The sequence below is a fragment of the Lynx canadensis genome, chromosome C2 (genome assembly GCF_007474595.2).
Source record: "Lynx canadensis isolate LIC74 chromosome C2, mLynCan4.pri.v2, whole genome shotgun sequence".
Lineage (NCBI taxonomy): Eukaryota > Metazoa > Chordata > Mammalia > Carnivora > Felidae > Lynx > Lynx canadensis.
In genome coordinates this window covers 88,545,293-89,642,958 of record NC_044311.2, presented here as the reverse complement: position 1 = coordinate 89,642,958, position 1,097,666 = coordinate 88,545,293, and the positions used below count along the sequence as shown (strand labels likewise).

General features: G+C 43.1%; 7 protein-coding genes, 1 non-coding gene and 1 pseudogene across 15 annotated transcripts; 5 read left to right on the top strand and 4 right to left on the bottom strand.

Moving 5' to 3' along the window:
- Positions 1-114,411: 114,411 nt before the first annotated feature.
- On the bottom strand, positions 114,412-157,731 carry LOC115523739 (coiled-coil domain-containing protein 14-like). Its single transcript, XM_030329982.1, has 9 exons — positions 157,653-157,731; positions 149,423-149,659; positions 149,218-149,312; positions 147,814-148,312; positions 145,493-145,634; positions 133,031-133,113; positions 123,365-123,583; positions 123,157-123,289; positions 114,412-116,048 (listed from the first exon to the last, which is right to left on the bottom strand). The coding sequence occupies exons 2-9, from the start codon at positions 149,553-149,555 to the stop codon at positions 115,115-115,117; spliced, it is 2,238 nt and encodes a 745-aa protein (XP_030185842.1). The 5' UTR covers positions 149,556-149,659; positions 157,653-157,731; the 3' UTR covers positions 114,412-115,114.
- On the bottom strand, positions 157,659-168,694 carry LOC115522877 (coiled-coil domain-containing protein 14-like). The gene is made up of 4 exons (XM_032594744.1): positions 168,592-168,694; positions 158,804-158,859; positions 158,413-158,485; positions 157,659-157,934 (listed from the first exon to the last, which is right to left on the bottom strand). The coding sequence occupies exons 1-4, from the start codon at positions 168,619-168,621 to the stop codon at positions 157,848-157,850; spliced, it is 246 nt and encodes an 81-aa protein (XP_032450635.1). The 5' UTR covers positions 168,622-168,694; the 3' UTR covers positions 157,659-157,847.
- Positions 168,695-177,579: 8,885 nt separating this feature from the next.
- ROPN1 (rhophilin associated tail protein 1) lies at positions 177,580-206,506 on the bottom strand. Its single transcript, XM_030330180.1, has 6 exons — positions 206,385-206,506; positions 189,769-189,896; positions 185,950-186,067; positions 184,486-184,647; positions 178,259-178,434; positions 177,580-177,769 (listed from the first exon to the last, which is right to left on the bottom strand). The coding sequence occupies exons 2-6, from the start codon at positions 189,882-189,884 to the stop codon at positions 177,703-177,705; spliced, it is 639 nt and encodes a 212-aa protein (XP_030186040.1). The 5' UTR covers positions 189,885-189,896; positions 206,385-206,506; the 3' UTR covers positions 177,580-177,702.
- On the top strand, positions 197,104-197,210 carry LOC115524286. Its single transcript, XR_003971999.1, has one exon. It is a non-coding gene; the product is annotated as a U6 spliceosomal RNA (small nuclear RNA).
- Positions 206,507-246,361: 39,855 nt separating the features above from the next.
- Positions 246,362-728,664, top strand: LOC115523297 (kalirin). Of its 5 annotated transcripts, none has more exons than XM_030329206.1 (34): positions 246,362-246,456; positions 439,168-439,242; positions 447,329-447,443; positions 474,943-475,135; positions 475,554-476,066; positions 502,359-502,481; positions 529,305-529,496; positions 533,160-533,291; positions 536,722-536,952; positions 555,467-555,589; positions 590,867-591,058; positions 600,474-600,643; positions 604,230-604,404; positions 618,770-618,965; positions 628,238-628,404; positions 636,004-636,123; positions 642,307-642,498; positions 646,161-646,310; positions 649,134-649,248; positions 652,769-652,884; positions 653,347-653,469; positions 661,310-661,492; positions 662,758-662,876; positions 665,950-666,016; positions 666,582-666,691; positions 683,246-683,315; positions 685,698-685,787; positions 690,885-690,977; positions 695,452-695,563; positions 697,335-697,525; positions 697,961-698,062; positions 699,371-699,513; positions 702,498-702,600; positions 727,214-728,664. In XM_030329206.1, exons 1-34 carry the CDS (start codon positions 246,384-246,386, stop codon positions 727,274-727,276), a joined length of 4,932 nt encoding a protein of 1,643 aa, XP_030185066.1. In that variant the 5' UTR covers positions 246,362-246,383; the 3' UTR covers positions 727,277-728,664. The 5 variants fall into 5 exon arrangements, with proteins under 5 accessions (XP_030185066.1, XP_030185065.1, XP_030185063.1 ...); XM_030329205.1 differs by having other exon boundaries at positions 642,280-642,498; XM_030329203.1 differs by having other exon boundaries at positions 600,474-600,682.
- Positions 348,128-352,650, top strand: LOC115523793 (annotated as a pseudogene).
- A 66,891-nt stretch (positions 728,665-795,555) lies between the features above and the next one.
- On the top strand, positions 795,556-912,392 carry LOC115523298 (kalirin-like). 4 transcript variants are annotated; one of them, XM_030329211.1, is made up of 26 exons: positions 795,556-795,800; positions 839,557-839,840; positions 841,022-841,126; positions 854,406-854,536; positions 858,901-858,967; positions 859,761-859,864; positions 860,055-860,124; positions 860,473-860,559; positions 861,437-861,529; positions 862,321-862,371; positions 863,483-863,560; positions 866,861-867,046; positions 867,474-867,645; positions 871,036-871,274; positions 872,980-873,236; positions 876,808-876,931; positions 878,071-878,130; positions 892,427-892,454; positions 892,936-893,107; positions 894,683-894,804; positions 895,468-895,599; positions 897,233-897,397; positions 899,137-899,215; positions 906,591-906,791; positions 909,808-909,946; positions 910,529-912,392. In XM_030329211.1, exons 1-26 carry the CDS (start codon positions 795,713-795,715, stop codon positions 911,072-911,074), a joined length of 3,780 nt encoding a protein of 1,259 aa, XP_030185071.1. In that variant the 5' UTR covers positions 795,556-795,712; the 3' UTR covers positions 911,075-912,392. The 4 variants fall into 4 exon arrangements, with proteins under 4 accessions (XP_030185071.1, XP_030185070.1, XP_030185068.1 ...); XM_030329210.1 differs by lacking the exons at positions 876,808-876,931; positions 878,071-878,130; positions 892,427-892,454; ... (6 more) ...; positions 909,808-909,946; positions 910,529-912,392 and having other exon boundaries at positions 795,562-795,800; positions 841,025-841,126; positions 872,983-874,067; XM_030329208.1 differs by lacking the exons at positions 876,808-876,931; positions 878,071-878,130; positions 892,427-892,454; ... (6 more) ...; positions 909,808-909,946; positions 910,529-912,392 and having other exon boundaries at positions 795,562-795,800; positions 841,025-841,126; positions 872,980-874,067.
- Positions 912,393-918,898: 6,506 nt separating this feature from the next.
- Positions 918,899-951,465, top strand: UMPS (uridine monophosphate synthetase). Its single transcript, XM_030329771.1, has 6 exons — positions 918,899-919,130; positions 927,840-927,993; positions 929,770-930,447; positions 932,599-932,774; positions 934,410-934,524; positions 951,087-951,465. Exons 1-6 carry the CDS (start codon positions 918,975-918,977, stop codon positions 951,254-951,256), a joined length of 1,449 nt encoding a protein of 482 aa, XP_030185631.1. The 5' UTR covers positions 918,899-918,974; the 3' UTR covers positions 951,257-951,465.
- A 14,154-nt stretch (positions 951,466-965,619) lies between these two features.
- On the bottom strand, positions 965,620-1,087,452 carry ITGB5 (integrin subunit beta 5). Its single transcript, XM_030328909.1, has 15 exons — positions 1,087,350-1,087,452; positions 1,076,073-1,076,158; positions 1,065,982-1,066,186; positions 1,053,011-1,053,260; positions 1,042,982-1,043,150; positions 1,020,457-1,020,618; positions 1,018,702-1,018,797; positions 1,016,761-1,016,850; positions 1,007,876-1,008,010; positions 998,507-998,936; positions 976,769-976,991; positions 972,217-972,320; positions 968,580-968,699; positions 967,033-967,199; positions 965,620-966,370 (listed from the first exon to the last, which is right to left on the bottom strand). The coding sequence occupies exons 1-15, from the start codon at positions 1,087,417-1,087,419 to the stop codon at positions 966,275-966,277; spliced, it is 2,403 nt and encodes an 800-aa protein (XP_030184769.1). The 5' UTR covers positions 1,087,420-1,087,452; the 3' UTR covers positions 965,620-966,274.
- Positions 1,087,453-1,097,666: the final 10,214 nt, after the last annotated feature.

Here is a 1,097,666-nt window from a genome sequence, read left to right as displayed (position 1 = left end):
GTTTATTTTTGAGAGACAGAGAGAGAATGGGGGAGGGGCAGAGAGAGAGGGAGACACAGAATCGGAAACAGGCTCCAGGCTCTGAGCCATCAGCCCAGAGCCTGACGCGGGGCTCGAACTCACGGACCGCAAGATGGTGACCTGGCTGAAGTCGGACGCTTAACCGACTGCGCCACCCAGGCGCCCCTGGAAACTCGTTTTGAACTGGACAGAACCAAGGACAATGGTGTGGACAAAAACATGGGAGGCGTGTCCATCAGTCCTGTGGGTTACACTAAGCAAGTAGGAACAGCTGACATGCTGGCTGTTAAATACAGCCCTGAAAAGTCAGCAAAATGGACCAGAGCTTGAGAGGAAACTTAAAAGAACAACTGTTAAATTCCAGTACTGAGGCTCGAAAGCAAAATCAAAACAACTGCCCAAGTGCAAAAGGGCTGATTGGAAACACTGGACACAAATCTCTGGCCCCAAGATTAGGCCGGGCCCCATGTTAGCATTAGCAGCATGCATCAAATCCCTTATGTCCTCTTTGTCCCACAGACCATAGTTGACAGTCACGTAGTTGTGCATGTATAGGACTAACATCTGTCTCCCCCACTAGAACACAAACTCCACCAGGTCACAGGCCCCCTGTGATTCACTAACTACCACGTCCCCAGTGCCTACAATATTAATGAGCACATGATACATTCTCAATAAATACCTGTGGAATATATGAATGAATAGAAATTCGAGCTAAAAAAGAATTTAAAAAATCTCCTCCAAGCTATGACAGCACTTAACTTTATTGCATGAAATCTCGAGAACATTAGAGAGAGGATGTAGGAAAAGAAATGGGTGAACAGATCACAACAATAAAAAAAAAAATCTACCCTCTGGAGCCCACAGGTACTTGGTTCCAGACACATGGGTGCTAATCTGGCTTTAAACCAGGCATGTAACTCGTGTATCTTTCCTACTCTGCTTCTCAGTCTTCCAGTGTGTGAAACAGGCATGATGATGTCCTGCCTTGGATAGACCTTCTGAGTTTCCTGCTGGAGTTTCCTGCCAGCATTTCCAGGCGACTTGGATCCAGGTCCTCAGCTTCCCAAGTGAGATTACTCAAAGCCAGCCCACTGTGTCCCCCATGGCGGAGTTCTTCCCTGAGCCACCAGGCAGTCTGTCCCCTCCCTTGGGCTTCCTGGGTCTTCCCTCTTGAAAAGCACATTAAAGGAGGGCTGGGTGTCCACAGGCAGATGAGCTGCCCACGTCAGCCTGGCCACATCAGCAGAGCAGCAGACCACGGGCGGGAGGAGGATGTCGGCTCAGCAACACTACTCTGAGTGCCCACATCTTTGGCAGAAAGTTATTTTTTTTAATTTTCTTAAAAGGGGACACACACACACACGCACACACACACACGCACACACACAGATCAAATCAAATAAACACACCCAACCACATACACAGTGTGAACGAGCAAGGCCTGGTCTCCTGGAGCTGTTCTCTTCCTGTTGGGATTCTTGCTTAATTTGGGATTTAATGAGAACAGGCTGAGAGAAACTTTTTGCAATAGAAGTCACATGCAAAACAAAAAATACATCAAAGCCAGAACCAGAGACCCTGATCATAACTAAATTAGCAAAAGACACATTTCTGTCACAATCTAGCAACAATCCCAATGTGTGTTCATTCCATTATCAGGTATTATTGCTACAAAAGTAAGTCTGGGGTCACAAGTGTGTTGATCCAACCACCCCCTTCTCAAACACCATGCCTCCTCCCTCCATTCTGTTAAGCCATACCAATTGTGCCCAGTTTCCTAAAGAGATGAGAGTTGTGATGCTCATGTAGGGGCAGCCCTATCACCCTAAGACCACGGGAGCCCAGAGAATCACCTCAGGGAACAGGCACAGGCTTCTGTCCCTAGGATGCCCCACAGAGGAAAACAGAGCGCTCTACAATCAGATGTTGCATTCACCACCGCTAAACTGTGTGGCCTCGAGGCAAGCGAAAACCTCTGAAAGTCTTAGTTTACTTATCTGTAAAACAGGGCTCCTACTAAGACCCCATTCTCTGCAGGGCTGCCGTGGGGATCGGCAGTGTGTTTGAAAAGCAGCCCAGCCCTGTCTCTGGCAGAGAAGAAGTGCTCAATCCATGGCAGCTGCTGTGGTTAACATCATTGTTGTTTTAAGATTTCTTTCAGAAGCTCGGAGGATAGAAGCAGCCTCGGCCATGGAAGGGGCCACAGGAGAAACTAGGAGACATCACTGGAGGGTAAAACGGCACCAAAGAGGCAGTCAGCAACTCTGGTTCTCACTGTGGCTGCACCTTAACCAGCATCTTAAGAAAGTCACTTCCCTTCTCTCCCTGTGGTCCTCTCTCTGTGTGGCCTGATGGGCCTCTCTGGACACTTCCTGCCCTAGTGCACCTGTGTCTTCTGGACTGCTGCCAGCCCTCCACGGGGCACCTGGACAGGTGGGAAAAGGTACAGCAGAGGGAGCCAAGCCCGGAGCAGGAACATGATGCAGGACACCAGGAGAGGAAGAAAGAAGCTTCTGTTCCCAGCCCACCACACAGGGCCTCACAGGCTGGACAGCTGAATCAGGCAGGCACACCAGTCATCAAGGCACACCTATGAGACATCAGCACTGCCATGAGGACAGAGACTGGGCCAGTGCTAAGAATGGGCACTCTATGGTTATTCCAGCTCTGCTGGCCTCTGGCCAGCTCCCAAGTTGAGCCTCTGGTTTTATGAGGTCTGTCCAGAAAGAAACTGGGGTTGAAAAAGCTGGGAGGAAACCCCAGGTGGGAAGGAGAGGAGAAAAAGAGAGAACCAATAATAGCTACTATTTAGTGAGCACTTACTATGTGTCAAGAGTACTACTGGAGTGCTTAAGATGATGTACCTCATTTAGTCCCTTAGAGTGGCATATATTAACAGCAAAATCAATGGGGCAGAGTATTTTCATTCACTTATAAAGTAAATGAAACATATTACTTTTCTTTCTATTGTTTCATTCTTCTCTCATTCTCCTGCCCCAGTTCAGCCAACGTTTAGTAACTTAGTGTCAGAGGGATGAAGGAAGATCTAGAGAGGGGGAGGGAGTAAAGGAGAGGTCACTACTCTGCGCCATGAGTGTGCCCCCCGCCTCCTCTCCTGATCTTCAGAGAAGTCCAGAAAAGCTCTGAAAAAGAAGGCCCAGGAAGGAAGTGAGCCTCATGATGTTGTTGACCGCTCCTTGCCCTAGAGGGGGCTCTGAACAGCTGATCGAGCTCCAGACTGGCATGCCCCACCCCTTCTTTCTGAGTCAGCCTAAAGCACATGTTACCTCTCTGCTTTCTGCAGGGAGCTGCGGTGTGACAGAGATCTGAAGGGACAGGCCTAGAGGACGCTGTGCTGGGAGGGCCTGTAGATTCTAAGAACACAGATATACATGAGGGTGAGCATAGCCTGCCCAGGCCTGGCTGCTGAACCCAGTCCCTGCTCCTCTCCTCACGGTTTAGGGGAGCTGCCAGCATCCCCAGGCCTGTTTCTCCTGGGAAAATAGCTCTGTGGTTGGACTAACGTCAGGCTGATTTGAGGACAGACCGATCTGAGGAGACAGAATGAGGAGGGCCACTTTGTGGGAGCCCCGCCTTTTGGTGCGAGAGCCTCAGGCATTGGGCTAGAACAGTGTCTTCCAAGGACAAGGGCAGCAGCAGGAAGCCCCACCAGCAGGAGGGGCTGCGGAGATGTGGCATGCTGATAAGAACCAGGGCAGGGTTTGAAGCTCATCTCTAGCCACAAGCTGTCCATAGCCCCTGCTGGACCTCCTGGGGCCCAGGGCAGTGCATCTGGTTCTAGCATGTGCGTGCTTCATGCAAGCTTTCCTTACTTAGAGGCCTGGGGACACTTCTCTTGCAAATTCTCTCCCTTGTGACACAGCATAGGAAAATGAGGCATGAGCCAACCTGATGCGTCAGCTCCCATGGGCCCCAACGCTAAATTCGAGTGTACAGCTGTTTTCCAATTACTCCCACCAACACATCGTGTCTCCTCTGGCTGAAGCCAAAGGCCTGGCAAACTGTTAGGGATTTCTAGTGTTCCAGCCACCCTTGACTAGCATGGAGACCAGAGGGCAGGTGCAAGGGAAGCAGAATGAGGAGGGAGCCAAGGCTGGGTGTCTCCAACACGCCAGAGGAGGGAGTGTGCTAATTCCATTGGGGTTTTCCCCACACAGTTTTTAGGCCGGCTGCCTCAGCTAGACAGAAAGGACCAATTCAGACACTGAATCAAAAACACAGCTGCCATAACCACCAGTCCTAAGACACGGGTAACAACAGATGGGCAGTTTAAGAGCAAGCTAGGTAGTGACAGCCAGCCAATGGACTCCAGTGAGGGGTCTCATCACAGGTCATCACAGGACCTGTAGTCAGACAAAAATGCCCGGACTTGAACCTGCCTCTGCCACTTAGTAGCTAAATGACCTTGGGCAATTTACTTAATCTCTCTAAACTTCAATTTCTCTGTCTGTAAACCTGTTTTGTAGGGCTCTAAAGAGATTAGAAGTGACTTCAAGTGACTTCTAACACGGAGTATATACTTGGAATACCCAATACTTTGTAACTATAATATGCAAAGTACTTCTAACAATGCCTCACACACAGCAATCCCTCCCTCAAATATAAATATTTCATAATTATCAAATAATTGATAATTATTTATCAATTGATGAAACAATTATTATGAAGAATAAGAGATCACATTTCATTTAGATGTTCTAATTTATTTTAAATATTGCTGCAAATACTGCCCTCTTGCAAAGAGTAGAATACTAATGCATATTTGAATACTGATTTATTTTTATCAGTTGTCATCGGCTAGGCAATATGCATTGCTCTCATCTTCCCAAATTCTGGCTTACTGTAAGCACTCTGGAATATGGCTGGATCACAGAACACGAGGGCTGGAAGAGGACCTAAATCATCTAGTCCAACCACCTTTTCCCCTTATTTTACAGATGAAGTAACTGGGTCCCAGAGTGAACCAATGTATCTTCAAAGACAGGTACAGGGATCTCTGAGGTTGGTATGGCACAGAGAACAGTCCAGGGCTATCTGGGCAGGTGAGCCCTGCAGTACAGAGCTAAACTAGAAGTGGGGAGATGATAATGCATGTCTAAGAGCAAGGAAACTCATCTGAAAAAGGGATGTTTTTGAGTTACAAAGGATGATTTCAATCAAGAGAAGTTTAGAGAGTCACAATCCTTAAACTCATTAAGACAAGGTTGTGGAGGGCCTAGAAGATAGCAATGCTGTTTGTTAATGCTGCCAAGAGGGTTTTTATTTGCAATTAACATCAGGGGCGCCTGTGTGGCTCAGCTGGTTAAACATCCGACTCCTGATTTCGGCTCAGGTCAGGTCTCATGGTTCATGAGATCAAGCCCCGCACTGGGCTCCACGCTGACAGCCAGGAGCCTGCTTGGGATTTTCTCTCTCTCTCTCTCTCTCTCTCTCTCTCTGCCCCTCCCCTGCTCAAGCATGCATGTACTCTCTCACTCTCAAAAATAAATAAACCTACACAAATTAACATTATGCTATTGATAACTTACAAAATGATTTCCCAATCCAGAACGTCACAATATACTGAAATATATTATAACCCCATTTATTGATGGGAAATCTGAGGCTCTAAGACAGAGTGGCTTGCCTGAGGTCATAACAAAGCAGAAGTGGAATCCAATCCTTCTTAACACCAAATCCTAGCTCTATTTGGTAACGTACTCAGGAAGAATTCATCTAGATATGTTAAATCTTATTATTATAATAAATACCATGCCCAACAGGACATTTCCAGTGTAACAACTTTTGTGATATTCTCTTAGATTCATTGGAATGCTATCTGATGGGTACAAATTTGACTAATGCAGTCAATCCCTTGCCCAGGGAAAGCCCCTATACTTGTCCTAAACAAATAGGTGACTTCATTTCAATCCCTCATGCCTGAGAGAGTCCATGCACATCTGTCTTCCACACCCCTGCCCAGATGCTCTCTCTTCCCATTCACAGGCCAGAAATCTGTGTTCTCCCCCAAAGCCTGCTGCTCTTTTCCAGGCTCGCCTCCACTCTCCTCCCATTGGCTGGGCACAACCCCAGACCTTGCCTTTGGATGCCACATCAGCACTGCCAGGAGGATGCTTTGGCAGTGTGGCAAGCCCTATGTTTCCACATGCAGTTCACCCCTTGCCCTCACCCACCCTTCCATGATATGAGGGCCCATGCCCTGGACAGCTTCCAGCTGGAGATGAGAAACAATGGCTTAGTGTTTCCTGCAACTTACCTGGGGTGGTGGAGGGCTGCCAACCCAAACCGGCCAGGTTTATCAGCTCACGGGCCAAAAATCAGGCTCAGACACAGCCCTGCTCCTCCAGCCTTCTTCGTCTTTCACTTCCAGAGGCTGCATCTTCTCCCTCCCTTCTGCTGCTTCCACCCCTACCTCACACTGCCCCGTCCCACTAGGGGCAGGGGCATAGGGGAGCCTGCCCATCTGAGGTTCCTTCAGGATTCCTAGGTACCACTTACCCCAGGAACATGGGATGCTGGAGCTGGGAGGGATCTTGGAAATGATACAATCCCACCTCCATCCCCACGGGCGTATCGCTCTGTGCCCTCTGGGGATACTCGAGGCCATCTCATTCCAGAACATCAACTATACTCAAAGATGTGAGGGAAGCATTTTTATATTAAGACAATAAAAGCAATAATGCATTCACATTATTGTATAAAATGACAATGATAAGTAGATTTACAAATAAATCTAGGACTTCAAAGAAATGTGATGCTTTCCATAAGCTTCTTCAGACTACGCCCCAAGCCCCTGTCACTGAGCACGTGCTCTTTCTCCACTTCCCTTGGGGACGGCAAAGTCAGAGAAGCACGGGTCCAGTCCAACACTACTGTTTCACAGAAAGGAAACCTCAGGTCCGGACAAATGAAGTGATGCACACTATCTACTGTTACAAACAAAAATAACCTATTTAATTGAATGCATCCTGGGGGCCAGCTACCATAGTGAGGGTTTTACCTAGTTAACTTCCATTTTCAAAGCAACTCTGTAAGATGGATATTATTTTCATTTTGAAGAGAAGACTCAGGAGTTGAGCAATACATCCAAGGTCGCAGAACTAACAATAACAGCTACTTCTTATCAGTTGGCTTTGAACCCAGGTCTCTGGCACCAAGGTTCAGACCCTTGGTAACAGTGTCACACAGTGTTTAAAGATGCCATGGGGAGGACCTGGGAGGTAGCTGGAGTCCAAAGTCCTGGTGTCTTGTCCTGGTTCTGCCACTAGATTGCACACAGTCCCAGACACAGGGGGACATTTGGTCACCTTCTCAGTTTATAGTTAAGAAAACCAAAATCCGGAGAGAAGGGCTGGCATAAGGCTAGAGCCACCAAATTTCAGGGACAGGACCTGCTAACAGTGGCTCCTGGAAAAGTGTCCTAACCTCTCTGGGGTTGGAAGACCTCTAACATTTCTCCTGGATGTGTATTATCTGTATACACAGATGAACATAATTTATAATATGATATGCACACCTTGTCTGCCTCTTGTGAGCCAAGCACCTGTGGGGCCCTCACATACTTTGGTCTGCGGACAGCAGCTCAGGCAAGCTACCCTTAACTATTCCTCAGGGACCTGGATGAGCGTGTTAAGGGAACTTGTGTGACAGTAGCCAGTCACTTCTGGTTCTGAAGTGATGAGCTAGTCTGCTAGTAATTAGGTAAGTCTTGTGCACCAGGAAGCAGAACGTATATACAGTAGCCAAAAGCCACAGCCACAAGCATGCACACCCCTCTCAGCAAGGAAATTCCAGAAGTTCATTCATTCCTGTGGTTCACATCTATAAGAATCTTCTTCCAGATCCCCACTTCTTAGGCCCCGGATGTTTGTCTTATAAAGCCTGTTCCATGGCTGGACAAAGACACGCTGACACAATCAACTCCCTCTTGACTACTTAGAACATTTATGTTATCAGGGCCACATGTTGATCATCTGGGCCAACCAAGCCAGGTTCATCAAGTTTGTGCTCCCAACAGAGAAGAACCCCCACTTAAGGGTTAAAAATGCACACAGCCTGTCCACACACACACCGATGTGTGTTTCTGAGCACCTACAATGACCACCACAAGCATAAATAAGATGAGAGGTTCAACACAGCGTGTTAGACACTACATCCTCCCAATATGGTGACATAAACACTGCAGGAAGAGTGAGAACACACGCCTTCCTTCTGACTCACTGCCAGTGGCCTCCATTTGCTCCCATGATCTCCCTCCCTCACACCCTGGCTGTCCTCCCCACCCCTGCCCTGCCTTTCCTTCCCCATCGAGGTGGAGAGTTCTGGGTGAAGAGTTCAATCTGTAGTCTGAGCAACACAGGTGGATGGGGCATCCTCGGGTCTGGCACTGGTGTTTGCCAGGCCTGGGCCTCTCTGAACCCCAATCTCAGGTTTGCATTGGCAGTGTGTCAGCAGGAACATAGCAAACTGTAACTGACCTTCCGGAGAGAGGAACCTCTGCTCAGAGGTGTCAGCTCAACTGTCTCTCAGTGGGGAGGAGAGAGCATCTCTCTCTGCCAACCCTCTCTCAGGAACAGGGACACTCACATGCAGGGGGAAAGCCCTTCCCCACATCAGCTACCAGGGAAGGAAGTGCAAGGCAACAGGAAGATCAACAGGCCACCACCAAGTATTAGCTGGGGGACCTCGAGGACATAGGGTCTGGAATCCTATTGAAGAGGCCAGATTAGCAAAAGACAATAGAACCACAGGGACTAGGAAAGTGGGGTTGGAAACAAAATAGCTAGTGAGGCAATGGCCTGTTCACAGGCCCTAAAACCCTTCATGGCTTTCCACTCCTGGACCCAACAATTCTACACCCTGTGCGGGACACTCCGCGAACACAAAAGCAGCAGTTTCTCAGCATCAGCCTAGAGGGGAACATGGCCCCGACATCTGCTGGGTGTTAAATGTTCTCTGCCCCACAGGAACAAGATTGGCACAGGACTCTGAAGAGAAGTATGCTCTCTGCCTCCCTGCAAACACCCATTCTAGTTGTTAGAGCATTTTCTTCTAAGCACCTCAGGTAAGCTTCTATCCAGTGGGCACAGCCACCAACCAGCTTGGCCTCTCCAGCCATGGCTGATTAAGCCCAAAACAGAGCTTCCTGAGTGCTTATCCATACCAAATATAGCCACTCAGTTACCAGTGCACTTCTAATTACTAACCTCTATTTCTCATAGTTATAGAACATTTAACAAACTGCTGTCATCTGGAGCTCTTACCATTAACGTGTAATGCAGAGAATCAGTTTTTGCCCTTAGTCTGGTGTTTCAGCATTACCCGGTGTGCCGTGTCACTTTTCTTGGAGAAAGCAGTCCCTAGGACTTCCCAGAGCCCAGGACCTGATGTCGGGAGATTCAAGACATGAGATACTCAAGAACTTGCCATCAACTTTGCTCTGCCTCACAGCTATTGGTCAGGGCTGGGTGCTACCTCTCTAATGGCTTGTCCCTCTTGGTTTCTGGGCCCAAGTGAAAAATCGGACTTTGCTTTTAATGGGACCTGCTCCCTGTGGCATAGATAAAATGAAACGAGAGAAAGATCAGCGCCGTCTTGTTTACACCGGTTTCAGTTTAAGTCTTCACAATGGTACTTTCTCCCCCATGGAAAGGTCAGGTTCTCCCACCAGGCCACTCCGGGGAGCTGGGATTTGGCATGAACACCTGCTTGCTCAGGGGTCCTCTCTTAGCTGACCTCGGAAGGTTCCTGTCAAGTATGTATATCCTGGCCTCCAAAGCAAACCTCTCTCTCTCAAGTGAGGCCATGTTTTTCTTTCCCCTTAGGTCTTACCCGGAGAGTTAAAATAGTATTCACGTGCTAAAAGGTAACTTCGGGCTTAAGTCCAAAAAAAGTCAAAGGGAGCTTGTCCCCACACTCACCACTTGTATTCCTCAACCAAACAGCAGGACAAAAGATTCACAAAAGGCCCAGCCATTTCTTCACTTAGGCAATCCCCAAAGCATTTATCTGTTCATGTACAAAGTGAGGGCATCTGTCTGGCTCCTCTGTGGTCTGGAACACCTCTGGGCTGAGACTGTCTGTAAGAGATGCTGCCTAAAGAAGGTCCTTTGCCTCTTCTGTCGCAGGCAGGCATCTTGGGGCACTCAGGGTCACACTAGTTCTCCTGTGGGCACAGGGGAGTAGGCCTCCTCCACAACCCAACCCCATTTTTCCTGCAACCCAAACCTAGGCTTGGCTTCCAGACTGAATCGCAGCTGGTCAGCTTGGTGCTCTGCACAGCAATGGGCTTCCCCATAAGCCTGCCTTGACAGGAGCAACAGAACAGAGGGTAGACACCAAGAGGTAAACAGAGCCCACCCCAGGCCAAGCCCCGATCTGCTTAAAGTTATCATCTTCTGCCATTTGAACTTATTTCTGCACTAGCCATACATGAGCTTTTCTATTAAAAGTCAAGAACTTCTCTGAGGAGAAATGCTCCCAGGTACACAAACAGGGGAAGGCTCGGCTGGCAAATTATCTTGCACTGCTTCTGCTCACTGAAAATTTTAATAGTCATGCACCAGATCTGTGGGATGGGTGAAGAAGGAATCAAGGAGAGAGGAGTTCCTGGCCAGAGCAAAATACAAATTCCAGCTACAGGTGGGGAAGCTTGGGAATAACCACCCTGATTAGCCTTCAACTAAACAGGAAGTGGGGCAGTATTCAAATGTTACACCTGGGCCACCTCTCCATCAGGCTGGGCCCACTTCAGCATCAGGGAATCTTAATCCATTCACTCTTAAGTGCTTGAGGTGACCAGCAGAACAATTATCATCAACCTAGAGTGGCCTTCTCCTTCCTTTTCAACATCGAAGGTGACCATGTGACAGATTATCCAAACCAGGACTCTTTTGACAATGAAAAGGGATCCTATTAATCCTTTTGCCAGGACTGTCTAGGGGAACCAGGATGAATGTGTGGCCACTACCATCCTTCCACAGTCTTCCTAGTCTACATGTGAGACGTGACTTCACAGACGTCTTCCTTGGCCACATTCACCCTATTCATGCTTCACCTGCCTTCAGTTCAGGAAACAGTTACGTTATTTCACACACTGGGTTATATTTGGACATGTTCTCATATGTGTCCTTCCCCCTCTTCTAGACAGTGTCTTGATTGCTGACTCCCTGCATGAACTTTGAACTCACTCCAGTCCCTCTCTTCCAGACTCTTTTGTCATTGTTCATAAACAGTATCTGCTAAAGTCTAGTTGTGGAAAGGGTTACAGATGACTTTTTTCCTGACACAAATACTATCATTTTTCATGTACATTTCTCCTGGGTTTTTTTCTATATATGTACCTTTCAAATCAAAATTATATTTATATAGGGGCACCTGGGTGGCTCAGTCGGTTAAGCGTCCGACTTCGGCTCAGGTCATGATCTCATGGCCCATGAGTTCAAGCCCCGCATCAGGATCTGTGCTGACAGCTGGGAGCCTGAAGCCTGTTTCAGATTCTCTCTCTCTCTCTCTCTCTCTCTCTCTCTCTCTCTCTGCCCCTCCCCCACTCACACTCTGTCTGTCTCTGAGAAATGAATAAACCTTAAAAAAATTTTTTTAATTATATTTATATAGTATCAATGCCTTCATTTTCATACTTTTCTTCAGGCTAAGCCACAAACTTTTTCCTGGTTATGGAACACTCTTTATAAGTCTCATTTTTAATGACTTTGCAATATTCTGCCAAGTGGATGAACCATAATTTACCCAGTCGTGCCCCTGTTATTTACCATTTAGGTTGCTTCCAATTTCACTAAAAACAGATGACCTCACAAGTCACAGTTTCATGCATATAACTTTTCCTTCAGTCTAGATTATTTCCCCAAGATATATTTTAAGAATTTCAATTACTGAGTCAAAGTGCATGAAATTTTTATGGCTTTTGCATCTGGGTCCTCTTGATTCATGTCAGCCTACTACCTGGGCTGGCTCATGGCCCCCTAAATATTTTTCTCTCCTTCTTCAGCTCCAGTTTGAGCTTGAGCTCCTTGATCTAGTGCCAGGCCTTAAGCAAGGGCCAGGTCTAGGGATTCCTGCACAATTTGGAGGGATGTGCACTTAGATATCCAACCAAGTTAGGCAAGGCTTGGGAAGTGAGGCAAGTGTTGAGCAAGACGGGAAAGGATCCAACTGGAAGGAGTCATGAAGTTCAAGACCACTGTTGTTATCAAGCAAAACCTAAAGGCCTTCCGCCCTCTCCTATACAATGTTGCCAGTACAGGTAGTTCTGGAATGGCATGGGCAGTCTTTTCCATGCAGCTGAGTCCTACTCTAATCTCAAAGTCCCACCGCTCTGAGGCCTAGATCTAGCAGGATCTATAACATGGGGTCACAGGCACCTATCCAGGACCAAGTTCCCACGAATCCGTGAGAAAATATGAAAACAAGGATGGTGCATGGTTTTGCATACACTCAATGTACATAGTTTAACAGGCCATCCTTCAATCTAATTACCTTTTTGGTAATTAAAATATTCTCTCATTCATTTGTAAAAATGCCCGCAGCTTTGTTTAATTGGTAGTTTGTTCATCACTTTTTTAAATGTTTACTTATTTTTGAGAGAGAGAGACAGACACAGAGCATCAGTGGGGGAGGGGCAGAGAGAGAGGGAGACACAAAATCTGAAGCAGGCTCCAGGCTCTGAGCTGCTAGTGCAGAGCCTGACGTGGGGCTCAAACTCACAGACCAAGAGATCATGACCTGAGCAGAAGTCAGATACTTAACCAACCCTGGAAACAGCAGTGAATGCCACAAAGGCACCGTTGGCAAAAGCACCCGACAGCTTTTCTGACTGTAATGTAAGGTCCTGACGTTAAGCTTTTGGTTACTGAAGCATCCACTTCAAAGACATCCGTCTCAAACAAGCACACCGCCAGCTACATGCTAGATGAAGAGCCAAGTCGCCCCACCCTCCAAGTTCGCTTTTTAGAGAGCTGTGGTTGACTTAAACTACTGGTCCTTTGACCTTTCCCTTCCCACACTTTAATTCCCACTCTTAGATTTTAAATTTACCAATAAAGAGTGATCCTGGGAGACCCTAGGCCCCCACCTTTGGCCCCAGAAAAGCAGAACCCCAAGACAGCTCTCGCTCTCTCGCCATGACCTCGCTGTGTGGCCCCAGGCATGCCATGTACCCTCTAGGACTCATACATAAGTAATAACCCCTGTCTTTTCCAAGTTCCCTGATGCTTGTTGCTAAGGTCTTATCTTGTAATAAGGACCACAAGGTCTGGTCCAGCCACAATGCTGGCTCTGGTCAGGGAAATGTCTGTGAGGGCTCACCACAAGCAGTGTGGGCCCAGGTAAGTGCTACCAGGCATTTCTGCTGATGGCGGCACCAGGGATAAGCTGACAGAAAATATGGCCCCTTAGCAGAGCTCAGGCTCTGTCTGGCCACAGTGTCTGAGAGGTTGTGGGGGGAGGGTGGGAATCACGTCTGTAGATCTTTGCATCTCCATGGCAGAATGGCCTGCACACTCAGTTCTCATTAAACATTTGCTGAGGACAGGGTTTTAGAAAGACAGGAACACTTCCTGGAGGGTTAGTGGGGACACTGGTTTCGTGCACAGCGTTGGGCCGGGAGGCAGTTAGTGGGGCGGGGTGGGGGGGAGGCGCGGTGAAGTCAGCCAGCTGCCTGGCTTCCAACCCTAGCCCTGCTGCAGGATCTTCAGCCAATTCTTGAATCTCTGTGTCCTCACTTGACAATGGAGAGGACGGTAATAGTACTTGCCTCAAGAGGCTGTGAGGACTGGAGCCCTCAGCGAGTGCTTGGCATCCAGCAGCCCTCAATAAATGTGACCCGGTTGTAGCAGTAAGAGTAGCATCAACCAGGTGCTAAGTAAACCAGCTGAGTGTGTTACCATGAAGTCAGATGGAAAGGTCACAGCCCAGAGAACCAAACTGAAATCAAAGATGCATCTGACTGGCCAGAAAAGTTAAGGATATAACAGGGAAAATTAAATTTGTACATGAAGGAAGAAGAAGAAAAAAAAAAAAAAACTAGCCACACTTTCCCTTCCTTCTCCATGGATGTCAATGATAGGAAGCTATGAAATTGCGTTGATGTCAATAATAGAAACACGATGAAATGCTCCCGCCAAACCCAGCTTTCTCCAATGATAGGCGCATGCCAAAACCTAACCACAAATGGCCAAGATGAGTTGGGGGAAGCAGAATTGGGATACACAGTTCAGGGACTTTCCTGAAGTATGGACATTCCACAGACAGATAATTTCCGGTGCCACAGAAAGCTCTGGAATTTAAGAAGTCTGAGGGAGGGTGGGGTGGACTGGAAAGCAGAACATTGGCCACAACCAGCAGAAGGACAAAGGCCCGCGTTTGCAGAGGCTGCTCCTAGCTCTGTGACTGAAATGGAATGCTGTACAAATTTAATATCAGTGATGCAGATAAAATAATGTCAGCAGACTGGATAATTAAAGAATTTTGGCTCACTTCATCACCCTCTCACTTTCTGGAGGGAGGTTAAGAGGAAGAGGAGATGGGTCCAATAAACCAAGAATTCCTCTGAGTTATGAGTATATTTTTAGTTACTCCTGACATCTGGGATAGCAGAGACATTATTTCAGGATCAAATCCTGATCATGCCCTTTACACTGGGCTAAACATCACCCTCAAAAACCCTTTGATGAAAATGTAATTATTTTAAAGATATGCACAGGCTAATTGAGACCATATTGAGGGAGTCTTTAGCTTCCAAAAGAAGACATTTCTGGCTGAGTGCAACAGATGCCATTAAAGCAGTTGCCACCATTCATTCCTCACCATCTCCCCAAGTGCCTCCCTGGACCTGCACTTGAACCAGACCTGCTCCGCTCAGGACTGGAGCTGCCCAAGACCAGAGAGTGACCACTGGGTCACAGCCAGGTCCTTACAGAGGAGTACTGGATCCAACCACTTGTTCCCACTTGCTTTTTAAAGCATGGGCTGTTGACAAAGAAAGGAAGGGTGAATCACAGAACCACAGATACAGTTAAGAGACCACAGAGATGTCATAATTCAACCTCCCACCCAGTATAGGAATCCTGTTCTGTCCCAAACTGGGCAACAGTGGGTCTGGTGTGTGTGAGGCTACTTGCTAGAGCCTGGTCAAGCCTGGAGGCTGGTGATTACAGGCTCAGAGAGGGATGGAACCAAACCCATCAGAGTTAGAGGCAGGACTGAGCCAAGATCCTGGTGGGTCCCTTCATGAGACAGAGCAGGCCTACAGCTGAGATGGACTTCTCCAGCCCCTTACGGTGGGCTGGAGTCCCCATTTAGGACACAGCCTCATCCATGCAGGAACTCCCTCTGGGCATGCCTGACAGTAGAGAATTCTTAGAAAGGGGACAGAAAGGGATGGCAGGGGAGGGAGTTTGGGTCACTGTGTTCAGCTGGGCCTGCTCTCTTAGGAAAGGTCTAGAATATCTCACTAGAAACCTCCTCCTCCATCACCTAGCTCCTGTAGAGAATAGAAACAAAGGTGCTTACTGAGGGGCCATTGACAGATCCCACCCACGGCATCCCAAAAGGCAATCTCCCAGAAAATCCTTCAAGAAGTTCCCACACTCACAAGCAGCCTATTCCATTGCAGGCTGAGGGATGATATGCCTCCTCCTAACTGGACCCCATTCTGCCCCCCGGGGTCATGAAGAGTACATGCCTACAAGACATGCCTACAAATATTTGAAGACAGTCACCATTTATCCTTTATCCTTCTGTAGACGAAACACCCTTGGCCCTTCCACTATTCCTACGCGGCATGGTTTCCAAACCCTTCCACATCCTCAGTGCATATGCTAGTTTCACCATGACCTTCCCTGTGTGACCCTGAGGGCTGAAGAAAGAACAGTGGAGTAGAGTGGCTAAACATGCAGGTTTGAATCCTAGCCCCATCAACTCACTGTGCCTCAGTGTCCCCCACAGTTTCCTCAGCAGCACCTGATAATCTTAGTTATGAGAATTACACAATGCATAGACAGCCCTTAGAACTGCGAGCCAATAAACATCTGACTAAGCTCTAGCTATTTTTTAACACGATGCTTTGCATATAAGAAGTAGGTAATACCTACATAAATCCTGCAGCTGGATGTCTCAGTCCCATTACTCACCAGCTCCTTACTGATCTAACAACAGTACCACCTCTGAGCTCTGATGAGGTAAAGAACGAGGTCTCCTGCTCACTGCCTGGTGAGTAACAAGGAGGTGGTAACACCAGCTTCCTGTCCCTCTCTATCAATGCAGCATGTGGGAGCCATTCTCCATGGTTCTTTCTCAGTTCTGCACATCTTCCAAGTAGAAGCATGGAGTGACCTTGTTCCAGACTATCTTTTCAAGGATACCTATGTCATAAACAAGCGAGATCGTGTACGCCTTTGGAGCAAAGGCACACGTACACTCACTGTCCATTATACAAGATTTGAGTTCCCTAAGTTCAAGATTTCTCTCTCCCATGTGCACAGGTGCCACCTGGCCCTCTGCATCACCCTGTTGGGACTGAAGCTCAAAGACCAAGTGTGAGAAAATGGTGGTACCCAGGCCACTGTTACCACTGTGAATCAAAAAGTCATTTATGCCTAACCCACAGGTCCCATGACACCGTAGCTAACTCATTAGCTTGCACACAGGTGAAATCTCACACCCTCCATGGTTATTAACCATAACCTAAAGAAAAGGTAGCAAAACACACTCTCCCTATAGTCTTTAGCTTAGACTCTCATCAACCCCATCACATTCTGTCCATGTTTAGTTGCTTCAAAAAAAAATTGTAAGTGAAAAATATTTTTATTATTTTTTCCTTATCTATTTTTATTGATTTTCATCTTCTTGATTTTCATCTAAAGTTCCCTTCATTTGAGGTCCTTCCAAGGCTTTGGTTTGAAAGAGGGGAAACATCTGTTGAGCGGGAAGACCTCCCTTTTGAGTCCCCGTGTCTGGAATGCACAGACCACAGTTTCTCCTCCCATGTCACTCACTTCTCCCACCTGACCAAGCAGGCCCTCCTAAATCCAGATGCTCGCCCGCAGTATCAGACCCTGGGCTTGTGTTGTATAAACTTTTGGACAAGCTTCTACCTGCATTCCATTTGTGGGCAAGGAAACTGCAAGTCCTGCCACCATCCCAGGATGCTTGTCACTCTCTCCTCACCCTCCACTGAGAGCACTAGGTGGGCCTCTCCATAACAACCATATCACCCCACAAAAGGTGGGGGATGCCTGATCCGAGGGGTTTGGCACGGCTGGAGGTCAGCCGGACGCGAGCTGGCATAGTTCAGAAGAAGAGGTAAGAACACCACGGATGTCGTCCTGGAAATCTGGCCCGGAACCGCTCTAGCTGCAACCCAGAGAAAGCTGAGATCTGAGCAGGCAGCTGTATGAATGGGGCAACAGGGCGGAAATACTGCTATGAATGTGCTCCAGACTCACCCCAGGCACTGAGAAAAGAACAGTCAGGGATAATGTTATGAATACAATTTCAACTCATCCACTACAATTTCAGTTCACCCCAGGTGGCTTAACGGGAGGCTGGTAGATATGGAAGTTGTCAGTGGTTCCAAATCTTCCTCAGGCACCATGAATTAATCAAACACGATCTCTTCCCCGTGCCCCCTGCACCACTTGTTCACATCAAGGGTTCATGCGCTTCACTAACTCTAGCTTGTAGAAACCACTGGCTAGTCAGCTAAGTCTCCAGTGATTTTTATAGTTTTCTCCCTTGGGTGCTTTCTTGCATTTTATAATTACCTTCCCTCCCCACTACAAAAGTGGGGATACCTAGGTCTTGGAATCTGGTATTAAGTTGTTAACTTTATATTCTTTTCAAAAATAAATAAACCAATAAATCTCTTGAACTACAATGCTTTTCCCTTATTCTTCTTTTTAATTTTGGGGGTTTTATTTTTAGGTTTTACTGTCTAAAGACTTCTTACAATATTTTTAAGCATGACAGGCTGTCCCAAGATGTCAACATCTGGACATAAGTTACTTGCAGAATTGTGGCATAGTTTTCTTTCTTTTGAAAATTAATTAATCTGTGATGGTTTTAATGGGTATCAAATTAATAAAAAGAGCTTTTATCTTAACATAGTTTTAGCAGCAGGCTTGGGCTTTATCAAGCCCCATGATCAGGATCGCCTGGAAAAATTTAGTTATTAGGTTCCCAGGGTAACTCCAGGGGATGGACCCTTGGCTTGCAGGCTTATTACCAGCTTAAACTCTGGAGGGCCAAGGATCTGCCCTCATTCCACAAGCAGGGTCTCCTTTATGCTGTCGAGGACTCTCAACTTCTGGTCCTGTCTCATCAAGATGGCCTCCCATCTCTTCAAAGCTCTCACAGTGTCCCAGCGGAAACTATTCCTATGCTTTCCTATGATCCTATGAGTCCTCTGGTTTCATTATGTCTACATAAGAGACAAGAAACAAGACAGAATCCAGTTATTATCCCAGACTCCTGATGGCCAGGAAACTCATCTCTCTCCTTATGCAGATTAACTCCTAGTGTGCCCAGCCCTTAGGGATCTTTGAGGCTGGTCTACCCCAGACACTACCCCCAGTCAGAGATGGCCAGACTTTCAGGCCCAGTTACTCCCCACAGATACAGATCGATGGAACCCAGTCAACAGAAGAGGCCATGACAGCCCCCGAGCACCACCACAGAACTCCTGTCCAGACTCAGGTCCCATTGGGACTCTGCTCTTTGTCAGGACCTGAACTGCTGGTTCTGAATCAGGTACCTCCAAGGGAAGTCATTACAGGCTCCTCCATCCTTCTTAAGCCACAGAAAGATAGATAGATAGATAGATAGATAGATAGATAGATAGATAGATGCACATATTTTGCAGAGACAGAGGTAAAGAATCCAACTGCTGCATCAATCAACAGCCATTCAAAGAGTTCCTGACTTTTCAGGGAACTATATGACTACATTTAAGGGGCCGATCGCTCCCCAAATCAGGAATCTGACAGTCCTGCTTCCTTCCTGCTCTTCCCATCTGTCTTCTTTGCCACCCAAGTCCTTCTACTCAGAATTGGGATATCACTGGCCTCTTTGCCAAGAGCAGGACTCGTTCTGCCCCTTCCTCATCAACACTGTTCCCACAGTCCCGTTGATGGATGACTCTCTAAGCAGCTTCTACAAGTAAGTGTCCACTCAGTAGGTGGTTTAGCCATAGCTTTAAGTTGCTCCAAGTGCAAGCAGGAGAACAGTGAGATAATCCCTGGCTTTGGTGAGTTCCCAGTCCAATGGAGGAGACAAGGCCCACAAGCCCATAAAAACCCAGGCAATCATCTAGAGGACACTACTCTCAGGCTGGTAATATATTTAATGCTTTCAGCTGCACTGGCACAGTCACCTCGTCCATCTGGAGAGACACTCTTCTCTCTGGATGGGGTGTTGCACTCTCCTCTCTTTCCTCCTACCCTCCCCTCTCTTCCTGGTCTCTAAGTGATGGCCTGCTCACCCCCCGGGGGATCAACTCCAGTCCCATGGCTTTATATGTGGTGAGAGGCCAGAGATTGCCAAACCCATCTCCCATTCTAACTTCTCTGCCAATCTCCAAAATTTTACATCCAATTGCCTACTCCACATCCCCACTGGTTTATCTAACAAGATGTAACAAGAACTCTCAACTTTCTCCCATCAAATGTGCTCCTCCTGCAGCACTTCCCACCCAGACCAAAGGCTCCATCATCCACCTGCCTACCTTTGTCTGGTTCTGCCTCCATTCTGATCACACGTCACCAACCCCATGCCACCAGCCATCCAAGCCACCAGCATCATGACCCTAGACCCCTGCAGCGGTCTAACTGCCTCCCTGTTTCCACACTGCTTCCCCAGTCAGTTCTCCATTCAGCAGTTGGACATGTCACTCCCCTACTCAGCATGCTCCAATGACCACCCGTTACCTACAGACTAAAATCCAAACTTCTACTATGGCCTGTAAGGCCCTACTTCACCCGGCCCTGCCTACTGCTCCAAGCTCACCTGCTATCACACTGGGCCTCACCCTCCACTCTACAGCTGGCTGGCCTGCCTGCTGCTCCTCTGGCCACATCAAGTTCACTCTTGCCTCAAGGCCTTAGCAGTGGCCAGTCTCTCTGCCTTGAATAGACTTCTTCCTCCAGATCTCAAGACTCACTCGCTCACTTCACTCTGTCCTCTGCTGACATCTCACCTCGGCAAAGAGACCCTCCCTGACCACTCGATGATCCTATGAAAAATAACCCTGTCCCAATCCTCCCATCCCCTCACCCTGCACTACTTTTCTTCACTGCACTTTAAAATCAATGACAGACATTAATGTCTTCCTCTCTCACTAGAAGGAAAACTACCCGAGAGCAAGCACTTTGCCTGCTTCATCACTCAAGGACTATATGATGAATGAATGAATGAATGAATGAATGTATGTCTGATACATTAATCAAATCAGTGTTAACCAGATTGACATAGATTATGTTCTTTTCTTAGGAAGAAGGCTGACGTTCTCATAGAAACCATAGTATAAGGGATGTTACAATATTAATCAAGACACTAATACCCAACTTTTAAAGAAATATGATCAAACCCTACATTTAATTACAAGTTATATATCAAGCAACATAAAGCTCTCTAAATTACATGTGCTTTCAGTATAAAAGAAGAATTACAATGAAGCCTAGGGAAATACATTTTGATGTAATATAGCACCATAGTTCATTGTTCAAAGTTTATTTTATCAAAAGCAGAACGAATGTCTTCATTAAGAGTGTGGAATTCAGAAAAGAGATTTTCCACAGGCATCTCTGAAAAAAATGTATGGAGGAAACTAAAGGTTACTTGCCCTTCTGAGAAGTCTGTCAAGAAACATTTGCATCTTGGGGCGCCTGGGTGGCGCAGTCGGTTAAGCGTCCGACTTCAGCCAGGTCACGATCTCGCGGTCCGTGAGTTCGAGCCCCGCGTCGGGCTCTGGGCTGATGGCTCAGAGCCTGGAGCCTGTTTCCGATTCTGTGTCTCCCTCTCTCTCTGCCCCTCCCCCGTTCATGCTCTGTCTCTCTCTGTCCCAAAAATAAATAAACGTTGAAAAAAAAATTTAAAAAAAAAAAAAAAAAAAAGAAACATTTGCATCTTGCTAAAGGTGCCTGAATCATCTGTGAGCAGCCCATCAGCTCAGACTTGAAGGGACTCCAGAGAAGAGCACCAAGTTCCAGCCTGACTCTGCACCAACCAGGTGTGTCGCTGCAGCTCTCCTTCAGGGGCCCCCTTTCCTCATCAGTGCAGGGAAAAGAGTACTGGATGATTTCCACAGTCCCATCTGCTCTAGCTTTTCCAATGAAGATTTGTCCTCTTTTTCTCCTTGCAAATTTCCCTGCCTTGAGCATAAAATGGGTAACTCCACAGAAAGGGCTTCTTACACAGCCCTCTCCCCAGCACCCAAGCCTCTACCTTCATCCTGATTTTAGCCAAGGCAAACCTGCCTTCAAAATAAAGGACTTGCATTAATTTTTCCATCCTTTGATCTTCTGCTTCTGCTGCTTCACAATGTCAGAGTGCCTTAGGGCTCGCCTCTCAAGGGAGCAATGCTCATGCATACACAGTGTTCACTTTGATCCAGCCTTCCCTGAATCCTAAAATAATGCCCCCCATCTCAGCCATACATTCTGTACTTCAGGCAGTAGTAAGACACTGCTTTCTCCCTTCATCAGCCACTTTAGAGTCCAACCTCATAATCACTTTTTAAAAATTGCTTTAAAATTACAAGATCTTTTTTTTTAACAAAAGGACAGAACCCATGTATTTAGTTTTGTCTGCCAAAGCAGCCTAAGAGTATTCTCTCTCTCTCTCTCTCTCTCTTTTTAATGTTTATTTATTTTTTAGAGAGAGAGAGAGAGAGAGAGAGAGAGAGAGCGAGCATGATGGGGGATGGGCAGAGAGAGAGAGGGAGACACAGAATCTGAAGTAGGCTCCAGGCTTTGAGTTGTCAGCACAGAGCCTGACATGGGGCAGGAACCCACAAACCACGAGATCATGACCTGAGCTGAAGTCAGAGCACCTGGGTGGCTTGGTTGGTTAAGTGTTCAACTCTTGATTTTGGCTCAGGACATGATCTCACCATTTGTGAGTTCAAGCCCCACACTGGGCTCTGCAGTGACAGCACGGAGTCTGCTTGGGATTCTCTCTCTGTCTGCCCGTCCCCTGCTTGCGCGCTCTCTCTCTCTCTCTCTCTCTCTCTCAAAAATAAGTAAATAAACATTTAAAAAATAAAAATCTTTTAAAAATAAAGTAAAAATAATTTTTAAGAAAGAAGCTATTCTCCCACTTCAATGATGGAACCATACTTCAAAGCAGCCTCAGAACCTTGGGGGAAATAATCAGTGTTATAAAATCACAGGCTATGCTTCTTTTCACTGATTGCTCTTTCCCCCTCCTCCTTCTCACTTGCTTTGCTTCACCGAATTGGTTAGGACCCCATCAGCCTCCTTCACAGTGAGAGTCAACAGACCACTTCCCAGGCTGCCACTGGCTGAGGACCCCTCAAGTACTGTAATCACAAGACCCCAAGAAGAGGGAAGAGGGTAGCAGAAGGAAACCCATCTTCCTCACCAGTTAAAGCTACGAAAGCAAGGTACCCCGACCCCTAACTTTCACATATGATATCCCAAAAGATCACCCAGACTTTTGAAATATAATTGAGAATATTGACCACTGTATAGCTGCCCACAAAGGCACCATTTTTGTTGAGCAGACTCACTCTACACCTACTCTCAACGGGATTTCCCACTGACCAGAGTGACAATGATCACGTCTGTGAAGCAGGGCCAGTGGGAGCTCTTGGTCAGGACCTGGAACAGATGGGTTCCACAATTAACACAGAATTTGAACTGTGCTCCACCCCCAATGATGGCTTCTTGCTAAGGAACCAGAGAGTCAAAGGGAAAATCGAAACCAAAGGCAGTTAACCAGAGCACCTTCCTGGAGCAGCAGGAGGAAGAAGTCTGTGGACAATTTGGAAGGACGGAGCACCAGTTTGGCAGCATAACAGTTTCTAGCAGAAACCAGGGCACCCAGCAGATACCGAATCTTGTTTCCTGGCTGGCTTCAATGACAGTTCCCACCAACTCCACCAGTTCTAGAATTCTGGCCAGCTAAGCCAGGGTCAACAGATAATGCTCAGTAAGACATGCTGGCTTCACCCCCAGCTGTCTGGGCACCTGACCAGGTGTCATCTCACCTTGCGGGCACTATTCTGCCCTGGCTGCCCAGATCCCCTCTCTGTCATCTCCTCAGGGTCGGCTGGGGAGGAATGGTCAACGGCACAGTCTGAACCCTGCCCACTCACCAACGTCTCCTCTGCTGTTTGTTGTGGCAACTGGGCTGGGAGCACAGGGCAAGACGTCCTGGAGGTCTGCCTCCCTGTGGGCTCGTGGGGCCCTTAGCCAAGAAGCTCCTGAAGTGTTTCAGATGGCAGCAGGGGCAGCCTACTGGAAGCCTCCTGGCTGGTGCCTGGTGGGAAGGAGGAAAGGCAAGCTAAGTCAGGGACACACGTGCACAAGGGAGTAGGAGCAGCTGGGAGGAGGAGCACATCACTCAGAGAGGCTGTGTGGAAATGTCCCAAGGACAATAGGTGCTTTTATTCCCAAGTGTGGGGGGTTATGAGTTTAAAGTTCAGGACGAATAGTTACAAGGAGAACCAGAACTGGGTGCTTCCTTCCTCCACAGAGGACAGAATTCAGGAGAACTGAGGAGGGCAGAGCTGGGGTGAAGTCACAGAGTCAGGGGAGAGGCCCTGGCAGGGGTGAGGGAGGAAGGCCACAGAGCAGGTAGTGGCTGTTGGGCCCTCTGGAAAGAGCTGGTACGTGGGCGATCAGGGGCCTGGCTTTGGTGACAAGGCCAGGATAAGGAGGAGCTCACAGGACAGGGAGACAATACTCACACCTGGGAGAGGACTGTTCTCAGAAACCAGTGACTCCCCCTCACTGTCCAGAGCTCAGCCCACACCTCTGCTCCCCCAGCACCCACACCAAAGCAGCCCACGGGGCCCACCCTTAGCCTGAAAGGGTTCCTAAACCTCACCCCATCTCCTCCCTTTAGAAGTTTCTGTTTTGGGGTGCCTGGGTGGCGCAGTCAGTTAAGCGTCTGACTCTTGATCTCAGCTCACGTCATGATCTCACAGTTCGTGAGTTCAAGCCCTACATCAGGCTCTGCGCTGACGGTGTGGAGCCTGCTTGGGGTTCTGTCTCTCCTTGTCTCTGGCCCTCCCCCTGCTTGTGCTCTCTCTCTCTCAAAAATAAACTTAAAAAAAAAAAAAAAGGCTTGTTTCCCTCCAGCAGCACATCTCAAATACTTAAAGTGATAAATCCATTCTTTCAAATGTGCAAATTATTTGCTGCCTTCCCAGAAGGTGTATTAATCTGTAATGAAGAATTTGTAAACCCGAAGGGAATCAAGCTCTTACGATGGAATTTCAACCGAGAGACTTCTGGACGGAAAGGCCTTATACACCCGACTCACACAGGAGATCTAGAGGGTGGACACTCCCAGTTTGGCGTGGTGGTCCCCTGACACTTTGAGGCATACTTTGAAGAGGAACTGGAAGGAACTGGGCCCTCAGAGGAGGGGCGGGATGAGGTGGAATCTCTGCCCTGCTATGGTCCCCCAGATAGATGCTCTTTTCTACCCGGACACGGAGCTTCGGCAGAAGGCTGACCCCAGAGTGCCAGCCCCATCTGTACCCAGCCCCATCTGTACCCCATCTGTATCCTGTTTGGCCATAGGATCAAGTGGGAGCCAAATCAGGATGGTGTTCCTGTAAGTGATGGTTTCTGCAGCTCTCATGGGCTACCCCAGTCAGTCCTGGCAGAATTTCTCTTGACCTGGCAAGTTTGGTCCCTCTGCCACCACTCACCTCAATGATTCTCCCACCTTGGTGAGGGCTCAGGGATACCTGCGGCTCTCTGTTCCTTGACCCTTACTTCACTTCCAGCTTGAGCACACCTGGCATTTCAGTCTCACCAGCGACACCTTCACGTGCTGCCAGCAAGAAGAGCCCTCTTGCCTGCTGCCCCTCCTGTGTCTCAAGCCCACGGCCTAGCTGGTGTCCACGTGAGGCCAGGCTGTTCCACCACAGGATTCTTCTGCCCAGCTAGTTAGGCAACTATAATCCTTGGCTATAATCCTTCACAACTCAACCTGCACCAAGGTCTGCTTCTGAAGTCACCCACAAGAAAATGCAAAATTAAGCTACTGAATGTTTAAAAATTAAAAATGTATAAAAGCTGATAATATAGGCAAAATGGTTTTCTACACTAATTTTGCATCCCTATTAAGCATTACAGGTGCAAAAGAGTTCCCTGACACTCATGGTTAAAAAAAAAAGAAAAAAAAGGGAAATAGAATGGGTCACATTTTTCTCCTTGACAGGTGAGGGTGCAAAGCCACTTCAGCAGGGAACAGGGACCCTCCAGTGCATTTCTCTATAGAGAGGGGACTGCACATCATGGGTAGACAATTCCACCCATACAGTTTTCCAAAAGAAGGATTCACCATTCAGTCACTTTTTAATATCAACATTTAATGAAAACCAGGAAAATATTAAAACACGACTCAGGATTTTTGCAGGGAGCTAAGGCAATGTGGTTTGATAAGGGGGTTCACTGATGGCTTAATACAAGACAGTGTTTTTCAGAAGAAAGCTGTGCTGCTCTCATCCTGTTCTCCAGGGACAGTGGGAGAGGAAGGCTGGAGGAGGGGTGCACTGGGATGTGTGGTGGGATTACAGATCACCATGATAACCAAGGACAGGGAAGGGAGCCAAGGATGCTGAATATCCCACATTAAACAGAATTCTCATTAGGAAGAACTGTTTCATCGAAAATGCTAATAGTGCCTCTGTTGAGAAGCACTGGAAGGTGAATCAGAAATTAGCAAGACTCTTGATTACAAGAATATCAGTTAAGTCTTCATGGGGAGATGACAGCAATGACTGTACGAATGTCCTCTCTGGCGAGCCCAGATGAAGAGGGATGCAGGCTTCTGATAGGGTCAGTCCTGCTAGTGGTGACATGCGTATCAGCTTATGAAGGGGATAGAGCCTGACAGGCACTGTTGGCTAGACAGACAGATGGACAGTGGTGAGCTACACGTACGCCTTTGGAAAGGGATAAACCTCTCCTGTTTTTTTATTTCTTAGGACACAGCTGGGGCACCAAAACTGGACAACACATCACAAAAGAAACAATTTTAGTCCAGAGCACTGGTTCTCAAAGAGTGGTCTCCAATTAGCATCACCTGGGAACTTGTTAGAAACACCTCAGACTTGGGGAATCAGAAACTCTGGCCCAGGAACCAATGTTTTAACAACGACTCAAGATGAATCTGATGCAGGCTCAAGTTTGAGAACCTCTGGTCTAGAAAGTTTGGGATTAAAAATGGCAATCAGTCACAAGAAGTAACACTACCTCATCCCTGTGTAGTTTCTAGTACACTCTGAGAAGGAGGAGCATGTTGCAACACGTCTCTTGCAGACAAATGATCAGACATGGAGGGCATGAAGAAGGAAGACTTAAGCAAGGAGAAATGAGGGAAAATAGTAAATTATCAGAGCCAATCTAAGTATCAAGTTTGATAAACCATCCTAGAAGGATTTTGTTTTTAACTTGTTTTCCTCTTTGAATAGCCAATGCAATTATATGGTTCAAAACTCAGAAGACACAAAAGGGTATAGAGCGAAAGGTCCTCTACTTGCCCCTTCTCCTAGGTACCAAGCTCCAGCTTCCCTTCCTCAGAGTCAGGCATGTCATCAATGTCTTCTTGGGATATGTTATAAAAATACATATCTATTTTTATCCCCATTTTGTCTTAAATACAGATGATAGCATATTATACACATTATTCTATACTTTGATTTTTTTCATTTAATATGTCTTGGGGATTATTCCATATGAGAAACTTTAAGAACCACTGAGAAGACTTCTGAGTGCCTGGAAACATATAACACTCTCAGGGACACATGTGTCTTCCCTGCAAAGATGAAGGCCATCATGTGATTCTTGTGGATTTCTTAGTGAACCGCCCCTAGGAAAACTGCCCTGAAATTCTCAGCTTGGAGAACTCTCCACAAGTCCTACTTATATTCTGTTTTATATGAGAAGGATGTGACATGTAAACTCCTAGGTCACTAAAGTCCAATGGCAACACTACGAGACAATACCAGCAACTAGGGGATTAGGCATCCTAGAATACACAGTGGAGGGGAGGTTGGAACCCAGGAGAGAGCTCAAAGCAATGAGAGGACTTGGAACATTTTTATCTGTAAGACTAATAACCATAAATCACATTTTATCTATAGGAATTAACAAAATACATGAAAGGATAAAGACAGAAACAAGATGAGAACACTTAACAGAGTCAGTTTTCAACACTTATAATCAAATATTGAACACAGAGTAAATAATATATATAATCTCTATCCTTCTACCAGTTTGAGTTGTAACATTCCCTTTATAATTACTTTTTGTTCTCTTTCCTTCAGCACCGTCAGTAAGATATCTTGTACTCCATCAGTAATTGATAAAACAAGTATACAGAAATAAGTAAGGTTATAGAAGGTCTGAACACCACTATCAACTAACTTAACTGAATTGACACTACACCCAACAAGGCAAGATATACATTATTTTCAAGTGCACATAAAACATTTGCCAAGATAGACTATATTCTGGGCCACCAAACAAACCCGACTCAATCTTTAAAAAGTAAAATCATGTACAGATGTTCTATAATCATAATAAAATCAAACTAGAAGTTAATAACATAAAGATACCTGGAAAATTCTGTACATTTCTGGAGACTAAACAACACACTTCTAAATAACCCATAGGTAAAAGACGAAGTCCTGGGATACTGGATAATATTTTACACAGAATGATATGAAAACACAATGTCCCAAAATTTGGGGGATGCAGCTAAAGCAGATTAAGTGTACAAGGAAATTTATAGCATTAAACTTATATTAGAAAAAGAGAAAAACCTCAAACCAATGATCCAAACTTCCACTTTAGAAAACTAGGAAAAGAAGAGGAATTTAAATCCAAACTGATCAGAAGGAAGGAAATAATAAATATAAAAGCACAAATCATTGAAATTAAAAAGAAAACAAGTAATAAAGTTTTTGAAAAACCTGAAAAAAAAAGTTTTTGAAAATATCAATAAAATTTGAGCCTGTAGCCAGGTTGTCAGGGGAAAAAAAAGAAAGAAAAATTGTAATTGTCAGAAATGAAGGAGGGGATATTACTACAGAGCCTACAGACATTAAAAAGAAAGTAAACATTATGAATGATTCTATGCCCATAAATTCAACAACTTAAATTAAATAACAAATTCCTTGAAAGGCACAAATACTAAAAATCAACCAAAAAGAAATAGCGGGGTTCTTGGGTGTCTCAATCGGTTAAGTGTCCAACTCTTGATTTCAGCTCAGGTCATGATCTCACAGTTTGTGGGTTTGAGTCCTGCATCGGGTTCCATGCTGACAGTGTGGAGCCTGCTTGGGATTCTCTCTCTTCCTCTCTCTCTGTCCTTTCCCTGCTCACGTGTGCACTCTTGCTCTCCCTCTCTCTCTCTCTCAAGGATAAATAAATTTTAAAAAATTAAAAAGAAGTAGATAACCTGAATTAAACAAATTTTATGAGGCCAACATTACTTGATATGAAAATTAGACAAAGATATCACAAGAAAAGAAAACTACAGGCCAAAAATCCTCAACAAAATGCTAATAAATTCAGTAGTATGAGATAACACATCCTTATAATGTGGGGTTTACCATGGAAATGTACAGCTGTTCAACATTTGAAAATAAATTAATTTAATTTATTTTATCAATTGATTGAAGAAGGAAAACTACATAATCACTTCATTAGATGGGGAGGGGAGGTGGGAAGCACCTGACAGAATTCAGTTTCCACTAATGGTTCTGATCAACTGCTGTAATCAGAATGCAAAAAACTGACATAACCTGCTAAAAAAGGTAGAAGCCTCTTGAGTGATCCAGAAGTCCTCTCATGAGAAAGGTCTCAGGTGTTGTTACGAGTATGAGGGGACAGACACATGGTAGAGTCTTCAACATGTAATGGAATTACAGTCATCATATAGTTGGTCAAGAGAGAGATGGTTACATTTAGGCAGATCGCTACTGAATAAAGAAAGAGCTTCATTATCATCACACCTCTGCACAAAGGCAGATGCTTCCCATTTGAGGTGGTGGGATTTCTTAAAACCACAAGTGTTCCAAATTTCCCAGAGAGCTGTCAGGAATGCTGTAAAGTCTTCTACTTTAGGTGGGAAAATGGATTCAATGACATTGAAAGTTCTTTTTAGTGCTGAGACAGAGTAGGGAAAAAAAAATTTAGTTGTCTAAATTTAGTTGTCTTAACTAAATGTTTGTTCATTTTTTAATTAATGTTTGTTAAGAGTCAGGTAAAGGAGTATGAGACTCTACATTTTAAAAATCATATTGCTTATCTTTATGCATTTTACACTAGTAATTTAGTAGAGATATATATTTTTATAGTACACCCTATAAAAACATTTCTTGTTATACATTTCTCTCCCCCTGCTACTTGTTCTAAAGAGACTAAGTGATAGATTAGTCCTTAATCCCTTAATATCTTCAACCATTCACATTCTGTCAGTTCCCTTCTTTCTGCCTCCAGACATCCTTTCTTGAAAAAGACCCACAATTAGACCTACTGCTCTCTTTCTAGCTACCAACCTATTTCTAGACTTCCTTTCCACTTAAGTGTTTTCAGTGAGTCATCAACACCTGCCACAATTTCCTTTCCACCCACTCCCTCTTTACCCCCTGCAATCAGCCCAGTTCTTTTATGTATCGCGTACATGGTCAAAATGCTGGAGTTTAGGGGGGCTAAGAATATCATGAAGAAGACACAGCATTTTCATTCAAAGAGCACCCAGAAAAAAATCAACATAAATTCTCCAAATACCCATTAGGCACAGATTGGAGAAAGGACCTGCAAAAGAAAGCTGACATTTATTAGGTATCTTCTACTACACTGTGGAGTTAGATTGTGTCCCATCATAGCCATCAACAATTTCTCCATTCCTGTGCACTTATTTCATTTCAACTTGAATTGTACCAGAAATAACAATAAATGTAACTGGACCAAATTCACCAGTTAAAAGGTACATACACTCACCCACTCACATAACTGTTATAGGCTTTTTACAAGATGAATATAACACACAAAGAAGTTGAAAGAAATGAATGGAAATAATGAGAAAATATGCCAGGCAAAAACTAACCATAAGAGAGCTGAAATAGCAAAATTAATGCCAGACAAAATAGACTTTAATGTAATTAGACAAGAGAACCACTTCAAAATGATAAGAGGAATGAGATAAAAACATAGAAGATATCCCCAGCATTGGTTTTAGGAAGAGTCCAGTAAATGTAATGTAAATACAACAGCTCAGAATTAGAATTCTACATAATTCAATTCAATCCCACAATTATTTGCATAAAAGCTCTCAAGTTTGTTACCATGAACAACAAAGCTTGATCTAAAAAGACATGTGTAGAATTTTATACCCAATAATTATAAAACATGCATTGCAAGCATACACGTGGCTGCTAATTTTATTGTGCTTTGCTTTATTGCACTTACCAGATACTGTATTTTTCACAATTGAAGGTTTGTAGCAACCCTGCATTGAGCAAGTCTGAGGACACCATTTTTCCAACAGAATTTGCTCACTTGCATCTCTGTGTCATATTTGGTAATTCTCACAATATTTCAAACTTTTATTATTATTTGTTATGGTAATCTTTGATGTTACTACTGTATAAGTTTTGACGTTGTAATTGTATAAGGGGTGCCACAAACCACATCCATGTAAGATAGCAAACTTAACTGATAAATGTTGTGGATATTCTGACTGCTCCATTGACCAGCCATTCTCCTGTTTCTTTCCCCTCTCTTCAGGCCTCTCTATTCCCTGAGACACAGTAATATTGAAATGAGGCCAGTTAATAACCCTCCTCTGGCCTCTAAGTGTCTAAGTGAAAAGGAAGAGTCATATGTCTCTCACTTTAAATCAAAGCTAGAAATGATTAAGCTTAATGAGGAAGGCATGTTGAAAGCTGAGACAGGCCAAAAGCTAGGCCTCTTGTACCAAGCAGTTAGCCAAATCATGAATGCAAAGGAAAAGTTCTTGAAGGAAATTAAATGTGCTACTCCAGTAAACACAAGAATGATAAGAAAGCAAAACAGCCTTATTGCTGATAATAAAGTTTGAGTGGTCTGGATGGAAGATCAAACCAGCCATAACATTCCCTTAAGCCAAAGCCTAATCCAGAGCAAAGCTCTAACTCTCTTCAACTCTATGAAGGCTAAGAGAGGTAAGAAAGCTGCAGAGGAAAAGTTGGAAGCTAGCAGAGGTAGGTTCATGAAGTTTAAGGAAAGAAGCCATCTCCATAACAAAAAAGTGCAAGGTGAAGCAGCAAATACTGACATGGAAGCTGCAACAAGTTATCCTGAAGACCTAGCTAAGATAGTTCATGAAGGCAGCGACACTAAACAAGAGATTTTCAATATACGTTAAACAACCTCCTATAGGAAGAAGATGCCATCTAGGACTGTCATAGCTAGAGAGAAGTCAATGCCTGGCTTCAAAGTCTCAAAGGTTAGGCTCTCTTGTCAGGGGCTAATGCAGCTGATAATCTGAAGTTAAAGCCAATGCTCATTCACCATTCTGAAAATACTAGGGTTCTCAAAAATTGTGCTAAATCTACTCTCCCTGTTCTCTACAAATGGAACAACAAAGCATGAATAACAGCACATCTGTTTAGTACATGGTTTACTGAATATTTCAAGCCCGCTGTTGAGACCTACTACTCAGAAAAAAAGGTCTGATGGAGATGTGCAATCAGGTTAATGCTGTTTTCGTGGCTGTTAACACAACATGCATTCTGTAGCCCATGGATCAAGAAGTAATTTCAAAAAACCAATGCCATAACAATACAAACAACTGTAACAGAATGTTATAAAAACCTATTTGCCGGGGCGCCTGGGTGGCTCAGTCGGTTAAGTGTCTGACTTCGGCTCAGGTCATGATCTCACGATCTGTGAGTTCAAGCCCCACGTCGGGCTCTGTGCTGACAGCTCAGAGCCTGGAGCCCGTTTCAGATTCTGTGTCTCCCTCTCTCTCTGCCCCTCCCCTGTTCATGCTCTGTCTTTCTCTGTCTCAAAAATAAATAAATGTTAAAAAGAATTAAAAAAAAAAACCTATTTGCCAAAAAAAACCCTATATGCCAACAAATGGCACAACTTAGAGGAAATACATAAATTCCTAGAAACATATAAACTACCAAAACTAAATCAGGAAGAAATAGATAATTTGAACAGACCAATTATCAGCAATGAAATTGAATCAGTAATCAATAAACTCCAAAAAAAACCTGTGAAGTCCAGAACCACATGGCTTCACAGGTGAATTCTACAAAACATTTAAAGAAGAGTTACTACCTGGGCACCTGGGTGGCCTGGTCGGTTGAGCATCTGACTTTGGCTCAGGTCATGACCTCACTGCTTGTGGGTTTGAGCCCTGTCCGGCTCTGTGCTGACAGTTGGGAGCCTGGAGCCTGCTTCGGATTCTGTGTCTCCCTCTCTCTCCTCCCTCCGCCACTCATGCTCTGGTTCTCTCTCTCTCAAAAATAAATAAACATTAAAAAAAAATTTAAAGAAGAGTTAATACCTATTCTCTCAAACTATTCCAAAAAACAGAAGAAGAAGGAAAACTTTCAAATTCATTCTGTGAGGTCAGTATCACCCTGATACCGAAACCAAATAAAGACACCACAAATAAAGAGAACTATAGGGCCAATTACCTCTCATTAACACAGAAGCAAAAATCTTCAACAAAATACTAGCAAACAGAATTCAACAATCCATTTAAAAGGGGGAGGAGTTAAGATGACAGAGAAGTAGGGGGACCCTGGGCTTTCCTTGTCCCTCAAACACAGCTGTATTGAGATCAGATCACTCGGAACACCCAGGAAATCAATCTGCGGATTGGCAAAAGGATCTCCACAGTTGGAGGGAGATAGCTTGGCAGGTGCGAGGTTCATAGAAATGAATTGGGGAAGAGAAAAAGAGAGGAGGGAACCCTTTTCATGGAGAGACAAAAGGAAGAGAAAGAGAGAGGGGTTGAGAAAGTACAACATTGAGTTAGCACAAGCAGAAAACCTCTCTGGCCCATGGACTGGGTAGTGAGGAGTACTGAGTGTCCCAGCTCTTTTTTGCAAACAGTGTTTGAAGCTCAAATTCTGAGGTTTTGGAAGTGCATGAGTTTGTTGGGAGCAGAGCTATGGCGTGCACTCCTGGGCAGGGAGGGGGCAGCTAGCCGGGAGTGCATAGGGTGGTGTAGACAACTCCAGGGCACACTGGGAGAGGACATTCCCCATCCCAGAGTACTTTTGGAAGAGGGCTTATTGCCTCCCAAGGACAAAATACCCTGCAGGTGCCAGCCAAAGGCCTTTCATCATCAGGGGACAGAGGCGTACCTAGAGTGAATATAAAACCTTTGCTGCTTTTAATGGTGGTACACTACAGATTCCACGCACTGTGCAGGCATGGGACTATTCCGCAGGGACAGCGAACTTTACACAGCATGGAGAGGCTCTACTCCAAAGGAGGGGAGTGGATCCACATGGTGCTGGGTCCTTTAAGACTGTGGGTTTTGAATCCCAGCCACACGCCAGAGAAAACCTCAGGAGAGTTGTGGGACAGGGCAAGTTGACTGGTCTCACTATTCTGTGAGGGCTGCCTGAACAGCAAGGGGATGTGAGATTCCAGTCTGGGGATCAAAGATTGGAGTGGTGCCATTTCCCCCCCAACACCAACATGGTGGGACTTCAGAGAACAACACAGTGGCCTCCAGTGAAGGTGGGACCCACTTAACACCAAACCCCAGCACCCCCAAGCCTGGCAACTGTTTATTTTTGGGGGCAAGACTGACTCTGAGCCAAAGCAGAGTCAGATCAGCACAGCCACCATCCCCCATCCACCAAGTGCACTGAAAATCCAGGGCTTCAAAATGACACCTACAGTTCTTTTTTCTTTGTTTCTTTTTTCTTCTTTTTTTTCCCTTTCTTTTTCTTTAGAATCTGCCTTATAGTTTTTTGCTTCTCTGTTTGATTTTTTTTTTTGGTCCCCTTTCCTTTTCTCTTGCTTTGGGATCAGGCTCCCCCTCCTTTTTTTCCAGGGTCACTTCAACAAACAAATCAAAGCACACCTAGTGAAAGGTCCAAACATTGCACCACTGCAAGCAAGGAGGAGCTCTGCAGAGGGCTGACCATGGGAAAGAGCAGCCAAAACGCAATAGCAGAGTGAACAGAGCATATACCAAAAACACTTCCTGAAGTGCCAGGCTCTGGACAGTGTATGACCCTTTTTTAATATAGCAGTACTCTCAGGTGCAGGAAACATAAAAAGCTTTTAAAACATGCAAAAGACAGAAATGTAGCCAAAATGACAAGATGGAGGAATTTCCCCCAAACGAAAGGTCAAGAAGACATCACAGCCAGGGACTTGCCCAAAACAGATATAAGCAATATGCCTGAATGAGAATTTAGAACAACAGTCATAAGACTACTAGCTGGGCTTGAATAAAGGATAGAAGACACCAGAGAAACCCTTGCTGCAGAGATCAAAGACCTAAGAACTAGTCAGGATGAAATAAAAAATGCTATAACTGAGATGTAAAACAAACTGGATACTGTGATAATGAGGACTGAAGAAGCAGAGGACAGAATAGGTGAAATATAAGATAAAATCGTGGAAAATAACAAAGCTAAAAAAAAAGAGGGAAAGGAAATTACTAAATCGTGAAGGGAGGCTTACAGAACTAAGTGATTTCATGATATGAAACAATATCCATATTATAGAGTCCCAGAAGAAGAGTGGGAATAAGGGGCAGGAGGTTTATTTGAACAAATTATAGCTGAGAACTTCCCTAATCTGGGGAAGGAAACAGGCATTCAAGTCCAAGAGGCACAGAGAAGTCCCTTTAAAATCAACAAAAACAGGTCAACACCACAATGTATCATAGTGAAACTTGCAAAATATAAAAATAAATAGAGAATTGTGAAAGCAGCTAGGGACAAAAGGTTTATAAGGGTAGACACGTAAGGTTTGTAGCCGACCTGTCCACTGAAACTTGGCAGGCCAGAAGGGAGTGTCAGGAAATTTTCACTATGCTGAACAGGAAAAATATGCAGCCAAGAATCCTTTATGCAGCAAGGCTATCATTCAGAATAGAAGAAGAGATGAAAACTTTCCCAGACAAACAAAAACTGAAGGAGTTTGTGACCACTAAACCAGCCCTGCAAGAAATTTTAAGGGGGAATTCTAAGTGAAGGGGGAAAAAAAAAGACCAAAGCAACAAAGACTACAAAAGGGCCGGAGAAAATCACCAGCAACACCAATTCTACAGGTAACACAGTGACATTAAATTTATATCTTTCAATTATTATCGTGAATGTAAATGGACTAAATGTTCAGATCAAACAACACAGGGTATCAGAATGGATAAAAAAAAACAACCAACCAAGATCCATCTATATGCTGCCTACAAGAGCCTCATTTTAGACCTAAAGACATCTGCATATTGAAAGTGAGGGGATGGAGAACTACCTATCATGCTAATGGAAGTCAAAACAAAAAAAAGCTGGAATAGCCATACTTATATCAAACAAACTAGATTTTAAAACAAAGACTATAGCAAGAGATGAAGAAGGGCATTATATCACAATTAAGGGGTCTACCCATCAAAGGTCTAACAATTGTAAATATTTATGCCCCCAACTTGAAAGAACTCAAATATATAAATCAATTAATCACAAACATAAAGAAACTCATTGATAATAATACCATAATAGTAGGAGACTTTAATACCCATTTACAGGAAATAGATCATCTAAGTAGAAAAATCAACAAGGAAACAATGGCTTTGAGTGACATACTGGACCAGATGGCCTTAACAGGTTATTCAGAACATTTCATCCTAAGGCAGAAAAATGCACATTCTTCTTGAGTGCACATGGAACAGTCTCCAGAACAGATCACACAGTGGGTCACAAATCAGCTCTCAACAGACAAAAATATCGAGATCATACCATGCATATTTTCAGATCACAATGCTATGAAATTTGAAATCAACCACAAGAAAAAAGTTGGAAAGCCCTCAAATACATGGAGGTTAAAGAACATCCTAGTAAAGAATGAATGAGTTAACCAGGAAATAAAAGAAGAAATAAAAAAATACGTGGAAGCAAATGCAACTGAAAAGACAACAGTCCAAACCCTTTGGGATGCAGCAAAGGCTGTCCTAAGAGGAAAACACATTGCAATTCAGACCTATTTCAAGAAGTAAGAAAGGTCCCAAGTACACCACCTAACCTTACACCTAAAGGAGCTAGAAAAGGAGCAGCAAATAAAGCCTAAAGCCAGTAAAGGAAGGGAAATAACAAAAAAAGCAGAAATTAAAAATACAGAAACAAAAGAACCCAGTGGAACAGATCAATGAAATTTAAAGCTGTTTTTTTGAAAGAATAAACAATATTGAATAACCCCTAGCCAGACTTCTCAAAAAGAAAAGAGAGAGGACCCAAACCGATAAAATCATGAATGAGAAGAGGAGAGATCACAACCAACACCACAGAAACGCAAACAATTATAAGAGAACACTATGAAAAATTTTTTGCCAACAAACTGGGCAATCTAGAAGAAATGGGAAGATTCCTAAAAAACTCACATACTACCAAAATGAAACAGGAAAAAATAGGAGATTTGAACAGACCCATAACCAGCAAATAAATTGAATCAGTTCTCCAAAATCTCCCAAAAAACAAGAATCCTGGGCCAGATGGCTTCCCAGAAGAATTCTACCAGACGTTTAAAGAAGAGTTAAACCTATTCTTCTCAAATTGTTCCCAAAAACTGAAATGGAAGGAAAGCTTCCAAACTCATTCTATGAGGCCAGAATTACCTTGATTCCAAAACTAGACAAAGACACTGCTTAAAAGGAGAATTATAGGCTAATATCCCTGATGTATCTAAATGCACAAATTCTCAAAAAGATACTAGCAAATCAAATTCAACAGTACATTAAAATAATTATTTCCCATGATCAAGTGGAATTTATTCCTGGGCTGCAGGGCTGGTTCAATATTAGTGAATCAACATGATACACCATATTAATAAAAGAAAGGATAAGAACCATATGAATCTCTCAATAGACGCAGAAAAAGCATTTGGCAAAATACAGCATATGTTCTTGATAAAAACCTTCAAGAAGGTAGGGACAGAAGAAACATTCCTCAACATCATAAAGGCCATATATAAAAGACCCACAGCTAATATCATCATAAATGGGGAAAAACTGAGAGCTTTCCCCCTAAAGTCAGGAACATGACAGGGATGTCCAGACATTCTCACCACAGTTGTCTGACATAGTATTGGAAATTCTAGCCTCAGCAATCAGACAACAAAAATAAATAAAAGGCATCCAAATTGGCAAAGAAGAAGTCAAACTTTCAATCTTGGCAGATGACATGATAGTCTACATGGAAAACCCAAAAGACTCCACCCAAAAACTACTAGAACTGATACATGAATTCAGCAAAGTCTCAGGATATAAAATCAATGTACAGAAATCAGTTGCATTTCTATATACCAATAATGAAGCAACAGACAGATAAATCAAGGAATCAATCCCATTTACAATTGTACCAAAAACCATAAGATGCCTAGAAATAATCCTAACCAAAGAGGTAAAAGATCTGTGTGCTGGAAACTATAGAAAGTTTATGAAAGAAATTGAAGAGGACACAAAGAAATAGAAAGATATTCCATGCTCATGGATTGGAAGAACAAATGTTGTTAAAATGTCTATACTACCCAAAGCAACCTACACATTCAGAGCAGTCTCTATCAAATAATATTAGCATTCTTCACAGCGCTGGAACAAACAATCCTAAAATCGGTATGGAACCAGAAAAGACCCCAAACAGCCAAAGTAATGTTGAAAGAGAAAACCAAAGCTGGAGGCATCACAATTCCGGACTTCAAGCTGTATTACAAAGCTGTAATCATCCTGACAGTATGGTACTGCACAAAAACAGGCACACAGATCAATGGAGCAGAACAGAAAACACAGAAATGGACCCAAAACTGTACGGCCAACTAATCTTAAAGCAGGAAAGAGAATCCAATGGGAAAAAGACAGTCTCTTCAGCAAATGGTGTTGGGAAAACTGGACAGCGACATGCAGAAGAAAGAAACTGGACCACTTTCTTAGGCAATGCACAAAAGTAAAATCAAAATGGATAAAAGACCTTAATGTGAGACAGGAAGCCATCAAAATCCTAGAGGAGGAAACAGGCATCAACTTCTTTGACCTCGGCCACAGCAACTTCTTACTAAACATGTCTTCAAAGGCAAGGGAAATAAAAGCAAAAATGAACTATTGGGACCTCATCAAGATAAAAAGCTTCTGCACGGCAAAGGAAACAATCAACAAAACTAAAAGGCAACTGACAAAATGGGAGAAGATATTTGCAAATGACATATTGAATAAAGGGTTAGTATCCAAAATCTATAAAGAATTTATCAAACTCAACACCCAAAAAACAAATAATCCAGTGAAGAAATGGGCAGAAGGCATGAATAGACACTTTTCCAAAGAAGGCATCCAGATGGCTAATAGACACATGAAAAGATGCTCAACATCACTCATCATCAGGGAAATACAAATCAAAATCACAATGAGATACCACCTCATACCTGTCAAAATGGTTGAAATTAACAACTCAAGAAACAACAGATGTTGGCAAGGATTCAGAGAAAGAGGATCTCTTTTGCACTGCTGGTGTGAATGCAAACTGGTACCACCACTCTGGAAAACAGTATGGAGATTCTGCAAGAAATTAAAAATAGAGCTACCCTAGGGGTGTTTGGGTGGCTCAGTCGGGTAAGCATCCGACTTTGGCTCAGGTCATGATCTCATGGTTTGTGGATTCAAGCCTCGTATCGGGCTCTGTGCTGACAGCTCAGAGCCTAGAGCCTGTTTCAGATTCTGTGTCTCCCTGTCTGTATCTCCCCCTCCCCTGCTCATGCTCTATCTCTCAAAAATAAACAAACATTAAAAAATTTTTTTTTTAATAGAGATACCCTATGACCCAAAAATTGCACTATTAGGTATTTATCCAAAGGATACGAAGATACTAATTTGAAAGTAGACATGCACCCCAAAGTTTATAGCAGCTCTATCAACAATAGTCAAATTTTGAAAAGAGCCCAAATGTTCATCAACTGATGAATGAAGAAGATGTGGTATAAATACACAATGGAATATTACTCAGCAATCAAAAATAATGAACTCTTGCCATTTACAACAACATGGATGGAACTAGAGTATATTATGCTAAATGAAATAAGTCAGCCAGAGAAAAACAAATATATAATTTCACTCGTGTGAAATTTAAGAAACACAACAGATGAACATAGGGGAAGGGAAGGAAAAATAAGATAAAAACAGAGAGAGGGCAAACCACAAGAGACAAATACAGAGAACAAACGGAGGGTTGCTGGAGGGAAGGTGGGGAGATGGGCCAAATGGGTGATGGGCATTAAGGAGGCACTTGTTGGGATGAGCACTGGGTGTTATGTGTAAGTGATGAATCACCGGGTTCTACTCCTAAAACCAATACTACATCCTATGTTAACTAACTTGAATTTTAAAAAATAAATAAGAATAAATACATTAAAAAATCATACCCATGATCAACTGGGATTTATTCCTGTGATGCAAGGGTGGTTCAGTATTTGCAAAATAATCAACATGATACATCATATCAATAAGAGAAAGGATAAAAGTATATGATTATTTCAAAAGATGTAGAAAGAGCATTTGACAAAGTACCACATCCATTCATGATATAAAACCCTCAACAAAGTAGGTTTAGAGGGAACATACCATAACATAAAAAAGGCCTTATTTGAAAAACCCACAGCTGGGGCTCCTGGGTGGCTTAGCATCTGCTCCTCATTTCGGCTCAGGTCATGATCTCACGGTTTGTGAGTTCGAGCCCCACATCAGGCTCTGCGCTGACAGCATGGAGCCTGCTTAGGATTCTCTCTCTCCCTCTCTCTCTGCACTTCTCCCCTCAAAAATAAACATTAAGGAGAAGAAGGAGAAGGAGAAGGAGAAGGAGAAGGAGAAGGAGAAGGAGAAGGAGAAGAAGAAGAAGAAGAAGAAGAAGAAGAAGAAGAAGAAGAAGAATCCACAGCCAACATCATACTCAATGGTGAAAAACTGAAAGCTTTTCCCCCAAGGTCAGGAGCAAGACAAGGATGTCCACTCTCACCACTTTTATTCAGCATAGTACTGCAAGTGCTAGCCACAGCAATCAGACAACATAAAGAAATAAAGAAAAGGCATCTAAATTGGTAAGGAAGAAGCAAAACTCTCAGAATTTGTGGGAGACATGGGACTGTATACAGAAAACCCTAAAAACTCCACCAAAAAAAACTATTAGAACTGATAAATGAATTCAGTAAAGTCACAAGATACAAAATCAATGTACAGAAATAAGTTGCATTCCTATACACTAATAATAAAGCAGCAGAAAGAGAAATTAAGTGAACAACCCCACTTACAATTCCACCCAAAACAATAAAATATCTAGGAATAAACTTAACCAAAGAGGTCTGTACTCTGAAAACTATAAAACACTGATAACAGAAATTGAAGATGATACAATGAAATGGAAAGACATTGAACGCTCACGGATTGGGAGAACAAATATCTACACATTCAATGCAATTCCTATCAAAATAACAACAGTATTTTTCACAAATACTGGAGCACCTGGATGGCTCAGTCAGTTGAGTATCCAACTTCGGCTCAGGTCATGATTTCATAGTTTGTGAGTTTGGCCCCGCACGGGCTCACTGTTGTCAGCGCAGAGCCTGCTTTGATCCTCTGTCCCCCTTCTTCCCCAGCCCCTCCCCCACTCACTCACACTCTCTCTCTCTCTCTCTCTCTCAAAAATAAATGAACTTTAAAAAAAAGAAAAAACACTCCTAAAATGGGTATGGAATTACAAAAGACCCCAAATAGCTAAAGCAATCTTGAAAAAGAAAAACAAAACTAGAGGTATCACAATTCCAGACTTCAAGTTATATTCAAAGCGGTAGTAATTAAAACAGTATGACACTGGCATAAAAATAGACACATAGATCACTGGAATAGAACAGAAAACCCAGAAAAAAACTCACAATTATATGGTCAATTAATCTTTGACAAAGGAGGGGTGAAAAAGTCTGTTCAACAAATGGTGCTGGGAAAACTGGGCAGTACATGCAAAATAATGAAATTGAACCACTTTCTTTCACCATACACAAAAATAAACTGGATTCAAAACCTAAATGTGAGACCTGAAACCATAAAAATCCTTGAATAGGGCATAGGCAGTAATTTCTCTGACATCGGCTATAGCAACACTTTTCTAGATATGTCTCCTGAGGCAAGAGATGGAAAAGCAAAAATAAACTATTGGGACTACATCAAAATAAAGTTTCTCCACAGCATAGAAAACAGAGAAAACTAAAAGGCAATCTATGAACTGGGAGAAGATATTTGTAAATGACATATCTGATAAAGGGTTATTATCCAAAATGTATAAAGAACTTATAAAACTCAACACCCCAAAAACAATAATACAATTTTAAAATGGGCAGAAGACATGAACAGACATTTCTCCAAAAAAGACATTCAGATGGCCAACAAACACATGAAAAGATGTTCATCATCACTTATCATCAATGAAAAAATCAAACTTACATTGGGAAATTGTAAATCAAAATTACAATGACATAGCACCTCACACCTGTCAAAATGCCTAAAATCAACACAAGAAACAACAGGTATCGGCAAGGATGTGGAGAATAAGGAACCCTTTTGCACTGCTGGTGGAAATGCAAACTGGTGCAGCTATTGTGGAAAATAGTATGGAGGTTCCTCAGAAAATTAAAAATAGAACTACCCTATGATCCAGTAATGACACTACTGGGTATTTACCTTAAAAAAATACAAAACACTAAATCAAAGGAACAAATGCCCTATGTTTATTGCCCCATTATTTAAAAATAGCCAAACTACAGAAGCAACCGAAGTGTCCATCGATAGATGAATGGATAAAGAAGATGTGGAGTGTAAATATATATATATATATATATATATATATATATATATACATACATACACATATATATATAATGGAATGTTATTTAGTCATTAAAAAGAATGAAATTTTGCCATTTGCAAAAATATAAATAGAGCTAGAGAGTGTAACGCTAAGTGAAATAAATCAGAGAAAGAAAAATACCATATGATCTCATTCACATGTGTAATTTAAGAAACAAAACAAACGAGCAAAGGAAAAAGAGAGAGAGAGAGAGAGACAAACCAAGAAACAGACTCTTAACTGTAGAGAACAAACTGATGGCTACCAGAGGGTAGTCGGGGGAGGAGGGGGCCAGGATGGGTGACACAGATGATGGAGATTAAAGAGTACACTTATCATGGTGAAAAAAATCTACCTCCAAACTTTGGATCAAACTCTATTATGAGCTATCATGGTGTGAGTAAAACGCATATGGAAAAAATTTTTAAAAATTATTTAAAAAAATAAAAGAATGGTTGCCAATCTTCAAATATTTTAAAAAAGAAGTAATTTCAACATTCAAGTCTTATTATTTAAGAAATACATTTTATAATGCTATAGCTGCCATAGATAGTGATTACTCTGATGCATCCGGGGAAAGTAAGTTAAAAATTTTATGGAAAGATTCACCTTTCTAGGTGCCATTAAGAACATCTGCGATTCACAAAATGAGGTCAAAATAGCAACATTAACAGGAGATCGGGAGAAGTTGATTCCAATCCTCAGTGGATTTTGAGGGTTCAAGACTCCAGTGTAGGAAGTAACTGCAGATGTGGTGGAAAATAGCAAGAGAACTAGAATGAGAAGTGGAGCTCAGGCTGAATTGCTGCAGTCTCACAATAAAACTTTAACAGGTGATAAACTGCTCCTTATGCTTGAGCAAAAAAAGCGGTTTTTTTGAGATGAAATCTACGCTTGTTGAAATGACAACAAAGGAATGAGAATATTTAGTTGAAGCAGCAGCAGGGTTTGAGAAGACTGACTCCAATTTTTTTTTTTTTTTAGGTTGACTCCAATTTTAAAGAAGCTTTACTATAGGTAAAATGCTATCAAATAGCATCGCATGCTACAGAGAAACTGTGAAAGAAAAGTCAATCAAGGCAGCGAACTTCATTGTTGTCTTACTTTAAGAAATTGCCACAGCCACCCCAACCTTCAGCAACCACTACCCTTACTGGTCAGCAGCCATCATCATTGAGGCAAGACCTTTGGCCAGCAAAAAAAATTACAACTCACTGAAAGTTCAGATGATGGTTAGCATTTTTTAGTTAAGGTATGTACATTGTTTTCTTTAGACATAATGCTATTACACCCTAAACAGACTATAGTATAGTGTAAACATAATATTTATATGCACTGGGAAACCTAAAAATTCATTTGACTTGCTTTATTGCAGTGGATTGGAACTGAACCTATAATATCTTGGAAGTATGCCTGTATTCTTTGCAAGCATATAGGAAATATTTTCAAAAATTAACCTGCAAGAGGCCATAAGACATATCTCAATGAATTCCAAAGAACTATACAGTAAGTATCAATAGAAAAGATCAACTTGGGGGTACCTGGGTGGTTCAGTCGGTTAAGCATCCAACTCTTGATTTCAGTTCAGTTCATGACGTCACTGTTTGCAAGTTGGAGCCCTGCGTTGTCACTGCACTGTCAGTGCAGAGCTTGCTTGGGATTCTCTCCCTCTCCCTCTCTCTCTGACCCTCCCCAGTACACATGCACTCTCTGTCTCTCTCTCAAGATAAATAAATAAACTTTAAAAAAAGACCAACTTGTCTGTTGGCTTTCTCTATCAACATCTCATCCTTCTGAAACTCGTTGTACGTCTTTCTCTCTTCTGACATTGTATGTGGAAGTTTTATCTAGTCATTCATTTATTCAGCACATTATTATCAAACACTTAAATACCAGTTACTGTTTTTAGCACAGGGAATACACTAATAGACAAAGCAAAACAGGCAAATATCCTCCCTTTGAGGAGCTCACATTCTTGTGTCACCTCAATCACCAGACCACAAGTGTCTTAAGGTAGGACCACGTCTAGTACAGATTTGGCTAGCTCCCAATGTGCTGCTAGGCCAAACACTACATTGGTTCTGGAAGTGTAGGACCTACAGACTCTGACACTGAAGACAAAGAGTTTGGTGAGGCTTGAAGTACAGTCTTTGGCTATACTGCTGTGGGAGTGGAACATGGCTCATCAGGGAGACCTGAGACCAGGATGAGTGACAGAAACTAGACACCCCTCACCACCCCTCTACCAGTAACTCAATAGCTTAAGTCTCAGTGTTCCAAGGGTCAAAGCAGATCCAAGTCTAGAAACCAGATTATCAAAGCAGAGCTGCAGAAGGCCAGATCAATGTCAAAGGGGCTGGGAGCCATTAAGTGTGGAAGGAACAATCAGCCAGACAGACGAAACCAGACAGATTAGAAAAAAAGCAATCATGTCTCTTAATAAGTCCTTGCAAATTGGGGTGTAGTTTAAAGAGACCAGACAAGCCAAGTAACCAGTGGCAAGTAGCCATAGCCTACAAGTCAGCCTGGTTGTAAGGGTCTGTTATACTTCCCCTGTGAGGTAGTAACAGCTGGACTTTCTGAGCTAGTGGGATAAAGAGAGTATTTGTAGCTTACTGCAAATAAATCTATGTTCTAAGAGGCAAAGGGCAAGGTGACTGGCTTTTAGAGAACTCTGTTCAGTCCCAAAATGATAAGTTCACAGTATTCCCAAGAAAGAAAAGGGCCTGAAAAACAGACACATCTAACTGTTCCTTCTCTTCCTCTTCATTCTCCTCCTCCTCCTTAGTGTGTACTATGTGATGATTTTATATATGTATACATTGTGAAAAATTGTCACAATCAACGAACATATCCCATCACTTCATGTAATTAGTGTGTGTGTGTGTGTGTGTGTGTGTGTGTGTGTGTTTGTGTGGTGGTGAGGACACTTCAGATGTACCCTCTTAGTAAATTTCAAGTATACAATGCAGTATTATTAGGCAGTATATTAGGTCTCCAGAACTTATTCATCTCATAACTGAAAGTTTGTATGCTTTGACCAACATCTCCTATTTTCCCACCTTGGTCCTACCTCTAGCCCCTGACAACCACCATTCTACTCTGGTTCTGTGAGTTTGGCTTTTTAAGATTCCACATATAAGTGAGATGATACAGTACATGTATTTTTCTGTCTGGCTGATTTATCCTCCAGTTTCACCCATGTTGTCAAATGGCAGGATTTCTTTCTTTTTAATAGCTAACATTCGTGTGTGTGTGTGTGTGTGTGTGTGTGTGCATACACATGCATGTTACATTTGCTTTATCTATTCATCCATCAACCAACACTTAGGTTGTTTCCGTATCTTAGCTATTGTGAATAATTCTGCAATAAATAGAAATGCAGGTACCTCTTCCAGATACTGATTCCATTTTCTTCGGATATATATCCATAAGTGGACCTGCTAGATCATATGGTAATTCTATTTTTAATTTTTTGAGGAATTGCCATACTGTTTTCCATAATGGTTATACCAAATTACATTCCCAGCAACAGTGTACACAGGTTCCTCTTCCTCCATACCCTCACCAGCATTTGTTACTTCTTGTATTTTTTTATAATAGCTATCCTAACAGGTATGAGGTGATACCTCATTGTGGTTTTGATTTGCATTTCTCTGATGATTAGTGATGCTGAGTACCTCTTCATATACTGTTGACCATTTGGCTGTCTTCTATTAGAAGAAAAAATGTCTACTCAGGTTCTTTGCTCGCCTTTTAATTGGATTATTTGGGGGTGGGTGTTACTGAGTTGTATGAGTTCCATATATATTTAAGATAATTAGTCCCTAATCAGATATATGGTTTGAAAATATTTTCTCCCATTCAATAGGTTGCCTTTACATTTTGTTGATGGCTTCCTTTACGGTACAAAACTTTAAAAAAATTTTTTTTTAACATTTATTCACTTTTGAGAGAGAGAGACAGAGCATGAGTGGGGAAGGGGCAGAGAGAGGGAGATACAGAATCCAAGGCAAGCTCCAGGCTCTGAGCCATCAGCACAGAGCCCAACGTGGGGCTCAAACTCACAAACTGCAAGATCATGACCTGAGCTGAAGTCAGTCGCTCAACCGACTGAGCCACCCAGGCGCCCCTACGGTACAAAACTTTTTAATTTGATGTAATCCCACTGGTTTATTTTTACTTTTGTTTCCTGAGTTTTGGGTGTCACATCCAAAAATTATTGCCAAGACCAATGTCAAGGAGCTTTTTCCTATGTTTTCTTCTAGGAGTTTTATAGTTTCAGGTCTTAAGTTTAAGTCTTTAATCCATTTTGATTTGCTTTTTGTGTATGGTGTAAGATACGACACAATTTCATTGTTTTACATGTGGATATCCAGTTTTCCCAGAACCATTTATTGAGGAGACTTTCTGTTCCTCATTGTATACTGTTGGACCCCTTGTCAAAGATTAGTTGTCCCTATGTGCCTGGATTTATTTCTGGGCTCTCTATTCTGTTCTATTGATCTATGTGTCTGTTTTTATGCCAGAACAACACTGTTTTTTAAATTTTTTTTAATGTTTATTTATTTTTGAGAGAGAGAGACAGAGTGTGAATGGGGGAGGGGCAAAGAGACACAGAATCTGAAGCAGTCTCCAGGCTCCCAGCTGTCAGCACAGAGCCCGACGCAGGGCTCAAACCCACAAACTGTGAGGTCATGACCTGAGCCGAAGTCAGAGGCTTAACAACGGAGCATCCAGGTGCCCCAGAACAACCACTGTTTTAAATGCTCTACCTTTGTAACGTACTTCAAGATCAGGAAGTGTGATGCTTCCAGCTCTGTTTTTCTTTCTCAAGATTCCTTTGGCTAGTTGGGGTCTTTGGTGGTTTCATACAATATTAGAATTGCTTTTTTCTATTTCTGTGAAAAAATGCCATTGGAATTTTGATAGAGACTGCATTGAATCTGTAGATTGTTTTGGGTAGTACTGATATTTTAACAACAGTAATTCTTCCAATCCATGAACACAGGCTATCTTTCCATTTATTTGTGTCCTCTTCAGTTTCTTTCATCAATATCTTATAGTTTTCAGTATACAGGGCTTTTACCTCCTTGGTTAAATTTATTCCTAAGTATTTTACTATTTTTGATGTTATTGTAAATGGGATTGTTTTCTTAATTTCTTTTTTAGATAGTTCATTGTTAGTGCCTCCAGCTTCTGACATAGGTTTTAATGAAGACCAGGTCCATCTGCAGGGATGCACCCCTTTCCAAAGGCCACATCAATCCAGAGAAAAAGACCAAAACAAAAGCCCCACAGCAAGAAACAGGAAGGAAGGGAAGCTATTCAAACTCACTGCCTCTCGCCTTGATAGCACACAATAGCTGAGTCCTCTACTGGAGAATCATGGCTCCAAAGGAATCCTTATGACCTGGTGTTTTCTGGGATTTAAGCCTCTTGTATGAGCACTGTCACTATGGCGACAAGTCTGGGATGCTCTGCTCTAAGTGAGGGAGCTTATCCCTTCAAATATGCTTCTTGAGTTAGCAACAAAGGAATTCACTGAACCTCAACTAATCTCATATTCTTCTAGGAGACCTCTCTCAAGAGGCACTTTTCCTCCCTTGCCCCCACAAACCTCCCAGGTTTCCACTCTGTTCAGCCAACAACCACATTTATATAGTGATTTACAGTTTACTTTCACTCACATCACCTCAATCAAGCCCTGAGGAGTCCTCTTCAGTCACATGAGCCTCTTTACGTCAACCACAGAGTGAGGCTCTCCGTTTCAGAAAGGCCTCCCTGGGCAGACCAGCAGACATGGGCCCTGCAGCTGGGATGGGATGGTGGAATTAGGGGTGGGAGGAGTGAGCTGACCCTTGTGACTTCTTTTCCAGAGGGAAGAGTTTGCAGTGGCTTGCAGCCCTGGCAGGCCTGATGCCCACCCCCCTCCCACCCTGCACACCACCCCCCCACCCCCCCCCCACCCCCGCAAGTTCTTCTCAGCCTATTCCAAGCTGTTGTAATGCCTTGGCTCATGTTCTACATCATTCCTAGCCCCAGCTGTTCCAAGAGCGGCAGTCAGCTTGGGGGAATTTATTCTCTCTGCCTTCAGAGGGGTCTTCCTTAATTATGAGTTCTTAGAGCCAGCCCTGGCTTCCTATAATATAAGTGTAAAGGGAGAATGCTCCTTAGTTTTTCTGTACCTTATGACAACACTATTTCACTGCTGGTCACCAAATGCGTGTAGGTTTTCCCCTCGTCACCAATTCTCAGATGCTAGCTGGGTGTCCTACAATTTAACTCGATTCTGACACTATCTGCCTGGAGATAGCACCAGATCCCATAGACTGCCACCATTCCAGATGCTGACTGCGAGTCCAGGCTGTTACCTGTACTTCTGACTGACTGGCTATAAATCAGAGGTCCCCACAACTCCCTCTTCGGGTTTGATTATTGGCTAGGAAAGCTCACAGAACTCAAGGAAACATTTTACTTACTGGATAAATGGTTTATTACAAGGGTTACTAAAGGACATGAATGAACAGCCAGAGGAAGAGATACATAGGGTGAGGTCTGGAAGGGTCCCAAGCACAGGAGCTTCTGTACCCATGGAGTCTGGGATGCATCACCCTCCTGGCATTTGGATGTTCACCATCCTGGAAGCTCCCCAACCCCATCCTTTTGGGGTTTTATGGATTTTCATAAAACCTTTTATGAGTTTTCATTACATAGGCATGATTGAATACATCATTGGCCATTGATGATTTAAGTCTATCTCCAGCTCTTCTCCCCTCCCCAGAGGTCAGGAACTTCAACTGAAAGTTCTAACCCTCTAATAACCTGGTTGGTTCCTCTGGCAACCAGCCCCCTTCCTATGGTTATCTAAGGGCTTGCCAAAAATCACTCTGTTAACATAAATTTGGGTGTGATTAAAAGGGGCTTGTTGTAATAACAAACAAAAAAAAATCACCCCTTTCATCTTTATGGTCTAGAGCTATTTCAGGAGATGAGAACAAAGGATGCCCTTATAACTCTTATCACTTATGAAATTACAAAGGCTTTAGAAGTTACTTCCAGAAACCATGCACAAACTCATATCACAACAGGCCTACCTCTTACTAGTTTGGTGACTTTGAGAAAGTCACTTAGCTATTCTAAGCCTGTACCCTTTCTAAGCCTTACCTCATCTATAAAATGGGGGCAATTACATCTATCCAAAGGGTTCTGATAAGGATGGAGGCCACAGATGCATTCTGCAACTCTTAGTTCCCTCACCACCCAGCCCACTCTGCCCTCAGGGGTAGGAATTCTCTAATCCTAAAAGGTTCATAACAAAGAGATAAAAAGTTGTGCCAACCTGACCTTGACCTGTTCTGTTTCAGAGTCTACAGTCACCTAAATCATCTGTGGGTGATACATAACTCTTTTCCTCTGGTTTTCAAAACAAGCAAGTAAGGAGGCTGTTCAACATCCTTTGTCTTTATTATGAGGGGCAATGAGGTGTAAACAAAGATGATCCTAGGAGGGAAAAACTTCTGGGTTCCAATCATCCCTGCTCACTGAGTTCCTCAGCCTCTCTGGCCTCCAGGTGTTCCTTTTGAAATAACTCTTCTGCCTTACCTCTGCATAGAAAGAGGCTAGATAGAGTATTCTTTCAGGGCCCCTTCTGGCTGCAAGATCTCTAAACCTTGGGTGACTACCAAACAACCCATTAAATAGAAATAAAGCAGACTTCACAAAGAGACCAGTCTTGCCCTCTCAGAGTGTTCTAAGTAGAGCTATAGATGTACAGAACACAAGCAGGCCAGAAGCATTAAACCCAGGATGACCTCAGGGACGTTATCAAGAGTGAATTCACAAAAACAGAGGTCAGGATAGAGAGTGGGAAGGGAAGGAATCAGGGGAAATAGCTGTGAGGGTCATTTAAAAAAAAAATAAAATCCATCCCCACTTTTAAAAATAAATGTTCTATTTGGAAACAGATTTTTAGAAAAATTGCTAAGATGATACAGAGAGTTCCTTTAACCAATTTCCTCTAATGTTAATATCTCACATTACCAGAGTACATTTGTCAAAACTACAAAACCAACACTGGTACATTACTATTTACTAAACGTCAGACTTTATTTGGATATCACCAGTTTTTCCACTAATGTTCTTCTTCTGTTCCAGGATTCAATCCAGAACACCTCATTTCATTTAGGATAAAACATCATTTAATGGTGAAAGATTTCTAACATAAAGACAAACAGATCTTTAATAAAAAAATATCAGATACACTTATACTCTTTGCAAACCCTCTCTTCCCATTTTCACACCCTTTCCTTTCTCCCCAGAGATAATCGCCATCATAAACTCCCTGTTTATCATTCCCAGGCATGTTTCTATCGATTCATTAAAAAAGACAATATAAGCATAAACACTGTATTTTATTATTTTCCAGACTCCAAAATTTATGTAAATACTATTTTTATTCTATTCATATCCTTCTACATCTTGCTTCTTTCATTCAACATTGTTCTTGTGATTAATCTGTTATGAGATACAACTATAGTTCTTTTTGTTGCTATACATAATATGTATAGTATTTCATTCTATGAGTACACCACTGTTATCATTCTCCTACTGATGGACATTTAGACAGTTTTCCTATCTTTTTTTGGTTGCAATAAACATTTTAATGCAGGTCTCCGATTGCATACAAGAAAGATTCTCCATCTAGGGCTGGAATTTCTGGGTTAAAAGATGTAACCAAATTGTTTCCTAAAGCTGTTGTACTGATTTACATTCCCTTCAGCAGTGAATGAGTCTGTTGCTCCATATCCTCATCCATACTTGGAAGTGCATTTATATTATAAATTAATTTGGGGAGAATTGGCATCTTTATAATAAGTTTTTCAGTTTATGTACACAGCCATTTCTCCATTTATTAAGGCTTTTTTTTTTGATCCTCTCGATAACTGTAATTTTCTACAAAAATATTCTTGTACATTTTTTTTAGTTAGGAGTACTTGTAGATATCTTGAGGCTTTCACTATTATTGAAAATGGGCTCCTTTATTGATTTTTCTAGTTGGTTATTACTGAGGGATAAATTTTTGATATGTTGATTTTGTGTCTAGGGAAACTGGCAAACTCTTATTGTATATTTTCTACTTAAAAACCCCAGGAGGGGTGCCTAGGTGGCTTAGTCAGTTAAGTGTCCAACTTTGGTCAGGTCATTATCTCATGGTTCATGACCCACGTCATGAGTTCGAGCCCCACGTTGGGCTCTGTGCTGACAACTCAGAGCCTGGAGCCTGCTTTGCATTCTATGTCTCCGTCTCTCTCTACTCCTCCCCTGCTCATGCTCTGTCTCTCTCTCTCTCTCAAAAATAAACAGACATAAAAAAAAACAAACAGGAAAATCATATTGTATGCAAATGAAAACATTTTGTCTTTCTTTCCAACATTCACATAATTCTCCTTATCTTACTGCATTGGTTAGAATTTCCTGTAAAATGCTGAATATAAATGATGAGAAAGGGCATCTTTCTCTTTTTCATGACTTTACTGAAAGAGAGACTATAGTCTTACTGTTAAGGATAGTTTTTGCTATAATATTTTGATACTTGCTTTTTATCAAGTCAAGGAAAAATCTCTTCTATTCTTACTTTCCTGAAAAGTCTGTTTTAATCATGAATAAACACTAAATTCTGACAATTGCTTCATCTGTATTTTATAAATTGTAGGTATTACTGACCTGTTAATATGCTTTATTACATTAAGATATCTTCCCATGTTGGATCATCCTTAATTTCCTGCATAAACTCTACTCAGTCAAAATGTAATATTTGAAATAGATTGGCAAATATTACATAAGCATCTATGTTTATAAATGGGATTGGTCTATTATTTTCCTTTCTTGTATTCTTCTTGTCTCGTTTGGGTATTTAGGTCATATTATCATTGTAAAAGTAGATCACTTGTCTTAATTTTCTATTGTCTTCAATAGTTTTCAATATTAGGATTATCTACTTCTTGTAAGTTGAACAAAGTACAGGGGCGCCTGGGTGGCTCAGTTAAGCGTCCGACTTCAGCTCAGGTTATGATCTCACAGTACATGAGTCTGAGCCCCACATGGGGCTCTGTGGTGACAGCTCAGAGCCTGGAGCCTGCTTCGGATTCTGTGTCTCCCTCTCTCTCTGCCCCTCCCCTACTCACACTGTCTCTCTCTCTCAAAAAAAAAAAATTTTTTTAAAAGTTTTTTAAATAAAGTACAGATAAAAACCATCTAAGCCTGGTATTTTGTGGGTAGGAAGTTTTTTGGTTATTAGTTTAAGTTCTTTAATGATTTTTCTTTTATTGGAGTTTTCTATATCTTTTGAAGTAGTTATGACAAATTATATTTACCTAGAAAACTCTCTATGTCTTTTCCCAATCCAAATTTTGGCATAAATCTCTTCAGAGTATTGTCTTCTGATTTTTATTATTTATTTCTTATCTGCAGTTAGATTTCCCTTTTATTCAAAATATTGTCTGTGGCTTTTGGGAGGGGGAGTCTTACTAGGGATTTATCTATTTTATAACTTTTTTTTATTCTCAAAATTGTTTTCTGTTTCATTTCATATGTCTTCATTTGTTTCCTTCCTTCTATTTTCCTAAAGGTTTAGTTCGTTTCTTATCTAGCTTCTTAAGATGGGCACGTATGAACAATAATAGTTGCCTACACAATATTTATTCTCCATTTTTTCTTACTAACATAGCTCCCATTTAGTTTAGGAAGGCAACATGCCAAGCTAAAAAACAGACAAATTATGCTTCCCAGACTCCCCTGCAGCTAAGAACTAGTGTATGTCATAGTTCTTACCACTGATACATTAAGTGGAAGTCACAGGGTAGGGCTTCCAGGAAAGTTCTTTAATTCAAGAGAGCAGACCCAGCTGATACATGCCTCTTTTACAACCTGTCCTTTTTTCCATCATGCTTGGAATGTGGATACAAAGCTGAAAGTAAAGCAGTCATCTTTTCACTATGAGGCAGCAGTATGAGTATGAAAGCTAAGTTGAGATCAATGGGAACTTAGAAGATCTAGAGGCCCTGATGGCATCATGGAACCTCCACACCTGCCTTGGACTCTTTAACTCCAAACTCCTTGTTACTTCTTGTTCTCCTTTATACACAGCCAAATACAACTTTAAATGACACAATATTTAACTTATTTTTCATATTTAAAAATTTCAATAATGCATTTAAGGTCATAAATTTTCATTAAAGAATAGCTTTACAGTCTATAACTGAGACATCAACTGCTGGCCCAGACCAGAAAGACCACCTAGCCAACGTAGAGAATAGTGATATAAATAAAAATGGCCATGTTTTAAGTCTCTAAGTTTTGGAATCGTTTATTACATAGCAAGAGCTAACTAATATAGAAAGTAAGAGAGGGGTGCTGCTAATATAGAAAGTAAGAGAGGGGTGCCCTGGCTTTGAAACAGGGCAGTAGCTATAAGACCAGTAAGGAAATAGTTTGCAAAGCTGAAAAAGGAAGGAAGGAAGGAAGGAAGGAAGGAAGGAAGGAAGAAAGAAAGAAAGAAAGAAAACTGCTACAACAGGCTTGGAAAATGATGACTCATGTTATATAGAGACAGAACAATTGGTAAAACTGAAGCCTACAGTAACTTGAAAGGGGAAAAAAAATGAACTTACTGGATTTCCAGTTACAGCTAAGTATATCTCCAGATAGAATTTGGAAAGCGTTAGATGCTCTTAACTGCATATGACAAATTATAGCAAGACAAGAGATGAGCTAAAGAAGGAAATGTTCAGTTTGCAGCCAGAATTTAGATAGACTACAGAAGGCCCAGGACCTGCTGTGTTGGAAAATAAAATTGTCTCCTGTCTCCAGTCTCCTCATATTTAAATAGTCTTCAAGTAAATGATTCTCATAGTAAAAGGAAACCTTAGGACAAAGAGCAAAACAAGGGCATAGCCATTTGTTAAGACCGTTGATGGATTTAAGGAAATGCCTAGTATACTGTCTCAGCTAGACTAAAAAGAATCTTAAGGGCATGACAGAAACCTAAAGCCAAATTTCAGTGAAGAAGTCTAGAGAAAAAAATAATTGTGGGTGTGGCTTTTGTTGAGTGAGGTGGACTACAGTCTATTAAACAGAAAGCCCAAAATGTTTTAAAGAAAACTATATTTGCTAAAGTACCATCAGCTCGGACTAGAGGGACTCAGGTTGGCTGAACATCAAAGAGGTCTCAGGACTCTCAACTATCTCAACAAGAAGTCAAGTGAGAAAACTACTGAACTGTTACCACAGTCATTTCTTATGGAAATAAAGGAAAGACTTCTGGGGGTGGGGGGAAAACAAGGGGCTAGAGAATGGAGCTCAAGAGCCTCAGGAGAACAATGGACTAGGAGGATATCCCCAGGAAGCAGAACAGAGCCCTAAGCAAGAGTTATTCATTGCCCTGGAGTAGGGTGACCTGGCAATATCTGCCCAAGGGAATTCTAGACTAGTGATTTCTATGTATCTCTTGTTCTTCCATTTTTTGAAGGGAAGTGTCTATTCAGTTAACCTGCCTCACCATTGTATGTTAGGTGTGTGGGAACCAGGTGACTTGTCATTTTAAATTCACAGATCTCTGGATCAAGAGGAGCCTTACCCAAAGAACTACATCTGAGGAGCCTCATTCACATCCTAATGTAAGAAAATCATGAGGTCACAGGCTTCCAGCCTGATGCTGTAAGTAGAATGAGACAGAAAGCCTGGGATGAAGATTAGCACATTTTGCATGTGGGAAAATGTGAATAATTTGTGGCCAAGGAGTGAACTGTGATAGATTCAAAAAGCAGCCACAAATTCTTTTCCTCTTATCGAAGGGTAGAGTCTATTTCTCCACCCTTTGAATCTGGGCTTGGCCAGGTGACTCACTTTGGCCAACAGGACATTAGTAAATTTATCACAAGCAGATGCTTGAAAAGTGTTTGTACAGTGAGGCTTGCTCTCTGGCTCCATTTGGAAACCTAGACGACCATGTGAACAGCACTAGAACACAATATGGAAGATTAAAGGCAACTTGAAAGAGAACTAAGGCATCCAGGAGACAGAAGACTGACTTCCAAACATACAAGTGAAATTATCCTAAATAACCTAGTCACCCAACTACCCATCACAGATCTTCTTATCTTGATGAAGTCCCAATAGTTCATTTTTGCTTTTATTTCCCTTGCCTCTGGAGACATGTCTAGTAAGAAGCTGCTGCGGCTGAGGTCAAAGAAGTTGATGCCTGTTTTCTCCTCTAGGATTTTGATGGCTTCCTGTCTCACATTTAGGTCTTCTATCCATTTTGAATTTACTTTTGTGCATTGCCTAAGAAAGTGGTCCAGTTTCTTTCTTCTGCATGTCGCTGTCCAGTTTTCCCAACACCATTTGCTGAAGAGACTGTCTTTTTCCCATTGGATGCTCTTTCCTGCTTTAAGATTAGTTGGCCGTACAGTTTTGGGTCCATTTCTGTGTTTTCTGTTCTGCTCCATTGATCTGTGTGCCTGTTTTTGTGCAGTACCATACTGTCAGGATGATTACAGCTTTGTAATACAGCTTGAAGTCCAGAATTGTGATGCCTCCAGCTTTGGTTTTCTCTTTTAACATTACTTTGGCTGTTTGGGGTCTTTTCTGGTTCCATACCGATTTTAGGATTGTTTGTTCTAGCGCTGTGAAGAATGCTAATGTTATTTTGATAGAGACTGCTTTTAATGTGTAGATAGCTTTGGGTAGTATAGACATTTTAACAATATTTTTTCTTCCAATCCATGAATATGGAATGTTTTTCTTTTTAATTTTTTTAATGTTTATTTATTTGAGAGAGAGAGAGAGAGAGAGAGAGAGAGAGAGAGAGAGACAAAGCACAAGCAGAGGAAGGGCAGAGGGAGAGACACACACACACAGAAACTGAAGCAGGCTCCAGGCTCCGAGCTGTCAGCACAGAGCCCAACATGGGGCTCAAACTCATGAGATCTGAGATCATGACTGGAGCTGAAGTCAAACACTTAACTGACTGAGTCATCCAGGTGTCCCAGCATGGAATGTTTTTCCATTTCTTTGTGTCCTCTTCAATTTCTTTCATAAGCTTTCTATAGTTTTCAGCATACAGATCTTTCACCTCTTTGGTTAGGTTTATTCCGAAGTATCTTGTGGTTTTTGGTGCAATTGTAAATGGGATCGATTCCTTGATTTCTCTTTCTATGGCTTCATTATTGGTGTATAAAAATGCAACTGATTTCTGTACATTGATTTTATATCCTGTGACTTTGCTGAATTCATGCATCAGTTCTAGTAGTTTTTGGGTGGAGTCTTTTGGGTTTTCCATGTAGACTATCATGTCATCTGCAAAGATTGAAAGTTTGACTTCTCTGCCAATTTGGATAACTTTTATTTATTTTTGTTGTCTGTTGAGGCTAGGAAGAAGTTGTTTCTACTGTCTTAACATTTTATGCTGCTGCTGAAACGTGACAGTGTGTCATTTATTTATACATAATTTATATCTTAACTCTGATTTGTAGTTGGTTGTTATGGACTGCATGTTTGTGTCTCTCTGAAACTCATATGTTGAAACCCAAACCCTCAATGTGACTGCATCTGGAGACACAGATTTTAATGGAGGTAACTGAGGTTAAATGAGGTCATTAAGAATGGGGCCCCGATCGGGTAGGGTTTGTGTCCTTAAAAGAAGAAACAGGGGAGAGCTTGCTCTTGTGTGAGGACAAAGTGAGAAGACAGCCTGGAAGAGAGCTCTCACCATACACCAAATCAGTTTTGAGCTAAGGCTTCCCTGCCTCCAGAAGTATAACAAATAAATTGCTGTTGTTTAGGCCACCCGGTCTATAGTGTTGTGTTATAGCAGCCTGAGCAGACTCATACACTGGTCTTCCCTCCCGCCCCCCTTGATGTTCTACATTTTCACTACAATGCGTCTAGTTGTGGATTCACTTTTATTTAACCTTCAGTGTATTAGGAGACATCTTTGATCTAAGAACTCATATTGTTACTCAAATCTAGAAAATTATTAGCCATGTATTTAAATGTTGCTTCTCTTTCATTCTCTCTGTTCTCTCAATAACTTTTATTAAAAAATGTTAAAGCCTGTCAGTTCACCTTTCATATCTCTGAACTCTTCTTTCATATTTTTCACACATTTACATTTCTGTGCTACAGGCAGGGTAAGTTTCTCTGTGCTATTTTCCAATTTGGTAACTCATGCTTCAATGGTAGGTAGGCATCAGTAATGCCTATCTATTACATCTTTATTTCAAAAACTACATTTTTTATTTCTACATTTTAATTTTTATATCTATCCAGTCTTGTTTTGTTTATGTTTTCCATAATTCCTTTTTTTTTTTTTTTTCAACAAAAAGAATGCCTTTTTTGGAGGGGTACATCCTACTTACTACAAAGTCTTTTTCACACTATTCTATAAAATGAATTCCATCTGGGACAATTTTCTATTCTTACAGTTGATTCTATTACCTGTATTTCTTGACTTGTCATTTGCTATTTTGGTGTCACAAGCTCCTTTTGAGTTTGTTCTTCTCCTTTTGTCATTTTGTCCCCCTTGCTCCTCACCCATTTCTCTTTGACTCTCCAGGGCTCCAACGTAGAAGCAGGTTAGGTGTTACATCCCCACAGGAACACGGCAGCCACAGTCATAGAGCCAACACACAGGGGGCTCTGTCCCTGGAAGCAAGCCCATGTGCTTGTTCCTTGCTTTCCTCAGCCCCGAACTTCTGACTATTGTAGTCTCAACCAGAAGACTAACAGTCCTCCTTCCCTCCCATACCCAGGCTTCTTTCATAACTTGGTGAGCTTTCCTTTAGCCCCTGCCTTCACATTTGACTCTGGTTTCTCAATGCCTGCAGAACACTTTTGATCGCTGTATTTCATAGCTGCCAAAATCTCAGCCACCACCTCCCTCCAACCCACAGCATAGCAAGCTTCAGTCCCTGATCACCTTTTTGCATTTCTCATTTTTATGGTCCACAGAGATGATGACTTCATATCTGAGGCTGGTTATGCCCACTTTTTGTTTTCTCTCTCCTTTTGTTTTGTCCATAGAGATACGAGTTTACAGCAGAGATAGTTTTCAAAATGTAAACAAATGCAAATTATCAATCTGGCCCTCCTTCTCAAAGTTGCATGTGTCCCCAAAATGAAACTTTAAAAAAGGAGGAGGGGACCACTTGTGAATGCCGATCTTTGTTCTCTGGGGCTACAGAAGCACTGTCACCTCACTAAAGGCTCTCTGTTCAAAAGATAAGCATGGTGACAAAGGCAAAGAGACCCAACCCTGCTCTCTGCCACCACCCACCCTGGAGATTTGGGAACTTCTCCTTTGACATCTAAGCTTTTCAGAGACTTTCGCAAGCACTTAAGAGATGAATATAACCTTTCTCATTCATTCAAGCGTAAAAATTTCGGGTAGAAAAATCAGATGGAAAGAGGAAGCAGTAAATATTGTGATGTATTGTATCTCAAAACTATAAGCCCATCTTTTTGGACAGAGCTTGGTACACTGGGGCATGGACACCTGAATCTCCAGTATCTATGATGTTGTCCTTATACAGTTGTAGACAAATAAAGAAACATAACTTAGTCTGGAACCAATAAATAAAGAACCCACGACACTGAAGTAGTTCTCCTTCCCTTTGACCTAAAAGGGAACTCTTCTTTGCCTGTGAGTATGTCGGGAGAGACTTAGCTTTCAATTGGAATGTTTTCCTCTGTAATATACCACTATGACTCTCACATCTGTGTAACCGCTGGGATCTTCTCAGGATGGGTCTCGCTAATACACCAGGTAGGAGGAGATGAGGCACTTCAACCTCAGTGCTATAACCACCAGGAGGTTACTTGGTATGAGTACTTATTTTTGTTTTTGCTTTCTGCCAAGTCTATCCTAACACAGCCGGTTTTCCTGGCTACATTTAGCTATGCTACCCATTCAAATATTTATCAAGCACCTGCTGATAATGACAATAACAGCTCCTACTTAATGGGGACCTTCTGTATGCATGACAATACATTGTACACACCCATTTAATCTTCACAATAACTAGTCATGCAAAGCAGGCAATGTTATTCTCATTTTTCAGTAACAGAAACAGGCTTAGAGAAAGTCAGTGATTTCTCAAAGTCACACAGGCTGCAGCGTGAATTTGGCTAGTCCTCCGAAAACCCATACTGTTCTCATTATTGCAATGTGAGGATGCCTGTTCTTTGGTGTACAGAAATTGTGTGTTGTGGGATATGGCCCCAAGTTTTCAACACCGAGACAAGACCAGCCTAAAACAGCCTATGCTGGGACTGTCACCCTGGCCTGTATATATTCATTTCCCCCTCCCACCTCAATTCTGTCATCTGTGCTTCTGGGACATATGGCCTGACAACTCTAAGCCATGGGCAGAATGCAGACAGAGGCACCAAGAACTTTTGGGTCCCTACTGGTGTTGGATTCTGGGCCCTTCTCAGCCAGTGCCCTGAGGCTCAGTGGTTTTCTTGTGGCTGCTAGAGCTCTGGGGATCTAATTGTGAAGCTTATTTTTATCACTTGCAATGGTGCCCAGATCCTGTGGTACTGGCCTTGGCCCTGAAGATGGCATAACTGCAAAACGCAGAGTGGAACTTGGAAGAACTAAGAGGTCTCCAGAGTAGGAGAGGACTGAGTACTAAGGAAAAGAACCCTGGAACTGGTTGCCCAGAAATGTGGACGGGCTCTAACTTTTCACCCACTCCTTCGGCTTCTTTTGTAATTCTCTGGACAGCCTGAGATAGCCATAGCCCTCAGTTCACCAAAATGCTTCTCCCCACTGAAACTTCTTTTCCAGCCAAGTTGGCTTCAAGCTGCTTCCTTTAAATCTTCTTCTAATGACCTCATTGGATCCCAGGAGGTGGGCTGGGTAGGGGATATCAGTCCCATCCAAATACTAAGACTCAGAAAGGCTGAGATATTGGCTTATTAGCAGCAGAGTCTTAGCTAAAAACCCTGTCCTCTTGACCTAAATCCAGGGCTTTTGTTGCTCAAACCAGGACTTTATTTATTGCCTATCCTCCACAACACCCACCTCTACAACTGCTTTTGACTGGGGCCTCACTTTTCACTTGGATTACTCCAACAACCTACTTAGTCTCTCTGCCTTAAACCTAGCACACTGGCACCACTTCCCAAGTCATTTTCCACTTCAACCAAAGGATCATTCTATAAAGCAAATCTGGTCGTGGCACTTCCCTATGTAAGATCTTTCCATGGTTCGCTACAGTTTTTCAGGATGAGGCCCAACTTCTCTAGAATGGTGTGATGTGACCTTAGCCCAGCATAGCTTCACCTAGTATCACCCACATCCTCACACATCCCCTGTGACCCACACACCACACACCTCCCCTCTGTACCTGCTGCTCCACCAACTTGGACAAACTTCTTCCCACTTGAGCTCCTGAAACATCCTTACTTGTTGTCTGTGTAACCTATCTTGTGGTAGGTTCTCCCAGAGCTCCCTCTGCCTATCTTGTTTAAGAAATTCTCATATGGGGGCACCTGGGTGGCTCAGTTGGTTAAGCGTCCGACTTTAGCTCAGGTCTGATCTCACTGTTCATGAGTTCGAGCCCCGCATCAGGCTCTGTGCTCGGAGCCTGGAGCCCACTTCAGATTCTGTGTCTCCCTCTCGCTCTCTCTCTGTGACCCTCTCCTGCTCACACTCTGTCTCTCAAAAAAAAAAATAAATAAATAAAATAAAAAAAAAAAAAGAAATTCTCATATATTTCTTATATATCTCACTCACCTCCATGAGTTCCTTGAGGGTTGTATATTGTTTTGATCTGGGTCCCTAGAATGCAAAAGAAACTCTAGACTATACAGCAGTGGGTGAATAAATGACATCTGGTTGAGGCCTAGACTCAACCTTACGTTAATTCGTGTGTCCTTCCTTATGAAAATATGAAGCTTCAGATTTGCCTTTCCCAAAACCTTCAGGTATTTGATGCAGGTCTTCAGACAAAACCAACACAACCTCTAATCCACTGATTAGAGGCTTGCCATTCTGATAGGCTTGCCAACATAATTACCGGAAATTCTGGCTGGAGAGTCCAGAATCAGATTAAATTAACATGTCATGATCACCCACTGTGTGCCACAAACTCTTCTGTCCCCTCCAACTAAACAGGCATCCCTTAGAAGACAATGTATGGAAAGGTCAAAGAGCATAGTCCTTTCAACAGTCAAAACATGGGACAGGCCTGTTAAACCTCAATCCCTATAACTAATCCTATAACTAATCCTAAATCCTATAACTAATTATTCATGTGCACATACAGATTTTATATCTATCTTTCCCAGTTTTTACTATGAGGTTATTTCTATAGCAGTTTAGAGTACAGCCTCTGCTTAGTTTCAAATCCTGGCTCTGCCATTTGCTAGCTGTGTAACTTTGTGTACATTGTAAAATTTCTCTCTCCCTTGGTTTTTTCATCTATAAAATAGAGATAATAGTACTTGCACCTCATCAGATGCTGTAAGGATTAAATGAAATTATGCGTACAGAGCACTTAGCCAACTGGGCATAGTGGACAATAAATGTCAGCTAGAATAGAAGACTTTTTAAATAACTTCTGCTTACCAGAATCACCCTTGTAGCCAACACTTTTCATTACTCTCTATAAGAGACTGACTAATACCACATCATGCTAAATGCTCAGGGCTAGTAGACTATTTATTCCCTAATTCTCTAATCTACCTGCACACTTGTGCCCCCTCCAGGGAAACCGTTTGCAAAAGTGAGCTGGTTTGTCCCCAAGACCCTTTGTGCCAATTGTATTCATTATTAAAATTATATAACCAAATGTATATATAATTTAAGTAGTATATAAGGTAATTAAAATGTGAATATAAAAGATGTTTCTGTGAAAAATGAGAGATGAAATGCTTATAAAACTGTTGAATTAGGTGTGGATGCAACAACTATAAAAATCTGAAAGAAAAATTATAAAAATCTAGAAGGTTCTACATTCCAATTGCTCTGAAAGTATCTAAGTTCCATTCCGCTCTAAAAAGATTCCAACTGGAAAGTATAGAAAATGTGTTACAGACACGGTGTATCCAACAAAGGTAACACACACTCCCACTGGGGGGCTCACTGACAAAGAACAGGTACTGGCCCCATAGTGAAAGTTCGGCAACAGTGAAATGTTTAATGTTACTTTTGAAGTTAAAATGTTTAAAGCGTGTATGCTTTAAGTTTTCATCAGCTGTTTCAAACAGTCGATCAATTACTCATCCTCGTCATACCTCCAACACAGTCTATTCCTGATTACTTCAGACTCCAAATCCATGACAGCCTTAAATTCTTCCAAACATATGGTTACTAAAATAACATCGCTGAAGTCAATTCAGCCTGAATCAATCATGTCACGTGGCAGCCAGTTCTAAAAATCTAATCCAGGTTCAAAAGATGAAACCGTGCCATAATACAAGGCATTAAAAGGACTGTCCAAATATCACTATCATATAAAGAGCTTCTATAACTTGAGACGAAAAAGACAAATAGTTTAATGGAAAAATGAGCCAAGGACAAAAACAGACAATTCACAAATAGCCAAAAAACACAGAAGCATGCCCAATTTCACTAGAGGTAAGTAAAAATTAAATTAACTACATAATAGCTTGACAAAAGTTTAAGTGAAGGATATTGTTGGGTTTTGGTAAGGTGTATGCATCAAATTACTACCAGTCATTTCCTGTAGGTGATAGAAGCAATAAGTTCATATGCATATATAAATTAAGTGATGGGGTTTTCAGTATTTTCAGATGCAGCTCAATAAAAAGCAAAACTCTCCCTCATAAGGAAGAAGGTACTATCCTAAGCCTTAAATGCAATTCTAAAGCTGAAACTCCAAAGACATTTTGAGCAATGGCAGCATCACTAGAGTCAGAGGTGGTAATACAGACTCTCCAAAGAGGACCATTTTGAAGGACATCAGTGGTGCGGACGATGACTTCCAGCATCCTGGATAACACACCCTCCTCCAGCTCTGCAGTCCTGTCGTGGAGGGCGGGGCAGCACCCATCCCCTGGCAGGCCTAGCCCGGGGATCCTGACCAGAGGCGTGGCAGAAGCCACGCCCCTGAGCAACAGTACCCTCTCTTCTCAACTCGTGGCCCTTCCCACACCCTTGTGCATGAGGCTTAGACTGCCCTGTGGTGGACAGTATGCCTCTCACATCCTTTGATCAGAGCACTGCTATGTCTCTGACCTCTCATGCTTGAAACAGACTTGCTGGTATGTGAGCCCTTAGGACACTCAGCGCCTGCAATAAAACTGAGTCTCAGCTTCTCTTGGCGACCCACTGAGCCAAGGACATAATGTTCTATCTATACAATGAAATGCAGATTTCCCAATAAAAGGCAAAATTCTTGACTTCAGGAGGTTGAATAGGATGGAAAAGAATTCCAGCTGGTTAAATTTATGGCACTGAAAAAAGCCCTGTCTGAGAATAATTCTTGTGTCTGAGCCCAAGATGCTGTAATCTTGCCATGGATTGTTAAAATATTCACTCACAGCATGCTCCAGTCCTCAGAGCTGTGCCCTGAGACAGTCTAAATCGGCCCATAAACGTAGTGGTTCAGTCTTGCTGCCTCCGCTTCTGAAATTAATAATATTTTAGCTGAACTGATGCCAGGGCAAAATGTACAGGAGGCCATATTTAGTTAAAAACTGGTTGGATATGATGTGATTACATGTTAAGATCATGAAAGAAATGTCCTCCTTCTTGATCTATATTTGAAGGAGGAACACCGTAAAATACTAACCAGCTGGGCCCTGCAGGCCTAACACTGTAGGCTCTGGAGCAAGACTGCTGGGTTCACACCCTGGCACCACTGCTTCCAGCTATAGGACCGTAACAGAGCTCACCTCACAGGATCATCCTAAGGGGCAAATGAGTTCAGCCATTAAAGTGCCGCCCTCCCTGCAGGCACTCAAATGTGAGCACTACTGGAAGGAAGGAGATGGTGGGGTTGGAAGTGCTGAAGGGCCTGAGTGTCTGTCACTGTTTGGCAACCCAGGTAGAATGCATTTATTCATACTCCGCCCAAGCTGGCTTCTCACCATTCCACGTGTTTGGCCATTTACAATGGGCATTCACCACATACCTCTTTGTGAGCATGTCTTCTCCCTAACCAGATCACAAGCTCCTGGAGACAGGGGCAGTGATCTTACCAAACATGGGATCTGGACCCCAGTAAGCACTCAATGAATACCTGATTGACTCTGCTTCCTCTTCATATGTGGAGTAGACTGGACTCAAACCATTAATCATACAAACTTCATTTAAACGGGCTTTTCCAGAAGTGCAGCTAGATCTGGCAGGACACGTTCATCAAAACCAGAGACAGATATGGGTTTCTGTGATTCCCTGGGCAACAACACAGTGGAAGGTGCCATCCTTCCTGCAGGCAGGGGTGTGCTCTTTCTCACTGCTGGGGAGCTCTCTGCCCTGAGCCAGAGCACCCCCCTTTGCCTGTGCCAGAGCTCCAGGCCCGGGGGACCCCATGCAGAATCTGGACCATCAGCAGGGGTCCTTCCCAGGAGAGTCTTTAAGGCCATGTTCCTCTTGTGCCACCCTGAATATTTAGAGATCGGCTCCAGGTCACAATCCTTCCTTCTGGCTTTGACTTTTGGGCCACGTGTTCTAAAACTACTGAATTGTGCAATTTAAGTTGGAGAATTCTGTGTCTTTGGAGGTCACTTGTTCATTCAGCAAGCTTCCCCAAGGGCCTGCTATATTCCTGGTACTGACAAGGAGGCTCAGAAATTCAGCAAAATGTGTGAGCTCATGTAGTGAGGGAGCAGCAGCAGGGCCTGCAACCAGGTTGGTCTGGACCAGTGCAGGCACTCTGATCAAGATGCTTGAGGACTCTCCCCGCCTCACTTAATCTCTCTCTCTTCTCCAGCTTTACAACTCTTGCTCATGTCACCCTTACCATCTAGATTCAAAAGATCTAGGCTAACTGGATCTTGCCTGTTTCAAAGAATCTTCAGGACCAGGGTGGATGTGACAGGATACCAATCCCCTGATACCAAACAAAAAACGGTTTAGTTCAGGCTGGGCTTAATCATGTCCCCTTTCAGCACAACCTGCCTCCCTCCTCCCCAGCTTGATAATGCAAATGCCTCCCTTCTTTTTCTGCTGTCTCCCCCATGTGCCCACTCGGGTATCCCACAGGGTCCCCAACTCAGCCCCAAACTGAGCCTCCCCTCCTCAGTTTTCTGCCAGTGCCTTCCAGTGCACTGCCTCGGATCGAAAGCCTTGGAGTCTTCAGTATGAGAAGAAATAGAGTACCATGATTAAAAATACAGGCTCTGGATGTGAATCCTAAATCTGCCTCTACCAACCGTAGGGCCTATGAACAAATCACTTAATCTACCTCTATCTCAGTTTCCTCATGTGCAAAATGAGGATAAACACAGAACCTAACAAAAAAGGAAGTACTTTCCAACAAATGGGGCAGAAGCAACTGAATATCCTTAAGAGGAAAAGAATCCTGATCCCCATTTCACATCTTACCCAAAAATTAATTGGCGATGGATGACAGATCTAAACATAAAAATTAAAGCTATAAAGCTTGTGTAAGATGGCCTATATGGTAAGGGAGTAAACAAAAGTTTCTGAGGACACAGAAAAAAAACAGCCTTACCAAAAACAACGACAAATCAGACCTCATCAAAATTTAAAACTTCTGTTCATCAAGACACCATTAAGAAAATGAATAGGCAGGCCACAATTAGGAAAAAGATTTATGAATCACATAACTGACAAAGAACTGGTATTCAGAATAAAGAAGGACTTCCTACAACCCAATAATAAAAAGACAACATGGTGTTTAAGTGGGCAAAATATTGGAATAACATTTCAGAAAGAAAGATACAAGGACTGTCAATAAGCACATGAAAAAGTGCTTAATATAATTATGTATTAGGAAAATGTAAATTACAACCATGTTTGGGACACTGCATTCTACCAAATAAGTGGCTAAAATTAAAAAGACTGATGGGGCGCCTGGGTGGCGCAGTCGGTTAAGCGTCCGACTTCAGCCAGGTCACGATCTCGCGGATCTCGCGGTCTGTGAGTTCGAGCCCCGCGTCGGGCTCTGGGCTGATGGCTCAGAGCCTGGAGCCTGTTTCCGATTCTGTGTCTCCCTCTCTCTCTGCCCCTCGCCCGTTCATGCTCTGTTTCTCTCTGTCCCAAAAATAAATAAACGTTGAAAAAAAAAAATTTAAAAAGACTGACAACACCAAATAATGATAAGGAGTTGGAGCAACCAGACTCTTATAAGCTGTTGATGAAGTGTAAAAATGGTACAACCACTTTGGCCGTTTCTTATAAAACTAAGCCTAGACCTATTGTATGGCTCAGAGATACTCTCCTCTAGGTATTTACCCAAGAGAAATGAAAACACGTGTCCACTAAAAAAAAAGACCTGTACAAGAATGTTCATAGCTGCTTTATTCAGAATAGCCCAAACTGGAAACAGCTCAGTGTTCACTGACAGATGAATGAAGAAACAAAATACGGTATAGCCATATAATGGACTACCACTCAGAAATCAAAGGAACAAGCTACTCATGCACATGACAATGGGGATGAAATCTCATAAACATTATGCCATGGAAGAAACTGCAAACCAAAGAGTACATACTGTATGATCCCATTTATATGAAGTTCTAAGAAAGGCACAATAAACATATGATTTAAAAATCAGAACAGCAGCTGCTTCTAGAGAGTGGTGACAGAGGCTGGTTGGGAAGGGATATGAAGGAACTTTCTGGGGTGCTGGTAATGTCCATATTTGAAGGGACCTGGGTTGCATAGGTGCATGCTTTTGTCAAAAGTCATACAATGGTGGGCTGAAGAAGTGTGCATTTTACTATATGTAAATTTCACCTCAAAAGAAAAATGTAAACAACTATTGAATGCGAATTGATGGTATACATGCTTAAATATTTAGAGGGAGATGTACTAATGTCTGCAACTAATTTTGAAATGTGTCACAAAAACAAGATGGTCTGATGGATGGTAGAGGGATGGGCGGATGTAAATAGGTAGACACAGGTGGATGATAATGCAAATATCACAGCAAAATGTGGAGGGGATATAGGTATTCACTATAAATTTGTTTCAACTTTGCTGCACACTTGAAATTTTTCACAATAAAAGTATAGAAAACTGCACCCAAAAAATAAGATTGTGGTATCATTGCTTACTCTCTCTTTTCTGTCACTACTCACATGGTCTCCAATACCTGCTAACTTTGCAAATCACTCATGTCCCTCCCCTTGCTCACTCTCCTGCAATCTCTAGCCAGGGCCAGGCCGTGGTCTCATACGTGGATTGCACACTCACCGTCCTTCTTGGCACTGCTATCTGCCACCTCCAATCCATCCTGAATGTCACAGCCAGATCAAATTCCTGGTTCACAGTTTTTAGTATGTGAACTGTGCTGCCTTACTCCCCATCAACTTATGACCTCTAAACACTCAGCCTGCAACAAGGTGGTGGCATTCTAGCTTTATTCTACTATTGTAGAATAATGCAAATCTGCCCTACAGTCAAATCAGACTACTGCTTAACCCTTGACACAACAGACACCTCTCATTTCCACACCCCTTCCTCCTCACTAGAAATCTATTCCTGGGTGGCCAGAGGCCAAGCCACAGGTCTGAGCAGTTCCACAGATGACCAGAAGCTGCAGAAAACTTTTGGCCTTAACAGACACATGAAAAGATGCTCAACATCACTCATCATCAGGGAAATACAAACCAAAACTACAATGAGATATCACCTCACACCTGTCAGAATGCCTAAAATTAACAACACAAAAAACCACAGGTTTGGCAAGGGTGAGGAGAAAGGGAACCCTCTTACATTGTTGGTGGGAACCAAACTGGTACAGCCAGTATGGAAAACAGTATGGAAGTTCCTCTAAAACTTAAAAATAGAACTACCCTACAATCCAATAATTGAACTACTAGGTATTTACCCAAAGAATACAAAAATGGTAATTTGAAGGGGCACATGCACCCCACTGTTTATGACAGCATTATCAACAGTAACCAAATTGTGGAAAGAGCCCAAGTGTCCACGGATTGACAAATGGATAATGAAAAAGTGGTATATATAATGGAATATTCATCAGCCATAAAAAAGAATGAAATCTTGCCATGTGCAACATAACATCACAGATGGAGCTAGAAAGTATTGTGCTAAGTGAAATAAGTCAGAGAAAGACAAATACCACATGATTTCACTCATATGTGGAATTTAAGAAGCAAAACAATCATGGGGGAAAAAAGAGAGAGAGAAAACCAAGAAACAGACTCTCAACTACAGAGAACAAACTGATGGCTACCAGAAGAGAGGTGGGCAGGAAAGACAGGTTAAATAGATGATGGGGATTAAGGTGTGCACTTGTGATGAGTGCCGGGTGTTGAGCCATTAAATTGTATAACTGAAACTAATATTACACTGTATGTTGACTAACTGGAATTTAACTAGAAAATTAAAAAACAAACAAACAAAAAACTTTGGCCCAGAAAGACACAAGATCCAAGGCTCCTGCAGATACTCAACAGAGCTATGCAGCACAGAAAGCACCTACTCCCTTTGTTCATTCATTATTCACTAACTCACTTGCTAAGTGCTTATAATGTGCCAGATAATCTGCTATGGGCTGCAAAAAAGGTAAAACGACAGGACTCTATTAGAGTCCTGAAGAAACTCAATTAGTGAAAGGGTGAGATCGAAGAATAGTCATAATTCACAGTAAGCTCTGGTGCAAAGGGGGCAGAAATTTTGCTCAAGGCTCACTCCAGATTGAGGCCGATGAGACTGTAGTACAATATCTGTAGAAGTTTTAAACATTTATTTATTTATTTTTGAGAGAGAGAACGCAAGCAGGGGAGGGGCAGAGACAGAGGGAGGGAGAATCCTAAGCAGGCTGCGCGCTGTCAACGCAGAGCCCCACGTGGGGCTCAATCCCACAAAGGACAAGATTATGACCTGAGCCAGAATCTAGAGTCAGACACTGAACAGACTGAGCCACCCACGTGCCCCTCCCTGTAGCAGTTTTAAAACATGGCCTCAAAATCTCTGACACTCCTCCCACTGAGGTAGGGAGAATCTATGTTCCCTCCCCTTCGAATTTGGGCAGGCTTATGACGGCTTTCACCAAAAGAATATGGTGAAAGGGACACTATGTGACTTCTGAGGTCGGGTAATAAGAGACCAGACAGCTTCCACCTGGCTCTCATGGAATGCTCATTTTCTAAATCTCCTTCTGGGGACACTCATCTTCAAACCCAGTCACTGTGCTGTGAGGAAGCCCAAGCCACAAGGAGAGGCCACAGGTGGGCGCTCTGGCTCCATGTGCCTCAGCCTGGGCACCAGACTGTTAAGTGAAACCGCCTCCAGACGATACCAGCTCCTAGCCATTTGAGGCACCAGAGCCATTCACATCTTCCCAAGCCATCCCCACTGTGTCCTGGTCAAATTCCTGACCCACACAACTCCTGACATAATAAAACGAATGCTATTTTATGCTGCTAACATTGGGGGTGTTTTGTTACCAGTAATGGATAAATGTTGTGATACCAGTAAATGGACTCAAAAGTAGGAGCTACTCATGGCAGGGCCCTGAGCAGTCTAGGCTGGGGGCCTGGAGCCAACAAAGAGTGACACCCTTCCAAGATTATATCCCTTTTACAATTTTATCCCCTCTATCAAGTTTACAATATCTTCATTTATTCAACATTCAACAGACATGTATTGAGGGTCCAGTTTGTGAAGGTCACTGTTACGGCATTACATAAAAATTCCTGCCCTCCAGGAGCTTGCCATCTAGTAGAGAAAACAATGAGTGAGACAAATAGGCAAAATACAAATCATGCTAGACAGGGGTTAAGTGCAAGGAGAAAAACAAAAGCCAGGAGCGGGGACATGAAATATCAGGGGTGGGGGGTGAAATTTTAGAGAGAGGGGCCAGGAAAGCGGCCATGGGGAAGGTGACTTGAATAAAGTCCTGTTGGAGGCCTGGGCTGGGAAATACCAGGCCTCCTCTGGTTGTCCCCAGCCAAGCACCCCTCCCGTGTCAGCTGTTCACACCCTATCGCCTGAACAGATCTCACAACAATCCTTAGGGTGAAGGAGCTTGGGCTTCTCTAAAATGTCAACTCTCAAATAAGAATGATGTGATGCCAGGGCACCTGGGTGGCTCAGTTGCTTGAGCTTCTGACTTTGGCTCGGTTCATGATCTCACGGTTTGTGCATTTGAGCTCCATGTTGGGCTCTGTGCTGTCAGCTCTGAGTCTGGAGCCTGCTTCAGATTCTGTGTCTCCCTCTCTGCCCCTCCCCACTTGTGCTCTGTCTCTAAGAATAAATAAACATTAAAAAAAATTAATAAAAAAAATGATGTGATGCCAAAGAAGAAGGACCCTCCAAGTCCCCTTATTTTTCAGTGAGGAAGCTGAAGCCATGATGTTCCAGCTGGTCGAAGACTTAACATGATTCCATTTCTGCCCAGTCCTGTGCTCTTAGTTCTTCTCTCTACCAGCTCCTTGAGAACCATGTTCGCTTAGTAACTAAGTTCTTTCTCCCTTGGCTGCATCACCCCAGCCAGATGCACCTGATTCCCCAAGCAGTCACCAGACATAGTCTGAAACCAATCTTCAGTGGGAAGGGGGGGAGGGATCCAAGAACGGAAGCAGCACTGGCCATAGACAACTGCCAGCATTCCCACCAGTGTTACTACCACTCCCTTAACATCTCATCAGAACCCCCTCCACAGTGCAGTCTGTGATATGGAATATGGGTATTTTCCATTTTCTCTTCTTAACTCCTCCGTTGTGGGTTGCGCTGTGTCCTCCAAAAAGTCATGTTGAACTCAACTCCACCACCTCCCTGTGACCTTATTTGGAAACAGGGTCTTTGCAGATATAATCAAGCTAAGGTGAGGTCATACTGGATGAGGGTGTGTCCTAATGCAATGCCTGGCATCTTTCAAGAGTAAAATTGGATACAGACCCAGAGAGAAGGCCATATGAAGATGGTGGCAGAAATTAGATGGTGCATGCACGAGCCAAAGAATGCCTAGGAATGACAAGGATTGCCAGCACACCATCAGAAGTTAAGAGAGTCAAGGAAGTCTTCTTTTCTAGGGTCTTAAGAGGGAACATGGCCCTGCTGACACTTTATTTCAGACTTCTAGCCTCCATAGCTATGAAAGAATAAATTTGTTGTTTTAGGCCTCCCAGTTTGTGGTACTTTTGTTATGGCAATACTAAGAAACTGTATACCCTCCTATATAAAAAGTCTGGAGCCACCCATGGTCCACAGATACACAGCCTTTCTCCCTGCATTTCCAGGCCCACAGCTCAGAAGCAGCTCCTGCCTCCCCCACTCCTTCATATCTACCTGCAGTGCAGATGCAAAGACCTCCCACAGATCCCAGAAGAAAGCCAGTAAGAGGCCAGCCATACCCAGGGTTTTCAGTACAGTTTGCTGACCAGCTTGGTCTGTGTCTTGCTGTGTCTTGCAGGGGCAACCTATTTTATAAGGTTTGGCTCCAACCAGTCTAGGATCTGTTTTCAACCCTCGTGAAGATTGACTGATGGGCCCTCTGAGAAGTACCACCCATGGGAGATAGCTCACTCTCATGGGTCTAGTAATGGCCTGTTAAATGGGAATCATCCCACTAAAAGGCTATTGGGCAACATGGAACAAAGGCAAACCAAGAGGATTATACCTTTCGACATAGTAATGCTGCTTTTGGAATATAATCCAAGGAAATGACACAACAGAAAAAAATAAACCATTTTCACAAAGATAATTATAGCAATGTTACAACTGTGGGATAAAAACTGGAAACATTAAGTGCATAACAGTTAAAAGAGAGTACCATAATAACACCTAACATTTCCTGAGCCCTTAGTGTACAGCAGGCACTATATACTATGTCAAGCACTTCACTTGGATCGTCTGGTTTTACCCTCACAAAAACATTATGATGTATCTGTTTTATCCCCACTTTAGAGATAAAGAAACCTGTTGAAAGGTCACACAGCTAGAAAGTGGCAAGTGACTGTTCTTTTATGCCCTCTGCTTAGAGTCATGACTCTTGCTGGCCATGTGAAATTGGGCAAGTTGTTTTTAATTCTCCTAAACGTTCACCAGCCATAAAATGGGAACAGGAATAATTCCAAATGATTGACAAAGATTGAGTGCAAAATGTGCGAAAACATTAGGCAAACTTGAAAGCATTATCAAATGAAAAGTACTTACAGCCACTCAGTGGTAACTCCAACTATCTTACGTGGCAGGAGTCTAAACTGCAGCCTATTCTGCATGCCAGGCTGAACAGTTAGAAATGTTATCTTTTATCATTGTTGCACTACATGCTAACTAATTTGGATGTAAATTTAAAAAAATAAAATTAAAAATATATATAAATAAATAAATTTTAAAAAAGAAATGGTATCTTTCATGTAGAAGAGATTCAACATTGTTTTTTAAAACAGGGGTGTTGTAAGCAGATCTGTGTTTTAATGGTGTTTTCGGGTACAACAATATAAAGTTATCTCAGAGTAACAAATTTGGAACCTTATCTAATTTGTGAACCCAAAAAAGTTTTATGAGCTCTCTTTAGCAAATGCCCTGGTATGCATTTACTAAATGGGTATTTTCCATTTTCTCTTCTTAACTCCTCTGTTGTGGGTTGCACCGTGTCCTCCAAAAAGTCATGTTGAACTCAACTCCACCAACTCCCTGTGACCTTATTTGGAAACAGGGTCTTTGAAGATGTAATCAAGCTAAGGTGAGGTCATACTGGATGAAGGTGTGCAAACTAGACCTGGAAGGTGTGCAGAAGGTGTGCAAACTAGACCTAGAAGCAGCATTTTTCTTAGTTCACTGACTTTCTGCAAGAAAGGAAGAATGCAAAGACCCCAGAGCACACAAAAAGGTGGGAAGGTTCTGAGGGCATTTGGAGAGGGCTCTCTCTCCTCACCCTTCCCTCACTGGGTGGTTGCAAGGATGGTGTGAACCCGTTCTGCCAGCAGTGAGAGCCTATACATGTATAAAGGAGGGCTTCTATTGTCACCAGGTCCTAGGGACCTGGCACCATCAGATCCCAGGCAATTTTGCAATGGGTTCCATTGACCAGAGTCTGGCACAGTCCCACTATCTCACTGCCATGTCAGTGAGTTAGGCTGAATAAAGAAAGGCAGAAGAACCAAACATCCAGGGCATCACCCAGACCTGGCAGTTAGTCCCTCCTTGCTCCAGAGCAAAATCGGAGACTTGGCTCCTGAGTCATCCCTACCCACCCTCCAGTCCAGAAATATCTGAGGAGGGAGAAAGTGACTGACACTCTCTCCCACACTCCAGTCTTCTAGTGGATTTTCCCGTCATGTTTGCAATTTGTTTTACATCTCTCCATAGACTTGCCCACATTCCCTGCTTTATATCCTTTAAAGAATATCCTGCTTTATATCTACCCCAGCACAGGAGAGAGAGTGAGGAGCCTCTTATAAACCTCACAATGTTGGGATGTTGTGAGCATCTCTATGTTAGAAATGAGTAAATGAAAGTTCAGCATAGCTAAATAATTTCCTGGGGCCACCCGTCTAATAAGTTGTTGAGCTGGGATTCAAATCCGTGTCTGTTAGTTGCAAAGCCCAGACTCTTCCCATCCAGCATACATCCAGCTCTCCTGACCAATGAAGAAAAGTAGCTGATGGGGCGGCTGGGTGGCTCAGTCGGTTAAGCATCCGACTTCAGCTCAGGTCATGATCTCACGTTCCGTGAGTTCGAGCCCCGCGTCGGACTCTGGGCTGATGGCTCAGAGCCTGGAGCCTGCTTCCGGTTCTGTGTCTCCCTCTCTCTCTGCCCCTCCCCCGTTCATGCTCTGTCTCTCTCTGTCTCAAAAATAAATAAACGTTAAAAAAATTTTTTTAAATAAAAAAAAAAAAAGAAAAGTAGCTGAGATGGACTCTACAGTATGCCTGAACAGTATCTGTCTGGTGCACCCTGCCACCACAGCACTATGTGGTCAACACAGAGCTGACCACAGACATGTAGGTCTGGAGTGTTCACATTCAGAAGCCAGGTGGGCCAGGCCCTCCTACTCCACCTCTCACACACATAGAGACACCCCTCTGCAGGAGACCATGGCCCAGGAAAGGGGATTAGTCAAGCCCTTTTGGAACAACAGCAATGGACCGGCATCTGGATGCCTGAGTTCCTAGGTCTGGCAGCCACTGTGCCAACCACAACCCTCAGGAAAAGGAGAGTAATTAGGAAGCACTGCCCCACAGACCAAACTTAGGTCATGTTTCCTCCAAAATGAGAGATGAGTCTGTACCTGCAGTGACAGCACTTGGGCCCCACTACTCCACACAACTTCCATTTCCTCTGGGCCCCTGACATAACTGTAAAGGGAGTTTGGCAGAGGCACCACCGACGTGCATAGTTGTTTCTATCCAGCCATTAATGGTTTAGAGCCACCCAATATATGCTTTAGGGGAGATGAGAGGTGATCCTATTGAGGCCCTCTTCCTGAGAAGTGCCCAGCTCAGTGACAACACAGGCTAAGAAACAAAGACCGGGCCAGGTACAGACCAGATGCTCTAAACTAAGTGGAGTTTATCTAGAGATCACAAGGCTGGTTCGATATTTGAAAATCAGTCAGTGCAATTCACCATTAACTAAGGCAGGGGCAGGCAAACTATGGCCAAATCCAGCCTGCTGTCTATTTTTTACAAACAAAGTTTTATTGAAACACAGCCATGCCCATTGATTTACATATTATCTATGGCTGCTTTCCTGCTACAGTAGCATAAATCAATACTTGTGACAGAGGTAGTACGGCCTGCAGAGTTGAAAATATTTACCGTCAGCTATTTACAGAATAAGTTTGCCCACCCTTGCAGGAACCAGTGAAGTACTGACACACACTACCTAAGTTGCTTCCACAGGCCCTGTAACCCTCCTCTGCACTCCAGAAGAACCACCCTTCCCAGTCACTCTTGCCTCAGTCCCAGCATAGTGGGCACCCTCCCCCAGAAGACCTACCCAAACACCCACCCACACCGTGTCTCCTGACACAGGAATTTTACAAAGACTCGGTTCTGGTGGCAGTGGTAAAGAAAGCACTGGAGGGAGAGATCAGAAGATGGCAGCGGAGTAGGAGGACACTAGGCTCACCTCGTCCCACAAATACAACTAGATAATTATCAAATCATCTTAAATACCCCCAAAATTGATCTGAAGACTGGCAGAACAAACTCCACAACCAAAGGTAGAGAAGAGGCCAGGGTAGGAAGGTATTGAGGTATTGAGAAGGGTAGGAAGTGCAGAGACATGTTTGGAAGAGAAATGGATCATGGCTGCTGCAGTGGGGAGGGAGCCACACTCACAAAGAAGAGTGAAAGACAGACTGGCACACAGGGGAGTACACAGGGAAAATGAATCCCCATGGCAATTGGCTTGGAAAGTGAGAGGGGTCAAATGTGAGTTCTCGAAACCAGCAGGGCTTCAAGGTTTTAAGCCTGGAGTTTTAAAGGTCAGCGGGCATGGCTGGGATAGAGCCGGAAGGGCATTGTGCTGCTCTTGAAGAAAAGTCAGGCAAACAACCTGAGGACATACAGCATGGAAACAGCAATCTGAAGAACGCCTTGGGCACACAGTGGGGAGGTTATTCACTCATTTCAGAGCATAGTCCCAGAAAGGCAGTGTTCACAGAGAAGCCTACCTGGGAACAAAGGAACTAGTTGGCACCATTTCCCTGTCCTGCCCCTCAGCATAAATACAGAGCCACCTGCAGGACCAGTGCAGCACTGACACACACTACCTAAGTTGCTTACACCAGGCCCTGTATCCTCCCTCTGAACTCCAGGTGAACCGCCCTTCCCAGTCATTCTTGCCTCAGTCCCAGCACAGAGGGCACCCTCCCCCAGAAGACCTACCCAAACACCTACCCACACCGTGTCTCCTGACACAGGGATTCTACAAAGGCTTGGTTCTGGTGGCAGTGGCAACATGTCTCATTTCAAACACAGACCAGAGTACACGTAGTTAAAATGTGCCACATTCAGGGCAGGGACCAAACATTGCCCGTAACAGGCAAAGACAGCTTCTGCAGATGACTGTCCTGAAGGATAAAGTGGCCATGACAAAACAGCAGAGCACATACCACACAAACTAGTGATATTCCCAAAAGTGCCAGGCCCTGGAGCACAGGGGACACCATATGGCAGGGCACTATAGGACCTCTTCTTCATAAGGCCATTACCCTCATGAACAGGAGACATAGCTGATATTCCTAATATAAATTAGGCACAGAGACTTAGACAAAATGAGAAGACAGAGAAGTTGATCACAAATGAAAGAACAGGACAAGAACATAGCCAGAGATCTAAGGGAAACAAGTATAAGTAATATGCTTGATAGAGAACTTAACGTAATGATCATAGGGGTGCCTGGGTGGCTCAGATCAGTTGAGCATCCAACTCTTGATTTCAGCTCAGGTCATCATCCAAGGGTTGTGGGATTGAGCCCTACTTTGGGCTTCATGCCCAGTGTGGAGGCTGCTTGGGATTCTTTCTCTCTCTTTCCCTCTGCTCCTCTCCCCCATTCATGCTCTCCAAATAAATAAAGTAATAAAGTAATGATCATAAAGATATTCACTGGACTTAAGAAAAGAGTGGAAGACATGAGTGACAGCCTTAACACAGAAGTAAGGGATAACAGCACAGATAAAGGGCTCAATAAATGAAATGAGAAACACACTTGATGGAATGAACAGCAGTATGGAAGAAGCAGAGGAATGAATTAGTGACCTAGAAGACACAGTAATGGAAAGTAATTAAGCTGAACAAAAGACAGAGAAAAGAACTGTGCAAAATAAGAATAGACATAGGGAACTCAGTTACTCCATCAAACATTAATAACATTCATATTATAGGAGTCCAAGAAGGAGGAAAGAGAGATAAGGGGGCATAAAATTTATTGGAGAAATAATAGCTGAAAACTTCCCTAATTTTGGGAAGGAAACAGATATCCAGATCCAGGAGGCAGAGAAAACTCCCATCAAAATCAACAAAAGCAGGCCCACAGCAAGACATATTGTAATTAAATTGGTAAAATAAAGTGATAAAGAAAAAATTTTTTAAGCCACAACACAAAAGGAAACAATAACTTACAAGGGAAAACTCCTAAGTCTAGTAGATTTTTCAGCAGAAACTTTGCAAGCCAGAAGGGAGTGGCATGATATATACAATGTGATGAATGAGAAAAATCTGCAGCCAAGAATACTCCACCCAAAAAGGCTATCATTCAAAATAGGAGACATAAAGAGTTTCCCAAACAAATACTAAAGGAGTTCATGAACTAAACCAGCCTTGCAAGAAATATTAAGTGGAAGGGAAAAACAAAAGTGACAGTATAAAGATAGGAAACACAAAACCAGTAAAAGTGAGTATTTCTGTAAAAGATCAAAGAATTCACAAAATAAAAGGATATAACAACATATACCTAAAATATGAGGAGAGGAGTAAAGAATGGGTTCAACTTTAAACAAACATCAATTTAACATAGACTGCTATATGCAGAAGAGGTTATATATAAACCTAATGTTAACCATATATCAAGAACCACTAATAAATATGCAAAGAATAAAAACAAAGAAATTCAAATACAATAAAACTTTGGATTGCAAGTAACTTGTTCTGTGAGTGTTCTGCAAGACAAGCAAACATTTCTAATAAATTTTAACTTGATAAATGAGTTATGTCTTGAAATACGAGTAGTACGTGATAACAACATCACATGATCACAACTGACCCAATGGTTCTCTCTCGTGTGCGCTGCGAGATTGTGGGTGATCATCCATGCAATGTCACATTTCCGTGAAATCCTCAAAAGGAGGCAAAAGCAAGTGTCACTGGATAAGTTCCTTGTTAAAGTTGCACGAAAAGGAAAAGATTCCATTGAGCCAACAGATAGCAGTGATTCCATTAGTGATAGTGAAAGTCATCCTACACAATAACCCTCCTCTCTCTTTTCTCCCTCACACCAGCCACGAAGGTTTTCAAAGGTAAGTGCAGGTTAATTTGTTTATTTTTCTTTATTATTTTGTATTATATTGCAGTATTTTGATCATTTTTATATGAATATTTTTGGGTTGTGGAACAAATCATGTGAGTCTCCATTACTTCTTATGGGGAAATTCGCTTTGATATCCAAGTGCTTTAGATTACAAGCGTGTTTCTGGAAAGAATTATGCTCACAAACCAAGGTTTTACTGTATATCAGTAAAGGAAATCAGTAAAACATGAAAGAGAGAAAGACAAGAAAGGATCAGAGAAAATCTTCAAAAATAATCACAAAATAAATACTAACATGGCAATAAATTTATATCTTTCAATAATCACTCTGAATGTAAATGGACTAAATGCTCTAATCAAAAAACATAGGGTGACAGAATGGATAAAAAAAGAAGACTCATCCATTTGCTGCCTACAAGAGACTCATTTTAAACCTACAGGCACCTGCAGATTGAAAGTGAGGGGATGGAGAAACATATATCGTACAAATGGATGTCAAAAAAAAAGTCAGAGTAGCAATACTTACATCAGACAAAACAGACTTAAAAATTTTTTTTAATGTTTATTTATTTTTGAGAGAGAGACAGAGACAGAATGCAAGTGGGAGAGGGGCAGAGAGAGAGGGAGACACAGAATCTGAAGCAAGATCCAGGCTCTGAGCTGTCAGCAAAAAGCCTGACATGTGGCTCGAACCCACAAACCGTGAGATCATGACCTGAGCTGAAGTAGAATGCTTAACCAACTGAGTCACCCAGGTACCCCATAGACAAAATAGACTTTAAAACAAAGACTGTAGCAAGAGACAAAGAAAAACACTACATAATAATAAAGGGGATAATCCAACAAGAAGATAGAAAAATTGTGAATATTTATGCACTCAACATGGAGCGCGCAAATACATAAGACAGTTAATAACAAATATAAAAGGAATTCGTCAATTGATAATAATATAATAATAGTAGCAGACTTTAATACCCCACTTACATCAATGGACAGACCATTTAAACAGAAAATCAACAAGGGAACAGCAGTTTGGAATGACACACTGAAACACATGGATTTAACACATATATTCAGAACATTCCATCCTAAAACAGCACAACACACATTCTTTTCAAGTACACACAGAACATTCTCCAGAGTAGATCACATATTAGTTCACAAAGCAAGCCTCAACAAATTCAAGAAGATTGAAGTCATACCATGCATCTTTTCTGACCACAGTGCAATGAAACTTGAAGTCAACCACAAGAAAAAGTTTGGAAAAACCACAAATACATGGAAGCTAAAACACACGCTACTAAATAATGAATGAGTCAACCAGAAAATAAAAGAAGAAATTAAAAAGTACATGAAAACAGACGAAAATGAAAACACAATGGTCCAAAATCTTTGGAATGTAGCAAAAGTGGTCCAAAGAGGGAAGTATACAGCAATACAGGCCTACCTCAAGAAGCAAGAAAAATCACAAATAAACAACCTAAACTTACACCTAAAGGAGCTACAGAAAGAACAACAAACAACGCCTAAAACTGGCAGAAAAAAAGGATATAATAAAGATTAGAGCAGATATAAATGATATAGAAACCAAAAAAAAAGTAAAAGAACAGATCAATGAAACCAGGATCTGTTTTTTTTTAAATCAATAAAATTGATAAACATTTAGCCAGACTTAACATGAAGAAAAGAGAAAGAACCCAAATAAATAAAATAACAAGTGACAGAAGAGAAATAACAACCAACACCACAGAAATACAAACAATTATAAGAAAAACTATATGCCAATAAATTGGATAAGCTAGAAGACATGGGAAATTCCTAGACACATATAAACTACCAAAACTGAAATAGGAAGAAATAGAAAAATTGAACAGATTGAACCAGCAAAGAAATTGAATCAGTAGTCAAAAATTCCCCAAAAACAAAAGTCTAGGGCCATATGGTTCCACAGGCAAATTCTAGCAAACATCTAAACAAGAGTTAATACCTATTCTTCTCAAACTATTACAAAAATAGAAAAGGAAGGAAAACTTCCAAATTCATTCTATGAGGCCTGCCTTACTCTGATACCAAAACCAAATAAAAACACCACTAAAAAAGAGAACTACAGGCCAATAACTTCATGAACATAGATGCAAAAATCCTCAACAAAATACTAGCAAATTGAATCCAACAATACATTAAAAAAAAAATCATTCACCACAATCAAGTGGGATTTATGGGATACAAGGGGGGTTCAATATTCACAAATCAATCAATGTGATAGATAACATCAGTAATAGAAAGTAAGAAACATATGATCATTTCAATAGGCACAGAAAAAGCATTTGACAAAGTACAACATCCATTCACAACAAAAGTCCTCAACAAGTAGGTTTAGAGGGAACATATCTCAACATAATAAAGGCCGTATGTTAAAAATCCACAGCTAACTAACATCATCTCTAATGGGGAAAAACTGAGAGCTGTTCCCCTAAGATCAGGGACAAGACAAAGATGCCCACTCTCACCACTTTTATTCAACATGTACCAGAAGTCCTAGACAGCGATCAGACAACCCAAAGAAATAAAAGGCATACAAATCAGTAAGGAAGAAGTAAAACTTTCAATATTTGCAGATTACATGATACCATATATAGAACAGAAAACCTTAAAGACCACCAAAAAACTGCTAGAACTGATAAATAAATTCAGTAAAGCCACAGGATACAAAATCAATGTACAGAAATCTGTTGCATTTCTATACACCAATATTGAAGCAGCAGAAAGAAAAATTAAGAAAACAACCCCACTTCAACTGCACCAAAACCAAAAAAATATCTGGGAATAAACTTAAAGAGGTGAAAGACTTGTACTCAGAAAACTATAAAACACTGATGAAAGAAATTCAAGATGACACGAAGAAATAAAAAGATATTCGATGTTCATGGATTGGAAGAACAAATATTGTCAAAATGTCCATAGTCCCCAAAGCAATCTACACATTTAATTCAATCTCTATCAAAATACCACCAGCATTTTCAAGGAACTATAACAAACAATCCTAATATTTGTATGCAACCACAGAAGACCCCAAATAGCAAAAGCAATCTTAAAAAAAGAAAAACAAAACTGGAGGCACCATAATTTTGGACTTCAAATTATATTACAAAGCCGTAGTAATCAAAACAGTATGCTACTGGCACAAAAAACAGACACATAGATCAATGAAACAGAACAGAAAACCCAGAAATAAACCCATAACTATACAGTCAATTAATCTTCAACAAAGCAGGAAAGAAAGCCAATGGGAAAAGGACACTCTCTTCAACAAATGGTATTAGGAAAATTGGACAGCAACATGCAAAAGAAAGAAACTGAACCACTTTCACCACACACCTAAATAAATACAAAATGGATTAAAGACCTAAATGTTAGACCTGAAGCCACATAAATCCTAGAAAACAGGCAATAACCTTTTTGACGGCAGCCACAGCAATTTTTTTCTAGATACGATGCCTGAGGCAAGGGAAACAAAAGCAAAAATAAACTATTGGGACTACTTCAAAATAAAAAGCTTCTGCACGGCAAAGGAAACAAATCAACAAAACTAAAAGGCAACCTACAGAATGGGAGAATATATCTGCAAATAACATATCCAATAAAGGGCTAACATCCAAAATGTATGAAGAACTTATACAACTCAACATCCAGAAAACAAATAATCCAATTAAAAAAATGAGAAGACATGAAAAGACGTTTCTCCAAAGGAGACATCCAGATGGCCAAAAGACACAGGAAAATATGCTCATCAACATTTATCCTCAAGGAAATGCAAATGAAACTACAAGTAGGTATCACCTCCGCCTGTCAGAATGGTTAAAATCAACAGCATAAGAAGTAACAGGTGTTGGCGAGGATGTGAAGAAAAAGAACACTTGCGCACAGTTGGTGGGAATGCAAACTGGTGCAGCCACTGTGGAAAACAGTATGGAGGTTCCTCAAAAAGCTAAAAATAGAATTACCTTATGATCCCACAACTGCATTACTAGGTATTTACTAGTAAATAGTAGGTATTCACCCAAAGAATACAGAAACACTAATTCAAAGTGATACAGGCACCCCTGTGTTTATAGCAGCATTATTTACAATAGCCAAGATATGGAAGCAGCCCAGTGTTCACTGACTGATGAATGGATAAAGAAGATGTGGTATACAGACACAGTGGAATATTATTCAGCCATAAAAAAGAATGAAATCTTGCCATGTGCAACAACATGGATACAGCTACAGAGTATAATGCTATGGGAAATAAGTCAGTCAGAGAAAGACAAATACCATATGATTTCACTCATGTGGAATTCAAGAAACAAAACAAATAAGCAAAGGGAAAAAGAGAGAGAGAGACAAACCAAGAAACAGACTCTTACCTATAGAGAATAAACTGATGGTTACCTGAGGGGAGTTGGAGGGTTGAGTGAAATAGGTGATGGTGATTAAGGAGTGTACTTGTAATGAGCACTGAATGATGTATGGAATTGTTGAGTCACTATACTGTATATGTGAAACTAATATAACACTGTATGTTAACTAACTGGAATTAAAATAAAAACTTAAAATCAAATACAATATTGAAGTCTTAATGACCTTGAATTAGGTAAATAGTTCTTGGACACAATGCCAAAAGAAAACATTTTTAAAAATTGATAAATTAGACTTCATTAAAATTAAAATCTTCTGCTCAGCAATAGCAGACATTGTTAAGAGAATGAAGAGACAAGCCATACACAATGAGAAAATATTTGCCCAACATGTACCTGATAAAAGATTCACGTTCAGAATATAAAAGAATTATATCTCAAATCTCAACCATAAGGAAACAATCCAATAAGACGTAGGCAAAAGATTTAAACAGACACTTCATCAAAAAAGACAAATAACAAAGAATAGGCCAAATAACAAAGATGTTCAACATCATTAAGGAAATGGAAATTAAAACCACAATGAAAAAACTATACCTATTAGAATATCTAAAATGTTTAAAATCTGACAAATACTAAGTGCTTACAAGGATGTGGAAACTATAACCCTCGCACATTGTTAGTGGGAACGCAAAATGGTACAGCCACTTTGGAAAAAAGTTGGACATTTTATTAGAATACACTTACCATGCTACCAGCAATCCCACTCCTAGGTGTTTACCCAAGGGAAATGAAAATCTATGTTCACATAAAAACCTGTATACCAATATTTATAGTGAATTATTCATTATCACCCCAAACTGGAAACAACCCAATGTCCTTCAGTTGGTGAATAAATCTCTTGTGGTACATCCACACAATGAAATAAAAGTCAGCAACAACAAGGAGCAACCTACTGATACACCCAACAACATGGATGAATCTCAAACACATTGTGCTAAGTAAAAGAAGGCAAACTAAAAAGGCTACATATCATGCGACTCCAATTAAATGACATTCTGAAGAAGGCAAAACCACAGGGACAGAAAAAAGATCAGTGGCTCCTTGAGTCTCCTCAGAACAACTCAACATCCAGTTGGACTACAAAAGTATACAAGGTGGGGTGCCTGGGTGGCTCAGTCAGTTGGGCATCCAACTCTTGGTTTCAGCTCAGGTCATGATCCCAGGATGATGGTGGGATCGAGCCCCAGGTGGGGTTCTGCACTGAGTGTGGAGCCTGCTTAAGATTCTTTCTCTCTCTCTCTCTCTCTCTCTCTCTCTCTCTCTCTCTCTCTCCCTCTGCCCCTCTTCCCAACTCACATGCTTTCTCCCTCTCTCGAAAAATAAAAAAAAATTTTAAGAAATACAAAAGGCAATTTTCTGGGAAATGGAACTTCCTGCACCTTGACTGTGATGGTGCTTATATGACTATATATGTTGTCAAAATTCAGAACTGCACAATGAGTGAATGAGTGAATTTTATTGCATGTAAATTATACCTCAAATTTTTTAAAATGAAAAAGAAAAAAAAATGTCTCTAAAGAGATTTCATCATGATGCAGCATTGAAAAGAAAAGTTATTGCATACCTAAAATAATGCTTACCACCTGTCAAGCAGTGGAATCAAACAGCAGTAAGAACTGCCAAATTTATCAGAATAAAGTATAGACTTTTCAAAGCTAGGAAAATGTGAACTGATCATGTGCAACACATGATCATTTGGGTACTGAACAATAAGTTTTTCAAAGCTTCTGGTTAACTGTCAGAAGATATGTAACTTTTAGCAACATTATTTACTTCTAACAAAACCTGTAAGTTTGACCTAAAGAAAGTATAGATAGAAAAACCTGTAAGTTTTACCTAAAGAAAGTGTAGATAAAATTCTGGTATAATTTAACATTCTTCAGAATTATTCTGTTAATCCTGAAGGGGTTAAGATGTTAAAATTGTGGTCACATATGAAACTGGCCAAGGACAGAAAAGACAAAGCTATGCTTCTCACTTATGACCATATATGCAATAAACCCAATAAAATATTAGCAAATCAAAGCCAACAGGGTATTTTTTAAAAACTATATGTATATGTCATGACCAAGAAGTTAACCCAGGATTTAAGAAGGAGTGAACATTGAAAACTCATGAGCACAGACTATGAAAAACAGCATTTCATCTTGAAATCATGTGTAACTGAAATAGACCAACACAATTAAGAAGGAGCTCAGTCAGTATTTTCATCGTGATAATGATGAAGAAAGTGACAGTTTCATGAATGAAGGCATATTGTAATTTAGAAAATTTCTAAAATTGTGTATATTAAAGAACGTGCTTTATTCCTAAGAAACTATAAAGTGTCTTACAGCCTATGGTAACTTGGAATCAAGAAAATATGCAATGTCATCTCCTTTTACCACACAACTATTATTACGTTTCTTTTCCTCATCAGCTAGCCTGAGTTGGTTTCTATTAATTTTAAAGAATCCTTCCTAATATATAAATCAAAGAAATAATTATACAATGAAAAATTGACCTAAACTGATTCCCAAATCTGGCTGACACAAGAAACACTTGGGAAGCTCTGGAAAAACAAAGATTCCCTGACTCCACAGGGGAAGCATGCATTATTTTGCAAACAAGGCTCCCAAAGGGATTTTGTTATCAGCTAGTTCTGGAACCACCACCATGAGAAAATAAAGGCATTAGGCATGTCCTTCCTTTGAAGTTTTTTCAATGTAGTTATAGATCTAAAATTTACCATGAAAAAAAAAATGAAAACAAAAGATAAAAACATTCCATAATAATAAATGATGTATCACCACCAAAAGAATTTTGCAGAGACTAATTGCCACAGAAGTTGGAACAAAAACAAGAACTTGAAGCTAAAGAGGTCAGCTTCCATGTTGGGGCAGCACCTGACAGGTATTGGGAACTTAATTAATTCCCTGAGCAAATATTTAAGGATAGGACATGTTACTCAAAGAGGCAAGTGAAGAATATTCCAGAAGAGGATTAAGTCATAGTCAAAAGCAGAGAAGAAAGTGTATACATTGGCTTCAAGGACAATAAGTGAATCAGTCTCTCTGGTTTTGAGGTCAGATTATGGAAGCCGCTGAACTTCAGGTTAAGGTTGTACTGTAAGATGTGGGGAGCCACTGAAAGTTTCTGAAGGTGGAGTGAGGCAGTCAGGCCGGGCTTTTTATCAAGTGTGAAATGTATTTGTGCCACAGAGAGGCTGTAGTTAATACTCCAAGTGTGAGTTAGCGAAGGTCTGGTTAGCAGCAATAACAATATGAAAATAAAACCAAGGGATTCTCTGTCTGGGAAAACCAGAGGGCCCATAGGAGGAGGGCCTGAGGTGGCTGCGTTCATCTATGATCAGAAGGGGCCCTAGGTGGCTGTCCAATCACAACAAAAACCCTTAGAACTCCCCAAAACACCACTGGTTGAAATGCCATGGGGTAAAGTCAGTAGCAATTGCATTAATTTTATCATGCCCACCATGAGGTCCTACTGTGAAGACAGTAGCTTTTGGTAGTAAGAGGCAAGTTCCAGGCACTCTGAAACAACCTGTTGCCTCCTTATTTACATATTCATTTCCACAAGGTTAGCAACCAAGTGGCTACAGAAATGATCACTCTGTTGACACTAATATGAAAATTATCAAATAGTAACTTAACCTGGTTAATGGGGAAGGGTAGGAATAGGTCCACTGTAGGCATGTTCTATGACTAGGCTTAGCACTCAGCTAGAAAAATGCATAAAGTTCAGGAGAAGAATTAGAATGGTTATACCTAACCATAAAGACATAACTGCAAAAAATAGGTAGATGAGTGGAAAGTGCCTTCTTATAGAGCAGCAGATGGGAAATCCCTTAGAATCTTTTGCTGAACACTTCAATTCACCCCATTACCAAGGCTTAGACCAAGGAAGGTGGCTTCTAGACTCTGGAAAACCAGGTGGAGATGATGGAACCAAACTGCATCCACTCCTATCCACTGCCTAGATCAGGCCCTCTCACCCCATCAACCATCCTCCATCAGATTGGGGTGATAAGAACACTGGCTGCTTCCAGTTCTGCCACCCAATTGCTTGGCCTCTTAGGCCAGGGTTTCCACCTCAATATAATGCAGGGATCAGGTGGACTGGTCTCCCCCAGCCCCAATGCCTGCCATTCCAGAACCAGGAAATGAGCTACAATAAATGAATCACAAGGAAAGAACACAAAGCCCTGGGAACCCAAAAGTCTTTTATGGGTCTGGGCTTTCACTCTGGCTGTGGATTTGCCTCTCATCATTTTTGATTCAGTATAAAATTAAAACAAAAATTTTCCAGGAATATTCTGGGCAGCAGAGGGAAAACAAGCCTGGAATGAAAACCATCCCCCAAAGAAATCTCAGAACAAGCAGGCCTGCATGGCTGAAAGCTCACCGCAGGGTCAAAGGTGTGGCACCAGCTTCCCACAAAGGAGAGGCTGGAGCTTTCAGACACTAGACACTAGAGCCAAGTAATCCCACCTTCCTCCCTCCTGGTCAGTACCCACCCTCCCTTCAGGGTCTGCTCATGTCCACCTTCCTACCTCATCATCTTTGAGGCCTTTCCTGACCACTCCAGCCCTGAATTTTTGGCCACCCTTAATTCCCCTGATTGAGTCTGTGCCACAGAACTTGTCTGTTTTCTAATTTCTCCGTAAATGTTAGCTTTTCCCCCAAATAGACCCAAAGTCTCTTGGGCATACTACCTTTGTTTCATAAACCTCTACAGGGCCAGATGGAGGGCAGATCCAGTAATTAATGTTTGCTGGCTGAGGTGTAGGTCATTCTATAAAGAGAACACTACTCAATTTGCATGGTAACAGTTATTCCTTCTTTTGTGCCTCTTATATTCATATATTCATTTAACTTTTATAACTACCCTCGTTGTCAGATGAGGAAACTGAAGTCACTCACCAAGGTTAAATACCACGGTCAAGAAGCAGAGCCAGTAAGGGAACAGGATGGCTCTGAACCCAAGTTTAAAGCCAAAGTTCACATTCTACCCTTGTGCTGCTTCCTCCTGCCAGAAATCTGAAGGAGAGCTACTCTGTACTAGAAATCTCAGTCCTGAAAATAAAGAAATAAAAAGCATCCTCAACTATGAAAATCTGTAACGTAAGAGTTTGGTTCCCACAAGATTAACTTGTGAGAAATAACTCATAAGATCCCAGATTAACAAATTAGCATCAGATCTGGGGGCCCAGAGTAGAGGTGGGGGTAAAGAGATCTAAAAAGGAATCTCTCATCATCCTTTTTGTCTCCAGAGGGCTCTGCACTCAGGGCCCAGGAGAAGAAGAGAGGAGGGGAGGAAGGGGACAGAAGTACCAACGGTGGGGGGGATGGGGACAATGGTGGGAAATCTAAGAAGCTGGATCTACATAAAAATTCCCACAGCTTCCTAGTGAGGTGCCCATTCTGGGCATTCACCCTCAGACACCAAGGGACAGTGGGCAGGAAGACAATGAAAATAAGGTGGTGTGACCATCTGGAAATTCAGCCTTATCCCCATTAGCTGCAAACAGAGACCTATTCTTACTGGTCCTCTTCCTGCCCCAGCCCCACTGGGCTGGCTGTCACTGTCCATTTTACAAGAGCCTCAGCAGGTGTGTACAAGACAGGAAGGATGCATCTGCCCGGGTGTAGTGACAAACACTGAGGTCTGCTGACCTTGAGATTGTAAGAATTGCATTTTCTTGATACAATGACTTAAAACACATGGAAAGATACGAAGCCAAAACTCAATAAGGAGACAGGAATTCATCTGCAGAATGGCACAGGTGGGAGAGGTGAGTGGCTGGCTCAGCAGACCCTAGCCCAGCACATTCACTTTCTGTGCTTGTGGGGCAAGAAGATGGAGGAGTGAAGGGAAAGGGGGCAAAAGTCACATGGCATGGGAACCTATCCCAGTGACATGTGCGACATCCTCACTCTGGATTAATGCTGGATGGTTGCTTGAGTCTGAGCCTACATGCCACCCAAGTGTCCACCTGTACATTTCCCACACAAATGGTCCTATCTAGGCTTCTCTGGGTGCACCTTCTGTTGGTCAGAGAAAAGTGACACAACAGTCAAGATAGGCAAAGACAACATCTTCTGTGGGGAAAAGTTATTTTCTAAGGCTTGTTCTCTAAATTCTACTACATTTCAGAAAGGATAGATGGGATGCTTTCAAGAATGAATAATTTTCCAACCTGCTTGTGTTGGTCTGAATTGGGGTAAAGGCAGTCAGGCTTCCAAGTGGGCTTGGTGTGTATTTCCAGAATACCAAGAAGTGCTGTTTCCAGAAAGATACTAAATAAAACTTCACATGTTCATGGGTTACCTGGACCCCTACCTACATTCTGGGCTGCATTCTGAGCCCCTTAAAAGGCCAAGAGCCAAAAAACCAACTAGTTTCACAGACTTGACTCATATTTTGGGGGAAAAAATCTAGGGGTCATTCTTGTAGACACTGAGTACATGATGACCCCAGAGTGTTCATGATCTATTCCTCTGCGACTGGTGAAGACCCCTAGCCAGGATCAAGACTCCTCCCACATCTTGTTGGCCCCTGGGAAAACAGTCTCTTGCTGAGGGGGTCAGCAAACCTCACACAAAGAAAAACTATTATAAGCCCCCAGCTAGCCCCCTCCTCAGTTAGCTAGCTATTGCACAAAAGAAACCAAATGAAGGAGGCTGGACCAGCACAAATCCTTCACCACTGTGGGGTCGTTCTCCAGGCTCATGCCTACTGGTGTGTGAGAACGAGCATCATTTTGCATCATCAGTGAATGAGGAAAAAGACACCTCCAGAGTACCCACTACCCAATCCAGCATCCAGTGTCCAGTCACTCCCCACCTAGAACCAACTCCCCAGACCCCTACCTGCTCTGGCTCAAGGACCCTGGTCCACTGAGGGTGGGAGACAAAGGGGGAACCTCACCAGGAGGGAACATTCCAAGCTGGCCTAGGGCACTGTGGTGCCACAGCATCAGACTCCACAGACCCTGGAGTGTGGGGAAGAGACAAAGGCTCACAGAAGAGAGAAGGGAAGGAGGTCAAGAATTTAAGGGAAAAGAAAAGACAGGGAAAGAAAGTGATAAAAACAAAAACTTTATTTTACTAGAACCCGAAATGCCCTTTAGGGACCCAATAAGGTTAGCACAAGCACCTACACTTCCCCCAGAGACTTGCATTGTGGATACCTGATGATTTGAAGTGTCAAGCGTTCCCCAATGGTCCTCTCAAGCCCCCCATTTGGGAGAAAATTTATAACAAGTTGTTCACTTTGACCTAAAGGATTTTACCTTGTCCGGGAAGAAACCATACCCCCACTTGGAAGAGGAATGCAGTTCTAGGGCAAGCACCTAAAGCCTGGAGGGGGGAGGGGAGGGTGAGGGGGATGGGGACATTTCACATACTGCTCTTGGCACCTGGGGAGAGGAGGGAAAGTGAAAAACAATGGCCTGGGGCCTGGCACCATGCCCACTGCCCAACTGTACTCCACACCCCGACCCAATTCCCTGGACTGAAATAGCTACTTTTACCCTTCTTTAGGTCCCAAAGGCCTGGGTCTTTCTCCTTCAGGTTATGATACACAGGGCATGTCCCCTAACCAAAGAAGGCCTAGTAAACCTCTCCCCATCAGTCCATCTTCCCATCTGTAGTATCACCCCTAAAAACAGTCCTTTGGGTCTTGAAGGGTGCTAGTAGTGACAAGTTCCAAGGAAGAGTTCTACCTCAACCACTGACATCTAACGCGTCCTGGGAATTAGTTATCCAAAACTCTCTAACCGCAATGATCTGCAAACAAGGGTCCTTCAACCACTGAACCCCAGTAGAAGCTAACGAGGAAGAGGGAGAGAAAGCAAGACCGCAATGCCCGAAGCGCCAATTTTGCCTGGGACCCCGCGGCTGCCTCTACTGCCTCACCTTCCCAGACTCACGTTTGGGCTGGGAGGACCTTCACGTGGCACCCTGGGAACTGGCAGATGAGCCCACACCCTTCTTCCTTGAGGGCTTCGGCGATTAGCACACCTAAAAGCAAAGGCACCCCCCTTTCGAAAGACGCCTGTCCAGACCACCGTATCACTGTTCCCCAGGACCTCACTCCGCAAAAGAAAACTCCCGGCTGTCCGGAGTCACTGCGGTCGTTCCCTTACGCTGCTCCCCCTCGCCCCGAAAAAAAATCCTCCTTGCTGCACGTAGGAGCCCCTCTACAACTGGGGAGTCAGGGACAGGCTTCCCAACAAGGGTCCCGACCCCCGAACCCCACCCTCAGAGACTGACTCCCAGGGGCCGCGCCGGGACAAAAGCACGGGGCGGGCTCACTCACCCGCGCGGCGAAGGCGGCCGGGTAGCCAAGGCACCGCGCTTGGCGAGGGCGCCCCGCTGCAGTCGCGCGGCGCGGGCCCCGAGCTCGCTCAGCCGCGGGCAGCCGACCCGGCAGCCGGGGAGACGACGAGGCGCGTCCTGGGCGGGCCGGATGGGACAGGGGTGAGCCGCCGGCGAGAAAGCAAGTGCGAGAGCGAAGAGCGAATGCGCGTGTGTGCGAGAACTGAGAGCTCGGTGCCCGGGATCGGACTCGGCCGGCCGGCAGCGGCTCACACGCGCTGATTTACATGTCATTTGCATAGCGCTCCGGGAATGGCCCGAGGTCCTTCCCGTCACGCCCACCGTCAATGCGCCTCGGAGCCCGGAGCCCTGAATCCCCGGCAAATCCAGCGCCCGACGCCGAGCCGCCCCGGGTCTTCTGGCTGTGGTCAGTGTGTTTTCTCGATTTGTTTTGTATTTTCGCCTGAAGACCACCCGATATGGGACAAAAGAAGTCCGCTCACTGGAAAAACGCAGCGTAGGCTTCAAAATTAATTTCCTTTCTCTTTGATGTGGCGATCAAAAACAACGAATCGAGTAGATCCATCAAAGGGATACAATTTTGTTTTTTGGATAAAGTATCGTGAAAAACTTAATGCGCCCACTTTTAAAATTAGGACAAGTTATGTGCCATTTTGTTCAATAAGTGAAGAAACACAAATTGTACAATCAGGATAACCTAGTTCTTAAGAGCACGGATTCTGGAGTTGAGAACCCTACTCTTTATAGCCGCAAAACTTTGGGCAAGTGATTTAGGATCTCTGTTACTCGGTTCTACCTCTCAAATAGAGTTAATCTAAGTGCGTCAAAGGAGTGTGAAGCTTCAATGAGATACGGCAGGTAGAGCTCTTAGGAAAGTACCCTCCATTCAGTTACTGTTAACTTTTTAAAAAATTTTTGTTAATGTTCATTTATTTTTGAGAAAGTGCGAGCGGGGGAGGGGCAGAGAGAAAGGGAAACACAGAATCCCAAGCAGGCTCCAGGCTCTGAGCTGTCAGCACAAGAGTCCTATGTGGGGTTCCAACACAGGAACCATAAGATCATGATCTGAGCCAAGTCGGAGGCTTAACCAACTGAGCCACCTAGGTGTCCCCAGTAATTGTTAACTCTTAAATGTGCAAGCATGATCAATGTCTCTTTAACTGAGAGTCAGAGCAAGGAAAGGCACGGAGAGAAAGGGGAAGAAGCTATAGAAGGTAAAGAGAAAAAGCCCTAAGGTTAGAGATAATATCTGGAAGATTCAGACCAGGGTTTCCCACCCAACTCTGCTGTCAGGCTAACTAGCCCTAGCTCTGAGAAAGCAGTTAATCTTTCTCCCCAGAAGATCCAACTTTGAATGCATTCTTTGAAACGTCCTCTTAGGAATGTTTTGGAGAAACATAAAAAGTGCAACTAGCCATTTCTTTAAAAAAGAAAGGAAGAAAAGAAGAGAAAAGAAAAAGGGAAAGAAAAGAATTAAAGTGTAAAGGTAGCAAAGTCTGTGCTCTGGTGGGAAAAGTCCCAGACTGGCAGACCTAGGTGTTAGACCTGCTTCTAGTACCAGTTTTTCGGAGCTTGCACAAGACACTCACTGTCTCTGGGCCTCAATTTTCTAATCGGTAAAATGGAGACTCCATGGGATTTTTTTTTTTCAGGCATCTTTCATCTCTGAAATTTTAGCTCCAGGGTTCCTCTGACACCTTCCCTTCGTTGTGTGTTAAGAATCTCTTACTGGTTTGTAAGATACCTACAAAGTCTTAAAAAAAAAAAAAAAAAAAAAAAAAATATATATATATATATATATATATATATATATATATATATATGTATTTGGCTCGCCTAATATTTAGTTTGCACCGGAAATGAAATATATTGTGGAATTTTCTGTTCACTTGGTGTGTGAGGTAAATATCTTTGCAGTGACTACCTCGGTCAACACAGAGAACTCTGCCAGGCACCTTGCAAGTCTCTCCATTATCCCAGCCTAATAAGAGCCCCCAGTCTCTGTGCTCCTAAAAGCAACCATTAGCCTTGCTTTTTATGTAACCACTTTTGTGGTTGAACATCGGACTTTGGCTCAGGTCATAATCTCCTGGTGTGTGAGTTTGAGCCCTGCAACCTGTTCACTGCTGTCAGGGCAGAGCCTGCTTCAGATCTTCTGTCCTCCTCTCTCTGCCCCTTCCCTGCTTGTGCTATCTCTCAAAAATAAATAAATCTTTAAAAAAAATTATATATATATATAGTGATTTTATATATGTAAAGTGATTAAATATATATAATACATATATATACATATATATGTATATAATACATATATATACATACATACATTTTGCTAGCTTCTTTGCAGTGTTATCTCCTAAATGCATCTTGCGGCTTGTTTGGTTTCGCTTTTGTTTTTAGCTTGAGGTCCCTTTTAAGTCTTTGTTACAATTATCAGTTGAAGAACTTAGGCCTTTTGACCTGTGGAGTTTCCCACAGTCTGGGAATTGCACTTTTATGGGGCAGTTCAGCATATTCCTGTCCTTTGCTTTTCCTTGAATTTGGCAGCTGATCCAGAGGCTTCACCAGACGGAGGTTTCATCCCTTTTGCAAGATTATAAGTAGTCGTGTAGTCTTTGATCAAAAGGCACATGATATTTGGTTTTGTTCTTTTCTAAGGTTAGCAGCTGTTAATGCTCAATTCTTAGATCCATGAATTCACTGAGGGTTGCAAAATGATGATATTTTAATTCTGTCATTTTGTTTTTATCTATTAGCTGAATACGTTTATAAGGAGGTGTTTCCTCTCATCTAATATCTGGTTGCTAGGAGGTAAGTTCATACAGGAAAGTCTGGATAAATATTTGCTTCTTTCTTTTAATTTACCCCATTTTCAAGATAATAAATTGGTTCTGTCATCCCCAGAAGGTAACTTGTAGGTTTCTTTCTTAATATTTTTAAAAATTCATAGATTTAAAGGTATTTGATGGATTGCCATCTATTGCAATTTTAATCCTTATTAAAGCAAAAATTGTCCCTCCCATCTGTAGCCAGTAGGTAACTTCCTTGCTACCTGATGTGACAGGACGTTCCAGGCTCATCATTACACACTTGTTGTCCCAGACATGGAATCATCCATTTCTCCAAGAAGCTCTACTTCCTTTTCTTGACATTTTAAGATGACAATATGGGAACTAGGGGTATTCATTACTACTAGATTGGTAACTGTCTCTAGGCCTTTTCAAAAGATAAAACTAGGATAGAATACTTCATGAGTTCATATTAATATTTCAAATTCAGTTTCAGGACTATGGGGTTTTTACTTAACCTATTCTATATTTTCTATATTATACCCTTTCTTTCCTTTCTCACACGTGAAGAATTCTGGTTCTCAAGGATAAATGAATTAAAATATTTACTAATTTGAAATGTACTATTTACAGTGTTGTATAACCATTGCAACTACTTCCAGACCTTTTTCATCATCTCAGATAGAAACTCTGTACATATTAAGCAACAACTCCCCCATACCCCACCCCCTCCAGTCCCTGGTAACCTCCATTCTACTTTCTGTCTCTCAATTTGCCTATTCTAGATACCCCATATAGTTGGACTCATACAATATTTGTCCTTCTATGTGTGTTCGTTTCATTTAAAATAATGCTTTCAAAGGCCATCCATGTTGTACTGTGCACCAAAGAGCTTCATTCCTTTTTATGGCTGAATAACACTCCATTGCACTTTACCTATTCATTCATCTATTTTTTTTTTAATTTTTTTTTTCAAATTTTATTTATTTTTGGGACAGAGAGAGACAGAGCATGAACGGGGGAGGGGCAGAGAGAGAGGGAGACACAGAATCGGAAACAGGCTCCAGGCTCTGAGCCATCAGCCCAGAGCCCGACGCGGGGCTCGAACTCACAGACCGCGAGATCCGCGAGATCGTGACCTGGCTGAAGTCGGACGCTTAACCAACTGCGCCACCCAGGCGCCCCTATTCATTGATCTATTGACAGACACTTGGGTTGATTCTACCTTTTGGCTATTGTGAACAATGCCATTATGAATATTGGCATACAAGTATCTGAGTCCTGTTTTCAACTGTGTTGAATATATATCTAGAAATGGAATTGCTGGCTCACATGGTAAGTCTATTTATTTGAGGAACCACTAAAAGTTTTAGAGGAAACACCAAACTTTTTCCATAATGTTTGCACCTTTTATATTCTCACCAGCAATGCAGAAGGGTTCCAACTTCTCCTCATCCTCACCAATGTTAAGATTTCTTCTTTGATCCATGTGTTATATAGAAGTGTGTTATTTAATCCCCAAGTATTTTACGATTTTTCAGTTATCTTTCTGTTACTGGTTCCTAGTTCAATTTCACTGTGGTGTGAGAGCAGACATGTGATTTCTATTCTATTTGTTAAATGTGTTTTATGGTCCAGAATATGGTCTTTCAGTGAATGTTCCACGTGAGCTTGAGAAGATTGTTTATTTTGCTGTTACTAAAGTAGTCGATAGATGTCAATTATATCCCGTTGATTGATGGTGTTGTTGAATTCAACTATGTCCTTACTGATTTTCTGACTGCTGATTTGTCCATTTCTGATAGACAGTGATGATGGCTCCTACTATTAGTAGTGGATTCATCTATTTCTCCTTGCAGTTCTGTCATTCTTTGCTTCATGTATTTCGTTGCTCTGTTGTTAGGCACATACATACATGTTAAGGATTATTATGTCTTCTTGGAGAATTGAATCCTTCATCATTACATGATACCCTCTTTATCTCCAATGACTTTCTTTGCTCTGAAGTCTGCTCTTTCTGAAATTAATATAACTACAACTGCGTTTGTAAATTGGTGTTAGCATAGGGTATCTTTCTCCAACCACATACATTGTATTTATAAGTGTTTTTATATTTAAAGTGTGCTTGTTGCAGACAACATATAGTTGGGTCTTATTTTTCATCTACTGTGAATATTTCTGTGTTTTAATTTGGCACATTTAGACCATTAATATTCAAAGTGATTGTTGATATAGCTGGATTAATAGCTACCATATTTGCTACTGTTTTCTACTTGTTCCCCTTGTCCTTTTCTCTGATATTCACTTTGAAAGCCACGTTGAGCTACGGGAGGTAAAACTCACAAAAGTGTGGTTCCTTCTTCCCTCCATGTCTGGGATCCTCTGAAGGATTTTGATAGGGATTACATGGATTACTTTGGTAGTGTCATCTTAACAATACGAAGTCTTGCAACCATGAACATAGGATGTCTTCCTATTTATTTACATCTTCTTTAATTTCTTTCAGCAATGTCTTATAGTTTACAGTGTACAAGTCTCACCTTTTTGGTTAAATTTATTCCCAAGTACTTTATGCTTTTTGATGCTATCAAAAATGGAATTATTAATTTCCTTTTCAGATTGTTCATTGCTAGTGTATAGAAATGCAACTGATTTTTTTGCTTGTAGATTTAGTATCTTGCCCTATTATGTCAATTTTATTCCACCTCTAAAAATTTCTTCTTAGAAAGAGTCCTGTCTTAAAAGGGAGACTTAGCTGGTCATTTTTAAGAGTTAATGAGAGCTAAACTGCACCAGTCCTTCCAAATTCTGGCTACTGACTGGAGATGAAGAGGTTTTGCCCAAAGTTCTAGGAAATATCTCACTTAGTCTGAAAAAAATGCCATGGTCCAAACACACAAACCCAGCACATACTTCTGGTTTGTCAAGATGAAATAAATCTGCTTCGGAGAGAAACTTGTTTTTTGTTCCTTAAATATCCTAAAATGATGCACGTTAGAAAGCAAGAAACTAGTTGTAGAATACATTCCTTTCCTTGGTGGAGAAGGGGTGTCTTTTTATCTATACTGCCTTCCCAGGAAGTTTAATCTGCCAACCCTGGCCTCCATCTGTCTGTGCATATCCTCTACACTTCCTTCCTATCTCTGGATCCCTTCATTGGCCTGACCCCCTTTGCTACTGGGCCCTTGTTAGGAAAGCCAAAGGAGAAGGAAAGGGAAAGAAGAGAACATAAAATGTCACCATTTATTAATCTTTCATAAGTATAAAATAATAAATGACTCAGCTTAGTTTCTGAATTTATTAATCCACCTAGATCAGCATTCGTGGATTAAGGCTAAAGACTTGCTGGCTCTCAATTCTGTCTGCATGTTGTATTCACCTGTGGAGATTTTTAAAACTACTTATGTCTGGGTTCCTCCTCCAGAAATTGATTCAGTTGGTCTGGGGTGTGGCCTGGAAATTATTTTTTTTAATTCCCTGTAATTCTGATATGAGACCAGAGTTGAGAACTACTTATAGCTTAGGTAAAATCCAAAACAGAAAGAACAGTTTAGAAATCAACCAACTGTGCTTCTGTTTGCTCTTCAGTTCTTAAGGCTAATTATTTGTTTGAAGATCAGTGCCTTGACCAGAGGAATGAACATATGAAAATATAGACATACTGAACTCCATAATGTGCTTGTGGATTTGTTCCTGTAAATATTTACTGTAAATTGATTTTCTATTACAGTTGACCCTTGAACAACAAGAGTTTGAACTGCGTGGGTACACTTACATGTAGATTTTTTTTATATAGTACAATACTGTAAATGCATTTTCTCTTCTTTGTTAATGACATTTTCCCCCCTCTGGCTTACTTTATTGTAACAATACAGTATACAATACATATAACATACAAAATATGTGTTAATTAATTGTTTATGTTATTGGTAAGGCTTCCAGTCAACAGTAGGCTATTAGTAGTTAAGTTTTGGGGGAGTCAAAAGTTATACATGGATTTTTGACTGCATATGGGGCTGGTTCCTCTAACCCCTCAGAATTTTCAAGGGTCAACGGCCTTTAAATCTTATTATTTCATACATTATCATTATATAATTGAAAAGGTTAGCCTTTGGGGGAAAATATTTGACTACAAAACCAGAAATTAAAATATAATTCCTAAGTCCAGAAAAATGTTTAAATTAATTTTTTAACCATAAAAGTCACAATTCTAATTGGTAGGAAAAGAAATAAAGGAGAGAACAGTTTAGTAGGTAGAAAGTAAAAGGTAACCATCATATCCTCCACAGTTGCACACTGCAAGCCCCCCAAGTATCCTGTAGTGAGTATTTCTTGGGTATCTTTCAGGAAAGGGCTATTTTATTAGGTCCCTTCTTATAATAACAACTCTAAAATTTAGTCTGTGATGTTGTGGCTAGTATGTTAGAAACAAATTTAATCCAAGTCAATGATTTCAAACTGCAGAATCCCAGAATTCCAGAGGTGACTGGAGTGGATGGATTGGAGACTCAGGCAAGGTTCTCAAGTACTCATCCACTCCTTGTCCAGAGCAACTCTGCTTTTCTTCACTTTACGTATTAGGTTTTCATGTGTGACTTTGCAGAACACTTAAATCTTCTGTTTTATACAGTCAGAAAGAATAACAACAGTTTAAATAAACAGACAAATATGAACTCAAGTGATCACATCCTATTATTTCACTTTCTGCCTATCGTTCTCCCTCATATTTTAATGCTAAACCTATAGGTTCTCTGTTTGCTCCCCTTCCCAACCAAACACACTGTAGAGGTTTATCTTAGAAACCACAGAAGGAAGTGCTATAAAAATACAGCACAGCAAAGACCACATTTAAGGACCAAATGAGTACATGAAAATCATGGATGAGAAATCCATCTATTATGTAAAGCACATTTGGGGCATCTCTATGTAAGGCCCTTGATTTACAAATTCGGTAAACTCAGTTTTCTGCATCATGAGAATCTACAACCAGATGATATTATCTACTAAAATTCCTGTGTTTTACAGAAAGGGAAATGGAGGTTAGAGGTAAGTTGTACGTGTCTGTCTCAAATTCTTTGTGTGGAGGGAATATAGTATAGTAGTAAGATCTGAGTCAGCCACTTGGTTTGCATTGAAGCTTTGCCATTAACTAGTTGTGTGATCTTTGACAAGTAACTTAAATTCTTCTGAGTCTTAATTTTCTAACTGTTAAAAATGAGAGAAGTGAAATAAACCATGACTGCTTTATAGGGTTGTTTTGAAGGCTGAATGAGAAGATACACTGCAAAGCATACCAGCAAAGTCCTTGATACCTAATAATTGTTCCACAGATGGTAACTATTATTCTGCAGAGTATCAATTAGTTATTCAATCCTGCCATGCCAAATTCAATACTCTGGCCTCTGATGGGCAGAAATTTTCCATTATTTGTGAATATACAAAGTGAATGAATGGGTATATTTATTGTATTACTTACCTGTGGAAATTTTTTAAAAGGTAGTCATTGCAAAACAAAACAACAAAACTGTATCATAACAACAAAATGGAATTTCTAAGAGGAAAAGAAAATAACAGAATAAATCCTTCTTTAGGAAATTTTTGCTCTGGATTTACCCCTGCATATTTTATAATGGCTTCCTATAAGTCCATGTACCCACTGGAAAAACTGGTCAATTAAGTCAAGAACCCTCACATAAACAGAAGCCTGACATTAAGAGGTTGGCTAAAACAATAATGTTCCAGATTCCTCTTCTTTGTAGGTCTTCCAGGACTCATCTGGTCATTCTTCCTACCACCAGCAAGACCATACCTAAATGGTCTTAGGTGCATATAGTCCTTTCCTTTCTGATAATATGAGAAGCAGACTTCAGTTATGAGTTCCAGTGACTGGACATTCTGTCTGGAAAGTTTTTTCTTATGTCTACGTAATCATTAATGCTGCTAATAAAATCCACTCAAATCATGACAGTGACAGCAATTCTAAATACTTATAGATTTAACAAGATAGACTCAGGATCTATACTGAAAAAAACTGGAAAAAGAACATAACTATTAAAACAAAAAACCAGGATTTGAATACATTGAAAGTTATATTATGTTCCTAGAAGGAAAGAAAATATAAAACTGTTAATACTAATAAATTTATTTTTTAAGTTTCTTTTGAGAGAGTGAGCACGTGAGCAGGGGAGGGGCAGAGTGAGAGAGAGGCAGAGAGAGAGAATCCCAAGCAGCCTCCATGCTGCCAGCGCAGAGCCTGATGCGGGGCTTTATCTCACAAATTGTGAGATCATGGGGCGCCTGGGTGGCGCAGTCGGTTAAAGCGTCCGACTTCAGCCAGGTCACGATCTCGCGGTCCGTGAGTTCGAGCCCCGCGTCAGGCTCTGGGCTGATGGCTCGGAGCCTGGAGCCTGTTTCCGATTCTGTGTCTCCCCTTCTCTCTGCCCCTCCCCGTTCATGCTCTGTCTCTCTCTGTCCCAAAATAAATAAAAAAAAAACGTTGAAAAAGAAAAAAAAAAAAAATTGTGAGATCATGACCTGAGCTGAAGTCAAGAGTCAGATGTTTAACCGATTGAGCCACCCGGGCACCCCTCTAGTAAATTTAATATATACATTTTATGTAGTTCCAATTATAATTCTAACAGTGTTTTTCTTGGAATTCGGTAAAATGATTCTAAAATTCACATGGGAAATGAATGCCAAAGAAGAGCTAATACAACTAAAAAATGTAAGAAAAGAGAGTGTGTATGGGGAAGGGCTTACTAAGATATCAGTTGTATGATAAACTTTACATATTCAAATCAATATGGCATTTGTGGAACAGAATAAATAATTGCTAATTACATGACAGTGGTTATTAGAAATGTGCCAAAGTGGTAGTTCAATGGGGAAAAAATGAAGTATTAAAAAAAAAGCATAGGCACAACTGGCTACCCATCTGAAAGCAAATAAAAATGGACTGTATTCAAAAGTAAATTACAATGGATTAAAGATTTAAATATAAAGGAAAAATAATTTTAAAACTTGAAAAAAAATCTAAGAGATTACATGAACAATCTATGGTTTGGGGAGACTTTCCTTACTAAGAACCAAGAAACTATAAAATAAAAGGCATATTTGACCACATACAAATAACTTTTTTCTTTCTGGTATAGCAAAAGGTACTAAAACAAAGTTAATAGCAATAAAGATATTAGGGAAAATGTTTGTGCAACTGTATTCTTGCAAAGGATTCCTTCCTATACAAAGCACCCTTAAAACCTGATAAGATAAAACCAACAACTAAATAGAAAATTGTGCAAAAGATACAAACAATTCACTAGTGAGTAAAGTCAAAAGCCCAATAAACGTGAATATGCCCAAATTCACTAGAAATTAAAGAAATAAAAATGAAAGCAACATAAAATGATTGTTACCCATCAAACTGGCACACATAAAAATAGCCATAGCAAAGCTTCCACTGATCAATTTAAGTATCAGTAAGAATCATAATTGCAATGAATTGAAACACATGAAATAAGTTTAATCCATGAATTTATAATGATACTAAAAAACATGTTGCCAATTGAAGAATGCCTGGAAACCAATTCATTATTTTGAAAACTGGTAAAAACCTGGAAAGAACCTAGCATTTTTCTTGTCTAATGCATATAAACTGTCTCATTGGGCAACCAAAAAGCAGAGTTGAGAAAGTTTTTACATCCTAAATGAAAAAGGACAGAGTTGGACTATCATCATTTTGCAACCCTAAAGTATCTTGACACAGAGCATCAATGGTTGCTAACATCAAAAAGGGAGAGATAATCAGATATCATGTGACTTTGATGGAGGAACAGACACCATCTATGAATTATTCTTGCCATAAAGGTCAAACCTGAATCTGACCAAATCTTTACATTCCACCACCAATTCACAGGAAATAACTAGGACAAAGAATACACTCCATTACAACATAGGGGTGCAATCTGCAAAATACAGACTGTGGGAAACTTTGCAGCACTGATACCCTGGTTCTTCCAACAAATAAATTGTAAGGAACAAAAGATGGAGGAGGGAACTATAAATTAAAAAGGACATAAAGACTTTAATTAATTGCAATTTGTGGGTCTTATTTGAATTTCTGCCCAAACAAAATGTAAACACCATTTGAATATTTTAAAAATCATTAATTTTTAAAGGTATGATAATATTATACTTATTTTGTATTTTAGAAATACATTTTTACTTATACTTATGGCTGGAATAATATGGTATCTAGGCTTTGCTTTAGCATATATGAAACAGGATAAATGGATGAGACAGGATTGGCCATGGATAGATGGTGGTTGAGACTGACTGATGGGAACATGAGAATTTATTATACTATTTGCCTACTCTATGCATATTTGAAATTCTCCATGATAAAAAGTAAACACACACACACATACACATACACAAAGCCATAGTGCCTATTGCTGTTTGCTGGTAGTGTGATGAAGGCAATTCTCACATGTTGCTGGCAGGAATGTAAAGTGGTACAGCCTTTTTAGAAGGCAATTTGGCAAGATCTATTTTGAAAGACACGTATCTCTGGTGACCCAGAGATTCTACTTCTGGGATGCTATTCCTTAGAAATAGAAATAGAGAATAGAAACACATGAAGCTGCATGACAAGTATGTTTGCTGTGAGAATGTTCCTGGGGGACCTCAAACTGGAAACAAAGTGAATCACAGAAGATTTGGGGACTGGCCCACTCTCCCTCCAATTAACACTTTTCTTTTTCTTTTTTCTTCTTCTTCTTTTTTTTAATGTTTATTTATTTTTGAGAGAGAGAGAGAGAAAGAGAGAGAGAGAGACAGAGAAAGAGAGAGAGTCTGAAACAGGCTCCAGGCTCTAAGTTGTCAGCACAGAGCCCAACACAGGGCTCAAACTTAGGAATGGTGAGATCATGACCAGAGACGAAATCAGATGCTTAACCAACTGAGCCACCCAGGTGCCCCCAGTTAACACTTTTCTTGTGTGTCTATTTTGCAGAGACTGGAAAGCTAAAGACATATTTCCCAGACTCTTTTGAGGCTAGGGGTTTATATTGGGATTTAATTTTGCCAATCGTTAGTGCCAGTGCAGATCTGACTGACACAGTCTAGGTCTGGAGTCAAAAGTTCTGGTGGCAGCTACCTGATCCCCAGGTTACAGCTAAAGTGGAATGATTCTGGAACCAGCAACTGGGACAGCATCTTCCTGACTTTGATGGATACAGATGTCCCCTTGGGCGATAGGTTCTGTGGGACTGCTATGGGAGCCATTCCTGAAAGCCCAGCCTAGAGTTTGCCTCTTGGGTCCCTCTAATAATTTTTTAAGTCCTGAGTTCCCCACATTAAATCCTTTTCTACTTAAGATAATTTCTTTATTTTACAATGAGTCAAACTGTTGAATAAATTATAGTATTATATTTCCATATCATGGAATATTAAGCAGCCATTGAAAAGAATAAATTGGATGCATACTGAATGACTTTCTGGTCATCTAGAGGGATTTTCATAGGTACTTCTAAGTGTGAGAAAATAAAAATAGAGAAAAATGAGTATAACATGACCCATTTTTGTAAAATAATGATCAAGTCCCTGAAATCCCCATGAATCCATGTAAGATTTTATGAGCATGGAGAAAATACTGGGTTATGAATATAGGTTACAGGTATATAGCTAGGGAATAGAAAAGGTGCTAATATGGGAAGAGGAAGTAGAGAGGGAAGGTACTGATGAAAAAAATAGCAAGCACAATATGATCCTATATATATGTGTGTGTGTGTGTGTGTGTGTGTGTGTGTATACATTTATTTGTCTATGTATATTGCATGCATAAAGAATGCTTGAATGGAAAACCAACAGGTCTCAGGATGTCAGGATGATGAAATTTTAGGTGGGATTTACTTTCTTCATATATTTATATAAAGATCAAATTTTTACAATGACCATTTGGTTTTTTGTTTTTTGGGGTTTCTTTGTATGATCAGAAAAAATAAAAGTATTTTCACTGTGGAAAAAAAAAGTCCAAAAAAAGTGATTTACAATAGTAGTAAAAGCTATAAGGTACCTACAAATAAATCCCACAAAATTTTAACAAGATCTTTATGGGGCAAATAAATGGAGCATTATACAATATTAATGGATTAAAGTTCTCGATATAATAAAGATGGCAATTCTCCAAATTAACCTATAAATTCAGAGCAATTCCAATAAAATCTCAAGAGGATTTTTCATAGAACTTGACAAACTGATCCCTGAATTCACACAGAAGAGTAAAGGGCCCAGAATAGCCAAGACAATTTACAAGATGAATGAGAAAGGATCACCCTATCAGATTTCAAGACACTATAAATCTGCAATAATTAGAAAGGTCCTATTGCACAGAGGCAGATAATGCCTCAGTGAAACAGACTTGAGGGAGTAGCAATGGACCACAGATATTGCAGAACATGGTGAGTGACAGAGGTGATATTACACATTATTGGGAAGGACAAGATGACAAACAAACATAGGTTGCTGGCCTCCTTTCACAATTCACCCTAGAAATGCTACGGAAGTGATGGGTGGGTTAATGAACAAGAGAATATCATATTAAAACATTGAGAAACATTCAGGAAGAGAGGAAGTGGCTTTGTTCCAGCATATATTTGGACAATGGCACCTTAGAATAGAAGAAGGCAAGGCAGACGACAGGTTGTAGAAGAACAATTTTATTGTATTTTCTTCCCTCCCCCACACCGTTCTGGGTGTGTCACTGCTCACCTTGTCACTTCTGTGGAACAGAAGAGTAATGCTAGCACAGCACTACTGGATGGAAGAATAATACTATGGCATAGCTGCAGTCTTGCCGGTGGAGAGTGGCGAACACCAGGTGTAGATCAATGTTTTGACCCTGGAGCAATCCTTACTCCTATCCCAATAGTAAGGAAGGAAATCTTGAAAAAGAGCAGAGCTGAGGGAGAAGATACAGGAAAAGCCAGGTCACGAGGGTAGGTAAATAGGGAGTGATCAGATCCAGACTGAAATAACAGAAGTCATCAGTCTAAGGAATATTTCCTGCCACACATTATATAAACTCATCATGAGAGGTCTTAGAGTATGGATTTCAGTCTCTTCTCCCAGGTATGAACTGCCTGTCTAGGTAGCTAGTATTCCCAAAGTAATATGAAATTATAGGGGGAAAGAATGATACAAATGAGGTGCACATGCTTTATGGTCTATGCTAAAGGGAACAGAATCAATAGATCAAAGATTTACAATATACATGATAAATATATTGAAGATAAGAAGAGTATTAGAAATATGAAGCATGAACAACATAACAATTGAAATTAAGAATTCAATAAATGAATTTATCAGCAAAATATAGATGAAGAAAAAATTACTAAGATGAAAGACCAGATCAGGAAACTTTCCACATAAAAGTTAAGAATAGACAAAAAGATGGCAAAAATAAGAGAAAAGTTAAGAGACATGAAGGTTTGAAGTAAAAACTTAATACAGATCACAGTAGGAGACAGGAAAACAAATTATAAGGAAATACCAGAAGAAATACTGAGAATTTTCCAGAATTAGAAAAAGGTGTAAAATTATTGATTTAAAGAGTTCATAAAGCACTAATAGGAGACACTTAAAAACACACAGACACAGGGGCACCTGGGTAGCTGGGTTAAGCTTCCGACTTCAGCTCAGGTCATGATCTCATAGTTCGTAGATTTAAGCCCCGAGTCAGGCTCTGTGCTGACAGCTCAGAGCCTGGAGCCTGCTTCAGATTCTGTCTCTCTTTCTCTCTCCCCACCCCCCCCCCTCTCTGCCCCTCCCCCACTCACGTGAGTGTGCATGCTCTCTAAAAAATAAACATTTAAAAAAAATTAAAAAACCCACACAGACACAAACACAATACTGTCATATTCATTAGAGTGAAATTGAAGATCAAATCCAGAGAAAATTCTAAAGGCTTCCAGAGAGACAAATTATATCACCTTCAAAGCAATAAGGATCTATGACAGGCTTCTTGCTAGCCACACTGGGAGCCAGAAGTCAACGGTGTAGTGTAATATGCAAAGTGCTGAAGGAAAACAAATTTGAACCTAGGATTTTGTAACAAAACTATCATGTTTTAATTTTATTGATTTTCCCTTCATTTCTGAGATGGCTTAATTTTTGTCTTTCATTTCTTTCCTAAGCTCTGCTAGCATCTCCTTCATCAGCTATTGTCTCATCTTGTCCTTAAACTCTTGCTTCTCTGCTCAATGCTCTTGATTTGAGTAGTTATTTACTATATAATATGTTTATATAATATTATAAATACTATATAATATAATAACTTAATAGCTATTAAGTCAGTTTTAAAAATTCATGGTCAAATATTTAGTCATAACTTGTATCTATTCTATGGCAACATTTTTCTGGTGGTTTTTAGTTTATAATTTGATTTTCCTATTTCTTTCATTTTCTTCTCTCAAAATATTTTAGTATAGATTCTCTGCTGGTCCTTTTTGATGACTCATTTTTTGAAGCACATAAGGAAGTTTTCCCTGGATCAGCTATCTGCAGAATGCTTGTGTGTAAGAAGGGTTAGAATTTTCCTTAATGTTCAGAGTTCTGTGCAGTGATTTGTTAAGTGTTTCTTCTCTACATCGTTAATAGGCATCTGTGTGTTTTCCCCTAACATAAAGCCTATGAATCTTCTTGTGTCATAAACTAAGGATTTAAAATTTCTCTCTTTTGGGTGAGTTGTTCATCGCTGAGAAGTGTGCTTTACTAGCTCTTTATTCTTCTATCTGGAGTCATAGCATCTTCCCTCTATTCCCTCTCATATGAACCCTGCTTGAAGACTATTACTTTTGGCAACCCTTCTAATCTGTGGCCTGGTTTTAGATCTGTCTCCTGTTTTCCCCCACAAATGGTATTTGTACTCCTCTTGTTCATTTTGATTTCTACAAAAGAAGGGAAAAGGACAACTTTACACTACCATCTTCACATTGAAATCCAATGAAAACTATTGTTTAAATGTGAGGGTGAAATTAAGATATTCAGTCATTAGAAAGTCACCACACAGGGGCGCCTGGGTGGCGCAGTCGGTTGAGCGTCCGACTTCAGCCAGGTCACGATCTCGCGGTCCGTGAGTTCGAGCCCCGCGTCGGGCTCTGGGCTGATGGCTCAGAGCCTGGAGCCTGTTTCCGATTCTGTGTCCCCCTCTCTCTCTGCCCCTCGCCCGTTCATGCTCTGTCTCTCTCTGTCCCAAAAATAAATAAACGTTGAAAAAAAAATTAAAAAAAAAAAAAAAAAAAAAGAAAGTCACCACACAAAGATACTCTTTGAAAGTGACATCATCCAGAAGAAAAATAAATATAGGACAGCAATGCAAAGCTAAACTTCTATATGACGCCAACATGGTTTGAGTGTCTATCAGAGCTACATGCCTACTTGCTTGGAAATTCCTTTGGTATTGGGAGCCCTCTCCTTGGAAAATACAGCATTTTGAGCTGGAGAGTCTTCAAGATCCCATCTCCTCATTTGGCAGTTTCTGGGGCCCAAGGTTCCTCAGAGGCACACTTTGTGTGCACTTTGTGCTCAGAGTGTGGAACACAGTAGAGATATAATAAGTTATAAATAAATGAAGGTCACATAGAATATGAAGAGTCACTTGATCATCTGACTCATGATGCAGAATTCTTGCTCTTCTAATGCATTGTTATTAAAATGACCTTAGCCACTGAAATATCCATGTTATCCAGTGAAATATCACTGCTAAGTGTCTTATATTCATCAATAATCTCTCCTGACCTTTCCTCAATCTTTGGCCAAAGATACAAAACTACAATTTAAATTCTCATACGCTTTCTGGGTAAGTTAGGAGTTGAAGGAGTTGCTTTATGCATTAGTCATCCATTATTACAGAAATCTGATCAGATGGATTTTTAATACAGTTGGGATGGGGAGAGGGAAGAGATGATGACAGAGGGCTCAGTTCTCTGGTGAAAAAATGATCATTAGCATTGTGGTGTGGGAGGAATGGAGAGGTGGCATATAGGTCACTGCTCTAAATAGTGAAGACCTACTTACTCACATATTTATGTATTAACTTGTTCTAGTAGTGTCTCATCTTCCACCAATCTCCCTACCCTAAGACAGCAAGTCTGATGATACTGACCTAAAAAAAAAAGATTAATTTTCTCTCCATCCAGTTAGTCTCTGGATTTGAAACTTTATTTTCCCTTTACTTCTTTCTTATCATCAAACCACAAACAAACGACTACCCTCTGAGAAGGTCTGTTCTGCTTGTTTTGGAGCTGCTTAGTTTGAAATATTTGATTCTCCTAGCCTACCCCATTCTAGGCCTAGAGCTCACAGCCAAGTACAGAATAATCTGGAAAGGATGGTGGGGTAAATATGTACCTTGGCTGTGTGTTCCCTACTGAGCAGTGGACATTTCTTGCTGTAGATCTTAACAAATGTGTACTCCTACAGCTCCAAAGGGCACCAAAATTTCCTCCCGGATAGTTTGTGATGCCTCTGCATGTCTTTTTGAAGTGTTCAGGGAGAAATGAACACTTTAATCCTTTAGGCTGAGTAGATGGTAGTACTGGGGTCCTGGAAATGTCAGAATTCACTGTGAATGCCAGTGTTGATAGGAGAAAAACTCATGTAACTTTCTCCACCTACTTTAAAAACAAGTTTAAATAGTGACTTCTGATGAAATTAGCCAAGTGATTGGTTGGAGGATTGTCTTACTAGTATTATGCCAAATGCAAAACAGAGATTTTAAAAACATTGTGTGCCTTTCAGAAAGCAAAAGTAAAACCTTAAGTATCTAGTACAGTATATACACAGGTACATAGATCAACTATATATAGTGATCATTATCATCTATTTAGTGTTCATAATTCACAAAGTGGTTTTTCCTTAATCCTTATGATAAATTCCAGGAGGAATATTTATTATTTATTTATTTATTTATTTATTCATTCATTCATTCATTCATTGATTCATTCCATATTAGACCATACTAGTAGAGAAAGAATGCCATATAGCTAGATTCTGGTGACAGATTTGGGGCCCTGGGACTCAAATGGTCATGAGAGTTAGCTGATATCAGGGAAATTTTGACAAAAGTAGACTGAAAATCGCAATATCTGTTCAAGGATTTAGTTGTGTGGCTTTGAGCAAGGGTCTTTAAAATATTGTTTTGGTTTCAGTTTCCATATTTCTAAAAATGAGATTGGAATAGAGAATCATAAGGTCCCTTTTATCTATTAAGGTCACTGTAAAAAATAAAGCAAAAATTATCCACAATCTTTTTTATGCCAGGAGTATTTCAAACTTCTAAGTATAGAATGCTAATAGAAATGGTGATGTTCAAAAATTAGTCCTGTGATAGAATTATTAATAGAGAGAACAGTAATATCAGAATTTTTGAATCATAGGTGACAAATAATGACCTCCTTTCTATAAATCTTCTCTAGAGTTGACAGGGCCATCCCATTGATAGGGAAATGGCCTTTTCACTTCATCTGAAGTTCTACATACCCTGAGCATAACCTCCACAGCTGACTAATTGAAAGATGTCTAGTCAAAATGCTAGAATACAATATTAAAAAGAACGTCAAATCATGGAATGACCAAAGAACTTTTAGTCAAATCCTCACATTTTATAACTGGAGAACAAAGTTCACACAGAGAAACAGTAACAGAACCTGAATCTAGGTCTCCTGATGCCCAGTCTGCCTCTTTTCATGGTCCTTTACAGTCTCTATGAACAGTTCTGGCTTCAAGGACAGGTGAGTTTGTGGTAAATGTGAACCGTGGGGCAGCTGAGACCACTTGGTTGGTCAGAACCTCAGTTTTGAAGAACTGCTCACCAGCTGGACAGGAGCTGGGTCCCCCTGACCTGTCCTAATACGATGCTACTTAACACCAAGAACAACCATGTGAATACTATTTGGAAATGAACTATAGCCCTAATATGATCTGTAGTAGAATATAATGGCTAAAACAACTTTAACAAGATTTTAGGAAGTGATAATCTAATTGCATTCTGCTTGATAACATCACATCTGGAGTTCATCTGCTCATTGCTGGATTTAAGTTTTAAGACATTGACAAACTAGAGGACATCAAGACAAGGCAAGCAGGATGGCGAGGGCTCTCTAAATGTTGTTGTAAATCAGGTTATACAGCTCCCTCCAGTTTTCAAAGTGCTTTGCCTACATTTATCCCTCCCACAAGGTGGTAAAGTAGGCTGGTAGGATAAATTATCCCTGCAATGGTGACAGAGTTAAATAAACGTTTCACCCTATCTCCCCTTCTAAATATTAAAAAAAATCTGTGGCTTCTTCACAGCACAAGCAGTGTGCAGATGTTTGCTAAACAAATGAATTTTGCTTCAGAAGTGAATAAAGGGAATAAAGAATAAAAAATACAGGGAGGTTAATGCCAGGGGCTTAGATGTGTGTAATAAAGCTATCAACTGTTGCATGAACTTGCTGACATCAAGAGAAAATCAAGTGAAGCCGAGATGACCATTTGTCAGGGATTTAGTTAAGTCCAACAATTGTTATGAACTGCCTACTATATGACAGGCACCAAGTGCCATGAGGGGTGTCAAAAATGAATAAATCCTGGTCCCTACCCTTGAGAAGCATGCAGGGTAGGAAAGGTTGATATGTAAACTGATACATGCATCATTGGAGGCATATACAAGGTACAGTCGTAGTACCAGGGGTTTGAAGAATGAGGAAGAATTTGTCAGGAGGAGCCTGGACAAAAGGGTGGTCCAGGCAAAAGGAATATATGTGGTGTGCTTGGGATCTTACCAGTAGCAGGTATCCCTGTAGAAAAGATTCCTTCTTTGGGTGTAAGTGTGACATAGAGGACTTTTAAAGTTCTTTCAAAAACCCATCTTTAAGCCCCTCAGAAGTCCTTAACATCTTGCTCTCTCTGATTATAATTCTCAGGGAGGTCCTACTCAGGCCAACTGCTTTAAATAAGAGTGCCAAATTCTCTACAAATGTTGTACTAAAACGTCAAAATATGAGGCACATTCAAGCAATTGTGAGCAGGAGAAAACCAAAAATTAACAGATCTAAAAAATGATTAAGGGGGCACCTGCATGGCTCAGTCAGTTGAGTGACTGACTTTGGCTCAGGTCATGATCTCACGGTTTGTGAGTTCGAGCCCCACGTCGGGCTCTGTGCTGACAGCTCAGAGCCTGGAACCTGTTTCAGATTCCGTGTCTCCCTCAATCTCTGATTCCGTGCCCCTCCCCCACCCATGCTCTGTCTCTGTCTCAGAAATAAACATAAGAAAAAATTAAAAAAAAAAAGATTAAGGGAGTGTTAGCTCACAAATCAAATCCAGCTTTATCTGGTGGTATGCTTAAATTCTAGATTCCTAAACAGAAGTTTTGAGAAGGGCTTCTTACCCTAATAATGGAAAATTAAACCAATTCTATCATCTTTGTCCCCTTCCCATTTTTCTTCCAGCACTTATAACTTCTGTTCCTTTGCTTGTGCCCCACTGTAATGTAACCTCCTTGAGGGCAGAGAATATGTCTCATTTATTGTATTCTCAGAGCCCAGAATAGTCGCTGGCAAATATTAGAGCTTTCATTTCATGTATTCATTTAATGAAGGAATCCTTAGCTGAAGAGATTACACCCCACAATGTGAGCAGTAAATACTGAGTTGTGATTTGGCTGATGCCCTTTCTCTCTAATTACACTTTGCAATTCTGCCCTCCTCTCTATGTGGTTGAAGCAGGCCTTTATAACTTTTAAGGCACTTGACATAAATGCCACCATTAGTGAAAAGAAAAGATTTTTGCAAGACTTGCTAAACTCCAAGAGCAGCAGGAATAAAGGAAGAATGTGTACAAAGTACTTCTTTGGCTTCTTTGGCCCTTAGGATCTCTACACTTGGTCAGACAGAATCAGATGCTCTTCAGTGGTATTCACAAATACTAAATCCATGTTGACATTTGCACATTATCTCCACAGATCCAAGACAGGACAGAACAGTGACAAAATGTTGGAGGATGGTTCTTTCCCATTCTACACTGAGTTCACCTTCTCAGAGGCTGGGAGAAACCTCACTAATCTGCTTTTCACATTCTGGGACATATGAAAAGGCTGTGTGAGGGGGTACTGGGATTTGGGGCCAGACTGACCCTTCTGAGACTTACACTGACTTCTCATGTGAAGATTTCTAAAGAGGACCACTGAGAACAGGCATGCTGTCTCTCCTTTTTATCCCACTCTCCATTATCAGTATTGTTATCAAGACTTAATTTAGAACTTGACCAAGAATTTTATTTTTCACTTGAGACATTGCTCAGTGGACTCAAACTGATCAAACCGGAAAATTTGGGAGTCATCTTTGATTTCTCTTTCATTTTCTATCAAATTACCAAGCCAACTGAAAATTTTTCAATTTCTCTCTCCTTTTTCACTTTTATTGCCACTTTTATTTGTTTGTTGATTTGTCTGGACTACTGCCACAGCTTTCTAGGTGGTTTCCAGCCTCCCCTTCCTCTAATCTTTGTGTATGACCACTCAATGCAATTTTGAGAACACCCAGTTTTATCTGGTGATCCTCAATTAACAACAACATAAAAACCGCCACCACCAAATATTCCCAAATATCCAATGACTTCATGGTTAGTGATCATTCCTCAGCCTGGAGCTCAAGACATTCTAGTCTGACCCTAACTATTCTAATTGTGCTATCATCATCTACTGTTACCATTATCATATACATTTGACCCTTGAACACAGGTTTGAACTATGCAGGTCACCTTACACATGGATTTTTTTTTTTCCGATAAATATAGCACTGTGAATGTATTTTCTCTTCCTTGTGATTTTAACATTTTTTCTAGCTTATTCTAAAGATACAGTATATTAATACATGATAACATACAAAAAATATGTTAATCGATTACTTATGTTATCAGTAAGGCTTCTGGCTAACAGCAGGCTATAAGTAGTAGAGTTTTTGAGGAGTCTAAGTTATACATGGATTTTTGACTGCAGAGGGGGGTTGGTGCCCCTAACCCTTGTGTTGTTCAAGAGTTAACTGTAGTAATCTTAGTCCCTCTATTTTATAGTCAGGTTGGTATACCTATCATGTTTTTAATATACTACTCAACTCCATGTTTTGATGGTACTTTATGGGTAAACATTTTGAGGATACCCACATGATTATTCAGATCCTATATGTTCTTAAACATCCAAGTGAAGTTTCTTTTCTTCTAGGCCTTCCTCGACCATTTGTTGGCTTCCTTGTATTCTAAACTTCTATGAAGCTCACTGTCTATCTCATCCTTTTTGCTAGAATCTTATTCCACCTTGAAATTTAACCCAATTTTTCATGTTTCTGTGCCATATGTGTGTCTTATATTAAATAAAGAGTAAGCTCCTGGTAAGGCTTCTAGAGGATTTTCCAGTCTCTTCTTTTTCAATCACATTGCTAACCCTAATTAAGTGAAACTTATGGAAGCATTTAATAATTTTCTTTGCACATAAGAATGCCCATCCTGTTTTAAGGGGAAAATTCGATGCTCTTCTTGTATTATCATATAATAATCTTAAGAATTTACTTCTGCATATGAATAACAATTGAATATTTGGGTGTGGGCAGATGACACAATTTTCCTCCTTCCTGTATTTTATGTTTCTGAACTGTACTTCTGAACTTATATGTTAAAGAGTTGTGGCCTATTGTCTCCAAATACATCAATTGATTAATTTATGAATACTGGAAGAAAAGTTAAAAATAGTCATGGACAATCCTGTGAAAATAACTGAAGATTCATTTAATATTTTTAGAATTAAATCTCTATAAAATCTGGACATGCCAAAGAGATTATATCTGGGTCCACCAGAAGATGCAGCACCAACACTTAAAAACTAATAGGGAGAGATCCTGCAGTCAGCAGAACACTTTAATGCTAAAGCCTGCCCAAGCACTCTGCAGAAAGGTACCAGGCAGTGGACCTGTAGGAAGTATTAGTGATAGGACAACCCTCAGCCTTCTAATTGCTCAAATGTGCTGCTCACACAGATGGTGGTGATACTGAATAGTTAAGAACTGCTAGTAGAGAGAAGCAGAAACTAACTTAATTCATATTATTTACAAATAGAGAATGTTCTCAGCTAATGGGCTGAAAAAGAGTTATTAGTGCAGAAACGCAGAATTATAACCAGTGAAAGATTTAAAAACTCCTTTATGTTCAAATATAATAAGGACAAAAAAAAACAAATAAACATTTCTCATTTATTTAAAAACACAAATTTCCCAAGCTATGACTTATCTATTAGCATTTATCAGTCTGACTTTATTTTTAAAAGGTCTTAAACACCTATTCAGAATAAAACAAATAAAAGTGCCAAAGTTTTAAGAAACCATACGCTAACTGAGGATGTTATCTATATTTTCTTGGCCCAATCAATGTTTTTTAAGAGGTGGAGATATTGGCATTTTTCTCTTAAAAGAAATGTTTATATGTAACACTAGCTGTAGCACAGAGCATCCCACAGAAAAACACGATGCCATTAAAAAACAAACAGGAATCCTGAAGGAGAAAAGAAAGCCTAGTTTGAATACAATAAATTGTACCCAGAGACTCCCTTCCCATTATTCTTTAGGACAACCAGAGAATCCTGACCTGGACCCTTAGCCCAGCTGGGTAAGAAAAGACCTCAAACTGCTAAGTACTAAAAATATTACTTGTGATACTTTCCCAATTACCTGTAATTGTCTTCTCTTAACAAATGTCAATTTCTTAAGATGACTTGTTTGTATAAGCTCCAGACTGTCAATATATTCTAACAATAAATTTATTATTCATACAATTAATTATAATACATAATTAATATCCATTTCGCTAAAGAAATTTAAAATATACATTCAATTGTAGCCAAGTTCTATTCTTAAAAAGAGGTACTCAATCCCTTTTCTTCTGAGTTCATTTCTCCAGAAGACCAGTCCTTAAGGACTTCTGGAGTCGAGCGATATTGGCATCCAGCGCTGCAAGGCCATTTCGGAAGTCTTGTTCATCTCGAGAAGTGAACGTTGAAAAAGAGGAGATGCTCCAGTCAGACGTCAAGTCAGAATTAAAAAAGCTACCATCGGAGACAGCACTACTTTTCACTTGAATGCTGCCGCTCTGACAAGTAGAGGGGCCATGACACGCCGCCAGTTCTGGTGGCTCCTCAGGGGCGGCAGGTATCTTGCAGATGGCTTCCTTTATTTTCTTGAGGAGCTGCTTGTCTTCCATATCAGGTGTTCTGGAAAGTTTCTCAGGGGTATCTTCTGCTTCCTTTTTGGAAGAGGAACCAACTCCGGGTGCACACGATTTATTTTCTTTTTCAGAGACAAGTCCACTGTTGCTGACCAGCTGCGGTGAAGCCACAGTGATCTGTGGCTGGGGGGATAATCTCTTAGATAATGGTGATTTCTTTTTAGAAGTGCTTCTAGCAAATGGAATGTAAATTGTATTATCCAAATTACACTCATCGTCTATTAAAGTTGTGACTTCACTCTCATCAGAATCCTGTTTTGAAAGGGTAGGAATGATCCCAGGGGCTGATACTTCCTCCTTGTTCCTTGTGTTACCATGCTGAGGGCTTTTGGAGGGCAGAACATTTTCGTAAGGTCTACCTGGTTCTATGTTCTCCTCATTGTTAACTGTAGAAAGTGGCTGTGAATGTATGAAAGCGTGATCTGTTTCTAACTTATTTAGGTAGCTCATTATGGAAGTGTGGGCTGGGATTGGGTCACACTTGGGTTGTTTTTCATAAATGTTCAAAAGTGATTTGGTAAGATTATTTCCAGACTTGCAGCGAGCACTGTCCATACTAAGATCTGAGAGAAGCTTTGCCATACTGCTCTGTAAAGTTCTGTTAAGAAGAATTCAGTACACTAATTATTCTTTTTACCGGTTTCTTTCATTTATTTGTTTATACAGCTTCTTTAAAAGAAAGGATCTGAGGCAAGCACGTGGTTCATAACATTGAAAAAAAGTAACTAAAAGCAAAATTCAAGGAATGAGTACATTACAATAAAATCAATCAAAGAGCTCAGTCTGTATCAAATCTAATATTATGATATTTAGAAATATAGGCTCAGTATTTTTTTCTCTTAGGGTATAAAATGCTTTATTTTTGAGCAACATTGTAAAATGGTGTGAATTCCGTTAGTAATTAAGCTATTTCTCTCCATTCAAAAGATATATGCAAAGGACACTGGACCAATACTGGGAAAAAAGGATAGTTAGAGAGAAATTCTGGTATATTTAGGTATGACCAGCAGCTAGGTACCAGAAGTGTGGCATACAAAAAACCACTCAGGGTCACATACTATCATCACTAGCTATGATCTTGGGTAAGTCACTCAACCTTTCTGAATCTCAAGTTCCTTAATTGCAAAGTGAAGGTATCCACTTCAGAATTACAACGAACATCAAATAAGATAAAATATGAGGGTAATGTGCTTATTATCATTAGCACAGCTTCAGGCTATATGGGTGTTCATTTGATGGCAGCTTTTTTTTTTTTTTTTTTTTTTTTTTCAACCTTTTTTTATTTATTTTCGGGACAGAGAGAGACAGAGCATGAACGGGTGAGGGGCAGAGAGAGAGGGAGACACAGAATCGGAAACAGGCTCCAGGCTCCGAGCCAACAGCCCAGAGCCTGACGCGGGACTCGAACTCACGGACCGCGAGATCGTGACCTGGTTGAAGTCGGACGCTTAACCGACTGCGCCACCCAGGCGCCCCGGTGGCAGCTTTTATTAGCAGACCTATTAAAGCCATTTTCTATCAAGCTTTCGGACTTTTTGAATTGAACCATATATATATTCTTACGTATTGATAAGAAAAGAAATACATCAATTTTTTAAAAGATACAAAGGACATTAACAGGAAATTTTGAAAGATTAAAAGTAGCCAGTAAGCATATCTTAAAAGTTCAACTTTTAAGTAGAGAAATTCAAATTTTGAAAATGTGATTATTTTGGAGGAGGCCTATCAAATTAACACAGTAAAATAAGAATAATACCCACTGTCAGAGAAGCTTGAAGAAGCAGGTACTATCAGTGGGACACGTACACTGGTATAACCCTTCCCGAGAGCAAACTGGCAATCCATCAGAAGACTTAAATATTTGTATATCTTACATTTTTGGATCCACTAATTTGCACTTCTAGGAATTCATCCTATATATATATACCAAGAGGCTGCACCCAAGATATACTTGCAAAGATATAATTTATAATAGAAAATAGGTGGATTTAGTATCTTTATCTTCAAAGAGAGTAGAATGATTTAGGTAAATTATGCTCTAATTATACCATAGCTATTTATAGTTGTGTTGTAAGGAATATTTGTTGGGTCCATTATATAAGGTTAAATTTAAAAGAGCAGTCCATAAATAACATGGATACAATACTATTTTTTTGTAAAAACAGTCACACACGGCCAAATAAAATACTAAGAGGAAATCTATATTAAACAGCAGTGATTATATCTCTGGATATAGAATGAGTGGGTTTTTTCCTACAGAAGGAAAAATAAATTTTTTTCTAACCTGGCTTACTTATTACACTGTCATCTTAAACATACTTTGAGTTCTGACTGTTCTTCAAATGGTTATGGTTCTTATCACTTTTCCTCATGCCTTTTCAAAAAGCCAATGAGCTATTATTAAAAGAAAAAATATGTTGTATGAACATATCTTTAAAAAAATTCTGAAATGATCCACTAATTAATTCGATCAGACTACATACTGGAACTTTCATTTTTATTTGTTTTTAGAAAAGGAATACTTTTGTTGAGGTTTCTTTCCTGACTTAAAGAAAAGTGTTATCTTCACTATGAACAAAATCAGTGATGAAGAAAGGGAGAAAGGGACAATGACATTAATAAGAGTTTAATCTCTGGAAATTAATAGCAATCATTAAGCATCCGATTTATAAACAAAATGTGACTCACCATTATCTCTGAAACTAAAAGAAAAATCTCTGTAAGTAAAGAAATGACAGTATGTCAAAAATTTAAAGGAAGCAATACGAGCGCCGGAATAGCTACAAAGTAGATATATTTCTGTTTCTATTATATGGGATACACTATTCAAATACACTGATTTTTAATGCTTAGAAAATGGACACATTTTTACAAGAAATTCAAGGTTCTCAGCTACTTATAAAAATATACTAATTTAAATAACTATCAGCACTAAGAGTGCTCTTAGAAGCTATTAGAATATTTACTACTTATTTACTGAAAATCTATTACTTTCCTCACATTTAATGGTTTTGTAACATGTGTTGTAGTGAATTTTTGAAAAAGTGATAAGGATATATTTCAAAATTATTCAAGGTTTCAGAAAGGAAAGAGAGCGACGGTTTAGGGTGTTTGTTTAAAACTCCTATGTGTACCTTCTAGTCCCACTATCCTTCCCCAACATTCTGAAAAAGGCATTTAGAAATTTTTTGAAATCTTTAAGAGGTTACTTAAAACATGTGCAAAAAAACATCCATCCTTCTTACTGCAGTGTACGACTACAGGGAAGACGGAGGGGAGCTGAACGTGAAGATTTAGCTGTGCTGTCAGATGGTGCCGCTTTACCCTCTGGCAAAAGTAAAACTAAAGTGGTCACAGTAGCCCAGCTATAGTATTGGAGACATTCCTAATTAACTGAATTGCACAGGGTATCACCAAACACAGTGTAAATCACCAACGTGGGTGAATTTTGATATAATTAAGCTCAACTACCAACTTTTTGTTTTGTTTTGACAAAACAAAAATTACCATCCATGGGTATACTTGGCATTTTGAAGTTCTTACTGAATCTTCAGAAAATGTAGGGGTAGTACTAAACTCTGTAAGACATTGTGCTAATTTAAGCTTGCCCACCATGTTTCTATAATCATTTAAAGAGACCCGCTAATCTAACAGGTGAGCTAGTAGTCAAGACACAGGATTTATGCCCAGAGTAAGAAGAAAATGTCCTTGACGACAATGGAAAAAACTGACAGGAAAAATCTTGGAGTCTTAAGAGTGTAAAACATTTACACCTAATATTTCAGACACAGTCTTCTAAAAGCAGATAATATACAAGAAGTAATAACCTTTTTCATTTCCTATGCTTCTATGTTAGGGTGAGTGTTAAGAAAAGGCTCTACTTGCAAACAAATCCTTTTTCATTCCTAGTGAAAAGGCAGACTGTGTTATTTTGAAAGAATGAGCAGGTACAAAGTTAGAAGAATCTCTCAAAAACACATCCTCTTTTCTCAGAGAGAAGCTGTCCTTTCCAAAAGAGAAAGCAAGGCTCAAGAGGGAAACTAACATCTTGGCTCAAGTCCCAGCTTGGGCCCCAACTAGCTGTGAAAGGCAGGCAAGTCCTTTCATTTCTTTGCGCTTCCATTTATGCTAATTTCTCTAATAATTAAACTATTACTTACTCTGAAAATTGCCCTTACATCTTTTTTATCAATTTTCTCCACAAATGGACCACTATGTTAAATAGTATTCAGTCAGGGCGCCTGGGTAGCTCAGTCAGTTAAGCGTCCGACTTCGGCTCAGGTCATGATCTCACAGTTCTCGTGGGCTCGAGCCCCATATCGGCTCTGTGCTGACAGCTTGGAGCCTGGAGCCTGCTTCTGATTCTGTGTCTCCCTCTCTCTCTGCCCCTTCCCCACTTGTGCTCTGTCTCTCAAAAATAAATAAATGTAAAAATTAAAAAAAATTAAATAGTAGTCAGTCAAGTTTAAAAAAAATTTTTTTTAATGTTTATTTTTGAGAGAGAGAGAGAGAGAGAGAGAGAGAGAGGCAGGCAGAGAGAGAGGGAGACACAGAATCCAAAGCAGGCTCCAGGCTCCAAGCTGTCAGCACACAGCCCGACGCGGGGCTCGAACTCCTGAACTGAGAGATCATGACCTGAGCTGAGGTGGGATGCTTTACCGACTGAGCCACCCAGGCGCCTCTTCAGTCAAGTTTATTCTTAAAAAAGGCTGTATATGGGGCGCCTGGGTGGCTCAGTCGGTTGAGTGTCCGACTTCGGCTCAGGTCATGATCTTGCGGTCTGTGAGTTTGAGCCCCGCATCAGGCTCTGTGTTGTCAGCTCAAAGCCTGGAGCCTGCTTCGGATTCTGTGTCTCCCTCTCTCTCTGCCCCTCCCCCGCTCATGTTCTGTCTCTCTCTCAGTCAAAAATAAATAAAACATTAAAAAAATTTTTTTTAATTAAAAAGGCTGTATCTTCCTATATACATCATCAAAGCACTAGAATAAGCTTTTAGCTTGATGACATGGATATTTAGCAACTAAAATGATTACATATTTTTGTATTTCACACATATATATTTGGAATATAATATACAATAAATGTTTGATGAATAAATGAATAAGTAAATGAATCCATCCATTCATCCCTACATCTCTCATGTAAAACAAAACAAAACAAAACAAAACAAACATCGAAGGTTCACTCAGACTAGCAGTTACGAGGAAGTGTTACCAGAATAAACTATTTTAGCTAAGGACATACCATGTGCAAGAGAGAAAACCTGGCTAGGGATTAAGAGATGTGAGTTCTAGTCCTTGCTTATTAACTTTCTATTAATATTTAACTTGTATGGTCCCAGTTTCTCCATCTATGAAAATGCATTTATTAAAATCTTTCCATCATAGATGAGGAGACAAAATAATAGATATGAGAGAGAGAAGACTTTGGGGAAAAAAAATCAAAGTATACTATTAATAAAAGATAAACCAGTTTCTGATTTCATGCTCATAAAGGAGCTAGATTTAGTAGCATGAAAAAAAAAACATTTTGAGAAGAAAAGCAATTTCTCAGGCAACTAAATCCTCTGCTGCACTTTCTGCGAGAGGCTGAACACCACGCCCCTTAATGAGGAGATGCTCCCAGGGACACCTAAGCAACTGCTCATGGAACCTGACCATGCTGAGTGGCTATCCTATTTTTCTCTTCCAAATGGATTATATGCCATAGGTATGTTTTAAAAAACATTTATTGAGGGGCACCTAGGTGGTTCAGTCAGTTAAGCGCCCGACTCTTGGTTTTGGCTCAGGTCATGATCTCACAGTTCCTGAGTTTGAGCCCTGAGTCGGGCCTTGTGCTGACAGCGCAGAGCCTACTTGGGATTTCTCTCTCTCTCCCTCCCCAGCTTGATCTCTCTCTCTCTCTCAAAAAAATAAATAAATAAATAAAAATAAACATTACAAAAATTAAAAATAAATTTTGTTATATAATTTACTATAAAATTCACCCCTTTAAAGTGTGCAACTGAGTTGTTTTTAATATATTCATACAGTTATATAATCATTACCTCTATCCAATTTCAGAACATTTTCATTACCCTAAAAAGAAACTCTGTATCCATCAGCACTCACTCCTCCTTCTTCCCCTTTTCTCTCAGTCCTTGGCAACCATCAATCTATTTTTTGTCTCCATGGGTTTGCCTATTCTGAACACTTCATATTAAGTGGAATAATACAATATGTGGTCTTTTGTGACTGGCTTCTTTTACCATAAATACTTGATAATAACAGAGTTTTCATCCCAAAAGTAGTCCTCAAAAAAGAGGAGATGCTTTTCTTTGGAGACTTTATAAAGGCTTTCATAAGGGGGACATTCTCTCACTTTTACTTTGAATAAGAGTGGTATAAGCCAACATTTTATTTTATTTTTTTATTTTAAAAAAAAAAATTTTTTTTTTAACGTTTATTTATTTTTGAGACAGAGAGAGGCAGAGCATGAACGGGGGAGGGTCAGAGAGAGAGGGAGACACAGAATCGGAAGCAGGCTCCAGGCTCTGGGCCATCATCAGCCCAGAGCCCGACGCGGGGCTCGAACTCACGGACCGTGAGATCGTGACCTGAGCTGAAGTCGGACGCTTAACCGACTGAGCCACCCAGGCGCCCCAAGCCAACATTTTAGAAACTCTGACTAGAGCCTAATTAATTATAACACTACATGGATACACAAGTGTCTTGTTTTTCCCTATTGTTCAATAAATATTTGAATGAAATATGAATGTGGAAAAAAAACAGTATTTCTAAGTTCATATAGCTTATATAGAATCATTTCAAATATATTTATAAAATTAAATAGATTAAGTATTATAGATACATTACTATTTCATCTATTTTCCTAAGTGTGTCATTCAAAATGGATCTTCTCATTTGAAATACGAAGGAGATTATTTTATATTCAAAATTATTTTATATCTGAACTATGAACTTCCAGTATCATTCAAGTGTATGGTCAGATCTAATGATATTCAGGCCTAAAATAACAGACTTCTCTAGGATTTAAGTAAGTAGTTGGAAATCTAATTCTTAACAAATGTCTCAAGAGAAAATTGTACTTTTAAAGTACATATCAGGTAAAAATTGAGTGCAGTGATTTTATTGATTTGAGAAAAGACATATTAGGGAACAAAGGGCTCTTAGGGGTTGCTGCTGACTCCCTCACTTCACTGATGAAATAACTGAGGCTCACAGAGGCTACATGACTTTCCCAAGATCATCTGGCATGAGGGCTTACTGTGCTCAGTGCTTCAGGTGAGTTATTTCTTAGTGTTCCCATCAACCCTAATCATGCTCCACATTAAAGCGGAGGTTTATAGAGGTTAAATAACTTGGTTAAAGCCATACAGCTAGCACAGGGTAGAAATTGGATTCCATTCAGGTCTCTCTGGCGTCAGAACCAGAGGGCTCTTAACAATTTGCTAAGTGAGTCTTCAGCTTATGTACATATAATAAGCTGAAGCTCTTTACAAGAGCCCTTTTCTTGGAATCACATGGTTTAGAAAAGCATTGAGCCAGGTTTGGCATTTCTAAACCTAATTGGAGCAGAAGAAAACATCATTAGAAATTAGCAAAAACATCGACAAGAGAGAAAGGGGAAAGAGAGCAGACCTAAAATCATTTTTGAAGCCATAAGTAATCTGACAAGAGGCATGTTATTCAAATGAAATCAACATTACCTTGTTAATTCTCTCAGTCGGGTCACCTCAGCGTCACGCTGACGTAATGTTATTCCCAATATTTGATTTTCCTTTTCAGCAGCTTCTAACTTAAACCGGGAGCTTTTCACATTGACTAAGGCTTCCTCCAATTCTGAAACCACAATAAAATTTCAGTTTCCTTTTCCTTTTTAAAAAATGTGACCACAACTATAGTTCAAATACATACCAATTTTTATTCTTGTCGTCTCAATGTCAAATTGCTGTTTATTTTCAAGTAAAGTTTGCTCTTTCTCTTTAAATATACCAGCAAATTTTTTGTTTTCATCTTTCTGATTTTCAATCACTTTTAAAAGTTCTTCATTTTTATTCTGTAGTAATTCCTGGCTCTTCAGTGACTCCTGTAATTGGTTTTGCAGGGACTTGTTCAATGACTGAAGAGAAAACACTGCAAGACAAAACAGATCAAATCATTGTTTCTCTAATTTAAAAAGCACAAACCTGAAAAAGATCAGTGTATAAAAAGGAAAAGATCTGGAACTTACTGATTTGTTTAACCATTATATGTTTGAGCAGTTCCACGTAAATATTAAATATATTTCTAAAATTTGATGCAGAGATCATACCTTTCTTCTCCAACTGATATTTTGGGCATTAAGATTTTTTTTTTTTTACCTTTGTTAATGAAAGAGTAATACATGCACAAAGTAAAAAGAATTCAAACACGACGAAATACCAATTACCAAATTATTCTCAGTGAAGAATCTCCCTCCCCACCCCACCTCCACACTCCTCCCAAAGGCAACCACAATTAACTTTGGTATCTTTCTGGAAAAACACTTGTGCATATAACATATATATTTAAACAGAGATGAATAACACTTTTTCTCCCATAAGATTAATATGTAATTAGCATATAGATCTATCACATTCTTTTTAATGTCTGTAAAAGTATACGGCACCATTCATTTAATAAATACAGCCTTGAGTGAAGACTTACTATGTGTGAGGCACGGAATTAGAACTTGGACATACAGTAGTGAATAGCAGAGACACAGCTGGTGCTCTCAAAGAGCTGATAACAAACAAGTAATCATAAATAGCGATAAATGCTTTCACGAAAACAATAAGGCAAATGGTCAGAGACTAAAAAGATATAAGCTATTTAGAATGGCAACTACCAATCTCCTCATTTCCCTCTTTGCCCCTCTCTCCCACATATCTCCACCCCCACTGTTTATTCATAGTGGAATCAGAGTGACTTTTTCCAAGATTACTCTGGTGAAGATGAACACTTTTATGAAGTGTGTGTTCTGTTGGGTACTCGTATTTTTCTTATTGCTTTGTAAGAGCTATTTATATATTAAGAAAATTAAGCCTTTGTTATATCATGTATTATGAAAAAATTGTCTCCATTTTATTAATGCACTTTGAATGTGTTTACAATTTTGCCATGCAGAAAATGACAAAAAATTCTGAGAACAAATCTTATCAGTCTTTTCCTTTGTGTCATCTGAGTTTTGTCAAGCTTAGGAAAAGATCCCAAGAATAAAAAAACAAAGAAACAAATTGTTCTAATCTTCTCCTTGTTAAGAGCAGTTTTTTTCTTTTTCCTAATATTTTAAGCTTTAGGATCCATAAGCACAATTTGGCAATATCTGTCAAAATTCGACTGACTCATTAATTCTACAGCTATTATCTACAAAATGCTCACACATGTGCACAAAGACACACGTACAAGATTTTCACTGTACCACTGTTTGCACTGGGAAAATACCTAGATAGCTATCATCAGAGGACTTCAAATGCATAATGCTAGAAGCAACATAAGCAGAATATTCAAATAGTTCTTAAACAGAATCTATGTATTTTGATACAGAAAAATGCACACTACAGGTTTTACTGGAAGGGGGAGCTAAGATGGCAGCATAGCAGGAGGACCCTAGGCCTGCCTTATCCCTCGAACATAGCTGAGTAACTATCAAATCATTCTGAATACACAAGAAATTGACCTGAAGACTGACAGAACAAACTGTACAACTGGAGGGAGAAAAGAGGCCACATGGAGGAAGGTAAGAAGTGCAGAGACATGGTTTGGGGGAGAAACAGATCACGGGTGCTATGGAAGCAAAGGAGCCCTTACATACAAGGAGAACACTTTCACAAAGCCATTGGCTGGGAAAACGAGACGGGCTGATTTTCATGAATTTTTGCAATCAGTGGGGTACAAAGACTGGAGTTTTAGAGGTCTACCAGCTTGGCTGGGAAGAGAGACCTGAGGCAGCTGCCCTACTCCTGGAAAGAAGGCAGGCAAGCAACCCCGGGGCAAATGGCATGATCTGGGGATCGCCTAAGGCGCATTGGGAGAGACGGTTCCTACTTCTTGGAGCACATCTGTGAGAGGTGACGTTGCTTCTCCCGGGACAAAAGAGCTGGTGGGTGCCATTTCTCTCCCTTGCCCTCAGCAAAGGTACAGACACCTGCTGAGGGAAGCTAACCTGGATACCGGCTGTTTAGCCTGCTCCAAATCCCATGCCCCTGAGCTCCGGCACAACTGCCCTTCTCAGTCAAATCTGCATCATCCCCAGCGAGGCAAGACTCTCACCCTGAAGACCAGTGCAGGCCCCCCTCCACAGCACTTCCTTGAAGTTTGGAATTTTAAAAGTCAGCAGGTTTGGCTGGGATAGAGACCAAAGTGCACTGTGCTGCCCCAGACAGGCAAGCAAACTACAGACAAGCAGTGTGAAAACAGTGATCTGAAAAACACCTGAGAGGTACAAGGGGAAATCACTCACTCTTCTGGGAGTGCTTCTCTGAGAGCACCAAGCACCGAGTACCCTCTCCAGGACAAAGGAGCTGGCTGGAGCCATTTCCTTTCTCTACCCATAGGCATAAACCAACTTCAAAAAAAAAAAAAAGCACAGCACCAACACTGGCTGCTTAATCTGCTTACATGAAGACCTGTCCTCCTGTGCTCTGTTTGTACTGCTTTTCTCAGGCAAGTTTAAGGACCAGTGCAGTAGGCCCTTCCCCAAGAACACCAGCACAAACCCCTGCACACATCAGGTCTACTGACCATAGAGTTCTGCAAAGCATCAGTTCTAGTGGAAGTAGAATCAAGTCTCATTTAAGAAGGAGGCCAGACACCTAGATAAAACTGACCACAGTCTAGCCAAGGTCCAAGCACTGCCCACTGCAGGTAAGGAGAACCTCTGCAGAGGACTGACCTAAGGGATAGAGCAGCCAAAACACGTTAGTGGAGTGCATGTAGCACACACCAGAGGCACTCCCTGAAGCACCAGGCCCTACATACTATATAACCTCTTCATAAAGTCATTACTCTCAGGAGCAGGAAACACAACAGGCTTTTCTAACACACAGAAGAAGACAGAGACCTAGACAAAATGCCAAGATGGAGGAATTCATCCCAAAAGAAATAACAAGAAATGGTCATGGCTAGAAATCTAATTGAAACAGATATAAGTAATAAGACTGATGGAGATTTTAAAATAACAGTCATAAGGATACTCCCTGGGCTTGAGAACAGCATGGAAGATATCAGGGAAACCCTTACTACAGAAATAAGAGTTAAAACACAATCAGACAGATATGAAAAATGCAGTAACTGAGATTCGAAACAACCTGGATGTAATGACCACAAGGATGGAAGGATGAATAAGTGATACAGCAGATAGAATTATGGAAAATAATTGGGCTGCCTGGGTGGCTCAGTCAGTTAAGCATCCGACTCTTGATCTGGGCTCAGGTCACGATCTCATGGTTCGTGAGTTTGAGCCCCACATCAGGCTCCATGCTGTCAGCTTGGGATTCTGTCTCTTCCTTTCTCTGCCCCTCTCCTGCTTGCACACCCACGTTCTCCCTCAAACAAATAAATAAAAACTTAAAAAAAAAAAAGAATTATGGAAAACAATGAAGCTGAACAAAAGAACGAAGAATTATGAATCAGGAGAGTAGACTTGGGGAACTCAGTGACTCCATTAAATGTAGTAACATTTGCATCGTAGGAGTCCCAGAAGAAAAAGAGAGAGAAAAGGGGAAAGAAAGTTTATTTGAGGAAATAATAGCTGAAAACTTCCCTAATCTGAGGAAGGAAACAGACATCCAAATCCAGGAGTTAGACAGAACTGCTAACAAAATCAACAAAAGCAGGCCAACACCAAGACATATTATATTTAAATTTGCAAAATATAGTGATAAAGAAAAAAATCTAAAACCAGTAGGACAAAAAAGTCCCTAACTTACAAGGGAAGACCCATAAGGTTAGCTGTAGATCTCTCCACAGATCACTCCCTTGGCAAGCCAGAAGGGAGTGGCATGATATATTCTACATGCTGAATGGGAAAAATCTGCAGCCAAGAAAGAATACTCTATCCAGCAAGGTTGTCATTCAGAATAGAATGAGTTTCCCAGACAAACAAAAACTAAAGGAGTTCATGAACACTAAACCAGTCCTGCAAAAATATTGAAGGGGCTTCTTTGAGTGGGAAGGACAGATCAAAAGTGACAAAGACTAGAAAGGAACAGAAAATCTCTAGAAACAATGATAAAACAAGCAATAAAATGGCACTAAATACATATCTATCAATAATTACTCTGAATGTAAATGGACTAAATGTTCTAATCAAGACATAGAGTGTCAGAATGGACTAAAAAAAAAAAAAAAAGACACATCGATATGCTGCCTACAAGAGACTCATTTTAGACCTAAAGACACCTGCAGATTGAAAGTGAGGGGATGGGGGCGCCTGGGTGGCGCAGTCGGTTAAGCGTCCGACTTCAGCCAGGTCACGATCTCGCGGTCCGTGAGTTCGAGCCCCGCGTCAGGCTCTGGGCTGATGGCTCGGAGCCTGGAACCTGTTTCCGATTCTGTGTCTCCCTCTCTCTCTGCCCCTCCCCTGTTCATGCTCTGTCTCTCTCTGTCCCAAAAATAAATAAACGTTGAAAAAAAAATTAAAAAAAAAAAAAAAAAAAAAAGAAAGTGAGGGGATGGAGAAAGATCTATCATGCAAATAGACATTAAAATAAGCTGGAGTAGCAATACTTCTACCAGACCAACTAGATTTTAAAACAAAGACTGTAACAAGAGACGAAGAAGGGCACTATATCATGATAAAGGGGACTATCCAACAAGATCTAACAATTATAAATATTTATGCCCCCAAATTGAGAGAACCCAAACATATAAAACAATTAATAACAAACATAAAGGAATTCATTGATAGTAATACAATAATAGTAAGGGACTTTAACACCCCACTTACACCAATGAACAGATCATCTAAGAAGAAAATCAACAAGGAAACAATGGCTTTGAAAGACACCAGACCAGACTGATTTAACAGATATATTCAGAATATTTCATCCTAAAGCAGCAGAATACACATTCTTTTTGAGTGCACATGGGTCAGTCTCCAGAATAGATCACATACTAGGTCACAAATCAGGCTTCAACAAGTACAAAAAGATTGAGATCATACCATGCATATTTTCTGACCACAATGCTATGAAACTTGAAGTCAACCACAAGAAAAAATTTGGGAAGACCACAAATATAAGGAGGTTAAACAACATGCTACTAAAGAATGAATGGGTCAAGCAGGAAATTAAAGAAGAAATAAAAAAATACATGGAAACAAATGAAAATGAAAACATGATGGTCTAAAACCTTTGGGATGCAGCAAAAGTGGTCATAAGAGGGAAGTATATAGCAATACAGGCCTACCTCAAGAAGCAAGAAAATTCTTAAATAAACAACCTAACCTTACACCTAAAGGAGCTAAAAACAACAACAACAACAAAAAATGAATCCTAACGCCAGCAAAAGAAGGGAAATAATAAAGAATAGAGTAGAAGTAAGTGATAAAGAAACTGGAAAAAAAAACCCAAAACCAGAACAAATCAATGAAACCAGGAGCTGGTTCTTTGAAAAAATTAATAAACTTGATAAATCCCTAGCCAGACTTATCAAAACAAAAGAGAAAGGACCCAAATAAACAAAATCATAGATGAGAGAAGAGAAATAACAACCAATATCACAGAAATACAAATAATTATAAAAGAATATTATGAAAAACTATATGCCAACAAATTAGACAATCTGGAAGAAATGATAAGTTCCTAGAAACATATAAACTACCAAAACTGAAACAGGAAGAAATAGAAAACTAGAACAGACCGATACCAGCAAAGAAACTGGATCAGTAATAAAAAATCTCCCAAAAAGCAAAAGTCCAGGGCAAGACGGCTTCACAGGCAAGTTCTAGCAAACATTTAAAGTTATAAATTTAATAGTTATAATATAAATATATATAATATAACTATAACTATAAATTTAAATTTATAAAAAGACTTAATACCTATTCTTCTTAAACTATTCTAAAAAATAGAAAAGGAAAGAAAACTTCCAAACTCATTCTATGGGGCCAGCATTACCCTGATTCCAAAACCAGACAAAGACTCCACTAAAACAAAGAACTACAGGCCAGTATCCCTGATGAAGATGGCTGCAAAAATTCTCAACACATTGCTAGCAAATCAAATCCAACAGTACATTAAAAGAATCATTCACCATCATCAAGTGGGATTTATTCCTGGGATGCAATAATGGCTCAATATTTGCAAATCAACCAATGTGATACATCACATTAAGAAAAGAAAGGATAAGAACCATATGATCCTCTCAATAGATGCAGAGAAAGCATTAGACAAAGTACAATATCCATTCATAATAAAAACCCTCAACAAAGTATAGATGGAGGGAACATACCTCAACATAATAAAGGCCATATACAAAAAAAACCCACAGCTGATATCATCCTCAATGGGGAAAAACCGCAAGCTTTTCCTCTATATAGTCAGGAACAAGACAGGAACAAGTCCACTCTCACCCTGTTATTTAACATTAATACTAGAAGTTCTAGCCTCAGCAATCAGACAACACAAAAAAATAAAGGCATCCAAATCAGCAAGGAAGAAGTCAAACTCTCACTATTTGTAGATAACGTGATACTCTATGTAGAAAACCCAAAAGACCACCAAAAAAATTGCTAGAACTGATACATGAATTCAGTAAAGTCTCAGGATACAAAATCAATGTACAGTAATCTGTTGTACTTCTATACACCAACAATGAAACAGCCAAAAGAGAAATCAAGGACTCAATCCCACTTATAATTGCACCAAAAACCATAAGATACCTAGGAATAAACCTAACCAAAGAGGTTAAAATTTGTATTCTGAAAACTATAAAACACTAATGAAGGAAATTCAAGACAACACAAAGCAATGGAAAAACATTCCATGTTCATGGATTGGAAGAATAAATATTGTTAAAATGTCTATACTACCCAAAGCAATCTACACATTTAATGCAATGCCTATCAAAATACCACCAGCATTTTTCACAGAGCTAGAACAAAAAATCCTAAAATTTGTATGGAACCACAAAAGACCCCGAATAGCCAAAGCAAAGCAAAGCAAAGCAAAGCAAAGCAAAGCAAAGCAAATGCAAAGCAAAGCAAAGAGGAGGCATCACAACTTCAGACTTGAAGTTATATTACAAAGCTGTAGTGATCAAAACAGTATGATACTGGCAGAAAAACAACACAAAGATCGATGGAACAGAATAAAAAACCCAGGAATAAACCCACAACTGTACAGTCAACTAATCTTCAACAAAGCAAGAAAGAATATCCAATGAAAAAAAGTCTCTTCAACAAATGGTGTTGGCAAAACTGGACAGCAACATGCAAAAGAATGGAACTGGACTGCTTTCTTACATCATACACAAAAATAAATTCAAAATGGATGAAAGACCTAAATGTGAGACAGGAAACCATCAAAATCCTAGAGGAGAACATAGGCAGTAACCTCTTTAACATCAGCCATGGCAACTTCTTACTATATATGTCTTCTGAGGCAAGTGAAACAAAAGCAAAAATAAACTATTGGGACTACTTCAAAATAAAAAGCTTCTGTACAGTGAAGGAACAATCAACAAAACTAAAAAGCAACTTACACAGTGGGAGAAGATATCTGCAAATGACATATTGGTTAAAGGATTAGTATCCAAAATACATAAAGAACTCACAAAATTGAACGCCCAAAAAACAAATAATCCACTTAAAAAATGGGCAGAAGAAATGAGTAGACATTTTTCCAAAGATGACATACAGATGGCTAACAGAAAAGATGCTCAACATCACTCATCATCAGGAAAATACAAATCAAAACTATAATGAGAGGGGTGCCTGGTCAGTTAAGCTTCTGACTCTTGATTTCAGCTCAGGTTGTTCTCTCAATGTTTTGGGAGTTCGAGCCCCACATGGGGCCCCATGCTGAGAGTGCAGAGTCTGTTTGGGATTCTCTCTCTCCCTCTTTCTCTGCCCCTCCCCTGCTCACACATGCACACTCTCTTTCTCTCTCTCAAAATAGATTTAAAAAACCCAATGAGATATCACCTCACACCTGTCAGAATGGCTAAAATGAACCACACAGGAAACAGGTGTTGGTGAGGTTGCAGGGAAAGGGGAACACTCTTACACTGTTGGTGGGAATGCAAACAGGTGCAGCCTATCTGGAAAACAGTATGGAGGTTCTTCAACGAGTTAAAAATAAAGCCAAGAGTGCCTGGGTGGCTCAGTTCGTTAAGCACCCACTTCGGCTCAGGTCATGATCTCACGGTTCATGGGTTTGAACCCCACATCAGGCTCTGTGCTGACAGTTCAGAGCCTGGAGCCTGCTTCTGATTCTGTGTCTCCCTCTTTCTTTGCCCCTCCCCCACTTGCACTCTGTTTCTCTTTCTCTCAAAAATAAAAATAAACATTAAAAAAATATATAAATAAATAAAATAAAACTATCCTATGATCCAGCAACTGCACTACTATGTATTAACCCAAAAGATACAAAAATACCGATTCAAAGAGGTACATGCACTCTGTTGTTTACAGCAGCCTTATCAACAACAGCCAAATTATGGAAAAAGCCCAAATGGCCATCTACTGATGAATGGATAAAGAAGATGCGGTGTGTGTGTATGTATACACAATGGAATATTACTCAGCCATAAAAAAGAATAAAATCTTGCATTTGCAATGACGTGGATGGAGCCAGAGAGTATCAATGATAAACAAAGTAAATCGGTCAGAGAGAGAAAATACCATGATTTCACTCATATGTGGAATTTAATAAACAAAACAGATGAACATAGGAAAAAAAGGGAGGCAAACCAGGAAACAGACTCTTAACAATAGAGAACAAACTAAGGGTTACTGGAGGAGAGGCAGGTGGGAGAATGGGTTAAATTGGTGATGGGTATTCAGGAGGGCACTTGTGATGAGCACTGGGTATTGTATGTAAGTGATGAGTCACTAAATTTTATATCTGAAACTAACAATACACTGTACACTAACAAACTGGAATTTAAATAAAAACCTGAACAAGAAAGGAAAAAAAAGAAAAATGCTCCCTACATGTTAAGTGAATAAATGCAAGCTACAGAAGAACATATCGAGTGTAATCTCATTTTTAAAAAAGAAAAAATAAAATACATATATAGTTCTATTAGTGCCTGGCATACAGTAGGAACTCAGTATTTATGAAACACATTAATTCTATATGAACGGAAGACATGTGAAAGGAAGTACAGCCTTTTAAAAAAGAAATAGGGGTGTATTATTGGGACATAATAGCACAGATCTTATATTTTTGTTTCTGTGCTATTTTAATTTTTAATAAGGGTATTATTCCTATTTTTTCAAATGTAGATTAAAAGAAAGTCCTCTTATGACAAAATAATTAAGAAAGCTCAATTCTTTATCAGTATTTCCAGAACCACAAAGAATTTATCATCAGTTCTTAAAGTTCTTTTACCTACATTCAAGGTTGCATTCCAGAGAACCAGGTGCCTTTTGAGTTTTTTCTTGTTCTCTAAGTTGTCGGTTTAAAATTCTCAGTTGCCTAAACGAAATAATAAAGAAACATGATTCCCAAACTCATTTAACAGTGTACATCTAACAGCCTGTTAAAAAGGATAACACCTCCCCTCTCCTAACCATCAGTTTCTTCTCTGTAATTGAGAGTCTGTTTTTTGATTTGTCTCTTTTTCTCTCTTTGCTCATTTGTTTCTTAAATTCCACATGAGTGAGATCATATGGTATTTGTCTTCCTCTGACTTATTTCGCTCAGGGGTGGGGATTAAAGAGTACACTGATGTTGAAAAAAAAGATTAAAACAATAAAAAATAAAAAAAGAGCATGAAAGACAGTACCCACTTAGGATAGCAGAAGTCCATCTCATCCCCAGAAAAAAAGACAAAAACCAAATAAACAAAACAACAAAACCACATCACTGCTACTATGTATACAGCTTTTTTTTTTTTTTTTAATGTGATATTTTTGAAAAGATTGCCTGGGACAACATTAAACTCTCCCCTCACAAGAAAAAGGCTGACTTTTCTCTTATTCTTCTTTTTTCCTTCTCTCAATGATTTCTTTGTCTTTTTTTTTTTTTTTTTTACGTTTCCTATCTCCTCTTGCTATTTTCTTCTTCTGTCTTCCTTCTCTGTATTTTCATTACTGTAGTAACAATGTACTCTTTAAAAGATCTAACTATGCACTAGAACACCTACAGGGACTGACTGTTATCAGACATGTATTTGCTTGGTCTGTCATACATTGAAAAAATTGGGAAATGCAAATCTATGTTTCTAATAATTTCTTTATTAGATGGAAAATGTAATGGCCTTATTTTAAAAGACAGAATGCTAAGAAGCAGCAACTTTGCCCTACAGTGAACTTTACAATGTGTAGTCCCCTCACAAATAGGAACATACAAAAGGAACTACAAAAATGTTTACTTCTAGGAAGTTAATGCTGAAAAAAAGTTGTCTCTATTATCTTTCCAAAATTAATTACCTGAACATAATTCTGTACTAAAATATTTATTTTTGTTACTGAATCTAAAATTATAGTGCTCTACCTCACATCACTTGCATGTATTAATTCCAGATAGATGAAAGAGGTATACAGAAAATATACAAACAAACAAGAGCAACTATACAAGCTTTAGGTAGAAATCTACATAATCTTGAAGTGGGGAAGGCATTTCTAAGCAAGATTCGAAACCCAGCAACCATCAAGGAAAAGAATAAAAGATTTAACAGTATCAAAATTTAAAACTTGTTCTAGAATTAACATTCTGGAAGACAATACCTGCCACATATATAAAAGACAAAAGATCCATAACACTTAAAGAGCTCCTGCAAATCGGTAAGAAAGGCAATAAAAACAGGCAATTCACATAAGAAATAGAAATGGCTTATAAGCATATGAAAAATGCTCAGCGTCACTAATATGAAGACATGCAAATTTAAAACAGGAGATATTTTATGGCCACAGGATTGACAAAAATGAAAAGAAATAACATTATTTGTTGGTGAGGCAAATTAATTCTCGACTGGTGAGAGCCTACTGATATAACCAATTGAACGGCAATTTGACAGTATCCAATGTGATACTGTGAAAATGTATTATCTGTAATGTGAAATGTTAATGTGAAATGTTTATTATCTTTAACAAAATAATTCTAACTCTAAATTATCTAGCCTAGAAATATAATTGAGCCTTGAATAACATGGGTTTCAACTGTGCAGGTCTACTTATCCACAGATTTTTGATAAACACAGTGCAGTACTGTTAATGTATTTTCTCTTCCTTATGATTTTCTTAATATTTTCTTTTTTCTAGCTTTCTTTATTGCAAAAATATAGTACATAATACATATAACATACAAAATATATGTTAGTCAACAATACATTCAATGTTATTGATAAGGCTTCTGGTCAATAGTAGGCTATTAGTAGTTAAGTTTTGGGGGAATCAAAAGTTACACACAGATTTCTTACTTTGTAGGGTGTAAGGACCCCTAACTCTTGCATTGCTCAAGGGTCAACGGTAGTACATGTGCAAAAGCATCTACAATCTTTAGATATATACAAAGATGTTCACAATAGCAATATTTAATAGCGAGAAGTTAGAAATAACTTAAAATGCCACATAAATTATGGTACATCCATAGTAAGAAATACTAATACACAGGTGTTGTTTTTAAAAAGAGATATCTAGGGGCGCCTGGGTGGCGCAGTCGGTTAAGCGTCCGACTTCAGCCAGGTCGCGATCTCGCGGTCCGTGAGTTCGAGCCCCGCGTCGGGCTCTGGGCTGATGGCTCAGAGCCTGGAGCCTGTTTCCGATTCTGTGTCTCCCTCTCTCTCTGCCCCTCCCCCGTTCATGCTCTGTCTCTCTCTGTCCCAAAAATAAATAAACGTTGAAAAAAAAATTTTTTAAAAAATAAAAAAATAAAAAAAAAAATAAAAAGAGATATCTACATGTACTGACATGGAAATATCTTCCAGACACATTATAAAATGAAAAAAAGCAAGCTACAGAAGAACAACAGTATAATACAATCCCATGTTTGTTTCAATACAATTCTACTTTTCTGAAATTTCCCCTTTATAATAAAGAGTGAGAATCTAGAAAAGGCAACAGAGACTGGCAATCTGCAACTCCAACTAGAATGCTGCTTTTGGTATTTTCTAGGAAAACAGAAGGTACTGAGGTCCTCTTACACACCAAGTATGTGACAGAAGCTTTGCTTGACAATCTTTTTGTACATCCATGGTCAATTTCTTCTCTTCTTCCCTTATATGACCAGCCTAAACTCTCATCCCTCACTGTAAGCCTGTCATTCCTATCCTCCAACTCTCAGTAGGATACTTTCCTGTTTTCACTAAAAATAATATGGCTTGGGGACAAACTGTTATCCTTCTGCCCAGGGTGTACAAATGTATCCATATATATACACTAATCCTCACCTCTTTCTTCTAGTCTTAGAGAAGGGGAACCTCATCAACTGCCTCGATCCCATTTCTTCCTCTACCTTAAAGGACTCTGCTCCTATTCCACAGGTGCTCCTTTTCTCTTCTGCACCTACAGCTTCTCACTCTTTACTGGCTCATGTGCCTTAGCTGAGAATATTAACAAAACAGCCCCCATATTTAAGAAGATATTCCCTCCAACCCAACTGTACAGTTACCTATTCTCCTTCCCTCTCATTCCCAGTTTTCAAAGCCAGACTTTTAAAACATAATTGATCTAGGGGCACCTGGAGTGGCTCACTCGGTTGGGTGTCTGACTTCGGCTCAGGTCATGATCTCACAGTTCATGAGTTCAAGCCCTACATCGGGCTCTGTGCTAACAGCTCAGAGTCTGGAGCCTGCTTCGGATTCTGTCTCCATCTCTCTCCTCCCCTCCCCCACTCACACTCTGTCTCTCTCAAAAATAAACAAACATTAAAAAAAGTAAAACATGACTATTCTATAAAAAAATGATATGACAAAAAATCTTTTTAAATAGTCCACATGTTTTTAGCAAATATTATGTATTATATTTTCATATACTTGATTTAAACAAAGGAAAAGAACTGCTGACATTTAGGCAAATATTTCTTTTTTCAGTGTACTCATTGTTTTTAAATACAGCTTTATTAAAATAAAACATATTAAACTGCACATATTTGAAGTATATAATTTGATTAGTTTTAACATATGATGTGGTGGAACCATTACCACAATTACTATATTCATCACACCCCAAAATTTCCACATGCTCCATTTCAAAATATCCCCTTCCCAAACAACCATTAATTTATAAATTAGTTTGCATTTTCTGGAACTTTATACTATATATTTATATAGTATACAATTATATTAGTTTTTTGTTTTGTTTTGTTTTGTTTTGTTTTGTTTTGAGAGAGAGAGAAAGAGCATGAGCAGGGGAGGAACAGAGAAACAGGGAGAGAGAGGATCTCAAGCAGGCTCCATGCCCAGCATGGAGCCCCATGTGGGGCTCGATCCCATGACTGTGAGATCATGACCTGAACTGACATCGAGTTGGATGCTTAACCAACTAAGCCACCCAGGCACCCCTACAATTATATTGTAAATAGAATCATATGATACATATTTATCCCGCCTTCTTTCATTCAGCATAATGATTTTGAGACTCATCCATGCTGTTGCACATATCAATAGTTCTTTCCTTTCCACTACTGAATGGTATTCTATTGTGTGAACATACCATCATCTGTTTATCCATTCACCTGCTAACAGACATTTAGCTTGTTTACTTATGGACATTCACAAGTAAGCATTTATGTGGACATATGCTTTTACTTCTCTGAATACATACCTAAGAACAAAATGACTGGATCATATGGTTTATGTTTAATTTCTAAGAAACTACCAAACTATTTTCCAAAGTATTCATACCATTTTATATTCCCGCCAGTAAATTATGCAAGTGCCAGTTCCTCCACATCCTTACATCTGGTATAGTCTTTTGAATTTTTAGCCATTCTAATGGATATGTAGTGTTATCTCATCATGGTTTTAGTTTGCATTTTCCTAATGATTAATGATGAGATACTTTCATGTGCTTATTTGATATCCATCTATCTTCTTTGATGTAGTGTCCATTATAATACTTTGCCAGTTTTTTGAGTTGTAACAGTTCTTCATATGTCCTATATGTATAAGTCCTTCATTAAATGTATTGCAAATATTCTGTTGTTTGCCTCTTCACTTTTAGTAATAGTGTCTTTTGAAGAGCAAATTTTATATTTTGATGAAGTCCAACTTATAAATTTTTTCTACTTATATTTTTCGTTATATTTAAGAAATCTTTTCTAACCCAGAATGACTAAGATTTTTTTTATCTTTTCTATAAGTTCTGTATATTTTAGTTATACATTTAGACTTGTGATTTATTTCAAGTTAATTTTTATATGTGGTGTAAGGTAAAGTTTGAAGTGGTTTTTTTTTTTTTCTTTCCTTTTTTTGTTTTTGTTTTTGTTTTGTATATGGCTCTCCAATTGTTCCAGCACTGTTTATTGAAAAGGTTATTCTTTCTTTCCCCATTGAATTTCCCTGGCATCTTTGTCAAGAATTGGTTATCTTTGTGTGTGAGTTTATTTCTGGACTCCATTCTGTTTCAATTATACATGTCTCTCCTTACGCCAATGCCACACTGTCTTGATTACTATAACTTTATGTCTTGAAATAGTATAGTACCAATTTTATTCTCCTTTCCTTAAGTTGTTTTGGTTTGGTTATTTTAGATTCTTTGAATTTCCATATAAATTTTCAAATCACCTTTCTACAGAAAAACCTCTTGGGATTTTGACCACAATTACATAGAATCTATAGATCAATTTGGGGAGAACTAACATCTTAACAATAATAAGTCTTTTAATCTATGCATCTGGTTTATTTCTCACTTATATAGGTCTTCTTTAATTTCTCTCAGCAATGTTTTATAATGTTCAGTATACAGGTCTCAAACGTTTTTAATCAAACTTACCCCTAAATTGATCATATTTTTTGACCATACTATTAAAAGTATTGTTTTTAAATTTCATTTCAAATTGTTCATTGCCAGTATATAAAAATATAATTGCCTACGGTATATTGATCTCATATCCTACAACCTTGCTAGACTCATTTATTAATTTTAGTTGCTTTTTTGTAGGTTCTGTAGTATTTTCTACAAAGACTATCATGTCACCTGTGAATAATACAGCCTGTACTTTAAAAGGCTTTTATAGGGGCACCTGGGTGGCCCAGTTGGGTAAGTGTTGGACTTGAGGATCCTTAAGTCAGGTCAGGATATCACAGCTCATGAGTTTGAGCCTCGCATCGGACTCTGTTGTGGACAGCTCAGATCCTGGAGTCTACTTCGAATTCTGTGTTTCCATCTCTCTCTGCCCCTCCCCCACTCATGCTTTGTCTCTCTCTCTCTCAAAAATAAATAAACATTACAAAAACATTAAAAAAATTAAATAAATAAAAGACTTTTACTTCCTTTTTTTGCCTTATTTTACTAGTTAGAACCTCTAGCACAATTCTAAGCAGAAATAATAATCACTACTTGTTGGATATCATTTAGACATTTTTTAAGCCTATAGAAAGAGGAAAAAATTAGCCAAACAGAATTTTTAAATAATAGGATAATATTACAAATACTATTTTATAGGTGCCTGGGTGGCTCAGTCAGTTAAGTGGCCGACTTCGGTCCAGGTCAGGATCTCACGGTTTGTGAGTTCAAGCCCTGTGACGGGCTCTGTGTTGACAGCTCAGAGCCTGGAGCCTGCTTCAAATTCTGTGTCTCCCTCTCTCTCTCTGTCCCTCTCCTACTTGCACTCTGTCTCTCTTCTCTCTCAAAAATAAATAAACATTAAAAAAATACTATTTTAAAATATTATGTATTGAATTTAGGATTACATGATTTTATCTGAAGGAAAAAGTAACAAGTGAAATTAGAACTAATGAACTTTAGACAAATATCTCTCTACCTCATGAAATATTATTCCTAGATAACTTTAAATAAAGGAAATAGGATATAAAAACATTAATTTTGGAATCTATATTGTGAAGATTACTAACACATTCTACTCTGTAACCTTAATTCCCATAGTTGTCTTAGTTCTATGTATAGATTCAATGTTCATCTCTAATCCACTCCTTTATTTGAATTCATTTCTTGGTTGATTGGAATTTGCCATTCAATATTTTTTTTGTTCGTTTTAAAGGAGTCCAAGAGTGCTGTATTTTCTAAGTTCTTGCACTCCTGAGATTATGACTGCTGACTTTACATGGAAAGGACTGCTGGGTCACATATGGGATTCTTGGGGCATCCTTACTTTCCCTTAGCTCTTTGTAAATAATGCTCTAAGATCTTCAGGCAATGAATATTCCTGTGAAAAGGCTGAGGCCAGCCTGATATTTTTCTTTTTATATATTTGCTTTTATTTTGAGTATCTATAAAAGTTAATTTTATTTTATCCTTATGATATAGTGACTTTATTAGCTTATGTGTTGGTGTGGATCATTATAATAGTTTTCCTGGGATCCTGAATGCCCTGCTGATCCACTGACACAGATCTTTAGATTACTAAATTTCCCATTATTTACTTATCTTTAAAAAAAATTTTTTTTATAAATGTTTATTTATTTTTGACAGAGAGAAAGAAACAGAGACAGAGCATGAGTGGGGGAGGGGCAAAGAGAGAGGGAGACCCAGAATTTGAAACAGGTTCCAGGTTCTGAGCTGTCAGCACAGAGCCTGACGCGGGCCCGAACTCACGGATTGGGAGATCGTGACCTGAGCCAAAGTCCGACGCTCAACCGACTGAGCCATCCAGGCACCCTTACATATCTTTTATCTTTAATCCATTTGTTCTGTTCTCTTTATCAGGAACGCTAATTATGCCAAATTTTGCATTCTTTGTTTCTCTTCCATATGTATCTTCTTTACAATAATTTTTAATTATTCTCTATTTTGTTTTGTTTCTTCAAGCTTATCCACCATGCCTTCAGTCATTTAACAAACATTTATCAGAGTGTTAGGCACAATTCTCAGCACTAGAAATACAGCAGCAAATAAAAGGGACAAACATTCAGCCTTCTCAAATTCACATGGAAAAGAGAAAAGACATTACCAGAGGCTAAGGGGAAGGAAGAAAGGCAATTACTGTTTAATGGGTACAAAGTTTATGTTGGGGATGAAAAAATTGGGGGAAACAGATAGTGGTTGAGGGAACACAGCACTGTGAATGTATTTAATGACCCTGAAATGTATACTTACAAAATGGTTAAAAAGACAAATATTATGTCATATATATTTTACCACAAAATTATATATATGTTTGCTTACCACAAAATCATATATATATCAATTATATATATAGGTATATATCAATTATATATATATATGTATGTATATATCAATACTTTTTTTGAAAAAGGGTTTGGGAAGAAGAATAAGTGAAGGCTGGTTGGAGCCACTGAACTATGAATTTAGTAGTAATTGAAACCAAAAGATTTGGGGGGAAAAGAGCAAAACCTAAAAAAACAACAAAAATGAGCGTTCATATTACTTAGGTTCTAATGGAATATAAAAAATATCCTAATGGAATATAAGATCCCTGACTTCATATTTATTTTGTTTTCATTTTTGTGAGATTTTTTGCTTCATTTTCCTGACCTCATCTAATTCACTTTTCTTCTCCTTTTCCTGTCTTTTCTCCTTTAAACATTCTCTCTTTTCCTGCCTTTAAGAAGAATTCTATTATCCTTAATTTCCTTAAAACTATGGAATACTGTTTCAAGTTTTCTTGGGTTTTCTTTGAGCCATTCATCTGGTGATGTTTATTCTCGACCCTCTTTTATCTCTTTTGTCAGTCTGTTTAGTCTGAATGCTATGCAAAGATCTTTCCTATAAAGTCTTCCTTCCCATGGCTTTTGTGACATCCCTCTCCCAGCTTTCCTGCTATATCCTGACTTGCTCCTTCTTGGGTTTCTCTCACAGTCTCCTCCTCCTGTATTCTTTCCCTAAAAAGCTGTTATTCCCACCAGTTCACCCTTGCCTACATTCGCACTCTATACCTTCCTGATGAATTTACCACTTACACGCTGATAACAAATCACTTGTTCTTTTTTTTTTTTTAATTAATCTATTTAAATTTAAGTTAGTTAACATACAGTGTAGTTTAAGTTTCAGGAGTTGAACCCAGTGATTCAGCACTTACAATGTAACATCCAGTGCTCATCCCAAGGAGTGGCCTCCTTAAGCCCATCACGCATTTAGCCCATTTCCCCAATCACTTCCCCTCCAGCAACCTTCAGTTTGTTCTTTGTATTTAAGAGTCTCATGGTTTGTCTCCCTCTGTGTTTTTATCTTATTTTTCTTTCCCTTCCCTATGTTATCTGTTATGTTTCTCAAATTCTACGTGAGTGAAATTATATTGTATCTGTCTTTCCCTGACTAATTTTGCTTAGCATCAAACACTCTAGCTCCATCCTAGGTCATATCACTTCACAAATCACTTAGGGTTTTTTTGTTCATTTTTTTTAACAAATCACTTGTTCTTAATCACCGTTTTCTCCAGTGCCTACAACAGTGCCAAATCTATAACTCAATAAAAATGTGTTCAGGCAGTAACTCCCAAGTCTGCATCTATCCTGGATCTTGCTACTTATTACTGTATAGATCTCCAGATGGTCTAAATGACAAACTCTGCATATCTAAATCTTAACTCACAGGCTTTCCCCTATCTTCGAACTCAAAAATAACATGAATAAACAAATAAACAATATATTCTTCCTCCAGTGGCTTCCATCTGAGAGAATTATGTACCATCTGTCAAATGACTAAGCCCAAAGACCAAATGCCACCCATGTCTCCTCCCACTCACTTCTATTTCATTTTTGTTGTTGTTGTTGTTCTATTGTGAGTACATAGTGGTCTCAGACTTGAGTCTAAAGTCAGGAAGTGGTCATGAATTCTAACCTACCCTATAAATATTAAGGAACTCTCTAGCTCAATGGTTCTTAACTGGAAGTAGTACCCCTGCAAAACCTCATGCAGGAAATCTGGGAATGTGCCAGGGCTTTTGGGGGTCACAATGAATTGGGCACTATAGATATTTCATGGGAAGGGACGAGGAAGGCTAAATGTTGAGGATTTTATCAGAAGTTCCAAATAAAAATTGTGCAGCCCAAATTGCCATGCCCAAATACCATAGAATCATTGCACCTGGCTATTTTTTTAAGCCACAAGATGGCAATAAACTCCAAGAGAAGTCCTGAAAGATCACTTTTCTGGCTAAATAGAAACATGTAGTTTCTAAATGTCCGGACAGAAAAAAAAAAAAATGTTTTTGATTGAAAATGCTGGGGGCGCCTGGGTGGCGCAGTCGGTTGAGTGTCCGACTTCAGCCAGGTCACGATCTCGCGGTCCGTGAGTTCGAGCCCCGCGTCGGGCTCTGGGCTGATGGCTCAGAGCCTGGAGCCTGTTTCCGATTCTGTGTCTCCCTCTCTCTTTGCCCCTCGCCCGTTCATGCTCTGTCTCTCTCTGTCCCAAAAATAAATAAACGTTGAAAAAAATTAAAAAAAAAAAAAAGAAAATGCTGAAAAACACTTTTTTTTTTTTAATTTTTTTTTTTTTGTCAACGTTTATTTATTTTTGGGACAGAGAGAGACAGAGCATGAACGGGGGAGGGGCAGAGAGAGAGGGAGACACAGAATCGGAAACAGGCTCCAGGCTCTGAGCCATCAGCCCAGAGCCCGACGCGGGGCTCGAACTCACGGACCGCGAGATCGTGACCTGGCTGAAGTCGGACACTCAACCGACTGCGCCACCCAGGCGCCCCGAAAAACACTTTTTAATAAACCTATGTATAATGGAAATTACAGATGACTCTTTCTAAATAAAGTTACCAAAGAGGCACAAAACTTCCTATACCTCTGCTGGAAACCTCATTCCACTAAAAAGACAAACAAATTCTTTATTTTTCAATAATTCCATTTTTAGAAGGTCAAGTAAACAGTGGGAATAGTATGCTATATAATCTTTGTCCTCTAAGGACACAGAACCAAAAAGATCTGGTGCCATGTCTGAAGAAAGTGGTTGAACATCAAACTAATACCTTTTTAAAAAATTAAACACAAGCAGTGACCAATAAAGTAGTATGTCTCATTTTCCTAAGTGGCTTGTAAATTAGCTCCTAAAACAATTCTAAAATGTTCTAAAGAAGGAAAATAAATAAGAACTCCTGATACTTCCCATCGGCACATGTTAAAACAGACAATAGTCTGAGACTAAGTTCTGGTATGTTTATTTAAGAAAAAAAAAATTACTTGACAGTCATACCTTTAAAAACATATTTCTTTCAAACAGCTTACAGTACAGTTTTGTTCCACAAAATACACTTAAATATTGAAGTACTGAAGTATAAGTAAGTTAGATTCTACTTCCTAGCAAAAGCAATGCCGAAGTGTACAAATTAAGATAATTTGGCCTCTAAAAGCAAACTGCCTGGTTTGAATCTTCTTATATACATGACATTGGATAAATTATATAACCTCTCTGTGCATTGGTTTCACCATGTGTAAATGAGAATAACACAACAGAGCCATTCTGAGAATTTAAAGAGATGACATATATAAAGGACATAACCTGGCACATCAGAAACATTCAATAAATGTTAGTAGTACTCCTGGCTATTACCATTACTATTATTCATACTTGTTTTTTATTTTGAAAAATTAATGCTATCGCTTAGGTCAGAACTGAAGACGTTATTATTAAAATTTAAAACCAGCAACCTCATCTTATATCATAGTATCTTAGAGACTAATGACCATTAGAGAAATAATCCTAAGCAAGTAAATCTCACTAGGTGTCATGCCTTTGCAGGCTCCAGATCTATAAATTTAAGCTGCTCTCCCAACTAGGAATCCTATTTTACTGCTTTCTGATTTCTTAAAAATGTTTGTGCAGGTCCTTTCAGGTCCTACCCAATACAATGTCTACAGCTCATACAACTCTTAATACCTTCTCAGGATGCACTCACACTGCAGTGCTGCAGAAGCACTGAAAATGGATTCTAATTCTCTGCAAAGTATAAACCCTGGAGTAGTGGCCTTGGTGGTCATCGCTGAAACACGCAAAGTTAGGATATTGCTAATAATATGCAAATGGTTTCCAACATAAGTTATGATAGCCAAAAGACAAAATATCTAAGAATTTAAGTGAGTTTTTTCTGTGACTGAGTGTGGTGGAGCTACTGGTGCTCACCCCCATCAGGTTCTCCTTTCCTTCCGGGATGCAGGGGCAGTATGGGAAAATGTTATGTCCCAGACCTTTACATTAGGCACGGCCATATGTGTCATTGCCCCATTTTAGCCCACAAAATAGAAGTGGAAGTGAGACTGTCGCTTCTGGGCTGGGAGGTACAGAGACGGTGTGCCAGATCCATGTTCTCTTTTCCCTGAAAAACATTATCTTATGAGACAGTGGCCTCAGAAGATAGAGGGAATCTAAATCCTGCGTCCTAAGATGACAGCCCATGCTGGTCTCGGCATGAGGGAGAAAGAAACTTTCACCGTGCTATACCACTGAGATTCTTAAGTTTCATATTGCAGCAGAGCCTAGACTAGCCTGACAAATACCTTGAGGAACTTCATTTTTCCTCTGTACCCTATGACCAAGTGATGATGGAGGTAAAGGAGGTGGGAGGAAAGACGTACCAGTGAGCAGAAGCAACAGAAGAGAAGTTAGAGAACGCTGGCAATGTTTAGAAATGGAGAGGTAAAAGTAGAAACACAATAAAATACTAAATCTATTTTTCACACAGAGTCCTAGATATCTCATTTCGCACCTTTGTTCTGGCTATGGGACATCTCTGCAAATGACAAAAATATGCAAAGAACAATGCTTACCTGCGTAACTGGGCATTTTCACTTCTTAGTGGTTGCATAGCCAGTGCTATTTCAACTTGAATATTTGTGTTTCCACTTATTGCTGGAAGCAGAGATATACACATCTCCAATTCTGCAATCAATCTCTGAATTTCTGAATCCTCTATGTACGGGCAAAGAAATAATAAAAACAATACCATTAATTGCTTTTGGATAAGATTATTTATGTATATTACTAAAAAAGAAAATTTCCCAGATATGTACATACTTGCTATAAACAAACAACTTGATTACTTATAAATTTGATATATAAATTTTATTTTCCTCTTTTCTGCTGCCTGAATTTGCTTACTCAAAAGAATTCTAAAGAAATTCAGTAAACTAAAGATTAATCTTCAATCACAGGATCATTAGTGTTTTGGTTTTTTTTCCAGTTAAAGAGTCTAGTAAGAAGATAACTATGTCTCCCAGTTCATATTCATATTCCCAAAGGACTACTGGATTCCTTATCATTGCTGAAGGGATTCCTAGAATTGATTACAGTATTAACGTTTACAACACAACCTTTGATCCTGGCATAAGCAAATAATTCTCTTTAGGTGATTCAATTTGGCAAAATATTGAAGGAGGATCTTCTCTGATAAGGTTTTAGTATTTAATATTATAAAGTAGATTTAAAACAACCAGTCACACCTTATTTGGTGTTGCATCAAAAGCAGTACCATTTCTGCTATTAATTGTGGAGAGTGCATGGTTTTAGAGGTGGCAAACAGACAGGTAGGTGGATTTTAGATCTTTTGTCCTTTTATATTTGCCCCTTCATTTCCATTCAAATTTTCTGTCGACTGAAAACATTTAATAATTATAATATTAACTCTCTTATACCCTAAAGAAGTAGAAAGTATATTTTAAATTATAAAATGTGACTCAATCCCACAGGTGTTTTAATGTCTTATTATTTATTCTTGAGAGACAGAGAGAGACACAGCGTGAGTGGAGGAGGGGCAGCGAGAGGGAGACCCAGAATCCGCAGCAGGTTCCAAGATCTGAGCTGTCAGCACAGGGCCCAACTCGGGGCTTGAACTCACAAACTGTGAGATCATGACCTGAGCTGAAGTCGGACACTTAACCACTGAGCCACCCAGGCGCCCCAATCCCACGGGTATTTTAGCCCCCTAATGTAAAGTATATGTACATAGTAAACATCTGAGCACATAGTAAACAATTACTGAGAAGTTCCCTACCAATACTTTGTAGAGTGGTTTTGATCATAAGCATTAGAGGCAGAGACCTGAGCTCTGCCATTTTCTAGCAATAGAGTTTTAGTCAAACTTCTTAACCCTTGAGCCTAGATTTCTTCTCCATAGTTACCTGGAGATAACAACAATACCTCATAGGATTGCTGTGAGGATTAAATGAGATAATGCATATAAAATAGCACAGTGCCAGGCACATGTAAGTATCCAATAAATGATACCTAACATTATTACTCTTATTATTACTGTTATCATGATTCAGTATTTGGTCAAGAGAATAGTGATAAATTGAAAGTTTGAAAACACAGAGATTTTAATATATTGAGCCTTCAAATTAATAGTGCTATGTTCTTCCTATAAGACATTTTAAGATTTGGAATTTCTTTTTGTCTGAAAATATTAGTTATTCAGTCAGTGCTTCCACAATCAATTACTGTGTTTTCTAAGATGCCAAAACTGTAACTCACTCCAAGTGAAAGCCATTATTTAGCATATACACACAATGAAAACAAATGAATACAACTTGGCTCAAATATCTCATAATTCCATCTGAGACATTTGTCTTGATTTAATTAAAAAACCCACAAGTAAATTGAAAAGGGCATTAAAAAGTTTGGATTACTCCTCCGAGTCAGATTTGTTAAACCTTTGCAACAGTTGGTTATTAAAGAAATTATAGGAAGAAAATCTCTGCATCTTTTTAAAATAGGAAAAATTACCAGTCTATGCTAGGGAGTTAGTTAATCATCTTTAGGGGTCTTCTAACCCCTAAAAGTTTATGGCTATAAATTCTCTTTGATTGAATCTTTCCAAGGTCCTTCGGAATCAAGTAGAATGAATACATGCTTGCAAGTAAAAGACTGTTTTGATTCTTTCTTGTACATTTCAAACCCATAGGAAACATGAGGGATCAAAATCTAAACAATAAAATAGGCAGAACTCACTTCCTTATTAGCTCAAGACATATTCCTATGGAAAATATCACAAACTCTGTTGATTTTTCTAAATTTAAATGGTGACTAAATAATATGATACTGCTATTTAGCATTACCACCACAGAAATTCATTTTAAAAGTGCTCATATACCTTGCTCTGCTACCAGGGCCTTGAGCTCTCCCAACAAATACTTTATAGTTCTGACTTTTTCAGCACTCTGGTTCACATTTTTTGCTTTCTGCACATCCTTTATTCTTGAATCTTGCACGTGTATGTTTAAATCCTTTCTTTCACTTGGGACTTCTCCAATGTGTTCTTTGGCACATCTATCTTCATTACTGGACAGGAAAGCTGGTGGAAACAGAGTGGGGCTTTGGTGTGTGTGACTGTGCTGACGAGAATGCAATAGATTCATATATGTTTGAAAACATTTTAGTAGGTCTGGTTCCTTAGGAACTTCGTGTTGTGGCAGAATTCCACTGACAAGACCCAGCTGCTGGAATGGTGGAAGAGGTGGTCTGTCACTTTTGGGCAGGCTGCGTGGAACTCCAAGACCAGTACTGAAGGAATTCTTTAGAACATTTGTACAGTTCATAGAAGCAGTTTTACCTTGTGATGCAAACTGGTTGTCACCATCAGTCTGAACTTCCTAAAGACAGAAAAAAAACAAGGTAAGCCTTCAAAAATGTGAGCACTGACTTGTAGGCATTAACTATAATCAACTGAAACCAGAAATATTAGAAAATGACTTCTGCAGAATGGAGTTATAGATTACCAGTGAGGAAGCCAGATTTCCCCTCAGCACAATATTCTAGTTTTTTCAAGCTTATTAATTAGTTCCCCCTGCAATATGGGAACATTATAAAGCCATGACTACAATAAATTGTTTACAAATATCACATATGGTTTAAAGGCATCAAAAATCAGTCCACCTTGGGACTGAAACAAACTTCCACTTTGGGAAATTGCATTGCAAGAAAATAAGCTCAAACATAAAAAAAGCTTTTGTACAAACATGTTTACAGAACTGTTATGGTAGTAAAAAGCTATTAGTTAAATGTCTAACCATAGGGGAGCAATTACATAGACCACAGTATATCCACTAACTAGAGTATTCATTCACTTATTAAAAATTTACAAAAGGTATATATTAATACAGAAACACGTTCACAGTAAAATGCTAAATAAAAAAAAGTAGTATATAAAACTTATAAAATTTAATTATGACCATATTCTTAAAAGAAAGTAAACTTAAATAAAAACCAAAAAACAAAATCAGAGAATTAAGTGATTAGAAAGTGCTCTATCAATATGTTAACAGCAATTGTGCTTAAGTGGTAGGTATGGGTGATTTCTTTTTTCTTCTGATCTCTTTCCCTCCCCCTCCCACATTGTCCTTAATGAATGGGTAAAATATTTCTAGTAAAAAGTAATTTGAATAATTAGTATTTACATCCTAGGGCATTACTACAATCAGTAAATTCAAATTTCTCTCTTAAGGTGACAATTTCTAAAGGCAAATAATTATTTGTAGAATGTATAAAATGTACCCACAGAATGAACCATAGGAGGGCAGGATGGAGGCTGAAGTAACTGGACTGGGGTGGAGGTTGATAAGCCATAACTAGAATGTGGAGTTGCCTGAGACTCTAAAAGGTAAAAGGGGGAAAAGTTATCACATCTCATACTGCTTTTACAAAAAGTAGGAAACTTAATTAGAGTTTATACTCATGCATTTTAAAACATCATTCATACTAACCAGAACCAGATATGGTATGGTAGGGTATAGCAGGAATTCCATCAGGGTTGTTCTTTGAAGCCAAGTTATTCATCAGTGACATTTGGGTCTGCACATGCTCACAGAGGGCTTGGTATATTATTGGTGAATACATTCTATAATGATCTTGAAATGACCAATTCTGTGGTATATCTGATGAGTCTCTCTCACTTCCAGCAGAAGTTTCATTAGGTACATATTTCTTATTATCTGAAGATACTAATGTGGAAGAAGGAAAAAAAAAATTCTTGCAATAGGATTCTTCAAAAACTTTTATCATAAAATACAAGGGAAGAAAAAGACTCTCAGAAATAGCTCAATTCACTATATACTTTACAGAAGGGCTTTACCACTATCACCCCCTAAAGAAAATCACCTCAAATTCTCTTTTATTTTTTTTAATTTTTTTTTTAATTTTTTTTCAACGTTTATTTATTTTTGGGACAGAGAGAGACAGAGCATGAACGGGGGAGGGGCAGAGAGAGAGGGAGACACAGAATCGGAAACAGGCTCCAGGCTCTGAGCCATCAGCCCAGAGCCTGACGCGGGGCTCGAACTCACGGACCGCGAGATCCTGACCTGGCTGAAGTCGGACGCTTAACCGACTGCGCCACCCAAGCGCCCCTCAAATTCTCTTTTAAAAGTAGTTAATGAATTGTGTAAGTTCTCCAGTCAAAAATTATCTACACTACATCTTTAAAGTCTCTATTAAATGGTATTTGTGAAATCTCTCCTTCAATTATAAGACCCCTCTTTAAGGGTGTTATTTTAAAAATCCAGTAAAACTCTTTCACCTTGCTCCTTGTCCAGTTCATGCTCTCAGGGGAAAACGGAATAGGAGAGACAGAATAGTCTGTAAAAATTTGAATGCTTGGATCATTTTTTCAAAAAATCAGAGCTCCAAGACCAAGAATAAAAGTGTACTTAATCTAGACAATGGGCCCTCAAAGAAAATCTTAACCTGGCATTTAAAGTTTCCAAAGCCTGACCACAACCAACTTTTCCCACCAACTTTTTCCAACTCAAATTTTCATTCCAGTCAAGTCAATTTAGACACCCAAAAAGCTTCTCTCACCTTCCTATAACATTACTTGTGATGAACCATTCTTCCAACTCAATTCTACCCACGCACCAAGGCTCATCTGAAGGCTTCCCTCTTCCATGAAGCCTTTTCCAATCATTCTACTCCAATGACCGCTCTTCACCATCCCAGAGCACATAGTGTCTATATGAGTTATATGTCACCTGCACATTACACTATATTGCTTATCTTTCATTCTCTTGTCTATCTGACTAAACTGTAAGCTTCTTTAGGCAGGGCTGTATCTTGTGCTTCATTATTTGCCCCCATAGAGTCTCATTATTAGTCTACCTACAAAGTAGTACAAGGGAGAAACCTGGAATTAATAAACTAATACATGAAAAGCAATGTTTTCTACATAGCACTACTCTAGAGATCTAGAGAGAAAAGTATCAAGATCTATTTCCCTAATGAGATCCCCTTCACAAACTTTTTCTATAAGATTATTAATAGAAATGAGAGTGTTCTTGGTAGATCATTGGTCATCAGGGTGCAAAATAAATTCAGAAAATATCTAGCTTTTGGTAGTAGCTAAATATATATTCTAGATACAGCAAATGTATTCCCAGGTGTGAGTGTTCATGGTTACCAAAAGATCTGTACAAGGATATTCACAACAGCTTTATTTGCAGTAGCCAAAAATGTTAACATCCAAATAGCCATGAATAGTAGAAATGGATAAACTGTGGTATACTCGTACAATGGAACACTATGCAGCAATGGAAAAGAACAAATTACTCATTTTTCAACTGCCTCTATCAATCTGACAGATATAATGTATGAAAGATGTCAGACACAGACTACATAGTATATAAGTATATTTATATGAAGTTCAAATATAGGTAAAATTCTCCAATGCAGAATAGGTAAAATTCTCCAGTGCAGATAGAAGTCAGAAAACTAGTTACTTAAGGATGAGGGTAGGTGGTGAGGATGATGATGGGGCAGAAGCATGGTAGGGTGCTAAAAATGTTTTGTATCTTCATCTGGGTGGAAGCTACATGAGTGTATACATATGCAAAAATTTGTCAATTTGTGCAACTGATTTATGCAAGTTACTCATTGTTTAAAAAGTGAAGTTTTAAAAAATGGTATAGAATTCTCCAAATATATATAGCTTACTAAAAATAAAAACATTGCCAAAGCATATAAGTTACATGTAAAAGCAAAAAGTTAAAGGCAGATTAACTAATATAACCAATGAAGATTGAAAAAAAATCTAAAGAAAAAAACTACTAAATTATTATTTGACTATGAAAATGGATGAGATAGTAGATGCTTCTATTTACACTTGGGGTATGCTTCCTTTTGAGATGATCTATTCCTGTGAACATATTTCCCAGACTTGAGTACAAGTTCTAACAGTTACTAGCTGAGTAACTTTTGGCAAATTACTTAACCTCTCTTGGCCTCTTCTTCCTCATCATAAAAATGATAATAATAAAAGTATCACCTACTTCTAGCACACAGTAAGAACTTAATGTTAGATCTATTACCAAATTGCTACAAAGTCTTAACTCAGACAAGTAGATATTTCATATTCACAAATATTCCCATCCGATATCAACACTATACCTCTAAACATGTGCCCTCTGAGGTGATTAAAACGAAAAAGAAGTTATTCTTCATTATCTGAATAGATGAGCAACAAACTGGTTAATGAACATTTCTGCAAAAAAATTATTTCTTATTGGAAATACAATTTTATAATAAATCAAGTGGAAAAGTATCTCTAAAATATTTTTAGCTTTGAAACCTAAAATGGTGGAGGATGAGATCACAGGCAGCCCATGGCCATCCTGCACACTGGTCTTCCTTTCCTCATGATTCCTGGTCTCTCTTCTGCACTTGAATTTTCTTTGGTCCCATAAGACAGAATTGCCTGGTTTGATGAATTCTAGATTTTACAGTTAGGGGTCCCAAGCATTGGCTCTCATTCACCTTCTTTTCAAGGAGTAGTTTTCACAATCTCTGATAAAGCTGAGCTACACTCTTATGCCTCTGCATCTGCTAGAAGATGTCATCATCCAACATAAATTAATAAACTTCAAACATATCTCTTAAAAAATCAAAGCCTTGGGGCGCCTGGGTGGCGCAGTCGGTTAAGCGTCCGACTTCAGCCAGGTCACGATCTCGTGCTCCGTGAGTTCGAGCCCCGCGTCAGGCTCTGGGCTGATGGCTCAGAGCCTGGAGCCTGCTTCCGATTCTGTGTCTCCCTCTCTCTCTGCCCCTCCCCCGTTCATGCTCTGTCTCTCTCTGTCCCAAAAATAAATAAACGTTGAAAAAAAAAAATTAAAAAAAAAAAAAATCAAAGCCTTAGAATTAAAATGACTCAATTTATTCCTTTATTAACTTAGCCTATACAAAACTCTACTGATAATGCTACAGATTTGTATTTAAGAGGCAAATCTTAAAGCAAATTATTCAAGACAAGGTAAAAACCATAAATTCATATAAAAGATTGCATTTAGGGGCACCTGGGTGGCTCTGTTGGTTAAGTGGTCAACTTTTGATTTCAGCTCAAGTCATGATATCATGGTTTGTGAGTTTAAGCCCCCTTCGGGTTCCTTGCTGACAATGTGGATCCGGCTTGGGATACTCTCTCTTTCCCTCTCTCTCTGCCCCTCCCGTGACCCACCCCCCCAAAAAAAATAAACTTAAATTTTTTTTAAATAAATAAAAGACTGCAATTAAATTACTACTAATTTTAAAATTAAAAAAAAAAAACAGCCAAACCACCACCAACAAAATGAGCCTGTTAATACACAAACACAAATAAGATATATTTTCTTGCTCTTGTTCATTACACCAAACCACCCTACATGAAAATGTTACCTAACACATTAGGATGATGATATGTCTAATTGGTGTCAGTTGATAACTAGAACTCATGAAAGGAATGTACTCATTATTCAATCCACAAAACTTCTTTAGTCCTTGAATCCTAGCTTCTATACAAGCACTACTGCTTGGATGTACAAGTATTGTCCAGTGGTAAGATACTTTCTGCCACTCATATAGAACAAATAACCACTACAGGTAAGAGCTGCTGGATGCCTATTATAATTTGAAATATGTAAAAGAACACCTAGCCTTGAAGGGGGCAATCAATGCTCTCCCTGTAGCAGTTTATTTCCCCAAAGTGAGGGCAGCAATAGATGTATGTTACTGAAAGCATAGCCATGTGCCCATAGCATTCAACAGCTATCAAATGTAAAAAGTTGCTTATTAAAAAAATGTTTTTTCTCGGGGCGCCTGGGTGGCGCAGTCGGTTAGGCGTCCGACTTCAGCCAGGTCACGATCTCGCGGTCCGTGAGTTCGAGCCCCGCGTCGGGCTCTGGGCTGATGGCTCAGAGCCTGGAGCCTGGTTTCCGATTCTGTGTCTCCCTCTCTCTCTGCCCCTCCCCCATTCATGCTCTCTCTCTGTCCCAAAAATAAATAAACGTTGAAAAAAAAAAAAAAAAGTTTTTTCTTTAAATGTCAGGAGCACTCTCAAGAAGCTCCATGCATTTCTGGAACTGCCTTTCTGCCTCCTTACTCCCAGTCTGCATAAGGTGGGTGAGCTTGACCCCACAGACACTCAATGATCAGGCAGGTTCCAGACAGAAAATACATAAGATCACACCCCAGGAGACGGTCAACATAAAATAGTAAGATAATGTATCTTAAAACTGAAATAATACATAAGATACTAGTTAACATGCTGTAATAAATTCCTTAAAATTCTAGAGTCTGAGGATCTAGAAAGCCAGGTTTCTCTCATGTGCTCCTCCAAATCCATCCTCTACTTGTCTCCACACTGCTCTTCCTGGGATGCTAATCCATATGGATTACACTGTTAAGAGACAGTCCTCATGGGCCTCTTGTGCTCCTTTGTGTCTTGCTCAGTATACTAAGAAAGTAAGGCCTTGACCTAAGCTCTTTATCTGGGCCATTTCTCAGGGTTGTGTTTGTAGTGAATAACCTCAAAGGATAAGGTAATGTTTCCCTGAGACAAGTGCTCACTAACAACACAATGGATTTCCCAAGCTCAGTGTTCCTCAGCTGAAAGAAACCTACAGGATGAGCAGCATCCATCTGGGTCCATCACATTACCCCCACAGGAACTGGGAGTGAGGGGGAAATATGCTAACATACATGTTGCTTACTTTATTTACTGTGTGAGTAATAAAGTCCTTTGTTTCTGACCCAGGAATCTTGTGTCTCCTGCCAGCATCCATGACACAGTAAGGCTAACTTATTAGCCTGTAAGAATAAAAATCAAGTCCCAGACCTGATATACATCAAAACGGGTCCAATTGGGTCTGACCCACTGGGAGTCTTGCAAGTACCAAAGAAAGAAGAAGCATGAAGTCAGAGTATTTATTCCCAAACCCCTCTTTGAAGAAACTTGTGTCAGCTTTGTTCCTTAAATGAAGCTCATCGCTCTTCTCATGGCAGTCTACTTTAAATAACAGTTCTCCCTAACCTCATCTCTTAAGGCCTCTGCTGCTGCTGCTGGCACTGGGCTAGCATAATCCCTTGTGGTTTCCCTATACCCCACTCACTCCTTTGTAATGAGTTCCTCTGTAAATAAACCCTCCTTGAATTATCTTAGAGTGTTGCCATCTCTTTTCTGTTGCAACTCTGACTAGTAAGCAGTTAAGCTGGGATCCAGAAAGTTGCTACCATGGCACCATTGTCAGCCACATACATTCCAAATGAGAGTTCCCTAAAGAGGAATGCCCTGGACAAGAAATAGCCTGCCTTGAGAAAAAAAAGAGGAGATTAGAGGAATGAGCAATTGGTGCTACCATTCCTTTATTTGTCCATTGGGCCCCAGTAAATAGACCTTGGCTTTAAGAATTTGGACCGGGGGTTAGCACACTTTTCCTTAAAAGGCTAGAGAATAAATATTTCAGGCTTAGCAGACCAGATGGTCTCTGTCACAACACTCAACTCTATTGTTGCAGCACAAAAGTAGTCATAGCAAATACATAAATGAGGGGCGCCTGGGTGGCGCAGTCGGTTAAGCGTCCGACTTCAGCCAGGTCACGATCTCGCGGTCCGTGAGTTCGAGCCCCGCGTCGGGCTCTGGGCTGATGGCTCAGAGCCTGGAGCCTGTTTCTGATTCTGTGTCTCCCTCTCTCTCTGCCCCTCCCCCGTTCATGCTCTGTCTCTCTCTGTCGCAAAAATAAATAAACGTTGAAAAAAAAAAAAAGAAAATACATAAATGAACTAGCATGGCTGCACTCCAATAAACCTTTATTTACAAAATAAATAACAAAACATTACTTATAAATAAACCAGGCTATACTATGCTTGTCCCTAGTTTAGATCAGTGTTGCCCAATAGAAATATAATGTAAACCATGTATGCAATTAAAAATTTTCCAGTAGCTATATTAAAAAAGTAAAAATAGGTAAAATTTCAACATTTTATTTAAATCAATATATCCGAAACATTAACATTTCAACATGTAATTAATGTAAAATTTTTAGATATTTTTGTATTAAATCTTTTAAACCTAGTGTGTACTTTACACAAAGCACATCTCAACTTGGATGCAAAATTTTCATCAGAAATATCTGATCTGAATTTAGATTTAATAAAATTGATAGTTGAAAAAGTAGATTCATATATCCAAGTTATTCCAAACATGCTTAAAAGTTTTCTAATAACTGGGTCAAGTATCTGTTTTCAAATTTAAGTTAATTAAAGTAAATAACATTTGCAATTCGGCTCCTTGGTTGTACTAGCCATACTTCAAGTGCTCAATGGCCACATGCACCTAAATACCTTCTTGAACAGTGCAAGTCAAGATAATATGAAGCTAAAAATGACTACCCTCCAAGATGGATTAGTAAGTTGTTCAGTTCTCTGCCTTATTCTCCAACTCATGACATTCTGAACATCAACCTCTACTCCTATAAATGCTCTACTCTCATTTTCTCAGCCTGTTTGCCTGGATCCAGATCTCTTAATAGTCAGGGCTGTTGCTGTGGATAACTTTCTAGACTTTACCTCTTGCCTAAGCTGATTCTAATCATGCACTGCTGCGCTGATATTTTTGGCCTGCCTGAACCACAGAACTAGCTAGTCTCATTCTTGTCTATCTGAATTCCCATTGTGGATATTTTCATCTCCATTTTGGGCTATCTTGTTCTACAGGCCTCCAGGGGGCAACATAATCAAAACTTGTTTGTTCTAAACTGTTTGCTGAATTATTACACTTTATAAAGTCAGCAAAGTTAACAGGGAGGATGTAAAATATTCTTGGCTACATTCACCATCAAGCAGTGGAAGGCTGTCTTTCCTTACTTACCTACCCAACTTGGAATTTTACCTTCTTAGGTACCATGTATTCTAACTGTGCAGCTCAACAAGTTGAGTTGCTAAACCTACTTAGGATATATACACATAAAATGATTTTAAATCAATTAGTATCTGTAAGTATGCACATGAAACAAAACCAATTTGTGGTTATCTATAGAAAGAAGTGGTAAGGAGAACAAAGATAACTCTATATACCTCCCAAATGTCATTCTGAGTTTGAACCTTTTCTTCTACAAAACCCAGTCACTTTTTCTACTTTTCTTCTTGGGAAAGTGATAGTAAACAAAGCAACTACCCAGTAATTAGAAGCTGAATAGAGAAAGAGAAGCATAAGCACACACATACACCTTAATAACCACATATTATTAAAATGAAAGACCAACTGCATAATCCCAATAGTTTATCAAAACCCTCATAATTAAAGATTTTATATATATATTAAAGATTTTATTTATTCTTTAAGTAATCTCTGTATCCAACATGGGGGTCAAACACTCAACCCCACGATCAAGAGTCTCATATTCCACTGACTGAGCCAGCCAGGTACCCCAAAGCTTATATTTAAACAAAAAAAGGGGTGCCTGGGTGGCTCAGTCAGTTAAGTACCTGATTCTTGATTTGGGCTTGGGTCATAATCTCATAGTTTGTGGGATCAAGTCCTGAGTTGGGCTCTGCACTGAAAGTGTGGAGCCTGCTTGGGATTCTCTCCTTCTGCCCCTCCCCGACTTATGCGCGCTCATGTGCACGTTCTCTGTCTCAAATAAATAAATAAACATCAAAAAACAAAACAAAAAACAAAACAGAGAAAATACTTACAAATTTCTTTCCGGACTCCTGAAGGAACATGTTTTTCATGTCCTTTCTTTTGGATCCAAATCTTTTGCCTTCTAAAGATCTGGGATTATATCTATTTTCTGAATATGCTATTTCTGAACCTATTAATAATTAAAACAAAACTTCATTTGTATTAAGAGAATTATTAATTTAGAAAAGGTGGTTAGCAAAGGACATTTAAAAAATTAAAAAACCTGAATCTTCATTTCTTAAAATGTCCCGCAGCAAAGAAGCACAACCATCAAGCCCTTGCACAGTTTCAGTCTGTAAGGAGAAACTCATTTAGAAATTCATATATAAAATTTTAGCACAGAAAACAACAACAAATTATATAGTTTTAAAAAAATTTTTAGAAGCAATTTATTATTGGTAGAAAACATGTTTTAAAGCAAAAAGCCTTCATATGTCCTTAAGGCAATTAATACTTAACCTTTGCACCTTTATTCCTACTTTTTAGCTTTTACCTGAAGACTCATTAAGATACTGCATATTGTAGGGGCATCTGGGTGGCTCAGTCAGTCAATCCTCTGACTCTTGATTTTGGCTCAGGTCACGAACTCATAGTTGGTGAGATGGAGCCCCACATCAGGCTCTACACTGATAGCACGGAGTCTCCTTGAGATTCTCTCTTTCCCTCTCTCTCTGTCCCTCTCCCACTCTTGCTCTTTCTCTTCCTCCCTCAAAAATAAATAAACATTTTAAAAAAGATAGTATATATTTTATCTATTCAGTTTAATCTTACCTGACTTTCTGAGTCAGAATGGATAGGATAGCCAGAATCTGCATTAAAACGTGATATCTTTCTTAAATGTGTCCTAGAAAACAAGTTCATTAATATTTTCACATACTACAAAATTTGTTTCTAAAATATAAGTAGTCATTTTCTTCCCAGTAAAGATTGAATAAGGAAGCTTGTCCATAAGATGGGATTTATATAAGATTTTATAATGATTATAAAGATTATTAAACACTAAGATGATCAACATGGGTAGATATGGAAGGTTCCTCCCCAGAGTCTGTGAAGGTAGATACCTATCTAGTCTTCTGGGACAGGCAAAATTTAGTCCAGCCCAAAGACTCAAGAAAAACTCTCTTGACATTTTCTCAAGTGGTGAACTTCTTTAAGTACTTACCCTTTCTTTCCATTTGTTAATTTAGCAGGCCCAGTGTGTTTCACTGAAGATATCACCTATGGTATAATGCATTAAATTATAGTAAATATACACATATTTTTCTATTATATTCTCAGTAGGTTGTCTTGACAAAACCTGAAATGTTGCTTCCTTTCTTTTTGTGATAAAAATATAACATGAAATTTGCCAGTGTGGCCACTTTTTATTAAACAGTTCTGTGGCATTAAATAAATTCAGTGACATTAAATATATTCACACTGCTGTACCTAACATCCATCTCCAGAACGTTCTCATCTTGCCAAAATGAAATTCTGTATCCATTACACATTAACTTCCCATCCACTCCTTCCCTCAGCCCCTGGCAACCACGCTTCTACTTAGAGTCTCTATGAATTTGACTACTCTAGGAAGCTCATATAAGTGGAATCATACAGTGTTTGTCCTTTTGTGACTGGCTTATTTCACTTAATCTAATGTCTTGTAGTAAGTGTCAAAATTCCCGTCCTTTTTAAGGCTGAATAATATTCCATTTGATGTATATATCATGTTATCAATTTTTTTAAAGGTGATATATCATACAAATCCACAATTACAATTGAAATCAATAAATTATTTGTTCTAAGTAAAATGTCAAGCAAACAAGACATATTTGTTCCTTAAGTTTAAGCTGAAAATAAGGTTGAGATATTATTTTAACCAGAAGTATCTACTACAGTAAATTTGGACTAAACTCAATCTCTGAACATGTTCTATATTCCCCAGTCTTCAAAACATGTAAGTTAAAGATAGAGCGCAGAGTTCATAACTCTGATTCTACTTATCTACATTTATTTATTTATTATTTATTTATTTATTTATTTATTTATTAAATTTATTGTCAAGTTGGCTACCATACAGAGTATACAGTGTGCTCTTGGTTTTGGGGGTAGATTACTGTGATTCATTGCTTGTAGACAATACCCAGTGCTCATCCCAACAAGTGCCCTCCTCAATGCCCATCACCCATTTTCCCCTCTCCTCCACCACCCCCCCATCAACCTTCAGTTTGTTTTCTGTATTTAAGTGTCTCTTATGTTTACCTCCCTCCCTCTCTGTTTATAACTAGTTTTCCCCTTCCTTTTCCCCATGGTCTTCTGTTAAGTTTCTCAATTTCCACATATGAGTGAAAACATATTATATCTGTCTCTGACTGACTTATTTCACTTAGCATAATACCCTCCAGTTCCATCCACGTTGCTACAAATGGCAGGATTTCATTCTTTCTCATTGCCAGGTAGTATCCCATTGTATACATAAACCACATCTTCTTTATCCATTCATCAGTTGATGGACATTTAGGCTCTTTCCATAATTTGGCTATTATTGAAAAGCACTGCTATAAACATTGGGGGACATGTGTCCCTATGCATCAGCATTCCTGTATCTTTGGATAAATTCCTAGTAGTGCTATTGCTGGGTTGTAGGGTAGTTCTATTTTTTAATTTTTTGAAGAGCCTCCACACTGTTTTCCAGAGCGGCTGCACCAGTTTGCATTCCCACCAACAGTGCAAGAGGGTTTCCATTTCTCCACATTCCTGCCAGCATCTGTAGTCTCCTGAGTTGTTCATTTTAGCCACTCTGACCAGTGTGAGCTGGTATCTGTGTGGTTTTGATTTGTATTTCCCTGATGATGAGTGACACTGAGCATCTTTTCATGTGTCTATTGGTCATCTGGATGTCTTCTTCAGAAAAGTGTCTATTCATGTCTTCTGCCCATTTCTTCATTGGGTTATTTGTTTTTTGGGTGTTGAGTTTGGTAAGTTCCATATAGATTTTGGATACTAACCCTTTATCTAATTTGTCATTTGCAAATATCTTTTCTCATTCTGTTGGTTACCTTTTAGTTTTGTTGTTTCCTCTGCAGTGCAGAAGCTTTTTATCTTGATGAGGTCCCAACAAGGGACCTAGGTTTTTCATGCATTTTGAGTTCATTTTTGTGTATGGTATAAGAAAGTGGCCTAGTTTCATTCTTCTGTATGTTGCTGTCCAGTTCTCCCAGCACCATTTGCTAAAAAGACTTTTTTCCATTGAATACTCTTTCCTGCTTTGTCAAAAATTAGTTGGCCATACATTTGTGGGTCCAACCCTGGGTTCTCTATTCTATTCCATTGGTGTATGTGTCCATTGGTGTATGGTGCCAATACCATACAGTCTTGATGATTACAGCTTTGTAGTAGAGGCTAAAGTCTGGGATTGTGATGCCTTCCACTTTGGTTTTCTTTCTCAACATTATTTTGGCTATTCGGGGTCTTTTGTGGTTCCATACAAATTTTAGGATTGTTTGTTCTAGCTTTGAGAAAAATGCTGGCACAATTTTGATTGGGATTGCATTGAATGTGTAGATTGCTTTGGGTAGTATTGACATTTTAACAATAATTATTCTTCCAACCCATGAGCATGGAATGTTTTTCCATTTCTTTGTGTCTTCAATTTCCTTCATAAGTTTTCTATAGTTTTCAGCATACATATCTTTTACATATTTGATTAGGCTTATTCCTAGGTATTTTATGGTTCTTGGGGCAATTGTAAATGGGATCCATTTCTTGATTCTCTTTCTGTTGCTTCATTATTGGTGTACAGAAGTGCAACCAATTTCTGTACATTGATTTTGTATCCTGCGACTTTGCTGAATTCATGTATCAGTTGGAGCAGCTTTTTGGTGGTCTTTCAGGTTTTCCATGTAGAGTATCATGCCATCTGTGAAAAGTGAAAGTTTAACTTCTTCTTTGCCAATGTGGATGCCTTTTATTTCATTTTGTTGTTTGACTGCTGAGGCTAGGACTTCCAACAATAGTTATCCGGGGCGCCTGGGTGGCGCAGTCGGTTAAGCGTCCTACTTCAGCCAGGTCACGATCTCGCGGTCCGTGAGTTCGAGCCCCGCGTCGGGCTCTGGGCTGATGGCTCAGAGCCTGGAGCCTGTTTCCGATTCTGTGTCTCCCTCTCTCTCTGCCCCTCCCCCGTTCATGCTCTGTCTCTCTCTGTCCCAAAAATAAATAAAATTTGAAAAAAAAAAATAGTTATCCACATTATTTAGAATGCCTGACAAGACCAGCCCATGGAAACTCTACCATTCTTCTTTACCTACAGCTCATTCCCTCACTTTTTCTTTTCAAACTCATATAACAATATTGTTTTTGAAAAAACAATTTTATTTTAAAAGTAAAATAAGTGGGCTAATTTTTGTGTAGAAGAAAAAAAATGCACTTGCTTTAACATGCATCCATGTTATCTTGAAAGTTAGGCAACAAACAGTTCGTTGTGTTTGCCTCTGGGGAGGGAAACTGAGAATCTAGAGGACAGAGCAAGGGAGATTTTCCAAGGTATGCCTCTTTATATCTTAATAACTTATATCAATAAATATAATCTCTATTTAAAATGTAATTTTTAGGGGCGCCTGGGTGGCGCAGTCGGTTAAGCGTCCGACTTCAGCCAGGTCACGATCTCGCGGTCCGTGAGTTCGAGCCCCGCGTCAGGCTCCGGGCTGATGGCTCGGAGCCTGGAGCCTGCTTCCGATTCTGTCTCCCTCTCACTCTGCCCCTCCCCCGTTCATGCTCTGTCTCTCTCTGTCCCAAAAATAAATAAACATTGAAAAAAAAATTAAAAAAAAAAATAAAATAAAATAAAATGTAATTTTTAGGGGTGCCTAGGTGGCTCAGCATCTGACTTCAGTTCAGGTCATGATTTCACAGTCGTGAATCTGAGCCACAAGTTGGGCTCTGTGCTGACAGCTCAGAGCCCGGAGACTGCTTCGAATTTTGTGTCTCCCTCTCTCTGCCCTTCCCCAGCTTGCACGCACGCTCTCTCAAAAATAAACATTCAAAAAATTTTTAATTAAAATACAATTTTTAAAAGACATAATGGGGTGCCTGGGTGGCTCAGTCGGTTGAGCGTCCAACTTCAGCTCAGGTCATAATCTCATGGTCAGTGGATTCAAGCCCTGCATTGGGCTCTGTACTGACAGCTCAGAGCCTGGAGGCTGCTTCAGATTCTGTCTCTCCCCCTCTCTCTGCTCCTCCCCCACTCACGCTCTATTTCTCAAAATTGAATAAATGTTAAAAAAAATTTTTTTAAAGACATGAGTTAAATTCCCTACTCACCCCCTCATTTCACCCTTCACAAGTAGTCACTGTTGGCAGTTACATTAATGGTTTTTCTTTACATGTTGACATATTTCATCCCAAGATAGCTTTGAGCAGTAACTATTAAACTAATCTGGAGTTATATGCTACTGAGAATACATTTTAAAAATTGGGTTAATGGAGTTATATTTCTTCTTGAGATAACTTGGGATATGATAGAGTCATGAAGCCAGTAAAGAGAACCAACCTTATAGGAAATAAGATCCTACATAGTACTGCTCCACTGGTCCCTGCATGACACCTTCAGGGTCCTTCCCTTTTATATATACGTATGTTGGTGTCCTGGCCAAAACCGTAATAAAATTCCAAACCATGGTATTCCAATACACTGGACCAAGTCCAAAAACAGCTACTGCAATTATTATCTTTCAAAATTAAAAACAAAAAGTATAGAGAGGTAAATGTATGGCATAATTGTAAGATTACACGTGATCTTTCTCCAAAAAACATGCATGAGCTTATATAACAGAAAGTCAGGTAATGAAAATTACCCAGGATAAAAGCACCCTAAAAAAGTAACTATCATATTGGCACATTTTCATCAAAACTCTCTTTTGTAATTTTCATTCTGAAATAACAGTACAAAGAATTTCTATATACACTTTACCCAGATTCCCCAACTGTTGACATTTTACTACATCTGCCATGTTCTCTCAAAATATATGCAAAACAAAATATATACAATAAAAACATAGAGAAATACTAAGTATTAGTGGTTTTCCTGAACTATTTCAGGCTAAGTTACAGATATGATACCCTTTTATATTAAATATTTATGCCTAAATATTTTCTAAGAACGAGGTCACTTATATAACTATGATATAATTATCAAAATCAGGAAATTAATATTGACACTGTATTATAAACTACAGATTTTATTCACATTTTGCCAATTATTCCAATAATGTCCTTTATTAAAAAAAATATTCTGGTCCATACCCAATGCAGGATCATATGTTGCATTTAATTGTCATACCTCATTAGTCTCCTTTAATCTGGAACAGTTCCTTGGATTACCGCTCATTGTCTTCCATAACCTTCACATATTTAAAGAGTACAAGCCACTTACATTGTAGAATGTCCCTCTTGACATTTAGACTTGTCTGATGTTCCCCCATGATTAGATTCAGGTTGTGCATTTTTGGCAGGAATACCACAAAAGGGAAATTTTGTCCTTCTTAATGTAAGTAGGCATGTGGTACCAGTTTGTCCCATTACTGGTAATGTAAACTTTGATCATTTAAGATGGCATCTGCCAGGTTTTTCACTGTTAGTATTAAGGTATTTTTAACATTGTATTAAGTAATTAATGGGGAGATACTTGAGATTATGCAGACTTCTATTCATCAGATTCACCCAGTAGTTGTAGCATCCCTTGAATGATTGCCTTAATCCCAACTGTTTGTGAAATGGTGATTTGTGTAACTTCCATCTTCCTTCTATAGTTATTAGTTGGCATTCAACTGTAGGTAAGCACTTTTCCTTTGTTGTTTGTTAGTATGGATCAGTGATTCCTGTTATGCCATGGGTTATGATCCATCATCATCATTATTTAGAATACTCTGATGCTCCAATTGACCCAGATTCTATCAGTGGTAGTCTCTTCAAACTAGCTCCTGTATCATTTTAACATGGCCCCATTATTTTTTGAGCAATTCCTTACTTTCTGCAACAAGGTGCTCTGGGCTCTTCTTTTGTTGTTGTTTCACTGTAGTAAGAATACATAACACGAAACCTACTTTCTTAAATTTTTAAGTGCACAATACTATACAGGTGATTACTTGTATGATATTGTACAGCAGATCTCTAGAACTTATTTATCTTGTATAACTGAAACTTTATACCCAGTGGATAGCAACTCCCCAATTCCCCCTCCCTCCAGACCAGCCCCTGGCATCTACCATTCCGCTCTCTGCTTCTGAGTGTGACTATCTTAGGTCCCTTATGGAAGTGGAATAATGCACTGTCTGTCCTTTTGACTGGCTTATTTCACTTAGCATAATATCCTCAAGGTTCATCCATGTTGCACATGGCAGGATTTTTTTAAGGCTGAAAAATATTCTATTGTGTGTATATAGCATATTCTTTACCCATTTAACTATCAATAGACATTTAGATTGTTTCCACATCTTGACTAATAATGTGAATAATGCTGCAATGAACAGAGAAGTGCAAATATTTCTTTGAGATCATGTTTTCAATTCTTTTGGAAAAAAAATCTGGAGTAGAACTTCTGGACCATACAAGAGCTCTATTTTTAATTTTTTGAGGAACCATCATACTGTTTTCCATAGCAGCTGCACCATTTTTCATTTCTGCAAAAAGTGTACAAGTATTCCAATTTCTCCACATTCTCACCAATAAGAATAGCCATCTAAAGAGGTGTAAGATGCTATCTCACCGTGGTTTTGATTTGCATTTCCCTAATGACTAGTAACGTTGAGCACCTTTTCATGTGCTTTTTCATGTGCCTTTTATGTATCTTCTTTGGAGAAATGTCTATTCAGGCCCTTTGCTCATTTTTTAATCAGATTATTTGGTTTTTTGCTATTAGGTTGTAGGAGTTCCTTATATATTTTAGGTGTTAACCCTTTAGTAGGCAGAGGGTTTACAACTCTTTTTTCCCATTCCATAAGTTGCCTTTTCACTCTGTTGTTTCCTTTACTCTGCAGATGCTTTTTATTTTGATGTATCCAGGCTCATCTTATAATTTTCCTGTTCCAGCTGTGGAGTTGACCATTCCTCCTAGAAGTCATGGTTCCTTTTAGCGAATGATATTTAGAAACCAGATCTAGACACTAGATTTTGCTACTGGGTCTTCCAATCTTTTCCCATATGGATTTTCTTAGTCATAATGACTAGCTAGTTGCAAAAAAGTAAATCGTATGATTTTATTTTTAAATATTTTTCCATATTAACATAACTTCACAAAATTTTTTAATGGTTGTATAATATTTTCTTGAGTGGAAGTAATATAACACATCCTTGGTTTGCTTCTATTTTTCACAATTGAAAAACAAGCCTGAAATAAACATTTCCATGTACAAAAAAAAGCGTTTTCATACTCAGGATTAAAAGCTTATTTATTTGGTGAAAGGCTATAATTCATTTAATAGCTCTTGATACAATTTACAAAAACACTCTCAAAAAGGAGTGCCCCAAACCACAATGCATGAGACCATAATTTTTCTTTATCTCACATTTACTTCTACCGGGTATTATCATTAAACTTTTTTTCTTTGCTATTTGAGAAAAATATATGCATTTCTTACAAGTTGTATCTCCTACTAACAGGTGCAAAGTAAGATTACATTTGTAGAATAATTTAATTCACACCCTATGATTTATCATTTCTGTGAGCTAGGAACCTAAATTACAGAAAGGAGGCTTGTTCAAAGTCATACATCTAATTATAGTATAATGTTTAAAAGAAGGGACTCTGGGACCAACTATGTGGGTCTGAATCCTGCTCCACTGCTAACCAGTTTTGTAACTGTAGGAAAATTATTCGAGGTCTTCATCCCTCAATTTCCTCATCTATAAAATGGAGATGATAATAGTATCTACTTCATAAGGCTATTATGAATATTAAATGAATTAGAAGCACTGTGGAAAAACACTTAAGAGTAACATCTACCACACAAGTGCTACCTCAGTGTTAGCTATTCTTTTTTTTTTTAATTTTTTAAAATGTTTATTTACTTTTGAGAGAAAGAATGAGAGAGACAGAGGTGTGAGCACGGGAGGGACAGAGAGAGGGAGACACAGAATCTGAAGCAGGCTCCAGGCTCTGAGCGGTCAGCACAGAGCCCGATGCGGGGCTTGAACCCACAGACTGAGAGATCATGACCTAAGCTGAAGTCGGAGGCCCAACCGACTGAGCCACCCAGGCGCCCCATTTTTCTTTTTTTTTTAATGTTTATTTATTTTTGAGAGACAGAGAGAGATACAGCATGAGCAGGGGAGGGGCAGAGAGAGAGACACACACAGAATTCGAAGCAGTCTCCAGACTCAGCTGTCAGCACAGAGCCGATGTGGGGCTTGAACTCACAGACCACGAGTTCATGACCTGAGCCAAAGTCGGACACTTAACGACTGAGCCACCCAGGTACCCCAGTGTTAGCTATTCTTACCATTAAGATGGTCGTAAACTGTTTTTAAGGGGACCAAATTTTGTTGCACATTTATGCCAAGAGTGAGATAGATGTTTTACCAGGTTCTCTCATGTAATTCTCCCCAATTCTTTGAGGCAGGATTTTATACCTATTTACAACTACTTTATGGCTAAGGGAAAGGAGGCTCAGAGTAGAAAGCACTTTGCTTAATATCACTACCATAGTAATGGCAGAATAGGAATGTGAATCTTGAAGGTGACCATGATTACAAAAAACCACGTTTTCCCCCTTGCTGACTGCACATATTCTGAGTTCATTCAATGTAAGAGAAAGATCTATAAGGGTGAGGATGCTCAGGAAGTACTCATGAAGAAAGTCTGAGCCAGGTATTTTTTTTTAAGGCATTAAGATTATATTAATGGGAAGACAGTATCATAGGTGAGTTGATATCAAGTGAGAGAATGAGAGACGTGGATATATTAAAGAGGATAAGATCACTCCAGGTAGTGAGTCTGTGTGAGAAATAGTTGATTCATTACCTAGAAATCTACTATATGCTATGTGCTATCCCAGGCCTTGAGGATATCGAGATAAATTGTGCAGTAAGGGAGGTATATAGATTAGGAAGATCCCTAGTATGAAAAGCAGTTTAATAATGGTCAGCACAAAGCACAAAAGGGGGAAGCAAGGAGCACCCAAACAATGGGAAGTGAGAGGGGTAGGGAAGGCTCTTGAGTGGCTCCTGAGCTGAGGGAAAAGATAGAAAGTGGAGGTACCAGGAACAGAGGTGCATTCCAGGCAGTACAGAAAGGAAGTGCAAAGACATGGAAGCATGAGAGGGCATGGGGCATCCAGGACACTGAAGAACATATCAGTGAATAGTGCTGGATACACTTGGAGGGGGGGCGGGTCTGGTAAGGAATGCACTAGGGGAATCAAAAATAGCTGTGTTGACAGGCCAAAGAACTGAGATTTTACCTTGAAAGAGGATTCGTGTAGATTTTAAAGCAGAAAATAAATCATTTAGCGACAACGAGGGGGGTGCTTTTGGAAAGGGTAAGGCTGTCGGTGGGGGCACTAACTGGGAGGACTTTAGTTTTTACAAGTAGTTGTAAAATACCAGTAATTGTGACGGAAGACCAGCTAATAGCACACTTGGTGGAAAAGCCAAGAAACTGTATTTGATGCAAACAATATACTGAGCGTTGGAGAGGTTAAGTCACCCTACCCAGGACGGAGGCTGGCCTCGAACCGGCGCCCTACACCAAAGCCAACGCTCTGGAAGACTACAATTAAACAGAACATACATCTATGGACAGTGCGGCTGTGCTAGGATGTTAACATTGGGTGTCCCCCCAACTCCCCTCTCCCAGCATTTTAACGCCGCCACATTGTCTTTGCTTTATTTTTTTCAGAGTTTTGCACTTCTCCTGGCCCTTGCCCCCTCAGTCCCTCTATACCCCCATAGTGGACGCCTCAGGTCCGCAGCCCTCACCTGGCCCGATCGAGATCCGGACCTGACCATCTCTCGCAGCCTCAGAAAAGCCCAGACGGAGGGAAGTAAAGCCAAACGATAAAAGAAATTACCGCCGTGGACTCCCGGATCCCCTTGGCCCCGCCCCCCGAGCTTCCGCTTTCCGGGAAGGAGCCCGCCGAAGTGTCGCGCCTCATATCTCGTGAGTGCTTGCGGGTCGTCTCCAGTACTCCCCAGCGCAGCACCCTGAGCTTACGCAATAGACCCCTCCCGGTGCCTTGCTCGTCACACACTGGCAGAGAAAGTGGGAGAAGTCCACAGAACGCCGCAGGCCGGGCGGGGAGGGCGGCCGCGGGGCGGGAGGGGCCCGGGGTATTGGGGGCGAGGGTTGGCAGAGGGGGCGGTGTCAGCCGGAGGGGCGGGGCCGAAAGGAGCCGGGCTCCTGAACACATGAAAGAACTTCTGAAGAACCGCTACCTGAATTGAGCCGAGGGAAGAGGCGACAAGGACTCTCAAGGGCCCAGAGGAAGGGACTGAGGGAGAGGACCAACAGGTTTCAGAAGAATTGGCTCGGCTCGGTGTTTTGTGTGCCATTTTGAATGATTTTGGTTTTGATAGTCATAAAAGTCAATCCTTGTCTAGTTAGCTTTGTGTAATTCTGATTGCACTGTGGCCCTTGATCTCAGAATGGTGCTCATTAGTTGGGATTTTTGTTTACTTCCATGCATAGTTTGCTCTTCAGTCGAGGGGTAATTACTGTTAATGAAGAATGACTCCGTATTCTTACATCAGCATGCTGCACGATTTTTAATGGAAATTAGTCTTTGGTGTTTAAGACATTGAGTTTGGGGTTAATGTTTTAAATCATGGGGAGAAATTAAATAAGCCAACTAATTACATTTTTAATAAGAAGGGCTAGATTTTGAAAATCTTAATTACAATTAAAATAAAAACTCAGAAACCTAAAATCATACTGATTTGGGGAAACTGGGTATTTAATAAATTTAGCTTTGTATTGAATTAGACTTGAAAACCTCTCCCGTCTTCATCCTTCTATAAGTGTTTAACATATTTACTTGAGATTACAGGGTTTTTTCCTTAAGCTGACTTGATTTTTTTAGAAGCTTACATGGATTTTTCTTAATACATGCTTATTTTAGAAAATATAGATAAGAAATAAAAAATCACCCATAATCCCAAAGAGTACCACTGTTAGCAGTTTGGTACATTCCCTTCTAGACTTTTCCCAACTGTGTATATATGTATAAATATATTACAACAATAGGATATGATGCATATTACTGTGAGTGTTTTATATCTCATCAACATCGCTTCTCAGTAATTTACAATTACAAAATGGCTGCCTGGTGTACCATTTTTCTACTGTTGGAATTTTATGCTTCTCCCCTCCTTTTTGTTTGTCTGTGTTTTTTGAGTTTTTCTTTTTTTCTCCCTTTTAAATTTTTGAGGTAATCGCTTCCAGGGTTTTTTGTTTTTATTTTCTCAAATGTTTTTTTATTGTGGCAAAATACACAAATAATAAAATATACCATCTTAACCATCTTTAAGCGCACAATTCAGTGGTACTAAATGCATTTATAATATTGTACAACCATCACCACCATCATCCCCAGAACTTTTTTCATCTTGTGAAAGTGAAATTCTATATGCATTAAACAACACCCCATTCTACTCTCCCCAAAAGCCCCTGGAAACCACCATTGTACTTTCTGTCTCTATGATTTTTACTAAGCACCTCATATAAATAAGATTATACAGTATTGATCCTTTTGTAACTGGCTTATTTCACTTATCTTTAAAAGTTTGTCCATGTTATAAACATATATCAAAATTCCGTTCCTTTTTAAGGCTAAATAATATTTCATTGTGGCGTATATAACACATTTTGTTTATTTATCTGTTGATGGACACTTGGGTTGCTTCCATATTTTAGCTATCATAAATATTGTTGCTCTGAACACGTGTGTACCAATATCTCTGCTGGACCCTGCTTTCAATTTTGGGGGATATATATTCAGAATTGCTGGATCATATGGTAATTCTATTTTTTAACTTTTTGAGGAACTGCTATACTGTTTTCTATATGGCTGTACCATTTTATATCCCCGCCAACAGTGATAAGGGTTTCTAATTTCTCCACATTCTCCCCACCACTTGTTTTCCATTTATTTTGTTGTTTATTTTTTGGTTTTGGTAGTAGCCACCCTAATGAGGGTGAGGAGGTACTTCATTGTAATTTTGATTTGCATTCCCATAATGATTAGTAATGTTGAACATCTTTTCTTGTGATTATTGGGTTATTTGTGTATCTTCTTTGGACAAATATCTGTTCAAGTCCTTTGCCCATTTTCTCTTATTCTGTCAGTTGCCTTTTTACTCTCTTGATATTGTCTTTTGATGTACAAACTTTATTTTCGTGAAGTTTTCAATTCATCCATTTTTCTTTTGTTGCCTGTGTCTTTAGTGTCATATCCAAGGTATCCATGGCAAAGCCAATATCATGAAATTTGCCTTATGTTTTTTCTAAGATTTCTATAGTTAAAGTCTTATTTGTAGGTCTTTGATCTAGTTTTAGTTAATTTTTTGTGTACAGTATCAGCTAAGGGTCCAACTTCATTCTTACATGTAGCTATCCACTTTTCCTGGCATCCTTTGTTCAGAAAATTATGCGTTTTTCATTGAATGGTCTTTTGACAATGTATGTAAGGGGTTATTTCTGGACTATCTACTCATTGGTCTGTATATCTGCCATTACCCCTGTACCATACTGTTTTTATTACAGTTTTGGTAACAAGTTGAAATCAGGAAGTGTGAATCCTCCAGCTTTTTGTTCTGTTTCAAAATTGTATTGGTTATTCAGGGTCTCTTGAGATTCTATATGAGTTTTAGGAAGAGTTTTTTTTTATTTCTGCTAAACTGTCACTGGGATTATGATAGGAATTAAGCTGTAAATCTCTTTGGGTAATACTGAATCTTAACAATATTAGGTATTTCATCCATGAACATAGGATGTGTTTGCATTTTTTAAATTTCATTGAACATAATTTTAAAGTTTTTATTGTACAAGTCTTTTACCCTCCTTGATTAAGTTAATTCCTGGATATTTTATTCTTTTTTGAAGACTATTGTAAATGTAATTGTGTTCTTAACTTCCTTTTCAGATTGTTATTAGTTGTAATATAAGTGCAACCAATTTTGTGTGTTGACTTTGTATCTGTTACTTTATTGAATTCATTTATTAGTTCTAACAGTTTTTTGGTAGAAACTTTAGGGTGTTCTACATATAAGATCACATACTCTGTGGACAAAGATTATTTTACTTCTTCCTTTCCAATTGAATGTGTTTTATTTCTTTTTTCTTGCTCAATTGCTCTGGCTTGAACTTCCAGTACTATGTTGAATAGAAGTGGTGAAAATGGGCATTCTTGTCATGTTCCTGATCTTAGAGGAAAATCTTTCAGTCTTACCATTAAATATGATGTTCACTGTGAGGTTTTCATATATGGCTTTTTATTATGTTGAAGTAGTTTCCTTCTATTTCTATTTTGTTGAATGTATTTATCATAAAAGGATGTTGAGTTTTGTCAAATGCTTTTCAGCATCAGTTGAGATGATCATGTGTTTTTTCCCCCTCCATTCTATTAATGTGATAAATTATATTGATCATTTTTCATGTGTTGAGCCATACCTTGCATCCCAGGAATAAATCCCACTGATCATGGTGTATAATACTTTTTTTAATATGGTGATGAAATCAGTTTGCAAGTATTTTGTTGAGGATTTTTACATTAGTATTCATAAGGGATATTGGTCTGTAGGTTTTCTTATAGTGTCTTTGGCTATCATATGAGAATAATGCTGGTTTATGAAATGTGTTATGAAGGGCTCACTCCTCTTCAGTTTTTTCGAAAAGCTTAAGAATGATTAATATTAATTCCTATTTAAGTGTTTGGTAATATTCACTAGGGAAGCCCTCAGGTCCAGGACTTTTCATTATTAGGAGATTAAAAAAATAATTTTTAATGTTGTTATTTTTGAGAGAGAGACAGACAGAGAGCAAGCAGGGGAGGGGCAGAGAGAGAGGGAGACACAGAATCCGAAGCAGGCACCATGTTCCAAGTTGTCAGCACAGAGCTGGACACGGGGCTTGAACTCACAGACCACAAGATCATGACCTGAGCTGAAGTTGGCCGCTCAACCAACTGAGCCACTCAGGTGCCCCTGTCAGGAGATTTTTGACTGCAGCTTCAATCTCTTTATTACAGGTCTATTCAGATTTCAGTTTCTTCATGATTGGTAGTCTTGGTAGGTTTGATTTCTGGAATTTGTCCCATTTAGTGTAGGTTATCCAATATGTTCAAAGTACTCTTTTATATTTATTTCTGTAGAATCAGTAGTAATGGTCACTACTTCATTTCTGATTTTAGTAATTCAGTCTTTTCTCTTTTTTTCTTAGTCCATCTAGCTAATGTTTTGTCGATTTTGTTGATCTTTTGAAAAATCAACTTTTGGTTCATGGATTTTTTCTAATGTTTTTCTGTTCTCTATCTCTGCTTTAATCATTATTCTTACCTTCAGCTAGCTTCAGGTTCAGGTTTTTTTTGTTTTTCTTTTTTGGCTCCTTAAGTTGTAAAGTTAGGCAGTTGATTTGTGATCTTTCTTGGTTTTTAATGTAAGCATTGTAAATTTTTCCCTAGCACTACTTTTACTGTATCCTGTAAGTTTTGCCATGTTCTGTTTTTTTCATTGAGCTCAAAGTACTTTCTAATTTCTCTTGTGATTTCTTTTTGATCCATTGGTTAAGAGTATGTTGTTTAATTTCCACAAATTTGTGACCTTCTCAGTTTTATTTTGATATCTAACTTCATCCTGTTATAAGTGGAGAAGGGACTTTGCATGATAATCTATCTTTTTAAATCTATTGAGACCTAATTTGTGGTCTAACATCTGGTCTATTCAGAAAATGTCCCATGTGCATGAAAGAATGTGTATGCTGTTGTTGGATGGAATGTTCAATATATGTCTGTTAGATTTACTTGGTTTATTGTGTTACTTAAGTCCTGTATTTCCTTATCTTCTGTCTAGTTGTTGTATCCATTATTGAAAGGGTGGTATGCATGTCTCCAACTATTATTATATGGCTGTTTATTTCTCCTTTCATTCTGTCAGTTTTGCTTTATCTATTTTGATGGTCTGTTATTAGGATTATTCAGGACTCAGCCCTTTGAGCCTGTTGTGGAACTTTAGGTCCCTCTAGTGTCATGGTTAGTGACTCTGCTTAGTCTAGGCAGTGTTATAATTTACAGCATTGGATCAATGGCTTTTCCAATTGGCTCACTTTTGAAGTGTGAAAGTGTCTGTTCATGTCAACCCAATTTCAGTTTATAGAAAACAAGCAAAGTTGCAAAATATATGAAAATCTAAAAACACAGTTATGATTTATAGCCAGGATATAAGAATCAAAAAGTAAGAAGCTGTGGACTGGATTATAAATTACATGTTGGAAGTATGAGCTTGGTTCTGCTTAGAAAAATCTGAGACTACCCTGTTGCTTTTCCTCAAGCCATTTAGTGCCTTGTGGAATTATTTGTTACCCAAAGGTCTTAACCTTTTTTGATCATATACAATTTTGAAAATTTGCTAAAAGCTTTGTATTTTTCCCCAGAAAAATGCTAATGTGCACATTTCATATATATATACATATATAGTACTCATATGTATATATATAATGTGCACATTTCATATATATATATATATATATATATATATTATATATAGTTATCAGAAACATTCAGGAGCCTCTCCAAGGATTTTAGGTTAAGAATCCTATTCATATGTAATTCAAAATCAACTTTCCACATGTGAGTGTCCAGCTCCTATTGTAGGACCCTGGTGATCTTGGATGTTGGTTAACTAGGGATGGTGAGGTGTCTGATTAAACAGTGTCAAGGGGAAAGAGGGCATGAAGCACAGAGAAAATGGAATTGAGCCATAATCTTTGCATTTCCCACTGAAGCTTTAAATGTATCTGCAGTCTTCACTTTAATCAAAATAGCTTAATTAGGAAGGAAAGAGCCCACTTCTTTTCTTTATAAAATCCTGATTTTATTGCTTCCTGAATGTTTTTCTTTTTAAGGAGAAATATAAACCATATGTTACAGGGGTCTCAGTTTGACAGCTTGGCTGAGGTCATGCTAGGATTCAGTTTTTTCTGGTTATAATAGGAAGGTTAATGGAAAGGATCTGACAAGGGTCTGTTGGCATCAAGGACCAAGAAAACCCCCTTGGAATGATCTCATCACAAGGAAGAAACCATTGGTTTGGGACCATGTGCCAGGTTTGAGGGTCAAGTGTGATTTTAACACACACTGTCAGTCACTTACTGCCTGCCCTGCTGCCCCTACGGACTTGTGCCTAACCCAAGGAGAGAAACAATAGCGATTAAAATGCTAAAAATTTTTCTTTACTGAAATCTCTGTAAGGTATTGCAGCAGTTGTTGGTGGTACCCCATGCAAATGCCTTCAAAAGCTGCTTATTGTAAACACCTAGGACTTCCCACCTGAGAGCATTTTTTTTTTTCTGCAGCAAAAGGAGCGAGCTCAGGCCTTAAGCCAGGCAAGTAAGTTAATGCCCCTGGAAACAGCCCTCAATGACAGAGGAGAACTGGGTGAGGAAGCAGCCTGTAGCCGACGATGAAGAGCTTCCTCGTCCCTCAGATTGGGATAATTCTTCCATGTGTTCCACCCTGTCTCCCAGAGTCCTCCAGCACAACTGGACTTTAGGGATAACTGCCTGGTAACACACTGTCTATTGGCTTTCTTTCCTTCACTATATTACTTTTCCTACTCCCTTTCCACTGTTCCTGAAATCACCTCCCAAATAAGCTATTTGCACTTAAATTCTTTTTATTTATTTTTTATTTGCACTTAAATTCTTATCTCAGAGGCTGTTTCTGGGGAGATACTACTAAAAGCATTGAGCAAACAAGACAGCACAAGGTTGGAGTCAGAAAAGCCTGGATGCAAATTCCTTCTCACCAGTGCAGTGAACAACTTAATTTCTCTAAGGCGTTTCTTCAGCTATAGAATGGGAAGAATAGTACTGACTTTACAAGGTCAGGCTGTAAAGAAAATTTATATAAAGTGTTGTGCATAGTGGCTACCCACAGTAAGTGCTTAATACATGTTGGCAATTGTCACTGATATAGTATTTATAATATTGTTACTACAGCACAGCACAGGCCAAGGCCAGCTGTTTTTCACCTTTGGGGTGACTGCTGAAGTAGGTTGATTTGGCTGACGTGCTATAAAGGCTGTCTCTGATGAGCATCTGTGGCTTAGCGGTATCAGTGGCTTAGAGGAAGCATCGCCGCAGTGAGCAGGGCAGGAGAGGAGGAAAATGGCAGACATCAAGTTAGAAGATGAACTAGTGGCACTGCTGACTGTGCTCAGTTTCAGTGGGTGGCTACAGTACCATCAGTGACTTCATACATGGGTCCAGTATTCACTTTGATGGCTGGGGTCGCATTGCCTCACTCTTGTGGGATTATGCTCAGGGCTCCTGAGGTTTAGTTTCTAATTTCAGTCCGTTTTCTCAGACATACAAAGGCCCCTTCTGCTTTCGTCTACGACCTTAACTTGTCTTAGGCCCTTTTAAATTGGGGCTATTCCCTCTGCTCCCCTTCACTCCCCACTCCCAGGCAAGATCCTATTTGAACTCTTTGGTCACAGTGAAAGAGAAATGGAGAGACTGAGGCAGGTTAGAGGACTTCACACTCATTCCCTAATCCCAGTTCATCAGGGTGCCAGGTCTCACCTGCAGGGCTTCAGCCTTTTCCAGCAGCCCTGGGTCCAGGAGTGGATAGACATGATAGGCCTCTTTGGCTAAGATGGCAGACAGCAGGGACAAATTGCTGTTGCCCACCCCTGCAGGTGCAGCTGGATGACCGTTGGGGGAGAATGTGTTTCAGCTCTTTATTCTTTTACTCTAGGCCAAAATAAAAGACCTGCGGTGACGTCCCTTCACGATCTTCTCTTATTTATCTTTACTTATTTTACTTTTACTAAATAGACACATTTCTCCCCAATTCAGTAGGAAGATATGTGTATATGAAAAGGCATGCTAACCTGATTGTTACACAAAAACAACTTTTATGAGAGAAGAGTATTACAGAAGGAAGGAATCCAGCAATCTTGGCACATCTGGCCTTAAGAACAATGACCCTATAGCCTGTTCATCTCGTCTGCTTCCTGGAAGAAACAAAAATCTTCCAGTGACCATGTCAGAGGTCTTGAACTCATGCGGGGCAATTCCCAAGAGGGACCCATTATATCTGTATCTGGTGTCAGAGAAATCTGCTGACGTTGACACTTTAATACTGACCTCTGAAACATGTTATAGTACATCTCAGTGTGACTTACATTAAAGTGATTTAAGTTCATAAGGGCAGAATTCAGATATGATTTATTTGTATATGCCCAGAAGCCAGCATATTTCCTAGCTGGGTTGCCAGGTTTAGCAAGAATACAAAACAAAACAAAGCAAAATACTGAAAAGTTATCTGTTTATCCAAATTCAAACTAACTGGGTGTCCTGTATTTTGTCTGGCAGTCCTATTCCTCACATAAAACACATAGATCCATCTAATCCTCTCAATAATACTGGAGAGTGAGTGAGTGAATGAATGACGAGCATCACACCCACAAATGGAGAACTAAACTGGTAAAAATGTGGGTTGACCATGTAAAAGATATTTACCTAAGTTATGCCTAATAGTCACAAAACATCAAAACTGTGTCTGGTTAACGTTCTACCTTTGAAAATCTGCCAGCCTGGCTTTGACTTGAGATACATTTTCTATCCACGCTTTGTTAGCCACTTTCATTCAGTGTCCATATGGGAAGAATACTAATCTTCTGTTAATGTAGGTGTTTTGTTCCAACAATTTTACATCTTAATTCCACACATTTCTGGTTTCACATGTTTGCCTAATTGTTTATTAGTGTGTACCAGTTGTACAAGAAAATTGACATTGGATGGCACGTGGGATTCAGTCATTCTGAAGCTCAATCATCTCTGTATCTTCCTTTAAAATTGCCAAAACTGTGCTTTTACTCCAGCCGAACCCTGGGGTTTTGGGTAAAGTCGTTGACCTTGATTAAACCATCAGGACCAATTCTGTTTGGGAAAAATATATATCTGGGGTTAGTTCGTTTAACAATCAGTCTTAAGAAAGACAATACATTAACTCTCTCACTCCAAGTGAATTCTGCTGTGGCTTCTGCCCTTATCACCCTCTTTTTCTCTGACCTCTTGGCCCCCTGCTCCTCCCCCTCCTCCACTCCTACCCTACTCGTCAAACCTGAGTGTGAGCCAGAATCATCTGGGGGGCTTGCTAAGACGCAGATGCCTGGGCCCTGCCCCTGAGTTTGTGACTGGGTATTTTAGGCAACAGCCTGAGAAGTAGCATTTCCAACCCCTCACCAGAATCACTGTCCTATGCCATTCTTTTTGCCCTTTCCCCTTTGCTTTTGGGTCCTTATTTCTTGTTCTTCACAACATTTCTCTGTTCCAAGGCAGTATAATGTAGTAACTTCCCTATATCTTGGCCTGCTATGTTTGTTTTATTGGTATTCTTTCCCCTTCAATGTGTAACAGTTTACTTACACTTCCTGTTCAATGTAGTTCAGCATTCGGCTGACGTGTGAGGCAGAGATCTCCCCATCCACTTCGGCAATATATGTGTACAGAAACTGGAAGGTGCTAAATGGAATCCGGGGAGGTCCACAGTCATGGTCAGATGATAACACTTCACACACTATCTTGAGAGTTTTGGCAATGGTCTATAAAGCCATAAGATAAAATGAGAAAAAAAGTCACTATTCCAAATTAAATTCCTAAGATGAGTTTAGAAGCCAGAAAGAAAACAAAAATATTGCTCTCATAAAATGAAATGGGAATGATGTAATACTCTGGAAAGCTTAAATATTTTTTACCCCCAAATGTCATTTAATTCGATCTAAAAAATATTGATATCCTGGGTGTCTTTCTTTTTTTCCTTTCCTTTCTTTGTTGGAGGGATACTCTCAAGGGACTAAGTTTATGAACTGCTCAATACTTTACGATATTTATTACTTTAATCAGAATAACCTCACAATTTTTATATTATAAAAAATTAAAATTATTCTTATTGCTTTCCAATCTTACCTCTAAAGAGCTGAGGTAATTAGTCTAGTTTATATGCTCCAGCAGTCTGTGGAACAATGCCACAGTAGGGGCAAGGAGGGAGGAGAAGGTGAGTCCTGGGAAGATAGGAGTACTGGATACAGGAAAAGTGACACTGAACATTAAAACCACTTCTTCTAAAACACGTAGATCCATCTAATCAGAACACCTACTATTTTTTTTTTTTACATTTATTTATGTTTGAGAGAGAGAGACAGCGTGAGCAGGGGAGGCGGAGAGAGAGAGGGAGACACAGAATCTGAAGCAGGCTCCAGCCTCCAAGCTGTCAGCACAGAGCCCAATGCGGGGCTCGAACCATGAACTGTGAGATCATGACCTGAGCCGAAGTCGGATGGTCAACTGACTGAGCCACCCAGGTGCCCCAGAACACCTAGTATTTTTTTTTTAATTTTTTTTTATTTTTTGAGAAAGAGTGAGAGAGAGTGTGCATGCCTGCAAGCAGGGTAGGGACAGAAGGAGAGGAAGGGAGAGAATCCCAAGCAGGCTCCACGCTCTGCATGATGCCTGACACAGGGCTCGATCCCACAACCCTGGGATCATGACCTGCGCCATAATCAAGAGTCGAGCACTTAACTGACTGAGCCACCAGGTGCCCCAAAACACCTAGTATTTTATATGACATAACATTCACCTTGTTGTTGCTGGGAAAATATTAAGTAGATGATGGATTCCAGAAGGTTTATGGTACAGAAACAAACACTGCTTACAATGAAACTTGAACATTTAAAAGATCATGTTCAGAACTGAGGTTTTACTCACCTGTGTCTTTAAATAAACCTACTGTTTATATAAATTTCACAAGTGAAAAAGTTGTGAAATTATGGGATAAAGGAAAGAAGTGATTCAAAGAAAGGATTGTTTAGTTCTGAATTAGCAAAGATAGGTCAGCAAAAATGTCTTGATGGTTTACCAAAACAGATGATGTGCAGATTATCCTTAAAAACCTTCCAGGGATCAGTGAAAAATGAGTCTGGAGTGGTGAACTGGGTGTGCCTGGGTGAAAGAAAAGGCAGCTGCACTATCTCCCCAAAGGCTGGCCAGCACAGTTCTTTCTTTGCAATTGCTATTAGCTGTTCTGTTCCCTTCCTCCCCCTGAATATAATGGAAGTCTCAATAACGGTTCTTTAACTGGTGTGTGTTACCCAGGGGTGTAAATGGGTATGTCAGGAGGTATATGAGGATGCTGAGTAAACTTGGCCATCTTCCTAAAAGTGACAAGTGATTTAAACATTTTTTGCATTAACTATTAATTTTAATTGATTGAATATTTACATTTTGTTTCTCTGCATTTACAAACATTGCCATTTTATGAAACAGAAGCATCAATGCACATGAATTTTAAAATGATAAGACACATTATGTCAAAGAAATTTTGGTTTGCAGTAGGCCACTTTCATTGACTCTCCCCTGCCCTTGGGAGTCCTCACCTGGAAATCCTGTGAAGTGCTGTATGTGGCAGAGGGCCAGGCACTTCCAGGAAGGAGGGTGAGAGGCAGGCAGACAAAAGGCTGGGTAAGAGGCTGTCAGGGAGAGGGAGGGGCATGTACTTGACATGACGTCAAAGGGGTTTGGGGACTCTATGATCTCCATTCAGGGCTCATCCTCTCTCCTTCTCTTTAAATAAATAAAATAAAAAAAGAATCCCCTACTGCCTTTGTTCTGCAGACTCATCCAGGTGGGGGTGCTGTTAAGGGCTGAACTGTGTTCATCCAAAATTCATATATTGAAGCCCTAACCCCAGGACCTCAGAATGTGACTATATTTGGAGATGGGGCCTTTAAAGAGGTAATTAAGTTAAAATTAAGTCATCAGAGTGGGCCCTAACCCAATAGGACTGCTGTCCTTATAAGAAGAGGAGATTAGGACATAGAGACACCAGATATATGCATACCCAGAGGGACAGCCATATGAAGAAACAGAGAGACAAGGGCTATTTACAAGCCAAGGCGAGTGGCCTCAGACACCTTGATCTCAGACTTCCAGCCTCCAGGACTGAGAGACAATAAATTCCTGGTGTTTAAGCTGCCCAGTCTGTGGTACTTCGTTCTGGCAGCTCTACAAGCTAATGCAGGTGCTTTCTACTCTAAATAGTATCTTTTGCTGATCACTCAAACACAAACCTTTAAGCTCTATTGTCTTCATAAGATTTTAAAATATTTTAAAAGATTTAATACATGGATGAATGGGTAAAGAATTCTCTGGACAAGAGTTTTTTGGAAAACTTAAATAAATCTAACATAAACAGGGATCTGCCTTCTGTTGCACAAGATTTTTTTGGTCATGTGGGGCTCTACTTCATAAAGAGAGCCTTTATAAGCATTTTCTGAGACTCATTTTCAAACCCAGAGGTGAAAGGCTCAGAAAGTGAATCATTTGCTAACAAAATATGTCCTTCCTTCCAGTGAACACAATTACACGATCTTCCTTTTCTATAACCAGTCTCAGTGGAACAGGAGGTAATATATGCTAGTCTAACGGAAGGAGTGCTGAGAGAGAAGAGGAATACAAGTCTGCGTGCCACAGTCTTTTGAATCATGAGTGTAGAGCCAGAGAGCTCAAGAAAGTACCTGCTATCTAAAATTCCTGCCAGTAGACTGTAAGGAGGGAAGTGGTTTTTCTAAATGGCACCAAGATCATGGCTGGCTGGTGAATTGGCAAAGGAAGGAGGAAATTCCTGGGCTTGCCTCTAAGGATTTATGACTTAACTAGAATGCAAAGCCTCCACCAGACTGATGGCTCCTACCTCCACTTTTAAGTTCCTAGCAATAGTCCAGCATGAAAAAAATGGGTAAAATGGGCCTATTCCTGGATTCACAGAGCACCTTTTATTTACAGATTAGCCCTTTAGACTGACTTCACCTCTAGGTGTTCTATGATCTTGGGATGAGGAGGGGCACAGATACCTCAGGACCTCTCAGTATTGGAGGAGCTCACTGTTATCCAAAGCCAGGCCTGAGGGTATCTCAGTGGAAGCAGAGAAGGGGGAATAGAATCACAGAATGTTAGAGATGAAAGAACTTCATGGAACATCTAATTCAACCTCCTCATTTTAAAATTTTCAATGTTTATTTATTTTTGGGACAGAGAGAGACAGAGCATGAACGGGGGAGGGGCAGAGAGAGAGGGAGACACAGAATCGGAAACAGGCTCCAGGCTCTGAGCCATCAGCCCAGAGCCCGACGCGGGGCTCGAACTCACGGACCGCGAGATCGTGACCTGGCTGAAGTCGGACGCTTAACTGACTGCGCCACCCAGGCGCCCCTCAACCTCCTCATTTTAGAAGGAGGTAGAAAGATACAATTCCCCTCATGGTTTCTCCTCCCCAGCTTGGAGGCAGACATATCAAAGTAAACCTAAGCAGCTGCGCTGTGAGCTAAGCAGAGGGAGGAATGGAATTTAGCTTTCCATAGTTACTCTTGGTTCCTGTGAGGTATGTGGACAAGGAAAGGACTCACACACCTCACCAAGGGATGTGGGAACCCCTTTCTTTGGTGGCTTTGCAGTCCTGAAGTCACTCTTTCCCTATTATGCACTCTGCTGCCATCTTGAAGAGTGGGGTGGTGTGAAGAAATCTGAGAGGCTGGGCCTTTGCCTCAAAGCTGTTTCAGTTACTGCGTCAGACTAAAATTCCTGGACTAGATCGAATCTACTTATTTTCTTACTCAACCCTTTGTGGGTAGGGTAGACCAGGAAAATCAGAATTAACTACAGACAGGGGTTCCCGGGTGGCTCAGTCGGTTAAGCAGCCAACTCTTGGTTTTGGCTCAAGTCATGATCCCTCAGTTCATTAGATCCAGTCCCGAACTGGGCTGTACAGTGACAGTATGGGGCCTGCTTGGGATTCTCTCTCTGCCTCTCCCCCCTCTCTGTCTCTCTCTCTCAAAATAAATAAACATTGAAAAAATAACAAACTACAGATAAAATACAGTATGTTCCCCTCTCCTCACCCCAAACACTTCTGCAAGTAGTATGAATACATTTGCGACCCTATGAGAATTTAATAAAATGTGTCAATTTTTAATTTTCCCTTCTGGATTTCCCCCAATCTTTGGGGCTATTTCCACAGAAGTGTGATAGTGATGACAGGCAAAACATCTACTCTGGCTGCATTTTCCTCTCCTCTTTGGAGGAGAGCAATTTATTCATTATATAATGTTATTATTAGGACAATGAGACAAAAAACCATGAACGAATGGCCTCTCCTCACCTTGTCTCTGAAGAAATGCTTATAATGATGGGGCACCTAGGTTGCTTAGTCGGTTAAGTGTCCAACTTCAGGTGGTGATCTCGCAGTCTGTGAGCTTGAGCCCCAGGTCAGGCTCTGTGCTGACAGCTCAGAGCCTGGAGCCTGCTTCAGATTCTGTGTCTCCCTCTCTCTCTGACCCTCCCCCACTCACACTCTGTCTCTCAGTCTCTCTCAAAAATATACATTAAAAAAAATTATAAAAAAGAAATGATTGTAATGAAAGTTGTAGGGGAAACCCATAGGAAAAGTTGAACTATGTAGTTATTTCTTGTAACTTTTGTCAGAAACAAAAATGTCAGATACATATCCCAAGCATATTCAAGAACAAAGAATAAGATGGTGTTTAGATTTGTTGACTGATTCACACTACCTCTGTGTACCATTTGCTTTTGGTGGAGGCAATGATTTTCTCATTAACTTTCAAACTTGCATGTATTCCAGGGATTTTTAAAAAACCATGTTTCTGATTCATTTTATTTATTTTTATTATTTTTTTAACATTTGTTCGTTTTTGAGAGACAGAGATAGAGTGCAAATGGGGGAGGAGCAGAGAAAAAGGGAGACACAGAATCTGAAGCAGGCTCCAGGCTCTGAGCTGTCAGCACAGAGCCTGATGCAGGGCTGGAACACATGAACCACGAGATCATGACCTGAGCCAAAGTCAGATGCTTAACCGAGTGAGCCACCGAGGTGCCCCCAGATTCATTTTCATTTAAGCTATTATAACAGTGTTTAACAAGAGTGAGTCCACATCTAAGAGGATACCTAAATATATATATATATTTAGAACTGTGTGCAGTCTTTTTCTTTAAAACAGAAACATTCCTTTTCCAATTGTAAATCAAGTCAAATTTGGAAAAGGCATGAATTTGTATGAGCATCCTGCATCCATGATGATGTCAAGACTATAAGTCTGGAAATAGCCTCATATCTCCTTTCCTGCTCTCTCGTCTCTGATTTTTATATACAGTTAAGCTTATCAAATAGTAGTTTCTATAAGGCTGTACATCTTTTTAAAAGTCTCTATTGGTATATCTTCTAGGTATCTGAAACCCAAGTATAAGCAAATCTACAGCTGGCTCTTGGTTATCTTTAGGAATATGGGTGGAGTGGTGACAGAAATACATCTGAGTGCAATGTCTGAAATTCACAAATAATCCAAAATCCACATTCTAATAACCTCTCCCCAGGGTCTGATGACAGTTTTCCCCTCTCTCCTCCTTCCCCCTGCTTCTGGCTGATGAGCAGAGGAAAGACCTAACTCAGAGAGGAAGAGAAGTAGACAAAAGAGGCATACTCATCCTCAGCCCAGGAAACTGACCCTGTGTGCAGAGCCACTGCTCTTCCAGGCTCAGACAGAGCTTTTCCCGTAAGGAACAAAAAAGCAGTAAAGCTCACTTACAACTCCAAGAGAACTGCAAGCAAGGGCTAAAAACTTCAGCCACTCAATCTCCTCCGTGAAGCGGCCCACGTTCATCACACTGTTAAACAGATCTGTTGGGAGACTCAGCACCTTCCATATCTGGGCCAGCTCATCTACATGGATGATCAGTCTGCCAGCAACCTGCAGGCCAGGGCACGGACACAAGACAGAGAATGAGGGACAGGATGAGAGGATGCCCCGAGGGACAATGCACAGCAAAGCCCATGTTCTCCCAGCACACAGCAAAGGGTTTGGTAGGGGGTGGTGGTCAGGGGTGGACCCTGGCAGTTCTCTTTGTAGGGTAGAGAAACATTCAGTGGAGTGGAAAGCATGCTGAGGTATAATTCAATCATTTTAACTCTAGATGTGAAAATCATAGGGAAATAATACACTTATTACATTTTCGTTTTTTTCTGATGCTTTTATTGTCTGCCGTTTCATCCCGAGTTTGTCCCTAGTTTGGCAGATAGGATAGACTGAAAATGAAACACCAAGGGGCAGAAGACTTGTCTGAGACCACTGATCAGTGAGGAAATAAAAACTAGATATTAAGTCTCTTGCTCCTAGGGTCTATGGACATCTTTGCACTAGACTTCCCATGCAACCCTCACACTTTCCCAAGAATATTATGGGGTCTGTGGTCTGGATGCCTAATATTACTTGGTCCCCAGGCATGTCAGATCTCTGTCACATCTGTTGCATAAGGTGCTTGATGGTTAAGAGGAGGAAGGGAACAAACAGCCAGTTGTTGGCCAACGATGTAAGAAGGCTACAGATGCCCCAACAAAGTACTACTGCACCTTCCCTGCCCCTCTCACTCTAGTGAAATGCTAAGCCTCTGGGAGCAAGGCAGTTGGCTGTCAGTCCTGAATCACCGCAATCATCTCTGTCCTGGATTTTAAAGTGGAGTTTGGTGGTGCTAAACATTATTGCCTGAGAACTGGCCAAGCTGCAGCTTTGTCAAGTCAGACCTTCCTCATCCACTCACTGGGAAGTTCCCAGAATTATGTGGCTGTGAAGAGAGCCAGGATTTTCTCCAAAAGCTAGGTTATGTCTGCACCTGAGATAACTGGGGAACTAAATCACGCTCCTCTCCAAACTGTGACCGGCATCATATTATGATCTTGATGAGTAAGGCAGACATTGTGAAGGGACTCTGGATCTGCACTCCTCTGGGGTGAAGGGATTAGTACTGAATTGAGCCCCTGGACATTCTGCCAGCTTCAGGGAAACCTGGGATAACTCCACTGATAACTCAGCTTATGGTCTATTTCATTATCATTCCTATTTCCCCAAGAGAAGATTTACTTCCAAGGCATCTTTAGTGAATTTCATGATACTGAGTGGCCAGCTGGCTGGACAGAGGATGGTGAGCTTTTGTTTTTATCCACCTGGACTCAGCATTGCCCATCCTCCCCCTTGATGCTGGGGTGCAGCCCTTACCCGAGAATGCAGGATCTTTAGCAGCTCAGGTGTAAGCTCTGCCCAGTTAGACAAAGCCACTCGCTCAGACCGCTCTCTCACTGGAGGAATCTCTCCACGAGACATAGCCCCAAAATAACTACAAGAAAAAAGTTAGGTGGGTGGGGAGAACATCCTATATGCCAGTGGCCTCTGGCTGCTTTGAGAATCCCCTTCCCCTTTTCTTGAGGGGAGGGGATGGAGAAAGAGCATTTGTTAGGGGCTTCTATATGCCAGACACTTTGTTTCGTTACATCAATGTACAGGAAAAGCCTGAATATGTTACTTTCCCCTCAAGGTATAAAGAACACTTAGGGAGTAAAAAGATTTGCTTCTCTCTAAGGATGAGGAATGATCAATAAAAATTTTGGTATGGAATTCCCTGAAGCATCTTGAGCCTGGGTTTTTTCCCCAGTCACCCCTCCTAAGTGTTTTATATACACACGTGTGTGCGCGCACACACATATACATACACACACACACACATATATAATAGGAGATACATATGTGTTCTATACAATAGATATGCATATAATATATATGTAATATAACAGTAATTTGTTTCTCTCTCCTATCATATACATTACACATACTACATATAATTATATAATATATGATATGTATATACACATATGCACATATACATACATATGTACATAGACTATATGTATTATACACATTATATATATATATATGTATATATAACACCACACACACACACACATACACACACACATATATATATATATACATATATATATATATATATATATATATAATAGAGAGGAAAAGGTCACTGTTATTTTAAATCCACCTCTCTCTTTTATGGAGGAAGAATCCTAGTTACCTAGAGGACTGTCTTTCAAACATAAAATCTTTATTTTCAGTAAAATGGCTATTGACATACTAAAAGGTGATATTAGGTAGGGGGTAGGGATATGAGCTCTTGGAAAAAAGCTGGAAGAGCACTAAAGTGACCTGTATAAGAAAGAGGAGGAGAGGAAGCCGCTCTAGGGGTGATCCAGGAAAGGTCTCCAGCTGGAGGTGGTGAGGCTTGGGCTTAAAGGAGGAAGGGAGAGAAGGTTGGCAGGGCACTAAGGGAGGCTCACGTGAGAAGACAAGCCACAGAGGGTTGAGACCACCTTATGTGGGGTGTGTGAAGTAAAACTGTTCTCTACCTTCCCTCAAAAATTTTCATAAAAGCTTGCCTGCTCATAGATGTTTTGTGGTGTGGACTTTGTTTTGATGCAAGGTGAAAAAAATGCTGAGTCCTGTTTCAAAACTGGCTTCAGATAAAAAGGGCTGCCTGCAGCAGGCATGGACATAAGCAGTTGACACACGGGTCACCAATGCTGTCGGGAAGGGACTGTCTCCTTCAAAAGACTTCTTAGTAATTATCCCTGGATCACATGCCTCTGCCTCTCTCTGGTTTAGTTTTCATGAATAAATATTTTCACTATTTTTTCCCCAAATCCGGGTAGTATAAAAAGAATGCAGAGGGAATTTTGTAGAAGCCCATTTTAGGGTCAAGCCATACAATGATGGGGATGAACCACTGCCTGTCCCTATGCCACAGACCAATGCAGAGCTAAAGCTACAAGGCCTAAAACAATACCTTCCAGGTACCCCTCAGACGTCAGCAGCAGAGAGGGCAGAAGAAATACTGTCTGGACGCCTTTTACAGTGTGCAGTGTTGGGGTACACGTGGGTTCAGACTGACAACAGGAGTGGACTAGAGAAACTTGGGTGGCATAAATGGGAGAGACAGAAACATGGCACCTCATTTGACAGAAGTGACTGTGCAGATAGTGAGACTCAGCAGCAGTGTCTTTGGACTTTCTGGCCAAGTTATTTAGAGAATGTGAAAATGAGGCTGTACTCCCGGATTTAGTACCCTGTGGGTCATTTAGCTTCATTTGCAACCAACAGTTGCAGGGTTATTCGCATCTATGACCAATTCGTGTGGTCACACATACCATGAGACAAGTGTATGTCCTGCTGACGTCCAGGAGATGATTTCTTCACTGAGAGCACCTATGTAGGGAGATGCTTGCTTGTGATGAATTAAGCACAAAATTAAGACATATTTTGTCTTGGAAATACTTTATGGGGTTCCTAAAGTGCCATGGGCTTGCAAGTCACATAAAACCATCTGATAAGTGCTTTTCAGGTCTGAATAGATGGAGAGTGCTCTCAGGTCACGCTCTCCTTTTTCACTGCAGTTAAACTACAAACTGATTCTTCACGGATACTTAAAAAATTTATAGCACACGATACAAAATGGGAGCAAGCTGGCTACAACAGTGGAATGTTTTCTCCCATAAATGTCAGGGACAATCGCAAGAAATGTCATTTTCCTTGTTACAAAGCAGCAGCATAATAAAATGGGGCTTTAAACTATTGTATGGTATAAAACAAAGTCTGTCTGAGTATGCCAAAAGAAATTAGTCTTCTGATGCCAAAGTTCAGTCTGAGAGAGCATATATAAAATTTAGAATGGAAAACGAAACAGTGTTCGTTACTAGCAAAGCAACCCCATTATGTTCCCTTTTACGAGCACCACTGGCTTATTTTCCTTCCATCTGTGAAAGCTTCATCCTGACCCAAACCCTGAGCGGGAGCGGGAGTGCACCGACTCAGAGACTGAGGCTCCACTCAGATAACACTGTGCGCCTTCTCGAGGTGCCCACATCTTCCCACCTGCTCAGTACTCCTCATGCTGAAGACTTTCTCCCTTCCCCCAGCCGACCGGCGAGGCTCCACAAGCCTCTCTGACTCCCCTTTTCCCCCTGAAACGCTGCTGAGGAGGTCAGCATTAAGCAGTAAAACTAGCCTGAAAATGATCCAGGAGGTCTGGTAAGCGCCCACCCCCTGCCTCAAGCCCCAGATCCCCAGTTTCGAGAGGGCATGTCTGTCTAAGAAGCAATTCCATAGCTGAGAGGCTTTCTGCGCAAAGCTGTTGCAATCCGGGCCAGCGGCTGGCTACCGCGGCGTGAGCTCCTTCCACCCAGCAGCCTCCGGGGGTCGCTCCCGAAAACGGGCCCTGAGCTAGAGGCACGGTGTTTTCAGCCAGGCCCGCGCTCCTCCGGCCCTCGGGCACCCCGTTTTGCCTCCTTGCTCCTCAGTGCGGCGTGCACTGGGTAGACATCTTCATGTTGAGGGAACAAATTAGCTCCGAGAAACACTAAAGAAAATAACGATTTCCCCGAAGACGAGGTACAGAATGTCTGGCTGGGGCAAGAACGGGGCTGAACGGCCGCAGAGGAACGGGTCTCAAGAAAGCGCAACCGCAGAGGTGAACCAGCGTGGACTGAGCGCGCGCTGCCCGGCCCGCGGCCACATCGCCTCGCTCCCCGAGACGCGTTGCTGCTCTCTAGTGGTGAGACCAGAGACCCGGCCCTGGTTTAGACCAGGGACTGACTGCAGGCGCGGCTGCTGCGGGGCTCCAGGCGCCTGTGTCCTCTGGGACGGGGAAGGGGTGCAGGGACCGCCCTGGGACGTGTGCCGCCGAGCTGTGGGACTCTACTGCTGATCGCCCCAGGACACTTGGCCGAGTGCTCTAGCGGCCTGTCGCTCAGTCTGGGTCGCTTAGGGGAGGGCAACCCACCCCGGCCCGGTGTGTTTTCTTGCGGTGTGGATTTTAAAGCATCAAAGCCATTCGAGAGCTGAACATCACAAAGATTATGCTAATCAGTCCTGATTCCCAGTCTGCAGTCCTGACACCCTCCTCAGTTTTCCGGACGACCACCCCTCCTCCACCTCCAATGGGAACCTGGGGCTGAGGTGAGAAGGAGTACGTACTCAGCCGCCCACTGGATGAGATCCTGTGGCTGGGTCCGAATGGCGGCTTTGGTGAATTGCTTCAGCAATTCCGGCAGCTCCGGGGGGATGCATATTTGCTTATCTGTCTGAGGCATTGATTGGTTGACCTAATGGCAGGGGAAAGATAAATTAATTGAGAATCTTTGAATCATAAAATGACAGGAATCCTGGACCAGAGGTCACCCAGCTTCTGTTTGATCTTCTCCATCCTGGGGAGTTCATTACCCCACAAGGTATATACATTCCATTGTTACACAACTCGGAAGTTAGAAAATGGGTTACTAACCGCTGCTTTGTGTTCTTGTAAATAATTACGTCCTCTACTTAAAAACCGCACAATTCGGGGCGCCTGGGTGGCGCAGTCGGTTAAGCGTCCGACTTCAGCCAGGTCACGATCTCGCGGTCCGTGAGTTCGAGCCCCGCGTCAGGCTCTGGGCTGATGGCTCGGAGCCTGGAGCCTGTTTCCGATTCTGTGTCTCCCTCTCTCTCTGCCCCTCCCCCATTCATGCTCTGTCTCTCTCTGTCCCAAAAATAAATAAACACGTTGAAAGAAAAAAAAAAAAATTTTAAAAACCGCACAATTCGTCTTCATTTAAAAAGTAAAGATCAGCAAGAAGTAAGCAAAAATATCCCCTAATGATGTCACCCCAAAATATTGGACATCTTCCAGAATGTTTTCAATATAAATACACGTATGTTTGTATAAATAAAAATGGGGTCGTGCACAACAGCATATCATGAACATCTTCCATGACACACACACACAACTCTTATGGCAGGATAAGTTGTAGCAAAATTTACTCTGTGAATATTATTTGATACTAGGCTATTTCCAAATAAAAATAATCATTAAACAGCTCTCTGGTGAACATCTCTCCCTACATCTGCATGTATTTATCTTTTCTAATTGTAAAAGACAAAACTCGTACATTTCATTCAAAAAGTTCCAGGACAAATTGAAACAAAACATAAAAATCCATAGATGGTACACAAACAGCAGATTAAAAGATTTTGTCTGCTGTTAGCAGAGAAAAAGAGACAAGATAATCCAAAAAGTCCCACATTGGGTGCCTGGCTGACTCGGAGGAACTTGCAACTCATGATCTCAGGGCGGTGAGTTTGAGCTCCACGTTGGGTGTAAAGATTACTTACATAAATAAACCTTTAAAAAGAAAAAGCAAAACAAAGCCCCCCGCCCCTTCAAAACACATACATGTTGGACAAATCCCAGAAAACACACCTTTCAGATTGCCTTGCTGACATGGAAGAAAGCGAGGGATATCCTCAAGTGCCAAATAAAATGAGTAAAGCAGAAACCAAACTGGTAAGCAAATGAAGAAGGTAAGATGCAAATGTAGATGCCCAAAACTTGAAACTCTCAAATGACCAGGCAAGTTGCAAACAAATCAGGTCTTAGGCCCACAAAAAGTGAACAACTGAACCAAAGGACTCTCTTACGCCCACCCCACAAACCTGATTCCCTCTCAAGTTCACACACCCTCAATATAAACGGTGGAAATACTCTGCCGGCTGGCGGGGGGGCGGGGAACACTGAAATGTGTCTCCATTGTTGCTTCTTGTTGGGGGCAAGCTAGTCTCCCACCAGTTTGTTGCCACAAACTAGGTCTTAGTGTAATAGGTCAACTTATAAGATAGCAGAAAGCTTATTGTATATAAGTTCGGCTTAACCTCACCTTTCATGCATGAATAACTGAGATAAAAGCTTATGTAGTTCCCTATTAGGGTTATTGGAAATTACTAACCACCCTATCTCGCTTCTGTAACTTTACCAGCTTGCTAAATAGATAACTTAGGTTGCAAAAGGCTCCCCCACCCCTTCTACCAAGATCTGGCCTAGGCAAGACCAACATGTAAAAAGTCACGAACTCACTACCCCACAGTATCTTAGGTGTCTAACTATGATTGGTCATTTTAAACCCTCTTAGGACAAAGAACTTTAAATTGATAGGTTCTCACCAAAACTAATGTCTGTGTGTCACAATATAATTGGTTACCATGAAATGTTGTAAATTGTAATTGGTTAGCTAAATAATGACGTATTCTGACTTGCTAAAATCCATATAAGCTCACTGCTACCTTTGTTCAGGGCCATTCTCTGCACTTTTTTCCTTAAGATCAGGAGATCAGGTTTGGCCTGGCTGTGAATAAAATCTTGCCTCACTTCTATTCGGCGTCTGGTGGTTTTTTCGACAGCGCCCTGTTTCATTAGTTGTAGATTTATACCTCCGACCCTGTTGGGAAGTCCCAAGACAAGAAACTAAAGTGGCCTCAGGTTGGTAGTACTCCATTATCATTCACTGTATGTTCTTTTATTTGGAAGAGTAGAAAGATTTAATTAATTTTAGACTTTGTAAAAACTCAAGTATGCATAGCAACATTTCAAGAGTAATTACTATGAAAATAATATAAACACCAAACTAGTAGAAAGGAGAAAAGGAATTAAAAACAATAGCAATAATGGGGCGCCTGGGTGGCTTAGTAGGTTGAGCATCAGACTTAGGCTCAGGTCATGACCTCACAGTTTGTGAGTTCCAGCCCAGCATCAGGCTCTGCACTGACAGTTCAGAGCCTGGAGCCTGCTTCGGATTCTGTGTCTCCCTCTCTCTCTGCCCCTCCCCCACTTGTACTCTGTCTCTATCTGTCTCTCTCTTGAGAATAAATAAACATTAAAAAAAATTTAAAAAAACAAACAAACAATAGCAACAAAACAACTTGATCAACCCACAAGAAGCCGAGAAAGGAGTGGGGAAAGCATAGGAAAAATGGGTAAACAACATGATAGAAAAGAATCCATATACAGTATATCCATAATCAAAACAAAAAGAAATGGTCTTAAGTGTGGCCATTAAAATTATCAGACCAGATTTTTCAAAAATCCAAATTTGGGCACATCTGAAAAGACATAAGGACACAAAACAACTGAAGGTGAGAGGCTACATGGATAAATAGGCAAATAAAACCAAAAGAAATGTTCATACCAGACAGGAAACTTAAAGGCAAAATGCATTATTAGGAACAAGGAGGGTCAGCTCATAATGATAAAAGCTTCAATTCATTGAGAAGATAGCACAGTTCTCAGTGAGTATGCTACAGATACCATCAGGGGTGAATGCTGGATGGAAAGGAAATCTGTTGTTTAGGGTTACTTATATATGTCATAATATTACAACAAATAGCAAGGGATGACAAACACAGATTCCAACTTTGAGTTTCCTCTTTTGGGGAGGGAGAGAAGGACGTCAGGGAGATGCAACAGAGATACCAACACCATTAGTGATAATCTATATTTTAAATTGGATGGTGGCTACATAGATGTTTGTTTCATTAGCTTTAATCCTATATTTATGTCATGCATTTTATTTTATATGTATGAAATATTCCGTAATTTAAAAGTTACCATTACATTTGTTTCTGATAACTTTTCAATCCATTTTATCCAGGAAAGGGCAGTGACTTATTTTCTCATATTGTCTGAATATATGTATAAAATTGTGGTTAAGCACACATGACAAAATTTACCGCTGTAACCATTTTTGAGTGTATGGTTCAGAGGCATGAAATGCATTCACACTGTTGTGCAACCATCACCAATATCCATCTCCAGGATTTTTTCATCTTCCAAAACTTGAAACTCTGTACCCATTATACAATAATTCTCCATTTCCCTCTCTCCTTAACACCTGGCAACCACCATTCTGCTTTCTTTGTTTATGAATTTGACTACCCTAGGTACTTCATATAAGTAGAATCACACAATATTTGTTCTTTTGTATTTGGCTTGTTTCACTTAGCATAATGTCCTCAAGTTTCATCCATGTTGTAGAGTGTTAATATTCCATTGTGCGTGTGTGTGTGTGTGTGTGTGTTCAACCTGTTGTTGAACATTTGGGTTGTTTTTGTCTTTTGGCTATTGTGAGTAATGCTGTGATGAACTAGGTATACAAACACCTGTTCAAGTCCCTGCTTTCAATTCTTTTGGTATATACCCAGAAGTGGGGTCGCTGGATCAGATGGAAATTCAATTTTTTATTTTCTCAGGCAGTGCCATACTGTTCCTTCAAAGAGGCTGTACTTTTGCCTATTTGTATTTATTTTGACAGGATATTTTAGTTGTGCAATTGTTTGATTTCTATTCTAAGGTTAAAATGGCATCATGTAAATGAAAAGATGGTTGAACCTTAATTAACCAGGCTTCCATGATAACAGTAAGAATGACAGCCCTTGGTCATTACAGAGTAAATTTAAGCAAAGCCTTTACCCCATTGTCTCTTCTAAGAATATTCCGAGATCTCTCTCCATTTTTGGCCAATCTCTAGTGAGTTCTCCATATCTACAGTCTTTTCGGAATGCTTACTCCTTTTATAACCTCTTGCAATTCTTTCTGCTCTCACCACCCCATTTTTCCCTTAAAAGTCATCAGTTATACCTATTAACTTCTGGTCTATGCCAGATACTATGTTAAGTATTCTGTATACATATTCTCACTTAATCCTCAAAATATCCCTATGAGGTAGATTATATTATCACCATTCCACAGATGATGAAACTAAGGAGAAATAAAACTTTTGAAAGGACATGTAGCTCTTAAGAGACAGAAGCAGGATTTGAACACACACAGTCTGATGTGGGAGATGCCTGTTAAACATGACTGTCCTTTCCTTCTTGAGGTTTTCTCTTCCTTTGATGGCGTATACCATTCTTGTCTTTCTATTTTTGTCAGCACTCCTCCTCGGTCACCATAACTTTTTTCCTCCTTCCTGGTGACAGACGAGTTTTCAATCTTCCCAAAACTCAGTCTTCAGCACCCTGAGCTCCTGTCTTTCTGTCCTTCTTGGAGAGCTCACATCCTCTCATGGCTCCATCTACCACAAAATGGCATTGATTATACTTGTCTGTCCATCCCTGACCTCACTTCCTACTATCTCCGGGACACATCTCTACTAAAATTCACTCTCCATCTCCCAACTAAGTCCCATTCCTAAATTTGTTTCTGAACATCATGCCACTATTTTCTCAGTCATTTGACCTCCAAGCCCTGGGGAGAAGCTTCATCAACCCACAAGAAGGCAAGGATGGAATGGAGAAAGCATAGGAAAAATGGATAAAGGATAAACGACATGATAGCAAAGAATCCATATACAGTATATCTGTAATCACAATAAAAAGAAATGGTCTTAAGTGTAGCCATTAAAATACAGAAATTATCAGGCCAGATTTTTCAAAAATCTCTCACTAAATCCCAGTGATGCTTCCTCTGAAATATGTCTCCAAATCTTCCCTTCCTCTTATTTCTACTCCTTTTATTCTGGTTCAGCCCTTCACCACCCGCTGTGCACTTCCTAACTGGCATCCCTGTCTCAGGTCATTCTCTGGTCTAGTCTGTGCGTCCAGCATGTTCACATCTATATTCTACGCTGCTGTTAATAGGTCAGAGAGCCCTGCTCACAAAATGGCAATCATATCCTGACTTTCAAGGTTCTCTATGATTTATACACAATTTTAAACTAGAATTTTTCTACTAATGTTTACCAACACAAATTTCCAACACGTAGTCTACTCTGGCATATTTCCAAGAGATTATATATCTGAAGGTTAGCACTTGTTCATCCATTGTTAGTAGAACTCTATCTTGCTTTTCTATTTTCCTCAGTATTTTGCTAATTCTGGCTGGCTTACTTGAAGTGCTCTCTTTTTTTCCATCTATTCAAACTCTACACACCCCTAAGGTTCATCTTGCGTCCTACTATGCCATAGGCCTTCCTAGAAAACTTGAGAATCATCAGATAGTATTGTAATACACATTTTACCATTTCACCCCATTCTATCTTTTACAGATCTCTATAGCTGAGTTTTCCACAAGTGGCCAAAGCAGAATGGGCTACAGGTGTTTCCAGGAGAGATCGATGGTTGTAAACTTTTTATAGTGATACAAAATTTACAACCATTTTACAACCATTCACCTACTTATAACGGTTGAAATTATATGTGGATACTGTTTGGCTCAGTCAGTAAACTTCCATATTCCAGTAATTATTGTTTTTGTGCTTAAGGTTTTATGTGCAGCACCTGCCAGAGGAGATGATTGTATAGGGTTTTCCACTTTAACCATCATGTTAGAACCATCTCCATAAGTCTGATAAACATTGCTTAATTGTAATGTATTTGTTATTAGTGATAATCATTTGTGCATATGTTTCAAATACTTAGGTCTTCCTTTGATTTAATTTGCTCTTTTCACATTTTTTTCCCCAGCAAAGAAGGCACATATGCCTCATCATTATCATCATCACTTATTCATTTTTTGAAATTTTGACTTGATTTGTATAGTTATTTATTCTTGGCTTTTGATGTAAAATATTCAAAATCTGATAAAGAAATTTTATAATGACATTTGTTATAGAAATAAAAAACAGTATTTCTAAAAACAAATAATAATGGAAAATAATTGGTTTAGTTGAGGGGTTTGAACCTTTTTAATATCTTACAAAAAATAGTTTTCAAACTATTTTAACTCCATTTGATTATAAGTAATCATTTATATTTTTAGAAATCTAACACTCTGATTATTAAATAATAGTATTTTCAAAATTCCCACTTTACTTATCAAATGCTCAGTTTTCAAAAATTTTGTGATTTATTTAAAAATACTTATAAGAAAAGGGGCGCCTGGGTGGCGCAGTCGGTTAAGCGTCCGACTTCAGCCAGGTCACGATCTCGCGGTCCGGGAGTTCGAGCCCCGCGTCAGGCTCTGGGCTGATGGCTCAGAGCCTGGAGCCTATTTCTGATTCTGTGTCTCCCTCTCTCTCTGCCCCTCCCCCGTTCATGCTCTGTCTCTCTCTGTCCCAAAAATAAATAAACGTTGAAAAAAAAAATTAAAAAAAAACAAAAAACAAAAAAAAAAATACTTATAAGAAAATGGACCTTATTTTCTTTGCAAATTGATTTGTTATGGTCAAAAGACTTGTAGTCGCCTTAATACTTGAAATATATTTTTTATTTTCCTACCATAAAGTAAAATTTAAAATTAAATATTAATCACTTTTATTTATACCTATTACTATTTTTTTTTTTTAATTTTAGAGAGAGAGAGCATGAGCAGGGGAGAGGGGCAGAGGGAGAGAGAGAGACTCTTAAGCTGGCTCCACACCCAGTGCAGAGCCCAACACGGGGCTGGATTCCACGACCCTGGGATCATGACCTGAGCCAAAATCAAGAGTGTGATGCGCAACTGACTGAGCCACTCAGGAGCCCCTAATATATATTATTTTTAGTGTTATTTAAAATTTAGATTTGGTGCTCGCTTCGGCAGCACATATACTAAAATTGGAACGATACAGAGAAGATTAGCATGGCCCCTGCGCAAGGATGACACGCAAATTCGTGAAGCGTTCCATATTTTTGGTTTATATACACAATGGAATACTACGTGGCAATGAGAAAAAATGAAATATGGCCTTTTGTAGCAACGTGGATGGAACTGGAGAGTGTGATGCTAAGTGAAATAAGCCATACAGAGAAAGACAGATACCATATGGTTTCACTCTTATGTGGATCCTGAGAAACTTAACAGGAACCCATGGGGGAGGGGAAGGTAAAAAAAAAAAAAAAAGGACGTTAGAGTGGGAGAGAGCCAAAGCATAAGAGACTGTTAAAAACTGAGAACAAACTGAGGGTTGATGGGGGGTGGGAGGGAGGGGCGGGTGGGTGATGGGTATTGAGGAGGGCACCTTTTGGGATGAGCACTGGGTGTTGTAGGGAAACCAATTTGTCAATAAACTTCATATAAAAAAAAAAAATAAATAAAATAAAATTTAGATTTGTTTTACCCTGATCATTTTTTGTCTATCTAAGTATCTTATTTTCATGGAAAAGTTATCAAATGAAGAAAATGGTGCCAGACAAATTATGCCAGGGACTTAGCAGAAAATACATTACACAGACAATTTCTTAAGAGACCAATTCTTAAAGTCTCTGGTCTCAGGACCCCTTAAAAGTTACTGAGGACCCCAAAGAGCTTTTGTTAATATGGGTTTTATCTACCAATATTTATCATTTTAGAAATTAAAACAAAAAATTTAAATATTAGTTTTAAAATAAAAATAAACCCTTTACATATCAACATAAGTAACATTTTAATGAAAAATAACTATACCTCCACAAACAAAAAACCCCATAGTGAGAAGAGTGGCATTGTTTTACATTTTTTGCAAATCTCTTCATGTCTGGCTTAATGGAAGATAGCCAGATTCTCATATCTGCTTTGTACTCAATCTGTTATAGTATCACACATCATGTAGCTTCTGGAAAACACTGTACACTCTTAAGAAAAAGAGTGAAGAGGGGCGCCTGGGTGGCGCAGTCGGTTAAGCGTCCGACTTCAGCCAGGTCACGATCTCGCGGTCCGTGAGTTCGAGCCCCGCGTCGGGCTCTGGGCTGATGGCTCAGAGCCTGGAGCCTGTTTCCGATTCTGTGTCTCCCTCTCTCTCTGCCCCTCCCCCGTTCATGCTCTGTCTCTCTCTGTCCCAAAAATAAATAAACGTTGAAAAAAAAATTAAAAAAAAAAAAGAAAAAGAGTGAAGAAAGCATATCGTGTATTAACATTATTACAAAAAGTTTTAATTTCATGGACTCCTACTCCCCAAAGTCTCCAGGCTCCTCTGAAGTCCCTGAAATCACACTTTGAAAACCACTATTCTTAGGAAGCTTTACAACAGTATTTACAATAGTAGTTTACATCAGATTGGATCCAAGATGCTAAGTAAAAGGTCCCATAATTAAGAAATAAAGCCAACATGTCTCTCACAGTTGTAGAATTACTCATTTTACCAACTGCCTGGGAAATGACCACATGTTTGGGATCAAACGAAGCCAAGGAAAGATATAAATGCTATTCTGGAATAATACTATTAGAAGATTCATTGATGACATTCTGCACAAGACTAATGAATCAAAGCATTTCCTTGCAGAGTGGTGAATCTGCAGTTGTTAAGTAACTGCATTCAGTTAATAGCACTAGTTAGAATCCCTGGAGAGGAATGCTTGGAAAAGTATTGTTTTGCCAAAAAGTACCAAAACTACTCAGGGCGATGTACATGGAGTAGTAACTAAGTACTTTAAAACAAATCAGATGTTCTAGACTATGCAAGCACAGCCGTTCCTATACCGGTGGGAAATCTGTGATGACAGGAAGGTGGGAAGGCTTTACACTCTATCTGCTCTCCATGTTCTCCGTGCCTGTGATGCAAGTAAGACATTATTTTGTTCACAATGAGCTCTTGTCTATACTTCCCCTGTAAATGTGAATTCCACATTAAAGTATGTTACTAATAAAATCCAAGCCATTCTGGTTCCGTCTGTTTTCAGCTTATGTGAAGAAACTGCTGTTTCCTACCAAGGTAACTATCAAAGGAAAAGCTTTTTCTCTGGAGATTAGGAGCTAAAAGAAAAATTGGAAGAAAAAAAAAAAGTCAATGATCTTTGCTGCAGAGTTGTTGAAGAGAGATTATTGTCTTCAGAAAACTGGCCTGCTTGACATTTTTGAGCCTCAGAATGAATTTAATCAAAATCTCAAGGAGTGTCTGAAAATAAGTATACTAACAATCCTTGCAGATTGAAAGGAAATGTGAAGTTACATGATACTGATACTCTAGCTTCAATCCTAAAGAGACTAGCAGCAAAACATCTGTTAAGTGTCACATTATTTGGAAATACATGATATGAAAAAGTTCAAGTGCATTAGAAATCTATTCATGTTATCATGAGAATTTCAATGAAAAAAAGAAAGAAGTTAAACGATCCAGGTTCTGGTTAAGAGTGAGAAACGAGTTTCTGTCAACTGCAGAAAAATCAATAAATACCCTTCTACTATTTGCTAAAAGCCATATGTGAGGCAAACTTTTCCATTGATGTTAACTGTAAGAATTCGAAGAAAACATCATTAAAAGATTTTTGTCAGGAACCTCATGTATTCATTTCAACACAAAACTTGATATAAAGCAAACTCATGATAAGAAAACAAACTTGACTTCTCTTCATAAAGTTTTCAAATGTTTATTTGGGAGTTTTATTCAAATTAAACAGTTATATCTTTACTGTTACTTTGTATTTTACTTTTTATTATAGTCATGTAATAAAAATGCACTGAATTTTTGTATAAGCTCCATAAAAACCTCCCAGTACCCTCCAGTTTACCTCAGTGTGTGCCTTCCATTTATTTCTTTGTGTGCCGTCACTTGAAAAAGGTTGAGGAAGTGCAAGCACTTCTGTAGAAAAACTTTTAAGTTTTCTTTCAATGTTTAAGTTTCAATGTTTTAAGATTATGTGTTACAGAAGAAATTCTGGTAACTATTGCGATTGATTTCTAGTAAAACCTGAGATTTCTATAACTTAAAAAGAATGTCCATTAGAAAACAAACTGTAAAAATAGTGGTTGTTAAAGGAAAAATTAGCTTCTAGTTTAAAATACTCACCTAGAGTATTAGAAGCCAGCAAGAAAGTTTGGGACAAATTAGCAAAGTGGATAGATTTCTTTTGATTGCAGGGAAATAGAATTCACAGAATATTCCATGGGCCAAAGACACCTGGGACTTTCTAAAGAAAACAGGAGCCAAGGGAAGAAAGTAGGAACATCTGGTTAATCACTGGCAGAACCTCTCTTACTGAGGAAGCATTCTAAGGCAGTGTAACCTTACACTAGTTTTATAAATAGGAGCTGGGATTCCCTCATGAGAATTGACGTTGCTTGCTGGGTTGTTAGAGGAGGGGTCTTTAAGATTTCTGACACTTATAAAACACCATAGCACAAACAAGTTTTAAGATGGCCATGTGATTCTAAGATTGAGATCAGCTGAGTGCATTTGAAAGAACAGAAAAGTTCTAATCTATTACTAATCTATTCTTATTTTATAAAGCAGTAACAGCATAATAATCTTTACAATATCAGCGAGTGCATTACACTCCAACCATGCCTCACTTCTACTCTGGAACTGCTTCACTCCTGCTTCCACCTTGCTTGATTTGTGCGTTCTCCATCACTATAATTCTATTTTTTGTTTAATTTCCAGTGGACGACTTTCCCCTCAAGGCTGCATCCCACCCAACTATTACTGTCCCTACTCTCAGTACATGAAGTCATTACCTACCTGAGTGAGATGTCAGAATGAATTCACACAGCCATCCTTTGCCTACCTCAGTGTATCTAAACACATTTTCATGCTTCTTTGCATACCCAGTACTTTTTAAATTATATACCAGACATGTAAAAACTAAAGTTTCTAGTCTGTTGTGCCACTGGTGTTTGACTAACAAAAGCCTTGTCAGTTTCACTTTCCCCCTAGATAGTCTCTCTGCAAAGGGTCAAGCACAATCCTCAGTCCACAGCCAGAGTTGGCAAATAGCTCCAGGGGAAAAAATGGCTTGTGATCTTCAGCTCACCTTGGAAGGGCTCCACACCCTCCTGAAATTTTAATCAATCTAGTCCTCATTGCTTCTAAAGCCCTCTGCTGTCTTTACAATGTTTTCAAAACTATTTTCTCTAGATTTTTTTAAGTTGTCGCAGTTGGAATCTTGAGCTGCTGCACCTTCCTGTATTCTAGCTGGAGGTCAGGCTGATTTTTGTGGCTGCAACCAGAGCTCTACCCCAATGCTTCCCAAATCTCCAATTGTAGACTCTCAATCACGCTGCAGTCCTATCTACCAGCTACCCTTTCCTATCAGTTCCTCTTTCCCATAAAAGCACCTGAAACATACTACTTTTACTTTCTCAGTTGCCTTGTCTAATACATCATGGCCATTTTAAAAAAAATGTTTATTTTTGAGAGAGAAAGAGGGAGAGAACTAGTGGGGGAGGGGCAGAGAGGCAGGGGACAACAGAGAATCCGAAGGAGGCTCATGCTGTCAGTGCAGAGCTTTACATGGGGCTCTAACTCAGGAACCATGAGATCATGACCTAAGCTGAAGTCAGACGCTTAACCAACTAAACCACCCAGGTGCCCCCATTATGGCCATTTTTGATTTATCCTCCTTCTCTTTCATTCCCTACTTCAGTCCCTGATGAGTTTTAGAAAACTGTCAAGAAAACAAAAAGGAGCACCTTTAAAAAAAAGGAAGGAGTTCAATTTGACTTACACTAATTTCCGTTTACAGATGAGAGAACTGACGTACAAAAAGGTGGAGTGCATTGGCGCAAGGTAACAGTTTTATGTTGGAGCTGAAGCAAGAATCTGGGGCTACGTCACTGCTCTTTCCATACTATACTCCCTCCCTCTCTCTAAATAATGCACTTACACATTATGGATTTTCTCTAGGACAAACCTAGTCTCAAATATTATGTCCTGCTGTCCCCCTAAATCACTGAAATATCCAAGATATTCCCATTTGTATCATGAAAAGTACATTTTTAGAACGTTGAAGTGGAACAAAAATTATTTGTCAGAGTATATCCTAATTTTTTTGTCCTGGTGATATGGTAATTGTCTAACTACATTACACCCAGTTGCAAAGAAGGAAAGGATGCCCAGCATAAGAAGGGCCTAAGAGCAGTCATTGCTCATTCATGATCTCATTTAATCTTTACAACACCCTATTTGTAGGTAATTTCTAATATTATAATCATTTTCCCCAATGGCAGGAAACTCAGGCTTAGTTTTCCCACATAAAATGTCTTAACCACTCATCACATCACTCTCAAAAATCTTTAGTCTTTAGTCTTCATGTCTTCTCTTGTCAAAATGATGCCATGTCTGACTTCCAAGTTCTCCACAATTCAACTTATTCATATTAATTAGCTTTGCCTCTCCAACTTTATTTCACAGAAATCTGAATCTTTTTCCATCCTGGGCTTGATCCACGGTCAAGCCAATTTAGCATTTGGATGCCAACAGCAATATTGCTAAGAGCTGTCCTACCCGACCTTGTCCTTTTTTTTTGAGCAGTAGTTTTTCACTTTGTTATCAGCAAATTTATCAAAATTGCTTATATATCATGCTAATACCACCTCTTGGAAGTTATGAGTTCCACATATTTATCATTTAACAGGTGAACAGGTATCTCTTTTGATTTATCTTAAACTAGCCATGCTAATATTTTCAATCCCTCAGGTTCATATCACAGTCCACAAGCCCAGGACACCCTTTACAGACTGCTACATTAACTGTGCTCTCTAAAGTTGCATGACATGTCTTCTAATTTGGGGATCAGTGTACAAAACTGGGGTCACTTTAACACCGTCTGTCATAAGTTTATCAGCCTTCATTTTTTCAGAATGAAGTTGTCAGAATACTCCCAACATCACGTTCATACTTTTCCTTGTCTTCCCTACCTCCCATTTCATTATAGCATTACTATGATTTAGAAACTCAAAATATGTGACAGCTCTGAGGGAATGCACCACAGTTTTCCATATAAGATAGGGATCTATTTTTTTTCTGTTTCTTTTGTTATTCATGATGATGTTCAACATTGCACTTGTCTTTTCCAACAGAAAAACACTGTCCTTCACAGCAGGGTGAGGTATAACACCCATAGAGCAGAGAAAGCTCTAATGAAGAGGCATTCTTGGCTATTAGACAGGAGACCAGGATTCTTGTCCTAGGCCTGTATTTGACTGATTATGTGATCCTGAGCTAATAATCCAATAAAACTTTATGGATCAGGACTAGTGCTGAATACTGCGATACAGAAATAAATGAGTCATACACCCTGCCCTCAGAGAGCTCATGGGCAGTAGAAGAGATTGATAGGAAAATAAGTGACTAAAATAGGGTATGATAAGTGTTAAAAAGTCTGCACTAGATATAGGAAAACAGAATCTTCTAGGTAAGACATCTAACATTTACAGGTAGGAGAAAGTCATCAGAAAATTCTTCCCAAAGAGTGATGGTATTTGAACAGAGACTTCGGAAGCCTGGTTTGTTCATTGTTGTATTGTCAATTCCCACAATAGTGCCAGGTATAGAGTAGATACTCAGTAAGCATCTATTTACTGATAAGAGCAAGGAAGGATTTTTTTTTTTAATGGCTAGGACTCCTTAGACAAAGGTATGGAAGTATCAGAGAATGTAGTGAATTAAGGGAACTGTGAGTAATTATGGAGGATTAGGGTGGGCAGAGGTGGAGTGGTTGGGTCTAGGCCTGGAACTATAGACCAAGTACAGAATATAAAAGGCCTGGTAAGCTTTGCTAAGGCTTTAGAACTTTATCTTGAAGGCAATAGAGAGACACTAGAGGATTTAAGCACTAGGGTCACACAATCAGATTTGGGTGTTAGTTTGATATGCCTGTTACCAATTTATTGCCTCTCAGCTCCAAATTCACCCTGCATTGCCTTCTCAGCAAAAATTGAACCAGGTTCTTTAAATATTTCTCCTTTGTTATCTGCCGTGTCAAACTCTATTGGTAGAGTTTGACACTGGAGGGATACTGGAGGAAGAAGGGGTTTCTCTTGCAGGTTCCATATGCTCCACTTGCTAGGCGTCAGGAGCATGAAGTTTCTCCAGTGATGCAATCCTGTAGTGCACAGCTTCTCCAGCCTCTGGCTCCTACAGGATGTGATCTCATGCATGTCTGACTGCCACAATGCATGGCAGCTAGCTAGGCCCAATGCCTAGCTAGCTTCCCCTGGCACCTCTCTTGGGAAGCTTTGTAGTAGAGTGCTCCCACTAAGTTTGGGCAGAGAACAATATTCACTCATGGTCATATTCTTTTTGTAAATGACTTCTTCAGTGTCCTAGACTGTGGATTTTTGCCTGCCTGGCACCTCAGCAATTTTTCTACCATTCAGTGAGTTGTGGCCACACTCTCTTTGACAAGCTCTTGGGAGGTCAGCTCTTTCTTGGGCAATCTATCTCGAGGGTAGTGGTTGCTCCTTACATTTGTGATTACTGTATACTTCAGATCTCTCCTTACATCTTAACTAGCCAATCTTCCATTAGTCCAATCCCATTATAGCTAAAAACTCTTAATGTTGAACGCTGTTAAATTTGTATATGATTTCTTACTCTTTCTTGGACTCTGAAACACATATTGAAGGATCAATAGCTGTGTAGATGGGCTGAAGGAAGTGGAGTGAAGCTCCAGGCAGGGAGGTTGGTTAAAAGAATATGGTGGCACATTTAGCAACAACTCTTGAGAGCATCATTGCCTTTTAGCAGTTACAATGGGGAGGGATAAGAGAGGCAGAAGTTAAGGACTTGGGAACCAGTGTAGGAGGAGGAGGAGAGAAGAGTATAGGGTGACCCCACTTTTCAAGTGTGCGTGACTGGGTAGATGGTAGTAGAAATGGAGGACACTGAAGGAGGGGCAGGTCAAATTCTCCTTCCATGTTTCATTTGACTCTCAGGAGTTCCATGTACTTTTGAGCCACAGAGACTTAGAATCATAGTCTCCTCAGGTTGAAGAGGCACCAAAGCCCAACTTTTCTGCCTTTGAGCAATAGAGACCATTTGTTCACATCAGATAAGTGAGGAAAGGTCCATTCTATCTTAATGTTCCATGATTTTAACGTTTTACAAAGTTCTTTTCCACTCCTAAAGCTCTCGGTATGGTAGACCTTCCTCAATTATTTATTCCAGGCCCCACAACTCTAAAATTCAATGGGTTTCCTTTTTTCTGAAGCATACATGCCACCCAGTGTGGAATGGCAGGTCAACACATATGTGCTGGGTGCTGAAGAATATAGGACTTATCAAACGTGGAATATAGATTTGTTTCTGGAATTGCTCATTTGGTTTTATTGGTGTGGGCTAAGTAGAGCTTCAGTTCTATTAACGAAAGGCCACAGTTACGTGAATGAAAGACTCCAGACACCAGAATCTCAGAGGCAGTTTCTACGAACAGCTCTTGGAAACAAGGACCAGGCAATCGTATACACTAGTCAGGGTTTGGAATAGAAGGTAGTGGGTTTGGGACACATGGTTCCCTTGCTTGGAATTAACTCCCCACTTTTTCACAGGTTCTTAGATCTCAGGTCAGTTCCATTACACCTTCTCAGAGCACCACTTACCTGCCTCTCTCCTGGGCAGCACTTGTCTCAGCTCTAATTACTACATTATTTGTGCCATTTTTAATGAACACCTGCCACCCCCATTAGACTATATACTTGAAGGTAGGGACAGTTTCTGCTCACTATAGGAATAGCCTAGCCTAGAATATAGTCACTGATCAATAGACATTAGGAAAATGAATGATTGATAGCAGTTTTTATAGTGCTACTCATGTCCACTAATCCTCATGACAATCCCACCACAGGTAGGAAAAAAAAAGTGGTTTGGCTAGTCAGTAGGGGTCTCTGATCCTAGATTCCGTTCGGTTTTCAAGGTTTTCAAATCACCATCGTCTGTGTAAGAAATCATAAAATAGTAGCCCTGGGTACAAAATATACACATAGCTTGGGTACAGAGCAGTAATCTCCCAAGATCATATTCTCTTAAAGATCACAGCCCCCTCCTCTTGCTCGGTGAACAAGGAGGGATTCAGAATCCAGGTGAGCCCAAGGGCAGGACTCTTCCCTCAGACCCGCACAGCCCTCGGGGCTCTTGGGGCACTTCCCTCCCTCTTCTTCCCCTAGGGGTTGCTACCTGAGGCTAGTTCTCAAACAGGCTGTCGGGGACGAGGCCTCACCTCGCACCTGGCCTCAGGCGGAAGGAGATGTGAGGACAGATGGAGTCCCACACACCCTGGTCGGGGGCTGGGGAAAGCCGCAGAACTTGGGCGGGGAAAGGCGGTACCAGCTTTGGCCTCAAGGGACAGGAGAGGTGGGGCGGGACCAGGCTTTGTTAGCGCTTCGCCTTCCCCTGGCAACCCCGACGCCGCGCTGCGTTGCCTGGCAACCACGGGGGGGAGGGGCCCTGGCGTGACGTCACAGAGCTGACCTCCTGCCGCCCTCCCGCCTCCCTCCGGCGGCGCCCCGCCCCCGCGCCCGCCACCCTCCAGCAAAGTCTGGGTGGCGGAAGTTCAGAGCCTGCAGGGCCCGGAGAGTTGAGAACTGCTTAGGGTTAGCTTGTGGTGGGAGGACCAGATGGCTTGGCTGTTTAAGATTAGGGCTGGGGGCGTTAGGGAACCTAGAGGAATGTGTGGCAATTTACAGTGGGCTTTGTATATTAAAGAGCGGAAGTGGAGGAGCTTAAAATGATGTTTTACCTTGTGGAAAGTGGACAGGTGAAGCCCTTGGGAATAATAGTTGCGAGCACTTCTTGCAGTGCTTTTTTTGTGTGCCAAAACGATCCCTAAATGCATGACACATATTAATCCTTACAATCTCCCCACAAGGCAAGTACTGTTATTACCTCCCATTTTCACAGGTGAGGAAACAGCACAGAGCGGTCAAGTAACTTGCCCAAGATCACAGAAAGTGATAGTTAGGATTTGAACCATGTTGCCTGGTTCCAGATTCCTCATTCTTAATCTCTATAATGCTAAGAGAGGGAGCCTTGTTAGTATGTAAATGAGCAGAGCTCGAGATGCCTGAGGCAACAGGGAAAGAAGAAAAATATTCACCGTGTAGCATGGCATTAAAGTCTCACAGTAACTCTGAAGGTACGTACTTACCTTTGTTTTAGAAATAAGAAATAAGTTCAAAACTTCGAGTAACTGGCCTGTGGTCAAACAGCTGACGATAGGGACAAATTTGATTCCATGTCTTCTGATTTCAAGATTTTTTTTTTTAAGCTCCCAAGGAGACAAGAAAAGACCCATCTTTCTCTGCTTTACCTCTTGTCCCTTCACACTCGTTTTTAAAGATGTCCGTTGCATCATCCAGTCTTTTCAGTCCTTTTACACGGCTAGCGTGCGCTAGTCTAAATCATTGAGTTAGTTCATCCAGGGCCTTCAAAGCTTTCTCCAGTTGTGAGATGAAAGCCTGTTGTCTCTCCTTAAAGCAATTTCAAGCATCAGTGAGTAAGCGCGGGGGCTAGGTGTTTGGATTATGTATGCAGAAGGCTTCTCAGAACCTGCTGTCATCCATTTGTAAAGGGCCCAGTCTTTTGGCATTTGTCAAAGTTTTGCAGATCCCTGCATACCCTGAGAGTCCTGGATGATCTGAGGATGGCCACTTGCCCATGGGTGATTGGGGATCAAAGAAACCTGACGGCCGCCTTCCTGAGCTCTCTGTGGAGGGGCCACCAGGAATTGACACCTGCCCCTCGGGGTGTGCCTTAGGACCAGAGGGGGAGGCTTGAGGTTTGAGGACTTGCAGGAGAAAAAGGGTGCTATGGCCAATGGGGTGTGTTCTGTGTGCACTTGAGTGAAGAAGATGTGCTTGTCTCTTCCTGCTTTCATGTGGAGGACGTGATACAGAGAGGAATGACTAATATGAGCCTCATGTCAAAGAAGGGGTGTTTCTGGTAAAGCAGTAGCCAGCTGGAGATGGAAGATGAAAAATGGACTTTTAGTGTGCAGGTTCAGTGTAAGAAAGGAATTTCATGAGACGGACCAAGGTGGTCTGATGTCTGTCTGCAGAAGGTAGGTTGAGGGGCAGAGAAGAGGTCTTCCTTGATCTATCAGTCAATAAATACAACAGATTATAGTGAAGAGATATGACTTTACAAGGAAATGATAACGGCAAAATTCAGGGAACTTGTTTTCTTCTGAGAGGCAGAGGGCTCGAGAGGGGAGGAGCACACATATAGATGTGATTGGTGGCGGTCCAGCTGTTGGTGTGGATGGTGGTTTTGTGGGTGTTCGTTGTGTTTCAGAATTTACATATTCTCTTTTATATGTGTCAGCTATTACATACAATCTAAGTAAACTCATCAAATGGGCCACACTATTTCTATTTTCTTGTGTAACGGAGAATTGACTATACACATTTTGTCATTATCCCTTCGCTCCCATCAACATACAGATACGCTCTAATTTCTCCCATCATAGTCCCGTGCAGCTCTGCCCCACTGCTCTACTCCTTTACTGCACAGCTCATTGAAAGAGTTGTCTGTACTTGCTGCCTCTAATTTCTCTCCGTCTAGTCTCTCTTGAAGCTAATTGAATTGGGCTTTCATCCTCATCACTCCATCAAAACTATTCTTGTCAGGATCCCAAATGACATGATGCTAAATTGAAGGTTCTTAGCCTCAACTCAACCTGTCAGCAACATTTGACCCTGATGACCAGTCTCTCATCCTTGAAACTCTTGCCTTGGCTTCCAGAACATTACACTCTCTTGCTTTTTCTCCTTCTTTACTGACTCTTCCTTCTCATCACTTTTGCTGGTTGCTGTGGACTCAAATGTTTTTGTCCCCCTCTTCCAAATTCTTTTTTTTTTTAATGTTTATGTATTTTTGAGAGAAAGAGGGAGAAACAGAACGTGAGTGGGGGAGGGGCAGAGAGCGAGGGAGACACAGAATCCAAAGCAGACTCCAGGCTCTGAGCTGTCAGCACAGAGCCCCCTCTCCCAAATTCTTATGTTGGAGCCCTAAACCCCAGTGAGATGGTATTTGGTGGTAGGACCTTTGGGAGTTAATTAGGTTTAGATGAGGTCATTAGGGTGGAGTCCCTACGATGTGCTTAGTGTCCTTATGAGAGAGAGACCATTGCTTGCTCTCTGTGACATGTGAGGATACAGCAAGAAGGTGGCTATCTGCAAACCTTGATTAGGGCCTCCCAGGAACCACATCTGCCAGCACTTTGATCTTGGACTTCCAGCCTCTAGAACTGGGAGAAATAAATGTCTGTTGTTTTAAGTCCCCCCAGTCTGTGGTATTTTGTTATGGAAGCCTGGACTCAGACACTGGTTCTTTCTTTTCTCTGTGATACCTTAATGTCAGAGGCTCCCAGGATTTACCCTCATACTTCTTGATCCACGTATACTCCCTTTTAATCTCAGCTGATCTCGTGTTTTAGATACTAAATTTATATCTCCAGTCCCAAAGCTTCCCCAAACTCCACACTGGAATATCCCACTGTCTACATGATAGCACCAATGGGTGTCCAATAGACTCCTCAAACTTAACACGTCCCAAACTGCACTCCTGATATCCTTTTCTAAACCCTTTCCCTTCCAGCTCCTCTTTTGCTTTACTGTCACTCCACACTATACTTTTAGATTTTTGTTTTATTAACTGGCCTCTCTTCTTTCACTGGAGTGTATGGATTTTTGTTTTATTCACTGTGTGTTGCTGGGGCCTAGAACAGGGCTGCCCATGTAATGAGCACCATAAATATTTGTTTGCTGAATAAAATTCTCCTTTTTTTCTTCTCCTTCCACCTTTCTTCCATATCCTTCCTGCTTCGAAGAGGCCCTCCTGAGAAGCGACACATCAGTGCCCATTCAGCTTCGCTAGCTCAGTATCTGAAGGGCCAAAGTTATACTTGGCCAAGGAAGGGACAGATCTGGCACCAGGAGTAGGAATCCTGAGCAGACTTAGTGCCATGACGATCTCAGTTCAGAAAATAAGTCCTGCCTGTTCTGTGTGGCTTCTATTGTGTTTCAATTTCTCAGGTCTGAAGTTTGCCCTCTCATAGGAGGAGATGAGTTATGGCCCTATATGCTGTGGGCTGCTTGGGTCCTGGTGAAGCTGGGTCTGAGAAGCAGCAAGGTTCACACCGTCTCAGCCTGCCCAGTCCCTGCATACTTGTGGGGCTCAGCTGTGGGTTGTGGTTGTCAGTCTCTTCATGGAGCCAACCCACCCTATGGACACAGTCTCTCTTCATATATGCCTTAGTTTTCTTTTGCCGCATAACAAATTACCACAAATGTAGTACCTAAAAACAACACAAATTTATGAACTCAATGTTTCCAGGACAGGACCCTCTGCTAAGGGTCTCATCAGGCTAAAATATAAGGGCTGGTTGGGGCTGTGAGCTTATATGAAGCTCAGGGTCGTTTTTCATGATCACTGATTATAGGCAGAATTCAATTCCTTGTTGTTATAGGACTGAAGTCCATATTTGCTTGCTCACTGTTGGCCAGGAATCACTCTCAGCTCCTAGAAGCCTCCCTCTGGTCCCAGTGATGTGGTCTTTTCACGGCAGTTCACAACATGGCTGCTTTCTCTTTATCTGTTTTAAAGGCTCACCTGATTAGGTCAGGCTCACCCAGGACAATATCCTTTTTGAGGAACCCAAAGTCAACTAATTAGGGACCTTAATTACATCTGAAAATTCCTTTTTGCCCCATAATGTTAATCATGAATGTTAATCATCACCCTGTCACATCCACAGGTTCCACCCACAATCAAAGGGATGAGATTACACAAGGCATGTACAGCAGGGCCTGGAATCCTGGGGGGGCATCTTAGAATTCTGCCTACCACAAATACATCTTTGTGAGAGGGAAAAAAAATACCCCAAGAAGATCCACCATTTTTCTTCACTTAGAAGGACGGAGACAGACAAGCAGGCTACCTTTGTGGATCTGGATCCTCAGGTCTTCCTACTACATTTGTGTGCAACCTCTCCTTCAGAACTCTAGGGGGATGACACTTCCTATAACTGCTCCCTCCCTGATGAAGAGCTGTTTATTCCACATAAGTGAAAATGTCCACCTAATCAAAGTCTCCTTCTTTCAGGATTTGAGTGATTTTAAAAAATAGAGGACTGTTAACTACGTGTGCGTGGGGGGTGGACAAGGCTCCTCTCCTGCCTTGACACTTGTGGCTCCCGTGACATCTTTGATTCTCTTCAGGACTGCTCCTAGCCCAGCGGCACCTTTGTATATATTATAAAAGGTAGTTTCTTGTGGTAGACATAGCCCTTGGGGCATATGGACTGGTGAGAGGGTCTGGGGCTGGGCTTCACGACTTCCCCCCTCAGAAAACTGCCTGGTTTTCTTGCCTCTGGCACTTTCTATTTCTATCTCACATTATTCTTCTAAATATGCACATCACCCTGCCCACCCACCCCCCGCCCCCCCCCCGCCAAAATAAAAAAAAAAAAAAAGAGTAAGAGAGAGAAAACTTCAGTGCTTGGCTTCTCTACCTTCCTCCGGGAGAACTTCTATCCATAGGAGATTTAGAAGCCTGTCTCTCTGTGGATGACTCAAATTCACACCTCCAGTCCCAGTCTCCCTCCTCAAGTCAGTCTCGTATCTAAATATCCCAGGCTTCCTTCAAACAAATTCACAGAAGACACATCATCCTTCCCCAAGGCCAGCCCCACACATTTCTACCTCTTCAGTTAGAGATGTCATTCTCCCTGTTATCCAATCTACAAACTGAAATCACCCTCCACCACTCCCTCTACCCCTCCTCATGCAGCCTGCTTCCTCCTCCTTCATAGAGACTGCGACATTGGTCCTTGTCAGTGTCACCGTGCCACACTGGACTAAGCCCTTAGTGTCACCTGTCTGCACTGTATTTCAACAGTTATCTGCCTTCTTTGGTCTCTTTCCTTTCCTCTCCCAGTGGTTCTCAATCAGGGGCAATTTTGTGCCCCCCAAAAGATATCTGTCAATGTTTGAAGATACCTTCAGTTACCACCGCCAGGAGTGCATGCTAGCATCTAATGGGTAGTGGCCAGGGATGTTGCTAAACACCCTACAGTACACAGAACAGTCCCCCAAAAGAATCATCCATCCCCAGATGTCAATAGTGCTGAGATCAAGAAACCTTGCTTAGTGTCTTTTCCTCCAAGCTTCCTGAATGTTATAGCCTGACTTTTCTGTACAAAAAAAAAAAAAAAAAAAAAAAAAAAAAAAAAAAAAAAAAAATCACTTTGTGTACATTACCTCCTGACAGAAAAAAAAAAATTCCTTACTTCTTATATATATGGCTTGTCTTTCTCTGCCTCAGATGCCCTCCCCCTTCATTTTTTTAAATAACTTTTTTTAACATCTATTTATTTTTGAGAGAGAGACAGAGGGTGAGTCAGGGAGGGGCAGAGAGAGAGGGAGACACAGAATCCAAAGCAGGCTCCAGGCTCTGAGCCATCAGCACAGAGCCTAATGTGGAGCTTGAACCCACAGATGGTGAGATCATGACCTGAGCTGAAGTCAGACACTTAACCGACTGAGCCACCCAGGCGCCCCTATCCTCCTCCTTCATTTTTATGCCAAGAAATCTCATCTTTCTCTTAAGGCTCGTAGCAAGGTGTCTAGCCCGGGTGCTGAGCTAGTCCATTTGTCCCTCTGGATCCACTCTCTGCTCTTCTCTCTCCTTATCTGTGCCCTAGGACTGTGTCTTCTGGCTCCCTTTCCCTCTAGTTTCTGGGTAGGCTTGGCTTATGGGAGGTATCAGCAGGGGATCGCAGGCTGGGTCTTTACTCCCCAGTCCCAGCCTGAGTGTCCTGCCCCTCTACAGTCTCAGCTTGCGTGGGGCATCCCCTCTTCCATCGCACCAACTCTTGTGGGGCTCCAGTGACACCAACATTGCCTTGCCTCAGGCCAAGAGTGGCGATGGCTCCCCACTGTTGCTAGTCCAGGAGTTCACCACTGTGATTAGTTGTCTTAAGTCTCCCCACATCTCAGTCAGTATTTCCTTAGTTAAACTCTCTCTAGTTAAATCCTTTGAGTGTGCCATCTGCTTCCTGCTGGATCCTCAGGGCCTTGGCAGTCACTTGAGGATTCGCCTTTCTCTTGGTTCCCACACAGAACTTATAGTCGGGACTGGTCCCATGTCATTCATTGTATACACCATTTAAACATCTATTTCCCAAACACATTGCAAACTCCTGTGGGTGGAGGCTGTTTAATATATCACGTACAAGCCCTTGGCACAGAGCCATGCTCAATGAACATTTACCAAGGAAAATTGTGATAAAATGTACTGAAAAAAATCACCTGATTTCATGAACAAAGTGTTCTGAATTTAAATTACTTATTTTCTTTTGTACCATTGGTATTTGGGGGTGATTTGAACTCAACTTTTACACAACATTTAAAAACCAACGGAGGCATGGGGTTTAAGACTTGAGAGTGGCTCTTCAGCTGCTGTGTGTGCTTCCTTCTTGGTTCCTGGTGGCATTCTGTGTGTTTGTGGCTGCTGAATAAGGGACTTGGAGTAAAATCGGGGCTTTCTGTTTTGGCTCCCTCCCTTGAAACCAATATTCTCTCCCTTCAGATCTCTTTGATGTGCTCATTCTATTGCTGGTCTGCAGGGACCAAATGTTCTACTTGCTCCCTGAGCCTAAGACTTGGCGCTGCATTGTGCCCAAACATGTGCTTCATAAATGCCTTTTTGTCCCACAATTCACTTCGAGTTTTTATTTAAATATTTAATGATGCAAAAATTGGTGTAAGTGCCTCCTTAGGGAATCTTGGGAAAGTACAGGGATGTAATCAAATGGTTTGCAAATTGTACTTACTTATTTATAACTCTAATTTGAAAAGAAGGACCAGGGTTTTTAAAGAGGATGTTCGCATTTCACAGACACCTTACCCTAAGGAATGAGGGATAATCATTCTTAAGAAAAAGGGGAAATGCCAAGTCATTTCTTAGAGTTATTGCTTCTTATCTTTCCTGTGTTGTAATGGTTGTTTGTGTGGGCAATTAAAAAAGCTATTTCTTCTTCTGTCTGCTAAATAGATCTTCATCTGCCTAATTCTGCTGTGGGGTTTCAGTTTGACCGAATGGTTAGTTATTTTCATGCCAAAAATCCACACCCAAGTTCTGTTTCTTTTGTACCAGAAAGATGACAAAGATGAATAGAGAGGAGTGGTAGGCATGCTTGTCCACAGTTCACCTTTATTTCATGGAAGGGCTTGGAAAATATGGGGCTGATATGGGCTGAGCAGGGGCATATTATGACTTTCATGGGCCTTAGGCACTTTCGTCTTCATGGGCAAAAAATATGAAAGCTTATATTGTACAACCATGTTGGCAAATATAAGATAAGGACAAATATGTTATCTATTAAAACGTTGTGGACGTATAAAAGCACTATGGTCCCTAGGTACCGTGTCTCTTATGCCTAATGAATGTTAGCCCTATAAATGGGCCATGGGAAAAGAAGGTAGCTTGACTCCCCTTTTTCAAGAACTAAAGATACCTAGATGCCAGTCTGTTCTCAACAGTGCCTAAATCGGGAGATTTTGATCACAAATAAGGTGAATGAATCATCTTCCTTTGACAGGCATGGGGTCTTTGGAGGGGTGAGGAGAGGTGAATCATGCAGCTCAGCCACCTCCCAGATATGGGCTGGTTATCTCTTCATCTTGTCCAAGGACGGTGTGACATCTATAAAGGTTAGAGATGGTGTTAACAGTCTCTACTACGGAGGGTCCAGGGCGACTGTCCCGTTTCACAGATGGAGAGCCTAAGGCATGATAAGATGAGCTTGAGTGGCCTCTTCACTGTAGCTGATTCAGATTCCAATGCCTTGCTGCTTTCTTGGCAGCCGAAAGAGGAAACACTTAAAATAATTTTTTTCTGACTATAAGAGTCATACTGGTTTATTAAGAAATTTGGAAAATAAAAGAAATCAAGAGAAGATTAAAAAAACAAACTCTTTTAATCCTACCTCTCAGACCAACTACTGCCCACTGCCCCATGAAATTGTATAAATAGGTGAACCAAACCCTTGGGATAGGACTACTCAAGTTGCCAGGAGCCAACCCAGCAGTGCTGGTCATTGCTGCCAATTCTGCCTGGTGTCACCCTCAATTGTAAGATGGCTAGATTTTATTGCACCCCTTACTGCCCGCCCCCAAGGCTTATAAGCTACAATGTTAACTAAAGGAGATAGATTATAAAATTTATATATAATATGATCTCAATACTATAGGACCATGCATAAAAAATTGAGCAAGTCAATATAATTATGTCAACAGAGGGACTAGTCCATAGAGGCTCCTGTATGGGTGAGGAACAGCTTTCTGGGGGGATGGCAACTTTTTAGCACCACATACACTCACCTCACAGGCAATTTCCTGTGCATGGGAAATTTCCTATGCAATTTTCAAGCAGTTTCCTATGAATAACATTGCTGCCATTTCTACTCCCAGAAGAGTTCACTAGGGACAGTGACACCTCCATGCATAAACCCCAAACTTTTAGAGGTAGCTGTCCTCCCTGATGTCCTTTTCCCTGTGCCCACCCATGAAACAGCAGTTTCAGCAGGCTCCCATTTGTATTCCAAGGCTGGCGATGGGGTTTCCTAGCTATCCTCTTGGGAACATGAATCTATTCTGTACATAAAAGCAAGGATGCAATTAAAGCTATGCATCAGAGAGCAATCAAGGGAACTAACAACTTCACATTACTGTGAAAAGGATGCCATTGAGTGAGGACAGTTTCTGCGACAGCTTCTCTTACCACAAATGCAGAAGAACGGCTCCTGGTGCCTCTGCAGACCCTCAGAGGCAAAGCCTTCCCAGCAGGCAGGAATCTGGCTCATCCCAGAGAGATGGGGACCTGCAGGCAAAATATTTTGTCTTTCTTGTTGGTCTGGTCCAGTGTCTTATGTTTCCCTTAGTTCTAACCTAGATCCTGCCTGCTGAGCTTTCATCCTGTGTCTGTTTTCCTTGATGAAGACAGAGAACATAGGCCTGTGTGTCCCCATCTGATAATCTTCTAAAGCTTGATGGTGGATTTCCTCTAAAGTGTCTATATCAAGCCCAGAATGTTAGAATGTCATGCTAAGAAACTAAGCTGGAATGATATATCTGATAATTTAATTAAAATATTTGAGTAGCTACTATGTGCCAAACAGAAAAGAAATAGGCAGGGGGACACAGATTGAACCAGAGGTCATTAGCATGTGCTACCTTGGATGCTGTGTTCAAAGGCCCCAAATCCTCTTTAGGTTTTTGAAGTGAGCTTTGAAGGCAGATAGATTTGGGGTGAATCTACTTATTCTTTCTAGGGCAGTTTTGTTACCTACAAATGGGGATCAAAATCTTATTTCAGAGATTGTAGAATAAATGAAATAATTTAAGCAAAGCACCATTCCTAATAGTGGAAGACACCTTGTAAATGTTGCTCCTTCCTTTAGGTTTTATAATGATTCAGTGATGGGGACATCAGAGACGTTGGGTGTAATAAGAAACTGTTTGTTTTTTTTTAATGTGAATTTTTATATGTAATGTTGACTTTGCGGATCAGCTATAATTCTAAATTGGCTTTCCACAAACTCAGTTATGACCTGTTATTAACATGCCAACATTTATTCACCCAACAAATATTTCTTAAATATCTTTTATGGTGTAGCCAATGTATGTTAGGGAATAGCACCTACCTTTAATATAAGCTTGGTCTAGACATAATCAGGAAGGGAAATCTGCCAGGAAGAAAATCCTATATGGAAGGAGTTTCCAGGACAGCGGAAGATGGGCTCAGAGAAACACAGCTGCCATCAGAGACATTTCTCAAATGCTGGCAAAAAAACTCCTAACCAATGCCTGACTGTAGAAGAATCCTGGGAGCCTGGACTTGTCTCTTATTCTTGAATTGCATTTATTCTGGGAACCAAGCAGAGTGCTGTGTCAATCTGCTAAGAGGGAGGCAGAATTATAAATAGGATATGTGCTGGAAATAGGAAATAAGATGAAAGATGGCATTTGGGGCTTTCACGGCTCATCCCCCCACTCCCTTAAGCAGAGGGAGAAAAGCCATCCAGTTCTGCTGGGGGCAAAAAATTCAGGAGCCACCCTTCCAAGAGAAGTGGAAGGGAGAAAGGAAGTGGAAAGTATGGTGGTGAAAGCAGGGATGGGGAAGAACCCAGTGAGGTGCCAGCAGAGGGGTGGGAAGGTGAGCCGGCCCCCCAGGCAGATGAGATGACATCAAAAAGAAAAACTCAGTGCTAAAACAGTGTGTGAAGATTTTACCCAGCTGGACAGAAACCTGAAATAGCAAGATAGTAATCACACATGGCCAGAGAGAGGGATTAGGTAGGAAAAGAATTAAAAAGCTTAAGCCATAAAGATGGAATTAGGTGACAAGGTGAATATGACTGTGGGAAAGAAGACCAGGCCTGATCAGTAGCATTCCCAGGTAGCTCCATTTACCCTTCTCCCTCAGCTCTTAAGCTGGATTTCTGCAAAGGCATTAGTGAATCTATAATCCGAGTGGGGAAAGGGTATCCCAGCTATGGTTAAGGGAGACTGGAGTGGAAAAAAGTCTTGGAATTGGAGGCATTTCTAGTCTTGCTGTTGCCATCAACCAGACATATGGCCTCAAACAATTTACCTGACCTCTGTGAGCTGGGTTTGAATATAGACTCTGCTATGAACTGTTTGATCTTGAATGATTTTCCTCTCTTATAAACTTCCTTTTCTTTTTCCATATAGTGATATGTAGTAGATTGTGTCTTAAAGCTGCTGCCATGTATAAAATTGGATGAATACTTAGGGTGGGAGAGAATAGTAACCCTTAATCTATTCTATAATAGGGAACAGCTCTCAAAGACAACATCCAGCTTAGGTGCTAGAAGAATGGATAGCCTTAAGTCCTATTCTAGCCAGAGTGTGCCCCCTTTTGATATTACAGACAGTCATGCCTTTTACCATCTCTCTCTTGCACAGATGCCAAGTCTGGATCTGTGCTGCTTGAATCAGGGAGGCCCAGCAATGTTAGACCATACAAGAGAGTTTCTAGCAACTATCCATCCAAGATAAGGTGAGAAGGACGTCTATAGATAACATGAAATGGAGGGTCCTCACAGAGCCATTGAGGGAGACAGTAAAGAAGCACTCTGCCAAGAAGATGAGACATACCTAGTTGTCTTGCAAATAGAAGGTATGGAACTGTAGGTATGGTTCCGTTTCATTGTCCTAAGTGATCTCTTTCTGAGGTCAAAACAAGGATTTGGAGAAGTCATAGGTCAGAGTATACTCAAGTACATTAATATTCAGAAGGGTGCTATGAAGTGATTTTGCCCAAACTCATTAATCAAGAACGGCCACGTGTATATATAGAAACTTGCCTCCTTTAACCTTACAAATTACATTAACAACTCACTTGATAATATGACACACATAATGTGTCCTCCCATTGGTCCATGTGCTCTATTAAGGTTTCATGGGCCCTATAAAGATTATCTACATTATCTATAGGGATTCTCTTGCTTCTGCTCTGCCCTCCTGCCCATCTCACCCCTTCAGTCCCCAAAGGACCTAGTATATAAATCAAATCCTCATTAGAGAGCTAAGGTTGAATCTTATCAGCCATTTATTACCTTGTCTGGTAGGGGAATCCTCAAATAGTTCAAACCTTAGGAATTTTCAATAATAGGTATCAGTCTGGGGACTGGCTCTCTCGGTCACTGCCAGGGGACATAAGCCTTGGATGTTGGCCTACAAATCCTGGCCTAGGAGACAGGAGACTCATTATTATATTAAAGATTGTAAAATGTACCCTCCCCCCCATCGGGATGAATGTGAGTTTGGGTCAGAAACCATCCTTGTGGGAAACCATTATCAGTAGGCAGAGTTTCCCCTCTGCTACAGGTGTTTGATCATAGTGACAAAGTGTGGTGTTATGGTTAACATGTTGAGTACCATTACCTCTTGGGAGGCAAACCTTCATAAGGATGAAGGTAGAGTCAGACTCAATATTGTTTGGGATTAGAACTTCTTTTGAGTTAGGGCCTTGTTCCTCCACCTGCTATCCTGGATGGGCAGTGTCAGCATGGCCTGGGGGCTTGTCAGAGAAGCAGAATCTCAGGCCTCATGCCAGGCCTACTGGATCAAAATTGCAAGTGACAAGATTCCCAGGTAATTTGTATGCCCGTTAAAGTTTAAGAGCTGGGTTAGGGTGCTCCTTTAAAACAAATATAAATGTCTCTTCTAGAAGGTTACTACTGACCAGTCATTTAATGTAATGAGGACAGTTTAATCAGATTACTTCTCATTTATTCCTTAGCTAAAATAAGCCAGGGTGGGAATCTTGTTTGAAAGAGAAGGAAAAACTACCAAACTCCCAATCCCTAACCCCTACTGTAACCTTAGCTCTCACCACAGAGATCTGGCACATAGTAGGACTCAGATTTCATTTGGCCGAATAACTGATTCACAAGAAGAAAGAATATGTGGTTTTGTGGTTTCACTGTTTGCCATATGTAGTAGGCAGAATACTGGATCTCAAAATGTCAATGTCCTAATCCCTCAAACCTGTGAATCTGTTACCTTATGTGCAAAGGGGGATTAATCAGCTGATCTTAAGATAGGAAGATTATCCTGGATTACCCAGGTAAACCCCATGTAATTACAATGGTTCTGAAAAGTGGAAGAGGGAGACCAGAGAGAAGGTCAGAGTCGGAAGGAATGTGAGAAGACTTGCCTTTGGTGGCTTTGAAGACAGAGGAAGGGAGCCATGAGTCAAGGGATGTGGGCGATCTCTAGAAGCAGGAAAAAGCAAGGAAGCAGATTCTTCCATGGAGCCTCCAGAAAGGAAGGCAGTCCTTCTGACACTTTGTTTTTTGCCCAGGGACACCTGTGTTGGATTATTGGACTTCTTACCAACAGAGAACTGTCTGACACTGAGTTTATGTTGTTTTAAGCCACTAAATTTGTGGCACTTTGTAGCATCAATAGGAAAGTGATACACTACACTAGAAAAGTTTGTTCATTTTGAATATGAAAACAAACACAGAAGCAGCATGTGTATGTGTGTGTATATATGTATATGTGTGTGTATTTGTGTGTGTATGTTTGTGTATTTGTGTGTGTATGTGTGTATATGTGTAATGTATATGTGTATATATGTGTCTATGTGTATGTGTTTGTATGTATGTACCAATCATCTGTCTATGTCTAACTTTTTTCTTTTTTAATTTTTTCAAGTTTATTTATTTATTTTTAGAGAGAGAGAAAGTTGGGGATGGGCAGAGAGAGGAGAGAGAATCCCAAGTAGGCTCCCACTGTCAGTGCAGAACCTGATACTGGGCTCGATATCATGAACAATGAGATCATGGCCTGAGCTGAAATCAAGAATCAGTCACTTAACCAACTGAACCACCCAGGTGCCCCCTAATTCTCTTCTTTCTTATATACTTTGGAAGTCAGATGCACATGCTTGCATTAATCCTCTTCTCATTTCACAGAATATCATCATCTATCCATGGAAGGGTTCTCTCTTTTTATAAGAAAATGTTTATTTTATTGTTTTTTTCCCCTTCATCCACCATTCCTAATCCCATGCCTCCTCCCATAGGCATCCACTTGAATATATTTGATACAGTCTTTCCAATCCATCTGACAGATGTTTATTTAGCTATAAGAGCACACTTACAAAAATACACAAGGCTGTTTTATGTGGGTGTGTAATATATAAATGGAATTGTTCTATAAATCTCATTCTGTCTTTACTTTTTTTCTCTCAACTCTGTTCTTGAGATCAATCCAGATTGCTATATGGAAATCTAGTTCATTATCCTGGTGTGTACATATTGTACATAATGTACATTTTGCTTGTACATTTCTTAAAGATGGACACCTAGGTTACCCCCAACAGTGTGACAGTAAACTTCCTTAGATACATCTTCTTGTGTTCCTAGAAAGAATTTCCCTAGGTGGGTACCCATAGGTCAGCTTGCTGGATTTTAAGGTACTTGATTGCCCTTCAGAATCTGCACTAGCAGTGAGTGTAGGTCTGGTTTCCCCCATGTCCTTGCCAATGCTTGGTAATCTCTAACCCAAAAATCACAAATAGCTGTGGGCAAAAACTAGCTGCGAAAGGAAGTATAGATGACTTGGTGGAAATCATGCTGTGAATGCACAATGGGCAGGGATAAATTAGAAAATAATTCTCGGAAGAGGAGAGAGTCTTGCAAGAAGTGACATGTGGCTAGGAAGGGGAAAGCCTTTCGGGCAGAGAGGATGTGTTCAGGGCACACAGGGTTCGGACTGATCACCAGTGAGTGGTCCTTAAGGTCAGAGGAGATCTCCCTTCTTCTCAACGGTCAGTCCACTCTGTTTGCAGACTCCTACTCACCTTCCCACCCAAGGAAACAGGTCTTCTCTGAACTTCCCTGAGGATATGAGGGCTCTCAGGTTCTAACTCCCTCTCTTTAACTCTTCTCTTTGTCACTTTGTAAATTTATACAGTTTGACAAAATGTATAAAATTGATGCGTTTTGACAGATACGTAGCCCTGGGACATCACCAGCACAATCAACGTATAGAACATTTCCATCATCTCCCAAACCTTCCTTGTACATGTTTGCAGTCCACCTTTCCCTCTGCCCCTAGCCCCATGGATCCACTGATCTGCCTTTCGTTACTATAAGGAAGTTTGCATTTTCCAGAATTCTGTGTAAATTGGATTTACAGTAAGTACTCTTTTGTGTCTGGCTCTTTTTCCCCCCACTGAGTATAATTATTTTGAGATTCATTCATCTTAGTGGCATATCAATAATTTGTGGGGGTTTTTTTTGTTTTTTTTTTTTTGTTTTTTTTTGCTGAATGGTATTCCCTCGTGTGAATGTATGACATTTTCTTTATTCACTTGTTGAGAAATATTTAAACTATTTTCTATTTGGGGCTGTGATGATTAAAGCTGCTGTGAATATTCACGTATAAACTTTTGTGTTTGTTTTAACTCTTTGGGATAAATAGGAGTTCAATGGCTGGATCAAATGACAGGTATGTTTCACATTTTAAAAACCGACACTCTCTTTTTCAAAGGGGTTGTACAATTTTCACTCTTAACAGCACTGTAGGAGAGTTCCAGCTGGTCCACATTCTTGCCAACAGTTTATACAGTCAGTCTTTTTAAATTTTTACCATTTGAATGGTATTTCATTGTGGTTTTAACTAGTACAATGACCAGTGCACAATACCAAGTAATGATGTTAAGGATTTCTTTGGTGCTTGTTGGCCATTCATATATCTTCCTTGGTGAACTGTCACTTTGAATTTTTGCCCCTAGTAAAATTGTTTTGTTTGTATTTTTATTATTGAGTTGTAAGAGTTCTTTATTTATTCTGGATATAAGTCCTTTGGCAGATTTGTGTATTGCAAATAATTTCTCCCATTCTGTGGCATAACTTTTCATTTTTTTTTTTAACAGTGTCTTTCAAAGAGCAACATTTAAAAATTTTGGCTACGGGGCTCCTGGGTGTCTCAGTTGGTTAATTGTCTGACTTCTGCTCAGGCCATGATCTTGTACTCTGTGAGTTTGAGCCTCGCATTGGGCTCTGTGCCAGCAGCTGAGAGCTCAGAGCCTAGGGCCTGCTTAGGATTCTGTGTCTCTCTCTCTTCTACCCCTCCCTGACTTGTGTGCTCTCTCTCGCGCGTGCGCACTCTCTCAAAAATAAACATTAAAAATGTTTTTTGGAATAAACTCAAAATGGTTGAAGGACCTAAATGTGAGACAGGAAACCATCAAAATCCTAGAGGAGAAAGCAGGAAAAAACTTCTCTGACCTCAGCCACAGCAATTTCTTACTTGAAATTTCCAAAGGCAAGGGTATTAAAAGCAAAATTGAACTATTGGGACCTCATCAAGATAAAAAGCTTCTGCACTGCAAAGGAAATAATCAACAAAAATAAAAGGCAACCGATGGAATGGGAAAATATATTTGCAAATGACATATTGGATAAAGGGCTAGTATCCAAAATCTATAAAGAACTCACCAAACTCCACACCTGAAAAACAAATAACCCAGTGAAGAAATGGGCAGAAGACATGAATAGACACTTTTCTAAAGAAGACATCCAGATGGCCAACAGGCATATTAAAAGATGCTCAATGTCACTCCTCATCAGGGAAATACAAATCAAAACCATACTGAGATACCACCTCACGCCGGTCAGAGCGGCTAAAATGAACAAATCAGGAGACAATAGATGCTGGCGAGGATGTGGAGAAATGGGTGGGAATGCAAACTGGTGCCACCACTCTGGGAAACAGTGTGGAAGTTCCTCAAAAAATTAAAAATCGATCTACCCTATGACCCAGCAATAGCACTGCTAGGAATTTACCCAAGGGATACAGGAGTGCTGATGCATAGGGGCACTTGTACCCCAATGTTTATAGCAGCACTTTCGACAAGAGCCAAATTATGGAAAGAGCCTAAATGTCCATCAACTGACGAATGGATAAAGAAGATGTGGTTTATATATACAATGGAATACTACTTGGCAATGAGAAAGAATGAAATCTGGCCATTTGTAGCAATGTGGATAGAACTGAAGAGTATTATGCTAAGTGAAATAAGTCAGGCAGAGAAAGACAGATACTATATGTTTTCACTCATATCTGGATCCTGAGAAACTCAACACAAGACCAGGGGGGAGGAGAAGGTGGAAGAAAAAAGTTACAGAGAGGGAAGGAGACAAACCATAAGAGACTCTTAAATACTAAGAATAAACTGAGGGTTGATGGGGGGGAGGGGAAAGTGGGTTATGGGCATTGAGGAGGGCACCTGTTGGGATGAGCACTGGGTGTTGTATGGAAGCCAATTTGACAATAAATCTCATATAAAAAAAGAAAATTACAACAGGGTAAAAATAAATAAACATTTAAAAAATGTTTTTTGCTTAGATAAAATTTATCAACTCACTTTTCTATTGTTCATGTTTTCTGTATACTAAGACATCTTTGCCTACCCTAAGGTTGCAAAAATTTTTCTCCTATGTTTCATTCTAGAAATTGTGTTTTAGATTTTATACCACTTGTGCATAAACTTAACTTCCTCCTTTGATCTCTGAGATCCTTGGATCCATTAGGTTTTCCTAGAAGGGTCAGTATCTCTTTTTATCTATAATGGGAATAAACTTTAAGACCTAGCTGAAGTCTCATAAATACATCATCATCCATTTGGGCTCACAGGTATAACAAAAGATAGAAGAAAAATTTTAATTTCCAGTGAGTGGTTCTCTCACTTAAGTACCACACATGTAGAATATGACTAGTTGTCTGTTATGGAACCCAAAGGAGATTCATATCTCCCCAAAGAAAAGCGAGCAGGTATGACGGGCTGATTTAGCTAAAGGAAGAGGGAAGGTGTTTTTGTTCAAGTACCTGGGGAAAAAGGGGGGAATCAGGAGGGAGCATAGTGTCTCTCCTGGGTATTTATGATGAGCCATGTTCTAGCAACTCAAGAAGTATCTGATGAATATGATCTCACAATTGATTATGTGAGCAGAGGAACATAAATAGAGGTGCTACAGTGGTACCAATGGGGGAAAGTGTTCTATGCAGTTACAAAAGGCCCTTTTCCCCACTTCACGTAGACTCAGTAAGGTTTTAACCCGGGAAGACTCTGGGTAGTATATGGCCACTGGTTCTGTGGGAGTTTGTGGCTCTAGGAGCTCCTAGAACCACCAGCATTGGCCCAGACACAGACATCAGTGTGGTCACAGAAAAAATACGTGGGGAGGTAGATGAAAAACAAGAGAAAACCTTTTGAGTGCACAAGAGATTTCCCTTGGGAACTCTAAAAAATGTAGGAGTAGAGGGTTATTGCCAGTAACAAGACAGATTCTCATGTACCACCTCTAAGGGAATGCAGCTTCCTTCTACCTTGGCTTTTGAGAGTCACTGCTTGTAATGAGAAATATTAGTGATGTGGAGCCAGAAAAAAAGTCTGAGAGACACTGAATCATAGGAAAGAGAAGGTATTTTCTTGGCCTGGCACTATGGACTCAAGCTCATAAGAGACACAGAAGCAGACCCATATCCCTCAGGCCTTACCATTTCGGTGTGTTCCTTCTTCCTACTGCCAGTATCTGCATCTTGGTGCTTGAGGACTTCATATGGAAACCTGGAAGGTCACTAGGCCTGAGGTACATGGCAGTTCAGACATTCTGAGAGATAAACTGTCCCCTGTCCCCTAGAGCATCTTTCAACCAATAAGTGATGGGAGATGATGTGTAAATATCCCAGCAACCTCATCCCTTGGGTGGGATAATTCTGAGGTATATGTTTTGCATTGTTCCCCAGCAGGATTAAGCTGTGGTTGTCCACTGTATAGTTGGCTTAATAATTCACTTTTTATTGGCTGTCTTCCCCTCCCTGACTCATTTCCTTACGCTCTTGCTGGTATTTCCTTGGATTAAATCCCAAATAAACTACTTGCTCTCAAATCTTTGTTTCAAGGTCAGCTTCTGGAGGATCCCAAACTAAGACAATTCTCCGTGATAAGTTAGCATCATGGCACACACATTGCCAGAGAGCTGCTAAATGAGAGACACCCTTCCTCTTATTCCTCTCTTCTCATCTAAGCGAGTGGGGCCGGCACCCAGAGACCTATGGGTGTGTTGTATGTACTGTCATCTGTGCAGGCCTGGCATTGTGCAAACATGTTCACAGGCATTGAGGAATCTCTCATTGTGATCTTCTCAATTTCCTCACTGTTAAGTGGAAGGTGATCACCATGGAAAGAGTGACTGAGATGCTGTACTGATGGGGGATGAGGCGAGCCATCTTTATTGACAGTGGCATCTCTTGAACTGTGTTCCCTGGTGTTTTGGGAGATGCTTAAAGGAGACCCAAAAATCAAGTTCCTGAGATCACATGTTTAGGAATTGCTGAGTTAAGCAGAGACTATTTTATGGTAAGACTTCTCAGGATCTTTAATAAGACAAGGTGCATTGTGATCTCTGAGAGATGGTGTTTTCCAAATCTCTCTGACCATAGACCTTTTGAGGAAACATCTATTAATACCCCACTGAAAACATTTTGGGAAATAATGGTAGAGAGACACGTATTTTCCTTCTTCCAAACTCATGTCTTTCAATCATGAGTGTTTCGAAATGAGTTCTGGCTTCCATCCCAGTGGTTGAAATGTCTTATGTCTTCTCTCTTCCCTGTGAAGCTAGACTTTGGTGGGGCTGTTACTCCTTAGTATATATGTAAAGTACCATAATCATCATAAGACCCAGAAATTTCCTGGCTTTTGCAGTCTCCAGACTGTGTTCCTCCTCACAACATCCCAGGAGGTAGTCTTCTAGATCCTTATTTAATCTTTTATTTTTTTAATGTGTATTTATTTTTGAGAGAAAGAGAGAGAGAGAATGAGCAGGGGACAGGCAGAGAGAGAAGGAGACACAGAATTCAAAGCAGGCTCCAGGCTCTGAACTATTAGCACAGAGGCTGATGTAGGGCTCGAACCCACAAACCGTGAGATTGTGACCTGAGCCAAAGTCAGATGCTTAACGGACAGAGCCACCCAGGTGCCCCTAGATCCTTATTTAATAGTGAGGAGTCTAGAGTTCAGAGGTTTTCCCAGGATCTCTTGGTAGTATCTCAGTGCAGGAAAACTGGGATTGGAAGAAAGCAACACAAGCAAGGGACTGTGATTTTCTCTAGATGGTCTGAACTTTGGGTAAAGATTCAGTTAACAGAGCAGACTTTTCTAAGACTTCGGGGTTTGAAAAGGTCATTGGACCAGGTCCAGAGAGAGATGAAAGCACATCAGTTCTCAGAGGATGACATTTGGGATTCCTTCAGGTGGTCTGTGGGCTGGGTCCATGACACCACCAAAGGAGGTGGCATCCTGAAGAAGACGGGGTTTCCAAAGCAAACCTTGGGTTTGAATTTTTGCTCCATCATTTAGCAGCAGTGTGGCTTTGGGCAAGGTACTTAAACAATCTGAATCTCAGTTTCCTCATCTCTGAAGCAGAGAGAATAATATTTTTCATGGGGCTGCTATGAGGAAGAAATCAGATAGTATACCCAAATTTCTTCACACAGAAGGTGCCTGGCATATAATAAAATGAAAAAGAAAAATCAGCTCTTACTAGTAGAATAGTATCCACAATTTTTACTTTCTGGCATGAATTAATCCATTTAACAAAAACCAGACATCATTTTTGTTGGTGCCTTACTAGAAATAGTGCTGTTTTCTAATGACTTCTGGCAGTAGTTTTAAAAAATTGTTGTTGTTTGTTTTGGGTTTTATTTTGTGTAAAAATAGGACTAAGCGAGACAGGTCTTTGCAGTTTTTTTCCCCTCCAGTTACACAGCCCATCTACACTCCCTCACACTCCACCCTGCCCCCTGAAAAGAAGGAAAAAGAACAAATTGAGAACGTATGGAACCACAACTCAGAAACCTGAGCGTTTTCCATTTCAGCTTTTCTTGGAATAATTTGATGAAAAGCCTATGCTGTGGTTTTAAATGGCATTAGGGTGCCCATCTTCTGTCCCTACCCCTAAGCTCCTGAACATGATTTATATTTCCCTATTTTAAGCTAGTGCAGATTTATGAGACTTTAAACACCATACTTGGAGTTATTGGAGGTTTAAAGGGATTAAGCAGGTCCAGCAGTACCTGGGGGGTTTACAGGTTGTTTGAAAGATTTATCAGTATTTCCATGTTAAAATCCACTTTTCAAGGATTCTCATAGCCTGGGTCTGAATCTATGTATTTTGGACAGAGGAATGAATTTTTAGGATTTCTCTTAGGTGGAAAAAAAAAATCCATCCGTCTATTGCTTCCTGCTTTGTTGTATGGGTTGTGCCTCTGCCCTTTACCTCTTCATCTTTCAAGTCTAGCTTGCTCTGTCTTCTCTGGGGTTTCCTTTCTTCTCTCTGTCCCTGTCTTCTCTCAAGCAGTCTCTTGGTATTCCTCTATGTTCACGTGTTCACAAGCTCCGCCTCTGACCCATGAACCTAACAGCAGCTGGGAGGGAGTCTGATACTTCCCTGCTTGAGGGGGTCAGGGAAACCTGAAGGCAGGGGAGCACTGCAGCGGGTGATAGATATATGGCTGTGTAGGTGGGAATGCCTTATGCCACAGGGGTGACAGATCCCCAGGTTTACACCAGAGGGTGCAATGACTCCGTTGCTGAGAGGGGCTGGCTGGAGTCTGGAGTTTCCAAATAAAGTGCCCATTCAAGGCAAAGAACACACAATTCCTAGGCAGTTAGGTTTAAGACAAGCTGTATTGTGTGACATTGAAAATAGGTTCAGGGCACAAAGTGGGCACACGCTGTTTGTTATTTTCTACCAATGCTGTGAAAAGCCAACGTTCTTCTCATTGCCAAGTATTTTCTCATCAGCCTCCACTTACCTCTCAGATTTCTTCCACATCCTAGCTCTGCCCACCCTGTCAAATCACTGTGGGTGTAGGGAACATGAACTCATTTTAATATCAGCCTGAACCAGACATCACTTGGGAAGGAAATCAGAGAAGCTATTCCAAAGTCTAGTAAAAATAACTTTAGTGAGTACATACTCTATGATTCCATTTATATGAAAACCCTAGAAGAGACAAATCTAATCTATAGTGACAGAAAGCAGATTGGTGGTTGCCTGGGCGAAGGTAGGGGAAGATTAACTGAGATGGGACACGTGAAAATGTTTTGGGATGCTGGAAATGTTCTTTGTCTTGATTATGGCAATGTTTGCACACCTTAAAACTCATTAAAGTGTACAGTTAGAACACGTATAAGTTATACCTTGATTTTTTAAAAAAAAATTAATGTTTATTTTTGAGAGGGAGAGAGAGACTGAGAAAGAGACAGAGTACAAGTGGAGGAGGGGCAGAGAGAGGGAGACACAGAATCCGAAGTAGGCTCCAGGCTCTGAGCTGTCAGCACAGAGCCCAATGCGGGGTTCCAACTCATGAACCGCGAGATCATGACTTGAGCCAAAGTCAGATACTTAACTGACTGAGCCACCTGGACTCCCCTATACCTTGGTTTTTAAAAATGTATCCTATGGGCATCCATACTCCTCACCCCTCTCTTATGATAGATAGGGGAAAGCTGAATATAAATCTTAGAAGATTCCCTAATCTGTGGCTGGTTGTTTACCCAGCCTATGCTATCTGTCTACACAGAGCATGGAGATAATCCAAAGCAGTAGATAAACACCTAATCAGTTTTAATTGACTTTGAAATGCTTTCTATGCCTTTACTTTCCCTGAGTACAACCTGACTGACAAGGGCAGAAGGGAGCAGGCAGCCAAGAAATGTGGTGGGGAAGCCAGATTAAACAATTACCAGGGAGAGACAAGAACAAGGTGAATGACCACACAGATGATAAAGAACTGTTGACTTTGTAATATGAACTGCGCATTGTATGAAAGTGTAAAGGGATTGGTGAGGGGGAGCAGATGCTCATTAGAAATCAAACCAACCACACTGAACGGTCCTGGCATTTAGATTACAGGAGATCTTCACCAACTTCATCTTTTCCACATCTCTAATTACATCTTTGATATTGCTTAAGTCAGGCACAGTGCCCTATTCATTTTGACTCCAAATATCCACTTTAAAGTTGGCCAGGCTCACCCAAAGGATGATGTAAATAAATCAAGGATGGAGTTAAGATTTAGGACATTGGAGTTTTGTCCCTGCTGTGTGACCTTCTGAAAAATTACTTAACTTATTTATTTGCTCACTGATTCATTTATTCAATAAAATTATGGAGCACCTGCTATTAATCAGGTGTTTTGCAAGACACTGGGGATACATGGCTCTAGGCATAACTTTCCTCATTTGTAAATGTTCATTCTGGGATCCCTGCACCATCCCCCCACTGTGTCCATGGATAGTATGGGTAGTGATGTAGTCAGGCTCTGAGACCCTCAGGGCTGTGCCTCAATGATAAAGCTGACTAGGAGGTATAACAAAAATCAGACTCCCTAACTTCTCTGATGTGTATCTTTCCAAAGGATAATTCTAGGCCACTTAAAGCATCTTTGGCATAAAAAGTTCCATGGAAATGAAATTAAGCATTTTAGCTTTGTTTGTTGAAAAAATGCCCTTAAAAAACCTTCTTAGGCAGTTTTTAAATTAATTCCTCACTGCTTCGAAGCACCAACTCATATATAGTTATAAACTAAGTTTATGTTTGAGCTCATGCAGAGCAGTAGACCAAGGCTTTTGTCTAGCCTTCCCCTGATTTGCCGCATCCCCTGTCCTACCCACCCCCTCCCCAAGCAAGATTTAGAAGTCAACAGATACAAAATTGCTTCTCTTCCTGAAGTTCTTCTCACACTTATCTTCAAGTATACAGATTCTGTTCCTTTTCAGGTCAGCAAACCAACTTTCAGAAGAGTCTGATAGAGTAGGACTCAAATTCTACTGTATAATATGTGACCCAGGGAAAGTTCCCTAAATTTTCTGTGCCTCATCTCGAAGTGGGAATAACAATATCTACTTTGCGTTGTTGTGCAGTTTAAATAGGATAATATATATAAAAATATCTAGCATGTAAAATATCTAGCAATTGTAGGAAACAAATTTATGGTTGTTATTAAAGCCAAGCAGAAATGAAGTCTGGGGATTGAAGGGAAAAAATCCCCTGCAGAGATAGAAGTAGTCCATTGATTCTTGGAATGGAGGAACCAGGACTTTCAGCCTTATTGAGTGGGTGGTAACTATGGGGGATAGGACCATCAGGTTGTGAAACTCATACCCCCAATCTGGAAGAAGGGTTTACTTTTTTATGAGGTAAACTAAGTCATCCATATGCCCTTGACTCAAGAATGGAAGACTTTTTCTCTTTAACCCAGTATCCAGCTATAGGAGGAATGCATATGGAACAATGATGGAAAAAAAGTCATGCCCAGCTAGCTGTGATGGCCACATCATCAGACACAACAGTCAGATTACTTCCATATTCTCTTAGGAAAGGTTCAGATCTCCTGGCCCTTTCCAAAGAGAGCACTGTTCCACCCAACAGGTCAAAATTAGTGTCACAAAGAGGGCTGAGAACCCGAAGATAAAGTATGCCTGCTGATCCAAGAACAACAGACAACTGGCTCAGGCTGTGATTAAAGTTGGTTGGAATTCACAGCCGTCAGAACAATGGCCACATTCATGAACTGAACTTCTGCTTACTCTCCTATTCCAAAGTTCTTCGTCTTCCTTCCACATGGACAGCCAGCTGTGCTGGGAGATTTGTGTGTTAGCACCTGAAAGTGTTGGATGGACTTGATTACTGTGTAATAGAATCTAACATGAATGACTTGAAAGTATAAAGGATGAAAACCTATCTGTAATTACTGGGGACCCCCCCCCCCCAGGCCCTTACCAAAGAAAAGCCCACTAGATTGTAGAGATCCTTATGAGCAGGGACTATATCTGTCTTCCTCACTGCTTTATATCCAATATCAAACACAGATCTTTGGGGGAAACTGACCATCTTGGTTTGCCTGGGACTCTGGTTTTAGCACTAAAAAATCCTGCATCTCAGGAAACCCCTATTTCACAGGCAAACTAGGATGACTGGTTATTCCAGGCTTGGCACATAGTAGATGTTTAAAAAAATTTAGTTAAACAAAAGAAATTAAATAAATAAGCAGTAGAAGTGTAGCTGGAATTATAATGCAATACATTGGATAGGAGTCTACCTTCAGCAGATGCTGGTTTGAAGTTGAGTTTGGTGAAACCAGCATACTATTTTGATTGTATATAGGTCCAATCTTGTTTTAAATATCATCTCATTTCTGTCCCTCCTTTTACCTTTTTTTTTTAATACATCTGGGCCATCAGTCAGCAATAGGCTGCACAGTTTCAAAACTGTCAAAACATGGTGAAAATATGACTAAGATTTCTAAAGTCTTTTCCCATTTGGCAACTTTCTCGCCCCATCTACATGGAAACCAGGTGTTTTAAACTGATCCATAATATACACTTGGGAAGGAAGGAGCATTTCTCCAATCAAAGTAAACAACCCTTTATTGAGTGACTGCTCTGGGCAATGTGCTGGGTGCTGCAGGGCATTCAGAATTAGTGACATAGGATCTTTGCCCTTAGCAGCTCTCAACCTAGCAGGGGTGTGTGTGAATAAACATATATATGTATTTATGACATGAAGCAGGCTTGACACATGCATGCTATTTTAATGATTTCAGTTGTGCCCTATGTGACTGTGAGAGAATGGGAGATCAATTTTGAGATGTCATAGAATGCCTTCCAAAAGGAGGTGGGATTTAGGGTGGGCTTTGAAGAAAGCAACAGGACATCAAATACTGGCTATGCGGTGAGGAGAAAGCAACTTTCCAGGTGGAAGGAGTAGTATGGGTGTGACAAACAGTTGCATTAGGCTACTCATCACCTGAACCTGTAGGGCTTTAACTAAATGGAGGCATAATACTCTCGCATACCAAGAAGTCCAAGTCTTTGCAGGAGCTCCAAGGTGGCATCAGCGTTCTAGGCTCCTTTCCTCCTTCTGCTCCATCATCCTTAGCTTGTGGCTTTGTTGTCTTCTGCTCCCAAGATGGTTACTCTACTTCCAGCCTCCTGTTTGTGGACCAGGCAGGAGAAAGAAGAAAAGAATGAAGGAACAAAAGGAGAAGAGAGAAAGGAGAGGCATGTGTGAGGGAAAGGCAGGGTCCTTATGAAGAGGGAAAACATTTTCCCCAACTCCCAACCTGACTCTCAGAGTCATGTCTCATAACAAGAAATGGGTTACATGGCGCCCCAGGTATAAAGGAGTTGGGGCAGGGAGCATTTTCGCTGGGCACATTGCTCTTCTGAATAATATGGCAATTCTCTTAGTAAGGAGGCATGACTTTGGGGGTAGATAACCAGCAGTGTCTGTGCCTTTGAGTAGAAAGCTAGGGATGGGGACAGGGCAGGGATTGCTGGGTAGAGAAAGAAAAGTAGAATCTTGTACAAGAGATGGAGTGTGAGTGTATGTGTAGGCAGGACAAGATAGAATGGGATGACTTTGGAGGGTATGGAAAGGAGTAATTTGAAGAAGATAAGATTGGAAAAATATACACCAAATGGAGGAGACATGGGGTTTTTATTTGGCTCTTTAATTTCTCTGCAGAAGGTCCAGCACAGCCTAGATGATCCTGTTTCACATTCTGTGAGGTGGCTTTCATCCTTTACTCGCTGCCTTCGTCTTCCTCAGCCTCATGTTATCAAGCATCTTGGGTAGAGATATAAAAAACACCACTTTCACACTTGTCCCCTCATGTCATATAAAAAGATGATAAGGGAAACATTTAAACCATTTTCTTTCCCTAAATTCACCTGTTATCCATATTTTAATTTTATATTATTATTATTCCTGTATTCTATTGATAAACTCCTTTAATTCCCTTGGGCACCATACTATACCAACTTTTACACCATGAAACAGTTGTGAGTTGTGTACTGCTAAATACTAATTGGAAAAAAATGTATATACAGAAACATTATACTTAGAAATATACACACATATATTTCTGTATATAGATTTCTAATCAGTATTTAGCAGTACTAAAATTGTATCTCTCTCTTGCTCTGTCATACACACACTTATGCACACACACATACACACACACACACATTTCCCATCCATAACTGTCTTTTGAGAGTCAGATTTGTTCTTCAGCTTTGCAATTTCTTTTGTACCTTAATGTAATTTGCTTTGGTCACTCTCTAAGCTACAATTCTGAATAATTTTCCCATTGCTTGGCTCCAGCCCTTTTTTTCTTCCAGGATAATAGTTTCTGAAGATAACTTTAAGCATTAAGAACAGTTGAAGAACCACAAAGAGTTTACTAGTATTAGAGGAAATTATGACATTCTTTATTACTCTAAGTCAGGAGTCAGCAAAACTTTTATTGTAAAAGGCCAGATAGTAAATATTTCCAACTTTGCAGACCATTTGGTGTCTGTCACATCTCCTCAGCTCTGCTGCTATAACACAAAAGCAGCCATAGACACTAATTATATGAATGGGCATGGCTGTGTTGGAATAAAACTTTATTTATCAGACCCCTGTTTTAAGTGAACAGCAGAGATTCTCTCCCTTGCTCTCCATCTCTCTCCATCTCTTTCTCTCTCCTTTTTTGTTGTCTTCTTATCACCATCTTTCTTCCATTTTTGTTTTTATTCCTTCTTCATCCCAACATGTTTCTTGCTTTCTTTTCCACATCTTGATTTCCTTCTTGTCACTTGCTACAAGACATATCCCCAAGGGATGCTTGGCAGATCCTCCTTAGCCTCTTGAGATGGCATCAGAGAGGAAACTTTACTCTTCCTTGAGTCCACTTGGTGACACAGAGAGGCTCCTGGGGCTGATTGGATTATATGTCTGGTGACTTCTTAAGCATATGTAACTCTTCTTGGCTAGCTTAAGATATGCTTTAGTTTATTAGCTGCAGAATTCCTTCTGGCTTCCTTGGACCTGAACCTTTGAGATGACTAAAGAGGTCTTTCTCTTACAATGTCAGTGGAAATTGGCATGTATTTGAATGTTCTTTAATCTTTTTGAGTGCCCCTATCTTTTTAGGATAGGCAAGGCTGGCAGGTAACATGGGTGTACAGTCAATGACAACTTCCTTAGGATCTGGAGGAAATCCATGTTACTTTACCTGCTGCAGATTTCCTCATCCAGGCAGGCTTTTTGGCCATCACGGGCTTCCCCCGAAGACAGGATGAGAGGGAATTTGCTTCAGTTGGAGCAGGAAAGATTAAGAGTAGAGGTCAGGAAGAACTTTGGTTCTGTCACAACTGTATATTGAACAAGGCCAAGACCAGGGGATGTTTTGGCGTTCCCTTGGAATTGTTAAAAGAACAGGACAGATTACTTCCTATGCTTACTCTAAACAGAAAATAGTGTGACAAAGGAAGCAGCTTTGTGTTAGAAATTTCCTGTGCTGTATGGGCTGAGGGCTGGGAATCACGATTTGAGGCCCAAATATCTTCTACCAGCTTCCTCTATGCAGACCAACCCTCAGGATGCTGGCTGATCACTGCAACAGGGAGAGCCACCCACCCTTCCAGTTTCTGAGTGACTCTGATAGTTTTCCTGCTTCAGAATTTTCTAACTCCCTCTTATTCTTTCAGTTGTCTCTCAAGTCTGCACAGCTAGCTCCATTTTGAAAACCAGATAGAAACAAACATTTGGAAACTTGATCGTACTGTGGAACAACTGTCTGTCTGTCTGTCTGCCTTCGCTGCCCAAACTTCAGGGACAGATGATTCAGGTCTGCTGCTTCCATTCCCCTCAGGACACATTGGCCCCTGTCCTGTCTGCAGCCAGGTTCTGCCCTCTGCTTTCTCTCTCCAGGCCACTTGTAGCCTGCACTAACCAAATCCTGTCTCCATGCCCCAGTCCTTGCTGCCCCTCACTTCTCTGTGACATCTGACATTTTGGATCTGTCTGCCTGCCGACACCGCTTGTCTCCTATCTCCATGGCCAACATGCTCCTGTGACTTGTCTGTCTCTGTTTCTTTCATGTATTGGCTTTATTTCCACACCTTGCCTGGGAAAGCCAGTTGGCAAGCTATTGTAGAAATTCAAGATTATGGAGTCAAAGCCTGGTTTGGATGGTGTTGGTTGGAAAGGAGGCAATGGATGCCATTTCAAAGGAAAACTTTGGCTTAATGAGAGCATGAAGGCAGGAAGTAGAGAGGGCAGAGGAGCCAGGCAAGTCTCCTAGGATTCTAGTCTTTGACACTGGGATAATGAAGTCAGTAAAGTCAGGAAGAGGTGCTGGTTCCAAGGCAGATTTGATTTGAGTAGAAAGCAGGACATAGAAGTGGATAATATGTCTAAAGAGGGAAAGTTAATGGAAATGGATAGAAAACCTTTTATCTCATTTGCTGTTGCTGCTTCAGCCAACTTCTGGCTCCTTAATCAATATTTCCAGCTCCCAAGCTGTCCCAGGCTCTGCACTGACTGTTCTAATTGCTGGAAGGACACTACCACCTGGATGCCTATCATCCTTCAGACTCCTCAAGTGGGAGATGTGTTGTTATAGGGAAGCAGCCTGGAAAACTGGCCTAGGAGTCATGAGTTCTGGGGTTGGCTGTGTGACTTGGGGCAGGTCACTTTACTCTCCAGTTTATAGTTTTCTCATCAGTGAACTGAGGGGTAAAACTAAATAACATCTTTTAAAAATGTTTATTTATTTATTTTGAAAGAGAGAGGGAGGGAGAGAGAATGGGGTAGGGACAGAGAGAGAGGGGGAGAGAATCCCAAGCAGGCCTGATGTGGGTCTCAATCACAGGAACCATGAGATCATGACCTGAGCTGAAATCAAGAGTAGGATGCTTAACTGGCTGAGCCACCCAGGCACCCCTAAAAGTAAGTAATATTTAATCACTTTTCTGTATTTCCCCAGTTTGGTTTCTCACCTAGATCGTTTTTTCTTCTGTTAGTGGTGCTGCTATTTTTTCAGTTGCCTAGTGCCCAGAGGTATCCTGAACTACTGTTTACCACCATTCCCTCTTTCCTGCCCACATCTTCTCCCCTCCACATATACCCTGTCAACACATGCTATTGCTCTGTCCTTCTTATTGACTTCCACAGCCTTCTGCTTCAGTCTCACAGCCATACCCTCCTTGAATTGTTTACCACCTGCTCTTAGACTGTTGCTATGGACTCTGGATTGCCCCCTCCATTCTCCTGGGCATGTCTACCTTCCTAAGCATTTCTTCCATCCTGTCCCATTCTGATCCATTCTTCCTTAAATCTTCAAAGAGGAGTGGAGAAAAGGCAGTGTCTGTCAAGACTGAGAGTTTTTTTTTCCAAAATACTTGTACCTTAATATCTTTCCTCCTTCCTCCACCCTGACATTCTTGTGCTCCATGTAAGAAAGACTCCCCAGGGGATGATTCTCCCTCTTTCTCCTCATTGTAAAGAATCATGTTATGAAGTTTTAAATATTTAAATATAATGTTAAAATTTTGAGACCATGAAAATCCCATATATTCCTCACATGATAACTGCTATTTCCTTGTAAGTACATGGAGCTTTACCACATTTCCCCCCACATTTTTAAATTAATTAATTAATTTTAAAAGTTTATTTATGTACTTTGAGAGGGAGAAAGAGAGAGCAAGCTGGGGAGGGGCAGAGAGAGGGAGAGAGAGAGAATCCCAAGCAGGCTCCACACTGCCAGCATGGAGCCTGATGTGGGGCTTGAACCCATGAACCGTGAGACCATGACCTGATTTGAAGTTGGATGCTTAACCAACTGAGCCACCCAGGTGCCCCTATCACATTCTTTTTAACAAAAATTATTTTAAAAAATAGCTTTATTGAGGCATGATTGATATTTGATAAATTGAATGTATTTAAACTGCACAATTTGATCAGTTTTGACATAAGCATACACCTACACAACAATTGACACAATCAAGAACATACCCTTCACCTCCAAAAGTTTCAGTGTTCCTCTTCATTGTCCCAACTTCCTGCTCCTCCCCTCCCAGTCTCTGCCCTGCTGGTCATCTCTAGACAACCACTGATCTGCTTTCTGCCAGCATAGATAACTTCGCATTTCCTAGAACTTTATATAAATGGAATAATTTAGTATGTGCTTTTTTTTTGGTCTGACTTCTTTCACTCAGCATAATTAGTTTGAATTTCATCCACATATTATTGGTATAGCAATAATTCATTTCTTTTTATTACCGAGTAGTAGTCCATCGTGTGTATATATGGTAATTCGTTTATCCTATCACTTGTTAATGGATTTTTGGATTGCTTCCAGATTTTGGCTATTATAAATAAAGCAGTTATGAGCATTTGTGTACAAGTCTTTGCATGATATATGCTTTTATTTCTCTTGGGTAAATACCAAGAATGATTGATTCATACGGCAGGTGCATGTTTAACTATTTAATAAACTGTCAAACTGTTTTCTGAAGTGGTTGCACCCTTTTACATTCCACCAGAAGTGCAGGAGAGCTCCAGTTGTTTCACATTTTCACCAACCCTGGAGATGAGCAAGTCTTTTTAATTTGAGACATTTTATTTTTTTTTAAATTTTTTTTTTTCAACGTTTATTTATTTTTTGGGACAGAGAGAGACAGAGCATGAACGGGGGAGGGGCAGAGAGAGAGGGAGACACAGAATCGGAAACAGGCTCCAGGCTCTGAGCAGTCAGCACAGAGCCCGACGCGGGGCTCGAACTCACGGACCGCGAGATCGTGACCTGGCTGAAGTCGGACGCTTAACCGACTGCGCCACCCAGGCGCCCCAATTTGAGACATTTTAATAGATTGTGGTATCTCACTGGGGTTTGGAAATTTGTATATCCCTAATGACGAATGATGTTGAATATTTTCTCAAGTGTTTATTTGCCATCTATGTATCTGTGAATATGGGTTTCTATTCAAATCTTTTGCCCAATTTTTAAAAATTGGGTTGTTTTCTTATTTAAAAAATTTGAGGGTTCTTTATGTATTCCAGAGAGAGTCCTTCATCAGATATGTGATTTTCAAATATTTTCTCTGATGGCTTGTCTTTTCCTTATCTTAATATCTTTTAAAGAGTAGACTTCTTAATTTTGTTGAAATTTCATAATTACAAGTTTATATTTTTTTCTTTTAGAGATTATGCCTTAGGTGTCATATCTGAGAAATCTTTGCCTACTCTAAGGTCACAAAGATTTTCTTCAATGTTTTCAAGAAATTTTATAGTGTTAGACTTTACATTTAGGTCTATGATCCACTTTGAGTTAATTTGTGTGAGATATTGATCTAAGTTTATTTTCTTTTTGCATATGGATATTATGTAGGCAGAATAATGCCTTTCCCCAAAGATGTCTATGTCCTGGCCCCCAGAACCTGTGGATATGTTATGTTACATTGCAAATGGGAATTAAGGTTTCAGATGCAATTAAGATTGGTAATCAGATGACCTTAAAATAGGGAGATTATCTTAGATTTATCTGGGCGGGCCCTATGTAATCACAAGGGTCTTTAAGACTGGGAGAGGGGGACTGAAAGAGAACCAGAGAAATGACAGTGTAGAATGGAATTGGCCTATATTGTTGGTTTTGAAGATGGAAGAAGGGAGACATAAGCCAAAAAAAAAAAAAAAAAAAAAAAAAAAAGCCTTCTAGAAGATGGGAAAAGCAAGGAAACAGTTCTCCCCTAGAACCTCTAGAAAGAATAGGAATCCCTTTTAATACCTCAATTTTAGCCCAGTGAGACCTGTTATGGACCTTTGACTTCCACAACTATAAGATAATAAAATGTGTGTTGTTTTAAGCCACTAAGTTTGTGGTAATTTGCTATTTGAGTCATAGAAACTAATACAGGTTTTCAGTTTTTCAGGCACCATTGTAAAGACTATCCTTATTATACCAAATTTCCTTTGATCTTTGTTGAAAATCACTTGAACATAAATGTGTGGGTTTGTTTCTGGACTCCATTCTATTCCATTCATCTATTTTTCTATCTTAATGCCAAAATCACATTGTCTTGATAACTCTAACCTTATAGTGAGTCTTGAAGTTGGATAGGGTAAGTCCTCCTACTTTATTCTTTCTCAGATTTTTGACTTTTCTAGTTTATTTGGATTGAACCAGCTTGTCAATATCTACAGAAAAAATAAAAACAAAAAATGAAAAAACCCTACAAAACAATCCTCTGGGATCTTAGTTGGTATTGCATTGAATCCACAGATCAATTTGGAGAAAATTGATGTCTTAAGCATTTTGAGTCTTCTGACCCATGACACAGTATCTTTTCATTTATTTAAGTCTTCTTTAATTTCTTTCAGCAGTGTATTGTAGTTTGCAATGTGTGGGTCTTGCATATCTTTAATCAGAGTTAGCCTTCATCTTTATATTTTTCCAAGCAAATGTAAATAGTGATTTTTAAAATTTCAATTTCTAAACCTTCATTGCTAGTGTAGAGAAATACAATGTATTTTTATGTTAGTCTTACATCCTAAAATCTTGCTAAACACATTATTAGTTCTAGAGGCATTTGGATAGATTTCATGGAATTTTCTAAATAACCAATCATCTTGTCTGTGAATAAAGTTCTACCCCCTACTCTCTAATTTGGATGCCTTTAACTTCCTTTTCTTGCCTTATCATACTTGTTAGAACATCCAATACAATGTTGAATAGGAGTCAGAGTGGACATACTTGCTTTGTTCTGATCTTAGGGGAAAAGCAGTCTTCTACCATTAATTTTAGTATTAGCCATAAGTTTTTTAAAAATGTTTTTATTTATTTTTGGGGGGTAGGGGCAGGGACAGAGAGGGCAGAGGCTCTGCACTGACAGTAGATGAGCCTGACGTGGGGCTTGAATTCACAAACCATGAGATCAGAATCTGAGCCAAAGTCAGATGCTCAACTGACTAAGCCAACCAGGTGCCCTGGCTTTTTTTTTTTTTTTTTTTTAATAGATGCTCTTTATTAAGTTGAGGAAGTTCCTTCTATTCCTAGTTTGCTGAGAGTCTTGATCAAAAACGAATATTGTATTTTGTCAAATGCTTTTCCTACATCTATTGAGATGATTGTATGGTTTTTCTTTTTTGATATAGTATATGAATTTTCTAGGGCTGCTGTAACAAAGTATCACAACTGGTTGGCTTAGAAGAACAAAAATTTATTTTGTCAGAGCTCTGGAGGCTAGGGGTCCAAAATCAAGGTGTCAGCAGGACTGTCCTCCCTCTGAAACTGGGTGGAATCCTTCCTTGCTTCTTCCTAGCTTCTGGTGGTGACCATTAATTTTTGGCGTTCCTTGGCTTGTAGCTGCACCATTCCAGTCTCTGCCTCTATTGTCACATGGTGTTTTCCCTGTATGCCTCTTCTTCACAACACGTTTTTCTATCATAAGAACACCAGTCATATTGGACTAGGACCTACCATAATGACCCCATCCATAAGTCATTACATCTGTAAAGACCTTATTTCCAAAGTAGGTTATATTCACAGGTACTGGGGATTAAGATTTTAACTTATCTTTTGGGGGGACACAATTCAACCCATGACATATGGTAAATTACATTGGTAAATTTTCAAATGTCAGACCAACCTTTCATCCTTGCAAAAATGCACTTTATTATAATGTATTACCCTTTTTATATATTAGTGGATTTGATTTGCTAAAGTTTCATTAAGAATTTTGCATCTATGTTCACAAAGGAGAGTGGACAACAGTTTTGTTTTTGTTTTTTCTTTTCTCCTCTTCATTGGTCTTCGTTTAGTTTTAGCATAAGAGTAATGTTGGCATTGGGGTGCCTGGGTGGCTGAGTGTGTTAAGTGGCTCAGGTCAGGATCTCGTGGTTCATGAGTTTGAGCCCTGCATTGGGCTCTGTGCTGTTAGCTCAGAACCTGGAGCCTGCTTCAGATTCTGTGTCTCTCTCTCTCTCTGCACCTCCCCCACTCATGTTCTGTCTCTCAAAAATGAATAGACATTAAAAAAATTAAAAAAAAAAAAGAGTAATGTTGGCTTCATGCAAATAGCTGGGAGTTATTTCCTCTTCTTCCCTTTTCTGGAAATGTGTGTGTGGATTGGTATTACTTTTCCTTTAAATGTTTCATAGAATTCACCAGTAAAGCCACATGGGTCTTGAATTTTCTTTATGGAAAATTTTAAGCTACAAGTTTAATTTCTTTAATAGATATATGGCTATTTAAGTTATCTGTTTCTTCTTGAGTAAGCTTTAGTAGTTTGTGCCTTTCAAGAAATGTGTCCATTTTATGTAAGTTGTTGAATTTATTGGCATAAATAGCTCATAATATTTCCTTTTGTTGTTTTTACATCTCCATTATTTGTAGTGATGTCACCTCTCTCATTCCTGCTAATAGTAATTTGATTCTTCTCTCTTGTTTCCTTATTTCAGTTTGGCTAGAGATTTATCAATTTTATTGATCTTTTCAAAGAACGCAGTTTTGGTTTCATTGATTTTTCTCTTTTTTTCAGTTATCTATTTCATTGATTTCTGCCTTTTTAAAATGCTGTTCTTGGGGCGCCTGGGTGGCTCAGTTGGTTGAGCATCTGATTTCGGCTCAGGTCATGATCTCGCGGTCTGTGAGTTCACGCCCCGCGTTGGGCTCTGTGCTGACAACTCAGAGCCTGGAGCCTGCTTCGGATTCTGTGTGTCCCTCTCTCTGCCCCTCCCCCACTCATGTTCTCTGTCAAAAATAAACATTAAAAAAAAATAATAAAATGCTGTTCTTATGCTTTGGGTTTCATTTACTCTTAAGGTAGAACAGGAGATCCCTGGTGTGAGATATTTCATTTCAAAATAGGTATTTTAGTACTCTAAATTCCCCTCTAAATACTGCTTTAACTGTATCCCACAGATTCTTATATGACATATTCATTTTAATTCACTTTAAAATTCTTTCTAATATTCCTTTCAAGTTCTTAGTTGAGCATGGATTATTCAGAAATATGTTATTAAGTTTCCAAATATTTGGGGGATTTCCCATATATTTGTCATTGATTTGTTTTTATTTTTCTTTTGAAATATGACTTTTTATTTTAAAAATTTATTTATTTAAATTCAAGTTAGTTAGTACACAATATAGTATTGATTTCAGGAGTACAGCCCAATGATTTACCACTTACATACAACACCCAGTGCTCATCCCAGCAAGTGCCCTCCTTAATAATGCCATCACTCATTCATTCAGTCTAACCCTCTACTCACCTCCCCTCAAGCAACCCTGTTTGTTCTCTGTCTTTAAGAGTCTCTTATGGGTTGCCTCCCTCTGTTATCTTACTTTTCCTTCCCTTCCTCTATCTGTTATGTTTCTCAAATTTCACATTTGAGTGAAATCACATGATATTTATCTTTCTCTGACTGACTTATTTCACTTAGCATAACATACTCTGGTTCCATGCACATTCTTGCAAATGGCAAGATTTCATTTTTGCTGACTGGTATTCCACTGTATATATATGCCACATTTTCTTTGTCCATTCATCAGTCAACATCATTGATTTCTAATTTAACTCTATTGTGCTCAGAAAACATACTTTATATGATTAAAAAAAACCCCAAACAGGGGCGCCTGGGTGGCTCAGTCGGTTAAGCGTCCGACTTCGGCTCAGGTCACGATCTCGCGGTCCGCGAGTTCGAGCCCCGCGTCGGGCTCTGTGCTGACTGCTCAGAGCCTGGAGCCTGCTTCCGATTCTGTGTTTCCCTCTCTCTCTGCCCCTCCCCCGTTCATGCTCTGTCTCTCTCTGTCTCAAAAATAAATAAACGTTAAAAAAAAAAAACAACAAAAAAAACCCCCAAACAACTGAGGTATAATTTACCTACTAGTCTGCATGGGGTTAATCCTTTTAAATTTGTTAGAGACTTGTTTTATGGCTTAGCACATGATTTATCTTGTTACATGTTACCTGTGCACTTGAAAAAAATGTGTACCTGCTGTTGTTGAGTGGAGTATTCTATAAACATCAGTTGGGTTAAATTGCACTGTTCATATTCTTACTGATGATCTGTCTCCTTATTCTATCAATTATTGAGACAGATATTAAAATGTCTGACCATAATTATCAATTTGTCTGCTTCTCCTTAGAGTCCTATCGGTTTTGATTCATATATTTTGAAACTCCCTTATTAAATGCAAAAACTCTTTGAATTGTTACATGTATCTGATGAATTGAAATGTCCCTCTTGATCTCTGGTAATATTCTTTGCTCTGAAATATTCTTTGTCTGATAATGATATAGCTACATACATTTAAGATTTTAATACAAATTGCCAAATTTCCTCTCAAAAACTGGTGTTGTATAAGGTTTTCCCCCATTCTGGTTCACGTTTATTGAGACTTTGATATGAAACTTCTTCTAAACATGTAATGTTTCTTCTGAATTTGGGATCAGCTAATACTCTTGCCAGACTTCTGGTTCTCTATCTGCACAAGTAGCTGTTAACAGCTCTGCCATCATGTGTGTGGGGGAGTACAGGGAAGGGTTTAGGCATGGGGTTAAGCGGAGGCAAAAGTTAGAAAAGACAAATGAGAAGTACTTTCATTGTCAGAAAAGGTGGTAGGTAGGGGGGCATCTGGATGCTTTAAGGCAATTTAAGGTATCAGATGAATTAGATCTCATGGCAGTGAACTTGTGATCTCAGCGTCACTATTAATAATTTTTAAGAAATGGAGCCTGATAGATGTACCCAAGACTGGAGACAGACAACAGTACTTATATTTTTAGTGGGTGAAAAAAAAAATGTGTGACATTCAGTAAAGAAAGTGATGAGTACTGGGAGCTAGAAAGGGTTCACTAAAATCTTATTTAATTCATTCTATTTGCTGTTAGAGTTACCCAGTTAATAGATCTGGAAAGGTCCCAGGTGCTTTGAACCGGAGAGAGGTGGAACCAAAGACGTTGTTAGAGATAAATACATCCAGGAGTGGGCCATCAAATTTAGACGAGGACCTGGTTTTCCTATTCCGTGTGTTTTAACACATTAGGTCAGGCCACAGCCCCTCCATCTGCCTGGATGAGGCAGCAGCAACACCTCCCAACACACCACATTAAGTACTTAGGTCTAAAGAGCCTCTGTTTTGTAGTCTCTGCAGTCACTAGAACTATAAACAGAATACTGGCTAATTATTGTTTAATTATTGCTTAAAAAACCAATTGGCACAATACAATCACTGCATTAATTACCCCATACAGCATCTGCTTTCTTTTTTGCCGTCATCCCCATTCCTCCCCAGCCCCTCTCCCCACTTTAATTGAAATTCAGCTTGCCGTAACACCTCCTTTCTCCAGGCCAACTGGATCTCTCCATTCACACGAGGGAGAGGAACAAAACAGAGAAGGCCCCCGGGGATTAGGGAGTTTTGACAGCTGTCCAAGAGGAGCTCAGAGATACGGGCCAAGTACAGAGGCAGGACAGAGACAAATGAGAGACAGAAGAGAGTGACAGAGGGAGGGAGAGATGGGCAGGGAGACATCGCAAGAGGAATGAGTGGGACAAAGAGTCACAGAGACAGGCAGAGATGTTTAAAGGGGCGCTGAAAAGGGGAAAAAGGAAACGAAAGGCTAAAAACGAGAGGAACTAAGGCGAGACGGAGAGGAAAATGCGAGAGGCTCAGGAGGGGAGGGAGACAGGAGAGAGCTTTGTCAGGAAGGAGAGGGAAAAGTCCGGTCTCTGAGGACAGGTCAGTGCAGCTTGGGTACCGGTCTGAAGAGGAGGCGGGCAGGCAGCGTGGGGTTCCCCTCGCATACCTGGGCGCGGGGTGGGGCGGAGGACCGCCGCCGGGCCGGGAGCATCGCAGCGCAAGCCGAGAGCTGAGCGCGCGGGACCGCGGCGGCAGGGCCCCTGGGCGAGCCCGGCGGCCCCGCACTAGCCCGGCGGCCCCGCCCCCTCCTCAGCCGCCTCCTGCGCCGGGGCTTTTCCTGCGGGGCTCAGGAAGCCGGCCTAGTGCCGCCACGAACAATAGCTCGCTGCTCGGGCTCGGCTCCGGGAGAGGCCGGCGCGCGGCCGCGGGGGAGGGAGGCGTCCGCGCCGCCGGGGGCCCGCGGTGAGCGGCCGGCCCGGGCCGGAGCTTCAGTTCAGCTCCGCGCCGTCCGGGTCATTGTTGGCCGGGACTGAGGGAGCGGGAGCCGGGGGAGGAGCTGGAGAGGCGGCGGCGGCGGCGGCGGCGGGAGCCAGAGGGGGAGCCAGAGAGCGAGCGAGCGAGCGCGGGAGGGAGGAGGTAGAGAGACAGGGAGGGTGGGAGGGAGGAGGAAAAATAAAGAGGAGAGCCGAGCAGGGCTGAACAATAGAGACAGGCGGACGGGCGAGGAGAAGAGCCAGCTGCCGCTGCTGGGGAAGAGCGGACGCCCAGGCAGCGCGGACCCCGGCCCCGGCCCGGTCCGGCTCCGGCCAGACAGCAGGGCGGCCAGCGCCCGCGGGGAAGGGGTACCATGGGGGAGCCGGCGGCAGGCGCCCCCAGCCCGCCGCGCGCCTCCGCCTGAGGGAGGCTGGGCGTCCTCTGCCCCAGCCCCGCCGTCCCAGCCGCCCGAGCCGCCCGCCCTCGAAGCCGCGAGTCCTCCTGGTCTGCGGCCGCGGCCGCTGCGCCCCGCGCCCTCCGCCCAGCGGGCGCCCCGCAGCCCTCGGCCCCGGGCTCGGCCGGCCCCGGCTGCCCGCGGACGCCTCCCCCAGTCATGAACCCCCCGGAGGGGGCAGCGGAGGAAGGAGGAGCAGCCGACTCGGACGTAGATGCCTTTTTCCGGACAGGTAAGCTGGGCAGGGCGCGGGGGGCCCGGGGGAGGGCTGCTGCTCGGGACGCGGCGTCTCGGACAAGTTTGGGGAAGGAGGGCTGTTGCTGGGGTGTGCGTGTCGGGGGGCAGTCCTCGGTGTCGTCGGACTGGAGTTGCCGAGATTCTTGTTATGGCAATGCTGCTTGCGTTTTGGGGAGGGGTGGGGGCTGGGAGCCCGGCACCCCTCGGCGTTCACCCCACTTGCGAGAGTCGGTGTTGGGGAGGCGGGAGGCGGTCCCCTCGGCCGCCTTCTCCTGGAGAGCGGGGATGGGGCGATGTTGGATCACTTTGCAGCGCGCGGCTCAGCTACCGGCGTCCCCGGCCCCTCCCTCGTCTCCCCCCTCCCCCAGCGCCTGTCAGCCAGCCTCCGGCCGCCCTGGGCTGGCACCCCATCTGGGGCCAGGGGCCCGGGGTCCTGACGTGTGGAGAGGGGCAAGAGGGGACCGGGAGTCGCGCACGCTGCAGACTGACAGTCAGGAGCCGGGCGGACCAAGGACGGTCATGCCTGGTGCGTGTGGGGAGTCGGCATCTCGGACTTAAGAGGCAGACCGGGCTGGGAGGGCGGTGGGCGCCTTGGACCTCCTCCGTGTCCTCCTCTTCTCCAGTTCTGGGAACGGATGAGCTTTTCTTAGGAATCACTCATTCCTGGAAGTGTGAGTTAGCGTCCTCCTCATACACACCCACTGACTCTTTTGCTTGCCTGTGGTATAAGAGCCCCCAGATCTGTCTTTACAGCTGTTTGTTGCCCCTGCCACCTCCCATCCCCCAGGTCTATAGCTCTTGCTCCCGGGCTCCACAGCCCGTTCTCCAAAACAGACACCGACCACCCTCGTCTCCCACCACCTGTGGCCCTATTTCTCTGGCAGCCAGGGATTCCCCATCTCCCGTTTACCTGTGGCTTCCGCCAGTTCCTCATCTCCCGTGTCTGGAACCATTTTGTCTGGAATCTTTGTCCCAAGGAGTCCAATAAGTTATGGGGACCCTGCACATCTGCCCTGTCCTTCCATAAGTTGGATTAGAGGACATGAACTGGTGGGGTCAAGGATCAGGTTAGCTCTGAAGGCTCTCTGCACACCCATCTGTTTCCTAATCTCATTGCCTTGCCCTAGAGGTCATCTCTAGGGAAGAGGGTGGGGTGCTTTGTTGGGGGAGACTTGTGGCTTTAGAAGTCAAGACTTGATTGGCCCATATGTTCATTTTCTGGTTGGTCTGAAGAGGAAAGAGCTGGAGGGCAGGAGCTCATGCCAGGGCCTGGAGAAAGCAGAGGAAGAAGCCTCTGTTATACGCTACTGCTTCCCAGGGCTCAGCCCCCCCCCCCCCCCCCAATCTCTTATTCCCCCCCCTCCCACATCAGTCTCTATCTCTTGCACTCACACATACTCACACACACTGCCCAGGACCCAAAGCATAGATTCTAAAGAGGTGCCTGACCTAAGTTTATAACTTGACATCTAGGTTATAAGGTTCTGGAGCCTGAGTGATAACCAGAAATACTCATCAGGAGGTCTCCCCTGACACCCCCTGCTGCCCCACCCCCCCACCCTCTCTGTCCTCCCATCTCTGGACAAAGTCTGCCTTTTCTTAGCTCTAGGGAAAAAAAAAAAAAAAAAACAACTCTTGGAGTGTGACCTTTCCCACCTTCCTTTTCTGGATCCCACTTTCATCTTTTGACAACCACTCCTCCTTCATTCACCTTTCTTATTACCTTGTCCTGTCCATTCCTTGTCCCAGGCCCTTGGGCTGAGTTCAGTTTCTGGAGGTTTGATAATTTTGACAAATTCACACAGTGTTAATGGTGTTAATGGCCTATAATGGTCCAATGTGTTACTTTTCCCAGGGCCTTTCCAAATACAATGTGTGGCTTATGTATGGCTCAAATCACAGAATAAATAGCAGACTAGGGTCTGTCTCCTGTGGGACTCCTGTTGAGGATATTCCCCTTCCTCCTTGGGGAGCCTTTTTTTGGGGGGGGTTAGATCTGATGTGCACTTAGAATCAGAGAAAGCTTAAATCTGCAATGAAGAATGCTGGAAATGACTGATGACCTGTAACAAGTTGCAAGTGGGGATGCACATTGCCGGTCGCTAGGTCTAGGACTGCTTCCCTCCCAGCCCCCCAACATGGTCCTCTGTGCTTTGCTTCCTGATTTTACCCCCACTAGTCTCTAGCCTGGGCTCTTGCTGAAGATTCTTAAGCCTGGGATAAGGCCACATTTTGTAACCTTCTCCCTTCTGATTCTCCATCATTATGGACCATAGCACTGTACCTGGTAGCTAGACAGATTATAAATTTATTCAGTTGAACTGAGAAAACTTCAAACACATTTTCAAAGTCCCTAGCACCAAAGTTACCCCCTACTTTCTGGTGGAAAATTTTGCATGCACAAGGACGAGACTGGCAATTGCTTTGTCAAACCCTGGCATACTGTGCTTCTAATTAGGAATGTTTCAAATAATTCTGTCATTTTGGTCCCTTACTAGTCCTCTTCTGATTATTTTGGTATCTCAAGTCTCCTGACCAATTGATAAAGCTATATTCCCTAAATTTCAACTCCCTTGCACACATGTACATACGCACACACACAAACACACACACATACACACATGTACACACACCAGCCCACTATTCTTATTGGTGGATTCCATATTGTCTTCTTAGGAATTCTCTGTTCCAAGCCTGGGAGTGTGTCACAATAGTTTTATTTATCATTTTTATTACGTAGAGGAGGGGAAATATGGGAACTCAAAACTGGGAATAGAAACCAATTGGAATAGAAAACCAACAAGGACTCGGGGCGCCTGGGTGGCTCAGTTGGTTAAGTGTCCGACTTTGGCTCAGGTCATGATCTCACAGTTCGTGGGATCGAGCCCTGCATTTGGCTCTGTGCTGACAGCTCGGAGCCTGGAGCCTGCTTCTGATTCTGTGTCTCCCTCTCTCTCTAACCCTCCCCTACTCATGCTGTCTCTCTCTGTCTCTCAAAAATAAATAAATGTAAAAAAATTTTTTTTAAAAAAAAAAAACCAACAAAGACTTTTCAACTCCTACTGGGAGTCTTCTGCTGTCCAGGGTGCTGTGGAATACAAAAGAAATATTCAGAGTGGTCTTTGACCTCAAAGAACTTTTAAAAGGAGTTTGACAATTATTGCTCAATTGGAGATTAATTAATTGGTAAACATGGTTCTATAAGATAAGAAGTTGACAGAACTATAGATGAGGTAGAACCAAAGGTAGTTCTATGTGGGCAAAAGGCACATAGGAGTTTGGGGCATGGACATTGAGGTTTCTGGGCTGACCAAATAGAAGGGGTAGGTTAGGGAGGAATAGGAAACAGGGATAGGTAAGTGGGGCAGGACAGATAGGGAGAGTCTGGGAAATCCAAGAAAGGATTTGGATTTGATTAAGAGTTAGTAGGGAGTCATTTTAGGTTCTTGAGCAAGGGCATATCATGAAGAAAGTGGTATTTGGGAAGGTTAATCTGGGGGTAATATGACTGATGAAGTGGAAAAGGGAGAGAAAGAATCCAGGGAGATGGAAAAGTGATTCAGAGCTGAGGGGGAGGGGGCTTGCTCTAGGTTGGTGGCAAAAAGGATGAGGAGTCAGGGACAGCTCTGAGAGACATTTTCAAAGGCAGAAAAGTGGGGATTTGTTGACAAACTGGCTATAGGGGGAAAAGAAAAGTAAGCCCATGAGGAAACAGAAGTAGCTGGGTTGAGAGTGTAGAGGACTAACAGTGTGCCATTGACATGGTCTGATTGGGACAGGAACCAATTTGCAAGGCAGGTAATGATATTGGCTTTGGAACTAGTGAACTGGAGATGACTGATGGACATCCAGGTGGAGTTTTTTTATGTGTGTGTGGGGAAAATGGGACTCAATACAGGAGCATAGGCAGGAGATTAGGGCTGGCGATGTGGACTTGGAAAGCTTCTGGGTCAAGGCTGGATGCAGCTGAAGCTTTGTGAATACACCATTTGTCAGAGGGAGGGACTGGAGGAAAGAGGGGAAGAACTAAAGTTAGAATTTGGGGGATAAACCCTTATTTATAACATGGCAGGAAAGGAGACTTGATCTTGGAGACCCCAGGGAGTCAGCGTGGGTTCTGAGGTGAAGACAGGCTGCAGACAGGTTGAGCAAGAGGAGTGCTGGGTAAGTGTCACCAGATGTGATAAAAACAAGGCTCCTGTGAGCTCTCAGGAGCGCAGTATTAGAAGAGGCAGTCAGAGTAAGGATTTGGGGTGGTGGATAGGAATCCATTACTTGCACAGTTGATCAGTGAAAGGAAAAAGAGATTGGGTGCCAGTCAGAAGGAGTGTTAGTATGAAGAAAAGGAGTTTCATTTTTTTGCCAGGGAGTCAGAAGAGGTTTGCAGGTGGAAGGGAGAAAGCTTGTGGACAGGGAACACTGAAGATGCTACATTAATTGTTGACTTAGATACCTGGAACCTGAGACAAAAGTAGGTTCCCTAACAAAAATAAGAGCTTAGCTTTGGTGAGCAGAGGAGAAAATTCTTTTTTTTTTTTTTTTTTGAGACTAAAAGGAAAAAAGTTAAAAGTTATAAGTGAAAAGAGATTGATATGGAAATATCTTCTACCTATATCTTTCTGTTGAGCTTTGGTCCTGTGAGTCCAGACATTTTCAACTGAAGTGTTTGCTGCTACTTGGACTTCAGCCAGCTTCAAACTCAACTCTGTGTGTCTTTCCAACTCCCCACATTAACTTCTTCTCTTGTCTTCTTAGTTCTGTAAGTGACATCTCCCCTCTCCCAGTCATGATAGTTAAAACCTTGGTTTTGTCTGTGAGGAATTTCTTTCCTCTAACAAATCCTATTGAATTATCTGTCATCATCAGCCCTTCCTGTTCATCGACAGCCTCTGCCCTAGTCCAGGATCTGTTATGCTGCCTGTGACCTCCTTTCTTGTCCCTTGGAATCTGCTCTCTCACCCCCACTCCAAATTGGCACCTGCAGGCAAGATGGCACTAATTTCATCACATTGCTGCCTGGTTTATGAACCTACAGTGACTTCCTAGTGTCTTCAGGGTCAAGTCTGTACTTCATATCTCAGCTCCAGCCAGGCTGCTTTTCTCATTTCCCAAGGGCATCATCTACCTTTGCACCCCCACTCTCCAAATCCAGTTCATTCTTCAAAGACTTGCGTCCTACCTTCTTCTGGGAGTCTTCACAGCTCACAGGACCAACTGTCTCCTCTGAATTCCTAAAACACTCACTTATCTATACTCATATTCTCACTGTATTAGTGGTATTATATTGTTTTTAGCCCTTTCATACGCATAAGGCTTGTCTCCCCCATTGAAGTTACTTGTTCTTTGCAGGTAAGGAAAAAGATATTTTAAAAACCTTGAAATTCATCAAAAACAAAAACAAATCACCTCCTCCTAATATAGATAAAACAAACGTGGTAAAGTATATGCAACTGTTAAATCTAGGTGGTGGTATATTGATATTCACTATATGATTCTTTAAACTTTTGTCTCAGATGACAAACCTCATTCTTCCTGGACAGAGGAACTGGACAACATCATGTCCAGATCATCAAGAAGATGTTATTTTGGAGTAACACCTATTTTGTGCAATTCTTTGAGTAAATATCACCTCTCCATCTGTGCAGTGCCAGGCACTGAAGGGGAGTGGTTTCTTCTACAGCAAAGGAAAACATCTCTTTTTGACACTGGGCTTGATGCAATGCTCCAGAATCATGCTTAATTCATGTTTGTTTTCCTTTTTGATTCTCTTCTACTTCTGCCCACCATGAATTGGACTTTAGGTCACATCACTTTCCAGGAACTTCTTGGGGAGTATGGAGGGGACTTTTTTTTTCTGGAGATGGAATGTTGTTAATATTTCTAATATTGTATTTATGCAGGCTATTTCTACACTAATATATTTTAGAACATATCAACGACAGCCAAGCACACTATAAGATTTGGGAGGTTTTGCTTTATCCTGTGCCACCAATCATAAATAGCTTGATTATTGACACATTCTGTTCAATTGTATTTGAAAATCCTTTGGGGGAATGGAAGAAGTGTTGGAACAAACTGAAGCTGTAGAACAAAATTAGGTGAGAAGTAATAAAAATCTCTGTGGCTCTAAATATCAGTAAAACACTAGAACTGGTGAATTAGGAGTCCTTCTCAGATGTTAGAGAATTAACACTTTTACTTTACAGACTTCTTTCTGCTTCCAGAGGTAGGCAGTATGGTATAGTCCAGTGGTTCTCAGGTGGTGACAATTTTGTCCCCCAGGGAACATTTGGCAATATCTGGAGAGTTTTTTGATTGGCACACCTTGGCATCTAGTAGGTAGAGGTCAAGTGTTCTACTAACATCTTATAATGTACAGGACAACAAAGAATTTTCTAGCCCCCAGATGTCAATTGTGTTGAGGTTGAGAAACCCTGGAATAGCCTGAAGATCATGGGCTTTGGATCAGATAGGCCTGACACTAACCAGGGGTAGAATCTTGGGTAAATTATTTAATCTCTCTCATTTTCAGTCTTTTGCAAAATGGAACTAAGAATGCTTATTTCACAGGTTTGGAGGACTAAATAGGAAAAACGTGTAAACAGCATCTAGCCATTTCTGATACACAGTGGTAGCACAAGACATCCTAGCTGCCCCTGTTGTTCCTGTATCAATTATTAGGTGAATATGCTTACACACAGGCTGGGGGATCTCCAGAAGAGGTGTTGTGTAGAGCTTTTTCCAAGAGGTGGGAGAGGGTGCCAGAGAGGTACATGATGAAGTACAGGGAGGCTGTGTGTGGAATCAGAAGGTTAGGGTTTGGGCTTCAGCTGTCTTTTATTCATTCATTCAGTCATTTGTTTGACAGATATTTATGGCGTACCTACTGCAGCCATGTACTGTTCTATGGGAGTGTATAAAATCATTACAACAAAGAATATAGAGCAGGAAGGGGAATGGATATAAATATACCCCTTCAGGGAGCACTTGGATATAAGAGGTGGGAAAGGAAGGAAAAGCCTGTGAAGGAGGCTGAGAAGGTCAGACAAGAGAGCAGGAGATGAACACTCCCCTTTGAGCTCTACTTCTCTGAATGACTTGGGCAAGTGACTTTAATATCTGTGTAGGATGAGGATAATAGCCCTCTCTCCCCTTTCCTGTATAGGGCTGCTGAGAGACTCAAATAAGATACTGTATGTGAAGGGTCTTTATAAGTTGTACAGTTCTATCCACATATATGTAGATAGTTCCTTCTAAATCGAACATTCTATTACTCTAAGTGCCTCTCCTGACAAATATTATTTTATTTAATCTGACCTCTATGAGATCTTTCCAGTCCAGGAAGAAAGCAGTCTTTTTCAATTTGGTTTCCCAAAGGGACTGGATGGGGCACCCTTCTTACAACAGGTCAGGACACTCCTGTTCTCTCTCCCTCCACAAAAGTATAAAGATGCCAACCCCCCAGCCCTCCAGACCCTGGCACATGGCCCCGTGCTTTCTGGAGGAGCCCAGTGAGAATGGAGTTCTTGCTTCTGCCAAGCCTCAGGTGGGTGCAGTGAATCAGTCCTTTCCTGCTCCTTCTCTGTCTGCATGCAGTTCAGACTCCTCCTGCCACTCCTTTGTGTGTGAATGACTGGCAGCAAAATAACTAGGAAATGATTGACGGTCACAGGGCTGTTGGATCAATAGAACTGCTTGAAATCGTGTCTACTGAGGAGTGAGGGAACAGAAAGAATAAGCTGGGAGGACAGAGGAATTAATTTAAAGAAGTAAAGAAACTGTTGGGGAATTAGCTTTGTCTCCTCCCCTTCTGCGTTATTAGAAGGGAACTGGAGACTAGCTAGAAAACATGGATACAAGGGATAAACAGGTGGGAAAATGAAAAGTGGCTGATGAGCTGTGCTGTCAAGGAAGTGGTTACTTATTGAGCTGAGGCTTGAAAGATGGGTGGGATTTAGATGGGGAGGACAGAAAGTGATGTGTTCCCATGTTGGGACAGTGTTAGAAGGAGGTACGAGGGCCCATGGCATGTTTGGGCCAGTAAGTGGTCCAGTTAATGTGACTCAGGGGATGCAGGTGGAGGGTCAATGGGAGATAAAACTCAGAAGGGGGTCGGGATGAGGTTGATTGATTGCTACATTTATCAAACATTTACTGGGCTCCCAGAGCCTACAGGGCTTTAAATGGCAGGCCAAGGAGTTTGGTCTTTATCTGCAGTTTCCTTTTGGGAGCTGCTAAAAATTTCTGGATGGGATGGAGGCACGATCAGGAAGATAAATCTGGCAGCCCCACAGAGGGTCAAATGGAATGGAGGAGGAACTTTTGGCCAGTGCCGGATTAGGAGGCCACTGTGATAGGTCTGAACTTGAGCTGCCACAGTGGAAATGGAGAGGAGGGGGTGGCTGTGAGGGACCTTGTGGACGTAGGGTCTATGGGACTTGACAACTTGAATGTAGAGGTGTCAAGGAAGAGGCAGTAATCAAGGATGATGCCAAAGCTTAGAGCCTGGGTGACTGGAGAGATGGAGGTACCCTAAATGAAAATCAGGAGTTAGGAAGAGGAGGAGCAGCTATAGGGAGGCAGGAGGAGAGGGAGGATTTGGGAGTTTACTTTGGGACATGTTGCATTTCAGGTGTCAGTGAAATAGCTAGGGGAGGTGTCGGTTCTGTAGGCGGGTAAGGAAGGGAATCTGGAGCTTTGGAAGGAGGCCAGAGCCAGAAATATAGGTTTGGGAGATATCCGTAAGAAGTTGTGGCTGGAGCTATCAGAGTAGATGAGATAATAAATGAAAAGCATGTACAGACTTAAGGGCAGAGGGCCAAGGACAGGGCTGGAGGAGAACCAGGGGAGAGCAGTGCTTGGAGAAAAATGCTGCAGATGGGTTGAGGGAGATGAGGACTAAGCATACAGACTTGGTTCTGGAAATTGGGGGATCAGCGGTAACCTTTGCAAGAACAGTTTCAATCATGTAGGGGAGGTGGAATTCAAATTGCAAGGGGAATGGGGAGTGAGTGGATGGGAGGAAGTGGTGGGAGTGCATAGAGATGACTCTTTGGAAAGGTTTGGCTGTGAAAGGAAGGTTAAAAATAGTGAGGTAGTTGGAGATGGGTAGCAGTTGAGGGGAGGCTTTTTTTAGGTAGGGAAGATACATGAATACCTAGGGGTGGGGAGGAGGAAGAAGGCAGTCATGGGGAAGAGAATGAATATTTAGGAAAGAGAGAAGTCATGGATGGAGGAAGGTCCTGGATGGGTCTGGAGAGGTGGATCTCAAGGTCAGTTTAGGGATGAGCCTTGGGCCAGAGAAGGGGGTGGGGTAGGCAGACCTTAGTAAAGTAGCTGTCCAGAAAGGACCTTGGCTGAGGGCTCAATGTGCCTGATCAACAGCCCCACTAGAGGGAGTATCAGCTGGTTGGAGGTCTGGGGGCTACTGGTGGTGTGCTTGAGAGGGTAGCATGAGCTGAGGGCAGCTGTGAAGTGGACAGGCTGGGTTGGCATGGCCCTAGGAGGTCCTTGGGCAGAGAAGATGGGGAGCCCGCTGGGAGATCCCAAATTAGCAATCCTTTTCAAAGTGCTGGTGGCTTCTTTTTGTAGACTGAGGTGGGATTTGCTTCAGCCAATGGTGGGGTCTGCATAATTATCTCCTGCAGAGTATTAGGCAGAGAGGCAAGTCCCTGGGCTGGAGGGTAAGTGAGTAGAGGAGAGAGGGAGGTGGACCCATGCAAGAAGGTGTCACATGGCTTCCTGAGGAGGGGTACAGGCCTGGTCATGAGGCAGTATGTCTGTCAAGGATGGGACCTGCTCTTGAATTTCTAGAATTTCCTTAGAATTTCTAGAAGTCTCAGAAGAAAGAGGAAGCAGAGTAGGGATTATGGGAGAGCCTCTTGCACATTCTTCTCCATGAGTAGGAACCCTTCACACAAGAGGGAAGATGCCAGTAAGCACACCCATTTCTTTGGCCCCAAAGCACTCCCTCTGACTCTCATTTTAGGGGCAAATCCAAGAGCTGTCATCAAGTGAGGGGTCTTAGGTGGCCCTCCAGAGTGAGGGGAAGTAGGAATCCAGGGGCTGCTATTACCATAAGGTGGGCTGTGTGGGACTGGGTTTAGAATCCCTAGACTTAGAAGAAGTGGGGGTTTCCTTAGGTATGGCTATAAACAGTAATAGAAAGGGCATTATAATAGAGTGTAATTGTATGTATATGACTATTTTACACATATATTACGATCATATTATTAGTTAGGTAAATCCTTACATTGTCCAAATGATGAAAATTATGATGCTTCAATAGTTTCTTTCCCTCTCTCCTTCCTGCCTTCCTTCCTTCCTTCCTTCCTTCCTTCCTTCCTTCCTTCCTTCCTTCCCTAACAGTGCAGAGATAGATGAAGATGAAATTTTTGAGCTTGCAACTACAGTTATTCCAGGGCATGGCAGTCAGGGACTGGGAATGTAGCTAAAATCCCTGCCTTTTACACTCTTACCCTGCAGTGAGGGACAATGGCCGTATCTATTGGGGGGTGGGGGTGGGGAAACAGTATTGAGTTGGCAGCTGGACAGTGGGCCTAGGAAGAGGCCCAGGAGACTGGCAGATGGTTAATTGGATGTGACAAAAGGGGGCTGGGAGGAGGAGTCTGGGGTCTCCTGGGGGATTCTTGTCTCTGACTTCTTACTGTCCTAGAAATGATGTGAGGAGAGAAAGGAGTGGCTCCAGAAACAGTTGAGGAAAAAGGTTGGCAGGACTCCATGTTGGGTATGTGGCCATGGAAGGATAGAGTGCCATTGGGAGTAATGTCACAGCTTTAATTTGGAGGATGGGTGCAAGATATTAAGTCTCTTGTCTGTACCCCAGTGCATTGGCACATAACACGCTCAGATACTTAGATATAAAGAGAATACTTAACCAAATATTGGAACAATTTTCTAGCTATTCTTTCTGATCCCAACAACTGAGTTTTGACAACCAAATATCATTATTACTTTTGATAAGAACTGGACAAAGAACTGATTAATTTTAGCAGAATATCAGATTTCAGTGAGTGGATCTCTTCATTCATTCTTGCACTCATTCATTTAAGTGTCAAACACCAGCTGTACACCTACTGAGTGCCAGGCACTGGGAATACACAAACGAGTTGGAAATAATCTTTTCCACGGGAGGGTAACAGTCTAGTGGGATTGACTGATGCATAAGCAAACAATTGTGTTGTAGCATAGTAAGTGCCATAAAGAGGATTGGGTGTTGTACATTGAATGTATAGAGGGAAGATCAACAGCCTCACCTGGATGGGTGTGGGATTCAATGAAGAGGGGGTGCCTAGGCTGAAATAGATGAGGAGGTGGTGAAAATGAAGACAGACCACTGTTCAAGAAGTTTGGCAGTAAAAGTAAGGAGAAAATGAAAACAGTAATTGAAAGGACATTTTGGGAGTACAGTAGTGTTCTGTTTCTTGATCACAGATGTGATCTGTTTGTGAAATTTCAGAGTCCCATAAACTTATGTGTACAATTTCATGCATACACATTGTGCTTCAATAAAAATCTTTAGGGGTGCCTGAGTAGCTCAGTCAGTTGAGCATCTGACTCTTGATTTCAGCTTAGGTCAGGATCTCACAGTCTTGAGATAGAGCCTCATGTCAAGCATGAGATTCCCAGTTAAGAGGTTATCTCTGGAATGGAGGGACAGTTCTTCTGTGGCCATGGGAAAAGACCAGGTGGTTATAGGTCAAATGCTAGAACCTTTATTAAACTGACCTGAATCTTCAGATAGCCAAGGTTATCTGACAGACTGAGGGATACTGAGAGCCTGAGAAGAGAGGAGATGAAATGGATCTATTTGCTGGAGAATGAGTGAGAATTGCATGAAAAATGATCTGTCCATTGGAGTTCAGAGTGGGCTGGGGATGCAGGCTTCTGCATCTTGCTCAGCCCTGGAGACTCTGGAGTGGATGTGACACCAGTGGACTCTTGAGTTCTTGGGTGGTGACTGGACAAGATGTCCGGGGTAGGGATGAGATGTGCAACAGACTTGTTTGGAAACTAGCCTCTTCCCTGAACCTTACTGAACATTGATGACCCTAACGCCTCTTGGAGGCCCTACCTTGGAAAATGGTCATGTCTAGTTTCCCCATGTAGGATGTACATACCTTTTGCTTTGGACTTGTTTGTATTCTTCTCAACACCCAGATCAGTGCCTTGTGGTTAATACTTGCTTGTTTAGTATTTGTTGTCTTGAGTTTTTTTTTTTTTTTAAGAGCTATTTATTGGTGTGTAGGTCATTTGGGAGTTTCATAATAAAACACTATACTAAGGAAATAAATCATTTTTTTTTTTGTGAGTGGACGGGCAGTTCTACCTTAAACAAATAGACTTATGAAATCAATATTGACTATGAAATATATCCCATAGCTCTTGTTGCTTCTGGATTAATTAGAGGGGATCCCTTTTATTGCTTGCTTATAATATTCATATATTTCATAGCCACGGGAAAACTGAAACTTCACTCTTTCTTCAGAAAAACCCATGTAGAAAGTTCAAACACACAAATGGATTAGCTAATCAATATTGAATGAGTGTCTGCTACGTGCCAAATATTATGCTAGATATTAAGGGTGCTTCTAAAGATGGGCAACAAATGGTCCCTATTTCTGAAGAGTTTATGGTCTTGTTGAGTTTAGGGGACTGAAATAGGAAAAAATGGCTAATTGGAGATCAATCAGAAAGGGAGTTTCACTCACTCATTGATTCATTTAATATCTGTTTATTGCCAATAAGCTAAAAGATCATTTAATTTAAATAAGTGGTAAACAAGGTCGCATTTAGAGAGATTTGATTTTTGGTATACCTTCATAGAACATTTATTTTTTATTCTACAGTTATTTTTCTATTATAAAAGCAATGCTGACTTACTGTAGAGTATTTAGAAAATGTGATGGAGTGTAACGGATGGAAAAGCCACTGTAACCTTCTCGCCCAGGGAGAGCCCCTATGTTAATTTGAGATACTTCCTTGTGGTCTTGTTTCCTATGTGCATTCTCTCCCTTGATCTATGGTTTGTTTTTTGATCATCAAATTAAGGTGAAAAACAAATTGATGGGTGATAGACTTTTTCCTAAATGAGGCCATTTTTCCCAGTTAATATAAATGTATGATGTACGTTTTTATGTGTACAGTATACACATATCTGTTGAGCAAAGTAAGACATTCATAAGCCAATTAGCCTTTATATGGGGATAATGTAGGAAGACAGAGGATATGTTGGTTTTTTGGAGGGGTAAAGGCATTGACGCTTATTGTTAAAACAATAGTTATGCAAAACAAAAGTGCCGAATCTAAAGTCAAAAGCAAATACTATTTCTCCCTTCTCCTCCCTGATGTTAAGATAAATTCAACAGACATACATGCCTGTTGAATATACAAGTACATGTTTATACAAATGCATAGCTTTCTTTTTTATTGTACTTAACAAAAAGAGAATCGTGCTATACCTGTTATTCTGCAACTTGTTCTTATCACTTTCTAATCATGGACATTTTTCCATGTCAGTACATATAACTCTACCTCATTTGTTTTAGAGTTGTGCTACTTTCTGTTGTATGGATGCGCCGTGTTTTATTTAACCGTTCTCCTAATGATGGACATTTATAACCTGGCTTTTCTGTGGACCAGTGTTTGATCTGGGACATTATTTTGTCCAAAGAGTAGCAAGAAGGGTCACCCATTATTTGATCTTTTTCAAAGGTGACTGTAGGACGACTAATCATAGGTTCGGGATGTTCTCTGCTTTTATCCTCAGAAGAGCGTGAGGACAGCTAGTCCCTGTTTTCTGAAGGGTACCACTCTATGTAATATTTAAGGATGCTTTTGTTAGTGACATTTAAATAAGTGGTCTAGGCCATTAGCCTCTTTTGCTATGTGTCTTTAAGTGATTTAGGAGCCAGATTTGTAGTCATAATTAACCAAAAAAAAACCCAAACCAAAACAAAACAAAAAAACCCACATGTGTTCTGTGGGCTTGAGTGAAAGTTAATTCCAATACCACAGGTATGGAAGTGTTTTAGGTTGTGTGTGCAAAAGCCATAGTCTGCATTTGACTAGAAGAATCCAAGGATGTGATTTGAGAGACCTTGGTTTCCAATGCTCCCCACCATTAATTAGCTCTGTAACTTGGCCAGGCCAGTTAACATGTCTGTTTTTACAGATGGGGCCTCTCTTTCCTCATCTGGAGAAAGTGGTAAACATACTTGTCCTGCCATACCTCATAAGAAGAGTATGAGAGAAAGTGGGATAATAGAAGATCACTTTGGGCAAACAAAATTGCTGACTAAATGAAAGGAATTTTCGTCAGCTGCCTTTCTCTGAGCTCTCCCTTGGTTCTGAGTGTGGTTGAAAGCTGAGCTAGGGGACTTGGATGGGAGTGACAGCCCATACTGTGTTTGAGGACTGTACATTTTTTCATGTCTGGTAGAAAATTGGCAGCACTAGAGATGGAGTGAAACGTTTCATGATATGTTCCATTTGCTTTTGGAAGAGACACGTGTGTATAGGAATGAAGAGTGGCTGGTCTAACTGCCCAGAACAGGGGAGGTTTTCTTTCTGATGGGTGGCAGTGTGGCTCAGCTGCAAACTTTCTCCTTATTACCCAAATATGCAAAGAAAATGTAGCTTTTAAATTTGCTAACGTGGAGCTAATCTTTCTCATGAGACCCTAACCCACCTTAACTAGTTTATAGTATACCAAGGTTTTTTTTTTTTTTTTTTCTGTTCTCTTCTGGATTAGTTTTTTTGGATGATTGTTTTTTTCAGATGAATTGCTCAATCACTCAGATTTTCTCCCATTCTCCCACTTCTCTTCAGCATGGCGTCTGGGTGTGTAGAGGTGGGGGAAGGGAGAGAAGGGTGCTTGGAGCTACTGTGTAATGACTGGTCTGGTCTGATGCTTGCACTGGTATTTACAAAGGTGTGGCTAGACCTGTCTTGCTTTTTGGGGTATTTTGTTGATACTCAGCACTAACATTCATATTCTAACTATTTGCCTATGGAGTCGAAGTCCCTGTACATGACAGCCTCAGTGTTCTGACCCCAAGCCTTTGGTCACTGACTCTCTGAGTACCTCTGAGTACCATTATCATAGCCTCTTCCACACCATGTGGATCATGGTATGTGATTGATTGCTAGGCATTCTACAGGCCCACTGCTTCCTCAGGGGTGGCCTTAGGGTTGTCCAGTGTCATCACACCCACTGAGATCTTCTTTTCTAAAACTGCCTCCCTAAAACCTATCAGGTGTTCAGTTGCTCATATAGGAGGAAACCAAGACCCTGGTGTCTGATTTCCTAGGCTGAATTTTCCTGTGTTCCCCTGATGTTTGATCCTTCCCTCATGGCAAGAATCTCTCTGTCACTTTTTTTAAACTTTATTTATTTATTCTGAGAGAGAGAGAGAGAGGGAGGGAGAGAGAGAGAACATATGCATGCACACATGCATGAGAGAGGGAGGGGCAGAGAGAGAGAATTTCATGCAGGCTCTGTGCTGACAGCTCAAAGCCCTACACAGGGCTCAAATTCATGAACTTTGAGATCATGACCTGAGCTGAAAACCATCCAAGAGTTGGATGTTTAACTGACTGAGCCACCCAGGTGCCCCCTGAATACTCTTTACCTCTCATTTAAAGTGATCTTAATGGTTAAGTCCACCCAGTGTGGATCTTGATATGTTAATGGGAGTTGAGAATTCAAGCTGCATACTAAAAAAACTCCTATCCTGGACGTTAGTAGCTGAACATTGATGCTTTCTCTTTGTCTGCTACTGTAACTAACCTAAACTTCCATGAGACAAATAGATGCTTCTGGCAGCGTAAAGGGAGGATAAATATATGTAATGACATACGAAAGAGAAAAATACATTATATTTTAAAGAGTATTATCCTAGTTAAAGCAATAACTTTGGGAAGAAAAGGTTTAGAAGTGGAGCTTCTAAAGCTGTCTTCTTTAGGATTCCATCCACACACATGTGTGTTTCTGTGTGCACGTAAACATGCCAGGGTATGATGATGTTGATTCTTCCTGTAGGCCTTTAGTGAGCACTCCTGACATCCCTTGCACTGTGCTAGAGAGGGGAGTATGGTACAGCCTCTGTCTTCAAGGGGCTCCCAGTCTTCAGAAGGTGAAAGAGTGGCAATGGATTATATACAGAGCTGTACTGCTGAATCCTGCTTTTCGAGACGTTGGTGTTTCAGTCTGGTAACGTGACTGATGTTTGAGTTAGAAGTCTTAATGGGACTGGTGTCCCCTTACCTTGCTTGGATCTGCTTTTCAGTCCCCTAAAATGGCCAGTTCTGGTTAGTTTTGCTTTTTCCAAAAAAAGCTAATTCCTTTAGCATCGGTCTAAGTTTCCATGAGCATATATTCTATAGAAAGGCCATGGTAAACAAGATCAATTTAAATCGATAATAAATAAATAGAGAAATGAAGTCCAACTCAGGGCTGTTGCTCTGCTTCTTCTGTGATGGAGTTGTTTGTTGTTTATAACTAAAATTCTTTCATCACTTTCAGCACAGGAAAACTTCTGTGTTTTATAGGGTGTTTCCACTCCAAGGCTCTGGGGCTCAAATAGTCCTAGTGGCTATGAGCAGTGTTTCTATTTTGACCAGGGAAAATGGGAGCTTTGGTCTTTGTGAAGGTGGCAGAAACTGGGAGACTGGCAAGTCAGATGGGCCAGGAAAGTACAGAGCAGAAATAAAAAAGCAGGTAAATATGGTGCCATATGGTTGGGTCCAAGAGGAAAGAGTAGTAGGCTAGGTGCCAGGAGAACAGTATTGTTATTGATAAACTTGGTAAATCCCTTTCCCTCTCTGACACTGCTGAGAGTATTGAGCTAAGTGGCCTTGAATGCATCTACAACATTCTGAGCCAACTGGACACCAGAAAAGTCAACAGGGATAGAAACCAGGTGGTAAGTAGTCTCAGGACATTTGTGCCCTGGTTCTGTGAAGACTTTCCATCCTTCTGAGGCTTTCTGTCTCTGCAGCTTGAGACTGCTTAGTCAGTCCACCTGGTGCCAGAGCTAGTAGGTGACCCAACATTCTTGCTTGGGGAAGAAGGGCTCTAATTTCCTTGGGGAGAATCATCCTGGTGGTTAGCAAGTGGCCTCAAACTATTTTGGCCCTTAGAATCTTTTGAAATAAGGACCAAGCTCTGGGATTTCTGGGCCTGTGTTGAAAAGGCTATACTTTCTCAGCTTGTTCCTTTGGATCCCAAACCTATAATTAGAGATATACCTCAATACCCTAGATAATGCCTTCAACAAGGCTCCATCAGAGCTTCTCTGCCAAGGCACAGGGGGGACTAACTTATTGATCTTCCTGCCAGCTCATGTCCTTGAACTTTTCTTCTTTTGGGTCAGATAGAGAAGATAGTGAAAGCTACCCGAAATCTTCATTTCCTAGGGCATGTGCAAACCCAGCCACATCATCTCAAAAGGAGGCATGAGGTAATTAAGCAGCTGTCTTGGCTTTCTTCTAGGTTTCCTTCCACCCAGAACTCCTTATCCTTTCCTGCACATTCTGTAGACCTTCTGAGAACTCACATTTTGACAGAGAGAAACATTCCAATTTTGAAAAGTACACTAAGACATTCCAGGTACATGGTATGACTACGCAATGGAATACAGGGACCCAAACCAGGGAGTGGGGAAGCCTATTTAGGCAACTGTGGTGGTATGGTGGTCATAGAGTAAATGTGCTTCAATGGCAGTTGGAAGATGAGCTCATTATCCAGTGTGACATGGTGGAGAGGGGCATTCCTGGCAGAGGGAGAAGGGTGGGCAAAGGCAGAGAGTTGTACAAGGTCATGGAGTTAGAGGTTATAGGGTGAGAGAGATTGGAGATACATGTGAGATTTTGGATTTTCATATTCCAGGATTTGGATTTTATCCTGTAAGCAGTGGGGAATCATAAGGGATTGAAGTGATGGAATAAAAATTATAACTTAGGCCAGTACAGTGTTGGAAGGGACACAATTGGAGATGAAAATTCTAGTTAGGAAACTACTGAAAGATAGTTGATGATACAAGGGATGTAATGGTGGTGGATTTCATGTCTAGTTGATGTAAGGTTGAAGGGGTGGTAAAGTGTCAGATAATCAACAGGGTTTTGGCTTTGGTTGTGGATAAAGGGCGATGATAGTGCTTTCACCAAGACTGGCACCACAGAAATCACACTGGAATCCTAGGAGAATTTCACAAGCTACCAGAACTTTTTACTGTGAAAGGGTTTAGCACTGCTGTATTCTTGCACTTCTTTCAACATTTTGAATACAAAACATAAACAAAATGACTTGAAGGCTGGACAATTATACACCCAGATATCTTATTCCATGAGGATGGCAAGTGTGCATGCCTGTGTATGTGCATATATGTGCTTGTGTGCATGTGTGTGTTGTTGCTCATGCTCTGGATGCATATGTGTGTGCTGCTTCCATCATACTGGGTTCTCGACACAGTATCATTTTTCGGTATTATAATTCTCATCACCTCCCAGAAGTGCTCCCTTTAGGATCCATTTCTGCTTGGCTCAGTGTGCACAAACATTCCAGTGGGATTGATTGCTTGTGTCAAATTAATTTTTTCCCTTCCCATGGAGTGTCTGCCATGTGCAAAATGGGGAAATCCCTAGGCCTCTAGCCAAATGCAAGTTCAGATAGACGAGTAAAGTCAGGCTTGGGTCAAGAATTGGCTTAGATGGCTACAGAGGCTGCACCTGTATACTTAAGACACTTTTCCCAGCATGCTTTGTGTCTGTTCCTAGGCAACAGGAAACTTGAGGCTGGGTAGAGATGGCTGCAGATGAGAGGCTTGGGTCTTTGTAGTATTAGCTGTGGTACCACTTCCTGATCTCTGCTCCATTTTCCTGTTACTGATTTATATAAAGGTTGCAAAAGCCTCTGGAAGCAAATGGAGAAAATGCTGACTGTCTTTCACCTGACTGCTGGGCAGTCAGTTTGCTGGACAAACTTTGGAGAGAAGCTCTGGGGTAGTTTTCCTTTCAGCCCCAATCCTGATGCTTCCCTGCAGGTTTTGGTGGATACTCAGAATGGACCTCCTAGGCCTTTCCCTAGCAGGTAGCCTTTAGTTGCATGGTGCTCAGCCAGCAGTCTTATCATATTATGCCTGACTCCAGACACCAGACCAGGGACCTTTCCCACAGTTGGAACCATTGGTCAACTGACCTGTGTACACCAGGGTGGTCTAGGCTATGATGAACTAATTTGTATCTCAGCAGTTGAAGCTTTGTGAGATGTATGGTAAAGTTACCCTGAGGATGGTTATGTGTTCTTTTCCTATAACCTGAAATTCTGAAAGTCCTGATTAGCATTCATTTACTTTAAGTTCAGCTTTGTGGCTAATGGCTACCAGTAGTTCTAACCAAAGTTTCTTTAGCAGTTTATTGTCTATAGTCTAGTTGAATATAGCTCTTTAATTAGTGGGATTATGGCAAGTATCTTAGCTCATTCAGTTAACCCCTAGCCTTCAGAACCTTTGGAACTTGAAGAGGTCTGATGAATTCCTCATCCCAAAGAGTAAAACGCTTAACTTCCACATTATTGGTGTAACAGTTACTGCTTTTGGTGCGTGTATGTGGGATTTGGATTCCATTTGCCAAGAACTTTTACATAAATCAATAACAGAAATGATTTTTAGCATTTCCCAACAGATTCTGTAATGTATCACTTCTAGTGGAGGGCACACATCAGACTTGGTTATACAATTTAACTCTCTATAATTCTTATAGAATCCGATTGTAATGTCTGGTTTTTGAGCCAGGACAATTGGATTGCTGGAAGGGTACTGAGTTCACAGAAGTCTGCTAACTGTTTCCAGAGTGTTTCCTCCTCCCCACCTCTCATGACACCCAACATGTCTCTTGAATCCAAAAGGAGGTCATCTAATTTCTTCCCTTTACCCAGTTTCTAAACTCTTAGAGCCATTCAGTATATTCTACCTAGTTTGTTTTGATGTATTTATTTGATTTGTTATCCACAAGGGTAATTCTCTGACTGAGACTTTTTTCAGACCATCCTAATTATTTTATCTAGCATTATGCTAGTCGTGGAATAAGCGTATTTGTGACTTTCCCTTTGGTTTTTAGTTTTCCTCATGAGAAAGACCAAGGTAGCTACTCAGATGAGGTCCTTTATGTCAGACCCAGAGCCAAGTATGTAATCATGTGCTCCCTTAGGTTTCCCAGAGGCCCTAGGACTGTAGAACTCTAGATCTGGCAGGACCTGATGCCAAAAGTGGCACCATGAAATCCAACCCTGAATCTCTTTAATGTAGAGCAGAAGGACAATTCCTTTAGGACTCTGTCAAATACTCTGGTGGGTGCCATTTTTTTTCCATGTCAAGACTTTTAAATTCTTATGCATTTAAATAGTTCTGTATCCAGGTAAATGCTTTATTCATTCCTTCTGGGACTCTTGATATGTGCACTTGTGGGGCTTTGTTCTCTGGGACTTTTCCATTTCTGGGCTGTTGGATTCAATTTTATCTCCCCATACATCAGCTTATGGTGAGAACCTTGCAAATTCCTGGAGAGCCTTTGTGGAGGTTAAGAACAAAGGAGGTAATTTATCTCTTCAAGTGTCAGAGCTTTTAACCCTATGTTAGTTGTAGTTGGGACTGTGCTTTCCAGATACTTCTCAGCCCTTGAAAGGAAATTTGCATATGATTGTTTTATTTTTTTTGGAGAGGGACTTACCCCAAAATATGAGCAGTGGAAGGCTTTTCTGTTTTGGATGTCAGTAGAGATCTTCTCAAGTTTGCTGGCTGGCTTGTAGCACAGACTGTGGCTGCAGTATGGTACAAAGGCACATGTCCCCAGTCTGGAGAGCCCTGTGTGCTGCTCTTAGCTCTGCGCTGGCCTTCCGTGTGTTCTTGGACAGGCCACCTCACCTCCCTGGGCTTGAGTTTCTTCACTATAAAGTGAAGGTGCTAAAAGGGATTGTTACTGAGGTTCCCTAAGTCTCTAAGTCATTTTGAGAGTCATTTTGAGAGTCTACTTAGGAGAAGGTCCTCCTTTGCTTATCTCAGCTCTGAGAAAATGCTGGCCTATAAAGATGGACTGGGGTGGGGGTGGGTCCTTATGTTTGCATATGACACACAACATTCAGAATAAATTACCACCGGCTGATCTGTTCCTAGCCATTAAAAATCCAACAATAATGAACTAGCTTGCCAATCTCTGGGTGAGTTGTATGAATAAATTCTGAGACAGTTATAGTATCCTTAGTTCATACTTTTATAGGACCTGCCAGATATTTATGGGCTTCCTAAGAAAGTACAGTCAACAATTTTAGGGTAGCTATAATCTATTTATAACAACTATCCTTAAACATGGTTTGTTTCCTCTCCTGGTCTGTAAAGAAGATTTTTAAAGGAAAAAAAAAATTGTTTGAATTTTCTCAGAGGCTCCAACTTCTTTAAATTGGATATTTGGCAAATCTCTTTCCCCAGAGATACTCGTCTTGGCTGGCCCTGCCAGATCTTTTCCCTCCCTATTAGAGGGAGTTTTAACTTCCATTGATTTATCCTTTACCACATTTGGCTTGGTCAAGAGTTGGTGGGGAGAGCAGTTGTCAGAGTGCTCCTTCCTCTGGACATTATACCTCCCGGACCATATCCTGTTGTTGTTGTTGTTGTCGTCCTTCTTTTTCTCCTTCTCCTCCTCCTCCTTTTCTTTCTTTCTTTCTTTCTTTCTTTCTTTCTTTCTTTCTTTCTTTCTTTCTTTCTTTCTTTCTTTCTTTCGAGAGAGCATGGTGTGGGGCTCAATCTGTGAGATCATGACCTGAGCCAAAATCTAGAGCCAGATGCTTAACTGACTGAGCCACCTAGGTGCCTCCTGTTCTTTTTCTTAGAACCTCCCCCACCACATCCCATCTTCTGCCACTCTGTCTTCAGATACAAGTATTATTCTGGAAGCTGGGCAGAGGGTGAGAAACCGGGACTGAGGAAACAGAAGCAAGGTTTAAAGGCCAAAAAATTCTCTTAGGTTTATAGAATGGCCATCAGTCAGACCAGAGAGCATAGCAAGGTCAGAGTGCACCCCAAACCCAGATTCAGGACAGCAAGGGGCCAGGGAGGAGGAAGATAGATAAAGGCCAAGAAGATGAAATGGTAGAGAGTCAGTCAGGGAAAGCAGTAAAGGATCCACTCAGCATCTGAGGCATCTGCAGAAGTGAAGGGGCTGCAGGAGAGGGAGAGGTGGATGGGAGTTCCAGCTATAGAAGTCTTATTGATTGAGGAATCTCTTCACTTTGTCCCTGTCCCCTGCATGTACAGCTCCCAAATAGGAGGAGCCCAGTGACAGCACCTGGTTGGGCATGGTTCTTGCTGTCATTAGCTGCTATCCCCATACCTCCCTCTGGATCAAGTCATTCCGTGAGGCTTTGCCATTTCTGCTGCTCATGGGCCTTCTGTCTTCTCCATTTAGTGAGCCTGCCTGTATCCAGGCTATTCTCTAAGCTTGGAGTTACAATTTGAAGGTTCAAACTATCTTACTGTTAAGAAAGTGAGACACTGGGCATCCACATTCCACACAGGACATTATCATTTAGTCCTAGAGGGTCTTCATATATGTAACTTTCCCCTTAAGTTCATGATAATGGAGCTACTACCTGTCTTTCTCTGATGCCACATCTTTGCGTTGAGTCCTTGGGTGCAGTTAACTCACTCTGATGGGTGGGCCAGGTGCTCTTTCTGGCCACAGATAAAACAGATTGTATCCCGAAGCGGCCCATTTATCTTTGTCCTTTTATTCTGTAAACACGGGTGGCCCTTACTATTTTTTAATCCAAACTCTCCTCTGAGTTCTTCCCTCTCGAGCTTGCAAGTTTGGAAGTTATACACCTCCCTGTGGTGCCAGAGAGCATCAGCCTTATCTGTGGCCTGCCTCAGCACTGCAGGCTCTGTAGTCCTGACCTGCAATTGGATTTTTCTGGGATTTCCTACTAGAATTGATCCAGCCCAATGAAATCGTGAACTTCCCTATAATATCTGTCTTTGCATCCTTTATCAATGGATTTAATGTCTTCTTCAACCTTTTCCAAATTGGCCCTTCCATCCTCCAGGCTGAAGATGAAAGTGTCTCGATTTATATATATATATATAGATGGATATATATATATATATATATGTATATATATTTTTTTTAGCATCTAGGTTTGAGTTTTGGAAGTAGCTTTTTAAAATGTAATGTGAGAAACGTCACCGTGCATCACTTATTGGTTAATACCTGGTAGAGTCCAGCTCTTGTTCCATTGGAGATATGCTCCTCATAATCCTCTTCCTTGTCCTCTCCTTGCAGAGACTTTCATTATTTGAAAAGAAGGGATTGGGTAGGGCAGAGGTTCCCAAACTTTCTCGGCTCATGGTACCTTCATGCCTCACTAATTTTCCCATGGCACCATTAGGCCAAACAAGACACTTAATAGATCTGTTCATAAAGTAGTTAGATCCCCAAACCTTAACAAGTACTTATGTACTTTACTAACAATGTAGTAGCCATTTGAAAAAGTAGTACACATAAATTGAGAGAAAAGTATTTTTATTTCATTCCTTAATAACCACGGTTACTTACTACTGAGACATATGTGCCTGTTGGGCACTGCACAACTTCTCAGACCTTGGAATCAGATTAGATATTACTCCCTTCATTTCCTACTGTCTATTGATTATTGTGTTATGTTTGTTTTTTATCATAGCAACTGCCCCAACTCCAGTTTTGCAAAGATCTGATGTCATTGAAAGGAATGAAGTACAATTTAACGTTGAAGCTGACAACTGTCTTTTGCTAGTAGCCGTGTGGTGTCTGACAGACATCAAACATTGATATATTTCCCTCAAACATTTAAACATTCCACAGAGAACTGATGAATTTTCTGTGGTGCCTGGGTGCCTTGGTCATAGTTTGGGAACCATGGGGATAGTGGCATAAGTGTTGGGGAATCTTTTCTGGGGTGATTTTAGTGCTTTTTACCTCCTCAGCATAGTTGCCGTTCTCTAGCTTGCCATATATCTCCTGAGAATCCCTTAGATTCCAGGTGGCTGTGATTATTTTTTTAATTAAAAAAATTTTGTTTAATGTTTATTTATGTTTGAGAGAGAGAGAGAGAGAGAGAGAGAGAGAGAGAGAGGAGGGGCAGAGACAGAGAGGATTCAGAGCTGGCTTTGTGCTGACAGCAGCAAGCCCAGTGTGGGGCTTGAACTCACGAACTGTGATATCATAACCTGAGCCAAAGTCGGGTGCTCAATCGACAGCCACCCAGGTGCCCCAAGTGGCCATGATTCTTAAGCATTGCTTTCTCTCCACCCTCCATCTGCTCTGCTGACCATTCTTGAGACTGATTTGCACCTCTGATATAAGAGGCCTATATCAGAGGTCTCTTTCATGAGAAAGGGCTACATCTTGTTCCCCTTAAAGAGAGGAAGGGGAGATAAAAGCAGCATTAAGTAGGGGAGCTGGGTGGGGTGGGGCTGGAGGCTCATATTCAGGATGAGTAACATAATTTACAGGGCCCAGTACAAAATGAGAATGCAAAGCCTCTTCCTTTCCAAAAACAGGAAAAAGTGCCATTAAAGGTGTCAAAATATAAAGCCTTTCCTTTCTCCCATGGTCTCTCTCTTGACCTGCCATGTGTTTTTTAAATGTTGTGGTCCATTAGCCAGTGCAGACTCTCACAGGTGCCTGGTCCCTTCTCTCTTGTCATTTGGATTGCTGGGTCCTGTCAGCTGCAAGACTGACCCCCTGGCCAGGGCCAGAGAGGGTGAGCCAGGCATCTCCCTTTTCCCATGGGCCCATGCCTCAACCTAGAATGGACAGTCCACCCCCAAGTATACTGCAAGCACAGGGACATGCTAGCTACCTAGATAGCAGGTGAGTGAGAGGCCTACTCCTGATGTTGCCTATTGAGCATGCTGTGGTATGGCCAGCTTGGAGGAGAAATGGCTGCCACCATGCCTTGTTTTGTCACTGTGGGTGTGTGTGTGTGACGTTGATTCTCCCACCCTCTGTGTTTGTGCTCAGGTCCCTGTGAGAGCCCAGGAATGGAGAGGCCAGGCAAAGCCCAGGGCCCCAGGGTATAGGAGAATGAATGGCTGAAAACCTGTCCCTGGAAGGTGGTCTGTGTATACGATTAGGCCCCAGTCCTCTGGCACGTGCTTCATTTCCCATCAGATTTCACTTACAAAACACAGATTCAAAGATTAAATTGTTAAGAATTTCAAGAGAGTGACCACAGAGCATTAAATCCCAAGCATAGGGCCTTCTGGATGCAGGATCCTGTGTGGCTACACACCCATGAAGCCAATAGTGAGGGCTGCTAAGGACAGTAGCAAGTACCCAGACATGGCCAACAGTGCACACGTGTCCCTGTAATAGGCCACGTTGCCTATCAGGGAGTTGCCCCAAGAAAATAGAAAAGACTGAACCAGTTGCCTTTCTCTGTGTTTTGTCCTACAAGCAAAGGCCTATAAGCCTTTGAGAGCCAGGTTTAGCAGACAATGCTGCCTTGTGTCTGAGCACGTTGAGCTCCCAGGGGTTGAGGAATTCACTAACCTGTGGTTCATTGGCTGTGCTCACATCTCTGGAGATGTAACCAGTTTGTATTGAATCTCACCATGTGTCAGGAATCATGCGGAATCCTCATTTGATTCTCATAATAACCCCATTTTACAGATGAGAAAGCTGAGGTTAGGTGACTTGCTCCAAATCCCGTGGTCTGTAAGTGGCAGAGCCAAGTTTTGAAAGCAGACAGGATGGTCTCAGAGCCCACCTACGAGCCTGCATGCCATTCTCTTCTGGGTATAATTCAGCTTTTGTTCAGAGTGATAGTGCTACGTTCATCTCTATTTCCTGATCCCAAACAACATCTTTCCTTTGATTGTAGACGTATTTCCATACAAGGACATTTATTTTTAACTTGAAAGTTTTTTTTCAAAATGAAATAATCTCCAATTTACTAAATGTGTTTAAATTTTTTTTATATTGTTTTTATTTATTTTTGAGACAGAGCAAAGAGAGGGAGACAGAGAATCTGAAGCAGGCTCCAGTCCAGGCCCTGAGCTGTCAGCACAGAGCCTGACGCGGGGCTCAAACTCATGAACTGTGAGATCATGACCGGAGCCGAAGTCTGATGCTCAACTGACTAAGCCATCCAGGCACCCCAAAATGTGTTAAGAACAGCATGTGGCTACATTTTTTTTAAGTCCCCAGTTTCCATCATCCCATTGCACTTCCAACATGGATGTTTTTGTGGCAGGGCCTAGGCTTGAGGTGTGTTAGCCCCATTTTGTTCTGGGCTCCATCCCTGCAGGCTGGCAGTCAGTGTTTAGTGGTCTAATCTGAGGCAGTGATGCAGCCAGTCCACTGCACACAGTGTGGCAGAGGAAACAAGGCTATGCTGCTTTCTGCAGCACAAGCGCTCACTGTAAAGAAATAGATTGTTGACTTAGAACAAGACAAGAATAGTTATTTTACTTTCTGAGACCTTACTACTCAACGGGTGGGTCACAAACCAGCCGCAGCATCATCACCTGGGAGCTTGTTAGGAATGCAGGATCTCAGGCCCTCCCAGACTTGCTAAATCAGTTCTGCATATTAAAAAGAGCTTCATGTAATTCATTTGCACATTAAAATTTGAGATGTACTGTTTTTTTTTTTTTTTAAATTTTTTTTTTTTTTTAACATTTATTTATTTTTGAGACAGAGAGAGACAGAGCATGAACGGGGGAGGGTCAGAGAGAGAGGGAGACACAGAATCGGAAACAGGCTCCAGGCTCTGAGCCATCAGCCCAGAGCCCGACGCGGGGCTCGAACTCACGGACCGCGAGATCGTGACCTGGCTGAAGTCGGACGCTTAACCGACTGCGCCACCCAGGCGCCCCTGAGATGTACTGTTTTAAGCGTGTGTGTGTGTGTGTGTGTGTGTGTGCGTGCTTATTTTGGAAAAAGACCTCCTTTGTCATTTATGTTAAACACTCTGCCTTGGACTTGTGTGGCTTTGGGTAGGTAGCAAACCTCCTCTGAGATTCAGTTTTCCTTTGTGAAATGTAGAAGTGAGACCAGATAATTTCTGTGGTCTTATCCTGGTTGTATGGTTTTAGTAGAAATCCCTATGCAACAGAACTTTGTAACAGTTTATTGTTTCTATTTAAAGCTACCTTTGGGCATTTTTGCCTTTTTAGCCTTATCTACTTTATCTTGTACACAACTACTAAAACCCAGTCTTTCCAGAATATGACTTGTGTGACTATTTGCACCAGAATCACTTGGCAGGGGCCGGAGGGGGAGGGGCCATTGTTAAAATGCAGATTCCTGGGCCTCAGCCCAGACTTCCTGAATTGGAGTCTCTGGGGGTGGGACCTAGGAATCCACATCTTTAACCTCTGTGTTCCAGAGTGAGTGTTAACACTTTTCTGTTACTTTCTAAGTACAAAAATCTCTACTGGATGTCTATGATTATTTTCTCTTGCTTTTTTAACATCCCACACTTCCTTGGTGCCTTAGAAAAATGGAGCACAATGGAAGAAAGGAGGACGTTGGGAAAGGGAGCTAATTTGGAGAGATTTGACACTGAGTGCGTGGTGATAGCAGGTGACTCCAATGCAGTTGTCTAGAAAACACTTGAGGCTGTGGGACTAAGCATATAGAAGAGAAGAGGGTTGAGCTCTGGATTTGGCAGTGTCTGAGCTAGGATTAGGAAACAGTAGGGCACTGAGAGATGTAAAGGAAGAAGAATGCAGTTCGTTCAAGTGTGAGAAGATATTTTTGCACAAGGCAGCAGAGCCTTTCCAGGAGTGGGAGTGCCTGGGCAGTGGGAGGAGAGAGGCTGCAGGTGGCTCCATGACTCAGCTCTGAGAATGGCTCAGAGTTAGAGTTTGTGGGTAGAAAGGGGTTCATGAATGTCCAAGCTGCATTGGAGGGGCAGAAGGAGAGCCAGGACAGCTCAAGGTGAGGACACCAGGAGAGAAGAGTGTAGAGTGGTCAACAGTCCAACATTGGAGACCAGTCTATCTCCAGGACTCATGCATTTGTGATTGAGGGCCTAATAGCACCATGGCAGCTAGATTATGTGTGACTTAAGATGGTAGTGGGAAAAGAAGCTGAGGAAGGCAACAGGCCTGAGAGTGGGGTGATGGCACGGCTAGCACTTGTGCAGGGTAGGAGACCCACTGGGACACTGTGATGGTGGGCTTTTCCAGGAAGCAGAGCTGGTGGCTTGGCCTCCTCAGTGGGGTTGGGTATTTGCCCTTGGTGCCCACTTAGTGCTTACCCGGTAATGCCTGAGAAGTTGCCAGCTTGGGAAGGAAGTGATGGGGGAAGATGGTTGGTAAAGATGCAAATATTCTTGGCCAGTTGGCAAACATTGGGAGCAGCAAGCTGGAGGCAAACAGATGTCAGTATTTAGAACAAGATGTTTGGACATTTTGGAAGGAAGAGAGCCCTTCTCTTCACTCACTTCCAGGAAGGATTGGTAATTTTCTTCCTCCCTTGAACTTTGTCAGCTACTTAACATAATTCCAACACACTGTAGCTATATTTGGCAGATAGCCAGCTTCTCTGGGGAGCTTGGACACCATCAGGTCAATTCAACAAGGATTTCTTGAGGGGGTGCTCTATGTATGTAAAGCACTGACTTTGGTGGAGTGAGGATGGAAAAGGTCTGGGCCAACTCTTCAGGAGTCTTCGTATAAAGGGATTGATGTCCACGACTCTAATAATAGTAATAATAATAACAACAACAACAACAACGACAACAACAAAGAGGCAGACTTATACTCTTTCTACACAGACACAAGTTTTTTTAGATGTGTGCTGTTTTCCAGTTGCTTTGATTATCAAGTAAGCTACTGAGGAGCAATTGGGATTTTTTTTTTTAAGTAAGAGGAAGTAGGAGAAAGAAACACTCTAGTGCCATTAGCAAGACACAGAAGGTGGTTTTGGGAGGAGTGCTGGAATTCAGTTCATTTTGGCCAACCAAATGACTGATATCTGACAGGCCCTGAGTTAAGGATTGACGGCACAGCGATACATAAGACATGCTTTTGGCCTTAGGAGCTCAGAGTCTAGCAGGGAGACAACCAAGGAAACAGATAATTACAGCTCATTCTGACACATCCCGCAAGTGGGTCATCACTGGATGCTAAGCAAGCAGAGATGGGAGCACCAAACTCAGGAGGTGATTTTGGTTAAGCCTTAAAGAACTAGGAGGGGTTTAAAGGGCTGAGAGATGGTAAACTTTTTTTTTCTTTTGTGAATCAGTGAATGAAATGATGTGATTCCTCTGGCAGCCCTTTAGCAGCAGGGCATACATTTAGGTATTTAGAGTTTTGTTGGGGACTTCCAGCTCCTGATTGTAAGCGGGGGGACTTCGGTGATGCTCTTGCTTCTGTACTCTTGTGCTTCTGTACTCTTTCCCCTCCATTTCTCCTTTCATTGTGTTCCTCCTTCCTCAGAGAGGTCTGAAGCAACAGTAATGATGACCCCTTCTGCTTGTCAACCCCCCCACCGCACACAGTCTACCTGAGGCTGGGGAGGATGTCTAAAGGTTTTTGGGAGGGTGCCCAAAGATGACATCTGACCAACGAATGCGGTGCTTAGCTGGGAAATGAGGAAAAGATCGTGGTGTGTACATTAGGACTGCTTTGGGTTTGGGTCTAGAATATCAAAGTTGCCTCTCTGTACCTGTGAATGACCCAGTATTTCCCTTCCACCTGACACACACATTGTTTTCAGAGCAAGAGTGCCCCTTGAAGCCATGAAGCAGATTGTAACAATTTCCTCCCCTCTGGGTGAGACTCCTCACCTCAGAGAGACCCCCCTCCTTCCCTTCAGGAGCCTCCCCACCTGTCTGGACTTCCTTGAGTCCCAGCAGACAGAAGCAGTGCTGTGTCTCATGCTTGTTTCTGTGTCTGTTACATGGTCGTGTCTGCAGTTGGGCAGTAGCTACATTGGGAAAGTTGGTCTTTTCCAGTCATGAAAGACTGCTTTGCACTAAATTTATACAGAACTGTGTGGAAGGAGAACTGGAATAAGAGAGAAGGTTTTTCATTTTAAAAGACTATTTAAGAAGGAAAAAGCCCAGCAAGCAGCAGATAGCATAGTGGCGATGGGGGTATGTGCAGCATGTGAACTAAAACTGGAACAATTCAGACAAGGTCAATCTGGCCCACACAAACTCATAAAAAGCCCCACGTGTTGTGGGGACAGTTGGGGAAATAGACTTGAATATAGACTAGTTATTAGATGATATGAAGGAATTATTATAATTATTTTTTAAATGTTTATTTTTGAGAGAGAGAAAGAGCACACTCTTGCATGCCTGTGTCGGGGAAGGGGCAGAGAAAGAGGGAGACAGAGGATTCGAAGCCAGCTCCATGCTTTCGGCCTGTCAGCACAGAGGCTGACGCGGGCCTCTTACTTCACGAACTGTGTGAGATCATGACCCAAGCTGAAGTCGGATGCGAAACCGACTGAGCCACCGAGGTACCCCAGGAATTATTAAATTATTGTTTGGCAGGTGTGATAATGGTATTATGGATAAGAAAATACCCTCATATTTAAGAGATTCACGTTGTAGTATTTATGGATAAAATGTCATGCTGTCTGTAATTTCCTTCAAAATACTGTAAAAATGATGAAGCAAATGTGGCGATGAGTTAATAATTGTTAAATTTAGGTTATTAGTATATGGGAACTAGCTATACTATTCTTTCTACTTTTCTATATGATTAAAATGTTTCATAATAAAACATTACCAAGAAAAAAAAAAAAGAGTGAAGTCTCTGGAGTCAGACTTCCTGGCCTGAATCCTGGCGCATGGATTGAACTCTTTGTGCCACTTTCTTTTCTTTAAGATGGGGTGGGATGATAAAGGTACCGACTGCAGAGGACTGTGTGAAGATTGAATTGTGTAGCACATCAAATATTTAGATCAGTGTCTGGCAAACAAATAATAACTTCTATTATTATTACTATTATTATTGAAGAGAAACCATCTTCAATGAGGCACCTGGGTGGCTCAGTTGGTTGTCTGACTTCAGCTCAGGTCATGATCTTGCGGTTCATGAGTTCGAGCCCCGCACTGGGCTCTGTGCTGATAGCTCAGAGCCTGGAGCCTGCTTCAGATTCTATGTCTCCCTCTCTCTGTCCCTCCTCTGCTCATGCTCTGTCTCTCTCTCTCTCTCTCTCTCTCTCTCTCTGTTAAAAATAAACATAAAAAAAAAAAAGAAACCATCTCAAGAAGTTGAGATATGAAGCACAGACTGAGACTGAGAGAGGGTCATCTATCCAGAGGCTGAGGGACATCCTACCATTGGTGACAGCTCAGATGGGCCTAGAAGGCTTTATGCTGAGCAAAATAAGCCAGGCAGAGAAAGACAAATGCTACATGGTATCACTTACCTGTGGAATCTAAAAAAAAGAAAAAGCCAAACGCTTAGAAATAGAGTAGGAAAGTGGTTGCCAGAGGCACAGGGAAATAGGGAGAGTTTGGTAGAAGGGTACAAACTTTCAGCTGTTAAGATGAATAAGGTGTGAGGAGCTAATGTATAACATGGTGACTACAGTTGGCAATACTGTATTATATGATTGAAATTTGCTAAGGGAGTAGAACTTAAAAGTTCTCTCACACACAAAAAAAGATACGTATGTGAGGTGATGGATGTGTTAATCAACTAGATAGACAGGAATCTTTTCACAATGTATATGTGTATCAAATCACCATGATGTATACTTTAAATATCTTATATGTCAATTATACCTCAATAAAGATGAAATTAAAATTTTTTTCTCTAAAGGCCAGACAAAAGCATCCAATGTGGGTCACCTTTAAGTTTGCATTGTGTCTAGGGGGGCAGAGGTGGATCTGGGCTTGATGGGGTCTAGGATCCCAGCTGGCACCCTTTTCGCTATAGGATGTGTGGGGTGTTGTCAGGGAGAGGCTTGTAAGTAGGAAGACGTTGCTGTGAGGGGTGACAAGCCTACCTCCAAGGAGAGACGTTGAGTCACCAGGTTGGGTGGAAGAGCTTAGTAGACAATGACATGAATGTTATGCTGCTTATCCACACGTGGAACTGAGGTTTTTAAGCCATTGTGATGCTTTTTGTTTTCTGTAGAACAGGAAATTTTGCAGGTAGGCATGAAGAGGGCTACAGAGAAAAGCTTCTGTCTGAGGATTCAGTTGCACCAGAGAAAGTCTGGAATGTGAGTTGCCTAGTGCATAAATTTTCAGAATGAATCTATCATTGAAAGATGGGACTAGGGAGGAAATGGATTCATTAGGTGTACCAGTCGGAGCCCCAGCAGGAAATAGGTGGCTCAGGCATGTTGGGCAATCTGGAGAAGATTATGAAGGGGCTCTTTACATAGGTGTGGACAGGGACTAATAATGGGGGGGGGGAGAGTTAGTTTCTCTAGACATACTTGAATGAGGGAAGGAGTAGTTACTAGACCCTGGGGACAGAGAGTCTGTGTGAGAGGGCTACCTCAAAAGGAGCCATGACTTTTGGTCTAGGGACACAGCACATCAGAACCCCATAGAGAGCTTGTGGAGAGCTAGGAATTATCCCAGGCTCATTCTCCTTGCTTCTCCTGATCTCTTGCTAGGGCTTTCCAGTGTCTGAACTCAGCAGGGCACCAGACAGCAAAGGAGCCTTGATGCAATCCAAACATGTCGGCCTCCCAGGGTGTGGAACAAGCTGGAGAAGGGTGGAGGGTGTACATAACACTTGCTGGAGAGCGATGGAGGGTGGATCTGGAGGGGCAAACAAGAGACCTCTAGTCCACTAGGAGAATATGAAACTTTTAGGAAAAACATTTTTTCCCCTGACCTTACTCTTAGTTACTTCTCCATTGCTAATATAGGAGCCAAGAGGTCTCTTTACTCTACACAAGCACCAGCAGCTTTATGCAAACACCATTTCGAAGGATGCAATGTTAGCTATGGAGTATAAGCTGGAAGCAGAGTATATATTCCCAAATGGGAGATCCAGAAGAGATAATTTAACCTGTCTCATTTCTACAGATAAGAAAACTGAATTCTCAAGACCTAAAGTGATATGTCCACAGCTTCTTAGTGGCAGAGCTGGAAAGAGGTCTCTCAGTGAAATGATCTTTCCTTGAGGCCCTAATTCTACTCTGACTTCAGACATGAAATTGGCACTTTTCCTCCTTTTCTACATTGCCTGACCTTGATTCTTTTTTTTAAAATTTTTAAAACATTTTTATTTATTTTTGAGAGAGAGAGAGAGAGAGAGAGAGAGAGCGAGCACGCACGCAGGGGAGGGGCAGAGAGAGAGGGAGACTCAGAATCCGAAGCAGGCTTCAGGCTCTGAGCTGTCAGCACAGAGCCCAATGGGAGGATCAAACCCACCAACTGTAAGATCATGACCTGAGCTGAAGTCTGATACTTAACTGACTGAGCCACCCAGGTGCTCCAACCTGACCTTGACTCTTTAAGGTCATCCCACCCACTCCTGTTATGGTAAGAAATTGCCTTTATTCAATCGTGTCCTCTAAGTGTGCTCTACACAGAATGGGTCATGGAACTGAAGGCTAGTGGCCAAAGTCATGGGATAGGTTTATGCACTTAGGATGGGTTACCTGTGGGTGGAAGGACCACATCCCTGACTTCTGTATTCTACAGGGTCATAGGTCCTGTTTGTCTCACTGCCATATCAGCCTTCCTGCTGCTGCTGTGGTTCTGGAAACCAGAATTGAGAGGTGAACAAGAGGGCACAGAAGGCAAAAGTTGCCTGTGGCAAGTACATACTTGCTTTTTTGGAGAGATTCTAGGGAGGTAAGCCTGGCCGGAGCAATTTCAGTGAATAGCTATGGATCTTGTGTACATGGTTTAGGCAGAAGATCCATGAGGCCTCAGTGAATGCCACCAATGAGCGGTTGATGTCTGACACGAATGTTAGGTATCTACTTGGTCCTTCCCTCCCTTCCTAGCTTCTCTTCAACAGATGTACACTCTGTTTTTTTCTAAATAGCTAAGCAAGTAGCTCACAAAGCATGTTAGAGATGCTTAGTTTTATCATCTTTATTTTGTTTTTGTTTGTTTTCTGTAGAGAAGAATTGAACATTCTTAAATAACAGAGCAAATACACATTACATTCTCTGAGTATTCAGGCTGAATGTTTATATTTTGTACCTTAGTTTCTAGGCTTTGGAGATAAAAAAAAAATTCTTTAACTTCTAAAGATAAAAAGAGCTAGAGGGCCCTCAAGTGACTTTTCTTCACTAAAATTATTTCCACCTGCTCATCTTCATAAGTCTCAGAATTGGATCATTAGATTATCTCCAACTATAAGATGTGAAGACACAGTCAAGAGGCTCCTCACATGGTCTGCTGACTGTCTACCTGCTTCTTGATGTCTTACACGTGTCTCCTCAGGACCTGTGTTGTTAGCTCAGCTGTTTAGCAGTGGCAACCAGGAGGCCAGACCATGGGTCTGATCCCCATAGGGCCCAACTCATGTTGCACCAAGGAAGACATGGCTTCCCTTCCACAGATGGTGCCTCCTTTTAACCCTGGGCAGCTATTCTGACAATCCCTTTGTGAAGGGGGCAGTATGACAAAATTTGGATAATTTCATTCAACCAGATCTCAGCTCTAGGATCAACTAGAAGTTGGGGATGGGGCGTGGTCTTCCTTCATGAAGGAAACCACTCCATCTCCATCCATGGAACTCAAGGCCTTTGTCAGCCTCCACTTAGTGTAACATTGCTTTTCCATATGTGGCTGCCTCAGTGACATTCTGATTGTGACACTGAAGAGTCCAGTGAAATTGGGACTAAAATTAAAAAGGATGGTTGGTCCAGTGACACTGATGATAGCCCCAAACAGCACTTACTTTCTGAGTTCCTGGGAGAGGCTCTTTTGCTGAGTGTGCTATGGAGTGAGATTTAGCCCTTAGAGTTCATCTAGTACTAACCATTCCCCTGCCTTTTCCATGGAACACACTCAGTACTTCTATTTAGCCCAGAGATACAAATATGAGGCAGCTAGAATAAAACCCCTTTCCCTGCCTGCCTGTATCACAAACTAACAGTTAATTTTTCATTTGGACGTCGAGACCTCCTGCTCCCTGCCATGTCTGGAGATGATAGAGAAACTGATGGAGTTTAGGTTTTTACTGATTCAGACCCTTTTCCCCAACAGTTGAATAATGCTTATTGACAGAAGCATTTGGAATATATCATTTTTACGAAAGGAAAAAAAAAATCATAGAGCTTGGAGGATTGGGAGGGGTGAAGAGGTTCCCCTACTGAATGATGGTCTAAGGGAGGACTAGTGTGGCATTTTCCACTTGATGTATGAGGAAGCAACGCAATAGTGATTGGGGAAGGACCTCCAGGCTCTGAGCAGTGCCTGTGTTGAGACTGGAGACCATGGCCATGATGTGGGAGTCTGACTTTCTGCTCTTGTCTTTTATGACAAGGAAGCATGAATAATAAGGTCACTAGCCATCAGTCATCATACCTAGTATTTATTGAGCACCTTCCAGTGTTTGGGACAAGGCTGAGCATTTCCACAAATATTTAATTTTTAAAATAACATTTGTGGTCCCTATTTTAAAGGTAAAGAAACAGAAAGGTCAGGAACTTGCCTAAAATCTCACAGCTATTAAATGGCAGAGCTAGAATTTGAACCTAGAAATTGTCTACATGTCTACTTTCATGGTCCATGTTCTTTCTGTTGCACTGCCCTAGGGGAAATAAATTCTTAGAGATCTAGGAGGAAGAGGAGGAGGAAGTGCTGAAGGAATAAAATTAAAATGTCTAAGGGACTGGGGATCTCCCAGAGCTGTGTCTACATGTGTGTCCCTCTAGCCAGTGCTCAGCCTGGGGATAGTGCTGGAGAGATACACACAAATCTTCTGCTCCCCTTTTACTTGTAGCATAGAATAGGACATGCTTGACGAGAAGCAGGCAGTTTGGATTATCAAACCAAACATGTCCCCAGGACATGTACACATCCACACACATTAGTGTGTAGGATGAAAATAGGAAATCAAACTAGGGTAAATTGGTGGTAAAGTGGGAGATTTGTTTACCGTGCAGTGTGAGAGCCATTGAGTGTTTTTGCGTGAGGGAATGACATGGTAGAGCTACTTTGCTGTAACAAAATTATTATTATCTTTTTAGTGTTTAGAGTGGATTATGGTATGGAATAGGGTATGTGCTATAAGGAGGTGATGGCACTTGCATTTGAACATCATGAAGGTAGAGGTGAGTTAGGGAATAGTCTGTAGGAAAGGTGACATTTGGGTTAGGCCTGAAATGATGGGAGAAAAATACTATCCCTAGAGGAGAGACTGTAGAACCTCTTGTCAGGTGGCTGTGCAAATGGGCTGACTAGCAGGCATGCATTTAGAGACCACCTTGCTTGTAAAAGGAGTTACAGCAGCTTATATAAAATATGCACTACAATAGGGTAAAATGAGGTGATGAAATAGCAGGAGAAAAAGTAAGGTAGGAAAAGTGAAAGGAAGGTAGGATTCGATCCCTATTTTCTGGGGACATGCCCTCCAAGATGTAGGACAGAGACTGCTATAAACGACAGAGCATATGTGCAGCAAAGACAGAGACAGCAGCACCAAGAATAGCTGGACAAACCTTTGTGGAGAGCAGGGATGAAGGCTGATTCAGTGACAGAGTGGTCAGAGCCTGGTGGAGCCTAGATGAGAATTCTCTGGGGTCAGAGAGCATGTAGGAAGAGAGAAATCTGAGCATCTGACTCCATTGCCATGTTGTGTGTGTTTGTGTGTGTGTGTGTGCTTGTGTACACGTGTGACCTCAGTGCCACAGTGATTGCTGAGAAAGTTGGAATCTTCAAGGTCTCTGCTTGGAGCACCAAGCTCCATGCTCTATGGTAAGAGGGCTAGGAAGCAGCCAAGTATGTAGTTACCAGGTTCTTGGAGAACCCTCTGGAGCTCTCTCATTACTGGCTTGAAAACATAACCATGCTGAGGTTAGACTCCAAGACTTCACTCCTGCTGGAACCTTTGTTTGAATGTCCCTTCTATCCTAGCCATGCTGTGGGTAATCTATCCATTTTGTGAGGTTGCAGCAGTATTCCACTCCAGGTGGGAAAGAAGTCTGCTGTGATATCACTCTGTTCCCATCTCTGATCTCCTTGAATGCATCCCAGGACTTGTCATCACAAACCTTCTTTCATTATTGTTATTTCATATGCCAGGTGTTTTCTTCCCAGCTAGACAGATGTTAAACTCCTAGAGGACAGCTGGGGATGTTTTTGTAAGTCTTAGTGTTCTTATGCTAGTGTTGTTTATACAGTAGAAGCTAAATAAAGCTTGCCAGTCCCTTCCTCTGGTATCTTGTCTCATGTGTCAGCTTCAGGCATTCTGTGTAGTGCAGGATTGTGAATAAAGCCCTCCACCCGGTCAGGAGGTCTTGGTTTTAGGATCGATCTGTCCTTGCCTTGGATCTGTCCCTTCTCCTTTCTATGTCTCAGTTTTCCCACCTGTAAAATCACAGGGTTGCACTAAATGATTGCTAGAGTCCCTTCTACAATATAATTATGTGATTGAAATCACCTTAATTCTTGTTATTTTCTGCTTTGTCTTGCTCTCTGCACCACTTTTCTTCGCCTGTTCCATGCTAATGTCTGTCCTTGAAGGATTTCTATGCACATTTAAATCTATCCATTTTGTGAGAAAGTTGGAATCTTCAAGGTCTCTGCTTGGAGCACCAAGCTCCATGCTCTATGGTAAGAGGGCTAGGAAGCAGCCAAGTGTATACTTCCTGGACTCAGGAAGAAGCATTTCCACATGAAGGACCCCCAGGAAGGAGAGGGAGGCAGCCTTGTGTCTGGTTGGATGGTATGGGGCCATGGTATTCCTGTGTCTTTAGGTGTGCTGGGATGCTTGGTGGTCTGAGCCCAGCCAGGTGTTACCTGGTGGTGAATTCTCCAAGTAGCATCCCTTATGGGTGTCAAGTTAGCTGAAAGTCCCCAGTAATAAGAGCAGCCATTGATTAAGTCCTTTGCAGATGTTATTGCTAGTCCTCTCCAAATGCTGAAAGGTAGTGGTTACTTCCATTTATAGCTGAGAGAATAGGTTCAGAGAGGTTAAGAGATTTGTTAGAAATTGTCAAAACCAAGTTCTTACCTAAGGCTCTCTGGGTCTAAGCATGAGCCCAAAGATATTGCCTTGCAACTCAATTAAACCCGGAAGAAGGGAGCAGAAGACATCCATGCTGCAACCACATAGGAAGATGAGAATCCCCCAACTGGTAAGGTGTCTCCTCTGTTAGAATTTTCTTCAGGCACATTAGTCCTTGAGCCAGAGGGATTCCTGAAAGACCTCTTGAAGATCCTCTTTAGCCTAAGGAGCCTGTGGTTTGTGGAATAAGACATATTTCTATCCCAGGCTCCAAATTTCTTTTTTCTAAACTAAAGCTGAATGTTCTTCCACAGGCTGTTAAGGCACCAGGGAAGGAAAAGAAGATATTAGCCAGGGTAAATGCAGTGGAAGAGGAGCTATTTCCTTTCAAGTAGTGGGTATCAATTTCTAAATACAATCCAGGCATATGGCACATCTCCTTCTTTAATCCTTCTTCAAGTCCTTGTAAAGGAAACAGAGACAGCAGCTCAGTGCACCCTTCTTCCTGGTCTTGTTCTGTTCTGCTCTGCTCCTTGAGTCCTCTCCCCTCCCCCCATGCTTAAAAGTGGTCTTTTCCTGTATGAAAGCAAATGTCTTCACCTTCACTAACCAAGTCAGTCAATGCTATTGATGAGGTGTCTGCTGCTAATGAATTCCTCTTCTCACTGAAGAACCATGAAATAAAATAGAAGATGAGGATCCTGGTCTAGGGGAGTTTTGCCCATAGAGGTTTCATGGAGGTAACAGTGGAGTGTCCTAGGAACATGGAAACAAGAGGAAGGAAGCTGCCTCTGAGAGTTAAATTAGATGCATCCATGTCTCCTGCATGGGTAGATGTGATGTGTCATGTACAGCTTTGTCCTGGGAGATGTGCAGATGAGTGAAGGAAGAGAAAAGATGCCGTCATTGTGACCTGGGGATAATCAAAGGGTTGCTGGGCTGAAATGTTACTGTAATTTAGTAACCCTAAACCTACTTAATTGCATTGAGTGCAGTCTGGGGAGGACTGTGTGTAGAAGGTACTGGTCAGCTGAAGTACTTCTGAAAGGCAAGTTACAGAGGCAGAAACTGATAGTGCCCATTTTGGCTCTGTCCACAGACGAGGGAACTTTGTTTCTCTGGCAGGTCTGTTCCTAATCTTGGGGTAGACACATCAGCCCATTATGGTCTTCTGCTACTGAGCCATGAATTATTCTGCAGACTCCCGTAACCTTGCTTACATGCTCACGAAGCAACTTTTGGATGATGGTTTGGTTTTCCTAGTCCATCAGCCTACACAGTCTATCAGCCTGCACTGACTTGAGCACTCCAGGCCCTATGACAGTTGTATTTTGCTGTTTTGGGACATCCAATAAATGGAGCTTCTGGTTTATATATCAGCTTTGTGAACTTGGTTGATGAATGTTATCCAACAAGGGAACTGCTCTCAAAGTGCTGTCAAAGTTTGGTTTGGCTCTTTACCTCGACAGCTTCACTGAGGACGATGTTATTTGTTGACTCTTTTAGAAGCAATTAGTTGTCTACTACTGGTAGAAACCAGGCTTGCTGCCTGTTCCCATGCAGGCTTTCCCAAGAGCAGACAGCAATGACATTGGCATATGGAAGGGACTTACCAGTTTATAAAGCAACGTACAGACAGGTCTAAGCAAATGTTGCACAGAAGATAATAAAGAGACAACTGAGAACTGAGGAGTTGTAGAACAGAGGCAGCTAGAATCACTCACCTTTTGAAAAAGGAGCCTCTTGAAAGTTACATTTAGATTGAGAAAACAAGTAAGAACATCAAGAAAGGAATAAATAGATCTTCTTGGGAAGACATTGTTAATACTAACTAATATTTATCGAGTACTTATTTTGTGCCAGATGCTGTATTAAGCTGTTTATAATCATGACCCCAACTGATCCCCAGAATTGCCCTTTGAAGTTGGTAAACATTATTATACCCATTTGACAAATGAGGATATTGATCTCTGAGTTCACTCAACCAGTAATTAGTAGAAGCAGAATTTGCACCTATGCATATATCCCCTATATTATTAGAACAAACTTTTGCAGATGACACAATATAGAAATCTTTTGCTTCTACCTTCTTCAACAAGACACTGGCCTCAAGCACAGAATGATAGAGGAAGTTTCAGGGTCCATGATGCTGGGGTATGCCTGTGGGGAGAAGTTGGGCCCTAGTTCTGACTTGGATAAGTGGAGATGGATACTGAGAAAGTGTAGCATGGATTCTTACCATGTGGCATTCATTCATGTGAGAAGCAGTAGGAGAGGCATAATAGGCAGATGGGATAGGTCATGGGGAAATGTGGGCCCAGAAAGGGATGCTGAGCTTGCTTAGGTTTGCATTTCTGTCGTCACCTCCTGCTATACGCTCCAGACAGAGGTGCCATAACAAAAATTAATTCAAAAGCATAGGTAAATCCAATCATACTCTATTGTTTGTTTTAGAATTCTTGGTTCATAGCATCACATTGGCTTTTCTGTGAATGTCTGCCTTGGGTTTATAAACCTGAAGTTCTTTCTGTGTATTGCAGATGAGGGAAGACGAGCTGATCCATGGTGGGCCTGACTGGTCAGGGTTTAACCAAATGCAATGAACAGTCTCTCTCTTAGTCTAGCCAGAAGCATCTTCTTTGAGTTAAATCTGAATTGGTTCCACTCTTCCGGGAAAATGTAGGTTCTGGAGCTCATAATCATGAGGTCTGGGGAATGGATCCCAGAATTCATCTTATCGGGAGAAAGGAGACTAAGGAAATGTCATGGGGCAGAGAGATCCCATTACACTGAAATTCAGTTGCCTCTTTTACATCAGCTCTGAGAACCTGAAAAGACCTTCCTATCATTCCTCTTGATCAGCAGTTCTTTTTCTTGCCTGGAAGAGTGTAGACCTGTAAAGTAGCTCACCACCAACACCCTCTAACGGATTATTTATAAGAATGTTATTTAAGACTAGTTCTAGTGTTGATGCCTTAACATCTTCATTTTTTTTTATTTATTAACTTGAAGAAGTGTTGGTTTACTTTTTCCTTACGTTTCTCGTCTCCAACTCACTTCCATGAAAAAAATGTTTTTCTTAGAGTATCATTATTCAATTAAAAAAAGTTTTTACTTTTGAAAAGGTACAGCATAGGGAGTATAGTCAGTGGTGTTGTAGTGTTGTATGGTGACAGGTGGTAGCTACACTTAAAAGTATAGATTTGTGGAATCACTATGTTGTACACCTGAAACTAATGTAACATTGTGTGTCAACTATACCTCAATTAAATTTTTTTTTTACTATAATAATTTGCTAATAGTTTCTTGGAAATTTATGTAAATTATACCCATAGATTCTCTTTCATTTGCATTCATATCTAACTCTTTCAAAAACTCTTATATATGTTCTCTGCTCTTTTAAGACCCATCCTGTCTTTTCCTGTGATAGGTCATGCTTACATGCTCAGTGTTCTTGTTCTTCATATATTTTCTGCTGACTTTCCTGCTGTGAAAATGAGGATGCTCCCTGGATCCTTTCTTATGAATGGAGGCTACATGAGTAATCTGGCAGTTCTAGGGCACCAGTGACTTTGTAATAAGAGGTTACACATTTTGGCTAGCAGCTCCACACTTTCACCCTTGAATTCCTTTAGGACTCCCAGGTGGATGCCATATGGTCCTCGTGATTTATTTACACCTCATTTGTCAGTCAGGTTCCTGAGCATTTACTTCAGTTTCAACCCTGACCTCACTCCTGTCCATTGAGGAGGGCAAGCTGGGAAGGACTTCTATTTTTGAGGATACCTTTTGTACCAGGAATATCACCAACTGGTCCCCCTAATTCTCCATCTCATCTCCCTTTGGTGGAACAAAACCTCTGTGATTGACCTTGGCACTGGCATGCGTCAGTTTTATTTTTGGCTTAAGTTCCTGGGATGTTGTTATGTGTTTATGTGCCATTTCTTTTCCCATGGCCCCTTTGAAATTTCTACCTAGTCATGCAAGGACGCTTTCTTATCTGAGGGTCTGGTAATTTGGGCTCTAGCCTCCCCCCATCTATCCTGGAATTCTAGTACTGTATTTTAAAATAGACTCCAAGTTTCTGTGGACTTGTGGCTTTTTAGACTCTTTGTTTCAATCTTCCCATACCAGTGCATGTGTCTGTCTCTAAGATTTGGCATTTAGGGTTGAGGGTGAAGCTTGAGCAAGGACTTGGAGCAGGAGCAGGACAAGCTGGGCGAGGGAAGTATTGTGCATTCTACTGAGAGGCCCTCTGATGATGGGGAGCTGAGCTTGCTGAGTCAGGGCAGACCAGCCCTGAGACTTGTTCTCTGAGTCAGGATCTGTGCCCAGAATGTCCCAAGCGTGCCAGCCTTGTGGATTTACTCGCCTCCCTGAAGTGTGGCCTCTGTGCAGGCTTCCTTTCCACACCCCAACTCCCCAAGGGCCAGAGAAGTGATTGACTAGAGCACACTGGCCTGGTTTGCTTTGCTTCCTGTGATGGGACCAGAATCTCTGCAGGACGGACTGAGAGGATGGGCTGAAGTTGTGGCAGGAGAAGCTGATTTTGGACACAAGGGGAGTTTCCAAGAAGTCCAACTGGGAGGTTCAAAGAGAATGTGGAGCCTCTTTGGAGATATTTAGAAGATCTATCCGTGTGAGTGGCAGATGCAGACCCATCTGAAGGGAGGGCAGTTGGGGAGCGGGCTTCCCGAAGCTTCTAGGCTGAAGCTGCTGCTGATCCAGATCACTTCTCTGCTCCAGCAGCAAGTGCCTGACCAGGGTTGTTAAGCTAATTGTTAAATTAGAGTGGCTGGGGAAGCAAATTGCTTCATGATGGGGTTTCTCCGACTGTGTCCAAAGCTGATGTCATCCGCCTTGTTCCTTCTTGGTGGGGTGGGGCTGGGAGGATGGTGGGCGGGCCTGACACACGTGTTAATGAACCTTCATCAGCTGCAGCAAGGCTCTGATGCTCTGAGAAGTCTGCACCTGCCATTGTGAGGTGCTGATTGCCAGTTTCTCAGTACCCCTGTTTACTGTCCCCAGTTCCTGAGCCTTACACTGATGACATTTTAGATCACTTCTTAGGTTCCTAGAGGAGCCAGACTATTAGTAGGAAGGATCGAAGTGGGCCAAGCATAGATGATGAGTGGAGACTAGCAGGGGGCAGTAGGGGTGGTAGGGGACTGTGGCAGACTGGAGAGTGGTGCCTCATCGAGGGTGACAGCAGCTCCTCAGCTCCAGCTGATTGATGCCATGTGGCAATGTAAGCTCCTTGTTGTCAGATTTTCTTATTTCAGAGGATTCAAACATGCTTTTCTTTGTGAGATAGCTTGGTTTTTAAATGAAGTTTTCAATGAAAAGACATTGTATTGGTCAAAATCCATTTGCAGGATGAGTTTGGCCTGCTGGACTCCAGTTTGCAACTTCTGATTCTGGTCCAAACTGCTTGTCTTACAGATGAAGAAACAGATCCAGAGACATGAAGCTTCTGGCTCACAGTTACAGGGAATCAGAATTCCTTCCTGGGGCCTGTAGCTCCTATCTGGCACCCTTCTGTTTCTTGGTGCTGGTTTGAGGCCAGTCATTCTCTGTGCCAGGGCAGGCTGTCCAGAGGAGAGTATACCTGGGTGGACATGGTTGTGTGAGGCCTTATGCCTTGTTATGACTCCTCTTGGGGGCTTGGATGCCCTGAGTGGTGGGATGGCCAAGGGAATTCTGGAAGTTTTTGCAAGTAGCAGCAATGCCTAGGGAGAGATGGGGTGTGGGGAGGTTTTAGGCTACCTCCTGTTTAGGAGTTTCTGAGGACTTACAGCTGCCGTATTCCCACCCATAAGCCTGTAGCCACTCCCACTCCTTCCACAGACACCACACACACATGCACACATGCAGAGGTACTGGAGAAGCATGCACATGACACTTCCAAGTCCCCATCCTCTCCGTTACTCAGGTGTATTCCTTGGGATCATCCTTGACTGTGTCCACTCTTCCTCTGGAAATGCCTCAGCTCTGAATCACCTTTCCAGTCTTGCTGCTGTTCTCCTAGAGCAGGAATTTCATGATACAACATCGGCCCATTGCAGTTAGCTTCAAATCTAACTGCCCAGTTCATTCTCTCCATTATTTTCTGATAAATCTTCCTAAGCACAAGCTTTTTTTGTTTTGTTTTGTCTTTAAGTTTTTTAGTTCTTTTAAGAGAGGCAGAGACAGCTTGAGTGGGGGAAGGGCAGAGAGAGGGAGAGAGAGAATCCCAAGCAGGCTCTATACCACCAGTGCAGAGTCTACAGAGCCCAATGCAGGGCTTGAACTCATGAAACTGAGAGATCATGATCTGAGTTGAAACCAGGAGCTGGATGCTTAACCGACTGAGCCACCCAGGCACCCCACCAAGCACAAGCTTTGACCTTGGCATGTTCCTACTCAGAGTGGTTCCCCATTGTCCACTGGATAAAGTAATAACTCTGTAACTTGGCATCTCAGGTTTCAAAGTGCTGTGGATGACATTTGCTGCTATAGTGATCAGGCTGGCTTAGGTGTGGATTCCAGCTCTGCTGCTACTGGCTGTTCTAACTTGGGCAGTTTTCTTGACTTCTCTGAGCTTATTTCCTTCTCTGTAGTAGAAATGCCTTACATAGAATTATTTCAAGAAATGTAAAGCACTTAGCCTGGAACATACTATTGAATTAAAGGTATTGTTGAAGAACCTTCAGGCTCTGGCCCCAGTATTACCTGTCCTATAGCCTTAGTTCAAGCTGCTTTGAATTTCTTGGTGATCCCTGTGCCTTGGCCACTGGTTCTCCACTTCCTAATATCTATCCTTTTTGGTGTTGCTGTACCCACTTTGTACAGTAGGTGTTTATGTATTTGTTTTGGCTTCCTTCCTCCACTGCATGTTGAGGACTGGGCCTGGGTTTGACTCATCCTGTATCATACCAGCACAAGGGACACTCAGGAAATGTTTGTAGAAGGGATAAATATTATCCTCAATGGAACAGCTGCCTGGACTTGGGCTTCACATTAATTAGTTAATTGATAATGTGTATGTTTATGATAGTTTCATGAATATTTATTGAGTCCTACTGTTTAGGGGATTCAGTTGTAAAAGAAACAGATACAGTCTAGGTCTTCAAGGATCCTACAGTATAACAGGGAAATGGGCTGGTACAGAGGCCGTTGAAGTGCATGTAGTTAGGATGGTGGTAGGGCAAGTGCAGGGCTGTGACAGGGCAGGTGCTGGGCTATGGTAGGGCAGGTACAGGGCTGTTCTGGGGCAGTTACAGGGTAGGGTAAGGGCAGGTGCAGGGCTATGTTGGGGCAGGTGCAGGGCTGTGATGGGGCCAGGTATCAGGCTGTGGTAGGGCAGGTGCAGGGCTGTGATGGGGCAGGTGTCAAGCTGTGGTAGGGCCGGTACAGGGCTGTTATGGGGCAGGTACAGGGTAGGGTAAGGGCAGGTGCAGGGCTATGATGGGGCAGGTGCAGGGCTGTAATGGGGCAGGTGTGGGGCTGTGATAGAGCAGGTGCAGGGCTGTGATGGGGCAGATTTCAGGCTGTGGTAGCACAGGTGTGGGGCTGTGATGGACCAGGTGCAGAGCTGTGGGGGGCAAGTGGAGGGCTGTGACCAGGCAGGTGCATGGCTGTGACAAGGCAGGTGTGGGGCTGTGGCAGGGCAGGTTCAGGATTGTGGTAGCATAGGTTCTGGGCTGTGACAAGGCAGGTATGGAGCTATGGTAGGGCAGGTGCAGGACTATGGTGGGGTAGGTGTAGGGCTGTGGTGGGGCAGGTACAGGGCTGTGGTGGGGCAGGTGCAGGGCTCTGGTAGGGTAGGTGCAGGGCTATGGTAAGGGTAGATACCCAGCTATGGTAGGGAAGGTACAGGGCTGTGGTAAGGGTAGATACCCAGCTATGGTAGGGAAGGTACAGGGCTGTGGTAGAGAAGGTGCAGGGCTATGGTGGGGCAGGTGCAGGACTGTAGTGGGGCAAGTGCAGGGCTGTGACAGGGCAGGGCACATATCAGGAGCAGCAACGTAGTCTTAGGCTTCTGAAGTCTTCCTGGAAGAAGAGGAGTTTCACCTGAGACCTGAAAGAAGAGTAGGACCTTGACTCAAGCATATGGTTTATCGTGATGAACTGCTTTAAATCTAAGTTAAAAAAAATCTTGTATCATTGGCATTAATTCACAAGCTCTTACCAGAATACTCCCTGAAAACGAGGGTTTCTAAAGTGATCTGTAACCAAGGCAGTGTTAACAGAGTTCTGGGTTGTTAGGGACTAGGACAAAGGTTGTTGATTGTATTCAAATTTTAGGCAACGCTCAAGTCTACAGCTGTGGCTACAGAAGGAGAGTTTCTCTTTTCTCTAAGAGCTGGGTGGGAGATTATTCTCTTCTAATTGAGAAAAGATAATCATATACCTTCATGCTGTCAGGGTGGCGATTCAGCTACTTGGCTTATTCTGTGTTTATTGCTTGCTTGTTTTGTGGCTTCAGCTGTGTGGATATAGGGGCAGAAAAGATAGAAGCAGGAAATGGCTGGGGTGTTTCTCTGATTCTCCCATTGGTCCCTCTCCTTGGGCTGGGAAGAAAGACTGTAGTAGCAGACATGGTCTGCAGCTGTGGAGGAGGCAGAGGGAATTTTTGCATTAAGAGGACACACAGGGATCTGGAACTGTGTACAAGTCAGGAAACTTGACACCAGAGAGAGGAGGCCACAGAAGTTAAGGGTCTCTTTGTAGACCGTGTACAAAAGAGATGCATAAGAGGAAAGCAAGTGATTAAGAATCATTGTGATGGAATCATCACACAAATTATGAATTATACTTACATGTATCCTTGAGAGGGGCTGCTTATGGGCTTAGTGCTTGCATCTGTTCCTTTGTTATTATTTGTTTAATTTAAAAAGTGTTGGAAAACTGCAAACTTGAATTTTTCACATCTAGTACGTAGGACCCAGAGTCCAAGGCATCTACTGCCACCTGGTGGCAAAGTACACCACCTGTGGGATTTGGAGTTGATGAGGGTACATAACTGATTGAAAATTGATTCTATAGTCAAAATATGGAATCACAGACTATTGGAGTTGTTAGAGATGTTAAAGTTTATATAGTTTTGCTTCTAATGTAATCCAGTATCTCTCCCTATAGAATCTCTTACTTGAATGCTTCTAATGACAGGGAGCTCATGATCATGCCTGACAGACTATTGTCATTCATTCTTATTAGTTAGAATGTTTCTTTTTCAAATTTATTTTTAATAGGAATAATAACTTGTATTTATTTGTTCTAGTATTTACCTCTGAAAAAAACCCAAATAAATGTTTACTGCATCATCTGCGTAATAACCCTCCACATATTTGAAGGAACCTGTCTATCTCCCCATAATCTTGAGGTTAAACAGTTGTGATTTCTTCAGTCATTATTCTTAAGGCATGCTTTTTCAAACTCTGCATAGACATTTCTTTTTTCTGGTCGCATTTGACTTTGCCAGTGTCCCTGCCTAATTGTGTTGTCAGGATTGGATCCAACCCAGTGCTGCAGACATGACCAGCTTAGTGATCCCTGGTACTTGCAGGCTGTCTGGGCACCAAGATTTGAATGCACTCTGTGTAGTATGAAATAGATTTTTGCAGTCTTTCCACAGTGCTGACCCCTATTAGGTTGTAAGGAAAACCCAAGAATTTGTGGCCTTTCCCATATTTTTGTACTTTTTTTAAAAGCTAAAAGCAAGACTTTACTTTAAAAAGGAAGCTAGGGGCACCCGGGTGGCTCTCAGTTGGTTAAGCATACAACTCTTGATTTTGGCTCAGGTCATGATCTCACCATTAGTGAAATCTAGCTTCACATCAGGCTCTGTGCTGACAGCGCAGAGCCTGCTTGGGATTCTCTCTCCTTCTCTCTCTACCCCCGCTCCCCACCTGCCACCCAAAATAAATAGACTTTAAATAAATAGACTTTAAACAAATAAAAAGAAAGCTAAATTACACAGTTTCATATGATACATTCTGAATTTCAGATGCTGTAGGTACCCTTTTTGACTCTGTAACAACTTAATTGTTCCCTAGAGGTAGATCCTGGTATCAGTTTTTAGGTACCCTTCTAGATCTTTCTATGCATTTACATGTCTATCTATCTATCTATCTATCTATCTAGATAGATGCGTAGAAATTTTAAAATTTCTGTCTGTATGTCTGTGGGTAACATATCATGCTTTTTATATCATTCTTTTTCTTTTATATCATCAACTTTTCTTCATGCAGTGACATGTCTTGAACATCTTCTGCATAGTATTTCTCATTGTGGATATTCCATAGTTGTCTTAGCAATTCTTCTATTCCTGTTTTTTACTTTTGTTTATTTTTTATCATTATCAACAATGCAGCGGTGAATGTTACTGAACATGCATGCACACACACACGTTTCTCTAGGGTAGATATAAAGAACTGGAATTGCTAGGTGAGGGATACGTACCTTTCTATTTTAAAATGTTCTCAGACATAAAATGTGCTCTTGTTAATTTTGACTTAGTATTCAAATCTGCTGAGATAAACTTACATATTGATTTTGGTCATCTCTTAAAGTATTAAGTCCACTATACCAGTTTTGTATCATCTGCCCATACTATAAACATATTTTTCATCTTGTCATCTTGGGAAATAATTTTTTAAAAAAGTTAAACACAGGGGTGCCTGGGTGGCTCAGTTGGTTAAGTGTCCAGCTTCAGCTCAGTTCACGATCTCATGGTTTGTGAGTTTGAGCCCCACGTCTGGCTCTGCACTGATGGCTTGGAGCTTGGAGCCTGTGTCAGATTCTCTCTCTCTCTCTCTCTCTCTCTCTCTCTCTCTCTCTCTCTGTCTCTCTCTCTGTCTCTCTCTGCTCCTCCCCTGCTCACGATCTGTCTCTCACTGTCTCAAAAATAAATAAACATTAAAACTTTTTTTAAATACAAAGTTAAACACAACAGTCAAAGGAAGAGCTTTGTGGCCATCACCAGAGACCAGCATCCCACCTAATGCTCACTGTATTCCCCTAATAAACACTCTTTGGGCCCTGTAGTTTATCTGCAGCAATCCACCAATGATACTCTTATCCTGTTCATTTTTCATTATCTTATCTACAAGGATATTGTGGAGGACATTTGTCAAAGGGTTAGCAGATATCCAGACAGACGCTGCTTGACGTTCTCCTGACTCCTCATTCCAGTGGACTTGTCATGGAGGAGAGTAAGGATGGCATTCATTGCTCCAAGGCAGGTGTCATTTAGAAGAAGTCTCAGTAACACTTTAATGAGCAGTGTTTTTATGTACTTCCATGTAGGAGTGCATTCAGTCTGAAAGATATCGGGACAAAATAAACTATCTGTCTCCAGATTGCTCTTCTTACCTACATGTTTCCAAACCAGTTGGTCTCTTAGGGAGACTGTATCTGGTGGCAGAGACACAAGTGCCTTGGTGACAAACTCAGTGCCTAGGGTTATATTCCCAATATTATTCAGGCTCCTTTGTCTGTCCTGACACAGTATATGGAGGTGTATTCACATGGGCACACCACAGGCTGACGTGCATATGTATGTGCACCAACTGATACACAGCCATCCGTGCATGTTTTCTCTCTCTAGTGCTCATGGTAAAAGGTCATTCTCTGAGTCACAGTCCTTACTAGCTTACTCTGCATTATCCATGAGAAGGATGGAAATGATGGGGTAGACCAATTTCCAATTCACTTTCATCTGGCTTTGAAATTCATTATATGACATGCCACAGATAACCCTCAAAATGGTAGTGGTGGTGGGACCAGAGTCCTGGCATGGATGAAGGAAGACAGAGGTAGCCTAAGTCTCCAAAAACCCTCCAGGATAGGTGCCCAGTCACACTGCTACAGCTGTATTGGGTGACAGTGCTCTGGAGTTCCTGTTCCCAGGGCTGGGGATTGAGAACACCATTGTCCTTCTGGAGGCAGGTGGCTTTGGATTTTTCATTGAGGAAAAGATCTCTTGTTGCCTCATTTTTAGGGCACTCAGGATGGAAGATATAACCTCAAGTATCTGTGATGTAATCTCAAAAGGAAAAGTTGCCTAGGCTTTTTCTTACTATAAGTAGAAATTCTGTTTCCTTTTTTTTTTTTTTTTTTTTGCTTTAGTGGGCTTGAACCATCAAAGGCTTCTGGAAAAGTCATAGCCAAGTAGATCTCTTGCTCTGATCCTAGAGCAGGCTTTATTTTGTGGGTGCGGTGGTGGTGGTTCTTGTTCTGCTTCACTAGAGAAAAGTGGAAGGAACAAAAAATATTCCTTTAACTCCTAATGTTTCTTTTTTCTTTTCCCTTAAGCTGATAAACAAAACATAAAAAAAAAAATAGTGAGAAATGCAGAATGATAGAAATGATACAGAATGAGTAAACTTTTCCCTGTTTGTATCCTGCAATATTCCTTTACCCTGGGCAAGGCACCATGCTAGGCCCTTGGTGCCCATGGCAGACAGGAGGAGTGGGATGGGCTATAAAAATACATGATAATAAAATAAACTAAGACCTCTGTCTGTAGGAGTTTATAGTCTAGTGAGGATAGTTCGCAAACAGCATGGATGTGATGATTGACCAGTGTTTCTCTTGAAAGAGTTAGATTGATACTCAGATAAATAAAGCATTTTTATAAAGAAGGGTCTACCTTTTGTTTTCAAATGTGGTCATGCAAAGCCACATTTATTCTTCACACGTAGGGATGATAAACAGAATCTTAGGTTCAAGGCTTTTGTTGCTTGGTTCAAGTTAAACAGACCCATTCTAGGCCATCCTGTGTTTCCCTCCAAGAACCATCCTTTCCTTCTTGGACTGGGCTACACCCACCCCATCTTTTTTATTGAATTACTGCTAGAAGGCAGAAACTGCCCCTCAGACTGTGAGTTTTTGGAGAGCAGCCTGGGTGTTCTGTCCTTCTGTATTTCCAAGCATAGTCCAGGGTAATGCACAGAGTAGGCACTTAGTAAATACTTGTTGAATGAATGAAAGCTGCTCTTCACCTGTGTCTTATTCATTTATCCATTCACTGAACACATATTTATTGAGCGTCTTCTCTATGCCAGGCACTAGGGATGCAGGACCTCGCTGAGGAGGTAGACATATAGGAGATTGGAATAGAATATGATACTGAGGGTGTACAGATAATGGGTGCATATGCAGGACACGTAGCCCATATCAAGAAAGCCTTCCTACAGACTGGGAGAATTAGTCCAGAAAGCCAGGTGAAGACAGAGTGGGAAACAATGTCCCAAAGCATGGGAGGAATCTATGCAACATTCCAAAGGGAAGAGAGAGCGTGGAGAGTGAAGGCCAGGCACATAATCATAATCATAGTCGTAAACACATATATAATATTTGTTGTGTGCCGGGTACTTTTCTAAGCCCTTTACATTTCTTATTTAAAAGCTATTATTTTCATCCTCATTTAGGTTAAGTAACTCAATCAATTTTATACAACTCGTAAGTGGCAGAATTGGCGTATGATATCTTGGTGGTGATAAAGCATTGAAGTCTGTGTGTGGGCAGCATTGAGTTCTGGTGGGAATCCTGGAATGCTGTTGCATGTGCATAGGTCCCGGGTGGTAATCTGCTTGGAGAATGTCTAGTTAAGGTTGACTGGGCTTCTGGGGAATCCTAATTGTTGAATCTGCTTTCATCAGGCAGATGATGAGACTTTCCTTTGCCTCAGTGGATGGTTTTGTTGTGTCTTGTCCTCTGCAGAGAGACTGCAGAGGAGAATGTCCTCAACTACCTGGAGAGGATAGATGTGGGCAACAAAGAACAGTTTAACCATGGATGAGCAAATTGCATTCTCCATTTTTATCTATAAATGGGGAGAAGAAGGCAGAGTGGTTTAAAGACCTCTACCTGGGAAGTGGATGACCTGTGTCCTGGGGCTAGGCCAGTGTGTGATTGTCAGAGTTCTAGATTGTGAGGGATGGGTGAGGAAGAAGGGTATTTGGTTAATGGCCAGCTCAGCCTCTAGAGAATGGTTCTGAAGAGGGGTGGAGGTATTGGCTCTGCTTTTTTCTTCCAAGTGTAGAGATGGGTAATCCACCCCAAGTCATCAGCACCATGGGGCCTCGTGCAGCCCCTCCTGGAGGCAAGTCATGTTGCCTGGGCCCCTGCTTCTAAAACTTGCATCCTTCCCCGAAGACTTCACCACAACCACTTCCTCTGGAGCCCCACAGGCAGACCCTGCATGGAGAGGCGTCCTCAGCAGCTCCCTCACTGCCTGCTGCCACTTGCACAGGAACAGCACTCGAAATGCACGTTGGTGTTTGGAAAAATTAATGCTTTCAAGATGAGCTTCACACAGTCTTAGCACGTCTCTCTCTCTCTCCTTCTCTCTCTCTCTCTCTCTCAGCAGCTGAAAGAAAAGAAGCATTCTTAGACAATTACTCCCTAAGGGAGCCCAAAGACTGGCTTTGTTTATTGAGTGTTTTTAGTTACAACATGTGAAGTTTTGAGATTTTTTTGGTTTGAGTTTTTTTTCCTCTTCCTATTTTTGCTTGCAGGGATAGGAAAGATGAGTGAATTCCCAGTTAATAGGGCACTTGGATGTTGCAAAATGGTGAGAGGCCGGTTCTTATGTGGGCATAATTGCTGAGTCCTCGGAATAAGGAACTCTGAATAAGACCTGACAGATGGAACCCAGACTCAGGGCTTTCTTCAGGCCTGCATTGTACCCAGATGTTCAGAGCCTTCCAGCTGCATCTGTTTGGGGCCACATCTCCACCTGTTGTTGGGGGCTCCTTCCCCTTCCTCAGACTCTCCACACCTTGACCCTGTCTTCTGACAGACATGGCACTTAATGACACAGTCACACTCAGCTGTCCCCCCCCCCCGCCACCTCCCACCACCATCAGCTCCCCACAACCGAAGTCTAATACTCTATGTAGAGAGAGTAGATTTGCAAGTGTCAGAGACTGTGAGTCAGAGTACAAGGGCAGGGGTGACAGGCTGGATAGCTTGCATACTTATGGCTCTTCCTGCCTTGTCCTGGCAGATGTCACTAATTGATGGCACCACTCTTTCCTCATCTGTCCTGGGTATGGCCTCAGAAATTTTCTTTTCTTCTTTGTCTCGAAGATATTTGTTAATGCAAAGGGAAAGATAGTGATTTTATTTAACACAGAAGCTCTGGACAATCATTGCCCCTTGGTTAGAACTGGGACTTGGCACGAAACATAGTTGCCATCTCTGACCAAAATCCCACAAGCTCTCTAAGTGGCCACTAAGTGAATGGGCTGATAAGAGTTGGGGTTTTACTGAATGCTGGGGAAGTTCATGGAGCCACCATCCGGACTTGTGGTAAGCTGGGGTATGGAGCAAATGGGGGACGAACAGCATCTGCCAGCCGGTGGACAGGTACGTTAAGTCCAGGGAGCTGGTCGTTATGAGCAGTGGGTTCTCTGGAGACTCACATTCCAGATCCTGTGAGTGGGGAGTGAAGAAGGAACTGGCAGTCCTGGTCCTGAGGAGCACTCATTTTCCAGAAAAGGCCTGAGCTGCTCTTTTAGTCAGCCTGATTAATTAAATGCCTTGAAAATTACCAAAGGTAAGAATGCTGTGGCAAAAAATTATAACAACATAAAGTTTTATAAAATACAATTCTCTAGCCATCCTTCCCCATTCTCCAGGGATAGCCACTGTTAATGATTTGGTTATATCCTACCAGAACTCTGTGTGTTGAAATCCATTTTCCTGCTGTGTATGTGTATTTATATACCCGTATCTATGTTCACACAAGAATAGGATAATAAGAATTATTTCAAATGATTTTGCAAATTGTGTTCTCCTACCCAACGATGTATTATGGGCATTCTTTCATGTCACTACAAATGAAATTCATGCTTGTCCTTTTTAATGGTTTCAAAGTATAAAATATTGTATTGTAACTGTATTGTAATTTATTTTAACTAGTCCCTTATTGTTGGGCATTGGGATTACCTCCTGTTTTTGGCTGTTACAGAACACACTGCATTGTGTGTCTAAGTGCAGTAGGTGAGAGTCTTAGAAATAGGATTGCTGGCTTGGAGGCTATCCACTTTAGAAGTGTTGATAGGTACTGTCATACTGAGTTCTGAAACATTATATCAATTTGTTCTCTTACCAGATTTTATATTTATATATATATATTTCCATCCAGTGTGATAGATCAGATGTGGCATGATGTTATTGCTTTAATTTGCATTTCTCTGATCATTAATAACATTAGCACCTTTTGTTTGCTTTTTAGCAGTCATTTGTTTTTCCTCCTCTGTGAATTGCCTGTTCGTATTCTTGACCCATTTTTATACTGAGTTGTTTAACTTTTTCTTAAGGTTTTTGAGCTCTTTGTGCGTTAAGAGATTCTAATCCTTTGTATGATGTATTGTTGCAATGTAGTGGATATTTGTCTCCTAGATTATCTGTTAACATTATCCATGTTTTTGCAATTTTATCTATTCCTTTTTTTTTCCTGTGAAGACTTAAAAAAAACCTCACAATTCACATTGTTCAAAAATTAATACAATATAAAAAGGTCTTTATATGATCCTATGCTTGTCTACCCAGTCCCCTCCCCCCATAGGTAACTGTCAGTGTTAGTTTCTTGCTAAACTTCCCAGTGTTTCTTTTTGTAAATATAAGCAAATCGGAATCCATACTTATTTTACCCCTCTTTTTTTAATCAAAAGCAAGGGAATACTAACTATATTGTTCTATGCTTTGCATTTTGAACCTAAAAAATACTTCTGGAAGATCTTTTCATATCAATTTACAGAAAGCCTTGTCATTGTTTACCAATGGCTGCGTAGTATTCCATTGTGTGGGTATACCACACATAGTTCATTGAGCTTTTAAGATTTTTTGCTTCTGGGGCGCCTGGGTGGCTCAGTCGGTTGAGCGTCCGACTTCGGCTCAGGTCACGATCTCGCGGTCCGTGAGTTCGTCACGATCTCGCGGTCCGTGAGTTCGAGCCCCGCGTCGGGCTCTGGGCTGATGGCTCAGAGCCTGGAGCCTGCTTCCGATTCTGTGTCTCCCTCTCTCTCTGCCCCTCCCCCGTTCATGCTCTGTCTCTCTCTGTCTCAAAAATAAATAAACGTTAAAAAAAATTAAAAAAAAAAGATTTTTTTGCTTCTGCCTGCCTAAAAGAATATTGAAAACTATATACCACCCCACACACATTTAAGATGACATTAAACATTTTTTAACCATACATTTAAATGGTTGCAAATCATGTATTTTCTAGCATATTGTATATAGGCTTTTAATATATATATATATATATATATATATATATACACACACACACACACATATGTATATATTTAATATGAAATTTATTGTCAAATTGGTTTCCATACAACACCCAGTGCTCATCCCAACAGGTGCCCTCCTCAATGGGCTTTTAATATATTTTATTCAAACTTTTGGAGCTGCAAATTTAAGGATTAGAAAAGGCAGCTCTTTTTGTCAAAGTGTGCAACTAAATCAGACATATTTACTTCCTGTCAGAGAAAATCTGACTTCTTTTTATTTTTTCTTTTTCTTTTTTTTTACTTAAAATTTTTTTATTTTTATTTTTTTCACCATTTTATTTAATTTGTTTTTTAAAATTTACATCCAAGTTAGCATATAGTGCAATAATGATTTCAGGAGTAGATTTCTTAATGCCCCTTACCCATTTAGCCCACCCCCCTCCCTCAACCCCTCCAGTAACTCTCTGTTCTCCATATTTAAGAGTGTCTTATGTTTTGTCCCCCTCCCTGTTTTTATATTATTTTTGCTTCCCTTCCCTTATGTTCATCTGTTTTGTCTCTTTAAGTCCTCATATGAGTGAAGAAATCAGACTTCTTTTTAAAAATGGAAGCAAGCATGTTAATTAGACACCCTCTGTGACAACCCTGTCTTCAGGATTCTAATTCCAAGATAGGTAGATAGGTAGATAAAAAAGATACAGTCCTGAGACTAGCCATACTCTTGTCTTGTAGATGAAATAAGGTACAATCCTTTTCAGTGCTTCCTTGGTGATTTCATCCAATCTTGTGGCTTTAATTGTTCTCCATTCACCAATGACTTCATTTTCATTTTATCTATTACACTCTGACAGGCCACCCCCAGTCTTAGTGGCTTAGGACAACAATTTGTTGTTTCTCATGATTATGAGGGTTGATGATGCGTTCTTCTGTTTACGTAGTGTCTGCCTGGGTGCTCGGAGGGCTGGAAGCTCCCCGGCTGGCCACACTCACACAGCGGCAGTCGGTGTGGGTTCGGCTGGGACCAGCTGCAGTTCTCGTCCCAGGTCTTTGCTTCTCTTTCACGTGGCCTTTCCATGTGGCTTGTGCTTCTCACCATGTGGCAGCTGGACTCCAAGAACAGTTTTATTTATTTTTGACTCCATCAATCTTAAGAGGTCTTTTAAAAAGTTAGGTGATATAGTCCAAAGGTCAAAATTCAAAAGTTGCGAAAAGATATACAGTGAAAAGTATTCCTTTCACTGGTATTTTCCAGCCCTTATTTTTCTTAATTGATTTGTATATACATACAGAGATTTAAAAAAATGCCTATATAAGCCAACATATTGAGTTTTGTGTCTTGCTTAGGAAAACCTTCCCACCCTAAGGCTATAAAAACTTTTCTTCTTCTTTTTTAAAGGTTTATTTATTTTTGAGAGAGAGCTTGCGAGTATGGGGAGACAGGGAGAGAGGGGGACAGAGTATCCGAAGTTGGCTCCACGCTGACGGCACTGAGCCCAGTAAGAGGCTCGAACTCATAAACCATGAGATCATGACACAGGCTAAAGTCGGACACTCAACCGACTGAGCCACTCAGGTAACCCTAAAACCTTTTCTTCTTGAAGTTGTATAGTTTGTTCTTCTTCATGGGCATTTTTAAGTAGGCTTTCCTGTGTACATGCTATAAGACCAGACTGATGGGCTTTTAGGGAAGCCACATGGTTGAAGGACCTGGAAACTCCAGCAGGGAGCTCCATAAAGTTTCTCACCTCCTCAGTGCTGAGGGTCACCCACACGATTCATGTGGGCATAGTCAAAGGATTTTTGATAATTGAATCTTTCTTGGAACTTTCTTTTTTTAAAATTGTTTTTAGATGTTTATTTTTGAGAGAGAAAGAGACAGAGCATGAGGTGGGGGCAGGGGGAGAGAGAGAGGGAGACATAGAATCTGAAGCAGGCTCCAGGCTCTGAGCTGTCAGCGCAGAGCCCAATGTGGGGCTCAAACTTGTGAACCACAAGATCATGACCTAAGCGGAACTCAGATGCCCAACTGACTGAGCCACCCAGGTGCCGCTTTCTTGGAACTTTTTAACCTGTCTTAGAGCAGGGGGAAAAAGCCAGATGAATTGGGCAGTTGGGCAAGTAAGCTCTAGGAATCTGCCTCTGCCTGGCAGGTAGAGAAGCTGGGGGATTTGGTGTTGTGACTTTTCCCTAGCTCAGGACTTCATAAGGGACGTTTGGCTTAGAGTTGTCCTCAATGGCAAAACTGACACTGTTTTTTACTGGTTTATCTGTCCACTTAGGCTGTATGTAGTGAGAATTTCATACACGGATATGAGTTTTTTTCTATTGTAGAGAATGCACTAACTTTATTAAGCACCTACCATATATTAGGTATAGTGCTTCATATTTTGAATGTTATTTTGTTTTTTCCTCATGAAGGTCATTTCAACTTTATAACATCATCCTTATCTTCATCCAAAAGATGAAGAAACATAGATATACAGAAGTGATTTGTCTCAAATTACTCAGCTAGAAAAAGGGATTTGAAATTTGGGATTTGAATGCAAAGTTCAGGTCCTTTCCCAACACTAGAAGGTTTCAAATTAGCAGTATAAGCAGATTAGAAAGAGATTATTTATAGATTTACAGGAATTAGTTATTTTTGAGAACCATAAGCAGAATTCATTTGCTATAAAGTAAAGTGATGATGGCAACTGATTCTTTTCTTTTTGAAAATAAAAGCCAAGGAAGTGTGTAGCTCCTATGGTTATCCATCCTTGGGGTGTGTGTGTGTGTGGGGGGGGGTAAGGGTATTCATGCGAGTCAAATATTCTGATGTGATAGTGGATTACCCTATGAAACACTCACAGAAAAAAACCCATTAGAAAATAGAAAAAAATGTTTAGTTCTAGATACATGCTAACCAAAATTTAATATTTCCTTAATGGGACAATGGGCTCTTTTTGATCCTGTTTAACTTCACATTCATTATTATCAACCCCAGTCATTATAGCCTGGTGCCTATTTAGCCTGATTTTATTGGGGGGTTGAGGGGAGGGGGACTATTTGGAAAAATTTGTGTAGGAGATGGTGAAGGCATGGGATGAAAACAGGAGAGAGAAGGGAGAGAATTCTCCTCAGTGGGGCTCCCTGTGGGCTGGGTGAGGTGTGAGGTTTCAGCTGTAGTGACTGACAACTTAGGTTTTCCTGATTCTGTGTTGATGAACTGTGAGAATTAAGAGACGAGACAAATGGTTAAGAAAAACCTCACCAGAGTGAATGGACCCCAAGCTTGAGGTGGCCTTTAGTTTTTTGAGTCATACCACCTCCCTTGATGGGTGAAGAAACTGTTCTTAGTGGAGGTAAGATGGAGGCACCACCATATTGGCTGTGGGAAACAGGAGATAATAAAGAACCCTCTGGATTGATTACCTAGGCCTCTTGGGTTGGGTTCTGAGGTGTTCTCTCCAACTATTGATTAGCTTTTCTTTTTTGTCTTCAAGGAAAACTACTTTATAATGTAGGTGCTGTAGAGAAGGCAACCTACCAGGTAGTCATGTTCTGAGTAGGAAATGGGAGGTCATGGGAATGAGTTAAGGAGAACAGTGGAGGCACCAGCTCCTGTGAGTTTTCTTCATCAAGATGGCCTAACAGGCTAATATCTATGAGACTTAGGGAAGATAGTCTTGGATCCTCCTCCTTGCCTCCAGTGTGCATCCCCACCTCTGCTTATCTAAGGCCTGGACTTCCATGCCCTTCCTTTTTTTTTTCTTTAACAATGGAATAAATTTGGGGCACCTGAGTGGATCAGTCAGTTGAGAGGCTGTCTTCAGCTCAGGACATGATCTCATGGTTTGTGAGTTTGAGCCCTGCATCGGGCTCTCTGCTGTCAGTACAGAGCCCACTTCAGATTCTCTGTCTTCCTCTCTCCCTGCCCCTCCCCCACTTTCTCTCTTTCAAATAAATAAACATTAAAAAAACTTCAACAATGGAATAAATTTACTTGTCATTCCAGATCATAATTGGTACAAATTAAGCTCTTTGTCATCAGAACATGTACATATACAAAAATCCCCAAAATAAAATGTTAATTTAGCATCTCCCATGATGGTAGAAATACACCATGTTATTTTTTTCCATTTCCTTTTTAAAAATTAAGATATGATTGGCATATAACATTATATTAGTTTTAGGTATATAACATAGGGATTCAATATTTGTATATATTGCAAAATGATCACCATGATAAATCTAGTTAACATCATTCACCATATATAGTTACATTTTTTTTCTTGTGATGAGAACTTTTAAGATCCACTCTTAACAACTTTCATAATATGCAATATAGTATTATTAACTATAGTCACTGTGCTGTACATTACATCCCTGTGACTTATTTATTTTATTACTAGAAATTTGTACCTTTTGACCGCCTTCACCCATTTGCCCTCTCCCCTACTTTCTGACAAACACCAGTCTGTTCTCTGTATCTATGAGCTTGCATCCCCCCCCCCACCCCTTCCTTTGAAGCAATATCTTTTGCCAAAATGTAAATACTTCCCAAGGGCCTAAATGTAAAGATCTCATCATAAAGACCTTACAGGGGATGAGATTATCATGATACTCTTCACATACCCGGGATGGGAAAGCTTTGAAGAGGTAGAGAAAGATGGGATGAGTCTGGCTCTTGGGGCATGGGGCGGGGGGAGGGGTTTGGGGATGGTGTGCTGTGGTTGGATATTCAGGGCAACATGGGGTTCTGTTGACTGGTGGGGGTAGGGGAAGTATAAATACTCAGAGAAAGGTAAGGGAGTTCCTCCATTAAACAGTTTGGTTTAGAACCTCGTGTGGTGAAATGTTGTGTGCAGTCTTCATGAGCTGGGGGCTCCCCAGCCAACGGATACTTAAAGATCTCAGCAGAGGTTGGAGGTGAGCAAGGATGAAAGCGACACAAAAGCCAGGGCAAGCAGGCTAATTAGCTTCTGCCTTTCCCTCCTGCTGCCTGGCCTGATATTTGAGGTGACATTTAAAGTTATTGTACAGATGTGCAGTGGAGCCAAGGCAGAACGAATGCTTTCTGGAGCCTGCGGAGAGAGATGAGACTGATGATTTCCCAGCCTTCTGGCTAGCAGCATCTCAACACCTCCGCTTGGGTCCCTCTAATGGACCTTGGGAGGTAGGACATCCCTTTACCATCCAGGACACTCTAGTCTGCTTTGAAACTCAGAAACTCCCTGCCTACTGGACTCTTAGGGTATATGGGGAGGTGGGTACACTCTAGAATTCAACCAGAAGAGTTAAATGAAGTCAGTGCCTTGTGTAAGAGAGGAGAGCTGGGGACAGAATCATCTGGGGAGCTTGTTAAATATGCAGGCCTCTGGGAGTGAGGCCTAGTTATCTGCATGGATAACAAACCCTCTAAGGTGATTCTGCTGCCCATTAAACTTTGAGAACCTCTGAGGTAGAGAATGAATGGGGTTAGCTGGAAAAGGCCTCTTGGGAGAGGTGGACTTGAATTTCAGTGTGATAGGTGATACTTGTCATAGGTGCTGTCTTCAGGTGTGGACCTAAGGAGCCTGTTCACCTGGGGACACCAGGCTCTCACAGGAGAGACTGGGGTGGCGGTGGGGGGTCCTTCCCATCCCATAGATGGTGTTGTTGAGAATGTGCTGCCACAGGCTCACTTCAACACTTGGGTGCTAATCGCCAAGGGGACAGAAGTGGTGTGGGAGGTGGCTGGGGATGGTGTCTGCTGGAGTGTTTGATTCATGTTGCAACTGAAGCACAGCTTGCAGGGCAAAATGGCAGCCTGATGGAGCTCACTTCCTGGGGCATGGTGGGGGGAAAACAGCATGTGGACGGATTGTCTCCACTCTGGTATGCTACCATATGACCTCTTGTGTGGCCTCCACTTGTCTGAAAGCCCCGTGTGTCCAAGGAGCTGGCCAGTGCTGCTGTGGGATTGGTGGTCATTGTCCCAGGAGATGAGTGGGAAAGATTTGGGACATGATTGGTTCTCTCCTCCCTCTGTGCTGTTTGCCTTCTGCTCCATACACTGTGCTGGCTTTATCTGATCGGGAACACAGTGTTTTCGTGTTGGGGCGGGTGGAGAGAGGGAGAAAGAACAGTGCCAAGTTAAGAAGAAGGATCAGTGAAGAGAAGGCATCATATCTATGATGTGACATTGAGTAACCAGTGATCCTCCAGATGGGCATCAGTCCTCTGGAATGGACAGGCTGTTTGCTGGACTGAAGATGCTACTTGTCCCTGGAGAATATGTCTCTGTAGCCAGGTGGGTGGGCTGGAGGGCCCATGCCAATGGGAATGGCCATGCTTGTTTTGATCATGAGGAAAGAAGGAGCCACTGAGGAAGCATTGTTTAAGACAAAACAACAGCAACAAAAGTTAATAAAGCTCTGTCCTGGCCAATACCCTGTCCTTTCTAATTGCACTGCAGCTAAATGGAAACTCTCAGAGTTTCTTGGAACATTTTATTCAACTTCTGGAGGTGCTGCATTTACACTAAAGCTTATGAGGCTCTGTGGGGGTTGGAGAAATGAGCAGTGGTGGGCCAGCGAGTTCTAAGGAGCCCAGCTTGATAGGTTAGAGCTGATTTTAGTAAAATTCCTGGCTGAATGGGTTCATCCTGGGCCTAACCCAACAGGTGATGCTTATGTTTCTAGGTTCATAGTTGTGTGGGGAGGTGTTTACACCCATATTGTTCTTTAATAGATTTATTCCTTTTCTCTTTTTGAGGCTTTATTTATTCCCTTTCTCTTTTTTTTATTCTTTTCTCTTTTTTGAGGCTGTGTGGAATTGCCCTTGATTACTAGAGGGAGGGGAACAGGGCCAGCTGCTTTCTTCTAGCCCAAGTGGGACATGGAATAGAGTACTCTTGTTCACACCGTTCCACACAGTCACTGGAACTGTCTTGCCACAGCCCATCTCTGTCTAGGTCTCCTGCATGGTGGGAGAGCCATGTGTGCCCCTCTCCCACCTCCCACCCTCCATTTCAGATTTCTCCCAAGTTGTGTTCTGGAAAGCCCCCTTTGGCATTCTTCTTAGGAGACGCTCTCCCTTGGCAGCCACAGCCAGGAGCTAAAGAGAAAGGTGAAAGGCCATTAATGAGGCCTGCTTACCTCAGCCTGTGCCCATGGTATGTCAGCTGTATCCCGGAGGGACATCCTGTTGGGAAGTAGCCATGTTTCCCCAGTCCCTGCCCTACTGTGAGGGCTTCCATGGCTCTGGGAAAGATGTCACAGTTCCTCGGGGAACATTCCAGAGCCCCAGAAACTCTCTTTGGGAGGACACAGATGGTACATATCTCTTTCTCAGCCCAGCTACCTACTAGGCATTTGACTCTAAGCAAGTTATTTAACCTCTTGGAATGTGGGTTTTCTCTTCAGTAGACTGGGGAAAATGATCCCTGTCCTACAGACCTTGTGGGGCTGTTCAGAGACCCAAAGTAGATGATGGATATGAAAGTACTTTGTGAGCCAAAAAAGTACTGGCTACACCTGAATGATGGATTTTATTGTTTGGGAAGGAAGGGGGAGCCTCCGGGGTCAGTGCACTGCTGTCTGGAGAGAGGAGGGGCTTGCATTCTTGTGTTAACTACAGGCTGGAGTCTTGTCCATTTAAGGTAATAACAAAATAATACTATTGGAGCCAGAGAGGTGGCTTCCAGGCAGTCTGTCTGCTCAGTCCCACTACTGCCCTTTCAGAAGGAACCACGATGCAGGGTGGTGCTGGTGCAGGGGCCAGGGGGTGGGGAGGTTGTGTCTGCGCTCACTTTCTCGTCTCCCTCCTAGCTCTTATCCCCACCCTCCCCCAGCCTCCGCCTCAGTCTGAGTTCTGTCAGGATCTTTGGCCTGTCTCAGCTCAGGGGCCTAAAGCTCCCAGGAGGGGAGGACTGAGGGAGGATTGCTCCCACCGGCTGCCCAATGAAGAACAGGAGGCCTGGGAAGCTAACATTTCTGTTAGGACAGTGAGAAGGCATTGCTGGTTTGGCCGAAGCTGACACAAAAGCTGTGATCGGTGTGCACAGGGCTTCCAGGTACTTTTTAGGCTTAGAGGACAGAGTGGTCCCAGAAGCTAGAGTCCCCTTGGGTTTCACTTCTGTGAGCAGGACTCCCAGTCACTAGGGGTGCAGCCTCACTGCATGGGTGGCCAGTCCGCTATAAAATGGGCTCCCAGCAGGGCAGGCATGGGGAGCCCCATCATCTTCCTACGGGCTTTAGGCAGTGCCCACGATCTGAGGTGCCATAGTGCATTCCTCTCCTTGCCATGAGAATGAAATTGTGTGGCATTCCCAGACTCACTTGCCTGTTCATTTATTCAGTAAGTAAATACTTGAGCACTTGTAAAGTTCAAGGCACTATGTGAAGTACATTGGGGGACACAACGATGATTACGAAGCAGTTCCTATGTTCGTGGAGTTTATGATCAAGTAAGGCAGCAGAGTCCTAGACAAGGAGAACGTGAAATGGAATATAAAGGGGAAGACCAGAGACGGCTGCCCAGTATGCGGTAGTTGAGTTAGACATTGGGAAAATCAGAGGAAGCCATGCTGTTGGCAGGAAGAGCAGGAGCAAAGGCAGGGAGGTAGGAAACCGTGGAATGTATGGACATGTGGGTGCAAAGGAGAGGGGTTGAGAGGTCAGGAGGATGAATGCTTGAGCACTACTCTCCATTGAGTGCTATACCAGAAATGACACATTCTTCCTTTCCTGGGAACCTCACAATGTTTCCATGGGGCAGATGCTTTTCTCTCCAGTTTATAAGGAGGGAGCTGGGGCTAAGGGAGTTGAAGAAACTTGGTTGAAGCCAGGCAACTATTAAGTGGTAACAGGATTTGAACCCATGACTGTGTGACTCCAGAGCCCGTGCTATCTCCATGATAACAGGATCCACAAATGGACAGAGGGAGTAAGGGGCTGTGGCCTTTTTCTGCTCATGTGGGTCTAGCATTCTTGGACAGGAGTGTCTCTGGTCCCTGTGGAGTGAGGCAGTGAGACTCTGGGTCTTCTGGGCAGGACTTGGAATCCTGGATGGCTGAGCTCCTGGCTTCCCACCCCAGTCCTATTAAGGGAGCCACTGGCCTCTGTCGTGAGAGGCAGGGAAAGCCAGAATGTTGAGGTATTCTGGAATGAAATTTAAGACATGACCTAGAATGTGGATTTTCATTCCCAAGACCACCTCTAACCTCGCCTCTTTGTGACAGCTCTCCCTGCCTCCCCCCCGCCCCGCCCCCCACATCTCTGACCTCCTCTTGGGCCCCTGCAGACTAGGTCTGCACAAGGCGGCGGTGTTCTGCACTTGTTCCTTTGTTGCTGTGAAACGGCTCCGGCACAGTCAGCCTCTGTGTGGGAGGACTGGTGGCTGTCTTCACAGGCAGGCATTTGCTCAGAGCAGGCTGCGTGTGAGCCCAGCATCAAGTAATTCCGGCCTCCTCGAGTCGGAGGTGGTGGGATGAGGCTCTGCTGAGGGACTGGCTGTGAAGGATGAGTTCAGGGTGGGATGACGGACCGCTTCTGGGACCAGTGGTATCTCTGGTATCTCCGCCTGCTCCGGCTGCTGGATCGAGGTATTCCTGAGTGAGTGTGTGTGTGTGTGTGCGTGCGTGCGCGAAAGAGAGAGAGAGGCAGAAACATGCACATGGAAAGACACAGAGTGCGGGGAGCAGGGAGCAAAAAGAGAGAACAGGGAATGAAACAGGGGAGTAGCCAACCCATGGAAAGTAAAGACAGGCTGTTTTTCTTGGGACATTTGTGACCCAGCTGGGAATTGGGATCACAGTGCCATTTGGGGAGCATCTGTATATCAGCATCTCATTTCTTGCTGGTTTTTTTTTTTTTTTTTTAAATCAAGCTCCATACTATAGTCAAAGACAAGTGTTGCAGGGCTTTTGATAGATCACTTTGAGAAGCCATGTAACAAGGAGAATGGTCCCTGCATCAAGAAGCTGGAAACAAACAGATGTAGGCTCAGATCTCAGCTCTGCCACTTACCAGCTCTGTGACCTTAGGCTGATTCATGTGACTTTTCTCAGCTTGTTTCCCCATCTGTAAAATGGGCTCGGTAAAGACCTATTTGCTAGGGTTGTTGGGGAATTATTATTTAATTTATACCTATAAAACACATAACATAATGTCTGGTGCACAATAGGTGCTTTGTAAGTGTTCATTTCCTCTTTACATGCCTTTCAGCATCATGGAGCTATATAGCACCTGTGCTGAGGACAGCTCCTTTTGTGGATTATCTGTAGATAGAGCCGGTTCAGAATTTGCAGTCAGTGGAACGAGAAGGGAAAGTCAGTTTTATTCCTCAGGTTAATCTGACCTTAATACGTTTCACCCTCACATATTAATGTGTTTTAAATCTCTTGATAATGTGATGCAAATTCAGATACTCTGCTGTAAGGGAAAGCCACTACTAACTTGGTTGAGTAATTTTAAAAATATTGAGTGCTATTTTTAAAAGCTTTGGCTCCTTTAAGAGGTTTTGGCAAGAATGAGATCAAACCCCTGATGGAAAAGATGGTCCTGGGGAAGCCCTGCTGTATACCCAAGGTGTATTCATCTCCATTGGGAACATTCTTAGGTATGCCAGGAGGTCAGTATAAGGTAGAAGCAGAAAGCTGCACAGAGCAGGTGAACCAGGGCTCTTATCAGGGAGAAATCAAAGATGGAGGACACATGTGAAAAGCAGTCTCTCACTGGCACTGAGAAACAGGCCAGTGGGAGCCCAGACTGGAGAGGAGATGAGAGTGTTAGGAGAGCCAGAACTTCTTACAGGTGGAGGTCATAGACGGGGGGACAGGGAAGAAGATCATAAGTGTGAATCCCCCTTACCTGTGTGATCTAAGGCAAGTTACTTAAACTCTCTGTGCCTCCTTTCCTTCCTTGTAAACAGGGTGATGATGGTAATAATAGCACTGACCTAGAGGGTTGCTGTAAGGGTTGAGTGAGAAACTACAAGTGAAATACTTTGCCCCAGTGCTTGGCATGAAGAAAGTGACCCGTAAATGTTAGTTTTTATTACCAGGACAGTTAATTTTCACTCTCCTACAAACATCCAGGGAAAAACAGGAGCAGGAGGTATGGAATAACCAGGAGCTGAGAAAAGTCTAAGAATTATTAGAAGCTTAGAGACAATTTATACTTATGTGAATTAAAACAAATTCAAACTAACATATGATACTAATTAGAAGAAGAGATTAGATGTTAGTGTATAAGGTATAATAATAATTTATTTATTTTATTTTTTGAAAATGCTTGAATCCATGAATTGCAAACTTGGATTCAAGTTCTGGCTTCATTACTTTCCAAGTGCCCTTGAATAAATGGTTTACTCTCAAATGGAACCTCAGTTTGTTAATTTGAAAACCGGGAATATTATACCAATATTTATAGAATTTGGGGGAAATTTATTGTTAGTGCATGTAAGAGTATCAGTCATTCGGGGTGTCTGGGTGGCTCTTGATTTGGGGGCAGGTCATGATCTCATAGCTGTGGGATCAAGCCCCACATTGGGATCTATGCTGAGCATGGAGCCTGCTTGAGATTCTCTCTCTTTCTGTCTCTGCGCCTCTCCCCTTCTCTCGTGCATGCTCACTCTCTCTCAAAATAAATAAATAAGTAAACATTAAAAAAAAGAAAAAAGTGTCAAACATTCTTGAAATGCCAGGTTAATACATTTATGGATTTGTGGATTAACCTGTGCCCCTGGATAGCAAAAGTTGGTTGCCAGAATTGTGTGTTCTTCCATGAATGTTTTGTCATCATGTATGGCTGTAGATGAAAGTTTATGGTCTTTCATAAACAATGTCTCTAGGGTTTTCTTTACTATGAGGCTTTAAATTAGCCCTTCCTGTGAAGGGTATTTTATTTCTAGGCTTCTGGGGTTGAATGTTAAGTTGCCCAGTTCTGGTTAGTGGGTGTCCTAGTACTATACGTGTACATGTGTGCACCCTCACATCTGTATTCAAGCAGAAGTTTTGGATAGAGAGCACCTCTCTAGCAGCTAATGTTACCTAACATTGTCTAGACAATGGCATGATTTCAAGTGGCGTGCTAGATTGAGATAACTCATGGGAAATTCTCAGTAAATATTTGTTGAATGGATGGATGGATGAATGATGAACCCCATCCTCCCGGGCGGTGAACGAAGTTCTCTTAGATCTCTTCTTAGTGTATCAGAATTTAGCTCCCTTCATCTGTTTTAGGATTTCATGTCATTTCACCCTCATTATTGTCATGCCTCATGTCATCTTGAAAGTAACTGGCCTCAAGAAAGTGAGGAGAGGATAAGAAATGAGAAGAAGGGGGAAATGATGAGCTTAGCCCAGGAAATTGAAATAATCGACAAGCTGTGTGCCGCCTGAGTCATTCTCTTGGCTGTGACTGGGGGATACAGGAATCTGTGATTTGACACATCTAGGAAAGGGGAGGAAACAGAACACATCGTGGAGCGGAAATAAACTTTACTGAGAAATGACAGTGATTGCTTGGTGATTGCAGATGAACCTTTTGTCTCCCCCATCATTTAAAAAAAGTTAAGGGTGAGGATTTTAAATAATAAAAGGGATTGTTTTTTAGGGCTTGTAGTTAACTATGTGTAAGGATATTTTTAGTCTATATGTAAGGACCTATATGATAGTGAACTACCAACTTGCTCAGACATGGTTATTTTGATGATTTATTTTGTTAATAGCAGACGCAGTTTTTATGGTGTTTGTTACTGGGTGTTGGTCAATTCTGCTGACTGTTCTGTGCTTACAGACAGTGACTGAGGAGATGGTTCCTGTGGTAGGTAGGGCTGCTCATGGAAAGAAAGGAGCTCATGCAGATAAGAAACACGAGTAGTGTATAAGAGAAGAGAAATAACATCACTTTTTGTGGTTGTTGAGTTTTGGTATGTCCTTGGGGACCTGACATGCGAAGTGGGGGTTTACATTTCTTTGTTTATGCGTAATCATGTTGGAGTGAAAGAGGAAGAGAGGGAAGACTGGTGGCTCCTTCTTCATAGGGCATTGGGCAGTGTTCCCACCGTATGGAATGTCTACCACTGGTTGTCGTGAGATGATTTTAGGTGATTTACAGATGTCGCTGGAGGGTCTTTTGCTGGTCACTGCCTGGTGCTGTCCAGCAGACATTCTGTTCTGCCTGGTGTCTGTTTCTGTTGTGCTGTCCCCTGTCCCCACCCCCACTTCATCCAAGCAGGCCCTCTTCAGCCCCACTCGTCTCTCAGATCGCCCCTCACTTCCAGCAGCCCCGCTTGGGTCTCATACTCTGCCCTGCCTTCATCTCTGACCCCAGCTTCTTTGCTTCCACAGCCTCTCTCTCTCCTTAGGGCTTCTTCTTTTTTTCTTTTTTCTTTTTTTAATGTTTATTTATTTTTGAGACAGAGAGAGAGAGACAGAGTACGAGCCGGGGAGGGGCAGAGAGAGAGGGAGACACAGAATCTGAAGCAGGCTCCAGGCTCTGAGCTGTCAGCACAGAGCCTGACACAGGGCTCAAACCCAAGAGCCATGAGATCATGACCTGAGCTGAAGTTGGACACTTAACCAACTGAGCCACCCAGGCACCCCTCTCCCTAGGGCTTCTTTAAGGGCACGGCCTCCTGTAGGCACTTGCTACCTGTAACCCCATTCTCTGGCATTCTTCTGTTAGTCTCCATCCAACCTATCTCTAAGCTTCCTATTTTCCTCACCCCATGCCTGTGTCAGCTTTGCCCCGCATCCTGGGTCTTCTGTCTTTCCCTGCCTCCTAACTTGAGTGCTTTTCCCTCTCAGGAGCAACTGTCTTTTCTTCTTTTGCCCCTGCCTTTTTATGTCACCTTGCCATTATCCTCAGTACAGTAGTTTCTTTTTAAAATAAATTTAAGTAAAATGGAATTGATTTAAAACACTATTGAGGAAATAACTGTAGGAGGTAATGGATATGGTTAAATGATGTCAGAAGTACATAAATGACTGATGTGTGGAAAACTTAAGATATATTGAATTTACAACATAGTTTTCAGACTGCTAATTTCTTGGTGTTTTGTCCATATTCTTGTAGGTACCACACAGTACTTTGGCTTCTGGACCAAAAACCAACTGATTCTTACCTCTGGATATACATGAGAATCACCCAGGAGCTGTTAGAGAGTGCAGTGTCCAGTTCCTTTCTTCCCACCACCACCCGCAGCCAATTAAGTGAGACTTGCTGGAGCTGGACATTGGCATTTTTAAGGGTTCTGCGGGTGATTTTGATGGTAGCCAGGCTTGAGAACTGCTCATTGCCATCCTGTAACATGGATGCCAGAGAAGAAAGGCAAAAATGCCTCTTTAGCAAAATAACAAAATAAATGAGAAAATCAGTCACTATATGAGAATAGTAAACACAGGAGTAAGCATAGGAATGCACTAAGGAGTAAAATTTAAAAGAACACAATCTTTTGGGTATAATTCATGCAATTTTCTTCAAAAACTTCAACTGCAACCATTTTCTATCACTACCTAGCTAAACCTTGACTTTCCTTATTTCTAGAAACAAAATTTTTCTTGTGCGCAGGATGTTGTCTGGCCTCAGCTTGCTTTGGGGTTTTTGCTGTCTGTTCTGGCTGCCTAAGGCTTTGGAGATTGGGATGGCAGTTTATCACTGCAGATGTCAAGCCCCTTTCATTCCTTCTTAGTATAGCCCCCAACAGCTGGGCCCTGCCCAGAATTTGAGAAACAAAAATCCCTTTCTCCTTTCTGATAGATGGGCAGTGAGGAGAGTAACTTTCCTTAAGCCTTCACAGTGTTGGGCTGTAGTTCAGCCAGGAATCTGTGTTTCTCACCAAAGTTCACCTCTTCCTGTGCAGCTGTTCTCTCTTGCCTCAACCTTCACATCTCCTAAATGTCCTAATCCAAGGATTGACTCTGCCCAGGTGCAGTCAGTACAGGGTCAAGAGGCAGCTAGCTCTAATGGCTGTGTCTCTCAGGCATCCTGACTGTAGATCTCATCCTTCCCATGCCTACAGCCCTCTTCCTGGCCCTTGGTTTCCCATCACTGAAGATGGCCTGTCTGTGGTCTGCTTGCTGCTCAGTAATCTGCCCAGCTCTGGTCCCTGACTGGGTCAGGCTTGGTGTCTCTGCTTAGTCCATCTGCTTGTGGCCAGTCCCTATTGCCATGGATAGTAGGATACCCAGGTGATCCTGGACAAATGGATACCCATTTTGTTTTGGCTTGTCCTGCTTTTGTTAACTGTTGCATATGTGTGCCCAGCTTGACGTATGTCTTCTTTGTGCCAACCTTTATGACTTGTTCCTTCCCTCCTATGGTCTGTGGGAAAAAGGAGAAAAGCACACAGCATGTGTATGAAAAGTGTTGGATGGCTTTCTGCACTAGGGATTTTCCAATTAGAGGAATTTAGGTTGTAATCACCTTCCCGTTTGAGCTGAATATTCCTATATATACATAAAGAAGTTACTTTAACTTAGCTTTTTAAGTTACAAATATGTATCTCTTATAGTTATTTATTTATTTTTTAATGTTTTATTTATTTTTGAGACACAGAGAGACAGAGCATGAGCAGGGGAGGGGCAGAGAGAGAGCAAGACACAGAATCCGAAGCAGGCTCCAGGCTCTGAGCTGTCAGCACAGAGCCTGACGCGGGGCTCAAACTCACGAACTGTGAGATATGACCTGAGCCGAAGTTGGACACTCAACTGACTGAGCCATCCAGGTGCCCCTCTCTTATAGTTATTTAATTGGCTTTTGGCATAAGATCACTTTTCTAAAGGGACCAAGTGTCTTGTCCAATAAATAGTTTGAGCACAGCACCACTGGAAATACCATCCCAGACAATTCTTTGTTGCTCCGCTCCAGAATCTGCCCAGAAAGCTCCGTATTTTCCTGTGCTTCCACTAGAAATGCCCCAAGCGTCTCCTTCTTATAGTTAATTCACACCCTTCCCCTTCTAAACCTTGAAACTCACATGTCTTCCGAAAAGGCTCCCCTAATTAGTCATACCTGGTTCTGTTTGGAGGCAGGTGGGCACTTAGGTGTCCATAATTAGGCGTTCCATGATACAAAATGGGCTCCTGTGGGTAGTAACAGGACATGTCTCACGGGGTTGTTGTGAGCGCTGAAGGAGTTAATATGTGTGGCAGTGCCTGAGCTGAAGAAGTGCTTGGTAGGTGCATGCTGTCCTCCCAGATTTGTGCTGCTGTTAGGAGCTTAGTTACTTCTGGGTGAGTGCGTTTGTAGGGGGTCCTTTCCCCTCCCTGAGAGTGGATGTTCTCTGAGTTTAGGTCCTTGTCCCACTATCCCTTTGTATTCTCACCCAGACACCTAGTTCAGGGTTGTTTCCAATAAATCACTTTGGCTAACAGAGTACCTGAACTCTCCAGGGAACAAAGAAAAGATACTGATTATCATGGCATTGTTAAGGAGAAAAAAAGAGAACTGTAATGATTTGACAATTCTAATGTCTTATATCTGTGGGTCCTCATTATGTATCTTTGAGATAGATTACTTTAGTCCCCATTTCCCAGATAGAAAATAGGCTTACAGAGGTTAGGTACTTTGCTAAAGCCACAGAGCTGCTATCCAGGACCCCTGACTCCCATCTGGGCTGAGTTCTCTCTATATGTGCTATGGTACAGGTGGGTGGGGAGACACTCACTTTTCCTCCAGCACACATGTTAAACTGGAGATCCTGTCCACCTCCCTTGTCAGCACATATAGAGTATATCACTGGGATGTCTTGTCTGTGGCGTGAGATCACTAGACAAGATATATCTAGGCCAAGTCCTGGGGGAAGGACACCGATAGCTGTCCTGTGAGGTGCAGGTGTGGTGTTTCCATCCAGTGAGGTGGAGGTTACCGTGATGTGAGAACAGCAAAGCAGCACTTTTCTGGGTGTGGCATGGCCTCCCAGGGCCTGTTCTTCTCTTGTGACATATTCAGTGATTGCTGATAGCCAAGGGGTTGTGAGGTTGCTGTGTCCCTGGATGGTCAGAACGCCAGCTGGATTCTCAACATAAGTGAAGAGTTTACCCTTCACCTTGCAGATGGAGGCAGTTTGTTATCAAAGAAATGGCCAAAGCAATAAATACTGTTGGTGTTATTGCTGGCAATAGTAATCATATCTACTAAGTGTCTACGCATAGCAGGGAGCATTTGGGGATAATAAGTAGGCTTCCTGCCCTCAGAGAGCTTACAGTTCAAACTCCTGAAAGACCACGATCTATCAGTAATTTCTGCGAGTCTCTGTTGACCCCTCTGTCAGATGATGGATTACTAGAAGGTAGATACCTTCTAGTCGTAAGGTTCCATGCTTCTATGTGGACAGTACTTGCAATACCTGCAAAATAATATACCTGCAGTACCTAAATATATCTACATGGTGCTGTCAGGTATTATTTCATAAGAGGGAGAAATAGTCTGAATGAAAGAAGAAATGTTTGCTCATTCAATGAATGTCTTCTGAGGGCCTACTATACGCTGTGCCCAATTAAGGCTCTGGGAATACAGTGCTGAAGAAGACAGTATTCTTGTATTCATAAGACTTTATAGTCTAGTGGGGGAAGTAGACAGTAACAAATACTACAGTGACAGGTAGGATTAATAGGACAACACTGAGTTAAGCTTCAGTGGTACTTAACTAAGAGGATGGAAGTCAGAGAGTACAGACTTCCTGGATTGTGTGTGTGGTAAGAGTTAAGTTTAGAGAGATAGGTTGGGGATGCCTTGTGAAGATTCTTGCTTGCATGTCAGGTTAAAGGCAGATGATGGCAGGGTAGTAGCATTTAATTTAAAAATGCACTGAACAATTTCTGCATGCCAGGCAGTAGGGAATGTAGGTACTGGGAATATGGTACCAGTGCCAGGTGCTGGAAATATGAAGAAGTATAACATGATATAACATAATGCCCAGCATCTTCAGGTTTATGTTTCTAGAGAACAGTTAGGGTAGCAGATGCATGATTTTGATTTATTGGCCTAAAAGTGATCATGAAATTGGTATTAGCTCAGGGAAGACAGTATAGGGGGAAATGTGATTAGTGTTGACTGATCTTGGAAAATGTGGACATGGGGAGACAGGATCCAAGTGAGGAGAATATTCCCAAGGGTAGGAGGAGAGCCAGGACACAATAAATTCATGGGAGTAGAGGAGAAGGGACAGTTAGGGATCCCCATTTACAGGCAAGTTGGGCAACTTTGAGGGGTTTGGTGACAGAAGGCTTTGGTGACTACTCACAGCTTTGTTTCAGCAGCCTTGGTGAGGAGAAACCAGATTGCAGTGGGAGGAGATGGTAAAGATGAGGCAGCAGCCGGCACATATTGTTTATTTGAGAACCATGTCAGAAAATGCAAGGTAAAAAATAGGTTGGTGAGACATTAAGGTCAAATGATGGTTTTGTTAAGGAAGGGAGGCCTGACTGTATTTGAGGATGGGGTGGGGCCAATGACAGAGAGAGGTTTGAAAATGATATACAGAAATGGATTTATTAATCCATTCAATAAATATTCATTGAGTACTGCCTATGTTCTGGGCCTGTGCTATTTTCTGGGGATACAGCATGAATAAGGCATGAAGTCTTCATGAAGTTTACATTCTAGTGAGTGAGACAGATAATACACAAGTCCAGCAACAGTTGAATTTATAATAAGAGCTTGTGATAAGTGCTGTAAAGTGCAGCAGTGACCTGGAGGAGGTAGGAATGGGCTGAAGCAAGAGTACAGATGGAAGTGGTAGACCGGAGGAGGGGAATGCTTCCTCTGTTGGAAAGAGGGTAGAAGGAGGTGCTTAGAAAGCTATTTTTAAGTAGAAAGAAGAAAAAAAAAGAGGAAATGCAGTTCAGGTGGCCTTGATATTCTTAGCAGAAGAGTAAGAAATGTTATGGGCTGAGACTGGAGAGGTGGGCTAGGTCAAGACCTTGGATAGGCTCTCACCTGCTTCATTCAGTCCTCCAACAACCCTGCGATGTAGGCGGTGTTATTCTCATTGTATCGATGAGATAGCTGAGGGACTCAGAGAGGATCTATAATTAGAAAGTACAGGGGTGAGGTGGTGGGGAGGTCTATCACCTGTAAATTCTGCCATTGAATCGTTTAGGGGAAACGATAAATGAGTGGAGAATCATAAGCCTGCCAGTGAAATTGAGAGATCAGTCCCTCCTCCCTCCTCTGATACAAAACCCTATGCTGGGCCCTGTGGGAAACTCTTGGAGAGGAGATGACACCTGTGCATGGAATGCATTAAAGACAAATCAAGCCATCAGCATGTATTTATGAGTATTTGGATTTTTGAAGATTTGGGTACAGCAAGGGAAAAGGGCATTCCGGGTAAGAGAAAATGCAGTGCAAACGCTCTAGTGATTCAGAGGAAAGGTGTAATCAGAGAAGGCTGGAGCTTTATCAGATAAAAAGTGAATTTACTGGTTCAAGAGGTGGTATTGGGCCAAACAAGATCAGTGGTGAGAAGAGGTTTTGGTTTCTCACTCTCTTTACCTCCATAATTGTACCCTCAGCAAAAGAACAGACAGAGTTGGAAGAGACCTCTCATTTAAGAGATGAGGAAACTGAGCCTGAAGAGAGGATTTCAGTTCCTGAAGCCATGCAGTTAGTTATTGGCTGAGCCTGCATATGAAAGCAGGACACAAAAACTCCTAGAGAGGCCTCTTTTCATTATATTCCCTGTGGTTTCAACCTCCAATCCTGCCCCCTTTAATAAGCTCAGCATCCCTGATGTAGTCATTGTATGTGGAAGAATGGGCAGGATGGAGAATTCATGGGTTTGAGGGGTGTCTAGATTGGATCCAGCATCTTAAGACTCCAGGCAAAATTTCTAAGAGCCCCCAAACAGGTTGTATTTCTTTCTCCATCCTCCCTTGTTATTATCATGAAAAATAAGCCAAGTGGAGTTGGAAGTGGCACCTCCTGGCTCTCCTGGTCTATTGCAGTACTGAGTTCTAAAGAACCCAGCCCAGAGCAAAGGCAGAGGAGTGTCTTTCTTATAAACTCAGGCTAGGAGGAAGAATTGGCATGGGGCTTTTAATCTACATTCATGCCAAATGAAATCTGTTAGATGGGATAATGAGCTCCATATTTTATGGACTATTTTAAGCCTGTCTCAAAATAAAGTACAGGACTAGGGGTGGAGGAAGGACGTAAGTCTTGGAGACAAAATGCCATGGCTTACTCATCAGTGTTTTCATTTTAATGATCCCAACCCCAGTACAAGTCCCTCAGTGACACTGTAATGGAAACCACATTCTTTTTTTCTGCTGGAAGTTTCAGGATGAACACAGCCAAATGCTTCAAGGCATAATTAAGGTTATAAACTCTCATCCCCGGTAAAACACAGACCTTTCACCCCAGGGGGCTCAGTTAGAGACAGTGTGGTTTGAAAGCAGTGGAAATTATAGAGACATTTCTTCTGCCAATCTCTAGCCCACCACAGCTTCTTTTCTGGGCCTTCCCTCTCTGTTCCTCCCCCCTCCTTTCCCCCTTAACCGCTGCCTCATCCCTGGGAAGGAATAAACCAACACATAAATAAATAAGAACACTGGTATTGACTCTTTCCCTGCCACAGGGAGAGAATCTCAGACAGCTGCTGCTGTGTTTGTAGAAGGCTGGACAGGACTGGCAGAGGCAGTCCATGCGTAGCAGGAAGGGCAGCTGGGGGACCCTGCCAGTAGATGTGGGGTACCGGAAAGAGGGAGGTACATGTGTCATGAGTAGGTATGGGAGGAGGTGGAGAATGTTCTGCACAGTACAGGCTGGAAAATATACCTCATAGGAAGGTCTTGAGGAACTGAGAGAACAAGGTCGTCCCTTCTATGTTCGGACATGATGGGTTAAGAGCTGTCTTTGTTTGCATATCCTTTGCCTTGACCAACTTTCTGAATTTGCAGAGATCAAAGTTAAGAAACTTGGCATGGCTAACTCGATTATGTGGGCTTATTTTCCCCCTCTCTTAACCACATCTTGAACACCTGGAATATATAAGATAGTGGGAACCCTTAGTGCATGTATATAAATTCTTTCTCTGGCCAATTTCAGTCCAGTCTTATCCACACAGGGAAGGATCTAGTTAACATAAGGAATAAGGAAAGGACTAGAATATTTGCCTCCCGCATCTCACCACCACTGGCTGCCTTGGTCCCATACTCTGCCCTTGAAGGTAGTGACTCTAGGATAGATCATGATGAGACCCAGCTAGATACTCTGCTTGGTTCCTTAGAGGTCATATCACTGCTTCATTTCTCTTCTCACTAACCTCATCACAAAAAGGCAAGTAGTTATGTCCATAATATCACCTTCAGGAAGATGCATTAAATGAGGGCATTGTCAACTCATCTATTTAACAAGTATTAAATACTTCTCTGACCCTTACCTTCCTCATTTGAAGAATTAGGGTAATACCTATCTGTGGTAGTCACAAGTATTCACTAATATTTACAGTTTTCCACCTTATGAGCACACAGTAAGATTGCACTTCCCTGTAGCTTCGGCCATGTGATTTTTTTTTTTTAGCCAATGAAACGTGAGCAATCAGGTGTTTCATTTCCAAATGGAAGTTTTAAAAGCCCCTTACTATTTACTTCATTCTACTTCACTGATTGTAGAAGCTAGCTAGGATAAAGTCTCTAACATCCTGGGACTGTGAATGACTATGAGCATAGCCCTCTGTTGAACCATGTTGAACTTGTAGTACAAACAAGAAATAATCATCTTTTCTGCTAAGCTACTGAGATTTCACAGTGGTTTGTATCCATAGTCTACCATGCCTGTATTGACTGATACATACTGCCTTGTAAGGCTTTGTGAGGAATTACAGAAAATAGAAATCTATATGCAATGCTTGCCACATGGTCAGTATTCAGTAAATGGTGGATACATTATTCTCACTATGAATATCATTTAGGATGCTTTTGGCTGTAGAGAATTGAACCCAAACTCAAAATAGCCTAAACAATAAATACGTCTGCCCTTCTCTTCTTGCTTCTTCTCCTGCTTAACAAGAAGTTCAGAAGGTGGGCTGTTAAATAAAAGGCTCAGTGGGGCGCCTGGGTGGCTCAGTCGGTTGGGCTGCCGACTTCGGCTCAGGTCATGATCTCGCGATCCATGAGTTCGAGCCCTGCGTCGGGCTCTGTGCTGACAGCTCAGAGCCTGGAGCCTGTTTCAGATTCTGTGTCTCTCTCTCTCTGACCCTCCCCCGTTCATGCTCTGTCTCTCTGTGTCTCAAAAATAAATAAACGTTAAAAAAAAAAAAGGCTCAGTATCATCACCAGATTCTCTCTTATTTAGTCAGCTTGGGTTCATTAGATTTCTTACAGGAAATCTGTAGATTGTTGCATTTCATCACTTTTGGGAAAATTCTCAGTGATTATCTCTTCTTTCTCTTCTCTCTTTTTGGGATACCAATTGATTAAAATAGAATTTTCTTGAATTTGAATCAATTTTGAAATTGATTGAAGTTGAAATTTCTCACTATATCTTCTATATTTATTATTGTTACTTCTATATTTTTCGTTTTCTATCTCACCTTGGTGCATCCTAGATAGTTTCCTTGGTTTCTTTTCCAGTTTATTAATTCTCTAGCCAACTAAGTCTAATCTGTAATTAAATTTGTTTTTTGACTTCTTAATTTCAAGTATTGTATTTTTCAGTGCGAGAATCCCTATTTAACTATTTTTCAAATAACTTTTTTTGAAGTTTTCAGTTCAATGAAAAACCTTTAAAATCTTGTCTTTTGTTTCCCTGAACATAGCAAACATATTTGCTTTATAGTCTCTAGTTGGATAATTCCAATATCTGGAGTCTTTGTGGTCTGTTTCTGTAGTCTTGCTGTTTGTGATGGTTCTTGCTCCTGGTGTCTTTTTTCCTTGTATTATCTTTGATTGTGTCCTGGTCATTATTTTTGACAAATATTTTACGATAATAATTTGAAGCCTAGAATTGTAATTTCCTCCTATAATGATAATTTTTCTTTTGCCAGACATCTATAGATACTATCAGTGCAATTCTACCTTAATCCGATCTTTGAATGCTTGGGGATCCTTGGACCCAGATTATAGGTAGCTGTGTTTCAAGTTTCCACGAAAGCTGGTGTGTTTCTAGGTTACCTTTCCCTTAACGGTGAAGCCTTTTCTCTGGGTAAAAGCCCAGCTTAGAGTGGAATGTTATTTATCAGAGTCCCTTCCTTGAGAAGGCCTAGAATTTTGATTTTTGCTCCCCCTGCCCATCCTGGCTGTCAAAGGAACAGTTTAGTTTTGCCACAGTTTCTTGCAGATTGGCAAATATTCTGAGAGCAAAAGCTCCTTTGTGTTTTGGACCAATCTCTGGATTCTCCCCTTCTCCTAGGTTTTGGTCTAGTACTTCTTTGTTATTTTTCTTAGTTCTTTAATGCCTTTAAGAAGATTGAAAAAGTCCACAATTGCCATTAGTGGGAGGGTTGATCCTAATTGCCTTGCCTGCCATTAAAAGAATGGAGATCCCCAGGACCCCAATTTTTTTCATCGTTCCATTCCTTATAGTCCCAAGATGGCTGCCAAAATGCCATGTGCCACATGGAGAAGTGACAACTGAAAAAGCCTAGTTTTCATGCATGTATGCACATAGGTCTTTTTTAAGAGCAAGAAAACCTATCCCAGATATCCCTTGGGAGACCTTTTCTCATGGCTCAAAGGACATAATTTCCCCACCAATTCCTAAACAAGTCACTGGAAAGGGGATATAATTTTCATGATTGGTATAACTTAATTAACATTTACCCTGTGGGGCTGGGAGCATCTCTTTTTCTCCTAAGGCTCTTGGATGCTGATTCTTGAACAAAATCTAGGTTCTGTAAGCAAGGAAGAAAAGGGTAAATTCCTACTCAGTAGGCAACCAACTGTATCAATCACACTCTGTGCTCAGCTAGAGTTAAGGATTAAGACATTTAGACATGTTTCTTGCCCTAATTGGGGACCTACATGCTCTGAATGATGCAGAAAAATGCAGAGCCAAATTCTAATGAAAAGGATTCAGAAGTACTGGGGGCATGTCCCATAAAAACACATTTTGTAACTTAAGAAAAAAAATTGAGATAGCCTGTGATCAAAATGTAATAAATTTATTTAATGAAAAATATTAAAAAATAAAATTCTATAGTAGAAAGAATGGCCTTATTGCATAAAAACTAATATATCTGATGGAGTCATATGGCTCCACTGGGTGAGCTGGGTCCTTGCAAATATTCCTGGAAGAAGAAGGATCATATTAAGGTTTAAGAATCCTCACAGACCTTGGGAACACGAGCATCACTTCCCCAGTAGGGCTGGAAGGCTGTCCTTGCTATAATACATGCCCTTGTTACCTAGGAACAGGGTTGGAGGGCACAGGTGTGAGGTATGAGGGTACCAAAGATAGCCTTTCCTGAGGGCTGGCTTGCTCTCTGTATTTGAAAAACCAGATGTCTCTACATCCTCTCTTTAGTTATAAGAGGCTCCATAGGGAGGGACATTTATCCCCCTGCTCCCAACTGGACCCTCCATAGTTTCCACCTGAGAAGAGGAGGTCCAGTTTCTGAATCAATACCTTCTACACGTTCAGGATCCATCTCTCCTTTCTCTCTTTTCCATATGCCATGTCTATAGCTTTGACCTCATGTTAGATGTTCCCCTTATCAGTCCATCACTTGCTGAAGGTTGCTAGCTCTTGGAAATCCCTCAAAGAAGATACTCAAAGAAGATGTGCCAAGTAGGTTGAAAGTGATATTTTTGGTCATGGGGAGATGAATACAGCTAGTTTGGGGAGGTGGTTTCATGTGGGGTGAAATTAAGTTGAAAGTACACCTACATGTAGCTTCTGTCCCCTTTTATCACCTCCACACTATTTATCCTTAAACTCTATCAGTTAAAGCTATTGATTTGCCTGACGAGGCTCCTTTAAAAACCAAAGCAAACCTAAAACTTAATAAAGCTTGGAAGTTTCAAGCACAATGGTAGGCTTATTTTACTGACTGACTGACTTTTTAGGCAGCGTGATGAGGCTTTGAAATCAAAATGGCCAGGGTTACCTCACACCACTCATCGCTGTGTAATGTTAGGCACTTCTATAAGCCTCCATTTCCTCATTTGTAAGATGCTGACAATATCAATATTTACCTCATAGGGTTATTGTATGGGTGAAGTGGTGTCAAGCATGTAAAAAGCCCAATAAATGTTAGCTGTTAATTATTGACTGAAATCTAACTTTTGGATGAGGAGACCATGGTGGAATGGTCAGGGTGGGGGGCGGTCTAAGGCCTGGAAGCTTAGGGGGGCAGGTTTCAATAAGCTGAGAAAGACAGAATGTGCCATAAGTGCTGGGTACTGGGGCTTTGAGAGGAGGCGACCGAAAGTTGGATGTGAAGGAGGGAACCAAAGACCCACCTCCACTTGCCTTGAGGTTTGGCCCCAGGCCTTGGGAAGAAACTTCAGCCTCAGGCTGCCCTCTGCACCTTTGACTGGGATGTGTTTCCAGAAGGAGCAGAGTCATCCATCAGTAGCTCCTTTTAAGGCCTTCTCCCTTACCTGGAGGCTACGTGCCAGGCCTCTGAGCTGGGCTACCTCCATGGGGGCCTTCACCATGCTGCCTCCTGCTGGCTCAGTCCACCAGCTCAAGGTGCTTCGTGCTTTGCTGGAGTTCCTTCTCCATAAAGTAGATTAAGGGCTGGAATGACCCAGCCCAGAATAATGGACACACTAATTGGCAGTCATTACAGGTCCTCAGCATTGATAAATCTTCAGGCCCTGGGCAGTATCTGCTGAAATCCATTTTTATCGACCACTTCAGGAGAGAAGGATTCAAGAGCCAGGGCAAATAAATGCCTGTCTAGATGCTAAGAGGGAGGGGCTGAGGCAACTGGTCCTCAGAGGTGCCGGATGGGTAGAGTAGGCCGTGGGGAGAGGTATTGAAAGAAAGAGGAAGGCAGAGGAAGGGCTTTGCTTTTTAACTAGGAAAGGTAGTAGTAGTTAGCACTTTTTGAGGACCTCAAACAGAGGCTGTGAGGATGAGGCCTGAAGCAGCAGATTGAGAGTGAGGTTATGTCAGAGGCAAAGGAACATAGCTTCAGTTTACTAAACTTCAGTTTAGTGAACATACTGTGGCCACTGTTGGTGCTGGACATGTCCTGGCCATTTCATCAGAGTCAAGCAGCCTGTTGGTCCTGTTGTATGATGGCTTTGAATGGGAGGAAGGGGAAAATGGGTTTTGGAGAGACCAGGTGTTCTCTTTCCCAGATGTTCATCTCCAGCCAACCCCAAGCCTATGAGATGGCATCTGAACCCTCAGGAAAGGAGTGCTGTGCAGAAGTTGAAGGAACTCTTCTCATGAGGACTCTGTGTGGCATACAGGTACAGAGGGTGCCACCTTGTGAACACAGAGTGGGGAAGAAGGGCTTAGCTTCCATCAGGGCTTAATCCTGGGGTAGTGGCGACTCTGGGGGCGCTCAGGTGGTTTGGCACTTGGAGTGCTGAGGATTTGAGAGCTCTGGAACAGCACTTTGGGTCAGAAGCTGGTACCCTCAGAGAATAGCACCTTATGCATCTTTTAGCAGCGGTGGGCAGCCAGAGCAGAAGAGGAAAGACATGGCAGATGTGGCCAGTGGAATGCTCAATGAGCACAGGTGAGCACAGGCTCCTGGACATCATGGGATCAGACTTTCCAGGGACTGAGATACCACATGAGAAATGAAATCAGGCCAATAGCAGAATTGTCTCTGCTAAGGGGAACTTCTTGTCTGATGAGGACTAGAAAACTCAAGTTACAGAAGAATTATCTTGGCATTGAGGTAGTTATTAAATTGGCAAATATTTATTGGATACCTACTCTTCAAAGGTACTATTATGATAGTGAACAAGACAGGCAGTCTTTGTCTTCATGGAAATTACAGTGAAGGGAAAGGATTATTTAGTTGGAAAGTGCCGTGGAGCAGAGAAGAGAATTCCAGCTGTGGATTTGGCCTTGAAAGGCCTTGAAGGATGGCTAGAAGCTGCACTTGTGGAGATGGAGAAGAGCTACAGAGGAAAGGTACAGAGTGGGAGGGTTTGGTGAGTTTGGAAAATAGTCTTTATGTGGGGGTTGTGTGTGTATGTTCATTGCAAGTGCACATGTAGAGGATTTGGGATAATAAGAGACAAACGGGGAAAGGTTGGGTAAGTGGGCTTTATGTTCCACACTAGAGATTTAGGATTTTATTTAGTAGTTTATGGGCAGCTATTGGGAGATTTAGAGCAAGGAAAGTAACTTGATCAATCTTTTCCTGTCCCTGGTTGAGGTCACTTAGTAGCACTGGTGCTGGGCAGGGCTTCAGGCCATGATTGTTTCAATATGTTCTCTTCCTGGCTTTCTCACGGGAGCAGTCGTAATTTTATTTTTACCCACATCTATGTTTTGGGTGTGCGTCAGATTAGCAGCTCTATGCCTCCAGTTGGAAGAGAGCTTCTGTTCAAAGTGCTGTGTGGGTGGAGTCCTTCCGCCACTGTCCAAGGCCTACTGCCCCTCCTGGGTGTTGACCTTGACTGTAGAGGGTGTGTTCCTTGATTTAATGTTGTTTGCTTCCCCTACTTTTTCAGCTCCTTCCCTGTGCTTCTGAATGACCCAGGGTTCCTGCAGGGAGATTGAGCAAGGGGCAGCTTATGGTTTGGGTGTTAGCTAGGGGCAGCAACTAATAAATGAATGGCCAGTTATCTCTGGAATGTAGGTCTTTGCTTCAGCCAGATTTACTTCCATTTTATCATAAATACAAGCAGCTTCATAAATTTAAATTGGTTTCCAGAAACAGACCCTGGTTCCAGGAATATTTCTCAGTGTAGAAGACAGGATTGTCAACAAAGATGGGGATGCATTTTTAAAGATAAGAATCTATTTGCCAGGACATGGTCTACAGAGAAACAAATTTGGTGGCTTAAAACCCTGCTGTATCCAAATAAAGGGTATGGAGCAGATTTAACTTTCAGTGACTGTGATGTTTAAAAATATCCTTATGGCCTGGACACTTTATTCATGAGGGGAAAGCTGTGGCTCAGCTCTCATCCCTTTGTTGGACAGATAACTTCTCTCTGGCCATGGTTAAAGACTGCATCTTTCTTTCATTCCAGCTGGTAGTCTCTCAGTAGCTTTTGATTAGTCATGCAAGGACCAGCAAAAATAGCATAGACAGACAACAAAAATCTAGTCTTCCTACTGGAAAAAGAATTCAGGGAAAATGGCCTGTTGATTATGGTTGTGTTGTAATTTAGTTTTTGGACATTAATTGTGTATTTCCTATGTGCCAGGAACTGTCCTAGGTGCTTATCTCGAACTTCACAATAGTACTACCCCTGTTTTACAGATGAGAAAACTGAGGCTCTGAGAAGTTAGGTGACTTGCCCAAGTCATTCAACATATATAATGGATTCTAACCTAGGTTTTCTTATTCTAAACCTCGTGTTCTTTCCACTCCTTCATCTGGGAACTGTGATGAGAATACCCTAGGTGCCTGAAGGAAGAATCAGATGTTGGACCATTCAGTGACATCTTGGGGTCTCCTCTGGCTATGAAAGTACATTTGGCTATGACCTTAGGCCTCTTCTTGCTTTGAAGCAGAGTCACCTCTGTCCCGTTTGATGTCCAAGCTAACATCTGCTCATTGCCATGTGGACCTCTGGAGACCTTTATCTTCTAGTCCTCAGCTCCATGACGAATTGGGGAAGTGACAGATGGAAGAAGATCATATTGCAGACATTGAGGCTTCATTCTGACCTGCAACCAGCTCAGAAGGAAAGGAGGGGTACTGGCCAGTGTGTGGACAAGTTGAGCTGCTACCCTGAGTTGGGGGTCCACACTGGGAATTTCTTTTATGAAAAAGAAAAAAACAGTGGTGTTTTTTCCTTAGGCATGTGGTGGGGAAAGAAACAGCAAATTATTTGATTATCTTTATAAATAAAATATTTATTAAACATTAGGTCTTGGAAAGGCAGAATTGGTGTGATTGGAAAGGTGCTAGAAAAGTGCTGTCTGCCCACAGCCTCTCTTACCCTGGCAATGCTTGGCACTCAGAACAGTTCATTCATTCTTTTGGGCTAATAAACCTCAGCTAATCCTTTAATGAGTGCAAAAATAATGCACCCTGCTGTTAATTTAAGATTCCTTGGCTCCGGAAGAAGTAGAGGAACATTAGGCTGTGTGTGTGGGGGTGTGTGGAGTAGGGTGGGTGGTGTCTAGAGTGAATGGAATGAGTCGGATGTGGTGGGAGTGTTCTGGGATGGCTTCCTGGAGGAGAGAAATACTTAACATGGTGTGGTGGTAGAGAACTGTTCTTTCAGGAGCCATGGAAGTTACCGAACATCAGTTTTTAGTTTCTCAGATAATGGAATTAGTTCTAATAGTACAGGGTACAAAGCTGTTATTAACTTCTAAGCTTTTATAATTGCTTTTTGGAAGCCCTTTCTGCTTTGGCATAGTAAATCTTTTGCACAGTGCCAGGGATTTAAAATTTTTAGAAATGACATTTAATTAATATAAAAGGTACAATCTCTTTGGATTTCAAGCTGCCTTGGGATTTTACTCATTCTGCCCCCACCAGGGCCTTACTGCCTCCTCTCAGGTGTCATCCAGGAAGCCTCCCTGAGGGTGGCATGGAGGGAGGCAGAGAAGAGCACCTTCCCTGAGAGCGACTGCTGTACTTTCTGGACTAAAGAAACATTCCGTGGGGTTGTGGGAGACACTTCCATCTGTGCCAGGAGCCAGATTTCAGGGAGGCCGAGTGGTGAGCTCTCAGCTGGGGTCAGGACAGAGGGACCACAGATGGCAGACGGCTCTGGCTGCCACCTGACGGGGGCTGTTCTTGGGGCTAAGGGGGTATGAGTGGCATTGACTGCTCCCTGTGAAGGACACAGGGGAAGCTTTTCTTCAGATCTAGGGAAGTTTTAGCAACAGAGTGGGGATTATGCTGTCTCTGTGGGAGACTTACTTGAGACTGTGAAGACATGTATAAATATGAACAGTTTAAAGCTGTAGCACACACATACATACACAGAAAGTCTCTGCCTCTGACATGGGTTCTGGATATTCCTAAGAGTTCTGTACATCTGTATATGGGAGTAATAGAAACATTCACTTAGGCCACATGTAGACAAGTTAGGCAGTGAGGCCTAAATAGTCACTGAGCTCTAATAAAAGTAAACAAATTTCATTTCTCATATTTTTTATAACTATGTCTTATTTGAGCATTTACTATATACCAGGTTTTGTCCTAATACTAGAAATGTATCTTTTCACATGTCATGACAGCACTGGGAGGTGGCTAAAATTCTTTATAGTTTATAAAACACCTCCATCATCTCATTTGATTCTCCCAACAGTATGTATTTGCCCATTATATGGGTAGGAAAGGGGCAGAAGTGGTGCCATTGGAATTGGAACTCAGAGCTCTTTACTGCAATTCCAGCCTCCTTTTTAGCATACTGCAGTGCCCGGGGCTTTTCTTTGCCCCCTACCTTGTTCTACAAAGAGTTTCTTGGGATTCTGTGTCTGAGAGAGGTATCTGAGCAGGGTGAGCTTCCAGGTTGTGGTTTGAGGTTGAGAGCAAGGTAAGGGGGAGGACGGAATAGAGACTGACTGGCAGGGCCCTGGGGGATGTGTCAGGGGGGGATGTGTCAGTGCAAGCATGGCTCAGGCACCCCCTTCAGAGGGGAACCTTCCACTTTGGGGAAGAACAGACTATTCTCAAAGTCTCCTTATCTGTGGGGGGACTGATGATACAAAGACTCACTGATGAATGGGCAGAAGTTTTCAGACCCAAGAAGATATTAAAATAAATATTTAATTGGAACAAATTATGCTGTGAATCATTAAGACAAACATAAATCTCATGAATAAGGTTTCTCTTATTTCTCTGAATCTCAATGAAATATTTATTGAGGAAAATGAAGTGAGCTCACTGCTTTGCATGACTAAATGTCATTGCTGACTTTCAAGAGCAGCTTACTCAGGATCCATTGGGATCATGAGGATGGGGAAGGAGGCAGTAATATGTAAAGGCTGACCTAACATGAGCAGGGGTCAGACTGCTCAGATCTGGAAAGACTGAAGCAAAGTCTAACATTGTGTCTGGGATGGAAAAGGGAATTCAATTTTGATTGGTCACTTGGTTATTTAATGTTGGTTTTGAAGGTCCCGGGATACTTTGTAATTTGGCAAATGGGAAGGATCGGCTTTAGGGTAAATGCTTTGAAGTTTGAGATGTTAAATCCTGAGACATCCTATGACTATGTCTGGAACTTAGAACTCTTTGATTGGTGGGAAAAAAAACCTCTCTGATTTGGATTAATGCCCTTGTGGGTGATACACAGATGTCCTAATCTGTGGCTGGCTGGCGTGGCGTGCTCTGCCAATGCTAAATCATGTAGTCATTGGCAGTATAGGTGGTAGGACCAATGGCCGCCTGTGGGGATTGAGAGGGCATCATCACCTCACCTGATCTCACCTAGGCTAGTAAAGGATATTGGTTCATCTCCCCACAGAGATCAACTCCAGCCCCTGACCTTGCTTAGCTGTCGCATCCCTAAGGGTGGTCACAGCAGAGCTGGCTATTCTAGGAGGTGGATTTCAAGAGACGGAGCCAAAAGATAGCAATTATGGGTACCTGGGGCAACGAGGATACCCAAGGGCTCTGGTCTCATGGGACTGGTTTTGGCTGCAACTGTCCCCCTGACAGGGTGGGTGGCCCTAACTCCTGGATTCATGATCTTTTGCCAGGCAGATCTTGTGTGGGTCACATGATGGATGTTTCCATGGGTGGTCGTGCTGTCCAAAGTCAAGGCTTGCTGCTCCAGTTTCATTCTGGTTTTCTTCTTGGAACGCACAAGTGGCTTATGTCAGCCCTCCTGGATGAAAGATGACTTTATTCCTTCCTCACAAACAGTGCTCTAGTCTTGGAGAAGGCTCAGCCAGAATGTTAGAGGATTGTAGGTGACTTAGGACTGACTATATTGTTTTACTTGGCCTTAGGCTTCCCATTTTCTAAATCTAGGATATGATTAACAGGATTGGCATGGAAGGGGAACCCCCACTGCTAGCAGAACTACTGAGTTCAAGTAAGTATGTACTGAGAATGAGCCATGTCCCAGCACTGGGTTGAATGCGCTCGAAGATAGAAATGTTAACAGAGAGATTCTTGTCTTTGAAGAAACTTAGCAGCTAGATGAGAAAATTATACACACACACACACGTACATACACATCTGTTTAATTATATATATGTATATTTATATATAAATATATACACTCATTATATGTAATTTTATATTAATTATACATATAACTTATGTATTTATATATAAGTATATAGATGTTTATATATATCACATAGTTAGGTAAGTATTCATTCAGTGTTTATTTACTCAGCAGCTTCTTTTAGCAGACCATGAAGAAATCAGAAATGCTTAAGCTCAAGGTACTTAAGAAGACAGGTTCATAATTATAAAGTAAAGAGTAATACGAGTTTCAGGAAAATGTTCATTGTGAAGGGCTGTATTTAATGCAGAGGTATAAGTGTTTATTAGTAGATGAGAGGATGGAGCCACCAGACAGAGATTTTGACTGTTTAGATTGTTCTACCCCCAGGGGCACCTGGGTGGTTCAGTTGGTTGAGCATCTGACTTCGGCTCAGGTTGTGATGTCGTGGTTGTGAGTTTAAGCCCTGCATCGGGATCTGTGCTGACAGCTCAGAGCTCTGAGCCTGGAGCCTGCTTCAAATTCTGTGTCTCCCTCTCTCTCTGGCCCTCTCCCACTCACTCTCTGTCTCTTTCTATCTCAAAAATAAATAAACATTAAAAAAATTAAAAAAAATTTTTTAGATTGTTGTACCCCCCAGGAGCTAGTATCTGGTACATAGAATGCTTAAATAAATAAATATTGACGAATGAATGAATTTTGCTAGGCTGGAGTGATCGGAGAAAGTCTTGTGGAAGAAGTCCAGCTTGAGCGAGCCATTTAAAATGTGACAGAATTTGGGTAGTACGGGGAGGGCATTTTATATTTTTCAGGGGAAATCATTGCCACCACCACTGCACTCTGATACTGATTTCTCTTTCATGTTTATAAAGTATTGTACAAATCACTTATGAGCACTCAGCCATTTCTTACCTTCTTTATCAGACTGTTAGAGAAGGGTTGACTCTGGGGCCCATGAACCTGATTGTATGATAAAGTGTAAAGAATAGTGATTTATTTTTACTTGAAACATTTTTACAGTTTGGCGATGCCTTCGAAGCCCTGTTGAATGAGGCTATGGATTGGAATTCTCCAGAAGGCCATTAGTTATTGAGTTGTGTTTGTTGTAAAACAAAGGAGATGTTTATAGGTGTCAGCTGTTGAAGGTGCAGAGCGAGTTGGTATCACCGTAAGTGCTCCCAGTCACAGGCAGACCTGGTAGCAGACATGCAGGGAAAAAGACCGGACACTGTCAGCTCACTGCTGCGGGGAAGATGGGCCATTAGTGGCTTTAGATGTCACATAGCAGCCTTCTCTCTTTGGTCTCCCAGCTGTTTTCTGTTGGGTGATCAGAGATTTTAGTTATGACTCTAAAAACAAGTGCCCATGAGCGATTATGGGCCGTTAAGCTTGCCAAATGGTGAGGTGAGTGGTGCCAGGGAGGTTGGTTGCAGTGGTTGTAGTGGACGTTCTGCAGGTGGTGGTGCTAAGGAGAAGGAGGGAAAATTCCCGGTGTCATGGGGACGACTTACCTCCTGGGAAGTGGGACTGGATGTCTCAGTGTGGCCTATGCTGCTGGAGGAGGCTTGCCACCACTTTGTTACTGCTATTGTGTCCTTGAGCAGGCTCTGAGGGGTGGATCCACTATCCTGTCTCATGTCTGGGAATACATGCAGCCAGGCTGTAGGATCCTTCTCAGTGGGCATACACGGTAAAGCTGGGGAGAGGATCTCTAGTTAGCACTCTAGGGACATGGAAGGCATTCAGTGGCAGTTAAGCCGAATCTGTGCTGAGCCTGCAGAGGGGGCACAACCCTATTTCAGATGCTGGAGTATAAGAAACAAAGTCTTTGCACCACCATCAACAGAAACAGCTACTTTACAATTTATAAAAAGTTTTCACATGTGTTATCTGATTTGAAATCCACAACAGCCTTCTGAGATAGGTGGGACAATGATTATTATCCTTGTCCGGATGAGGTAACTGAAACTCAAGCAAGTGAAGAAATTTTGCCTAAGGTTGCCCAGCTAGCAAGAAGAAGCCACGCCTTGAATTCAGTGCCTCTTGCTTTGTTCTGTTATTTCATGTTGTCAGTTCCTAGTCATGAGAATAGACAAATATGCATGGCATGACTCAAAGATGCTAATATTGTGAAGAGGGAGGCACAAGGTTAGAGCCAGTGTGGTGAGTAAGCATGGATTCCAGGAGCAGGTGACCTTGAGCTGTGATGCGAAGGAGAAGAAGCCATGATTATGATGGCAGAGGGTTGTATGCTGTCTTCCTGGCAATGCTGATAGGCATCAGCTTTCAGGCCCACTCTTCATTATTCCTGGGCATGCAAGGGAGGCTGGGGGGAGTTGAGGGCACTGAGGGTCTGAATAATTGAAATCAGAGGAAACACAAACATCTCTTTTTAACTTACAACATAATCCTCTTTTCCTAGAAATGCTTTCAACATACTGCTCACAAATAGAAAAATGCCTTGGAATGGATTTCTTCCACACCTTGTCCTTGATTCCCCTGTGAGCAGAGAAATACTTAGGAGGGGAAAAGAGATGTCAAGAATCTGGATGACCTGCAGTTAGGCTATCAGCCCCTCTGTTTGATTAGGACCAGGCTGTGCTGATCAAGTATTTATACTTGAAGTAATGGTGGCTCTGTGAGTTAGTGGCCCCATCTTGGTTTGGGCCCTGACTATGTAGCATAGGTATGGAGAAAAAGGAGATAACCCACCAGCTTGTACCAAGAAACATCACATCTCATCTGTCAGTGCTCCCTGTTGACTCTGGCACACCCTTTAGCAACATCTCTTCTGCCTTCATGGCTTGCTTTCATGTTCACTATAGAAACATTGAATAAAAGAGGGAGTTTGTGGCTGAGAGTTAAGAGAAACTGCCTTACTTTTGCCGGGCCTCAAATGATTATGTTCTCTCCTTTTAAATAAATCATAAGTGAAAATTTCTCCACTTGAAAAGACAGACATCAGAAGGATTTTTCAGCAAGGTGCCCTTATTTTTTATTCAAAATTATGTTTAAAAATAATCCAGTATTACTCAAACTTTTTTCAGCCCCTGTTTATGAGTCTTTTCTCACTCAACCATTGGACTGTTTCAAATATCTGAGCAAATGCTTGAGAGCCCTTTCCACTTCCCACCACTGTTCCATCTTAGGAGAAGTAGACAATGGAGGTTTGTCTGTGGTCTCATGACAACAACTGGCCACTCTTCTCCTTTGTGGTGATTTACCTCCCTGGTTTTAACTGAAGATAGTGGACAGGAATGACATCCAGTCACAACTTCCCCTTTCTAATTTGAGGGCACCAAAGCCAGATTCTCCTAAGAGACATAACACAAAGTTAAATGCTTGCAAGAATTTCTCATGATGTAACACAGAATGTAAAGGATATTCCCTCGCTATAACTTTGGGAAAGTTTCTCATGGAAATGGAATGGCCCAGGCCCTGCTGTACCATGCTCTCCAAGTGACAGTTTCATCAAGTCCATATGTTCACAGATGAAGGAAGTGTTGTCACATGGCAAATGGCCAAGAACGCCCCTGACCCACTTCCACAGGATTGTCCAGAGCGCCTGGCACATTTCACCCCTCAATTATTCCCATCGATTGTGAACAGATGGGCACAATACTCTTTAAGTCATAGTAAAGTGACTTGTATTTGGCCATTATCCAAGCAGAATGAAAGAAGGTGCTGTTGTCTATCTGGCTCAGCTACAATATAGGATTCATAAAATAATGACCCCTGGTTCGATAATGACAAAGTCCAAGGCTGCCAGGATGGGTGCTTTTATGGCAGCAGCTCAGAGACCATCATTCACAAGTTTCAAATTGGTTACAGATTTGTGGGATAGACTTGCCTTGTTGTTGGTTTCCTTTAATTTCAAACTCTATGGCCTCTCCACATTGCATCAACTTGTTAAATATCTGGTAAGATTTTCACATTGCAGTTTGATCTAGTTTAGGATTATTTGCCAATATAGGAAGGTCTCAATTTACTCTAAACAGATGGTTCTGAGAATAATATGCATGGATCCTAAAGCATTCCTGACACAATTATTCTGGGTGTTTTTTCGTATCCTCTTCCCCTTAGTGAGGTTTTTGGGTCTTACACTCCAATATTCATTGTAGTAATTAGACTAACTTGCCGTTCTGTGTCACCTCCTTCCTAATTTCATCTTCCAGGAAGTCTGCTTTGCTTGACTCTATTTACTTGGGATCATAAGTTCTAGACTAATAGAATCTTAGTTATTGATGAGATCTTAGAGTCCATTGAGTCTAACTTCCACTTGAAGCAGAAATTACCTTTGGACAATCTCGGACTGATGATGATCCGTATCTTCTGTGACAAGGTGCTCATGACTCCACAAGATGACTCATTTTATTATTGGACAGATCTAATTGTTAGTAAATTATTTTATGTAATTGAAATCTGACTTTGTCTAATTTAGGCATGTTGATCTTAGTTCAGCCCTCTAGAGTAATACAGAGCTATGTAATTTCATTTTTACTTGAAGTCATTCAGGTAATTGAGGACAGCAGTTATTATTACCACACAGTCTATTTGACGATGCTTTATAGTTTTTGATTCATCCTTGTGTCCTTAATTTTGTTTTCTTTCTCTTATTCTTCACTTATTATTCTTATTATACATTATTTTGTGTCCCTAAAGAATTTATGCCTTTGGGTGAGGATGTGGAGAAAGGGGAACACTCGTGCACTATTGGTGGGAATGCAAACTGGTGCAGCTACTCTGGAAAACAGTATGGTGGTTCCTCAAAAAGTTAAAAATAGAACTACCCTATGGTCCAGCAATTGCATTACTAGGTATTTACCGAAAGGATACAAAAATACTAGTTCAAAGGGACACATGCACCCTGATATTTATAGCAGCATTATCTACAATAGCCAAAACTATGGGAAACAGTCCAAGTATCTACTGACTGATAAATAGATAAAGAAGATGTGGTATATATACACAATGGAATATTACTCACTCATCAAAAGGATGAAATCTTGCCATTTGCAATGACATGGATGGAGCTAGAGAGTATTATGCTAAGTGAAATAAGCAGAGAAAGACAAATACCATATGATTTCCCTAATATGTGGAATTTAAGAAACAAAATAACAAGCAAAAGGGGAAGAAAAAAAGAGAGAGAGGCAACCCAAGAAACAGACTGCTAACTATAGAGAATAAAACTGATGGTTACCAGAGAGGAGGTGGGTAGGAGGATGGGTTAAATAGGTGATGGGGTATTAACAAGTGCACTTGTTGTGATGAGTGCTGGGTGTTGTATGGAAGTGTTGAGTCACTATATTGTACCCCTGAAACTATATTACACTGTATGTTAACTAACTGGAAATTAAATAAAAAACTTAAAAAAGAATTTATGCCTTGATGTATACAGTGTTTTAAATTACTCAATTCTTTTCATCATTCATGTATTCCGTCCATTAATATTAAGTATTTTTCTGTATGTGAAGGTCTATGGTAAGTGCTAGGAAGACAGCAATGACTAAGGCCAACTCCATGCCATCAAGAAGTGCTTATTGATGTGTCTCATTCTGACTTTGTCAAGGTTTTCATTATACCTATAGTCAAAATGATCAGTGGAATAAAATCAATTAATGAAAAGAGAAACCACAAGACTGGAATGTTGACACATACATGCTTTCAACTAATGTTACATTTGTTTAACTGATGACTACTCTTTGCCCCTCTTTCCACTAGTTACTTTATGTTTTTTTTTTTTTAAATTTTTAAAAAAATGTTTATTTATTTTTGAAGGAGACAGAAACAGAGCATGAGCGGGAGAAGAGCAGAGAGAGAGGGAGGCACAGAATCCAAAGCAGGCTCCAGGCTCTGAGCTGTCAGCACAGAGCCTGATGCCTGGCTCAAACTCACAAACTGTGAGATCATGACCTGAGCCAAAGTCGGAGCTTAACTGACTAGAGCCACCCAGGTGCCCCTACTTTTTGTATGTTAAAAGATGTTTGTCTTGGGGTGCCTGGGTGGCTCAGTCTGTTAAGCGTCTGACTCTTGATTTCAGCTCAAGTCGTGATCTCATAGATGGTGAGTTTGAGCCCTGCATCAGGCTCTGTGCTGACAGTGTGGAGCCTGCTTGGGATTCTCTGTCTCCCTTTCTCTCTGCCCCTCCCCTGCTCGCTCGCTCTCTCTCTCTCTCTTTCTCTCTCTTCTCTCCCTCTCCCTCTCCCTCTCTCTCTCCCTGTTAAAATAAAGACATAAACATTTAAGAAAATAGATTTTTTAAAAAAGATATTTGTGTCTGAAAAGATGTGTTTCTTACAAAGGTTATTTAGTTATCAGACACTATTGAGGACAGAAGCCTGTGGTGAAATGAACTTTTGGGCTGAGAATGAAGTCTCAGCCCAATCCTGTTTTTCTGATTGGCCATGTAAAAGTGGTAGTTTTACTTTGCTCCATCCAGAAGAAAGGTATTCCTTATGAGTTGACAATATAAGGAAAAATAAATGAAAATTTAAACCAAGTGATAAGATGTCATTGGTCCTCAGGATTGAATAAGTCTATAGATTCCGGACCAATATTGATTGGGTCCCCAAAAGATACCTGGATAAACAGCTTGACAGAGGGGAACATTATGATCCAAGAACCCTGGTATTGTGCCCCTACTCAGATGCTGTCTCTGCCCTCTTCAACTGGCCCTGAAGGGTTCTGGGGTCCAGAGTCACCTCATGGGCCTGACCCTCCTGTGCCTGTTCCTTGTCCCTTACCCTACTCCCCAATGCTAGCTGCCCTGTCAACATGGTTACACCTTTACACAGCAACAGAATCAGCTTTCCAATCCAGAAAAGCCATGAAGGTGTTCTTGGTCACTTGCACTTGACATCTAGAGAGCCAAGCCAGAAACTATGAATTGAGAAATTGAGGGCTGTAGAATGCTGATGAGCAAAATTGTGCACAGCCTTATCTGTCTGCTTATGTGAGAGTGTTTCTAAGAAAGTCCCTAAAGTCTCTGTCACTCAGACAGCTTTTGTTTGAGTGAGAGAGTCAAGCCATACTCAGGAGCAATAGCTGAATCATGTCCCAGTATCATAGTGGTGTGGAAAGCCACTTAGATAGGCTGGCCCTGTTTATAGACTCTAAAGTCCCGTGTTTCTTCCTGCTCATGTCCTTTGTTCTGTTAGAGGTCAAAACACTCTCCATCACTGTTCCACTGTTCTGCCTGAAGTCTTACCTGCTCTAAGGACCAGCTGAAAACTCATCCACTCTGCCTGCACATGCCAGTCCATAGCTACTCCTTCTTAGATTTAGTGATCACCACAGATACGTTCTTTAAGTTTGGCATATTCTGTACTGTTAGGGAATATGTCTTGTCTTGGCCACTATACCTGGTGGTAAAGTGTGGCATGGGTAGCATGCTCTGCTTCAATCATTTGGGTAATGGCATCAAGAGAAAGTAGCTGGAGAAGCAGCAGAAGGAAAGCTGGAGTAGCTTTCCTTCTCAGAAAGTGGTGGTGGGCTGAGGTCAGGGAAGGAAGGGATAAGGTATAACTTGACCTAGTCCCAAGAGAAAAGTAGACATTGCAGTCATCACCTTCAATCACCCATTTACTCTATTGCCATGGCCCTATGGGCAGGACTATTTCCCTCTTCATTTTTGTTCCCTTAAGACTTGCTTTCCCCTGCAGGGCCAAGGCCATTACTGATGTTTGTTTTAACCTCATTTATCTGTGAAAGAGATTGGCTGCATAAAGTGAGAGGAAGAAGGCAGGTGACACCATTCCATGTGATTTACTCTAGAGCCCTGCCCCATCAAAGGAAGCCTTGTTGGTTTTCTTTGTGACTTCCAGAATGTCTAGCTCAGTGACATAAAATATGTGCTTTGTAAGTATGTGTTGATTGTTTGAATAACATTTGCCAAGCTACATAAAACGAATGAAATGAATAATAACTCATTTATTTATGGGGCAACTTTCACCATTCAGAAGATAGAAATAGCCTTATAGCAGCAAAGAAGCCCATGCACATTGAGACCAGAACTTATCGACTTATGACTGTGTAAATTAAAGTTCCTGATTGAGCCATCTTCAATATTTCTTAGAAAAGAAACTAAAGGGAGGTGCTATGACTTGCTGGTATGTTAGTGATGTCTACCCAGGAAGGAGGAGGACAGTGAAATTCCTAGATATTAATATGGGGGCAGACATATCTCTGTACATCTCAGTATGGTCTGGCAAGGGTTAGGTGGTTACCTCTGTTCAAGAAGTAAAATTGTTTGATATTCAAAAAAACTGCTTGAAGAATAAAGTCAGGAAATCTACCTGGATACCTGGTTTTCCCAGTGAGACTTTAAAGAAAAGTCTTTACTGATAATACCAAGTGTTGGTGAGGATGTGGAGCTCCTGGAACTCTCTTTGCTGGTAGAGTGTATATTGGTGCAATAACTGGAAAAAATTTAGGTGGTATCTATTATGTATCTCCCCATGACCCTACAATTCTGTGCCTGGATATGCTCAACAGGTATGAGGGTTTCTCTTTATTATAATATGTACAAGAATATTCATTATCAGCTTTATTCATAACAGCCCCAAACTGTAAACAACCATAATGTTTCTATATGCAGTAGAAATGGCTAAATACATTGTTGTGTATTGATGCAACAGAATGTTATACAGCAACCAGAAAGAGCACTCTATTGGCATACTAACAGCATGAAGGAATCTTACAAACAGAATGTTGAGCAAACAAGCCAGATATAAAAGTATACATACTCTACTCATTTATATTAAGTTTATGAACAAGCAAACCTGTTGTGTGGGGTAGAGGTCAGATAAAGATTAGTCTTGATTGGAAGGGGGAGTGAGGGAACATTTGGGTAGTTGTAAATGTTGTAAATTATTTTCTGGATGGTGGTGACATCAGTGCATACATATGCAAAGATTTACCCAGCTCTTAAGATTTGTACACTTTGCTGTGTTCAAGTTATACTTTAATAAAAGAAAAAGAAAAGGGAGAAAGAAAAAGGAGCTGTTACTAAAGTATGACACTGAGTAGTTTGCCCCAGACCTCTGATCTTTATTTATTGGCAGGTTATCAGTGTCCTTATGGCTCTTGCCTCTGAAGCTTCTGGTGAAGTTGTAGCTTCTTACTCCTGTTCTCAACTTGCTCTGGAAAGAGTTCAGGTCTGGGAGTCAGGAGGCTTCTGCTATAGTCTCTCTACCCTCCTGCCAGCTGTTTACTTATGGGTAGGATCACCAGGGAAGTCTATGAAAGAGGCATCTCAATGCCTCCTTCACCTATAACCCACAGAGTTTGGTGAAATCATGTTTAGGTACAACATGTTAAAGAGTTTTAGGAAAAATCAAACATCAAAAGCGTCACCCAAATACCAAGATGATTATTATACTTGAACTTGATGAAGTTGATAGCAGCTACTGATTTTAATCATATGAAATGCTGCCATTAAAGACCATGTTGTGACTTCAGACAATTGGGCAGTGATTTATGAATCATTTTGGTACTCAGCCCAAGGCAGTCAGTTGCACATGAGGGTGACTTGTGTGTAGGGAAATGCGGTGATTACAGAAGCAGCTATTGCCACGAGGCCTGGGGGTCCTCCAGGCGACACACTGGTCAGCATCAGGGGTTCAGGATGATGTTCTTTTCAAAGTGAAGGCTTTGGACCAATGTAGCTAGGTGAACAGTGCTCTACTCAGACAATCCAGTCTAGTTCTGGCTATTCTACCAAATGGCTGTGTGACAGAGGCAGTCCCTTCACTTCCCTGGGCCTTAGTTTTCTTATATATAAAATGGGGGCACTAGATGTCTTAGGTTCTAGAGCTTTAACTTCCTGTGTGTCTTCCTCATACAGCTAACTCTCAGTTATTTCTGTACAATGTATTATGTGGTCAACTTTAAATCCTGAACTGACTTTCTCTTTTCATGTGGCTGTTTTTCTGTCTATCTAGTCTTTGTGTTCAGGAAAGGCAGATTCATTTTTGAACAAATAGATCTTTCATAACTCAGCTGTGAACAATCATGTTGTCTCCTACCAATTATTCTGGATTATTGATTATCCATCATTTTGATCACCCAGTATCTTTCTACCATTAGTGCAGGTGACTAAGTGCTGCTGAATGACACCACTCTGTCCCTGTCCCTCCTGCTTCCCTCTGCTCCATTGGATTCCTAGCCTGGCATGCCTTGATGAGCAAAGCTGAGCATTGGTAATGTTCTGGGTTTGGCCACGTTTTCCTAAGGATCGTGAGGGCAGCTCCATCAGTGCTTCCAGGGCCTGGGGTCTGGCACCTGAGCCAGTGACAGTACTGGTGTGAGGAAGATGAAGCCAGGGAGGAGAGACCTGCCAGCGCTGGGGAGGTGAGCACTGAGGTGTAGCACGACATGCTTGTGGGCTTCTTGCCCAGCCTGAGCTTTTTAAGGCTGAATGAAAATGCAGAGCCAAGGAGAAAATCTCTCATTCTCCCCAGGCCAGGCTGGGCAGAGGTCTTATTCTGCACGTGGCAGGACCTGGGGAAGGAAGAGGAGGGGTGATGGGGCCAGGAGAGGGTGACTTGGCAGTGTCTGGGAAGGAATCAGGCCCTAGTATTATTGCTCAGGGAACTGGAGAAAAGCTGCATGGCACCTTTATTTTTCCTGTTCCTTCATGACCGTTTCTGCAGGGATTTTTCTTCCTGTCTCTCATGTTCCAGATTCTTCTGTGGGGGTTCTGTGGGTCAGGGGCAGGAAACTAGGCCAGGCCTTGGCCTCTGAAGACACTGTTTTTTCCCTGGCAGCACCCCCCTCTTTGGAGAATAGTCCTGATTCCTGCTCTTGGGGTGTCTAAGCCCTTTTCTCTGAAGTTTTGTGCCTTCTTTTCTCTGTGTTGCCTCCACCACTCCCTCATTTGGTGTGAGAGTTTGCTTTCTGTAGCCCCTCCTAGATGATGGCATACTGATACTTCCCTGCCCACTCCCAGCTGAAGTGGTACTCACTTCAAAGCAGGCCCCAGTGGGGACTAAGGCCACTGATTCCACCTATGACCAAATCCTTTGGGTTCTGCATTCTGGAACTGTTTTGCAATGTGGTGGTGCAGATTTCTTTTTTTCTAAATTATCCATAGCAGTGACAAAACCTTGTTTTTGAATGTTAATTTGATTTTTGGAAACAGCCCAGCTTCATTTGGGGAAATCTAGAGGAATAGGAAACCAAATCTGGGCAAGCTGAGTGATAGTGGTTTTAGTATTAAAAAAAAAAAAAAAAAAAAGCAAGGTTTGCCTATGAAGTAATGATGCAATTTACTTATTGTTTATTTAAAAATGACAGTGAAGGTTACTCTCAAGAAGAGACCAAAAAATGTTTTCAGCATCTACTGGGATAAGCATAGAGCCCAGGGGGGGCAACTACAAGGAAGTCCCCATTTTTCTATTCAGTTTGGGTCGGGGGTTGCTTATGGGTCTGCAGCATCATACAAGGCCAGGGCACTCTCTGTGACTGCAGACACACTCCTGTGCCTTGTGGGGAGGGAGGAGTGGACTAATTTGGGGCTACTGCCAAGTCCCCTATAAATCCGAATTCAGATGTTGCTGGGGAGGGAGACTGAATGAGAGGATCTGTGTCAGAGAGGACCGCCTGATGTGGACAAAGCTCACCCCAAGCCAGTGGACCTGCATAGAACCACAGGCAAAAAAAAACTTGAGAGAAGTGGGAATAGGTCAATGTGTTCCTTATGTAATTCAAGTGGCCTTTGTCAAGCTGTCTTAAAGAGCTGTTCTTTGAAAGAGTTGGGACTGTTAGAGCCGGGGTCTGGGCTATGACCAGACAGTCTGGTTCCCAGTGACTCAGGCTGTTTTTCAAAACAGTGACCGAAGACATGGGGGAAGTTGAGATGGCTGCTGGAGAGAACTCTCGCCCAAAGCTGTGAACAACCAGGTTTTTCTTTCGTGGGTGGGGTCCTCGATGGTGATCTGATGTCGGGGACATTCTAAATACATCTATCCAGTTGCTGAGCTCAGAGTCGGCAAGGGGTCTATTCTGGGGTAGGGGGTAGAGCTGATGCAGATGGATCATCTACTGTGTACCAGGCATTTATATACATTATCTCAGGTAAGCTGGACATTATGATCCCCAATTACAGACGAGGAAACAGAGCTACATATAGTGAAGCCACTTCCTATGATCTCCTCACTGCCTTCTCCCTTCTCATTGCACTCTTGTTCAATCTAAGTGTTCTGCATGTTGCATTATGATTATTTTTCCACTCACAGTGATTCTAATGGAATTGGTTTAGGGTGGGGCCAGGATTTGGTATTATTTTAAAAGCTATCTAGGTGATTTTCATGTGCAGCCAGGGATGAGAACTGCTGGTCTAGATCATAGATTTTTCATTTTTATGTATCCCCAGGATCTAGATCAAATTTGAGTGTGTTTCAGAATGAGTTGGAGAGTTTGTTAAAACACAAGTTGCTGGCCCCATTCTCAGAGTTTCTGATTCAGCAGGTCTGAGGTTGACCCAAGAATGTGCGTTTCTAACAAGTTTCCAGGCATTGCTGCTGCTGCTGATAGTGGTGGTCTAAGGACTAATTCTGTAAGAGCCCCTGATCCCTTGGAACAAGTGTATGCACTCAGTGGATGCTGATTGAATTGGGTACACACCAAGTTGTCCAAGGATTTGAACCCTGGCTTGATTGGTAGCAAAGCCTGCCCTCTTACTATGATTCTAGGCCTACCGTCAGGGAACCTGGAAGGACAAATGAGGTGGCCCTGGTGTCTGCTTTACCTCTGAGAGTAGGGTAGAATGCAGCAGTCTTTAGAGTCTCCTCACAGGGAGAGACAATACCAGTTTCTTGCCAGAAAGCCTAGTGGTTGTTGCATGTTCAGAAATTCTGAGTGGAGGTTCGAGGCAACTAAGAGGTCCTAAAGTCCTAAGCCAGGACACAGATTGCTGATGCAAGGTGTGACCTGACAAAAGATGGTCACGGATGTGCACATCCCAGAGTGTTTGTTATACAGGGCTTGTGGAATCTGCTTTAACAAATTCCACCTTGTTTGTGCTCCACAGGAAATTCAGAAGATGGTTTAGTGATGTCAGAGGTTGAGGAGTGGAGTCCTGAGCCATCCTGAGTAGGGGAAAGGTTTGTTGGGGTAGAGCAGCTGTGACAGTCTGGGTAACTGGAACTGGAAAGGATGTTTCAGGCCAGAGTAGGAATATGGTGTTTAGAAGAGGGGGAGGAGAGGTATGTCGGCAAATGCAGCAGAAGATGTGGGGAGTTCCCTTCTCCTTCTGGAGGGATGTCTTGGACACCTGGAGACTTACGTTACCAGGTTTTGTTGAACAATGAATGATTTTTAAAAATCCACCCTAAAACAAATCTTCATTTAGTGCTTGCTAGGTGCACAACATTGTTCTAAATGCTGTGTGGGGCCTCCAAAAAATAAATAATAAAATGCGGAGTATGATATGTCACATAATTGGTGCAGATGGGTCTTCAAGAATTGGGGGAGGAGTCCTTTGGGCTGTGCGCCTGTGGAAGGCTTTGGGAAGGCTGAGTCCACTGGTCCTGCAGGCTGAGTGAGTGTGAGATGGGCAGTGATAATAGACAGAGTGACGTTGGGGTGTGGCTCCTAATGTATGAATAGCTTAGGCTAGGTATAATGGAGATTTGTGGGGAGTGATGGTGAGGATGTGGATGGCAAGGGGAAATGAATGTAAGATCCTTGTTCTGGATTGTTGTTCTATCCCGCCCTCAAAGCATGAGAACTGGGACACTTGGGGACCCTCCTGGGGCCCCCTAACTTTGACAGTAGGGCTGCTGGTACTGACTGCTTCTTAGAAGAGTTTCTCCAAGGAGTCCTCACACACAAAATTTCATCTTTTTGGTTTTCCAGAAATTTTGCAGTTGGAGGGAGGACAGGAAAGCTCCCCTCTACTACTTTTTACAGTTGGGAGGACTGGGATTTAGGGAAGGGAATGGGCAAAAATATGATGCTCTGGGTGTGGGTTGGATGCAGGGGATGGATGAGATGGACATGTGAATGGAATGCTGTTAGCTTAGGGCAGGGGTGAAGGGCACAGTCTTCCTGGAATAGCACTGGGACGTGGACGCTTGATTCTAGCATTATTTCTTATGCAATTTGTATTTTAGTGGGTCTGGGAAGAACTATGGAAAATAAGAGAGGTCAGAATGGCGGTGATGTGGGGACCATGGGGCCGGCCATGGCTACAAACCTGAGCCAGAGCGGGCTGGTGATGCAGGAGGCCTACATGTGAGTGGTCACCAAGAAGTTCCCGACTGACTGGGTGTCTTTACCTATGAGGGTAACAGCAATGACATCCATGTGGCTGGCACTGGTGAGGGGGGCCTGGAGGAGATGGTGGAGGAGCTCAACAGCAGGAAGGTGATATATGCCTTCTGCAGGGTGAAGGACCCCAACTCTGGCTTGCCCAAATTTGTCCTCATCAACTGAACAGGCGAGGGTGTGAATGATGTGCAGGAGCATGCGCCAACCATGTCAGCACTGTGGCCAGCTTTCTGAAGGGGGCCCATGTGACAGTCAATGTGAGGGCCAAGGAGGACATGGAGCCTGAGTGCATAATACACAAGATAGCCAGAGCCTCAGGTGCCAACTGCACCTTCCATGGGGAGAGTTGCCATTTCCAGGACATGGGCTCCCAGGCCCCTGTGGGCTCTGTGTACCAGAAGATCAATGCCATGTCTGATATCTGAGCCAGCAAAGACAGCTTCTGGGCCAAAGCAGAGGAGGAAGAGGAGGAGGAAGAGGAGGAGAAGGAGGAAGAGGAAGAGGAGGAGGAGGAGGAGGAGACAGCTCACAGGCTGGAGAAGTGGCGGGAAGAGGAGAAGTGGCAGCCACTGGAGCAGGAGCACCAGGAGCAGGAGCTGTGTGAGGCCTCCCTCCAGGAGCAGTGCTATCGGGAGGAACAAGGCGGTGAGGCTGGACCCCAGGGGAAATGTGAGCAGCAGGAAGTAGTTTCAAGGAATAGAGAGGAACAGGAGCCTGTGTGTAAGCAGCCAGCACATGCATGGAGGATTTTCAAGCAGACGGAAAAGGCCATGTCCACCACGTCTGTCTCTAGCCCCCAGCCAGGTGAACTGAGGAGTCCCTTTCTGCAGAAGCAGCTCACCCAACCAGAGACCCACCTCGGCAAAGGGCTGACCCAAGCCTCATCAAGGCCCAGGGTAGGTCTCCATTAGGAGTCAGTACCTAGCACTCTGCTGTGTCTGGTACAGACAGAAGACGCCCCAATGCTGCAGCACTAAGATGGTGGCTCTGAGCATGTGGACCATGGGGCTGAATGGAAAAAGGCTCTGTGCTCAGACCCTATATGACTACCAGGCAGCCAAGGACACTGAGATCTCCTTCAACCCTGAGAACCTCATCATGGGCATTGAGGTGATCATTGAGTGCTGGTAGCATGGCTTTGGGCCAGATAGCCACTTTGCATATTTCCTGCCTACTCTGGAGCTCATTGGGTGAGGACCCTCCACTGCTGGCTGCACCAAGGCCATCCTTCCTTTCTCCGCCCAGATGTGCTTCACTTATTGCTGGGAGAGGTGGTGTTCATGGTGTGAGAGCCATAGACACTTCTCCAGGAATGGAGGAGTCTTGTCTTCCCAAAGAAGATAAGCCCTTGGGCTTTCTCAGTCTCAGTGGCTCAGCCTCTGTCTTTCTAAATGCAGCATTACCCTGCTGATTCCCAAACATTCTCTGGTAGCTCCCAGGGCCTGATCAGCCTGGCCTTTGACCCCAGCAGAAGACATTGAACCAAGCCCTGCCCATGACCAGCCCTTCAGTGACCTCTGCCTGAGGAGAATGTCACTGCCAAGCCTGGGCAGGGGCATTTGCCTTTTCTTTCTTTTCCGCTGGACTCTAAAGGGTGTTGGCTATGGCTGTTAGTGACCCTGGGAACCGTGAACTTAGTAGAGTTTATGCCTGAAGTCAGAGTTGGTCGTGAAAGTTTGGGCAACAGTAGATCATCTTTCTGGATCCTGCTTTGTGCTCCCGGTCCTCTCTCCCATTGCCTGGGCTGTGGTCTGTGAGCAGTGGGGACAAGGGTGACCAAGCCTCCATCTGTGTATATGAAAGAAGCTATGAAAGCATCAGCAAACATGTATCTTTTTGTGTGGTGAACCCTCTTCTAATGGCCCTAGTGTGTGCTCTCAACTGATTCTGGCTCAGGAAAAGTAACCAGAGTGCTTATGCCTGCTGTCTCGCCTATTTCTCTCCCAGCCCACCTGTGTCTGCTTTCGGAGTAAGAATTGCCCTACACAGGCCCAGAGGTAATTTGCCCTGTTGTGACCTGAATGCCCATGTGTGGAAATAAACTCTTTTCCTGGGTGTGTGTGATGTGTTTGTGTGCACACACGTACCCTGAAACCTTGGGCCAACCACTAGCCATTTGAAAGAGGCATAAACATTAAGATGTAGGGGGAAAAAAGAAGGAAAAAGAAGAGAGGGGAGGTCAGAGCAGCCCCAGGCAGAGCATACGTTTCCAACATCTCTTAGTGGCCCCAGCAGGCTGGCATCTCGAGGTTCGCAGGGCCTGTCCTGGTACTGTGGTTTCAGGAGTGCCCTCCCCCAACCAAAGTTCATGCTGCTTCCACCCTTCCAGCCTTCCCTGGGCCTCCATGCCCACCTCTGGGCCCAGTGAGAGCTAAACATTTAATCAGAACTGCAACATCCTCTCTCCCTGCTGGATTGTCCATTAGACAGTGACTTAGCTGGTCTGGAGGAACCCCCTTGTGCCACTCCCCCTGCTAAAACCAGTCATGGCTCCCCTAACTTTGAAGTCTGCCAGATCTGACTAAAGGAGGAGGGGGAGGTGTTTGTGCTCTACTCCACCAGGGGTATCACCCGTGAGTATTTATACCAGAGAGGAGTGTTCTGTTGCCTTGGCAACTTTCTTGCATGGGCTCTGGTGCTCAGAATATCTGACAAATCTCAGTGTTTCACACTCAATGGGCAGAGATGGAGGAGCAGATGAAAGGGTGAATCTCAATGATCAGGGCCAGGGCCAAAGATATAAAGGGTGGCTAAGATAGCATATGTCAGAAACTGCTGAGGTCACAGAGGTATCCTCCAGTTCCTCCCTGTCTGCCATCTCTCCTTCCACCTTTTCCCCTGTAGTTACATCTCTCCCTTCGGTGATGCCCCTGGGGCCTCTTAGTTCTATGTATCATTCAGTCACTGGCATGAACAGGGGGTGCCCTCATGGGCAGAGTGTCCTGCTGGGTGCTGAAAGGGAAGTGGTAGGTACAGAGGGAGGAAGAATCAAGGTCCAATGTGTGGCTTTTCACCATTGCTTTGGTCCTTAGCTCCCACTTGGTGGGGGAGAGCATGGCATTGTTGCCATGGCATTTCTGCTGGAAGGAAAGGGAAGACAGTGGGGTGATGAGGCCCAAAGTTTAGGAGTGTGGTGTTCTCTGATGTTGTTCTCTGATGTTTGTGTCATGGTACATATAATCAGATGTGGGATGGCAGAAATAGTTCATTGCAGAGATAGTTGGTGCATCTCGGGCAAGGCCAGGGTCAGGGAGGATGCTAGAGGGCCTGCAGTAGGAGGGTCTGGGGAAGCTGGCTCTGACGAGGAGAGTCCCTGTGTATCAGAGAAGCTCTCTCCTCTCAGATTCCATCCACGGGACCTTTTCCTGTGATTATGCAGTCCTCTATAAAAACGCCTCCTTAGATATAGGAGACCAGAATACTGAGGAGGCAAAGGGCCATGAGGTTGATAGCACCCTTTTAGGTTGTTCTTTGGAGAAAATATGCTGAATAGGTGTTTGTGTGTCTAAGTCCAGGTGTCAATGTTGAATAAGTGGAGCTTCCTCAGAAATACAACCAAGAGCTGTACCTTCTGTGGCTTCCTATGATGGGATCCTTCTGACCCATAATTTGGCCAGCATTTGAAATGCACAATTGTCTCTATTACATCTGTAATTTATTATGTACCAGCCATATGCTAGGCTCTGTATGGTAGAGACTCTTTGGAGTGACTCTTTCCTGCTTTGCTGAGAACTGCTGGGCTATGGCTCCTCTGACTTGTTAGGAACAAGGGAGTGAGTGCAGAGAGGAGCAAGGCAGAGCCTGGGTCTCAGTGAGAAGGAAAGTGAGAGTGGTCACACCAAGGTGCCTGGGATCCCCTCACACAGGGGTTTCAAGGAAGGTGTGGGCATTGGCTTTTAATCTGCTGAGGAGGTAGGTAGGTAGAACCCTGGGGTTTGAATGTTAGGACATCAGGGGTCATCTTTGAAGGAACAGTTTCAGGAGAGTAGTGGGGGCAAGGAAAGCATAGCTGAGAATTTTTGCATTATCTGGGAGTGCTTCCTGGCTCCAACCTCATTCTCTCCGGGTGTCCCGTGATCCCTTTTATTTTGGTTCTGTGGGCAGTGGAGATGGCTTTTCTGTGGTGCTTTGCTGCCTTTCTGCTACTGGGAAGTGCAGGGAGGTACTGTCTTGCTGACTCTCATTTTATACCCTCAGGGTCCCACATTGTCACCTGGTACTTCCAGCCAGCAGGTTATCTCTTTTATGACCCCTCTCGTTCAGTGATCAAGGTAGATCCTGGTGAAGCTGTGAGCTTGCTCTTTTAGGTCCCTTTGCCCTCTGGTTTCTAGCTCACTTCAGTCTCCCCAAATAGGATCAGTGATCCAGCTCCAAAATGACCCCTTCCTCCTCTCCAAAGCATCAGAATTCTTGCTCTCTCAGGCAGCTAATAAATTAATGTACGTTTTGCAACTTATGATTGACTGGTAATAGCTCAATGGGCTTTCCTCATGGGAGAATTTGATATTTAAAAGAAGAATGTTAAACTGAGGAAGTAGATCTCTAATGGTAGAATTTCAATTGCCATTGACAATCAGGTGGAGTTGATATTTTGGGAACCCTGAGCTGTATTTACAGAAAAGCAGTTATATCCGCCCCCCCTCTGCTTTAAGTCTGTCAGATTTTATCATGAGGATGGAATTTAGTTCATGGTTCCCCAAACCCAGCTCCAGGGGAAACATGCAACATTTGGCAGGTGGAAGAGGAAATTGACATTTTTTGTGCTATCTCAGAGCGTATAACTAACTGGGTCTTCTGAGTAGTATTAATGGAAAAACTATATCATTGACAACTGGATGGGAATGAAAAGGCCTGCTCTCAGGTGGAGCTGAAGGGAACTAACATTTAACTCATGCCATCTGTATGCCCTACATTGTGCCAGGTACCTGACACTAAGACACTTGTCTTATTTACTTTTCAGACAGGGTGGACAGCCAGCCCATGTACACTTAGGTGGAGCAACTGTCATTTGTCCCCACATTGTTCTGACTCCAGAGTCTTATCCCGTGTCTGTATACCAAAATGCTGGACAAGGTTCCCTGTGATCTTCTGTTCCTGGCAAGGCTGTGGTCCCTCACTAGAGCACAGAAAGAAGTCCTTCTTGGGGAGGGAAGTGTACTAGATTCTTCTGGGCTTGACCCTGTTTGAGGGCCTCTCTTGCTCTATTGATGGGAATAATTAAATGTTGGCTCAGGGATTCTGTTTCCATTCTCTTCTCTTATCAGGACATACAGTTCCTAACTCACTGAGCAGCTGACTTGCCTTCCCTGGGGGCTTAGGGAGCAGCCGAGGGCTGTCTCACCCTGGGTGAATGGTGACCCCTCATGCCCTCCCCCCAGCTTCAGGTTTCCTTTTCCTGAGTTTGTGATTCATCATTTTTTCACTTGAATATCTTAGAGGAACCTTAGGCAGAATGTCTAATGTGAAACTGATCAACCTGATCATCACCCTTTCCCCCAATTTTATTTTTTGCTAGGCTTCTCTAGTTCTGAATATGGGACTCTGATTCTCTTGGTTTGAAGTTAGATTACTTTTGATTCCCCCTTCTCCTGTTCCCCAGTCACAAGGACTTTCATGTTCATCCTTGAAATAATTGGGAGACTAGTCCTTGCTTGCCATCCTCAGCACCATCCCCTAGTTGGGACCCTTCTCGTCCCATGCCTATCAGTCCCCTTCTCTGGCTCTCTGAGCACTGCTGCTTTCCTTTTCTTAAACTCCCCTGCCCAAGCACAGCCAGTGGTTTCTCATAGCCTTCTGGTCAAGGATTGGACCCTTCATTCCCTTAGCCTGGCTCCTATTGTCTCACACAACCCAACTGGTCTATAGTGTTTCCCACCAGCTCTTCTAAGTGAAATGGTCTTCCACAAAGCATGTTTCCTGCTTTTTCTCCTATGGATGAGATTTTTCCTGCCCCACATGCCCTCACTGTCTCCTTTCCACCCCCCCTCCCCAATCCTCCCCCTGAATCCTTTAAGGCCTGCCTCTAGTCCCCTTCCTACACAGAATCTCCTGTGCCCACCAAAATCAGAAGCAACACTTCCCGCATTTAAACTGTGCTATGATTTATTTTTGTATGCCTTCTTTGACAATTTTTGTAACATTTCACTAATTGTTAATTTTCACATTTTATCACCCTGGTTGCAAATTAATTCAGGGCAAGGACTGTTTAATATACCATTTTCTTTTCCATAGCATTTAGCGCAATGCAGGGTGTTGGCCAGGGACTGCCAAGTTCTCATTCTTTCTATTCACTGCACCCTCCTCACACTCACAGCTCTGTTCTTATCCCCAGGAACCTTCCCTTATTAACCCTAGCAATTTTTCAGCCTATCAGTGTCTTTGCCCCTGTTACTTCCTGCAGTCCTTCTTATACCCAATTCTGATCCAAGTCTTACTGTCTTAGAGAAGCAGTGTGATCCCGTGCAAAGTGCACAGACCATGGAGCCAGGTGGGCCTGGGTTTGAATCTTGCATCTACTATTTACCAGCTGTGTGGTTATGAGTAAGTTACTTAACCTCCTTGAGGCTAGGCTTCTTCAACTCTGAAAATGGGGGAACTATTTTTTTTTTTTTTGAGAGAGAGCTCTTGTGGGAGGGTAGAGGGCTAGGGAGAGAGAGAGGATCTTAAGCAACCTCAGGCAGTGCTGAGCCCAACTCAGGGCTTGATCTCATGACCTTGAAATCATGGCCTAAGTTGAAATTAAGGGTGGGACACTTAAGGGACTGAGCCACCCATGTGCCCCGGGGAAACTATCCTTTATCCTCAGGTAGAGGTACACAATAGACCTTCCAAAAAGATTAGACTCCTTCCCCCACTACATCCTCAATTTCTCCCTCTTCCATATGGTGTTTCCTGAGTATTCCATTTGATACTCAATTCTGCTATCTCTGCAGTCCTGTAGCATTTATAGTGTCAGGGACTCAGGTGTATAAAAACTGCTCATTTCAGAGATCCAGAAACTGAGGCCCAGAGAGCCTTGCCACAGGTTGTGCTGAGCCCATGTGTGGCCACGCCAGGTCTAGCTCTCAGGCCTGAGTCCCCCTAGTTGTCTGTCAGCACCATGCTATCTGTCGTCTGCACGCTCTGACCCACCAGCATGAGCCCTTCCTCAGCACCACAGTGTCCTGCACTTTGCAGAAGGAACATGGAGGAGGTACTTAATAAATACTTGTTGATGCTGTGTTTATGCATGTATGTCTTACTCCCCTGATGAACTGTATGTTTCCCCAGGCCAGAAGCACCCCCAGCTTTATGCTGTTCTTTGTCCCTTTTTGGTATTCAGTACAGACCTGGATTTAATAATGGTAGGTTAATTTCAGGCCCAAGAACGAGGATTTTTGCAGCTGAGCAGGAGGCCTTCTCTCTGTGGTTCCTGGGGCTGTCCCCACAATATTCTGGTTACCTCTGGTGAGCATGATTCTGTGCAGTGTCCAGTTGTTACCTGCTCCAGGGAGGAAGCCTGTGTGTGCAGAGGTGGTGCACAACGAGCCTCCCATTCGGTACTCCTGGGCCTCCTCCTCCCCCACTTCTCCTCCCCCCACCCACTCCCTGCACCATGCTGCTGCTCTGCCTGCTCTGGCTAAGAATATATCATCCTGGTTGCATAGCAACGAGTTTGGTTTCCTTTACTTCTTCTCCTCCTCCCACAAAACTGCCTGAGCTCTAAATTTAAGGTAGTGCGTCGCGAGATGTCACTACCCCACAAATGCCTCTGAAACCCAGCATTGTTCCTCCTATACTACTAGCTTTATGAGGACAGAAAAATGACTCCTTTGTTTGCTATCCCCAACAGCTAGTATGGTTCTTGGCATATAGTAGGTGTTCAGTAAATATCTGCTGGGTGATGAGTGAATGAATTGTTTTCTCAGAATCCCTAAAGTTGAGAGGTGCTTCTGGGACTGGGAAAGGTTATCACTGACTCTGGAATGGTCTGACCACTTTTGGCTGGACACCTATCTCCTTTTTTTTTTTTTTTTTTTTCCCTCCAGTCAACTAAGAAGGTGGTGGAGGGCAAGAAGGCATGTATTTCTTCATATTTTATTGGCATGTGGATGGCAAGTATGTTTTCCTCTTTCTTTTCTGGAAGCTGGTGGTTCAGTCAATCCACAGGATTTAAGGAGCCCAGTGGGAGGTACCAGTGTAATGGGGCTTCCTGCCTTGGAAAGCTCATAGTCTAAAGGGCTGGGGATAGATCACTCTTATTTTCAGGGGTAAGTTTTTAAGTCACAAAGTACTAGGTTTGAATCCCAGCTCTGCTAACTACAAGTTGTGTGGCCCTGGGTGGGTCCTTTCACTTAGCTCATGGATTGTAAGATTTATATGAGAAAAACCATGAATAGAGTCTAATAGAGTGTCAGGAAACAGGGGTGCCCATAGTAGTGCAAATTTTCTTTCCCATTTTTAGTGAGAAGACAGAAACATACCAGAAAATGCTTGTCAGTGCTAGTGACGGGATGCCATCAATATGGAGACCCTGTAGAGAAAGTGGGACCCAGGAGGTATCTGCTTTTGGGGGCCAGAGGGAATGCTCTCCCTGGACCTAATGCATTTCCTTTTTTATTTTTCCTGGTTTAAAAGTTAAGTGTCGGATTTCACAACTGACTTCCCAGTTGCCCTGTATTCATTTCCTTCCAAACATCCCCACAAAACAACATCGCAAAATGACCTAGTGTAAGCCTCAAGGGGGAGTGGGAGGTTCAGGGTCCAGAGGCAGGATGAAAGTTCAGGGGCTTCTCTGGGGTCATGGAAATAAGCTAGAGAAGAGGAGGCTGGGAAGAGGCTGCTGTTCAGCTAAAAATAGTGTCAGCAGTGGCAGCTGCTTAGGGAGCAACCAGAGGTCAGAAGCTGTGGCAGCCCCAGGCACACATTCCTGGCGAAGAACTTGGTATGGCTAGCTGTTCCCTGCCCCTTGAGATGGGATGGTGGGCAGTGCCTAATCACGTGTGTCACCTGTGCCTGCCCACAGTGAGCAGCCAGTATCTCATCTTCCCTTCCAGACCACACCACATGTGCACACCACATTGCTTCCTCCTCTTCCTGGTCACTTCACATTGCTGCCCCCCTACCTTGCCTTTCTATAGCAGTACAACAGCAACATCCATTTACTAGACCTTTACAAACCAGTCATTTTGTACTAAGTGTTCTCAGGCCTCTGTACTCTGGAAGTCTGTTGTCTGAGATAGCATCCTGGACCCATGGACTGCCAGAAAAACAATCGAAGAACAACCATTAAACAAACACAAAATAGATGAGATAACATGTTCCCATCCTGTATGAGTTGAGACCAGTGGTATTCGTGGGGGCCTTCTGGGTGTGTATTTGAGAAAGCTTGGGAGTTTCCTGCTTGAAAAAGGTGAGGATGAGCTCTCTTAAGGCCAGTGATCCAGAAAAAGCCCACCCCCTCCCCCAACCAGCAAGAGAATGGAAGAGGGGTGTTTTCTGGCTGGAGTTTGAGGCTGGACCTTGGGAGAAGATGTACACAAGAGGTGAGGGGTCTGAGGAGACAGGAGTCAAAAGTGTCCACATTTACTGCAGACTCATTCTGATAATTGGATAGATCAATGGATTTAGATCCAGTGGGATCAAATTAGATTGATCAATGGATTGATCCATTGGTTGAACCATTCACTCAGACAACATGTAAGGAACATCTGCTAAACACCAGTGTGGATGTGAGGGCATTCCAAACCAGTGCTTTTTCATCCTAGCCGCACGTTGGAATTACCTATAGAATCTGAAAAATGGTGATGCTCAGGTTTCACCCCAGAAAAATTACATAAAAAAACATTTCTGGGTCTGGGAGGCAGGCTTGGGTATTTAAGTTCCCAAGTGATTCCACTGTGTATCCAGGATAGAAAGTCACTGGACTAAATGAGCCCGAGGCTCCTTCGTGTAACACTGCCACTCATTGCTCTTTTCTGGTCATGGCTACCCTTGCCTTCTGAGTGACGTGACTGAAAATATGACCTGCGGTCACTGAGATACAGCCAGCACTCTATGGCCAGTTTACATGAATGCTTATTGAGCAGCTATCACGTGCCTGGCATTAGAGAGACACAGAGGTGAGATTAACAGTACCCCCTGGAAGTAAATTAGTATAAGCACTCCATTTCCTTGAATGTTTATTTGGTGAGCCAGAGCCAGATTTTCTGATGAATGGGATTTTATGTGATTTATCCTGTCTTGTCCCTCGGTGGAAGAGAAACAGTGACTATATCTGGTGCATTTCAGTTAAATGGAGTTAAAGCAGGTGGTGAAAATGACATAAACAGAAATAGATGGAAGGCAGGCAAATAGGGAAGGATGCTAAAGGCACAAAATGTGTTCATTAGGCAAGTTTTCACAAATGTGCAATCAGGTTGTCTAAATCATGAAAAAGTAAAAGTAACTAATATGCCTGTTTAATATTTGGATTATCAGCAAGGATTTGAGCCCCTGTGAACTACCTGTCCTACCCTTGGCATAGTGGACACGACCCAGAGAGCATGCAATATAGCTTGGGAATCTAAATTGATATAAAAAATAGGGATTTTAAAGTACTCACTTGTGACTAAAGCCATTAAGGAGCTTGGAGACAGGAGGTGCCAGACAGGTGCTACCTGAGGTGCAGTCCATGGCCCAGCTCTGTCAACTGTTTGTTATACAGTCAGTAATGAGAAGTAAAGAAATTGAAAGGAAGCATTTATAAACTTTTATAGCAATTTCCCAGAGTAATTTTGTCTGAATCTAAAACATTTTTAAAGGGACTTATATTTTGTTTTTAAAATTACAATGGAATATTACTCAGCAACATAAAGGAATTAATGATACATATCAGACTGATAAATCTAAAAATATAGTATGTGAGGGCACCTGGGTGGCTTGGTCAGTAAAGCATCCAGCTCTCCATTTGAGCTCAGGTTTGATCTCACAGTTTTGTGAGTTCAAACCCCACATCGGGCTCTACACTGACAGCACAGAGCATGCTTGGGATTCTCTCCCTCCCTCTCTCTCTGCCCTTTCTCCATTCACACTGTGTCTGTCTCTTTCAAAATAAATAAATACATTTTAAAAATAAAAAATAATAAAATTATGTTTCTCTAGTAATTCATTTTTATTGTATCTTATGAAAGCACCAGTCTGTGACAGATTGGAATAAGAAATGAAAGAAAAAACAAAACCAAACTAGTTCTTTACTGAAGAAGATTTAAAAAGCACTGGTTGGGGTAGCTGGACATCTGAGATGTCATGGCAAACTAGAGAGGTACCAGCAAGTGGGAGAAGGGTAGAAGTTCTATCTGATGTTACAAAGGGAGTAAGAGTGTGTCCTGAAAACTAGACCTTACTCATGCAGAAGACTCTCAGACCATGAATGTTTTAAGTTATTGGTAGCTGCTGGAGCTTTATATGTGCTTTGTATGAATTATTTTATTGCCTCCTCTCATAATCCTATGTGATAATAGTGCTCTTCTCTGTCTCTGTTTTGTGGAGGGCTGAAGAAGGAAAATAATATGCTCAGGCCACCGCTGCTGGTGAGTGATAGGACTGCATTTTAAAGAAAGGTGTGTTGGACTCTGGAGCCTGATGATTCATGACCCCCCACCCCCACTCCACATAGCCCCTCCACATGCCAAGGAGCATGGATCACAGACTCTGCCCATCCAGATGTCCCAAGAATAGGAATGAGAAGGCCCTGCAGATTCCAATCTCAGAGGTCAGGGTTGTCCTTCCAGAAGGATGCCCTACCTCCTAGGGAGGGCAAGGTGTGGACCCATATCTGACAGTCTTCTCTCTTCTCCTTGGTGCTCATTTCCAGAGGTATTTCAGTAGATGGATCCACCCTGGTTTGGGCCTTTTATTAGTCTTTGAACTGTCCCATTAGCAGCTTTTGCCAGTGGGAGCTCATCCATCCACTTATTTCTAAACTTTTAATTTTGAAATAGAGATTCATAGGAGAGTGCAAAGAAACATACAGGGAACTCCTGTGCACCCTTTGCCCAGCATCTCCCACTATTAGTACAGTATCAAACCCAGGAAATTGACGTTGGTGTAATCTACAGACTCACTCATCCACTTTTTTCTATTAATTTCTTTAAAAGACTTTTTTTTAGAGCAGTTTTAGATTGACTAAAAAATGGAGAGAAGGATACAGAGATTTCCCTTTTATACCCAGCCCCGCTCCCCCACATACAATACACAGCCTCCCCCGTTGTCAGCATCCCCGACCAGACTGGTAGATTTGTGATAATTGATGAATCTGCATTGACGTGTCATAATCACCCAAAGTCCATAGTTTACATTAGGGTTCACTGTTGTACATTCCATGGGTTGGACAAAGGTATGATATGTATCCACCATTATGGTATTATACACAGTAGTTTCACTGCCCTAAAAATCCCCTGTGTTCTGCCTTTTTATCCCTCCCTCCTGCTAACACCTGGTAACTAGTGATCTTTTTATTGTCTCCATGGTTTAACCTTTTCCAGAATGTCACATAGTTGGAATCATACAGTATGTAGTCTTTTCAGGTTGACTTCTTTCACTTAGCAATATGCTTTTAGGATTCCTCCATATATTTTCATGGCTTAACAGCTCATTTCTTTTTAGCACTGAATAATATTCCATTGTCTGGATAAATTTGTTTATCTGCTCACCAACTAAAAGATTGGTTGCTTACAAGTTTTGGCAATTTTGAATAAAGCTATAAACATTCATGTGCAAGTTTTTGGGGAGACATAGGTTTTAGCTCCTTTGGGTAAACACCAAGGAGCACAATGCTCCCATCTATATTTTCTCCCACATTCTGGGTACCAAGCTTGAAGAGAGGCATCAACAAGCCATAGTGTATCTGGAGGAGCGAGAGGGTGAGTAGTCTGGAAGCCAGGTCACATCCAGAGTTCTTAGGGACAAGTGTGACCATCTTGTATGAAGATGCCATATGTTATTTAGTTCTCCTGTCTTAGCACCTAAACTATGTGAGGCACATAGTTGACCTTCAACAGATGTTTTTTGAATTGACTGTTGATTTAGAGCAGAAAATGTGCATATAAACATAATAGCTGTCTTCCATATTGCTGGGCCTCCAATGTGGAAGAAAAGCAAGATTGATCTATGTCCCATTGCTATTTGCATTGCTCTTGAGGACAGAACTAGAATTAGTGGATGGGATGAAGACATAAGGGGAAACATCCCAGCTGGATTTATGGAAGAACTTGACCGAGAATGGGAATAATGCAGCAGGGAAGTAGTCAGCTCCTCTATACTAGAAGACCATCATGATGCAGTAGAAATGATTCATGTGTGTGTGTGTGTGTGTGTGTGTGTGTGTGTGTGTGTGTGTATTTGACATTGGGAATAATGGCTTTAATGGAAGTCCTTCCAGTTTCTTGATTCTGAAAACATGCAGGCATGGATAGAAATAGGACAGTTGGTTGGGAAGATCAGTTTATGGGTAGAGGGTATTCATAGAGTTTGAAGTCACAGCAAAAGATTTTTGTGGAAGAACACCTGCAGATTTTGAAAAGATTGTTTTTGCTTTTTAAGAGGAAAGTCGTAGGTAGTCAGATGTAAGACTCTCTCAGCTTCTCTGTGTAACCTGTGGAATTTGTCCAGAGCAACATCTGGACTTAACCTGGCAATCAGACACTCATCTTTTCTTCCAGGCAGAATTTGGCAACATCAGTCCAAGAGAAAATCATGGGACTGGATTCTGACTACAGCTGACATGTTTTTGTCATGTTAATCACTTAGATTGGAATTAAGGAGAAGATTATTGCAATTTCTATTCCAGGAAATGAAGCAGGAATGAAGCAGGCACTGAGTTAATCAGATAGCTTCCAGGTGAAAAAGAAAAAAAAAAATAGGTCAAGGTTCTTAAATTGGGCCATCTTAGGTTATTATCTGTTCATATATGATTATCCTGTAAGGTATGAATTTAGATGATTTATGTTTTTATTTTATTCTAGCTGCCAAGGAAGATGCAAACTGTTTGTAGCATATATTTTAAAAAACAAAAAGAAAACTTATTTTTTTTAATGTATGGAGTAGGGAAAGGAAGTAATATTTATTGCTCACTACATACAGGAACTTTACATATATTATTTCATTAATTTTCACAGTGATTCTGATGCACAGGTATTATCATTGCTATTTTATGGTCAAGGAAACTGAAGCTCATCAGAGCAGAGTAACTTGTTCTGGGATGCATATCAAATGAAAAAGAGAGATGGAATTCAAAGCCAAATCTACTGGACTCTAAAGTTACTGCTCTTTATGCTGTTTGGTACTCACAATATACCATCTCTAGCAGAACCGAAACCTGTCATATTCATGGATAGATTTCAGAACTATATCTTGTATGTTTCAAACCCACAGGTGTCAGTTCTCTATCTGCAGAAAAGCCCGCCCAGATGACACGTTTCTACCATTGCTGATGACTTTTCTATAATAGAGTCAGACTGAGGCATTCTGACCATTGTCACATTCAATAGCTAATTGCCCCTGGTCCTGGCTCCTACCCATGCCTGCTTTCTTCTCTCAGTGCCACTGAATGTATGGTCCTGAAGGTGTGAACACTATCCATGGGCTGGGGTACAGTTTCCAGCTTGCCTGCAGCCCAGTGTCTAATAAGCCTAGACTAACTTTTTTTTAGGCCTTAGGTTTGTGTTCTCATTGTCATAAGCAGGCTTAGAGGGGAGCCAGGAGACCTCATGGTACAGGTGTCAGAGCACGGTGCCTGAATGTGCTTTGTTCTTGCTGTGGACTTACCATTGCTGGGGCTGTAAGGAATCCCTCAGCTGTCTGAGTCTCAGTTCTTTCACAAGCAAAAAGGGGATTGTAATAACTCCTCTCTCTTTAGGATGAGCGAGAGACTCATATTTGTATCTAGGAAACTTTGTAAACCATAGGCATTGTACAAATATAAGTTCAGTGAGTGAAAGAGAGCGACCCCATCTCCTGGAAAAGCTTTCCTCCATAAGGGGTGGAAGCCAGTGCACACATCTAGGTAGGAAACCACGAGCTCCTTCTGGCTGGCCAGGCTCTGTTTCACTGGAGCAGGTTTGGTCTCTGTGCACAATGCCACCCCCCCCCCCGCCCACCCCCCCCCCCCCCCCGTTTCTCCTGAATAGCATGGCTGTGTTTCTTGGCCTGGATTACTGAGATAATTGCTCCCAATCTTCCCTTTCCAGTGAGCACGAGCCTGTTAGACCCGAACGATAGCCACTGGCTGAAGCCTTCCGAAGACTGATTGGATAGACCGTGTTTGGCTCAGTTGAGTTTGCTTGCTGGCTATGTAAATATTAGGGTTGTTAATCTTTATTAGAGGGTGCTAGCCAAGAAAAATTGCATTTTAAAAACCCATATATTAACTGGGAAAAAAGTAAAAGTAAACCAAGCAAAATTGAACAATTTTGATGTCCTAGAAGCTTCCAGTGAAGACTAAAAGGCCTCTAGTGTGTATTATTCAGTAAATAAGGCTGTGGCTTCCAATTCTTTTGAGAGTGGGGCATAGATGTTAAATTAAAAGCAAATTTTCATTTTAGAACAGAAAAATCTGAACAATTAGAAAGTCTTAATCTTGCTGTCATTAATAGGTTTGGATTTGCAAGTCAGTTTTCATGGATTTTTTCCCCCACAAAGACTTTCTGTCTTAAATCTAATTTGCATTTATATTTTCATATTGTAAACTTTTTACTGAAGTATAACATACATACAGAAAAGTACATAAATCCTAAGCTCAGTGAATTTTTTACCCTAGTGAACCACACTTGAATAACTAGTGTACAGATCAAGAAAATAGAAACATTATTCCAGAACACTGGCCCCCCAGTGTCCCCTTCCATTTACCAGGCCCTCCCATCAAGGGCAATCTCTAGGTGACTTCCAGCATCTTAAGATTAGTTTGCCTGTTTGAAACTTTATAGAAATGGAATCTTCATGTATGTATATTTTGTCAAGGTCTTACTGTCTTCTTTTTTCCAACATTACCTGTGTGAGATTAATCCATGTTGACTGTAACAAATATATGTCACTTCATGCTATGTAATAGTGTACTGATTTTTATGCTGCTATTTATTTATGTCATTCATTTTACTGTATAAGGTATTGAGTGTTGAGTTGTTTTCCAGTTTGGGGCTATTATGAATAAAGCTGCTCTGTGTAGATCTGTTGATGGACTACTTGCATCAGTATTGTAGAGTATATATCTAAGAGGGTAATTAGCAAACACTAGGGTAAGAGTATGTTTAGCTTTCATTAAATACTGCCAAATAGTTTTCCAAAGTAGTTGTAACAATTTATATCTCCACTAGCAAGGAGGATACTTCCAGTTGCTCCACATTTTTGCTAATAGTTGGTATTATTTGTTGTTTCCATTTCAGCTCTTCTGGTAGGTATGTGGTGATGCCACTTTATGGGTGGGTTTTGTTTTGTATTTGTATTTCTTGGATGGTGAATGAAGTCAAGAACATTTACATATGTTTATTGACCATTTGGATGTCTGTCCTTTTGTAAAGTGAACCTTTAGTTGTTCTGCCTTATCTTTGCTATTAAATTATCTGCATTTTTCTTATTAACTTGTAGGAGTTCTTTATATATTCTGGATATGAATCCTTTGAATATGTATATTGTTAATATCTCCTTCCAGTCTATGGCTTGCCTCTTCATGCTCTTCATGGTGTATTTTGTTGTGTATTAATGGTATATTAATACTTTTAATGTATGCCAGTCTATAAAATATTTTCTTTTATGTAAACTTAGTGCTTTATTTTGGTGACCTGTTTAAGAAATCTTTGTCTACTCTAAATTTTGTACTGAAAAACTTTGCTGTTTACTTTTCACATTTAGATTGATAATCCATTTGAAAGTGCTTTCCTGTATGGTGAGGGAAAGACTCTTTTCTTTTTTCTTCCTGTTTTGCCATCTAGTTGGCTTAGAGTCATTTGTTTAAAAGACCATCCTACCCCCACAGCACTGTAGTGTCACCCTGTCATAAACCAAGTGACCATATATGTGTGAGTGTATTTTCAAGCATTAAAATTTGGAGGTGCTGCCAAGAAATTGGTACTACCTTGAGTTTGATTGCATTAAGTGGCTAGCTCAACCCTTGACACAGGCCTGGATGACTAAGAGAGGCCAGGGCAGATCAGGGCTCCAGAAATTTTCCAGATATAAAACCCACTGACTCAGACTGTATTTAGATATGCTGCTCCAAATAAAAAAACTCTAACAGAATACTGTCCTCTCTATTGGACAGTATTAGAAGATGGATATGCCATAAGAAATGGAGTTTAAAGGAATGTAATACCTACTTTCAAATTATGTATAAATTCTCACAAGATTGAACTGAAAACAATCATTATTTTATCTAATGCTAGTTCTCATAATAAGGGAATGCTTTCTTTGAAAACAGGTTTAGCTGGTGCCTATTCTTGGGGTTCATCACATCTGCCTGGTCTTAGTGCTCAGGAATTAGACCCCCAGACCCTTTAATTGCTTACTTAATTTAATGACTCTGTGGAGGGCCTTTGGTTTGTGTCCGACTACTTCCAGCAACCTGAAATCTTTTAGGTTTTCTAAGATGTTAAGGCAGCTGGGTAAGGGGTATTTCTTCAGATAGATGAGTACCCCTTTTCCAACTTAGACTATGGAGGACATTGGCTCTGTGATAGATCCCCAGCCCACAGCTCCTTTCCATCAGTGGTACCCAGGGTGGTTGATGAAGTTCATTTCTCCTTCCAGGGGACATGAACCTAGTCCAGGCACCTTTAAGCTTAGATAGCTACCCCTCATTCATTCCCATTTCCCTCTCTTGCAGCTGACCTGGCAGTCTGAGCTGCCATGAATGGGAGATATTGTTCAGTGAACAATGAAGCAGTAGCTTCTTTTGTAAGTTTCCATTTGGTCAACATGTACAGTTGAGCATCTTCTGTATACTAGCACTGAAGATCTTTTCCCAGCCCTTGAGGACTTAGTTTATTTCCCACTGTGTTAAGTGACAGTCTCTGTTAAATTTGGGGCCTGACAAAACCTTTCTGATGCTTGATTGCTTAACCTCACCTCTCATCCATCTCTCTTTCCCTGCCATGGCCAGATTTAGCTGAGTATATGGATGAATCTCACCTGTCTGTCCCTATATTGTACACCCCTCTTTATCTCCATTGTTACTTGAACTAATCTAGGGCCTGTTAACTAGGATGACTTCAACCTGGAGAGCAATTTTTGCATAGTAACATCCAAACTGGCCACCTGCTGAAGCCCTGGTTGCCTCACCCAAGTTCTTAAGTATCTTGAGATGCTGTTCTGATGCTCCAGGGTCTGCCACTTAGCTGTGCCTTTGTCAAGAGACAATGGATTTTTTTTCACATAATGCCATCCATATGTTGGGATCTTGGCTTCCTTCTCTGCCTAATGGCAAAAGGTCTAGCAGTGACATGGAGTTAGGACTGTTGTATAATGTCCCATAATTGTCATGTCTTGTTTCAATCAGCAGACAACCCAGTTACCAGTAGTCTTTGCCACTCCAGATGTTGTATAGCTTTGATGTCATCCACCCACTTTCTCTGTGTGAACACAGAATGGCTGGAAATTTTATTTTAGGCTCTTTAACTCTGTCCTTTAAACTGGGCATTAAAAAAGGAGTCTTCTGTTTGTTTAAATAAATTTCTCTTTTTTACTAATCTTTACACACTAAAAAACCATTGTATATAATAGAATAACAGACTTTTAGAACCCAGAGATATTAGATATCATTAGTTCAATCTTCTCACGACTAAATAATATTGTGAGATTTCTTTCCCTGGAGATATTTTTAAATGTCTTTTACAATCACAGGAAGTCAGAGCTGGAAGAGAACTGAGAACTGTGTGAGGCCAGGAAGCTCATTCTATGGATGAGGAGCCTGAGACTCTGAGGATGCAAGTGACTGGATCACAGTGCTGTGATAATATCCCGGGTCTCCAGACTCCGCAATCTAGGCGTCCTTGCTTGTGTAGACAAAGCTACTTCTTACTTTCATTTTTGCTTCATTATTGGTACCTAGGGACAGCCAGGAATTTCTCATAGAATCTGTGAATGTGCTTGTCATGAAACATTAATCTGTGCCAGAATTTAAGGTAACATAGAAATAACCAAAATGTACTTTGGGCAAGAGCCACGAATCCCAATGGGAGTGGGCTGGGATAAGTAGTTATGTTAATAAAACCTTTCCACATCAAAAGTGTGAGTCAGATTCAATATATGAATATCATCAAGAAGTTACACATAGAGGGAGTTAATTTTAGTACAAATAGATCACCTGTTTGCATCTCTCTTCAGAAATAAAGGGGGTGGAAGTTGTTATGTCTTTCAAATTAGATTGATTGCTAAAAAAGGGAAAACAATCTGGAGGATGGTTATTTTCCTTTGGACTCCTGTCCTGTGTACCATCTATTTCTAGCAAAGCTCGAACTTCCAGTTTAATAGCAGGTGGAAGTGGAGAGTGTGCCTTTTCTCCCCTAGTGCCTTAGCTGCATTCAGGAAATTCCCATGCCTGCCCCTTTCCCCTGCAACCACCCTCCACAGCTCTTTCCTGACGCCTGTTGCTCTGGGCTAGTCTACAGCCTGCAAGGATGGCGGTGGTATGGGGCCAGTGGAAGCTTCCCGTGATGGTATACAAAGCTTTTCTTAAGGAGAAGGGAAGCCAAAGGAGTCAACCATCCTCCTGATCCTTGGATCTCCCTTCTTCTGCTTGTATTTCTCCAGGAAGGCCTAAGGCAGATGGATCAGAGATGTACCTTGTAGACCTAAGAAATTATTCTGCCCACCATATTCTGGTTTGCTCCTGCCCCCTCCGTGTCACCTCCACTTCTCCCTCTGCTCCTTAAGGTGTTAAGCAGGGGAGTTTGTGGGTGAATGAGGAGGACAGAGAATATGGGGTGTGTTACAGCCTCCCCTAGGCTTTGTTTCTAGTGACAGGAAGGGCCCTGATAGAGGGAGCCTTATGGGGAAGACAGTCCACCTTCTTGGGAAGATCCCAATCACCTATATGGTGTCCTCTGCTGCAAAATAGTACCTGAGCTCAGGTCACTTTGTTACCTCATAAATGCTAGCACCAGTCCTAGGGAAGTGCAACAGTGGGAAGAAACAGAATCTGAGCTGAGATGGTGTTTCTGTCCTCTCTGGACAGACCATTGTACATAAGAGGTGTTCGTGTGTTGACTTGCAAAGCACTCCTGAGCTTCTCTTCAGGGATTTTGCCTGAAGGGGATCTCCATTCCTGGAATTCACTGAAAGCTCTTCCTGACATGCCCTCTGCAACTCATCATGTTAATGGGAAGGGAGGGCTGGAGGCCAGCCAGGTGCCCTGCCCCCAGCCATGTCAGGATGGCTGTATTGATTGCAGAGTCTGACGGAAGGTTACTGCAATGGATGGGGATTCACTGCTAGTGGAGGAATAAAGCTCTGGCCCTGGAGCCTGTCTTCTTAACTGGGCTCCCAGCCAGGGCTTTCTTGCCAACTTTCTACTCCTCCCAGTCCATCATCCACACCCAGCTAGATCTGGCTTCCCTGAACACCACTTAGTCAAACTTCCCAATTGCTTCGAAACCATTAATGGGTCCTCTTGGCCTGGACTGAAGGCCCTATAGGATCAGGTACATATCCACCCACAGTAATCTTCACAACCATGTCATTGATCCAGCCTACTCTCTGCAGCAAAGCCCATTGTGTAGTCAGATGTGTTCTGTTCACAGTCCCCAGAAGACTCCAGGGTTATTTGTATCTTCGTGCCTTTCCCCAGGTTGTCCCATGTCATTTGCTGCTCCATCTGTGTCATCTACTCTATCCTTCAGTATTTTATTCTTTCACTTTCTCGGGTCATCTAGCTATGCAGTAGTTCACTTCTCTTACATGCACTAAGCCCTTTGAGGGCAGGAATGCCTTAGCTCCCAGCGCAATACTGAATGTGAGGTGAGCACACATTGCTTCTTGGGTGAATGGGGAGAGATGAAATAATGAACCCTCCTGGGCAACTTACTATTATTTCTTTCTTGACCTGGTTCAGGCACCCATTTTAAAGTGAGGTCTGGAGATGTTTAATGGGGTAGGGGGAATGGAGGCAGATGCCTCAGACTGGTTTTCAACAAAGTGGTCAAGAGTAGGATTTAAATGAAACAGGTACTAAAGGTAAAACCCAAAAAACTCCAAAGAAAACAAAAAATTGGATTTAACACATCTTAAAGATGAAAGATAGGTTAATGGGGGTTGAATAAGTGTCCTCTGAAAGTTCATGTCTATCTGAAACCTCAGAATATGACCTTATTTGGAAATAGAGTCCTTGCAGATGTGGTTAGTTAAGGTAGGGTGGGGTCATACTGGATTAGGGTGGACTCTAAATCCAATGATGTTCTTATAAGAAGAGCAGAGGACACATATAGAAGAGGGTCATGTGAAGGTGGAGACAGAGATGAGTGATGTAGCTTCAAGCCCAGGAATGCCAGAGATTGTCAGGACCTACTAGAAACTAACAGCAGGCAATGAAGGATCTTCCCTAGAGCCTTAGGTGGGAAGGCTGACATGGCACTGCTGACACCTTGATTTTGGACTTCTGGCTTGAACTGTGGGAGAATACATTTCTGTCATTTTAAGCCATCTAGTTTGTGGTAATTTGTTGTGGCAGCCCTAGTAAACCAACACAGTGGGGTCAGGTCATGACCAGTGCCACCCCTATGAGGTGCAGGAAGGAGAGATCACACCAGGTGGAGTCTGTTGGTTGCTTCCATTTTTATGCAGAAGAAACTTGGTTAAAATGATCATCAGGAATAGAGGAGGTGTGTGCTGGAAAGAGGGCTGGAAGAGGGTGTTATTATGGTGATCTTGTAAAAAAAGTGGATGGGGTGTGGGTTTGCTTTGATGCAAGGGAAGGAGAGGAGAGAAAGTACTAAACTACCCCAGTTGGCTTTTGTAATGAATGATGTGAATGAGAACTCCCCCCCCCCTTTTTTTTCTGGGTCCCCAGACAGCTCTGGCTCTCTGTCCTCAAAGCAGTGAGAACCCATAAAGTAGAGGGTGGGGCAAGACACAGCTTGGCCCTTGGAGGATCTTGTCAAGCACCACTTAGGCGGGGCCTTCTCTTCTTCCTCCTCACTGTTAGCGGTGATGAGGTGCAGTGGGATGTGCACTGGAAGCCTAGCTCGTTTCCCATCTATTGTCACTGTTGTGTTTGAGCAAGTCTGTCCCCCTCTCTGAGCCTTGCTCTTCTCCCTTTTGCAGGAGGCATATAAGTCGTGTGTGCATTAAAGAAGAATACTTCGTAAATCTTAAAATGCCATATCATGTTGTATCTTAGAATTCTCCCCAGGGCTGAATGTGAAGCACAGGCAGATTCCTTGTGCTTTGGGGTCTGGGGTAGCTCACAGACTGTGTGAAAAATAATACAGTTTTCAGTTTGGGGTGATGAAGAGGTTCTGGACATGGATGGTGGTGATGGTTATACAGCAATGTAAATGTACTTAATGGCACTGAACTGTATGTACACTTAAAAATAATAGTTAAAATGCTAAATTTTATGTTATGTATATTTTACCACACACACAAAAAAACCACAAGCACCTCCCCCACAAGAAATGCAGATGACGTTCAAGCAAATTTGACATTCGGGTGTTAGTACAGGACAATTATTGCACTTTGTGGTGAATGCTCATATTTACGGTCAGTGTGAGGAATTAGCCCTGTTTACCAGGACTCCATTAACACAGTGGATTATTGTTATTACTTTTGGATGGCTTTAGAAATTCCCTTGGGAGTGGATAAATTAGATCACAATAATTGGAATTGAGATGAACTGTAAACTGTACTTAATAACATGTGATCTGAGGTCACCTTTCTGGCTCTGACTCTGCCCCAAGGTTATGTCCAATCCTCAGCACTATTCTTTCCTCTTTCTTCTTTCCTTTGGTACCCTATTTACTTTTCATCCTAAGATGTCAGGGTGCAAATGGATTTACATCTACAGCACAGAAACATGGGAGTCCCATGTGGCTTCAGGCACTTGACCAAAAGTGTCTCATGCTATCACAGACCCCAGTCCTTTGGCCCAGACTTTGCTCCCAGAAGCCAGAGCTATTTGCACACCTCCCAGAGCATTTCATTCTGCAGGCCTATGGGCTTCCACATCAAAGCCTTATAGGATTACCTTCCAATTTTCTCCTCTCCTAGCTCTGAGCTGCTTCTGAAGATCAGAACCACAGGCATAAATATTGTCTGATAGCCTCTCAGTTTCGGAGGAGTCTCCCATAGCCTATGGGAGGCCTAAAGAATAACTCAGAAAGTGGCTGAAAGATGGACATGTTTTGGATTGAGAAGTTGTTTCATTTTAGCACAAAATAAAATGTTTACATTTTCATGTTCAAATATTGAAACCTGTATGGTGCCTCCTCTAAGTCATCTCCGAAAATGACACAACACTGTTTAATGTAGAATGCCCGTGGTGCCAGATGATTTTGAGTCATGCACAGAGCCAGGCACAGCTCTCAGATGCAACAGCTACATGTGCTTCTGCCTTCAAGGCAGGCAGCCACTTTCCTGAGAGGGGGCTGGGGATAGGGAAAATCAGTGCCTTCCTTGTGGGCTTCTTCTTGTTGAATTTTGCTCCACAGGTTGGAGGACAAGTTCCTGTCCTCCTAACTAGGCCTTAAAAGTCTGGGTGGAGTGGACTCTCGCTGGAACCTGTGGAGATTATAAAACAAGAAGCTCACTGCCTTGCGTGGCAGGAGTAAGAGCCAGTGTGAAGTGTAGGAGTTGGAAGGAAGTTGGAAATCAGCCCCTTGTGGCCCTTCACTTTGAGATTCACAAAGAAAAAAGGGATGTCTCCTCTCTGAAAGGTAAGAGTTTAAATTCATCTGAACTCATTATAATCTGTTTTAGCTCTAGTGGAATATTTCCATAATGTATGTAAATTATATTTGAATTCTTGTGAATCCGTGCTCTAAGGCAAAGTCAAACACCCAGTCTTACTCCTGAGGTGGAGCCTTCAGAGGCGGAATACTGCCTAGTGCCCTCTGAAGGGGCGATTATTAGAGTTATATATGATGGAGAAGATTGCCTGGAAACTAGAGAAGCACCAACTACAGTTTTGTCCTTTTTCTCCTTAGCAAAATGGAACTTCCTTCCTGCACCTGAAGACCTTCCTCACTACAGGTTATTCCAAAGGAGAAGAAGCTTGACTTCCAAATACCATCACTGGAAATAAGGGTGTCTGAAGGAGACAGGGATGACTGAGTGCATCTCATGTGTGGGATGAATCTGCTGTATTAAGCAGTTTTTCATGAGTGAGAAGGGGTTACCTCCTTCTAGCACTCCACATCTCTACTTCCTGCTGCTGCTCTGTCTGAAACCATAGTATCCTCACCAGGACCATACAGGGAACAAATGCAAGCCACCCATAGTCCCCTTAGCTCTGTTCAAGACATGGCACAGAAAAAGATGATGTTCAAAGATGAGAGGGACAAAAATAAATAAATAAATATATAAAAATTAAAAAAGAGCTATGTGTTTTCCTGGCATGTTGGTATGAGTCCCTGAAAGTGGATATTGGCTGGATATTGTAACATGTGTACATCAGTTCTGGCTCCAGAAGGCATTCCTGGCAAACCTCTTCAGAGTGAGGACATGAACAGGCAATGGAAGCATCCATGAAGACAAGTGGCTCCTGCAGGACTGCTGATGGGTGGTTGATCACTTACACAGAGGAGAAGGAACCGTGAATTCCATGATAGTGACACTTGAACCATCTTTTGTTTCCAGATGCATTAAAAATAGAAGGGAACCACCATGCATGGAATATATGAAGTCTTATTGAGAAGAGTGGTAAAGTATTTGTTTTGACAAATCACCTTGCAAGTGATATAAAAGCAGTATGGAGAAAAATGTCCTCATCTGATGCTGCATTAGAGTGTGCATTCTATAGCCTGAATCTGTTCATGACATTAAAATAGATTTTTTTGTTCGTGTTCCTTATAGGTGTTTGCAAGCTGAATGCACTCCAGAAAATGGATAGAAAAGAAAAATAGTTTGTAAAACACATAATAGGCTCTAGAATTGGAGCTGTATAAGAAGTAAAAAGAAACAATATAGAAGTAGAATAAATGTATAAATATTGCAACAGGACATGGAACTATTTTAGGATCTTTACTCAGGGTTTAAAAACATTGGATAAGTCTACAAAAGCCTCTGCGAGTCTGTAGAAAAAACTAGATAATGTAGAGTAGTGACGTCCTTCTGGCAGTTTAAAACAAAATACCTAAGTTATTCATGAAAATAAGGATCTTAAAGGACTATAAAGTATGGTTTTAGAGCTCAGAAAGATTACCCAGTTCTGGGAACCCTAACCTCTATTCTAGACAGTGGTAGAGTTCTGAGTATATCCTGAGAAGATGCAGAGACAATTTCAGAGGATTTCTGGCTGAAGAAAGCATACTGATGACTGTCCTGAAGTCAGAAGTGACCACTCGGGCTGGGAAGCCCTTTACCGAGGACTTCACATATTTCACCTCTAGGCTTGCTCCGAGCTAACCTTCAAGCTCTGTGCTCCTCCTTCTGAGTTTATCCCTATGTAGTCTTGCTCTTGGGCTACCTGACTGATTTTTAATGCCTGCAGATTTGCTTCCATCTTTGCATGACCAAGCCTTGGCCAAGCCACTGTTTCTGTTGACACAGTAGCATTATCTACCTCTGCTGGGGATGGTCATAGCTTTCAGAGCTGACACACAGTCTAGCTTGAACCCAGTCTCTTCTTTGGTCATTGTGGTAGCAAAAAGCACCATCTCTTGGATTCACTGCAGAACTCACACACTTAAATGTACAAAGTCAGTTTCTATGGATGGGTATTGCTGCATCCAGATTGGACAGCGACCTTGGCTGAGACATCCTTTACCTCTGTTTTCAGATAAACTCAGCTGGCATTTAAAATCTCAGTGCACTTCCTCCACCTTGTCCAGAGGAAAGTAAAATGAACAACTTTATCAAGAAATGGAGAAGAACTACATGGTTGGTCATTGCTGCTCTGCGAATATTGGGTCTGGAACTCAAAGGTGGCAGTCAGTATAAATGCAGATGGCACTGCTGCTCCGTTTGCCTGACATACATTTAAAATGTACAGCATATTTCAGCTTTCAGTGCTGGGATGGTATTTCAACTATAGACTCAAAACATGTTCAGGTGTTTGATTCTAACATAGAGCCAGGGATTCTGTTATGAAATGCATCCTGCTGCGTGGGGAAAGGACCCAGTCTTCTATGTCTCTTGCTTCAAATACTTCTATCTTCCAGAGGCTGGAGAAAGATGTGGGTCTGCATCTTGAAATATGTGCCTTGAACAAGAATTGCTAACCTGTAGAAAACTTGTATTACTTTGAATAAATTCTCAGTTTGCAGAAGCCTATGGAAATAGCAGAAGAAAGCATGAGAAGAAGCAGTAACTTTAGCAGTCATAAACTAAGGGGATAACCTGAAAAATAAAGTTGTATGTGCACCAAACTGTATTTAGTTCGGTTTTTTCCCCCCCATCCTTTTCCTCTTTTATATTTCTCTTCTACAATTAAGTGCTCTTTCATGATCTACTTAATGTTGTGAAAGATGCCAAGTCCAGAAATTAGGATGGCTTTTCTTGAGTAATAAACATGCAGCATGGTGTGGTAGAAAAAGCTTGGTCTCCACTTCTGTCCTTGCTGCTAACCCTGGGTAACCTTGGCCTTGTCATGATACCTCTCTGAGCCTGCCTCTCTCTCTCTCTCTCTCTCTTTAAAAATATTTCCAAGGGTGTTTTTATTTTTATTATTTACTTTTATTTTTTTATATAACTTATTATCAAATTGGTTTCCATACAACATCCAGTGCTCATCCCAACAGGAGCCCTCCTCAATGCCCATCACCCACTTTCCCCCTTCCCCCACCCCTCATCAACCCTCAGTTTGTTTTCAGTATTTAAGAGTCTCTAATGGTTTGCCTCCTTCCCTCTCGGTAACTTTTTGTTACCGTGGTCTTCTGTTAAGTTTCTCAGGATCCACATATGAGTGAAAACATATGGCTTCTGTCTTTCTCTGCCTGACTTATTTCACTTAACATAATACTCTCCAGTTCCATCCACGTTGCTACAAATGGCCAGATTTCATTCTTTCTCATTGCCAAGTAGTATTCCATCGTATATATAAACCACATCTTCTTTATCCGTTTTTCGGTTGATGGACATTTAGTGAGCCTCTCTTTTTATATCTATAAAATAAAGGACCTCTCTGGAGTACTATTCTGGTTCTAAAATCTACCAGTTCTGTACTGTTGATGGTTTCTTCTGTTTAAAAGTTTCTGGGTTTCTCATAAACTGTCATAAGGGCCAGAGTTCAGGAGGAATGGAAACTTGTGACTCCATTTGTGACAATGTTCAGCACTTTTAGATGTAAATGTAGTGTAATTAATTTGTCATCATCACTTGAATATATTATACTTTAAAAATACTGTATTCTAAAATATAATCTTTGGAAAAACAAATTTGTAATGGAAAATAAATAATTGTTACTGCTTGTCTCAAACCATGTAGGGCCCCTTAATCATCACCTACTGTGGTTCTCAGCCCTGACTGTACATTAGCATCACCCAGAGAACTTTTAAATATAATGGTGCCTGCCCTCCCACCTCAGAAGTTCTGATCTAATTGGTCTTGAGTAGGGCTTTATACCAGTATTTTAAGGTCAAGTTAAGAATCAGTGGCCTGCAAAATAACTGCAATTTCTGATGTCTAAGGTCTCCCAGGCATGGCTCACACCTACTTGGGCTCCATGCTGACTGACCACCTGTGGTCCTCTCCAGTGTGCCATCATGTTCACAGTGTTGTTTCACATATACACAAGTTTGCACCTGCTGTTATAGCCTGGAATGCTATCACACCATGAGTGATGCAGGTTTCCTTATTAACATAGTTCCTGTAATACTTTGTAATGGCCTGCTTTGTAGTCATTTTCCTATTATAAATATTTTATCCATAATTGTATGTATTTGTATTATAGATCTGATCATCTCTGTCTCTCACGTTTAAAACTCCCTAGTGCCTTCCCATTGTCTACAAATAGCATCCACACCTTTTACTTGCCTATAATGCCCTATGTAATCTGCACCTACCTCTTCCTCAGACCTCTTCTCTGAACCACTACCCACTTGTTCACTTCACTCTGGCCTTACCAATCTTGTTCTCATCTCAGGGCCTTTGTACCTAGTGTTCCTTCTACCTGGGGCATTTTCTCTCATCCTCTCATTTGCCTCCTTCCCAACATTCAGACTTTAGCTCAAATGTCACTTTCTTAAAGTGGCCTTTCCTGACCACCATAGCAAAAGTAGCACATCCCCCACCCCACCCATCATGCTCTATCCTGTTTTTATTTTCTTTTAGGACTTATGCTATCTGAAATAATAGTTTTATTTTGTACACATGATTATTGAAAGCCTCCCATTACTGGAATATAAGTTCTATGAAGATAGGAACTTTGTCTAGTAGGGGCTCAATAAATACTGAATGGATGAATGTTACTTGTCTCTTCTATAAGATATAAGATGCTCTATGCCTAGTATAGTGACTCTAAAGAAGGTATTCAATAAGTTTTGATGAATAAAGAAGGTATTCAATAAGTTTTTGATGAAGGAATTCAATAAGTTTTTATGTCATAGTCATTTCTCCTTAACAGTATGACCAAAGATCTCTAAATAACACTAATAAAAATTGGCCTGTATGCATCTGTGTTCTTCTGAATTTCCAATTTAAAAAAATCAGAGAAAAAGATATTTTCTTTTCATAAGAAAATTAGATTTTTTTCCCTCTCCATAACTTTAAAATCTTCATTTCTAGGACCCACACCAATGGGGGCCCCCTTTCTTCAGGGACCCATTCAGCAAATAACAAAGGGAAAGAAATTGCTCTGGGAGCCAGTTTTGCCTAGAAGCCTTCAGTTTAAACTGAGACCACTGCTCTGAGCTCATATGAAAGGAAAACAGATTTTTTTCTGAATATCAAATCAGGGCTTTCCAAATAGGTGACTGGACAAGTGAAGATGGACAGTGGGCAGGAACCAGAGAGGAACTGCTGGGCTCTGCATCAGGAGTCTGGCCCCAGCAACCCCCCTCTCCTTCCCCCCACCCTTACCCCACCCTCCATGCTGGCTTAGCTCTTTGCCTGCAGTTTACAAGGGTCTGACCTCTGGGCCCTATAAATCATTGAGGAGGAGATCCTGGTTGCTGATGGTGATGGTGGTGATTGTAATCTCCTCCCCAGCTTAGCTCTTACCCTGGTAAACACAGAGAAACAGAGTAACTGGGCAAGTTGTCAGAATCTTTATGAGCAAGTATGGAACTACACAATAATTCCTAGAACACATGAGGTCTGTCAGTTACAGTCTGAGGAGAAAGATATAGCATGTCTGTTTTCCCATGTATAAAATGAGGGGGTTGAGCTAGATAGTCTTTAGCATCTCCTCTGTTTCTAACCTTCTCAGTCTGTAAGAATGTAAGCATTTTGTTATTGAAGTGATCGATATCCAAACTGTAGGCAAAGGGTAATCCAGTTAGCCTTTTCATCTTGTGGTTCTTTTAGCACATATGTTAGGTATTCTCTGTGTAAAATTCCATAATGTTCTTTGGTCTGCGGAATACCATATAGCAAACTGAGGTCATAAATTACCATTGCCCATGAGGTCTGGCTGGGATGCTGCAGAATCACATTGTCCCATATAGTAGCCACTACCCACATGTGGCTATTAAAGTTAAAATTAAAATAAAATTAAAAATTTAGCTTCTATGTTGCATTAGCCACATTTCAAATGATCAGTAGCTGCATGTGACTAGTGAATGGGGTCTGTATTGGACAGAGCAAATATATTCATTTCCATCATGATAGAAAGTTTCCTGGACAGTGCTGTTTTACAGGGCACCCCTGCTGAGGATAAGAGAAATCTAGTTAGAGAGATGCTGAGGCCCTATCCATCTGTAGGGTTGAGTGATTTTGTGGCTTTGTATTGAGAAGGTCATATTCCTGCTTCTCCTCTGTTGAAAGTCTTTTGGTCTCTGAAGGTGCTGAGGCTGGTGGAGAGGGACAAAACAACTGTAAGGAATTCCTGTCTGCCTGAGGACATTGTTATTCACCCCAAGAACTGTGGTGAGATTAAGAGATGATGAGATGATACTGGAAAGCCCTTTAAAAAGTTGAAGAGTTACATGAGTATAAGGCATGATGATTGTGAAGTGAATGTATTAGACACAAAGGCAGCTTGGTCCTGGCTCCTCCTCGATGTCTGTACCTCTAAGCCAATCAAGGTGAAGTTGGATTTGCAGCAGTAGGGCTTGATTGCCATTGGCAACTGATTCTCTTGTCCAAGCTCTGGGAATGTCAGTTAGAGAATGTGGAAGAGTTCAGGGAATAGCATGGAGAGGTGACTTCTGCTAGGGAGAGTTGTGTTTGCCTTGGCTTTAAGGGAGCCCCCAGGTGGTGGTGACCTCCCTTTATGAGTGGTCATGTGGTGGGCCTGGATCAGGGCCCAGCTGGGTTCAAAATCTAGAGAAAGCTCCCCAGGGAGAGGGAGTGGTGTTATCTTCTTTCCCAGATGAAGAGGGAGCTCATAGAAAAGGTGACTCTTTGGGGCATCTGGATGGCTCAGTCAGTTAAGCATCTGACTTCAGTTCAGGTCATGATCTCACAGTTCACGGGTTTCAGCCCCACACTGCACTCTGTGCTGACAGCTCAGAGCCTGGAGTCTGCTTCAGATTCTGTGTCTCCCTCTCTCTCTGCCCCTCCCTTGCTTGTACTCTGTCTCTCTCTGTCTCTCAAAAATGAATAAATGCTAAAAGATTTTTTTTAAAATGAAAGGTGACTCTTTGTCTACCCTCTGTGCACATCTCCTTGTTGGGCTTTCCCTCTCATGTCTTTTCATTATGGTTTTAACTCATGGAATCCTATCATGACAACATAGTGTGTTAAATATTATAGAAGGTGCATTGCTTCTGATGAATGTGGCAACTACATTCACATGCCCTTTTGTTTTGGGTTAGGTTTCAGTGGGCCTCTGATGAAGAGGACTCTGGGAAGGATTTGGAAAGTAACTTTGTTTGTTGCCATTGTGAACACTACCTCCAAGCACATGACACTGTGCTGGAGCTGTAGGAAACCAGCGGCAAAGGCACGAACTCCTAAACAAAGGCAGGTATAGTTAGAATACATGCTAAGAGAGTGCAACTCTAAATGTTGACTCCTGGGTGTAAAGTCATGGCTTTGAGCTACATGGGCCTTGATGCAGGTCTTATTTATTGACTGTGTTACCTTTGGGCTGTATTAGCCTCAGTTTACTCATATGTAAAGTGGAAATAATAATGCCTTACCCACAGAGATGTTGTCGGAATGAATGATGTTTAAAGAATCAGGCAGAAGGGTTGACACATTGAGCCACTTAAATTATTTCCCTTCCCTTTAGGGGTTAGGACTATCATTTGTATGGGAGTGATGGAGCAATTATGGGGATCCATGTTTGGAGATTGGGAGCCACCACACTTTACAAATGATAGGGTATGGATAGGGGTGGGTTTGGCTTACTGGGTCAGGGAGGACCCCCCTATAGGATGAGGTATATAGGAACTTATTTCTCTCCAATCCTGAGTTAGTGGTTGATGTTTTAGAACTATAGGCTCTCCCTAACTATAGGCTATGGTTGGACAGGGGCTGATACTCGTAGACAATGTACAACTACTCATTCAGTGAAATTCCAGAGGTTGACAGAGGGGCAGCATGTGTACATTTAGGGGAAGGGGAGGATGATTTCGATGACTCCCTGGCGCCTCTTGTTCAGTGAAATGCTGCTTCAATCAATGGTATTGATTGATCTCTGATGGAAATTTCGTTCTGTTTGGCTTCCCATTTTACTATAGAATATGACTATGTATTTGTAGAAAGACAGGGAAAGAGTTATTACCAACAGTGGACTGACTTTCCTGTCAATAGGGGAGCAGGTAGGGGGAAAGGTGAGGGGCGATTATCTCTGGTACTTTCACTTGGCCTGGATGTGAGAGTGGTGTCTTGCTGGAGTGGCACTAAGAAAATGAGGGCTAGAGAGCTTCTTCCACTGAAGAAATGGGAGAAGGGGGTGAGAACAATCCCAATGTGGGACCAGTGTTCTGAGTACAAGAGGCAAATGCCCATTGTTGGGTATGAAGTGTAGGGTTAAGAGTAGGGTTGGCTTGGGGCGCCTGGATGACTGTCAGTTGAGAGTCTGACTTCAGCTCAGGTCATGCTCTCATAGTTCATGGGTTCAAGCCCCGCATCAGGCTCTGTGCTGACAGCTCAGAGCCTGGAGCTTGCTTTGGGTTTTGTGTCTTCCACTCTCTCTGCCCCTCCTCCGCTCAGGCTCTCTCTCTCGAAAATAAACAGACATTAAAAAAAAAAAAAAAAAGTAGGGTTGGCTTGGGTAAAACTCAACCGAGAGCATTTCTAAGTTCCCTTCTCAGAAAATACTTTAGCAAAGCCTTAGTTAGATGCCTGATTGCTGTGTAGATGTACTTGGGATGTGCAGTAAAAACAAACAAACAAAGGACACAGGGACCTAGTCCATCACTCTGGTCCCTTTTCAACCATATCCAACTTCAAGATAACTGTACCTCTTCCCTGGCATCTAACAAACTTTTCTGAAGGGATCTGTCTTCTCTGAATTTGATGGAGGGTGTTGAACCATTGGAAAGGAAGTTTACATTTAGACAACATCCACTGTGTACCAGGGGCAATACTGGGCACTTTGTTATGTGTTACTTTTCATAACTTCCCTGTGATCTATGCATGTAAAATCCCAGTTTTACAGATTAAGAAACAGATTGCCAGGGTGAATAAATGGCAGTGCTAGGATTAGAACTCCAGATCTTTAGCCCCAGATCATGGAGAGCCCCTAAATGTCAACTTAAGGAATTTGGAATTCTTTTAGAAGGCAACAAGGATTGATTGACTATGACCAACAGCTTGATATATGAGTGAAGACATTTCCTTTTGAGTACACACAGAGAAGTTGTACATCAAGAAAAGCAGTCTCTAAACCTTTATCATTTTTATGAGCCCTTGTGAAACCCTTGGGCTTGGTTCTTCTTTATGCAGTTAGAACTATATGTGCTGTCTGGCTCCAGTCTTGGGGTTCTTGGAGCCTGCAGAGTTTTGGGCCATGAGCCACATCATCTTCCTTATCTGAAATATAGTTGCCATTTTTTTTCAGTTCCCACAGTTTTTATGCCATCCCTGCTCTCAGAGGTGATGGATTTGTGCACTGGAGTAATCCTTTGTAAGGTGATTTGGAAAATTGGACCCTGAGCTACTTTTATGCATGTTTCCCATTTATTCACATGTCTGCCCACCATGGGCACACGCTGTGGTGCCCAGCTCAACTGTACACTTCACATTTTGTTTTGTGTTGCTATTGTTTGGGGGCTTGGGTTGTTGACATACGTAATAAGTTCACTGAGGAAAGAGTCCTCAACTTACACATCTATGAATGCCCTATGCCTGCCAGCACAATGCTGGGCTTGTAGGATATCTGCATAAATATATACAGAATGCAAGTGTTTGTTGGGAAGAAACTTCTGAGAGAAGTCCTACACAGTGGTTGCTTAGAACCAAAGGGGTTGCTGAGAAGGGTAGGTAAAGGAGGTATTCCCAGAGGCAAAGGGAAGATGTGTCAGTTATCTTTTGCTTCATAACAAAATACCCAAACCTTGGTGGCTTAAAACAACTTCTTATGTGCTTATAATTCTAAGCATCTGTCATTTGGGTTGGGATCATCTGGGTGGTTCTTCTGTTGGTCTTACCTGAAATCACTTATGTAGCTCTAGTCATTTGACAGGTTGGGTAGGTCTGGATAGTTAAGATGGCTTCATTCACATGTCTGGCAGTTGGTGCTACCAACAGCTGGGAAACTCTCTCTGTTTATCTTGTAACATCTCATCCACCAGAAGATCAGACTAAGTCTCCTTACATCATCGTAGAAATGTTCCAAGGGATGAAAGCACTGGCTGTAACACCTTTAGAAGTTGAGGCACAGAAGTCACATAGTGTCTCTTCTGCTGTATTCTTTTGATTTAGACAAGTCTCAGACTAGCTCAGATTCAGAGGGTAGGAAGATTAACTCCACCTCTTTATGGAAGGAGAGGCAAAGTCATATTGCAAAGGAGCATGCACAAATGAATGGGAGGATTGATGGGGCCAGTACTGGTAAACAGTCTATCATAGAAAGCCTTCTGTTTTTCTGACTCTCCCTTAGGTTTGAACTGCATGTTCCCTGAGGAATTTTTGGCTATGGAGATCCAATTAAAATTTGGATTCTCAGGAAGATGGTTTAATAATTGCAAGTGTTTGCCATCAGGTTCCCAAATAAAATAATCTTTCTGGAGATTCTGAGGAAGGTTCTGATGGATGTCATAAGCATCCTCCCCATAAAACCTTACTCTATCTCCATACATTTTCAGACACTTAGTAAGGAGGGAATCTTGGTGGAGTGGAAAAGCATGGGTTTGGGAGTTGGGCAGACCTGGGTTTAGCCAATCCAGCTTTAGTAGTGACTGGCCATATGGCTTTGAGTAGGTTATTTGACTTCTCTGAATCTTATTTTCCTCATCTATAATTTGTGTATATATATTTTATATGATTGATGTGAGGTGTCATTCATTCAACAATAGGTAATGATGTTCTAGGAATACTTAGAATCTGTTCCATGGAAAGAATGAGCCAAGTTCCTCATTCAGAGTTCCTGAATCAATCCAGTCTCACCCCTATCCCCCTACCTCTTCTCCTTACTTTGGCATACTGGCCAAAAGATCACAAGTTTCCCCAGGTCTTCCTATTTTATTCTGTCATGATTGCTGTGAGCAGGGTAGGTCAGAATGGGCCCACCTACCTAATCCTGGTCCCCTGCAGAAAGGCTAGAGGAGGAAGTTTAAGAATAATAGCTAGAAAATCTATCTTATACAACAAGAAATTCTGCTTGAGTACTGAATGGAACAACCAGAAATTATGCACAGAAAGCCAGGTCACTGCTTAGGGAAATATTGTGGGATTTGGGCGCAGAAGATTGGGATCCTGAGCCTTCTAGTTCTGAAGTCTTGAGTGAGCATTTTACTCTAGTTATCTGTAGGATGGGGATCAGAAGTTTGTTTTGCAAGTTTGTTTAGAACAGGAGGGAAAAAATTGCTAAGAGTCTAGCAGAGTTCCTAGAATATAGCAGGAATGCAGTAAGTGATAGCTTTGTGATAATTTTCAACCCTGTCAATACTGTGCATCATTGCTCCCGTGTACTGGGCCTGTGATATCCACAGGAAGTGATAGAATAAAACCATTCCATGCTTTGAATGACCTGCCTCCTGGGATGTGACAAATGTTTCCGAAAAGTTGTGTGTCATGTGAATTTTATAAGTTGAATCCTATTTCCTTATTGACTGATCTGATAATTGATTTCAGTGAAAGTTTATTGAAAAGCAGATGTAATAGGAATGACCACAGCTGTCACAACCAGCTTCCACCCCCATCCTCATTTTAGCCAGGAAATTTGGCTTCAGGAGATTAAGTAAATAACTCATCCAAGGTCATACAAGTAGTAAGTGATGTACCTGGGGGAAAAGGCTATCTGATCCAGATGGGAAAAAAAAGGAAAAATGCACAGCAACTTGACTAGAAGGAAACACATAAAAATATTATTTATGCTGTTAATTTATGAAGAATGGGATTTAGACATTAGGTCATTTTATTTCCTCTATTTTTAAAAATTCCTATGATGAACATGCATTGTTTTTGTAATGACCAAAATACATTTGATAAAGAAGAAAAAGTAAATTTAGAAGGAGAAATTTTGGGAAAACAGAGCTTAAGTGGTGGCCAATGTTTGGATTACAGATGGGTGTTCCAGACGGGAAAGGAATGTATTGGTCAAAGGGCACACAGCATCAGGAGTAGATGCTAACCTTCTCTTAGGCTTTGAGGATGGAACTACTTTGTGGAGGTGGCACTTAGGATGATTTGAAGTTTTGGGGTGATGAGGGGCATGTCGGAGTTAATAAACCATTGCACCAAAGCTTCCTCTGCTTCATTTGACTTTTTCTTGGCCTCATGGCCTAATGATTAGGGGAAGGGAGAGTAGGAAGGAAGGGGCCAAGTTCCTATTGTTTTGAGTGGCCACATCTCAGGGCCAACTGGAAAGACTGGGGCAAGGCCTCAGAAATCCCCAGCCAGACAGAGATAAAAGTTCTCTAGGAACTTTAGAAGAAAATATATAAAACATATTTTTATTGATTCTGTGAAGTACAAAATGCCCCACTGTTCATTATTGCCAAGGGCATCTTGATGTTCCAGCAGACTTGCTGTAACAGTCAGGTGGGAACTCTTAAGAGTACAGCATTTGTAGGGTTGCCTGTGTGGCTCAGTTGGTTAAGTATCTGACTTCGACTCAGGTCATGATCTCGTGGTTTGTGGGTTCAAGCTCCACATTGGGTTTTGTGCTGACAGCTCAGAGCCTGGAGCCTGCTTCTTGTTCTGTGTCTCCTCTTCTCTGCCCCTCCCATGCTCATGCTCTGTCTCTCAATAATAAATAAATGTTAAAAAATTTTTTAAAAAAGAGTACAGCATTTGTCCATTTTAGGACAAGGTTTACATTCTTGTCAGTTGCTACCAATCTCCTTGTAGGTTTGGGTTGTCTCTCCTGACCCCTCTACCAGAAACTCCTGCATCAGACTCCTTTCTTGGAGCCAGAAGGGCCCTTCTTTCACCCTCAGGGTGCCAGACCATTGGGCAAAGTGCACAGAAGTCCAGAATCATAGCTGTCTCCCTGGAGAAGGGTGCAAGTAGATGATTCCCCTCAGGTCCTGGTACTGGGTTTCTGCTAGTTCCCCTCCCCCTGCAGAGCAGGCCTGACCTGTTCAGACCCATAGTCAATGGAGTATATCCAGAGAGGAGCTTTCCTATAAGTGAGAGGAAGGAAGAAATCTATAGGCATGCTGGAGGTTTCCAGTGGGTATGTTCTGGGTATAGAGTCCTGAGTGTGAATGCAGGTTGTTGTTGCTAAGGTCTATTTTCAGAGCTCAAGCTCTCGATCACATGAAGATCAAGCTCCCTGATCACATGAAGAAGGGGAGGGTGAACCACACTGGGACCCCATTCATCTGTTAGTGGGGAGTTGTATAGTACCCTCTGGAGAATGGAGGCCTGTACGTTTCTTAGGCATTCCCTGACTCTAGTCATCCTTGCTGGCTTCTGCCTCAGACAAAAAGGAAAGAGATAGGGGCGCCTGGATGGCGCAGTCGGTTAAGCGTCCAACTTCAGCCAGGTCACGATCTCGTGGTCCGTGAGTTCGAGCCCCGCGTCAGGCTCTGGGCTGATGGCTCAGAGCCTGGAGCCTGTTTCCGATTCTGTGTCTCCCTCTCTCTGCCCCTCCCCCGTTCATGCTCTGTCTCTCTCTGTCCCAAAAATAAATAAACGTTGAAAAAAAAAAAAAAAAAAAGGAAAGAGATAGACCTTACCTTAAATATGTTCCTAAGTGACAGTAACTCTGTAGAAGTTGAATGCACCTGTTTGAGGAATATATCAGCATCTAGCTGTCAACTTGTCTGCTTAGCCCTTACCACATGACTTGAAAGAGCTATGTGAGCCCTGCTATTCTCATTATGGGGGTAGGTATAGAAAGACATATGGTGGGACTTTGCACCAGAGTCTAGGGAGGGATAGGAAGGTTACATGGTTGGGAACCGGAGTTGGACATTGGCCCAGGATAAACCTGTGTGTGTGGCCTCAGTTGAAGGTAGAAGGCTTTGTAGCCAAGGACTCACCCAAAAGGCCTGGAGCTTCCCTTGTTGGCCAGAGCCACTCTTTCTTTCTTGATTTCAACTCTTATTATCCTTGGCAGGGAAGATATTTGGAGGATGGCTTGGGTCCTGTGATCTAGTCATCATCTTCAGAATTGAGAAAACAGTGGCAGGATTTAATTCACAGAAGAGACTCCTTTTTTTGCCCGGTTAGTCTCTGTGGATACCTGGTATTGTCCTCCCAAGAGACAGGGGAAGCTGGTAGGACCAATGCCCCATGGCCCTGGGCCAGCTTGACTTTTGTTGTCTTGAAAAATAATGTGGCAGGTGAGACAGTTTGTGGAGCCCTGCACCTGACATGCACTGCCCAGCTTGTGTGTGTAGCCAGAGGAGGTTTCAGTTCTGTGCTTCTCTGTGCCCTGTGCTGTGTATGGTAATGCACATGGAATAACAACATACCAAGTTCTCTGCCCTCAAAATGCTTACAAAATGTTAGGAACAGAAGACACATACACTTAGAGGCACTGAACCCCCAGCACAGTTTGCACAGCTGAGTGTCCAGGACTATCATGGATGTGGCCACCCTGCTCCCATCTTTAGATTTCTGGCTCTCTCTCTAGCTCTCAGCTCTGTGACCCTGTGAATATCCTGTTTAACATGTCTAAAATTAAATTCAGCCTCTTCTCCCAAGGTACAGTTGCCTTTATTCCTCAAGACTTAACACCTTGAGTTTCTTTGTGCTTTTCTCTCTCCCATGGCTGCCTCATCTCAGTCTTCAAATCCAGTAGCCATTTTTTTTCGTTTTTTAATTAATTAATTAATTTATGATTTATTGTCAAGTTAACTAACATACAGTGTAGTCTTGGCTTTAGGAGTAGATTCTCATGATTCATCACTTATATAAAACACCCAGTGCTCATCCCGACAAGTACCCTCCTCAGGGCCCATCGCCCATTTTTCCTGCCCTCCCCCAAACCCCTACCTCCATTAACCCTCCATTTGTTCTCTGTATTTAAGAGTCTCTTATGGTTTGCCTCCCTCTCAGTTTGTAACTTATTTTTCCTTCCCTTCCCCTATGGTCTTCTATTAAGTTTCTCAAATTTATCATATGAGTGAAAACATGATATGTCTTTTTCTGACTGACTTATTTCACTTAGCATAATACCCTCCAGTTCCATCCATATTGTTGCAAATGGCCGGATTTCATTCTTTTTTCATCGCCAAGTAGATCTAGTAGCCAGTTGTAACCACTTGGCTGCATCCCTTTTTCCTTATCATCACCTTTTACCTTATGCTTAGGTGCTTCCAAAGCCTCCTGGCCAGCCTTTTTAGTCCTGCCTTGCTTCTGTTTAGCTTACCCAGATCCATCTTCTAATGCAGTCGCCTTCCACCTCCGAGAGTTCTGGGACTGTATCAGGATTGCCTGGGAGAAGATCAAGTGGGATAATTGGGGTTACCAGGGAATCCATCCTAGGGAAACCCCCAATAGCATTTGGTGAAGTGATCATTTTTATTACCCGGGATTCTACACATAGATTACCCACATTGTGGTGCATTTATGGTGACTTGTAAAATCCAGGGCTGGTTTTTTTTTCTGCCATTCAATAGGTGGCCATGGCACCTGTCCTAAACCATCTGACTCAAGATGTGTCTCAGGATGTGTGTGCTCAGGATGTTGATTCTTTGGGATATTAGCTGGAACCAAATACCCCTAAGATGGTAAACCAGCTGCTGATGCCAAAAGTCAGGGCATATAGTGTTAAGCCAAAGGTGGTAGACCTAAATGGTGGAAGGGGACAAGCATGAGAATCCAGGAGTCCTGGGTCCAACCCAGTTCAACCATCAATAATATCACCTGTGTGTGCATTATTTCCCCAGTCTGGCCTCAGTTTCCTCAAATGCAAAACAAAGTCCAATTCTGGATTAATCATACTACAGCTTTCCTCTATTTTCAAGGGATTTTGGGAGGGAATTATATTTTCTGACTTTATGTCAATTGTCTCCTTACCTCATGCCAAAACAGCATCCTCAGGCCTTGGCTAAAAGGAATTATAGAGTGTTGGTATCAGGAGGGACTTTGCAGATCATCTGATTCAAACTCCTACCTGATGGATATCTGTGATATTCAGAAAGCAAAGGAGACAACAGATTGATTTTCTATCAGATTCCTGGGGCAGAGAGGCCCACCGGATCCGAGGGCTCAGAGCACTTAGTAAAGATCACTTGACCATCCCTGAGAAGGGATGGAGGTGATTTCTCTTGTTAGAGGGGGACAGAATGCCCAGGTGGGAAACATTACAGGAGGAGATAAGCTAGCTGGATTTCTTTGTTCTCTCTTCTTTCCCTTCCATGGGACCTGGGAATCTGGGCACTCTGTTCCGTGCAGATGGAGACCTTTGTGCATGTCCTCTCCAGGGGAAGGTGAGTCACCTCCCATGCACTCAGGGCAAGGCTGTTGCTTGGCGAGTGTGGACTCAGGCAAAGCCCTCAGTTGCCTCTCTGCAGCATTTTAAACCCAGTCAATATTCTGGTAACCTTGACTACAGCCCGTAGTCTAGTAAAAATATCAGGAGGGACAGTTATTTGGGGGCAACTTAGGGAGATGAGTGTCCCCAATGAGTCAGAAGCTAGGAAAGGGGTCATAAGGAATCAGAAGATACATGTGAAGTACTAGTAAGGAGTGGGTTTTGAAGTCTGTTGAAGGTAATTGTATTTTAGTGGCCAGTAGCCCAGAAGTTTCTTCTTATCCTCTGCAGTTTTCCCACAGTTTCCCAAGCCTCATGTCTTGCAGAGCTGTCACAATCTATTCAGTACATTGCTGTGTAATAAGTGCACTTTCCCACAGCTACTCGATCTAAGACAGTGTTTTCAGAAGTGTAGTGTTGACTACTTGCATCAGCTCCACTGGGGGTGGAGGGCTCTTTCAAAAGACAGATCTGGGCTCCACCTGAATGTGCAGGTCCAAGTAGTGGCATTCCAGTGTTTGCCTGAGATGAAAGAAGAACACAGGTTTTATATCTCTCTTGGGTTCACAGTATACTTCTTTATTAAAAGTGTGATGTTTAAACAACACTAAGCAAGCAGTAAAAGGAAGATAATCCTTTCAGAGCAAACATTTTAAAGAAACGAATGCCCAGGGTGCACAGCTGTGTCTTACTTATTAAGCCATAGCTTCTCTTTCCTCTGTTTTCCCCTATCATCATACATCCCAACATTGATCCAAATGATGCTGAGTTTGAGTCTGGGGGGGAGGGTGTTTGGCCTTTCTTGGTTTCATAGTTTTGGCTTTTCAGCTGCTGATCTTGCCTTTGTCCTTCTCTGCCAGGGCTGTTCTGTGTTCACCTGTGGGAGAAGCTGTATAGTGGCTTTTGGAAAGAGTGCCCTGCCTGGAATTCTCTTTCTAGTGCCCCTAAGTGGTTGCAGACCCAGCCTCTCCTGCCCTCCAGCTCCTACCCTGAAGGCCACAGGGTTTTCTGTGATTTGGGAAATACAAACTCTGGTTTCCCAGACTGTCTCCGCCAGTTTACTTTTGTGCTTTAGTATTTCCTTACCTTTCATCAGAAAAAGTGGAACAAATCCACCCTCTCTTTTTGTTAACCTAGAAAAAGAAGGGATGGGTACACAGGGAAATGGCAAGAAGGTCTTGTTGGCTCTTCAAAAAGACCCAAGTGGAATCTTGACCCCAACACTTATGAGCTGTGTGACCTTCAGTGGGTTATATAAACACTCTAAGATTGAGTCTTCTCATCTGAAAAGTGGTAGGAGAAGATGACCTACCTCGCAGGACTGATGTGAAGATTCAGTACAGTAACAGTACAGTAACAGGGCTCTAGGTCAGTATCCCTCACGTATCAGTTACTCTCTGAATACCATCATCCTTCCTTCCACTCTCCTCCCTCTGGCTCTTCCCATAGCCAGCTTCACTCTCTGTTCTTTCTCTCAGCTCCACTTGGCCCCTTGATCATGTATACACATTCCCCCTCTCTCATTCCAATGAATAACACCATCCTCACTCTACATGTATTTATAACCCCCATCTTATAAGTGGGTTATTTCTAAAAATTCATCAGTAAGTCAAGGGCCAAAACTTGTCTTGTGCTTTTGGAAAAACAACAACAACAACAACACATTTGTGTATAATGGTTAAATATTCCCAGGCTAGACCCAAAATAACTCACCAAATATCATACATCTGCAATGAAAAAAAAAAGAGAGCAACATTGTTTTATTTTTTTTTTATTTTTTTTTTCAACGTTTATTTATTTTTGGGACAGAGAGAGAAAGAGCATGAACGGGGGGGGAGGAGCAGAGAGAGAGGGAGACACAGAATCGGAAACAGGCTCCAGGCTCTGAGCCATCAGCCCAGAGCCCGACGCGGGGCTCGAACTCCCGGACCGCGAGATCGTGACCTGGCTGAAGTCGGACGCTTAACCGACTGCGCCACCCAGGCGCCCCGAGAGCAACATTGTTTTAATAGTAAGCATAGAAAAAACCTCAGCAAAGTGGGGCACGTGGGTGGCTCAGTCATTTAAGCATCCAACTCTTAGTTTCAGCTCACGTCATGATCTCACAGTTCGTGGGTTCAAGCCCCGCATCAGACTCCACATGCAGTGCAGAGCCTGCTTGGGATTCTTTCACTTTCTCCCCCTCTCGCTGCCCTTCCCTCCTCCCCCTTTTTCTCAAAATAAATAAATAAGCTTAAAAACAAACTCAGCAAAGGGAAGTCCTATTTTATTTTTTTGAAAACCTGCTTATGATCAAAAGCAGGTTAAATTAAATTAGATGATGAGGAGTTGGATAGTTGAAGCTTTTGTAGCAGCTCTGATGTTGTTTTTGGGGTGCTTTCAAGGGCTTTAGAGTTGTTGGTTTTGGTTCTTTATTAGCTTTAATTTACTTCAAAATGCATGGTTCTGCCTTTTTTCTGATGCAGGTGTAAATCCCTGGCATAGAGCTTGCACTTATCAGCCATGATTTGGATTATTTTTGGTTCAAAAATGGAACAAAGCAGTGAGGAGAAAGTACAGGGCAAGGAGAAAGAAATCTTTTCCTGAGGTAGTTTGAAAAGAGTTGGAAATAAAGGAGAGAGACAGACCTAGAATGGGTATGTATGTGCTATGAAGATATAGTTTGTGGTGGAGAGTGATTACTCTGAGGGATACAGGAGCATAGTATCTATCCTCTGATGGGGAAGAAAGGAGGAAATAGAAAAGAGAAACCAAGTCAAGTGAAAGAGTGAGTGCCAAGTTTTATAGGAACAGAGTATAGTGACCCTATAACAGATTGTGGTAAGAATCTTGTCACCAAGCTAAGTTTGGATGTTTCTGCATTAGCTTTCAGTATGCCAGGAGTGGCTTTATAGTGACTGCATCCTTTTGCAGTAGGAAAAGTCAATCTGGTGAAAATCATATACAAGGTAAAATTATCCTAAGGGAATTAGATACAATTGTGGATACTAGAAGATATTAACTGGTCAGAAGTCAAAACAATAGGGTGGCAAACATTTGGGGGCTAGAGAGAAGACTTTAGGGCAATGTATCAGTTACCTATTGCTATGTAGCTAGTTACTCCAAAACTTAATGGCTTAAAATAACACACGTTTATTCTCTTAAAGGTTTTGTGGGTCAGGAGTTCAGGAATTGCTTATTGGGTCCTCATAGTCTCTCATGAAGCTCCAGTCAAGGTATTATCCAGGGCTGGGGTCTCATGTGAAGACTTGAGAACAATCCACTTCCAAATTCAATTAATGGTTATAGGCAGTTACTCAAGAGTTACTTGATTGAGGACCTTAGTTTCTAGTTGGCTGTTGGCTGATCTCAGTTCCTTGCCATGTGGGTCTTTCCGACATGGCAGCTTATTTCATCAAAGTCAAGAGGAAAGAGAGTATTCCAGGAGTTGGAAGTCACAGTTGTATGTAACCTAATCACAGAAGTGACATCTCATCACCTCTTCCATATTCTCTTGGTTAAGGAGCAAGTCCTTTAGGCCAGTGTATACTCAAGGAAAGGGAATTTCGTGAGAGTGTGGAAACCAGAAGGTGAGGATCACTGGGCACAGTCTTAGAGTCTGCTTGCCACAGGTAGGGAGCATTAACCAAGACAAGGACTGGGAGATTGAAGGATCTGGTGTCCCAATCCCATGTGGTTCCATCTAGTGGCTCTTTAGCCATCTCAGTATTGGCCTCCAGTCCTGAGGGATATGCTTTCTGCCTGGGTTCCTTGTGCTGCTCTACCATGATGACCAAAACAGCATCTTTACCAATGTTCTTCCTCATTAAAGATTTTCATACTGAATGAAAAAACTCATAAGAAGAAACATAAAGGGATGGGGAAGAGGGGCAGAAATGTTAAAAATATTGAATATATATTTATATATACAGGATTTTATGGACTGAATTGTGTTTCCACCTTTCACATGTTGAAGCCTTAACCCCTAATACCTCAGAATGTGACTGTATTTGGAGATAGGGCCTTTAAAGAACTGAGGGTTGATGGGGGGTGGGAGGAAGGGGAGGGTGGGTGATGGGTACTGAGGAGGGCACCTGTTGGGATGAGCACTGGGTGTCGTATGGAAACCAATTTGACAATAAATTTCATATTTAAAAAAAAACTGAGTTAAAATGAAGCCATTAGGGTAGGCCCTAATCCAAAAGGACTGGTGTCCTTATAAGAAGAGGAGATTAGGACACACAGACACCAAGAGCGAGTGTGTACACAGGGGCAACCATGTGAAGATGCAGCAGAAGGGAGGCCATCTGCGAGCAAAGAGAGAAGCCTCAGAAGAAATCAACCCTGCCAGGACTCTGTCTCATGCCTAAGGCCAAAGTTTATCCTAGGGTCCCCTGCTTACTCTAGACTCCTTGAGTTTCTCTCCCTTCTCTATTAGAAGCTTTGTATTTCTCTCAAAGCTCTAAGTAAAGCTGCTAGTTATGGGGCTTCTTCATTGGGCCCTATACCCTGTGATCCTCCTAGATCCTAGGCTGAGGGTCTGCCCTCCTTGGAAGGTCTGTCTGACTCGGACTCTTGGGTGACTAGTAGTTGCTACACTGTTTGTTCCTTTCTGTTCTCTCATTAGGATCTCACTATAGGATGCTCTGGCCTGGGCAAATCTGGCACATAGTGCCAACTGCCTTCTGTCTTGCCCTGGGAGGAAGCTGCCTCATAAACTCACAAGGCAGTCAGGGACGAGGAGAAAAGGGTGAGAGGAGTACCCAAAGCAACCCAAGGGTCACGTGTCAGCCAAGAACAACTCATCTCACCTCCAGCACTCAGATGGTAGTAGTGCCCATCTCCTGCTGCCAGCTGCCCTTCTGCCTTTCATTTTCAAGGCCACTGGGTGTTCATTTTGACCTGGTTTGTAAGCATGTTCAGCAGTGAGTTGGGGACAGACCTATGGGGTCTGCCCCTGGGCCAACGTACTGCCCTTTGAGCCAGGTTAGGAGGGCAGAGACAAAGTCTGAAATGGTTAGTCTCACTTGAGTGGTGACCTAGAATGGAGTAACTCAGCTTGAGGGCACAGTTTGTTGGCGTCGGTTGCCTCCTCAGAGGAAAAAGATGTGTTCAGTGGGGGATATTCACAAGACCCTATGGGACAATTCCTAAAGAGAAGACATAGGGCATCTTTGAGCAATAGTAATACTATTAGAATAATGTTGCCTTCTTTGGGGTTGCCCTTGAGGAGTACACCACTCATGGATATTTGGTGCCCCTGGTGTCTTAAACACATTCACTGCGTTGGTCAGATATGTGGATTCTGGAGCCAGATTTCCTGGGTTAAAATCCTTGTTCTACTTTCTTCTCCATTCCCCATTGTGCCCAACTGTAAAATGGGGATAATAGCAGTGGCAAACTCCATAGGATTTAAGTGAGGATTAAATGAGTTAATATTTTATTTTATTTTATTTTATTTTATTTTATTTTATTTTATTTTATTTTATTTTATTTTTATTTTTATTTTATTTTTAGTATGAAATTTATTGTCAAATTGGTTTCCATACAACACCCAGTGCTCATCCCAAAAGGTGTCCTCCTCAATACCCATCACACACCCTCCCGCCCTCCCACCTCCCATCAACCCTCAGTTTGTTCTCAGTTTTTAAGAGTCTCTTATGTTTTGGCTCCCTCCCTCTCTAACTTTTTTTTTTTCCTTCCCCATCCCCATGGTCTTCCGTTAAGTTTCTCAGGATCCACATAAGCGTGAAAACACATGACTTATTTCACTTAACATAACAATCTCCAGTTCCATCCACGTTGCTACAAAAGGCCATATCTCATTCTTTCTCATTGCTACATAGTATTCCATTGTGTATATAAACCACGATTTCTTTATCCATTCGTCAGTTGATGGACATTTAGGCTCTTTCCATAATTTGGCTATTGGCCAAATTGGCACACTCTCAAGTGCTGCTATAAACATTGGGGTACAAGTGCCCCTATGCATCAGCACTCCTGTATCCCTTGGGTAAATTCCTAGCGGTGCTATTGCTGGGTCATAGGGTAGGTCTATTTTTAATTTTTTGAGGAAGCTCCACACTGTTTTCCAGAACGGCTGCACCAGTTTGCATTCCCACCAACAGTGCAAGAGGGTTCCCATTTCTCCACATCCTCTCCAGCATCTATAGTCTTCTGATTTGTTCATTTTAGCCACTAAATGAGTTAATATTTTAAAGGTGATTAGAAGCATGCCTTGCAAAAGTAATAGATGTTACTTTAAAAGTCTTTTTTTTCCAATTATTTTTATTGTGGTAAAATACATATCAAATTTAGCATCTTAACTACTTAAGTGTACAGTTCAGTGGTATTAAATACATTCATAATGTGCAACCATCATCTCCATCCATCTCTAACTCTTCTTCTTATAAAAGCTGAAACTCTGTACCCATTAAACATTAACTCCTCATTCCCCTGCCCCCAGCCCCTGGCAACCACCATTCTACTTCTGTCTCTAGGATTTTGACTACTCTAAGTACCTCATATAAGAGGTACATAACATACAGTATTTGTCTTTTCATTACTGGTTTATTTTACTTAGCATAGTGTTCTTTTTTTTTTAATATTTATTTTATTTTTGAGAGAGAGACAGAGTGTGAGGGGGGAGGGGCAGAGAGAGAGGGAGACACAGAATCCGAAGCAGGCTCCAGGCTCTGAGCTGTCAGCACAGAGCCCAATGCAGGGCTCAAACCCACAAACTGCTAGATCATGACCTGAGCCGAAGTCGGACGCTTAGCCGACTGAGTCACCCAGGCACCCCACTTAGCATGGTGTTCTTAAAGCTTATTTGTGTTGTAGTGCATGTCAAAATTTCCTCCCTTTTTAGGACCAATAATATTCCAGTATGTATGTACCACATTTTGCTTATCTATTCATCTGTCAGTGGACACTTGGGTTGCTTCCACATTTCAGCTATAGTAAATAATGCTACTATGAACATGGATATACCATTCTCTTTGAGACCCTTCTTTCTTTTTTTTTTTTAACAAGTGTTTATTTATTTATTTTGAGAAAGAGAGAACGAGCAAGAGGGGAGGGCCAGAGAGAGAATGCCAAGCAGGCTCCACACTTTCAGTATGGAGCCCGACACTGGGTGACTTGAACTTACAAACTGTGAGATCATGACCTCAGCAGAAATCAATAGTCATATGCTTAACTGACTGAGCCACCCAGGCACCCCTGAGACCCTTCTTTCAATTATTTTGGGTATATACGATCATGTGGCACTTCTATTTTTAATTTTTTGAGGAACTGCCATACTATTTTCCACAGCAGATACACCATTTTACCTTCCCACAATGTGGCACAAAGTTCTCAATTTCTGTATATCCTCACCAACATTTGTTAGTTTCTGGGTTTTGTTTTTAATAGTAGTCATCCTAATGAGTGTGAAGGGATACCTCATTATAGTTTTGCTTAGTAATTCCCTAGTGATTAGTGATGTTGAGCATCTTTCATGTGCTTACTCGCCATTCATATATCTTCTAAAAGTCTTCTTTTTCTACGATCCAGTAAATTTTATTTTTTGTTTTTTTAAATTTGCGTTAGTTGACATATGGTATTATATTTGTTTCAGGTGTGCAGTATAGTGATTCGACAATTTCTTACAACATGGGGCTCATAACCACAAGTGCACTCCTTAATCCCCATCCCCTATTTCTCCCAGCCCCCCACGCCCCCTCACTTCTGGTAAACATAGTTCTCTCTAATTAAGAGTCTATTCCTTGATTTCTGTCTCTTTATACCCTTTGCTCATTCCATATATGAATGAAATCATGGTATTTGTCTTTCTCTGACTGACTTATTTTGCTTAGCATAATACTTTCTAGCTCCATCCATGTTGTTGCAGATGGCAATATTTCATTCCTTTTATGGATAAATAATATTCCATTGTGTGTGTGTGTGTGTGTGTGTGTGTGTATATATATTGCAGATGGCAATATTTCATTCCTTTTATGGATAAATAATATTCCATTGTGTGTGTGTGTGTGTGTGTGTATATATATATATACACACACACATACACATACTTAGGCTGCTTCCATAATTTGGCTATTGTAAATAATGCTGCTGTAAACATAGGGGTGCATGTATCCCTTTGAATTAGTGTTTTCATATTCTTTGAGTAAATACCTAGTAGTGTGATTGCTGCATCATAGAGTAGTTCTAATGTTAACTTTTAAAAAAATTTTTTTTAACGTTTTTTAATTTATTTTTGAGACAGGGAGAGACAGAGCATGAACAGAGGAGGGTCAAAGAGAGGGAGACACAGGATCTGAAACAGGCTCCAGGCTCTGAGCTGTCAGCACAGAGCCCGACGCGGGGCTCGAACTCACGGACCGTGAGATCATGACCTGAGCCGAAGTCGGCTGCTTAACCGACTGAGCCACCCAGGCGCCCCTATTGTTAACTTTTTGAGGAACCTCCGAACTGTTTTCCACAGTGGCTGTACCAATTTGCATTCCCACCCACAGTACAGGAATGTGGCTTTTTCTCCACATCCTTGCCAACACTTGTTTCCTGTGTTTTTGATTTTAGCCATTCTGATAGGTCTAAAGTGATATCTCATTGAGTTTTGGTTTGCGTTTCCCTGATGGTAAGTGAGGATGAACATCTTTTTATGTGTTTGTTGGCCCCTGGATGTCTTCTGTGGAGAAATGTCTATTCATGTCTTCTGCCTGTTTTTAAATTGGGTTATTTGTTTTTTGAGTGTTGAGTCTTACAAGTTCTTCATATATTTTGGATACTAACTTTTTATCAGATATGTCATTGGCAAATATTTTCTCCCATTCAGTAGGTTGCCTTTTAGTTTTGTTGATTGTTTCCTCTGCTATGCAGAACCTTTTTATTTTGATGTCGTCCCAATATTTTATTTATCTTCTAACAGTCTTCTTAATGTGTAATTGCCTTTGTGGTAGGCTCTGAAGGGAGGGGCCTTGTCTTAAACATCACTGAATCCACACAGTACCCAGCCACAGCCTGTTGTAAGTAGGTGCAAATATTTACTGAATGAAATGCTAAGAACTCTAATAACTTCCTGCATGTTATATATTCATTAGCAGGGGCTAAGACTAATAAACTTGTTCTTTTTTCCTTAGGAATAAAAACTTTCTCCCTGTTTTTTCCCTTAGAGAATCTCTCCAGCCAGTTTAACACAGCCCAAATTTCAGCCTTTAAGTAACATTCCGTTTATGTAAGATGTTTCCCTCAGAATGCCCGTGTGGTGTTCCAAGACTGAGTGCTATCAGATCCCTCCTCGGTGATGGTTTTGACAGAGGAGACTGTAGAGAGAATGCGGGGATAGTTATTGTGGGCAGGCATGGTAGAAGAGGGGGATATTGCTGGAAGAAATGGCTAGTGATTTATTATACAGATAGACCTTGATGACTTGGCAGCACTGCCCAGACAGAGCTCCCCGTGGTAGTATCTTTCTGAAAGGCACAGCAATTAGAACGTGGTGCATGTGGATTGTGCTGTCTTTAAAGACCGATTCCTGCTTCCAGGATGTGGAATAGATGCTCTGTATCCTTTCTCCATCCCATAAAGAATTAAATGTCTTACATTAGAGATACCTAGGAGCCTTTCTATTAAGTGGTACCCTCAAGAGCAGAGTGAGAGAGAGGCAGGTTTTCCATATCAGACCTGGTGAGTTGAATGTCTACATAGAGGATTCATGGAATCCTGGCCACTCATCCAGACACAGGGATGCATAGAGAAGGAGGGACAGATCTTCTACAGCTGTTCAGACTCCACTTTATTAGTAAAAGCTCCTAAGCCTCTGGTGAGAAAGACTGTCTTCAACCCGGCTTCTGTTCCCTTTGAAGATCTGGGTGCTGAGGGATGCGTGCAGAGAGGAGGGAAGCACGAGGAACTGACCATGAATGGCAGGGAAGTAAGCTAGGTTTCTGTTTCTGTAGATATCTTAGCAAGGTGCATAAGGATTGATGGGTAGATGAAGTGTAAATGGTTATTTGGAGTGCCAAGGTAGAGTAAAAGAAAGGGAATGGGCCTATTAAATTTACATTATGGGGGTAGATTGCTATTGTAGGTGCTTTTTAAAGAATTCCAAAGTGAGGGCAGGTCTTAAGATTTATATTTGAGAGGCTTCTGGGTGGCTCGGTCACTTAAGCGTCTGACTTTGGCTCAGGTCATGATCTTGCAGTTTGTGAGTTCAAGCCCCGCGTCAGGCTCTGTGCTGACAGCTCAGAGCCTGGAGCCTACTTTGTGTCTCCCTCTCTCTCTGCCCTTCCCCTGCTCATGCTCTGTCTCTCACTCTCAAAAATAAGTAAATAAACATTAAAAAAAAGATTTCTATTGAAAGGGGGAAGAACTAAACACATTTGCTGAAAGGCTATTAACATATTGGAATGGAGGAATATTGGGAACAAACGTCTCCATTATATGCATTTTTACCTGGTTTCTGTTCCCAGTAGGGTAGATAGATAGAAGGTTCTCAACCCTGACTGCAAATGGAATCTCTTAGGGAATCATGAAAAAAATCCCATGCCTAGCCTCACTCCTGAGATATTATTGACAGTCTGTGGGCTGGAGCCCAGACATCATGTTTTCATGTGCAGGCAGGGTTGAGCCCACAGTGTTTAGAACAAATTTTAGCATACTTAGGAATCACCTGGGGCACTTGTTTCAAATGCAGGTGCCAGGGCCCCACCTCCAGAGACTGATTCAGTTGGTCTGGGGTGGAGCAGGCATCTGAATGTTTTACTGTGTCCTTAAGTAACTCCAATTCTAAAGTACGGATATAGGACTGGAGGATGTGGGCATTTAAGACAATAAGAAAACAGTCATGAGGGGTCAGGAGAAAAGTTCTGTAGGGAAAAAGATGTTTCTGAACAGATTTCCCTTCAGAGCAAAAGCTGCTTTAGTTAGTGTCATTATCCCCTCAGTGTGGCTGCTTCTGACAGAAATTGGTGTCTAGCACTCGAATTAGTCACTTAATTACATTTACCTTCAGTTTCTCTTGTCTTGTGCCGGCACAGACAGTGGGTTTTGTAGTCAAGGGTATGGCAGAAGGAAACACTTTGGACAGGGAGAGTGAGAGAGCTGCAGCAGGTGTTTCAGAGGGGAGGTGTGTGTACTCTATTACCTAGTGTCAAGAACCAGGAATGGTCTGAGGTGTTACCTACTTGCCAGCTAACAAGTGAGCCTGCCACAGTGTCTTGGATGCTGACAGAAGACATGAGACTCCTGGGTCAGAAAACATAGGACTTCATTTCTCATGGCAAAACAGGCAGCATGGCTTAGCATATTTGTGTTGGCACCCCTTACCCCAGCATGGCACAGGGGCAATGCACAGGGGCTCAGGGGATGCTACGTATGTGGTGGGTTTGCATCCAGTTGAGGAACCCTGAGGAACCCTGACCTTAGCTAACATCAATCTTTAAAGGGGCTACAGGCAAATCTGCCCACCTTTATCCTAGAGGGAGATGTCTTTATTATGCTGGTCAACAAACAAATCTGCTGTCTGCCTCAGAGGGAGCCAATTTCTCTGTCTTCCAAGACTATACACACTATATGAACATCCTCAAAAAGGAAGTTTGGAACAAAAGCTATCAGGGCCTCTACTCATAAGATGTGCAGAAATGTGAGAGGCTGCAGAGTCTTGTTTCCCAACACCTAACACCTAAGGTCTCCCGGTGAGTAGGTGTTGTAATGAGACTATCTTGGTCATGTCACTATACATTATAAGTTCAGGGAAGGCTGGGCACACAGGTTTGCCTTGGTATGGAGTGGAGAGTGTTCTGAGACTCTAAACCAAGTACCCATAGTGTTTAAGTCTGAAGGTGTTGATATCGCATGTGATGTTAGCTCATACCCTCAGAGCAGGCAAAGAATTCTAGGAATTTTGAAAGAGGCACAAGAGGCAGGAGGTAGTAAATACTTCTCTCTCTAAAATTATAGATTATATGTAGGTTATATAGACAAAGAGCTTGTGTGAAAGCCCAAAAGCTAAAACAAACAGGAATCTTGGGAGTGGTTGGCACTCCTCTTCTGAACCCTTCCGAGGCCTCTGACTCTCTCCAGTGAAGTTATATGACTGAGCGCTGTCATTTCTCTTTAAGACACTACCTCTCCCCCTTCCCTTTATTGCTAACCCTGATTTCATCTGTGGGCAGGTTACTTGGATCACAGTCCTGGGGGTAGACCAGATCACCTCTGAAGACTGCCAAACCACCGGCCACGTGTTCCATTTATCTACTGCTGACCCCAACACATAATGATGTGAGACAACAACCAATTTATTCTCACGATTTTGTGGGTCAAGAATTCAGGCAGAGCACAGTGGGGCTAGCTTATCTTTACTCCATAATACTTGGGGGCCTCAAGGGTGGCTCCAATAGTTAGAGACAGCTGGGACCAGTGCACTAGGGCCATATGTTTGGGGTTTCAATTTTGCCTGTAGCTAGATTCCTACCCCACTATATCCCCCCATTGTGTCTGCTGGGGCTAAAATATCTAAGATGTTTTCTTTATACTATGTCTGATGCCTGGGGGAACAGCTGGGCTGGTCAGCCTCTTTTACTATCTTTTTGTGGTCTCTCCACATGGTTAGCCTGGGCTTCTTCACAGCACAGTGATCTCAGGATTGTCAGCTTTCCTATGTAGGAGTTGATTTTCCCAATTTGAATATTTGAAGGGTCCTGGGCATAAGCTACAAGGCCTCAAAAGTCCCAGAATGTCTCTCTCACTGCATCTATTGGTCAAGTAAGTCACAAAGCCCTAAGATTCAAAGGAAGGGGAATTGAACTCTGTCTTTAAATGGGAGGACAGCAAATAGTTTGTTACCATCTTCTGTCTACCACACTGGGCCTGGGCAGGTCAAATCTGTATCTCCAGGAGAGGGGCCTGGGAACTTCTGTGTGTGTTCAACAAGTGACCCAAGGGGACTTTTGTCATTAGGAGTTATTGAGTGTTGCTGTTAAACTAGAAGTTCTGTTTGCCTTGATTTAATTATAAAGTGTATAAATTTATGTTCCCCAGAAAACTGTCAGCATCTGTGTTTTTATTCCTTAATGACCTCACATAGAATCTATTTGATAGTTGATCTAATTTTTACCCCTTTCATGCTGGTCCTGGGACAGTTTGCTTTCACATCTCCCTTACTGCCCAAAGTCTTCTGCCCTGTCCTGTTTTGTAGATGCCAACCTCTGCTTACTGCATTTCCCAGGCTCCATGAGCACTGGCTCATGGCTGTTTGCTCAGGCACTGACAAGAGATTGAAAAGCAGGGGAAAAGGGGAAGTGGGAGTATCTTACCCCCTCTCTTGATTCCCACATTTTCTGGGTGAGGGAAATGGTCTCGGCTCTCCTGGTGTTTCCATGGGTGACCCCAGCTCCTGGTAATCTCTGAGTTTCCCCTCCATCCTGTTAGGCTTCTTTGCTTTCCTATCACTTGGATAACCAACTTCTTGCATTGAATTCTCTCTGTTTATAGTTTCTGGAGTGATTTTTGTTTACCTGGTTGGACCCTGAATGATATATTCTTTTAATATTTTTTCCTAATTTAATGAACTGTGTACACCTCTCCACCTCTAAGCTTACTCCCACTAGTTCCTGTACACATAGCATCCAATTTATTAACATCACTCTGGAATTTCCTTAAAGTGCAATTTCTGCCATTTCCAAAAGAAAGAAAACTAAATGGAAAAATAACAGTCTTTCGGAGTCCCACTTGTCAGAAATAACCCCTCTTTAACCTTTGGTATATTTTCTTCCAACCTTCATTTTTCCTTTTTCTTTAATATATTTTCTCCAATATTTTTATGCATGTTTTTCCATAGTTGAGCTCACACAGTGTATCTATTTTTACATCCTATCTCTTAGCTTGACATTTTGTCATAAGCATGTTCCCATTTCTTTAAGTGGAACTCTTCATAGACACCACTTTAAGCTTGTGAAAGGGGACCAAAAAGGTAGAATTAGGGAGAATTCTGACTTTTGAAATTATATACTCTAAAAGGAGAGTTCTAACTAAGCATTGCATCTGTGTCTCTCAGACTAGTTGTTCAACAGATATTCATTGAGTGTTTGCAGTGGCCATGGCATTGTGAGAGAAGTAAGAGAAGAAATGATGCAGGAGGAGGGACTGGTCAGGAAGTCAAGAGGACATGTATGAAGCAATTAGAGGATTAAAAAAAAAAATCAATTGCTAGGTGGAATACTCGAGACTATAAGTGTGATAAAAGAGCATAGGAGGGAAAGATCAATATGAGCTGGACTGGTCCCCAAAAGTCCCTTTCTGTGGTGCTATCTGAATAGTGAATCAACCATGGGCAGGATTTAGGTAAGTCTAGAGGAGCTCTAGGGGAAGGAAGGTACAGATTGAGGCCTTGGAGTCAGGCAGACCTAGGTCTAATCCTGGCTCTATCATCTCTACTAGCTGTATGAGAGACAAGTTAGGAGGCCTCCCTAGGCCCTGGGTGGTAATGATAGTACTGTCTACTTCTTGGAGTGAAATGCAGTATTCAAAAGATTTATACCCTTATTTCTTTAATCCTCCAGGATTAAAACTTTCCTCTAGGTGAGCATGGAAATGAATAATCTTCATGTGAGCACTTGCTGTGGGTTATCATTTGTGGTTAAAACTCAGTGTCCATATTACTAAAACTGTGGATGGCCTGCCCTACAAGAACAGAGAGGTTGGTGTCTGAATTGAGTTTGGAGATGTATCTCTTGGTGTACCTGAACCCAAGGGATACTGAGCCTTCTCCCAGTGCCCCTTACATGCCAGATACTATCAGAGCCTATGGGTCAGCGTGGCTTCTCAGAATTCAGCCTTGTCCTATTCCCTTTCTGGGTGGGCCCTTATCTGCAGCTCCATGGGAAGAGTGTTGTGTGTTGAGAGTATGTTCGCTAAGGCTATGTATTCGAGGACCCTGAAATGATAGACCTGAGTGTCAAGGAGAGAAGGTAGTAATGGTTAGGGTGGGAGAATTGGTGGTGGATGACAAGCATGAGAACATGTGTATGTGGTTGTTGTGCATATTGCAGACTGATGCAAATGTCTGTGGGCCCAAAATACCTTAAGAATTTGTTTGCGAAACAACGTGGATGGAACTAGAGGGTATTATGCTAAGCAAAATAAGTCAGAGAAAGATATCATGTGATTTCACACATATGTGGAATTTGAGAAACACAACAGATGAACATAGGGGAAGGGAAGGAAAAATAAGATAAAACCACAGAGGGAGGCAAAACATGAGATCCTTAGATACAGAGAACAAACTGAGGGTTGCTGGAGGGGAAGTGAGTGGGGGATGAGCTAAATGGGTGATGGGCATTGAGGAGGGCACTTGTTGGGATGAGCACTGGGTGTCATATGTAAGAGATGAATCATTGGGTTCTACTCCTGAAGCCAAAACTACATTGTATATTAACTGACTTGAATTAAAGAAAAAAATGTTGAGCTCCTGGGTGGCTTAGTCGTTAAGCATCTGACTTTGGCTCAGGTCATGATCTCACAGTTCATGAGTTCAAGTCCCACATAGGATAAGCTTGAGCCCCAAGTTGGGTGAGCTCAAGCCCCACTTCACGGTGAACCCCACTTGGGGTAAAACATGAGGCCCTGGGTGAGCCCTGCTTCTCTCCCTCCCCTCTCTCTCTCTCTGCCTCTCGCTCACTTGCACCCTCTCTCTCTCTCTCTCTCTCTCTCTCTCAAAAAAAATGTTAATGATGAAAAAAGCAAAGAAAAAAAAAGAATTTGTTTGCAAAGATGGCTTGTTAATACTACTAGGGGAGACCTGGGGAGAAGAATTAGTGGGGAGGTTAAGACTGAGAGAGAAACCTTATACACTCAGAAGGTATGACAAACATTCACTGTAGCCCCACATTAACCAAGTTCTCGGAGTTTAGCTCAGCAGATAAAGTCTTACCAGACTTTGCTGGGCCTCATTCCTCCCCCCACACTATCAGTCTCCTTACTCAAGACCTCCTGCGGGACATGCTCCTTAGGATGCTGCCTGCTGTAAGCCCATCGGCTGCCCAGTTCCTGTGCTGTAAGGATCAAACCCACGGTGCATGTAGAAGTGCTTTGTCAGTGGTGGGGCGGGGGCTCCTGGGGTGCAGGCCCTGATTTTCTAAGAGCTGTAATAGAGCATGTCGACATTTCCAGTACCTCCTCTTGAGGCTCCCCTGTGTGGGCAGGGTGGGGAAGTGGAAGAAATCTTTTCTTCCCCCTCTCCAAGGAGCTTAGAGAGCCACCATCTTGTCCAACCTGCCGTGAGAGGGGAAGTTCTTAAAATACAGAGCGCCAGTGAAGCACAGCTCGTGGGTGAACATTTCTAGGCCCGGAATCAGTTCCACACGAGGCCCTGTCTTTCCTCTGCAGCATCTACCTCTTCACTGTATTGTTTGGGTAACAATGAGGAGCCGAGTTTAGCAGTGAGCATGGGGTGTTTTGTCCATGCTTCTGCACAAAAGGACAGCTGCAGAAGCCTTGTGAAGGCCTGCTGACCTGCCAGAAATCTAATTTCAGACACTTGCATCAGACCCACCTGCACTGTAGTGCACTCCTGTAATTGTTTTCATTCTTGTCAAAAGTGCTCTTTTGCTTTGGGAGGAGGCCAACCTCCATAGAGCCAAGCAGAGGGAACCAGGGACCCTTCTTTCATGGCTAGCTTTGTCCTTAAAGCTGGGAACTCTTTCCCCAGTTGAATAATGTCCACTCTGAATAATGGGCATAAATGGGAAAGAGTTCTCATATTTTCCATGACTCTGCTGGTCTTTTTTTTTTTTTAATTTTTTTACATTTATTTATTTTTGAGAGACAGAGCACAAGTGGAGAGGGGCAGAGAGAGAAGGAGACGGAATCCAAAGCAGGCTCCGGGCTCCGAGCTGTCAGCACAGAGCCCAATGTGGGGCTCGAACTCACAAACTGTGAGATCATGACCTGAGCTGAAGTTGGACGCTCAACCAACTGAGCCACCCAGGCGCCCCCATGACTCTGCTGGTCTTAACTTGAGAGCCCCTAGAATTGCCCCTCAGCGATGTCTGCGTAGTATATGTGGTCTTCTAGTTTGTGTGATCCTAGTGAGCGTCCTTGATTTACTCATTTGATTCCTGGTCCAAGGAGGTTTTGCCTCTCAGACTGAGACAAGCTGCAGGTGGGGTCCTACTCAAGGTCAACGCTCAGGTGAAGGTTGTTTTAAAGGCCATTTGTGTATGTGAAGGGCTCTGAATAAAGATGAGGTACTCTTCCCATGAGAGGTAATGCTACACAGTAGTATTATTGATAATAATACCGGTAATAATGGAGACTGTTGCTGCCTGTTTCAGAGATTGGAGAGACCTAAATCCCTGTTCACGGACTGAAGATGAGAGAGAAGGGCAGGATGGGAGAGGGGCAGAATGACAGCCAGGAATTTTCTATAAGCTCACATCAAAGAAATTCCTCAGGAGCACATTCCCTTAGAGCTTTTTTTTGGCTGTATTGAAGTTGGTCTTTTCTTCATTTCTGAGGGCGAAAGTAATTTCCTGTTCTTCTTGGCCATTTATTTCTGAATCTTCATCTCATTTTCTTCATCATCTAAATATATAAAACACACACACGTATATGTGTGTGTGATAGATATATATAAACATAAATATATAAATATATGAAGAACAAAAATAAAGGATACATTGTGTTCGTAATCTGCTTTCTAAAACCTAAAACACATTGTTTGTAAACATGTTTTAATATGATATTTCTATGGGCGCCTGGGTGGCTCAGTCAGTTAAGTGTCCAACTCTTGATTTTGGCTCAGGTCATGATCTCACAGTCATGAGATCGAGCCCCATGTCAGGCTCTGTGCTGGCAGTGCCTGCTTGGGATTTTCTCTCTCTCGCCCTCTCTTTCTGCCCCTCCCCTACTTGCACACATACACTCTTTCAAAATAAATAAATAAACTTAAAAAATTATATTGCTACATATTATTTTTAATGGCTCAAGAGTAGGCTATCTTATGAATGCATCTTGCTAATGACAACAATACTACTAGCTAACATATCCTGAACGATTTCTTGCTATGCAGTTATCTAGGAATATATCAAGCACTGTGCCAAGTAACAATACAAGGAGGCAGGTACTGTAATTAAGCCCATTCGCAGGCAAGGAAATGGAAGCATAAGGAATTTAAGTAATTTTCAAAAGGTCACACAGTTCTTGTGTTGCAGAGCCAGGATTTAATCTAAGCAGTCTGATTGCAGACCCTAAACACCAATTACACTATGCAACCATGATTTAACTGCTCTCTTATTGTTCGACGTTTAGGTTTTTTAATTAAAAAAATTATAAATCCTTGTTTAATCTTTGCATCCATGATGACATTGTTAACTAGATTTGCTTTATCTCATTCTACTATTTTTGAAGAACATGGGATCATGCAGATTCATAACATGTTAAGCCTTTTATTTGCATTCTGTGTTAAAATTTTTTTGTTTGGTTTCCTGAACGTCCATGATGCTAGGAAGAGGTGCCCACCTTCTCCAGGCACTTCAGTCAAGCCCAGCTCTCTGATTGAGCAAGCCCTTGCATTTGGGCTTTAAGAGCAAGCTCTGGGTGCTGGCTGTAAACAGACATCCAGAGTGCAGTCTTCTCCTGTCCTCTCATTTGCTCCCAACCTGCTTTCATTCCATCTTGCCTCATTGATTCCAGACTCTGCCAAACCTTTCTTCTGCATTGTCCCCACCCCTGACCCTCCTGGCCATGTACTCTAATAGCTGTGGGCACCATCTTTTCTGGATGTTCTCTGCCTGGCTCACCCTCCAGCCTAGCCTCAGCATCTCTCGTGGCCAGCATGTGAAGGCAGTTCATTCTGAATGCCATTTTCAACCCCTACCCTGCTCCAGCCCATCAGCAGGTACCTGGCAGGAAAGGCTTCTCCTCTGCCCTGACCCCAGGCCCCTGCAGTGTTGTGCACAGGAAGGAATTTATTAGGAGTTGTCTTATCTTTTTTTCTTGCTACACAGTTTAGGAAAGCTGCTTCCATCTGCCAGCTAATTTTCCTCATTATATCTTCAAAGATGCTCCCCTGCATATTCTTCTCTCTGCAACTTCAGCTGTTTTCTGCTGTTTCCTCCTGAAATGTTACTTTCACCTCACTTCTGGTTCACACTCACTGACTCAGGTGATAGTTCCATGCACTGTCCAAAAAACAATACCACATTTATTTAGAGAAGTGGACACATAACCATGAGATATCACTTCTCTTTTTAGCTAGATTTCTTTTTTTTTTAATTTTTTTTAACGTTTATTTATTTTTGAGACAGAGAGAGACAGAGCATGAACAGGGGAGGGTCAGAGAGAGGGAGACACAGAATCTGAAACAGGCTCCAGGCTCTGAGCCGTCAGCACAGAGCCCGACGCGGGGCTTGAACTCACGGACCACGAGATCATGACCTGAGCTGAAGTCGGCCGCTTAACCGACTGAGCCACCCAGGCGCCCCATTTTTTTTTTTAATTTTTTTTTAACGTTTTTAGCTATATTTCTGACTGTGGAATCAAAGGCTTTGAGCAACATGGAGGGAAGGGGGTTGGTTTTGGACGGTCCAGGGAGACTGCCTTTGCTTCCTCCTGAAGGTAACCTAGCCTTGGGACATCTCCATTGTACAGTGCTCATAAGAGCAGAAATGGACCTGGAAAGGCCTGGGTCTCGTTCTGCACTGCATAACTCACTGTTTGTGTGACCATAGTCAATTCCTTAAGGAGCCCAATTTCCTCTTCTTAAATGGGATAATACCTACTTTGCAAGTTTATTGTAAAGATTAGATTTCTAGAAAATATATGTCAAGTCATTCAGCTTCCCACTGCTTACCACACAGTAGGGGTTCAGCAGTTTTTTCATCAAAAACTTGTGAGGTGGAAGGGATCAAAGAGACAATTTGTGTGCTTCCCTGTGGGGAGGACAAGCTGAGAAGTGCCTGACTGAGCTACTGGGGTTCTCCCAGGGAGGGAGCAGCCCTAAAACAAGAGTTGTGCATGACCCCCTCTGGATCAGGAGTTGTTATTCTAGGTCTGTGAGTGGGCCTTTTGGGAGGTCTGTCCAGCTCCTATAATTGTATAGACATTTTGTGATGGTATGTTTATGTGTAGTTGACTAGGACCAAAGTCTGGGACTTTCACCAGATTCTCAAAGGGATCACTGACTTCAGAAACGCTAGGAAATGTTGCTTTAGAGGCTTGTTTGGCTTCTGCATCCTCTTCCTCTATCAGCAGTGGTTGTGGGATGCAGTGGGAAGGGCCTAGGAATGAATCATGGAGCCTCAGCTGGACTCAGGAAGTACATGGAAGCATGATGGATCAGTGCTAGGAAAGAGTGGCAAGGATGGGACAGGTACCAGCAGTCAAGGCAAGGCAGTGGGGCACACTTAAAGAAGCTTAAGGAAAGGCCTGATTGGCCAGAGACAGAGGGGCTCTGAAACTAAGTCCGGGCTGCCTGTGTGACTGCAGCACTGAAAACCTGCCTGGGGGGCCCAGGTGGAGTGTCGGCACCAGTGCAGGCCTGGCATTCACTCTTGCAGCTCCTAGGCCTGACATCTCCCCATTTCCCTTCTCTTCTGGTTTCCTTGCATCAAGAAACCTGCCTGCCAGAAGTTCAGAGCCCATTTTCCTCTCCTTCTCACACATCCCACTCACCCCAGAAATGCAGCAAGATCACCTCCAATCCCATAGACCTCAGCCTCATTGGGCTCTTACAGCCTAAGAGGGTTCTGGATTTGTGCCAAATGGCTGAAATTCTACCCTCCCTGGGATCTGTGGAGTTCTAACTGGGCACACACAGGAGCGACCAGCTGTACAAAAAGAAATGTACAGCCACTGTAATAAGAAAGATTGGTGTTTTACACTCATATATTTGAATATTTTTTATTGAGAACTTACCATGTGCCAAGCATCATGTAGATGCTGGGGAAACAATATTAGACACCATCCTTTTATCTTAAGGGATGAAGGGTCTAGTGTGAAAGTCACAACAGTGGCCAGGAAATTACCAGGCAGTGATAAAAGTGCTCTATTGGAGGAAAACACAGCCAGCCTGAGCAATGATGAGCCTGTGTGGCAGGCAACATGCAGTAGGCAGGTAGTCATAGACATGCCAAAGAACTTCAAATTCTGTCCATGCTGTTTGAGGATGGTGGAGTGAAGGACATGGAGGGGATGACCCCTGGAACACACCTGTTTGTGGATTTGGTTTTTTAGGACTTCTTTTTGATGGGCTTTGGGAGAGCATCCTACCAAGCAGCACATTCTGTTGGCAAGAGTGAGAGTTTCCTGATCTTTTTCAGCCTTCTGTGGGCATTTGCCAGATTCCCCATGACCTCTCTGCTCTTTCTGCATTAATTTAAATCTTTTTTTTAATTTTTTTTAATTTAAATCTTAAAATGGGAAAGGATCATCGTAAGGAAGAAAGCGGGCTGCAGCAGTAGCAGGAGCAGTCAGGCATGCAGCATGATGAGAATGACCATAGAAAAAAGCACTGGTTTGAGGCTAGACATCTGAGTTCAGAACTTGATTCTACCACCTATAAACCATGGGACATTTGTCAAGTAACTTAACCTCTTTAAGCCTCTTTCTTCTTATCTAATAAAAGTGGGATGGATTACCCATGCCTAATAGTGGTAAAGAATATATGAGAGAATGCCTGTAAAAGTAACTCTTTGTGTTCAATAGGAGGGGACACATTCCAGAGCCTGAGAGACTTTTCTGAATGAAAGGTGTGTGGGGCATATTTTTTTTTATCACATTTGGGAGAACAGGTTATAAAATGCATCCTACACCATCCTTCTTGGGAGGGTCTGAGTGTCCTTTTGATTTGTGAACCTGTGTATGTGGCACTGATACTGCAGGTTGGTATACTTAACATCCATTCCAATGACCTCATCCCTTTTCTTCCTTTATTATAAAGGGTGGAGGGTGACATATCGAAATTTCCACTTTTCCTTGCCATGAAGGAAGACCATGTGACACAATTCTGACTATTGACATGTAGATGTAAGTCAACAGGAAGGTCTACTCTCCTTAAGTAAAGATAAAGCCATACAAAGAGAAAGCTGTTTGCTCTTCACCCTTCTTCATCCCTAGAATGGGGACATGGTGCCAGAAGGTGTTGCAGCCATCTTGTGACCAAGAGACAAAAGCCATGTACAAGGATAGTGGATCAAGAAGATAATCACCACTGAGGCAGCTTGGACTGTCAGCTGCAGACTTTTTATTGCTTGAGACAAGGAAGCACCTTACTTATTTAAACCATTAGAGTAGGGTTTTCTGTTACTCTTAGCCAAACACAGTCAAAACCAATGCAGAATTATAAGGTCTGGGAAGTCCCAGCTGAACTTAGGCTCAGAGGGTGGTGGAGACACTGTGTGGTACAGGCTATCCTTCATAGCAGGAAGAACAATGGCTTCCCTTGACTCCGGCTGGCTAAGCTCCTGGTCACTGCAGTGTCTTGGCACTCCCCGTGGAAGACTGGAGCCTTGTGTATGTTTTCTTTTTTAACAGATATTGCTAGTTTTCAGAACTTTCCTCTTCCTGGAGAAGAATCCTTGGGAAAATAGGGATTTATAATGCCATTCTCATCAAAAAGCATTTACAAAGTCCTGGTGTATGGAAGCTCTGCTGGGGTCTGTACAGGTTGATGGGTGTGATTTCTGTCCCCACAAAGCTCCTGATGGGAAGGGAGAAGCGTAGAACTGCCCGTGAGAGCTCTGGATCTGATAGAGGACACTGAACCTCAACAAGTGATGGACTTGGGAATGTTTACTTTTTGAGAATGTTTAACTTTTAAGGACATGTTAATCAATTTGGTATGAATTATATCCATAAAGGCAACCAAGGGAGTTGCTCCAAAGATGTGGTTCCCATTTGGGAAGAAGTGGCTTCTACCCTGGGCTATATCCTCATCTCAGACTCGGGTCTTGGGGCTGTGACCTGGAGCTGTGGGAAGTGGGGCTCATCTGATCAGCAGGCTAGGGCCAGGTGAGCCCTTCTTGCTAAATCTTGTCCTTTTCACCCACTCCCATCTCCCACTTCCCTTCACTTGCAGCAGAAAATAAGGGCTTCAGAGCTGGCTCAAGTAGGAAGTGTGGAACACCTCCTGTGCTTGGTATACTTCATTTACATGGAAGTGACTTAGAAAATTTAAATTAGAAAAAAGTCAGCACGAAGGCACGAAGGCCTAGGATTTTCTCTCTGTGTGAAGTGGCAGCTGCTCTACCCTACTCCTTTAAATAGAGTTTGAACTAACTTCCTTTGAACCCTCCCTCCTCCTCTTGATCTTTCTTTTCTTTTACCTTTCTTCAGGCTGCATTTTTACAGACTCTTCTCCCCTTCCCCTCTTCACAAGCCTGCCTCCTCCTCTGGTGGCATTTTTTCGTCTCTCTTGTGATTATCTCTTAGAACAATGCAACAGGGGTCCTTCCCCAGTAACTTTGCTTTGTCACCTTTTCTTCAAGACATACCTCCTCTCCTGTCTGGCAGAAAACAAAGTGCTGTTCCCTTAATCCCTGAGAATTGTTCAGATTCTCTCCAGCTTTCGAACTCTTGGTGGGTGCTGCAGTGGTCTTCCATGGCCATCCTGCTGCTTGTCCGGCTGGCTACGTCTCATTTCTAGTGTGTTGTGCCAGCTGGCAGGCGGGGCCAGCAGCACTCTCCATGCTTGGCTTTGCTTGTTTCCTTTTCTCCGACATGTTCTGGAGGTAGCTCGAGTTCCATTAATGTTTTATACACTGCCCCCAGGAACCTTGGTTGAATTACTCTGGGGAAGTTTCCCATCCTCCCTCCTCACTGCAGAGCTCTGGGGCTGGAGAGATCATTTTGTTTCCCAGAAACTTGGTGTCATCTGTCATCAAGCCTCCAATTAGCTGAAGCTCAGTGCAGCAGTTTGGGGATGCCAACGATCTTCCTGACTGGGGAGGGAAAGCTCCTGGGGACAGTGACAGGCTGGCTCGTTATCCCTGGAATGTGTGAGCCTTCACATTAACCCCTTCTCCTGGGCTCTTCATTAAAGCTTCTGGCCAAGACAGGTTCTATTTGATTGTGTCCATTTGACAGGGCTAGAAATGAAGACCTAGGGAAACAGGAGGCTTGTTCAAGGTCATATTGAGGGCATAGCCAAGTGAAAGCCGCTCTCTTCCTTTCTGGTCATGAGTGTAGTGATTAGCCTCCTCTGTTGTCCACTGAAGACTGCCATGAGTCTGTTGCTGTAGGCTTCTGTGAGAGGACAGTGGTTGGACGCACCCACGTAGCAGCTTCTGTAGCTTTATATGCTTTAGCATGTTATTATGTTCCCAAAAGGTACAAAAGACGTAAATGATAATGAGGCAGTACCTAACAGTGACCTCCTCTGTGCCAGGGACTGTGACAGGTACTTTCCAGTCTCTAACAGCCTAGCAATTTAGGTGTGAATCTCCTCATTTTATAGATGAGGATTCTGAAGCTTAGGGATGTTAAGTCACTTGGTCTCCAAACGTTACTAATAAGTGGCAATTAATCTTCCTTCCTTACACTCAGAGTCCTGCTAGATCCTAGTGCAACCTCTTCAAAAACTGGAATCCCCTTCATACCCTCTCTCCAAACTGTTTTCCCTTCCCTGGCTGTTCTTGGGTCTGGTGGTCAACCTTACTTAGGTTTCTTCTTGGGATCCTTTAATTGTCCTAATTATTGTTTTGGTGTTATGCTTTTATGAGTCTTTTCAGCTCAGTTCTAGCAAACATACAGTTTCTTAGACTCACTGAATCTATATTTAAATATAGATGCCAGAGCCTGTATTTTTTTTTTTTTTTTTTTTTTAATTCTCAACCAAAGCTGATGATCAGGCATGTTTGGGAACAACTGCTGTAAGCCACAAATAAAAACACAATTTCTTTCTTTTTCTTTTTTTTTTTTTTCATGGAGATTATTTTCCACACGTGGAATGTTTACTCAAGAAGAAAAAAGTGGATGCAAGCTGATTGCTCCTAAACACTCTGTAAGCTACTATGCTCCTTCCTCCAAATATTGGGTAGCTAATTAAGATGCACTTTGATTGCAGAAGGTAAATCCTGTGCAGTTGATCAAAGATAATATTCCAGTCATTTACCTTTAGCTTTGGAATGCATCATGCGATTTTATTTTCTGCTGTGGATTATCTGTGCTACTGCATTAATATGCTAATTTTATGTTCATTAAAAAAAAAGTCCCCGTTTTAGGATTTACCTCAGGAGGCTTGTGATGCCTCCCTCATTCCTTAGTTTAAAACTAAACTTCTGAGATCTTTCCACATTACCCCGGAATTTAACTCCCCACCTATAGTTAGTAATCATTCTCCCTAATTGTTTCTTACCAGCTTCTTAGGAGAGCTCTTTGTGGAACTGTCAGAAGCTTGAGCCATATTAAGGGACACTTATTTCTTCCTTATTCCTTTATATCTTTGTAACATTTGCCTTTACTTTTACAAGTTTTTGCTTGCAAGTCTGCAATTCAGGCCTATTTCATTCTACTTCTTATTCCTGAAATCTCGATAAAACGACCATGTTGCCTTGCCATATTGGTCCAAATAGAAAGGTGTAGTTACTGATGTGCTGGTAAATGTTTCCAAGGGGGAATGACAGCCCTGACGGTACCATTTGCAGCATTTGCTGATTTCCATTGTGTAAATACTCCTATTTGTGGCAGATTTTTCAAGCTACCAACCTATTTAACAACCAGTTGGCAAAAATCCTGAAAATTACAATTGGCTCTTGGGAGCCAGAACAGCAGGCTCCGGCACACCACCAGGTGTAAATAGTTGTTTAAGGGAGCAGTCTCATCGGTTTTGGTGTTTACATAAAAGAAAATTATTCTTTTAGTCCTAGTTACCAGTTATGTGACCTTGGGCAAATCATTTGACTTCTTTGAGTCTTAGCTTCCACATTTGTGGAAATAATGTCTCTATCTGTCTTTATGTGTCTGTATATCTACATAGACATAAAGATAGATGTCTAGAAATGATACCTATCTCAAGAAAGAATATGAGAGGATTTAGTGAGGTAATTACTATAATTATAATACATATAATACTATGTAATTATAATTATTATATATGGGTCTGGCATATGTTAGGTGTGAAGCAAGCGCTCAAACCCCTCTCCAACATGATGGAGACACAAAGTTGAAAACTTGGAAGATTTTGGACTTTGGGTGCCATCTAAATGGAAACACCTCATGGTGGCTGGTGATGCAACCAGAACTAGGCTGGGTAAGAGACAAGGCCAAGGATTTAGATTCAGGATCAGTACCTTGTGTTAATATTCCTCTCTAAAATTTGCCTGGTACTTTCACATGTGTTTGTCAGAGGCATGGGTGGTTTCTTTTAGAGAGAAGAGTAGAGAGCTGGATGACTACTGGCAACTTACAGCCAAGTCCTCCCAAGTTTCCCTTTTTCCTGTATTTATTGTTCTCCTCTTTGAAGTTCTCCTGCAGTTTTTGTACCCAGATCACTGAAATATACTTGTTTCTTTAAAAAGAGACCATGTTCACCCCTTGCAGAACATATGAACACCAGACAGAAGATTTTGGAATGGAGATCAAAAGTAATTTCTTCCAGTTTACCACACTGATATTTTCTCTAAAAATTATGTCAGCAATGTCAGTGTTCTCTGCAAATTGGTCCACATAGGTTGACTACTGTAATAATCTGCAATTATCAGGGGTAATATAATAGAAGCTTATTTCTTTCTCACATTGCAGTCCACTACAGGTGTTCCCAGCTGGATGACAACCCGACACCCAAGCTCCTTCCATTCAGTGACTCTGCCATCCCTTACAACCCTCTCCTGGGACCTCATCCAGCCAGTAGAGGACAGAGAGAGCATGGGATGATTTTGCGGGCCAGTCATGGGAGTGGCAGAGAATACGTCTTCTCACATTCCATTGGCTAGAGCTCAGTCACATGGTACTCCTAACTGCAAGGGAGGCTAGGAAATGTCAGAGTTGTGTCCTTCAAAAGGACAAATGGGCTTGGTGAGCACCTGGCCAATCTCTGGCCCATCCTTACATGGCTTGGTGGAAACAGTTGCCACAATGTATATGGGCCAATCTAGGTCACCTCAGAAGACTTCTTGAGCTTGGCCCCTAGGTGTGTCCTGGGTAGTGTGGCACCTTGAGAAATACATCTGCACTCCCACAGTCAGAAATTTCATTTTAAGTTAGATTTGCAGTTGTTGGATTTACTATGTTATATGAGTTCTCCAAACTTTCTAGGACTGGAGCATTTTGCTGACTGTACTAGCTGTTTCAAGTTAACACTTGAAGTTGGTAATAATATTTGCCATCATGTTTATAATTACCATGTCATTAACAGTCAGTGGGGTGGAAGTTTCATGGGACTTTTCATTTTAATTTAGCCAATTGTAGTTGTTATCTGAAATGCCTCAGACAGTCTTTTATGGGTTGTTTTAGCCGCTTGCTTATATGAAGAAAACTGACTTCGTACTTCAAAACAAGATTGGCATTGGCACTTTTGAAAGGGTTGACAGAATGTCTGTCTGAGAGCTCAGGGACTGTGGGCTGGTCTGAAAGAGGCAAACAGTCAGCAGTGAAATACAGTGGACCCAATGGAGCATCACAAAAGCAAGTTTCCTTCAGGCCAGCACCACCATCCAAGGTGGGGGAGGGAGATTTGGGCAGTTCTAGGAGGGAGGTGTCCCAGAGTTCACAAGTGGCAAGAGACACTCAGGGTCTGGTGAGTCTGTGTTCCTACACCATGAGGCCATCCATCCATTCCTGTCAGGCCCCCAGACAGTAACTTGGGAGTGCAGGGACTCAGACCTACTTCCTTCCCCTAAGGGAGTGCCAGGAGAGGGGCACAGCAAGGGATGAAGGAGGCCCTAATGGCTCAGGTGGGGTTTCAGAGCAGAATGCTAACAGCAGGGTACTAACTAATCAGGAAACTGAAGCACTCACCAAGTCTGACCAACCTGTGACTCCACAGAAACTTAGGAGCTGGAGACTCATCCCAGACACATCAAATTCTGTGTCTGGGGCTGTACCAAACATGGCTACATCCCAATCCTGTAGGGATTGAAGCTCTGGATGTGCCTTGACTCAGAGTGACTTGGGTACCAAATGAGACAGATCCACATGGTATGAGGTTTTGTGCACAGGCTTAAGACAGACCTGAGTTCAAATTCTGTCTTCATCCTATCCTAGCTCTGTGACTTTGGGTAAATTATTTGATTTCTTGAATCTTTAGTTTTCACCTATAAATTGTGGAAAATAATATATATCCCATTGGGTAGTTGCGAGAATTAATCAACATAAGATATGTTAAGGCACTCAGGGAGCCTGCACCTAGGTAGTAACCTTTAATCACAGTAGCAAACATCTACTGCAAAGTCCCACAAAAGCAGCAAGAACAAAACAACAGCCAGGCAGAGCAGCTGAAATTTGGGCTCCTGTGATGTGTGATTTACAAAGCCTCTGTTTTGTGAACTAAGCTGTCACTGGGGTTGGGGATTGGTGGGGGGGTGTCTTGGTTATGCCTGCTGGTTTCAGCAGCTGGGCTTTTTTGGGTGGTTAACTAGTGAGGCTGGGCACAGGCTTTCCCCCAGTTAGGTGTCTTTAGAAGGGAAAGTAGGACTATTAAGTCAGCCCACATCTTGGCTACTTAGCTTCTTTAGCATTTTCCCCTTCCCAGCTTGAGGGCCTGCCCTTTCTCCAGGCAGCCTGCAACATAATTATTACATATTGTCTTCTATCATGTATGTAATGAGAAGCACAAAGATCCCTAAAAAGGTAGGGCTGTTACTGTACTGGCAGTCAACCTGCAATGGTTGGAAGATTGAACATAAAGTGATTTGACCTTGAGCTTCAAGTGGCTATGATATCTTGAGGGCTGACCACACCTTGGAAAGGGGTTGGCTTTCACTTTAAGACAAGTAGGATAAATCATAAAAGGAAAAGGACTTCCTCAAGAAGCTTGATTTTTAAAGGCCTTGTACAAACATTTAAAGGAAGGTCAGAGAACTGGATTAAAGCCACAGGAGGCAAACTTGTGAACAGTAGTGGTAGAGGAGGGTTTGAACTTCTGTTTGGAGAAGCTGTTTCATTATAAAGGGAGATGAAGATAAGGATACAGGCCTGTGGTTCTGCTCCTGCTGTTTCCATCTAAGAGAGTGTGCTTCAAATTAGAAAATGCAAAGCAGATGATCATATATGAACCAATGGTCAAGAAAGGTGAGGAGATTGTAAAAGCACCAACCTACTTCAACCGTCGTAGCCATAATAACTATCATGCATTGTCTACTTACTGTGTGCCACTGGGACATTATATACATGGTCTCTGTGTGAGTTTGGTGGTATCAGGCTCAATTTACATATGCATCTACAAGACATGGAGGAATTAAGCATGCTGTTTTCCTGGAGCTAGGGGTGTTAGAACCCAGCCCAGCTGTTCTGTCCACCCCCACACACTGCTTTGGGAATGGCTCCATAGCTCGGGCCTGAGGGAACTGCATTCTGGAGTGCTGAAGGAACTTGCCTGTGTAATCACAGGGAAGTCACGAAGAAGTTATTGAGTAGAGATGGGAAAATGCCCAGAACTTGAAAAGACAGGAATGGGTGGGTTCAGGAAAGTATATAGACTTGCGATCTTGATCTTATTACTGGGCAAAATTCTAGAATCCTAGCTTTGGCAAAATTGGCTGTGTAACTTTGGGCAAATGACATAACTCCTCTGGGCTTTTTAATTTCTTTGCCTGTAGAGTATGTGCTTATATTACATTATTTCTAAGGTCCCTTCCAGTTCTAAGTATTTTATCCTAGTGAATTCTGTTAATGTATACTGATAGTTTTAGTGTTTTAGTCCTATATCCATCAGACAACTCATTTTCACTTTGTATCAAATGCTCCAGCCTTTCTTCAAAGGGTAAAGGGTTAAGAAGACAGAGTTTGGAGTGAAATAGTTGTAGGTTCAAATCTCACCTCTTCTACTGACCAGCTAGATGACCTTAAGCAAATTTTGTAAACCCCTTGTACCTCATTTTTTTTCCCTTGTAAAATGCTGATCTTTCGCACATTTCTATGTCACAGGGTTATTTTGGGGTTAAATGAAACAATATGTGTAAAACACTTAGCTCCATGCCTAGAGTATAACAAGTGCCCAGTTAGTTCTCATATTTCATTGATTCTAAGATGCCCTTTTCCTCTTCACATTTTTACTGTCTCTGCATCTTACAGTTTATGGTGTGTAGTAGTTTAATTACAATAGTTTTTTCTTTCTTGATGGTACATAAACTAATGATGCGTTTTACAATTAATTAAATATGGTATCTCCCCAGCATGATTCTCACCCCTGAGGTTCTCAATTTCTTTCTGGGTTGCCCCCTTCTCTAACTTCTTGCCAGCCACGATCTCTTCTACAGCAAAGCAGAATTAGGGAATGGAATAGCCAGGGAGGGGACAGTCTCAATCATCAGCTTGTCTGGCTTGTTCATTTTACTGGTGTTGAAAATGAAGGCCAGAAAGGGAAGAGACTTTGAAAAAGCTCGCAGAGAACTTGGGTCTTTAGATTCCTAGTGTAGTGTTGTTTCCTGGGTCAAGAACGTTATTTGTCTGGAACAGTACCAGAACTATCACTGAGTTGCTCTTTGCATGCCTGGGCCCCAGTTGGATGGTGAACATTTCCAAATATACATATGGATTTTGACGGAAGGATTTTAGTCATGGAGCCCCAAAGCTAGCATGATTAGATTGTTGACTACTCTTGCCATCTGCACAAACACAGAATCAGATACATTTAGAGTTGAAGGGAAGATTATTTTCCATGGGAACTGTAATGTCCTTACCTTTGCAGTAGTCTGAATTTGCAAGGCATGCTCTCTGGAGGGAGCTTATTTCCTCCTAGTTATTGTATCTTCAATTTCAGGAGCTGACAGCATGTGGATGGTTGTGTCTTAAATTGTGAATGGTTTTCTGCAATTTGACTGCTTCCAGGTTTGTACAGCTGATCCCAGTGACAAGTCAGTCACACAGTCCAGACACTTCATTAATTCATTCATTCACACAATCACCTAGCACTTACCGGACACCTGCAGTCTACCAGGCACAAGGTATGAACATAATCTCAGTTAATTCTCACAATAGCCTTATGAGATTGGTGTTACTTACATTTTGCAAATGGGAAAACTGAGGAACAGTCACATTTTTTGTGTGTGTTGGACACTGATGAATCTTCCGTGTAGAAAATAGGGCTAGGGTATTCTAGAACAAGAAAGAACCTTATTGTTATAAAAAATGTCTTAAAATTGAAATAGCAACAGGAATTATTTTACACTGCAAGATGTGAACAAATACAAAAATACACCCATAGCCTATAGAAAGAAATCAAGTGTTCATTGAGTATCTTACTAGCTCTAAGCATTAATTGTATAAATCACTCTTAATTGAGCCACTGGGCCTCAGAGTAGTTCCCTTCTTTGCCTTGTGTATAGTTAGAACTTCAGGTGTTAAAAATATCCAGGGGGCCTTGTGTTTTTCTAATCTCTGTAAGCAGCTAATTTCTCTCTCCTTTGGTCCCATTTTAATGAATGATTCTATATATTAAAAAGGATGTCTTTACTGGATTTTTTACATCTGTAAAGTTTTTATTGGCAAACATTTTCTTTTTAAAGTTTATTTATTTTTGAGAGAGAGAGAGAATGTGTGTGTGTGTGCGAGCAGGGGAGGGGCAGAGAAAGAGGGAGAGAGAGAATTCCAAGCAGGTTCCACAGTCAACGTGGAGCCTGATGTAGGGTTCAGTCTCACAACTGATCATGACCTGAGCCGAAATCAAGAGTCCGACACATAACTGACTCAGCCACCTAGGTACCCCTGGCAGAAATTTTCTTAATCTATTACTCAAAATTTTGAGTAGAACAGAACAAGTCAAATCTGTTTGCAAAGGGGCTTTTTCTTTGACAGAATGTTCACCCAGTCCTTTGAATGACTTCTCACCCTACCTTGTGTTGAACTGTGGGATTCAGAAGCCATTGGGCAGGTTGGCTTCTCACCATAGCATGATAGCCTGATGGCCTGATTTCCAGTGTGACCATTCAGCTTTTTGTTGGCTTAATAGAGGGTAATTGGACATTACAAAGTGAGTGCACATGTAAGTTTCAAATTGTCTCTTGAAAATGCTCTAGCTTTGTGAAGACTTTTTCCCATTAGGAACCTTCTCATTTAGAATTCTTGGTTTTCTGGCATAACTACCTCCCAAAGTGGCTGAAGCTCAAAGGCATCTACATGAAAGTTGGCAGTTAATAGCTGAAAGCTTTGGTTTCCACTGGGAAATTTGATCAAGTTTCAAAAGTTAACAATAACACTTTTTAAAAAAAGAAGTGGAGACAAGGGCGCCTGTGTGGCTCAGTTGGTTAAGTGTCTGACTTCAGCTCAGGTCATGATCTCACGGTTTGTGAGTTCAAGCCCCGCGTTGGGCTCTGAACGCCTAGAGCCTGCTTCAGATTCTGTGTCTCCCTCTCTCTCTGCCGCTCCCCTGCTCATGCTCTGTTTCTCTCTGTCTCAAAAATAAATAAACACTAAAAAAAAAAAAAAAACCCAGAAAACTTTTTTAAAAAAAGAAGTGGAGACAGAAGCCACTTGCTTCTTCCCTAGATTCATGTGCTTAAACCAAGGATGGCCGTCTCTGTAGCTCTCCTAGATGGCAAATCCATGTTTATGGACCCTTGGTCCATACAGCCCCTCACTGGCTGTATCATGGACTGTTTTTTACTCATTCAGTTATTGGTTATAGGATATGGAGAACATTCTCAGTACATTCCAAGAGAGCTCTTGACACAGACCCAGTACTCAAGGACTTAACCATTTGTTGGGTATCTATCATCTAAATGACTGACACTGTCAATAGAACTTTTCTGCAACGATAGAAATGTTCTCCAATGTGATAGCCATTAGCTACTTCAAATATGACCAATATGACAGAGGAACTGAATTTTAAATTTTATTTAATTAATGAAAATTTAAATTGCCTCATATAGCTAGTGGCTACTGTGTTAGGTAGCAAAGATCTAAACTATCATCTACCCATCCTTGCATTTTAATATGAATGCATCTATAGTGGGAATACTCTTCAGGCCATATGGTGTGAAGCAGAAAATGCTTGACTAAATTTGGGTTTATAGACTTATCATCTGACTTTGAGTGCCTTCCCCTCACTGGATTTTAGTTTTCCTTACTGTAAATGAAGGGCTAGCAGCTCTGTAAGGACTTTTAGATCTAGCATTCCATTTGGTTCTGCTCGGTTCTGGCATCTGATGGCCCCTCTAAGAAGGGGTATGTTTTGTCAGTGCTCTGAGGAGAAGGAAAGTTATTGTTTCTGCTCAACTCACTGGCATGCACTGTTTGTAAAGCCACTGGACACATTTAGTTCTTTCTGGATGAAGTTAGTAGGAAGATGAGGTGAGAGGAAGTGATGCTTTACTCTGGGAGGCTGGTGAAGATGTTGAGGATGGAAACCCTGGCCCCGCTCCTGGGATGGCAATCTTTACGCATTACAGGGGTTTCAAAGCTATATTCATTTGTCAGAAGAGAAAGTGGTTAGAACAGGACTCTACAGGGGTGGCATTTCATGAATAGCTGAGAGTGTCTTTCCAGGTTTGGTTCATCTGAGTGACCTAGTGCAAGTGCTGAGACAATTACACATGTAGGGATTCAAGGAAGTGCCTTTAGTTACTTTGATACAGACCTCACCCCACATTGGGAACCATGTCCCCTGTGTTCCCCAAGTGGGAAAAGGAACATAGCCACACAGTTACTCAACTTCTGGCCCCATACTCGTCCTACAGTTTAATGCCTGCCAAGAGTTCAAGGTTACCATGAGCACATGTATCCTGAGAGCTGAGACACCAGAGCAGGGTAGGTAGGCATGGGATGACCCAGGCTTTCTCTGATTGTGTCACCAATACAGGGGGCTGTCGCTCTTCCAAAGTTGGTGGTGATGGTGTTAGTGGTGGGAAGGTTAACTAGAGCCTAAAAGCACAGGCAGACTTCAAGATCAGAAAGGCATAAAACCTGTAATTGCTTCCACGAAAGGCTACCATACAGACATGATAACTAATACCTGGCTTTTGTATGGGGCTCTGCAGTTTGGCAACTGCTTTACCTTGAATTTATTTAATCTTAACTGGGGTAGTTGTGAAATATCCACTTGAGGAAATCAAAGGAGAAGGAGCAGCCTCCCCCACATTGCTAAGTTGATATGAGTTGAAACTGATCATCTCACTATAAGTCTTTCTGTCACTCCATGGGGTCAAGAGCTTCGTGAGTGGCAAGTCAAGAGGAACTGGGAGAGGATGTGTCAGCAAGAAGTATGAGTCTTCATCATGTAGTGGGTGAGAACTCCCAACAGACATCTGGCAAGAATATAGAGCACAATAAGATGTCAGGCTTGGAAGGGGGGGGGGGCACTGGGATTAATTCTTCCCAACATGCTGTTGGAGGGAAGCTGTGCAATACCCTCTTCCAAGCCTCCCATAGAACAGGGGCAGGAACCTTAGTCTCAGCCCTAAAGGAGTGGCAGTGACATGAGTGGAGAGGATTCCCCATGAGGAGGCTGCCTGCCTTCTTCTGTGGTCCTTCTACTAATTATGGTCCTTCTACTGGCTACATTGGAGCAGTAGAAACCTCATGACTCTTGTGCCTGGTCTGAGAATGCTTCCTACAGGAAAGGGAACTGACAGCCCAGGTCAGACTCTTTCTAGGACCCTGCTTCTTATTCTAGGGATTAACTTGAGAACCAATTATAGAACATGCAAATAAATCAAAGGAGAGACAAAGATGAAGAGCATGGAGATAAAAAGATCAAAGAGGCAGAGGACTGCAAACTCTAGGCAAGAGAAAAAGGAGAGATAGTTTAATATAGATTTGAGTTTTGGGTGTTTCTTTATATGATCTTCATGTAATTATACAACTTTAACATTTTAATACATATTCATTGTAGAAAATTTGAAAACTATAGAAAAGTATAAAGAGGAAAATGAAATATCCCCGTAATCCCACAACCCAGAAATACATTATATCCATATTTGGGATCATACCAAATTGCTATTTCTGAAGTTTAAAAAAGTTACGTCTCAAATTTCATATGATTCAACCTAACATATGTAGTACATGTATCATTAGATATTTTAGAAAATATTTAGATATTTAGAAAATACAATATTTTACTCTACATATTGTGAGCATTCTTCTATGAAATTATAAATTATTCAAACCATTTATAGCTATCTCAACATTGGTTAACTCATCCCTTTCTGTTGGACGTTTAAATTGTTTGCAGTTTGAGACCACAATAAAACGTGCTGCTTAAAACTCCTTGTCCTCAAGTATTTGTCCTCAGTGTTCCTCAGTTCCTCAGGATAGACATCCAGAAGGGGAATTACTAAGTCATTGGCTATGCATGGTGTTATTATTCACGATTCATATTGCCAAATTGCTTTCTGGAAAGGTTACACTGGCAGAACTATGGGCAGGGAGGGCTAACACTGGACTCATGCCAGCATTGAGGATTATTGCCTTTTCAAAATCTTTGCAGATTTAATGGATTTTAAAACATCTCATTGTTTAGTTTGCATTTCCTTGATTAGTAATTAGGTTGACTGCTTTTTCTTATGTTTATTAGCCATTTCTCCTTTTTTGAAATGTCTATTCTTTGCTTGCTTTTCAAAAGGGAGTAGTATTAATCCTTATTCTGTCAAATTTGTTGTAAATATGTTCCCCAACTTGTCCTTTGCATTCTAAATTTTGTTTATACTCTGACGTGTAGTTTAAAATTTTCCATACACAAAAATCGTCAATATTTTCCTTTCTGATTTCTTTTAGTGCTTTTATGCCTCGAGAACTCTTTTTTTCACTCAGGGATCAGTTACATTTACTCACCCATATTTCTTCTTAAAATGTTTCTTATATGTCATTTTTAAGATTTGGGTTTCTAATCTGTCTACAATTTGTTTTGGTGTATGGTATAAGGTTGTGAGGATGAGCTTGACTATTTTACCCCAAGTAGTCCTTTTTTCCAGTGCCATTTATTGAATAATTTGTCTTTTCCTCATTGCTTTAGATTCTTTCCTTATCATATATTAGGTTCTTAAATATGCCAGATCTGTATTAGGTCTATGAATCAGACTCCATTCATTTGTATGTTAATTCTTGTGTCTGCTCCACCTTTTAATAATGTAGTTTAAAAAAGTATATTTTAATATCTAGTGGGGCAAGCCCAGCCCATTATTCATCTTTTTTTTTTCCTAAAAAATGTTTAATTACTTTCACCCATTTATTCCTCCAAATGGAAGTCTAGTAAAAAATCCCTTTGGCACATAATAGGTACTTAGAGATTCATTCAATAGATATCTGCTATAATATTTAGCTTTTTAATCCCAAAACATGTTGATTTTATTTGAATTTAATTTTACTTGAGTCTTCTTGAATGTCTTGCATTCCTGAGATAAACTCTATTTGCATGCACAGCAAATCTTTAAATGACATTTAACAAAAAATTAATTTTTTTTTTACAGCTTATTTGGACTTCATTCTTTCAGTCGTAAGAAAACTATCTGTGATGAATGGTAGCCTTTTTTTATTTGTCATGGAATCATATCATAGAGTAAACAGCTGTGGAGCATGGTTATCCTAAACTTAAAATAATTTCACTTTTAAAATGCTGTTTGCAGATGGTATCATAACCACAACCTAATTATTAAACTTTTTAAGTGCATGAATATTATACAAAGATCCTGTATATGAAAGACTAATACACAAAGGGGGGAATTTGCTCTTCTTGCATTATTTCAAGAATAAATAAGAAAAATTGGACAACAAAAAAAAACATTAAAGAAACATTAAAATTCATATCAGCCATAATCCCATTTTCCAGAGATAACCAGTATGTATAGGTATGTATGCAGTTTTTATACACAGACACATACTAATATATTACAATTGGGATAAGTTTGTACATGCTGTTTTATAATCTATTTTTCCTACTTAACAGTAGGCCATGAAATTTCCCATGGCATTAATTACTCTTGCACAGTGTCATATTTAATGGCTACACACAGTGGATATTCCATGGATTACTTTACCAATCCTGTCTGGATGAACATTTAGATTTTGTGTGATTTTCCAATAGTATAAAGCCATAATAAGCATCTTTACACTCTACTTTAACATTCTTCTAGTCTTTAGCATGTCATCTGTGTATTGAGTACATGTGCATATTCATTCATGGATAAAGCAAACTATGGCTCCCTGTCATGGCAGGGACTCCCATTCTATGGGAAGCTGGAAAAGAACAAAGAGGACCAGGTTTCCCAGCCTCAGGAGGTAATCTGCCCAGATTACTGGGGAAAAAATTCAAAGTGTTAGAGAATTGATGGAGAAAATAGCTTCAGAGAGCATAGTACAGAGAATTTTAGCAGCTTTGGACCATTTGTTCTACTTAGCAGGTGGATTTGAAGGTCTGGCTTACCTGAGTTTGTATTTGCCACTTTCCTGTGCATCCACACCTAGCTCCGCAACCTCTAGCTTTTCTTCTTCTGTGAATTCCCCATTCACAATGGCCTGACAGCTCAAGGCCAGCCAAGGAAAAGGCCCACAGGGCATGGACTCTTTGGGACTCTTACTCTTTTTCCCTGCAGGCAGCTGGGACTCCTTAATGGGGCTCTGAAGGTTTAACCTATGGGTAGATGTTGGGGCTACCAACAGTGGTATGCATTTGCAATGGAGGTACTTCTCAGAAATGCCACCTGGACCCATACACCTTTGTCTGGAACTCAGCTTCATAAAGGCAGTGGGGGAGAGGAGCTGGGGAAGAAGGAATAAGACTGGCCAGCTATAGTCTCCAACACATAGGAATCAGAGTGGAGGGATGCCCATGACCATAGCCCTTTGGACACAAGAGGAAGGGGCAAGTGCTTATTCAGCTCAATCAGCAGCTGATCTTCCTTTGGGCACAGGAGGCTTTCCTTTGCATCTGAGGAAACTGGCTAGGGGAGCAGGAATGGTTGGAGTGCTCACCAAAAAGCTTAGATTGGATAGGGGTGAAAAACAATAAAAATTCACAGGAACCACACAGATGGATGTGAGCATCATGGCTTACAGGTATATAGTGGGAAGGTGAGGAGGCAGTTTTTAGCTGCCATTTTCTGAATTTACTTTATTCACTTAATGTGTACACTTACATTTGTTTATTGACACAATCAACACTTATTAATAAGCACGTATTATTTACTAAGCCCCATGTTAATGCTGCTAAGATGAACAGGGAAGAAGGAAGGAGTGTTATGTTTACTTAGCCATCAGTATATGTCTGATGCCTTCAAGTACATTTTGTCCTTTAATTATCACCACAGCCTGTGAAGTAGGTATTCTTATCTCTGATGAGGAAACGGAGACTCAGAGAAGCTAAGTAAGTTGTCTAAGGGCACACAGCTAATAAGTGCTAGAGCTGGGAGTCAGACTTAGTTCTGTCTGAATGCAGAGCTGTGCTTTACTCAGGGCCATGAGTGCCTCTCAGGATGTGCCTGCCCTAGGAAAGCTTACTATCTCATACAAAAAATAGCTTGTTGAGCAAATAGTGGCCAGGCATGCTCTTCTGTGGCTACCTGAGTAGGAACACTTGAGAACCCCCTTCTTATCTCACCATGATCCAGCCTCTAAGGGATCTTGTTAAATAAATTTGCAGACCCCTTCTGCTGGCTCTAACTTTTTTCAGAACCCCTCACGGAGTCAGGAAGGGTCTTGAGTCAAGTTGTTATCCCTCTGCTAGCAGGGGTTAGAGGCTGGGCAATCTTCTATTAGGAAGGCTTCCAGGAAAGGCAATGCCTAGGCATCTGTAAAACTCCTTTCATGTTTAATTTCACTTCTTCTGGCTCTCAGTAACTTCACAGTGAGGGAGAACCACCTCTGGTTGAGCTCATCCTTAGAGCATAGGGTCCTGGTCCTGTACCCAGCCTTGACTTCCTACCATCTGCCTCAGCTGCCTTTTATTCAAGCTATGGAATCTAAATAATTTCTTTTTGGTTAATTTTTCTGCCAGCCCAAGCACAGGATTGGGTCCCATCTAGGTCATGAGTGTTAGAAAGTGTGCCATGAGTGAGGCAGATGCTGGATTATAGGATGAAGTGGTTAGAACTCAAGAGAGATTATAGCATTTTTTTTACTTTGTTTTAGACAAATGGTTCTCAGCCATTTAGGGAGTCATTGACCCCTTTGAAAATCAGATGAAAACTGGAATTATACAGATTCTCTTCTCAAAAACATGGGCACTTATGGACACATATGCAATAATTTGCATGCAGTTTCACGAGCTTTATGGTCCTCCCAACCACACACATCTTGAGGCAGGGTTAGGAATCTTGCTTTGGTTTATTAGGTAGTCCTGGAATGTATGGCTTAGTATGTGCACTGGTAAGCACTGTTGAGGGTTACCTAGGCAACCCTTTGTAGATCCCCCCCCCAAGCTTCTTGTTTTTTCCAGAATTCTGGAGAAGGATTCTAGCTTTGTGAGGTATTTGGATTACTTTGATTTCCTATTTAGCACTTGACATCATTATGCTTCTTTCTAAAGAAATAGCAGACATCACGAGTCAGACTCTCTCTTGAAATTGGTCCTTTCCTAGCTTATGCTGGCTCCTGGTTATGCTAGGTTCACAGAGGAAGCTTAGTTCTGTCTAAATGCAGAGCTGTGCTTTACTCAGGGCCATAAGCTGCCTCTCAGGATGTGCCTGCCCTAGGAAAGCTTACTATCTCACAGAGGAAGCTTTGTTGCTTATCTCTGGCAAACATTAACCCATCCTTCTGTACTCTGGAGAAGGTTTAGGTCATGGTGGAAAAACCACATGTCTTAGCTACTCTTCTCCCTGTTCCCCTAAAACTACCAGAGAGATCATGGTTCTCACCAGTATCCTATCTGGTCCAGAACCTTCCTGAGGATCCTATAACCCTTTGCCTCTTCTCTAGATACTGCTTTTTCACTTTTTAGACAATTTCTTAGAGCTTGAGTTTTATTAGGCCTCTTCTGAATATTTATCTCTCATATGTACCTCTATCATTGTATTTCTTATATAATATTAAAATTACATGTTGATGTGTCTGATTTGCCTCCTATACTCAAAGTCCCTTAGCGGGGTCAGAACTCTACATTTTTTTTTTTTTTATCATTGTAACCATAGTGACTGGAATTTTATCTGAAACATATATGTGCTAAATAGATATTTGTTGAACTGAAGTGGGCAGTGTTTAGATACCCAAGGCAATAACTTAAGGAAAGTTTTAAAAATTGCTTAAAACTCTAGAAATTTTTCCATGGCCAATCCATCTACTTCAGAGATTACCAGCCAGAAAAACATAGTACTGGGATCCATAAGTAGTTCATGCTGTCTCATTTCCATGGGAGGTGTGTGTGTGTGTGTGTGTGTGTGTGTGTGTGTGTGTGTGTGTGATATGCATAGACTTTTTTCTGGGTTACTACAATTATTATTTATTAATTATTTTAAAAATGTTTATTTTGAGAGGGAGAGAGAGTGGGGGAGAGGCAGAGAGAGAAGGAGAGAGAAAATCCCAAGGGGGGCTCGATCTCATGAGAACTTTGAGATCATGACCTGAGCTGAAATCAAGAGTTGGACACTTAATCGACTGAGCCACCCAGACACCCCTGCAATTATTTAAAAACAATACCAGAACAAATCTTTGTATTATCTTCTGTAATCTTTCTATGTCTATGTCCCTTCAACATTTCTTCATATTTGTTTATCTCCCTGATATATCTGAAGGTCTCTTTCATCTCTGCCTCTTTCTCACTTGGTTCATATATCCTCGGACAGGCTGGACAGCAGTCACTCTGAGTAGCAACTATGCAACTAGCTCAGGACCAAGGACAGCAGCATACATGTCCTTGAAGTGAGAGAAGGTGCTTTTGTTTGCTAAAATTTGTTCAATAATATGACCTTTGGGCATAGCTCTTCTCACCTGTCAGGCTGCATTTGCAATTCTGCAATCCCGGTTATTACTCTTTGCTTATTTGGTCATTGCTTGTGTTTGACCCATGTCTGCAGTGGATGTGTGTCCAGTCTGTGCCCACTATGTCCTTGTGGCATTGCTTCCACTGATGGGTAGTGAGACTAGGGCAAGAGTGGCACAGCTATGGAGTCAGAAAATATGGAGGTAGGGGTAGGGAGAAGCTCTGGACTGGGGTGAGGGGGACTGGTTTAGGAGCTCCCCATGAGGGTCTCTTGCTCTGAGCTCTGCAGTCATCCTTTGCTGCTTTACTGCTACCCACATCTGAACTTCCAGCTATGGGGAGCAGGGCAGAGTGAGGGGAAGTACAGGACCATTCATGTTTGCATGCCTGCTGTTCCATAGTGACAGGGGTCAAAGATGCATTTTCAAATCAACAATTTCATCTTTAACCTAAAGTCATGTCCTGATTAAATTAAAATTAATTCAAATTCAAATACTACTGATATGCACCTGGGGAAGAGGGAGGGGGACTGAGAGTGAGGGTCCCAAGGAATGAGCCTTTTATATGTCTGAACCACAGCACATACCTTCCGCCTCTACCTCTAAGTATCTCTGTAACTCTCTCTAAATATATTATATAAGCAAATATACTGCTAATATTCAACAGCTGATTCATGTTCATCACTGACTAATTCATCACTAGCTAATGTTCTGTGTTACTTTGAGAACTCATGCAAGAGTAATACTCACTGTAACAAAAAGACAATAAATCTACAACCGTCACAACCCTCCATGAGGTATGAGCACTTTAAATAACCTAGTCAGTTAGCAAAGAATCTGTTTTTAAGAAGTGATGGGCAGATATAATCACTTCTGAAGTGGCCATTTTCTCGTGTCTAGAGAACACCAAATGTTGTCAAGTTTTCTGGGGAGGGAGGGAGGGAGAGAGGGCAAGTGAGCCTGTGTGCATTGCTGCTGAGGTCTCAACTCAGCTAATATTAAATCTTGTGAAGAATAAACAGAAACGGTTTGCTCATTAGCTGGGCTTACAGAGGTGTTACCCACATGTTTAAAGTGCTAATTAATAGTGATCTCTAATGCAGCTAATTTAGCAATGGTGTTACAAAATTTTGCTCTTCAAAAGTAGCCCATTAACCAGGCCTTTATATCTAATATTGACTTTAGAAAGTTAATATTGAAATTGGCCACAATTAGAGTTCATGCGGAAGGCAGAGAGAGAAAAAAGATAAAGATGGGGTAGAAATAGGCAGGGGAGAAGGCCTGGGGGAGGAAGAGGCACAGCAGTCAGTAAGCATCATTTGTGTGGAGGGCATCATGGCACTGTGGGTGAATAAGAATCTGTCCTGGGGCATTCCTGAGCACAAGCTGTGTACTGGGAATTGGAGATACAGATATAAACACCCAGCCCAGACCTCTGGAGCTTAGGGTCTCGAAAGGGATCCAGATGTTGCAGTGGAGATGACACAACAGTGAGGGGTCTGCCATGTGACATACAGAGAAGGAGGAGCCAGCATAGCCTGGGCAGGGGAGGTGTCAGGGAAGGTACCCTGGGCAAGATACCCAGCTCATCATAGCACAGGGCAGGAAATGGTCATTGTGGGGAGTGATGAGCAAATGCAAATCAGACTTCAGAGGAGGTAAACGTTGCTTCTCCCTGGTGTAATGACTACCCAGTCTGGCTACTGTCATCTCAAGTTCCTGACCGCTGCATGAGACCTAGTCAGTTTGCTTGGAAAAGCTTAGTATTTAGCATTTGCCAAAAGAGGAGCCCTTGTCTTTGTTTTTTCTCTTCTCCTTTCTGTGTTGAAATCAGATTTGCTGAGGCTTGTGAATGTCCTTCTCTTAGAAGTGCCTGGGAGGAGGAGAGCTCTGCTACACTGTCCTTCCTCCCATAAAAGTGAGGGAGGTTGCTGCTGAGGCTGGTTTGACATTTGCAGGTGTCAGTGTTGAGGGACCGAGGCTGTGCTGTGGGCAGATGGATCCCCAGGTGGGGCAAGGCAGGTGGAGCTCCACACTGCACAGTGTGTTCTGTTGCTGACACAAAGCTGCCCAGTCTCTTTCTTTACCAGATTTATTCCTTCCTCTTAGCACACACTTCCTGCCTCAGTGGCAGTTGTTTTAATTAGAGATCTAAGGAATATATTTATAGTCTCTGGAAGAGTTTTCCAACAGCCAGTTTCCTCAATAGCTTGTTCGCATCTGTAAAGAGGAGACAAGACATTCACCTCCATCTGTGTGTGTGTGTGTGTGTGTGTGTGTGTGTGTTTCTCCACAGCTCTTTCTCTCTTGCTCTTACCCATTTCCTCTCATTCTTGCCACCCCTCTCTCTTTCTCTTGTGTTAATAAAGGAAAGAGGTGAGGGAGAGAAGGGATAGTGAGGGGAATGAAGATCATCACTCCCACCCACCAATCCCTTCCTTCCCATCCACAGCTGTACTGACAGTGTCTTCTCCTAGGGCTTTGCCCATCTAGTCCTACACATAAGGGATCATATCCTTAAGTCTCTTCCTTTTATGATTCAGTGCCACATTGCATCTTATTATGGTGTTACTCAAACTCCCAGCCTCCTACTGGCCTGGCAGCTTACATCAGGTACCTCACAGATAAGCATTCTTCCTGCCTCTCTTGGAACTTCAGAAGATAAAAAGAGACAAAGTTCTAGTGGCCCCGTCCTCATATTCCAGCACCCACCTCAGCAAGAGCCACATGTCCCATCCTCCCCCACCTTTTGCACAGCAGAATGTGATATGGGGTTTGGGGTCAGAGCCTCCTGGCTCCAGCTCTGTTCTGGAACCACAGCCTTCCTTCAGGACCAGCCAGGTTCCACCTAGCTCTGGCCTGTGCTGCGTTGTTGCAGTCCCAGCTCTCTGAGCTTCCAATGGCACTTGCAGCCACTTCTCTGCTCATGCCTTCCCAGGAGCCCACCCTACTGAGATATCAGTTCAGAGTGTGATCATGGAGCTCAGCTACCACCTCCATGCCCTCTTTTCCATCACTCCCTCATCCTACTTTTCTGTTCACCCTGTAAGCTCTCTCCATCTTTGGCACAGGGTCAGCTCACCCCTCCTCTCTGCTGTGGCATTTGCTGCTTGCCACCAGGACACTGTTCTGTGGCCCTACCCTTACTCAAACCCTGGTTCAAAGATCACCTCCTCAGGGGAGCCATCCCCCTGATGAATCACCTCCTACTCCCCACTCTTGCTCTCAGTCCTCTAGCACCTGTGTATGCTTGGTTTTGTCCAGTATATCTGGAGCCTTTTTTGCATGACAGGCACTGTGTGCTGAGTGCTAAGGTAAGGCAAAGAGTAAGACATGGTCCCTGCCTCCAGGGTTTCAGAATCTGTTAATGGTGAAAAGAATGAAAACATAGAAATGACTTTCAGGAGAGAGACAGGAGGAGGCACAGTCAGGGATGGTTCCACTTGAGGAGAAGGTCAGAGAAACTGCACGGAGGAAATGATGGATTCAAGAAAGATTGAACGGGTAGAATCAGCAGAACCAAGCACTGAACTGATATTTGGGATGTAGGAGTGGGAGGAGTCTAGAAGGCCTCCCAGGTTTCTGTTTGGGTAAGGTAGTAGGTAATGGCACAAATAATTAGGATACAGGAGATATAGGGCAGCCAGGCTGGGGGAGCGTGGGAGGGTCTTTGTCAGAACCTCAGAATCTTAAATCGTTTTTCATACAAAGTCTGGTCTCAGGTAGCATCCTGGTCTCAGGGGAATTGGGCACTAGGTATTTTATTAGGCTGGAAACTCTCAGAGGGCAAAAATTGGGTCTCCCCTCCAAGGGAGAGAATTGCACTGTGTTCTCATTAGACATGGAGCTCCCTAGGGTGCGGGCACCTTTCTTTCCTCTGCTTCTCATCCAGTATTGCCCAGTGTTCAGGGCTTTGTACCTTGTGGGTGGGAGTGCAGGTGCACTGAAGAGGCATAAACCGACTGGCTCCTCTGCTCTCCAGGGTCATCTCGGAGATGGCGTCTTGGTCTATAAATGTATGTATAGTACTGACAGCAGTTAGAGAAGGCAGGGATCTGAGGATTGGGTTAGTGAGGAAGATTTGTTGTGAAATTAAACTATCTGATGCCTGAGAGAGTGGTTTAAGCTACCAAAATTCTGAGCAGTTTGGACAGGTGTTATTCATAACCACTCCTAGTGCCAAAAAACACAAGACATGGTCCAGTCTTGGTGCCCTGGAGGGGAAAGTTATCTATCTTCTTAATGTTTTTTTTTATTGCAGAACTGAGTCTGGGTGATGGGTTCCAGGATAGTGGCTGACTTTTTGGAATTGTTGGGCGGTGGTGAGAGGTCTTCTCACAGTGGAGGTAGGAGGGGTGGTGGGTAGCACTAGATTATATTTTAGAAGTTCTATTTAGACTAGAAGGATGTTTTTATGGATCTATGCCTCTGAGGCAATTCTGGAATAGAAAGACATACTTTAGTGTATAGATTTCTGTAAATGCAACATGCATGTGAATCACTGGGGTTTCTTGTTAAAATGCAGGTTCTGATTCTGTAGGGCTGGGGTGGGACCTAGATTTTCCATCTCTAGCAAGGTTCTAGCTGGTAAGTGCTGCTTGTTACTTTGAGTAGCAGGGCTTTAGGACTCACCTTTAGGAGACCTTTCCTTTGAGGCCCCTTATATTCTGTACAGATGATGTCCTGCCTCTAATAACAGTTCATTGTCCTGTCTACATATCTGTCTGTCTCTGCCTGCAAGCCCCCTGGAGAGCAGGGTCCATTGCCTATTTATCTAAGTACCTCCACGCCTCACATAAGGCCTCACACATAATAGGTGCTCAATAAAGAATTGATGAAAGAATGACTCTGGGAATAGGAAGCAGTCCAAATTATACCCAAAGTAAGGCTTGGTCCCAAGAGCTCTTGGAACTCTCAATTGCAAACCAAATGTCTTCTGTGCAGCAGGTCAGTCAGTGATTCAGGGCCACTTTGATCAAGGCTCCCGTGCTGGACATACAGGCATGGACTGGAAAGAGGAAGTGGAGGCCTACCTGAGCATTGATGAAACAGGTTCAGGCCCACTCGAGGCAATGAGACAATATTAGAAAACTTAACAGTAACTTCTAAGTAAGTGCACATTAAGGGGGTATGGCTGAGAACCAAAAGGAAGTAGAGAGCAATCCGTGGGTACCCTGGCAGCTTGCACCTCCAAATGCTCAACAGTTAGCTGTTTGTGTCTTCACTTGTTGAAATCAGGGTTGCCAGGGGAGGCTAGCATGGAGCACAAGGCACCCAGCTGCCCTAGGGTGCTCACTGCCATCCTGGAGCCATGAAATGACAGATGGGGGTGGTGTGGGGGTTGGGACTATGACCCAAGGGCCAGTCCTCCTGTTGCCATGTGGGGCCCTGCAGAGGCTGGGGCCCAGAGTGAAGAAGATGGGCACTTTCCCGCATGGGGAAGCCTGACTAGGAAGAGGTGAAGAGGAACAGGCAGCAGCGATGTAAGCCTAACACATTTGGAGGGAGGAGGAGGCAAAGTGGGGCTTGGAGAAGTCCCATGCTGGAGATCCTGGGGAGATAGCAGTGGTAATTTTTACTTCCCTAATAGATGCAGAGCATTTCAACTTTGCTAATTAACCAAACAGCAGGCTTGTAATTCTGACAGCAGCAGGACACAAATGGGGTGGGATGCGTGCTGAATGCCATCGAAGCATGCCTTTGTCCTTAAGAGAAAGCATGAAACTGACGTTGGGTCAGGTCCGTGAGGGTGCCCTCGGATTCTTTTTTCCCTGCAGTAACTCCAAAGGGCACAGGGACTTTCACTGCTTCTCAGGCTTTCTTTAGAGTTAGCAAGGGACCTGCTGTTTCAACAGGCTTTTCTTTTAAAGGGGAAAGCTAATCTACAGTTGGTCTAGAGTTTGTAGTCTAATAGTGCTATTATCAAATATACCTTGTATCAGAGACAGCAACTTCAGAGATACAAATAACTTGCCTCTTTCAAGGTATGTATGCTTCACAGATGTTCTTCCATCACTAGCCTTCCACTTTGGTAACTTAGGCCATCCACAGGACGGGGTGATGCGTCCTAGGCATCCCAATCCCTAAGCTGACTCCTAGAAAAGAATATGCTGGGAGGTCAGGGAAGAGTTGTTTTATCTTCCCAAAAACACACTGAACCTTGTTAGGGACTTTGTTCCCAGCGCTTTCTCTCAAAGCATATTGATCTGATAATCTGAGGATCTTAAAGGCCAATAAATATGAAGAAAAGTTTAAAACATCTCAGACTATCAGAGCTGAGTGGGACCCTGGAGGTCCTCTACGCAGATCACCAGCACTTCGCGTGACAGATGTGGCCTGTGACCTTGTGCATGTCACTTGAGAAAGGGTTACCATTTCATTCATTTCTTTATCCTTTCATCAAATATTTATTAAACATTTTCTGTGAGTCTGCCCAGACATGTACCTGATAGTGAAAACATGTTTCTATTTCATTGGTCCTGTTTGAGTTAGTTTTCAATGGACTTCCCCTTTATTATAGATGCTGACAGCTGGTTTCACAAGGGCCTGGGAGAATTGATACATAGGACCCTCAGTTGGTGCAAATAGGTTTTCTACTCGAGGTCACCAACTTCTGAGCTGCTGAGCTAATTAGTTTAGCTCTACTTGGCTTTACATAATGCATATATTGTTGAAAAGTTGTTTGTAATTCAATTTTTAGCAAGTGAAAAACTAATTCAGACCATTAAGGCAAGTTTTATTTAAAGAGACCCTGGAGCAAATCCTTTTATAATGTGAAAAATCTTGTTGTTGTTGCAAAGGATTATTTCCTACTTAAGGATTTTATAAATCCAGACACTTCAGGTTTTCTTATGGTAGACTCACAACCTGGGAGATAACTCAGCTGTCTCTGAACCAAATCAGGGAAGACTAGCCTGGGAAAAGGAAGCCCTAGGAATCTTAGACCTAAGATACAGACATTTACTCTGGCCAGTGGTTGCAAGCTGCATGGACAAGCCCCAGCCTTTCTCTTAGGCCCTGGAGTCTGGAGGGGAGAAGGAAGAGATGGGGCATGATGAATGGGGTGTGAGGGATGGAATTCAGAGCTCCCTCTTGCTCTCACCTCATGCATGGGAGCGATGAGAGGTTAGTATAGGGAATCTTTTGCTTCCATTGTAGCAAATTCCAGGCTCTTCCTTAATGCCTGAGGACTGCGTGGAATTAGAGCCATCTGTACACTTAAAGGGAAGTAAGGGAGAGGAAAAGCAGTGGGAAAAACAAGACAGGAGTTTAGGAGAAAAGAGGGTTATGTGGATTCTCATCATACAGTGAAATCTCATCCGTTTGGGCCTTGCTCGTTTTGAACTTGTAAATAACTTGAAAGACTGAAGTTTACCTTATTAAATTTTTTTCCTACAGAAATTAATAGTAAATGTAGTAATATGGGGGAGAATGTTTTAAAATTGATGGATACAAAGGTGTATTTCACATATAAAAATAGGCTATTTTAGGGGCACCTGGGTGGCTCAGTTGGTTGAGTATTCAACTCTTGGCTCCGGCTCAGGTCATGATCTTGTGTTCATGGGATCAAGCCCCACATCAGGCTCCACACTGAGTGTGGAGCCTGCTTGATATTCTCTCTCTCTCTCTCTCTCTCTCTCTCTCTCTGCCCCTCCCCCCCTTGATCGAGCTCTCTCTCAAAATAAATAAACTTAAAGAAATAATAAATTAATTTTAAAAAAGAAAATAGCTATTTAATGCAAAGGCATCGTTCTACACAAACAATTCATGCATTAGCTCAATATGATCCTTGTCTAGTTGGTTAAGACTGATAGGACTTTTTTCCGCCAAGGAAGCCAAAACATCTTATTGTGTGAAGATGAAAAAACCCTATGTATCTATTTGTAAATTTTGTAATCATTTATATTGATCCTAAGCAGTTTCTACTAGTGAGATTTCATAGTTTTTCTGTGTTGGACATAAGGTCAGAGTGTAAATATCTGTACAAACTAAGGATAATAAGTATAAAACAATGCTTATAGTTAGAGCTTTCTTTTTTTATGGTGTTTTCTTTCTTCTGTTGCTCACATCCGTCTCAAAGTGAGCCTTGTGGCTGGTTATTCCAGAATCAGGCACTCTGGGCCAGCTTATGAAGAGAAGCAAATGATGAATAAAGAGGCTCACTGTCTTCATTTAGTGAAAAATGAAGAAGAAATAGGTGAAATGGTCAAAGACACGTTGGAAATTTGTTGGGAGTTAGGATATAACCCCTGACCGTGGAAACTGGCATTCTGAGGACACATCTCTCCTCCTCTCTGGTTGAGTGTACAACTGGCTCATTTTCCCTTCCCTAGGCCAGTGATCTTAATCCTGGGCTGTTGCCAGAATCCCCAGGTGCGTCTCTTGAAACAGTCAATGTTTAGAGGTTGAGACAGTCCTGAGTGGGACCATCCTCCCCAGTATGTTTCTCTGTGGACTGTCAGATTGGGACCACATGGGAGTAAGCCAAGTGGAGAAAGGCACTGGAGCAGGTGTCCATGGGCTCTGGTTCTGTTTCACTGAGCCGACGCAGAACCTCTTCTCTTCTGGGGTCCATGTGTGCAATACACAGCAGAGGCTCCAGTTATAGCTCACAGAGTGTGGGCTGGCTCTCCCTGAGAGTCCTTGTGGGTGGTCGGGTTAAATATGGGGGCACAGTGGGCTGGCCTGGGGTTTTGTGCCTGTGTGCTGGGGCTTGTCTTCCCACACACCTTGCACTCACACTGGGCTGGGTTGCCTTTGAGGCTGTTTCTCCAGGCACATCATTATATTCCATTCTATGTGAGCCCCAGGCCTCTGCCTCCCACCCCCTAAGAGGAAGTCAGCTGGACCCCAAAAGGGACTTTGCAGCTGAGAAGTGAAATTTAGGCAGAGAATGTGTTGCTGGAGAAGGGAGTGTGTTTCCTTCCCAGGAGATTGGTGTCTCCCCACCTCCTGTCTGTTGTGGACTGGTGAGGGTGACATTGAGGGGGAGGAGGAAGAAGGCTGTTGCATTCAACTTAGCTTCCCACTTGGGGATATTGTGGTTTACTTTTCCTATTTGTACAACGAAGACTAAAAGTCACTGTGCCAGGTAGAGGAAAAGCAATAAACACTTATTTAGGGCATTGTAGTCCATCTTGATATTAATAAACCTGTTCCATAGATGTTTACTGAGTGCTTACTGTGTACCAGACACCATGCTAGGCAAAGAGGTACAAAAGTGGCTTTTAAAAAGCCCCATCGTCAAGTTGCTCACAGCAGCAGGGCTTGTGGTTGTTGCCTGCCAGGCACGGAGCTTTGTATAGGTGGTGGGGGCAACTTGGACCATCCTTTCCCTGGAAGGGACACCTGCATGGCCTGGCATCATGTGGAAGTGTCCTTCCTGTTGTGGACCCTCTCCTGCTCCATTGGGCTGGGCTGTAGCACCTGAACAAGGCACAACTTTTTGGCGCATGATAGCGTTGGGCCGCGGAGGGGGGCACCCGGGGATTCAGCCAGTTGGCCTCTTTCACCCTGATTCCTCTGTTTTGTCATCCCACAGGATCTTTTCGGAATGATGGTTTGAAAGCTTCTGATGTCCTTCCCATCCTAAAGGAAAAAGTGGCCTTCGTGTCTGGTGAGTGTTTGTGGAACTTTGCTCTATAAGAGACCTGGAGGAGTGTGTGTACGTGTGCATGCTGGCAGTCACTTCTTGGTGTGTGAGAGAGAAGTGGGGGTGGGGTGGCACTCAGGAGCCGCTGGCTGCATCCTTGCTCCAGAGGCAGGCAGAAAGAGGAGGGAGAGCTCTGATCCTAGCTGGGTGCTCTGGACGACATTCACCACCACAGGTGGGTGCCTCTCTCCTCACAGCCCCCACACATACACCTTACCTCACCCCACCATCCCAGGCCTGTGAGGTCCCTCATGGGCCACTAAGGTCCTTGTGGGAGATGGTCCAGTTGGAGGACTCTGTTCACCTCACACATTCCCAGAGGTTTCATTTGGGTTCATCTCTGACTGGATCACAGATAGGACATTAACCTCTTTATCTCTCCTTCCTGGCAAAGGGAACTCAAGTGAATGTTTATATCCATTCATTTACCTTTCTTAGTAATGACTTCCAAATATTTATTTCCAACTTTTCTCTCCAACCCATCTTGTGCACCTGCATCTTTTACTGTCTGATTCAGGGGTCAGCAAACTATAGCTGGTGGGCCAGCCACCTGTTTTTGTAAGTAAAATTTTACTGGAACACAGCCATGTGCGTTTGTTCAGGCAGTATTAGTCTCCTATTGCTGCTGTAAGAAGTTACCGCAAATTTGGTAGCACACAGCAACAGAAATTCATTGTCTCATGGTTCTGAAGGCCATGAAGTCAGTTTACTGAGTCTGAAATCAAGCTGTCAGCAAGGCTGTGCTACTTCCAGAAGCTCTTGTGGGAGAACTCACTTCTTGCCTCTTCCGGCTTCTGGTGGCTGCCAGCATTCACTCCCATCTCTGTCTCTGTGGTCACACTTATTCTCCTCTTCTGTCTGTGGCACATCTTCCTCTGCCTCCCTCTTACAGGATACCTGTAACTGCATTTAGGGCCCAGTCATTTAAGCCGGGCTCATCTTCCCATATTAAGATCCTTGACTCGGTCACATCTGTAGGTGCTTTTTCCAAATAAGGTGACATTTACAGGTTCCAGGGATTAAGACCTGATTTTTTTTTGGGGGGGGGCTACTATTCAGTCTGCTATAGGTAGTGTGAATGGATGCTTTCTTCCTTTAGTTTTTTTGTTTATTTTAAAGAGAGAGAGAGAGAGAGAGAGAGAACATGAGTGGGGGGAAGAGCAGAGAGAGAGGAAGAGAGAGAATCCTAAGCAGGGTCTGAACTGTCAGCACAGAGTGCTGCACAGGGCTCCAACTCATGGACTGTAAGATCATGACCGGAGATGAAATCAAGAGTCAGAAGTTTAACCAACTGAAGTTTAGCCACCCAGATGCCCCAATGGCTGCTTTCTAACTACAATCACAGAGTTGAGTAATTTTATCAGAGTCCAGATAGTCATAAGCTTAAAATATTTACTATCTGGACCTTTAAGAAAAGTTTGGTGGTGGGGGCGCCTGGGTGGCGCAGTCGGTTAAGCGTCCGACTTCAGCCAGGTCACGATCTCGCGGTCCGTGAGTTCGAGCCCCGCGTCGGGCTCTGGGCTGACGGCTCAGAGCCTGGAGCCTGTTTCCGATTCTGTGTCTCCCTCTCTCTCTGCCCCTCCCCCGTTCATGCTCTGTCTCTCTCTGTCCCAAAAATAAATAAACGTTGAAAAAAAAATTTAGAAAAGTTTGGTGGCCTGTGATGTAATTGAAGGCAAGCTACAGGTGCACCAGCATCACTCTGGGTGCCAGTTCTTGAGTTCTGTAGACTTCCCTTGTAGAACCTCCAGCAGGGGCTGGGATGATGGCAGTGCCCCACCGAGGATCACAAGCATTCATGCCTTGTGGACTGAGCATTTGTTTCTGGATGATCCTGATTGTCCACAAGGAGTGGTGGTAGAATCACAGGGAAGAAGTGAGTACAGTCCCACAGGGCATGGCTGCGCATCATAGGTGCTACTGGTGTGGATGATGGGCAACAGACACAATGAAGAGAAGGGAGAGTGAGGAGGGGTTTAGAGGGAGGTGAAACCAAGCGGCAGGTGTCTCCCACCTGCTGAGAGGGAAGGTGAGAGACTGATGATTCAGAATGTGGAGATGGGATGTGAGAGCAAAGTATGAGATGGGAGTATGTAAGGTACTAGATGTACTCAGTAGTAATAGTGATACCAGCGTTTTATTGTTGTTGCTGCTAGGTGAGATTGACCAAGAAGCTGCCTTTCTCCATTAGCATTAGGGGCTTGTCTACCTTGTCAGGTAGTGAACCCCTGTCACTGCAGATGTTGAAGCACAGGCTGAACAGCCCTTGGCAGGATCATGTGGCGGTGATTACGGGTAGAGGGGTTGGTAAGGCAACCTCCAAAGTCTTTGTAAGCTTGGATCTGAGTGTTTGCTGAACATGTGGGAGGACCTTGTGCGGAGGTCCTGAGGGCCGCTGGGCAGTGCTAGGCCCCTGACTTCTGCTGCTGCCCAGAGCCTGGCTGTAGGACATGGCCCACAGCCTCTATTGTTTACTTTCTACTCCCAAGTAGAGCTCAATCAGATCTTTTCTTCTTTAGGGCCCGGAGCTTCAGCTAACCTGATGTCCCTCCTGTCCCCTGGGTCTCCTGCTAATCCTCCCATTTCTCTTGTGCCCAAACTTCCTCTACCTGCAATGCTTTACCCACACTTTCTGCCATTTTGAGCCTCTGTTTTTCCCAAGTAAGTGCCCACTTTGCCTCCTCCAGGAGGCCTGCCTTGCTTTAGCGTAGAGCCTCTGAACACCATCCTGTTCTGCATCAGTTCAGGGCATATGAGTGCAGATACAGTAAACTCTGACATGGGGACCCTTGTTTGATTGTTCATGGCTTATTTTTTCCCATGTGAATTCAGTTGGAGCCCTGAGGCAGAGCTCAGCCAGCCCTAGAAAAAAACCTTCCCAACTAGACAGAGTTGTCCTAAGGGAGAACATAGAAACAATGTGCCAGGAAGACAGTCCAGCATGAGGCAGGTAGATGCTTCCCAGAGCAGGAGCGAGGTGGCTGGGGCTGTGCAGCTCGCTCCCTTGAACTGATGTGGGCTGACCAGCCTGGGGTGCGTCTTACTCATCTGCACGTGGTGCCAGGAGCTTTTGGGCTTAGGGGACATTGTCTTCCCGTGCCTGAGAAGGATGCTGAGGATGCTAGGGAGACAGCTGGCTGCATTAAAAACAAAAACAAAAACAAAAACAAAAACAAAAACAAAAACAAAAACAAAACAAAAAAACCCAGAAACCAGAAACAAACCAATAAAGCCTCTTATATACTGAGCTTTTAAAAGACAAAACACAAGAATAAAACAAAACAAAGAAACCAGAATTAAATAATACAGTGTAGCAGCTGTATTTCTTTCTGAGAAGGAAGGTGGTGACCAGAGAAACGAACTGTCTCTTGTTCCTGCCCTCCTCTGCTCCTGTCCCCAGCATGGCCAGGGCAAAGGAAAGCGTGCTGCCATGGGAACGCACATTTGGAATAATCCAGTGCAGCCCAACAGCTTCTGTGTGTGGGCGTGTGCACGTGTGTGTGAGACAGGTTCTGTGGCTGTACCTTAGGGAGCCTCTGTCATTCCAGCCTGGTGGTCCTGCTCTATACTCACAACCTGTGGGCTCCCCCTTTGCCCTCTCTGGCTTCCTCTGAGTGCATATGCCTCCCACTCACAAGCACCCATTTGTGCCTTTTATCCAATCTGCTTGTACGGGGCTTATTTCACCCCTATTATCATTTTGTGCACTCACACCCTCCTTTTGGCCACCCCCTGATGTCTCTCTGCCTCCTGATCTCCCACCAGCAATGTTCTCTATGTTCCTAGGGAAATTTCATGCTGCCATGGTACAGTCTTATATCCTGGACCTGTGTCTCTCAAAGTATGCTCCATAAAACAGCAGTCCCACAAGATGGTCCTCAAAAAAATGAAAAGGGGTCCTATGCTTAAATAAGTTTGGGAAGTGCATATTATAGCCACCTCATGGAGATTTGCTGTGTCCATTAAAGCACATGCCCATTAAACACATGAAAGCATCTCCCAAACTACAGAATAACTTCATTCCCTTAAGGAAATCATGTGTATCCATTAACATCTTGCTAACTATTGTTACATGGACCAGAATTTTGGTATGATGCCCTCAATGTATTTTTCTTCTCCCACCACCCCCCACCTTCCCCACTTGCCCTAACTGGAGCCTGATACCCCCTGAAAATTTTTGAGCACCATTGTTCCTCTGGCTCAGTCAGGGAAGCCCTAATGGTCCCTGCTTTTGGTCTTGCCTCTTCCCCAACCCTACCCTGCCCTGCCTCTCTGGAAGGGGATCAGTGCTACTTCTAGAACATCAGACTGTCCCCTCCCTCTTTATCCTCTTTATACCTGTCCTGTAGCTCCTGGCAACAAAGCCTTACATGTGCAGGCCCATGGCAGGAATGTGATGAGTAAAGGAATTACCAGCACCTTTTCAAAACTTGGCTACTTGTGTCTCATACCCTCTGGGATCCTCCTCCATAATGCACACTGACTTCAGCAGGGAGGATTCTCATTCTTCATCCCTGTGTATCACGCTCTGTAATGTCAGCACCATATCAACTATCCATCCAATCCTACACCTTCATGGCTTCTCAGCCTCCTTGGCACCAAAGTTTTCCACCTCCTTATTTAGGCCATGAATATCTACGACCTTAACCCTTGATATGTGCGTCCATGGACTTAGCCTCTTACCTTTGACCCTTTCTGGTGTTCTCCTATAAGTTGGGAAAGGATGGATTTCAGATGAGCAAAACATCTGTCCCCTTTTCTCTGGGAACTCATGATCCAGTAGGACATCTCCTACCTGCACTGGGCCCTCTCCACTTATGCATGTATTAGCTTTATTCTGCCTTCACTCAGGTTAGAACCTAACATAGATACGATGGCTAGACCTCCCAAAAGAGGTCTCACTGTGCCCCAGTTCCCTGCCTCATTCCTTTTAGCCTACCTCATACACAGTCCTGCTGTTCATTCTCTTGGGACGCAGATCAGTGATGGTCTTCTCCGCTTTCTCCCAGCACCTCGAACCTATCCTGATCCTTGACAGGTGACCTCATTTGCTATTTCACCTAAAGAGCAGTGTCCCCCAGGCAGGCTGAATTTCTCCCACTCCTTCATTTAGTTGTTTCCTCCTCCCTCTCTGAGTTGCATCAGCCTGCTTCAGAGAAGGGGACAGGACCCCTCTTCTTGCACCGGCTCTGAGGCCTTGTTCTACCCATTGTCCCACTCTTTCCAGCACAGTGATTCTCTTTCACTATGCCCTTTCCTCCTCTGCTTCCTACACACTTGCAAGGTCATCTCCTTTCTGAGAAACACCTGGCTGATCCTGCTGCCCCCTCTTGAATCCTTCTCCATGCTTACTGAAGGGACCGGGCTGCCCTGACCCAGGCTTTCTCCTTTCCCTCCCTCTCCTCTGCCATCTGGAACCTTCCCCAGGCATATTTATGAAACTCTTATTTCCAAGGGCAGAACTACCTCTAGCTCAGGAAGGACAGTTCCAACAGTCCTACAAAGTCCGTAGTGAGTCTTTGCCAAACAAGCCAGTCTTGGCACTCCATGTTCTCATGGCTCTACCGTGTCTACCGAAAGTCAGGAATAAAGGCAACAACTGCAGTTAAAACCACCCAAGAGTGAAAATCCTTAGGATGGTTCATGGCTAGAGAGGAAGGTTGTGGTTACAAGAGATGCTCCCAGCTTTTGGGATGTAATGCCCCCGATTTCGAATCCAAGAGACCACCAAGGAGCCGATACCGATGCAAACGCATGAGGGTTTATTTGCAAGCTCGAGCTTGGGCCCGAGTATACCCGACACAGCGGAGCAGGGACTTGGACCCCTAGGTTAAGAGGCGTAGCAGTTTTATAGGGGCCAGTGGCCAATGAGATTGTAACACACACAGAAAGTTGCACATTCATGTCAGTCCACACGCAGGTGGCCAATTGAATTACAATTTACCCTATAGTAACTGTTTGAACTAGCCTATCACTCTGGTCAGAATTTACGTGCAAGTTTGGTGAGCAAAAGGCGGGGTTTACATTCTTTGGCGGTTAGGGGTTCTGCATTCCTAAATGAGCCGGTTTCCAGTAAGGGTGTGCTCAGCGGCTTGACTAGTGTGGGGGAGTGTCTTAAGCAATAAGTAGGTCATGTGGGGGTTATACATGAGATGGTGGGTGTAGCACAAAATGGAGTTAGTCTTGCTCTGCTTGTCCAGGGGTAGGGGATTTTTGTTAAATTCCTTGGGTCCCACAGGGAAACCTTCCATTTAATCCTTCTGCTTCCTTTTCCTCATGTGGAAGGCAGTTGGGAAATGGGGATCATTTCCAAGGTAGATGAGTTGGGGTGGTTTTTCATACAAAGAACCATGGAATGGAATGTCTGGTATGGAAGGTCTGGAGCTAGGGGCCCAGGTCCCACTCTGTGGTGTGTCTACACAAATCGCCCTGCTGTGGGGCTGGAAGTGGGGGTAGTACTGCTGAAATGTTTTCTCATCAGGGCACGTCCCTCACTGGCCTGATCTTGTTTGATCCTTTTCTCTTTGCAGTCTTCCTATTTCCTCCTCAGGAGTATCCTGGAGTGGTTTAGGTTTTGTTTGTCGAGCTTCCCTTCTGTCTGTATGGCTTCTGGACGCCACAATCAGAGGGAAACATTATTCATGAACTCACACTTGGGTGGGGACCCTGGGAGGCTCTGCCTTTCCTTGAAGAGCTCCTTATTCAGAGGGCTGAGCTTTAAGCTTCTTTTCTAGTATTGGTGATGGCCATGCCACTTCCTCCCCCTTCTTGAATTGTATCCCCTTGTGGTCCCCACTCTGGAGGATGTCAGGCAGCTGCCTGGGATGTGTGCAAGAGTCTGTGATCATGACAGGGGTTTTCTGTGCATAATAACCAGTGCCTGTAAGGATGTACCTTAGCTTTGTCCTCTGTGACCCTCCTGAGAAACTTGGCCCTGCTTCCTAATCATAGCACCCATTAAAGAATAAATCTTTAAATCCTATAATAAATAATGAAAACAAAGTTTAGAAAAAAGAAGAAAAATCGGGGCGCCTGGGTGGCGCAGTCGGTTAAGCGTCCGACTTCAGCCAGGTCACGATCTCGCGGTCCGTGAGTTCGAGCCCCGCGTCGGGCTCTGGGCTGATGGCTCGGAGCCTGGAGCCTGTTTCCGATTCTGTCTCCCTCTCTCTCTGCCCCTCCCCCGTTCATGCTCTGTCTCTCTCTGTCCCAAAAATAATAAATAAACGTTGAAAAAAAAAATTTAAAAAAAAAAAAAAAAGAAAAAAGAAGAAAAAGCAACCATGTAAAATCCCAGCCATCTAATAGCAACAATGATCATCATTTCACTGTACTCCTTCCTGCTTGTTTTAATGTGATATTTAGAAAACATTTATAATCATAGTGTGTACATATGCATTTGCCGTGATTAAGACCTTGAGCATCCTTGTTTCTGATCAAGATTCCTGTACTCCTCTAGCAGGAGTGACAGGTGGTACCTCAGGCAGGCAGACAGGCAGGGGTGGAATCTTGACTGTGTAGAAAGCACTTAACATCTTTTCTATGAATCTGAAAATCTTCCAGCAGTGATGTCCTGGATGGATGCTTTAAGGGTTTCTCACTACAGTAGTCAGTTCATCTTGAGCACTTCTACCTCACAGAGGTCTGCAAAGAGAAGTGAATTGAAGGTTAAATTTTCAAAGACCATAACACATTCGATAGCTTGTTTTCTCAATGAGAGCAGTCACCACCACCTTCATTATCATCTCACAGTTGTGGAGAGCTTTATGTTTCAAAGTGCTTCCCCATCAGTCCTTGTGGCGACCCTGTAAGATGCTCATCATTATTTTCAGGTGCACTTTGCAAATGAGGTGTCAGAGAAGTCAAAAAGTCTTGCCCAAGGTTACACATGTTAGCTACATCCAAACTCCATACCCTTCACCTAACCAGTGACTGCATTTCTCTGGGCACCATATTTCTGCCTGTTTCATCCAGCACTCAGATGGAATTCTTTTTTCTGTGCAGCATGCTTTCCAGCTGGTTTTCTTAACCGCCCTCCTCTTCCTCCCTACAGGGGGTCGTGATAAGCGAGGTGGACCCATTCTGACCTTCCCTGCTCGCAGCAATCATGACAGAATAAGACAGGAAGACCTGCGGAAACTCGTGACCTATTTGGCCAGCGTGCCAAGGTAAGGTGAAGGGGAATATCCTGCCGGGGAGTGGGGAGCTGGGCTCCTGTGAGTGAGCTGGAATGAGCCTCCGTCCCAGCCCCCAGCCCGGGCAGTTGTTTCTGCCCCTGGAGTGGATTCTAATTATTCCTGGAACAATGTCACCCATTGTTCACCTTGTTCTCATCATTCCCATTGTTACTGCTGGGATCCATATGAATGGAGTAGGAGCCCTGGGCAGAGGTGAGGACCAGGACAGGCCCTGGAGTGGAGACTCTGTGGCCTGGGGAAGAGGGTGGGAAGCTGCTGTTTTCCTTAGGGAAGGAGGAAGTTAGCTGAGTCCACCTTGGCTTGTGCAATGGATTGTTTTCAAAACTTACGGCTTGTGAATATGGTTTATGGCTTTTGGAGTTTGGGACAAATAACCCCACTTGAATCATACTGTTAGACTCAGCCCTCAGTCCAATCTAAATCACACATTTTCAGCAGGGTTAATATTGTCACTAAGGAGGATGAAAATTGGTTCTTGGTGTGGGGGTAGCAAAAACCTGTCCTTTTATGTATTAAGCACAGGTATATATACGGTACCTAAAAAGGTATACAATATGTTCACGGCATTAAATTTTCATTGACTGTGACAATTGAGGAAGGAAGCATAGAAAAGTTCTTTTGGGGCAGGGAACGATGATCATTTTAACAGGTTGAGAAACATTGGTTTCCAAGTGTTTCCTGGTGGTGCTGGCCATGGAGGTGGTGGAGAGAGACGTGTTGAGGCCATGGTCTGTATCTTTTAAGAAGGGAGAATAAAGGCCTTTGTAGACTCAGAGAATCACAGAATGTGAATGCTGGAAGAGCCCTGAGAAGCTGTCTAGGCAACTACATGTTGTGCTCTGCTTAGGAATTAGGGTCAGTAGGGATGAGAGCTGCTCACCGGGCATCAGTGTCAGTGGCTGGCCTAGAACTCTGCCTTCCTGACTCCTGATCCAGGGCTCTCCTGTCCTTGCACTTGGCCAGAGAGATTTCTGTTCTCTGCCACTTAATGGAGCTGGAGCCTGTCAAGTGTTTCTTGTGGCAAATGAGAAGTGGTACTTGGGGCCTTCAAAATCTTCTTGTCTCTGTGCATTTTATAGGAGAATTAGTAAATTATAGACAGGAGCTCCATATTCAGCTCCGCCTCTGCTAGGAGACCTTGGATAATTGTTGCAAGCGCTGATTAGTTCTTGAAGCAGGTGTCAAATGAGGCAAGCGCTAGATCTCAAAGTGCTATGAGGGAGACAAATGTAAAGGGATTGGTGGATGGTGATGGGCAGGTGGTAAAGGAGTTTTAAGAGCAGCCATCAAGTGCTTGGGAGGATATTGAATAGAATGGGGAGCCCTGAAGAGCCCCAGGCAGAAGGCTGTGAACAAATAGATGTTGAATAGTGTCTATTTTTTTTCTTTATGATATCCGCTGGAGACCGGAAAAAAAGATAAAAGGTCTTAAGTTCCAACAAAAGGGACTTGGGTTCTATGCAAAGAAGAACTTCTAAACTTGGCGTGCAAGAGTCTTTGGATGAGGAATAGAATAGAATACTTTTTTTTTTTCTTGGAGGTCTTTGGAGAGAAGAAATATTCCCATCTGTCTCAGAGGCAAGAAGATGGACTAAATAACCCATGATTGATGTAGGTAATTTAGCAATTTAGTCATCTAGGGGCTAAGCAGTTTTAAAAGCACCTTTCCCAAGTATACTACTATCAGGCATAAAACCAGGCATTTTCTAAAGCAATTTACAAGAAAAGTTTTCACGGAGACCCATGATGAAGTCTTAGTTCTTTCAGAGCCAGAAGAAATTGAGGTCCCAGGAGATACGAAAGGTATATTTTTTTCCTTTCTGGTATGTTTATCACATCCCTGCAGCTAATGTACACTTACCTTCTACAGAATAGAAGGTAAAAGAGTTTGAAGAACACTTTTCTTCATTCTGATTTGTTAAGCAAAGATAGGACAGAATAGATTGGAAGCAGTTAAAAGGAAAGATTTCTGCTGGGTGAAGGGGAATGAAACCCAAGAGGGGCGAAAGGAAGGTCACAGATAAGGAGAAACAATACATTATCATTGAAGGAGTATACTAGATGGTAGCTCTTTGCCTCTCAGAGGGTGGTCTCAGGCATTGCCCCTGAGAACAGAAGAGGTTCTTCACAGGTTCTGGCAGGTGGGGGGCAGGACTCCTGTTGCTGCCTTCAGTGGGAAGGATTTTCCTTGGAGTTCTGCCGCCTCTGTCCCAAGGGCTCTTGTTCAGGAGGAGTGTGAGTACCTGGCAGGCTGCAGAGTTTACCAACTAGTCATGCCACTCATGTCCCCAAGTTCACATATGACTACTGTTGGAAGCAAAACCTGGAACAGAATTGTTCTAAAGACACTGAAGTCTAGGGAGGGAAACTGAAGAACTTAGTGGGTCAGATAATATTTGCCACTCTTCTGCTAACCACAGGTTTGGGAAAGAAGGGAAACTGTGAAAATGAATAGTTAGACGAGGTCAATGATACTGATGAGAAGAAATGATCTATTCTGGGTCATGGCCCAGGAAGCTAAAAGACAGGCTCCTTTTGGGGTGGAGTGTGCTCTACAGACTGGTGTAATCATCTGTAGGGTGACATTTGACATTTATTTATTCATGCATTCATTCATTCTTTATTTATTTAACAAATATTTAGAGCCTCTGTATGCTAGGCTGACTGAGTGTTCATGGTGAGCAGGAAAAGATATTTTGATAAAGTTAGGTAAAACCTGGATATTTCCCTACCTTGTACAAACCAGTAAGAATAAAGGGCAGTGCAATATATGACTGTGCTGGTAGCATAAGAGATGAGCTGGCTAAAAGAAGGCAGGCAAATAAGGACCAGTAAGTGATGAAAGAAGATCCTGAAATCTAAGGAATGAGTCATCTTGATGGCCATTTCTGGCACTATTCTAGAAAAGATGATTAAACAGATGGTTGTGGTAATTTATAAATGAATGGGAAGAAATAGTCCCACCATCCTCTGTGAAGGCCAGGCCACATCTGGACCACTGCATTCAACTCTGCAACACTGAACTCTGCCAGTCCATTTTTAAATTTTTTAAAAAATTTTTTAAATGTTTATTTTATTTTTGAGACAGAGAGAGACAGAGCATGAACGGGGGAGGGTCAGAGAGAGAGGGAGACACAGAATCCAAAGCAGGCTCCAGGGTCCAGGCTGTCAGCACAGAGCCCAACGCAGGGCTCGAACTCACAGACCGCGAGATCATGACCTGAGCCCAAGTTGGATGCTTAACCGACTGAGCCACCCAGGCGCCCCTTTTAAATTTTTTTTAAATGTTTATTTATTTTTGAGAGAGAGAGAGAGGGAGGGAGGGAGAGAGGGAGGGAGGGAGAGAGAGAGAGGGAGGGAGGGAGAGAGAGGGAGAGAGAGAGAGAGAGAGAGAGAATGAGTGGGGGAGGGGCAGAGAAACAGGGAGACACAGAATCTAAAGCAGGTTCCAGGCTGTGACCTGGCAGCACAGAGCCAGCACGGGGCTCGAACTCATGAGTTGTAAGATCATGACCTAAGCTGAAGTCGGACACTTAACTGGTTGAGCCACCCAGGTGCACCTCTGCCAGTTCGTTTTAAGAATGCTGTTGACCCCTTAGAGTATTGTCAGGGGAGCAGCGTATTGAAGAATCCACAAACTGGGTGTCTCTGTAGTTGAAGGATTGAAGGATGTTTTCTGGCAGGAATGAAAATGGAAGAACAGTGATTCCTGACTTCAGGTGTCAGGAGAGCTGTCCCAAAGAGGAGGGAGCAGGCATGGTCCCTGCTGCATCAAAGGGTAGAAGTGAAGAAAGAACCTGCCCACCTGGGAGCTGTCCAGCAGTAATGCTGCTGCCCCTGGAGAAAGTGGGTGGGCTTTCTGTCAGCTGGAGACTGGGTGACCTTCTGTTAGGGATACTGTAGGAAGAATTCCTCCACTGGGCTGGAGGCTGGATTAGATCATTTCTAAGATTTCTTGCCCCGAATTTTGTGTTTCTATGATATTGGGGGGAAAATGCATCATAAAATCTAGGACCTCAAGACAGAGTACTATTACCCCCACTAACATACACGTCATTTCTCAGGCTCACTAAATAAGTTAGGGCCTGGGATTTCACTTCAGATGATGTCTACATCTGAAATCCTGAGAGAACTTCTTTCTAGTTCCTTTGGACTCTGTGAGAATTTGGGGGCATCACGTGGGACCAAGGATCATCCTGGAGTGTGACAGTTTGGAACAGTCCTGCTTACTCTTTTGGGATCCATCTTGGCAGGAATTAAGTTTTTTCCAACTTCCCTTTTGTGCCTCTGATGGCTTTGAGCACCCATCTCCAGGATCTTCTCCATGCTTTCTGTCATCTTGTTTTGAGGAATCACAGACTAGCAGTGTGGGAAGGGGCCTGAAAAGTCTTCTGGTTCAACTTGCTAATAAGTCCACTTACTGAATTCAACAATGTTTACTGAGTGCCTACTATGAGCCAGGGCCTGGATAGGCATCTTGGTGGGCTCTCGTGTTATCTTTTCTGACTGTCATCCATGCTATACTTAGCTAGCTTTTTTATCCTGCTCTGCTATCTGTTTGCAGCTACTTGTACATGAAAGGAACAGAAGGCAAATACTCAGATACAATCAACTGATGGAATTTTCCTAGAAATTGAGGGACAGGATAGAAAATGTAGCCTGAGAGTAAATAATTGCCCAGGCAGAGCTCACAGTGTGGATAATCTACTCACCGTGATTATTGAGAGTTGAACAAATGCTTGAAATAGGAAATTCTAAGTATCTAGTAAAAAAAAAAACCTGGATTATTTTATTGCATTGAATTTCTCCTCTTCATCGTCCTTGTTATCCTGCTTTGTCATGACCATCTTTCTGCTACTTCTAAGGGCACTGATTGTTAGCCCCTTGATGTGTCTGCCACTTAATTCTGCTCTTAGCAGGGCAGCTGAGATGTTAAGTGTTCTGGCAAGAATTGCAGCTATCATACTGGTGAGGAGAGGTGACAAGAAATTAAGATGGGATATTCTGTAATGCCAATCAAACCAAAGTGCCAATATTCACAGCTTATTATTTGATAACACTTGCTCTTGTTCTACTGACTTCAGCAAGAGATAAATTGGGCTTATAGCCAGCACTGTCTTTGTACAGCATCACCAGAAAATAGAAATATGCAGAATGAGCCAGAAAGACAGTTAAAAGATGAGGAGGTAAAAACTGCAAGGGTTTCCTCCCACTATATTCAGCCTGAGAGAGCCCAAGCTATCCAAACTATAATCACTGAGTGCGTCTTATTGCAAGGGCCTGTTGAGATGTGTTGTTGGCATTCTGTCCTTTGTTCTGAGATTATCAATTAAAGGAGGAGGTAGGGAGTAGTGACGGGAGGTCCAGAAAATAGGACCAATGAGAGCATTGTCCAAAACTTATGCCTTTTCACACTCATTTTAAATTTATTTTGTTGCTTATGTATAGAGGGCTTATAATTTTTATTACAGTTCCCAGATTCTACACAAATTGAGCAATAACAGTTAAGTGTCCCTATTGTTAAGCTGTGTGTAACACAAGTCCTGAAGAGCAAATAGTGTTCTACTCTGCTGCTAAGGAGTGTAAAATCACAACAGTAACTACCCTCATTAGTGATCACTCTCCTTGGAGCTGTGCAGACCTTCCAACAAAGGGAAGAGAAGCGTCCTAGGATGGCAGAAGATACTGAGGTTCAGATCCCAGCTCTATCACTACTCAGTAAGGAAGCTAAGGGCCACTCAACCTGGGTAATCTGAGAAGAGATTAAGGAAGGTACAATTTATAGTCATGCAGGCAGGGCACAGGGAAACCAGCAAGGTTTGGATTCCCAAGTTATACCAGGGCTAGAAACAATAGGGAGGGGAGATGTTACTACTTCTAGCCCCGAAGGGCAAGATGATCAACAGTTCTTAGAATCTGGAGAGAGACGGCTGTGTGAGAGGGCCACCTGACAGGAGCTGTGGCTATGGGTGATTCCATGATGGGGGGCAAGGGGAATCCAGACTCTTAACTTCACTGTCCTTTCATTCTCTGACCTCCTGTCATCATTTGTCATTGACTGAATGCAACCAAAGCCAGGTAAGCCCATTGATGCAGTCCATGTGGGTCAGCCTCCTAGGGCGTCAGCTTGAGGGGAGAGGATGGAGAATGGATTTGGAGGGGCAAATGGAAGGTATTTGGCATGGGGTGAGACCTGGGGCATATTATTATTTCTGAGTCTAATGTTCTGATTTTTAATTTAGGAAAAGAATGCCCATCCCACAAGTGTGTGGTGAAGAATTATCTAGCAATCTCTCTGTAGCACCCAGGTGCTCAGTACTTCTTAGTCTGTCTCCTAAAGTATAATAATAATAATTATTATACTTTATATATATATAATTATATATATAATAATAATAATTATTATTATTATTCTGTATATACACATGCACATATAGTAATATTTGTTACCTATTAAGGAATAGATATAATGTATATGTAAGTTATGAAGCATAATAATAAAATGAACATCTGAGAGCCCACCCCTCAACTTTAAAAGTACAATGTCACCTGTAGTGACATTTGAGGCTACCTGTGGCTACCTGAAGCTACCTGTGGCTCCTCCCCACCATGAACCCCCCTTTCCCCGCCCCCCCCCCCCCAGAAACAACCATTACTCTGAGTTTTGTGTTTATCCTCTTGCTTTTTTGGTATAGTTTACCACATGTTTTCATAAACAATATGTTGTTTAGTTTTGCTTGGTTTTTTTTAGATTTATTTTTACATTTATTCATTTTTGAGAGAGAGAGAGAGGGAAAGAGAGAGAGAGTGTGTGAGCAGGGGAAGAACAGAGAGAGAGGGAGACACAGAATCCAAAGCAGGCTCCAGGCTCTAAGCTGTCAGCACAGAGCCTGATGTGGGGCTTGAACCCACAAACTGGGAGATCATGATCTGAGCCAAAGTTGTACACTTAAGCAACTGAACCACTCAGGCGCCCCTAGTTTTGTTTGTTTTTGAGTTTTATACAAAGGGTATCATACCATATGTAGTTTTCTTTGACTAGCTTTTTTAACTACTGTGGTATTCAACAACATGGATGAATTTTCAGATGTGATTTTAAGGGGGAAAAGACAATGTGTTCAACCCCTGGAATTGATCTATTAAGTAATAAATAAATGCTAGCAATTATTATTTTTAACCTACATTTATTGTGCTGTTATAAGTATTTGATATGCATAACTTCGAGGTGAGTATGTTTATTTCCTCTTTTACACATGAGGGGACTGTGGCTCCAAGAGGTTAGGTAACTTGCCTAGGGACACAGAGCCAGTATAACAAGAAGCTAGGTGCTTTAGCACCAGAGCTTGAACTTTTATCCACTGAAGGGATGAGGAGCCAGAGTAAGGGAGGCCATGGTGATGGAGTGCAGGGGACACATCTGGGGAGAGTAGGATGGGCTAAAGATTGGATTGGAACAGGACAATGGAAGAGGGTGGTAAGGAGATGAGGGGGCCTACAGGTGTAATGATGGTGGGCAGCAATGGTCTATGCATCAAACCTGCTTTCTCGGGGCGCCTGGGTGGCGCAGTCGGTTAAGCGTCCGACTTCAGCCAGGTCACGATCTCGCGGTCCGCGAGTTCGAGCCCCGCGTCGGGCTCTGGGCTGATGGCTCAGAGCCTGGAGCCTGTTTCCGATTCTGTGTCTCCCTCTCTCTCTGCCCCTCCCCCGTTCATGCTCTGTCTCTCTCTGTCCCAAAAATAAATAAACGTTGAAAAAAAAAATTAAAAAAAAAAACAAAAAAAAACCTGCTTTCTCTAAGGTTCTCTTTGGATTCTAAGTGTGAAGGTTGCTGCAGGTGTGGAATGCAGATGGCGATTGCCTCACACCTGGTTTCTACTGGTTAAGGCAGCCATGGTGACTGTGGATGTGCTGGACAATGGTGGTGGTTGTGGGGAGTGCCTCAGAATTTCTCCCCCAGGAGCAGATGTGTAAATGCTCCTTATTTATGCTCATCTGTGGATGATCGTCAACTATGCTTTAGTGACCACATAATACCAAGAGATGTAGTGAAAAAGCAGAAACACTTAAGACCATGGACACTATTTAAAGAGATAAGTAAAAAACTGTGAGTAGCAGGGACCCTGCATGTAAAGCCTGGTCTCTATTGTACTCTAAGGATGGTAGTTCTATTCAGTTTCTTGGGTCTGAGTCTTCTTTCACTCGGCCACCTGTTTGGTTCATCTTCACTGCTCTGGTGGCAGAAGCACATTTCTGGCACTAGCATTATGCTGATACACATCTTGAAGCTGGTTTACTTCCTTGGCCATGCCATTGCTGGACTTGGCAGATGTGGCTGGCACAGCCCTGATGGGGCTGAGGGGCCAGAAGGGGCTCATGGAAACCCTGAGAAATGCAGCTGTGTGGCGGAGGGAGAGCTAGTGGTGATACTTCAAATGTAGAGGCATGCATTTGTGATTCCCTGGAGAACAATAGTCTGGATGATCAGAGGCAAAAACCATGTGGTCATGAAGTAACTATGGGAAGTAGGCCTGGTTATTCCAGGAAGCAGTGAATGTCTTTAGGTGATAAATCAAGGACCCAGCATTGGATAAGCATTCCTGATGGAGAGAGGAGCGTTGTTTGTCTGTATATGCATCTTCAGTGTGACCCTTGGAAGGTACCTGAACTTGGTGAGAGTGGAGCTAACAGTAGTGGACTAGCAGAGAAGGATGAGTGGGCTAAAGGGAAAGTACTGATTCTGGAAATGAGGCAAGGGGTTCCAGCCCAAGAAGAATGAACCCAGAAACTTCTGCTCTAGAAGGAGAAATGTGTCTGCTTGCTGACAAATGTTCTCACCTTGTAGAACAGGCAGGCATAAAGGGATTATGAAACACAGCGGTGGTAGAACATGTAGATGGAACCTAGCCCAGAACTTGGTACTCAGAAGGGGCTGACAGCAAATGGCAGGTCTTTCCCTCTTTTTGCTCGAAGGTGGTGACATTGGGGACTCCTGGGGGGCTCTGTCAGTTAAGACGCTGACTGTCGATTTTGGCTCAGGTCATGATCTCACAGTTTGTGAGTTCAAGCCCTACATTGGACTCTGCACTGATAGTGTGGAGCCTGCTTGGGACTCTCTCATTCTCCCTTTCTATCTGTTCCTCTCCCGCTTGTGCGCTCTCTCTCTCTCAAAACAAATAAACTTAAAAAATTAAAAAAAAAAAAGTAGGGACCTTGTTTTGCCACCTGTCCTTCATTGACCCTAGCACTGATTTTGCAAAGTCAGGATTAGGGAGATGGTTAAGGTTAGGATTAGAGCTAAAAGCAGTGATAGCAGTGAGATCAGAACCATCTAGCAAGCTTGTAAGCAACACTGAATATATTAATAGATATACCAAGTACTTTGATAATGTCTTAACCTCTTCTATTAGTTAGAAAACCATTTCTTGGGGCGCCTGGGTGGTGCAGTCGGTTAAGCGTCCGACTTCAGCCAGGTCACGATCGAGCCCCTCGTCAGGCTCTGGGCTGATGGCTCAGAGCCTGGAGCCTGTTTCCGATTCTGTGTCTCCCTCTCTCTCTGCTCCTCCCCCGTTAATGCTCTGTCTCTCTCTGTCCCAAAAATAAATAAACGTTGAAAAAAAAATTAAAAAAAAAGAAAACCATTTCTTTATTATAGAAAATAAGTGCAGAAAAATATAAAGAATTAAAGAAAATACTTTAATCATGTACTGTATCATATAGAGATAAGGACAGTTAATATATTGAAATATTTCCTTCCTGTCTTTTTTTATTTAGAGCTTTTAAAAAAACAGAATTGAATTATTGCTTTTTTAATTTCCTTCTTGTTTTATTCCACTCGACATTATACCAGAAGAATATTTTCTTAACATTCAAGACTTTTTATGCATAGTAGTGTGTATTGAAATGTACCATATTTTAATTGACCCTATCATTAGGCATCTAAGTTATTTTCAAAATTTCATTGCTATATAAACTCCCAGTAAACACCTTTGTGTGTAAACTGTTGTCTACTTTTTAGATAGTTTCTTTGGGATAGATTTATGGCAATCAGACATTTTTTAAAGGCTAGTGATTCACATTGCCACATTGCTTTCCAAATTTCCCAATTTATATATCCAGTATGCCTTGCCTTAGACTTCCAAGTCTTGACATTTCTCCAGATTTGTTTATTTGCTCATCAATAACCAGGCCCCACTGTGCAAACATTGTTATCACTATCATCAGGAAACCCTAATGTAGTTCCATGTGTTACAGACTTAAGTCTGATCCTGGATTTGAAAAGACTAAAGGAGTCGGTCACAGGGCCTGCCCTTTGGGGGTCTGTCAGGTCTTTTTATTTTCCTGAACTAATAGGCCTCTTAATGGGGACCATACGTTAAAATTTGGATCTGATATGAAATCTAGAAGGACTTAATTGCTTTTTGCCCACGGTGAGTTTTTAGTTTTGCCTTTGGATGTGTTTCAGCTCCTTGGCTGGTTGTACAGTCAGTTCTTGGCTTGGCCTAAAGTGGTTGTTAACCTCCTCTGTGCTCATCCGAACTGAGGTCCTTATCTGCCTTCTAAGTTAGGTCTCCTTGGAGTTTTTCTCTGGGCAGCAATGGTGAATGAGCCTCTAAAACTCAGGTGTAGCCCTACATTTTCTGCTTTAGGCTGCTGAAGGTTATGGCTCACCAACAGCAGGCTGATTGGGAAGCTGACATTTCTGGTGCTGCCTTGATTAGGTACATTTTAACATGTCAGGTGAAATAAGTCCCACTACATTCAAGTTTTTCTGGAATTCATGCTAGGGAATCAGGATGATTTAAATTTAGTTCTGATTTATTTGTCAATGCTGGAAATAATATAGACTTGAATATAGATGGACCTGAATATAGATGCTGGAGAGACAGCCTAGCGCTGGGGAAGAAGGATGTATTTTTCACTTAGCGGATTCTAGACTTGAGGCTGTTTTTCCCTTCTCTACCATATGAGTATTTTTTTTACATGTTTTGTATTTCTTGCTTCACCTATCATTGGTTAGGTATTATCATGTGCCCTTTACTGGTGTTTGGGGTTGTGTACATTTTTAGGTATATATGACATTTTATGTTATAAAACTAATTTTGTAGAGAGATTGTCCTTATTATATACAAGCTGCCAAGTTAGGCATGCTGCCACCAAGTGGTGGAGTACCTCTGCTCAGCTACCCAAGGACACAGATTGGTTTTATCAGAGGCTCTAAATGATAGTGTTCTGCTTGGGTTTTCAAGGCTTTACATTTTTATTAAAACACTGAAAATTAAGTAAGCACTAAGTAATAATTTTTTTTCCAACTACAAAATGGGTTTAATATAATCTTTCTGATAATGTTAGTGCATATTCAATAAAGTTATGTTTGTGGAAATATTTAACTTGGGTATATACTAATTGCCATTTGAAACTGGGAATTTTATAGTGGTATTTTTTAGGGAAAATGCATAAATAATGTGATATATCTATACCAATTCTTAACTTTCTTTTAAAAAGCTTCCTTTTTATAATTTTTTCAAATTAAAAAAAAATCCTTCCCATTGGTTTGTCTTCAGTCTAAGGTAGATTGAAGTCACAGTGCTCCAAGCATAGAAGTACTTGGAACTTCTACTATCTCCCTTGCTATTTTCATCAGCCACAAACATTGAAGATAAAAGTCTTCATTTGTCTTTTCAAGCCTTGCCTTTTAGACACTGTTTTCTTTCTCTGAACACAAAAGACAAAAATAAGAAAAACGCCACAACCTAGGGCTTTTTGTTGCTGAAAGTATAACCCTGGTGAATATACTCACTAGTTGCAAAAAATTTCTGTACCAGTTTGCCACTGTAGCTTTTACTAAAAGAAGAATGTCTCCCCCTTGCCTGTTCCACTCCATCTCTTCTCGGATTGCTTTAAATAAAAGCACTTAAATTCTTAAAAGTTCAGCATCAATAACTTAAACAGAACAAATAATTTGAACAAAATTTGAAAAAGACTTTTGAATCTAGAGAACTCATCATAAAGCTGTGATGGTCCCTGTCTCTTCTATAAGTTCTGACTGTCCACAAACCTTTCTCCTTGATGAATAGTGAGCTTCTTGAGGGCAGAAATGGTGAGTCTTGTTTAGTGAGTTTGTAGAGCAGTACCTAGCAAGTTGACAGAGTTCCATTAGACTAGGAGCTCCCCCAGGGGAAAGGGCAGTGTCTTGTGCCTGGAACCCTTGGGGCCCTTGCCAGCTTCTGTCTTCCAGACATGGAGTCAGTGAGGCCAGACCCAGGTTTCCTTTGGGATGTCGTCTTTCCTGTGTAACGGACTGTACCCACAGGGCGTGGGTAGACTGGCTCTATGGCAGAAAGAAGGCAGGGCCCTTTGCCAGAGGATGAAGCATGGGGGAGCATGCGAGGGACCTGGGAGTGGACTCTGTCTCACCAAGGAGGAGTATTCCTGTTTCTAAGTTGAGCAAGTGTAACAGCCAGCCCCACTTGTCCCGAAACCCAGATAGGAGCACTTTGTCAGAGCTGTGGTGACTCAGCTAGGACAAATGCTTTTCTGGAGAATTTACTGACATATCCACGTGTGTGTTCTGATGGCCCTGCTTTGTCTTTTCTTTCGTCTCAGAGCCTCCCCTCTCCCTACCCCATCTGATTCTAGGTCAGACGAGGACCAGACTTCATTTTGAGAGCTACTCAAAACCCCCCAAAACCAATGTTTTTCTCCCTCTCATCTCCTAGACTCTTCTGTGCCGTCTTGAGCTGGAAGTTCATCTGTTGTCATCCCTAGTAATTCATGGGCCAGGTCTTGCACAGAAACTCCTCTTGGCCTGGTACCTGAGGCCAGGTCTCAACCTAGTGCTGTGACTTGCCCCTCTCCCCTGATTCTCTGCCCAGGAAGGTAATGTGCCCTTTCTCCCAACAGTAAGCTGTTTTCCTCTGCAAGAAACTCGGGCCTTGAACCCATTTCCTGAAAGAAAACTCCCTGTTTTGGACTTGGAGGAAGACAAGAATCACTCCTACCCTTTACCAGCCTTGACCATGGTGGGGTGTTCTACTAGGACACCTGCCAATTGGTCGAGATTTCATTCTGTGCATACACAGGATGATTGTTTAGTTCTTATATATGTACCAACTCAGAGAGAATGGTCCAATAATCCTCTGGCTTTTTCAGGTTGCCCGTGAACTTATGGGCTAATGAGGGGACACCCAGTTCTTGCCCTTGGGACAACTCACAGTGTGTTTGAGGTTCTAAGGTCCACTGGAGAAGACAAAATTAACCATTTCAAGGCAATGGTTAAACAGGCATACCAGTTAAATGGACTTAACCAGAGAAGATTTATTGGACATGAAATTTGACCTAGATTTTTAAAAGAAGTAGGTGGATTCAAATCCTGGAGCTTGAGGCAGGAGGGGCTATAGAGGTCAGCCAGGCCAATTTCTTCACTTTAAAAGGGTAAAGTGCTGTTCAGAGAGTGCTCTGACATGCCCAGGGCTTCCCAGTTGGCCAGTGGTGTTGCTGGGACCAGTTGCTGCAACCTTACACTGCCCCCTGACATGGGCAGAACCTGTGGGACAGCAGGTGACCCCCAGAGTGGCATGCACTGGAGGTCAGGACCTCCCCTGTGTCATAAGCAGAGGATTTTTCACTCACAGAGCTTTCTAAGGCTCTGAGCTAGCTGCAGGTGGGAACAAAGACCTGTTGGAGCCCTGCCTATTTAGTGTCGAGTTCCAAACATGTCCCCCTCCCTCAGGTTTCCTCTGTCTGGCTCTCTGACCTCCCTTGCTGCTGTCAGGCTCCCCCTCGTGCCTAAGCCATTACAGGGTTTTTCTTCCATATACATCACAGGGATTTCATCAGTGCCCTTGGCCAGGGCACCTCCATCTGGGTGTCTGAGGGAAGGAAGGCTGGCTGCAGCACAAGGGCTTCCCGCCCCATGGGAAGGAGGTCTCCTGCATTGGTAGAACGCGGTGGGCATGCAGGAGTAGCTGTGTGAGGGGTAGCCGAGGGTGTCTGTGTTGGTAGGTTTGTTTGGGCATGTGTCTGCATGTGCTGTAGGCAAATAGCACCGGGCTTTCAAGAAAGTACCATTACTTGAGAAGGAGGAGGGGAAGGAGTGGAGGTGTGCACAGGCACAATTTGACCAAAGACAGTTTCCCAGAGGAAACGTGTGGTTTATTAATGAGGATTCTACCTGCCCTGCCAGGAAACCAGAGCCCAGCTGGAGAGTGGAGGGTCCCTTGTGAGGGTGGGGAGAGGTGACGGTGCAGCAGGCGGAGGAGAAGGAGTGGTGAGGGCAACAGGGATTGGGGTGAGCAAAGAAGGCTGGCAGCACTGGCCCCACCTTTGCAGCCTCTCTTGGGCCCCCTCTCTTCTCTCTTTTCTTTCTCCCTGTTTTGGAAGAGTTTCCTGCATCTTTGTTGGGGTGACTGAGGGCACTGTGGTTAGACAGGAACAGGGGCTCCATCTTTGGTTTACTACCCACAGATTTTTGATCAGCGATTATAATGACATTTTTTAACATTAAAAGATACTGTTGTTCACCCGGCCTGACTATGGGAGAAAGATGGGGCAGTGGAAAAGGCCCGGGGAGCTTGGCCCTGGAGTCTGTCTGGAGAGGACAGGGAAAGGGGAGGGCTGTGTGGAGAGGTTGTGGTTTCCGTTTCCAGTCCGCTATTTCTTTTCCTCTGCTTGCTTTGGTTTCTGTTTTGTTTCTGCCTCATGTTCTGAATGCCCCAGAAGGAAAGGATGAACATCTCTGTGGGCACTGTGGGAAATGGGACAGGAGGCTGCTGTCGGGAAATAGTCACATCAGTTTCTATCCCAGCCTCCCTGAATGTGCCCCTCTGCCACTGTCCCTCTCTGCCAGCCAGCCCCAGACTTCTACAAGCAACAGTTCTGGTCCTTCTCTAAGACCTTCTAAGCTCTTCTTCCCCCTTCCAAGTGTCCTGCCCACAGGCCAGTCAGATTTAGAAAGCAAGGCCTCTTCCTTTGGTGAATGGAATGTGTGTTTGAGACTGTCAGGTGACCTGGCTGGTTAGTCAGGACACCAGGGTTTGTGCAGCTAACCTGGGCTGGCCCCTCTGAGGTAGCCATGCTTTGGAAGGCTGGGTACTTTCACCTTGGTACTGCTGTCACCCATGCCATTTCCAGAACTCTCTTTGGGAGCTCCCTTCAGCCTGTGTCATTCTCTTTTGACTCTGAGCAGATTTGACTTTTTAGAAAGTGTTTTGTTTAAAGGCAGCATCTAGGGGGCGCCTGGGTGGCGCAGTCGGTTAAGCGTCCGACTTCAGCCAGGTCACGATCTCGCGGTCCGGGAGTTCGAGCCCCGCGTCAGGCTCTGGGCTGATGGCTCAGAGCCTGGAGCCTGTTTCCGATTCTGTGTCTCCCTCTCTCTCTGCCCCTCCCCCGTTCATGCTCTGTCTCTCTCTGTCCCAAAAATAAATAAACGTTGAAAAAAAAAAAAAAATAAAGGCAGCATCTAGGACAAGTCAGTAATGCAGATGTGAGGTCCTGCTGTGTTTTTTAGGCCACTAGACGTCTCATTGTATGGCCACATCTGGGGATACTTGGAGTAAGTAATCTTGGAAGCTGAGTCTGTGCTATTTAATATTTTACTACACCCTGGGTGGGGGTGGGGGAGGGGTGGCAGGTGGGAGAGGGGAAGAAAGACAATCAGCCACATCCTTGCTTTGGGCACATTTGCAGTCAGCATTGTTTGTTTGTTTGTTTGTTTGTTTGTTTAAACAGCTTCATTTGAGTGGAATTAGGGAATAGACTTTAAAGACTTGGAAAATGTTGGCCTTCTTCTTTTGTTCTCCAGTGTAAGGCTTCTCTGGGACTCTGACTTGGGCAGGAGTTGGGTTTGTTTTGGGGAAAGTTGGGCCCAGGGAACTGACAAAGAGGGAGCTCCTAGACCTGGAAATGGACAAGGAAATCTGCAGAATCTTTACCGTAGTAGTGACTTAACCATGGATGTACCTTTGAATTACCAGGGAACTTTTAAACACCACTAAGTCCAATCTCTGACCAATTAGTCAGAGTCTCCTCACTTTACAGAGGAGGAATTGAGGCTTTGGTTTAGAACAAAGCATTATTTTGACCTTTGTCCCCCAGCCCTGGCATCACAGGTCAGAGGCCCAGAGGCAAAAAATGTCTTGTTCAATGGGTAGAAAAGACACAAATTCTGTGGAATAATCATGACCTGGGAAAGTTGACAGTGTCTTCCAATAAAACAAACAAAAAACAAGAAACAAAGAAAAAAAACCTCTGGATGGATTGACATGGATTCTGAGGAGACCTTGATGGTAGATGAACCTCCCATTGTGACAGAAAGCCACGTGATGGTGGACCATCACCTGTGAGCCAGGCAGGAGAGGTCCACAACAGGCCAGGGAGTCCTGCCACCTCTCAGAGCTCCTCTCTCCCACCTATCAGCCACCCAGCCATCCAGGAGCCCTCCACGTTTTGAAGGGTGAGTTTGAGAACTATCTGTGCCAGCAAATGCTCATTCACCACACAATGTTCCCTGGAGAGTGGCTCTTTTCTCAGTAAGGCACTGTCTCCTCCATGTGTTCTTTTTACTGCTTCTGATTATACCAATTAGAAAGCTTAACGCAGGTGCTAATGTGTCTTTAACACTTTTCTTTAACACCTGCTGATTTCTGGTTGTTTAAGAAAATGGGTGTGGTGTGGTTTGGGGCAATCTGCAGAGGGCTGCTGTGAGAATAGCAATAAGGAGTAGAAAAGGGTTAACCCAGATCAGAGGGATGGATGAAAAACTGAAAGGAAATCTAGATCCTACAGCCAGGGACTCTCCAAGACCTGAGAATGGCATGTGAACTCCAACACATGGGTCAGGAGGATCTTTTCCTTCTCAAAGCTCCAGAGACCTTTCTTTTGCTTGAATTCTGAATGGAGAAGTCAGCTCATGAAATGATTTCAGGGAGACAGTGGTACAGCACAGTTCTAGGGAAAAGGGCACAGCAGGTGACTCATTGGGGCTCCTCTCCCTTCTTCCCTTTGCTGGTTTCTGTCTGCTCACGGAGAACTGTCTCCAGGTATTAAAGGCTGTCATGCAGGATGGGTAAGACTTCTCCAGTCATCCTTCCAAATCATCCTTCATTGCTGATTGGCTTGCACCTGCAGGGCCAGAGTTGTGTTGGCAGGGCCAGTATTGCCCTCATTAAACAGGGAGTCCATCACTTACCTTGTCCTTCCTCTTCGTCATCCACTGCTTAGTGACCAGTCTAGCTCTCTACCACAGTGTTTAATTTCTTACCTTCCCTAGACAACTTGGTGAGTAGGTCTGATTTGAAAATTATTTCATCACAGTCCAAGCACTGGACCTTCCTGGGCGCCAGCACTAGGATTCTGATACCCTATACTGCTGACACCCTGTACCCCACAGTTTGCACCAACTGAACAGCCCACAGCAGAACACACAAAGCAGAAACCCTTGTTGCCCCCTTGCCTGGTCTGCTGGGGCATTTTCATTGTGGATCTCTGCTCTTACACCTGCCATCAAGATGGTTCGATGTTGTATTTTTTCCAGGAGCTGTTTCAAGTGAGAAACTGCTGGACATTCATAGACGTGGGATAAATCTCAGGTGGCACCACAAAAGCTAGGGCAAACAAGGTCAGGCCATCCCTCTGCTGCCAGAGCACCGTGGAAACCATCAGCTGGATGGCCCTCATTCCTGGGGAAGGGGCATTAGTACTCAACAGAGGTTACCCTGAACCTCCAAACCAGATTATCTGAGGTTGGGGAGAATTTCCCTTCTCATTTCCAGAGTTCTCATGGCTTAATAGAAGACCTGAAGCAGGGAGATTGACAGCTGGAGGTCTGGCCCACATGGCCAAAATGTCCACCCACCTGTGTGACCCTGAGCAAATCACTTTCTTGCTCAGGAACTTGCTGCCCTCAACTCTAAAATGAAGGATTAGCAGGAGTAAGCATTAAAGTTGCTTCAAGCTTAAGCTGTCTTTGTCTCTCAGACAAGGTAGCATGACAGATACTGGAATTGAACAGACCAGATTCAAATACTGATTTTGACTCTTCCTGGTGACTTTAAGCAAGTTACTCAACCTCTTTGAGTCTCAGTTTCCTTAGCTATGGAGTGGGATAATAATAGCAGCTACTTGTAAGTCTTATGTGAGGAATAAAATGCTTAGCATACATTGGATTCTCATATGCTCAATAGAATCAGCTTTTATCATTAATATGTGTATGTCCCATTTTTATCAAAGACAACTGCTCCATTTCATTAGTTGTACTCTCATTTTATATCTCTCCCCAGCTTGATTTTTGAGCTCCTCAAGATTTAGAGCTCCAGCCTAGGTCTCGCTGCTGGTCCCCTGCTTGCTTACTGAACTTTGCTATCCCTGATTCCTCCTTGTAATGGAGGAGCAGCCAGCAACACAGGCTCTTTTCTACCTCAGGGCCTTTGCACAGGCCGTTGCTGCTCCCTGCATTATTCTTTCTACAGTATTTCCTTAACTAGCTTCTTCTTGGAATTTTGTTCTCTGCTAAAACTTCAGCTCTTCATAGTGGCCTGTCCTGACCACCTGATAAGTTCTTAAGACATATCACAATTTGCATTTATTCTGTTTATCTATCTACTCTCTTGTGTCCCTCTCTTTCCATAGAATGTAACCTTCATGTTTCTGTCTTGTTCACATTTATATTGCTAGTGTCTAGCACTAGGCCAGCCACAAAGTAAGGGCTCAGTATATATTTGTTGGATGAATAAGTTAATGAATAATATGACATATTTACATGACACCATATTATTTATGAAGCACCTTCATAACTAGGCTCTCATTTTGAAGCCATATAAATCTCTGTGAGGGATAAAGAAATTGATTAGCCAGAGCCTGGCGGTAGTTACCCCACATATGACAGCTGCCATGCAGAGTAAGGACAAGGTTATGGCAATGTGTGGGAAGAACCTTCATCCCAGTGGGATGGGAGGAAATGTATCAATATGGGAAGACTTCTTGGAGGAGGAAGCATGTGAGTTGAGCTTTGAAATGGGAGTAGGAGTTATCTAGGCAAAGATGGGGTTAGTATGGGCAAGCACAAAGGCATAGAGGTAGGAGAGGCCAAAGTCTAATATAAGATTGAAACTAATAAGTCAGTTTAGAGAGACACGGATAACATATCCATTTTAACAAGGGGGAGATCCCTCTGACAAGGAAGTCAAGGGAAAGCCCAAGGGAGAAGGTGGCATTTAAATCTGACCCCTTAGCCAGATGACCAGGGATGATATCCAGGGTGGTTCACTGATGTGGCCCAAATGGAATCCAGAGGGATGGTCTGGGCTTCCCTTGGCCAGGGACCTAGGGAGGAGTTGAGGGAGCAGTGATTGGGAAGAAGTGGCATTTGGCTTCCTGAAGCCAAACCTGTAACCCAGGGTGAAGACCTGGCCTCACAGGCATTTTGCCCTGCTCTTCAGGTCCCAGAGCAACCCTTCGCTTGAGGCGCTGGTATCTCAATCCCTGCCCCCTCCCTCCAGGCTAAAGGCATTGAGTCTTCAGATCTATGAAACAGGGTTGGGATGATAATAGCAGCTAAGATAGAGGAGGCAAATCCAAAGGCCAACAAGCAGACAGATCAAGTGAGTGTGTGAGTGAGTTGGAAGTGGTTTAAAGAATGGAGAGTTTAAGCCTCCTCCAAAGACACTTGAATGCATTACAAGCAATAGTAATAGCCTTGCCTAATAAAACCATTTTGGAGGACTGGGTTCAATAGTGTGCTGCTAAATTGTGATTTCTGTTTGGTGTTGGGGGCCACCAGGAGTAAAAAAAGGGTCAGTGGTAACAGGCTTATTCATTGGTTCTTCACTGCCCACCACTGAGACCCTCCATACCTGTACCAGTCAAACCTGGGAAAGCCCTTACACCATTCACAGTCTAATGGGTCAAGAGACAACTCTGGGGCATCAGATGTGTGCAGGGCCTGGAGGACCCAGAGATAACCCAGGACTTGCCCAGATATTTTAGATAAGCCTGCCAGGTCAGGTGCATGATAAGAAGCTTCATAATGATTTAATGGCAATTTAGAAGTTCCTTTAGAGAGGAAGCCTGGGAAGGCAGGTCTCCAGCAGGCGTCTGGTTTGAACACAGAATTGCTGTGTTGGGGAAGGCAGCCACCAGGCCTTTCAGGGAAAGCCTTTCCAGGCCAAGAGAGGAGGAGCTCGGTTTTGCAAAAAGAAGGCAGAGAAGTGAGCACAGAAATCCTCCCATGCCTGTGCTTCCAATAAATGATTCCATTTGAGAGAACATGAGGATAGAGAGAGAAACATGCTAGCATTTTTGGCAGGCTCCTATAGAGCATAGCTGCTGGTTGACCTTGCAAACATTGCCCTGATGGTATAGCTGTGTGCTACCTGTTTATGAAAGCATATCCTAGTCTGATTTAGACAACGTGAGTATCACTAAAGCCACACCTAAAAGAGTCTAGGTATTGTCCTTGGATCTTGGATCACCTGGAGAGACTCCTGGGTCTCATCCCAGACTGATTTTCATCATAATATCTGAAAGGTTTCCCCAAATCAGCATTTTTAAACAAGTGTCCTAGGTGATAATGAAAGTGACTAAAGTTTGAGAAGCATTGGCATAAAGCAGCACAAATGCTTTTTTGGGATGGTACAAACTCTCACGAGTGAAAACAGCTCCAGTAACGTGTAATGAACAAAAGACTAAATGGTCTAGAACTGAGTACAAGAAATATCCAATCAATCATAAAGTATACATTTATGTCCTGGGCCTGAGGGCTCCGAGAGTCCATGAAACAGTTTACCACGCAGTTTACCACGCACAAAGGGCAAGAAGCTGGCCCAGGGGTTCCAGGTCTCAAGCCCCAGATGGGAAACAAATGGGGCAGAGGGGTAGTGAGCAGTGGCTGTGTTCTCTGTCTAAAGGAAGGGGTGGGGGGGATGGGCAGGGTCACTCACTCTCCTTTCCTCTCTTTAGTGGATTTAAAGGCCTATTTCTCCAAGCTTCACCTTTCTACACTCCCTCCTCCCCATATACAACGTGGCCATATGTGCTGCTGATCATTTAACTTGGGCTAAGAAATATTATTTAAAAGGTAAATAACCTAAAGGGAAAAGGAAGGCTACCTGTTTTATTCCAGGGTAAATTGGTTTACTCAAATTGCTCTCCATCGAGCATGCTGAGAGTAAAAGAGGTCTGGGGGCATGTCGGCTTGGGGCAGAGGCAGGCTGGGGAGCCACCTGGGGCTTGGGCAGCCAAAGAGCAGGGTGCAGACCCTGGCTGTTTCCAGAGTTGGGAAGACAGGACCAGGGATGGGAGTGTGCCAAAAGCAACCTAAGATGACTTTGACATTTCCTATAATCATCTCAGAGATCAAATAGGAAGACTGCTTCCCTGCTCCACCCAATCTCCATGCTAACACCCCACTGAAATTGCCCTGACCGATGGGACCCATGCCTCTTAGTTGCTAAATGGAAAAGTTCTGACCTCAGTTAATGACTTACCTCTTTGCAGCATTTGACACTGCAGTTCCTCCTTGAAATCCTCCCTTCCCTGATTTCTTCCCCTCTTGGTTTTCTCTAACCTCTCTGCATTTTTCCTCAGGCTCATCTACTTTCTTCTCCCATCTCTGAAACACTGATATTCCCATAAATTCTATCTTTGACTCAGGAAGTTTCTCTTCGTCTTACTCATTTTCACTGGGTGCTTACTCACTTCTGTGCATACCTACTACCATAGTTCATGAATGTATTCATTCAGCAAATATTATTGAATGCCTACTCTGTGCCAGTCACTGTACAATCCCCGAGTCAAAATTTGCAACCTGGATTTCTTTTAATTTCCAGGCCATATATCAAATTGCCTTCAGAATTTCATGTATGTAGGAAATTGGTGGATGTATGTTTTAGGCTATGTTTCTTCAGATGGGGATTCAGGTATAAATTATTCATTAAGGGCATTCTCTTCAAGAAAACCTTTAAGGGAGTTGGAGAAGCAGAGTAGGGAAGAGGAAGGGCTAAGCAAGGATGTGGTCTCAGATAAAGTCTAGCCGGAGACCGACTTGGAGAATGAGAAGGCTCTGCAACGTAAGTCACACTTCAGAGCTACTCCACCTTGTGGTAGAGGGTCTGAGCTTTGGCACCTTTGTAATAGAAAGGCACCCCCACACACACCCACCTGGTGTGAGGTTGTCACTGCCCACGTGTCTCTTGGAGAAGTGTCATCTATCAGCGGCAGGGAAGTCTCCAGAGATGATCTCAAGTGTAAGCTGATAGCTACAGCACTTTTAGAGCTGGAGGCTGGGCACAGTGGTCAATAAAGTGTCCCTGGTGGGATACTCACCGCATCTCTTATAGCAGCTAAGACTTACGTAGTACAGATTATGTGTCTAGCACCATGGTAAGCACTTTATGGGCATTAACAAACTTAACCTTTAAGTAGCCCTGTAGTATAGGCTGTTAGTATTCCTGTTCATTCATGTTTTGCAGTAAAAGGGCTAATGCATAGAGGTTAAAAGTAACTTGCCTAAAGTGCCTCAATAAGTGAATGATGGAGCCAGGATTCAGACCAAAGAAGGCTGGTTCTAGATTCCATTGCCTTAAGTGCCACCTCAGTGTATTGAGTCTTAACAAGCACCAGGCACTGTATTAGGCATTGGGGATCCAGCAGTGGAATCAATACAAAACTCCCTGCCCTCACTGAGGTTACTTTCCAGTGAAGGAAGTGGGACAATAAGTAAATAAATAAAATATATGATCCAGATGGTAGTAAGTGCTAAGGAGAAAAATAAGGGCAGGGAAGTAGGCAGTGCCAGGCGAGAGCCATAGCCTTGAATAGGGTGGCCCAAGGGAGACTTAATTTAGGAGGCATTTTAGCAAAGATCCAAAGGAAGAGGGTTCTCTGCTTCTCCTTCTGCCACTCCCTCTGGCTGACCCTGATTTACTCTCCCTCTGCACAGCTTCAGGGCAAGCCTTCCGAATCACCTGATCATGTTCCTTCCCTAAATGACACCCTTCAGTGGTTCTTCATTGCCCTTAGGATAAATCCAGCGCTCCTGCCATGGTATGAGATGCATCCTGATTTGAGGTCTGCTTCCACTCCTGTCTCTTCTAAGAAGGCCTGCTTCTAACTGTGATGCCCAGGGCAAGAGTACAAATAGAAACCCACATACCCTATGTGTAAATATTGAAAATTAATATAGCAAGCTAACAAAATGTTAAAGAGTCTACCCTCTACTTTAACAAATGCATTTTCATAGCAACTTAGGAGGCCCACTTAACTTTTATATTTGTTGGACTGCTCTGAGTTCCATGCTAGAACTTGACAGTCCAGGGAGACTGACCCCCAGCCCATGGTCTGCCTCCCTTCTCTGCCCACTGCCCAGCTCTGTCTTTCTGCATGCGTGTGGACACCTCAGCTCACATATCCATGTTCTAGCCACATTCTTGTGTTTATACTGATGGTATTTCTTGTCCTTGGGGGAACTGAACCTAGGAAAGAAGTACACGTGGGCCCAGGGAGTAGGCTAAGGGCCCTTTGGGCAGAGAATTTTAGGGTTTTAGGTGGTAGGAGCTTAGTCTAGAAGGTGGGTGAAGGCAACATGGACTCTATGGGGCAAGTTGCCTTGTTCCCTGGGGGAGAAAATGTGCAAGAGGAGGGTCAGAGCACAGAACAGGGTTCTCTAAAGCACTCAGAGCAGCACCCCCTCATAGCTCTCTGACTCTTACTCATATGCCAAAACCAAAGTGAATTGCTGGAACTTTTCAATATGCATGCTCTCTTGTTTCTGTGATTTTGTGATTTTTGCACAGACTACAGAATGGAAGGGCATACACTTAGAGTCCTTGTGCTAATTGCCCTCATCTCCAGTGAGCATCCTAATCCAATCCCCCATCACGAACTCTTAACCCCCACCCCCGATCACAGGAACACCACATGTAGCAGCAATATGGTAGGGTGTAGTATGATATAGTGACCTGAGCGTGGGCTTTAAAGTCCTGGTTTTGACCCTCTGTTTAGCCTCTTAGTGGTCATGTGACCTTAGGCAAATTCCATGCCTCTGTTTCATTATTCCTTACATGGAGATAACCATACCAAGTTTATAAGTTATTGTGAGGATAAAAGGAAATAATGGGTATCAAGTGCCTAAGCGTAGGCTCTGGCATAGAATAAGCATTGGTAAAAAGTTCTTTTCCCTCCCCCAACTATGCTCCTTACTTGAAACAAAACATACAGAGCACCTTAGGAGATAAGACTATTTTCATAGAAAGATGCCAATTAGATTAGCTCTCAGCACTCAGCCCCTGGGCATCTGTCCCCATCTCCTGAGCTAGGGAGAATTTCCTAGAGAATATTAGTGCCTGATTTCTACTTTTAGTTGTCAGGGATTATTAGTTCATAGTGTATAGGCTGCTGCTGCTCACCATATTTACATACTGGGATAGTCACTATTTGTTGTTAGGGATGTGAGCAAAAGGACAGTTACAGCAGTGGAACCTGAGGGGCTGGGAAACAAGGAAGCTGGGCATCTCGAAGGAAAGGCAGGACCCACGGTCAGCTCGCAGTGCCTGACATAGTGGGCATGTAACAAGTGGAAGTCAAGCTAAACGAAGCTAAGAACAGTGAGAGAAACCAGTAAACTCTAATAGAAAAATAGATAAGAGAACTCTTCAGGTAATCACAGGGAAATACTTATGGAACAATAAGCTATACCTGGTAATCAAAGAAATGTGTATTTAAATGTAACACAGTATTTTTCCTAGAAGATGGGCAAAGATGTAAAAAGTTCAATGGCCAGGAGCACTTGGGTGGCTCGGTTGGTTAAGTGTCTGACTCTTGATTTTGGCTCAGGTCATGATCTCACAGGTTTGTGAGTTTGTGCCCCACAAACTCTAACAGTAGACGCTGTGCACTGACAGTACAGAGCCTGCTCGGGATTTTCTGTTTCTTTCTCTCTCACTCTGCCCCTCCCCCATTGTGTGTGCATGCGCGTGTGCACACACTCTCAAAATAAATAAACTTTAAAAAATTAAAAAAAGAAATAAAAAAATTCAGTGGCCAGTGCTAATGAGACAGTAAGGGGGGGCTACTCTCATGCATTGCTAGTGTGCACGGCAAAGTTGATTTGCCTTTCTGTAAAGAAATAATGAGAATGATTAAATAAGTTAGGATATAGGTTAAGATGGCCCATGTGTCATTAAATGTAATAGTTTTAAGACATTTTAGATATGAGAAAAAAACCTCTGTTGCAGTGAAAAATAGAACACTATACAGTGTGAAAACCTCATGCACAAAAAAGACTGGAAGGAAATAGACCAGAGTATTGTAACTTCTTATCGTGAGCTTCTCTTATATAGGTCTTTGACTATTTTAACTTTTCTATAAATTAGCAGGTGTTTCTCTTATAATGGGAAAGAAATCCCATACATTAAGAAAAGTCACATTGCTTTCAGAAATAGGGCAGAGAGAATGTTTTATGGACGACTCTGGCGACTTGTCGACTCAGTACGTGTCAAAGAAGAGGCAACTCCTTTCCTTTGGGACACACGCTTTGGGGAGAAATAAAAGACTCAGGCTTCCTCTCTTGTTGAGTCTAGTCATTTGTAGCAACAACTTGCCTGGGAAGTTTCCTGTCAAACTGGGAAGCCTAAGTGAGCTGCCTTATGCTTGAGACAGTCACAAGGTCACAGGAGCTGTGGTCTCTTCACCAGTCTGTGACATTCTCAACGCTGGTTGAGATTTAAGAGGGGGCTTTGATTCCTTTTGTGGCCTAAATCCTCCAATTGTGGCCTTACCTCCAGTAGCTGTAAGTGATTAATAGGCGGTGTTACTCCTCTGTCGGTCACACAACAGGCACAGTGGTTTAAGCAAGTGCTATCTGGGTAATAGGAAATTAAGCAAAACACCCTAAAGCAATGCTACACCAGTATGTATATAAAAATGTGAATTGGGGCACCAGGGTGGCTCAGTTGGTTAAGTGTCCAACTTCACCTTAGGTCATGATGTCATGATTTGTGAGTTCGAGCCTTGCATCGGGCTCTGTGCTGACAGCTCAGAGCCTGGAGCCTGCTTTGGATTCTGCATCTCCCTCTCTCTCTGCCCCTCCCCTGCTTGCACTCTGTCTCTCTCTCTCTCAAAAATAAATAAGCATTAAAAAAATTTTTTAATGTGAACTAACCAAAATCTATTTTGAGTTATAAAATAGATACATACGTTAAGCAAACCAAGACGGATGGAAGGAAAGACCCCTAACTACCAAAACATAGAATTGCTTCCAAACTGACATGTTATAACTATTTTTGCTTTCATTTTTTTCTTTGATTTCTTAGGAGTTATACTTAAGGTCTAAGTGCTTAAATAAATTTTGCTACTTAATAAGCTATATAGCAACATCTTGATTCACTTAGCCTAATTACTTTTTGGTGTTCAAGATGGTCACTGTCACTTCATCTGGCCTTGATTTCAAGAGTAGTTTCCCCTCTCTTAACTTCCTGAAACATGTCTTTTTATATCCTGACTGGTGTAATGGAAGGACGTGAGACAACTGGACCACATCCCAACCAGCCCCACCCTTGGCCATCTAAGAGTAATCCGCATGACTCAGCAACATGATTTTTTAGAAGCCAATACACATTTTAAACTACAAGTAATACATTTTTTTAATGTTTATTTTATTTATTTATTTTGAGAGAGAGACAGACAGACAGACAGACAGAAAGGCATAGAGAGAGGGAGAGAGAGAATCCCAAGCAGGCTCCACATTGTCAGCGCAGAGCTCTATGCAGGGCTCAATCTCACAATTGTGTGATCGTGACCTGAGCTGAAATCAAGAGTTGGACACTCAGCCAACTGAGTCACCCAGGTGCCTTTAAAAGTAATACATTTTAAATACAGTGGTGGCAAATATATGTTATCAATGCTCTGTGTACCATTGCTAATCCACTGGTCAAATCAGCCTAGAGCCCACTGAGGAAAAAGATGTTTTGGCCCACTTTGAGTTCAGTGGTAAAGCATACCACTGTCTGTATTGAGGTAGGCACAGGGAAAGTCAGAACTCATACCAAAATCTTTTCATGTCATGTTTAAGGGCAGTAGGGTCCTTGTCTTTGAAGAGCTTGTATTCAAATGGGGAAATCATGATTCATGCCAGGAGCAAGAAAAGGAGACAAAAATTAAAAGAAAATCAAATACAACTCTGAACGCTTGCACATAAACATCCCAACAAGTACGACTGACTGTAGGGAGGGCTGAGTTACGTGCTAAGTGCTGGAAGAAGCCAGAATGCCCTAGGTCAGATGGGGTTAATCTAAAGGTTTTCTGAGGCAGCCAGAAAACTCTGCATTTTGAGTTGGGTTAGAAGGCAGCCAGGAAACATGGTGTGAAGCTGGAGGGGTCCAGGTGAAAAGGAAAGCAGCTTTCTGGATGCTTTCTGACTGCGTTCCCCAAAGTCTTAGCCACCCAGAGTGACCATGCCTGACCTCTGACCTCCCCACAGTGAGGACGTGTGCAAACGTGGCTTCACTGTCATCATCGACATGCGGGGCTCCAAGTGGGACCTCATCAAGCCCCTCCTCAAGACGCTACAGGAAGCCTTTCCAGCTGAGATCCATGTGGCCCTCATCATCAAACCCGACAACTTCTGGCAGAAACAGAAGACCAACTTTGGCAGCTCCAAATTCATCTTTGAGGTGAGCCAGACCTCTCTCTTAGCACCCCCTTTCCCTTCTCTTCTGCTACCCACACATTTCTCACTTCTACTTCTCCACTTACCCTACGATATGCAGGATGGCAGGGGCTGATATTTCAGGATTCGTCGGCTACTGTGGCCTTACCAGTAAGTCTTGGAAGGAATAAAAGCCCAAGAGATTGTCCCGGGCTGTCAGCCAGTCTGTTGAAACTGCTGACCCCGGCTGATTTGTGGTTCCTGACCCATGGGCTGCATGCTCTCCCACTCGCCCTTTCTGAGGCAGGCTGTGGTCATTAACGTGCGGATTTATGTCAAGCCTTTCCCCTTGACTTTCTGTCTTCTGCCTGAGGCTGCCCTGGGGTCTTCCCCCTGCGCACTCCACATCACTGAGTCCCCCTCTCTGTGTCTGCCCCTCTCAGACAAGCATGGTGTCCGTGGAGGGCCTCACGAAGCTGGTGGACCCCTCCCAGCTGACCGAGGAGTTTGATGGCTCCCTGGACTACAACCACGAAGAGTGGATCGAGCTGCGGCTCTCCCTGGAGGAGTTCTTCAACAGTGCTGTGCACCTGCTGTCACGCCTCGAGGACCTACAGGAGATGCTGGCCCGGAAGGAGTTCCCCGTGGATGTGGAAGGCTCACGGCGGCTCATCGACGAGCACACGCAGCTCAAGAAGAAGGTGCTGAAGGCCCCTGTGGAGGAGCTGGACCGGGAGGGGCAGCGGCTGCTGCAGTGTATCCGCTGCAGTGACGGCTTCTCAGGGCGCAACTGCATCCCGGGCAGCGCTGACTTCCAGAGCCTGGTGCCCAAGATCACCAGCCTCCTGGACAAGCTGCACTCCACCCGGCAGCACCTGCACCAGATGTGGCATGTGCGCAAGCTCAAGTTGGACCAGTGCTTCCAGCTACGGCTTTTTGAGCAGGATGCCGAGAAGGTAGGAGGGGAGCTGGCCAGACTGAAGTGGGGCTTGTGTGTGTTGGGGGTTGCTGCTTAGCTTTTTAGGGGAACTTACAGAGGCTGCTGGTCCAACTTCCTGATTAATAATACTTTTGTGGAAAGCTTTAAAAATGTGCCTACTGGTTTGGGATGATTTACTTGGTCATTGATCACTGACTTTTTAAAAAAAGTGTTTATTTATTTATTTTTGACAGAGAGAGAGCGAGCGCATGAGTGAGCAGGGGGTGGGGGCAGAGAGAGAGGGAGAGAGAGAATCCCAAGCAGCCTCCACACTGTCAGCACAGAGTCCGATGCGGGGCTCGAAGTCACAAATCGTGAGATCATGACCTGAGCAGAAACCAAGAGTCAGACACTTAACTGACTGAGCCACCCAGGCCCTGATTGTTGACTCTTTAAATCTCCCTTTATGTAGTGTTTATTATGTGCCAGATACTGTTGTAAGCACCATGTGTAAATTAACTTATTTTAATCATCTCAAGAGTTGTAAGGGGTAGGTATATGACGGTTATCCCATTTTATAGATGAAGAAACTGGGAAGGCAAATAACTTGGCCAGACTGAGAAGTGTGATGTGATTGTGAAGTCCACACTTTTGCACTGTTGGATGCTGTCCCTCTCAGGACATGCAGTGAGTGGTTAAAGCCAGCTAAGCCACAAGAATAGCAATACTGTTACCAGTCACAATAACACGACTTAGTGATTATTGTCCTGCAGTGTCCTTTACCGTTGACAAAGCACTTTCACATACAGAGTCTTATTTAATCTGTGCAGCCCTTTGATCCTTTGAGGTGGGTGGTGGTGTTTCTGCTGATATACGGGAAACGGGTGCTCTTTGATCCTGGGGCTGTAATGGCAGACTTGACGTATGAATCCAGCTTTCTTCCGTTTGAAGTACAAGGTTCTTCCTTCCATACCACTGCTTTCTGGAGGATTTTCCTCAGCTGCTGTGTATTTTCTCAAGCAAGACCCCACTTTTCCAGCAGTGAATTTTCAAAGCTTTCCCCTTATCAGGGGACATGTGAGAAAGTGAAAAAGAAAAATATCATATAGTGCTTCTTTGCCAGGGATACAGAAGTATCTTCTCTAGATTCTCTCCAAGCTAAAGAAGAGAGTTTACTATTATATGCACTTTAAGAAGAGTGAAATAGGTTTTCCTCCTATCAGTGTTCTGGGGATAACTTCTATTCAAATGCATAATACCACTCTTAGGCATACCGTGACGTTGTGGTAACCTGTGAGTTTTATAGACAGCATCTGATGCAATGGTTTTGTGTCTTTTAAGATCCTATATTGAAAATGTCCTTATGTGTTTGTAAGTAATGAAATCAGGTTATAAAACTATATATAATTATGATCCCAATTTATGTGAGAGTGCCAACATAGGTATAAATGGACAAAATTAATCACAGTGCTGATAGTTTTGATTTCAAGGGTTTATCGTTATGGTTGATTTAATTTCTGTATAAATATTCTTTTTTATACAATTTTTTTCATTTTTATTTATTTTGGACAGAGAGAGAGGGAGAGAGACACAGAGTGTGAGCAGGGGAGGGGCAGAGAGAGAAGGAGACACAGAACCTGAAGCAGGCTCCAAGCTCTGGCCTGTCAGCACAGAGCCCGACGCAGGGCTTGAACCCATGAACTGTGAGATCATGACCTGAGCCAAAGTCAGACGGTCAGCTGGCTGAGCCACCCAGGAGCCCCTCTCTGTATAATTATTCTGTGCTTTCTAATCTTTTATAGTTCATAATCAGATGAAAACCAATATGTGTAATTTTTAAAGATTGCATAGCCCCTTTCTACAAAAGGAATTTTGAATCTCATTTAAGCCAGTTTTTGGAAGAGATATGTAGGAGAGTTTCTTGCACAACCTTAGGAGCTGTGAGGTCTCCCTAGCCTTCCTGAGGGCTCCTTGCCCAGTGGCCCAGTGCCTGGTTCCAGCCCTGGCCTACTCCCCTCTAGGAAGGGCCCCTTGGACTACAGAGTCACTGTCACTGCTCACCAAATGACGAGAGACACCAGGTCAGAAGCCAGATGCTCTGTGAAGCCAGAGGCAGGTACTTTGGCTCCTGTAACCAATAGTGGAAAGATCTGGACATCTCCTTTTTACTTGCAGTCTCTTCTGCTCTGGGGCAAGGAATCTGCTTTACAGCCTGGCCTGGGTGCCTGTTTCAGTGAGCCAGGGTCATAAGGGGAGGCGGAAGACTCAGGTCTGCCGAGAAGTGTTTTGTTTTAGGCACTTCCCTGCACCCGTGAAGCTCAAGGATATGGGAAGCCTGCCTAGGGCACAGATAGCGCCTGTCTCACAAACAAAACACACAAAACAAAATACCTTAACCTCAGAAGTCCCCAGGTAGGGAAGGCTGACCTTCTAGAGTCAGCCAAGCACCAGTCAGCCAGGCAGTAATTTTGGCCACCCATGTATCTTCTCAATTCATGCTTGATTCTTTCTCTAACCCAGAGTGTGATTTTCTGAAGATCACACTCTTGGTTAGACAGAGCTAGTATTTGGTCTGTCTCCAAAGCCCAACCTAACTTTTAACCCAATAGCCCTGCTATCTCTCACTCCCAGGACCTGCCTCTTGCTACCACTGAACACTGCCTGTTAGCCCCTTAGCCATCTGGCCCATGCCCTGATGATTCTGGGGACGACCTCAAATCCCACCTTCAAAGGCACACTCAACAGCAGGTGCTCTTAACCTTTCTGTGCTATGGACCTCTTTGTTCTGGGGAAGCCTGTGGACCCTTCTCAGAGTAACATTTGTAAATATACAAAATAATATATATGTACATGCACACACACATATATGTGTATATACACACATATATACATACATATCATACATATATATAATATATGTATATGTATGTATTACACACACACACACATATGGCCTTGAAAAATAATTATTGAAGTGCAGTTATTACATTTTTTTTAAATAGCCATAATTTGAATACTTCTTTAGGAACATTGTTAAATAACAAGTTCTATTTGAAGTCTTCTACCTACCATAATTTTGAAGTAGTGATGAGCATAAGTGACATTTCAGGGCAAAACCTGATGTGATCTGAGTGTGTGTTTCTGTTGATGTCAGAGGCACAAGTATTGCTAACATTAATGTAGTTTGCTGCCTACATTCATAACGGAAAGGAATGCTATATTTCAGTTACATGTTAGTGACAATAAAGGCATATTTTTTTCCTGTCCAAGTACACAAGCCCTGAGTTCTCTGCAGAGACTCTAAGTTTAGGATCCATGTTCTGTGGTGTATTCATACCATAGAAAGAAGTATGTGTGTGTGGCATGTGTGTGGTGTGCTTGGTGTGTGTAGAGGGGGAGGGGAGAGAATATAAAAAATGAAACATGGAGTGAAAGGAATGATGGGAAGAGGGCAGCTCAGGAATATTTTGATATTGAGTCAGTGGTGAAAATGTTGCTCAGGCTTGACCCAGCTGCCACAGAAAATGTGCTCAGTGTGGGGCAGGAGAGAAAACAGTCCTTTTAAGTTGCTTCAAGATTAATTTAAAATATCTGTGCAGAATCAAGTGCTCAGCCCTTGACTTATTTGGTGTTTTTGAAAGGGGATGAAGAGGGTGGTGGTTTGGGGTAAGGGTTGTCTGCGTGGATCCACATCTAAACAAGGGTGGGAGGAAATAGTTACTGCATGAGCCATGTCCTAGCCTCCCTTCTGGTGGGAGTCTTGTCGGAGGCCTGTAATTCCAGATCTGGGAAACTCTTAGCAAATCGAGGAGTCTGGTGATCACCCAGCTCCTACTTTTGTAAAGAGGTGAGTGCTGGGTCTGTCACCTCTGGCTCTGTGGGGTGACAGCTGTTTCCTAGGGCTTGAATAATACGTGGTACTCCCCATTTACCAGCTGGTCTTGGGGAGTGAAGCCATTTTTCATCACTTTCCTCTGACCCCTGAAATGATCCTTCCTCATCTTGGGGGTGGTGAGGAGGGAGCCATTTTCTCTGCCAATTAAACACTTAGGGAGGACGGACTCTGTTCCACGATAACTCATAAAGTAGGCCGCTATTCATTTAATGAACTTCTGTGAGCAGTTGTCATGATCCCCAAACAAGGCACTTCGATAAAGATGAGTAGGCTAGAATTTCTGTCCTGGAACAGCAAGCTGTCACAAACTGCTATTTATTATTACTTATGTCTGCTGTGTGCACCCCATGCCCTAGGCACAACCTCCATGATTGGGGGTTTTTAGAGAAGAGGGAATATTGCAGCTCAGAAATGTTAGGAAAACCTTAATGAGCAATTTGTGGGAGGGCTGGGCAATTCAGAGGTGATACAAGTAGTGTACAATGCGTCTTGTTGGAAGATGAGCAGCACTGCCTTGGTCCTGTGCTCTCTAGCCTGTAACTAATGGGCCTGTCCTCCACTGTGCTCACAGAACACAGGCGGGCTGTCCTCATTAGCCAGGTGCAGATTACGACTCTCTTCGCAGACCTGTCTCACAGCTGATTGCCCCCACAGCTGCAGTGGACCTTGTATGATGGAGGTGTCTGCCCTGCAGTCATATCCCATTACCAGAGAGAAGGGAGGGCTCTTCCCCAGTAGGGGGCGGTTTGTGGTATTAATGTCCTTAAGTAGCCTCATTCCATGTCCTCTTGCTCCTCAGTGGAGGATCCTTCCTAGCTGCTCCCCTCCCTTTCCTGGGTGCCTAGGGCACATCTTAGAACGGCAGAACTGGAAAAGACCTTGAGATCAGAAAGTCTACCTCCCACACACTGTGGGGAACCCAGCCTTGTTGTCATGATGACCTCATGATGCCCACCAATGTACTGATGCCAGTGACATATATCAGAAACTACTGGAGCTGGGGCTCCTGGGTGGCTCAGTTGGTTAGGAGTCTGACTTCAGCTCAGGTCATGATCTCATGGCTCATGGGTTTGAGTCCCATATCGGGCGGGCTCTGTGCTGACAGCTCAGAGCCTGGAGCCTGCTTTGGATTCTGTGTCTCCCTCTCTCTCTGCCCCTCCCCCGCTTGTACTCTGTTTCTCTTCCTCTCTCAAAAATGAATACAACCTTAAAAAAAAAAAAGATAAAGAAAATACTGGAGCTGCCGCACCATCCAACTTTCCAGTCTGCGGAAGGCCCACAATCTTCCAGTCTTTGTGGGAAACAAGAGCCTCAAAGGGTTCCAGTGTATAAGGGACTTAACTGATACAGAAACTTTCATCTACTCCTCTTCTGAATAAAAACTGATGTCTACCCAGGAGGCCCATGCTCTAGTCTTGCCCAAAGCCATTCTAGAAAGGAGTATATTCCCACTACCTTGTGGGAGAATTCCCAAAAGAGGGAGGACTAAGCCACTCTGCAGGGCTTCCAGTACTGGAATTATGCTTATTATTGGTTTATGCAGCATAGTGTGTTTGTTTCATGGGTAAAACAATGCTTGGGACATGCTCAAGACCACAGTTGGAGTGGTATTTAGGTGCCCACCTCCTCTGTAACCCAGGCATCTGCTCAGACGAGACCTTTGCATTTGCTTTGATGAGACTGGCCTCAGTGGTCACCTGAGCCTACCCTCACGATGCTGCCTATGGGAAAGCTCCCTTTGCAGAACCTAATTCTAAATACCTTCCTGCATCTTCATCCTTGCATGGTGGAATTCTCTTTACATGCAAGGGTGCCGTCTGGGCTGAAATGGAGCTGTGTGAGTGGGAATTCAGATTGGTTCTGAGGTGCCACTTTGTCAGTTGGGAGACCTTACACACGTCTTTAATCTCTGACCACTAGTTATGCTCCCAACAAAACAAAGATGAAGAATTTGGGCTAACTCAGTTTCTTTTAACTTTTCTGCTTCTACACCACACTATTCTCACTACTAATACTCTCCCTTTGTGAAAGTGCCTTTCAACGGGAGAAGTGTGGTGGTGAGGCATGTGTGTGGCTGTCGTAGTGGTGGCATTGTGGTAGAGAACAGGTTTGTAAGGGAACATATCAGAATCTCCAAAGTAGTTTGATAAAGACCCCCACCCACCTCAGTCAATAGTGCCTGTCATTCCTCTTCCTTTCAGACTTGCCGTACTAATGATATCTAAGCCTCTTTATAGCTCAGCAATTCTGTAAACATTTTTGCCTTTTTGTTATTCATTCTTCCCTATATATCTACAGTAGGCTCTTCTCTCTTCAGAGTTATCACCTTGGCTGGTGATGGAAAATAAGTCTTTCTCAGCAACTAAAACCATCATCTATTGAGTTCTGTTCTTGCTTTAAAAAAAAGGGGGGGGGCCTGAGCTGCCTGGGCCTGTTATGAAAATCGAGTGGGGTGATGTGTGGAGGTGCCTGGCACCAGATTTCCCTTCCTTCTTCTTGTGGTGGTTCAGTCATGGCTTCCTCTTCAGTCACTGGGTGCCTGCCAAGACCACACAGAGTGTCATCCAAGCTATCTTCCCAATGGACTTGCTCCAGATAATTTTCGGTAATCCCTAAATGAAACAAAATTGAGGATTGAGTTGTGAAAGAAATTGGCAATTAGGATGTAGGTTCATAGGGGTCCCCAAAGATCACTAGGTTGTGTGGTGCCCTGGCCCGAGGCACAGAGAGGAGCACCTAGGTCAAATGGGGGTCATATGTGATGGGTCCAGGTTTGGGAAGTTGCCACAGGAAAGGTCTCTTGGAAAACAGTCTGTCCCTGAAGCAGCCACAGAGGAAAGTGATTCTCCCAGGGGGATGGGATTGCCCCCTCCCCATGTACCTTATGTATCTGAGATACTTGTCACCTTCTGCTTTGCATTATAGCTAGAAGTGTATTTGTTTTATTCTCCTGCAAACTTGGGGCCAGAAACACTTCCTACAGTCCATCCAAGAAACACATCTATGTATTTTGATTTTCTTGGAGATCGGTGCAAAAAAAAAAATAATATTACTTTCATGTTACTATGAGAAAATATTTATGGGGCCCGCTGGGGGAAGGACATCGCAGCAGGCATCAGGGCACTGTGCTAAGGGTTACGTGCTTATTGTGTTTTGCTGTTTGTATGTCTGTTAACCACATTAGCAATTTAGGACATCCCCAGGATGCCCTGTCACTGGGCAAAGTATCCACTGCTGTTTCCTGTCCTCTCCCTCCAAGGTATAAACATTTCTGATCATTCCCCAGGGCCCAAAGCAAGACCCAAAGTCTTATCCTGCCTGGAGCAATGAGAACCAGTAAGGCCACTTGTGGAGAAATTCCTCTGCGTCTCCTCCCTGCCAGACACTGGCCGTTGCTCTTTGCCACACGTCCAAGCCCCACACCCCTCAAGTCAGCAGCGAGCATGACTCCATAGTCATTTGTCAAACTGAAGTGCCATTGTAGCAATTATAATACATAATATTTTTTTTAAATGTCAGTTTTTAAAGTCTTCTCACACTCCTGACCTTAGAGGTTTTGTGGTCCAGCCCTTCCTTTTACATAAAAATCTTTGACCCAGAGTAGAGACCCACCCAAAGTCATCCAGTTGGTGGTTCATCATTTGGTCTCCCATCTGCTTTGTGTAGCAGGCCAGGCAGGTGTGAATATGGGCATCGTTTCGTGGGTGGGAGAGCTGAGGCTTGGTGAGGTTGGGAAGTATGCCTGGGAAAGAGTTGGGTGGGCAGTGTAAGAAGGTGGCCCTCTGCTCTGAGGCTGGGGCTACTCCCCTCCTCCAACACACACACACACACACACACACACTCACACACATATTCACACACACACACATGCTGACCTTGCCCTGCAGGAGAAGGGGTGCACGGGCCAGCTAGCAACCTAGGAGGTGGCTGCAGGGGCTGGGGAGGAATGGAGGGTGGGGGTCCTCATCACTGCTCTAGTGAAAGGGAAGGCGCTGGACAGGTCTCCAGGGTCCATGTGGCCAAGTCTCTGTGGTTCACTTGCCTGAGCCCTTCTTGTTGGGAGGATGGCTTCAAAAAGCTGCAACCTTGGGGCAGCCAGAGGGCAAGGTCTTTACTTGGCAGTTTGTAATTTCCTGCTTTTTTTGGAGAAAAGCTTCATGCCCTCTTGTTCCTGCCCTCCCTCCTCCTACGGGAGCCTAAACCACCACCCTCTGCACCCCCCACTGCCTGGGCTCAGGGTGAGGAAGTGTGTCCGTATCCCGCCCCAAGACAGGACACAGTGTCCTGTATTATTTCCAGCCTGCCGGTCCTGGGAATCTCTACTTACTTTTCTCATTTCCTCCTCTTGAACATTAGAAACATTAGAGTCCAAAAATAATCCAAGTCACAGTGTTCTGCAGAGTGCATGTGCAAGTGTTTTCTCTCAAAGCTGTTTTTCTCCTCCTTCCATCCTTTCTGCCTCTCCTGCATTTTCAGCCCCAGTGTATACAGAGGTCACAGGTCTGCAGGAGGCCTGTGGGTGTGGAGAGCAGATTGGAGGCAGGACTGGGAGGAAGTCTAGGCACGGGGCGGAGGGGTGGAGCTCCCTCTCAGATCTCCCAAGGGGTGAGACCAGACAGCCATATGTAAATAGCCCGCATATGTGGCCTCTACTTATAAGTGGACCCTACAGAACTGTGGACCCCATGGTGGCCCCTTGGAATCGAGAACATGGACACTACGTTAAAAATGTTTTTGTCTGATTCTGTCTGTAGCAATTTAGGTGAGCTAGAAACAGAAGGTCCTGATCAGAGACAGAAGTTGTGTGAGGCACAGGAAAGTAACTGAGAAACACTCACTGATTCACTCCCTTGTCAGCTGACATTACATGTCTACTATGTGCCAGATCCTCTGCTAGGTGCTGGGGACCCTGTCTCCCACCCAAGCACTGGGTAGAGAAGCATAGGGAAAATCAGGTTCGGCATTGATGTGATTCCTGGTACCTTATGAGAAAAGGATGGCAGGGAAATAATACCCACTCTGGTGGTTAGAGCCTGGTTCAGTATCTAGGTCTGTGTTGCTTTCTAGGTGGGAATTAGGGCTGGGGTGCCTAGAGTGTTTTTGGGAAGACAGTGGGTGGTAGCCCAAGGAATAAAGGTAACAGGTCAGCTCTGCCCCAGTAGGGGAAGTGGAAGGAATGTCTTAAGTACTGTTTTTGAAGAACAAAAAGAAATTCAGGTATAATTTGTTAAGTGAAAGAACAAACTGAGTCTCTACAGCAGGGACCAAAACACCTTCCTTCCCTTTTTCTTCTAGCCTACTTCCCTGCACCCCTCTCCTTCCTTTCCCATCTGTGACCTTTCTCCCCCGTGCCCTCACACCCCTCCAGCCTGCACTCATGCCACTCTTTTTGCTTCCATTCTCTCTGAACCTGTTGCTTCTCTTCCCTTTTGTGGTCCTGCTTCCTTCTGTGGGTGGAGCTAAGGCAGAGCTCCATGTGCGGTGCAGACCTCCTCTGGAGGGCAGAGAGAGCAAAGGCCAGAAGACCCAGCAACCCTTATAGAAAGAGCACTGGCTTTGCAGTCACAGAGACCTGGATTTGAATCCCAGCCCAGCCTCTTGCTAGCTGAATGGCTTTCTGTGGCCAGGTTACGCTGTGTGAACTGTCTCTTTATCAGTAAAATGTAGATTTTAATAAACGCCTTAGGATTGGTAATGGGTGAAAGAAAATGTGTATACAGCATCTAACATGCCCAGAGCTCAGTAGGTGCTCGGCAGATGGCCAGTTTGTGGAGGTAGACTCAAAGTGGACCATGTGCATAGATGGGATCAGGAATGGAAGAGAGGCATGGGGAGGCCTGCTGGGGCCTGGGGAAGGAGGGCAGAGAGTATATCCTCATTCACAGCAAGGGCGCTGGAGCAGACAGTGGGCAGCATGCAACAGCAGAGTGTGTAGGCGAGGTAGGTACCTGGTGCGTGGAGAGACCAGGAAGGGGTCTTGAGGAGGAACTGGTCAGTGAATAATAGCTACTAGATCTACTGCTAGTAGAAAGGAAAGGAAGTGGAAGCATGTGACCAAGATGGCAAGATCTTAGAACACTGTTGCTGAAGGTAAGCCAATTAAATAACTGCCAGATATTGTGCTGGGGCAGGCCACCGGCAGATGGGCTACAGTCAGGCCTTACCATGTTGGAGCAGGGGGCGCTGGCAAACAGTTAGCTGCTGCATAGAGAAAGTCCACCGAGGTGCCTATGCCGGCTATGTAAACAACGCAGATGGGGAAATGTTCAGCTGAACTTGGGGTGCAGAAAGAGGGAGGAGCATGAGCAAAGGCATGGCAGCCCCAAAGTACAGGGTGGGTTCTGGGAGCACCCCTTCCCAGAGAGGCTGGAGCTCAGGCTCTAGGACAGTGTCCCTGCGGCATGGCTCCCCAGGAGTTACAACTGGGGGTCCACTCCCCGAGGAACCAGGGGCCATGGGGAAAGTTGGAATTTGGTGAATAGTTCAGGCCCTGCCAGGATCATCTTAGAATGCTAGAATCTTTGAATCAGTGGGTCTGATCCTTTACTCAGGGCTTCTCTGACACGCATCCTCTAGACTCTCTGCTGAGCATTTCCTGGGTGGAGGAAGCCACAGCTTTGTGAAGCAGCCTGTTTGTTTCATCATTACACACCACTGTTTGTTAGAAAGGCCTCCTGCCACCAGACCAGCATCTGTCTTTCTGGAGCTTCCACCTTGTGGTCTCAGCTCTGCCCTAGAACCCCCCAGAACTAGTTCCTTCCGTCTCCTGGACAGCAGCCCTCTGATGACTTGAAGACAATCCTCATGGACCTTCCCAGTCTTTTTTGCTCCAGGTGAGCTCCCATCACTTCTTCTGGCCTATTTTCACTTGATATGGGCTCTAAGCTCTTCAGTGTGGCATTCCTGGGACCAGTTTTTCAAATGTGAAAAGGGATGGGGAGGGGTCTGCAGCTCTTGATCCCCCTTCTACAAGTGAGAGAGATTTTGTGTGTGTGTTTTGGGGAGGGGGGGTGGTGCACTTGTTTCTTGTAGTTCAGGTTAGCCAGTCTGAAACTCCAAGGTATGCCCACCCAGAGAATTACATCCTCTCATTCAAACTGAATGAGGCACTATCTCGTATATGAGTAGAAGATGATGTCTTTTCACATGTATGCATAGAGAGGCTTTTCTAGTATGGAAATATTGAGTTGACAGGATTCTGGTGCCCTGAGTTAGGTGTGCCCAGATGAGGGATGTTCATTCCTGTGTCCCCTGGCGTTCCCTGAGGTCATTCCTAAGCAGAGCCAAAGCTTTGTGGTCTTATCTTGGAGAGTCAGAAAACTCGTGGTAAAACACCCAAAGGAACATTAATTCCCTTGGAGGAAACCTGCCTCTCCTGAAATCCCAGAAGGCTCTTCCCCATGTTCCCCATTTCACCAAGAAACCCCAGTCTCTTAGTCTTTGGCTCACCTCCAGCCCTTCTCAGAGAGCCTTTTCTAGGACAAGAAAGTCCCTGCTATGGGGATGGTTGCTGATGTGGTGAGAGAAGACATGCCCTTTCTTGGTATAGAGAAAAAGGGATGTTTGGTTTTCTCCATGCAGATCAGGTAGACCAACTGGTCCTACCTTAGAGTGGTGCTTGTCTTGCCCTAGGAGGTTTCCCTGGGAAGCTGACCCTTGTCATGAGGTGTCAAGAGGAGGTGCAAACCGGAAGGGACTACAATGGGGAATGAGACTGGACTTGGGCATTTGGGCCACACCTTCAGGACATCCTTCTCTGTGCTTTGCACAGCCCTACCGTCTCCTGCCTTTATACCAACCTCCCTCCCACTCTGCCTATTGAAACCCTACCCTAGCTGAAGGTCTGCTCAAACACTGCTTTACTCATTCTTCCTTCTTGGAAGTGGTCTTTCTCTCCTCTGGGCATCTTCCTGTAGCCATTATCCATTCCCCTCAAACTGGACTATTCCAACCTGTATTGTGATTTTACGCTCAGAGGCCTCATTCCTCCCAATATATTGCAAATTCCTGGAGGTCAGGCCCGGTGTCTTAAGATACTTCTGTGTCCCCCTGAGGCACACAGTCAGTACCAAATCAAGAGTGGACTGTGGCACAGTCCATGCTCACTGGGCTGCCTGATGGAGCAAAACTTTTGTGAGCATTCTGAGCTGGCACAAGAGCACCACCTACTGCTGAGTGGTTTCAAAGGACGCCACTTAAAAACTGGGGTTTTAACAACTTTCATCTTGCAGTGCAGAGAGAGATTGGGAGGCAGGACCCCCACTTCTGGTCTTTTTATACTAATCCAAGGGTGAGAAGATGAGGTGGCAGTGGGAGTGGAAAAGAGAGGGGCAAACTCTGGAGACACTCGAAAGGAAAGGAAGTGGGACCAGGTGACCTACTGGATGCTGGGGAGGAAAGGGAGCTAAGGTAATGACCAGGCCTTCACCTCACGACAGTAGGATTGGGGGCTGGGGGTGGAAAGAAATCTCAAAAACATTTTGGGAGAAGGATGGGTGACTAAATTAAATTTAAATTTCTTTGAAGGCACAGAAGCGTGACAGGAGTGGTGATCAGGCTGCTAAAAGCATTATGCCGTGAATGGTCCCATTACTACATTTCTGCCCTGCTCACAGGGACAAGGGCACTAACTGAACCCAGGAGTTCTCCGCAGGCCTCTGCATAAGATTGTTAAAGAAATGGAGGGTTTTCATAAGAGACTCTTAAATACTGAGAACAAACTGAGGGTTGATGGGGGTTGAGGGAGAGGGGAAAGTGGCTGATGGGCATTGAGGAGGGCACCTGTTGGGATGAGCACTGGGTGTTGTATGGAAACTAGTTTGACAATAAATTATATTTAATATAAAAATAAATAAATACAGGAAAAAAAAGAAAGAAATGAAGGGTTTTGAGGAGTGATTAGGCTCTTCATTCCCTAAGTTCTTCCTGAGCATCTGCAGGGTGTGCTCTGCCCGGTGGGGTCTGGAAGCAGGAAGCATGACCAAGCCTTTCTTCCTAGATGTGCCTGAGCCTGGCTCCCGTGCTGCATCTTGCCTGCCCAGACCCCACTGCCGAAGCTGTGGGAAGAGGGCAAAGAGAAAAGGGGGAGTGCCAGGTTCCTTCCTCAGCTGGAGCTCAAGCCCACCTAGCACACACCCCTGCAGCACAGCAGCCACCCTCTTCTCTCAGAGGGAGGGCCACCTCCTCCTTAGCCCATGTGGAATTTTTTCCCCAGATGTGCAAGTGATTGGCACAGCCGATTTTAGGATGCGTGGGAGGACTGGATGAGAACATCCAGCAGACGCTCCATTTTTGCAGTAACAATAATAGTTACCATTTACTGAGTGCATCCTGTATGCCAGGAACAAGCATTAGCTCATCTAAATTAACTTGCCAAGGGCCAGATCTCAGTTTATGTCTAAATTTAGCTTTGGGATAAAGTTGGGCACTCTTTTCTCAGCTTGGATTAAATAGAGTTTGACCTCTTCAATTCTACATTTTGGGAAGTAAGTGAAGCACATTTTCTCACTCCGTTGCTGAGAATATTTTATCAGCATCTGTGGTTCAGATGGAAGGAATTTGGCCACTCAGAGTCAATATCCCGGGGCTGCCTAGGCTGACTCCTGGCTTGGTTGGTCCTGTTTCTCCTCTGCTTGACTTGCTGGCTCCTGAATGACCGTTCCTTCCCCAGAAGGAGGGTACTGTGCATATTGCCAGTGCTGCAGGGAATTTGGTCCATCCAGGCAAACAGACTGGAAATGAAAAACACAAAAAAAACCTTATTTAAAGTCTGAAAGCATTTACATTAATTGTGGACTTGGTGAGACTTTTCACTCCATCACTTAGCATGAGGAAGGCATGAGTGAGGACCATGGCCTTTTAAGGCCTAACGTGATCATGTGCTTCTCTAGGCTGAGCTACAGCTCATTTTCAAGGGCAGTGTGTGATTTGAGCAGGAAGTTTTGCAGCCTGAGTTTCTCTAATCAGAAAGCAACTACTTTTTGTGACTGCCAGCTTATCCTGCTAAACCCAGGGGAAATAGAACGGGATTAACATGCATTCAGCATCTATTATGTGTTATATTCTGTGCTGGGCACCTTTAATACATTATCTTTACCTCCTCCTTCATATTTGACCCAGACATTGAAGGGGTTGTAAGAACAAGGAGTGTGAGGGGAAAACAAGGAGGGAGTGGGCATGGAGAACCCTCAGTCGGTGAGAAGTCTGTAATGTGCTAATTGATTTTGTTCTGTGAGATCAGGACTGGCTCGGACTCCCCTTTGCAATGAGGTAAATCACTGTCTTATCTGGGGACCTCAGGGTAGACACCCAGTCAGGGTTAAAAACAGATTTGACCGTTTTACTGCCCTTTACTGGTTCCCTGCTGCACACTGAATAAAGGCCAGTTTCTCTGCCTTTCAATCTTTGCCCCTCTGAGACCCAGCCCCTCCCTCATCTTTTGTCATCCTTTCTCACCACCTCTCACTTCTGGAACTCTGTGTACCTCCTCTCTATTCCATATTTTAAGCCTCCAGGCCTTTGCTCAAGTTATGTCATCTCATTAAGGTGTTTCCATCCACAGCTTCACCTGACCAAATCCTTTTGTCTTTCAAGTGTTGTTCAGCTGTTGCCACTCTCTGGAAGCCATTCATGTTTTTCCATACCTCTACCTCCGCCAAATGGGACCAATGCTCCTCTGTTGTCAGCTCCTGGTATATACTTTTTTCATAGTACTTTTCACACTTAAAGTTGACAGACTATTGATTACATTTGCCTCCCTCGCTAGCCTCTGACATTGCTGTTTATCATTAGTCTCTTATCCAATGTCCAGAATACAGTGAATACTCACTAAGTAAATAAAATATTGTGCTAAGCATCATGAGCATGTGACTGTATCAGGATGCTTTGGGCTACAAGAAACAGAAAACTGGAAACTCTGTTTCAGGTTCCATCTTTTAATTCATTTTGTCCCTTTCCTTCCTATTCTCTTTATGTTAATCATGATTATCTTGAAAATGTTACCTGCCAATTCATAGCCTGGTCATCTCTGAGTCTGTTTTCATTGCCTTTTGTTCTCTGCTTGTCAATCACTTTTCACTGTGTCCTCACATGCTTGTAATTTTATACTGGATATTGCAGATGACACATTGTAGAGACTCTGGATTAGGTTATCTCCTTCTAACCTTTAAATTTCGTTCTGGGATGCAGTTAAATTACTAGCAGATCTTGATCCTATTGAGCCTTGGTTTAGGCTTTGCTATGACAGATCTACTTCCATCTTTTCATTAATCCGAGGGTAGAGTCCTTATTTTTAGGTTGTAGTTCCTACTCCTATATCCTGGTTCTTTCTGGGGACCCAACTCAGCGCCCAGAATGTTTACCAAAGTCTCTTCACACGGTTTGATTTAGACCTCTCAACATTTCCCCAGTACTGCATAACCTAAAATTTCTGTTCAGCTCTCAATATGTTCTACCTCCCGCAGCTATTCTCTGCTAGACTTTCTGGAGTCTTGCCTTGCAGGTGCACAGCTTAGGATTTGGCCAAAGACCTGAAGGAAATTTTAATGAAGATTTTTAGGGCTCCTTCTCTTAGTTCCCTCTTCCCTAATATTCTAACACTAAAATTCCAACCACCTTACCAGCTCTGAACTCTGTTTTTTTTATACCCATCAAAACTGCTGCTCGCTACTCAGCTTGTAGTTCTCTGCTTCACAGAGGGCTTACATTATGTGCTTCTCTTCCTTCACAGGTCATTGGTCTATGTTGGTTGTTGACTTGTGCTTTTAAATAGTTTATAGATGGTAGGGTTAAGTGTGATACCAGCTACCCTATAGTGGACAGATGATGACTCTCCACATGCACCATTTAAATAAAAAATGCAAGTGCACCAGAATCATCTAGAGAGCTCCTACTAAATCAGAATCTTAAGAGCAAAGTTTAGGAAGCTATATTTTTTACAAAAACACTTCAGATAGTTCTGAATTAAGGCTAGGTTTGTGAACTCCTGCAGTAGATTCCAGAGCAGAGAGTTTGGAGAAAAGAAAAATCAGTATGGGTTCACTTGGTCAAAGAAGACATGATGAGGAGATGACACTTTAATTGCATTTCAAAGGATGGGAATAATTTGGGTATTTGGGTGTGGAGCATTTCATAGGGGGAAAGATGTAGCACAAATATGGGGGTGGCAGTGAGCATGGTATGATGTATTTCCGTGGCAGTGAATAGTATATGGCTTGAAAGGATGCTTGGTATAGGACAGTGGTATGAAATAATAGGGAAAGGCAGATTTGGACCAGTTGAGGAGGGGGGAGTGTCTTGAATGCCAGAACAAGGAGACTGGATTTTGTTTGTATTGTAGATGACAGCAGCAGTAATTGTGTGAATGTGTGTGTGTATGTGTGTGCGCATGTGTGCATACACATGCGTGTTTTGACATGTCGAAAGCAGTATATTAGAGCAATGAACCTGGTAGGGGCAGATGGCTTGGTATAAGGGAGAAGGTGGAGTCCAGGGAGACCAGTATGGAAGTGACTGTAGTAATACAGGCAGGAGGGGCTGTGTGGCAATTAATAGCAGTAATGAAAAATAAAGGGCATATATCAGAGTTATTTGAGGGAAGGAAGAACAAATGGGATCTGGGAGATGGGGTGAAGATGTGGGAAGTCAGAAGAAGGTAATAGTTTTCATAGAAAAGACACAGTAATTGAAGATGCTGTCTTGGGATATTCATATTGAGTTGAGTCACTAGGAATAGTCTGAAATTTAAGTGTTTATTTGGGAGACAGTTTGGTAGTGATTTAAAAGCATGGACTTTGGAGTCATGCAGACCTAATGAGTCTTCAATATGCCATTTGAGTTTTCATTATGTGACTTCAGCCAAGTCATTAAATCTCTTTGAATCTGTTTCTTCAGCTACAAAAAAGGTGGTGATGATCCCCTAGCTCCCAGGGTTGAAGATTGAGACAGTGTTTATGCACAACATTCATTGTGCAGAGCCTGGCATGTATTTATTCTTGTCAGTTATCTGGGAAGTTATGGTTAGAGGGCACGCCAGAACCAGGAAATTGTGTGGGATTTAGGTTTAGATGGACATGAGATTCTAAATTGATACTCATCACTTACAAGCTGCGGGATCTTTGACAATTTGCTTCAACTCTTCACACTGAGTTTTCAGCATATTTAAGATGGATTGAACAATACTTTCTTTGTACCATTATTATAAGGACCACATGAGGTCATCTATTGAAGTTCTTGGTGTGGAACCTCAAGTATAGCTTGGCACATGAAATAGGAAACACCACTCGTGTTGTTGAAGATGTGAGCTTAGATGGATGTTTAGGTGGGCAGAGCCTGGTGAATACAAGTCAGAGTGCTAAGTCTTGAGACCGTCTCAGTAAGGGTGTGAAGGACATGAAAGGAGGTCATGAAGGGGCAGTGAGAGAAGTGGGAGGCAAGTTTGGATAGATCAGTGTAGGACTGGACAATTGGTCAGTTTTCACAATGAGAGTGTTTCTATTGTTGGTTGTGTGGAGACACGAGGTGTCAGGGAAGAGTGTGCGTGTAGACTTGCTGGTGCCTCAGGGAGAATTTTGCCTGGGGTGGAGGCCTGTGAAAGCAGGAGAGGAATCTGGGCACGTGGCCAGAGAGAGGGAGTTTCAGAAAGGCCCGCGCTGGATTGTGAGGTGAGACCAAAGGGAAGGAGGAGTGGCAGAACCAAGGGCTCAGAAAGGAGGAGATGGTTGGTTTTCACTGTGGGTGCAGACTTACAGAAGTAGGACAGGTAGCCCCTGTTACAAGGAGTTAGGGAGGAAGTGGGTGGAGGGAAAATGGAGGCAACAGGGGCAGAATGTACTTCTAGAAGTTTGATGATAACAGGAAGGGTAGCCAGAGTGAAGCTCTGAGCACATTGGAAGTGTTAACAACAGTGTTAAGAGCATCAGCACCTGGGTTTGAATCTCAGCTAACCTCTCTGTGCTTTAGCTTCCTAGTCTGTCAAATTGAAATGATAATATTGGGGAGATAATTATGAGATGAAGAGGATTAAATGAGTTAACATGTAAGTGGTTAGAATAGTGCCTAGCACGTAGGGAGCATTCAACAAATGTTAGATGCTGTTATTGTTACCACTATCATTACTCTGTCACCGAGAGAAATTGAGAATGGGAGCGCAAGATGGAGAAAGAAGGCAAGATGAGAAGAGGCACGGCACTGTTGTTCTTATAGTTTGGCTCTGAAATTTGGAGACAACACCTACCAGGGAGTCTCCTTGGACTCTACCGAACACTGACTGCAAGACTATCATGGGTCACGTTTCGCACTGATCTACTCAAGATGATATAATATGGCAACCATGGCTTACCAACAGAACAGTCTTTGCAGCAGTCCAGCTCAGGTGCAAGAAGACAAGATTCACGGTGGGCAGCTACAGAAGATGTCATGGCTTAAAAACTCCATGCCCCATGGGAGCCAGTAGCTCTTATAACATCATTGGCACAGCTTCCAGAGTCCCTGTAATGGGCGTGCCATTAACATGAGTTGTCAAACTCAGGGAAGCCCAGGTTATGGTGTCCCCATCGGGTATTTACAGTTCATTGATTGTCCTTCCAATCCAGATAGTTTACCAGTCATGGTGGGTATTCTTACCATAGGCAACATGTAACATGTTGTCACATACTGTCTTCACCTGTTTCCAGGGAAACAGAATTGGGGTATTAAATGAAGGTCAGATTATCATGCAGAAGGGGAAAGATTTTGTTAACCCACTGCTCACAGTGGGATATTGGCCTTTTTTGTAGAGAAACTGGGACCATTCTAGAGGTGAGCAACAGTTAGAATGTTAGATCTGAGATTTGGGAATTAGGGAATTTGAATAGGGAAAGTGTAAGAAATGTGCTAGGGGATTGATAGGATATCTATAGGTCAGAGACAGAGCCTGGTCAGTGAAACTGTTTGGTGTCCTGGTTGAGTCATTGAGAGGGTCTCCCAGGTAACCATGCTGAGCCATCCTCCCTAGAGCAGCTGGGATTATGGTGGAAGACGAAAAATGGCTTGTCTTCTATACAACATATAGAAGTGTACCATCGACACACCGAAAGCCTAAAGGGAAACAGGCAGAGCCCAGAGCACCTCCTCTCCCTCAGTGGATATTTATTGACACCTAGAGTGCATCAGGCACAAGTCCTAACTGCCTGCCCTTTCCCAGTATAAAGATGGCCTTTCAGAGCCCTGAGTGCCCATGGCCTGCAAGCCTTGTGGATACGCATGAGGTGACATGTCAAAGTCTCTCCAGTGAGGAATTCTGGGAACCTAGAAACTAGGTCCACATTTGGGGTCCTTTATTTTTTCTCCTTTTGTTCCTTTTTTTCCTTTATCAGGAGAGCTTGCAATCCTAGGAGAGTAGATAATTACAAACCAGAGTTGAAGGGTCTTAAGGGTTACAGAGTCTACGTGTTGCCCTGTTTGCTTGAGAATATATGCCCCAGCATGAGTTAGAGTTCACATGAACACAGAATTGTAAGGTGGGGAGATTAGTCTTTGGTTCCCATGCACTTTTCATTCCTTGTTCCTTTCCACCTCTCTTATCCAGTGCTCCTCTGCCACCACAGTTTGGATCTCACCTGTGGGTCATGATCACAAAGGGCCTTACTTTCTCATTGAGCTGTTTCTATATCCAAAATAAACTGATTTCAGGGGGGCTGTGGGAATGATGCATTTTAATAGGAGTCTGTCCTGAGTGAAAAGCTGTGAAGAGCCTAAGGGACTGAGACTAATAGTGAAAAAGTTGGGGAAGGCAGAGAGGATAAGAAAGGGAAGGTCTGGAAGCAAGGCAGGAGAGAGCAAGGTCCTGGTCCGGCCACACCATTAGGCCAGGAGGGCACCAGTGCCCTCAAGCTTAACCCTTAGAGGGGTGTACAGGTCTCTGAATCCTGTGTGGGCAAGGGCACCCACAGTGCCCCTCTGTGTATGTGAAAGTGGAGGCAATGGGAAGATGCACAGGTGTCTCTGGGCTGTGTCTGTGCAGCACCCTGTGGTCACTGTGGGGTACTTCTTGGGGAGGGGTGGGCAGGGGACATGTTTGTATATGAGGTGCGGTATGATTCCTATTAGCCCACGGTGATTTTGCAGTAAGGTGAACCTACTGCAATTTTAAATCCATACTTTTCATCTGTTTTGTGCTCTAAATGAAAATGTTAGGGTAATATGTACACTAGAGTATGTTCGCTAAATAGGTTTAAAAATCTATCAGGTATGCAGCACTTAAAGAATAAAACCATTACCTTATTTAAATCTCACTATTACCCAAAGGTTAAAATAGTATAAATTGTTATCCCATTTTGCAGATAAAGAAACAGATGCTCAGACCAATAACCTAGCTTACCAAAGTTTATATAGAGAATCTATATTCAAACCCAAGATTTGGAGGCTCTGTTCTTTGCACTCTAATACACATAAAACTTTGTTGTGGAACGGACCACGTGTGTCCAAGATGTAGCCAGGTTCACTGGCAAGGAGTTGTTAGCACTGTTTAGGGCATAAGCTTTTTGGCTGGGTCACTCCTGTGTACAAGCAGGGTCCAGGAGACACAGGTGATACCGCAATGTATGTATTTAGGCAAAGAAAATCCATTGCTTGCCTTCTATCCTCTTAATCAACTTATCAAAGCTGAATATAAGCAACTTGAAAAACAATATAATCTATAATTACAGACAATATAAAATATTAACAGTAGGTGATAAGGTGGTTTGAAAGTTAAAACTCTAAATCAGATACCATTGCTATATTTGGCAAATGAAGGAAAATAAGCCCAAGATCCTTATTTAATTTCTTTGCTCCATGAAATAGTTTATGCTTCATTAAAAACAGAACAGAACAATAGTAACCTTTTTGCTATCCCTATCTTCATAAGAAAAGGAGAAAAAGGTTTCTGTTTATTTCCCTAATTTGCATTTAAATAGATTCTTTTTGTCATTTATTATATACTAAGAACTAGATTTTTATCTTTCGGCAAAATTGTAGCCAGCATGAAAAAAAAATTACATAGTTTAGTTAAAAGCAAAACATGAAAAAGAAAAAAAAAACAACAAAAATCCAAGTAGCTTACATGTAACATCTATCTTCTTAATGAGACGAAACTATGTTAGTTTTCAAACAAAGAGATAAAATTTCATTATTTAGACATGAACTTTCCTCTTAGAAGAATTTTGTTGTCATATTAAATTTTGTTAAGCCTACCATTTGTAGCTTCTCAAAAAAAAAAAAAAAAAAAAGATCCAAATGTTTGAAACTACTGTGGAGATATTGTCTTTAGGTTTTTTTGTTTGTTTGTTTTCCTTTAGCTTTTTTGGGTCAGTCTAGTTCAAGTGTCTTCCAGAGAGCCCAATTCCAATAGATCAAATCATAAAATGACCTGGCTGGAATGGAGCTTAGAAAGGGCCAGCTTGTCTGGGAATTAGCAACCCCAGAGCCACCTCACGCATGCATTCATTCACTTGGCAAGTATTTACTGAGAGTAAGTGAGGCTGTTTGAATCAGCCATCCCCAGGCCCTAGTGGGGCAGACCTGAGGGGAGAGAAGCAGGCTGGGTATTGGAGAGTGAATGGCTTCATGTGAGGGATAGCACCTTACCTTATCTAGAACCTCACAGGGCCCTGGTGGCTACTTTTTGTGTAGTAACTCCCCTGGGGAGACCAGGCACAAGAGGTCCTACAGCTATGTGCAGGAGGCAGAGCAATGTCCCGAGAGCCTGGCTCAACAGGCACTCAGTGAATGTGCACTGGGTGTAGTGAATGAATTCTAGACCCCAGCCTTTGCTTCTCTGAGCCTGTTTCCCAGTCTATAAAACAGCCCTAATGGACGCAGTGAGATGAAGTGTTTGAATGGACGTGTTAGGAAGAAGCTAGATATGAGAAGTCAAAGGCATGCCCTGAGGAACCTTCATCCCTTGACCTCAAAGATTTCAGAGTCCCAAAGATTTTATCCCAAGTGATAAAATGGGCAGTTAGACCTGAGCTCATGGCAAAAACAGTGATAAATAGATTGCACATGAGAAGCCTGGGGGCACAACATCCTGACCTTGGGTCTTCCAAGAGCTTGGGCCTAACTGATCAAGAGCCACAGGAGCAGAGCTTGCTCTTCTCTTCCACCTCTGCCCCAGGGTAACCCTAGACTCATTACAATGCATTTGTATTGTGGGTACAGCCCCGCCCCCATGAAAAAGGGCTGCCATGAAGAGTCTGGTACTAACCCTGTGGGCTCAAAAACTCCCCCTCCCAACCTGTGAAAGGAGTACCCCAAATGATGGGAAGCAGCATCCATTAGAGACCACCCCGCTGTGCATCACCACTCCTTCTAGCCCAGAAGGACCCACTGAATATCCAATCCCAAACAACCTAGGGGCCAGTTCCACCTCTCGGAACCTGCCTGCTCTCCCTAGATGGTATACTGTTGCTCTAATAAGACTGTTTTCTGCTTTTACTTTGGGCACTGGTCCTTAATTCTTTATTGCGTTGGTGCCAAGAGCTGAGACACGCTTTTTGCACTGACAGACATTTTAGACTCTAACACACCAGACAAATGTCAGGGCTGAGACTAAGCCTTTCTCTGGCTACCAAATAACACCAGTTTTCTCACTGTCATTCTTTTCTTCAAATGTTAGAAATGTAAATTGCAGCAATGAATATACCTTCTGATCCAGGAGACTCATTAAAACTATTTTCTTCTGAATGAAAAAAAAATGCATTCCATAAATTTCCAAACTGGGCTGAACGTAAAACCAGGAGCTTACCTCCTTTCAGGGAGCCACTTATCCCTTGCAAATGAGGAGAAACCCAGAAATGAGGCTTGCCCAGTCTCATGGGTACTTAGTGACAGAACCAGGCTTGGAGCCAGCCCCGTCCTCATCCTACTCAGTGCACACATGCACATGAGTGCACACACACATGCACATGTGCACATATGACCACATTCTCTCCACAACCAGTTGTATTGAATGCAGAAGAAATGATGGTGACCCTTGCAGATAGCCAGGTTTGCAAGGGTGCAAGTTATATACTATAAGGCAGTAGACACGGGCCCAGAGAAGACTTGAGACTGTCTCTTAGGAAATAGCCACCTTGGAGAGATTCTGGTTTCTGATGTCATGTGGGACCATCTGGTCCCCAGAGTAGGTCTTTTTTTCTTTCTCCCTGAGGTATGTATCACCTCTTTGGAGCTCTGCCTCCGGCACCAGTGATCTTGCCAGAACCCCCAGCCACCAGAGAGCTGCTGGTGTGCTCCACGGTGGAGGCAGAATTGAGGAATGGCCTGGGTGTGGACATTGTGTGAGAAGCCCATTCAGAGAAGTGCATAGTTTCTTCTGCACACCCTACTCTTGCCTGTCTTTTCATTCCCTTCTCTTCTTGCTTTCCAGCCTGACTGGCCCCTATCCAGCAAGCCCTGCTCTGTAGTCCAGCAGGGACTTGGCACCAGGCAATCTAATCATTCTGGTGCTAGCATGTAACTTCACTGCTTATTTGCGTATCTAAATAGTCATTTAACAGAAAATACAGGGAAGGTCACTTCTCGGCCACTGTGATATCCAAGAAAGCATATGGAGTGAGTGCTTTTCATCACAAGTTCTAAGGACTTAAGGCATTTCAGATTTTCATTAACTTTATTGATTCTTTTGTCAATAAGGAACAGAGATGAGAAATTATTTTAAAATGGGGTTGAGAGGCGGAATTTTAAAGATCTAAAATTACAGAATAAGATTCCTCTACACTCCTGGGGCACTTGTCTTCTTTTTCCCTTTGTCCTTAAGAATAATTGCGGGGGAGGGAGAGCCCTGACCTGTGCCAGCGCCCTGGAGATGACTACTGCTGTCAGACCCAGGATACTGCACACAGCAGATGTTGACCCAGACTCTGCAGGAGCCCCCAGCCTGAAACATCCTCTGATACTCGAAAGTAAGGAGTGATACTTTCCTTCTTCCTTTATTATCCCAGAGAGATAGCTGAGAGTGATCTGGGTAATTCAAAAGGGAGAATCACTTCCAAACCATGCATGATTGCATTTGGAAGGTGATGTGTTTATACTTAACTGTGAGTTACCACAGCCTTGATGTCTCTCTCCTGACCTCCCGACACAGAAGTCTAACTGCCCACAGTGCACCTCTGCTTGAAATTCTCATCAGCCTCTCAAACTTGGCACATCTAAGACAGAACCTGCTATCTCCTGATCCCCACCCCAGCTTCTTATCCTCCTCTTTATGTGGCACTCATGGTAGCACCTTTCCTATGAGGACCCAGGGTGCTGTGCCAGACACCTGGCTATTCCCTACCTCTTCCTCACCCTCCCTCCCAGAATAACTATGAGTCCTCGGTCCTGTTCCCAGGAGCTCTCAAGCCTGCCCACTCCTGCCCATGGCAGACTCCGCTACCATGCCCCTAACCCAGGCTTCCAGATTCTAATCCCCACCCACCCCTCGTCACCAGGATTACTGTGACAGCTTCCTAACCCTTCTCTCTGCCCTGCCTCACCCCACCAGTCCACATCCCTCAGTGCGATCAAAGCTCATATCACACTTCACTGCTCGGCTTAAAACCTTCCACTGCTGCTTGTTGCCCACAGAATGTAGTCCAGGTTTCTTTAAAGCCTGTGTCCAGGGCTCTCCGTAGTCAGCTGCCTCATCTGCCTCTCCAGCCACATCTTCTCCTCACGTCAGGCTCCGGAAGCACAGCTGGGATGCTTCCAGAAGCTGCACATACTGGCTGCCCCAAGTTCTGCCTCTTAGGTCTTCCCATTGCCTGGAGCTCCCATCTCCCTCACCCAACCCTGGCTAATTCCGGGTGGCACCTCCTATGGGAAGCCTTCTCTGCTCTTCCTTGTCCCCACTCCATTAAGGGTGGGAAGCTAGCATGGAAGAACATATGGGACTTTATCTTGATAGATTTTTTTCAAGTCATGATTTTAATCAAGTCCTGTGCCAAGTTGTACTAGCATTATATCTGAGTCCCTGTCTGTTTTCCATACTGGCCTTTAAACCACTTAAACCTAAGAACCATATTTTAGTCACTCTTGTTTTCCATTGCCTCGGACCGTACCTGGCACATAGCAAGTGTCTTGTAAATGTAAAAGGTTGAATACAACTGAAAAAGCAAATTCACTTCGCTGTTCAAAGGGGAATAATAAATGAGTCTGAGGTTCTGCCTCTAGGAAGGCTGGAGCCATCTTTGCAGCTTCTCGGCCTGCACCTGTGCTCGGCTCCTCCACGCTCTGCTCTGCAGCGGAGCCCGTCCCAAACTATGGGGCTTCAGTTCCAAGTATAGGAGTCGTCTTTTCAAAGGCTTCACACCTTTCCTGTTACATCACTTGACTGCACTTGGATGATAAAGAGGATTTCTTGGCTTGGGTACTAGGGAAGTCCAGAAACAAGCCAGAGATCAGGCAAAGCTCAATCAGGGATCTGCCTGCCTCCTGTCAGTGTTTTGGCTATACCCTTTCTCTGCTCATCAGCTTCACCCTTAGGCTGCCAGCAGAATGGCTGTAACAATTTGAGGCTCAGGGTCACAATGACAGTATCAGAGGACCAGAAATTATATCTGAAGAACTAGGTTCTATTTTCCCAGACCAGTGTCTTATTGTACTGAATTGGATAACATTCCTTTTCTGAGACAATCCCTTTGGCTGGGAAATGTCCTACACTGACTGGCTTAGATGTGGTGTCCTGAGGATGGATAACCTTTAGAGTGATCCCTCCCTTGGAACTGGGGTTCTGGTCAACTCCCCTTAATGTGTGTGGGCTGCCTGGGAGAGAGGTGGAAGCCGAAACAAAAACCAGGGTAGAGAGCTAAGGGGAGGAAAATGGCTCAGTGCCCACTGCGCCAGGCAGTGTTCACCCTACCCCCCAAATCCCTCCTCTTCTGGTTCCTGATAGGTTATAGCAGAAACCTTGGAATTGGGGGGCTGTGGAGTCATGAGAAAAGGTGGTTTAATCCAGAGTCACTTCAACAATGTGTGTGGTTGGGTGACATGATATGGATCAGTGGCATGTTAGGGTGCCCTGTTGCTTCTCTTCTGCTAGTGCAGTAGGGAGTGGATTAAGCCTCCATGTTGTGCCCTCAGCGCCTGTCCCTAAAACAAGCATGGTGTCCTTGTGAGGCTTTGTAAATGTTTTTCCAAAGGAGTAGTAGATAGGGGTAATAACAATAGCTTTTTCCCCCATCTCCCTGATTCTCTCATTCGTTTTCTCTTCTTCCCCTAGGCTCTATAGAGTAGCACAGAGGCTGATGCATCCTTATGCTAAAAGTGAGGGCTTTCCTGGGAGACCAGGCTGTGGGCCACCCCCACTCTGAGAATGATGACTGGTTCTCACTGGGCTCCGGCAGGAGGACTCTTTTTTTTCTCCAGTAGCTCAAAGTTTTGCGCTGTTGGACCCATGACCCTTCTGACTACTCTGTACCTTCTTGTCACCTCTAGATGTTCGACTGGATAAGCCACAACAAGGAGTTATTCCTCCAGAGCCATACGGAGATCGGCGTGAGCTACCAGCATGCTCTAGACCTCCAGACACAGCACAATCACTTTGCCATGAACTCCATGGTGAGTAGAGGGCCTGCTCTCTGTACTGCCTCTGGGGGCTGGGCAGTGGGGGTGGGAGGACCTAGGGGGGAGGAGAAGAAGGAGGGAGGGGTGGAAATAGACTTGAGACCTGAGTGAAAAGGAGGAACTCTAAACATGCGGATTCTGTAGCATTCCGTGGGGATGTGTGCAGGACACATGGCCAGCCTGCTGTTCCTATCGCAGATTATGGCTCCATTTCTGCCTCTAGACTCTGCTTTACTTGGTGAAAGAAAGGTGCTGGGATTGTAGAAGGCATTTGCTCGGCACAGGACTATAAGGGAAAGTCACCAGTTCCACTCTGCTGATTTAACCAACATTTTTGGGTCCTTAGCATATGTGAGTGACTGAACTGGGATGGTGTGGGACCGCAGGCTCATTGGAAACAGTTGAGTGAATTGGGGCTGTTTAGACTGGAGAAGGGCAGCCTTAAGGGATACATAATTGCTGCCTTCAGATATATGAAGGTTTACCTTGGAGAAAGGAGGGTAGAATTGCTTTGTGTTGGTCTAGAAGGCAGAACTGTGGGGGAGTGCAGTTGGAAGGCGAGGCAGGATGTAGCTCAGGCGGGTGGGAGGCCCTGGGAGCTAGCAAACTCCCCAGGTTGAAGAATGTTCAAGCAGATGCTGAATTCACAGAGAGATATTTGCTAGCTGTGTGGCCATATGGAATTTATTTCTCTGGGCTTCAGTTTCTTCATTTGTAAAATGACAGTAATAACTACCTTATAAGGTTGTTGTGAGGGTTCAATTAGTTAATTGTAAAGCGGTTAGAGTTGCGCCTGGTTCATAGTAAGTTATCAGTTAATATTGGTGTGATGATGATGATGATGATGATGATGATGATGTAGAGGTCTAGTCCAGATAAAACCTATGATCCTTTGTAAACCTAACACTTTGGGATACTGTTTTTTCTGTGTGGTTGCCCCAAGACTTTATTTCAAAATCTTGTCTGCCCTTTGAACCTACTTTACTCAAAATGCCTGTAGCCTAATTTTTCTCTGACTTACCTCCCTCTGTTCTTCTGCCAGCTCTTCCTACTTGTGCTCCTGGTCAAAAAGAATAGCTCCACTGCCACCACCACCCCCCCCCCCCCCGCCACACACACACACAAACACCAACCCCACCATATATCTGAACACCAAAGACACCTTCTTATTTCAGCCAGTGGTGCTGGGAGGGGGGGCAAGTGTTAGGAAAACATAAAACATGGAGGATCACAGAGGCCAGGAAGGAAGGGAGTTTCATTTTCTACCAGGTTGTTTTAAATACGCTACGTACTAAATTTCATGTCCTGAAGAAGAAACCATTTTGGCCTTAAGTTGTTCAGTGTCTAGTTGGGGAAATAACCCAATCATGATGTAGCTTGATATATGCAGTGATAGAGATATGCTGAGTTAACAAGAACTCTAATATCTCAGTGGTTTAAAACAATAGGGATTTATTTCTTGGTCCTACCATATGCCCATCACTGGCCGGTAGGAGTTCTGCTCATCAAGGTCACTGGGGACTCAGGCTGGCAGAGCAGCCGCCGTCTCACATGCTGCTGGTTGCCCCGCACTTGCTGGCTCTGAAGCCTTCTTTCTAGAAGTGTCACATGCCACTTTTGATCACATCTCATTAGCTGACATCAGGCATACGGCCACATCTAACCTGCTGAGTGGAGATGTATGTCCTACCATGTGTTCGGGAGAAGAGAGTGGGGTATTTGTGAATAGCCCTAATGACTAGCACAGGGAACCATGGCAAGGTGTAAGTCAGAGATGATCGTCATGAAATTAGCATAGCAAGAGAACTGTGGCTACAGAATAGGAGGTTGTAGGACCAGGCAAGGAAAACATCAACACTGATTTTGTTATCAGTTTTGCCTACAATAGACTTGTGTCTTCATCTAAATGTAAAGACTCATTTCCTTCTAACTAGTCTCCTATAATTATGTCTCATCCCTGGCTCACTTTAGTCACAGAGGAGCAAAGCAATTGATCACAGGTGATTAAGAATGTGAACTCAAATCTAGTCAAGTTTGATTATCTGGGTGCCTTGTGGACGTCCCCTGGTGAATTTTACAAATTCTGTGCCAGAATCTTCATGTCACCCAACTGCTTGGCCCTGAGGCAGACAAACTCATTTTAATAAGAAGCAAAGACAAACATAATTAGGGAGGTAACTCTGCTACCAAGCCCCTCAAAACAATGAACTACAAAGCTAAATAGAGCCTTTGGCTTTGAATTATCTGCACCACTGCTCTTCTCTGTTAATATGGATCACTGAGAGTTAATGGCACAACAGAAACCTTTCTCATGACAAATTTACTTTGGAAGTCTCCATTTTCAGGACAAAAACAAGGGAGGAAATTTACTGAAGGGAAGCCTCTTGTGGAGCTGGGAGAGAGAGAAGAGATTTAATATACAACAGCCAATTAGCATGCTCAGCCCATCTCATAGTCTCCAACGGCTGGCTGTGAAGGCATGCCACACTCAGAGGCCTCCTTGGACTGATTAGGTTGGCTTTCCTCTCTGGCTGTAGGGCAAGGGAAGGGAAATCCCAGGGTTGTTTGATCAAACTGCCCGGGCACCAGTGCTTTATAAATGTGGCTTTGTGCCTTTGTTAACCAGTAGGTTTACAGGTTTGTTATTAAAAACAACTCCCACAAAGAGGGATGTCAGCATCCCAAACAGGTGAAAGGAGAGAATTATAGACTCCTTTTCTCTGGCCTGAGTGATGGATGTTGCTGCCAAGAAACAGATGAATGCAAGCAGCCACTCCTGGAGCCCAGTGACCATGGAATGATCAGCTACTCAGGGGAGGTGTGAATGTGGATTGTTCTGTAAATTTACTGAGGCATTTCTGTTACTGTTCTTGGAAATTATACACCCACCTATACATATGCCCACAAATCTGTCCATGTAAAGGTACATATAGCATACTTTGATTCAGGTTATAGGTAAGTTCTTTGGTATTGAATCCTCTTTTACTGCTGAAATAGGTCAGTGATTCCATACCTTTCGGGAAAGTCACAGACCCCCTTGAAATCTAATAAGGGTTGTGGGTCCTTTCCCCAGAGTAATGTGTATATGAACACATTTTTAAAAGATAATTTTAGGGGATTCAAGAGTATCCTAAAACTTTTCAGTCAACCTTCCCAGTTTAAGATCTTAATATCATGACTTCCTCATTCATTCATTCATTCCACAAATAATTAAGAATCAGATACTGTGCTGGATATTGGGCAGATAATAGTGAACAAAAGAGTGATGGTCTGTTCCGTGGAGGTTCCAGTGTAGAGACAAATGTTTAATAAATAATCTCACCAATAAATATATAATTATAAACTAATAAGTCTTAGATTGGAAGAGTAGTTATGCTATGATAGAGTGTAATAAAAGGATCTCTATTTAAATGGGGGAGTCATGTACATTTAAAAAAATTTTTTTTACATTTATTTATTTTTTGAGAGACATAGAGAGACAGAGCACAGGTAGGGGAGGGGCAGAGAGAGAAGGAGACACAGAATCTGAAGGAGGCTCCAGACTCTGAGCTGTCAGCACAGAGCCCGACATGGGGCTCGCCCACAAACCATGAGATCATGACCTGAACCAAAGTCGGATGTTTAACCGACTGAGCCACCCAGGCGCCCCTCATGTACATTTTTAAATTGACAATCAACCCCGACTTAAAGCTCATTTTTTTTTTTATTGATGGTAATTAATGTTCTGTGAATTAGTTCTACAATGGATCGAAGAACTTACAATTAAAGAAGCCCCAAGTATGTTGTTTTATAAACAAAAGTAATCAACTTTATCTGTTTTTTAAGTTTTGTTTGTGTCTAATTTTATATACTGGCTAAAGACCCAACTCCAGCTGAGATGACTACTACTGAGAAGTTACTGAGAAGTAACTACATATCATTAAATCATGGAAGAAAAGCCAGAAATTTCCCAAGTTCTGTCAATGAATTGGTACCAATAAAGGCCATGAATTATTAACACACCAAGAGTGTGGGAGTGCTACCCTACTGCATAAGGTACATGAGCAACTCAAAGAAAAAAGATTAAAATTGGTCGATCTTTGAATTTTTGCCACAACATGTTCTTTTCCAGTTCCCACTGGGGAATCCTAGTTTTTTTGAATTTCAAAATAACAATGATAATAATAATAATAAAAATATCCCACCTACATAACCTAGTAAGAAGATATTCTCTGGTTTCTTACAGTGCCTCAGAAAGCCAGGTTTCTTAAGCTCTCGGGGGCACTCTTCTTGCTTAATTTTGCCTGCTGCTGTGGGAGCCTTTCTCACAAATTCTCTTTCCTCTGAGTGTGGGCTTTTCCTCTGATGGGAGTGTGGACAGATGGAAGTAGGGTTGAGCTGTAAAATGGAATAGAACAATTCCATAGTCATCCATGTTCTATTTCTTCATGAAAAACACTGACAGGAGTAAATCCAAACATAATGCAGCCTTATTTACAATTTTAATTAGCAGGTTCTTTGGGAAAAAGTAAATTGCTAATGGTTTCTGTCTAGAGTTTTAAAATATGGAATGATGTTCATTTTCTATTATTATGACTGTGAGGATTCACATTAATGATAACCATGTGCAGCTGGGTGGTAGGAATCCTTTTTGCTAGAGCATGTTTTATAGCTGCTTTAATGCTATTGATTTGTTCACCAGCGGCACATATTCCCATTTGACTGTGTGTAAATCAGACCAATTGTAGCCAAGCCTTGGTGTTCTTTCTCTTTGTTTTGAGGAGAAATTACAAATGGTAGCACCAAGGAAAAGTCAAATCTGGTGCAAAAGAAATAAAGATTCTGAAGTGGGTCTCCTGCCCCCAATTTGAAAAGCCTTGTTCTGGGATTATCTGTCATCTTTGATGCTTGGCATCCCCAAGCCATGATGCTGCAGCAAGTCCCCAACCCCAAATAGGGAGCACTTCCTATAATGACAGTATTTCTAGATTTCAGTGTAAATACACACACACACACACACACACACACACACACACACACACACACACTCTGTTGTGATGTTTAAGTAGCCAGTGTTTGATCCTACCATAGCTGCAAAGCCCCTTGGTAGATAAAGAACCTGCTTAAAGAAGAAGAAAAAGATGAAGAGGAGGAGGAGGAAGAGATAAATCTTATCTGTTATGCATTAGTCTTTTTTTAAAAATATTTTTATTTATTTTTGAGACAGAAAGAGACAGAGCATGAGCAGGGGAGGGGCAGAGAGAGAGGGAGACACAGAATCCGAAGCAGGGTCCAGGCTCTGAGCTGTCAGCACAGAGCCTGACACGGGGTTTGAACTCACAGACTGTGAGATCATGACCTGAGCTGAAGCTGGACGCTCAACAACTGAGCCACCCAGGCGCCCCTGCATTAGTCTTTATAGTACAATTTTTTTTTCAAAGATTCACATAGTAAGCTTGCTAAAAACTCAGTTTCTTTTGGCTTGCACCCTAGTCAAAGAAAATAATAATCTCTGGAGGATGGGGCCCCAGGAACCTGCATTTTTAACAAGATTCCCCACGTGATTTATATGCACATTAAAGCTAGAGAACTGTTGTTCTGTGGAATCTATATGTATGAAATAGTCACCCTCTAAAATAAAGCACTGCAAATTCTGAAAGATAGTGCACTTCCAGCATAACAGCATGAGAAGCTCCACAGATCCAGTCTTCAGTGAAACTGGTGAAAATTATTTTATTTTATTTTATTTTATTTTATTTTATTTTATTTTATTTTAAAATTTGTTTAAACGTTTATTTATTTTTGAGGCAGAGAGAGACAGAGCATGAATGGGGGAGGGTCAGAAAGAGGGAGACACAGAATCCGAAACAGGCTCCAGGCTCTGAGCTGTCAGCACAGAGCCCGACGCGGGGCTCGAACTCACGGACCGTGAGATCATGACCTGAGCCGAAGTCGGCTGCCTAACCAACTGAGACACCCATGCGCCCCAAGTGGTGAAAATTATTTTAAAAGAACCATTTTAAGTCTCTGGAAATGGTGCTAAGTGCATTCAACAAATGAAGAGATGCATATTCAAGAAAACTACTAAAACTCAATAAGAACGTTGAACCTATGGTATCTGAACCAAGATCCACTCTCTCCCTTTCCCCTCCCAGTTCAATAAGATGAAATTGCCCTCCAAACTGGTACAACCAAGAACACAGGGCCCCTGGCTCCCAGTTGAAGACTGTCATTACAGGACATTTCTTATCCTATTTAAAGTTACCTGTTGCTGAAGCCAAATTCCAGTGAATGTGGCCAAGCAAGGAGGACTCCTTCTTCTGCCTAGCTCCAACTCAGGGAACAGAGGTTCTGCCATAGGTGCAACACTGCTGAGAATTCTCGGGCTCCAGTCTCCCTTGCCCCAGCTTGTAAGACAGAGATTCCAGGCTGGGAAAGGCAAACGGAGGCCTGAGGCTACTCATCCCATTCACTGAGTGTTCAGCTACTAAAGTAGGGGTGTCAGTCAGGAACTACACTTTTATCCCTAACCCCAGCTACAGAGCCATGGCTCAGAGATTTTGCCTGGGAGTAGAAACAAACTAAAACTAAGAGCTTTAAGTCTTTTCCCAAAGGAACTGACCTCATTTGCAACAGAATGGAGAAGTTTAAGCCAACAGCAGTCTCAAAAATACCCTTAGGGAGATTCTGGTGGAAAGCAATTGGGAGATTGGTAGAGTCATTGGAGATATGGGATAAACAGTAAGCAGGCTAGTGTGCTGGAGAGAACTGGGGAATGAGACTTCCTGGAGCCAGAACAGATCTCAAACACTGACCTCACAGACTATCCCTTCAAAGGAGACTAAATTTGGTTGGATAAGTCTGTGGAGCATTTTTATGCCCCCAGGACGTTGTTGAAAATAAGAGAATAATCACCTGGAAATTAGTGGAATTTCATAGCAACATGTGGTCAGAGCAAGAGAAGGTTTAAGAGAGTACTACTAAGACCACTGTCATCCCAGGATGTCCATGGGAATACACAAGGCTGCACCCCCTAGGGAACAACATCAGAGGTCACTCATTATGGGAGCTGAGGTGGAAATAGTCTTCACTAAAATAGTCCAGCCAGTCACAAAACAAGTAAGCAAGCAAATAACAATAACAAGCCCCAGGAGTGGGGGACTGAAACCCTGAGTTGCTATAATATATTATCTAAAATGTCCAGTTTCCAAAAAAAAATTAAGACAAACAAAGGAACAGAAAAATATGGCCAGGAAAAAAGGAAAAAATAGATAAAAAGCATACATTGGAAATAGCAGGCAACAGAAACTGCCTATGAGAGTGAGCAGATGTCAGATTTGATAAAAATTTCAAACTGTCCATTATAACTATGTTTTTTAAGTTTATTTTATTTTTTAATGTTCATTTATTTTTGAGACAGAGAGAGAGAGACAAACAGAGCATGATCGGGGAGGTACAGAGAGAGAGGGAGACACAGAATCTGAGCTGTCAGCACAGAGCATGACGCAGGGCTTGAACCCACAAGCCATAAATTCATGACCTGAGCTGAAGTCGGATACTCAACCGAGTGAGCCACCCAGGCGCCCCATAACTTTTTATTTAAAAAAAAATGAAACTAGGGGCGCCTGGGTGGCTCAGTCGGTTAAGTGTCCGACTTCAGCTCAGGTCACGATCTCGCGGTCTGTGAGTTTGAGCCCCACGTCGGGCTCTGGGCTGATGGCTCAGAGCCTGGAGCCTGCTTCCAATTCTGTGTCTCCCTCTCTCTCTGACCCTCCCCCGTTCATGCTCTGTCTCTCTCTGTCTCAAAAATAAATAAAAACGTTAAAAAAAAATTAAAAAAAAATAAAACTAAAGGAAACAATGATTAAAGAAGTAAAGGAAGTTTTGATGATAATGTCTCCATATACAGAGAATATCACTAAAGAGATGGAAATTATAAAAATGAACCAAAAGGAAATTCTGGATTTGAAAAATACTGAAATGAAAAATTCACTAGAGAAGCTCAACAGTAGGTTTGAACTGTCAGAAGAAAGAATTAGCAACCTTTAAAATAGATCAGTATAAATTATACAATCTAAAGAATAGATAGAAAAAACACAGAGCCTCAGAAAAATATGGGCTACCATTAAGCACACCAACATATGCATAATGGGAGTACTAAAAGAAGAGGAGAGAAAGAAAGGAACAGAAAAAAATATTAGAAGAAATAATGGCTGAAATCTTCCCAAATTCACTGAAAAATATTACACAGCCAAGGAAGTTTACGAAGCTGTAAGTAAGATAACTGCAAAGACATGTACAAACAGGTACACCATAGTAAAAATACTGAAAGCAAAGACAAAGAGAAAATCTTGAAAGCAGCATGAAAAAAGTAACTGTTACAAGGGAACACAAATAAGATTAATAGCTGATTTCTCATCAGAAACAATGCAAGCCAGAAGGAAGTGAGAGAATATATTAAGTGCTCAAAGGAAAACACTGTCAACCAAGAATCCTATATCCAGAAAAGCTTTCATAAATGAAGGTGAAATAAAGATATTCCTAGATAAACAAAGATTGAGAAAATTTGTTGTCAGCAAACAAACTTTATGATAAATAGTAAAAGAAGACCCTAAACAGTAATTTGAATCCACACAAAAAGACAAAAAGTACCAGTAAAGGTAATTATGTAATTGTAAAAGACAACATAAATGCATATGCTTTCTTTTTCTCTTGATTTACAAATTAATTGTATAAAATAATAATTATAAAATGTGCTATTGGGCCTGTAACATATAGAAATATATTTTCCAGTAACAGCACAAGTTGGTGAATGAGAACAAAGCTGTATTGGACTAAGGAAATTACTTCATATGGTAACTTGAATCCACAGATGCAAATGAAAAGACGCAGAAATGATAAATAAGGAAGTTAATATAACAAAAGCTATAAATATATACTTATTTTTTTTGTTTCTGTTTCTTTAAAAGACGTATATAAAGGGGTGCCTGGGTGGCTTAGTAGGTTAAGCGTCCACCTTTGGCTCAGGTCATGATCTCACAGTTCATGGGTTTGAGCCCTGCATTGGGCTCGGTGCTGATAGCTCAGAGCCTGGAGCCTGCTTCATATTCTGTGTCTCCCTCTCTCTCTGCCCCTCCCCTGCTTGTACTCTGTCTCTCTGAAAAATAAACATTAAAAAATATATTTAAAAAAAAGACATATATAAAAATTGACACTATAACAAACTAACCTTAAATTTATAGCATTTATAGATGTAATGTATATAGTAGTAATAGCACAAAAAAGAAGGAAGGGAATAAAACAATATAGGAATAAGATTTTTATATCTCACTGGAATTAAGTCAGTATACATCTGAAGCTGATTCTGATAATGGAAGATATATATGGTAAGCTCTAGAACAGTGGCTAAGAAAATAACTCAGAGAATATAGTGAAAAAAATCAGTAAAAATATTAAAATGCTACATTATAAAATGATTACCTAATACAAAAGAAAGCAGTACAGGAAAAATAAAGGTATAAAAAGTGTGACATAGATTAAAAGTAAAATGGCAGACATAAATCCACCTATATCAATAATGACATTAAATGTGAAAAGGGTAACCACTCTAATCAAACGTAGAGATTGTCTGACTGAATTTTTAAAAAAGTACAAGATCCAACTACAGATTGTCTATAGGAGACACACTTCAGATTCAAAAATTATAATGCATTGAAAGTAAAAGGGTGGAAAAGGGTATATTATGCAAACAACAACCACGAGAAAGCCAGAGTGGTTCCACTAATAACAGACTTTTAAATAGACTTTGAAACAAGCAAACAAAAAAGTGTTACTAGAGATACAGAGGGACATTTTGTAATGATAAAAGGGTTACTCCATCAAGAAGGTATAACACTTATCTGAACATATATGTACCTAGCAATACAGCATCAAAATACATGAAACAAAACTGACAGAAATGAAGGGAGAACACAGTTCAACAATAATAGCTGGAGACTTCAACACTCTCACTTTTAATAATGGACAGAACAACTAAGCAGACGATCAGCAAGAAAATAGAAAACTTGAACAAGGAAATAGAGGCTATAAACCAATTGACCTAACAGACATCATAGCATACTCTATCCAACAACAGCAGACCACACATTCTTTTCAAGGGTACATGAAAATTGTCCAGGATAGATCATATGCTAGGTCATAAAACAAACCTCAAGAAATAAAAAGGATAAAAATAATACAACGTTCTCTGGCCACAATGGAATAAAATTCTAAATCAAAAACAGAAAGAAATTTGGGAAATTTTGCAAACATGTGGAAATTAAATAACATACTCCTAAATATACAATGAGTCTAAGAAGAAATAAAAAAGAAATTGGAAAATACTTGAAATGAATGAAAGTGAGACATAACTTATTAAAACTTACAGGATGCAACTAACAGTGCTTAGAGATAAATTTAGAGATGTAAATACCTGTGTTAAAAAAATTCTCAAATTAATAATCTAACCTTCCACCTTAAGGCACTGGAAAAAGAACAAAGTAAACCTAAAGCAAGCAGGAATAAGGAAATAATAAAATTAGAGTTGAAATTAATGAATTAGAGAATAGAAAACAACATAGAAAAATCAGTGAAACCAAAAGCTGGTTCTTTGAAAAGATCAACAAAATTAACAAAACTTTAGCTAGATTCGAGGCCAAGAAAAACAGAATTACTAGATCTGAAGTGGAAAAGGAGACATTACTACCAACCTTACAGAAATAAAAAGGATTATAAAGGAATATTACAAATAATTGTATGCCAATAAATAGAAACTTAGATGAAATGTACAAAAGCCTAGGCCCAGATGCCTTCACCACTGAATTCTGTGAAACATTTAAGGAAAAATTAATACCAATTTTTCAGAAGCTTTTCCAAAAAATAGAAGAAAACGCTTTCCAGTTCATTCTATTATTCCAGTAATACCTTGATGCCAAAACCAAAGACCTCACTCAAGAAAGCTACAGACCAATATTGCTTATGAATATGGATGCAAAAATTTTCACCAAAATACCGGCAAACTAAATACAGCAACATATAGAAAGAATTATATGTCATCACCAATTAGGAATTATTCCAGGATTGTGAGGTTAGTTTAACATCAGTAGAATAAAAAACAAAAACTACACGATACTCTCAGTAGACTTAGAAAAAGCACTTGACAAAATGCAACATCTTTTCATAATAAAAACATTCAACTAACTAGGAATATAAGAAAACTTTCTCAACCTGATGAAGAGCACCTATGAAAAACCCACAGCTAGTATCATACTTACTGATTAAAGACTGGACACTTTCCACCTAAGATTGGGAACAAGACAAGGATGTTTGGTCTTGCCACTTTCTATTCAATATTGGAAGTTCTAGCCAGGGTAATTATTGAGGAAAAAGAAAAGGCATCCACATTGGAAAGGAAGAACTAAAACTATCTCTATTCTCAGATAACATGATCTTTTTAAAATATTTTATTATTTATTTTGAGAGAGAGAGAGTGCACATATGCTAGCAGGAGAGGGGACAGGGGTGTAGGGGAGAGAGAATCCCAAGCAGGCTCCATACTCTTCGGGTGGAGCCCAATGCAGGGCTCGATTTTACAATCCATGAGATCATGACCTGAGTCAAAGTCAAGAGTCCGTTGCTCAACTGACAGCCACCCTGGTGCCCGTAGATAATATGATCTATATATGGAAAATCCTGAGACATCCACCAAAAAAGTATTAAAAGTAGTAAATTAGTTCAGCAAGGTTGCAGGATCTACAACCAATTTACAAAAACCATTTGTATTTCTACATACTTATAATGAATAATCTGAATATGAAATTAAGAAAACTATTCTATTTACAGTAGCAGGAAGAACAACAAAATACTTGGGAAACTTTTAACAAAAGAGGTGCACAACTTGTACTCTGAAAACTACAAAACATTGTTAAAAGAAACTAAAGAACTAAATAAACGGAAAAACATCTCATATTCATGGATTAACAGACTTTTTATTGTTAAGATGGCAATGAACCTACAGATTCAGCACATTTTTATCCAATTCCCAGCTGGCTTGTAGAAGCCGATTCTAAAATTCACATGGAATTACATGGAACCCAGAATAACCAAACAATCTTGAAAAAGTTGGAGGATTCATATTTCCTGACTTCAGAACTTTGCACAAAGTAGTAGTAATCAAGACAGTGCAGTACCAGCATGGGACAGACACACAGATCAATGGAACAGAATTGAGAGTTCATAAATAAACCCATATGTCTGTGGTCAACTGAGTTTTGACAACGGTACCAAGACCATTCAGTTTGTAAAGAATAGTCTTTTTAACAATGGTGCTGGGACAACTGGATAGCCCTGTGCAAAAGGATAAAGTTGGACACTTTCCTCACATTAAATTAAAAATAAATAATTTGGACTTCATCAAAATCAAAAACCTTTGTTCCCAAAAATATATAATCAAGAAAGCGAAAAGATAACCCCATAATGGAGAAAATATTTGCAAGTCATTTATCTAATAAGGGACTTGAATGTAGAATATATAAGGAATTCTTACAACTTAATAACAAAAAACAAATAACCTAATTTAAAAAATGAACAAAGGAGGGGCACCTGGCTGGCTCATTTACTAGAGTATGTGACTATTGATCTTGGGGTCATGAGTTCAAGTCCCTCACTGGTGTAGAGCTTTTTTAAAAATTGGACAAAGGATCAGAATATTTCTTCGAAGAAGATATATAGATGGTCAATAAGTACATGAAAAGATGCTTGACATTGCTAGTCATCAGGGAAATGCAAATCAAAACCATAATGAGAAATCATTTTATACTCATTAGGATGGCTATAGTCAAAAAGTCAGGTAATAATAAATGTTGGCAAGGACAGTGAGAAATCAAAACCTACATATACTGCTTAAGGGAGTGTAACATGATATGGCCACTTTGGAAGATAGTCTGGCAGTCCTTCAAATAGTTAAACATAGAGTTACCATATGTCCCAGTGATTCAACTTCTATGTATAAACCTAAGAGGAATGAAAGCATATGTTCACACAAAATGTTCATACATTGTACACAAATGTTTATAGAAACATTATTCATAATAACCAAAAGGTGGAAAGAACCCAGATTTCCATCAACCAATGAATGGATAAATGAAATATGGTATATAGGTATAATGGAATATTATTTGCCCATAAAAAGGAATGGAGTGCTGATATATGTTATAACATGGATAAGCCTTGAAAACAATTTACTAAGTGAAAGAAGCCAGTCACCAAAGGCCACGTATTTATATGATTCCATTTATATAAAAAGTCCAGAATAGGTAAACCTATAGAGAAAGAAAGTAGATTAGTTGTTGCTTAGGGTTGGATGATGGGAGATGGGGATGGGAGAAAATAGCTGAAGGGAACATAGTTTCTTTTTGAGATGATGAAAATGTTCTAAAATTGATTGTGGTGCTGGTTGTGCATATCTGTAGACTAAATACTATTAAACTCAAAACCATTGAAGCATACACACTTTATTTTTTACAATAAGTTGTAAAAATGTTTTTAATGTTTATTTCTGAGAGAGAGACAGAGCATGATCAGGGGAGGGGCAGAGAGAGAGGGAGACACCGAATCTGAAGCAGGCTCCAGGCTCTGAGCTGTCAGCACACAGCCCAATGCAGGGCTTGAACTCACGAATGTGGGATCATGACCTGAGCCAAGGTTGGACGCTCAACTGACTGAGCCACCCAGGCGCCCCAAAACATATACACTTTAAATGGGTGAATTGTATAGTATGTGAATTATATCTCAATAAAACTGTTTTAAAAAATAAGAAAAAGACACCTGAAATGTGGGTGTTTCATAAGTGGGTTCCCACTAGCTTTAGGATATAACCTTATTAATAGTAAAAGAGAGTGACCATGACAGAGCTTGAACACCAACCCTGGTGGTATTATAAGGCTGAGGTAGGAGGTGGGGGCGCACCACTTGGCATCCATTCATTGGTATATTCAGCAAACTTTGGCTGTTTGTATTCTCTGTATTTTTTGCTAGACCCTGAGGACAGCGAGGTTCACAAGACGCAAAGCAGTCTTCACTGATCTTGCAGTTTAGCCATACTCAAATTCATGTCCCTACTGCAAAGAGAATTTTGCCCACTAGGATATAAGCTACTAAGGGCACCTTTGTCTGTTTCATTCACACCTGTAGCCCCTGTACCCATGACGATGCCTGGTACCTAGAAGGTGCCTAATAATTACTTGTTGGATAAATGGGGACATAAAGCATGCCACAGCATCTGTTGCCAACCAGGGACAGAGATTGGGCAGCAAGGATGCAGAACTGGTAAGGCAGGGCCTTGACTTCTGCAGAAGCTCTATAGGACGTGACTCTAGCAGAAGCTGAAGAACCACTGGAAAGCAGGTGAATGAGAGCAGTGGTTTCCATCAGGAGTGGGCTTGGGAGCCGGGCTGCTTACAAGGTTCCTAGGTGATACATACTAAATTCCAGAAACTATTGGACTGGAAGATCTTTCATATTCTGCCTGCCCTTGAGCATCTTTGTTTCTGAGGTTCTAATCCTAAAGGTGGAGACAAAGCAACTAAAATGTGACCCTCCCTGACAAGAATCAATGTGATCCTGTGTTTGCTGTTAACACTGGGATTCCTAAGGCAGGCCTTCTAAGGAAACCTATGCTTGCAAAATATTGCACATATCACCAGCCAGACCTATTCTTACGAATCAAGCTGAACAGAATGCAGTGTTTGTATCTCCACAAACAGCCATGTGGGTGGAATTTCGCTTTTCTTCCAACTTAGTGGGAGGATTAGATTTTATTTTCTGATCGGCTCAGTATCCATTTATGAATCCTCGTTCTTGGCACCACTGACAGCATTAAACTTGTCCTAAGGAGAGAGGAGTGTGCTTTGGATGGAGCCTGGGGAAACGGTGCACATGGCTAAGGCAGCAGTCCTCACGCCGGCTGCCCACTGGAGTCCCCTGGGAAACTTTGAAAAAACACCACATCTGGCCCCTACTGCCCTAGACTCTGATTTAACTGTGCTGGGTGGAGCCCGGGAAATCTGTACAAGTCTGAGAAGCAGATTGAGAATCTCAGGGTGAAGAGAACTAGCAACTGATAATAGCCCTGGGGTCAAACCCTGAAGCTACTGAGTAATTAGCCTGTGGAATTAGAGGTGAGGATTTCCCTTCAAAGTCAGAAGCATCCAGAAAGGAGTATCTGTCTTTATTCCCTGCTCCTTGCTCCCCACCCCAGCCTTTCTAAGTGCCCCATTTACCTTTGCCCACTGGTCTCTAATTGGCTTGTTTAGGGTATTGGCTTTGATTTAATAGAAAAACGTAGGGAAGCTCCTTGGCTGAGGCTGAGGCTTTCTCAGCCTTGTCCTGATACACAGTGCTGGCTGGGTCCCTTCTGAAAGCCTGCTGTGAGCTGATCCCCAGGGATTGGCTGACCACTCCGATATCTGACTTGTGGCTGGCACTGGCCTGGTTCAACCTTCTCTTTTGATCATACGCCCTCTCCAGGCCCCAGACTTTGCTCTCCCGCCTCACTCCTGATTCTCTGCCCACAGCCCTCATACCTCTTTTCTGTTCTCTGGGGCCTTCTGACAGCATGTTCCTTGCCCTCAGGCTATTTGCTAGGCCCTCTTGGTGTGTATCCCTCATGCCTTGTGGCTCAGTTTACCCGCACACTCTTACATGTTCGCATGCAGCCAGTGCCTGCTCTCTGACAGATCTGCAGCTGCCAAGGAGTTAATTTGCCTGAAATTCAGCCAAAGCTGACTCATGCCTCTTCTTTGACGTCTCCTGGAGCCAAATGAAAAGCATGAAATAGTCTATGAAACCCAGCACGTCAGATGAGATAATATACACAAAAGGGCTTCAACTGCAAAGCATGACACAAATATAAAACATTGATAACAATAAGCAGCAATAATGCTGCATATGCCATTGCATATGTCCCAGATAAGGGACAGAGACTGATCGAGGACATACAGGTGAGTTTGGGAACTGAGAGGCCAGGACCAGGTAGGCATATGGGAAGGGAGCATTACAAAAGGTGGAGGTCAGAGGGCCTGACACAGCCGGAGGCCTACAAATGAGTAAGAGCTAAAGAATTTCCATCAGTAGGTCCTTTTGGCTCTACCATCAAAAATATATCCCGAATCTGGTCACTTGTCACCACCTCCACAGCCACCACCCTGGTCCAAGCTGCCATCAGCTTCTTCCCGGACCATTATAGTAGCTCCTACCTGGTCTTCCTTCTCCTAGCTTTGTTCCCTTACGGTGTATTCTCAATACAACTGCCTGAACGTTCCTGCCAAGAGTAAGATACGTCGTATTGTGTCACTCTTCCACTCAAAAATGCCTTAATGTCTTCCTGTCTTTCTCAGGATAAAAGCTGAAGTCCCCTACCATGGCTTACAAGGCTTTTCATGGTTTGGACCCCAGTTACCTCTCAGATCTCAGCCTCTACACCTACTCATCTGCTCTAGTCACCCTCGGCTTCTTGCCGTTTCTTGAACCTACCAAGGCCATTCCTGCCTTGTGGTCTTCGCCCCTGTTGTCTCCTCTACCTGGAGCTTCTTCCTTCCCACAGCCACATGTTCACTCTCTCACTTAATTCAGGGATGAGCTCGGGTGTCATCCCTGACTTCCAGGGTCAGCCTGCCTGGACGTCTCTATTTTAAGTAGTGTTTCCCAACCCCATCATGTACTATACTTTTCTCAGCTATATTTTATACAGAGCTGAAATAAGAAAGGTACAGTAAATATTTATTAATTTTTTGTCTGACTCTTCTACCAAAATGTAAGTTCCACCTGCATAGGAGTTTTATTTGTCTTGTTTCCGGCTGGCACAGTGTCTTGCATTGTTGAATGAAAGTTAAATAAGACAACAGATTTAAACTCCAGAAATACAGCAAGATATTGATTAAAGGGGCAAAAAGTTGCCTTAGTCTTGGGCTCTCCCAAGGTTCTGTGGAGACAGGGACCTGTTCTTCAAGGTGACTGGCCTTAGGTTTGCAGGTGAAGATTATTGGTTCAAGGAGGGAGAGGACAAAAGACTCCTGCCCATTCTAGAGTTGGACTGTTCTGGGAATTTTAAGGGCAAGTTAAGGTCCCCAGCTGGGAGACTTCAGACATTCAGATATTTTTACTGAATTCTCTCTCCAGGAGCCCTTACTTCTCTGAGGTGCAAGTCTTTGAATCTTTGAGAGAAATTTCTCTTCATCATCTCCCCTCTCCCTTTAGGGACATCCTTGGCCAGCCCAACTGCTTTCACATCTGTGGCAAAATAAAATAGCATGGTATAAAGAGCATGGACACTAGGTGTTAACTGTGGTTCTGTGTTTCCTGCTTGGTTGTGTGATCATAGGCAAGTTGTTTCAATTTCTCAGAGCCTTACCACTGGGTCTCTAAACGGGGGGATAATAATAGTATCTTTGCCACGGCTGTTGTAAGGATGAGATGTGATCATGCATTTTAAGCACACTTGGCACAATGTTGTGCTTGGCAAATGTTCAGGTATTATTGTCAGGGTCAGGAGTGCTAGAAGAAACAGTTCTCCTTGTTCTCAGAGTTCCCATCTACAGAACTTCTCAAACCTTAATGTACATGCATATCACTTGGGACAATCTTGTTGAAATGCAGATTCTAATCAGAAAGTTGGGAAGGAGCTTGAGATTTTGCATTTCTCTTCAGCTCCCAGGTTGTGCCAATGCACAGACCAAACTCTGAATAACCAGGCCTACGTGAGAAAGGGCGGGGGGAGAAGATACTGGTAAATATGTTTCCATGAAGTTTTATACCTTTGAACTTAATCTTAAAGGTGGCCTGAAATTACTATATCTTAATCTAGAAGAGCTACATTATTCCCAACCTCTTTCCCCATTGGTGTCCACTAATCTGATTCCAGCCATACCCATCCGTCCCTAACATTTAAATCCTGTAGCACTGCCTCCTATAAAGACACTCACCCCTCTAAGGAAGTTTTGCTCGAGCTGAGAAAGGAGAGAGAGACCAGTTTCTCTTTTACTGAAATCTGCTCCTGGGTTTCCCTGGCCCTAGGACATATGGCCAAGGCACTTGTTTTCATGGCTGCTTAATGGTTTGTAAAGCAATTGCTGGAGGAAACATTGCTACAGCACGCCAGGCCAGAGGGACAGAGGGATTCACGGGCCAATGTTATCTTTGCCGAGCACCAGGGCTGCTCCAGCTTCTTTCCTCCCTCCACCCAACAGTGACAGATGGCTTCCACATGGTCTGACCTACTGTCTGGCCAGACCTGACCAGATAGTCATCCATCAACTGCCCTGTTTGGCCCCCTCGAGGGCACCCTGTGGTTTGCGGGAGGCAGAAGTTGGAGGTTTCATTTAGAGCTCATCACATCTCTTAGCTATTGTAGTAGAGTTTCAAGCATGGACAGTTCTTATTCCAGATGTTACTATCCCAGTGTCCATATGTTTCGAGGTGGGATCAGCAGGTTTACATGGTAATGTTAAACTAATTAATCATAAACTGATGCTTTAACAGCATCAGGACCCAAAGTGGGTTTGGTAATAGCAACATGGGTTTGGTACTAGCAAAGATGTTAGCAATACATATGGTATTATTAAGCTGGAAAGAGGAGGTGAGGTTCAGCTTTTTCCATTGCTCTGGCACAATCTATTTTCTTACTGATATTGAACGCTACTCACGAAGCCTCTGAAAGCTGTATGGGAAAATCTCCAAGTATTTTTCCTTATGGCTCTCTCTGAGTATGACAAAACAAAATCTTAAATTAATATAAGCTGCAGGGCATGGGAAAAAGATAGCTATAAACAGGGGGTCATGCCGACTAGGAATTAGGAGGCTGGGATCTAGTCCCAGTTAGCCTTTCTTTTGGTGACTTTGAACCTATCACCTAATTGATTTAACAAATTTTTAAACACCTCCTAGGTGGATTCAAGAAATGTCTGGGTTTTATTATTATTTTTCCTAACTATAAAATGAGATTGTTACATGAACTTGGCTTCTAAAAAGCTATAATGAAGAGTTTATTTTCTTTTTCTTATTAAAACAGTATTTGTGGGGCGCCTGGGGCTCAGTCAGTTAAGCATCCGACTTCTGCTCAGGTCATGATCTCATGGTCCATGAGTTTGAGCACCGCATCAGGCTCTCTGCTGACAACTCAGAGCCTGGAGCCTGCCTTGGATTCTGTGTCTCCCTCCCTCTGCCCCTCACCCACTCACGCTCTTTCTCTCTGTCTCTCTCAAAAAAAAAATGAATAAACATTTTTTAAAAAAGCAGTATTTGCTCATTAAAACTTACCTATTTCACTGGTAGTACATTGTGCCTTACTTTGAAAAAAAAAAGGCTTTTTTTTTTATTTTATTTTTTGAGAGAGAGAAAGAGACAGAGAGTGAGCAGGGGAGGGGCAGAGAGAGGGAGACACGGAATCTGAAGCAGGCTCCAGGCTCTGAGCTGTCAGCACAGAGCCCGATGCGGGGCTCGAACCCATGAACTGTGAGATCCTGACCTGAGCTGAGGTCAGACACTTAACCAACTGAGCCACCCAGGCCCCCCTTTCCCACCAAAAAAAAACTTTATTAAAGTAGAAAGAGATGGAGGAATGTGAGTAATTACAGCTTTCATGGAATGTGCAACCTGACCAAATTCATGAAAGATACATTAAAATAATTCCTGAATCTAAAAAGTATTTAACACACCAAATCTGTTAAAATTAAAAATACTCCAAAACCTCAAGCATTATTTGTAGAGGAAACAAACCCAAACTAGAAACAACCTTTGTGTCTGAATAAAATGAATGAGTTTGATAAAAGTAAAAGATTGAATATAAATTCCCCTTTAGCCCCAACACCCATAGATATCTGATGCTTTGATATATGAACATCAGTGTGAGAGGAAGAGCTGGGTGATAAGATACGGTATATTTTCTCTGCACAGTTTTAGAACATTTCCCCCCAAATACTAAAAATATGTATATACCAAAATTATTTTTTTAAACGTTTCTCTATACACAAAAGAATTGAGATGAGAAAAAGAGCCTAGAGGAAAGTTTCTACCACCACGCATATCTGTACAAAGTAAGCATTCAATAACTAATGACATTTGGGTGTGCTTCCCTGGTACATGTAATGTTCTTCTCAGCTGAGGCCGTGTGTGTGTGTGTGTGTGTGTGTGTGTGTGTGTGTGTGATATTTAGCATTTTGATTTAACATCCGTTTTTCATTTGACCCAAGTGATTTTACTGAGTGCCTTGGCCCTTGACCAGGTGCTTGCCTGGCTTCCCTCCCTTGGTTTTTGGATTTGGAGAGTCAAGGTGTCCAGGGCTTGTCTGCACTGAGCACGAGCCCCTTTCAGGAGAACGGCCTCACTGTGACAGTTGTGCCTTTCCTCCTGTGGTGGCCTTAATGGATCACATCTTCCATTTTCGTAATGATAATTTAGAAGCTGTGGCCCCATTAACTGGGATGGAATTTGGAACCCTGTGCACAGAACGCATTCTTCCCAGAGATGAGACAGCTCTTCACTGACTCCCCTCTGCCTCTCTGGAGGTGAGCATGAGAAACATTGCCCCTGAGCGACAAGGTGGAGGGCCCCAGGCCAGGCCTGGGGAGGAGACTTCTGCCACCTTTTGCATTAGAGTCAGTGATAAGGCAAAGGATCTGTCCCCTTGTGTGAGGACAAGACATCCCCCCTTCTGGGTGCTCTGGGTATGCCAAAGTAGTGGAGATGCCTTAAGAAGAGTATCCCAAGAGACAAAGGCCTCTGTTTTTCCAGCTTAAGGTATGAAAGGACACCGTGTTGCAAGGGCATGGTTCATAGAATAAGTCACTTGCTGATTCCAGATTCTCTGATCTCTCTGGGTCAAGGGAAGAGCTGTGGACAATTCAGGGCCCCAGGCCCTTAAATCCTAAGAAAATGGTATCTGCCAGCAGAGGAGGTGTGCTGTGTGGGGCAGTGGCCTGACAACCAACTAGAGCAGCTTCCCCGGCTGCAGGGCTGTGCACATGTGGCAGGCTTCTGTGGAAAGGGACTCCTGCCCAGGAATAGTAGGGGACGTTGCGGCATGTTTTCTGGGAAATACAATGGGAATTTGGATTGTTGAAATATTTAAGTCTTGTTGGAATCATTAATTTTTCTTTTTTAAAAGTATTTATTTATTTTTGAGAGGGAGAGAGGGGGAGAGCAGGGGAAGGGCAGAGAGAGAGAGAGGGAGAGGGAGAGAGAGAACCTTAAGCAGGCTCCACACTCATTGCAGAGCCTGACACGGGGCTCAGTCTCACAACCGTGAGATCATGACCTGAGTCAAAATCAAGAGGAGGATGCTTAATGAACAGAGCCACCCAGGAACCCCTTGATAGGTTTCTCTTTTTGTTATGCTTTTTACTGATACTTTGATTTGGTCTGTACTTGATTTGGTGAATTAATGCCAGTCTCCTGGAACTGGATGAGAGAAAAGATAGGTCATTCATCGAGTTAACAGTTATATGTCAGACAACTAACTAAATACTTTATGTTACCTCATGTAACCCACAGGAGAGAGTTTCTGATTCAGAGTGGGGACCTATGACAAAGGTGTATAATGTACCCCTACTTTTTTTTTTTTTTCAACGTTTATTTATTTTTGGGACAGAGAGAAACAGAGCATGAACAGGGGAGGGGCAGAGAGAGAGGGAGACACAGAATCAGAAACAGGCTCCAGGCTCTGAGCCATCAGCCCAGAGCCTGACGCGGGGCTCGAACTCACGGACCGCGAGATCGTGACCTGGCTGAAGTCGGACGCTTAACCGACTGCGCCACCCAGGCGCCCCTGTACCCCTACTTTTAAGAGTGAAGTCAATGGGATTCACATAATACACACATTTGCCAGTGATCTGCTCCTACCATTAGCCCCTGACACAGAGTTTAGCATTACCAAAATGATAGCTTTTATCATTTGATTATTTCTAGAAGAACCAGTATCTCTTTCAGAGTGTACTACATAAGTAACTTCATTTAGAGAGAAAATTTAGCTGGATTTTTTCATGGAAAGTTGTGATTATCTTGCAAGCTAACTTTGCATGCTTTTGTAGCCAGCCAGAGCAACTGGGAACCAGGTTCAAAGTGAGAACCTTTTGGCAAGGCTGAAAACTTTCATCAAGATTCTGCCAAGTAATTATTTCAGGAGAGTGACTGCTTGCTTCACTGGTTTCAGTTAATCACCGCAAGATAGGGCCTTGGGAGAAGGGCTGTCCATCCTATGATCTCCAGTTAATGACTGCAAGAATGAAACAGGAAAACAGAGTTTAGGCAACAAAAGTGGAGGCAGGGTGTAAGTATAGAGGGTTTTTGAGTTAGCAAGATTATGCTGGAATTTAATTATATTTTCCATTGTGACCAAAGTGATGGAGGGAGAGGCCTTGTAAGGGGGACAGGTAGGATGAGGTGGGTAATAAAACAGACTGTGCTGCAGGTGCATTGCATTTTACAGAACAGATTCTGTTTACATCTTGGGCTATGCAGTACTTTGAATATGATGATAATAATAGCACGGTATATATATATAAGGGATTTAAATTAATAAAGCTGTTTTGAGGTAAGGGTTTAAGAAAATACTCATTAAGCCAGAATTGTTGGTCATATTACTGACTTCTGGCCAGGGAAGCTGGTTAGTTTAGGCAGCTCAGCTCAGGGGAAGGGGCAGGAGAGGAGAGGAGGAGGGAAGCATCTGGTCGTTGGTCACCTGGAGGCTGAAGAACTCAAGGGGCCCAGCTCCAGCCGTGGCCCTCTCATGACAGGCCAGAGAGCAGAACCAGGATGAAGGGCTGAGACACGTGGACAGCCAAGGCTGGGCTATGTCCCCTCCAGGGTAGGCAGCAATATTCTTGCTGTCTCACTCCATGCAAGCTTCTCCTTGCTGACCCTTGAGCTCACAGAGCAGTCTTTTAAAAGCGTAAATAAGATCACATCTCTTATTTAAAACATTCCTGTTGCACATGGACACTTGAAAGCTTTGAGTTACTCCTGTTTCCTCATGTTATGCCTTACCTCCTGCAGAGAAGAGGGTTTGGGGAGGGGAATAGATTTAGTCGGTATTCCCCTAAGCCCTGAAGATAAGACAGGAGAAAACTGTGACCTCCTAAGTTCTCTCTACATTCCATCTGGAACTGACACTGCATACTCAGACGTAGAATGTCTGAGATTATTCAGTTCAACCCCCTCATTTTAAGGATAGAGAAACTAAGGCACAGAAGAGACAAGTGACCTCTTAGGTGAGTGTTAGAGCTGGACCAGAACTCATGTCTCCTGAGTCCTGGGCCAGTGACTTGGATGGAAGGGCATTTTAGGCTGGCAAAGAAGAACGGCAGTGCCAGACTGCAGGGAGTGGAGGAGACACCTGGTAGGGAATGGAAAGGCTATAAAGAATGAAAATATTCTTCTTGTTGGCCATATCCCCAGGACAAGCGTGACCCCCAAATGCTCCTTAACAGAGGCATAAACAGTGACACAGGAGAACCGCATGGCTAGATGGCCCAAAGGCCATGACATGTCATTTTTGCATAATGACTAAGCACCCCTGTTTATTCAGACTCTTAACCCAGCTCTTTGACCTTGCTCTTTCCTTTTAAGTCATGGGAGACCTTCTCTACCATTCTTATCTTTTCCTTTGATTTCTGGCTGCTGTTTAGAATCTAGGTGCCCATTTGTCTCAGGTTCTAGCTGAAGGAAAACGGAGGTGACGGTGATGAACCTGGGCAATGTGACTCGCCCCGCGGTGTTTTGCTGTTTTGAAAGGGGATTGTAGAGAAGAAGAATGCGCAAATTCATGAGTCAACATTATATTTATCCCTCTATTGTGAGGAATACTCCCTCTCCTTCTTTTGTGAAGCATAATCACTTGTTAGTTTTAGTAAGACATTTCTCTGCCCACTGATAAGGAAACAAAAAAGGCATTTACTGTGCTAGTCTCTAGAATGTGAAATGTAAGCTGTGGTCTTTTGTTTGTTTGTTTGTTTTTAGCTTTCATTTATGATCACAGGCTTCAGGGTTGAAGGGGGCCTTGGAGGACTGCCAGCCTCACCACCCCCTCTGTGCAGGAAGCCCCTTCCCAACATCTCTGCCAGTGGTTCTGATCCCTTTCCTCTGCACCCCCACAGCGAGTTGCCTCCGCCTCCGTAGAAACACTTCATTTTGCTCTAAATTGCAGTTATTTGAGGACTTTTCTTAAGTCTCAGCTGTGAGCCCCTGAGGGCAGGAATCCTGTCTCGTTTCTCTTTGATCTCCCACAGTCCCCAACACAGAGCCTGGCCAACGCTCCATAAATATTTGAATGAGTGACAAAGTGTTAACAGCCTCCAGAGGCAACCACGGTTAGACATCTCTAAGAGCTAGAAAGTTCTTCCTAAAAGTGAGTAGAACTATGCCTCCCTATGTTCCCCATGGGGAGAGAATGTAAACAGGCCGTGATGACAGAGGGCCAGGCATCCATAAGATGCACCTGAAGGACGCTGGAAAGAGGCTAGTGCCTGCTCTTATTGTTTTTCCTGCTTCCCATCTGGCCAAAGCTCACGAGGTCTTTAAAACCCAATAATCCTAGATAAATCCAGATAAGTGTGGGGTGGGAGAGAGGGTCTTCAGGATTTGAATCCAGTTTGGAAGGACAGCTCTATCAGATGCTGTCAATGTCCCTCCTGTATCCTTTCAGCCAGCCCTGAAGGATAAATGCAGAGGGCTCCCATATACCCTGATAACTTCCTGAGTTTCTCTGCCCATGGTCACTTTCTGACCTGGGAAGTGTGCTTGACCTGTGTGTAGGGCAGGCTGGAATTGCCAGGGAGTGACTCCAGGAGGGACCCTCCACCATGAGCAATGGCACTTTAATGCATGAATACCCCAGATTCCTCACCTCCCAGTGAGACAGCCCAGATTCAATGCAGTCTCTTAAAAGGCTTCAGGAGGGATGACCTCCAATTGCTCATAGCACTAACCCACTCCTAAACACATGCTTTGTTCATTTTCGTTGTTTCTTTGACTTCCCCAGTCCCTCACCTTGCTTTTTGGAATCATGTCCAAATAAAGCATGCGACCCAAATACTTGTTGCAAGATCTGCTTTGGGGGCAACCCAAACTGAGACCGTGACACAAGCAGGAAATTTGAGGGAATCCAAATGTTATTCCCTTAGAAGACAGAACTATTAAAATCAGTGCATGCCTTTTTTTCTCTTTCTCTTTTCTTTCCAAGTACAGAGTTGGTTTTTCTGTTAGTTCTATAAATAGAGTTTAATTTTAGGTAGAATCTGTGTCCTAACTCAGAAAACAAGGCTGAGAATGACTCCTAAATCTTTGAAGGATAGTTATTTCAAATAACAAGAGTCAGTAATATTCTAGCTCTATTAAGGAAATGCACTGCATCAGAAAGGTCTTAGGCCAGACTAAAGAAAGAGATTACACATGGGGGTCATTAGACATCAGGATGGATTTGTGTTTGAGCATTTCACTTAACCTTTTAAACTTCCACAGGGACCTTTTAAATGAAGAGAGACCTTATCAACCTGGCTCAGGTTTGGGATGGAGTGCTTGAGGTCAGGGACAGCTAAGATGAATAGGGACCGTGAGGGAAGGGGGAAAGGAAAACCAGAAACCTTCATTTAGCCAATACTAATGAACTACTCCTGCACTAATAATAGAGCCAGGAGAAAGTGCCATTGCTGAAGAATATTTATTGTCATTTGAGAAGATTTGTAACAAAGAACGAAGGTGCACAAGCAACTTGCTGCCATGGTCCTTCTTCAGGAAGACATTGTGTGATTCAGAAAGGCTCCTTGTGGATGCCACAATATTACTTGGTTGTTTTGACACTTCAAACAATTAATAGGAGGTAGCAGCTAAAAATATTCATGCTTGCTACTGGCTTATGTTTGTGCGGTTTTTCTTTTGCCTTGTTCCTGGAGGGTTTTCTGTTGGCCTAGTAGGAAATAACACACATGCCGTGAATTTTTAATTGGAAATCAAAGATGGGAATGAATGTAAACAAAACACGTGATGAAAGAAGTAAGCGGGTCCAGAAGAGGCCTACAGATGCTTTTCGGGGATAACCCACAGATGCTTTTTGAGGGTTAAGTAGGGAAATAACCCTAAGTCTAAAGGATAAGAAAGAATCCCACATATCTTACTTTTAGCATGGAAGAATATTGTTGCTTCAAATGGTCTTTTTATTTAAATCTTGACTGACGGCCAGTGTCCCAGCTCTTTCAGTAGGGAGAGGGGCAGAGGTTTAGCAAAGTCTTTGCTTGGTAATAGGAAGAAGTGTAGTTATCACAAGACTTGTGTTCTTTGCTCCTTTTGATGAACACCACCACCCTGTTGTAGGTGGCAACAATGCCCTGGATATAACTCTCTTCTGAGCAAGAGAGGTGTCTTTTGCCCTGGTCTGAGCCTCTACTTCCAGAGAGTCACTCTTGGAAGCACCATGCTATGCTGTTCCTGTGGCATGACTTCATTAGATGATTGTGGGGATGACTAAGACTGTCCGTGAAAAGTGATTCCATTCATGTGCATTAATAGTTGGCACAAAAACTATGTTGGTCCCCAGAATGAAACATCTTGGTTACTGTACCGGCTATCAGTTGAAATTTTATGTTGTAGACAGACTTCTCTTGGGCCAAAAATGGATACACTCATGTGGCCTGTACTAGCCTCTCTCAAACTTTTTGTTTTGAGTAGGCTCCTTCCCCAAATACCCCACCCCAAAAGTGCTCGGTGGATGCTTTTCCAGCTTGCCCCACTAAATACTCTGTCTCCTCTACTTCCCAGAATGCTTATGTCAATATCAACCGCATCATGTCCGTGGCTTCCCGCCTCTCTGAGGCCGGCCATTATGCCTCACAGCAAATCAAGCAGATTTCCACACAGCTGGACCAGGAGTGGAAGAGCTTCGCTGCTGCTCTGGATGAACGCAGCACCATCCTTGCCATGTCGGCGGTATTCCACCAGAAGGCTGAGCAGGTGAGGCCAAGGGGGCTGCTGTAGCCACTGTTGGTCAGAAGGATGGGAGTATATGTACTGTCTCTCTCTTTGAAACACTCAAGGCCCTGCTGAGTAATTGCAATAGTAACCCATGTTCTACTGCTTTCATGGCCCCTGCGCATATAAGGAAATATCGGTAACTCTGGATGGTTTTGCTTAACATCCAAACAAGGAACATAGAGCCTGTTTACACTCGGCTTGGTAGATTATTATTACTGGTGTGTGTGTGTGTGTGTGTTGACTACATTCTCAGAACACAGATGAAATGGGGGAAACTAAATACTGATCACTGAGTGCTGAAATCAGGGGGGTACTAATCTTACGTGAAGCACTGGCTATGGATAATAATAATGTAGTAATTACACAATGACTAGATATAATAATTCTTTGTTGCTACTTATTTACTGGCTTTGGTCAGTGACATTACCAAGCCATTTTACAGAGAGGAACACTGCAGCTCGGAGAGACTGAGTGACCTGCCTAAGACCCAGTGGTGTGTTGGAGCTGGCTCTAAGCAGCCTATGAAGAGCCAAAGGTCAAATTTTCAGCAAATTCATGAGCTGGTTATTAAACATAGCCATTATTTAAAACTAAATTATATACATTTACAGTAAATATACTAAAAACAAAAGTAATAGGTACTCAAAACTCATCACTCCTAGTTATTTTACTACATTTTATTATTACCTGTGCTCCTTAAATTATATCTATTTGTCTTTGTGGTGAAAATACTATACGGTTGTGTGCTCCTGATAAGTTCTTCCCAACTCCACATTCTGTGATGTCACATTGGTAGCTTGAAATAGACCAAGGTAGACGTTTTAAACCACGGGAATCATCAAATGCTACAACCAGGGCTTGATTTATTGTTTTGTTGATTGCCTGGAGTCTTAAGAAAATGAAGGAAAAATATTTAAAGATGCAGACTAAACTTGATTAAAGATGTGTCCTGACTATAGCTGTTACATTGTAAATAGTAGCACACCAGGTTGAAGAAATACTCTTCTGATATTCAAAAACTATTACTACATTTAGCACAGAAGTCACTCACATCACTGATGAAGGAATAATGCTCTGACATAAGTCTTGAGGTATTTTTCACTTTTGTCTTTCACCTTAATATTAGCAAAAATATTAGCTAACTTTCATATAAGTTTCTTGTTTGCAAACAAAAGCATCCTGTGAGAATTGGTCGGCTATATGGAATTTACAGTAAGGAACATTATATATATGTTGTCATTCTTTGTAAATTATGTGCTACACATTCTTTATATCAGTAAAGTTTACAATACTCGTGTGTGTGTACACACACACACACACACACACACATGCTGTTTATTAAACATTTACCAACATACCACTGAGAAAATCACACAATCTGTGAACAGCTGGGATTTCAACCGAGATGTGTCTAACATTAAAGCTTGTGGTTTTAACCTCTAAATTCCTTTCTTTGTATGACATTTGGGTAGCTTGCAGATTGTGGGGAGTCCTAGATGAGGTCATACCTTAAATATCTCCCTCTGTTACCCACCTAGCATGGAAGGCAGCATGGGATAATTGCAAGAGTGTAGGCTTCAAGGCCAGGCACATGTAGGTTCTAATAGTTAGCTCTTAGGCTAGTCACCTCACCAATCGGAGCCTGTTTCCTCATCTCTAATGCAAGGATAATCATAAACCTCACAGCACTATTATAAGAATTAGAGACGGAACATGTAATGTGCCTCATGTCCTTTTTAAATGCTAGACATCACAACTGTAATTGTTTAACATACTATCCTGGTATCTTTGTATTTCCTTCATTTGTGTCTGTTTCCACCTGAGACCTTCCCAAAGACTGAAATACTTGTATCATAAGTCAAGGACAGCCCGACACATTGAAAGGGATCTAGGCCTTTTATTAAAGGATGATGGTGGTAGTGACTGACAATGACTCGTTAGTTCATTCCAAGGACCAGGAGAATATTCATGTCAAATCTCCTGTTCTCTCCTCAACCCTACCACTTGCACATTTTGTTCAAGGTGTGTCCAGATTGGCAAGGGAGACTCCATGCCTCCCTTTCTGTCTCTCTGCCTTTCTCTCCTTGAGGTGACCATTTTGTGGGGTCTGCTCTAGGGCTCTTGTTAAAGTATTACAGGGAAATCCCAAGGGCCTTGAAGAGGTGCGCCCCCCGTGGCTGACACACGAACGTCAGGTTGCTTTCAGGGTCCTCTGTGAAATGGTTATTGGTGGAGTAAAGAAGCTTCTGAGATGTTAGCAAGTGTGTGCAGTCTGATACTTGATGGCACCCTGCACACTTCTGGAATTGTTAAGAGATGGCCTAATGCGATAAAAACATTCAGAATGAAAAGTCAACCACAGTAGCCACAGGCCGGCGGCTGACACACACCCAGGCAGGCTGACACACACCCAGACTACCCAGACTAGAACTCACGCAGCTGCAGAAAGTACAGTGCCAGAACTGAGAGTGACTTCTAGTTGATGTTTCCTGACTTGGATTGCTTTGGATCAGAAGCAATTTTATTTGTATCTATTTTTTAATGCAGTTTCCTCAGGTATTACCAGTCCTTCAGGGAAACTCATAAACCATGCTTCTTTTTAGCTAGGAGAAAAAAACAAAAAACAAACATGCTCCAAACAGCAGATTCAAGGCTATTTTTTCAAAGCTATTATGCATTTATTTAGGCAGCTTTTTATTGTCCTCATATGGGCTGTTCTAGGCAATGAGATAAAAAGGTATTTAGGCAATTAATTTAAATGGAGCTGTGCACCCAGGCGAGAGGAATCACAGACAGAACCATTCCAGACTATTGGGTGAAGAATTATTTGCATTTTAGAGGTGTATTTTTCCACCCAATAAATCTGAGTGATTTCAGTTAGCTCACCTTTTGTGCATGGAGACCCATAGTCTTCCACAGTTGTTAATTTTAATTTTTAAATAATTTTATGTCTGTTGAGATCTATATCTATATATCACATCCCAGGAGCCAGTGCCATTATAGGCCCAGTGCAATTTGTCCCCCTAAGCTGCCCTTCCTCTCTCCTATCTCTGAGGATACTGACCCAACAGTGGAGATCTTGTTGAGCATTAATCTTCACCCCCTGTGGGAATGGCCTTTGCAAGTTCCCTGGAGTGCCTGACGGTCTTGTGTGAGGTGTTTTTTGTGCCTCTGCACAACTCATTACACGTGTGTGGAAATCTCCTGTGCCATTATATGCAGCCTCTCACATGCACCTGTGAGTGTGCCTAGGACAAGAAGCTCTAAGGTGTATTGTAATGTAGTGAGCTCTTCCCACACCTGTATTTTGTAGCCAATGTGTGCATATAGCCTGTTGAACACGTAGACGGCTCCCCCCGTCAGTGGTTTCATAACAATAATCTTTGCTTGTGGAAACTGCACTTCCTGAACAGGTACTGGGTCTTCTGTACAGGTGGAAACTGCACTTTCTGAACAGGTACAGGTACTACTTTTGTCGGGTTGGTGTTTGTAGAATTAGAAAACTCCATTCTCTGCAGTGGTCTCTGAGGCTCACAGAGGTGCCAGATGTTTCTTCCAAAGGCATCTGACCACCTCTACAAAGATCTGCCCATTGCCCACCCCCAGTGCTCCCGCACCGACCCAGCTTCTGTCTCGTTCCAGTTCCTGTCGGGAGTGGACGCCTGGTGCAAGATGTGCAGTGAGGGTGGCCTGCCATCCGAGATGCAGGACCTGGAGCTGGCAATCCACCATCATCAGTCCTTGTATGAGCAGGTGACCCAGGCCTACACGGAGGTGAGAACCAAGCCGGACACCCAGGGCTCCTGGGTGTGTATGTATGTGGGTGAGTGGCCAGAGCACTGGCCTGCATGCTGTGAAATAGCCTGGGTGGACTAAGAAGAAGAGAAAGATCATTTTTCTCCCTTTGGAGACATCTTTAAGATCCTTGATCTATGAATGATCTCCATTCATAGATCTCTGGCCAGGAAGCAAAAGAAGTGTGGCCATCAGCAGGCACCACCTTGTCGCACATGTGCTCATGTGCGCACGCATGCCCACACACACACACACACCCCCTTCACCCTGTGTGTGAAGATCGGGCTCTCTCCCCTGGAAGAGGAGTATAACAAAGCAAGGCTGTGTTCCTCCGTTTGCTTTCTGCCTGGTGAATGGGTGTGTACACACTATCCCTGCCACCCCTTTTATGAAGCAGCCCATCAACAAATACCAATTTTCTCACTAGAAAGTCTGGAGGAAAACTCACCATGGGGTGGAGATAAATGTTTGCAGGAGTAAGAAGCTGTCATGGAAGTTAAGGACAAATTAAAAGACTCTTTCACTGAAAAACCAAAGGGCAGGCACATGGTACAAGTTGAGAAGTGGGGGAAGTTTCTTGCCTTTGCTTTCCAAGGGAAAAGAAAGGGGCATACAGGCGTTATCTGTGTGGAGGTACTCAAGTAAGTGAGTTAACTAAAGGGCGTGAATTCTGAGAGAGAGGCTGGAGGGCATAAGAGATGGACTAATTAAGGAAGCTGCATGAGGAGGGGAAAGTGAATTCACATCTGGCCATGGGGCAGGGACATTTGGAACAGTGTTTCTCCAAGCCAGTTCTGGGACCCTCTGTCTCAGACTCCCCTGCAGTACTTGTTAAAGATGCATCTTCCTGGGTTCCACCTCCAACTGAATCAGAATGTCGAAAACTGGGGCCTGGAACCTACATTTTAATAAATATTACGCCAGGTGAGTTTGATGCGTGCTGAAATCAAAGAACCAGTGGCTTCCTGGTAAGAGTCAAGGTTTTTGCCACAGTCAAAGCTGAGTTTGACTCTTGGCTCCCCTGTTTATAGGGGAGTGACTTGAGGCACGTTACTTAACAACTCTAAACCTCAGTTTCTTCTGTGAAGTGAAGGTGATAACACTTGCCTGTAGTTTGAAGGGTTACAAAGATAGTGCATGCAATGCACTTGGCCCAGTGCCTGACAGTAATAAGTGCTAAAAAAAAATGGTAACAGGTTTTGTTATTATAGGAGGCAGAGAGGAGGGCTTTTGAGCCAAATCTGATCTCATCAGCTCTGATCCAAATGGCCCAAGGCTTCTCTTTTAACAGAACTGTGCCCCCATCCATGGGTCAAGAATCTCTAAATTTACTCCTTGTAAGATACAAAAATAGAGCGTACCAATGAGATTAATATTATACTTAACATGTTTCACACTTGTGGGGTGTGTGTATTATTATATAGAGAGACACAGTATTTCTCCCAAATTTTTGTCAGGCCCTAGCATTGTTGGACATAGATATTCCCTCCAAACCCACCTCAGAGTTCAGTGGGCCGTCCCTGCCTCCTGCAGATGTGGACTGAGGCAGAGGACTGGAGCTCTGTTGACTTGGATGTTAGGACTTGGCCCTCCAACTCTAACCACCCTGCCCTTGACATAGCACAGTGCCAAAGACAGCATCTGCTCAGAGTTCCCTGAAGAGAGCTCTCCTGGGTTTGGCCACAGGATATTTGTCTTATTCACATCTCTGGAGAGTGTTACCCCTGGCAATGCATTGGAGGCAGGAATAGTGGGATGGGGTAGGTAGAGGTAGTCACCTAGATTGGCTGTATTCCTCCAGCCAGGCTTCCTCTCCTGTCTCAGCCACAGATTCTCCACCCAGTATTCCTCTGAACCACCAACCCCCTGGCCCCACACTGTTTCTGTTGCCCCATGAACAGGGTGAGTAACAGCTGCCTTTGTGTTCCTGAACCCTAATAAGCTATTTTTAGGACACAAAGGTGGGATAAGGGGAGGCCTGGGCCCAGCAACAGCACCTCATTCACCATCGTAAGGCTGGAGGTGGGAACACGCTTCCTTCCCCACCTTGATGGAAGAAAAAGAAGAGCATTCAACTCCAAACCAACTTTGATTTAATCTTTAACCAAATTAATTTAGGGCCTTAAAATCCCTGAATTCCCTAGTTACCACTGTTTTAAATTGAGAAGATATATGCTCTACTGGGTCCTCTGCCAGCTTTGGAGAGCCACAGGTGTCAATCAGATGATGCCACTTTCCAGAAATACTGGTGCCTGCAATTGTGCCAAGATTCCAATAGGAATGACAGGGAGTGTCACCCCCGCTGGTCTCAGCACTGAGGGCGAATGTTGGGGAACATAAGAACATAGATATTGTGTCTACAAGCTAAAGGTCCCTCCCTGGGGTGCCTGGGTGGCTCAGTCGGTTAAGCGTCCAACTTCGTTTCAGATCATGATCTCATGTTCTGTGGGTTTGAGCCCCGCGTTGGGCTCTGTGCTGACAGTTCAGAGCCTGGAGCCTGCTTCAGATTCTATGTCTTTCTCTCTGCCTTTCCCCCCTCGCACTCTGTCTCTCTCTCTCTTAAAAGTAATTAAACATTAAAAATTAAAAAATAAATAAATAAAGGTCCCTCCCTTACTCTACATGTTCTGGAAAGATGGGGATGTTACCATGCTCAGGAGGGGAAAAAAAAGGAAGTTGTACAGAAGGAGAGCAAAAGAAGGATAAATATTAAAAAAAGAAAGAAAATGAAGAGGAAGTAAGGAAGACGAGAGAGAGAAATGATGATGGTGGTGGAAATAGAATTAGGAACCAGTAGTACCTGCTGGCCCCCATTCTAAGCACTTTGCACATGTTAACTCACTCGATCCTCACCACTACTGTGGGAGGTTGCCCCGTTACTGTCCCTGTTTTACAGACAAGGAAACTGAGGCCCAAAGAGGTTAAGTAACTTGCCTCTGGTCACACATCTAGAAGTTTAGAGCTAGATAGAAGCAGTGAAGAAAAAAGAGGGGGAGAGGTTTATGGTGTCAATCTATATTCAGCTTCATTTCTGAAATGAAACTCTGCTGCTCGACATAGTCAAAGAGTCAGTCGAAATATCTATCAGGTATGATGGACCAGGCACTGTTCTAAGTGCTGGAGAGAGATGAGCGAGGCAGAGTCCCTGCCCTTGTGAAGCTAAAACTCAAGGCTGAGAGAGACACTGATTGAGTACCTCTCCTCCCTCAGGATTCAGGATACTGTGCTATCCCCCAGACCACAGGCTGAGCACCAGGACAGCTCTGGCTGGCACATTCCTAGGGTGTCATGGGGTCTGGGTAGGGCTGGGATTCTCAGTCCTAACCAGGGATCCCAGGGGCAGACTCTCCTCGCCTCTCTGTCCGTGCCTGCTCCTTGGCTCCCTTGGCCTAATCTTTCCTTCTTGCAGGTCAGCCAAGATGGCAAAGCACTGCTGGATGTGCTGCAGCGTCCCCTGAGTCCTGGGAACTCTGAGTCCCTCACGGCCACTGCCAACTATTCCAAGGCGGTGCACCAGGTGCTGGACGTGGTGCACGAGGTGCTGCACCACCAGCGGCGGCTCGAGAGCATCTGGCAGCACCGCAAGGTGCGGCTCCACCAGCGGCTGCAGCTCTGTGTATTCCAGCAAGACGTGCAACAGGTAACAAACAGGCCACTTCCAGCACGAGGCATCCACCTCAGGCAGGCAGGTGGCCCAAGTCCCTGACCCAGGTGACCAGGCCTGGGGACACCTGATTTACGGAGGGAAGAGGGCAAATCAGCCCCAGCTGCCCCCACCCCTTTCACCATATGGACTTACTAGTTGCATGCTTCTTGCCTAAACAACTTTGCAGATGGGCCTTCTCACTCTTTGGTGTGGGGCAGGAGACTCCGTCACAGCGTGGTTCCTTGTGTGTAGATGGCAGAGAACTTGACCCTCACTCAGGAGCTTTCTAGATGGCTCCAGGGCCTGGAGGTTATTTGAGCACTGTCAGGGTTGGACCACACACAGTGAGCTCACTTCTCAATCAGGGACACAGGTGGTCTGCTGAAGTTGGGGTGTGATGGTGGTATTCTTTGGCAAACCAGATTTAAAACATGGGCTATTCATGATAAGGGGTTATTTATGGCTTATTCTGCCTTTTTGCATTATTATACCAGTCATAGCTTTTTCCTTCACCACAAACAATAAATAGTTATGTTTTGATGATGAAAGAACAGTCTTGCCACAAATGCCCTTTTGAATGAAATGACCCATTTGTTTCCTCTCATGCTTTCTCTGTCTGTCTCCTTGGGGACCCCAGGGGGCTTTGCTCTAGTGTGGATATTCTGGGGGATGGAGAGCTGGTTGGGAGCTTGAGACTGAAGCTGGGGCTTCACATCATCTCCCTGCTGTGAGAGGCAAAGGTGGGGGCACTCATGCTATCAGTGTCTGTGGCCAGCACATAACTTCAAGCTTATACATATAAAATAACATTTCACACTCCTTCTATACTCTCTGTGGTACTGGCCAGTTGTAATCTAAAAGTGTATCAAAATTTACATGAAACACTGAGAGCCAATTGGACATGTCTTTGGAGTATTGAACCCCTTCTCAGCTGCTGTGGGAGGGTCCCCAGTGCCAGGTGCCCCAAGACAGAGAGGGGATGGAGAGTGAGCAGGACATCCTGTCACTGGCTGGGACACTCTCTGGGAAGGGGTTCACTATGCAACCAGGCCTGGGAGTAGGCAGACCTTCAGGAGTGTTTCCAATTCTCGAGCTACCCTAGCTTTGTTGAAGGCAGCCCAACTCCACCACCCCAGGCTGGAGCAGTGATTGAGTCATCAGAGGCGACAGACACCTCAGCCTCAAGAGAGACGGACACTTATATGCTGGCCCCAGCTCTGAAACCCTTGTGGGGCCTGCTGGGAAAGGAGAAGCAAATGAATCAGTTGCCTACTCCTGCCATCTGGAACTGTCCAGATAAATATATCATCCCTGAGCACAGGAGAGCACAGAGTCCATCTGTGATTGAGACAGAGTGAGGTGCCAGCCTCCAGAGGCATGCAGACAGGGTGTTACTATTTCAGTGAACTTTGAGTGACTCACAGAGGCAACCCAGGCTGCGGGTTGTGCAGTGTCCTTGGTGAGCTCTCCGTCCTCCTGCTGTTTCATGGCTGTGGTACTGGGATGGGCCATAGAGAGGAACAGAGGGGCTGCGAGAGGGAGAGGCAAAAGGCCTCCCCAACACGAAGGTGGCATTCAAACTTGGACTATCTGGGAACTGCCGTCCCCAGACTTTTCTGTGGCCACCTTGACATCAACACTAAATCTAGAAAAAAGAAAAAAAAAGTATAGTAAAACTACACCTATGGCCATTCTACACCATGGTCTTAAAAATGAGAGTATTTCTGGAATTGAGATGCTATCATGTCTATTGTACAGTCACATTGTTGGCACTGAGCAAGAGTAAGTAGAACGTTAGGAGGTGGATGTGATGGGCTCGGATCTTCCATGAGAACTAAATCCCCTAGGATGGTAATTCCATTATTGTTTTCAGGATACGTAACTATCACTTCTGGAGCATAACTTCATTGACCCATTGTCTCACTCAGGCCTTCACTCTCCATGTCAGTGACACTGGGACAGTTGTACAAAGAAGAGTGCGGAAAAACAAGGGCTACCAAATCTTGTGATGGGTCCCCGGTGTTTACGTTATACCCAGTTAATCATCAGTACCTAGCAGGTGGTGGAGCTGGTGCTTCAAAAGACTTCTGCACAGGGGCACCTGGGTGGCTCAGTCGGTGGAACATCCATCTTCAGCTCAGGTCATAATCTCACAGTTCATGGGTTCAAGCCCCACATCGGGTTCTGTGCTGACAGCTCGGAGCCTGGAGCCTTCTTCGGATTCTGTCTGCCTCTCTCTCTGCCCCTCTCCTACTTGTACTCTGTCTCTCAAAATAAAAATTAAAAAAATAAAAATAAAAAAGGATTCTGGACATAACACACTCAATGGGTAGCATGAGAGACTTCGACTTTGGTCTCCTGACTCCCAGAAACTTAATATATTTGTTGTCTTTATTTTGCATGTTTTATGTCATCTTTTCTATATCTCCTTGAGAGTAGAAAGCATGACTTCTTCCTCTCTGTACAGCTTACAACTCTTAGCTGTATCTGACATGAAGCTGGGGTTCTCTTTATATTTGCTAACTTGAGCTGACATTATCATTAGAGGACCCCCCAGTTTCTGTTTCTGTGGGGTAGCTCAGCCCATTTGGTAGTTGCAGGGAGTAGCTGGAGTCTGCCTGTGATGTGGTGTGAAATAGCGATGTGACAGTCTTGAGGGTCCCAAGTATTTACAGCCAAGGTGGAAGATATGGGGGCATACCCTCAGTGCTCACAAAGTATCCCAGTGTTCATCAGTAATTCAGAAAGTTCGGGCTTCTGCAATGGGCCTAGAACTGTACTGCATTAGATTCTGGCAGGATGCCTAGTTAGTTAGAATGGCTCAAGACATACCCATTTGAAAATATAAAGAACAGTTCTACCAGAACATGCCAATCAGTGTGCAGTGCAGTAGAGTATTGATGGAACAGTTATAGGCAGAGGCATGAGAAGTCAGAGTTGGTGTCTTGAGGGAGGAGAGGATTGACTGAACGCTATAGTCTGTATCCAAGACTCTTCAGCACATTTGGGGTCTAAGATGTTTACTTGGCAGCCTAAGTGGAGAGCTTGTGAGTGAGCATCAGTGGCTGGAACAATACAGATTGTGCCTAGGAACACAGGCTCTGGAACCAGATACCCTGAGGGCCAATACTGTTTTACAGGTCTTGGCTGTATGACTGGGCAAGGCGTTTCACCTCTGGTGCTTCCGTTTCCTGACCTCTAAAATAGGAACGATCATCGTACCTATCTCATTGGACTGAATGAGATACAAGTGCAAGGCTTAGCACCCTGGCTGCCCTGCATGTGGTAAAGCCTCCATCAGTGTGGTCTGGGTTGTTAGTCACATCCTCTGAGTGGTACTCCAGCGCCACCTGGTGCTTGTGCTGTTAGGGAACCCCCTCCCTGCCCCCACCCCCCCCCCCCCCCCACCACACGAGCCTTTTGTTTCTAACAATAGCGACTGCTTCTGGGGTCTTCTGAGTTCTTTTCATTCAGTGATAGAATTTCAGAGCTGTCAAGGACCTGAAAGACCATCTAGTCTAACCTACATTACGATTGAGGCACTTGAGGTCCAGAGATGTGAAATAACTTGGCTGTAACCACACAGCTAGTTAATGTAGTACCAGGACCAGAAGCTAAGTGTCCTGGCTCCCTGTCCACATATCCTACAGAAAAGCCACACAAGAGAGGAGCCAGGCAGATGGAGAAGGAGACCAGGGAGAGAAACAAGAAGCACACACGCATACTTAACATAGGGAGGGGAAAGACAGACAGACAGACAGACACATGCACATATCCCAAAACAGAAGAGGGAGAGACAGAGACAGCCCATGTGGCAAAGGAAGAAAGGGAGAAAGGTTTGAAGACAGAGGGCAGAGAAACAGACACCCATGGATGGGAGGAGAAACATAAAGAGGAAAGTGAGGGAGGGAGTCACAAAAAAGGAGAGACAGAGTCTCCTGCTGGTGGAGAAGAGAGGTCAGAAGAGCGAGCCAGCCTCTGCCTGCCTGGCTTGTTGCCCCATTGCCATTACTGGGCATGGTCTTTGCCCAAGTAGGAATATTTTGCCCATTAAGGGCCCAAAGCAGAGTAAAGCAAAAAGATGAAGACCAAGGGTAGGCACCAGCGAAAAAGAGATTTCATTGAAACCTCTGCAACCAGAAGCGGCCTGGCACATCACCCTGGTGGTTGCCCTCCCTTGAGTCCCAACAGATGTGCTCAGGTTTCTCTTCCCTGCTGGGCCTGAGGGCAATGGAAATAAATCTCTAAGGACCAAACTGGAATTGGGGTTCATTAAGCTGCAGAAAGGTACAGATAAGCCAGACCCTGCTCTAGTATCGCCAGCAGAATAATTTTCAGTACTATTGTTTTTCCTGTTTAGAGTAGGACAGCACTGAGCAAGAGCCAGAAAGGGCAGTCCATGACAACATCAGCCTATCTCCACCTTCTATTTCCCCCTAACTTCTGCGGCTTTCCAGGGGTGTAAGGGACTACTTCCTAGCCCAGAGAGGCTGGACTTTGTGCTGACAAGAACAAAGAGTAGCTAGATTCTTGATCTTTCTGGTAGATGCAAACTCTGTTCCGTTGTTTTCCACAGCCAGAGCAACTGGTTTTGAACACTGTCTGCAGGTCATCTTATTTTGCCTCCCCTTCTTTTTCTTCTCCCTCTGATTTTTGCAAGAATGAATTGATGAAATGTTTTAGAACACCTGCTGTGTGCAAGACCCTGTGCTGGGAGTCCGGTCCCTCGCCTGAGAGAAGACATATGCACTGAAGGATGTATGAATGGCACACAGCTGTCTGGGTTCAGAGCGAAAGAAGCAAAATAACCATGGGCTAGTGGAGTCAGAGCAGGGAAAGTTCCCTGTGCTTGGGGTGGGATTGCAGTGGTCCTTAGAGCTCAGGCAGAGGAGATGGAGATGGTATTCCTGGGGAAGGCCAGGAAGCAGAGCTAAGTATAGCCAGGGGACAGAGAAGAGGAAGTCTAACTGGGTGCCCACCCTTGTCAGAGAAGGTGGGAGGTAAGGCAGGAAGGGTTAGGGGTGGTCTCAGTGGTGTGGGTGGGACAGTGAGGTTTGAAGCTCCAATGCACTCCCTTAAAAACAATGTCTTTTGTTGTTAAGCAGTCCAGTTGGGTGAGCTGGTGAGGGGCAGTGATGGCAGAATTTATCAGGCTTGGTGATTTTCCCTTCTGAATGACTGTGTTAATATTAAAGTCCATAGTTCTTGTAGCACAAATGTATCTCACCTGTTTCTATCAGTTTTTTGGAGCCTCACATGGAAAATTATAGGTTTTATGATGTCAGTTCCTGCCTGCCAAAGAATATGTAAAAAGGATTTGAGAGTGATTTTTTTTAAACTCTAGATATTCAATCTCTTACTAGCAGTAGTGACTATAGCCGCTTAATCATACTAAACCAGTTTGGACATTGTATGATCCAACTGAAGTTTTGCATAATAAAAGATGAGCACTTTGGGTTGCACATAGAATGATTAGTTAGAAAAGAGTGACCAGAATGATGATGGGTCTGGAAATGAACTCTTCTTCTAGGAAAGGATGAAAGTATCTAAGAAGGAAAATGCTCAGGGTGCAGTCCCAGGTAGATGAACCATCTGCAAAATTTGAAATGTGAACTGGTTACTTGTTGTATATGTTGTGGAGAGTATTCAAACCTCAGAGAGATGGTTGGGTTCCAACCCTGAGATTTTGTTACTGGGACTAAATGTGCCTATAAAAGTTGTATTGTTTAAAGCTCAGGATTCATCATCTTTCTGGGTACATATGATTAAGCATCTAATCTCTTCACTTGCCTTTTCTTATTTAATCTGCCAACCCTATGAAGCAGGTGATAGTTTGGCTCCCATCTTCCTGGTAAGGAAATTGAGCCTTAGAAAGGTTAAATAAATCTGCCCGAGGTGACACAGTTAGTAGGAGAATAAGGATTCAAATCCAAGTCTGTCTGACATCAGGTCTTGCTCTTAGCCTCTCTGCTATGCCACAGGCACTATGCTACCTGACGGGAATGCAGGGAGATCCAGCCTCTCCCCTTGAGATGTTTGTAAATTATTGCTGGAATGCCATTGCTCAAAGGGCCCTGGTGGACAAGTTGGTCCCGAAGGATGGGACTTGCCCAAGGTCATGTAGCCTGATAGCTGAGATTCATCCTCAAACCACCTGTCCAGTAAGTCTCACACAGACAAGTCATACTCATACCCAAATACTCTTTCCCGTCTACTCTGTCATTATAAAATTGCCTTCTACAGTCATTTATCTCTGATACAAATTTCCCTAGAACAGACACTACCCATTCTCATGTTTTTCACACTCGTGTTCTCAGCATTGCTGATGCTCTTCTTTGTGACACGTATCTTGAATAATATCCATTTGCCCATGCGAGTACTTAGCAGTATTAAAGTTTCCAATTAAGTTATTTGATGGTCATAATCCAATTACTGAAATACATTCAAGAAGATGATAGGTGACTCTTTGGGGAGGGTGAACACCCCAAAAGAAACCAGGGTGGAGGCTCAGCTGCAGTAGGGAAGATAGGGAGGGAATCGAGGGAGGGTTCTCCTCATTAGGTTTGCCTTCTGATTGGAGAGAAGATAGGGAAATATCCTAAACTTTAACCTCTCTGGTGTCCCTGATCTTAGAGGGAGCATTCTAACCCTCTGTCCATCCAGGCTTCTCCAAGTGTTCCCTACCTAGAATTGGCAGGGTTGGGGAGTGAGCTCTAGAGGCTTGCCTCAGACATGCTCAGACCCTCCTGCCTGGGAATTGCTTGGATTTCTAGTACCCCTCACACTCTATACTCTAATCCTCCAATCCCTCCCCACCCCACCCGGGACCCCTTCCTCTTGGCCCTACTTTCTGTCTTCCTCTCTCCCCTTCCCTGTCATGGTCTCTCTCTTGGTGCTTACTTTGATTTTCTGTATGCAAACTCTTCTCTGATTGAAGAGTAGTCATTCCATGGTGAGCACTTTCTAAGGAAGGACCTAGATGCCTCCAACTGGCAGGGCTAGGAGGCTGGTGGCACCTGGGAGATGGTGAGAGAAGTCCCTTCCCGGGAGTTACTGAGCCTCAGGGCTTCCTTGATGCATGGAAATTTTAAGTGCATTAAATTCCTTAATTCCTTTTTATTATTATGTTAATTATTGAGAAGCCGGCCATCTTCCTGGGTCCTGTTTTTCTGATAACCCCTATTCTCACCGTGTCCTTGACCCAACAAGCTATTTCTGAAACCTTGAATACAAGGCTAAATAATAAAAAGACTAGCACTTTATAACCAGTGGAGAGCTATTCAGAGATTTGAGCAGAGGAAACATGCTATCGGAGTGAGTCTGAGGTGACTTGGTGCCAGTGGAAAGCTGAGTTGGAGTGCGAGGCTTCTGGGAGCCACAATCATCATGTGGCCATAAAGCATGAACTAGGGAATGGGGCAAGGGTAGATTTGAGAGCACCTGTGAAAAGATCACTAGGACCTTTTGTTAATGGAAAACAAGCAAGATGTCAAGTGCAAATGCGGAACTATATTTTCAGAGTGTGGTCCTTAGACTCCTGGCATTAAAATCATCTGCTCGGAGTGGAGAACTTGTTACAAACACAGATTATCTAGCCCTGTTCTGTATTTTTTGTTTCAGAATCTGTGGATAATGTGGGGTCTGTTGTCAGTGAGCAAGAATGTCCTGTCCCATTCTTGGGGACCAAGGATTCCTATCCCTTCAAAGGTCCTTCTAGCTGGGCTAAGAATCAAATTGATATGAGAAAGATTAACAGAGTTTGATTAAATAAAATTTAATAGGTATATGTATGGGGAATCCACATAAACATGAAAATTCCAAAGACAGGCAAAACGAGGTATATACGTCATTCTGAACTAAGGAGAATGGGGTGGGGGTCCGACATTGCAGAGGAAAGGAATGCGTGTCACAGGGCATTAAGAAGAGCAGAGATGTTTGGTAATTAGATGTTTACCCTATGGGTCACTCAGATAAAATTTGTCTCTACTAATAACCCTTATTCTAAACCCAATTTAGATTCTTCTGTGTAGTTAAGGGAGACCACAGGGTCTCAAGTGCCTTCAGCTCAAAATAATCCACATGCCAAAGTGGCACATTTTGGGGGTTGGGGGTGGAGCTGCCCTGAACACCCTGCCCTAAGTTTTAAAATGAACACCAGGTGATTCTCAAGTATTCTGAAGTTTGAGAACCTCTGACTTAAGACATCCAGGCCTTAGTGATGAGAAGTACAGGCATTAAGGCACCAGGGTGAAGAGATTCAAGGAGATGCCGAGGACAAAGATGAGTTCCGGTCACCCCAGCCTTGGCCTCATTGAGAAGGGACAGGTGTGGGCTGGCTGGGAGTAGAGGGCTGCAGGGTGGAAGCAGCTGAAACTCTAGGGCTTCATATCTGTTGACCAGCTTCTGCCCAGCATTGGTCTGTCAGGCCAAGGGACCACATTTCTCAGGGGAAAAAGAGTAGATACCTGCTAATGAGTTTCAGCTGAGATTTCTCAGAAAAATGATAGCTTCTCCTGCCATACCAAGACACTTATTTTTATTTATTTACTTTTTAAATATTTGTTTATTTATTTTAATTTTAATTTTTTAAAATTTACATCCAAATTAGCATCTAGTGCAACAATGATTTCAGGAGTAGATTCCTTAATGCCCCTACCCATTTAGCCCATCCCCCCCCAACCCCTCCAGTAACCCTCTGTTTGTTCTCCATATTTATGAGTCTCTTCTGTTTTGCCCCCCTCCCTGTTTTTATATTATTTTTGTTTCCCTTCCTTTATGTTCATCTGTATTGTCTCTTAAAGTCCTCATATGAGTGAAGTCATATGATTTTTGTCTTTCTCTGACTGATTAATTTCACTTATCATAATACCCTTCAGTTCCGTCCACGTAGTTGCAAATGGCAAGATTTCATTCTTTTTGATTGCTGAGTAATACTCCATTGTATATATATACCACATCTTCTTTATCCATTCATCCATCGATGGACATTTGGGCTCTTTCCATACTTTGGCTATTGTTGATAGAGCTGCTATAAACATTAGATGCATGTGTCCCTTCGAAACAGCATACCTGTATCCTTTGGATAAATACCTACTAGTGCAATTGCTGGGTCATACGGTAGTTCTATTTTTAATTTTTTGAGGAACCTCCATATTGTTTTCCAGAGTGGCTGCACCAGCTTGCATTGCCACCAACAATACAAAAGAGATCCTCTTTCTCCACATCCTCGCCAACATCTGTTGTTGCCTGAGTTGTTATTGTTAGCCATTCTGACAGGTATAAGGTGGTATCTCATTGTAGTTTTGATTTGTAGTTCCCTGATGATGAGTGATGTTGAGCATTTTTTCATGTGTCGGTTGGCCATCTGAATGTCTTCTTTGGAGAAGTGCCAAGACATTTATTTTGATCATACTTGTTCCAAAGAAGGGACAGAAAATGACTTGCTGGTAAGTGGGCATTTCAATAGCGCCTACTGCTCTCCGGGCTCAGGTGATGGGAACTGAGTGGTACTGGCACTGTGTGAGCCACTCCCTTTCAGGACTCACACAGGAGAGAGAAATAATGCTCTGCCAGGAGAAAGAAATAATGACATGATAGACTGCCCTGGGTGCTCTTATACATCGTGTGTACTGGAACCTTTAACAGAACAAAATGTGTTGTAGACAGCTGATTTGTGTGTTTGCTCTTTTTTACTGGCCTCAGAATATGGTTTTCTGAAGAGTAGGAGCCTAGGGCCTGGGGAGGGGGGGAAGGGGTAGTTGCTGAGAGGGAGGAGTTCTTCAGTTTACTTAAAACAAGAAAAACTTCCTGCTTATTTTACTGTGAATCAGATTATGACGCAGGCTTAATAACCTGTGTCGAATAAGATGATTGATCAGGGGGAGCCAGAAGAGGAAATCAGAGAGCTGGAATTCTGATTCCTCATGTGTTTGTCAGTTGTCTCCATTTCCTTTAATCATACAGGAAGGAAGTTCTCAAATCAGATGGGATGAGTTCATTCAGTCATTTATTTAGCAAATGCTCTCTGAGAACCCAGCCGTGAACTAACAAAGCCCCTGCTCACATGGAGCATACATTCAGGACAAAGAGAGGAAATACCACCACTAACAAATAGATATGTAATATTTCGTATAGTGATAGTCAGCGATGTATGGAGAGAAAGCTGAATGAATAAGCCATGGGGATGTGTTTAAGAAGAGGTTCCAGGCATGTGGAATGGGATCTAAGAAGTCCTTGATACCAGAATGAGCTGGGTGCATTCCTGAAGATGGGAGAATGGCCAGGGTGGCTGTTGAATAGACAGCAGGACAAAAGGGTGAGAAGTTTGAGGAAATGGTCCAAGTCAAATCAGACTTATAAGCTAGAAAGACCATTTGGATTTTCTAAGTATGGTCAGAAACAATTGTAGAGTCTTTAGTAAAGGGAATGTCGTGAATTGATTTATGTTTAAAGAAATAGGTCCAGCTCCTGAGTGGTTGGGGGTGTCATGAGTAAAAAGAGGAAGACTAGGGGAGCATGGATGGCTCAGTCAGTTAGGCGGCCAACTTCGGCTCAGGTCATGGTCTTGCGGTTCATGAGTTTGAGCCCCGTGTCAGGCTCTGTGCTGACAGCTCAGAGCCTGAAGCCTGCTTCAGATTCTGTGTCTCCCTCTCTTCCTGCCCCTCCCCTGTTCGTGCTCTGTTTCTGTCTCTCAAAAAATGAATAAATGTTAAAAAAATATATTGAAAAAAAAAAGGAGGAAGACCACTGAGAGGGCTGGGGGGTGAGGGAGGAATGCTGGTGGCTTGGATTGGTAGTGGTTGTGTAAGAAACTGTGTATAAGAAAGGGTTAATAAGAAAGAATCTCAGGCTTGCAGCTAAGCAGTGGGGCAAATTCTGGTATCTTTTGTTGAAGTGGAGAACACCAGGAAAGGAGGCCAGAAGAGAATCAAGAGCTCTGTTTTAGATATGTTAAGTCTGTGGTGCCCATTATATGCCAAATTGGAGATGGAAAGGAGGCCATTGGGTATGAGTCAATCTCAGGAGAGAAATTCAGGTTGGAGCTGTGACTATGGAAATGACTAGCTTATCAATGATACTTAAAGCCATGGAACTGGGTGAGATAATGCAGGGAGTAAGAGAAGAGAGGGAAGAGATCCAGAACCCCAACCTTCGGGTATTCCAAAATTTAGAGGCTGGGAAGACTAAGACAGTTCAGAAAAGAAGACCACAGTGAAGGTAAGTGAGTCAAGAGCAATTCCTATTGAGGACAGTGTCCAAGGAGCTAATACAGAAATGTTTCTGAAAGAGGGCAGGTTCTTCCTCTTAAGTGGGCCTGAGCAAGGTGGGCATCTCCACAGGGTGAGAGGGCTGCAGTGTCCCAGGAAGGTCAGAGCCCAAGTGGGCTGAGAATATCTTTGTGTGGGAGGGCAGCTCAGCACCAGAAGTCCCCAAGGAAGTGTGGTCCAGAGCGGAGTGAAGAGAGAGTCCCTCTACAGGGGCATCCTGGTGCAGGGTGTTAGAGCACTTGTAAGAGAGGGTGGCCTGGGGTAGGTGCAGACTGAGCAGGGTAAGGAGACCATCCACAAGGGACAGGCACTATGGTGTGCAGTGTCACGGCCCGGGCTGAGTGAGGAGGGCATCCATGCAGAGAGGACAACCCCACTTAGAGAATCTGAGTCCAAACAGGGTGAAGAGGTGTCCACAAAGGGAGGTAACCACGGGAAATTTATTAGGAAGTGGTCTTGGAACCCCTGAGGAGGGAATCCTGACTCCACTATTTGAGAGGTGCACAAGCTCAGCCAAGTTAATTAACCTCTCTGAGACTTATTTGCTTCATCCAAACATGGGGATAATAACTCTCACTTCCCAGTGCTGTGGTGAGATAGCACAGATGAGGTGATGAGCCACATCCCCTGGCCTAGTGCTTGACAAAGAGTGAACCCTCCACAGACAGTAGTCTCTTCTTCTGAGGAGGGGAGTTGCTGTACCCTCCGTATAATAAAAGACCTCCATATAAAGAAATATTTGAGTTGGAAGAAGACTTAGGGAGATGGTCTGATCCAGCATTTCCATTTGAGGCAGTGAGGTCCAGAGATGAGAAGGTGCACACCCAGCTGGATCACAGCTGGTTAGGAGCAGAGCTGGGACCAGAATCTAGGTTCCTCTTAATCCCAAGGATGGTATCTACAAATCATGCTGACCATGGTGGTGCCACATTTTAATGATGCTTTAGGAACCTAAAATACTTTTACATGTAAGTAGAGCTGAGATACAAACTTAAAATTTCTAAGGTGGATATCTCTGGTTTGCCTCTAAAACTAAGATTCCATCACATTAGAAGAATTCAAAACATCAGTCCCATAACAGCAAGCAGCTAGGCCCTTGATTTTCTCCCATTAATTCATTTGCATTCATGGCCACCATTTAGAAAAATATCAATAGTTCTCTTCAAAATGACTTCTTTTCTTTCCCTTAGCAGCTAGAAAGGCCTGTCTCCTGCCCTGAAAAGCGCCCTGCCTTTTGTGTGCTCATTGGAATAAACACAATTAGATGAGGAAGAAAGGGGGCAATTAGGGAATTATGTGTAATGGCTGTTAGATTGGCTCCAGTATCTGGTTCAGGATGTGAGTATCTCTCTTGGAAAAGACTGTTCTGGGAAAGGACTAATTTCTGGTTGAACAGTTGGGGCACAAGAAAGGAAGAAGAGCTTTACAAGTTGTTTTTAAGACAGCCTGCCTGCTGGAGTGGCCAGGAGTCCTGGGTGTTTGTTCCCAAAGAAAGGGCACAGATCAGGCCTCCAGAATAAGACGGCACAGCCTCTCTCAAGATGGTAGGGCAGGAGGCTCAGTCAGACTGCCCTTGACAGTAGGGCAGGAGGCTCAGCCAGTCTGCCCTTGACAGCTCCCAGATAGAAATGTTCTCCAGTATCTCCTGCATGTGCAGGGCCGGCAGGGATGCTGGGGGCAGGGGGAGGTGGTGGAAGGGTAGGATACAGTGGTGAAAATCCCACACTCCTCAGGAATTAACCACCTGTCAGGTGGGGCAGTGGGGAGGGTGGAGGCACACCAGGAGAGAACTCTGGGTGCAGACTGAGAGAAGGTCTATGACAGAGTGAGGGAGGGGAGCATGGAGCTGACACATTCACCCCAAAGTCTTGTGCTGGGGATGAGCGTGAGCCGAGTGCAGTTCAACACGTCCTGAGCAAACCAGGCTGTTCTGTGTCTCACAAGGATGTCAGAGTCTAGTGGGAGAGACAGGCCTGGCGGCAGTAATTGTGGTTTGAGAAGAATCAGGGAAGAGTGGCATCCCACCCCCCAGCCTGGGCGGTTTATTGAAGAGCAGTCTTTATAATAGTCTTTCCAGAACTAGTAATTCTGAGATGGTGCTTCAAGGATGAGTAGGAAGGAAGCTGGGAAGTGGATGTAGGGAGAAAAAAGGGACATGGACATTTCAAGTAAAGTTAAAAATAGTAAAACTCAGGAGGCAAAAAGCAGGTTTTGGGGCATTTAGAGGTGAGGCAGGGACTCACTGGAGGTGGGGTTGAGAGGGGGTGGGGTGACCACAGAGGACTTTGCATGTCAGGTTAAGGAGCCCCTCAAAAACTATGTTCTAGTGAAATGTCCACTCAAGAATGCACAGGTTAATTCCATTTAAGCCTAAATTTGTGTTTTTCAAATGGATTGGTGTCCCTATTTTTTTTATTATTAGCATCCAACTATATTAACAATTTATAACTTATTTTTAAACCTGAGTGTATAAAAATTGCTCCTTTGAAACTAAGGGCACATCTTGCCAGAATCAGATTGACAACTATCACTGGGTACTGCTTCCCACTCAAGTTCACAGGCATAACTGTCATTTGTCAAAACCAGAGCATATGAAAATGGAAAGAAAACAAAAATCTGTTATCTCTGTGCCATCCCTCGTAACTCATTTGCTTCTACACCGGTGACCAGACCTTTCTTCCATGCTGTATTCCAAGCCATGCCCCAGGGGGTCAGCCTCCACCTGCCTCTCCATTGCCCCCATACCCAACCACCAAATCCTGGCCATTCTCTCTCCCAAATATTACTCAGACCTGTGTCTCCACGGACACCGCCATCAGACTTGCCTGAGCCACCAGCACCTCTTGTCAGGATTTCTACAATAACGTCCTGTTTTCTCACCTCTACTCTTGTTTTCCTTGAAATCTCCACAAAGCAGTCAGAGCAATAGCTTTTAAATGCAGGTCTTTCTCCTCCTTGTAGCCCTTTGGTGGCTCTTAGGATGAACCCTGGAATCTGACTGGGCACACTGGGGCTCGGCAGGTCTGGTTCCTGCCTTCTCCCAGCTCATTTCCTGCTTACCCCTATTCAAGCCGTGCTGATGGTTTTCATTCCTTGCTTGGTTAAGTCCTACTCTCTCTCAGGTCTCAGCTAAACCTCACTTCTTCAGAGAGGCCTTCCCTGACTGTTGGCACTTTTCACCATTGCAATAAGCAACCAGTTGTGTGATCTCATGCCTGGTGCCTGTTCCCCACATAGACTGAGCTCCCAGAGTCAGGGCGGTGCCTGCCTTGTTTCATACTGCACTCTGGGCTATTCTAGTGCCCGGCACTGGGGCACAGTAAGACTAGTAAGTATCTGTTTGAATATGTGATATTCACATCCCACATGTGCTTCTTTGATCCCCGAAGAACCTGAACACAGAAACTAAAAAATAAAACCATCTTAGGGTATATGTGCCCCTTCGAATCAGCATTTTTGTATCTTTTGGATAAATACTGAGTAGTGCAGTTGCCACCAACAATAGCCAAATTATGTAAAGAGCCCAGATGTCTATCACCTGGTGAATGGATAAAGAAGATGTGGTATGTATATATATGTTTATATATACACACACACACACACACAAAATGGAATAGTACTTGGCAATCAAAAAGAATGAAATCTTGCCATTTGCAACAATGTAGATGGAACTAGAGTGTATTATGCTAAGTGAAATAAGTCATCAGAGAAAGAAAAATATCATATAATTTCACTCATATGTGGAATTTAAGAAACACAACAGTTGAACATAGGGGAAGAGAAGGAAAAATAAGATAAAAATAGAGAAGGAGGCAAATCATAAGAGACTTAAATACAGAGAACTGAGTGTTGCTGGAAGGGAGGTAGATGGGGGGGATGGTCTAAATGGGTGATGGGCATTAAGGAGGGCACTTGTTGGGAACAGTGGGTGTTATATGTAAGTGATGAATCACTGGGTTCTACTCCTGAAACCAATACTACACTGTATGTTAACTAAGTTGAATGAATGAATGAATAAATAAATAAATAAATAAATAAATAAATAAAGCCACCTATGTTGGAAACACTTGCATATCAATTCAAAGCCATTAATAGGTATTAACTATCAACCTGTACTATCTTGACTGAAATTCGTAAATGATTATTTTAAGTAAAATTCTGTAAGATGAGAATTAAACAGGGATAGCTAATAAGGGGTACCTTGATGGGTATACACACTTTGGTAGGGGTTCAGGGATTTGGCTAGAAATGCAATTTATTCTTTAGCCAGTGATGCTCAGAGTCTGGGACTCACCAGAAACTGAGGGATATCCAGACTTCCAATGCTGCACGTTCATTGACAGAGTGTAATGTAATTGTCAGGCACTGCTGGTGTCTGCTCAGAAAGCACATTTCTGTGCTGTGCAGTCTAGTGGGAAGCTGGGCGGTACTCTCAGGATTGTGGGACATGGGATCAGGGTCAAGAGAGCATGTGGTCTAAATGCATGTCATTTAGGCAACGCTGGCTCTAAATGAACTGTCTGAAACGAAATAGTCAGAAATCAGCTTTTTAAACAGTACTTCCTATAGTGATTATGTTTCTCTATTCCCAGGTACTTTTGCAGTCTCTAGGTATTACTAAAGGAATTTTGTCCATATCCTAAATCATTTGCTTTTTTATTTGTTAAACTGATTTCCATGCAGTCCCTGCATCTTTGCTGAGATCACACGTGTTTCCCCAGCTTCAGTCCCAATGGCAGAAGTTAGGCTAAATGGAGACAATATAACAACACAGAGCAATCAAAATTATGTTTGAACTGATAAAAGCCTATCAGATATGAAATAAATACATTTTTAAGAGGTTAAGGTAGAGCTAATTAAGTAACCTTAGTGTCGTTAACTGATAATGAACTGACATTTTAAAGAAAGCAAAAGAACTTAAATAGGACGCAAATTGCTCTTTAAAAAACAGTTTATAAGTTGTGAAATCACCCATAGGGAGTATAAAAGCTAACCATTTGTGAACCAGTGGGTGAAAAGCTTTCCTGTTAAACCAATTTGTTTTAGCATAACACACCCTATTAAAGCGAGAGAGAAAAAACAAAATGAAACAAAATAAATTCACTGAAACATCGCCAGACAAGCAGGTCATACTTAACTGCTCAAAACCAAAACAAAAAAATAATAATTGTAATCTGAAAATCTGTCATAAATTCCAAAGCCTTTGTGAAAAACCAAAAGACAGCTCTTTTGTATATAAAAGTTATCAAAATTATCCATGAATTTCAATGCGTTCTCAAAAAGGGATTAATGCAAGTCTAAATATGCCTAAAAATAAAACCGCACTGTCTGTGGTACACAATATATGGGAAACTTTGTGGGCCATGCAGGCTGATGCCCATCATCCTCGTTACAACAGAGAATTGTGGGATCAGATTGTGTCGAGTCAAGTAAAAATGCACTCTCCTGATTTTCTGTGTGTTGAAATTTCACCATACATAATTCTGGAGAGACGTGGGCTCTTCTTTCCTCTAAGAAAGGAACCTTTCGAATTCCTTTCAGTGCTGCCTTTCAGTGTTTGCAAAAGGTAAAAATCCAGTTCACTTATGACTGCAGTTTATTTTCACAGACATGCTTCTGGAATATGAAAAGCATATATTGCCAGAATTTGTTATATAAGGTATTTAAGTCTCTACACCCAATGTTTATATAGTCATTTCCTAAAAAGCCTTTCTTTTCTCCTTTTTAATGGACATTCCAGTTTTGTTAAGTGAATGTTTGTCAAACCTCATTTTTATATTCATACATACATTTCTCTGACCTAATACCAATCCTATTGTGGGCTTTATGATAGTGTCGATGGAGACTTTGAAGGCTTCTATACTTTGCACAATTGCAAGTATAATTTATCTCAAATGTTAAAGGAAGTGAAGCCAAAGGCAAGGTTCTGTGGAGCCAGAACTCCCATGCCTGTAGTCCATGGAATGATCTGGTCTGTCTGCTTGCCACTGGGCAATCTGTAGAAGAAACAGAGGAATGGACTAAAGCATCCTTTTAAACAGGCTCAGTTCATCCAAATCATTTTCCAGAAAGTCATTCTAGAACCTAGGAAGGCTAGTACATCGTTAATCAAATGTTCAGGTGAAGTCCAGAGTAACAGGAATGGAGTGGGCTTAGTTGTCTTGGCAGGGTCTCTAATAGGTGTGTCTGTGCACTCTAACTGATTTAATTGCAGCCACCTGCTTCACTGAGCATTAGCTCTTCAGAGATGAACTGAAGCACCAGGAGATGAACTGCTTCCCTCTCCCTGAGAGGCACACAGTTTTGTTAGGCCATCAATGTGAAAGCAAAACAGGTGTTAAAGGCTTTAGGCCCCACCCCGCCCCCCCACTCCCCCCCCCCTACATTTCAAGGCTCCTGCTAAAGGGTTTCTACTCCTCCTGTCCAGTGTTCCCCAGGACAACATATTTTCTCACCTTCTCAGCATCCCCTCCCTTGTCCCTCTACTTCTCCAGCTTCTCTCAATACCAAGGAAAATGTCCTGAGGCCAAATCACTAGATCTTGAGCCTAGAAATACACGGGGTCTCCACTGCTTCCTGGTAGAGAATCATAGATACTACAGGCCTTAGGATGCAAAGACCTTAAATTATCATTTGTTAACTGTTAGTTGGTCAGTGCTGGTTGGAAGACAGGGCTGGAAAAAGCCTGAAAGGATAGTTTTCCTAGTGATCACTATCTGGAGCAGCCAGGTGGGGTCTAACCAGTACAGACTTTACTCTCAAGATTAGGAAGGGAGTCCCAGAAGCCCGAGGAGGCAGGGTTCCCATGACTAGTTGCCTCTGCTGTGAGCATTGTTACAGTGCAGTAAGGGAGGAGTAAGCCATGAGGGCCAGGGAACTGCCCTGACCTGATGCTGCCTAATTTCCTGCCAGCATCCCTGAATTTATGTGGTCGGAGTAAAGGTAGTAAGAGGTTTAAACTGTGCCCGATAGTCTGTGTAGCTTATTTAAAATAATGGACTAATTAAACCTGGGAAAACAGAAAGAGTAATGAGGGAATATTCTGGACACGAAAGATGAGTTGAATTTAGTGAAGGGTGGGACTGTTACATTGCCAATGACAGCAATGAAACCCCTGGATGGACAGTGGATTGAACATTTCCAGCTGGACTGCTGCTTTCCGATTGGGATGGGAACTGTAGGACTCTTGTGGTAGCACATGTAGTCTCAGGTTTTTCCTTCTGTCTTCCTTCTCTGACCAGGTGTTGGATTGGATTGAAAACCATGGTGAGGCCTTTCTCAGCAAACACACCGGGGTTGGGAAGTCCCTGCATCGAGCCCGGGCCCTGCAGAAGAGGCATGATGACTTTGAAGAGGTGGCTCAGGTGAGATGCTGTTTGGTCGTGTGTGTGTGGAGCTGGGTAAGGGAGACCAGGACTATGGCTTTGGTATTTGGTGGGGCATGTCAGGGTGATAGCCCAATGGCTTCTGGGCTGCCTTCCTGCCTGATGCAAGGAGACCCTTGTCTGTTTTTGGATCACTAGGTGAGTGATAAAGAGACCCTTAGTTTATGATCTTCAAAGCAGATTTCCTGCCAGCATGATATGTAAATGCCTTGTCACAAGGTGGTAATGGTGGAAGGAACTGACATTAGAAACAGCAACAGCCCAGAACTACTGCTTATGGTTATCCCTGTAGGCAAGTGGGAGCTGAAAATCAGCATTAGCTCTGCTTGCAAAGCTGTGCGTCTTCCAGGACCTGGAGGAAGAGATGGCACCTGTTCACCACATCATGTAGTCACAAGGCTGAATGTGCCCAGAGAACATGGTGTAATATTCAGTCTTTTAGCTGAGTTGCACATGTAATCCCAAAAGGGCATTTTTATCTAATTACACAAAGATGCTGTGAGAGGTCTTGACCATTTGAGTTCATGATAGTTATACAGGAGAGTTTTTTGTTCTGAGCCTCCAGCCCCCGAATTTTATCCTAACTCTTATATTCCTCTTCTGGGGAATCTCCGATGGATTCTGAACATCTTCATCTTCAAGATGAAATACTACCTTGTCCACTTATATTGTCAAGTGTGATCAGTTGCAGTGGAAACTAAGACTGAGGACTAAAGCAGGGAAGGGGCATCTGATGAGAATCCGTATGGGGCAGAAGGGAGGATGACAAAGCTAGGGTTTGCCACATGACAGCTTTAACCAGGGCTGGCTCTGATCCCGCCATGCGGACAGTCCTCAGTGTGGGTGTCACACTGGGCATTGTGCAGAGTGCTACCACTCACCCAAGGAGGCCACCAGACCCATGTGAGCTGTGGGTGGGGAAGGTGAGACCCTGCCAAGAACTGAAAGAATCTTCTAAAGGACAGGAAAATGGTGGGAGCGCGCCACATCTCTGGGGAAGTGGCAAGTATGTGCTGGAAAGTGAGAGGCCTGGCAGGTGCCAGAAAGACTGAGTCACTAGTGACCTCAAGCCAGAAATACAGATGGATTAGAGCCGACCTATCCAATAAAGAAAGCCTTAGATAGCATCTTTGTGCACAGTTGGTGGGAATGTAAAGTGGTATAGTCTCTGTATGGCAATTCCTCAAAAAATTAAGCATAAAGTCACCATATGATTCAGTAATCCTACTTCTACATTTATACTCAAAAGAATTAAGAGCAGGGATATGAAAAGATTCTTGTACACCAGTGTTCATAGCAGCATCATGTACAATAGCCAAAAGATAGAAGCAACCCAAGTATCCAGATGAAAGGATAAACAAAATGTGGTCCATACACAATGGAATATTATTCAGCCTTAAAAAGGAAAGAAATTGATACATGCTACAACATGAATGACTCTTGAAGACATTATGCTAGGTGAAGTAAGTCAGTCACAAAGGACCAATACTGTATGAGCCCACTTATATGAATTACCTGGAGTAGACACATTCACAGAGAAAGTAGAATGATGGTTGCCAGGGCTAGAGCAGGGTAGGGAGGAATGGAGAGTTATTATTTAATGAATATCAAGTTTCAGTTTTACAAGATAAAGAGTTCTGGAGATGGATGGTGGTTGTACAGCAATGTGAATCTATTTAATGCCACTGAACTTAAAAACTTTATATTTATTTTGCCACCACTACAAAAGCAAAAAACTAAGCTTCATCCATACAAGGACCTTCTGCAGAATGGGCTGGATTATGCCAATGTAATATAGACACAAGCCAAATATTCCTCTGGATGTAGCACAGTCCCAAAACATCTGAGTAGCCAGGTATCCTGGGTGCCTCTGCTGTCTGTTAGTGGGCAAAGGATGGGAGAGGGCCACATGGTCTCCCTGTATGCTGAGTGGGGAGTGTGGTATCTGAGACAAACTATTGGAATAGAGCCATCTTATAGTTGTGTGGTGTTCCTGCCTTTCGTCTGTCCTTTGGCTCAGCCCCTCCTCACTTAGAAAGGATATCCCCAGAGCCACCCACAGCCCTGGCCCAGCCATCCCCCACCCCTTGCCCTCTTTCTGCTGCAGCCTCAAAGGCGATGCCAGCCTTGGTTATAGGCCCTTGAGGGAAGTGTTGTTTTTGTGCATTGTTACAACTGGCTGCCACTGAAACTCTTAACATTTCTACCAGTTGCTCCCCTAGCTTCTCGCTGATACCTGATAATAAGCCTTTCACAAGGACAGTGCCTTTCAATTACTAGTAGAGACGCACTCACTTAAATTCATACTAAAGAAAGAATGGACACATTTTTGAGAGCTTACACTTCCATTATATGTTTTAGCTCTCACCAATCCTGAATGATGCATAGGATTAGCCTTGTTTTATAGAAGACAACACTAAAGCTCAGAAAATTCCTCAGTGTCCCCAAGTCATCTGGCTTGTCAGTGGCTCTGCTAGCATTTAAAACGTCTGACTACAGAGTCATGTTTTCACCCTAACTCACTGCTGTCCTTCCTTATTGAAGTATAGGAACTGAGGGTAAAAATCATTTCCAAGTGCCAGTTTGCTCATGAAAAGTACAGGACAAACAGCAAGAGTAGGGGAGTGGGAAGGAGATGCTGCAGTGGTCATTCCATTTGATGTAGTACATTACAGCCTTTCCTAGGCTCAATCCACTTCTCCCTGTCCTTGTTTTCAGATAAGACTGTGTCTTTCTTAGGAGAGTTATATCTCTTTTTTAAAAAGGTCTATTTATTTTGAGAGAGAGAGAGAGAGAACCAGAGAGAGAGAAGGATAGAGAGAATCCCAAGCAGGTTCCATGCTGTCAGTGCAGAGCCGCACATGGGGCTCCATCCCACGAACCATGATATCATGACCTGAGCCAATACCAAGAGTCAGAGAGTTAACCAACTAATGTGATTAACCAGCTAACCAACTCATGTGTCCTGAGTTATACCTTCTAAAAGGCTCATGCTTTTAGAAATGTTTCCTCTGGAAAGGGGACAGATGTAGACAACAAAGAGAGCATGTAAGCAAGGGGCCATGAGGTTGCCTTATTGCCCTGTAAATAGGTCTCTAGAGATGCATCTCAATAGCCTTGTAATAAATCCTATTTTGTTTTCTCATCCCTACTCTGAGGAAAGGAGTGGGCAGTGAAACTGCCTAGTATCCTGGAATTGGTAGTCCACATAGGAAAACCAACTTGACCATGGCAAAGGCAGATGGACTGTCAGGAGCCTCAGACCTGCTTTGTTCTGTGCAACATGATCATCACACACAAGTGCTGAGAAAGGGGGTGATCCAGACAGGAAAGGGAGTGTTCTCTCTCTCTCTCTCTCTCTCTCTCTCTCTCTCCCTTGCTTCTGTTCTCAATCAAGTGAGGGCCATTGGGAGGGGAGGAGTGGATTTAACCAGAAATTGGACAATTCTTGAGTCAGAGATCAAGCCAAAGCATGGAAATTCTTGTTTCTTGTTTTTTGGATTGCTGATTATGAGATTTAGTCAGGAAGGGCATCACAAATAGTGTGGTGTAGGAGGCTGGGTGGGGGGGTCATTTTTCACCAGTGCTATTTTAAATTTTGTATTTTTATGATTCTTTGACTAAGGCTGACTTGAAACAAAATTTCAAGCACCGATTCTCTAAAAATTAAAGAATTAATTAAAAAATTATCTTGAATCAAAGCAGAAAGAGAGCTGTTGCATCTGTTACAGCTCCTGGGAATCTGCCCTTCTACAGTGAAGAGCGAGCACGCAAGTGGAGAAAATGGTTACCCACAGGGAAAGGTCGAAGGGCAGTGTAAAGTCCTGGAGCAAATATGTTTCTATTCTGTAGATAGTGTAAAGACATTTAAGGCAATAATAAATATAAATTATAGCTGTGAAAAATTAATGTAGCAAACTATTACCTGTCAGTAGCATTTAACTTAAGTTTTGTGTTTATTAGAGCTTGAACGAGTTTTAAACAAATTCTTTAACTTTATTTGAAGGAAATGAATGAAGTAGTTATGGTCCTCAGTTCATCCTGCAGATGGCACTCTTTGAATAGTCTACATAGAAGCTGAGCTGAGTGAGGAAAGGAGCCACAGTCCTGACTACCTGGCCAGGGAGGCTCCTGACAGGCAGGTGGTGAGAGTCTGGGGCCAAGGATGTACCAGGGATCTGTCTCTATAGATCTTTCTAGTCCGAGATACTGAGATTTTCCATGCCCAAATAGAAGACCTGGGCACTAGCGGGAAACCCTCTGGTCCTGGTATGTACTTGACTCAAGTTGCTGATAAACTCATCACATGAAGAATAAATCAGTCCGTAGAGTAAATCAGATTTCAAAAGACACTTATTATATTTATATATATAAATAAATATACTACTGTGGCACAGTAGTCATTATCAGAAGTCTAAAACAAGCATAGGGGCACCTGGGTGACTCAGTCATTTAAAAGTCCAACTTTGCCTCAGGTCATGATTTCATGGTCTGTGGCCCACATTGGGCTCTGTGCTGACAGCTCAGAGCCTGGAGCCTGCTTCAGATTCAGTATCTCTGTCTCTTTCTGCCCTTTCCCCACTCATGCTCTGTCTCTCTCTTTCTCTCTCAAAAATAAATAAACATTAAATAACAGAAAAAAAATAAAAATAAACAAGCATAGGATGGAGTTTCTGCCAATCACAGCATAACTGTCAGGGGGTAGATGTATCCATATCTTTCCAGGAGGTTGTATGGGGTTTGGTACTGTTATTTTGTCCTGAGATATTTGCTATCACTCAGTAGGAAAGTACTCAAGTGCCTGTGGTTTAGATAGCAGCTGTGCCTGCTCTGTGAGTGGTCTGCTTTATGACCTCATTATCTGAAATGCCAGACTTTCTGTAAGCTAGCTTAGTAAAAAAATTAGCAATCATTTACATTCAAATATATATTATCCAAAATCTCAAAGCACCAAATCACATTTAAGCAGCTAACCATATTAAATAGCATTAGTGTAACATTTTTGAAAGAACAGACCATTTAAAGAAAGATTTAAAGGAATATAAAAACATAGGCATAATTAAGTACTTCATTCAATAATCTCTGGTTAGTTGTTTATCTGACTCTTGCTTTATTCTCACATTTGAATAGAAAACACTTTAAAAAAATCATTCTGGGGGCACCTGGGTGGCTCAGTCAGTTGAGTGTCTTACTTTGGCTCAGGTTGTGAACTCGTGGCTCATGAGTTAAAGCCCCGCATTGGGCTCTGTGTGGCACAGAGCCTGGAGCCTGCTTCAGATTCTGTGTCTCCCTCTTTCTCTGCCCTCCCCTGCTCATGCTCTGTCTCTTTCCCTCTTGAAAATGAAATAAAAATTTTTAAAAATTAAAAAATCCATTCTGAATCTTGGGGTCAAAATAGGCAAAAATGGAAAGAAAACATTTTAATAGCCCTATCAGTGACCTTACCCATAAAAGATATTCAAAGTAAACAGCTAACCTACTGGAGCTCTAAGGGCAAGTAGAATAGGCAATTCATAGAGATAGAAAGCCCATGCCCTCAGAGTCAGACAGTGGTACTTATCAGTTCCCAAGCCTAATCAAGTCTGTGTTGGTCACCATGATAAATGAAAGAGATATAATAGTTTCTGTCTTGAAGAACTCATGATCCAAATAAAAACATGCAGGAAACATATCCTTTATTTTTAATTTTTAATTTTAAGTAGGCTCCACACCCATCGTGGGGCTCAAATTCACGACCCTGAGCTATAGAGTCGCATGCTCTACCAACTGAGCCAGCCAGGTGCCCCCATCGGCAGGAAACATATTCTAACTCTCTAAGAAGTCCCATAGTCTGAGAGGAGTCATAATCTTTATTCTTCTAGGGTTTTAAAGAAGCATTTCTAGTGAAACCATTAGTTCGTTTGGTGATCCAGTAAATAGTCCTGCCTAGGAGATGGTGTAGTGATCTTTAGAGTACGTTCCATCTTTCTTTTCATCCCTGAGATGGTGACCAATTATAGCAACTGCAAATACAAGCAGGAAGAGAAGGTGGCAAAACTTCAATAGATGCTTTTTCACACTCTAGCTTCTTAGATAAGATAAAAGTTTCTTTGGTAGAATAAAAAAATAGTGAGGAAGAAAGCCAAGAAAATGCAGAGAAATTAATGTCATGAAGTGGGCAAGTGGAAGAATGTGAAAAAGCAGACAAATGAAATACAGTCTCCCCCTTTGGGTCTTGCATGACATTTGTCCCACTTGAGTATATTCAGGACATTCCCTCCATGAAGCACCAGGGAAAAGTAGCATGAGCTGATGGGAGGGCTCTCATGACCGCTCTCAGGAAGAGGAAAGATATGTTATATTGTGGGTAACTCCCAACCATTGGTTTTTGAAGGTCACTTTATGTGGAAATTGAGAGGGGGTAGGAGGCAATATCTAAGGTAGTATAGCGAGCCTGCCAGGAACCTCTTATCAAGACCATGAATTGTCCCCCACTTCTGCTGCTTCCTGTATGGAACAAATGGCACATTCAGAAGAAAGTGAGACTGCATTCCCCATGACTTGAAGTTCTGGGTAGCAAACTGAAAGACTCAAAAGCACAGGGGTGTTTTTATCTTTTGTTCCATGTGATGGAAGTGACTATAGAAAAGAAGGGAGGCATTGAAAAACAAATGGCTGCCTATGTAGATGGTGTTTTAAAAAGTGTTCTGGAATATATCCTACACAGCCAGGATGATGGACTTCTGGCAGGAGGTGAGCGCATCTTATAAAGATTGGGAAAGATTGGGCAGAAAGCTTTGTTGATATATCTATAAAGAATTAAGTGAACTTTGCAGTGGAAGGAGAAAATTATCCCAGTAAAGCCCAAACCAGATATGTGGGGGCACCACAGAGGTGACAGAGAAGCATCTTGTGAAGGAAATGCCCTTAGGTCACCTTAGTAGGAAAATACAATACAAATATTTTGCCTGCAAAATGTATATACATATATCAAGAAAAATCATATGTAACAAACAGTATACTTAAATTTTAATACAAGAATATAAATTATCAAACATTGCTGAGACTTTAGGGTATTTTAACCCATGGTTGCTTTTTTATGATCTGTCCAAAATCAGATGGTGACAGAAGAAAAATTTTTTTTTAAAGACTCATTCTAATTCTCATGAAGGTATATGAGAAAGAATCACATCTATATGAAATCTACAAACCTGAGGGTAGTAAACAATATGGAGAAGTAGTAGACATATGAGAAGGGGTGGGCCGAAATCCCTGACTGCTGCTAGAGAGGACCATGGTCTGCTCCATCGTATGGGGGATATGGAAATGCGGGTCTGATATGATTTCAATTCTGGTTCAAGGAAAACTATGGTAGTGAGGAGAGCCCTCAAATTTCCTGGCATCTCCCGTAAATTTTGTGAGATCTATACATTGTTGAGAGTGGAGGATTCTACATGGGAGAGAGTGGATCACTGTAGAAAAGCTCAAAGGAGTGTAGGTTGTGTCTAGTCTCAAGAACTTTGACCTTTAGATGAAAGGGTCTAGACTTTGCTCTTAGAACAGAGAGAAATATTAATGTCTTTTGAGTAATGATATAAATTAAAATATAGTTGACTTTTGAACAATTCAGTAGGTTAGACACCAGCACCTGCATAGTCAAAAATCTGCACATAACTTTTTTACTCCCCCCAAACTTAACTGCTAATAGCCTGTTGTTGAAAAGAAGCTTTACAGTTAATTAATACATATTTTTCTGTTTTGTGTATTACATGCTGTACTCTTACAATAAAGTAAGCTGAGGAAAAGAAAATGTTAATAAAACCATAAAGAAAAGAAAATACATTTGCAGTACTGTACTGTATTTATTTAAACATGTAAATGGACCCACACAGTTTAAGTTCATGTTAATCAATGGTTAACTGTATAATCTCTAAACCAGAGAAATAAAGATTTCTCTATCCACTGGTTATTTAAATCATATGTATTATTGTGCCTAATTTGAGAAAATATATATTCAAAAGGATATTGAAAAACCATACTGTGATTGTCAGAAGATTGTTAGGATAGTGAAGTTGAAGTAACTGTATATATTCAGTCTTGAGTAAATAATGTTTTATGGAAGGCAGGGGGTTTGAAGTCTTCCTGTTAGAAGACATAAGGGTGGAAGGGATAGTGAAGCCAATTTTAGCTTAATTCAGGTATAACTTCTAACCCATGGTTGCTTTTTTATGAGCTGTCCAAAATCAGAATGATGCTGTGTGCTTCATATCACTGGAGGTTTTCCAGGAGAGGTGACCCTTTATTCCCTTAGGATATAAACATCCTCAAGTCCTTCCTACCTTAAAAACAACAACAAAAGAATAAAAAGAAACTTAAACTTTGAGAGAAGAGTCTATATTTGCCATCTCTACTTCCTCACCTCCTAGATGCCCTTTGACCCCTGCCATTGGACTTCTGTTTCCTCTGGGCAACTGAGGTTAATTTTACCAAAGTCTTCCTTTTTTCAAATATTAATTTGAATATATTTGAATATTTGAATATTTGAAAATATTAATTTGAATATTAATATTCAAATATTAATTGGTCTTCATGAAGCATTTGACCATGTTGACCACCTCCTCCTTTTTAAATTCTCTTCTCCCATCTTTTCCATGACATCATGCTCTCTTGGTTTCTTTATGTCATTCTGGTTGGTCCTTCTTAGACTCTTCTTCCTTTCCCCCAGGATTTCCTCAGACTGGCTCTTCTCACTGTACACTCCATGCATGATTTTATACTCTTTCCTAGCCTCAGCTGTCACCCCTAGTCTGATGGCTCCAAATCCTTGTCTTGTCTCTGACCTCACCCTTGAACAACCTATTCATAAACTCATTGACTCTCTGGACACCTCCACTTTGATTTCTCAGATGGTTCTCAAACCCACTGTATCCCAAATTTATTTTATTATCTCCTATCCCTTCTAGGTACGCTCTTGCTTCTGTGTTCCCCATACCAGTAAAGGGTACCAACTGCTCAGTTTCTCAAGCCAAAAACTTGGGAGTCATTCTTGACTCCTCCTTTGCTGTCACCTTCATGAGTCTATTGCAAGGTCCTACTGATGCCACTACCTCTTTATGTGTCCCTTCCCTTTCATCTCCATTGCCACTGCCTGAGATCAGAATCTCATTATCTCTTGCTTGGTTTATTGCATTATCCTCCTTTCCCTGACTCCAGTCGTTGTCGCCTTAAATCCTTTCCCTCACTGCCACAAAAGTGGTTTTCCTAAAATGCACACCTCATCATGCTACTCCATCAGTTACGGAACTCATAGATGGCTTCCCATTAGGATAAAGTTCAAACTATCAGTATCATAAACCTTTTATGATCTGGCTACTGCCTCTCTGGCTTTATCTTTTATCCTTCATGGGCTCCCTCTACCCCACCCTATACTTCTGCTGTCCTGTTATGAACCTGAATATGCCATGCTCCCAAGTTTCAGTGCTATTTGCCCTTTCATCACTCCCATTTATTTAAGTCGGACATCCCCTGATAAACTTCTATTCATCTTTAAACACTCATGTCAAGTATCATCTCTTCTAGGAAGAGGTGGCCTCCATTGTTTGTGTTGAATTCCCCTTTGCTAGGATCCACTTATTTTGGTCACATCCCTGTCATGGTAGTTATCACACAGTGTCATAACTAATTTTATGCCAGCCTCATTCCTCAGCTGGACTGTGACCTTCCTTAGAAAAGGAATTTTGTCTCATTAGTCTTTTTATCTCAGTGCCCATCACAGTGGGCCTAACATGCAATTGGCACTTGAACAAGTAAATGAATGGTACAGAGAGGATTACTTTGTAGGGTGGATATCAAGTCAGGATATCCCTGAGATCCCTTCCAATTATAAGAATGACAAATGGAAGAGAAGTGGATTAGATGAACATTCATAAGAAGATAAACCAAGAACCATATAGCCTGGGGCCTGAGAGCCACCCTGTTAGAATTACTGAGACTGTTCCGAGCTAGGATCAACCTGGACAGCCCTAGCCCAGGATCTGACACTTAGGAAGTAGCATTTTTTGAGTCAAATTTTGAGTGAGTTTTTTAGACTCTAATGTGTTTTTTTTAATTGAAAAAAAAAACTAAAAAATTATTTCAGATGAACCAATCTTGACAAGAGGATATGGTAATCCTTACTATGTGTATTTCCCCAGCCCCACTAAGTTTCCATGATTTTTCCAGCTGGGATAGCTACCATCACACCATACCTTTAACCCTCTTCCTCTGCTAGTTTATATGTAGTGAAGTTCTTTTCCTCTTGCAAAAATTCTCCTTTTTGAGAGATGAATGCTATTGGCCTTTTTCAGAAGGATTTTAAAGGCAACAAAAAGTAAATTAGACAAAAGAAGTATACTGACTACTGATTTTGTGTTCAGTATATTAATTTTAAGTTCAAAACAAGTCATCTAGTCATACTTATTTTCATTCAGTGTATCATGTTCATTGATAGACATTTTTTGCTGCTTCCTGTTGAAGAGACCCTAATACCAACAACAATCATGACAGTAGCATAACACTTACTGAGTCCTCTCTGTGTGCTGGACATTGTTCTAATTATTTTTTCTTATATTCCTCATAACTTCAGTGTACTTCTTATAATCCTCATAACTTCAGTGAGTTAGGTATTTCTTTCTTTTTCAATATTTTTTATTCAAGTATAATTCACATGCAGTCTTATTTTAGTTTTAGGTGTACAATGTAATAATTCAGCAATTCTGTACATTTTTCAGTGCTCATAAACATAAGTTTCTATTAGTCTCCTTTATCTATTCCACCCATCTCCCCACCCACCTCCCTTCCAGCAACCATCAGTTTAGTCTCTGTATTTAAGAGTCCATTCTTTTGTTTGTCTCTTTTTTTTTCCTTTTTTTCATTGATTTTGCTTCTTAAATTCCACATGTGAGTACAATCATACGGTATTTGTTCCATACTGACTTCTCTCATTTAGCATTATACCTTCTAGGTTCATCTATGTTGTAAATGGCAAGATTTTGTTCTTTTTTAGGGCCAAGTAATATTCCATTATATATATTAATATTATATATTAAAATTCCATTAAGAGTCTTTAAAATATATTTTTTTCCACGTTTTTATTTATTTTTGGGACAGAGAGAGACAGAGCATGAACGGGGGAGGGGCAGAGAGAGAGGGAGACACAGAATTGGAAACAGGCTCCAGGCTCCGAGCCATCAGCCCAGAGCCTGACGCGGGGCTCGAACTCCCGGACCGCGAGATCGTGACCTGGCTGAAGTCGGACGCCCAACCGACTGCGCCACCCAGGCGCCCCTAAAATATATTTTAATATATATTAATATTCCATATAATAATATGAGTTTGGGTTACTTCCGTATCTTGGCTAGTGTAAATAATGCTGCAATAAATATAGGGGTGTGTATATCTTTTTGAATTAGTGTTTCTATTTTATTTGGATAAATACCCAGTAGTGGAATTACTGGATCATATGGTAATTCTACTTTTGATTTTTTGAGGATCCTCCACACTATTTTTCATAGTGGATACACCAGTCTGCATTCCCACCAACAGTGCACGGGAGTTCTTTTTTCTCTACATCCTTGCCAACACTTCGTGTTTCTTATGTTTTTTATTTTAGCCATTCTGACAGGTATAAAGTGGTTTTTGTGGTCCTTGTGGTTTCAATTTGTATTTCCCTGATGATTAGTGATGTTGAGCATCTTTTCATGTATCTGTTCGCCATTTGTATGTTTTCTTTGGAAAAATATGTATTCAGGTCCTCTGCTCATTTTTTAACTGGATTATTTGGGTTTTTTTTGGGGGGGGGTGTTGAGTTGTATAACTTTTTATATATTTTGCATATTAATTCCTCATTAGATATATAATTTGCAAATATCCTCTCTCATTCCGTAGGTTGCTTGTTTGTTTTGTTGACGTTTTCCTTCACTGTGCAAAGCTTTTAATTTGGTGTGGTACCAGTAGTTGAATTTTGCTTTTGTTTCCCTTACTTGAGGAAACATGTTTAGAAAAATGTTTCTATAGCCAATGTCAAAAGAATTACTGCCTATGATTTCTTCTAAGAGTTTTATGGTTTCAGTTCTCACATATAATCCATTTCGAATTTATTTTTATATGTGGTATAAGGAAGTGGCCCAGTGTCATTCTTTTGCATGTAGCTGTCCAGTTTTCCCAGAACCAGTTGTTGAAAAGACTGTTTTTTCCCTTTATATATTCACCTGAAGTGGGGCTCATGTTCACCTGAAGCAGGGCACGAGTTCACCCGATGTGGGACGCGAACTCGCCAACTATGAGATCATGACCTGAGCCAAAGTCAGATGCTTAACTGACTGAGCTACCCAGGCACCCCTTCATTTCCATTTTCTAGCACAGACTGGTGGACTACACTTTTGTCTCTTTCCTTTCACCTTTTGCTCAGGTCAGACTATCACTAACTAAACGTTTTAGTTTCCCAAATCAACTCCCCTTGATAGCTACCCAAGCCCATTTGAGAGTTCCCTCTCAGCTGTGATTTCCTATCTATTGGGATGTATGGTATAATGAAGAGAAGCGTAGCATTTGGAATCAATCTGTTCTTTCCTTTTATTGGCTTTGCACCAGTCACTTAATTTTTCTGAGCCTCAGTAACCTTCTCTAAAATGGAGATAGTGACACCTACCCTGAAGAGTGATATGACAGTTAGAAATAACATATGGAGGGCACCTGGGTGGCTCAGTCAGTTAAGCATCCACCTCTTGATCTCGGCTCAAGTCATGATCTCACTGTTTGTGGGTTTGAGCCCCTCATCGTGCTCTGTCCTGACAGTATGGAGCCTGCTTGGGATTCTGTCTCTTCCTCTCTCTGCCCCTCCCCACCCCTCTCAAAATAAATGAATAGCTTAAAAAAAAAAAAAAGAAAGGACCTATGGCAAGTATGTAATAGAGAATTTGGTTCATAGGAGGTGCTTGATGAATAGTGGCCTTTGTGGCAGCAGTGGTTGCCATGGTAGTGTGGGTGATAGGATACATCTAAGCCTCATTCCCTTCCCTAGGTTATCAAGTACCCTGCTGTCATCTCTCAAGACTCAGCTTGGTGGGGTCTGCTTAACTATGTTGGAAAGTGTAGGTCTATCCTTTGAAGTGGCCAGATGCAAGGGGACAGATCAGCTATGGGTACTGAGAAGTCTGACCCTCAGGTTAAACATTATGGAAGAAATGGCCATCTAATATGACCAGTCAGAACCAAGGTAGCAAATGGCATAAACGTGCATTCTGCCTGTGGTTGATAGATACGGGGTACCCAGCACTGGGCATCCAGGAGCGAATGTGTTCAGAGATCCAAAGAGGAGAATGGACAATTTGCAAGGCTCTAGCCACTAGGCTGCAAGTTGGAGGCAAGGTTACTGGGACACCAGTAAGGAAGGGCTGACTCCTAGGGACAGGACAAAGTCTAGTTATCAAAACGGGGCACCAGGGCAGGGCTAGAGGGTTGCCAAGAGGACCTGATTTGTAGGTCTTTTGGTGAGATGTGTGATTCCATTTTATTTCTGTAACTGGGCTGGAGCTGAGCTTGTCATGGGGTCCCAGAAAAGGGAGAAGGAGGGAAAGAAAGACTGAGCACCAAGTGAGAGCACTCTCTACTCTAATGAATTCTCTGACTCAGTGCCCTCCTTACAAGGGTACCAAGAGTGTAACCACTAGAGTTTCACAATGTGACAACATATTTACCATGCACAGTAACAACAACACAGGGAAGAGAAGAATAAAGTTACTGTCTCTCAGAAAGAACTGACATGGTTTAGAAAGGAAACAGGGAAGGCTGTTCCAGAGGAAAGCTCTTCTGTCTGCCCAGTATTGATTCTGAAAGCAAACCATTTATTATCATGTCTTCCAATAATTAATTTCAGCACAGGTCAACCTGCCCAGGTGAAGAGAAACCAAATTGATTTCCTTTCTCTTCCCTCTTCTTTCCATTTCTGTGACACCCTGAGCAGAGTGGGCCTCAGAAGTGCGCTTGCCGCCCTAGAAGCCAGCTCTGGCTGGGCTGAAAGTTAGAGGGAGTGCTGATGGATTTGCATACAGGAGATAAAAATATTTTGAAACGTATCTGCAAGCATCAAAGAATGAGTAATAATAATAAATGCCATTTATGTAACACATGACTTTACAAGGAATATTTCATTTAATCTTTGAAATCACTCTACAGAGTAGATGTTAATTCATCCTCATTTTCCCGATGAAGAATCAGGCCCAAAGAAGACCATTCAAGTGCATGAGGCAAGATTTGAACCCAGGCAGGCTCACCCCAAAGCCCACACTTATACCCCATTGGAGTATGGGAAAATCTGAGCTGATTTAATGATCCTTTTGGGAATTTATTTATATTCTTTATTTTTTTTTTAATTTTTAATGTTTATTTTTGAAGGAGAGAGACAGAGTGTGAGTGGGGGAGGGGCAGAGAGCGATGGAGACACAGAATCTGAAGCAGGCTCCAGGCTCTGAGCTGTCAGCACAGAGCCCAACGCAGGGCTTGAACTCACGAACCCCAAGATCATGACCTGAGCCAAGGTCGGACACTCAACTGACTGAGCCACCCAGGCACCCCTATATTCTTTATTTTTAATTACAAAATCACACATATTTAATATAGAAAAGCAGACAAACAAGTAGGAACAAAAATAGTCTACCCACTCAGTTGTCTAACAGTTGCTAATACATTGGTGTTTATTCTTCCAGATATTTTTCTCTATATAGAGTATGTGGGTATGTTGATCAATGCTAGCTATCGCTATGCTATTGCAGATTACCGTGGTAGTCTACAATGTTATTTTTTTTTCTGGTGAAGTCTCTAATATTAAGACTTCTTACTCTTCCCCAGATTCAAATAATTTATAATTATAGACTATTTAAACCAGGTACACATATACATATGTAAAGGGAAGCAAAATAAGCACTGAAAAGGGAGGGCTGGGTTTAAGCCAAGGATTCAGAATCTTCTCCCAAGAAAAACCTTCAGAAAATGGCAATTTATGAATGCCCTCCAAGCCTTTCCTGTTCCCCACAGTAGATGCCTATACATTACAATGCCTTGAGGACTTTCTTTTTTCTTTTTTCTTTTTTTTTAATGTTTATTTTTGAGAGAGAGAGAGACAGACAGACTGACAGACAGAGTGCAAGCAGGGGAGGCACAGAGAGAGAGGGAGACATAGAATCTGGAGCAGGCTCCAGGCTCTGAGCTGACAGCTCAGAGTCCAAAGTGGGGCTTGACCTCACGAACCAGGAGATCATGACCTGAGCTAAAGTCAGACACTCAACCGACTGAACTACCCAGGTGCCCCCCTTGAGGACTTTCTGAGTCCTTAAAACTTGGCTGTGGTAGAGGGTGGTGACTGTGGTGTGGGGTGTGGAGGCGTGGGGAGGCGTGGGGGGGGGGCACTTCAAAACAGTAGCCTTTGTAGCCTCTTTCCCCCTCCTCTTTCCTTCTCCTTCGCTCCTCCCTCCTCCTCTTTGTTTCCCCTTCATGTCTGTCCCATCTTCTCCTGGGACACACTTTCCTGAAATAGGGATTCTAGTCAGGGTCCAGGATACAGCGCGTAGCTCTGGTCCAAGAGTACTTTCAGGTAGGCAGTGTTTTCCAGGACCCCTGAGAGCTCCGTGAGGTAAACACTCCTTTGCTGCGGCATTTGGGGTGTTGGAGCAAATCAGAAGCATCTGGGCTGAAGGGTAAGGGCTTCTGAGAACTTGCTGGTAGATGGGGCAGCTGGGGCAGGTAACAAGTACCAGGAACCAGTACCTAAGAGCCTCTGAGGGGCTTCAGGCTGTATGTTACACAAACCAAAAAATAAAACACATATCACCAACAAGAATAACCCACCAAGCAGATAAATCTTTTTTTTTTTTTTTTCCCTCTGCCAGTGAGCAACTGGAGGCATTTTCATGAACTAATTTTATTTGGAATACATTTTTAAAAGGAGAAAAGTCCACTGCCAAGTTCTAACAGGAACAAAGCATTACATCTGAGTTAGTCCACCTGGAAAGAAAGGCAGGTTTGGGACAGAGGGAGCTGAACTCTTGTGGTATCCTATAGTATCAGGGGACATACAAGCCTCATTGGGATCGGCTTTGTTTGTCTTGGGATACACAGGCAAATGCCCAGCCAGCCCAGGGCATGCCCTTTGGGTTTCAGAGACTAGTGCAGCTGTCCCACTACATTCTAGATGCTGACAGCCCTAAACACTGGCAACCTCAGCTTTAATTACATATCTCCATGGTGTTTCACACTGTGGGCTATTTTGTACAATATATCTGAGTTTCAACAATGCCAAGTATGGCTCGAAATAACTCTAGTGGACGTTAGTCCGTCATATGCTTAGAATTTGAAAATAACATCGAGGGAAGGGGGCAGTGAGGCTAAAAAGAGAACTCCAATTCCATGTGATAGACATGTTTCAGTTTTCTTCTTTATGAGGCTTGGACTCTGCCTAAAATTATGGACTCTTTAGTTTCTTGGGAATTCACAAGGTCAGTCTGATTTGCTTGTTAAAATACAGCTACAGAAGAGAGTGTTATTTAGATGCAAATCTTGGGTCTGACCCACCCACCATAGTTGTCACTCTGATAAAAGTTTTACAAGTTTATGAAGTTAGAAGGGTTTGAGGTTCTTTTTCCAAGAAATTACATTCCATCATGGCTTCAGGTGGCCAGATGATTTGGCTGCATGATGCTGACACATGTTAATTTCCTAGATTCTCTTTCCTTAGTCAATGCCTTACATGAAGGCCAGTTAATAATTAGTACCATTATCTCCCCATCAGTTAAATAGGAGTTACAGATTCTTCCTCCCTTCTTCCTTATGGGAGGCAAAAGATCCAGTGAGAAGGGTTCAGGGATTGGAACGCCTGGGTTAGAAGGCCTAGACCTACTCCAGCTGCACATGTAGGTCACTTAACCTTGCCAAACCTCATATCTACATCTATAAAATGGGAACAATATTTATTCCATCATAGTCAAAGTAGGCATTAAATGAAATAACATACTTAAAAGCACGTAAAGTCTAGAGCAGAGAGCAGATGTAAATTATCATCATTATTATTTGGGGGATATAGTGACAGTAGATGAGATCATGTCTGGAACACACTTAGAAAAGAGGAACTAAAGATATAGAAAAGATTGATGATATTGCCCCGTACTGGGTGTCTCCCAAGAGAGAGAATGTGCTGACTAGTCTCTGAGTTTAACTGAACTCTTCATGCCCCAGGCTTCTTACACTGTTTAAGGGCCAGGATCCCATGCAGAGCAGGGGTTAGCAGGGGAGACTTTCCACATCCTAAAGCTAAAGCTGTTGATTTAATGAGCTTTGTTCTGATGTTTATATAAGTGTAGATCTGTGAGACTTTGGGGTCAAAAGTGGATTTTGGAAGTGAAAATGGAAACAGCATGATGCTTTGTATATAGTGTACTCTGGCCACTTATCTTACCTGCCCTTCTAACCAGAGAGAACAGAGAAGCCCTGCTCCCAGTGACCTGCTCAGCAGCGAGCAGTACTGCCCCCAATGCATGCCCGCCCCTCCCAGAGAGCCCTGTAGGTCTACTGTGGCTCTAGCACCCACCTTTTTGGGACTCGGTGAGATTATCTGTGACCTGCTAGACCCCGTCTCCTAGCTGGCTTGCTGCTCTTCATTGTGTCACTATCCACATAACCCCATTGCTTAACTTGCCCCTTGTAGCACTGAGGGTGAGTTTGCATGGAATTTCTTGCTGAGGCTTTCATAACTCTGAGGATTATGGGCACAGGCTAGGGTCATAGAAGATAGCTCTTGGCCTGTGAAAGTTGGGACCATTCAAGGGCTCCAGATGATGCAGTGAATGATGGGAGGTGAACCTGAACCTCATGATCCCTGTCTCACAGTCCCGTCTGCAGCTACTTGGATTCTGCGCTTTCCTTTGACAGTCCTGTGCGGGGAAACGTTGATCTCCCACAGCCTCTCTCAACCAACTGAGGAAATGCTCCAATGGGTGAGCCTCTTCATGTAAATTCCTCAGGCTAGGAAATGGGAAGAACATGTTGTTTTCTCTTTGAAAGTAGGCCCGGGTCTTGGCCCACAGTCTGCGGTGGACAGTCCTTGGTGGATAGATGGTGTCTCTTCTGACCTCAAATAAGTATCCGAATACGGCCCTGTTTCAGAAGGGGATGCAGGTAGCCCCAATCCTAGTGTAGGTCTCCTTCCTTTGTTCCTCCTGCCACCTTCACACCTCTCCCACACCACAAGGTAACGGTCTGCGGCTTGTCCCACAGAGACCAGAGAACTGAGTTCTCTGACTCCTGAACTGTGCTTCTCCAAAGACAGATGACTTTTCCTCCTGGAGAGCCCTTAGCCACCCCTGCTATGTACCCCCAGCGAGCTTTCAATATTCAACCGTGACTCAAAGGAGAAACCCTCAGGACTCTCTTAGCTCCCTGCCAAAGCCCCTCATGTCATCCTGACCTCCTAATCTGGACTTTTGCTCAAGCCATTCCCGTGCCTGGTAGATTCCTCCCCTTTGCCTTCACACTTTAGACTTTAAAACTGGCTCCAAAATTGACCTCCTTCTGAAAACTTCTCCAGGCTTATCCATCTTACCCAATCATGTTGTTACTAGTGTGCCTTCAGCATTATATCACTACTTTGTACCTCTGTCACACCTCATTTCTTTTGTGTCCTTGGACAATGAACTCTTCTACATAATTTAATTTCATAGAGAACCAAGGCTTAACCCTAAGTGCTTTGTGCTACAACTTTACATTTCACATTTATTGATGGTAAACTTTCTGAAATATAGTATAAACTCTCCCTTCCTTGTATATAAAGCATTCTGAATATAATTCACTTTTTTTTGGATGCTTTAGGGACATGGCAATGTTCACTAATTCCAGTCATGAGTAGAGACACCCCCAGGGCCATGCAGAGGCTAAGGTTTTCCTTTCCCTCCTCACTGAGAGTTTTTCCCAACACTGCAGTAGCCTTCCGGGGGCAGGGGGGCATGATCAGGGAATTCGGCCCCTCAAGCAGTATGTGTCACTCCCTGTGGGCCCTGAAGCAGTCCTGTGGCTAACAGTCATATTTCTCCTGAATGATGATGATGATGATGATGATTTTTTTAAATTTTTTATTATTATGTTTATTTATTTTGAGAGAGAGAGAGATTGTGTGTGTGTGTGTGTGTGCGTATGTGTGTGTGTGTGTGTGTGAGTGGTGGAAGGTCAGAGAGAGAGGGAGACACAGAATCTGAATCAGGCTCCAGAGCTGTCAGCATAGAGCCCAACAAGCCGTGAGATCATGACCTGAGCCATGGTCAGACACTCAACCGACTAAGCCACCCAGGTGCCCTGATGATGATGATGATGATGATTTTAATGGTATACCTGCAGAAGGTGAGATGCAAGCAACTTAGGCTTTCTAAAGTCACCAAAATCCCAGTCCTAGAATGGACTAGTGAGACTGAAAGAGGGAAGATGATTCTAGAACTGGATCTCTCCTGTTACTGCTTTCACTTATGCGTCATACTATCTTTATTTTGATGATTTTTATTTAAAGGGCTCCAAGCATTTCAATCCACACCAGCTTGTCAGTTTCATAGACAGCAGCATCCAAAGACTGACTCCTGCCTGTCAGTGTGCAGCTGTCAGCTCATGCCACGAGCATTAAATGGCTTTGATATTTATATGACGGTGATGGGGAAGTCTTTCAACCAAACCATACGGCCCTATTCCAGACAGAGGCTCTTGGGGGTATTGTCCAAAAGCCTGTTTCACTTTTAAGTATTTTCAAATTTGACATGTCTCTTACTTCTGACTGCTGAGGAAAACAACTCAGGGTCATGGGTAGTTGATGCTGGCATTGTGCCCAGGGAGAATAATTTCTAGGACTTCATAGGTGATTATTTTTAACTGGATCTTTTTTGCATATATATGCCATGCCAAAATCATGTTACTTCTAAGCTATGATAAGCAATGTCATAAAGACCAAACTGAGAAAGATGACATCTCTGACTAGGGTTGCAGAGAGATTTTACATTTTTTGTAATTATATATTTCACTGTGGTTGGTCTAACATTAGTGTCTTCAGGATCCAGAGCTAGGAAATGCACCCATCTCTAAGCTAAATACATGGGTAATGAGGGGGCGCCTGGGTGGCTCAGTCAGTTGAGCCTCTGACTCTTGATTTTAGCTCAGGTCGTGATCTCACAGTTTCATTGGTTTGAGCCCCGCATCAGGCGTGGAGCCTGCCTGAGATTCTCCCTGTCTCTCTGCCCCTTCTCTGTGATTATTCTCTCTGTCTCTCTCAAAATAAATAAATAAACTTTAAATTACAAATATATTGTAATTGAATCTATTTATATTTCTAAATATAGTTGGTTCACAAAAATATATTAGATCCTTATCTTTTCCCTTAAAATTTCTTTTATTTGGTATTTTTCATATTTTGAAAGAGATTCCTGTTTGTTGTAATAACAAGTGAAATATTGCAAAGATATATATAAATAGAAATGCTAATTATCTCTTTACTCCTACTTCCCAATCCCTCCCTTCCAAGGTAATCACAGTTATCTTGCACATCTTTCTTCTTACACATACAAAAATGAGCAAATGTATATAGATATAAAAATTTGTTTATTTTTTGTTGTAATTTCTAAAGAATGCATATATTATTTTTATACTTTGGCTTTTCCATTTTTTTTTGTTTATGAAATTAACACATGTTCATCATAGGATGTGGAAAACAAGAAAATAGTGGAAAAGAAAAATCATTCCTAATATCACTTAGAGATAATTATATATAAACTATTAATGTTTATTGGCAAATTTCTATTTAGCACAGCAGAGTGCAAAGAGCATTTTGCTTGGGGTGAAATGAATGCAAATTCCAGACCAGTATCTGCCATTCACCAGCTGTGGGAGCTTGCTCAAGTTTTTTTTTTTTTTTCTTTCCAAAGCTCACTTTTCTTATCTGTAATTTAAGATAATGACGTAATCTACCACATGTAATAATGTTTGTAAGTGGATCCAAAACTAGCAGCCATCATGATCAGTGGTAGTTTTTTTGATAGATAGATAGACAGACAGACAGACCATATGTTGGTTTACCTTCCTTCTTCATTTAATCTTACGTTAGGAACACTTGCTCAGATCACCGAATAGTCTTCAAGACATAATTGTAATGACTGCATCATGTGGCTGTACCATAATGTGGTGAACCAGTCTCCTATTATTGAACATTTTGGTTATGTCTACACATCGGCAAAAGACGAGATTTATTTCAGCTCGAAATTTCAGCCCAAGCTTTGAACCCTGCCCTTAGATGAGTGGTTTTAACTTTAGATCGTGGCTGCCATTATAGCTTTTAAAAAATATGCTGCCAGATGCCACCCCCCCCAACCCCATTCTAATTTGAGTAACATGAGGTAGGGCCTATGTCTTGCTTTTGTCCTGCAATCTCCTTTATCTTCCTCCTCACCCTGTCCTATAAGAACCACAGTACTAGATGATTTCTTAAACCTTCTGCCATCTGCAGATTATCAGGAAAGCACTGTAAGCTGAGGACATTGTATGGTCTTCCTCACTAGGGCTTCCTCTGTGGTCTTATGACCTAAAACAGTGGTTCTCAACTAGAGAAGGCAATTTTGCCCCCCAGGGGGCATATGTGATGTCTGGGACATTTTTTGTTTATTACATCTGGGGAAGGGATTGCTGTTACATCTGGGTACAGGCCAAGGATGCTGCTAAATGTTCTATAATACAAAGAATAGCCCCTGTATTAGTTTCCTAGGGCTACTGTAATAAAGTACCACAAGCTGGGTGGCTACAAATAATAGAAATGAATGGTCTCATAGTTCTGGAAGCTGGAAGTCTGAGATCCAGGTATCAGCAGGGCTGGTTCCTTCTGAGGGCTGGGAGGGAGAATCTGTTCCAGGCCTCCCTCCTAGAGTTTGACGCTTTACTGGCTATCTTTGGTGTTCCTTGGCTTGTAGCTGTATTGCTCCAGTCTTGGCCTTCATGTCACATGGTGTTCTCTCTGTGTCTGTATCTTCACATGGCCATCTTTTTTTTTTTCCTATGGTGAAAAAATTTATATTTAGAATTAGCCAGCTGGACTCAACTTAGATGATCCCAATTTTGTTGGCAACATCCAAACATCATAGTCAGGAGCCAAACATATGCCTTCTTCTTTCCATCAGACCTGATCAGGGTGTTGACCTTGGTCACCTCAATGTCATAGAACTTCCTCATAGCCTGTTTGATCTGGTGCTGGTTGACCTTGACATCCAGGTGAACACAAGTGTGCTGTTGTTTTCTGTTTTCTTCATGGCTGAGTGGGTAGTTAGAGGGAACTTGACGGCATAGTGGTCAAGCTTGTTTCTCCTGAGGGCCTTCTTTCAAGGTTATATGGGCTGCTTTTGGAGACAGTGTCTTGGTCTTCAGAAGGTAGGTGACATGCAGATCTTTTTTTGTGTGACAATGGATACCTTTCAGCACTGCTTTCTTAGGTTTCAAAGCCTTTGCTTTGGCTTTGGCTTGGGGGCAGGGGCCTCTTCCTTCACTTTTGGACCATCTTAATAAGAACGGTTTCCAAGGCCACAGACCATTTTTTATAAGGCTACCAGTCATATTGGATTAAAGCCCACCCAGTTTCAATATGACCTCATCTTAACAAATTACATCTGTAATGACACTATTTCCAAAAGATGGTCACATTCTCAGGTACTAGAGATTAAGGCTTCGACATAATCTTTTTGGAGGAACAGAATTCAACCTGTGACAGCCTCCCAAACAAAGAATTATCTGGCCCAAAATGTTAATAGTGCTACTGTTGAGAAACACTTTCCATATAATCTGTAGATCAAACCCAAGGAGGTAGGTCAAGGTAAGAATAGGGCAGGTAGGAGCAGTCCAGGATCTACAAAGATGGAAAGTGAACAGGAACACCATCAGTCAAGAGGGTCAGTGACCTCTGCTCTTGCATCAGAGGCTGTGGGCCTCTTGTAGATCTGTACAGACATGGGCAGCTACGATCCACAGGGCTGTATGTGACCAAGAGGAAGGAAGGACATGAAGGGGCACTATATTAACTGGGCTGAAGCAGAAGTGTAGGCGGGTCAGAGCCTCTGCTTTGTTAACCCATTATCTGACCCCCATTTCCCTGGGTCAGGCCCAGCCTTTCCCTGTCTATCCCCTTCAGGATGGGGACAGAAGAAAAAAGTAAATCCCCAAGCCCACAGGTTTTCAGCAGTATTTTCAAGCCAACTGTCTTGTCTTCTCAGAGCCCTTCCTTCTCCCTCTCACACCCACTGCCTCCCACTGGCAGCCAAACATAGAACATGAAAAACAGGAAAAACAGCAACACTGCAAAGTTATATTTTCTGAGAGAGAACATTACTTTGGGTACACCCCCCCCCCCCCCAAGATGTCTTTAGCTGCCAAACCCTGCAGCAGGTGGCCCTATTCATCTTCGTTCTGTGGGGATGCTATCTCACCAACTGCTTGTTTCCTTGGCTGTAAGATGTCCGCATGAGAATGAACTTTTACAGGGCCAGGGTGGCTGGGCAATCCATGTATCCACTTCTGAACACTTAGGTCTACCTTGTTCACTTTTCAAATATTTTTGTCCACATTCTCCTGTTGTGCTTACATGCTCCCCTTCATTATTTTGCCAGTTTGAGTAGAGTGAAGGGAAAGGGGGTGGGGAAGTGTGGCCAGGGTGGAGACAGTGTTATCAAATTCTGGGAGTGGTGGGTTGCTTACCAGCAGCAATGTGGATGCCAGCTAACTGCATCTGGGGCCTGTTAGCAGGAAGAGGATTAAATGCTTCCCTTCTCTGTCTTCAGAGCTTTGTGTCTTTAGGGCATTCTCCTGGTTTTGATCTTCTGATTGCTCAGTTCCCTGGGACCCTCTACTTTGCCCCAGGCTGGAGTTCTGGGACAATTTCTGGCCTCGAGTCCCCTTCATATTTGCTCTTCTTTGTGTTCAGGCTAAGTACCAGTCTTGCCTCTCCCAGGCCTGCCTACAGTCCTGTCTCTACCTTCAACTATTCTCCCTGTGTTGGAGGCATAGGTGGGGAGGGGCAGAGACAAAGTCCTTTCTTGCTTTCTGTCTCAGCCTAGTAGGTGTGGCCACATTTTCTGGAATCTTGACCAGTCCTTTCTTAGAAGCTGGACCTGATGTTTTCTGTCCAACCTGTATTGGCAACCTCTAGGATTGCCCTGCCTTTTGGTCCAGAAACAAGTTGTTTTGTGTTGTTGTTGTTGTTGTTCTATTAAATAGATAATTTGCTAACAGTTAATTTTCATTGCTTCTTTTGCTCTCTTGCCTGCAAGTAACTAGATATTCAGCTTCCAACCTGCAGCTGAGAGGAAATACATCAAAGTTTCTTTAAAGTATAACATGTAAATGAATACAGCTGGTGCAAAATAGAAGGAGAGAGAAGGAATCAGTAAGAGAGAACAAACACCCTAGTGAAAAATAGCTGATATTCTTTTCTCAGAATTCCTAGACCTAGGTACATTCTTAAACACATAAAAATTAGACTCTAGAAAAATAACACTTTACTTAAAAAATTTACTTAAAAAATATGGAGTTCTGAAAATATACCATTTATTGTTAATAGGAAAAGGTGCTAAAGCGTTCCAGATATAGAGAGGAACATGTTCTCTAGCAAGTAGTGATGCACATGAGAATGGGACATGGTGGTGACTGTGTACATAAGTGTGATTCAGTCAGAGATAATCTCAACACCCAAACTATTGTGTTGGGAGATATTGGCATCTATAGTAGTTATTCTGGTATTAGTCCCAATTATTAGACTGAGTATTTGTACAGATAGTCTCCACTTTAAGGAGCATCTGATTAGGAATATTCATTAGACATTCCTTGTTTGGACATACAAATTGCCTTAATGAAGGCAACTAGTGTTTGTTGCCTTATTTGGGAAGCCATAGGAAGATGTCCTTCTAGCAGGTGTAATGTGGTGGGCTAACCCATCACTGGTTCCAAGAAGTAGTTTCCTCCTTTTTTCCTACTGCTTCCAGTCAAAGACCACTTTACCATTGCCAGAGTCCATCCCATTCCTCCCCTGTGAGTACCAGCAAGTGGAGAAGAAATATGTGCCTGGTGCTCCAGGATGAAAACTAAAAAGCATTTTCCTGTATCACCCTAGTTATAAATGTTGACTAATTGTACATGATGTACAATGTTAATACCAAATTTTAAGCACATTATGTGCACAACTGAATTTCTTTATTTTTATCCTGGGAATCTAACTCCCATTTACATGGAAAATATATTCTCTGTTCTAAATAAGAGGTTTACAAAGAAACTTTTAGGTCATTACTCATTTTTAAACTGGGGACTACCTACATTAGGAGATATGGTAAATGTCCATTTCCAACCATTACTACTGACAAGAGCTGGGCTGCACAGCTTTGGGGTTTAGTACCTGTTTAAAGGAGAGCACTGTGCCTAAGAGGAACATTTATGAGTAGTTGGAATAGAAAAAATGAGTTATATAGGACTCTTTCCTTCAAGGAGAATGTAATTCTCTCTGGAAGTCACCATGTACACTTTGAAAGTGTATTACAAAACAAAACAAAATAAAATAAAACAAAACAAAATAAAACAAAACAAAACAAAAAATAGTTGCAAAAGAATAATTACAACATCATATTTTAAAAATCAAAGGCACAAGAACAAATATAATGCAAAGTAGCAGAGAAGCAGAAGAAGTAGAGTTTTACACTGAGTCTTAGAGAGGTACATGGTTTCATGAAAAGTCCTGGAGGTTATATTCAGAGACATGACTTGCCATTGTCTAGCCATGTAACATACTTCAAACATGTTACTTTATCTTTCTGAGCCTCAGTTTTCTCATTTGAAAAATGTAATTAATAATGCCCATCTTACAATATCCTAAAGCTTAGAGCTAATGTATATTAAGAGACTAATACAATGCCTAGAACACCTGTAGGTACCTGATAAACTTATACTGCCTTCTTTGACCCATAAATTATTTAAAAGTATGTTCTTTAGTTTCCAACTCTTTGGGGATTTTCCAGTGATATTTCTATCATTGATTTATAATTTAATTGTGTTATGATCAGAGAAGATATTTTGTATGACTATATCCTTTTGAATTTTTTGAGACTTGCTTATTAGCCCAGAATATGGTTTATCTTGGTAAATGTTCTGTGAGCACTTGAAAAGAATATGCATTTTTTTCTTGTTGGGTGGAGTGTTAATAAATGTCAGATCAGTTAGGTCAAGTCTTCAAATCTCCTATATCCTTACTAATTTCCTTTCTACTTGTTCTGTTTAATTATTGGGAGAGGGACATTAAATGTCTGATTGTAATTGTGGATTTGTCTGCTTCTCCTTGAAAGTGTATCAGTTTTTGCTTCATGTATTTTAAAGCTTTGTTAGTAGATGCATATATGTTTGGGATTATGATGTCCTTTTGATGAATTGACCCCTTTATCATTATGAAATGAATTTCTTTTTCCCCAGTAATATGATTTGCAATGAAATCTACTATGTCTGATATTAATAAAGTCACCCCAGTTTCTTTCGATTAGTGTTATTATGCTATATTTTTTCCACCCTTTTACTTTTAACTTATTTGTGTCTTTACATTTGAAGTGCATTCCTTGTAGACAACATATAGTTGGGGCTTGCCTTTTTATCCAACCTGACAATCTCTGCCTTTTGATTGTAGTGTTTAGATAACTTATATTTAATGTGACTATTGATATGTTTGTCTATCGTCTTGTTATATTTTTTCCATTTTGTTTCATCTATTCTCAATTATTTCTCTCTTCCTTTTTCTTCCTGTTTTGGGTTAATTGAATATTTTTTTTCCTTAAAAAAACCCCCAGATTTATTGAGATATAATCCACATACATACCATTCGCCCTTTTATTTATTTTTAAGTGCATTTATTTATTTTCAGAGAGAGAGACCATAAGTAGAGGAGGGGCAGAGACAGAGGGAGAGAGAAAATCTCAAGCAGACTCTGTGCTGTCAGCATAGAGCCCATCACAGAGCTCGATCTCATGAACCATGAGATCATGACTTGAGCCAAAATCAAGAGTTGGACGCTTAACCAACTGAGCCACCGATGTGCCCCACAATTCACCCTTTTAAAGTATACAATTCCATGGTTGCAAGTGTATTCACAGAGTTATGCAAATATCACCACAGTTAATTTTGGAACAATTTCATCACCCCCAAAAGAAACTCTGTGCCCATTAGCAGTCACTCCAACCTCAGTATCTCCTGGAAAGCAGTAACATCCTTTTAGTGTAGAACTAGAGAGTATAATGCTAAGTGAAATAAGCCAGTCAGAGAAAGACAAATACCATATGATTTCACACATATGTGGAATTTAAGAAACAAAACAAACAAGGAAAGAAAAAAAAAAGAAATAAAGAGGTAGAGAAACCAAGAAACAGACTTTTAACTGTAGAGAACAAACTGTTACCAGAGGAGAGGTGGGTGGGGGGGATGGGGAAAATAGATGAGGGGGATTAAAGAGTACACTTATCATGATGAGAAGTGAATAATTTTTTATGATTCCATTTTATCTCTTTGTTGGCTTCTTAGCTGTAACTCTTTATTTTTTTACTTTAATGGTGGCTTTAGGGTTGTTTGTAATATGTGACTTCAATTATTACAGTTCACCTTCAAATGATGTTTTGCCACTTTACATATAGTATAAGAACCTTACAATAGTATAGTACACTTCCATTTCTCCCTTTGTGACCTTTGTGCTATTGTTGTCATATGTTTTACTTATGCATGTGCTGTAAACCCCATGCTACACTAATACATGTTTGTATTATTATGTTTTTTTTAAGTTTTATTTATTTATTTTGAGAGAGGGAGAGAGAGAGAGAGAGAGAGAGCATGTACGCATGCGCATGAGTGGGGGAGGGGGCAGAGAGAGATTGAGAGAGAGAGAGAGAGAGAGAGAGAGAATGGGAGAATAGTAGGCTCCACACCAGCAGCACAGATCCCGACAAGGGACTGGAACCCACAAACTGTGTGATCATGACCTGAGCTGAAACCAAGAGTCAGACACTTAACCAACTGAGCCACCCAGGCACCCCTAAATTGTTATCTTTTAAAGAGATTTAAATAATAAGAAAAACTTACATTTTTTTCCCCATACAGTTAACATTTCTAACGTTCTTCATTCCTGTGTGTGGATCTGTATTTCCATCCGATACCATTTTCCTTCTTCCTGAGGGACTTCCTTTAACATTTTTTTGTCATGTAAGTCTGCTGGTGAAGAATTTTTTCAGATTTGTATGTCTTAATATGTCTTTATTTTCACTTTTTTTGGACAAATATTTGTACTGGGCATAAGAATTCTAAGCTGACTAAATTTTTCTCTTTCAGTACTTTAAAGATATTGCTCTGCTATTTTCTGGCTTGTATTCTTCTGATGAGGAGTCTGCTGTCAATCTTTATATTTGGTGTGTGTGTGTGTAGCACGTCTTTTTTTCCTCTGGCCCCTTTTAAGATTTCCTTTTTTCTGTTTTTTCCCCACTTGGTTTGATTCAACTTTTATGTACCTTGGTGTAATTTTCTTTGGGTTTCTTGGGTTGAGTTTAGTTTCTTGTATCTGTGGATGTTTGGAAATTTTTTGGCCATTATTTCTTTAAATCTTTTATATCTTTTCTACTCCCCATACTCTCCTTTAGGGATTTCAATTACATGGGTATTAGCTTTATTAAAGTTGTCCCAACAGCTCACTGAGGCTTCATTTTAAAAAATTATTTTTCTGTCAGCATTTCAATTTGAACAGTTTCTATATTGCTGTGTTTTTGAGTTCAGTAATCTTTTCTTCTGCAGTGTTTAACCTACTTTTGATACAACCCAGTATATTTTTCATCTTTTGAAGTGCAAGATCTTTTTTTTTCTTTATGTCTTATGTTTCTCTACTTAACTTTTGAACATATGAAATACAGTTACAATAGCCATTTAAAAAAAACCTTGTCTACTATTTTTAACATCTATGGCAGTTATGGGTCAGTTTTGATTGCTTTTTGTCTTCATCATAGGTTATATTTTCCTGATCCTTTGTATATCTGGTAGTTTTTTATTAGATACCAGACACTGTGAATTTTACCTTGCTGGTTGCTGAATATTTCTATACTCCTATAAGTATGCTTAAATTTTTTTTTAATTTTTATTTATTTTTGAGAGAGAGCAAGCAGGGGAAGGGCAGAGGAAGAGGAAAACAGAGGATCCAAAGCAGGCTCCCTGCAGACAGTAGAGAGCCCAATGCGGGGCTCGGACTCATGAACCGTTAGATCATGACCTGAGCCAAAGTTGGACCCTTAACTGACTGAACCATCCAGGTGCCCCCCTATAAATATTCTTAGGCTTTGTCTTGGGACACAGTTAAGTTACTTGAAAAAAGTTTGGTCTTTTTAGGTCTTTCTTATAAAATTTGTTAGGCAGGACCAGAGCAGTGCTTGGTCTAAGGCTAACTATTTACCCCTGCTGAGGCAAGACTCTTCTGAGTACTCTACCTAATATCCTGTGATTCATGAGGTTTTCCAGTGTGACTGGTGGAAAGGGGTACCATTCCAGCCCTGTGTGAATACTGGGTGCCCTTACCTTTCATTCTTTCAGGTGGTTCTTTACCCCCAGATGCATTCCCTGCATACCTGCCCCCAGACTGTGTAAGGAAAGAAGGTGAAAGAAATTTATTGTCAACTTTAAAGTAGTATTCAAATGTAAAATTTTAGGCATCACCTTGATTTGTCTGCCATTCACTATTGTCAAAACTAGAGTTAAGTCTGTATCTTCCCCAATGCCTGTACTTGCATGTCTCTCTTTCCCTCATTTGCTCCTTTCCTCTAACTGCCCATGGGTTCCAGCTATACCAGCCTGGAAAAATAATCATCGGGAAAGAAATTCTCTCCTGGTCTTCTGGTAGTCACATTCTCCAGTCCATACCGCCTCTTTTGAATAGTGAAAGTGCTTCCTGGGCCTCATCCTTCTCATCCCCAGAGCATACAGCCAAGAGTGCTAACTTCATGTTACCAAGGAAATGAACTCTTGATGCTATAGGTGTTTATTTTCACTGTCTCTTCCACTCCCTGCCACTTGCCCTTCTGCTTCAGCCCAGGGAAACTGAAACCATACCTGTGTTTTGGGGATGCCTCTGTTTTCAGAGATAAGTTATCCTAGAAGTTTCTGTTTCTTCCATGAGGAGAAAGCAAAAAAAAAATAATGGGCCAGGACTGCAGCAGAGGGAGTGGAAGGTAGACTGAAGGCCTGAATTATCTAGGGTATTTTACCTGGTTGACATAGGGACTGGGGAGAGAAGGACAGAAACTGCAACTATATCTGTGTCCCAAATGTCTGACTCAGGACTATCACAGGCCTTGCTTGAAAGCCCCAAAGGCTGAAGGATTAATAACCCAGCTCTTAGAACCCATTTTTGGCATATCAGTTGGGTAATGTTGATAAGGGGTCAAGTACAAGGCAGAGGCTATGCAGCTGGGAAACCAAAGAATGCCCAGGAACTGTACTCACAGTGAAGTCCAACTCTGGCCTTGGGGCAGAAACTGCTGTTTATTTGGTCAGAAGGTGAACAGAAGCCTGTCGTGATCCATGCTCCAATTTGGGGTGATGATAGGCATCAATACAGTGCTTTGGTAATACTCCAGTTGATATTCTCTAAGCACATTTCTATTTCAAGACTGTGCCAAGAGGTAGGATAAACCAAATGGTGTTGAACATTGAATATGAATTATAGCATGTAAGGTCTTATACCAAGTAGTTGATGAGAGCCAAGGATTGAATATTAGGATTAATGGGGAGTGATGTACTCTTTAATATATTAATTAATTCGTTAAATATTTATGGAGTATTTACTTGGTGCCAGGCACTAAAGGAAAGAGATGAAAGACATTATTTGCCCCTAAGCAGACGGGAAAGGCAAACATTTGCATTAGAGTATGGCAGGTTGGCACAGATCACTCTGGGAGCTCAGAGGAGCACATCTAAGCCAACCTTGGGTGAGAAGTGGAGGTGAGGGTGGGCTTCCCGGAAGAAGTGGTGCCTGGTCTGGGTCTTAAAGGGTAAGAGTTGGGGCGCCTGGGTGGCGCAGTCGGTTAAGCGTCCGACTTCAGCCAGGTCACGATCTCACGGTCCGGGAGTTCGAGCCCCGCGTCAGGCTCTGGGCTGATGGCTCAGAGCCTGGAGCCTGTTTCCGATTCTGTGTCTCCCTCTCTCTCTGCCCCTCCCCCGTTCATGCTCTGTCTCTCTCTGTCCCAAAAATAAAAAAAAAAAAAAAAAAAAAGGGTAAGAGTTGATCATGTAAAAAAGAAAGGAGGAAAACATCCCAACCATAAGAATAGGGGCAGGATTCCGTGCAATGAGTTCTGGAAGTCTAAACAATTTATTTCATAGGCTGTAGGGGGAGAAATGTGAGTTGAAGCTGAAGAGAAAAAGCAAGCATCATATGAAGAAGGGCCTTGCATGCCATGCTAAGGCATTTTACCCCAAAGGCAATGGGAAGCCACTGAACAGTTTTAAGAGGAGAGGTGTGACTGGATCTGAATTTTAGAACCTCTTTCTGGTAGCGACAGGGAGGAAGCCTGAGCAGCAGGTAAAGCAAAGAGCGCAGCTTTTAGCATTGACCCCATTGCCCTCCCACATGTCTTTATTATCCCTTTCTCTTTATAAATGTGTTCTGTAGCTCTTCTCAGCCTATCCAGTATGATTTCCTACCATTGTCTAATTTGTTCAGGTTGACTCAACTTATCAAACATACCATGCTCATTCCCATCTTTGTGCCTTGTTTATTCAGCAAACATTTAATAAGTGCCTATAGTATACCAGCCACAGCTCCTGGCATGAAGAACCAAAGATGAATGAAACATGGAACCTACATTTAAGGAGCTCACAGACCAGTAGGAAGATACCCATGGAAGCACATTGTTACATGTGAGCCTGAAAATGGCTATGGAATGGGATAAACATAGAGTACCATGGGCATAAAGAAAAGTGGGTCCTGTCAATGAGAAGTCCTCTTCCTTCTCTACTGAGTCCTGCCCATCCTTAGGCTTCTGCCTTCACTCTGTATAGAGGCGGGGTGATGTCTCTATACACTATACACCCATCACATCTGTCTTCTGCTTAAAACTGTTCAGTGGCTTCCTACTGCCTTTGGGGTAAAACATCTCAGTGTGGCAAGCCAAGGCCCTTCTTCATCTGACATAATAGTGTAATGGTTTGAGCTTGGGCTCTGAAACCAGGAAAGATTTTAATCTTGGTTCTATCATATGAAACATGTGACCTTGGCTAGAAATTATTTGTGCCTCAGTTTCTTCATGTGTAAAATGGAGCTGATGGCTGCACTGACTTCATAGCATTATTATGAAGATGAAGTGAGTTAATATGCATATAAATCTTTAGATTGTCTTTGGCATGTGAAAATTATTCAGTAATTATTGGCTATTTTTATTTTCAGTTTTTTCCATTTTTCCAGCATCTATATCATGATGTCAAAGAACTTTAACCTTTAATTATTATTGTGTTACTTGCTCAGTTTTCTGTGTTGCCATATTATGTCACGGATGACTACACAATAATCTATTGAGGCAGCATACATTGCATATGTATCTGTACTCCTGAAAGACTCACAGCATTAGATATGTATTAGGATAATGAGCCATCCCAACTTGCTTAGAATTGATAGGACTTTTAGTGTTAAAATCAGGAAAGTACCGGACAAACTGGGACAAGTTGTCTACTTTATATATACAGTAGGCACTTCAGTTTTGCTTTTTATATATCTCTTATTGGTCCCAAACTTAACTTTCAAGTAAGCTTGCTTTCACTTTGCCACAAATATTTATTTATTGCCTAGAAAATATAAAGTCACAACCTCTGGGTTTCTTTGGGGTTTCCTGAAATTCCCTAGGGTTTAAAGTAGAAAATCTGAGACATTCCTGAAAAACACTCTCTCCCATCAGCTCTGGGTGTATTTACTAGAAATTGTGGACAGCCCTGTAGGAGCCTTCTTCAACCTGGCCCACAGCCTAGGAAGTCTCTCCTGCCCATCATTTCCCATCTTTCTTGGTGTTTCCATCATGATTTTGAGTACCTCCTTCATTTGCTTTCCAGAATCAACATACCCTCAGTTGACTCAGTGGCAAAGCCTCTTTCTTCACACAAGGATCATGTTTTTTCCATGAATTCCCCAAGTGGGGCCAAAGGATTTTTCCTCTTTTTTGTGTACCACTACCACCCTACTTCAACCTGCCCTGGGACAGCATTTGCCCTAGGCCATTGTTTTTCAGATAGCATTCCTTAAGGATCCACTGTGGCCTCTTTAATATTTCTTTTTTATTATTATTTATTTATTTATTTATTTATTTTATTTTTATTTTTTTCAATATATGAAATTTATTGTCAAATTGTTTTCCATACAACACCCAGTGCTCATCCCAAAAGGTGCCCTCCTCAATACCCATCACCCACCCTCCCCTCCCTCCCACCCCCCCATCAACCCTCAGTTTATTCTCAGTTTTTAAGAGTCTCTTATGCTTTGGCTCTCTCCCACTCTAACCTCTTTTTTTTTTCTTAAAACCATGACAAGTGTTTGCGGAAGCCCGGCCAATCTTCTCCAGTACAATCACGGGTCTGTGTCAACAGCCTCTGCAAGTTTGTACCCCAGTGTGTTAGTTTCCTGGGTCTTAAATAACAGAAATTTATTCTGTCTCAGTTCTGGAGCCTAGAAGTCCAGGGTCAAAGGTCTCAACAGGACTGGTTCTTTCTGAGGATATGTGGGAGAATGTGTTCCATGCCTCTCCTAACTCTGGTGGTTTACTGGCAATGTTTATCATTCCTTGGCAGGTAGATACATCTCCCAATCTCTGCTTCATCTTCACATGGCATTCTTTTTGTAAGGACAGCAGTCATGTTGGATTAAGAACCCACTCTACTCCAGTGTGACTTGATCTTAACTAATTACATCTGCAATGACCCTTTCCAAATAAGGTCACATTCTGAGGTTCTGGGGCTTAGGGCTTCAACATGTCAATTTCCAGGGTTGGGGAGGAAGTACAATTCAGTCTTTAATGCCCAGATCTTCAGGTAAGTTAAAAAAATAAAATAAAAACAAAATTCTGTGGACACTAAAGGCCACTTCTCCACCGTCATTGCTCATAAATCCATTTCCATTCTCCACTCACTTTGCATTTGATACTATTTCTGCTACAAGATTTGCATGGTTACCAGCATCCATTTATTTAGCACTCTATAGGGCATTGTATGACTGCAGGGATATTAAGAAATATAATATACACTTGACTCACCAGTTCTAAATCAGGGTATATCAGATCTTTTTTAAGGGAAGCCTGCTGAGGAAAAGTTGAATCCATGGCATAACTATTATAAAGGCAGTGACTCCCATCCTGATGAATAATAATTACAAGCTGGTTGCCTTTTTAAATGCTCTAGAGAATAGAATGGTGTGTACAGACATGGATTGAGAGAGTGTGTGCATGTGTGCGTGCGTGCGTGTGCATGTGCATGGAGTAGTTTATGATGAAATCACCAGGCTCCTCCCCAGTCTTCCTGCAAACATTAAGCCTTCATTGGGTGCACAGGGAATAGCCTGCATCTCCTCACTCTGACTGTGGCCGCTTGCTTCCTTCTGTCAGATCCCTGGAATTGCTTGACCTCTTCCCCTATAAAGAGATAGCTCTGTTCCAAAAGATAAACACCAGTAGTTACGGGGAACTTGGGGGAGAAAGTCGAACAAGCCTTCCAGTTATTGTTTCCCTGGTGTTCTCACGTAGAAACACAGACGATCTTTGTGGATGAGGTATTTCTGACTCTGGCAGTTACAGCCTGAGATGTGAAGGCAATGATGGATCTTCACAAGGGTGGGGAATCAGAGCACATGGGAGAGGGGGTTCTTGCCTTGTCTCCTCGCTTCTTTCCAGGGACACCCCACCTCTGAGAAATCCCGGGAACGGAGGAGGCACCTAGCTAGTGCCCATTTATGCTGAGCTGCCAGGAAGGCTGCTAGCTTGCTGAGAGGCGGCGGGCAAGCCTGGCACTCAGCTCCTCTGCTGCCAGATCAGGGAGCTGTGTGCTTAGCGCCTACACCCTAGGCTCCAGCTCTGGGCAGCCCCGGGTGGGCTGGGGGAAAGCGCGAAGCTCTCAGTCAGTGGCTGCAAGTTGACTCTCCCTCACTGTTGCTGCTGGCAGAATACCTACACCAACGCGGACAAGCTCCTAGAGGCTGCAGAGCAGCTGGCTCAGACGGGGGAATGTGACCCCGAGGAGATCTACAAGGCAGCTCGACACCTGGAGGTGCGCATCCAGGACTTTGTGCGCAGGGTGGAACAGCGGAAGCTTCTCCTGGACATGTCTGTCTCCTTCCACACGCACACCAAAGAGGTAAGGCGAGTCGATGGAAAGGGGGCGTTGGCTGGGTTGATTTGTTCTGGCAAGGGTCAGGGCAGTTTCCCAGGAAAAAACGGCCTCCAAGGTATGCCCAGGGGCCTGGGTGGTCTTGGGGTTACTAACCTCCTGACAGTGATGATACTAACAATTTGCTCCTGATTACCTGTATTTAGGTCTCAACCAAAATGAAACATTTCCTTCTCATCTCTAGTGAGGAGGGAGCCACCCAGGCAGGTAGTTTAGGGAGTCTGCTAGAGCATTCAGTCTGCAGCTAGAGAAACTGGGGGATCCCTAGTATAGAAATAGTCACTGCAAGAGGAAATGTAAAATAGCAGAGACTCCCTTCCCCCCCCACACCCAGTTTCTTATGGTTGTTGTTTCCTATCAGAAATCAGTCCCGCAAAACTTTGATCATCTTTGCTACCAGCAAGAAACGTACGGAGTTTGCAAATGTGTTCTATGCTTTTCTTTTATTTTTTTAAAACAGAGACTTAAATCTTCTTAATGAGGTCTGCTCCAGGGTGGTGATGTTAATGTGAGTTGCTTCTCACTTGTCTGATTGTGGAGTGGTGGCCGGTGAAGGAAGGGAGACTGAGGTACCCTCCATGCAGGAGGAAGCCAGCTGGGCTAAAATCTGGTCCTGAATCATTCACAAAGCAGAGACGGGAAAGGGGAGAACGGATTATGTTCCACCGTTGGCAGGGCAGAGAGGCTCCCAGAAAGGAGTTGGGTTGCAAACCTGCAATTGCTTTTCATTTCTGATTAACATGGGGGCATTTGAAATTGAGTAAGTGGCCAGTAAGGAGGCACATTTGGCATCTTCTATAATAACACCCTTGGCAGATGAACTCATTAGGTGTATGCATGCTTCTGTTCCCCCAGGAATTCATTTTAATGGAGTATTAATTAAAGTGTGATTGCTTCTCAGGAAAAAAAAAATTAACCCTACTTAATTAAGTTGATTTGTGATATTTGAAATGCATTAAGAAGCCTGGTTGTTACTACTTCACAGGCTTTTCTGACACTTGGTGGGAATGAATGCAAATTGTTGCAGTGCCTATCAGAGAAAAACATGAAAAGATAATGTTTTCTAAACTGAGATTCCCCAGGCAGATGAAGGGGCTGTGAGCTCCCAGAAGATGGCTCTGCTTCCTCTCTGTGGGATCCACAGCCCCTCTCTGATGAGTGTCTGTAAAGCAAGGGGATTAGCTTTAATCCAGGTTTCCTGCCTGGTTGTCTGCTCGCTTGTGGCTCACCCGATTCTTAATAATGGTTTCAGAAACCAAAGTCATGTGTATTCTCCTCTAATTATGAGCCTGTGGGTGATGGAATGGAGCATGAATGAACAGGAGTCATATTCCTCGTGAGGGCTGTGGGGGTGCTAGCTACCTAGGGAGGTGGAGGATGAGGTCAGTTTAGCTATATCTCCCACCTTCTGTACATGGAGCTAGAAGGCTGGGATCCTAGTCCAGATTCTGCTGCTGTAGAACCAGGTGAGCTTGTGCAGATCACCGTGCCTCTGGCCCTGGGCTGCCTCATCTATAAAATCATGCTGTTGGATTCAGTGGCCCTGAGATCCCTGATGGTTCTAAAGTGAATTCAAAATTCCTTTCTTTTTCTTCTTCTCCTCTTCTTTATTTGATGTTGATAACAATAATAATAAATAATAGTAATTCAGTCTGAAGTAATACACCGAAGTGACAGACCTGACCTAAGATATGGCTCATTGTGAGCACTCAATGTGTAGTAGGTAGCATTTTTCTAATTGGGTACCTACTACGTGCCAGACACATGGAATCCTCATGACGATCTTATGATCTAGATTTTATTAAACATACTTTGAAGCGGGAAAACGCAGGCTCACAAAAGAGTCTGTCCAAGTTACGGAGCTTCTAAGTCATACAGCAGAGATTTTACCTGGCTTCCTGAAGACTGTTCACACTTGCCCCTGCCTCTCCACACACTTCTGTTTTCCTCCTGCATCTCCTTTCCTCGTCTGCTCTTCTTCCTTCTCCTTACTCTTCTTTTTTCTCTTTACATTTCCAATCTCCAAAGCAGGCCTTGAGGAGGAGGGTGGATCTTAGCGGAGAAATGTAAAGTGTTGCCAGGTTGTGGGTGTGAGCGACAGATGCTGGTAAGTACTGTCAGAGATCCTTCCTGCCTAGTTAGGGCTAATTTCTTCTTCTTTCCTTTCCTCCTTCCTTTTCTCTCTTCATTTCTGCCTGCATACAATCATTTTCTGAGTTTTTGCATTAATGCCAGTGTGTAATAGAATGGCATTGTGGGATATAAATTTGAAGGAATTAGAGCCTCCTGTACAGGAGATTTCTGAGCAGGAACTGAGCATCCATCTTCCTAAGTGATTTAACCTAGACTTCCTGTGACTCCCCAGGCTAAAGTTCATAATTTTACTTTTGCCTACTTACTACATCAAAAGATTTGTTCTACTTACACTCAGAGAGGAAACAGGAGGAAAATATGAAAAAGATATGCTCCAGGCCCATTTCTTCTGCAGATTTGAAGACTCTGTTTAATCCTACTGGTCCTGCTTTATGAATTCTTGGTGGCCATACGAGTCTGGAAGGTTAAAATCTTCTAACCATTTTATTGCAGTGTTATTCATAATTTGAATAATTAGAAACTATTTGAATATTCCATGTTGAGTGATCCATTAAACATATCAGAGTGCATCTAGCTAGTGAAATATTATACAGTCATTATAAATCACATTGTAAAAGTTCATTAATAGCATGAGAAAGGGCTTGTAGTATAATACATAAAAAACTGTATATCCAGCGTGACCACAATTTTGATATGCACGTAGAATAAAGACTAGAAAGAAATATACAAAGAAGTTAAATGTTATGGGTGATTTAATTTTCTTTTGCATTTTTTTTGGTTTTATAACTTTTCTTCAATGATATTTTCAGCTGAAAATCAATAACAATCCCAATAATGTTATTTTACAAAAACAAAATTTGTCATCCCTACTTGGAGAGAAAAGTTACACTATAAAGAGAGGTGACAAACATGTGCCTGGGACCTTCCTATGCTTGCAAAGCCTCAGGTATTAGTATATATTGTGCTCAACTTTCAAATAGCTTCTTTTTGCCTGGGGACAGGAGGGCAGCTGGCATTTTGCTGGTCTGGAGAGTGAGGAAGCATGTAAGGAGAATTTACCCAGGTCCTCATTTTCTTTGTCCAGGGAGAAGGCATTTGTAGCAGGTGTCATCTGCTCTGCAGAGATTGTCCAGACAGAATTCTCCTTCCTTGCTGTGTTTCCATGGAAATACTGCAGTTTCTGGGCTTTCAAAATATCCCTTTTTAGGTATTTTTGTAGTAATAATATGAGAGTCAAATTAACTGAAGAATGTGGCCAAGATAATCAACCTCAACTCTTTATTACACAGCTTAACTAAATGCCCATTTCTCTTTGTTTCCAACCTTGTGAAATCATTCTTCCATGCTATTTCCTGCTCAAACAGGCACACACACACACACACACACACACACACACACACACACACTTCTCAAGACCCTCACGTGTACACATGTTCCTCTACCCACCACCCACCATAGAACCAAAACTAAATCAGTCTTCAAAAGGGATGATACTCTCAAGATCAAGACCACTTCATCCTCTATTTCAATTGCCAAACTGTCATGGTGCTTATCGAAGAAATAAAAGCTGATAGTTGATGCCAAAGAAAAATGATCTCTTCAAAATGAGGGAGGGGCAGTTTACCCTGTGGAACTAGTGTCCATTAGACATCTTGGGGCCGTCGATTGTATCATCACAGTGGCGGCCAGGGCTGTGCAGATGGACTAGCCAATCAGCAGGTGAAAGTGATAGAGTAAAATACCTCTTTCCTTAACCACTTATCCATAAGCCTCATTATTTCTACAAACCTCCTAGTATCTCCTTTCCTTGTCCCTTCCTGACTGCCTTTTTCCATTGCCTCTTTCTCAGGCTGTCCCACTTTGCAGGCAGGATAGGCTCCATGGGCTGGCCCCTCCTAAATTCACTAGTTCACTATTAGGACTAACTTTATGTAGGCTTCTAACTAACTTTAAGTCTTCCTTAACTTTACCCCTGCGAATGTTCTCAAACTTCTCAAGTTAGGCCCATTCTTTGGGTATAGGTATTTGGGGCCGCAACCACATGTGTTCTCTGAGAGAAAGAACACATAAAGCCTCTAAGTATGTATATCAACATGGACCAAGTATTCATTGCCAACCAAAGAGCAGACCCCTAAAGGGGTGGGTCACAGTACAGGTATGTTTGATCAAGAAGAACGTCTGGAAATGGCTGAAGTGTGAGAGTCATTCTGGAGCACTGGATTAATGGAGAAAGCACAGTGCTAATGTGTGAGACTCTCAATAAGCAGAAGATAAAGAGGATTACCCTAGGGGAGAGAAAGCAAAATGGAGAACAATAGGGAAAAAAAAAATACATGGTTGCTGTTACTGATTACCTCACATACTCCATGATTTTACCCAGTTCTGGCAGTCGTTGCTTCTTGTAGCTTGAAGTGAGAGAGAGAGACCATTCTGACTAGGTCTCACTGGTGCTGCCTGATAATTAGTAAATTAGTAACAGAAGCAGCTCTCTGATGTGAATTCTTTTCAAAGCAACCTAGGCATGCTCTTTAGGGATAAGTCAGATGGACACATACACAGAAGGAAACCCACAGGATAGGAAAATTGCAGCCTAGGAAAGGAATATTGATCCTTACTCATAGTTTAGTGACACTAATGTTCAGTTCTGTCCACTTTATGCCTCGGAGGTGCTTATTCAGAATTATGAGCCTGCAATTTAAATTTGCTGCCACCAGGAGGTGACTGTGTACATGTGGCCTCATGGGATTGCAAGTGACTCACTACTCAAGCTTTCTAGGTTGTAAATAGTGTCTTAACTTGGTATCACAATTATCCTCAAACTAGTGTTAAACTTTTTGGACTTCGGATGTCTCAGTGTCTAAGTTGTGACTGCAGAGTTGCAGTTTAGAGAGGCATTTCTTTCTTTCTTTCTTTCTTTTTTTTAAACACACACACACACACACATCTGTGTTTATCTGTCTATATCTATATATCTATAATATAAAATACCCATACGTATAGTTAAAATTCTGATTCAACACAAAAAAGTTTATTCCAACCTTCTCCCTTTCCCCTGGCAGTAAGAAACCTTAATCCCATTGTGTACAATACGTTTACTTCCTCGATCTTTCAATACACATTAAGCATTTCTTTACTACCCTCTCCTTGACATCAGCCTTAAGAGACACCATAGCATGTTAGAGCTGGAAGGGATTTTAGAGACAAGCTGGAGAGACCACACATATACATGTGTACACGTGCACACACCATGTTAAATATGAAGTAGTTGAAGTAAAGTAGTTTTCCCATGCTCACGGAATAGCCTGACAATGGCAGAATCAAGAATTATCGCTAGTAAATATCAATTCCATTCAAGAGTTCCTTTCCTTCTGTTTGTTCTTTTAACAGAAGGAAAAACGGAGAAAGATGTCACTAACCCTTTGTATTTGGTGTTGAAGTCCCCTTCACTATCTCCAAGTCAAATTGTCTTTAATCACTAGCAATTTTATTTGACATTTTAAACTCTTGAATGTAGACTGCTTCCTTTTCTTATCAAGCTGCTAACCACTGGGCTGAGCTGCACTGAGTATTGTATCTTACTATTTATCTCTTAGCTGATTTTCCTTAGTAGGAAGTAGGTTTTCACTCTGCCTTAAACAAGAGTTTGTTTATAATACAATAGAATATGGGAACCGAAGTGTGAGAAATCAGTTTCAGTTTACTGGTCAAAGAATATTTGGGGGGAGGACATGTTGTTTTAATAATATTGACTTCAGAGGCCAGAGTGTATCCTCATATGTCCCTAGTGTTTTCCTGGTCCCCTTGTTTGTAACACTGACACCTCATTTTTATCTGGAAAGTTCTGTCTTTGTCCCTGCTCTTTAACTGCATGACCATCAGGAGGAGGGAGTGCCATGAATCATGGTGGATGTCCTCAGAAAGAATGATGCTTTCTTCTGTACATCTACACCAGAAGTGTTCAAGTTTTATTAAGGATAAATAAAGGGGGGGGGAGGCTATGAAGCCATTAAAATAGCTTAGGGATGGTACTGAGAACAAAATTATCTTAATTCAAATAAAATTCTCAAGATTCATATACGCCTCTTTTCTCTCTTATTCCTGTAACAATGAGTGCCAACCTTACCCTGATCAGTCTTCTATCTCAATGCCTGTCCTCCCTTGAGACATTGAGTTTCTTTTCCTTCTCTTACATGACAGGCTTGGTGTCCAGGTTTTATCTCTCTTCACATCTTTTCTTCCTCTCCTCTCCTCTCCTCTCCTCTCCTCTCCTCTCCTCTCCTCTCCCCTCCTCTCCCCTCCTCTCCCCCCCTTTTTTCTTACCTTCAGAAATATCTAGGTTTTCCAGTCTCTAGGCTTTCCTTAGACATCCCAGGACAAAGCAGCAAAGAGAGGCCCAGCTCAGCCTAGCATTCTGAAGGACCAAATCCAGTGTTGATCTTTTACCAGTTAAAAATGGAAGAAGTATTTCACACTTTCCCTCTGCCTTCTAGTTGGATCTAGGGGTGGCTTGCATCAAAAATATCTTTTATTTTTGAGGTGCCTGGGTGGCTTAGTCAGTTAAGTGCCTGACTCTTGATTTTGGTTTAGGTCATGATCTCATGGTCATGTGATCAAGCCTCGTGTGAGCCTCTGTGCTGAGCAAGGAGCCTGCTTGGGATTTTCTCTCTCCCTCTCTTTTTGCCCCTCCCTTGCTTGCACTCTCTATCTCACACACACACAAAATAAACAAGCATTTTAAAAAAAAATTTTAATACATTTTTAATTTTTTTTTTTAGAGAGAGAGAGCAGGGAGGGGCAGAGGGAGAGAGAGAGAGAGAGGGAGAATCTTAAGCAGGTTCCATGCCTAGCACAGAGCCTGATTCGGGGCTTGATCTCACGACCATGAAATCATGACCTGAGCTGAAATCAAGAGTCGGATGCTTAACTGACTGAGCCACCCAAGTGCCCCCAAAAATATCTTTTAAATATAGTATCTAGCATTTGCTATATACCAAGTACTGTTTCTAAATGATATATATAGATACAGATATCTATATAGATAGATATAGATATATCTCACTTATTTGTGTATATATACACACAGACATGCATGCACACACATATATATCAAATTAGTAATATTTATGACTCTGTGGGGATAAACGCTACTATTATCCCCATTTTACTGATAAGGAATACTGAGGAACTGAGGTACAGACAGGGTAGGTTATTTGCCCAAGCTTATATAGCTGATACGTGGTAGAACTGTGGTTTGAAACTCTTTTTTTTTTTTTTTTTTTTTTTTTTAATGTGGGACCTGAACTCATGACTCTAAGATCAAGACTGAGCTGAGATCAAGAGTCGGATGCTTACCAAACTGAGTCACCCAGGAACCACAGGGGTTTGAAATTCTTAACCATGCTACATGCTATATTGCCTCTGTATCCAGTAGTTTTTCAGAGAACCCATTATCTTTTACCCAGGGACTTCAGCACCTTTAGAAAATGCTTTTGGTCTCCAGGCAAAATGGCAACCATAAAGTATGAAATAACAAGAAGCAACAGTGACCAGTATCCTGAACTTCCTGATTTCATACTGATTTGTAATAAATACACTCATACTTATAGAAATATGAATCCAGCTTATATGGTCTGGAAAACTTGTTTTATGTTTTTATAATAGAAAAGTTTATTTTTAAAGGAAATAAACTGAATTACAACCAGATTATTAACTGCTAAATGACAGGAACACTGAATAATAATAATTTGTATTCCTTGCAGCTATCATCACAACACTATGAGCTTATTAATAATGCTATATGTTTACTTAAAGCATTAATAATAATTAATTTAATATCCATAGTCTTTGATGAGCAGGGCAGATGTTACTCCCATTTTGTAGATTAGAAAACTAAGGCTCAGAGAGTTTCTCACCTGTCAAAGAAGGACATTCTTTATACCCTCTTACATGCTACCTCTACGGCTTAGTGTTCTTGTTAACTCACCCTCTTCTGTCACATCCAGAGCCTCTCCTATCTGAAGAACAAAGAATAACTTGTCTGAAACTTGAAGACTATTTTTGTCTCTCTTTATTGATTCTTTTCTTATCTCTAGTTACAAAGGCCATACCATGATTTACCATCCTGAGAACTAACTAGATGAGATGATATTCTTGAGATGGATGTTTATCCGTGTTCTTAACATGGAAGACATACATAAATGTTAGAGCCAGAAGGCAATTAGCCATTTTATTTAATGCTTTCCTTTTTACACACGAGGTCATAGATGGGCAAGGGTGAAGTGATTTACTCAAAGACACCACGAGTTATAGGAAGAACAGAGGCCAAAATCCGCATCTTCTGATTCTATCAATTTTCTCTCTATACTGTTTCCCTCCCCCCAACCCCCGCCCCTGGTAGAGCCCTGAGCTGATCTTTCTGGATAGCCACGTGAAGATTCCTTATTTTTAAGTAAGCATCAGACTTGTCTTTCCCTCCGTCATTTTATGAGCATGCTCCAGAGGAGTAATTAGCAGTAGAGCACTGTGGCAGGCCACTGGAGACCTAGTTTCTGTATGAGGAAGAGCTATCATTACATGAGTTTTCAGAATTCAGTTCAACTCTTCATCATTTCTAATCCTTATTCTGCTCAAAACATTACACTTAGCTCTTTTAAAGTTGTCTGACCAGTCATATCACCCTGACAACATTTCAGTGCTTTGAATATCATGGGGGAAATGTCTCATACTTATATTGAAATTAAGATAAGCTACATTTTTAGCATTCAACCTTCTAACCAACCTAGTAGCCCTGAAAAGAAACAAATAATTTAGCATAGCACATATTTTTAAAATTAATCTTCATTTGGTTCTTATGGAGCATCACATTCTTTTTTGCGTATTTCCAAAATCATGATACATTTCCAGGAATCAGCATCTAGCTGCCTGAGGTGTGCAGAATCCTCCTTTCTGAAAGATGAAATAATATATGTCTATCACCAGCCCTCTGTTCTTCCTACTTTCTCAAAGATGAGCAATCAACCTTGCTCTAAGATTATAAGTTTCCCTGAACCACAGGGAGGTTAAGCCAGAGGTGGTGATCATCCTTAGGGAATGGAACCATTAATGGAGTAAACTTAGCAGAGATGAGTAATGAATATAAATATAGGTGTGCTGATGAGAATGATAGTCTGACATTGCACTGACTGGTTGAGGGTAGGTTGGGTGACCCCTGTCCCAACTATCTTGTCCTTGCTCCACCCCTGGCCTCTCCTGTCTGCCCTGAGTGGGGTCTCTGCTCTCTCCCCCACAGTTGTGGACATGGATGGAAGACCTTCAGAAGGAGATGCTGGAGGACGTCTGTGCAGACTCAGTGGATGCGGTCCAGGAACTGATCAAGCAGTTCCAGCAGCAGCAGACTGCCACTCTGGACGCCACGCTCAATGTCATCAAGGAAGGCGAAGACCTTATCCAGCAGCTCAGGTCAGCGCCTCCCTCCCTGGGGGAGCCCAGCGAGGCCAGGTCAGCATGGGCAGTGCTTTCCAGTGGGAAATGCCCTCGACTAGATGTGAGATAAGTCATGTCCCAGTCTTGGCTCAGCCACCACCAGCTTTGTGGTCTTGTGTGAGCTTCAGTTTCTCCATCTGTCAGATATGAAAATGCCTGTGCCATACCCAACTGGAGTTTAGAATGAAAGTAAATGGAAAAGCTCTGATGTTTCAAGGAATTATTTATCATTCATGCTATTATTTAGCAATCAATAAGTAACATAAGTACAAAAGTTAACAACATTCAACAGAAAATAATAACATCTTCATTAAGAATTATGGCATATTCGGGGCACCTGGGTGGCTCACTCAGTTAAACATCTGACTCTTGGTTTTGGCTCAGGTCATGATCTCGCAGTTTGTGAGTTCGAGCCCCACTTCAGGCTCTGCACAGGTATCATGGAGTCTGCTTGGGATTCTCTCTCCCTCTCTCTCTCTCTGCCCCTCCTCTGCTCATGCTGTCTCTCTCAAAATAAATAAATAAAACTTAAAAAACAAGAAAGAGTTATGGCATACTTGGTCAGGTGGAGAAATAGCCATTATGGAGTATAGTGTTATTTGGTATCTGATCTCAGGCTGAACTCTGAACTCTAGTGCCCCAGCTGGCAAAAATGGTTGGCTTTGGGGATCCAAAGCCGTCCTCCATGAGGATATAGAGAGTTTGTATTGTCATCCCACTCTGTTCTCCATTACCCACGTATGACCCTTCCACCATTCCTTGCTGCCCAGAAAATACAACTCCTTCTGTATCAACTTAAACAAACATAACTAAGAAAGAAAATCCTGTCTAAAACCTTCTATTCATTTAGAATCATCCACACCATTGACTCCTTTCTGTTGGCATCAATATCCAGGTTCCTATCCCTGTCAAGGGCGCTGGCTCCTCAGATAAAGTGTCGTGAGGCCTTGAGAAAGCCCTCAGGACCACCCCTGTGCCCAGGTGCTGTATAAATAGGACTTGACGGTGCTAATGATGTCTGCCTGCAGGGACTTGTTCTATCCTAAAATCACCCAGTGCTGGGACCTCTGCCAGCTCAGGACAGGAATAATCTCATCAGCAAGTCCCAGGCCAGCGCTGGGCCCTGAGGGAATTACTTCAGTTGGAGAGGGCTTCCCCCACCCTGTACCAGTTGTCCAATTAAACAATGAAAAACTTACCTGGAGATAGCCCTGGCATGTTTTTCTGTTGGAAATTAATCATGTCTATTCCAAACATGCACATGAGATGTTTTGAATCCTCCTGTTGCATACTAACAAGACAGCCTCTTTCCCTTCTTCCTCCAGCTCATCTTTACAAATATATCATACATGAGTTTTGTCTGCCTACCTAGGAAACCCTACTGTTATTTGCTTCTGAAAAAAAATTCCAAATAACGGGCAGTCACTTAATCTCTCTGGCCCTCAGCTGTTTTGTCTGCGTAATTAAGGAGGTTCTTCTAGGAGCTCTGTCAGCTCTAGAATTTTGTGATGCTTAGTGTTTTCTCTCCAAATAACTTTTCATAAACTTGGTCAGTTCCATTCTGTGTGAGTTGGGTCTGTGGGGATGACATTTGCTCTCAACTGCCAACCTTGCATGATGCCTAAGGGCTGAAGGCTACTCTGTAATGGTGAAGGTAGTGACATGGCTGATGGCCATTCTACGGGTTTAAATTCCATGGATGTCAGAGAGGATCATAGGTGTGTGATCAAGAACCACTGGTGACCATGTATTCCCTCATTAGCCTGACTCTAGCCTAGGATCCCCTCCCTAATTTCAAGACTAGTCAAAGAAGAAAAGAAGTGAATGGTGCCTAGTGGAAATGGGCAGGATGCCTCAACACATCTTCCCTAGGTCTCCATGACTTTTCTGGCAATCATTACTGATGCACCTAAGGTGGTTTTTGCATCATTTCTGTGATTCCCAGTGAGTGAGATGCTGACATAGGTACTGTACAAAATGGTCAGAAATCATTCTCTTTCTTCTGAAAGCTTTGTGATGGAAAAAAGTCTGAGAGGATCAGTCAGAAAGAACAAGCATATCCTTCCAACAGCAAAGTCCTCAACAAATGCATAATTCAGCATATCAAGTGCATGCCTTATATTCTTTTCATGATTGGGGTGTCTGTGCAATGGTGGAGTTTTGTGCCCAAATAGGCCAGAGTTGCAGGTGGAATCGGGAGCTCTCAGAATGACAGAAGGAGGGGCCCCTGACAACTGGCCTTATGCCCCCTTCAGAAATATAGGATGAGCTCAGATCCTGCTGCTTCTGAGACAAACACAGGCTAAAAGGACTGGTTTTCAGAAAACCTGCTGATGGTTTGTCCTCCAACCTCTTACATTGTACAAGAAACCAGGATGCCACTAGATAATGAATGTGCCCATCTATTTCAAGCTTTAGGGCCATATAGAATCTAAACTTCTGAACTCCTGTAATTTTCCTATTATAATGATCTCTTAGGAGGCCTCACCACCCTTTACTTCTCTGAGCAGCTCAATTTGTTTACTTTTTGTTCCCCTCTATGACATGCCACCTTCCCCTCCCACTTTTGTATAGATGCTCCTGCTCAGAAAGTGCACCCCTCCTACCTGCTTGGCTGGGGTCGTCCTTTTCTTTTAACGCCCAAATCCAAATCGGAACTCATCCTCTTTGAAACTTTGCTGTTGTCCCAGCCTTTTGTGCCCTGTCCTCTACTCTCCCCAGCTAGGCCCATGCCCCAGTCAGCACTTGACCCTTCTTTTGTGTCCTTTCAGGATTAACAGCCATTATTAACACAGCATGTTTCTGCTCACAGAGCACATTTCCATTCACTGTCTTATTTAACAGCAAACCAAGAAGTGAGCAGGGATTATTAAGTTCACTTTTCAGGAGGCAGTGGGGTCTCCAGGAGGTGATTTCCCAAGGCCACAAGCCCATGTGTGCAGAGTGGGGACAATCTGGGCTTGTGGCCTCCAGATCCTGTGTTTTCCTAACTACAGCTTGGAGCTTGTGGAATAACACCAGCCCATAACTTTGGCATAGCGTTATAAAGTAGATGAATAATTTTGGTAGCCATGATCTCATTTTATTTTAATAGCAATCCTGTGAGATAAAACTAGGAAGGGTGATTTTTTTTCATATGCCTTTAATTTGTCTACTCTTACTCATTGTGATTAATGTGTCTACTCATATGCATGTGTATGTGTGTGTAGTAAAACTCTGCATATTAGGCTACATATACGTATGGAACCATTCCATTTCCTTAATATATTATGCTTTGTAGAGCCCTTTCCATGCATTCCTTTGTCTGATGGCTTTCAGAGTTCTGAGGAATAAAGAGGAGAGCAGCTAGTCTCGAGCTACAGTGCTATGAACCCCAAAGAGGATACAAGTATCGTTGGTTCACCTACTAAGGAGATGGTGCCAGGGTCACAGTAGGAGTTTGATAAACATCTTGAATGATCCTGTTGATTCATATCCACCTTGCTCAAATGAGGAAGGCCCCCTGCCCCTATATCACTTTTAACATGGAAAGGCCCCTCCCTTCTCCCCCGCTCTGCCACAGGGACTCGGCTGTGTCCAACAACAAGACACCCCACAGCAGCTCCATCAGCCACATCGAGTCAGTCCTTCAGCAGCTGGATGATGCCCAGGTCCAGATGGAGGAGCTGTTCCACGAGCGGAAGATCAAGCTAGACATCTTCCTGCAGCTGCGCATCTTCGAGCAATATACCATTGAGGTAGAGGTGGCGGAGGGGGGCACTGGGAAAGGAGAGGGAGGGAGTCATGGAGAGTTCTGGGGGGGGTGGGCTGCAGAATGGGCTACTTCCTGGTCAAGGGCACTGCATCAAAGGCTGGGAACGGAGCATCAGGCAGTACCCTAAGGGAATCAGGGGACTGTGCATCAAGGATACATTTTTATAATCAACAGATTCACAGTTCACATTCTACCATGTTCCATTCCTCTGTCCTTCTCACCTGCTCAGCCAAGAAGAGCCTCTCTGTTTCACTCTCTGTCTGGGATGACTTCACTAAGAAGGCTTTTGGTTGGGATTATGTGGACCCTTGGTACTTTGGTTCCTGAAAGACCATGGAGTTGTCTATTTGAGTTAGTGATTGGATCCTTTAGCATCAGGAGGAGGAGGTAGATGTTAAAATTTGGAGGCCTCCTCAGTTGGTGACCTTGGTCAGGAACTAGATGAAATCACAGAGCAGCCGGGAAGTCAGGCGCCACAGGGAAGAAGACCTTTTCTTCAGTTTGCTTTGTGCTCACTAAGAAGGTAAGTCTGTGCTAAGGCCATCTTGATTCATCTCATGGACTCCTCAGTTCCTTCTGGCAAGGTCAGGATCAGATGTTATAGTATATTTATATCCTCTTTGTGATGCCTACTAATAATGTCTGCTCCACATAATATCCACCTTTTATTATTTTCTGCTTTGAAACAGTAACTAAAACCAGGCCAGGAGGGCTCCTGGGGTGTGGAGAGTATCTAACACCCAAGGAACTTTGTCCTTTTCAGGGATGGCAAAGGGTTAAATGAAAGACCCACTGTCTTCTCTTTGCTCCCTGCTGGTATGGTATTAGGGAAAGCTACTTCTCCACCCATCATTCTTTTACATTTGGTTTTGCATTCCAACCCTCTTCTCACAGTTGGGGCTTCTGGGTGTCTGGGAACTATCTTCCCAACAATATCTGTGGAAGCTTCATGAAACTGATTTGGAAGGAAATTACTTTGTTTTTAAATGTTGATATTCCAACATCCCCAAAACAGACCCAGGCAGGACCAGAAAACTGCCCTGGCAAAAGATGCTCTTTTCTTCAATTCTGTGACCAAAAATGTTTATATTGAGAATCAGAAATGTAAAAGAAAAGGAGTCCTAAAGCAATCCCTCCTATCCCTTATTGTCCTATGATTATTCTTTTCTCAAAAACATACCTCTCCCCTTGCCTCCCTGGAAGCCACTACAGTTTCTTGCTTAAAGACTTCATGGTCTAAAAGGGGCATTCTGGACAATTTCTGGAACAAAGGAAAAGAGAAGTCTTTAAATCTGGATCTCAATTATCCTTACAACTTGTTCTATAACTTTAGGTGATTTTTTGTGTACCCTTTACCTAATTTATTTTGAATCTACACTCAAAAGGATTTCAGGTGGCTACTAGTATTCAAACATATGTTGTAGGCCACTTGGCTGGCTCAGCCAGAGGTGCATTCGACTCGTTCTTGGGGTCATGAGTTCAAGCCCCATGCTGGGTGTAGAGATTACTTAAAACAAATAAACTTTAAGAAAAATAAATGTATACTTAAGAAAATATGTTGAAAGACTAGTAGGAATACTAGTGGAAAGTTAGAGATTTGGGCACGCAGCAGAGAGAACATGGTGAACTTCATGAAGCTGAGTAACAAAGGTAACAAAGAAGGAAAAGGGGGGGGGTGTGAGCTGTTAATCTTTGGTAATTGGGAGTCAGGCTCTCAGAAATAAGCAGTCACATTTGATTCCAGGACTCCTATCATCCCTCCTTGGCTCCACTTCACCTACCAAGAGTGAATATAGCCATTGGGAGATGATGTTAGCTGGTGTGGTGATATTGCAATTGTAGTCTTTCTTTACTCTTCTGTCATTCTGGGTCCACATCCAAAAATGCTTAAGAGGAAGGAGACAATCTGAGGGTTTGGCTGTTTAAGTTTTATTTCATTAGAGGGCATGGTTTTGAGGTCAGGGTTGCTGGTTTAGTTCTAGAATGGGACAGATAGCTTCAGTTTGCCATGAACTACACCCCTGACATGAGCCAGAGGGGGCGGGAGGCATCACCAGGGTATGTCTGCCTGCAGTGGTTCTGGGAAAATCCATTTCCATTCCTGAAAAACAATCCAGAGTATATGCCAAAATTACCCTTTAAAAAACAAAGTGAACTATAAATCAAATACTTTAAAAGTGGATCCTATTTAACTGTTGCACTAGAGAAGCTTATTTCAATTATAGGATTTGAATTCTTCAGCCTTTGCATTATATAAAACTTCCCTCTCCCCACCCCCACCCCATACTATACAACAACCTGGATACTTGGTATGCAGTAGAGCAAAGTGGGGACATAGTATGAGGGAGATAAAAATAATGATTTGGTGGCACCCTCTGGTTTGGGCAGTGGCATCCAGGTTTTAGAAGGGGTCTTGTTCCCCACTTGGGATATGGCCCAAAGCTTGGGAAATGCTGCATTTCATCTCAGATCGAAATGGAAATCCTGCCAAACCTATGGAGAAGTTGTGCCCCAACTCAATTGTCAGAAGTTAATTTTGAGGGTGATGAAATTATTTCAGATACCATCTAGTGTTTCACCATGGGCATGAAGAGTACGTCTAGAGAAGAGTCAGAGTGTGAAACTGAGGGTGGTTTCTCTAACGAGAGACATGTTGGAGCTGACATTAGCCAGGGCAGGGCTGTTACTGCAGAGACTTTCAGCTATGGCTTCCTGGAGGAAGCCTTCCTAGAGGAAGGCATTTGATGGACATGCTTGGAATTCCTGGGGATTACTGAAAAGCAGAGCAGGCCTGCTCCCCTGACATCTGGAAATCTAAGCATGACTCCTTAACCATGTCACTGATGCCTGAGATGGGCTAATTAATTTAAAAATTAAGGTAGTACTGGAGTTGCTCTACCAGTCACCTTTTCCTCAGTGAGAATGGTGTATATGGCGCCCACAGTATAACCTGGGGTGAAGTCATAGGGCACCCCCAGTAAGAGTGAAACTTAACTCAAATGTATTAGGCAAATGCTTAAAACTAGGACTGTAACTGCATTCCTGACATACCTTCTTAGCCTCCACGGAGACTGGACAGAGTGACCCATATCAGAACATAATGTTCTGTAACGTTTTTCCTGTACGTTCAGCTTCCCTCAATGAAAGACATTTTATATCAAAAGGTTATAATAGCAGAGACCAATAGTGTTTATTTTGTGGCGGTAAGAATGTGGGTGGATTTTCTCTTGTTTTTGAAGCTTCCATGCATTTCGAAGTTTTCTGCAATTGATGAGAATGATCAGAAAGAAATAAAAAATATGTTTAGAAGCAAGACTAGGCCAGTGGTCTCCAAACTCTTTTGATTGTTCACTCTCTTAAAATGTTTTTGAACTTGCAATTCCCTATCTGTGCATATATTAGTTTATGAATGGTACACATGTTCTGCTATCACTGACTAGTAATCTCAGAACTCAGTGTGCCCTTAGGGTGAAGTGTAGCTTTTTCATTAGAAGTTGTGGTTCATATTTCAAATCACCTTCTCGATAATTTCTAATCATTTTTTTTTTGGCCTGGCTTCTTGACAGTTCTGATTAGATTATCAGTCTTTCTTTACCCATAAGGTGGCTGACAGAGTTCAAAGTTCTCTTGTGCTTTCATGCTTATTATTATCTTCAAACTGCAGTTTCTTTGCAGGAAACTTGATAGGCCATGTGTCTTTCTGTGAAGATTAGTTAAAACTAGATAATAGATAAATCTTTTTAACTGGGTTCATGAAAAGAGCAATAATTTAAAATATGCTAAAAGCAACCCAACAAACAAGCCACAGTCAGCCCCTCTGCTCTGTGCGCTCCCGCCCTCCTGGAAGAGCCCTCTCCCACCCCACCATCTGCCAGTGGTTGCAGTGAGACTCCAGCATCAGTCTGCTAGTAAAAGTCTAGGGAAACTTTGCATCTTTCTTATGGTTTAATCAAATATGTGTGCATGTAATAAATATGCACATACATAAGCATATTTATACGGTGAAAATTTTTATGTTATCAGTGGATAATCTGGGACATCCCCTGGGGTGGTCATACTCACATTAGAGAGCACTAGAAATGGCACCAGGAACGATACTCTAAATAGGAAACTTTATGAAAAATGGGCCACAGTTACAGTTTTTCTTTTAAATCTCTGACTCTATAATTACAATCAAAGTTTGTTCAATGTACCTGAAAATTAATCTGTGTAGTTAACCTGAGTGAGGAATGAAACAGCCAACTATAAATCTATAGAGGTCACATTAGGACTGGTTGTGGTTAGGCTGGGGCTGAGGAAAATATAGCCTTCAAGGAAGAAAATTCTGCCTTCCGGAGGGGCAGTTGATGGAAATTTACTGGTGGTCTCAGCTCTTCAATTGGTTGTATGCAAGGGCGTTTAGTGTCTTGTATTTGAAAGAGACTGCTCCGTCAGCCTCTTGCCTGATCCAGCTCAATTAAACATTTAGTGAGCACCTAATATGAATCAAAAACTATGTTGGGCATTGAAGATACAAACCATCCTTGCCATTAGAAGGCTAGCTAGAGAGAAACAGAAAAATAGAATCATCATACAATGTGATGATTCTGTTGAGAGAAGACTCATGGTTGGATAAGATCACTGAGGCAGGAATATTTAGCTTAGTCAGGCTGTCCATGGAAGGTTTCTTGGTGAGATTACATCTAGAAGACAGGTAAAATTTGGTGGCCAGGTTTTGACATCTCCAGGGGATGCCACCACTTCTCTACTGGGGTATCTCCAAAGCCTAGATGTGGGGTTTGGGGGGAAGGGAGAAGAGGGCAGACAAGGGAGCTCAGGATTTCATCAGTGTGTTGAACCAGAATCTCCACCCTCCTGCCCTTTAGTCCTAATTATGTTCTCCGGCAAAACAGAATAAATCTGTTCCCTCTTTTATTTGACGGCCTTAAAGATATTTGAAAATGGTCATCATAGCCTTCTTTTCCTTTATCTGAGAAATGTTGAGATTATATAGTTATTTCTACAGTCCCCTTGACTTTAAAAATTTGGTAACTATTTCTCTTCATCATCAGCCCTTCTCTGTGGCACATATACCCAACTTATTCATGTCCTTCCGGATATGACATGGTCTCAAGACACCATGGAGACCTGGGTGCCCTCTGCTGAAGGCAAGGGCCATGCTTTCCTACACACTCCTGGGTGCAGTGTGTCCAGGACCCTGGTGCTCTCCCAGAGCATGCCAGGAGTGAGGAGCCTTTTCAGTGACATAGACCCCTGCTTTGGCTAGGCTTGTGCTCCCTTAAAAGCCCCTGGGTGTTTTTTTCAAAGTGCTTCCAAAGCACTTGACTTTTAAAAAACAAACTTAAATAGAAGCTTTTATACATTTTCCCTCTCAAATTGTACTGTTTTCTTCTTGGCCCAGTTCTTCAGCCTATCAAGGTAAATTTATTATTGCTTCAACATTGTAGCTATTTGAAATATTGGCCAGGTCAGGCAGGGCCCTGTGGTGCTTTACTGGAAGTTTTCCTTTGGTGATGCAGGGCCATCAGGCTGCACAGTCATTCTATTGCCTGGGATCATCTGAGGACCACATCATCTGGTCCACTTTCATAACCTCTTCTTCTACAGATACAGCGTCAGACTCTGCAAAGCCATGTGGTGCTCCATGTTTGGAACATGCCTCAAATCCGCCAACATTGTAACTATAACAAGAAAGAAAAGCTCTGCTTGAGAACTGTCTTTGTGGATTGCTCCCAGGGATCACTGTAGCATTCTCTAAATATGCACCAGTTCCTTTGAGAAGGAAATGCAGAATAAATTATATAAAGTAAACCAAAGTCTACACAAAATATTAATTTGATAGTCTCTTCTAGACTTTCGTTAAATTGATTTCAGGATCATTAGGGTAGGGGGTTGGGGGTGCTACTCCTACCATCTTCCTTCCTAAAAAACAAAACAAAATAAAAAAAATGATTATTCACACAGCTTTTGTATTCTGGCAAGTCACTTGTTTTTGGTAAATTATCAAAGATCCCTGAAGGAAATTTTTCAGATCACTCTGTAATGGGATATGTCTGGCACTGTGGGCCTAAACTCAGTGTGTAATATCAAAGTACAAATTCTATATGCTTATTTCTGGTGAGGATACTGGGGATTCAGTATAAGGAAGCAGATGTAAGCTCCAGGACTAAGTATTTCACTTACACAGGAAGAAAATCACTCTGACATTCAAGCATTGAGAAGTATGAATGAGAAGACAATATACGTTGTAGGAGCTCTTCAACAAAGGAGAGATCTTTCAAAAACAGAATAGATTCCCACAGGTCTCAAACTCCTTAAGAGACAAAGATAGGGACAAAATACCCACTCAAGATCCAGTCAAGACCCCCTCAAGATCAGTCATGATTATATCAAAGATCTCTGTTTTACCATGATGTTAATGAAGAAAAGAACATGAAATTGTTCATAAAAAATATCCAGTTATCCAGATTATCTATTGGAATAGAAATCAGGTAACTGAACATTGTAACTCAACAATTATAGCATGTTTCAATATAAACTGACACTATTTTGCCAAAAATTAAAAATGGTTCGGTGGATTTATTTATTGCCAAACCCTTCTGCTTTTCCCAAAAGTTCTTGCTATATCCCTAGAGGTCTTTATGTAGCTATATAAATAAATATTTTAACTCATTAGACAAGTCATATATATATATGTATTTCCTAATAAAACAGAAGAAAATGCTCTAATAAACCTTTAAAATAACATATATTAGAATTCACTAATCTCAACATTTTATAAATTGATTTTACAAACAAAAAGAACTCTCAGAAAAGACAATACTAGACTAGACAAGAAGAATAAATGACTCTGGTAATTTGGTGAATTTTGGTTTCACAGTGGTAACCTATATCAATATACAAAACCTGTTAGAGATAAAAATAGCTCTTCCCATGCAATAAGACTGTCTCTTTAGCTGCAGCATGTCTTTCCCTATAATCTGACACTTGTAGGTCAGTGGAAACTATTTAGCTTTCACTCTTCTCATCTTAATAAAAATAATGGCATCATGAAACAGAAAGATGCTCATTTTGCAGTTGACAGCCCTTGTGTTTCAGAGCATCTCACCATAATGAAGTGCTTTGGATCCTTCCTTCCCACTGTTAGTTGGAACAGGATTGGACCTTAATGTACACAATGTGTACTTGAACAATTTCTCTGTGGCCTGCAATGCTGTTTGATAGCATTTTACCCACAGTAGAGCTTCCTTCAAGAAGAAGAGGATTGAGTCAAGCCTCCCAAACCCTGCTGCTGCTTTATCAGCTAAGTTGAAGTGATATTCTGAATCCTTTGTTGTCATTTTGACAATGTTCACAGCGTCTTCACTAGAAGTAGTTTTCATATCAAGAAACCACTTTCTTTGCTCATCCCTAAGAAGCAACTCCTCATCCACTCAGGTTTTACCGTGAGACTGCAGCAATTCAGTCCCATCTTAAGGCTCCACTTCTGATTCTAATTCTCTTGCTGTTTCCCCCACATCTGCAGTTACTTCCTCCCCTGGAGTCTTGAGCCCTCAGAGTCATCTGTGAGGGCTAGAGTCAGCTTCCTCTAGACTCCTGTTAATGTTGATATTTTTATCTCTCCCTGTGAATTATGGATGTTCTTAATGCCACCTAGAATGGTGAATCCTTTCCAGAAGGTTTTTAATGTACTTTGTCCAGATCCATCAGAGGAATCACTATCTGTGGCAGCTATAGCCTTACAAAATGTACTTGTTAAATAATAAGACTTGAAAGTTGAAAATACTCCTTGATCCATGGGTTGCAGAATAGATGTTGTTTTAGCAGGCATGAAAACAACATTAATCTCATCATATGTCTCCATCAGAGCTCTAGGGTGACCAGGTGCATTGTCAGTGAGGAGTGATATTTTGAAAAGAATATTTTTTTCTGAATGGTACGTCTCAACAGGGGGCTTAGAATATTTCATAAACCATGTTGTAAACAGATGTGCTGTCATCCAGGCTTTGTTGTTCCATTTATGAAGCACAGGCAGAATAGGTTTGGCACAATTCCTAAGGGCCCTAAGATTTTCAGCATGGCAAATGAGCACTTCAGTCACCATTCAACTTCAGGTCACCAGCTTCATCAGCTCCTAACAAGAGAGCCTGTCCTTTGAAGCTTTGAAGCCAGGCATTGACTTCTCTCTAGCTATGAAAGTCCTAGATGGGATCTTCTTCCAATAGAAGGCTGTGTTGTCTGTATTGAAAATCCATTGCTTCGTGTAGCCATGCCACCTTCCTTAATTACCTGAACTAGATCTTCTGGATAACTTGCTGTAGCTTCTACATCAGCACCTGCTGCGTTGCCTTGCACTTTTATGTTATGGAGATGGCTTCTCTCCTTAAGCCTCATGAATCAACCTCTGCTAGCGTCCAACTTTTCACCTGCAGCTTCCTCACCTCCTCCGCCTTCACAGAATTGAAGAGAGTTAGGACTTGTTTTAGATTAGGCTTTGGCTTAAGGGAATGTTGTGGCTGGTTTATTCTTCTATCCAGACAACTAACACTTCCTCCATATCAGCAATAAGACTATTTGCTTTCTTATCATCTGAGTGTTCACTAGAGTAGCACTTTTAATTTCCTTCAAGAACTCTTCCTTTGCATTCACAACTTGTCTAGCTGGTAGAAGAGGCCTAGCTTTCAGCCTGTCTCAGCTTTCAACATGCCTGCCTTCCTCATAGAGCTTAATCACTTCTATTTTTTTATTTGAAGTGAGAGACATACAGACTCTTCCTTTTACTGGAACACTTAAAGGCCATTTCAGGGTTATTAACTGGCCTGATTTCAATGTTGTTGTGTCTCAGGAAAAAGAGAGGCCCAAGGAGAAGGAGAGAGATGGGGGAATGGCTGGTTGGTGGAGCAGTCAGAACGCACATAGTATTAAGTTCACCATCTTACCTGGGTGTGGTTTATGGTGTTCCAAGGAAATTACAGTAGTAACATCAAAGATCACTGATCACAGATCACCATAACAAATATAATAATAATGAAAAAGTTTGTAATATTGTGAGAATTACCCGAATGTGACACAGACATGGAATGAACAAATGCTGTAGGCAAAATAGTGCCAATAGATTTGCTCAACACGGGGTTGCCACAAACCTTCAATTTGTAAAAAGCATAGTATCTGAAAAGTGCAATAAAACAAGGTATGCCTATACAAGGTAGATACCTTCTTCAACCCATGGCCATGATCTTCATCAGGATTACCAGCATCTTCAAATGATTTGGAGAAAAGGACTTCACAGTGAGATTTCCAAATTTGCAGGTGATAGTAAAGAGATAAGTAGATGGGAATAGACCAGAGGAAGAGGGAAGAGAAGTGGCAGGTGAATTTTGACTTGGGTAAGTACAGGATGAAACATTGGGAGGGGAAGGGCTGAAGTGTGCTCTATACGTAAATACTGGGGAAGACCCAGAAAATAGGAGGACCCAGTGCAGTGGGCACCCTGAGAACAAAGCCCAAGGCAGCTACTAAACCAAGTCCCTTGGTTAGTCTGTGTCAGCAGAATGCTGGATTCAGTGAATCCCATCTGGCAGGAAAGTCTTGGGCTTCATTTGGAAGTGAGCCTTCCCACTTCCCACTGCCTCTTATCCTTTCTTTCTGTTTTGCTCCTTCTCTGATTTCCCTTATGGCTATGGCTCTAGTAGACAATTGTTAGATTAGAAATATTGCCAATGTATCTCTCAAAGAGGTCATTGTATCCTAACACTCCAATTAATTCAGGAGAGAGAGGGAGATGGGAGCCACTGGAGCCAAGAGGGGAACTGAGTGGGCCAGAGCTGAGATGGACCTAATTGAGTGGAAGGAGAAAGCAAAATAGGGTGATTGAAAGCTGAATGCCCTGTGGGCAACTTGTGTTCTATCTTTCATTCATTTGGTTCAGGCCCTACTTTTTGCCCGAAACAAATTCTTTCAGGTTTCTTTTCCAAATGGAGTTAAATGGCCAAATTAATTCCCTAGTGCGGGATTTTCTTTTCATGGTCTCTGTATCAGCAAACAAGTCCATGTTTGATATTACAAAATAAGCCAGAGAAAAACATCTGGGTCTGGGGGTGGTCATGAAGCTCTTCACGTCAGAGGGTTTACTTTGAAGAGTGGTAAGGACTTGAGCAGACTAGGAGAAGAAACAAGGGCATTTCAGGGCAATGGGACCAGGGAAGGAAGCTGGAGAGGGCAGATGCCAACTCTCAGGGTCAGCGAGTAACCAGCTGACTGGTTTATGTAACAGAAGAGCCTGAGATAAGACTGGAAAGCTAGGTTTGTTCATTAACAGTAGGTAAGCTTTAGGTTTGAAAACAGCTTTTTCTTAAAAAAAAGAAAAAAAGAAAAAGGTTCCCCTGCTGTGTACAAGTCTTGCACCTCAGAAAGAGGTAAGAAGGAAGAACGCAATGGAAGAACATCTTTTGACAAAACATAAAATGTGCAGGAAAGAAAATGAACTCCAGCAACTACTAGAAATACACAAATCAGACTTTTTCAAGGATCTGGGCATCACTGCTTGGGGGTAATTAGAAGAGTCAAACGAGAGAAAAGAGAGCAGACCCCAGCAGGACAGCCTTAGAAGTCAGGCTGATGTGTTGAGTAGCCTCTTGGAATTCTCATCCTTTGGGCCCTCAACCTAACGAAGTCAAGGTGGTTAGGGTAGAGGAAGATAGGGAAAGGGAGAGGGAAAGAATTTAGAAACACCAGCTTCAGAATGCTGGACACGTATCACATTTGTTTTAGATTCAGATTCCCAAGATCCCAGATTTCTGAGGCTCACTCTCCCAACTAAAGAACTTCAACTGTGTCCTGCTCCTTACCAGGAGCCTCAACACGTTCTTCTCCACATACTCCTGCCTTTGGACCCCTGTGGAGTCTTCCTGAAGCAAACAGACCCTGCATAAACTCAGTTTCATGGAAACAAAACAAAACTTAAACTTGAAAGAAAAAACAGGCTCTTCTTTCATGCTTGTTGTCTTTGTTTTATTCTAATTTTCTTTAGTTTATAGGTCAGGAAATAGCCTAAAAAAAATTATTTGGCTGTTGTCAGTACAATATCTGATAAAGGACTTATCCAGGATATATTAAGAACTCTTATGGGCATGTGTTATGGTGAGCACTGGGTGTTGTATGTAAGTGATGAATCACTGAAATCTACTCCTGAAACCAATCTTGTGCTGTATGCTTACTAACTAAAATTTAAATAAATTTTTAAAAAAAGAACTCTTACAAATCTATGAGCAAAAGATAATTAACCTAGTTTTTGAGAACTGGCCAAAAGATGTGAAAAGACACTTTGCAAAAGTGGATAAGAATGGCCAATAAGCATATGAAAAATGTGCTCACCATCATTAGTATCCTAAAACCATAATGAGATATCACTTCATGCCCCCCAGGATGACTAAATTTTTTTTTTTAATTTTTTTTTCAATGTTTATTTATTTTTTTGGGGACAGAGAGAGACACACAGCATGAACGGGGGAGGGGCAGAGAGAGAGGGAGACACAGAATCGGAAGCAGGCTCCAGGCTCTGAGCCATCAGCCCAGAGCCCGACGCGGGGCTCGAACTCACGGACCGCGAGATCGTGACCTGGCTGAAGTCGGACGCTTAACCGACTGCGCCACCCAGGCGCCCCCAGGATGACTAAATTTAAATAGACTGATGATACAAAATGATGGTGACGATATAGAGCAACTGGAACTTTCACACATTCCTACTGGAATGTAAAATTGCTGTTGGGAATGTTTAACATGCACCTACCTTGTGACCCTATGACTTCACTCCCAGGCAACTCTCAAGAGAAATGAAAACATATGTCCACAGAAGGACTTGTATAAGAACTTTCACATCAGCTATACTTATAATAGGCAAACACTGGAAACAACCGAGAAATAACCCAAACGTTCATCAGCCAGAGAATGGATAAATTGTGATACATCTATATAATGGAATACTATTTAGCAGTAGCAAAGAATGAACTACTCATACACATGACAATATGGATGAATATTAAATATAGCATGTTGGGGTACCTGAGTGGCTCAGTCGGTTAAGCGTCCAACTCTTGGTTTCAGCTCAGGTCATGATTTCATGGTTCGTGAGTTCAAGCTCCACATCAGACTCTGCACTGGAGGCATGGAGCGTGCTTGGGATTTTGTCTCCCTCTCTCTTCCCTCCCCTGCCTGCTCTCTATCTCTCTCTCAAATAAATAAACATTAAAAATAAATAAATATAGCATGTTGAATACAAGAAGCCAGACCTGAAAGAATGCATACTGTACTATTTCATTAGTATGAAATCCAAGAATAGGCAAAACTACATCCATGGTGATAAAAATCAGAATATGGTACCTGAGGTATGTCAAGGAGTGGAGGTTGGCAGGAATTGACTGGAAAAGGGCACAAGCACACTCCCTAGGGTGATGGAAAGGTCCATATTTTGTTTTTTGGTAACGGCCACATGGGTGAATAAAATTGTCAAAACTCATAGAACTGAATGCTTAGTTAAATATGTGCATTTTATTGTTATGTAAATTATACTTAAACTTTCTTAAATACATGAAGGAAAAACATATATGGGCCTAATCAATATACAGGCCTATTCATCCTATAAATTATAAATCAATTATCTCTCTTATTCTCATTTTAATTCCTTACTCTAGTTAGAGAAGTACTTTTAAAAGACGGAATACAACAAAATCCTGTTTTGTCTGTCAACCTGCTGGTTCCCAGATCCCCAAGATAAGTAGATACTAGGTTTTCCTGCTGAGCTCAATGGATCCCTTAGTTGACCTGAAAAGATGTGGGGCAATGAGGTGGGAACCTAGGACAGGAAAAGTGGTATTTTTACAATTCCCCCATCTTTGCTTCCAAGACAGCAACTACCCTTTCCATGAAGAAAGGTCTTACTGTTAGACAAAAAATGAAGTTCTGTGTGCCCCAGATGTCAGCCCCTTGTGCCAGACCACTTGTCTATCCCATTCCAGTCTGCATGGCCCCAGCACAGGATAGAAGTGTGCCATCTCCCAGCTGCCTCAAGCTGGTCTTCTCCCTCCCTCTGTCCCCGGATGTTCCTGGAGCAGTAGTAGTTGTCAGCCACAGGTCAGTGGTTGTGGGGGCGGGTGGGGGGGGGAGATGCATAATAATGGAAATCACTGAAGGGGACAGCAGGGGGGAGTGTCTAGGATTCGTGCCTAGGCTGCCTGGGCCATACTGCAACTGTCTGATGTGGGGTGAGGCTTTCATTCCCTCTTCTCAGAAAAGAAGGTGATGGTCCCTGTGCCATTTCCTTCACAGGGCCACCTGGGGGTATGAGCATGAGACAGCGACCCTGAAAACCATGTCAGAAGAGTTCTTTGATTCACAGATCGGGTGGAATTGCTTTTGTTCGGTACTGCCGAGTTCCCGTCTGTGAATGACGGCAGCTAGTGTAGAGGAAGTGTAGGATTCAGTCTCTCTGTGCAGTCATGTGTTCAAGGGTGAGCCAGGGGAAGTCACATGGGTGAAGGTACAGAGCAGTAACCCGTTGGCAAGTTTGTCTTAGGGCAGGGTTTTCATTTGTTACATGCTTCAGTCTTCATTAGAATCATGCCTTTTTATAGCATATATCTGCTTGGATTTCTAGAAGTCTGCTCTTGTTTCCACCTTTAGTCACCATCTCCAGGGATTAGCCTTTGCAGGCAGAGAGTCCTGCACAACAGAACAAGGGAACCACATGGGGCCCCTGGGTTTGATGTACACCAGCTCTGATTGTGTAACATGGGGCCATTCACGGGTTTCTCCAGCCCTCAGTTTCTGTTTCTCAGAAACAGTGAGACTTACATATTTAATTTCTGAGGTCCTCTCCAGTGATGAGATTTTTTGAGTAACACTGTGGTATACTGGACAAAGAAAAAGAATTGAGTTATATCCACAGGTATGTTCCTCACTAGCAGGGTGAACTCTGGACAGATTCCATCTGTCTGAGTGAACACCAGCTTCCTTTTCAGTACGATGGACCTGGAGATCTCCACCCCGTGGGCCTGTCTGGGTCATTGTGGGGGTGGAATAGAATGGGGTAGGCAAAAATTTTATAAACGGTAACTTACCATCCAACATTTACTGTTGTTCCTGTGCTGCTATCGACATCGAAACACACAGAGGCATGAAACACAATTACAGGTGTGCATATGTGGGGGTGTGGCACTGGTGCTTAAATGAGTTTAGGAGTCAGACAGATGCAAAGCAGGGATGGGTCCATGCATGGGCTTGGAATGGGTGAGCTTCAGCTCAGCAGGCTCTCACGGACCTGAGAGCCTATACTGACGGTCGTTCCCTAACAGGTGACAGCAGAACTAGACGCCTGGAATGAAGACTTGCTCCGGCAGATGAATGACTTCAATACAGAGGATCTGACGCTTGCGGAGCAGCGGCTGCAACGCCACACGGAGCGGAAGCTGGCCATGAACAACATGACCTTCGAGGTCATCCAGCAGGGTCAGGATCTGCACCAGTACATCATGGAGGTCCAGGCCTCAGGCAAGTGACCTCTCCCATCCTCCTTCTTCTGGCAGGGAGGTGATGAAAACAAAAATGCCAGCTTGACTCCAACCAGCACTTGTACTCTGCGCATTCATTCTATACCCTCCGACACAGGAACAGAGATTTTTGCCATTTTAAAAAAAGGAAAATTAAAGCATGAGAGCTGAAATAACATGTCTGAGATTGCCCCATTAGGCACCAGTAAAGATGAGGATAGGTTTGGGGCACCTGGGTGGCTCAGTTGGTTGAGCGTCTGACTTCGGCTCAGGTCATGATCTCATGGTTCGTGAGTTCGAGCCCCAGTCAGACTCACTGCTGTCAGTGCAGAGCCTGCTTCAGATCCTCAGTCCCCCTGTCTCTCTGCCCCTTCCCCACTCGCACTCTGTCTCTGTCTCTCTGTCTCTGTCTCTCTCTCTCAAAAATAAACATTAAAAAAGGAAGATAAGGATGGGGCCACAGTCTCCTGGTGCTGTGCAGAGAATGGGGAACACAAATCTTGGAAATTAGCGCTGATTAAAAAACGAATGGCGGCCTGCAGGGACAAACCAAAGGGGCTCCAAAAGCAGCCAGCCAGCCATGCGAATTGTATTCAAATGTGTAGACATGGCACTTCTACTCCCCAACCTCCCTCTTCTGCTCTATCCTCCAACCCCAGCGCTGGCTCCAGGTCTCCGGTTCAGGCCTCTCACAGACCTGTTTTCTTTATCACTGGTCTGTGCATCAGTGTAAGAAGTGATGATAAAAATTTATGGCAAGGTCGTATAATTTTATAACTTCTCAAAAAAACAAGGCTGAGTTACCCAGATTTCACTTCTTTTCGTGTTCAAGATTTATTCACTATTTACCCAACAAATACATGAACCCTTCCTGTTACACCTGCCGCTCTCCAAAATGGCCTTTGGTGTTAGAACTGGAGAGAGCCATAGCTGTCCCATGGTCCAGCTAGTCCAGAAGACAAGAAGTCACTCATGGGGGCACATGAACAGTAGAGTGCTGGAACACAGTCTCTCCACCTAGACCCACTCATTGCTTTCACCACTGGGTCCTTATTGGCTCAGGTTTCTCACCCTCCAGGAAGAAGCAGACAGGGGCTCAGACCATCAGCTCTTTAAAACACAGTTGGTCCATGTCCCTGTTGACCGTGAAGGATGTTTAGAATCATGAGAGTGTCAGGCAGACGTTAGCCTGCAAGCAAACTTGACTGTAGGCTACTGTGTTTGTTTGAATGACCTGAAGGAATACATAACAACATTCAAAGAAACTTCACTTCTAACCAGAGGAGAGACAATCTGGTAAATTCTGTTCACTTTGCTCAGCATAATCTTGCCGTGAATTTTCATTTGTGTTGTGAACAGCTGTGGCTGCCCAGGCTTGTTTCCAGGGTGTAGACTGTGCCCCGCATAGCCCCAAGAAGGGCCATTCACATTGCAGTCTTTCTGGGCACTCGTTTAAAAATGGCAGTGCCAGGCCCCAAGTGCAAATATTCTGATTTAACTACCTCTGAATGGGTCTTGCGCGTCAGCAAAATCTCCTCAGGTGACTCCACTGTGTAGCCAGAGCTGAGAACCACTGCTTTTATCATGATGATTAAATCACAAGAGCTGATGTCTGGCGTGCCCTGGGACAGGAACTTTCAGGTGTGGTCCCCATATTGGCAGCATCAGCATCCCCAGAGAACTTGTAAAAAATGCAAGTTTGAGGGCCTATACAACCTGCCACATCAGCATCTTGGGGTGGGGCCCGACAATCTGTGTTTCAACAAGCCCTCTAGGTGGTTTGAATGCACCACTGATCTAGGATCTACTCAGAGTGTGGGCCCTGGACCAGCAGCACCAGCATCACTTGAGAGCTGATCAGAAACATAGAATCCCAGCACTTATCACCGACTTACAAATCTCAATCTGTACGTTAACAAAATCTCCAAGTCTATCATGTGCACGTTAAAATTTGAGATGCATGGTTGGTAATGGCTTGTACATCTTTAAGGTCTTATTAGGGAAGGAGGGGGGAACAATGATCCTTTCTCTGTGATTGAGAGCCTTATCTGGACTCAGGGTTTCACCTTAGAGCTTGCCCTCAGGGTGCTCACAATAGCTAGCTATCCAGCTCAGGCTGGGAACCAGGAGAGAATGTACACCTAGTACATAGGAGAGAAGCTGGGATAGAGAAGCCTGGCAGGGATGCTCACCCTTCGTCCCTCGGTATTGATGCATCTGGCAGGAGGAAAGCTTGTCTGCCTACAAACCGCAGCACTTTATAGCAGGGGGCTGACATGACCTGGGCAAGCCCATCTCTGTCCCAAGAGCCAGGTATCCATGGTAACAGAAAGACTACCAGGAGCTGGCAGTCCCTGAAGCTGCTTGTGACTGAGGGTCAGCTGTGCTTGGTGGCTTCCTTAACCTTGAGGGCTAAGTAGGTGAAAACACCCCAGGCAGATGCGCTGCCCACACCCACAGTATCCTGATCCAGAAATGAGCTTTGTCAAAAGAGGCTTGATTGGCCTCTTCAGCCCTCTCTGCTGGGACTGGCTGTTCCCTCGTTCCTACCACAGCTAGCTAATCAGTCTGGCATAGTCCATGAGGCTTCAAAGGGAATGAATCCAAGGGTTTCATGCAAGCTCACTTCCTGTCTGCTGCTGAATGCCTGGTCCTGCAGAGAATGCATCTACCTCCTCTCCGGCGTGGAAGAAGGGAGATCAGAGTTGCACCAGGGCTGGGGGGTGGGGTGAAGGTTGGGGTGAACTCAGGGTGGGTCTTGCCCCCCAGGTGGTTGAAGAATGCATGACTTCAGAGACACAGGACTGAGGCAATAAATGTCTTAGTCATTTATAATGTGTGTTTAATAAACTATATTTGAAGCAAAGGGTAAATAAACTGTTGTCATAGAAAAAGGACAGTTAACAAAATTAAGCATTTGGTGTTTAGCCCTCCATGCTAAATTAGTTAAGGGCTTATGCTTAGATTTTATAGGAATAAATGGAAGTAGGGAATCTCCATATATTTATTTTCAGGTGTGAAATCTGTAACGTTGAGGCAGGTTCCATTAAATCCCTCTGGTGTGCCCACAGCTGTAACCAAAGCAAAAGCCATTGCTTAAGTCAGCATTAGCCTTAGGACTAAAAGGCAAATCCTGAACACTTTCTTCACTTGCTCATGGTTCTTCCCTCACTCTAGCATTATCTATTTCAGCCTCAAGTTGGGAGGTGCCAGGTTTTGCTGGAAAGAGTCAAGTTAGAGAAAACATGCTAGGTGAAGTCAAGGTCCAAATCCACTATCAGCAAACAGTCTGCCTTTGGAAGTTCCTGTTCTTTCTCTTTAGACCTTTCTTTTTCTGTCTAGTGTGGGAGGTGGGCCTGGATTCCTAAAGTCCTCTCCAGCTCTTACTTGCCATGATGATTCAGCCTAAGCACCCCCGTTGGCCATGCCACAGCTCTCTCCAGTGAAATCTGACCATGTGGCTATTACATGTGACCTTATAAGAAGAGAATAAGAAGAGCTGCATGTCCAATGGATATGTTGCTTTTGTGGTTTAATCAAAGCATCAAGCTCTTTTTTTTTTATGTTTATTTTTAAGAGAGAGAGAGAGTACACAAGCATGGGTGGGGGAGGGCAGAGAGAGAGGGAGACAGAGAATCTGAAGCAGGCTCCACACCCTCAGCACAGAGCCAGATGGGGGGCTTGAACTCACGAACCGTGAGATCATGACCTGAGCGAAAGTCAGACACTTAACCGACTGAACCACCCAAGTACCTCTCAAGCTCTTTCTTTATGTGAGGTTTTTAAAGTGAAAACTTTTGGGGATCTGTGGCAATGATACTTAAAATTTACTGTGCTTGGGAAGAACCCACCCCTGGAATTTGAATATCAATAAAAATAAGTTTGGTGGGGATCACTCTTCTCCTCCTTGAGCATAGAGCTTAGAGTACAGGTGGGACAGGAAGAGTGCCTGGGTTGGCATCCAGCCGTACCCTTCCCTGCCTGGGTGTGCTTGAACATGCTGCCCCATCTCTCCAAGCCTCACCTTCCCTGGAAAATGGCAATCATAAGAATACCCACCACGTAGGGTCATCGTGATAATATGTGTGCATGGTAAGGGTTCAAGAAAGTTTGATAACTATGACATATTGCACTTGTGTTCTAGCACATACTGTGTTCTGTTGCAGTTATGTGTTCCTGCAGCTTCTCCAGCAGCCTGAGGGCAGGACTCTTTCTTCCTTCTCTTTCCATTCCCACCATCTAGCAGAGTGGTTATGTCTTGTACTCACAGCAAGTTCTCAATAACAGTATTTGCTTAGTTAATGGAGTGAACATCAATGCAGTGGAAGAGATGTGTAAAAATAACGGGCCATAAATAATTTCACTTGCATTATAAAAGGAAAGAAAAGCCTTGTGTTTTTTCCAAAAGAGGAGCTACTCTGGGGTTAATGGAAATGTGGGTCTGATGGAGGCTGAGTGGAGGGGAAGAGGACTTAGATGTAAAACAATGGTTCTTAGCCTGGCTGCATATTTAGAATCACCTTCAGAACTTAAAAGTACCAAGGTCTGGGCCCCATTCCTCAGGGATTCTTGCTTAATTGGTCTGGAGTGGGCCCAGATTTTTTTTTTTTTTAACTTCCCAGGTGATTCTAATATATGGCCAGGGTTGATAATGCTGTTCTAAAAACCCGATTAAAAGATTTTGTAATTGCTGAACTGGGTGTTACATTGAGGGAATTGCACAGAAAGAGGAGTGAGGAGGGGAGGAGAAAAGAGAAAGTATATTCTCTATTGGAGGCAGGCTGATGTTTAAAGAACACACAAAGAGTTGAAAGACATATCTCTGAGTAGCATAGCCAAGAATACCTATACCTTACCCTAGACCACAAGCACCTCTCTCCTGGGGGAAGTTTAAGTGGTACCCTCAACTTGGCAGCAAAGGTAAGTATAGTGACATTATTAGTTGTGGCCTCAGGCTCTAAACAAACACAGTGTGAATCATTCTGCTGACTGAGTGTAGCATAAAGAATATCTCTGTCCCTGGATTGCTGGCCACTGTACCCTCTTATCCAGTGGTTTCCCATCTTGGTTGTGTGTTTGGATCACCACAGGAGATTAAGACTTCCTGGTGACCAGGTCCCCCACCAAGACAGTCTCCTGGGTGTGGCCAGGGCATGGCAATTTTTAAAATTCTCCAGATCTAAAGTGAGTCAAAATTGAGAGCAGTGGTCTAATAGCATTTAGACCATCACAGTTTCTAATGATGTGCACTGAGCAAGTCCATAAACACCTCACAATGAGATTTTATATTTACATTTTACAAGCCATTCAATGGTTCCATTGGTAATCAACAATGAATATGTTGTAATTAACTCAAGGGAAAGGAAAAAGTGGGAACACAGATATTTTGAGCCTACTAAATGCCAGGCACTGTATATCCCTAAACTTACTTAGTCTTATGACACCCCTAGAAGACATTGTTGGGATTGTTTTTACCCAAGCTCAGAGAGGATTTTGAGCCTGGAAATTCACTGTTAATAGGGGGCAGAGCATAGATTCAAACCTAAGTTTGTCCTTTCCCAGAGTTCGCAGATGCTTTCCACAGTAGGACATGACCTGAGCCCTTTCCTGAAGAGGCCCATACATTCACTGAAGAGGTATTTATTGGGTGTTATGAGTCAAGCACTGTGCTAGGTGCTAAAGATGCATAGATATATAAGACATGTGGCCGTAGCACCAGGGAGCCTGCATTCCTGTGAGAACATGGACAAATTCATGAGGGAACACCCCCAACAGTGTTCTAGTGGAAGGATCAGTAGAAAATACCATGGGACACATCATGGGGCGCCTGGGTGTCCCAGTTAGTTAAGTGTCCGACTTCAGCTCAGGTCGTGATCTCACGGTCTGTGAGTTCGAGCCCCACGTCGGGCTCTGTGCTGTCAGTTCAGAGCCTGGGGCTTGCTTTGGATTTTGTGTCTCCCTCTCTCTCTGCCCCTCCCCCACTCATGCTGTCTCTATCAAAAAATGAATAAACGTTAAAAAGAAAAGAAAAAAGAAAAGAAAAGAAAAAAGAAAATATTGTGGGACACGTCAACACAACTTGCCCTAAAGAGACTGACAAACTGTTTCATTACAGATAGGTTTCACTGCTTGATGGAAAGGACAAATGCGTCTTGCTGCATTTCGGAGAGCCCCTAGGAAAACAGGACTGTGACTAAATTGAGAACAGTAATGTGAACACAAGCAAACTCCATTTGCTGTTGATTGATGGATATTTACCAGTTGATGAGTTCTGACTGGGACTCATGCCGATGCATTTGGAGGCACTGGGAGGGAGGGGTGAGCTTCTCTCCTTCTAGGTGCCACTTGATGTACCTCCCATTCACTTCATCTACAACACGATGTGTTGTTGAGCACAGAAGTGCAGTAAGCATGGTCTTCACCCGTTTTATTTCCTGTGTTCATCTCTCATAAAATAATATCAAGGGAGGTAGGTGCAGGTGAAGGGCTTGGGTCTCGGGGCATGCTGGGAGCCGGTTCTGGATGGTATCCTAAGCAGGTGCTGGCCCCTTTGATGAGTTACCAGTTTAGAGGGCCCATTTACATGCGATGTGGCAGAGGTGAGCCATGGGCTTCCCAGAGAAAGACACTTTGTCCAAGCCTAGCATACTAAACACCACAGATGCATGTGGAATGAAAACAAGCTGGAAAAAACCTGCATTGTGGCTGGAACCAGGGAAGAGTTTCTGCTTCTACAGATGGATCTTAAATTACATTTCCAGAAAGTAAATATGGAGGCCAAGGGTCATTGCACTATGCTGAGCACTGCAGAGATAGGAATTTTTGTGTTCTTATTTTTCCTTTCAGTCAAGGAGATGCTCTACCTTGTCCCCTTGGTAAATGAAAATAGTAACTTCAGGGACTTGACTGCCAAAAGAACAAGCCGTTCTTTTCTGTCTCCTACAGATATTTCAGGAGCTGGGATTTGGAATTATGAAACTGGTAGAAAAAAATAAACATGAAAAGATACTGAAATTATTACCATGTAACACCAGAAAAGAAATTTTTCCCACTCTTCCATATTGTCCTTATATAAAACCCTATTTTTTGCCTCTAGAAATGAAGTTCCTTTAGCACGTGTACACTCTCTTTATACTCCTCCTCCCCGTAACCGGCAGGTGTGTTGGTGGTGATGGTAATGAATTTCTGAAGATGTGAGTCAGAGTGATGGGGATGTCTCCCAAAGGGGACTTGTTTTCATGTGACTGTACATTGGGATTGGCAGGCTGCTTGGGTTGTGATCCCCATGAAAGTACATTAGCCTTTTGTGACTTATCTGCTGGGAATTTTAATCCCAACCCCATTGATGGGTGACTCCGTATTTGTGAGCTTCACTGGGTCATAGACTCGAGGATGAGGAGCTGGGGAAAGGATCTGAACGGAACTGAGAAGTTGCAGGGCCAAGTGGTGTCAGGGATCAGAAGGAGGCAAGCAATCCTGAGTTAGGATTTTCTAAAGCTGGTGCACCTGGGTGGCTCAGTCAGTTGAGCATCCGACTCTCGATTTCAGCTCAGGTCTTCATCTCAGGGATCATGAGTTCGAGCCCCATGTCGGGCTCCTCACTGACAGTATGGAGCCTGCTTGGAATTCTCTCTCTCCCTCTCTCTGCCCCTCCCCACTTGCTCTCTCTTGAAGGAAATAAATTTTAAAAATTGTTTTTAATTAAAAATAAAAAGGATTTTTCTAAAGCTGTGGGTCTGAGCAAGGTTCAAAATTAGAACTAGGTGGACAATTGGAACCAAGAAACAATACAGGTTATAATTTTCATCAAGTTGGAGTTAGATAGCAACCAAGAGGGCATGAATATAAGAAGGCAGAGAGTTGACAGTTTAAGAGTCAGGAATCAGGAAAGCCATGGGACTAAGGAGCAAGGTCTATGTTTATTATGTTACATGATGGATGCTCTACGTGCATTATCTCATTTAATCCTCCCAAGGAGCCCCTGAGCAGGTAGCTTATGAGACAAGTACGTATGTAAAGTCCTATTTTACACGTGAGAAGAGTGAAGCTTCTGACAGCTTAGATAATTTGCCCATGTTCACAATCCTGACTCAGGACTGGCTCCAAAGCTAGCACACTTTTCATGTGGTCTTCAAGAGCTAAGGAAGGAATCAAATTCAAGCCACTGGCAGACAAGTAGGCCTGTGATAACTAAGGCAGTCCCCTCATTCTGTCAGAGTTTTAATAATCCATCCTGAAAGACAGATCTGTTTGAGGAAGGCTCCTCTAGTCTGTCTGCTGCTGACGTATAAATAGGAGCACTGGCTTGGTGGAGAGAAAGAGTGTGTGTGTCCACACCTGTCTGTTGGGAGAGGTATATGGAAAAAGTAAGGAAGGTGGAGAGGTGGATGGACAAGGAATGAGCCACAGCTTCTGTGTAGTGAGTATTGACTGGAGGCCCCATCACAGGTCAGATGGTTGGCCGCTTATTAATGCTGGGTGACATATCCATAAATGTTGGGAATGCTTGTCAGTGGCTGCCTGGGCTTACTCATTGCTTTGAATAAGTGGAAGGATGGTGAGCAAACTCTCCTTGTGTGGGCACAACTTTAACATGGTTTTTGTAAATGGATAAGCAGTCAGGACCCATGTGGTACTTCTGGGGTATGTTTATCAGGTGTATTTTCCTGTGTTTGAGAAACAGTATATGACAGCTAGCATGTGCATTTCTAAGAGTTGCCTTTTTAGGGGACCTAAGCTGTTGATTAATAAAATCGCCACTGCCCAGAGACTCGTCAGAACAAACTTGCCATCTAATGATAAATTGCGTCTGACCGGCTAAAAGACTCTGCCTTTGGCAGAAGTTATGGAGAGAGGTTTTGGTTTTGGTTTTTTTTTTTTTTTTTTTTTTTTGGTTTTGTATTGTATTTCCCAATACGATTGAGAGCCTTGCTTGTGAATATTGTAGGTGTTAGCAAACCCCCAACAGTTCCTACTAGTGCTTTCTTCTCTGGGGATGGACACCCTGAGAACCACCTCTCTGTAACTCCGGCTGATAATAAGCAGCTGATGAAATTCCCAGACAAAGGATCAGATAATCCAAAAGAGGTTGCATGGTTTGAACATCCCAAACAAAGGTTCAATATGACACTGTCTGGTTTCACAGAGGGATGTGTGAAGGCTGGGAGGGTCCTGCTCGCGGCTGTTTCCACATTCAGCTCTCCTCTGCTTCTTGAAGGAAATGTCGTCTTTATAGTACTATTTTTATTTGTTTTTACATGTGTTTTAAATCAGGAATTGAGTTAATCTGTGAGAAAGACATCGATCTGGCAGCCCAGGTACAAGAGCTACTGGAGTTTCTCCATGAGAAGCAGCACGAACTGGAGCTCAACGCAGAGCAGACCCATAAGCGGTTAGAGCAGTGCCTCCAGCTGCGGCACCTGCAGGCCGAGGTCAAACAGGTGAGCCTGGCCCCAACACCTTCCTCCCTTGGTCTGGGCTGCCCACCTGGCCGGGCCCTGCTCCTGGTACGGGGTGAGGCATGCAGAGCCACTGGTGTAACCCAAATGCAGAAAACAGGTGAGTTAAGGAGTGGTCATTTGGTTTTGAAAGTGACGCTGCTATCTACTGGATCTAACGACTAGATCTGATGGCGCAAGCCTCAAACTACAGATGTGTTAGTTTTCTCTCCAACAGTCTCCTGAGACTTCCGGACCTTTCCCAAGTCGACCTCAGTCACTGAACCTATTCTCTTCCTTTCTGTCCTCAAGCCTGACACACAGCTCATGTGAAATACAAATCCTTCATCAATAAACATAGTCAGGCTTTCGAGCCAGGTTGGTTATCTTGGGACACCTGCGTGCCTACTGCAACACCTGATGCAGAGTTGAGAGTCACTGAGTGGTAGCAGTTCCCATTGTTCTTTTCTTTTTTTTTTTTCTAATTTTTTTTCAACGTTTATTTATTTTTGAGACAGGGAGAGACAGAGCATGAACAGGGGAGGGTCAGAGAGAGGGAGACACAGAATCTGAAGCAGGCTCCAGGCTCTGAGCTGTCAGCACAGAGCCCGACTCGGGGCTCGAACTCATGGACCGCGAGATCATGACCTGAGCCAAAGTCGGCCGCTTAACTGACTGAGCCACCTAGGTGCCCCACCCATTGTTCTTTTCAACATGTGTGTGGTTCTTATAAGAAACTTTTTTGCCATATTAAAGTCAATTTAGAAAAAAAAAAAAGATTTTTTATCTGTATGAGACATTATACTAAACATTTTACCAAAGGACATACCCAGACCTCTAGGAACCCCTAGGAAAACATAGTAACCAATGACACATTTTAAAAATATTACATGTTGGGGCACCTGGGTGGCTCAGTCGGTTAAGTGTCCACCTTCAGCTCAGGTCATGATCTCACAGTTTGTGAGTTCGAGCCCCTGCATCGGGCTCTGTGCTGATAGCTCAGAGCCTGGAGCCTGCTTCAGATTCTGTCTCCCTCTTTCTCTGCCCTTCCCCCACTTGTGCTCTGTCTGTCTCTCTCTGTCTCAAAATAAAAAAATAAACATTAAAAAATAGTAAAATTTTAAAGAATTAAACAAAAATATTACATATTTATATTATGAACAGACTAAATTTTAATTATTAGCATAATGAATGGAGATTTTTTTATTGAGACAAAGTGGGATTGAAGAAATACAAATATAATAGTTCAATTTGTTGAGTGCTGTGTACCATTTACATCTGTCTCTCCATCAATCCTCCAACCATTCTCCGAAGCAGATATCATTTCCATTTTACAGATGAGGCCCCCGAAGCCTAGAGAGGTCACCAAACAGTGGTCACACTGATGGAAGAGCATGTTACCACCCTCCACTGCTCCAGGAGGGCTTCCTGGCAGGGTGGGCTCCATGGCACTTTTGTGATTATTCTCTGTGCTCCACACTCTTTCAAGTAATCCTGACCCCTGCACCCTGTAGGCAGAGCCCCGCCCAACATATCCTAAGCAGAGAAACATCTTCCTGCCAAACATTTTTTCTTATGTACTGTGGATGCTACACTGTCGTATTTAACTCTATTAATTTAGTATAGGGGACAAAGACACCTTTTTAATTTAATCATTACTGTTCTTTTATATCCAGAGTATTTCTTGTTAATGCCTAGGTCTTAGCTATTAGATTGTTATTTATTATAATGCACAAAATTGTCTTCTGTGCTCTGCTTCTCCCGATCAGTGCTCAGCGAGAGCCTGCATACGCTGTGCTAAAGATCTGTCCTCCGTGCAGATGAGATCACTGAGTGCCAAGTAAGGCAGAATCACAGGGCTGCCATCCAGGCTGTTTTCTGTGTAATTACACTGGGACCACTCCTAAATCTCTGGAGAGATGTGTTATTCACAGGAACGTGGTGGAAATCCTAGCAGACCCAGAGCAGTGATGAGTATACAAGTTCTGAAGCTTTTGGTAGTAATGATAGTACTTACTCTTCATATGAGAAATACTTCCTCATTTATAATCTCATTTTTTAAAATAAATTTTTTAAACGTTTATTTATTATTGAGAGACAGAGAGAGACAGAGCATGAACATGGGAGGGGCAGAGAGAGGAGGAGACACAGAATCCAAAGCAGGCTCCAGGCTCCGAGCTATCAGCACAGAGCCCAACGCAGGGCTTGAACTCACAAGCCGTGAGATCGTGACCTGAGTCGAAGTCGGACGCTTAACCAACTGAGCCACCCAGGTGTCCCTATAATCTCATTTTAAGAGAAGAGACCCATGGTGAAAAAGGAGTGTCTGTTTATTTCACAGATGGGGAAACTGAGGCAGCATTGGGTTAGTGCTGCCAGGGCTTGTTGACTGCTTAGCTGAAACTTCAGCCCAGCTTCCTTTATCCACAGTCCCACAGTTTGCCTCTCCTGGGCCTCACTCTTGCCCTCGGGCTCCGGGAGAAATAGGAAGCAGCCCTCCAGCAGAACACAGCCTGGGGGTCTTCCTGGCCTTCACAGCACTACATATTAGAGCACAGGCAGGCACGGCCTGTGCCTGGCACAAGGCGCCTGCCTCATCAATCAACACGCTCCAACAGGTCATGGGAGTCCTCCGTCGTTCATGCATAGTTGTTCCCATCAGCCGAAGGTGGCGGGAGAGATCATCCAAACAGAGTAACAGGAAAATCATTCCTATTTGACTGTGAAATGAAATATATACTTTTGTTTTGTTCCTGGTTTTTAATTTTATTGTTTGCTCCAACATTAATAATAGAGCTCACACCCTAATTACGTTTTTCTTGACTGGTATGGAAATGGAAATGAATTTTCATTCTCTAAGTATACATTCTGTGTAGAATGGGGAGTTGGGATGATGATAGGTACTTTATCAAATGGGGAAGTGGGATATCTATATATGAATAATCCAGGCTTGACTAATATCTGGATACATTCCCATTCAGTATTTCGTGAGTTGGAAGACAAAAAATTCTTCTGCAGCAGCAAATGGCTTCTCCCCACCATGGTGAAGATGACACATATGGGACTGTAGTTCAAAACCATACTGGATTGCTTAAGTCAGACTGCAAGAAACCCACGAAGGCCTTCGGGAAGGACAGAGATCCTGGGAGGCGCCAAGGGATTGCTGCTTAGTTAAGCCACCATGCCTCATTAGGCAGACTTGTTTTCCTTGTCAGCGTAGGGCTCTTTCTTTTGGGAGTCGTCTGATCCAGTTTCAGAGAAAGCATTTGTGTTTGATGGAAGTTGGTGGAGCAGGAAATATTGATTTGAAAGCTGTTGACACTTGGAAAGAGGGAGTTAATTTAGATGTCAGTATTGATCAGTGGAGCTAAATTTAGACACCAGCTTGAGAGTTTCTCTTTTGAAAATACTAAAAGAAAAAAAAAGGAAAGAAAGAAAAAAAGAAAAAGGACACCTTAACTGAAATGCCATCATTGGGGACAGAAAGGGAGAGACCCACAATGTGCTGTTACACAGCTCTGTCGTTAGAGCTCATAGATGAAAAGTTTAGATTTGGCCATCATAACCTATGGTTATGTAGTTACACCACAATTATATTAAACGTAAGCTTTGAGGAGAGATGATGCTATGGATGTTAGACTGAAAATTATTTTCGAGTATTGAGAACAAGTGAAGTTATTTAATGCAACCTGTGTTCTTTCTGAGGGATTACATAGGACTCTGTATCTTAGATAAATGGCCCAAAGACCTCTGGAGAAATGTTGACTGCTTAAGGAAAACCACTCCCCTGATTATAGCCCATGGTCCAGGGCCCTAGACCATGCAGATGCCCCCTTTCTTCTAGAAAAGTGGTTCAGATTACTCTGTAGTCCCACAGCATTCTCTGATTGCTTTCCAGGAAAATTACTACTCTGATAAAGATGACCTCACATTTACTAGATAATCCAAGAAGATTTGAAAAACCTACTCAATGGGCATAAAACTAAGTGAATTTCCATATGTATTACCCCAGAACAGTGCATTTAACAGAAACTAGGCCAAAATGGATTTGTAAGATATTGGGGCTCTAAGCCATGGGGAAATAAATCATACTTATTTGTCTACTAAAGGCATTGACTTTCATTACTCCTGTGGACCAAATACTGCCCAAAACTTGCTTATGAACAAAAGGGACATTGAAAACAAAGGAGAAAATATGATCCTGTCAAGAATACTGTGTTCAATTCTGTTCACCACACATAAAGGTAGAAAAGAGTTGGGGTAGAAAAGAGTTGGGGTAGACCAAAGGGACAAGTACTGTCCATTTGTTTCAAAATGGAGATAATTAAGAAGACATGGTCACAGTCTATGAAACCAGGAAGGATGATCACATACAATCTCTTAAATTGTGAATTTCTAGAACTAAGAAATGCTGGAAATATGACAGGCTTTGAGTTACCATCTGAGGGGTGGGCAATTTTTCCTGCGGCCAGACTTTCAGAAATGACTGTGCCTTGTGATAAGTTATCAGCAACAGCTGGTCTTAGAGTCAGAGGCCTTGAGGGCATCTTCATAGCTTCATTGTGAATGTGACCTAGAGAACCGTATACAAACTGCTTCCCAGCCTGTGTGGTTACAGGGTACAGCTTGCCCCACTGAGATGGCATCATCATTTGTGGACATCCACGTCCAGTTAACCAAATCCAGTCTTCTCACTGGGGTTTACCTGAGCTTTCTTCGCCTGAGGAAGCAGTAAATCCCCATTTTCAGTTTGCCATCTCAGCTCTGACTGAGCTGAATTCTTGGCCAGCTCCTGAGTCCCTGAGCAGTGATATGCCTCTGGTCCCTCATTCCTACCCACCTGACTCTCTCTAGTATCCTGTGGTTTGCAGGGCCTCTGAATTTTGAAAGAAGTATGGAATGTTAGGATTCAAAGTGACCCTCAAAGATCATCTAACCTATAGGTAAATCGTTGCCTCAGATGATTGATCAACATAAAATGCTCGTGTTTTGGACTACATTTTATGGTTTGCAGAACACTTTTAGGTTACTTCATTTGGTCTTTCTTTGTGACTTAAGCAACCAAAGTGTTACCATTTTGCAGATGAGAAAATCGAGATTCAGAGAGATTAAATGAGGTTTCTGAAATTACACAGGATTAGAAAAACATTTTCTCATTTTTTCTGACAGTATTTCTTCTATTCCCTTGCACTCATTTGGATGCTCATAGAATAAATAACCAATTTTATGAGACAAGAAAATAAAGGACTACAGTAATAGAAAATTATACCAACAAGAGTTGTCACTGATCAGACTACAAAGAATGGTGGTAACAAAACAGCCAAGGGTCCCACATCACATCAGAATTTGCCAGTAAGCTCTACAAATACTGGAACAAAAATTAATAGTCCTAGCCTTTTTTTTTTCTTCTCATTGTGAGAGGGGTAAATGAAGAATCATAGCATTACCTCGCTTTGCTCCAAAACTAAACATCATCACCTCTACCATCGGCAGGTTTTACATCTTATCAGCCCTGATGTAGAAAGGAAAGGTACTATTATGTTAATTTTGTAGATGAGAAAACTGAGGGTTTTGTGGTTTTTCCAGGTAGTAAAAAAAGCCAGGTGTTCTGACTGCAGACTTTGTGTTTTTTCTTCACTATCCCAGTCCTACTTCGAGGACTGACTCGGGTATAAGAATCAGTCCCACCCCTGAACCTAAGCCATGGATATAAACATGCATTTTTATCTTCCTAAAATCAAAATTCCCACTCTGGTGACCTGACATGCCTTTATAAACAGCATTTGGAAGATCAAAATGAGTAAGAATATCAAGGATATGGCATGACTTAATGAACGACGCAGAGACTGGAGCCTATAATATCTAAGTGGAAACCTAGTAAATGGAGATCCCCATCACCACAGCTATAACTGATGTTTCCAGTTGGCTGAAACTAGAAGGTAACATATGCCAGCAAGACTCAGGAGGCCCAGAGGGAGTCAAATTGCCCCTCAAACGTTGATTTGTGATGCACACAGAGTAAATGTTTCTCTGACACCCTCCAATGAATCTTGAACTAAGCAAAATGCAATGAAGCATGGCAGAAGGACTTGCATAGTTCAAAAGTATATATTGTGAGTTCCATTTTCCAAAGAGCTGAAGCTTTTGGCCATGCAATCCATGTATGCATGTACCCAAACTCACAGGTGGCTTTAGGAAATCATTAGCACCTCTAGCCAGCCAGCCACAGTACCCCACTGGCATCAGACATTTCCCACATACACACTCTGAGCAGTATTCCTGCAACTAATTGCTTTACAGATTTGGCATCTCATCCACAATCTGCCAGACTGGCCATGAGTTAGCATCTCAATCAAAATAGCCCAGCTTCCACAGGATTTTTGCCCTAGTGTTATCCATGTACAATATGTCATCAGTCATTTTCTGCCCAAGGAGGAAATTTGAGAACTGCCTATGAGGATTGTGGAATAGGAGAGCCCAGGCTTAGTATTTTTCTAACTGTTGAGCATAAAGAAGTTGAGAGGGGGTAAAAAGTCTGCAAAAATCTGAAACAGATTGTGGTATCTTCTCCTTTGCCTTAAAGTAACAGATGGATGATATGTACTGATCTTGAAATTTCAGAAGGAGTTTTATTTCCTCTCCAAGCAGGCTCTTAGACTCCCTAATAAAGAAAGTATTTGGCAATTTTCTGGTGACAAGACACAAGGTAGATTTTTAAGGCCTGATTCTTCCAGTGTGATGATTTGCTTGACTCGATCTTAGCTGGAGAATTGCCACATGTCCATTTCACCTAGGACTGTCTAGACAGTGTCAGCTTTTTCTCCTTCTATTCTAATATTCCATAACTGAATTCTCTTTCTCCAGTACTAATTAAGGTCACCTAGAAATTTTGCTTAGCCTAGCCATTGCCTCTAGATAATATAAATCAATTATAACTTCCTCTCCCCTTGCCTTTTTTTTTTTTTAATGATCCAGTGTATGGATTATTTATGCTATTTTACTTGTTTTCTTTCTCCCTCCTCTTTCCTTTGGGTCATTGACCTGTCAAAGCTCAGACTTGTCTACTTTTAACTATTTTGCAAGGCATAAGAGGTTGGACCCACTTGTTCAGGTGTGATTTGGGTATTGTCTATACAATAGATAATTATTCCCTTTTTCAAAAACATTACTGCATACTCACCACCTGCAAGGCACTGTGCTAGGCACTGTGTGAGACAAAGCATGACACGTATATTGCCCTAGTCTCCCAGAAGTTTACATTTGGGGGGACAGAGTATGGTGGGATGTTGAACTTCAGAAGTGTACATACAATACAATCAGATAATGTTTAAATTAAGTGGGTGAGGAAATTGGGACAGAGGGGTAATAAGGGTAGAGTAGAATAAATGTATTGAAGAATGAGGTTGATACTTACAATAAGAACCTTATGGCACATGGTGCCAGGTAAGATTGCAGAGATGAGCATTATCCAGAGCCTTCCTGTCCTCTCTCCAAGTGTGGTCAGAAAATAGCAGGGTCTGACTGAAGGACCAGTCAGAGAAAGCAAGAGCTCTGGGGACGTTGCAAAGGCCATTCACCTGTGTTCTTGTCCTGACTCCCTAGGTCCTGGGATGGATCCGCAATGGGGAGTCAATGCTCAATGCCAGCCTGGTCAATGCCAGCTCTTTGTCTGAAGCAGAGCAGCTGCAGAGGGAACACGAGCAGTTCCAACTGGCAATCGAGGTAACACCCAAATCTGACTACACTGTCCTCCCTTCCCCATTCTGCTCTGCACTTCAGGCAAGATGATTCCTCAACATGTGGGCATTTCTTTAGGTAGTGAAGCCTTAACTCTTTCTGGTTAAATGGTCCAGGTAGCTCCCTATTATGCAGGAATTGATGGAGAAGCAAATGCAAGGGTTCATCACCCCCAAGGAGTCCTAGTATGAGAAGACAAGTATTCACACCACAAATGTGCATCTTGGTTACCCATTGGTACCTTTCACCTTAAGGCCCTGGGTACACTGAGCTTTTTGTACATCATGGACTATACACCATGTGAGACTGGTAAAGCCAAAAGGTTAGAAGTCCGTTTGAAGATCACTCAGAATTGAAGATAGACAAGTACAAAAGTCATTTGTACATTAGTATTCCATTTTAAAACCTTTGATTCCTAGGTAACATTTAGATTTTCTTGTCAGATTCTGCCTCTTACCAAGAACAATGAGCGCTGGAGCAGGTTGCACCAGATAGTTTGCTTCACTGAGAGTAGCTGTTTGATAAGTCACGTTTCAAGAATAAACTGAAACCAGAAGTTCACCAGCCAAGACTTGTCTTAAAGACTATTTTAAAATAAAATTTCCTCTTACAACAATCTGATATAAATTTTTTCATCTTGCTTTAAATAATACCTTTAATTATCCTTTCTACTAGAACATTCTCCTTCCCAAAGAGACTTGAGCTGATTGCCTTAGCGTGGTGTGGGGGAAAGAGTAGGAAATGGGACATGGGAACTATATTAAAAATAAGTTCAGCACCAACGGGAACAGAGAGAAACCTTGAAAGACATCCATTACTTGTGGTTCAGTATAAACGTCAACCCACTTTTGAGTGAATAAGAAATGCAAAGGTGTTATCTTTTACTAAAAAAAATGATTGTTAATGAGAATTTTACACAATAATGATAAAATTTTAGCTGTTCATGCCCATACTTATATCTTTAATACAGTAATCATAGATAGCCTGCTATCTTCGTAGGAACCAGTACTAGTAGTAGTTTACTGTCTGGGATTTGAGATTTTAAAATAGGCTATATATTGCACACCCAGTGTGGGCAAATAATTTTCTAAGGAGGAACTAAAGAGAGAAGAGAGGTTTTATTATCATCAGCTGCCTCTTTCCCTTTTACTGGCATGCCCAAATATGAAAGTTGTTAAGACCTATTCACTGTCAAGGAAAAATCAGGATTGGGGTTACAATTGAAAATCAGGCACACAGTGGTCAAAGCCCCATAGAGAGTCAGCATGAAGGGAACAGAGGTTGGGCAGACTAGGGACATGGCATGGAGCTGTGAGAGTGCTAGACAGAGAGAAGACCATTGTTGGCCACACCTCCTCCTTGTTTATCTCAGCTGTGAAGGTTTACCTGCCCTATCAGGTAATTAAATTCCCTGTTCCATAAGCAAATGTTGGGCAAGTAAAACCAAGTGTCATGATGTACTTGAGCATTTCAGTGAGCTAGTGGAAAACTGGGTAAATGCATCAGCTCTGCTAGTGAAGTGACTAAATCCCACGACCTGCATATGCAGTATGTATTAATTTGCAATGGTGCTGTCGCACCCTTACAGAATAGAAGCTCACTAAGCATGTAGGTTTCTTAATTACATGGGTGCAACTTGATCAAATATTCTTGGAATTGATATTGAGATATAGGCCCCTGTGGAGTATATGTCTATGGTCTGAAGAGGAGATAGCAGAGCAGATAGGATTTCTGGAAGATCATGGGAGTGGAGGGTAGGCAGGGTCTGTCGCATAGTTAACATAATGAACTTCCAATTTGCTCCTTCTCCGGGGAGCCTGTGCTTCTCCCTAAACGTGTTGGTTTAGACCATGTTCTGCATCAAGGGGAAAATATGCCAAGGAAGATTGAAGCAGTTTGAAAGGGGATCTGACTAGCCTGGTTTGGCTTGGCCCACTTTGATGGTATTACTGAGGCCTTTCCAAGTAATGGCTGATAGAGAACATAATTTGACTTCTTGGACCCTGAGAAAAAATCCTATGTTCCAGAAGGGAAAACAAAATAAGTGTGGGTAGGATGATCATATAATTTATTGTTAAAACTGAGACACTTCTGAGAGGGAAGAAGGGAATTATTAGTAATTAAGCTAGAAAAAATAGGCATATACTAACACTATCATGGGCAGACTAGAATGTCTGCTTACCGTAGCTTGGGTGGATTTATGGGTTTTAAGGTTTTGGTCTCCCCGAAGAAGGTCAGAGTTTTTACTGGAAGTACCTGGGTTTCAGGAAAACAGAACAGTTAAGAACAGAGACCAGAACAAAGCACCCAAAGTATAGATTTATCAACAGACCCAAGTTATTGTTTGTTAGTATGCAAAATGTTATGGCTGATGGGGTTTCAAGAGCTGTGAATATCATAGAGATAAGCTCGATTTTGAAATCTATTTTATTTGAAATCCTCTTATGCATTTTAAGTATGAGCATTATGGCAGAAAAAGTAGTTAAAACTGGGTAATAAATTCAATTGATTTGGTTCAATTTTCTTCCATGTACTCCTATTTTACATCATATATTAACATCCTTGGTAATCCATGTCTTAAAGATATAATATTCAATAGGATTACATAGTAGAGAGTAGAAGTACATGCAAAATAATGACTCAGGCGTATCAAAGCAAGATTATGTCGTGTGCATAAGAGTTTGTCATTTTGGAAATTAAAGGGGATGGAGTTCCAAGGACTATCAGATATAATGAGTTTCATAATAAGGAAGAGGATTTATTACATAGCCTAAATTATAGGACAATTAGAGTTATTCCTTCACTCTCAGAGAAAAAGACATAATGATGGGATTTTGAGACAATTACATGCTGATTTCATATATTGAGAAGCCAGTTAATTATCATAATCACTAATGTTCATTTGGTGAACCCTTCCTCCGAGTGAAGCACTGTAGATGCCATTCTAATTGCTAGAGATAAAACAGTCTGGTGTGATATGGTGGGAATGAACATAGGAATAGTCAAACCTGAATCTTATTCCTGGTCTCATCACTTCCTTGGCTGTACATTTTTGGGAAAGTCATTCAACCGGCCTGAGCCTCATTTTTTTTTTTTATTTGTAAAATAGGAATAATAATACCCACCTTATAGTGGTGTCGTAAGAAAGAACAAATATACATAAGCACAGTGCTTGGTACAGCATATACCCTTGGATAAATGACAGTTATTAAAGTGATTTTTAAAGCAGTCATTGCTTTGAGAGTTTCACAGTCTAAGTAAGGAGAACAAGCCAAATATTAGATGATTCAGAAGAGAGTAGTTTTTAGTGAGTCCAGCTGTCCAAAAAGATTTTTGTATTCAGTTAAAAAAAATTAATATAGTTAACATACAGTGTTATATTAGTTTCAGATGTACAATATAGTGATTCAACAGTTCTAAACATTACCCAGTGTTCATGATGATAAGTGTACTCTTAATCCCCATCACCTATTTTACCCATTCCCCACTGACCTCCCCTATGGTTAGGATCTTCCTATCTAACCATCTTCCCCAGAAGTCCCCAAAAGACATTTTTTTAAGTTTACTCATTTATTTTGAGAGTGAGAGAGAGTGAGAGTGGAGGAGGAGCAGAGAGAGAGGGAGAGAGAGAGAATCCCAAGCAGGTTCTGCACTGTCAGCACAGAGCCAGATGCAGGGCTCGAACTCACAAACCATGAGCCACCCAGGCACACCCCCTACCCCCAAAAAAACAGCTCAGATTTGAGCTGAGTCTCAAAGTACTACTGGACCATAAGTGGGAGAGAATAAGGGATGTTCATTAAAAGGCAGGAAGAATGAAGGTAGCGAAAATTAAAAAGTGCATAGTGTGTTTTCAGAGGGTTTTTGTAAGGAGGTAGTAGATGATAGTGTTACAGACTACATTGGGAGGAGACTTTAATGACATCTTTTAAGTTTGGACTTAATTTCACAGCAGTAGGGGAACCACTGAAGGCTTTTGAGTTGAGAGAAGGGAATGATATTATAGCATCAAATTAGAGTTTCAGAGCCGGAAGAACATTAGAAGTCACTTCATCCAAGAACTTCCTATTACAGGAAATCAAATTTATCTGTATGAAATGTGAAGGATGGGTTTGATGGATTAGAAATGGAAGGCAAGGAGACTAGCACTGTAACCACCACAGCAGTCTAGGCATGACGTGGGCTAGACCAGTCAAGGATGTTGTTCCTTGAGGAACAAGTCAAGGATGATGTCACTATTGGAACCCCAGGTGACAACAAGGAGGGCAGATGGTAGACTGCTGTTGGAAGATGTTTTCAGAGGGAGGAGTTTCATTTTAGATGCGGAACTTGAGAAGATCTCTAGGAGGAAGGTAGTGGCTCTGGCAGGGCAGTCAAGCCATTTGCATTCACTGGCGAGCATTCCTCCTCTCTCCAGGAAGACCATTCATTTCTTTTACTAAGAATGCATCTTTGTAAGTGGCTAACATGGGGCAGGCAGCTAGATCAGCTGAACCAGTGCTGCTGACCTGGAGTGAGAAGCGTGACAGGCAGCTCAAGACAATTAAAGATGAGGGTCAGATGTAGGGCGAGAGATGGATACTGAGAGTCATCTACAAAGAGGAAATAATAGCAGCCATGGGAATAAATAAGAGCTCTGCAGAAGTGAAGGAAAACCGAGAATGCACTTTGGGATACCCCTCTATTTAGGAGACAGGAAAAGAAAATGGTTCTGATAAGTAAAACAGAGAAAGAAGTTGGGGATTTATAAAGGATCATTTCTGCCCCTTAGTTTACTCTTTCTAGCCATGTTCAGCATTTAGGAACTCAAATTCTGGTGTGGTCATCATGACTGAGGGCTGATTTAGTGGCAAAGCAAGGGAATAAAGGAGTCTAGGTTGCTGGAGGCTGTCGTGCTAACATAGCTCACACTGAGTACAGATTTCAGAACAGGGAAGGGAAGCCAGGAGATGGTTGACAGACTAGGGAAAATCAACAGGACTATGCAAACTGCCCTCTGGGATGAGGGTGAAGGGGAAGCAGTGGTGTAGAGGAGAAAAGGAGGGAGGTTGTACTCACACAGGGAGTGCTGAATGGATCAGCTCTTGGGGACTGTCCTTGCACAGCTGCCCAAGAAGGGCAGAAGTAGTTCTGGAGTACATTACTGGGCTGCTAGCTGTCCCTTTTTTACTGGAAGCTGAGCTATACTTTCTTAAACATGCAGAAGCCAAATTACCACTATGCCATTGAGTTGAAATCATCCCAATGGCTGAGGTTGCAATAATATTAGCTCTTTGAAGTCCTGTTTCATCCACATCCGTACTTTATTTTAGTAAGTTTTAATCCCTTTTGGCTCTCTCTGCCACCGTGTCTTCCAGCCTGGTCTCCCTACCTCCTACAGTTAATATGAATCAGAGAATGCACACCACATTTAGCCTGAATAAGAAAATAAACCTTCCATGATATATATATTATCCTAAATGCAAACATAAGTAATGTAATAATGTAAGGATTGCACATTGAGCTAAATTATCTACTACACTGCTCTGTTCCCTTGGTGAGGTAGCGAAGTGATGGTGAGATGCTACTCTTAGGCTTTATTAACCTGCCAAATTTATTCCTTCTCCTGGAGTCCTTTTCAACTAATTATTAATGTTTAAAATAATTGCATTGTTGGCTGAGCTTTGTATTATATGGAGATTTTTTTTTCTTATGTGCTATGTTTATTTGATCTGTAAAATGGGACTACAGCAGTAACTTCCTTTGAAAACTCACTACAGTGAACAATTTTATGATGAGATTTGAAAAGAAAAATTCACTAGTGTATGAACCAATCAGGGAGCAGATATATACACAACTGTTATTTTTCTACCACAGAAACTGAGATGTTTTTAGAACCAGTGATACAAGTAGGAGAGTGGGGGTGGGGGGTGGGCAGGAGCCAGGGTCCTGAGCATTCAGTTAATGAAAATGCATGATGTTCTTTTTTTTTTAATACGCTTTAAAAACAGTGATATATTAATCGTCATGACAAAATGTTTGAATCTACCATTTAAAGCTCTTTAACTTTTCTGCATCTTTCCACTCACGCCTCACTCCACCCCCTCCTGTACCACGCCTGGGTCGTTCCCACGGACCTCTCTCTCCTCCCCTTGTGCCCAGTCCCTCTTTCATGCCACTTCCTTGCAGAAGACGCACCAGAGCGCCCTGCAGGTACAGCAGAAAGCTGAGGCTCTGCTCCAGGCCGGCCACTATGATGCCGATGCCATCCGGGAATGTGCCGAGAAGGTGGCCCTCCACTGGCAGCAGCTCATGCTGAAGATGGAAGACCGGCTAAAACTAGTCAATGCCTCTGTGGCATTTTATAAAACTTCTGAACAGGTGAGGGAAGGGCTGCAGGGTGTGAGGGACTGATGTTGATGGAGGGCTTTTTTTTTTTTTTTTCCCCTCGTACTGCAAATCTGCAGTATCTCCCTTAACAAGAAGCTAGTCTTCTCAGTCCTAACCTTTGAGAGTAGAAAAATGATGTGGAAATACTACAGTTAGCTTCCTTATAACATTTTCTTTAGAGAAGTGAGCCATGTGACTTGCTTCTTAGGAATTTCTCAAACTCATCAGACGTAGATGTTAAGGGACAAATTGGGTGTGCACTGAATACTAGATTTGAGGGGTGTATGGGTCAGTTATTGCCACAATAATGCTACCCCACAACTCAGTGGCATAAAACAATAAGCATTTTGTTTTTAAGTATTTGAGTTCAGCTGATCTTGGCTAAGCTTGCTGGACTGGGCACCCGGCTGTAGATTTGGTCTGGATCTGCTCTCATTGTCTGTCATCCTCCTTGACCAGCAGCTATTTGAGGCACATTTATGGTGAAAAGCAAGAGTGCAAGAGCCCAAAATCTACTGTGCAGGTGCATCTCAAGTCTCTGCTTGTGTTACATGCTCTAACATCCTTTTGGCCGAAACAAGTCACGGGGCCAAGCCAACATCAGTGAGGCAGGGAAGTATATGCCTCCTATGAAGGTCAGGAAAGTAGAGTGACCGTGATCTAATCTGCCACAGTCAGGCACTATGCTTGAAAAACAGTCAGCACTTTCACCTATGGGGCTCCCAGTCTGATGGAGGAAACAGTTCTCTGTCACTGGTGGACCATGAGCCTAACTGGTAGGATGGTGCTGCCATGGGAGAAAAGGCAGGAGATACATACAGCAGGACATTAAAGATGTGGACCCTTCACTGTCCCATCTGTACAGCAATATGCACAGGGCCGAGAGGATTTTTAAATGATTCAGGTGCTTCTAAGGGAATTCTTTTCATGAAATAGAGGTTTAAAACACAGTAATTTTGGGACACCTGGGTGGCTTAGTCATTTGAGTATCCAACTCGTGATTTGGGCTCAGGTCATGATCCCAGGCGCCGTGGGATGAAGCCTCACATCAGGCTCTGTGCTGAGTCTGGAGCCTGCTTGGGATTCTCTCTCTCCATCTCTCTCTGCCCCTCCCTCACTCATTCTTTTTCTTTCTCTCTCAATAATAATTAAAAAAAAACAAGTAATTTTATTTAATGTAAAATACTTTCCTCATTTGAATTGCTCCCTGGTAGAAATCAATCAGAAATGTTCTCCTCTGGGTGACTTACAGGGACCATGAGAAAGTCTGTCTTGAAGCAAATATGACATGCCTGTCAGAGGGCCCAGTAGCCAGTGTTCCAGTCTCCACACCTTTTCTCACGTCTCCTTGCTGTTGGAGTAATGATGCCTTTGACGGTCACAGAATTGGGAGCAGCCGAGTAGGACGGTTTATGGATGCAACACAATCCCAATCAAATCCCAGGCTTTTTTTGTAAAAAAAAAAAAAAAAAAAAAAAAAAAAAAAAAGATATGCTGATTGTAAGATTTATGTGGAAATACAAAGAATCAAGAATAGCCAAACAATCTTGAAAAGAAAAAAAAAAAAAAGTTGGAGGAGTTACACTACTTGATTTTAAGACTTACTCTAAAGCCACAATGATCAACACAGAATGATGTTGGCATAAGAATAGACACAATGAAACAGAATGGAGATTCCAGAAGGAGACCCCAAATATGCAGTCAGTTGATTTTGACAAAACAATTCAAAAGCAAAGGAAAGAATGATGCTGGACAACTAAATATAGGTTTCCCCTGCTATCTGAATGTAGAGCGTTCCTATGAAAACTTGTGTAAGCTGAAATCAGATGTAAAGCAAAAAAGCAATGACGGTTAATTTACATGGGAAAAATTTTTGAACATTCCTAGACCCAAAAGTAACCTCTTTTAGGCCTTTTTGAAACCTTAGGGACGCATCTTGCTAATGGACACACAGAATAAGTCAAGATAAAGCACAGATGCTCACAGACACAGTTCAGAGCTGTGGCAGCTGGATGCTGAGAGGCTGAGTATAGTTCCTGGAGAAGGAGGCTGGGGACCACCGTCACTACTTGGGTGCATGCTGCCTCTGTGACAGCTTCCCGCAGAACAAATGCTGAATACCGTGTTTTATTTTTTACCTTTTTTCATAAAACCGAAAATCCTCCATGTATTTCTTTCAGTTAGTAAAAACAGGTACTAACATAGGTCTTTCACAAATGTGAAGTGGTGTTGTGAGCTTGTGAAAAGCAGGAAATACCTGTACCCAGATTTTTTTTTAATGAGGTTTAATCCCTGTCTAGTATCACACACCACTTTTAGTTTTTAATGGACCACGATGCTGAAGGGGACAAAGCTCTACATTAAGGAGTCAGTCAATTTGTCCCTGAACTGACCTTGCCAAAGGTTACCTTACCGCTCTGGATTTGTTTCTTTACCTGTTAAAGGACTTATGCTTGCTAATCTTTTCATTTCCTCTAGCTCCCAAATTGATTTTTAGTTCAGTATTATCATGGGACAGGCCTTAAGTACTCAAAGTTTTTTGCATGTCTGTGATCCGTTTTCTCTCAAGACATGGGCCTTCCTACACATATTCGCGCCTTGCATGAGGAGAGGTGTGTGGTGCCAGAGGAGGCAGGATTCAGGGACAGGCCTTCTCATGACATGGGGAGCATGTTGGCCATGAGGGTGATTTGCCTGGAACATTTTCAGCTCAGTTCATCACTCAGTAAACATCCTGTCTAGTACCACACTCTTCATCAAAAGGGATGGCCTTCTCAGGCAAAGGGGACCCAGGATAGTTGTATCTGTTCTCCCTGCTGCCATAGCCAAGCTTTCAAAGCCTAGTAAAAGAAAGTATAGGAATACAGGTTTCTATTTCCTGCACCCTTCCCTAGGCCCTGACACAAGGCTGCCCTAGGTCCCCTTCTGTTGCACCCAACCTGACTTCCATCCAAGTGCCATTTGCAACACTTTTGCTTTTAGAGTATGGCCTCTTAGCATTTTGAGAACCACTATCTTTTAAGTTAACCTAGATTTGTTATCCTCTGAAGGAAATGCACATTTTCTAATAGAAGACCTGAAGTTGTCATTGCCTTATGATGGTAGCTCAAGACATTTTTGCTGGGATATGTTTGCCAAGGAGGAGGAAAGAAATCATTCACTTAGGACCCATAAATCCCTCAACACGGCCACTTCCTCCTTTATTTCTGTTTGGGGCTACTTCCTGTAGGGCAAGTACAGATGGTTGGGCAATCCTAGTATCTTCTCTAAACTTCGTTTTCCTGCTCTGCCATATTCACAGAGTCCTCAAGAGATTCCAGAGATAGAATGAACATACACAAAACACTTTGAACTCCCCTCCCCCACAAATTACTAGTCTTTCTTCCTTTCTTTGTATACTCTCCCTAAGTGATGTCTTCAACCCCATAGCTTCAGCCTTCAGCCAACGACTGTCAGAAGATGACTCCAAGTCTCCCAAACTCCACTGCATCCTGGACTTCTCTTAGATGTCCCAGGGGCACTGCATGTTCTAAATCTACAAACTGAACTTCAAAAGGAACATGTCACCTGTGCAGGGTTCTGTCAGCTGAAGCTGCTCAGAAAATCCTTCCTGACCGAGTAACCTACAGAGCCTTTCCTCCTTGGTTCATTAGGTCTGTAGTGTCCTGGAGAGTTTAGAGCAAGAATACCGGAGAGATGAGGACTGGTGTGGTGGACGAGACAAACTGGGACCAGCAGCAGAGATGGACCACGTCATCCCACTCATCAGTAAACATTTGGAACAAAAGGAGGCCTTTCTTAAGGTGAGAGCACATTGTTACCCACAGTGTGAGACATTAGCCTTGCTCCTTGGTCTCCGTTCTCTCTGACTGTGTCACACACACGCAGGCATCATCATATGAGCTTTCCATCCCCCCGTTTTCCTCACTTCTTATCTAAAGGGAGGTATTTGTAGAGAAGATAAAAGAAGATACTGGCTGGTTACCCTGAAAGGTTGAAAAGTTACACTTCAAATATTATTTCTCTCAGCACTTTCTAGATGACTAGGCAGTTATTATATACCATTAGTACGGTGCCATGTTCGAATATCATGATATCCCGTTGATGTTGTTAATTGAGAAAAATACATAGTTTCACCCAGTGATGTTTGGTTTATAAAAATATTTTTAATTGAAATATATAAGCCCAGGGTTACCTGGTCGTCTCAGTCAGTAGAGCGTGCGACTCTCGCTTTTGGGGTCGTGAGTTTGAGCCCCCACATTGAGCACAGAGATTACTTAAAAAAATTTTAAAAAGAAAGAAATATATAAGCCCAGATTAAATCAGTATTAAAATAAATATTTTATAAATGGATGATGCAAAATTTAGGGCAAGAATTAAATGAATTTAGACACCTTATTTATCAATCGAACAATTATCAGTAACCAATGGATATAACAACACTTATTTATTCTGTTGCGTGAAGAGAGAAATACCTCAGTTTGTTTGTTTTGGTTTTTAATAGAGCCCTGGTTTCTCAGGGAGGAAGCACAGTCCTGCTCTGAGCAGGCTTTCAGCTGGTGTGGAAAGTCCTAGTAAGCCTCTTTCCTCTAGCCTTTGATCTTCTCTCTGCCAGAGTCATCTGTGTTAAAAATTATCTAAAGGCTCTGTTTACTCTCAAATTTCTTGCTTTCATGTTCTGCTTCCTTTCAGGTTTCTGAAAGTACAAAGAGAATTTTTATACTCTGACATGTTGCTACTGCTTTTCTATAATTCTATAATTAACTGACTTTCTTTTATTAGGGATTTTCTATACTTGACCACCTCTTTGAGTTTTACTTTTTTTTCTCTCTTTCTCTCTTTTTAAGATAGCTTCTCCCTGCACTCCTCCTATCAGGCACTTGCACCTGCACTCAATCAGAACCCTTAGTAATCAGCTCTTACTAATAAGATTAAATAAAAAGTCTTCTATACCAGGCCTAAGAGATTTTAAAAGTCTTTTCTAGTATAACACAAAGTTTAAAACAATAATTTAAGTGGAGCATATTAAAGAATTTTAAAAGAGGCATAAAGATATTACTTCATAAAATTACATGTTTCTTTTGAAGCATGAAAGAAAAAAATGTTTTCCACATGTGCCTAAAATCATAGGTGAGAAACTCCCTATTGCTGTGGGAATTAAATGCCCAATGGCAGACACTGAGTTTTCCATTTATGTGTATTAGTTCATCTATGTTGGATACTTTAGCTTTGGACCACCATCCAGCTGTTAAATTCATGGAATTCATGGTGGGTAGACTCACCAACAGTCTTTTACCAGAGCTCCCAGAAACAATTGTTACTAATGCAAAATTTAAAATAATTTTTTACAGCATAATTTGTGGAATCAGTTGCTAAATGTAAAAAGGTGTCAAAATTTGACTGTTTTGTTTAGAGATACTATTGAAAACTGTAGATTAAAAATTAGTGGACTAGCATGTATCATAATCCCCCTTATCCATGGGGGATATGTTCCAAGACTCCCAGTGGATGCCTGAACTTATATATACTATGCTTTTTCCTATGTGTGTATACCTATGATAACGTTTAATTTATAAATTAGGCACAGTAAGAGTTCAACAACAATAACTGATAATAAATAGAACTGTAACAATATGCAATGATAAAAGTTATGTGAGTGTGGTCTTTCAAAATACCTCATTGGACTGTACTCATCCTTCTTGTGATGCTGTGAGATGATAAAATGCCTACAAGATGAGATGAAGTGAGGTGGATGATGTCGGCACTGTGAAGTAGCGATAGGCTACATCACATCAGGAGGAGGACCACCTGCTTCTGGACCGCAGTTGACTGCGGGTAACTGACACTGCAGAGATGGAAACTGTGGATAAGGGGCCCTGCTGCATTACTTTTGCAACAGAAGAAAACCTCAAAGAAATTCAGAAATTCTTTGGCCTTGAGAGAAACTAGGAATAATCTGTCAGTAGTCCTAGATTCTAGCTCTGACATGCTTCATGATTCCTGCCCACTTGGGGCCTGGGTCTCCTCCATGGGGACAAGGAGAACGTGACCTGTCCTCTGCCATGCACAGCTAGCACGAATTGTCAAGAGGGTGGTGGAATGGCTCTTAGTCCTGTGTGTAGATCCATATTTCCCAGCAGTAGGATATTAGTGTCACTGAGGTGGGCGTGGATTTTATGGACAAATAAGTTTTTTTTTAATGTAATTTCCATTTGGATATGGAATGTATGGTTAATAGGTTTGTTTACCAAATATGCTTTCTCAAGTCTAAACTAATGTTGAAGTGACTTACCCCAGTGGTCATATAAGAGGCATTCTGGTGGCAGAGGAAAACCAGCCTGAGGCAGTAACTATGACATTATTAACACTGAATCAACATATAGGGAGTCAAGGGATGGCTGATTTCTGATTTTGAGCTGGGATGGAAAGGGGAGAAGCCCAGGGAGTGATTCTTTCTTCCACAAAAGGGTGAGCCTCCTGCATTGGGATTGGAGTATCTGTGAACCAGAAGTGGCCTCCAGGGCTCTGCTTACCCAGAGCTCCAGAAACCTTACCACCAGCACCCCTTTTCCAGTGTCTTAGACCCCATGCACCTGCTGGGGTCCTCACACCTTTGTCTCTCTCAGGCCTGTACCCTGGCGCGGCGGAACGCTGAAGTGTTTCTCAAGTACATCCACAGGAACAACGTCAGCATGCCCAGTGCCGCCAGCCACACGCGGGGACCTGAGCAGCAAGTGAAAGGTCAGTGTGGGGGCTTCCAGCCATGAGCCGCATCGGCAGCACTGACTGGAGGCTGTGTACCTGGTCTTTATGCAATCTCAGATTTCCTGATTCTTCTCCTTGGATAAGAAAAATGTTGATGTGAGATGGCATGGGCAGTGGTGATTCCTGGGCAATTTTTAAACATGCATCAGGATTTGGAATGGAAAAATGAAGATGTAATTTCCCCGGCACTTTTTCAGTTATCTTGATCTAGAGCAACACTTAATTTTATGAAGTAAAAGAAATGGTCTGTATCTACACCGCTTGTATAGTAGCCACTAGACACATGGGCTACTGAGCACTTGAAATGTGGCGAATGCAACTGAGGAACTAAATTTTTCCTTTTATTGAATATTAATTAACTTAAATGTAAATATCCAGATGCAGCTAACATATATTGAAGAGCACAAGACTAGGGTATCTTACAGCCCAGAAACAAGACACAGACTGAGAAGCATAAAACCAAATTCTAATCCTGGCTTTATGACTTACCATGTAAGCTTTTATAATTTCAGTTTCTTATTTTATTTATCTATTTATTTTTATTTTTAATTTTGAGAGAGAGTGCGAGTGAGCTCGGGGCAGAGAGAGAGAGAGAGAGAGAGAGAGACAGAATCCCAAAGTGGGGCTCAAGCTCACCCGATGCAGGGCTTGAACTCACCAAACGTGAGACCATGACCTGAGCTGAAGTTGGATGCTTGACTGACTGAGCCACCCCAGAGCCCCGTTTTCATACTTTAAAATGGAAGGTGTCTGAATTCTGGTTCCTCAAAATGTGGTCCCCAGACCAGCAGCACTGGTATCACCTGGAGACATGTGAGAAGCACAGACTCTCAGGCCCTGCCTAGACCTGCTGAGTGAGAAGCTGCGTTTTGACAAGAGCTCTTCCACCCCAACCAAGCAGATGATTTGTGTGCACATAAAATTTAGATAACTACTGGTCTAGATAATCTTTAATATCTCTCTGAAGTCTATAAAATCTACAGTTGTATGAACAAATCAGTAACCTTCAATAATTGCTAATCAGGTGACCACTTTCAGCTTAAATGATTATCATTGGTATCACTGATGCTGGGCCATGCGGAAATTGGCCTTCAAGTGAAGAATTTAACAAGTGTCATCTCATCTCGACACAGCAGAGGACTGCAAGTCTGGAGACCCAGGCTAGGGGGGGAGCTGAAACTGACCTGGAGTGAGGGGTGGGGACAGGCTGAGGGCTGAGAAGTGGGTGGCACTGATCTGCCATAGGAAGGGCCTCCCTCCCTGCTCAGAGAGCTCGAGAGGTGGGAAGATCAGAGGCCACTGGGAAGAATTAAAATTTGCTGCAGAGAAGAAGGAAGCAGGGTTCCTTTTCCAGATATGCTCCCTGTTTGAGGTCAGGGGACCCGTGGGTGGCTGGCATTATGTCACTCTGTCCTTCGTGCACATTGCAGTGCTGGCAGAAGTCCGGGTGAGGCCAACTGCCTGTTGAGAGAGCATGTGCCTCCCCCTACACCTCACTGTACCAGGAGTGGCAGGCACCCAGAAAGACCAGAGTATGCTGCACCTTCATAAGGTTGAGGGCAGGTTGTTGTGTCCATAGGAAAGCTTTCCAGAAAGGGCAGAAATGAAATCTGAAACTCTAGGATTTTTGCCTGATCAGGGTTGATTCTCTTAACCACCGCAGAAGATTCTGCAGTGAGCAAAACAAGGATTAGGAGGCCAAAAGATTATAGTAAACACAGGTTCTTACTTGTCTTTGCCCAATTGAAGCTTCCACCTAAGCAGGGACCTACAATTTCTCCAATACCTATTTCCTTTCCACCTGCTTCCTGGACCCAAGGCCAGGACCACTTATTTTAAGTTTGTATTACAGGTGCAATTATTATGGCATAACAAGCAAAAATTTAGTGACATTCAACTGTAAGCATTTATTGTTCAAGTGACTGCATTGGCTGGGGACCGGCGGTCTTGGCTGGGCTTAGCAATGTGGCTTTGTTTCATGCTGCAAGTCTGGCTGGCTTGGTGCCTTCACTGCAGGTTGAGTTCTTGCCTGTTCCACATGTATTAATTCTGGGACCCCAGTTGAAGGAGAAATTACCCGGGAAAACTCCTTATAGTGGTGATGGCAAGGTCATGTGCACAAGCACACTAAGTTCCTGCTTGTATAATATCTGTTAACAACACATTTGCCAGATCAGGTCACACGGCTGAGCCTTAAAGCAGGGCAATTTGTCTCTTTGTGGAGGAACTAAAAAGTTACATAATAAAGGCATACATATAGGGATTGGTGACTAATTGAGACCTATGAAAGTTCTCAGCCTTAAAGGAAGAGAGACAGATTTTTGTCCTTCCAGGAGGATGCACTAAAAGTTTGAAGTACAAGTACTGTGATTTGATTGTGCCCTTTTTTGTAAAGCTTCTGTAGTGGTAGTCTGTGCTTCTCAGCCCCTCTAACCCAGAGGACCAAGGTAGCTAAGGACTCAGGCTCTGAGGTCAAACGTTTCTATCTGAATGACCCTGGGCAAGTTACCTAGCCTCTCTGAACCTCTGTGTCTTCATCTCTAAATGGAGGTATTAATGGTATGTGCATCACAGAGTGTTATGAGAATATGTGCTTGCTACCTAGCAAGTGCTTAATAAATATTAATTTTTCATATCATTGTGTATTTTATTAGTATCTAACAGAATTAGCAGGAAGCAGGAGGCAGACACAATACAAACTAAATAGGAGTGCTTCAAGCATAGAGCACACTATTAAAACACATAGGAAATTTAGGCATGTAGCCAGCTGCTGCTGGAATGACAGGAGGAGAGAGGGACATGACATGGATGAACACCTGCCGTGGCCCATCATGGTGCCACATGCCTGGTGCATGTCCTCTCACCTGATATCGTTAGAGGTAACGAGAATAGCATTCACCTTTTCTTAGCATGGAAATTTGGACCTAGAGACGTGATTCCGGGTAGACATGATCCTGACACAGCTTCCCTACGCCCATGACTTCAAGGCTGTGCTGTGTGTGCATAGCCGCTTGTACAGGGCAGAGAGTGTGGCTCAGGACATGGGTTATCTATGCAGTTATACTGTCCCTCATACTGTTGTTCCTCTCCCACCCTCTCCTAGCACTCCAGAGTGGCTGGGATTCTTATCAAGTCCCCTTGCTCTCCATAGGCTCCAGAGGCCAACTGAGTTAGCTGTTATTTTAAGATCTGACACCTCCCAAGGTCTCTTACCATCAAGCACTGGCTTTGGTATGAAGAGAATCAGGGTCACTTTTAAGTTACCCTGGGGGCATCCTCTTCCTCCCTTAACTGATGGAACTTCATCAACAGGCCTCACGCCCCTGATCTTGCTCCCCTCTGGGAAGTTCTCTGTGGACCAAGCTTTTGGTTCCCCACATCTGGTGCCTGGATTAGTCCCATGGGGAGATTTGCAAGTCACAGTTATCTGGCCCCTGGGGTGTGCAGATTTGTTCAGGGCCCCCCAGAAGCAGCGCTCCTCTCTTCTGCCCCACAGCCATCTTGAGTGAGCTCTTACAGAGGGAGAATCGCGTCCTGCACTTCTGGACCTTGAAGAAGCGACGGTTAGACCAGTGCCAGCAATATGTGGTGTTTGAACGCAGTGCTAAGCAGGTATGTTGCCCTGGCTTTGCCTCAGTTCTGGGGACTGTGTGGACACCCAGATGACCACAGCATGGGACACAGAGGAGGGTCACAGCAGCAGGCATAGTAGAGATGGGAGGTGGTGCTGACAAAAGGAAGGAGAACAGACTGTCACTTAGCAGTCCTTCAGCCTTTACCCGTACTCTGTACCAGGAGTTGGGAGAAGATGCTGGGGTCAGATTGCCTCTAAGAGCTCATGGATGATCCTGGGCCTGGCCTAGAAGACGAGGATGAGACATTCTCTTTACTGGTAGGATGCTCCAAGTCTAACGGGAGAGGGCTCAGTCCTAAAATCAGCTTCCAAGCTCCATACTGACCAAATGGTGCCAGTATTTCCTGGGTCCGTCACACTGTCCCAAACAGTGTAACAATGCATGTTTTCCAATTGACAGCTGACTTTTGGGGGACTGGGTGGGTTGTTTCCTCCCACAGGCGCTGGACTGGATCCAAGAAACAGGTGAATATTACCTCTCAACACATACCTCCCCCGGAGAGACCACAGAGGAGACTCAGGAACTGCTGAAAGAGTATGGGGAATTCAGGGTGCCCGCCAAGGTAGGAAGCAATCTGGAGCCCTCCCCACACACACCCAGCACTCCCCAGTCTGGCCAGTTTTACATTATAAAAAGGAGAACAGCCTCAGTGCACAGAAATGTTGACCACAGGGGCAAGGGGTGGGGTGGCAGGGAGCATGGGTAGGATGATCTCCATTGAAACCTGAATACCCAAAGAATTGCAGCTGCTGGATGGAGCATCTGCATGAGAGAAGTCAGCTCCTATACACTGTGCTCCCAAATACTCACCTCCATGCTACAGGTGTAGACTCTGCTGTATTCTTTTAGACCAAATAAGGCGAAGGGGCACACTCATGTGAAATGCACACTGCACTGTGAACTTCTGCACCTATCCACACGTTCTTGACGTTTGAATGGTTTGGGAAGTCTACCCGTGTAGGCCAGTGACTGTGGATGGGTTCACAAAACAGGTGAGTTTCTTATTTCCTGAACCGATGGCTTCCATCTGGCCTCAGACCTGCAAACGAGCCAGGCCAGAGTCTCTGGGGAGCAAAATGTGCACTGGCGCACACAGCACACACCGTCACACCCCCATTCACACTGAGGCAGGAAATGCTGTCGTAGGAGGAAATCTGTTTTCACAGCCAGGGTTTGGTCTGAGGACCCTTGGGTCTGAATGAAAATCTCCTGTCTCAGTTCCCTCTTTGTGGCATCCTCGTGCCTCACACTGGGCTCCCTGCCATCGAGGAGCCTGTCTTGGCACCACTTCCTCACATGGCAGGTGCTCTAACCAGGATGAGAGCTGCTTTTGTGGGGGTCACAGTGGGGGGGGAACGTACTGATGTCCCCCCCCCCCCCGCCCCAAAGATCCCTGCTAAGGCACATTTCCTCTAATTTCCTGTCACAAAATTAGGCCCTTAGCCTCTTTCTGGAACTGATACTTTACGAGTGGGTATTCACTTTATGAATTCTACACTATGAACTTCTGATAGTGGCAAACTTTCCCCTGCAACCCTGTGAGCTGCGGGGCCTTTTCATCCAATGTGAAAAGCTGTCAGTTCAGATAAGAGACTCATTTCAGTACCAACCAGAGCAAACAGCACTAGGAAGGTGACAGATGCCCAGAACTCTTTTCAAATCCAAATGAAAATAGCTTTTGAATGACCTATACTTTGTGTCTATCTGTCCCCCTCCAAATAATGAACCATTAACAAGCAGAATGGTATCAGATCCACTGGTGTCCCAACCCCATCAGATGGATTGTGGTAGATACCCAGAACTTGTTAGGATCGGAATCTGTTCATAACCTAAGAGGAAATGTAGAGAATTGTCTAGTCAACTTAACTTCCTCTTCCTTAAAATCTTCTTGCTGTCTTTCTCCTCTTTTCCATTCATATTCATAACCACCCTAACTGGATTCCATGCTTTCAGCCTCTCCTTCCTTCCCATCCATCCTGCTCATCATTGGGGTTCATCTTGAAAACACTGGGTGGGTCCTGTTTCCACCCAGTCCAAGAACTTCAGTGATTCGACAGTGTCTTCAGATTAACAACCTCCTCAATAGCACCACCTCACCTCCCCAGTTTTATCTTCATTATTCTTTCGTGCAAATTTTATGCTCCAGCTGAATGGATGTATTTTCTTACCCTCTGAGAGGGTACTTTCTTTCCTCTTGCCTCTGTACCTTTTCCATACTGTTTTTCTGCCTAGAATATTATTTTCTTCCTTCTGGTTTGTACTTTTAAAAAAGAGCCTGCCTTTCCACTGGAGTGCCTCCTCCTCTGTGATCATGCAGACATGCCGGGATGTGATCTGGCCCATCCCTGCATTCCAGCCACTGTTGTCTGTATAACCGTTAAGGGACCTGCCATGAACCATCCTGTTCTCCAGTAATCTGTGCGAAGTGTCATCTCATGTCTGAGCCAGCAAGATCCCAAAGGATAAGAACCACACTTTGTTTACTTGCCTGACTGAATCATGCATCAAAGGGAGGCTGCAAATATTTGTGAACATAGGGGAAAAAAGAAGTTTGGATAGATTCAGTGACTCCCTACACCAAATCTATATTTAATGTGATTCTATTCCTTTGGCTCTCTCTGTTCTCTCTCCCTCCTAACTTAACTCTTTCCATAATGGGGTTTCATTTTCCCATCTATCATGTTCTAAGTCTCAAGAATATTTATTATTGGGATATCTACAGGGTAACGAATCCAGCTGAAGAGCTTCTGATTAAAGGCAACAGTTGCCTCCTGTTCCTCTCCAGCTGCACTTCCCAGAGGCAAGCCTCCTTTAACTAGCTACCTTTGATTTTAATCTTTATAACTAGTAAAGTGAATTGGAAAAGGAAACCAAATTGACCTCAACATAGAGAGAAAATAGGGTGGCCCTCACAACTAAACAGGGCAATAGAGCATATTGAATATGTTGAATTATTATTCTCTGCTCCAAAGAAACAGATCAAATAGAAGAAACACTAAATATAAAAATATACTTTCTATATAGCAAGCCACAAGTGTAAAGAGAAAAATAAGATAAAGAGAATCGGGTGGGGATAAGAGGATAACAAAATTTTTCTTATTGTGGTAGGCTGTAGAAAATCCAGTTAGAAGAATACACGAGATATTTTCCTATTGTGGGCTTCCAAATTTATAAGGAGTCAAAGCACATGATGATAGGAAAGCTTAATCATTTTGGCAGCTGGAAGAAATCTATTTCTTCTAATAGCAAAATTTTGTTTGAAGATTCTTTGGTTTTTCATTTTTTTACAATTCAGTGGATTTTGTATATTCACAAGGTCATACAACCATTGCCACTATCTAGCTCCAGAACATTTTCATTACCCTCAAAAGAAACCCTGTACCCATTAGCAGTGACTCCCCATTCCTTCCTCTCCTCAGCCCCTGGAACCACTATTCTATTTTCTGTCTTTATGAATTTGCCTATTCTGGAAATTTCATATAAACAGAATCCGGGAATCCTGTAATATGTGGCCTTTTGTGTCTGGCTTTTTTCATGTATAATGTTTTCAAGGTTCATTCATGTTGTGGCATGCATCATTACTTCATCGCTTTGTCTGACTGAATAATACTCCATTATAGAGATATGCCACACTTTTTATCCATTCATCAGTTGATGGACATTTGGGTTGTTTTCTGTTTGAGGCTACTATGAATAATGAATATTTGCATACAAGCCTTTGTGTAAACATCTCTTTTCAGTTCTCTTAGGTATATACCTAGGAGTGGAATGGCTGAGGCCTATGGTGACTGTATGTTTAACTTTTTGAGGAGCTGCCCAACTGTGGCTGTGCCATTTTACATCCCCACCAGTGGTGTATAAGAGTTCTGACTTCTCCACATCCCCTCCAACACTTGTTATCATTCGTCTTTTTAATACAGCCATTCTGGAGGGCATGGGGATTTTATTTACATCTCCCAAAGAGAACTGATGTTGAGAAGACACTTCTTTAAACTGGTAATTTTATCTCCAAAAGTGAAAGAAGCTATGAGATAAGTCAGACTTAATTCTTAACAAAAGAGAATTAAATGATAACAAAAGTGCCTTGTGCCTTAGCTGAACTAAAGTAGCTAATTGAGAAATGAAGGCTGTGTGGAAAGGGGACACTGGGCTTGTTTGCAGGTGCTTTACACTGAGAAAAGTAGGATCTGAACAGTTCAGATAAAAGATGGGCCTGATTTTGTTTCTGAGACTCGTAAGAGGATATAGTTTACATGCAATAGACATTTTTGAAAGTTTTAGTTTCTCACATATAGTGACAAACTCTCCCCTGTGGAATGAATATGAAGATGTATCTCAAGAGAACTTTTTACCCACACAGGGAGCTCAATAAATTCATATCTACAAAGAATGTATCAATAAATACAAGGAATATCAGCAATGAAAGGCAAATTGGAAGATTATAATGAGATTATGAGAATAATATCAGAAGGCTAAATAACTTTAATAACTTATCAAATGTGCAAAAGATACCAAAAGGGCTTTTTGAAAACTATATTCAGAGTAAGGCTCACTGATCAGGGAAAGATGGCATAATATTAACTGATCAAAGAAGGGAAAGAAGGAAAAGGGGGGGGGGAGAAAAATAGAACTATTGACCCCTTTATTTTTACCTCTGACTTTTCTAGCAGATTACATAGAATTCAAAATAGAGCAAAACATACATTAGAGGAACCATGAAGCCCAGGATAAGTGAGATATTTATCCATTCTAAATTTCCAGGCTCAAATGAATTACATTTCCTAAAGGCTTCATGGCCCATACACCTGACCCTACCATTCAAGAGCCTCTGCAATCTGACCCCCATTTTATCAGTCTATATAAGTTACTCTGTTTGGGTGGCAAGACTTGAGATTCAAACTGGCTTGAATTATGAAAGGGAAAAGATATTGTATGGCTGTATATGGAAATGAATATAGAAGCCATGGCTAGACCTCCCAGGAGTCCAAGAAAATCTGAATGACTCAGCCTTATGGGAAGAACAAGAAATGTGGCATAGTCTCACCTCTGGATGTGAACACTGGGCTGTCACCCTACACCAGGGGCCATCCTAGCAATCACACTGTCTTGTCATCTCATGACAGGGGGATCAGGAATACATTATCACCGCTACTGTGATTCAGCTTGTCTTTCCCTTCTCATGTCTGCTGTCTGTTTTCAGTTCTACTCTGCAACCACCTACCCAGTTTTCCATGCAGTCCAAATCCCCAGAAAAACAACTGGGGCCAGGACACCACACAAGAAGTCAGTGGCTTCATATTGATGGGCCACCCCAGTGATACAAGTGTTTGCCTCTGATATCATCAGCTGTGGCCAAGCATTTGGCAGGTCACATGGTGCCACCATAGTCACTCGTATGTGAGAATTCATTTCAGACTACTCTAAGTAGGTGCATGGTTGCAGTCCAGTGTATGGGTCAAATTTTTCATCTAATTCTCCCCAGTATAAACCCTCAACTTTTGCTGGTCCAGCTTTACTTACCTCCAAACACAATATTACTCACTAATTCATTTATTCAACACTTATGGTATGCCCACTATTTTCTAGACCCTGGAGATACAAATGAATCAGATGTAACACTTACCTTTGAGATGTGCACGGTCTAATGAAGGAGACACATAAGTGACTCAGACTGATATGTGCTGAAGTAGAGGTACACATATAGTGCTTTAGGGACAGGGGAAAGAGCATCCCCCATCAGCTGGTGGGGAAGAGGGCCACTGGATGGAAAGCAGGGATGAGTAGGTACCACCCATGACAGCAGGAGGGACATGTGAGGTCGGCATGACTGGTGCTTAGGGGCCATGGAGATCCTGGAGGCAGTCACTAAGGTAGGTGAGACCACATGAGGAGGGTTTGTCTACACTGCCCAATTTACTGTCCATTTGTTCCCCCAGGTCCATACATACCTGGGACCCTCTTGGTCACAAGCCATTCTCTCTGTTGCATCTGAATCACAGTTTCCAGGTTTCAGGATGCCATTTCCTGTGATGGAGCTGCCTGTAGGGCTGCTGCCACCAGCTGGCCATGAAACTCCCATTTCATGATGACATCTTACTGAGAGAGTAAATAAATAAAAATAAATAAGTGCTTTCAAGAGTTTTACATAAAGATTTCTTGATTATAGCTGCAAAAAAATAATCTCTGTTTTAAATAAATAGCAAACCTTATAACAATTGTTTTCAGAGGGGAAAAAAAAAAACCCTAAATGTAGTGAGGTAGAAGTCCTTAGGATACCAGGGATCTTTTCTTAACCAATTCCCAATGCTATTATTCTTTGCCTTATCATGGCTAAGGAGATGCTTCTCCTGTCCCCATACCCACCTTCTTTCCTTCACACCAAAGTTTTTTGGGGCCCTCGTTTCCCAGCCTGGGTACCAGCTCATTGTCCTGAGACAGGAGAGGCTCAGACATGTGTGTTGCTGAAGAGCTGGATTCCACATCTTTCTGGCCTTGCTTGTCTTTCTGGCCAGAAGGAGTCCCTTTCTGGCATTTCTTGAGAGGGTTAGTCTATTGTGGGAGATGAGCCTGGAAAAGTGAGGGAGGAGGGTGGAATAAAGAAAGGCTCTTCTGGAGCACCTGGGTGACTCAGTTGGTTAAGCATCCAAATTTGGCTCAGGTCATGATCTCATGGTTCGTCGATTCAGGCCCCACATAGGGCTCTGTGCTGAGAGCTCAGAGCCTGGAGCCTGCTTCAGATTCTGTGTCTCCCTCTCTCTCTCTCTCTCTCTGCCCCTCTTCTGCTCATGCTGTCTCTCTCTCTCTCTCAAAATAAACATTAAAAAAAAAAAAAGAAGAAGAAGAAAGGCTCTTCTGTCCGTTCTACTTTTGCTCCAGAAATTTTTGCCTCAGTTATCTAGATTTTAGCATGATCTAAATCTTGGACCTACTCTCTTCCAATCCAAAAGATAATTTTACTTCTCAGAATATTATTCCAGTATTCTTTACTGTTTCGTAAAATTAATCAAGCTTCCCTGACTTTGGAGTTTCAAAACCCAACCTTAGGATAAAAGATAAGCAAGTGTTTACTTCTTTGAACATTTCTTCTGTTTCCGTATCTTACTGTCATGTCCTGCTTCCCCACGAGACCTTTCCTGCCCATGCCAGCCCACCTTCATTTTTTCCTGTTTTAAAATTCCTGCAGTGTTAACTCTACATACTTCTCATGTTGACGTTCAGTTACGTAATGCCCCAAGTTATTTAATCACTCTACATGACTATCTTATTCCCTCTAGAGATATAGACTGTTTAGGGAAAATGAGTATCTTTTTCTCTGCCTGTCCCCACAGCCTTCCGCACAGTGGTTTGGTACAGTGGTATGGACAGAGTAGATGTTGAACAACCTCTTGCTAGAAATGAAATTAATCCAATACACATCAAAACTCTACCTTAGCCCTGTAGTAGATACTAGCTTCATTAACTCCATTCTCTCTCTCTCTCTCTCTCTCTCTCTCTCTCTCTCTCTCTCTCTCTCTCCCCCTCTCTCCCTCTCTCTCTCCCTCTCTCCCTCTCTCCCTCTCTCTCTCTCTCCCTCTCTCCCTCTCTCTCTCTCTCCCTCTCTCCCTCTCTCCCTCTCTCTCTCTCTCTCCCTCTCTCTCTCTCTCTCTCTCTCCCTCCCTCCCTCCCTCCCCCACCTCCTCTCCCTCCCTCCTTCTCCTTCTCTCAGACAAGATCCTGGTAGTGAAAGGGGCAGACTTCACTCTTAAATATGTTAATTGGATTTCTTTAGATCCTGGCCTATGTCAGCTTACCTGTTGACAAGCCCACTTCAGACCAACACAGTGAAGGGAAGAGAACTAGGCACTTTGGTCCAGAGGCAAACAGGCTGTGTCGCTCACAGGTGGTATGAATTTGAACAAGCCCTAAGCCTCTCTAAGCCTCAGCTTTTTTCATCTTGGCTCAAAAAGACCCCACACCACCTCCTTCCATCCACCTTTTAGAGATACTTTAAGACTCAAATGGATCTCAGATGTGACTTTAACCTATTCTGTGAACTGATAAATATATTAATGTGTAAGATTCTTACAGTAGTCATGATGGCTAACATGTATTGCTTCCTGAGCTCTTAATATGAGCACTATGTTCCAGGCACTGTTCTGAGCATTCTACATTGTCATTTCATGAAATGTTCACAACAACCTATGATGTAGGATTATTATGATCCCTATTTTGCAGGTAAAGGAACTGAGGCACTGAGGATTTAACTAATTTATTCAAGATCTCCCAGCTAGTAAGTGAGAGCTGGGCTATAAACCCAGGCAGGCAGTGAGGTATCTGTGGCTGCTGTGAAGAAAAGAGGGATGGGACTGAAGAGCCATGAGAGTAAATGTAATCTAGTAATTTAAGACCATCTTTTGGGACAGCAAACAAAGGAGAAGGTGAAGCTTCTGATTCAACTGGCCGATAGCTTTGTGGAAAAAGGCCACATTCATGCCACAGAGATCAGGAAATGGGTGACCACAGTGGACAAGCATTACAGAGACTTCTCCTTGAGGATGGGAAAGTACCGGTACTCCCTGGAGAAAGCCCTCGGCGTCAACACAGAGGTAGGCATGGGGGTTGCTTAGCTGGGACATCCTCCCTTCTCTCCCTCTCCATGCCACTGATCTCATTACCATGGAAGGAAGTGGACTGTCCAGAGCAATCTTTCTGAGCTATTGACCCCTAGAACGCCTGCCTTGTGTGGTTTTTCTAGTGGAGGGGATGGATCTTGGTAAGCCGTTGGCCTCCAGCCCCTCATGATTAGTACTATACAGCAAAATTGGCTGGCCAGGGGTGGGACCCATGGCTACAGAACAGTTTTTCTATGCATAGAGTTAACTGTTGCCTTTGACGATTAAACCCTTTACCTTGGCTTCATCAGTACCATCTTCCAACCAATTATGTTAATCAGCAAATGTTAGGGTCCCCAGTATGCACAATAGTGCTCTTTCAAGAATAAGGGATGCAGTTGTACAAAGGCTATTTGACATTTCAGCTGAAAAGAGATACTATTTGCCATGAATCAAGGAAAGACTGACTGTTAATCTCTTCTTTGTAATAGAGGTCAGTAACCTATGAATTAAGAGCTAAATATAGGCTGGCAATTTAATCCTAGGATTTCTAATTCTTAAATCTTTAAATAGGCTCATGCTCTGAAGCAGAGCAGACTAGAGAGTGCACTAGTTAAACCGCTAAAATTGAGGGAAATAATAACATATCCCCCATGCTTTAAACTGTGAGATTTTTTTCTAAAGGCTCCCACCCTGTATACATACAAAACAGTGGTTGAAATAAGCAGGGATGGGCAGCTAGAAAATTTCGTAATTGTTCTATCATTTAGCTTTCTATTTACAAGGGAAGTTGTTCATTTAAATAAAAATATTGGCTTTTATTATTTTCCCTTGACAAATGAAAGTTTTCTTATATCTTTATGTATTTCGGTTTCACACTGTTTTAATGGTTAATAACCAATCTTAGACTAATTTATATGTGTGTGTGTGTATAGATAGATAGATTGATTGATTTAATAAGGACTGAAATCCTTGGGGAAATATGACACTAATTATTAAATATACTTATTGTTTTTCCTTGCTATGGATATTAGCCCTGACCATTTGACTTGAACATTTTAAATATTTCTTATTTGGAAAAAAAATGTATATTCCTTAAAGAGGAGCACTCGTAGGTGGCCATTTGAGGGATTCCCCATCTTCTGAACTTGCTCCATTATATCTTTCTCCCGTTTTGCCTTCTACCTCCTCCCCTAACTTTGGTGAGTTGCTCTCCTGAAGCATCTCTCAGATGACCTCTGCCATCTCTCTCTGTGTAGGACAATAAGGACTTGGAGCTGGACATCATCCCAGCAAGCCTTTCAGATCGTGAGGTCAAGCTACGGGATGCCAACCACGAAGTCAATGAAGAGAAGCGGAAGTCAGCCCGGAAGAAAGAGTATGTTTTGGAGAGCTTTCACCCAATTAGCAAGCTCCTCTTGTTTTTCTCTGCTACATGACCCTTTTGACAGCTTAATGTGTCCTCATGACCACCCACAGAAGGGTGGAATGGACAGACATGACGCTTCTAGCCACACTTCACACAAATCAAGAATTATAGAGCATTGGATAGTGGAAACAAGGAACCATGCCCACCATATAAAACATTTCTTGATCACTCTGCTTTCTTTATATTGGTGCTGGGGAATTACACATACCCAGAGATCTTGCAAGGGCTTTATGGAAAACGTTTTGACAGATTCATTTTTGGGTAGTGCTGGAAAAAAATAGTGTGTCCTAAAATTAAGAAGCCCAATGTAGTTGATTTTATCAAAATAGAGTAGGACCACAGGTCCCTTGGAGCTGAAGAAACTGAAGCCAGTCTGCAAAGCCAGAACTTGTGTTTTATCTGGGAAGTGTATTAGTTTGTTTGGGCTGCTGTAACAAAGTATGATGAATTAGGTAGTTTCAACAGCAGAAATATATTGTTTTACAGTTCTAGAGACCGGAAATCTGAGATCAAAGTGTTGGCAGAGTTGATTCCTTCTGAGGGCTTGGAAGGAAGGATTTGTTCCAGGCCTTTCTCCTTACCTTCTGGATGGCTGGCTTCAGGTGCACATGGCATTCTCCCAAAATATACTTATATACATATTTCTCCCTTTTTAAAAAAAAAAATTTAATGTTTATTTATTTTTGAGACAGAGAGAGACAGAGCATGAACAGGGGAGGGGCAGAGAAAGAGGGAGACACAGAATCTGAAACAGGCTCCAGGCTCTGAGCTGTCAGCACAGAGCCTGACGCGGGGCTCGAACTCACGGACCGTGAGATCATGACCTGAGCTGAAGTCGGACGCTTAACCGACCGAGCCACCCAGGCGCCCCTATTTCTCCCTTTTTTAATGACACCAGTCACTTTGGAATAGAGCCCTACCCTTCTCCAGTATGACCCAGTCTTAACTATTTACTTGTAATGGCTATTTCTAGATAAAGTTGCATTCTGAGGTACTAGGAGTTGGGACTTTAACATATGAATTTTGGGGGAACACAGTTCAGCCTGTAACAAGGAGGGTAATAAAGAGATCATACTTATCCAAATCTTCCTGCTGGACTCTCTCAGGGTCACCAAATAGCCAGAGGATGTTAAAGGGCAGGTGGAAAAGAGAACAAAATGAGATGGAGGGTAGTGGAGCTAAATTATGAAGAAAGACAGTCAAGACTGCAGGAAGCAGATGGAGAAAAAGGGAGAGGGTGGAAGAATACCAGAAACCAAGGCAGTAAAATCAAAGATAACTTTTCAAAGCATCTCAGATTATGTTCCTCCTGATTTTCCTTCTTTCCTTGTCTACCAAGTACCTGCAGTGTATAAGAAACTTTGCTTATGTGATCTTACTTAATCCTTTCAGCAACCCTGTGTGATCAGCTGTTATATAAGTAAGGAGTCTGAGGTTTGGAGAAGCAAGTCCTACCTCTAGTAAATGACAAAATCATAACTCAGCTTCTATTTGTCTGACTTTAAAACTCATGCCCTTTCCACTCTACCAATAGAATAAGAATATTAAGAGTGGCTACTTAACTCCTGCAAAAGGAAATTTTTTTAATTAATACTTTAATATTAATAGAAAGACCACTGCTAGAATAGTGTATTGCTTTAAGGAAAATCCACAAACGTAAAGGTCCAGGAAAAGATGCTGCTCATTTTCATATTTCTTGTGAAATTCCCCACAGGGGACACTTTAGGGATAGTCATTCTCAAAACTTTCATGTGATGGAGCACCTTCAAATTGGGGCTTTCATTATGAACTACCATGAAAAACTGACATAGAAAGCCTATAAGATAAATGTGTAAGCATATACTTTGGCAAATTAGACATTACTGCATATCACATGTCAGCTAGGAAGCACCATTTTTTTACTAAAAATCTGTAAAAGAAAGAAAATGAAGTAGGTATACTTCAATGAAGCCACGCATCATAAGTTTAATAACTGCCAGAGAGCATTGTGTTGTTTTGGGGCCCAAGTGGAAGGGAGCTCTCTCCTTACAGATGTGAAGCACAAGCTTTGCTTTACGGGAGACCGAAGAGCAGTCACAACATTGTTAACTTGTGCTGAGCCTGGATTTGCTTGCTCAGCTTCACTCACACCAGTCTGTGCTGAAAACAAGCCCCATTAGAATAGCATCAACGTGTACAGGATAATCTAGGCCAGAGGTCAGCAAACTATGGCCTACGGGCCAAATCTGACCCCTTGTCTGTTTCGCATAGTCTGTAAGCATAAAGTTATTTTTTAAATATTTTTAAGTGGTTGAAAAAATATCAAAAGAAAAATATTTTATGATATGAAAATTGGATAAAATTCTTTTTGTGTCCATAAATAAAGTTTTATTGGAACACAACCACACTTTTTCTTTTCATATTGTCTGTGGCTCCTTTCACATTACAACAGCAAAGTTGCCCACAAATATTGACTATCAGGCTCTTTACAGAAAAAGTGTGCTACCTCCCCCCCCCCCCCCCCCCCAGTCTCAGTGGCAGCGTCTTGGGCATCTGTGCCTGGCTTTTAAACCTGGTTTGACTTCTAGTACTGCTACCATTTTGGTAAAAGTCAACAGTTCTATTGAACAGGAAACAGAAATCCTCATTCTGGGAGCTGTGAGACTTCCATGCAGGAAGCTGAGAGTGGAGCTGTCTAGCTGGTGAGAATGAGTATGAGTGTTGCTGCATGTTTGTGCATACATGTGAGCACACACGTGTAATGGAGGACACACGCGTGTCAGCAAAGCATCACAGAGTGGCGAGACTGAGGCAGGAAAGGGAGAGAATATGGAACTAGCTGAACACAAACATGCTGGAGCGATAGAGAACCAATGATAATACTCAGAGGCAAGGAATTTTGAAGAAAGGAAGAGACATGTTGGTAAAACAGAAAAATGGGGTCATTCAGGAATGTCATAAATGCTGGGGTGGGGAAGGGAAGTTTGAAGGAGGGGAGGTATTATATCCCGAACCAACTAAAAGCCCATTTGTTATCTTCTAGATTCATTATGGCTGAATTACTGCAGACAGAGAAGGCGTATGTAAGGGACTTACATGAGTGCTTAGAGGTAAGTCTTGCAGTAATCGGTTCACAGCTGTATTGGAAAAATGACAGCCTTGCCAGCATCAAGTCCTTGAGAGGAGCTCAGTGCTCCTTGTCTTCTCCCGGAGCTTAACACATAAAAGCCAACAAAGGAAATCTTTCTCCCAGAGTCAGTAGTAATTGCAGGGGATTTTAAAATGCTTTTGCAAAGAAACTCTTCTCAGATTGGAGCTAGCCCCAGCTAGCATAGACAAGACTTGAATTCAAAATAAAAACCATGACATAGTCAGTGAACTTAAGTTCAGTCTGCAATTTACACCTTCCCCCAGACACACTCAAACACATGCGTTTAATAAGAGGAATGTGGAGTTTGTACTTTGCTAGAGTCCAGAATGTGAGTTTCCCTAGCAACAGTTGAAGGTAATGGAACATTTGGGTTTTCTTTCTTCCCGTTCTGTTTATTTACCATCTCACTTTTTACACTCCATATGCAAGCCCAGTCTGAGTCTTAACCCTCCCGTGTGAAGACCTGTTTATTTTGTCTGCATTTTGTAGTACTTGCCAGTGATGAAGATGTTGCTATCTTACAGACCTACCTGTGGGAAATGACCAGTGGCGTGGAGGAGATCCCCCCTGGGATCCTTAATAAAGAGCATATCATCTTTGGCAACATCCAGGAGATCTACGATTTTCATAACAAGTAGGTTGGTGGAGGGTTTCCCCAGAGCATACTTAGGGCCATAAATACTCATCATCAGGGCCTCTCAATGAGTGGATCAAAGCTGATTGGCAAATGTTGCCTGGTAATATTACCTGTTACTGCCTGGTGATATTACCTGTTAAATTTTCTTTTCTTTTTTTTTTTTTTTTTCATGTTTGTTTATTTTTGAGAGAGAGCATGAGTGGGAGAGGGGCACCGAGAGGGGGACACAGGATCCAAAGTAGGCTTTGCGCCAACTGCAGAGAGCCAGATGCTGGGGCTCGAACTCATGGACCATGAGATCGTGACCTGAGCCGAAGTCAGACGCTCAACTGACTGAGCCACCTACGTGCCCCTACCTGTTAAGTTTTCTAAGTCAGTTGCTGTCAGACTTTTTTCTCACTCACCCCTGTTTTTCCACAATTGTCCAAAATTGCTCATGGACAGTGAAGTCAAGAATTCGGCAATGTCCCTCCCCTGTTCTCCTTAGGGCAGCATCTTCATATCCAATCAGAATGATAACCAGGCTTTGAGGAACTGAAAGTAGCTTCCCCTCAGCAAAATTGTGGGGAATTCTGACACTAGAATTCACCTAAGGCTAATTATTCTACCTTGTGGGCCATACGTATCAAATTCCATTGAAGTTTTTTTTTTTTCAAGTTAAATTCCTCCTCTATCCCCAACTACCTGATAATCCCCACCTTCAACCAAAACAAAAACATATGTAAATAAATATATAGATGATCAGAATACCTAATGGAACACATTTTTTGACAGCTTATAGGGAATATCAGTCAACCCTCTATGTTTTGTTAAAATAGAACCATAGGGCCCTAAAGCCTCATAGTTCATTTTGTCCAACTCCCAATTTAAGTATCTTCTCTACAGCATACTAAACACGTTCCATTGTTAACTGAGTCAGCAAGAACATTGGTTGGTTAATTACATAGCCAACAAATGGAAATAACTCAGTTTCCAAAATATAACAAAGAAAGGGAATCTCAAGACACAAGAATAGTGTTGGTATAAAGTCCTAATGCTCTCTCGGAACTCTGTTGCAGAAAGGGGCTAAAGGTAGAGGTTGAATGTTGTAGGATACAATTCAGGAGGAAGTCCTATGGTCAGGCTTACAAGGCATTTACCAAGTTAAGTAGTCATGCTGGAGATAAAACTACCAGCCCCAAGAGTTCCTGATGAGACTCTATGAACAGGTGAGGCAAGACTGTAGAACAGTACTATCCAATAAAGCTTTCTTCAATGTTTCTGGAAATGTTCTGTGTCCTTGCTGTTTAATACTATAGCCACCAGACTTGCATGGCAGTTGAACACTTGAAGTGTGATCTGTGCTACTGAGAACAGAGTTTTTCATTTTATTCAATTTAACAAATTTAGGTGGCAAGTGGCTATCAAACTGGACAGCCCAGCTCTAGAAAATAAGACCTCAGTATGGCCCTTTGCTAGGAATAACTAAGAGCAAGCAAGAGTTGGATGTCAAATGATCCAGAGCTCTAAAAGGTCTGAATAGGATGTGGAGAACCACTCTTCTCTTATCAACTCCTAATGATTAATACCCTGTTATGTCATCAAATGGCATCAGTTTTAAAAGAACAGAAAATGCGTAGTTCCCATGACATGATAACCTTGTCAGACTATGAAACCAATAAGCTCTAAGGGAGAACTTTCTGGAGTACTTAATAGAAGTTCCCAGTCTTTCTTTTCCTTCCTTCCTTCCTTCCTTCCTTCCTTCCTTCCTTCCTTCCTTCCTTCCTTCCTTTCCTTCTTTCTTTTTTTTTTTTTTTTATCACAAATTTCAGCACTTTCCATTTGGTTTGTCTGGAAGTCTCCAGACATAGAAATATTCTTCCTCCTGTCTCTTTAATAAGATCCCAGTAAAGCCATTCTTGACCACTGATCCCCAGTTCTGTCCTCTGAGTCCTGCTCAGCATTATCCCACCTCCCTCAGGATATCTGAGAAGACATTGGACTGGTAAGCAGTAAGGCGTATTACTTTCACTTTTTTGATTTATGATCTCTGGAATTTAGTCAACAAGTCTCACTTTCCCCATTTTCTTACCAAACCGATTAGATATAGAAGTCTAGAGATCACAACATGCACTTCCTGTGAGCCCTGCTTTTGCCAAATCAATGTATAAGGGAAAAGAATATTCATTTCAAAGTAACAAAGTATCTACCTCTTACTCTTGTTTTGTGATATCACTCTAGTAAGCCATAGTAAGCAGTTTGGTAATTTTTAAGTAGCTGAAACAGCTACCAGTTACAAAATATAGTTCTAGGGGCACCTGGGTGGCTCAGTCGGTTGAGCGACCGACTTCGGCTCAGGTCATGATCTCACGGTTTGTGAGGTCGAGCCCCGCATCGGGCTCTGTGCTGCCAGCTCAGAGCCTGGAGCCTGCTTCTGATTCTGTGTCTCCCTCTCTCTCTGACCCTCCCCCACTCATGCTCTGTCTCTCTCTGCCTCAGAAATAAATAAACGTTTAAAAAAACAAAAACAAAATATAGTTCTAAGAAACCCTCAAGTTAAACCACATGGAATACTACATTCTGTAGAGGCATAAATTTAATTATCAAGAACACAGCTATTCAGCAAATGTTACCTATTTATAATGTTATTAAGAAACCAGAAGAAAATAAAAACCAACCTCTGAGCAACCAAAAGAGATATCACAAAGATACAGCTCTTATCTTTTCATAGAAGCACCTTTCTATCTGTCCCAACAACCACTTTACCTCTTGTTAGATTATTTAACAATCTTGTTAGATGGTTAGGTCATTTCCAAGACCATAGCAACTTAGAAGCAGTAAATAAGACTCAAGAACTTGAGCAAGTAATTTGATATTACTAGCGTAAAGTAAAAGAAGATAGATAAACTACAAAAAAAAAAAAAAAAAAAGAGAAAAAGAACCCCTGAAATCATGGTCGTCAAGGTACTCAGTATTGATTCTCTATCCTAATACAGAGCCCAGCACAGCCACTGTATTATAGTATAGCATAATTACTGATATTAGTACTAATGCTGAATCATTAGTATAATCTACATTAAAAAGAAAAGAATTCTGCATATAGTAAGCTCTCCACCAAAAAAAAAATTAATGTTTTAAATTATTCACAGTTTAGGGAACATCCAAGAAAATCAAGCTGCGTATTAATTCTCTACAGTATCTGGAGGCTAAGGCTTTTCTCATATTGTGGGCTTTCCCTTTATGCCATACACATGTTGATAAATTGAAAAAAGCATAACACCTCTAAAATCTCTAATAAATAAGAGAGAAAATGGCAATTAAGGCAACTTTGAAAATGCAGGAAATGTGAACTCCGTAAAAGATCATGTCTTTTACTGCATACCCTGGCACACAGTACACTTTAAGTAAATATTTGTTGGATGGATGGATGGATGGATGGATGGGCTCACAGACTAAAAATAGAATTACAGTTTGCAGACTAATGGCTAATGCCACTTAAGTCATAATTCAGTCTTTTGTTTGTGAAAGTCTCAAGATAGGGAAAACCATTAGGTATGTTTTTTTTTCCCTCATCACTACCAGAATCTTAACAACTATAGCCTTCATAGCACAATGATTGAATATCTGAATGAAGGAGTTTCCTGGAGGCTTCTTTTTTTAATTTTTAGGTTTTTTTTATTTGTGTGTAATTGACACATTAGTTTCAGGTGCACAACATGGTGACTTGATGAGTTTGTGTATTACGCTGTGCTCCCCACAAGCATAGCTGCCATCTGTCACCATACAACATGATTACAAGGTCATCAACTGTATTTCCTATGCTGTGCCTTTCATTCCTGTGACGTAATCATTCCACAACTGGAGGCCTGTATCTCCCACTTCCTTTCACCCATTTTGCCCATCTTCCCCATGCCCCTCTGTCTGGCAGCCATCAGTTTGTTCTCTATATTTATAGGTTGATTTTGCTTTTTGTTTGTTTAGTCATTTGGGTTTTTTAAGACTCCACATATGAGTAAAACCATATGGCATTTGACTTTCTCAGTCTGACTTATTTCATTTAGCATAATACCCTCTAGGTCCATCCATGTTGTTGCACCTGGCAAGTTCTCATCCTTTTTATGGCTGTGTAATATTTCAGTGTGTGTGTGTGTGTGTGTGTGTGTGTGTGTGTGTGTGTGTGTGTTTACACCACATCTTCCTTGTCCATTCATCTGTTGATGGGTTCTTAGGTCATTTCCTTATCTTGGCTATTGTAAGTAATGCTACAATAAACATAGAGTGCATGTATATTTTCAAATTAGTGTTTTTGCTTCCTTTGGGTAAAAATGTAGTAGAATTATTGGATCATGTGGTATTTCTATTTTTAATTTTTTGAGGAGCTTCCATACAGTTTTCCATATTGACTGCACCAATTTACATTCCCACCAACAGTGCATAAGGGTCCCTTTTTCTCCACATCCTCTGCAGTGCTTGTTATCTCTTGTCTTTTTATTTTAGCCATTTTGAGAAGAGTAAGGTGGTATCTCTGTGGTTTTGATTTGCATTTCCCTGATGATCGGTGATGTTGATCACATTTTCATGTTGTGTTAGCCATCTGTATGTCTTCTTTGGAAAATGTCTATTCGGGTCCTCTGTTTATTTTTTTATTGTATTGTTTGGGGGCTTTTTGGTGTTGAGTTGTATAAATTCTTCATATATTTTGGATACTAACTTCCTGGGAGCTTCTTAATGGGAGGACCATAGAATTGTCCAAACACCTGTTTGCTTTTCAGGAATACTTATGAAATAGTTACTTTTTAACCTGAAAATATCCAAAGGTTCTTTTTAACCCCAGTTGTTTGCATCTTTACAAAGTTACGGTTAAGTGCCACTAACAGACACATTCCTCTCGTTACTAGTGCACAGTTTAGGTTATCTGCCTATGCTCCAGAGAGTGAGGGAAGGAGGGAGGGAGGGAGGGAGGGAGAAAAGAATATTGGGAAGTGGAGAGATTGAGCTCCTGAATGAGGTAGCTCATACTACCTGAATGATACAGTTAGCTGAGCCACTAGGAAATTATTACCTAGACCAAGGCTGATATGAAGAATATGTTAAATTTCTCAGCTTGTTAGTATTGATCTTTTAAATGGTGTCACTTTGAAAAATGACAACCAAGATTAGTGTGTGTATGTGTATGTTATCATTCTCAAGGAGCTTTGTCTATATAAATATTGAACAGAGAAATTCTCAAGCACCAAAATTTCTGTGAAGAACAATTCAATATAAGTAATGGTTTTAGAGAAACTGGAGGTATAAGTGGAATGATACTTAGTTTTTACCCTCTGTTCTCCCCATTTTCATACTATACCTCCTTTTTATAAAATCATAAAGATAATGAAACTTATATACACAAGAACTAAATCCATTTCTATTGTATTTTGCTAAGCATTGCAGGAGCACTCAGGTAAGATAGTATATTCCATAAATAGAGCCCCCAAATGGTTTTTTTTTTAAGTTTATTAAAAACTTTTTAAGTTTATTAAGTTTTTTTTAAGTTTATTTGAGAGAGAGAAGGAGAACATGAGCAGGGGAGGGGAAGAGAGAGAAAGGGAGAAAAAGAATCCCAAGCAGGCTCCGCACTATTAGCCGTCAGCCTGGCGTGGAACTTGAACTTATGAACTGTGAGATCATGAGCTGAGCTGAAACCAAGAGTCTGGCACTTAATTGACTGAGCCACCCAGGCACCCCCCAAGTAATGGTTGTTTTTTTTTTAACCAACTTGCAATTTGTAGTTCAAAAAAATTATTTATTTTCAATTTGCCTTTATTAGATTTTCAGCTTCTGTAAGTAAGGACAACGGTTTAAAATGCTTATCACCTTCAGTTAAATCTGAACTTTACTTTTTTGCTTTCCAGTTATTTTTATGTTATTTGTATGTGAGTCTGAGTAATAACATTTAAAAAAAATTTTTTTAATGTTTATTTTTGAGAGAGAGAGAGAGACAGAGTGCGAGTAGGGGAGGGGCAGAGAGACAGGGAGACACAGAATCCAAAACAGGCTCCAGGCTCTGAGCTGTCAGTACAGAGCCCTATGTGGGGCTGGAACTCACAAGTGGCGAGATCATGACCTGAGCTGAAGTCGGACATTTAATCTACTGAGCCACCCACACGCCCCAGAGTAATAACATTTTTATAAAATCTCTGCTGTCAGGGCTCTGACGGTCTTCCTCATCATCAAGTACAACTATCTCCATTTACAGATAAGGACATTGAGACCCAGAAAGGAGCCAGTGACTTACCCAGTGTGGGACACCCTCTCCCCCTTTAAAGATCAGGCATAGATCCCAGGGGTTTGGTTTCCCATGTCAGTGCTCTCTCCCCTTCCCCCACTCCATAGACCACCAACTAGGACTGCAAAAGCTGGTTGATTTGATTCATATCTAACCAGCTTCTAGGTGGATCCCCACATTTGAGGAACACTTCAACCCCGTTCTTCCACAGGTATGTCACCAAGGTCCCACAGTCTTACAATAATTACCTGAAATATGTAATTTTTCAGCAAGGGTTGGAAAGGCAAGTGGAAGACTGACAACCAGAGCCACATATCCCTCTGGTACACTTCTTCCCTGCTGGCTTGGCTGGAAGCTTAGATTTGGCCCTGGCCTCTACCCAATGCAGTCCCGGCCTACTGTTTCTGGGCTCGAGGCTGAGGGAGAAGGACCTGAGCTATGTGCGGCTAAGTTGGGAACACTGGGCGGGGCAAAGTCAGCCCACCAGGGTACCAGGTGGCCAAGGTCAGCCAGCAGCAGAGGATGGTGTGCAGCAGTGGGGGAGGAGCTGGGGGAAGTGATGGGAAATAACAGTGAGCCAGTGGCCCAGCCCACAGTTCCATTATCTTCCCAGAGTTCCTTCTTGGGCCAGCCCTGTGCTAGTTGGAGCTAGAACCCAGTGATGAATCAAACGCAGGCTCTGCCCCCTGAGTTCTGGGAATTATTTAGGTCCTTGTGATCAGGGTGGAGGGAAGCACAAATGCAGTTAAAAGGAGCAAAGAAAACAGCTTCTGTTAGAAAAATAGGAAAGGTTTCACAGAAGGGAGGGCATTTGAGATTGGTTTTAAGTAGCTGGTAGTATTTCTACAACCAGGGATGGCTCCCTTAATGATGGAGGAAAGTTTGAAAAAAGGCCTGCCAAGGGAGGAAAGTGGTGAAGTCTAGCAAGGAGGCTGAGAGAGGCAACAGGGAGAAGTTTGTGAGTCAGTCTCAACCCTGGGGGAGGGGTGGGGCAAGGTCCCGGTGTCAGGCTTCCAGTTCCACTGTGTCTTGTGCTGTAAGATTGAGGTGGAGGAAGGGAGAGGTGGAAGAGGGAAGTAGTTCCGGGCAGAAATGACGTTGGCCAGGGTTGGGGGGCACAAAGCAAGGTGGTGGATAGAGAGGGATTAAATACCTAGATAGAGGAGAGGCTAGAGAGAGCAGTAAAGTGGGTGGGTAACAAAGGGAAGAAGAGGGAAAGGAGGGAGAGAGGGGAGGGAAGCAGTAGTCAGGGAGGTTAGAGAGGGGAGACAGAAGGGAAGTTATGGGGGTGTGGGGGGAGGAGAGATGGAGACCTAGGTAGATAGAGACCTAGACCTCCCTAGGGCTACAATTCTATTTTGGAAGGGAACATCAGCAAGGTGTTTATCAAACATGTTTGATCACGAACCAAAGAAAAAGTTTATAACATTATGTCCTGATATGCACATTCTTATACGTAATAGGGAAACTAAATTTGTCAAAATAACACCCTATGTCTGATGCATTCTGATATTTGGGGTTAGGTTCTGTTTCACTTTCTCCTCCTTATTTAATGCTGGTTTCCACCCACTAAACCTGCAACGCAGTGGGTCCATCTGCAGCTACAAGGTGAGGAGCTGGCTCCACCCAGTGGTGAGAGAGAGGATGTGCAGCCTACAGCAGTGTCCACTGGGCCACCAGGCCGCTTCCTGCTTTGCCTCTCCTATCCCTTCCCGACACACACCCTTGCTTAAAATATGCCCATTCTATGCCTTCTATGCTGCATCTCCCCTCCTAGTGCCCTTGGTATTAGTTTTATCTCATTTATAGAAATCACAGAATTACAAAATATAAAAGTCTGGGAAAAACCTTTAAAGACAATCTAGTTCTGTTCTCCTCCCTTGTTTTATGGAAACTGGAGCTTACAAAGGTCTGTGACCTGCCCAAGCCTATTGGTAGCAGAGCGAAGATTTCAGGTCTGAATAACTCCCTATTAAATCACACTGTCGGGGCGCCTGGGTGGCGCAGTCGGTTAAGCGTCCGACTTCAGCCAGGTCACGATCTCGCGGTCCGTGAGTTCGAGCCCCGCGTCAGGCTCTGGGCTGATGGCTCAGAGCCTGGAGCCTGCTTCCCATTCTGTGACTCCCTCTCTCTCTGCCCCTCCCCCGTTCATGCTCTGTCTCTCTCTGTCCCAAAAATAAATAAACGTTGAAAAAAAAAATTTAAAAAAAAAAAAAAAAAAATCACACTGTCATTTTCTTAACATTCAAATGTCAGAGAAAAAGGAAGGGGAAGGCCTGCTGTGGTTTTTCTAGGGCCCTAAACCCGTACCCTAAGGCATAGCTAACTGCAAGCCCTACACAAGCCATCAGGAGAGCCCATAGAAGTTCACCTGTGGTTTTGTTGTTGGGGTTTGTTTTCTCAGTGAGCTGTGGACATTGGTGTTGGTTGTGGATATTGGGGCACACCCAAAGCAAGACAAAGTGTAGCCATTTATGTGGATGCGTCAAAGTCATGTTAATTTTAGTTGTGCACACTAACTATTGAGCTTCTGTACCTAGTTGCCGAACAGCACATTCATGGGTATGAATGACATTAAATGTGAGATTTTTTATGCTTATTTTAACATTAAAATAAGCTATAGGTCTATGCAAATGCTTTTTGGCTCATCTGATCACACAAGTTAAACAAGATTAGAAAGCATCAGCGAAACATATTCAACAGGTAGCAGTGCAGCAAGGTAAATTCTTCTTGAGGTTGGAGCCTGAGGACAGAAATGTGCTGAGGAGAAGCCCAGCCCTGGACACCTCTCCCCTTCATCTCTAATCTAGGCTGAAATTCCTGGTGTGTAATCAAGGGACAGAGAGGGGTGACTCACATGGCTCAGCCCAGGTGATCAGACTTGACTGAAACACCCCCCTGAATAATCCCACACCTTCCCTGGACTGCACACGACTCCTCGTTGGTTTAATAGCTGTCCCAGTATGCTAATCAGCTGTCCTAGCCCCTGCAATCTGGAGCCTCTGAATCTGTCTGGCCACTGATGGATTCTTTAGAAATGATGTCTAGCTCCACTTATACGAAAACAGTAACCAGCCTGGCTTTGATAAGGAGGCAACATCCTGGACTTCCTGCAAAGAAGTGAACCTAAGAGCTTTCTCCGTACCCTACCTCCAGCTTTATTTATATATATATCCTCCTCATTGTTCTTCTCCTCCTTGCCATGGCCTCTACCTTCATTCCCCTTCTCACTACCTCTATCATTCTAACAAGTGCACATGCGTGAGAGTCATTCATACACACACACGTATGTACACGCATCATCATCATCAAATATATAACCCTTTAAATGCGGACCGCCCCCTTGATGTAAAGGTCTGTCTGCTGGACCACACTGACGGATGCACTTCTCTAGAATCAGTGAGACCATTGAACAAATTTACCTTTGGAGAAAATAACAAAATCAAAATGACTCAATGTACATTTGGAATGGTGCTGTTTCCATGGTACTTCATCACAGACCATCTAAAAGTTTTTCCATCAATAATCGCTAGAGGTTTCATTTCCCAAGATTCCGTACAAAGCCAGAGGGAAACATTTTCCTCAGAAAGCGTACAATATATTGCATCATGGTAATTTAATAGAGTAATGACTTTGTTTAGATTGTGACATTTCTTTAAAAGTTGTATTCACTTCAGAAAGAACCCCAGACATTCACACAAACACTTAAACTACTTGCTTTGCTTGTTCCCTCATGATCTACTATGTATAATTATTGAAATGGTGAGGACAAATGTGGCTATAGAAGAGCTGAGGTGGAATATTCTATCATTTGTGAAGAGTGTTGTGACCTCTATGCTTTAATTTAAACTCATCGTGTCCACTTGAAGCAGACAGAATGATATTGATCAGAGTTACATAATCTATCATCTTCATAAGCTTTAAATTAAAAAGCAAAATAAAGTTTAATATTGCCACTTGCCTTCAACAATCACATTAAGATGGTAGTGAATGTCTTACTCAAAGTTGTGAATTGATATGCCCAGCACAAAGTAGTTTTTCTAATTCTTAGATTTTTTAATTAAAAAATTAAGTCATACGGAGTCAATATGGAATCTGTCAACTGGAATCTGGGGTAGCTGCCATCAAATGCTGGTCTATGGATTGGATACAGTGGAATTACCCAGGGAGCTTTTCTGAATAATACAGCAGCTCAGATCCTAACCCCAGAGGGCGGTGCACGGCCAGGTACAGGGGCCATTAACTAGGGGTTTCCAGGAGTGTTCCTTGAGACAAGGTCTGATACTGCCCCCAAAAGAGTTCTACTTGCAAAGAAGTTTGGGAAGCACTGCACATTATTTACTTCAGAGACTTATAACGTACCTCATCATTTTATAGGATTTTGGAAGCCCTCCAGTAAAGAAACCAGCTTAGCAATATTTCCCAAACTTAACTGATATGTGACCTTGGAATCCAATTTTTATAACACGCAATCACGATTTTCCCAGGATATTTTCTAGGGAAAGGTAATCTAGTATCAATTTTCCAACACAGTCTTCCCTAGGGGAGAGTTCCCTAGGAATGAGTCTCCAGGAATGGGGAAGAGTGTGCAAATGTATGTTTATCAGATGATGACTTTATTAAGATTAGGAAGCACTGGTCCTAAAAAACTAGTAGTTATTTAATGTCTACTGTATGCTAGGCCCTGGGTTGGTCTCTTTACCTACGTCGATTTATTAAATCCTCACAACAACCCCACGAGGTTGTGGTTCAAAGATGCAAAAAATGAGGCGTCGGAAGACACTCCCCCACACACAACTGTGAGTAAGTGTGAACTCTGGCTCTTTAACTTGTGCTTGGCTCTGGGAGGAAAGGGAAATGAGAGACAGGATCAGTAGATGGGTGGGCTAGTGGTCGTTGCTGCTAAAACTTTCATTTTCCAGAAAGGCATTAATTATACAAATAGTATTCTAGGCATATGATTCATTTTACAGGGCTTTCATTTCTTCAGAATTTTCAAACTGAGCATTCTCTCATAGGTTTTTGATAGCTGCTATCACAAAAAGTCATGATTAGTATATCAGGATTTTAAAGAAAATTCCTAGCATTGTCTTTAGCATCTAGATCAAGGATCAGTTCTGTTGGTATAATTACCACTGTTTGCTTAAATTTAACCTTAAGTGACCAGGTCACTGACCTTGGGTCACAAGTCAAGGAAAGAAGGAAAGTCTCCCTGAGTTGCATCCTGTGTGGAATGTCATGATCTGGCTGTTTTGTTTATTTGATCACCCTAACGTAGAAGGGCCTAAATACCGTGGGAGTCAGAGCTTAGGGGACTGGAGTGACATCCAAAGAGTGGGGAGGAAGAGGTTTTCCACAAGCTGAGAGAGTTTATCCCAATTGCCAGGGACCTTTGGATTACCCATTTTTTCCCTCTCTCTCTTCTTCCAGGACCTCTCTCCTTTTGGGTCCTACTTTCTTTAAAGTAACTCATTTTCTTTCATCAGTCCTTATCCTAGAACAGCCCATCAGATTTCCTCCCTCGTCACCAAGCCATTCCAATCCACACCCCAGGCCCTGTTCAGTCCATCATGGGACAGAGCTGACGTTCTAATCATTGTCTTCACTGAGATTTATAGTGAAGATTTATATGAGAAATGTCCACGTAAAGAATAGCTCAACACCTTCTGAAAGAGTACTTATGAAGATGTTGTACATTATATTATTTAGTGTTCCTCACAGAGAAGGACCACATGATAAATGTCTTTTATTTATTTTTATTTATTTTTTATGAAATTTATTGTCAAATTGGTTTCCATACAACACCCAGTGTTCATCCCAACAGGTGCCCTCCTCAGTGTCTTTTAGAATTCAGTGATGACGTGATATGGTGGGGAGCCAGACTGCTTCTCTTGCAGCAAAAAAGGATGTTTCCTTTTTGGCCTGGAAAGAAGTTTGAGCCTCAATTACAGCATTATATAATTTTTCCTATTTATGTTTTAGAAGTCATATTAAGTACATGTATGTCACCTGCAGTTCTTCTAAGAGTATCACTTGAGGCACCTGGGTGGTTCAGTTGGTTAAGCGTCTGACTCTTGATTTCCACTCAGGTCATGATCTCACGGTTCATGAGTTCGAGCCCCACGTCGAGCTCCGTACTAGCAGTGCAGAGCCTGCTTGAGATTCTCTGTCTCCCTCACTCTCTGCCCCTCCCCTGCTCACTCTCTCTCTCTAAAAATAAATAAATAAACATTAAAAACCATGTCAGTAAATATGATACTTTATTGATTTTTGAGCACTGCATATTTGTATTTTGAAAGCCCAAACTGCATTATAATTACTTCTGTTCCATGAGTCAAATCAGGACGCTCTAAAATTCACGTTAGGGGAGGATGATTATCTTCAAATGGGTATTGCTAAGAGTCCCCCGAAATTTTTAAGTGACTTTTCTTCATTATTACAACAATGCTCATTTATTATAGAAAAACTTGCATTGCAGGTGGACAAAAAAATTATATGTGATCCCACCAATCATTATTAGCATTTTGGCCTTCCAAATATGACTAAAACTAAAAACATCTTTTTATGTTGTTGAAGGGGAAACACAAGTAGCAGATACTGCCAGAATGCTTGGGCAGTAGGAGCCAGAGTAGGTCAAATCAATACAATTTATTTTTTCCAATGCTGGAAGTAAGTAGTGGAATGATTCAGAACTGCTTTATATCTTTTAATTTAATTTTGAATTAATTTTAAAATTCAAAATTAAATTAAAAAATATAGATTGGGATTTCCTTTTTGAGAAGCCTGGCTAGAGGTTTGTCAATTTTGTTTATTTTTTCAAAAAACCAACTCTTGGTTTCGTTGATCTGCTCTACAGTTTTTTTAGATTCTATATTGTTTATTTCTGCTCTGATCTTTATTATTTCTCTTCTTCTGCTGGGTTTAGGCTGCCTTTGCTGTTCTGCTTCTATTTCCTTTAGGTGTGCTGTTAGATTTTGTATTTGGGATTTTTCTTGTTTCTTGAGATAGGCCTGGATTGCAATGTATTTTCCTCTCAGGACTGCCTTCGCTGCGTCCCAAAGCGTTTGGATTGTTGTATTTTCATTTTCGTTTGTTTCCATATATTTTTTGATTTCTTCTCTAATTGCCTGGTTGACCCACTCATTCGTTAGTAGGGTGTTCTTTAACCTCCATGCTTTTGGAGGTTTTCCAGACTTTTTCCTGTGGTTGATTTCAAGCTTCATAGCATTGTGGTCTGAAAGTATGCATGGTATAATTTCAATTCTTGTAAACTTATGAAGGGCTGTTTTGTGACCCAGTATATGATTAGATTGGGATTTCCAACTCACCACTATCTTGACCCTATTCCTTTAGCTGGTTTCCTATGGTGATGACTTTTTTTTAATTTTTAAATTTATTTTATTTAAATTTTAGTTAACATACAGTGCAACATTAGTTTCAGGAGTGATTCACTTCCATACAACACCCAGTGCTCATCACAACTAGTGCCCCCCTTAGTACCCATCATCCATCTAGCCCATCTCCCACCCACCTCCCCTCCAGCAACCTTAGTTTGTTAAGAGTCTTTTGTGGTTTGTTTCCCTCTCTTCTCTTCCCCCCTACTTACCATATGTTCATCTGTTTGTTTCTTAAGTTCCACATATGAGTGAAAGCATACGGTATTTATCTTTCTCTGATTGACTTATTTTGCTTAGCATAATACATTCAGGCTCCATCCACGTCATTGCAAATGGCAAGATTTAATTCTTTTTGATGGCTGAGTAATATTTCATTGTATGTATATGTGTATGTGTGTATATATATACATGTGTATATGTATATATGTGTATGTGTGTGTATGTGTGTGTGTATATATATATACGTGTGTATGTGTGTGCATGTGTGTGTATATATACATTATATATATACAACGTATATTGTATTGTTGATAATGCTGTTATAAACATTGAGTTGCATGTACCACTTCGAATCTGTATTTTTGTATTCTTTGGATAAATACCTAATAGTGCTATTGCTAGATTGTAGGGTAGTTCTATTTTTAGTTTCTTGAGGAACCTCCATACTATTCTTCAGACCAGCTGCACCAGTTTGCATTCCAACCAGCAGTGCAAGAGGTTCCCCTTTCTCCACATCCTTGTCAATACTTGTTGTTTCCTGTGTTAATTTTAGCCATTCTGATAGATGTAAGGTGACATCTCATCATGGCTTTGATTTGTATTTCCCTGATGATGAATGCTGTTGAGCATCTTTTCATGTGTCTGTTAGCCATCTGGATGTCTGAAAAAGTGTCTATTCATGTCTTCTGCCCATTTCTTCACTGTGTTATTTATTTTGGGGGGTACTGAGTTTGATAAGTTCTTTATAGATTTTGGATACTATCCCTTTATCATATATGTTGTTGGCAAATAGCTTCTCCCATTCCACAGGCTGCCTTTTAGTTTTGTTGATTGTTTCCTTTGCTGTGCAGAAGCTTTTTATCTTGATTAAGTCCCAATAGTTCATGTTTGATGACCTTTTTTTAAAGAAACCACCATAGCAAATTTTGATTGACATGTAAAAAGCTGTACATTTATAATATATACAATTTGATGAGTTTAGAGATAAGTGTACACGCATGAAGCTATCACAATAATCAAGGCCATGAACATATCCATCACCTCCCAAAGTGTCCTCCCTCTATGATGATGATGATGATGATGATGATTGTGATGACGATGATGATGAAAGAACACTTAATGTAAGCGTACACTTAGCAAACTTTAAGTGTACAATACAATATTGTTAGCTGTAGGTACTATGCTTATAGTGGCTCTCACGATTTACCTCTCATAACTGACCTTGTACCCTTTGACCATTAATTTCTTGGATTGGAAATAAGAGTACATATTCCCTACTTATACAAAAGGCGGCATGTTGTATACATTCTTCCACACCTTGCTTTTTTTACTTAACAGCCTGCCTTGGAGATCTTTCATGTGAAAACATAGGAAGCCTTGTCATTTTTGTTATAACTGTGTACTATCCGGTTCTGTGGCTATATGGGTTATTTTGTCACCTACAGTCCACCTTTTAATATTATGAACAGTAACACATTGAATACACATGTTTACATCATCCTCTACATAAGTAGATTAAAATATATACGAAATTTTCCAGGATTAAAGTTGCAGAAACAAAAGATAAGTATACATTTTTTTTTATTTTGGTAGGTATTGTCAAATTGCCCTTTGAAAAGATTATATCTTCCATTTCCATCAGTGAGTTTCCCCACAGCATCATAATTATTTTTTATTTTAAAACCCCTGTGTGATTTCTAGTTTTTAATGTTTATTTATTCAGAGAGAGAGAGAGAGAGAGAGAGCGAGCAGGGGAGGGGTAGAGAGAGACAGAATCCCAAGCAGGCTCCACGCTGTCAGTGCAGAGCCTAATGCAGGGCTCGAACAAACTCACAAACCATGATCATGACCTGAGCAGAAATCAAGAGTCGGATGCTTAACCGACTGAGCTACTCACGCACCCTAAAACTTTCTGTGTGATTTAAAAAAAACAAATTCCATTCTGGTGATGCTGGCTCATTAGAGCTTATATTCTCTGAGCCCAATCCAACTGTTTAATATATGAACTTGAAATTGGTATAGTCAGCCCTTCATTATTTATTCACACATAAAGGAACCATGGCATAGATATCCACAGAGGCAGATAATTCCCTGGTAATTCAATTCAGCTTTGAAATATATTGTGACTTTTTCCATATTGAATTTTCTTTCCTAATGATGTCTGCATTAGGAAACATTAACTCATAACTTTTAGCACAAAGTGCCTGCTGGTAGAAGAAGAAAGCCAAGAACTGGAAAGAAATTACTGTAGGATTCAAAATGTTTCCACTACATCTCTGGGATCATAGATGATATTTATTTCATTGTTTTTGATATCTGTATTTGCGAATTTTTTTAATGTTACCATGTATCCAGATTACTTGTATAAAAAATAGATTCATGGTGGCAGTTAAAATGAAAGTCCCAACACAAGTATAATATTTAATTTCTTTTCAACCTGAGAAATGTAAATCCGTAAGAGAAACAATATAATTTTAAGTAGCACTAATTAATCAATGAATGTAAATTATAATGAAAACAGTTCTAATATATTTAAAACTACTCCTCACCATGTGTCACTTCAAGAATGCAGAAGCCAAGTGTAAATAACGGAGAGCTTACGGGGTTGTGATGGCCGCAGCATAATCATCTGGGTGGGGAGGGAGGCAGTACAGAGATGTCTGATCCAGCCTTTCTCTCCCCTTGCAGCATCTTCCTCAAAGAGCTGGAGAAGTATGAGCAGCTGCCTGAGGATGTGGGACACTGCTTTGTTACCTGGGTAACTGACCTGAAATGCTTCTTCTCCCACTGTGCCATCCTTTCCAGGAGGGTACATGGTGTCAGATGGCATACTGTTTGCTGCCTGACCTGAGGGCTAGTGTCACTGACATTCTAACACAGTGCCAGGGACTCTAGGGAGGGGGCACAAGTATATCTGAGAGGAGCAGACCATCCCCAAGGAGCAGAGTCCTCCTTGGGAAAAGGCTTTAGACATTGTGTCCAAGCTCCACATTGAGTTCTCCAGGAACTTTCTAAAACTGAGACATCAGGAGAGTGGAACAGGATCACCACCCATGATAGAGGAGCCACTCCAGTTCTAACCATTGGTTTTGTTTTGTTTTGTTTTGTTTTGTTTTTACAGGATTAGGATTAGGGCAAAATTAGGCCTTCAGGGATCCATCAAACCATTGGTTACATTTTCTTCCTTCATAGAGAAAAACAGATTCCATAGGTATCCATCCCAGTTCTGACCTACAAAATTAGTGTCTAGTCATTTTCTTTCCTGGTGCTATTGTCATGGGCCAAGTAAATGGGCTAAATGTACCAGGTTCTAATTATATAAATGGGAACATTAGTCTCCATTAGCATCCACACCATGTTATTCTGAGCTCAGGTTCATGACGGGAATGCAAACATCTCCAGGGAAATCCACCTGTGATACTAAGTGCAACTAAACATGGAAATCCTTCCCTGGGGTCAGGAGTTCTATTTTATAATTATCTCATTATAATTTCCACTCAAAATCGGCTACTTTTCAAAATGTATTCATGATTCAGAGATTTTATGCTCTCGACAACCTATGGAATAGGTAGGGCTATAGTTATGCCTTATATTTTATAGATGGAAACAATTTAGATGACCTAGGAGGTTGACTAGTCCACTGATATGTAATAAATAGCACAGCCAATTCCACAGCTTAAGACCTGAGTTGTTTTCTTTACATGAAACCTTAGTGTTTGCTTCCTGGCATACTCTCATTTCTTAAGGAAGTCTCAGACTTTGTGTTAATACATTTTCTACCTCTAAATACATGAGCCTGTGCACAGTTCACGTTAATGCTGATCAACAATTTATGATCCCTTGCACAGCCAATGTAGAGGAAAAAAATAAGTGAAGGGATTTTTTTTCACCTCTTGTTTCATACAATTTGTGGATCTGCCTAACAATCAGCCATAAGTAGGATTTATCATTATGTCCTAGGGCTGATAAATGCCTCCCAGGTAGTATATAAGCCCTAAAATTGGTCTCAGAAAACCTTTGATGATTGCATAAAATAGGCACATTTTTCCCAGAATTATCCCAAGGTGACTTTGTTAAGTCTCATAATCTTCACATATGAGGCTAGAAAGAGTTGTTTCAGTATACTGGAAGGCAGTGGTTATGACCAAGAAGCACGAAGTCAGCTTGCCTGGGCTCTACCACTTTCAAACTGTGGGAATTGAAAGTTACTTAACCAACCAGTGCCGCAGTTTTCACATCTGTAAAATGGGGATGCTGCATAGTTTTCTCAGGAGGATCAGATGAGTTAATATATAAGAGAAGCTCTGAGAATAGTGCTGGCATGAATGAGATCCTGCTATACTTAACACATATCTATCTGGGCTGCTGTCTCAGAAGAGGATATCCCAGGTGTTCTGTAGGCACCAACACTGGCAGCATTTCACAAATGGGAAAACTACTTAGTGGCCAACATATGCACACCTTTCCCAGTAGCAGGGACATGGAGTACTAACCCAGAGGGTACTAAGAGAAACAAGAAATGATTTTTTTGCCAAGCTACAAGGTTGTTGGCTTGAAGTTACAATTGGGTTAGGACTCATTGTTCATCCCTGTCCCTAGAGGGTCCCCTTGCTTTCCTTTCCCCCATCATTGCTTCTGGAAAATTGGAGATGATGGCATAGACACTTGGCATGGCCTACAAACTACCCCCAATGGAGACATTTGGGATACAATCAGGTCTTCCTCTGAGATCACACTTTATTTTCATTCTTTGAGTTTTGTTTTTAGAGAAAATGCTATCATTTTTCAAGATGGGAAGCACAATTGTAGGTAATCCAGAAAAGGGATGACGTCTAAACAAATTCTATCCAACTTCAAAATATGTTATGTGAATTGGGTTTTCAAAGTCTTTCTAGTACAGTCTAGTATTAAAATAAGCTCACTTTCAGCAAGCTTTCTCCACCTGCAGAAAGGAGAAAAGTATCCCCAAGTTTGTTAGGGGAACACGGGCAGATAAGCCCAGAACATTTGCCATAGATAATCCTGTGCCACACAATATCTGAGAGCTTAACTACACAACCCCTGCTGGGTCCTTCAGGCACAGTCAACAGAAGGGAGCAGCTAACAGATGCTTACCTGTCATTGCCTTTGTTCTTTTCAGGCAGACAAATTTCAGATGTACGTCACCTACTGTAAAAACAAGCCTGATTCCAACCAGCTGATCCTGGAGCATGCAGGCACCTTCTTTGATGTAAGCCATGATTTTCCATTCTTGAGTCATTGATGAGTGGGTGGGTGGAAATGTTTCTCTACTTTGGGATAGTGGGTTTTTATCCTTTAGTCCTCTTTTTAATTTGGCCACCCAAACCTCTATCTCAGAAGTAAAGCATGGAGAAAAGCCAAAGCAGTGCTTGTCTTTTGTTTTACTCCATCCCATCTCAAGTGGTGTGGTTTTAGACAAGGAACATTGGTCCTTCATGCCTCGGCACCAAACTGGGCTGGCCACCATCTTGTGTGCAGAGAGACCGGCAGTATAACCCACACGTTAAGATGTTTCACTTCTTCATACACAGCTCCCTCAAATGCATACACAGCTACTTCATACACAGCTCCCTCAAATGCAGGGCTTCTCAAAGTGTGGTCCTCAGAGCAGCCACATCAACATCACCTGAGAACTTGTTAGAAAGGCATATTTTGGACCACCTCCCCAGATCTGTTGAGTCAGAGTCTCCAGGGCTGAAGCCCAACAATCTGAGTTTTAAGAAGCCACTCAAGTTTGAGAGATACTCCTCACATGCAATTATTTCAACCTTGACTATACATTTGAATCACCTGGGAAGTGTTGAAAATACTGATACCTGGGTCCCACCCTTGTGATTCTGGTATGATTGGCTTGGGTTTGGCCTGGACCTTGAGAGTTACAGCACAGCCAGTGCTGATCACTTGGGCTGTAATGGAAGCCAAGCAAAGATGGCACTGATGTACCTTTTGTCTGGTCCCTTGCTTTAGAACAAGGATCCATCCCTGCTAGTGAATGATGGCATAAGTCTACATATTGCTAGGCCCAAAAGAGTGACCTGTTGGCTATAAAGTGAACAGCATCAAATGGGTCAATGTAGGATGTAAGGGAAGAACGAGGCGTGAAGAAATTGGGGGAGGGAAGTTCACTGAGAAAGAGACTGTAGCAGTGATGGCCATTATGGTAGTCCCATCAGAAGTGACAACAACTTGAAATACAGTACTTTTTAATGATTGTTGGTCTGTGTTTCTGCCTACCCGCTTTCATTTCTCCCATGAATATTTGAGTATTTACTATAGAGAAGATGGTGTTCTAGGCACCTTCAGGAATACAGACATTTAAACATCATTCCCATATTCAAGTTTACAAAATGAACCTCTGAGCATCTTTCTAGACTGATGCTGCCAAAATAGAAATGATTCCACAAGTGTCTCATTGCTCTGTAAAGGAATGACCCTTGAATGGGAGAAAGCCAGGCAAGAAAAAACATACATGACTTTTTTAAATGAAGCGTTGATATGCAAATGGTCCTGAGTGTCCCAAACTGGAATTTTAAGGTTAGATTTGATAAAACAGAAAATTCAAGAAAAGTACTTCTTTAACTTGGTATCTGAATTTATTGGATATCATACTGGATGTTCTCTACCACTATTACCTCTGTTAATAATGTATTTTCTTTAACATGTTTCTGGTCGATTACTCATCAATAGTATGCAGAAGGGTGTTTGTGAAGTTTTAAATGCATTGTGTCCTGTCTTCCACGTAGCATTTTTCTGAACATCCATGTTCTGTGCTCTGAGCATGCCTCAGACTCCCCCGCTTCCTCGTCTTTGCTCACGGTGCGCTCTCTGCCTTACCACTCTGTGTGTAAAATGCACCTGCACAGACACACACACACACGCACACACTGTCACTCTTCGGAATTCTTTCTATCCTTTAAAAGTCAAATGTGTCCTGCAGGAACCCTTCCCTTTCCCTATGCATGTGTTATACTTTGTATCTCTCTTATAGTGTTTATAACAATTTCCCTTATGGGGGTTATCAATGTACCTTTTTATTACACACACCTCCTCCCACCTATGAGCCCCTTGAGGTTGGCTGATGATTTGCTTGGTTTATTTTGTACACATCATAGTGTGCGGTGCTAATTGGCCTTTTCCTTTAGTCCTATGGTCATCATATTCCTGTTTCTAGCCAATTTCTAGACTTTGACTAGTAAGTTAGATAACCTCCAAATTTTACACCCTTCCCCCACCCTCCATTCCCAACATAGTACCTGATGAGCCTCTACTTTAGTTGGGAAGACCACTGGAAGCCAGGAAAACCGTCCACTAGGTAGGAGTCCCTGGATCTCGGCATAGAGGTGGAGAGGGAGAACAGTAACCTCTCAGTAACCTCTCCTGATTGTTCCCAGAGCTTTCCAGAACCCGTAATACTTGTGGCTTTTTTTCTGTTTCATCAGAAAGGGTTCCCTAAGTTCTTCACTTAGAAAATATCTGCTTTAGGCCCTCATTCTATAAAAGAGATAAGCCCTTAAGAAAGGCTGTCTTTTAGTATCTATTATCGTAGAGAGTGCACAGAACATTGAAGTTCCAGAAAGGGGCACACCTTCACACGATCCAGAATTTTCTACTTCAGATGTGAGAGCTGTGAGGCTGTGATGTTTGATGCTAAGCTGGTTAGCAAGCATGGTTCGGCGGACCTAGCCCCCGGAGGCAACGCCTTCCTCCCTTCCTCGCTGCCCCACATGCAGCCTTCCCAGAGCTGGCAGAGATGGACGGCTGTCAAAGGTGCCCTATTGCCGGTGCTCTCTTGCCAGAGCTGCCAAGTAAACAAACGATGTTCCTTTGCCCGGAGAGTTAGGCTGCCAGCTCTTTTGCCCATCACCCTCGGACAAGTCTAGCTAGAACTCCACACCTCTAGGGAAGAGGCACACGGGTGAGAAAGTTGCTACTTTCTGGGATAGCTGGCAGGAATGCGAAAATTGTTTTTTATTCCCTCTTCTTCCCCTTCCTCCATGGCCACATGACAAGTCCTCTCTCACATAACTTTAAAATGTTTCTTGGGTGCCTGGGTGGCTCAGTTGGGTAAGCATCCGACTTTGCTTCGGGTCATGATCTCACGGTTCATGAGTTCAAGCCCCACAGCAGGCTCTCTGCTATCAGAGAAGAGCCTGCTTCAGATCCTCTGTCCCCCTCTCTCCGCCTCTCCCCTGCTCAAACTCTCCCTCTCTCCAAAATGAATAACATTAAATTAATTAACGAATTGATTAATTAATTAATTAATTAAATGTTTCTTGTATTCCTCCCAGTGCTTTGTTCTTACTGACCCTAGCCTAGGACAAGCCCGTGTACACACCTACAGATATAGATAGATAGATAGAGCTATAGCTATACATTATATGTATATTTAAAGTGAACACTTTAATGGTTTTAGTATATTCACAGATATGTGCAACCATCTCCACAGTCAATTTTAGAACATTTTCATCACCTCAAAAAGCAGCCCCACACCCTTTAGCCATCACCCCACCTTATCCTCCCACCTGTCCTTAGTGCTAAACAACCAATGATACATTTTCTGTCTCTACAGATTCACCTATTCTGGACATTTCATAAAAATGGAATCATATAATATGTATTCTTTTGTGACTGACTTTTTTCACTTAGCATAATGCTTTCAAGGGTCCATCTATGTTATAGTATATATCAGGACTGCATTCCTCCTCATGGCCAAATAATATCCTATTGCGTGGATATCTCACATTGTATATCTCCATTCATCAATTGATGGACATTTGGGTTGTATCCACTTTTTCACTATTATTAATAATACTGCTGTAAACAGTGTATGTAAGTTTTTGTGTGGGCGTATGTTTTCATTTCTCTCAGGTATATACCTAGGAGTAGAATTGCTGGATCGCATGGTAACTCTGTGTTTACACGCTTGGGATTTTTCAACAACCTCCTAACTGGTTTCTCCATCTCTATATCCCAACCTCCGCCCTGTATGTTGTTATTAGGCTAAATATTGCTCTCTCTGAGACATCGCTTTCACCATGTTTTTCTCCTATTTAAAATCTACAGTACTTTTCCATTGAGAAGCTCACCACCAAATCCTAATTTTTTTTTTAATCTAGCTCAACCCTATCAATGGCCTAAATATATCTTGCTTATCTGACTGTATTTTTCATTTTTTCCTGGACTCCAGGTGTACATCTTCTATACCATTCTGCATGGTCCTCATTATCATATAAATACCCAATGATTATTTCCTGTGCATTTTTTATATGCTTTCCATTTATAGAATGCCACTCGTCCAGCTTTGTACTTCCCCACCCCCACTTATCCTCTAAACCTCAGCTGAAGGCTTTATCTCTACTAAGCCATCCACCACTCCTGGGCCCAGCCATTGCTCTCTGTTCTCGCTGGGAATACCTTCCATCTCCTTTGTTGCTATTTATGTGTGTGAGTATTCTCAGCCACCTGGTGTGTAAGGTTCTTGAGGCACGGGGACTACATGGACCCTTCACTAACCTTCACAGCACCTACACCTTGGGGCGTGGAAGGTCATTTTGGAGGCAGGATAGAGAATGGTGTAAAATGAGAGGCTAGAGGCCCAAACAGCAGCTGGAAGTCATGGGTGTAGCCTGGGCATGAATGGCGTGGAGAGGAAAGACTTGTCACTGGGGATAACACAAGGAGAACAACTAAAAATGACTCCATGGCTATCAGCTCAAGAGACCTAAATGAGGGAGATGCCATTGATCACAATGAAGAAGTTGTAAAGAATACAGTGGTGATTCTGGGTTGGGATGGGTCCAAGTTGAAGAGAGAAGGGATGGTAAAGGAGATATGCCCTCGTGCTGTTTTAAGGAGACTGAGGGAGAGGAAGACTCAGGAGCCATCGGCATAGAAATCCGAGCCCCACACCCTTATTCTCATCGTCCTGCTAGCCCCTTGTGATCACCTCCGCTCTGGGTTGATTTTTCCTTTCGCTTTCTGCTTCACCACCTCTCCTTTACCCTTCTGTCTGCTGTTACCTCCTCACTCTCGTTTTCCACTTTTATCCTTCCCCATTTCTTTATAAGTTTCATTTCTGACACACAAATCTGCTTTCTCTCCCTAAAGCTCCTCCCCTTTCACCACCTCTCCTTTTCTCTGTGTGTTCGTCTTGGTCTCTCTTGGTTCTCTCCCCATCAAAGAACAGTTCCTCATAATTTTCTACCTCTTTTCCTTTTGCTCTCTTCTCACCCCACCGACTTCCTCCCAAGATACACGCATACACACACCCTTTTGTATGTCATGGTGCCTGTTTTCATCCCTGTAGGAGATACAGCAGCGGCACGGTCTGGCCAACTCCATCTCTTCCTACCTAATCAAGCCCGTCCAGAGGATCACCAAGTACCAGCTGCTCCTGAAGGTACTTCCCCTCCCCTCTGGGCACCTCCTCCTGCACTACTGATCAGGTTCAGGGAGCCCCAGCTTTGCCCAGGATGGGAAAGCTTCCATCTCAAGACCTTTCCTCCATCTAGAGCAAAACTTCAGAGGTGAACCCCCATTGGCTTTGCTGGCTCCCAGACTGCATGACCTATCCTGTGAAACTCTAGGTGTTTATTTGCTGCGGGACAAAGGAGAAATGAGAGCAGGAACACGTTTTGACTGCTTTCATACCTGCCCACCACTGCACAGTTTGGAGCAGTTATGGCTGACACTTAGGGCCTCACTTGCTCTTCCCTCCTGGGACAGATTCCTCCTGGTGGTCCCTGCTACTGTCAGGGGTCAAGGGGACACTGCCAGTCAACATAAACAGTGGAGGCCCAGAGTGGCATCTACCATTGCCTTAATCTCTGTGTTTATCAAGACTATGAGGTTTTTGAGAGAAAACACTCAAAGAGTGCATATTAAAACACAATGACACTCTTGTGTCTGGAGGATCCCATATGTTAGGTAGGGGTTCTTTTGGAGCCTAGCAAACAGATTTGGATTTTCTCCAAAATATTTTCTTTAAAATTCAAATAATCAAATTATGTAAAATAGTAAGTAATGTGGGCTGCTTCTTCCGAGAAGGATACACTGACAGTCTGAAGATGTGACATTTCCCCCACAGAAAGCCTGGGAAATCAATATTATAAGCAGTTATATAACCCCTATGTATATTAATTCTCAAGGTGTAAGGGTAGAGTTTTCCCTGAGTTTGAATATTTGGCTGGTTGCTCCTCAAATGCAAAGAATAAAGGGATAGTGAGAAGCATGTTGTAAGTAGTATAGCTCCAGAGAAAATCTGCTGAAATTCAACTCATGTTTAGAGATGCTTGCAGAATCCCAGATATTCTAGCTTCACTAAACCTGAAAACCAGTCTAGTTTCACATCTAGGTTTCTGGTCACACTGGAGGTGCCCACGGACAGCCACTAGGGTCTCCCTGCTTAGCACATGTGATTCCATGATGAGAAGAGCATGAGCCCCCATGGGGCCCCATGAGCCCATGCCCTGGACCTCTTCCCCACTGAGGGTCAGGTCAGGGACTAGCACCACCCTTTCCCTCCTGCCTCCGCCTTCAAACCTTCTCTTTCCTTGTCTCCAAGAAGAGACATTTTGCTTCTGCTTCCAGGCACTCAAGTCATCCAGCCCTGCAGAAATGGCTTAGAGAGTTACAACACGGCATCATGCCCTTGGCCTTTGTTGAGAACTCATGTGAGAAGTAATGTGCAGAACATCTTGGCTGTTTTGGCAGAATTGCTTTTGAAGATGTCATCTTTGTTTTTTAAAGTTCTTTATATAAAGACTCACAGAAATTCTCGTAAGATCTCAGAGTAGGGTGTGGGGGTTCTCTCCTAAATAATTGGTGTACTCTCTACCTTTAAATCACAAGAGCTTTTAGCTCCTTCTTTGCCTTTGACTATCAGACAATTAGCATTGAGTCCTATTATGACTACTGTATTGTTACTGGTTTCTCCTTAGCCCAGATTTCTGTGTGTAATGATCCTCTCCTTCCCTATCCCATTTAACGCTTGGCCCTTTAAAATGATTTTTCTTGTACTGGAAGATTTTTTAAAATTCATGTTTGTGGTTATTAAATTTAAGCATCTCAAAGCTTTTCAGGAATTGGTGGGGTTGCGAATTAAAAAGTAAAACAAAACAAAACAGAAACTTGCCCATCCACACTTGCCAATGCCTTAAATCAAGTAAGATCCAGTTCAGGGCGCCTGGGTGGCTCAGTCGGTTAAGCGGTTAAGCGTCTGGCTTCGGCTTAGGTCATGATCTCACGGCTTACCTGCCTCATGAGTTTGAGCCCCATGTCCGGCTTTGTACTGACAGCTCAGAGCCTGGAGCCTGCTTCAGATTCTGTGTCTCCCTCTCTGCCCCTCCCCCACTCGTGCTCTGTCTCTCTTCTTCAAAAAATAAATAAACAATTAAAAAAAATTTTTTTAAAACGTAAGATCCAGTTCTAACAGAAATATAGCTTTTCAGCTCTCCCTTTTAATCCCACAGGGCTGAAGTTCCCCGGATAATTATGTGACACAGATAAGAGAGGAAAGTGGAGGATGGACAGGCTGCCCTGTGTTTTGCTTTAGGTGATGGGTGGGTGGGCTCTGGGCCCTTCACTCTATAACTGGATGTTTTAGGAAGAGATGACTGTGCAGGTAACTGAGAAGGAAAAAAAAAATGAAGTAGTGGGAATTTGTGGAAAATCTGTAAAAAATATTTACCAAGGTAATTTTGACCTCTTATAAATGCATTGGTAGCAGAGTACTGCGGAGTAAAAGCTCAGTTTGCTGAGCTCTTACTATAAATAAACAATATGGGATTTATTTTCTTATTAAAGACAGTTTTATTCCAAATAAACTGATATTTAATTATCAGTATCCTCTGGGATTCCTCACTTTGGGTGTTGCATGAAAGTCAAAACTATCTGTCAGTTAGTGTTCAGTATTCTCCATGTAAATCTGCTACAGATGTCCTTTGAAGTCTAAATTAAATTGGAGCTTTCTTTTTAATAACAAGTATAGCAAGGATCCACGGAGAATTTATGGGCTTTGGTGGTTGATTGATGGACTTGCCACACTGCTTTGGGGTGTTAAACCATTTGGAATTTTCTTTTTTTTTTTTTTTCAACGTTTATTTATTTTTTGGGACAGAGAGAGACAGAGCATGAACGGGGGAGGGGCAGAGAGAGAGGGAGACACAGCATCGGAAACAGGCTCCAGGCTCTGAGCCATCAGCCCAGAGCCCGACGCGGGGCTCGAACTCACGGACCGCGAGATCGTGACCTGGCTGAAGTCGGACGCTTAACCGACTGCGCCACCCAGGCGCCCCCCATTTGGAATTTTCTATTGCACACTGAAGCATATATTTCTTATTTGTCTCTTGTGCTTCTGCCTGGAAATTCCTTTGAGGATGTATGGGAAACAAGGTCAGGAGAGTTAAAATTAGGAAAGGGTTGGGGAGAGTCAGAGAACTTCAGGTTGGCAGAAGTAAGTGCAACTTTCTGAACAGTGATGCCGTTATACCGACTGGAACCAAGGACGGAGCTGAGAACTGATCACTTCTGCCTCCCCAACATGCTCGAGGCAGTTCACCTCTCCTTTGGGCACTCAAAGCTCCCTTCTTCATATGGGATTGTATCCGAGATGACACAAAGGATTGGACTTTCGTGTCAGATGCTCACTAATCAGATATCTTACCAAGTATAAAGCTTTTACTAATAATTTCAAGGATACAAATAATCCCAAGGAAGAGATAACGCAGAGAGAAGTCCAGAACCATCAACAGCTCTAAGCCCTTTCTTGGAGCATCAGGATATGCTGTGGCCCAGACTAACACACAGACTTTCTAAATGGTATATCTTGTATAATATCATTTACCCTGAAGAGAGCCATTTTGTTTATGAAACATACTATTTACTTAGATAGTTGCATAGCATATGTGATATCTTACAGGGAGCCATGCCCCTAAAGCCATAGATTCCAGGTTTGTTTACCGTAAGAAGTCCTAGACAAACCAGATATATCCTACTAAAAGCATTCCATAGATAAGGATTCTCCTGCTAGGTACTACCATTAGCCAGGAAGTCTGACATGTTTACAGGGTTTGATCTGGTCAACTTCTTTCTTTCCTGGAAGTGCATCTCTACCCCATCCACCCATCCTCTGCCTTCACCAGCCCCTACAGAAGGAGAGGGTATGGATTGCAGATCTGTTGCTTAACTGTTTTGTTTCCAGTGTCAAAACGAACAAAATACAATAACCCTCATAAGAAAAATGAATGCCAATATTCCTCTGGTTTGGGCAAAATCACTCCAAATGGCCCTTAGAATTTTTAAGATAGTTGAAGATTATTTTTTCTCCATCAACCAGATACTATATGTCTTTGTGGAGAGAATACTGACCTAGTCTTCAATGAGGAAGTAAGAGAGGGCATGCTCTGAGAAGCCTCAGCGTGGTGGACGTCATGGGGGAGATAGGGTTGGCATGGTGGGTAGATTCTAGATTTAAGATTTAAAAAGAACTAGTCCAGAATCCCATATACTGGTCCCAAGGTATGAACTCCTGATTTATATGATCTAAAAATATGTTATAACTCTGAAATTCTATAAACCTATAATGTCTACGAGCCCAGGTTGCTCCCAGTATGGTGGGAAGTCAGCATTTAGGGAGAAGAGGTACATAAATAAATGTGGTGCCAGAAGTAGATGTCTGTTGCTAAGTCTAGGGAAGAAATATAGTGGTAGAATCCGTTGGAGATAACTTTCCATCCCACCCCACTTTTCTTATAGCTTAGAGGAAACCATTACGGAGAACGAAGTTGGTCTGTAATCACCTTGATGGGTTAGGTGGTGGGTGGGTGGGAAAGCTGGGGCAAATGGCTCTAATTGTGTCTCGACTTTTTCCCCAGGAACTTTTAACTTGCTGCGAAGAAGGGAAGGGAGAGCTCAAGGATGGCCTGGAGGTGATGCTCAGTGTCCCAAAGAAAGCCAATGATGCCATGCATGTCAGCATGCTGGAAGGTAGCTGTCTTCCCAGCCTCCCTGGGGGGCCTCCTCCTTTCCTAAGACTAGGGAGCTTGTGTTGTGGGAAGGAAGTGGCATGATGTCAGGCAACGGGCAAGGCTGGAAGAGAGGAGAAATGGCAAGTTGTTACATAGGTCCTCAGGAGGTGTGAGAGGAGCTCCACAGGGGCCAACTCGATCAATACCTGCCTCCAGGTAGAATCAGACCTCAGCTGTTTTGGATATGTGGATAACTCACTGCATGGGAGGTAGTCCAGGACAGGCCATCATCCTTACTATAAATGTGCTAGAACCCTGACCCACAGCAGTCCTGTTCATCTGCAATAGCATTTGCATCGCATTTGTCATCAGAATGAGTAGAAGTTCTGCATGCATGTGGACATACATCCAAGGTCTCCAGCCTTATGTTCTTCTTTTTCTTCTATTATAATAAAAATATACATAACATAAAATTTACCATTCTAACTATTTTTAAGCACACAGTTCAGTGGCATTGGGTATGTTCACATTGGTAAGCAACCATCCTTACGGCCTTCCTAGCAGGTGAAAAAAGTCCAGCCAGACAGACCTGATAGGACTTCACCGATGTACATTTAGTCCACTGGAACCATGGTCTTGGGACCCAGAAACCTGGTAGAGTGAGACTCCAATAAAATGCCCTTAACACCACAGAACAGAGGAGCAGAGCAGTTGCACTGGGGCGGAAGTTGTTGGATGAGTTCAGACTCCACATTCCAGTCTGGTCTGGAAAACAGATGTTAAGGGGGATCCGTGTAGTCTGTTGTAAATATGCAGAGCTGTGGGCTGTTTTTTCTCCTCTGGACTCCATCTCTCACCATCACCTTCCCTCCCACCTCCCCCACCTCTAATCTTGGTCTGGTCTCACTACTTCCTGGGCCACTCTGAATATAGGAAGCTATAATTCTTCATATAGCGGAGCCCTGGTTACCTTCTCCAGACTGAGCACTAACCATCTGAACATATTCCTATTGCCACAGTTCTCTGCCCCCTTTTCTGTTTGCATTCCATCCCCATCCCCAGCCCTGGGTGTCCTCATCTGTTAGCACCCTTCTCCTCCAGCCTGTCCCTGACCTGTATTCTGGATCCAGTTACTCCAAGTATGTGGAACAGTAGCAACAACACCTGGGAGCTTGTCAAAAGAGCAAATTCCTGGGCTCCACCCCACAGCTACCAAATCCCAGTATTCTAGGGGCAGGAGTGGGCAGGAATCTGTGTTTTGACAAGCTCTGCAGGTGATTCTCAAGCACACTAAGTTTCAGAACCCCTGTTCAAATTTAAAGTGGAATAAATATAGCTGTTAAAGGCTTGTGCACCACATTGGACAGGAGCCATCAAAGGGAAGAGTCCTGGGAATGGACTGTAAGAAATACAGCAATGACAAATAAAGTGGAGTCGAGGGCACTCCATCAGACAGTCCTCAACCCCAGTCAGAGCTCGGAACCCAAGTCTGTGGGGAGCTGTAGAGGAAGAAGGTGATATGGGGTTTGCCCTTGCAGGAGGTCCCAGGCTTTTGAGAAGATACCACTGATACTGGTTATGTGTAGGAGACCGATGCAGAAAGGGAGATCTGATTACAGTTCCCTAGAGCTATCTACTCAAGTATTTAGGAGTGTCAGGAATCAGAGAGAGAAAGCGATGTGGGAACAGAATGCTCACAGTCAGGGAGACCTTTCCAAGAGGGTAGTGGACCATGGCACCCAGATGGGGTGCTACAGAAACTCCACAGGGTGGAAACGGGTGTCTTTCAGGGTTCGACGAGAACCTGGATGTGCAGGGGGAGCTGATTCTCCAGGATGCCTTTCAAGTGTGGGACCCAAAGTCACTGATCCGGAAGGGGCGAGAGCGGCACTTGTTCCTCTTTGAGATCTCCTTGGTTTTTAGCAAGGAGATCAAAGACTCTTCAGGACACACGAAATATGTTTACAAGAACAAGCTACTGGTAGGTGGGGCAGGTGGGGCAAGACAAGTCTCCCTGTTGTCATAGAGCCTTTGGGCAGGAAGGGCTCTTGAACACTCAGCTCATCTCTCCCCTGGTGCCACACCAAAACCATCCTGGACAAATGAAAATGCCTCCTATTTGGAAAGCTGCCCCCTCGACTCCCCCTTCTGCATTTTAGAGTCCATCGTTCTTCTTGATGTCTGCTTTTAGCGCCTCCCTCTTCACCTTCCCTCCCTGCAACCTGCTAATCAGGCAGGTGCTTGTAGATCCTTTCAGCCTGGGTAGAGGAACAAAGCTTCCAGTCTGTTGAAGTTTGATTGACAGAAGCCCCTCCCTCGGTCCTCTCCTCTTTGTCACCTTTCCCTTCCCACCCCAGCCCTAAGTTTCCCACTGCCCTCCCCTTCCCCGCCTCTCACAGGCATTTCCTGTCTACAGACCTCAGAGCTGGGTGTGACGGAGCACGTAGAAGGTGATCCCTGCAAATTCGCCTTGTGGTCTGGGCGCACCCCTTCCTCAGACAATAAAACAGTGCTGAAAGTAAGTACTGCTCTCCACTGGGGCTGGGTTGAGGGTTGAGGGTGGCAGGAGAAAGGCAGGGGGCTGGGGCACATGATTCCTGAAAGGTGGGGCCTGGAGACTCCACTGGGAAGGGCAGTATCACATTGGTATCAAAAAGCAAGTTCTATCATGGACATAGACTTGAAATCTCAAAGATCCGTGGTCCCCTAAGTCGATCCCCTCAAGCGCATGAAGAGGGAGGGATGCAGGGAGTAGCTGCTGCGCTTCCTCAGCAGGGCCCACTTAGATATGTTCTGTCCACGTGTCCCCTTCAAGGGCAAGGACAACTGACCATTTGACAGAAGGTACCTTGATTTGATCCACGTTCGTTCAATACTTTTTCCTGAACACCTACATAGAAGGTATTCTGCTCAGTGCTGCTTGTAACTACAAATGAGAGATGGACCTTGTCCTCTGGAAACTTACATTCTAGAAGCTCTCATAAATCACACTAGCAAGGGAATTATGTTGATTGAAAGGAGTACTAAGAAAGGGCCTTTCTCCAGATGAGGGCCTTAAGGAGCCATTCTAACTTTCCAGAGCTCACACAGCCTGGGAATATGCTCGTGGTAACGTACATCTAACCAAGAAGGGGTCCTGCGGATGGGGCACCCATCAGTCAGTTGCTTATCAGTGGGTGGCTATCACCAAGGAAAAGATGGTCCAACCCTGACAAATGCTTCACACTTGTTCACTAGGAATTGCCTGCCTAGCCGCCACCTGCCATCAGACAGAATTACCTGAAAAAAATTCCACAAAGACAAATGGGATACTTATGAGATGGTAGAAGTGCCTTCAATTAACATGTTTACCAGGCTAAAAACCCAGCATTGACTTTCAGTCAGCATAAGCCTATGTAGCCATGCTAGGAGTTGAATGTGCTGATATAGACCCATACCACTTGGTGAATAGCCATTGCCTTCAAATGCCCCTTGCTACATCTCCAGTGTTCCCCAGAACTCCCAGCATCTGGTAACTGATGTGTTCATCCCTGGCCCGGCAGGGGACCTCCACATATGCTCCCACACCAGGACAGATGTCAGTATTGGTCAGTGCCATGTGGAGTATTAAATACTTTGAAAATCACCCCCGTGCAAGTGTCCATTGAGTCTTGAAGTTATAGCCCCATTCTAGGAGTTGCAGAAGAATTGAAGAGTCATATGCGTAAAATAGAAATGAATTCCTCAAACATTTGGTGTCCTTAAAAGTAGTGGGTTAAGCCTGCAGGAGGAGGATTGAGAACAAAGGAAGATGGGGTGTTTACTGTTTCTCTCTGTGGCACTCCAGGCCTCCAACATAGAAACCAAGCAGGAGTGGATCAAGAACATTCGAGAGGTGATTCAAGAGAGGATCATTCACCTGAAAGGAGCTTTAAAGGAGCCAATTCAACTCCCCAAAACACCAGCCAAACAGAGGAACAATAGTAAGAGGTAACCAGCGTCTCTCCTCTCAGCACTGCCTCACATGCTCCGGGAGCGGGAGTGGGGTCGCCCTCTGCTTCCACAGAAGGGGTGTGCTGTGCAGTTGGCACCATTCTCTGTGAAGTCCCATCTAAGATGAGCAATCTTCTTTTTTAAGCATCTCACCAGTAACTGTCAATTGAATTCAGCAGGGCTTCATTGGGCACCTCTTATTTCATAGACACTCTGCTGGGTGCTCTGAGAAGAGAAAGGGAAGATGCATGATGAGTCCCTTCCCTCGAGAACCATCTAACAGTTGTATCTCCCACGCAGAATGGTTAGACTAGAAGAACGAGTGCTGCTGATGGGGACAGTAAATGCTGTAAAAATTCATTCAGAGGGGACTTTAGATGAGCACTTGAGAGGAGTGTCCGGGGAAGGCTTTGGGAGGGAGGGGGGCCCTAAGTGGACTATGTAAGACAGTAAATGAGTTTTGCATACTGTAATGGGTAGGGGATGGTATGATGGGGTTATCACTGCAGCTCTTCTGTAACCCTTGAGTCCTCACGTTCATTTATCTGAGATAAGCAGGGGGACTGATTTTTTTGTATCTTTATCTCTCTGGGCCCTCCTGAATCCCAGTTGCCCTAAACTGGTGGAAGACTTCCTAGGTGTTCCTTTCACAAGTCTCCATGTGACAGTCACTCACAATGACTCTTTTAGAGGGCACTTCAAAAGAAAGCATTCAAAACCATCATGTTAACTTTGAAACAAAACAAAACAGAGTTCTGGGGTGATAGTCATTGACGGCAACAGGCTCTCCTTTCCTCCCCTATTCGTGAACGGGGTAAATCACAAGGATTTAGTTGACCTTTTGGTGCCAACAAGGATGCATTAACTGAGGACCTGTGGATAGTAGCACTAGTACAAAGGGAGGTGGTAGCCCAAAGAAGGGTGTGACTAAGGTAGGGAGAGATACCACCACAGGACAGAAGCCCCCAAACCTGCATGGCCAGAATAAAGTCACCTCTCAGTGCTGGAAGGACAAATTATGAATGTGTTGGAGGAGGAATTGTTTGCATTTCAGTTACCTGCATCCAGGATCCAGGGATGGAATAGACTTACTTTAGCACTAGAGGCAGACCTTGCTGTAGGAGGCCTCTACTTTAATATAGAAGGTAGAGTGGAAATGTTATGAACTCAATGTCCAGGAGCATGCAGAAAAGGATATTCAGGTGAGGTTGGCTCAAGTTTCCCTGTGAAAGTGCCCCTTTTTCCTACGTAGCAGAGTTTGAGCATCTATAGAACATGAGGTGGACATATCTTGGAAATGCCTCCCACCTTTTCTCTGTCATTGTCCTGAAATAGGAGGGTGAAAAGCCTTGGCAGATTCTGCAGAGAACAGTCAGGCTGTCTGTAATTTCATTAGCTTGGCTCCCAAGATATGGGGACAGAGTTTATGGAGGAGTGAATTGGCTTGGAGAACACTACCCACACTCCTGGATGGGCTCCCCACCTCCCTCAGAACTGGCTTCATCTGCAATGGACCAGAAGGGCCCACGATGGGCCAGAATGGTGGGAAGCGCAAAGTACAGCCAACTCTCAACTCTGTGCACATGGCAGGGAGCAACGGCCCAAATATCTAAAACAGCAGATGATCTACAAGTCCTTTATTCCTGGTCTTGAAATGCATCACGGAATTTCATTTTACAGCAGAATTTCCTTCCTATGAATGTGTGGCTTACATTATTAAAATAAGTTGGCATTTCCCAGCCCGTAAGTGGCAGTGAGAAAGCAGTTGACCTAGAAGTGTTCTGAGCAGGAGAAGGCACTTTTTGGTGACTAGAAGATACTGTACCCGCATGCACACTAACGTCCATGTACACCAGATCATAATTGTCTAGACTCTGTGAGGCGGCTTCAGTATATGGGGAATTTTGTCCATGTGGTGTCATCCTTATGCAGCAACTTCCTGATGCCATTACTTCTCCATAAGTAGCATCAGGGGAGTAACCTTCATAAGCTGGGAAGAACTGTCAAGTTTTGTGCTAATTTTTCCATGTCCATGTCCCTGGCCCACACCTCCTTCAGTTTTTCCTGACACTGACCACCCAGCCTCACCAGTTCCCAGGCATCTAATCCCCTTTGCCCTGGCTATGCATTCAGTGCAGGACTGAGACATAATTCTTAAGCTGGAGAATTGAAGGGATATGTAAGTGGGACAGCTAAATGGTCCAGTGGCCCAGGAAGGGCATATGCCGGGAGTACACTCAAGAGATTACCTTACCGGATGCTCAGGAGCAAGCTGACTCAAAAAGCTACTGTGGAATCTGTGATCTTTGAGATGATGACTTTGTGTTGATAAGAAGTCATCATAAATAGGCATGAGATCAACAGGACCCACCAAGTTGAAGGAAATAATCTCTTCCTCCATACACAGGAGTTGAGCATCCAGCATCAGGAACTCCCCAAAGATTATCTCCTCTGGAGGAATATCTCACGTCGTTTTCTTAAGCAGAAGAAATACAAGTCAAAATATCTTATCAGCTCTGTTTTCTTTATAAGCCAGCTATAAACTAACCCCCATCCTCTTACAGCATGTAGAAAAACTATTTGAACACTTTAAACTCTGGGGTTGTCAGAGATCACCCAGGCAGCTGGATAGAAGCCTTGGTTCTAAGTAGGATATACCTCTTCCTACTGCCTATTGTAGACCCATTCCCAGTAATAAATAAATAACTGCCTCCTCTATACCATGGGTCAGAGGAGTTATGGTGTGGGGGGATCATTCTGTGTTCAGTTATCAGCACAGGGATTGTGTGCTTAAGTGCAAAGGTGACATCTTCGAAAATCACATAGGGCTGCTCCTTTTAGTGGGATAATTTTAGACAAATCCCTGTTCGAAAGTGCTGAGACTCTGCTCTGCCAGCACAGCTGGAAATCCTAGTGTGCTCTAAACCCACAGTGGTTCCCCCCACCCCCACCCCTGTTTTTTTTTTCTCTTCTTCCTGCAGGGATGGAGTGGAGGATGTTGACAGCCAGGGGGATGGAAGCAGCCAGCCAGACACCATCTCTATCGCCTCTAGGACCTCTCAGAATACAGTGGACAGTGACAAGGTAGGACAGTGTCCCAACCTTCCTTCCCCCAAGACTTCTTGTTGGCTTAACCACCCCTGGAGAGTTACCCTCAGAGGAATTTCTCCCACTATGGAGCCCAGCCTCAGGAACCGGTTGTTTCTTTGTGCCAGCCAAAGTGGAAAGAGCAGGGCTGGAGGAGCTATGTCATAGTGTGGGGATGTCGTCTGAGGGGACAAAAGACCAGGTGATCAGCCAGACCTCTCCTGTCATGAGAGTTTAGCAGAAGGAGCAAAGTTGAAGGGTGAGAGGGTCTGGGTCTCCCGTCCTCTAGAGATGTCCCACTGGGCGGCTTGGGTGGCTCTGCCTCGTGGGAGGCTGGACCTCAGGGCGCTGAGGCTGGGATAGTTTCCTGAGACCTTAGTGGGTATGATTGGCTCCTATTTATAATGGTTGAATGGAATCATCTAAAATTAGACCAAGACCAGTGATTTGGCAAATGGCCACAGAGATGCTGTTTGGTAAGGGCCTTCTTTCCGAAGGGGCTCCAGTGGAAATGATGCCTTCCTTGGGCCAGAGTATCAGGGCTCAGTTCCTGAGGCACAGAGGACCAAGAAGTCGTGGTGCGTGAAGCAGCTTGGAGGGATGTAATAGTCTTGCAAGAAAGCCTGGTCGCTTGGTCTCTTATATTTTGGAGCAAACAAGCAAGAAGTTAGTAGCTCTGGAGGCAGTGAAAGAAAGGAGACTGTAGCAGAGACCCTATGTATTTGTTCAAGCGAGGGGAAGAATTCAGCTGTCTAAATTTGCAGCAGAGACAGGAAGATTTTTGTCTCTAACCCTACAATCATTTGCTTACCTCAGGGTGTTAGGGTATGAAATGATCTTTTGCAGCATATTAGTGATTTTATGAATGAAGGTATGGATTTCCAAAGACTATTTGGCCCTAGTCTATCAAGACCCAATATGTTGGCCTAGTCCTTCAGCCTCAGGCAACAGGCTGTGTCCTTGCTTCATTTTTGTTTTCTAAGTTATGTTTTTTTAAAGATGATCTACATTCATTAGGATTTTTCCTAAATTTTTTTTTCTTACTGGGGGAAAAAAAAGACTGTGCCCCATGGTTTCCAAGATCATGGTGCTAAATCACACTCTAGACTAGTATTCAAAGACATTCAAGCTAATTCTGTCTGATGTCCTGCCTTCAAGTTTCTAAGCCATTTTTGACTATCAAAGTGGATGGAAAATTGTTTTTTTCCACTTGTAAAAACATACAAAGAAAACTATTCCTGTACCTCCCTTTCTCCTTTGATGTGTTGTTTAGAAATGTAACCTAGAATATCCCACAAATGAGTGTTTCTTTTTAAACAGTCAGTGGGTGGGAAGCAAAATGCAATGCTTCCCATGTTCAGAGAGAGCCTGTTAGCCCAGGGGATCCATCCCTTCCAGCTGCTACTCCATCCTCCCACAGCCCTGACCTAGACGCAGGGCATTTGTTTTGTCTTCGGCTCCAGCCATTCCTTGTCTTCTGGCAAGGTAAGTGAGGCTAGATTAGAACACTTCTGATGGCAGGCACGTCACTGTTAACAAAGAATCTTGGTTACTTACATGTTATTCTATGAGTAAGGAAACTGAGGCCCAGAAAGATTGAGTGACTCAACCAAGAAGGTTCTAGTCATTAGTGGAAAAGCAGGAACTAGAACCCAGATCATTCTGCTTCACTGTCACGTTTTTCCCTCACTCTCAAAGCCAAGGCATTGTACTCCCAATGCTAAGATTAACTTGGCTGGTCGGTCTTTCTACACATTCCATAAAAACATTAGTCACATATTCGTGAAAAAGCACCCACCACGTGCCGAGCTCTGTGCTGGATACTATAGAGTGATGTGGACTATTTGTTGAATGTGAATCCTTCTTTCTGTAATTTTTGTTTGATGTGTGTCTCTATAGCCAGGCCGTTAAGCCCTGATGAGGGCAGGGTTGTCTGTCTGCTTCACTGATGTCCTGGGCCCACAGCACACATGGATGCTTGGGAAAGACTTGTGGAATGAATGAACAGAAGGAACATAGTCCCTGATCTCAGAAAATTCCAGCATTGAGGGGCAGCTAAAACAGCTGGTCTGAAAGCAGCCAGATATATAAACATTGTATTTTTAAATGTGCTAAAGAAATCTAGAAGTTCCCTTACCTCCAAGCAGAAAGCATTAGTCAGCTGGAGAACCTGGCCTGTTGGGAACAGGAACCCCCAAATCCCTTCTCAGACCCTGGGAAACATGGGCAGCAGGTCTGGAGATCTTGAGAGATTCTGTGTTCTGTACCTGAAACCTGAAAAATCACCTAGAAATAGTCACACTCTCAGAATAAAATAGAGGGCCTGTCTGTGACCATGCACTATAATTTAGAATGTTCTTACTCTTCTATCACAGAACAGTGATACCAGGACAGCCATATGTCCTCCTACACTCCCTTTCATCAGGCAAACCATTAAGTGGGATCTTTGATTTCATAGATGTCAACAGTGTTAAGCCTTCCCCTAACTGTACCAGAAGACCCGGAAACTGGTCTTGTTGGTTTCCAAATAGTCAGGTGAACGGACTCTGAAGAAGAACAAGGTAACCAAATGGACTGATTCAGCTAAACTGAATCATATTCAACAGGGCAGCTGTGACTCACCCCACAGGGATCAGGGTCATTTTAACAATGGGTTTCTAGAAAAGGCCCCAGTCTTCCTTTTTTAATCCAGAGGAATTAGAGCACAGCCCCACTATATTGGGTAGATGAGGAAAACGTAACCATTAAAGAGTCATGACAGACCAACTTGAGGAGCTGTGGGGACCTAGGACCTCTCCAATCACCTTGTGTGTATTTTGTGTGCTGTGGTGGGGTGGAAGGAGTTTAGACACATCTGGGTTCAAATCCCAGCTCTGGTGGTTGCCCTCTGTGTCATGTTGTGTGAGTTGCTGTCCCTTAATTTCCCTATCTATAAGACAAGTAATACCCATCTCACTGAGTCCTTGGGAAGATTAAGTAAAATACATTTACTTGGCACCTATAAGACATTCAGTAAGGGTTAATTTTCCACCATTATTTGAGGGAAAACAAAAGTTTAGGCGCTATGAATATGAGTACACAATTATTTAACAGGTTGTGAGGATCTACTTCTTGAGTAGAATTCTGCCCTCTTTGTTCATTGACTATCAGCAGGTTCTTTTCTATACTATAGCTGAACAGATGTAGCTTCAACTTACTTGTGTGTAAACAGAGCAACTTTACTCCTCTTTCCATTTGTGAGCCCTTAGCATCTAAGGCTTAGATACTTGTTGTTAGCATTGGCTCATGGGTTATTTGAGTAGCTGATGGATTATAATTCATTACTGTCAGGTATTCATTTTAATCATCAAATTGTAGCATCGTGGGCCATTGGCAACCCCTGGACTTTAGATATTTGAAGACGGTTGTCTTGTCTTCTAATCTTCTGTCTATAAGTCCTCAGTTTCTCCAACTGTTCCTTGTATCAGTGTATTTTCATACCCTCCCGTACACTGGTTGCCTTCCTCTGGATTTCCTTCAGTGTGTAACGATCTGTATAAAGTGGGGCATACAAGAATGGTACTTAATACAGCAGATGTGATCTAACTAATACAAATTCAGCTTCTTGTTCTAGGGCTGCTATGCCTAGTCTCCTCCCTAAGGTGGTACATGTGTCTAGGAGTGGTGTGCAGTGGTTGGCTTATCAAATCTCCATGCCTGTTTTCGTGGACCCCCCTCATTGCACAGGTGACTTAGTAACCTGAGGGTGGGAACACTTTACATCTATCAGATTTTCCCCTGTTCAGTTCCATCCCAGTATTCTAGTACATTTTGAGTGTGAATTTATATTTGGAATATAAATTTTGTCCAGTACATCAGCCACATCTCCCAGCATTATTAGATAAATATACTATCTGTGGCTTCATCCAAATACTTGCTAAAAAGACAAGCTTGAGGATAGAAGACTAATGCCCAGCCCCTTTTCTGTGTAGCAGAGGATCTGGGGTTGCTTACTTGTGTTATGAATCTCCCTATGATGAGGAATCAGTCTGGTATTCTTTATTCTTCATTAAGTGCTAATAAAACCAGCATGGGGGCTTCGGTAAATAGCATTGATCGCTTTCCCCCAAGTTGCTTTTGTTTCACCCACAGATGGGTCTGCATAATTAAGTTCTACCTTACACCTGTCCTATGCAAAAGTGTTATTTTATGAAGGCAAATGGGTGTGCTTACTTGGTTCTGTTGTGCTCTGAGCCCTTTTCTGTTCCACCCAAAACATGCTCATGCTACTCTGGGCATTCCACTGTTAAGACTGTTCTGTATGTGTGTGTATTATGAAGTGATGGGACTTTGCAACCACACTTCAAAGAAATACAGAATTATAGAATTCCAGGGAGGTAAGGCTCGGAATGAAGTGGCAGTGAAGAAGTAGCTTGTTCAACATGATGGATGTCTGCTGAATAATTTCCAGCTAATGGCCCAGAAACAGCCACCTGCGCAGTGATGGCCCCTGTGCATATATTTACTGTGTGGGGTAGGCATGGTGCACATCTTCAGTAACTGCTTACTCCGTTGAACATTACAAACCCATCCTGGTTGAGATACTCTCCAACTAAAAATCACTATAAATTTGTAGACATGTCTGGGCTGGCTGAATACAGGGAGGTGGAAGTGACATGGAGTTGCAGATGTTATTCTCCATAAAAATTCTAAGGGCAAGAACACTATCAGAACATCCCAGAGCTGATTGTGATTCAAATGAGAAATTTCAAGTACAAGCTAATGTGATCTAAGTTAACATACAAGGTGGGCTGATAATGGCAATGTGCTGAAGGGGGACAGGAAAATTCGTGAAGAAGCCTGGAGATTTCAGGATCTAACTTAATAGTTTTTAAACTGGACTGTCAAATCAGTTTAGTGGGTCATGGCCAAAATTTTGTTTCACTGGTAGGGAAGTCTCAGTTTAGAGACAGTGAGGGCTCAGCTAAGGGGAAAGTCAAAGGATTCCTACAGTGTCACTCACTGCAGTAACATGATACCTATAACAAGAGGTGGGGAAGCCTGGCTACAGGAGCGTTCTGAGAATAGACTTCCTTAGAGCCTCACCTGGTTTATCAGAATTTGGTAATCCTGATGCCTACACTTTGGGAGTACTTAGCAAGCCACTGGATGCAAAGGCTGTAGTCAGAAAAGGTCCAACCCTTGAATTGGTGCATTGGTGACAGTGTAGCCCATGCCGTGGAGCATAGACACCGCATGAAAGAGTGTCTGTGTGCAGAGGAGACATGTGATAGGTCCCTGTCTGGGTTACTGCCCGGCACTCCCGTGAAAATGGACAACATGCTTCCTAGAAAATGGACAATATGCTTCCTGGAGTTTTAAGAACCCACAAATCACTGGGTTTTGCCACTGAAGAGAAAACCAGACACCTAGAAATGTGGAGACTCAACAGTGTAAGGACTAATAAACATCCTATCAGTTCATACAAGGTAATAATCTTTGCTTGGCAAGTTCTTAAAAACCATCAGGTTGGGGCACCTGGGTGGCGCAGTCGGTTAAGCGTCCGACTTCAGCCAGGTCACGATCTCGCGGTCCGTGAGTTCGAGCCCCGCGTCGGGCTCTGGGCTGATGGCTCAGAGCCTGGAGCCTGTTTCCGATTCTGTGTCTCCCTCTCTCTCTGCCCCTCCCCTGTTCATGCTCTGTCTCTCTCTGTCCCAAAAATAAATTAAAAAAAAAAAAAAAAAAACGTTGAGAAAAAAAACCCATCAGGTTGGTCCACCCAAGGTTGAGTCTTCAGAATGTGATTGTGACAGCTTTTTCCATTTAGCTGTAGTGCCAGAGCAGGTGAACCATCCACTGGAGATCTAGCCCATTAAATGAGCTCTACCAGAAACCGAAGAAAACGTGATGGGGAGATCCCTCTGTACTTCTGCTACTCTGCCCTTGATCTCAGTGGCGCCTGAGGGCCCTAAGATATTTCCTTCTAGGGAGAGATTTATGTTACATCCTACCTAGTAACCAAACACGTTCTAACCCCAGAATAAATGAGAAGAGTATATAATTGTGCTTCCAGTTACCAGGGCTTGGAGAAACCCAAACTTGACTTTATAAGCCAGTCGGTCACATCTCACCTCCACAACACTATGGGTCAGAATTGCCATGTGAATCCTAGATGGAGGAATTCTGTTTTTTCTGGAGGACTTGCTAGTCACTCCAAAGTGTCTTCCAATTTTAAGTGCAAATCGTGATCCCCCCCCCCCCCCCCCCGCCAGAGGTTCTGAATAACCTAAGTCCTGGACTAGGTTTGAAGATGGCTTTTGTTCCTAGTACCGTTCCTGTGGCGGGCGGGGCCCTGGGGGAGGGGTCAGGTGACTGTGGGCAGCAAGAAGCTGAGGATTTCCTGCTTCCCAGGAAGCCAGAAGCTCCTTCCTCCTGTGCTGCTGTCACCTCCCTAGAAACACTGCTCAGTTCTCTCCTGAGCCACGTTCAACATGGTACAAATGTGCTGCCTTTTCAGAGCAAACTGATAAAGTGTGAGGAGTTGAGGTCACAGGTTTTTCTCTAAATAAAAGGTTCCTCAAATAAATGACTGGCTTCCAGCTGTTGCATACTACCAATGGGTGTGAAATACACTTTGCTGAAAAATGCAACCTAGGTTCATGGGGCAGAATCTCTCATGACGACATTATCTTACTTAATATTTTAATTTATACTCCATAGCTTAAAAACTTCCCTCAAGAGACCTACTTTTTAAAATTGCCAATCAGGGGGCGCCTGGGTGGCTCAGTCGGTTAAGCGTCCGACTTCAGCCAGGTCACGATCTCGCGGTCCAGGAGTTCGAGCCCCACGTCGGGCTCTGGGCTGATGGCTCAGAGCCTGGAGCCTGTTTCCGATTCTGTGTCTCCCTCTCTCTCTGCCCCTCCCCCGTTCATGCTCTGTCTCTCTCTGTCCCAAAAATAAAAAAATGGTGAAAAAAAAAATTTAAAAATAAAATAAAATAAAATAAAATTGCCAATCATCTGGAAAAGCAAGTAAGTTCCAGAAGCTCCAGCACCTGAGTAGCTTGCTGCACACAGGCAAATTGCAGGAACGCCCGGAAGTGCCCTCATGATGTTCATGGCTCGGCAGCCACGAGGAATCTTTTTGGTTCTAGAGGCAGCAGTGCCCGAGCAACTGTTACAGAAATAGGGAAACTGCAAAAGGTGATTTGCCGGTAGATCAGGTCTATGTGTGATAGCTGCAGGGGTGGCCAGAGGCCAGATCTGATCCAGGTGAGTTTGGAACTTGGAAATAGAAGCTTAGGGAAGAAAGGAACTTTAGAGACCATCTGTCCCTCTGCCTTCACGGACGTGTTTAAAAGAAACGAAGTGACTTGCTCAGAGTCACAAAACCAGTTAATGACACACCTAACACTGAAATCCAACTCAATCTCCTGCCTATTAAATAAATTGGGTTAGGGGCGCCTGGGTGGCTCGGTCGGTTAAGTGTCCGACTGCGGCTCAGGTCATGATCTCACGGTTCATGGGTTCAAGCCCCACATCGAGCTCTGTGCTGACAGCTCAGAGTCTGGACCCTGCTTTGGATTCTGTGTCTCCCTCTCTCTCTGCCCCTCCCTACTCATGCTCTGTCTCTGTCTCTCAAAAATAAATAAACGTTAAAAAAAATTTTTTTTAATAAATAAAAAATAAGTAAATAAAGAAATTGGGTTAAAAACAGTACTTTTAGAGTAACCCTGATTCCTCAACTTGTAGAACCTTGTAAGCAAAAACCAAACACTATTGTTACGCCCTTCTCCAACACCCTGCCCTGGCCATGCCCATCTGTGCTGGCCCAAGTAGATTACAAAGTGATTCTCCAGCCCAGTCCAGTGCCTCCAGGGCTGGCATGTGGCAAAGTGGGGAAAGAGAACTTCCCAAGTACGAATGCCTATCACAGACTCTTTGATACCAAGAACTTGTGACTCCTGTAGTGGCCTTGGTCGGGGAGTGATTCTGCCCCAGGCAGAGTCTTCAGGCCTCTCAAGGCAAATACTTGGTTGGGCTCTGAGAGCTTGGCAGTGAGCGCGGAGATGTGACTGATCCCTGCCTCCAAGCTGCCCGGGAGCAGTGAGTCCTACTGTGGCTTGGCACAAACATGAACTCTGTTTTTAAAAATTTTGGTGGAAAGAGAAAGCAAATTTGAGAGCAAGCCAAAATGTTAAAGTGGATTAGCTGGCGACAGTCCAAGGCAAACAAGACCCAAGTGAGTATGTCTCCCACCGGACATATTGTGCTCGGGAGGAGAGGCATGAGTGGGGGGATGGCACCCCGCTTGGGGGGCTGGGGGCAGAGAGAGAAGTGGCAGCTCTCAGGGCAAGGCTTTTACTGGAGAGTTCTGCACAGACCTCTTGGCGTATCACTTACCCTTTTTTTCTTCTGTGTCGGTTAAAAGGTTCTTTTAGTACAAAGCAAGAAGCCTGAATGCCTTATTAAAGCGAATGGTAGGGGAAACAGGCTGTGAGAAGTATTGTTCTTAAAAAGTTGAGCTCCTGGGGCGCCTGGGTGGCGCAGTCGGTTAAACGTCCGACTTCAGCCAGGTCACGATCTCGCGGTCCGTGAGTTCGAGCCCCGCGTCGGGCTCTGGGCTGATGGCTCAGAGCCTGGAGCCTGTTTCCGATTCTGTGTCTCCCTCTCTCTCTGCCCCTCCCCCGTTCATGCTCTGTCTCTCTCTGTCCCAAAAATAAATAAACGTTGAAAAAGTTGAGCTCCTGGAGGACTAGAAGTGACACCAGGAGTATGGTGTCTGGGGGTAAGCAATCCTGGTGGGTATGAAAGTGAACTCTTTCAGAAAATTCAGGCAGAAATGTTGCTGGAATGAACATCTTCAGCCACAGCAGTGAGACTAGAATGGACGGGGCAGGTGAAGGGGGCTTCGAGTGGTGTTTGTGCCTTAGCTGGAGCTACCTCTGTCTATGCTTACTGTGCTGTAAAGCTGGACACCGGTTACCTGTGGCCACAACGTAGGATTCTTGGGAAAAGCCTGTTGGATAGCAAGTGCATCAGTATTACCCTGTTTCTTGATCTTGAGCTTAGATGGGACATGCTTGCTCAGAGTTTACCCGCCTGGAAGCTCAGTGTCACTTCCTCGCTGCTCGACAGCTACTGCCCACCTGTCTGCATAATGCATGTGCATGGGTCTTGGGATTTGTGGCACTGGGGTGACGTGAGGCCAAAAAGCAGGTCCTTGTCAAGAGAAGTAAGTTTGAATATCCTCCGTGGTGGCTCTCTACAAGGATCAACAGCGAGGACGTGACTTTGGCTCAGGGCCTCTCCCAGGGGCAGTGAGCAGCAGTTGCCTTCTGATGGGAGCAGCCTGTTTCTGCCCCGATACCTCTGCCTGTTGAGAGAAAACTGCTAGAAGATGCAGAACTGTGCACACGGGACCCAGGATAGATGTCCTTTCCCTCATTGCAGGCAGACTCTTGCCCCCAGCAGTCGGTCTTTCCATTCTTCTCCCACCACGTGCTGTGCAGAACGGGCCCTGGCTGTGCTGGAGAAGCCACTTCTGTGTCTCAGGGCCAGTGGTCAGTTTTCAGCCTCCCCATACACAAGGGCTTAAAATTGAGTCTTCTGAGTTCAGAAAGGTTCACCTACCAGCCTTTTTTAATGCTCTACCTGGTTCTGTTTGAAATTGGTAATTGCAGAGAGATGTATGCACTCATGACAAGCTCAGGAGAGAGCCTCTGTTCTGCCTGGCTCCTGATGATGCTGGCTGTGGACTGCTTAGTGAGTGTCCCGTACACAGTGCTCTCACCCCGTACCAATGGCAAGGGCTTATATCCCCTCTGAACTTCATGATGCACCGAAGGGAAAGAAAGCCTCCACCTTTTACTATGTCTGTCTCTGGTCTCCTGCCAAATGGTGTCATTTCAGCTGCAGGAATGGGGTTTAACAAGTGTCATTTGCTACTTGCTATTACTGACTTGCGATGCACATGGAAGACTTGATTTTAGTGAGCACCAGGGAGATTAAAAATTCACTATCTTCTTTTCCTTGGGATTTTGATGGATGCCACCTTTTATGTCACGGATTCATCGACCACTTCTTGAGCTCTACTATATGGCAGGCACAGTTCTAGACACAGAGGATATGGCAGTGAACAAAAGAAAATACCTTGGTTTCCTGCTTCGACCTGTCTCTCTTTCCTGCTGATTGGCAGCCTAAATAGGCTCAATTTTAAGGCATTTGTAATGCATTGGAACTGACTTTTGTTTTAACCTCTATCTCTATATGTGTATCTGTGACTGACACCTTTGGGGCTTTTATCTAAAAAGAACTCAGCAATCCTTTTAAAAAGATCACTTGGGAACACTTGGAGGTAGTCCTGCAATTTTCAGTTCTCTGATTCATAACCATTGCAGATCAGAATGCCAGATTACACACCCACACCCCCCCCCCCACACACACACACACAACACTATTATCTTTTGGCCCTGATTGCGTTCAGCACACTCCTGATTAGAGAAGGTTACACTCATGGCAGGAAGACAGACATTCTAGACAAAGAGAAAAGAGGAGGAAGTATTCAACCTAACCCCCAAATACTTTTAAATTTTGTGTATCTCATGAAACAGTTAGGAATATTGGAAGGAAGTTGCTCGTAAAAGAAAAGTATTCTCATTTTTAAAAAAAGAATGTGAGGGTATGAGGAGTGGGGAAAGGTTTGTTTAAAGGAGGTGCTTCAAACTGTGGAATGTGAAATGTGTAATGCAGAGTCCAGCTCCTCACTCTGCCCCACTGCACCTACATGTAACCCCGAAAAAGTCACAATTTTTATGCCTTTTCCACATGAAACTTTATTGCATTCATGAAAAAATTTTTGAAAAATCCCCAAAGAGGGAGATTTTTAGGATATGTTCTCTAACATTTAAACTCAAGACAGTGCTTCTGAGGCATCTGGGTGTCTCACTAGGTTAAGCCTCCAACTTTGGCTCAGGTCATGACTTCATGGTTTGTGGGTTCGAGCCTCATGTGGGGCTCTGTGTTGACAGCTCAGAGCCTGGAACCTGCTTCAGATTCTGTGTCTCCCTTTCTCTCTGCTCCTCGCCTGCTCGCGCTCTATCTCTGTCTCTCGAACATGAATAAATGTTAAAAAAAAAAAAAATTAACTCAAGACAGTGCTTCTAACAGGAACATGAAGTCCAAACCACTAGGTTGGTTGTGTTATTTAAAGAGCAAACTAGTTGGCACAACCATTAACACATGACCAAGTAAAAAAGATCTGTTAACAGAGAAGAATGAAATTAGCCAGAGGTAGAATAGAAAATTATTTCAAATATATTGGTATACTGATTTCATTCTTTTATTCAATGGAATGCTACTGAGTGTCCACTGTTGACAAGATACCATGGAGATTCCCGATACCTAACAACAACCTCTGTCCTTTCACACCCCAGGTGTCTTATATGTGATGCGAAACACGGTGACTATGGGCATGTTTCATGTATTTATGAAAGGGACCATTTACTTAGCACTTCCTTTATGCCAGTTGCTTTGCAAATTAGCTGAGAAATTAGAAAGACTTACCATACTGTATGCTAGGTTTTGTAACAGAAGCATACCCACTTTGTGCAACAAACTTACCCCCGGGAAGGGGATGGCTTCTACACCAAAAGTGAAATTTGAGCTTCACCGTAAGGTTCATCTTTCTATCTGTTTCTCCTCCTTTGTATCAGTTTTGATACACAAATAAGTTATTCTCATCAGGGACAATATGTAGAAGAGAAGTACTACTGATACATCTGTATCAAAAGAATTACTTGGTTTTGATGTGGAATTTGGCTTTTTTTTTTTAATGGGCTATTAGCTCTGATAGGAACTGTTCAGAAAAATAGTTAGAATCTTTACCAAAATCTTCTTACACTTCCTCATAATAATTCAGTCAAACCTGATTTTCCTTAAAGATATGCATTCAAGATTCTTAAGATGAACTTTTAAAGTAGTGAACTTTTAAACCCACATGTTTCAAAATGTGAGTATTCTAGAGAGGTTCTTTAAAAACATGAAGGCTCATATTTATTTATTCTCCTTAAAAATGTTTAAGGGTACATGGGTGGCTCAGTTGGTGAATCATGTGACTTTGGCTCAGGTCATGCATGATCTTGCAGTCTGTGAGCTCGAGCCCTGCGTCAGGCTCTGTGCTGATAGCTCAGAGCCTGGAGCCTGCTTCAGATTCTGTGTCTTCCTCCCTCTCTGCTTTTCCCCCGCTCACACTCCATTTCTCTCTCTCTCTCTCTCTTTCTCTCAAAAATGAATAAATATCTTTTAAAAAGTTTAAACAAGTAGTTGTATACAATAAGTACAATTTTTCACTTTTTCCATGTAACAAATTTGGGTAATTATACAGTGAGTCATGTAATGCTGCTTCATTCTTTTTGATGATTATGCGGTATTCCATTACTTACGGTACCATAGGTTATTTAACTAGTTCTCTGTTGATGGGTAAATGAGATGTTTCCGATCTTTTGCCATTACAAACAAGGCTGTAATTGGTAGCTTTGTATAGATATAGTTTCTCACACTTGTGAATTATGAGTATATTAATAGGGTAACTTCCTAGAAGTACAACTACTACATCAAAAGGATTTACATTTAAAATTTTGATAGCCATTGTCAGATTGCTCTGTGTGGATGTTGTACCAGTCCATACTCCCATCAGTTGAATTTAAGAGTCCCCGCAATCTTGCAATTTAGTGTAGCATCGATATTTTAATCTTTTCCAAGCTGATATCAGATACTGTAAAAATAATCCTTATTCATTATTGCCCTGTGTGTTTTGTTTAACTGATAATATTAGTTTCTTTTATTTTTATTGAAATGTCCAGTGTTTATACTGTTACCCAAATGAGACTTGTGGGTTTGTCTCATTAATGTTAATTATACGTTCGTTTCTATGGGTAAAATACATTCCTAATTAAAAGTATTTGGTTTACATTAAACTTTAAAAAAAATTTTAAAGTAAAATACAGGGGCACCTGGGTGGCTCGGTGAGTTAAGCGTCTGACTTTAGCTCAGGTCATGATCTCACACTTCATGAATTAGAGCCCCACATCAGGCTCTGTGCTGACAGCTTGGAGCCTGGAGCCTGCTTCGGATTCTCTGTCTCCTGCTCTCTCTCTCTCTGCCCCTCCCCCACTTGTACTCTCTCTCAAAATAAATAAATAAGTAAACTTTTTTTTTTTTTTAAAAGTAAAATACATATACTAAAAATGCATACAAACTCCTAGACAATTGAATGGACAATTATAAAGTGAACATACAGGAAATAACCATGCTGGTCAGAAAGGCAGGACATTGCCAACTTTCCAGAAGCCCCCTGTGTGTCCCTTCCTGGTCACAACCCTGTTCTTCTCCCTTAGAGGTAATCATTCTCGTAACATTCGTGATAATACTATCCTTACTTTTATTTATATTTTTACCTCCTTTGTATGTGTCCCTAAGCAATATAGTTTCTATGCAGCTGTTCTTAAATTTCATATGACTGGAATTATATTGCATGTTTGTGTGTGTGTGTGTGTGTGTGTGTGTGTGTGATTTTTATGGAATTCATCCATGCTGATGTGTATCATTCATTCATTTAGTTGTTATGTAGTATTCCATTATATGACTATACCACAATTTATCCATTCTGTGCATGGGATATTTGGGGCTGCTGGAGCAATACTGCTATAAATATTCTTGTATCTGTATGCTTGGGCACACTTGCTTGAGCTTCCCTACAGTGTAAAGCAAGGCGTGGAATTTCTAGGTGAACAAAAAAGGACTTACTGAGTGATAGGGTATATCTCTGTCTATACCTTCAACTTTACTAGATGATGTGAACTATTTTTCAAAATGCTGGTGCCAAATGGACACTCCTACCAGTATATATGAGAGTTTCGATTGCTCTGTACACTAGCCTATACCTGATACTGTCAGACTTCAAAATTTTTGCAGGTCTGGTGGGTATATGGTAGTATCTGCTTATGGTTTTAATTTGCATTTCCCTAAGCATTAATGAGGTTGGACACTTTTTCATGTCCTTAATGGGGCTTTGGGTTTTCTTTTTTTTTTTTTTCTTGATGCCCTGTTCAAGCCTCCTGCCTATCCATGTATCTAGTGAGTTGTCTAGGAGTTTCTTCTCTGCATTTTTAAGAGTTCTTCATACATTCTAGATATTAGTCCCTTATTGGTTATATATGCGGTAAATGTCTGTTCTCACTCTGTGGCTCATCTTTCTACTCTCTTTATTCTGTCTTGATAAACATAAAATTTGACATTTTGAAGTCAATATATTTGTAAGTTAGAGGTTCATGTGATGTCATATGAGATGTTTCCTACATTTAGTATTTTCAAATATAATTCACCATTTATTTCTCCTCAGAATAGTATAGCAACACGGAAACTATTTTTAATGCGGGTTTCTGTCAATCCCTAAGCATCCCTCCTCTATTTTAATGAAAGAATAAGAACTGCTTGATTTTTGAAGGTATCTGTCTGTTGTCCTACATTATATGACAGGTAACACAGCTAAAGCAATGAAGTGTGTTAGGATAAAAGGTAATAAATATATTGGATTTGGAACTCAGCTGTCCAACAAACAGATCCAAGACATAGAAGTCTTCACGTAGCAAAACTAAACACGTATGCTCACAGGAAAGCCTCTTGAATCCTGATTTGGTATGTAATTCTTACCATCTCGGCCATCTAGTTACTTAGATATTACTTAGAAAATCAGAAAAGGAGAAAGTTCCTTCTGTCTAGACCCACCAATAGCCACAAAGGCTGAGCTACTGTCAGCAAGAGAGGAAGCAGAAAAGCTCTGAGAGCAAAAGCTGATGGGTGCATTAAAACTCCCAACAGTTTGGTTCTCTTCAGTGAGGGTACCAAGATTTCATCATGACTGAGCATATCTGAGGACCCCCTTATATTCTGCACTACACCATAATTATTCATCATGGTGGTATTTATATTGTAAACAGAAGGGAAAATTATGTTCACTGTATTCTGTTTCAGAAGTTAGAGATATAAAGATATCCATAAGGATGGCTAAATCGGGGAGATAAAGTGCTGGTGTTTAGCTATTCAGAAAACTTGATTATCCCACCAGGCACATTTCCCAGGGGTTCTGGGGACCTGAGGTGATGCTGACGGGGGTTTACATTAGCAGAATGATTGGTGAGACTCAACTTTTCTCAGTCCTAGGGATTGACCCCAAAAAGACTGAGGGCTACACTTCTTATCTGCGTCATTCACTGTAGTGTGAGCCGGTGTCTTACCACATGTGGCCTATGGGCAGAGCCTCCCCACTGTTCCCTGGGCCTTCACGCTTACCTCCCTCCGCTCCCTTCTCCACTCTGCAGGCAGTGTGATCTGTTTTTCTTTTTGTTTGTTTTAATTTTTTTTATGTTTATTTATTTTTGAGAGAGAGAGAGAGCATGAGCGGGGGAAGGGCAGAGAGAGAGGGAGACACAGAATCTGAAGCAGGCTCCAGGCTCTGAGCTGTCAGCACAGAGCCTGACACAAGGCTTGAACTCACAGACTGCGAGAACATGACCTGAGCCAAAGTTGGACGCTCAACTAACTGAGCCACCCAGGCGCCCCCAGTGGACAAGCTGTCCACATCACTTTATGGCCTTAAGCCCTTCAATAGTGTCTCTTTGTTCTGAGGCTGAATGTCAAAATCTTCACCATGACCTATGTGGCTGCATGGTCTGGCCTCGGCCCACTTCTCTGGCCTCATGAGAACCACTCTTTTCCTCCTGTATTCTGCCTTGCAGCCTGTGCCTGGCCTTCCTTGAATGTCCCAGGTTTCTTCCCATCCCAAGACCTGTAGACAGGGCCTGTGTTTTCTCTGTCTGGAAGATCATCTCTCCTCCCATGCCACAGTCCACCCCTTTTGCCCTCTTTTCTTTCTGATTTTATCCTGTCCTAATCCACTGCCCAAGTCCCCTCCCCAAGCCACATCTCTCACAACACTCTGTACTGTTATTTCTCAGTACCTGCCGCTGTGGCCATAAGCGTTTGTGTGGTTATATGACTGCCTCCTATGCTAGACTTTCAGTCCGTGAGAATGGAGGGATGTCTGTTTTATACCCCCATTGCATCACCGAATCCAGCAAAGTACTGACTCCTAGAAGGTGCTCAGTAAATATTTGTTCAAGGAATAACTGAATAACAAATAAACACAAGGTAACATGTTTGGCATTGTGGGTAAGAGAGAGATCTGGAAATTGAGACCAAATGTAATTAAGAAACTAAAAATCCTAGTTTGGGAGGATCAGAGAAGTTTTAGCATTAGACTTTACTAAGTGGGTAGAATTTATCCAGGCAGCACTGTGGAGGCAGGGGTGGGGTGCAGAGAAAGGTCATACTACATGGATGAAACAGTAAGAGCAGGTAAGGGAGAAAGGCGAAAATAGGATGGGTTTGGGACTTGCAGGGGAGATATATGTCTGGTTGAAGTTCTGGGTCTATGAGGTGAGCTGTGGGAGATTAAGACCAGAAGGATTGCTTGGCTCAGATCATGGAAGACACTGGACACCATTCAAAGGAATTTAGACGTTATTCATTAACATCCAAGAAACACTGTTGGTTTGGGGGTTTTGTTTGTTTGTTTGTTTGTTTGCATGACAGTGACTTTCATCCTCACCTAGATGCATCACTGTCATTTTACTCTGTCATTCTTTCTCTAGTCTCAGAAAGAGTCTAATGCTAACCCACCCATCCACAACCCTCTAAATCTCATCCTTTATACCCACTGGAGTATATCACTTCAACACCTCCTCTCCCACATGTCGTCAACCACTGCCTGCCACGCTGCCATCTACCACATGTTGTCCCCTCATGCTCCAGTGAGAGCCACATTTGAACTTCTGCTCGTGATTCTTCTTTCTCTACATCACCTCGCCACCTCCAGCCATGGTTTTTGTTGCTTCGATTCTGATGTCCATGACAAAAATGCCAAGATTATAGCTCTGAAGTGACTTTACTCCTAATGGCAGTTTTCACTTTAATTTACTCACCCACCATGTGCCGGGCACTGTTCCAGAATGGAGATGCAGCACTGAAACAAAACAGGCCAGTCCCCACCCATCTGAAGTTCTACTGAGGAACCGGAAAACCAATAAGCAAATTCGAGACTGAGTGGCCACATAATGAACACTGTTAGTGCCGGGCACCGTTATTATAACTGGTCACCTGTGTGTTTCCAGTTTGATGTCTGACTTTTCCTCAGTCTCAGTCTCAGAAAATTATTTCTTTTTCTCTCAAACTAGTAATGTGGTTTGACTTCCCCATTTGGGGCAGAACAATATGATTTTCCCAAATACCCATGTTTTATCTTTGGGTCCATTCTCGGCATATTCCCTGACAGCCAGTCTGTTGCTAAGTCCTGAGAACAAGTCCCTCAAAATATCTGTCACACCACTCTGCCGGGCCTTGGTTACCCTTTGCTGAAATTCTTTCAGTAACCTCCCTGCTTTCTGGGATTTTGCTCCTGTGTCTTATCTTTTCTTCTGATACCAGATTCATCCTCCTCAAACTATTCCTTCAATGTCTCACTTGTCAGCTAAAAGCCTCAGTAGCACATTCACTAAGGATCAAGTACAGATGTTTATAAAGTTTTCCCTCCAACACATCCTTTAGAGACCTTTGCTGTCATATATGCTATAATGCATCTGCTTCCGATTAAATCATATGAAACTGCCATTTTTGTGTATCCAAAATGGGTGAATCCTGGCAATTTATATGTTTCAGCCTAATTACACTTATCACATAATGGGTTGCCTATGTGTATTTCTCCCATGTTACATTGTGAGTTCCTTGACAATCATGTCTCGGTGCTAATGATGCTCCCATCTCTACTGTCTGCGACAGCATCTAGCACATAATAAATAATGGCAGTCGAATGCCCCCAGCCATGTCATGCTTTGCTCCTGCTGTGTCCACCAGTAATGCTTACTGACTTGTGTAATCACATCTGGCCCACCCATCACTGCCAGCCTGACTCATACCTCCTTCATGCTAATGCTCACTACTTCTCCCACCACACCTCTGAGCACAAGCATTGCCCCCTCTCCTGTCCCCTTCCCCACCTCAAACAAGTCAAATATCATTGTTTAACATCCAGGTCATATGTTAGGTGTTTTACATAGTATTTGCCATGTTGTTTAGCATAAAGTTGCACCCTTAACAATGAGTTGAGAAATCTCTGTTTCTAGCCCTTATCTCTCACACTCGGGTCGATAGTGCTATGTTTCCAACTGTCTGCGGCCGAACTGCACTTGGGTGACTCACGCGCTCTCTTTGGCAGACCTGAAACTGAACGCATCCCCTGCCATCTCCCAGACAATCTTTTCTTAACCCCCATCTACAACTGTACCTTTAAGGCATCTTGGCTCTCCTTCATTCTTGATCCTTTTCCTGAAATCGTGTTGCAATGAATCATCGCGGTGATTGCATAGTCTTCATCCTGACTCTAGATTTTCATGGGATATATAAAGTCTATCCCTGGCAGCTTTAAGAGGAGACGCATGTCTCCCAAACCACAAGAACATTCTCTAGGACTTACAGCCTCCTGATACACAGGCCCCTTACCCCCTAGCCCTGCCCCTTTTCTGGGTTCCTTACTGTCTGCAAACCTCTCCTCTAATATATGTTTATATGTTTTCTGGTAGGTTATCTGTGTGATTCTCTTCACTAAAATATAATGACCTTTTAAATAATAATCGCCTTTGTCTACCAACCTATCACAGACATCACTATGTTTCCAAAACTATTTCTCTGTACTGGTGGATACAGGAAAAGTGTTGTTGAAACAAGTTTCCTTCATTATTGGAATGATTTCTGGAGTCCCTTCCCTTAGCACTTTGTGAGACAGCATCTTCTTCCGGTTCCCTTTTGTTTCCTTTGGGCTGGTTTTTATGTCAGCAACTGAGTCCCGAGATCCATAAAAACAAGGTTCACGTGGGATACCTTCTGCTGTGTTCAGTGCACTGCCACACAGTTAGACATTCATAGACATGCCCAGAAATACTTGTTTGAATAATATGTTTTATGTGTATAACTTCTGTTTTTGTATATTGATGAATTGTGTGTCTCTGAATGTGTTTCCCATACACTCTCTAGGAAATATTCATCGACATGGTCTGGGAGGCAGGGATATCTTGAACATATTTTCTGGCCATCAGGCCATTGTAAACCATTATGTCATGGGCTCCAAAAACTCATGGCTGTGGGGGGCACAAGTGAAGAGCCTACCTGAGCTGCAGCATGTAATTCCTTTTCTTCCCACCTGCTTGGGAGTCTTCCTTTTCCTTCTAAACATGAGAGACTAATTTTTCTGTGTTAAACATAAAAAACAAATGTGTACATGTATATATGTGTGTATTGTGCTTATGTATGCATATGTACATATATATGTATATACATATATGTGTGCATGTATGTATATATGAAGGAAATACACCAAAACGTAAATAGTGGTTATTTCTGGATGGTGGCTTTTTCCAAATTTTCTATAAGAAAATTACTTTTATTAACAAAGAAAACCCTACTAGATGTTATTTTTAAAGGACAGGAAAGAACATGATTATTAAATGGTTGCTTAGGTCCACCCTCAGCATGAACCTAAGACAAGGGACAAGCAGGTGCCCGGTAGGAAACAGGGTGATCGACGTCTCAGTATCTTGAGAGGAGAGAAAGTGACCAGAGAGTGAATTTGGGCTGATATGTAGGATGGGCCAAGGTTGCGAGCTGAGGAGCTGGAAACTTTGGTTGTGAAGGACAGGAACCTTGGACAGTGAAAGGAAAGAGAAGGAAAATTCAGGGGGTGGGCAGTTGGGGGTGACGAGGGAATGAGTTCATCAGGGTTTCCCCCCGAATGCAGCTATTTAGTGAAGCATGGAAAAGGTAAGGAAGAGCTGAAATTACACTTTCAAGTTCATGAGGAGATTCTATGAAGAGATACACAGTGTGAGAGACAGAAAGCAGACATGTTTCAAGTTTGATTTTAAGCCCCTGTAATTCCAGAGGGGTTTCAGAGTGACTGAGCGTGGGGATATTGGGACCCAGGTTAGGAAGACACAGAGAGCCTCCAGGAAGGAAACTGGTTACCCTGCGTGGGCAGCAAGGTTTCGAACATGAGATTCATCATTAGGTCAAGCCCCAGCTCTTCCCCGGCCCCTCACCTCCCTCTCTCCCTTCAACTCCCACAGTCTAAGTGTAGAGGGAATGTTTTCTGATAAGAATTCTTGGGAAAGAGGCAATTTCTAAACTTTCTGAACTTGAAACAAAAAAAATAATTACATGAAACCAATATTTTCAAGGATGTTTCTCCCACACTTCCTGGTTCCATGGTGCTCTCAGAGGGTTCCCTGAGCAGAGGGAAAAGCAGAAAGAAGAAAAACAGGGGGATGAACTCTTCCTTCCTGTGACTGATTTCTTTCACGGGGGTGGCCTTCCTGAGGTGGGGAGAGCCTGGCCTGTCACTTGGGAGGGAGCACAGCAGGGCATAACTCTTCCAGGCCAGTTGGTCCTTCTCAGTAGCTCCTAACAGCATCCTAGATAAGGAACCCTGGGGTCCGCATGAGCAGCAGACATCTAGAAGCCAAAAGGAGACCCTTCAGGCAGAGTAGAAAGCAAGAAAGAACACATAAGAAAGTCACAAAATCAATCCTTAAAAAAAGAGCTGAAGTAAAAATATACTTTCTGGTGTTTATATCTTTCCCGTATGCACGATTCAATATTTTTACTACTCTGTATCGCAGTTTGTGATTCTGATGGCTACATCAAGGAAAATTTCCAGTCTGGGCTCTACATTGAAATTTGGGGGTAGAGAAAGGCTCTTTTAAACCAGTTAACATAGTATTTGCAGAGTTCCCTGTGTATAATGGAAACAAGAGGGCACATAAAGTCCCCATCAAGGATAATACCCCCACGCCCTGCTGCCCCATCTAATGGGGGAGATATAGTCCCTCTCTAAGAAGTCCCTGCTACAATTGGGAAGGCCAGGGAAAGCACAGAGGCTGCCTGCTAAGGAAGCCATTCAGGGCATAAACAGCTCACAATGACAACTGCCTCTCTTGCTGAACTCTTAATATGAGCCTGGCATTTTATGTATAATCTTTCATTTGGTCCTCACAACAATTCTTCAAGGTAAGTATCATTATCCTCATTTTGCAGATGAGGAACATGTCACTCTAAGAGGTTCAATAACTTGCCCAAGGTCACACAACCAGAACATGGCAGAACATAGATATGAACCCAAGTCTTGCTGGTGTCCACTATGCACACTGCCTTCCACTGGACAAGCTCACTAGGGAAACAATTGGATAATTCAAGCCAAAGCACACAAAGTAACATTTTACCCAAATGGTCTAAGTCCTATCATTTCCCCCTTGATCATCTGAGTAAAACACACCTGCATTAAAATACCAAGAACATTCCATGTTCCCTATATCCCATGTGTCAATCGCTCACTGGGTAGCAGAACAAGGCATGAGTCAGGAATGTGGAAGAGGCTCTTTATTATGTCTTAACCATGGGAGTAGTAATTCAGGCATACTTCTGACTCACTGGCTTCCCAGTCCATCAGAGAGAAACATCAGAAGATACAGCCAACTGGAGATGCACTTAAAAACATATTGCCAAATAGTTGTCTCAAATTCTTTATGGACCAAGAAAGGGTTTAAATCTATAATATATAAATATGTTCCCCATTTGTGGCTATTATTATACCACTGGATGTCCAATGATGTCTCTTATGCACCCAGGGTCTGCAGAACATCTCCGGTAGTTCAGAAAGCTCATGTCATGAGTGTCTAGTATTTGAATGGAGCCTACATTGTATTATATAAAGTATTTATAAAAAGGGTGTCTATACCTGAATAGTGGAAGATAGGGGAAATATCAACATAGGACCCTCCTTAAAGATAAAAGAATAATGAGGAGGTCTGGTTAATAAAAGCTACTGCTCTACTGAAGTGGGTCTCACTGATTCTTGCCCCTCATGGAAAATGCCAAAGACAAGTACTTCTGGACAGTGTGTGCTGTCGGATGTGAAAATGCAGTTCAAACACTACAACACTCAGGTTTTCCAGCGATGGAGTGTGCCGAGGATTCCAAACCAGGCATCCCACAGAATTATGAGGGAAATATATCTAAAAGCTAACTACAGGCCCTACCCTGGCCTACTGAATTGAAATGCCAAAGGTATAGGGTGATTGGATGTGGAACATATATATGAATTCCAAGCTGAGAGATATTTTCTAAATAATAGAAATAATTATCATCTCAAACAAATTTAATGGCCTTTCTCCCTCCCCACACTTTCATTTAAACTTTTCTTATTAGTTCTTTTTAATGATGATTCTTAGAAAATCATCTCAAAGAGATTATGAATGGCTGTCATTTTTGAAGTTAAGAGCTATGCATTGGTGTTCACTACTCTTTCATGAAGTTACCAACTGGGCTATGTAAAATAATAGCCTCCTATATGAATGTGTCTGTATTTTCTCAGGGTTTTAGAGAACAAGCATTCAATTTGCCTACATGCATTTATTTCTTAGATGTCTCACACATCAAACCAGCAGACAGATGTGCAGGTGCACAGAGACAATTATAACTTGAGGTTTAAAAGGGGGTAAAAATTCTTCTGCAAGACCTAATAGATATAGATAGATATAGATATGTATATATATATATACATATCTATATCTATCTATATATATAGTGAAGTGACCCAAACCTCTTCTAGATAGGTCCTTGAGGATAAGATGGATCCACAAAATACGTGAGATGCTTTCCAAGACCTTGGGAATCCACAAACATCCAGACATCACTTAGGAAGATCAATTCTCCTTTGCAGGAGCCACCGTAGCACAATGGTTAAGGACAGCCTTGGAATCAAACCAACCACAGTACAGATCTCACCCCCTTCACTTGCCAGTTGTATGATCCTGGGCAGGGCCTCTCAGGGCTTCAGTCTGCAAAATGGAGGTAATGGTATTACCTACCCCATAATGTTGTGGTGCAAAATACATGAAATGATGCAAGCCAGACACTCAGCTCTTTGCCTAGCATGTGCTAAACACTCAACAAATATTAGCTATTAATAATAATAATGACAATAAAAATATTTTTAAAAACTGTCTCTCCCTTCAGAATTTTAAGAACTGTGTAAAGAATAAAATGTCAAAGTCAGCATCTATAAAACCGTTAAATTCTACCGCTAAATTCTCCAGATCTTATAGCACATCTATACATTAAACTGGTAATGACAGTAACTTATAGTGTGGGGAACTAACTAATCAGGACAGCAGATACCACCCCTCTGCCCCACCTCCCTATTAATGTAATGTATATAAAATTCCTAAGACCCTTTGCCTTAGTAAAGATGAACTCTGTGGTCACCAGCACCTTCTATGAGTTACTTCACAAATGCATGTGTATAGCTCCTGGCTTTCTTCAGAATCTCCTCTCCTTTCTGAATTCTAAGTATCCCCTATCTTCCTCACAGCTCAGAGTAACTGCCATTTTACCTTGCTGCTGAAGTGTTTTCTTTCCCTAATGAACAGTTTTTGGCTGGCTGGAGTTCTTACTAAGGGAGTTTGAGATTGTTTTCTCATTTCTATATGGCAAGTATGATGGAACCTTTAGCATCATAATCTGAGCCACAGTCAAATATGAGATCATACTCTTTAATTTACCTTGGACTTTTCTCTTGGCTGGGCCATTGCTTTTTAGAATATTTCACACCTCCAATAGCACTAGAAGTTGACTTTCTTTGAGGGGCCTTATTAAAGAAACGATTCCATTGCTTCTGGTGTCTGAGTAGAGTAGGTGTGGCCACACTGGAATATGGAAGCTGGGTCTCTGGAAGGCTCCCTCATTCACCCATTGATCCACTCCTTCAGCCAGCCATGTGGCCTCACAAACCAACCACGTGCCTTGGAAAAATCACAGATTACCACATGTCACGAACCCTAGAGATACTTGAAATCAGGAATTTTAGGTCACTTACTGCCAAAGACGTGCTACATAAATGGTTAAACTTTTCTCAGTTTCTTTCCCCCCAAATGAATGTCATAGTGAGACTTGCTGGCAAGGCACAGGGATCCTAAAAGAGTTGAACAAAGAAACAAAACAGAAGGGTATGAAATAAACACTAATGATCACTGTCACTAGGACTTCATATTTAACGCATCTCTCTTTATATTCTTCCTGGCTCTCCTCCTGCTTTTATGTGTGGGATGTTGGGAAACCACAGGACTGCTCAACGAGCATCTAATGCGAGGAAAAGTGTATGGATTTGAGCCCTGCCAGAGTTAGTGAAAGTGGCCAGTCAGCGATCCTCATCTGGATCCTGGACTTGGTTGGCTTCTTCTGAACCTTCAGACCAAGGAATGTCCTACACAGCACTGTGTTCCCTCCATTTCCTCTTCTAAAAAAATGATGGTGTATCTGCCAGGTTGCACTCTGTGCATTGGGTTGCTAGAAATACAGTAGGTTGCACTGATGATTTAACTCTGTTTTCTATAAAGGGCTACGGGATCTCGTGCAGATTTTTGCAAAGTCATATGCAAATCACAGAGCCCCGGCCCTTTTCTTAACAGGATGGCAACCTTGCTCCTCGGTGGCACCTGGGACCTGGAGATCCTTTCTCCACTTACGTTTAGCGCGCAGCCTGGGACTTGTCCCTGCAGCTCACCGGGTTAGCCGTGCCGCCGTTGGGACCTCCCACCTGGACTCCCATCACCCACCTCTCTTGAGACTGCTCTGGCAGGGCTGGTGTGGGGTACAGCCTTTGCTCAGAGGGCAACATGTTCCAGGCAAAATCTGCCCCCCTGGGCCATGGGCTTGCCCCTCGGGCTCCCTGCTTCTCTACCAGGTGCGATTCGAGGTTGCTGAGCTTCTCTCCAAAGCTGAAAATGGTGGGACGGTAGGGATCTGTGAGAGGCCCCATGACCCAAGCCACTCCCCCTGACTCCCAATCCAAACACCAGGCACCCCAGGTCCTCTTCGCCCTGGGCGTCTGCCACGTGAGTGGGCATGCTCATCCAAGGGACATACTTATCTCTGGAGTTTTTGTCCAGATTGAACATTTCTATTGTCAGTGGCTCCTGACCTGGAAAACCCATCATTCTAATCTAGCCTCCTCCCCCACATCATGAGAAAGAGGGAGGAGGAATAAGGGGTAGTTTATGGTAGAGAAGAGGAGGGTTAACTCTAGCGGTTCCTGAACATTGGCCCAACCATGTCCCCAACCAGTGTTCTCTCTGTATCAGCCTGCCCAGGTTTTGTCGGAATTTCCTGGCTCCTCTAACCTCACTCTGGTTCAAAGACCACCCTCCTGACTCCCAAATTATCCTGTCGGGGGTGGGGGATGGGAAGAGGGAGAAGAAATAAATGAAACAAACTGGCTGCATGTTGGTAACTGTTAAGACTAGATGGTCAGTTCATGGGCATTCATTATACCATCTCTCCACTTTTGTATGTGTTTGCAATTTTTCATAATAAAAAGTTAAAAGTTTAAAAAGCCCTCCAGCTTCCAAGACACTCAAGAGAGCCCCATCCCCTAACAGAGTTTCCTGGAAACCCCACACCAAGGCAAGAAAGAGGCAAAGAGGATTCCATTACCTACATATATATATATGTATATATATATACTCATTTTCTAATTTTTTAAGGCCCACTGCTTTATTTTCAATAGACTAAACCATATTTCTAAGAGGGCCCCACGTTGGGCTTACTTCCTCCAGCTGGGTTATGGGGGAGGGCTGGGTAAAGGGGTCTTTAAAATCCTGAAAGTTTACACTTCCATGTACCTCGCAATCTTGTGAGGATGGGACTTGTTCAGTGTTCTGAACTTTGTGGAGGAAACACGCGCCCAATTCACAGTGTCACTCCCTGGAATTGCACCTGGCTCAGGAAAGGACTGTCTTTGTACTTGAACTTAATCCAATGGAGAACCTTAACACGGGCATTTGCATGACTGAGAATTGCTGCTGTCTTTTTTCCGTATGTCACTTTCATGAATGTGTTCTAATAAAATGATTCTAAAGCAGGCTGTTGATATACAGTGATTTATAAATACTCTCTGTTGAGTGCTGAGGCCATTAATTTTCTACCAAGAATCCACCCCATCCCACTTTCTGGAAAGGTCTGTCTACCTGGGGACAGACGCAGTGAGCATACATGTGGCATGCCGTCATGGCGGCACTTCTGCAGTTGCTATCACTAATAAGAATCATGTCAACCACAGCAATTTTGTGTTCTGGTTGCCTAGCAGCAGAATTTGTTTTCCAGAAGAAAGATGGCCATATGTAGTAGATTAGTATGGTGGGGAGAGCGGAGGAGGCAGGGCAAGAACAGGAGTAGAATTCACTCTACCAGGGAGGGGTGGGGGGGAGCAAGGTGGAAGGAGAGACAAAGGCAGCCAAAAAGACAAGCAAAGTTCAAACTTGTTCAGTGATAAATCTCAGCACATTCAAAAGATAGTGTTGTTAAATTTTATTTACAAAATAGCACCTTTTGCTCTCTAGCCATAGCAAGTCAGAAATCTTCAAATCTCATTAAGCAAACTGGAAGCAAAAGAAGAAAATCTATATTTCTGAAGGTAGATATTTTGAGAAACACTTTTTATCCCAATCTTTATTCCCCTCAGCCAGGCTGGCCAGGGCACTGCCATGAGCTGGTAACAAACTTAGTCTGGTTCTCTGGGGAAGCAGGCATTGTTAGAAACCTCATGGGGCGGGGGGGCGGGTCAGGAGGGCAGAACCAGACAAAGAGGCTTCCATTTACTGAGCACGTTTCTCATACAGATGCTGGGAAGGCACCCGATATACATCATCTCCTCTAATCTTCACAGTCATCCTGAGAGGCAGGCAGTTCTGTCTTCATTTTCCAGCTGAAGAGGCTGAAGCTAAGAGAAGTAAATAACTTACACGATAAGTCATAAAGCTAGAAAATAGCAGCTCTGAGATTCAAATGTAGGTCTCTGATCTCCAGATCCATGCTTTTTCAAACCACAGGCCTGATGGCCCAGTGCCAGCTTGGGCTCTCCCCTGTGTACTGTCACGGTCTTCACCTTAATGAATTGTGCACCTTCTGTATGCCCTGGGGTAGGGGGCGAGCACAGCCAGTATCCTGCTCTTCCTTGTGTGATTGGAGGTCTCTTCCAGGCCAGGTCTTTGTGGCCACATCCATGTCCCTGTGACTTATGCAGAGCACAGGCTGATGAGGCTAAGATCACCATCTGGCTTTCACAGGGATTTGCTCACTCAGCAAATACCTAGTACCTGCAAGTACTGGGCATTATGAACTAGGTGGACAAATATAGACTCACCCCGTTCTCAGGGAGCTTACCAGTAGAGGAGACATACATTAATCAAGTAACTCATCAATGGATCTATAATAACCGCTGAAAGGGACCTTGAAGATCACTGAGATCAACAAATGAAATGAGACCCAGAATAGCTACCCAGTTTGCCCAAGACCACACAGCAAGTTAGGGGCAGAGGACTAGAACTCAGAACTCCTGTTTTTCACTCTTAGACTACTGTTTTCCCTGCCACATCACACTCTAGTCTGCTACAAACATAGACTGCCCCCAGCCCCAAACAGCCAGATAAACATGTTGATCAATCAGTACACTAGCCCGTCTAGTAGAATCCAGATAGCACATTTTGTAATGATAATCAAAGAGTATAGTGAACCAAATCCCCAAGGATGGCATATACTCAACCCATATTTATAGACTTATTTCAGAGCCCAAAGCAGGAGCAGAGAGGCAAGGCTCTCATGTTGTAGCAACCTTGCCTAATAAGGATGCTCGCAGGTGTTTCGGTGTTTTGGTCTGACCCCACTATTTCCTCATCTCCCAGGTTCAGCAGATATTCATTCACTCATTAATTCAACAGATATTTACTGAGTGTCCGCTAGTCCACTAGGCACAGTTCTCAGAACTGGGGACACAGCAGTGGACAAAATGGACTGCCCTTGTGGAGCATACTTTCTAGCTTAGAGGGAGACAGACAATCCACCAAGTAAAGAAGTAAATAACACAGCAAATTAGAAAGTGATAAGTGTTACAAAGAAAAGTAAATCAAGAAAGGAGGTAGGCAGTCTCTGAGGTGGGGATGCATTTTTAGGGTGGTTGGGATAGAGACCTACCTGAGAAAATGATGTTCCAGATCATCATTTACGTACATACACACGCACACACACATACCCACATACTCACACTGTGCACTGTGAAGAGTCCCGTAAGCCTTCCCCTACCTCCTGCAGAAAAATAAGTTTGTCAGTGGAATGTCCCAGAGTCTGATTCCTAGCTTGCTTTTTTTGTTCTTAAATTTGAGCATGTATCAGACTCATCCGGAGGACTTGTTAAAACAGATTGCTGGGCCCCACTCCCAGAGTTTGTGACTCAGTAGGTGGGGGTAGATCCAAGAATTTGCATTTCTAACAAATTCCCAAGTAATACAAATGCTTCTCATCCAGGGACCACACTTTTAAAGCCACCAAGTTAATCTATTATAGATGGAAGGTCCCTGTTACCCAAAAAAGGATCCATCCATTCACTAGGGTGCATGGATATTATCAGAGTAGCTATCCTTGAAGAGCAGGGGTCTATCAAAAAAGGGGACTATTTTTAATTGGGGTAAGCTTCAGAAACCCCAGCCTGAGGCCCCAAGCACTGAGGAGGTAGGGCAAGGGACAGTTCCTGGAAAGGTGGCAACAATAATATTTCATTGCTTATCTAATAGTGCTTTGCATTTTCATAGCATTTAATACTTTTACAAGTCCTTTAGCCCACTATCCTCTTTTGGCACAGTTAACTTGTGAGGTAGACAGAATAGGTGTCATTATCACATTTTTTGGAAACTTGAGACACAAAGAGGTTATATGACCTCCCTTGGGCATCAAGGAACCCTAGTGGCCTTATGACTAGTCCAGTGTTCTTTCTCTTTTAACACTTTTCATAATGCTAGCTATGGTTTCCTCCTTGGCCATCTACCCGTTGGTCATTGAAATCCAGGACATCTAGTCACTCTTTGCCTTTTGCTCTGTTTAAAATCCCACTCACTGCAAGTGGATCATCCATGTGGGCGATTAACTGTGGCAAATACTAAGCCTTGCATGAGTTTCCTCTGCCATAAACACATCTCTTCTACTACCAGCTACTGTGCATAGAAAATGCTAACTCATTTTAATATTAGCCTAAGCTAGAACTAATCATTATGAAAGCAAACCTGCTGGGGGAAAAGCACACATAATACTTCCAAAGGCAAATAGAAATGGCATTTTGATTATATGTACCATTGCTTCCTTTCCATTAGCAGAGATAATTGAAAATTTTCTGTATCACTAAAGCACACAGCAAAATGAGAGTGGGTTTTGTTAAATCTGATGGCTGGTGAATCACTTTCCCAGGTATTCAAATATATATTTAAAAAAAAAAAAACAAAACAAAACATGGGCATGAAAGGTAAAATTCTCCCTTCCAGTATTTGCTCTTCTGGTGATTTTCTCCAGTCCTGCACTGATTGCTCACAGTGAGAAAGTGAAGTCTCTCATTGAATCTCACAGACACTGGGTTTCAAAGAGCTGTCTCTTTTCAACTTCCATACTGTTTTTGATCAACCAAGAGCCCAAGGTTTTAAAAGTTTTATTTCTAAAACTGCCCTCATCTGTCCCTCAACCCATTGACATTCTGACATCTTCCTTTAGTAGTGCCATTGGGACCACTCATTGGTTCAATAAGCATTTATTAAGCACTTATTGTGACCAGACCTTGTGAGAGCCACTGAACAGGCTATAAGATTGAGTTAGAACTAATCCTGTCCTCAAAGAACATGGCATATAATAGAATCACTCTATAAATTATATAGAATAATTAACATTCAAGTCTATTCTGGATGCAAATTATAAACCCATGTAAGTTTCTCCCATTTTCATTCTCTTTACTCACTGTATGCTTAATTAAAGCTAACTGATGAGTTATTTTAGCTTCAACATAAAATAGGCATCATTAGGAAAAAAGATGTACCTGGGAAGGAAAAGAGTGGGATGGAGAAGGAGCACTGCTCTCTATTCTGAGCTCGCATGGAGATCTGCATCAGCAGCCCAAAAGCATGGTAACAGGGGACAGTATAGGATCTACAATCTGCTGTTGATTTCCACACATGGACTGTCACAAACTGACTATATAAGGGTCATAAAGCTTATATGATTAGAAATTCCATATTGATGAAAAATCCAGTGTGAATGTGTTTTTACTGAGTTTTAGAGTCCAAAGTATGATATAAAAATGACTATTCCTTAAGAAAAAGTCCATGCCCACTACAACACAGGGACTGAGCAAATAAGAAAACAGGTGGATCTGGGGGAGATGGGGTGAGATGCAGAAGATTCTATTAGTTGGGTCAGTGTTAGAGAGTCCATGAGAAGAAGAGATTCAGACCACAATCCAACAATGTATGTGTATGTGCATGTTTGTGTGTGGATATATACACAATTACCTATACATAGAAAGGTGTTGAAGGCCAGTAAAAAGGATTTTGTAAGAATGTGAGCCTTTAAATAAATTGGTTTTTTTTTATTTTTTTTAATGTTTATTTATTTTTGAGACAGAGAGAGAGCATGAATGGGGGAGGGTCAGAGAGAAGGAGACACAGAATCCGAAGCAGGCTCCAGGCCCCGAGCTGTCAGCACAGGGCCCAACGCGGGGTTTGAACTCAGGGACTGCGAGATCATGACCTGAGCTGAAGTTGGCCGCTTAACTGACTGAGCCACCCAGGCACCCCTAAGTTCTAAATTCATAATCCAAAAAAGAAGATGAGTTTAGAAAACCAAAAGTACAGCTGAAAGATAAGGATAAAATTGTAGTTCTGCTGACCAAGTGACTCAAAGAATACCACTAACACCCTTCCCCCTGTTTATTGGGCCACCTGAATGTGCAGCACCTTAAAGTAGCTGCTCAGGCTCTGACCCCCCTCTGGGCTTTGTAGATAGTAGAATCCCAAGAGAGGGGGTTGGGGCAGATATGCAGCTAAATCTCATATCTGTCTCGTGAACTCTATTTCTGCCAGCTCTGCAAGCCTCTCCTGGCCCTAGAGGGGGTTTTCACAGCACAGGTGCTATATCCAGTCTTACCAGTGACTATCAAGCATGCTAGTGGCATGATAAAGTAACCAGGCATACTGTGGGTGGGTGTGGTCATGGATAGTGGTAGACACAGAGAGAATTTAGAGGATTCAGAAATAGCAGAGATGGGGGATGGGGTCTCTATGTATCTGCCTTCGAGTTTCTGGGATGATGGAATAAGGAGTGTCACTCTGTTTGTAAGAATATCCAAGGACTCTGTTGTCTATTAGTGATGGCCTTTTAATGGGCCTTACACCCAAGCATAACCTAGAGTTTTTAGATTTGGTATTGCCAAGTTTTGCCCAGTTGTTATGGCACCAATCAGGGTAAAAAGAAGTACTAGGGTGGGAGTGGGAACTGAAACATAGTTGATGTAAAAGCAGGATTTAGATTGCATTGGTTTGGCACACTTACTCAGAGAGTGACCCAAAGTATGGCACTCCAAGTATTGCTCTGGTGTCGCATAGATTCATGAGGACTTGCGTGGGCTTCTTGGCCCTGAGAGGAGCAAGTCAGTGATAAAATTGATTTACATAGTTCAGTTCCTCCAAGACCAGATGGAAGTTAAGATGGAAATAGGAGGCTTTGTACTTTCCAGACTCTTCCTACATTCTCATTTGGTGTTGAATGTGTTACATATTGCTTTATTTTTTGGTATTTCTGGGACTATCCAACCAACAGATTTGTTGGAGAGCCATAGATGTAGACCTCCAAGCCCAGCCATCACAAACAATCTAAGTACTCTCAGGCTTAGAGATGGAATAGGTCATTAAAGAGGGGGCCCCTTGTAGGGCACAATTGATTGGTTAATGTTGCAGAATATAAGTGGTGACATTTCAGCTTCGTGGCACAGTCCAAGATTGTTGATAGGGCCAGCAGGTACCTAGGCTTCTAGGAGAGGCCATCAACTCAGCATTCCTAGCTTCTGAGGAATGAATGACTCAAAAATTAAAGTGAGAAGGTAATTAGCCCACTGTGTCTGATGGTGTAACAAGTACGATTGCTTAGATCATCCCACATGCCCATTTCCCATCATGCTATTGGCCCCATATTTGGCCATAATAGTCAGAAACCTGGCTTGTTTTCTCCTGGATTAAATGTCTTATATAAGAATGCATATACAAGTAGAGGTGGAGAATGTAGAGGGTTGGGATGGGATAGCATCAATAGTTACATTGGACATATTGGTCTCTTTGGCAAATGCTTGACATGGGGGAGGCATGTCAAGGATTATGCCCAAAGTAATGTGATGATTTGGGTTCTAGATGGTCCCCTCAACTATCAGAGACTTGGGAAAGACTAATACATCCAAGGGGTCAATGTGGGGGTCATTCATCAAAAAAAAAAAAAAACAAGAAAATGGATGTTGTCAGTAATTGGTGACTCTCAACAAATACTTAGATATCCATCACATAATTTATTCATTCAACAAATATTTATTGAATACCTACTCTGCCAGGCACTATTTTAGACAACAGCAACAACAACAACAAAACAGAGATTTCCTACCCTCATGGAGCTGACATTCTGGTGGGAATACAGACAAATAAGTAAAATATATAAAGTGCCAGCTGATGATATATGCCATACAGAAAAATATAACTTCAGAGGGAGGTGAGGGGTGGAGGGGGTGAGGGAAGAAGTGAGAGGAGGGTCTGAGTTCTAGTGACTGACATGAACAGGGATATAGAGTATAATGAAATTATATTCACTCCCAAGTCACATAGTGGTGATGAGGCTGTGAGTGTTGGAGGAGGTGGTGGTGGTGAGGGTTCTAGTAGAAGGACACACAAGGTTTTAGAAATAAAATCTCTCTCCATTACTCCCCAGTCAAACATGAAGATGTGGGGAGGAGTGGCCTTACCTAGGAACAGATAGCAGCTCTCAAGTAAGATGGCTTCTTCCCCAGCCTTCATGCCTCCATTGGAACCAAGAAGATGCCCAAGAGTGTGCCCTAGAATTCACATGGGTCCCCAGACTACTCCCTCGGTCTCTACCAGTCCAAGGGAGCCTTTCTGATGTGGTATTAGGCTGGGTCAGAGGAACCTATATTCCATTCAGACTGATAAGGACCTCACCTGTACTATTTCCAAACATCCCTCAAAGTTCACATGATAAGATCCTTGAACGTAAACCCATATATGGTCCAAATATAAAATGAATCTAGGAACCAAGAGTTCATGGAATACAGTATGCATAAATGTCTGGAAGCTCCAAGGGGCATTGCAGATCATAAGTGTCACAGTATTTTTATCCTTAATAGATTGAAAATATCAATTCCCTTTCATTACCTCCCCCAGTTCCCAGTAGACTGCAGGGTGCCTTAAGTGTAGCTTGATAAAGGTTTAGCAGCAGCAGGAAGAATAGTTTCCAACTATGCCTGTTTAGAGACAAACCTCAGTCACCAGTACTAAGGCAGAGAGAGTCCTGGTTCTCTTTATCACAAACAGCACAGGGCCCCAGGAGACCCATTGAAGAGGTCCGGAAATTCCTGTTAAAGTCTTGAGATAGGAATCTGTTTCTTGGGTGCAAATAATAGATATGTTCAACCTCTATCTGAGTCCTTGCCAACAGGAAGATGGCTCAGTTACAGTTGTGGTATAAATGGAGTTTCCCGATTTCCACTCCCCAGACCTTATTGAGGACTCATTAAATGTAGGCAGCAAACTTGGGGGTTAAGGAGAAGCTGGCTGTCTCCTCCCACTTATGGGTTTGCCCTTGAGAGACAAGCTTTTGAGGTTGAAGCCGAATGAGAGAGGAGCTCAGATACTACCGTGCGCATGTGCACACGCACACGTTTATTGTGTGGTAGCTTCTATCTAATGCTAAGCCTTATCTCCAGAGAGATACACTGTTCAATCAAGTCCAGAGAGTTGTCTCCCAGAGCTATTTAGAAAGATTAGTCTCAAATGGCATTGGTTAGGCCCTCTGGAAAAGGGCCGCATGGGACAAGTTCCTTGCAGCTCAGCTTTTGGTCCAGGAGCCAATTGGTGGCAAATAAAGTGACAAACAAAATCACATTTTCTGTGTGGCTGTGAGAAATCAAATGTGGCACTTAGTTACTTTCTATTTTCCTGGAGCAACATGTGTTGCCTGTGTGGCAGGGGACTTCTGACCATACCTGATATGGGTCAACTGTCTTTTGGCCTGTTTCGATGAAAATTTAGTTGTAAACTAAAACTAAAAAAAAAAAAAAAAAAAAGATGCAAATGGATGTAAGTTTGAACTTACATGCAGGTATAGATCATTATCTAGACAAGGAATCAGGACAGTTTTATAGGATCCATGTCAGATCATACTAGGAATTGGACTTGTCATTGCTGCAGGGTAAGTTCTGTGAGGGCAAGTGTTCTTGTCTGACTTTTTCACTGTTGTATCTCCACTGCCTATACCAGTGCCAGACACATAGTACGGACTGCAAGTCCAATTGCATAATGTAGAGCATTAGTGTGCAGAAAGACAGAGAGAAATATTCTACATCTTTAATGCAACCAGACTGGCAACCAAATACCTGCATTGCACCACCAGGGAGTAGGAAGGCATTCCACAGAATAATGTCATTCTTGGCAAAAACAGGATCATGATGCTTGAGTTCCATCCAGATAATGCAAGAGTAGAAGACAGGTCTGGTGTGTGATTGTACAGGCAAAGTTCAAATGTAAGACTGAAAGCGAAGGAAACCAATTGAAAATTTAGCAAAGAAATTGTAAGGTCATAATCCAAGGAGCAAAGGGGAACCTGGCTGCACAGCCAAGTGTGGGAAACTGCCATGAGGTTGGTCGCTGACAATTCAAAGGATTCTGATAAATGCCAACTCCTTTCTCAACAGTTTTTATTGTATTACCAGTCATGAAACTTTAAATGAATCACTTGGCCTTTGGAGCTCTGTAGAGCATTTTTAATTAAGAATGGCAAATGGGAAGATTAAAAAAGGAAAAGCACCAAGGGCCAGGAGCTACAGAGAGAATAAACCCAGCAAAACACATGTTCAAGAAAAATGAAGCACTTGCTCTAAGAAGTCAATTTGAAAAATGTCTCTCACTTGATTTTCTTTACTGAGTTGGTCACCAATGAGGAATAAAGTTCTAAAAATAGTGTCGATTGGGGGCACCTGGGTGGCTCAGTCAGTTGAGCGTCCAACTTCAGCTCAGCTTGTGATCTCACGGTTATCGAGTTTGAGCCCCACTTGTGCTCTATGCTGACAGCTCAGAGCCTGGAGCCTGCTGAGTTCTGCGTCTCCCTCTCTCTCTGCCCCTCCCCCACACACGTGCACACACATGCACGCTCTCTCTCTCTCTTTTTCTCTCAAAAATAAACATGAAAATAAATAAATAAAAGTAAAAATAATGTTGATTGAAAATGCACTTCTCCTCTGCCCTGCCCCACCCCCATGCCCTTGACTCTTATTAAGCATTCCTAAGACTCCAGGAAATGACAATGCGAGAATTAATGCCCTTGTTGTGAGTCAGCCTAAGAGAAGGCCAACAATGGTATCTGATGCAAATTCCCTAATAGCAAGTGAAGCTGGCCTTCAGCTTGATTTTATTGAGTTTTAAGACCATTCCAAAGTATACACAAGGAATATAAAATATGGTCCTTAACTAGAAGAATTATGTAGTCCAATTGTGTGAGGAAATACAAATACTCAAAGAACAAAATTCACACTATGTATAGTGAATAGCTTTTGCATTAGCCTGAGGGATCCAAAAACTAGGATGATCTGTCCTCCCTCTGTGTCTTTATCCAACACCAAGGATGAGTCATATCATGTAATAACAGTAATCTTCAGGTTGTTAAAAAAAATAATAATAGAACTAATAATAATAATCATGGTAGCAGTAGTAACAGCAGCAACAATAATAAAATCCAGTAGGTTTACACAAATTGCATTCAATTTGTATATGTCCATATTTGTCTCAGAATGGCCCCATTGCAACTCTCTCCCTTTCTTAACTTTATCTTTCCTACCACTCTCTCAATGTTCCTGGAGTCCTACCAGTATCCTTCCCTAAGACTGTTCCATCCAAAGAAGAGAATTAAAGTAGATGTATTTATCAGGATAAACTAGGTTATAGTGTGTCAACAACTCTGAAAATATTGGTGGGCTTAAAACAACAAGGATTTATTTCTTGCTGACACTATTATGTTCATAATGGGTTGACAAGGGGCTCTGTTCATCATAGGGAATCAGGGGTTCTGGCTGATAGACCAGCTTCTAAAGTTGTCAATTACCATCCTAGACAAAAAGAGAATTCTTCAGGATCTTAACCCACAATTAAATGATCCAGTGTGGAAATGACTCAGCATCAATGGCCAGAACTAGTCTTAGGCCCTACAAAACCAACAGGAGCCAGAAAAAACAGCTGAGCTATGTGTCCAGAAGGCAGAGGGCTAAAAATATTTGGTGAACATCAGAATAACTACATTAGCAGTTAACATCAAGTGGTATTTGCAAATAATTTACATTTTGGCTCTTAACTCGATTATTTGGATTTTGGCTCTAACTCAGATTCTCAAATTTTGGGTCTGCTCAACAGATGAGTGTGTGTGTGTGTGTGTGTGTGTGTGTGTGTGTATGAATTTCAAATGTATGTAGGCATACCTTGAAGATATTGTAGGTTCAGTTCCAGACCACTGCAAAATAAAGCAAATACTACAATAAATTTAAAGCAAGTCAAATGAACTTTTTGTTTTCCAGTGCATATAGAAGTTAGGTTGGCACTATACTGTAGTCTATTAAGTATACATTAACATTATTTCTAAAAAACACTGTGTATAACTTAGTTAAAAAATACTTTATTGTTAAAAAAATGCTGACCATAATCAGAGCTTTCAGCAAATTGTAATCGTTTTACTGGTGGAGGGTCTTGCCTCTAAGTTATTGGCTGCTGACAGGTCAGGGTCATGGCTGCTAAAGGTTGGATGGCTGCAGCAATTCTTTTTTTTTTTTAATTAATTTTTTAAAATATAATTTAATGTCAAATTGGCTAACATACAGTGTGTTCAGTGTGCTCTTGGTTTTGGGAGTAGATTCCCATGATTCATCGCTTACATACAACACCCAGTGCTCATCCCAACAAGTGTCCATCACCGATTTTCCCCTTTCCCCCACCCCCCTATCAACGCTCAGTTTGTTCTCTGTATTTAATAGTCTCTTATGGTTTGCCTCTCTCCCTCTCAGTTTGTAATATTTTTTCCCCTTCCCCATGGTCTTCTGTTAAGGTTCTCAAATAAAACAACAATGAGGTTCATGCACAGATTAAGTCCTCTGTTCACAATTTATCTGTAGCATGCAATGCTGTTTGGTAGTATTTTACCAACAGTAGAACTTCTTTCAAAATTGGAGTCAATCCTCTTAAAGCCTGCTGCTGCTTTATCAACTCAGTTTGTATAATATTCTAAATCCTTTGTTGTCATTTCAACAGTCTTCACAGCATCTTGCCCAAGAGTAGTTTCCAGCTCCAGAAACCAGTTTCTTTGTTCATCCGTAAGAAGCAACTGTTCATCCTTTAAGATTTTATCTTGAGATGGCAGCAGTCTGTCACATCTTTAGGCTCCACTTCTAATTCTAGTTCTCGTGCTGTTTCCACCACATCTGTAGTTACTTCCTCTGCTGGAATCTTGACCTTCACAAGTTCTAACCAACTTCTTTCAAACTCCTGTTAATGTTGCTATTTTGACCTCTTCCCATGAATCACAAATGTTCTTACTGGCATTTAGAATGGTGAAAGCTTTCCAGAAGGTTTTCAGTGTACTTTGCCCAGATGCTTCAGTGGAATCACTGTCTATCACAGCTATAGCCTTACAAAATGTATTTCTTAAATAATAAAACTCAAAAGTTGAATTTATTTCTTGATCCATGGGCTGCAGAATGGATGTTGTGTTAACAACAGTGTTGAAAACAACATTAATCTTGTACATCTCCATCAAAGTTCTTGTGGGTCCAGGTGCATTGTCAGTGATGAGTAATGTTTTAAAAGGAATCTTTTTTTCTGAGCAGTAGGTCTCAACAGTGCGCTTAAAATCTTAAGTAAACCATGTTGTAAACAGATATGCTGTCATCCAGGCTTTGTCATTCCATTCATAGAGCACAAGTAGAGTAGATTTAGCATAATTCTTGATAGCATAATTCCTAAGGGCCCTAGGATTTTCAGAATGGTAAATGAGCATTGGCTTCAAATTAAAGTCAGCAGCTGCATTAGCCCCTAAGAAGAGAGTTAGCCTGTCCTTTGAAGGTTTGAAGCATTGACTTCACCTCTCCAGCTATGAAAGTCTTAGATAGCATCTGCTTTCAATAAAAGGCTGTGTTGTCCACACTGAGAATTTATTGCTTAGGGTAGCCACCTTCATGAGCTATCTTAGCTAGATCTTCTGGATAACTCGCTGCTGCTTCTACATCAGCACCTGCTCTTCACCTTGCACTTTATGCTATGGAGACAGCTTCTCTCCTTTAAACGTCATGAGCCAACCTCTGCTAGTTGCCAACTTTTATTCTGCAGCATCCTCACCTCTCTCAGCCTTCACAGAATTGAAGAGAGTTAGGACCTTGTTCTAGATTAGGCTTTGGCTTAAGGGAGTGTTGTGTCTAGTTTGATCTTCCATCTAGATCACTCAAACTTTCTCCATATCAGCAATAAGGCTGTTTCACTTTCTTGTCGTTTGTGTGTTAACTAGAGTAGCAATTTTAATTTCATTCAAGAACTTTTCCTTTGCATTCGCAACTTGGCTGTTTGGTGCAAGAAGCCTAGCTTTTGGCCTATGTTGGCTTTCAACATACCTTCTCATAAAGCTTAACTATTTCTAGCTTGTGATTTAAATTTAAAGATATAAGGACTCTTTATTTCACTTGAACACTTAGAGACCTTTGTAGGATTATTAGTTGGCCTAATTTCAGTACTGTTGTGTCTTAGGGAATAAGGAGGCCCAAGGGTAAGGGGAGATATGCGGGAATAGTTCATCCATGGAGCAGTCAGAACATACCACATTGATTAAGTTCATTGTCTTACATGGACATAGTTATGGCAAACAATGACAATAGTAACATCACAGATCAACATAACAAGCATAATAATAATGAAAAATTTGAAATACTGTGACAATTACTAAAATGTGACACAGAGACGCAAAGTAAGCAAATGCTATTGGAAAATGATACCAATTGACTTGCTCGATGTAGGGTTGCCACATACCTTCAATTTATAAAAAGCACAGTATCTGCAATGCAGAATAAAGCAAAGCACAATAAAACAAGGTGTGCCTGTATGTTGAAATAATATTATTCATGTAAGCTGGGGGTTTTTTCCTGTTACTCTCACTGCCTAACTTCCACCAGGCTCTGTCCATGACTGTTAGTCCCTATGTGTATTGGATAAGTGTTAAAGTTAATGTCTAGTCAGAGTATAGAGATGAGAAGGCTTCTTGTTCTTCTTGAGACTTTTTCCAGACTTAGGGAACCAGTTTTTGAGGGTGCAATGTCCTGATGGGCCTAGAGGGCTAAGACATGTATCTTAGGGCTTAATTTATTACACTATTTATACATTATCCTGTAGAGTTCTCTATTAGCATCTGGCTTTGGACTCTACACAGTAGGTATTACACAGTCGGGATGTGAATTTATTAAATCCCCTGTGGCAGAGTCACCGACTAATGTTCAAAAGGATGTTTTACCCAAGTGTAAGAACATTTCATATGCACCACATTGCTCCTATTGTAAGTAGTGGTATCACTGGGAAGCCAGGGCAAGCTGTACTGTAAACCACATTCAAATTGTCTACAAACACCAAGTATTGGATACAAGCAGACCTGGGTAAGAAAATACAGTACTGCTGTGGGATGGAAAGAACCTTAGGTTGGAATCAAGAGGTTTGGTTTGGGTCCTAATTTTGTTGTTAAGCAGCTGTAAGAGCTTTGAAAAACATTTTAGCCAAATTATCTATATTCTGAAAACCTCAGTTTTGTCATCTATAAAAATGGAAAGTAATAGGAAATTATTTCTAAATTTCATTCATGCTTAAACATTCTGCTTTTCCATTACTGACTTAATTATTAACCTGAAGTCTATGGCTTTTGGCTAGAAAAATAAATAAGCACACATCATAAGTAATGTAGAATTGAGGAAATGACAGTTATATGTAAGGGATAATCCAATTTTATATATGATTGTTATTTATATGGATAAAAGATATATAGTACTATAAAGCAATGATATTTAAAAATTGTTTAGCTTTGAATTGTAGCCAAAGGGGTTGTCAGAAATTAACACATATGCTCTGTTTTCTCATGTATTTATCCATTCATTTTTAAATATATTGTATTTCCACTATGTAAACAGCTGGGCTAAATGAGCAGAGAGGAGTGAGGAAATTGAAGACATTAGCAAGAGCATTACTAAAACAATGGATCATGAAATCCAAGGTGCATAAGAAGGAAAGTGATGAAGGAAGAGTATTAATGGATTGGGCAAAAGAGAGGCTCCATGAACTAGAGGTCCCAGTGAAGTTAAAGAAAGGTCATAATAAGTGTAAGTAAACAAGAAAGTTGGAAGGAGAATAAGTTATGGTCAGGAAGGAAGATGTGAGACTTCTGCTTCTGATCAACATAGAGAAGCAAGGACCAGATATACACTCCCCACCTGAAACAACCAGAAAACCAGACACAATATAAGAAGCAACCATTTTCAAGACCCTGGACATCAGACAACAAAGGACAGTGATCACTGAGAGATAGGAAACAAACAAAGTGAGCCCTATGAATACCCTAGCTTGCCACCTTGCGTTTCCAGGTTTAGTGCAGGAGACATAACACAACAGTCTCTCTGAGTTATAAGATGGAGCTGAGTGTCCAGTGAGACCAAGGCAGCTAGACTTCATGGGACAGAAGAGTGGAGAGAAGAAAACTGCACAGAAAGAGAACTCTGGAGATCTTCAGAGGGTCTCCCTTAAGTATTCCTCAATTATTGATAAGCACATGCATATGAAGAAATTTCCCTAGGTTGGGAAAGAATTACCTGAATAATTAGAGTGAAGAGGTCCCCAGTGCCCACAAAGGGGGAACAGTGCCTGTTCCTACCAGCCAGATTAGAACACCTGAAATTCATAGGATATCAGGTAGAGATTCAGAAGGGTCTTGCCTTCATAGTGGTGAAGTAAACTCTTGGCCAACTAGGTTCTGGTTTCACCTAACAAAATCTTAAAAGGATCAATCTGTCAAAGTAATTGTCCAGCATGCCAGGACAAAGCTCATGAATAGTTGGAGACACAAAACATTAGGATACAAAATAATAGGAATACAAAAATATTGAGCATCCAATAAGATAAAATCTGTGATGTCATCCAATAAAAAATTACCAGGCATGCAAAGAAGGAAAATTGACCCATAATTGGAGGGGTGGGGGGAGAGAGAGATCAACTGAAACTTAGGCAGAATTGACACAGAGGTTAGAATTAGCAGAGATAGACATGAAAGCAGGTATTAAAGTTATTCAAAAAGAAAAAGTATTCCATACATTCAAAAGTTAAGTAGACACATGGAAAACATAAAGAAAAATGCACGTTGAACTTCTCAGTGAAAACTACAATGGCTGAGGTGAAAAATACCAGGATGCAATTAACAGTACATTAGATGGTGCAAGAGAAAACCTAAGTGTACTGGAAAGCACAGTAATAGAAACTATCCAAAAGGAAACACATGGAAATAATTTTTTAAAAAGAACAATCAGTGAGCTGTGTAACAACTCAAGCAGCCTAATATTCAGTAATTGGAGTTAAAATAAAAGATAAAAAAGATGGAATGAAAAATCATTTTAATAAGAATTCTGTAATAAAGTGAGGAGGATGGCAAGAAGACATTTTTCAAATAGAAAATGGCTAAGAATTTTCCAGAAATAAGGAAATATAAAAACACTGTCCTGAAACTAGAGAAAATCAAGAATAATAACAAATCTTAACAATAAGAGAAAGAACCAGTTACCCAAAAGGAAAAACAGTTTGTTAGCAGTCTTCTCATCTACTACCACAGAGACTAAGAGAACAGAGTAAGAGCTCCAATGTTCTCATAGAAAATCCTTGTGACCTAGAATTCCATGCCCAGCAAAATGATAATTTAAGAATGTGAAATAAGGATATTTTCAGATGTAAAAGAACATAGAGATTTCACTACTCATAACTTATCACTTTTTGCAAAAAGAAAAATGAACCCAATAGGGAAGGATTAAATGCAAAAAGATACATTAAAACATTGTGGTAAGTTAAAGAAAACGTTAAAACATTGTGGTAATTATAATTTAATGTTGAGTACAAAAAATAAGAATAAAATACTAACCTCTTAAAACACAATGCAGTGATCTGAGGAAGGCTTAAACAAGCTCAGATCTTTGTCTGACTTTACAGAAGGATAGAAGTAGGAATTAACTTAAAGTTTGTTAGAAAAATATACATCTGGGGTGCCTGAGTGGCTCAGTTGGTTAAGTGTCTGACTCTCGATCTCGGCTCAAGTCATGATCTCATGGTTTGTGACTTTGAGCCTTGCATCAGGCTCGATGCTGAAAAGGCAGAACCTGCTTGGGAGTCTTTCTCTCCTTCTTTCTCTCTCTCTCAAAATAAAATAAATAAACATTAAAAAAAAAAAAAACAAGGCCAAACTATATGCTACCTACAGGAAATGAACTTCAAATATGAATATACAAATAAGACTTTTTTAAAAAAAAGTATACCATCCTCACTTTCTTCCAAAAAAAATCTTGAGTGGCTACATTAATATTTTCCAAAGTAGGTTTCAGAGCTGTATATATTACCAAGGATAAAGCTGGATATTTCACATCTTTTGTTAGGAAGACCTAACAACTCTAAATTTTTAAGCATGCAATAACAGAACCTCAAAATACAGGTAACAAAAACTGATAGAACTGCAAGGAGAAGTAGACAAATCAACAGTTACTTTTGGGGGTTTTAATATCCCTCTTTCGATAATTGACAGGATCAATAGAAAATCAGTAAGGATGTAGCAGACTTGAACACAACCAACCAACTTGACCTCATTGACATTTTTAGAACACTCTACCCAACAATAGCAGAATATACATCCTTTTCAAATTCACACAAAGTATTTACCAACAGGAGCCATTCTGTGGACCATAAAATAAGTCTCAATACATTGAAAGGGATTCAAGTCATACAAAGTATGTTCTCTGCTACAATAGAATTAGAAATAAATAGCAGAAATATCTCTGGAAATTTTCCAAGTATTTGGGAACTAAATAATACACTTCTAAATAATCCATGGGTCAAAGTGGAAAGCAAAAGAGAAATAAGTAGAATTAAATGAAAATAAAAATACAACATACCAAAATGTGTAGAATGTTGTTAACAAAGTCAGATGTTTAATTTAATGATGTGGCAGTCAGAACAGTCAAAAATGGTGACCATGAGATCAAAAGGTGGCCATGGGAGGGGGCTTCTGAAGTAGAATGAAGAAGAAGCTCGGGGGAGATGAGGAGGTCAAAGAAACAAGAGGCCAAGGTGCTGGCGAGGCTGCCCATAGGGAGATGAAGTCACTCAAGATGATGGCAGAACTCAAGGTGGGGAGGGAAAGTATCAGCCTGGAGCCTAAGTAACCAATAAAGGAAGAATTTATGGTCCCAGCCCCTTGTCGTTGCAAAACACTTTGTCTCTCTGAGACTCTGTTCCTTATGTGTAAACAAGGGAGTTATAAATCCCCCCTCTCTGTTACTTTTGTATTTTAAATGTCTTAATATATGTTTCTTCCACAAGCCTCTCCAGATACTCTTTTGGGAAATGGCTAGGCATTAAATGATAAATGAACACATAATCCCTTAGGTTCCATTGAAACCCTGGCATTCCCTGATTTATGCCTATAAACAACATCATCTCTAAAATGGCACCTGGAGCTAGGCAGCAGTATCCTCCAGTTACTATGGACAGTCCAGAGAGGATTAAACTGTACGGACAGTAATTGACTCTGTATGGACTCTCTAAAGAGGAATTCTCCTGAATCTTCACAGCATCAAGAGAAAACAAAGTGAGGGTTGCTGGAAGGAAGGTGAGCAGGAGATTGGCTAGATGGATGATGGGTATTAGGGAAGACACTTGTTAGGATGAGCACTGGATGTTAAATGTAAGTGATGAATCACTCAATTGTACTCCTGAAACCAGTATTGCACTGTATGCTAACTAACTAAAATTTAAATTTAAAAAAAATAAAAGAGGCTGGCTTCCGTTGTCACAGTTACAGTTAGGCCTGAGAAACAGACTTCTTTCTTGTACCCAGATGGTGAGGCCAGGAAACAGGTTCGCTGGGTGGAAAACCAGAATTTGGAGCTCCACCCAATTGAGCATTCAGGTGGTTGCAGTTACTGACCCCTTCCACTGCCTCCCTAATCCTATCCCATTCACCATGATTATAAGGCTTCCAGAAAGTGAAATGCAGCTTCTCCTGATGAAAGGGTTTGATTTCACATAGCAATTTCCTCAAGAGGAGATGGGGACAGGACCCATTGTTCCTCGCCATGTGTCTTCTGAGGATCTAGAACAACTATGAAGTCCACGGACACACTCCTGGATTCCCTATCCTTGAAATTTGCAGATTTGTTCAATAATTTGAGTATAGTTAGCTCTCTTTCGATATTGTCTCAAAACTGTTGGCCATATGCTAAAACACAATAAAAAATAAGTTATATGAACCATCACCTGCCATTGGAGTGAGGAGTGGAGATGTGTGGGGTTGGGTAGATAGTGCCATGTTGTTGAAGTAGCCCCAGGAGGAAATTCACTCACAGATACAGAAGAGCAGAATCTTAGATTTAGAAGAATCCTTAAGGATTATCATTTTGTAGATAAAGAATCTAAAGCACATAAAGGTGAAATAACTAGTCCTGAACTCATATAACTAGTAGAACCAGGGCTAGTTTTATGTCTCCTGACTTGCAGTCCACTCAGGCATAAAGGAAACACATAGTCTACGAGAGTGTGGAATAATGCTAATTTAACAAAGCCATGCATTTAGAAGGACACATTTCATTTATGGGGGTGCCAAGTGCATTGAGGATGTAGTGAGGAGATGGTTAAATTGAATCTTGGAAATTTTTAGTTAGCCAGGAAAAACTTCATACAAGAGAATGGAGGATGAGGGAGAAAGAAAGCTGTTGTGAGGAGGAGACTCCCTACATGTCGCGAAATTTTCAAGAAAGGATGCGCAAATGGTTGTGTTTGGGACAAGATTCTCTTAGATGGAAAAGGCATGTTAATGACAGGAGAAAATGTATATTCACTTTATTAAATGTCAGAAATTTTAAGGAAATGACCATGGTTGAAAACTGGATGTGTGTGTGTGTGGAAACCTAGTTCATAATTGTTCAGGAGGACTCCTGGAGGAGATGAGCCTGTGAATTTAGCATGGGAAAGGGTTGATTGGCAGAGTGAATGAAGAGAAAAGGTATTTTTCATGCATCCAGCATGGCCTGAGCAAAGGTTGAGAAGCAGGAACAGAAGAGCTTAAAGAAATAAATGATGAAAAGGCTCTCATGGTTGGAAGTTGAAAGCCTGGACACTAGGACAAATCAGATGAATGCAGGTTGGGAAAGGTGTGGGGAGTTAATACTTACAGTACTGGAGAGTCTCTGAGGCCTGACATCTGCAGAGGGCTACATTCACGCGGGCAGGACTGAAGGCGGCAGGACTGAAGTTCGTCGTGGAAGAACACAGAACAACCAGAGTAAAGGAGAGCCTGGTGAAAATACTAGACGGCCAATTTGGGGTTAAAGTGAAGTTAATTGATATTCATCACTGCTTAATAGGTTTAGAAATTCAAGACTAACCCTCTAGAGGCTAATTATCCCATTGCCCTCACTTGTCCTGCAATTTTTGTAGCTGCTACCAGGAGACTAAGTAGGTTTTTTAACGAGTGGGAAAACATCAGAGTCTCCCCAGGAATGTAAATTTAAAAGAAAGAAAGAGAGAGAGAGAGAGAGAGAGAGAGAGAGAGAAAGAACATGACTGTACAAGTAGGCAGGTAAGGGGATATTTCTTTTATTTTTATTGTTTATTTATTTTGGAGAAAGAGAGACAGAGAGGGAGCAGAGGATGGGCAGAGAGAGAGAGGGAGACAGAGAACCCCAAACAGGCTCCACGCTGTCAGCACAGAGCCTGGTGCAAGGCTCAAACTCATGAGTTGTGAGATCATGATGTGAGCCGAAACCAAGAGTCAGATGCTCAACCAGCCGAGCTACCCAGGCGCCACTCTTTTCTTCCCCCAGTGTTTATTTATTTATTTATTTATGTATTTATTTATTTATTTATTTATTTATTTATTTATTTATTCATTCATTCAGGGGGCAGGGAGAGGCAGAGATGGAGAAAGAGAGAGAGAGAGAGAGAGAGAGAGAGAGAGAGAGAGAGAATCCCAAGCAGGCTCCCTACTGTCAGCACAGAGCCCAACGCGAGATTCGATCCCATTAACTGTGAGATCATGACCTGAGCTGAAATCTAGAGTCAGATGCTTAACCAACTGAGTCACCCAGGCACTAGGGAATATTTCATGTAAAGATTTTTTTTAAGACTGTAAACTTGTGAACATTCTTGTATATATTAAGCTTGTGAACATTAAAATATATAAAATAAAGAAACTTTGAAAAGAATTTTTATTATATATAAATATTCTCACAAAACCTCAGTCATGGTCAACCACTCTAGGTTGCCCTATATTTACTTCTTATACTGATTCACAGCTTGTTTCTTTTCTTTTAGACGAGACTTTCTGGGCTCAGCTTGTACCAGTAGCCCTTGAGTTTTCTAAGAATGCTGCAGCCTGACCTGTGTGAATACTTGTCCCTTCAGTCTGTTCCAATCTGTTCTGGTCACTGGAGTTTCAGAGAAGCCGTGTTGCTGGCATTGCTGTCAGCTGAGCTCTCATAATTGGTTCTGTGGCATCGCCTCACTGTCTTCTTTTGTCAAAGATGTGGTCCTCTGATCCAACCTGCTTTTGAATTTGCTTTTCTCTCCCGATCAGAATAGAAAATTGTGGAGATTAAAAAACATTTCCAAAACTCCCCTTTCTACCTTCATAAAACCCTCTCATCTATATCAATTAGGATTAAAAGGCTTAGCTACATAAAAAAGCTCCAAATGACACTGGCTTAAATAAAATAGAAGTTCGTTTTTCTTTCACATAGTAGACCCCTGAGGATAAGCAGTCTAGGACTGGTGGAGAAGACCCACAACATCATCAGTACCCAGGCTCCTTCTAGCTTATTTCTCCACTATTCATAGAGTGTGGTCTGACTCATAGTGCAAGAGGGCAAGTGTTCCAGGGAGCATGCTGGGCAAAAGGGAAGAAGAGCCACCCCCCCCCCTCCCCACATTAAGGAGACTAGTCACAACTAGCACTCAGGCTTTCATCTCACTCGCCAAAGTCTGGTGACATGGCTACTTTAGCTGCAAGGGGACCTGGGGGAATGTACTCTTTTACTAGGTGACAATGTATAGCCCCTCAAAAAAATGAGTATTACTAAGAAATCAGGGCAGAATGGACTTGGGAGACACCTAGAATTCTTTGCTAGACTATCTCTTATTATCAGAAAAATAGTGGCAATCTATCATATATCTCCCTAGTTAATTCCCTCCTCCACATCTTGTGTTTATTTTGTACAGAAGAGTATTAAGTATAGTAAAAAGATCTTTGAGACTCATAACTCCTCTTTCCATATATCGTAAAGGATCATTGTTTCCCCCTCTTAAAATATAAAATAGGTTTTTAAACAGATTAAGTTTTAGGGGTGCCTGGGTGGCTCAGTAGGTTGGGTGTCCGACTTTGGCTCAGGTCATGATCTTATGGTTCACAAGTTCAAGCCCCACATCAGGCTCTGTGTTGACAGCTCAGAGCCTGGAGTCTGCTTCGGATTCTGTGTCTCCCTCTCTCTCTGCCCCTCCCCTGCTCACACTTAGTCTCTCTCTCTCTCTCTCTCTCTCTCTCTCTCTCTCTCTCTCTCAAAAATTAATAAACATTAAAAAATAAATAAACAGATTAAGTTTTAAAGAATTATGAGGAAATTCCTCAAAATTAATTATGGTCCAATGAAAAGCCCAAAATTATAAACCAATAAAAAGCATTTAAACTATATAATCCACCTATTTCCAGAAGTACTTGGAAGTTTAATTAAAACACTAAAAAAGATGAAGAATTTCAAAAGTAAACATAAGAGAGTCCAGATGGAGGAAGCAGGGGCTGTAGAAGTTTCAAAACTGTGAGGTCTCAGAGCACAGCAATTCCCATCTATTTCAGCAAATTTAAAGCAACAATAATTGAAAATCCTTTCTATATAAGAAAAATTTTAAAACCACCCAGGCTGTACTGTTAAGGCACTTTCAATCCTGTGGAAGATACGGGAATGTACAAATATCCAAGGCAAAGATGTTCTATAATGTATATAAATAGCACTCTGCTAGAAAGGTAGGGAGGAAATTATTTGAAACTGGTTGTGGACGGGTTCATGGATGGGGCTACATCTGAGCTAGGTGTGAAGGCGGGAAAGGATTTCCAGAAGGTGAGAGGGGTGTGGCTTGCAAGAGGGAGTTAGAACCCACTTTGGACAGAAAACACCATACATATGAATCAGGGGGTTGACAAAATGTTGGTATGTTTGGGAATCAACAAGTGTCACTGTGACTTGAAGCAGAGGATCAGTCTTGGTAGCAGATGAGTTGGAAAGGAGGAATTGCATGTGAAAAGCCTTAAATTATATGCTCAGGGACGTGGACCTGGTTCTCTAGGCAATAGAGGAGTAGGTGAAGAAGAAGGTCGAGCGTGTTCACGGTTTATGACCTCTTGTTCCTCAGAAGGTCATGAGCAGGACTACTTTCTGTGGGTGACAAGTTTGTTAGCTTATGAAGAATGGAAAAGGTTTAGAAGGTAATATGTGAGAACTCAGAACAGGAATGAACAAAGGGTTGTGAGCAATCTGAGTCCCCACTGCAGTGATGGAGGTGAACTTGTCTTGAAGTTTTCTGACAGCAAGAACAAAAAGGCAAACGTGTTAGGTTAAGTAACATTTTGGTTTTTGACAAGCACAAGTATACCATGGTGTGTTTTTCTTAAACCGCATGGATTGACAATGCAAGATGTACCTTCTCTCGTTTACCTACTTTCAGACCATGGGATGATTTTGACTGACCTTGATCTAGGAACCAGGGAATCACATTGAGTGGTGCCAGACAGAGACAAAGAAGAGTGGTATTTGCTACTTTCAGTTCTAACTAGTGAAGGATAAGCGGTCACTGGCAGTAGCTTGTGGTCAAAGGTATAAGACATGTATACACTGTGGATAAGCTGGCTGACATTTGGAGTAAGTTCTTAAAGCAGTGCTGGATATTCCAGGACAAAGTGACACTAAAAGAAGAGAACACAATTTTCCATGAGGAAACTTTCAGCAAGAGAAATTTTTAAATGGGAACTGAATTATTGTCTCTAGAGCAGGAAAGAGACAGACTTCTCCCTTATTTCTTTCAGAAGAGTATCGTAATGTCAAAATGACGATGATAAATATGGAGATTTAAACAGAGTGTCTTTCGGAATGACAAGCCTACAGCAGAGCAAATCATGGGTCCCCAGGAGGCCACAGAGCTCAGTGGCTGTAGCTACTCACCAACCACACTTGCACTCAGTCCTTGGCATTGGCCCCAGTGACTCGGGGAAGGTCAAGCTGTGAATCAGAACACAAAGCTAGAGCCTGAGGATGCCTTTATATGTAGTTTATTTATGCACCCAGTGATCTCATTGATAAATGAGTGAATAGGTCCAGAGAGATTCACAGGTCTGCTCAGGATCATCAGCCATTTAGCAGAAGAACCAGTGGCCACCCAGACTCCTTAACTCCTGGCCTGGGGCACCACCACCATGTCTACCATGCTGCCGCATGGCGTCATAAGGGCTAGTGGAGTCCACTATGAGGGTGCCACACTCTGTGCCGGGCCTAATGGCTGAGCTTGTCACTCCCAGAAAAGGAGGGTGGGCGGGGGGTGAGCTGTAGCCTGCAGATGAAGAGGTGCTGAGGGAGGCAGTCAGATGGAGATTTCAGGATATCCTAAAATGGTTTTAGAGGGTTTTAGGAAAAAATCTACTTACCACCATGCTTCAGGGATATTAAAACGCTGTACGAACCACCCTCCTGCATTTAGGCTCCCTGGGCCTTCTGGGGACTGATAGATTTTCTTTCTAAAGTACATTGATCCTCTGAGGGAAAGAGCCTGCTGTCCAAGTTCCAAATCCTTTCCCAACCCAGAGACAAGAGGCTGGAAGCTTTAAAGCACTGAATGTTGTTCCATTAGAAATGATGAGTATGACAATAGTTGTACGAATCACTTTTCCACCAGCTCATGGTCTCCCTCACTGAGGCCCAGGACCAGATGCACCCTGCGCTCCTCCAGCAGGTGGATGCTTTAGGGCTTAGTGCAAAGCAAAATTGGAGGGGAATGTAAATACTTTGCCTAGGGGTTTAATGAGATGTCAAATAAAGAACAGGGTGTGGCCACTGGTGTTTTTATAAGAAAACCTGAGAGAAAAGAGCCAGACAAACTTAGGTTTTCCAGATTCTTTTAGAAAGGAGTAAGAGAGGGAAAAGGGGCAAGAGGTCGGTGTTGTATATATTCAGTGCTCTTGGCCGTGAGTTATTTTTTTTTTTTTTAATTTTTTTTTTCCAACGTTTATTTATTTTTTTGGGGACAGAGAGAGACAGAGCATGAACGGGTGAGGGGCAGAGAGAGAGGGAGACACAGAATCGGAAACAGGCTCCAGGCTCCGAGCCATCAGCCCAGAGCCCGACGCGGGGCTCGAACTCACGGACCGCGAGATCGTGACCTGGCTGAAGTCGGACGCTTAACCGACTGCGCCACCCAGGCGCCCCGGCCGTGAGTTATTTTAAATGTAAATGAAATAAGAGGGGTGCCTGGCTGACTCAGTTGGTGGAGCATGAGACTCTTGATCCTGGGGTTGTGAGTTCGAGCCCCATGTTGGGTGTGGAGCTTACTTTAAAAAAAATGAGGTAAGAAATGAACTATGCAAACAAGTCCTTTTTATTTTTAGTCACCCGTTCAGGCTCTTCTAGGAGAAGAGTGGGCCTGGGAGCCATGGCCCAGGTGTATACATAAAGTAGTTTATGGAACAATTCTGATTTTAAAGAAGTTGTCCTGTGGCCAGACCATGCGTCCTGGTTTTTTGTTTGGACTTTTCCAGACATACTATGGACATGTGGTCCCCATCCGGGTACGGTGAGTGACTACTTGAATAGCCAACTATACACTGTGTTGTTGAAAATCTTACATCACACTTACACACTTTCAGAGTGGGAATAGACCTTGATGATCTTTTAGCCCATGTTTTTTTTGTTTTAGAAATGGAGGAAGTCGCTTATCCAAGCCACATAGCTACTAAGTGACAGCTGGGGGCCTATCCAGGACCCTTCATTGTCAGTCGGAACTCTACACTGTATCAGTCTATCATGCTGCTACAAATGTCAACTTTTTGGCAGGTCAAGGCTACTCAGAGGGCACTGTTTAACAAAATGCAGTCTTTTATGAAGTACGAGTCCATCACAAGTGACTTTGAGAGGGTCACAAGCCTGTTCCCTAATTGTTTGCCAGTCAAACCCCACATGTATCATAATTGGTCTTTGTATTACTGTGGGCTGACTAGTCCTCTTTTACAAGGTTTGGAGCAATTTCTCAAAAACTGGAAAACAGTTCGTTGGTTCCTAGTCACAGCTCATCCTGTAAGGGAGTAGAGCCCATGTTCTGTGTCCTGGTGCCATGAAATACAGCTTTTGGTGTCACAGGTGTTTCTGTTGTCAGAATCCATGGAGGTGTTTGTGTATGTGTGTTCTGTTTTAGAAAACCCTTATGATTATTGGAACTTTATAATCACACAGTTTTATGTTTTAAATTTTAAAGCAGCCTTGGCAGCCCTGATTAAATTCATTTAGTTACAGGTAAGAGCACTCTGCAGACAGCTCAAGGAAGAGAATTGATGAGATGGAATCACATAGGAATCAAATATAAGTGGCCACGGTTGATTTGTACCTCGTGAGCCTGAGCCCATAGGATGGTCCTGGATCTGGAGGGCTGTAGGGACCTCACTTCTGGCTCTAGTTTAAGCCCCTCTCCCCAAGTCCCACATGATATGTACCTTTTCTTCACTTTATTGCCACCACTTGCTCTGAGCTGCTGTTCCCTCATAATCTTGGCTTGCCTGTGGCCCATTATGGCCTGTGTGACCTTTCTCCCCCTCCTAAAAACCTTTACTGCCCTTGGGTAAGTGTTCTTGAAAGATGGAATCTAATTGGCCACACTCATCTTTTTGCCCCAGGCCATGTCATTTGTCACTGGCAGCCTTTAGGGCAGCTTCCCAAGGACAGATGCCCAGTCCAGGGCAGCCGCCTACAGGCATGAGGCAGAATGGAGCTGTGTGATAGGGCATGTGGCACTGTCAGTAGCCTTAAGGAATGCAGCTTCTTACAGAACAACCATGGCCATGCCAGGCAATGTCCTCAACCTGCCCGGTGTAGCACACAGTCCAGTCATCAGGGAGGCAGCTGAGGGTAAAAGAAAGCAGAATGCAGCAACAAAGAGTCTGTGGTTCCATTTCAGCTCTGGAACTTTATAACTGTGTGGCTTTGAGCAAGTTACCAAAACTTTCTAAGCCCCAACCTTCCATCTGTAGAATGGAGATTTGTGAGCCCTAAGTGAGATAATATTCATGGAAACGCATTAACTCTGAGGACCACACCCATGTAAAGCATACTGCCTTCTCTAGGCCCCTCCTAAGCATGAAGCCTTCCATGTGTGCAATTTTTGTTTCTCCAAGTTAAATATCACATCCCAGAACACAGCTTGCATCTGTGAGTTCAGGTAATGACCACCTTGCTATCTGAATCTCCAGAAATACCCCAGAGAGATCAAGACTGTCACATTTTACACATAGCTGACCCAAACTACATTATTCCTGGAGTGTTGTTGTTGTTGTTGTTCAGGGAATATAGGGTGTAAGAGCGGGCACTCCTTAGAGTCTTCTGACCCCCTTTGCTAACAGCTGAGAAACTAAGGCTTAGTGAGGTTAATTGACTTCCTCAATGTCAGTGATAGAACCAGAACAGAACTCAATTATTTATTGCTGTAGAACAAATTACCTCAAAGCTTAGAGGCTTCAAACAATAAGCACTTATTATCTAATAGTTCCTATGGGTCAGGAATCCAAGAGTGGCTTGGCCAGTGGGTCTGGCTCCAAGTTTCTCATGAGGTTGCAGGATGCCAGCCACACCTGTAGTCTCTGAAGGTCTGCTGGAAGACCTGCTTCAAAGACAGCTCTCTCACCTGACTGCCTAAGGGTCCTCATGACACCGTGTCCTCATGACATGGCTGCTGGCTTCCCCCACAGCCCATGATCCCACGAAGAGCAAGGAGGAAGCTATGATGTTTCCTATGTCCTCACTTCGGAAGGTGCCCATTATTACTTCCAGCCTATTCCACTCATTAGAAGCAAGCCACAAAGTCCAGCCCATGCTCGAGTAGAGGAAACCAAAGGGTGGAGTTATCAAAGAATTTGTGGACATATTTTTGAAATACCACACATTTCTTTCATGAAATTATTTTCTCTGCAAACGAGTTTCCATAAAAAGATCATGTTTGTTTCCCCCAGTTATTTGATGAGAGGCTGTTCTCATTCAGAAATCAGTAGCGGGAGGGAAATTAATCTATGAGGATATTTTCTCAGGAGAGTATTAAGAAAACCTCAGTTGCAAACAGGAGAGTAAAACAAGGAGAAAAGGCTGTAGGCGAAAAGCACCAAGGGGCAGAGACACAAGCAGGTGCAGTAGATTCTGACTTCTATGGACAGTTCTCTCTCAATTCAGGAAACACCGCGTGAACAGATGCTGAGTAAAGAGTGTCTAGGGGCTGGAGTTTGGAGATACAGAGCCCTAGGGGCTCCAGTTCCAGTTGCAGAGCACCACCCACATATATAAATAGCCCCTATGTAAATACAAAGAAGCTTATGCTGATACCGTAACAGAGGTACCTACAATGTACATTAGGAATGCTTGAGGATACCACCTCACCACCACCACCACCACCCACACACCACACTCCCTATTCCCTTTCCATTCTCTGGTTTTCGTTTCAGTGCTTGCCACTGTCTTCCTAAGGTTCTGCCTAGTTGGCCTGTTTATCTTGTGTACTGCCTGCCTCCCCTATAAGAATGCGGACTCCATGAGGGTAAAAGTATTTGGGGGGGGGGGTGGCTAGTGCTGAACCCCAGCACCTAAAGGAGTACTTGGCACATAGTAACTACTCAACAAATATTTGTTGAATGAGAAAACCAGGTAATTAATCAGGACCTAAGGAAATCGAGCTTGACCATAAAGGAGAGGGAAACTGGCAGGAGGGGACCAGAGGGAGGATGTTCAGGCGGACAGGACCGTTGACCAAAGGTGCTTGGATGTTCAGGTCCTGGACGTCTATGGCTACAACTGTGGACTGTACGTTGCTGTGGTTGAAGTTAAGACTGAGAGGCGGGTGGCAGAGGATACTTGTAAAAAGTTTAAGATTTTATTATGTACAAAGGGGATCCACTTAAGTTTGAAGGCCAGAAGGGACACCTGTGCTGTTTCCTTATGGTCTGGCTGTATTTAAGAACACACAACACTAGGAAGACCCCTACAATTCCTACGTTACCTAACATTTGATTTGTTGCACATTGGCCAGAAATTCGGACTCTTCTACTGTAGCAAACAGCATTTCATTCTTCATTTTCTCTTTCTGCCAAAGGAAGGGTAAAACTCTCTAAATGCTGGCGTCTTTTAGGTTCTCCCTCCTTTGCCAGTGAGCCTGAGGTCAACATTCGACCCTGGGAGGCTTGGTGGCATCTGTGGCACCTGTGACACAGTGGCTTTATGCCTAGAGAATGAATGAATCATGTCGTTCTTGCTATAATTTTTGAATTCCCTGATGTGTAGGGTGTCTTTGTTTTCTCAAACTTCATTTTCTGAGATAAAAAGAAATCCCTGTGGCAGCTGCTAGCAGCACCTGTGCTGAAGTGTGGGCATCCACATAGAGACACAAGGATGTTCCTGGAGGCTCAGCAAGTGAGGGACCTCTGCTTCCTGCCCTTTTCCAGGAGAGGAGCAGAGCTGGGACTGGGTTCCCAGTGCCCTCTGCCCAGGGGGTTGCATTCTTTCCTGGCTGTGAGTCCAAAGGCAAGGGTACTCAATACATATTTGTTGCATGTATGTATGTATGTATGTATGTATGTATGTATGTATGTATGTTATGTATGTATGAATGAATGAATGAATGAATGAATGAAAACTTGAGGTCAGCCTTAAAAGGAGAATTTCTATCTTTATGTCTACCTTAGATTACCTAAGCAGTCTCTCACCTTCAGAAACCAAGTTGGTTTGAAGTTGACCAGACCTTCCAGAAGGGGTGATGTAAATGCTGGAAGAGGAGTACAGCTTTGTACCTGGGATGAGAGGTGACCACCTCTCATTCAGAATTCAATGTATTACCAGTAGCTGAAGACGCAGGAAAGTGGGGATATTCAGGGTGGGCTCCCTCTCCTGTTGTGGTGCTGAGGGTGAGTGTGATTTCCCACTTGTATACCGAAGTTTTCAGCTCAAGCAGGAGACTCCCTTTTTTGGTTTTTTGTGGGTTTTTTTTTGGGGGGGGGGTTCTGAAATATACCAAATACATCCCAAGGTTGGCACTACTAACCATCTCTATAATTAAGCTCATTCTTGTCCTTAAGTGCTAAAATTTAGGGCCTAGGAAGGAGCCTTCCCATGAGTGCAGGCCCCAAGTTTTCTTTAACTTGCCCAAGTGCCGCCCAACTTCCTGCCTTTTCCTAAAGATGTAAAGACATCTGCTGTCCACCTACATGCTACCACCAGGGGCTCCTAGCCAGGCTGGTGTGTGATCCGGGCTGTCAGCTTTCTTTACCAAGTCCTCTCTCCCCACTCCCTTTTTATTCCATCTGGTCAAGTGGGCCCTGCCTAGAGGCCAAACTCCCAATCACAGGCAAAGGGGCACAGGGAAGAAAGAACTGTAACATTTTAAAGATATCTAAATAGGTGTTTCCTCTCTTTCGCTGAAATTGTGTGGATGGCTGCTCGTGACCCACGTTTGGCGTAGTTGCTTTGTATTTAAAGGAGAATAAAACCCTCATCTCTCCCTAGTCCATGGAGGGTCTGTGATCTTGCCTTTGCATTCTGCTATAGCTGGTAAATATTATTCTAGCCAAGACGTTCCAGTTGGACCTACAGTTTAATATTCTTCTATAGTATTCTAGCCCCAGCTCCTGCAGCTATCAGAGAAAGTCAAAATTGTCTAATTCTGCTGAAACCCCACTGCTCAGAGCCACTGAGTCAGGAAGGCAGTGGGACAAAAGTGACAGAATGGAGTATGCCAAGTTCTAGGGATCTGCTATACAACATTGTGCCCGTAGTCAACAGTGCTCTATTGCACACTGAAACATTTGTTGAGCGGGCAGATCTCATGCTAAGTGTTTTCGCTATGATAATAAAAAAATGCTAAGAATAGTGGATTGTGGGGGAGTAGTGCCCAGGAGTGTGAATGAGGCTCCTGTTCTCTTCCATGATCTGGGAGCTCATTACACAGATGTGTTCAGTTTGAGAAAATTCATTGAGCTGATAGATGCACTTCTCTGTGTGTATGTTATAAAAAATTTAAAAATAAAATGAGTAATTGCTCTCTATAAAAAAGGGGACTTCATGACTCAACCAATCACACCAAATAATAATGAAAATAGCAACAACAATGACAATAGCCATTAACTAGACAGTAAGTACGTCACATATGTTACAGTCTTTAATCAAAATATCATATTCTGGGGCACCTGGGTGGCTCAGTCAGTTGAGTGTCTGACTTCAGCTCACATTATGATCTCATAGTTTGTGAGTTCGAGCCCCACGTCGGGCCCTGTGCTGACAGCTCAGAGCCTGGAGCCTTCTTTGGATTCTGTTTCTCCCTGTCTCTCTCTCTCTCTGCCTCTCCCTCGCTCATGCCCTGTCTCTCTCTCCTTCAAAAATAAATAAATAAATTTTAAAAATTGAAAAAAATAGCGTGTTCTGTTATCACTAGTACCTTGATACTTTTGGTGAAGAACTAAAACACTATCGGACCTTGTATTTTTAACACTTCCAAGGTAATTGCCAGTCATCGGTGGAACTTGGATTTAGTCAGGGATACTGAGTTCAGAATCCAGAGTCTGAACCACCATGCTGTCGTGCAGTGAACTCCTAGACTTACCAGTTCCCTCAGTTGCCCCCTACACCATTGCGACCACTACTAACTGAGACACAAATTCTAAGTTAGAAATATTGGCATATTTTTGGTAGGAAAAAAATTCAAGAAAATAAAAATTATGAAGAAAAATGCAGTAATTTTTTCTAAACCAAACACGGAGCTCTAGGATGTCCCATTGTCAATACGGTGCCATAGAACAGGAGAAAATTGATAAAACTAAGAAGGCAATCTAAACATTCAGTCACTAAGCCAATAGCCAGAAATATATAATGTTTTGTAGTATACGCACATACACAAGCCACCCAAAGTGAGGGATCTGTTGGGTTTTTTTTTAAATTTTTTGATGTTTATTCTGATAGGGAGAGAGTGCACACATGTGCATGCATACAGGAGGGGCAGAGAGAGAGAGAAAGAATCCCAAGCAGGCTTTGCCCTGCCAGCGCAGAGCCCAATGCAGGATTCAAACCCAGGAACTGTGAGATCATGCATGACCAGAGCCAAAATCAAGAGTCAGACACTTAACCGATTGAGCCACCCAGCTGCCCCAAGGGATCTGTCCTTCTGACTACTCATGTATCTGAATGGATGAGACAAATAAGATTAATCCTAGGAAGAGGAAAGCACTTGGTGGAGATCACTGCCAAAGAACATGTGAAATATGAGATACTGGGGAAGCCAGCACTGTACGTGACCTTTGACAGTGGGGAACATGAGGTCTGGAGAGGAAAAGGGAAACTTTCAGTTGGAATGTCACCCATCAATAGAAGTCCAGAGGCAGAAATGACCAGGACATATTCAGGGAACCATCAAGACACAAAACAGAGAAAATCTATGGGTGAGTAGTTGAACAGGTGGCTGGGGAGGATTATGAAGAGCTGTGAGTGCCTGGAGGAGGCTGGTAGAATTTGAAAGGCAAAGTCTATATAAATTCTGAAATAATAAAGTTCATGAGGGTGCAGCATGGGAGAGAGGAGACAATGAGGAGACAGTGAGGTGGCCTGGATTAACAAGGGAGCTGCCCAGAAAACAAAAGAAAGATTTTTAATAACCTGGCAGGACTCGGTGACAAATTCGATGTAAGGGACAGAGAAAAGAGTCTCAAGTGACTACTGTTTATCCAGAAATGTTTCAAAAATGGACTGGGGTGAGCAGGTGGTTTACCTGGGTTGAACCACACAGGAGGAGCAGGGCTGATGTACTATGTGATGGAAAGGCACACTGGCCTGAGGACGAGACCAGACCCTGACTCCAGCTAATTTCCTGATCACATCACTTGCTTTCTCATTTCTAAAACCAGGAATTTCATCCAGGAAACATTTATTGAGCACTCACCCTGCACCAGGCACTATGCAATTGTGTGTTTCCCACTTAGGTGGGCAGTGATGTGCCCCAGCAAGTAACCTGTGTGTTGCCCGTTCCTTTAGTAAACCCTAGCTTCTGCTTCCCTCTAGTGGCCACTTAGTGCCACTTTTGCTCTTTTGTTCCTAGAATGCTGATCTGAATGGAAAGTCAAGAAGTCTCTAAGATGGAGCTGAGTCATAGATCATGCGCATAGACAAGGGAACAGGTTGTAAGCGGTGTCCAAAGGGCATGTCCTGATAGTTGGTAACCAGGAAGGAAGGTGGTGGTAAGAAAGATCCACTGTCATTAACCAGACATGAGATGGGGGTGACAGTCAAGCCCAGAGCAAAACTAGCCAAGAGCAGCAGACAGAAGCAGAAAATCCCACTCAATAAATGGGCAAGGCTGGACAAGGAAGAAGTGTTGGGTCACAGATAAAGGCCCTTTCTTCACGCTGAAGGGGCAAGGATAGGACCAGGAATAAGGAAAAGTCTGTAATTCACTGAGAACATAAACTTGACAACTTTTTTTTTTAATTGTTAATATGTATTTATTTTTGAGAGAGAGACAGAGCATGAGCGGGAGAGGGGCAGAGAGAGAGGGAGACACAGAATCTGAAGCAGGCTCCAGTCTCTGAGCTGTCAGCGCAGAGCCCGATGCAGGACTCGAATCCACAAACTGTGAGATCATGACCCAAGCCGAGGTCGGACACCCAACTGACTGAGCCACCCAGGTGCCCCTAAACTTGACAACTTTTGAGGAAGACACTGTTAAGACTCTAGGAACCCCTTCATTTGCTGCTGCTGTTCTCTCCCTTGCTGGGCACATGTTCTGGATCATTCATCGGGACAACTGGCATCTCCTCTAGCTCCCACCACCAGGGTGGTGCCCCACAGCTGGGGATGGCTGGATGGTGATGAAGCTGAGCAGGCTGGCATAGGACAGGGTAGATGCTCCAGGATCCCACTGGCTGATGGGTAAGCAGGAGAAGAGTTGTTATCAAGTGTCACAGCCAAGGGCAAGTGACATAGACATGTCTGTATCATGTCTGAGGAGACACAGCCATGGCAGTATCCAGTGCACAGTTGGGTTAGGCAGTAGTGGGAAGAGTTAATCACTTTCTGAGGAACTCCTGTTGTCATACAGGGGGTGTTTGTACGCTATTCCTCATCAGACAGTAAGCTCAGTGAGGGCAGGGCCATCCTGACTATCTGCTTTAGCCCTCTGTGCCCTGTGTGCAGCATAAGGGCTGGCTGGTGAGTAAGCAAATAGGTGATGGGTGACATAACTGGATTTATAAGACTTGGGGACCTGCCTTTGCGATCGATGTACTGCTCTGTGATCCTGAGCAAGACAGTTCACCTCTCTGAGTCTCCGTTGCCTCATCTGTAAAATAAGATCATAATGCTAACTTACAGAATCCGTGAAGATCAGATTGATGTCTGTGAGAGAGTTTTGTAAAGGGTCACACAAGTGTGCAGTGTTCTCTTATTCTGCTTGAAAATGGGAAAGTAACCAGATGTCCACTGGCATCTCTTTGGGCCTGGTAAACAGTGACTCTGGATGTTTGCTTTCTGAGTCAAAGCATTTAGAGCATGCTTCTTCTGAATGTGCATTTGAATTCCCCACCCCCTGCCCCACCCCGGGCTGCCATCACCTGGCTGGCCGTGTTTCTGAGACAGGTTCTTCCCCCGGGCATTGAGCAGCACACCCCTGCACTTCACCTGTGCCCTCTACCCAATTCTGGTCCCGGCAGACCAGCTCCCTGTGCTCAGATTACATAACAATATTCAGGCTGACTGGTGTTCTCTGGTCAATCCTGGGGGAGGATGGCCTCTTTCCAGGGATTATTTTGCCAGGTATCTCTATGTGAGTGGATATTTGTTATTGTTGTTATTCATTATACATTGTTATTCACCTGATCTGGCAAATAGTTCCAAGAAATCTCTCCCAACCTGATGTAGTCTGCTATCTCTCTAGGAGGCCTAGTGTGGAGAAAGAAGAAAAGTTCCTATCCATGGCCCTACAAAGGGCAATTGTAACTTAAATCATACCCTAAACCCAACTGCCAGTTTTCCCTCAATATGTGTCATTAAGGATGCTTTAGAAATGGATTTCTATACCCTACACACATGATATCGGTACAGAAAATATGCCTTGGATATGTGCCGAGTTATGATTGCTGGGTAAACAGTAGGTAGCATTTATTGAGCACGTGACGCGTGGCATGGTACCTGTGTGAACTCATGGAATCCTTGCAATGACTCTGTATGGTAGGAATTCATATTTCCCCTATTTTATAGTTAAGGAAGATTAGCCAAAGAGAGGCTGATTAACTTACTTAAGGTTATACAGACAGTAACGATGGAGACAGGTGCAAACCCAGCAGTCTGACTCCAGACCCAGTGACCCACAACACAGAAAATGGTGACCCACATCTGAATAACTTTGTGTACTTTTGTGAAATCCTGCCTGGTCTTTGGCCAGATTTTCCCTGGAGCTCAACTTTTCAATGTTGCCTGACCTGCACAGAGGACAATTTGCAAGAATGCCTGATTTGCAAGAATGCCTGAGGGCAGCCACAACTTATCTCTCTGTTCCTGGAGAATGGCTGTTTGTAATCCCTGCTTCTCCCAGCCACCTCTCTCAGGCTTCTGCTGCAGGTAAACTTGGGTTTTGAGAGCTGGTGCCCTGGCTCTTTTCCCCTTTCCCAAGTTATGGTGTGTGTTGCAGGAAAGTGCCTTCCTGCCCAGGTACAGTCAGAACATCAGTAAGGATAGGGAAGCACAGAGGAGCCAGGAGATGCCCTGCGCTCCCATCAGGACCATTGTCTCCAGACTAGGGGGTCAGTGTTGCAGAGGCCTGTGTTCATGGACAGGCTATGCATCCTCTCAGCCCTGTCTGCTGACAGCTTGTGCCCAGTCTAGATGGTCTCTGAAGCCTGGGCAGTGAATACAGAGGTGAGGCGCAGACAGAATTCACAATCCGTTTGCAATTCCTCCCTTCCTTGCTGGAGAGCTCTGACCCTCTAACCAGCATTTGGCAAGTTCTTGTTGGATGAACAAATGAATAAACATTAAGTTAAGCCAGATCTGAGACCTTATAACTTCCACCCCTGGTGTTAATTATGCCCAAGGCAAATCTAGTTCCTCCTCTGGGTAGATGGGTCTGGGTCTGCTACGAGCTCTGTCCTTGTTCCTACTTTGTTCTCCATTGAAACATACATTGAAACATACATTTCAGGTTTGCAGATGACGCAAAGCTGGAAGGAATCACTAATCTGATAGATGAGAGAGTCAAGAACACAACTCTTTAGCTAGAAATTTAGAGATAAATATAAATTTCTCTGAGCTAAAGCCTCACGTAGAAAAAGGGAAGAAGCTAGCTTGAAAGGACCCTGTGAGTCAGATTGGGGTCTTCAGTAGGCGACATGCTCACTAGAAGCCAATGGCTTGACTTAATTAAAAGACTCTGAGACCACATCGATGGAAGTACAGTGTCTAGACCTAGAAGTGAGTGCTTTGCTTAGCCTGTGCTGGGCACAATAAGTCTAAAGGATTCAGTTCAGTTCTGGGTGTCTCTATCAGAGGGACAGTACATGCCGATGTTCATCCAGAAGCATATGATGAAAATATTGAACTACACATTTGAGATCCATTTGAAGGAATATTCGAAAAAGAGAAGACTTAAGGAATTATCAATCTGGTCTTCACATATGTGGAGCTCCATAGAAGAAAGGAAGATTTCTTCTGTATTACCCTAGAGGGCAACTAAGAACCGTGGATGGAAATTACAAAAACAAAGAAAATGTTCTCAAAATTGCAGCTTTCCACCAGGAGGGAACAGTGTCATAACACAAAGAGCTAGATGTTGTTCAAAGGATCCTGCCTTGAGTGGGGGGTTGGGGTGGAAGCTCATGAGGGTCCTGGGTTTCTGTGATCTGTAATCTCAGCTGCCTTTCTCAGCCTAGTGTCCTCTGCAGCTTTGTCAGGCATGAATTTGAAAATCCTCTTCCCACAGTGACGCCAATCCATATATCAATACATGGGGTGCAGGTGTGAACCTAGAGCCTTATGACACTCTCCTCAAGTGGTAGCCATCATTAACTGAGCAAGATCTAGTGAGAAGTGTTCTGAATCCAGAATTTGAAAACCTGAGTCTAGTCTTAGCTCTGCTCCCAACTATCTTGGGGTCCTCAGTTTTTCTACTTATGAGTTAAAAGTATTGAATCATCTCTGGCTTAACTCATTGACTTACCCACTAACACACTCATTCATTCAACTAATGTTTATTGAATATTTACCATCTTTTAGACATGATCTTCCTTAGGTAAGTCCTTCTTCTTTGGGGGATTAATTTTCCTCTTCTGTAAAATAGGGGTATTGGATTTTGGATGAACCCTTGCACCTTAGCTAGGCCATGAATCCACCTCAGTTCACATTTCATAGCTTTGGCTAAAAGATTGTCACATAAGGCCTGGATGAAATCTTTGCTAAATAAAAAAAAAACATTATGTGGTTCAGGCACTCCTCAAATATGTCTATTAACTCATTTTTTTTAATTTTTTTTAACATTTATTTATTTTTGAGACAGAGAGAGACAGAGCATGAATGGGGGAGGGTCAGAGAGAGGGAGACACAGAATCTGAAACAGGCTCCAGGCTCTGAGCTGTCAGCACAGAGCCCGATGCGGGGCTCGAACTCACGGACCATGAGATCATGACCTGAGCTGAAGTCGGCCGCTTAACCGACTGAGCCACCCAGGCGCCCCTCATTTTTTAAAAAGGGAATGAAGGGATTAATTTTAATTTGCATCTATCAAAGGCACATCACATTAAGAGAAACAAAAAAAAAATAAAGAGAATAAAAGACAAAAATTGGGAGACCGACATACTAATCATAATTGTTGCCACTCACGGAATGTTTATTGGTGCAAATTTCTGAGACTTTGAAAGTGTAAAAATGTCTTTAGTGTGCCCTCATCTTGACTGACAGTTTGTTTGGACACACAATTCTAGGTTGGTAATAATTCCCACGCAGAATTTTGAAGGAAGTACTCCATTTTCTTTAACATTCTAAGGCTGTTGTTGAAAAACACTGTCATTATGATTCTTGATTTGTTGGATTTTACCTGACTTTTTCCCCTCCTTCTCTCTCTGAAAGCTTTTAGAATGCCCTTTTTACTGCCTATGTGTCCTGATGCTGTGATTTAGAGGAGGTCTTTTTAAATTAATCACAGCAGGCACTTGGAACATCGTATCAATTTGGCACTTTGTGCCCTTCAGTCCTGGGAATTTTTCTTTACAATTTATTCCTTTTCATTCTGTCTGTCTTATACTTGTTAGATTGATTCTTTAATTTTCTTATATTTTCTCTCTTACTTTCCTCTCTCACTGGTCTTGTTCTAGTCTCAGGAAAATTTCTTTGACTTTATCTTCCAATCCATATATGAAATGTTTCATTTCAACCATATTTTTAATTTTTTTTTTAATGTTTATTTATTTTTGAGAGAGAGAAAGAGCGCAAATGGGGGAGGGGCAGAGAGAGAGAGGGAGACACAGAATCTAAAGCAGGCTCCAGGCTCTGAGCTGTCAGCACAAACTATGAGTTCATGACCTGAGCTGAAGTCAGATGCTTAACTGACTGAACCACCCAGGTGCCCCATATTTTTAATTTCTGAGAGCTCTTTCTATTCTGTAATTTCCCCCCTTTCTGTAGCAGCTTGTTCTTTTTTTATGGACACAATACCTTTCTCACCTCTCCAAGGACTATGGTAGTGTTGAAGATTTATTGTTTTGCCTGTATCTTTTTTCCTCTGAATGCCTGATCCTTTTTGTTTGTTTAGTTTGGTTTCTATCAGAGAGGCTTTTCTGCAAAGTCTGGTGATCTTTGACTGAATCGTATTCATATTTATGAATGGGGCACCAAAAAAGCTGAGTGGATACTCTGTTTAATGGATGGAGTGTATTTACTGGAAGGTTTCACTCTGCAGTGACCCAGCAAGATGCTGGAGATTTGGGGGCGGGATCTCCAAATGTCAGTGTTTGAGTATCTGTACATCTTTTTTGGTTTCTCCAATGAAAGATCCTCAAATCCGCCTAAAATGTTTATATTTGGCTGCCAGTATCCTGGGAGCCAATAAGATCAAGGATGGTGGCCATCTCCCTCTTCTGTATATGGACCTTCAGTGAATTCCAAGTTCTCAGGAAAGTGCACATCACATACAAGAGGGACCTAGGGGTCTACTCCCTTTACAGACTTTCAACCCCTCTTCCCTTTTTTAGCCCCACCCATACCCCTACCCTCAGTGCAACCTGGTGCTTCCACTTCCTCAGTCTCTCCAAGGTTGTGCAGGGCTAATGGCAGGAACATGCATCTCATTTTCTCCATGCTGCCAAGTCAGAATCCACTCTTGCAGCTACTTTCTGTTACTCAAAAAAATGTTGACTTGTCTATCACTTCTCATTCTCTTTATTCTTGTTGGTTTATCTTTGCCCTCTTGTGTCATTTTTTGCAGATTTAGGAATTAATGACGATATAGCCAAATGATCGAAGGGTAAGATAATTTTTCAAAAGGGGATTCCGAACAAATAAACTGGGGTCTAGAAGACACTGACAAGAATAGGTGGGCAGCCAGTGCGAGAGACGGCTCAGGCACTGTGGGTCCACATTGCAGGTACGCAGTTATGTAGCAGGAAATAGCTTGAGGACCTCATTCACTCCGGCATTCAGTGAGTATCTGTTGATCACCTGCTATGTGCCAGACTCAGCAGATGTGACTGTGAGCAAGACAGAGAAGGCTTCTGCTCTTCGGGACCTTATATTTTCACGTGCAATAAGTCCACAAATAACAAATAAACAAGGCAACCTGTTAATGATAAGTGCTCAAGAAAATTAAACACGGTTGTGTGTTAATGAGTGACCATAGGAACTACTTGAATGGAAGGGCCCCTGAAATCCAGTTTCCTCATCCTAAGAACGAGGAAGTTCAGGTACTGAGAAGGGAAGGGACTTTCCCAATGTCACACACAGTTAGGACCTGCACCAGTACCGAGGAGGCCTCCTGATTCCCACTCCTGCGTTCTTTGTGCTATTAATTTCTACGCGGTTCTCGAGACCTCTGCTGACTGCAGACCACACCCTTGACCTCTCTGTGGCTCCGCCTTCCATCTCCGCACCGCACCGTGGAAAACAACTAAGCTAAATAGCTCCTTCAGCTGAGGTCAGGGAAGCCCCAGCTCCAGTGAACAAAGATGAAGCAAATCATCAGCTTTAGAGTCTTTTTTTTTTTTTTTTTAACATTTATTTATTTTTGAGAAACAGAGTGAGACAAAGCGTGAGCGGGGGAGGGGCAGAGAGAGAAAGAGACACAGAGTCTGAAGCAGGCTCCAGGCTCTGAGCAAGCAGTCAGCACAGAGCCTGATGCGGGGTTCGAACCCACAAACTGTGAGTTCATGACCTGAGCCGAAGTCAGACGCTCAACCGACTGAGCCACCCAGGTGCCACCGGTTTTAGAGTCTTAATTGGACTTAGCAGCAACACGGGCTGTCTACCTGCAGACTGAAGGTGGCCCCTCACTGCCCACGCATTGCGTTACGCCTGTTTCAAATCTCAGTCAAGGTAGAAACGGAGCACTAAACTCCTGTCAAGAGACCAGCTTTCTGGAGAGCTCATCTGGATTTCACAGGAGTGCAAGGACAGAGGTTTATAGGGATGGATTCTGAAGCCACTAAACTGAGGCATCATGGGCAACTCAGGGCTTTTTGAGGCTCACATGGTGATCCTGGAGCAGAACTGGGAACTATTCATCTGTCCACTGACCTTTTTTCCCTCAAAGTATTATGCCTCCTTCAAATATTGCAACCCCCACTCCCGCCGCCATGATATTGTTGATCTGCTGTACATGTTGTTATTGTTTCTTTCATTATGAAATAACTCTGGAAATAGAAGGGAGGGGGGGAATCATGCAGAGTTTTCCACCCAGTAAAGCCAGTCATAACATTTTGATGAATTTCCTTCCTGTGAATTTCCGACGTATAGGGTTGTTGTTAGTGATGTTCTCCACCTAGTTATATATGCAACTTTACATCCTGTCCTTTTCCTTAAACTTTGTATGAGTTCAGCAATTTGTAACTGTTATAAAGCTTTATGAATATCTAATGACCGCTTAATTAAACAGTCACTTTATATATCACAATTACTTAACTATTCCCTTCCTGTTAGATTTTTGTATTTTAGTATTAGGTTTTTCTTTTTGTTATAGCTATTGTTTCTTGCACTTTAAAATGCTGTTATGAACATACTCATGCTCAAAGCCATATGAGTACAACTGCCTGTCACCTGTATGTTACTTCTCATCCCTTTGCAATTGGAAGGGGGTCGTATACATAATCTGCTTTGAGATGTTTCATGGTAAGGAATGTTATCTAATGAAATTAATCTGTGACTGTGGGAACAGAGGCATCGGCAGCAGGCACAGGGACCGCTGGGGGAGAGAAGGACTGTTTTGAACAGGAGCTGGCAGGCCCTCTCAGTGCCCCTGAAACCTCACCAAGTAGACACCCTCTCACTTCACATTTTTCTAAGGCCGGCTCTGGCCTCCCTTGTTGCCATTCACATGCAGACGTTACTTCAGAGATCTGTGCCTCCCGCTGGCCGAACACCGTGGAGGACTTAACCAGAGTGAATCAGAGGGCAGGCAGCCAGGAGAGGAGGAGGAGGTCTGGCTTATCTGATGGACGAAGCGATGGCAGGAGCTGATGTCCACAGTGTCAGCAGGCTCAGGTGGCAGGTGTTGTGTGCCATTGTCAGGCTCATGGGTAGGGGAGGTGGTCATCAGATGGGTGGTACGCGGCAAGCAATGAAGAATGAATCTTCATTTTCCATAAAGGGATCCAGGGTCACACCATCCCCTTGTTTTTTGCAGAAAAAGTTTATGCTGACCTGGGGACCCTTAAAGGCATGTGAGTCACCTTCCCTAAAACTTTTCAGGCCAGTTCTTTTCATTGCACTGGTTTAGGGTAAGACTCCATTAAGATTATTAAAGAGGGAAAAGATCTGATTTACTTACATAATAATTGTCATACGTGTGTACGTCTGGTGCAGTCTATCCAAGGACAGTGGGCCATCAAATTAACTCCTTTTTTCTACTTCTTCTCTACTTGGTAACTTTCCTCTCATATTTAAGTAATAATAATAATTAATTAATTCCTCTAGAATTTATTTGTAAACAAGCACTTGGAGAGCTAACTCTGTTAGAGCCACCGTCCTAAGTCCTTTAAAAATATTATCTCATTGGGGTGCATGGCTGGCTCAGTTGAGAGAGCTGTGACTGTCAATCTCAGGATCATGAGTTCAAGCCCCACATTGGGCATGGAGCCTACTTCAAAACAAAATTATTTCATTTAATCTTCATAGCAATCTCTGAAGCAGATACCATTATGTCCCCATTCCACAGATGAGGAAACTGAAACCAGGAGGTTAAGTAACTTGCCCCTGGTCGCACAACCGGTGAGGGGCTCCAGAGTCCGTAGCCCTCAGGAGAATCTGGTGGAGACAGATGCAGGCTGAAGCTGAGGCCCTAAAATGACAACAGTAGAATCCTGGGTGGGGTGATGTGCTACCTCTCCTAATGTCACTGGAAACCCCACAGGGAATAATCTTACCTTTTTCCATAAAATGAGGAAATTCTTAGGGGTAATCTGGCTCACACTGTTTATACACAGAGGAGGTGCAGTCAATCTCCAAATAGTCACCAAGCAAACATGGACCTCAATGAAAGCAATAGTTTCTGGCAAATACGAGTAAGAACCAGGGAGGTTATGATGTCTCCTCTGCATGTGTAGTGGTACCAGCTAGAAAGAAGACAACCGGGCTATGGCTGAGAAGCAGGAGGAAAGTGAGGGTGTGAGGAGCTCCTTCCGCCCCTCAGGATGCACCTTGGAGTGGGAAAGACAAAGTCCAGGGACTGGACAACATAGGAACAAGTTTCCTTGGGAAATGGCCAGGACCCAGGAAGGAGAGAGGCTGGGAAAGTAAGGGGAAAAGAATCAGACAGTGATTCACCAGCAGGGGGGAGGGGCACCCTGAGGGGGAGGGCAGAAATCCAACTAGCCATTAGCATCAGAAAGGTTTAGCAAGCCCTGTGCAAGGTCCTAAGGAGCTAAGCAAAGAAAACAGCTGAGACACTCCCAGGAAGGGGCCACATCAGAGACTGCTGAGATGGGGGGTGGGGGGACACCATGAAGGAAATAGGCAAGAGAAAATTATAGAAACTGCGGTACACGGTCAGAGAAGACTCAGGAACACCCGACTTCATGCTGAGAGTCTGTGTTATCAGCTCGTGGTTCCCAACATTTCCCTCCTAGGAATGAGTTTGGTCTTAGAATCTGGAGTGGGATCAAACTGGTAGATTGAAAGTCAAGCATCCATAGCCGACAGTTGGAAAATAAACAGGACAGATAATATGCAGCCTTGGACTTTTGAGCAGGGTGTGATAGCCCCTTCCTGACACTGTTGAATCACCAGGACCTCTGTGGTGGGGAGAGGTTGGGCTCCCTCCCTCCACACCCCTGATTTCAGCAAGAGGGTGTCTGTCAAATTGGAACATGGTTCCCTGAGACAATACCTTAAAGATTTCCAAGGAGGATGTTGAAACCGTTCTTAAAAGGCTTTGGGGAGGAGAAGAGCGAGGTGAAGACAGATGTTTGCAACATTCTGTGCAACACGCTGTTGGATAAGACCTATTTAAATTTCTGGGACAGAGATTCAGCTCAGAGAGAGGAGTGTGGACTCCTGAATGTGCCACTGTAGAGGAATACAGCCCTGCAGAGAAGAAGGGACAGTGAGAGTAGGGACATGGTCACTGGGCCTGTCCAGATGGGAAGAGGAAGAAGAGAAAGTAATGACCCTGGGGCCCTGTGAGACAGTAGACCTGCTGGCACCCAACAGAACTGGTCAGAAAGAAAAATACACACCTACTTTCCTAAGAAACTGATAATCTAGTGTCTGTGAGGGAATTTGGTTTTATTGGTTAATGAGGGGAACACTCTGTGATTGTTCAGTAGGTGGTGTGGCTCATCACAGTCCAGGAGAAGTCTTAGAGCATGCAGCATGAATGAATTATTTTGAGGGTTGCAATTAAAAATGGTTTAAGTGTGCCCAGATTCCTCAAAGGTCTTTTGGCCCCTCTGCCCTTGCCCCCTCCCCTACTGGCAAGGGCTCTTAGAACTTTCCAGGGCTAATTCTAGTCCTGGGTTCTCTGAAGCACAGTTTGTCAAGTGTGAACTCCGAGTCCCCTGGGCACCTGAAGCTCCCTTGTTGCTCTGAGGAGGAATTGTTACAGGGGCGGCTCTGTCTGGCCTCTGACTCATCCATTTCTCCTAACTCCCTCACTGCCACTGTTGAGAATTCCCTTGTTGCTCTGGAGTGGGGACCGAGTGTGATAAATCTATTTGATCACGCCATTGAGGTGAGGCAAAACCAGGACATTCATCCTCTATTTGAACCGTAATGTTTTGGGGCTGGGTCTCTGAGCACCAGCGAAACTGACTGTTGATCATCTTTCATCATCTTTTGTCTGGCCTGGGCAGCCTACAGCAAGCAAAAATCACCATCTAATGGTGTTTTCCAGCCTTCTCTTGATCTTTGAATTGTAGAAGCACACTGTCTGGCTGTTAATCCTCTCCTGCCCCCCACCGTAGCTCCCTGCCTGCCCGTGGGTGGGTCTGGCTGTAACTTGTCCTGAGGGGCAGTGGGCCTTGTATCTGGTGACATGCTAGGCTGTTTGCAACCAGAGCCTTAGGCGTCCTCTGCTTTGCAAAAGTCTGCAAAAGGGCCATACCCATCCCTGAAAGGGCTGTAAATTGCATCTCAGGCCCTGTGCACACTTGACCTTGGGAAAGAATCCTGAGGTTGGCACAGAGGAGTGACTCCACTGAAGCATAGAAGCTCGGTGACAGAAATTCTCAGAGTTAGCAGGAAATGTTGTGGTCATCTAGTCCAACATTCTACAAATGGAATTTGCAAATTCTACAAATTTCCATTAGTGGAAAGTGGAATCAATTTAGTGGGATGCCACCAGCAAGTGAGAAAAGAAATGAAATAGAATATCAGTGAAATTAACTCAGCGAAACTTGTGTTTCACTGAAATTTGTGTTTCGGTGATGTAGCTGTTCATATGTTAGTGCAGACTGGTTAAGATTATAAACTGCAGTCCGGAAAGTTTAAGCAACTTGTTGTAGGCCAAGCAAACCCTCAGAGGACCAGTAGCTCAGGCCAGTGTTGTCTTCTCGCCACCTGTCTCCCACCCCCTCCAACCACATACATACCTAAAACTTGTACATAATTTGCTCTGGTATGTGGTTTAAGGAACATGGGATTTGTGGTGGAAGGCTGGATTCAAGTCCAGCTGGGTGACTGTGGGAAACCATCTGGCCAGTGTTTCTCAGACAGTATCTCAGGGACCCTCCATTTAGAATCATGAGTTGGGGGAGTCTTGTTAAAAATATACATCCCTGGGTCCCCTGAATCAGAACCTGTGATTGGAGGCTAGGGCAAGTGAGAGAACAGCAAAGACATCTGCGAGGCAATTTTTATGCACACTCATTGTCCCAAACAATGATCTTGATGTTTCTGAGCTTAAAGTTCTTGATGGATGAGGTGGAGATAGTAGCATCGCCTGGTTGTTGTGAGAATCAAGTGGATAGTTAACGTGAGGGTGAAAGCACTCTACAGACCTGAGGTATTACCATCTCACAACATCCCTCTCAAAATGATGCTTTGGGAAGATGGCACCAGAAGGGCACAGAGGTAGAGTCTGTGCATTTAATGGGACTAGGAAAGTTAAATGGAAAAATGAGCCAACAAGCATGTTTTCTCCTTCTTCTGTCTCTTTCCCTCTTCCAACTTCTGTCCTACGAATTTCTCTTCCTGATCCAATCTCAATGGCTGCGCCCTGCCCATCCCCGGACACGTGTTTAGAGCAGGCTCCTTACTCTGTGGTTGGGAGCCATACATTTTGCAATCATCATTTCAATGCATCGTGTAACCTTCTCAAGCCCACTGTGACATTCAAGTTCCTTTAACAGGAAATTCTCACAGTCCTGAATGCTGAGCTCTTGGTCCTGGTGGGACTGTTGTTTCTCTGCATACTGGGCTGCTTGCTGTATTTACCATTCAGCAGAAGCTTCCCGGGACATATAGCTACACAATGTACTTGGACTGGTGCGTTAGTACGACTGCTGGTGCAGGCAATGCAGGCCCTGAAGTCTTCAATTAGAGATGCACAGACTGAGGCCAAGTTCCTTGGAGGTGGTAGCGGGACTTTCCCACTGAGCCGCTTTCTGGGCTGAACCTTGGGGAGAATAGGCTGCCCCTGTGGGCCTCTGGGTCTCCCATTCCTTCCCTTATTTCCCCTCTGTCCCTAAGTGCAGCTGCTATTTCAAGAGAGAAGCTTTGCAGGGGCGCTTGGGTGGCTCAGTTGGTTAAGGGTCTGACTCGGCTCAGGTCATGATCTCGTGGTCATGGGTTCAAGCCCCAGCTCTGAGCTGATAGCTTGGAGCCTGGAACCTGCTTCGGATTCTGTGTCTTCCTCTTTCTCTCTCTCTCTCTCTCTCTCTCCCTCTCCCTCTGCCCCCCCCTCACTCCACCCCACTCACGCTCTGTCTCTTTCTATCTCTCAAAAATAAATAAGACATTTTAAAACATTTTTTTTAAGAGAGAGGCTTTGTGCTTAGCTCTGTGAGACAAACTAATAACTAGTGGTTTCTCACGATGAGAAGTGAAAGTCTCAGTGTTCAGCTAGAAGAGGTTGCTCTTATCCTGAGGTCGCTCTACCCAGTTTTACTGGTTCTGCCCCAGAACCAGTGCAGTGGGGAAGTGCCAGGCCCAGAGGGAGGGTAGGCTGGGGTACTGAGGATGGCTCCTAAGTAAGATGTGACCCCTCTTCCTCCCTTCCCATTCTTTCTCCTGGTCCCCAGTGGTTGGGCTAAGGTAAACCAATTCTATTCCCTTCGTTTCTGCTTCTCCTTTGTGTTCACACCTCATTCTTTTTTGTGTCACTGGCAACATCTGTTTTAAGCTGATGACTCCAGCTGGGGGTGGGGTAGGGAAGGTTGCAAAAGTTAGAAGGAAGGAGGTTGTCTCTTCCATTATTCCCAAATAAGAATTCAGCTAGAAGCAGGTAAGAGTGAGTGAGTTAGAAATGGTGCCCAGTAAGAGTCTGAGGGTGGTCATAGGGGCAAGGAGGGGCGCAGGGTAGTGCCCTGGGAAGACGTAAAGAGACATACTGGGAAAGGGGGTAGAAGGCACAGCTAGCTGGAAGCTTGGCAAAGGAAAATGAAAATAACTCCAAGTGAACAAGAAAGAATTAGAATTAAGCTCGGTTCTGGGCAGGCTCCAGATTGTGGCTGGAGCTAGAGCAGCGGAATGATTGAATGGCACTGTGTCAATTACTTTATTTTCTTGTTTTCTTTCCTGTTCCCAACTCCCTCTTCTGCCTTCTTTCCACTCCGGACCCCATCTTTCCCCCGCTTTCTTCCTCCTCCTCCTCTTTTCCTCTGCATGCATCCTTTCTCCCTCCCCGTCTCACCCACCCCCTCCTCCCCCAACCCCTCACGTTCCACTCCATGCCCCACCCCAAGCTCTCTGGCGGATGTGAGTTGACCGTGGTCCTCCAGGACTTCAATGCAGGCCACAGCAGCGAGCTGACCATCCAGGTGGGACAGACGGTGGAGCTGCTGGAGCGGCCCAGCGAGCGGCCGGGCTGGTGTCTGGTCCGCACCACGGAAAGGAGCCCCCCGCAGGAGGGCCTGGTTCCCAGCAGCGCCCTGTGCATCTCCCATTCCCGAAGCAGCGTGGAGATGGACTGCTTCTTTCCCCTGGTGAAAGGTAGGGGGACTGAGGGGGGGTGGGCACGTGCAGAAGGCGCTGGGCACGAGCCCACCCTAACCGAAGAGCACCACTGAGCTAACCTGTCTCGTCAACCTATTCTGACCTTGTGGGATTTCTCTTGACCTGCTTGTGAAAGGAGTGGGTTGGGGACTTGAGGAGAAAGAGCTACCGAATGGCCATGTGACTTTGGAAAAGTCATTTAACCTTTGTGAGTCCATTTCAGCCTAAAATGAAAGCTGAATTAGATGGCCTCTAAGACCTCTTCTAGCTCTCCCACTACATTCAGAAAAGTCTTCTACCTGTGACCAAGCCTAGACTTCTCCTTTCTGCACTGAAGGCTCCAGAGCTGCTTTGGGCTCCCTGGCCCCCCACCCCCACCCAAGTGCTAGCATAGCTGAGTTAGGTTTGACCCTCCCCTCAGCCCTGCCATGGCACAGGACACTCATTTATGGGGCCTTAATGGATATGTTCTTTGAGCCCAGGCTTCTGTTTTACACAAGTTCTGTGTTACTCATTTTATATAAGTTCTCTGCTTATTTATTCATTTTTCCCCTCCCACCAAGGAGACTGAACTACTTAGAACAGTGATTCTCCAAGGGGGGGCGGGGGTGGGGGGTGTCTCAGGATTGGCAAGGTCAATATCCCTCCGGAACTTTTAGAAATGCAAACTCAGACTCCGCTCCAGACCCACTGGGTCTGAATAGCTGGGGTGGGGGCCAGCAGTCTGTGTTTTAGCAAGCTCCCCTGTGACTTTCATGCTCACTCTCGAATGAGACCCTCTAACTTTGACAGTCAAGGCTGGCAGGGGCTTTGGAGTTACTCATTTTACATTGAGTAAACTGAGGCGCAGAAGGCGACGCTGAGCTCTCCTGGGGTTCTGAGCTTCTTTTCTTAACTGGTCACATGACCTCCGTCGGGGGCGCCCTCCGTGCAGACCCATGCTGAGTATTTGTGAAATGGGAAGAGGGTAGGGGCCTTTGGGGAGGCAGGGACACCAGGGTCACCACAGAGACCTGCTACAGACTTCTTGGTAGGTACTGCAGGCTAATTAAATTTCTGAAAAGTTGCTAATTCTGCTGGAATTGCATCTGGTCCACCTCTAAAACCTGCCATCCTCCTTTCACCCACCAGATGGCAGTAGCAGGTTGCATTATTGGAGCTGTCCAACTCTCCCAAGGGGCGTCCCTGGGTTTTTTTCCATCAGAAGAAAACTGGAAACTAAGACCCTCTTCCCTCCACACGCACACACCCTCGTGCCCCCTTCCCTCTGTTCATCCATCGCTTGCTTCTTCCCCTCCTTTTCTCTGAACACAGGAGGAACTGTGTGCAGGAACTGTGTGGAATTTGTAATTGCAGATACAGCTCCCCGGTCCTTTGAAGTGTCCACTGGAGAAACTCGTGGTACTGGGAAGAGATGGGTGAAACTCAGGAAATGTGGTTCTGTTTGAAGTCTAACCAAAGGGAAACTGGGACCCAAAGGGGCTAGAAGTGTGAGGGTGAGCAAAATGGACACTAAGGAGGAGGGATGGAATATAGAGGCAAGAGAGAAAGTGGAGAGGGAGACCAGCATGGAACTTTCTGGCGCACTCCACCAGCAGGCATGGCTTCTTACAGGCAGTATCCTACCAGTGCCTATCACCCATTTCCTTGGCTCTGTTGGTTTGTAGGCTGGTTCCTCTCTCTCCAAGCATAGGCCAAGTAGGTGGGCCTTCAGATGGCCACCTGTGAGCTCTTACTGCCCTCTCACCTGTGTGGGCTCAGAATACACAGGTGCCCAATTCCTGACAGTCAGGCCTCCATGGAGCAGCCATAACACAGCCTCATTTGAAAGCGCGTGCTCTCATGCACACACCCCAGTTTGGAAAGCCATCTCCCACTCCAGGGCCTCTTAGCAGAAACTCCAATAGCTGTTCCTTCTCCCCATTCTGAGGGCTGCCTGCTGGCCCCCTGGCCTTTTCCCCTCCCAGCTGATGTGTCTCCAGCAGGCGCTTCACCTTACAAGTTATGCACAGCAGGACTGAGAATGAAGCATTCCTCTGGGGGTTGTGGACTAGTACAGGGTGGCCTCACCCAATATCACTGGAGGTCAAAATCTGTTCCTTTTTCAATTCTTAGGAGGGAACTGGTCCTCTTAACCTTTGTAGAGAGCATCAGGTCAGTGCTTCTGTGGACTGTGAGAAAAAATGCAGTGTTTGTATGATGTGCTAAGTGCCAGATGAGTGCTCAGGCCATGACTGTCACCCCCCAGATATGCAGGTGGAAGAATCTTGGAATGTTAACACCGAGAAGGGAACTTGGAGAACCACTAGACCAGGCTCTCAACCCTGGCTGCATGGAATCCCCTGGAAGCTTTACTGAATGACAATGCCCAATCCTCACCCAAAACAACTGGATTCAGAATCTCTGGAATGGGACCTGAGGGTCCATGTTTTTAAATGCTCCTTGGGTGAATCCAAGGTACAGCCAAGCCTGAGAAACAGTGCCCTAGTCCAGTTTCCTTTCCTCTAGGGCCACTCTTGGGCACAGGAAAGCAAGATGACTTTTCAGAAGCCACAGGGAAGTTGATGGCAAAGCTGGAGTAGAACCAAGCTCCAACCCCCTTGCCCAGTGCTCTCCACCACACTGCCTATGGTGCTTCCGGGTAGCTCTGGGCTCCTCTCTTGTCTTTCCTTCCTGTGCCTTCTCAGGAGACAGCGGTTGGTTGTTTCCCCCGATATATCTGTGGCAGGACTGGTGATAGGGCTGCGTGACAAAGTGGGGGGCCTGCCTTTCTTATTTCTTTGCTGCCACTGACACTCTCACTGGTGTTGGGCCCTGTAGGGCCTCATCATTCCTCTTCCTAATCTATCCCCTCTCACTTTCTTAGCAGCAAGTGGTGGAGAGCAGCACCTCCCAAGGGACAAAGACTTTGTAGCAACAGTTTCAACTCTGGGTACATTTTAGAACCACTCAGAGGAGACTTTTAAAGTCTACTGATGCCTCACACCTCACCCTAGACCAATTAATTCATAACTACCTGGGCATCAGTATTTTTTTTTTGGTTCCTTGGTAATTCTGTTGTTCCATGAGCATTGAGAGTCACTGCCTTATGGGTTTAGCAACCCCCAATTATCAGGCATAGGAGATTTTAAAGATGAATTGGGAGGGATTAATACACAAGTTATATAAAGAACTCCTACAACACAACTACAAAAAACAATTTGATTTAAAAATAGGCAAAGGACTCGAATAGAAGGTATACAAATGGCCAATAAGATGAAAAGATGGGCAACATCACTAACAATTAGGGATCTGCAAATCAATACTACAATGAGATACCAGTTTATATCCATTAGGGTGGCTATTATTTTTTTAAAAAGCATAGGAAATAACAGGCATTGGTGAGGATGTGGAGAAATTGGGCCCTTCTGCACTGCTCATGGGAAAGTAAAATAGTGAACTGCTATGGAAAACAGTATGGGGTCCCTTAAAAGCTTAAACATAGAATTACCATATGATCCAGGAATTCCACATCCAGGTATACACCCAAAAGAATCAAAAGCAGGGACTCAAGGAGCTACTTGCGCACCCATATTCAGAGCAGCACTATTCACAAAAGTCAAAAGATGGAAGCTCTGGTGTCCATCAGTGGATGCATGGGTAAATAAAATGTTCCATACACATTGAATGGAGTATTGTCCAGTCTTTAAAAAGAAGGAAACTCTGGGAGCACCTGCATGGTTCAGTTGGTTCAGTGTCCGACTTCAGCTCAGGTCATGGTCTCACGGTTTGGGAGTTCGAGCCCCACATTGGGCTCTGTGCTGACAGCTCAGAGCCTGAAGCCTGCTTCAGATTCTGTCTCTCTCTCTCTCTCTCTCTCTCTCTCTCTCTCTCTCTCTCCCTGCCCCTTACCCCACTCACTCTCTGTCATTCTTTGTCTCTCAAAAATAAATAAATGTTAAAAAAAATTAAAAATATATAAAAAGAAGGAAAATCCAACACATGATACAACATGAATAAACTTTGGAGACATTATGTTGTGTGAACTCAGCTAGTCACAAAAGAGCAAATACTGGATGGTTCCAGTTATAGGAGGTACCTCGAAGAGTCAAATTCACTGAGACAGAAAGAAGAATAGTGGTTATGAGCAGCTGGAAGGAGAGGAGGAATGGGGAATTAGTGTTTAATGGGTACAGAGTTTCAGTTTTGCAAGATGAGAAAAGTCCTGGAGATGGATGGTGGTGGTGGTTGCACAACCAAGGGAGTGTTGTTACTTAATGCTACTGAACTATATACTTAAAAATGGTTAAAATGGTGTTTAAAAAAAACAAAAAACAAAAACAAGCATTGGTCCTGGGTGCTTCTGCCTTTGGACCCAAAACCTGTCTAGGCTTTTCTCTACCCAGCTATGTAAGACTTCTGTGTCCCTTTTCCTTTCCTACCCAGTTTCTTCCTGGCTCCAGCTGAGTGCCTGGAGAAGCTATAAGGAAACACCTCTTTGCTTAGCAAAACCTAGACCAGGAGGTGAGCCCTACGAGCAGATGTCCTGGAGGAAAGGGGCAGGGGCCCAAAGTGGCCATCGCTTATTCACAGGGAGTGCTCTCCCGTAGGGTCTCCTGATGATTTCTGCTATCATCACCCAGCTGCCCTCAGGAACAGCTTACCCAGGCTGTGGTGTGCAGGTCTAGAACAGTGGAGAAAACCTGGGCTCTGGAGACACACCTCACCAGCAGCCTGAAGATGCTGAGCAGGTCTGTGATACTATTGACTTACATTAAGTTTGTAGTCAAGTCATAAAAATACCTGACATTTATTGAGCCTTCCTATGGGACAGGTTTCTAGGTTAGTGCTTTAACACGAGTAACAATAATCTTTTCTCACTTTATAGACAAGGAAGGTCAGTCTTAGAAAGATTAGGTGACTTGCCTGAAGTCACATAGCTCACAAGTGGAGGACCTTGATTTGAAGGCAGGTCTGTCAATTTCCCAAGGTCTCACTCTTTAAGTATGCTCTATACCCTCCCAGGTCTGAAGGCATTTGTGACAGGTACTCAAATTCACTGAGCTTCCATCTGACAAGGCTCCCCTTTATGCAACCAATCTAGCTGGATGAGAATTTGGAGAGAGATGGCCATGCATGCTGCTCTCTCACTCTCCCTTTGCCTCTGGCCTCATGTGCTCCCTTCCCTAGAGGTAGTAGCAACAGACAGATTTTCTCCTGTGGGTGCTTTGCCCACTAGAAAGATCTTGGTGTCCCTGGCTAGAGCAGAAAAACTCTCACCAGCCCTGTGGATCGTAGGCGGAACTGGGTCCAGTTAGGGACCTGATAGGGGCTGGCCTAACCCTGGAGCTGGTCCAGGCTGTCCAACAGATTTTCTGCAGGGATGGGAACTTCCTGCACTTTCTGCTGCCAGGAACCAAAATGAGCCTTTCCTATCCCCTCTGCTGTCAGAGACTAAAAGCTTCCTTCTGCCAGCGGACTAGAGAGTCCACTAAAAGTCTCTCTCTTAGTTTTCAGTGTAATTCTGCATTAAGAGAAGCTACTTCAGGTTTTAGTTGACTCCATAATGCCTACCACGGGGATTCACCATGGGAAGCTAAAAAATAATTGTCCCCAGACATTTCCCTTCAGGTATGAAGTGACATATTAAAACTATAGTCTCTGGTCTACACTCCTACTCTGTTTGAGTGTCTGTAACTGACCTGCTATGAGGGAGCCACCCTGGAATTCAGAACTCATTTTCTTCTAGAACAAAATTATACCCTGGAGAAGGATGAATGACAGTGGGAAGAGTTTTCCATACTATAGCCCACAAAATTGTATTTAAGAGTAACATAGCTGAGGGGCACCTGGGTGGCTCAGGCGGGTAAGCATATGACTCATGGTTTCGGCTCAGGTCATGATCTCATGGTTCGGTGTGTGGGGTCGAGCCCCACATCAGGCCCTGCGCTGACAGCATGGTACCTTCGTGGGATTCCCTCTCTTTCCCTCACTCTCTGCCCCTCCCCTCCCTCTCTCTCTCAAAATAAAGAAATAAACTTATGAAAAAAGAGTAACAGAGTTGAATATAGTATGTCTGCAGTGAAAAATGATGGCAAGGTTGTTTTTATTAACTGAAACCAAAAAATAGTGCATTTGCATGAGAAATGTAACTAACTTGAGTGCTGATACTTCTTGAAGAAAAGTGTGTTTTAAGACAGGTGGAGATGCATTGGGAGAGATTCTAAAAGGAGGTCCTAGTCACTTTTCAGAATTATAAAAAATTAGAATTAAAATTTTTTCTTTTTATAATTGAATAAAAGTCCTTGATTAGATTTCATTTCGCTTCAGAACATAGACTTTTATGGATTCTCGGAATCTTAGAATTGAAAAGCACAATAAAGGTCCTCTGATTCACTCTTTCCCTAATATAGGGACCCCATTCTACACGCCTCTGATACTCAGCCAAGCATTACTTGAGTGCTCCCCAGGACTGGGAGCTCATTACTTCTAGAAGAAGCCTACTGCATTTTAGTACAGTTCTAATGGTGAGAAATTCCTCTTACTTAGTGCCGAAACCCAGATGCTTCCTGCCCATCCCTCCTGCTAGTCTCCTTCCTCCAGTCCCCCACTTGAAACCTACCAGTCCTAACTCTCATGCTCCATCTCCTGATTCTTATCTAGAACAGACTAATTTAATTTGCATATAAAGTGTTAGACACTTCTTTCCTAAGGTACAGTTTAATAAAAGCCTAGTAACTTTTCTGTACTCTTTTACTGAATCCGTGGGGACAGCACAAAACATCTTGGATTAACTTCAACAACCTTCATTTGTTTACAGTGATTATGTGTGTGGTTTTAAATCCTCCTCACCATCCTTGGATTTAGGAACATCCAGCCATCCAGCTTTACGTCAGGTGCCCCAGAGGCCCTCATGCTTGGGAGACCTGGTCCCCTGCTCTCTGGGCACAGCTCAGAGGCAACTGAATTGCACTCTGAGGCTCTCTGCTGGCTTGTCTTTTTTCCTGGTTATTCCCTACCGTCATTCATGCCTTCATCCCTATCTGAATTATCTGTAGGATCCCCTCCAGTTCTAAAGATGTCTGGTTTTTTCTTTCCATATCGGGTAATCATCTTTGATAACCTAAGGCAACCATCCCATATTTTTCTCAGAAATGTACTCGCACATCTTTGAGGAAACAGGCGAGGGTTTGGCTCTCGGGGAGACAGGCCAGGAAGAGGACAGGGTGTAGAATTAGGGAGAGTCACTTTATCTTAGTTTCCATATCTATGCAAAGGGAAGCTGACAAAAAAATACCTATCTTACAGAGTTGCTGGAAGACTCAAAGGTGGCAGTGTTATTAAGTAAAAGTACTTTTTTATTTTAGATTTTTTAAAAGTAATCTCTACACCCACCCTGGGCCTCAAACCCACGGCCCCGAAATCAAGAGTCGCAGTCTCTACCGACTGAACGAGCCAGATGCCAAGAGTGGTTTTAACTGTAAAGTTGAGGGACACCTGGGTGGCTCAGTCAGTTGAGCATCTGACTTTGGCTCAGGTCATGATCTCACGGTTCGAGGGTTCAAGCCCCACACTGTGCAGAGCCTGCTTCAGATTCTCTGTTTCCCTTGCTCTCTTCCCCTCCCCACTCATGCTCCGGCTCTCTCAAAAGTAAACATTAAAAACATTAAAAAATAAATAAGTAAATAAAAGAAACTGTAAAGTTGGTGATACAGTTGTGTACTCAGGTGGTTTAGAATGAAACATGGATGGCTTGGCTACCATGAGGCTTTGCAGCATATGTAGCAGGCCATAAGGTGAATGATGACAGGTGCAGAGAGACTACAAGTCTTGACGTGAAAGACCTGGGTCTGAATCCCAGCTTAGCCCCTGAGTAGCTCATGACCTTAGGCAAGATCCTGAAAGTCAATAAAAAGGAGCAACAGTACTTGCTTCCCTTGAATTAGACTTCCCTGCCTAGGTACACCTCACTAGAGGTCAATTAATGTTCATCTCCCTGCCTGCCCTTTGTCCCAATGCTGATAACCCCATAGCGGTGACTCTAGGGCTTTTCCAGCCTGAATCCATGCCAGGGCTATTCACAAGGACAAGGTTTTGTTTCTAGTTTCATCCACAGGTTCTGCAGAGGCCCCCACACTGTCTCTAGTCTGTATCCCCTTTCCCTCAGTTTCTATTCCTGGCCTATCCCAGGCCCTTTCCGCAAGCTACTAACAGTAGGTCTGTCTGGCTCTATGATTTCCCCCCAAATAATGGTTTATTCCTGTCTTCTTTCTTTTACCTTCGACCCAGAGAGTTGAGATCATATTTGATAATAATTGAACTGAAAATTAAAGTTATTCCCTGGCTTGCACCTGCCAGTGACCTATTCTCTTTCAATGATTAACTCGGGTCATTGAAGGAGGCATTCGGATCACACTGTAGAGATGGGCCGACCTGCGTGATGGAGGGCAGTGCGAGACCTTGAGTGTCAGGGTGGGTGTGGGTGTATCATTCCTCAATGGGATGGGCCAGAAATGTCTCAGTGGTTATTGATCAACAATCTGGGAGCCCTCAAAGGATGCAATTGCAGGAAGAGGGAGATGTAGGGGCCATCCAGTCCCACTCCCCACCCCCCACTTTCTTTTAAAAGAGTAAAAGAGAGCAAGGCCTACTTGGTTCTTGGTGAGATGTAGGCCCCAGGTTCATTATGTTCCCCATCCCCTAAAAACTGTAGTGGAAACTGGTGTAAGCTTTAGCAGGAGCCCGAGGATGGGAACAAGGAGTAATGTTCTGATGTTAGGAGTTTTGACCGAAGAAGTCTTCGCATTCCTGTTTCCTGGGAAGTCTTCTCTGGGGACACATGGGCCAAGTACATCTCATTTATTTGGAATGGTTGAAAACTCAGAAATATAAGGATGGGCAGTGTCTCCTGCATTCCTCTTATTTTTCAAATCTTTAATAAACTGACCCGAGGGGCACCTGGGTGGCTCAGTAGGTTAAGTGTCCGACTTAGGCTCAGGTCATGGTCTCACAGTTTGTGAGTTCAAGCCCCGTGTCGGGCTCTGTGCTGACAGCTCAGAGCCTGGAGCCTGCTTTGGATTTTGTGTCTCCCTTTCTCTCTGCCCCTCCCCTGCTGATGCTCTGTCTCTCAAAAATAAATAAACATTAAACAACTTTTTTAAATAAATAAACTGACCTGAGCTACATCAAGGCAAAATCCACTTTGCATTTGATGCCTGAGAAACCTCTGCATGGCTGCCATGAGTCTACAAGCAGCTGCTCCTGCATCGGGGGCAGGGAGGTGGGAGGACCGCGTCGAAGTGCCAGTGCCGTCCCGTGAAGTGTCCCGTGAAGGCAATGGTGAGCCTTCCTGAACTGGAACTCAGCCACAGCGATAGACTGGCACTTGTTACTGCCCTACTTCAGGAACACTTTGACCTACTTACAAATAAGCATTTCTGGATGCAGATAAAACCTGGAAGGGTTTGTTTTTAGCAACTCCAGCATCAGGCATCTTTCACTTTGATAAACAGCTTGTCTCCTCCAGAGCACAGGGAGCCGCTCAGCACAGATCTTCAGGAAGCCGGCCTGGCTGCCCGCCGCTCTACCTCCCTGTCCCCATGGAACAGGAAGCATTGACTGTTCTAGGGAGACACCTGGGTCCTCAGTGAAATGCCACTGACTTCCTCAATACTGCTTAGACCTCTCCCCCACCTGGGGCCTGGTTCAGACGGGAGAGTGATGGGTGAGACTTCCTTCCTGGGAAAACAAAGAGGATGATTGACGGGATATGCTGGGGCTTAAGGTTCTTGAGTGTAAGTGAGTCAGAAGAAAGAGGCAGACATGTGTCAGGTGGGCAAGCACGGAGGAACCCATTTACACGTATAAGATGAGCTCAGTGATGGTTTCATCACTGGAGTCTCGGAGCTTTCTCCAGGTGGGGGGGTTAGACCACACTAAATGGGGAAGAGCGTACTGCATATAAGGCTGGCAGTCATGCCTTTTCTGTAGACACTACTATTAAAATAGCACATATTGCCAGGGAATAGTTACCCATGCAGACACTGTATAGTTTTGTAAGATATATCTGGAGTTCAAATTAAATATAGTAAAGCACACCTTCCACCTCCATTCTCTAATCTGAAGTGTTTCTGGTTACTGATGATGATTATCTCAGTTCCTCTTTTTCACCTAAAGACAAAACCTCTACCTATTCTCAGTCCTGGTCTGTCTCCAGTTTCCTTTTTCTGCCACAAAACAATTAAACAAACTGATTCTCCCAGAACTCACCCAGTTTTTGGGTTTTTTTTTTTTTTCATATTTGCTCAAGGTACATGTCTTATTCAATTTATATTTCTCATAAATTTCCCAAATTCCTGCATACAGTTTAGCTAAGTGACTCATAGACAGTAGATGTTCAAAAACCAACCATTTGTTAAATAAACAGTAAGAATCTTAGAGTTTTAAGCCACAGTCATCCACTGAAACCAGGAATGGGTAATTTGGGAAAAATTATGAGCCACCCTGGCATCAGCAATCAGGCAGTTCACAGGTCAGAAGTCCACAGAGGGAAGATGAGGATAGAGACCTGCAATTAGCAACTGGAGAAAGTAACAGGCCACAGAAGAATGAGTGAAGATGCCAGTTGTCAGAGTTTGAGAAAGTGAAAACATCTGAGTCCCGTTGCTCCCTAAACTCTGTATCAACCGTTGAGGAAGTAGTCCCAGGGTGTAGGTGGCCTTGAGCCCCAAGGTCGGTGGTTCTTAGCCCTGACTGGACACTGACATCTTCTGCGGAGCTTTAAAAAACTATTGATCTGAATCTGGATCGGAATCCAGAAGTTCCAGAATCCATCGGAATGGGTGCTAGAAGTGTCACTGCTGGGGGAGGAAAAGGCAGGTACAGGACTATCTGGGGGTGGGGGCGGGAGGAAAGCAGGGCCTGTTTCCACATTCACCCGGAGCCCCAGTGCAGCCCTCTCTGAGCCTGTTCAGGCATGTTTTCTAGAAGTTGTGCATGTACTTGTCACAGGGGTCTCTAGGCCTGAGGTGGGGCACAGTTGCTATTCCCTATGTCTCTGCGCTGAGCTCTCACTAAGAAATGTGGGGAAGTGCTATGAATTTGAAAACCTCTATGCCTGTAAATCTGAAGAGAAGAAGCCTAAAGGAAAAAATTGGACATATGTCTGTTGGTGGAAAAGGCAGATGCCTGAGGTCATGGTCCAGTGTCATCCTGTGGCTGACATGGGGGAGAGGGCAGTCCCTTCAGTCTCCAGTATCAGGCCCCCATTATGGTGTACTGGGCCCAGTATGTCTGCAGGTTGAGACCAGCAGGAATTCTTTGGGGTTCACTGGGGGCAGAGTGGAGACGAGACATAAAGCAGACACACAGGTAGGTAGAAAGGCTAATTCGTGCAAAATGGACTTTGGAGGAGGCCTCACGATAGAGGCTGCCAAATAAGAATAAATAAACTCTGCCAAATAAGAATGAGGCTCAGCCATCTGTTTGGAAATAAGAACACTCTAAAGATATTGCTATAGCTCAGGGATTCTTTGCCTGCAGCTTGGGAGTGGATGGACAGGTGTTTGAAAACCCAGAGATTAGAGATGTTCACCTGTCTTCTGCAAAAAGGAGTTTATCTGGGTGTGCAAAGTCCAGGGCTCAGCAAGCCTGTGAGAAAAAGTGTATCCAGTTATTCAGGTAATATCATCAAGCCTCTCCCCAACTTGTCTGTCTGTCTTTCTCTCTGTCTCTCCTCTCTATCTCTGTCTCTAGCTCTGTTATATCTCTCCTCCATGTTGACTCAGGCAGCTTCTTCCTATGTGGTTATGGGCAGATGGTCTCCAGCTGCTTTAGGTCAATATTCCATCAACTTAGGAGGACACTTGTTGGTCTGAGCACTGGGTGTTGTATGGAAACCAACTTGACAAATTATATTATAAAATACATAAATAAAATAATAAAAAAATAATATTCCACCAACTTAGAAATCTTGTGAGAAGAGATTGTTGCCTTCCTTGTACTTCTTGCTAGGTGCTCACTGTTTATGCTCCTTGGCTAAAATTGGGTCATGTGTTAAATTTGAACCAATCCCTGTGACTGACTGACTGGCAAAGCCCAGGTCATAGGGTCATCCTTGAAGTGGAGGGTGGACGGGGAATGATGTCAGCTCTGCCCAAAAACATGGTCTGAGAAGGGATGAGGGCTACTTCCTCTAAGAAAAATCAAGATGCTATTACAAAAAGAAGGGAGCACAGGTTGCAAACACATGGGGGGAAATTCTCTATGCTATTAATTCTCAAAGTGTGGCCCCTGTACCAACATCAGCATCCCCTGGGAACCTGTAGAAATGCAGCTCCTCAGGCCCCACTCCAGACCTACTCAATCAGAAACTCTGGGAGTGGAGCCAGATCATCCACGTTTTAACTCACCCTCCAGGTAATTCTGAGGCACACTCAAGTCTGGAAACTACTACATTACTGGTTCTCAAACTATGCTGCATGTTACAAACACCTGGGGAACTGTTAAAAATACTGATGCCGAGGGGCACCTGGGTGGCTCAGTCGCCGAAGTGTCCAACTCTTGATTTTGGCTCAGGTCATGATCTCAGGTTCATGGGTTTGAGCCCCTCATTGGGCTTCCACGCTGATAGTGTGGGGCCTGCTTGGGATTCTCTCTCTCTCTCTCTCTCTCTCTCTCTCTCTCTCTCTCTCTCTCTGCCCTCCTCTGCTTGTGCTCTCTCACTCTGTCTCTCAAAATAAAAAAAAAACAAAAACAAAAACTTTAGGGGCACCAGCATGGTTCAATAGGTTGAGTGTCTGATTCTTGATTTCGGCTCAGGTCATGATCCTAGGGTCGTGGGATCAAGCTCTGAATCGGGCTCCCTGCTGAGCGTGGATTCTGCTTAAGATTCATTCTCTCTCTCTCTCTCTCTCTCTCTCTCTCTCTCTCTCTCTCTCTCTCTCCCTCTGCCCCTCTACCCTGCTTGCTCTCTCTCTTTCTCTAAAATAATAATTAAAAAAAAAATACTGATGCCTAGATGCACCCAAAGTGAATTAATCTGAGGGTGTGAGGACGATCTGGCTGTGGTCACCCCATTAATCACCAGGGTTGATTCTCGGCTGTTCTGGCTGGCTAGGCCAGTGTCCCCTTCCTTCCTCACCATTCCACGTGCATCCCTCCCACAGCTGAGTGCTTGGTTGAAGTGGACGACCTTCCTGATAGAGGAGGACCCGTTCTTCACTCAAGGGTATATGAGTAGCTGTGCCCCCCCTGCTAGAATCTCTAAAGAAGCTCTCAAGTCCATTGTAGAAGAACATAGGGCAGTCAGTCTTCTGAGACTCCAGACACATCCAAAGGAGGTGCTGCATGTGGCCGTCTGCCTTTCTTTAGAAAAAAAAAAATAAGTGAAAAGAGTGAATCAATCCGAATCTCCAGGGGGTGGGGGAGGAAGACCTCGGGCATCAATTCTTAAATTTTGTTCTGCCCTGGAATCACTTGTGGAGACTTAAAAACAAAGAACAAAAACAAAAAAAAACTAATGCCTAGAATTTTTTTATCTTAATTCCAGTATAATTAACATACAGCATTATATTAGTTTCAGGTGTACAATATAGTGATTCAGCACTCTATTACAACACCCAGTGCTCATCATGGCAAGTGAACTCTTTAATCACCATCACCTATTTCACCCATCCCCCCACCTCCCTTCTGGTAATCATCCCTTTTTCCTCTACAGCTAAGAGTCTGGGTTTTTTTTTGTTTGCCTCATTTTGCTGTTTGTTCATTTGTTTCTTAAATTCGACATAAGTGAAATCATATGGTGTCATTCTCTGACTTATTTCACTTAGCATTTTACTCTCTAGATCCATTCATGTTGTTGCAAATGGCAAGATTTCATTCTTTCTTATGGCCGAGTAATATTCCACTATACACAGATACCACATCTTCTGTATTCATCCATCTATCGATGGACACTTGGACTGCTTCCATAATTTGGCTATTGTAAATAATGCCACCATAAACATAGGGATGCATATATCTTTTTTGAATTGGTGTTTTTGTATTCTTTGGGTAAATACCCAGTGGTGGAATTACTCAGTATTTTTACTTTTTAATTTTTTGAGAAATCTCCTTACTGTTTTCCACATTGGTTGCACCAATTTGCATTCCCACTAGCAAGGCACCAGGGTTCCTTTTTCTCCACATTTTCTCCAATACTTGTTGTTTCTTGTGTTTTTCTTCTCTTTTTTTTAAGTTCATGTATTTATTTTAAGAGAAAGAGTGTGAGTGGGGAGAGGCAGAAAGAGAAGGAGAGAGAGAGAATCCCCAACAGGCTCCACACTGACAGCAGTGAGGCCTATGTGGGACTTGAACCCATGAACTGTGAGATCATGACCTGAGCCAAAATCAAGAGTTGGACACTTAACTGACTGAGCCACCCAGGAGCCCCTCTTGTGTTTTTCTTTTTAGCCATTCTGACAGCTGTGAGGTGATATCTCATTATGTTTTTGATTCACATTTCCTTGATGATAAGTGATGTTGAACATCTTTTCATGTGTCTGTTGGCATCTGTCTCCTTTGGAGAAATGTTTGTTCGTGACTTCCGCCCATTTTTAATTGGATTATTTGTGGGGTTTTTGATGTTGAGTTATAGAAGTTCTTTTTTTTTTTTTTTTTTTTTTTTTTTTTTTTTTTTTTTTTAACGTTTATTTATTTTTGGGAGAGAGACAGCGCATGAACGGGGGAGGGGCAGAGAGAGAGGGAGACACAGAATCGGAAACAGGCTCCAGGCTCTGAGCCATCAGCCCAGAGCCTGACGCGGGGCTCGAACTCACGGACCGCGAGATCGTGACCTGGCTGAAGTCGGACGCTTAACCGACTGCGCCACCCAGGCGCCCCAGAAGTTCTTTATATATTTTGGATACTGACCCCTTATTGGTTATATTGTTTGCAAATATCTTCTCCCATTCAGTAGGTTGTCTTTATTTCGTTGATTGTTTCCTTTGCTGTGCAGAAACTTTTTTTTTTTTAAGTTTATTTATTTATTTTGAGAGAGGATGCAAGCAGGGGAAGGGCAGAGAGAAAGAATCCCAAGCAGGCCCCAAATTGTCAGCACAGAGCCCAATGTGAGGCTCAGTCCCACAAATGGTGAGATCATGACCTGAGCCAAAACTGAGAGTCAGAGGCTTAACTGACTGAACCACCCAGCTGCTCCAGAAGCTTTTTGTTTTGATGTAGTCCCAATAGATTATTTTTGCTTTTGCTTCCCTTGCCTCAGGAGACATATCTAGAAAAATGTAGCTACAGCCAATGTCAAAGAAATTATTGCCTATGCTCTCCTCTAGGATTTTCATGGTTTCAAGTCTCACATTTAGGTCTTTAATCCATTTTGAGTTTATTCTTGTGTATAGTGTAAGAAAGTGGTTCAATTTTATTATTTTTGCGTGTAGCTGTCCAGTTTTCCCATTTCATCATTTGTTGAAGAGACTGTCTTTTTCCCATTGTATATTCTTGCCTATTTTGTGGAAGATTAATTGACCATATAGTCACAGGTTTATTTCTGGGCTTCTATTCTGTTCCACTGATCTATGTATCTATTTTTGTGTCACTACCATATTGTTTTGATTACTACAGCTTTGTAGTATGTCTTAAAATCTGGGATTGTGATACTTCCAGTTTTTTTGTTCTTTTTCAAGATTGCTTTGGCTATTCATGGTCTTTTGTGGTTCCTTAAAAATTTTAGGATTATTTGTTCCAGTTCTGTGAAAAATGCTATTGGTAGTTTGATAGGGATTATATTAAATCTGGATTGCTTTGGATAGTTTGGACATTTTAACAATATTTGTTTTCCCAATCCATGAGCATGGAATATCTTTCCATTTGTTTGTGTCATCTTCCATTTCTTTTATTAATGTTTTATAGTTTTCAGAGCACAGGCCTTTTTACCTCTTTGGTTAAGTTTATTCCTAGGTATTTCAGTACTTTTGGAACAATTCTAAATCACACTGTTTTCTTAATTCTCTCTCTGCTACTTCATTATTAGTGTGTAGAAATGCAACAGATATCTGTATATTGATTTTGTATCCTGCAACCTTACCAAATTCATTTGTCAGTTCTAGCAGTTTTTTTGTGGAGTCTCCAGGGTTTTCTACATATAGTATCATGTCATCTGCAAATAATGAAACTTTTACTTCTTCCTTACCAATTTGGATGCATTTTATTTCTTTTTCTTGTCTGATTGCTGTGGCTAGGATTTCTGGTACTATGTTGAATAAAAGTGATGAGAGAGGACATCTTTGTCTTGTTCTTGATATTAGGGGGAAAGCTTCTAGTTTTTCACCATTGAGTATGATGTTAGCTGTGAGCTTTTCATATATGAATGCCTAGAATTTTTGAAAGCTTCTCTGATGATTCTATAGGCACCAGTGTTTAATAACCATTTCCCTACCATCCCCTTTAAATTGTCCTGAGGACATTGCCATAAAACATATAGATGAAGTTTAGAAGAAGCAGGCATCTATTTTCTTAAATCCCTCAACTCATAACTTGGTCAGAGGGGCGCCTGGGTGGCTCAGTTGGTTAAGCAACCAACTTCAGCTCAGGTCATGATCTCATGGTTTGTGGGGTTGAGCCCCACATTGGGCTCTGTGCTGACAGCTCAGAGCCTGGAGCCTGCTTCTGATTCTGTGTTTTCCTCTCTCTCTCTGCCCCTCCCTCTGCTTGCAGTCTGCCTCTCTCTCTCTAAAAAATAAACATTAAAAAAAATTTAAAAAAAAAACTTAGGTATCTGATGTTGATTCCCTTTTCTTTCACATTCTTGGTGAGTCTTTCTTAACAGCTGGCTCCACAGGGCTGGGATTGGTTTTGTTCACCAATGTAGACCTACTACCTAGAACAGAGCCTGGCACATAGTAGGCATTCAGTAAGTACTTGCTGAATTATTGAATAGGTCTGCAATCAGTCTGTCTCAGTTGTGTTCAAGACTTTCTTGTCAGATTGTAGACATCACTGGTATACTGAGGCTGGCATTACTGGTTACTGAGTTATTGGTGCTAACCCCAGAATGAATCTCCATTGGATGTGTTGACTTTATCAACTTAAGATGGGTTGGTGTTCCTAATGGTTTTACATCTTTGTGTTGGTAATAGGATGGATCCTGGGTTATAAGGACCAGTAGAAATATGCCTGATGGATTCTTTTCTTGGAGACTAAGACTACTTTAGGGCCTACTCATGCTCTGATTTCTGAAGTAAAGGCTGGGTCTCCCACAAACATCTAACTCAAGCCAGTTTCTGCAAGATGATGTCATCAGCCTCTTGCAAAGGATTATGACAGAAAAGTGATCAAGGTAACTTGAACACAAAGGCCCAGAAGGAAGATTTAACTGAAAAAGTGTTTACCAAGCAATTTTGAAACATCTTTCAATTTCTGTCAGAATGCCTGAGAAGTATCCAGAGAGGTGGATTAGGTAGATAGACCAAATATAGACTATTGTATCATAGCCCCATGCAGTGGATCACAAGCAAATAAAGCTCACTTTATTAGAAGGGCTGAGGTTCTGGCCAATTATCTGCTCTGCACTGGAAAGGACAGCAAAGTGAATTTTGTCTTGAGAGAACTAGACAACAGTATGTGTTGGTTGCCACAGGTCAGAACTGGAATCCAGGATAACTATGATCCTGAAGTCATTCATGCTGGCAAGATGAGACTGACCAATAGGATGATCAGTGAATCAGGAATCTGGGGTGCAGGCTGCATGAGCAATTTGAACTTTTATTTCTCTGTTTTGTATGTGGATTACCAGGGGCATATTTCCTGCTCAACGATGAGATTCTTATATAACCCTTGCCAGGAGAGGCTATCAAGGAAATGGCAGTGGCAAAACTAGAAGTTAGATTCTGACTCTAGGTTCTACTGTTTCTATGGGGTGAAGCTCTTTAGAGTTTCTCTTTAGGCCCAAACCATCAAAGCCTTATCATAGTTCATTCAGCTTCCTCAGTTATAAAAGAGGACCCTTCCTTTTAAGGGGTGTGTGTGTGTGTGTGTGTGTGTGTGTGTGTGTGTGTGTATAAATGAGTTAATGTGTACAAAGCAATGAGGAGAGTGCTTGGCACAAATAAATGCTCAATACATGGTAGCCACTGTTACTCATTAAGTGGTGCTGCTGTTATTTACTGAGCATCTACTGGGTTCCAACCATGTGGCAGGTGCTGCAACATTGGATCTAAACATGGTTCAAACTGAGAACTGAAGCCCCAGATCCCAGTCACTTCTAAAAGGCTTGTCCCCTGGCTGTCTTTCTTGCAGGTGGGAATTGGTTACCTTGAGTGATCACCTTCTGTTTTTGATTCCTCTCACAGATCTCCCTTTTTTCTGATCAGTGGGCCCTCTCTATGAGTGTTGTATGTCTCCAGAAATTCCTTTTTCCTAAATCTGGACACAAGGGGATGGGAGAGGTGACCCGTGAGTGATAAACACAGTGGTTCATAGGAAGGTCCGGTGGATGTGATCCAGGTGGATTTCGCGGAGCGAGTGAGGGATATATGTCCTTAAATATGAAAAATATTTTTAAAGGAAAAGCTTAGGGAAATAAGTAAAGAAATGGTGGACCCATTAGGTGTGGTTGGAGGGATGGGACTCTTAAACATCTAACAGGCATTTGCGTGGACATGTCTTTTAAAATTCTACTGGCAATCCTGTAACATAAGAATTCTTTCTCCTTTTATTTTTTAAATGAGGAATTTGGTTATCAAAAAAGTGAAGGGACTTGCCTAAAGTCAAACGGTTAGCAGGCGATAAAACAGCTTTGAATTTTGGGTTTCATCATTAGGGGCGCGGAGCCTAGAAAAAATTCCGGCGCTATTATCATTATTAGCATTCACTATTGAAAGGAGGGAAAGGGGAGGGTTAAGTGAAGGTGTTTTCAATGCGGAGGGGACGTCCTCCTTTCCCAGGCTGAGGGGAAGGAGAGGGTGAATCTGTTAGAGAAAAGGCATTATTGGGTCTTGAGCCTTCTAAATCTGCTCCTGCCCCACCTCCTTGGCCTCATCTGGTTGTATATGTTAAACCGAAGCTGAGGAGAGGAAGCTGCACACGAGGAGAAACACCTGTTGTGTGCCGGAGGCGGGGGTATACCCCAGACCGCCCCCCCCCCCCAGTGCTCGCCCAGGGTCACAGCAGAGCCGCTGGCGGAGACTCCGGCCAACAGCTGGACTTTGGAACTCCGCCCCCTTAGGCCCTCCCTCCAGGCCGGCACCCCGCCCCTCCTCCCCAAGGTGGCTGTGGCTCCCAGAAACAGCGGCGGCCGCGCTGCGGGGAGAGGACGGCGGGCGGGCCGGCCGGGAGGAGGGAGAGAACTGGCTCGCGGCCGCGGCGCTGAAGTTTCCTGCCCGCCGCGCTCCCACCCTCTGCTGGCGGCCCGGGCCATGCCGGAGCGCTGGGGTCGAGCGGCAGCATGAAGGGCGGCGACCGCGCTTACACCCGAGGTCCCTCTTGGGGGTGGCTCTTTGCTGCCAAGTGCTGCTGTTGCCTCCCGTGCAGAGGTGAGTAGCTGTTGGCGTTCTCGCCTTCTTTTAGCAAAGCCCGGGACCGCGAGGCGGTGGGGTGGGCGGGCCAGGGGGGTCGCGTCAGTTTCCCCAGCAGAAAGCGGGCTCGCTCGCGGGGAAGTTCGGACTCGGAGGCAGAGCTGCAGTTTGGCAACTCAGTTACTTACTTGTCAGCGACTTTGGATGTCAGGACTCCAGCCTGCCGGGGGGGAGGGGGGATGCGGGGGGGATGGGGAGGAGGCCCTCTGGGGCTGTGCGTCCCAGTAGTGGCCGAGTCGCACTTCCCTCATCTCATTTACATATGGATCTCAGCGGAAGGATTAACGAGTGACTCCTAGCTATAGGAATGTATTTGACACTTGTCTCTACACTAGGAACTATTTTTGCCAAGTGACAATTTTCTTTGGGGACTGGAGCGGGCTTTTCTTTGCCTGGGCTTTCGCAGGCCAGCTGGGTGTGCAACTCTGGGCCGAGGTTCGCTCATTAATTAACCAAGAACTCTCTATGTACCCAATTAGGGCTGTATTTAACTATTCTGCTAATTTTAATGTTGTTGAGGAGATTGCGGGAAGCAACTAATTTCCCCAAACTCAGCCTGCAAAGCAAAATGGTGAGAAGGTTCACGGAGAGGTCTATCAGTTGTGGAGCCTCACCTGAAAAAGGAATCGGGCGTTTCCTAGACAGAGTTGACATATGTTCCTAAAACTGTCCCTGACACTTTAACAGTTCAGCTTGGAGGCTGGAGCAAGAGAGATTTTGTTTCTGTGTGGTTAGAAGTGAGAATATAGCCTCTCACTGGACATTTGCCATTTTTAAATTTCGCCTATTGGACCTCTTGCCTCCACCCCAATTTACAGTGCCCCAGTCTCCGTCGCCATCCTCATCTGACAAAGTCCGGATGCAGCTTTCTCTCTGAGTTACTGATAAATAAACTTCATTCATCATCATCTACGCCACATACAACAGAGACCTGACACAGTCCTCATCCTGAGCTGATACAAGGCTACAAAAACTAATTAAATCTGAAGGACCTTTTCCCAAGTCATTAAGGTTCATAATGCCAGCATTAGGTTCTCAGTCTCTGCATTTAATTAGAACAGGCTGAAACTGTGTGGTAGCCAGCTCTAAAAGCCAGAATTCAGATCGAGAAGGAATCTTTGAGGGCCGGGGACCCTCACCAGCATCCAAGCCTAGTTCAGAAACATTCAAAACCAAGGCTGGGAATTGAAGGAAAGGGGCATTAGAAAGGAGAGGAAGCAGGAAATGACCAAAGGGAATCTGAGTGGGTGGGATTGCTCTGCAGTCTGGGCTGCTTTCGGGGGGAAGGGTTTACAAGCAGGATTTCTTGGGAACCCATTTCCTGTCAAAAGGCAGAATTCGGGAACTTGGGCAGTGCTTTTCTAAAGCTCCTGCAGCTGCCTGCTTGAATCCAGATGTGTGGGAGCCCCAGCTTCCCTGCAGAGGAATTCTCCTGGGGTCTCTCAACCCTTTGCTTTGTGTATTGCCCCGGCTTCCCCTCCAGCTCCCAGGCCCAGGAAGTAGGGGTGGGGCGGGGAGCCCACCTCCTGCCTGCAGGACTGGGAAAGCTGTGGCTGCAGGCTCTGTGGCTGGCAGAGGGGGCGTGAGAGGGAAGGGGGGTGTTGCAGGAGCCAAGCCAGAGCTCCAGGACACCACTGACCCTCAGCTGAAGGTGGAGGGAAGCCAAAGACCCAAGCAGTGAAAGCAGCATAAAAGGAGAAAGGGGGGTAACAGAAGTGGGTGCCTCGTCACTTTCTTCCACTTTACTCCTTACTCTTTCCTAGATGGGAGACATGAGGAAGATGGGAGGGGGAGCTGAGATATCCACCCTTTAAAGAACTCCTGGCCTCAGTGGCAGGGTGGTTATATCTGAGGTATGGGGCACTACCCCGAGGCTCCCTAGGTCCGCTCCAACAGAAAAGAGAGATCTGCGTCTCCACCCAGACTGGAGGCATCTATTCGGAAGCAGATTGCAAAGATAAGTCTTGTACTGAGCCTGAACAGAGCCCCGAACGCTGTGGGAGAAAGCTCGCCCAGTTGCAACACGGAGCAGGACCGAGGGAAATCTGAGAGGCTGACTGGAGCGGAGGGCAGCACAACCAGGGACGGTTGCTTCTCTTTTCAGCCGAACCAGTTTCTCTGGTTGTACAGACTTCATACAATTGAAAGGTAGCTTCCCTTTTAAATAAAGGCAGCTGGCTATTTGGCCTCTCTCTCTCCTCACAGAACTTGGCTCCTGCTGTTCCAGTAGCTGCACTCTGAAGCTAGTGGGTCAGAACCACTACCAAGGTTCCCAAGTCAAGGGGCCTTCCCAACTGGCTGCCAGTCACTCAGAATTCAAAGGGCTGAGGAAAGTCTAAGCCAAGTCCTTCTAAAGCCCGAAGAAAAGAGGAATTGGAATGTTCTGGTTATTTTTGATCGACCCAAAGCTAAGTGAGGCATCCTGGACTTTCCCTGGGTGGATCCTAAGTGGCTATACTTGTTAGCACAAGGGCGAGTCAAGGTTTTAGTGATATACCTGTGTGGTTTTTAAATATCGTATTTGAGAAAAACATGAGTGAAATTAGTTGAGCTTGTCTTTTGACTTGGAAAAGTGAGGAAATCAACTATCTGTTTTCTCTTCCAGTTTTTGGCTCTACTGAGTATGAGTATGGTAAAGGGGTTTGATGCGAGGTGATCTTTCTTCCCTACCCTGAAACTGGTGTTGAAGAGCAGAAAAACTGAAGACCAGGGATAGGCTGGAAATAGACATCAGGTGCAAAGAAAGAAAGACAGCAAATACATTTATAACTGCCTTTTTGAAAGTGAAAAATAGCCACACGTGAGATAATAGCATGTGTGCGTCCGAAAGCTGATTAATCATTGATGTCACACTTTGTGAGAAGTTTCAGGATTGCTGAAAGGCTATTTAGACTTTCCTTTAAGCCTGAAGAAGTGGGTCACTTCTGGATTCTCCTTCAGTTATCTTAAATTTTTAAAAAACACCTTGTTTCAGAGACAAAAAGGAATTCAAATCACCGGGAAGTTGCTAAGTTCTGTGTTGCAGACTGAAATTTGTGACTTCTTAGATCATGGAGCCTAGAAATTCTTTCTGACCTTGCTAGGTGGAAGCCAGTTTTAGAGCCTTTAATTTTCTAGTCCACTTGTAATTAACTTTGAGTATGTGGACAAAAGTGCCCTTCTTGGAAACCCTTCCTGATGGCTGTCCTCTTCTGCTTCTCCACAGTGTGTGCAGGATTTATTTATATTTATTACTGTATCACTGTCCTTGCATCTCAAACCCTCCTGCCATTGTGTGTCCCCATTCATGCTGCAAGTGCCAGGTTTAGGAGTCTAACTATCTCAGAGGTAAAGAGAGAGAGGAGTGGTGACTTAAGCAGACTGAATCAGCTTACAGGGGAGATGCTGGGATCACATTCCCATGGCTTTTTCACCACGTGGGCAGTTGGGTTCCAGCTTGACTCTGACATCATGGGGCCTGGGTAAGGGCTATGAGGCTCCACAGGGCATCCCATGTCATCATCATCTGTTAGCTCTCTTTTTCCCCTACCTTTTCCCAGAATCACTAGACAGGGACCTTATGACTTGATGTGACTGCCTTTTCTATGGCCCATAAATTAATATAGCTCATTTTATAAACTGAATTTAATGTGTGAAAGCATGACATCAAGTTCCTTTAGAAGGTGCTAGTAACCTCAAAGAGCAGCCCTTGTAACATTCACTATTACAGATTTAACTCACCACTCAAGGCACAAAATTCTTGGGACCTTAATGCACATACCCTTTCATTTCTTCATCTTCCAGGAAGTGCCTGTATCACAAAGAAAACTGCATCAACCATTTAGCATGTATGTTTTTCCAGTGTATCTTTCAGGTTTTCTGCCTCCTGAGGAGATTTCCTAATGTAAGGAGAGTTCCCACACATACCTACTCTCCCCAACCCAAATCCTTCCTATGTCCCTTCCCCTATCTGATTCTCTTAGGACTAGGAAGAAGGACATCCATGGTTACCTGGATAACAGTACTCAGTGCCAGTTGTAATGTCCCTAGTAGAAATGGTAGTGTATTGGGGCGCCTGGGTGGCGCAGTCGGTTAAGCGTCCGACTTCAGCCAGGTCACGATCTCGCGGTCCGTGAGTTCGAGCCCCGCGTCAGGCTCTGGGCTGATGGCTCGGAGCCTGGAGCCTGTTTCCGATTCTGTGTCTCCCTCTCTCTCTGCCCCTCCCCCGTTCATGCTCTGTCTCTCTCTGTCCCAAAAATAAATAAAAAACGTTGAAAAAAAAAGAAAATTAAAAAAAAAAAAAAAAGAAATGGTAGTGTATGGGTTTGGTAGGATGAGGTGGAAATTGGAAATGGAAGCCAAATATCTCTCCCCTGGTACAGCTGTGGGTCCCGTAATCACCCATAATGCCATAGGCATCACCCCCATAGTTCCATGTGCTACAAGTTGGTTAAGTCCTAACATGAGATAAAAAAGCAAAAATTCAGACTCTGTAACTATGTTTTTATGAAAAATTATTTTAAAGTTAAAAAAAATAAGGGGCACCTGGGTGGCTCAGCTGGTTAAATGTCCAACTTTGGCTCAGGTCATGATCTCATGGTTTGAGGGTTTAAGCCCCACGTCATGCTCTGTGCTGACAGCTCAGAGCCTGGAGCCTGCTTCAGATTCTGTGTCTCCCTCTCTCTCTGCCCCTTTTCCACTCACACTCTGTCTCTCTCTCTGTCTCTCTGTCTCTCTCTCAAAAAATAAATGAACATTAAAAAAAAATTTCAAGTTAACAAATAAAAGTGAACATTGGAGGTTCGCTTTTGAGCCCCGTACTATAGGCATATCTTATACTGGAGAAGGGTTACTGATATTCTACTTCATGGTCATTCCCCTCAAGAATCGTGACGCCGTTGTGCTCTTCTGCCCTAAAAATATTCCTTACGCTTTGAAGTGCTTCTCCTCTTTCAGTGAGTGAGTGGCTGCCGTCTCCTTCAGACCAAACCCCAGATTTTTCCTGAAGGAGGGCCCTACAAAAATCATGGATCTGAAACCAGAGGGAGGGCTTCTTGAACAGAAGGGTCTAAATCATGGAAAGTTGGAGATCACTGAATAGATCTTTTATAGAGGAGGAAGCTGATACAGCCACTTACTAACAGGTCAGAAGTAGAGCCCTTTTCCTGCGCTCTTTCCTCAACTCCGTTACTGTCTTCACGGGTGTGGACTTCTCATACTGTGGACACAGGTGAGGTCAAGACAGCTGAGAAGGGTAGAGGCAGTCCCTAAACCGGAACTAAGGTGTTGACTGTGGATTATCCGTAGTTCTGTGGGATGACTGCATTGCCTGGAGCCATTTGGAACTAGACCTGTCTGGTCAGCTTGGAAGGGCTATTTGAAGGGCTATCCTGACCACAGAAGGCAAAGGCTGTCACATCCCTGACCCGAACCAGCTTGTGTGCATGTTCTTGATAAATATCTGTTCGTGTTTTTCCCTCTGGTTCAATTTTTTTCAGAAGGTCCCTTTTCTCCTTTCTTATCCCTTTTCTTGAAATGTACCCTTTCAGGTGGAAATGAACCAATGAAATGCATTCCTATCATTCTATCTTTGAGTGCCTCTGGTTTTTATGTAACACACAACGTTTCAATTCATTTGACAGATGTTTATGTGCTGACTGCCTGCCAACCCTTCACTAGGTACTGGGGGAGAATGGATGGGAATCATAATGGTGCTGGCCCCATTTGGGTGTTGTGAGGATGAGTTAAGAAAATGTATGTAAAGGGCTTAGCATAACACCAGGCATATAAAGTGGTTTAAAAAAGGTAGCTACTAATGGTAATGGTAATTTCATTGCTAGACATAGACCCTATCCCGATGGGACTCCCACCTAAATATATGTGAGTCCTCTGGGTGGTAATACTATAAGTCTACGTTCCTAAGCAATTTCACGCTCTTGGTTCAAACCACTGTCAGCTGTGCCTCAATGCTGTGGCATCATCGCTGTGGGAAAGAAAGTTTGTGATGTAGAAGTATGATAGGGATCTCCTCCTTCCTTCTATTAAGCCAATTTTAAAAAGAAACACATAACTCTCCTAGTGTTACAATCTTTGTGTGTTACATGGAAGAACATTCCAAAAAGGATACTGGCAAGAACACTAAGCATCCCTGAGTTCTTCTCTGAGCGAGAGCACAAGGTACAAGAATTGGAGCATAACTACACTAATATTAAAATTCACATCCTGAGGACCCACCTGATATAAAAACACATCACTTCTTCTTTCCTACCCTTTGACTTTGGCTAACAATCTAATGACACACATTTTTCTATTTACTTCAGCTAACATTTTTTGCACATGCGTCATATGCAAAGCTTTGCTAGTCTTTTTTTCAATGTTTATTTATTTTTGAGAGAGAGAGAGACAGAGACAGAGGGTGAGTGGGGGAGGGGCAGAGAGAGAGGGAGACAGAATCTGAAACAGGCTCCAGGCTCCGAGCTGTCAGCACAGCCCAAGGTGGGGCTCGAACCCATGAACTGTGAGATCATGGCCTAAGCCGAAGTCAGATGCTTAACCGACTGAGCCACCCAGGCACCTCTTTGCTAGTCTTCTTTAGACTGTTTTTGCCTAGATAAAAATCATCACCTGCTGCCCACAGCAGCCCCCACGGTTCTGAGGTTTGGCCAGTATCTTGTGTATTTCTTGCAGATGGCGGACATGGGTAGTTTGGCTCCCCCACTGGGTCTGTTCAGTAACTAGTGGAGGATATCTTTCCTGGTTGACAAGTAACCTTCTGTGTTATACCTTGTGGAAGGAGGGGAAGCCCTGGTCACACCTGTGAGACAGCAAGAAGGCTTCCAGGTTGGCTTCAGCCAGGTAAAAGAGCAAAGATCACAGTTACAGAACAGGCTGTTCCACATTCTTCTTGCTTTCCTGGTGACCACAGTGAGGAAACTGTCCAATTGAAAGGAAGGGAAATCCCTTCTACCACTAGATTGAAACAGTACCTCATAAAACATTTCTGTTTCCAGGTGTTTGCTTTCCGTGGGGCAGGATTAGCTGAAAGCACGTGTTTGTTCTCCTGCAGCACCTGGTGTGTAACAGGCTCTCAGGACATTCCCACTATCTGCCCTCCTGTCGTTAGAACCTCCATATTGCTCCCATGGAAAAAGGGATGTTACCTTTCCCCATCCAAAAGGGAACCAAGCCTCGTGTTAGAAAGAATGGCAAACACTCCACTTCTGCAAATTTTGAACCTCAGTCCCACACCTGTGCAGTGCCTCTTTCTCTTCTCTCTCTACTTGGAGCAGAAATTCTTGAAGAATGGTCACTGGGGAACATGATAGAAATGCAGATTCTTGGATCCATTGACTCAGACCCTGCACTCTGTGTTTTAACAAGCCCTCCAGGTGGCTTGGTTTTTTTGTTTGTCTGTTTGCTCTTTTTCTTTCTACTCTCCACTTGGCCCCCTCCCTCCTCCTACCTCCCCCCTTCTCCCAGCCCCAGCAAAAGCATTCTATAACTGAAGATGTCCTGCTTCCCTGGGGATTCCTGCTTTGAGAAGTGGAGGAAGCCTCTGTGAGACTCACTTTTCACTTGTGCGACTAGTGAGCTAGGAATCCCCTACGTTTTTCATGAACTCCTTTGCTTTTGTTTTGATTTTATTATCTGCTTTTATTTCATTACTCTTAAAGCTAACTATGCTCGCTGCAGAAAAAGTCAAGTTAGGCAAACAGAAGACCATAAAAGCATAACTTCTAGGATTATAGCATAATCCTAACCACTTAGAAACAACTACTTAACTACTTAATAGGTTCTTTTCTATATGTTTCCCCCCTTAATAAATGGGTTCATATCTTACATAGTGCTTTATAACTTGATTTCCCTTAATCTTTTGAACGTCCTCCCAGGTAGAGGCATTTCCAAGGCATTTTTAACGGCTGCACAGTGTTTCAAGGCAGACAAGACGTGATTGACCATTGTTAGTATTGATTTAATATAATGGGTAAAAGTTTTGTGAAGAGGGATGAGGAAGAGCCCTGGGTGGAGAAACAGATCTTTCCAGAATCAGATTCTACACCAGACTGATCCTTGTCCTGTGGTTTACACATTTCCACTCCCTATATTCCACCTTTCCTTTCCTTGGGATGTATGATTTACCCCACCAGAGAGGTATGATTTCTTACTCAGGAGATCAGCATGCACTGTAACAAGGACATAGGTTTCCCCCACTCATCCTTCTCTTCTTAAGTGGTGTTAGGAGTCTTCTCGCTCCTTAGGCACTGAGCAGGCCTAGGAATTTTTCTTTTCTTTCTTTAATTATTTTAAGACATACCTTTGAAAATAGGTCATTTTTAAATTATTGTAACTGGGAAAGAGCCTTGATTAATTTTTTCCTAGAAAAATCATATATAAATGTTGGGAAAGCATTTGGAAATACAAATAAATGAAAATAAAATCTCATTACCTAGAGATAGCCATAGTGACACTTTGAATAAGCCTTTTAATCTTTTTTCCCATGTATCTATTTTTTTTTCCAAAAATACAACATAGTAGTATTATAAACTTCCTTCACATAACATATTGAACAACTTCTATGATGCTTTTTCTGTATTCATTCAGTGAAATGCTGGAGCCAGGTTGAGATCATTAAATATTTAGGGTTTTGAGGGTGGATTGTTAAACCATTGGTAGCTTGAGATCATCCATGGCGAGATGTCATGAGATACCACAAATCAAGGGGTTTTTTTGTTTTTTTCAAAGAGCTGGTTTCTCAGCATACCACTAGATGCACATTTTATCTTGTGTGAATATGTTTTTTTAAATTTTCAATCTGTTTTTGCTTGTTTCTACTTTTTGCTATTATAAGCAATGTTATAACGGCCAGTCTTATAGTTAAGTCTTAGCATACACCCATCATTACTTCCTTAGGATAAATCCCTAGAAGTGGGGTTCCTCCATCAAAGAACATTCAGAATTTCACAACTCCTTTGTTGCCAGTTAAACCCCCCTCCCCTTCCCCTTTCACACCCTGTGAAAAGAAGAGTGTACTGCTTTTTGTTTTAAGAGGATTTATGAGGGGCGCCTGGGTGGCGCAGTCGGTTAAGCGTCCGACTTCAGCCAGGTCACGATCTCGCGGTCCGTGAGTTCGAGCCCCGCGTCGGGCTCTGGGCTAATGGCTCAGAGCCTGGAGCCTGTTTCCGATTCTGTGTCTCCCTCTCTCTCTGCCCCTCCCCCGTTCATGCTCTGTCTCTCTCTGTCCCAAAAATAAATAAACGTTGAAAAAAAAAAATTTAAGAGGATTTATGAGAAACCTCTGGGACAAGGAATTTCATCTCTCTCCTGTTGTTTGCTTCTGTTTACATTTTCTGAATTAACTTAATTCTTTTTATATAAGGAAACGCCCTGGCTAAGAGCCTTTGATTCTTAGGCTACATACTGATATGCAAGTTGTAAAAAATATGTTTTGTGTTTGTGCTGGGTTGAGAGGCAATATATCATGATGATTAAGAGCTTAGACTCTGGAGCCAGAATGAGTTTGAATCCCAGCTCTGCTACTTATCTGTGTGACCTTGTGCAAATTATACAAACTCTTTGGCTCATTTTCCTCATCTGGAAAACGGAGATGATGAAGGAATCTAGTCTTGGGGTTTCTACAAGGCTTAGATGAGTTGACATACGTAAACCACTTAGAACCGGCACATGGTAAGTTCTAGGTAACTGTTAGGTTATTATTAACATTAACAAGTATATAGAAGTCTCCGTGGAACTGTGCCAACTGTCACATTCAGATTATTTCATTAGCTCCTTCATCATTTGGGAAATCGAGCTGAGCATTTCTTGTATCAACCCCCAAATATTTGAGTACCACGTGGCAGGTATCGAACTAGCGACAGTAGAGAACTTAAAATGTTTTCATCCCCTTGAGGATCTTACAGTCCAACTTGAGAGCTGTTCCATAAATATGAAACAGTAAATAATAACAAAAAACAATGGGGAATAGTTGCTGAAGACAATAAGGGGAGAGATACTCCAGGGTCCTACCTGATTGCTGACTAAAATAACTATGCAAAATCTGCTGGAAGCACAGTGGCCTGGGCTGGTCTGGGAGGACTTCTCAGGAGATACAAAGTTGTCTCTGGGCCCTAAAGGGCAAGATGGGGTTTTTAAAGGGCTGAATATATGGTGAGAGCAGAGCAGCGGGTACATGCAGGGGACCCCAGAGGAAATCAGGTCAGACCTGCCTTCTAGAAGTACACTGTCCAGTTCGGTGGCCATTATCTGTATGCAGCTATTGAAGACTTGAAATGAAGCTAGTTCAAACTGACATGTGCTGTAAGTATGAATTACATATCAAATTTCAAAGATTTAGTACAAAAAAACCACATTGAGAATCTCAATAATTTAGGTATTGATTGATTGCAATTGAAATGACAATATTTTGGAGATTTGGGGTTAAATACAGTATATTAAAATTAATTGCACCTGTATATTTTTACTTTTTATCATGACACTAGAAAAATTTTAATTATATAAAACTTATATAACATTATTTTATATTACGTAAAAAATAAAATCATATGTGTGGGTCACATTTATGGCTTGCAATTTATTTCTGTTGGACAGAGCTGTCTGAGAGCTTATAGTCCATGATACAGTGATGTGCCAGAGTAGAAAGTTTCCATCCCATCCCAGGGCCAACCCTAGGCCCTCTTCCCAGCCATCTCCATGATTGTAGGAGGATGCAGTCTCTCTGATGCTGAAAGATGCCCACGGGCCTTCTCAACCTAAACTTTTAAGAGAGGCAGTTACCTATTTTCATTTCTGAGCAACACAGTTTGTGAGGAAACAGGGCTTAAATTGCAGGTTCTCCCACAAAGCTCAGACAAGCCAGCTTTTAGGAATATAATGAGGGAAGATCCTGAAAGCAGTGCTAAAAACAGGAAGAGTGACAACATGCTACCATCTCCCAACCCCATAACCCCTCAACCAAAACCCTCCGGTCCTGCTCCTTTATGTAACAAAAACAGCATTGCTGGCTGGCATGTCCCCAGGGTCTGAGGGAGAAGATGGCTGGTATGGCAGGGCAGAATGGAGATGGAGAGATGTGACTAGGTGGGTCCGTGGAGCCCCAGGCTGAACTCGGGCAAGCTTCATTTTGTCCTTTAACTAAATGATGTGTGAGTGTTCAAATGTATCATTCTGAGCAGCATTTTTTATCTTTATTTTTGTCCTCATGCAGCATCACCAGGTGTCTCGCTGAGCACAGTGCTATCCAGGGTATTGGGGTCATTTCCCTATTTGTCTAGAGAAAGCTGTACATGTAGCCTGTCTTGATTATACATCATAGAACACTAGAATTTTACAGCATGTCAGATCATAAAGTTCTGAGTTTTATACATGAGAAGAACACTTAAGAAAAAAGAAATGACTTATCCGAGGTGTCAACTGGTAATTCATGAAATGAGATCATTCTGTCTGTAGCATATTGCTTGTGTTTTTTAGAGAAGATGATGAAAGGCAGACTAGTCCTGTCATTTTGTTTGGGGGGATGGAAAGGGTAGAGGCGCTGGATCAAGTCTGAGAGGAGACCCAGCTCTTTGGAAGGAATCTAAGGGCTGGGGATCCTAGTAAATCAGAAATCACTCTTAGCTTCCTGGAACTGTGTCCTAGCTACCTGCTCTAGATTTGCTCCTGTAGAAACCTGCCCCATGGTGTCCACTTACATCTGGTGTTTCTAAATGTCTAGAGGGATTCTGGGGGAACTTACCTGCTCTGAAATCACAGCTGGACTCCCCGAATTTAGAACTGAGGACTAGGTCCCTCTGGCTCTGATGAAATCAGGGTCTGCCCCATTGGCCTGGAGTCTCCAAGCAAGACTAGCCAATTCAGGGGACCTTCTTGGGATATCTCAAAGGGCCTTTCTGTGACCTTCCAAGCAAAATGGAAGGTCAGGTTGATCTGAAGCCAGGCCTTGATAGCCAGTGTGCTCCAATCTAATCAGGTTCCCATGAGGTCTTCCTGGAGAACCCAGGATATCTGTGGCTGCCACAATATTCCAGGGATGTTACCCAAGGTCTCTTGCACTGGTCATTTCTGACTCCTCCAAGACTGGGGGATAATCAGAAATCATAGCTAGGGAACGAAATAGACATGGCACTTCCCTCAAAAACTTACAGTTTAGAGGGGACAACAGATATCACATACCTTTTTCTAAGTGTTCTCAGAGGATGCTGTGAGAATATCTGTTGGTAGTAGGAGTCAGGGTGGAATTTAGATTGGGTGGGAACCCTGCCTGAAGAACTAACAAAGTACCTAAAGTCTAGTTACTACCACTCTTCTGGTCCCCAAATGAGTATTATTTGCATTCTGGACCAAGCTAAAGAGTCCTTCCAAAAGGTTTTGCTAAATATTATGGGAAAACACAAGGGAAGTAGAATAAAAGAAGCATAAAGCCAGACAGTTTTCTAAAATTCATTTTTTTGGTACCTTGTTCAAAGCTGGCTTGCTTCAAGGGCTCATGTACCATTCTTAAGTCCCCAGGCACCAGAGGAACCTGTACTGTGTCCATAAGGGATCATTGCTGAGGCCCTCACTTGCTAACTCATGACATGGGGAGCTGTCATCTTGTGATCGGAGCTCCCCTTCCTACATATTTTGTCCCTGGAATCCAGTTAAAGGGGCCAGATTCCCATTCACCATTCTGCACTTTGGGCCTTCCCATCTGGCTTAGTTTCTGCTCTAAGGCGTTGTCATCCACCGCTGCTGTCTCCCACAGTGATACGCCACTGATCATGCACGCTGGCAGGTCCCACTGAGGCTAAGTGACCCTCTCTTAGCAATCTTATAGACTTGACTCTACAACATATGGGACACTGTGCTCAGAGTACCTTGAGATCTTTCCCAATTCCCAATTCAAAAGGGGATTTAAAAAATATGTTTACTTGGATTCTGCATGAAAGCAGGGGAAGACCTCAATAACCTTTTGAGGTTTTTTTCAGCCTTTCTAATTTGTAGGTGCCTTTTTATGTGTGTGCACTATGGTTAGGAAGTTCTACCCCCTTCTCAATTTAACTTCTATCCTAACCACCAAATAGTGCTTCCATTTTAGAGTGGCAGCAGCCAACTCTACCAGAGTGTCTGTGGATCTCTCCAAACAGCCGGTTTCCCAGCCCATTCCCAGTGAGGTGGTCAGGTCTAAATTTAACCATGACCTTCTGCCAGCATACGCAAGCTAGGGCCGCAAGAGCAAAATCAGAGCTGGACTGTTCTCAGGGGTGTGTGTGTGTGTGTGTGTAGGAGTTAAAAGAGAAGGTAAGCTAAGCTTCCCAAAAGGCCAGATGAGCCCTGGGGGAAGAGAAGATGTTCAGGGCAGGGAGAGTATAGTCATCCCAAATGACTATGGGAGTTTATGCCAGCTTGGCCAGGTCTTGTGGAGAAAATCAGCCAAATTCTCCACTCTCTCGGTTTCCTCCCATATAAAGTATCTGTGACGTAATTCACCTGGATTTGTAATTACCATGGCTGCCTGCCAAGCGTTATACCACACTTATGTGCTCACTCTTGTCTCTTATTCCACAATTACTGATCCCAGGTTTGTGAGATACAATCTGCACATTGTCTTGTATAGACAATGAGGGGCTGAAACAAGATTTCAGCTCTTGTTTACTTGTCTGGCTTGCATCTTTTTCTGTATCAGTGGGTACGTATCTCAGACACAGGTCAAGGGCAGTGCTGTAATTCTATTGGTGGAATGGTCTTACACATTTTTATACCAAATACGTATGAATGCAAAGCACTGAAAGTGGTGTAGTTCATAAAATTTAGCTCATTATAATTTTGTCACACCTTCAATTTGTATTTATAGTCATGATTAACATCCTATACCATAAAATTTATAGGCATATATGTGACATCATGTGTATATATATATATATATATATATATATATATATATGACATTTTTAGAATAGCATCAGCTTAGGACTCAAATAGGACAATCTTTTTTTAAGTAGGCTCCACACCCAATGTGGGGGCTTGAACTCATGACCCTGAGATCAAGACTCACATGCTTTACTGACTGAGCCTGTCAGGCACCCCGCAAATAGGACAATCTTTATTTTCTGTTTGATCCCTAACAACAGATTGGAAGTAATGTAGAGGCAGGTTTGGAGACGCTGCCTTGAATCTATGTCTTTCTGAAATGCCTTGGCTCACAGCTAAGAGAAGAACCAAACTACAGAGCTTCTGGAACTGGGGTTCTAGCAATCTCTGAATGTGCCCATCACAACAGGGATGTGTCTAAGAAGGGAGCATGGGCCAGTTGGCTCTCTTGCGCTCATCTGTCATTTTCTGTAGGTAATTTAGAGGAGTTCTACAGGCAATTTTCTATTTAGCTCTAGTCTCCAAGGGAAGGACCCACATTAGGGAGGGTCAGACTGGTTCCATCAGGCAGCACTTACTAAGCGCATTGCGTTACTCTAGTTACTGAACTTCTTTATGCCAGTTTATTCATCTGTGTACTTGGGAAAATATACTTATCTATGCCTAAGGTATTTGTAAGGATTCAAATAAAAAAAGATGTGGACCGTGTGTGACATTTAGTATATAGTTCCTGGCTTCCTGGCCCATAGAATATACTTGATAAATGCTAGTTTATGAAAAATGATATTTTTTCTTATTATTAGACATTTCTCTGACTTACAGGGCAGTAGTTTTAGGTGAGCCATTAAGTTGGGTGGGGATTAGTGAATATTTTTCAAAACTCTCTGGGAAAACAGACATATAACTTACACTTGTAATTACTGGCCTTTTGCTCAATTTTTGGTCCCTAGGAGTGTCCCTGTTGAAAACAAGTTGCTGATCTGGTGGATCATAGGGCTGATTCAGGGTGACAGTTTTTATTAAGAAAGAGATAAAAGGTTGGGGCACCTGGGTAACTCATCCAACTCTTGATTAAGGCTCAGGTCATGATCCCAGGGTCGTGGGATCAAGCACCAAGTTGGGCTCCATGCTGAGCGTGCAGCCTGCTTAGGATTCTCTCTCTCTCCCTCTGCCCCTCACCCCCACTCATGCATGCGCTCTCTCTCTAAAAAGAAAGAGATAAAAGGTCTCCTCCCTACATCTGGAGGCCAGTATGTTGGGTTCTTAAGCAATTCTTCAGCGTGTCACTGCTAAAGATCTTTATTTATTAGTTTATATTTATTTCTTAGTTTAGTGTATGCCATTATCCTTTGTTCATGTCTAAAGCAAATCATCTTAGATGTGTTTCTTTAATTAGTACAGTTATCAGCTGTGTTCTGGTAAATATCTGATCTGCCATTTATGGGTCAGAAATTTCTGTTCTGTCATCAGTAACCAATCAGGACTTCTTGTATTTAGTAACCACATTTATCACTTTTAGACAAAAAAAAAAAACCTCGACATTTTGGTTAAACGTGTTGTTGGTTGGATTTAGATTACTTTCTGCAATAGTGAAACTCACTTATAGATCTTCAGGTTCAGTGGGAAGAGGGAAGTCAAAAGTCCCCCAAATTGACTCCCATTAGGCCTGTCTACATTGAGTCCTGTCACATGCCCATCCTTGAATTGCTCCCCATGTCCCAGGAAATAAAATACTCAGGTTCTTTTTGGCTCTGCCTCTGGCGGTGGGGTTGGAGGTGGAGATTGAGCAGGAAACAGGATTTCTACATACAAAGCTGGGCAATCTGGGATGCTCTTGTGAAGGGGAAAGAGAAGTGGGTACTGGGGAGGGGGCCAGCATGTGTCCTCTCTTGACCAGTGTGCATCTTCGTCTGCTGAGAAACCGCAGTGAGGTTAAGCCCAGCTGAAGTCCCACTGCCTCTCATGTTGTACATGCTCAGAGGACAGGGTGACTGGCCCCTCTAGAGGAGAGTAAGGAGATGTGTGCAGGTGAGGCCTTGCGAGGAAGTAACGCAGGGACTGGGTCTTGAAGGGGAGGGAGAGGGGGGATATTCTTCATCTAAGAAGTTAGGCAAAGGAAATAGCACGAGGAAGGACATAAAGTCCTGGATGCAAATGGAGTGTTATGGAAATGAGGAACAGATAGTGATCTACCGTGTGACTCTAGTATCTCCTTTGGTCTCCAGCTTCTGGGAGTCAGCCTGCACATTTCACAGATGAGAAGACTGAGGCTCAGAGAGACTAAACCGTTCTCCCAAGAGCATGTGGGTAATAAGTTGAATCCTGGTTTTCCTCTCCAAGTTCTACTTTTTCTCCTGCTTACCCTGCTGCAAACTAGATTCTGCTCCTTGTATCAAGTTCTATTTTTTGTGTCCCTGAAACTGTAGGATGGCTTAGCAGTTCCACAAGCAGCCTTTCTTGTGGGGTATTACTTTTATTTGCATATATAAACCCTGTGCCGCCAAAGGTCTTAACATAAGCATTGCCTGGCATACACACACACACGTTTATACCCTAAATAGCAGAGGCCTAGAAATGTTTGTCTACTTTTGCCAACATCTGACTGTGATTATCTTTAACCACAGTCACACTGTTTGTCTCTTAAAATAGCACTGACTCTCCCAAGGAGGCTGTTTCTGGTTGTCACAGTGCTCCCAGAACTGTTCCACCTGCCTTCTCCTGGTAGCCTCGACAGCCCATGATTTACTGTGATTACTTTCACTGCTCCCTTATGGTGACCCTCCAGAATTCTTCCTTAGGATTCACAGACCCCTCCAGGTGGTCCCAGAGCCCACCTCTTGACTCACGTATAGCTCTCCCTGCCATGTCCATTGGCCTTTTTTCCTTTCTACTCCTGGCTCTGCCCTCAGGCCATGTCAGTATGCAGGGCTCGACTTCCCACTTTCCCAGAGGAGAGCAGCCCAAAAAGGTCAGGCTATGTCTGACCTGTGGGATGGACCTGGCCAATTTTGGAAAGGCTGCCCCCCAGCATGGATATTAAAAATTTGTCCTTGCTTGGGGTTCTGCCTCCCAGAAACTCAATATCCCCCTATGCTAGCCCTGGGTTCTTTTGCTTTAAAGTAAAAGCCTGATTTTGACTTTGACCTTGATGAGAGTAAAAGGAGAGAATCAAGAAGGTATTTTTACCTTATAGTTTCTACCTTTGCATCACCCTGTCCCGCCCTCCTCCACCCCTTAGAATAATACATCATACCAAGCTAGGGGAAACCACTACCTGAAAGAGCCTAGTGATCTTTCTCAAACCATCACCAGGATCAAGGGAATGAACATCAACTTACATACGTGATTCTGGGTTGTGTGCTCTGGGCTTGGATCCTTTCACTAAGAAATCCTTTTTCTGAACAATTGGGCGACATGTGGGTGGCAAACACAAAAGCCAACAGAGTAAGAACGGTGAAAATATAGATTGTCAGGATTGCTTTCCCATTTTTCAGGCTTGCTCTGTGATTTGAACAGTGTGTTCTCCAGAGCGGGCACGTGGAGGTCACCCGCTGAGCTCTGGTAAGAGCTACTCTTGGTGCCACTGTTGGACTATATTGCTCTCCCTGAACCACAAAGGTTCTTTCTGCATAACCTTGTAAAAGTAGAATTGAAAGTTGAGGTGCCTAATTGTGGAAAATAGGTTTGGGAGATGAAGATTATAGATGAGCTCATGAAAGCCCTATAAATATTTTTATGATCCTTAAAATAAATTATCCCACTAAATATAAGGAGAAGGAGTACCATGCAATTTCCATTCTGCTGGAGTAGAAGTATTTCAATGTTTCCTAATGCAAAATTTGAACTAGATACTTTTCAATTCATTTTTGGGTGTAGATAATGGGTGTGTTAAGACACTTTCAACCCCACCCCCACTGTGGTCCCTCATCCAGATGGGACTCAAAACTTTAGAAGAATATAGGCTTTAGAGTCCAGCAGACCTGCCCTGAATACTCACTCTGTCATTTACCAGCTGTGTCACCTGCTATAGGGATTTAACGTCTCTGGGCCACATTCTCATGGGCAGCAAAATGGACATAATAGCACCTATGTGCATGAAGTGTACAAGTGTTACTGAGAATGGCATTGAAATGCTTAGCATTTCTGTCATGTTGTAAGTTCTCTTAAAGAATAGCATATAAACGTACAGACGATGATTATAAAACATGGTTGTACATGTACAAGGGGTTAAAGTGGTAACTTTTGTGTTGTATAAATTCTATCACGATAAAAAGAATTTTAAAATTATACCCCCCAAAATGCTAAGTGTATGTGTGAAAGAGAGCATTTTATTAATTTATAAGAAACTAGAAGGAAGCTCACCAAAACATGTTATATGGAAGGATTCTGAATTACTTTTTTATCCTCTTCCTTAAATTTTAATTTTTCTAAATTTCTACAATAACATTACTTACTTCTGTGGCTAGAAAATGTTAAGTTACAACAAAAGCCTAAATGGACAGATGCATAAACAAAACAATGGCAGGCCACCCACACTGTCAAGCAGGTGCCAGGACTCTTTGCTCTCCACCTGCCCTGTCATTCTTGGAGCTGGTGGGGGCAGGGTCACAAGTGCAGTCTCTCCCTGTCCTCCTCCTGCACTGCCCTCTGCCTTAGTCAGCTGTCTACCATATCCATGGCCACAGTCAGGGGAGGAATTGAGTGGGACAGTATAGATGGTTCCTTGTGACCCATCCCTCTGAGCTGCGGTGACTATAGGTGCCACGTCAGTTTTGACTCCCGTCTACAGAGTTTCTGTACCTTGAGGTTTTTTGGTGTCATGTATTTCGTAAAGATGCATGTGCACCCAGAGGTGTTTTTCAGTCCCTGTGCTTGATCTGTGGCATTGCGATGTGTCAGAACACCCAAGAGCAGGGCGGCAACTGCCCCTACCTACACTACTCACCCCTTCCCATTGCACATGACTGAGAATTCCCTTCTTCCAAACACATACACTAGAATGGTATTCTTGACATTAGAGCCTCTAACCTGTCCTGAGACTTCATTGGAAAATCTACTTGTTAACTTTATCCCCCTTATCATCCCAATGCCCAACCAACTCCTTCTGATTATCTCCAGCATGAATGATTTAAAAATAATGATGCATTTATCCAGCGTTTATTGAACCTGAATATACTGAAACTTAAAACAGAGAAAAATAAAATCACATTTATTGTAGTTTTTGCATGAAGGGATTTATGCTTTGGAGTAATTATTCTGTAGTCCTCATATGGGACATTTTAGGTCCTTAAACTTTGGTGTTCAGTGATATCCTCTCTTATATGGGGACCCACAATGGTGACATGTGGCCCAGAGGAGCATAGGAACTGCCCTCAAGAGCCAGAGCCTGAGAGATCTGTCTGCTTCTTACACATCTGGCGAGCTCAGTGCTCCCACAGCACACTGCATACACTGAGCTATGAAAATACCCAGGCTATGAGATGTATGACAAAGCTTCTTAATCCTTTCTTATAGTCCTGTCTCCTTAAAAATTCCATAACTTTGATTTATAAAATACGGGGAGTTTATCAGACAAATATAACATGAGAAATGTTATATTTGTTATATAACATGACAAAACATAAGAAAGAAGTTTCTCATTTACTTTTTTTTAAAATTTTTTCAATGTTTTATTTATTTTTGAGACAGAAGAGAGACAGAGCATGAGCAAGGGAGGGGTAGAGAGAGAGGGAGACACGGAATCTGAAGCAGGCTCCAGGCTCTGAGCTGTCAGCACAGAGCCCGACGTGGGGCTCGAACTCACAAACTGCAAGATCATGACCTGAGCCGAAGTCAGACGCTTAACCGACTGAGCCACCCAGGCGCTCCTGAAGTTTCTCCTTTAAAATATTTTCCCTGACATTAAAGTAAGGTAAATTATGTCCACAAATAACATTATAAATAGAAATAAACTATAAATGGACTTCAGACAAATAGACACTATAAAAGAAGTTAGGACAAATAATAAGACCAGGGGAAAATACTTGCACCCTACATAATAGACAAAGAGTAATATTCAAAATACATCAAGAGTTTTATAAATCAATAAGAAAAAAAGCCAACAACCCAATAGAAAAATGGGCAAAAGTTATAAACAGGCAGGATTTTTAAAAAAGCAATAACCTTTGAAAAGATAATTATCAGAACTAATCAGAAAATACAAGTAAAAATAGGATAACTTTCACCCTTCAGATTAGCAAAATTATAGGTAAGGGGGTAGAGAAGTAGACCATTGTATACTCATGGGAAAATAAATTGATGCAGTCTTTCTGGAGGGCCATTTGGCAGAATCCTTGCAATTGAAAAGATATTATGTTTTTTGACCTCCTTCTAGGAGCATGGCCTAAAGAAGTTCTCCATTTATCTCCATTTATCCAAGGATGTCCATGTGGTAATTTTTGTAATAGCTGACAAGGAGATGGGCAGTAGCATTATTTCCAATAGAAGAATGGTACCATTTTACTGTGCAATACTATGTAGCCATCTAAAACAAGCAAAAAAGAAAATATAGGCAGGAAAATCTTATACTTGTTAAATGAAAAAAATGTATAGAAACGTTTATATAGTGTGAATTGCTTTGTGCAGGAACTATGCATGTGTACGTGTGTGTGTGTGTGTGTGTGTGTGTGTGTGTGTGTGTGAATGCATGAAAATGCTCTGAGAGTCCTATATCAGCCATGGTTACCTCTAGGTAGGAGAGTGGGACTGGGATACAAGGGAATACCTGGGAAGGAATTGGAAAGATTAGCCTGTAATTTTCTAAGATGTTGTTTAAAATTTCTTGGGGCGCCTGGGTGGCGCAGTCGGTTGGGCATCCGACTTCAGCCAGGTCACGATCTCGCGGTCCGTGAGTTCGAGCCCCGCGTCGGGCTCTGGGCTGATGGCTCAGAGCCTGGAGCCTGTTTCCGATTCTGTGTCTCCCTCTCTCTCTGCCCCTCACCCGTTCATGCTCTGTCTCTCTCTGTCCCAAAAATAAATAAACGTTGAAAAAAAAAATTTTTTAAATTTCATGTACATATATTTACATATGATATACTTTTAAATGTTTATTTATTTTGAGAGAGAGAGTGAGAAAGTACATGCAAGAGGGGCAGGGGCAGAGAGGGAGGAAGACTGAGAATCCCAAGCAGGCTCCATGCTGCCAGTGCAGAGCCCCATGTGGGGCTCGAACCCATGAACCGTGAGATCATGACCCAAGCCAAGATCAACTGACTGGCTGAGCGCCTAAAGTGTAATATAGAAGATAATTTGGAAAACATAGGAAAAATTAAGGAAAATATATCACCTATAATTCTAGACAGCTTGACTTTAGTTACTTACCCCTCAGTCTTTTCTATGTGTACGTTATGTGTGTGGGGGGGGGGGCGGGTGTTCAGTTTTATACTCAACGTTGTATTCTGTTTCTTTCACTTAATGTTTAAGCATTTCCCCATAGTTTTACAAACTTAGTCTCTGGTACCACCTTTGAATGGTCATTATATATTCATTCCTTATGGCCATGAGGAACAGGTACCTGGAGACTGAGCACCTGCCCTGCCTGCCCAGGGGTGGTCAATGGTGGGGGCAGCTAGGTCAGGCATGAGGACTACATGCTGGAGATCTGAGGAAACCATGTAGCATCCTCTCTCCCCTTTCACCTTCTCTGGTTATCAGTGGACCTTCTGTTTTTCTTTCTCCCCAGCTCAGGCTCGAACTCTGACTTCTGGGAGCTGCTTTCTCTGCTCTGGGCCTGTCTGAGAATTGAGGCCAAAGGGCAAGATTTGAAATTTTGGCCCTCCCCTGGAGTGGTGGCATCTGAAAGGCAGCTTAGAACATAGGCTTCAGTCTCTCTGAGTTAGAAAGGTCAAAGGAAAGGATTAGTGCCGATAATCTAGAGTTGTTCTTCCATTTGGTAGATTGGTTAACTGAAACCCAGCAAGATTGAGACTTGCCTAAAACCATGCGGCAAGTCAGCAGTAAAGCTAGAATCCTCTACTGGGATTCTTGGTGTGGCCCAGTGCTCTTTTTACTCTACTGTGAAAGGTATCTAAGCACCATTCAGGCTGCCTGGAGCCCTGAGACTTAGGCAACGGCACCATGGGCTGAAGAAGGTTCACTGGGGCTTCAGTTTTAGTTCATTCATTCAGCAAATATCCTGCTCTACACACACACACACACACACACACACACACACAGAGATGAAGTAAATGTTCCAAAGTAGTATAGATGTAGCTATTACATGGTGGTAGGTTTACTGAAACTTTGTTTTTTCCTCTAACGGCCATATATTACATTTGAAAGCTTCACTTTTTTAAAAGTCTTCCTGTTCATTTAAATATTTTTAATTTTCTTTTTTTTTTTTTTTTCAACGTTTTTTATTTATTTTTGGGACAGAGAGAGACAGAGCATGAACGGGGGAGGGGCAGAGAGAGAGGGAGACACAGAATCGGAAACAGGCTCCAGGCTCTGAGCCATCAGCCCAGAGCCCGACACGGGGCTCGAACTCATGGACCGCGAGATCGTGACCTGGCTGAAGTCGGACGCTTAACTGACTGCGCCACCCAGGCGCCCCAATATTTTTAATTTTCAAAGTCATGAAGTACTTCCTAACTTTAGAGTAAGAAATGGGTGCAACCCATTTTGTGAACCAGATAAATCTTCTCTTCTGATGTGAGTCAGATGATTGTGGGGTCTCGGACCTGAGTTCACGAACGCCCTGTGTCATGCCATGAACCTGTTGGCACTTGTCATGCACATCTGTGAGTGTGTGTGTGAGAGAGTGTGTGCGTGTGTTTGCACTTGCTGGGATCTGCTTCTGACTCTGTGACTGATGAGAAGCAGCAGGCTACAGAAGGGCATAGGAGTAAGTGCATTCTCCCTTCGCTGCTGTCGGTGAAGGAAAGTGAGCAAGAATTCGTGGAGCAGGTGACTCAGACACAGCGGTCTGATGGCTCAGGATCAGGGCTGGCCATCTCCCAGGCCCTGTAGGCATGGCTGTATTACAACACAATATTGCTTATTGTCATCCAGCTGTCATTATTATCATTGCTGTTTATCATCATGTAATAACCTTTCCCTGTTACTTTAAGGGTGCATCATTATGTCACGGGGAGGTGTCGCTTCTCCCCAGTTTATAGATGAGGAAACCCAAGTTCAGAAGGGTGAAGAGGCAGAGCTGGAACTCAAATCCTGAGGTCACCCCACTCTACCACACCCCTCCTGTATTTACCCGTGCACACACAGGCAAGCACCTTGGCTTTTTTTATTATTCATTTAATATTTAAAACATATTCATTGAGCATTTTCTCTGAAATCTTTTTTCCAACCAGTGTCTACTGAATGTTTTAATTCTCATGTCAGGGGCTCTTCTAGGTGCTGGGAACACAATAGTGAACAAAAGGAGACAAAAACTCCCTGCCCTCGTGGAGCTCGTATTTTAGCGAGGAAAGTAGAAGAGAGAAATAATAAAAGTCAATTCTATAGTGGGTATTTTTTAACAGGAAAAATTTGCAGTTCGCCAAGGCCAACAGATGAGGGGATGCTTGCCTCTGAAAAGACAGCCTGCTCTTCACATTCCCACCATGCGGGACCATAGGAGAAGACACGGAGCTTGTTTGCAGTTAGAGAGAGGAAAGGAACCAGGGGGCTGAGGCTTTTAAGAGGCTAGCCAGGGAAATCAGGCTTCGGGTTGGCTAGTTTGAATAGTTTCAGCAGGCTCTGGCATGTAGGGGCTCTCCCCAGCTGTTGGTTTCTGGCTCTGGGATGCTTAGGGCAGGTGGATGGTGGCCCCAAATGCAGAGCTCAATGAAGAAGATGGTTGGAGTGTGGGCTCTGAATTGGTGGGTTTGTGTATGAAAGGCTGAAAGGCACAGTCACAGTTGAGTTGTTTGCTATCTCTAGGAATTAGGTAGCCCTGGGAAGGACTGTCCCTCCGCATAGCAACACATCAGAATGCAGAAAATAAAAAGACATGGTTAATACAATAAGCTAAATGGCAGCAAATGGTACAGGAAAAATAAAAGGGGAAGGGAATAGGGACTATCAGGGTGGAGGGGTGAGATGTTGCAGTTTTAAATAGAGTAGTCAGGGGAGACTGTACTGGGAAGGTAGTATTTCAATAAAGACCTGAAGGCAGAGAGGAAATGAGCTACATGGGATCTGGGGGAAGAACTTTCTAAACAGGGAGATTAGCAAGATCAGAGGTGCAAGCATATCTCATTGATAATGCCACCTGAAGCTATATCAATATGCAGAGCATATTAGACCATAGCAGGAGACATATAGTTGAGAGCTCAGGTCATACATAGGGGTTGGAAACACAAGCTGATAGTAGGAAGGAATGAGGTGGCCTTATGTGTATGAGTATCTTGGCCTGTATATGGAGTATTTTGTCCGGAGACCAAATTTGAATATCCTGATATTTCCCATTCATCCATATTTGGTACGATGTTTCTCCCCAGATCCTTAAAGAAGAGGTGATTCTTTTTCTTTTCAATTTTTTTTAATTTTTTTTTTTTTTTTTGAGACAGAGAGAGACAGAGCATGAGCAGGGGAGGGGCAGAGAGAGAGGGAGACACAGAATCTGAAGCAGGCTCCAGGCTCTGAGCTGTCAGCACAGAGCCTGACGCGGGGCTCAAACTCACAGAGTGTGAGATCATGACCTGAGCTGAAGTCGGACGCTTAACCGACTGAGCCACCCAGGCGCCCCAGAAGAGGTGATTCTTGATGGAAAAGTGACTCCAGTTCAGAAGAAATTTATCTGGCTACACAACACAGACCAATCAGAAATTAATGCTTGTCGATTAAAGTAAAATTGTATCTCATCACATATCCCTCACCCCAGCCTTTTTTGAAAACCCTCCAGTGGTTTCCCATTCCATTTAGGATAAAGTTCTAACTCTCTGCTATGGCCTGCAAGGCTCTGGGTCCAGCTGCCACCTTCCCAACTTCATTTCATATCCCTCCACCCATCACCTATACTCCAGCCACAAGAACTTCCATAATAACTTGGACGTCCCAAACTTTTTTCTGCCTTAGGATTTCTGAACAGGCTGTATTCTTGGCAGAAGGCCTTAGTCCCGTCTTTACATGGCTGGTTCCTTCTTGTCATTTGGGTCTCAGCTTCTCAGAGAGACTGTCACCAGCTTCTCCCTCTAAAGATGTTATTATCCAGGCCCTCTACAGCTCATTAACCAGTTTAATTCTCTAAAAATTGTTCAACAGTACTGGAAATTTTAAAAACTCATATATTCGTTTATTATCTGACCTCACTCCTACCCCAACTAGAACTTCAACTTGACTTTTTCTCCTTCACTGCTATAGCCCAGCGTCAAGAGTGGCACCTGGCACATAGATAGCACACAACAAGCATCTGTTGAATGAATGAATAATAACATAATATCTTCATATATAAATGTTATATAATTGAGCCTATAGGACCTAGGAGTTTAGAGCCATCATAATGGGGCAGGATCTAGGCAGTCTTCTAGGAAGGAAGCACTCTTATGGAAATAGTCTAATTGTGTATCTTTCCTGTGAAGGTTATCCCCAGAGATATCTGTGGTGCTGGATGATACCCCATCCCAATCATTGCTGACCATGAAGCTGGGGGTTCCAGCTCTAGAAAAGAGGAGGTGGTCTGTCATCCTTGAGCAGGCATGGCAAAGTAGCAGCCCTTGTGCCTTTGGTCCCAATGTGTAGTATTTGGTGGCAGAATACTTGGATTTTTTTAAAAATATGAATATGAATATGAATGTCTTTGGCTGACCTAGCACTGTCTTGCCACATATGCCTCTTCTAACCGTCCTGTATCCAAAGTCTTCTCATGTTTGCCTTACCAATGAAGACATCGGACCTAGACCCTTGACCTAGGTAAATAAGTGTCCTGTTCCCTAGGAGTCCATTGGGTAGTCTGGATGTTTTTCCTGATTGAAGGGAAGTTGAAATACTACTGATAAATCTCAGGAACTAGCTCATGTTTAGAAGAGTAGGTTTCAGCTTGTCTTACCTCTAACCTTCTTCAACCTCTAACCTTTTCAGCTGGTCAGGTCCCATACTGAAGACTGTAGCAACCAGCATTCTTTGTCATGTTGATCTCTCTGTATTTATTAGTAAAATATTATAGGTAATTAACAGAGCCAACCAGCCTTTTATGACTCCCTCAAACCCACATCACCATTTTCAATGACAATTTCAAGATCTATTGAAGGGACTCATAGGTCAAGTACAAACCTGACCCCAGACTAGCTTTCAGAATTCCCATTTAGGAGTATGGGTTTCAGTGTGTAAACTTCATGTTGACTAATAGTGTACTCCCACAAGGCCAAAGTCAACCTTAAGCAGCAAGTCAAAGCACAAGTTGTACAGTTTTAACAATCTAGGTCTAGCCTTTTGCATAGCCACCATTTTCATTGTTAAATCTGTTTTCAGTGGAGTGGAAAATTACTCTCCTCTCATACTCATGATCAGGAGATTATTTCATGAATGGAATTGGGTATTATATGCAGGAATTGCATTCAAACATGACTTACAGTTGATTTGTACCAGAATTTTAAAACATCAGTACTGAGCAAGTATGCAATTCAACTTGATGTATTAGAAAATTGTACCGGAAACCTTAACTGAGAGATCAAACTTAACATCACTAGAATTGGATCAAATCAATATTACATGTTTCCTCACATGGTACATCATTTTCAGGGATATTCCTACTAAAAATGCACACTAAATCTAATCATAAGGCAACATCCGGCAAACCCAAACTGACAGATGTTTTACAAAATAACTACCCTGTACTCATAAAGATATCCAAGTCATCAAAGACATGACCTTTTTCTATAAAGTACATTATTTGAACAATTGGCAATATTTGAAGAGAATATCAATGGTAAATTCCTGATTTGGCTAATTGTACTGTGACTGTGTAAGAGAACACCCATGTTTTAAGGAAACATACACAAGTATTTAAGGATCAAGAGGAATCTTTAACTTATTCTCAGCTCAGAAAAAGAGAGAGAAGGTAATTGAGAAAAAGAGAAAAGAAAAAGCAAGTGGTAAACTATTAATATTTGGGAATTCTGGGTGAAGGATATATAGAAATTCTTTGTACTAATTGTGCAACTTTTCTCTAAATCTGAAATTATGTCAAAATAAAAAGTTTTAAAGAAGCCATGGGATCGTACTTGTGAATCTCATCCCCTTGTAGGCCAGGCAGTGGGTTTTCCTGGCCATGTGCACTCTTAGTGTTGAATCTGAGCTCTGGATCTGAGAAGGCAAAGGAGGATGGCCATGAGGGCACTGTTGTGTGAAGAACAGAGGAGAGAAATGTAGAATGAGACATTGCTCTTGGTTGGGAAGCTTAGACTGAACTCAGCTTGTTTGTTGCTTTTTTTCCAAGCCAGGTAGCAAGGACCCAGAGAAAGACTCACTTGGCACAGGTGCTTGGGGGAAGCAGGGCCCGGTTAAGCCTGCAGGGCCTCAAACTACATTAAGCCCAGGACACTCTGTACCCTAATACTTTCTTTCCCACCCTCCACACCCCCCCAGCACACAAAATGTAGTTTTCCCAAAAAAGGACACTGAAAACATAGCCATTGACCACCAGCCACTTATTTCTTCCTCCAGGTATGCAGCTTCCCCTCTACTTCCCTTGGGTTCCCTAGGAGAGTTTCCATTGCAACATTTTTAGTTAAGTAGCGCTTAATTACAGTCTTAAACTTTCCAGCGTCACCCTGCTTAACTCTTTCACTCCGCCTCTATAATTAAGCCTGGCATGGCTAACTTTGGTTTAGGTTACTATTGAAGGGCATTGTAAGTTGAATCCAGGACAGGCTTCCTGCTGACTTCTGGGAGACTCTGAGATAGCACGTAAGTCGAAAATAACTGGACTGTAACTTACCTCCTACTTTGGTGTTCATAAGATGTTTTAAGTCTGACTGGCAACCCTGCTGTCAGGATAGCCTCCTCAGAGTGTGATTCACCTTTTGTGTTCTAGACTGAGTGGAATAATAGCCAAGATCAATGCTAACCACCTTGCTTTCTACAACATATTAATAGAATTCTGTAAATGTTGTATGTTCCCCTTGTGGAGTCATCATCTATATGGCATGTTAATTAGCATAGTAAAGATTCCAAGAAGTCTTGCAGTAAAGAAACAGGTAACTTTGTTTAACCCATCTTTAATTGCCTGAGCAACACAGAACATCTTAAGGAAAAGGACGCACTAGCCTATGTTGATAGTCACCTTGCTAAGTTTAAGGGATGAGCACCTCACCAACATTGACTTTTTCTTAGAGGTCTCTGGGCCTAAAAATACTCAGGCTCCAATGATTTATCATTCTTTGTCCTTAGCCATTCATCACTGACCATTTAATGAGCTCCTCTGTGCCCAAAGAGTTTGGGCTGGGGATACAAAGATGAAGGACATCTCTGTCCCCAAGGACTTTCCTCAGAGTTAGGGAGGTGAAGGCACATAAACAAGCATCTGTCAGTGCCAAATGAATGGTACGAAAGGTATTCTCAGAGAAAAAGGAGAACATGCTGGGCTTGGTCATCCAAGAATTGGTAGGTAGGCTTTAGACGAGCAGAGAGGCTGCAGGGTGATATGAGAAATGAGGACCACACCATGGCTGCTGCAGCAAACTGACTAAATGAATTATTAGACTAAAGTGGGGGGTTCATCTAAAATCATCATCTTCAGGGGCATCCGGGTGGCTTAGTCCATTAAGCATCTGACTTCAGCTGAAGTCATGATCTCACAGTTCGTGGGTTTGTGCCCCACATCGGGCTCTATGCTGACAGCTCAGAGCCTGGAGCCCGCTTCGTATTCTGTGTCTCCCTCTCTCTCTGCTGCTTCCCTGCTTGTGCTCTCTCTCCCTCTCAAAAATAAATATATATGAAAAAAAAATTTTTAATCGTCATCTCTGCCCCTCCTTGGCTCACACACTCTCTCTCTCTCCCCCCACCCCTTACTCTCTCTCTCAAAAATAAATAAATATTAAAATTTTTTTAAAAAATAAAAAATTAAAATCATCATCTTTAGGGGAGCATGGGTGGCTCAGTCAGTTAAGCGTCTGACTTCAGCTCAGGTCATGATCTCGTAGTCCCTGAGTCGAGCCCCATGTCAGGCTCTGTACTGACAGCTCAGATCCTAGAGCTTGCTTCAGATTCTGTGTCTCCCTCTCTCTCTTCCCCTCCCCTGCTCTGTCTCTCTCTTCCTCAAAAACAAATATATATTAAAACAAAAAATTAACGACCCAATGCTAATATCATCCTCAATGGAGAAAAACTGAGAGCTTTCCCCCTAAGGTTGGGAACAAGACAGGGATGTCCACTCTCGCCACTGTTATTCAACATAGTATTGGAAGTCTTAGCCTCTGCAATCAGACAACACAAAGAAATAAAAGGCATCCAAATTGGCCAGGAGGAGGTCAAACCTTCTCTCTTCGCAGATGACATGATACTCTATATGGAAAACCCAAAAGATTCCACCAAAAAACTGCTAGAACTGATTCATGAATTCAGCAAAGTTGCGGGATATAAAATCAATGCACAGAAATCGGTTGCATTCCTATACACCAACAATGAAGCGACAGAAGGAGAAATCAAGGAATCGATCCCATTTACAGTTGCACAAAAAAACTATACAATACCTAGGAATAAATCTAACCAAAGAGGTGAAAAAACTATACACTGAAAACTATAGAAAGCTTATGAAAGAAATTGAAGAAGACACAAAAAAATGGGAAAAGATTCCATGCTCCTAGATAGGAAGAACAAATATTGTTAAAATGTCCATATTACCCAAAGCAATGTACATATTCAATGCAATCCCTATCAAAATAACACCAGCATTCTTCACAGAGCTAGAACAAACAATCCTAAAATTTGTATGGAACCAAAAAAGACCCCGAACAGCCAAAGCAATCTTGAAAAAGAAAACCAAAGCAGGAGGCATCACAATCCCAGACTTCAAGCTATACTACAAAGCTGTAATCATCAAGACAGTATGTATGGTACTGGCACAAGAACAGACACTCAGACAAATGAAACAGAATAGATAACCCAGAAATGGACCCACAAATGTATGGCCAACTAATCTTTGACAAAGCAGAAAAGAATATTGAATGGAATAAAGACAGTCTCTTCAGCAAGTGGTGCTGGGAAAACTGAACAACGACACACAGAAGAATGAACCTGGGCCACTTTCTTACAACATACACAAAAATAAACTCAAAATGGATCAAAGACCTCAATGTAAGACAGGAAGCCATCAAAATCCCCGAGGAGAAAGCAGGCAAAAACCTCTTTTATCTTGCCTGCAGCAACTTCTTACTCAACACGTCTCTGGAGGCAAGAGAAACAAAAGCAAAAATGAACTACTGGAACCTCATCAAAATAAAAACTTCTGCACAGCAAAGGAAACAATCAGCAAAACTAAAAGGCAACCGATGGAATGGGAGAAGATATTTGCAAATGACATATCAGATAAAGGGTTACTGTCCAAAATCTATAAAGAACTTATCAAACTCAACACCCAAAAAACAAAGAATCCAGTGAAGAAATGGGCAAAAGACATGAATGGACACTTCTCCAAGGAAGACATCCAGATGGCCAACCGACACATGAAAAAATCCTCAACATCACTCATCATCGGGGAAATACAAATCAAAACCACAATGAGATACCACCTCACACCTGTCAGAATGGCTAACATTAACAACTCAGGCAACAACAGATGCTGGCAAGGATGCAGAGAAAGAGGATTTCTTTTGCATTGTTGGTGGGAATGCAAGCTGGTGTAGCCACTCTGGAAAACAGTATGGAGGTTCCTCAAAAAACTAAAAATAGAACTACCCTACGACCCAGCAATTGCACTACTAGGCATTTATTCACGGGATACAGGTGTGCTGTTTTGAAGGGACACATGCACACCTATTTTTATAGCAGCACTACCAACAATAGCCAAAGTATGGAAAGAGCCCAAATGTCCATCGATGGATGGATAAAGAAAATGTGGGGTGTGTGTGTGTGTGTGTGTGTGTGTGTGTGTGTGTGTATCTGTGTGTGTTTATGTGTATATATATATATTCATATATACATATACATATACACACACACACACACACATATATATATATACATACATACATACATACATACATACAGTGGAGTATTACTCAGCAATCAAAAAGAATGAAATCTTGCCATTTGCAACTATGTGGACGGAACTGGAGGGTATTATGCTAAGTGAAATTAGTCAGAGAAAGACAAAAATCATATGACTTCACTCATATGAGGACTTAAAGAGACAAAACAGATGAACATAAGGGAAGGGAAACAAAAATAATATAAAAACAGGGAGGGGGACAAAACAGAAGAGACTCATAAATATGGAGAACAAACTGAGGGTTGCTGGAGGGGTTGTGGGAGGGGGGATGGGCTAAATGGGTAAGGGGCACTAAGGAATCTACTCCTGAAATCATTGTTGCAGTATATGCTAACTAATTTGGATGTAAATTTAAAAAAATAAAATAAAAACTTTTAAATCATCATCTTGAAACTTGAGCATACATCAGAAATACTTGGAGGGCTTGTTAAAACACAGTGCTGGGTCACCCCCATAGATTCTAATTCAGTAGCTCCAGAATGAGACCCAGGAGTTTGTATTTCCAGCAAATTCCCAGATGATGCTTCCACTGTTGGTCTGAGGACCACAGTTTGGGAACCTCAGATTATCAAAGAAGGAAAGCTCGTAGAGCTGGAGAGGTGAGCAGGCCTGACCATAGAGTAGTTTAGTTTAAGTAGCAGGCTGACAAGTTTTATATATATATATATATGTGTGTGTGTGTGTGTATATATATATATATATGTATATATATATATATATATATCATATATATATATGAGACTGATTCTCCCCCTTTATATATATATACACACACACACACACACACACACATACACACACACACACACACATATATATATATGTATGTATATACATATATATACATACACACATACATATATACATACGTATTTTTTTTTTTTTTTTGAGAAAGAGAGCACATGCAGAAGAGGAGGAGCAGAGGGAGAGGGAGAGCTAGAGAATCCCAAGCAGGCTCCACTCTGTCAGCACAGAGCCTGACCTTGGACTTGATCTCACAAACCGTGAGATCATGACCTGAGCCAAAATCAAGAGCCAAACACTCAACTGACTGAGCCACCCAGGGGCCTCTAGATTTTATTGATCAAGTGATTTCTGTAGACCAATGTCATTGTTCTGGGAGCAGAGATACGTCAAATGGATAAGAGAAAGAGATTAGATGCAGAGGAATCCATTTGAGACTGTTACATAGGTTAGAAGATCTGAATTAGGGCAATGACAATAGGTACAGAAAGAAAAATATCCATGCAGAAGGTCTTTGTGAAGGAAGAAGCTGCTTCCAGTTGAATAAACCTGAAAGACAGCCTTGGTCATCATCTGAGAGAATCTTCAGTTACATGCAGTAATTTGTGTAATGTTAGTTTGAGGCTTTGGGGGTTTTATTAGGGTTGAACTGGTTTATGTTCCCCCAACCTGAAAAGAAAAGTGCAAAATGTTGCTATTTAAGTGAACAGCCTAAACTTTTTATGGAGCTCACTTAACCTACTGGAAGTCTTATTTGAAGGCCTAGGAGAAAACTGGGGTATAAATACATCCTGGACTCCAGAGTGGCCCTTTTTAACCCGAGAAATTTGGCTTACCTGCCATATATGGAGGTTAGGAGGGCTGAAAATTAAGCTGTAAGAAGATGTCTACCCCAGGCTTGGAACTTGGCAGGTGCCATGGGTCATGATTTGAGAACCCCCTTGTGCTCATCATATATCTTTATAGATGAAAGCTGATCTCAGATGACCTTGGTTCCGGTGGAGCCACTGATTCTTGTTGCCTTACCATAAGTAGAAACCATTTCTAAAATAAATTTCTGTGTTTAGGTTTTATATGAATGTGGCAATGTCCTTTTCTCGGTCTAGATTTGTGAAGTTTCACCATGTTCTCTTGGTTATGTTTTGAGCAGTTCAGAAGCCTTTTAGGAGGATTTCCTACACTATACTGTAGAAAAAAAAGGTACATTCCCTCTCTAGAAGCTGTGGACAAGTCTGGGGGAATGAAATGGGCATATAAATGGAAATGTCTAGAATGTTTACTCTTGGAAGAGCAGCAGATATGTTTTCACTGACTTTTGACAATCTGATATGTCAAGTTTCAGAATCCACCCCTTGGAATATAGAGAGGATTTTTAGCCCTTGACTTCCAAAGGCCACCAAAAAGGTAGTGAATCAAATGAGTGATTGTAGCAACATGTCACAGCAATGGACTGCGTGTTTAGAACATGCATATCTGGGATGGGAGGAAGGCACTGACTCATCGCCCTTTGAGGGCTCTCCTCACTCTTTGTCTGTTGGAGAGAATATTATACAAGGGAAACTAAGGCCAAGGAGACAGTGAGAACAAGCAGTTGGAAATAGTCACTTTACCCACTGTGTCCCATGGCAACCTGATGGGAATCAAGGTGGCAGGGGAGGCACTGAAGGAGCCAGCAGTGATTGAGTGAGATCTGGACCGAATTATAATAGAACTCGAAAGAGTTCATCTCAATTGAAGCCAGAGGTACTGGCTTTTCACCCCTGTGGAGATTGTTTAGTCTGTTGGAGAAGACCCTGATACTAAGAGCTAGTGTCCCAATGAGCACTGAAGATGAAAAGAATTTCTGCCCTATGTGTAGCCACTGGATTTGGAATTCTCAGATCTCTGCACATTCTACCAGGTAGGATCAGCACTACAGGGAAGAGAAGGGGACAAGGAAGTAGAAATGAACTAAACTGTAGCTCAATACAATGTGCCGTTGAGGCTCAGAGTGATCCTTCATTTTGTACTCTTTGTTTAATGGGAAAAATCAGGAGTTCCAAATCCATAGGGATGTAGATATAAAAAAAAAAAATTAGAGAAAACACGTGAAGTCTATGAGTGAGATAGAGTAGTGAGATAAAGAACGGTGGGTTGGCAAAGGGCTCATTGGAAAAGACATTCCTGAACTAAGTATAAAAGCAGTGTAACAAGCAGGAGGCAGGGGCTTGCACTGTGCATTTGAGACTTGACTATTGTGGAAGAGATGGGAGAAGGAGTATCCGGAGCCAAGAAGTGTTTGCCAAGTTTAGTCGCAAGTTGTGGTAGGGGCAAATTGCAAGGGCTACAAGTTTTCTAGTGTTAAGAAACTGCTTGTGGGTGCTCCTGGGTGGCTCAGTCTTGTTAAGCATCCATCCATTGATTTGGGCTCAGGTCATGATCTCACAGAACATGAGATCAAGCCCCAAGTCGGGCTCTGTGCTGACAGCACAGAGCCTGCTTGGGATTCTCTCTCTCCTCTCTCTCTGCCTCTCCCCCTGCGTGGGCACTCGCTCATTCTCCCTCTCTTTCTCTCTCTCTGTCTCTTGTCTCTCTCTCTCGTGTGTACACTCTATCTCTAAATAAATAAACATTAAAGAAACAAAACAATGTTTGTGGACCAGACTGATTCTCCCCCTTTCCCGTGTCCTGTTATTGTCACTGTAGCCTGTAGCTTTCTTCATCCTCTGGCACCAAGTAGTCCAACCAAATGGCCAACCAAATGGCCAAGCAATGGTTTGCTGGGAAGCCAGCCATTCCAGGAACTGGTGATGCATAGCCTTAGGACCTCAGCTAAATATGCACCCAGGAGTTTGGCTTTCAAAGCATTCCACTAAAAGACCTGTCAGAGCCATCATCTTATGCCATGAGGGATATATTACTATTTACTGTAGATTTTGTGTTTCCATGCTTACAAACAATTGGATTTATGTATTTATTACCCAAAGAATTTTTATCCTTGACCTTCCCATCATCCCCTTCTCTAGATGTGCAATTTCCAGTGTGAGAAAAATGTATATATGATACTTCTATAATTTTTATATTAAGTAAATTATTTATAGCAAAGCCAAAGAAAACAGGAGTGTTTGGGTATCTAATCACTGCAAACAGATGTAATGAAATGCGTTTGCCTTATATAGCTCAAGCCACAGAAAGCAATAAGGATGAGTTTATAATTATTCCTGTATCATTGGAAATCAAGTAAGACAGAAGAGCAGGGGGTTAAAGGGCTCTTCTGTAAATATCTGGTGGATTTTAGGAGTCTGCGTTTTCTTCCAATTTCAGCCATTGGAATCAAAGCTTCCAGTAGAGTATTATAAATGCCAGAGGGACATTTGTAGACTCATTGACCATCTAGATAAAACAGGTATGATTGATATAGAACAACTAGACTTCATATCTTTTAGCAATTGCATAATACAATATGTTAAAAAAAAAAAAAAGCCAGCCTTTGGGATATGGTTGAGTACCATCACTGAACTGCAGCAGAATGGACTGAAAATGAGTTGTTCATTCTTCATTTGCATCCCTCAAGCCAGTATAGAAAACAGCTGGCCAGCTTAGTGGGTTGGTTACACACCCAAGGTGCTCACAGTCCACTGAAAGGTTTGGTGACCTTACACATGCGTATGCTCTCTGCAGGCCTACCCTAGGCCTTTAGAGGACAGTGTTCCTGGACTTTGGGGATACTAACCCCTCAAAAGTAATAGGACTCTCTTTTCATTTTGTCTAGGAGGTTCAATCCTTTATTTTTAGCTTACTTTGAGGTCAGTGTGAAGAAGGCTGATGAATCAGTATTTTATGATTGAATAAAATCATAAAATAATGAAATAGTGGATGCAGTACTATGGAGGCAGCCATAGTCCTTTGACATGTCTTACATTTGCATTCTGTGATGGCTTGTGCAAAATGTATTCTGCTTTCAGAATAGTTTTACAAATTTTATACCAGACCATAAACGGTAGAAGAAGCTTTTTTTTAAGGTGTAACATAAAAGTGAAATAGATATGAGTTGAAACTTTTTAAAAAGGAAACTGAATTTATAAATGGCTGTATTAAATATAGCACATTTCTTTTTTTTTTAAGCTTATTTATTTATTTTGAGGGGAGGGAGGGGCAGAGAGAGAGGGAGAGAGAGAAGCCCAAGCAGGCAGCACAGAGCCCAACATGGGGCCCGAACTCACGAACCATGAGCTTATGACCTGAGCTGAAATCAAGAGCCAGACGTCTAACCAACTGAGCCATCCAGGTGCCCCACCACATTTGTAGTATATTCAGTTACTATCCTTTTGTACACAATTATCTTCTATTTTGGTAGCTAATGAAGGTCTATCCAAGTAAGGAAGGACCATGTTTGACCTAGACAATGGATTTGTTAGGACGTGTTCAGTTGTGCCTGCTTTCATGGGTTTCGTTCCACTTTTCCTCTTCACATCAAGCAGACAGCCCTCATCTCCTGTACCGCTTAGAAACATGCTGCTGTGATGAAATCGTGGAGTCCTTGTCCAAAGGCTTAAACCGATAACACTAACATGTTTATTCTAACCCCACGATGGTATTTGAGACCCTAGTATCAAGAGTTGTTCAATTGGCCCTAAAATCCATCTGAAGCTCCCATTCTAAGAGACACCCTATAAAAGGAGGCATATGTCACTTCCAGGAAATAATAACCTGTGCTGCTTAAACTTCCAAATAGTGGGAAAGGGGGGCAACTATGGCCACATAGCCCAAGGATATGGCCACCTTATTCTCAGACAAGAGTGGTTCCCTGAAGTGAAGAGGGGAAAATGACACAGAATGGCAGCTGGTAGCATTAAGTGTTTCTTTGCTTTCAGGAGGCATGAATCTTTAAGGGTAAAAATGGCCTTAAATCATCTAGTCTAAGCTTTAGAAGACCATGAGATAGAATGAAGGAACATAGAGAATAAACTCACAGTCACGGACTTAGGGGAGCTTTTTATGGTTTTATTAATTTTTATTTAACTTCTATCATGCTTCTATGGGTTTAAAGTGTTCTAAACACTTTACAAACATTAACTCCTTAATCTTAATGGCAACCCTATAGGGTAGATACTAATATTATCTTCAGTCACTGATGAGGAAACTGAGATACAGAGAGGTTAAGTAAATGGAACAGAGTCACACAGCTGGCCAGTGGTGGAGCCAGGCTTTGAGTGCATCCTGTCTAATCTGTCCCAGTGTCTGCCCCCTAGTTAGTGGCATAGAAGGGCCAGAAGCCAACTCATCTCTTTGTTGCAATCCAATGATGAGGCACCAGTGGGTTGTTCTTAGGTCATACAAGCAAGGCAGGAACATTATACGAGCAGAGTTTCTCTTTTCATCAACTTCAACAAAAGATCATTAGGAGATGAGTGTTGAGGTCAAGAATTCTCTAGTCATCAGCTAAGCTTTGGAATGTGTTGTGTGACCATGCAGCCTGTCTTCTGTCAGGTGTTAAGGAGGAAATCAGATGGTTCAGAGAGGTGGCTTGGGATTTGAAGGAAGTAGGGATAACAAATAGTGTGCAAGTCTGAAGGATAAGCATCGGTTGTCGGTTTATTTATTTAGATTCTCTTGATTTCATTAGTATCTTTATATTCCCATGACCAATCAGCTAAGCTATCCCACTCAGAGCCTGTGAAAAGTTGGACCTTCAACCTCAGGGATTGCCCTGACAAGTTTTCTATTTCCCCAGTTTGTGGCTAAGATACCAATTATAAGATGCATTTCCTACCAACCTAGAGGCACTGGTTTTTACCTTTTCATTACTTCTTGAGACATTCTACTTTAATCTCAATTTGTTTCCTTAAACTATGTGCTTTTGGGTAGGAAGGAGACATTTAATTTTTCCAGAGGAAAATTGTATGCTAGTGTACATAATGAAGCATCAAGGGGAATGCAGGAAGATAAGAATTCTTTTCTTTTTTTCCTTTCTTTTAAAAAAAAATCAAGATCTAATTGACATATTATATTAGTTGCAGGTGTACAACATCATGATTCAGTATTTGTATCGTGAAATGATCACCACAATCAGTCTACCTAGCATCCATCATCACACATAAAAGGGTTTTTTTTCTTTCCCTGTGATGAGAACTTTTAAGATTTATTCTCTCAGCAACTTGCAAATATATAATACAGCATTATTCAGTATGGTCACCATGCTGTACATTATATCCCCATGACTTATTTATTTTATACTGGAAGTTTGTATCTTTTGAACCTTCACCCATTTTGTGTACCCTCCTTCCCCAGCTCTAGCAACCAACAATATGTTCTCTGTATCTGTGAGTTTGAAGTTTGTTTGGTTTTTTACTTAGATTCCTCATATTAAGTGAGGTCATATGGTCTTTGTCTTTCTCTGTCTGACTTATTTCATTTAGCATAATGCCCTCAAGGTTCATCCACTTTACTTTTTGTGGCTAAATAATATTGCAATGTATATACATTTACCACATTTTCTTGTTATTTATTTATTTATTTATTTATTTATTTATTTATTTATTTAAGAGAGAGTAGGGGAGGGGCAAAGGGGGGTGGGGAGAGAGGGAGAGGGAGGGAAGGAGGGAATCCCAAGCAGGCTTCATGCTCAGCACGGAGCCCAATACGGGGCTCAATCCCACAACCCTGGGATCATGACCTGAGCTGAAATCAAGAGTTGGATGCTCAACCGACTGAGCCACCCAGGAGCCCGGTACATTTACACATTTTTTTTTTAATCTATTCATCCTCTGGTGGACACTTAGTTTGCCTCTATGTCTTGGGTATTTTGAATACTGCTGCAGTTAATACAGGAGTTTTAATATCTTTGTGAGTATTTTCATTTCTTTCAGATAAATACCCAGAAGTGGAATTTCTGGGTCATAGGGTAGTTCTGTTTTTAATTTTTTGAAGAACCTCCATACTGTTTTCCAGAGTGGCTGCACTAGTTTGCATTCCCACCAACAGTGCACAAGAGTTTCTTTTCTCCACATTCTCACCCAACACTCATTATCTCTTATCTTTTTGGTAATAACCATTGTAACAGGTGTGAGGTAGCATCTCATTGTGGTTTTGATTTGCATTTCTCTGATAATGAGTGATGTTGAGCATCTTTTCATGTACCTGCTGACCATCTGTAGGTCCCGTTTGGAAAAAGGTCTATTCAGATCATCTGCCCATTTTTTAATCAGATTGTTTGATTATTGTTTGATCAGATTGTTTAATCATTGAGTTCTATGAGTCCTTTATATATTTTGGATATTAACCTCTCATCAGATACACGATTAGTAAATTTTTCTCCCACTTGGTAGATTGCCTTTTCATTTTGTTGATGATTTCCAGAAGATGAGAGGTTCCTTGCAGTGTTGGTGGGAGTAAATCAGGGTGCAATCTGGCAGTACCTAGTGAAGGTGGTGAGGTGTCTTCTCTAAAGCCCAGCCAGTCCACCTTGACATACATGCTCTGGATGCTGTAAAGTTGAGAGCAAGGTGTGTTCTCCTCAGTGTATGATCTGTACGTGGTAAAGGTTTGTCAGCCCTTTGTTTCCAGTCCACAGGGAGGTAAGTACAGAAAATGGGAATAAGCATTTAGAAGCTTTTATAGCAATCTGACACTTCCACCACATCAAAGAGTATGATTTTGTATTTTATAAAAGTATTGGTGGGGCGCCTGGGTGGCGCAGTCGGTTAAGCGTCCGACTTCAGCCAGGTCACGATCTCGCGGTCCGGGAGTTCGAGCCCCGCGTCAGGCTCTGGGCTGATGGCTCAGAGCCTGGAGCCTGTTTCCGATTCTGTGTCTCCCTCTCTCTCTGCCCCTCCCCCGTTCATGCTCTGTCTCTCTCTGTCCCAAAAATAAATAAACGTTGAAAAAAAAAAATTAAAAAAAAAAAAAAGTATTGGTCTGAAACAGGTTGGAAATAAGAAAAGTAGATCCTTGACTCCCTGACCACAAGTAGTTTGGAAAGCACTGCCCTGGAGGAATTCTCACAAATCTACAGAGACCTGTACCGGACTGCTTAAAATGAATGTGCGTGTGTGAACATCCTCAGTATCCATCATTAGGAAAATGTGTTACAAGCTCCACAATATGTCCTGTGAAAGAATATTATTCAACAACTAAAATCAATGAACTAGATCTACATGACTGAACATGGATAAATCTCAGATAATTTTGAATTAATGAGTATGTTGAAAAATGACATATTAGGATAATATAAAGAACACTGGATTCCCATACAAAGTAAATGGCTAACTACATGGACGGGAAAGATGCACACCAACTTGAGAAGGGAAGGGAAAGTGGTGGGTGTGACTGTGAACGGGTGGAAAAAAATTTAAAAGCTTCAACTGTATACACAGTATTTTCTTTTTTAAAAAAGCTGAAGGAAATATGGCAAAACATATTTACATTTATCATACCTAGATGGTGGGTACCTGGATGTTACATTTTTTCTACATTTTTATCTATCTTAAAAATGTCTCATAGTAAAATCAGCCTCAGAATGTGACTTTTTTCTGATCCAGAAAGCTAAGTTGAACATACTGGAACATCTGGGGAACTTGATTACGTACAATGCCCAGGGACACATTTGTTTTCCTTGTGACTTAAAACCAGATATTAGCCTTACAGACCCCTTCTATGCCGCAGGGCCGGAGAGGAAGCACTGGTTCAGAGTCCTGGGGCAGATGTAGGGATGCCTGACTTCTGGTCCTAGCTTTGTGATCAACTCATTTGCGACCGTGGATTTCTCATATTTAAACCTTCATTGCTTTATCTGTAAAATTAGACAGTTTTCAGCATTGCAATTGTATAACTTGTATAAATCATGTATAAATGTATGTTTGAAATGTTAAATAGACATAGCAGCTTGATGTTCCTTTTACAATCATTATAGAGGCTAAAGGGATACATGGAGTGAATACAGATGTAGGAATAAGATGAATATACGTGCAGTGGAGTCAGATCAGGATTTAAGTCTTGCCTGTCTGCCACTTAACCAACTATGAGCCTTGGTTTCCTGAAAAACTCTGATTTTCCGTTTCCTATGACCAGAATCCTAATAAATAGCACCTCCCTTAGCTTGGAATGGTTCAATAACAGTCTTGTTGTTGCAGCTGTTACAAATCAGTCACTTAACTTTTGTGCCTGGAAAGGTACTAGAATAAAATCTCCATTGTCAGCTAATTGTAGACATCTTCCAAAGATGGGGTGAACATAGCGTGCCAATTATTCTTTAAAGCCGTAATAAAGTAAGTACAAATTTTGTAAATCGTGCCACATTCTTTTTTAAAATTTTTTACATGTTTATTTATTTTTGAGAGAGAAAGAGAGAGACAGAAAGTGAACGGGGGAGGGGCAGAGAGAGAGGGAGACACAGGATCCAAAATAGGTTCCAGGCTCTGAGCTGTCAGCAGAGAACACAATGTAGGACTTGAAGTCAGGAGCTATGAGATCATGACCTGAGCTGAAGTCTCATGCTTAACCAACTGAACCACCCAGGCGCCCGTGCCACATTCTTTATAATCATGCATTCAAAGTAATTTAGTAAAAATTCTCATCACACACACACACACACACACACACACACACACACACAAAGGTAAGTATATGAGATGGTGGATGTTAACTAGACTTATTGTGATCATTTCACAACAGATACAAGTATCAAGTCATTGATGTACGCTTTGGACTAATACCATGTTATATGTCAATGATATCAAAACCAGAAAATAAAAACAGGAACAAACAAGAAACAAAGTAATTTAGAAACAGTCCTGTCTCCATTCAGGACCCTAACAGTGAATTATGGATTGCTTCCGACACGTGACTTCTCTTGTATGTGGGCTGTGATTGAATGGCCCTAATTGTTTACACAGAGTAAACTTGAAACAACAAAAGTGAGAGTACACTTGATTGTTAACCTGGACTCCTGTGAGCATTTGTACAGAATGCACCAAGGCAGAGCCACAGGACAGTGGGGAAGGACAGTCCATCAAGATTTGCATTTATGAATCTCGAAGTCACGCTATGCTTTGCAATGGAACAGGGAACCTGGAGAGCTGCCTACCCTGCCTAGTAACACAAGGCACGGTTAATGTGATTGGGCCTCTAGTTCTGCTGACACAGTATGTGCTGATTAAGTTTTTGAAGGCTTGGTTTCATAGAGCCATGTGCTATCACAGGGGTCTGGTGAATGAAAAGCTTTTGCAGCTTATCAGCAGAAAGATAACAGAAAGGCCTGGTTCCACTACCAGCCCTGGGGAGATGTTTATCACTCAGGCTTCTGAGAACAGGAGTTTGAGCCATACCAAACACTTCAGAAATAATGTCAACATACCCAGGACCACAGCCAGCAAGGAATTCCCTGAGATAAGATTACAACTTCGTCCTTAAAGGGACGCCAACCAAGTCAGCGGATCCCAAATGTTCCCTGAGCAGAGCAATCCTGTATATTATCCTTTATACCAGGGGACTTTAGGACCTCAATTTTTGTGCTACTAGATGCAAACGCTCAGGTGTTGTTTTCCAAAGTACACACAAAACTCTAGCAGCGTTGAAGAAGATCCCCGCAGGGTCAAGATCCTGAGCTTGCAGCCCTCAAGGTCAGCCAGTTGTAGAAGCTGGAGGCAGCTTTCTATTGGCAAAAAGGATTCATTCACCTTCTTATGGGATTTTGTTTCTTCTCTGTCGGCTACGTCTAGGCCAGAAGGCCTCTAAAGCCAGATTGTCCTCCAGGCTGGGTCTAGGATGAAGTCGTTATAGGAAAAGATGATTCCGTCTTTGAGAGGAGTAGGTATAAAAAACCACTTCAGTCATTTGTTTCTATACCTAGTCATGTGTTTGGTTTAAATATCAGTATGTGAACTGGCACCACCGGGGCGGTAGGCCCATCAGGGGTCAAGGCAGAGTGGGTCAGGTATTCTCCCAAGACCATTTTTGCAGTGAGAAGCAGCAGCATACAGAGAGGTGAGTTGTCTTTGATTTGTCATCCAGACACTTCTTGCTTTGGAGGGCCTCACATTCATTCCTCTGCACCCCTGTGCACAGCCCCAGTGTGGCCGTCTGGACTCTGACTCCTCCTTCCCAGGGCTATGCTGTCTATAGTTACCAGATGAATTAACAAACAAAAAAAACCCTTTTTAGTGTGTCCTTTATAAACCCTTTTATTGTGTCTCATAGTAAAGGTCACACACTATTTGATTATTAAATGACCTCACTAATACTTTTATCCAGTTTCTCCTTCTCCATCAAATCTTTATTTCATTCAGAGGATCTACTTATTTGGGCTGTGTTCACTTACTTTTCAATATTTGTACCTCTGTGCTTTTGTTCCTGCTGTCTCCCCCTTTTGAAATTCCTTCTCCCCTCCATTAAGCCAATTCAGACCAATCCCGCCTACACTGATCTGACCTTCCTCTGAACTCTGCTAGCTTATCGCCTGAAGTCCATACCAGCCCTGTGGCAATTAATCACATACCACTTTGTGAATTTGTCTTTATTTTACATGCTCCGTCTTGCTCTTTCACTCTTCTTTCACACACTGTGTGTGTGTGTGTGTGTGTGTGTGTAGCTAGATAAGAGGTGTTTGAAAATAAAACCTACGTCTTATACGTCTTTAAAATACACTACCTAATAGGTGCTCCATGACATTGTTTTTGGTTGGTGATTCTTGCTTAGGATTTTAATTTTGTTTCAATGAAGGTAGGATTCTTTGTCTTCTCTTCACTCCTATATCCACAGAACCTGGAGCAGTGCCTTGCACATTAAAAATTGATTGTCAGCTGTTACTACCCTCTAGAGAGGGTTGCCTTGACCAGGGTCTGCAGCTGGCCTTGACATTCTGCCTTGTATCCTAGCTTCCTGAGGATGGAGTTGTCTTACTCCCAGGCCAGCCACCTCCCTTAACCACCTCTGACATGGCCATGTCTGTCTGTTCTTTCTCCTCAGATGCATACTCCCATTCCTCAAGTGAAAACGGAGGCAAGTCTGAGTCAGTGGCCAACCTGCAGTCTCAGCCCTCCCTGAACTCCATCCACAGCTCCCCCGGTCCCAAGCGTTCCACTAACACCCTTAAGAAGTGGCTGACGAGCCCCGTGCGCCGGCTCAACAGCGGGAAAGCAGATGGAAATATCAAGAAGCAGAAGAAAGTACGAGATGGCCGGAAGAGCTTCGACCTGGGATCTCCCAAGCCTGGGGATGAGACGACCCCTCAGGGAGACAGTGCCGATGAGGTACTTCCACGTGGCCCTGGAGCCTCCCTCAGGAGGGGGCTTCTGACATACATCCTTCCTGGAACCTTGTGAGGCTTCCGTGGGTTCTGTAAACCAGCCAGTCTCTAGTCCCCAGGAGTTTGTGTTCTTGAACCCAAGTGATCTGAGCTTTTGTACTAACAAGACCTTGCCAGTCTGATGTGTGACCAATTCAGAGACTGGCACATAGAATTTCCAGCAGATAGCCAACATCTTGCCAGATTTGGAGATAGGGGCGTGGGCCTAAAGGGAGTCATCTGGTCACCTAATCCCCTACCTCTACTAAGGACTACATCAAAACCTGCTAGTTGAGAATAAGAATAAAAGCTGAGAGATTATAGCTGTTTTCAAGTATCCAGAGCAGTGCCACATATGAAAGGGAGTGGACGACTCCATGTTGCTCCAGACGGGAGAATTATGAGTAACAGGTGAAGGTTTACAGAAGGCAAGGTTTCAGCTCAAAGAGTGACTTTAATGGGGGTCAACCAGTGATGAGGTAGGCTGTCATGAAAGCGAATGGACACCTGTGCTAGAAGGGGTGGGGATACCACATGACCTCACAAAGCAGTCGGAGAGGTCCCTGTGTTAGCCCAGAGGTCAGACCAGGTGACCTCTGAAGTCCCTTTCAGAGCTGAGATTCTGTAATTAAAATACAGTGGGTATGTTTTAGTTGGGAGAATGAGAGCTATTTTTTTTTTTTTCTGGCAAACCCACTCTAGTCCCTGATGTGGCTAAGCAATTCTTCCCTCTGTGTAACCAGACTCTCTTTGTAATTTCATGCTATCTGCCCTTTCTCCTTCTGAGAATGACAGTAGAGCCTGGTGATATTCAGATTGTGGTTTAATAGTCCTTCAAAAGCTTAAAAAGTTAGGCTCTCTCTGACCACTCTCAGCTTTTTCTTTTCCTGGCTAATCAATGAGGTAGATGTTTCTCGTGTGTGTGTGTGTGTGTGTGTGTGTGTCCCTATTTGAACCTCACTGTCCTTTGAGATAAGAAGGTGTACCCATTCCACAGAGGAGGGCAGTGAGGCTGAAAAAATAGGGATGTATTGAGAAAGGAGATCTTACATGTTGCTTTTTTAAAAATTCTAAGTCCTGAACCATTGATATCTTTAACTGTATAATACATATGACTGTATGACTAATACTGCTCTTTTGTTCTAGAAGAACAAGAAAGGATGGGGTGAAGATGAGCCAGATGAAGAGTCACACACCCCCCTCCCTCCACCTATGAAGATCTTTGACAATGACCCTACGCAGGACGAGATGGTAGGATTTCCTTACTTTCTGATCTGAAAGAACAATGTGTAATACATGGCGATTTTGTTGTGTGTGTGCGGTGGGGGTAGTAATACTCTCTCTTCCTTGTTATCTCTCCGAATCCATGGTGATGTAGGTTCCCTCTGTATTCGGTAGGTGTCCCCGCCCCCAGCCCTGGAGGTCTGATTTCATTCTGGGCAGGGTAGGGGCATGCAGAAGTGGGAATCTGTCTGGTCTCTCCTCCTGTTGATGAAGGGTAATGACTCTGTCTTTGGAAGCTATAGATCCCAAAAGAAACTGTTTGTCTCAAAAGGAGTCTGAGGTGGTTCCAGGCCGTGATCACTTTGTTGCACCTGACTTCTGACCTCTGTTTTGGTTGATTGTTTTTCCCTATACTCAACTCTAAAATCCAAATAATGGTAACTTCCAGTAAGCCCCGGTGGTATGAAAATTCCGCAAGTACCGCGTGAGGGATGGAGGCGCTGCTGAGGGGAGGCTGCCGGCAAAGGCAGGAGAGCCTAAGGTGCAGGCTGCCACATTCCTGGTGTTACAGAATTCCCTGAGTCACCAGCATGCATAGGCTCACAGGTGTCCGAAGTGTGGATGTCTCCAAGGGCTCTAGTCGCAGAGCGATTGCCCCGATGGCTCTAGAGCAGAGGCTCGGCTTGGATATGCTTCCAAGCATGCTGGCCGAGACGTGGGCTGCTCTAACTGCGTGCTCTGTCACTCATCTTGCTTGCAAACCATGCTTTCACCTCACTGGGTTTTTCCTGCCTTCTCTTAGTGTTGCTATCCTGTTGGGTTTGACAGGTTGGAGTGGTGGTTTCAGGTTTCAATAGTGCTTTACATTTTCTTTTCAGAGTGGTTTGTGGTCGTGGTGGTGGTGGTGGCCTAGCCATCCCTCCGGGGTCTCCTTGTATTGTCTACTGCCCTGCCTTGTAGTAGCACAGCCTCCCCTAAGGTGGTGAGCCCAGCCTGGGCAGGGAACACATCTTGACAACATCACCTGGGATACAATTCAGAAAGTACTGTTGGCCGATGCTTCAGCATTTCTGGTGATGTCCCCATTCTTGTTTTAATTCCCTCTGCTTTGCATTTGGGTCATTATTAACCCACAGACATTAATTGAGGTCTTCCTGGGTGCCACGCTAGAGGGACAGATTCTAGGGACAGGATGATGACTGAGATGACTGAGATGCCCCCCTCTGTGGACTCAATCATGAGAGGTGCACAGTTGTGTGGCCCCTCCTAAGGTGACGTTGGTGGCCCTGACTCTTAACTTTTGGAAGGAAAAGTGTCAGGAAGCATGGCGTGATGCCCATCCTAGATTCCCAGGGGCAGAAATGCCCGTGCTTCACACTGAGATCAGAATGAGAACCAACCTGCTACGTTCCCAGAGGCCTATCCTTGTAAAATGTTCCACAAACAGTGACAGCATATGTGGGGAGTGGGGAGCTCATGTGACTGTATCTGCCACCCCACACAGCACAGCCCTCCACACGGAGGTGCCAGCTTGCATAAGATAAGTAAAGGTCACGAACCTTCTCCCTCAAATTCCCTCAAACACAGCTTGTTTTGGGAAAGAGGATGTTATGTTGTTTCTGGATAATCTTTAACTGAAAATGCAGACTTACCCCAAACATTCGTGTAGGCTTTTTGTTATCCGGAAAGAGGGCAGACACATTAGCCCTCCTCAGTCCTGCTTGTTTGATTCCCAGAAATTTGTTTCTCTGAAATATTTGCTAAGCCTCAGAACTTCTAGCAAATGGAGTTGAACTTACTAAGTAATTTTTACAACAGTCTATGAGGAATTTTTAAGTCTACCTATTGTAATGTTACCTGATCACCTTGATTCTCCATGTTTCCTTCTAATAACTGTTCATATGCATGTGTGTTTTATTTTTACCATTTTAATATGCACATCTTATGTTCAATGCTTTCCTTAGTATTTTTCTAAAATTGTGTTGATTTTACCTTCGTAAGTGTGATTTTAATAGCTGGGGACTGTGTCACTTATTTGATGTGCCATAATTTGCTTGACCAGCCTGTTTTGGGATATCCTGGGGTGTTTTCAGTTTTTGCTCTCCTAGATAACACTGCTACAGATCATTTTGTACATACAGCATTTGTTCTTTTGACGTCTGTCTTTGGAATAAGTTCCCAGGGGTAGGATTACTAAATCAAAAATTTGATAGCTTGGATTTCCAAACAAACTTAACCTCCTTTCCTGCACTCTCCAGAAGAGGAAAAAGAGTGTTGTTCTATCTCCTTAATTACATTTATTTGGCTTTTTTCTTTTTACCCCATCTCCGAAGCAAAGACCTAAACTAACTTTTAAATTAGACAACAAGTAGCTTCCTTTTTGAAACTCTTTCCCCCTAACTTAAGGGACAAACTTGAAGCCAGACCGTGGCCGGAACAGTTAGCTTTTTACCCTTGCAGTGATCAGTGTCAGACGCTGAAGGAGTATGTGTCCCGGGCCCTCTGTTTTGCCTTCTGCTTTGCTCTGCCGGGGGGGGAAAGCTCATACATGCATGCAGGGCTAACCATTTCTCCCCAGTTTCTTCTCAAGTAGGAGAAGAAAGACAAAAACCACTGTCCCTCCATGAGCAGGATTCCCCAAACCAATGATGAAACAGCCACATAGACCAGTCCCTATTGCTGATACAGGGGAATGGGCAGTAGGCCCTTGGCTTGAACCTCCTTTACTGTGAACAGGATAGTCCTTGGTCACTTCAGCAAGACACACAGAACTCCTTGGTAAAATCATTTATTACATCCTGGTGTTCCAGTTAGGGGCCTTACCAGAAGCAGGTGTGTGTGTGTGTGTGTGTGTGTGTGTGTGTGTGCGCGCGCGCGCGTGTGTGTGTGTGTGAATGCATGTGCACACATGTGAGTGGGGAGGGGGTTTCTAGCTTCCTGGTCTTTAAGTGCTCTGCCCTTGAATTTTTGTTGGATACACACTGAAGATCTATATTTTAAATCTGTACTTGGCTAAAGCAAAAACAATTTCTTTGGATACATTTGAGGCTAGGTTTATGGACTCCTTTCATACCCTGGAACGGCAATGGGCAGCCCTTTAACAGCCAAAATTCTGTCTGTCCCTCTCTCCTGTTGCTGACAGTGGGTACAGCCCTTACATTTGGCCCCCCAGGAACTCAGCAAACCCTGCCCTCAGCTGCTCCAGAAGCCTGCCTAAGGAGAGCCTAGTCCCATGCCTGCTTTGCTGCTGGCCAGAACTCCTGACAAGGGCCTTCTATCTCCCTCTGTGATCTCTTCCCTCTAAACATAAAGCTTTGCTTCCCTTGCCTGCCTTGAGCTTTGGACTTGCTGTTTTGCTTCCTAATTGCTATTCCTCATTCCTTGCTAATCTGCTTTTCCTTTGCTGCTCAATGTCTTGCAGTCCTCCTCTTTGCTAGCAGCCCGGCAGGCTTCCACTGAAGTACCTTCTGCTGCAGACCTTGTCAGTGCAATAGAACAATTGGTCAAAAGCAAGCTGGTAAGTGGGGTCCTGGAGGCAGTTCTGCGTGTGTGTTACCTCCATGCGGCTCCCAGGGCCTGGCGTCTATGTGCCGTGTCCTCCTTTGCGCCTATCCCCATTCCTCCTATAGGATTGTTTCTGGCTGATGATTGTTTCTAAAAACCTTTGCCCCAAAGCCTGTTTTTGTTTTTTGGTTTTTGGTTTTTGGTTTTTGGTTTTGGAATGGGCATAGGCAATTAACAGGCCCTTTGGGGATTATGGCATTGATGAAAGGAAAAAAGTATCCAAGACAAAATAGCCTTCCTGTGAGACCAGTCCACTGTCATTTGGACAGTGACTGATGTATGTCTGGTTAGCCCTGAAGCTAACTTGGCTGCTGAGACACAGAACATGGATTGGATCTTTGAAAGCACCAGGTAATTTTATTCGGGGACCCCAGACAATTTTCTAGCTTGCAGAGTCTGCAAGATTGCTGATTATAAAGGGGAATGGGCAAAAGGGTATGGATGCCTGGGCACAAGAGATCAGGGGTGTTGGTGCATACTCCATTCATGGAGGCAAACCAAACTTCTGCCACTGAACACTAGCCTAGCTTGTGACTGTCTCAAGGGCCAATCGGACCACTGCAGAGAAGGGTTCTGGGTCTGGCTGCTGTAGGTTTTGGCACCACGATGGTGAAAGAGCTCGTGTTTGGATAATGCTGTTCCTCTACTCCATGTTGGTACACTGACCCGTACCCCTAAAGGATGACAATTTGAAGCATTTTCATTGCCTTCACTCTCATCCAGGTTTGGTGTTTCCTGCAACTCTCATTAGGATAATGACTGACTTCTGTCAGGCAGTCCTGCTAATCGGCACCATTTGCACCCTTCTCCCCTTGGCCCAGGAATTAGAGGAAAATGATAGATGCTGTGCCGATGACACTGCCTGATAATAATTCTGATTATAGTATCTCACTTTTCAAATCTCGCAGCTTAGAGAGTACCCATGAAATTCAACACATGACTTTCTTCTTCTCCTTCTAAGTTGTCCTTCCTAACTTAGAGTATTCAGCTGATGTCTTTAGTAGCTGTGTCCAGCCCTTGAAAGTTGTCCATTTTCCCCACCACCCTCCCTGCCTCGCTGGTGGGATTTCAGCGCTCTTGTGGGCACTGCATTGGCTTCTTAAAGCTCGCCTCTCTGCCCACTGCCCACTTGCTCTCCTTTCCTCACACACCCTCCTCGTTCTCCAAATACCATTACATTTTTTTTCCCCTTTTACCACCTGAGCCTGAGCCCTGACCTCATGCCTGGACTATCGCAGTACTTGTTGTTTGATCTTCCCCTGCCCCAGTCAGCCTCCCCCCACCCCTGGGGCCTCAGTCTCCTGGTGGGTCTTCTACTGCAATTACCCCCCCTCCTCAATGAAGGCTCACTGCCTCCCTCTTGCCTACATGAGCAGTCCTCTCCAATGGGAGAAGTGCCTTTAGGTACATGAGACACTTTACTGAGGTATACAGGAAGACAATTTCAGAATCTCTTCATCTCATTTAAAAATTATTTGGGGTATATTTTATTACACACATAAGGATAACACAGCAGTCCAGAAATGTAATTTATAAATAGGTTACATGTTTTGGCAACGCATGACCAAAATTGTGCCTATTGGTAGACGTATACAATCAAAGATAAAAGATAAATATAGATAAAGTTCACACTTATCCTGTATTCTAAATGTTTGGTAGCCGGCCTACACCCACTTATTTATTCTGGTTGATGAACTCTGCTCCAACCGAATTGTTTCCCTCACTGTCCCCAAACATGCACTTGGCTTTCCTCTCTCCAAGTTTCTGTTCATACCACCACCCTACTTCTCTGGAATGTTCCCCCACTCGTTCTTGCTTTCTAAAGCATAACAGTCCTTCAAGGCCCCACTGGAATCTCATCTCTCCAAAAGGGCTTCCCTGACCAGCCCAGGCCAGATTTCCTCTGCAGCCCCATGGCAATTACTATGTAAGCCACCTGCTGCCGGGGACAGCTCTTAGATAGTTCCGTTGGGTTATTTGTTGAAGTGTCTTAATCTCTTCATTGCCTTCATCTTCACAGCTTCCATACCCAGCTAGATGGTCGGTCATTTAGGACATTTTCTTCTCCTCCATTAACACACAGGAATCTTTCACACTCACAGTTTCATCAGTACACACTTGTTTCCAAAAGGTTATATTTTCCTATATTTTGGATTACCTGTATCCTGCTCTTTGTGCTCACCTTAGCACTGTTGGGAATCCCTGCAGACCTCTGGTTATGTAGTTGCCGTGTCTGGTGTTAAACAGGTAAGTGCAGATATTGAGAAGCCCCATAAGAGCAAGTCTCCCAGAAGAGACGGAGCATAGGGTGGAGTCGATCAGCCCCGTAACAGGCTTTCAGCAAATGTCTGTGAGACGAGTGGTTTTTTTGTGGTGCGTTTCCCATAAGAAGAACTTTAACTTCCTCCTCCACCAATAATTACTTCTTGAGGACCTGCGGTGAACCCAGAATTAGAGAGATTTCTTTGGCCAAACATGTGAAACCAAGCCCATATCATGGAGAGGAATGAGGGAACGGTAATTTGGTTTCTCAGAATCTTCTCACCAAAATTTTGCCCTCTCCTTTGCCCTCTCCTCTGCTTTCTCTTTCTTCCCATCCTAGTATGCATCCACTGTGGGATAGCAGTGAAGCAACGGTGGGTGGTTGTTTCCCCTGCCACATTTGGAAATCCTGAGTTGCATTCTTACTTCTGAGACTTGTATTTTTATTCCTCATTAGCTCTTTAGCTTAAAAGAGGGTAGGATCTAGGAGCGCCTGGGTGGCTCAGCAGGTTAAGGGTCTGACTTCAGCTCAGGTCATGATTTTGCGGTTCGTGAGTTTGAGCCCCACGTCAGGCTCTGTGATGACAGCTCGGAACCTGGAGCCTGCTTCAGATTCTGGGTCTCTCTCTCTCTCTCTCTCTCTCTCTCTCTCTGCCCCTCCCCCTGCCTGTGCTCTGTCTCTCTCAAAAAATGAATTAATATTTAAAATTTTTTTAAAAAGAGGGTAGGATTCAGAACCTATGAAAGTTCTGGAGTTTTTATTTGACTGTAAGTTCAACAGTGTGACTGCTACCAAAATAGCTTGTGTGGTCATAGGCTAGGTTAACGAAAGTACAGTGTACAATCAAGGAAAGTAATAGCTCCATTGTAGTCAAAGTTCTTTAGCCCATACCGGTCATGAGTAGTGTGGGAGTCATGTATCAGGCTCTGAATGCTGCATTCTGAAGTGTTCTTGAACTCAGTGAAAGGGCCCCAGAGGAGGTAACCGGTACCATGTGGTCCGTATCCTTTGAAGGAAAGTTGAAGACACTGGGTTAAGTATGGGGAGAAGTTAGGAGAGAGAAGGCTCATGAGAGCTATCCTGACATAATTGAGGACTGCTGTGGGAAAGAAGAGTTGGTGTCACTCTTTGTTGCTCCAGAGGGTGGAGCCTAGACCTGTGGGTAGAAGTTATCTTAGTTCAGTATAGCATGAGCTAGTAAGTTCCTTTCCAGTGTACAGGCTGGAAATTTTACAGGAGCATCTAGTATACTTGGACTTTTATATCTAGGGCTTGGATTCTTTCTGCTTTCTTTTTCGGTTGCTCCAGAGGTAGCACCAAACTCTGCTCCACCCAAAAGTCCTGAGATCCCTTGTGTCTCTGAGTCCCAGAGCCATCCTTGGTGCTTTATGGTCACATGATCATGGCTGCACTGAGGCGGCTGCCCCAGAGGTACCATCTCCGCTGAGCGGCTGGTAGGAAGCAAGGGTAGGTGTCCTCTAGCTCACCTGCAATGCAGATAAAGCCCTTGAAGCTCCCCCACAACCTCCTTTGGCAAGTCCCTCTGGACATTAATGGCCACTGGAGTTCTTCTTTGCCAGCCCTGGTCTTTAATCACTGCTTTTATTTACCAGCAGAAGACGCCCACCCACCTGTCCCCAAATAGAGCTAACGCATTTTTTTCCACATTTTGTATTAAGGTATAGTCTCTAACTCCAAGCCAGGTACAAGGACTCCCCCCTTCTTTCCCTGTGTGATCTTTGTTTTTACTTTTTTAAGTAACCTATACCCCTAACATAGGGCTCAAACTGATGACCCTGAGACCAAGAGTCACATACATGCTCTACTGACTGAGCCAGCCAGGTGCCCCTCCCTGTGTGATTTTTAATAAAGCTTTTCCTAGATGTGTGGACTGGTGGTGGCAGTGGTGGGTGTGTAAGGAATCAGAGATCTAGCTGGTAGTCCTGCCTCTGCTACTTTACTGTGTAGCCTTGGGCAAGTTACTTAGTCTACTGGGGCCTCTCTTTATCTCCTTTATCAGCAATGAGGATTCTGTCCATCTGAATCTTAGCTCAAAAGAGATACCATGATGATTGAGTAGGTGTGAATGCGCTTTGTAAAATGATAAGTAAGCATCCTACAAATGTTAGCTCTTAGCCACCTCATCTGTACTCTGAATGGCAGGGAAAGGGAACAGTGTCATCCCTTATCTCCCACAGCCCTGTTCGAGTCATGGGAACATAGAATGTGTCAGCCAGTAGATTGCTGGTTGGATGAAAGTTGCAGCGTGATAGCTTAACAATCTATATGACTTGGTTTTATCCCTCAACCTTGAGGAACAAGAGCTTCCTGGCCATGTGAAAATGTGTCTTTGAACTTGGGTCTCTAAACAGCCACAGGATTTCACAATCTGCCTGAGATGAAAGATCAAGCCTCCTCCCTGAGCCCTTGTCCTCAGGTGGCATGTCACAATAGTTTATTGGGCTTGGGAAAGTACCAATGGCCCCTTGACTGATAATCCCCTGCCTTTGGGGGAGGGGCTGCCCGGGATTGAGTTCCTGTTCAGTCTGCCTGGTAGCCTGGCATCCTAGAATGTGTCTACCTGCTTCCGCAAGACTTCCTGCCCTCTGACTCTCCTACTTTGATAGCATTCACCTCCCGAGGCCAGCCATGTGGGCCGAGAAACATGTCTAGGGCCAGGCCGCATCTGTGTGTGTGCTTTGCTCTCTATTAGGTGAATCAGCCTGCTTTCTCAGTGGCAATCTAGTTAGCCAAGTTCAGAGCCCAGAGAAGAGGAAATAATGGCTGCATCACACCCATGGTGGAGGTGTGTGTTTTCAGGAACTGGGTTCCTCCGGCATCCCTCGATGGAAAAGTTTCGATTTCCACCAAAAAAATTTTTAAGGCAGTCACAAACCTGAAATGTCATTTGCCTGAAAAGTCCAGACTTTAGTTTTTCTCCTATACAGTTATCTTCCCCACCCCCACCCTTAATTTGTCTGGAAATGACTATGATCTAATACTTTTTGTCCAGAGAATGTTATACAAATTTTTAGAAAAGGGTGGGGCTGATAAGAGGTTAGTGTGCTGCCGGGTGCTGGACCAGCACCCTTTTCCTGTTTTATCAGATGACCTTTGATCACTCCCCAAGAGTCCCACAGTACATTCAATAAGTTCTCGGAGTCCTACTGTGTGCCAGCTCTGAGATCAAGCATAGAATCTTCCATAAAGAAGCTCACAGTCTAGGGTTAGTGCTCACAATGCTCTCCTGCCTGGACTATTAGAATATTTTCCTCCCTGATTTCAGTATGACATCTGTCTACATGACTATCAGACAGATTTTCTTTCTTTTTTTAAAAAAAATTTTTTTCAACGTTTTTTTTATTTATTTTTGGGACAGAGAGAGACAGAGCATGAATGGGGGAGGGGCAGAGAGAGAGGGAGACACAGAATCGGAAACAGGCTCCAGGCTCTGAGCCATCAGCCCAGAGCCTGACGCGGGGCTCGAACTCACGGACCGCGAGATCGTGACCTGGCTGAAGTCGGACGCTTAACCGACTGCGCCACCCAGGCGCCCCTTCTTTCTTTTTTTAAAAGAACTTTTTAATAGTTCTTTTTTTTTTTCTAATAAAATAAGAATATGCTTATTCAAGAAAAATTGGAATAATAACAAGAATATAAACACAAATTATATCTCTGATAATTATCATCTAGACATACTCAGTGCTAAATATTGATACATTTTCTCCTAGACCCTTTGAAAAATAATGTAGTTAATCAGAATACAGACAAATCCTTTTTTGCCTTACTGTCATATCAGGGACATTTTCCCAAGAGATGAAAAGCCCTTAGGAATATTAAGAGTGATCTTCCTGGAGCGCCTGGGTGGCTCAATCTGTTAAGCATCAGACTCTTGACTTCAGCTTAGGTCATGATTTCACAGTTCCTAGGTTCCGGTCCTGCACTGGGCTCTGTGCTGTCAGCACAGAGCTTGCTTGGGATCCTCTGTCTCCCTCTCTCTCTGCCCCTCCCTGCTCGCACTCTGTCTCTCTCTTCTCTCAAAATTGTTTGAATAAACATTTAAAAAAAATTAAAAACCCTTTTGTCATTCATTTTAGAAAGTACAGTCTCTACTTAATAATGCTACACGTAAGGCTTTACACATATGATTTATCCCTGTGCACTTCCCCAGGGTTGTCTACCTCACCCTTTACCTCTTCCTTCCCTAGCACTCACTCACCCCAACTCACACAACACACAGTCACTTGCCACCAGCCCCCACATCTCGCCCTTTCATACCCCATATCCCATCTGTGTCAGGCTGCTTCCAGCTTCCCAGGCTGCCCTGGGAAGGTTCACAGCTTGATCCTTTACTCAGAGTGCTGCTCCCGCCTGGGATGCTCTCCCATCAGTGTATTTATTTCTCAATACTCACTTCAAGCATTGCCTCTTCCATTAAGCCTTTCCCTTCCCTCTCCACCCCACCATAGAGCTGCCCACCCCCCTTTTCATCCTCCTTGATACCTTTTCCATCTAGAACAGCACCCAGGATAGGTAAGGTAGGAAGCCAAATCTTACTCATTTTCATTTCTGCAGTTGCTTGGCAAATATTCAGCATGTAGTAGCTGTTCAATAAATATTTATTTGAGTACAAACAAATGATCAATTGCAGTTCTGTGTAATGAATGCTGTGCAGGGGATGTGTAAAGGGTGCTTAGAGGAGCCCAGACGAGGGGGGTTTTATGGGTGTGTGATCCACAATCCAGCAGACAGGAAATGTGTTCATTTTTATTGTGGTGACAGCTCTCCTCTCTTCTTAATCTACTGCTTTGAATCCTATTTGCATTTCTGTTCCCTGACCTTGGACCAGCTAGAGGAACTTCTGTTGTTCTCTTCCTTGTATACTTTCTCCTTTGCCTCCTGAGACTGTTGTGGGCTGAGCCCCGGACAAGGCAGAAGTCTTCCCTGTGGCTACACAGCCCACTACTCATCAGACCTGTGCCTGCTTCCCACCAGAAGCAGCACAGGCACTTGCAGGTCACCCCCAGCTGCCCTTGCCTGGGACCCAGGATCCCCTGTAGCACAGGTAGCCAGGTCTCAGAGGGAATCGTATTCGAACTATAAGCACTGATAGCTAACACCATTATTTGAGGCAGATTACCCAGACTACAGCTTGGCCAGACCCTTTATTTCTCTCTTCCTTTCTCACTGCCTCTGCTCTGCTCACCCTCTCGCAGAGAGACTTTCCCCAGAGATAATTTGGGCTTCTTTGCTCATAGAACAGGTCAGGCAGGAGGATATGGAACATATTTCCCTGTGTGACACTTTGGACTCCACAGATGTCCTTCATTCCAGAAGGTTGAAAATGGCCCACACCAAGCGGGATGTTGCACAGGAGAACCTTGCAGGCAGAGATGTAAGCCTGTCTCCCCGGGCCTTGCAGTCAGCATCCTGCCAGCCAACAGGCTGCAGAACAAAGGTTGTAATAGGACAATGGGCCAAGGAGGAGGGGAAGTAAAAGGCATGTAATCAGATCAATCACCAGCTGGGTCCATCTGCCTGGGGAGCCTGTCTCTGGTGATGGCACCAGCAGACATGTCACATGTCTCGAAAAGCCTGCCTGTCCACTGGTTTGTCAGACCTCAGCACCAGACATTCTCATTTCCTTAATAACTGGTTACAGATCCTGAATCTATAAATTTTTCTAAACTCTCCTTGACCTTTCTGTATTTTTAGCCTATGCTGCTTCTAGGGATAACTTCCATGGTTGATTACTTGTCCTGTAAAATAACTTGTCAAGTTAAAAGAAACTCTCTCTCTCTCTCAAACTTGAAGACACTATCTTCTTAATTCTGGTTTCTACTGTTGTTAACAAATTCATGCTTGGCCCTTGGTACACTTTGTTGGTTTTGGGGTGGGGTGAGGGGCAAGAAGGTTGACGTCTCTTCTCAGCTTGAAAATTTTCACCTTTAGGGGCACCTGGGTGGCTCAGTCAGTTAAGCGTCCGACTCTTGATTTCAGCTCAGGTCATGATCTCACGGTTCATGAGATAGAGCCCCACGTCGGGCTCTGCACTTACAGCACAGAGCCTGCTTGGGATTCTCTCTCTCCCTCTCTCTCTGCTCCTCTTCTGCTCACACATATGCTCTCTCTCTCTCAAAAATAAAAATAAATATTTAAAATTTTCAGCTTTAAGTCTTAATATTCCCCACCTGTTCTCATATAATGACTGGCCCATTGGGCACCTCATTTGCTTTTTGTTTCATTCCCCTGGACTTCGCCTACTTTTCTTTGGCCTATTGAAATAGAGCAGCTGAGAGAATTTGGACAGATACTCTAAGTGCAGGTTGTTTAAGACCATGCTGAAGCCTTTTGTTTCTCCTACCTTTTTGGACACTTTTTGATTTTTGTGATTTTAACCTTAGGGCTGATGTTTTCAAAGACTACCAAAGTGAAGCCTTCCCTTTGAGCCTCAGAGGCTGTTGTAAATAGGCGCCTTGTATGGATAGTTTGGACTAGACTCCCATATTTGTTTTGGAGTTGCTCACCTTGACCTTCATCTCCAGTCTTACTGTTTATCCACATTGCTTCTGCCAGTTTCCATAATGAAATGCTAAGCGTCACTGTGTGATCTTTCTTCAAGGACACCTGTAAAAATGCTAAGATCGGCCCCATTTTTGAGTATCCTTTTTGTTAACAGTTCCATCCAAGGACGAGGGTGAACATTTTTAATTTTTCAAGGGATCTACAACTTTTATCTCTGTCTATTCCATAGAAGTCTGTAGAAAGGAAAGATCTGATCTGAAAATTGAAAAAAACTAAAGCATACATGGGATAACTGTAGCTGTCTCACTTAAGATCATCCAGTGACTAGGAGATCTGGGGTTAGAATCCTTTGCCCTTAACTCTTGCTAGAGAACTGTAGTAATCCCTTTACTTTGTTTCTCAGTCCTGCAGCACCTTAATTAAAAGAAATTAAAGGGATTCATAAATGAAAGAAAACCCTTGGTAAATAACCTTAGCAAAGATATTTTTAGGAAAGGCTAAATCTATTGCTCTCTTTTTGTCTACATCTCATCGGCTCTTGGGGGGAAAATGTAGCTAATTTAACACACGTGGATTTAGCCAACCAGCTCTCCTATGACTACCCTCTCCTTATCAATTGGATAAGGACCATCAATTGATGGTCCTACAACTGATTAGCATTACTTCTGGTGCCCTTACCCAGAGATGTCACTTTTGACAATTTTCCTATGGCAGGAAATTGGTAGCCCGTGACACCAAGTTCCTCCTGATTGCCCAAGAAGGCGGCAGTTCTGGGCTGTCTGCTGCTGGAAGAGGGGGGTACCTAGCCTCCTGGTACCTCACTGACATTCAGTGAACACAGCCTTGGCCACTGACCAACCAACTCAGCTGCTGCTAGGCTAGAGGGGGACACGAGGGCTTCCAGATGACTTTTCAATGTACAGTTCTCTAAGGCTATTTTTCTCCTCTTTCCAGAGTCTAGAAGGAGGCTCATACCGGGGAAGCCTGAAAGACCCTGTAGGCTGCCTGAATGAGGGAATGACCCCACCCACACCTCCTAGAAACCTGGAAGAAGAACAGAAAGCCAAGGCCCTGAGGGGCAGGATGTAAGTGACTCCTCTAGATTCTATCCTGGTGCACATGTGTATGGTGAACAATGGGCTAAGGTCGGAGAAATTTGGGGGAGAATTACACTATGTTTCCATTGATATCATTCATTCTAAGTAAAGGTGACCTAGATCTGTGCAGTGTAGCATTGTGAACAAGGCACTGTAGTGGCACCGACTTTAAGAATTTTAGGCTGAGGTGTTTTCTGGGAGATAGCAGCAATGGCTGACCAAGTGTGGTTATAACCAAGGTCTGTTAGAAATTTAAAACATACTGATAAAAGGAAACCAACAAAGTTTAGGGAACTCTGGGACTATTACTATGCTCCCATATTAGAGAATCCATGGCAGAAAGTTGGAAGAGTTTCATCTGAGGAAACATTTCTCAAAATGAAGGGACATAGTATATAGGAAAAGGGAGCCATTGTGCCAGCCAGACAGGGCCTAGCTCCACTCCTTCTCTAAAGGTTTAGTTTTGCATCCATTTGTGGACTTAGCTCCAAGAGAATCTTTTCACTTTTTTAATAGTTGGGGGGAGGGGGGCGCAAATACAATTCACATTGCAGTCCATTTCACAAAAACCCATATATTATGCAAGGTTTGAGTTATCCACCCTGATGTGAAGTCAATCTTCTATTACTTGGGCTGATCAAGAAGATATCGGATACCATGAATGCAAAACCACAGTTCCTCCAAAACTTTAGTTTTCTTATTTAGGGTTTGACTCCGTGTTGGAAGCAGAGCTTCATGAGTCTTGGACATTGCCTGGTGTGTGTGAGATAGTAAGCACAGAGAACTGGTCCCTCCCTGTTGCTAATTAGTCTGTTTTCTCCCTCAGACTCCTCATCCCTTTAACCTGGTCACAGACATGAGGATTAGCAAAAGTGAGTGAGGCCAGGTCCTTGTGTTGCCTGAAAACAGGCCAAGTGAACATTTATAACTTTCTTTCCTAGGAAACTGAAGTAGAAATGTCATAGCCAAGGCCTGGCCTCAGAGCAGGGCTGTCACCTCACAGTGGAGCTGAGCAAGTGTCTCTTCAGTTCCATATTTACCCCTCAACTTTATGGGTACTCAGGGGAACCTCAAGAATGGAATAGAGATAGAAAAATACCATCTGCAAATGGAAATTTCCTAGGACTTACACAAAGCTTGTTCTCTTTCACTTCTAGAGTTGTTTTTACATAGATGAGAGCTGGAGCCAATGTTCCAGTCCTTTGCCAAGCCAAGTAAAACTCAGGTCAGGGAGGAGACCTTTGGGGTAGCAGGTGGTTCTTGGCAAAGCCTGTCACTGCTCTTGTCACTTCAGTTGGAAGGGCCCACGAGCAGTCATGGAAGCCATTGCCCTGCTTCCAGATGTGGTATTATCTGATTTTGCTCCAACAGGCAAAAGTCTGTTGCCTCTTTAACTCACTTTACCCATTTCTTCTCCCTCTTCTTATTCTCTTGCGTGAATCTACAGCTCTCCACATCCTGAGCTATCCTGAAAATCCAACTATTAGAGTATCTCATTGCTCTTGCTGTAACTTATGGCCACAATGAAAGAGAGTCTAATTGTGAAGACTGTGTGAGGCTAGAGGCTGGGTCCGGCAGGCAGGTACAGAGAATGGAGACTCAATACAGACATTGAAGGGTTAAATGGGAGCTCCATGGAGAAAAGATGAAAACAAAAGGAGAAGAAAAAAGGCTGAGAGTGGACTTGATTGTCCTGAAGTTTTAGTCACCCATTCATTCCATAACAGGTGTTGACGGCACCTGGGTGGCTTGGTTGGTTTAGCATCCGACTCTTGATTTCAGCTCAGGTCATCATCCCAGGTCATCAGATTGAGCCCCTCTAAAATTAAAAACTAAAAAAAATAGGTGTTGAATGCCTATTATGCACTAAGGCATAGGATATATCCGTGAATAAAATAAACAATAACAACAAAAGAAAAGTCCTTGCTCTCATGGCAAGTTTGCACCATAAAGGGAGAAATAATACAATAAGCAGAATAAAAATAAATTATTTAATATATTAGAAGCTGGGAAAAGAAAAAGTAGTGAGGGAGATTCAGAACATGGTTGGGGCCATGCTGCACTTTTAGATGGTTCTGACATTTGCACGAAGACCAAAAGGAGGTAAGGAATTAGCCATTAGCCATGGAGGAAAAGTGTTCTTGGCTGAGGCAACAGCCAGTGCAAAGGCTCTAAGAGATTTTCTGTGCAAGACCAGCTCTTCCCCACCATTGTGAAACACAGAGGTTAGAAGGAGGTCTGAGCTGTAGCTGGCAGAAGTTTTGTTGGACCGAAGGATAACATTTACCTCATAAAGAATCCTTACTAATAAGAACTGAACATTTTCTAAAATTGCATGATTATCAGTTCAGTTTTTTTGGCAATTGATCATGCATGGTCTTGTGATGCCTGTAACTTAAATCTTTTATGTACCTCTTCAGACTGTCTGGTAATGTGTCATTATCTCCCCAAGTGTTTCATCAGCCCTTCAAGGGAAGTGATGCCAGGTCCACTAGCAGCACCCAGTTTAATCAGTCCCCTTCCCTTCCCTCGAGGCTGGAAAGCCGAAGACAGCCCTCAATCTGTCAGCAGATAGCATAGGATAAAAATATCCCCTGGGGACAGAGAGCTGGACTTCATCTCCAGAGGGCCCTCCCAGCCCCAAATTCTGACTCCCACTTTCCTGTGGGTTTTCTTTTACCACTTTCTTCCAAGCAGTAACATGGGCCATGCTAAAGATATATTTAAATGCTTTTATTTGGCCTTGCCGGTTCCTTCCTGTGGCCTATAACGCATGATTGTGGATTGTGTGTGTTAGAGAGAGGAAACTGGTTGGAAGTACTGGGCATGCTGATAAAGAAGCGCATGTTCCTTTTGCTTTCTCCCTGTCACCCTGAGGCCCAGACCTGGGGATTCGTTGGCTTTTCTGTGTGGTATAGACCAAGAATTTCAGATGAATCGCTTCCTGGGTTCAGAACGGTTATAACCCTTATGCCGGGGGTCCCCTCTGGACATCCCAGAACTTTTTCCCTTCTGCCATTTGGGCCCAAAATGCAGTTGTGTGGCTCCAGGTGAAACTCTTTCAAACTTCACTAGGACGAGTCAGACTCCAGCAAGCTGCACAGCACCTAGCCTGCTCCAGTACATGGCCCTGAGTGTTTTATGTCCAGCTCTTTACTCTCTGGACAGAAAGAGAAGTGCTTGGTTTTGAGGCCCTGGGGACTCCAGAGAGCCAGTCTGAATAGTTTGCCAGGCAGCAGGTGACAATGAAAGAGCAGAGTCTTTGGACTCTGGTGCAATAGGTTCAAATCCCAACTCTGGTACAGACTTTGTCACCATGGGTAATATGGCCTCAGTAATTTTCATCCATATGAAATGGGGCTTATAGTACCTACCTTGATATAAGCATGAGAAAACCTAGATAAAGCACTAGCACAAAGTAAATGCTCCAAGAGGAGGAAATCATTAACAAGAAAGAAACCACGAAAGCAAGTGTCCTTGTAGTGGTTAACCCCCCCATCTGGTGGGTGAGGGGAGGCTGTTGCATGGAAAGTTGTGATTATGAGGTGTCGGCAGTCCATCTTTCTGGCCTTGACTGGGGGTTTTGCAGGCCAGTTACCAGGGACACCTCTCTGAGTAATTGTAACTTCTGTATCTCAGAAGCCTCACTTGGTATTGGTATCTCTGAGGCCTCAAAGGTTGTTTATCAAGCAAATGTCTTTCTCCTCTTGATAAGCAAAGAATGGAGTTGAAAGAAAGGAAGAAAAGCCTCACATTGATTCCTTAGCCACAAAGCTTTCATAACTCAGTTTTGCCAAAGTGCCTGTTATTCCTCCTGTCTTGTATCAACTCGACTGTTCAGTTATAGGTGAGGGAGGAAAGACCATTAAGAACAGAAAAAAAGGGGGGGCTGGCACCTGGATGGCTCAGCCAGTTGAGCATCTGACTCCTGATTTTAGCTCAGGTCACCATCTCCCTGTTCGTGGGATAGAGCCCCATGTTGGGCTCTGTGCTGACAGTGCAGAGCCTGCTTGGGATTCTCTCTTTCCCTCTCTCCCTGCCCCTCACCCCTCAAAATAAATAAATACATTTTTAAAAAGAACGGGAAGGAAAAGGAGGAGTCCTGACCATTGGTGTCCCTCTGGCTATTGTGTGCCACCTGGGAAAGCCCCTCTCAGCTCGGTGCCCTCCGCTCTTCAGCAGGACCCTGTCACAGGGAGAGCAACAGTAAACGCCTTCCAAGGGCTCCCAAGTGTGAGGTTTGAGGTGGTCTTCTCATAAAGGTGCCAAAGTAACTTTCCTGTCAACTTTTGTGCGAAGGTTTCTTGCTTCACAGTGAAGAGGGCCCTCATTGTTCTTAATCTCCTGCTCAGGTTTGTCTTGAATGAGCTGGTACAGACAGAAAAAGACTATGTCAAAGATCTGGGGATTGTGGTGGAGGTGAGTATGTGGCTTGGGGTGGGTCTGCGGTCACCCAACCAGGGGCATTTTGGACCCTACCTGGGCCGAGGGGTTTGTAACTTGAAGGTTACATGTTTTTAACTTAGTGTTGTTTACTCTCTCTGGGTATTTGCAGAAATTAAACGAAAAATAATAGATCAAATGAACTATGTAGGGTGTTTTTCCTTTTCTTTTTGAAATATCATGAGACATTCAGAGAGAGATGGGGTCCCAGATGTTGCAGCATTTATGGGAGCCTCTTGGTTAGAGTTGAGTCCTTTCACCTTGTTTTTGGTGACCAACTTTCTAACTTAAGAGTTCTTCTTTGGCATTTAACCATGTGGACATATATTCTTCAGAACTACCGGTCCCCATGGGCACTAAGCAGGACACTCCTAGTGAGAGCTTGAGGCTTAGAGTCTCCTTAGATTTTAAGAAGGATGTTTTGGCTACCCAGAGGACAAGCAAAAGTCCACGCGTAAGACAAGACCTTGGACAAGTCCATAGTTAGGGGTCAACTTGGTAGTATATAAAACAGCTCTCTCTCCTCAGGGATTTACTTTAGGGGCATTTAGATACTTGGGTGAGAAAGACTTTCTCTTAAGGGGCTGGAGACAACAAAAGGAACCCAGAGCTCTGTCAGAGTTGTGTCTGTCACTCTGCACGGGGTAAAGTCCTGGCTGCACACTGAGAAACCACGGAGAGTGGGCACTTACGCGGGGCTGCGGTATGGGGCTTGTCAAGAAAGCGGTCTCCTGAAAATGCCCTGCTGACCGCTGCCTCTGCCCTACAGGGCTTCATGAAGAGAATAGAAGAAAAGGGTGTCCCTGAGGACATGCGAGGAAAGGATAAAATCGTGTTTGGAAATATTCACCAGATTTACGACTGGCATAAGGAGTAAGTGCTACGTTGTCCTGAGGACCAGGGGACATCCTAGGAATCCAGGACCCTCCCACCCTCCCCCTGCATCTGGCCTTAGGGGTAGGGTAGGGTTTGGGGAGCCTCTGGTGTTGTTTATCTCCTCACCGAGAAATAATGCAGTTCTGAAGGACGTGGCTTCCTTCCCTTCCCCCCTCCCTCCTTTTAGTTTTTTCCTGGCTGAACTGGAAAAATGTATCCAGGAGCAAGACAGGCTGGCACAGCTCTTCATCAAACACGTGAGTTCTTCTTTCCCCCTCTCTGCCCACCCCCTCCGCCCACCCTCCTCACCCCCCCAACCCCCACCTGCTCCTGTGCTTGCCTCTGAAAATTCCTTCTCTCTCCTGCTCTTCCTCGACTTGCCTTCCCTCCTGTCCCTCTCTGAGTTGTTGCCTTTTTTGTAACCTCCTTGGCAATTTGAAAGATGGGCTCTTGCCTAGCGCACGTACTCTCCTACCGTCGATATTTAAGTGCCTTGGCGTGTCCCCGAAGTGTGGAGCGTGTCTGTTGTTCTCGGGGTGAGCAGACCAGCACCCCGGGAGCCCGAGGCGCAGGGTGCCTGAGTGCCTTCTTCCCTGCCTCTGCAGGAGCGGAAGCTGCACATCTACGTGTGGTACTGCCAGAACAAACCGCGCTCAGAGTACATCGTCGCGGAGTACGACGCTTACTTTGAAGTAAGCTGCTCGGGCTTTGCTGGGCCGGGTGGGGGAAGAAAGTCAGGCCAAAGCAGCCACATTCAGAAATGCCAGCCTTATCTATCCCCAGACCCCCCCATCCAGTGCCGCGACCCCTTTAGGACAGGGAGAGCTGGCTCGACGGGGCCGTCGGATTAGCTAGATTCCCGATGACCACCTTTCCTCGAGAGGAGCTGAGGCACCCAGGGTGTGGACAGCTCTCAGGAGCCTCTGTCTGTGGAATGACTGTCAGCCAGACACTGCTTCAGAAGCTCCGTCCCCCTTTGGTGACCCCAGCTCAGACCGTGCCCACACACTTCCTGCCAGTCCCTGGACACTGTGTGCAGAGGCCCCTCCTCCTTGTCCCCATGGTCCAAGTCACCCCATGCTCTCTGCTCTCGTTCCCAGAGGTTCTGTCAAGCACCATAAAGTGTTTGTTTTGCCCCAACCTGGAAATGCTTATTTTGCTGGAGGAGAGGCAAGGCTGTCCCTTGGAAAGAGCTCTCAGCTGAGTGTTTGCAGATCTGCATTGAGGGCCCAGCCCAAGAGGCCTATGTCCCAGGAGAAGCCCTTCATTCCTGATGTGGGCCCTGGAGCAGCAGAGAGAACAGAATACCCATCCCAGCTTGTCCCCAGGGCTGGGGTGAGGACACAGGGTGGAAAGTGCTAGACGTGCAGGATGGTGTGGCAATGTGTGCTGCATGTTGTTAATAACACATTGGCAGTTGTGTGGGCAACTCCACCTCTCGCGTGGGTTGAGGATTCTAAAACTTTATTGGCAAAAGCGAAGTCCTGTCTGTCTCACCTCGAACCCTAATCCCCAGGACCCCTGTTCTTTGGCTCTTTTTTCCCCTAACATATCTCCCTCACATTCCAGGAGGTGAAACAGGAGATAAATCAAAGGTTGACACTTAGTGACTTCCTTATCAAGCCCATTCAGAGAATCACAAAATACCAGTTGCTCCTCAAGGTAAGAGAGCTGTGAGCCCGGGTCAGAGCCGGAGAAGGGTCTTCTCCGGCTCTGAGCCAGTGAGCAGGTCAGCGTGAGGCTCAGTCTCCACCACACTTTCCCTGTGAACTAGCGGGGGCATCTGTGGGCTCTTACCTTGCCTCTTGGTTTCTTGTGTCAGCTCCGCCTCCAAATAAATTGCACGCAAGCCATTCCTGCCTTTAAGGTTGGTTTTTCGTTCACTGTCTTTCTTTCAATTCACTTTCTTCCTTTGTCACCATCACTGACTTGGGACTTTTAAAAAATAAAAAAATAGTAAGAGCATAAAAATAGAGCAACCACAAGGAGAAAGAAAAGCAAAGGCAAGACCCTCCCTCAAAAGCTTAGATGAGTAATACCTACAATTTGATCATATTTTACTTTTTACAATGGTTTAATTTCATTTGTCTTACAGAATATGAAGTAAATGGAAGAGAGAGGTTGAGCTTTCCTTTCTCCCAGCCTTTCTGGACATAACTCCCCCCCCCCCTTCCTGCTCACAGTCTCCCTCTCCCTTCTTCCCTCCCTCCCCACCTCCTTTTTCCCATAACTTTTAATCTCTGAGTATTTGGGGTTTTTCTCCATGTTGTTGTTTCCAATATGACTCATAAGTTCATATCTCAGCTTCTACAATGCACTGTCATGTCTGTTAGGGAGGAAAGTAGCCTGGGTATCATCACAGGTTTTATGATGCTGGGTTTTTTTTTATAGTGCTCTGTTTTCCTAACTGATGTCACCCTCCCGCACCCATCCCCGCTTCCCCCACTTGCTAGGACTTCCTGAGATACAGCGAGAAGGCTGGTTTGGAGTGTTCAGATATCGAGGTGAGTCTTTTGCTCACAACACTGGCTGCTCTGGGAGCCAGTGTTGGATATCTGTCTCTAACGGGGAAGAGCTGGCTCTAGAGGACCAGCGGTCCAGGCTAACTCCTCTCAGTGAGAGCCCCTTGCAAACAAGTGCTCCACAAGATGAGAAATGGCAAGTAATAATGAACACATTGAGTCTTTTTCTGGAACCCAAGAGTTCTGTCCTGGGACAGAGCAGAGTTTCACCCCACTCCTGTTCTCTATGTGGCTCTAGTGACATAGGATAAGAAAGGGGGGTATTTGAGTCCCCTGACATCCTTCAGAGATTGAGTGTTTCTTTTTTTTTTTTTTTTAATTTTTTTTTAACGTTTATTTATTTTTGAGACAGGGAGAGACAGCATGAATGGGGGAGGGTCAGAGAGAGAGGGAGACACAGAATTTGAAACAGGCTCCAAGCTCTGAGCTGTCAGCACAGAGCCTGATGCGGGGCTCGAACTCACGGACCGCGAGATCATGACCTGAGCCGAAGTCGGATGCTTAACCGACTGAGCCACCCAGGCGCCCCAGAGATTGAGTGTTTCAGTGTGCAGTTTTATCCATGAATCCAGGTACTCTTGGAGTTCAAAATATAATATATCCCATTTTCACTCCCTCTTCTACCCCCAAGGATTACTCCCTAAGTGAAGTCCTTTGAGACAATGTCGCCATGGGGATTATTTTAAGCCAGAGAGGTTATAGACCATTCTGGCATGTTATTTTAGGTTCAAACCTCTAGTGTTTCGCAAACCAGGCTAAGCTGTTGCTTAGGCAGCGAAGAAGCAACAAAGAAGAAAGAAAATATGAGAAGGAAAGAGAATTGCTAAATGAAAGTGGGAAGGAGGAAAAGGCAGACTGGGTAGCGTGCCCCCCACAGGTGGTCACTGGTTCACTTGGAGCCCTATACTGATGACCAACACCCAAGCTAGAACAGAAACCCCTGCCCTTTTCTAGGAGTGGGTGGCAGGGACCAGTGTCCTTTCCTAGAATGAAGGAGCCGCTAGGAGGTCCCTGACTTCCAGCACGGAATTGCCTTAAGCTTCCTGCATGAGTGTTCATCCCCTTCCTGAGCCGCTGTTGTTCTTTCCCACAGAAAGCAGTGGAGTTAATGTGCCTTGTTCCAAAACGCTGCAATGACATGATGAATCTGGGACGCCTGCAGGGCTTTGAGGTGAGCCCTTAAGAATGCTTCCGAGCCTCTCTCTTCTGGACAGCGGGAGCCTGGGCTGTGAGGCAGTTTCCCTTTGAAGCCCTGTGCCCGCCTCCGCTGCCGCCTCCACTTACCATCTGTGCCTTTGTCCCAGGTCCCTCTGGCTCACGGGCCCAGAAGATTTATCTAATTAGGATATGCAGTGATAGGGCAGTGAGAGAAAGTTAGAGAGCAGTCCACAAAGCTGGAGTCACAATTCCAATGGGGCTGGAAAGACCCAAAGTTCCTTGTAACTGTGGACCTGGCAGCAACCTCTTTCCTTTCTTGCTTGCTTGAGGAGTGAGTGCTGGGAATTTGAGGGAGCACAGAACTATGGGATGGCAGTACACCTGAGGAAAATTGGAACACATTTTTTTTCTTAGAGAGGATGCTTCTAATAAAGAGATGCACATATTGGCTGGCTTTTCAGTTAAATGAACATTTAAAGCTTTAACACATCATGTGCACATTTCTATTCTTTAAAGAAGAGAACCAAGTCTTAAGAGAAACAGCTAGAAGTCCCCAAAATTTTGGCTTCTGTGAATGAACTAGTTTGCTAGGGCTGCTATAACAAAGTCCCACCAGGTGGCTTAAACAACAGAATTTATCGTCTCATTTTTCCGGAGGCTAGGAGTCTGAGATCAAGGATAGGCAGCGGTGGTTCCTTCTGAAGGCTGTAAGAGATGGATCTGACCAGGCCTCCCTCCTTGGGATGTAGATTGCTGTCTTCATGTTCACATGACATTCTTCTTGTGTCTTCACGTTGTCCTCCCTCTGCACATTTTTCTGTGTCCAACTCTTCCTTTTTTATAAGGATACCAGTGATGTTCGAGTAGCACTTACCATAATGACCTCACTTTAACTTCATTCCCTCTGTAAAGACCTTATGTCCCAATATGGTCACATTCTGAGATACTGGGGGGTTAGGACTTCAACATATGAATTGGACAGGGGGAGTAATTCAGCCAATAAAGGTGAACCTTTGAAGAAAAAATTGACTTTCCTACTTTAAGCTTGCTAAGTGGCTGCTGTTAGTTTATATCCAAACCTCATATGCTAACTACATATAATCTGAGAATTAATGTGATAAAATTGGAACTGACACAATTATTGACTGGTATTTAATAATTGTTGAGGAACTTAGAAAAAGGTGGGGATCTTCTAATCCTGTTTCCTGATAATCCTGCAACCTAAGACTTTATTACTTTCTAGAGAAAAGGGGTTCCTAGAAGTTGAGATAATAAGAAAGTAAAAGCTTTTTTTCCTTGGCTAAATTAAAATAGAAAAGAAAGGAAAGGAAAGGAAAGGAAAGGAAAGGAAAGGAAAGGAAAGGAAAGGAAAGGAAAGGAAAGGGCAGCAGACTTGTCTATAAGTAAATTTAGGAGATGCTACATTCAGGTTTGGGTTAATTAGTTGGATTCATGATATTCTTGAGCCAAATTCTCTTGTCCTCCTTGCCCTCCAAGGCCTTTCTGGTGTCCCTGTCTGCCACTGCTTTGTTATGACCAGGAACTATGTGGAGTTTTTCTTTGCTGTTTATTTTTCATAGATTCCTGATTCTCCACGGTACACCTGTGGCGTTAGAGTAAGCAGGGGTTTGCAGCAGAAATCTACTCTGCATTCTTACATGGTTTTCCTCTAGTCACACTGGATGAACTTTTACACTTTTTCCCTTGGGGCTATGCTAGGTCTGAGGCTATTCTGAACAAACCAAGTAATCCCTTTTGGTCTTAAGCCTTGATGTCCCCGTGTTTCTGAGGAGGAGTCTGGCTTGACCTTCTCTGAGTCTTTGGAGGTGCTGACCACTAACAGGGGAAGAGCATCTGACTGTGTTGGCTCAAGTTAGACTCCACAGGAGCTGTGTCGTGCATACACGTGTATGTCCACAGAAGGCCACACACAGACTGCAAAATTACCTTCTCTTTTCAGTCAAACACCACCATCTCCTTTTTCCATCCAGTCGCAGGGAATCTTCTTTGCATTCCTTCAGCTAATTAAGAAGGGCCATGAATGTCCCTACGTCCTTTCTGAAGCCCAGGGCTTTAGACCAGGGAGAAGTTAGCCTCCCCACTTAGAGACTCTCTGTCTTTTAAATCCTCTAGCTTTCCCTTCAGCATCAGCAGGGCTATCATTCATGGGTCAGGTTCTTATGTAATATTAATAGAGCTTTTAGAGCTTTCCTGGCTAGCTGGTCACTGGCTTAATATTAACTCTGGACCAGGAGAGAGATAAGCCTGTTTGGCTGCCGACCTTGGCAATAAGGAGCCATGATCCAAGCAGAGGGCAGGCATTTCTCAGGAATAGGGAAGAAAAATGACCCATGTGCCGGGTACTGTTTGGAATAAGACATCATGTGCAGCAAATGGCCCACATTTTTACTGAAGGATGAAAGTCGTCACCTGAGAGAGTATGGTTCAGAGGTGGCCCTCTGGCTGCTATCTCAGGTGTCGGCATGTTCTTGCTGAAGAACAGTAGAGAAAGCAGGGGTCTCCAATAGCATCTCTGAAGACCTGCTGGGCTGGGCCATATTCCCTTTGAAGATGTGAAGATGTCTCTGAAAATCGGGTTAGAAACTGGCAAACCAAATAGGCTCCACTACCTAGGCTGGCAAGTGACCTGCTAGCTGGAAGCATTTTAAGAAGGATCACAGGACCCAAAGAAATATCTATCAGCTTATAAAACATGGGCACCTGTGTATGGTACTCCAACTTCACCTATTGATCGGTAGCAGGAGACTAAGACTTCAGAATTAGACTACTTCTAAGACTTCATCCTGAAATAACAGATGGAGAGGAGAGCAGCCCAATTCAGATTACCTGTGGTCCTGCCTGTATCACTTCCCTTGGCCACAGGTTGGTTTGTGGCCATAAGGGTAGCCGAGGTCCTTGGCCCATGCTGCGAGGGAGCCAGGAAGGCAACAGTTCTCAGAGCCCTAGGGGCAGAAAGGCTACAGGTGTCCCCTACTTTCTGCTCTCCTTTTAATAAAAAATAAGAAGATCCAGGATAATTCCTGAACATCTTTTTAGCTAATAATTTTACCTTTCTTCCTTCTGGCATTTTCTCAGAGCTGCTTCTTAGTGGTTTCTTTCCCTTTTCCCCCAGAGCTCTGTATCTGCCCTAGCTGAATGGATGGGTCTTAATTCAGTCTCTTACTAGAGTCCTGGGGCTTTTAGTGCCAGGTCTGTTGTCTGTGTCCTCAGTGGGGCAGGTCCTGTGGACCCAGAGGGCTGTGGCCCCCTGCCGGGTTTTCGCTTCCTTCACCCCAGCACCTCCTTCCATCAGGGCACCCTGACCGCTCAGGGGAAGCTGCTGCAGCAGGACACGTTCTATGTGATTGAGCTGGACGCAGGCATGCAGTCCCGGACCAAGGAGAGGCGCGTGTTCCTCTTTGAGCAAATCGTTATCTTCAGTGAACTGCTAAGGAAGGGATCCCTCACCCCGGGCTACATGTTCAAAAGGAGCATCAAGGTAAGGCTCCCAGTGGGGATGACAAAGAGCAAGGAAGAGCCAAACCCAGGGAGCTGCTTCCCTGAGACAGAGACCTGGCATGAGTACCAATTCACAACCTTGACAGTCTTTCAGCCCAACATGCAGGGGGCATGAAGGTTAAATATTTTGAAAGAAAAAGACTGGCTGAGTGCAGGTCCTACAGATCCTGCAGGCTCTCCAGTGCCGTGTCATTCATCAAAGACAGAAACCAAAGTATTTAGCTATTAGATCCAGGACAAAATTGTGGAAATGTCTCCTGAAATAAAAACTTTGAGGAAGTATAATATGTTGTTGATTTTTTTTTAATATAATTTATTGTGAAGATGGCTAACATACAGTGTATACAGGGTGCTCTTGGTTTTTCAAACCACTTAAATACCAAAAGAATCGACTTGGGTTCTTCCAGATGAATTACTTGGTCCTGGAGGAGAACGTGGACAATGACCCCTGCAAGTTTGCCCTCATGAACAGGGAGACTTCAGAGAGGGTCATTCTGCAAGCTGCCAACGCGGACATCCAGCAGGCCTGGGTGCAGGACATCAATCAAGTCTTAGAAACACAGCGAGACTTCCTAAATGGTAGGTATCAGTGGGCCTGGCTTCCAGCAGCCATTTTTAGGGAACCCCATGCCTCTGAGCTTCCTTGTGTCTGGGCTCATGGTGACTTCATGAGCCCAGATGACATTTTATGTGGATGACAAACTTGTAGTTTTCAGGAACACTTTGTTTAGATTTTTTCTAAGCCTGAATACACCAGTGGAACAGATGGAACATGATAAAGAAACCCCAACTTTCCAAAAGAAGAGCTATTCTCTAGAGTCTAGACATAGGGTGTATGCTTTGTGGCCAGCTGCCAGTTGGTATTAATTGTGGCAAAAGGCTGAGTTGGGCACATCAACGATCAGTGACCTATGTTTTCCCATTTGGTGGCTAACGGCTGGTACTTTCTCAGGTTCTCTGGTGTTACCTAGCAAATACTGGGAGTTTGACAGATCAGTGCGAGAGCATAGATGAGTCCTCTTGCTGGCCAACCTGAGCCCTTTCAAATGAGAGGTGATCACTGAATTTCAGTAATACTTTGAAACTTTTCAGAACAGATGACTACACACAGAATATACCTCGCTACGGACCCTGCAGGAGCCCCCTAACCAGAAATGGCATTGCTACCTTGTTTACGTTTCTATATTTTTTTCACTGCTGGGATTGTCTTCATGTTGAGCTTGGCATGTGAGAGGAAGTATAGGGTGTTAAACTAGCATTCACCTCTCAAGCTGATGAGCTCAGAAGTTTCTCTGAGCAGAAACAGAGCTTGAAGTTGAAGGCAGAATATAACCAGTAATGAAGTTACCCCAGAGACTCAGCAAGCACGTATGGCTGTATGTACACACACACGTGCACGCACACACACACGTGCACACACAGACTCAGTGAGCACATATGCTTGTATGTACACACACATGCAAACACATGCACAAACTGAGCAAGCATATATGCCCATACACGCACACACACACACACACACACACACACACAGATCCACTATCAGATGTGTCACCTCTTGCCAGTACTGGAATCTGGACTCTTTCCAATGGCGCAAACAGCACTTGATGGGTGTCCGGCATGGACCTGAATGCTATGGGGGAAAGATGAAAGGTGACATGCCATTTAGGACTGTGGGCAGGTCACGACATTTCTCTGGGCCTCTGTTGGCTCATTGTGTGAAAAAGAGGGACGATCTACTCTGCCCACGCTGCACATACTGTGTGCGCCTGCCAGCGGTACTGGGAGCAGGCAGACACGGCCAGCTCCCTATAGCGTCAGTCTTACTCCTAGAACTTTGAATTAATACCTTTGTTGATAAAACAGTTTTGTGCAAAAAAGAGCATGTATATAAAATATGTCATTATATTGCATTCTATTAGTTAAGCATTTCTGATTCTAAGCCACAATGAGATGTTTAAGTTTATCAAGTCAGTACAAAAGACAAATAAGAAAAAAATTGAAACTAGAAATAATTGAAGTAACAATAATGGCTCACACATGTTGAGTCCTTTCTCTGTGCCAGATATGATGCTAAGCAAGTATTCACATGTATCATCACATTTAATCCTCATGTCAACATGGAAAGGTAAGTCCTATCACCCTGTCATTTTCAGGTGAGGAAAAGGAGTCACGGAGGTTAGTAAACTTGTCCAAGATCACAAAAACAGTAGGTGATAGAAAAAGGACTTGAACCCAGAACCGTATAACTTAAAATTAGGCTTTTAACCACAAACTACAGATAGTTGCTAATGGTAGGGCACGCATGTATCTATGAACTCCCTAGCAAACAAAGCAAAGAAAGAAACAGGATCAGGCATAAGAGGCTGTATATCAGCCAGAAACAAACCCTCTCAGGAGGGATTAGCTTCCCTGCTCCTAAGACCTGAGCTATACAAACTGAGACTGACTAGCAGAAGAACAGAGGCTCGCTGTGTCATTCATTTAAAAAGCCATATTACTTTGAAACACTTCAGCACAGTTATTACACCTAATCAAGTAATACCCCAATTCCATGTGATGAGTACTGATTCATGAAGTTAGTTCAATAAGGCCTGCTTCCAAACTCCCTGCTATCTACTTGAAACTTAGAACTGCATTTCTTTGGGCATAATCAGTGATTCAGACTTTTACATGGTTCCAAGAGATCTTTCTCTTAATTATAGTGAATTATGGAGATATTACTGAACTCGATTACCAATACCTAAATATTTAATGCCTACAGAACACCAGGGAGAAAGGCTGAGCTCTGGCAAGAGCCTGTTTTATCCTTTGACACACTCAGGAGACAAGGATGTGATGATAGAGTAGGGCTAGCCTTTTACTTACAGAGGCATATGCAGGCATCTCAGGGCCAATCTTTCCCTCCTGAGACCTCAAAGAGAAGTGTGAATCCTATGTTGAGTCCTACTGAAGCACACACTTATTGCTATAGAAATATCCCTATAATTGAAAGTTCTCTGGGCCCCAACTGTTAACCTACTTAAATATTTGTTGCAGAAAATACTGATAAAAATGACAAAATTGGGCCAGCTGTGGAAGTCATTATTACAGAATTTGACCTGTATGATTTTTGCCTGGCTATACCTCTTTAGCACTCAAGCCTTTGAACTTTCTTATTTTAAACTCTGTAAAACAAAGCTCATGTCTTTCCTCTGTCTCCTGAGTTCCACTGACGACCATTCTGCCAGACCCCAAACCCGAGTGACCGTCAGTTCTTGGCTTCTTCTCCCATCCAGGCTGTGGCAGAGTCTAATCTCCCTCTGAACACCTGCCACGTCATATCCATTCTACATTTTCATTGGCTCTGCTCCGCTTGGGTCGCTGGCTTGCCACTGTCTCATGGTTTCTCCAGCCCTCCTCCCAACTGCTGCTCCAAGGCTAATATTCCTCAAAATGTGGCTCTGGCAAGAGAATTTCAGATGTTCAACTTCATTTAATCCAATCACTTCTCAAGATCTTTGGAATTAAACCCAGCCTCGTTAGCAGGGCTTTGCAGATTTTTCAGTCATGGTGCCAACAACCTCCCTTATGTCTCATCTCTTCCTCCACCGATGGTCTTCTGCTGCAGGTGGTCTGACTCCATCCTGTTGCCCAGACACACTTCACACTTGCCTACCTCCTGCACAGTCTGAAGCTTAGTACCACCACCACCCCCATAGAAGTGTCCACCCACACGCATGCACACACTTCTCTCCATCCTTTTGCACAGCACTTTGTACCTCATATATGGCACCATTTCGTTTTTGCATTTCCATCATTAAGGTAGGTTTCTTCGTCCTCACGGTAGATCATAAGTTCCTTAAAAACAAGAATAGTGTCTCCCTCGTGTATTACCATTATGCCTGGCATAAAGCCTGTGTGTACTAAGCTTCCAAATCCTTGTGAGATTCCTAGACCTCAGAGTAACTGTCTGCTCTTACCCTGTAGCACTACAGTCGCCCATTGAGTACCAGCGGAAAGAAAGGAACACAGCTGTGATGAGGTCCCAGCCATCTAGAGTTCCCCAAGCCAGCCCCAGGCCCTACTCCTCTGTCCCCGGGGGCTCTGACAAGCCCCCAAAGGGCTCCAGCTATAACCCGCCTCTGCCACCCCTGAAGATATCTACCTCCAATGGCAGTCCAGGGTTTGACTATCACCAGCCTGGGGACAAGTTTGAGGCCACCAAGGTAAGTGACAGCCTATTACCCCCAGCCTCACCACTCTGAGGGCACAGCCTCTGTGCTCACTTTAGAAAAAAGAAGTAGCTTCTTTTTATGCTGCTCATTTACCAGAACAACCCACTGAATATAGCCTAGTCTCAATTATTTCTCTTTCTTCCCCTACAAATTGAGTGAGTTAGACCAGTTCCCTGTGCTCAGACATTCTGTGTTAAAGAGCTATTGTCATCTGCAGAAACCCTGCAGATATAAGGTAATATTGTAGTGGCAATGATGACTTATACCAGAGTAGTTGTGCTTTGGATCACCTAAAAGTCACAACTCTAGTGTTTGACGTCTGAAAGAGATCATGCTTTCTAATGATGAGCTGCTGAAGTGAGCTCACAGTCCTTTGCCCTCCACTGATGGATGCAGTGCGGGGAAATGGGTCATCTGTGTGTGAATTGGAAAAGCAGGTTTGGATTAGACATTTATCACAGATAATCCACAATTTAAACATCACTGTGAGGACGGCATAGAACTAACGGTAGACCCGTCCACACAGCTGTGTAGGACCCTACAAAGTGGTAGGCATGGGAATAAATGGGAAAAGTGCTAGATTAGGAATTCAGGCAATCTGGGTTCCAACCCAAATTCTGTAACTCACTTGCCCTAGAACCTCAGGCAGTTCATTAATCTCATTAGGCCTCAGTTGCCTCTAGAACTCAATGGGTCTGTGAACAGGAACGTCTACATTTTTTTTTACTTACATGTTCTGATTTTATACTTTTATTTGTTTTATCCAAATTATTGGATGATATTGATTTTTTAATTATTAATGAAAATATTTTTAAAAAATCAACTATTAATATCCAAGTTCAATTCTGTATTAGACTAACTGTACTGACCTATTTCATCATATTACCTGGAAATGATTTTCTACCTTAAAAACTCCTTGTGAATTAGGTGAAGTCATAACGGCCTTTTGTCAAATTTATTGAAGAATTTCTGGCTCTCATCGTGCTCTGTGAGGTAGCCAGGCCTCCATGGGAGGTACAGGTCTAGAAGTAGCTTTCCTGGTATAGTCATGTGAAAAAGCCACAGAGGTATGACCTCTTGTTTTAATGAACACAGGCAGGACCAGAGGAGTTTTGTTCCCACTAGAGTTGGGTCAGGGTAGGTCATGGTCTTGCCATTGAACTGGGCAAATATCTCATTGTTACTTCTGTCTCAAAGGAGATCAGAATGTAGCAGGAAACTGATGCTTTTTCACAAAGAAGAAAAAATGTTTCAGAAGGTCTGTCTTCTTTCCATTAGGGGGGTGTGACCCTGACCTGACCTTTGCCCTGACCTCACTCTGCCCAACTGCTTATGTATCCCTGTGCCACCCTTTTCCTTACATTAGAGGATGCTGGCAGGAAGGTTGCATGCTAGTGAGGGGCTTCCAGGTGGAAGGTGTGTTTATGCTTTTCCCTAGGCTGGACAGTTCTCTACCCATTCACCCCTGATTATAATATTATATACAACATTGCTATAACAAATAGATTTTCAGAGCACATTTGTACATGTAATTTTATTGCTCAAGATAATCTTCTGCCTGCTATTTACCCTGCTGGTGGGAAATTCGGTCTTTAAGCACGCAGTAGATTTGGCCTTTAAGCACGCAGTGGGATATAAGGCTACCTGTGTGAACCAGCCTTCCTGTATCCATGTCCCGCTTGCCCTTGTCTCCTAGCAGGGCGACCTGGGGGGCTGCAATGGGACCTCCTCCATGGCCGTGATCAAAGATTACTATGCACTGAAGGAGAACGAAATCTGTGTGAGCCAAGGTGAGGTAGTCCAGGTCCTCGCCGTCAACCAGCAGAACATGTGCCTGGTGTACCAGCCGGCCAGCGACTGTTCCCCTGCGGCCGAGGGCTGGGTCCCGGGCAGCGTCCTGGCACCCCTCACCAAAGCCACCGCGGCAGCAGAAAGTAGTGACGGAAGCATCAAGTAAGTGCCTCGTTGGCTTCCCCGGGAGAGGAGTGTGTGGATTAGAAAATCAAAACCAAACAAAGAACACAAAAATGCAAACACACGCTAGGGAATGACTGCTGCTTATTCTTGACAGTGCCACCGGAACCAATATTTGAGTGCTGGAACCGCACGCAGCATGGGGCATCCAGGCTGGATTGTTCCGGGCTTTTTTTGTGGTTGTTGACGGTAGTGGCTGTGGGTTTTTTTCCTTTTGGGTTATAATTTTCTGTTCATTTTTTTTCTCCCCCTCCCCCATTAAGAAAAGAACCCTACTGAAACCCTAGATGACAAAAGGCATGCCTTCCGTTGCTCCATTTGACCCACCACAGGATTCACTGGACTGGACTTTATTTATATTGTATTAAGTTACTGATATATATATATATATTTTTTGATTGACACCAAAAAATGACCTTAGCACCAATGCCAGACCTGTGTAGGTCAGAGGCCTGCTGCTTCTCTCAGGAGAGAGGGAACTTTTTGGTTGTCTATGGCAATTCCTCTGTACAGATTGTAACTTTTTTTTTTTAACTTCTCCCCTCCCCTGTCACTTTAATATATGTTCATGGTAATTTGTAAGATATTTCTTTTCCTTAGTTTGGTTGCGAAGACCCTTTCGAACACATTCCTGTATAAAGTATTTTGCACTATTTAAAGAACCCCATATGGATGAAGTCAGGTTGTGCAATATAAATGGAGAGCCACAATGTTCATCATTGTACCTGTAATGTAACTAATAATTTTAAATGTACTATTTTAAATATGTAAAATAAATTTTCACCATGAGCATGTTTTAATGAGGTTAAAGACTAGTTGACCCTTTTTCCCCTATTTCACTATTCTGGGAGTTTTAAATGTGCAAACAATTCTTTTTTTTTTTTTTTTTTTTTCCTTTCTGTATTTTAGGAATTGGTTGAATGCATTGGCAGTTTTTCCCTACACAAAAAGTGCTTTTGTCACCCAAGCTCCAATACTAGGCTTCCCTTCTAAACAGCCCCTATTGTTTTTCTCTAACCTCCGAGATGTGGAATGATTCCGTTGGATGCTGTCCCGCTGGGCGCCTTTGAGGTGCTGACACGAAGTGGTGACTTGAGCACAAGACAGTGTTTAGATTGCATCCCCCACCACTCTCCAAGCTCAGTGGTCATCCATGGCAAAGGTGGAAGGGACTCCCCATGACATAGCTGAGCAGGGGCACAACAGGACACAGTGCTTCTTTGGCATTTCTCTAGTTTGGAGGATAGAGGCTACCAGCCTCACCCTGGCCTTTCTAGGTAACCACAGGCCCACCTGGAAATCAGTGGGGGTCTCTAAGGCACCATAGACCCAATCCAGTTTACTTTTAAGACATTTGTTTTGGTACCATTTAAGAAGGCTTGGAAATAAAGGCCCTCAAAGCATTGAAGTTCTTATTAGTCAACGGCCTTCTAGAGCTCACTTACCACGATTTGTAATCTAATTATCCAGGCACCCAGCACTCCCTCCTCACTTTTGCACCTTTTTCCTGCCTTCCATGGGAGGGATGTGAGTCTGGGTGAAAGAGAACAGATCCAAATACAATTGGGTCATTATGGTTCCTTGTCAGCCTCTCTTGTGCAGGGGTTGGTGGGGATGGAACAGAGCGTCTGACTCAAAGTGGCTGTCAGTATTTATCAGGGAAGGACACTCACCGCACCCTCCCCAGGGACTGCTGTGACCACAAGGGGCAGAGTTGGTTGTGATGCCCACAGCATAAATGTCACTGAAACCCTGTCTCCACATCAGTTCCTGGGCTTGTGGCCAAGAGATGGAAGCTCCCCAAACCATGATGACGACTTCTTCTGGAAAGAAGAATATGAAATTGACCCTGTCCTGCCACTGATACTACTGAGTCTTCCTTCTGAACATTATGTGTCACATTTCTAGTCTCTCACCAAGCACACTGAATGACCCAGAGGGTTGTGATAAATGCAGGAACACACCCCCACACTCACACACGCACTCAACGTGCTGTTCGCCCTGGGAATCTTTTCAGCATGGGCCTCCCTGACTCAAGATGTTCTCAAACTGGGTCAGGGATGCGGATTTGGGGGGTAAAGATATGAAGCGAGTGTTGGAAGTTAACAGTGATATTATCTAAGGTTAGTTTCCATGACTGGTTCTTGCTCGGGTACAACAACTGAAGCGAGTTGCTGGTGTGCTTAGAGAGCCTGCCTATTCGGGAGATACAAGAGAAATTCTGGCCAAGAGATTCTTGCTTTCTGGTGGAGCCCGCTTGACCCCCAAATTGAGAACATGACTGTTCTTGCCCTTTCCTATTCAGAAGGGTGACCACTGAGCATGTGTGTTAGTGATAAATATTTTGGGAACACCGTCAGGACGTCCTAAAATTCCTGACATATATTGAGTTTTATGGAGGAGATGCTATGCATTTTGAAACATTCTCCTTTCTCCTAAATCTCATATGCCTCTCTCTCTCTCCTCCTTCTCTCCTCCCTCCCTTACTGAAGGCTCTTTTCATCAAGCTCTGTCTGCAAAGGACCAAATTTGACAAGGACACACTGAAGGAAAGCCAACCTCACTTATTCCAGGCAATGATAGAACTTCATCCAAATTCTGTGACCACACCTGAAATTGAGGATGCCTGCCCAGGGTCACTAGTGTTCTTTGTGACTTGGCTTTTGCTGTCTTTGTCTTTTGAGTCCTGACATATATGCAACTCAAGAGCTCTGCTCTGAGTTTTTCTTTACAGGTCTGTGAAGTAGCTTCCAACCCCCTTGTGGGAAGGAAGAAGTTAAGGGTAGTGTGAAAGGGGATTGCTGCCCTCACCTCCTTGAGAGCACACATTGGGTCTTCTCCCAGCAGGAAAACTCTAGGACTTCTTAGTGGTCGACAGAGCTTTTTATTCACAAACACTGAGAGATGTGGGGGACATAGACCAAGAAGCACTTCATCCTAAAATATCCAGATAAATGAGTGGTGCTCAACCATGTGTCAAGTCAAATGCCCCAGAAAAAAGTCCTATCTGTACTGCAGTGTGTGGAAGTGGCCACAGCCCAAATACAAATAATGGGATGAAAACCTCAAAATCATCCTTTTGGGTCTTTATATCTAGTCCTGGGAAAGTGCCAGTAGCTTATACACTATAAAACACACTTATCTTTTCTGTTTTACTCCCGCCACCCCTCCCCAACCCTGTTTTTCCACCACCCACCATACTGTTCAGGAAGGGACTTCCTCAGTCCTTGAGGGATTCATCATCAGTATGATATAAAAACTTCCCTTGGTAGATTTTAATAATCCAGTACTCATATTTTCCTCAAATGCTGCGGCCAACCTGGCACATCTCTCAAGAGGGGTCAAAGCTCATCCTCACTCACTTCTTATTGGAGGTGAGATCAACTAGCTACCAGCCACCACATGAGCTGGCACACAGATTTGGGGCCTCTGGAGCTGGGGCTTGACTGGAGCACCTCACCTACTGACTCACCCAAGGGTGGTGAGCCCACCCACCGCCTCACTCTGCCCTGACCTGCCATTTTGATTGGTGCATTTTTTGGTACAACAGGAAGTCATGTTCATGGCATACCCTACGAATGAGAAAGCGGGCGGAAGTGGAGAACACGGGTAAAAATGAAGCCACAGGGCCTCGTAAACCCAAGGATATTCTGGGCAACAAAGTCTCTGTTAAAGTGAGTAAGGTATTCCAGAGCCGTGCCCCACCTCTCATCTACTCCCACCCTGCAGCATTCTCACGAGGCAATTTGGGTGGATGGGGATTTTTTTTTTTCCCAGTGTGGGGACCAGAGGGGAAGTAGTTTAGCAGGATTTTGCATGCAAGATCAATTTATTTTTTATGTTTTGTTTCTCCTGGCAACTTCAATTCAAATACGTAAGTATCTTTTATTTTCTTTTATACCTTTCTCTTTATACTGTGCACATGTTTTATAACAAAATTATCTGCAGCATTCTTTTTGTAAAAATGCAAGATGCTTGATTCATACTAAAGTTCCCAAAGCTGCCCGTTCAGTATCCTAGGTTTGAAAATACACGCAGGGTAAGGAGATTAGGAGTGCCTGCCAAACCTTCAACCATGTGAAGTCTGAGGTTTGGAATTTAAGGGCCACTGTGGCCTTGGTAAAGTTTCATTTCTTTTCCCCAGAATTCAGACGATGACATTTTCAGGCCTACACGTGGGCAGGAAAGGGAGGCACGCTGGCGAAGCCCAAGTTACTGTTTTGTAATAATCCACCATCTTACTGTGAACCCACTGATTCTAAGCTTTGGCAGACCCTTGTTGTCCCCCATCTTGGAATGATGGGATCTGTTTTTCTTACATTGGGCCTTCTGGAAAGATCTGACTCTGGACCATGGGAGTTAGACTGCTCATGTTTAACATTGTTATAGCGTGTGATTATCTACCTGGCACTTTTCCCCCTTCCTGAGCAAAAAAAAAAGAACAACCGAAGCCCATTCTAACGTCCTTCTTGGGGAAAAGAAATTGTGTTCCCTCCTTCACTCTCATCTGGGAAGTCCAGCCTCACAGAAGACAAGAGTTTAAATTATCCAGCATTCATGCTTCATGTGGTTGCTTCCACTGCTATTTCCTGTGAGATGCTCGGCCGCACACAATCCCAGCCTCCTCCCCCTGGAAAGAGCATGCTGCCACCCTTGGTGATCAGCACCCCCTCCTTAGAAGCACCTGGGTTTTTTTCTCTGCCCAACTTCCCATTGCTCATGCCTTTCTGAAGTTCTCCTCACTCCCCGGCAAAAGCTGCCTGTGGTTCTAACTGTTTTCTCTTTCTTCCCCCTCCTCATGCTGCCCTTCAAGGAGACGAACAGTTCCGAGGAGTCAGAGTGTGATGATCTTGACCCTAATACTAGCATGGAGGTAGAAGCAGCTATTGTTGTCCTATTTCCTATAATGATTGTCTTTTTAAATGTGTTCTATAACAGTGACCTTCCTGAAGTGATCAGCCAGTCAAGGATAAATTGTGATCTTAGGGCATATCTGGGTGCCCCATCCCAACTTAAAAACAAAAAAGAAAATTCAGCTCAATTCTGATAGAAAACTTGACATAGATTATTTAAAAAAAAAAAAAAAGACTAAAACTTCTGGTTCTTTTGAATGCTTACTTAATATTTCCTTCCTTGGCGGGTATGGCTTTGTTTAGAAGATATCCAACTTCATTACTGGAAACTTAGAGCACATTTTCCCCCTGTGGAAAGTGGCATTATAAAGAGTGGCTGGTTCCCAGTTGAAACACAAGAACCCTTTTAGTTATAGTTTCTCCTTCATTTGTTTCTCCTTCCTCCCTTTTCCCTCTTTTTCTTTCCCCTTTATCCTCTTCATCTGGTTCTTCTACTAGAACCTATTCCTCCCTTGAGGCCCCAGCAAAATTATGGACTAAGTATGGCCTGGTGGGTGACCTGGCCCCTAGTCACTGTATATCGCTGGCTGAGAGCAAGTGAGTGATTGCAGCCTCTGCCTGGCCCTAGGGATCCTGGGTGGTGGCTGTCCCACCAGGAGGTAAAAGCAGCCCTGGAATGGCCTCCTTCTGTAGCCTTGGCAGAGGTCTCTCTAAAGATTGAGAGACTAGAACGTTGTCAGGGGCCTCTCTTACCTTGGAGGATTCCGGGGGTATGGGAGTGGAATTAACACCTCCACCAACAGGAACACCAAATCAAATCAACTTCCGACCCCTTCTTGGCTAGAAACTATCTTGGGTTAGAGAAACAGGACTCCTACATGGCTTGCCACTGAGTGACAACCCTCATGAATTTGCAAACCCTAGACAATTAGAGCAAATATGGAGCTGGCTTTCCCTGCCATTTCGTCTTTTAGAGGAAATTGAAATGTTTTTCTCCAAATCTGTGTTCCCATCACCAGGAATAGACAAAAGTTTAAAGGTTTCCTCTAAGTACAAAATAGTATTTTTTAAAATTCTTTTCCTTTGTATAGACCTAAAGTTTTCACTTAACTGGATGGACTTTTATTATTCTTATTCTAATTTGACCTGATCCCAAAGAAATCCACCAAAAACCCAAGAAAGACCATTCTTCCCAAGAAGGGGTAAAGGAGCTGTGGAAGATGCCAACTGTGTTGAATGAAGCCAGAGACAAGTGGTTGAAAGCAAGAGTTCTGCCAGGATACAGTGGTCACCTGTGGCTGTGGGTATTGCCACAGGGCTAAATTCGGCATGTGTAGGTCAATGCAGTGCTCCCCCATGGGAGGAAGTGGGTATGGCACTCATAGCCTAAATGTATCTTGGAGAATGAGGCAGCCAGGGGAGATTTCTGGCTCTGCTTTCCTTGCATCCCATGGGATAGGCACCCGCTCCCATGGACCCCACACCTATCAGCTTGTAGCCCCCTTGTGACACCTGCATCCCCAGTCTAAGTGTTGCTGGCCCGTGTCAGGGATGTCATCCACAAGTAGAGGAAGTCCAGGCAGAAGGAGAGGGACAGCCAGGTATTTGTGATCTAGAGGGCAATTTGGGACCTTTTTTCAGCTCAGGTGGACCAGGGAGAGAAGAGTGGCTTTCCCACTCTTCAGTGTAAGAAGTGGGCACAGAGAGATGCGGGGCCAGGGGAGCAATGCAAATGGAGAAAGTTAACTGATGTGATCAGACACTCCATTCTACGTTTAGGGAAGCAAAACTATGTAAATCCGCACATACACATATGTCAGCCCTGCTTTGTGAGTTGAACACATTTCTGAGGTTCTGATTCATCCAAGGCTTGCAGCCCTTTGCATAGACTAAATAAGATGGGTCCCAGGGAGGTGCTTTGGGATGTGTAAGCAAAGGCATTAGGATGTTAGTGCTGAAGGGAAGAAAGCCATGAATTTTGTTGATGTATGTCTGAAAAGTTTTCAAATACAATGCTTGAGGCAGACATTTCAACTAACTGGCACTGTTGAGGGGCATGCTGTTAGAAACCAACCAAATATTCTGGTTAATCCAAGTTTTCTGTCGTAGGTATGTATGCTGCCCTTGCACATTCCCTCCATACAGATCCTCTTAAGCATCAGTGAGCTCTTGTGCGCTGTATTGCCATGTTAAATTTAACTGAGCACATAAGCAGGTGCTGCGGGAAAGCAGGCATCTTGGCATTGCTAGCTTAAAATTTTCAGACACAAATAGCAAATATGGTATAGAAAGTCAACCTGTTCAGCATGAGTTGAGAATTTCCCCACAGGATAGGTAAGGAGAACTTTATTGCAGTGTTCATTGCAGAGGGAAAACGATGGCCAGGGGTGTATGCTAAAGAGAGCTATTCTTTAAAGACTCAGCTTGAGAAACAGGTGGCCTCCTGAAGGTCGCTGGCTGCTAAATTAATAATTTGGGGCAGGGGCGCCTGGGTGGCGCAGTCGGTTAAGCGTCCGACTTCAGCCAGGTCACGATCTCGTGGTCCGTGAGTTCGAGCCCCGCGTCAGGCTCTGGGCTGATGGCTCAGAGCCTGGAGCCTGCTTCCGATTCTGTGTCTCCCTCTCTCTCTGCACCTCCCCCATTCATGCTCTGTCTCTCTCTGTCCCAAAAATAAATAAACGTTGAAAAAAAAATTAAAAAAAAAAATAATAATAATTTGGGGCATCATTAGCAGGCCCATCCTGGCCCCCAACCTCACTCCTAATTCCTGAACCCGATTACTCTAATATGTGTTGTCTGATTGAGAGTGTGTCCTGTGCCCTTGAGCTGAACTACAACTCCCATGGCTTATGCTCTGAGCCCCTGTGCCTGGAACCCCAGCTGACATGCCGACCTATTCACCCTGTGCACTGCTCCGTGCTAGGTGTCTGAATGCTAAGTCCTGCCCTCTTGACTGCCTACCCCTTGACCTGATGCCAGCATGTTGATTGCAATCCCAGCTGTATTTAGGCTCTTTTCCCCTGCTTCCACACGTATATGACTATCAAATTGTTTCCTTTACTATTTTTCTCAATTGGTGGATTGAAGGGTTCTCTTAAGGAGCAGTTTCTTTGGGTCTTTGCATATGTCCCGCCATATTGTTTTATGGAGGTTTATAGGCACATCCTTGAATGCTAATTAAGAGGAAAATGAAGCACCTTGAATCCTAAGAATCTGGCTTACAAAGCTTTCCAAAAACATATAATTATGTAAAAAGAGGCAATTCTGCTCTAATGTATCCATCCTTTTTCTTCCCCTATAGAGAAACACTTGTGAATATTCTCAGGTACAGCCCCCACTTCCCACTCCCAGCACACAAGCCACACCACCATTCACTGCAAGATTGGCTCCCAGTCTACATGATCCTCTGGTGGTCTGGCACCCCCCTCTCTCCTGCTGATCTGTGACCACACCTTAGAGATAACTATTCTAGAAATGGCAAAGGTCTGCCCATAGTTCACCTTACTTTATCTTGTATTGATTACACTTGGGGGCTAGAGGAGATTATATATGAGAGAAATGTTTCTATGTGGAAGAAGAATCCAATCAGGCTGAAAATCAGACACTAGACTGTTTGAGGAACAAGTTAATATTCATTTATTTCCAGTACAGCTTACACTGCTGACTGCCTCTTATTGATGAGGACTGCAGATGTGATGGTGGGTTGAGCATCATATCCCCACCTGCCAGCTTCCCAGTCCTGCCTCTGCCCCAGTATCTGCACTGATGCCCAGGTTAGAGCCAGGGTGCAAGGGTCAAGGATCTGCACCCACCCTCTGAGCCAATGCCCACCTCCGAGAAAGCTGGATCCTCCCTGAGCTGTACCAATTTCCCTTAGGACCCAGGCTAGGCAGGTCCCCACGCCCATGCAGCTCAGAAAATCATCCGAGGACCATGTTGAGACTTGAGGTTTTGCACCTGCCCTGCAGCCCCAGAACTGCCACTTGCCTACATCATGTGCTGGAGTAGAAAGGCCTGAACCAGCCTCCTAGACTTGGGCCTTCATCTTCAGGGATGAAGTTTCTCTGTCCAGTTTTTATGTCAAGCCCAATTAAATAAATGCATCTTAATTTAAAAAAAAAAAAAGCCCAATGCCACTTTTAGCAGAGAACATCAATCTGTCAAATTGAGGCCGTCTCAATTCCAAAAATGTTCCATCTCTGTCCCAGCCATTTAACAAGGAGCCAACCTCATCCTCATCCACGACACAGTCTAAATGTAGACATTACCCTCAGTCATTATACCAGCTGCGAGACAGTTAGCTTGGGGGGGGGGGTTACTTTCTGCATAAGAACAGCGTTGGGGTCTTGTGCGAAAGGGTTCTGAGAGACAAGGGGGAGAAAGTACCTGGAAAGGCAAATATACTTTGGAAGGAAATTTCCAGTCAGGGTAAGAACCCTAGACTTGGAGAGTTGACAGAAACTTAGAAACCTTCAGTTAACCCTATCCCCTTAATTTTCTTATTCTTTATTGTGGTAAAACATCCATGACATAAAATTTACCATTTTAACTATTTTTAAGTGGCATTAAATACCTTCACAATGTTGTACCACTGTCACCGCTATTCATTTCCAGAACTTTCTCTTCATTCCAAATTGAAACAGTACCCACTGAACAATAACTCCCCGATTCCTTTCCACCCACATCCTCCCCACTCCTGGGCCCTTCAGAGACTTTTAGAAGGGGAAACTGAGGCAGAGAAGTTGTAACTTTCAGTTTGAAAATGAGAAGCTGCCCTGAGGGCAGATTCTGGCTTCTAGCCATTGTCCCCCCACCTGCACCATCCTGCTCCCTTCTTAGAATCTCCCATCTCCAGGTTGTTTTTAATCTAAAACACAGATCCTGGCAGATGAGAAGACCTGCCTTCCAGTGCCAGTTTTTCTATGTGGATTTCAACTTATTCAATTTTCCAGCTCAACAAAGAGGAATATCATTTCTGCCCAGCGTTCCAGGGCAAAAGTATGACTTAAATAAAAATCACAGAAAGGTGGGGTGCCTGGCTGGCTCAGTCACTAGAGCATCCGACTCTTGATCTTGGGGTCATGACTTCAAACCCCACATTGGGTGTAGAGATTACTTAAAAAAAAAATCACACAAAGGCAGCACCACATGGAAAGAACACTTTAACAGGAGTCAGAAAGCCTGGATCGCAGTCTGCATGCTGTCAACTGTGAGGCCTTGGCCACTTAGCCTTTCTGAGTCTCGGGTTTCTGTGAGAGGTCGCATAGCTCTGAGGGTCCAGGTGTTTATGTCTGTGGTGTGGAATGAGCACCGTGCAGATCCAAGGCGTGATGTCAGTGGACTCTGAGACCCTTCGCTTTCCTGAACTTCTAAGTGAAAACACTGAGACCCTCCAACAGAAGAAGTCGAGATTCTGTGCCTTGACCCTGGAACTTGCTTTGAAGCGGGTATGCCAGAAATGGCCTGGGTACATTTCCTCCTGAGACCGGACTGGAACGTCCACCACCAGCCCTGGGAAGGGTCTGGGTGGCCAGCACTGACCGTTCAGCCCTTGCCCCTACCCACAGTTCCCCAGCCCCTGCTTCCACATCCTGAAAGAGTCAGCCTGCTGCTCCCACCTCAGCTGCTTGTGCTCCTTGTCCCAGACTCATGCCTTCAACATAACCTGGCCACACAGATTGAAGGAAACTTTTACACCCCTAGTCAAGTGACTGGCCTCCTGGCATCACCAGTGTGTTTCCACCCATGCCTGGTAATGCATTATATAAAAAGAATTTTTTTATGAAAAGAACTCTGGAGAAAAGAGAGTGAAGCATCACATTCCTCTCTTTATTTTTACAAAATATTTTCTTTGTAATATATCTGATAGGTTTGGCCTGGACACTCACTCGTGTTGCCTAGCTTTGTTCTGACTCTACGTGTAGACTGATTTATATTCTACCACTGAGGAAAGGGCACTTTGCTTGCCAGAGCTGGCATTTTCTCTCTCCTAGGAGAATTACAAGAAAATCTTCCACTGCATATTCATTTCTGTTATGTTTTCTGTTCCTTCCAACGATCCTGTGAAGATGGGGTTTTCTTACCCTCCTAGAGGAAGCAATGTCAGAGAGGTCATGGTCACACAACCAACAAAAAGAACCGGACTGAGGTGCCTGTCTGGCTCAGTCAGAAGAGCATGTGACTCTTGATCTCGGGGTCATGAGTTGGAGCCCCATGTTAGGTGTAGAGAATACTTAAGAGAGAGAGAGAGCAGGTCTTGAGTATGGTGAGGTGAGAGACCAAACCTGGCATGTGATATGGAGGAAATCTGCTCACTGAAGCTCAGGTACTTTCTTAAGAAGGTTCAGGCCCTCCCTTGTTGCACATCTGCTTGTTGGAGGAGAATTTCTTCCTCAACAACCTTTTTAATCCCTTGATGTGGCCTCACCCACACCCTACCCCAGTGACTCAGGAGTTCAACCACAGAAGCCAAGAAAGGAGACCCAATCGCACTGGTTGGAAATGTCTGAATCGGTTTCTCAGGCCAATACAGTCACCCAGCAACCCCCAGTCATGTGTGTCCTGTGGTATTGTCACCCTTGTCTAGAGGCCTTAACCACCTCATTTATGTTGTACATTAATGAGATTATGAGGTGCCATTGATCCAGGAGAAATTGCTGTAAGAGACAACTGTTAGAGAAGGCCACCACCTCCCTCCCCAACCCAGCACTGTCAAGGTTCACCTACAGGCTCACTCAACATGATATCCTAGTCAATTCAATTTATCAAAAGTTAATAACACAAAGCACTGCAGTAAGTACTATGGAAAGCCAACAAATTACATAAGATTAGGCCCCATGCTTAAGAAGCATGCAGTCACGTAGAGAGAGGCAGTTTTGATTAGTGTTCACGTTACACAGTAAACTTTACGTGCTCTATTAAGAGTCATGAGGCCATTATTCATTCAGTGGGAATTTACACACCCACTCAGGCACTGGGATAATAATAATAGCAGCTACTGTTTATCAGTGTTCCCTGTGTACCTGGCTCTGCTGAGTCCTTTCCTCCCAACAGTGTCAATACATAGTTACTATTATCATTGTTTCTGTTTTACAGATGAGAAAACTGGAGCACAGAGAGAGAGGTTAAGTGTCTTCCCCAAGTTTGTATATTCACAGCCTGTCTCCTAGGAAGGCTGTGAGAACAATCATTGGCTTCACATGATGGTAGTGTTTGGGTTGGGTGGACTACTAGAATGTAAACAGTTTTGGAGAAGGGTAAAGTGGGAGGAAAGAGCATGAGCAAAGGGCCTGAGGTATGAAAGTGCCTGGCACATTTTGAGAAAAACATATGGTCTGTAGCTGGAGTTCAGATACATGAGAAGAGCTGTAGGAAATAAAGCCTAACAGATGAGTTGGGACCAAATTATGAGGGCCTCGAGGAATTTTCTAGGAAGCCTGGACCTGACCCAGTGGTGGACAAGAACAAAAGTAGGTTTTTAAGCAGAGTCTGTGTGTTTCATTCTGCACTTTAGGGAGATAGCTGGCACCTGAGCAAACAACAGGTGCAGACCTATTAACTGTTGCAGTAGACCTAGTGGTAGGTGAAAAAAGAGTAAAGATAAAAAAAAAGTAAAAAGCAAAAGAAGTTTTGGGGATAGGAATGTAAGGACGGTCAAATCATTAAGGGATGAGACCTCAGAACATTCATCCATAAAACCTTTATCCAAGGTCAAGATCTTGACTTCCAGGTGGGACATGTGCCATATGAAAAGGCAGTCCTAGCAACCCCCCTTACCCCCAGTCCCCTCTGAGCAGAACTGCAGGCTGCTGAGAGCACGGGAGACCCATGCATGCACAGTAATAAACCACCTTCTGCTTTAACTATTTTGTGGGATGGGCGGTAGATTTTTTTTTTCATTATTCTGTTAAAAGTCAAATTGTTATCCTTTTTATTTTCAAGGACATGCCAAATGTTCTCTAACCAAAATACTGAGAAGGGGTGGAAAGAAGAGTCAGACTAGCAATCCCCATAAAACAGCGAATGTGTTTGACATGTGAACATTCATAGAGACCTATATCCAACAGCTAGTGCTTATACATTCTTGTCAAGAACACAACTTTTTACAAAAATCAACCATGTACTGATAAAGCAGGTCTCATCAAAAATCAAGGAATTAGTATCCTATAGAGCAAGTCCTCCAACCACAATGCCATTAAGTTAGAAATCAGTCACAAAAATAATTTGTAAAACTCACAATTTGGAGATTTTAAAACATTTTATTACAGCCAGGTCAAAGGGGGAAGAAAAGTCAAAGTTGAAGAAAAAATACTTAGAACTAGACAGTAATGAAAATACTCGGGGGTAAGAAATGCCCCACCCATCCCTGCCCCACCCCAGAAAAGCCTGGGGGGGTGGGGGAGTTGGTTTGCTTGAGCCCAGTTCCCTTGGATAGAGCAGCTTTCCTTGAACCAGGCTACATGTTGATTCATGTAGCTTTCAAAACTCCCATTGCTGTTTGGAATTGTGTTGCATTCACAAACTTTTTGTATTGCAGCTTGCTTAATGTCCACTTAGAAATAAGCAGAGGTAGGGATATTTCCTAAACATTCAAAAAAATTATGTCTGGTTTGACCAGATCGAAAATAGGAAGGGTTATGAGGTGCGTAGGCGACTCAGTTGAGTGTCTGACTCTTGACTTCAGTTTAGGTCATGATCCCACGGTGTGGGATTGAGCCCCGTGTTGGACTCTACATTGAGTGCAGAGAGCCTGCTTAAGGTTCTCTCTCTTTCTCCCTCTGCCCCTCTCCCCTGCTTGCACTCTCTCTCTCTCTAAAACTTGAAAAAAATTTTTTAATTAAAAAAAAATTAGAAACAAGAACCTGTTAAACCTCCAAACCAGAACTCATACCTAAATTTTTAAAAATTGGTTTTCTTATATCTATTCCAAATGTCCTTGCCTAAAATCATCTAAACTCCCTTCCCTTCCTCTTTTGAACAGAAATTCCCATGAAACAAGCACAAAAGGAATAGAAAAATGAGGCAGGCTATACAAATTCTGAGTTCATTCAAGGTAGTTGAGTTGAGCTTAGAACATCTGGTTTGAGTTTCTTTGGGCCATTTTGGTTCCTAAATACATGGTTTTGAACTGTGCTTTGTGACTGATGATGAGGGATTGAGAAAGAATGGGGTGGGTGTGCTTTCCTTCTGGAGTCCGTTGACACCTGGTTATCTAGACAAGGATTTTGTCCTCACTCTCAGGACATGGGGTCAGAATCTTGGACATTGACTGGCAAGAAAAATAGGCTCAAGATTTCTTCAGAGCTCAGCTTCTTATTCAGTGCTGGTTGATTTTACCTATAACTCTTTCCCATAACCTTGCTGCCTTCCCATTTTGAAGACAATCAAGAAGACATTGGAATTCTCCCCAGAAGGAAGAAACTAGGTTGCCGGTGGACCACATTGTGGTGGTTCTTTTCTCCCTGAGGAGGAAGCGCTACCACCTGCCGCCCTCTGCTGTTCAAATAAAACCAGATTCCCAAGCAGCTCTTTGCCATGCTGTCTATACCAGCCTTGCCCTCTTGGATTTGGGTCTCCCAGAGAGAGAACATGTGCAGTGAATGCAACCGGGTCATCTTCCTCCGCTACCACATCCGTCTCGATTTCCATTCTCTCCTCTTTCCCATCTACCACTATCCATGAACTCTCAAACTGTTTCTAAGGAAGGAAAACATGAGGTTTCAAGAAATATGTGTAGCTTATGATGAACCCTTCTGGCCCCAGGGGCTGATACCTCACATCTCTGACACCTTAGACAAGGTGGTCAGGAGGCCTAAATTCTAGTCTATTAATTGGGTGAGTTAATTTGATTCAGCAAATACTTGGTCTTCCACTATGTGCAAGATGCTATGTGCTACTGTCTTCAAAGGGTTCATGAGTCTGGTAGGATAATAGCATTCAGGGAAGATGTCGTGATAGACAGAAGCATGTGACCATACGTACCAGCCTCTGGAAGAGCGGGGAGGAGGAAAAGATCACTGTTGCCTAAATTTCAGGCAAGGACTGACTGATGAGATTGTAGAGCAAGTCACATTCCAATTGATGGAAATAGGAAAACACTCCAAGTTCATGGCAAGACATTTTCTCAACTCCCTGCCCCTCCCAAATTAGGATCCCACCACTTTATTATTTATTTATTTGTTTATGTACGTATGTATGTATGTATATTAGATTTGACAAATATCAACGGAGCTCTTATGTGCCAGATATTGTGCTAGGCTCTGAGGCAACAACAGTGAACAAGGCTCTTGCCTACATGGATCTTGCAGTCCATAGGGAGCCACAGACAAATACATAGACTGTTCCACTACCGTGTGAGAAGGCTGTCATGACCCTCCATACTGTACCAGTCCATGCTGCACATTGCTTAAAAGCAGAAAGGGAAAAAGGAGGGAGGAATCTTCGATGGGCATAATCCAGGATCAAAGTTAGAAAAAACATTAGCATGGATTTCAGCCAAGCTCTTGGTCCTTGCCAGAGGAGTTTAATGGGAGGACTAGGTAGAAATGGGATGGAGAGCCAGGTTAGGGAGCAAAGGGAAGCAGGCCTTTGACATCAACGACAAAGTGTCGCAGTGCTTTCCCCAAGACCTTGCTTGCACATGGAATGCTAAGGTGGAAGCAGCCTTCTGTGACCTTACAGGCACTTCTCTGTCTCATCTGGAAATGGGAACAAATAACACCTGCTTGGCACATCCCCCCAGAGTTTTGGGTGAGCAAACGAAGGAGTTTGTGAGTAGTTTATGCCAATTATATAATACTACACAAATCACTGATGTTATTACCATTATGAGCAACACTTGGGCTGCCCAAGAGGCAGAGGAATGAAGACTGATGCCTTCCACAAGCCCCTTCCAGATAAAGAACCTGCAAGGAAGCCTTGTTGGCAAGCTTTCTCTCCAACTTCCCCACCAAAGTTTACCTCCAAACTCGGAAGATTTGCTTTTTAAATAGTGCCTGTGTTTGACAATATACTAAACGCAGTTGGTATTGATGAGAGAGAGGAATAAGGCAGGAAATTCCCTAAGCAGTGATTTGGGGTGCTTTTTTATGGACGTACTGCCACAGTGCAGGTTTATGAAACCCCACTTAAAATGTTATGATATGGGAAAGTGCCATTTGCCCCTTCCAAGTGTCATTTGTCTCCTCGCTGGCACTCCTGGCATGCAATCACTGCCTTACTCCCTTGTGGATTCCCATCAGGATGGGAAATACAGGCCACTGGACAAACCTGGCCGCATTCCCGTATCGTTTCTACCCTGACAGGGGAGGCGGGACGAGTGAGAAGGCTGTGCTCCGTGTCTGCTGCAGGCTGGGCGTTAACAGCAGCCAGGCACCATCCTGGACGCTGTGCAGAGGTCTCTTAATTGCATCTTCCCCACCAGACTTTTGGCCTAACGAGGGTGGTGAGCATATCTGCTTCACTCCCTGCTGGCCACAACCAAGGAGCTGCTCAATAAATCTTCATCAAACAAATGAGTCCTTGTGTCAAACAAGCTTCCAGGGGGGCACCATTATCCCCAATTTACAGCTAAAACTGAGGCCTAAGCTTCTTAAGAATGTTGTCCAAGGTAAGAGAGCACGTCTGGCTTGGGGTCTGAATTCTCTGTGCTCCGTCAGCTCCTGGAGTTTATATTCCGTCCTGCATGGAACGCTGCTAAGATCCTCCTCTCACAGAGGCAATGGTTTTTATTGTTTTTAAAATTTTCCAAAAAGCTTGCAACCCATCTGTGTTTGAAAACAGGCCCTAGTCAAATATTATTAGTAATATACCCTGAAGTAATTATTTTATAGATCTTAAGGACCTAGTGCCTCAATTCTTGGAACCAGTCCTCAATTCTTGGAAGAACTGAAATGAGGACACAGGTCAAATATTCATTCAAGCAACATGTATTAAATTCCCATTTTGCAGCAGAACCCAGGCTAGGGTCCTGAGGACGTGCCCCTGTCCTTGAAGAACCTACAGTCTAGTGGATCTGACTGTGCCTTTTTTTGTCCTTAAGAAAAAATTACAAAAGTGAAAGATACTAATTGCAGAATATTTGGAAAGCCCAGGTAAGAAGACAAAGAAAAAACTCACTACAAATTCAAACACTTCCTGACTCCCGAGGGTAGGGCCTCCATCCTGCATATCTGTATCCATAAAACCTGGCACCAGCCTGGAGGAGGAGGCCATGTTTTCTGAACGGGGAAAAGCCACCCTTGATCTCAACACCTTGTGATAAACACTGATAATATTTAGAAAATAGTCCTCATCTCCTTTTCTTTGTGAAGTGACTAGTGCAGGCATCATTCTTTGCATCCCCTAAGCCAGGTGGCCTCCGAGGCCTCCTTAGCCTTCTGCAAGTGATATGCTGCCATCCTCCTGCGTTCCCTGGCTGCACCCCGCCCCCCACCCCAGCCATGGCCCCGCGTCTCCTCACAAAGTGGGGGTCTCTCAAGGTGTGGGAAAAGCAGCTCCACCAAATGCCCTCACCTACCCCTGCCCCACCCCAGAAAAGCCTCAGAGGCAGGGAGTTGGTTTACCTGAGCCCAGTTCCCTTGGATAGAGCAACTTTCCTCCAGCCAGGCTGCATGTTGATTCACCTGCCACAGCTTTCAAAACTCCGGATGCCTGGCCCAGGCCTGAGGCTTTTTCGTGCTACTAAAGCTGCTAGGGTTAAGGACTGCGAACCACTGATTTAAAGGAAGGCCAGGCGGTGGTATAGTGGCCTCTTGAGACTAGCAGAGGACACTGCAGTGGCAGTCTCAAGACACACGGCCCCAGGACATGGCATTGCAAGAGTTTTCTGCAGCTCACTTCATGAAAAAGCTGGGTGGTATATGTGGGCAATTGGTTTGCAAACGGAAATCCAAAGGGGGGAGTAGCATCTTTGTTCCAAAGGGCCCATATGGATCCTGTATAAGGGAAGGACAGAAACTGTGTTCACTTATGACACGTGTTCACATAAATACAGGGAGATAAGTATGAATGCCCCAGGGAGCCATTTGTAAGACACATGAGCTTTCTGGCTTCATTAGGAAGGAAAGAAGACTTTTACAACAAACTCTTAAGAGAAAAGCCACTGTAACAGTAGGCTGCTTTGCAGAAGGGAGATGTTTAGAATTAGATAATCGTTCTTTACTTAAGTAGTCATTGAATACTTGTTATTGGTCAAGCACTGTGCTAAGCACTTGACATATGTTGCTCATCTAATCTTTGCAATAACACTTTGCAATAGGTATTATTTATCCCCATTTTATAAGGAAGGAAATTGATGTCATAAATCTTAAGTGATTATCATAAAATCACATGAAACAAAAGAGGTGAGCCCCAGCCTCTCTGACTCCAAAACCCATGTTTCATTCACTCCACCAAGCTTTATAACCTGGACCCACATGATTAGAGGTAAAACAAAAGAGGGCAGAAAAATCAAGAAGGGATGACTTTTCAGCATGGCTAGTCAGCTGGAAGTCGATCTTTTGTGAAGATGCATGGGGTCACGAGGCAGCCTTTACGGTGCGTGTAAAGAATCCCCCTACCCCGCAGTGCCTCTGCCAACCAGCCATATGACCAGACAAGTCACTTAGTTGGCCTAAGTCCGGTTTTCTCACCTAAGCAGCAAAAAAAGGGCCAGAACCTCCAGGTCGGTGCTTTTCAATTTGGCCTATGGAAGCTTGGGCTATAGGAGGCCATGTTGGGGACAGAATGGACAGGTATGACCTCTCTTTCCCCTTCAACCAGACAAGCTCTGCATTTAACTGCTTGGAGAGAACTCTCTCCTGTTTGGGGGAAGGGGGTACATTTGGAAGGAAACCATTAGGCTAATGGTTAGTGGTTAATGTCAATGACCATTCCAGTTCGATAAATGTCAGGTGCTCTGTTTTTGAAAATTTGTGATGCTGGGAGGAATCAGTGCCAACACATTGCTTGAGTGCATATTGAAGGGGGGGCAGGCAGGGAGAATGACTTTTATGCATGTGACAGAGAGGAAGAGCAATAAGGAAGTCAAATGCAGGCAAGAGAGGCCAGCTGCAGCCAGAAGAGCTTTTGCGGTCATGATACACCTGCTTGGGACCCTGGGTCACCCAGAGGCACGTGAAGAAGCAGAGTAGAGAGGAAAGTAAAGCAGGTGCCCTGGGTTGTTACTGCAATAGTGATATGGTCACAAACAGAGGCTGGGCTCCTGGCTTCATCTCCCTAAATGGTGCTTCCTTTTTACTCAATAGGGTCAAAGTCTCCTGCTCTCTTTCAGTAGTTTAGGATTTAAGCAGTTTTCTGTCTCTTTGTGTTTTTCAGATCTTAAATCCAAATTTCATCCAAGAAGGTGAGTTAAAAAGTAGAACTGAGAACACGAGGATTGGCTAAATAAATTGTGGCAAATCCAGCAGTGAGGTAGAAGCTATAAATATTGGTGATGTCATTCTGTGCTATGGACAAGAAAAGGTGTTTAGAATAAACTGTTGGGGTGGAAAAGACTACAATTTGCCATATGTATAATTCGTGTAATAAAAAGTGTGTTGATAAAAGCCAAAAAGACATACACCAAGATGCTCACGGTTGTTAATGTCTGTATCAGGACATCATGGAGCTTTTCATTCTTTCTATTTATCTGTACTTCCTAATTTTCTACAATAAACATTTATTACTTTTAAATACTTGTTAATGGGACATGGATGATTGAGCAACATAAGCTGAAGGATATTTGAATCATCACACGTGGGTAGGGAATGAGAGGGTTGTGTTGTAAAATGGCTGTGTATTCTGTTTATTCTAAATGATGTGAATTTATGTCAATTTGACCACAGTGGCCCCAGAATTCCTTGTGCCCTTAGTGGATGTGACCTGCTTGCTTGGGGACACAGTGACATTGCAGTGCAAAGTCTGTGGGCGGCCGAAGCCCACCATCACCTGGAAGGGTCCAGACCAGAACATCCTTGACACTGACAACAGCTCGGCCACATACACCGTCTCCTCCTGGTAAGCTGATCGCCCTGCATCGACACTCCCAGCTCCTTGGTGCAGCTCCCATGCTGGTTACTTAGTCTCTCCAAGAGAACAGCTGCCCTGGGTCCTAGTCTAGCACAAATACTTGGCATTGATTAGGAGAGAAATTGAGTCAACAGTGTACCCAGGGCTGGGAGGTTTAGGCACGGCCTCCACCGCTCACTACAACCTGCCATGGAGCCTGTCAAACATCTGGCTGATGGCCAGCACATAGCCGCATGCTGCTCAACATCACGTAGACATGGCTTAAATGAGAACAGGTTGGAAAGACTGCATTCTGGACCCACATTCAATAAATTAAAACGTAAAACTTTATATGTCAGGTCAACCATAAACCATACCTTCAAAGAGCTCTGGCAGTCACTGACTTACATTCACCCAGTTGATCTTTCCCAAAAGGATCCCCAAGAGAATCTCTATGTTAGTGGAAATGGCAAAGGCCCCAGACTTGTGGAAGCAATGTGGGTCTCCCATCCCAACATCCCAGTGTTCTTTGTGCCCCTCAGGATCCTGTGAAACAGTGATCTATTTAATCCCTTCAATAACCTAAGAATAATTTTCTTAGAAGAATAAAAAAAAAAAAAGACTTGCTCCAAAATATGCAATGCTAAACAGAAAATCTAGCCATAAACATGCTTCCACACAGAAAGGCTGTTTAACAAAACCTAGTTGACTGCCTCCCAATCATTGTGTTAGCATTTATTGCTACTAATGATGAACTTTATTGTGCACTACCCTTTACAGTGGACACGCAGTAACAAGCCCTAAGTGCTTAAACATCTATCAAAGAATCATTTAGAATCAAACTCCTATCCATTAACTTAATTTTTGTGCATATGAAATGGTATTTCCAGCAAAGATGGCAAGGGCTGGCCAAGCCCTAAGATTAGGGGGCCCAAGGAATTTAGTGTAAGAGCCAGTGCTTGGTGAGGATCCTGAAGACCAGCAGGCTCCGTATGTCTCAGCTGGAGGGAGGGAGCAGGGTTGACCATGACTGCTGCATTTCACTCTTCCTGAGCAGTGCTATCCCTTGTCACTGGAACTACTAGGGAAGTTAGCATTTAGTAGAGGAATTTGCCCTTTACTTAATTCACTTAATTGTTTTGAGGGTCCCATATGTAGAATTTGAAATACTTAAACATTTTCATTCTTCAGTCTATTTTCTTGTATGGCTTATTATTGATGTGTGAGACTGAGAATATTTTAGGACAGAGTTGCTCATGGTAATAAGACTAGTAATATTGTATAGGGCTTTATATATTTCAAACCCTGCTCTAATTCTTATCTCATTTTACTTCTTTTCTATCCCTACACCCCATATACAACAAACATGAGAGTTGGGGGTGACAAGAATCCCCCCCCATAAGGAAATGGGAATATAGAAAAATAAGGTGATCACCCAAGGTGTGTAGGAAAATAACAGAGCTGGGATGAGACCTTGAGCCTGAGGATTCAGCTCAGCACACCTTGTGCCCACCCTGGGGATTTTACCCATCAGTCAATTGACTCATTATTGGAGTCTGAAGAGCATCCTTTTGGTGTCTCTAGTGATTCTGGGGAAATCACCCTGAAGATCTGCAATCTGATGCCCCAGGACAGTGGGATTTATACCTGCATAGCAACGAACGACCATGGCACCACATCTACGTCTGCTACAGTTAAAGTGCAAGGTACAGGGTCTTTGCTAGTCAAACCCTTTTTATACTTTTAAGATATTTTTTATTATGGTGAAATACATATAACATAAAATCTATCGTCTGCACCAATGTTAACTGTACATTCTGTAATGTTAAGTACATTCATATTGTTGTGCAACCTATCTCTAGAACTCTTTTCATCTTGCAAAACTAAGGTCTATATCCATTAAGCAACAGCTCCCCAACCCCCCTCCCCACCACCCCTGGCAACCACCATTCTACTTTTTCTCTCTCTGAGTTTGTGTTAACCGAATATTTTAAGTGGACATTACAAGGGTTCCCTGCAACCTGGGGAAGCAGAGGTCCATTGTGAAATTCCAAAGTAAAGGTCTAGCAAATGGAAGAGAAGGCGTCTTCGCTAAGAGCTATCTGTGGTCCCCCATAACTTCCCGTATCGTTGCCTGGCCAAGCTCTAACTCCAGTGTGCAGTCTTTAGCCCAAGGAAGAAGTTCTAACCCCAAAGTGTATCTCCCAGGCTTCCCCAGGGCCTGGAGAGAGGTGTGCCACTTGGTAGAAAAGACCCTAGGAAAAATTTGAGACACGGGGAAGGTAATGTTTCCTAGGTAACTTTCAACCTTGGTGTAAAGTGCCAAGTTCTGCAGAAATAGCACTTGACCGTAATTTCTGTCCCCAAAGGTGTTCCAGCAGCCCCTAACCGCCCCATTGCCCAGGAGAGAAGCTGCACTTCTGTGATTCTCCGCTGGCTGCCTCCCTCCAGCACTGGGAACTGCACTATTTCTGGTTACACCGTGGAGTACCGGGAGGAAGGTACGCTCGCTCCCCTGCCCTTCTGTTTCTTCCTTCTCTTCCTCGAAAGGAGATCCTTCAGAGTCATGAACTACTTGCCTTCATGCCTTTCATTAGCTGTCCCTTCTTGTGTCTTCCAACTCAGCACAAGGACCTCAGCTCCGGGCCACAGCCGCCTCCTGCTCTCCAACTTCGCCCAAGGGCTGATGTCTCTTGGCAAGTTTCAAAGTGCCTTCGCGTGCACTTTTGTCCTTCACAAGCCTAATCACCCAGACAGGAGCAGTCAGGCCCATTTTACACATGAGGAGGCTAAGGCCTGAAGAAAGTTGAGGAACACGGAGGCAGGAGTTAGTAAGAGACAGGCCTGGCATTAAACCCAGGTATCAAGTTTGCTAATTTGTGACCTTTCTCCCAGAGTAGTAACTAGGGTAGCATGAGCAGAGCTTTACCCCCATCCCCAGATAAAATTTAGAGATTTTATATATATAAAATACATACATGTATATATACATATAGCATATGTATATGTGTGTGTATATATATATATAGCATATGTATATGTATATATATAGCATATGTTATATATATATATCATATATTTTGTGTGATCTTTAAATTTTATATATATATATATACACATATATATAATGATTTTTTAAAAACTGTTCATTTTTTAATTTTGTTACATTTACATGCGTGCGTTAGTTTAGCAGTTAGAAACACCTGAACCTGTCACCTATTATCAAGAAGAATTAGTTAAATAAGAAGCTGCCAGGTAGCTCTAGTTGTTAACAACACATCTCTGAACCACATAATGAATTACAGAACTGAATTTCAAACAACTGCTTGTTGTGGCCAGAGCCTAACTCATTTGTGTTACTCACCATTACTCGTAGTTTTTTAACTCTTCTTTCTTCTACCAAACAGGCCCTGTGCAGTTACAGAGCTGTTCATTTCTGCATCTTTCTGAAGCTGTTCACTCTTGGGTCTCCCCACTCAGCAGAGAGGTGTCCGTGCTGAGCTGGGAGACGTGTCTCACAAAAGCTTGCACTTAGTTCCGCGCTGTTCGGTTCATAGTTCATCCTATTAACACAGTTCTCTTGAGAAAATCACTTCCTCTTTCTGAGCCTCTATTTCTTCACGTATAAAGTGAGATCTGTGTTCCCAACCTCACCGGTTTCTGGAGATTTAAGTGCGAAAGTTAAATGAGAGAATTCTGGGAAGACGCCTTCTGCGGTATTTTACATGTATGGCGTGCTCAATGCATGTTCACTTCTATTTTGTTTCCATTTCCAAATGTGTATTTTCTCTCATTTTGCTATTTATAATATATTTTTATGCCTTATTAAGAATTTTCCACACGTCCTTCTGTCAATTCTGTATGATCTACGTCTTTTCCTTCTCGCACATACACATTTGGAAATGACCAGAACCCCTAGGCCAGCTGCTTCCACACCCCTCATGATATACGCAGTCATTTAGGAAACTGAGCCCTAACCTGCCACCGTTGGCCCACAGGCTTTCAGAGCCCACGTGGTAACCCCTTGAATGGAACAGAATGTGTCAGCTTTCCTTTCTTTGTTTGCTGAAGGTCTTTGAAACAATGTCCCTCTGGCGTTTTCTTCTTTCCCTCTCCTTGGAAATTGTGTGCTAGGTTCCCAGGCCTGGCAGCAGTCTGTAGCTTCGACCTTGGACACTTACCTCGTCATCGAAGACCTCAGCCCTGGGAGTCCTTATCAGTTCAGAGTCAGCGCCAGTAACCCCTGGGGGATCAGCCTTCCCAGCGAGCCCTCAGAGTTTGTGCGACTCCCAGAGTACGGTGAGTCCCAGCCATGCCCAGCAGCCCTGGTGGAGGCAAGGCACCTGGCCAGCTGTCACACACTCACTGGTGCCGGCCACCCTGCGGGAGGTAACCTGGATTGTCCAGTGTCTTCAGTCAAGTAACATTTCAGAGACCTGATGAAATGTGTGGTTTCAACCATTTTGGAGCAAAAGTTTGGTCTGCCACCAGTGTCTGCCCTGGGCCTGCCAGGGTCCCTGGACACCCGCATGTGTCTCCAGGAACAGAGAGGGGTGAGAAGGAGTCATGAGTCGTATGGATGCTGTCTGCCCCTTTTCCTGGATGGGAACACCAGCCCTCCTCTCCCTGGGAACCCCTGCCAGGCCTAAGTGTGCCTCCCAGCATCAGACACAGCCCCACTCACCAATTTAAACTGGGGAGAGGAAAGCAACCTGGTTGAAGGATTGGAATCAGAATGAGTATTTGATAGTTTCCCCACCCCTAGCCTTCCCACAATGTCTTACTTCAAGTGGACACATTTTTAGGTGGATGTGTTGGATGATGAAGATGTATCTATAGCTACACATGAGTATTTCACAAATGTGGTTCTCGTTTTGGCCCCCCATTCACTGTCTCACCAAGCCGCTTTGGTCCCAAGAACATTTGAAAGAGGACACTTGCTAGCCCAAAGAAGTCTCCAAGTGGTGATGTATTCCGTGGTGCAAGGGGGTGGGGAGTGTGTTGGGGTGGAGGAGGAGGCCACCACACTGAGAAGGCAAGAAACCCATGTCTCTCCAGGGTCAGGGAATCCCAGAGTTCCCAGGGGGCTTCAGAAACCCTCTAGGGCCCTTGGCTATAGCCCAGCCCCCAGCTGATTCTGGAAGTGTTCCCCAGCGCGTCCTCAGGGGCTAAGCTCCCTCCCAGTCACCCTGCTCCCTAAGACCCATGACTCACTGGGAAACCTGGGCCCTGGGTCTCTATTGTGTCAGAATTCAATGTAGGTAAGGCACCTGAACCTCAGCCCAGCTGTGGTCAGAAGACCCACACTGCGGGGGTGGTCCTCTCCTCTGGAGCTACTAACTAAATTCTGTCACATGTTGTGCTTCTTGTGAGCCTTGTTCCCCAGGGACAACACAAATACATACTGGTGTGCATGCATGTGTGCATGTGTGCGTGTGTGTGTTTAAATTATTGCCAGAGAATGAACACCTCTTAAGGTAATACTGCCACATTCTGCTCAGGCACGTATTTTGGGTTAAGCTAAATCATTCAGCATTCAGTATACCAGATAGGCTCGTTAATGTCTGAGGACAGCAGGGTGAGAGAGAGCAGTGGTTAGGGTATTTCCAGCACATTCCTCTCCTTTCCTCCTCTGGGCCTTGTAACTCTTCCCTTCTCCTCTGCTGCCTTCACCCTCAGCCCTGATTCTCACTGGCTTTTCTAGGCCTTCCATGTGTTTCTCTCTCTCTCTTTTAATTTTTTCTACCAAATTTCTATTTTTAAAATATCCAGAGGTTGTGTCTCTGATTGTCCCAAGTTTTCTTTTGTTTATGTAGATGGCACAGGGAGGGGGAGTCTGCCTCTGTCATGTCAGTTTCCCCTGGGATGATATTTTTAAAAATAACATTTCAGAGAATCCTGGCCTTTTCCCACTGAGCTAGACTCCGTATTTGGCCATGAGAATTGCTTTGGGGCAAGGCGGGAGCTTTTCTGTCAACCTTTTCTTTATTCTTACATGACTTCGTCAGTGTCATAAATGGATTCTCTCTCTTCCAAAGATGCTGCTGCTGATGGTGCCACCATTTCTTGGAAGGATAATTTTGATTCAGCTTATACTGAGCTGAATGAAATTGGAAGGTAATGACCCCATTTTCTATTCCTTCATGAGCACTTAAACAACATCACATCCGAATAATGACTTGCTTTTACCGTTTGTTTCTTTTCCTCCGTGTACTCTCTCTATAGTAAGAAAACGCTAGAATATTTATGTGTACTTTTATTGCTCTTTTTTTAACTTTTTACGTTGGAGGCCTCACTCATCAACTATCAGCCTTTCTTCTGTTCTAATATAAGAATTTAAAGCTCAGCCTTTTCTTTAAGGTACAATTTTAGCTACCTCCCCTGAGTTCTGGTATGTGGCAGTTTCATTATCATTCAGTTCAACCATGATTATTTTCTTTGACCTAATCATAATAGAAATATTTTAAGTTTTTCAACTGTAGGGGCTCCATCGGTTAAGCTTCCGACTTCAGCTTAGGTCGTGATCTCGAGGTCCATGAGTTCGAGCCCCACATCATGCTCTGTGCTGACAGCTCAGAGCCTGGGGCCTGCTTCGGATTCTGTGTCTCCCTCTCTCTCTGCTCCTCTACTGCTCTCTCTCTCTCAAAAATAAATAAATAAATATCCTTTAAAAAGTAAATTTTTCAACTGTATGAGAGTTTTACAAACTATCTACTTGTCACTGATTTCTAACTTAATTACACTGTGGTTGAAGAACTTGATTTATATGATACCGATGCTGATTTTTGTTGGGACTTCATTTATAAGCAGTACATGGTCAATTTTTGTTAAAAGTTCCATGTGTTCCTGGAAAGAAGGTATAATCACTAATTTTTGGTACAGGTTTCCATTCTTGTCCATGTTTCAAGCACAAGTGCATTGTTTCATGGATGTTTTCAATCCAGTGCCCCCTACACACACACACACACACACACACTTCTGTCTCTGTCTCTTTCTCTCTGTCTCCGTCTCTCTCTCTCTCTGTTTCTGTCTCTTTCTTTTGGTTACAAAGTATGTCCCCAAAAGTATAAAAGATAAAAATATAACTTTTAACAAAATAATGAAAAAACTCTATCACCTGGACCACAAAATAGTTGATGGGCTGAAACGAAAAGGGGGCTCGTCTCTAGATGTGCATCAGTTTGCACGTGGTCTAGGTGAGAGGGTAGGTAGCACTGGCAAGTCTCCCACTCCCTGAATGTGTAAATAAAAGAGCACCCACAAACAATGGGCCATTAGCATCTTCTCCATCTCTGATTGACGTCTCTCAATGAAGCATAAAATTTCCTAAGTGAGGTGGTTGCAACAGAGGTTGTGGAGAGAGCCAAAATGCTTATTATTCCCATTTCTTAGACAGGATTTAAATGTAATTCACTGCCTTTCATTACAGCGCTTTTCGTTAAAAACCAACTTTATCTCTGGGTGCCTGGGTGGCTCAGTCGGTTGAACGTCTGACTCTTGATAAGGGGCTCAGGTCATGATGCCAGTGTGGTGGGATTGAGCCCCACATCAAGTTCTGTGCTGAGTGTGGAACCTGCTTGACATTCCCTCTCTTTCTCTAAAAAAAACACAAACAAGCAAACAAAAAACAACAACAACTTTAGCTCAGCTTTCTCTCTTCTTTGTATGGCCAGAGGGGCAGGGAAGAGCCAATGGAAATTTCCAAGGTGATAATGATGGTGTTTATTGAGTTTCTGTAGTGTTCCAAATACTATGCAGGTATTATACAAAAGGTATTAAATCTAATCCTTATAACACATGAGGTGTAGTGTTTGAGTAGAGTTCCAGGAAAGGAACTCAGGCTTCGGGAGGTAAGTAACTTTTTCAAGGTCCTACAACTAGGAAGTAGAGAGCCAGGATTCCAGCCCTGGGCTACCCAATTCTTAAGCCTGTGTTTGTTTTACTAGCATATGTGGTTTCTCATTGTAGAAATTTTTGTCAAAAATAAGCTCTAGCAATTGAAATCTAGTTTGCCACATTATATTGAAGTTTGTGAAGCTAGGCATGACTCCAGTAGTGAATCCCCACCTGGTTCTTTTTTTTTTTTTAATTTTTGTTTGTTTGTTGAGAGAGAGAGAGAGAGAATGAGTGCTCACAAGCAGGGGAGAGGCAGAGAGAAAGGGAGACAGAGGATCCGAAGCAGGCTCTGCGCTGACAGCAGAGAACCTGATGCAGGGCTCAAACTCATGAACAGTGAGATCATGACCTGAGCTGAAGTCAGACAGTTAACAGACTGAGCCACCCAGGTGCCCCTCCCCACCTGGTTCTAAATGAAACTGGTGGCATCACCTGGATGTACCAGTGAATTCCTTCCCGAGATATGCATTTACTGTTGATAGCCACGGGCTAAGGCATGTTTTACCTGGAACAGATGGATGCTTTCATATTTCCTGAAGGGGAGATCAAGTTTCTGATTTGTTCAAAGCAATCAATGTTTTATGAAAAAAAATCTCATCTCCAACAATCTGAAGTTTTGCCTCTCTTCCAAGTATAGTCCTCATGGTTTCAGGAGATCCTTTAAAAATGCTGTATGTTAACAGAAAGGAAATAAAACATGTAGACACTTACATGAAACACATGAAAGGTATTTGTGGGCCATAGAAGTGAGTCAACTTTCTCCATCACACCTAAACCTAGAATTCTAGGCCTCTATGACTATCTTGTTAAAAATAATTCTCTGGTGGGGTGCCTGGGGTCTCAGTCGATTCAGCATTCGGCTTCAGCTCAAGTCATGATCTCATGGTTCGTGAGTTCAAGCCCCACATGGAGCTCTGTGCTGACAGCTCAGAGCCTGGAGCCTGCTTGGGATTCTGTGTCCCCCTCTCTCTCTGCCCTCCCACACTCACATTCTGTCTGTCTGTCTCTCTCTCTCTCTCTCTCTCTCTCTCAAAAATGAATCAACATTTAAAAACTAGTTCTCTGATAATAAGATATGATAAAAACCATGGTGCAGAAAGAAATATCTTCTCTGCTAAAGTCCATCTGAAGGAAAGAGCACTTGAGCATAGCACGGTTAGCTGGAAATAAACTAGATGGGCACCTCTATAATATAAAGAAGTCAGAGATTTATCCCTGGGAATGCTGACTGGTTACCTGCACAGGATCCAAAAAGGTAGCAGGGCCAGGCCTCCAGGTAAGGAAGGCAAGTTGAACAGAGCCATCAGTTTTCTCTCCCTCCCGAGACTTCACCGAATCTGCACTAAAGGACTTTTTCGAATCAGGCACATGAGGACGAAGACACGGGACGAAGAGACAACAATAATAACGGGTTAGAGGCAGAAAACAAGTGACAGAGTGACAAGTGACCTAGCACTCAATCCAAGTCAGTCGTGGGGTCAAGTGAGAGGCAGTGCAACTTTTGCAGCAGAATTCCCCCAAAGGCTCGGGTACTGGCAGCGCAAGTACTTCTGCAAATCGGTGTAAAGAGGATGCTGAAACTGGAGGGTTGGCTGAAACTCTGTGTGAGAGGCTGCGGCTCCAGATCTCCAAATTGTCCTTCCCCATCCAGGAAAACGCCGGAGGCTCATTCTCTAGACAGGGTAAAAGAAAGTGTCTTTGTTCTCAGGGACACCGGCACAGCTGGGGGCAGCAGAACCTGACTGCGAGTGGACCAGTTATGAGGCCAAATCCTTGCTTGGATAACTCAGGACCCCAGCTGTCTTAGCCAGCAGGCTCCAGAAGTGGATAACCGGGACTTCACCACTAGGCAGGGAGGAGGAGGATCTTTCTCTGGGAAATCTGACCAGCCCAAGAGGAAAGTCTTAAAGATACCGGCTTCGGAGCTTTCCCAACCAAACAGTCCACTCAGATCGCCCTACTGTGAAGGTCGAGTTGACAGACACCAACACCCCTGATCAGAGCTTGCAAACAGCTGTTTAGTCCCCAACTGTTAGAATGAGCCAACCCCCAGTGCGGGCCAGGACAGAGTAAGCCCAGGGTAGCCTATCCAACTGATGACGACCAGAAGCCCTGGACAAAATCCAAAATAGCAACTACCTCAGGATTCTGTAAGTCAATAACATGGAGAATGGGGAACCAAGTTAAAACTTGAAGAAAGTCAAGGATGGTAGCTGTGAGTTCTCTGGTTTGTTTGTCGGGCTTTAGCCCAAGCGTGGGTCAAAGCAGGGAACTGGGCAGCATGCACAGGGAGCAACTCCAAAAGAAACCCATCTTAATGACCAAAAGACAGGAAAAGAGGTCCCTCTGAGCTGAAGAGAGCAGGAAAATGCTTTTCCCTCCCTCCCTTCTTTCTCTCACTACGTTACTCCAAGCCAGAGGCTAAAACTCTGAGGGAATCCCATCCACAAAAATGGGCCCTTGGGAGCCAAAGAATGAGTGGGAAATCTCAGTGAAGAGATAGCTAAAGAAGGAGATCCCCTAATTCTGTGCATGAACAACACAAATCCCAGGCCATGTTCAAGCTGTGCACGGATAGAACATATCCACAGAAGCAGAGCAAGGCTCTGAGAATGGAACCGTGATAAAAACCACCGCTCAGTCACACTGCGGTGACTTCTTAGTCCCAGACTAATCTTTGAGTGGTGCTCATAAGGGACACACTTTGTCAGAAATGATGATTGAATTCTATCACAAGGAAAATATTCATAGTTTACTGGAGCTTCATCTGTGAATAGCCCTGATCTAATTGCAAGAATGGAAACACTGAATATTAATTAAGGTGTCATTCTGTTGGAGGCGCCTGGGTGGCTCAGTTGGTTGAGCATCTGGCTTTGGCTCAGGTCATGATCTGATGGTTAGCACGTTCAAGCCCCATGTCAGGCTCAGTGCTGACAGCTAGGAGCCTGGAACCTGCTTCAGAGTCTGTGTCTCCCTCTCTCTCTCTCTGCCCCTCCCCTACTCACACTGTGTGTGTGTGTCTCTCTCTCTCAAAAATAAATAAACATTAAAAAAATTTTTTTAATATTCTGTTGAGAGGACAGGGGATGGGAAAAGTGGTCACATGCTGGGGACAGGGAGGGAGAGAGACTAATATCTCACTCTCCATGGTAGGTATCAGCAGATTACAATGAAGACTGAAACACTAAGAAGTAGCCGCACAAACATAGACTACCTGAATAATCAGCTAAATATAACTAACTGCTATACTAAACTGCCTCTAGTGTAAGGGAAAATGGGGGTGGGGGTAGGAGAATGGGATACTATTAGTTTTAATAAGAAATCTTGTTAAAGCTAATTGACTTTTTAAATCATGGGGATGCATAACTCAGATAAACACATGTTTTTTGTTTTGTTTTGTTTTTTAAATTAAGGTGTAGCGGGGGCAGCACCTAGGTGGCTCAGTCGGTTAAGCATCTGATTCTTGATTTCGGCTTAGGTCACGATCTCATGGTTTGTGCGAGCCCCATGTTGGGCTCTGTGCCTGCTTGGAATTCTCTCTCTCCTCTCCCTGTCTGCCCCTCCCCACCTCAAAATAAATAAAACTTTTTTTTTAAGTGTCCAATTCTTGATCTCAGCTCAGTTCATGATCTAATGGTTCATGGGATTGCCCCCACCCCCACCCCGTCCCATCAGACTCTTTGGGATCCTCTCTCTCCCTCTCTCTCTGTGCCCCTCCCCACTAAAAATAAATTAATTTAAAAATTTAAGGTACAGCAGTACCTCAACATGACCACTTAGTTCAGGAGAGTTCTCCCCAATATTCAATTGTTCTCATGCATCTGAAGTCCTCTGGAAGGAGTGACCTCTAATAATCAAACAAAAGAATGCTGTTAAAAACCAGAATGGAGGGGCACGCACTTGGCTGACTCAGTTGGTATATTATGCAACTCTTGATCTGGGGATCATGACTTCAAGCCTCATGTTAGGCATAGAGACTACTTTAAAAAATACGAGAATGGCAATTTTTTTTTAGAATGGCAATTTATTAATTTATGATGTAGAATAGAGCTGCCAGTTTGACCAAGTATTTGCTTACTATGCAAGAAGAATAATGTCTGCTATATAATAAGCATTCAATTAATATTTACCTAATATGTGCTTTATTTATTAGCACATTATTTCTTTTGTGAAAATCTATGGTGGAAAAACACTTATTATTGTCAGAAAGTCACTTGGCAAGCACAGAGTCAGGTCAAGGAGTCAGTTGGACAATCTTCATGGTGGTGTCGGATACATACATTTCCTCTAGAGGAATGGACTGCTCTTTGGACCATTGACTTCTCTACTCATGGGTTAGGGTGCCTCAGGGGCAGGCCTAGGATGGCACTGTCTTGTCACCTCTTTGACTCTCCCTTTCTCTGACCAGTTGTTGGTAAGTTCCCTCTTCTACTTCCCGTTCTTACTACATCCTATTGGGCTACTGCTGAGTCTGGAAACCATTCTATTTTAGATGTGGCAAATTTTGTTAGATGTGAAAATGGCATGGTGGTTATACTTTTTTTTTATGTTTAATTAGTTTTGAGAGAGCACAAGCAGAGGAGGGACAGAGAGAGGAGAACAGAGTATCTGAAGCAGTCTCTGTGCTGACACAGTGAGCCCAATGTGGGGCTCAAACCCAGGGATTGTGAGATCATGACCTGAGCTGAAGCCAGAAGCTCAACCTACTGAGCCCCCCGGGGCCCTGGTGGTTATACATTTTTAAGTATTCTTGTCAATCAGAGATGCAAATTCAAGAATTACTGAATTAAATAACATGATATCTGGATTTTGCTTAAAATACTACAGAAAAAAAGGCAAGAGGTGGGAAAGAATAGTTGAAATGAGGTTGGCAAAATGTTGACAATTAATGAATCTGGCTTCTGGGTGCACAGATCTGTTATACTATTCTTTCTACTTGTGTGTGTATTAGAAAGTTTCCATAACACCAAGATAATAAAAATAAAATAAAATTTAAAAATTGACTATTTTTTAATGCTTTTATTCATTTATTAGTGAGAGAGTGAGAGAGAGCACACACACTCCCGTGAACCGTGAGACCATGACCTGAGCCAAAGTTGGACACTTAACTGACTGAGCCAGCCATCCACCCCAAAAATGACTCTTTAAAAATGTTTTTGAAATTATCATAGACTAGAATTCCTCCTTCTTTAACATTACTATTGTTGTATTTTATATAAATATACTCTGCTTGGAAAATTGAACCTGTGGGACATCTGGGTGGCTCAGTCAATAGAACGTCCAACTCTTGATTTCAGCTCAGGTCATGACTCCAGTGTTGTGAGATTGAGCCCCGCATAGGCCTCCACACTGACAGTGAGGAGCCTGCTTAGGATTCTCTCACTCCCTCTCCCTCTGCCCCTCCCCTGCTTGTGCTCTCTCTCTCTCAAAATAAATAAATAAACTTTAAAAAATATTAAAATATAGAAAAGGTAGGATTCCTAATAAGATGCTACTGTCTAACCACTTCAGATAAAAATTTACACACCCTTGAATAAAATAATAGCTAATTGATCAATGAAGCTTGGCAAAACGCTTTCTCCCTTTCGCCTTCCAGAGGCCGTTTCTCCATCGTAAAGAAATGCATTCACAAAGCTACCCGCAAGGATGTCGCTGTGAAATTTGTTAGCAAAAAAATGAAGAAAAAAGAGCAGGCCGCCCACGAGGCTGCCCTACTTCAGCACCTGCAGCACCCCCAGTACATCACTCTCCATGACACTTATGAGTCCCCCACATCCTACATCCTGATTTTGGAACTGTAAGTACAGGTGTCTCTTAGTGGTCCCCGGCTGTCTGGGGTCTGGGTCATTTATTGTCCACTGGAAACAGCAGTTTCATTTTATGCAACATCTTATAGTGTACAAAGTGTTGTATGTAACATGCATTCTCCCATCCATTTATAAAAATGCGGTTCCCATTTATAGATTAGAAAAAATCAAGGATAAGGAAGGTCCTTACAACTAGGGGATGGAGAAACTGGGACTTGAACCCATATCTCTCCCACTCTGATTCTGATGTGCTTTCTATTACGGACTCTGGGGCTGGGCAGGAGTTTAGGAAAAGCTTCTTGACAATAGGGGGCGGAGCTGAGATGAAAGAGGGGTTTGTGCATCAATTTACTGCCATGGCATGGTCAACCACCCAAGAAATTCTTATAACGTGGACACTTGCCTTGAAAATAGTCTACTCATTCCAGATTTTCTAGGAATTCAGGCAACCATATACTTAGCTCCAGAATACATCAAATAAAGCACATTCTCCCCACTGCTACCCCAAGCTAAGGACGGAGATCATGCTCTGTGGTTTACAGAGATCTAACAGAGGCTAAAGAGAACAAAGTCCTTTCAGAAGTATTGAGCCCTCCTAGCAATGTTATCAGATGGGTGCTGATGACCTGGCACCCAACACCAGTGCTGTGTATGGCTCCACATGAGCCTGTGTTCAGAAGAGAAGTGTCTTCACTTACAGCTTTTCAGGTGCCATTTTAGTGTTGCTCTTATGTGCTTGTTCGTCTAGGTGTTTGTGTATGAAGACCTTTAGAAGCAATAACTTATAAATTTATTTATGAAAAAAAGACAGCCAAAAGACAAACCTCTTTGGCTACACTTTTTAATTGGTTGCAAAGAAACAAGAGAAGACAAAACCAACTCTATTAATACTTGTAATTCTTGTTTGATACTTTATATAGCTGTGTAGTCGCTGGTCAATTGTCACTTTGGACTTAACAAATGATACTTACAAACAGCCTTCTGGAACCTAACGTTTTGTTGGGATAGCTTCTAACTCAAAAGGTGTATTCTGTTGGCAGTGAACTATTTTCATTTGCAGGTGACAATGTGTTATGCCCAAGTTCCAATAAAGGATATTATCACTCGCATATCAAAGTAGTACGACTGACTCAGAAACTTGACCTCTTCAGATTCACTAACTGTCATTCCAAGGGAAGGTGCTGTTTACCAGGCTGCCACAGTGCAATGGAAGGAAGCCATTCTTGGAGTAAAGAGCCTGGGCTCTAATCCCCTCTCTGTGATTTGGGGCAAGATCTTTAGATTTCTGGTCCTCACATCTTCATCTGTGAAGTCTGAAATAATCTGAAGTCTGAAATAAGTCTGAAATCTGTGAAGATTTATTTCCACTTCTCAGACTTGTTACAGGGATTAAATGAGATGAATAGTGGATTGAGCTTGTTTAGCAAATATTTATGAGTACTCCCGTGTGCCAACTGCCGTGTGGACTTGGGCCAGGGTGGAAGGAACAAAGATGGAAAGGTGTGGTTCTTGCCCTTGAGGAGCTCAAAGTCTGATGAGGAAGACCAGTCACTGAGTAAATGATTTCAGTTTCATGTGGCAAATGTTGAGAAAGAAACGCACATTTTGGGGAGGGTTGTTGTGAGACCATGGAAGGGTGTTTGTTGGACTTGAGGTTTAGGAGATGAGTGGAGAGGCAGTGTCTGAGCTAAACCCTGTGCTAAAGCTTGGTAACGCTCTGACCAGAGGTCCCCCCTTGGTGACTATCCAAATCTCTGGTAGAGCTTTTCTCTGCTGGGCAACTGGGGTTCTGATCCCCTAGTCTAGGGTGGAGCCTGGGTGTCTGCATGACCCAAAAGTTCTGAGAGTGAACTTAATGCTGAGGTTTTCAGGTCTCAGAGCAGTGCTGCAAGAAGTCCAGGGGTGGGGTGCATCTAACAAACCCAGTCCTACTCCACTCCACTCCACTCCATGCTAATCACTCCCACCCCACCCCTGGCAAGGCCCTAGGCTTTACCCCCATCCAGGAGAGCAGGAGAGACCAGTGGGAAGGAATAAGCTAGAGAGGAGAATGGAAGCATGGCAGGGGGTGAGGCTCAGCTGTGCTCAAAGGTTGTTTCTGCCTCTGGTTCAAGCTCCTCTGCCTGAGTATTTCCTGGTGATGTGCCTTTGACAGCCCAGTGCACATTAGAATGTCAGTCTGACATCTGGTCACTCCTTGCTAAAGAGGGCACAGGGTACCTGAAGATACTTACTATTTATTGAGCATTTACTATTTCTACCAATTATGTTTAAATGCCACATTGCCTCACTTGATTCTTGCACAACGCTCATAATGAAGTAGGTGTTATTGCTGTTGTCATTCCCACTTGAAAGATGACAAAACTCAAACACGGAGTTTAAATGTCTGGTCCTAAGCCCCCAGCCTGTAGGTGGCAGAATCAGGATTCAAATCTGGATCAGACTGGCGCCCCCCACCATGTCCTTAGTCAACAGTTTTTAAGGTTGGAAACTTGCTCCAAAGGCAAAGGATCCAAAAAGGGGTCAAGAATGCCAAGGACAAACTTTGTTCACTTTCCATTTTCCCCAATTAAACATGGACAAATAAAAGCAATTTGCAAAACATATTTGGGGCGGCCTGCAGCCACCAGGTTCCAGTTAATTGGAATATTGAGGGAAAGCAACTCTCTCTTTCTTTCTCAAGACTTTCTTTTGCAATCTAATGTCTTAAGAGTGTCAGACCTTTTTCCTCGTGAGCGATTTTTAGCAACATAAAATGTGTCTTCAGGTTACACAGATTTCTTCCGTGGGGCACATCACATCTATAATTTTTTTAATTAATTAATTTTAGTTCTGAGCCTTAGAGTAACTTTGGGCTCTAACTAAAATATGCACGTGTGGCAAATAGATCTTCATTTCTAAGGGGGATAGGAGAGATTTTAGAGCTCTTGCGGATTTGTATTGTGTTACTTTTCCATTTCTTTCCAAACGTATCTCCTCTGCCTTTTCCTTCCTCCCTGCTTCCAGGATGGATGATGGCCGGCTCTTAGACTACCTTATGCATCACGATGAGCTGATGGAAGAGAAAGTAGCTTTCTATATCCGAGACATCATAGAAGCTCTGCAGTATCTTCACAACTGCAGGGTGGCCCATTTGGACATCAAGGTAATAAGAAATAGCTACCCTTGCAGGGAGATAGCCTGTTCATCATTACCCTTGAGAGATGTACATTCTAATTCATTTCATTTCCTTAGATTAGGATCCTTAAGAATATTAAACAGAAACTGGGTTGTCACACAATTTGAGTGTGTTTCTCGTGAATTATGAGAACTCACCAGAGTCACAGTGACATCTGGGGTGAGAGAAGGTAGGGAAGCTTTTACCACTTCGTCTAACATTTTAGAAGGAAGCCAGTAAATGTCAGTTTTTTGATGGTGCTCCCAAAGAAGGCTCTGTTTTCCAAAATGAATAATTCATTCTTTTTTTCTGAATCAGTGCAGAGGTAAGGGGTGGTTGAGAAGACATGATTTTCAATGTCAAACAGCTTCTCTGAACTGCCACCCAAACTCCGAATTTAGTCTAGTTTGGAGCCCCCTGTGCACTTTGCATGGGCAATTTCCCATGCTCTATAGGCTTTTTCAAAGAATAGCAGAACCGCTTTTGAACCACCAGAGTCGTACTGGTAGTCAAGACAAGTCAGAGAGCTGAACTTGCCTTCTCTTCTCCCTCACGCCTGCGTCTCCTCAGCCGGAAAACCTGCTCATCGACCTTCGCATTCCAGTACCTCGAGTGAAGCTCATCGACCTGGAGGATGCTGTCCAGATCTCGGGCCACTTCCACATCCACCACCTGCTGGGGAACCCCGAGTTTGCTGCCCCAGAAGTGATCCAAGGCATCCCTGTCTCCCTGGGCACAGATATCTGGAGCATCGGGGTGCTGACATATGTCATGCTGAGTGGGGTGTCCCCCTTCTTGGATGAGAGTAAAGAGGAGACATGTATCAATGTGTGCAGGGTGGACTTCAGCTTCCCGCACGAATACTTCTGTGGTGTGAGCAATGCCGCCAGAGACTTCATCAATGTGATCCTACAGGAAGACTTTCGGAGGAGGCCCACGGCAGCCACCTGCCTGCAGCATCCCTGGCTGCAGCCCCACAATGGCAGCTACTCCAAGATCCCCCTGGACACCTCCCGCCTGGCGTGCTTCATAGAACGCCGCAAGCATCAGAACGACGTGCGGCCTATCCCCAATGTCAAGAGCTACATCGTCAACCGAGTAAACCAAGGGACATAGCCATCTCCTGGCCCTTGGGGTTTCACATGGAAGTGCAGTGTGAACCAAAGCAAGACTGAATGTCTGTAAATAATTCTGTTAGTTCACTCCATGCAGTTCTCTGGATCGAGCGATGTACCTCTTAAACCTCGTCAGTGGTTATTCAGGGTCTGGGCAGCCGTAAAATTACCCTAAATCCAGGGACATTTCAGAAGGTCATTTGGAAGAGGTAAAGATGCAAAGAGTCACCCAAAGCATTAAAGAGAGGGCCAAGGAGGACAAGAATATTAGCTGTTAGACAATTTTAATAGAGTGTTCCAAAATGAGTGGTTAACCGGGCAAACCCAAAGCTCACTGTGGTGAGTATAAAAGGTTTCTAACTCTGCTGAAATTTTAAGCAAAAAGTTCTATTTAACAGAGACATCATGTATGCCAACTATTCTGGTTTAGATTACTTAGATATAGTTTCTTAATAGGATACATATACACATACAGTAAAATATATCCCATTCAGGTTTCAGAGTTTTATAATATAGAGGTATATATGAAATCAATCATAAGTAACTTTGAGTGCTCCAGTTAAGACAGTAATTTATTTACCGAAGCATTACGTTGTTTTGACTAAGCACAATTAGATGACAAGTTTTTTAGAGCATTTTATAAATCTTGTATAGAAATCTTTTACCAGAACCCGTGCATTAAGAGAAAGCAATGTTACCCTTTTGCAGTCCGTGAATGAGAAGATTTTTCTCTCAGTCACAAGTATTTGATTAACATAGGTTCTGTATATGAAATGCTACCCCCAAATTCACTGGCAGCTCAGAGTTCATCTGGCAGGAAAGCCTGCCAGAAAAGAAGTCCAAATACAGTAAGAGTTCTGGGGTTATTTTTATGTCTACACTCGGTTTGAACTAGGTAATGAATATAACAGGTTCATACAAAAGGGCAAGTAGAAACCTTTCCTACGGTTCCTAAGAACAACGTAACGACACTTTCTGACTTCTTCTACAGCTGTAGAAGGCAGTCCTCAGAAAGTTGGCTTGCTTTATTTCTAACCCCTTCTGGAAGCTAAGGGGTGCTTACCAAAAGGAGGCAGCCATATAGGCCTTTTAAAGGCCTGGTCCCAAGTCCTTTTTGAAGCCATGGAATAAAATCTGATATATCACTCTAACAGAGCATTGAGTTTCAACTGTGATTGCAATACCTGTCACCACTCAGCCGCTGATATTTCCCTGGACCAAAAGGACTCATTGCACTTTGAGGCCAATGCTGCTTTCTGGCATGTATTCTCCACACACAGTGATTCTGAACTGCCCTTTCCCCTGCTAGTGGGGGAAAAAAAAACTTCAACCTGGGCATTTCATGGTTGTTTTTCTTTCTTTGTTTTTGAGGAACAATTTTGGGTTTTTTGTGTTGGTACATGACCCACCCTTTGTTTTCTAGGATGTGTTTTAAAAGTTGCTATTATGCAAATAATATTTTAAAAATATAACTCAAGTGTTTATCCTCCAATCAGGTTTAATGGCATTGCTTCTCTCCTATGATAGGATTGAGAAAATTAAAATTGAGCTGCACAAAAGTGCAAGCAGAGAGTTTAAGAAGGATAAATAGAATTACAAATCTGTCTAAATGAAAAAGAATGGTGGAAATGCAGCCTGAACTTTAATATGTTAAAACACTTATTCCCAGAGCGGAAATATAGAATTAAAAATACTCATCTGTCTTTTCCATTGGTCTCAGAGCCAACTTCGTCATCCACCCTCCACCTCATCCCATCCAAGATTATAGATTAATCAATTAGTAGAAAGTACAAGCAATAAGACTAGATAGCATTTCGTATTTTTAGGATTAACCAAATACGTGGAAACTGATTCCGACTGTTATTTGGTTCCTAGTTTCGAATGGCCCTGGGTCACCGAGGTGCCCTCCCTCAGACCCTGCCCTTGACCAACCCTCTCTAGTCTTCATTTAAACCTACATGTATATACAAATACTATCTGATATAATATTTTAAAATTTAAAACATATTTACTAAAAAACCTTTTAGTAAACATGTCTTCATTGTGAGATCTAGCCTAAAAGAAGAAAGCCTGGTCCCTAGGGCTAGTCACGGGATGGAGGGCAGGTGCTGAGGATTCCAAATACCCATAAAATGTGGCTTGGCAAGGTCTGTTTCATCCACTGTGCACAGCAACTAAAGAACTCTCTGCCGAGTCCTTTTGAGTTTGTATGACCATGTAAGAGATGGGTTGAGTTTCTGCTGGAGAAGATTCGGGCCTTGGACAGTGGTGCACAGAGGGCACAGGAGAGCATTCATGATATCATGTTGTGGGAAGGCAGCTGACAGAACGTTATAGCCAAAGGTTTTATATCAGCTTTTACATCAGAGTTGGGACAGCCCAGGTGTGGGGTTGCGTGAAATTTCCCCTCCCCGCAAGTACACATGCTGGAGAAGTGAGGAGACAGGACAAGCAGGACATAGAAATGAAAAGTAGGATGATTCTGTTAACTGGAGCCAAAGTACAATCATTAGAGTAGAATTCATTTAATAGAGGCCCCAAGAGAAAGGGTGTGTATTTTATATAGTTTGATAACGGAAGAAAACTAATAGAGAGGTTCCCTGTCTGCAAAGCCCCTGCTCACTCCCCTGCTATCCCAAGTAAGAGAGCAGTCCTGGTTCCAGATTTCTCCACAGGGCGTTGGAAATAACAAGGAAGGCTTTAACAAGGAAGCCCAGAAGGTGGGGCTGGGAAACGTACTTGAGGTTGCGCTGTGGGCAACCATGGTGAGGGACAACGGATTAGTAACCACTTTCTTGTATCTGTTTTAGCAGATATGACTTTCTGGTAGAGAGGGGAAGAAGAGAAAATGGTCCACTTTGACCGCAGTTCTTAAAATCAAAACTTAACTGGGAATTAGTGAAAGTGAGCTTCTAGTTGAAATGGGAAAAATTAATGTTGGTGAAAGTCCTAAGTTTCTTGCTTGTTGTTTTTCATTGCATAGAGTTTTGAGGTTTGTTTTGTAAGGGTGGGATGCAGAAAGAAGAAAAGATCAGGGACAACCCGTAATAATTTTTTAAAGATACCATGATTTACTGCATCTTCTACATTTGTTTCAGATTAAATAGATTTATATCCACTTACAGCTGAATGTGGGAAAATTTTTAAGAGAAAAATTGTAATGTGGAGGTGTCCTTCAGGACTCTCACAGCCATAAACACTCGTGGGTGAGTAGAGGAAGCAGAGGAAAAGCTGGCTTCACCGCTTTGTTGTTCACAAAGCCTTTATAAATAGTAGTGCCTTTCAGAGGGGAGGTGGGGAGATAAAGAAGTTCATTGTATTTAGACTGACTGATACTGCAGCATTTTTTTTTCTTTATATTAAAATATCTTTTAAATGAAAACATCTGAATATAGGGTGAGGCCAGGAATGCTTGAGTTTCAACCTCAGCTATTCCTGATTCGTCCTTTCTTACAGAAAGTCTTTGTTTTTTTCTGTCCCAAATGTCCCCATTGTTGAAATGGGATGGGGGGGTGGAGAGGAGGGACTTTAATCTCATAGGAATGTTGGGAAAATAGCATAGTTGGGATGCCTAAAAAAAAAACACTTTGATTTTTTTAAAGTGCTACACACTGCCAGTGCTAAGAATTTTATTGATAGTAACTTTGAACATTCCAGGTTTTCAATACTCATGTTTTAGGATACCATTTGCAAACTCGTAAGATTAAATTCTGTAATTTGATTTTAATTGGAAGTACCAGGTGCTCTTTGTCTAAATGTTATTTGGTCTTAGCCTGTAATTTCAATCATTTAAAAAGCATGTCTACAGAAAAAGGTTAGGAGACCTGATGGTCTTATGTGAATAAACTGTTTTCTCCAGTATTTCTGATGGCAGACACAGATTAGGGTGCCCTCCAAAGCAGCTGCTGCTCTCTCTTCTCAAGCTATATGCTTGGGAAACATTGACAGAGAAGAACCCAAACAGCCACTTTCCTCACTGGGAGGGCAGAAGTAAGAATAAAATATTGTCTGATATCACAACTCATTTCTTCAGAATTTCACTGGCATCCACCGTAAGAAGCAAATTACATGTACAGGTGTAGAAATGAATAGAACTGTTGGATTTTAGAGGGGAAACCTTGGATTTCTCTCTCCCTCTCTCTCTTTCTCTCTCTCTTTTTTAAGATACTTAAGAGTTTCTGGAGTAGCATATTTGCTTTCTTATAGTCTCCATGATTTAGTGCCCAGGAGTTAGTCATTCCTGTTTGCTTGCCTATGTGAAAGAGCATGGAAATTTAGATTTGTGAGAACATGAGGGAGCAAATACCTTATAAACTAGGTGGTGGTCATTTCTGTGTATTAACTAAAACTTGGTCCCACAAATTTGATAGAGGAGGAAATATTGCAAACATAAGGGGTCTCTGCAGTAGGGCAAAAGTGCAAACTCACCACTCCCCTGTTTGGTTTTGAGGAATGTGGGCTTTATTCCTTTTTCTCCCGTGTAGCGTGTCTGTGTAGTCTGGGTTAGGCTAACACTGTCTGTGGGCTTCCAGTGGATTTATTCGCATTATGATTGTTCTTAACTATTTAAAGTCTAGGGGTCATTTGGAAATTAACAATTAAACCTGGGGCAGGTTTAGAAAAGATAAAGTTCATACATACTCCACTAAGAAAAGGGAAGCTACTGTGTTAATATTTATTTTCTAAAAACTGTAAGGCTCTCAGTTGTTTCATTAATTCTAGAGGATTGGAAAGAGCTGAAATTTGTCCATAGCCCTAGACATTTTGATAGGAAATATTATTCATGTGAGAAATCTATATAGAAATAGAACACAGAAATATCATAGGCTGTATCTTCTATGAAAGGCATTTCTGCATTTTTCATATGTGTAGCAGTTAGAGAAGAGGAGAAATCAATTACTCTTAAGACAAATTTTCATCTTTAAGGGTCATTTTTGGGAAGCTTGAAATTAATACTCGTGAAAGCCTGAAATACTCATAGGCTATTGTGTTTTGTCAGCCTGTTTGTTGGGAGATTCTAAAATGTGGTCAGATTTAGTTTTATTCAAATGATTGAGATTAATTGTTTATTCAGATGCCTGTTATTTCAGAGGGTGAGGATAGCTGAGAAAAAGGTGGGTAGTGGGAAAACAGTGCAAATAAAATTTAACAAGCTAATTTGCTAGCCCAGGGATAGCTAGCATTAAGAGTTCCATCAATGCCTGACTTCTATCAAGAGATGAATCCACATCGTGGAGTATTATGGGGACTGTTACCATGCTCTCAGAGACTGTGGTTATGAAGTTAACAAAACATATATCTCCTCTTACTAACTTAAGCCATATCTGTCATCTCTGTGTCTGATTTTTTTGACCCTGGTGCTTTTACTTCTGTTTCTGCCAAACTCCAGCCTGCTCTATGGGGAAGGTGAGTAAAACCAGTAGTTAGGACCAATGTGAAGACTGTGAAAAACACTAAACATACCCATCAGAATGAGATCCTAGTCAGAAAACAGTAGTGATCAAAGTGCAAACTGTTGGAATATATGGATATATGTACATCTGTACATGTATATAGTGTATAATATGTATGTATATGTTATTGCTCATATGCAGAAATCTATCCAGTTGAAGACAGCCCAGGTCGGTCAGTTTTTCTACTGGAAAACCACTTAGAGCCATTCAAAACCATTAGGGCTGATGGGTGGAGTTAGGGTCTACTCATTTGGGAATTACTTGCTGTCCTTTAAAGTCCACAGAGCCAAGTGAACAAAGCCTGAAACATAATGGGGCCATCATTTAGGTTATCTGTTTACCTGGGGTCAGGAGTATCTTTATATTTGAATTATTAATAGTTGGTTTGCAAACTGCATTGGCACCTCTTGGTTTTGAGTGACCCATCCCCACCAAGTCTTTTGAGAGTTTGGGGTGGCTTCTCTGGCCCTTGAGATCAAGGGCCTTATCCATAAGTGGATAGGTTTCCCCATAGGGACCATTACACATATACATATAAGTACATACTTCCATCAGGCTTGTAACAATTGATTTAAAACCACTCCACAGTATTGATAAATAGCTCTATATTTTCAAGGTGCAGAAGACTTCCACAGCCTTAATTATTTCAGTGTCTTGCTGGTCTGCCTTAAGTGTATCTTCTGGGTTTTTGGTTGTCTTATTATTTTTAAAATTTTCTGCAGTTCATTTTGTATGCACACAATGTCGTTTTGTAAAGGTAGGTTGTAAATATTTTATTTGTAAGTCAAAATCACTCATGTGTAATGTTGTAAAGTGATGACCTTCTGTCTTGTTATAACTACAGTAAATGTTATAAGTCATGGATGAAACTTCAAAATGTACATCTCACAAGTTATGCATTCCTATAAATACACTATACTAAAGATATTATTTCTGGTGGTCTTTTTCTTTTCTTTCTAATTAAAACCATTGTTCAAAGGAAAGAGTAATTTTTTTCTCTTTCCCAAATATATGAAAGCCTTTGACAAGATGAAAATATCACATTATTATTACAACACTTTTTGCCCAGCATTTTGGAAAGAAAGCAACAATTTTGCAGCCTGGAGAAGTATCCTAAGGCATTTCCCTATCCAAAAAAAAAAAAAAAAAAAAAGGAAAAAAGAAAAAAAGTCAAGTAAATCTCAGGTGTGTGTTGTTAACTTCAGCCTTGTGTTCCAAATGCCAACTTTCTTAGAAAATTGTCAGGCCTTCTGAGCTGGATCTCAGAAATTCGTGCTGCTGAATCATGGTCTGCCCTCAGAATCTGGATTAGCCTATACAGACATGAACAGGTCTGGGTGAGCCACCCAAGCGTAAGTGAGGCTAGCTAGAGTATTACAGATCAAGTGTTTTGATTAGCTTACTTTGCCAATAAGAATAAAACTGTTATAAACATTTGGCTTCTTTTTCATCAAAATTTTACTGTATTTATTTGAAATGAGAAACAACTCTCAAAAGCATGGGTTCTTCATACTGGCTGGTCAGCACAATCTCTTCAGAGAACATACAGACATTAGAAATATCGAAATATAGAAATGAAATCAGAATCACTTTAATGAGTAACCATCATGAGCCCTATGGTTTTAAGGGTTATTTCCCTTAAATGTGCGCCTTCTACACATAATGGGAATTCCCCCACATTAAGAGATTTATTTGTAAGGACCAAATACGCTTGCATTTTCAGATTGGCAAGATTATCCTCCTGGATAACCTTGATACGGAGCAATTTATCCTCCTCTCTTCTCCTCCCTCCCTTCCACATCTGCTGTACACTTACAACGCGCCAAGCAGCTGAGCTATTCTAACAGGAATTAACACAAGTCCTCCTCCAGGACACAGTTCCGACAGAAGAGGTAATAAACAATTACCTAAGCGCTTTATGGTCCCATGTACGAATTGCTATGACATTGTCATGTGCCAGATGCCATGAAGTTAACAAGAATTAAGACATATCCCTGTCTTCGAGAGCTTTCAGTCTACTTGGAGAAACCAGGGTCGAGGCAGGGATGGGTACGCGGAGGGAGGGAGGCGGGAATCATGGCTAACATTGGCGATTAACGTCAGGCTCAGCCAGGAAGTAGATTAATTAAGGGGACATTGCGCTACAAAGTGGGCAGGATTTACACAAACTCTCCAGAGAGCCTTGGCTTTATGACTCGGGAGTCAATCTAGGTATTCGGAACTTTGAACTCCAGCGACCCGATCCAGAGGCAGCCAGCAGAAGCACAAACGACTGCATCCACCTCGCTTCCACCACCAGACAGCCCGCGCTACTTTTAGACTGGCAGAGATGCGCCTTGACCGCCGGAAGTCAGGGAGGAAGAGGCGGGGCTTTCTTGGGTGACGGTATCGGGGCGCCACAGGCCTGGCGCGCTTTGGAGTTTAGAACGGGAGCGGGAGCGCGTGGCCATGGCAGCCCAAGAAGCGGATTTGGAGTCGTTGGTAACGGGTTTGTACGACGTGCAGGCTTTTAAATTTGGGAACTTCGTACTGAAGAGCGGGCTCTCTTCCCCCGTTTACATCGATCTGCGCGGCATCGTGTCTCGACCACGTCTTCTCAGTCAGGTGCCAGCCGGGGAAAGGGGAAGCACGGGGCTGGGTGGTCGGAATGGGGACCTGGAGGTGGAGAGGGTGAAGGAGTTGGACTGTGGATGAGAGCAAGAAAGCCGAACAGGGGAGTCGATTTGAGAAGCCCAGAGGCCAGGCACTGTTAGGCTTTTGCGGAATGTTGATGCAAAATGAGCAAACCTTTCTTAAATTTTAAAGGAAAAGAGTTTTATTCGGACCCAAGTTAGCCGCTCTGTATACACAGTCTTCACAGAGAGAGCTCCAGGGAAGGAACATTTGGTGCAGGGTTGTACATTTTTTCTTTTTTACATAAAGAGTTAGGAATTACCATGGCCAAAGGCATTTCAGAAAGTTACATATTTTATCTTAGGTTTTTAGTATGTAGAAGGTTGTATGACTTTAATCTTATAGGAACCTAGGAACCAGGGAGGTTTGTAAGCTTCCCCCCCCCCCCCCCACCATGAAGCAGATGTACAAGGTGTGCTTTGGGCAGAAATAGAGCCCATGCGGTGAGGATTTGCTTCCCTGGGAGCCCAGAAGCAGGGCCTACAAACAGGAAAAATTGTTTCCTTTATTTTATCAGGATGTAGAATGCAGCCTGCCCCTTGACACGCCTGCTTTGACACGTGCTTTGCAAGAGAGTCAGGAAGTCCAATTTGGGGCACTGTCCATATGTAGCCCTGAGAAAACTAGATGTGGGGATAGAGGAAAAGATGGGTGGGGGAAGAATTTTTGGAAGGGCTTAAATATTTGGAAGGACTGTTGCTTAGAAAGGAGGATTTGATTTTGCACTTTGTGGCCAGGAGGGAGAATGAAGGCCAAAGGATGGTGTTTCGTGGAAGCACTTTTTGGTCAGTATAAGGAAAAACTCTACAAATTAGAGGTTTCTAGCACAGTGCTTCTCAATCTCTGAGTATATTTGAATCACCTGGGAATTTTGTTAAACTGTGTAATCTGATTCAGTAGATCTAAGGCAGGGCCTGAGGTTATGTCTTTCTAACAAGCTGTCAGCCAAAGCTGCTGACCACACTGAGTAGAAGGGTTTGAATGTCCTGTCCGTTAGAGTTGCTACTAGCCTCATCTGAATACTGAACATTACGAATTTTAAAGTTGAAATAGTCACATGTGGCTAGTGTCCCATTGGACAGTGCAGATGTAGAACATTTCCGTCCTCACGGCAGTTCAGTCAAGAAGACACATATATTTCCTCCACCGCCTAAGGGTTTATTCTCATCCTTTGGGAACCCTATTTTGTGAGGTTATTTATTATACAAAGGATTGAAGCACTAGTTGAAGTGGAAGTGGGTTGGTCTGTTCTCACCGTCCAGAATCATACTATGGTACATCTGTCTCAGTCCTGAGAAGGTAAATGACTAGGGAATCTTCTAATGAAAATTTGGCTTAGGTTTTATCAAGTCAATTGGTTGATGACTAAAAATTGCTTTTAGATACTAGATCTTAGTGTGCGTGTGTGATTTTTGGTAGTTAACTCAGGAATTGAAAACGTTGAGAAACCTGGCTGTAATGGAACTCCTTTCGTATCTACTTATTTATGCGAACAGTATGTCTCAATATTTATACCCCCCAAAAACCCGATTGAATTTACACTGAACTCTGACTTCCTGGTTGTAATACTTAGCGTAAGTAAATACATAAACAGATGAGGGGGTACCATTCCTCTCACTAAGAGAAGTATTTCCAAAATAATCCATTCTTCTGCTTCTATCAAAATTTGCAAATTTTTATGTTTTAATTAATTTCATGTTTGTAGTAATTGTAATAATACATAACAGTTTTCAACACTTTTTCAACACTTAAGAGATTTATGGTCATAGGAATTGTTTTAATTTACAGTTTTAAATTTGAATTTCTATACATTTTTGTCGTGGAGAAATATGATAGAGTGATCATTAAAAGTTTTCCAAGTATAAACTTAATTACATTAGAATAAAATTCTGTGCACAGTGGAATGAAAAGGAGTTCCAAAAATGTAAAATTTTCCACCTTTCTTACTGCAGCATTTTCATATTTTTTAAAAAGATATTCAGTATCAAATCACTAGAGCATTTGCATCCTACTGTGTTCACTTTTAAAAGAGTGACATAACAGTTCTAGGAAAATGTAATTTTTTAGTACTCTAGAAATTATATCTTTTGCAACTTAAAAATATTCACGGAATTTTCAAATCTTTAGAAGTATAGGTGCAAAAAATTTTGAAGACCTGATCTAGTTCACTAAGCAATTCGTGAGTGATTGTTTGCTTTTCTTTTTTTTTAGAAATAGGTGGATGAGAGTGTGCATTCTAGTATTAAAATGCGATGATTTATGTGGCAAAGGATATTATAGTACTTCACACAATAGGCACTGTACTTATGAAACTTTTTCTTTTTTTTAACATTTTGGTATGTAAGCTACCTGTTGTTTTTTTTTTTTTCAGTATTATTGACTATAAACTCTATGCTGTTCATTACATCTCCGTGACTTATTTATAACTGGAAGTTTTTATCATTTAATCCCCTTCATGTATTTCACCCGCTCCCCCAACCCCTCCCAACTAATAACGGATAGTTACTTAGTTTGTTATCTGTGTCAATAATTGTTTGTTTTGTTTATTCATTTTGTTTTTTAGATTCCACATGTAGATGAAATCATATGGTATTGCTCTTTCTCTGTCTTGTTTAACTTAGCATAGTAAATACTGTCTAGGTCCATCCATGTTGTTGTAAATGGCAAGATTTCATTCTTTTTTTATGGTTGAATGATATTCCATTGTGTATATGTGTGTATTGTATATATATGTGTGTGTATACACATACACCACATCTTTATCCATGTATCTACTGATGGACACGAAGGCTGCTTCCACATCTTGGCTATTGTAAGTAATGCTGCAGTGAACATAGGGGTGCATGTATCTCTTCGAATTGAAGTTTTTGTTTTCTTCACATAATTACCTAAAAGCGGAATTGCTGGATCATACGATACTTCTATTTTTAATTTTTTAAGAATCCCCATACAGTTTTCCATACTGCCTGTACCATTTTGCATTCCCACCAACAGTGTATGAGGGTTCCCTTTTCTCCATATCCTTAAGGACACTTGTTATTTCTTGTGTTTTTGATAACAGCCAACCTGACATGTATGAGGTGATACTTCATTGTAGTTTTCATTTGCCTTTCCCTCTTTTCATGTGCCTGTTGGCCATCTGTATGTTTTTGGAAAAATGTCTTTTCAAGTTTGTGCCTGTTTAAAAAATGTTTTTATATTGTGTAAGTTCTTTATATATTTTGGACATTAACCCCATATTGGATATATGATTTGCAAATATCTTCTCACACTAAGTAGATTGCCTTTTCATTTTGTTGATAATTTCCTTCACTGCACAAAAGCTTTTTAGCTTGATGTAGTCCCATTTGCTTATTTTAGCTTTTCTTGGCCTTGGCCTGAGGAGACTGGTCCAATTACTAGGGGCACCTGGGTGGCTCCGTTGGTTAAGTATCTGATTCTTGATATCTGCTCAGGTCATTATCTTGGGCTCTGCGCTTACAGTGCGGAGCCTGCTTGGGATTCTCTCTCTCTCTCTCTCTCTCTCTCTCTCTCTCTCTCTCTCTCTCTCTCCCTCTCCCTCTCCCTCTCCCTCTCCCCCTCCCTCCCCCTCTCCCTCCCCCCCTCCCTCCCTCCTTCTCCCTGCCTCTCCCTCTCCCTCCCTGCTTCTCCCTCTGCCTCTCCCTTTCCCTCCATCTCCCTCTGCCTTCCTGTGTCTGCCTCTTTCCTGCTCACTCTCTCCCAAAATAAACATTAAAATACATTAGTAAGGCCAGTGTTAAAGAGCTTAATTGATTTTGAAGTGTAATTGACATACATTATATTAGTTTCAGGTGTTACAGTTCAGGTGTTATATTAGTTCAGTATATTAGTTTCAGGTGGATATTTGCATGTATTGTTAAATGATCACAGTAAGCCTAATTAGTGTCTTTCACCACACATAATTTTCTTCCTAATTGAAGTTGAAATATTAGATTAGTATCAGGTAAACAACATACTGATTCCACATTTAAATACATTATGAATAGCTTACCATGGTAAGTGTAGTTACCAACTGTTGCCTTACAAAATTAATGAAATATCATTTATTATATTCTCTATGCTGCACTTTACACCCCCGTGACTTATTTATGTTCTAACTGGAAGTTTGTATCACTTAATTCCCTTCACCTGTTTTTCCTATAGCCCTATCCCCTTCTCTGCAACCAACAGTTCACATTCTATATTTATGAGTCTGTTTTGTTTTGCTTTTTAGATTCCATATATAAGTGAAATCATAAGGGTTTTGTCTTTCTCTGTCTAGGTTCACTTTGCATAACACGCTCTAGGTCCATCCATGTTATCACAGATGGCAAGATTTCATTCTTTTTTTTAGGGCTGAGTAATATTCTGTTGTGCACATATACAACATCTTTATCCATCTATCAGTGGACACTTAGGTTGATTCTGTATCTTATCTATTGTAAATAATGTTGGGGTGTATTTTCTTTTCAAATTAGTGTTTTCATTTTCTTCAGGTAAATACCCAGAAGTGGAATTACTGGATTGTATAGCATTTCTGTTTATAATTTTTTGATGAACTTCCATACTGTTTTCCGAGTGGTTGCCGCAGTTTACATTCCTACCAACATTGCATTGCACGGCATTGCACGACATTGCACGAGGGTTCCCTTTTTCTCCCCATTGTCTCCAGCTGCTGTTTTTTGTCTCTTTGATAGAGGCATTCTGACAGGTGTGAGGTGATCTTCTCATTGTGGTTTTGATTTGTATTTCCTTGACTAATGATGTTGAGGATCTTTTCACTTGCCTATCAGCCATCTGTATGTCTTCCTTGAAGAAATGTGTATTTGGGTCCCCTGCCCATTTTCTAATTGGATTGTTTGTTTTGTTGGTGTTGTGTTATATGAGTTCTTTATACAGTTTGGATATTAACCCTTTATTGGATATATCATTTGCAGTTATCCTCTCTGATCAGTAGGTTTCCTTTTTGCTTTGTTGATGGTTTTATTTGCTGTGCAAAAAGCTTTTTATTTTGATGTATTCCCAATTGTTTATTTTTGTTTTTGTTGGCTTTGCCTAAAGAGACAGATCAAAAAAATATTGCATAAAAATTAAATCTTTAAAAAGAAAAAAAGGAGGGGGGTCCTGGCTTGCTCATTCCATAGAGCATGTGACTCTTGATCTTGAGTTTGAGCCCCATGTTGGGTGTACAAATTGCTTAAAATCTTAAAAAAAAAAAAAGACATTGCTAAAACTCTTGTCCAAGAGCTTATTGCCACTGTTTTGTTTTAGGAGCTTTATGGTTTCAGGTCTTACATTTAGGTCTTTAATTCATTTTGAGTTTATGTATGGTGTGAGAAAGCAGTCTAGTTTAGTTCTTTTGCCTGTAGCTGTCCAGTTTTCCCAACAGCATATATTGAAGAGACTGTCCTCCACTGTATATTCATTCCTCCTTTGTTGTAGATTAATTGATCATATATGAGTGGGTTTATTTCCAGGCCCTCAGTTCCACTGATCTGTGTATCCACTTTTGTGCCGGTACCTTACTGTTTTGGTTACTTTAGCTTTGTACGATAGTTTGAAGTCTGGGATTGTGATGTCTCTAGCTTTGTTCTCCTTTCTCAAGATTTCTCTGGCTATGCGGGAGTCTTTTGTGGTTCCATACATATTTTAGGATTATTTATTCTAGTTCTGTGAAAAATGCTGTTGGGATTTTGGTAGCGATTTCACTGAATCTACAGTTCCCTTTGAGGAGTATGGACCTTTTAGCAAGAATTAATATTGCTAATCCATGAACATAATATATCTTTTCATTTATTTGTGTTATCTTCAATTTCTTTTCATCAGAGTCTTACGGTTTTCAGTGTACACCTTTCACCTTCTTGGTTAAATTTATTCCTAGGTATTTAATTCTTTTTGATGCGATTGTAAGTGGGATTGTTTTCTTGATTTCTCTTGTGTATAGAAACACCACAGCTATCTATATATTGCTTTTGTATCCTTCAACTTTACTGAATTCACTTATTCTAATAGTTTTTTTGGTGGAGTCCTTAGGTTTTTTTTCCTTTTTTAAAAATTTTTACTTGAAGTATGGTTGACATATTAGTTTCGGGTATACAGCATAGTGATATGCATTGTGAAATGTACACCACAGTAAGTGTAGTTACCATCTGTCACTGCACAAAGTTCTTATGGTATTATTCATTGTATTCTCTGTGCTGTACTTTTCTTCCCAGTGACATTTATTTTAAACCCTCAATTCCCTTCAGCTATTTCTCCTACCCCCCCCACCCCACTCTGCTCTGGTAACCACCAGTTATCTATATTTATGAGTCTTTTTTTTTTTTTTAATTGTAATATAGTTGTCACACAACTATAGTTTCAGGTGTACACCACAGTGATTGAACAACTCTACTTTCTGCTGTGCTCACCACAAGTGTAGCTACCATCTGTCACTGTTCCCTACCTGTACCTTTAATTCCCATAATTTATTCAGTCCATAACTGGAAACCCGTATTTCCCACCCCCTCTTCACCCACTTTGCTCATCTCTCCACCCTCCTCCCCTCTGGCAACAACCAGTTCCTTCTCTGTTTTTGTGGGTCTGTTTCTGCTTTTTTGTTTGTTCTTTTATTTTTTACATTCCACATATAAGTGAAATCCTATGGTATTTGTCTTTGACCTACTTCATTTAGCATCATACCTTCTAGGTCCATCTGTATTATCATGAATGGCAAGATTTTATTCTTTTTTTATGTCTGAGTAATATTCCATATGTATATATACCAAATCTTCTTTTTTTTTTTTTTTTTTTTTTTTGACAGTCACAGCAAAGTTTATTGCAACGAGAGGCAAGGCTGACCTTTGGGGACCGACACTCTTGATCAGAGTGCGGCCTCAAATCTTCTTTATCCATTCATCTATTGATGGACACTTGGGCTGCTTCCATATCTTGGCTATTGTAAATAATGCTGCCGTAAATATAAGGGTGCATATATCTTTTCAAATTAGCGTTTTGGTTTTTTTTTTTAATAAATACTGCAAAGTGAAATTGCTAGATCATATGGTAGTTCTATTTTTAATTTTTTGAGCAATGTCCATACTGTTTTCCATAGTGTTTGTACCAGTTTACATTCCCACCACCAGGACACAAGGGTTCCCTTCTTCACAAGTGCTGACACTTTTTATTCTTGTCCTTTTGACAAGCCATTCTAACAGGTGTGAAGTGTACCTCACTGTGGTTTGGATTTGCATTTCCTTGTGGCTTAGTAATGTTGAGCATCTTTTCATGTATGAGTTGGCCATTTGTGTTCTCTAGAGAGAAGTGTGTTTGAGTCCTCTGCCCATGTTTTAATTGGATTGATTGTTTTTTTTGCTATTGAGGTATGTGAGTTCTTTATATATTTTGGATATTAGCCCCATAGCAGATAAATGATCTGCAAATACTTTCTCCCATCTAGTAGGTTCTTCATTTTGTTGGTGGTTTCCTTTGCTGTGCAGAAGCTTTTTAGTTAGATGTAGTCCCACTTGTTTCCTTTTGTTGCCTTTGCTTTTGGTGTCAAATCCAAAAAATCATTGCCAAGACCTATGTCAGGGAACTTACTGCCCATTTTTTTCTAGGAGTTTTTATTGTTTCAGGTCTTACATTCAAGTCTAATCCATTTTGTGTTGTTTTTGTGTATGGTGTAAGATAGTGGTCCAGTTTCATTCTTTTGCATGTGGCTGTCCAGCTTTCCCGACACCATTTTTTTAAGAGATTGTCCTTTTCCCATTGTATATTCTTGGCTCCTTTGCCATGAATTAATTGACCACATAACTATAGGTTTATTTCCGGGCTCTGTTCTGTTCCATTGATCTATGTGTCTGTTTTTATGCCAGTACCACATTCTTTATTACCCTAGCAGCTTTATAGTATAGTCTGAAGTCAGGGAGTATGATGTTTTCAGCTTCATCTTTCTTAAGATTGCTTTGATTGTTTGGTGCTTTTGGGGTTCCATACACATTTTAGTATCGTTTTTTCTATTTTTATAAAAAATGCCATTGGAATTTTAATAGGGATTGCATTATATCTGCTTTGGGTAGTATGGACATTGACAATTCATAAGTAAGGAATACTATTGCATTTATTTCTGTCTTCACTTTCTTGCACCACTGTCTTACAGTTTTCAGTTTACAGGTCTTTGATCTTGGTTAAATTTATTCCTGGGTATTTGATTCTTTTTGATGCAAATTAAACAGTATTGTTCTCTTAATTTCTTTTATGAAACTTTTCACTGAAGACTTCTTTCAGGCAGAAAATGTAGCTAGCAGGTTATAGAAAGGTTTAGATAATCAACTCATAATGGATTACTAAGGGAAACTGGGAGAACTGGGAACCCTTCTTGGTCTTTGGGGTCAACATCATAGCCTTCCCTAACACATACCATGTTGCCCTCAGAGTAGACCCTGAGTCGTCTAGACAAGTGGGTTCATTCTTGTGTTTTCATATTTGTAAACTGGAATTTATAGAGAGGGTACCATTTAACAAAAAGGCATACATATTTTTCTGATCAAGTTTGAGGATATCCCCTATGGGGTTATTACTGTCTTTAATGTTCTGTTAACATGATTTATATACTATTCAAGATAATAATATATAGTTTATGTGTTCATTTTCTTACAGGTTGCAGAAATTTTATTCCAAACTGCCCAAAATGTGGGAATCAATTTTGACACTGTGTGTGGAGTACCTTATACAGCTTTACCATTGGCCACAGTTATCTGTTCAACCAACCAAATTCCAATGCTTATTAGAAGGAAAGAATCAAAGGATTATGGTAAAATAAAAGTAGTATAAACTTTAAGTTGATATGTAACCTGATAATAGAATTTTTTCATTTTCTGGGCACTGATGTTTACCAAAGTCACCTTGAATATTCTTCATATGAAGGTCCTTTAGAATTGGTTAACTATTACTGTAAATCACCTTCCTTTCCTTTAGATTCTAGGGGTGAAATGTTTTGTATTGACTTAACAATTTAAAAAAAAAAATGCTTGTTTTGCCCCACATGTATGAAACCCAACATTTTTAACCAGTCCTTCCCTTACCAGCAGAATGTTCTAAGAGATTGTACTTTCCTAATATGTTTGTTTATAATTTAAACTGCATAAAGAGAAATGCCACATAAAATTCTCTAAATGAAGATATTTTTTTCATGAGTCCTTGGCAGGAGGTTATCAGGTGTGTGTTTTATACATATGAGCTTGCTTTAAAAACAAAACAATCTAGGGATGCCTGGCTGGCTCATTTGGGAGAGCATGAGACTCCTGATCTTGGGGTCTTGAGTTTGAGCCCCATGTTGGGTATAGAGATTACCAAAGAAAATAAATCAATCTAAAAATATTGGAACTGACTTCATATTTTTTCTTATTTGATGACATTAAGGAATTAATAGGTCTTTTTGTTTTATGTTGGTGTGATAGTGTTTTTAATAGAGTCCTTACCTTTTACAAGCTGCGTTTTAAAATTTTTTATGATGAAAATCATATGATATCTGGAGTTTGCTTCTAAATATTGTGGAGGGAGGGAAGGGGGGGTGGGGATGTAGCTGAAACAAGATTGACCATGAGTTAAGTGGCGAAGTATTTATGGGTGTTTGTTATACTTTTTTTCTAGTATTGTTTGAAATTCTCCATTTAAAAAAGCCTGTCTGTATGCGTCCTGCCCATTAGGAAACTGTTGTTTGTCTTTATTATGTTTTTAAAAATATTTCTTAGAATAAGATCAGCAATTGTTAAATATGTATATAAGTATCATAGGCTTATGTACTAGTCTAAGCTGATTCAGTTCAACTTGCTCTTTCAAGGGGAGGAAAGGAATGGGGAAGGGCAAGGATGGTACCTGTGATAAAGCTCAAACATTGGGCAAATTGCTCACCAATTCTTAGGTTTCAAATTAAGACAAATTTGGTAGTAGAAACTATAAAATGAGTCTATAAAGTCTATAGCCTTAGATACTTAACATTTTGTAGATTATCTGAAAGTAGTCTATAGTAGGGCTTGGAGTGGGGAAGTACATTCACTCACATTGCATTATATATTCGTAAAGTTGTAGTGATCTAAATGGTTGCTGAATATTTTTTTTCCTGAATTTATTTCTCAAAAGGCTAGTTAGTTGATCTTGAGTAATGAACTTGTTTGTTGATGGAAGAAAAAGGAATGATTTCATTGATGGTACTGGGTTATTGTTTCATAACTTCTTGATCTAGGTAGGTTATCTTGCATTAAGAAACCCCATATTTGAAATTTTGATCATGAACATGTTAAGTGGTGTTCTATTTACACTATAAAGTAATTTGCTAGTTTTACTGAAAATATTCTATATATGTAACTTTGGCAATTTTCAGATACAGGGACACTGAACAAAATGGTGTCATGGCTCATTGAAGGTTTGTCAGGAATAAAGTTAAAGTAGCTGTGAAGTAGATTATCAGAAAATAAGATTTAGATCATCCACCTCTTCATAAATACATGCCAGATTTATAATGTAAGATACGTCTTGAGTTGGCTGAAATATGTAATTTTAAATTGAAATAATTGTTTTTTTTTCCTAGGTACTAAGCGTCTTGTAGAAGGGGCTGTTAATCCAGGAGAAACCTGTTTGATCATTGAAGATGTCGTTACCAGTGGATCTAGTGTTCTGGAAACTGTTGAGGTTCTTCAGAAGGAGGGTTTGAAGGTCACCGATGCCATAGTGCTGCTGGACAGAGAGCAAGGAGGCAAAGACAAGTTGCAGGCACATGGGATCCATCTTCACTCAGTGTGTACATTGTCCAAAATGCTGGAGATTCTCGAGCGACAGAAAAAAATTGATGCTGAGATGGTTGAGAGAGTGAAGAGATTTATTCAGGAGAATGTTTTTGTAGCAGCTAGTCATAATGGTTCTCTCTGTTCTGTAAACAAAGCTCCCGCTCCCGGAGAACTCAGCTTTGGTGCACGTGCAGAGCTGCCCAGGGTCCACCCAGTTGCAGCGAAGCTTCTCAAGCTTATGCAGAAGAAAGAGACTAATCTGTGTCTGTCTGCAGATATTTCAGAGTCTAGAGAGCTGTTGCAGCTAGCTGATGCTTTAGGACCCAGCATCTGCATGCTCAAGACTCATGTAGATATTTTGAATGATTTTACTCTGGATGTGATGAAGGAGTTAACAACTCTGGCAAAACGCCACGAGTTCTTAATATTTGAAGACCGGAAGTTTGCAGATATAGGAAATACAGTAAAAAAACAGTATGAAGGTAAGTATTATTTAGGAATCTACAAAAATACAAATTTAGCTCCAACTGTCTGAAGAACTAAACGAAATGCACTGGCTCACATCACAGAGTCCGGCCATAGAACGGTCTGTTAAGCGTGGTTAGATGTAGGAGCTCAAGTGCAAGTCTTTGGACTTGCCTTCTTGCCATTTTTTAGCTCTGCTTTCTTCTCTCTTGACTTCTTTCTCAGGTAGACAACACTCCTCATTCCTACCCCAAAGTAATCACTCAGGCCTGGGTTATAGAATACCTTTATTAGCTTGGTAATATATGCCCCACTTCTGGTGATGTGAGGTTGTTAACTATAAATTTTTTGAACCAAAGTGTGGTCAAAGGTAGTTTCCCCATAGAAGATGGGTGTGCTGATGCCAGAAGAAGGGGCTGCAGGTCCTAGGCAGACAAAAATGACAGATTTTGGCCCTGGCAGAACACACCTAGTTCTAAATATTTGAAAAATGAAAATTGCAGGTATAGGAAACGATGAAATAGAAGTGTAAAGTTTTAACATTTGCCTTTGGCCAAAAAAAGATCTGTTGGTGTGCTTTTTTGGTTGTTAAATAGGAACTCAAAGCCAGGTATATTGGTTGAGAAAGAAAAACTATTTCTACCCATTATTTTATGCAAGTTTCTGTCATTGTATATGACAGCTTTTTTTTGCTTAAATAATAGCATAAAATGTCTATTAAAAGGTTAATGCTTATCAGCATCTTTAGAGATAACAGTTTTTCTTAAAGTAATAACATGTATGTGCTTAAGCTGTTTCTTCAGGATAGATTTGTGTATGACTTTCTTCCTGTGCTTCAAGGTGTTCTACTGGGGCGCCTGGGTGGCCCAGTCGGTTTAGCGTCCAAGTGTCCAACCTCAGCTCAGGTTATGATCTCCCGGTTCATGGGTTTGAGCCCTGCATAGGGCTGTGTGCTGACAGCTCAGAGCCTGGAGCCTGCTTTGGATTCTGTGTCTCCCTCTCTCTCTGCCCCTTCCCCACTCACACTCAGTGTGTCTCTCTCAAAAATAATAAACATTGAAAAAATTTAAAAGGGTGCCTGGGTGGCTCAGTGGGTTAAGTGTCTGACTGTTGATTTCACCTCAGGTCATGAGCTCAGTATTTGTGGTTGAGCCACACATCGGGCTCTCTGCTGACAGTGTGGAGCCTGCTTGGGATTCTTACTCTCCCTCTTAACCCCTCCCCACTTGTGCGCTTGTGTGCACATGCTCGCTCGCGCTCTCTCGCTCGCTCGCTCTCTCTCGCTCGCTCTCTCTCGTACATGCGTGAAATAGATAAACTTAAAAAAAAAAGATATTCTGTCATCACATTGCTTAGTTTTGACTAATGTAAGAGTTATACAAACTACACGTTTACATACTGTTTTTTCAGAAATCAATTAGGGGTATTGCTGTCAGTTTTTAAAATGAATACAATTGCCTGCTGAAATTAAGAGACCTAAGGAACAAGTAGAACTTTTAAGAGATAGTAAAGTTGCTGAGAGATTCCTGCAGAATGAAAATTTATCATCTTCAGGGGAATTTCAGAATGTTGGTATCTTTGGCCTCAAATGCCCATCTTCACTGGAGTCCCATTTCTTTTTTCTTTTTAAGTTTATTTAGTGTGTGTGTGTGAGTGTGAGTGAGTGAGAGAGAGAGAGAGAGAGAGAAAGCGAGTGGGGGAGGGGCAAACAATCCTAGGCAAGGTCTGCTCTGCCAGCACTGAGTTCAACGCAGGGGTCTGTCTCACGAACCATGAGATCATGACCTGAGCCAAAATCACGCATTGGACGCTTAACTGTCTGAGCTGCCCAGGTGCCCCTGGAGTCCCATTTCTAATTACATAGGTTTTATTGGTGGTCAGAAGTCAGCCTGCAAGGAAAACCAGTCTTAATCAGTGTTATTGATAAACTAAGTGCAGAAATTGTAAGACGTTTTTCTCATTATGATCTTTTAGCCAGCTACCAGGTGAATAGTTTTTCATAGATGGAACCATAGGTCCACTGATGAGCACTAAAATTTTTGAAGTGCTTCACTATGACATTAGCATGTTACTTTGAGATTATTTCTTACTGTAGTTGGTTGGGCAAAAAGTTAGTGGTTTTTATTTGAAAACTTACTTTTTTTCTTTTTTTTTTTTTACCTTCTTAGGTGGTATCTTTAAAATAGCTTCTTGGGCAGATCTGGTCAATGCTCACGTGGTGCCTGGTACAGGGGTCGTGAGAGGCCTGAGAGAAGTAGGCCTTCCTTTGCACCGGGGGTGCCTGCTCATTGCAGAAATGAGCTCTGCTGGCTCCTTGGCTACAGGCAACTACACAACAGCAGCGGTAAGTGACAAAATGGCTGGGGTGACAGGGGGCCCAGGCTGTTGTGCTAGAAGTTACAGGGGAAGAAAACATCTGACATTTAAGATTTATGGAACCTCTGCCAAATTAAAAAAAAAAAAAATCAAGTGTTGTTAGGGTGACAGTAATGCTAGGTGGCTACAGTTTCCTGATAATAGCGTTTTCTATCTTGTAGTGGACACTTAAGAGATATAAACACTGAAATATAAATATTTGGTTAAATATCTACCTATTCTTACTTGGTCTTTAAGATACAATTGTTTTTTTTTTTTTTTTTCATTTTGCCATGAGTTGAAGTTGAAGGGCTTCTTGCCAGACTTGCAGTTTCTCAGAATCCCCTAAGTCCCACAGGGATGCACATTCTCATGACAGCAGCCCAGATGAAGTACTTTTATCTTTTTCAGGCTTTGCTATTGATTGGTTTTGGGTGGGAAAGCTGTAAATTAGAGTTCAGACATACTGTTTACTCCAGTAACTACCCCATTTTTGAAAGTTCTTATAACACTACATGTTAATACCCAACCCCTACACCTACACACCAGAATGAAATTGAATGGATAATTATTTAGTTAAAAAGTTTCTTTACAGGGGCACCTGGGTAGCTCAGTCAGTTAAGTGACTGGCTTTGGCTCAGATCATGATCTCCCATTCCTTGAGTTCGAGTCCCGCGTCAGGCTCTGTGCTGACAGCTTAGAGCCTGGAGCCTGCTTCAGATTCTGCATGTCCCTCTCTCTCTGTTTCTCCCTGCTTGTGCTCCGTCTCTCTCTCTCAAAAAATAAGTAATCATTAAAAAAAACTTCCTTTATAGATATGTTAAAGACTATTACTTTTAAAAGTAATAAAATTTTAGTAAAATGTTAATTTTTAAGCGGGAATTTATTATATTATTTCAAAGACTGGAACTCTGAAGAAATCACATGGCCCTCGGGCCAGGTTTTAACCTCACCCCTATATTGAACATTAATGTGATTTCCCAGATCTCATAGCAGAGGGTCCATGAATCAGTTCTAATATTTGGCACTGGGGTTCTGGGTCTGCCTCAAGTACAAGACATGGCTTGATGGGTGAGAATACTTGGTGGCACGAATGGAACAGTATGAGCCTCATGGAAGAGCCTTCTATAAATGTGAGGAAATGCTATAGAAATTGTGGAGATGAGTTATTGGCAAACGTAGATGAGATTTCTTTAGCCCTTGACAATATGGTAGGTATCTGGATATGGAGTAGTACCCTGTGTGGGTAGGAGTTAGTCTTCAGTTTGGTTTCGTATCATCATAAATGTATTCTAGAGTACTTTCCACATACCCTTTTTAGAAGTAGGTGGGTTCTCAAGCATGATCATGCAGCATCTCAATTTTAGATGCACATGGTATAGGATTCTGTAATGTTTTTAAGGTATGATTAATTGGGAGAAAGGGTTATCTCAGGGTCTTATTAGATAAAATATATAGAGTCATAAATTACTTGTTTTAGATATAATGAGTTTAATATCAGGTGAGATAAGACATATATAAAGTAGAAGTTTCTTATTAGTTAATAGAATCAAGTTTTTACTTGTAGAGCTGTTACTCTGTGTAATTAACTACTTTCTTGTAATCTATATTACGTTCCTTATAGGTTAAAATGGCTGAAGAGCATTCTGAGTTTGTGGTTGGTTTTATCTCTGGCTCCCGAGTAAGCATGAAACCAGAATTTCTTCACTTGACTCCAGGAGTTCAGTTAGAAGCAGGAGGTAAATCTGTTTATTGGTCATGGTTTTTCCAAAATGCTTCTTTACCCACAATAAAATTTTGTTATTACAAAGTTACTAAAGAGAAAGCTTGTTCGCCCAGAACAGTAACGAATGAGCCCTTTGGCTTGGTAATCCGGACCTAGATGTGCAAAATAACTTGCAGGCTAATTTTAGGGTGAAAGTTTAGAGTTACTTTTTGTTGAAATGTGCCTAGAAACTGATAATTTTAGTTTAGTCTATCCCAACTAATGTTCTGAATATGCTGCCATAAAAGGTATTCTATGATCAAGGAAGAATGCTCTAAGCTAACAAAATCCAACATTTATTTCTTTGTTAGAGGACCTTGCAGAACTGTTGACATGTTAATGCGTATTGTGCCTTCTGAGTGTGGAGATAGATGGTTCTTTCACGTCTCCCAAACATAAAACACTTTTAGCAGTCTGAGAAAAGTAGTTATAGTGGAAAAACAGGACAAACACAGTCTGTAGTGAAGGGAGTGATCTGGGTTATAAAAATATGCATTTTTAAATGTCCTGTGGGACTCAGTAAAATGGCTTTGGTTTTGAATGGGGAAGAAATGATGACCTAGAAACATTTTTCCCGAATTGATTTTTGTCCAAGATTGCTTATCACAGGTAGGGGAGTTCATTCTATCCCGTTTTCTCTCTCTTTCCTTCTTTATGGGTTAGGCTTAAGAAGTTGGAGTTGGAAACTATGAAATACAGTAGGGTTCTTCTTAGTTAGCAAAACTATTTAAAATGACAACAGCTGTGCTTGTCTCGCCTCAGTGCAATTTGTCAGGTGTTCAAAAGGTACCTGTGAAAATATTGTGAGCAAAGTAGGTTTTGTATCAGTCATTCTTGTATATATCATGCTCATCTTTCCATTGCACCCTGCATTCCCCAGTCTAGCTTTCCCCTCCAATTGGTGTGTTACATATCCTTCGAAACCTTTGGCTTTGTATATACTCACATATGCAGGTAAAGTTTAGGAGAATGTTTTCTGTATATGTGGCTATATTACATTTTTACATCCAGAGTTAACCTTTTAACAACTACATAGTGTTTCCTAGTTATAACTGGGCTAAAATTGTTTAACCATTTCCCCTGTTGATAGATTTGGACTGTTATACAAACAGTGAACATTCTTGTATATATTTTTGCACATGTGGAGTATTTCTGGAATATTCTTCTAGGCTAAAAACTCCTTGAGGATGAGAACTCTTTCTGAAGATTGCATATCCTCCAGCACAATGCTCCTGTGCTTCATAAATGGTCTGTAAATACTCGTATAAATGTTGAAGGAGTGAACAATACGCTGTATAAGAACAGTTGAAAGGGTTGGTGTGACTGAGACGATAATATGAGAACGTGATGATTGAAGGTATGAGTTTGGTAAACCTTGGTTTTCTTTTTAAACCCCGACATACTAGGACTAGTGGATTCCCGTTAGGTCCTTCAAGGTTAATTATTTTATATAATACCACCATACTTAAGGAAGGTACCACCTTTCGGGGGTTTGGTGGTTTGTTTTTAATTGTGTACTTTAAGCAGAAAACATTATAGAAAGTTAACCAGGAAGAAACTCATAGGCTAATGAAAATTCAGGTAAGTGAATGAATGGCGGCTGAATCCGTGGGGTTAACAAGTATTGGGGGTTTTACAGATTGTATTTGCCACAGAGCAGGCTGCAGCAGAATGACTCACCCAAGTTTGAGACAGCTGCCTTAGTGCTGGACAACTTTGACATTTTAATTTTGCACTAAATGTTTTGAGTCAGATTTGGGTTTCTGGCCCTTCCATTTAGCAGCCATGTATATTTGGACAAGTCACTTCACTTCTTCCGGTCTCATTGTCAAGTGTAAAATGGGAATAATAACAGCGTTGACCTCTTACAGTTGAGAGGCTTACGTGAGATAGTGATGTATAGAATGCACTTCACACAGTGCTATGCTTGTCAACTGTTAATGTTCATTATAAGCCGCCCTAATTCTTTGACTAAAAAGGATCTAGGCTTTTAGGAACATTTAAAGCATCTTGGATTTGAAAGATAAGCCATTTAGCAGAAGAGCTCAAGAACAACAAAATTTAAAAAGAAAAATGTGGGACTCTGGTTCAAGATGGTGATGTAGGAAGATCCTGAACTCCTCTTCTCCCACGAACACACGGAGTCTACAGCTGCGCATGGAACGTTTATCTCTGAAAAAAATCCTAATGTCTGGCTGAGCAAGAACTGTGTATCTGGCAAATGAGAAGAAAACCACATCAAAGTGGGTAGGAGATGCTGGGACTCAGTCTCACCATAAAGCAAACTTAGGAGGGAAGTCAAAACTTGGAGCATCTCCCTGAGGAGTGAAGGAGTTGAATTGCACATCAGGTACTCCCAACTTTTAAGACCTATACCCAAGAGACACAGTTTTGTAAACCAACAGGGCTTATATCCATAAGGCTAGTGGGTGGCTTAGTCGGTTAAGTGTCCAACTCTTCATCTCAGTTCAGGTTTTGATCTCAGGGTCTTTTTTTTTTTTTTTTTTTTTTTATTTTTTTTTTTAATGTTTATTTATTTTTGGGACAGAGAGAGACAGAGCATGAACGGGGGAGGGGCAGAGAGAGAGGGAGACACAGAATCAGAAACAGGCTCCAGGCTCTGAGCCATCAGCCCAGAGCCTGACGCGGGGCTTGAACTCCCAGACCGCGAGATCGTGACCTGGCTGAAGTCGGACCGGACGCTTAACCGACTGCGCCACCCAGGCGCCCCTTGATCTCAGGGTCTTAAGTTCAGGCCCTGCATGGGGGTCTGCACTGGGGGTGAAGCCTACTTTAGTAATCTTAGAAATGTCTCTTAAAGGGCTCAGAGATAGCTGATGGTGCCCAGACTTTAAGTAAAAAAAGGCTCATTTGCTACTGTTAACGTGCTGCCCTAGGGGGCAGGCACCTAATTTAACACATACGTTTGAGAGCCTACAACAACACTTGTCGGGGATAGAGACTGGTGAGCGCCATCTTCATGCTCTTCCCCCGAGCACACTCCACAGTACCAGTATCTTCCAGAAGGGAGTTTTTACACATACCTGGTGTCCTGATTTTTACATCTGCCAAGGCGTTCCCCTTATTTACTCGGACTCACTATATATATTTGATTTTAAATTGGAATTTAAATAAAAACTTGGAGGAAAAAAAGTAAAAAAAAAAAAGTTAAAGACCAGGAGGACTCTTAAAAGCAGCAAGAGCAAAACAACTCCCTTGTATGTATACAAGGGAAGCCCCATAAGATTAAAGATTATCTGTAGATTTTTCAGCAGAAACTGCAGGCCAGAAGAGTGGTGAGATAGATTCAAAGTGATTGAAGAAAAAAAATCTTCCAACAAAGAACTCTCCTCAGCAAAGTTTGGAATTGAAGTATAAGAGAGTTTTCCAGAACAGCAAAAGCTAACGGAGAAGTTCATCATCCCTAAACCAGCCTTATAAGAAATTATTAAAGGGTTTTTTTTTTAAGCTGAAACAAAAGGATGCTAATTGGTAACAAGAAAACATATGAAAGAATAAATCTCCCTGGAAAGGCAAATAGAAGTAGATTAAATGAACTTATTAAAAGGAATTATTTATTTATTTTGAGAGCGATAGTGAGCATGAGTGGGGTAGGGGTAAGAGAGAATTCCAAGCAGTCTCCATGCTGACACAGTACAGAGCCCGATGCAGGGCTGGAACTCACAAACTGTGAGATTGTGACCTGAGCCAAAATCAGGAGTCAGATGCTTAACCGACTGAGCTACCCAGGTGCCCCTAGATTAATCCCTTTTAAGTTAAAAGACAAAAGTAATAAAAAAATATCCTTTAATTCTTGTAGTTACAATTATAAAATGTGATATTGAAAATGTAAAAGGGGGGATAAAAATGTAAAGCTTTATTATTTTTGAGTTTATTTTGAGAGAGAGCACAAGCGGGGGAGGGGCAGAGAGAGGGAAAAAGAGAGAATCCCAAGCAGGTTCCACACTGTTAGGGCAGAGCCTGATGTGGGGCTTGAACTTACAAACTGTGAGATCATGACCTGAGCCAAAATCCGGAGTCAGACATTCAACTGACTGAGCCACCCAGGCACCCCAAAAAAATGTAGAGCTTTAGAATGCTGTCAAACATAATTTGTTAAAATAGATGTAAGTTGTTAAATGTAAGCCTTATTGTAACAACAAAACACATCCTTAATTAGATGCACAGGATAAAGAAATCCAAGCATACCACTTAAGAAAGTCATCAAATTACAAAGGAAGAGAGGAAGAGAAGAACAGAGAGCAGCCAGAAAACAATTTAACGAAATGGTAAAAAGTATATACCTAACAAGAATTATTTTATGTATGTATGTATTAGAGTGTGGGGGAGAGGAAGAGAGAATCCATGCTTTGCACGGAGCCTTATGCGGGGCTCGATCCCACGACTCTGGGATTGTGACCTGAGCCAAAATCAAGAGTTGGATGCTCAACTGACTGAACCACCAAGGCTCCCCTTAACAATAATTACTTTAAATGGACTAAATTTTCCAGTCAAAAGACAGAGTGGCTGAATGGATTTTAAAAACCAGACCTATCCATGTGCTGGCTATAAAAGACTCCATTCAAGTAGAAGCAAAGTATAAGAACTCACTTCATACATAGACTGAAAATAAAGAGATGGGGAAGATATTCCATGCAAATGGAAACCAAAAGAAATAGACCCTTATCAGACCAAATAGACTTTCAAACAATGACTAATGAGAGACAGACTAAGGCATTACATGATAAAGGAGTCATTCCAACAAGAGGATGTAACATTTGTAAATCTTTTTGCATCTGGCATAGGAGCACCTAAAAATATAAATATCAATAGGCCTAGAGGGAGAAATAGTAATACAAGAATAGTAGGGAATTTTAATATCTCACATCAGTAGATAGACCATCCAAACAGAAAACCAGTAAAGGAACATCAGCTTAAAACAACACATTAGATGAGATGGACTTAACAGATATATACAGAACATTCTGTCCAAAAGCAATAGAATAGAGGTTTTTCTCAAGTGCACATGGAACATTCTTCAGGGTAGATCGCATGGTAGGCCACATAATAAGTCTTAAACACCAAAACCAGATAAGAATGCCACAAGAACAGAAAATTAAAAGCCAGTATATTCCTGATGAACATAGATGCAAAAATCCTCGACAAAAGAGCAAACTGAATTCAGTGATATCTTAAATGGATTATGCACCATGGTCAGCTGGAATTCTAAGGACACAGGGATGGTTCAGCTTCTGCAAATCAGTGTGATATACTACATTAACAAAATGAAGGGTAAAAATCATATGATCTCAACACATGCAGAAAGAGCATTTGACAAAATTCAGTATCAATTTATGATAAAGGCCTAAGGTGGCTATAGAGGGAACATACCTCAACATAATAAAGGCCATGGATGATAGGCCTACAGCTAACATTGTATTCAGCAGTGGAAAGATAAAAACTTGTCCTCTTAAATCAGGAACAAGACTTGGATGCCCACTCTTACCACTCTTATTCGACATAGTACTAGATAGAAGTCCTAGCCACAGAAATTAGTCAGAAAAAAGAAACAAAAGGCATCCAAATTGGAAATGAAGATGTGAAGCTGTCAGTCACTATTTGCAGATTATGATATTATTATATAGAAAACCCTGAAAGACCACCAAAAACAGGTTAGAACTAATAAACGAATTCAGTCAAGTTGCAGGATACAAAAATCTTGCATTCTCTGCACTTAATAATCTACTGTCAGAAAGGGAAATTAAGGCCATCGCATTTACAATGGCATTGAAAATAATAAAATACCTAGGAATAAACTTAACCAAAGAAGTTGAAGGCCTGTATACTGAAAAATGTAAGACATTGATGAAAGAATTGAAGAAGATACAAATAAATGGAAAGATACTCATGTCCATGGATTGACAGAATATTGTTAAAATGTCCATACTACTCAAAATATATCAACAGATTCAGTGCACTCCCTATCAAAATTCCAGTGAGATTTTTCACTGAAGTAAAATAAAGTACCCTAGTACTTGTATAGAATCAAAAAAGATCCCAAATAGCCAAAGCAATCTAGAGAAAAAAGAACAAAATTAGAGGTTTCACACTCCCTGATTTCAAACTATAATTACGAAGCTATAGTAATCAAAACAGTATGGTAGTGGTTTAAAAACAGACACAATGATCAGTGGAATACAGAAGAGAGCCCAGAAATAAACCCATGCAAATATGATCAATTGATTTATGACAAAGGAGCTAAGAATATACAATGGGGAAAGGACAGTCTCTTCAATAAAATGGTGTTGAGAAACAGATGTTGGTGAGGATGCAGAGAAAGAGGATCTCTTTTGCGTTGTCGGTGGGAATGCAAGCTGGTGCAGCCACTCTGGAAAACAGTATGGAGGTTCCTCAAAAAATTAAGAATAGAACTACCCTATGACCTAGCAATTGCACTAGGCATTTATCCACGGGATACAGGTGTGCTGTTTCGAAGGGACACATACACCCCCATGTTTATATAGTAGCACTATCAACAATAGCCAAAGTATGGAAAGAGCCCAAGTGTCCATCAATGGATGAATGGATAAAGAAGATGTGGTATATGTATACAATGGAGTATTACTTGGCAATCAAAAAGAATGAAATCTTGCCATTTGCAACAACGTGGATGGTACGTGGATGGAACTGGAGGGTATTATGCTAAGTGAAATTAGAGAAAAACAAAAATCATATGACTTCACTCATATGAAGACTTCAGACAAAACAGATGAACGTAAGGGAAGGGAAGCAAAAATAATATAAAAACAGGGAGGGGGACAAAACAGACAAGACTCATAAATATGGAGAACAAACTGAGGGTTACTGGAGGGGTTGTGGGTAAGGGGCATTAAGGAATCTACTCCTGAAATCATTGTTTCACTATATGCTAATTAATTTGGATGTAAATTTTTAAAAATTAAAAAATTAAAAAAATAATAAAATGGTGTTGAAAACTGGACAGGCAAAAGGATGTAACTGTGTCACTGTCTTATACCATACACAGATATTAATACAAAATGGATTAAAGACTTGAAATAAGGCTTGAAACCATAAAACTCCTGGAAGAAAACATAGGTGATAAGCTCCTTGACATCAGTGTTGGCAGTGATTTGTCTAATCTGACACCAAAACTAAAAGCAACAAAAGCAAAAAATAAGTGGAACAATATTAAACTAAAAATATTCTGTACAGCAAAGGAAATCATCAACAAAGTTAAAAAGCAACTTACTAAATGGGAGGAAATATTCGCTAATCATATATCTGATAAAGTGTTAACACCCAAAACATACAGTAAACTCATGTACATCAATAGCCAAAAAAAAAATAATCCAATTAAAAAATAGGCAGAAGATCTGAAAAGGCATTTTACACAGATGACATACAGATGGCCAACATGAAAAGATGCTTAACATCACTAATCAGGGAGATGCAAATCAAAACCACAGTGAGATATCACCTCACACCTGTCAGATTGGCTACTATCAAAAAGACGAGAAGTGTTGGTAAGGCTGTGGAGAAAAGGGAACCCTTGTCTGCTATTGGTGGTATGTAGATTGGTATAGCCAACATGGAAAACCATGTGAAAGTTCCACAAAAAGTTAAAAATATATGTCAATACTACCCAAGGCAATCTACATATTCAATCCAATACCTATCAAAATAACACCAGCATTCTTCACAGAGCTAGAACAAACAATCCTAAAATTTGTGTGGAACCAGAAAAGACCTCAAATAGCCAAAGCAATCTTGAAAAAGAAAACCAAAGCAGGAGGCATCACAATCCCAGACTTCAAGCTGTATTACAAAGCTGTAATCATCAAGACAGTATGGTACTGGAAGAAGAATAGACACTGAGATCAGTGGAACAGAATAGAGAACCCAGAAATGGATCCACAAACATATGGCCAACTATTCTTTGACAAAGCAGGAGAGAATATTCAATGGAATAAAAACAGTCTCTTTATTAAGGGGTACTGGGAAAACTGGACACGACATGTGGAAGAATGAACCTGGACCACTTTCTTACACCATACACAAAAATAAAATGGATCAAAGACCTCAATGTAAGACAGGAAGCCACCAAAATACTCAAGGAGAAAGCAGGCAGAAACCTCTTTGACCTTGGCCGCAGCAACTTCTTATTCAACATGTCTCCAGAGGCAAGGGAAACAAAAGCAAAAATGAACTATTGGGACCTCATCAAAGTAAAAAACTTCTGCACAGTGAAGGAAACAGTCAGCAAAACTAAAAGGCACTGACAGAATGGGAGAAGATATTTGCATATGACATATCAGATAAAGGGTTAGTATCCAAAATCTGTAAAGAACTTCTCAAACTCAACACCCGAAAAATAAACAATCCAGTGAAGAAATGGGCAAAAGACATGAATAGACACTTCTCCAAAGAAGACCTCCAGATGGCCAACCGACACATGAAAAAATGCTCAACATCACTCATCATCGGAAATACAAATCAAAACCACAATGAGATACCACCTTACACCTATCAGAATGGCTAACATTAACTCAGGCAACAACAGATATTGGTGAGGATGTGGAGAAAGAGGATCTCTTTTGCACTGCGTGGGAACGCAAACTGGTGCAGCCACTCTGGAAAACAGTATGGAGGTTCCTCAAAAAATTAAAAATAGAACTACCCTATGACCCAGCAGTTGCACTAGTAGGTATTTATCCAAGGGATACAGGTGTGCTGTTTTGAAGGGGTACATGCACCCCAGTGTTTATATAAGCACTATCAACAATAGCCAAAGTATGGAAAGAGCCCAAATGTCCATCGTTGGATGAATGGATAAAGAAGATGTGGTGTATATAGATTGTTACTCGGCAATCAAAAAGAACGAAATCTTGCCATTTGCAACGACGTGGATGGAACTGGAGGGTATTGTGCTAAGTGAAATTAGAGAAAGACAAAAATCATATGACTTCACTCATATGAGGACTTTAAGAGACAAAACAGATGAACATAAGGGAAGGGAAACAAAAACAATATAAAAACAGGGAGGGGGACAAACCATAAAAGACTCTTAAATATGGAGAACAAACAGGGTTAGTGGAGGGGTTGTGGGAAGGGGGGGTGGGCTAAAAGGATAAGGGACATTAAGGAATCTCCTGAAATTGTTGCACTATATGCTAACTAAACTTGGATATAAATTAAAAAAATAAAAATTTTAAAAAATTAAAAAAGAACTATCTGACCCATTAATTCTACTTCTATTAATCCAAGGAAAACAAAACACTAACTCAAAATGATACGTGTACCCCCATATTCATTGAAGCACTATTTGTAATAGCCAAGATATGGAAATAACCTAAGTGTCAATGGATGAATAGAGATGTATACGTGTGTGTGTGTGTACCATGGAATATATATACACACAATGAAATATTATGACATAAAAATAATGAAATTTTGCCATTTGTGACAACATGGATGGACCTTGAGGGCATTATGCGGAATGAAATAAGTCAGAGAATGACAGATACCATATGATCTCACTTGTATGTGGAGTATAATACTAGAACAAGTTTCATAGATAAAAAGAATAGATTAGTGGTTGCCAGAGGCTGGGGTAGGAAGTAGGTGAAATGGGTGAAGGGTGTCAAAGGTACATACTTCCAGTTATAAAATAAGTCACAGGGATGTAATGTACAGCATGGTGACTATAATTAGTAATACTGTATTTCATATTGGAAAGTTGCTAAGAGTCTTAATTCTTACCACAGAAAAAAAATTTTTTGTAATTAAGGTGATAATTGTCAGGTAGTCAATGTGATGGCTTGGCAGTGTATACAAATACCAAATCATTAATGTTGTACACCTGAAACTAATGTTATATGTCAGTTATACCTCAATAAAAAAAATTCATCACAGCATTGGAAGTCCTGCTGACAGCATTTAGGCAAGAAAAATAAAAGTCATCTAAATTGAAAAGGAAAGAAAGTAAAACTCAGTAGTTGCAGATGACATGATACTGTACACAGGAATACTTCAGAGATATTGTGGCTTCAGTTCCAAACCAGTGCAATAAATAGTGCCAATAAAGTCAATATTGCCAATAAAGCAAGCCAAGTGAAACTTCTGGTTTCGCAGCGCATATAAAAGTTGTGTTTATACTGTAGAGTATTAAGTGTGCAGTAGCTTTATGTCTAAAACAACAAAGTACATACTTTAAAAATACTTTTAATTTTTTTAACGTTTATTTTTGAGAGAGACAGAGCATGAACGGGGGAGGGTCAGAGAGAAAGAATCCAAAACAGGCTCCAGGCTCTGAGCTGTCAGCACAGAGCCTGACGCGGGGCTCAAACTCACAGACCACGAGATATGACCTGAGCCAAAGTCAGAGGCTTAACTGACTGAACCACCTGGGCGCCCCGAAAAATATTTTATTGCAGGAGCGCCTGGGTGGCTCAGTCAGTTAAGCCTCCAACTTTGTCCCAGGTCATGATTTCACAGTTTGTGAGTTCGAGCCCCGCGTCAGGCTCTGTGCTGGCAGCCTGCTTCAGATTCTGTGTCTCCTCTCTCTCTGCCCCTCTCATGCTCATGCTCTCTCTAAAAACTAAATAAACATTAAAAAAAATTTTTTTAATAAATAAAAATATTTTATTGCTGAAAAGCTAACCGTTATCTGAGCTTTCAGCAAGTTGCAGTCTTTTTGCTGGTGCAGAGTCTTGCCATGATGTTGATGGCTGCTGAGTGATGGTGGTGGTTGTTGAGCATTAGGGTAGCTGTGGCAATTTTTAAAAATAAGACAGCAGTGAAGTAAGTTGATGAACTCTTTCATGAACAATGCTCTCTGCATGCTCTCTGGAGCATGCAGTGCTGTTTGATAGCATTTTTAACCACTAAAAATTGGTGTCAGTCCTTTCAAACCCTGCCATTGCTTGATCGACTAAGTTGAGGTAATATTCTGAATCCTTTGTTGTCCTTGCAACAGTCTTCACAGCATCTTCACCAAGAGTAGTTTCCATTTCCAGAAACCATGTCTTTGCTCGTCCATTAGAAGTAATGGGGCGCCTGGGTGGCTCGGTCGGTTGAGCGTCTGACTTCAGCTCAGGTCATGATCTCTTGGTTTGTGAGTTCAAGCCCCATGTCGGGCTCTGTGCTGACAGCTCAGAGCCTGGAGCCTGCTACAGATTCTGTGTCTCCCTCTCTTTCTGCCCGCCCCCCTTTCTCTCTCTCAAAAATAAACATACATTTAAAAAAATTTTCTTAGAAGCGTCATGTGTTATAGTTTTATCCGGAAACTGCAGCAATTCAGTTGCCTCTTCAGGCTCCACTTCTAATTCTAGATCTCTTGGTGTTTCTACTACATCTATAGTTACTTCCTCCACTGGAGTCTTGAGCCCACAAGGTCATCCATCAGGGTTAGAGCCTGTGATGAATGCTGGTATTTTGACCTCTTTCCATGAATCACAAATGTTCTTAATGGCAGCTAGAATGGTGAATCCTTTCCAGAAGATTTTCAGTGTACTTTCCATCAGAGGAATCACTGTCTGTAGCAGCTATAGCTTTATAAGACCTATTTCTTAAATAATAAGACTTGAAATTTGAAATTACCACTTGATTTATGGGTTTAGAATGGATATTGTATTAGCAGGCATGACGACATTGATGTCATTGTACCTCTCCAACAGAGCTCTTAGGAAATCAAGTACATTGTCAGTAAGCAGTAATTTTTGGAAAGGAATCTTTTTTTCTGAGCAGTAGGTCTTAACAGTGGGCTTAAAATACTCAGTGAACCATGTTGTAAACAAATGTGCAGTCATCCAGTCTTTGTCCCATTATAGAGCACAGGCAGAGAAGATTTAGCATAATTCTTAAGGACCCTAGGATTTTTCAGAATGGTAAATAAGCATGGTCTTCAGGTTAAAGTCACAGACTACATCAGCACCCAGCAAAAGAGGGTCAGCCTTTGAAACTTTGAAGCCAGGTATTAACTTCTAACTATGAAAGTCCTAAATGGCATCTTCTTCCAAAAGAAAGCTGTTTCATCTACATTGAGAATCTGTTGCTTAGTGTAGCCCCCTTCACTAATTAATGAATTGTTGATTACCTGAGCTAGATCTTCTGGATAACTTGTTGCAGCTTCTACATCAGCACCTGCCTCTTCACCTTGTACTTTATGCTATGGAGACAGCTTCTTTCCTTAAAACCTCATGGGCCAACCTCTGTTAGCTTCCAGCTTTTCTTCTGAAGGTTCCTCACCTCTCTCAGCCTTCATAGAATTGAAGAGAGTTAGGGCCTTGCCCTGGATAAGGCTTTGGCTTAAGGGCTGGTTCAGTCTTTGATCCAAATCACGAAAACTTTCTCCATATCGGCAATAAGGTGGTGTTGCTTATCTTTCACGTGTTCGGTAGAGTAGCACTTTTACTTCAAGAAATTACTTCAAGAATTTTTCCTTTGCATTCACAGCTTTGCTGTTTGGTGCAAGAGGACTAGTTTTCAGCCTGCCTTGACTTCTGACATGACTTCCTTGCTGTTCTTAGTCATTTCTAGCTTTTGATTCAAAATGAGAGACATGCAATATTGCTGTGTCTCAGAGAATAGGGAGGCACAAGAAGAGGGAGAGAGATGCTGGTGGAGCAGTCAGAACACACATTTATTAATTTCACCATCATATATGGGCAGTCTGTTGTGCCCCACAACAGTTGTGTTAGTAACATCAAAGATCGCTGATCACAGATTACTATAACAATGATGAAAAAGTTTGAAATATTGTGACAAGTACGAACATGTGATAGAGATACAAAGTAAGCACAGGCTATTGGAAAAATCAGGTCAATAGACTTGTTGAATACAGGGTTGCCTCAAACCTTCAATTTGTAAAAAACAAAAAAACAAAACAGTATATGCAAAGCACAGTAAAGTGAAATGCAGTAAAACAAGGTATGTCTCTACAGAAAATCTGAGAGTCCACCAAAAAATTATTAGAATAAATGAATTCAGTAGAGTTGCAGGATACAAAATTAACATGCAGAAATTAGTTGTGTTTCTATGTGCTGATAATAAGCTATCAGGAAGAGAAGAAAACCCATTTACAATTGCATCCAAAGAAATGAAATACCTAGGAATAAATTTAACCAAGGAAGTCAAAGACCTGTACTCTGAAAACTGTTAAGACATTGGTGAAAGATTTGAAGATGATACAAATGTAAAGTATTATGTGCTCATGGATTTAAAGAATTATAAAATGTCCATACTACCCAAAGCAATGTACAGATTCGGTACAATCTCCATCAATACCAATGATATTTTTTACAGAACTAGAACAAAGAATCCTAAAATTTGTATAGAACCACAAAAGACTTTGAATAGCCAAAGCAGTCTTGAGGAAGAGGAACAAAGCTGGAAGTCTCATGCTTCCTGATTACAAAGCTATAGTAATTGCAGTAGTATGTTATTGGCATGGAAACAGACACATAGATGAATGGAACAGAAGGGAGAGCCCAAAGATAAAGCCACTCTTACCTGGTCAACCTATGACAAAGGAGACAAGAATTCACAATGGGGAAAAGATAGTCTTTTTATTATTTTTTAAAATGTTTATTTATTTTTTAATGTTTGTTTTTGAGAGAGAGAGAGAGAGACAGAGACAGAGTGTGAGCTGGGGAATGGGCCAAGAGAGAGGGAGACACAGAATCTGAAGCAGGCTCCAGGCTCCGAGAGCCCGATGCGGGGCTCGAACTCACAAGCCGTGAGATCATGACCTAAGCGCAAGTCGGACACTTAATTGACTGAGCCACCCAGGTGCCCCATAATGTTTATTTTAGAGAGAGACACAGTGTGAGCAGGGGAGGGGGCAGAGAGAGAGGGAGACACAGAATCTGAAGCAGGCTCCAGGCTCTGAGCTGTCAGCACAGAGCCCAATGCGGGGCTCGAACCCATGAACTGTGAGATCATGACCTGAGCCAAAGTCAGATGCTTAACTGACCGAGACACCCAGGTGCCCCAATAGTCTTTTTAATAAGTGGTGCTGAGGAAACTGTACAGCTACATGGAAAAGAATGAAACTGGACCACTTCTTAAATCATACAAAAATAAATTCAAAACGTATTAAACTTGAAAGTGAGACCTGAAGTTATAAAACTCCCAGAAGAAAACATAGGCAATAAGCTCTTTTAGCACTATTTTTTTTGACAGGTCTCCTTAGGCAAGGGCAACAAAAACTAAAATAAATGGGATTGCATCCAACTAAAAAGTTTTTGGACAGTGAAGGAAACCATCAAATAAAAGGTACCCATTGAATGGGAGAAGGAATTTGCAAGTAGTCATATATCAGATAAGAATAAAAGGTTAATATCCAAAATATATAAAGAACTTAAACATTTTATTAAAAAATGGGCAAACGACTTGAATAGACATTTTCCCAAAGGAGACAGGTAGATAGTGGTCAGCAGGTACATGAAAAGATATCAGCATCACTAATCATCAGGGAAAATACAAATCAAAACCATAATGAGATAATACCTCATGCCAGTCAGAGTAGCTAATATCAGAAAGACAAGAAATAACAAGTGTTCACCAGGTTGTGGAGAAAAGGGAACCCTAGTCCACTAGTGTTAGTAGGAATGTAAATTGGTATAGCCATGGTGGAAAACAGTACTGGTTTCTCAGAAAATTAAAAATAAAGCTGTCATACAATCCAGGAATTCTAGTTCTGGGTATTTATCAGAAGGGAAAAAATCCCAGTTTGAAGAGATATATGCACCCATATATTCATTGCTGCATTATTTACAGTAGCCAAGATAAGGAAGCAACCTAAGTATCCATCAATAGATGAATGGAGAAAGGTGTGATATATATCTATAATGGGGAAAAAAAGGTGAAGTCTTGCTATTTGCGACATACTGAGGGTATTATGCCAAGTGAAATAGGTCAAAGACCAGTACCTGATGATTTCACTTATATTAGAATCTTGAAAAATCAAACCAAACAAAGCAGAAACACTCATAGATACAGAAAACAAAGTGTTAGTTACTAGTTGAGGGAGCAGTTGGGGAATGGATGAAATAGGTGAAGGGGGGATTAAGAGGTAAACTTCTAGGGGCGCCTGGGTGGCGCAGTCGGTTAAGCGTCCGACTTCGGCCAGGTCACGATCTCGCGGTCCGTGAGTTCGAGCCCCGCGTCGGGCTCTGGGCTGACGGCTCGGAGCCTGGAGCCTGTTTCCGATGCTGTGTCTCCCTCTCTCTCTGCCCCTCCCCCGTTCATGCTCTGTCTCTGTCTGTCCCAAAAATAAATAAAAACGTTGAAGAAAAAAAAAAATTTAAGAGGTAAACTTCTAGATATAAAATAAACCATGGGGATGTAATGTATAGTCAATATTGTAATAACTATATGGTGACTGATAGTAACGACTTATTTTGGGGATCAGTTCCTAATGTATAAAAATAGCAAATCACTATGATGTACACCTGAATACTAGGATATTCTGTATAATTATACTTAATTAAGAAACAAATTATTGGGGCGCCTGGGTGGCTCAGTTGCTTAAGCCTCCAACTCCTGATTACTGCTAAGGTCATGATCTCATAATTCATGAGATCAAGCTCCACATCAAGTTCTGCTGACAGTCTGGAGCCTGCTTGAGATTCTCTCTTTCCCTCTATGCCCCTCCCCCACTCATTCTTTTTTCTCTCTCAAAATAAACAAACATGAAAAAAAAACCAAGTTAAAACAAATTGTGATAGAGTAAGAAAGGCAGTAGTCAAAATTAAGAATTGGGATTTGGGGGCGCCTGGGTGGCGCAGTCGGTTAAGCGTCCGACTTCAGCCAGGTCACGATCTCGCGGTCCGGGAGTTCGAGCCCCGCGTCGGGCTCTGGGCTGATGGCTCAGAGCCTGGAGCCTGTTTCCGATTCTGTGTCTCCCTCTCTCTCTGCCCCTCCCCTGTTCATGCTCTGTCTCTCTCTGTCCCAAAAATAAATAAACGTTGAAAAAAAAATTAAAAAAAAAAAAAAGAATTGGGATTTGTACATAATCTGGTACTTAATGGGTGCGGAAAGGCTCACTTTGGCTGTGGTCAGATTAGAGGTTTGTGAGGAATTTTTCAACAGTGTCACAGTGATTCTAAGACATAGAGTATAAATGTCTGATTGCAAGGTCAGTTTTTATTGGGTTTGCTATTTTGGTGACGAACCTTTTTTGGCAACATAGAAGATTTATGGTTTTTTGATACTGTTAACCTATAAATGCTCTAAAATTAGACATTGAAGAGGAGTTGGCTAGCATCATTCTCTGCCATGGGGGTCTCTGGCCTATCCAAAGAGTCACTTCACCTGCTTTTACTCACTTGCTGTCCAGCAGGGGCATGGAAAGCAATGGCACATACGGATTTAAAATTGGCTAGGTACTTGACAAATTTCATATTAAAAAAAAAATTGGTTAGGTACTTTTTCAGAAAAGTCATGATCAGTTTCTTGATTTTTTTTTTTTTAATATTGTGTTATTAACGAACAGTGACTTTGGTGTTTTTGCAGGGGATAATCTTGGCCAACAGTATAATAGCCCACAAGAAGTTATTGGCAAACGAGGATCTGATATCATCATTGTAGGCCGGGGCATAATAATGTCATCTAATCGTCTGGAAGCAGCTGAGTTGTACCGAAAAGCTGCTTGGGAAGCTTATTTGAGTAGACTTGGAATTTGAGTGTCTTGGATACATGTTTGTGAAGACCTTGAAGATACATGGTCTCCTGAGAAGCGTGGCGTGAAATAATAAGCAGCATTTAATGGATTGGATTCTTTCATGGGTTCTGTGTTGGAGTGACTTCTGGATTTCTAACAGTCTTTAGGAAATACTGAATGATGAGTAATCACTGCGTTGTTACTATAATAAATTTATTTTCAAGCTTTTTTTTTATTGAGATTGATGTTGGTTAGGCACAGTCCTGCTTGTGTTGGGGTCTTTCATATTTGAAAGATCAGACTTTCTTTTAATTGTTGTGACACAAAAATTTTAAGACATCAAAAGGCCCAAACCGTTGCAGTATTTCATGTGCCTTATGTGATGCCCAAATAATATTTAAATATTTGCTGTTCTCCTTTTCTATTTAAAAGTGATAGTCGAGGTATCCAAAGGGAAATAGGAAGTGGGGAAGGTGATGGTAGCTGCAACCCTGAAGCCAATATCTGGCTTTCATTTCGATCACAGGCAGCAGTTATGGACCTGTGCTGAAGCAGGCAGAGCTTCCTCATGCCTTATTGGATTACAAGTGGACAAGCTGCTCTTTCATTTGTTTAAAGACAATAGTCAAGACATCTAAGGTTCCATTTGAAGGTTTGCTCAGATCCTGCACAATTACCCCAACTACCCTAGACAAGGAAGTCTGCCTTCACCAGAAATAGGAGCCCAGCAACAGAGCTGATGCTGTTACCAACATTTCTGGGTTTCCACTGAGGTAGGGCCAGCGACATGCACCTGTGAAGGTGCACCAGTTGAGCAGCCCCTCTCTGGTCCCAAATACACTATTTTTCCCACCAGTTCTTCTGAGTTTCTGCACGATACCTCTTTTCCAGTAGTGAGAGAGATTTGCCCCCATTCTATATATTTCTTTTCATCTTTTCAGGAACAGTCTTGGGAGTAAAGGGTACGAGCTCAGATGCCCATTTTGAAACAGGTGGCCCCACCCTGTATGTTCAAGGTCTTGTTTAGGAGGGTCATTGTGGCAATTGCAGCTGAAGGCTCTCCGTCCTTAATCCATCAGCGTGTTGAGAAGCATGCTAAGAACTACTGAACTGGTAAGATATGTTTTTCAGATACAATGAGACATCTTGGGGTGTCCCATTCCTGCTGGGTCACCTACACCCGGCCTTCACAGGTATAAGTTCTGGCCACATCAGTATACTAGCACTGCCTTTTCTACTGAAGCTCATCCAAGACCCACTAGGTAATGAAATCAGAGGCCCCGACCATGCATTTAAAATGCAAATTCTGGGCTCCACCAGAGATGCTGCCTCAGATTTGGGGTAAGGCATTTCTAACAAGTGCTTCCTGTGATTCTGATGTTTGAGAATAAGCCCAGCGTTTTTGCAGGCCTTTTATCTAAGCAAAAACCCTACCTGGACTCATAGAACTTTGGAACACAAACTGATTCAGATAAATAATTTGGCTATCTCAGGAACTATGAGAGTACTTTTCAGCTTGGAAGTATTTTGGAGACATTAGATCGTGCAGCCCTTCTTAGTCAAGGCATATTTATGGAGCATAAGCACTGAGCATTATAACCTGTCCTAGTAACAAAAGGGAACAGCCTTCACAGGGCACCCAGAACACGTGTTAAGACTAATGGAGTGGAGAATTCTATCCCCTGGCCTCTTCCAGTATTCTAGGCATTTAGTAATGCATAAGCCAATTGCTTTGTAGTGCTGGAAGCACCTAAGAAATCTGGTCTGGCTCCCTTACTGTTCAGCTACAGGAGTATAGATCCAGGATGGTAACGAGATCTACTCACTGCAGCTTGTGGCTAACACAGTCCCGGAGTCTCAGTCCCAACTCAACCTTAATCATTGATTGTAGTTACCTCTAGGAAAAGTCCCCTAACGTAGCCCCTAGGGACTGACAGAAGGCACCTTCAATGTTACTTCCTCTCAACTCCCATTCACCCATCTCTCTGAAGAAAATGGCTGCTGGGTTCATTCAGGTAAGGCCTAGAAGCATGATTACAGGCTCTGCCAATATGTCCAAAGAAGAGAGCAGGTGCCATGTATTGTCTCCATTAAGGTAGAAGAAGGAACAATAGTGAGGAGGCTCAGGACTTGTGGAGGAGTGTGTGTGTGTGTGTGTACACCCCAGCAGGTCAACTGGATTTTCCTTGGCTAGGGAGGAACAGAGGTTTCTGACAGAGATTATCCTAGTTACTGTAATGCTGGCCCTTAGAAGTCTGTAGGCCTCCCACCAGCCATAGGTTTGCTGTTCTAGGAGCATCTGCCCCACCTCTCATGGTGTACAGAGCCAAGGGTAGACAAAGTGTCTGAGGAAATCCAGCAACCTGGGGAGGAAAGCAAAAAAACCCACCCATAGTAGCTCCAAGAGAGCAGGGATTCAATCTTGAATTCATTGCAATATTCTCTGTACTTGGGATGGGGCCCAGCAAACTTTCTGAATGTTCACACAAGGCTTTTGGTAAGAGTGAGCTGCCCCAGGAAACACCACACTTCAGAGACCAAAGTACCAAAAATGAGACCTGAGTTTTGGGAGAACTTAAATAATTTTAGTTTTGAATTTGAAAGTGGGATGGAAAATTTTAAAGATGGTATGATAATATTGACAACTACATTCATGGGCTGGAAGAGCAAGTGGAAGAAACCATTAAAATTCAGAACAAGGAGACAAAATAATGGAAGTAGTAAGGGAGTAGATGACAGCCTTAGAAGACAGATGCAGCAATAAAACTGGGAGGAGAGGCAATCATTTTAAAATAACTGACCTCTCTTGGGGGCACCTGGGTGGCTCAGTCGGTTAAGCGTCCGAATTCGACTCAGGTCACGATCTCGTGGTCTGTGAGTTCGAGCCCCACGTCGGGCTCTGGGCTGACGGCTCGGAGCCTGGAGCCTGCTTCCGATTCTGTGTCTCCCTCTCCCTCTGCCCCTCCCCTGTTCATGCTCTGTCTCTGTCTCAAAAATAAATAAACGCTAAAAAAAAAAAAAAATAAATAACTGACCTCTCTAGTTTGAAAAAATACTTGAGTTTGCAGATTAAAAGAGCCCACTAAGTTCTAGGCAGGAGTCATGGACAAAGGCATAGACTTAGGCATATCCTATGAAAATTATTGAATTTCTAGGATAAAGATTACTAAACAAACCAGACCAGTAGCAGACTGTCACCTTTAACACTGGAAGCCTGTAGACAGGTAGTGACACATGCAGGCCCCAAGAGGAGAAGACGGCCATAACCAATAATCTGAGCCCAGCCATATGATCCCGTCAGGTGGTAGCAGCCAGTTGTAAGTATTTCTTAGGCTTCTTGTTCACGGGGTACTTTAGGACTCAGACTCAATATCTACATCTAGATATTAGAATAGAATTGCAATAGAATACAATACAATCGCCACTTTAGTTTGGTACTTTCTATCCAATCCTGAGAAGATTCAGTATCTTCCTGGAAGAACATGTCTCTTGAGGCTGATAGGAAGGAAAATCTGGCTGATGTCTCTTATGATGGTATGGAAGTCCTTTTCAAAGTCTAAAAACTAAGTTCCATGATGACCATGACAGTGATAGTCTGGTGCACTTCCTGTATGCAAGAAATACTTGGTTGATTAAATGATGAAAGAATATACATATAGCTGCAAATCTACATATAGACATAAAGGGGTAAAAAAGCTGAATGTATCTATAGAAAGGGGGTAAAGAGTATAACAAAAATACCAAATTGTTAGTCAAGAGACAGGGATTCTCATCCTAAACTCTGCTTGTAATTAGCTCTTCTGCAGCCTTGTGCAAATCATTTCTCATTGGTCCTCAATTTCTTCATCTGTGAAATGGGGTGATTGGATTAGATGATCTCTAAGGGGCTTCCAATTTCAGTTCCCTAAGATTCTGAGATTTCCTAAGATTCCAAGTCACCACTTCAGCTACTAGCAGATCCCAGTTCAATTGGCTAGATACACCCACTCTACCTCTGCGCCACCAGCTTCCACCTGACGGGCCCTTTAAAAGGCACAGGCACAGTGCATCTCACTTGCTAGTGTAGATACTGAGTAAGAAAAAAGTAGAGTGGAGCCCACACCAACCTTCCACAGGAGACCTAGCTGATTTATAAGCATAATAATAAATGCTTATTATTGTATGCCATGGAATTCTGAGGTGGTTTGTTATGCAACGGTAGCTTAACGACGTGTTGCAGCTCTCCAAGACCTACCCCTGGTTACCAGGAAGACAAAAATTTTATTCCACCAAGAATCAGCCTTCCCAGTCCTCCCCTCTGGGTGCTTTCAGTAATCTCTCTAAAAGAAATGGCTGCCTGACTGTGGCAGACATGCTAACTGCAGACAGTGAGTCTGATGGCTAGCTCTGCCCACCAACGAGAGCCTTTCAGTTAAACAGGAAGGGAGCAAGACCTGCCCCAGGTGTGACAGAAAAGCTAATTGCAGACAACAAGTCTGACTGTTAGCCCTACCTGCTAATGAGCCCAAAGTGGTGGCCTCAAACAGGCTTCTCAACAGCATGGAGATCAAACCCTGTGCAGTGCACCCACAGCAGACAAAGCAGGTCATTGCAGCTGGCTGGGCTGAAGGCCACCATGGCTCAGCCACACACAGTAGGGCACATGCAGCCCACACAGGGGATACCCCAGGAGCACCTGGTTCTGGTGACCAGCGGGGATTGCACTACAAGATGACACGGGACTTCTACAAAAAAGATACTACTTTTAAGACCAGGAGCTGTAGCTGACTTACTGAATACACAGAAACAAACACAGAATTAGATAAAATGAGGAGATACAGGAATATGTCTCAAATGAAAGAACAAGACAAGAATCATAGTAAAAGAGCTAAATAAAATGGAGGTAAACAACATGCCCGATAACTCAAAGCAATCGTCATGAAGATACTCAATGGACTTGAGAAAAGAGTATATGAGCTCATAACTTCAACAAAGAAATAGAAGATTTAAAAAACAAGTCAGAGCTGAAGAATTCAATAACTGAAATTAAAAAATAAACTAGAGGGAATCAATAGCAGATTAGAGGATACAGAAAAATGGATCAGCGATCTGGGAAACAGTATAAGGAAAACAACCAGTCTGAACAGCAAAACTAAACATAATAAAAAAAAAAATTAGAATAGGGTAAGGGAACTCAGCAACACCATCAAGTATAATAACATTTGAATTATAGGGATCCCAGGAGAAGAGAGAGATAAGGACACAGAAAATTTATTTTAAGAAATAATAGCTGAAAACTTCTCTAATCTGGGGACGGGAACAAACATCCAGATCAAGGAATCACAGAGAGCTCCCAGCAAAATTAACCCAAGGAGGTCCACTCCAAGACACATAATAATTTATATGGCAAAAAAATAGGGATAAAGAGATTTTCAAGAGCAGCAAGAGAAAAGAGTTACATACAAGAGAAACCCCATAAGGGTATCAGCTGACTTTAAAGCAGAAATTTTGCAGGCCAGAAGGGAGTGGCATGATATATTCAAAATACTGAAAAGAAAAAAAACAAAAACAAAAACTCAATAACCAATACTCTACCCAGCAAGTTTATCATTCATATTAGAAGGAAAGATAAAGAGTTTCCCAAACAAGCAAAAGCTAAGAGAGCTCATCACTGCTAAACTAGCCTTAAAAGAAACATTAAAGGAGATACTTTAAGTGGAAGGAAGAGGCTGTAAATAGAGGAAAATTATGAAAGAAATTCACAGGTAAAAGCAAACCTATAGTAAAGGTAGATTAATCACTTATAAACCCAGTATGGAGGTTAAAACATCAAAGTGATAAAAATCAATTATACCCACAAAAATTAGTCAAGAGATGCACAAGATAAAATGTTAAAGATGACATACATAGAACATGGAGGTGGGGGGAGTAGAAATTTGGTGATTTTAGAATGTGTTAGAACTTAAATGACCATCAGCCGAATAAAGACTACTATAAGATGTTGTAGATGAACCCAACGGTAACCACAAATCAAAAATCTGTAATAGACACACAAAAGTGAAAAGAAGGGAATGCAAGCAAAACATCAACACAAACCATCAAACCACAGGGAAGAGAGCAAGAAATAAAGAAAGAAACAGAGAAGTTACAAAAACAATCAGAAGACAAATTAACAAAACAGCAGTTAGTATAAACCTACCAATAATTACTTTAAATGTAAGTGAACTAAATGTTCCAATCAGGACAAAGGATGACTGAATGGATAAAAAAATAATAATAATCTATTTGCTGCCTACAAGAGACTTATTGCAGACCTAAAGACACATGCAGACTGAAAGTGAAGGGACGGAAAAAACATATGCAAATGGAAGGTGGGGGGTGGCACAGGGTAGCGATACTTCTATCAGACAAAATAGATTTTAAAACAGACTGTAACAGTCTACAGCCATACCACCTTGAACGTGCCTGATCTCATCTAAAACGGACTGTAACAAGAGACAAAGAAGGACACTACATAATGATAAAGGGATTAACCCAACAAGAGGAGGATATAATAATTGTAAATATCTATGCATACAATTTAGGAGCACCTAATACCTGAAGCAAACATTAGTGGACATAAAGGGAGAAACTGACACCAGTACAATAATAGTAGGGGAGTTTAACACCTTACTTACATCAATGGATAGATCATCCAGCTAGAAAATCAACAAGGCAGCAATGGCTTTGAACAATACATTAGACCAGATGGACCTAACACATATACAAAACATTCCATCCAAGAACAGAATACACATTCAAGTGCACATGGAACATTCTCTAGGATAATAGATCACATGTTAAGCCCAAAGCAAGTCTCAACAAATTTAAGAAGGTTTAGGTCATATCAAGCATCTTCTCTGACCACAACAGTATGAAACTAGAAATCCATTACAAGAAAAAAATCTGGAAAAACACACAAGGAGGCTAAACAACATGCTACTAAACAATGAATGTGTCAAGGAAGAAATCAAAAGGGAAATTTAAAAATACATGGAAACAAAACACAGTAGTCCAAAATCTTTGGGACACAGCAAAAGAAGTTCTAAGGGGGAAGTTTAAAGTGTTATAGGCCTACCTCAAGAAACAAGAGAAATCTCAAACAACCTAACCTTATACCTAAAGGATCTAGAAAAATAAGAACAAAGCCCAAAGATAGTAAAATCAAGAACATAATAAAGATTAGAGCAGAAATATATGAAATAGAGATAAAACACACACACACACACACACACACACACACACACAACCCCCAAGCCCCAATGAAACCAAGAGCTGGTTCTTTGAAAAGATGAACAAAATTGATAAACCTTTACCCAGACTCATCAAGGAAAAACAAGAGAGTACTCAAAATCAGAAATGAAGGAAGAGAAATAATAACCATGTGACAACACAGAAATACAAAGGATTATAAGAAACCACTACAAAAAATTATATGCCACAAATTGGACCACCTAGAAGAAATGGATAAATTCCTAGAAACATACAATGTTCTAAAACTGAATCAATAAAAAATAAAACATTTAAATAGACTTACTGGGAGTAATGAATTCAATCAGTAATCAAAACTTTTCCAACAAACAAAAGCCCAGGACGAGATGTGGCTTCACAAGTGAATTCTACCAAACATTTAAAGAGTTAATATTTACTCTTCTCAAAGTATTTCAAGAAATAGAAGAGGAAGAAAAAATTCCAAATTCATTCTGTGAGGTCAGCATTACCCAGATACCCAAACCAGACAAAGACAGTGCCCTAATCCAAAACAAAAACAAAAACACCTACAGGCCAATATCTTAAATGAAAATAGATGCAAAATTCTCAACAAAATATTAGCAAAATGAATTCAACAATTCTTAAAATATACCATTCACCACGATCAAGTGGGATTTAGTCCAAGGATGCAAGAGTTGTTCAATATTCACAAATCTACCAACATGATATATCACATTAACAAGAGGAAAGGTAAAAAAACATATGATCGTCTTAGTAGATACGGAAAAAAACATTTGACAAAATACATCCATTCATGATAAAATTTTCAACAAAGTAGGTTTAGTGGGAACATACTTAAACATAACAAAGGCTCTATATGAAAAACATACAGTTAACATCACACTCAATGTTGAAAAATGGAAAGCTTTTCCTCTAAGGTCAGGAACAAGACAAGGATGTCCACTCTCACCACTTTTATTCGACATAGTACTGGAAGTCCTAGCCACAACAATCAGACAAGAAATAAAAGGCATCCAAGATGGTAAGGAAGAAGTAAACCTCACTCTTTGCAGATGACACAATACTTATATGTAGAAAACCCTAAAGACTGCACCAAAAAAACTATTAGAATTGATAAATGAATTCAGTAAGGTTGAAGGATACAAAATTAAGGCACAGAAATCTGTTGCATTTGTATACACTAATAATGAAGTAGCAGAAAGAGAAATTAAGGAAAATTTACAATTACACCAAAACAAATTAAATACCTAGGAATAAATTTAAGGAAGTGAAAGGTCTGTATTCTGAAAACTGTAAGACACTGATGAAAGAAATTAAAGATTTTGACACAAACCAATGAAAAGCTATTATATGCTCATGGTTTGGGACAATTAATATCATTATAATGTTCATAACCACCCAAAGCAATCTCTATCAAAATACCAAATTTTATCAAAATCCTAAAATTTGTGTGAAACAAAAGACCCTGAATAACCAAAGCAATCTTGAAAAAGGACAAAGTTGGAGGTATCACAATCTCAGATTTCAAGACATACTACAGCACTGTAGTAATCAAAATGGTAGGGTTCTGCCACAAATGCAGACACATAGATCAATGGATATGTGAGGATAGAGAGCCCAGAAATAAACCCACACCTATATTATCAATCTACAACAAAGGAGGCAAGAGTATATGATGGGGAAAAGAGTCTTTTCAATAGGCGTGTTGGGAAAACAGCTCCATGCAAACGAATGAAACTGGACCACATTCTTCCACCATACCCAAAAATGAACTCAAAAAGGGTTAAAAACCCAAACGTGACACCTGAAACCATACAACTTCTAAAAGAAAACATAGGCAGTAATCTCTTGGACACTGCCTTTAGCAACCTATTTATGGATGTCTCCTCTGGCAAGGGAAAGAAACGCAAATATGAACTATTGGGACTATAATACCCAATATACACCAAATAAATAAGATAAATAAAATAAAAAGATTTTGCATGGCAAAGGAAACCACCAACAAAATGAAAAGGCAACCTACTGAATAAGAGAAAGTATTTGCAAATGATATATCTGACAAGGGGTTAATATACAAAATATATTAAGAACTCATATGACTAAATACCAAGAAAAAAAACACTTGATTAAAAAATGGACAGAAGCCCTGAATAGACATTTTTCCAAAGAAGACACAGAGATGGCTAACAGACACATGAAAAGATGCTCAACATCACTAAACATCAGGGAAATGCAAATAAAAACCACAATGAGGTGTCACCTCATACCTGTAAGAGTGGCTAGTATCAAAAAGATGAGAAATAACAAGTGTTGGTGAGAATGGGGAGAAAAGTGAAACCTTGTGCACTGTTGGTGGGAATGCAAACTAGTGCAGCCACTATGGAAAACTGAATGGTGATTCCTCAAAAAAAAAAAAAAAGAAAGAAAGAAAGAAAAAAAAAAGAAAAAAAGGAAATATCATATAATCCAGTAATTCCACTTCTGGAAATCTATCTAAAGAAAATGACAACATTAAGTTAAAAATATATATGCATCTCTATGTTTGCTGCAGCATTTACAATAGCCATGTTATGGAAGCAGCCCAAGAATCCATTGATAGATGAATGGATAAAGATATGGTGTGCGCGCGCGCGCGCGCACGCACACACACACACACACACACATGTATACAGTGGGATATTATTCAGCCATTAAAAAGAATGAGGTCTTGCCATTTGTGACAACATGGATGGATCTAGAGGGTATCGTGCTAAGTGAAATAAGTAAAAAAAGACAAATACCATATGATTTCACTTATATGTGAGCTCTAGGATAAGAAGCCAGTCACACATTTTCCAGAAGGTGCAGTATGGATGGAAAATCATCAAACCAGAGAAGGGGTCCCTGAGCTGGGGTCTAACACTCGCCCCAGGGGTGACTGACCTCAATTTCCTCTTTTGTAAAATGAGGAAATGCCTTCCCTGAACACCATGTGGGCCTATTGTGAGTGTCAAATGAGGAGAGGCTGCTGTTAGTCTCAGGGGTTTGCTATTTGAAGCAGGTTAAGACCAACGAAGTTTTAATTGGTGAGCCTTCCAGGGTGTTTCTGGAGTCAAACGAAGATGGTAAATGGTAACCAGTCGCCCTGATAAGTAGGTCCAGACTTTTTTATATGTTACCTATTTATACATTTTATATGCATTATTCTGACAAGGGGTCAGTAATAGTCACCAGAACAAAAAAGTAAAGTATCCTCCTATCCTAGAAAGTTAGGGCTTATGGTTACTTACAGGTTAGATCTTGCCTTTATGCACCAAGGTGTGAGGCTCTTCAGATGAAGAAATGACACAGAAGGACATGGTCAGAAGGATCCAAAAGTGTGTGTGGAGGGAGGAAAGGTGTGAGGAGGGGGCAGCAGAGAAGACAGTTCAGGGAAGAGGTCAAGGATCTCAATAAGAACCAGAGGCAGGTTATATTTTGTTGCATTTAGTTTCCAGCTTCCCGACAATCAAGATATCCAGACAGACCAGGTCCCATCATATGACAAAATGAAGCATCAGAACTTCCTGGCATGGAACTCTTAAGAGAAATAAATTGGATATGAAGACCTTCTCACTGGGACACATCACCCAACCATCTCAGAGGCTGCTGTCAGACAGGCTGATGCGCGGTGACCATCCAAGAGTTCCTCGCACAAACGCGACCTCACCAGGAGGGGCCTTGGGAGCTGAGAAGGGGGGCTCTACAGACACGGCTCTCCCTGCCAACACCACCATGTCTCCCCATCTCTCCTCCCCCTCCACTTCCCATCCTCCCTGGAGAGGCTAAGGACCTGAATGGAGCCAGGTCCTAAGACGTCGGGAGCCCTGAGCGGGGGGAGGACAGAAGCCAGGTGGGAGAAACCGAAGGCCTCAGCCCACTGCCCCGAATGAGAGGGACCAGAAGGTCTCATTCCCAGCCATGCTAAAAGCCATAGCTGTTGGAGTGCAGCTACGAGACAAGCCTAAGCAGAGAAACTGCTCGGCCCTTGCTCCCGGTCTGCATTTTCAGTGCTGGCCCAACACGCACCACCCAGCATTCCTTGGTGCCTCAGACACAGGTCCAACACTTACCTCCTCCTGAGTTTCATCTGAGCACTGCCAGCTTCCTCCTCTTCACCACTGCCCCTCTCAGCCAGTCACAAAGCACCCACCAGCGGCCTAGTGCCCCAGGATGGCCCTTCTCCGAAGCAGGCAGGAGCCAACACACTGGAAGCCCTCTCAAGAGAGGGAGGAGCCAGCCAGTTAAAAGGTGATACTGGAGCAGAGATAAAAGACCCCTTCCCCCTTCCCATTTCCCCATCTGTTTGTTGTTACCTGTAATCCAGCCCAACAGTTTAATGATAATGAACCTCAAGCTTTGGTCCTAATTAAACAAATTTAAAAAAAAACATCTCTCTTCCCCCAAAGAGGTGGCTGTTAGTTACTTTAAGAACTAGTCAAACAAGTGGAATGAGGATCCCTGGTTCTTTTAAAGAGGGCAATAGTTGGGGCACCTGGGTGGCTCAGTCGGTTAAGTGTCCAGCTGCAGCTCAGGGCATGATCTTATAGTTCATGGGTTTGAGACCAGCATCAGGCTCTCTGCTGTCAGCACAGAACTTCTTCAGATCCTCTCTCTCTCCACAAAATAAATAAACAACCATTAAAGAGGGCAATAGTTGAATCCTAATTTGGTGAAAATTTTACACACACACACACACACAGAAAAAGACTGAAGTCATACACAAAAAGCTGGAGTAGTTACCCCTGCTTGGTATAATTATAAAAGATTCTCTATGATATCTTTATATTTTTCCATCTTTTCCATGCATTACTTTTGCGATTATAAAAAGTTGTTTAAAATCAGTCAATAAAGATAAGCACCATTTGAAAACCTATATTAAGTCAGTATAGATTAATTACAAAGGCAAATAGCCCCCACCCCTCCTTTCCAACAAGTGCATCCCTGACCATCTTTCCAACCAGATACCAGGAGAAGCTTTTCCAGAGACTGCCAGGTGCTCTTTGCAGGCCCCTCTGCAATCATGAGAACTCCCATCTGTGTGCTTTCCCAGCAATGGCAAAAGGGCAGCGACCATCTGCCCACCCCCAGCTCCTGCTCCATTATTTGTATTAATCGAGGAGTGCTGGTGGTGATGCCTATGTGTGGGGCGGGGCAGGGTACCAGCATGGACACACCGCCTAAGGAAAGGAATAAGAATCACAAATTGGGGGGGCGCCTGGGTGGCCCAGTCAGTAGAGCCTCCAACTTCGGCTCAGGTCATGTTCTCACAGTTTGTGGGTTCAAGCCCCACGTCAGGATCTGTGCTGCAAGCTCAGAACCTGGAGCCTGCTTCTGATTCTGTGTCTTGCTCTCTCTCTGCCCCTCCGCTGCTCATGCTCTCTCTCAAAAATAAATAAACATTACAAAAAAAAAAGAATCACGGAGTGGGTCAGAATGTCAGTAGTCAGGTCTCCAAATAGCTAGTCCCAGGAGCTTCCAGCAGGGGGCAGCAGGGCGCTGTGAGCAGCTGGCTCCCACACTAGCGGTGGGTGTCACAGATGAAATAGACGTAACTTCTCTGTCAGGTGGACGCCAGGAGCAAGTAATCCTTTAGAGTGTGTGGCTCAGGAACTGAGTGCCCTTACAGAACTGCCTGATAGAAAATAAGACTTTCAACAAGTTGATGATTGTCGCCAGGAAACCACAACTGAACAGAAGAGAAACCCGATTTCTTCCAAAATCATATTTTTCTCAATTTAGAATCTCAAAGTCACCATTTTATGCATCTATTTTATATATTTATTTACACTTGGACTTACTACAAAAAGGTTTTAAGGCAGCTTCACCAAGTCACGAGGCCTCTGTTTCATCCTAACTACACAGAACAAAGGAAACTCAGAATCCGTCCATATTTTCCCCAGGTGATAGGCCCTATTTACTGACAGACACTTGTCTTAGTGTTTGCCAAAATGAAAGAACGGTACAGGGCGCCCTGGTGACTCAGTCGATTGAGTGTCCAACTTCAGCTCAGGTCATGATCTCACAGTTGATGAGTTCGAGCCCCACATCCGGCTGGCCGCTGTCAGAGCAGACCCCCCCTTCCGATCCTCTGTCCCCCTCTCTCTCTGCCCCTCCCTAGCTCGCACGCGTGTGCACTCTCTCTCTCAAAAACAAATAATAAACATTTTTTAAAAATGAAGGAAGGGGAATTTGGTCCAAGGCTGAGAACAGATGAATTTGGAATGAAAGCCTAATAGCCCTGAAGTGATGCCAAGAGCAAAAAAACTGGTCAGTGAAAGACATCCTACAAGAAAGAGCAGGTATTAGGAGGCCAACACTCTGGCTGTCATCAGTTGACCTCCTGACACATGTCTGGGCAAGCAACTGCCCCTCTCTCACAGCTTCCTCTTACATAAATAGGGGATAGGATCAGATAATTTGTCAGGTCCCTTCTATCTCAGATATGGGAACCTAAGGGAACTTCAGGGGTCTACAGGGAAAAAAAAAAAGCTGAAATGGGTTTTGTGCTTTAGGCCTGGTTGGGACATAGGAATTGAGCGGGGAAGGCACTGTTCTTTTTTTTTCTTTTAACATTTATTCATTTTTGAGAGAGAGCGTGAGCAGGAGAGGGGCAGAGAGAGAGGGAGACACAAAATCCAAGCAGGCTCCAGGCTCCAAGCTGTCAGCACAGATCCCGATGCAGGGCTTGAACCCACGCACCGTGAGATCATGACCTGAGCCGAAGTCGGACGCCCAACCTACTGAGCCACCCAGATGCTTCCTGTTCTTAATAAGCTGTAGAGAGTGACTATTTGTGGAAATCACATCTTGACCTTTCTTTACGTGCACAATCCATTTTCAGCCTCAGCACCTTGAAACAGGGGAGGCAGGCCAGTGTGGTTTTCACAATTTCTAGCTTGGAAGTCTTCCTTTTAACCAAAACTGGGAGGGTCCAAAGGCATAGGCTTAGGTCTCCCTTGGGCATCCCATGAGGCCCTGTTTGAAGAACCCTGGTCTGGAATAGGGAATTGGCTCTTGTTGGGTCCCCGGAGGAAGTACACAGCCTTTTCAACCCCCCACCGGGGCACCACTTAAAACCACGTCAGGATAGGAATACGCGCGTGACAGAGAGTGTCAGGCAAACACAAAGTCTTGTTTAATCTTTACTTTCAATCCCAATCTTTTCCCCTTTCATTACAAAAGTACTAAACAAACACAGACAGAATTGGAAAACTGACATCTGCAACTATGTGCCTTCGGCAGGCATCTCAATAATCCCATCACCAACACCCCTGTGCAAGGACAGACATCAGGCAGATAATTCGCAGTAATCAGAGCTATACCATAAATGCATGATCTTTTTATTTTGTATAAAAATGATCAACATGACAAAAGCCAGAGCGCGTGTTGGTTTTGCACACTCTGATACTCCCAAGATCCTTCTCCTCTGGCCAGGCTGGAGGCTCAGCCTTCCTGGAAGGGAGAGACAACCTAGACCCCCAGCAGCTCACCCGAGTCAGCAAGCTGGATGTGGTGTGGAAAGCTGAGAGTGTCAAAGTCCCAGGCCTTTCCTGGGCTTGGAGGGGTGGCGGCCTGGTGTGGCTATGGCCCAGAAGCCAGGTGGAACTCTGGCTGCCTTCCCATGCAGGCAATGGGCTCCTGGCCCAGGCTCACAGGAAGGTGTCTTTGCTTGTCCCTCTAGGGAGCTGTGATCCAGTCGAGCAGCTGTCCAGGGCGTATCAGTCTCCGACTTATCGTCAGCCCCCTCTGGCCCTCCTCGGAGGAGCTGTCAGTCCACTGTGCCATTGTAGGGTTTGTTGAACTTGTTAAAGGTGAAATCCACAGTGTGTGTGGAGATGGGCTTTCTGTACAGAGGGTTGGAAGCCTGCAGAACACAGAAGGCAAGAGGACACGTGTGCGTCCATTCATTTGAACACACACTCTCGGGGTCAGAGGCCCTTCCTCAGTCAGTCACCCCGGAAGGCGGAGCACGCCAGCAGTGGCAGGCCCGTCCTGCAGGACCATCCCTGCCTCCACCTGTCATGCCCTGGGAAGGACCCTCCCTGTCTCTAAGATTCCCTCTTTCTCTCTCAGACGGGCTTGGCCAGATGGTCTGTGAGGTTCCTTCCAACTTTAACAGAAACTAAGTGGGGATTCAGGGGTGCTGCTCCCTGTGCTGCTCAGTCCTTCAGGAGCATGCAATTTGCTTGGGGAGACAAGACTCGCACAAATGGATGCTATCATAGACTCTAACAACTTGAGTTCATTTACTGAGTCTGCAGTCGCTCTAGGACTGTCCAGACTCTTTCTCTGAGGCTGCACCAAGCGCCTCTTCCCTGGAAGAGTCCTGAGCTAGGTCTGGTGTGAGGCTCTACACAGAGCCCCCTGTGCTTCTGGACCGTGAATTCTCACCTTCTAGAATGGGGTGCACACCACCTCTCTTTGATTTCAATGCCAAAGATGTTAGTGGGCCTTAAAGCTTGTCTGACCTCAACCAGATCTCTAAGCTTGACTTTTTTTCTTACTTCCGGCTCCCCACTGGCTTACCATTTCATAGCGGGCCCTGGACCTCTCACTCTGGAACTTGGCAAACTCTCTCCGGTCATGGATGGTGACGAGCAGCTTCCAGATGGCCAGGAGCGCAATCCCAATCAGGAGGATACTGCCAACCACGGCCAGGAGGATGGTCGTGGCGTTGGGGGCAGTTCCACACTCTGGAGGGGACCAGGAGAAACCATGAGCAAAGCCACTAGGATAGCATCCCTCCCCCCTCCCCCACAATGTCAGGCCTATCTGGAACGACAGGTGCACCTCTCTTCCTTCCACCTTCTACCAAACACCTTCCCTCTCTTCTCTCTTAGATCCTCATGCTGCTTTTGGGAGACCTGGGGGTGCTGGAAGTTTTCTCCAATGCACACAAAGGGGAAGAGTCAAAGAGGGATGGTGACTGTTCCAAGGCCACATGTAGAAGAGACCCTTGGTGGCCGCCCCCCCTTTTCCCAGACGCCATGGTGCACTGTGTGCTCAGCAGCACCTCCCCTTACATGAGTGTACGTGTGCCGGCCTGGCCCATTCTCCGCTCTCCAGACTGGATGTGTCTCAGCCTCCATGTAAATGGTTTCAGAGGCAGACTGGGCAGGCAGGAGGTTTCATGAAGCCGTATCCACAGGGCTGGGCTGGAGGCCAGCCAACGTTTGTAACCCCAGAGTGTGGCCCTTTGGAGCAAATGTGCTTATTTTCAAAGAACCACAAAGACAGCGCTTGGAAACAAAGCCTCATTCTTACAGGCATGCATCTTGGGCTGGTACCACAGCACTTCCTCTGCTGCTGGCCCAGAGAAGGCGTATTATGTGGTCTGGCTCAATTTGGAAAAACAGTTTGCAAGGCTGTAAATTGAAGGGAGCAAAACCTTTTCTCCTCGCCCCTGTCCCCCTCCAGGGAAGCATAAAAGGGGTCATACTAGAAACCCTAATTACTCCAAAGCAAAAGGCCATTAGTCCCAGGGTCCAAAGCATGAGGCAGAATTATCAATGTCTGCACTAAGGCTTGGCCTCCTCAGTGGCCCAGGAGCTGAGCGTGGCAGTTTAACCCAGAGCCCCATCTGCCCTTCTTGGACTTCACGGTGGCAAGTGCAGGTGCCCCTCCAGGGCTGTGTGTGTGTGTGTACCCAGATGGCCTGCCCAGCCTTGACCGTCCAGGCCACCCTCCCCCCCCCCACCCCCCGCCGCACACCCCCTGCAGAGCCTGTAGCTGCTCATGGCCATCAGCGTCAGCTGTGCAGGTGAAATGTGTGCTATGGCCACTTCTACCCCTGTGCTCCGTCTCCTCCAAGATGAGACACTATAACTCCCGTGCCTCCATGCCGTGACCTCCAGAGCTCTGCCCGGCAGTGGGTCCCCAGGTGTACATCATCTTTCTTCCAAACTCCAGGAACTGGGTAGGGGTGGCCTTAGATCCCGGTCTTTATAAGGAATTGTGACCCTTGTCTCTCTGGAGTTTGGAAAGCCAGTGAGGACGGAAGGGCGACAAGCCTAGAGCAGGGAAAGGTATCAGAAGCCGAGCTCCCAGGGGGAGCAGAGCCGGCCCTCACCCACCTGGCTCCCTGAGGACTGTCAGGTTGGCCCTCCCGCTGGGGAGCTCTGTGTAGGCGAACATCATGACACAGTCCTTGGCGGTTTTGTAGAAACAAAGCGCAGCCTCTTGGTCATCTTTCACTGGAAGAAAACCAGGTACAAGTGTCCTCTCGGAGCAACCCAGTGTGCTGATGGACAGGGTGGGGAGTCAAGCACCTCAGTTAGGAAAGGGGGTGCAGGGAGGCATGAAGCGGAGGCTGGGCCTTCACAAATGAGTTCGGGTTTCTCACGTGAAGAACGTGGGCCCAGCATGGAATCTGAATTGCTCTGGGAACGAACACGAATCCCCTGAATGGTGAGGAATCCCTGGGGAATGCAAGAGCCCCCCAGAGTGTTTGCTGGGAGCGATGTGAAACGGAAGAAGGCATTATGCTTGGAGGTGAGGTTGGTAAGTGGAAGTGCCCTGGACATTAAAGGGACACAGAAAAGAAGGAGCCATTTCGATGCCCTTTGGGGCCTGAGAGCTCACAGTTGAGTCCACTTGGCTGAGAGCCAGCTGTAGTGGCCAAGCATCAGCAGCTCTTTGGTAGGGTATAAAACCAAAAGGACCGAAGGATGACGAGGACGTCTGGACAAGAGTTGGGCACCTGCCGTGGTGCCTCACCCACAGATGCCACGGGCCAGCGCCCGAGGCCAGGGCCGAGCCCAGACCACCCGCTCCACTCTTCTAGGGAGCAGTGCCCACCTGTCCCCACATGCCGTTAACCCAACATGGTGGACTCATAACCCCCTGTCCAGATGTCACCTGCACTCCAAGGCTTCTCTGGGGAAGGGTTAGACTGATCTCTAGGAGGAAAAAGGAGCAGGGAAGAGGAAAGCAAAGGGGACATTGTTCAGCAATGGCCAATCGGTCCTGAAAAACAGCTGTGGATTGATGTTGTGGCGTGAAATGCTTTTTAGCTCTTGCTTTTGTGACCCTGTTGCTCAAAGGAGGGTTTTTTTGGTTGTTTTTGTTCTGTTTTGTTTTGTTTTGAGAGCGAGTGTGAGCAGGGGAGAGGCAGAGAGAGAGGGGGACAGAGAATCCGAAGCGGGCTCTGCATGACAGCAGAGAGCCCAATGTGGGGTTCAAACTCATGAACTGTGAGATCGTGACCTGAGCCGAAGTCAGAGGCTCAGCCAACTGAGCCACCCAGGCGCCCCTGCTCAAAGGAGTTTTAACCTGGAACCAGACAAATTAGTGTGGTTATCAGATGGGAAATCCTGGACTTTTTCTCCTAGGCCCCAACCATAAGCCTGGCCTGGGTGAGTGTATGTGTATGAAGAAAGCCGAAAGAAGGAAGGAAGGAGGATAAACAGTGAATCTGAACAGAAAGCTTCTCACTGAGGATTACACTGAGAGGCAGCTGTGCATAACAGCTCAGAGCAAGGGCCTCAGTCAGGGGGCCACAGGAAGGCAGCATCTCCTTCCGACTGTGTGCGCCCAGGCGGTTAGGGCGGGGGAGTGGTGACCACTGCCCCAGGTCTGCGGGCAGAACTTGCTGTGAGCCAGTCCTGAAGCACCAAGCAGACATGGTGGTAGGAAAATGGCCACGAGACAAGACTTGGTAGGCTCCCGACCGGCTCCCCTGGTCTAACACAAGCCCCGGCACGCAGGAGATGCTCAACGAACAAGTGCAGGCTGAATGCATGACTCAACATACTCGGGAGCCTCATGTGGCCACAGCGGTCGGTCAGAACCAGGGACGTCTACAGAGGGGGTGAGTCAGGACCAAGAGAGAAGGCAGGGGCTGGGAGCCTGCAGCAGCTGAGGTCAAGGTAGAGGGCAAGGCTGCCAGCAACGGAGCCTCAGAGGCAGAATCCCTTTCATGGTACACAGTCTTGTTCCCCTCCCGCCCCGCCTCACCATTTTAAATGTATAATTCAGTGGCTTTAGTATATTTACAATGTTGTGTAACTATTCCATCCAATTCCAGAACATGTCTGTCACCCCAAACAGACACCATCTTTGTTAGCGCTCAGCCCCAGTTCCCTTCTCTCCCCAGCCCTGACAACCACCAATCTATTTTCTGTCTCTGTGCTTTTGCGTATTTTGGACATTTCACATACATGGAATCCTACGATATATATCCTTTTCTGTCTGGCTTCTCACACATGGCATAGTACTTTCAAGAGTCATCTCTCTTGCAGTGTGCATCAGGACGCCATTCCTTTTTCCACTGTATGGATGTACCACATTTTATTTTTCCATTCATCAGTTCATGTGCATTTGGGTCGGTTCTCATCTTTCACTCTAATGAATAACACTGCTATGAACATTTGTGCACAAGTTTTTGTGTTAACGTGTTTTCAGTTCTCTTGTGTATATACCCGGGAGTGATGTTACTGAATTGTGCGGTAACTCCGTTTAATTTGCGGGGAACTGCCAGACCATTTTCCAAAGTAGATGCACAAATCTACACTACCACCACACTGTATGAGGGTTCTGACATAGGGGCACTTTGAATCGGTTTAATTATAGTGCTCCAGACCACTTCCAAAGCCGGTCACATGCATATGGGGCTAAGATATGTGATTTGCATTTAGAAACTCCTCAGCCTGGACAGAAATGGCTGTACTAGTAAAGGGATGGAGGCAGCCCAGAAAGGGTGAAACGCAAAGGTCTGTGCACCTTTGTCTGAGCCACCCTGTGGGCTCCCACTCAGAATGGGCTTATAGCCATTTGTTCAGAGGTAAAGCAAAGGGTTGGATGGATGGAGTCAAACTGGAGTGGTCAGAATGAGAAGAACCCTAAAATGTGATCTGCCACGAAAGATAACAGAACAAGGAGTGAGCGACAGCTGCAGGAGCAGGTGCCTGTTGCCGGGGGGACAGTTGGGACAGCACTCAATCCCAGTGCTGGGATCACTGTGCAATCTAGGCCACACGAGACCCCTGCCCCTTCTGATGCCTTGCAGCATCATGAGAGCCACACCAGGCTGAGGCCAATGTGGTAAAGACTAGGCAGCCATTCATCAAACAGGGTTTCCCTGCCTCCTGGGCACACGACTTGACTACATTTCCCAGCGACCCTTACATCTAAATGTGTCCAAACAACTGAGTTGGAGTCGTGAGCACCATTTCCAGGCCTGGCCGATAACAGCATCTCACGTGATCCCTCACTGTCTTCTCCCATTTGCTGACTGAGTGGAGAGGATTCCAGGGACCTCGAGGAAAAGAGAACCTTCAGGTAGAGGGAGCCTGGTTTCCTGAATGACCTTATCAACCAAGACCTTATCAACCAAAAAGGTCTTCAATGGACTCGCAGTGAGTGACTTATATTTAGTTAAGTCACTGAGGTCTGGGATTTGTTATAGCAGCTAACATGACTTGTCCTAACTAATATACCAACTTCTCCGAGAGCCTGGGAGATGTGACTAAGATGGGGCTCCAGTGATGGTGCAGAAAGTTATGAACAAGAAGTCTTACACCCCAGAGAGCCCAGGGACCCAACAGTAGTATCCAGGACACTGACGTTATGCTTCTCAAATCCAGACTAGAACCGCCCTGCTCCCTACCAGGTGGCCCTGAGAATCGATGGTCTCCACAGAGGAGGAAGCCTCGAGGTGTCTACCACAATACAAAAGGGAACAGTTACCCAGGGCCACTTGGACACACTCACCGATGGTGTCCACCCACGTGATCACCTCATCCTTGCACAGGTTTTGGCAGGTCTGGTTGTCGGCCGGGTCCCCCACGTGAAGTAGCAAGCACTCAACACAGTCTCTTTGGAAAAGAGGCAATAAATGAGGGTGTTAGATGCCGTGCGGTGGTTCCCCACAAGTAACTGAGCTCCCAGGGGTGCTCTGCCCACTCTTCTGCTGGGCCTGGGCCCTTGAAGGTTCTACTTCACCCTATCTTCAGATTTTTGGCCTCAGTCCGTGTTTCTGCTGGCCTCTGGTTGCCCAAGGGTTCTTGGAGAAACATGTGAGTTTAAAGGCATGCCTGGTCTACACATCAAGTTGCAGGTTAGAGACTTTCCCATTTTTTTTTAAAAGTAGGTTCCACGCTGGGTCTTGAACTCATGATTCTGAGATCAAGACCTGAGCCGAGATCAAGAGTCATCCACTTAACTGACTGGTGCCCCAGAAACCGTTCAATTTCTGATACCAGGAGCCAAACCCGTCTTCACTCAGCTGTATCACATGCCTGTGAAGAGTCTGCTCCAAGCAGGAAACTTTGGAGTGATTAAAAAAATGGGGTTCCTGGCCTCATAGAGGGGTCCTCACACCCCCCTGGCCAGTGCTTAATGCTGCCAAATTGCCCCATTTCCCAGGATTCCTACTAGGGGATCACTGCCAGGGCAGGGCCCTTAACCCTCCCACATATTAGACTCTCCAGGAGGCTTTCTAGAAAATACCATCTCCAGGGACTGACCACACCAATGGGATCCACACCTCTGGGGCAGAGCCTGGGCTTCTGGATTCAGATTCATACAGTGAGGGTTGTGAACCATTGTCCTGGAGCCCTTCTCCCTCCCAGACGGAGCCTGCCTGGAGGGTTCTACCCTCTATGAGTTGGTCTACACTAGACTCTGGTAGAGGCTACAGGGTGGCAGTCTCCTTCCAGGAAACCCACATTTCAACAGGGGCCTTCTGGAGAAATTGGGTTAGGAGCCAAAAAGTCTCGTTTTGAGCCCCTTCTCCTCCCACCTCAGGTGCACAGTTTAAGTCAGATATTGTTATTGTGTAAAAATGCTTACGTAAAATGCTCAATTAAGGATCAGTACTCTACTTCCCATAGTCAAACCCAGTTCCAGACAGTCCCCATCTACCTTCACTTTACATCAGTGAGAACAGAATCCCAAGGCTGTGGGGCCAGAGAAGCAAAGCTTTCACAAAAGGTCTGTGACGCCTGCAGTGGTGGGAGAGGGGCCCGACCCCTCTGGGGGACTGTGGGATGGGGGAGCACAAACAGAACCCCAGGGAGGAGCGGGCTGGGCAAGACAACCAGCTGAAAGTGAATTCTCAGGGACTTAGTGGGGTGATGGTGCCCGGTGGCGATGGGGGTGGCTGCCCCAGAAGCAGGGGCTTCCTTGAGACTGGGTTAGGGCCCAAGGGCCGAATCTGTGGAACACAGGTGCTGATACCACAGAGCCACAGTGACCCGGGGGATGGCCACTCCGCTCACCCATAGGCCCACGGGGACCAGTGAGGTTATGTGTCTGGAAAGCTCTCTGGCAAAAATGTAGAGGGATGTACAACCACGATGCATGGCCTGAATTACCATCATCTGTTTTTTTAATTCCTTGAGATTGAGGCCAGTTACTAGATTTCCACGGGAGAAACTTCAGGGGAGCAGCAGAACTGGAAGGGAGCTGGACAGCACTTCAAGCGCCCCCCTTTGAGGCCAGGGGAGACAGCAGGGCCATGAGACGCTGTGGCCGCTGCTCCAGCACCCAGTGCCCTGCCTCTCGGTAAGCCCCTCCCAAGTCCTCACTTCCCTTTCTGAACGTTGGGGAGGAAAGCAGGCAGGACTTTCTTAGGAATTCAGGGGTGCCTAGGTGGCTCAGTTAGTTGAGCGTTTGGACTTTTGATTTTGGCTCAGGTCATGATCTCATGATTCATGAGATCCAGCCCCACATCAGGCTCATGCACTGACAGCTTGGAGCCTGCTTGGGACTCTCTCTCTCTCTCTCTCTCTCTCTCTCTCTCTCTCTCTCACTCTCTCTCTCTCTCCCCCTCCCCAGCTTGCGCTCTCTCGCTCTCTCTCAAAATAAACAAGGAAAAAAAAAAAAGGAATGCAGCTACCCCAGAATTGGCCATAACATCCCACTCTCCTGGAACACTCCATAGAAACATTCTGGAGTTACAAACAAGTTGGTAATGTTTGCATTTCCCCTGAGGCCAGAGTCCCAGAGCGCAGACAACTGAGACTTGGCTGCAGGCCAGGAAGGGGCGGTTTAGCTCTGGCCCTTTCTCCGGCCTCTGGGATTAGCACACCGCAAGTGACCCCCAAGCTGACCCTCCTCTCAGCGAGGATTCGCCAGCCTTCCAACTGCAACCGTTGTTATTAAACCACATTAAACCACAGGGCCACTTCCAGGAAACGTTCCCTAATTATCCATGTGGATTTATCAGTCTAACTTGTGTGCTCCACATACTGGGTTGAAACTTGTGATATATTGTAGTCATGTGTTAAAATAAGTCTGGCCTTTTAAACAAACAAGTTGCTGAGAGAGACTTTACTCAGAGAGCCTGTTAATTGAAATCAGCTGAGCCTGAGTGTGAACTCACCCAAGGTGAAGGGTATGTTTGGTTAGTTCTAGAAAGTGGAGACTGGCTGTTCTGAAACCCCAAGTGGGGAGGGTGGGGAAGACAAGGCATTCAAAACCTGGTGGTTCTTGGCAAACCAACAAGTAGAAAAACATCACATAAGTCACTTTCAAAGGGAATTTGTTTAAAAAAAAAAAAAAAAAGAAGTTGCAACTAGGCTTTGAAAGAAACAGAGAGCATCAGTGTGGCCCAAAGATAAAGAAAAAGGAATAGTGAGGTTTCCTTATGGCATCTCTTTGCTCTCCTTGTGTCTTTAGTATTGCTTAATGGATAACAAATTATCAGATACTGTTTCTTCTCGGAAATGAACGCTTTAAACATTTAAAGCTACGGTTGTTGTGCCCTTTTGACCTAAAGCTAAGGTTGTCGGGCCTTTTAACTGACCTACGCCAAAACTGCATTGCCTTGCTGCTCGAGGGGAATGGAAGAAACGGGCTTGATCTACTTTTATTGATTCCATGTGTGTTGTCCTAGCTTGCCCCCCTCCCTCCACTAACCTCGTGTGTCCCAAGGACAGCCCGAAACAGTTCTGCGAGAGGAGCTGGGGGAGCGTGCCCCGCTCTGTCATAAAACGTGGGTGATGGCTGTGATTCCACGCTCACACGGCCCCAGCTACTTGGGCTCCAGATCCAGGATCCTACCCTCCTCCCCTGGGACGTTGCTATTTGGATTTCTGTTATTTCTCCACTCTTAGCAGGTCTAAAGTGGGTCTGCTTTTCTTCTCCCTCCCTTTCCCCGGCTCTTCTCCAATTACACAAAATAAAATCTGGTCCTGTCTATCTTGTCTCTCGATCTACAGCCAGCTCTCAATTACCCACGCCTGGATTATTTGAGGCAAACAGCCAAGTAGGGGTTGTGCCACCCAGAACATTTCTGAGCAAGGACCGACCAGCAGCCAAGGCAGGCTCGGAGAGCATGAACTCCTTTCTTTATCAGCCCAAGCCAGACATGTGGAGGGGAAATCTGCCAAAAGAAAATTGCACAGTTGCGTTCCCCAGCCCAAGAGAAACGACGTCTGTACTATTATTTGTTTCTGATTATCTGTGCCTGTTTCCCTCACGCCGGGCCCCCTAGCGTGGATGATGATGACACAGCTGTTCCTTTAGCAAAATTCAAGAGAAACGGCCACTCATGCCTTCCTGATGGCATAGCTCCTGGATCCCTTTAATTCCCGCCCATTCGCACTCTGGCAGAGGGGGAAGGGCAGAGCTGCAGGGAGGTCAGCACGGAGAACGTGACCCCGTGGCTGAGTCAGTGGAGGCGCGGTGCCCACTGTCCAGACAATCTCTGCATTCAGCTGCAGTGCAGGGCCAGCGTTCCATTATCTGTATAAATGGAGCAGAAAATTCAAAAGCCATTGTGGTTTGTTTCTGGCATGCCTTATCTAGGTCGAATGCCCTCCTATCCTATCCACGTTCTGATTATGTTTTGTTCCAAGCAACATTTGCCATACGGTGTCCTGTGAAACATTATTTGGGAAATGTTAATGTCGGGGAGGGGATCCAACTTGTTTGAAAAACAGAAGCATACTACATCCCCCTGTAAAATACTCAATAGCACTCAAAAGGCTCTGAGAAGCCACTGTTTTGGTACCCAAACCAGTTGAATTTAATTCAGTGATCTGGTAACTTCTAAGTCGGGGAATAGAATAACAGTCTTTTTTTTTGTTGTTCTGTTTTTATTTTCTTACAAAATCCCCAAGGAACCAGTGTTTCAAAGACACTATTTTAATATACAGTTAAAGTCTAGTTAATGTTCGTATGAGTTTTGCTCCCCAGAAAAGGCTGGGCAGTGGAAAATGCGGGAGATGGGGACTAAGAGGTGGGCCGGCTCCAAGGGCTGACGGGCTGAAAGATGGGCCTGGTCTGGGGTGAGAAGCGGGAGTGAGGGTGCCATTACCTCTTGGTGCTGCAGGCATCTGGGCAAGTCGGGCATTTCTCACACGTCTCCCCAAAAGCTCCTGGCTCTGTGCACTGGCACTGCCCACAGACGCAGTGCCCACGGTCGCTGCAGATCTGGCCATCCTTGGCCAAGCACGTGCTGATGTCTGTTGAGCAGTTACAGTTGTCCCCAATGTAACCTGCGTGGCACTTGCATTCTCCACAGTGACACTCGCCGTGGCCTAAAGGGACACACACAGCACATCAGCGCCTGCCTGCATGAACACATAACCAACCACCCAGTGTCTGCCTTGCACCAAGACAATGGGGAGCCAATACAACAAGATGCTGACTGTGCCCTCCAACTCTGTTTGGGCAGACAGAGAGGGCCTAGAGCCCACATGCTTGCATAGCAGGGGGCCGGGCAGCTTGTGTGGCCCAGCTAGGTCTGGGGCGGTGCTCTAAGTTGGTCCAGAATTTGACCAAGTAACACCACAGGACCATGACCCCAGAGAGTTTCTTCCTGTCTCAGTTGTCATGTGAAGAATGGCCACCAAATATGTCTGCTTCCAAATCCCCAGAGTAAATGTTAACCTCCTGCAGATATGACTAGGTGAAGGATTTTGAAATGGGAGGTTCTCCTGGGTTCTCCAGGTGGGCCCCAATGCCATCACAAGGGTCCCTAGAAGACGAAGACAGAGGGAGACTGGACCACAGTGGTGATGGGACAACAGAAGCAAGATGCTAGCTCCTGCCTTTGAAGATGGAGGAAGAGGCCACAGAGCCAAAGAATGTGAGGAATGCAGCTCTAGAAGCTGGAAACGGCAAGGACATGGATCCTCCCGAGAGCCTCGGAGGGAGTATGGCCCAGTCAGCCCGGTGACTATAGCCCAGACCTCCAGAATTCAAGAGAATAAATCCATGTTGTTAAAGGCCACTAACTTTGTGGTAATTTATTACAGCCACGGCGTGCAGTGATGCTGAATTCTGGCTCCGGCCTCAGAGCCGTAGCCCCGAGTGGGATGATTTGGGCACAGGTGCCAAGGTCAGCAGTGGCTAATTGAACAGCACTCACTATATACACATCAGGCCTTGCAGCATAAACTTGAGCAGTTTCTACAACGGGGCCATGTGGCAGGGACTGTTCCCTCCCTCACATCACAGCTGCCGCAGATGAGACAGAGATGAAGCTGCTTGTTGAAGATCACCTGCCTGTGATGGAGTCAGGACTCACACCAGGGAGTCTGAACCCCAGCACCCGCTGCCTCTCTGGAGGAAAGACAGCAGAATAGGCCCTAACCAGGTGGACAACCAGTGGAAGGTTGCCCTGCTCTCCTTTGTAGGAGGGCGAGGGGCTGGGCATGCCCCTGGCAGGCATCAAGGGTAGAGGCTCACTGGGCTCAGAGGACAAGTGTCAGCGTGAGCGAGTGTTTCGCTCAGGGAAAAAAAAAAAGCATGGAGAGCGCCATCTTCCAAGAGTGCCAAGAGCCTGACAATGGATTCTCGATCCTCTGCACTAACAGAGGCAGAAAGCAGCGCTACGGCAGTTAACTTTACAAAATTTCCCTTACACTAACTATTATGACAGCATGCTTTCCTTCCTGATGACATTTTGCTAAGGCTAAGACTAAAAGAACTAAGAATTGGGGCGCCTGGGTGGCTCAGTAGGTTAAGCGTCCTACTTTGGCTCAGATCATGATCTCATAGTTCGCGGGTTTGAGCCCCGTGTTGGGCTCTGTGCTGACAGCTCAGAGCCTGGAGCCTGCTTCAGATTCTGTATCTCTCTCTCTCTCTCTCTCTCTGCCCCTTCCCCGCTCATGCTCTGTCTCTCTCTCTCTCTCAAAAATAAACAAACATTAAAAGTAAATTAAAAAAAAAGAACCAAGAATCTGTATCATTGCGCAGCCAGTTACATACTAGCAGGAGACCGCAGCAGTGGGGGATGGGCATCAGACAGGTGGAGGCCTTGCATTTTACTCCCACACCTGAGCCAGTTATCCCAGTAGCTGGATCCCAGCACCTTCTGTGAGACCGCCAATGAATGTGACCCACAATTTAGTTCAGGACCTAACTCCAGAGAGCTTCTTCACCGGCCACTTACTTCCTGCCCACCCCCCCTCTCCTGCTCTGTCAGCTCCGCGGTGCCTAGAATCTGCAGGCAGGAGGGAGGCCATCTGGAGCGACCAAGTCTCCCAACCTTCCCGGGGCCAGACAGCCTCTCTGCTTGCACTGAGGCTCAGAGCCTCAGCAGATACTGCGCCGGGTGAGAGCCCCCTCCCATTGCCCCGGCAGTGCCGAGGCATATGGCAATCCTCTGGGAAAGGTGAGGAAAGCCAGCAGGAGGCTGGGTGCAGTCTAACTGCCTAGGAGCTGGCATGTGAAGGTGAGGCACAGGAGAGGGCAGCACACCTACTCAAGGGTTACACAAGGTGGGGGCAGGGGGCTAGAGGGCACTGGCAGCAGAGTGCATGGCTCCCACGGGAGGGTGGCTGCAGACCCCTCCTCTAGCCCGGTCTATGAACAGTGCAGGTTTCAAGGCTTGGCAGGCAGGAAGCCACCCCCACAGGAAGCCTTCCCGAATGAAATGGATCCAATCTGCACAACCCCTTCACTCTCCAGCCTCAGGGGCCACACTGGTCAAGAGCCTGTTTCAAATTAAAAATGGGTCACTGTCGAGGGTAATTTCCATCCCTCCCCCACCATTTTATTATGAAAGTTTCCAAACCTGCAGCCAAGTTGAAAGGATTGTACAGTGAACATCCATATGCTTGCCACCCACACTCCACCGTTAGCGTGTTACCTGCTGCTCTATCACACATCCACCCCACCCCCTCCACCGGTCAGTGCAGTTTCCAAAACGCATTTCCAAGTGAGCTGCAGATATGAGTGCACTTCTGGGGAAGGTTTCTAACATAGCTCTGGCACTCCCCAGCAGCTTGTACGCCACACTTCCCATAAAGCATGGTCAGTGCCGTATTTACAAGCAGCACGACGGTACCTGGGTCAGAGGGACTGCTTTGCTGGAGACAGCGGGTGCTGTTTTTCTCCCGGCTCTAATTGTGTGTGGCAGCAACATAACATTAGCCAATAACAACCTGACACCGTATTCCAACGTGCCAACATTCTGGAGAAGAGGCAGGATATCATTTGGTTGAAGACTTGGGTTTCAGGTGAAGTGTGTGTGTGCTGAAGGAAGAACTTGCTCCTCATGGTGACCGGGCATCGAAGTGACAGAACCTGCTTGCTGAGAATGCCGGCGAAGGCACCTGCTGCTCTGTGCTCTCCACCATGATGCCAGATCAGCAACGAGCCTGGCTATGTTGGATACATCTGACACCACACAGGCCCGAGAGCCCCCAAACCCAGCCAGAGGTCAAAGGAGTTGAGTGTGTCCCAGATCTAGGGCTCAGGCAGAGAAAGTTAGGGGTCAAGGGCAGGAGAGGGACAGAACTCCCCACCATGTTTCCATGACAAGAAACAATGTGTGAGATAAAGCAGACAGAGCATGGACAGCCCCTGCCCACTTAAGTGGGGTGAGCAAGCAGCTGGGTGCTGAGGGGCTGTGGGACACCAATAAATCCTTATCCATGTGGCTTTTGGCCTCAGAAATTTGACAGCTCCAAAGTCAAGTCCCAGCAAGTCAAAGCAGGGCAGCCTCCGGGCCTGGTGAAATGGCGGCGACCTCTCAAAGGCTTGCCCTCACTGGCTCCCTGGCTCCCTTGCTGGCCCCAGTTTGTCCGGCGGTTCTTCCACTCTCAAAGACAGCTTGAAGCAGCTACGGCAAAGATGTGGCCTGTGCTCTCACGTCCTCCTCCCTATCTGTGGCACATCACGCCATCTGATCACGGGAGCCTTGGCTTGGTCTCAGGATCCCCCTCAACACAGTACTCCAAGCAGGTTCTACCAACTAGGGGGACTGGCACAGAAGATACAACCATTTGCCATCTTGGTTTAAAGCTTTCAAGCCTCCTTTAGAAAGCATGACCCATCCAGGTTTTCAAAAACTGGGTCAGTATGGTTACACTTTACCCTGATCCAAATGTCTCAGATCCTGTAGTTGGGCCTCAACCTGTATGCATGGACGTTCCCCACATCTTGTGGTCAGCCCTTAGTCTCTCCCAATGCCCTAGCAGGAACACGTTATTAAAATAACAAGGGTCATTTGGCCCTGTCCCAAGGATCAATAACCTACCAATCACCAGTAAAACTAAATGGGGGACTGGGGACATTATCCCGGTTAACAACACCCAGGGGGCCTTAAGCAAGGACTCTTCGGCAAAACACAGCTCCTTTATAATGCTACCCCAACACCTTGGCAGAGTAAGTCGAATTTAATGATGCCTGTTTAATACCGTGCAGACATAAAAATATTTTCATTGCACATAGGTAGGGATACTGAAAGGCATGCGAAAGCACTTTGTAAGCTGTGACTTGCTACATGTGCAAGTTATTAATAGTACTACCTTTGTTAGAATGATTGATAGCTAAATGGACAGGAAGTTGTAAATGTGTCTATTTATACAGAATTTCAGCTCTACAGAATTCAACAGCTTTCCATCAGCAAAACAGTGCTTGTGTGGGCTGTGGGCCAAGACGTGGCCCCATGCCTCCCTTTATAAAATAGAATATCGGCGATTTAGGGGGAGGGGAGCCCTTAAAGCAGGCTGGGAAGGAGATGCCAGGGACAAGCGGGGGAGAACCAGTGGTTTGGAAGCCCAAAGAGACATGATCGGAAGCCCGAGCAAGCGCAAAAAGAGATCAGGAAGTGCAAATCCCAGGTGGCTACTGTGGATTTGCCACAATCTGGAGGGGTGAGGGCAGAATCCAGGGGGCAGTGAGGTGGCTGCAAGCAGGCAGTTCCCACAAGTGGTCTGGAAGTGTGGGAAGAGATGGGGAGGAAGGCAGGCAGGATATTCTGAAGATGGGGTATATTTGTGCCTTCTTCTGACTGCAGACAAAGATTCAGAAGAGAAATGGTTTGGGAGGAAACGAAGAGATGGAGGGAATGGCACGCTCTAAAGAGAAGAGATTACAGCAGAGAAAGAGGCAGAGAGAAAGAGAGGGGACACGCTGAGGGGTGAGGACTGTGGCCAGAGTGCCATGTGCAAGTTTCCAGCTCCAGCCATGTTGAGAGAGGCTGAGAGGCTGCACGGAGCCAAGTTCACATATGTCCTCCACCATTCACTATGTCACCATGGGCAAGTCCCTAAACCTGTCTAATGATCTGTCTCCTCATCTGTCAACGAGGACAATGCCCTCCTCGTAGAAATGTTGTCAAGAAATACGGTGCTATTGCAGGTAAAGCCCTCACTCGGCATCTGGTGCGTGGGGGCGCCCAGGAAACGGGCTAGAATTGCTATGAACCGCCACTGGAGCTGAGCAACAAGGCGCTTGGAGACCGATGCGTTGGACACCTGTCTCAGGGAGATGCAGGGATGGTGGGGCCTAAGGGGGAGGGGGGAGCATGAGGCGGGTCCCAAGGTCTTTGAGGAATGCAGGGATGGCCAAGATGTCAGTAAGGGGGGAGGGAGGGGAGAAAAGTCAAGGTGCACAACTCAAAGGAGGGGAGGGTGTGGGAGTAGGTGGAAAGCAAACATCCAAGGGGGTCCTGAGGAGCTGGGAGAGTGCCGACCAGGAGGGGCCAGACTCCCAGGCTCCCCCAACTTCCCTCAGGGACCACCAGGAAAGAGAAGGGAGGGGGGGATTTCTGCACAGGCCCAGGATGAAGAGCAGCCTGTTTACCACGGAACATGAGTGGTGGAGAACGGGGTGGGGACACAAGAAAACACTGGGAAAGTGAGGCAGTGGTGCGTGGTGAATATGTGGCTTCCAGAATCACAGTGCCTGAGCTGGCCTCCTCAATCTGCCACTTACCAGCAGTTACTAACGTCTAACCCATCTGTATCTTGGTTTCTTCATTTTTTTTTTTAATGTTTATTTACTTTTTTTTTTTTACATTTATTTATTTCTGAGAGAGAGAGAGAGAGAGAGAGAGAGAGCGCACAAGTAGGGGAGGGGCAGAGAGAGAATGAGACACAGAATCTGAAGCAGGCTCCAGGCTCTGAGCTGTCAGTACACAGCCTGATGCGGGGCTTGAACTCACACACTGTGAGATCATGACCTTAGCCGAAGTTGGATGCTCAACCAACTGAGCCACCCAGGCGCCCCAATGTTTATTTACTTTTGAGAGAGACAGACACACAATGCGAGTGGGTTAGGGGCAGAGAGAGAGGGGGTCACAGACTCCGAAGCAGGCTCCAGGCTCCGAGCTGTCAGCACAGAGCCTGATGCGGGGCTCCAACTCACGAGCTGTGAGATCATGACCTGAGCCGAAGTCGGACGCTCAACCGACTGAACCACCCAGGAGCCCCAGTTTCTTCATTTTTAAATGGGGCTGATACGGGACACCTGGGCGGCTCAGTCGGTTAATCCGACTTTGGCTCGAGTCATGATCTCGCAGTCTGTGAGTTCAAGCCCCGCATCAGGCTCTGTGCTGACAGCTCGGAGCCTGGAGCCTGGAGCCTGCTTCGGGTTCTGTCTTTCCCTCTCTATGTCTCTCTGTCTCTCAAAAATGAATAAATGTTTTTTAAAAAATTGTTTTTTAAATGGGGCTGATATAAATGTCCCCGTCATTGGTTTGCTGTAGGAGTTAATCACTTAACCTGAATAAAGCACTCACTCAGTGTTCGGCATATAGTAAGTGCTCCCTCACTATTGAGGAAGCTCAGAGTAGATCTCGGAGGATCGGAAGAGAAGTACTTTCTTTGAGGTTGGGTCAAAAGCCGCCGGGGTTAAAATCTCCCATGAGGTTATGTATCCATGTCCAGCCCGAAGCGAGCAAACCCAGGACCTGGTACAGCTGTTCTGAGGCCTCCAGAGCCTCGGTGGGAAGGCTGATACCACAAAGGCGCCCGAGGCCCTGTGGGGACGCTCCCTGAAGCATGTCAGGCAGCACATAAGCGGTCTAGGAGGGAAGCCACCGCCCCCCCTCACCCCCAAGCTGGACTTGGACTCAGGGCCTGCAGAGGACCCAGATGGCCATGGGGTGACCTCGGAGGAGATGCCTGAGGGCAGTGGGGCAGGCCTGAGATGGGCAGAACCGAGAAGTGATTCTCTTCTCCCCATTCTCACCCAGCACAGGAGCAAGGGGTCACAACCAGGCAGACGTCAGACCCTTAGGGCACAAGCCAACTCTCCACAGCTGGTCCCCAAATAGGTTCCATCCAGCTCCGGAACACACCGTGGCTTCCTTCAGCAGCGGCTTCAGGCCCGTCCAGGAGTCCCAAGTCCGGTCCTAGCTCCCAGAAGGCCCGGGAGGGGAGGGAGGACTAAGCCCAGTTCCTGAGACAGGAAGGGCGCTTCCCTCCTCTTTCTCACGGTCCTGCCTCCCTCCCTCCCTCTCTCCACAGTCAGTGTCCCTCCCTCACACAAGCAGTTCCCTTCCTCTCGCCTTCCTAGTTTCCTCTCCTCACAGACCCTGCACCCCTTCTCTCAGGGCTCTGCGTCTGCTCCCCAGTCTCCCCTCCTCTCAGAAGAGGCAGCCCTGTAAATAGGAAGTGGTGAAGAGGAAAGAAAAAGAAGGGGCATGTTCTGAAAATCCCTGCTCATTTGGGTGGCTACTGTGTCACCAAAGTCGGGTCTTGAATTCTCTAACAATTGGCTTAAAAAGAGCAGGAGGCCAACTCAGAACGTTACGTGCCTCCAGTCACCCCTGTCTGTGAGACTCGCGGCCCCGAGGGCTGCCAAGCCAGGGCACCAGGGCAACCGGGGTCAGAGGCCACCGTTCTGCCTCCTTTAACATCAGGGGGGTGTCTGGAGTCCCCGTTCGGAGCCTGTGGACACACAGCAGAGGGCCCTTGGCACACGTCCTGGTACAAACACAAATCGAGGAGAAAACCAGACACGGGCCCACCTCTCTGTGGCCAAACACATATGCAGGCTTCCAAAGGGCATGGCCTCTCTGTGTGGGGCTCCTGGGCAGGAAGGGGAAATCCCTCATAGGAAGTACTCTTCCTGGTTGGCTGCTGACAAGCAGGTTAGCGTTACATAACAGGCCCTCGTGTCCTCACAGGCCCTGCTCCGCCTGTGCTGCCTGCTATCCTCAGGGTGTCTCTGAGCCTGGTCCCATGGGAATGTGCCCCTCCCATATCTTATCTTTCCCTTCTGTACGCTGACTTGGTTCTAGAAAAAGTAAAGAAAGGAGATTTGGGATCTTAGCCTGGCTCCAGGCACTTTAGCAACAACTAAATAAACCTCCAGGGGCAAGAGAGATGTCGTTCTTGACAAGTGTACCTTTGCTCCACAGGCTTTCTGAGGCTGTAAACACAGATTCTCCTGCCAAGGACCGTCACTGACTGGAGAACTCGCTCTGCAAGGGCGGCTCCCCAACAAAGAAGCATAGCGCTGCCTCGCCCCACACCAAGCCTGGACCTCAGCTCCCTCTGTCCTATCCTTGTCACTCTACTTGAAATGCCTCAGAAAAGCTCAGTTTGGGGACATCCTTTTTCAGCGGTGCTGCTGTGCAATCTCAGCTACCTACCTGCTATCTTGGGGCAGTGGTCCGGTTTTCTCGTCAATGAAAGAGGGATACTGCCTTGTCCCCCGTACAGGATTGGGAAAATTCTTTGTAATGTGCAATAGAGAATGTGTGGTGTACTGCCTCCAAGAGATTTTTAATTTCACTGGGACATCAAGCCACTTTTAAAATCTCTTCACCTAGAGAAACTACATGGAATACTACAACAGACTAGGCATTGTTTGAAGCCCTTTACATGGATTATTTCATTAGTACCCCCCGCCCCCCCCCCCCCGTGCCGATAACCCTGTACCACGGTACAAGCACCACCCTAATTTTCCCAGAGCTGGCAAATGAGGCACAGAGAGGCCAAACAAGGCCAAGTAATTTATCCAAAGCTGCACAACAAGCAGGTGTCAGGGCAAGGATCTAAACCACATTTGTTTGACTCTGGAGCCCATATTCCTAACCACTGCACACACTGCTTCTGCAGTATCATCCAGTCATGATTACGTGATAACAATTAAAATAGCATATGGGATATGGGGAGCCTGGGTGGCTCAGTAGTTTAAGCGTCCTACTTTGGCTCAGGTCATGATCTCATAGATCATGCGTTTGAGCCCCGTGTTGGGCTCTGTGCTGACAGCTCAGAGCCTGGAGCCTGAGCTTCGGATTCTGTGTCTCCCTCTCTCTCTGCCCCTTCCCGGCTCATGCTGTCTCTCTCTGTCTCTCAAAAACATTTTTTAAAAATTTTAAAAAATAACATATGGGATAAATGTTCAAAGAGCCCAGGATGTGGTACAGTTAAAAATGTGCAACACGGCCATCCACAAGACTCGCTCTTTTAACCACTGATCCTTCAAGCACTCTTGGCCTCTTCTGTAAAGCAAGGGTGGTAGATCAGGTGGGCTCTCCAGTTCCTCCACAACCATCCTAACGCTGCTTAAGGTCAGGGCACAGAGAAATGTGGAGAGCCCGACGTGGGCTTCAGGCTCAGCTGTGGGTTTCAGAATACTAGAGGAGAGAAGGCATTTGGGATGCAATAAAGCAGCACAAGCTCACACATGACGATGAATAGGGTGGGCAGCTGGGAAGGGAAGTATTTGAAGAGGAGAGGTTTTGGGGAGCCTGGGTGGCTCAGTCAGTTGAGCGGCCGACTTCGGCTCAGGTCATGATCTCGCAGTCCGTGAGTTCGAGCCCCGCGTCGGGCTCTGTGCTGACAGCTCAGAGCCTGGAGCCCGTTTCAGATTCTGTGTCTCCCTCTCTCTGACCCTCCCCTGTTCATGCTCTGTCTCTCCCTGTCTCAAAAATAAATAAAACGTTAAGAAAAAAATTTAAAAAACAATGAAAAGGAGAGGTTTTGGGGAGCCTGGGTGGCTCAGTCAGTTGAGCATCAAGACTTTAGCTCAGGTCATGATCTCGCTGTTCCTGAGTTTGAGCCCTCCGTTGGGCTCTGTGCTGATAGCTCAGAGCCTGGAGCCTATTTTGGGTTCTGTGTCTCCCTCTCTCCCTCTCTCTCTCTCTCTCTGCTCCTCCCCTGCTCATGTTCTGTCTCTCTCAAAAATAAATAAAGATTAAAAAAAAAAAGAAAAAAAGGAGAGGTCTACTAGGATGGGAAGCGAGGGTGTGGAAATAGATACAGGCCTATTGCATGTACATATATATGAATGAATGGACAAGTAGACGGTAAAAGGGAGGGAAGGAAGGAGATTATGGAGGAAGGAGGCCTGAGTGTTAGACTAAGGAGTTTGAATTTATCCCTTAGGCCCTAAATGGCCTGACAATAGACTCCTATCACTTGAGGTAAGCCACAAGCCTCACCTGGATGCCGCAGCATCCTCCTGGCTGCCTTCCCATTCTATGGTCTGTCACCCCCCCAAGTCAGTTTCCACCTGGGCTCCACAGCGTTTCTCCAAAATATAAACTACGTGATGATGCTCTTGCATAAAGCCCTTCCATGGCTTCTCATCACCTACAGCATAGCTTCTACGTCTCTACTTTGTGGTGCAACATCCCAGGCTACCCCGTGAGTCTCTTCAGCCGTCCCTGCTTTCCAAGGCACCCCAGGTTCTGGGCATCCCCACATACGTGCAGCCTCTATGAGGTGATGAACATCAGCATGTTTTGGTTTTGCAACAATCGCCTTGTGGTGTGGAGAACAGATAGACCAGGATGGTGGTCAAGGAGTTGAATTTCAAAGAAATAAGAGGTCAGTGGACAACCTGGTAGCATATGGGATGTAGGGATTGAGGAGAAGGTGGGAAAAGGATGATTCCTAGGTTTTTGGCTTATGCAAACAGATCAAAGGAGAGATAAGGAGAATCAGAAGAGAACCACGGCTGGGAGGAAGATCATGAGATCAGTTTGAGCCATCTTGAGACTGAGGTGCACTGAAGACACCCACTGGAGATGTCAAGAAGGCAAGTGGTGGAGGGAGCTCAGCAGCAGGTCTGAGCAATGGAAGGTGTGGGTGTGATGAGATTCCCAAGAGAGAGTGTTGGGAAGGGACATCCAGGCCATGCCTTGGACAAGTGGACAAGCCAGCATTGAGTGGGTTGCTAGAGGTGAAGGATCCCGCAAAGGAGACGCCAAAGGAGACGGCCAAAGGCTGAACGTGGAGAGAGAGGATTTTAAGGTAGGGGTGGTCAACAGTGTCAACTGTTCCAGAAAAGTCAAGAGCTAAAAAAAAGTCTATGAGATGTAGCAGCACAAGGCCATTAAGGATCTGGGAAGACCTATTCTGAATCCAAACTGGACTGAGGTTAAGGCTGACTGGGTGGAGACAAACATCAGAAATATAGCTGTGAATACAGAGGAAAGAAGGGGACAGTGAGTGGGTAGGAGGCTGAGGGTTTCTCTTTCTCTATTTTTTTCTAGAATGAAGAGACCTGAGCATGCTCAAAAGCTGATGGGAGGCTTAGTTAAGAGGAAAGCTTAAATATAAAATTACTTATCACACGGATATATCTGTTTGTTTACTCGTTTGCTTCAACCCATTAGTCAGCAAACCCAAACAAAATCAAAGATGGCATTTTATTTTTCTTTGTCCAATGCCTAGAATCATCAGGCCCACAGTGGATGCTCAGAACATGGGCTGGAGGCTGAGAATCTTATCAGCACAAACCTGAAGCCCTGGAGGAAGATATCCAAAGCCGTAAATTAGAAAGGGAACAGAAGCATTATTGAGGCTTATGAACTTAAATAGGATTCTTGAGGTATTTCAAATTCTTAACACGTGCCCAAGAAATCCAGAGACTTAAAATACCATGAGGAAAAAATGGTTAAGAATTCTCTTTCCTTTGGCAGGTCAAGGTTATAGTCCAGCAGCACAAGCTTTGCACCCTGCTATTGCTCTTGCGTATTGTTCAGATTTCTCCAGCAAAAAAATGTCCTTCAGACATGTGAACAATGATGCATCATCAGTCTCAAGGCCAACCACTCCTCTGTCTTTGGCTTAGTGCTAATGAACCAGCCCTGACAAGGTCAACTGATGGTGCTTCCCAAAAGTCAATGCTCCAACAAGCCTCTCGCCCTTTGCCTTCATCTGCCGAACCATATGTTGCATTCATGTTGTATCTGAGCAGCAAAATATGATGACCACTAAACAAATAAGGTGATGTTGCTTTAAGCTAAGCTTCTCCAAACCTCAACATTCCAAACCTAAGACTCCACTGTCAAAGGGAACAGTCCTCCCAAAGGATGCCTTTGCCTTTCTTGTCCTCACACCTGATTTCTCAATGCTGAGGCCCTGCTGCCGAGCCCCTCAAATTACTATTGCATTTCACATGAGGGCAGCAAAGAAAGGACTTGGTCTCTGGCCCAAGTCTATCGATCACAGGAGATTAAAGCAATGGACACAAGAGGGCAAAATCTGTGTTCTTTAAGGAACTCATCTTTCCAGTCTCAAAAAAATCTATAAACAGCTAAGTGAGATGAACCACAGTCCTCACAGGACCCTAAGGAATGCTGACTCAGAAAGAAAAACAGAGGACCTGTGGCCAAAAGAAACCGAGGTTTCTCAGATCAACATCTTCAGTTTGGCTTAACCTGCCCAATCCACCTGGCAGGCACTTCTGGGGGAATGCCAACCACATCCGGAGAGATATAAGTTCACTACCCTTGGTCACTGCAACAGGATGGGAGAGTTACTATTTTCAACCTGGAAAACCATCGTGTTGTTGTGGTTGGTTAACAGCTGCCATGTTCCACCCTCAGCTGGCCACTGTTCAGAGCTGGGTGCAGCACTCTTAATGGACAGAGCTGGTTTGGAATGTCACATGAGTGGGCCACGTTGAAGCTTGGCTGCCAGGAGCCCAGCTAAGCCACAAGATGGCAGGAAGCAGCTGCCCAGAGAAGAGAAGAGCGCTCCCCTAGAGTTAGGAAAGGTGGGCTTTTATTGGGTCAAGGCTTCGGGCCAACCATTGGTGGGGAGTGTGGCCAACGTGCCAATCTTCTCAGCCACAGCCTCCTCCACTTGGGTCAGGTCAGTAACAGCCACATCAATCGCCTGGTAGAGTAACAACAACTTAATGACATCACTCATGTCAAAAGCATTTTATAAATTAGAACAGGCCCACAAAGGTTCATTTAAGGAAACTGGGTTTAGCATAACCAATAACAACAGCCAGACACCCACTGAATATGAAGAGGAACACTCTGCCTTCCATCAAATAATAGTCAGAAAAGGACAGCTACCTCAGCCTATCCCCTGGTCCATGTGTGTCCTTCAGCCTGGTCTGCGGTATCTGATATGTCCTTACGTAACCCAGACAAACACTCACTTAGGAAAACAGACACTAAATGTTTCCTAAAATTTTGACCGAAATAAAGAGCACTTATTAGGTAAGACTTGGAAAATGCGGGCTCAATGCTTGGGTGGTGGCAGACAAAACTGGATTGGTAATTCAGAGATTTGGGAAGGGCCTCAAGCTAATCAAAATAAGTAAAATTTGGTAGAAATGAGGTAACTATTTACTTGCAAGGTTCTCCTGGTCTGAATCTATAACCAAGAATCCCAGCAAGCTTTAGTCCAGGTTCTGAGTCTCAGTTTCCCCAAATGTACACAGTCAAGCAGGTAGTAAAATGTCAACCCACTGTGTGTGACAGATGCTATTAGCAAAGGCACAAGACACAAATAATCCTACTATTAAGTGCTTGCTCATTATGAGCGCAAAATACTAACAAATGAGCCTCAGTTTGTTTCCAAGGAAACCACCTCAATATAGTGAAAAGGGCATTAAAATAAATATTCCTTATATTATTACATTTGCCTATTACTAAAGACCAATGTTGTGTCAAATAACATACCAACATGGGAAGGATATTCCTTTAGCTTAGGAATGGTGGGGTCACCTGATCAAGACATGGTGGTTGTGGGCTGGATTGATTGGAGGTCCCTTCTTCTGGGTCCCAGGGTGACCGGCAGGTGTCCCAGACAGGGGAAGCCAAAGGTGCAACAGGTCAGACTCACTCAGAGCAGCTTCCAGACACCGGGGAGTATTAGAATCTGGGTGGGGCTCTTAGGTCAGTTTTCATAGAGTCATGGACGCTCATCCCAAAGGAAAACAGGGCTACTCCTTCCAATTCCACCCCACCCCACCAGAGGCACTGAGCAGCAGAGGCCTATAATCAGTATGTCACAGTTTCCAAGTCGAGATCAAACTCAAAGCCAGGGCTCAACATTGAAGAAATGAAACCAATACTGGAGATCGTATAGTTCTCAATTTAACTAAGAATGGAAAATTGCCTACTGTGTTATCCTATAATATCAAAAAACTAATGCCACCCAAACCTATACATGACTAAGATCTTATCTTGGGCATTCTCATGGCCTTTCTAGGATTTTCCTTTCCTTTTTAAGTTTCATGATCTCTTTCACAAGCCAAGTGTCATGCCCTTAACGATCAGTCCTGAAGTTCAAAGGCATGTATGGGTTCTTCACCACAGGGGCTATGCTTGCACATTTCCCTTTCTAACTAGCAAGAGAAGGGCAGTGAGGTAAGATCCAATGCTTAGGATGGTCCATTTTTCAGAATCACTGGTGGACTGTTGCTTAAGATCTTTGCAGAAACAGGATCTGAGCAGGGAGCAAGGGCAGCAAGAAAACTCTACCCAGAGCTGAGCTCAGAGCATGGAACAAGGCAGGTTCTCAACCCAGTCTCCCAATACTCTCTCCCTTGTCTTTCAAGATCTCATAAAGTCAGATGGTCAAGGTAGAAGTGCGAATGACTCATATCCTCATTCCTCAGTCTCAGAAAGTTTCTGAGAAGTGGAAAAGTCTAGGGGCAACAAACATTTAGATATTAATTCAAGACTGCAAGCAGCCCCAGCTGTGACCCTGGCTCAAAGCACAGCCCTGGCAGGTGAACAGTGCTCAGTGAGCTCTTACTGCAGGAGACGGAATCAGCCACTCACCTAAAACAAGATGACCCTCAGGCAGAGATCACGGTTTCTGCATCTGCAGCTGCACTAACATCGGGTACTTGCCACGCTCTGGTTTTCCCAAAGAACTCTCTCCAATCACAAGCTGCAAGAAGCTGGCTGACCCTGGGGAGAGCAGCTCAGTGCACCTGGTTCATGCACTGTTTCGTGATAGGACTAGACCCTAAATGTGGGTCCCTTTGTGTCTTTCAAGTGAACTTGGGCAGTATCTGGATACAGATGGAATTCTTACTAAATTCTTGATCATGAAATGAACTTCTGAAACCGACCTGTTCTGATGCTATGAATGTCTCTGATGCTTATTTCTATGCAAGAAGATGTGCCTCCAAGAAGGGGTGCACGGGGGAGGCTAGGTAGTGACATTTACTCAAACCCCCAGTGTGAGGCAGTGTTCAAGGAGATTTACGGACATTGTTCTATTTGATGCTCACAACCCTCTGGGGTATTTGACAGATAAGAAAACCTGTCAAAAGCTGTTGGTTACCAGAAGTGGGGTGGGTGGGGAGATGGGGGAAATAGGCGATGGGGATTAAGGAGGGCACTTGTTGTGATGAGCACCGGATGATGTTTAGAATTGTTGAATTGCTGTATTGTACACCTGAAACTAATATTACACTGTAATTAGATGGTAACATCTAATTGGAGTTTAAGTAAAAACTTACAAAAAAGAAAAAAAGAAAGAAAAAGAAAGAAAGAAAATCTGTCAGGGAGGGTAAGTGAAGAGTCCAAGGTCACAGAAGTAGAAAGGAGCAGGGCCGGGTTTAGAATCCAGATTTGAACATGGACCGGTAAATGGAAATTTCTTTACTAATTAGGGGTATGTCATTCCTTATGATCATAATTATTGAAGAATCCTGTCACAAATTCTGCTCTTAGAGCCACCGTATTCTGAGTGCTCCACAATGGAATAGGACCCTCTTAACTTCTGCTGTCATGTGCATAATTAGGATTTATGTAATAGCAAATAAGGGAAACTGCTATGCAGGACATTCCTGTGGGGGACAAGAGGCCCTTTCTCTAGAAAATGTATATATTTTGCATTTTTATATTTGCAAGTAGTACCCACGTAACCATCAACAAACTAAGAAGAGATTAATATACATGCAAAAACCTGAAGAATTTTCTAGGCTCTCTCACCTGAGGCTCTATAGGGGTAGCAATCCCACCAAGAGGCCCCTTTCTTGGAAAATTCAAGATGTCAAATCATGGTTCATTCAAAAGGTACTTTTTGAGGCCTCTGTTGTGCAGCCGCATTCAATTTGGTTTTATAACAAGCCATTTATGATCTATGCAAATTGCAATGCAGTGGCAGAAAGTACCGTGACCACAGACCCAGGAACGGCACTGGGATACTTACCATGAGTGTGAAAATTACATTTCTGAAGAAAACAGCATAAATACGGTGAGAAATATTGTTATGAACATAGCTGGATAATTGTTGCCAAAGGAGGTGTTTCATTTGGCAAGAATCAAGAAGTCTAGAACCAGGCCTTAATGTCAGAGGTGTTTTTAACTGGAGAGGTTTCACACAGCCTTGTGAAGCCTTCTGGAAGCCATCAGCCCAGCCCCAGCCCCAGTGTTTAGATGCTGGCTCTGACCACTAAAATGATGCCACCATTGTCACTCTCCCATTTTTTTTATGTTTGAGAGAGAACCGCAGATGTCCCTTAATCTCTAACTGCCTGCCACACGTTAAAGAATTTTTATATCTATATAAAAATCTGTATGGAAAAGAAAAACATAAATATATGTATATATGTATGTATAACCTGGCCAAAAAGCCTATTAGAGGAAGTAAAATATTTGAGACCTTACTTAGAGGTACTTTTGGGATCTCACAGTCAGAAGACCTAAAGGGCTCTGTTCAAAATTCCCTATCCTATTTGATTTAAATTTTCTCAATATATGAAACCCAAGAAGTAGGCTGACCATTAATTAGCAAGCTATTCACTGCACCCCAGGGCAGTCATCCAAGGCACAGAGAGTGCTGAAATCTTCCATGTGGAGACTGATTTCAACAGTTTACCACAAAGAAGTAACTCAAGTCCCAGGACATGCACTGTTTGGGTATAGAAACCAACAAAGAACAACAAAGTTTGAGCAATAATCTTTTACTACATTAAAAACAACTAAACAGGGGCGCCTGGGTGGCTCAGTTGGTTAAGCATCTGACTTCGGCTCAGGTCATGATCTCGTGGTTTGTGAGTTCAAGCCCCGCATCAGGCTCTGTGTTGACAGCTTGGAGCCTGAAGCCTGCTTGGGATTCTAGGTCTCTCTTTCTGCTCCTCCCCTGCTCATGCTTTGTCTGTCTGTCTGTCTGTCTCTCTCTCAAAAATAAATAAACATTAAAACAAAACAAAACAAAACAAAACTAAACAGACCATGTCCTACTTCTTATGTTCCACTGGGGGAGGGACTCTGAAGGGTCAACACTTTACGAGACTCAGAAGAATAGAAACCTCACAGTGGCTCCATAAAGCTCCCTTTGCACACACAGGGACCGTCTGTGGACAGAACCATTCCCTAGGTTATGTTGCCTCTAGAAACCAGAGAGAAACACAACACGCACACATGGCATTCCCATGACAATGGTCCCAAAAGTCACCGCTTCCAAACCTTAGTCTGATTTGCTTCACTACCAACTTTTATGCTGAATGACACATTACAAACTTGTACTGTCTTGCATTCCCCCCTCGGTCCTCTCTGGGGGTAGGGCAGACAACGAGACAAGGATAGACACAAAGGCCAGAGAGAAGTGGAAGGAGCTTCTCTAGGATGTCCCCACCGAGCCTGGCCCTGGCTCCCTGCCTGAGCCCCCCCCGTCTGAAGACAGACCACAACCACACGGCCCCTTGCGGGCAGGCTGCAGGGAAAGGGGCGGGAAGGACTGTGGGAGAACGCTGAAGTCAGCTGCTCATGAGCCTCTGAGTCAGCACCTTCAAGACCAGAGTGGCTGCTGGGAAACAGACTTCTCTCCCACAAAAACCCCAAATATAACAGCAGTCTAAGAGCTTGAAACCAATGGACACAGTTCCAGGCGGGAGTTCCAAGCTGATCATGGGTGCCAAGGAACTGGGGAACGGAACCCATCACCCACCCAGTCATGGCTGCCTTCCCGAGACAGCAGCAGTGTTCAAGAGACAAGGAAAGACGAGTGGGTGCTACATGGATGTGCAGGAGTGAGTCCTGCCTGGAGCTGGGCTCAGTTTTAAGTCCTTACCGAATAACCAAACACAACAATGACCTCATTCCAGAAACTGTTTTCCCCAGGAAGACTTGGATGGCTTCACGTTTCAACTTAGTTGTTGCTTTTAAAGTGAACGGGTATAGAGGGTAATTGGGGATGCAATGGAAAGAGACTCAAAATGTTCTAATCAATGAGGTATGAAAGTCATGCAACTTTAAGTACGTCTCAGGATGTATTACCCGAGAAAAGCACAACACAAAATTGTACACAGACACACACATACTAACTTAGAAAAAAAGTTTAGAAGGAAAGATACTGACTGACCTCTCCAAGTATGAGTGAAGGAATTATAAACAATTTATTTAATTTTTTTCTACTCTTCTAAACCTAAGAATTCTCCAGCTATCTGACCAAGCACACAGTTTCACAAAGGATGTACGTTAACCAGTATGGGAGGAAGGAGTTCCTTGTCTGGGTCACCAGATGTTCCAAATTAATCCCAGTGACCAAGACGGATGCAGACAGCAAGGACAGCCAGCACATCTATCAACAGAATTATTTTTCACATTCTCTTTAATGAATGTGTATGGTTTTTCCAATGGGGGTGGAAAACATCCTAAGAAGTTAGTGGCCTGAGACATCATGCATGTGGGAGCCTTGAGAGCTTCAAGAATCTAACTCTTCTCTACCCAGGGAGAGTCTCTCAATACTGTAGGATTGTATGGGGTGAAGGGAGGCAGAGAGAAACAGCACCCGGGCAGAATTCTGAAATGCAAGCTTAACTCAGAACTGTGCATTCCGGTGGTTGGACAAAACAGCTGCGTACTCTCTCAACTACATAATACTCCTGCTTCCAAAATGACAAGTTTTCCATGCTGAGGCCACTCACACCTCACCCACACCCGCCCTGCACACCCAGACTCTGCACTGTATGCAAAGAAATGTTAACATCTGTCGGGTGGGGGGGGAGGGGGAGAGGAGGCATCTACTGCATGCTGGGCCCCTCTCCTAACTAGCACCAGGCCAGGTCCTTCCTCTATGTCTTCTCCTTCAAAGTTCAAAAAAATGTAGAAACAAGGGGTTGTGAGCTATTTTAAGACAGGAAACCAGAAGTACAAGACAACCCGTCAGTAGACTGAGAAACTACGGGGATGGAATTGGCACGTGTCATCTGGCTTAGAAGCCCTTGCTCCCAGGCAATGTGGACACAAGCAGCCTTCTGCATAAAGACATATCAGGGGATTATTTCTGGCTCCTGAAGGAGGGACAGTTTCATGAGAATGGTTGTGAAAGTTTGAAAAAAGAAAAAATGCTGCTAAAAGCCAGTTACGGACACTGCCAGGCTCCTTGGGGCTTTTATGGTGCTGCTAAAGGGAAGCAAGGTCCATTCTGCCATGCTGGCACTCCTTAGGCAAAGCCTGGTGATTCACAGGGGGAGGCCGGCCCCTTCTGCACATTGGGCAGTGGCTGCAGTGACCAGAGGTGGTGGCACTGACTCATAAAGCAGCCAGTGGTCACTGAGCCCTCCTTTTGTTCCAGGCTGTGCACTGGGTGCTTTATTCACATTCTCTCTCGTTTGCAAGAGCTCTATGCCCAGAGTGACACAAGCAGCAGGTGGTGTTATTGGATTCAGACCCAGGACAGACTGATCCTAAGCACTTTTCCTGCTAACACAGATAGAACCACATCGCGAATCCCAGACCCTCATCTCTTTGACAGAGGAAGAGTGGATCCCTGCTGCACGGTCAGCACATCAAATCCTAATCCTGTTCACAACTTGAATTGCTCCAGAAGGTACAGGGCATGTGAATGTCCTAGAGAAATGTCACGGGTGGAAGAATTAGGATTTGATGTGCTGACCGTGCAGCAGGGATCCAAATCAAATCCCAGGAGGCCTCACCTGCTAACCCATGTCCAGGCCACCCTCAGCACCTGCTCCTTCCACAGAGGGATGGTCATTCTTCCACAGTGACAGGTCATTTATATGCTCTGGTTTGCTTCCTATATTTCTGCTTTCTCTTCCCTACTATACTCAAAGTTCCTTTCAAATCAGTACTTCCCAACTGTAAGACCATTTGCAAGGAGGAATCACAGAAACAACAGAATACACTGCAGAAGAAACTAAGATCCTGCCTAAAATTGTTCCACTTACTGTATTTGCAGGCAGCATGGTTTTGGATGGAGTGACCCCTCTGAGACATGATTCTACAGTATCTTATAAGAATGCAACTTCCAGAATGGGAGCTGCCAATTGCAATTTCACTGGAATCCATGGAAAGTCTTATTCTTAGATTGAAAACTTCAAGTGCTCAAACAGGAGACAACAAACACTTGGCTTGGCCATAGTTCATTTAAAAAATTAAAAACCTTCAACTTTTGGTAGTAATGTTAAAAAGCACCTCAACAGTATCATGTGATTGTTAAACAGAAAATAAAAAGTGGACATATTGTTAGGATGTGCTAATGGAAGTGGAATGTCCAGATCACAGAAATTTCAGCTGAACTCTGGGCCGAGCCCTCATTATCCAAAATGACAACACGCTCGATGCTGAGAAGTGCACTTAACAAACTGCTACAGTCCTCAGAGGAGGAAGAGCCTTGGTGTCTTTGTGGTAAGAAAAGAGCACAGAGAAATGTAAAGAAATTTTCAGATGTTTGACAGGCTGACATATGGAAGAGGGGGTCTAGAACATGAACCGGTTGAGTAGAAATTACTGAGAAACAATGTTCTGTTCAATCAAAAGAAACTTGCAAACTGTGTCTGTGGGAGGCAGAATGACGGCCCCCAAAGATGCCCACACCCCAATCCCAGAACCCGTGTCTGTGTTACCTTAAGTGGTAAAGGGACTTTGCAAGTTTGATGAAGTCAAGGATCTTAAGATGGGGAGACTCCAGGATTAACCTTGTAATCACAAGGCTTCTTATAAGAGGGAGGCAGGAATGTCAGAGAAAGAGATGCGACAACAAAGCAGAGGTCAGACTCAGAGAAAGATCTGGGTGCCACACTGCTGGTTTTGAAAGTGGAGGAAGGGGCTACAAGCTAAGGAATGCAGACAGCTTCTAGAAGCTGGAACAGGGTGGGGAACCACAATGGAACCGATTCTCCCCTGGAGCTTCTAAAAGGAACGCAGCCCCACGGACACCTGAATTTTAGCTAACTAGTATCCACTGTGGACTTCGGACTTTCAGAACAGTAACGGAATGCATGTGTGTTGTTTTAAGCCACTAAGTCTGTAGAAATTTGTCAGAGCAGCAACAGGCGATGAATGCCATGTCTAACAAGGGAATAACCACTACCGGCCCCAGTGAGCTCCCTGTCTCAGAAGGCAATCCAGAAGAGACTGAACACCTACCCATCAGGAATGCTGTGCAAGAAGTCCTGGATGACTCACAGCACACACTGTGACCCTAAGAGTCCACATGCACTTGGCTGGTCCTTCTCCTGCCATTGTATTCAACACACTGGTCTCCACCCCAGCCTGGTGGCAGGCAAGGTTTGCCCTCGCCTTCTCCCAGGAGGACAGCAGCAGTTAGTAAAAGGCACACTTTGGGTGGGGGATGTCCCAGTGGTGCCCGGGCGTGGCTCAGCACTACAGTGCTTGTGGGGTGCCTACCTGAGCAGAGGACCCCTCTGTTTCTGGCACAGGAAAAGTTGTCACACTGGCAGAAAGCCCCGTAGATCTTGCCGAACTCGCTCTCGAAGCAGGAGCACTGGTTGCAGCTGCACTCCCCACGCCCGCTGCACAGGGGCTTGCCCTCTGCTTCCCGGCACAGGTTCTGGTATCCACTCTGGCTCTCCCCTTCCTGGCACTCGCACCTGGTGCCCAGGTAGCTGGGGTTGCAGTCGCACAGGCCACAGACGTAAGTCCCGTTCCCACTGCATCTGGCGCTGTCGGGCTCCAGCCCTGTGCTGCAGCCGCACCTGCAGCTGTAGGTGACCCCCACCTCCAGGCTGTCCCGGAATCCCACTGGCCGCAGCGTGAACGTGTGCTCCGCGTGCTTGCCTGGACAGCTCCGGGCCTCCGCCGACACCTCGAAGGACGCCTGTGCAGAAAGAAGAGAGGGGACGTGGCGTGGCTAGTCAAGAGCTCTGGGGTATCTGCACCGGCCTCCTAACCCCCCCGGGGACCCAGGGAACTTCCCCCACCCCCGTCCCGAGGTCCTTGATGCAGAGCTGCCACTGAGCCCCAAGGAGGAAGAGGCCCCAGGCCACCAAGCGCCCTCACTGTACCGAGGACGAGAACATTCGGGCGCGCCCATGTTCGACGGGCACGTTATCTTTTAATCTGCACGACCCTGAGGAAACTTCGGGCTTCCACAGAAAGGTAGAGACTCACTCCAGGTCACACAGTTCTTCCTGCATTTCACCTGTATCCTATCCTCTCCCCTGGCCATTGTGGAAGTCACTCAGTCAACAAGTACTTGCTAAGCACGTCTTCCATGCCGGGCACTGAGCTAGAAGTGCTCCCTGACCTCACAGGGCACGGAGGTCCACGGACCCTGGCCGATTGCCTGCCCATCTGCAGAAAGGTTTCCTCTCCTGCTGGAGAGGGGACGGGATGACCCTGGGTCCCTTCCAGGGTATCTGTCTTCCCACAGATAACACCTGAAGCCTCGCTCACGCGCGACCCAGGTTCCTCCTCTGGCTGGTCCTCGTAGCTGCGTGTTTCACGATCACGGCCCCAAGGTCATAAACAAGAGTCATCACAGATAAAACACTCCACACACACGGACAATATTTCTCTTTTTAAACAAGGCATGAAGAGAAGTGCCGCTACCTCCTGAGCTTCTCATGGGTTGCCCGGGAAACAGGCAGCAAGGTGGTCCTAGGTGGCAGACGGCAGTGCAGGAAAGATGCCTGTTGGCTGCCCACAGGGCTGCAGTGTGAGGAAGGCAAGGACACAGCAGCCTGGCTCTCCCAGGGGGCGGAGCCTGGCTCCCCGCCCCGCCCTCCCCCCCCCCCACCGAGAAAGGAGCCATGTGCGGTAGTCATCCAACACTTGGCTCAGAGCCCAGCACAGGTGGGGTCCGCAGACAGGTAGCTGGCACCCCCTGACCAAACACTACTCTGAAACGCTCCTCTCAATGGTGGCACTCTCTGACCAGACAGAGGCCTGTGCCCACTCCAGAAACTGACTCACTGCATCTGGCCAAATGTCTTTATTTTATTTCATCTCATTTCATGTTTATTTTTGAGACAGAGACAGAGACAGAGACAAAGCGTGAGCAGGGGAGGGGCAGAGAGGGAGACACGGAATCCGAAGCAGGCTCCAGGCTCCAAGCTGTCAGCACAGAGCCCGACGCGGGGCTTAAACTCATGGACCGCGTGCGACATCATGACCTGAACTGAAGTCCGACGCTTAACCATCTGAGCCACCCAGGCGCCCCTATTTTTTTTTATTTTTTTTTTAACATTTATTTTTGAGACAGAGAGAGACAGAGCATGAACGGGGGAGGGCCAGAGAGAGAGGGAGACACAGAATCCGAAGCAGGCTCCAGGCTCTGAGCTGTCAGCACAGAGCCCGATGCGGGGCTCGAACTCACAGAGCGCGAGATCATGACCTGAGCCGAAGTTGGACGCTAACGGACTGAGCCACCCAGGTGCCCCAAGGCGCCCCTATCTTTGAAAAGGTTCCTCAGTTCATTCTGAAGCTCAGAATGGGTTGGAACCAGTTTTAGCTGTTGTTATTCTTAATTCTATTATTTGGGCTGGATTAAAACTGATTTTTAAAAGGTCATCTAGGCTTAGTTGGTTATGCATCGACTCTGATTTCAATTCAGGTTATGATCTCACAGTTCGTGACTTTGAGCCCTGCGTCAGGCTCTGTGCTGGTAGTGCAGAGTCTGCTTGGGATTCTCTCTCTCCCTCTCTCTCTGCCCTTCCCCACTCATTTCCCCCCCCCCCCAAAGATGAATAAGTACACATTTAAAGTTAAATAAATAAATAAATAAATAAATAAATAAATAATCATCTATAACTTGTTTTACTGTTATTTAGGTAACAATGCATATTTTTAGAGAACATCGAAAACATGTTTTTTCTAAATGTTCTACAGATCCCTATCACTTTGGGGTCTTTAATAATTCTAAAAGGCTTCCCCTCAGATTCTAGGACCTGTGGGGCCACCCCAGTGTAGGGGTAGGTGAGACTGAGCAGGAGGACAGACCCAGCACTCCAGGCGCCAGAGAGAGGTCCTACTTGGTGGCACACACGGCTCCAAGGGGACTCAACAACAGACATCCAGGAATCAGTGTTAGCCAAGGGGTATCACAGGTGAGCTGAGGATGGTGACCACTAGCCAAAATCACAGGGTTCTGGGAGAGCCAAACCAGCAGCAGACAGTAGGGACTAACCCATCCCCTTTCCAGAGAGGAAACAGGGTTGGTGGGTCAGGGAGCTTAATGCTGGTCACACAGCTGGCGGGGGTGGGACCGGGCCTGTGCTCTCCTTGGCACATCACTTCCTGGAAGTGGGGAATGCGCCAGATGTTCAGTGTCCTTATCTGGGGACAGAGGGAGAGGTGGCCCAGCTCACTGCAGGGACCACTAGATGGTGGTCCCCAAGGTGGTGACCAGAGGCATCTCCAAATCATCCTGCCTTGTGCTAGCCTACAGATAGGAAGTGGGGGGAGGGGGTACTTGACCAAAGCCACCCACGGGGCCATCGAGAATGCAGAGGTGAGCATCCCTCCGTTCAGAGAGAAGCCATGGCTTGCTCAAGGCTACTACTTCTGAGGGCTACAATTGTGTGGGACCTATGAAGTGAAACGCCCTTGCCTCCCAAAGGCATCTGTGGGTCAGAAGTGGAATAAGCTACAGAGGAATAACCCAGACCAAAAGCCAAAGGGATTTAATTACTGAAAGATGGTGAGGAGTGTCCATCTGTGAGCATAACCTTCCTCCAGGGAAACGTGCCTGTATTAAGGGACAAAGTAACGAGAGAATTAAATCTCCCCAGTCTTACCAGCGTGTCTGTGTTCTCCAGGGCCTAAGTGCAGAAGCTAGGGGAGCCCCTGCATCAGTGCAGGGAGCCAGTCACCCAGGACTTAGAAAGGCTCACATGCCGTCCGCCTGGCCAGCAGCACAAGGACGACTGGCTTTAAGCGGTCCCGGTGGCTTTCCCCAGCTAAAGTTGTGGACTAACCGAGGTCCTAGCTGTCGGGCCCGTGCAGCCAGCCACCTGATCACCAGAGAATGACTCTAATTCAGCCATGGGGTCTCATGTCCTGCCGGGCACAGGAAGGCTATAAAAAGCACTTCAGGAACAAGTAAATCTGTTCTGCTAACCTCCTTTCAGAGTCCATTCCCTGAGGGATCAGGAAGGAATCCAGAGTCTGTCAGGCAGCTGGAATGAGACTTTTCCCTGATTACCGCAGACTTCAACTGATACTGAAAGCTCCCCAGTTCCTTGAGACTTTCCATCTCCCACTCGGAGATTCCAGAGCAAGGTCATGGACACAGCAGCCCTCCCTCCCATCCAGTCTTGTTATTGAAGCCTCATTGGGATGCTCCTGGTTTCCCCACAGGGCTCTTGGCCTGACCCTTGCTTTCAAAAGGGCTGCCCAGCCCCCCCCCCCGCCAAACCCACCAAACCCAGGGCTGTACAGACGCCAAGTCCACCAGGAACTCACTGAAACAAAGCACTGGGCACGGGCATGGGGTACAGAGCCCCACAGGAGGTGACAGGAGAGGGGGATGCTGTGGGAAGCCCGTGATGGGCTCACTGCGTCCTTTGTACTGGGCGTTAGTGCTTGCTGCACGGCTGGCCACTTGCATACTGATTTGTCAAAGCCGGTTCATGAGAAAATCAACTCCCGGCGGCCGGGCCCACTCCATCAGCACTGGCTGGTGTTGGGGCCAGAGGAGGAAAATTAGAGAAAACACGGAAATCACTGGAGAAGAGAACCTTATTGGAGATGACACTTTCAACAATTTGAGGAGTGTTTCTCGTTGAGGATGACCTTGTCCCTTACCCCCTGCCATCTTTCCTGCTTCTTGCCCAGAAGAGCTCTCTTAACCCAGAGAACACAGGACAGTCACAAAACCGTGGCCTCTGGTTGGAAGTGACCACAGAGTCCCTGCCTGTGGAAGCTTTAGCTACAGGGGTGAGACCCACCTGGCTGCCACCTGAACCCAGCTATCCCAAGGCTGCACCCCACACACGCACCCCATGGGGCACACCCTCATCCATAGACCAGACCCAGAGGTACCCCATGACAGTTATTCCCTGTGTGCTTTCCCTAATCCCGCTTCCCTAGGGTAAGTCCCCGAGCCCTTCTGCTCGCTCTACACTCCTGCCTACCTCCTGCCATTCGCCACCTTGTCCATGGGGCTCCCAAATCATGGCACTGAAGAAAAACACCCGGCTGCCAAATAACACCAGACACCTTGGCACATCTGTCCTACCCGTATGGCCCGGGCCTGCCTCTGCAGCCTCCACTCCAGCCACCCTCTCCTCAGGCCCCAACACTCCCCTCAGATGCTTCCTCCTACAAAAGGGCAATGCTTGTTCACAGCCTCAGAGCCTCACCTGCTGCTCACCATGCCATGCCCACTCCTCCCCCTCCATGCCTGGAAAACCCCTACTCATGCTTCTTAGCTCGAACAGCACCCCTGTGATGTGGTCCTTCTTCCTTGGGGCTGCAGTGACACCTTGCTGAGCTTTTATAGCCGCACCCATCACCCTCTATGGGGCTGCCTCATCTGCACGTGTATTTCCTCTGCCAGATTTGTCCTTGAGACAGATGTTAGAGCAGGGAAGTGCCCACATACTCAGTAGCCGGCCTGGTTGCTGAAGCCCAACTGTGAGTCCCCTAGAGAAAGCTCAGTCTGGAAGGAGGGACAGAAGTTTGCCTTCCTGGCCCAGGGCTAAGAGAATCAGATTGGCCTAGCCAGAAGTGCAGAAGTGCATCTCTCTTTCAGCAAAAAGGTGGCTGAGGGAGCGCCCCCTCATTCCCTGCCAGGGCCGGCTCCACGGGCCTGTGTCTGTGCACTCCCAGGGCCCCACACTCCGAAGGGCCCTGTGCTGTTTAATCCTCTTCTGTTGTCACCTTCAGACTCTGCATTTTTGAACAAGGACCCCATGTTTTGATTTTGCACTGGGCCCCTGCCCCCACTGCTTCCGGGGCCCTCAAAGAGCTAGCCTCTCGTGGGCTGGCGTGGCCCTTGCGGGCAGCAGCATGTTCAGCTGTGACGGGTGAGTGGCTGCCGCTCGGTGCCAGTCCATCTTCATCCCCAGAAAATGAAAACTCTACCTCCCTTGCAGCAGAGCCAGGGGCCATGTGACCATGGCCTCCTGGCCCGGAAGACAACACTGCGCGGTGAGCTGCCACGGCAGGCTTCCGTCTGAGTCAAGGGGACGCTCCCGGCACACGCGTGCGGAAGAGCCGTCGAGGGCATCTGTGTGGAGGCAGCGCCCTTCTTTCTCTATCGCAGATGCTCTACCAATCATCCTGAGACAGCTGAGATTTTTGTGTTTGCGAGAAAATGCCATTTAAGAATCTTTTTTTTTTTTTTGTCCTCTGGACAATGTCCGTACTGAGCTATCCTGGCAAAAAAACAAAATCTGTACAGCACGGTGTCTGTATGTAAGTAGTAATGATAGCACCTTGGGCTTCCTTGAAAGCTTTTTCTTCCAAAGTGCGTGAGGTATACCACAGGCTTTGGTACCAGCAGCTTCAGTTTCGACTGCTGGTGTTTGGGGTTCGACAGCAGCAGGATTTCCGGCAAGTTTCTCAGGTCCCCCTTGGAACCTCAGTCTTTCTCACGTGAAGTGGGGAAGTAATGTCTACCTTACAGGCGCTGCAAGAAGCAGAGGCAGCAGCAGTAAATCCCGACGGCAGAACGGGGCCCGTGATAAACCCCCGGAGTGGTACTCATGTTATCCCCTCCATGATAAGGAGGACTAGTCAGATGACCTTGGTTTGAGTGGCAAGTCCACTGCTTGCTAGCTGGGGGATCTCGGGCATGTTGTCACACTCCCAAATCTCAGTCTAGCAGCAATGGGTGCAGCGTCCCATCCCCCACCTGAGCCAGGGGGTGTGTGCACTGAATGAGGTGAGGTGCCTAAAGGCACTCGATAAACTGTGTTCCCCGTGTGAGGGCCCCCGTTCTTTGTTACCGTACTTTGCTTCGAAATGAACCCTTTGAAATAGATAGGACAGAACAGAATCATAGGCACTAAAAGTCCAGGGAAAGGTGGTCTAGGGTACCAGCATCAGAGCCAGAAAGCCCCAGCTTTGAATTTTCACTTTGCTACTTATGGTAGTGGAATCTGGACATTCAATTCTTTGTGCCTGAGTCTTTCTCATCTGTCAATATAAATAATGGTATCTTCCTCACAGGGAAGTGGTGAGGAACACAGAGCTAACTCACAGTCTAATTTGTTCCTGGTCTTTCCTAAGGCTAACTGCATGTCCCTTTTGGGTCCATGAGGGACCCCAATATTCTCATAACAATTTTCTCATTTTTGCTTAAGGCAGCGTAAATTGCCGGAGTTTCTTGCATATCCCAAAAGAAATCTAACTTTATGCTGTCGTTATCAAAAAACACCAGTTCCTTTGACCGTCCTGGTTTCTAGACAATTCATTGTGATAGTTGCTTGTCATTTGCTCTTTGAAAAAAAGAGAACTGAGCACAGAACTCCAGATGTAGTCTTACCCACACGAAGAAGAGTGGAACCATTATCTGTGGGGTTTCAAAATACTTCTGTTAATATGACCTCAATGGCTTTTTTTTTTTTTTTTAAAGCAGCATTGTTTATTCACATTAAGCCTTTGAGAATCAGAATCTGCCAGGTCCTTATCTTAAAAACTACTAGCAAACTAAGTTTCCTCTACCCTGTTAATAGTCTGAACTAAATGCAAGATATCAGTCCTGTGATTTCAATACTGCTGAATTTTGAAAATGATTTTAAGTCTTGGTTTTCCTGGAGCAAAGATAATCTGTGTTCTCTAGTTCTGTGACCTTTTCATACTTGATAAGCAGTCTTTCGTGAGTTCCACTCAAGCCAGTAGAAAACACAAGTAGATAAGAGACATTTGGAACCTCATTCAAGTCTTCCCTCCAGCTGACATTATGAACACTCCTCAGAAGCAAGTTTACTCAGCTACAAATCTGCCTAACTGTGCTGTCATCAACTCACATCATTTATCTTATCCATAAGGATGTCATGAGACATTGCCAAGAGCCTTCCTGAACCCCAGGCATCTTGTGTGTGTGCTGTGGGTCTCTCTCTCACTTCTGTCCCACTGTACCTATTTCTCCAAGTAAGGGTTCCTTGCTGGGTGTTTTTCATGTGTTATTCTTGCGCCTTCCTGACACTGCCCCAGGCATTCTAGCCACAGATCCACAGAACTCACTTACATGTCATTTTCTCTGGTTATCTCTACCTCCTTCTGTTTTTCATAGCTGTCTCTCTAAACCCTGTGACAATTAGGCGTTGTGGTTTTCAAAAAATCATCTGGATTGATCAAAACAACATAAATATGTTGCAAAATTTGACAAGTATTAAAAAATAAAATTTTCTTGGAAGTGCCTCTTTAATGAGATGACGCTTTCCCCACCTAAACAGTCCATGTATATATTATTACTTACTGCTAAATAAGACAGGGATCAATTCTATTCCAATTTTGTATTGGTCTAGATTAAAGCACAACCTCCAAACAAACTTATTCATTTAATTAGGAAGATGGGAATGGAAGGATTTTTGTGCGGCAATGTTACCTTATTCTATGAGTGCCTTCCGAGTTAAATGCCACAATCATTTTTAATTTTTAATGATTTATCATCTGACAACTGATTAGGACCTCTTTCACTTTTTTTTTTGTAAATAAACTTGGAAAAAAACATGCTTTAGAAAAAGAGTTGTTACTTAGAGTCCTTCACTTTCTCAACACTGATGCCATGTTCTGAATTTTCCCTTTGACAGGGCGAGGCACCACTGTAAGACTTAGAACAGGCGAGACATCCGCCTGTGTGTCATAAATGAGGGCTGCTGTGAAGGGGAAGGAAGGAGAGGATCAGGCATGGCATGTGGGAAAGGCCCAGAAGACCATATGGAGGCTCAACCAGACACGTGGCTACACCTACTTTTAGAGCTCTTTCCCCTAGAGCCCTGGGTATAAGTGTGTGTGTATCCACTTTGGCCTTCATTAGTGCTTAGTGCCCCCAAAGATATGGTCATCTATTTTCAAGGTCCCTATCCATTTTTTTGGCTCTAGTCAGATTCTTTTATGTGTGGAAGAGAACTTTCTCTCACTACCTTTCTGTTTTCTGAGCAATGAAACTATCAACATAGCAAGGAAAGGATCCACGGTCTGCTTCTAAGCAGCAGGAAGCTCTGGAAGACGTGTGGACAGCTCTCCATCACCACTCTGCCTGCCTCTGTGCCTGGGTTTGTTCTTTGTTCTCATCACCCATATATTCTCCCCTCCCTTAAGCCCTTGGCTTGGCACATAGGTACATATCTTTACATTCAACATTTCTTAATTATACCCACTTAACCCACACAGAGCTTCTAGGCCCTCCATCGCTGTGGAGTTATCCATTCCATGTGACCAAATCAGAAGAAATGGATGGCTTTCTTCATACTTCGCAGAAAAGGGAGGGTCAGATTATCCGAGACACAGAGCAGGCTGCAGAGGACTAGGAAGGAAGGCCAGTTCTCTTAGATTCCCACCCATACTCGCCCACCTGATTTCATCCCTGTCAAATGAAAATAATAATGGTTGAAAACACCAAGGGCACAATGTCAACTTGAGGAAGCCTTAGGTGGCGATGCACTGAACACTGTCGACTGACCAGATCCACCCGGCACCTTAAACACACAACACAGAGCATGCCTAGGAAGGTCCCCCAGTATGTTATGCTGAGTTGGAAGACAGAATATAAACCCCTAAAGGACTCTAATAAGTCATAAAAGTTACCAGAAGTCAAAGAATGATGACCAATGCTAACAGGTATAAATGGGGGTGAGAACTTACCGTGTCCCCAATCTTTAGGCCTTCACACTTCCTCTGGCCAGGGTAGGACATACCATCTTGGCAGGTAGCAGTAAAGAAGAGATTAAGATCCTCAGGCTGATCCCAGACAGACAGCTCCACTTTAGACCGGATGCTCTGAACAGAGAGAGAAAATGGAACCGGAACCAGTTAGTAAAGGCTGCAGTTCTCCACACTGGTTCTCTGAGGCCCACTTGACTATCTCTAACTCAGGAGTCTCAGGCCAAGGAAAGTTGGGTTTGGTTCACTGCCGGTCCCACATCCTTTCCCTTCTCTCCACACGTACACCATCTTGCTAGACCTGGCCCAAAATCTCCCTCCATGAGCTCAGAGAGGTTGATAATGGTCCACCCGCCATATGGTAACTTTATCTACTTCACAGGGGTGATGCTCTGTCCCTGCTCACCATTCCAGAGTCACTTGTCATCCCCACTCAGCTTTGTACATGCAGCTCCTCAAATCTTGCCATGTGCTCTCTAGACTGTGGGCCTTTCCATGAGCCTGGGAGAGTGTTCCCCTGGTCAGTGGCCCTTCTCTCTTCTTTTTCCCTGACTAGCATCTTGTCAACCTTCAACACCAGTTCAGCAGGCACTTTCTCCTGGAACCACCCTGCCAATCCCCATGCTCACACCCACCTCCAGTAGATGAGGGCTACATATGCTGAGTTTTGAACTGCATTCTGAAAGAGTCATATCTTACATGTGGGTGATGTTCTCAAGATGGTGACTGAAATCAACATCAAGCCAGAATTACCCATCAGAATAGAAAAAATAAAAGACCAAAAATATCAAGTGTTGAAAAGAATGCAGAGCAATAGGAGCCCTCACCCTGCTGGTGTTGAGTGTGAATTGGTACAAAAACCTTTAGAAAACCATTAGGCAGTATCTACTGCTGTTTGGACCAACCTTAGATCTACCAATTCATTGTAGGATTATACCCAACAGAGATATGTAGTGACCAGAGATATGTATGAGAATGTTTATAGCAACACTGTCTCATAATAGTTAGAAAACAGAACTACCCAAATGCCTATCAACAGAACAGACTTTTAGCAAACCAAATTATGGTGTGTTCGTATAGAACACCATACACTAACAATTAATGAAACATGACTATATTCCATGACATAGATGAATCGTAGGACACTGCCTGAAAGAAGCCAGACACAAAAAGCATACATACTTGTACGGTTCTATTTATATGAAATTTAAAAGTAGGCAAAAATTATTGGTTACCCTTGGGGGATGGCAAAAGAATAGGGCACAACGGGTGCTTCGGGGTGTTAGTAATATTCTGTTTTTTGACCTGGGTCCTGGATACTCAGGTGTATTTAGTTTGTGACAAGTTTGTGCAATTTTCTGCATGCCTGCAAGTTTAAAAACTTGCCAAATCTCTAAGGACATGCCTTTGGAGACTGAAGCCGAATGAACCAGCTTGTGTCTAGGGGCTACATCTTACAAAAAATACATCTGTTTATACACTAAATACATTCAGTATGACAGGATGCACACATTCTAAGAGACGAAAGCACACATGGACCCCAAGATCAACTGATGATCCTCCAGGCTCCCACTCCCCTTCTCAGGTGCACTTTGGGGAACATGGCATTGAACAGATGGCAGACAGAACTTCCTCTTGCTCACGTGGGGTTCTTTTCTTTCTTTTCTTTTTTTGCTGAGCCTATAGTGCTAAACTTGAATATGTTACATATGCAGTTTTCCCAACAAATTAATAGCTTGTTGAAAATACTCTCTGCAAAAAATAGTCTCCTCCTTTGCGACAAATTGTTCAAGTGCTTCCACAACTCTAAAAATACTCTTTCTTCAATCCATTTCCTCTTGTGCCAGCCTCAACTGGCAGAGAGTTTGGTGAGCACCTCTCAACATACAGCACTCAACAGCACTCTCCTGCTAAACACAATCAGTTATTTCCAAGGCTGCCTTCCCCACTGAGCTGTGAGTTCCCAGAGCCATACCCTATTTCTCCTTAGGACTGAACACAGCTTCTGTTGAATGAATGGATGGATGTCCTAATGGCAGCTATGTTAACGGGCTCAGACCGAGTGGAAGAAACTTAAAAGTTATTTCTGAAAAGTCAAAAAGTTTATTCCTTTTACCGTGTCTTTTATTCCTGTGACTTATTCATCCCATAAGTGGAAGCCTGTATCTCTCCTGTTCACCCATTTTGCCCAATCCCCTACTTCCCCTCCCCTCTGGCAACCATCAGTTTGTTCTCTTTATGTGTAGGTCTGATTCTGCTTTTTGTTTGTTTCTTTTAAGATTCCACTTATGAGTAGAATCATTGGTATTTGTCTTTCTCAGTCTGACTTACTTCACTTGCATAATACCCTCTACGTCCATTCATGTTGTCACAAATGGCACAATATCATCCTTTTATGGCTGCATAATATTCCATTGTGTATATATACAACATCTTCTTCACCCATTTGTCCATGACGGATACTTAAGCTGTTTTCATGTCTTGACTCTTGTAAATATGTAAACATATGGGTGCATATATCTTTTCAAATTAGTGTTTTCACTTTCTTTGGGTAAATACCCAGTAATGGAATTATTGGATCATATGGTACTCTATTTTTAATTTTTTCAGGAAACTCCATACTATGTTCCACAGTGGTTGTACCAATTTGCATCCCAACAACAGTGCATAAGGGTTCCATTTTCTCCACATCTTTCGCCAACACTTGCTATTTCTTCTTGTCATTTTCATGTTAGCCATTCTGACTGGTGTAAGGTACTGTCTCATTGTGGCTTTGATTTGCAATTCCCTGATGATGTCAAGCATCTTTTCATGTGTCCATTGGCTATCTGTATATCTTCTTTGGAAAAGTGTCTATTTGGGTCCTCTGTCCATTTTTCAATGATCATTTTTTTGGTACTGAGTGGTATAATTTTTTTTTAAGATTTTATTTTTAAGTAATCTCTACACCCAACATGGGGTTCAAACTCATAACCCCAAGATCAAGAGTCATATGCTTTACCAACTGAGCCAACCAGGCACTCTGAGTTATATAAATTCTTTTTATTTTAATATTTATGTATTTATGTATATGTATATATGTATGTATTTATTGATTGATTGATTTGAGAGAGAGATAGCAAGCAGGGGAGGGACAGAGAGAGAGACAGAATCCCAAGCAGGCTCTGTGCCATCAGCACAGAACGTGATGTAGGGCTTGAACCCATGAGATCACGACCTGAGCCAAAATCAAGAATCGGACACTTAACCAACTAAGCCCCCAGACACTCCTATAGATTCTTTATAGACTTTGAATATTAGCCCTGTAATTGGATATGTCACTTGAAATAAATTTTCCCATTTAGTAGACTGTCTTTTTGTTTTGTTGATGTTTCCTTCAAGTGTGCAAAAGCTTTTTATTTTGATGTAGTCCCAATAGTTTATTTTTGCTTTTCTTACCTTTACCTTAGGAGACATGCAGAAAAATGTTGCTATAACTGATGTCAGAGAATTTCTTACCTGTGTTCTCCTTTAGGATTTGTATGGTTTCAGGTATCACATTTAGGTCTTTAATCCATTTTATTTATTTTTATATACATGTTAGAAAGTGGTCCAGCTTAATTCTTTTTCATGTAGCTGTCCAGTTTTCCCAGCACCACTTACTGAAGAGACTTTCTTTGTTTCAATGTATATTTTTGCCTACTTTCACATAGGTTAACTGACATACAATTGTGGATTTATTTCTGGAGTCTCTATTCTGTTCCATTGATCTATGTGTCTATTTTTGTACCAGTACCATACTATTTTGATTACTATAGATTTATATTATATCTAAGACAAGGTCAATTTAAAAAATATATATGTTTGGGGGTGCCTGGATGGCTCATTCAGTTCAGCGTCTGACTTTGGCTCAGGTCACGATCTCACAGCTCATGGGTTCGGGCCCTGCACCGAGCCCTGCTGATAGCTCGGAGCCTGGAACCCGCTTCGGATTCTGTGTCTCCCTCTCTCTCTACCCTGCTCCTGCTTGTGCTTGCTCTCTCTCTCTCTCTCAAAAAATGAACAAACATTAACTTTCTTTTTGATATATATATTTTTGAATTGCAAATAACTACGAGAATAAGGCAATCAATGTATCATAAAAGGGCTAGGTAGACTGGAGCTACATAAAAAATTACTTGGGATCAGTCACATAAAACATGAGGGCCCTGTAGCTCACCAACAAGACATTAGGAGGAAATACCAATCCTCCCTCCCCATGAAGGTCTGCTGGAGCTGCCACCCAGAAGGGTTAATGGGGAATTTGGCAGGGGGAGAAAGAGCACTGGGGACTGGGACTCCTCCTGAATGAATTGGTAATTATAATGGATAGAAATTAAATCTATGCTCTAGTCTAGACCCCCAAAGCCTTGTGTTGTGATCTGAAGTTTTTATTACTCCTGGCCCCCATAGGAATCAGAAACTCTTAAGATGTTGACAGCTGGGGGGGGGGGGAGGGATAGGAATCATGAAGATAATTCAGTTTAAACCTATCAGTTTAGGGAAGTGGGAACTGAGGTCAAAGAAAAGGCATTGCCCAGGGTCATTCAGCGCCTAGAGGCAGGCAGGACAGAACCAGGCCTTCTTGATCTCCCTGCAGTGCTCTGACCTTGGAGAATATGGACAATCAGGTTGTATTCTGATCATAAAGGTCTATCGCCTATAAAAGACTATGGCCTCCCAGAGGGCAGGACTGTATTCCGCTTGCTGTTTTTGTTTTGTTTTGTTTCTCAAGATGTAGACGGTATCTGCCACACATTAGGCCATTATTATATATTTGCTGGACAAATGAATGAATGAATGGAATGGAGCATAAAATATAATAAAGAAGCAAAGCTACAGGCAATACATGAAGACTTACAGATGACTCCTGAAATTCAGTTAACTCCTACCAGCCCTGCCCCTGAAGACATTTCCTTACTCCTCATCCTGGGACAAGGAGACAATGTCAAGAATGTCAGAAGTTTAAAGGCTATTAAAATACTCGGTCAGCCTAGGTCACATCTGCAATTGCTTTAAGTCAGGCCAGCTGTGGAATGGGTGGGCGCAGACTTTATGGCAACAACAAAAAGAGAAACATGTGCTCCACTAGGAGACACATACACCACAGCCTCTGATACCACCCTCCACATGCAATTCTAGCGGTTTCCAGCTCCTTCTGTTCTTTCCCATTCTGAAAAGAGCCCCCAGTGATTCTCTGAGTCCTTGTCCCCTTTCTCAATGTGACACAGTGCTCGTGTTCTGTATGTGTGCACCCAGGGCCTCTCTCTGGGCTCGGGGCTCTCCTTAGCACCTCCAGTACAGCCAAGCTCCAGTTTAGCCAAGCTAAACCCCCTTGGGAGGACTTGGTGATCTCTCGCAATGAAGAATTTGGCAGAGCAAGAAAAGATATATAAATCAAAGCCCAGAGTTGAAGTTTCACATTATGAAAGCTGCATACAACAGACTTGAGTCTACGAGACATTAAACATGCCCTTCCCATTCTGCTCCCTCCGCAGCCTAGCTAAAAACCACAGCTATTTCATCTGTTACGTGTGCTTCAACCAAAATCTTTTCAGAATGTCCCCACAGACGGTTTGCCAGCTCTCTAGGGGAGGTCAAAGTCAACACCCATACTTAGTCATGTGTTGCATGACTCATATGGGATCCGCCACAAACTGCCGAGGCGGTAAGGTGACACAGAGAAAAGCAAACAGTCCGGTTAGAGTTGGGCTTAGATCCAGGCCAAGGAGAGGAGCAGGTGAAAGGATAACCACCGCTAAGCTCCCCCACACACATGCACACGCACACACGCACACTCAAGGCCCAGCCTGGGCCCTCCCCTCTGTCAGAAATGACCACAGCCAGTGAAGCAGGTCCTAATCACTGTTGGGCACCAACACGGCTTCCACCCGCTGGACTTGGCTCCAAATACCTTGCTGTCTCACATTCGTATATTTAATAGCTTTCAAATCCCCACTGAGGGAAAGAGGCAGAAGTAGGGAATTACCGACGATCCTAACTTTTTGGGTTGACACACACGTTCAATACCGTGGTGATGGTGGTGATGGTTTCAAAGACGTGTACACGTGTCAAAACTTAACAAGTTTTACACTTTCAATCTGTACAGTTTATTTGTTCCCCATCTCAATAACGCTGCTTTAAATTCTTCCAGTGAACTGTTGATAGCATTCCAGAATCACCCATGTTAAAAGCTGAGATTCAGGGTGCCTGGGTGGCTCAGTCGGTTGAGCATCTGACTTCGGCTCAGGTCATGATCTCGCGGCTCGTGAGTTCGAGCCCCACGTCGGGCTCTGCGCTGACAGCTCGGAGCCTGGAACCTACTTCGGATTCTGTGTCCCCCTCTCTCTCCGCCCCACCCCTGCTTGTGCTCTGTCTCTGTCTTTCAAAAATGAATAAACATTAAAAAAATTAAAAAAAATAGTTGAGTTTCAAATGTTCATTCATAAGTTGTGTGTCTCATTTCCTAACGCATTCTTTCATAGGAACCAGATGAACTCAGAGCTAAGCTACAGTCCTGGATTCCCAGACTTCTTCAGGAGTTTCATCCCAGGTTAAATGTAGCTCCTGCCTAGAAAAGATCATTTTCTATGCTCATCCCAATCCTGACTCCTTAACAGCAAACAGGGTTCTCGGCTCCTCTCCTAACCTCCACCAACCACACGAAGCATATTCCCCAGGTCCCTGGATTTTAATTAGGAAAATGAATTTAGGGGTACCTGGGTGGCTCAGTCAGTTAAGTTTTTTGACTGTTGGTATCGGCTCGGGTCATGATATCATGGTTCATGAGATCGAGCCCCACATCCGGCTCTGGGCTGACAGCACAGGGCCTGCTTGGGATTCTCAATCTCTTCCTCCCTCTCTGCCCCTCCCCTGCTTATGCACTCTCTCTCTCTCTCTCTCTCAAATAGATAAATAAACATTACAAAAAAAGATGAATTTATATGTAATAAACCTGCTCAGAGCCACTGTAACACATCTCAGGGAAAGAACTCCCCCAGTTATTTACAAGCTCCCACACAGAAAACCTACAATGCCCTGTGCTCCCTGGTTTTTAGTGGTCCCACACACAGGTATCAAAGTACAGAACCACCCGACAGAGCAGAGTGTTTTTTCCATTTCTGGCAAATACCACCCAGTCAGTTCTGTGCAACTCAGAGTCATTATGCTCTCCTTTCTTAAAGTCATGAGGAGCAGAGGGCCTAGGCCTTCAGCAGGTAGCACTCTTAGGGGAGCCCCAGAGGTAGCCCCAGAGGCTCCTGGGGAGCCTCCCAGCAGGATCTGAACTCAGGAGCTGACTGAGGATGAAAATCCGCCCTAGAAACCCAGGAGAAATTCTCACCCACCCTAGAGCCCAAGATGGGCTTGCTCTTCAGCCACTTATTCCCCAAAGGTGTGGGCTTGGCAGGAGACAAGGTATGGTCACCCCCACCCCCAGTGACAGCAGGCCTAGCAGCAGCCCCTCTCCTTACCCAGGGGTCTCTCAGCCACGGTGCCCCCAGAGGCAGCAGTCCTAGCTCCTACTTTAACTCCTTTGGTCCAGCATCCAGAGCTTGAGGCCAAATAAGTTCACAAAAAGAGAGGCCCTCAGGGGGTGACATTTGGCAGGCCTGGGCCCCCTCCCTCACACACACACTCTCTTCCCAGATACTCTCTCGGTAGGTCACGTTTCCACTCACCGTGGAAATGTGAAAACCACCAAAGGTGAACCTGGAAACCCTGGCCCACTGAGTCTGGTGAAGACTTAAATGTCAGGGAACAGAAAAGAGGATGTCAGTATGTAGGGAACAGGGTAGGAAGAGGGGAAGGAAGTCTGGTGTCTCTCAACAGGAAGTTCTAGGAGTGAGGGGGAATCAGAGCACTTGTGAGAGGAAGAGGATCCTTGTGTGCAATAGAAGATGGGGAGGGCAGAGGACAGAAAACCATCCACAAATCCTCACTGCCACTCAGCTCACGCCAGGACCACTGAGGGCTCTGGGGTCCCCCAGTGGTAAGGACATTACCTCCGACTCCTGGTCTAACTGAGCAGTATTTTGTAACTCAAAAGAGGGCTGCACCAGCAGGTTGACAAAGTCAACCCTGGAAAGGCAGAGTTCCACATACTCATTTGTACATTAGTCATGATTGGGAAAGTAAGATGGCTTCTCTACCACACATGTGATGTCATAGTGGATAATCAGGTTCGAGGTCTGCCCACAAATTTCTATTTTACATGAGTTTAGGACTAGCAGTGCTACTTCAACGATATTTGCTTTATGTAGAACTTTGATTTAACAGGAAGATGTACCCTGAATTCCAATTTGCGAATTACCTGGCCCCGTGAAGGACTGATAGCGGGACTTAGCAGGGAGGGGAGAGCTGAGGGTATAAACTTGCCAGCACGAGAACCTGTGCTTGCCATTTTCCTGAGAAAAGTAGGTCTGAGTCAAGTAGTCCTCGGGTATCTGGAACTGAGGGAAAGGAGGACAGGAGGGAGAACCTGTGCCCACCCAACCATGGTGCTCCAGTGGGGGGCCCAGGCTGTCACGGAGTCAGAACCTGAGCATGTCCAGGGGCCACTGGCCAGAGTCTGACTGAGACATTTGCTGCTCACTGGGTTCAAATTTTGATGAGAGTCAAGAGAACAGAGGTGAGGGGAGAGGATGCATCAAGTAGGATGGGGGCCTTCTCCACCACAAACCGGAGTGAAGGAGGAAGGCACCAAACTCAAGAGGCAGGCGGCAGGAAACAGAGCCATGTACGCAGGCTGCCCATGTACGCATTCGCTGCCCACCTGCGTCCACAGCAGCTCCTGGAGCCTCAGCGGGAGAGGGCGGGAGGCGGCAGTGGGGAAGAAACTGGTGACTTACGTTGTACGCATTGATGATCAGCTGAATGATATTTTTGGAGTCTCCATGTAAAATCTCCACTGTTGTTCCAGGTATCAGGGCTGTAAAATTCTTGAAGGAAAAAAAAAAAAAAAAAGAAAGAAGAGATGTAAGCCAATTTTGTCCTTCTATACCGTCAGAGTAAACACTGGTCTCCTGAGCTAGACCAGTAAGGGCCCCCCAGCACCACACTCTGCCAGTCTCGCACACCATAAACTGGAAAAGGTGCCACAAGGAAAGCCGAGCACGGGCCCTGGGGGACAGAGCTATGCAGCAGGCTGTGGAACATCAACCTTCGAAGGTCTAAGTGCAAAGGGGCCTGGCAAGATCTGTTCCCAAAGTAGAATGTCCTGCTCCTTCTGGGAGGCCGCTCCCATCTGGCATGTAACAGACAACTCTCTGAAATTTCATCCTCTATGGACAACATACTCTTGATATTCTTGCCATCTTTCCTCAAGTCTACCTAGATCCATATTCCCAGCTTCAGCTCAAGGATGCTCACAATCTTTTCAGCAGGAGTAAAAGGGGAATCTCTTCTAAGTCTCTCAAATATGGCCTCTTTCCTGAATAGGGAACTGACACGTGAATGATGGCCTCCCAATGACATCTGGGTATCTCTGGGTGAAATCCTGTGGCACAGCAGGCAGCCTTGAAGTGGCTGCCTTTCCTCTTTCATTTGTCCTAATGACTATGTCACTTATTAAAGTTTCTAGACCTCTAGAAAAACCCACTGCCCTCAGCCTGCCTTGGACTATGTGGACCTACTCCCTGAGCAAGGTGTCCTTGGTTCTGAGCAAGGATGGCTTAGGCCAAAGTGGATCAATTCCATCTTGAAGTATCTGGAAGCATACCCAGTCTAGTCGGTGCAATCGATCCCTCTAAAGAAGTTACGTGTAAATGGCTGGGTTTTATCCTGCTATCTTCCACTGAACAACAAAAAAATAAAACCAACAATCCTCTTCCTTTGTTTTCATCTTCTAAAATTGATTCAGACTAACAGAAGAGAAAGAACTGGAGTTTTAAGTGGAATTTTATCAGTGATCATCTCAGGCAGGAGCAATAGAAAGACATGATCAGACAGAGGTTATTCTGTGGATATTTAAGAGCAGCCCAGAGAGGGGACGGGGGCAGGCAGTCTGAGGGGTGGACAGGGTTGGGGAGGGATTGCTGACTCAGTTCTCATAACCTCTCAAGTCAAAGGAAGTCAGAGGTGAGCCAAGTTTTACATTTAGTTTACATGAACACTCCTTGAGCAACTCAGATAGTTCTAGTTCAAAATGTGACTTGCCTGTGGTTGTGAGGAAGAACACATTCACGAGAGGATTTTATAACGATGGCCCAGAGGATTGCCCAGGAAAAGTCTCTGAGACAGAATGGGTTCATACACAGACTGCTCTATTCGCCCAAGACATTTATTGTTTTCTTTGGGAAATCCTATCTCAGACTTACCCCTTGGTCTGCCCTACTCTGTGAGTAAGGCATAAAACTCTGGGAATACTGGAATTGGTAATGAAACCTGCTTCAATGCCTTAGTTTTCTTTCTGTACACTTTTATTTTATATTGTCCTTCCCTATGGATTACATTGTATATCCATTTCATCATCTGAAAAATGGGAGCTCCTACTGTCTCCAAAGTTTTTCTCAGGATCACATCAGATGCCCTATGTTTAAATTGCTTATAAAGGCATGTGCTGCTAAGTGAATGTTGAATAGCTTCATCAATACTATTATTTCCCACTAGATCAAGGCAGGGCTATATTTCACTTCTCCCTTGGATCTCCCACATAGAGGAAGGCTGGTAACACTCCTCGGACCACTACCTCACACTTTGCCTCACCCCACATCCTAATCTCCTATTCACCTTTGGGTCATCATGGGCCCCAGAATCAGGCCATTGGCTCCCCTCATTCCCTCTAGGCTTACCTTGTAGAGCATATAGTGGCTTTTTGTCACTGCAAAGATGAGGTTGATGTTGTTCTCTGCCAATTTCTCTCCAAGCAAGGCAAGAGATGGATAGTCCTAGCGCCAAGGCAAAAGGTCAAGGCTGTAATGTTTCCTTTTTTTTTTTTTTTTAAATGTTTATTTACTTTTGAGAGAGAGAAAGATAGAATGTGAGCGGAGGAGGGGCAGCTAGAGAGGGAGACACAGAATCTGAAGCAGGCTCCAGGCTCTGAGCTGTCAGCACAGGGCCCAACATGGGGCTCGAACTCATGAACTGTGACATCATGACCTGAGCTGAAGTCACTTAGCTGACTGAGCCACCCAGGCGCCCCAAGGCTGTAACATTTCTAACAGGCTGAGATACCATCCCCAGCTCCAACATGCATTCAGGAACCCACACTTGCTAGGAAAAGCATCTTCCCCTGGCCATCCTTAATAACCAAGCCCCACTGGCAGCTCCAAATTGGGGAAATATGCGGAAAGGATGTCCAGGTAAGGGCCTTTTGGCACCTCCCAAACTAGATGCATTCCCCTCACCCCTCCCAAGCCAGAATGGAGACATAATGAGTGGAAGATTCCCACAGCTGGTCTGTGCCTCCATCCTTTTAGGAAGGATGGGGCATAGAGGAGAGGCCCCCAAAGTCCAGCCACCATACCCTATCATCTACCATCAGCAACCATTATCTTTATCTTCCTTAGGACTTCTCCTCCCTAACTCCTTGCCCTACTTTCCTTCTCCTAAGCCCAACAACTAGGCCCCCCAATGTCTCTCATGGGTCCTGCTCACTACTCAGAATGGGCAGAAGAGGCTGTTGACCTCTCGCTTAAATGTTGGGCTATGGTGAGGGAGGGGTCCAAGCAGGAGGGGAGGGTGGAGGCTGAGAGGCAGTCTAATAATGTCCTGAAGGATTTTAAGGGCTAATGATGGGTAGAAGGGTCCTCATTAGCTCTACAGTTATCAAGTTCTATAGTTAGGAGTCCTTTTTCCAGACTCCATTATTCTTGGGATAATATGGAAGGCTTGAAACTGGAGAAAATGGGCTTGCCAAGCAAAGAAAATTACAAAGTATTCCCAGAATGGATTTGGGAAGGTAGAGGTACAGGTTTTTGTTTGTTTGCCTGTTTGCACAGTAAATGTGGCAAGATCTTGGTAACTATTGCATCTGGGCAATAGGCATATAGGGCTTCATTCCAATGATCTATTTTTATGATATATGTTTGAAATTCTGCATAAATTCTTTTCAATGACATGGTGATGGTCATAGACTGTTGACAGTGGAAGGTCCTTGGGGCCTCCCATTCTGTGCAGGACACCTGCAGCCCCACTCCTGAAGGTGACAGGACTCAGTGCCTCAGGAAGCCCCTTTCTAGAAGTCACAGTGTCTTATCCTCATTTATTTTGCCCTATAACTTCTATGCAAGTTTTGATCTCTGCAGGAGTACAGTCCCTGGCCTCCTGTAAGTTCACCTCTCCCCTCTGAGATCTATCCGGTCTCCCCAAGTCACTTCTTCCTTAACTAAGTGCTTCCATTTAGGTGCACGATGGCAGAAGATGAACCAGCTGCGGAAATCTGTGAGAAATGTTCTGAGTTAATGAGTTCTGAAAGCCTAGCTGGAGAAGATGGACTAGAAACCCAACTCCCAGAACGGACTGGAAAGTCCATGAGTAGAGGGCCAGGTGAGCACCTGGCCCACGGGCAGGATCATGGGAGCGGGGCTGGGACCCCTGGTCCTCACCATCTGATTGGACACCGTGTACTCGTTGGCCTCATTCAGGTGGCACTGGCCATCGTGTGGCTGCACCAGGCCCCCCAGTTTTCCATCCAGTGCAATGTGGGGCACGTCGTCTGTAGTGAACACCAGCAAATGCAGCGCATCCTTTCTCCAGCCGATCTTCTCCTAAGGGACAGAAGTTTGAGGGGGGCCAGGGGCTTCTGACTGCTGCCCAGGCCTGCCCCAGGACATCAGAAAGCCGCACTGGCCCGTCTCCCTGGGTCGTGGTCTGAATCAGAGGCATTCTTCTAGGTGCGTAGCCGGGGAGCACTCATAGAAACCACTCAAGAATGATCCACAGAACTCAGAAGAGACACAGCCTGAACTGGGGAAGCCTAAATGCACAGAGACACAGCTGCACAGCTGGGCCCGTGCAGGCCCAGGCACCCAGAACCTCCCTCCCAACCACCATATGCTTCTCTGTTCCTTTTGGTTATACCTGAGGGCTACCCCTTCTGGACGTTTCCCCTCTGAGCCTCATGTATTATTCCATCCCTGGAAAAGCCTTTAACCCACCTCAACCCAACCCCTGACAATGCACTCGGGATAGCTGGCCTTATCTAAGATGACCAGTAAGGGAACATTTCAGTCCCCCAGTGAGACACAAATCACCCAGAATGGAGTGTTCCAATGGTCAATGGATCTTGCCTTCGGAGGATTTGGTAAAATCTGCCATCTATTCTGATAGGTAGAAACCACGCCAATCATTAACTGAAATACCTCAGTGTTTAAGGTCAGTAAGATTAGCTCTGTTCTCCCTTTACTGCTTCATGTATCCACTCCAGCAAAAGGCACAGCTACATACAGTCTGTATTGCAAGAGAAAGACTCTATTTTCTCACATGCAGCCACTGTGGCCCCAATGCTACAAACACCCCAGCCATTATTATTAGGAACAGCTGGACCCTGATACAGAGCAACAGAAACTGAGACATGGCCACTTTCTTACTAACAGTGAAAAGGCATCCCCAAATATGTTGGTGGCAGAGTGAATACATGCTGAGAGTTATCTACACATGCACGCTTGATATGGAAGCCAAAGACTGGATTCACAGACTTTACAAGTTAAAAGCTGTTGTTCTTCCAGCAGATGAGGAGTTGAAGGCATCACCCTCTTTCTTACCACCATATTGATGAATTCAACAGCCTTTAAGAGCCATAATATTTTCTCACTTGCTCCAAAAGCGGCGTGGAAATAAAACAATAATAATAAATGACAAAAAGTCAGACTAATGTGGGGGGGGGGAGTTTTGTCCCAGATCCCAAAGAGTTTACAGTCAAATGGAAACAGGACTCCAACACATCCCCATTAAGGTGCTAATGAAGGTAAATACAGTGTCAGTGGAAACCAGAGAGGAGGAGACTTGAAAGCCTTCTCAGGGCGCATGAAACTTAAGCTGAGCTGGAAGAACAGGAAGGGCTCTTCAAGGAAGCTGGAGGAAGAAATGCCCGAGAAGGCAGAAGAGGGGGTGGGCGTTGTAAGCACTAGCAAAGGCACAAAGAGGAGGCCAAGCACATTTTTGGGACCTGGAATAAGAAACCTAGAAGGCCCCTGACAGCAATGACATCTAAGCCATGACAAAACCGATCTGTGATATTAGAAGTCAAGACAGTGGTTCCCCTTGACAGCATGAATGGGGGTAGTTAATAACTGAAAAGGGTCACAAGGAGGCTTCTGGGTTGCTGGTAATGTTCTGTCTATTGACCTGGTATTTCTACCTTGTGAAAATTGACCGAGATGCTGCACTCTTTGTACAGTTTTCTGCAGGTATGTTAGACTTTGATAAAGAGTTTCAAACTGTGAAGTAGTTAAAGCAGTACATTATAAGCCGTGGAAGGGAGGGCACGATGCTTTGGAGATAAGGCATAATCAAGAGGGTGTAAACTAACAGTGCTTTTTGTAGGAAAAATGTGGATCTGTTATTCACAAAGACACAACAATGTGCTAAACACCCTGACAAGAAAGTAGAACAATCTTTAATTTGACAATGTGTATTAAGAACCTTAAAGGAAATCAGAGACCTAAAAAAATGGACAGAAAGATAGTTTCCATGGATCAGAAGTGTCAATGTCACTGAGAGGTCATCTGCCCCCAGACTGATCTATAAACTCGACACAATCCCAATCAAATGCCCAGAAGGCCTTTTTGAGAAAATGTAAGCTTAGTCTAAAATGTATATGGAAAGTCAAACAATGGAGACCAGAAACAATTTTTTAAAAAGAACAACCAAGTTGAGGGACTCGTTATCTAAGGTCAAGGCTTACCATAAAGCTACCATAATCAAGATAGTGCATTAAACATAAAGACCAATGGAGCAAGATAGAGATAAATAGACCCACGCATATATGGTCAATTCAACAGAAGGTACTAGAACAATTAGACATCCATATGGAAAGAAATGAAGCTCAAGCCAAAGCTCCCTATATATACAAAAATTGATTAGGACTAAGACAGTAAAGTTCCTGAAGGAAACAGGAGAAAGCCCTTGTGACTTCCGTACAGGCAAAGATTTCTTACATATCATGATTTATGGGATAAAAATTGATGAATTGGACTTCATCAAAATTAAAAACATCTGCTCTTTGAAAGATACCAATAAGAAAATGAAATGACAAGGTATGGACTGGGAGAAAATATTTGCAAAGAAATAAAAATCTGATAGAACCGATATCCGGAATACATAAAGAATGTTCATAAGTGAATCAGAAAACAAATTGAATTTAAAAAGATAGAGACTTGAACAAACATTTCACCAAAGAAGAGAGAGGAATGAAGATAAGCACAAGAATGGAGTCTCAACATTGGGTAGTCACTGAGGAAATGCACATTAAAACCACAATAAGATAGCTATTAGATAGCTCTTCCAATGGCAAACACACCAACCCTAATAATACCAAGTGGCAGTAATGGTGTGGAAAAATTGGAACTCTCATAAGTGCTAATGAGAGTACAAAAGTCCCAGCAACTTTGGAAACAGTTTGACAGATTCTTATAAAGTTACACATACACTTACCATCAGCCCAGCAATCCCACTCTTTGGTATTTACCCAAGAGAAATGAAAATTTATGCTCACATGAAAATTTCTACTCAGCTTTATATTTTTAAAGATTTTATTTTTAAGTTATCTCTATATCCAACGTGGGGTTTAAACCCTTTTGAATCAAAAGTCACATACTCAGGGTGCCTGGGTGGCTCAGTCAGTTAAGAGTCTGATTCTTGGTTTCGGCTCAGGTCATGATCTCACAGTTGTGGGTTTGAGCCCTGCATCAGGCTCCATGCTGCTGATGGAAAGCCTACTTGGGATTCTGGGATTCGTTCTTTCTCTCTCTCTCAAAATAAATAAATTTAAAAAATCAATTTATAAAAAAGAAAAAAGAGTTGCATACTCTACTGACTGAGCCACCCAGGCACCCCTCAATGTAAATACTTATTATAGCAGTTATTCATAATCATCAAAAACCAGAAACAATGTGCATCAAGTGGTTTACAGAGAGACACAATGTAGTACATCTACACAATGAAATATTGTTCTGGGGAAAAAAAAAAAAAAAAAGAACAAACTACTGACACACACAACTTGGATGAATCTCCAAAGCATTATGTTAAGTGAAAAAAGCCTGACTCCAGGGGCGCCTGGGTGGCTCGGTCAGTTAAGCGTCCGACTTCAGCTCAGGTCATGATCTCATGGTGCGTGGGTGCAAGCCCTGCATCGGGCTCTGTGCTGACAGCTCAGAGCCTGGAGCCTGTTTCAGATTTTGTGTCTCCCTCTCTCTCTGCCCCTCCCCCACTTGCACTCTGTCTCTCTCTGTCTCAAAAATAAACATTAAAAAAATTAAAAAAAAAAAAAAAAAGCCTGACTCCAAAGGCAACTTACTGTGTAACTCCATCCATGTGATACTTGGGAAAAGACAAAAATATAGGGACAGAAACAAATTGGTAGTTGCCAAAGGCTGAGAGTAAAGGGAGGGGTCAGCAATAAAGGGATGCTAGGAAACTTTCAAGGGTTCTAGAAATAATCTCTATCTTCATTGTGGGGGTGGCTAGAAGACTTTAGCCTAAAAAGGTGAATTTTACTCTGTGTAAACTATCCCTCCATAACCAAAAATTCCCTTAAAGAAGTATACATCTTTTGACTCAATTATTCTACTTCAAGAACTCTCTCTGCAAGAAGTATTCTGAAATATGCACAGCAATATTTTCACTAGTAGTGACAAAAAGGGATCTTGTTTAGGAATGGTTAAGTAAATGGAGGTATCTTCTTTCTGGCCAACAGAAATTATGTTCATAAAAAGTATGACCTTATGGTCAACAGGTGTAATGTTAGCTGGAAGATGAAGTATACAATACTTTAATGGCAGTGTGATTACAAACCATGTAAGAGATGAGCATTACTTTCTATTAAAAAGAGAGTAAGATCCATTCATCAGCTGATGGACATTTAGGCTCTTTCCATAATTGGGCTATTGTTGAAAGTGCTGCTATAAACATTGGGGTACAAGTGCCCTATGCATCAGCACTCCTCTATCCCTTGGGTAAATTCCTAGTAGTGCTATTGCTGGGTCATAGGGTAGATCTATTTTTAATTTTTTAAGGAACCTCCACACTGTTTTCCAGAGTGGCTGCACCAGTTTGCATTCCCACCAACAGTGCAAGAGGGTTCCCTTTCTCCACATCCTCTCCAGAATCTATAGTCTCCTGATTTGTTCATTTTAGCCACTCTGACTGGCATAAGGTGATATCTGAGTGTGGTTTTGATTTGTATATCCCTGATGAGGAGTGACATTGAGCATCTTTTCGTGTGCCTGTGGCCATCTAGATGTCTTCTTTAGAGAAGTGTCTACTCATGTCTTCTGCCCATTTCTTCACTGGATTATTTGTTTTTCGGGTGTGGCAATATGGCCTTTTGTAGCAACATGGATGGAACTGGAGAATGTTATGCTAAGTGAAATAAGTCAGGCAGAGAAAGATAACCATACGTTTTCACTCTTACGTGGATCCTGAGAAACTTAACAGAAGACCATGGGGGAGGGGAAGGGAAAAAAAAAGTTAGAGAGGGAGGGAGCCAAACCATAAGAGACTATTAAAAACTGAAAACAAACTCAGGGTTGATGGGGGGGTGGGAGGGACGGGAGGGTGGGTGATGGGCACTGAGGAGGGCACCTGTAGGGATGAGCACTGGGTGTTGTATGGAAACCAATTTGACATAAATTTCATATAAAAAAAAAAAAAAGAGAGAGAGAGAGAGAGAGAAAGAGAGATTGAAACAAAACACACCATCATGTGGTTGGGGTAGAGATGACAGGCAACATCTTTCGCTTTTTTCCCATTTTTCCCCCCAACTATCTTTCAGAAGCAAGTATTACTTTCACAAGACTGGGTTTTGAATTCTGCTGGTCTGCTGTTTAACTGTTTCAGTCTCCTTTTCCTCCACAACGGCTTCCCAGAGGACTTGCAGGAACATAATGGAAGCTGGCAACAAGGACACAGAACAATGTGGAACCCAGGTGCCCCAGGACAGGCACTGTAATGTTGTTGCCACCCCTAATTACTCATGTAGCTTTGACCTAATGAGTTAACACTGCAAAAGCTTTTTTCTTGATAGGAAACCAGGAATAATAATACTTAATACTTACTCCACCTCCACCATGCCACTTCATCTTCACCACAACCTCTGTAAAGCAGGTAAAATACTGCCCTCGTGCAGATGAGGTAACTGGTGGTCAGAGGCATTAAGTAACCAGTCCAAGGTCACTGCACTAGCAAGGGCCAGAGAAGCCAGATTCAGATGATCTGCTTCTTACTCACAAAGCGAAACTACCCAATCATACAGGAGGAGAGGATGGTGCAGGGTGTGTGTGTGCATGTGTGTGTGCGTGCATGCATGTGCGTGACCAACGAGAGAATTCATTCAAGTACTTAGTAGGCTCTCCACTAATGATTGCTGGGTCCAAGATAAATGTCTGTCAAGTTGAAAGGTGGCATCTGACACAGAAATAGCTCTACAGATGAAGAATGGCACAGCATAATAATAATAATTCTGTTTTCCCTGAAGTGGACTCCTGTTATGTAAGTGATGGCCCAGAGGCTGGGCTGCAGAGCACGAGTCAGAACCTCCTCATTCAGTCACCCAGATTTTTGGGCTCAGAGATTTTTTAAGCAGTGACTCCACAGAGAATTTACATTAGAAAGAATTTTCCTAGTGTCCGCCTGGACTGTCTTGAAGGCTTGAGTTCTGTATTCCATGTTTGGAGCAGAAGGCAACAGTGGGAAAATAGATTATGTTTTGTTTTGTTTTTTAAAGAAAGAATAACTACAAAATGCAGCATGGTGTGGGGATCCAGAGGACATGAGCTTTCGAACAGATGAGGCTAAGTTCAAATATGCTTTGCGCTAACTGGGACACCTCTCTCAGCCTTGTTTTCTTAATCTGTAACATGGAAAAAAATCCTATTTTGCAGGGTTGATGCTAGATTTAGACATAATTGTATTAAAAAGCCCTCAGCACATGAGAGGCTACAAAAAGGATCTATAATTATTACTTTTTTAAAAAATTTTAATGTTTATTTATTTTTGAGAGCGAGAGAGACAGAGTGTTAGTTGGAGAGGGGCAGAGAGAGAGGGAGATCCAGAATCCAAAGCAGGCTCCAGGCTCTGAGCTGTCAGCACAGAGCCCAGTGGGGGGGCTCAAACTCCCAAACAGTGAGATCATGACCTGAGCTGAAGTTGGACGCTTAACCGACTGAGCCACCCAAGGCGCCCCTATAATTATTACTCTTAAGACTGGTAATAATTTCTACATTTCTTCTCTTCACCTTTCACTACTTGATGTGGGAGGCTCCACAATCATTGTAGGGACTATGAAGTATTGCATACTGAAAAGTTTTTAAAAGCCTTGAATTGGGGTGCTTGGGTGGCTCCGTCAGTTAGGTGTCTGTCTCTTGATTTCAGTTCAGGTCACGACCTCATGGGTTTGTGAGATCAAGCCCACATCAGGCTCTGTGCTGGCGTCGTGAAGACTTACTTGGGATTCTGTCTCTACCTCTCTCTGCTCCTCCCCCACTCATGCTCTTTCTCTCTCACAAGAAATAAATAAACATGGAAAAAACTTTAAAGCCTTGAATTAATACCACAATGAGATTCTACCTACCACACACCTGATAGAATGGCTGAAAGTGAAAAGACCAACCACACCAAATGTTGATGTAGATGTGGAGTCACACACTGCCGTTAGGAATGTAAAATGCTATGTGTACTTTGGAAAACAGTCTGGCAGTTTCTTGAAAAGTTAAACACCTACCAGATGACCCAGTAAATCCACTCCCAAGTCTAGAGATAAAAGAAATAAAAGCAAACATCTATACAAACACTCGAACACACTTACAGCAGCTCTGTTTGTAATAAGCAAAAACTACCAGCCATCCAAAACAACCCAAACATCTACCAACAGGACAGAACAGATAGACAAAAAGTGGTCCATCCACGCAAAGGAATTCTACTCAGTGACAAAAGGAAAGGATGGAGACACCTGACAGCACAGATAAATCTCAAAATAATGGTGCTCAGTGAAATAAACCAGGCTAAATAAGTATTTATACTGGATATATACAATTTTTGCAAATGCAAACTAACGTATAGTGAGAAAAAGCAAATTAGTAGCTGCCTGGGGTGAGGAATAGGAGGCACAGGAGGGAGCAAATGACAAAGAAGCATAAATGCTCACTGTGAGGGAAAGGATATGTTCATTATCTTGATCATGGTATCTGTGTGTGTGTGTGTATATATATATATATATGTATATGTACATATATATGTATGTATGTACGTATCTCTCACAGGTGTAAACATGTTAAAACTTCTCAAACTGTACACTTTCAATACGTGTACTGTATTATACATCAAGTATACCTCATTGAAGCTCTTTCATTTAAAGAAGACTTGGTTTGCTCATAAAGTCTCTTAATACAAGAATTTATACGAATAGACTGATGTCAGTAATGTGCTGGGAATACCACTCACACACGTTCTTTTGTTTGGTGACACTATCGCGTAGCAGTTAGGGGCTGGTCTGGCCAGTCTCGGGTTAGCCCTACACCTGCCTCAGCTTGTCCTTCTGGCCTCAGGCAAGTTACTCAATCCTTCCCAGGCCAGCTTCTCTTCTATAAAATGGAGATGATAATAAGAGTAGCAATAAAATAGGGTGACGAGAAGATTAAACAGAGGAGGAACACCCAGCTCCGTGACTGTATGTGGTAGGCAACTACAAACTGACAGTGATCATCATCAGTATTTCCCTGGACTTGAGAATCTGTGACTCACGTCCGTAATTCAGAAGCATACAATCTTATCTTTGGACTGTAGGTTTATGGGTGATGTTTATTTTCCTTTCTGCTTATCTGCATTTTCTATATTTTTAGATTGAATATATTTTCTCTTAAGAAAAAAATTACTTTAAGTGAAACCAAACCTATTTATTTAGCTAAATTTTCTCCATGTCTCAGAGTAAAAACAAAAATTTAAAAGCCAATTTCATTTGGGGCACTGGGTGGCTCAGTCAATTAAGTGTCCAACTTTGGCTCAGGTCATGATCTCACAGTTTGTGGGTTTGAGCCCTGCATCAGGCTCTCTGCTGTCAGTGCACAGCCCACGTCAGATCCTCTGTCTCCCTCTCTCTCTGTCCCTCATCTGCTTGCTTGCGTACTTTCTCCCTCTCAAGAATAAATAAACATTTTTCTAAAAAAAGCCAATTTCATTAAATGTCACTGAAGTCAGCCCTTAGATGAAAATGTCAGGGGCTGGGCGGGACGGATATGTACCAGACTCAGAAGCAAGAAACCCGGCATCTGGCCAAGGTCACGATTCACTTAACTTCTCTTTGTTTGATGCTCAGACCTGCATCAAATTCACCACAAGGTCTGTTTCAGCCTTCAAACCCCTAGTTCCCACACTCGCTCAGGAGGTGACCTTGCCTTTTTCATCACCGAAAGAAACAGATAACGGGACTTGCCTCCTCGTCTACTCCCAGTGGCTCAGAGTGTCTGGTCCCACAGCCTGAGGATGGCTTCCAGTCACAGGGGCATCCTCCTGGCATCTCTGATCTGTCTGCCCCCAAAGAAGAAGTGCTTCTTCCACCCCAAGGAAACACAGCTCATACAGCCCGCCCTCTTTGGAGAATTTGTTCTCTCAGTCTCTCTTCTGGTTCCCATCCATGTGCCTAAAATACATGCTCGTGAGCCAATTAAAATAACCCTTCTTGTGACCCGGCTACTCTGCCAATCTCACTTGCTTCTTTCTCCTTTGTAAAACTGGCAGATTTATGGCCTCTATTTCCTCTCCTCAATTCCTTATAATCAGACTTCTCCACATGACCCCTAGACAGCAGTTCTTGGATCCTGTCTTCCTCCCTCATGCACACAGGGTTCTCTGCCCTGGCTGCACTTTAGGGCCCTCTAGGGAGCCTCACCAATACTAATGCCCAGGGGTCCTGACCTAACTGGGCCGATCTGCCACCCCGCCCTTAGGGTTTTTAGGCTCCCTGGATGAGCCTAACGTGCAGCCGAGGATAAGAATTAATCCCATGGCCTTGGGCCTCACTCTTGTGGCCTCTGCACTGACTGGAAACTCCTGTGAGCCCCCTGCACTGTCCTACCCCTGCCCCTCTGGCTGCTCTCCCAGCAGGTGGATGAGGTCAGAGATAACATTCCCCACCCCTCCATCTCCCTTTGTGGAGATTTACTTGGATGACTCACAATCACAGCCGGCACTTGACCTTTCTCCTGAGCTTTACTCCCAGGTCTGCGCCGAAAACCAAAGCGTCTGCTGTGACCTGGAACTCAACTAATCGGAAGACGCGGCACCACATTTACCCCCAGATCAACCGCCCCTCCAGGCGTCCCCATTTCTGACAATGGGGCGGTCACATGCCTTCTTTAGAAACCTTGGAATTATCTTTTTTATCTTCTTTCTCTGGTTCTATGACAGCACCAGGCCTGTCCCAAACTGTCAATTCTCTCTTACAGGCCATTCCTGTGTTGAACCAGAGCCCCTGGACAATGCTACATACAATTTCCAGAGTTTTCTCTTCACTTCCTAACACACCAGGTTAGCAGGCATAGCCTGAGGTTCGCCTTCCTCCTGGCCACCCACCTGCACTCTGCCAGGGAGGTATGACTGTCACCCCGTGTATTCCACCTGTTCCAGGCAGGCAACACACATGGGTAGGTGACCATACTATGTGACACACAGCCATCCACAGACTGTGGCTGGGAGAACCGTCACCAAGCCCCAAATCTCTGACTCCATCCACGTCCCAGGAGGCAGACCTTGTAGTTCTATGGGGACCAACCAGCCTGACCAGGGCTGGGGCCAAAGAACTCTTTCCCAGGGTGGAAAGCTCAGTGGGTGGGGAAATTTGTCCTCAGAAAGCAGCAAAGATCTGGGGCTGAGGGAAAAGAGAAAGGGGTGCAGGACCCAAGCCCCAGAATCACAAGAGCACTGTGCCCAGCACAGGCTCAGCACTCAGTGAAAAAGGAGCAAACGAACACACAGACAGAATCAGAGCTGGGTACCACCGCCCTCCCTGGTCAGGTTAGAAGTCTTCGAGCATGACACTCACGATGCCACCAGCTCCTCGTATGCTTTCCAATCTAGCAAACACCTTATTTGAAACCCCCAAATATGGGAAGAGTTAAGAGCTATCGAATCACTTGCCGTCTGCTAGGAGCTGCAAGAGCAGGAGAGGGGCGAGGCCAGGCAGTCACTGGGGATGGTTCCTGGGATGGCCCCAGGCAGCCAGGCCTGGAAGTCAGCCAGGGGGCTCTGTGCAATGGTGAAGAGGAGGCCGGAGTCCAAGAAATGGGGAAGCAGGAACGGAGATGCTAGACCAGGTCTTCCCAGCTTTGAGAAAATAAATAAAAATTGGCTCCTCCCCAGAGTGAAGACAAACTTGGTTTGTTTACCTCTAACATCTGGCCCAGGACAGCACGGGAACTGGGCAGTAGAGGATGTGGTTTCTCTGTCGTAATCCGGGACTGCAAGGTCTGACAAAGGAGGAAGGTCACTCAAGGGATCAAAAATAGGCTTCCATCTCCCTTGTCCGCTTCCAGTCTGTCCCTGGGTCCCTCTTAACAGCTCCCCCACTGTACCTAGACTTTTACGTCATGGCAAGGTAGCTCCGTGGCAAAGCCACCGGGAGCAGGGAAAGCTTTATTAGGCACCAGGTCAAAGTAAGCTGTGCCTGGCACACAAGTGAGTGTGCATGATAGGGTTCACGGTCATGGCAGCCAAATACAAAGGCGGCTGAGAGGGTACACTGCTGAGAGTAACAGAAAACAAGCTAGAAGGGGCTACTCCAGAACAAACACACCAGGGGCTACTGGGCCCAAAAACTGACTCAGAGGAAATATATAGCACCTGCAGTTTGGAAGGAACCCAGAGGTTATCTTGTCCTCGCTCCTGTCCAGTACATGGAGCTTTCCTCTGGTGCCCCCACTACGTGGGCAGGGGGCCCACACACACAGTCACTGCCCCATCTGGCATCTGGCAGCCTGCTCCACTGCAGAGCAGAGATCTTTGTTAGAGAATTCTTCCTTGCCTTGAACTCAAACCTGCTTCCCTGCAGCTATCCTAGCACCTCCCCACCCCTGAATAGCCAGGGGAGTCTATTCCCCCTTCTATGACGATGTCTGAGGTCACCTATGCTTTTCTCCAGGTATCTCTCTTCCTGGGTAACCTTTAACCACTCCCTCTAAGATATGGCTTCCAAGCCCAGCACCATCCACTTACTCACCCTCTTCCACTCTCTCACAGTCAATGTCTGTCTTAAACACAGCCCCCGGGGCCTATGCAGTTCCTGGGATGTGATCTGAGCTCACAGAGGAAAGCAGGGCTGGGACTCGGGTGTTGCATTTGGCAGCTGAATCTTCTGACTAGCTCAAATTAAGCATGTCAGTCCCCAGATCCATTTCATAGTGACCTGCTTACACACAGGGACCACAGCAGGGCATGTGAAGCGATGAGGGTAGCCTCAATGACGCCCGTACGGGAAAGTGCCAGGAAGGGCCTGAAATGCTGGTTCGTGGGAATGTGGAAAAGCTGATGTCCCTGCTCGGCTGCCTTAGGAAACATTGATGGATGCCTGCCTGAATGTGGGCTGGCCTGCTTGTTCAGAGGCGATACTCACAACACTCTCTGGTAAATGGTGTTCAAACCCCAAGGTGGCCTGAAGTCAATACATCATTCCAGGGGCATTTTCAGTGAAGATGGAAGCACTAGCTTTAAATGACTGAGTGTTCTGATCTCAAGGGCAATCTCATTAAAGTGAATGCTCACCCAACATAAAGGTATTAATACAACACATGGGCCTCAGTCGTCACTGAAGAGTCACCAGCCACATGCCCCCTTATCGCTGGAAAAGACTCACCATCTGAAAAAAGTGTCTCGCCACAGCAGAACCACTGAATTATGAATGAGAAGGCAGATTATCAGAGTCCCCATTTTACAGATAATAAAGCCACGGTCAAAGATAAGCATGCTTGCTCAAAGGGCTGGGCTCCAACAGAATTCTGACAAGTGGTCCCTCTGGAAAGTGCTTAGGGCTACCAGAGCCATGTTATAAGTGCTTCCTGATAAACAAGAAACTCTTAGTTCCAGAGAACAGTTGCATATGCAACTGTGTTCTCCCGGGACTGTACCAGTCCTCCTTACCTGGGAAATTGTAATGGTTCCTTAGAGGAGGACTTGCTGTCTTTGGAAGCACACGCCTCCCACTGCTCTGCTCCGGTGTGAACACAACAGTCTGCAGGCACTCTAACGTCAAGGTTAGGAACTCTGGCCTTAGAGCAAGGGGGCTGGGTACAGTTTCCATCTCCGACTCTGTCATTTCTAGCTATAACAACCTTGAGAAATTACTCTGCCTTTCTAGGCTTGTTTCTTCATCAAAAGGGGACAATAAAACCACACTCAAAGGATTAAGTAAAATCAGCCCTGGGAAGTACATGGCATAAGTCCGGGCTCTCAGAAAGCACTGAACCAATGGTAATCAATAACATCATCAGCATTGGAAACCAAGAGGCAGGGAGACCAAGGGAGACACTGAAGGAGAAGAATGCTGTGATTCAGTCAGCGGCTCCTAAGGTACCGTCTCTGTGCATTCTGCTGTGTGCTCCACTGGTATCTCAGGTTGTTGGACAAGCACCTGTCATCCAATCAGAGTCATGAGCACAGGGACAGGAGCTGTGGCTCATTCATCTATGCATCCCCGCAGCACCTAACACAGTGTCTTGCATGCAGTAAGTACTCCACAGATCTTCAAAAGTAATGACGGAACACTGTACGTTACCCTTTCGGGCAAGCACTCAGGGAGAGAACAAGTTGTGGGGAGGAAATGAAGAAGGAAAAAGGACTGACCTGACCAGCCAGCAGGCAGACCCCAAAGAAGATCTGAACACAGGGACCGAGTCTGAATTCGAACATGGCACATAAGGAAAACCGAGGTTAGTTCTGAGATTGGCTTCCTCTACCAGGCTGACATTCAAGTCTATTTCGGGCACTTTATAAAATAATCGTGTTCCCATTAGTTGTTTTTCCTGCTTCCATGCATACTTTTCAAATGAAAAGTTAAAAAAAAAAATCTTTTCTGTGGTTAAACACAAGGAGGACAAAAGTGCAGTAATTCTTTCCTTGGGGAAATGAAATCTTGGCCTGTGAGTCAGGATTTAGACATTTACTTTGAGCCCAAGCCCCAACAACACACAATACAGCATGTCTGATGTGGACTCCATGAAAGAGTCCAGTCTGAATGGAAGAGAAACATTTGGAATGTTGGCATGGCTGAACCACATGAGGTTATTTTTGCAGGAGAAATTATTAGTAGTCAAGTATCAAATATCATTGATTGTCAAATATCAGTAACTTCATGTGGCTCCCTCTAATGTTTACAAACCGGTTGTTTATAACCTTCCGGTGGATCTACAAGCTCAAATCAAACCCCTGCAAGCTAAAATCAGAAGCCATAGGGACTTTTCCCCATCTTTCTTTAGCTTTCCCCACCATACCTGCCAGTATACACTGACTAGGCTGAGTTGGAAAGTCCTGCCAGCTAATGGCATCTGGTTCTCTTCAGTGGATGTCCATGAAGCACCGTAAATGCCATGGAGGCAGCCTGGTACAACAGGCGGGTGGATGGGCTTGGAGCCAGGTGACCTGTGGGTTCCTGAACTCAGCAGCATAAAGGAATCTGTGAGAATAAAGCATCTGTTTATTCACCAAATGTTTAAGGAGGGCCTGTTATGTGCCAGGCAATGTGCTGGGTGCTAGGGAAATACAGCAGTGAGAAAAGAGATGGGGTCCCTGCCTTCAGGGGGCTTACTGTCTCAGAGCGGAGGTAGACATTACTCAAGGAGTGGCCCAAATAAAAACAAAATGGCTACTGAAGTAGATGTGACCAAGGGCTTTGTGCTCTGACCTCATCAGAAGGCTCAATCAGGGAAGGCTTCCCTGACACATAGACAAGTAGAGGTCCAAAACAGAAGTAGGCAGAGACTACACATTCCAAGAAAAGCAGGTTTGGGGACGCGAAGGAAGGAAGGAGGAAGAGAAGTAAAGATTTTTAGGGCAGTGAAACTGTTCTGTAGGATAGAACAGTAGTGGATACATGTCATTGTACATTTGTCCAAACCCATAGAACATGCAATAGCAAGAGTGAACCCAGAAGTTAACTATGGACTCTGGCTGACAATGATGTTCATGGACTATAATAAATATACCACTCTGGTGAGGGATGTTGATGGTGGGGGGGCCATGGGGCTGGAATGGGGGGGTTCAGGGACAGGAATTATATGAAACACTGTACTTTCTGCTCTACTTTGCTGTGAACCTAAATCTGCTCTGAAATGAAATAAAGTTTATTAATAAAAAAGGAAAAGAAAGAAAGAAAGAAAGAAAGAAAGAAAGAAAGAAAGAAAGAAAGAAAGAAAGAGGCAGGAATATAGGGGAGGAGTATTCCAAAGAGAGGAAATAGCATGTGCAAAGGGCCCCATAGTCAGAGTAACTGATTCAAGGTCATTTGGCTGGAATGCAGAGGCCAGGGGTGAGAGGTTTGGGGAGAGAGCAGTTCCAGAAGAGCCCGAGAATAAATCTTTGTCTCTTTTCCTCTTTGCCAAATGGACATGTAAAGCACAGAGGAGCCCATCGCTTGAAATCAAAACTGACATTCTAACCAGATTTGGAAATATTGCCTCAGTCATTGAAGGGGCCTTCTAACCTTTCTGCAGGGTGTTTCTTTCCTGCCATATCATTAGTCAAGTGAGCCAAGGGGTGTAAAACACCCTCAACACAGGGAACACAGGCTTATGCTGGAGGAACAAGAGACAAAAACTCTCATCCGTGCCCTGGTGACAATTCTGAATTGTAACTCAGTCAGTTCCCATCCCTTGTGTCAATAAGCAGCTGTCAGCAGGGTAGTAATACCCAAACACAGTTCATGGGCACGAGGCAGAACAAGGAAACGTCACTTCAGGGCCGGACACAGTCAAGTGATTAAAAAATGCACATTAAACCACAAACATCTCCAAAATAGAAAGCCAAGAGAAACTTTCACCACCTCTGGCAAAAAAAGCTGCATGGGCATGGGCAGAAGACGTGCATACCTGCACACATGGCCCCTAAAGCTTCACTGGGCCACAGGAAGTTCAATACTTTCATGGTGTTTCACCAAGACACTGAGCCAGAGGAAGAGCAAGCAGGTTGGGGCTGGAACAAGCCCCCCAAACTTGGTGCAATCCGCTAGCAGAAGCAGTTCACGCATGCTGACAGATAACTCAGATGGTGAGAAAACAGAACATGTTAGGGACTCCTTTTCAGGTGACATGAAGTGTCAGGGATGGCTGCCTTCTTCAAGGAATTCCACACATTTCTCAACTCATGCTTGGAAAAACAACGCAAGTCTGAGGTCTAAAAGAAATCAGGCGGGGTGCCTGGGTGGCTCAGTCAGTTAAGGTTAAGCGTCTGACTCTTGATTACAACTCAGGTCATGATCTCAACAGTTCCTGACTGAGCCCCATGTCAGGCTCTGCGCTGACAGTGTGGAGCCTGCTTGGAATTCTCTCTCTCTCTCTCTCTCTCTCTCTCTCTCTCTCTCTCTCTCCCTCTCTCTCTGTCCCTCCCCTGCTCATCCTCTCTCTCTCAAAATGAATAAACTTGAAAAAAAAAAAGTTCCTAATAAATACATAAATAAACAAAAGAAATCAGGCAACAAGTAAAAACAAAAACAAACAAAAAAACCTCAAATTAACTCTGTGGGAGGCTGGGACAGGGGAGGGGGCAGAGTAGAAACTTCTAGCAGTGCCTGATTCCAGGGATGGGGAATTTTCCAACCTCTACAGGTACCTGTGGCAGCCCCTCCCTGGCCTGAGGCTCAAGACTGAACAGGGAGTGACCAAAAAGGCAAAATCAAGGGCTCTGAGCAAAAGGGGAGGAGTCCTTTATGAAAAATAGCACCGACCAGCCCAATGGAGGGCATCCTAGAGATCTCCCCTCCATTCCTGCCTCTTTGCATTTTCCAGATGCTCTGCGGCCCAGAGAGGTCAGCTGGCCTCCACAGAGTCAGTTAGCAGCAGGCTTAGCTTGATTAGGACAACATGACTCTAAGTTGAGCCTCCCTGCTCTGCAGGGTACTGTCACTACTTCCCAAAGCACCAGGTACCAGGTAACAGAGCATGGGCCTCAGAATCAATCAGATCTGGTTCAAATTATGGCTCTACTCCTTATTAACAGTAAGTTTCATGAATCCTTGTCCTACTCCGTTTCCTTCTCCATAAGCAGGGGACAGCCCCCACTGCCAATACACTGAAGGGCTGTTGTGAGCATCAGAGATAATGTATGTAAAACATCTGGAGCATGGATGAGGGGTGAGCAAGGGCAGCAATTATTCTGTTTCTAGAGGTCCACAGAATTTGCATTCCTACAGAAAGTCTTGCCAGAGTAAAGCTGTCCCCCCAGCAATTCTGCAGCCGGGTCTCCATTTTAGATCAGAATGCTCTCATCAGAGAGGGAATAAAGGACTCAGATCATGCTGCAGACTTTTTACTCAGCATGTAAACTTCCTTTGTTTGCTTTCAGACTCACTCATCCACCTATTTCTGAAAGGATATACAATGGTTTAAAAATTTAACATACAATACAAAATTAGAGAATCAAGGTTCAAACAGGAAGTCTGCCTGAAGGATGTGGAGGTTCTAGATGCTGAAACAAAAGAGGGAATGTACTGGATGGCAAAGATCTTATTTTCTTGTCTAATTGTTGAAAGCAGCCCATAGAACCCTGTGCGGCCAGGATGCACCCAGCCAAGCTCAAACTGGCAGGTCACTTCTTTAAGCACGAACAACAGCAAAGTGGTGACTGGCAACCTGGAAGGCAGAAGTCCTCGGCCACCCCTCCCCTGTCACCCGAGACCAGGGACAGGCCCAGTTTAGGGAGAGCAGGAAAGCAGTCCTTGTTCCAGTCTGAACCACTCATCACATTTTTATCCACACAATTTCAGAATAAACAACTTACAGTCAACTTCTAGAAAGTTCTGGAAGAACAAGAAAAGCAGTAAAGGGAAATTATTATTTTGACCAAGGAAGGTTCAAGAATAGATTTCTAGGTAAAGATAAGAAATTAAGAGCAGGAGCATTCCCTCATCTGGCCTAGCCAGATACAATGTATTGGGAAAAAAAATGCCTGCATTGATGACAGAGGCGTCCCTTAGCTGTGGACACTGTTAAATGACCTCTCACAGCAATGTGACCTGAGCGGGATAAAGACTTCCACTCATAGAATCAGGGTCCTTGTCCTAAATGGAATCCTACATAGAAACAGTTTCCTTCTTTTTGCAAAGAACAGCTTTCCAAGAAATATAAAGTGGGCCACAGAGGTGGGATTTAGGGCCAGTCATATGAACATACTCCTAAATCACACAAGTTGATAACTAACAGTCTATCCCAGGAAAACCAGAGCAAGAAGGAAACCAGAACAAAGAGCCTCCTGTGGGCTGCGACACAGGCCTGCTATCAGCTCATCTCCAAGGGCTCAGGGTCGCTCCCTTCAAGGGAGGTAGGGGCGCGGGGAGAGGTGGGGGGGGGGGGGGCACACGCGCTGCCTAGCCAGCTCCAGCCTTCCTGACACCACTCTCCAGCCAGAGCTCACAGGCCTGTGGGCTCTGTCACAGTCAGTTTGCAGGATTCAGTGGAAGCACCTTTAATCTGCCCAAATCAGGAGGCAGCAGAAAACTCAGTAAACAAAGTAAGAAATGCTTAGGACTCTTAAAAAAACAACTCTCAAAATCTAATTATTATTACAAATCTAAATATCATTGAAATAAATGGTATCTGGGATTTACTTCAAATAATGGGAGAGAGTGGTTAGGCACACAAATCAGATCGTCTAGGAGTTGGTAACTGGCAAAGATGGACAACAGGTATGTGGGTTTAATTTCACTGTTCTACTTCCATATGTTTGAGCTGTTTCATTATAAAACAGGGGCACTGGGGTGGCTCAGTTGGTGAAGCATCCAACTCTTGATTTTGGCTTAGGTCATGATCTCAAGGTTTGTGAGACTGAGCCCCATGTAGGGCTCTGCACTGACAGTGCGGAGTCTGCTTGGGATTCTCTCTCTGCCCCTTCCGTACTCAAGTGCTCTCTCTCTCTCTCTCTCTAAATAAATAAATTAAAAAAAAAAAAGTAAAAACATCATACCAAATCATTGTGAAAATGTAGGTAAACATAAAATTAAAAAAAAAAAAACAGAGAAAAACAAAAACCACACATAATCCTATCACCAGAGACAACCACTGTTAACACTTCAGTCTATATACTTCCAATCTTTTCCACATTCTTCTCTCTTTTGTTTGTCAAGTAGGATCATATGTTTATGCTGTCTTATTACTTGCTTTCCCTTCCTCTCTTACTTTATCAAGAATTATTCAAATCCTTGGGAATGCAAGCTGGGGCAGCCACTCTGGAAAACAGTACGGAGGTTCCTCAAAAAACTAAAAACAGAACTACCCTACGACCCAGCAATTGCACTACTAGGCATTTATCCACGGGATACAGGAGTGCTATTTCTAAGGAACACATGCACCCCAATGTTTATAGCAGCACTATCAACAATAGCCAAAGTATGGAAAGAGCCCAAATGTCCATCGATCAATGAATGGATAAAGAAGATGTGGTATATATGTACAATGGAGTATTACTCGGCAATCAAAAAGAATGAAATCTTGCCATTTGCAACTACATGGATGGACCTGGAGGGTATTATGCTAAGTGAAATTAGCCAGTCAGAGAAAGACAAATATCACATGACTTCACTCATATGAGGACTTTAAGAGACAAAACAGATGAACATAAGGGAAGGGAAGCAAAAATAATATAAAAACAGGGAGGGGGACAAAACAGAAGAGACTCATAAATATGGAAAACAAACAGAGGGTTACTGGAGGGGTTGGGGGGGGATGGGCTAAATGGGTAAGGGGCATTAAGGCATCTACTCCTGCAATCATTGTTGCACTATATGCTAAGTAATTTGGATATAAATTTTAAAAAATAAAATTAACAAAATAAAAATAAAAATAAAAAAAAGAATTATTCAAATATTTAAATGTCCTTTAAGGGTATGATTGCTACATGGTCTTTTATCAAAAGGTAAGCCAAAATCTACTTCCAATATATGGCTTCTATAAGTAAGGGTGTGGTGAACTAGGAAGGATGACATTTGTTATAAATAGGTGATTCCAAGTAAGAAAAAACTGCATGAAATGTCCCCAAGCAGAAACTGACAGTACACATGAAAAGAAATACTAAGAGAGCCACTGCTGGCTCATAGACTACACAATTCCCAGCAGTTAGGAACCTTCCAGGTACTCGCCATTGCTAAGGCCATGGTGGGAAGAAGAGGAAAATGTCAACACCTAAAACTGAAATACGCTCATAAAGTGAGCAATAATTCACACAGTACATTCACACAGTGGTTTAAGAAATCTGCCAGCATCTCTGAAATGCTGGAGTGTTGATATACTGAGTTTTCAAAGGGAAGAAGATTTGCATGGGCTTGGGGTGGTATGGGAAGGTTCTGTAAACACAAGAGTAGATCCTGCGGCTTCTCGGCTTCTCGGAGACCACTGTGCCTCAGGCATTCAACCGTGGCCTTTCCGATCACTCTATCAGAATTAACATAACTGGACACGGCTTTGTTCTGTCACTGAGTTCTTTCCCTCAAGCCCTAAGGATGATTTCCTCCCCCATAAAAAGAAAATCCACAAAATCCTCGAGCTGGGGAGATAGATGAGAGGGATCCTGTTTTCCCTGCACTATTTGTCCCTGCCAAGAAGGAGATTCGGCAGAATATCTGTGAAGACAACGCCTCATATGATCAATGTCTGAATGCCAGTCAAAAATGTAATTTTTCTTTCTGAACCAAATCCATAGATGGCCTATATTGTGACACACTGTAAAGACTGAGAGCTGAACACATTCCAGCCATGTTCCGTCTGGCTTTCCTGGGCTGCTACAAACCACCAGAGGCCTCTGAACCAAACTGTTTGGCTCTGGCCCAGCAGCCGGGAAGGGCGGCGCAGCCACCGCAAGGCCATCTACTCTAGGGGTGGCCCCGAGGACACAGTGAATGACAACAGAGCTGCAGGGGGACCAAGAAGGGAACCGCAGGCAACTACGCTTTCTTCCCATTTTTTCCTTCCCCTTATCCCTCCCTGTCTACCATTTCAGTTTTTTATTTCAGAAAGGACAACTGTGGCTCTCTTATCACCAGGTCAAGGATGGAGTGGAGAAAAAGTGGGTCTGTGACACACTGGACACGTGCTGAGGTCAGAAACTATGTAAGTGGTTAATTAAGTGCTTACCACTTAGTAAATGAACAGCAGCCTCTCCAAACTGAGTTTTAGCCCCTCCCCCAAACATGGGGTCCCAGCGATCGCCCTACTGCTGAGCCACCGAAATTTTCAAGAGGGCATGCTCAGTGATGAGCACTCTGAAAAAATTGTGAAAGTATGTGTTGGAATGGCAAATTCAAGAGTGATTTTTTTAAAAAATCTTGCTGTTATTGAGTTGTTTTGATAGTAGAAAACTAGTTTAGGAATAAGTTATTACCTAATAAGTGTCAGGGCGGATGTGGAGAAAAAGGAACTCTCATGTACTGTTGGTGAGAATAGAAATTGGTAGAGCCACTGGAAAATCATAGGGAAGTTCCTTAAAAAGTGAAAAATATAAATACCGTATCATCCAATAATTCTACTACTGTATTGACCAAAGAAAATGAAAACACTTGAAAAGATCTATGTGTTCTATGTTTAATGCAGCATTATTTACAGTGCCAAGATATGGGGACACCCCAAGTGTCCACTGAGAGATGAATGGATAAAGAGGAAATGGTGTGTGCACACACACATACACATATAATGGAATATTATTCAGCTACACAAAAAGAATGAGATCTTGACATTTGCAACAACATGGATGGGCCTCGAGGGTATAACGCTAAATGAAAGAAGTCGGACAGAGAAAGACACATACCATATGATGTCACTTACATGTGGAATTTAAAAAACAAATCAAATGAACAAACAAATAAACAAAAAGCAGAAATAGACCCAGAGAACAAGCTGATGATTACCAGAGAGGAAGGCAGTGGGAGAATGGGCCAAATGAGTGAAGGGTCATAGGAGGTATGGGCTTCCAGTTCTGGGAAGAATAATGTACGGAGATCAAAGGCACAGCATAGGGAATGTAGTCAGTGGTATTATAACACGTACTATGATGACAGAGGGTAGCTACTCTTGTGATGAACACAGCATAATACATATGTTTATCAAATCACTATGTTGTACACCTGAAATTAATGCACCATGTGTCAACTATACTTCAATTAAAACAAAAAGCTATCACCAACGTTCCATTTATCTATTTCACTGGGACTGGAACCTCTCAGAGCATGGGTTCATTTCTGACCTAGGTCTGTGTCCTCCCTCTGGATTCATATACCACAGAAAAGCTGGAGAAAAACAAATAGAAATGCAACCTGAGATGACATGCAGTTCTCTTTTTCAGCCAGATTCGCTAATCCAGCAATCTTTAAGGTTGGCCAAAACTGGGCCAGAAGGCTCAACAGGCCTCATGCATAGGGCTTGAACTTTACCTTTTCCCCCCAAAAGAAGCAAAAATCTAATGCATAAATGCAGAACAGCTGTCTTCTGGCAAAGACAGCGTCCCGTCACACACACATGGCCACACCCTGAAACAGAGACATATACCCGCCCCGACCCATCACTGAGCTCCAGCTGACTTGACTGCTGTAGGTTTCCCCAAAGGTCCCTGAGCTCACCCTCGGATGTAAGAATGGACACAAACCACAGGCTGGGGTGGCTCAAAATCTGCCATCTCCTACTGGCAGGGCCAACGCCCTCCCACATGTAGAGATGAAACAGAAAGAAAAGTTACCTTGCAGACAGCCGCCTGGAGTATTGCATCAAAGCCTCCTTCGGGAGCATCGCGGTTCCGGGACACCCTCTGTTTCCGAACCTCCTCATTGAAGCTGTCAACTCTGTCTGTAAGGGGCAGCAGATGGCGGAACCCAAAGGATGGGACGCAGTTTGGGAATAATTTGTAACTAGAGAGAAAGAAGAGAAGAGTCACTTTCCATCACTGTAGGTAAATCTTAAGCAACCAAGTACTCTGTGTGTTCACTGAGTGCCTTGAGCAGCAGTAATGAATATTTACCCAGCACCTACTGTGTGCCCCTGGGACACACAAAGAGAGAGACAACATGGTTCTTACTCTACAAAGGCCAAGCCCTACACCACAGGCAAGTCAGCATATCCAGGTTGTATGTGAATGGAATGGACAAATGGTTCGAAAAAAGGAGATAATAGCAGACTACTGCTGTCAGAGGAATACGTCACAGAGATGCCCTGCCATGGGCCTTGAAAGATGGGAGGGACCAGTGGCATGGGCACCATGGCCTGGGCAGCACAGCAGGGAAGGATCTTTTGGGCTAAGAAAGGTGGGCAGTGTCGAGTGAGAGCAGCCTGAACAGAGGTACTGTATGAAAGCAGCTTCCCACATCAACTCTGCTGCTGCCACGTGTTAAAAGATCACATAGAATCCCTTTGAGTGAACCCACTCAGAGACTCGAAGGACCTCCTGGCACATGAGCAAAAGCTAGTGGAACAGGAATGAAGGCATTCTATCTGCTACTTCATTCATTTATAAATATTGTGATGATAAGCGACCAGCTCTCCTAAATGCAACAGAGATCACTCAGAAGCTAACTGTCCTCAGATGGAAAATTAGATGTGGCAATTTGGGAAGAGGCAAGTATTGCGTCTCAATAGTAAGTTAATGCCACATCTTTCTCCTGCAATACTGGGCGATCTCATCTTCAGTCTGCAGTAGAGATCCTGAGTGGTTCCATCCCCGGAGGAAATTAGATTCCAATTACAGATCTAGGAGTCTCAGCTTGACATGCAGTCACTGATACAGGAAGAGAGGCCTTCCATTGTTTCACCAGTAGATTCTTGAGGGGAGAGGGAAGAGGGTCCTGGCCAGAGAGAAGCACACATGCAAGAGCCCCGTGGCAGGAGAGAACACAGGGAGCCCAAGAACAAGGAAGGCCAGTGAAGCTGCAGCGGGGGCAGTCAAGGTGAGGATGGGCCAAGGGGAGGCTGAGAAAGCAGACTGAAAGAGACTGTGCAAGTTTGTGGCCACGTTAAGAAAGCCTCTCTTTTAGAACAAAAGATGGAAAAAAAAAAAACAAACCACTAACAGAGAGGCATGGGGGGGGGCGGGGGGGGGGGGTATAATCCAACTTAAGCCATGTGCATGGAGAGGGAAACAGGCTTAGCAACTGCTAGGGAATCCTGCCTAACTGCAGCCAAGAAGCAGCAGCCAGGGCAGGTCTGGACAGGTTCCCTTCCTCCAAACAAGAGGCAAACTTTGGCTTTCTAAGAGGCCATTCCACTCTCCTTCAGGACCTACAGTGCCTGCTCCATCCACCAGTCACCACAGCAAACCGGCTCTGGACAGAGTCAACCCCACTGCCATTCTGGCCACGACTCTCTCTGGATGGGGGCGGGAGCTACAGGCTTCATCCATCTGCCTTCCCTTGGCTTCACTCCCTCCTTCTTCCTCAGACTTCACTTGTACCTTGTGCTTGGACAGGACAGACTTTTCTATATATGATCTGGACCATCAAATTTTGTATTCCCATCTCATTTTTCCATGAAGAAAAGGTCATGGAAATTATATTCCCGGAGAGAAGAAGGAAGTGAGCTGAGGTCCTATTGGTAGTTATTTGACAAATGGACAGGTGCAGGAGGAAGCAAACACACACAAATTTTCCCTTCCTTCAAGCCGCTCCTCCTCTCTGTGTGGTTCTGGTCTACTATGCAGGACTTTGGGAATGTGATTGTTGTCACAGTTGACCGAGTGGGTTAAGGAGAGAAAGGAGAGGAAAAGAATGATAACTGCTGTTCAGCGAGAAAGCCAGGGAAGCTGTGAAAAGCTCACCAAAATTAGCTTGGCATTTTTTACCTTTCCCCTTTTATTCGTGCTAACAACATTAAGTAGATATATTTTTACTTGGAGAATTACTATTAAATAATCAGGAAATAGAAAATGTGTTTGCCAGAAAGAAGCCTTCATGGCAGAGAATTTACTACAACCAAATCAGTCATCTCTTCGAGGAAAACAGCTTTGTCACACAGATCCTGCCGCATGTCCCATAGTCACTAAAATACGATGTCCCCTGTGACTATTTAATTTAACCTCTGGCAGAACTGAGTGAACTGAAGGTCTGGGCACTTGGGGGTCTAACTCCAGGAAATGCTCCAGCCCCCACCCTGTGTCTGTCTGTAGAGCCCTGTTTGGGGCCATATATAGGGAGTTATTCCATCAAGGATTATAACCAAGAAGGTAAGTAAAATATACATGCTTAAGTTGCCTGGGGGAGCATGTACGTATGAAAAGTGATTCCAATTTGAAGACGCTAGACCCAGGCAAATCCAGAAAACAATCTATGGCTTCAGGACAATATTGTGGGACAAGCTGACTGGAAACAGCTCCGTCTTAGTCTAAATACAGAACTGCCAGATAACATATAATTTTTCAAAATGCTCATATGTAAATGTTAATATGGAAGCTTAGCGGGGAAATCCCAGCTGCCGGAGATGAAGGAAAAAAAAAAAACCATTCAACAAATGAGTACAGTTACAAGATGAGGTGGGTCTGGAGTAAGAGCTCATGCCAAAGAGCTCCCGGATGTGCCAGGACCCGACGGAGGTCCTAAGGGTTGGGGGCACGATTCTAACGGGGACGGATGAAGCACTGGAACAGGGCTCTCTTCATAAAGCTAAGCTCTACAAAGAGCTGCCCTGTCACCAAAATGAAAGACATAAATTCCAGCCACTAGCCTGGGAAAGAAGCAAGGAAGAGCCATTCTGGGCCGAGAGCATGATGAATCACCCATAAAAATTGTTAACTCCAGGCTCGAGCAAGTCAGGATTCACTACTTTATGGTGAAGGAACCCCCAAAAGAACAATAAACAGGAAAACTAGTCCCATCGAAACCCAGAGGATCCAGGCAAACACATAACTGCCCTACAAGGATGGGGCTGTGATCCTCGCCCAGAAAACCACCTCGGATGAAGAGGAGCTTATGACAAACTTATGGATCCCGTGAGAAACAAACCACCATGAAGGAATGTCCACAAATGCAACAAACTGAATGATGTGCCATTCAAGAAACAGAGATAACAGAATGATTTGAAGCACTGTAAATGCAAGGATATTTAAAACATTAAAGGAGAGGAAAGAATACATACCAAAAGCCAGAACTGGATATTATTAGAAGAAAAAAAAAACAAGGCTGTGAAAACAAAACAATATAAAAAACAGAAGTTTGGAAAAAGAACCAAATAAAAACTATAGTCAGTGAAATTCAAATATGAAACTTCAGTGTATGGACTAACCAACTAAAAACCAAAATGGTAAACTAGAAGAAATTTCTTACTAGGGAAATTAGCATTAGAAAATGAAGAGGAGAGGAGCCCCTCAGTGGCTCAGTCAGTTAAGTGTCTGACTCTTGATCTTGGCTCAGGTCATGATCTTACAGGTTCATGGGTTCAAGCCCCAGGTTGGGCTCAGCACCGACAGTGCGGAGTCTGCTTGCCTGCTTGGGATCCTCTCTCCCCCACTCTTTCCCTTCCCCAACTCGTGTGCACGTGTGCATATTCTCTCAGAAATAAATAATAAACATCTTTTTAAAAAAAAATTTTTTTTTCAACGTTTATTTATTTTTGGGACAGAGAGAGACAGAGCATGAACGGGGGAGGGGCAGAGAGAGAGGGAGACACAGAATCGGAAACAGGCTCCAGGCTCCGAGCCATCAGCCCAGAGCCTGACGCGGGGCTCGAACTCACGGACCGCGAGATCGTGACCTGGCTGAAGTCGGACGCTTAACCGACTGCGCCACCCAGGCGCCCCAATAAACATCTTTTTAAAAAAGAAAGAAAATTAAGAAGATAGAGGAATCAAAGGGAAAATGTCTGAGAATTTTCAAGAATAAAGACGTATTCTCCGATTAAACAAGCAGACCAGATTCTGAGCAATGTAAATAAAAGCAAATCCAATCTAGACACATTCAAATGTGTATCATTATAGAATATGAAAAGCACAGGAAAATATTAAAAGCCACCAGAGAGAAGGAAAACCATTAGATGGACAGCCACCTTCTCATCAGCCACAGGACATGCCAGAAGACAATGAAATAACACCATCAAGGTGATGAAGGAATACTATGACCCTTGGAAGAAACACATGGAGGGTAAGGGAAAACATAAATGATGAAGGATGAAATATGTCAGTTTACTTGCCCAGATTTTTGCATGTGTATTTCCACTTTTGTTGTGTGGTGAGAACGTTTAAGATCTACTCACTCTCTTCCAAGTATACAAGTGTATGCTCCAAGTATAATACCGTTAACTAGCATCACTGTGCCATACGCTACATCCCCAGGACATACTCATCTTATAAGTGGAAGTCTGTACCTCTTGACCAACATCTCCATGTTCCCCCCACCTCCCAGCAATTACCAGTCTACTCTGTTTCCGTGAGTTTGGCTTTGTTAGGCCCCACCTATAAATGAGACATGACATGTATTTCAACAACAGCCCGATACCTCGAGCAAAAGGAAATGTCTTCAGGGCCGGGGATAACAGGCTGCATTAATCCTTCAAATCCTCTATCAGTAAATCCCACATGACTTTTCCCAGTGACACTCTTCCTGTTACTCAAAATAGCAAGTAAACAGATCTTTAATCTGGTGATTAAATGATACTGTGCCTTTTTTCCGATTATGGCAGCCCTGTTACTACTACTTACTCCAGTCCTGGCATTTCTAGCACATTCTAAGATAGGAAGGGATGAATCTAGGATTTTGATCCTTTGGCAAAAACGTCTGGAGCAGGAAGAGGGACAAACCTCAGAAAAGCCCCATGAAAAACCAGCTCTCTTTTCTCTGAGGTGTCCTGTATAGGTGATTAAGTCACTCCTGACTCTATCTTCCCAAAACTTCCCGGGGGCTCTTGCTGTTCCCACTCCCTCAGGGGAGAAAAATCCAACTGAAGGGGCCATCGGAGCTTGAGGAGAACCCCATGACTCTCCTCTGCGCACTAGCTGAAGGAAAAGAATAGACGAGGATCGCAGGCAGTGTGCACCGGGCCAGGGATGAAAGGCAGACAAGGGAGGCGGGCCAGCTGTGCAACATGAAGAGTGGTAAGGACAGCAGCGGCCAAGCATGTGGTACAAACTCAGCTCCAACAGACCTGCCCGCTGTTCTAGAAAACCTGGAAATCCTGGTTATTCTTGGTCAAATCTTCTAACAAAGCACACACAGGCTGGATCAGGTATAGGGACAGCCACCGTTCGCTGTTCTTCCCAGGAACAGCGGGAATCTCTGGGACCCAGGACACCACATGCATTCCACTGCCTGGCCATGCGGAGATAAACCTCAGCCTGCTCACTGAGCCAGAATGACTCCCTGATGCGGTGCCCAGCTTACAGAAGAGAGATTTGCATGGCTCAGCCCTGCTGTTTCCTTCAGAACTCCTGTTCTTCACTAGATTTCCTGCCTTGCGAGTCTTTCAGGGTGCCTGTGCTCACTGAGAAGACTTTTACGTCTACAATTGGTTCTGCCTTCCAGGCCTTCAAGGGGGACTCTGGATAAATTGTGCGTGATAACCCTGAATATCTGAATGCTGAGTCTCCAGAGATAGTCCCCTCCATCCTCTCTGGGCTGCCAATCTAGCACATCTTACAGTGAGTGGATGTCCTGGGGAAGTGACCGTGGAGATATACCCTGTCTGTCCAGAAACAGGGCCCAATCAGAAGGCAGAGGTGAAAAGAAGCAGACAGAATCACTCTTAGGGATGAATTGAAAAAGGCTTTGGTTAAGCTGCTGTTGTACCTGGTAAGAAGCAAAATTCCAACAACAGGTCACGGCACTGAGACTCAGCTGAAAAGGCCTTGGAGACGGGACCAAAGTAATAATAATGCCAGAGGCCACCTGTGGCCAGGAGGAAGCTAAACCCAGCAAATGATGACACCTGGGCCTCTTCACAGTTAAGGAACTTAGAATTGCTTTTGTATTTAAACCTTTTTCTTATCTATTATCTTCCCCACCATTGTGTCAGTTCCCAACCCCTGGGGAACACGTAAGGGAGCTTCTAGGAGATTTACAGACAATTAGGAAAGATTCCGGAAAACATACATTACCAGCATAAACACCACTGCATCCTGAGCACCCAGCCAAACCCAGGCCTGGGAGCTGTTGAGGTTGCGGAAGATTAGCTGGGGAGCTGGGCAGGCTCAGGGGCTTAGGAACAGCTCTCTTCCCCCCAGGGGCAGCCAAGTAACCCAAGAACTGAAAATGCCACCACAGGTGGAAGGTCCTGGATCCGAGTCACCGAGTCAAGGAGAGCTGCCGTGGAAACCAGTTCAGGCCTCATCAGAGTTTGTACAAGCAAGAAAGACACTCTGATGGTGCTGAGCCACTGAGATTTGGGGGCTATGTTACTGTTGCATCACCTAACATTACCCTTAGGCAAGCGCCTTGAAGGTTGGGTTGTTTGGGGATGGGCATTTGTCCTCAGACTCAGGTAAAGCCTCTGTGCGGTCATGTGATTTGAATTCGGAAAAAGCAAGCACCATATTAATGGGAACGCAGACTCTAAAACTAGTTTGTCTGGACTCTTACCCCAAATCTACCCCTTACAAGTTGTGTAATCTTAGGTAAGTGGTTTATCCTAAGCCTTGGTTGGCTCACATAAATCTTAGAGACCTCAAAAGATTGCCATCAGACTTGAATGAGATAGTCCACATGGTTCAAGGCATATAGTACAGTGCCTGATGCTTGGTAAGAATCTCAGTCTTAGCAGCTTCTTATCTAATAAGTATTCTGGGGTCTTACATCCCAAAGCCTAACTAAAGTTGTATGTGGGGATGAGAAAGAAAAACTTGGAAGTTACCACTCATTGTAATCCTGCCCACATCATCCTGACATTTACAGGAACACTCGTAAGACTAGAAAGGAAACAAACCAACCTTGTAGAGGTTGCCTTGGGGGAGTTGGAGGCTGTGACCCTCCACCCCCCACACAAACACACCATGGCAGAGTCCTGTCCACCAATCCTGTTTCCTCTTCTTCCTGAGCACAACTGAACTGGTTTCCAGCTTCATTGCTAGAATTCCATCGTGTCTGATAAAGTGCAGAAGTGGCAAAGGCTATTCACTGGTGGCCCATAAGCTCCTTCTACGAGCGTCCGCCCAGGCACAACGACCCTAAAAGCCACATGTAGAAGATAGAGGAGTACAGGGTGGGCAGAGCAAGGGTCCCTGAGTCACCGCGTGGAAGGGAGGTGTCCACTGGATTTAGGTAAGCAGGAAATAAACTTCTATCACGACACACTTTTTGATTTATTTGTTGGAGCAGTTAGAAATTCCTGCTGTCTGATAATCTGTCAAATATTTTCCAATTCAAGTACTTGACTTATGTTGGAAAAAACAAAATCATACCTTTATTTTTTTTTAATTTTTTTTTAACGTTTTTATTTATTTTTGAGACAGAGAGAGACAGAGCATGAACGGGGGAGGGTCAGAGAGAGAGGGAGACACAGAATCTGAAACAGGCTCCAGGCTCTGGGCTGTCAGCACAGAGCCCAATGCGGGGCTCGAACTCACAGACTGTGATATCATGACCTGAGCCGAAGTCGGATGCTTAACCAACTGAGCCACCCGGGCGCCCCCAAAATCATACCTTTAAAACCCAGGACTTCCATTTCATTTTGCCAAGGTAAGTTATATTTACATAACAACAGGGACAGATTTGGAATTCACTTATCCCCAAGCACCTCAGTTTACCCCAAGCAAGAGGAAAGGTTACACTGTTCTGCCTGATCCCTCCCTGAACCTGGGTGTCCACTTACTGAAAACATTGTCTAAAATCACTCAATGTAGAGGGACGCCTGGGAGGTTCCGTTGGATTAGCGTTTGACTCTTGGTTTCGGCTCAGGTCATGATCTCACTCACAGTTTTGTGAGTTCAAGCCCCACTCTGGGCTCTGCGCTGGCAGCATGGAGCCTGCTTGGGATTCTGTCTCTCTCCCTCTTTCTCTGCCCCTCCCCCACTCACACTATGTCTCTCTCAAAATGAATAAATAAGCTTAAAAATAAATAAATATGGCACAAAACAGACACTCAGATCAATGGAACAGAACAGAGAACCCAGAAATGGACCCACAAACGTATGGCCAACTAATCTTTGACAAAGCAGCAAAGAATATCCAATGGAATAAAGACAGTCTCTTCAGCAAGTGGTGCTGGGAAAACTGGACAGCGACATGCAGAAAAATGAACCTGGACCACTTTCTTACCCCATACACAAAAATAAACTCAAAATGGATGAAAGACCTAAACTTAAGACCGGAAGCCATCAAAATCCTGGAGGAGAAAGCAGGCAAAAACCTCTATGACCTCAGCCGCAGCAACTTCTTACTCAGCATGTCTCTGGAAGCAAGGGAAACAAAAGCAAAAATGAACTCTTGGGACCTCATCCTTCACTTCTGCACAGTGAAGGAAACAATCAGCAAAACTAAAAGGCAACCGACGGAATGGCAGAAGATATTTGCAAAGGTTTAGTATCCAAAATCTATAAAGAATTTATCAAACTCAACACCCAAAAAACAAAGAATCCAGTGAAGAAATGGGCAAAAGACATGAATACACACTTCTCCAAAGGAGACATCCAGATGGCTAACAGACATGTGAAAAAATGCTCAACATCACTCATCATCTGGGAAATGCAAATCAAAACCACAATGAGATACTACCTCACATCTGTCAGAATGGCTAACATTAACAACTCAGGCAACAACAGATGTTGGCGAGGATGCGGAGAGAGAGGATCTCTTTTGCACTGCCGGTGGGAATGCAAACTGGTGCAGCCACTCTGGAAAACAGGATGGAGGTTCCTCAAAAAACTAAAACTACAACTACCCTATGACCTAGCAATTGTACTACTAGGCATCTATCCAAGGGATACAGGTGTGCTGTTTTGAAGGGGCACATGTACCCCAAAGTTTACAGCAGCGCTATTGACAATAGCCAAAGTATGGAAAGAGCCCAAATGTCCGTCAATGAATGAATGGATAAAGGATAAAGAAGATGTCATATATATACATACATACATATATATATATATATATATATATACATATATACATATATATATATGCATACATACACATACACACACACATACACAAAATGGAGTATTAGTCGGCAAACAGCAAAATGGAAATCTTGCCATTTGCAACTACGTGGATGGAACTAGAGGTATTATACTAAGTGAAATTCATCAGAGAAAGACAAATATATGACTTCACTCATATGTGGAATTTAAGATACAAAACAGATGAACATAAGGGAAGGGAAGCAAAAATTATATATAAACAGAGAGGGGGACAAAACATAAGAGACTCTTAAATATAGAGAACAAACAGAGGGTTACTGGAGGGGTTGTGGGAGGCGGAATGGGCTAAATGGGTAAGAGGCATTAAGGAATCTACTCCTGAAATCATTATTGCACTATATGCTAACTAACTTGGATGTAAATTAAAAATAAATAAATTAAAAATACAGACATACATACATACATAAAACCTCTCAATGTAGAAAACAGTGCTACATCAGGCAGGAAAACAAATGAGCTATGATCATTATGCCTTCCCACAGCCTTGCAACAGTTCACGTCTTCACACACAGTTGGGGAGACAGGACTAGGTCATCACTGATCAGATCAAACACTGAAGCCTGCCCCATCCCCCAATATGCCTTCCCTAGTCCTTTCTTTGGGTTTTCCTGCTACTCCATTCCCCCTACACTTAAATACCCAGCAGAAGGATGACTGGTCACTCACCCAATGCATGGATTGGTCTGGTACCTCGGTGCTGTGTAGGAGAAAGGGGAGATGTTCTTGTCTACAAAAGACCCGAACCCCAACCGGAAGTTGCTGGTGAGCTTCCTCATCTCCTCAGCCAGCTTGGTGCCCAGGTTTCGGATGCTGTCCAAGTCATCCTTCATGGACAGGGAGAGGTCCATCAGGTAGTACAAGTCCACAGGGTAATCCTCCACCTGTCGAACCTGCAGCTGGAAGGTAGTCTTATCGCCTGTGCCAACAGAGAGGCCACGCAATTAGAGGTCATCCAACTCGCTGGGAGCTGAAGGGATGGATTTCACTTTCAAAGCTGGTCCCCCTCTTACTTTTCTTTAGTGACCACATGCCTCTCAAAAGAAATATTGTTCTTAAAAAAAAAAAGAAGAAGAAGAAATATTTTTCTTGGAAGAAGAGTAACTGAAGGGAATATGGTGTTGAGGGTGAAGTTCTAGGTTCTCCTTCCAAATAATTTGCTCGGCATTTTTGAGGAAACTCCTTAACAACAAGTCTCCCCAGTGGTGTTCTGTTTTGTCAACAAAAGGACTCTTGGGAAGTTGATGGATAATGGACCAGAAAATTTCATGGACACAGATTAGGTGAGAGTTAACCCACCAACCCGCACCAACTTCAGGGAAAGGAGAAGCCAAGGTGGGAATGTGGCCAGGAGGAGACTGCCAAGGTGTGTATGAAACAGAAAACAGGGAAGAAATAAACAAAAGGAGGTACGGGAACGAGTAAGAACTGAGGGCGAAGGGAGAGAGGTATAAGGCAAGCGAGAGCGGGGACACACTGTCACTTAAAATACACCCAAAGGGCAAAAACATTTTTTGCTTGTGCCATGTCTCCTATTTCTACTTTCCTAGGCATTTATAGGCAACAGTATTTAGTTCTTGGGAATATTTGACATTTTGGGATATCATAGACACAAATTATTATCATTACAAATTATATGTACAGGGGTGCCTGGGTGGCTCAGTTGGTTGAGCATCCAACTCTTGACTTTGGCTCAGGTCATGATCCCAGGGTCATGGGATCAAGCCCCTTGCCAGGCTCCACTCTGGGCACAGAGCCTGCTTGAGATTCTCTGTCTCTCCCTCTGCCCCTCTCCCCTGTTCATGTGCTCTCTTGCACTCACTGTCTCTAAAGTAAAAAGAAAAAAAAAAATAAGAAGTTATATGTATAAAAATACAGGAAGACAGATTCTCAATTTTAGCACCATCAAAACGAAGGGGGGAAGGAAAGAAAGAAAGAAAGAAAACACTACTAGATTTGTCTACCAGCTACAAGAAAAAGAAAATAATTCTTGGTTGTAAAATAAGAGTCAGAGACAGAGGAAAGCGGAATTAATTCAGAGAAAATGAACAAAGAGAAAAGCCAGTGTCTGGGAGGCGTGGCCCTCTGCAATGTCACCTCCCAGGGTTTACAGAAAGACCCAAGTCAGTGCAGCAACCAGGGGACCCATGCCAGGATAATTATCCTACATCATTTCATAGGCTCTAAAAACACATCATTTAGAACCGACTTCAAGAGGCAATCATACCAAGTAATTCTATCTGTCCTTGAGCTTATTAGTTTTTCAGAGGCACCAAGATGTCCTTGAACTCTCTAGGTAGGATTGCTGTACACACACATTGGAAATCTGGACATACTCGTGTATTCAGAAGAGCACAGTGAGGCTGGCCTCTCCTGCCCACAGAGTCCACACCTGGTGGTGGCAGTCACCTCTCAGAGAAGCTGGTCTCCCTGAACGCGCCCGATCTCATCTGATCTCAGAAGCTAAGCAGGGTCGGCCTGGTTAGTACTTGGATGGGAGAGAAGCTGGTCTCCCATCTCGAGCTGACAACCAGCAAGCTGAAGCCTTCTTGAACTTGGAGGATAGGGACCCCAATCCCATGTGCTCCTTCTCCTTCTCCCACCCCAGACAAGTCGCTTTATATTAACTAGACCATGCAGATTCAGATGACCTAAAGATTTCAATCCAAGTTCCAGCTCGGTCCCTCAACTAGGGTAGCAACCTGAGCCTGTGTCCTTAGATCAACAATGGAAATAATAACAGCACAGCACTGATTAAGCCTATGAAGCGCTCACTTGAAGAGCAGTGTTTGGTAAGCAGTAATGCCTGCACAAATGAAGTATAATTATTATAATTACTATTTTTTGCCTGAGTGACAGCACTGAGCCTGCTTCCCGGGACTTGTCTTTGCGTGTCCTGTCCTCGCCTCCTCAAGACTGATGCAGTTTGGGTTGTCTGTTCATAGGAGCCTATTTTTAAAAACCATCAGAGTCTGACTCAAGCTGAGGAATGTTGGAGATTTCTTCCAGAATGAATTCTAGACTGCTGTAATGTCTGCCTCTGGCTCCCATCAGGCAGACAGCAGGTCCCTGCTCTGAGCCCCTCCCAGCCCTGGATGCCACATCACAGTGGGGGAGGGGCGGGAGGGAAGAGAACTTGGGGGAAGGGAGAACCTCCTTGGTCTTTGTGTGGGCAGACCACAGACCCCAAATGGGCAGAGCCTATAATCATGTCTGCTCTGTCCAATCCCATGACCTCTTGGCAGAGTCTTCTACATTTTCTGTCCACCTGTGCCCTTCCCCCCAACTTACCAACTACATCTTCTTTTATCCAGAATCCACTTCTACCTTTTTGTGGATTATGAGTAATGAACAGATGAGGACTTTAGGACCAGAGAGCGGAGAACAGGCTTGGACTTGGGAGGCACCCCTGGGAGGGAAGAGGGCACCAGATTTGGAGAGAGAGAGCTGGCTTAAAATCCAGACCTTGTCACCCAGAACCTGGAAGACTTCAGGCTCCTCTAAATTTGCTCCTCAGTTTCTGGATCAGTGAAATGGGAGGATGTTAATTACTGTGGGGATCAAAGGACACAATGTATCCTAACACCACACAAATGCTTGTACACAAGGAAAACCTCCCCTGGGTTCCCCCAAAAGTCAGTTATTAAAGCAATTTCCGGGGCGCCTGGGTGGCTCAGTCGTTTAAGCATCCAACTTCAGCTCAGGTCACGATCTCGCGGTCCGTGAGTTCGAGCCCCGCATCGGGCTCTGGGCTGATGGCTCAGAGCCTGGAGCCTGCTTTGGATTCTGTGTCTCCCTCTCTCTCTGCCCCTCCCCCATTCATGCTCTGTCTCTCTCTGTCTCAAAAACAAATAAACGTTAAAAAAATAAATAAATAAAATAAAGCAATTTCCCCTAAGGACAAAAAGGGAGATAGAAAATTCTGCCAGGAACTTAATTGTGAACGGCTCTAGCCTTGGGTATTAAATTTTAACTCCACATTTTTCAGGCATGAAAGCAAAAAGACAAACAAGGTATGATATACACGTTTGTGTGCGTTAAGGTGGTATCTATTCTGAAGTCAGAAATCTCTTTGGCATCATATTCTGAGGGAAACTGATTACTTTAAAAAGCACACATGGGGGGCTGCAAATATTAAAAAGAAGTATTTCTCCCAGTTTTCCAAAAACTGAAGGGTATAAGAAAGAGGGTAGTATGATTAGGGTTCAGAATGAGGGTTTACTGCTATGTCAACTCCACCTGATTTTTTTTTAATTAATTAATTAATTAATTTTAATGTTTATTCATTTTTGAGAGACAGAGAGAGAGAGTCAGAGAGCAAGCAGGGGGTGTGGGGGGGAGAGAGAGAGAGAGAGAGAGAGAGAGAGAGAGAGGGAGACACAATCCAAAGCAGGCTCCAGGCTCTGAGCTGTCGGCACAGAGCCCGACACGGGGCTCAAACCCACGAACTATGAGATCATGACCTGAGCTGAAGTCGGAAGTTTAACCTACTGAGCCCCACTATACCTGGTTTTAAATGCCACAAACTCCTGAGGGGGCCTTGGCAATATTGGGATGTCCCATCAGCAGATTTTGGAAGGAAGGACATTCCTGGACCAATTCTCAGCATGAGTGCTAAGTGTGGGAGTTAAGCAGCCGTGCACTAGCTCCCCTACAAGCAAGGCTTCCGAGGTCAGCCGACTGAAGGAGAGGCCACTGCCACATGCAGAGAGAAAGTCTGGGACCCATTTTCCATCTTTGGGCATACTTCCAGAACCACGCAAACTTAGATACACTCTGGCAATACATCCAACCACACCGCTCTGCACCACCGGAGACCTGTCACTTCCATGCATCCAGCAGAGCCCTTATCAACTTCACCATGAGCACTCCATCAGTGCCCGCTTCTGGCGACACCAACCCAGCCCACATGCCCCCCTGCCCCACTCCAGGTCAGACCACTACAGGCTCGTCATCCCCTGTGGCTTTACCCCTCCTCTCTGGGGCCATTCCACAGGACTCCCATTTCACCAGCAGCAGGATCAAACAAATGGGACAAAGCACACCCCCCAAAACAGCCAAGCACCTCGCACCTGCCCTGCAAGCAGGCCCTCTCATGTCCTGGTTTTTCCCATTTCCAAAGCTCCCAGCTCTGGCGGTGCTTTGCACAAAATGCCTGCCTCTTGCTCAGGTTCCCCCACCATAGTCAAGTATCAACCATCTGCTTGAAATATACTTTCACAGTTTGTTTTCTCTGCTGCTCCTTCAATAAGAAGTGGAGACAGTGAAGGTAGGGATTCCACCAAGGATCCCTGGTGTGTTTAAGATCGAATTTTGTTCAAACATTCAGACAAAGCAGTATTCCAACCGACAGAGATGCGTGCCATCCCCAAATGAATGTAAGTAGTTTTTGATTCCCCAGAAATACCCTTCTGTGCCAAAAATTGAAAGAAAGGACACCTTAAAATCAGGTATATTGTAAACAGGACCTACAGGGAATTAGGGCCCAGGTGCATACCTCAGGACTCTCATCTAGCTCTTCTGTTTACTGTAGCCGAAGGTAATTAGCATCCAAGAATTAAATCCAGACATGGAGCCAAAGAATTGCTTCCCTGGTCAAGGACAAGGCTGGTGTGCTGCAATCCACCCCACTCCTCAGCCCAGAATTCTGACTCTTGACAGATGGAACCCAGGAAGGCACCACATGAAGACACAGTTGGCCTCTACAGTGTCCACCCCCGAGCACCAGGGCTTGGCATCCCTAGTGTCCTTGAAAATAACCTTGTCTTGGGCCATTTGGGCTTACAAGTACCATAGACTGGATGGCTTTTAAACAACAGAAATTTCGGGGCACCTGGGTGGCTCAGTCGGTTGAGCGTCCGACTTCGCTCAGGTCACGATCTCACGGTCCGTGAGTTCGAGCCCCGCATCAGGCTCTGTGCTGACAGCTCAGAGCCTGGAGCCTGCGTCAGATTCTGTGTCTCCCTCTCTCTCTGGCCCTCCCCCCGTTCATGCTCTGTCTCTCTCTGTCTCAAAAATAAATAAATGTTAAAAAAAAAATTTTTTTTTTCAAAAATAAAAATAAACAACAGAAATTTCTCTCTCACAGTCCTGAAGCCTTCAAGTCCAAGGTCAACATGCCAGCACGGTTGAGTTCTGGTGAGAATCCTCTTCTGGGATGCAGACTGCTGACTTCTTGCTGTTTCCTCACATGGCAGAAGGGACAGGGAGCCCTCTGCGGTCTTTTATAAATTCAAAGCAATAATACCAATCACAAGGGCTCTGTCCTCATGCCTTAATCACTTCCCAAGGCCCTAACACCTCCTGATACAATCACACTGGGGGTTAGATTTCAATTTATAAATGTTGGGGGCAGGGCGCCTGGGTAGCTCAGTCGGTTGAGAGTCTGACTCTTGGTTTCGGCTCAGGTCATGATCTCATGATTCATGAGTTTAAGCCCCACCATCGGCCTCTGTGCAGACAGCACAGAACCTGGTTGGGATTCTCTCTCTGCCCCTCCCCTGTTTGTGTTCTCTGTCTCTGTCTCTGTCTCTCTCTCTCTCTCTCTCTCTCTCAAAATGAATAAACTTAAAAATAAAAATAAATAAATAAACTTTGAGGGAGGCCACAAACATTCCATCTATAGCCATCCTCTTATCTACCCACCATGAAGTCTTTCTTAGACTTTTTAATAAAGTATATACTCTGTCATTCTGGGTGGCAGAAGCAATCTGTAAGTCAGGTAACTGGCATCCCCAAAGTAGAACCGGGAGGAGGGGGAAAAAAAGCACAGACACGGACTGGCAGGAAACCCATCTCAAAAGCAACCAATCACCTGTAGTTTAGTTAATAGTGCTGTACCAATGTCAGTTTCCTAGTTTCAGTAATGTACTTTGGTTATGTAACATGTTATCAGGGAACACTAGGAAGGGTATAAAAAACTCTATTACTTTTGCAACTTCTTGTGAACCTAAAATTATTTCAAAATAAAGCACACGAAAAAACAAACTACTGGTCAATGAGCTAAAGGATCGAGGCAAATGGTGACTTAAGTAAATCCCTTCTAACTGCCCCAGTGCTTCAACCTACCTATGGCCTTTTATTCACCATTTCAATAACCTTTATTCCAAAGTTTACATCCTTTGTTAAGAATTTTTTAAGGTTGTTATCCTCACATACAGTTCCAGGACTGAAAACAAAATGGAAAACATGATCCTGTGTTTACACAAACTCTTGTTTAAAGTTGGCAGTTCCTCAAAAAGTTAAACACAGAATTACCATATGACCCAGAAATTCTTCTCCTAGCAATGTACTCAAGATTACTGAAAACACATGTCCAAACAAAAACTTGTGCATGAATTTTTACAGTAGCATTAGTCATGACTGCCCCAAAGTGAAAACAGCCCCAGTATTCATCAGCTAAAATGTGGTATATCTATACAGACCCAATGGAATATTAGCTGGCCATGAAAAGGAAGGAAGGAAGTGATAAATGCTACAACATCGATGAATCTTGAAGATATTTTGCAAAGTGAAAGAAGCCAGACATAAAATGCCATATACCATATGATTTATATATAATGTCCTGAATAGGGACACCTGGGTGACTCTGTTGGTTGAGTGTCCCACTCTTGATTTCAGCTCAGGTCATGATTCCAGGGTCATGGGATTCAGCCTGCATCAGACTCAGTGCTGAGTGTGGAGCCTACTTAGGATTCTCTCTCCCTTTGCCCTCACTCCCCAACTCATGCTCTTCCTCTCTCTCCAAATAGAAAGAAAGAAAGGAAAGAAAGGAAAGAAAGGAAAGAAAGGAAAGAAAGAAAGAAAGAGAACAATGTTCAGAATAAGCAAAAACATAGAAATAGGAAGTAGATTGGAGGCTGCCAGGACCTATGTGGCAGGGAGGGAAAAGATAAGGAGGGTATGTTAATGCATATAGGGTTTCTTTTTGAGGTAAGGAAAGTATTCTGGAATGAGACAGTGGTGATGGTTGCACAATGTTGCAAATATACTATAAACCACTGAATTATACACTTTAAAAAAAATTTTTTTTAATGTTTTTTATTTTTGAAAGAGAAACAGAGCATGAGCTGGGGAGGGGTAGAGAGAGAGGAGACACAGAATCTGAAGCAGGCTCCAGGCTCTGAGCTGTCAGCACAGAGCCCGACGCAGGCTCGAATCCACAAACCATGAGATCATGACCTGAGCCGAAGTCAGACACTTAACCAATTGAGACACCCAGGCACTCCTGAATTGTATACTTTAAAATGGTGACTTGGGGGGGCGCCTGGGTGGCGCAGTCGGTTAAGCGTCCGACTTCAGCCAGGTCACGATCTCGCGGTCCGTGATTTCGAGCCCCGCATCGGGCTCTGGGCTGATGGCTCAGAGCCTGGAGCCTGTTTCCGATTCTGTGTCTCCCTCTCTCTCTGCCCCTCGCCCGTTCATGCTCTGTCTCTCTCTGTCCCAAAAATAAATAAACGTTGAAAAAAAAAAAAAATTAAAATGGTGACTTGGGCACCCAGCTGGTTCACTCAGAAAAGCGTGCAACTCTTGATATCAGGGTTGTGAGTTCAAGCCCCCTGTTAGGTGTACAGATTATTTAAAAAACCAAATACGCTTAAAAAATTATTTAAAAACATAAAAATAAGATAATAAAATTGTGACTTCTACAGTATGGGAATCACGTTTTAAAGAAAGGAAGGAAGGAAGGAAGGAAGGAAGGAAGGAAGGAAGGAAGGAAGGAAGGAAGGAAGGAAGGAAGGAAGAAAGAAAGAAAGAAAGAAAGAAAGAAAGAAAGAAAGAAAGAAAGAAAGAAAGAAAAGCAAAACAAAAAGTTCTGTATAGAGGGAAATTTTCCTTTCTTTTCCCCAGGCTTCCCCTGGAACAACAACTCACTCATACTATACCAAGGCTTGCCTTCGATTAGTCTGGTATAAGGCTGGCAAAGGGTTACACTTCATTCAGCAAATATCTATGTGAGGGAGGAGACAAAAAAGCATTTCTAAAAATAAATAATGGAAAAATTCACTATATCTCAAGGGCTTCTCCAGAGTCAGGGGGTGATTAACTTAGGTTAACTATGCACTTGGTAAACTGAATGTTGCTGACTACAACATAGCATTCTCTACCTCCCCCAAATAAATAAATATCTGGGGCCTGCCTGTCCTTCTCTTTAAAAATATTAAAATGTTCAAGATTTTAAGAGGCTTCATTGGCTTCAGGTGTTTCTACATTTCATAAATATATTTACAAGGTTCTAGACCTTTAGGAATTCATATTTTCATCAGATCTCCTCCAAGTGTTCATCTCTATAGACAAACATCCTCATAGTTTGGGTACACCTTAACTGGGCAGCCAGTCCCTCTATCACCTTGACCTCCCAGAAATGGGCTCTCCATCACCACATACACAATCAGAGCCCATCCACAGCACCCACAAAATGATTTTGTCTTGAAAAAAGGATCGGGGCACCTGGATGGCTCAGTCAGTTGAGTGTCCAACTCTTGGTTTCGGCTTGGGTCATGATCTCATGGTTTGTGGGTTCGAGCCCCATAGTGGGCTCTGTGCTGACAGTGCATGGAGCCTGTTTGGTATTCTGTCTCTGTCCCTCCCTTGCTTGCTCTCTGTGTCTCTCTCAAAATAAATAAAGTTTGGGGCCCCTGGGTGGCTCAGTCGTTTAAGTGTCCGACTTCGGCTCAGATCATAATCTCGCAGTTTGTAACTTCGAGCCTGCATCGAGCTCTGTAATGACAGCTCAGGGCCTGGAGCCTGCTTCAAATTCTGTGTGTCTCCTTCTCTCTCTGCCCCTCCCCTACTTGTGCTGTCTCTCTCTCTCTCTCAAAAATAAATAAATGTAAAAACAATTTTTTAAATAAAAAATAAAGTTTAAAAAAATTAAAAAATAAAAATAAACAAAAAAATAGAAAAAGGATCACGCTTTCCATTTTATTTCCAACACCAGAAACTGTATCACAATGCTTAGCATGAGATGAGACTCTACCCAGACTGCTAACATCAGTAACCTCAACTAACCCCAACACTAATCCCTGGCAATCCAGCAGGGCCCCATATACCCTTTTTTTTGTTCATTTCTGAGACAGTTCAGTAGGCAAAATAATGCATTTCTTAAATATGTGATGACTTGGAATTCTAACAACAAGCATATTAGAATAAGACTGACTTCTTTCTTCTTTAACTGAGCATACATTGTGCTTTGTGCATAAATCAGTGCTGTGCATAAATATACTGCCAAGAAAACTTTGCCCAAGGAGGCTACCTTCACTCAAATCACTTCTTTAACTCCTCTTTGAGAGCTGTTGAAAAGCCAGTCAGTAAGTCAAGTCAAACAACAGTTTCTCTGCCTCACAGTCATACCTTAACTCTGATTTTAAGAAGGAGAATTAAAACTATAACATCTCTGGCTTTGTGTGACTTCCAGCTCCTTCCTAAACTAAATCTACCCTGAAGAATAAGGATTTGCCACCTTGAAGGAAAATACTTCTTAGAAAACCATGGGCTCTGAGAGCAATTCTAAATGACAAGGTGCAAAAATATAAGTTAAAAACCTCCCTTGTTGGTGACCCTGAAACTATAAACTGGTTTGGAGGTACGAATTTTGTTCTTTGTTAATTACTGAAGACAGTACATGATTATAAATACATTATAAGTATATGAAAAATATGAACACAAGAATAGAGACAGGATCTAGTAAAAATGAAAAATAATATTGCATTAAAGTAGATTTTTCAAGAATTTCCTTTAAGTTACTGTTATACTATAATTAAATAAAAAAGAAGACACATCATTCACATTAACGGCCAGCCACTTTACCCTACACAATGTTCTAATATCTTAATAGTCTACCACAATTCCTATATCCCCTTCTGGGTCACAGCCCCTGACCCTGAGCCCGTCTTCACATAAGGAGATGAGTTATTTTAACCCAGAGCACATCACCAAATAGCTACCCACATAAAGGCTCAGCTGACTCTTCTCTACGCTGGCACACAGCTCTGCCAGAGCTCCCTTCCTTCTCTCTCTCAGCATGGTATCTCACCAAACAAAAAGCCTAAGTGTCACTTACAGTGGACTCATAAAAATAGCAACCTCAACTAATCCCCACACTAATTCCTGTGATCTGGTAGTGTGTGCCTCTCTAAGTAGCAGGGCCACATACACCCTTATTTTGTTTCGTATTTCCAAGACCATTCAAGAGGCAGAACAAAACAATTCTTAACCATAGGATGTCAGCAACAAGAGCAAGCATAACTAAGTGCTTATGATGGCAGTGCTGGGCTAAAACCAATTCTGAGACACGGAGAGTCACTATTCAAACCCAGACCTGTCCGACTCCAGAATTGACACCTTTGGCCACTACTCTTTGAAAATAATGCTAATTTTAGGGGTGGCGGGGTGGCTCAGTTGGTTAAGCCTCCCACTTCGGCTCAGGTCATGATCTCATGGTTTATGGGTTCGAGCCCCGTGTTGGGCTCTGTGCTGACAGCTCGGAGCCTGGAGCCTGCTTCAGATTCTATGTCTCCTTCTCTCTCTGCCCCTCCCCCCCTCACACTCTGTCTCTCTCTCCTTCAAAAATAAACAAACATCAAAAAAAATTTTTTAAGTGGCGCCTGGGTGGCTCAGTCGGTTGAGGGACCGACTTCGGCTCAGGTTATGATCTCACAGTTTGTGGGATCAAGCCCCGCGTCGGGCTCTATGCTGTGACAGCTCAGAGCCTGGAGCCTGCTTCTGATTCTGTGTCTCCCTCTCTCTCTGCCGCTCCCCCACTCATGCTCTGTCTCTCTCTGTCTCAGAAATAAACATTAAAAAAAAATTTTTTTTTAAGAAAATAATGCTGATTTTAACTTTTTAAAGTGTATTTAGGGGCGCCTGAGTGGCTCGTCGGTTAAGCATCCAACAGCAGTTCAAGTCATGATCTCATGGTTTGTGGGTTCGAGCCCTGCATCGGGCTCTGTGCTGACAGCTCAGAGCCTGGAGCCTGCTTCAGATTCTGTATCTCCCTCTCTCTCTGCCCCTGCCCCACTTGTGCCGCCCCCCTCAAAAATAAATAAACACAAAAAAAATTTTTTAGGTGTGTCTACACAAAAAGTCTCATTTGTGACAAAGACCTTACGATGCTAAGGGAAGGGCTAACCTGTCCATACCCTCTGAGCTAGGGACAGAATCAGAGCTGGAACCCGGGACGGCCAACCACATCCATGATTCTTGCCACTGGCTCCAAGCAACTCTGAGGTCTATATAAACCCTCTGGAAATAGTTATTGCCAATGGTTTTTTAGGCAATGACATAGAAGAAAAGGCTAAAACTCAAAGGAATTTGGAAATAAGCTATCTTCTCTTGATAATGTGGTATTTCCTAATTTAGACACACGCATATCTACTCTTTGACATCATAACAATTCTAATATGTAGAATAATATATAACAAAAGTGATGAACTAGAAAAAAACAGCAGTTTTACAGTCACAAAGACCTGGAGCTGACTCAGAGACCATTTCTTTTTTTTTTTTTTTTTTTTAATTTTTTTTTTTAACGTTTATTTATTTTTGAGACAGAGGGAGACAGAGCATGAACAGGGGAGGGTCAGAGAGAGGGAGACACAGAATCTGAAACAGGCTCCAGGCTCCGAGCTGTCAGCACAGAGCCCGACGCGGGGCTCGAACTCACAGAGTGTGAGATCACGACCTGAGCCGAAGTCGTACGCTTAACCGACTGAGCCACCCAGGCGCCCCTCAGAGACCATTTCTAAGTGGAAGACCTTGAGTGGGTCGCCCTTCATGTGTAAAATGGTATTAGCTACCTTAGAGTTGGCCAGGTATTCAGCACACAGCAGGTATGCAAAATCTGTTAGTTTCTTCACATCACCATCAATTCTAGGGCTTGCAGGGGCTCTAGGGTCTTAAGACAAAACACCTCTACTCTGAAAGTCTGTCCCTTCAGAATGCCATGGACTCAAATGGAATTTGCTGACAAGAAAACATACTTTTTCCTGGAAGCAGCACTTTCCTGAGAAACTTGCATTCACTAGGGAGTAAACCGGCCAGTATCCTCCCATAAAATGCAATAATGCTATTTATAATAGCTGAAAAGTGGAAGCAACTCGAGTGTCCACGGATGAACAAACAATGCAGCATACATGTATGAGGGAGTTTCAACCGGCCTTAAAAAGGAAGCAGATTCTGACACCTGCTACAACACGGATGAACCCTGAAGACATTTTCTGGGTAAAACAAGCCTGACACAGAAGGAAAACTACCGTATGAGTCTACTCATATGGGGCACCTAGAGGAGCACCTACAGTGGTGGCTTCCAGGGGCAAGAGTGAGGGTACAATCGAGAATTCGTGTTTAATGGGCAGTGTTTCAGGTTGGGGTAATGAAAAGTTCTGGAAACGGATGGTGGTGCTACTTAGACAACTTGGTGCATGAATGTACTTAATGCCACTGAACTATATACTTTAAAATGGCTAAAATTCTAAATTTTCTGCAATTAAAAAAACAGCAAAGCTACCCATCTGTCCACGGGGGCCTTGGACTCTGCTTCTGGGGTCTGGGCCACACCTTGCCATTTCCCTCTATCAGCTCTGCTCTCAGCCTGCCCGGGCTGGGTTTCTCATTATTAACACGTCCCATCCGAGGGCACTCACCAGGCCGCAGGCTCAGGGCAACCTGCTGGGGCGTCATCTGAATGACATCCGAACTCGTGGGACTGGAGCCCTTGCTGCTGAGAGGCAGGCTTCGCAGGACCCGGGTGCTGCTGGCTGGGCTCTCAAACTCGCCTCCGCAGCCGTTTTTGACCAGGTTTGCCTCCAAGTCACACCGGGAGGTGACTGAGCGCAGGCTGCCGAAGTCCTAGGTGCAGAGACAGAGGAGGAGAGAGCACACGGTGGTCAGGCTGTCTTTCCAGAGCACCTCAGGTGGCAGACCCATCACCATCCCGTGGACCTGAAACCCTCTGCACTCCATTTTTATCGTCTGAAAGCGGTAAAAGTGATAGCATAGACCCCAATATGCCTCACCGAGGATTACAAGAGTTAATTAAAGTACTGGATATGACCGCACTTTGTAAACTGTAAACGCATAATGAAACTGTTTCATTTCACTGTTCCTTTAATGGTCAAAATTTGCCTGAAAAAATGCATGTGTCTACATGATGGGGGGGGGGGGGGAAGTAACTGGTCAGTTACACAACTGAAAAATTTTGAAAGATGCTATATAAGTGGACAAGTAGTCATTCAGGCAATGAAGAGGTAACTTTTGAGCCGTCCACTCATCTACTGTGCAGGACCTGTACATTCTGCACAGTCATTCTGTTAGACAACATGGCAACGAACACAGTGCCCTTTGACCCAGCGGTCCACTCCTAGGAATTTATCACAAGAAATCAATCAGAAGGGGAAACTCTATAAGAAGATATATACTGCAGCGTTATTTAGAATAGCATGATCTTATAAACCTAAATCCCCAAATGATAAGAAAAACATGGTATATGATCTCCAAACACAGTCATTCAAAACTATGAAGACTAAATCAGAAAATAAAATCATATCTGCATTGGGATTCAAAACTAAAGTTTTTTTAAATTAAGGATAGTTGAGGCATTAGAGTGACTAAAATTATATTTTATATTATCTTTACTGTTATTTGAATAATAAACAAGGTACTTTCTTTTCTTTTTTTTTTTAATTTTTTTTAATGTTTGTTTATTTTTGAGAGAGAGAGAGAGAGTGAGCGGGCAAGGGATAGAAAGAGAAGGGGACACAGAATCCGAAGCAGGCTCCAGGCTCTGAGCTGTCAACACAGAGTCCGATGCAGGGCTCGAGCTCATGAACCATGAGATCATGACCTGAGCTGAAGACAGACGCTTAACTGACTGAGCCACCCAGGTGCCCCAACACTTTCTTTTCTTAAGCTGGATTTAGGAGAAGGTTGGGTATCAGGATGACCCAACCTTATCTGGGCATCAGGAGTTTAGGCCACTCACTTTAAAATGAAATAATATACTCTGTTATAAAATATGGTACTTATAAGTATTCATCATTTTGCAGTAAGGGGATTTTCAACAGCAAAGTAAACCCAAGATTCTCTCTGAACATCCTTTCACTGATGGATGTAGAAAATAAGATCACCTCCACCAGCTGGCTGAATGCCAGTACTCGATTAGATAATCCTTGTAATAGCTAGAGGAGTTACAATGCTGATCTCTTCCCCTCCCCTCTGTAACATTTTGTCAGAGAGCCTCAGATGATTCAAGTGTCCTGACTGCTGTGTTAGGAGCCAGACTGCTGGGAGAAGCATAGACACTCGGAGGACTCGCCGTTCGTTCATCATGGTCCAGGATGCCCCAGGACTAGCCAATGCCTATTAGAGCCTTCACAAGGTTCAAGACCAAGAAGTTAAGAACAATTTGCAGTGTTTTTATATAAGTAAAACCAGATGTGTTGTTCTGGGCCTCTGTGATTTTGTTGGTGTTTTTTGTTTCATAATTGATTTTTTTTTTTTTTTTTTTTTTGGTATATTGAACCCCTGGGATCTTGCCTGTCAACCTCAGGGCTGGTACTGTAAGTATAAGTGGCTCCAGACACTTGTGGAACAGGTGAGAAAAATAATGATTCCAGCTAAAACTAATTATCCTTGAAATTATACAGGATTTCAAAGCTAGGCTTTCCAAACTGGGTTCCACATGGCCAAGTTCGGCTCTGATGTAGACATTCTAATGAAGCAGTACAAAAGCACAGGGATGGGGGAAGGGAGAGGTCTGCAGTCCTGAGCTGTCTGCAGTGGAGGTCTAATTGGCTGTCCAGAGCTGGAAGGGCTCGGGGGCTCGCCTGCTCAGAGCCTACTTGGCGAGAATTTCTGAACTTCTTGCTGACATACTAGGCCTTGCTGCCAGCTCCTCCAATTCTGACGAGCTGGTCGTGCTTGGCCCAGTTCTGATTGTCAAGGTACACCGTCTTGAGCTGTCCAGGGCAAAACTCTGCCATCAGGTTGGCAATGAAAGAAAGCATCTTTGGTATCCCCAGAGTGACAGGGAGCCCTGACATCCCTCCCATTGGTCTGGAGCAGCTTGCAGTCTAAAACAGACTAGGTTACAGAGCCAACGTGCTTCCTGCAGGAGGTGGTTGCATGATTCCTAGTCCACAGCCTTGGCGATTCATTTCAGCTTGGCCATCGAGATCATGCCCTACAGCCCAGACACCAGCATTAGCAGTGAACTTCACCCAAGCTTCCTAGTCATCCTGCTCAGAAGATTTTTGACAGACACTACCAGTCCTTGATGGAGAACTTGTACAGGGCCACCTGCTGGCCAGGGGAGATGCTCCTGCTAGGATCATCAGCTGACTTAATTAGAGTCCAGGTCATCCTTCCTAGACGTGACGGCCACACCCGTGCCAAGTACAGCCTTCTCCGTGTGTCTGGCTTTCCCAACGGTACTCTAGCGGCTCTGAGGCCTCTTTAATCTCTAGGATGTTAGGGGCAACGCTCTCTTCATTCCCCTCACTGGTAGCAGCTTATGTCTCCTTAATAATATTCTTCAAGGTTGTGGTAAACCTTCACTACAATGCACGTGGCTTCCTGGAAGTTTGCTGTGCAGCCAAGGGAGGGCCACTGACCTTTGTATTGTCACCTGGTTGCCAGTATGAGAACTACCAATGACCATATTAAAACCGCAACTCGTGGGGCAGCTGGCTGGCTCAGCTGGCGGAGCATGTGACTCTTAATCTAGGGATCGTGAGTTCAAGCCCCACATTGGACATAGAGCTTACTATAAAAACAAAACAAAACAAAACAAAACAAAACTCTCAAGGTGACTTCAGTAGTGCCAACCAAGTCAGAAAGGGGACACTACAGAGAGCCCCCTTCTCAGCACACAGCCAGGGACACCCTACAACGGCACCTACACCAAATTTAGACTTAGTCTCAGTGACCTCCACCTCTATCATCAGTTTGTCAACCTTCTCCTATTTCACAAAGTTCAGTGTCTCGTTATTTGGGGCAGGCCCAATGGTTTCACTGATGTGTTCAACAGCCTTTGAGACATCTTTACCTATTATTTGAGCCTTGTCATTGCCCCAGGGCTCTAAGGCCTCAAGGACACCACCTGAGGCACCTCTGAGCTTAGCAGTTCTGAAGCACCTTTTAAGAGTAAGGCAGCTCCCTCAGTGGTGGGATTCCCACAGTAGTTGAAGGTCCATCTGGCACAGTCTTCCGAAAATAGCCAAGACTAATTTCCAGCCATAGGTTCTTGCTGGTCAAGCAAAGGACAGAGTGCTGCAGGCCCAACAGGAGTGCTGACCCCACAAGTCCAGGTGAGTCTCCTCTATTCCTGAACTCCTTTCTAGATAGTTTAATTTTGAATGAAAACAGATGCATATTTAAAGACAAGGACCTAGGGGCGCCTGGGTGGCTCAGTCAGTTAAGCATCCAACTCTTGATTTCTGCTCAGGTCATGATCTCACGGTTCATGGGATCGAGCCCCTGCATTGGTATCCACAATGGCAGAGCAGAGCCTGCTTGGGATTCTCTCTCTCCCTCTCTCTCTGCCCCTCCCTTGCTCATGTGCGCTCTCTCAAAATAAATAAATAATCAAATTAATTAATTAATTTAAAAAACAAAATAAACACAGGGACCTAAAACCACAGAGATCAGGGGCATACGCTGTAGTGGTTATAACCTTCCAGATATGCAAGCATTATAAATAAAAGGAAATGTCTCAATATCTCCATTTTAGGCTTCAATTCTGTGAATGCAGATGCCCCAAACTATAAATCCCTGGAGGAAAGAAAGACTCATGATTGAGAAAAATCTTCCTCACATGACTGACATCCCGCTATCTGATGTGTTAAGAGTCTTCAGATCCCAGAGGCCGGATATTTGGAACCTCTCCAGGTGTCAGAATACAGCGAGTTCCAAGGGGAATGGACTTCAGATGCACCACCTGGTGTCAGCCCCTCCTCTCTACGGGTGAGGAATCAGAGGCCCACATGCCAAAGTTCATGCCAAACTTCACCCAAGAAATTCAAATTCATCCGGCCTCAGCTGCCTGGACCGCAGTGCTCTTTGCATCACCGACCTTCCATCTCAAACAAGGCCATGGCTGAATTCTGCAGCAAGAAACTAACTCTGGGTCCCCGGATTCCATCCCTCTGAATTTAATACTTCCTTGCTGCCCCCAAGGCAGAGATCTTCCTGCCATCTATCAAACTTGGAGGATAAATATTCTCTCTTATGCAGAAAAACAGGTACGGAAGGAGAGTGGGGACTTCATCTCAACTTGGAAAAATGGAAACTAGTTTCAGGAAGGGCTTCTAATTGGGCACAGCTCAACCGTTGCAGGTGCTCCCGATGCTCGATGCTAAAAGTTTCACTTCATGGAGGAAGCATCTGTCCCTGGTCTCCAGAAACGCATCCATCAACCCTCCAAGGACTCATAAAAGGAAACTGCATTACAGGCAAACTTCCAAAAGAAGCAACAGAATGGGAACAGGAACTTGAAACATCTTTTATGGCTTTTAGTCACTGTGCGGTGATATAAAAAAGAAAAGGGAAGTGTTCCAAATTTAGATCCCTTTTAATTTGCTACCACATTGGCCTTTGCAAGTTGTTTTAACTTGCTCCCTTTCGCTCCCTCCATCACCTACCATGTAGAAGATACAGTGAGCTCCACTGTTTGTAACATTGTAACACCTAACTCCCTGAACGTTTGGCTCACCAAAATCTCTCTCCCTGCAGTGAAGGCCTGTGCCTGAGTGCGATCAGGTTCATTCAGGTTCTAGTGATTGTGTCATAGCAGTCATTACATTATCTGCACCCCATCCTGCCTACTCTGGCTGAAGGTTGAAACTCTAAGAAGATGTGGGTGGTGGTTTGGGGGAAAGGGTGGATTTTTGTTTGTCTCTGAAACAGCAGGGGTGGGTGAGCTGAGAAACTTGCAGGCCCTGGGAGAAGAGGAACCCAGGCAGGAAAGAGGCAGACAGTCCCAATTTCTGGGATGAAAAGGGAAGAAACAAAGTTGTGAATGGGCAGAGAGCCTAGCAGAGAAGTGGGCACAGGTGGGGAGGTGACCACCATCTGAGGCTGGCCTCTTCCCTGGGATATGGCAGGGCCAGGCCAGCCCCTCAGAGCCCGAGTGGATGTGGGGGCAGTGAGGGGAGAGGGTAAGCGATCCAAACCGAAATCTGTGCATGAGCAACACCCTCCCACATGTACCCTCTGCCCCGGGGATGGAGAAATCCCTCCGGCAGCTTTCAGGCGGCTCATTTAATTCACTGAACAAATATTTATGAAGCATCCACAATAGGCCAAGATTAGTCCTTTCATGACCACAAAGAGATGCTCTCAAAGAATCTATATTTTATTGTGAGCTGGAGTGAATGCTCATTTTTTTTTTCTTCATTTCCTCCTAGCTCAAAGGAAAATACAGGCAATGTCTCATTTATGCCCCAGCCACCATAATTTCCCCAGAAGGTCCGCTTGGCCTGTCTTGTTTCCCAGCTTCTAAAAAGTCCCCTTCCTCATTTTCCTGCACCCGGCCCTATTGACCCTTCATTTCTGCCTCTCCATGTCTACCTCCCCGGCAAAGACCCCTCACCCTGGCCCAGGCTTCCCCAGTCTTCTTCCACGTCCATCCCCATTTCCTCCTATCCAAACACCACAGGCCAGTGGCCTTGCCTCCCTGGTTCTTCTCCTTCTGGCTTCTCAGCAGCCTGCACTGCCATGGACACAAGGTGCCTCACTGTCATGCCCAACAGACTCCCCACTTCCCCAGTCCTGTATGCAATCCCCTAGCCTATCTTTGTCTCCACTCGCACAAACTCTGCTCTCTCTATCCTCATAGGGAGCCTGGGTGCTTCAGCCCTGTCCACGTCTCCCAAACCACCGTCCTCCTACAAGCCACACTGGCTTCCCTGCTTCGAGCACATTCTGCTCATGCACAGGGTCTCCCTGGGCACACAGCTAGGTCTGGTCTCCCAGTTCTCACTGCACGTAGGCAAAGTGATGTGACTGGGTCATAGGCAAGAAAGTGTGTGTAGAAACAATGCAGGCTTCCCGGGGCCTCCGAAAGCAAGCGCGCACACACACACACACACACACACACACACACACGCCATGCCCTCAAATTCCTCTTCACAGCTAACTGGGTTGTGAAACTTATAATCTTAGATCAGGGGAAATTTTCCACTAAAAAAAAAAAATGACAGACAAAATGGATAATAAGCTGCTGGGGTTTGTTGTGTGTTGTGTGTTTCATCCTGTGCAGTACAAAGAGCCCCATAAGTGTTCGTGCTGGTTGAAAAGCAGGGGCCATGGGGGTATCACAAAGTATTAGGGGCAGGGGCTGAGGTGTGCAATGGGAACAGGTGAGGACAGGCAGCCTCCTACACTCCTGGTCTCAGAGTACAAAAAAGCCTGGCAATTCTGGTCTTGAAGCCAGAGGGTGAGTCTGAAGCCACCAGTAAACTACATCAGGAAACGAAGACAAAGAGGGATGTCTGGTTGGCATCAGTTGGTTGAGCGTCCCACTCTCGATTTCAGTTCAGGTCATGCTCTCACAGTTTGTGAATTCGAGCCCTGTGTCAGGCTCTGTGCTGACAGCACCTGCTTGGGATTCTCTGTCTCCCTCTCTCTCTCAAAATAAATAAATAAACTTTAAAAATTAAGAAAGAAAGAAAGAAAGAAAGAAAGAAAGAAAGAAAGAAAGCAAGGAAGCAAGCAAGCAAAGACAAGAGAGCAAAAGAGCCAGGTTGACAAGGCCATTCAGGGGGCACCTGGCTGTCTCAGTCAGTAAAGCATGTGACTCTTGATCTTGGGGTTGTGAGTTTGAGCCCCATAGCAATTACTTAAAAATAAAATCTTAAAAAAGGAGAGAGAGAGAGAGAGAGAGAGAGAGAGGCAACGCAGCAGAACTGGGTAGAGAACCAGAGTGAGGTGCTGAGCAGGAGCTGACCAAGAGCAGACTCAAACTCGATACCTGTGGGAGAATACAGTGATGGGAGGGCAGACTGGGTAGAAGATGTGGAATTAGGTTACAAGGAATGTTAAACGCAGAGTGAGGATCCCCACCCACCTCAAGTAAAATAAGAAAGCACGGTGAGTTCAAGAGCAGGGGAGTCCTGATGGAATATGTTCTGAGATTAATCTGTGCTGGTGTGCAACGACAAGGCAGGTGGGTGGATCAGAATCCACACAAACACACTGATTAGGGACCTGGCCCTCCCTGGCTGTCCATTAGGCACCAGCCCTCAATGCACATACACATCATACACTCTTGGCCACGCATTACCTCTCTGATGACGTCCCAGGATATACGGTTAAGAAGGCACTCGGCCACACTTACTCTGTCTTGCTAAAGGGCAGAGACTGATCAAAAAGTATTCCTGAACTCTCCAAACTCAGCTCCCTGAAATACACTCAGGCCCCAGGGGCAGTTCGCCCCAAGAAAATGAGGAGTTCTTCAACCAAGACTGAGGCTCCGCTGAAGCACAGGGAACCAGATGGGCTAGAGAGGGAACCCAAGTGTGGCCTGGGACAGTGACATGTTCCTTGAGATAACGTCATTCACTATCAATATTAGGACATCAGACTCGCGGAGGTACTAGCACAAGAAAAGGAAGAAAACCAAAGTAGACCACCGACCCTGGCTTCCAGACCCCACTGCCTACATTTACTAGAAAATGTCACCGACAACAGAAGCAGTTTGTTGGATAATACTCATTCTGTTAATCAGCAGTCCCATTCACAAACCCTCTCACGGCCTGATCTCATTCTACACTCCCAGTTATGCTGGAGGGTGGGAGCTGTCACCTTCGTTTTACATATCAAGAAACTGGGAGGAAATATGGCAAAACTGAGATTTAAACTTTGGTTTTCTAACGACATGTTGTTTAAGCCCACCTCTTTTATCCAATAGGAATTTCTGCCAGATTCTTGGCTGAATCTGGAGAGGCCAAGATGAGTAAGACATAGTTTAGATTTTCAAGAAGATGATTTAGTCAGTAACCGGCCTGAAAACAAATTAATAACAATAAAAGGTTATAAGTGCTACCAATGAAGTACAGAATATGGGGAGACAAAGAGGTGGTCATGGCCTGCACGTGCAGATAATCAATAGCAATCCAGTGAAAGCCTTCAGCCAGTATTTATTGAGCAACTACTGTGTGCCAGGTTAACGCTCTGGGTACTGGGGATCCAGCAATGCAGAAAACAGATAAAACCCCTGCCCCAACATTCGGGAAGAGAGAGATAACATTTCCTTGCCAAATGGCGTGGATGGACTGAGGGATGGATAGGTGGACAGATGTGTCTGGGAAAACCATGAAAGTCTTCATAGAGGAGATGAGTCTTGAACTGATTCTTGAAAACGGGGGAGGACAAATGTTGGTCAGGAAAAGGGGGGAAGCACAAGAGCACGCACAGGAAAAACCATGAGGGTATTCATCAGGCAGGGCTCTCTAGGGATCTTTGGGTAGTTCCCTCTGACCAAAGTGCTGGGGGCAGGCAAGTGATGATGGTGGGGAGGCAGGTGGGGGCCAAGGGACTTGGATTTGTCATGCAAGTCATAGGGTACCAGTGAAAGGTTTTAAAGAAATTTCATAATAAACACACCACAATTAAGCACAAACACAATGAAGGTTCATACATTGAGAAGATTTCTTGGGATAAATTTATTGGGATTGGAATCATTTATTTAGTAATCTTACTGTCTACTAAAAAAAAATTCTAGAGAGGTCACACTTGAGAGGCCGAGTGGCCTCGAGGAAAGAGCTTGGACTCAGAAGTCCAAGAAGGCAGACTGAAACTCAGCTTTGGCACAATGCGTAGTCTTGAAAAAGTCACTTCACCTCTCTGAGCCTTCAATTTTCATCAATAAAAAGGTTGTTATTCCCACCTACCTGACAGAGCTGTCGTGAGGGCTGGAGATGCCATGTAAAAGGTGTGCGGTATCTAGCGGGGCTCCCCACACGGCCATCTGTAGCCATCGAAGAGGAAACCAATCCTTAGGCTCTGAGGCTGCATCGTGGTGAAGAAGCATGGCCTCCCAGGAGCCCTCTCTTGTCCTCCTGACAGGCCCCACGCACTGAATTGCAGACACTTAGCCAGTGCGAGATAGCAAGTCTTAGCTTCTTCAAAAAATAACCTTAACAGGGTGCTTGTGCAAAGAGGGTTCGTGCCCTGTGCTTCTGACAATAGTTTTGACAAGTGATCCAGAAATGTCCTTCGAGAGGAATTTTAGAAATTGATCATTTGCTGATGAGCGCACCAAGCTCTGGTATTTGCATCGCTTTGTGAAAGCAGTATGCCTAACATCTTTCTGAACTTATAACCCTTCTTACAGGGTGGGAAGAAACAGCAACCATTATTTTTAACTATTCCATAAAGGCTGACTCATAATACTCATCCTCAGACGAGCCCCATGAAGATGACTGGCCTCCGCCAACATGCCACCCACCCCTGCAGGTTCTGAACTGTCACACAACAACTCACTTCACATGCTCACATCTCTTACCAAAGAGCAGAAAACCATACGAGGGTCATAACTGGCTTCCCCACAAGGGGAAGGAAGGCCCTGTTTTCCTAAAATAGGGTGAAAACACTCAACACGATCTGAAGACCCATGTTATAAATGCCCTAGAAAAAGAAAAGAGGAAGACGCAGTCTGCAGAATTTTCTGCACAGTCAACTTGCGAGCCGTGGGGTAGCCTGCCCCTTCTTCCCCACCCCCACCCCGGCCACATACCTCTTTGAAGCACCAGGCACATTTCGGGTGGATTAACAGACATTCTTCACAGGAGGTGGCACTTCCACTAGTGCATATGTTAAGACCTTCAAAGAAAGATAAAGATGCACCAATTAGTTCCAGGCCATAAACCTGATTGACGAGGCTTTTGTATGGGGTGGGGGGAGGGGTCACTTCCTTTTTTAACAGGGAGCCTGGGTAAGGCTGAAGGGTACAGGCCCCAGTGCTAATCGCAGGTTAAGGCTCATTGGCCGCGCCCTAAACGCTGTGACAGTTTTTGAAGCGCTCACCGAGCGTGCCCACTAGCGTGAGCAACTCCCATTACTTCTGCTGGATCCCCGTGGATTTCCAGCCCCATCACACAGGAGGGCCTCCCTCACCGAAGGGCTCACTACACTCAGTCCACCCAAAATGACAAAAAGAAATTGCACGATAAAAGGAAAGAAAAAAGAAGAGGGGCGCCTGGCTGGCTCGGTGGGAAGCGCTTCTAACTCTTGATCTCAGGGCCGTAAGTTCGAGCCTCACGTTGACCAGAGAGAGGACTTAAAAATAAAATCCTTATTAAAAAGAAAAAAGAGGGGCACCTGGGTGGCTCAGTCAGTTAAGCATCTGACTCTTGGTTTCAGCTCAGGTCATGATTTCATGATTCACGAGTTCGAGCCTTACATCCGGCTCTGCGCTGGCAGTGGGGAGCCTGCTTAGGATTCTCTCTCTCCCTCTTTCTCTGCCCTTCCCCCACTCACTCTTACTCTCTCTCTGAAATTAATTAATTAATGGGTTAAGATAAAATCCATTAATTCAGTATACCTACTAGTAGGTCAAATAAGAAAAACCATAGCATCACCTCACTGGGTAATAAAAAGGCATTTGACCAAATTCAAAACCCATCCTGATTAAAAAAAAAAAAAAAAAAAATCAGAAACTAAGATTAGAAGGAGATTTCTTTATCATCGTAAAGCTTACTTATTTCAAACCAAGACCAGTCCCTTCTCTCCCACTAATCTGGGGAGGGGTCTCCTGAGGGGGGTGCTAAACTGCAGTGGTGAAGTTAAATTCGCTGCCCCCTCAACTCCCTACCCCACACCTGCACCCACCCTTCTTCAACCTTGCGAACCTTGAAACTTATCATTCTTTTCTTTTCCTTCTTCTCAGAAACATCAAGGACACAGTTCTTTTGACCGAGAGGAAAGGATGTTGGTATTTCTCTGAATGAACATGGCTCTCTGTTCAGCCCTCATAGCACTAAGGACCCACTAGTCTCTTCTGGCCATTGCCCTGAATTTCAAGAAGAGAGAATGTCCACTGAACTGATGGAAAAAAGAGAAACCCAGGGCCACCAGCCCTAGAAAGAAGGGTCCAAACTGTAAGGGGAAAAACAGCCGGAAAAGATTAAAAGGGAGAGTGGAGGGGGAAAATATAGGGAACTCCATGAAATACCATAAAAACAACTATTGTAAGACCTCTTGAAACCCTAGCATTTCCCCAATTTGCTAGTTTTAACTCCCTGCTTCTCCTTTGCCACTAGCAGTAAAACAACAGAAATCGACACAGGGAGCTGCACTTAGTCACCACGAGGGACACTAAAGGGAACAAATACCATCTGGGATTAGAATGGCCACCGGGGTGGAAGGGAGGAGACCCTAGCAGGACCAGAGATGCTGGGAAGAAAGGAGGAAGGGCTTTGGAGGCCCCGAGAGAGTAAAGTCAGATGCTTTCCCCCAGCTCGATGCTGCACTCTGGGCTCCTGGGCACCACCAGCCGCCTTGCTGAGCCCCTGCCACACCCACAGAGCTGGGGGTCTCCAATCTCACTGCCAGACCTGCAACAGGACCTCCTGGGTGCAAGCCCTGGACTCAGAACACATTTCGCTGGAGAAACAAGCTGGGATAGCATGCATAACCTCATTTCAGCAGAAGAGCCCTTCCCAGGTCCAAACACTAACCAAGAAGGTCTTTGAATCCAGCCCACTGGGAATTCGGGCCTGCCTGCCTCCTGCTTGCACTGACAAGTTCCTTTCTCATTTTAAAGCGAATCCACTCACTTGATGACTTTTAAATAGGCTTAAAAAAAATATGTAGGCAGGAAGAGTTTCAAAATGCTAGTTCCACTTTGTGGTCAAATCTCCTTACGTGTCAGAAACTCAAATGGGGGTGGAGGGATCAAATCCAGAATGAAAGTGACTTTCCCCCTGCTCTCCTTATCAAGTACAAATTCAGGCCCTTGAGGCACCTGGGGTGGCTCAGCCGGTTAAGAGGTGACTCTTGATTTCGGCTCAGGTCATGATCTCATGGTTCATGGGTTCATGGTTCATATGGCTCTGTCAGAGCACGAGGCCTGCTTGGGATCCTCTGTGTCCCTATCTCTGCCCCTCCCCCTCTCTCAAAAAGAAATAAATGTTAAAAATTTAACAAAAAAATTCAGGTCCTTGTGGCACACCATCTCCTTTGACACCCAAAATCATTTCCATAAAATCATGGGAGTTGCAGACCCTCAGAGCTAGAACTGTTTTAAAATGAGCTGGCCAAGTCATTTAGAGCTGGCTCATTTTAGAGATGAAAACATGAGAAAACAGGAGTCAGTGACTTGAAACAAGGAGCCCCGTCTGCCAGAAAGAGGTCAGAAGGGGTGCTAGTTAGCAAGTGCCCAAACTGGGGACCTGCCTGGCAATCCCTGACCTAGCCCAGGCTCAGGGCAGTGTGACCACTGAGCTCTGGGATCTCCTTGAGGAGATCTATAACAGGCTCTCAATCAGAAAGGAATTTGAGGTCAGCTGTCTTATTCGTGTCTCTGCTTAGATGCACAGAAATTCACAAAGACCACTTTCTAAATACCAGGGCCTCATTCATCACTGAGCTTTAGGAACTTGGGTGGAGGGTCTTGAGCTCAAGGCAATAAGGCTCCTCAGTGCGGACCCAGACAGACTCGGCTCTGGTCTTCTGTTTTGTCAGCCTACAAGAGCTTGGAGGTAATACTGAAGAGGCTCAAAGGATGGGACAGACATCTGCTATGAAAACATACTGAACAACTGTAAAATACGTGTTGTCCTGATTTCCTAATTGATTCTATTATTACATATTGACAAGCAACAGTAAAGTAGTTGTGCTGCACTCGAAATGATTTCTCTAAAATTAGGCTCCTGGGACAAATTCAAATTCAAGAAAGCCTGCACGAAGCACGTACTAAATGCCAAGCTCTGCACTAGGGGATGCTAGAAATACAGAGATGAATGAGCCTTGCTCCCCGGGAGCTCAGTGTACCGGGTAACAGGGATCAGACAGGCACTCCAGGAACCAAAAGCATAGGTTGTGTGCTGACACCCACCACAGCACCAGAGCTCTTCCCTTGGCATTTCTCCTCTCTCCACCTATTAATATTTCAGAGTTTGGATTTGGCTGGATGAGTCACTCGGCACCAACAGCATTTTGAAAGGACGGAAGCAATGAATAAAAAGCTAAACAGCTAGAGTTCCCAAATGTCAGAGTGTCGTGTCTAGGTCATGGAAATAGGCACTAGTGGCCCAGACGATGGCCACATCTTTTCTTGGTTTGCACTGTGACTATTTCCAGTCCAACTGCAACTGCCTGCAGCCCTTAACACCCCCGAAGCCGGGGTTTAGTGCAAACCATAATCTAAAAATACGCTCTCCTTCCGAAACTCATCGACTCACCCCTCTCTTTCATCAATCATATCCAGGCAGCTACCACGTCCGGTCGATCATTCCTTCAAGATGCATGAAATGTTGCTTTTAATCCAGCCCTTCCTGCCTGCCCTCTCTGGCCCCACAATGCCCAAGCCAGGCCCTCTGCACTGAGTCTAGATTCCTGCAGTGGCTTCCTGCCAGCCTCCCTCCATGCAGTCTCTCCCCATCTCTGTCCACCCCACATGTCCAAGGTCAGACAACACCTGCTACATCACACATCCAGCAGGTGGAATTTCCTGATCCAAAACATTCAGTGGGTTAACAGCAATGAGTACCGAGCTAGAATAACCCTATACTGGCAGGGAGAGAGGGGACATGACACTATTCAGCCGGGAGAGTGGGAAAAGCATCGTGAGTATATAGGGTGTGTTCTCACCCTAGAAAGCACATTAACAGTAACAGATCGTAACATTCAGAATGGTTCGTGTGTGTGTGTCATCTTCATGATTCAAGCGAGAAGCGGGGTTTCTCATGATCCTAAATTACATTTTAGTCACTGTTGTCAAGACAACAGAAAATAAAGACATTTCATTATTGTTGTTTTCTTTTTTAAAAAGTGGCAACAATGGAGTGCCTCTCCTCATATCCTGAACCACGCCCCCCATACTTCTCACACAATAAATGAAATGTTTCTGGTACAAATCTAGCAACTAGTCATTGGTCCAAAGATGTTACCATGAACTGTAAATATATGCCCCAGGAAGGCCAGTTCCCATCTTAGACTACCTTTCTGAACATCACACATCTGCAGAACACCCCGCTTGACAGATATGACTTGTATTTTTAAAACAAATTCATATATTTGCATATAATATGCAGTTTTAAAAAAGAATGCACATGCTCCCTATATACTGATACGAACCTTACCTCGATATATTGTTAAGTTGCAAATAAAAGGCAAGACATACAACAGTGTGTATAGTGCTTTCAACAAACATAGGGGAGGAATATTTGCTTTTTTTAATTTTTTTAAGTTTATGTATCCATTTTGAGAGAGAGAGAGAGAGTGAGAGAGCAAGGGAGGGGCAGAGAGAGAGCGAGACAGAGAATCCCAAGCAGCACTGTCAGGGCAGAGCCTGATGTAGGGCTTGAACTCACAAACCACAAGATCATGACCTGAGTCAAAATCAAGACCCGGAGGCTTAACCTACTCAGTCAACCAAGTGCCCCAGGGGAGGGATATCTGTAACATACGTGTAGAAAACACCCTGGATACATAAGAAACCTAACAGGGGTAATGTGTGAGGGAAGGGGTCAGGGCAAGATGCTAGACTGATGGGCACTGAGAATGGAAAACAGATTTCTCACTGTACAATTGTTATACTATAAAAAAAAAAAAAATCATGTGACTATACTACCTATTCAAATAATAATTTTTAAAAAGGCAATTGATTACCTCTATGGCCTTCTCCAAAAACCATAACTCCAGCCTAATCATGAGGAAAAACATCAGACAATCTACAAAATATCTCCTCAAAACTGTCAAAGTCATCAGGGTGCCTGGGTGGCTCAGTGGCTGAGTGTCCGACCTCAGCTCAAGTCATGATCTCACCACATGTGAGTTTGAGCCCCGCATCGGGCTCTGTGCTGACAGCTCAGAGCCTGGAGCCTGCTTTAGATTCTGTCTTTTCCTCTCTCTCTACCCCTCCCCGACTCGTGCTCTGTCTCTGGTCTCTAAAAAATGAACAAACATTAAAAAAAAATTTTAAACTGTCAAGGTCATCAAAAACAAGAAAAGACTGAGAAACTGTCACAGTCCAAAGGAGACTGAGACAAGGCAACTCAATTTATGTGGCATTCTGAATGGGATCCTAGAACAGAAAAGGGGCATTGGGTAAAAAGTAAAGAAATCAGACTAAAGTATGAACCTCAGCGGTACCTGGCTAGCTCCATGAGTAGAGTATGTGACTCACAACCTCAGGGTCGTGAGTTCAAGTTTTCTTTTTTTTAAGTGGGCCTGGGGCTTATTTTTATTTTATTTTATTTTATTTTATTTTTTTTTAACGTTTTTATTTACTTTTGAGACAGAGAGAGACAGAGAGAGACAGAGCATGAATGGGGGAGGGTCAGAGAGAGAGAAGGAGACACAGAATCTGAAACAGGCTCCAGGCTCTGAGCTGTCAGCACAGAGCCCGACGCGGGGCTCAAACTCACGAACCGTGGGATCATGACCTGAGCCGAAGTCAGATGCTTAACCGACTGAGCCACCCAGGCGCACCCTGGGGCTTATTTTTTTAAAAAATTAAATAAAATAAAGTATGAACTGGGGCGCCTGGGTGGCTCAGTCGGTTAAGCGTCCGACTTTAGCTCCGGTCATGATCTCTCAGTTTATGAGTTCGAGCCCTGCATCGGGCTCTGTGCTGACAGCTCAGCCCCTGGAGCCTGCCTCAGATTCTGTGTCTCCCCCCTCTCTGCCCCTCCCCTGCTCATGCTCTGTGTCTATCTCTCAATAATAAATAAACGTTAAAAAAATTATTACAAAAATAAAGTGTGAACTGTAGTTAATAATAATGTATCAATGTGGCTGATTAATTGTAAAAAAACATACGGTACTAAGGTAAGATGCTAATAATAGGCAAACTGGGTGTGGGGTATATAGGAACTCTCTGTACTATCTTCTCAATTTTCCTGTATATCTAAAACTGATTTACGTTTTTAGAAAATTGAGGGGTTTTTTAAAGACCACTGAAACCATGGGGTAGTGGAGTGGGGATGGGAGGGGGGATCCATTGTGGCTGTATTAGGAACCTAAAGGTAAATAAGGCCTGGTTAATTTGCCACGCAGTATGTGAGGGGGACACCCGGCCCCTAGTGTAACAGAATGTGCTGTGGGAGCAAGGGAAGGACAGGCCAATTCCACCTACCCGAAGGGGGCAGAGTAGGCTTCACAGAGGAGGGGACATTTTCTGGAATTATGGGAAGAAGCTATCCTGGACACAAAAGATCCAAGTACTTGTTCGGCCACTTACTGGCTACATGACCTTGGGCAAGGCACTTACTCTTTCCAGGCCTCAGCATTCTCATGCAAACAATTCAGGGGGTGCAATACACGGCCTCTATCATATATCCCAGCTCAAAAAATCTTGCCAAGACTCAAGCTCATCCATCCATTCAACAAATATGACCCAGGCAATATCCTAGGCAGAGGCCACAGTGATAAACAAAATCGACAGAACCCTCTGCCCTCACGGTGCTTCCGGTTGGGGGAGAATCCTCATTGGGGAAGAGGGCACTGACAGTGAACAAGACCAGTAAGTACACGAGATGACGATGAGGGCTGAGGAGAAAAATTAAGGAAAGAAAAGAGACAGGAGGGATGTGAGGCAGGAGGTTTAGTTGCGGGTGGCCAGGGACAACTTGCTGAGCAGGAGACCGCCAAGAAAGGGCTGCAGGGTGGAGGCAGCATGCCCTACGGATATCTGGGGAGACAGTACCCCAGGCCCAGAGAGGGGCCCGCTGTGCAGCATAGGTGGCGTGCTGGAAGAAAAGGGAGAGCCAAGTGCGCCAGTGGGAGTGGTGAGAAAAATAAAGTCGGGGAAGTCAGAGTTCCCAGAGAGGCCTGGCAGGCCACTGTCAGGACTTCTGGAAGCCACTGGAGGGTTTTAAGCAGAGCGCATGATCTGACTTGAGTTTTAACAGAATCACTCTGAGTGAGAGCTGAGGATAGGTAAAGGGGACAAGAGCAGGAGCAGGCCCCAGCTATACGAGACCAGCAAGCATCTCAGAAACTCTGGTGGTGTTAGGGGAGGAGGGTGAGTGAGGGAGGGAATCCAGTAAGGAGGGTAGGCCACACTACCTGCCCCTCCAGCATCCACCACAGGGGATGTGTCAAGGCCTGTCTATGAGCAAACTTTTCACCAGGTGGCCCAGGAATCAAACCCTGCATTCAACAGAAGCAAGAAGAAGCCTCACAAACAAATGGGGCCTATAAATAACGTGTTCCTTTACATTTATAAAGGCCATTAATCCCATTCCAAGTGGAAAGAAAGCAAACAAACTATAGCAGTGGGCTTTTTGAAGCTTCACCCCCAGCCAACAGAAAATACCTGTGAAAAGAGATGTCCGCCCCACCCCCCCCACGAACCCAGCTGCACACTGCCACATGAAAAGGACACTATTATTTAGGCAGTGATTGTTCCACATTACTGATATCGTGAAAACTTTTCAGAGTATTTCCATGAGCCGGCTCAAGAAGAGAAACTAGTTACCAGGGTAGGCAGGCACAAAAAGCCTTTTGCCAAGTATTTAGGTATTTTAATTCTCCGTTGCCTCAGTAGCTAAATAAGCACGGAGAACAAGCAGGAGGAGAATACTAATTAGAGCTAATTAGACCCTGCCCTCTTCTGCCTCAATCCCCTTTATAAAAAGCCCCCTTCCCCCCAACTCAAGGATGATGGAGCTAAAATGTAAATACCTAGGGTAAACAGCAGTCTCCAGACCAAGCCCACTGTTTGCATTTCACTGCCCCGTTATTGCTAGACCCAGGCCTGGTTACCTGAAGAGAGCTACAAACCCAAGGCCGAACTCCAGCAGCCCCCTCACAGGCCATGAAACATGTGGTGGAGGGGAGAGCACTGTCAGCAGGAGCCCACTAAATAGAGTACAGGGCTCTCCTAGGATTCAGAGCATTCTAACTGGCAGGGCATTCACTAAAGGAACATATGATTTTTTTTTTTTTTTTTTAATAAACTATGATAGTAAACATGACTCCAGTCCTGCAGCAGCATCAATACCACACTCCTCCCCTTCCCTCTCAGGGAGCAAAGGCCTCACCCCAGAGAAGCCCTTCTCTGGTTTTGTGGGAAGACCATGTCCTCGAGTCCTGTCCAGAGGCTCTTGGCCATGGGATAAGGAGAGCAGGAGATAACTCTGAATAGGAGAGGGCTGGTCAACCTGCCAGAGACGTTTGAAATGAGTCCTCTTCAATTAAAAGTCTGCTTCCTGCTGGATTCAGCACAGGGATGGAAGTGTAGTGAAAGCAACAGACGTGCAACTTGGCCACTGGTCTAGGGACACCCAGGCAGGCATGGCCCCGTGGGTCACCTCTTTCTTTCACTGGGCAATGAAGGTTTTTCTTTCCAGTCATGTTCCTAGGAGCCAGACAGAAACAAGCTCTGGGAAAAGTACCTGTGGGGCCTCAAGAAAAAAAGAAGAAAAGGGAAGGAAAAGAAAAACTGTTTCAAAGTCTGTGTGAAGCCGGCTCAGCAACCCTGGGGCACTAGGAGAAATCACACAAATATGTGTCAGTCTCTTCCAACCTTGAGAGGCTCCGGGGCTGAGAGGGAGGTGACCGGTCTGGAGGCCAGTGATGAGCTCGCTCCATCATGGCCCTGCTGGCCCACAGCAGGCTGGCTGAGCTCTAGCAGGCAGCAGCAGAAGAAAAGGGAATTCAGAAGGAGTTGGAAATAAACCACCAAGACTCAATGCTTTTCTCCCTACCTAAACTGCATCATGTAGGACAAAGGGCACTAGACCAAAAAGCTTTTGAGATCCATCAGTGGACAAGGAAGAGTGGGCAAGTCACTTTGCCCTTTTGGGCCCATTCGGAAAATGGACATCACTGTGAAGATGCATATGAACTGTGAAAAACGGAAATCACAACGCAAATGGAAAGCAATATATTAAAAGAATTCTTCACAAATGGAAACATTTGAGTTTTTATTAGAATTGCAGAAGGTCAAGCTGTAAGGCAACTTAGAAATCATCTCCTTTAGCAGTTGCCAAACTTTGGGATTTCACAGAACATTTCGAACAAAACAGGGGCGCCTAGGTGGCTCAGTCAGTGAAGCGTCTGACTTTGACTCAGGTCATGACTCACAGTTTGTGGGTCTGAGCCCTGCATCGGGTTCGCACTGACAGTGCAGAGCCTGCTTGGGATTCTCTCTCTCTGCCCTCCCCCGACTTGTGTGCTCATGAGCTCTCTCTCTCTCCCTCTCGCTCCCAAAATAGATAAACTTTAAAGTTTAAAGTTTATTTAAAAAAAAAAAAAAAGAACAGAAGAAACAGAAAAAGAGGAGGGGAAATTTATACAGGATTGCTAGATTTTTTATTTTGCCAAAAAGAAAAACTACCCTCTGTCATGACTATAAATCATTAAAAAAATCAAATAAATGAAACCAACTATACCAACCAAAAATAAAAAAGACATCATTTCAAATTAAAGGGCAGTCCTGTGAGGCAGGGGACCACTGACAAAGATAAATTCCTGTGTGTGCCACAAGCTGCCATCCTTCTCTGAGCTGCATTTCCCTGAGGACCCATGAAAACATCAGCGATGGGCACTGCTTGCCAGATGGGTGTTTGGAAACCACTGATCTACTCCACGTTCTACAGTGATTATTTTCCCATAAAAGATATCATGCTCCAGTATTAAGTTTGCATTAGGGCCTAAAGAAGTTTTTGTTTGCCCAGAACCCTCCTCCTTCTCAGAGGTAAACCTCCAGGTCTTCATGTAAATGAGGCCCCGTAGGGGACTAGTGCCCTCTCCCTTGGCAGCCAGGCACAAGAGCAATCCAGTATCGTGGGCCTGCTAGAGAATGAAGCAATAAAGGACACAATTATTTCCTCCGGGAAAGGAGAAAAGCTAGAGCTTCCTGATTTTTTGGTAGGGGCTCGGGGTGGCTTATCTGTCTGTCAGCTCCTGCGCAAAAACGGAGCATCCTTCCTCTGGGGCCTCCTAACTGCCACATCCACTCTCGTCCCAACTCGGAAAACTTAAAGCAGGTAAGTGAGGGCTCCTCACACAGCCTCCAGCCCCTGGCAGTATCGCGCCAAAGCAATAGCACACCTCCTGCCCTCCGCCCCAGAATCCTCCAGAGTTAGGGGAATGTTCCAGGGCGAGTGTTTCGTGTATCTCGGGATAAACCCAGGCAGGAGTCAGGTCGGTAAGTCCCAGGTGGGGCTGTGACTTGGGACGCCGGTGTCCCAAGGGTTTGGCGGTGGCTTCGGGAGGAAGCAAGGGGATTAAACTTTTAAAAGAAGGCCGTTAAACTGGGTGCTGTGAAACTCTAGGATGCGCTTAGGGGCCCCGAGCACCCGCAGTTCGAAGAGACAAGCCCTCCGGAGTAGCCGTGGCTCCAGCAAGGACTTCGGCTCTCGCGCCCCCCTCGCTGCCCTTCGCCTTCTGGGGACCAGGGCACTGGCGGCATCCCTCGGCGCCTCCCCGCAGCCCGCCCGCCCCCGGCCGGCCACAAGGGCCGCTTTGTGCCCGGGAGCGCGGCGCCCCGGCCCCCACGCAGGGCTGGCGGCGGCCCTCCCCGGGCAGAGGGCGCGGGCGCACGCGGGCCGGTCAGGAGCCGGGCAAGGCTGTTTACACAGGAAGGGGAGACTCCTCCTCGGCCCGGGACTGACCGGCGGCCGACGACAGCCCGCCGGGGCGGCTGCTGGCTGCGCGCGGGGTGGCGCACGCACCTCGCGAGCCCCCCACCGGGCGGCACCCCGCCGCTCGCCCCCTGGGGGGTGGGAGCCCGGAAGACGCTCCCCCACCCAGACAGCGCCCCTCGCCCCGCCCTCCACGCCGCCGGCGGGAGGCTCCCAGCGGGACAAAGTTTCTCTGCGCGGCGGGCGACGCGGCTTACCTGGGAGGCTGGGCACCAGCGCGCAGAGCCCGAGCAGGCAGGCGTACAGGGGCGCCGGGGCCCGCGGCATGGTGGGGGCGCCCGGCCTCAGCGGCGGCGCGGACGGCGGGCTCCGCGGGGGCCCGGGGCCGAGGCCGGAGCGCGGGGGGCGAGGGCCGGGGGCCGCAGCCGCATGCCCGGCTCACAGCCCCCCTGGCCGGGCGGGAGGAGCTGGCGGCTGCGCTGGCTGGCGCCCCGCCACCACCATCCCTCCCGCAGTGCTCGCAGCCGAGTCCCGGGGCTGCCGGGGGATCGCGGCTCGGGACGCCCCGGCGGGCGGCTCTGGGCCGGGGAGGGGCGGGCTCCGCGCTGGGGCCGCGACTTGGGCTCCGGGACGCGCCGCCACACTCTGCCCTCCGCCTCCGCCCCTTCCCTTCCTCCCTCCGGCCCGCCAGGCTCCACTTTCCTCCCTCCTCTCTCCTCCCCTTCTCCCCCCTCTAAGCCCCCGCCCGGCTGCCACACGGTCAGTTTACGGCGGGGCGGGGCGAACTCCGGGCCGGGCCAGCTCCGCCCCGAGCGGGGACCCGCCCGGGGACGCGGAGCCCGGGGCTCCCAGGTGCAAGTCCCTTACGCCGCGCTTACTGGGGGCCCCGGGGGAGCGAAGTCTCTAAGGAGGGTCTCGCTCTGCTTTCTTAGCAGCCTGGCGCCACGGGGAAAGACGGGCACGCTCCAAGGGGCGAACCGTGATTACTTTGAATTGCTAGACTTCGAGACGGAGAGCAGGTATGGTGAGATCCTGCCTTGGCCGTCTGGCTCTCCCAAAGTCGCACCTCCAGCAGCGCGATCGCCCCGAGGAGAGACGGAGGCGCCTGCGGGTGTAGTAAGAGGAGACGCGCTGGATCTCGAAGGGAGGGCATGTGGGGCGTGGAGGCACATGTAAAGCCCACTTTTCCCTCGCAAGCACTTTGCCGTTTTCGAGGATTCGAGCCTGGACGATATGCCGCTAGCCTTCCTCATCCCTGGCGGTTTCCGTGAAGTTAAACTGATAAACTCAGAAACAGGTGCTCAGGCTTTCACCTTATCCTTCAGCAGAGCTGGTTCTGAACTTACCAGTAGCAATTGGGGAGCTTCCCCTGACAGAGCGTGAGAAGGGACAGGTGGCCTTGAGCTGGGCCACGATGAATGGATTAAGACTGGAATGGTTTATAGGCAAGAGGAGGAGAGGCGGTCTTCATGTAAAAGGCAATAGAAAGAGCATGTCTAACGTGGACAGAGAACAGTGCTAGCAAGGCACGGCACTAAATTACCTTGTTAACTCACTTAATTGTCCCCAAAACCCTACTGTTATCCGGATGAGAAAACTGACGCACAGAGGTGTTAACTTGCCAGAAGTGACAGACCTGGGATGCCTGTCCAAAGGTTCAGAATGCCTTTACTAAAAACAGAAGCAGTTAAGGAGTAAAGAGCAAAGTGGCAGCTCCCAGAGGCCAGGCAGGAGATAGTTCTGACTGCCCAGATTAAGGAGTTTGCAATTTAATATGCATGCCCCTTTCCCCTCCCAGACTCTGCCGGGGTGGTGCCCTGATGCCCAAGGATGTAAACTTCCTCTTGGAGTATACTGGGCCTAGATGAAAAGCTCCAAATTTCACTGAAGGCCAGGATTTTGTCCTTAAACTGCATGCAAACATTGGATTCTACAATATCCCCATGTTTGTTCTGATGTAAAAATCGTACTTATCCCCAAATATTTTCCAAGAGAATTGGTGCTGCAGAGCGCCCCCCCCACCTCCGGCCCCCTTCGAGGTCTATCTAGTGTCTTCCTGCCTCTCAGGGGAATGGCCTTGGGAGCTACTCTTATCCAACCTTGGGAGACAATGGTCATAAATAATGGGAAGCTAGAGAAGACAGTTTGAACCGGGAGCTGTCATGTGCCAAGTGGTGATTTCAGATTTGTCTGGCAGAGATGGAAAGATGCATTAAATGGAAGTAAAGTTAAGTCTCAAAAACTGGGTAAATATTGCATTGATAAGTACAGTAATTTGTGCGTATCAAGCATTCTCTGAGTTTAGGCCTTTTGATGTCCGATCTTCTGTGCATCACTTCCCCCACCCCCAACACAGTGTTTCCCAGTTCAGACCCTTATTTGCTTACGTGAAATAAGCTAGACACAAAAGGAAAAATATTGTGTGATTCTGCTGATATAAGAAACCTAAAATAGGCCACTTCTTAGAGTCAGAACGTATAATAGCAGTTACTAGGGGCTGGAGAGAGGGGGGAATGGGGAGTTATTAATGGGTACAGGCCTAACACAGACCCCTGTTTACCAGGACTGCGCCTGGAAAGTGCTGCAATCAAGTCTGCCCCTATCCCATCCCACCTGGTTGTTCCCAACCTGCCCAGACCTGCCATAAGCCGCTGAGTCCCAAATGATGACAACATTCTTCCATGCTCCATTATCTTAGAACTATTTTGCAAATGCCTTTTCTAATTCCTCTGAAGCTTTTTGTTTCTAGTTTGCGCCTTTTACCCTGTCCTAGAACTCTTCATTTCATTATGCTGGGGGGTGGAAGTGCCCTTCAAATGCTTTGCCTTCCTCTAAGGGGCAGAGTCAGGGTGTACAGATGCACCTGCTCAGAAAGGGAGACCCGCAGCAGTGCCCAAGGCGTCTGGAACGGCTTCCCTTGTAGCTGCTGGGAGCACATCCCATTGCCAATCACTGCTGAGCTGCTGGGCCCAAAGGAGACCCCTGGTTGGTTTGGGGTTCACTCTCAAGGTTTGAGCAAGGATAACCCAGAGAAATGTTATGTGTCTTCTAGTGTTAAAACAAGATTAGTTCTTCAAAAAGTTAAACACAGAGGGGCACCTGGGTGGCTCAGTCGGTTAAGCCTCCGACTTCAGCTCAGGTCATGATCCCACGGTCTGTGAGTTCGAGCCCCGCGTTGGCCTCTGGGCTGATGGCTCAGAGCCTGGAGCCTGTTTCCGATTCTGTGTCTCCCTCTCCCTCTGCCCCTCCCCCACTCATGCTCTTTCTCTCTCTCTGTGTGTGTCAAAAATAAATAAACATTTAAAAAAGTTAAACACAGAATTACCCATATGATCCAGCAACTGCTGTTCTGGGGATATACCCAGAGTAATTAAAAAAAAAAAAAGGACTAAAACAGCTGTATACCGTGTTCAAAGCAGCAGTATTCAAAATAGCCAAAAGGTGGAAACAACTCAGATGTCCATGGACAGATGAGTGCATAAACAAAATGTAGTATCTACATACACTGGACTATTATTTAGCCTTAGAAAGGAATTCAATTCTGACACGTGCTATAACACAGATAAACTGTGGGGCATCTGGGTGGGTCAGTCTGTTGAGCGTCACACTTTAGCTCAGGTCATAATGTCACAGTTTGTGGGTTCGAGCCCCGCATCAGGCTCTGTGCTGACCGCTTGCTCAGAGCCTGGAGGCTGCTTCAGATTCTGTGTCTCCTTCTCTCTCTGCCCCTCCCCCGCTCACGCTTTGTCTCACTCTGTTTCTCAAAAATAAATAACTGTAAAAAAAAAATTAAAAAAAAACACAGATAAACTGTGACAACATGCCGAGTGAAATAAGCAAGACACAAAGGACAAATATTATACGATTCTACATATTTGAGGTATTGAGAATAGGCCAATTCATAGAGCAGGGAGGGATGGGGAATTATTAATTAATGGCTATAAATTTCCAGTTTGGGGTAATGGAAAAGTTCTGGGAATGAATGGATTGTAGTGATGGCTGCACAACACTGTGAGCGTACTTAATGCCACTGAACTGTGCACTTTAAAATGGCTAAAATGGTAAATTTTATGTAATGTATATTTTGCCATAATTTAAAAAAATAGTTAAAAAATCAGATTAGTTAAAACTTTTCTAATTCACAATTCAAATTTACATGCCAACTCATTCCCATAGTGAGTTGGCACATTGTGAAATTCAATCTATAATCCAGACCAAAAAATTTTTGCCGATACATAGTTGTAATTTAATATGCAGGTCATTATTCAAGGTGAGAGGAGACGACAACAACACTGGGGTGTTCACCTTAGTTTAGATAATATGCTTCATTTCCTCTGCTTTTAACAGTCCTGCCTAGGATTTGTCACGGTGCAAGTAATGAATGACCCTGGTGACAGAATGTTACAAAATTCCTTTGCAGCAATTAATAGGACTATGAAACATGTACAACATTTTCTTTAAAGTTAATATTAACTTTTTATCTTAAAAATACCAAATTCTAGGGGTGGCTGGGTGGCTCAGTCGGTTGGGCGTTCAACTTCGGCTCAGGCATGATCTCACAGTTCACAAGCTGGACCCTGCGTCAGGCTCTGTGCTGACAGGTCAGAACCTGGAGCCTGCTTCAGATTCTGTCTCTCCCTCTCTCTCTGTCCCTCCCCCACTCGCACTGTCTCAATCTCTCTCTCTCTCTCTCTCTCTCAGAAATAAATATTGAAAATTTAAAAAAAATACCAAATTATATTTCTTTAAAAAAAATATTTATTAGTTTTTGGGAGAGCACAAATGGGGGGACAAGCAAAGAGAGGGGAACAGAGGATCTGAAGGGGGCTGATAGGCTGACAGCAGCGGGCCCAATGTGGGGTCAAACCCACAAATAGCGAGATCATGATCTGAGCTGAAGTCAGATGCTCAACCAACTGAGCCACCCAGGTGCCTCCCCGAATTCGATTTCTTTTTATAGGAAAATGTTCTTTATAGGTTTTTCTCCTCCTGTGCACCATGGTCCTGGGGTTAGGAAAATATAACCCCTATACTGGCTCTCAGAGTTTACAGGCACTAGGGGACCACCAAGGACACAGCTAGAGACAATGTCGAGGTAATGGGTACACACAAGGAGATGGGCACATGACAAGCCGTGGTGAGCACACCACGTTCCATTTTGGTGAAAATAGCCTACGATGTTAACTGGCCTATAGTAGATCCCTGTTATTTTTGTTTGTTTTTGGGTTAAGCACTCACATTGGGGTTATGCCAAGCCTGAGGTGGATAGAATTTCACATGAAGAAATGGAATACAAAACAGGTCTTGACAGAAATTTTCAACAATAAGGAATGGACTTTCTGTTTGTTGCTCTTAATGTAAAAATGTAGCCGTAAGTCATAGAAATGTCACATTTCTCTGAGGCTAAGAAGCATATGCAAGCATTTTAAACTCATTTATGAAGTAGCTAGCATGCTCTTGCTAAATAAGCTGCATGTTTTCAGCCCTCGTCCTGTTCATATAATTATCAATTCTGAAAACACTCATTATTATATCTTCCTGAGAGCAATTTTTCAAAGGTTAGTTTTGAAAATATTTTTAAGATTATCTATTCCAGAGGGAATATCTGTTTTCTGGCTTTCATGAACTGAAACATTTAAAAATAATATCCATAAATTAAATTACAGTGAAAATTGTTATGTTTTTCAACTAATTTTGGCATGTGTGTTTTCTTTTCAGAAAACTTTTCTTTAAAATTATCCGTAGGGCTTGGACCCCGAGGGGACTGCTGGAGTCCTTCCCTAAATGTGCCTTCTCCACGCCAGCAAAGCCATCACGATATGTTTCTTTCTTTCTAGAAGTTACTTCACACCACCTAAAGGCATGGATTCTTTTCCAGTTTCAATAAAATTACAATGAATGAATACAAGCACACACACACACACACACACACACACACCCCACACCTTTTAAATTAATCACGTCTAGAGACCTGGAGAGTAAGTGGCAAGAAAAAAGGAGAGAGCAGGGGATGGGGGGGAAGGGGCACAGAGCAGGTGTGGTCCATGCAGATGTGGCCTGGGGGAAATGCCACAGAGTAGGAGGATGGGACAGAAGGCAGTGAACACAGGCAGGGACGGAGACATCTGAAGACAGGAGGGAAGAAGCCAGTAACTTGGGAATGCTCCTGGAAGCTGAGCATTGGCCACCTGAGAACCACCTTCTTTTTATCCTCCTTTTCACCTACACTCCATTCCCTTACTTGCCACCTCCCACTTTCTTCCTGTCTGTCTCTCCTGCCTTGCGTTAGCGCTATCAGCGGTCCTTAAGACAATGCTTAGCTAGAAGATCAGCAGCTTTTCAAAAGGTAGGACAAGCTTCTGACCCCCTATGTCTTTCTGGGGGACCAGGTTGGGGTGGGGTGGGGGCATGGAGATGAGTAACTGCTTGGGGACAGGGTCTACAGGAAGCCAAGGGCCAATAGCACTGCAACAAGCATCAGGCTACCGCCTGGGATCCAACTTTGGCCTGTGTGCAGGGCCTGCTGCCCTTCTGTGGAATATAGCTCTTCATATATAATTGCTAGTGGAGGAAAACTAGCAATCTGGGCTCCAAATCAGAAGAACTGAGTTCCAGTCTCAATGCCATAACCTAGCTGAGCAGCTGTGCAATGGCCTGCCCCTCTTTGGACCACAGTTTGCTCACGTGGAAAGAGAAGACTCTAGTCCATGCCAGACCTGGTTCTGTAATTACTACTTGTGAAGTCAAATGTGTTTGGCACTTGGCAGCAGGCTCTGCTTTACATAACCTGTTGTACCAACTGAAAGTTGTCCTTCAAAAAACCACTGCCCTTTAACAGAGGGTGCAAGGCCTGTGGGAAGACAGTGAAGATCTGTCTTGAGAATGGACTCTGAAGATGGTCACCCCACCTCTTAAACAATTTTTTTAGATGTTTGTTTATTTTTGAGACAGTAGAGTCGGGGAGGAGCATGGAGGAGGGGCGGAGAGAGGGGGAGACAGAGGATCCAAAGCAGAATTCAGGTTAACAGCAGAGAGCCTGATGTGAGGCTTGAACCCATGAACCATGAAATTATGCCCTGAGCCGAAGTCAGACGCTTGACCGACTGAGCCACCCAGGCTCCCCTGATGCACCTCTTTAAATGATGTCGCAGGATCTTCCATAAGCCCCCTAGCTAAGATACTCTGATTGTTTAATCATTAATCACAGCAAATTCTTCATTCCATGTAAACCCAAGCTCCTTCTTTGACAGCTTCCTTTTCCCTGGCTTCAGTAGAGATAAGTCACTGTCTGCTCTAACATTTCAGAGATCATGAGATAAGCCATGATGCCTGCAGTGGCCACCTGAGGTCCTTTCTGGGTTCAACTAAACATTCAGACCACAAGCCTTCCAGAGGCCACACTTGACTTTAGTCAGAAAATGTGGCTAGGAATCCTAGCTGACCAGCCTAGCACTATCCACAGTTCATCACATGGAGTTCTGGTGTTAGCCTAGCGTCGCGGTCAGCTCAGGTAGGAAAGAAGGGCCTTGTTGCACTGTAGGAGATTTGCTGGCTTTCCAGCTTCCTCACAAAGACACAGTTCAAAAAGTTGCCACGCTCAGGCCCAAAGGATGGTGCCCAGCCAGGTATGTATACTTCATACAAATCATCACTGTAAAACATGCCTTATTCTCCCCTTTTGGACTGGGGCTTAGAGAAGTGATAAGTGAGACAGCCAAGATCTCCTGACTCCAGGGACCATTCTTCTTTCTACTACATCACAGCTGCCTCATTTGGAATTTCTGATCTTCAGTGTGACTACGACATAGTCTTAACATAATTTGAGTGTATTTTAAAGAAATACACGGTAATATTGTAATATTTTCTAAAGTGCAATAGGTAGTCTTATGATTATTTTAGAAAATTTGTATGCAGGTTAAATTAGTAAATACATCTGAAAATTCCTGGTACATGGTAGGCATTCAGTAATTATTAACTGAATACTTCCTCAATTTGGGAGATCCCTGAATGACTTCTAAGGGCAATAGCTTTGACCTACAAGTCTAAGTCATGTTAAACAGATGGTCCCTCCAGGGTTACAGCAGGCCTTTGGTCACAAGAGCTCTATGCTGTATAGCTGTCCTTCCAGCACTCGTCCCCAACCACAATTAAATCTTCACTGACAGCAAACACAGGGCCTTTCACCCTCAGATCAACAGGCCAAAATGTAATTAGCTGAGGGGTGTGTGGCTCTTAGACGAGGTCACCCAAATCACTGTTTTCCAAGTGGCGCAGAAGGACAGAGCCAAGTCAGACCCAAGGCAGAATACTCACAGGCCTTAACTTGAGCAAGCTGGGCTCCTGCCTTCCAAAGAGACCACGGAGGGCTTGCAAGTTATCTACATCAGAAGATGTGGTCAATGCCTTACTAATTATAGTTGTTTAGCCTGCTCTTTAGAAAAAGAAGATGGGATACATACTTGGTATAACTGAAAGACCAGGAATCCGGTGCTTATGTGACACGCAAGGCCCTTCAACCCCCCACCCAGCGTTTCTGCCTCGTAAACACACTCTCACCTTTGCATGTTGGTGTTTCTTCCTCGCAGAAGGCCTTATCCCTTCTCTCTTCCGACTAGTCAACTCTGACTCATCCCTCGATACTTAGTCCAAACTTTCCAGAACTGACTTGTGCAGAATGTTTTCCTTCTCTCATCTGAAGGCAGAAGAAAATTCTTCTATTGGACCATATGTCATGACTGTGGGCTCAGAAAATCAGGTCTGCAGGAATTATTAAGCCTTTGATGATTTGTCCCAGGCTTCTTTGAGTAAAAGAACACACATTTCATAGACTGGAGGTTGAGGGGAAGGCCCCTATGCTGTGCCCCAGGCCTTTCCTCAACCTCATTCCCTTAAAAAAACAGCCAGACCTTCTCACCTCATGAAAGCTGATGAAAAAGACTTCCTATTGGTGGCATTTTGTACTTTTACCTTAACTGAAGAATTTTTCAGTGAAAATGAATTTCCTTTTTCTATTTTGGAAAATTACCATGAAATAAAAAATCGGTTATCTGAACAGTTGTATCAAATTTTATGCACAACGATGTTAACATGACTTCAATACTCAGTTATCTTAGAGCCAATGAAGGGAAACACGTACGATCTCTAATGACCCAGGGAAAATGATGCAAATATTACTAGAGTGAGATTACAAGAGTCATATTCATGTTTCTCTGGCACAAGAGTGAGGATTGAAGAGACCAAGAAGTCAAGGGGAAATTATTTAGTATTAGCGCGTTCAAATTTAACAATTTCAAAGGAGTCTTTTGAAAGCGCCGCCCTACCAGAGGTGGGGTTTTTTGCAAGTCAGAGGATACAGCGCCACCTACTGGCCATGGGATTTGCCCAGTTGCTAGGAAGGGTCGGGGGGGACTTTGGTTCAGGGGCAAAACTGCCCCAGAGATTTGAATCTCAAGCCAGTTTGGTGCAACTGGTGGTTGCTTCTTGGGCACAACGGACTCTCGGGAAGGAATTGGAAATGATGCGATCTGGGTTCTGGCCAAACCACTCACTGAACTAAAACAGTGGTTCTCAAAATCTGCCACACATTCGAGTCACCTGGGGGCCTTAACGATCCTGATAGGCTGCCCTAGACCAGTGAAGTGCTCTGGGAAGGGCCCCAGGCATCAGTGAGTTTTCAATCTCCTCAGGTGACTCCAACGGACAGCTGAGACCTGCTGTTGACAGCCAGTGTCCCATCTCCAGTTGGTTCCCCCCCCCCCCCCCAGTGCTGACACCAGAGAAACTTTGGCGTGAAGAACAACAGAATAACACGTACATGTTCCTGCCCTGTCTTAGGGCTGTGATCAGAGAATGCCTCCCTGAAGGTCTGAGAGCACCCTGTGTGAGAGTCCGCCCCCCACTTACAAAAATAACTTTGTTGAGGTATAACTGACATACAATAAACTGGAAATATGTCACGTGTGCAACTGGACAAGTTTTGATATAGCCGTGAAACCATCACCACAATGAACCGTCACCACATAATGAACACATTCTTCAAGACTGAGCTGGGAGAGTCTGTTTCACACTGCTGCTTCACAGTCATTTAATATTCTGTGCCAGGCATTGTGCTGGGGAGAAGGAAATACGGACTCGCCATGCACCACCCCTTTCCTAGGGGAGCTGGCTTCGGGGCATACCTGGGATGTGAAGGAGGCATGCCTCTACCTGAGAGCACTGGTGGGGGAAGACAGGATTCGGGGAAGCTGGTCAGAGGGGATTGATGGTTTAGCCAATGAAGACAGATGGAGAGGATTGTTAGCAGTTGAAGGAAAGGGGCTTTCTAAGCGCAGGGAACAGCGTGAATAGAGAATTGGAGGTACGGAGAGGTGTGTTTGCGGAGCGACAGCTGGGGCCAGAGTGTCAGTGCCCTGGGCATTAGGCAAAGCTGGAGCAGTTGGTGGTGTGATGGGCCACAAGAGTTTGCCTCAATTCCATGAGCTTTATTCTCTCAGGGGAGAACCCCCAAAAGCCTGAAGCAGGGGGCATCGTGATCTAATTCGCATCTTAGAAAGTTCATTCTGATAGCCCTCCGA

What these genes read in the sequence shown, in the direction of transcription:
- LOC115523739 (XM_030329982.1), bottom strand. Translation starts at nt 149,555, where the DNA reads ATGTATTCACCAATAATATACCAAGCCCTCTGTGAGCATGTGCAGACC. An exon ending in CCATACCATATCTGGTTCTG is followed by an intron (nt 149,313 to 149,422) that starts GTTAGTATGAAT and finishes TTTACCTTTTAG; the next exon opens with AGTCTCAGGCAACTCCACAT. An exon ending in GAAAATGCCCAGTTACGCAG is followed by an intron (nt 133,114 to 145,492) that starts GTAAGCATTGTT and finishes TATTTCGTTTAG; the next exon opens with GCAACTGAGAATTTTAAACC.
- LOC115522877 (XM_032594744.1), bottom strand. Translation starts at nt 168,621, where the DNA reads ATGGTCAGGTCCGGATCTCGATCGGGCCAG. An exon ending in CCGGATCTCGATCGGGCCAG is followed by an intron (nt 158,860 to 168,591) that starts GTGAGGGCTGCG and finishes ATTATACCATAG; the next exon opens with GTGATATCTTCAGTGAAACA. An exon ending in TTAACAAATGGAAAGAAAGG is followed by an intron (nt 158,486 to 158,803) that starts GTAAGTACTTAA and finishes CTTGTTTTCTAG; the next exon opens with GACACATTTAAGAAAGATAT.
- ROPN1 (XM_030330180.1), bottom strand. Translation starts at nt 189,884, where the DNA reads ATGCCTCAGACAGATAAGCAAATATGCATCCCCCCGGAGCTGCCGGAA. An exon ending in TAAAGATCCTGCATTCTCGG is followed by an intron (nt 184,648 to 185,949) that starts GTAAGGGCTGCA and finishes CCTGGCCTGCAG; the next exon opens with GTTGCTGGCAGACTGATCAT. An exon ending in CTTGCAGTTCTCTTGGAGTT is followed by an intron (nt 178,435 to 184,485) that starts GTAAGTGAGCTT and finishes ATGGCTTTATAG; the next exon opens with ACCATTGCCAAAACTCTCAA.
- LOC115523297 (XM_030329200.1), top strand. Translation starts at nt 246,384, where the DNA reads ATGAACCCCCCGGAGGGGGCAGCGGAGGAAGGAGGAGCAGCCGACTCG. An exon ending in TCCAGCAAGACGTGCAACAG is followed by an intron (nt 536,953 to 555,466) that starts GTAACAAACAGG and finishes TTCTCTGACCAG; the next exon opens with GTGTTGGATTGGATTGAAAA. An exon ending in GCATGTCAGCATGCTGGAAG is followed by an intron (nt 695,564 to 697,334) that starts GTAGCTGTCTTC and finishes GGTGTCTTTCAG; the next exon opens with GGTTCGACGAGAACCTGGAT.
- LOC115523298 (XM_030329211.1), top strand. Translation starts at nt 795,713, where the DNA reads ATGAAGGGCGGCGACCGCGCTTACACCCGAGGTCCCTCTTGGGGGTGG. An exon ending in CTGTTGCCTCCCGTGCAGAG is followed by an intron (nt 795,801 to 839,556) that starts GTGAGTAGCTGT and finishes CTTTCTCCTCAG; the next exon opens with ATGCATACTCCCATTCCTCA. An exon ending in ACATACACCGTCTCCTCCTG is followed by an intron (nt 893,108 to 894,682) that starts GTAAGCTGATCG and finishes TGGTGTCTCTAG; the next exon opens with TGATTCTGGGGAAATCACCC.
- UMPS (XM_030329771.1), top strand. Translation starts at nt 918,975, where the DNA reads ATGGCAGCCCAAGAAGCGGATTTGGAGTCGTTGGTAACGGGTTTGTAC. An exon ending in GAAAGAATCAAAGGATTATG is followed by an intron (nt 927,994 to 929,769) that starts GTAAAATAAAAG and finishes TTTTTTTCCTAG; the next exon opens with GTACTAAGCGTCTTGTAGAA. An exon ending in GCAACTACACAACAGCAGCG is followed by an intron (nt 932,775 to 934,409) that starts GTAAGTGACAAA and finishes CGTTCCTTATAG; the next exon opens with GTTAAAATGGCTGAAGAGCA.
- ITGB5 (XM_030328909.1), bottom strand. Translation starts at nt 1,087,419, where the DNA reads ATGCCGCGGGCCCCGGCGCCCCTGTACGCCTGCCTGCTCGGGCTCTGC. An exon ending in GCCACTATATGCTCTACAAG is followed by an intron (nt 1,016,851 to 1,018,701) that starts GTAAGCCTAGAG and finishes TTTTCCTTCAAG; the next exon opens with AATTTTACAGCCCTGATACC. An exon ending in CCAGGGCCCGCTATGAAATG is followed by an intron (nt 966,371 to 967,032) that starts GTAAGCCAGTGG and finishes TGTGTTCTGCAG; the next exon opens with GCTTCCAACCCTCTGTACAG.